General features: G+C 35.9%; 5 protein-coding genes, 1 non-coding gene and 3 pseudogenes across 15 annotated transcripts; 7 read left to right on the plus strand and 2 right to left on the minus strand.

Annotated features, from left to right (window-relative positions):
• Nucleotides 1-5,066: 5,066 nt before the first annotated feature.
• LOC150097695 (cytochrome P450 2U1-like) lies at nucleotides 5,067-24,271 on the plus strand. The gene is made up of 8 exons (XM_090407463.1): nucleotides 5,067-5,329; nucleotides 6,720-6,847; nucleotides 7,785-7,891; nucleotides 9,315-9,616; nucleotides 12,973-13,079; nucleotides 17,810-18,062; nucleotides 19,051-19,235; nucleotides 23,872-24,271. The coding sequence occupies exons 1-8, from the start codon at nucleotides 5,100-5,102 to the stop codon at nucleotides 24,048-24,050; spliced, it is 1,491 nt and encodes a 496-aa protein (XP_090263589.1). The 5' UTR covers nucleotides 5,067-5,099; the 3' UTR covers nucleotides 24,051-24,271.
• A 6,643-nt stretch (nucleotides 24,272-30,914) lies between these two features.
• LOC150097696 (cytochrome P450 2C25-like) lies at nucleotides 30,915-87,309 on the plus strand. Its single transcript, XM_090407048.1, has 8 exons — nucleotides 30,915-31,204; nucleotides 33,287-33,414; nucleotides 38,259-38,365; nucleotides 41,793-42,094; nucleotides 48,790-48,908; nucleotides 51,961-52,216; nucleotides 73,608-73,795; nucleotides 85,393-87,309. The coding sequence occupies exons 1-8, from the start codon at nucleotides 31,020-31,022 to the stop codon at nucleotides 85,569-85,571; spliced, it is 1,464 nt and encodes a 487-aa protein (XP_090263174.1). The 5' UTR covers nucleotides 30,915-31,019; the 3' UTR covers nucleotides 85,572-87,309.
• Nucleotides 87,310-110,112: 22,803 nt separating this feature from the next.
• On the plus strand, nucleotides 110,113-621,848 carry Nin (blastoderm-specific gene 25D). 7 transcript variants are annotated; one of them, XM_090406751.1, is made up of 18 exons: nucleotides 110,113-110,713; nucleotides 188,453-188,847; nucleotides 328,977-329,170; nucleotides 338,320-338,443; nucleotides 353,435-353,643; nucleotides 370,227-370,544; nucleotides 394,277-394,521; nucleotides 547,227-547,299; nucleotides 558,830-558,969; nucleotides 563,499-563,639; nucleotides 569,270-569,444; nucleotides 583,443-583,559; nucleotides 589,012-589,104; nucleotides 594,626-594,809; nucleotides 599,942-600,010; nucleotides 603,573-604,418; nucleotides 612,692-612,786; nucleotides 620,372-621,848. In XM_090406751.1, exons 3-18 carry the CDS (start codon nucleotides 328,988-328,990, stop codon nucleotides 620,558-620,560), a joined length of 3,201 nt encoding a protein of 1,066 aa, XP_090262877.1. In that variant the 5' UTR covers nucleotides 110,113-110,713; nucleotides 188,453-188,847; nucleotides 328,977-328,987; the 3' UTR covers nucleotides 620,561-621,848. The 7 variants fall into 7 exon arrangements, with proteins under 7 accessions (XP_090262877.1, XP_090262876.1, XP_090262878.1 ...); XM_090406750.1 differs by lacking the exon at nucleotides 188,453-188,847; XM_090406752.1 differs by lacking the exons at nucleotides 110,113-110,713; nucleotides 188,453-188,847 and adding an exon at nucleotides 190,629-190,765.
• Nucleotides 137,934-138,044, plus strand: LOC150097698 (U6 spliceosomal RNA). The gene has a single exon (XR_016549752.1). It is a non-coding gene; the product is annotated as a U6 spliceosomal RNA (small nuclear RNA).
• Nucleotides 206,000-206,691, minus strand: LOC150097699 (general transcription factor II-I repeat domain-containing protein 2-like). Its single transcript, XM_090406975.1, has 2 exons — nucleotides 206,301-206,691; nucleotides 206,000-206,202 (listed from the first exon to the last, which is right to left on the minus strand). The coding sequence occupies exons 1-2, from the start codon at nucleotides 206,689-206,691 to the stop codon at nucleotides 206,000-206,002; spliced, it is 594 nt and encodes a 197-aa protein (XP_090263101.1).
• On the minus strand, nucleotides 456,768-547,360 carry LOC150097700 (XK-related protein 4-like). 4 transcript variants are annotated; one of them, XM_090406758.1, is made up of 5 exons: nucleotides 547,196-547,360; nucleotides 487,884-488,003; nucleotides 479,491-480,043; nucleotides 464,179-464,435; nucleotides 456,768-457,700 (listed from the first exon to the last, which is right to left on the minus strand). In XM_090406758.1, exons 3-5 carry the CDS (start codon nucleotides 480,036-480,038, stop codon nucleotides 457,093-457,095), a joined length of 1,413 nt encoding a protein of 470 aa, XP_090262884.1. In that variant the 5' UTR covers nucleotides 480,039-480,043; nucleotides 487,884-488,003; nucleotides 547,196-547,360; the 3' UTR covers nucleotides 456,768-457,092. The 4 variants fall into 4 exon arrangements, with proteins under 4 accessions (XP_090262884.1, XP_090262883.1, XP_090262882.1 ...); XM_090406757.1 differs by having other exon boundaries at nucleotides 546,824-547,360; XM_090406756.1 differs by lacking the exon at nucleotides 487,884-488,003.
• Nucleotides 621,849-643,108: 21,260 nt separating the features above from the next.
• On the plus strand, nucleotides 643,109-643,266 carry LOC150097701 (U2 spliceosomal RNA; annotated as a pseudogene).
• Nucleotides 643,267-786,843: 143,577 nt separating this feature from the next.
• On the plus strand, nucleotides 786,844-787,024 carry LOC150097702 (U2 spliceosomal RNA; annotated as a pseudogene).
• Nucleotides 787,025-836,450: 49,426 nt separating this feature from the next.
• LOC150097703 (U2 spliceosomal RNA) lies at nucleotides 836,451-836,612 on the plus strand (annotated as a pseudogene).
• The last annotated feature ends 316,821 nt before the right edge of the window (nucleotides 836,613-1,153,433 follow it).

Here is a 1,153,433-nt window from a genome sequence, read left to right on the forward strand (position 1 = left end):
ATCTTTTGTACCGCATAAGAAATAATGTTTAATTCTTAACTTTCCCCCATCTTCCTGCTGGAGAGAATTCTAATTTGATCACGTTGGAATAATGTATTCCAACGTGATGAAATTTTTAGCCACGAACAATTAATCTTAGCAGTAAATTAAATTTAAAATACTGAAATTATCTTCATAATTGCTTCAGTAGTCAGCCAATGACGATTTAGACCGCTTCTTGAAAACTAAAGCTAAACTCTTATTTAGACAGAGAGAGAGAAGATTTTTAAGATCACTGTAGTTCAGAGAGAACAGCGAACCCTCCCCCCCCTCTATTCACTGATGATATGTAAATGAATATGATTCCCCGGTGCCAGATCATTACCTTTCTTACTGGGGGCCTGAATTAAATTAAAATATTCATTTTCGATCTACAGTACTAAAATACGTGAGCGATTCACCGGGTCCTATGTATTTTTTATGTGGTTCTTCATCTATAACTTATATATATTTTTTGTTATTTTTTTATTTTTTACTCAGTTTGGAAACCTAGCTCTACAGACCAAACATAACTTTTTTTCAAGCCACTTCAGTCCTCCAATAAGTAGAGAGGTTGTCTTACACCGGGCGATGGAATCCATCTCCCGGTAAAGACTGTCACGAACATCCATACCCAGGCGCCAGAGCCGAAATCGCAAACTTATCCGAGTGGATAAGTTAACCACTCGGCCAATCGGACCGACAAATTTACGTACTACCTTTTCCATTCATGGTTCCAATTTCGTAACACTGAATGAGATCGCGTGATGTTATGGCCAGTAACTTCTTCAGAAGCTACCGAAATGGCGTATAAAACAATGGAGCTTTTTAGTAATTTCTTAAGGCTTTTATTTTTCGTTCCTTGTTTTATGTAAGCTTTTATCAACTGAAGGTGATGGAGTTAGAAAAAATATTCATCGCCCACAAAGACCCTGCGTATTGTGGGCGATGAATTGTGTACAGTTGTCAGTATAGTTCGGTCCGTATCAGATGAAGAGCGTTGTGAATGGTTGTTACAGTGTTTCAGAAATGGAAAATCTCTCTCTCTGTCTCTCTCTCTCTCTCTGCAGGCTCCTTTGTCAATTTTTATTTTCTACGTATCATAATACATCAACGAACTTTCTCCTCCATGACCGTTCTTGTTCTTTGCAAAATCAAACTTTCGTGCTTATATTTATTTTCCTTATTCCAAGGGGTGGCCTCTTTTTCATTAACGTCAGCAAATGAGGTCATCTGTTGTCCAAGGTAATTTGCAGCCTCGATTTAATCATATCTTAAGTGAGGGGAGATCATTTCTATCAAAGATTGATGGTATGTGTATGTCAGGGTCAAAATGCACGTATTCACATACTTTGTAATAAGGATATACAAAATAAACTTTATTGTTATTATTATTATCTGAAACATTCAGTACAATTCGTTCATTTCGAAGGATTAATGAACGCATTCCCGTATCTCATTCATTTTAGTGCAACACACTTTAGAATTAAATGCTGTCTTAGAATGTATTTTACTTACAGACTACATAATTCAATATGGACTTGCTCTACTCATATACATAGATGATGTCGTTCCCTGGAAATGCATCAAACATTGACGGCAATAGTAGATTTACCTTGTTTGGCCATACGTGGTCATCAGGGGCTGCTCGTGCATAGGCACTTTGGAACTACAGTACCCCCAATTTTTCTCGATATATAAATATATTTATTTATTTATTTATATTTGCTTGTAATATTAATTTTATCATCAACAATCCTATACAATTCTCTTATTTTGTATAAAAAATAATAAAAATCCATCTTGTAGCACTTAGGAAGGCGAAGGATGCTAGCGGCACTGGGTTTACCACAGTGCCATATTGCTACGTGCCCAAGCATATGCACGTCATAGGGAGATGCGAGCTATTAGCGTAATGCGGCACTGTCCGTGGCGCAGTTCCACTGTTGTTTATATGCAGTTTGCGCCAGTAGTAGAGTGTTCGTAGTGCTTATCGTGTTTACTCCGTCTCTTAAATATTTGGACATTACAATTAAAGACATAGCATTTGTTATAGTTTTTATTTTAGAACATTATTGGGGTTATGATAATGGATTTTATTTTTAAGTAAAAATAAAATCCATTATCATAATCCATTATCAATATTTTATTTTGAAAGTTGCAGCACCCCACGATTTCATGCCACGAGCCGCCACTGAGCTGATCCGTATACCTATCTCAAAATAAATGCAGATCTTGCAATCCTACCTCAAGATAACGCCTAGCTAAACAAAAATATGAAAGTACAGTAATCCTTCCTTATATCCAAAATTTAAGGACAAAACACTCCGATTATAGCGATTTAACGTAAAAAAAAATAACTTTCCTCTACACGCAAGACTTCAAGGTGATTACATCCTAAACCATCTCGTTCACCCTTTAAAACTAGGTGTTTATTAATGTGTTGTTTCATGTTCCATATGATATATAGGGCAAATAGGACGATCCATAGAGATTCCCATAGGGCAAATAGGACGATTCATAGAGATTCCCATAACCAGAACATCTAAAAATGTGAAATGGAAACAAAAACACAAATCCAGACTTGCAGGTCATACAACTAGTGCATGTCAGTCTGTACTTTGCCAGAAAATGTTTAAATATAAGAACCATAACTACTTTGTCAAAAAATTGAAGGAAGCGCAAGCAATACTATGCTACTCTCACCTACACAACGCAATAAAAATGACAAGAGACCCATTCTCATTTAACTTGGTGGTAATTAAGTACTATAAAAATCTCCCGAGGAAGAGTACAAAAAGTTGAACGACACGAGTAGAGAGGTTCTGATGAAAACCATAAAGTTCTTGTTTTTCATCAATTTCATTTTATTTTTTAATTTTGTTTTTGACTGGCGTCCTCTCAATAAGTTCTTCATCATGTTTCTTTTTTTTGTATCTTTATCTTAATTTTCCTGATCACTATTTCCCTAATAAATGGGAATGCAGCGTTTTTGTATAAAAATTACTTTTAGAGTTTTATATATATATGTTGTTATTAAACAGTGGCAAATAAAATCCGTTAACGTCTTTAGGAGACTGTGGTCCATCTTGTGGTCCTTAATCTTAACAGTATATTTATTGTCTGATATAATGCGAGTTTTAGAACAGATTTTCTTCACTTTATCAAACGAAAAACCTTATTTTCTGGTGGGGGGGGGGGAACCGCTTGCCCGCACCAGAGATCGACTAAATCGGGAACCGAACCAGTCGAAAAATGGCTTAGAAAAAGTTCCTTTAGTTAATGCTCTTTGTATTTCTTATAGCAGTCTTAACGTTCAATGTTCTCCTATTCCAGTCTCTATCTCGGGAGAAAATACACAGCCATCTTAAAGGGTTCAAGGCTATCTAAGAGGCCTACAAAGAAGCCCGTCTAGTAAGCAATCACATCTCCTTAATCGTCTCATCTCTGGTTTCGAAAGTATGTTTCAAACCCCCTTCGTCCTCCTTAAGAGACGTGTTTGTTTACATTCCATCCATGCTTTAGTAGTAACTCACTATTGCTTTATTAACCTCACACACACACACACACACACACTATAATAAAAACATTGTCACGAACCAACGAATGTTTAAATTAAGTCCTCGATATCTGTATTTTGTTAACTTCAGCATTTACATATATATATACACCCTCTGTTCAAAAATGAAACCGAACTTTTCGAAAATAGAAGAAACTAGTGGCGCCACCTGTTGTATCTTTTTGTTGTCGAAAGCGGCAACCTTCATTAGTGTTGTGTCAACTGTTTATCACATTTGTTTCATTAGAAGCCGAGTTATCAATGGCAGGTTTCATGAAAAAACAAATCAATTTTTTTCTTCGGTAGGATTCCTCAATTGAATTTTTCTTTATTTTAAGAAAAAGTTGACAAAGCATGTCAGAAGAATTTATGTGAATTTTCATAGATTTCGAAATTTCTATATATGATTACTGTGGGAATTTAAAAATGGATCTTGGGTTTTAGATTATTAAAATATTATCCAACCTAGTCACGTTCTACGTACAACTTTATAAAGGCTGTGTGAAGACTGTCCCAGTTTTTGACATATCAGGAAGTAACCTAATTTATATGTAGCTCCTTGAGAGTCAGGGTGATGTGTTAAGTACCTTTAAGAAATGGAGACTGTTTTCTGTTTTTGAGGAGTTTGGGGAGAGATTATTTTTGTCGTTGTTTTGCTCCCATTTTCTTCGAAGGTTGCTTAGAAAACACAAAGATAACTTCAAACTTCTAATACGCAAAACCTTGGTATTATACTCATCAAACTCATCTTCCATCCAATGGTGCCAAATATCACAGGACCTTGACCTTTCCAAGAAAGTAGTGAATAACACATGTTTACTCTACCTATCTTTGTTCCTTCCTAAATGAATTCTTACACTCTGATATATCTAGTTACTAAAACCCACTTTGCATCTGATTTGGAGAAAGAAAGAAAGGGTTTCAGTTGTTTGCAGGTGGCGCAAATTGGGAACAGTTATGAAAAACTTTGATCAAGTATTACTTTAGGAGCATTTACATTGGTTGGCGATGAGAGATGATGAGCGCAGTTTATTACTGAGATGTGGGAGGAACAGTAGGATGATACTGTATAAAAGTGGATTCGATGAAAGTTCATGGAAACATTTTTCAGTTATGGTCTTCATTGAATTGAGCAAAAAAGTTTGCAACGGCTCAATGGGCGTAAATTTTTATTGCAATTTTAACTTGTCTCGTCTAATGTTATCTTAACTGTCCACGACCACGTGATATCTGCGCGCGCGCGTGTGTGTGTGTATGTGATCAAAATAATATGTAATCTACTAGTATGATTGAAAATATTTCTAACAGATAATCCCATAGAAACTAAACTATAAAATCTCTTCATAACAAAGTGGTGTCTTTTTTTTTTCCCTAGTTCAGGTTCAAAGATTAATTCTCAGATCAAAGTTTACAGAAGCGCGAATACATTCAACTTGATGATAACTGAAATATCTGTAAACGTTTAACTCGGAGACGACTACGAGTAAAAAACACCTCTTCTGACGTTAGCAACACTGCAATTATGGGAACGGATCTGTTGACTACCTTAACGATATGGACATCGTTAAATTCTATAGCATTGTTCCTCATCTCATCCGTCTTGTGTTGGTTGATATTTCGTTGTGTTATCCACTCACGTGATCTTCCACCAGGCCCAATTGGACTGCCGTTTTTCGGTTATCTGCCATTTCTCGGAAATGAACCTTATAAAACATTGGAACAACTACGTCGCAAGTACGGACCGATATTCAGGTCAGATTCACTCTTATTCCGATTTACATATCGCTTTGTAATCTGCTTCATTTAAATGCATTAAACTAGTAAAGTTCTGTGCCAGTAAGTTTTCCTTGATTTAAAGTCATTTCATATTACTTCAACAACAGCCAATGATCAAAGACTTAGCAGAATAAAAATGACCCTTGACCCCCCTCTATCTTTTATCAGTTCTTTCCGGAGAAATGCTGTGTGTGTGTTTCTTTTTTTTTTATGCGCTGTTGGTGACCTCAGCAAATGAGGTCAGTCACCTGTTGTTCAAGGTAATTTACAGGGATTCGTTTTAATCGTATTGCAATTTTCGCAGCTGATTTTTATCCTCACCATATGCATGTTAATGTTAAAGATGGAATTACGAAAAGCGTGCGAATCTGCAGAAAAATAATCTTACTGCCACATTCTGAGACCGACTATCTCAAGTCCGGAAAGGAGAAAAAACCCACAACTACCATATATATATAAACAGTTGTATCCTACTAAAGACTATTCAAACCTGTATTGCAGAGGATGTGTACCTCAGTTAGACCTCCTGATATACGCATTTAGTTAAGCGTGTCACAGCGAGAAAAGCACGAACATTTAAATACTCATAATATGAAAATAAATTTATGAGGATTATTATAATTTACTTTCATGGTACTGTAGATTATTTTTCACACGTATGATTGAATTTTTTTAATTTTTTAATATTTGGAAGAGAGGTTTGTTTTGGAAACAAGGAAGCTGGAACAATATTAATTTTTATAGATATTCATAACTGCTTCACAAATATTGACTGTTCCAATGTCGCTGAAAACGAGAGTTGCCTACCAATATTAGATTGTGGCTCCATCTTTCGTAATGCATGAGAAATAGTGTATGAATTTCTTTTGCTCACGATAGAGAATTCTGAAAGGTTGTACATATATAAAAATTATTTTCATAGTTTTATATATATATATATATATATATATATATATATATATATAAACTATAATTCCCAGAAGATTACTTAAATTAACACTACTCATAAATACATTGCAAAGAAGCTGAAAAATCCGAATTTATTCTTCATATGCATGATGAATAAATTAATGATGAATAAAATGATGAAGGCTGATGTTCTGCATGTCTGTTAAACCAGATTATGTCAGATGTCACTTCGCAGTGGTAAGTTGCGGGAGTGAACCACTATCCCCTCTGCTTAGCAAATTAAGCAGCAATGCACTACCAGATATATAGTGGGGTATTCACTTTAGTTAGGTTTATTTGTATACAAGTTATAGTTAGGATTAAAAATCAATAGGTATTAAACGTATAATAGCGATATAGATTCTCTGCTTGTATATCTCTTACCGGAATCTTAGCGATCAATGTCCTTTTATTGCAGTCTCTATCTTGGGAGAAGATACACAATCATCTTAGGAGAGTTCAAGGCTATCAAAGAGGCGTACAGCAAAGACGCATGCCTAGGGAGGCCATCAGACCCTCCTAATCGTCTCATTCCTGGTGCCACAAGTAAGTTTAACAGCCTTTTATACGTTCCTTTAAACATTTCATGCGAACATTTTAAAAGAGATATTCACAACTTCAATTTAAATGGAATGACAGCTTGATCCATTTTCATGTGTCGTGTGTCAATAGGACAGTGACAGCTTGATCCATTTTCATGTGTGTGTGTGTGTGTGTGTGTGTGTGTGTGTGTGTGTGTGTGTGTGTGTGTGTGTGTGTGTGTGTGTGTGTGTGTGTGTGTGTGTGTGTGATTTCGTGAGCAGCAGTGACACAACGTTGAAAGCTGAAAAAAAAACGAACAAAACTGAATGCACACTAATCGCGCGCTCATGTTCCCCGTGAGCGCACGGAGCATGCGCGTTGGAACAAAACAGTGTAAGAACGCTTCTTTGACACATCTAATATTTAAAAAAAACACGTGAGTATACATTGATGTAAAAACACAAATAAAATTACCAACATAGAGATTATCGATTAGTGATAGAATTAAAATATCTAATTCGCATTCGGTTTAAATTGTTATTTTATTTTTTCGCTCGTGAAAATCAAAACCCAGGCGGGCCGTATGCGACCCACGGTGTAATTAAAAGAAGTGCGGGAAAGAATTTAAAAGATGATTTGCCATTCAACTACATGCAAGTCAGTGTCATACGCTGCCTCTACTGTTATTGATGATCGCAATATTAAAAAAAAAATCCTTAAACCTGATATTAAAATAGGGAATATTAAACTAACATTAAAGTGGGTTTTTTTACAGCATGGAGGTACTTAATCTTACCTTCTCACTTAAACAAATCTGCTAGAAAACCTACAATGCCGATAACCCAAATTCTTCACAAACGTTCATAAATCTTTGCTATCTTTTGAGCGTTAGCTTCCTTGGTATATTTTAACAACCACGTACGATGAATTCTCTCACGTCATCTGTTTATTCAACATTCAGGTTTCAGTGCGTGCAGTGGATCTGTATGGAAAGAACATCGAAGATTCTCCATGCAATCTCTAAGAGACCTCGGCTACGCTAAGCACACCGTAGAAGAACACGTTAACGTAAGTATATACATCTTTCTTTAATGTTCCTTATATTTATCTAATTACATTTTCTTCTACAGTTCTCATTTCTTGTTTTTTAAGTTTTGATTATTAAGGAAATATAATTTATAATTTTTTTATATACGGAAGGTAAATTTAGAACTGTGCGATACACTTATTGAATGATAATAACGTATGTTGTAAAGAAGGAAGAAATTTTTTCGATTAAAAATACTAACATTTTAGGCATTTTAAATTATAATTATGAATAGCTAATGTTACTAGTTAATAAATAATTATGAACAGTTAAAAATTCCAGAACGTTGACATCCGAATGCAGTCGGAGCGGATTCAGATGATGTCTTAAGGTTTCACAAGTTGCGAAGAATAAACGATCCAATTTGATTCTTCTTGAATGAAGAATCTTGGTCTAGTTCCAAAGAACTGTATATTTGGTATCCATGTAATGGCCAGCAAGGGTAAACTTCTCATCTAAAAATATAATGGAGTCCTGATATTCTCGGATTCAAATCTTAGAAAAACAGCTAGTCTGCCCAGAATAACAAAGCCAATATGAACAGGGCCCTTGACAGAAACCTCACAAAAAGAAAGAGGAATGGTAATTTTTACTTGGTGGGTAGTTAGAAAAGAAGATATCTTACAACCCGGTTTGAAGATTGTTGATTGTGTGTATAGATTGCAAAGAATCAGTACTATTTCTTCCTATGTCCCTTTAGTATGAAACTTCTTTTGAGATCTAATTGTGATCTCGTTATGGGATGATAACTGCCGATAATTTGTGGATGGTAGCTTCGTTATGACCATTGCTCACCAAAGGGATTTCTATTTTATTGAATTCTTCAACAAAAGGGAATCAGGACAGATTGCACAACCTCTTCAATAAGAAGTTTGATAATATCAGTCTTCTGCAATGGATGGTGGTGTGAAGATGGCTGGATGATGTCGGTGAACCAAAACATTGATGCAGCCTGAAGATGTACAGATTGTTAAAGTATCCAAAAAGAAAAGATTGTGTTTTCGTAGCTCTGTTCTCTCATGTGGTCTATATTATTCCAGCTCGTGTAATCTAGACTATTATAAATGTCATCAAAATAGTTGCGACAATTAACATTACTTATATTCAATTAGTACCTGATGTGTTGGATTCTTTCTCTGAGTAGTGCTAATGAAGTCCTTTGGTAAATTCTTTTGGCTTGTATGGATTGAATATGTCCTTTGATGATAAGGAATTTAGGGATGATAGAGATATGGTCGTAAAATGTTACAAAATATAACACAAAATATAATCCAACATACATCACATTGGGATGTTGGATGCATTTCAAATAATAAAATTATGAAAACACATTTCAACAGTTATTATTTTTCATTGTAACAAAAGTTTATAAATTCAGTTCCCATCGATATTTTTTCCTTTTAGGAAGAAATCTCGTATTTCCTCGCTGAACTGCAAAAGTTTAATGACCGGCCGTGTGACGTCAGAACTCTTCTGACCTCTAGTGTATCAAATAATGTGACGTCACTGATTCTCGGCAGACGACTAGATTATAACGATCCAGAAAGAACGCAGTTGGATTATTATATTAGGGGTCTGACGAAGTTCTTTCGACCCACGCGAATCCACACATTCTATCCATGGTTAAAGAGATTCTTGATTGGATTAAGACTGCTGGATTATGGACTGCTTAATGACGTTCTACAAGGAGTAGTGAAATTTATCCGGTAAGTAAAGTTTTTAATACGAGTATAAGACTGAAACTAAGAAAATCTTTTTCAAATGTAACAAACTAAACGCGTTTCTTCATTTACATTTGATCTCAAGTAGAATTTTTCCAACAGTTCTTTTTATTTCAAAATATTATTTAAAATTTAATTAATGCCATTTTTGTTTATAAATTATTATAATAAATTTAGTTTAATCCTTTATCCAAGTGTGAGCAAACAAAGTTTGCGCCTGAAGTATCTTCAGGACTGGGGTAAGGTGGTACAACACCAGGAAACTCGTTGCAAAGGTGGAGCAAGCTAACATCACTCCTATCTCAGTATCTCCCATAATGCAAAACACATCTCCTTGCGGATATGTATAATGTTATGCATTAAGGGATTGGCCACTACCCAGACTAGTTTCGACCTTTATTGAGGGCTCTTCAGTGGGAGCCAGGTCCACTTGGTGTTGTACCACCTTACCCCAGTCCTGAAGATACTTTCAGGCGCAAACTTTGTTTGCTCTCACTGGGATAAAGGATTAAACTAAATTTATTATAGTCTAACCAAGTGAAAAATAAACTTTTAACATCTTTCTCTAAATCCAGAGTAATTTAATAAAAAGGTGGTACACCGTTTGGCAGCTGCTATAGGAGGAGATGACCTTGCTAATGCTTCTGCTTTGGTATCTCCACTTGGGCCTGGCTCCCACTGAAGAGACCTCAATAAAGGTAGATACTAGTCTGGGTAGTGGTCCTTCCCTTAATGCATAACATTATACATATCCGCAAGGAGATGTGTTTTGCATTATGAGAGATACTGAGATAGGAGTGATGTTAGCTTGCTCCACCTTTGCAACGAGTTGTCCGGTGTTGTACTATCCTACCCCAGTCCTGAAGATACTTTCAAGCGCAAACTTTGTTTACTCACACTTGGATAAAGTATTAAACTAAATGTATTATAGTCTAACCAAGTGAAAAATAAACTTTCAACATTATAAATTATTAATTAATCTTCTTGTCATATTGTTTATCTATCTATCCATCTATATTCGTGAAATGTTTAATCGTACATACTCGAATTAAATGTATTACTGGGTTGTTGTTGTTGTTTTTTGTATAAAATGCTTGTTTATTAATTTATTTACTTATTTTTTATGTTTTACATAAATAGAAACTTTATAATAATTTATAATGTTTATAAAATAATAATAATAATAACAAATTTTATAAATTCATAAAATATAAAATATTATTTTGTAAATAAAAATATTTATTTAATATTTATATTTATCGTTTAGGGGTGCTTAAGGGTCAAAGCGGTATAACTGAGAGGAGATCTCCATATCGCCTTTAAAGGAATGCGGAGAACCGACCAGGGCGTCTGACCTAATGTCCAATCCTCACCTTCTCGTGGTGCACCCTGTTGGGTATCTACCTGGATACTGAACGAACGAGGATGGACTGGCAATTTGGGATTTAGCCGAACAAATTGTACTGTGGTATCTCGCTAATCCGAATTATTAAAATTCGGATTAACGAAATACCATATATTAAATTACCACATTCTATACACATATTAAAACTGTCAGCTGCCTCTTCATGTTTACTTTTTTTTTTTTCGAGTTCTTCATTTTCATTATCTTCTAATTCATTCTGTAGCGTCATATTTATAATTTAAACATCTGGATTTATATTTTTAACCAAATTAGGCAAGTTTTGAATTTCCTCTTTTTGTGTATATTTGTGATTCATGCCGACAATACAGTACGTACTGTACAGTATAAAGAAGCAAACGTGAACACACAATAATAATAATAAAATAAATAATAATAGTTAAAATAATGATTATTAAATAAAAATAATAGTACACAAAATAATAATACGTAATAAATAAAACGTTTTTTCTTTCAAACCACAGTTCTGATTACTCTGGAGGATTCGGACTAAAGAGGTTCGGATTAGCGAGATACCGCTGTATTCTCATTGGCTTAAACCAAATATAAAAATGCTGATTTATCGTTTTCTCTCTCTCTCTCTCTCTCTCTCTCTCTCTATATATATATATATATATATATATATATATACACACATATATATATATTTGTTATTATTTTTTTTTTATTATTATTATGAATGAATGTCAGCTAACCGTTCTTATACGCAGGGTTTTTTCTACTAAAAATCTTTAGTAGAAAAAAGGTTTTTCATTCCCCAAAACAGCCCCGTGAACTATATTGTACAGATATAGAATATCTAGCCTTAAGGGTGGTAAACCAGCTGCATTCAACTGTCTAAAATCTCAAATCAGAGGACTCAACCTGTCTAAGACAGACTCCAATTGGATGGATGGATGAAAAAATTCGAAAAAAAAATGCATAGTCAACTTTTTAAAGACAGTTTTAACATTTTAATTCCTCATGAGCACTGAAGGATTGTCCAGTTTGGTGAGTGACTCCTTAAGTAGACCAAATAAATAAAGTTCACGTGGAGAAAGTCTCGATGTGATTGTCTAAAGTAACTTGAAATTTTCATAGACTGTCTGGTAAGCGTTATGAGTATCATTACGGTGATGTGAGGTTGTCTGATGATTTCAGGTTAGATCGTTTGTAGGCCTTTTTTAGTTTATTCAGAGTTTTCAATACTTATCCTTGTCGATAGTTTCTCTTGGATTTTATATAAAACCTGCCTCAATAATGTATTTTCTGTCTGTCTGCTTGGTTTTTTTTATGCTGCCTCGAGATCATTTTATGTTGTTTTTTTTTGGGGGGGGGGATTCGGGCTTTGGATGAAACCAGTAGTTAACAGATCCAAGACTCATCACTAATAACAAGACCTTTGAGAGAGAGAGAGAGAGAGAGAGAGAGAGAGAGAAGGGGGGTTACGTAGTTTTCCAAAATATCTAAGCTATTTCCAACATTTTACGATATTCTAGCCTTTCTTAAGATTATACTTAAGAATCCTAGTATTAAAGGACGTTCATTGATCTTAACAAATCCCTTCATCCAACTATCTCTCGTCGTGGGGGTCTATGAAAACTTTTTACAGTATATTCTCACGTTTTTCTTATTAAGAATCTATAATAAAAATGCTTCATACAAATGAGATTCAAATAGACAAAACATAGACAAATCAGTTAAAAATTTTATAAGACAACGGACATCACTTTTAAACCTACCATTATATTTCATGTTTTATCTTTTTATCTTTGTTTATCATTTATTTTCTTTTACTTGTTTTCAGCTGTGTCGTGCAAGTTGCTAACTTCTTCCACACCTTTTTATATTTTGCTTAATATTGATAAAAACGTTTCATAGAATCTTTATGTTACCTTACTTAATATCACCGTTGCTATAATGGCATTTTTATTTACAGGAAAGAAATTGAAAGCCATAAGAATACTTTGGATGGATTGAACAGCAGAGATTATGTAGATTCCTTTCTGTTAAAAATGGCTGAGACAAAAGATAAGACATTTACAAGTAAGAGAGATTCTCGTTCCTCTGCATCACCCAAAATTTCAGAGCTCCGAAATCCTTATTTTTGAAATAGCATAGTTTTTTTATCATTAATTCTTGTATGAATCTATCACCGTCATTAATCATTCTGGTCTATCTAAAACGAAGCACCAGAAGATGGTGAGTTCTGAAGGAGTGGAGCATCTTCCTTTGAGAGTTAGGAATTAAGCGTCATCCTAGGATGCTGAACATATCGGAATGTTAAATAATTCTCAGCAGTATTATTAAGGATACATGTCCAAAATAATTATTGCAATGATAAAATTCAATTTTTATATTTTTATAGTTCAGAGTTTTTGAACGAATTTTTTTCCAATTTTTCATCATTATTGGAGATCTGCTATAATCAAAGACTTTACAATCATCGTAAGAAAGCACTAAACTGATGTCTTCCATTCTCCGAAAATTTCTGAACTAAACCAGCACAATTAGATAGCAGATTTAGGCATCATCATCATCAGAAAATTAATTTTCTATTCATAATTTCTAGTTTTATAAGAATCCCTGAGCCAACACAAATAGATTACAGTTCTCCATAACACCTCGATGTTTATAACAAATTAAATTTATTACATCTTTAATAATAATAAAAACACATAATAATAAAACACATAATAATAATAATAATAATAATAATAATAATAATAATAATAATAATAATAATAATAATAATAATAATAATCAAAGCACGTAAATTATGCAAAACCTACTCACCACGCAAAACATTTTCTCATCCAATATCTTCCCTTCCCTTCCGTTTTTTTTTTTTTTTTTTATGTTTTGTTCCAATAAATGAATAGGAGTTCCACAGAATGATTAAGAGTGTTATAAAAAAATAAAATAAAATAAAATAAAAAATAATAATAAATGAAATTTATTACCTTGTATAGACAAATTATAAATAAGAGCCTCCGTGGTTCAGTCGGTATTGACGAATCCCTTCGGTCGCATAGACTTGGATTCGATTCCCGTTCATGATGTGAGGAATCTTTATCTGGTCTCTTTTGACTAAAGGTGAGTTAGCCGGTCTCATAAAGAGGTAGAGGGTTTTTCTCCCGATAACTCGGGTTTTTGGTCCCTCAAAACAGCAAACCGTCCCCGTAAACACACGCTGCTACATTCAAAAGTACAACCCCCATCAGTGGCAGGCTCGGCGACAGGCCGAGCCTGCCACTGATGGGGGTTGTACTTTTGAATAATGAATGGGGGTTGTACTTTCTGTAATAACAAAAGTCGCATCAAGTGTAAGCGGACCTTGTTGGAAGCGGGATAAACGCGCAGAGGAAGAAAATAGACGAATTATAAACAGCAGAATTTTGTGATTCCACATAAATTCCAGTCACATATTTTAGTGGCATTTCTATCGATTTTTCTATTCTTTAAATTTCATGATATGCATTCGTACTATCTACCTTGGTAAACACACAAAAAATGATTGTGTTACATTGTGATAAATTCTATAAATGTGATAAATTACTATAAATCCCATATGATAAAAGTTTTTTTTTTCGGAAAGAGAGTCTGTAGCTCCTGTTTGTAAAATACTGTATTTCAAAAGTAAATATACTGTAAGCCTCTTAAAAATATACACTGAAGCCTTAATTTAAAAAAAAAAAAGCTGAATAAGTAAGCACTGTTTTCTATCTCTATGACGTCAGGTCTTTGATATTATGACATAATATCAAAGACCAGACGTTGATATTATTAAGTATTTATAACAGTGGCTGAATGATTTATAGTTTCATCTTGAATAAGCCGATGGTAATTCAGTTTTATTTCCTTGTGTATCTAGGAAGAAAACAAAGTTCTTGCCCTCAAAGGAAAACTTATTTATATTGTTCGTCGTCCAACTAAAAGGCATTTTATTTCCAATTATAAGCCTCCTTATATTTGTCAAACCGTAGCGTGCATCTAAGCTTCCTAACATCCTCCAGTACATCCGAATCAATCTTTGTCTACATTAACTCTTACTTTAGACATACATATTGTGAAATTTGACATTATTTAGGAAACTAACTAACAAAAGTCCTAAAAATGTTATGGAATTGATGAATTAATTTAAAATCGTTTAAAAACCCAAGCTAGTTTAAACAATAGAATTTTGAGTGTGTTCTAAAGCAGCGCTTCCCAAACTGTGGGCCGCGGCCCCCTTGGGGGCCGTAGGTTTTGTTGAGGGGGGCCGTGAAATAATGAAAATAAATTTAAAATGTTTTAAGACTAAGTAGATTTTTTTATTTTAAAAGAAACGTATTTAACTTTTATTATTTATTATTTCTTTTTTGTTATTTTTTATATTTTATAATGGAAAAATTCACACATTGGTGTTGGTTCACAAACTTTGCTTCCTGCGTATTTCGGCGCTTAATGAATATTAGTAAATATTGTTTATTCATATGTTTCATTTCAAAGCAGTGGTTAATTGTGTTTACTTCGAATGCTCTCCAGGGAAGCTCCAAATCTTCCTGTCCCTTTCATCACGCGTTCGTAATCAGGGACTGTTGATATTGACTTTATATACATATCAAAACTCGTTCTATATTATCACTGTCATTCGAGCTAGTTTTCTGTTACCAATAAAAGTTTCGCATATACTTCACACATGAAAAAAGCTTAAACAAGTTCATGTGGGGAGATAGTAACTCGCTTGCAGTGGTACACAACACCGCCCACCTATACTGCAGAGGCAATAAAAACAAGTACTTTTATTATGCCAGTGAATAAGGTATGAGGAGTCTGTGTAATATATTTCTCAACAAATAGTGCAATTAGAGACAACTGGGATAAAAACACACTAATTAATGAATCACATGTCCCCTCATACAGAAACTATGCTGTATAGACTGAAACAAAACATATGTTGCATGGGCAAACACAGTATCTAACTAAAAACTATTGTTATCAATTAGATGTGTGTGAGTTCGATTTCCCAAGGCAGCAATAAAATTCAACCGAACGAACGTGTTAAAATTCGTAAAAGTGTTAAAACTAAGTAATATATATATATATATATATAATGAATGTTATGGCAGTTTCACATATGGAATTCGGTTGAAGAGAGTTAGCATTTCAACTCAATTGTCAGCTATGCTTTTATCTTTCGGTTGCACGATCTTTTGTTAATACCGCACCAATCATATGCACGTTTTAATAACCTGCCTTTGCTGTTTGTTTCGCGTTAGGCTTAATTACCTTAAAAGGAGAAAAGTCACAAAAGAGAAAAATGTTCCTGGTCCGGGGATTCCCTTATTCAGGTAATATTCACTAATTTCATGTTATCAGTCTGTGGTGTGCCAGTATCGGTAAGTGGTGATATTATTTGATCTATTCTATTAAAAACTTTAACCCTGAGATGGATAAGTGGCTGATAAAAAAAATTAAAAAAAAATTCCGCGAACAATCAGAAGAAGCAGAAACAGACTAAAAAAAAAGGACAGTATTTCATATTTTACAGAACAGCCCGCATCGTCTTCAGAACCAAACGGTAAGAGGCAAAAAATGTAATATATGCATTTGATTTTTGCAATATTCGCCGTGTATGTTTTGTATTGAATATAAATACAATAAATATTATAATAATATATCTATCTATTACGATTTTTTTCGAGGGGGGGCCGTGAAATATTTTAATTTTTGCAAAGGGGGCCCTGACATCCAGAAGTTTGGGAAGCACTGTTCTAAAGAACGATCATTCTGATATTTTGGAGATAAGACACTTTCAAATTTGAAAAAAATAAAAATAAAACTATAATATATAATAAAATAAATATATATAAGATATATAAAAAAATTAAATAAATATACAAATCATAAGATTTAAAGGTGTTCAAAGATTGGTTCGGATAAAATAGTCCTAGTAGTACTCTTATGTTTGTTGTTGGTGTCGTTATGTTCCATCGAGTCGTTTTCGATTCCTGGCCACTCAATGAACATGCACTCTCCATTCAGATCTGTCCCTGACCATGTCGTTCAGAACCTCCAAGCGCACTCCAGTTGCTTCTTTAACTCCATCCACCCATCTAATTCTTGGTCTTCCTCTTCTCCTGCTTCCATCAACTTCAGCAAGCATCATCATCTTCTCTAGACTGTCCTTTGCTCGGATAATATGTCCGAAGTATGACAATTTTTGCTTGATGATCATAGCTTGAAGGGAGCAATCCGGCTTTATTCTGTCTATCACTGATTTATTGGTTTGCTTTGCAGTCCATGGTATTCTTAGTAAGCGTCTCCAAACCCATAATTCAAATGCATCTATCTTCCTTCTTTCACTCTTTCTCAGGGTCCAACTTTCATATCCTTACAGTACCACAGGGAATACCATTACTTTCACGATTCTGATTTTTGTTGCGAAGCTAATATCTTTATCTTTAAAGATCTTGCTTAAATTTGTCATTGCTTTCCTTCCAAATAATAATCTTCTTCTAACTTCTTCAGTACAATAACTATCTTGATCAATTTGGGATCCTAGGAGCACAAAATTGTTAAGTGCTTCTATTTTCTCTCCATCTACTTTAAAATCATTACGTTCACATGTTGCCATGACTTTTGTCTTTTTAAGGTTAAGTTTAAGACCATATTTAGTACTTTCTTATACTCTTATACATACTTTTAAAATTAAACTGCTCTATAATAATCACATATTTTTATATGCTTGTCTAAAAGATCTGAACATTTTTTTCTTCTTTATTTTTCGGAAGTCGGGATGCTGAAAGGAAACATCATGTCTCTTCTGACCGCTGGAACCGAGCCACCTTTGGCTACCATAGAATGGGCTCTAGTAATCATGGCTGCTTACCCAGAGATCCAAGAGCGTGTTCAATCTGAACTGGATCAATTTTTTGGCGACGCACTTCCTTCGTGGGCATCTCATTCGGAATTGCCATACACGCAAGCAGTGATCATGGAAGTGGAAAGGTGGAAGACAGTTGTGCCCGTGAGCATGCTTCGATGGTAAGTATCTTTCCAATCAACGCGGAAATTATCAACGAATACTCAATTTACTCATTTTACTCAGGAATACTTAATAGGTTAATACCTGATGTTATCCTACTAATACATTGGAAATCGTAATTATATTCATATGCAGGACTATTATAAGAGAAAATTAAAAGGGTATTGTGCAGGACACCCTACTACAATAGAATGGATTCCGAAAAGGCCGATCTTGCATAGACTCAATTTTGACTCCAGTAAGAAGTCAAATACTGATAGATTATAAAATATTAGAACAGGTAAATAAATACCTAGGATGCGAATTATCATATGAAGATGAAAATATAAACAATTCAAATATAAAATTTTATTAAAATAAACAACATAATAAATAATATTTTAAAGCCATCCTTGGTACTATAACACACCAGACTACGTAGCGTTCTGTATAAACCACCAACTTTATTACACGGAAGTGAAACACGGGCCATAAAAAAGAATAAAAAACGGATTCAAAGAGCAGGAATGAAATTTCTTAGAAAAACAACTGCATATACCAAGTGGGACGATAAAACAAATGAAGAAATTTTACAATCCCTGAATATAAAACCAATTAATTATTACATAAGACAGTATAAACAAAATATGATTAGAACATCTCTAAATCGAATGGACAACAGCAGACTACCAAAACTATTATACAAATATAAAATAAGTGGAAAACGAAAATAGCATGAGACCGGAACAGAACAGACCACATGACTCGAAATCTATGATAAACTACTACAGAAATGTTTCTCTAAATGTAAAACTGTTTTGATTTTAATGGTTGTTACATTTATCTTTTTGTGTTTGCAATTTTACAGCAAACTAAGAATAAGAAATTATTATTTATTTATTTTTTGGAGTCTCGTATTCGCACGCTATTGGACATTTCCCCATAATTATCATTGATATTGATTATTTGTCCCCCGTTTATGGATAACATATCTTTTTTAATTTTTAGTACCACGGAGGAAACCACTGTTCAAGGATACAGGATTCCTAAAGATACTATAATTATGACCAACCTCTGGGCAGTCCACCATGACCCAGATTATTGGGATGATCCAGAGTCCTTCAATCCCGAGAGGTTCCTGGACAATAAAGGGAATGTAAAAAAGCTGGAATACTTCATACCTTTTTCTTATGGTAGGTGTCACTGCTGCCAATGCACCGCCAATCACAGAAAATAAATATAAAACACTAATGTTCATGTTTCAGTAACCAAAACCAGAATTAATTCCAAAATCACAGCAACCAAAATCTTTCTTCAACGTAAAAATAACTCTCAACAACTTTTTTTCTGATGTGTCAGTCTGTTATGTGACTCGGGGAGATGTTTTTCGTATTCCTGACATTTTCTTTTGGCTTCTGCGACTTGGGCTTAATCTTAAATACAATAATTACTTACTGTAATTATTTGTTAAAATATTCAATGAAAATGTAAGCGAACGAAATTTCTAAGATAGGGGGCGCGTTGTATAAAGTTTGAAAATCACTGTGTTTAAAAAACAAAGCATTTATATTATTTTATCACAAGTATTCTTGATATAATCACATAAACTAATGTGATTATATCAAGAATACTTGTCAGTTTAACTGCTATCTTTTGCAAAATCTCCTCGTACAGCGCCATCTGATAAAATAACTATTTTCTTCCTGTTCAAAAAAATTAAAAAAAAAAGAATAAAATAAAATAATTAATTAAATATTATCAGCACCATCTGATGAAATATTTATTTCATCAGATAAATGTTATATTTCAACTTTAGATAGATGTCGTATAATATTTATTATTATTATTTGTTTGGGACTATTAATTATTATTTAATTTGCTCATTTAAATCATTCAACTTGTGTTTAAATATTCAAATATTAAAAACCCAAAAGTTTATAAACTATTATAGAAAATTAATAATCAAAAGCATAAATATTGTTAAAATATATACATACACTACATTATTTGAATATTATTATATTATTCTTATATATTATTTATATAGTATAAATACTATATAAGAATAATATGATAAAAATAATAACTACTATATAAAATAATAATAATAATAATAATAATAATAATAATAATAATAATAATAATAATAATAATAATAATAATAATAATAATAATAAATCATTTGGTTTCTAGCTTACACCATCTGATGTAAAAAACGTAAAAAAATGGACTGTAGAAGAAAACAGAGAAATTATGAAATGTTTTTACAGATCAACACCAGAAAAACGAGGTTTGAGAAAGTGTATGCATTTAATTTGGAAACAAAAATTCCCAGTATCTGCAATAATAGAACAAAGACTTATGGACCAAAAGAATTTAATTTTCCGTAACAAAATATTTACTGAACTTGAGCTTCAAGATTTACGTAATAAATCAACAACGCGAGTAACAGTAAATCATCAGGAGGTAGCTACATCAAACTTTGGAATTAAACTCAGTAAACATCAAGCTGACGACATACATCAGAATGTTTTGACAGAAGGGCAGTGTAAAATGAAGTCAGGAATATTGGAACATATGAACTCCATTAATGACCGTATAAGACTACCACCATTAAAAGCTTTACAACAATCTAAGCTAAAACAGCTCCTCTTAGACGCAAATGCTGTAATTGAAACCATCACAACCAACAGCATAAAGGAAACAAATCAGCTCCTATACAACACAGCCTGTATTATTACAGTGAATCTTGGTTGCAAACTGCAAGAGCAAAAGCCGAGGATGAAACAATCTGCACCATGTAAAATCAGGTTGGAACGAAAGGTCAACAGGCTTCGAGCTGATCTAAGCAACTTAAAGAGTTTTAAAGAATAATAGTTGAAAAATAATAACATCAAAAACAAACTGATTAACACATATAATATGGCCAACAAAACAATTGCTGGAGTTACCGAAGAGCTAAAACAAAGAATGACAGCGACTGCACAGAAAATTAAATGATATGAAGCAAGAATAAACCAATGAGTACAAAATATGCAATTTCGACAGAACCAACGTCAGTTCTTTCAGTCTCTCTCCAGAGAAATACAAATGCAAACAATCATTCACCAGAAAAAGAAGAAACATTCAAATTTTGGAAGACAATCTGGGATAATCCTATTGAACACAATAAAGATGACTCATGGATTAAGGAAATAGAATCAGAAATGAAACAAAAACAAATGCAACATGTCATTATCACTAAAGAAATGGTCAGAGCTCAAGCTAGAAAATTTAAAAAAAATGGAGTGCACCGGGGATTTTGGTTAAAGTATCTAACCAGTCTACATGATCGAATGACAGAACAATTTAATTGTTGCAGTTCAGGCTCAGTGGAAGACTGGGTGATATCTGGGCGCACATTTCTTTTCATGAAAGATAAGGATAAGGGTGCAGATCCAAGTGACTATCGTCCAATAACATGCCTACCAACTATGCCTAAGCTGTTCACTGCAATCATAGCAAATTCCATATACCACTATTTATCCGATTGAACAAAAAGGCAATTTTCAAAAATCTAGAGGAACAAAAGACCAGATCGTTATTAATAAAATGATTCTCAGAAACTCAAAAAGACGAAAAACTAACTTAAACATAGCACGGGTAGACTACAAGAAAGTATTAGATTCCCTCCCACACTCCTGGATCCTAAAATCACTAAAAATATTCGGAATTAACAAAAACATATGTTTGTTTCTGGCTGCTGCTATGAAATCATTGAAAACAACATTAATAATGAATAATGAACGATTTGCAGATATCAGCATTAAACGTGGAATTGTCCAAGGTGATTCCTTGTCATCGTTGCTCTTCAACATTTCTTTGATACCTTTGTCTATAATTCCGAAGAAAACAAAACTTGGATATGAAATTCCCAAATGTAATATTAAAATTTCCCATCTCTTGTATACGGATGACTTGAAGCTATAAGGAAAATCAGCCCAGCAAATAGATTCTTTATTGAACACAGTTCATATTTTCAGTCAGGACATCAAAATGGAATTTGGTTTAGATAAATGCGCAATTTTATCTATTAACACTTTCATTGCCAAAAAAAATTGGAATTTCGTGTGGTGGCCAATTTTTTTTTATTTAGTTAGCGACGTCCACGCGATAACACGTGATCGGCCGCTTGGTGAGAACTCTCATCGCGCGATATCGCGTGATTGGCAATGAACGTGTTAAACGAGGAAATTATGACACTAACAATTTTAATTTTGATCAAGCGAAATATATAAAAGCAATTTCAGCTGATGAACACTATAAATACCTAGAAATATTAGAAGCCAGTGATATCCTCCACTCGAAAGTTAAACAACAGACAGCATTAGAATACATTGAAAGAGTTAGAAATATTCTGAAAACAAAACTAAATGAATTAAACACAATTAGAACAATCTTGGGCTATACCAGTGATCCGATACACAGCTGGCATAATAAATTGGAAAAAAGAAGAGCTAGACAATCTAGACCGCAAAACTAGAAAACTAATGACTATGCATCATGCATTACATCCACGAAGTGATGTTGACCGGTTGTACCTACCGAGGAGAATAGGTGGACGGGGTCTGCTGCAAGTGAGGCAGACTGTGGTAGAAGAAGATATTGGTTTAAGAAATTACATCGACAATAGCTCTGAACCAATGCTTCAAGCAATTACACAAGAGAGCCTTCTAAAAGCAACAGGAAACAAATTCGAATACAAAAAGGAACAACAAAATATCCGATATGTGGGCTGGAAAAACAAACCCTTGCATGGCCAATTTCTTCGAGATACTGAGGACAAAATTGACGTGAACAAGACAAATGCAATGGCTTCAACACAGATACATTAAAAAAGAAACAGAAGGATTTATTCTAGCAGCTCAAGAACAGGCATTACAAACTAATGCAATCGAAGCAAAAATTCTGAACATCAATAATAACAGCAAATGCAGATTATGCGATCAGAAAGATGAGACTGTAGAACATCTGATCAGTACTTGCAGCAAAATAGCTCAAACTGACTATAAATTCCGTCATGATCAAGTGGCCAAAATAATTCATTGACATGTATGCAAAAAATATGGCTTTCCTACTTCTGATAACTGGTGGCAGCATAAAATAAAGACAGTATTGGAAAACGAAACAGCAAATATTCTCTGGGACTTTAGAATACAAACTGATCGGCATTTGGAACACAATAGACCTGACATCACATCGAACATCGACAGGTTTGGGTTATCGATATCGCAGCACCCAATGATAACAACATTAACAACAAAGAACTGAAAAAAAAAGACTAAATATCGAGATCTGGCAATCGAAGTTGGACGGCTGTGACTTAAACACACCAAAATCATCCCAATAATTATCGGTGCACTTGGTGCAACTTCAAAGAAGCTATCCAACTATTTACAGCAATTAAACATCAACGAAGTGATCCCAAATGACCTACAAAAAACACCATTAATTAGAACAGTCCATATTTTAAGACGCCACCTGACGACTATTCTTAGATTCTTGGGTAGAATCTGAATTGTTCTGTATCACCAGTCAAATTTTTATTTATATGATATCTTGTTTTGACTGTGTATCTATTATGTGAATAAAATAATAATAATAATAATAATAATAATAATAATAATAATAATAATAATAATAATAATAATAATAATAATAATAATAATAATAATAATAATAATAATAATAATTTGGTTTCTAGCTTGACTCTATGATGTTAGCAGTTTTTTTAATGAAATAGTTAAGGCTATTTATGCAATATTTACTCAACATCTGTTCTCATTATAGGAAAACGTTCCTGTCCAGGCGAAACTCTAGGCAAAATGGAAGTATTTCTATACTTCGCCTCTGTTTTGAAATCCTTCACCATAAAATTCCCGCCCGGTGAAAATCCCCTTGATACGAAAGTGTTGGGTGTCACTCTCTTGGTACAGTCAGTCAACTTATGCCTTCAAAAGAGAAAATAATAGCTTAATTCAAATTTTTTATCGTTATATCGTGTTTGTTTAAGAACAAAGGGTGTTTGCATTACAGACAGTTCCTTTTTAAAGTGTAATAAATGATATTTTGTAGTTACTTTCATCCATCAACCACCCAAGAAAGAAACGAATGGCAAAGAACATGAAGTCGGATCTTGATAATTGTTTTAAAAATTTATGAGCGAAGTTGAACGCATGCAAAGGAAGACAATGAAGTCTGGATGAATTGTATGGCGAAAGAAATTATCGTTAATTAAATATTTATAAAAGCATCGGGCCATGCAGTACTACCAAATTTTTATTGCTAATACATGAAAGTGTAGTCGTTAAGTTAAACAGAATTACAAAGCCGATTTTATTCTTTAAAAAAAAAACCACTGTACATTTACTTTTATAGTCAAATTTACATTTATATTCCCTAAAACTGTCCATCGCATAAATGAGAAATTAACGAAGGTAAAATAAGATTTATTTTTAAGTAGTGCTTAGAAATAACCGACTTACTGCAAATAGTACAGTGTATTAAGTATAACCTCTGACAGAGAGGGGTCATCGAAGGGTATTCAACTGCCGGATTAGTTATTAATCCGAAATATCACTTAAATGTAAAATTGTTTTACACCCTGTTCAAAAAGAAACCGAACTCTTCGAAAATAGAAGAAACTAGTGGCGCCACCTATTGTATCATTTTATTGTCGAAAGCGGCAACCTTCGTTAGTGTTGTGTCAACTGTCTATGATATTTGTTTCATTAGAATCCGAGTTATAGTGCCAAGAGTGACAGTGTGTTTTGACGAAAGGTCGGTCGTCACGATATTCATGCCGTACGTGACGAATTATCGCTATCAGTCGCTTCAAAACTTCGAGATAAAACTCACCGTTGACAGTTTGGCCAAGCGGAATTATTTCTTTGTGGATAATGCCCTCGGAATCGTAGAAACAAATCAACATTGTCGTTCTCAACTTGTTGAGAACAAATCGCGAATTCAATTTACGAAGGCTCAAACTCTCGGTCGAAATGTTGTGCACAGTTGATTTTGGAATCTCCAATTCATCTTCAATCAATCTCACGTACGATTTCGGGTTTTCTTTGATGAAATCACGCACTTTTGAATGTTAACTTCGCTCAGTCCAGTTTTGGACGGCCCGGCTTTTCGTTGTCCTCAAGCGTCTCACGACTACTTTGAGTACGGGATAAATATTCATCACCGTATGCTTTTTGAAGCATCTGATGCGTTTCGGTAAAACGTTTACCAAGTTTAACCCAAAAGTCAATCGCATCTCTCTGTTTGAAACTCATTTTCCAACCGTTTGTCAAAACACACTGTCGCACTTGGCACTATAACTCGGCTTCTAATGAAACAAATGTCATAAACAGTTGAAACAACACTAATGCAGGTTGCCGCTTTCGACAACAAAAAGATACAACAGGTGGCGCCACTAGTTCCTTGTATTTTCGAAAACTTCGGTTTCTTTTTTGGACAGAGGGTGTACTTTACAAAATTATTTGAGGATAAGAGAAACATGGCTGAGTCAAACAGAAAACTAATAAATTCACTAGAAGATGATTTGGTGGAGTAAAAATGTTTCAGTACCGAAAACAAGAAGCCGAAGATGGATTACACCAGTGAAACATATTTGACTTTTAATGGTTGAATCCGATGTGAATAAAGATATTAATAGTCAATATCCCTTGTTTGTCTGCATGTTAGATACAAATTCCACTATCAAGATAAAAATCTATCGGCGACTTAATGGTAACCGAGAGGGGGATAGGAAATGTTTTATGTTAGTTTGTTCACAAAAATGCTATTTGAATATGTTTATCTGGAGCTAAAGTAAAACGTTATTTTTATTAATATATGTCCTGATCTGTCACCGAAAAATCTGTCAAATGATTAAGTTAGATCAGTGGTAACTAATTGGATTCCAAGATGGTATCCAAGTGCCAGTGTAATCGTCGAGTGGAGTAAGCCTTAACAATATTAAAAAGATTTCAAAACTACGCCAGAAGAAAGTTAAAGCAATTCACTGGATGCAGGAAGGCGAACAGTAATCCAAATAATAATAACAGAATGTCCGCGTTACCGTAGGGCAAAGCGACGTTGTATATTTAAATGTACCTCCGTGGATAACATATCTTTTTTAATTTTTAGTACCACGGTTCAAGGATACAGGATTCCTAAAGATACTATAATTATGACCAACCTCTGGGCAGTCCACCACGACCCAGATTATTGGGATGATCCAGAGTCCTTCAATCCCGAGAGGTTCCTGGACAATAAAGGGAATGCACAAAAGCTGGAATACTTCATACCTTTTTCTTACGGTAGGTGTCACTGCTTCTAATGCATCTAATCTTAAGGAGTTGGATGCCTTTTTACGTCTTCAGTTGGATCAGTGTTTAACAACAACGGATTACGCTGCACGGCGGAGTACTTTCCACACGTCCTGGCCAATGTCTATGAAGATCCGTCCTTCCTCCATAGTGTCTGGTTCTCGAACGAAGTGCTTTTCCTACGAACCTACAAGTTGCTTGGTTTCTCGAGACCTGAATTTGTCAAAGAGAAACCTCTTCACAGCACGAAGGTCACCGCATGGTGTGCGGTTTCCAGCCATGGCATTGGATCCTTCTTCATTGAAGAGGGTGGTGTAACCGTGACCTTGAATAGCGAAGGCTACATCAAGAATATGCTGGTTCCGTTCACCCAGGAATCGCAAACAATCTGCTTCGTGCTTAGATATTCCAACAGGACGGAACAACTATCCACACATCACTTGGTTCTAAAGCCTATTTGTCAGAACACTTCCCCAGGTGGCTCATTTCGGGGTTCACAGAATTCCCGTATCCTTCACGTTCTCCTGATCTCATATCACTTGATGCCATCGTTTGGGGTGTGTTGAAGGAACGGATATTCCACCATGATCCACCTTCAAACCTTGATGAACTAAGAGATAAAATTACACACGATATGTCCAGCAGATGTCCCAACCTATAGGTTTCTATCATCTTGTTCTCCAAGATGATAGAGACTTCGTATGCGCTACAAAACTTGTCTTTAAAGACAAGGTGCCCATTTCGAGCACGTAATCAACCACCGATAATGCTTTATGCGACCAAGATTCCACCGATAGTTGTGGATGTGCTTATCATCATGTGTGAGCATATATTTCTTTGATAATAAACTGGTTTACTCCACAACATATATCGTTTTAGTTATTCAGTACTGTTTATTTTATTTTATTTATTTTATTTTTTTCCGCCATACTTTAGATACCAAGGACGACATGCATCCTGTGATTTATCTGCAAAAATACATCAGAAGAACACATAACTTCGACAATGAAAAAGTTTGGTCCTGATAACATCCTTGCAGTTGTCCTTAAAAATTGTGCTCTATAGCTAACACATTTGCCTATTATCGTCTTAACACGCTGTTGTCAAACCTCCCCATCAATGAAAGAGTCTCAGGATTCTGTTCTGTCACCTTTCTCCTATTTTATAGAACTCTTTCTTCTATACTCGCCTGACTTACTGTCAGTCACTATCTTATCCTATCCACAGCTTTGTTGATAATAGTACAATTCATTCTTCTACTCCTTCGACAAATCATATTAATACTCAGACATCCCAAGCTTCAAGGTTATTTTTAATCAATGTCCTAAACATATTCATACCTTTCTTCAGCGGAGCTGGCACCCTTATTGCCACCAAATCTCGGTCGTGCATTTTTCAGCTGTCTGTTTTACAAGTATTTCCATGGTAACTGATTACCTTCAGCTGAAGAGCCTTTAACATCTTTGCGTTCTTGATGAGATTCGAACCCAGATCTTTCTAAACAAAGCAAATCGACTGCAATGAATCTGGTTTTGAGGTTATTCCTGGGGCTTATGCAATTGTCACCTTAGATAGATCTATCTCCTGGTGAAAAGCCGACAGACAACAGCAGCAATTATAATAAATGGATGGACCTGGCAGTATCTTATTTTCTAAACACGTTATTCTATAAAGTAAGATATCCAATTAAAACGAACAAATATGTAAATTATTTTTGCCATCTCTTATAAAAAAAAATTTATTTCGTAATCTTATTTTTGGCATATACTCTGTAGACACCAGATTTTGTTTGGTTTAACTTATCATTAAAATGGTACGACTGAAGAAACAAATTTTAGACTATAAGCTCTGGTCTTGGACCCCGCCAAGACCAGAGCTTATAGCTCAATAACACTCCATTCATAATTTTCTTCTACAGATAACGGGGAATATGAAAAGCATTCTTGCTTCACCATCTAGCCAAAAAAATAATAATAATTCAGTTATGATAATTAATGCGAAACTTCTGCTAAACAATAAGAATTTATTATTATCATTATCACTTTACAAATAAATATGGCCTAAGTAACTTACTGGAAAAATATATATAAAAAAAGATAAACGAATCGTTTTCTTTTGATTATTTAAAATAGTTTGGTCAATAAAAAGAATTTTAATCCAATAAGTGCTTAGTCATTTTAGAAATGTACCTGAAAAAATATTACACAGTTTATTATTTTCATAATTAATCATCTTAATTATCTCAATTATCGTCATAATTAAGAAACAAAATAATTAAGTATATGTTGTATTGGGTAGCGATATAATTTTTAAAACATTAACAAAGGATGAGTTTGCACTAACAGAAGAGTCTTCCATTATAACAAAAGAATTTACAGTAAATGATTAATTTCAATTCATTTTTTGCGTTAACAAAAAATAAATTGGCATTTTTCCTTTTACCATTAGAGGGCGTTTATAAACTGCTGTGATTACAGTTGAGTTAACGCAAGCGCGAGCTATTCTATTGTTACGTCATTCGAACATAAAAGCAATTGAAATGATAGTAGGGTTATTTTTATAACAGAAGCAATGATTAAGTAATACTTCGTTTTTATATATTTAAAAAAAAAGCTCTCTAGAGTCTACTTTTCTGTTGGCATAGAAAGTTTAAAAACGGAATATCTTATTTTCGATGTACACGTGAAAGTTTCATAGCACCAGCGAGACATTACATGAAGACAAACCCTTCAAACAAGTTTTTATTAGCAGGCATTAAAATTTCGAGTGGCGACGTATATTAATTCTTGCAAGTTAATATAGACACCTTAATGAAAACTGAGACGTTCCTTCGCCACCCCTTCAGCCCCGAATATTTCACCCAACGGTGTTGTTTTGCATAACAGCAGATCGGGACATGGGCAAACGTTACGTCTTCATTAGTGCGCTTGTCATTTTAGTTATTGGTTACCATGGTGACGGCAGCAAAAATGAGATGCACGCAGCGAAAACTCATTTTCTTCGATGATAACCGTAAAATATGTACATAAAGGTTGGCTATTAGAACGGAAGTCATTAGCATACATTAATTGTAATGACCCAACGGTCCCGTGGTTAGGACAAAACCAGAATAGAAAAGGCGTCGTATTTTTTCCTTTGCACGCTCTCGTCGAAAATTGCCAAGTCTCCAAAGTCTTGTCACTAATAGTCATTTATCTCAAGCTATCCACAGACTTGTAATATTTCACTAGTAGATCTAATAGACGACGAAAGATGGCGCCACCATGTCGTGTCTGTAGTCTGCGCGATGTTGACAATTTCAACACAGACAAAAATTTATTATCGTTTACCTTATGATAAAAGAGTATTTTTATTTTCATTTCTTCTTTTTTTTTAACAAAATGTATATTTATTTTTATCAGTTGCCACAAACTCATCCCCCCCCCGAACAGTCGCTTATTATCTCGAATACACCCCGTGTAGGATCTCGAATAATTTGTTCTTTGTGTTTCAATACTTCCTTTCAGTGTTCGAAGAAGACAAATCACGACATGCGCAACAAACATTTATTTTGGACAGTGGCGACCGGTGAAAATTTCAAGTTGGGGTGTTGCATATACAACATAAGAAAAATAATTCATATTTTCCAACACAATAATAAAAGTTTCATACAGAGAATAACGCGCGGGAGCATACAATTTATCTGTAGTGACACTGCTCAACGAGCAGTGTCGGATTCACTTGCTACGTGCAGTGATTTACATCATTAACATCCGATGATGTTAATGATGTAAAACATCATTAACATCATCGGATGAGTAAGGTAGGTGGTAAACCCACGGGGATGTTGTGCTTGACTAAAAATTCCTGGCCATTCGGAGTTGAATGATAGGGTTCATTATTGTAAATTAGAAATCAGTCCAACAGACATTATTTGGGTCCCGTTTCCAATGAATACAAGCTCGGTAATGCAGAGGTTCTCAGTAAAAAACGTGTAAACAAGATGCATACGCAAATCATCCGGGACATCGCTTGACAACTTCGAAATATTCAGCGACAATAATGCTTCATCAATCCAAAGATTCAAGTTGAATCTCCTTCCGGACATTGAAGACCATTCTATCGCGATATCATCTTCGGGGAATTCTCGTCTTCTTTAAAATTTAAGCTCTTTGAACCCAATATCTTGAAAAACATCCTGACATTTCCCTTTCAATATTTCCTATTTTCCAGATCGGAACACAAACTTTTACGTTTACACATAAAATCTTATATTCAGGGACATAAAGATGCGCCATTAGACACAAAGATTTCATCGTGCGTGATCTAATTCGTTATTTTTAATTTTATCAAGTGTTTTATATCAAACGAAGACTCTGCTTGCCGAGACAGCAGTTTTTCCCCCATATAGCTGTCTACTACTTCACTTGCTTTACACGTGACTATATTATTTCTTCATAAAGATCAAAGTTAAACTTATTTCTTCCTCCATTGGATAGCAAATAACCGGGTAGAGGCAACATCATTGAAGTGATTATCGCACGGAAGGCAAAGTCCACTTTCAACGCCATCCAAGACGCAACAACATCTTTGGTCAAGACATATAACCTACTGGCCTACAACAAATGGATTAGCAACACGATGATCATTCTTCTGTGCATTTTCTTTGTGTTTTCTACGTTAGGGGTACGTTGGCTTCTTCGATACCGTAAGAAACTACCTCCGGGTCCAGCGGGTCTTCCTTTTGTAGGATATCTACCATTCCTAGGAACGGAACCTCATCGTCATCTTGACCAGCTGAGATGGAAATACGGGCCGATTTTCAGGTAAGATTCAAATTCAAATAAAACTAGGAAAAGCATGCAAAACAGATTCTACATGGAAGTGTATTACAGGCAGTGGCGGCTCGTGGCTTGAAATCGTGGGAATGCTGCAACTTTCGAAATATACATACACACTGTAAGTACAGTGTATACGTGTTTGGATAAAATATCAAAATTATGGTAAAAATTAAACATGAAAAAATATTGTTTATTATTGATAAAATTATACAGTTTGGTATAATTCAAAATTACTTAAAAATAAAACCCATTATCATAACCCCAATAATGTTCTAAAATAAAAACTATAACAAATGTTATGTCTTTAATTGTAATGTCCAAATATTTAAAGAGACGGAGTAAACACGATAAGCACTACGAACACTCTACTACTGGCGCAAACTGCATATAAACAACAGTGGAACTGCGCGACGGACAGTGCCACATTGCGCTAATAGCTCGCATCCCACTATGACGTGCAATATGCTTGCGCGAGTAGCAATATGGCACTGTGGTAAACACAGTGCTGCTAGCCCTCCTGAGTGCTACAAGATGGATTTTTATTATTTTTTATACAAAACGAGAGAATTGTATAGGATTGTTGATGATAAAATTAAATATTACAAGCAAATATAAATACATTAATAAATATATTTATGTATTGGGAAAAATTGGGGATGCTACAGTTCCGTAGTGCCTATGCACGAGCCGCCCCTGGCTGAGATTGTAAATAAAAGCACATGTAGCCTTTAGACTGACCAACTTACTCTCTTTCTTATTAGTAGCCAGATCGTTAGCAGCAGTCTCATCGTAAAACATCGAAGTTGCGATAATGTAATCAGCATGAGTGTATTTGTTTATTTCCATCGTTTCAACACTGCTTGAAGAAATATTCTGTGGTGAATGCAGGGGGGGGGGGGGAATAAAAAAACGTCACTGACATTTAAAAAAAATACGCTACACTAAAAAAGCAGTCAGTGCATGATGACGTCATCCACTCTCGTTTCGTCTCATCCATATTGCTGTTTCAGAGATAGACGAAGCTTGGCAGCCGAAACATGAAGAGAATTAATACAAATCATTTTTGAAAAGAAAAATTAAAGTCAACATTTGTCAAGAGAAGTTTGCAGTTAACAGATTCTTCCCTGTGCAGGAACTGTTGATATTCTTGTGATCTTATTTGCAAGGTTTCGGTAAAGATAACTGAAGAGTACTTTGACCCCCCAAGCTATGAATACGATTTACTGTCAAAGGAGAAAATGTCACTAATGTACTGACGAAAGTTAGTAGAGATGTAAGAATAAAGTCTTGAATTACTCCTTCGGGTGTGCAGTATAGATTTATTAATTTCTTAATAAATCTTCTGTGATGCACTCCCCCCACCTCACACGCACAATGAACACTTGATGCACTTACTGCATTTTAAAGTCTTTTCTTCGGAGTTAACACAACAACGAGCTATTCAGCATGAACTTCAACATGCTATTGTGTTAATCGCACTCAGTACGCATGCGCACAGACCTCGTTGAAGATTAGCAAAACAGTACTTTTCGACAGCTGGATGTAAGACGACTTTTTTTGTTGTTACTGCTCCTATGGAAATAATTTGAAATTAAATTTTATTTTTTTAAGTAGGCAGCAATTTTTTCAACTTGGCTGTCATCATATAAGAGCAATTATATTTCAGTCTGCTCAATAAAAAGACGAATTTATCATTTTATTTTGCATCAAAAATTCGACATAAATCCTCAAGATTTCATAAGGCCTCGAAAATTGTTTTCTTTTAATTCTATTTGAGGAAGTAGGAGATCAAATATCGTACCCACGTTGCTTAAGAAAAATGACAAAAAAAAAAATCCCTGTTTTAAACTGCTGTGCCTTTCCAACCAAACGTTAGATGTCGCTCTTTGGACTTCCATGGAGTGCCATTGTAAACAGCCACTCAATCTTAAGCCTTTGTATAAAATGCGTTAATTGTTTACTATGTAAAACGCACACCAAGTATTCTGTTATAATTTTTCCTGTTACTCTAATCAAACGTTTGCTTGATAAAGTCTAATAATCATGCATGTTTAATTTTTTCCACAGCTTGTATCTCGGTCTAAGACTGGTAGTGGTCCTTGGCAATTACAGGGCAGTGAAAGAAGGTCTCAGTAAAGCCTCCCTGCTGAGTCGACCCCGTCATCCACCCAATCACCTGTTGCCAGATAGCATTAGTAAGTAATGACGATGGACTATTTGGAATACCTAAATAGTCCATTGTAATATATGCAATGCATATATTACATGTAGCTTCCAAGTACTGATTAACATTTACATTTCTAATTTTGTATCAATATTCATATTTACATTTATATTTTTACACCTATATGTACATATTGAGACTTTTACGTCCATATTTATATTTGTATTTATATATATAGATATATTTACATTATATAATTCATACAATATCAGTAATTTATGTTACTTTACAACGACTGGTATTTGATCTTATTGACAAATTTAATTAATTCTGTGTAATACTTTTGGATAAGTCTGTTTTGACACTGGCCACTTGTCTCCAAAAGTAATGACGTGTTGCATGAGGGGCATCCGTATGGAGTCCAGTAGCTGGCAGTCGTAAAGTATGTGGTCAACAGTCTGTTGGAGTTGTGAACAACAAATACATGATGGTGATTCCAAGATATGAAATCTGTGTAGGTAGTGTCTTAGTTTTCCATGTCTCGTTAGTAGTGTGATTAAACCTGGAGAAAAGGCGTGTTTTTTCATCCGGAGTCTGCTTCTGATGCTTGGCAAGAATTCTTTTGTTGTTGATCAGTTTTTTTGTTTTTTTTTATGTTTTCCATGTCTCGTTAGTAGCGTGATTAAACCTGGAGAAATGGCGTGTTTTTTCATCCGGAGTCTGCTTCTGATGCTTGGCAAGAATTCTTTTGTTGTTGATCCGTTTTTTTGTTTTTTTTTATGTTTTCCATTCTTCTTCCCACAAGTCTAGGCTTCTTTCTTCTGCAAGTGTTTTTATAGCAGATTTCGAGTACTTTTGGTAACTTGTTTGTAGCCTCTTCTTTAGCTAACTGATCCGCTCTCTCGTTTCCTGCAACCCCAGTATGCGCGTTCACCCAGCAGAATTTGATTTCTCATCCCGATAGAGTGAGATTCCAAACCAGTTTTCTTGCCTGTTCTATTAACGCTATATTATGGTTATTCTGATTTTTTTATGCCGTCTATAGTGTTTTTACTATCACTGTAAATGGTTGCTGTCTTTTGCTGAGAGGTGTTGACTTCTAATATTGTGTGTGTGTGTGTGTGTGTGTGTGTGTGTGTGTGTGTGTGTGTGTGTGTGTGTGTGTGTGTGTGTGTGTGTGTGTGTGTGTGTGTGTGTGTGTGTGTGTGTGTGTGTGTGTGTGTGTCACCGTGTAAAATATATAGGCCTAAGTAACCGTTACCAATGCATAGCCACTGCATTAGTTAGATATCTTTTTTTAGATTCCTTTCACTGGCTTAAAATAGTGAATAGGATAGAGTCAAAGAATATTAGATAAAAAGGACCAGAAGTGGTGTATAAAAAGTGATGTATCGATAACAGATTGAAACTTCAAGAAGGACAAAAAAAAAAAAAAATCAGCTAAGCCTTGTGTGTGTGTGAAGTACTCGTGCACCATAGTGGGGGTTACTTAGAGAGTCATCCAATCACGTCAGCTACATTTGTTCAGACGATAGCAGACGCCGCATTCACCCTCTTATCTCGTTCCTCCCCGTGTAACCACAATAAATCATTTCTTCCCTTCACCAGAAATACATCGTTAGCGGAAATCAATGCTTTTATTATTTCCAAGTTTCACCGTCTCGCAGTGGCCAAGAAAAATTACAGCTAAATGAGACGGAGAGGATTCTTTATAACCCCCAGCTTGGATTTGCTCCTTTTCGTCATCTGCCGAATTCTCATATTTATTTGGAAGATAGTGCTCGGCGGATGTTGTAACCAGAGGTACTGTTTCTTATAAATGATACTCTCAAGGAGAATAACAAAATTTTCGAGTTATTACGAGAATGATCTACAACAACTTCTCTTCTTTTTAGATAGCATCGGTAACATAGATAACACAAACTTTTCTATGTCAAAACCATCGCCCTTCTCGTAATTTTAATAAAAACTACATTGTAAAAATAAAATGGTGTCTTCTGAGATATTATTTAATGTAGACTTTTTTTAAAATACTAAAAGAATATCCATAAAATTAAGAATTTTATTTTCTTTACATTTCTTTTTTATAAAAATTTTAATCTTAGATCTGCTTAAAATAAGAGTAAGTTGACATGAGTTTGCTTGTAAAACTTTGTGTCTTTCAACAAATTCTGGTGCACTGTAAAAAGCCTATTGAATATAAAAAGCCTATTGAATATAAAAAGGCTATTGAATTGGACAAAAAAAAAAAAAAAAGAAAGAAAGAATTGCTTGCTTTATTTGTGGAAATTAGCATTAAACATAATGTTACATTTTCTACAATAAAACAAAACAGAAACTAAGGGTTCCTTTACTTTTTCACTAATTTATTATTATTATTATTATGTGACACCTCCAGAACTCACTGCGGGAGGGGCGCTCTACTCCACTCCGGTAAACACATCTGAGCGTCTCCCGTACTACTTAATTCTTCTAGTACTTACATTTACTAACCGCTTATGACTCAATATAATTGTCTAATTCATCATTTTAGATGGCATTATTATGATTTTCTCAGAAACAATTTCTCTCCGTTAATATACACCGAAAAAATTTTATTATAACTCTCACTTATTAAAAAAATTAAATAAATAAATAAATAATATAATATATTATATATATATATAATAAATATAATAATAATAATAAGTAATAAATAAATATATAAATAAATAAATATAAGTTTTAAGATTATATATATATATATATATAAATAATAAATAAATATAATAAATAAATAATAATAATAAGTAATAAATAAATATATAAATAAATAATAATAATAAGTAATAAATAAATATATAAATAAATAATAATAATAAGTAATAAATAAATATATAAATAAATAAATATAAGTTTTAAGATTATATAATAATAATAAGTAATATATAAATAAATAAATTTATTTATATTATAAATAAATTTTACTTTTTACGTTAATATACACCGAAAAAAATTTTATTATAACTCTTACTTATTAAAAAAATAAAATAAATAAACAAATAATATAATAAATAAATATAAGTTTTAAGATTATATATATACAGTATACTGTATTTCATTATATTAATCGTTAAAAGTTGAATTTAAAATACGATCTTTTGAAGGTATATTTTCAAGTATGTCAACGATTGTATTTTGATCTTTTAGAATATCAACACTAAAATATTAAAATACTGTAAAATTATACTTTTTAAATATAAATTTTTTTATATTTAAATATTTTAAAAATTATTCTTTAAATCTAAACGCACATATTTTTTAAAATTGTTTTAATGTTTTCAAAAAATAAAATTTCAAAACTTAATTTCAAAAAATTTTTTAATAGATATAGAAAAATTGTTTATCGTATAAAAATTTGTTTATAGCTTTTAAGTGTGTTATAAATTAACTTTAAAACAGAATTGAATACTTAAGGAAGCGAAATATTGAATTTTTACAAGTGTGTGAGAAACAATTTTATTATGAAATTTTAATTCATTTTTTTAAACATCTCTATCTCGTCTCTAACATCTACACTTCAATCTTTCTTTTGTTATCTGCTTTCTTTGTGTTAAGATTTCAAAAGAAGCAGGGGGGGGGGGAGCTTTCAAGAATCAATACTTCCTCTTCCAAAGACTTTTTCGTATATCCGATGAAATAAACTTCCTAAAACACTACACCAATAGACTACTGGGAATATCCAACGCAACAAAATGGTAGTCGCAGTAGTAGTGGGTGACCTTACACTTCATTCAAAAAGCGATTTTTGTATACTTCTTCAGTAGTGTCATCACTCTTGTGTTATTCAGACTAAATCAGTTACTGCAGCAAACGCCACCACCTCCCTAGAACTGTCAACTAACATAGCCAATCACTCATTTTACTCTATGGAAACATAAACATTGGTTTTTACTCCCATTTTCTCAAATCTAAACGATTGAGAAATAAACCTCGAACGCCCTAAAGTCATGAAGATTGATTCGCAGTGTTGTTTTTTTTTTCTTCTTTGCTCTACTACCAAGTCAAAGAAGCATTGATTCGCTCCTAAACGCCCAGAGGACATACGGGAACAAGCATCATTTATTCGTCAAAACAATATGAGTACGTGCTTCGAAAGGAAGAATAACGTATAGCCAGGCTTCGGGGTAAGCTGTTTATTTTTGCTGCACCATCATTGAAGAAAAACTCGGCCACCAAAGGAGCAATTTCCTACCTTCTCTAGCTCTAAGATTTCCAAGGGAGAGAGGGGCATTCCAGACATCAATATATCAATATCGATTTATGGCATCCCACTGACTGATGTCATTTCTAAAAAGAAAGAAAAACGACTAAAATCTCGTATCTGCCACTGGCATATTAAAATGAAATCTCACTTAATGAGCTTCCTTGGGATTCAAAGATCTTTCCAGTTTGCAGCAGAATTATTGCATTGGCAATTCTGTTAAAGCCGAATCCGACACTAGAGTGGGGAATGATTATGTTCATTTTAAATCATTAAACTAAACTCGATACACAAAAGGATTTTAGTTCTGGGAATTATTATTTTTTTTTTTTTTTTTTGTAACAAACAAACTTAGTAACGTTAGTAAATCGAAAGGTACACTGGGATATTTAATGGCAAAGGAACGTTGCTATGAACAAATAAAATTGCTATCATAGAAAACAACAAACGCAATAAAAGAATTGGAATTATTTTTTCTCAATTTTATTTATTTCCTGTATAAACTAGAGAAATGGGGAAGAATAATAAGGGGAATTGAGGCTTTTGGAGTTTAAACTAAGCTTAAATAATCTCTTTGATCATGTTTTAAAGTATAAATTGAATTAGTTGTGATGTAATCTCTGTTATTACAGGCTTCAGCGTAGCTAGTGGCTATCTATGGCAAGAACAGAGGAGATTTGCAGTTCGACTTCTCAAAGATCTGGGATTTGGAAAATCACGCATGGAACAGCTCATACAGGTTTGATGGCAGTTTTATAGTCTTCATAATTCATTCCCTGAAATTTAATACTTTACAAAAGCAATGTCTTTAACCAAATATATTGGGTTTAAGATATTGCTAGATAATATCAATTTCGATAAACTGATTTATTTATACTATCTTGTTGCCATATTTAATGGTGTGATTTTTTTTCTACATTTAAACTGAGATCCAAATTGATTTTAGGTAATTATTATTTTCACATAATTATATTATTCACATAACAGTAAAAATGTTCGATAGTTTATTTTCCCTTATAGCTGTAAAGTAAGAGAGATGTTATATGCTTGTAGACCACACTAGATGGCAGTAGTACCGATTCACAAATAAGATTCCTATAATCTAATTTTAATTTCATATACAGTATTTAAAAGTAGTTTATATAAATTATATAAAAAGTGCATATGCATGGAAACAGTAAGATTTCTCCTTTTTTTTAGTTTAAAATATTTTGAAATTTTAAATATCTTTAAAAAATTTGAAGAATTTTTTAAAATATTTATAATGAAAATGAGTTATTTTTAAATATACTCAAACACCATTTTTAAATATTTGTCGAATTTACTGAAATGAAAACTGAGAAGATTTTTATTAATTTGAGGATATATATGGTGGTCGGACAGGAATCAGTCGACCGTGAGATGCGGTGATTGATTCATTCAATCAATCCAATACCCTTGGAGGGTAATGGATGGCAATGCTATAGCCAATGAAGTTCTAACTGAGGCTCGGCTATTGCTGTTACCCTCCTGCCATGATCAGAGCTTTAATAGCTCAATAACACCTTATCTCTACACTGTCCTCTACAGATAACGGGGAATATGAAAAGCATTCTTGCTTCGCCCCTTTAAGCCAGTCCTTATAAGGACTATTAAAAAAAAATTTTATTAATTTAATTTAATTTTATTTTATTTTTAAAATTTTTTTTATTGATTGCTAAAATATTTATTTATACATACAATAAACATCTTGTGTGACATTGCACCTTATAATTTTACAGAGTTCAGCACTAAGTGCTGTAATTCCTACATTGGTATTCAATTAAAATTTTTAATAATATTTTTTTTTGCCTTTATATTATGTATTTACAACACATGTTCTTCTAATATTAACAATGAAGATTAAACAGAATTTTTTGTATAATTTTTTATTTTTTTATTTATTTTTTATTATTTTTTTAAAGTTTGAGAAAGAGTGATTATACATACAATTTCTGCATTTGCTTATAAGGATTACTTGCAGATGAGTGAGGCAAGTTAATCCCACCTACTTCGAAGCTTGGGTTAGCTTTTATGAAGAGAGTGGGATTTAGCCTTCACTATTTGTGTTGTTGCTACTGTTTATGTATGGGATGTAGGCATTGGATGCTGGTGATTTGTGATGTGTATATTAGTGTTAATGGTTTCTTAACTTTGTTGGTATATTTTCCAGAGTTCGTATTTTAATGTTCTGTAATTATCGACGTGTTTTAACTTTCTTGGTAGGTTGTTGAGTTGCGTGGGTATCTGATGTGATCTCACAAAAGAACCGTATGAGTTGTTGAAGGGTGTGGGGATGCAGAGAGTTGTTGTAGTTCGTGTTATACGATATGTGTCTCTGTTGTTTCGATAGGTGATGTTGAAGTAATTCCTTGTTAATGTCATGTAGTGTTTCAGTTTTTTAATGCCCAGAATTCTGTGTATCGCCATGTGCTTGTCGGATATTGGTTGTGCATGTAAGGTGTCCAGATCACTGTTGACACGATTTTCCTGTGTAATGTTTCTAATTTTGTTAGGTGACTACTTGATGCATTTGTATAGATTGTTATTCCGTATCTGAGTAGGGATTCGCAGATAGGTGATATAGGAGTTTTTTTTTTTATGTTGGGTAGAATAATGTCTTTAATTTGGAAGAGTTTTGCTGCGATGATCAGGAGTTTGGTTTGTAGGTATTCTATATGTTTTGTCCATTTAAGGTGAGAATCTATATAGAGACCGAGGTACTTTGCGTGTATTACAGGTTTGATTTCGGAACATTGGCAGGTATTTTTGTTTTGGTGCCGTTGATTAGAATTGCGTATTGGTGGAAGTATGTTGTGATTTCGTTTAGGTCTTGTTGTGCTTTGCAGAGAGCTATGTTAATGTCTGTGTGGATTGCTAGTAGTGCAGTGTCATCTGCGTATTGAAATATTTGACTTCTTATGGATATGTTATGAACATCGTTAATGTATATGTTGAATAAAGTGGGTGATAATATGGTGCCTTGAGAAACACAGTGTTTTACTTGTATACCCCGACTGTGACATGCACCTATTTTTGTTACTTGTGTTCTGTTTGAGAGGTAGTTCTTGACCCATGTATGCAGTGTTCCTCTTATACCTATTGAGTATAGTTTGGTGAGTAGTATGTCATATTCAAGTGTGTCAAATGCTTTGGTTAGGTCCAGCAGTATAACGACGGCATACTTGTTTTTGTCGAGAGCTTTGTTTATTGTGTCGGCGATGTCTTCTAATAAAGTAATGGTGCTTTTTGTTTTCTGAAAGTCGTATTGGTTTTGTGAGATGATGTTGTACTTCTGTAAATAGTTCTGTAGTCTGGTGTGTGTTATTTTTTCTAGAATTTTTGAGATGACTGGTAGTGTAGCTATTGGTCTGTAGTTCTGAGTATCGTTTCTTTTGCCGTGTTTGTATATTGGCGTAATTACTGCAGTTTTTAGTTGTTGTGGAATAATTCCTGAGCCGAATATTATGCTCACGAGTTACAAAAGTATTGAATTTATTTGTTCAAAGGGTGTTTTAAGGTCTGTGAGTCTTATTTTGTCTATTCCTGGAGTGGTCTTTGGTTTTAGTTGTAGGATTGCTTCTTTCAGTTCCTGTTTTGTTATGGGTGGAAAATACATCGTTTGTTGTTGACTTTGTGTCGGTAGTTTTTTGTTGATCGTTGGTAGTTTGTCTTTTTTGAGTTGTGTGATGTTGTTTGTGAAAGCATGGTTGAATGAGTCTGCTAGTTCCTCTTGGTTTGTGTCCTGACCGAAGCTTTTTGCAATAAAATCTTGTGCTGAAGTTTTCTTTTTTCGGGTTACTACTTCGTTGAGTGTAGTCCATGTTTGCTTAATGTTGTCGTTATATTAATATTAAAATTAATTTAATATTAATATTGATATTATTAATATTAATAATATATAATATAATATTATTAATATTATATTATAATATTAATAATATAATATATATAATATTATATAATATTATAACATTAATAATAATATTAATATTATATTAATAAATTATAATATAATATTATAATATTAATAATAATTTTATTATTTTATTAATAATATAATATTAATAATTAATATTAATAATAATACCATTTCTGAACGTAGGATTGGATGGTTAATTTGTCTTTTTTTACATTTGTTTTTATAGGAAGAGATTCAGTGCTTCATGGATGAAATGGAAAAGTTTAATGGCACACCTTGTGATGTCCGACGTTTCATTACTCCCAGTGTTTCGAACAACATTGCTGCCATGGTTTTAGGAAGGCGTATGGACTTCGAAGAACCATCAAGACTAATGCTTGATCGTATGCTACGTATTATGACCTTGTTTTTTCGTCCTACAAAGATCCATGCTTTCTTCCCTTGGATTAGAAAATATCTAGCGATGTTCAAAATTGGAGGATATGACGTGTTGGAGAAAGAGTTCTCCAAGCTGACCCAGTTTCTAGAGTAAGTTAAACGTATTTTTTTAAAGATTCTAAATAGTTTCCTTTAGAGGTATTGCAGACTCCAAATACGTATACATATGTGATAATTTTTACAACTGAAAAAAAATATCGTCTTTTTGGTTGTAAAAATAAGAATTACAACCAAAAAAATGACAATAATAAGATGTGCGCGACTTTTTAATTAAAACGACTGACTGGAAAATAATTCTTTTTCTAGCTTCAATAGCCACAAACCTGATGTCCAAAAACGTAGCATATAAAATATTCCATTTATTAATCCAAATGCACGATTTAAAAACAATCTATTTCTAAACATAATTTTATTTGATTTATATTTTAATCTAAATAATATAAATAAAATGAACATAAAAACTTATGTGCAATTATTAACAAAAAAATAACTTAAATTCCAAAACGGTTTATTATCTGCTGGAGTGTAACAATACACCATTTTTATTTTTATGTAGCAAAATATAATAGAAATTCTTGTCTAAGTTGTTATGGTGCTGAAATTTGAGAAGCATATGCAGCTGTTTTTTTTTAAAAAAAGATTACTTATGTTAATAAATGCATGACCAGAAATTCATTAACTTGATAGTATAGCTTAGTACTATTATTTGTCTTATCGATACTAACTATTATATACTTCATTCTCATTATGTAAGGAGTAATTTTTTATACCTTATATAGTTTGCATACGAAATATAAAATTAATTTATTTTCCTAGTTATATGTTATCTTCAAGTATGCATCTTAATCTTACATTTAAGGACTAAAAAGAAATAGTATATTCATCTTGTTTCGTTTCTGGTTTATGGATCGCAGGGCTAGTTATCTCTGATTGGCTATCAGTGGAGACTGAGCGACAGCTCAGTCTTCAAAAGTTGGGATTAAAAAAAATGAAAAAAAAAAAAAAGAAAAGAAAATGCGATTTTAATTTTAACCGAAAAGCAACAATTACTTATAGACAATTCTATAACTACGCTTATGTTATTTCTAAGGTTATGATCAAAATCATATTCAACCAATCAATGAACTCTCAACATACTACATCGAAAGTGCAACTCAAACTCTGTAGATTGAGAATGGTCAAAACTGCTAGCCATTTCCATTTTTTTTTTTCCGGGAATAGATTTCCTACACTCGATAAAATATTTTCTTTTTTTACAACATCATAAAATGAATCTCATTGACTTAAAATGCTATCGAATTCTTTCTTCGCGCAAGCCCACCATACCCTGTCATCGTTTACATGATTTTTGTATTCATATAAGAAGAAAAAGACTATCGATATTCGTTTCTTGACCAGTAGAGGGCGCAGAGATTTTCTTCTGAACATTTTTGTATTGTAAAAATTTCCTATTATTAATATTTATATTTTTCATCTCGCACACACTTCTTTAGATAGATTTAAAAATGTCAAAACAGCTCGATTTAATTTTGTTCGAAATCTTCCAGCTACAATCGCTGTGAAGGAATGATTCAAATTTCAATATACCATTATTTAGATATTGAAATTTATGTACAATTTTTAAAAAAATTATAACTTAAATTTCAAAATGATTTATAATCTTTTGGAGTATAATAATACACCATTTTTATTTTTATATAGCAAAATATGATAAGAATTCTTGTCGTTAGATGAATCTTTTATATTGCATCTCTTTCTCTGCGTAATAGAGTTCTTTTGAGCAAATCAAGGTTATATGTATACTGATGTATAAATCAACTAAATCTTTCCGACAAACGCAGAAATGTATCTACGTTAAAATCTCTCTCTCTCTCTCTCTCTCTCTGATGAGAAGAATCTTTACCTACCGGAGAAAAAAGTTTCTGCGACAGTGGATTTTTTTTTTCTTTTAGATGAATTTTCGAACCATTTCCAGGTTCGTTCAATGATAATGGCCCACTTAAAAGTGATCTATTGGGGGGCACTTTCCATTCCGGCAGGAAACTGATTTCATCTCCTCCTTACTACAGCTATTTTTGCAAACCAAAGTTTATCAACTCCGGGGTCTGCCGCATTCATTAGATGACTTCCGTATATCACGTCAGCGATCCACTGAAGGTGACTCCTTCCAGAGAAGTAGTTTGTCAAGAGCAGAATTGCTTTGCAAGCGACCAGACAGAAAATAACACCGAAGTCCTATTTTTGGGCCACTAGTCAGACTTGGAAAAAAGTCTACGGCACTGACTCAGTAAGATTTCACCTAATAAAGTCATTTCCAGAAGCTATTTGATTTTGATTTAATTATGTCAACTTTTAGTCTTCTGACATGTTGGTAAAGGTGAAATAAGTGGTGAAAAAAAGTGAAACAAGTGGAATGCGTTAAAAAAGTCCACAGAACCAAACACCTCCCCCAAATAAAAACAACTCAATTTGTCTAAAATTAGTTGTAGTTTAAATACGAAACCGTGAAATCATTTTAAAATATACTAGTGGTGGTGTTTGGCGGTAGATGGCGTTGGTGTAGATGGTGGTTCGTTGTAGTTAGTTGAGACAAAGTTGTAGAGTAAGTGCCCTCCCTCAATGAGTCTTTGGACTCCCTGGAGGTGTCACATAATAATAATAATAATAATAATAATAATAATAATAAAACTCATTTAAGAATGCTAGTACGACATTACAGTACGATATCACGACTGTTTCTTAAAATGTATGAAACAAACAATCTTTATTTAAAAGATTGGTTTTAAATTCATCACTTTAAATTTTTGATGGCTCAACCTTGTAATCTTTAACCAGTGGACGTATAAGATGATCCCCAAAATCTTTTTTCAACATGCTTATTTTATGCTATACTCATAGTAGGTGATTACCTCAAATCTTACCATTAGCAGCCGCTTGCACATTACTGCTCCTCGCGTCCATCCAATTCTCATTTGTCCAAGATGGGTTGAGTCCCTTATTTAGGGATTTTAGGTAATTAATGCAACTGGTTTGCCACTCCTCTGTTGCATTTCTAAGGGTAAATGTTTATGCCTATTGATCACACAAATCAACAGTTCAAGACGGTGATTTTCCTGTTTTAATGAATGATAAAATCGAGTTTCCGGGAGGGGGGGACCCTCCACATCCATATGAGACCGGATAATTACCGATTGATTGAAAAACACTTTGAAATTCTGTCTTTCCAACAAAAGAGCTCGTGTATCAACTGAACTAAGAAGGCTCCACATTACTTTTACTTTAATATAATGAAGGCATAGAAATCTTTTCTTTAGTGTAATTTATGAAAGATGTCTTCCATTATCGATAAAGACGATCGATAAAATTATTATGTTTGTATTAGTCTTAGGTTTCACACTTTATATGCGATCACGCCGGTAACGTTTCACTAGGATTTAAATGAAAAACTGCATGCTCGTAATGAATACAAATATTTTTATGCAAAGTATACCAACATGCTAATATGTCAGTATATTAATATTCCAATATAAAAGCAAACCATTATTTGAATACGGTGCATGCATCTACGTAACGATGTCACCCAGTACATTACTGTAAGAGCAAGACGATGTTGTCATCGACTAATTCCTAGCTTCAGATTTCGTATCTGGAGTATCTCACGTTTCAGCAAATATTTTCTTAACTTTAAACATCGTCTCTGCGTCGGTAATTCAACTCATTTTCCAAATAGGATTGGTTGGTTCACATCTTAAGATATTTATTAGCTAAATTTTAATTAAAATAATCTTTAAATGCAATCTATTTAATTTAAAAAATACAATTGTTTATTTTTAAATAAATTAAATTACTTTTTATTACAAAAGTGACCTCGGTAACAAACCTACTTTTATTGCATCTGAAACCTGTTTGATCACGTGACACGGTTTCTCCTAACTTACTTCTCTCCCATTTCTTATCTTAAAAGACATCGGGGTCTTCCTGCGGTGACTCTTCCAATAATCGCTTCATTACTGCGATAATCCACACTAACTAACTGACAATTATTAATCACGATTGATTTCTTTCAGACTTCATCATAAAGGGGAAAGGTGCGATGATGTCAGATAATATGAGAGCGGCATAACGACGACCTTCACGATACCCTGAGGACTCGCTGCTCAAAGCGACACTAATTGATTTGGGATGCTGAAGTTCTTGTGTGGAAAAAAAGATATCAGACTCTCCCTAGAAATAATACGAACATCACAATTTATCGTTTATCCATTAGGGAATGCATGTAATAGTAGATGCAAAGAACATTCTTGAAAATTCTTAAGAAAATATCAAGAAATAAAGCAGAAAACTGTTTTTCATCATATTTTACTTTGTTTTGTTTATATCTGTTATTTTCTCCTTCTTTTATTTCTATTTCCTTCCTTTATTTTCTTTAATATTTGTTTTACTTTTTCTTCTTTAAATAGTTTAAAAATTAAAAGAGTTGTCTGCATTATAAACACACGTTAATATGTGTGGAAAATGATCCGCGAGATATATAAACTTTCGTTGCTTGGCAACGCTGATGAAACGCTTGAGCTTATTGTTGACAATAACACGAGGATTCATCGCATGCGCAGATGAAATCAGTGAGACTTTTTATAACACAGTTTCGTATTTTTTAAAGGGATTTATGCGAAAAAAAAAAATAATTAATTAAATTTCAAAAATTTTAAATATAGTATTTAATAAATGAAATTGATCTCTCCTAGTTTCCCAGTATATAAAACCTTTTTTCATTTTCTTACTTCATTCATTTCGCCTTAAGACACTACAAGTTAATTTGAACTTTTAATGTTCGCTATTATTTAAAACCTTATTAATCCTAATTTCTACTCTTTAATAATGGCTTGCTAATTAAAGTTAATCCCGGATTAGTCTTAGCAACGTATCGTTACATAAAAATAAACGATGTACATAGAAAACACGATGAAAACTTCATCGCCTCATCGAACCGGAAGACAATGTATTTTATACTACCTTATCCCTCACCAAAACCACAATACAGAGAAAGCAATGCGATAATCAGGATCGTTAATCAAATCCTTGGTTGTCCCAAGGTTACACAAAACTCAAGAGACCTTCACAGCAACAAAACTGCTGCCATCGGAAAACTTACAGTTGACTGAGGAGTTTACAGTTCGCTGAGCTGTGAAAAATAAGTGGAGCGTAACCACCCAACACTACGTCGTTCATCTGAAGGCGGAAAAACCTTCCCTCGGAAGTCCCCTTTGTCGAAACTGCCTATAAGTAACGTCTTTTACTTCTTCTTCTTCCTTACGTCTAGTCTAGACATTGTTCTAAGAGAGTTCATTTACCTTGCAATGTGCGTGTGTGTGTAAAGAGTATTTACCTTTTTTGAATGGGTTAATTTAACCCCTATGTTGCACAATATAACGGGACGATGAGAGGAAGATGGGTCTGTGCATATTAGCATAAATTGTGAGAGGTACGTTACCGTGAATATTAGTATAGGCTGTGATTTGACTTCCCTTCAAAAAGAAATAAAAATGATAAAAAATGGAATACGAAATACACTTAGTCCATCCATGTTAATAATGTACTATAGGTTTACAATTTTTCTTCCCTGGGAGACCTTAAAAATTATTGTTTTTAAAGCAGTTAGGATATTGCATGTCTCAAGTACCCTTGAAATTGTTATCTATACATTTATCAAAGGTGACTGTATGTGTCATCATACATGCGATAAATTTGGAAAACGTGTGCCATCCGTTCGATCTGTGAGCATGCGCACATACAGCCAATTAAGAGATATATTTATTTATTTTATTTATTATTTTTTTACAGTGAATTTCCAATACATTTCTGTGATGGCCAACACGGCAATTACTTAAAAACAAAGTTGTGGGACGAATTTTAGCTCTGATTGTGGACAATTATGGCTTAGTTTCACGATGCATTTGGAGTCGAGATAACTACTATGCATCGTGAAACTGTAAGCCGTAATTGTCCACAATCAGAGATTTATAATGCTTATAAAAGGCATTGGATCCAAAGTACGAATTCCAGTGTTACTAATACAGCGTAGAGATTTTTATTTTAAACGGTGAATCGACTTTCGTTTAGTATTGAAGTAAACCTGATCCAGGCCGAAGATTTTTTTTTCTCTCAGAAACGCGGATTTTTAATTCGGCATCCAAAAAAAAATCTATCGCAGAACGACTTACATACAACAATATGGGTTTAGGATCACAAGATGGCGGCCGTTGTCTGCCGAACTCTATCCTAATGGTTCATAAATTATCAATAACCATGGACTCAGCTTTCTGAGGAATAAAAAGCATTAAAGGATGGATTTGTTTACCTTTAATACTTGTGACAACAATCAAATTGATTTCTCAGTCCCTGATTGACTAACTCAGTGACGGAAACAAAAAGAAGGAAAAAAATAGTAAATAGAAACGTATTTTATTTGAATTATCGACGATTTTCTGCAACTAAATTTTATCTCGGTCCTATTATTACCTACTAGATAGATAGATTACGTATGCTACCAAAGATGGAAGTTTTTCAATCCACTTTAGGCCTCCAATTCTTCTCTAGACCAACCTGTCCAGTGAGGCCTACAAGTATTCTAAAAATCATTTCTCTACATTACTATTAGGCGTGCAGTTTGCAAAATGATTGAACGTGCATAATTCAGCATTGTGCGCTATATTAGATGTCAACGCAAAGAATTTCGATTAATTAATTGTTAAATTTGGTTTAAAGTAAACAATTTTTAATTTCAGGCTGGAAATCGATAACCACCTCGTCACTCTAGACAAAGTCAACATCCGTGATTACATTGATGGATACTTGGTGAAAATGTTGGATAACAACAACGAAGATGGATTCACCTCTTTTTCTAGTAAAAACTTATTTTTTATTTTAAATATGTAACATATATATATTCTTTAGTGGTCCTTTGGTGTTTGCACTAATATAAGTATTATTTTTAATCATATCTTGAAAATCATGGCTGTTTTAATTCCCAAGATATTCAGTGTTCAGAAATATCTTTGATAGCCTGACTCTAATCAGCTTATTAATTTGTTTCATCAGAATGTCCCTAATAATAACCTTTAAAATACTTCTCTCATTCTCATTAAGCTTACAGGTATTTACAGAATCCAGCTCAATCAGGTTCATGATCCTGATTTCAAGGATTCAAATCCGGGAGGCAAGTAAGTAGAACTGTCCACAGTATACAGCATGGATAACCGTATCCAGTAGACTGAATCTCATCATTTTTAGTGCCTTCCTCTTGCAACTGACCTATGCAACATTCATCCTTCATTTTGAATGTTCTGGATTCGAAACCAGACTATTCCTATAAAATTGCGTATGTTAGTTCCCTGGTCAGATTTGTCTACCATGCTGGATGATAAGCTACATAGATTAGGGGATTTTCTTCCTGCAGACTGCAGCTTATCATCCAGCATGGTAAACAAATCTGACCAGGGAACTAACATACGCAATTAACAAGCATTACTGGCATCGTAGCCTTATTTGCTCAGAATGTAAATACAAAACTACAAAAAACTAAACTTGACTGATATTCACGTATGATTACAATTTGTATGTTTTCATGAATACTAAATGACTATTGAAAAGTTAATTTTTTAGAAGAGTTGGAAGCTACCAGTCAAATGATCAGTTACTTAGGTATACTCCGTCACTGGAGCTCACTATGTGTGTGTGTGTGTCTGTGTGTGTGTGTGTGTGTGTGTGTGTGTGTGTGTGTGTGACGTGACTTGAACGCAAGTCACGTCACACACACAAGATAAGGAATCGTGACGTGATTGGTTGATGACGTCATTGTGGGCGTGGCTTCATGGGTGTGTAATGTTTGGAATTTTTCTGTGGGCAAGTGTGTCACTGGCTTCTGTTGTTGTGTTTTGGTTCGCGTATGGGATTATGGGTGATGGTAGAGATAAGGATTCGTGTTGTGATTGGTGGTGCAGTTCTGACCAGATGAAGATCAAGATAAGATAAGGAATGGTGAGGTGGGAGTGTGTTGTTTTCAGATGTAGATAAGTGACGTCATTTTTTATTTGTAAATAAATGTCCCCCACCCCCCCCCCCCCCCACCCCCCCCCCCCCCCACCCCCCCCCCCCCCCACCCCCCCCCCCCCCCACCCCCCCCCCCCCCCACCCCCCCCCCCCCCCACCCCCCCCCCCCCCCACCCCCCCCCCCCCCCACCCCCCCCCCCCCCCACCCCCCCCCCCCCCCACCCCCCCCCCCCCCCACCCCCCCCCCCCCCCACCCCCCCCCCCCCCCACCCCCCCCCCCCCCCACCCCCCCCCCCCCCCACCCCCCCCCCCCCCCACCCCCCCCCCCCCCCACCCCCCCCCCCCCCCACCCCCCCCCCCCCCCACCCCCCCCCCCCCCCACCCCCCCCCCCCCCCACCCCCCCCCCCCCCCACCCCCCCCCCCCCCCACCCCCCCCCCCCCCCACCCCCCCCCCCCCCCACCCCCCCCCCCCCCCACCCCCCCCCCCCCCCACCCCCCCCCCCCCCCACCCCCCCCCCCCCCCACCCCCCCCCCCCCCCACCCCCCCCCCCCCAGACAGGACAGCCAGATGTGATAATCATTGGTATGATAGCAGCGAGATATTATAATCAATTGTAAAGAACCATTTTCGTAGAAAGAGTGCATCAGACCCAAGCCACAGATGATCTCATTGATTTCCACTTCTTCTCTTCTCTCCCGTAGTCCTAAATGGACTGTTGGGTCATTCATGGCTGATGGGTGATATTCTTTGCTAGCCTCCTTTAGTCGTCGCGGTCTCTTGTTCGTGATGTCAGTTGAGAAAGGGAGGAATTTGTCCATTTTTTGATGTTATCAGTCCATTTTAATCGAGGTCGGCCCTGACCCTTGATCCCGGAACGATTCCTTCTAGTGCTTGCTTTGGAATGCCATTAGCCCTCCACACATGTCCGAACTATTTCATCTGTCTTCTTCTGATGACTGTCAGAATATTTTCCCTTCTTCTCCCATCTATTGAATCAATCAGTTTTCGGACATTTTAATTGGTTTCCAGCGTGGTATATTGAATTCTCAAAAGTCTTCTGTAAGTTTTCATTTCAAAAACAGGCGTCTCCTGTCATCCTTCATCAATAAAGTCCAAGTCTCACAACCCTACAAGAGGATAGAATTCACCAAGGTGTCAATTATCAATCAGCATCTACATTAAACACTTAGGTTTGTGACGTGAAGATCCATCACTCAATGAATCCACGCTTCTGCCGTTATATCCTACAGACAGAAGGACCAGTACTGCTATATGATGATCTGTAGATTGTTTTGTAACATACTTCATATCTGCTGATATCAGTAGAACGATTTTTGAATGCCATGAAATGACTGAACTTTTGAAATGGGAAGCCACTGTTCGTGCTGATGGTTTTTCCACTGAAAAATAACAACTTCCACCAGGAAAATGAAACATGTAAACAATTCACATGGGAATAATTTGAAAATGGTCTCAAGAGCATAGAATGAATTCACTATACCTCATTGGGCTGCCAAGATAGTAGATCTCAGCAGCTTATTTGAGTGTCCTTGAGAAGGTAGAACGGTTGGACTGGGCAGATCCTACGACAAGGAATCTAAGCAATCCAACTTGAGGAAACTGCAGTATGTGATTGAGTTAGCAGAGGTCGGCATTCCCTGTGTAACCCTTTCAGCACATCACCGACTCCATTCTGATACCACCACTGGCTTATTTAAGGGTAAAAGGAGAACGAATTGCTATTAGGTTTATAACCATATTTAAGATGCTTCTAAATAAGACTGAACCTGAAAGCCACCTCGAAATTCAAATAGCGAGAGAGAGAGAGAGAGAGAGAGAGAGAGTATTAGTGAGCCTGTAGGTTGTATATGTTATCTAATTCTTTTTTTTTTTGTCCTATTCCAGGAATGATGTTAAAGGGAAATATTCAATCTTTACTTGGTGCGGGCAGCACTCCAACTCGTGCTACTTTAGAGTGGGCTCTTTTGTCATTAGCGGCCAATCCCGAAATACAAACAAAGGTCCAGAAGGAAATAGATGGCGTTGTGGGAAGAAACAGACTTCCCTGTTGGGCTGATCATCCTCACTTACCTTACACTCAAGCTACCATTGCCGAAGTGCAGAGGTGGAAGACAGTAATCCCCATTAGTATGCTGAGATGGTAAGATTCTATTTTTTTTAAAGAATACAACAAAAAAAATAAGAAAGAAATATTATCAGTGTACCGCATGAAGTAAAACATTGAAAGAATGATTGAAATTATAGAATAGGGGAAAGAATAAAATGCTTGCAATATTTACGCTGTAGTCATGTTAAATCAAAGGGATGTACAAGAGCAACAGCATCTCCATATATTACGTAAATATCTGCATAATATCGCACTAATCTTGGGCGAAGTAGCTATGGCTAAAAGGCTAGTGTATTATGTTTGTTAATTGCTTGTGTTCTTCTGGAAGTGTGACACTTTTAAGGGAATAAAAACCCATGTTTCAGGGATGAAAAACCCTGCCATCTCCATTATGAGAGGTGGTGGAATCTTCCTCCAGAAACGAGGGAGGAAAACCTTACCATCACTTTGGATGCAACAGTACTGCAGTGTCGACATCTGCTGGATAAAATATGAAAAACATATTAAGTACCCATCTTTTATTAGGTTGTTCTGAAATGTTCGCGACACTACAGGATATCAAATTTAAAACAATGCTACCCAAGACTTTTCTAGTTATGCTGGTCAATTTAAAATTAAAGAATTGAATATGAGATCCAGAACAAGATGTCAACAATGCAAACCACACCTCTCGATAAATTGTAGAGCACTTAAGTAACACACTTATGCTGCCATCTATCTCTTAATAGTACTCAACATGTAGGTGCGTGTCTATTATACATCTTATTATGGTGTTTTCATAATTTGGTTTATTCTGATATCGCAAGAAAATAAATAAAAATGGATAAAATAAATTAATTCTGAAACGTGTTTTTATTCCCGAAAGGGAGTAGACAGAGTTATTTTAGCTCTATCTTTTCGGAAATCGGGGGGGGGGGGGAATGAATAAGCCGATCGTCACCCTTTGCTATCAATCGAAAGCTGAGCTCATGGCTATCGATTATTTTAGACGCATCAGAGCGAAACTGCGACAAATAACTGCTGCCATCTAGTGGTCAACCCTATTATTCGTACTGCTGTTTGAAATGGTGTGAGTTCTATGGTCGATTTTATGAGATTTGGGATTAAAAACCTGATTTTTAACTTTTTATTTCCCTAGAGGAAAACTTAACTTGCCTTTAAGTATAATTTACTTTAAAATAATATTTAAAATTAATTTAAATTAAATTCACGGTATAATTTGCCCATTAATTTAAAATTTTACAATAAAATTTGCATAAATGTGACAATAGCAAACCGTACCCGGCTAGCTCTGTACGAACATTAATATTAGCGTTCAGAACTAAAATGTAATAGTGGAGGGAAGGTGTTATATGCCATATTAACAATAGACCCTTGATTAATAAGGGAGTATTTCAAGAAGTTAACTCAAAAATGCAGTGTTTTATTTTGTAGTTTTTTTTTTTCTTTCGTTTCTGGTTCCTGATAATATAAAAATTGGAAGCTACTGTTTTATACTGTGGGTGAAAGGCACGGAGTATTTTGCATTGGGCCATATGAGCACTAGAATGGGCTGATGCAGTCCACTGCGTTTCACAGCACAGTGCACTCCTCAGCTAGATCTAGTTTTTCCTCTCTGTATTATTTTTGTTATCGAATGAATTTTTGTAAACATGTCGTTGCCGTTGACCACTCTCTCAACAACCTCCTAAGTTCAGAAGAAAAATATAAAATTAAATTAAAAAGAAACTCAAGCAATGCATAAATATTTACAAAAACGGCTTGAATGGTAGGCTATACTGTAGGTGGGCTTTTTTTCCAGCGAGTGCTTGACATCGTATTAAAGCTTCTTTGATTTCGTTGGGGTCACCGATTCAGCTCGTTTGATATTTGGCTCGGCGTGAAATAGTGCTATCATTAAATATTTGAACAACGTAGTCGACAGTGCTAATGGACCATTCAGTGAAGCTTGCTACTTCACAGTATGTGACTGAAAAAAAATTCTCTGGCAGTGTTCATGTACTGAAGAATAAGTCCAGGCTGGAATAAGAATTTTCTTTCACACACACACACACAGTGAAGAATCCAGACAGTTGATTGTGTGTACATAATATAATAATACATAATATTATAAATTGTTATATTAACCATGTTTAATAAGCTAATAACCATATGAAGTTGTTCTCAATTTAAGTAGATGAGAATTTCTATGTCTATTTAAATACCCAAATGCTAATACTATTACAGCAGATTCTACTAATTAGTACCAGTTAATACAAGCTTAGCAGTTAATTAAGGGTATTTTATCAGGGAATTTAAATTAGTATTTTCTAATAAAAAGTTTATGTGATGAAACCAAAGTGTTGTTAATGAGAACGGATTACCTTGGGAACTTTCTCATTTAAGTCAACGTCTTGTTATCATCACACCTTACCTTAAATATCTAGTGTGGTATTGGACTCACGATCGTGTTAGTGGATAATATTTTGTCTTTTCCTTAATAAGAGGAGTTACTTTATAGGCATTCTTATTCGATATCATTGTGACCACTAAGCCTGATTTTACTCCATACCACCCTTTTTTAATTTTGTGATATATAAACGGATTTTCTCTTTAACAGTGTGTGTCTTATAATAGAGAGTGTAGATAGTGATGGATATCGCTAGTTAATTGATGGCTTTCCAGTATTACTTACCTTCCACAAAGTTTGAGAAACGCTCTGCGGATTAATGTTGTTGTTGTTGTAATACCCTTGACAACAACAACAACATTAAGCTTCCGTTTGCATGAATTAACAGAAATAGTGATTCGTCACTCTGTTCCCCGGATGTGCGATGTTGATGTTCGCCTTGCGTACCCATAGTCTGCAGTATAAGGAACATTCACGTACACTTCCGTGAAGTTCTTTATACTGCAGTCATTTGACCCAATGGAGCACGTCTATTAGACTTTGCCATCCTGTCTTTTACTCGCACTGATCAGCTGATTCCATCCATCCATATACAATACGTTGACTTGATGAGTTCTGTATTATCCCAACCATTCTCGCTATACCTGAGCCACCATTGTATGGAATAAGAGTATCCAGGTGGGGTATTCTATCCTCCCCTTTGGAGGCTTAAACTCACTCTCCCATTTGGTCACTCATATCACGAACCTTTGGGCAGTATCACACTTACTTGAGAAGAGATGATATCTCCGGTGACTAACTCTAATCGATGCCCACGTGTAATTTGCATGTTATTGGTGGATTCCATTGATCAGGGATATTTCTAATATTTTATGCAATGACTGTGTAAGTAAGCGTTTGGAAAATAATCACTTGAATACTGAAAACTGGCGGAGTGAAAGAAATATTGCTTCTAATTCTAAATCAATAACAATTTTTATATGTACTTTACTTCTATTTTACAACATGTAAAGCAGAGGGAAAAAAAACACACATTTAATTGTAAATATTTTAATACAAACAGTGCGAAGTAATGCATTTAAAAATAATACGAAAGATAAAGAATAGTTGGTGTGTAGCCTTGCAATCAGAAACTCTTTTGTTTGTCAAAAACTTTTCTTTACTGAAAAGCGGAAGGCAGATCCACAAATTCTAAATGTGCCGTGCAAACATCTACTGCGTGTTCCGAAAATATTGGTCTAATCAACTTTTTTTTTTTTCATAATCATTGTTGATTTAGTCGATGCACTGTCTGCATAAGTACGTACTTCAGATAACTTGACATTGGCGTCTACATATTTAGTTTAGTTAGTAAATTAAGTATCCGATTCTTAGTTTTACGTAGTTACTTAGCAAATAACTGATCCTATCTTGGTTGACTAAATATTTATCAAGTACAAAGTCTTTTATTTTTGTTCTACTTTTTTTTTAAATCAAATATAGACAAAACAATATTTAATACGATCTCCTTTTTTGCCATTAAATCACCAGATAAACTAGCCGGGCAAGATTAGGACTATAATTGTAGTAATCAACATTCAGTTTTGATTAAATAACTATTTATTAATATCTAATACGAGTATATCTTTTTAGTAAATATATTTTATTATTTATTCATAATTATTTATCAATTTTATAAGCAATATAAAATTGCTTATAAAATTGCCTCCATAAAATGCCTCCATTCCTGTCATACAGGAATGGAGGCATCCTTTAATGAGTATTTTCACCCTAACTTTATAATTAATGTACTACAAAGATATCTGGAAAATATTAGTATAACCTAGTTGATTAAATTATAAAATAATAAAGAAAAACATCGCAAAAGCACAAATACAGCGAAGTAATAATATGCTGAATTTGACCAATAGATGGCGGGACAAACTTATATAAAATGTAACTGAAAGCTTTCGATTATATACAGCCCGAGATTACATTACATATTATTTATTCATAATATGAAAGAATTTGAATTTTTCAATTTGAAAGAATTATTACATGGCATTATTCGGTCATTCTTTTCTTGCTTAATTTACTAAGAAATGTAGTGTGGTATTATTGTAGTATTAATAGAAACATCTTCGTTGTGTCCCTCAACATTTATCATTCCACTGAAATAAAACAAAAATTTCTTTTACTCGTGAAGTCCTTATAAGGACTGGCTTAAAGGGGCGAAGCAAGAATGCTTTTCATCTTCCCCGTTATCTGTAGAGGACAGTGTAGGGATAAGGTGTTATTGAGCTATTAAAGCTCTGATCGTGGCAGGAGGGTAACAGCAATAGCCGAGCCTCAGTTAGAAATTCATTGGCTACAGCATTGCCATCCATTACCCTCCAAGGGTATTGGATTGAATGAATCAATCACCGACTATGTAAGTAAAGGTGACATCTCAAAAAATCGGACGATCTCTAGGCCACTCCATAGTGGGCGAAAGACCGTCCTAATCTCAGCGTTGGTTCCACTCAGTGACGGGCTCCCCGACCACCGAGCAGAACCGCTCAAATTCCTAGGAAAATAATTCACCGGCAAGTACCCCTCAGCGGGCCGTGCCAGAGAACACTTTCCCAGGAGACTCAAAGTGCTCCCTTAGGGCAAAACCTAAGAGAGCGAACTCATTAACCCAGGATAACAGTAACAGCCGAACCTCAGTTAAACTTCATTGGTACAGCACTGCATTGTTGCCATCCGTTACTCCCAAGGGCATTAATGAACCAATCGACTATGTAAGTAAAGGTTCAATCTCAAAAATATCGGACGATCTCTAGGCCACTCATTCGTGGGCGAAAGACCGTCCAAATCTCAGCGTTGGTTCTACTCAGTGAAACTCGATTACCGAGCAGAACCGCTCAAATTCCGAGGAAAATAATTCACCGACAAAGCCCCTCAGCGGGCCGTGCCGGAGAACACCTTCCCCGGAGACTCAAAGTGCTCCCTTAAGGCAAAAACCTTAAGAGAGCGAACTCAAAAACTCATCGCCCAAGTGGGTAACAGCAACAGTCGAACCTCAGTTAAACTTCATTGGTACAGCTTTGCGTTGCTATCCATCACCCCCAAGGGCATTAATGAACCAATCGACCATGTAAGTAAAGGTTCAATCTCAAAAATACGGACGATCTCTAGGCCACTCCATAGTGGGCGAAAGACCGTCCTAATCTCAGCGTTGGTTCCACTCAGTGACGGGCTCCCCAACCACTGAGCAGAACCGCTCATAATCCGAGGAAAATAATTCACCGGCAGGTACCCATCAGCGGGCCGTACCGGAGAACACTTTCCCCGGAGACTCAAAGTGCTCCCTTAAGGTAAAAACCCCAAGAGAGCGAACTCAAAAACTCATCGCCCAAGGGGGTAACAGCAACAGCCGAACCTCAGTTAAACTTCATTGGTACAGCATTGCATTGTTGCCATTCGTTACCCCCAAGGGCATTAATGAACTATAATCGACTATGTAAGTAAAGGTTCAATCTCAAAAATATCGGACGATCTCTAGGCCACTCATTCGTGGGCGAAAGACCGTCCAAATCTCAGCGTTGGTTCTACTCAGTGAAACTCGATTACCGAGCAGAACCGCTCAAATTCCGAGGAAAATAATTCACCGACAAAGCCCCTCAGCGGGCCGTGCCGGAGAACACCTTCCCTGGAGACTCAAAGTGCTCCCTTAAGAGAGCGAACTCAAAAACTCATCGCCCAAGGGGGTAACAGCAACAGCCGAACCTCAGTTAAACTTCATTGGTACAGCTTTGCGTTGCTATCCATCACCCCCAAGGGCATTAATGAACCAATCGACTATGTAAGTAAAGGTTCAATCTCAAAAATATGAATATGAACGATCTCTAGGCCACTCATTCGTGGGCGAAAGACCGTCCAAATCTCAGCGTTGGTTCTACTCAGTGAAACTCGATTACCGAGCAGAACCGCTCAAATTCCGAAGAAAATAATTCACCGACAAAGCCCCTCAGCGGGCCGTGCCGGAGAACACTTTCCCCGGAGACTCAAAGTGCTCCCTTAAGGTAAAAAGCTTAAGAGAGCGGACTCAAAAACTCCTCGCCCAAAGGGGTAGCAGCAACAGCCGAACCTCAGTTAAACTTCATTGGTACAGCTTTGCGTTGCTATCCATCACCCCCAAGGGCATTAATGAACCAATCGACTGACTGCATCTCACGATCGATTGATTCTTTCTTTCTTTACTCGTGAAGTCCTTATAGTCCTTATAAGGACTGGCTTAAAGGGGCGAAGCAAGAATGCTTTTTATCTTCCCCGTTATCTGTAGAGGACAGTGTAGGGATAAGGTGTTATTGAGCAATTAAAGCTCTGATCATGGCAGGAGGGTAACAGCAATAGCCGAGCCTCAGTTAGAACTTCATTGGCTACAGCATTGCTATCCATTACCCTCCAAGGGTATTGGATTGAAAATCAATCACCGCATCTCACGGTCGATTGATTCCCTGAATGTTTTAATAATCTTTACTCGTGAACTAATAGCCGTCTGAATTAAGAGTATTATGATATGAAAGATTTAAAGGTGTATGGCACATATTTGAAGAAATTTAGAAAAATATTTAATTCTCTAAAATGTAAATAAAAATTTACATGTAGAATTATAATTGCTAAGTTTTTATTATATTCTATCATCTTTATGAAATATAGCAAGCCTTATTATACCACTTACACACGTGATTGAATAAATAAGAAATAATCATGATTTGTTATGAACGATTTATGAAATTTTTGACAGCAGTTGTATTGTTTTAAGTCAGCGTTAAAAGTTTAAATTAAAATTAATTAAATTTGTACTTAATTTAAAATAAAAATTCTAGTGTGGCTTATTTATCGATCATATGTACATATTTTAAAATATTTATTACTGTTTTGAACACACAAAGAAAAAGTTAAGATTAACTTGTATTATGGGATTTTCTTAATTCTTTAATAAAATCTGAATGCTTAGCAAAATAAATATCACAAACAGTTGATCATTTATATATTATGTGCTCTTCAAAAAAGAAAAAGCAATATATACAATGTTATTAATTATTTATTAATTACCTAAAATTAATTCAAAATAGTAATAATTTTAATGACTAATAATTATTTATTACTAATTATTTATTAATTTATTAAATAATTGTTGAAAGAAAAATCTGATACCGAATTAAGTAAAATAAATATTGTTTCATGAATAAAAGTCCATTCTTTTATTCACTAAATATTTTATTTTTATAATGTCAGCTAAATCGTTTCATTGCATCAGAAATGCACATTAAATTGTCTGCTTTCGTAATTCGGTAAAGCAAAAGTTATATATTTTTTTTTTACTTTAAAAAAAACAAAAAACAACAACAACAGAGAACTGGTTGTTAGATTTTAAGGAGTTAAAGATTTAAAGATTTTAAATCTCATCCTTATTAATATTTAAAAATTTGTAGTTAGACAAATAATTTTTCAGTCAGTGTCAGTAAACATAATAATAATAATAATAATAATAATAATAATAATATAAAAATTTGTACTGAAAGTAAAAATGTTTATAGCACAGTATGGACTTGAGATCCATAATAGTAAGAGTTGGATTTTTTTTTTCTTTCTTTCCAGCCATCTTTGTAATTTTTCCAGCCTACAAGGGATACCAAATTAGAGGGGGGGGGGGGTTGGAGAAAAGTATGGCAATATCTTTTTGTTGTTGTTGTTTACGAAGTCTTATTCTTTTAAAAAAAATTCCGAACTTTTATCAAATTTTTCAAAAAAAATTTAAATTTTATGGAAAAAATGGAAATAATTTTAATATAGAACAGTCAGGTCGGTTTACGTTGTTTGAAATTCGATTAAGCAAAATAATTATTTTTTCTTAAAAATAAAAAAAAAATTAAATATTAAACAAATAAAAAATAATTAAATATAAAAAAAATTAAATATTAAAAAGTAAAAATAATTAAATATTTAAAAAAATAATAATTAAATATTAAAAAGTAAAAATAAGTAAATATTAAAAAAAATAATTAAATATTAAAAAATTAAAAATAAGTAAATATTAAAAAAATTCTTAGTTATACATGACTGTTCTAGGATTTTTACTAAATGATTACTCTGTTTGTGAAAGTCTCGGGGTTGTGGGGAAGGTGAAATCAGTACCCCCCTCATAATACATAAATAACAAACAAAAACTACTCTTGTTATGAATAAAGAAGAAAGAAAATGAAAACAAAAAGTAATTAGCACTTTATCGCTTAAAATGTTATTTACTATGAAAAACCTAAATTATAGAAAAATTTTCGGAATCTACTAAAAGCAGGGTTAGATTCGCTGGAATGAACACGGTAAGTGTCGGTCTGTTCCGTGATGGGGTACTTAATATATTCTGTATTCAAACTAGTCGCCGCTCACCTTTATTCAAGTGGCGAAAATCCCACCAACCTCCGCTATGAACTAATTGTTTAACAAAGCATAAACTGCACATTAGGAAATGCCATGCCTGAATAAGCGACTGTTATTGTAATCTCATTCAGCGCAATCATCGAGTAAGTTTGAATAGTATTACGTTATGTTAATTGAGTGAGAAATCCACCAAGATAGGAAATAATTTTACTAAAAGCAGTTACACTTTCCATGTAAAGTTTTGACAGGTGAATAACAGTTCCACATGTTGGAGGTTTAATGGAATATTATCAGCACTGAGAAAGGATTAAAACTAATTTTAGTGTTTCTAATATTTCGTCTCAGTCACTGAGACATCTTCAGGGATTAGAAATAACTTTTGTAACAACACAATACTAAGTGAAACACGTGGCTGACTCTAAAGTCCTGTCTAGGTGGTGCGCCCTCTATAGGCGTTTGTAGGTAGCCTAGGATGTAACGTGGGATCTCTGATAATTAATGTTTCCCAAATTTTGGGAAGTTTTATGCAACCGTATTTATTTAAATTCGGTTGATTTATGAGTGCCGCCGCAGATTCTAAAAACAGTCTTTCTCTTTTGAATTTACTATGGTGGAGCATGGTGGTTATCATGGTCTGCAAGTCCAGATTGACCATAATCGTTATTGCAGATGTATGATTTGTGTTCTTATAGACAGATGGTTGATGATTTGCCTCTTGTCGGAAGTAAGCCACTAAGATTTCGTAAGCATCTCTCCTCTTCAGCTAACCATTTTTTAGATGCGTTTCATGATATTACGTAAGCATTTATTACTGTAGTTTATTCCTTCTGTTTGTCTGCATACAGGTCAGCAGCTAGATGGATTTTTGAGAGTTATTTGGGATCTTTACTAAAATTTCTTCAGCCATTGATGTACTTATTTTGATATAAATATTTTAATACCAAAATTTGACTTAGCTTCGCTGGATTGTAATCACTGCCGAAGCAATCAAGACTAGGAAATTACAGTGTTATGTCGGGCAATTGCGTGTGTTCTTTAGCCGATATGTCTGCTTCGCGGTATGAAAAAAAAAGCTTCCTGGTGGAAGGGTGAGGAATCCTCAACTAGTATGAGACCAGTACTCAATGTTAAAGCATTAGATAAATATAAACACTGCAACATGTAACCAACATAATCGGTCCTTGAAACATGTCTGTACTTGCTGCTCAAGGTTCTTTGGGTTCTAGACAGGATTAAAACCTTTTCAAAAGGGACATAGTTGATACCGATTAAGTTACGGAGGCCTAAAAATAAATATCGCAACAGCCCTTGAATTAAAATATATCCCGAACTGCTTTCTGTACTATATTTGCTTTTTCAGGTGCTTGTGGCCATTTTACTCGTTGGGAAAATATTTGAGATCTTCAAATATGTATTTATCTTCTCTGCTTTTTTTTTTCTCCTTTATTTATTTATTTATATACTTTCTTCCTTATTTCCTGTGCTATATAGGACAAACACATATTGATCTTTGGCCTTATTTGTTTCTCGAGATTTTTTTTTTTTTTTTTTTACGACGGGTCATTTACTGCATCGCACGCGTTTTATCGAGTATTTATCTGAGTTTGTGTACGTGTCGGCATGGGGTTGTCCTCAATAATATCAAGCAATCTGAATATCTGTTCGGGTCCACTGGTTTCATTATCTATCGCATGTCCTTCGAGTTTCAGCTTATCGTGGTTGTAGACGCACTCCATTTCTGTCAAGTTGGCTCAAGGAAAGCAGACTAATATAAAGAAAACTGTTAAGTAGAGCACGTCATAAGCCTTGAATTACTGCTGAACTGGCGAGTATCTATCGGTATCAGGCGATTAAAACCTTTTATTGATGCTTTATTCACAAAAATTGTATCTTGTGTATGTGCAGGAACGATATACGTTCTTGTTCATACATAGGGGGGATGCTAAACCCATTAAATAGGGATGGGAGGCATAAAGTAGTGCACATAATTTGAAATGGTTCGACTGATGGATAATTTAAAAGAAAAAAAACGCAATCATTTATAACAAAAATACTAAATGATTATAATTGAAGAAATAACGTGGAACAAAATTGATTATTTAAATTTATATTTACCCTTAACAACATGCTTTCGACGGTCTTGAGATCATATTAATCCATCTTAATCATCCAGTTTCCCCACTTACATTTACGGGGTGTTAATATACATTGAATTATTATATCAGAAGACTCCATTCTATAAGGGTTTAGTTACCGTATTCATCTATGTATAATATACACCCGTAATTTAAAAGATGAATCGGGGAGGGGGTGGATATGAACGAATCCTGAAACATCCAAAAAAAAGTGCAACGCAAGTTTCATGTTCTGAAGTGACGCCATTTCAAAACTCGGCATTGTGCCGACAGTCAAGTCAATACTAATCCGGTATGTTTTATTTGTTGTGCCGTTTGGGTCAACCCAAAACGGTAAAATTACAAATTTTACGCAAAAACTTTAACAATGTTGTCATAAGTATGTCGAATGAGCGCCATTTAGTAAACATTGCCGATCTGGGAGCGATCTGACAGTTTCTGGGCGATATGAATACGACAACAGACGAAGAGTTGTTTCGTTTCATAAAGGCTGTAGACCAAGTTCATTGACGTCTTGAACCCTTTAATGTCCATCTTCTGCGACCATATCTTAGCTTGAGTACTATTTCCAGCGTTGAGGGAAAGTTCTTGTCTTCTGCGGTCTACGATCCACTCGATGAGACTTTTTTTCTGTCTCGATTTTGAATTGCTTTTCCCTGATGCCCTGTTTTGTTCGGAGGGATCTCCTTCAACCCTTATTTGGTTCGCTTCTACGCACTGTATAAAGCAGAGTTTTTTTTTGTTTTTTTTTGACCCATACGAGAGGTTGGCTGATCAACCTATAGCCGTACATGGATAGAGGATTGGGAAAGAGAAACTTGTTTATATTTGATTTAAAAGCCTGTATATGACATTTCTTGGGAAATACGCCAGGGGGAAGACTGTTCCACAGTATCGCAGTAGCAGGGATGAAGGAGGAAGAAAAGAAACTTGTTCTGTGGGTTTCAAGGTGTACTGTGAAGGGATGGTGTGCAGCAACTGCACGTGTTCCAATGGGCTTAGTATGGAGTGGGGGAATTATTGATGCTGTTTCGGATGAACATTTCCCGTGGAAATATTTGTAGAATATACAAATTGCAGAGACCAAATGTTTATGTGAGTGAGAGGAGCGAGTTGGTGAGCGAAAGGTCATTTATCGGTCTAATTGCTCTCCTCTCTATTGAGTCAAGCATTTTGAGGGAGCTTTTAGGAGCCGCACTCTAAATGTGAGAACAGTATTCGACAGCTAGGCAGATTTGTGATTTGCATAATGTTAACAGCTGTTTAGAGGTGAAGTAACGTCTCGAACGAAAGAGAAATCCTAGTTTTTTGGAAGCTGAAGATGCAATGGTTGTGATGTGTTTATGACAGGAGAGGCCTGATGTCAAGGTAATTCCTAGAAAAGAGATATCAACTTGTCTGAGAATTTTAGTGTTATTAAAAATAATACTGGATAAGATGGTTCTTTTTTGTGGGAAATAAGAAAGAACTTGGTTTTAGTAGCGTTGAAGTTTACAAGGTTATCTGGGCCCCATTGGAGGATGTCTTGGAGGTCAGAATTAAGAGAAGTTCTGGTTGAAGTGAGCTGTATATGTAGGGTAAGTTTTATCAAACTAAAGGGAGGAGTGTAATGTGCTGTCATCTGTAAACTGTGTATTGGGTTGGAGGTCAAATGAGGTCATTGATATATAGAAGAAAGAGGGTCGGTGAGAGAAAACCTTGTGGGACTCCAGCATTAGTTGGATGGTGAGAGGATAGAGAGCTGTCTATCATCACACATAGCGTGCGTCCAACAGGAAGCTGGCAAGGCAATCCATCTGCAGAAGTCCTGATACAGTCCAAATGATGGGAGTTTGCTTAGTAAACCTTTGTGCCAGATCCGGTCAAAGGCTTTAGAGATATCAAGTGCACCCACTTGGGATTCGTGAAATTTCTCCATGGCATTTGTCCAGAGATGGATGATATATGAGAGCAGCTCGCCTATTGATCGGCATCTACGGAATCAGTACTGGTGGTCGCTTAATAGCTGGGTACTTCAAGGTAGAGTAGGAGTTGAGAATTGATGATTTTCTCCATCACTTGAGATAGGACTGAGGTGAGTGAAATGGGGCGGTAGTTAGATTTGTCACCCTTTTTAGGAATAGGTTGAACATAGGCCAATTTCTAGGCTTTTGGGATATATATATATATATATACCAGTGGAATAAGAGAGTATGTTCAGACGGCATAGGATAAGAGTCAGTTCTGCTGCACAGACCTTCAGGACAATTGGAGGAATGCCATCAGGGCCAAGAGATTTTTTTTTTGTTTCTAATTTAAACAACAGGTTTCTGATCTCTTTCTGGCAAAAGGATACGGGGGCATTATATGTTGGACAGTTGGAATGTTTGGGGAGCGTTTGCGCCCCCAGTCATTCCAAGTCTCAAACTGGGGAGAGTTAGTCGCTTGTTGTATATGAGAGCTCGCTGGCGCCCATGGTAACAGTGTAGATTGCGACAATTTTATAAATGGTATTCAGAGTTGCGATAGTTTGAAATGTGTGTCTCAAATGTCTCGCAAAGAAACTTTTAGTAACCGATGTCGTTTTGTTTGCGTGTTTAGTGTGCGTGTTTGACCAGCTAACGAGGTATCTCGAGAGAAATGTGGCTGTTCTGGTACTGCTAACGAATTATCTTGCGAAAATGATAATATGCGTTTTTAATGTAATTTGGCCCTTTTTTTTTTTTTTGCCTTATATAACCTATTATAGGTAGAGGTTTTGGAAGTCCTCTCCCGTGGTAATTAATTAACTGATATTATTATAGTTATTAACTGATATTGTTGCATGGGTGGTATGACTTCTAGGGTGGATTTTAGTGAGTTTTTTTTTTTTTTTTTTTTAAGAACAAGCCATACACCGTCTAAAATGGCTTCAGTAGCACATCCGGGGAGGGGACCCAAAAAGTAAAAAAAAAAAAAAAACACTAAAAAATTTTTTTCCTAATTAAAATTCATTTTTTTTTATTTATGTTGTGTCGCGTCGTCTATTTCTATACTACTTATGAATTAGTGGTCACATAAGGTGGAAATATCCTATAGCTCTCGGGAATCATGGCCGTTGTGAACACAAGGAGAACGAAGTAGTGCTCGGGCAGACCGGGAGCTACTTCGTTGGCCCGAGCTGTCCCGGAGGAGATCACGGGTATCATGTGTTGGCGATCACTGCCGATGTTCAGTCATAGGTCGTATGCAATGCGTAGTGTGTATTCTCAAATCGTCTACTCAACACAGGGATCCCCTCCCCCCCCACCCCAAAGATTAAATCCTGAGTGCACCCCTGAGTGGCTTCATAGTTGCTTCGTCGTAATCTCAAACAATTCAGTTTCAAAGATGGTCAGCAAAGACGTCATAAAAGGAAATGTTAGCCGTTTTTTAAGTCCAAAATAGACTTCCTAGAAGTTAATCTATCACTAAAAAATAACCACACACACACACTAAAAGAATAATACTCTTAAAATAGCACAATTAATCCGTTTATTTTTCCTACAGCGTTACTACCGAAGTCCGTAATATGCTGTTCAATCTATCCTTCAAATAACGCGATAGAATAATTCGTCGATATTACTTCACACGTGAGTGCAAATGACAGCATGATTTATTACCACTGAATGACCTCCCCCCCCCCCGAAATCTGAAATAAAAACTTTTCCTTCCGTAAAAACTGCACTTGATTTGTAATAAGCATCGAATTTCGAAGGGTTTAAAATAGAGATTCCCTTTAATATCGACTGCTTCTGCAAACAAGACTCACTTCTGCCATCACTTGACAAAAACGCTTCCATACAAGAGATAAAACTATTAGGGATCGTTCATAAATTACGTGACGCTCTTGGGAAAAGGGATTAGGTTACAATGTGTGACAATAAAAAGAAAAAAGTCCTAAAAATGTTATGGAATAAAAATTTTCGCGTTCTTGTTTAATAAAATTAATAAACGAAGACGAGAATCTGCAGGAACCAAGAACCGCTGTCGTCTGCAAAGGAAGCGCTATTTTGGGAAATGTGCATTACATTATAAGTCATTTTGACATCAAATAAATCTGGAATATAAGTTTATAAGTTTAATAAAGATGAGTCTTGATCCCAGGAGGTGTTTCTTAATAATAATAATAATAATAATAATAATAATAATAATACGGGGGAGGTCTGGAAAGTTCTCGGCCTAACAATGAAAAAACGAATTTATAATTAAAAAATTATTTTTATTTTTCATCATAATCTCCCTTAAGACTAATGCATTTATTCCAGCGATGCTCCAGCGCCATTATCCCGTCCCTGTAGTGATTCTCATTAAGATATACAAAATACCCATCTACAGCTGCAATCACCTCTTGATTCGAAGAAAAACGCTGACCAGCGAGGAAGAGTTTTTAAGTTTTGGGAAGAATCAGAAGTCAGAGGGAGCCAAATCTGGGGAATAGGGTGGATGTTCCAACAATTCATAGTGCAGATCCCTTAATTTTCCAATTGGCAAAAGTCCTTTGTGGGCAGGTCCATTGTCCTGATGAAAGATGCTTTTTCCGTCTGCAAACCAGGTATTTTCTGGTATGCATTGATTTCTCACGAATTTTTTCACCTAGTCTGGTCAAAAGATCGTAATCATATTTCTCGGTTATTGTTTTAGCCTTTTCAAGATAATGAATAAACAAAATGTATTTAGCATCCCAAAACACTGATGTCATGACCTTTCCTGCTGATGGAACCGACTTCGTCTTCTTTGGCGCTGAACAACCGGTTTCTGTCCACTGTTTTCACTGCTGTTTGGATTCTGGTGTGCAATGGTGAATTCAAGTCTCATCCACAGTAATAAATCGACGCACGAAATCAGTTTTATTCTTGTTAAAACGCTCCAAACACTATTCAGAGATTTTCATGCGAGTGCGTTTTTGATCTGCTGTGAGCAAGCGCGGCACCCATCTTGCGCAAAGCTTTTTCATTTACAATTCTCCATGCAAAATATATCCTACACGTTCTTTTGAAATGCCTATAGTCTCAGCAATTTCACATGCTTTGACTCGCCGGTCACCCAATACCATATCGTGCACTTATCAATAATTTCTGGTGTTGTTATACTTTTTTTGGACATCCTTCACTTGGATCATCTTCAAGGCTATTACGGCCACGTTTAAATTCGGCAGCCAATTTCTGAATTGTCGAAAACGAAGGAAAAGAGTGCCCATAAACCTTTATGAACTTCGAATGAATTTCCTTTGGCGTTAAACCTTCTTTTAGAAAGAATTTTATAACCGCACGATACTCAATTTTATCCATTTCAAGGGATACAGACAACCTTTGGCTTCTGACAGCTGCATAAAACAAATATGCTTGATAGATTCACTTGCAATTTCACGTGGATGCATATGATGCATGTACCAACTTAGAAAAAAAAATCTTGCCGATAGTGTTGCCATCTATGGTCGAGGCCGAGAACTTTTCAGACCACCCTCGTAATTTGATTAAAGATCTTAACGCTTTGAAATTCACAATATAAATGTATATAATTAAATTATAAATAAATAAATATAAATACCATTTACATTTATATTTATAAATATAAATGACAAATCTTAACGTTTATTATAAAAATAATAATCAATTAATATTATTGCTGTATTTATATGCTTATTTCATATTTATTAAAAATAATAAAGTGTTTTATAATAAAAAAAAACTTTAATAAAAATTATAAAATAAACTTCATTTAAATAGGAATTTGCTAACTAACTGAATACACCATATATTTTTAAACATAACCATTTTATTAGAATTGCATAGAAGAAATCCTTTAGTGTAACCTAGAATCTCAGTGCATTCCATCTTATACAAATCTAAATATCAACCTTATACAAGATTCATTGTCATGTTAGGACAACCTTACGACAGAACACTGTTAACTCTGAACATATCACTCCTACAAATCCGGCAGAAATGATAAATATCATCTCCCATCTAAACAGTAAAAAAGCTCCAGGACCGGATGGCATAACTAACAGAATAGTAAAACTACTTCCAAGAAAGGCCATAGTCCATCTCATCGACATTACAAATGCCATCTTTAGATTCCAGCTTTTCCCTACTACATGGAAAACAGCCACCTTTGCTGCCACCATGCCATTGAAGAAGCCAGGAAAAATTCCTCACCTTCCCGAAATCTACAGACCCATAAGCCAGCCTCGGAAAGGTGACAGAGAAAGTGATCCTCTCAAGATTCCAAGCAGAAACAGATAAGTTAGGAATTTTGCCTAATGAACAGATCGTCTTTCGCAAGGCCCATAGTACAGCTCAACAAGCGCACCGGCTGGTAGAAATCATTACTAAAGGTGGTTTTACCTGGAAACTCAATACAGCTACCATCTTCATCGACGCAGGAAGGCGTTTGACAAAGTATGGCATCAAGGCCTTCTCTACAAACTAATAAAATTTAACTTGCCAGTTAAGTTAATAAAAATAATACATTCTTACCTGAAAGACAGATATATGCAGGTCAGGGTCGGCGAAACGGTTTCATCCAGACGCAGGATCTCGGCAGGCGTACCTCAAGGAGCTCTTCTGGCACCTCTCCTGTTCTCAATCTATGTAGCGGACATCCCTCTGAACCCAAGAACAACATTCACTGCATTATATGCAGATAATACTGCACTGATGGCAAGATCACTGAGCCCAAAACTGGCAACTAAAAGCCTCCAAACCAGCATACACATTTTAGAAAAGTGGATGGCAGACTGGAGAATCCAAGTTAACCCCAGAAAATCTCAGCTATATTGTTTACTAGAAAGAAAATCCATACCGTGGAGGATATTTATTTATTGGGAGTAAAGATTCCATGGCAGACTGAAGTTAAATATCTTGGAGTGATTCTTGATAATAAACTCCTATTCAGCAAATATATTAATTACATTACCTCAAAAACATCCAAAGTCTTAACACAGCTCTACCCTATGATCAACAGACAAAGTAAACTGGACATGCAAACAAAATTAACAATTTACAAGATAGTAATTCGACCGGTCATCTCTTACGCATCCCCAGCGTGGAGCCACACCGCGAATTCAAACATTCTAAAACTTCAGAGATTACAGAATAAGTGTCTGAGGATGATTCTGGATGCCCCTTGGTTTATAAGAAACACCCAGATCCACAGAGAAGTTAATATCCCTTCTCCTAAATCCAGCTGAGAAGCTCTTTACCAAGACAAGTAACCATCCAAACCCGTTAATCAAGGAAGCCTCAGAATATAATGAAGCAGAAATCAACAAATATAAAAGACCAAAGTCTATCTTAAGTTCAGCTGAACACAACTAACTTCGTTGCCCTCAATGGGCGAGCATATAGCTCACAAACACTCCATTCAAAGTTCTTTCATTACAAGACAAAGGGGAATATGAAAAGCAATTTTACTTCACCCATCTAGCCAGAAATGTTAATGTTAATGTCCTTTAGTGTGAATCTGTGGCTGTGGAGATTTCTGGCAGTTTTACGTAGCGACAAAATATCTCTCTCTAAGTTTTTTGTTTATTTGTTTTTTTATTCCTGTGGGAATCGCCAATTAGAAGTCGTTTTATGGTTAACTGCAGCGCTAACATCTCTCGTGTGCTTCCATTTTATTTCATTCCCACGTGCTTTTCAACATAAAAATAAAAATAGGTTAAGAAACAACTTAGGCTAGTTATCCGTCTACCGCAAAGCGCGAAAATAACTTGAAATACACGGCGTGCTACCTTTTGGTGTCAACGATGGATCATTAAATACACCTTCTCAAAAAATCAATAAAAAGAAAAAGAAAAAAGGAAAATGTTAGTTGATCCATAAAAGATAATGCTGTATTTATTGATAGAGAAGACAAGGTCATCTTTGACAAAGTTAACTATACTCTTACTATCATAATATGATAGTAAGATATAAGAATGCATCGTGTATGAAATTTCACGTTCGTTTGTTATAGCAAGTCACGTGATCTCTGAGATCACGTGACTTTGTTTTATACGTTGAGATCAGTGTTTTATAGCTTGGGTTCAAGATGTCAGCACTGAGGTGAATGTTGACGCTTTATTTTACCGTAATGGTGACAGCTGTATGTAACTAACAAATGTGCAGATAGGTAAGTTGATGAGAGCTTATTATACCCAAAGATGCAGTATCATAAGGGCTGTGTGTGAAAAATGAAAAGTCCATGAACCTTCGCAAGGAAAAGTGTTTACCAGCTGATGGGTTCAATTTTACTGAGAAATATGAGGAAACATGTTGCATATGCCTATGACAAACTTCATAGCGAGATCATTGACATTGGATGAAGGTATGACTCACAAGCTAATTACAAAACAGCTTAATTTTAGTGCATACACCTGTTGTTGGATTTATCATCATTTCCTATCCTCAATGAAGTCTAAGGGTGCTATATCATACGGTCAGTCCAGTTCAACAAACTTTTTTAGAATAAATTTAAGAATACGTCTATACAACAGGATCCGATTGAAAGAAGTGGATTTCATTTTTCATTTAAAAAAATGTCGAGGCATCTAAAAATTGAAATACACCCTCTGTCCAAAAAGAAACCGAACTTTTAGAAAATAGAAGAAACTAATGGCGCCACCTGTGTTTATCATTTTGTTGTCGAAAGTGGCACCCTTCATCAGTGTTGTGTCAACTGTTTATGACATTTGTTTCATTAAAAGCCAAGTTATAATGCCAAGAGTGACAGTGTGTTTCACGAACGGTCGGTCGTCACGATATTCATGCCGTACGCGACGAATTCTCGCTATCAATCGCTTCAAAACTTTGAGATAAAACTCACCATAGACCATTTGGCCAGGCAGAACGAATTTTTTATGGATAATGCCCTTGGAATCGTAGAAACAATTTTTGATTGTAGAAATTGTAGAAACAATTCTTTACTTTTGACTTACGTGCGATTTTTTTTCGGATGCCCCTCTTCTGGTGGCCTCCACTCAGCACTCCGTTTCGGGCTCATACTCAAAACACCACGATTCGTCACCAGTAACGATCGTTTCAAGGTAGTTTGAGTCCTTACGAACGGTTTTAATGAGGTCCTTGCAGTGTTCATTTCGATACCATTTTTTTTTTTGGTCGTCAGTCAACTTGTGGGGAACAAATCGCGAATTCAATTGACGAAGACCCAAACTCTCGGTCAAAATGTTGTGCACAGTTATTGTTTGGAATTTACAATTCATTTTCAATCAATCTCACGGACGATTTAGGGTTTTGTTTCATGAAATCACGCACTTTGTTAACTTCTCTTAGTCCAGTTTTTGGGCGGTCCCGCTTTTCGTTGTCCTCAAGCGTCTCACGACCACTTTGAAATCACTTAAACCATTCCTAAACTTGAGTACGGGATAAGTATTCATCACCGTATGCTTTTTGAAGCATTTGATGCGTTTCGGTAAAACTTTTGCCAAGTTTAACACAAAAGTCAATCGCAGTTCTTTGTTTGAAACTCATTTTCTGACCGTTCGTCAAAATCACTCTTGGCACTATAACTCGGCTTCTAATGAAGCAAATGTCATAAACAGTTGAAACAACACTAATGAAGGTTGCCGCTTTCGACAACAAAAAGATACAACAGGTGGCGCCACTAGTTTCTTCTATTTTCGAAAAGTTCGGTTTCTTTTTGGACAGAGGGTGTACTTTGCCCTTTATATTTCCTTTTTTAATTTACAAAATTCTTTCAGAAGTTTCAGAAAAATGACGCTTGAGTTGCATTTTGGCAGAATAAAATCGGTTTAGGCAATCTCTTCCTTAATTGTTATTCTTCTATGCCCGCTGTCTTGTAGCGTTATTGTTATCAAAGCAGAATTCTCTCAAGCACCTGGCATTATGTAATCCAGTTGCTTTCAACTGTCTCGTATTCTTTCTATCTAATTAACTAAGCTCTTCCGACATCGCGTTATTTGAGTAACAAAGTAAGTTTAATTTATGTAAGAAAAAAATGAGCACAAGAAAAAAAAATGAAGTATTGTTTGAGGAGAGAAAATAAAAAATGATGGGATAGGTAGCGTCTTCCCACATCCAGTTGTTTAAAAAAAAAAAAAAATACAGCTGGTTTTTGTCCTTTTTTTTTTTTTTTTTTTTTTCCCGGTGCTGTTTTCTCTGATTTCACGGATAATGCGGTACCCTGTTGTAGCTTGTTAAAAAAAATGAGGGAAAAAAAAACAAAAAAAACGCCGAGCTAATTTGATCCTTTGTCGTTATTTTCAAGTAAGCATTTACTGCAATTGTTTTTCTTTGTTCTTGTTAGCATGACGTGTTACGCACTAGTTACGTCAATGCCGTTCAAGTGATCACGTATTTTCTCTTCAAATCATACTTCTCTTTTTTTACGTTCTACGTCAAAATAAAAATCACTAAAATTCCACTATCAGAATTGCATATTTTATTTTTAATTTTTTAAACCAAACTATATTGTTCAAGAAATTACTGATAGACATAGCATTCTAATGATATTAAAATATTTGTTTTAGTACTACAGAAGATACGAACATATTGAATTATACCATCCCAAAAGGTGCTACGGTAATGACCAATCTGTGGGCAGTACATCATGATAGCGAATACTGGGAAAAACCTGAAAAATTTCTTCCGGACCGCTTCCTCGATGAAACAGGATCCAAAGTAATCAAACCAGACTGGTTTATGCCATTTTCGTACGGTAAGTAGGAAAATAAACAACCCTTTTTGATGAGATTGAAGGGCTTCATACTTCAAACAAATCAAAAATACGTTTAAGAAAAACGTATTAACATGTCTACAAATTTTCTCATCATTGGAAGCCATTCTCTGTCTTATTTGGCCAATTTTAGTACACATTTGTTGGATATATTTCAAATTATTGGATGTTATGCTTTAAAGATTGCGTATCTATCATTCGAAACATTAATTCCACTATTAAACTCGTATCCATTGAGGCATCTGCCATCTATCAATGTATGCACATTATCCAAGTTTCTGTTCGTATGATTAAAGATCAAGAATTATATACGATATATCTGAATATCTAACACTTCAATCTTGAAACAGGAATATATTAAATATATACAAATCTCCGCATGAAAATTATTCAGGTTGTTTCGATTTTACAACTTCTAATCACGCAGTTTAATGAATCAGGCCCTATTACCATTCGGTATTTTAGCGAGTGATGAATAGATTATTTGTAGTTGATTTGCGAAAGTCAATAAATTAAAACTGAACAAATGTTTAATAAGGAAACGGAAACATGTTATACATAGATTTACACTATGCTGCCAAAAATACGGGAATCCTCAGCCAAAATGCAGATGATGCAAAGATAGGACAGAAATATTTTGGAAAAGATTTTCAGATGTAAGAGAGTGAGTTAAATGATAATTCTATTAACTTTAATTTTAAAATATTTGCATTAAAATGATAGTTTTATAAGAAAACATTTTAAAGTTAAATATTTAAAATTTTGCAAGAATTGTAGGGTACAGATAATCAAGTTTGAATCATAAAAAAGATTTTAAAAAATCGCAAAGGCTTGAAAATTATGCATAGTAAGATTTTTTTTCCTCTTGAGATAAAGTCAAATTAAAGAGGTATACATTATTATTTTTATATTTTAGTAAAAAAATGTGTTTTATTGTTCCTTAAAACATTATCACATATAATCGTACTGTATTTATTTATCAAACCATCAAGGCATAACTTCTGTTTAAATTTCGCCAAAAGTTAAAACGAAGATTCATGGAAGAATTATGAACCAATTACAGTACTCGTAACCTGTGACGTAATCATTTATAGAATAATAACAACATACATTGTTTTGGGTTTTGCTTTCGAAAGAAAGGTACTGAAGAATTAATGACATTTTGAAAATATTTATCATTTTTGTTTAATATTTGATAATTACGTTATCAAATCTAAAAAATAATCTAATTAAAAACCTCTATCGATTTTATTATTCATTGTTATTATTTTTTGTTATTACGAGTAATTTGCTTGACAACACGCCAAAGCGATGTCTTGCTGTGAGTTGCTATCATTAGGCCTCTGCAAACTACATATATCACTGTGTCGTTTATTGACTGAGAAAATGTGAGCGAATGTGCTGCCTCTAGCGGTAACTTCATGAAATCAGTACTTGACAAGATGGCGTAAACAAATAACCTTCGTCTGTTTGAAATGAAAATATTTCACCAAATTGGCAGTGCTGTTCAAGTTGAGCTAATGGTATAAGCTTCAAACAGATCTACAATAAAGTTTCATGCGGTGAACAACGATAAGAACATCAAAAACATTGTTGGAATTCAGTAAGCATTAACAAAAATACTGAAAATTCTATAATAAGATGTAAAATTAGAGTTTCAACAACAACAAAATACTAATAAAATCAAATAAAAATAAACCAAATAAAATATAAATAAATAAAAATAAACCAAATAAAATATAAATAAATAAAAATAAACCAAATAAAATATAAATAAATAAAATAAAAAACAGGGACAAACTGATTTTCAGCAACAACAAAATACGAATAAAATCTAATAAAAATAAACAAAATAAAATATAAATAAAATAAAAATAAGCAAATAAAATATAAATATAAATAAACCAAATAAAATATAAATAAATAAAATAAAAAAACAGGGACAAACAGATAAAGATCAATAAAGTTCCGACTGTATATACTGGATCGGAAAGAATTAAAAATGATTGTCCACAACTACAATTCAAATGCTGCTGACGAAAAGGAGTAGCTGTATTGAAACAAAGGATAGATGCAAGTTTTCCTTGAAATGTACGAACTCATTTCCTCGAAGCATGGTTGATGACCTCGTTTCATGTGTTATGCTCTGGCATGTTTTAAATGCTTGACTTACTAGGCAACATGTGATTTAAACAGGAGGTGGCCGGTGGTGTTTCGCATGCAATATGCAATCACACGGAGGAGTTGATTTGGAGTGTGGAATGAATCTTTGCAAACAAGAGAAAGTAACTTATAAGTGATTGTGTAACAAATTCTTTCCTAGTGCGTCACTTTTAAAATTAATGTGTATGATTATTTTTTAATAACCGACAAGTAGATCAGTTTAATGATGAAATATAGAAAGAATCTTGGATTATAGATTGAAATAAGCAAAATTCAGGCTGTGTAACAAATCATGCGATAGTTTATGTATCGCAACGGTGTGTAGCCTTTTATACTAGAGGGCCGTGCATGAGAATAACACACACACACACACACACACACACACACACACACACACACACACACACACACACACACACACACACACACACACACACACACACACACACACACACACACACACACACACACACACAGAGTGCATACTAGGTCTAACTAAACAATTTATCTGTTAAGTACCAGATCTACGTGGAACGCGACTTGAAAGTCTTCAGGTCAGGACCTCTCTATCCTCATTCTCGCCACGCTCCAGTGAAGTCTCTTACTATGGAGTAATGACCCAGTCAAGAGCCCACCTTGCCCTGCCCTAAGCCATTCGTTTTCCCTGACTTTACCCTATAACCCTTGAATGTTCTCAGGAATTGCTACCAAGGACATTCAAATTGCACGTATGCTACTAGAATTAAACTTGTTACATACAAAGTAATAAATAAAATAACCTTAATTTAAATAGCAGTTAAATTAAATTAAATTAATTCTAAATTTAAAAGCATATACAGAACTGGTAATGTGAACTGTAACTCCACGTAAAGGTTATACTTTAGTAAAAAAAAGCACCATAATAGCAACATAACAAAGTGAACTGTGTGCACAATAGCTGCAACTGATGTTGTCCTTTGAATTACATACGATCCCTGTCCCAAAGAGATCAGCAAACATTCCACTCTGAAACATCTCTCTTACATATCCTGAAAATCGGAAATATCGAATTCAGTGTCTCATTCATCCCCCCAAGGAATTTTTTTTTTTTTTTTTTTTTTTTTTTTGGTCATGGGTATTTTTGCTAACGTTCTGACTCCATCTAAAGTACCAGCGCACCAATGGATGCCTGCTTCATATTATCATAGAATATTCAGGATCCGTAAGATCCGAGAGGTGAATTTAGCTTTAATATATTAACCTTTAATTTACATTTTGTTATTAATTTTTTCTCTGATAACCCCATAGGAGCCAAAAATTTCATTTGATTGGATCTAGAGTTTTCCCTTGTGATTTAGATGAATTTTAGTTATCCCAGTGTTGCTCCCGATCAGCTATTGGTTTCTCCTCTGCTTCAGATATTTGCGTGATGCTGATAAAGAATGGGAATCCTTTTTTTCCATCATTTCATACACGCATTAGCTAACTTAAAACGTTGTGGGCTGTCCACATACTCTACCCCCGCCATTTCTGTACGAAACACATGTTATACAGATAATGAGTGGCGGCTCGTGGCTTGAAATCGTGGGGGCGCTGCAACTTTCGAAATATACATACACACTGTAAGTACAGTATATACGTGTTTGGATAAAATATCAAAATTATGGTAAAAAATAAAATAAATAAATAAACATGAAAAAATATTGTTTATTATCGATAAAATTATACAGTTTGGTATAATTCAAAATTACTTAAAAATAAAATCGATTATCATAACCCCAATAAGGTTCTAAAATAAAAACTATAACAAATGCCGTGTCTTTAATTGTAATGTCCAAATATTTAAAGAGACAGAGTAAACACGATAAGCACTACGAACACTCTACTACTAGCGCAAACTGCATATAAATAACAGTGGAACTGCGCGACGGACAGTGCCGCATTACGCTAATAGCTCGCATCTCGCTCTGACATGTATATGTTGCACGGGTAGCAAATACTAGCAATATGACACTGTGGTAAACGGAGTGCTGCTAGCATCCTTCGCCCTCCTAAGTGCTACAAGATGGATTTTTATTATTTTTTATACAAAATAAGAGAATTATATAGGATTTTGATGATAAAATTAAATATTACAAGCAAATATAAATAAATTAATTAATATATTTATATATCGAGAAAAACTGGGGGTGCTGCAGTTCCGCAGTGCCTATGCACTAGTCGTCCTACAGATAATCTTTCTTTAACATTTTCTTTGTCATTAGAGGTGATGAGTACGGTAAGTTTATTCATCGTTTTTCAATATTTGTCATACTTCTAGTAGCTCCTCAGTATTTACCACTGAAGCCCTAGGAAAAATTTCTCAGAGCATTCCTACTCTCACCAGGGAAAGATGTTCCTTCAAGGTTCTGTATGTCTTGAAGACCCTTCTGAAGTATCGAATGAGAATGTAAAAGAGGCCCTTGTGCTTTTTTTTTTTTGTGTATCGTTCAAGACAAAGCATAACAAGAAAAGTGGAATGAATTCTGAGTTTTTCACTGCAACTTTGTAGGCAATAAAACCATTGAGGGTAGTCTATCCATTTGCTTTAAGGAATTTCGAGATGTATTATTGTTCAGCGTAACCAGAATCCATTATTGACACAGCAGCATCGCCAGTGATGAATTTGATCTCTGTGGTGGTGCTTCTATCTCAGCAGCATAACGATCGTGCTCATCTCGCCAACTAAAATCCACTCTGCTTCACCGGCGTTGTAAAATAATATAGTTAATCCTCGTGAGCAATACAAGGGTGTGCTGAAAAGTTGTGATAATCACCATGAAGGAATTGAGGTAGAGCCATGTAACTTACACGTTATTCTACATGTTCCCCACGGAAAGTTATACACTTGTTACGATGCTGCTGCATCATTTGCAATCCTCTGAGGAAAAAAGTCTTTCCCTTGTTGCACAAACCAGTCCTCAGCTGCAGATATGACTTCGTCATCTGTGATAAATTTTGTTCCTTTCAAGTGCTTCTTTAAATTTGGGATAAGAAAATAGTCAGACCGGGTCACATCTGGCGAATAGGGTGGGTGAGGCAGACATTGAAAGCCCAAGTTGTGTATTGTCTGTTGGGATTCATGAGCAATGTGAGCAGGTGCGTTGTCCTCAAAATGCAGCAGGCCTCTGCTCAGTTTCCCGCGGCATTTTTCCTTCAGTACCCCCTTCAGTTCTTTCAGAGCTGTTGAATAAACTGTTGCTGTATCAATTTCACTTTTTTTGTGGTATACTTGGCAAGAACCCTTCCCTGTGGATTTTTGGGTTCGGAACTTCTTTGGCCATGGAGAACCTCTGTGTCTCCAACCATTGACTGTTGTTTGGTCTCTAGGTCATAGTGATGAAACCATGTTTCATCAACAGTCACGGTACGAGCCAAAAATGTGCACCTGATTTCTCAAAATGACCCAAAGTCCCTTGAGATGACAGCACACATTCTCTCTTTTGGTCGACATTCAAACATTTGGGGGACCCACTAGAGAGCCCCTGCATGTCCAGATGTTGGTAGATAATAACCCTAACTCGTTCCCTGGATATCCCCGGAGTTTTTGCAAAATTTTTGACTGGTGTGCGTCTATCATCAAGGACCATGGCATGCACTGCATCGATGTTTCCAGGTGTGATCGCTATGGAAGGGCTTCGTGACCTGTGGGAAACTGTACAATGGCTTGGCGGAAATCCAAATTGTTCGTCTAGTACGAGTATGAGGTTATTTTTGTTAGTTAGTTACTTGGTCTTGCTTTCTCTGATATCTTCCCAAGACAGAAGAGGGGATAATAAGTCTCAGTACTTTTGAAGGAATTTCAAGTCATCAAGGGATTAGCATTATGTAGTTTTTTTTCATCTTGATGGGAAGTAACGAAGTCTCAACATTGTATTGATAATGGCAACGATGTTCATAATAGCTTTGTGGGGAAAGACATTTAATTTAACAACTTTGTAATTCCATCCGGACCTGAAGCCTTTTAATATCTTTACTTTTTTTGATAATTTTTCGGACTTCATCTGGAGAAGTTGGGGAAATAGCAACTTGCTAATTGAGGAGATTCAATGCACGATGTATCTTTCCAGAACAAGGAAATGTTTGCATTTCTCTTCGCCGCTGTAGGGAACGATGTTCTTAAAGTTCTTAAAAGAACTGGGAGATGAACTGAGTCCTTAACTCTTTATCCCGTCATCTGAATGAAGAAAATCTGTGTGCATGGGATGTTATTGAGCTAAAGATCTAATCATGGCTGGGTAACGGCAATAGCGAAGCCTCAGTTAAAACTTCATTGGCTACAGCATTGCCATTTGTTACTCTGGGAATCCTGAAAAGGACTATCTCTATAGCCACTTTCTGAACAATGATGTTCTAAAAAGAACTGGGCGATGGACTGAGTCCTTGACTCTTTATCCCGTCATCTGGATGAAGAAAATCTGTGTGGGTGGGGTTTTATTGAGCTAAAAGCTCCAATCATGGCTGGGTAACGGCAATAGCCGAGCCTCAGTTAAAGCTTCACTGGCCACAGCATTACTATCTCGGTTACCCTGGAAGTCCTAAAAAGGACTGAGATGTTCAGTCTTAACAATGATGTCCTTATCCTTATAAGGACTGGCTTAAAGGGGCAAAGCAAGAATGCTTTTCATATTCCCCGTTATCTGTAGAGGACAGTGTAGGGATAAGGTGTTATTGAGCAATTAAAGCTCTGATCATGGCAGGAGGGTAACAGCAATAGCCGAGCCTCAGTTAGAACTTCATTGGCTACAGCATTGCCATCCATTACCCTCCAAAGGTATTGTGGTTCTCACCATTCAACCATCCAACAATGATGTTAAATTATCATGATTAAAATGTACTAAAATTATTGGAAAAATTTATAGGTGTCTCTATGTGTTTTAGAATTATTTAATTTTGAAATAATAAAAATATGAAATATAAATTATGTTGTTATTTATTTAAGAAAATAAAGATTTAATTTAAAACGTAATTCATTTTTATTTGGATCGCAGTCACTTACTGTCCGATAATTATATAAAATTGTATATATTTAAATCAAGTAATTCTCATAAGATTATGTTTTCCTTATTTTTATCGGCTGGTAAAGAAAGAATAACAATTAATTCAAAACCACTACACAATTTTTAAAAGTTTTTTTTTGCAGGCTCATCTAATACTTTAAGTATAAACAGTTCATTTATTCCTACACGATATTTAACTAAGACAGGGTTAATAATTTTGCGGACTTCAGGTGAAGCATTTTAAAAATACAAACAAACAAATATACAAAAACGATAATAAAAAAAAATAGAAAAACATCTTTAGCTCACCCACGATACGAATGTACTATAAGTTCACAAATAAACATTTCATAGGTGACAACCACATTAAAAAAAATAATAAATAAAAAAATAGCCAGCACGAACAGTAAAATAATTTTAAAATATTAAAAATTAATAATAATTTAATCCGTTTAAATTGAGATCAAATTTTATCCTAAATTATCTAGCCAAATCGGTCGGTTACGTCTGGACCATTGGCGACTCGTGCATAGGCACTGGGGAACGGCAGCACCCCCAAATTTTCTCGATATATAAATATATTTATTAATTTATTTACATTTGCTTGTAATATTTAATTTTATCATCAACAATCCTATACAATTCTCTTATTTTGTATAAAAAAATAATAAAAATCCATCTTGTAGCACTCAGGAGGGTGCTAGCAGCACTGTGTTTACCACAGTGTCATATTGCTACACGCGCAAGCATATCACGTCATAGTGAGATGCGAGCGATTAGCGTAATGCGGAACTGTTCGTCGCACAGTTCCACTGTTGTTTGTATGCAGTTTGCGCCAGTAGTAGAGTGTTCGTAGTGCTTATCGTGTTTACTCCGTCTCTTTAAATATTTGGACATTACAATTAAAGACAACATTGTTATAGTTTTTATTTTAGAACATTATTGGGGTTATTAGCGTATACACTGTACTTAAAGTGTGTGTGTGTGTGTGTGTATGTGTGTGTGTGTGTGTGTGTGTGTGTGTGTGTGTGTGTGTGTGTGTGTGTGTGTGTGTGTGTGTGTGTGTGTGTGTGTGTACGAGCCGCCACTGGTCTGGACCGATAAATAAAATTTCATTAGTGTGAAATTATGCATGTGTTTAGAAATAACTTTAAAGATTTATTATTATTATTATTATTATTATTATTATTCAAGTCACTCACCACCTCCAAAGATAAGACATTTCGATCATACTGCTCTATGACAGAAAAATCTAACTCTCTTTCTTGACTACATTCATTCTCAATTTCCATAGATACCGTTTATAAAATGAATAATCCTATCTACTCGTATCCCGTATGACCTTTTCAGAGGTTTTTAGGTCTATATCATATCGCCTCTCATTCTTCTGTCTGCCAGTGTTTGCAAGTCACACAACTATCGTTGCAATCTACATTCCCCAATCCCAATATCTTTAACATCCAGCTTTCCACCCTCTCCAGTTTATCTGCATCACTTCGAAAACCAGGAGACCCATTCGATTTCGATTTTTTTTTTTCGATATAAACTAGCGCTCATACAGAAGCGTTGCTTATATTGTATGACAATAACTTTTATCATTTTCATTTTTTTTCCCTGAAAACTCTTTAATATTTTACTGAAATATTTGAAAATTTTTGAAACTATACTTCGGAGTTAAGTTCGAAAATTAGATTAAAATAGATTATTGCATTCAGAATTTAATATAAACAAAAGTTTAATTTTGCTATGCGATCTGCAATTTGGCAAATGAAGGAAAAAAAAAATTCTTCTGGAACCGTCACACAGAAAAATTGTTTGATCACCTTTTAATGTTGGTTTTGATGCAGATAACTATATCGAAAATAAATTACCTTATGAAGTATCAAGAATAAAACAATTTATTAAACAGATTAAACAATTTAATAAATTTATTAAACAATAAACAATATATATATATATATATATATATATATATATATATATATATTGTCTGTATTAGGTCTCAACAATATATATATATATATATATATATATATATTGTTGAGACCTAATACAGACAATCAGGGAAACCAGACTATGTGGAAGATATGGTATATATATATATATCAATATCCTGCTATGTACCCTCAGTGTGGGGGGGGGGGGGGGGCTACTATTATAGCACTTCATGATTAAGCTGACCTTATTATTAATCTCCTCTCAACATTTTTCCTCCAAATTATTCTATTACTCAGTACTTCAATATAGTCGTTTCAAACATTTCGGTCTTCTAAGGCACATCCAACTGAATCAATCTACCTAGATTTTGGTCTTCCTCTAGGTCTTTTTCCTGCAATGTTCGTATCCTATTTTGCTAACCTTGCATCACCAATGTATTTCTTTCTAATATTTTCTAATATTCTAATTCCTTTCTAATATCTCCATTTTTAAAGGATTCTGCCATCGATGCCATCTGTTCCCTCGACTAATCTTTCTCAGAATCCCCATATCTGTGGTCTCTAATCTTTGGTCAAGTGCTTTATTTCTAATCCAACTCTCAGATTCATAACTTAAAACTGGCTTCTGCACTGTCTCATTTACTGCTAGTTTGGTGTTTTGACTAATTTCTGTTATTCCATATACATTTATTTAATTGGCTTCCCCATACCAGCTTTGTTTATTCTGTTGTCTATTTCCAGATTTAACTTGCCATCTTCACTAAAAACCGCATCTGAATAGCTGAAATATTTTACTTCTTCTATAGGTTCTCCATTGAAAATGCAGCTGACTATGTTCCTGCTTATTTTCATAGTTTTATTCTTTTAATTACTGATTTTCATGTCAAATTTGTTACAGCTGTTATTCGATTTGGAAATAGATGCACACTTGCACTAGATGTATCAGGAACAAAGGGATTGAATTTGTTGTCTTCGTGAATACATCGAGGATTCAGATCGTAGGCGTTAGTGAGATCTAGCAGTCGCAGTCGGATATACTTACTCGTGTTTCAGACTTACAGTATTTCTGCTAACGATATCAGAGAATTTGAATCAGGACAGAAAGCTATGAATACAATGGTAGTAACAAACAATGTAACATGTAGCAGTGAATTTGAGGCCATCTACCGTAAAGTGGACTCTAACATGATGAAATACATGGTAAGTGTTGTCACACAACTAGTGGCTCATTTTCTGATGACGATTAGATGCATTGCCAAATCGTGATGACTGGCAAACGAGTATTATCTTGGGAGAGTTTAATTAACCGACTGTTGATTGAGTAGTGATTATATTCAAAGAAGAAAAAATATCAAATTTATTGAGCTATGACGAGACAACTTCCTTAAGCAGCATGAGATAGAAGGAACTCGAGGTCAAAGAGCGTTACCCTTGATTATAGTGTCATAGAGGGGTTTCTAGAGACTCTAGAGATGTGACTGATCTACCGCCGGTTGGTGAGAGTGATCATGTTGTAATGACCTGAGAAGTCGCTAAGTATATGGGTGTCCAGCGCAGAAAAGATTACATGCTAATATACAAGGTAAGAAATTACGACGAGTTGAGGAGTATATTGGGTTCTGTCCCATGGTATCATTTGTTGGGTGGAAAGGATATCGGCAGTGCATGGGACGTATTAAGAATACTTAAATAATGCAGTCTCAGAATGTATCCATTAGTTCGAATAAATAGAGTGGGAGTGAAATAGATGTTTAATCATATTAGGCAAGAGATTCTCAAGAAAAGGATGATGTGGGATGAATACCATGCGTATTGGGTTTAAGTTTCTTTTCAATGTGAAAAGAAACTAGTTTTGCATGTAATGATAGCCCAAAAGAATCTATCGCTATGCTACAAATAAAAGAAAGAATGAATGTGTAAAAATAATCTCACTGAATCCAGTACTATGTGGGTGGTGGATACAGAAGAGATTGTTTTGCTAGTCAGTGTCCACTTTGTGAAGATCTATCAATTTGGAGTAAGCGATATAGAATTCGGTGCTACATGTACACTGAGTGGCACATGTAGGCCCTCCTCTTCATACATTTGAGTGTGAATGAATTCAAGAAAAGATGTGATAGTTGGTGCGAGTGCTATGTAGCCTCCAGAAAATACAAATTTTTCTGTAGGTTTGACCTCCAGTGGAGGAGTTGCATTACACGCGGATGACCCCCCCCACACACACACCCAAATATTTGCTTTTCCTTTTAATGTTTTTATTAACATGATTGATTATTTACTTAATAAATGCTAATACTCAATGTTCTGCATCTGTTCTCTCCAAAAGACATCTCCTATGACATTGTTTATAATATTTTCGAGAAAGCAGTTCATTTCGATCGTTTCATTATCATCTATTTCAAATTGATAATTTATTTCATCAATATGACTTTGTTTATTTACTCACTTTTTTTTTTTTCAGGAAAACGAGGATGTCCAGGTGAAACCATGGCTGCTGTAGAACTCTTTCTGTATCTGACAATCATATTACATCGATTTCATGTACGCTTGCCGCCTAACACCCCCCCTAACTTCGAAAAAGATCTCGGGATTGCACAGTTAGTTAAGCCTTATAAACTATGCTTAGTATGCAGGCCATAAGATCAATAATTAAGAACACGAAATATTAATTGTAAGCTTTATTAGAAGGTTATAGTCAGGATTTATCTTGCTTTATATGGCTCTTAAATAAACGCAGTTTATGTTTCATGGCTAAGCGACCTTTCTAGCTCAGTGAAAAGTATAAAAAAAATGAAGTCAAATTTTGTTTATAAATACTTATTTTTAAAATACAAATTTTAGTATGTTTTATTTATTTTTATTTTTCGTATAAAGATTTCGTTAGTGCCTGTGTTGTAGTTTTCATCCTGGAAACTCGGGGTTTTAACTCCGCATCTCAAAATATCAACCATAGAACTCGCACTATTACAGATATTAATATAAATATTAGAATTGAGAACCACGAGATGGCAGCAGTTGTCTCTCGTAGTCTCTCTAACGAAAGTTCACGGAAAGCTTGAACCCACTATCAGTGAAGACTGAAGAATTGAGACTGACTGCAGAACAATCTTCAACAAGTCACTTGGAGCCAAGGAAGCTCCGCATAGTTCCTTTGAGAAATAAAATTCATTAGAGGGTTTTATTTTATTTTATTTTTGTATCCATTACGTTTTATAAAGAGAATGAGAGAATTAGATACAAACCATAGAAAAGTAGGAATAAAAACAAAGTAAACGATTATTATCAATGATGCCAGAACAAAACAAAATATTGCATTTGGCCATAACTTTTATAACATTATTTAGTATCATAGCAATTCAATAATCTACAGAGGTTTTTGGCTTATTACAATTTATATTTCGTGAAAAAAAAAAGAAGAAAGATAATAATGGGCAATATTTAAGCATTTAGAATATTCTTTCTCGATTGAATTTCCCAATATTCTTCACTAAGCAGACCCATAATTCAAAATTGTTGCATGGATGTGGGTGTGGGTGTTGAGGACAAATCGATTCGAAGAGCTCACTATATTTAAGTTTTCGACGCTTCTTTGAAAAACGATATTTTTGTGGGTGTGGAGATAGAGAATACATAATCACTGAGAAATTTTTTACAAGCTGAGAAATTCTATAAAATGGTTTATTCTTTCAAATTCATTTTGTTTTCACTTAATTACCAAATCAACAGTAGAGTTTTTATGAAATTATGAATAAAATGAATTGAATGCAGAGGAACGAAAGAGTGTTTATTTCTATACCAATGGCATATTCAGGGTCAGGGCTCAGATATGCTTTACATTTATGCAGGGGCGGCTCGTACATAGGCACTACGGAACTGCAGTACCCCCAATTTTTCTCGATATATAAATATATTTGCTTGTAATATTTAATTTTATCATCATCAATCTTATAGATTAATTTTTATATAAAATTTTGTTTTGTAAAAATAATAAATATCCATTTTGTAGCACTTAGGAGGGCGAAGGACGCTAGCAGCACTGTGTTTACCACAGTGTCATATTGCTAGTATTTGCTACGAGTGCAAGCATATACATGTCAGAGCGAGATGCGAGTTATTAGCGTAATGCGGCACTGTCCTTCGCGCAGTTCCACTGTTGTTTATATGCAGTTTGCGCCAGTAGTAGAGTGTTCGTAGTGCTTATCATGTTTACTCCGTCTCTTTAAATATTTGGATATTACAATTAAAGACATAACATTTGTTATAGTTTTTATTTTAGAACATTATTGGGATTATGATAATCGATTTTATTTTTAAGTAATTTTGAATTATAACAAACTGTATAATTTTATCGATAATAAACAATATTTTTTCATGTTTATTTATTTTATTTTTTACCATAATTTTGATATTTTATCCAAACACGTATACACTGTACTTACAGTGTGTATGTATATTTCGAAAGTTGCAGCACCCCCCCACGATTTCAAGCCACGAGCCGCCACTCATTATCTGTATAACATGTGTTTCGTACAGAAATTCGGACGCAAGCAGCACTGTGTTTACCACAGTGTCATATTGCTACGCGCACAAGCATATCACGAGTGAGATGCGAGCTATTAGCGTAATGCGGCACTGTCCGTCGCGTAGTTCGACTGTTGTTTATATGCAGTTTGCGCCAGTAGTCGAGTGTTCGTAGTGCTTTTCGTGTTTACCCCGTCTCTTTACATATTTGGACATTACAATTAAAGGATTTAATTGCAATGTCCAAAAATTGTAAATCCATTCCTTTAATTACAATTAAAGGAATGGATTTTATTTTTAAGTAATTTTGAATTATACCAAACTGTATAATTTTATCGATAATAAACAATATTTTTTAATGTTTAATTTTCTTTCAATTTTTACCATAATTTTGATATTTTATCCAAACACGTATACACTGTACTTACAGTATGTATGTATATTCCGAAAGCTACAGCACCCCCACGATTTCAAGCTACTGATGCAATGTTTAAGGGTCAAAAAGTGACCTCTTCATGAAGTATTAATATACTGTGTTTAATTTTAGGAATCAATTTTTGGAGTCTTTAACAGGAATAAATGCAAGAAATATATCTTTTCAATTCCCAGTTGAAAAGATTAGAAAGGTATTCGTCCCATCCTAGACGGGGACGGGGATTAGAACACATATCTCCCTAACCAAAGGAAATGGTTGTTCTTACTAATGAAATGAGATGAAAACTTTAGACCACGTGATTTTCATTAAGATAGGATTTTTAAAGTAGCCTATAATTGCTCTTCCAATGAAGACGCTGGCGAAACCACGTATGCTACAAGTATATATTAAATGGCCACTTTATTAGGAACATCTCCCCATTTAGGAAAATGGGGAGATGTATCCGGCGATATTTTTTTTAAATTTAAAACTAGTTTAAATAAAAATCCGTTTACTTTGTTAACCGATTCCTTGTATTTTATCAAATAGGGAAAAAGCAAGGAATTCAAGGTTTGTTTTGATTTGAAGCAATATTTCTTTAGTTAGTCCACAAAAGAACAAGTTTCGTTTATTTGAAGAGAAAAGCCAAGAGAAATGGCTCGTATTTACGCGATCACTTATATCATTTCGTTACATCCCTTGTGTGTGTGTGTGTGTGTGTGTGTGAGAGAGAGAGAGAGAGAGAGAGAGAGAGAGAGAGAGTCGTTGTAGCAATCCCTAAACAGATTAGAATTTTGACAGCCATTCTTCGATTCAATTTCTCGAAAAGCCTCCCAGTTGGCAATCGAATGTTTTAGTAGTTAGTTCAAGGAACACCATGAAAAGTAGTCGATTTTATTTACAACATTTCTTTTACAATTACAGTCAAATATCGTGTCAATTTGTTCTGCGGGATGGCCTGCAACCACACTGAGATTCTGGAAGAGATTTTTCATTAAGAAGAAGAAGAAGTCAGCAAGAATTCACGCAAATATTATCAAGCAAAGAAATAAGTTGATAATTTGCCAGAGTGCTTATCGTTTTTTTTTTTTTTTTTTGAAGAAAGTTAGAATCGGGGCAGTTTTAAATTCAGAAGGTATATCGTTTGTGTTCCAAATCTGAATAAGGGGGGATGGAGTAAATTATTTTTCTCTCAATTCAATAAAACTCGGAAAACCTGCCATGAAAAAATTAAGATGCTCAATTCTACTTCGGAAAAAAATTTACTTTAAATGAATCTTATACAATTGATTTTATTACACACACACACACACACATACTACTTGAAAACACTTTCATTTACGTCCAGTTAAACATTAAGCAAATAACAGAAGCGATGTGTTTGGCATTTCAAATTTATAGTGTATAACAATGGCGAAGTGGAAATTTTTGGAAACCTACTCTGAAAGTTAATAAGCACACCTCACTTCAGCTGAAACATTAAATTGCGTGTGTTCGTCTGGTCGGCGTATGGACAATTTTCAGTGATGGTACTACGATCCATCCAATCATCGTTAAATGCAGAAGAGTTGAAGAACTTTTATAAGTTCTTCAACTCTTCTGCATTCAACGAACCCAGAAAAGATGATTCAGCCAAGGTATCATCATCATCATCATCATCAACAACAACCATTGGTCCAATGCCCGTAGGTGTCTGCTGCCATCTTGATATGATTCTTCCATTGCATCCTATTTTGTGCAAGATGACTCAGTTTGTGTATAGAGTTTCCGCACCATTTGACGATGTCATCGCCCCATTCTCTGTTTGGTCTTCCTCTTTTGTTCTTTCCTTCAATCATTCCAAACAGCAACGTTTTTAATTTTCTCTCGTCATTCATTCTACATATATGGTCAAATATACGTAGTTTCCTTTTGATCATTTTCTGGATCAAGTTTTCTTTTGGTTATATTCGTCTGTAGATTTCCTCATTGTTCACTTTCTGTATCCAGCTTATTCTCAAGATCTTTCTATAGCACTTTCTCTCAAATGCCAATATCCTCCTTTCAGATTCTCTCAGGAGTATACAGGCCTCGCATCCATAGAGCATGCTGCTGAAGATACAAGTTTCTACAATGCGCAATTTAGTTTGCATCTTTATAGCTCGGCTCTTCCATATTTTGTCCATGGCTTTTGAAATACAGGTAACCCTCGTATAATGCGGTACTTATACAACGCGGTTTCGATATAACGCGGTCTATAATTTCTAGTAACCCTTTATTTATTTAATTTTTTTCATAATTTTCGCCGCGGGACTTAAAAATTAAATTTTATCTTCGTTAAATTTGTGTCTGCCCGTATCGCGCAAGTAGTTATAAGTATCGAATTTAGTTTTATTGTATCACTGAATAAGGTACTGTACAGAGGCTTTTGCAGTCTGTGTCATTCTCAACAAATAGTGCAATTAGAGACAGATGGAATAAAAACGACGCTAACTAATAAACCACATGACCCCTCTCACAGAAACTATGCTGTATAGACTTAAGCAAAACCACATGTTGCACCGAAGCACAGTATCTAACTAAAAACTATTGTCCAATTTTTCAATTATGAAAGAAGTGTTTGTTTTATTGCATTTGAAATTCTCGATGTCATTATGACAGATTACAAAGGCTAACTTCAAATAAAAGCCTACCAAGAATTGAAACATGCCATATAATGAATGTGTGAGTTCGTCTGCCAAGAAGCCATAAAATTCAACCAGGAGTTGAAACATTTGTGTGAGTTGAGCCAGTCAGTAATGAGAAGTTCCATCGGAACGATAAATGACACCCTGTTGTGAATGTGTTAAACCTAATAGTGAATCTTGTTGTGACAGTTTCAGATGTTGTGGAATTCGATTGAAGAGAATTATCATTTCAACTCAACGCTTGTCGGTTGCTTTTGTCTTTGGGTCGCGCGATCTTTTGTTAATACCGCACCAATCATATGCAAGTCTTTATAGTGCTGTCTTGTGTAAAACAAAATTCAGCTTGTAGTATTGTAACAATTAAAAAAAATTGAATAATTTATAAGCGTATAAAAGGATATCACCTGTAAATCGTTGACATGCCAGCAAAATTCTCAGACCTCTGTCACGAGTGCCACCGGTTCGCCATCTAGGGTTTACTGTATAAAGTGTTTATTGTTTAAAATTATCTTCGTTTTCTGCCAGGAAAGCGCATTTAAAATCATAAGTGTGTTATCCTCAAGCTGAGCAGTTTATTTTCTGGTGAGTTGCATACATATGTAATGCTTATTTTTTATGTAAAAGTTTATTTTTATTGTAATGGCCACTAAAACTGCAACGAAAGGGAAAAAACCAACATTGAAGAGGAAATTCATTTCTCTCGAAGAAAAAATTAAAATCTTGGATCGGTTAAAAATTGGAGAAAAACCAGGAGTTGTTACATGGATTCTGAATTTAAATGAATCAACAATTCGAACAATCAAACAAAATGAACATAAAATCCGAGAAAGTGTTATTGCTGGGTCAACGATAAGTGCAAAGCGCGTTGCTCGTGTTCGTGATATTCTAATGGAAAAATGGAGAAATCTCTAATGATTTGGATAGAAGATTGCCCTCAAAAGAAAATTCCTTTGGATGGATACCTTATTAAGCAAAAAGCTCTCAAAGTTTATAAACATTTAAAAGAACTCCATCAAGATTCTTCAGAAGAAATCTCTCAGCGTGGATTTTGTGCCAGTAAGGGTTGGTTCAAAAACTTTAAAATGTGGTGTTCTTTGTATAATCTTAAAATCCAGGGAAAATCAGCTTCAGCAGACGTTGAAGCTGCCCGCAAATACCCAGCAGACCAAGTGTTCAATGCGGATGAATCCGGGTTATATTGGGGGGAAAAAATGCCAAAACGCACCTATATTTCGAAAAATGAAAGATCAGCTCCTGGATTCAAAGTTTCCAAAGGTAGAATTACTCTACTGTTTTGTAATAACGCATCAGGTGATTACATGACAAAAACCAATGTTTATTAACCGATCCGCAAATCCTCGTGCGATGAAAGGGTTCGACAAGTCCACCCTACCTGTTTATTATTTAAGTCATATTATATTCGGCGAACATTTCAATTCATTTGGGAAAAAATGGAATCTAATCCAAACATGACACTGCCTCAAGCGTGGAAAGAATTTTCAATATTGAATTGTTTCAAAATTATTTCTCTGTCCATTAAGGAATTACAGCCCTCTACGCTGAATGCTTGCTGGAAAAAAATATGGCCTGAAGCCGTTCTGGAACAAAATTTTGTACCTCCAGTGGATGCCGAGCTACGTCGTATAATAAACGTCGCACACATTTTTGGTGGAGAGGGCTTTTGCGATATGGTTGAAAACGAAATTAGTGAATTAATTGATGCAGAAACAGATTTAAATGAGGAGGAACTGGTACAATTAATAGATGGCGTTGAACCAAATGGCGGGGAAATTTCTTCCGAAGATTTTGATTGTGATGAATCCATTAAAGAATTCAGTTCAAAAAAAAATTAGCAGAAGGATTGGACTTGGCAAGAAAGTTAGGAAGTTATTTTACGGATAATGATCCCTCAATGGAGCGGTCGGGAAAATTCACGAGACAATTGGATATTTGTTTAGCGCCATATTATGAACTTAATGAAAAATTGCAGCATAGTGGAAAGCAAAGGCTTATTACTGACTTCTTGATGACTAAACCAGCCGAAGTATGCAATGAGAATTATACAAATGATGTCCAAGAGATTTCAAGTGGTGACGACCTCCGGCCACTTAAAGAACATCTACGAAATGTTATTTCTGAAGATAGTGATGACGATTAAAATATGCGCTTTATTTCATTGTGTCTAAAACATTTATGCATTATGTGCAATGAAATTTATGTACAATTTGTAATTTTTATACTACGTATTTGTCTCATAGTTTATGTTTTCTTAACTTACATGAATTACCTGAATTAAATAAAAATATTGTTTTTGTTGGATATGTCATTGTTGTTTATATAATTAAAAAAAAAACGATTTCGGAACCTAACCCTACTTTTTCTAGGTGATCTAAGTCTCGTATAACGCGGCATTTCTATGGAACCTAACATCTGCGTTATACGAGGGTTACCTGTAGTTGTTGCTCTGGCTATTCTAATTTTTATCTCTTTTTTGAAGTCCAAGTCATGCGTCATACTGTATACAGTGATGGGTCCCCCTCCCCTTCCCGGAATCTCTGGATTTTTATCCTGCATAATGTGCAAACAATTCACAGAACACATACTCTGAAGCTCTAGACCAGCGTTTCCAAAATGGTGGGTCACGACCCTACACCGGATCACGAAAGCTAAATGCCGGGTCGCATAGAAGCATTGCCCGTCAAAAAAATACAATTGCTTTTAAATTCAACTATGCAAGAGTGTGTACAATTTATAAACTTTATGAATTTTGGTCCATTGAATTCAAGAATATTCTCTGCGTTGTGCAAAGAAATGGGGTGAACATGAATATCTTTTAACTGCAAAGTGCGATGGCTGTCAAGAGGGAATGTTTTAAGAAGACTTATTGAAATGAAGGATGAAGTGTTAATGTTCTTAGACCAACATCCCCCAACGGCTAGGGATGTAATATTTGAATTCAAAGACAGTTTTCATGATGTCAATTGGTTAATCAAGGTTGCCTACTTTTGTGATATTTTTGATTTTTTGAATAATTTAAATCTGACATTACAAGGTAGCAATCTAACTCTATTTATGGTGCAAGAGAGGGTGGAAGCTGAAACAAAAAAACTCAATTTGTGGTCCCATCATGTGGAAGCGGGGAATTACAAACCTTTTAAAAGCTTACAGAATTACAAAAAGAGTATAATATGCCGGATGAAATTTCAGCTGTTATCAAGGAACATATGCTAGGACTGTAAGCAAGTCTGAAGGAATATTTCCCCCACCCCCTATCAACAGAAACAAAGCATGATATCGCTTTTACAGAATCTGAGACAGAATTGCCGGATTCAGATATTGAATCTATAATTGAATTGTCGTGTGATACGGTACTCGAAGACATCGTCAACACAATACCACTGATGGATTTTTGGCTGTCTTGCCGTCAGGAGTACCCAGTTTTAGCAGAAAAAGCGATAAATTTGTAATGCCTTTTGTCACCACCTATAAGTGTGAAACAGGCTTTTCAACACTGTTTTTCTAAAAAAGAAATCTAGAAACCGATTGGAAGTCGAACCGAATTTAAGAATAAAGTTATCATCTTTTTCTCCAAACCTAAAGTTTCTAGTTAACAAACAGCATCACACTTCTCATTAATAAATTACTTGGCTTTAGTTTAATTTCTTTATATTTTTGTAAGAGTAAATGTTTCTTTATAATAATAATAATAAATGAAAACTGTATGAACATTCAAATCTGTTTTATTTTACCTGTTGGCCATAAAAACTTTAGTGGGTCACGAAGATGAAGTATTAAAATAATCGGGGCCACGTAAAAAAAAGTTTGGGAAACGCTGCTCTAGACAGCAAGTAGGGAAATGTCCCTCACCGTGTGATACTGTCTCGATGAGGCGCGCCATAATCTTCAACCCGATCTCACTAAAGAGAACCAAGAAAAAAGCAACCCACATAACTCGATCTGGTGATAACGGGGGGGAAAAAGAAAAAGAAAAAGAAAAAGAAAAAAGAAAGAAGAACGAGTATGACATTTTCAATATCTTTTCTTTTCGCATTGACTCACTTGAGATATTAATTACATGATCTTTTTATTTTTCTCTCTATCACCCTAATGCCTTAATCATTTCTTTTGTTATTATAATGGTCAGACCATTTCTGTGTAATATTCAGCTAGCAGTGCCCCTCCTTCCCACACAGATATGTAAAACTGATGCAGATCAGTCGAAGAATCTCGTATTTATTCTGAATATTTAATCGGCAAACTTTTTCTTTTTTTTGCTATTCCTTTATGAGACTCCGAATCCTATCCACTGAGTTCACTTACTTCATAAAAGGCCTCTCGCCAAACACTTTTATCACAATGGCTCTCGACGTCAGCTTTCTCCCCTCCTGATGTCAGCATGAACTAATTTCTATTCTCATTTCCTGGAATTCCTGCTGATCTCCGCTGTCTGTTCGAGACCTGTGCTTGAGGGGGAATTCTACTTGAGACCGGTCTTGTGCTTTCTTCCAGGTAGGACGTGATTCAAAAACTCGTCGCCTCTCAGGGTCTATCACCGGGGGAGGAAAGTGTACTCCGCTAGCCTTTAGCTGTTGCTTTGGAATCCGTTTTCGTAGCCATGGAGTTGGCTGTATTTATAATGATACCGAACTAAAATTTATTTATTCCTGCATTGTCTTTATTAATGCGACATGTCTAGTAATCCAATCTTAATAATTAACTAGTCCATTGCATTAAAATTCTTCGATCATCGATTGCTGCATTTATTCTTCGTGAGTGTATTAGCTCAAGAAGAAAGCTAAAAAAGAAAAAAAATGATGTAGTTATGTAAATATGTCCGTATTTCAATTATAGCTTCAGGTGATCATCTTCGCGCATAAAAGTTTAAAATAAACTTGTTTCATTAAAGCTTAGTCTAGTCGCAGTAATAATAATAATAATCCGAAACGTTAACTGACATTTTTTGAATTGCTATACACAGCTCTAGATTGTTCCAAATTTTAAGCCCTTCGCAATATACTAATTTTAATAAATTTTAATAATTAAAACAACGCAACGTAACATGAGGAATTAACTATTAAAAAAACAAGAAACACTGAATAATAAATAAAAAATAAATCCAGAATGACTATTTTTTTTCGGTGATACTCATTATCCATATCTTATACAAATAATTTCCGATACTTGTTTATGCCACAGAAGTGACATAAATGATATTTTTAATTGGTAGAATAATATTTGTAAATGATCCGTGAAAAAAATCAGTAGTATTGTTATTTACAAGAGCAATTGATACAAGGTGCAAAACTTCCAACATCTTTCTCTAAATCCAGAGTAATTTAATAATGAGGTGGTACACCATTTGGCAACTTGTATGGGTAAATATGACTTCTCCATTGCTACTGCCTTAGTATCACCACTACTGGGTCTGGCTCCCACTGACGAAACCTCAATAAAGGTCGAAACCGGTCTGCACAGTGGCCCTTCCCTTAATAATTAACTTGTTAGTTAATTATTAAGGGAAGTTAGTTAATTGCTTCAGGACTGAGGCAACCACGAGTTGCCTCAGTCCTGAAGATACTTCAGGCGCAAACTTTGTTTGCTTACACTTGGATAAAGGATTAAACTAAATGTATTACAGGTAACCCTCGTATAACGCGGATGTTAGGTTCCGCAGAAATGCCGCGTTATATAAATCGCGTTATGCGAGCATCAGATCACATAGAAAAGGTAGGGTTATGTTCCGAAATCGTTTTTTTTTTAAAATCATATAAACAACAATGACATATCTAACAAAAATATATTTTTATTTAATTCAGGTAATTCATGTAAGTTAAGAAAACATATAAACTATGAAACAAATACATAGTATAAAAGTATAAACTTACAAATTGTACTTAAACTTCATTGCACATAATGCATAAAGGTTTTAGGGAAAATAAAATAGTGCATATTTTAATCTTTCATAGCACGAGGATTTGAGGATTGGTTAATAAACACTGGTTTTGTCATGTAATCACCTGATGTATTACTACAAAACAGTAGAGTAATTCTGTCTTGGGAAACTTTGAATCCAGGACCTGATCTTTCATTTTTCGAAATATAGTGCGTTTTTGCATTTTTTCCCAATATAACCCGGATTCATCCGCATTGAACACCTGGTCTGCACTATAAATGTTTATAAACTTTGAGAGATTTTTTGTTTAATAAGATTTCCATCCATAGGAATTTTCTTTCGAGGTGCAATCTTCTATCGAAATCATTAGAGATTTCTCCATTTTTCCATTAGAATATCGCGTACACGAGCAACGCGCTTTGCACTTATCGTTGACCCAGCAATAAACACTTTCTCGGATTTTATGTTCATTTTGTTTGATTGTTCGAATTGTTGATCCATTTAAATTCAAAGTCCCTGCAAAACCTTCTGATTTTTCTCCATTTTTCAACCGATCCAAGATTTCGAATATTTTTCTTCGAGAGAAGTTAATTTTGTTTTCAATGTTGGTTTTTTCCCTTTCGTTGCAGTTTGTGGCCATTACTATAAAAATATTTTTTTACACCAAAAAGCAAGCATTACATATTGTATGTAACTCACCAGAAAATAAAGTGCTCAGATTGAGCTGAACACACTTATGATTTTTAATGCACTTTCCTGGCAGAAACGAGGACAATTTTCAACAATAAACGTTTTATACGATAAACAATTGAGGTACATGCGTGCTAAAAGGTATTTCCCCTAATATAAATACGCTACCATGCTAGATACAGGCAGTATCTTGCATGTTAGCGAATAAAATTTTATCTTCGTTAAATTTGTGTCTGATGACACAAATTTAACGAAGATAAAATTTGATTTTTAAGTCGCGCGGTGAAAAACATATGAAAACATAAAGGGCTACTACAATTTGTAGACCGCGTTATATCGAAACCGCGTTGTATAAGTACCGCATTATACGAGGGTTACCTGTATTTAGTAAATAAGTTTACATTCAGTTTATCCTTTTATTTATATATGACGATGAACGACATAATAAAGGAATCTTAAAGTTGAGGATTATGAGAAATGCCATCCTTAAACATTAATTACCATAGAAAATCACCTGTTATTCTTATTGTTATTAATTTTAATAATAATAATAATAATGTACGTTCCGTGTGAATCTATGAACTAATAGATTAGGGTGCCATAGCATCTCCTCCACATTTAAAAGCTCCTAAACTTGTTATTTTCCTGTTGTTCTTTCCCCAAAACTTGTGAAATTTAGCAATATTGTTATACTATAACTATACAAGAAAAAAAAAATTCTTGGTAAAGCGGCCGTCCTTTCCTACCCATCACTCGAGAATCACGTGCTACTTTATAGGTCTTAAATACCTGCCTAAACAGAAACTAACATTTCGGAAACGCATCGGGCATTATAATTAATTTCTAGGAACAGTGTTTTTGTTGCTATCTTTCAAGCTGGACACCACAGCTCGTTGTAAGATTCATGGAAAGGCAGTCATTAGAAGTATATAAAAGGAGTTAGATGATAGGATATCCAATTCCAGATACTACATTGATGTTGAATTGCAGGTTCATTTTCAAGCAATTTACTATTAACTTCAACTTTAGATCAATATATACTGGTTCAAACCTTGAAATGATAGAAAAGAGACAAACTGCAGATGTCAACAGCGATGTGGACCGTTAAAAAACTGAAAATTCCATGATAAGATGAATCTACGCTTATGGGCAGGGTGTGAACAACCACATAAGTGATAGACACTTTATATCTCGCTTCTAGAAAGTAGGCCGAATCATAACGTAAAAATGTCCACTCGGGCCAAGTTTCAGGTCACGGACTGCTATTAATGATGTCACTGATATTTGCGAAGGGATGAAGAAGTATTGCCTATATTTTTTGAACCATTGTTCAGATCACATATGTCCTACATTCTCTGTCCAAAAAGAAACCGAACATTTCGAAAATAGAAGAAATTAGTGGCGTCACTGTTGTATCTTTTTGTTGTCGAAAGTACCAACCTTCCATAGTGTTGTGTCAGCTGTTTATGGCATTTGTTTCATTAGAAGCCGAGTTATAGTGCCAAGAGTGACAGTGTGTCTTGACGAACGGTCGGAAAATGAGTTTCAAACAGAGAGCTGCGATTGACGTTTGTGTTAAACTTGGTAAAAGTTTACCGAAACGCATCAAATGTTTCAAAAAGCATACGGTGATGAATGCTTATCCCGTACTCAAGTTTACGAGTGGTTTAAGCGATTTCAACGTGGTCGTGAGACGCTTGAGACGACGAAAAGCTGGCTAGTCCAAAAACTAGGCTGAGCGAAGTTAACATTCAAAAAGTGCGTGATTTCATCAAACAAAACCCGAAATCGTCCGTGAGACTGATTGAAGATGAATCGGGGATTCCAAAATCAACTGTGCACAACATTTTGACCGAGAGTTTGGGCCTTCGTAAATTGAATTCGCGATTTGTTCCCCACAATTTTACCGACGACCAAAAAATGTATCAAACTGAACACTGCAAGGACCTCATTAAAACCGCTCATAAGGACTCAAACTTCCTTGAAACGATCGTTACTGGTGACGAAACATGTTGTTTTTTGAGTATGAGCCCGAAACAAAGCACCAGTGCGCTGAGTAGGGACCACCGAAAAGGAGCATCCGAATAAAAGTCGCTTGGAGAAGTCAAAAGTAAAGACAATGCTGATTTGTTTTTACGATTCCCAGGGCATTATCTACAAAGAATTCGTTCCACATGGCCAAACGGTCAATGGTTAGTTTTACCTCGAAGTTTTGAAGCGATTCATAGCGAGAATTCGTCGCGTACGGCATGAATATCGTGACGACCGACCGTTCGTCAAAACAGACTGTCACTCTTGGCATTATAAGTCGGCTTTTAATGAAACAAATGTCATAAACAGTTGACAGAACACTGATGAAGGGTGCCACTTTCGAAAACAAAATGATAAACACACGTGGCGCCACTAGTTTCTTCTATTTTCTAAAAGTTATAATGATATTCTTATAATGATAATCTATCTGAGAATGGTCAGAGAAGCAGGGTGGTAAGAAAATCAGCAATTTATCTTTCGTCAAAAACGTCAAGAATATTCAAAATCAGAATTAGGAAGGCGTCTAGAGTCAGCGATTCCAATACCCCAATGAGAAAGAGAAATCCCACAGAGATGGAGAATTGTTACAAAAAAAAAAGTATTACATAATACTGTAATATGTTTGTCGCCATTAAAAATTCTATTAAAAGTCTATCGGATGTTCCACATTTTCATATTGTCTAAAGAAAATAAAATTAATTTGCAAATAAGAAAATGACTGGAAAAGGATCACTCTTTTATTTTGTATATCAAAGACGTATGTTCCTTTATATTAATTTTGTTGTTATTGTGTTAAATGATTAAAATAAGCTTAAACTAATTAAACATTATTTGCAAACAGCAATGACCCAAGAAAGATTGGTTGGTCTAGCAACTCTATCGACAGAGGCGGACAAAGCTTATAATTTAAATTTAGAACAGCTTAAAAACAGTTTTATTGTGCATATCGCACAATAAAATCCATAATAATATTAATTAAATGTTTCCGTAGAGGAAACATTTAATTAATATTATTATGTTATCGTTTTGCATTAATGTTTCTTTTATAATAAAAACAAAATGGCCATTGAAGATTTTCTTATATTTTTGTCTTATAATCGATCAGGGAAAATATTGAATTGTTTGCCTCAAGGCGCGACTAATCTGGCGATGGCCCTGCAAAGAACTCTATCGAGCATCGGTACTTTGGTAAAAATCCAAAAATCCGTGTGTGATAAGGTACAGTCCATTAACAAGTTGTTAGATACAAATTCGAATGGCTTGAGAAATTTCTGTAAGAATTCCAAATTCTTGAAGTCTAGTTAGCCACGTAAAAAGCTCAGCTGTTCTCTAGCCAGTAAGTTCGTATCCTAGAGAAGGTATTGATGTTTATGAACGTTTTTAGTTGGGAGATGAATTTTACCTTCCAATGTGAGGCCATCACCTTTACCGCCCACTCATGGTATTAATATTGGATAACTCTACATCCTCTGGTGGGTGGAATTCAGATTAATAATTATTTTTTCAAGGAAATCCGTACAAACCAGAAGTCTATAACAATATTTTTTATGGCCATATGAGCAGCCATGCAATTCAAGGGGGGGGGGGGGGAGAAGAAGCAGCTCGGATACTAGTAAAAAAAAAAAGTCAAGTCCAGATTATCCAAAACTCACGGTCACCACAGTCATCCCACTGAGTAGGATGTATTAGACGGACGTGGTGACAGCTTCAACCTCTACTTTGATTGTTGCAAGACTTAACGATTATTGGCCAGGAAGTCCATTTTCTTATTTTTTTTTAATTTTTTGTGGTAATCGTTATTTTCGCAATTTATACAACTTTTTTCTTGTTTTGTTTTTAGCCATTATTTGCACGTATGTTTCTCATTCTTCGCTTACCTTTTCCCAAGCCCATGATTTTTTTTTTTTTTTTTTGTCATTTATCCTATTTGAAATACTTAGCATTTCTGCGATAGTAACAAAGCATATTATAAGTACATAAGGAAATTCCGTATACTTCTGTCATTTCTCAATTATCCTTCGCAAAAGAACCTACTATATAATGTTAAATACATTTTGAAAGAAACAAACAAGAGAGAGAAGAAAAATGTAATAAACGACTTGAACACAATAAACAAGTTCTGTCTCCTTGAAAAATAAAGCCGTTATCCTCCAAAAAGTAAGTCACGCTTTTCTGTAATGATGGCAGTTCTATTATGAGCTATGACACCTCATGGAGCTCCATCACCGGAAGTGATGTCATTAACCTTTTCTCTGTGTGACCTGCAGATGGTATTTCATATTTTCCTGGAAATGGGATCGGAACAAAGATTCAAAAACCAGATGTGTGAATATATTAGGGAAATAGTCTGTTCTCTAATGAACCATAACTAAGATAGTGACAGATTTTACAGACCATATATTATTTTATGTTTGTAATGCACTGTTTAAAACGATGTGTTTTTCTAGAATATCTAATATGGAATTTCGAACTGATAGCCAAAACGAAGTAATGACTAACGTAGTTAACAAAACTTCCTAAAGTGTTAGTTGTTACTTTTATTATTATTCTTTAACAAATGTAATTTAATAAATTACGAAATACGTATTCCTTCCCTCCTCTTTTACCTTGCGGTGTCGAGGATTTTCTGTTCACTTAACCGCTACCGTATCGAGGATAAGGTGGTTAGCCATGTGCCTCCCGATGTGTCCCATGTCTGTAGATGCGTGTATTCATGGGCTGGTTTGCCTATTCTGGAGGACGAAAAACCCGAGTTTCCGGGTGACCCCCCCCACCTCCGTATGAGTCCAGCGAACTCACCTTTAGTTGAAAGGGACCAGATAAATGTTTCGCGCGTCGCTGACGGGAATCGAACCCAGGTCTTTCCGACTGAGCTACGGAGGCTCATGACAAAATACTACTAATAAAAAACTATAATGTTTTATTTGAGAATTTATTTCCGACAATGACTTAATAATTAACTTATAATAACTTTTTTTTTGTGAACGTGCAGATATTATTTAAATTAATTCAACTAAGTTATCATCATTTATAATGTATTTACGTGTGCTTGCTTATTCATTTTAAACAGGGAAATTTATTTCTACGGTCATTGTTTGCATAAGTTTCATTTAAATGAATACATATATTATGCATGATCTAAAACTAGTTGTGTCTGGCGTCTTCAGATAGGGTGTTTCGCCACTGTAGGTCACGACCTCATTATTAAGTGTCTGGGTCAGTGTCATCTCGGTACAGTGAGTCACCAGGTGATATAAAAAAGGTCAAATGTTGTAATATGCGAACATCAGCAGATAGATATACAAGTTATAGTTGCGTTTGACCTCTTTAGCCGGAAGTATCGCCTACACAATGTCAAAAAGGTTTTCGGGCTGTATATAATTAACCGATGCTATTGACCTACGCTGCCGGTTCACTTTAGTTTCTGGATTTATTAGCTAATATGTCAATGATAAAAACGAACTTATAATTGATCCTGAATATCTCAAAATATTAATTTGCTTTTTTTTCCTATTGCAATTGCCTGAATAAACATGCTGGATCAAGGTATCTGCATCGGCACAAAGACATTTTTTTTTTTTAAATTTAACCTGATAAAATATACATTAGAAGATAGATAACAAAATGACTATTTACATATTATAAATATATAAGTATATATATATTACAGAGAAAGAAAGATTTTCCTTTCGGATATACAATAGAAAATGCAATAAATGAATCAACATTACAGTTCAGTTTCACTCTTAGTTATCTTTCAGATGAAGCGTATTGTCGTCGGCAATCCAGAACAGGGTACCAGTTGGATTCCACTCCTCTAAGAATTTCGCGACAGTTCGTGTTTCTTTGAAGCACTCAAGTTCCAGTGAAAACCTGCTTTGTAGTTTCCGACGTAAGCTATACATGAGGGTTTGTGCCGATTCGGTGATAGATGGTTGCTAGTTAATTCTTGTGTGTTTTAGTAGGTAGAAACTGTAGGTGACGGCCTTAGAGCAGATGAAGAGGATATTGCATATATATATATATATATATATATATAGATAAAATCTAAATAAAAAAAAAATCTAAAAGCTAAATAAAATCTTGAAATAAATCATTGTTATAACTCAAAAATTGAAGTAAATCCTGTTAATGATTTTTTTTTTTTTGAATCATATATATATATATATATATATACAGGGTGTTCGGGATAAATTTGACATATTTATAATTAATTATATTTTTCCGTAAGTTACATGTATTAACACACACTTCTCTTCATTTAAAAGTTTGGACCCTTCTTCATTCATATACAAGATGTCAGAAAGGATGGATAGCTGGAACCCACCTGAATCATGGAAGAGAATAACTTGTATCATGATGATTCGTGCCCGCCATCAAAATAAGGATATTACGACTGCTGCCCAATGCTCCCTGAATACAGTAAAAACAATCAGGCATGAACTAGAGACTTGCAATGGTGACTACGAGGATGTAGCAAGAAGAAAGATCCCTAGCAGACGATCTGATTGCGTTCGTACAGCAGAATTCCTCGCAAATCTGCAGGAACAGGTGTTGAAGAACCCTGGCATTGGAATTCGGGCTTTGTTCGTGGAGTTGCTAACTGTAGTCAAGCCCTGGATAACAAGGGTAGCCAATGGTAGGCCGTATGTATGGCAGCAGGATTCGGCCCCTTGCCACACCTCTGGGAAAAGTCAAAAATGGTTGTCTGAAAATTTCTACGACTTCACCAGTCCAAATGTTTGGCCTCCAAACTCCCCAGACCTTAACCCCATGGATTATTTTGTATGGGGCGCAGTTGAAAAAGACACCAATCGCACTTCCAGTAATACAAAAGCCCAGTTAATGGATAAAATTAAAACAGTTTTTGCGGCCCTTCCCAGGGAGACTGTAGCATCAGCTTGTTCGAGGTTCCGAAGCAGAATTGAAGCTGTGATCGATGCTAATGGTGGTTATTTTGAGTAAATCTTGTTGATAGTATTGTAATTAACTCTGCCTGTAATGTTTTTTTGTCAATTCATTAAATTTAATAGATACAAAGAAGATTTTCTTTTTCCTTACGAAACTGTCAAATTTATCCCGAACACCCTGTATATATATAGAGAGAGAGAGAGAGAGAGAGAGAGAGAGAGTGTGTTGTCATCACACACACACACACACACACACACACACACACACACACACACACACACACACACACACACACACACACACACACACACACACACACACACACACACACACACACACACACCAGCTCAGGTTTCTCAGAAAATCAAAGCAGGACATTAATATACGTCAAAGAATAGTATAATTTAAACTATATTTTTTGAATTATAATGCTAAATAAAATCTTGAAATAAATCATTGTTATAACTCAAAAATTGAAGTAAATCCTGTTAATGATTTTTTTTTTTTTTTTGAATCAATGTATTGTGGATCAATTTGTCTCCCTTTTGGTAGCGTGAAAGGAAACATTGGTTCTAGGAGAGAATAACTTCGTTTGAAATCATTAATCATTACGCTATTCATTTGAAAATACTTAGTCCATGTTCCTCGAATCCTTGATCGGATTCATACTCAGGTCTTTCCAACAAAAGGACACATCATGCTCTCTTCCTGTGATGGCTACACCACACACACACACACACACACACACACACACACACACACACACACACACACACACACACACACACACACACACACACACACACACACACACACACACACACACACACACACAGTGTTGCAATTCACTTAAATATTATGAACGCAGCCTCGTCCGGTTTTGATAGTGACTTATAACTGTCCTTAGAAAACTATTCCTGAACGAACGCAACCCGGCTTTCTTTATTTGCTTGGATGGTGCAAAAAGGAATAGTTCCAGCTCTGATTATAACTAACGGAAATCTCATTAAGTGGGAAGAGGCATTCTTCTTTCTCTCTCCCTTCCCCTAAAATAAGAAACACCGGATCCTTTAACATTAACATACATTGGGAATCCATTTATTCCATTTGGCTCACTGGGCTAATTATTATTAGTCCAATTGGCTAAATGTAATAAATCACTAAAGAATAAACTCGTCATCATTCATTTTATTAATGAATGGCTAAAAGAAGAACTATATGAATTCTTAATTGTTAATGCAAGTGTCCTAAATAGGATTTATAAACATGTAGGAAACATAAAAATAATGCGAATGAAATGAAACATGATTAAAAAAAAAAAAAACAGAACAGAAAGAATATTCATTTTTGAATACCTATTCTCAACACTTCAAATAATGATATACATACTACAAAGAAAGCACACGCATAAATAAAACGATAAAAATACTAACAGTAAAATCAGGCGCACATCCTTCCTATACACTAAGTCAGCATGCGCAGCGTTTATCGGGTTATAGGCTTAAAGCACTTCTGACTTATTATGTAATACAATGTATATGATATGAAAAAACAGTAATTTTTAATATGAATTCGACCCGTGAAATACCGTAAACCTATACTGAACCTAAGTACCATGAGTTTACTAAGAGTTAAAATGTGATTTGGCAGTTCATGCCACTTCAGTCCTCCAATAAATAGGATGATGGTATCACTCCGAGAAACGAAAATCATGTACCATCTAATGATTTTTCAGAGACAGCCATGTTTACAGTAGAATTCGAACCCACTACCTGTTGGTTGAAAAGCCGAGATACTATCTACTCGGACAATTTGGCGAAAAGGATGAAATTTGACACAAAATTGTTTCAATATCCCTACTTGCAATGGCCGAAAATGTATACTACACTGTATTGTGAAGAAGACTAGAGATTGACAAGTCGAAAACTCAACAATCGCTGATTTTTCTCAGTTGCTAAAATTTCTATATATAAAAAAAAAGTTAAAACTCTTTTTGTCTGTTTTTTTGTTACCTCAACCACTAACAAAGCATCTTGATAGAAGGCTATCAACATTCGAAGAAGGTTTCGAATTACTTACCTCCTCTTTTTAGAGACCATGAATTTCAGAATAATAATAATAATAATAATAATAATAATAATAATAATAATAATAATAATAATAATAATAATAAAAACAACACCAACAGCATTACTGCTAACTATGGTTATAATTTCTCCAACACACAAAAAAGAAAATTTAAAGGCAGGAAATAAGCATTATAAAACTGGTTGATAAAAATTTTGAGTTCTGAGTCGCTGTCTCAAAGAGATGTTCCGAAAAGATACTTAGGCAGTCCAGCTTCCTCTTCAAATCTAAAAGAGAAAACTAAAACTATGCATTGCTTAAATATTCATAAGACAGATTAAAGCAATAAATGTCTCAATTAAAAAAGAATCTGTATTCAGCTCTCCCTTTTTCCTTAATTCTAAGGGGAAAAATAGTGTTGTTTCACAATCCCTTAACTTCGCGTTTTTCATTTAAAAAACACTTAGAGATTCCATTCAACACAAGCTTAATAAAAAGGAACTTACACATGAAACTGAATAATTGGATTTCATAAAAGGAGGAAAACAAATCTTAGTTTTTGCTGAACTATAAGAATTGGCAGAATTGCAGTAGAGAAGGCAGGAAAAATCTCACCCATAAAAATTCAGAATGAAATTCTTATGGGTGAGAATTAAAATTAAGTCTAATATAGAAAAAAGTCGTTACTTAATGAATAAAATAAAATGTTATTAGTGAAATTTTGAAGTAAATTATATTTATAAAATCGGAAGGTTAATATCTTAGTCAGCTACCCTAATAATCATTCATCTTTCATTCTCCCCTCCTCATCTAAAAAAGCCCGAATCACCTCGACTAACTCAAAGGCAGTAATAGCATTTAGATAGCTGTAGAATCGTATTGGTCACGCATGGACTAGACTACAAGTGTGGTATACGAAACGTAGTTGATTTTATGAATCTTCTTCTTTAACGGAACTCATAGTCACTGTTTCAAAAGTGATCAAAATTCTTGGTGTAAATGAATTCAAACTTTTCCATGAAAAATCACTTAGCAACGAGAATATCTTCTCCAGGTACCTTGGAACAACGAATTCTACCAACTGAAATTTCTTGCTATCTAGGAAAGAAAATTCCCAACATTTTAATAATGAAAACATTTCTTTTGAGAATATGTAAACCATTCTTGAGTTTAATACTGGCTGGTTCCATTGCATTAGTGGAAAGAGAGTGCTCTTTAGTGAATTTAATACAGAGCAATGGAGAAAATCGATTGCATATTGACATAGTTATTGACACAAATATCTGTTATAATTATAAAAACTATGCCAGAGGAATGAAGTGCGATGATATCACGAGTTTGTGCAAAAAAATAAAATAAAATAAAATTTAAACATCATTGAAAGGTAATTTTTGTTTGTATAGGCCTCTTATCCGCATAGTCTGTCATTTCTGTTAATTACATACCTAGGCACTTCATCTGGTTTGTCTCATAGGCAAAGGTTGAGGAAAAGAAACGACCACCTCTTTGTGATACTCCATCCATCCACGCATCCAATTCTCGCCCATCCAAGACGGGTTGAATCTCCTGATTATGGGTTTTAGGCAATTTAATGCAGCCACTTTACCATTCCTCTGCTGCGTCCCTCTAAGGGTAAGTATTTTATATTTCGAGATATTCATGTTCTGAAGCAATTTGACAGTTTGCAAGATGAAAGAAGAGTTTTCCGGGAGAGGAATCCTTCTAGCTCTCTATGAGACCAGGTAACTTACCTTCATTTTAAAAGCCCTGGTAAAGGTTCCCGTCCTAGAAGGGATTCGAAACCACGTCTTTCCAACCAAACTTTGCCTATTACAACAGAGCTATGGAGACTCTCCCTATGATAATAGTTAAGATTCTTCCATCGAAGGATGAAAAATTTAATTTTTTCAACTTTCATTCAAGCAACTAATAAATGCTCCTCTCTCTCTCTCTCTCTCTCTTCATAGATGCGATTCGCACCCAGGTTTTGCCAACCAAAAAAGGCGCTTTGTTCTGAAGCCACATCATAAAGATTCAGTGCGTTTCTGTAACCATAGTTATCAGATTAAGTCCTATGCCTGTCGTGTTTATTTACAACTGCATATGTTCTAAGACCAATCCCCCTTTTTATTGATGACCAGCTACTATCAAGAGACATTAATTCTGTTTTACTGGAAAAATCCAAACATTCTTCTAGTGTATGGTATGAATTGGCCAAGATTTCTTCAATACAGAAACAAATATCGCATAAATTATAACATACATGTATTATCGTCTATACCTTCGATCACGTTTCCTGAGATTCAGATTGAAATATACTAAGAGATAATGGCTTCTCTATTCGGATCATGATATGCAAAGAAATGGCTGAATTAGCGACGTTCGTTTATTCATTCTTTAACCCTCAGTGTTCATCCATTATTGTACATTACTGTATGTATAATTTTCTATTTTTATGGGATTCCACCTCATTAAAGGTTTGTAAACCTTTTATATTTATCTCCATCTCCCCCCCCACACACACACAGAACAGCCATGCTTTTTTAAATGGGCATTCTGGTTATTAAACATGAAAGACAATTTACTTTTGGAAGTGTTTGGTTCGAACAATTCAAAAATGAAAAATATTTATAAATAGCGTAATTTATCTCTTTTCTTGATATCCATAAGGAGAAGATAATTTTGACCTCTCTTCTCTCTAAAAATGAAATATGGCAAATTTAGATGATGGACCTCACATTTCTGGGTCCATCATCTAAATTTGCCATAGGTTGAATTTATGACTGTCTTTCGACGGAAGATATATTTGATTGATTAGTGTAACACTACCTCCCCGCTTATTGGAGAACTGAAGTGGCATGAAAAAGTTGCATGTTTGGTCTTTAGATCAGTGTTTCTGGGTTATGCAAAAAATACAAAAATATAAAATAAATTTTATAAAAACCATAACCCAGTAGTAATGAGCTATTGTTTTACATCTGTTGTGGGTGAGAATAGTATGGATTTTATTATTATTATTATTATTTTATATTCCATGCTATTGTGAATGTGAATTTATATTCCATACTAAAGTATTCCATACTTGAGAACGAAAAGGCGTTAGTGGATATTTTTGAATTGTAATCTCCAAATTATATTTCATGAGGAATAATAATTCATATTTTTTAATTATTTATTTTTAAGATTTCAAATGTAAAAACAGTGGCATTACATTTTTAATTTAATATGATCCCATGTAAGCTGTCATTTATATGACTTGTTTTCGTTCATTTTCTAAACAATAAATTCTAATTCTACAATATTATTTGAATAAAATAATATTAGTGATATTATTTTATTATTTGAATAAAATAATATTATACAAATAGAAGCATGCAGAACACAACGAAATTTGGTAAGTTATTTATGTAGTCATTTGAATACATTTCTATCAGTAAGCATTCTCATTAGGTTCACCGGATGTTTAAGCAACTGTGAAATTTTTTAGTTGTTATTTTTACCAACTTAGCTTTCATTTATTTGCTTTCCTGAAATTTCTTGTTGTGGCAGACTGGTTATTAAGTTCATTGTCTAGTTAACAGTAATTACAGGTTATCGCTTTTTTATAGAAATAATTACAATGTTTATTCGTACCATTTTGTTTATAGTGTTGTTAGGTTGAATTACTATATTTTATTCACATTACTTAATATAATTAACTTTACGAAAAATTTTCACTAAGTTGCATTGAAGTTCGTTTTTATGAACATTTTCTGTCGAAAGATCTCATTTTACCGGCTTTCTAGGTGGCGCCACAATTCTCTGACAGGTGTAGAATGTTTACGCTGTGAAATAATACAAATGCCTTGCCAGTAAGATAACTAACTATCGTGGGAGAGGTACAGTTGCGCCAATGGCGGGAAAGTGTTTATCTGCTGAATATGATTCAAACTGCGTATACATTTAATATATAGAAACACAAAGTTTTATACGTAAGAAGTCAGGAAATGTGCTTGACTGGTAAACCTTCACAAATTGCTGTTAAATCATGAGATTTTATGTGAGTGTTAAGTTATTGTGATTGTCATACTTTGTTACTATGAACTACTTCAAAATACATTTATTGGTGTGAGCTAAGTAAGATAATAAAGGACTTTTGAAAGCGACAAAACATGTACATCTGCACTCTGAGTGCCTCTACATTTAATTATATCACGACACTCAGAGCGTTTTGTCATAGATCGCCTCGTTGCTAACTGGCTAGGCCTAAACAGCTGCGTTTCGTGGTAAGTGCGCGTCGGCTGTTCACCATGGTAACTCTTGTATAGGTGTAACTGAAGTGTTCTTATTTGAATTGAGTTTACGTAGCATAGTCATATAACATATTGAACCGAAGCGAAGTATACATGAACACTTGAGGTAGTATGTGATAACTGTTACATGGAACGAAAAACAAGCATTGCTGCAGTAGTAGTAACCTTTGCTTTCAATAAATGAAAAGGATAATGTTTGTTTTCAGAAAACATTTTACAGAGTTCCTAAAAATTATTTGAACTAGTGATAATAATTTATTGATTTGAATAATTGTAGCTGAGTACTTCATGAAATGGTAAGTACGTTTTATTATGACATTTGCAACTTTTAAAATTATATTTTCAGTATCATTTCCATCCCGTTTTGGGCATTTACCTTCAATTTAAATTTTCTAATAGCAGGATATCTAAAAATTAATAAGTCAGAATAATGATTGTCATATCAGCAATTTTAATTTTGTTGATGTCAGCATATTAAATAATTTCATGTTTTTCTGAGCCAAGGAAAATACTCTTTTTTTGGAATAGTATTCAAGTATGCATTTTTGATATTGTTAAATATTATTTACTTTTTTGTGTGAAAGCTTTCATTTTGAAATATGTATACTTCTTTGATATCCGTCCATTGTATATTATATATTCATGTAAGAAACGACGCGATTAATCATACGTTCCCGGAAAAAAAAAAAAAAAAAGAGAGAAAAGAAATGCACATATGCCTTTGTCCCATACGACATAATAATTTTGATATTCCGAAACAAATATAGTAATTACCAGTAATTATTCATAATATTGTGTAATACGTTTATGAACCGAAAATGCTTTTATATCACTCGTAATTAATTACTAATAATAACAATTATAGTACTGTTGAGTTTGACATTGTTCTTTTAATTACTATTAATGTTTTAAATATGGGTTACATACACAAGTTCCCTCCACCCTCCAGTTTAGTAATATATTTTAGAAACATTGCAATCTTATGTTTTAAAGCATGTTTTTAAAAATCTTTTCCATATAAAATACAGAAGAAAACTTCACCTTCTCTTGCGTTTTCACTATCATTTTACTTTCATGTGCAATTGTTTGGTTTTCAATTTCTCTAATCTTATTTTTATTTTTTTTAAAAATAATACTTAGATGCCTTTGCACATCGGCTCTTATGTTCACAACCACTTTGAAAAGCGGTAACCTATGTTATGGACTAGAAATTACACAATGCATATAATTTCGGTTTTCGTTTTTAGATTAATTACATGTCTAAATAAGAATAATAGAAAAGTACTTTAGGTAAAAAAAAAGAGACAGCTAAATAAGAAATATTGCAAGAATTTTGGTAGAGACAATGCCATTTCTAAATCACATTCACGTTGGTTAGCTCCGCCTTTTAGAATTAATATCTCCTTTTATGGATTGAAGACATTACGACATTTCTTTTAGCACCATAATAAAGTTATTATTACCGAAATATAATTTAAAACAGATATTCATCTCTCTGGTTTTATTGAAAATGTAAATGGATTTTTTAATCTATAGGAAGTAATTTTTCCATAGCGATTTGTTGATCATCCATAATAAAAAAAAACCTACCGAATTTTGTTCATCCCCAATATTTTAATATTCTCTTTTCATGCACTGTTCAGTTGGTATAAAATTAACTATTAGTTATCAGTATTATATTATTATTATGTTACACCTCCAGGGAGTCCGAAGACTCATCGAGGGGGAGTGTGCCAACATGTTCTCTTAAATAAATTATAATACTTCGGGTATATATTTTCCAAAGGAACAGTTCTTATAGTTGCTAAATGGATATGGAACATTATTTTATTCTTTTTCTTCAGTGCCCTTTCTTATGAACTTGCATGAAAGACAAACACATGATAATTAATAATTTAATTAAAAAAAATTAATTTTAGTATATCGTGATTTCTTAAAATTTTATTTATGCTTAGAAAATCGAATAATTCTTTGATTACTAGGTTATTCTTATTTTATATGTATACATTACTTGAAAAAAAAAATAAAACCATGTTCATATTTTATTATAGATTTATTTTAACTTAATTTAGTTTTTGTTTTTTTTAATGTGAATCCTACCCATGAGATGTGAACTTATGGTACATTAGTACCATGGGTCAGTTGTAATTTATAGAAGGGAGATTTATGGTCTATTTTGCTCTTTCACACACATACTTGTGTGTGAGATTGAAGTTTTACGTATCCTCTACACCCACTTTGAGAGTACATACCAGGAATTTGATATGTGCTGTTTCCAGTCTTGTGGAATATTTGTGGTAATATTTCGCATAAGAACTGGAAACAGCACATCATTTAATCCTTAGCCTACTTATGGTTGGCTAAGGATTAAGGCTATGGTACTAATCTTGAAGTCTGAAATAAAAACCAAACACATTAAATAATATTTTATTAAAGTGACTAAATTAATATATTTTTACTTCTTAATAAGAAATGTTTCAATACACATGAAGTAGAGAGAGAAAGAACTAAGGATCATACCTGAAAGTTGTGTAGAAGTGTGGTTAGCATGATATGTCCATAGATATTTTTGCTTGAAGAGTGGTGAATGACTGGAATAAATTGCCAGAGGTAGTTGTAAGTGCCCTGATGGTAATGGAGAGGTATGATAGATATTGTGTGAATAATGGTTAGTTTGGTCTCCCACAATGAGTCTTTTGGCTTCATGGAGATACCTGTATAATAATAATTAATTGCTGCAAAAACTAAACAGTATTTATTTATGCAATCCTGGATCATCTCGAAGTATGGTGAACTCACACTAATGAGAAAAATCATCAATATAAATTTACCTAATGGGTTATATATTTAAGTAAAAGTTAATAGGAATAATATACACTTGCATTAGCTATGGGTTACATTAGTTTTGTTTTTGCATAATACTGCAACAGAACTGTTGCAGTTTCTCTTTAGTAGTGCAAACATTCTGTTCAGATCAGTTTAATACTAATTTCCTAAAAATAAGAGGATGTACCCCAAACAAAAAAAAAAAAAAAATTCTTTCTCTGTCAGCAAACATAAAACCAGATTTGGATATCTGGATTGCTTTAAGTTGCTTAAAGGGAAATCCATAAACTGATATCAGCAAATGCTTTTTAATTTGAAATATATGGGCATATTTATGTTAGTACTCCTCACAAAAGTTGTAAACCTATCAGATTTTCTAACCCTTAGTCTGATCTGAGAACCTGGTTTCATAGACCAACCACACTAACTTTTCAAGCCACTTCAGGCTTTTATCAGCATGCTGTCTATCTTGCATTAGTTTTCTGCAATCTAAACATGCCATTTTCATAATAGTGTATGTATCAATATATTTTCATATAAGTATATACCACTTAAAAATCCTTAGACCAAACAACAGTTGTAAGTTCAGTGCTAGTTGTAAAATGAGGCATTTCTTTCATATTAACTCTATCCAAGAAAAGTTGAAATGGTACTTCCTCTCCCTCCTGTACTCATTGCATGAGCATAGTAGTGTGATATTACACTGCTGATAAATCATCCAACACCTGGTGCTTTTTGCCTTAGGCACCACTTAAGAGGTGCTGATTTGCAACTTTTAATTTAATTGTTATCATTTTCCTTTATGTAAATCTCACATACAAATGATTGCAAATCATTTATATATGAGATAGCACTGTGGAGCTGAGATTAACTATTCTAGAAACCTTGCACTAGAGATCAAACATGGACTTTTTCAAGCCATTTTGGGCCTCCAGTGAGCAGTTGGTGGTGTCATACCCACTTGAAGACATTCACAACCTGCAGAAATACACTGCAGATATGTCTACAATGGGGTTTCAACCCATGACTTATTGGTTGGAAACTGCCCACTTGGTGAACCAGGCTCTCATATTGCTAAAAGGTAGTACCGAATTATTATTATTATTATTATTATTATTATTATTATTATTATTGTCTCCATTGCAAAAAAATTAATACTAGCCTTGATCAGTGGAATGAAGATCTAAAATTAACTAGTTATGAAGCCAATTGTCACATATATGACAAAGAACTAATTGAGTGTCTAGATATTAAGAACTAATCCAGAAAAGGAAGACTCTCTTGAAATGATATCATCAAGGTTAAAAAGCATATGTTAATCTGAATTATTTAATAAAAATAATCTTAGTTATCCATTTCCTGAAGTAATTTCATTGCTATTTCAATAGGATACAAGTAAGTTAAGAAGGAGAATAGTGAATGATCTGATGTTTATTTTATAGGAGTAATGCTGTTGGGATAATTAAGTTATGGCATCATTTCTTAATGACATAATTGGTATGACTGCAGCTGAGCCACTGCATTCAAACCTTACAACTGAAGTTACATGGAGAGAAGGAAACAGTGACCGAGAATCCAGAAACGGTAAATGTAGGCCACAAATTTGGGTGAATGGGTGCAGGATTCTTTGTTATAAAGAGTTCTTCAGATTGAGGGAACAGTGATGGGTTTGCCTATTTCACTTTCCATCTATAATTGTTATGCAAGACTTTGCATAACATCTTGTCTGGTCCTCACCCTTCCATTTAAACATAGAGACACCATTTTTGTAATTTGAGATCTTATCTCTCTGAGAGATTTACATACCTTCCTTCAAGAGATTAATTCCCTCCATCATAGATTATCCAATTTAAATTTATATTGGCAGCTGTCTTAACAATTCTTTTCTAGATTGTTTATAGAGAATAGCATATAATGCATCAAGATAGCTGTGGGCCTAGGGGGGTGGGTGGGCTATTTGTCCTTATGTGCATAATTGCCAGGTATTCAGAACAAGAGGGGGGGAGAAGGAGTTTGTGGCATTTTAGTTCCTCTTGCCCAAAAGTTATTGACAAATTACTCAGATATGGCTGACAGAAGGTGATATAGTTAGTGAGATAGGATGTGAAGGGTGGTAGTAATTTCAGGGAGGATAGAGAGAAAAGAATGAGGAGAGGAGTATGTTGATAACATTATTATTATTACGGACAACTCCAAGGAGTCGACAGACTTATCGAGGGAGGCCCTAACATCATGTCAAGAACAACTATTTGACATTCACATAATATCTGTCATACCTCGCCTTGAACTCATTCACAGTCATGGCACCCACAACAGACTCTGGCAGCTTATTTCACTCATTCACCACTCTCCAAGTAAAAACCTAGCTCTAACACCCTTGCTAACCACACTCTTGCCCAGCTTCCATGTATGGTCCCTAGTCCTCCCACCACCACCAGTCCTATTCTCAAAAATATCTTCTGAATTAATCTTACAGAAACTCTTCAGTAATTTAAATGTCTCAATCATATCACCCCTTTTCCACCTATCAACCAATTTCTGCAACCTACAAATCTTCAACCTGTTCTCATAAGGTTCATTCCATAGACCTGCTATCATCTTGGTCGCATGTCTATGCATCCTCTCTTCCTCCTCCCCATCAAGAAGAAACCCTGGCGCCATATCTGGGCACAGTAGTCTAGATGGGGTCTTATCAAGGCTTGATACAGAGGAACAATAACCTGTTTGTCTCTGCTTGTTAAAGTATTTTTCAGCAACCAAGTGATTTGATGATCTGATTTAGCCATTTTTGTGATGTGCCCCATAAACTTCAACTCCCTATCCACCAACACTCCCAAATCCGTGGCCTCGTCAATCTCTTGGCATACGGTTCCACCAATGTGATATACTGCTGCTAATCTTTTCACCCCAAAATGCATAACCTTACACTTTGCCACATTAAATTGACATCCATTCTCCTTAGCCCAGTTTTCCAAACTATCCAAATCATCTTGCAAAATTTTGACAACCTGTGCACTCACTATTGTATAAGTGCACTCACCATTGTATAAGGCTTTGATTAGGCCACACATGGACTGTTGTGCCCAGATTTGGTCACCTGGTTTTTAGAAGGATGAAAAGATGTTGGAGAGGGGTCCAAAGGCGACTGACTAAGGTAGTTTCTGACCTCTGGAATGTTGAGTATGAGGAAAGATTGAGAAGATGTAATTTGCAGAGTCTGGTGGACAGGAGGAAGAGGAGAGATATGATAGAGACCTACAAGTTGGTAAGGGGTTGTTATAGGATCAATGTTGGAGTAGTTCTACAGAAAATAGTGAGAGATCAGGGGAGAACCAGAGGTCATCCCTGGAAACTGTATAAAGAGGGTGTGAGTAGGGGAGTGAGAGGCAGGTTTTTTCGTGCAGAGTTGTAAATGATTGGAATGCCTTGCCTGAGAGTGTGGTGTCTGCAAGGAGTTTGAGTGTGTTTAAGACACGGTATGATGAGCTGTGTGTGTGATAAAGGAACCTTCCAGATGAGTCTTTGACTCCATGAGTCTTGGGGGTAATAATAATAAATGCTCTACCCAACTTTGCATCATCAACAAACAAATGAACACTTCCTCTCAGATCCTTTCCTATATCATTAATGAACAATTTGAAAAGTAGTGGTCCAAGAACAGAACCCTGCAGCACACCACTAGTCACAGGCCGTCTTTTGGACTCTACTCCTGAATAAACCACTCTCTGATATCTCTCCATCAACCACCCTCCCATCCATCTCACCAACCCTATATCCATCCCCCACATGCTGCAGTTTACTGATTAGTTTACTGATTTGACAGGATTCCATGTGGTATCCTGTCAAAGGCCTTAGCAAGGTCCAGTAGAATCACTGTAATTCATTACCCTTATCCGGTTCAGCCATCACTGTGTTATAAAACGTGAGCAAGTTACTGAGGCATGATCTACCCTTCACAAAACCATGTTGTCCCCCATACAATATCCCATTTTCATCTATCCAATCCTGTATTCTTTTCTTGACTAATTTCTCTAAGACCTTGACAATGATTCCTGATATGCTGATCGGTCGGTAATTTACAGCAGCAGTCTTGGAACCTCCTTCATGCAGTGGAACTATTTCCCCCTGTTTCCACCCCCCTTGGGACTAACCCAGACCCGAGACTCAAATTAAACAAAATGGTCAAGGGTACTGACAATTCTTTAGCCGCTTCACGTACGACACGAGCTTGTATACCATCCAATTCCACAGATGTATTGACATTGAGGTTTTGTAATAGACTATACACCTTCACTTCATTCACCAGAATTCCCATATAAGCTATTGGTTCATTCATTCTTGCAATGTCACCACCTGGATGATATACTCTTGCAAAGTGCTTGCTCAGTAATTTAACTATATCAACTGATTCGGTTACCTCCCTATCATCGGCATTCTTTAAAATCATTCTGCCATATACATTTTTTCTTTTACTTGCCACATGTTGAAAAAACTGTTTGGGATTCTCTTTAGCCTGCACGGCTTATGTTCTTTCATAATCCGCTTTTGCTTTTCTTACCACGCTCGTTACCCTTCTGGCCTGTGCTTTATACCATTCATGTGTCTGCCAGTCACCTTTCTCCTTAAATTCCCTCCATAGTTGTTTCTTTTTTTTCAGCTCAAGCTTAATGATGTTATTCATCCATTTAACCCCTACTTGATTTATTATCCATACTCTAGGTATACAGTCAGCCATTGCCTCATGCAAACACTTCTTAACCACCTCCCATGCACTATCAACATCCAGCCCTTGAAGTTTTATATGCCATGACGCTGAACCAATCAAACTCCTAAGTCTGTCATACTTACCAACCCGATAATTCCACATGTACCCTCTCTTAATTGTAAATTCCACACCTTTAGCCACCTCCCAAGTCAAGACCCTATGATCACTCTCACCAATTGGTGGCAACGTGGTTATATTCGTTACAGCCAAGTTCTCAGATGCAATTACTAGGTCAAGCACTCTCTGACCACTAGTATTTTCCATTACATGCTGTCGCAGATAGTTTTCCCTTAATAACTGCATAAAATCCAATTCCTTCCTCCCATGTGTCCTCTCCTCCTTCCAATCAATGTTACCATAGTTGAAATCTCCCATAATAATTACCCTCCTTCCACTCATTTCTTCTGTTTGCTTATGCATACTATCTCCACCATCTATTCCATCATCCTATAGCAGCACCCAACTGTATATTTTGTTCTGCTAGTCTCAATCTCACACCAAATGGCCTCAAATGTGCTCTTTTCTCTATCCTGCAGTTCCACTTCTATTCTCCTTGGCTGTAGCTCATCAGTTATCATCAATAACACTCCTCCCCCAATTTTATTCTCCCTGTCACTCCTGAACACACCATACCCCTCACATTCTATCCCACTAGCTATATCATCTTCTGTCAGCCGTGTTTCACTAATGCCAATAACCTGTGGCCTGGAAGTGCCAACCAAGGCCAAAAATTCTTCCTTCTTATTCCTGATACTTCTGGCATTAGTATATATGAATTTCAGAAGCCCATTTGTCCCATTCCTATTTTGATGCCTTATACTAACTATCCCGTTCTGATTTTTTGTCCTTCGTACTCACTTGGGCATTTTACACACATTCATACACTCAACTGTCTCCCTAAAGTCTGCATATCTACTTCCCCCCCCCCCTTAATAACTCTAGTGTCCCTGATTCTGCACATTCACTTCATTCAACAACACCTTTTCAAGTCTCCATACACCAAATCCATTCAAATGTAAACCATCCATCTTATATAAATCCTTTTGCCCATCGAACTCACTCCACACATCCACAAATTCCACGCCACACTCCTGCATAATCCGCACATGAAGTCATTAGCAATTTTGGCCCTCCTTCTATACTCTTCGCTGTCATACCGCAGCAACAGACTCACCATCCTAACTCTCTCACACTTCTCTTCTGCCACCTCAAGCAATTCCTTCAAATCCTCTCTCATAGCTATTTTGTCTCCTTTCAAATCATTTGTTCCTGCTACCACTATCAATTCTTTCACCCTCTGCTTTTGCATTCTAATTGACTCGCTTACATCCATAACGTTAGCAAAATCGGTTGGTACGATTTTGTTAAACTCTCATCTATCACACCTCCTACTAACGAATCTCCGTACAACAATCGCTCTTTCATTTTATTTACACTCACTGTCATACTCTTATTTTTCTTATTATACTTTTGCCGTTCATTATTTGGTATGCTTGGTAAACATTTTTGCCAATGCTCCAGCTGCCGATTAGCCCTGTGTATCGCTCCGCATAACCTTGCGATCTCACTCATTGCATCTCTCTCATCATTTTTATTATCCGTTAATTCATTCATTCGTTATGTATGTTTGCCCTCATTCTCACTCTCAATGCCACTCTCACAGCTATCTGGTGCTACCTCACAAATAATATCACTATTCATGCCTCGCATATCACTATTTTCTACAGTCTCACTTTCAACAACGATATCACTCTCACGACCTGAAACACTCTTTAAATCTTCACATTCCTTACACTTTCTGCACACATTCACTCCACTATCCTTGTCTAACCAGACTCCAACTGCTCTCCTCAAAGCATACATTTCACAAACGGTACACTGAATAAAATCCTTTAAATTAAAATTTTTAGACAAAGATGGCGACCTGGACCCCTAATAGCTGATGAACTGCAGTTGAAAAGAGTAGGAATTCGGTTGAAGGTCAGTGAAAATAGTGCATTTGAGGCCACCTGGTGTGAGACAGAGGTCAACAGGACAAAATATACAGTTTCTGCCATAGATCAGGGGATATGAAGGATGATGGGGATAGTATGCATCAGCAAATAAGCTCAATGAGTGGAGGCAAGTAATTATTATGGGCATGGGCGTCCACAGAAAATTTTCCAGGGGGGGTAGGAAGCTTGGAGAAATTACATCAGTAAATTTTAATTTAATTTTTTTTTTTTTTCCCACAAGTTGATCCTTGTGGGGGGGGCAAGTGAACCGTTTGACCCCCTCTGGAGACGCCCATGGGGAACTTCAACTATAGGAACATAGATCGGAAGGAGGAAAGGACACATGGGAGGAAAAAAATATAATTTATGCAGTTACTAAGGGATAGTTACCCGAGATAGCATGGTGATGGATGGTACCAGGAGCTTGAGAGTGCTAGATCTTAATTGCATCAGAGGATTTAGTCTGTAACCAAGATGGCCACATTGCTGCCAACTGGTAAGAGCGATCATGTGGTCTTGACTGAGGAAATGTCTGAGTGTGGAATTTTCATTTGGGGAGGTGTATGTGGAATTACAGGGCTGGTAAGTATGAAAAACTCAGGAGATTGCTTGAGGAAATGCCATGGCATTAGAAACTGCCAGGGTTGGATGTTAATAAGACATGAGAGCTGGTAAAGGAGTGTTTGATAGAAGTAGTAGCAGATTGGCATACTCAGAGTTGTAAAGGAGTGTTTGAAAGAAGTAGTAGCAGATTTGCATACTCAGGGTCAGGAGGATAAATAAATTGAGTTAAATGGACATAGCATCATTAAGTAGGAGCTACAAACAAAGTAAAAATTTGGGGAGAGAATTCAAAGATAAATGTGACTAGCAGACATATAAGCAGCAGTACAAAGCATAGGCCTGAGGGGACAGTATGGTAAAGAAGGCAAAATCAGAGTATGAGAGGAAATTAGCAGTGTAAGCCAAAGGTAATTCCAAAGAATTTTTTTGGTGTGTGGCAAGTGAAATGAACCAATAATTATGGAAGAATAATTTTGACAAATGCCAATGTGAGAGGTAATTAAAGCAGACAAAATAGTTGAATTACTAAGTGATTACTTAGCAATTCAACTATTCATAATTCAGCAAAAATCCAGGTGGAGTAACAAGAGAGGCAAAGACTTATATGGACACAGATGAGCTAGAGTTGCATAGGATATTACAGAACCTTGATGTTAATTCAGTTATGGGATTAGATGGTATACTAGCTTGAATATTACAAGAAGGTGCTAGGAAATGGCATTGCCTTTAACTGCATTGTTTAATTTAAGTGTCTACTCTGGGTGTCCTCTTGGGATAGAAAGAGGAGGAAAATAGTTTCATTGCCTAAAGAGGCTTCAAGATTGAGGTAGAAAATTATTAACCAGTCAGCATCTGAGAAGTGTTAGGCAAGGTATTAGAGAAGTTGGTTAAGAGGAAAATACAGGAATGGAATACTATATTGAGGGCAATGTTTTGTGAAATTTAGGCCATGCTGAATTCAGTAACCTACTCACCTTTATAATACAGTGAACACTGAGTTGATAAAAGTAATCAGCCTATGTGATACTGTTGGATTTTGCAAAGGCTTTTGTATGTATGTGTGTACTCCAGATGATGACCTTCATGTGAAGGTCAAAACGTCGAGTGTTTATTTTGGTTTATATTAAACTAAAGTTTTACTCTAACACAGTAGTTGTTTACATAAGTTTCATAATGTATTCTAATCACCGTGTAAGCATGAAGGAAAGCAGCCAATTAAGATAATGTTGAAATTCTGCAGGAAAGCTTAAATAGCCTTGCAGTATGTGCAAAACAGAACAAAGTGTAAGGTTTTGGTGTGAAAAGATTACTGTGTACGATATTGATGAAGCTGTACTTCAGGAAATAGTTGAATCCAGGAATTTGGAAGTGTTGGTAGATAGGGGGGGGGTTAAAGTTTAGGGGGCATATTGCAAAACTGGCTAAAACTGAAAGTCGTTAAAGCTCATTGGATTACTTGGTTACTGAAGAATACCTTAACGAGCAGAGATAAGCAGGCTATAAGACCTTATCTTCTTGACTACTGTGCACAGATCTGATGGGTATCCTGTGGATGAGGAGGAGAGGATCCAGAGGCAAGTCCAAGTTGGTGGTAGATCTATGGAATGTACCTTATGAGGATTAGGTTAAAAATTTGTGGATTACAGAAATTGGCTGATAGACAGAAAAGGAATGATATGTTTGAGACATACAAATTACTGAAAGGTTTTTACAGGATTGACACATATGAAATTTTCCAGACAAGGATGGATACTTGGAAATTGAGCAAGAATGTGGTTAGCAAGGGTGCAAAGACTTGATTTTTTTGCTTGGAGAATGGTGAATGAGTCAAATAGGTTGGCAAAGTCCGTTGTAAATGGCATGACTGTGAATGAGTTCAAAGTGAAGTATGATAAATACTGCTGGCATAATGTTTAGTGGGTCTGTGGACTCCATGGAGCTGCCAGTTTAATTGAGCAAGAATGTGGTTAGCAAGGGTGCAAAGACTTGATTTTTTTGCTTGGAGAATGGTGAATGAGTCAAATAGGTTGCCAAAGTCCGTTGTAAATGGCATGACTGTGAATGAGTTCAAAGTGAAGTATAATAAATACTGCTGGCATAATGTTTAGTGGGTCTGTGGACTCCATGGAGCTGCCAGTGTAATAAAAGCTATCAAGACAAACTGATGATAATATCTTTAATGTTCTATTTACAGAAAGAAAATGAATACAAGAAGGTATATAAATGTCGCATCCCATCATTAATATATCAGAAATCAGGTGCTTATTAGTATGTTCATTTTTTGGGATCACATTGTGTTTTCTTAACTCTACATGGCAATAAGAATTGTAGTTCATTAAATCCCTGGAAGTTATGAAAGGAAGCTGCGAGCAAGGGATGAGGAGTAGTTACTTTGCATGGAGAGTGGTTGAACAGAGGAATGCATTGTCTGATAGTGGTGAGAGCACGAACAGTCGATGAGTTCAAGGAGTGGTATAATAGACTTTGTGTTTTCTAGGAAGGACCTCCCATGATGAGTCTTTTGACTCCATGCAGGCCTGAATCATAATAGTAGTAGTAATAATAATAAAAATCTACCTGTTTTTTTTTAAATGAATATATGATTGCATAGAAAAAATAATAAATGGCTATGTTCATCCTTTGTCGACTTTTAAAAACAATATTTGCACCATTTCTGTTCTCTATGTCCTAAGTATTTCAGACAGAAATGAAACTTTTATAATTTGTCTCTTTGCTAGTAACATATATAGGGAGGTTGGGTGGCTGAGCTGCCTAAGGCACTAGTCTCTTCGAAGGTGTGGGTTCAAATCCCACCCTTGACAAGGTTAGTTCTTTGCCAGCCTGGTTGGCCTAGTGGTTAGCATATCTGCTCTACAACCAAAAGGCTGTGGGTTGAAATCCTACCATGGCATGGATCTTTGCGATTGTAAAAACACTAGTAGTGGTGGGCAGTAGATGGTGTAGGTGATGTGGTTTGCTGTAGTTGGTGGATTGAGTGGTGGAGACGGAGAGTTGTAGAGTAGGTCCCTCCCTCGATGAGGATTTGGACTCCTTGGAGGTGTCACGTAATAATAATATGGCTTATGGAGAGATACCAACATTCCTTTAAGGATGAGTTCATCTTCTGATCTATGGTCCAATAAATGTACATACAGAAAAACATCAGTTCATGTATGTGTGTGTATTTCTGTTAATTGCTTTTTGATTGGAAAACTTGGGTTTCAGTCCTGTCTATAATATAAAGAACCTTTATCATGGCTTTTCAATAGAAGGTGAGTTAGTTAGTTTCATACAGAGATAGCAGAGTTACCCTCATGGAAACTTCAAGTTTTTAGTCTCAAAAAGCAGCAAACGGGCATGAATCGGCACCCATAATATTTTATGCAGATTGGATTTAACTACCCTATCAGAGCATTAATTAGGTTTCTAAGAAGTCAAGTTACTTGTCTGTGACAGGCCATTTAACTTAACATTATTATTATTATTATATGGGCACAACCATATTAGTATTTTGGAGTGAAGTGTCTACATGAACTACATGGCGAGTCCTGGTGTGGCACATCATCAAGCATCGAAGTGACCATATATCATCTGTGGATGTCTAGTGAACATATGAATATGAATTATACGGGCATCTCCATGGAGTGTGAAGACTCATCTCGGGAGATCCAATCTATCCACACAATTTATCATACCTCTCCTTGAACTCATAAACTGACAAAGCACTCACAACTGGTGGCCACCCATTCCACTCAGTCATCACTCTCTAAGCAAAAAATCTAGTCTTCAGACTTCTACTGACCACACCTTTATTCAACTTCCAGGGATGACCCTTTGTTCTGGTCCCTCTAGCTAACTGTTGAAACATTTCCCCATGCATCTTTCCTATAAAATCCTTTAAGCAACTTAAATGTTTCTATCATATCTCCTCTTTTTCTCCTATCAACCAACTTGTGCTCTTTTTCTCCTATCAATCCACACACCTTTAATCTTTCCTCATATGGAACATTCCACAGGCTACTCACCATTTTGGTCACTCGCCTTTGAATCCTCTCCACTGCGTCCTCATCCCAAGAAACCCAGGGGACCAGACTTGAGCACAGTAATCCAGATATGGGCATATTAAGGCCTTATAAAGAGGAATTACAACTTCCTTATCTCTACTTGTTAATGTGTTCTTAACTAGCCAAGTAATCTTATGGACACATTAGCAACTTTAGCAATATGTCCTCTAAACTTTAACTCTGTCTACCACCCCTAAATCTCTAGCTTCATCTATTTCCTGGACTTCACTCCAATGTGATACACAGCTTGTAATCTATTTATCCCAAAATGCATAACTCTACATTTCTTGACATTAAACTGACACCCATTAACTTTTGCCCATACTGACAGCCTATTTAAATCATCCTGCAAGTTCTCCAATCACTTTGATTAACTATTACTCTACCTAATTTTGCATCATCAGCAAACAATTTAATATTTCCTATATCATTTATGTACAAATTAAACAGTAATAGTCCCAGCATTGTACCTTGTGGCACACCCATAGTCACCTGTTTCCGCCTCGATTCTGCCTACACTTTTTGATATCTGTCTAGCTGCCACCCTCTTATCCAGTATCACATCCATCCCCTTTTGTTCTTATTTGTGTAAGTGTTCCATTCCCCCACTCAATACTAAGCTCATTGGAACACTTGCAGCTGCTGCACAACATCCCTTCACAATACACCTTGTCCGCACGGTTAGCCTAGTGGCTTTGCGCTTCACAACCATATGACTGGGGAAGGAGTGTCCCAGGTTTGACTCCTGTCGAAGACGTGAGGAATTTGAGGATCTTCCTCAGCCATAGCCAAGTTAGCCAGTCTTGGGCGCGGGCAATAGGGTTTTTTTCGCCAGTTTATCTGGTGTTTTTCATCCAGCAAGCAGGCAAACCGGTCCTGTGAACACACATGGATCTACAGCCATATATATTTAACCCCCCATGAGGGGGCTCAACTTGCCCCAATAGGGATGGGGGAGAAAAAGGGAAGAAACTCCATACGAATAAATAAATAAAGTGCACCTAGAAACAAACAGAACAAGTTTCTTTTCCTCTTCCTTCATCCCTGCAACTGCTGCAATGTGGAACAGTCTCCCACCTGCTGTGTTTCCCAAGGAATACAACTGAAAGTCATTCAAATCAAATGTACTAATGTACATTTGATTTGAATTTAAATGTATCGTGTACATTTGTACACGGTACTAATGTACACGGTACTAACCTACTATCTCCTGTGTATTGACCCAACATAAAAAAAAAAATGTAGTATTCTGTCAAATGCCTTTTCAAAATCCAGCAAATTCATCATGTAACCATTTCCTTTATCCAACTCAGCTGTTACTCTACTATAAAAAAAGTTAGTAAATTACTAAGACATGACCTGACCCTTCATAAAGCCATGTTGACTTTCATACAGTATCATATTTTTATCTATCCATTCTTGAATTCTCTTTTTTATCAATTTTCTACTACTTTTACCACTACACCTGAGATACTGATTGGTCTGTAATTTGCTACTGTAGTCTTAGAACCCCTATTATGCAAAGGAATAATTTTGCCCTCCCTTGGAACTCTACCAGAGATGAGACTTAAATTAAACGGCCTAGTCAAAGGCATTGCCAGTTCCATTGTACATTCTCGTAAAATCCTAGCTGATATCCCATTTAATCCCACATCTATTTTTACATTGAGATTCTGCACTATCCTAAGAACCTCCAATTCATCCACCTCTGTTCCCACATTAATGTCTGTCACATAGGTTAAAGCAGTTACCTCACTATGAAGATATATGTTTGCAAAGTGGTCACTCAGTAACTCAGCTATTTTATCCATTTCTGTCTCCTCTTGATCATCACTCATTAAGGTTAATCTTCCATAGTCATTCTTCCTCTTACTTGCCACATAATGAAAGAGCTCCTTGGAATTTCCTGTGGCCTGCTTGGCTAAATTCTTCTCATAATCTGATTTTGCCTTTCTTGCCTGAGCCTTGTACTGTTCATGAGTTTGCCGGCCACCTTCTCTTTATATACCATCCACCAGTGGTGCACCCAGAGTGGGGGGCCAAGGGGCCCTGACACCCCAAAAGAAGGGAAAAAAAACACTAGAAAATTTTCCAAAAATCTTTTCCTAATTAAAATTCATTTTTTATTTCTGTTGTGTCGTGTCTTCTATTTCTGTACTACTTATGAATTAGCGGTCACATAAGGTGCGAATACCCTATAGCTCTTGGGAATCAGAGCTGCTGTGAACACAAGGAGAACAAAGCAGTGCTTGGGCATACCGAGCGCTACTTCATTTGCCAGAAGAGGTCACGGGTGTCATGTATTGGCAATCATTGCAGATGTCCTAATTAAAATTCATTTTTTATTTATGTTGTGTAGTGTGTTCTATTTCTATACCACTTTTGAATTAGTGGTCACATAAGGTGTGAATACCCTATAGCTCTCAGGAATCACGGCTGCTGTGAACACAAGGAGAACAAAGTAGTGCTTGGGCATATCGAGCACTACTTCATTTGCCTGAGCCGGGTAGTGGCAATCATTGCAGATGTTCAGTCATAGGCTGTACGCAATGTTTAGTGTGTATTCTCAAATCATCTACTCAACTCGGGGCACCTCCCCCCCCCCAAGATTAAATCCCGAGTGCGCCACTGCTCTCCACAGCATTTTCTTCTTCTGCAACTCATGCTTAATGATATTACCCATCCATCTAACTCCAACCCGATTAACCCTCCTTACCCCTAGGTATACAATTTAATACTACTTCCTCTTGATGACAGTTAACTATCCCATGCACTACTTACCCTACAGTATTTTATGGCATGGTACAGATTTAAGCTTCTTTCTAAGCATGTCATAAACACCTGCCTTGTAGTTCCACAAATACCCCTTCTTGATAGAATATTCCTCATGTTTTACAATCTCCCAAGTGAAGACCGCATGGTCACTTTTACCAATTGGAAGCAATGTTGTCACCTTGTTTATGAATAGCTCTTCTGATCCTATGACCAGGTCCAATACTCTCACATCCCTAGTCCCCTCCATCACATTCTACCTTAAGTAATTATCTCTCAGCAGGTGTATAAATTCAGTTTCCTTTCTGCCATGTGATTTTTCTTCCTTCCAGTCAATATCTCCATAGTTGAAGGCCCCCATAATAATCACTCAACCTGCATTGTTTGTACCAATTTGGCAGTGCATATCTTCCAGATCATCTGTGGAACTCCCTGGCCTATAGGAACAGCCGACTGTATAATTTGTCTTACTGGTCATAATCTCACACCAGATTGCTTCAAGTGAATAGCCACCCTCCCACCTGTCACTTACTCTTTTTGGTTGCAATTTATATGCTATCATCAGCAGTACTCTTCCCTCCATCTTATCTTCTCTATCTTCCCTGAAAATACTAAACCCTTCACATTCCCTGCAACTTTATCTGCTGTTAGCCAAATCTTGCTAATGCCTATAACTATTGGCAAGGTTGCAATAACCAGTGCTAAAAACTCCTTCCTCATGTTCCTGATACTTCTGGCATTAGTATATAGAAACGGCAACATCCCTTTATTTCCCCACCCATGTCTACTTTCTAAATTGACTACCCTATTCAATATTTTTGCTTGAGAGACTAGATTCCTCACTTGGTCATTCTCACACTCACTTGCTTCGTGGGTTTTTGCAAGTGAGTTCTCACAAACTCACTTAATTCCACCCTAATGGCTTAAGTTTTCCTGAATTTTGCATGTCAGTATGCTCAGTGAACAAAGCTCTCTCTCTCTCTCTCCCCAGACACCTAAACCATTCAGATGCAGTCCATCCACATTGTACAAAAATATGCAAAAAGGAAAATAGGATTTCAGTTACTACGTTCCACCAAATATTGTCAACCTGTCATACATTAGTATACCTTTATGGAGTAAAGACTAGATAATCTGGAGACCCTACTCTTGTGACCAAATATTGTAATAAACATCTTCTGTCTTTCCATAAACAGGATGATGGTCTCACACTTCATGATAATTACATCTACCACTTAGATATTCTATAGTGGAATTTGAAACCATGACCTAGTGGATGATGAGTAGGTCCATCTGTCTGACCAGTTTGGTGTAGATCTTGTAAGTCTAATCTTTCTCAGAATACATTTCCTTCCCGTCATAGTTTATTGGAACAAAATATCATTCAATGATCCATTTCCAATCAGAAAAACCATACATATAAAGAGAACTATGAAGCTGTACTTCATAGACCTAATCTTAACTGAAATGACTGTTTCAAACTATCTTAGCTTTGAGAGGTTATATCCCCCTCATCATTGTTAACATTGTTTACTTCTCTAGTTCTAGTTGAACTACTCAAACTATAACATGGTAAAAATTACATGATTTTTATTTAACTTTAGTTTATTTGTCCTTCTTTTTATTATTGTCCTGTAATTTTACATTATTTGTTGAGCACATTGTCCTTAACACCAAACCAAAACTTCTGCATTAAATAAATATATTTTTTGTAATAGTATTTATTGAATGAGCAGTGGAAGAAAAGAAACAAGTTGGTAAAATTTTTTCTAGGAGGGGCATAAGTGAAATATTTCAATAAATGAGAAGATAGGAGAATAAGGAGATCATCCTAGAAGTTGAGTAGGAAAATAGTTGCATGCAGTACTTGCTATGAGAAAAATTGTGCCATTGCATGAATGGAATGTGGGACTGTTAGATATATCCCTAGTGAATAATTAAAGGAAATATATGTGTGGGCTCTCTCAGAGTGAACTCTTGTACTTTGTGGAGATAAAGCATTAACAACGAGAAACATACATGTTGTTCATATTACAGGAACTTCTTGAAACATAAAAATCACTATATGAAATAATAAAATTACTTAATAAAATAATTTTATGCTAAGTTTGTGTGTGAGCATCGTACACACTTTATCAAATAGAAAAGCCCACAGACAAAGAAATACCAAAAAATAAGGCTTTTAGATGACATAATTGGATAACTGCCAGAGGTTTTTTTTTCTTCAAATATAACTCTGATTGTCATAAATTTTAACTTTCATTATCAGTATTGGTTAAATAAAATACTTTGTCAAAATTTGTATAAAGCAACACAAGCTTCATAACAGTTTCTCTGATTCAAGTTGACTGCTGAAGATGATCTTGGATTTTTCCATTTGGTCTTATGATTAGTATGAGTACTATGGTTATGTAAAATTATGGTTATGTACTTTGAGAAAGCAGGTATTTATTATTATTATTATTATTATTATTATTATTCAGGCCTCCATGGAATCAAAAGACTCGTCATGGGAGGTCCCTCCTAGGAAACACAGTCTATGATACCACTCCTTATACTCATTGACCGTTCTCACTCTCACCACTCTATCAGGCAATGCATTCCATGGTTCAACTACCTTCCATGCAAAGAAACCACTCCCCCCACCCTCTTTCTCACAGTTTCCTTTCATAACTTCCAGGGATGGCCCCTTGTCATCACTCCTTCCCACTGTTCAACCAAGTGAAAGAACTCCCCAGTGTCAACCCTGTAACCACCTCTCAACAGTTGAAAAGTCTCAATCATATCACCTCTCCTTCTTCTATCCACCAAACTCTGCAGTCCACACTCCCTCAGCCGACCCTCATAACCAACATTGTACAGTCCTGAAACCATCTTTGTTATCCACCTTTGTACCATTTCCACAGTTAATTTATCCCCTTCAAATTCTGGGGACCAGATTTAAGAACAATAGTCCAAGTGTAGTCTGATCAGAGTCTTATACAACGGAATGATAACCCTTTTATCTCTGCAGGTCAGTGTCCATCTCATTATTGCAGTAATCCTCTGTGTTACCTTCACCACCTTTACAATATGCCCCCTAAATTTCAAGTTTCTATCAATCATCAACCCCAGATCTCTTGTCTCCCCTACTTCCTCCAGTTTAATTCCTCCCATAGAGTATGCAGCGTCCGATTGATGTGTCCCAAACCTCAAGATCTTACATTTTGCTGCATTAAATTGATACCCCCATTCATTTGCCCATATATCTAGCCTATTGAAATCCTCTTGCAGGGCTACTACATCTGCACTATTACTAATAACCCTTCCCAGCTTCGCATTATCTGCAAACAACTGAACATCTCCTTGCAATCCACAGACAATGTCATTGATATAAAGGTTAAACAATATAGGTCCCAGTACTGAGCCCTGTGGAACTCCACTTGTAACCTTCTGCCTCCTTGAAACTGCCCAAAAAAGATACCTATCGGACAATAATTACAGGACAATAATAAAAGACACGTGTGGGCAGTTTCAAGGAGGCAGAAGGTTACAAGTGGGGTTCCACAGGGCTCAGTACTGGGACCTATATTGTTTAACCTTTTTTGGTTAAACAATATAGGTCCCAGTACTATGTTGTCTGATACCTATCAGACAGCAATCCTGAATCCAATTGACCAATCTGACATCCAGACCCATGTGCTGCAACGTGAATATCAGCTTATCATGTGGCACCCTGTCAAATGCCTTTGCTAAGTCTAGGAAAATGGCAGTATATGCCTTTCCCTCATCTAATGCTCTTGTAACATTATTATAAAAGGCTAGCATATTGCTAAAACAAGAGCACCCCTTCACAAATCCATGTTGACTCTCACAGATAATATTACTCCAAAGCAGGACCACCTGAAGTGTTGTAACTTAGATGAGCATGGAATATCATGTACTCTGAATGGACTAATGAAGTTCTTCTTCAACCTTTTGGTTCTGTCCACTGCTGGACGAAGGTCTCCCCCATGATTTTCCAGATTACTCGGTTTTCTGCCTCTCCCATCCATCTTACTCCTGCAATTTGTTCCAGTTCATCTCTCCACCTTGTTCTTGGTCTTCTTCTTTGTCTTGCTCCATCCATTGGTATCCACTCTGTTGTTTTTCTAGTCCATCTCCCATCACTGCATCTGACAATATGGCCAGCCCATCTCCACTTAGCCTGTTTAATCTATTTTACGATATCCATGACACCTGTTTGAGATCTTATCCAGATACCTGCAGAGATAAAAGGGTTATCATTCTGTTATCATTATCAGTTGGAACAAAGGAAATAGCTGCTATAAGAGGAAAAAATGGTGAACTTATAAAAAAAATAGAGATGCAATAATCAAAAGAATTCAGGAATTTTATACTGAACTCTATTGAGACAAAGACCAGGACATCCAAGAATCATCTATGGATAACTCGAGTGAGGAAGAACATGATGCCCCTGAGATCTTACAAGGTAAAGTGGAAATGGCACTACGGGAAATGAAGAATGGCATGGCCCCAGGAGAAAATGGAATTATGGTAGACTTCTTAAAACTGGGAGGAAGCCCTGTCATCAAACAGCTGACTAAACTCTTTAATAAATGCCTGAAACAGAGAAAAATTCTGAAAAATTGGAACAATTCACCTCTAATATTAATTTTTAAAAAGGGCAATAAGGAAGAAATTAAGCCTACTCCCCCACCTATAAGCCTACTCCCCACCATATATAAAGTTTTCACAAAAATTATAAATAATAGAATAAAATCTAAACTAGAGGGAATGCAATCCTGTGAACAAGCCGGATTTAGGAAGAATTACAATACTTTGGACCATATTCACACATTAAGACAGCTCATTGAAAAATCAATTGAATACAGTAAACCCGTATGTCTGGCCTATATAGACTTTGAAAAAGCATTTGATTCAGTTAAAACATCTGCAACACTAAAAGCACTTGAAACCCAGGGAACTGAGAAACCATATATTGAAACACTAAAACATATTTACAATAATGCAACTTCTGTAATTAAATTATATAAAAACAGTGAAAAGTTCCCAATACAAAAAGGCATCCGGCAAGGCGACACCATATCTCCCAAATTATTTACAGCTGCACTAGAGAAAGTCTTTAGAAGCCTTGATCGGGAAACAAAAAGAATAAACATAAATGGAGAAAGGCTGCATCATCTGAAATTTGCAGATGATATTGTCCTGATAGCAGATAACTTGAAGATTATCTACTATCAGGCTAAATCATCTAAATGAAGAATATCTGAAGAAAGGCTAAATCAGCTAAATGAAGCCTCCAGAGAAATTGGATTAAAAATAAATAGAGAAAAAACAATAATAATGATGAATAAATACATAAACCATAGAACTATCGAAGTTGAAAACCATGAAATAGAACAAGTTACTTTATATGTATATTTGGGCCAATTGTTATCCTTTGAGGAGTGCCAAAGAAAAGAGATTGAACGAAGAATTCACCTTGGATGGATGGCTTATGGGAAAATGAGAGACATATTCAGAAGTGGCATCCCTTTGAGTCTAAAAAGGAAAGCTTTCGACCAGTGCATACTTCCTGTCCTAATATATGGAGGAGAAACATGGACTTTAACAGAAGCCCTAAACAAAAAGCTGAGAACAACACAACATCGCATGGAAAGAAGTATGCTAAGAATAACATTAAGAGATAGGAAGACAAATATCTGGATAATGAAGGTAGATGATATTTATCTTTAGAGGACAGAAAGTAAGTATACATTTTTGTCCATGGTGTGAAGGAATACTTGGATGCTGTGCTTTTTTTTTTCCTTCAGCCAGTTTCTTTGATTTGTTTTTTCTAATATACCTTTAATATATGTTGTGGAGATTTCTGTAATTGGTTTAGTAGGTTTGGATTTAGATGTTCAACATTTTTGAAAACATCTATCAGTTTGTTGCAGATTACAGTAAGCTAGTTATTATTATTATTACGGGCGACTCCAAGGAGTTTTGTCCATGGAGTGACATTTTGTCAGCAAAACGCTCTGTGTTTTTCTGCCATAAAAGAACACCTCTAATTGGAGGAAATACCAAAAAGACCATCTGACATTATATGCCATGTATTGTCTGTGGAAATACCTTGCTTATTGGGGCTGTAAAATTGTTGCACGAGTGCAGATGATTCCCTTCCATGCCATACTATACAAATTATAGTAATCTATTTTTTTTTTTTTTTTTGCTTAAGACATAAGTATTAGAGATGTATTCATTACCACTTATAGATATTCAGGCTCAGTCTTCTGGTTCCAGGCACCATTTGCTTTAACTATGCAAATTGCTCTCTGCATTATTCATGTTACATTGAGATGCAATGTACCATGCCAGAGAATGCCAAATGTAGAATCTCATTTTTGATCTTCTCTGCTTCAAATTACACTTCCCATGCTGTTATATTCATTTGAGGTCATTATCACTCTCCAAATTCTGATAATCACTCTTATCTCTGAATATTTATCTTTGAAGCTAGCAATCCAGCTACCTAAACAGAAGTTGTCTTCCTTGAGAACTTCACTGTTCACAAATCAGACTAGTTTCCCTTTTCCAAATTTGCTGATCAATCCAGAATAAATGATAATTTATTTAGCAATGATTAGCTGTTACTAGCAGTCACCTAACAAATTGTCCACTTACCTCCCAACACCCTTGACCTGGTCTTCTAATGCCCTTAACTTTATCTCTGTTTCCATTTCTATGGAATGTCCTTCCATAATCACTTTGTCTTTTATCCTTTCACATTACTCTAGTTCTAAATGGGATATCCATTATTTTTACTCTTCCTTCCATAATCTCCAATGATAAATTCTAGTTCTTGCATCCTAGCTAACTACACTCATAATTTCAACTTCCAGGCATTACACTTTGTTCTTTCTCCTTCAACCATGTATTAAAAAATGTTACTTGCATCGATTCTATAAAATCCCTTTTGCTTATTTAATTAATTTTAAGCTTATTTGCTTACTTATTACAATAAAGTGACTGCTTCCTTGGACAGAGGAAAAGGATACACAGTAATATACTTGGATTTCGCAAAGGCTTTTGATAGAGTACCTCATGAGGGTGTTATATGTCCTTACTTCTTCTTTTATCTCTTTGGTTCTATATCTTACGCTGCTAGTCTTTATCTTTAATTTCGTCTAATATATTACTTTATTCTTACTTATTTATCTCCATTCGTCTAGGTCACTTGATATAACGTTCTTTCTCCTCTTTTCTCTACTATATACTCTTAAATAAAATATTTACTTATTAATATTTGCACAGCTATCTTAATTTTTTCACACATGCAAATAAAATGTTTATTTCCTACCAATTATTCTTTCCATTAGTTCTTTGCAGTCTCATTGGCCTCTTTATATCTTATGTTTTATCTACTCACACAACAATTTAATAGAGTTCACCCGATAAGTATTAACAAAATTTATTTTTTTCGCTGCGCCAGCTAATACCTTGGATAGGCGGGATTCTTACCCAGGGCAACCCTCTCAGAGTGATACACGAAAATTAGATCGAATTTAATCCTGTCCCTCCGTTTTCTTATTTCTTCCTCACAGTCATGGCTCGCTTTAGGAGTTTATATACAAGGGTTTAACCCGCTTAGTTCATTAGTATTTTATGAGCGGTTGTTTTGAATTCATAAGACAAAAGCAGATCAGGAAGGTACCTGAATGAAACATTTTAATAAGCTTGAGGAATTATGCAAATATACATTATAGACATATTCTTAGAAATGCTCTCAAGGTAAATCAAGGGCTCAAATTTCAATACACTAGACACACATACAAACTTGCATTGACCAATATTACAAGCATCTTCAGCATAAATCCATAGGCTAATATCATACCATCCTAATACACGTGGTCATAAATTAACACAATAACACACTCCATACATTAAGTTTAGCTCGTTCAGAGATATTCTCGGCCTCGTAGGGCAAACAAATCTTAACACAATCTTGGCCCGTACTAAGTCATAGGCTATTCTTACAGTTTCTTAATTTTAGTCCATTACAAAATACTTTCTTAGGGATCACACTCTTCTATAGCTGGAAATAGGAATTCAAAAGTCTACCTTACCGTCTCTGATCTAAATTTCTTTGACCTTCTTCCTGCCTTGTCTGGTCATCAAGGCCTTCTGTTTTAGTTTCCTATGAGGATATCTCCAGTCGGACTGTACAAGTGGAATCTCAGCGAGAAAGATTGGAGGTGGCACAGTAACGTCGCCTTGACCGGATGGCATCCATTTGGTTCCCTCCATCGCACGACAACGCACAGCTATCCTAGTCCAAGGATATAACTTGGCCCATTCCTAACGCTGTGACAGATGAACCAAATACCTTCCACGACTAACCAGGAACTTCTCCGATGGCGGACTCGACCATTGTCCGCAAGATCTGGAACCAGGAATCCAAGAGAAAAAAAAAGTCAGGAATGGTGCTTGCATGGCCTTTTTGTTTAATTTTCTCCTCTCGGTATTTCTTGATCTTTGCGATGTGCGCCAACGTGGCCACATGTGTTTACGTCAATCTCCTTAGCTGCCTCTATTTAGTCGCACATGTACCTGATTTCTCTTCCTGGAAGGTGCTTTGGTTTTTCTTTCCAGTACTTCTTTCCCTCCCTTCTTATGCATTATACAGGACGGCAAGGTGACCCCTGAACCCTGACTCACAGGCATAGCTATTTAAGTACAAGAGATGGGGTTCTTAAGTGGATTTGTACTATTCCTAAATTTTTAATTGATTTACATTTACAAACAGCTTACACTTATTCTGTTGCCAACGTTCCATATTCTCTGCCCAAGTTGTATTAAAGTTGTGACCTGAATATTTTATAATACACATTTCTTAGCCTTTTCAGGACACAACAATAGGTTGACGGTCAAACTAGAGCAGATGGGGTTGGGTATTAGATGGTGCATTGGATTAGAGACCAGCTATCTGATAGGTATCAACAAGTTGTGTATGGGGGAGCGATATCCAGGAAAAGGAAAGTCACTAGTGGAGTGCCTCAGGGATCTGTTTTAGGTCCATTACTGTTTAACTTGTATATTGATGATATAGGTGAAGATTTGGATGGAGATATTCAGTTGTTTGCAGATGATGCAAAGTTGGGACAAACCATAAAGAGTAGTGAAGATGTTGAGGCCTTGAAAGAAGACTTGAATAAATTGAGTGATTGGGCATGGAAATGGGGATGCGAGTTCAATGTTGCAAAATGTAAGGTTTTAAAATTTGGAAAACAGGGATGGGATGCGGAATTTATGCTTGGTGAGAATATATTGTTGGAGGTAGAGGAAATAAGAGATCTGGGGATGATAGTGGATAAGGAACTAAAATTTACGGGACACATCACCAAAATTGTGAAGACAACACAAAGGTTTCTGGGAATGATGCGGAGGACACTGACGTGTAGAAGTAGGGAGATTCTTGTTCTGTTGTATAAGGCTTTGATTAGGCCACACATGGACTATTGTGCCCAGATTTGGTCACCGAGTTTTCAGAAGGATGAAGAGATGTTGGAAAGGGTCCAAAGGAGACTGACTGAAGTAGTTTCTGACCTCTGGAATGTCAAGTATGAGGAAAGATTGAGAAGATGTAATTTGCAGAGTCTGGTGGACAGGAGGAAGAGAGGAGATACAATAGAAACCTACAAGTTGGTAAAGGGTTGTTATAGGATCAATGCTGGAGAAGTTTTACAGAGAATAGTGGGAGATCAGGGGAGAACCAGAGGTCATTCCCTGGAAACTGTATAAAGAGAGTGTGAGTAGGGGAGTGAGAGACAGGTTTTTTTCATGCAGAGTTGTGAATGATTGGAATGCCTTACCTGAGAATGTGGTGTCTGCAAAGAGTTTGAATGTGTTTAAAACACGGTATGATGAGCTGTGTGTGTGATAAAAGGACCTCCCAGATGAGTCTTTGACTCCATGAGGTCTTGGGGTGGTAATAATAATAATAATATGGAGTGATTTTGGACATGATGTACTTTGATGATTCTTCATTTTTGAACCTTCCTCTACTCTGCCATCTTTCTATCACTCTTAATTGCCATTTAATGATAAATGCCATAATATTATAATAATAATAATATTTCATTATTCCATGGTGCTCAACATCTATGATGAATAAATAGATTGCTATCGTGTAGGAGTAATAACTTTAATAAGTTTATTTCATTTTAATTTCAACTGTTCACTTTCACATTAGTTATAATCTGGAGTGAACACATAATATGCGCATATCATCACATCTCATTACCATCCTATTAGACCACTCAGCATCCAACAGATTTGTCATTCCATTTTGCTCAAGAACCTATTTTACACGATCAACTCTTAATTGTATATACAGGTAATGGACAAAAAAATGGCAACACTGAGCTATTGGGTTGCATTATCGGTAGTTGCAATATCTGCAATGCACCAAATACAGATGCAGTTGATATGCAAATATACTCCCAACATTCATAGGGACATATGACCCTGGCACTCCATATATGTACTTGCTTTGGAAGTACATACATATACTAAAATTGGAACGATACAGAGAAGATTAGCATGGCCTATGCGCAAGGATGACACACAAAATTGTGAAGCATTCCACATTTTTTTTTAAAAGGACTACCTAGATGAGTCTTTGACTCCATGGGGTCTTGAGATAATAATAATAAAGGTAAACAGAGGCCTGCTTCCGTTTATTGCATGTTAGGGTGGAATCCAGAGAGGACCTCAGTGACTTTGAAAAGGGGCATGATTGTTGGAGCCAGGTTGGCAGGTGCATCTGTGAACAGAACAGCTGAAATTGCACATGTTAGTTGAAGAACAGTCTCTAAGGTTATGTCAGCATGATAGTTGACAGGACAAACGTCATCAGCAAAATGCAATAGTGGACGAAAGTGCTTACTGCAAGAGAGGGACATTTGAGCATTAGTGAGCTGTACCATATAAAATAGGCATGCTACTGCTGAACAGTTGTGAGAAACCGATTTCAACAAAAACTCTGCACCAGGAAACACAGAGTTTGATATTATGATCAATGTGCCTTACATAAGCTTTTAATCACTCCTCAGTGCATGCTATCATATCTAATGATCACAGGCATTATACTACACAACAACAATGGAGGGATGTGATATGGTCTCATGAATCTGTATTGTTCACACTTTTTGCTGCAAACAGAATGGCGTCAGCTGAAGGAAGGTTAGCAGTCAGAGTGCTTGTTTCCAACTGTGAAAGGCTTTGGTGGTTCTATTATGGTATGGGGCACATTCTCATAGCATAATTTGGGTCCACTTGTATTGGAAGGTAAAGTGGATGCTACACCTTATCTTTCAATCATCTTCATCCCATGTTGACATAATTTTCTCCTACGTAGCTGACCACGTATCAGCAGGATAATGCTCCCATTCATCAAACAGATGTGGTCACCTAGTGGTTTGTATAATATGACAGTGAGGTGTCCTGTCTGCCATGGCCATCCCAATTGCCAAACTTAATCCTATAGAATATTTATGGGACATTTTGGTGTGAGCTCTCAGGCAACATTTCACCCCAAAGAACAAAGGAGAATTGATCCTGTTTCTATCGGATGAATGGTATAAAATCTCTTGTCGAGTTCCAAGCACTAACAGTCTCTCTCTCTCTCTCTCCAAGAATACAGGTTGTATACTAGATGTCCATGGCAGACTAATTCAATATTAATCGTAACATGTCACTGTTCCCATTTTTTTTTTGTCTATTACCTGTAAATCCCAAATATAACTATATTTAGAATTCTAGTAGCAAGAAAAGACTTATACGTTGGTTAGACATAACTGGTAATTAGTTTAACGGAATTAACAACGCATATAAAGTATATTAATTAAAGGTAACTTTAAAGAATAACTTCTATATTTCATTGAAATATAGAAGTTATTCATTAAAGTTACCTTTAATTAATATACTTTATATGCGTTGTTAATTCCGTTAAACTAATTACCAGTTATATTTAGAATGCTACTCACTTGTTTGGGGTGGTGTGCACTTAAGACCTCCCTCAAGATCTTGATGCTGTCCAAAAGTAAGCAGTTAGGCTCATAGATGATCCCTCTCTTACAGATTTACTTCAGTCTCTATCTCACAGGTGCATTGTTTCAACACTATCTCTCTTCTGCAGATAGTTCCATGTTCACTGCTCCAGTGAACTGGCAACCATCATTCCCCCACTTCCTGTTGCATCTGTTAATACAGGAGCAGCAGCTGTCTAGCATCCCTTTACTGTGAAACTGCAAACACACACTGAACCTGTTTCTATTCTTCCTCTTTTATTCACCTCTGTCCTCTGAAACAGCCTTTCTCATGAAGTATTCCCAATCAACAACAACCTGCAACTCTTCCAAAAAAAAATCAATAAACATCCATCTTAGTCCTCATTTGCATCCCCCACACATGGCAATGATGTGCTTATAGGTTCCCCGACCTCAGTGGGATCAATATACAGGGTGGTTCAAAATTCCACGTACAAATTTTGAGGGGAGGTAGAGAACATCAAAATCAACCATATTCACATAGGAAAGCATAACCGGAAATGCCACCCGAAAGTGATAAGAGCAATTGAGGCTTCCTCATTCAAGTTTTCAATGTCGTACGAAGAACATGTGTCGTTTTACAAACCCTGAGATGACAGACATGCACCTCATCTACCATATTATGTATCCAACTATTATTGAACTGTTCAGTTATGCTTAATAAAGTTTTTTACACTACTTACTGCCTTGTGTTATTTCTGTATCTTTGTGTCCCTGTTAGTACCTTCCATTGGCCTTTCATGCTTTCCTATATGAATATGGTTGATTTTGATCTTCTCTACCTCCCCTCAAAGTTTGTATATGGAATTTGAACCACCCTATATATATATATATATATATATATATATATATATATATATATATAAACCAGCTGTCATGCCTTCCTTTAAATTAATTCACTCTAGATGCACTCACTACTGTATTAATCACATTGCCTTCTTATAGAAGGCAGTCCACTTAATATGACTTGTCTCTCACAAACTCCTTCCATTAGTTTTCACATATCTGTTTCTATATTGTCTTTTTTATAGGTATGTTCGTGTGTGTGTGTGTGTGTGTGTGTGCGTGCTGCTCCACCAAACTAGCCAACACCATTCCTTTACTTTCCTCTAAACACGTATGAACACCAGCAGCAGCAGCTGGTTAGCAACCATATACAATCACTGAACCAACTTATTCTCTTCTTTCATTCCATTTGTATCTGTTCTGTGAAATACATACCATTTTCCCCAATGACTACATCCTCCAGCTGTGGAAGAAGCACATTAACAATTTCTGCCTAATCATTTGTCCACATGCAGCACTATTATGTTATGCTTTTTGACCCCCTCTCATGTGTAGAGCTGATATTAAAAAAAATAACCATGTGAAATAAGGCATTTCTGGTTATGCACTTTATGCCTTTCATAGAAGTAACTGCAGAGGTAAAAATTCAAGAAAGACTGGGAGACTAAACAACCACCCAAACCTGAATGGAAATAAATGCCTCAAAATATTTACAATGTGGATGGATCATATTCCATCCCATCTTATTGGTACAATGTATTTTACTGTTATTTGGATACCCTCTTCCAGACAGTATCAAGGAGGTTTTTGTTGCATATTAAGTACCTTCAAATATGCAGTGTTCCATGATTAGACAGATAAGGAATTTATACAGTATATTAGGAGTTGTGCATGTGGTGTTTTGAACAAAAGAGGACATCAAGTTTTTAGGAGGATGAGATGTCTGTGATAAGGGCAGGCTAGTACAAAGCACAGAGTCCCTGGGAATCTCAGGATGGATAAAGAAATCTGATGAGAGGAAACCATTCCTCACCACACCCATAGTGAACAATCCAAGAAGAATCTGGCAATCCAATCACAAAGGACAAGAGGGAGAACATAACATGTTGGCTTACTAAGAAAGCTTCTGTAGTCTGTGTCCAAAGGTGGGTAAGGTTAGCTAGTAAATTGCTGTGGAACAAGAGTTGTGGGCTCTATAATTGATGAATCTCCAGGTAGTGAAGAAGTTGGCTATTAATGAAACCTACTTCACTATTTTTGAGATGCATGAAGTGTGGCAGTGGGACAATAGTTTGCTGGTAACTTATCTCCCTTTGTAGGGATAGGCTGGATAAAGGTTTGCTTCCATGCTTTTAGGTAGATACCAAACAAGCATGATGGTTTATATAGGTGATACAGGGTGAACGTTAATTCTGGAGCACAGTTTCTGTCGTGAATGGAGATATACCATCTGGACTTGAAGATTGTATCTAGATTAGTTGGGGGTGGGGTGGGAGAAGGAGCGGTATGTAGTCAGGTGTTCATGGTATGGTAGAGGTGATTTTCTTTGGTCATTTAAACAACAGTTTAGAAGAGAAGATCAACGCAAAGAAGTCAGCTTTTTCTGAAAATGATGTTACCATCCAGATGTGGGATCTGTAGAAGTGTGATAGGGCCCAAGTAGCCTTTGTGAGGGACTAGAAAGCAGTTTGTTTGTTGCAGTTGGCCTTTTCAAAGTCTGATTTTTAACAAGCTCTAGTGGCAAGCCCAGTGTGAAGCCGGGATTTTTGACTCGAGCCATTTAAGATGATGCTAAATTTTTATTTCATACTGCTTTGTCACATTTTGGAGAACCGAGGCTTGTTAAATTATGCTGACAAAGATATCATATTCTTGTTATACTTTTACACAAAGACAGTTTTCTGCCTTAGTGTACAAGTAGCCTATTCATGAAATTAGAGCAGTCGTGGCTGAGTGGTTAAGGCGATAGACTTGAAATCCATTGGGGTCTCCTCACACAGATTCGAATTCTGTTGGCTGCAGAAATTCTTTTTTGCCAGCCTGGTTGGCTGAGTGGTTAGTGTATCCACTCTCCAGCCAAATGGCTGCAGGTTCAAATCCTGCCATGGGCATGGATGTTTGCGATTGTCTGTGTAGATACTAGTGGTGGTGGTCGGCAGTATATGGCATTGATGTAGACGATGAAGGTAGTTGCAGTTCATTGGTGGATTGAGTGGTGGCGACGGAGGGTTGTAGAATAGGTGCCCTCCCTGGAGATGTTACGTAATTAATAATTTATGTGCAGATTTTATTTGCTTACACTTGGTTAAAGGATAAAAACAAGCATATAATTTTCTTGGTAAGTATAATTTACTTTCTAATTAAATGACAAAAACTTCCTGTAGGTTTATTATTATTATAGTTCTTTCAGGAAGTCGAAGGACTCTTGTATACATGAAATGTATGAGACTTTATCATTCTTTCTTTTATTTTTTATTATAGATTATTATATATTATAATTATTATTATAGATTCTCCGGGGAGTCCAGGAATTCATTGAAAGTGGGACTCTCTTGTTTTTCATTGCTATGTACCTATCATATCTCTCTCTCTCTTTCTCTCTATTTGAACACATCAACTAAAGATGTACCCACAGCATCCAATGGTAGCCCATTCCACATACTCCCCACACAGTGTGAGAAGAACCTGGACCTTGCCTGCTTCCTTTTTTAGGTGTTTTCTTTTTTGAAAATTTTGACTTTTTTTTTATTATAATCATTTTATAAATGTTTTGGTGATTATTTGCACATCACAGCAAATTGTTATTGCTCTGTTTTTTAAAAGTACTAATAATAGTTTCTGTTGCTGGGTGTTGGTAAGAATTTTTGTATATATCTCCATTTGTAGGCTTTTTGCGGTTCAGTGAAGGACAGGCAACCAGAAGGAAGATATCTGATTATGTATCAAGAAATGCATTCTGGTTTTCATTTGTAAATTGTGTTTTTTGTTTAGGTGATGAAGCTGTTTAAGTTTTGGTGGTCATGGGGTCAAATATTGAATATATTATCAACATCTTTGAGTCAAATTGGGTTTTAGAGTAGTGGAATATGAGCACATTAATCAAACTTTCCATATAAAAATTAGCAGCACTAGAAAAGTAATGGTGAGTCCATGGCCATACCTGTTGTTTTGTTTGCCATATGAAATAATTGTTCTGGTTATTTCATATGATCACGGCAGAACATGAACAAATCATGATAAGTAAGTTATTTTCTGCCACAAAACTAATGTAATAAAAATAAGTAACACTGGGTTTATTGGTCATAAAGATTTGATACTACTAGTTTCGCCACATAAACTAGTGGCTTCATCTGGGTTTGGATGAGCATACAAATATAAATAAACAACAAGCTTTGATTATGAATCAGTACATTGCTAAAAAAATACTGAATGCATAGGAACCATTACACAAGTACAATAGAAACACATTGAGCATGAATGCTGCCACATGGTCAGTCATTGTTCAGCAGGTGCGTCCGATAGTTATCAGAGAAATTAAACTCATATGTTTAGAGATCTGATGAGTGACTTCCAAATGTCACACAGAATCATCCCATTGTTTCTGTTTAAGGTACATTTTGAGTGGATTACCACCATAGCCTCTTAGTCTTCTTCTATGTATGGCATGGAGCTCTTATCCCATTCAATGTTGTTGTTGTGCGTGTTGGAGAAATGGAATGCCAATTCTGAACTGTCCTCTCGGTTGTCGTTGACATATCCAATATGTTCCTTTTGTCTTATTTCTAAACTTCTCAAAGGAGGAGTTCTACATAGAATAAATTTCAAGAAGTTTAGAAATAAGACAAATGGAACATATTGGAGATGTCAACAACAACTGAGAGGACAGTTCAGGGTTGGCATTCCATTTCTCCAACTTTCACCACAACATCGAATGGGGCAAGAGCTCCATGCCATACATAGAAGAAGACTACAGCTACTGCAACATAAAAGAGGCTACAGGGTAATCTGCTCACAATGTACTTTAAACAGAAACCAAGGGATGATTCTGTGTGAAATTTGGAAGTCACTCATTAGATCTCTAAACACTTCAGAATTTAATTTCTCTGCTAACTATCGGACGCATCCGCTGAACAATGACTGACCATGTGCCAGCATCCACGCTCCACGTGTTTCTATTGCACTTGTGCAGTACAGTAACGAGGGTATGAAACGCCTGCCTCACTAACCCAAAAATGACAAAAATTTTGAAAAATTTAAATGTAACAAGTTAAATTTTACTAAATGCAATATGTTAAATACTTACTATTAACCCCATCAAAATGAGTTGTAGTGTGTTGCAGAATTTGTGTGTCTAAAGCGGCATATTGCTTTAATTTAAAAATACAGTATAAAATAACAGACTTTTATATCTATTCATTTATTTTTATTTTTTACATTTTATACGTTTTGCGCCCGTGGCAGGCATCTTTTTTGCCACGCCCTCGTTACGGCACTGCACTTGTGTAATGGTTCCTATGCATTTGGTATATTTTAATAATGTATTGATTCATAATCAAAACTTTTTGTTTATTTATATTTGTATGTTCATCCAAACCCAGATGAAGCCACTAGTTTACATGTCGAAACTAGTAGGTGACTAGTAGTATCAAATCTTTACAACCAATAAATCCAGTGTTAGTTATTTTTATGAACAAATAATGATATTAGGCAAGAATTGGTCTTGTAAAATATATATATGGTGTCAGTGATTGTGAAAGCAGATACATAAGAGCTGACTAATAAATCATCAGTGTTCAATGTTCTTATTTTATCAGTGAAGTGGTGTGTGAGTTATGAGTCAGCTGCATTGAAGACGCTAAACAACATATAATTAATGAATCTATAGGATTAATCTGTAAGACCTATAATCAATAAGGATGACTCAAGCTCAATAAACTCACAACATTGAGGACTTCACTCTTTCTCTCTCTCTCCAGGATTCCAAACACTTTATAGAGTAATTCTCAACCCCATGTTGTGGGTAGCAATTCCAAAAATAAGAATAGGATTACAGGCTATTACAATTAAAAAATCATAGTATCATTAAACAAGTACCCTTCAAAACAAAAAAAGTTGCTGATAATTAAATTCCCAATATGAATGTTTTCCAGCTACCTGAAAATAATAGGACTCCAGATTATTATTATTACTATCCGAGACCTCTATGGAGTCATAAGATTTATGTGAGGTTTCCATTACAATGGAAACAAATTCTATTTTACCACTCCTGCATTCTCACAGCTCTTAGGCACTGTTCCTCCATTTCCCTAATCCAAGTGAATCTTAGCCCTTTTAATGTTGCTCCCACCCATGAAAAGTTGCTTGCAAACCTCTAGTACATTTTGTACCATGGACAGACTAGGGATATATATTTTTTTCTTATTTTTAACAATTTTATATTTTGTATTTTTCATTTATTTTTTACATAGTCTGGAAACCCTGCTCTAGAGACCAAACCTGGAACTTTTTTTACAAGCCACTTCAGTCCTCCAATAAGCAGGACAGTGGTCTTACACTGGATAATGATGTTCATCTTCCACCTAAAGACAATCATAAACATCCATGCCTATGGCAAGATTTGAACCTGCAGCCTGTTGATTGGAGAGTGGGTATGCTAACCATATGGCCAACCAGGCTGGTAAATTAGCTGTTGATGTAATTTTTGTTTATTTCATTTTATTTATTTTTCACCAGAGGTTAGTGATGTTCTTTGACGTATCAAAAGTAGCAGGTGCATATTCATTGTGGAAAGACGTAGGAAGAACAGTTCAGTCTCCATTTAAATTACTATAAAATGTCAGAAAATTCAAAACCAAAAAAGAAGAATTTGATATTATCAAAAATTCCTCACTTAGAGCAGGGGGGGGGAAGAATTTCTGTAAAAAGAGATTGTTTATGAACATTATCATCATCCTTACTAAATCCCCATGAATCAAAGACTAATGTATTGTAATATACTGCACTAATATTTAAAAAACAAATGATGTTAAGGCCATTTTCTTATTGTATGTGTGTACCGCCTGTCCGTCAGAAAAGACTTGAGTGCTAAAATTTGTTTCTAAATATTGCTTATGTTCCAGCATTGCTTGATAATATTTGCATTTGAAAGTAGGACTAGGCTGCAGTATTTTTTATCTTCACTCATCCATCTCTTCTATTTGTATTCTAGAGTTTTTGTATATGAATTTATCAATGAAGGACCCTGCTTGTACTGAGTGCTCTGGTTAATTAAGTCATGGTAGTTGGAATCTTCCAAACTTGGGTGCTCTTGCAAAAACAGGAACTGATAAGTGGTACATTGTGCTTGTCTTTAATTTTTGTCCTAGTTATTCATCCAGCATATCATGTGTAGAAACTGCATAGTTGAGGCTTTAAAGCAGCCGCTTGTTCATTTCAAACAGCATTTATTCACAGCTTAGAATGTGTGATTGTAATATTTATTTAACTACCTAGTATAATCATAAGTTATAATTTTATTTTGAAAACTATTAATTCTCAAATGGATAATTATCTTTACTATGATGTTTAGAAGTTAACTGAAAAATATCCAGTTATTCTGAAAAGTTTTAACAAAGTTTTAAATTTGAAACTTAACAGAAGAAACTCAGTTTATTTTTTTTAATGAAGTAAATAACACAGATTGAAAACCTGTAGATTTCAAATGAACATGTATTCAAGATTTTTGAAAGGGATATGATAACTATATATATATATATATATATATATATATATATATGAAGATGGTCTGATAGAAAATTGGTTTAAGGAATGGTTGCATGCTATCCACACTGTTATTCACCATTTATTGGATCACATTATGAAGGAAACTGACATTAAACCTGATATCAAAATTAGTCATATTCAACTACGTAATCTCTTTGCTTTAATGCAGATAATGTTATATTCTTAAATAGATCTGGAAGTCTGCAGTACTAAACTGAAAAACTATTGTAACATACTTATGAAAATCAGCTATAAAAAGATTTACTGTGGAAAATATGCAGGAACATGGAAAATGTTAATAACTATTTTCAATGGAGTAACTTTTGATGTCATGTGTCTTTATTATTATTATACAATACACTAAATAAATAAATAACTGGAACATCTATAAAGCAAGTAAAATTTCAGATATTTAAACACAATTTTTAGTGAAGATGGCAAAAAATGTCTGCTTAAATATGGAAATAGATAATACAATAAGAAAAGCTGGTATGGTGGGGGTACACACCACTTGAATAATAAGATTATATAGAACAAGGGAGGAATTAGCCAAAACACTAAATTAGCAGTATCCAGGAAAGCAACCAAAATAGTTTTCACTTATGATCTGAAGCATTGGACTGAGAGTTGACAAAACTATAGGTATTAAAGTTCTAGGGGAAAAAAGAATGGAAAAGATGGCTTCAATGGAAGAATCATATTAAAACTGAAATGTTTAATCTTATAATCTCAGAAAGGAATTCGAAATCATAAGCATTCAAGAATGCATGAGCAGAGCTGATCTGAGGTGGTGTGGCCACTTAAACAAGAATGGGAAAACAAAGATGCAAAATATGTGTTTGATGGCAGGTAGAAGATCCAGAAGTAGCTCAAGACCTAAATGGATTGATGAAATGAAATGTAATGGAAAGATTGATGGAGTGAAATGTAAGATGCACTGTTTGATGACCTGACATATAACAATAAATCTTATTTTTAAATAAATTAAGGTTATCTAATAAGTCAAATTTTCAGGGTTTCTTTAATATATATATATTATATATTTATTATTTTTTTTTAATTTTTTGATAAAACAAGCCATTGAAAAAGCATGTAACCTTGACTATCATTTAATCCAAAAGCTTTTACCATAAGTGAAACATGGGTTGATTATAGTGATGTGATGTATTATACAGAATAGCACAGGATAGAATTTTTATATATTAACCACACACAGGAAGTCACAAGACCTGTAACACAACATGTGTATGTAAAACCTGGGGATTGTATTTGTTGGGAAAATCAGTATGAAAAGCTGTTCCAAAAAACACAGACGTAAATGAAACAAAGAAAAAAAAAGATGAGAGGTTGGTTTGATAAGTTTGTAGTTGAATGTAGGAATGTTGAGCCAGTGGCTGTTAAAGGAAACTGGAGGAATAGTTCTGAGAAGCAATGCTCCTGAAAGTACCTCATAAACAGGTATAATGAGAAAGTAACTGGATGAAATTAGTGAGAGAGAAAGAGAGAGAGAGAGAGAGAGAGAAAGATCATCTATTAGGTGGATTAATATCTTATTTATACAGTCCAGATTTCTTAGGGAGGTTTTGGGTGCATCACCATGAGGGACATTGCATATTCCAGGAATATAAAAAGGGGAAATAATATATCAGGGATGATACATGCAGACAGGCTTGGTTGTTAGCAGTCATTCATATGTTTGAAGGTATTAAACAACATCAAGAACAAAATAAATAAGATATTTATTAAATAGCTGGCTCGATTTCAAACCAGCATCTTAGAGTTCTTACAATGACACAATACATAGGCAATAATGGTTATAGGGAAACAGTTTAAATTGTAACAAAAAAAAAGACCTAAAAGTTCTAACTTGCACTCTCTAATTTTGGATAAAAAAGTTAGTTATTTTAAGCCAGCTGCAACCCAACAACTATCTCCCAAATTTTAGGTAAATGCAGTCATACTTGTTGAGTTTAGGGAGTATTTAACTGCTGCTGCTCCTGACTCCAAAAACACTGTAAGATAGTATTGATTTCTATATAGCACTTTAATTTTCTTCCATCTAATCCTGACTGAAGGGGTGTCCAAAGCATAGTCTGCTAATCCTGACTTGCCATAATGATAATTCTTGTGTTTTCTGAGGCAATGTTAAGAAATCTTCCTGTTTGTCAATAGTAGCCAAGTTACAAGCACAGGATTCTTCATGCATTCCTGGATGTGATAAAAGATGGAATTTTTCCTTTGGTGAGTAGGTGAGGGTTACTGGTTTGAATATGGTGCAGAGTTTATTATTACTTTCTCTATCCTTTCAGATACCCTGAATACCTCAAGACTGAGCATGTTATTTAGAAGAAAAAAATACATGTTATTAGACACATATTTTGTCTCGATCATCAAGGCATCTTATAACATTTGGTCTTGTGTGTTTGGGGTATCTGAAAGAATAGATAATAGACCACCAATGTTCAAACTGTACTTCAAACTAGTAATCCTCACTAAATGACAAATTCCACCCTTTATGTGTGGTGTGCATGAGAGTTAAGAAGTGCTTTTTTTCATGAAGGGGGATAAGTGTATGAACAAATGAATTCATAGTGCAGCAGTTTTTTTCCATGGTGTTGGAAAGCATGTTATTATGCCCAACAAACTATTTTTGTTTGAATTCATCTTTTCTACTAGCACAAGCAAAGAAATGTTTGTGTATAAGAGAGCAGTTGACTTCTTTTATATCTTAAAATGCATATCACATCTCCTTGTTGTGTAATACAAATCGGCTTGATGTAAAGTAACTGCTCCCTGTATACAAATAGCCTAGTTGGATATATTTCATACACAAGATTTTGTTTGTTTATGCTAGAATAAAATATGGATGACAATATCAATATAAAAATTTAAAAGAGTGTATTTGTGTAACTGGGGTATATAACTATATTCCCCCAAATTAATGCTATGGTGATATATTATAGGCATAATAATAATAAAAGTTAAAGTTTATATTTTTTTTTCACTGGGTTTTATAGTATACTTGACATACACTGCTTGGAAGTCAGTGTACACCATAGTGTGAGGAACCAACAGCCATGGCACCTACCTTAATAAGATGTAGGGCATCCTTTCACTGCGATGAGTGCAGCAATCCTACAGGACATACTTTCCACAATCTACCATAGCAATCAATGAGAATTTTTGACCATTCTTCCTGTAGGCATGTAATGAGGTCCTGGACTGTTGTGAGGCAGATGTTCCTTGACCTCATCCAGTGCATCCCACAGATATTCAGTAGGGTTAAGATCAGGGCTCTTTCGAGGCCAGTCAAGTGTGGTGACATTCATATCCATAACCTGCTCTTACAACAGCAGCCGTAAGATACGATACATTGTCTTGCTGAAAGAGGCAGTGGTCAGTTCGGATGGAATGGAAGCATTGCATTTTCCTCTCAGCAGTGGCGCACCCAGGGGGTGGGAGGAGCCGCCCCCACCAAAAAAAAAAAAAAAAGAAGGAAAAAACATTAGAAAATTTTCCAAAAATCTTTTCCTAATTAAAATTAATTTTTTATTTATGTCATGTCTTCTATTTCTATACTACTTATGAATTAGCGGTCACATAAGGTGGGAATACCCTATAGCTCTAGGGAATAATGGCCGCTGTGAACACAAGACGAACGAGGTAGTGCTCGCGCGAACCCAGACCTACTTCGTTTACCCGAGCCAGAGGAAATCACGGGTTTTATGTATTGGCGATCACTGCAGATGCTCAGTCATAGGTCATACGCAATTCGTAGTGCGTCTACTCAACGCGCTTACCCCCAAGATTAAATCCTGAGTGGGCCACTGCCTCTCGGAGTTTAATGTTCGTTAAACCACATCAGAGAAGTCCGAGGCCAAACCAAGAAAAACTGGACTATACCATCACATCGCCAACTCCGAATTTCATAATTGGGGTATCCACTACACCCGTCCATCTGCTGGGTAGAGGGTGTAGCCTGATTCGTAGCTACATAACACAAGCTTCCACATCCCACTGTACATGCTCTTTGCACCACTGAAAACGATGCTGCATATTGATTATGGTAATGGGGGGGGGTGCATATTATAGTCCTACCATAGTCGTCTGGTGCAGGTTCACTCCCTGTGCTTCCATCTCAGTATGGTATCACAGACTGTTGACCCGGGATGGCCAATTTTTCAACAATTTGACAAACAGATAGGCTTGCAACATTGCATCCTATCACAACGCCTCTTTCAAACTCCGTCAGTTTCCTTCTCGCAGCCATTTTATCCGGACGCAGTTGCACTGACTTGGGAACATCATGTTCCTCCAGTTTATAACCTCTACAGATAACCGGCTACAAACACTTGACTCGTTACATGGTACGATGCACCTTGCCCATTGTGGTGTCTTCTGACTGCTTTCGAAGCAGTGTACTTTGAATGCAAAGTATCTTCACAACTAGTTGCCCATATATATAGTGATTCGTCATACAAAGCACGAGCTTTGGACGAGTATATAGCCTTGCACTATGGAGAAGATCAGTTCATTATGAGAAGTGTTTTCTGAATAAGCACGTAGCTGCAGATAACCTGTTTAATCCTTGACATACTATTTTTGTAGAAATGGAAGCTGAAACCACCTTTCAAATCCTTGATAATAACTTCTTCCACTACATCCTTAATTGTCTCTGCAAATAAGGATGCAGTGGATTCAGTCATTCGTATTATTACCCACCACTTCCACAGAATGGTCCTAGGATACATTGTCTGTGACTTTTTGTCTGAAGAAAACTAAACCAGTGTTCCCCTCAATTCCTAGTTTTTGTGCTGTCTTTATTTAGAAAAAAAAATCACTCGTTGTGGTCTGGATTGCTTAAAAGCCAAAAAATTAAAACCTGGTATCAGTGTTATATTTGCACACACAAATTTTTCTGAGTGGAATACTCAGTGTAGAAGCAGAAGTCATTGCTAATCTTCACACCAGCTAAAAATAACGGACACAAGGCAGTACCGATACAGACACATATGGTGTGGAAAAACAGGTTGCCTGGTCAGCGAATTCTATTCTGTTTCACTGATGGCGGACTCGCGGTTATGGAAAATAAAATAAATCAGTAGGACCATCAGGTGACGCTACAGTGGTGTTTTCTGTATCCATTACGTCTCTTGATTCTGGTGGAACGAGGTCTTGAATGTTACATTCTGTTTGCATTTTTGCATAGTGTAATACGATGTCTGTAAATTGCGTGTGTTCTTCTGTCCAGTTTCTTGTTTTGCGGGATGAAAAACTCCGAATTTCTTAGACTGGAAGCTCTGTCATCATCCGTATCATACCACACGAAAGATAGAATTTTGAGCAAATGTAAATAGAACGTCGGAAATCATTCAAGTATTCCTCCTGAAACATTGGTTTGGATTTCATTTGATGGGGCCAATAAGGGTCTTTAGGAATATTTTTGAAAGAAAGAAGGGAAGCTCAATTGATAGTTCAAAACTTCCTGTACATTTTATTAACATTATATCTCCATGTCGCGATATTAATGATCCACTTTTGCTGGAAAGAACTAATCTGAAATCAGGTAGGACGAGAATCTGTTTATACTGGCTTTTCAACTGAAGGTGAGTTAGCTTACTAATGTGGAAGGATTTTTCATCCCGCAAAACATAAACCGGCTAGAGGAACATGCAATTAACAGATATAATACACTAGCTTGAAAGGCTAAGTTGCTTCGTCCGTAATCCTAATAATAAATACCAGCTATTAGTACCGCTGAAGTATAAAGATATTGCTATACTTTTGCGCTCCATCCCTTACCATCTCAGCATTGTTCTCTCTCTCGTATGTATAGCTGTACTACGAAAAACAGCACGTAGTGACTCGTTGTATACTCATTTGCAAGCGAGTATTACCTGTTCGCATAAACAGCTTGAGATCGGGTAAACCAATTTTCATGAAACATGTTATTCAACCTTTTATAAAAATTTGCCAAGCAGCTTTAATTTAAATCGGATAATGACTATCGTTTTCATGAAGACTAAAATACATTTTTCATATTCCAGTGGTGACGCAGTACTGGCCTGCTTGTTTAGGTGGACAGCGCCTTCCTTCTCCAAACAACAGGCTGTATTATGATTATGTGTGAAAATTTGGGTAGATGATTTTCGTTGCACGATGTAAGATCATTTCACCTTGTTTATTTAAATGCCCTTAAGTGGGTCGATAAAGTACCATGTCGTTAGAGCATCCTGATTGTCTCGCCCTTATCCCACCTGCGCTGCTAAATATGCCATATAGCAGGGGTGTTCAACCCTTCGATCGCAGAGCGATATTTGGTCGATCTGTTGTGTATTCCTCCTTACTTGCAAACTTAATTAAAACTGAAAACATAATATTTTATTTATCATTATTTTGTATTATTTTTAATTCGCTTTAAGTGTATTGTTATTGTTTATTTATTTTTAGTTAAAATTGTCAAATCAGTAATTTTCTTATAAGTACGGGTAAATTAATTAATTTGGATCAGTGGAAGTCAAACAGCGAGCCGAGTGAATACGATTATAAGCAAAGTGTAAAAATCGATTGTAGTTTAAATATTAAATATTCCAAAGCAATTACATCGATTTTTTACTTAGGTTAAGTCCCATGTGAATATTGTAAAAAAAAAAATAAACTTTGTTTGTCTTAGATGTTTGTATTAGATGTTTTTGTAAATAACTCTTTTGAAGCTAACTGTATATACTGCTTTAATAAGAATATGTTAGTGTTAAAAACAAAGGCAATGTTTTTGTCGCCGAAGCTGTACATGCGGCATTAGAAAGATTGTTATTGAAACTTGTATGTATGAGAAAGGCTTGCAGGCTCTAAGTGTAAACATCTCCGAAGTCAGTCAGAAAGAGTTCAAACAACTTTCCGATGGCCGGCAACTTGCAATCAAAAGAAAGCGGAGGAGAACAAAAGGCGCGTGCCGAACTTGAAACTTAAGATGAAAGACTCATACCGATTCTTTGGGGATTGCCAAACTTCATGCGCGGTCTCAGAGGAGGCCTAATAAAAAGGGACTGAAGCAAGCAGAAGGGGTCCCTGTTCCAGAATTGTTGTCAGAGAGGAGGCCGGCCGGTCCAGAGTCGCCGTCAGAGAGAATGCCCGGATCCACGTTGCTTGAGAGAAGTAATAAACACACGTTGCTTGTGTTTATTACTACTGATGGTGCTCCTGCAATGATAGATAATAAATCAGGGTTCATTTCATTATGTAAAAACGATGACTAATATCCAGATTTTTTAACGTACTGCTGTATTATTCACCAACAAGTACTGTGTAGTAAAAGATTAAACACAAAAGATGTTTTGGATATTACGTTTAAAATTATAAATTCTGTTCGAGGAAAAGCCCTGCAACGGCGGGTATTTAAATTATATAGGCAGATGATGATAGGGAGCTTCTGTTGTACAATAATGTTCGCTGGCTCAGCAGAAGTCAATTTTTAGAAAGATTTCTTGTATTAATTAACGATATAAAATTTTTTCTTGATGAAAAAGGAGATATTTATCCACAATCGAGTGATTAAAAGATGGTTGTTACACTTATCATTTTTAGTTGATTTCTGTACGAAATTAAGCAATTTAAATTTAGAGTTACAAGGTAGAGATAAAAATTTAATTGACATGTTAAGTTCAATAAAAACTTTCCAACAAGACTTATTTTTTATTAAAGAAAAATATAGATCACCGCGAATTTAGACATCTCTCATATTTATTAAAATTTTTGGAACAAAATCAAGAAATGCTTCGCTATGATTTAAAAGAATTTATTCGTGAAATAGAATTAGTTGAGGAAGAAATAAATTCAAGATTTAAAGATTTTAATAAAACTGAAATGATTGTATCTTTTATCAATAATCCATTTCAAGAAAACTTGAACATCACAGAAATTTCAAATAAAATTAGTGGGCTGTTTGATATAAACCAAGTTGAAGTAGAACTTGAGATAATAAACATTCAGAATAGTTTACATTTAAAATCAATAAACAATGAAGTCATTTGGAAGTATGCACATGAAAAATTCCCTATATTAATTGATATTGCGCGAAAAATTCTGTCGTGTTTCGGATCGACATACTTGTCAGAATCCGCTTTTTCAAATATGGCTGTCATAAAAAATCAATTAAGAAACCAAATTACAAATGATCATTTGGATGATTGTCTGCGATTGGCCACTTCTTCATATCAACTTGACTGAAAATATTGCGAGGTCCGAACAATGCAAATTTCACATTAACTTTTTTTTTTTTTTTTAATCAACCAGCATTTCCTGTAACTTGTGAGTTTGTAATCAATCTGTTGTTTTTTCTAACTTTGGTTTTCCAAAATAGAGAAATAAATATTTTATTCCAATATATTTTTTTTTTTTGTTGTATTAAAATAATTAAAAGTGATAAATAAATTTTTAAATACACAAATAAAGTTTTTAGTTGTGTATTTTTTTTTTAGTTGTTTATTTGTGCGTAATCAGATATCAGGTTGGGGAAACGTGATCTATATAAGAGAGTAGATCGCCAAATAACTTTTTATAGAAAAATAGCTCGCGTAGTAAAAAAGGTTGAACACCACTGCCATATAGCAACCTTTCATGGCTTGGATTCACATTAAAAGGCGTTCCAACCACGGTGCAGTTGATATTGGCTAGTGAACGTAAACTTGCACTTGTGTTACTTAAACAAAAGTCAAGCAGATATCTTAATATTGGAAACTTGCCTCCACTCCCATGTCATTATTATTATTTGCTAAAAATTTGCCTGTGTAGCTCAGTAGAAGGGGCGTTTGCATATACGACCCTTGACCGCACGAAGAAAGACTTGGGGTTCAAAATCTATTCACCGACTAGAGGGATATTTTCTGATTTCCTTTTGGTTGGCCGAGCGGGTAGCGTATCCGCTCTCCAGCCAAAAGGCCGCGAGTTCGAATCCCGCCGTGGGCATGGATGTTTGGTGTCCTCCCTCGATGAGTCTGGACCCCCTGGATGTGTCACGTAATAATAATAATTTCTTAATTTTTCGCCTACTTTTATTTTATTAATATTTCTTTGTTGTCTTATCTCAAGTGACATACTTGCCATTTTTTGTCTATTTTAAAAATGAAATACAAAATTATTTTGGATTTTTATGATATACTTTGTATCTACTCCTTTTTTTTTTTTGTATAGATTAACATCCGCAGAAATTTTCCTTCTCTGGATTTTTTATTTATATTTATTTAATAAGGTTTACATTATCTGTTAGTAAACATTCTTTGGGCATGATATTTTCTATAATAATGGCCTTTTTTTTAATTTAAATTAAAGGGAATTGGGTGGGTATAGGTATGTAGTTTGCCATTTGTCACCATAATTTTTACAGATATCAGTTACTGATTTCTGGATAATTGCCTCTTATACTACTTTAAGGCTGTATTGATTTTTTTTTTTTTTCTACTTTGCATGTTATAATGAGAAGTTTATTTCAAGAAATTTTTCTTCTTTCATAAAATGGCATTGTTTTGGAAAGATATTGTTTCGTGAAATGGATCTAAAACAAAAGTACGCGCTTCTCGGTTGTGTAGGTAGATACTTTCATTTACTAAGAGTACAATGTTTAGCAGTCGTAAGGTGCTTGTGATATTTTCAGTGACACCCTAAAGGGTGTTAAGCAACTCCACCACGACTCTCCACCTAACCAACTAAAACGGAATGTAATAAATTTCTTTAAAGAACTGCACGTTCTTGGAACCACGAATGTTATGTGGTATGTATTGGTGGGCGTAATAATTCTGGTAGACGTTTAAGATTTAACAACAATCTGTAAAGTTACGAATATTATAAGCCTGCTTTGCAAAAGGCAGAAACACCTTATGCAGAGGTTATTGCTTGTCGCTGATGTCTCTGAACCTCCCACTGCACTGAACGCTTGAAAATATTCCTTATAACATTAAATATTTGCAGTTTTGGGGAGGCCTTGAAATTCGGGATTCGGAACCTTCCTCTGTAAATCAATGCGAAAAGATGATCTTTGATCTGTTGGGTTGTAGAGTCACTTCCTAAAATGCATTGCGAAAACAAAATTAATCGGGCTAGTCTGTGATATAATGAAACAATATTTTTCAGTAAAATGTGTTTTTGAACATAAGCACAGCTTGTTGAAGATATGCTCGAGCTAGTTTGTTTAAAACGTCCTAATTTGAACGAATCGTGTGTGTTTTGCTAGTCAAGAGCTGACATCAGGAACTAATTAATGTATGACAGACTTGAACCGGGTTTTTCATGGAGCAGTCGTGATTTCAGAACAAAGTGATGTACTGTCCACATGAACTCAAACGTATCGTAAACAGTTGAATACTTCATCAGGTTACAATACTAGGATAATCATGCTTTTCTAAGTCATAACTGGCCCACGGATTTTTTTTTTTAAGTTGAATCCGACATATAGACAGTTTACCATGTATTTTACTTCTCGTATAAATAATAACGCGACTTGTATGTTTCTTTTAAAGTATTAAAAATAATTGTTAATTAGTGAGTTAAAAATCAGTATTTTAAGTTTAAAATATTTTTATACAGGGCCATTTTAAAAACGCAGGCGGTGCGCTGTCAAATGACGTTTTTTTTTTTCTTTTTCACCTTTAATTTTGTATAGTTCGCCCACCGATTAGAGATCCTTCGACACTTCTGCGCATCTGAGAAAAAGGAGAATCCATTCCGATAATAGGGCAATTAGTCCGTATTGTGGGATGAGTAGTTTATTATTACCGGTCGGAAAATTAACTTCTCTTTTATGATTATTGTAGTTAACTATTTTGCTTGTATAACAGTTGGAAAATTTTACTTATAAAGCACGTGATTTCGCGTGTTGGCAACCAATTCGGAAGTCCTTCATTTTTTTCTCCCCTTCAGCATGAATCGACTATTCTTGGAAAGACGCGAAGCAGAGACCTACAAACGGTGGGCTATCTCTGAAGTCATCAGATGTGTATTACATGAGCTCCTGACTCTACTTGAATGTATTCTGAGAGAGAATAGGGTAATCTGGTGATAGATCCTGTAAGGTTGCTATTAAGTTTTGGTTTGAATATGGGTTGCTACAGGATTTTATTTATTTTTTTAAAAAAGAATTGGCAAAGAGCGATGGAGGAGAGAAGTTGTCCGGGAGAAAAAACTTGGCTTTTTCGGTCCTCCGTTCAGGTTACAGATCAGGTTACAACATGTCTTGATCGCAAATTAATCGGTTCTTCCAGACCTAGATCTTCGAATGTCTCAGTAACCTTAGTTTATTAGTCTTAAATTAGAGTTGTCCTGTTGCTTCCTGGATGAAAAACTGAGTTTCTTGATGAGAAATCCTCCTTTTCTCAAGTCTTAGACTGACTAACGTAGCTCAACCTGAAAAAGGCCTAATAACGTTTCTCCAGATTTTGAATCCTGTGTATATTTTCAAGTTAGGCGAGTTTGTGTCTAAAACCGTATTGTTGTACTTTGCCACTGATACCTCCTGTTAGATTTTTCTCACAAAAGATTAAGCACCCGGATAGAAAACCAAAGCATGTCACAATGCTTCCCCATAATAATCAAGTGCAGGACTGAAGCTAAAATTTTACGTCTAAGACAGATATCGGACTTGCTGTGGAGATATGTCCAGTAAGAGGTCCGATCTAAAAGATTTGACCTCTTACTGGACATGACTTACTGGACAATTATTTCATGCCACTAGAGAATCATATCTCTTCCATTCTGTTTAATTGCATGTGAGCAGACATTAAGAATCTTAATTAAGAACAGTAATAACACTGAAGAAAGCCAATAGGTGTTTTATTAGGATTATTACCGCTTAGAATTTTAAGTACAGTTATGGCTCATCACTAAGGATGTTTTACCACAGTGATTTCAAAAAGCATTTGAAATCTTCACTCATAATTAAAAAAAAAAAAAAATTGCGATTCAAAAATATCTTGTGTAGCGAATGCTATTGTGTCACTACATTTTTTTGTGACACATATCTTTAAAAGGACAGATAGTGAAATGTTTTTCCGAAGTGAGGTGATAAAAAGGAAGTCTTTGTTAATTTTCCGAGAAAAAATTACACATCGTAACGATAGAAGCTCGAAAGCCAGATAGCAGTTATTCCTAATATCCATGATTCCCAAGTGATTATATATTAAGCCTCGCTTATCTCGAACTCTTTTTTTATTTTTATTTTGTTTCTTAACAGTCGTCTAGTTTTGTTTGAAATATGAAGTGCACTGATTATAAATTCACTTTAAAATTGAAATATTATCTAAAGTAGATGTGCTTTTCAATTAAACGAAACCCGACTAAAACTGGTATCCTTTAGGAAAGTTTGGTCTAGGATAATTCTGTTCCTGTGGAGTACGCAAATCTGTTTAATTTCTGTGCTCTTTTGACCTTGTTAGTATCAGATGTGTATTTACATGAACTCATGCCAACACTTGAGTGTATTCTGGGGGGAGAGAAATCTAGTGGTAGATCCTGTAAGGTTGCGATTAGACTGCATTTTGCATGTTTGTTCCAGGTCGGCGAGATGAACGGAATACCGAACAGTAGGATAATATTATCATCTAAACCAGTGGTTCCCAAACTTATTTGGCTTACTGCCCCTTTTCCAAAAAAAAATTATTCATCCCCCCCCCTCTCTGGAAACTACTTTCTAACATCTGACCAGCTCAATCCTGATACATATAAAATGAAATCGGATTCAGCAGTTCTCAAATTTTAAGCGAACAGACAGAAACAAATTTGCGTTTTATTATGCATCTAGTAGAGATTTTTGAAGTTTGGAAATAACACATTGGAACTTGAAAATTTAAAATTACTTATTGAAATCAACAAAAGAAACAAATTGCACGTAAACATAGGACAAGTTGGAGATGAAAATTTAATAACACTCTTAAAATTAAGAAAACAGACATAAATTGCACATGTGTAAAAATCGCACATAAAATAGTAAATAACGATCAGTAATATTAAAAACAATCCTAATGAGAAGAATGATCCTGGATTTGGCTCTATATTTGTCAGTAGCATTCTTAAATCACCGCGATCAGCTATTGCAGTCGGTTTCTTTTTTTTTAGTTAAAAGATTTGTGACCGGACTGAACCCACGTTCCACTAAATGTGATGATGGAAATGCGATTAAAAACTTTTTTAATCGCATCCCACAATCCAGGCTAAAGTATGGGCGTCTGCTTTTGCAACCAGAACTGTTGGTACCCGTTTTTGAATTTTAATTTCAATTCCTCATTTGTTGTTATTTTTATCAGTTCTTCTTGTAATTGTAAAGATTCTTCTATGTTTGTACTTAAAAACTGGTCCAAAACCGAATCAGCTATTTTCATTTCAAGAATATCTTTAAATCGTTGGTTGATATCAGAGTGGAGAGCCTACAAGTGCTGACAATAGCTGAGCACGGTTTCATTACTTTTTTTTTTCTTCCCACTATTGATAGATTTAGAAACCTGCTGAATTCTCCTTGTACTAAGTTTCGTTTGTACAGGACAAGTTTTGGCATAAACGCAGAAATACCAACTTTTGTTTCTATTAAATTCAGCTCATCTTCTTGGAGCTGAATTTAATAAAGATTTTTTTTCATTTAATTTGTTAAACAAGTTGATCAAATAAGCTGTGCCACTTTTGAAATTAATCAAGTTGGCTCGTAAAGAATTATCTCTGACTTCTAAAAACTGTAGCACTGAGTCAGAGTTTATAAAATCGACTCAAACAGGCACCCTTTGATAGCCAACGAACTTCTGTATGGAGAACCAAGCGATTGAATTCTTCATCGTTTTCAATACAAAAGTTGTCCAAACAATCTGTCATTCTTTTGATTTTGTTGACATAATGTAATGACTTGTGTAGGCAATCACTCAGTTATTTGGCAACTAAATGTTGATGATGAATTACACAGTGTATAGTGAATACATTTGGCACTACCTCTTTGAAATATGAAATAAAACCGCGATAGCGTCCTACCATCCCTGGAGCACGATTGGTAGCAGCTGACAAGATTCAGAGGGATTTCTTTTCCTTTAAAAAACTCTTCCAATGCATGAAATATCTATTCTCCCTTAGTGTGAGTTAGCAAATATTTAGCAAATTATAATTCTTGGCAAATTTTTTCTTCTTTTATGTATCGTACATATGCTAAAAGTAAGGCTTCATTTTCTGAAGTAGACTCATCAAGAGAGCTTTGGTTGTTTTTAAATACTCACATTAGTCTTCAACATTCTGGGCCATTTCATCAATTCTCCGTTGCACTGTTATTGCTGAGAGGAATTTTCTTGATAATATCCGAGGCTGGCTTGTGCAGTGCAGTGCGTATGACCTCACTGACAGTTGGTAGGATTAATTCTTCACCAATATTATGCAGTTTTCCCGATTTAGAAATCAGTAAGGAAACGTAAGAGGCGCGCAACCCATCATCATCATCTAGTTTGGATGCTTGAAAATACGATAAATCCTTATCTTTTTTATCAGCATGAACTTTTGTCTTGAAGGATTCATTTGAAAAAACTTTTTGGCATGCACGTTGGTAATGTTTGTTTATAGGCAACTGAATAAAGCTGTATTTCAAATATTCGATTTTATACATTTCTTCTTGGGTTCAGCTATGATATTATCTGTAAAAATAAAATAAAAAAAGTTACAAAAAATTGCTAGAATACAATTTCTCTAAACCAAGTTATTTTTACAAGAAAAGATATAAAAATACTCACGTGAAATCTGCTGTTTTATTGAAACAACAGTAATGTGCTTTGTGTGTAATCCATGTAAGGTACCGACTAGATACGAATATGCACTCAAATTTTTATGCATTACATCAAATTGCTGATTGCTTGTCACACAATTCAGAAACAATCTAAAACTGATTTCATACGCCTCACGTGTTTATAGTCATTAATACGTGAGACGTATAGTCATAACATCCACATGTTTCTGCCGATGCGTACTGGACTTATAAAATCCCGATCATTTGAAAGTGCACGCCTACTTTGATTGTTAAGACCTGTCGTCGGACTTCAACGCCGATCGGCTGTCACTTGCATTTTGTACGTTTCCTTGGAAAATAAAGCAACCATTACGACTTTTACTTACGTTATACAATAGTTTATCATCAACATTTTTGATACATTTTTTTCACCACCTAATTTTCGTCCTTTATGCTTTCACACCCCCTTACTTCAATTCAACGCCCCCTTTTGCTCATGAGGCCACTACCGCCCCGTGGATCATTCCAGTGCCCCCAAAGGGGAGGTACCGCCCACTTTGGGAACTACTGATCTAAACGAATATACCTAGGTGTTCTTCAACTTTACATCATTTCGTTGACTTTCAGGTTCTACTTGATCTCATCTGAATGGAAAACTAAACTAATTCAGGATTCCTCTATTAGGTTATCAAAAGACAAGTCGTTTGGGTAGGATTTTTGCTGTAAAAAAAAAAAAAAAAAAAAAAATTGCTGTTCGAGTAAACAACTAGACCACCCCCCTTCACTGTCTTGTTGCATATCACTTAATTAGTTAGTAGACAAACATCAACCTTCTTTCAACTTTTTTTTTTTTTTTTCACTGGTTACAATATCTCCTGCCTCGACTTAAACTTCATAATCCAGCTTTAACATTTTAAATCACTTCCAGACCCCTCCAGTTCACATAAACTCCAACGTGAATTATTTGTAGAACACGCAATCCTTTTCACTGTGTTACTAACAATGGACTGATCGATTTTAATATGTAAATATTTCTCGGTTCACATCTATCCGACTCATTGCATATAAGCTGCTCAGTCAGTCACTTAAATTTATATCTTTTGTATTTCATTCGTTGAATAGTGCTAGCAGAAAATTGAGAAATGTTACTATGTGTTATTTCTTTTGCGGGATGAAAAAAAAACAGATTTTGAGGGCTTTCGGAAAATTGCCAAACCTTCATATTCGAAACTAGCTAACTCAGTTTCACTTAAAAATCCTATATAAAGATTTTTCGCGTCCCAGTCGAGATTCGACCGAACGTCATCATTACCCTCCTCACGAGCTTATGGAGGTTCTTTATCAATCTACTACTTCATGTAATTTCTATAAAAGCAGTAAATAAAAAAAAATGTTCGATATAGATCAAAATTGTATTTGGCTAATGTGTTTAACTGTTTTATTTTATTTTACAAATCTTCGCACTGAAAGGCAGTGATTTTCAACCTTTTTCATAACACGGCACACTAGACTAATTATTAAAATTCTCGGCACACTAAAAATATATTCTTTTAATTTTTTTGATGATCTGGAAAAAATTAAGCATAATTTTCATTGATTTACACACACAAGAAGATGGAAGACCAGACACTAATAAATAAATGCGCAAATTACGACATTATTTCTTTCAATTAATTTGTTTTCATAAATTTCGCGGCACACCGGTTGAAAATCGCTGCTACTTACTGTGGTCTACCAGAGTAAAAGCCGATGCCTTTGCCCCAATAGGCCAGAAAGGCCGAAGCCAAAATACATCAAGATCTATCCCACGCCGTACGAGGTATTCTAGAAGTCATTTGTTGGTGACAACACCAAGCCACCAGTGTGGCCTGCAAAGCTCACAGCGACAAGATCTTAATGTCTGCCGATGTAATGCCTATAGAAGTCAGTCTTTGTAACTCTCATTGCACCATACACCACGAAGGGAGATGGTAGCACTAGCGAAGTGAGGAGCTGTCCCAAACTCCTCTTCAATATGTCGAGCAAGATCTATATTTTGCCCATAATATGAGACTTTGTTCCTATGATTGACAACAAGTGGGCGCCCAGTACCCATTATACTATCTGTGTATTAATAACCCAAACTCTTTCATCCTTCTTTGCAATTAAATCGGGCTTTCTAATACCAGCTATAGTCCTATAGTGCGGTTCAACCGCAATCTCCAAACCTTTTGTTTTTCAACCGGTTATTTAATATGGAGTCATCTTTAAGAGACGCCGCTTCACCCGAATACAGTACCATGAGTTCAAAAACAAAATTGGGCGATATGTGAAAGGTTTCGCTGTAGCTGCAACCTGCCCTGCAACTTATGTCACCGCTGCGGGTTGTGGGCCCTCGTGGGCAGGGCATTGATCCTAGCCCTGATTAAGTCAATGATTAAGTCAATAAATTCGTAACCAGGTAGCCTAGTACCTTCCCATGCCTATTGATGCTAGAGAGGCACTAGAGTAGATCCATAAAGTGATGCACCATCACCAGAGCTATATGGCTGTGTATCCCATTTCTTATGCTCTGCCGATGCAGTCTTCCTGGATAAACAGGACAATGAAATGCATCTCTGCGTGGGATAAGCCAGCGGGGGAAGGGATACCAAGTTCGCCGTCCTTCGCATTGTATGCAAATAGGCAACAGGAGTATCTAAAGAACGCCTAAGCCATGAACGAACGGCAGAGCGAATAGTCCTGTCCATACGGGACAGTACTGACATAGGCACTCCCGAGTATCAACTTATGATAGTACCTAGAGAACAAATAATTTGAGAGGAGGAAAAGCTTTTGCTGGGGTTTGAGAGGAGCTTTTCTTAAAGATGACAAAGCATTTTCTAAAGAGAAAGAAATAGAAGACGGTCCTTTTGGTGTAAAGAAGATACTAAGGTGTCTCCATTCCTCCAGTACAGTAAGGCAGTGTATTGTGGCCTATGGTCGTCCGCAAAGGGCATAGCATTAAAAGAAGAATCAAGAGAGTAACCAATATGGTTAGGTAGAGAACGAAGAAACTTATCAGTGATGCAGTTGAAGAAAAGAGGGGATAGAGTGTCGCCTTGGCGAACACACTGAACTGCGGGAATAGAAGTGGCAGGCCCCTATATTATTAGTTAGAGAATTATTAGAGTATAACTCTGAAACATTATGAAAGAAAATAATTTGGACAGCCTGCAATAGATAATGCTCTTATCCGCTGCTCTACTAGTAATATCCTTCTTTGGGATATAGTTCTTGAGTTCCGTAAATAAGGTGGAATAACTTTAGTTGATAGGAAATGCTCAGATCTGGAAGGATCTGAATGGGCACGTTCCTTAAATGTAACACTGGAAAGCCATCAGGGCCAGAAGCTGAATTACTAGGAGGTAAAGCTGATACAATTTCATGTGACGGAATAATAAATGGCTGATTCAGGTACAGACCAAAGCACACAAGGCTGGTCCTGATTAGGTAAATACGGTGGTGGAGTAGAGAAGACAGTACTCCAAAACTCCGCAAAATCTTTGTGCTGTTCTTCGGAGGGAGGTGGAGATGCTCCATCTAGTATAATCTTTGCACACATCCCGCGATTTATAAGGCTTGCATTTCTGCATAAGCCCTCTTCTTCAATCGCCCCTACGTGAAGGAGGACTTCGAGGCTGGGGATGTGTTGCCGTGGCCGATGCTGCTGCTGCTAGTAAAATATATTTTGGAGATAATCCTGAAGTTTGCTGGTGATATCATGCCTATTAAGATGAAAATTCTTTATCAATCTCCTACATCATGTAATTCTATAAAAGCGGTAAACAAAAAAAAAAAAGTGTTCGATATGAATCAAAACTGTATTTGGTTAACGTGTTTGACTAAATTTAATAAAACTTTCTCCGAGTTAATTTCCCCCTCGCGTAGGTAACTGTTTTTATATAAAAAAAAATTGCGTTGCAACGCGGGCAGACATTTTTAGTAAGGGATGCTTAGTACATAACGGTTTTTTTTTTTTCATCAAAGCATGTTGGGATAACTTGTTTTGTAAATGTTACAAATTCGAAGTCATACGCGTTTAGTTTGTTTACTGATGAGAAATGCTGATTTTTTTTTGCTATATTTAGTTTTCGTACTTTGTTTTCAATGTGGCTAGAATTTCTCCGACCCAGCTGCTGCATATACTGTCACTCGTTCAGATATATGTAATATTTCGAACGTGCTTAATATGTATTCTGTTGGACACGTTTGATCCATCCTTGAAAGTCCCTTGCATTAAAATGCCAGGACTTTCATCTCGAACTGACCTAATTTCAGGTCGACGAGATGAACGGAATGCCGAACAGCAGGATAATATTACCAAGTTCATCTAAACGATATATCTAGGTGTTCTGCTACCTTACATAAGTTCCTGCACTTTCAACTACTCGTTGATCTCATCTGTCGCAGCATCGACCACAGTTTTTGATTAAAAATGTTTTTTTAATGACAAATTAAATTGTGGTTAATTACTTCTAACTAGGTATTACATTTTTGCACAAAGTGGAAGATCAACAGAAATATTTAAGGTAATGGACTTAGTTTCCTACCTCTGTTGCAGAAATCCTTCTAAAGCATATCTATTTTCATCGAAATGACGTCCAATAGTCCTTAGACGTCACTAGAAAAACTGTTTTCATGTTTGTTTAGGTGTTTGTATCCATTGGATTAATTACGGTGTTTTGTCATTGGATCTATGACGAAGTTGCATTATAACTGCGCACTCCATACTATTCTTGTACAAATGGTTTATATTTCGAAAAGTAATGAATACTTCATTAAGCCCATTCTGTGACACACCCATTTGATGGCTGCATCAACCTTTCTTTTATGGTTATTAATGTATTATATCATTCTTAATTCACGAATGAATTTTTCCAACGTTGCAATCTAGATAATTAAATTGCTAAAATAGGCACATAAACAGTATGTATATGACACGCTTTGTTCTCTTTTTCGAATAAAATGTGATAGTTAGCGAATCCTTTTTTTATTTTTTTTTAGGTTAATGATTTTTATTCGAACCAACATTGTTTCTTCCGTACTACTAATGTTCAGTTTTCTTTGGGAAGAAAGCAATGCGAAAAGTGTCTTCGACATTCATCGATGTATTACTAATAATTAGTAATAAGGCACGTTTGTTTATTTTCAACAGATTACCAACATAATTTCAACAGATTACAAAGCATAAAAGTAATGAAAGAAGGAAACCAAGTTTACCAGCCTGGTTAGCCGAGTGGACACTGTACCTGCTCTTCGAGCAACAGGTCGTGAGCTGGAATCCCACCGCGAGCAGCGGAGGCTTGTGAATGTTTTTAGGTGGTATTGGTTACTATGCTTATTTGAAAGCCTATAGTGGTTTGGAAAAGTTCCATGTTTGATCTCCGGAACAAGTGTGGTGGTATATTTGATGATGATATGGTATGATGTTGCTGCATTACACTCATTGTTCGATTGAGAACTTGCTAATACGCACATAACTATTTACTCAGCGAAGCGTACCCTTGAAATAACTATTCATATAGTTCTGTATGGTACGGTTTAATAGATTTAGAACCACGGGTGTATTACATGAAGTAAAATACGCCTTACACTTCTAGAATATCCCATGCCATTTTCTCAATTGCAAAACTACATCTGAATATAATAAGTTATGACATCGATGGAGTTGTCATGCTAAAAAGTTATAATTATTTTTCAAGAATGCCTAAACTATTTCGAAAATGAAATAAAAAAATCATACTAGCGCGCTCAGAAATTTCTTGGGAAATGGATAATGTCTTGTTCACGCAGTATCTTGTTGAGATCTATGTTTATGTCATTACGTTCGGATAAACCATTATCTTCTGCACACAATCCCTTTATTGAGCGCCAACGCTGCTGTGTGTGTTGCCACATCGCCTATGTTTCTGTCGGAAATTGTCCTTGGCCTTAGCTGTAAGTGACTACATTGGCTTCCAAGGACAAAGTGTATATGTTGCCACATTTGCTTTCGTTGACATTTCGCTGTAGCGAAAGGAAGGAGAATGCACGTGATAGACTATGTAAGCTGTTCAGGTTTGAGCTTAATCGCCTATAATGCATGTCAAAATTAGACAACGGGCAGCTGTCTTACCATTGCGTGACGATATTTGTTAGGATTCGTAGATTGTCCATTGTGGTGACACCTACATACATCCGTTCATCAAGAATGTGGGTCACTGTATTAGTGAAGGTGAAAAAGTATTCAGTGTACACCACAGTAAACGAGTATGGGGGAACTTGCTCATACCTTGATGCATATTCTTCCTAATTTGGATTATTTTTGAAATCAGCAGCTTACTATAGTGAATTTATTTGTATGTTTTTGAGACGCTCTTTACCAGCCAAACTGATATTAGCATGGCACTCCGTCTGTGTGTTCAAAAAGTATCGCGTTTTTCACACCTTTCTAACTTTGATGAAATTTGGCATAGAAAATTCTCGCTAAAACGTAAACTTTAGAGTCATGTTTTGTACAAATTGGATAGGTTGATTTATCACTTGCGTTAGTTGAAATTTCATACGTGGTAGTAATCCACTGATAAGAAGCAGTTGTTCATTGTTGATTATATATGGATTCTTGCTTTACAAAATCGTTCACACGTAATTCAACATGAACAATTGTTTTGTATCAGTGGACGACTACCGAGCAAAAATTTTTACTTTTTTCGCAATTAAGATTTAATCCACAGCTGTGTTTTTCCATGATGTTATTCGTGTATGTTGGATTTTTTTTTTTTAATAAGCAGTCCCCGCTCAAATCATGACCCCCCAAAGCGAAATCCACATTTATGGAGGGTTTATAATATGTATTTCGATGAGACAGAGTACTAACTCGAACTCCAAAACATCCAAAAGCATACCAAAAGCAAACGTTACCAAATAATTTCTGAAATAAATAATATTTCAGAAATTATAAACAGACGCTTACATTAAAACACTTTTTAAAATAATAGAACTTTTCTCAAAAGTAAAATGAAAATTAAACATAAAAATAGTACTATGAAGTTCCTCGGAGCTCCTCATGTAAAATATCCTTAGGCTGTTTTCTCCAAGGTACTAACAGGGACACAAAGATACAGAAATAACACAAGGCAGTAAGCAGTGTAAAAAAACTTTATTAGGAGTAACTGAACAGTTCAATAGTAGTTGGATACATAATATGGTAAACGAGATGCATGTCTGCCATCTCAGCGTTCGTAAAACGACGCATGTTCTTCATACGACGTCGAAAGCTTGAATGTGGAAGCCTCAATTGCTCACCTGAGCGCTGGCGAACAGCGCCACCTATCACTTTCTGGTGGCATTTCCAGCCAGGCTTTCCTATGTGAATATGGTTGTTTTTGATGTTCTCTACCTCCCCTCAAAGTTTGTACGTGTAATTTTGAACCACCCTGTGTGTGTATGCATATATATATATATATATATATATATATATATATATATATATATATATATATATATATATGCCACCTTTTATATATATAAGGTGGCAAAAGTTACCAAATTAGCCACCGTTGGATCGAGGAGGAGTATTTTAAGTATGTTATTTATTTTTTCTGAAATTTATATATAGTTTGGTACGTACGTAACAATCATTGCTTTTAATATTTTAGAACGACGATGACAAAAGTGAGTTCAGAAAACATCTAAATTGATCAAAGTTTAATTCGAGCAAGTTCCTGTTTTAGTTCGGAGACACATACTATGTTAAGTGCAGTTATCAGCCACAGTGGGAACAGTAATACTACCGTGAAGACGTGCAATTTGCAATTCTTTGAATATTCGGGATTTGCTGATAAGCACGTCCAGAGTAACCGCACTTTGGCACAGCAGTCGAATAGCAATCTCGAAATGACCAAGAGAAAGTCGCTTGGCATTGTGTAGCAATGGATATTGTTTTATAGGTTATGAGCTGTATTCCTCATCACCTTTCTATTATATATGATTTCGCTGTATAATTGTGTTTTTTAGGCTGATAAGCGTACGTGATTTTTAAGATAGCACTATTAATACTTCAAATTTGTTGCTGTTTCCTTAGCTTCTCTGATGTTAACGGTTTCATTTTCTCTGTGTTGACTAGTTGCAGATCTGAACTCTTGGGGACCTGCACCTAAATTCAGTACCATGGATGAGCAAGAAAGTGCATTTTCTTTGAGTTTCAAATTTAAAAAAAAAATGCACTGATTTTCAGAAATTAAATTTAAAAAGGTGCGAATTTTACAAAAAAAAAAAAAAAAAAAAACTTCGATATTCTACAAAAAGTGATTTTAAAATGAAAAAAGAGCGCTTTACAAAAATTTAATTGGAAAAGTCGCCAAATGATTTTTTTTTTCTCACGCACAGAAAAAGCTTAGTCAACTTGGCCTGATTCGCACTTTACTTCTGGCATGGTCTGCAAACTGGATAATTTTATAAACAGAATATATTTTTGATTTCCTAACTACCTTACATCCTATAAATACCACCAGCAGTAGGTGTAAGTATAAAAATTCCTCATAATATGTATGCCAGGATATGTATGTCCTCTGAAATTTTCTCTTATTGTATATGCGAAATGAAGAACGTCATCGGAAGACAGAACTTGGCTTATATCCTATTTTTTATTAATGTCACAGCCCTGTGTTTCGATTATGAAGAATGAATTCTCGTTTAATCGAGCAATTTGAACTTAATGCAGCAAAATTTAATTCCGCAGCCAGGATTGTTTTGGCGGAATAACAAAAAGCGACAGTCGCTGTTCTAGACTGGAAGTCTGCTTGAAGTAGTTGACATCAAGGTGGGTCTCAAACTGGTTAACATATAGAAATATGATTCCACTAAAGAGCGTTAACTTTTCTTACAGGTAATTCAGTAGGTCGTATTTCATTATGGTATGTTCAGGGTAGCTTTCTTTTCAGCTCTCAGTTTAAAGGTATCTACACGTTTATTTTGACTTACTGAATCGTTAATTTTTTTATGGAAGCTAATAAAATGAAACTTTTGTCATCTATCTATAATTTACATTCGTATTATATATATCCTTGAAGTTTTTATTATTATTATTATTTTCATTCTAAATGTTTTTCATCTATGCTAATGAATGTAGAATGTAAATGTACAGACATCTTCGTTCTGGATCATTAACACACGACACATCCTTTTCTGAGATGGAACAATACATTTCGTATTAGGTTCAGAGTATGACAGATTGTAGTCGGCTTTTGCATTTAAATATATTATTATTTTGTTGTTGTTGTTGTTTAGTTAATTAACTTATCAGTGTGCCTTCTTTCCCCATACCAGTTGCATATTTTTAAAATAACAGTGGACTTTGAGAAGCACTTTTTGTTTTTTAAGTGCTGATTGAGGTCGTATCGAGACAATAGCTAAATGTCAGGGTATATTGCTAGTACATGAGATTAGTAAATCTGTGTCTGCCCACCGTGAGCATGCTTTGACCGAGTTTCTGTATTTACAGTCTTTTCATTATTTAAAAGCTTGCAGTAAGCGATGTGAATCGTGAACACGGCGGGTTCATCGAAAATGATTAAACTCTCACAGAGAAGAAATCTTCCGTCCTCATACTGTGAAAAATGACTTTTAATAAATTCCCTTTTCTGCTCGCGTGCAGGGAAGAAAGAAAAGTAAAAACTCGTTTCTCTCGGAGCGTGAGCAATTTCAAATGAAGATTACCTAATGATATTAATAAATGTGTTAATTTCAGATGGCAAAAATTCTTACAGCATTATCCCAGCATGTCTTACATGCATTGCTCTCAAGATTATATATCTCTGCAGTTTCTTAATTACACTTATAATGCGCTTATTTTCCTTGTAGACTTGAATTTGGCTTATTTTGTACTGAAATTTATTTTGAAGTTTATTTTAGTCCTGATCTATATCAAGAAAAGGGAAAAAAATAAATTGGGGATAATCATGAAACAATAGATCATAAAGTTTGTTTCCCTTTAGTTTTCTAGACAAACAGACAATAGTAGACACTTAAAATTTTCTTCTTCCATGCACATTTAGTTCATCAGAAAGTTTGACAGTTTCCATTTGTTTTGAATAAGCTTTTTTTAAAGTTTCCTCTTTTGTGGAAATTATAATTTGTATCCTTGTCTTGGGAGTTTGCAATCTTTTGATTTAGGAAAGTAGAATTCAATGTTTTGGAGCAGTGGTTCACAGCCTTTTGCATCACACATTATTTATACTTTGATACTCAGATAAATAAATCGCCATATCATATTGGATATAACCTTGCATTTCAGATTCTTAAAGAGCGTTTCATAACATTGCTTTTGGAATTACGGCTGAGACTTTGAGGGCCAATACTATGTCTGTTAATTATGTGTTCTCCTGACTGGTTTACCTGTTTTGTGGAATGAAATATCTAAATTTCTGATTGGGAAAATCCTGTAGCCCTCTTGATGACGCCACATGTCCTCTCTTCAGTTGAAAACCGTTAGACTGGATTCGGAATGGAATCAGGTCTTATAAGTACAGCAATTAATTATTTTCCGCAAATTTTTCAAGTACTTTGTCTGAAAGGGAGGTGAGGGAAGGTATTGTTTTCTGATCACTAGGATTATTGTACGAATACATGATCATCATGATATCATCATCATAACACTAATTACGAGTACAGACCATATTGGTCTGTTCCGGTCTCATTATCCATCCAATATCCTTTTTTGAGGTCTACCCTGCCTTCTCTTTCCAATTGTCTTATATTTTAGTATTTGTTTAGGATGTCGGGTGTTGGCCATTCGGTTTACATGGTCAATCCATTTTTGTTTATAATTGTTTAGTTTTTTTCTATTAATTTTTTTTAGTTCTTTTAAAATGTCTTCGTTCCTTTTTTTTTTTTGATCTAATAATGTGTATTTTGCAGTTCTCATAAATCTCATTTCACTTGTTTTTATTCTTAGTTTATCTTGTTTGTTTATTGCCCAAATTTCACTGCCATATAATAATGTGGGCACTGCTAAAGTATTATATATTTTCAAGCGTGTTTCTTTTTGTACTATATTCGGGTTGAGTGTTCTATTTATCAGGCCTATAATCTGTAAAAATTTTGAAGTTTTTAATTTTATGTCTTTTTCTCCTTCATATGATATTTCACATCCAAGATAATTGAAAGTATTTATCTGTTCTATTATTTTATTATTAATAACTATTTTGCTTCTAACTGGAGTTTGTCCACAAAATGCCATTGTTTTAGTTTTATCTATGGACATTTTCATTCCAAATTGTGCTACTATAATGTTTAAATTATATATTGCTCTTTGTAAATTGTCTTCCTTATCTGATATTATTACCTGATCATCTGCAAATAATAGCGTATTTATTTTGTTATTCCGGGAAATTTCTATACCTTGATTGTTTAAGGTGTTCCACTGTATTAATATTTGATTAATGTAAATATTGAAAAGTGTTGGAGACAGAGGGCATCCCTGTCTTACTCCTTGGTTTATAGATTGTTTTTCAGACAACTTTTCATTTATTTTTATTTTTATTTCATTATCTTTATATATATTCAATATTGCATGTAATAAAATATTAGGTATATTTATTCTTTTAATATATCAAATAGTATATATCTTTTTACTTCATCATGATATGAAAACTGAAATCATTAAGTATTTAAATGACTGATTTGTTAGCTGGATGAATTTTTGGAGTTCTTTTTAAAACCATCTGGAGTGAATTTTTGAAAGGCCCTCCACATGGTTGAAAAGAAACTCCAGTAAACAGGGGATAGTCTCTGCACCATAATGAAATTCATCTGTCATCTAAAAACATTCACAGACATCCTTGAGAATGATATTCGAATTCTCAATCTACGAATTGGAGAGTCGATACGCTATCCTCCCTGCAATTTATAATGAATTTTCAAACTGTAGGAAAATTAGTCAGCCAGTTAGGCTCATACGGAAATGGAAGGTCTTTTTTTCTCCAGGAATGTCCAGTGTTTAACGGCATATCATGCAAACCGGCAAAAAAAAACCACTTAATTTATAAACGTACTTTCCTAATCGTCTTTTGTTCAGGTGTAATCTAAACCATCCAACATCACTTGTGGCAAAAATATAATGATAAATAAATAAAATAATTCTCAACTTTACGCGATAATGAACTATACTTTGAATTATTGATTGAAGTCGTACGTACCTCACTATTCAGGCTGCAAAAATAACTTGTAAATTAGATGGTGCACTTTGTTGATTTGACTTCCTTTCACCGAGTTAGTTGTTCCTTTTTAATTTGAAAGTTATTTTAACTGTTTACCATTTGTGCATAGTCACACCTTTTGATCTCCTCTCCACTTCACAATTAAAGGATAGATTTATGTATAATATATGCGGTTGCCGGTACAATATTTACTTTAGATAAGCTTTTTTTGCAACTTTATTGATTATAGATAATAATATCAGCACCGTAACAGCTTCTATTCAGCAAACTTGTTTTTAATGATTTCTAAAGTGTATCAGGATACCTGGATTCACAAATGTTCTAAGAACGTTCCACTTCTTTGTTACTTGGCAACATTTTAAATATATTGTGATACTCCTTGAAAATTTCACCTTCTGTGATAGTTTGACTGAGATAATCTGAGGTAAACGGACCCGAATTCATTAAGACTGTGATTGTTTATTTTTTCAAGTATTACTTTTATCAATGTAATCACGACGAATCAAAGTTGGATTCCCATATGCCACCCAAAGAAAATAAATATTACATTCAGAGGTATCCCATACATTAATGCAGATATAGTTTTTAATATTCATGCAATAACAACACTGCCTTAATGTTCTATTTCTGAAACATGTAGCAGTTAATCTTGAGTATGTTAATGATGAAATTGGCGATGGTTTTGTTCAGTCCAAAGATAATGATTGTCTTTGCGCCTTTCATTTCATCATTAGATGTAACTAGAAGAAGAAAATAAGCTGTTCTTGCTGACCTTCTCTGTATATCCATTCAGTATTGAAAAACTTGTTCCACAAAACAAAAACGCCTCAAGCGACAATACCATTTTCAATTGAACACCTGTTGGTAGTTCAGTGAAACAATGGTGAAATGCCGCTGGTGCGTGTGTGTGTGTGTGTAGGGGGGGTCAAACTTGGCTTATGTTTCAGGCAGTTTTCAGCATTTGTTGTAACCCCTTCTTGTTACTGAAAAGTTGTTTAAGAGCGTTTAAGGGTCTAAATGGCACGCATATCTTGGTTTCGAAGATCTTGATTTGAATCTCGTCAAGTGCAAACGGTTTTCCAGGCCTTTTCAGTTGAGGCTCAATTAATCTGGTTTCGGACAGTGGCTGTCATTCTTCTTTTGACTTTTTCTCAACTTCATTTCACTGCCACATAATTGGAAGATTTCTCTCATTAGGTCGAATTCTCATGCTTAGAGCATTTAGGTGAGTGGTATAGGGCGTGAAACTTAAAGCAAACGCAACTATAGTTCACCTGTATCGAAAGAGGAACAAATGTATTAGTATTAAAGCATCTCAAAAAAAAAAAAAAAAAATCAGAAATATGTGGTTGAATGTTTATCCAGCCAGGGTATTACATACATTTATTATAAGATATATTCTACCAGCATTTCTTCATCTTAAGCATATTCATTGTACAATGAAATAGTACGTTTTGCATTTCATTGGACTTAACAAAATGCAGCAGAAATTAACCAAATTGAAATGCAGTCTTTATTAAAGACTGCATTTCATTAAATATTAAAGCAGTCTTTTCTTACTTTTGACTCTGCAATGTATGTTTGCACTTGCTCGATTTTGCTGCACTTAGCCGAACCAGAATAAGCATTCTTTCAACGGATTTGTTGCTTTATGAAAATCACACGCTATTTGATTTGTCCCGTGTAACATTTTTAAACAAAATCTGAATCATACACAGAACTCGATGAAACTGAATCCGGAGTGAGTCACCTTCAACTGAAAATTTCGTTTTAGAAACGGAAATAAAAATCACCTGAAAAGGAATACATCAACCTTAACAAATACCGATCAACTAATCGATTTTAATCTAAAAGGTACATTTAAGAACGCACGTTTTGATTTGATCACACGAATTACTAAATATCTGAGTTTCATTTATAAATAAAAATTAACTATCTGAGTAATGATTCCGCAGGCGCTCTTGGTAAGGTCGATGATGGCTTTGCCATCGTGTAAGAACTTGAACTTGCATCTTTAAGGTACAAGTAAAGCATGTTTTAGGTGGTCATGCTCTTCTAACTTCGGTCTCAACCAAAGTTGAAAGAGCATAACTGAGATTAAGTTATCTAGTCTCAGACGAAAGTGGGTGGTTTTTTTTTTTTTTTTTTTCCACCAAATGAGGGGCGCATGTGGAAGAACGATACATCGTTTGGTTGGAAAAAAAAAAAAAACACGGGTTCGAATCCTAAATTATATTTATTGATAAATTAGCTAGTCTTATTTTGACCAGAAGGATGTATGGTTTGGAGGAGAAATAATAGGCTACTGGCCGGAGAAACGTACGCTTGACATATAATTAGGATTCCCCCCCCCCCACCCCCGTGGCTATAACAACCACGACGTAATCCTGAAAACAGAAGCTCCTGCTAAACAGATAACTATCTCCGTCCAATAACTATCAAACGCAAACACCACATGCAGTCGATAGACATAACCAATGCTTCATGGCCCTCACTTCTCTTGATGCAAAATATACTCATCTCAACCGTCGATTTTGTGTCGGATTTGCTTCTGTTTCAATCAATGGAATTTAGCTCGGTTTAGTTAGAATTGCAGTTGAAGCACCTAATTGACCACTAGTCCAATATATTATGTCTGTTATTTGCGTGTATCTCTGGCCGGTTACCAGTTTTTGTCGTATGAAAGACCTTTTTCCGTTAGGAGATCAAGAGACAAAAATGCTCTTAGTTAATGTGAGGGGGAGTGGTACTTTGCCGTCATTACTATACAGTTGGAATCCAGTCCTTTGTATAACTTTTCTGAAATTATTCGGATTAGTCTAACTGTTATATTTCCAATACCAAGAGACAGCTATACAATATGGGACAACGAAGAAATTCTCCGCATTCAGTTTGTACAGTCGCACAACGCAAACTTCCTCCTCTTTTTTTTTTTTTTTGGTTGGTTCTAGGCTTGAATCTCGTCTAAGACGCGATGAATATTTATAAGCACTTTTCAGATAAAGGGCATCTAGCCAGTTCTAAAGATGCTTCCCACAAAACATGCATACCTGTCTAATAACACACGCAATTAAGATATAAAATACTGGTCTCATAGCCTTAGTTGCTTAGACTGTAATTCAAACCAAAATGAAAGGGATCTCTTTAAATGGGAGATGAAATTCATTCTCTGGTGTGCGACCACCTCTCCGCTTGTTGAATCGGCTTAAAAAAGTTCAGTGTTTCATCTTTAGAACAGGTTTCCGGACGGTGTAAAAAAATTAATAAAAATACAAAAATATTAATTTAGAAAAGTAGAAACATCTTAAGCCCACTCACGGTACAAATGCAATGTAGGTCTACAAAAACTTTTCGTGGGTGGGAGCCACATTAAAAAATAAATAAAAAAGCTGACTAAATCTCCAATTCAGCTCAGACATTATAAGTAATGAATAAAGAAAATAAAATAAGCGTTTTTACAGTGATTTTTAACAACACTAGGTTACTAATCAAATTTTGCCTTGATTATATCACATTTTAATTATCCTATAAGTATCTGCGATATGAACACCAACTGCATATCCTGTGTACAGAAATTGTATGTAAAACTAAAACTGACAGATCGTAATAAAGTAAATGCATAGTGGTAACGATGCCCAAGCCATTTCCCTCGGTTTGGGTTCTAGGACTATTTTTAATAGCTGGAATTTCAATAAAACTAGTTACTGTGCTGTAATATTATGTCTGTATTCTAATTTATATGAAGTATGCTTCCTGAATGACATAGCATCAGAGAAGTAGTCTAATAGCTAACCAGATGCCACGAACAAGTTAACGTAAGGATAGCTGTAAACGATCCCAGAAATGTGATGTTGTGTGCGCATTATTGCCCTATTTTATGTGATATGCCTCTTTGTAGATGTAAAGAGGCTTAGTTGGTTGTTATACGAGAAGGTAACTGATCCTAACGTGCAGCCCTCTCGTTGATCCAAGCACTTGGTTCACTTGTCAAGCATATTCGTGATTCGGATATTTGACAGCTCTGAATCCGGCTTTCTTTTCCCATTTTAATCTCAAGATTTCCAGAATAAAAATCTCTGCCGCCACCGATGAGATCGACTAACTCAACTGAAAAAAAAAAAAAGCTCTTTCTGTTTCAAAAATCAAACCATTCCTTTTTCAGTCAAAGAGCACATTGTTTCATCCATCCATGCAACTGCATTACGAAGGTGCTACAGAGTTTTCGGTACTAATTTGAGTGATCACGTTTTTATGATGGAATGCGATTACGTCATTCTTGCTTTGATGCATGAACGCGCCAGAGAGAGAAAGAAAGGAAGAAAAAAAAAGCCTCAGACATGTCATTGCGAATGTATGAGAACTTGGTTGCTGTCCCTAATTATTATTTATTATTGCGACCACAGTTTTAGAAACAATGTAAAATGCTATTACATAGCGTTTTACATTGTTTTACATTAGAATAATGGACAGAAGCTATCATCTCCAAGACAAAAAGAAAAAAAATATATATATATCTGCTTGAAATATATATATATATATATATATATATATATTTCAAGCAGATTCAATTATACACACACACACACATATTCACCTGCATTCAACAAATAAGGCCACTTTTGTGTAGTTAAGCACGCATTTAGTTTGTTCGTTTTAGCTTTTAAAGTAAAGCAAACTGCACGCGACTTTCAACAGCTGTTATTTACTAAACGATCGATACCCGAGGTAAATCGTTTTTACGGTATCTGAATCAGTCATTATTATTTATGGAATATGGCTCACTTTCTTCTTTTGTAATCTATAGCTTCGAATAGATCTTAGATATGTCAGATAAATCAGCTGATGAGGAAGTAATATGAGCCTTCTTTTTTGTTGGAACATTGTGCGGCTGATAAAGAAAATGTACGTCCATCTGTTTCTAATCGTGAAGGATTAATTGGTTACTCTTTTTTTTTTTTTTTTGTCATTGACCATCTTTCTTTTAAAAAAAACTGTGTAGAATTTGAAAAATTTCATACTCTAATAGAAATGCTTGTTTGTCCCACAGTTAATTAAAATTATGATCTTCATCCTTTCTAGCGGTTAATTTAAATAAATAACGCTAGAGATTTCCATATTGTGGAATGTCTTTATCCTCAGCGCTTTAATTAATATTTTCTTTTGTAAAAAGTTTTTTTTTTTTTTTCCCCCCGCTTGGTTATAAAGTAAATTAAAAAGAAATTATTATCATTTTAATCCTTCCCGAGCCTGAACAAACAATGCGCTTGGAGTGGAGGGGCGAATGCTGGTGTTGAAATTCACGCTTGCTCTTGTTATCATTCAGGGAGTGGGAGGTGATTGAAGTCTGATTAACGGAATAATGAATTACTGACCATTTAAAACTATATATTTAGAAATTTATGTACATTTAATCATACAAATACAACATTTATTTTACAAATGATATTCTATCTTTCAATTTAGCTACTTGAATACAAATTCTATCCTACGGTTCTTCTTTATGAACTGGTCAATAGCATCGTCATAAAAAGTTGGCTGTAACTTAATTTTCCCCAAGCACCACGTACACTTGTAAAGGCTGCTGAAGTTCACTGGCTAGAGCTACGTTGACTGCGTATGGCCTGTGTTTAAGCAACAGAGTGAGACGACGTGAAATTGCTAGCGCGCGCATGAAATCACAGTGCTGCTGCGAGGACCTGGAAGCTCCTACAACCGAGCAAGCCAAGATAGCTTTGACTGGACGAGCGAGCATCGGCCTTCGATACACAACGCAAAGCTCAATTATTGCCGCGCAAGCTTAAGACGTCTTCTGTCTACAAAAATAAAAGCCTAAATGGAATGCTTATAAATGCATGCATTTATTAACAAATAAATATTACTTCTTTCTCAATTAATGAGCTTGCGCAGCAAGCATGGAGAATTCGCCCCTGTTGGAGTGTCATCTTCATAAATTGGCTGCTTCTGTCATAGAGGTTGTTGACTCCACTATCAAATTGCCTCTATCCCATAATGAACATACGCTTACTTTCGGACGTATTTATTACTATGCATTGTGAGCGTGACTATGAAGACTGGTTTCGACCTTTTTCTGCACTGATTTAGCTTTCAATGTCTTCATGAGTCTAGCTCCTACTGATGAGGCCAGTCTGGGTATCGACCTCATAATGCATAGCAATGTACGCTTTCAAAAGGAAGTGCGTATTATGGATAGTGATCCAAATGATGTGAAGATAACAGCCTCAATATACAAGTAGCCTAGTCGTGCCGATACACTACGCCATCTTACTGGCACTTGGGTAAAGGATTAAGAACAAGAATATAATTACTGAGTAGTATCATTTATTAAGACTTTCTGTTGCGTAGAAAATTAAGTAAGTTTCCCTAAAAGATTACATGCGATGTAGAAAATTGCTTAAAAGTGCGAACCATTTAAGGGAAATAACCGCAGATGATGTATGTATATGTATATTGCTTTTATTTTCATTCTGTCTTGCTCCATGGATATGATTCATTTGCGGCTGAATTTCATTCCAAGGGATGCAGCATAAATGCTGTTATAATGTATTCTACTGTGTTTTCCAATCATTTATTCTTTGACAAATTTAACTTGGCCACATATTTTAGTTCAGTTCAACATTCCATTTTTAGGAAGTAAAGTTTGCTGTTGTACCTTGTAAGATTTACAAATTTAGTAATAAAGAACAGACTCATTTTGTGATAGGCCATGATATGCTATTCACAGTATGGGTTAACAAGACAAAAATCACCTTCATGCCACACACATTCAAAGTGAAGACAACAGTGTGATTTTTTTCGAAAGAAAAAAAAAAGAATATCGTGGTCAGCGAGATTTTTTGTAAACTAGTAGTTTCACCAAAATTTCCCCTACTATCATAGAAAGTAGTCTATTTTAATTCTAATTATGCAATTTAATTATCAATTATAAAAGTATTTTATGATTAAATAATTCATTTATAATACCATAGTCGAAAAGTTCCGGAAATCCCACAATTAGGCAATTTGCGTTTGCATTCAACTTATACCGACTTCTAGTGGGTAGTTTGCTTGCCTTTCATTATTGAAACATCGACGTCATTTGCTTCCTTTGATCAATGCAGGTTGGTAAGCCAAGTATTTGCTTTTATATATAATATGTAAATCATATGCGTGCACGCACTTTTTTTTTTTTTAAACCGGATTTGCCGGAAATAGCTTACTAGATCATCTATACGATACTTATGAGAAAGTGAAATGAACGCCATCTATAAAAAAAAAAAAAAAAAAAAAAAAAAACATAACCACAAGCCAAGTAATAATTTTTCTTCTTTTGCTATAGACAAACCTGGTTGAATGCGTGTCAGACATAGTGGCACTCTGGCAATGAGCTAAGCTGCATGTCGTGATTGTAGTCGGACAGCATCATTATGAGTAATGCTCCCCAATCATTACTTTTTCACGAACCAGGCGCCCATAACTGATATTCGGCGTGCAAACAATAGCCTCAGCTTCATAACAAAAACAAATAAGTTGACAATAATGCTGACATTTCTTCATTGTGATAGCGCTTTTAATGCTACTGAAATAGTAGTTGCCGAATGAACCCTTATTTGTTGTATAAGAAACATTCATTGTAAAAGCTATTATTAAAATGGATAAAGAAATCATACAAGAAGCCGATGCACTTTAATAGCTTTACTGATCGTACTGCCGAAGAAGTAAGCACATAATTGGTACTCCTATATCATATCCAAAGAACCTTTATGACTTTTCAACCGAAGGTGAGTTAGGCACTCTAATATGGCGGTGGAAAACGCTTTTCCTCCCTCAAAAGCAAGTGTATATATATATATATATATATATATTCAGACAGACAGAATTCGAATCTGAGTCTTTCCCACTGCCCGAAGAACACACGAATTCACCGACATGGCATATTGGCACCATAGCTTTAGTTTCTTCTTCCATAATTGGAATATCCACTTCTCAGCGAAAGCATATAAATATGCAAGTCTTCATGATAGTGAACAGCACCATAATTAAATTGAATACAAGCTATCTGATTATGGAAATTCGCGTCAGATGTTTCAGATCTTTCTAATCAATGGATTTTTATTATTATTATTATTTTTGACTTCTTCCTAAAGACATTTATTCAGTATTTATTCCAGTGTTGTATTATAGGCGTTTTATACTGTTTAGCGGGATGATGATGTGCTTGAGGGAAAAAAGCTAACTTAGATTATATTGCGGGATCGAGACGAAAATATTTCGAGAAGATTCGATATTTCCAGTCTAAGTTTCTAAGACAAAGTGAATTTAAATGCTACAAGTGTCCAACCATCCGAACTTGACGTACCACCAGAGGAAAGAAATTCAATTGATTGGAAACCGATTGTGATTAATTCGCAATACAGATTCAAGTGAGACAACGTGTAGCTGGTGACATGACCCAGTTCGCTTCGCATATTGATGAAAAATCGACTAGCCTCTTATTGTATTTGCTATTTTTATTTTAAATATAGATTGATGTTATGCATTTATTTATGTCGCTGACTTACAAGTTTTATTTTTCGTGTCTCTTCGTGAATTATTTATTCAGTATTCAAAAAAAAAAAACCTTTCTTTTTATTTCAAATATTTGTGATACATGTTTAAAAAATATTACTAATCAGTGTACCAGAGCGAATAAGACATATCATATTTTGAATGAAGCAATTAATTCAGTGTTGGTTTTTATTGAAGGTTGTCTCAAGAATTTTAATGAAGTTGGAATTTCGAATCCCCTTAAGGCTGTTTTACTTAATTTATCTACGTTTTCTGCAAACACTTCCCAGTGTAATACAAAGTTCATCCTACCAATGAACCATGACTGACATACGTGAATCGGTGTTTGTTTGTTTTTTTATTATTTCCCCATCGTTTCCTTTGAAGCGCTTTTTTGACGATGTTCCACTTTTTATAGCGTTCGTTCTCGGAATGAAATCGATGAGCTATCATCTGTTCCGTTTCGTTACCATCTGTGCTAGCTAGACTCCAGAATCACGAGTGTGATTTTGGAGTACCAAAAGAAAACAACGAATAAAGAAGAGCAAAGGCAACATTCCTCCGCTACTTTTGTACCTTCGTGTAGTAAACAGGTGTGCTTTCCATATCGTTGAACAATCGATCAACATTCCTTGGAGAAAACAAGTTTGATTTTTTTCCCCTCCTGCGAAATGTTTCTTGGCTTCACTTAAGACTGTTGGAGATCTTGTCATCTGCAATCATTTTGCCATGGCTATTTCGACTGCCTTCTTTTAATTAATAAGCATATATTCCGACATGAAACTTCACTGCTCAGATTCATGTAAATACTATTGTTTATTGCAGTGAAAATAGCCTTTGATTACTTGTTATAGTGAAGCAAAAGAATTTCAGTTTTACGCAGTACATATTAAGACTTCATCCAACCCTACCTCAGAGAAATGCACTCAAGAAGAATACGCCCTACGAAAGAAGGAAAAGCATACTCGTGATTAATAGCTTTCATTGTATTACTTAATAAAATATTAGCCTCAGTTAAGGCTATCTTTCAAGTTGTCCCCGAAAAACCCGCTCACGTACTCGATATACACCTTTAAATTGATGACAAACTTGCACATGGCTTATTTGACAAACAATAGCATATATGAAACTGATATAAATAAACTACTACAAGCATTTCTTCGAATGCATATATAGAGATAGTAGGAACTTCAAAATAGTGAACACAGTTGAATACATCGCATAGATTTATTGTTGCTTTGCGGAAAGCGAATCGTGTCATTTTCTTCGAGTGCGTGCATAGATCCTTTATGTCATGAACAATGTCTAAGATAATTGACAGCGTCATCTATAAATAATCTCAAGGCTCGTATTCTTTTCCACCACACCCCTCTTACCTTTGACCTTCTCCTACAATTTCGATGCCGTATTATGTGGCTAAATCGTTGCTGCACGTCCTTGGTGATTATTTAAAATATATGTAATGGCACATATCTCATCGAGCTTTTGTGTTTGTGTAAAATACGACCGAGATTTGACGTTATATTAGTTTTTATTGCATATATGCGCCAAGCATATATGTACAGATTGCTTGCACGAATACAAAATCTAGTCTCACCCATCATGTAATAGGATCTCCTATCTTTCAAAAATCACAGAATGCTAGTTAAGAGTGGCTGCACCATTGTATAGTTATATACTAAATTAGTAAAGCGACAAAATTTGGTGTCATTTTTGATGGTATTGTTTCTTCATTGCATATAAATATCATTGGAATGATTAAAAATGCATTTAATTACACGTTGTAACGATTGGATTGGATTTCCATATTTGCCTCATTTCATTATTCTATTATCCTTTATAAATATTTTAAACAGTCTTCTTTAATGAAGGATATACTGTTGTAGTGATAATGGTATTAATGCATACAGCTGTAAGCTTCAGTCTTGAAGTTTATACTTCAGGTAATGTTAATAGCTAAAAATAATTGTATGACGTAGGAAAAAGTACCTGATATATAACGTATGGTCGACTCAACGTTTTGCTTAACCAAGATTATAAACATATCCTACTGTCTTTCGATCAGTTTATACCTTCCTTCACTTACCGTGTTTCTTTTATTTCAGCGAACTTCTGTAACGGGAGTTACAGAAGTTCGCTGTAAGTTGGCTCTGTTGAGCCAAACATTTTACAGTTGGGAATGATTCCACCTCAGACATCACTGCAAGCTATATCGGTCTTCCAATTTCGACATACTTATTTCTTAGTTAAGATAAAAAGCCAAATGGCTAGTTTTCTGGCACCTTAATATAGAAAATGAGGGGATAAACATCCTTTGTTGTTTTATAGCCAGTAAGCGAAACTAAAGATCGATAACTACGATCTATAAGTTTCATGCCGAAAAACTATCGGCGAAGGCAATTCGAAGTAAAGGTGGAGCAAGATCCCTCGCTATTCTTGATATTTTCTCATAATGTAAAACACAGCTCCTAGGAGATGTGAAAATATCAAGAAGAGTGAGGGATCTTGCTCCACTTTTACTTCGAATTGCCTTCGCCGATAGTTTTTCGGCATGAAACTTATAGATCGTAGTTATCGATGTTTAGTTTCGCTTACTGGCTATAAAACAACAAAGGATGTTTATCCCGTTATTTTCTATATTAAGGTGCCAGAAAACTAGCCATTTGGCTTTTTATCTTAACTAAAATATAATTACACCTTTATGGCATTCGTATAGTGAAGGTATGTAAGTTCTTTTCACTAAGCCTTGATATCTTCCAGGTCTACTTACTCACTGATGAGACCTCAAAAAAGGTTGAAACCGGTCTGGGTAGTGACCTCTCCTCATAATGTAATGACAGTATTACATCTCCTAGGAGCTGTGTTTTACATTATGAGAAAATATCAAGAATAGTGAGGGAGCTTGCTCCACCTTTACTTCGAATTGCCTTCGCCGATAGTTTTTCGGCATGAAACTTATAGATCGTAGTTATCGATCTTTAGTTTCGCTTACTGACTATAAAACAACAAAGGATGTTTATCCCCTTATTTTCTATACTTATTTCTTACTTTTATGCGAATTTCAGTTCAGGCAGGTTTATAAGGGGGAGAGAGAGTGTTTATTCACAAATACCTCTGCAGATCGTCGTTCATCCGATTTTGAACAAATTTGGAATGTTGTTTCATACATTAAGGTCCCTTGACAGTTTACCATAATTGAACCAAAAGTAAATACGGGATGATAGAATAATTTGGGAAGTAAAATGCCAACTGACATCCCTGCAGATTGCGCTATTCATCGTCAAATATCGTATAAAACTGACCTCGTGTAAAAAAAAAAAAAAAAAACACCTCAAACTCGAGCCAAGTAACAAGCAACTCCTTAGCTGACATTTGTTTTGATAGTTGCGAATGTAATTTAAGTCTTAAATTTGAGCGATACCATAAAAGCACTAACAGTACCGCCAATTATTAAAATTGATGTTAGTAAATCAGCCTAAGTGCGGCGAGCCTGTATATCTTTCTCGGTATTTGCGAATATATTCTCCAAGGCAGGATTTCATTAACTATCGTAGATTGGATTCTGATATAGGATATCCACCATGATGATAGGGCTAACCTTCCTAGAAAAACACGTTTCTTTCTCTATTCCTTCCTGAGACTATACGTAATTAATAGACATAATATACTTGTCTTGTGTCCTTGGTACTAGGAGGTAATTCTAAAACAACAATAAAGTTATGGAGTTGCTTTAATTCGTGGTCAGGGTTTTCTATTATTGGTGTACGCTAGCAAACATGTGTATTAAGTCATGGACGGCAGCTATAAATAGAGTTTATGCGCTAATAAGGCTGCGTGGTTCGGACTTTTGATATCCTCATAATTTGTAATGTTAATACTCATATGTAATAATCTAATACATGCTTAATTATGTGTTGCATTATAAGTGTTGTATTATTAATAATGTACATTAAATATCTGGTGAATAAACAATATTTAAAGAATATTTCTGTGCATCACAGATATTCATATAAAAAATAGTCCTAAGTATGCATAAGTTGTGTGTGTCCACTGACCAGCTTTGTATTCGTAAGGATCACTTTCTCTCATTCACATGACTCACAGCCAGACATATGATTATTAGATTTCAAAATAGAATAGTGAGACTAATATTGTGATGGAAGGGAGAGTTTGAAGAGAACATTCGTTTTAAATATTTTTAATAGAAACATAATTTATTAATAGATTTTAAGTTGCTTTGGCAGTATTATTATCGTATGAAGGGGGGGGGTTGCAGGGCCGTCGGGTGCATATGAGCCGCCTTTGTGCAAGCTTTAAGAAACTGTCCCCCTTGAAAGTCAATGAAAGTAATTAAAAAAGGAAACATTTTTATAATTATAAATATTTATTACAGTTATAATTACAAGAGTAATCACACAAATCAAAGCAAGGAAATCGCATATGAAGAGTAAAATATATAATTATGTATAACAAAATAATTTTGGATCATTTATACATAAGAAATAAGTTTATAAATACAATCACATATGAATGATATTATGTACCTTATAAAATTACAAAATTGTCCTCTTCGTGCTTTTAATACCACAAAAGTCTTAATTAATTTGTCTATATATTATAGACAAATCTTAAATTCTTGGGTTGTGGTTGATCGTAAATAATTTTTAATTATTTTGAGTCTCGAGAAACTTCTTTCCCTTGAACCACTGATACTGGTAATGTTAGATAACCTTTTACAATATAATAAATATTACTTACTCTTAGGATTATATTCGCAGGCTTCTCTCGAAAAACCTTAATCAAATGTAATGCTTCAGATTTTGCAGTTTCTCTCCTGTGTATACCTTCATCGAAAAAAGAGAGAGAGACGGATCTCTAATATTCCACTTAGAGTCGGAGTTAAAAGTTGGCTGAAATTTGGTTCCAAGAGTAGTCAGTGACAGTGATTCGAACCAAACACTGGTGTGTGATGCCAAGCAATTTGATGCACAAAATGAATCTTGAGATCTGCATTTGAATCTAGTTTCTTGCTTTTCACCAAGTTCAATTTTAGGATTGTGTTTGAATCTATTTTTCGTCTTATCTTCTCTCTCTTTCAAGATTCTGTCCCCCCCCCCTACTTTTCACATCTGTCACTGATTTTTATTAGTTCAGCAAGTCGGTTGGATGTACTTTTACATTGTGACGACTTTCAAGATACTTTGAGTTAGCTTGATATCCCAAATGTGACCGCCTGTGTTACTTTACCCTATGACCGTTACTGCTGATTAGTATGCATAGTCAAACGATTAATTTCCTTTCTTTCTGTACCACCTGCGTACTAGCCACGAGAGAAAGGCTGTCCCTGATTACTTATTGGTTTTCGCTACATGGCTTCTTAAATATCATCGCAGTTTACGATTATACACACACACACACACACACACAATACTCTGCAAGTACGCAAAGCCAAATCTGGCAGAAAATTATAGCTATCCATTTAGTCTGAAATTCCCGGAAGAAAAACCCTGCCACCAACATGAGACAAACTGACAAATTGAGCCTTTCAACTTCACTCGAAAAACCCAATAAACCTTCTACGTTTAGAGTTTGCATCGATGGCATTCGAACTCGGATCTTCAAAATTGAATTATGGAGGTTTTACTTCTGTACACTCATTCCTGCTTGTTTTGTTTTACGACAGTGAGTTATATGAGGTTGTTTCCATGGCATCTGTAGGTTATTTTCCTGCTAAACAGAGTAATGCGTTCGAGTCAACTTATACCATAAATCTTTTAAATCATAGAAATGAAAAGACAAATGAATGAGTTGTAGGCTATAATATATATTTTTTTCACAAATACAATATTCATAGTGATTACCATTTAATGTGCATGTTTTTTCTCAGTTATTCTCGTCATTTTTATAGTGAGTATGTCATCTACCGATTGGAAGAAGATACATTTCCTTCAAAAGTAAATTCCATCCATAAAACATCTCTGGTTTTCGCCATTTTCTCCCCTCCCCGCATGCCATTGTTTCTGGAACCATATGTTAGCAGTTGACCTCGCATGTTGTACAGACTGCCGCCCATGCCTTATGACGCGGACTATTGTTGCGCGTCTAAAAGTGGCGTGATGACTGTCTCTTGCTTTATGGAACATTAAACCGTTCCGTTCATTGCGAAAATTTGATTCGTACACGGTTGTTTGGTGACTCAGGACCTCTGTTTATCTTTGGTGTGTGTCGTACAAGTGTCGATGTCACGAGGTTGGGTAATTAATGATGAAACGTGTGAGACGGCGGACGCTATGTAAAAGCAAGGTAATGTATGCTCTTTGTTTATTTACCTGTTTTTCGGTATATTTGATATTTCCTATCCGGTATTTTCCTTTACAGGCGTTTGAGGAAACATCACGTTTCCTATTATAGTTATTAATAACTTTTTTCATTGCAATCTTGGCGAAAGTTATTAAGCAAATCCAGTTGATCATGATTTTCTTATTCACTAGGAACTGGGACAGCGAGTCCCAATGTTTTTAATTGCTCTTCAACCTCTTTAGAACTGGTTCCAACTTAGCAACTTTGTATCTGACTGCTAGATTTTTATTTTTACTTGTCTTAATCGTAATTATTTGCTTCTTTTGCCGTTATTGCTTCTGTTTTTTTTTTTTTTTTTTTTTTAATCCTTGAATTTAATTCTTGAAATCATAGTTCATGTCAGTTATGAAATCGGTTATCTAAACAAAATGAGAAAAGTTTGGATTGCACCGTTATATTCAGAAAGTATATTCTATGCTTTCACCAGAACTCGTTGCTGAATGATAAACTTGCTCGTATTATGTTACCATTAAATAATGAATTAAAGGATGAGAGTTTATTCGATTCTTTTTACATATGATCTGCTAAAACTTCATTGTCAAAGCAGTGATATGATGCTAAACTAACATTAGTTCGTGAAATGCTAAGTATTATTATTATACGATGTCTATAACAAGTGATAGAAAGATCTAATGAACTACCATAATGTTAATAAACAGATATAACAAACTTTTTTGATAATATTTTCAGATTATTAATGAGGGGAAACAATAATGGTGATTGAGCCTGTTTTGTTCATGTGATTTGATTCACAAGGAACTGTCTGCTCATGACACCCTGTAACCAATCTTGAGTGGAGACGCTATTAGAATAGAGAATGATAATCGTTCAACCGCTTTAACTTGGATGTAGAGCGAATTCATAACACAATGCGTAGTACATACCATTATTCCAAACCTACTAAATTTTACTCTTCCCTTATTTTAAGTTCTATAATTTTTGATTATAAATATGCCTAGATGTTTCCGATATCCATCCTTGTACTAATGTAAACGCGAATTTGCAATGAAACGCTTGTAGTATTATCGTTTGAAAATAATTGCCTTAGTCTCGACAAGCTTTGGCGTGTTAACGTCGCTCTTGTATCCGTATGTGGTATAACGTTTGCTTTTAATCTTTAAAAAACATATCACATTACGTATTAGTAGCGTTCTTCGAAACTTTGTCCTTACATACCTGTGCTGGCTGGCGTTCGCCATCGGTCAACTGGATAATTGTTTCAACAGCTACCAGCAAACATGTACGATGTGTTTCTGTAATTTATATGACTATGTCCATTTTAGATATTGGAGGTGGGTTCTGTTAGTAGTACCTCTTTCTACATCCGAGCAGTTTCATTTCATTATCTGCGCAGTTTACTGTATTATGGCAAATATTTTTGTGTGTACATTGTGTTTTGCTATGCTGCTATTCAGTGAAGCTATTTAGACCATGGATAATGCAGTTTTCGAAAACATCGCATGGTAGAGAGCTGCTGGTAAATGAAACCTTTGTTTTTCAGGACTGTTTTTGGTATTGAACGAGGGCGAAGCACACGTTTATCCCATTCCTTCATCTCTATACATCTTCTGTATCACACAACAAAGAGAGTTCTTTATCATTTCCTTGTGTACATGTACAACAACAAGCTTGCCTATCTAGAGCAGAACTATCATACGCTGAGATATATGAACATTGCATTACAAGAGAACAGTAACCGTATTGGCCAAAGTAACACTGTTTTCCCATCTCATAATCTTTTTGAGAACAGTTTGAAGCCATTGTAGGAAGGAAGGATGAGTTACTTAACCGATTTATATACATGTAGTCAGGATTAGCAAAAACTTCACCTTTTAGGAACGAAAACAGACCGTCCTGTCCGGTAATCTTCCGATATATATTATTTAATATTCAACCATATTTTTTATGGTATTTTTGGTTTCTCTCTTTATAGAATATGCTTATAACTTGTGTTTAAATTGTCTAAAAGCGGTTTGACATTCTAGATTAATTTCTTACATGTAACATGCGCCCAGTTGCAGGTATCCTTTGAATTCTTATAGACAGAACATTTTAGTATTACTATTAATTGATGTTCATGGGCTACTGCTCTGTAATTCTGGGGGGAGGGGATAATTAATTTTCCAAGGATCGATTATTTTCCCGAAATTTACTCTTATATAAAAGATTTAAAACTGGAAAAGATTCCTCTGGAATAAAGAGCGAGAAAGAGATAAACAGTATAGTTGAGTTTTGATTATTTCAATTAAAATGAAATTATATTAATAGTAATTCTCACATTTTTGCAGCTTAGGAATATATCGATGGGCTGGAATGCTGGTTAACTAAGTAGGGAGATAGATTCCGTTTCTTGTGATTTGTGAAGTTTTTTAACTTAAATAGTACGGCAATTGTTTGTTCAATATGTCGCATTGTTGCTGTCAAATTTTTGTTTCCTTCTACAACATGAACTAATTAAAAAGAGCTGAAATCTAGAAAGTGTATCGGTTAAGAGGTTTGCGTGCATTCTTGAACCAAACAAATGTAGCTAGTAACACGTAACTTAGTGACCCACTTTCTGTCGACTGCTTGAAATTATATCCAACTTTATAACTCACGAAATTCTTAATAAGCGCCGATAATACTACTTTTAGCGCACTTAAATCCTTTAAAAAGCTGTTGGAATTTATCCAAGGAGATTTTTTTAAGGATAGAGCACATCTGCTGTTTAGCTGTACATTTGAAATTTGTATTTATCGACATTGAAGACTAGTGTTTAAATACCGTATGAAATGTAAAGTGTTTTATGATTATGCACTGATTGCTTAGTTTCGTTTAAACAATATGTTTGTAGTATGCAGCGTGCTAAAGAAATTAGAATCACAGGCATTTTATTTATTTCGTCGAAAAAAAATATATAAATAAGATGCCTTACATTTGAAAACAGAAGCATCCATCTGTATTATACAGTTAACTAAAACAACATACTGATATCCCTCTTGTGTAAATAAGTCACCTGTATTAAAACCAAGGTCAAATTTTTCTTATGGTGTCATAGATATCAGTGTTTTCTTTTTTTTTTAAAAAAAATAAACGGGTTATAAAGGAATATTAATGAGAAGAAGTATGAAAATTTAGCATTTGTCATTGTATAGTTTATAAAATATATAGATGCGAATTGAAATTTGTAAACGAATAGTTACATTGGGGGATAGACTCTGAAAACAACAAAATTACAAAAACATTTTGCATTTCTTCCCCCGGTTTTTGTGGTTATGATACTGACGACAGGTCTAAATCTATTACCGGCAGATAGAGATACTATTTGTAATCGATTTAGACATATCTTTTAATAATGATACTGAAGACAGGTCTAAATCTCGCCTGTAATAGATTTAAACCTGACTTATATATATATATATCTCACATGACATATCTGTCCTCTATTCGTTCGGAGAAAAGTAGATAGGAATAGTTGGAAAAAAAGCGTGATAGGAGTTCAGCGATTATATTTGGACATCAGAAATATGAAACTTAATCGATATGAGCTACAGATTATCGAATATATATAGCTTATGAAAAAAAATTAAGGTTCGTTTCTTTTTTCTCTTTTTCACAAATTTTTCATCACTACGTTATTTCTTCTTACCTAGTAAAAATTTAAAAAAAAGCAGAAATAAAGTTGAATCCCTTTTATGTAAACAAGTCTGTATAGAAGTCAAATATTTTTAATCTCGTGTCGCCAATTTTAATGTTTTATAGTATTAACATCTTAGAAATTTGGCGACGAACTTTATCTGTCACTAGAGATGTTTATTGCCTGATGTGAGACCCCTAGCTTAATTATTGTAGGCTTGACGCGGCTTGAAAAAGTTCTTCCATGTTTAGTCTCTAGAGAAGGGTAACTAGATTATCTAACCCGTCCAAGCTGATACTTATGAATTAGAGTAACAACTTTTTGTGGATGATATTAACATAAAAAAGCTTAAATACTTATCACTTTTTTTTTTCTTATTTTATAAGTCTCGAGACGCTGGCTCCGCGGTGGCACTAGTGGCTTATATCACTTTTTTTTTTTTTGTTATTATCCTTATCAGGTTTTGTCCCTTTTCATTATCCTTTTTTTTTTTTAACTTCGTAATGGTGTATCTTCTCAGCATTACGAATTTGAATCTGTGTGAATGCTTCTTGTCAAATGTATCTCTCACCTGTTTAAGATACAACTTATAAGTCCTCGGCTCCTGTCGCTCTCTAGCAAAATCCTTCATACCTGTATGAAGTATTTATTCCACCTGTCGTCGTTGCGATGGATATATAAAATCCGTAATATCATTGATACAGTTTTATTGATCAGTTCCTCAAGCTTCGAGTTTTTATAATAAACTTTTGTAATGTACTGTGTTGCTGAAATCAAAGTGCACAATATCTGATTAATTCCAGTAATCTAACTCTTTGGGAACGTCTCACTAACTTATTAATCTTCATTTAACATGATCTACATTTATTTTTTACAAATCCACAGTGACTCCAGTCTCCCTTATAATTTCGGCCGTTAGCCATTTACTGATTTATTAAATATTATTTTTCTTGCTATGGGTTAAGCGTATCGGCCTGCAGTTTGCTGCAGCGATTTTTGACTCATTTTTGTATAAGAAGTGGCATTGTCCTTCTTCGGTCTCTATTACATCTCGTTGTCCAGTGAAAGTCATATTTGTGACTTGAAAGATTTACATTTTGGCTTTCATCAGCTTCTTTAAGAAGCCTTAGCAAGCGACGCCATTCATCCCTAGAATTTTGTTATGTTACTGTTTTCATAGTTCATCAGTAAAATCTGTTTCTGTGAATGGAATCACTCTGGGATAACTAAGTAACTTAAGGTTTGCGCACGCAGAAATGCTTACAAAAGCAAAAACACTGAACATCTCTTATAAAACGAATGAATTTTCTTTCTTTTTTTGAGATATTTTCCACTTGAACCCATTTTTTAAAAGATAACTGTGCATGATTTTTTGCTTTTTACCTAAAACAGAATATGAGTTTGGAATTTTGACTTAATTAGAATTTTGGAATTGGAATAATCAGTCTCAACGTTGGATTGTTTAAAGAAAGAATTTAACCTACTTAAGCACTAGATTTGTTGCAACCTAATTTTTCCTTTTGTATAAGAAATATTGCTGCGTCTAATATGACTCATGGGTTGTGATTAGCATGTAAAGCGAAAACGAAACGCTCCCTAATTATCACACACTATCATTCTTGGCCAGCTACGAGGGAAAGCTTGTTGCATGTCGGCTGCATTGGGTTAATTTTGTATGGCTGTATATTTTATGCTTTGCGTAAAGGTTGGAATAAACCAGTTTTGCTTGTGTAACCTAATTTTTATTTTTATTTTATTCACTTAGTTTCTCCTTGCTACAATGCGGTTACCAACCACTTATTTTCGTTCCTTAAGTATTCTTTTAAAAATGTGAAACATTCTGAAATACATAATACTGACGTTTAAGAAATGATCTTTCAAGGATATCGTCATGATATCCATAATATATTACAGGAATTTTTGATATGAATAAAAACATTTCTTCCATTCAGTAAAACGGTTTGAAACTTGAATCTATCGAGAACCGTATTTGTGTTAGTTGGGCAGATCGTTACGCGTCCCATGCATAATTTTTCGGCCAAAGTTCTTCTGATATTCATGATATTTCGATTAACTTCTATGCTAGGTATGAGAAATGGGAATTATGGTAATAAGCAATGAAAGAAATAACCGGCCCACATTTGAGAATTCGGGATTTCAAAATTTGCTATAAACTGGTAGTAATTTTCGAGGCAGAAGTAGTTTTCTAGTAATTTTTAATAAATTTGTATCATCTGTAACTGATATTATTAGTAAATAGAAACCACTGAAATTGTGATATTAGAATAAAACCAGGGAGATGAATTCTATTTACATCCTGATGACTATCATTTTCTTTTTCTTTTTTTTTTTTTTCTGGATGAATTACAGTACGGTGCACTTTTAAGCATTTCCTTGATGCACTATTTTTCCATGAATTCAATGGCGATGTAGTACACAGATCCGTTTAAGTAATCTATCTGCCCTTCATTTTCTTAATGGTCAGACTTCCTCCTTGATTTAGTCTCTCTCTTCCTCTTACTCTCCCGCCTACAGTTCTTTGTTACTAATTTTATATGGTCACCTTATCTTCAAAATCTCTTATAAAGTATTTATTTATAATCGCTCTTTTCAGGTACAAATATGTATAATTTTATATATATATAATAATTTTATTTTTAAAAACTGTTATTAAGTATTATACTGAAATGAAGAACTATAGTAAGATTATTCTAAAATAAGATCTCGACTTCATTAATTGTGAATTTTGCTAATACATTAAAGAATTATACATAAGGAAGAATAAATGAAATAGAAGGTTGAACTAACATTTTAGACATTTCCTTGTTTGAGAATGCCGTGTTTCGTCTTCGTGCAGATTGCTATCAGAGGGACGACTTGCAAGCAAACTCTTCAAACTTCCGTGTGCGAGTATTTTTATGAACTTATTAATACTTTCAGTTGTTCACGATTAGGAAGAGTTTTTATGCACGGTTACCGTCCTAAAAGTTTTCTTGAAGTATGTCTTAGAGACCTACTGGAATGAAATTAAAATGTTGGATAATATTAACTATATTCAAAATATTTGGAGTCAGGAAGGCTTGATGCTCTGTGAAAGAGAAGTAAGATAAAGGAAAAATCGAAGTTTCGGATGTCTCTTTGGCTTTAAATATCCTTAAAAGTTGCAATTCAGACTTTTAACATGCAGGTGATTAATATTTGATATAGGTTACCGTAAAGCAGTGCTTTTCAAACAGACCACGTTCCGTAGAGATGGAGAGCTAATTTGCCATGATGATGTTCAAGAATCACCAGTCATCTAATTTTCAGCGCTTTGCTTATATGCATTGCCACAGCATGCAGTGCACATTACTTGCAACATTCTTTTCATGGATAAATTAAACACACATTAAATTAAAATGTTCTTTTTCCCGAGTATATGTAAGCTGGAATCCTAAACCTTAATCTCCAAACTATCTTATAATATTCTAGTTTGAGATGATTGTCAGTTAACACTGTGGATATGGATAATTTCATCAAGCGTTAAAAAATGCCGTGATTAGCGAAAACAGTTTTCAAAAATAGTGTGGAATCTTAAGCAAACAATTTTTAAATGGACGTTGATGTCGCAGCAACTTCGGATTAAGTATCATAACTTGCGAGCTGTCATATTACTTCTGATGCAGTAAATTTTAACATCTGGCACCAATGTAGTTAATGTTTTGCTATTGCAAATGTAATTTTACTGACACGTGCTACTTTAACTCCAAACAGCTCCTAACCTATACAAATCACAAATCCGCCTAACTATTTGAATATTGTCCTCATATCTGGGGTGGTGTCCCTAAGAGCTCCCTAAAAGTACTGGATTCTATACAGAAAAGGGCAGTCTGATTGGTTGATTGACCTCTATCTCTCACCAATACACTCCACTTACTTTCACATAGGCGTTCAGTTTCTGTAGCCTGAATCTTCTATAAATTCTTCGATGGCTGCTGTTCATCACATTTGACATCAATAATTCCCTTACCCTTTGTCAGATCCATCTAAATGCGTGCAGCAGCTAATCAACACCCTCTCACAGTTCAACTGCAAACTCACCGAACAAATTTTTCTTCCATCCCTTCCACTGCTGCCCTCTGTAGCAGTCTGACATCTCGTGTTTCCCAAGGAATACAATGCACAGCGTTTCTAGTCAAATGTGAACAAGTTCCTTATTGTCCATCTATGGTACTAATATACTATAGGTTGATCAACCTTTACTGGATGGATTCCCCATATATAAAGCAATTATCTTTCAGCTTACATACAGATAGATATTTGCTCCAGATGAAGCCCTCTAAAGTAGAACGAAACTAGACGGTTTTTAAAATAAATAAGGATAGGTAATTATTTTTTGTTTCTCTATGCTACGAGGGTGTGTTGAAAAGCTGTGATAATCACCATGAAGGAATTGATATAGAGGCATGTAACTTACACATTATTATACATATTTCCCACGAAGTGTTATACATTTGTTACAACGCTGCTGCATCATTTGCAGTCCTCTGAGAAAAGTCTTTCCCTTGTTGCACAAACCAGTCCTCAGCTGCAGATATGACTTCATCATCTGTGATAAATTTTGTTCATTTCAAGTTTTCCTTTAAATTTGGGAATAGGAAATAGTCAGATGGGACCATGTCTAGCAAATAGGGTGGGCGAGACAGACATTGAAAGCTCAAGTTGTGTATTGTCTGTTGGGTTTCGTGAGCAGGTGCATCGTCCTGAAAATGCAGCATGCCTCTTCTCAATTTCTCGCGGCATTTTCCCTTCAGAGCTGTTGAATAAACTGCTGCTGTAACAGTTTCACCATTTTTGAGGTACTTGGTAAGGATTACACCATCCATACCCCAAAAGACAATTGCAAGAACCTTCCCTGCTGACGTTTGGGTTCGAAACTTCTTTGGCCGTGAAGAATCTTTGTATTCATTCTATTGGCTGTTGTTTGGTTTCTAGGTCATAGTGATGAAGGCATGTTTCACCAACAGTCACAATACCAGCCAAAAGATTTGCACCTGATTTCTCAAAAATGACCCAAAGTCCCTTGAGATGACAGTACACGTTCACTGTCTTTAGGTCGTCATTGAAACATTTGGAGACCCACTTCGCTGAGAGCTTCTACATGTCCAGATGTCGGTGGTAATGTCCCAACGCGTTTACTGGATATCCCCTGAATCTTTGCGATGTTTTTGCTGGTATTCGTCTATCATCAAGTATCATGGCATGCACTGCATTGATGTTTTCAGGGTGATCGCTGTGGAAGGTCTTCCTGATCTGGGATCATCTGTTGTTTCAGGATGCTCAGTTTTAGACTCCCCCCCCCGGCAACTGTTGTATATGCTGGGCACAGTCCCCTAAAGTCTTACACAAAGTTTGGTGAATCTCAGTTGCGGACTTTTCTTGCAACACGAAAAACTTGATGACGGCTCGCACCTCGAAACGAATAAAATCACTTTTGATACAGAACACTGCAATTATCATAATTAACAAAGCATTTGGTAAGCCATTGATTGTACGCAATATTATCTAACGTAACGAAAGCAAACGTGATAAAATGACAAAACTTTTCTCATTTGTTCTCAATGCCAGAGAGTTAAAAAATTGTTATGGCCATATGAATTAATAAGTCAGGACTAGACTCGGGAATCTACTTACTTTTATGCATTCGTCCACAGGCAGTTGACGTTACTCAAAATTGTTTCAAAAATACGAAAGATGTTATACAAAAAAAAAAAAAAAAACATGAAATTTTATATAAAATGATTTTTAACATGCCACTTTTTTGCTGCCAGCAGGCTTCTAGCATGAATGTTATTAAAATAAAATATAGTTAGTTTAGTTATTATGGCACATTCGAAATATATGATGTATTAACTTTTTACTCATAATATTTTTACTTCTAAAATATGTTGATTTATTAATAGATTGAAATATTTCTTACGATGATTATTTATAATCATCGTAAGAAATGTTTCAAATTCTTGGGCGAACTCAGCTATAACTTTGGAACTCGCTGCTATAAGATAAGATTTTTTTTTTTTTTGGTCAGTTGATGTGGTTCTTTCTACTTGTATGAGTTCGTTTAAACCCGCGGGTAATTGAAAACTTGGTGCTAATATAATTAAAGATAAAATACACTCCCGCTATATTTAAAAGACATGATAGCGATGCATATCCAGGCAGAGGTGGGGTGGTTAAGGTTTGTATGCTCTCAACGGTGCTATGGTATTAATCAAAAACTTCGGTTTTCTAGCGTGCAAACATTAATTTGCTTTTGCATGGTTTAAATTAAGGATTTTATTTCGCTAAATGTAAATTATAGCATAAAGGATTATTAACATAAATATTATCATTCTGAATTCCTTTGCATAGATCCTATTCAAAAATTCATAAGCATTGGTACGATCAATTTAGATTAGGAAGAGCACATTCGAAGTCACTTCGTGTATACTTTTGCTCTCGCTGTTTAATGTGTTATTTACAATAGAAATTGCTTTGCAGCAGACGAGATGGTGGTTATCGAGAATGATTCCAAGTCGGGAGAGTAATTCAGTCTTTTTTGTTTTTTACACAGTGTGGCATTAACCTAGTTTTGAATCATTAACGAAAATAGCAACACTTAGCTTCAAGTGAATATTTTGATTTATTGCTTCTTAATAGCAAACTAAAAGCCAATGTAAAGTTTTTAATTCTCGGACAAAAGTCCGCGGTTTAAACATGAAGTCCACAGGAAAGTTTTTTTTTTATATTTTATTTTTATTTTTTTATAATCTCCAGCTGTAGTTAAGTCGCTTATCATTATTTAAAATTAGATCTCTTCGTGACACGTAGCCGAGGACATTGACTACTCTTATTTGCGGTCGCCCGTGGCCTCACGATACTATGCGAGGTATTCGTGAGGTCACGGTATCAATATGTCGCTTTATACGTGACCTATTGACTTGGGTCATTCGCTTTTAGAAACTACTTGAAAGCAGCTGGTGTTAATAGTAAATGACTGCCTGCTTTCGCTCTGGTCTCAGGCGCTAAATTAAGAACAATAGAACCTTGATACCTGATTTTTTTGGCCTTATCACCTTATCGTTTGTAGCTGCAGTGTAAAAACACGAACCAACTCTTGCTCAAAGCAAAAAACAAATAGGGACATAAACAAACGGATGTAATAGGATATTGAAAAAATTAGGGCATAGAAATGGATATTTCAAATCCTTAATTGATGCACGTTGTTGACATTTGAAGTTTCAAAAGTCCATCCGTTTATAAATTTGAACTTGTACAAGGTCACAGTTACGAGAAATTACACCAAATGGAAACGATTTTATTTTTTACCACATTTAAACTGAGGCGTTCCACCGCCAGCTCGGCCTGCTTTATTATTTTTATTTTATGTATATATTATTCACCCCCCATTGGTTGGCGATTTATTTTTAATGAACGGCCAAACCCATGAGATGTATATTGGAATTATTATTTATTATTATTTTTTTTAATTTCGCCATTTCAACTAACCTTTATATGGAAATAACTTACTTTATGACTAGTAGTAGACCATTTTGGTGTTTGGAATTACGGCCGAAGCAACTAAAGGCTATTGTATTGGTCATTGTATTTCTTGTATTCTTCTGGCCGCCTTGCCAGAAGAACACAAGCGAAGGTGAGTTAGCCATTATCTTCGCGTTCTAGACAGGATTTGAACCAGGTGTTTCCAGCCAGAGGATATCGTCTTTATTGATTGCGCTATTGACAGAAGAATTAATATGTATCATATGGGGGGGGGGGAGGTAGTCAGTGTATTTCCATTCCAGTATTTCTACGTGGAGTAAATCAAAATGCTAGTTCGTAGTTTTTTATGTGGCTCCCAAATTTTCACAAAGTTTGTGGGAGTGTGTCCATGAGGAAAGTTTTTTGTAAATCTATAGTACATTCGTACCGTGAGTAGATTAAGGATTTTTCTATTTTTTAAAATTAATTTTACGTGTTTTTTTACATATTCCGGAAACCCTGTTCTAGAGACCAAACTTGGAACTTTTTCAAGACAACACTTCAAGTTTCTAATAAGCGGGCCGATGAAGTTCATGTTCCACCGAAAGACAGTCACAAACGTTCATGCGCACGGCAGAATTCGACTGTCCCTTATGGCAATCATCTTGATTGCCATAAGGGACAGTCATCTTGATTGTAAGGGAAGCGGCACTCCCATGGATCCCTAGCTGGATCTATCCTCTCCTTCTTCTACTTTGAGGAAGATCCACTTACTTTAATCTTTCCTATAAGGCCTTATCAGCCAACTCTTCTTACTTTATAACCCTTATGCTATTAGAGTACTCGAGAGCCATGGGGTCTTTTCATTTCTGGCCTTACAACTATGCCCTCTCTATAAACCTTGCTATATTTCTTCCATAATCTACTCTTTCCCCATCAATATACCCTATTCCTCCTATGGGTTTAAATTCGGAAGAAGGCCTGTTCAGAAGCCTTAAGGTAGCAGCCCTACCACTGAACTATTCCATCGTCAGGCTAGTCCCCTGACACGGAGAACATAAACCTACTTGTAAGCTGACAGAAAAAGATAATCGGATTGAATCTATGGAAAAGGGAAAATGGAAACGACAAAATATAATACACATAACAAACTGGAATGTAAGAGGAATAGCATATAAAGAAATAGAATTAGACCAGTTATTAAATGAAAGAAATTTTAAAATAGCAGTAATCACTGAAACAAAAAAGAAACTAAAAGGAATTATGAGAACTGAAAATTTTAATGTGATATAGAGTGGAGTCGACAGAGACCAAAGAGCACAAGCAGGAGTCATGATTTGAATTCATAACTCCCTTTCAAAACAGTTAGAACATTATAAATTATGGAATGAAAGAATAATAGGAGCTAGAATAAAAATAGATAGAAGCTATTTAACAATAATTGGTTTATATGCCCCAGAAGAAGGAAGAGAACAGGATAATATTGGTTTTTATAATCAGCTACAAAACATATATAATAAAATAAATAAAAATGATTACATAATTTTAGCAGGAGACTTAAATGCAAGAATTGGAAACACGAAAATTAATAACAATATAGGAATACATGGAGAACACACTCTAAACAGAAATGGTAAAAAATTGATTGATTTTGTAGTTTATAATAACCGAAAAATAATGAATTCCTTCTATAAACATAAAGACATACATAAATATACTTGGGCAGCAAGAGGATGGAAATCAATATTAGGTTACTTCATATTAAATGAAAAGACATCAAAAATTTCACTAGATGTTAGAGTTCACAGAGGATATGAAATAAGCAGTGACCACTTCCTTGTTAAAATAAAATTAAAATTACCACCTAAATGGCTACAAGTAACAAGAACAGAAAGAAAAATTGAAACATTTTTTATAAAACTAGACTATTGAATGACACAAATGTACAATGGCTATATAAACGAAGAATTAACCAATATTTAGATAAAATAAAACAAAATGAAGAAATAGAAATAGAACGGCTTAATATAAAAACGATACTAAATGCAGCAGCAAATGAAAGACCAAAAAATTCAATAAAAGAAAAAAAACTGAAGATCTGGGATGATACAATCAAAGAAATAATCAAAAAGAAAAAAGAAGCTTATCACAAATGGTTAAGCAGTAAAAGATTAGAAGATGAAATAGAATATAAAAGAATAAGAGCCATAGTTAAAGAGAAGTCAGAAAAAGACATAGAGAATCATGGAATAAATTTGTTTCTAATTTAGAACATGATTTATATAAAATAAGACCCAGTGTATATAAGATTTTGGAACACCTAAATGTAGATACCAAAGAAAACATAAAATTAAACACTGAATTGAAATTAGAAGAATTTCTAAATTACTACACAGAACTCTGGACAGACAAATATTTTAAAAAAGGCAACTGGCAAACAATTAACGAAATAAGTGAAGAAGAATTAGAAATCAACCTGAAAGAAACAAGAAACGGAAAATCACCTGGAGAAGATAAGCTAGGTTCAGAACTATATAAATACGCAGGAACAAGATTCAAAGAAAGACTCTTATTATTTTTAAATAAAATTTACTCAACTGGTATCCCCCCAATAGAATGGAAAAAAGCAATTGTGATTCCTATCTTTAAGAAAGGTAATAGAGAAGACCCTAAAAACTATAGAGGTATCAGTATACTAAATTCCTGTTACAAAATATATAGCAGAATCTTAAATAACAAACTAATGAAATATTCCGAAAACTTTATTCTAGAGGTACAGAATGGATTTAGAAAATGACGATCATGTATAGACCCACCATTTGCCTAAAATTAATAATAGAGAAAAGAAGAGAATATAATTTAGAAACACATATTGCATTTATTGACTTTGAAGAAGCATTTGACAAAGTTAAAAGAAACATATTATTTAACATATTGAAAGAAAGACAAATACCAAATAATATCCTAAAAGCTATCACAAGTATATATAATCAAATACAAGAAAATAAACAAATGCAAATAAGATTAAATTATGAGCTATCATATACAAGAGAGATAAACCAAGGGGTCCGACAGGGATGTCACCTCTCAGCCACTCTTTTTAATATCTACTTAAATGAAATAATAATAAAATGGAATAAAAATTTACATCAAGGAATTAAATTTTCACCTACAGTTAACTTAAACACTCTCCTCTTTGCAGACGACCAAATAATAATTACAAATTCTGAAGATAACTTACAGAAATCTATTTTAAATCTAAATGAGATATCCAAAGATTAAGGTATGGTAATAGCAACGGAAAAATCAAAAACTATGGCCTTTAAAGGACAAGAGCCAGTAAGAACTAAAATAATAATGGATAACAAGATCTTAGAACAGGTGAATTCATTTAACTACCTAGAATGTATGATCACATATGAAAATGAAAAAAAAAAAGATATAAACGTAAAAATTGCAAAATATTTAAAAATAACATGTGTAATTAACTCTATATTTAAATCAAACCTAGTTCAAAAACAAACCAGGCCAAAAGTATACAATACATTAGCCTTACCGGTCTTAATGTATGGAAGCGAAATCTAGACAATAAAACAAAAAGACAAAGATTAACAACAGCAGAAATGAAGTTTATGAGAAAAACTGCAAAGTATACCCTATTTGATCACAAAAGAAACAAAGATATTATGAAAGAATTAAACCAAGAACCAGTAATAGAAAAAAATTAAAAAATATAAACATAAATGGATGGAACACGTTCAAAGAATGAAAACAGAAAGATTACCAAAACAAGCCTTAAAGTACAAGCCATCAGGAAACAGAAAACCCGGACGTCCTCTTAAACGATTCAACGATGACTTCTAAGGCCTGAACAGGCCATGCTAGGCCTAAATCCTTGATACGTATGATGATGATCTGTATAATAAGATTATAGCTAGTTTGATTGGTTATGGTGGAAGATTATGACTTTTGTAAAAGTTGAAGACTATTGAGTAAAAATAATCTTCAATTTCAGTTATAATATCGATTATCTGCGCATGTTTGAACATAAAATTATTGCCTGTTAGATGAAAAGAAAAGCAAAATACCGCTGAATGTCAGCGTAGTAAAAAAGCAAGCAGCATCTTCAATTAGAGGCGAATATTTTGTGTTCAAGTAATCCGCTGTCATTGTTTATTCGGTGAATATGCTTTCAGACAGGTAGTGCCCATATTCAAATATACTTCCCTCTGCCATTTCCTATAGAAATCATAATATGCATACTTTGTTAAAATAAATTTCGATATCTATACTCATGATTGAAATCTCTATTCACGAATATGCTACTTCGTTATTTCTAATCCCCCTATCCTGAGTATACCCACTTGCAATGTAATGTGGTTGAAAGATAAAGAACTGTTTCTTGTGAGTTTGTCTGATAGTATCAATATTGCCATTTTTATTTATTTATTTATTACTACGCCTGGCATTTTCGTTAGACAGAGGTGGTGGAGAAGCAGATCCTTTCAGTAATTGCACTTCAGCAAAATAGACTACAGTTGACTCGCGTTTAACCGACCTAAACAGAACCTAGGATGAGGGAATAATGGAAAATGTAGGCAGTAAAAATAAATAGTACAGATATGTATACAACAAGTGCTATATTACAAAGTGTTCTAAAATACATATAAAATATAAAAAAAAGTGTTATGAATGATTACTTTCAAATATGCAGGTTATCGGTGAAAAGAGTACTTTTCAATGATGTATTCAAGAATCCTTGAAAGATTGTTCATGAATTCATCATTCGGCTTCCGATAAAGAATCTACATGCGATTGCTTTCAGAAAGTCTCGCAATCATCAAAATTGAACTAGGATTGCTTCTTACTCAGGACCATTTTTTTGTTTATATGTGAACATCTGCGAAAGGTTGTAACTATCACACTTTGTGAATTAGATGAAAGATTAGATAATTCGTAAACCAGCTTTTCATCCATTTCAGATCTCCAATAAGTGAGGTAGTGGTCTCAAAGAGGGTGTTGAAAATCATCTGCCACTTAAAGAAAGTTGCAAACATCCGTGCCTATCCACGCTGAAATTCGAAAAACCAACTGGTTGTGAAGAGAGGATACACCATCCACTCGACCAACCAGTTCGACACAATATGAATACCTTTCATAAAGTTTTCCAAAATAAATAAACAGTAGTTTATTTATTAATTTGTGGAAATTTGTTAAATATGATATTTTTGCAACCAAAAGTGGTAATGTATAATAAACTTTAGTTCAAGTTTTTTATGCATTCACTTCTTTTGGACAGATTTCTCCCTCTAGAACAGGGGTGTCCAACCTTTTAGCTTCCCTGGGCCACATTGGAAGAAGATGAGTTGTTTTGGGCCGCACATAAAATACACTAACGATAGCTGATGAGCAAAAAAACGTAGAATATATAGTTAACATATTTAAGTAATTTAAACTTCATTAATTCATGAATTTTTTATTGTAAAAGTAAAAGACAAGACAGCAACATGAAATTAGTGAGATGTTTGACATTGTTTTTGAGACACTAATGCTTCGATATTTGGTGAGTTTCATCAGTGAGTTCTCAAGGTGCTCATCAGATATTTTGGTTCTAGTTTTATTCTTCGTGTGCTTCATCCTTGAAAATAGCTGCTCACAAATTAGGTGCTTCTTCCAAATAGCGATGACATGAATAAGGCATGATTGTGAAGCGAGGGATATTTTTCTCTGGGAAGATATATCTTACAGAAGTCCAGTAAAGAGACATGATCAAATTTTTCTTTAAGTTGAATGTCAGATTGTAGCTCTATGCATTCCATTTGAAAATTTGCAGGCAATATGTTTATGTCGACTGAAAATGGAGTCGCAAATATACCAAAAGATAGATGATTTTTCCGGAAATTTTGAAACCCGTTCTCAAATTCCTGTATCAAATCGAAAAGCAAGGCTGCATATTTTTCGTTATTCACAGGACCGTGTTTAGCCAACGTGTCGAAATGCATAAAATTGTTGCCTTAATTTGAGATTGCCATAGTTTGTTTCATTTCGAACGCTGTTATAGTTTGAAACATTGTATTGATCAGTTGGTTTTTCACCTTGAAGACGCATGTTTAACTCATTTAAATGAGCGGTCAAGTCTACTAAAAATGCCAAATCTGTGAGCCAGTTTTCATCGTCAAGTTCTGGCAAAAAATTTTGTTTTTGATTCCATAAACGACTTGATTTCCTTTCGCAAATCATAAAATCTTTTCAACATTTTACCTCGACTTAACCATCTTACTTCCGAAAAGTAAATGATGTCCCCCATAGTCAGTATCCATAAATTTAAGGAATTCCTGGAATTGGCGATGATTCAATCCCTTGGCCCTAATGAAATTTACAGCCTTAATGACAATCTGCATGACGTTATCCATCTTTAAAGCTTTTACGCATAAATTTTCTTGGTGTACTATGTAGTGATATTTCATCATACGTAAATTTCGGGAGGCAATTGCATCGTCTTGTATTAATTTTACAAGTCCATCTCTTTTACCTATCATCACCGGGGCACCATCAGTAGCTATATCAGATATGTTTACAATGGACAAAGAAAATCGCTTTAACGTATTTTTCACTGCTTCGTATAAATCTCGTGATTTAGTTGTGTCTTTTAATGGCACTAAAGAAGCCATTTCTTCAGTGATATTATATTCGTCATCAATACCTCTAATAAAAATTGTCAATTGAGCTGTATTAGTAGCATCAGTACTTTCGTCTATCGCCAAAGCATAAAATTTAAAATGAGCAGCTCTACTGTCCAAACCTTTTCAATAGATTTTCCTATTTCATCAATTCACCTGGCTATAGTCTGGTGAGACAAACTGATTTTAGAAAAATCCCCTTTTTTATTAGGGCAAATTATATCTGCCACGCTTTCCATACATTGCTTAATAAACTCACCATCGGCATACCGTTTTGATTTTTTTTTTTTTTTTTTTTTGCTATCAGGTTTGCAACCACATAACTAGCTTTTACAATAGAACCCTTTCAATTGTTATTTAAAAAAAAGAAAACTTTGTTGAGATGATAGACTTTTTCAGTTCCGCTATTTTGTCTTTGCGACACATTCCTTGATACGCACTAAATTTCGCAGTATGTTTTTGCGTGTTTTGCCTTTTCAAATTGTAGTCTTTGAAAATTGGCACAAATTCCCTACAAATTAAGCAGATTGCCTAATTAGTATTTGTCTCAACAAAAAAAGTAGTCATCTGTCCACTTTTCGTTGAGCAGTCTTCCTTCTATAATTTTTCTTTTTTTTTTTGGTTCGGTTTTCTTTGGAGACGCTGTGGAAGCTATGCTGGAATTTAAAAAAAAAAAAAAGAAATAGATTGAAAATTAGAAAGCAAGGTTTAATAATCGCCAAATTTTTACTACTAAAAAAAATTAGTCGCCAAATCGCCACAAACACACGTAACACACGTCTGGACCTTTCTTCGGTGTCAACTCGACTGTTTACAATTGCACATTGAAAGCCGTATCAGCATCCATGGCGCACATAGAGAGACATTGCGTGGTAAAAGTAGGAGGCAAGAGCGCTAGCTCACCATTTATTATGTCGAGAAGTAACTACTCGCATGGGCGGCAATTTTGAATAAATACAATTATTTGAGAATGATTTTATGAATCTCTCATAGCTAAAGAACGCATTAAATTCAAAAATTCATCGCTTAGAAATTAATAGCATGTTAAAATTTTATTTGTAGTATTTGGTATTTTTAGTCGCATTCTCATAAAGTTTGTAAGTTTACGATTTTTTGTTGGGCCGCGGGTTGGACAAGCTGGCTCTAGAGTATCACCGCGCAATTTTGTAAATGGTTAGCTTTCGAATTTTTTTTTTCCGAAAAAGCATTTCATAGACAGAGTTCAATGACATATTTAATTATGCTTTGCAGTGAGCTTTCCAAAGTACAAAGTCTGTGTTTGGATTTTTATCCATGGAATTCGTTATCTAATTAATCGAGTTGATTTTTAATATTTTGAGTTTTAACCCTAGTGAAGGCGGTTTCACCCAGGTGCACAATGAATTAAAAAAAAATTCACGACGAGATGGTTTTACTACTCGAACAAAAATTCTTAGGCGTTTTTATTGCTAATTGTAAGGCGAGATAGACAAATGACTTCAAGTCATCGTAATAATGATTATTTGAATTTTGAGTGATTGATGTCAAAAGATTTTTGGCGAAAAGTGGATGTCTTTTCATATATTATTAATCAGTTATTTGCAATGAATCATCATCATTGTCTGCTGGGAATAAGTTTTTTTCTTCCTTCATTTTTGGATATTTTCTGGATCTGTCTACTAATAGTTGCTTCCTAAATGGCCGGTGAGGTCAACGACCTGAGCTGACTCGTTTATCATCGCGTGCAGATGTGTGCTTCTGCTTTGATAGTAAAATATTGATGAAGGTAAGTTCTGTAATGCACCTGTATCTTTTAACTGAGATGTATTTCTCCCTGATCTTGAATATACTGCAGTTCATACCATGCTATGTATTTTTCTGTGCATTCACTTTTCATTCCTTTTTTTTTTTTTATCTTAATTTCATTCTCCCACAAAATATGTTGAAATTTAAATTCGCTTTCACTTTGTCAGATTTATTAGATCAAAACCATTATTTACTGCAACTTATATGGACCGTTTGGATTTTGAGGCTAGAAACATCTTACCATTTAACTGTTTTTACTGTTTTACACTTGTAACTTCTAGGTGCAATTCACATCGATGCTGTATAGGAAAAATAAAAGATTATTTGCATGGCTGTTAATTAAAATATATAGTCGGCTTCTGCTCAATATTAAACGCATGGTTTTCATTATTTTAAACCCTTAACGTACCAATTAAAAATCAGAAAGCGTCTTTTTTCTGCCAATTTTTTGGGCGAGAGTGATTTGCTGGATCAAATTCATCATTATTTGAAAAATAACGATGAATTTGAGCAAACAAAATAGCCGATACGCGCCGTTGGCAACTTTTCTCGGCTGAAAGGAAATAGGCACAAGATTGTCTAGCGTCTTATAAGTCCTTATAAGGACTGGCTTAAAGGGGCGAAGCAAAAATGCTTTTCATCTTCCCTGTTATCTGTAGAGGACAGTGTAGGGATAAGGTGTTATTGAGCTTAAAGCTCTGATCATGGCAGGAGGGTAACAGCAATAGCCGAGCCTCAGAACTTCATTGGCTACAGTATTGCCATCCATTACCCTCCAAGGGTATTAATCACCGCATCTCACTGTCGATCTTAGTTCCCCTTTCCCTGTCTAGCATCTATTCGGTTGTATTTATATGTGAAACCAAAATTCAAAATCAATTTTGTTGCTATAAACAAAAGACGTGTCACAGACGTCTTTGTATGTTAAGGGGTTAACTGACATGAATATTGGAAGAATGAGAGCAAAGTCAATTTCTTGATTCCGTCTCAAATTAACAAAAATTCTCTGGTTGGTGTTTTAATAAGCTAAGAAACAGTCTTTAGTACAATTGAAAGATTTACGCATATCTGTTGTTTTCCAGTTCTGTTAAAGATGCAAAAACTTGAATCATGTTTTAATAACTGATACTGAGGTATCCCAGTTTCAGATGGAAAATATGGTAGATTTTATTCATGCAGAACAGACAAACTCACCTAGGAACACAGACACCTTAACCTTAGTTATTTGTATAGGTGATTCTGATCACACTTATCTCAAGAGAACAGCATTTTAGATTATAAAATACAGTATATACACGTTTACACAAGAATATTATTTAATTTGCGAAATATTTCAGTCTGAATATTACAGACCATCTTCAGTGGCTACATTGGAATAGTTTTAAAAAACAAGGTGGAATACGAACAATTGATCATTCACAAATAGAACGAGCCGCGTGATGTCATATCGCTAAGTATTAAAAGAGTAAACATTTTTTATCAGAGTCATGATTAAATTAAAGATATTAATTCAGAAATTCATGTAATAATCTTAAATAACATTAGGATTATAAAATATATACACGTTTACACGAGAATATTATTTAATTTGCCTAATATTCAGACTGAAATATTTGGCAAATTAAATAATATTCTCGTGTAAACGTGTATATATTTTATAATCCTAATGTCACAAGTATCTTTAAAGAATCAGCATTTTAGATGGAATAGGTTCGCTAATTACTGAGAATAACGTGTCTAAAGAAATTTCGTTTTATACAATAAATGTTTTATTTATAACAGTTTTTAACATATATAACAACAATGGATTTATATTACAGTATACATTGATTTTTCTATGTATTATATTAAGATGTTATCCGTTCCTGCAGATTTGGCTTAATATTATACATAATAAAGATTAACACGGTAATTATAAAACTAACAATACACACACACACGCGAAAAAGTACATACAAAGTTTGAGTGAAGCAAGCTATATCATAATTTTCAAATAATATTCTATATATGATTAATTTGGTATTGTTAGCAATATTCATCGCAACATATAGGTATGTTTTTGCATATACTGTACTTATATTATTTTACAGAAGTCTCTTTTTATTTGTAAATATAAACTCTTAAGACCTTTATGATCTCTTTATGATACATGGACTATTAGGGTAAAATGAGCTATTTGCTCGTTCATGTGAACATCATTAGCCATTATATACGCTTTGAGAGCTGCATAGTAACTATCTGTGGGCGCAATATACGTGCAAACGCGCGATGTAAAGCTTTGGTGTACGTCGAGGAATATTATATAATTATCGTTTGCCATTATTTGGTCATTCCGTACATTATTGCTCTTTCTTCAGTGCAGTAACCAAACATTCAGATTTCTGATACGTTTTGAGAAACGTTTAATGCTTAAACTAGTTAGAAATGTTGATTAATCTCTTATATTGATTGATACATTGACGTTAGGCAAGGCTATCTTAACATTCTCTAATACAGTAACTTTTTATGTCTCGCGTCCCCTTTGTAATTTTGATTTTACTATGGGTTTTCCTTTTTTCCTTTATTACCTTGACACTAACTGCTATGTTAGTAAATTGAAACCGGTTCTTGAAAACGAAATTGTATTCTTTAAATATATTGGAAAAAAAAAAAAAAAGATATCATATCTGTTTAAATTTGCATGTCACATTGCCTAGTATTTAATCTTTTCATTGTAACGCAAACACAACATATTTTTATCTGAAGATAAGATTTGACATTATCGGGACAGTGAGTAATATCAAGAAACACTTCATGACTGACGAAAAAATAATTGGCGTGATTGATTTATAACTGAAAAATTATAACTACGGTTGAACTGTTTTTAACGAATCGTTTTTTTTTTCTGTAGTATTAGAGTACAAGAAGTTTTAAGACGAGTTGGGATGGAAAGAACACCGCTAAAGAATATTATGCAAAGAAAGACCAGATTTGCAGGACATCTTCTGAGAGGTTCTTCGGGACACCTGATAAGAACTATATTACAAGGGAAAGTTGAGGGGAAGAGAAGACGTGGAAGACCAACTAGAAAGTGGTTTAATGACATCGTGGAATGGACTGGTTTAAGAATGATGGAAGCGACATACAGAGAGAAATGGAGAAGAGCTGCTCATCTGCTGCAACCCTCTTGCTAGAGGATGCTACCGGACGACGACTATTAGAGCCCTGATCTAGCCAAGGGTTTAGATAAACCGGAACTCTTTCTCTGTTATCTCGAACATGGTATACCACTTCATGCCTCCTATAATCATTGTAGTATTACATTGGCGATCAAACCATTTACCGCGAACATTTTGGATGACCCTAATTTTGCCTGTCTCGGTAGCTCAGTTTGGTGGACACCTGTTTATCGCAAAGATGTCAACTCGACTAAAAAGAGCCAAAAGGCTTCACTCGATGTCCATGTAAAGTATACATATATTGGTAAAAACCTGCTCTGGACTTGTTTTAAAAGCGCTCTGCTAAATGACTAACATTTCGAAATGTTGACCAACTTCCATTGAAGTTTAGGAACTTGGTATTTTACAGAAGCATGACCTTTGTTGTGCAAGCAATGAGAAAAATTCGAAAACAAAGCTTTTGAATTTAAGGTCAAAATTGTTTACAAGTTTTCAAAATGTTCACCCTCACTCAAAAATGATTGAAGATATCTGGATATATCTTTTCCTTTATGTAGTGTGCTTAACGTCCCGCTTACACTGCTGTTTTGTTTTTCAAGAAAATTCTCGATTCAAGTTGAATCTAGAAAACATACCTTTTTTTTCCCCTCAAAAATTCTTCGAAATCTCCTGTCATGAGTATATGCATAAAAATAAAAAATACATTCATGGAACTGTGCATATCTTACTGAACAAAATACATAAAAATTATTTATAGTGACTACAGCGAACTGGTAAAATTAGGCTGATTTAGTTGTGAGCAAAGATTGCTCGCAACTTAATGTAACAGCTTCGCTAATCATGTTGAATGAGAGAGAGATGTAGTATCAGCGTGGGTTTTGCGTAATACGGTGTTATGTGAGGAAGCATTTCTGCTAAGTGCGCAGACTTTTTCGCGGATACAAAAGTATCCGCGAAAGTTTGAGAGTTCGAAGTTTGGTAAAAAAAATCAAAGATTTTTTTCGCTCAAAAGATCTGCACAGTTTGCATTTTAATTATATAATTTTTAAACTCGTTTTCAAAAAGTAAAATGTTACTTAATTTCTATCACTTACGGAATTCTAGACTTGCACCTCTATTCCTGAGCTGCATATTCCTATTTTCATAAGTTGTTTTAATTATAATCGTTGATAATCTAGTATTTCAGAAGTTATTTAAAAAGTTTTGTAACTGTTATAACTGTCACCATAAACCTTACTAAAGAATGCTTCAGTTTCTGTTGGAGTAAATGTTTTCTGAGGTGATTTTTGTTTCTGTTTATTTTTCATCATTATTATTATTAAGCGAGTATTATCACTCGCTTACTATTGATTAGTTTTAATGAATGTGGCTAGCATTCTCTTTTCTTTATTGATAACGTAACTATCTCATTAACGAAGACTCTATTCGTGAATTAAATGTAACACTGACAGTTCAGGTAGGAGTTAAATAATTCTTAGGTTTGTCAAGTATGAGCTAATAGCTGTCCTAGTTTCCAAAGTGGCTTTCAGTCTTTTTAATTTTTATTTGTTTTTTCCTCCGTGTTTTGTTTATGGAGTTGAAGTTGCAGTATGCAATTACTATGCTTGAATAGGTTTTCAAGACATCACAACCAGCCAATCATTGTAGGTCATTGTTCACGCCGATAAGGGTGGCAGTCACGAGCACTTCACTCGGTGGTCTCCAGGGTTGTTACCGGTCGTGTTGATTTCGGGAACGCTAGCGACATACGTAACCTTGTCATTTAACTGCACCTGCTGTAGGTTATTTGCTGTTATGCTCCGACATTGTGACCCACATCATAATGAATAATAATGGTTGACTTAGTGCGTTTGGATCTTAAAAGAATGCCTAGCGGACGTTTCCTCGGGAGGTCGACATGGCGAGGACATTCAGAAGGTATGCTTAACATTTTTGATGTCACTGCATATTTCACGTTTGCATTCCAAGTATGCACAACTTGTGTAATATTTACCTTAGTCCGAAACTCCCAAATCGCTTTCTGTTAATTAACGTTATCGTAGATTTTTACTTTGATTTATGCATACATAATGTTGTCAGTAATAACGCATAGCAGATTTAGAACAGAATGAACTAAATTATAGTTTTGTGCTATTTTATGTAATTAAAGGAAAAGTGATTCCCCCTGTCCGTGTTAATTCATAAATGTATTCAAATACTGCTGTGAATATATCCCAGGATCCTTTGGCTAAGCGCTCTAAGAACACGTCGGCAATATGTTTGACAGGCTGAGCAGAAACTGTATAAAGAATTGACTCAGCTTTGCTAATTTCGAAATTAAGTTTTAGTTTTATTTCTGAATCATAGAAACAAATTAAAGAGACGCGTAAGATAGCAATAAGGACGTCACGACGGCATGTTGCATTTCGAATTCATCACTAGAACATAAAAGAAACTAATACACATTCCACACTGCGGTAACTGTAGTACAGTGTTCGATACTCTGGGTTAATGCGAAATGTCCTGTTCGCCTCAGTTCTTGTTGAAACACATCGAAAGTCGGTAATTAGCCTACTTTCCTTATTCTATAAGGAAAACTGGCTTATCAGATCACAATGTCCGTGCGTTCTCCCTGGATAACTTCTGAACGCGTATAGCGACTTTCGCGAAACGTACGAAAATCGTGTCCCGAAGTTATCTCAACGCTGTATTTCATCAATCTTCCCCTCGAACCCAAACCAGCATAGTGGCAATGACGTTCGAATTAAGTTGGAAAGACAACAGAAAGTATACTTCATGAACATTGTCTTCTTTTACAGTAATATAGGATCATAACATCAATATACATCAAGAATATTAGTGAGAATATGTGCTTTATATATATATATATATATATATATATATATATATATAGAAAGAAAAGCAAGAAATTTAACGAAATTTAGATCATATTCTAAAAACAGAAAGTATGGATAGAGAATAAAAAAAAGACGTGTTTATCGCATATGGCAACTGGAGCTATAAACTCAGATGTCTTGAAATGGATGACTTCTTTATATCCTATTTTTCTCCTATTTGCATTTTTTTCTTCTTTTTTTAGTATGCCTGAGATTTTATCCACAAACTAAGAGTGTTAAAATTGCAAATTTGCTATAATAATACCGTTGTTATCTTTGGACAGTTTTCTAATTTATCATGGATGGTGAAGCACGGCTTTTCGTTGTTCATTACTAATATGTAGCATTTATGAGCTAATCATTTGTTAATGGAAGTCGCATGTAATAGACTAAGAAAATGAAGAAAATTAGCTTTATGGTCTTGCTTAACGAGAATGACTGACTTTAGTCACGAACTTTTAGTTCGTTAGTTTTAATGATTTCCTCAATTTACTATAAAAGAAAAAAAAATCTGTGAAAAGTTCATTATTGTGAAAGTCATTTTCCTCAGAAACCAAAGAATGTAAGCCCCCCCCCCGTTTTAAATAAATAAAAACATCAGTTTATTTTAAAAGAAGTCTATAAGTACATCTTTTAATATGATTATTGCTTCCAGCTAAAACTGTCATTTCGTTTACGTGTTATTCCTTATCTTATCTGAGTATGTTGTCTCCCTTTAATTTTAGAGAAGTTTTATCTGTTAATTGTACATATTTGATTTCTTTATTCTGCGTGTTATTGATAATGATAATGATTCGAAATATTTTATTGCTATGCGCAGTATATGCGAGGTCTTTTCAGAAAGTGTCAGGATTGATGCAATTGCACAATCTCTTTCAAAGTACGCTCTTTTTTACAGCAGCTTGCTTGGTCGTGACTATTGTAAAGATTTGTCGATATTCACTTTCGGAGTGTAGAAAAAGCATTTGATTTTCATGCAATGATCTCTACGTCTCATCAAATCTCTGGTCTTTCAATTAAAAAAAAATCTGGAAAAAAAAAAAGGACACGACCCCCAGAGATTCGATAATAATGAGACTACTTGGACCAAAAATGTTTGAGACAAAATGAATTTTGTTGAAACGCAGTTCAGATAGTCAGTTAAAATTGAATCACTAGTATATGGAAATTTCATCTGGTAGACGATTAACTATCTCGCGTATAGTCAATCATTGTCATTTCGAATTGAGCATTTCCCCCATGGCTTCATTATTTCTCGGCATTTGATGGTCTTCGAGCACTGATCACTTTCGATTTGAGGTTCTTAACACTAGTAATAGGAAGTTCACAAAGTCTCGTGGAATGGTTCGATCTATAAATCGACAGAACCACTCCAAGACTTTCTGTTAGCATCATCTCGTTCAATATGTTATATGCTGCTTTCAGAAATCCGTGCGAGTATGTTTATCTGACCGTTTTACCAAATTCAGAAACAAAATTTCGAACTAATTGCTCCGTATTTTCAGAGACTTGAAATCGCTACGAAACAAAACGTTTAGCTTTTATTGGCTGACCATAGCATAGTACTACAGTGACCCCCCCCCCCCCCCCATTATTGTTTTGTTTTAAAACCGGCACAGGTATGGTCGGCACTCTCATAATAATACGTGTATAGTTTGAATGCCCACTGAAATTTCGCTTTGATTTTCTACATTTGAGACCCATTCTCACTTATGCGTTTTTCTATGCCCCTTTTTAAGGTCAGTTTTTTTTTATTTTTATTTTTTATTTTAAGAGTCCATTTGTATCTTCCGAGGTTTTTCAGTTAATTATCAGTCTGGATGTTTGCCTTTAGTGGCCGAATAGATAAACTCGGCCTTCCGCTTTGCTTCTAAAGTTTGTAGGTTCGAATTCTACTCTGGTTATAGATATTTGTGAAGGTCTTTACGTGGGAAATGATTTTCCTCGTTTGATGTTAAGTATCAAATAGCATGGGAAACACAAAAACAGACCATGTTTATCCTGTAAAGATACTGGAATTTTTTAAACCTTTGATCCACTCACCATACTAAGACGTTACAGTTTACGACCTATAGTGGTTTGGATTCCCATAAAAATAGTACTATGAAAAAAGATAACACCATGAAGTCATTGTAATACTGCATGTTGTTGTCCCTTATGCATTAATCAGACTTTTTAATTTTTATTTTCCTTTATGTAAGTTAGTACGTTGCCCTCCCTTTTCATAGTAAGTTTTCTTACCTGACTGCACTTTCCTCATCAGTGGATAAATGCCATACCATTTGTCGAAGCATGTCAAATTATGGCAAAATTTAATACTACATTCGTCTTTTTTTATTTCCACGACACGATTCGATTATCTTAAGAATGTCCTCGGCGTATTTGAAGTTTAAAAGAAACAAGTCTTCAAAGTTATTGTGATTTTTATTTCTTTATTACCCTGCTGTTCTGCCCTTGTGCACACGAAACTTTTGCCGAGCCCAAATAAATTCGTTTATTTGACCTTACCAAATATATTTATTTGAAAAAAAAGGTGAAATGCTTCAATATGGCAGCTCACTGTCGTCGACATAAACACATTCTACTGTAACTGTACGTTTCAATTAAAACTATAGTATACATTCATACTATAGTATCCTTTCCAAAACGAATTATTTTCAAATACATAGGGTTACACTGCACTTTTTTTTCTTTTTCGCGCTTAGCTACTCGGTTAGACTGTTCGCCGAAAATCATTTAAGTATATGTGCCAGTTCTTTGTTTGATCTCGGTATGGGTGTATGCATTCGTTCATTTTTCATAACTTTTATAAATTACATTTAGATATCATATTACTGGACAGATTCGTAGAACATTTTTATTAATAAAAAGACATCACAATTGCCCAGTATATGAAAACAAGAACTGCTGTATTCTATATTTCAACATAAGATAAGAGTAAATCGTGAGCTGTGTGTTTTTTGTGAAAGCTGTCATGTCTTCTTCATAAAAAAAGAGGGGGTGTTGTTTCTGGAATAATAATAGGGAAAAAAAAATCTTCTGAAAGGAAGTACTGTCGAATAAACCGGTTTGTAGAAGTAGGAACCTAACTTGGATTGCGTGTTCTTCTCGCATATGCTCGAGCTGTGATTAAAAAAAAAAAAAGAAAAATAAAAGCTGCTTCACTGAAAGTATTGAAATAGTCTTCGGCCGTTCCGTTGCATGTATGATTCTTGCATGGTTAAACCAACCCACAGTGAATAATTGATTTGCAGTCAGCTTACTCAATAGAAGGGATGAAGAGTTAAACATGATTCTGTAGATATACTATAACGTATTGTTGATTGTTTCTTTCACGAACTCCCACCCACTCTTACATATACTTTCTTGGTTCGTTACTGATGAATGTTTCTGATAATTGTCTTCTATTCCCCTGCTCCATTCGAATTATCCTACTTATACTTTGAATTAATCATTCTCTTTTCATGCATGGCTACTTCTTAGACCTTGCAGACAAAGGTCAGTATGATGAAACTGGATATTATCGTGGTTGCATTCCAAGCAGCGTGCAGTATACTTGATACCTTTTTTTGATTAGTGGAAGATAGTAATCTAGACCCATATCCAAATGTGAGCACTTTACATACTGGTTTATAATCTTCTTGGGAGAGTGGTATTGCTCTTGATTTTCCTACTTGCGCACCTATGTTTTAAAATAATTAAATTTCTATTTGTCATTATTAAATTTAAAAAAAATTAATTACATTTGCTATTTGACATTAATTTTTTTTAAAAAAATTAAAATAATTAAATTTACTTTTGTTCTTGAGCTTTTTCCTTCGCTAACCTTTTGAAGAACAGTTTGTCGTAATAATTTACTATTACTTGGAGATATTGAAACAACTATGACTGAGTGGTGTCGACACGTCATTTGCCTGGAGATAAGACTTTTTGGCGAGTTATAAGTAACAATAGCATATTTTTTCCCCCGCCGTTTGAGAACTTGGGTTTCAATCCCTCATTCAAAATAGATGCATTTAATAACATAATACACTCTGTCGCTTCTAAACAACTGAAATCAATGACAGTAACGGATGTCATGTTGAACTGATTAAGTTTGCATTTCCAAGTTATAGAAATTTTGGGGTAAACGGCAAGAAATGATAGTTATCCTCCTGACTGCATCGTATCCTTTTTTTTCATCAGCCATTTTTTCACCTGCCCATTGCTACTTGGATCTTTTATTGACCATATCAACATCTCTTACCCTGGTCTAAATTCTAGCCCAAGTATTACGCTTTCTATCTTGGATGGTAACACCAAGCAGTGACTCTCCATTGTGCTCTGGATAATCTTCGCTCATTTATAATATCCTTCGACAATAACTGAATATCGCTTTGATTTATATATTATCTATTTACAGTGGTATTAAATGCATGTTTAGTTCTGCATTTAAGCAAGCTTCATGGGAACATAAATACTTAATGAATTTCTAACAATTTTATTGAAAGATATCTAAGTATTGCTTTTAGTGGAATTGATACTTGCATCGCACGTCGTCATCATCATCTTCAGTGACGACATCTGCCTCTGCAGCAATAATACAAAGCAGTTTTCATATGGAGTTTGAGAAAAATAAAATTTACAAAGCACATTCTTTTATTCTTTATAATAATATTATATTTAAATTTTATTTATCAGTATATTGTCGTATTACGTACATCAAATTTTAATGATTGAAATGTTATTTTAGAGATTACAAAATGTTTTCGGTAATTTTTATTTGGTTTCACTCAATAGAAAAATTTCGGCAGATCTTGCGCTGCTTGAAAATAGCAGATGGTGTCAGTTACTGTTTGAATTGAACTCGTTGCTTATTAGTTTATCAGATTTATATTGAATTAGTAGTACTTAAATTCGTTACATCCCCGTTGTCTAGCCGCTTTTGTTTTGGCGATCGACGAATCTTGCTTCACACTCATTATCACGAACGAACACCATTTTAATCAGCTTCGTCTAATAATCATCTGCCTCCTTTATCTGTTTTCAGTTTTGCTAATACAAACCCATATTCCCTTCTTCCCCATTGCATTGTCATGAAAGCTTTTGTCATTTTGTTCTGATATATGATCTCGTTTCCTGCTTCAATATTCTTTGCATTTATGATGATCATTAACTCAAGTTGATAGCCCAATGATCGTCTTCATTCTATTCCGATTTATATATATATATATATTATTCATCTTAAAATTCCATGCATTCTTGTCTCGTTTGATTGATTTCATGGGAAATTTCTCTGGCCTGTTTCCTCCTTCCCCTTTAATTATGCAGCTATTTTCAGAACATTGGCGATTATTTTAGGCGTGTGGATCGATCGTGTTCGTCTCTCGAAAATTTTTCTTGATCATTGTTACTTGGCCTACATTTCTCGTGTTGTAAGCAGCTGTCTCAAATGGAGATGCGTACTGCCCTTACCACAGTTTCTCTGCTATTAATACTTGCTATCTAACACGTATTTGCTTCGTGTACCAGCACACTACATCGTCCGTTTTTCAGCGACGTTCTTGCGATTCCATGTGTTCTTCCAGTGGACTTTTTCTTTTATTCATCAAGGAAACATTTTGCCATTTCCTTATTCTTTTATCTCCCTTTGTAATAGGTGCCACATATAATACCTGTTATAATTTTTTTTTTTTTTTTTAACCTTTGGGAATATCTTATTACTTTATTTCACAAATACTATTTTTTTTTACTTCAGAATTTAGGAATTTTCTTCCATATTATGCACGTTTACAAACTTTTGCCTAAAAGTTCCTTTATTTTAATATTTTTGAACTTCAAAGTCGAGATTTTTGAGTATCGTCGTGATATTCTGTACTCCCCCACCACTATTGTTGTTTCCGGAATAATAGAATTTCATTGCATTGTACTAATTTCGAAGCTTTACTGTAATTTTCTAAAATACAATAGTGTTACTCGTTCCGTCAAAATTGTGTAATCTAACTTTCTTACGGCGTTTAAAGTTCCCACTCAAAAAAAATAAAAAATAAAATAAAAGCTTTAGTATTTTTATTGAGAGTTTTAAGCATTTTCCATTGAGTTGAGTTTCTCATTTGAAGCACGGTGGAAAGTTTGTCGACTGTCGTGTGAGATAGAACAGCACTTTGTGTACCCTGAATTTGGTGTTTGCTTAGTTCGTATAGTTTCTCAGAAGCCATTTATCTCTCTCCACAGAAACATTTGTTGTTGGTCCGATGTTATCCTCTAGCCTACTGTATAACAACAGTCCCCACCCCCCACTCCTTTCTTTCTTGTGCGCGGACTCGCCCATTCGGTACGTGTAGTAACAGCGCGTGACCACCCTTTGTTCTTCACGTGTGTGTGTGTCTGTACGTCATACAGTACAGTTTCGTCTCCAGGTGATACCTGTCGCTAATGTTTTTCCTGTGACGCCTACTCGATCTGTTGTACGTCATGGGGACGCTATGTAGGCTGCCAACAAGCGGAAGTGAAGATGGGGCCGCGTCCTTAAGTGGGTGAACCATCAAATCTTCTAGGTGCGCGTGACGCGTGCTCTATTAGAACGTTTTCAGTGTCTTCTTCTTCCCCCCCCCCCTTCCTCCCCCAGGAAGCGCACTGTTCTGAGTATAATGAAAAGCATTTTAGACTTATTCCAGTTTCACCGGAAATTACTTCCATATTGTTTTATGTACGGTTTTTTTTCTTTTGTGAAGCCGCCAAAACAAAACGGTTCTCGTTTCATTTATGTTAAGATCTTGTTTTGTTTTTAAAATAAATACTGCCTTTAGTCTTATGCTTACTTGGCACATTCTCGAAGTGCTTAATTTGTTTAATATTACATCATACCGAATCACACGATATGAACGCATAAAATGAGTTTCTCTTTCTATCCAACTATAATTTGTGACTATGCTTTTATAGTCATTGTTTCTCGAAACAAATGATGAGCGAAGCAATAGAATTACGACTCATAAATATATGACTTATTTTATATAATAAATGTTATTTGTTTAATTTCAAATTGACTGATTATTTTTTTAAATGATTAAAAGTTATTTAAATTATCCGACGACCTTAGCATCTCATTCCATAATCACTCACTTATACAATATATCTGTTGTCGTTTTCAAGAGCGCTACAGAATATACTCACAAGATGTATTCAAAGGTCAGAGTCATTGAATTACACAAACAGCAGATAATAACAAGAGTTGGTTTAAGGGAAGATCATGTTTAATCAATTTGCTTATGTTGTGATGTTTTTTGAAATTTGTGTGAATGTTGTGAACTTTGTTGTGATGTTTGTGAAATTTATTAATAATTATCACATGCGACATTGTTATTTAAATTAGTTAAAATGGGATTGAAAATAGTTGTATGGTCTGTATAGAAGACCGATTTGAGAATCACTGTTGTCTGGAGGATGAGCAATGGTCCAGAAAAGAAAGGCGACAAACTGATTCCGTAGAGTTTTGTGTGCTTGGTCCACCTCTGTTTGACTTTTAACTTATATGCTAAAAATTACTGTGGATAGTGTGAAAGGCAGTATTTGGTTATTTTCATTGGTTGTGTTATGTATTGATCAGACACCATATCTGCATTACTGAACACAGTTTTGAACGTTTGACAATGGGGGAGGGATAATTTTGGAGACATAGAAAAATGAGCGACTAATATCAGGACTAAAATGTTAGTTACCAACATGGATTGTGGAAGTGTAGATTACGATTACAGAGTTTGGGTGATAGGAGGAGAAATGAGTTGATGAGGAGCGTTTAGCGAATTGGTATTGATGAAATTATTTGCAATGTGGTGAAAAAGAATTAGCAGGCATGTCTTTTTTACTTGGAGATTGGGTGATTTGGTGAAATTGTTACCCTAGGGTCTAGGGAATGCAGACTACGAATGAATTACCTAGTGCTCTCTCGAATTTTTAGGTTGTCCTGCTCCCCCAGTGAAAATGTCACGTAACAGTTGATAACCTTCCTTCATGAATCACAAGTTATATATATATATATATATATATAAGTGAATATTGTTATTGTAATATTTTGATTCTATAAAATTAAATATTTCATTTAATAATGTGTTAATATTATTAAATTATACTGTGAGTTTATGTAATTTTGTACTAATATATTATATGCTAAAAGGTATTAATAATTATTTATTCAAAAATTTTAATAATTGTATTGTTATACCTGTTGATCTGTGAAAGAACGTTTAAATAAGCATTCAATTAATACAATATACTGGGTATTAAGATATAATAGCATTCTTCATCATTATTTTTTTCACGAGCAATGAGTGTGAGAATTGCATAATTTCGTGCATAGTTATGTTTAAGGAATATTTTCTTACTATCCCCTTATATTGTAGTATGAGTTATTCGCTTGGGCAGGATACACTAGCATGAAATGTATAGATGGTACTCAAGAAATATGATTTATCTTTATTAAACAATCGTTTACGAGTCGAGGAAGCATTGTGTTTATTTTTTCAGGATTTCAAAGGTATATTTGTTCCTCTGGTTAGCCTCGTTGGATTTAATTTTCAGTTATTTAGGTAAATTAACTTAATTAAAATTAAGTTGAGTTTGATTTCTGTCCTACGTGAAGTGAGTAATCAACAAATACGCAAGTGTTAACTCTTTAAACCTACGTGCTAGTTTATTTAGTACTGTCAGAGAAAATTACCACTCATTCTAAAGTCAACTTGAAATCTTTCATTCACTTGAAAAGAAAAATAACTGCATTAGATTAAAATGATAAATAAGTTTGACTCTTTCCTGTTGCTGTGTGCCTTTTCCCATCAAACTACACAAAAACTCGCAGTATTCTAGAATGAATTCTAGAATACTGCTTTCTAGAATTCTCCTTATCTGGTCATTGGTATTATTCATTACGATGGACAGCTTGTAACTCATCTGGTAAGATGTGTTCGGAAAATGAAAGCAGACTGGAATATGGCTAACAGTTTTCACAGAGATAAACACAAGAGTCTGCCCAGTGCTTGCAGGAAAATGCACCGAATGAACTTGAATAGCATATACGAACATAGTAGTTTCCTCATAACGAAGTAAAGAACTTCATTGAAGAATTAAACTGCTTAAAATATTCAAAAAAATGGACTTAATGTAATGTGATACAAGAAAAGTGGGAAACAATATGATCCCTTCCGGATGAGCCTTGGTGTGTAGTTTCTCTCTCGTGCATTAAACAAGACTTCTATCGCCTTCTGTACATCAGTATTTAGCTATAAAAGCGCTTCCAGAAAAAAAAAAGGTTCAATTGATATCTAGCCTGTTGAGTTGAGAGAACAAGTTTAAAGGCGACAGTTAACGAAGTCTGCAAATCTGCTATTTTACCGTCCTAAACGCTTACTTGGTTCTTTTGAATTGCCCCTTTGTATGAGAGGTTTATTTATTAACTCAATGAATGATTTGGTCAAAAGTTAGGAAATATTGCATGTGAATCAGATATTCTTCTGTTAGAAAAGTTGAGTATAAAAACATAAAGCGATAGGTGGGATTACAAATCAAATATTACGATAGTGTCCACTCAGGAAAGGTAGGAGCATATTAGTTCCGTAGATTGTAATAAGGGAACGCTATAATAAATACTAAATGAACTTTTTCGAGCTACTTTAAGTCGCCATCCCGGTCTGCAGGTATAGATTAAAGATGCTCTGTGTGTGTGAGAGAGAGAGACTGATATGATAGCACCAGTATTGAAAGGCAAGAATAAAAGAGTTCATTATCGTTTATTTTATCACAAAGGACTATTTGCTAATACTACAGCGGAAATGTGATAGCTCAAGTTTTTAGAAAGCTCTTTATCATTAATGCAACTCCAGGTAGAAGGTCAGAGCAAAGTCCATAGCTGATAATCATTCAGGACCATCAAACACAGTACTATGTTTAGAAAAGTTGATCCAAATCCCATGCTCTCTCTTAAACACGCTCAGATTGGTCATTGTGAACTAGTAGATAGATGTGTTTCGTGTCCTTACTTCAACCTTCGTACTGGTAGCTTATTTTTTTTTTTAATCTTCAAATCGAAACCAGACAATTGAGTCACCAAGTACAGGTATATCCTTAGAGCTTGGCTGTTGTAATCTGACCTTGAAGATAAACAGCCAATTATCATTTCTTTCTCGGGTTTACTTCTCAGGTGGAAATCATACCTTACGCTCGCGATTATGTACCGACCAAATGATTCATACGACAAAACATGCTAGGGAATTGCATCAGAACATAGCAAATGTCATTTCTCAGACTTGTCGTGTATAGAGTAATACACATAAAATCTCGGTGTGCTAATAATCATCAATTATGCCATAATTTACTAGGCAAATATATATAAATTAATTTTTACTTATTCATAGGCTTGATAAGTGCGTGGATGTTTTTGAAGTCACTTAGGTATTTATACAGATTAAAAAAAAATCATTAAGCCATTGTATCTTTAATGGTATGTATCGAAGGTAATATAGAGAAAAACTAAGATAGTCCCGACCCGATGCCAAAGTAGTTCGCTAAATATTAACTCTATTGAGTGAGCATAGAATAGTTTGTGTGGAGTGGTAACCGTGCATTGGCCATGAAAGGAACTAGATAATGAAATGCATCATCCAGTTAAATGAATCTTCGTTTTGGAAAACATTATGGATAATCGGAGATAAACGAATAGAATGGTTCCCTCACTTACTTTATTTAGTTTCTTGCATTACCAGAAATAGATAATTGTTCTAGAAGTGGAAACTTCCAGATTGTGCTGCTCATTTTTAGATGTAAGGTCCTGATATTAAAAAATAATAATAATAATAATAAAACATTGATGTGAGGCGTAATAGAATATAACTTATTATTATTAAGCTGACGATCTTTTGATATAACTACTTAGTAAGAATATTATTACTTATGAATGCAGTAATAGTAGCAGCTGTGTATATTTTCGAGGTGGTTTATTTTGCGGTGAGAAAATCCTAAAATAGGCAGACCGTTCAGACAACACACGCAACAGATAACACATCTGCCTCATGGATCTAGTTGGTTCGCCCTTAGTTCCAAATAATTGAATCATTTTCTAGACAGCATATGAACCCAGATATTTACAATGGAAAGGCACATCGTACTTTCAACTGCGTTACAGAGACGTCGCTGTACGAATGTCTTAAATCACTTAAGTATCTATTCTTATATAGGTTATGTAAAAATAAAAAAAAAATTACAAATATATATATATATATATAAACTACAAAATGAACTATAGGCTTGTAATAACCTCTCGTGGGTGGGAACCACAAATAAAATAAAATAAAGGTAGTACCGGTTATGTGCGAATGCGAATTTTTATATTTTCGAAGCCCTGGTTGGTCGAGTAGATAGCGTGTCTGCTCTTCACCTTTACAGTCGTAGGCTCGAATCCCACTGCAGCCAAGAATGTTTAGGTGGTAGATGAATTTTATCGCCTTATATCAGATCCCCCCCCCCCCTATCTATTGGAGGTGTGAAGTGGGTTGAAAAAAAATTTATTGTTTGGTCCTTTTCAGCAGAATTTTTCAGGTCATCGAATCCTAACGTACGATAGATTTTACAACCATTCATTGACTGGATTCACATTATTATATATATTTACCTAGCATTAAGTTATACATAAGATACCAGTATCATTATCTAGTTAGCGAATAATTTACTATGCACAGAACGTTTATTAAAGTGTAGAATTGGAGTACTAATTTTAGTGAGTGTTATTAATATGATTTTATGTACCTCCTTACTTTAATCAGTAAGCGAAGTGAACTGTGATAATTAATTGCTGTTTCAAACTATTATACATTCAACAAAAGTCATTTTTTAATTAATCTCTAACAGTGAATTTTGTCCTCAAAAAGTAGCGCCTGCCCGCCTGCTAATTTCGCTCGACATCAAACTTTTCTCACAATTTTATTTATTTATTGTCACCAATTGTGGCAGTCATAGTTTGCTAGTACCGTTTACTCAGGCTGGATCTTATTTGCCTCGTGTGCCTTTCTTTTTTTAATAATTATATGCTAAATGGAAGCTACACGAAATCGAAATCGAACTGTAATAATAAACTATCATTTCTAAGGGAAAAAGTCTACCCCCGTACTCAACTTCATTCAACCATGAAGTTGAGTAGGGGAGTAGAATTCACATCGGTTGCCTTAGATCTGCTTACACGTATTAAATATGCATATTGTATATTTATTTATTAATAAATAACATTACATAACATAGATCAAGCTCTCAATATTCTTTTTGTTTTGATTTTTTGATGTTGCTCTCAACCACGAAAGGCTATTCGCAAACTTATAGTACATTTTTGTACTGCAGGTAGGCTAAGGAATCTTTGTTCATAGTTCTGCAATCGTGCTCAACTTTCTTTTATAAACCTGTCAATAATCGTATCCATAATGAAATACATTGCTGATCATTCCAAAAAGATGTGTCAAGCTAGTACTCATTGCGCAATTCTAAATAGTAAGCCTTTTCAGTCACATTAAATAATTGCTCATTTATCATTACACTGTTCTACATAGTATTGCTGTTCTCAGACTAAAAAATATCTATAGTTCAACATGACTTCCAGAGTCATGTGAGCATAGAGAAACTGAAACCGACTGAGAATCTTGCGTTCCTGCCCATTCTATATAGGACCGCGATATCCAACTGCTGGGTTGACTTCTGTGTTGAGGTTGAAGCGTGCCGTAAAGTGGTTCATTTAGAGCATGCACCAAATGCGTTCGAGGCTTACTATTAGGGTGGTATTCATGGACACACCAACTTTGTTCATTGACGAAACGCATCGTAGCGCTCGACACGGTCGAAATACTGTCGAATCAATTACTCGTGTAATTCGGCCTTGTGCTATAGGGTGAAGCCCACACTAAATCTCCGGGTGGTAAGTGAGTGAACGCTGTCGTTTATCATAACGGCATTTGCTCAGATCCTGTGCTCTGAATGTAAAAAAGCAGAGCGGTCGAAGTTTCTGCAGCAACTCCTCGCTTAATTTGGAGTAACGCGAGTAATATTAGGAATGCCAATGAAGAAAGGCAAAGTCCAACGATTTCTTTTATTGCAACGTTATTAGACAAAATAGCAAATGTAATGCAAATTTATATTCTTACATTGTCGCAGTTAACAGCATGAATATGTTTTTATAGCACCATTTAATTCTCCTACAGTTTGTCATCGAAGAGTAGTATTCACTGTGGTAGTTGAATGTTACATGGGGGATGATTTCTTATTCAACTTTCCCTGGAGGGATAAATCCAAAATCTTTTCAGTACTAACACTTTCAAGCAGATCTTGATGTACCTCCGAATAATTCTGAATGAATCTCATCTCAATGAAATATTCCGCATTGAAAACTGTTGCATTTTCAAAATCCTTTGACACCCCCCCCCCACGTTGTGATCGATTGCCATGCAGCTACACTTAAGATCCATAAATAATCCAGAATAACTTCTTTATTTGGGATCGGCCTTTTTACACGATGCGACTTTACGCGCGCGATCCCAACCGACTTGCCGCCGATCCTGACGTTGGAAGGGGGGGGGGGTATGTCTGTAGAAGTGTGTGTTCACGAGGCCGGTTTGCCTGTACTGAGAGACAAAAAAAAACCCGAGTTTCCAGAAGAGAGAGAAAACCCTCCACTTCCATATGGGACTGGCAAACTTACCTTTAGTCGAAAGAGACCAGATAAAGGTTTCTCACGTCATGGGCGGGAATCGAATCCACGTCTTCCCCACCAAAGAGCTTCGTCTATACCGACTGAGCTGCGGAGGCTTTTTTAATATCTATCCAGTTGAAAAGCCGTCAGATAATCATTCCTGTCTTTTCAAGATCCAAAAAAGCTTTGTTATTCTGGCGAAATTTAAATTGCGGTCTGTGGAGATTGCCGCGATCTTCAGGTCAATATGCATCCTTATAATTTCAATAATCTGATTCGTTCTGTTTCCTTATAAAATAATGTCAATCGGGTATTTCTCTTTTGACGTTCTCTCTCCTCGCCTCCGATAGCAAACATTTGCAACTCTCTTTATTGTATTTGAACATAGCACTAACAGTTAATGAATCTTCAAAGTTCTTTATCAGGTTTCTGGACTGATTTTAATCTTCGAGTCTATATTTGTATATTTTAATGATCCCATAAACACGCTAAAGAACTTTCAAGATTCATATTAACCTTTAGTGCTATGTTCAAATACACGTACAACAAAAGAGAGTTGCAAATACTTACTATCGGAGGCGAGGAGAGAACGTCAAAACAGAGAAATATCCGGTGTTATTTACTAAATTAAATAATTCTATTTGCATTTGCAAGACAGCCCGTTTAAAAGTATTAAAAAAGTTTTGCTGATTCCAGTTTCTCTCTGATCTTCTTTTTATAAGGATATTTCATAATGTTTTATCATACATTGGTATAAAACCTCACAGTCAAAGGAATCTGCAACGGTCTGTGTAGTATCTAAGACGGTAAAAATCTTTATTACAATTTTTAATTAAACGTGAGTCGACCTGATAAGGAAGTAGTATTTTAAAACTCGCACGAACGTGTTTTTTTATCATCTCGCAAAATAGGCAATCTGGCCAGATAATACACGTAATTAACAGACGAATATAGTAGCCTGTTATAAGAGTAGTGGGAGTTGAAATTCCAGAATACTTCAGATTTTCTCCACATGCAGGTGTATGGCAATTTTGTTAATCATGCACGATAGCAAGCGAATTTGCATATTCCCTATTTATCATTTCTTGGAGCGCACATCGCAGTTGATCCGGCTGCCGTTAAAATGGTTTAGAAAAGTCGATGCCATCATTCAGAGATAACCTTGTGGCACATTTACCTTTGTTATTAATCAAAAGTAGTCAGTGAATGAAGTATACTTTAACCAGAATACTATTTAAAACCATTCGTGGGACATTTAGATTGTTCAGTGGAAACTTTCCTTTCTATACACGGCGTATCAAGTAATAATAGCATTTAGTAAATAAAGTAAGAAGAATGGTGTCAAGAGTTTGACACCCCTATTTTGATCCCATATAAACCAGGAAGCGCAACTTTTTTTTCTTCTTTTAAAGTGATGGGTATCATCAGTTAAGTTATCCTTATACCAAATCTTCGGCTATTACTCAATTCTTACACCACCTGGTATACACTAGACATTGCCTACTCATTAGCTTGACAGTTTTTCCACATGTCGCTTGACTAGAAAACAGGTCTGATAAAGTTAATGAACATTTACAAATATCTAAATTCCATTCATGTTCGTATTTACCTTTTCTCGGGTCCTGAACCGACACTAAAGTGCATAGAACATGAATGATTTTTATATGAGCAAAGAAGGATAAATAACTAATATTTTATGAGCTTGCCTTAAAAAAAAACTTCTTTTTTTCATATTCTTCTTCCACAACAACTGATTTACAAATCAGTTGCAACGGTTTTCATCTCTTGAACAAGCTATCATTCTAACATTATGGAAATAGCTTTAAGTAAAGTAGCATATACTGACTTTTATTATCGTACTTCACTTGAGGATGAGTGAAATGAATGACTTTTGCGTCACTAAGTAAGAGCATGTGGATATTTTAGTGTTCATCCTTAAAAAAATGTGCAAACGGCGATGTAAACCAGCGCCGTTTGCACATTACAAACACAAGCTATCATTCCAACATTATGGAAATAGCTTTAAGTAAAATAGCATATACTGACCTTTATTACCCATGCTTCACTTGAGGACGAGAGACTTTTGCGTGATACGAATATTAATACCATAAATGTGTGCTCGACAAACTGCTGAGCACACATTTATTGTATTAATTTCTATTTATTGCAATTGTGTATACATACTTTTTAATAAAATTTTATATAGCAAATATAAAAAGAAGTCTTTTATCACAAATATCTTAACAATAGATGTAGTGAAAAAATTTTAATTTTTAATTTTACAAATTTCTAAATGTCCCACACGTGAATAAGGGTGTCAGTACGCCGCATAGTTGCGTACTGTATGGAAAAATGTTTAAATATATTCTGCTAAATAATCGAGTCTCCTCTTCGTCATTTGATATTCAGTGTTAAGTGTACCTCATTCCATGCTCATCTATATAAAACATCTGGAAAAACAAGGTCGTGTTTCATCTTGCAGTTACGCGAGAATAGATATAATAACGTCGTGCCTTAATTGCTTTCTCTTAAGTCGTATTGCTAGGCCACTGGATGTACAATAAACGTACAAAACTCAATTTAGTGAAAGCAGGGTTAAATATGGAAGAAAGCTGCGTGGAGATTTTATCGAGAAAATGTTCCGGGTTTGCACGACATGAAACAGTCGCGAAGAAATGTGTGTCCATTTATTATCTATGGGTGACTGCTTTTGTAAGTGACACAAATTGCGTAGTAGAATTCGTATGCTTAGCGGAAGTAGCATTTGAAGCGAGTCGCTTCTTGTATTCATTGCATGGCAAATACACACATCTACGTACTGTACATTATAATAGCCCTTTGCAAGGGAAGTAAAGGTAGTATCGTTGCTTGTTATTGATTGAAACGAATGTTCCTAGAAGTTCCCTGCGAAAGCGACTACTTCCGGTGTAATTCGTCCACACCCCCTTCTATTGTAAAGCAGTGACGTTTTCTGGAAGCTGGTCAATATTTAATACATTTACTTCGTTTTTATTCTACATTTCCTAAAGATGGCTCGTTTTTTTGTAATGTTATGTTCCAAAGATTTTTTTTTGTACATTTTTCTTAACAAAAAAACATTTCAATGTTAGAGAGGAGAAAAACGATGTTGTTGATACTTCTATGAATAGTTGAGTTATATAGACGCTGCCTTCAGGAAGATAGTTATATTTTTGTTACTGGCATGGCTGAATTATTGATATTAGTGTACACCCTCTGTCCAAAAAGAAACCGAACGTTTGATAGAAAATAAAACACAGGCCAATTATAATTATTCAAATCATTTCAATTTATTTCAATCAATATGTTCTCCCTCAGCTTCGATGCAGCGTTTGGCACGGTTAATTAATTCGTTAGTTTTTTATATCGGTTTTTGGGATACTGTTTGGGTCGTGTTACTGTCGCTTGAACGTTTTCAATGGTGTCGTATCGCTTTCCTTTCATCGACAAATGAAGTCGGGGGAAGAGATCACAGGGAGCTAAATCAAGTGAATACGGCGAGTAATCCAGCACACAAACTTGGTTTATGCTCAAAAACTGTCTCACAATGTTCGAACGATGAGATGGTGCATTATCGTGCAGAAGTGACCAGCTGATATTCATGCCGTATGCGACGATTTCTCGCTATCAATCAATTCAAAACTTCGAGATAAAACTCACCACTAACGGTTTGGCCAGGCAGGAGGAATTCTTTGTGGATAATGCCCTTGGAATCGTAGAAACAAATTAGCATTGACTTTACTTTTGACTTCTCCAAGCGATTTTTTTCGGATGCCCCTCTTCCGGTGGTCTCCACTCAGCACTCTGGCGCTTTGTTTCTGGCTCATACTCAAAACACAACGTATCGTAACCAGTAACGATCATTTCAAGGAAGTTTGAACGAGCGGTTTTAATCAGGCCCTTGCAGGTTCAATTCGATACATATTTTGGTCGTTGGTCAACTTGTGGGGAACAAATCGCGAATTCAATTTACGAAGGCTCAAACTCTCCGTCAAAATGTTGTGCACAGTTGATTTTGGAATCACCAATTCATATTTGAAAAAATAGCACGACAAACAAAGTAGACTCGGCATCATTATTCTTGTTTATTTTCGTCTGTTATTTTTGATGGATGGTGAGAGTTTACTAGGATAATTTGTATTTATCGTTGCGAAGTCTTCGATGAATAAAAATCACTCTCACGGACGATTTCGGGTTTTCTTTAATGAAATCACGCACTTTTTGGACGTTAACTTCGCCAGTCCAGTTTTTGGACGGTCGCTTTTCGTCGTCCTCAAGCGTCTCACGACCACTTTGAAATCGCTTAAACCACTCATAAACTTGAGTACGGGATAAGCATTCATCACTGTATGCTTTTTGAATCATTTGATGCGTTTCGGTAAATTTTTACCAAGTTTAACACAAACGTCAATCGCAGCTTTCTGTTTGAAACTCATTTTCCGACCGTTCGTCAAAACACAGTCACTCTTGGCACTATAACTCGGCTTGTAATGAAACAAATGTTATAAACAGTTGACATAACACTAATAAAGGTTGCCGCTTTCGACAACAAAAAGATACAACAGTTGGCGCCACTAGTTTCTTCTGTTTTCGAAAAGTTCGGTTTCTTTTTGGCCACAGGCTGTATGTACTTGGAGAGTTTAGAAAAAAAAAAAAAAGAGTTGAATTGTTATACTACACCTTTGTCAAAAATAGCTGTTAGGAGAATTAAAGATAAAATAGTTTTCTAGCTGACTTATTTCGTCAGTATCAGCTTTATTATAGTAATGTAATTCCTCAGTCGTTCATTTATTATGAATTTTTGAATGAAAACATAAATATAAAAGATAGGACAAGTATTCCAAATAATCGGCCATTTTAATTGTAATTTCTTGTTAATTAAGGACTTTTTGCTGGCTTGGTAAGTGTATCCACTCTCCAACCATCGGGCTGAGGGTTCGAATCTCGCTGTGGCCATGGCTGGTTGCGATTGTCTTTTGGGTGGGAGATGAATTTTATCCCCTAGAGTGAGACCACCTCTTCGCTTATTGGAGAACTGAAGTGGCTTGAAAAAGTTCCACGTTTGATCTCTAGAGTAGGGTTTCCGGAATATGCAAAATAGATAAAATAAAATAATGCAGAAAAACATCCTTACCCCACTAAAGGTACGAATGTACTATAGGCTTAAAAATAAAACTTTCGCAGGTGGGGCAGCATAAAAAAAAATTAAAAAATTGTTAGTGAAACAACACTACAAAAATTGTTTCAGTACTTTTCTGTAGTGAAATAATTTTCATTTCTTCTTTAAGGGATTTCAAAACTCATGAGTTGAGGATTTTTTATTTTTATTTTTATTTTTTTTTTTCACTTGGCATCCTGAAAAAAGGGGGGGTGACTTTGGTTTTCAAAATATTTTCACCAGTTTTTTTTTTTATATTGGTTTATCCTTTCTTTCAATGAAAATTTTACTTCAAATTCCCCAAACACCGGAATGTTAATAGTTGGCCTCGCAAATAACAGGCCTAGATCAATTTGGGTCCTCGGACGAGAGGTATCTTGTTGTATACTTCCCTTGTCACTCAAGATTCTTTTACCCCCCCCCCCCCCCTCCTCCTTTCCACTTAACTTTTTTTTCACTCATTGGCGACCTGAATTTTTTAGGGTATTTCGCTCCTGTGATACAAATCAGGATCCAGGAAGTGGGACGAAAGAAAAGAGACAGAGAAGGAAAGGAACGAAAAGGATGAGCCATTAAATGCCAATAGGCACTGTAACTACAATAGGCTATATTAGAATAAACAAGTAACTGCAAAAAAGGAAAAAGTACCTTACACAGTAAATAAAGATAATGGTCAACAATTCCGTGGAGGCACTTTTAAATTGTGAATTTAAAAGTATCTCCACGGTACTTTAGAAGTACGTCTTCAACGTACTTCAACAGTACATTGAAGACGTACTGTGAGCTATCGCCTCAGACAAACCGCATAGGTCGTATTGCCCTTAGAGCATCACGTAATCAGCCAGGAATGGCTCACCGCTGGCATTTAGCAGTAAAATAAAATGTGTTTACGAGCGTAACAAATTCATTTTGGTCAATCTGTTCAGTACATTATTTTATAATAAAACACTTATTATTATTTGATTTTTTAGTATTTCCTCATGAAAATAATTAATACAGGGAAACTAAAGGTTACATGATTCGGGATCCCTGTTCTACATACCAAACATCAGACCCTCCAGTATTCAGGATAGTGGTCAGAAATTCGTCTACTACCATCTGTTTACTTATTAAAATATGAATATGTTTTTTGGTAATTTCTCGACGTAAGTTAACTTACGTAATTGATTGTCATATGCATGATAATTAGTGTGGAGCTAGAAAGCTGAAAATTTACATAGTCGAATTTTTTTTTCTTGAATTTTCCAAACTGTACATCCGTTAGTACAGCAGCCATAGTTCAACGTTTAGTATATAAAGGGAAATATGGACTGTGTCACTCAGCAGCGAGAGAACTGTGGACTTTTGTCACGTGCACCGTAGAACGATAAATATTTAGAAATTAGGGCTATAAATTGGTTTGTACGGTACAAACCTTAACATTGGCAACCGTTTTAAAAGGTTCTGTATTAAATTACGAACTGTAATATAATAATGCCTTCTGTTATATTAAAAAAAAATGTTTCTTCAAAACTGGAAGCTATTGCAGAGAAATGTGTACAGGAGAGTGCTGCCTCGAAGTGAAAATACAATGAGTATTTGGAGCAAGAAATTATTAAATATATTTTTGGGCCTTGAAATACTACCAATAAATGCATAATATAGGAAAGCTCTAGTCTTGAGGACATCCAAAAAAAAAAAAAACCTTCTGTAAAAGCGCTATCAGTTATAATATTATAAAAATAAATCTTTCAAAAAATGTTTTTTCTATAATCAAAGCTACAATTCATGAAATAGAATTGGCGATTTTTCTCTCCCTAATTTTGTTATATTTATAGCAAAAAACTGAATACTTCTAACTTCATCATACTTTGTGCAGAGTAATTATTCTTAATAAAAGGCAGATGCTTTCCAACTTCACCAGAACGCCTTTTATTCGATATTTAACCTAAGCAGTAATAAGCAGTTGTGCATTAAATGTCATGGTGGCGAATTACTTTTTTGTAATGTATTTTGCTTCACCTACATCTGCCCGCTCAGCAAAATGTTTGGTTGGCAGACGTGAACTCTGGAGAACGTTATCCTGTCTTTCAGTTTTCTTCAGGGTTTTTAGTTTGGGCGTCTCTCTTGCGCTGTGTCATCTGCTGTCGTTTCGAGTGTGGGTTTACGCAGTGAAGAGTTGCTTCACGCCCTGATGAAACAATGGGATGAATCACTGGTTGACGAAATGCTTGACAGCTGAAACTAGGAAGATATTCTACACTGCCAGACTTGTCAGTGATCCGAGACTGCCGCTGTTTGTTTTGTTTTTATATATAGCTCTATTTATTTTTACATGCTCATGGTGGCTCATGAATTTCGTTATCTTTAGAAAAGGTTCAATTTTCTTGATCATTTTCAAAATATATTGCATTCCTTTTGTTTATACTTTTTTCCTCATAGCTTTTGCTTTCAAGAACCTTCAGATATAATGGATATAATTGACCATGAAGCCGTGTTTGATTTTTTCAAATAGCACGACAAAAAAAGTAGACTCGGCAATTCTTGTTTATTTTCGTCTGTTATTTTTGATGACTGATGGGAGTTTACTAGGATAATTTGTATTTATCGTTGCGAAGTCTTCGATGAATAAAATTTCAGTTCGGGAGACCATGTCTTTTATTATATACGCCTCAAGAGCAACCTATGATTTTTGATATATATATATATATATATATATATATATATATTAAATAAAAATCCATCCTCTCTGAGATAACGCTGTATACTGGCTATTGCAATGATCTCTTCAAAGTACTTTCTAGACTCGATACAGCATTTGTTCATAGCTTTGGCACAAGTCCTATGTTTCGACCTAGGCAAATATAACCTGCGACTTTGTTGTTTATTCGAATTTTTATAATGTCATCAAATATTTTCCCCCTTACTCTCAACTTGTGGTTTAGAAAAATACTGTCATGGTCTGGTGAGTACGAAGGGTGCAGAACAACAGTCATGCTGTTTTTATTCAGACACTTCTCCGGAGACAAAGCAGAAGAAAACGGAAAGCTTGTGAACACCCCAGACAATCTGAGGAGGAATGATGGTTCACAGTGTGATCATTGGAACGAATTCGTGCACAATTACATGAAACATGATTTCTTTAAAAAATAAAAATAAAAAAATAGACCGTAGCGAAATTTTCTAGCCTTATTTCAACGCAGTGATGATGGGCTCTTCTATCATCCACAGAGAAAATGCGAATTATTTTTTACATCCTGAAGGTTACTTTCGCCTTTTTTCTCAGTTTGAAGCAGGACATGATGCATATCTTCTGTTCATAAGTCTGCAATTTGCGTTCGTACGTAAATTACTTTACATGTATACTTTACAAGGCAATGCGTCTTGGGTAACTCAATATATAACTTCGAAATAATTGGTGTAATCTCCGATTGGCCTGGTAAATTCTTCTCTACATAGCAAAGTAGCACGTAGTCTTGTCGTATTTTGATATCTTATATTTTGAATAGATTTCGAAAACGAAAGGTAGTCATCTCATTCATCTAACGAGATTATTGGATGTCTACATTGAAATAACCAGCTGGAAACTATACCATGCCCATAAATGCTCTGTAGGAAGATCATCAGTCAAATATAGCATTTCTTTCTTCTCAGAGAGAATCTACTAAAGAAGGAAATAAAAAATACATGAACTCTTTTAGCACATTTTATCTTCCAGATTTGAAAATCAAGTTATATCTGTAGTGGCGACTATAGCTAAATCCATTAGGAACTATTGGAAGTACTTACTTAGTGGAGACGAACAATATCTTTTGGGCTTGTATTCTAGTGCGGTCTAAGACCTGAGAACTATTTATAAGAATTTCTGAGGTAGGCATGATTTAACCAGTCTCATAAGAGTGGCAGGAGTGTGTGTGTGGGGGGAGATGTCTTCGGAAATTCTCTGCAGCTGGTTTGTCTGTTTTACTTCTCAAAACAGATAAATCGTCCGGACAGCATACTCATGAGGCTTGTGTAACTGATCTGTCTCTTTACGTTATGTTGTAGTCGTCGTACCAAACGACCGCAGCTACAAATTCATTAGAATAGGTTTTAGTCTGAGTAAATACTTTTAGGCAATCTCGAAATAATTTAAAAGTATTCCTTATTTTTCGATCTATGTTATTAGTACATTTTGAATTTGAGGTTTTGTTTTTGGTTTGGGTTCCTCAAATGTATGCAGTCGTTTGTTATTTATTATTATTTAGTTATTCTTTGCTTACGTGATAATTCAACTGAAAATATTAAGTAACAAATGAAGTAAATGCGACACAAACTAGCTCTTGTTGATATTGAAATTTCTGGAATAAACTAGGTAGACAGGAATGAAATAAGCAATTAAATATTTACAAACTGATCTTTCGGCAGCTCAAGCTAGCATTATCAAAGGTATTTTTAAGATAACTCAGTGGAGACTAAATTAGTGACTTCCAGAACAAGGACAGTCACGTGCATGGAAGGCGAGATGATATTTTAATTCTACATAAACTTTGGCACACCGCTTTATCCGTTTATCAGTAATATCATGAAACATCAACATAGAGAGCCACTATCGCCTTCTATTCACTCGACTGTCCTTATTCTGGAAATGATTGCAATTCTAGTCTCCGTTGAACGTTCATCTTAAAAATACCTCTGCAAATGCTAGCTTGAGCTGGTGAAACGTCAGGGTGTAAATACTTTAGTTATTAAATTGGTTGTTTCATTGCTGTCTCTACATAGTTATTCCAAAAATTTCAACAATAATCACTACAATTGCAGAAATCCGAATATGGAAGTACTAGTCGTTGTACTCATAAAATCAGCATTTTATTAATTTTATTTTATTAAGACAAAATTTCATGCATGGAATTCGTAATGTTTGTATTCTAAGTGTAGCTCGGAGCGCTGATCAATTTAATCTAATATTATACTGTAATTGGGTTCGATTCCCGTCAGTGACGTGAGGAACCTTTATCTGGTCTCTTTCTAAAGGTGAGTTAACTGGTCTCATACGGAGATAGAGGGTTTTTCGTCTCTCAGAACAGGCAAACCGGCCCCGTGAACATACACGGATTTACAGCCATGAATACTCAATATGTGGAAGTGATAGAGTCCTCACCACATGTCGTTATGCCCGTCATTAACCATGAGTCACATCATAGTAGTCGACCTCCTAGGTAGGAGACGGCGCTTGAATGAATGTACTGTAACTATTTATAAGCAGTATTATATTCAGTTAATTTTGATATATTTTTATTTTATTTATTTATTTAACCTTCTTACTGTTTTCTACAACTGACCTTGAAATTATGCTTAAAACGTGCAAGTTAGAAATGCATTTAGACTTGGTCTATAGGAATCTTCATTTTTTCCAGCTTGGCTAACCTTGAATAATTAATTATTTGTGCCAAGGACTTCTCGCCAGATGAAAATCGTTTCCGTGTCGTGTTGTCACATAGTTACTTAAGTCGTGTAATTTTTTAAAATTTTTTTTATATACACTTATATAACACTAATAATGAAATTTGGGTTGCATAGCAGTTGTGTTCTTTAAACTGTTTACAATTGGAATCTAAGGGATGGCTAGGATTGCTCCACGATTCATTTGTAACGTATACATCTGACTTCATGAAAACATACTAGTTCATTTAAACTTAATACATGCTAAATAACAGAATAAGCACTTCAAGTGTTAATTAGAATTATTAGCACTATAATTTGCGCTATAAATACTATTATAGCGCAAATATATACAAAAATTCTGTTTTACTGTATATCAGTCTAATATAAATGTTATACATGAAAAATAAATATTATATATTGAATATTATATGAAACAAATAGCCCTTAAGACATTCCCTTAAGTTATGTTCAAGTCATTACTGTCTAATTAAAGTGAGCAATGTTTCTGCTTCATTTATTGCCCCAAGAAATAATTAAAATATTCTCTTTATAATTGCTTTTAATTAAGTTCTTGTTGAGAAACGTGATTATCTCAGGCACAAATGTTTTTTTTTTCTTTTATCCCCAAGGTAACTGAAAAAGTAGACGATTTGTCTGAGGCTATAGTGCATCCTCTCCGAGATTGTAACAAACTTTATAAATTTTCGATAAAACAGATGTTATAAAAAAAGTATAACTGCTAACATTAAGGACTGAAGTGTTCCCAACTGCTGTATGATTATACGTAGATTTGAAAATTTTCTTTAAGATTATCGTCAAGAGTGCTACCATCTTTCGTTGATGTCATAATGATTAATGGAATTTCTTTTTCTTAATAAATATAGACTGAAGGAACCATTATTACACATTATTAAGACGCCTCATAAAATCTAATTAATCAGCGACTTCCTTGACAAAACGAGTTTAGTAAATCATTGATTATTGCCAAGAAATGATTAAAAATTCTTTCTTTATATATTTTTTTATTAACGCTTGTTATTGTTCTAACTTTTCATTGCCTAATGGTTATATCGCTGTTTCCCAATGATTTGAGCCAGATCCTTCCGGGAGTACTTTGAAAGACAACAGCGTTATTAATAAGCTAATCTAATAAGCTAATCACCATTCTGATTAGCTTATTAGATTAGCTGCTAGTCTCACTGACCGGCTTCTCTCACTCCAGTAAGTGGTTCAAAATTGTGGAATACAATGACTCATCAGATATCTACGACTTAGCCGTTTAAGTGCAAATTTGTGAGAGTAAAGTATAACCTTTCATCTATTACTACTAAAAAGGAGTGATATAATGGAGAAAAATTATATATTTGAAGGCCAGCGTATCGTTGAAAAATACAATATGATATTTGGTCTGTAGAACAAGGTTCCCGGGCTGTTTGTTATAGGTTTCCAACCTTTTGTTTTTAAGAGTGGAATCATGATCAAAATACCTACCCATTGTTGAGATCTGCTGATCATCATCGTGTTTCTCAACTTTGAAGAATTCGTAAAGGCTGCGAATATATTTAAGATGCTTTGCTTCACGGAAGAAAGGTACTCGGTACTTATAAGTTACAATAGTTTGAATTTTTTTATTCCGCAACATGCTATTGCCTAGACCAGTGGTTATCAACCTTTTTCCACTTGCGTACCCCTTTTAAACCCATTTCTATAAATTGTACCCTTGTTTTTAAAATAGCTGTTTTTAAATACTGACACTTTTGTTCAGTGCCTATCTTAATGTAAAATAGTTTACTTGTTTTTCCGCCATTACTGATTATTTTTCGTGTAACCCTGAACGGCCCAGCACGTAACCCCGGGGATACGCGTTATTAGTTCAGTTATTGCTTGAGTATAAGTAAATGCGTTACATTAAGAATAGGCACTGAACAAAAGTGTCAGTATTTAAAAACAGCTATTTTAAAAACAAGGGTACAATTTATAGAAATGGGTTTAAAAGGGATATGCAAATGGAAAAAGGTTGGGAACCACTGGCCTAGACTAATACTGTATTAGTCTAGTCTCCTCTAATGGCCTTAGAGGAGAATTGATATCAAGAAGGATTGAAGAATCTAACTGCAGTATGATTATATTTGAAAATTTTCTTTATTCTCGTGAAGAACACTCTGTTTAATAAGCGGTATGTGGAATGGCTGCTTTTATTTTGGTCTGTGGTCCAATAATAAATATTAATTATTAAAATAATTAACTAGAATTTGTCTTTACTACTACCAAGAGCTCTTTGTGGATCAACTTTTATTCTCTTATCTTGACGTTACACAGTATGTAAGTAATGCGGAGACAGTCACCTTGGATGACCTTTCTAAATAAGAATACTTTCCTTAATTATATTGCTGTTTTTTTTTTTTTTTTTCATTCTAAATATGAGTATAGTAATTATGATATTTCATTACATTATTTATCATACTGACGTATGTATGTTTGTGTGTACCGTATACACATATTACGGTTGAAGATTTACAGTAAAATACTTTTGTTCTTGTAATCATCACTTGTGAACCTTCGTAGCTCAGTTGGTTTCAAGGAAGCCTTTTGGCTGGAAAGATCTGGGTTCGAATCTAGTCTAGGAGATGAAACTTGTCAGGACTTTACCGTTGAAGGGAGTGAATGAGATACCCGCACTCTTATGGAGATAGCATGATTTTTCTGAGGAAACTCAAGTCTTTCCTACCACAACTAGGCAAACTTGCCAGTACAGCACACACAAAGTCATAAAAACTCCTAGATTTATGTTACAAAAACTGACAAATCTTGGCAACATGAGCCTTATCAGTCTGTAAGTAATACAGATTATTATTATAGCATTTATTTTGTGTTGGGTAATCCTTTGCGCATTTTGTTTTAAAGAAGTATTGCAATTATTTGCACTGGTTCTTGTTTTTATGCTACGATTTCATGAATTTGAATGAGATATATGAAAGGAATTTTGAAGCAGTTCTTCTGCTCTTTTATAGAATTTGTTGAGGAAATAGGCATGTTGTTGGATTAAGAACTACGTGTAATTAATTTATTGTGTGTCGAGCACGTATTGTTTATTTTACTTCTTAGTATTTTTAAGCTTGTATGCAACAATAAGCTAAGATTAAGCATTTCGGAATGAGGTCACCCGTTTTATAAACAATAGTTCACTACTGCTCGTTTTTCAGCTTTTATGCGTTAATCTTCCCAATGTTATTTGCGATATAATTAGAAGACATTCCCTTAATCCAGATGTGATTAAAAATGACAAAACCCCACATCAGTTGTCATTTTTTTTTAAGAAGTAGATACCAGCTCAAACAGTGAATTTACTAATAGCAGTTTATTTTAATATCTTTGATGTTCACTGCTTGCTTTTTCACACGGATATCAATGGAATTCGGTCGACACTTTACCTAGCACGAAAAGAGATAAATTAGTTTTACTGTTAGCGTTATTGTTGTCACAGCCGAAACCAGCTTTACAGCAGCATACGTTGAGAAAGTGGGGCAAACATGACACCACCAAGTGTATCACGTACGTTGCCACACACACACAAAGAAATACCCCTAAAAAAAAAAAAAAGGATATTTTAAAAATATATTTACTGTTATTCCATCATTGTTGGATGAAAATATTTTCTTCGTATTTGGAAGATAATCATTTTATCTGAATTCCGTATTATAGTACAAAATTTGGAACATCAACAAGCTCATTCAGGTTACATTACATCTTATATATAAAATTTCAGTTATAAGTATTTGATTAGATTTTTCAGGACGGTAGGTTGCAAATTGTGAAAGTATTGCGAGAACGATTATTAAATATCAGATGCGGAGTGTGTGAACCGGAGACATTGCTTTCGCAATATGTAAGATATCCTGATTTTGCTCTGATACCATTAATCACATCTACAGAACTGCAAAAAAGTAATCAATCCTTTTTGTAGAAATTACAAAAGTTAATCAAAGTCACTTTGAGTCTGGTCTTTCGCACCACAGCAATAATCATACGAGCACCTAACTAGCGCTCAATGTTGTGTCTAGACCCTAGAGGATGACATAACATTGCCCATCGATTGGAAAGTTTCAGTTTTGAATTCCGTCGTTGACGTGGATAACCTTCCTAAGGATTTCTCAGCTGAAGGGTAGCTGGTCTCACATGGAGACGAAAGGATTTTTTTTACCTCTCGGAAACTCGAGTTTTTTTCACCCCCACAACTAATAAAACCAGAAAATACAAGTAACAAACGTAATATACTGGCTTCATAGCATTCCAACCAAACTCTTCCTAACCAAGTGCAAATATTTATATACTGATAAGAACAAACCTTATTATTATGTGACACCTCCAGGGAGTCCAAAGAGTCATCGAAGGAGAGTGTGCCAACAGCATCGAACGATTGAACCCCTTCCAGCTACTAACCGCGCTTAAACTTGCTTAACTTTTCTCTTGAGCCATTAGTAGCAGAGGCTCAATCAATCGGCCAAACTTATACAAGGAAGCTTCTGTGTATATTGCGTGAGAAAGGAGACGATGTAAATCTGGTTTGTTTCAGCGCATGCATACCGTAGAATAACATTTAGATGATACGTATCAAACAGTTATGTATGTGTGTGTGTGTGTGTATATATATATATATATATATGTGTGTGTGTGTGTGTGTGTATAAAATCTTATCTCATTTCCCTTTCGTGTTAGACTAGTTCTCCGTCATGTGCAAGTAATTTAGCTTCTTAGAAACCTGCTTACGATAGGGCAGTATGTTCTGTTTGCAGAATGAAAAAACCCGAGTGTACGGGAGGGAAAACACCATGTCATCTCCATATGAAAGCGGCTAACTCGCCTTGACTTGAAAAGCCCTGATAAACGTTCTTCGTCCTAGATGGGATTTAAAATTCGAATTGAGGTTTTCCTAATAGAAAGCGTCAATACCGACTGGATTATATACCGACTGGAGGGCCTATATATATATATATATATATATATATATATATATATATATATATATATATATATATATATATATATATATATATATATATACAGGGTGTTCGGGATAAATTTGACATATTTATAATTAATTATATTTTTCCGTAAGTTACATGTATTAACACACACTTCTCTTCATTTAAAAGTTTGGACCCTTCTTCATTCATATACAAGATGTCAGAAAGGATGGATAGCTGGAACCCACCTGAATCATGGAAGAGAATAACTTGTATCATAATGATTCGTGCCCGCCATCAAAATACGGATATTACGACTGCTGCCCAATGCTCCCTGAATACAGTAAAAACAATCAGGCATGAACTAGAGACTTGCAATGGTGACTACGAGGATGTAGCAAGAAGAAAGATCCCTAGCAGACGATCTGATTGCGTTCGTACAGCAGAATTCCTCGCAAATCTGCAGGAACAGGTGTTGAAGAACCCTGGCATTGGAATTCGGGCTTTGTTCGTGGAGTTGCTAACTGTAGTCAAGCCCTGGATAACAAGGGTAGCCAATGGTAGGCCGTATGTATGGCAGCAGGATTCGGCCCCTTGCCACACCTCTGGGAAAAGTCAAAAATGGTTGTCTGAAAATTTCTACGACTTCACCAGTCCAAATGTTTGGCCTCCAAACTCGCCAGACCTTAACCCCATGGATTATTTTGTATGGGGCGCAGTTGAAAAAGACACCAATCGCACTTCCAGTAATACAAACGCCCAGTTAATGGATAAAATTAAAACAGTTTTTGCGGCCCTTCCCAGGGAGACTGTAGCATCAGCTTGTTCGAGGTTCCGAAGCAGAATTGAAGCTGTGATCGATGCTAATGGTGGTTATTTTGAGTAAATCTTGTTGATAGTATTGTAATTAACTCTGCCTGTAATGTTTTTTTGTCAATTCATTAAATTTAATAGATACAAAGAAGATTTTCTTTTTCCTTACGAAACTGTCAAATTTATCCCGAACACCCTGTATATATATATATATATATATATATTCCAGTGTCTATTCCAAACCAGTTTCAATGGCATTCTGATGCCTTTTTTTAATTTCAATGCTAGCATTTTGTCACTCTTAGCTTATTTCTCGTAAAAAAAAAAAAAAAAAAAAAAAAAAAAGTTTCTTTCAGTTTCTCTTTTGACAACACCCCAATCTCGAGACAAGATTTCTCTTGCGATCTTGCAGTAACTTTAATCTCCAGTTCTTGACATAATCATATTACGACTACAAGTAACGCCTCAGCATCCAATAATTTTTTTTTTTTTTCTTTTATTCAAGCCATTACTTTACCTGAATAGCTATTAAGTCTATACAATTCTGATTCATTCAACCACTGAATACTGTTCTTGCGTTTGGAGGTAGTGCCCCTAAGAGTTCCCTAAAAATGATTAAGTATTAGAAGAGTAATTAGGTGGGGTGGATTAATGACCTATCTCTTACCAATTCACTTCACTCTCTTTCAGACAAACGTTCAGTTTCTGCTGTTTGTATTTTTACAAATATTCCAACGGATGCTGCTAATCAGAATTGGCATCAGCAATTTCCTCATTTTCAGGATCAGCGAGCTTCTCGAGAAGATTAACTTATCCAGTTAAACTGAATTAGTTTTACTTGCGACAAAGATTAATCATAATATTAAGAAAGTTCATTTAATATACGATGCGCATTAAATGTGTCCCAGAGCAAGGAAAAAAGTTACAGATCATTGTTGTTACATTCAGCGTGCACCCTTACAAATTTATACACAGTCCGACGTTTCGTCTCTGCAAGAAATACCGCTAGCAGTTTTCCTTTTGAAATTGTATTCAGCATTGACTACGATTTCCTCTGATCCCCGAAATATTCTCAAATCTCGGTCCTTCAAGCTGCAGTTTTTCATTTTGGAAAACAAAAGTCACAGATAACTTGTTCTGGTGTATGTGTGTGGTTGTGGGAGGGGGGGGGGGATTCTGGACACCCACAGGCATATTGTTCTTGAACAGAGAGCATTACATAGACCAGGGTTTCCCAAATTGTGTTCCGCGCAAAGTGAGTAAGTGTTCCGTGATGTCAGTGACCAAGCCGTGTATTTTTAAACATGGAAGTAATTCGGGAAAGGGAATACCGCTGTTTATGACCGGTCATAAAAATTGCCTGATAGCCGATTACAACATTGGGCGGCGTATCCTCTGTTCTCAAAACTGAAAGAAATAACATTTGTGTTGCAAATGTTAGTGACCAATCAGCAAGGAAGTATAAAGAAAATTTTTCCACTGAAATTGAAGATCAAGGTAGTCTGTATCCGGTTCTCAAATCTAGTAATACTGAATACTTTCTTCGCAAGATCGTATTGTAGGGTGAAAGTGCTTGTTTCAAAACCGTAATGCCGTGATTTTCTAAAAGTAATAGGCCTACAGATTTAAATTTTAATATGAATAAGAGACAAGGGACTTTGTTTTATTTAATTTTGATGTTAAGAAATCTCTTATTGAAGGTGTTTGTGACGCAACAGATAGTGATTTATCCACCTCCAGCCTACAAAGCTTACTTTGGTGATCAGAATGGGATATGTCAATGAAAATCAGCACAAATTAATTTAACGATGTTGGCCTGAGGAAACGACAATATACTACAAGATTTCATTAGTCCAGTTATTGATAACGGATTTAAATGTAATTTTATATTTGTCAACATGTCACATCGTATACATAAGTGTAATAATACTCTTTATTATTACACTTATGATTATGGCATATTTAATTATTAATACATTACAAAATAACCAAGGTGTTCGGTCTTAGGAAAAATCTGGGAAACGCTGGCATAGACACTGGTGCTCCAACATGTGCGATGGGGACATTGTCGTGGGGAAGCGACCAATTGTGCGTCTGTCTCTTTTATGATCTTTTCGGCAAATCCTTTTTTTAAAATATGCGAGGACTAATAATTCCTTCAAGGTGAAATTAAAAAAAAACGGACTTCATGCTTTTTATGTTTACCGCTGCGTCTCCGAAGTACAGTGACTACTTTGCCATGTGACAAATATCGTACATTTAGCCCATTCGATTGGAAAGGCTTGGGTTTCAATCCTGTCTATGACGCTCGGAGCTTTTTATGTTTTAATTTTTTTTTTTTAACTGAATGCAAGTTAATGGTCTCATTATAGAGAAGGATGAATTTTTAATCCGGCAAAACAGTGTTCGTAAAAGCACTCAGATAAAGACATATTGGCTTTATAGCGTTACTTGTTTTGTCGTAATTCCAACTAATAATAACACTTGATTTTGAAAGTTTATTTTTCACTTGGTTAGAGTATAATAAAATTAGTTTAATCCTTTATCCAAGTGTGAGCAAACAAAGTTTGCGCTTGAAAGTATCTTCAGGACTGGGGTAAGGTGGTACAACACCAGGGTAACTCGTTGCAAAGGTGGAGCAAGCTACCAACACTCCTATCTCAGTATCTCCTATAATGCAAAACACATCTCCTTGCGGATATGTCTAATGTTATGCATTAAGGGAAGGGCCACTACCCAGACTAGTTTCGACCTTTATTGAGGTCTCTTCAGTGGGAGCCAGGCCCAAGTGGAGATACCAGGCAGAAGCATTAGCAGGTCATCTCTACCTATAGGAGTTGCCAACTGGTGTGCCACCCTTTTTTAATACTTTCAAGCGCAAACAAAGTTTGCGCTTGAAAGTATCTTCAGGACTGGGGTAAGGTGGTACAACACCAGGGTAACTCGTTGCAAAGGTGGAGCAAGCTACCAACACTCCTATCTCAGTATCTCCTATAATGCAAAACACATCTCCTTGCGGATATGTCTAATGTTATGCATTAAGGGAAGGGCCACTACCCAGACTAGTTTCGACCTTTATTGAGGTCTCTTCAGTGGGAGCCAGGCCCAAGTGGAGATACCAGGCAGAAGCATTAGCAGGTCATCTCTACCTATAGGAGTTGCCAACTGGTGTGCCACCCTTTTTTAATATGGGGGACCTGGCTCCCACTGAAGAGACCTCAATAAAGGTCGAAACTAGTCTGGGTAGTGGCCCTTCCCTTAATTCATAACATTAGACGTATCCGCAAGGAGATGTGTTTTGCATTATAGGAGATACTGAGATAGGAGTGTTGGTAGCTTGCTCCACCTTTGCAACGAGTTGCCCTGGTGTTGTACCACCTTACCCCAGTCCTGAAGATACTTTCAGGCGCAAACTTTGTTTGCTCACACTCGGATAAAGGATTAAACTAATTTTATAATAACACTTGATGTTCGACCAGCCTGACAGTTAAACCACATTTACATGAAAAAATTGCAAGCTGTGATGGCAACAGAATAATAAATGAAGCAGTACAATAATGCCTACCGGATGTAAGTCACTGTGCCTCAGTACTGAACTTTGTGTAACACCTCGTATATTGGAAGAATAAACTAGCAAAATTACGAATAAAAAAAATTTGGTTTTAAGAAAAAAATCTTCTTTTATTCATTTAAGTTAGTTTTCATTTAGTTTCGTTCGATCGTAGGAAGAATAACATTACAAGGGAAAGTTAAGTCATCCTCTCCCCCAAAAAGTAAGATTCATAGTTTATTTAAATAGTGTTTGTACACGGACATTTTTACAAATATTCCAATGTGTGTATGTTGTGCAAATTTATATATAATGTCGAAAGTTTAGCGGATCGTGTTTTGCGTGTATGAAAAGTGAGATGACCCGATCCATGTATCTTTGCTGTTACTCCTCAAGAGCCATTTATCGATGTAGCTTTATTATTACAAATTGAAACAGCAAGTTTTCTGCTAAGAGATTGTGTTCGATTTTTTTAAAGCTACGCAGCTTTAACGATATCAGCTAAAATGTTTTCCTCGTTTTCAAATGAGTGCACGTTTTTTATTTTGTAGTACCTGTGCTATGCCAGATGGATAGCAACGAGATTTAGCTAGTTATATACATCTGTATATGATACCGTGTAAAAACTTAAACTGAAGGATTTATGGAAGATTTATTTCTCAGTCTTATTTGAGAAGGCATGATTGTGTGAAGGTAAGTGGGTTTGAATATCACAGAAGAGGCTTTTCATACAGGAAAAGGGAGGCCACATTAGCTGAATATTACCCTGGTCGGAATATTAAGATGAGTAATCAGTTGGAGTTGGATTGTTTGAAATTGCTGACGTGGGAACTGAGATCATTAGACCAGCATATTATGTCTGTTAATTGCTTGTATTTTCTTGCGATTTGTTTGGGGGGGGGGGGGGCGTCCTACCATCATTGAATGAGGCGGGCTAATTCATCTTCAGTTTGAAAAGCCCTTAGCAAGGTAGGTTTCTTGCATTCTAGACAAGATTCGAACTCAAATCTTTTCCCGATGAAGGAAAAACGTTACTGAGTTACGGAAGACCCGTAAATGGAATAAAATAAAGAAAACAAAATATGAAGAAACGTGGCATCTTTTTATTGAACTTGATATATTACATGGTATGGTCGAAATTATCGTATTTATTTGTTTCCGAGAAATCGAGTTTATCATATAACCTTTGGTTTGTTCGCAGATAATAAAATTACTTGTCAGGACAATATCTGGAACCGATTTGTTGAAATAAAAAACAAAACAAGTTGTTTCGGCTATCGCTAAGCAAATAGTGAATGGAAAAGTTTTCATAGTCACGTCACTTGTCAGTGATATGAATATGAACGACTGTGAGATTTCCGTTCACATTAAACTCGTATAGTTGCTCATCCAGCATAACTAATGTCCGAGTAATTAATTATAAATAAGGTCGAGCATAATCCATAAACGGAATCAAATGCACAAAGCTTTAAGATTTTATTAAATCATTTCATTTCAAGGTGAAAATATATTGCACGACAAATTTGTTCTTATCCTTTCGCAGTTAATAAAAGCTATCGTAGACAAATATTCATTTAATTAAATAATATTTGAATGAACAGAACAGTATCAATCCAAAATGCAGTATGGCTATTTTTTCACTGAAAACATTGTTAGCTATGTTGTATCTATACAGTTCGGAAGAAAAGTACCTTTTGTTAATAAAGACTCGGGTTCGAATCCCATCTAGAATGAGAGGAACATTTAATAGTTTTACATCTAAATGCACTGATCGTTTGCAGAAATGATGCGCAGTTTTTGTTTTCCCTGCCAGAAACTCATTTTCTTCCGCAGAAAACATGTCACGGAGCATACGCAGTTAACAAACTTAATATACTGACCTTACGCCCTTAGTTACCTTAACAATTCTAAGCCATCCCAGACTTCTAGTTTTGGGTGATCAAGAATGACATGCCATTGCAACACAATAGCAGATGGTTACTTCTTCATTTCCTTATGGATATACAAGAATGATTGAATCAACCATTTTGGAATTTGATTTCTTTTATGGATTATGCTCGACCTTATTTATAATTAATTACTCGGACATTAGTTATGCTGGATGAGCAACTATACGATTTTAATGTGAAGGGAAATCTCACAGTCGTCATCACTGACAAGTGATGTGACTATTAAAATTTTTCCATTCACTATTTGGACAACTCAGTCTAATTGGTTTCCGCTTCACTCCATAGATCCTCTTTCTATCGAATATCGCATAGAGATTCGTCAAGGATAATTGTTTGTTGATCATTACAAATGACCAACAAATGTAGGTGATGGAGATTTTTCATAGGTATTATTTCGTTTACATATAGTTCAGAAGATGCAATGCATAACTGAGTAATTTTAAGATCTTGGACACAGCTTTTAATTATACGGAGGTCGTTGTTGGAATCGGACGAACAAAATTTTGCTTCTACTTATATGTGATTGCCTACTGTTACGACCAGTAATATTATTAAACTTCTTTTTACTACAAAATATTATTCATCATGCAGATTGTGTAGCTTTTGAATAACCTGCAGATTAATCTGATGTGAATGACATTGCAGGACGATGATTAAAGCTTAGCTGTAAATATTCAGACAAAAAATCAATCTCTTAGGGGATTAGAAACTTCAGGTTCTTTTTTGACAAACGATCTGTGCAAAATAGAGCACAAAGCATGTGTCATTGCATTTAGAAGTTTATAAGGTTTAAACCGTCTATTATCTCCCCTACACTTGACAGTAATTAAATTTGTCATTTTGATAAATGATCTTTGGAGTTCTATTTAGAGAGAGATACTCGATGTTTATTTCATATAGACATATTCCGCATGGGAAAAAAAAGCACATGCAGTCTTGCATGGCTACTTGAATAGCCTAATTTCTCAGAACTTAGATTTGTTTCTTTTCTGGGGGAGCGTATTCCTCCAGCTACTCTAATTAAAATTGAACAATAAGGAAGAGAGGCATTTTGTCGCTTCAAGTGTAATTCCAGTGTCCCTGTCAAAAATAATAACAGAAAAAAACAATAACACTTACATGATCTTTCGACAGGTGTCCATTTACCAACAAAGTCTATGTGGTCTAGCTACTTTGCATACTGCATGTGCCGCGAACAAGTATGCAAACTTTAGGCCGGTCGGTCGTGCACCTGTCGGGTGTGGTAAACACACCAGGGAGGACAATGACCTCCGAGTCAGCCATGCACATAGTAAGTACAACTGAAGCGCGTGTTTAACTCTGCTGAAAATGTGTGCTTACTCGCAGCACCATCCAGTATCCCATTTGTACTGGGTTAAACATATTGAGATGGCAGCGACCTTTTGGATGACCAGCAATGCAAATTGAAGCAATTACATATATCATAAAAGTAATTGTATTATTTCCTTCCGGAAAACCGCTTTGTAATTTCAGTTTGTAAGCAAGAGAAGATACAGAACAGTATTATCTACACGAAAATGCTATATGTCTGTAGATCCAGGCTTTATTTTGTATCAAGAAGATTTAGTATTTCATGTCAGATCCATAGTTTCCCTGACGAGTGTGTTGCGCTTGTGTCAGATTCCGTTTATGGTCAACTTTGTATATTTTAATATACATGTTAAGTGTACGGAAACTAGTTTAAGCAAAAAAAGTCTTTTAAGTGGCTCGTTTCACTTTCACCATGAAAATCGGGATAAATTTTAACTTTCCTTTGCATGCATGCTGCCCTTCTAGAAAGCTGCACATGAAAAGATATGCAATATGTATTCACATATACTTATCGAAAGTCTTAATAATCTCATTTCACACAGACTATCGTTTATTATCGTGTAACGTGAACTTAAATTTTCAGACGAATTCGGTTGACTATCATATGAAATTTTCAATGTTCCTGAAAATTCGTGATACCAGTGTTGTCCACTAATTGGGGTTGTTTTCATAAAGTGTTCTTTTCAGTTTCTTTATATGTGAAACTTTATATAAATACATACTTTATGACGTCATTAAGAAGAGTACTGAAAAACAATCGAGCATCAGTATATGGCATGCTCACCAGAAATGGAAAAAAGATAAGCCTTAGCGAGATTCCAGAGAGGCATGATAATCAGCACACATGATTGGAACAAGGTCGCAGCACGTGCTACTGATTTTGCAATAGATGTTTTACTCGTATGTTCCGATCTCCTTTACAGTCTTTCAGAAATAAGAAAATTTAACGGGAGCAATTTTTTTAATTAATTAATTTTACGTTATGCCTAAAGTTTACATTTTTATATTAATAAACGACCATCAGAAGTTTTTTTTTGCATTAATCGCAAAGTCCATCTTCAGAGTGGTGTTGACTTCGTAGCCTTTGTTGCTTCGTGCTTAATTCAAAACAACAATCAGAGCGGCTTTTTTTATTTATTTTTTTATTTTTTTATTTTTTATTTTTAAATAACCTCAGGAGACTGCTCTATGGCTCATAAGATGTCTTGCGTGTGATAAAAATGTCTGTCTTGAAGAATTTTTAATTTCATTTTGTTCCAATGTTTACTGATTGTATATGTTAAGAAGTCGCTTGACAGATCCCACCTTATGGCTCTGTGCATTATCATTGCTTCCCAAACTGTGGGCCGCGGGCCCCTTGGGGACTGTGAAATAATGAAAACAAATTTAAAATGTTTTAAGACTTAGTGTGCCATGTCAAATATGTATGTAAGATGCTAAAAATGTAATATTTATATTTGATTTTTGCGATCTTCGCTGTGTATATTTTGTACTGAATATAAATACGATAAATATTATACTAATACATGTCTGTATTACGATTTTTTTTCCGATGGGGTCCGTGAAATATTTTAATTTTTCCAAGGGAGCCTTTACATCCATAAGTTTTGGGAAGCTGAATTTTAAGCGAATAAACATTGTGAAGACGACTTTCGAAGACTATATTCACAGAATCCACACGCAACAGACCATGCACGCTCCCAGTCTTGATTCACGAGTGTTTTGATTTTACCACCATGTTCTAGAGATCTCACTCGGATAGCCTTTAGCATAGCAAGTGCTCTTTCAAATTTTCACAGAAACATATTTAATTGAATGTAGGTTTATTTTTTTAATAATTTGGGGAGAAAGAACTGGTATTCTCATACAGCATTAAACTGACAGGATCCTTCCCCCATCATTATGCTTTTGCACCGCGCATTCATGATTGCTTTTAATTATGGTAAATGCTTTGCCATTAAATAAGTAATAACAACAAAGAGTCATGTCTCGTGCAAGGACACCATGCGCTGAATGTTGAAACGTAACTATGCCGAAGGAATATCGTACTGTTGCTTTGGGTAGTACCTGTTATTTCTCTGTTTATCAGATTTGCTTTATGTCAACATACGAAGTATAAACAAAAACTTTTCGGAACGACGGCAGACTATACAGTTAGTATCATCTGGATTGTTCATCGTTTATTTCAAAGTTGTAACTCGCGTTACCGATAAGTAATATCTTCTTTAAAAATGGGATTGCGATGTACGCTACAAAACCGGCTTGTTAATTAAAGGTTCCTTCGAGGGGTTGCGGGGCTGACAAGACTCGACAGAGTCAGGAGCTCTGCAATTCAGGAAACCCTCAATACTCAACCGCTGCTTCTCCGTGTTGAGAGATCACAGTTACGTTGGTACGGGCACCTGGTCAGAATGCCACAAGAGAGGCTCCCTCAGCAGGTCCGCTTTGCCAAGCCAGAGGATGGGAGGCCACGTGGAAGGCCAAGGATTCTCTGGAAGATTATATCCAAAACCTTGGGTGGACACGTTTGGGAATCCCACCAGAACACCTGAGCTTGGTGGCAGAGGATCGTGACCATTGGAAGTTTCTCTTGCAGCTGTTGCCCCCATAACCCAATTAGGAAAGGTGAGCCTTGAAGAGGTATGTATGTATTAAAATACTTGACAATTATATACTCTTTTTAAAAAAAAGTATAAAGTTGCCGAGTTCGAAACAATACTTCTCAAAATGTTTATTCTTATCGATACAACGAGAATGTCAGTCCAAAATTAAAAACCTATAGTACTTAATACCATGAGTCTCCGGAGTGGGTGGGCTAAGAGTTTATTTTATTTAAAATTTAATTTTATATTTTTATATTATTCAATTTTGCATAATCCCGAAATTCTGTTCTAGAGATTAAACATGAACTTTTTCAACTTACTTCTGGCTTTCAGTAAGCAGTGTGGTGGCAGTAGTCCCATATTGGCGATGGAATTTATTTCCCAACCTAATTTCGTCCATTGTTTTAAAAACACTGGTAAATATTTTTTAATAATAATTTATGCGCGCGAGGGAGAAGGGAGAACGTAAAAAAAAAAAAAAAAAGTTTTCTCTCCATGCTTTACTGTTAGTCAAAAACTAGTTATGGGTTTCTGGCGAACTGCCATCTAAGTCTTTCTCAGGCCTGTTTTAGAAGACTATCAAGTCATTTATTTGCACCTGAAAGCCATACTGTCTGTCAGTCATAGATCTCGCTGTGCAAATAGGGCTGTATATAACATCACTGATGTCATTTATAAGTGACACATTCTCTGAAATGATCGGCGAATTATTGCAGCTGCATTTTCCTCAGCCCATGCATAAAAAATTCGACTAAATGCGTCCGAAATCAGGTGACAAAACGAGGAGCTGACTATGTCGTTTTACTTAGGACAATCATGTATTAAAATTCGCATCTTGCACAATCCCTTGAAAAAACTAAGAATCAGAAGAGTGCGCAGCTACGGACTAATGTGTACCAGAGAAGAAAGCACAGATAGTTTGGTATTAGTTGAATGAATGATAGGCCGTGCATGTCAGTTAAAATGTGGGGAGAATTGCATTAAAAAAACAATGGATCTGAATTGCATTTAGGTCCATTTTTTTGCCGGTGTGAGCTACTGATAAAGGGAATAAAATATTTTCAGTTGTTTAATAAACAAGAATACTTCGCAGCTAAAAAATCCGTTAGCAGCGATAATGGATTGATAATGTAGAGAAATTTTGATATAACTCAAAAGTAGTTTCTTGGGAAAATTTATTTTCATACTTGTCCGCTTACAATAAAAAATTAACTCTTACAACTGTGTACGGAAATGGCGATTTCCGTCACAGCAAGGCATTTTCCTGAGTACTAAATATTAAAATACTGATACTTCAACCATTAAAACTGATATGTTGCAATACTGATGTTATGATTTTAATCTTGCAAACTTAATTATTAGTGCTATTCCTTTCCAGTTTGTGTTCTGAGTTGTATAATTCATGCTACAATGACTCAGAAGTTATCGGACTTTTGACACTGATTTTACGCACTTCAAAATAAAAAAAAACACTTAAAACATTATTCAAGACATAAACTGTTATGTTTTATTATTTTGATCCATCTTTCTGCAAACGGTTCGATCTTTTTACAATACTAGTCCCGCATTTTAGATGCGAAAATAACTCAATACTTAGTTTTGTTTCAACATTTACGAAGCTTAAAGTCATGGAGCGTAACAAGTGATAAACAGATGACGCCAGGTCCGGATGATATGCTGGCTGAGGAACATGATCCATCTCTCCAGTACTTTTTGCTTCAGTTTGAATTCATGTGGAACGGTCGGGCGTTGTCTTATTGAAAGAGCATTTGGTTTCGATTGATCATTTCCGGGTGCCATCCTTGTACCGGTATTGGTCGATTGCATTCTCTCCTATTATTGAGAAAAGAAGTTGGTGTAGATGACGGGCCCTTCTGGAACCGTCCAAAGTTGACTACGTATTCGAAGTTTCAATACGAACGCACAATATGACTTTATTCTCGAACCATCTCCTCATCGAGACTACAAATTCTGCTTCACCCGTGTTGCTCTTGTGTTATCGCAAGTAACCATTCGTGTAATTAACTGTTCTTCCTGAGAATGGGAGAGCAGTTCTGACGCGATGAGCTTGTTCTGATATCAATTCGTATGTAACATTTCTGCAGATCTGTTAGCTTTCCAAGATACTGACGATCATACTACAGTTTCCCTGTGAATACAGAGTTCAGCCGATTCTGCATATGTTTGTAGCCATTTTGATTTGATACTTGGGTCTTGTAAAGTTGCTGACCTTAAAATTTTGAAGCAGTGCAGTACTCTTCTTCAAAGGATTCTAACTTTTCAGTTTTTAGATTTTACGCGGACTGCTTCCTCTTGGGGATGCCCAAGTTGGAGTAAAAGCTTTTGCTTCACGTAAAATTCTTGAATTAGATGATTTTAATTACTTATTCTAAGCATTAAAATTCTTCGTTTATGTCTCAAACAAGTTATTTTTATATCATTTTGCTTGCAGAACAAAGTTATTCATTTTGCTGTAGAATAAATATAATTGTTGGAAGTTTTTCCACTTGGTTATACTATAAATCAAAGATACCAAGAAATTATATACTTGGCTTAATCCTTTATTCAAGTGTAAGCAAACAAAGTTTGCGGCTGAAGTATTTTCAGGACTAGGACAACTCGTATAAACTCTGGCTCCCACTGAAGAGACCTCAATAAAAGTCGAATCCGCTCTGGATGGTGACCCTTCCCATAATGCATAGCATTATACATGTCCGCAAGAAGATGCGCCTTATATTATGGGATACTAAGACAAGTGATGTGAAGTCGTAGCTTCTTTATACAAGTTTGCGCCTGAAGTATTTTCTTGGATAAAGGATTAAGCCAAGTATATAATTTTTTGGTATCTTTAATTTATAAATATAATTATTTATTATGACAAATACTGAATATACAATATAAAAACAAATTCTGAAAACTTTTTCGGCTATCCTTACAATAAATGCCAAGTATTTATTATAAAGATAATAGTGACTACTTTTTTTTTTTCTTACTATCGGGCCAGCTTGGCTGGCCGAATGGTTAGCGCATCCGCTCTCCAGCTAAAAGGCTGCGGGCTTGAATCCCGCCGTGGGCATGGATGTTTGTGATTGTCTTTGAAAATACTAGTGGTGGTGGTCGGCGGTAGATGGCGTTGGTGTAGTTGCGGTCAGTTGGTGGATTGAGTGACGGAAACAGTTGTAGAGCAGGTGCCCTCCCTTAATGAGTTGGACTCCCTGGAGGTGTCTAATAATAATTAATCTTAATTGCAACTGAACTTCCTGCTGTATTGTCATTCCATCTCAAGCCTGTTGTTTTTCCTGCTACTGTGGCGCAATAACTTCCTCCCATTTGCTGTTCAGACTTAGCATTTAGATTTTGGACGATTGTTAGGTCTAAAAGGAAAAAAAGAAAACTCCATTACACTTAATTTCACCACATTTTACTGGTCGTACTTTTTTTTTTTTTTTTTGAAGAATTATGTTCCTACGAGGATTAATTCCAGGTATTAAATCTGGTAAGGTGCTAAGGCACCTGCAATAAGCACCTTACTGACGTGCTAAATTATTTTATTAAATTATTTATTTGAGGGACATAGAACCTAGGGAGATACCAGCCTACCCAGTGTTGACTGATTTCCACGATAACATTGTTATTAAAATACACGCTGTAATATGCCGATAGCTACACATTCTAATAGCATACCTTGTTAAATTCTTATTAACATAAGCTATCATTTATCTTTACATGTATATAGGTTAGATCCCGTGCGTGATATTGAACCAACAATTATCATTGCGTCATCAAATACTGAGGGTAATTCGGAGTTTGAATCCTGAGTAACCTTTTCATGAATGCATAAACCTGAAAAGTGAAAAAGAAAGCTTTTATTAATATATTTCCGAGATTACTATTCATGGTTTCTGATGCAAATGGACTATTACCATATCATGGCTTGTTTAATTCCTGTTTCTTTTGTTAAATGATAGCTGATTATTAGATGTTATTGTGTTTCATCCCTCCTGTTCATCGACTAATTGTATTAAAATTTCCTTTTTTTCCGACTGTTTTTATACACTGTGCTGTACATCATCAAGCTCCATGAGATTTACAGTCTGAAGCTATTTTTAATGGAAGTAAACCGAAGTGTTGAACATCGCTCTACTTGCAAAACGGGAAAGATAACGTGCAGGTTGCGTCTTGTGTCGTTTGCTGATTAAATCTTTAGCAGTTGTCGCTGGCGTGAAAATGCAACATGAAACTTAAATTCTAGCATCCTTCACTGTTTTTTTACTGCTGAATTTATACTCCACGAGTAGTTGCTCTGACATTATTCTTATACTTCTCATGCATGTGGCTGACAGGAGTACATATAGTGCTGTTATATATCTTGTTAATCGATCACTTTCTACATAACGTAAGTTCATGAATCGATGTTCCGTTTCATCATGTTATTTGACTATTCAAAACACGTTTCATAATTGTGTTCTGCGAAGAATACTCTATCTTTAGTGTCTGTATGCTATTACATGTATTTATCAAATCGACATCGCCAAGAGATATCCCTGACCTTGTGACTTAGTTATAACAAATGATGGCAACTCATTAAGCTCTGTTGAAAACTGTTTGTATCATTAAAACAAGTATGTTCAAACAGCACGAGTTTTTACTTTGGTGCTATGCTCTCTGCCTTGAACCCAAAAGAATATAATGATAAAAAAAAAGGATCATTTCCTCTTACTTTTATGCACGTGTAAGTGCACTGTTTTTTAAACAGCTTCAACCGTGAAGGAATGTAATTAAATGGGATAATCAGGATTTTGCATCTGACCTAGTAAGACTTTAGTCTGATCACGTCACCGACTGTATTGCATCATTGCCCTTTCTACTAGTTTATGCATAATTTATAAATTAGTCTACTTAGAATCTCCGTGGCTGTCTTTCCGCTATTTATGCTAGGAGGCAACTGCTAACCTTGGTTCAGTTTCTTTTTCTCTTTATTCGTATCCTATCATATGGAGTACTTTGACACTCTCAGCATGTACGGCATAATGCTATAATCCGAACCAGATTGATGTTTTTTTCGCTCACGGGCTGTCTCTCTTTTTTCTGGCTCGTTTTTCCCCCTTGAACAAATATAATAATTATGTATATAAATTTCGATTAACTTAATGTATAACGGAACAGCTGTCCTCAGGCCAGAATTAAAGCATAAATTGATAATGGATAACTAATGGGGATGGAAAGAGGAGAAAAAAAAAAGATACCGTGGGTTGTTTCTCGTAGTTAAACTTGCTATTCTTCTAGGAAGAGAACTTACTAGGTGACATAGATGTGGAGTTTAAGAAATGTAGAATGTCGTGAAAATAAAAATTGCTGAACAAAGTTGAAATGTGTAGATAAATTCATGCTAGATTAATAAAATGGTCCAAAAAACGAATAAATACGGGTATAGTATAAAAGAACAGTCAATGAAATTTTAAGTGTGCTGAATATGAATTGGGACAACTGACATTGAAAATTGTTAACAACCTGCGTTACCCTTAATTGAGTTTTCAATTAATGGTAACTTTTATCCGAACACTTTTGTTGCTTCCTATTGCCGATCATTTAAGCAAAATAAACAAGAAGAAATAAAGAACTCCAGTCTTCCCACCCCGCCCATCATAAGAAAAATAATAATTAAATCAAATAAATTTCATCCATTCTGAAATGGCATTGCACGCATGCAACCAAGAATGAAAACATGACCATTATAGAACTTCAAAATAACGAGATAACATTACGACTGGCAGAAACTTTGGCTATCAGTACTAAATCCAATGCTATAAATTCCCACAGATCTTACATAATTTCACCAGCCTGACAATTAAATAAGATAAAATATCACTCCATTTCCAGTCAATCAAACTATGTCCGGAACTTGAATTAGCTTATCGTTCTTTTTATTCTGGGGACGGCTGATCGAAATTGCTTGCACATCGTCATGGAACTTGACTTATCTGCCAGTTCTATAACGTAACATAACGATATCAGGATTTATATTTACGATCGTTTACAATCTTAAATGGTCATTAATGGCCGCCTCAGTCTAAATTTATACTTCAACATCTTAACATTTCAATAGCAATTGGTCTTTTATAGTGTGTATGTATCTTTATTTAATCGTTTCCTCAGTTGGATTGAGAATTTAATATTTACAATTATCTACAACTTTTGAATTTATAACTTTTTATCCTTACAATAGTCCACAGTTCTCAAGACTCTCATTGTATGGAAAAACATAAGTTCGAAGGAATCATTCTTCTTACTAATCCACATTTTTATGCAATAAATAGGAGACATGACATGAACTTTTATTTAAAATTTTCTGAATATAATAATGAAGCATTATTTAATTTGTATATTTACTTAGTTATAAATTTTAAGATATTTAAAACAAAAGAAGTATTTTGCGCCGCAGTCTTGTCCCTGCTTGTTTATAAATACAACACTATTTATATTACTTTCTGCACATTTTCGAGTATATCCAAACATCTTCAGCATTATTCGTGTTTTCGTAATGCATTTTATGTTGGTTAATTCGATCTACGAAACAATCATGAACATTTGAGTCTGGTTTTTTGGTCCTAGAAGTGTTTCACGAATTGATTTCTGAAAAGTTGCTATTAAAGAATTTCATTGCTTATTGCCTTCACAGATAGTTACATTACATTTAGATGCTCTTCTAACCGATTAATTATTACATTAGTGATTAAACATAATTAATGGTTCTAGCATCCCTTTCATCTCATTTTATCTCATACTATAAATGGTAACTTATGGTAAAATGTTAACCAAAAAAAAAAAAAAATAGTCAAAATTCTATAAATCAGCATTTAATCAATAATGTAGGATATAAAACATTTTACCCATAATACTGTAAATTATGTAAGCATTATTGATATAATTTATATTTATTTTTTGTTACTTTGTATTTATTATTCTTAAGTATATAGTTCGAAGTAGGAAGATGGTTATTGTATTTATATAGTTCAGAGTTCTAATAGTATCATTTCGATGTAAAGTATGTACAGGTGTGGCCACAAAGGTGGAATTGATGGATAAGCCGGTTATAAAGTCGATGATTGCATATATGTACATTCGGAATACTACGTATGTGCATTATTGCAAATTTCATTACTTATATCCATTTAAGGATAGAATAATTCAAGAGTTTTGGTTTCCTTTTGTTAGCAAAGCTATCAGAATTGATTCCAGCATCATTGTCACCTGTGGAAAATACTAAATTGCTTTCCGTATAAATATTAATTAGGGATGTTTCATAAAGACCTGAAAGATTACAATTGCTGTTATCTCTTATGCCGTAGAATTGCTACTACTTATACCAACTAATAGCAATTCATATGGCCAAGAGAATTACCAAGTTTTCCCCTAAGCAGCAGTTCTTCCAGCAGAAGATGGCTGTTACCTCCGCTAATTAAGGAATATACTTCTCAAAAAATCATGATCGCCGAAGTCTCCTGATCTTATCCTTCTAGACTTCTTATAGTATACAGGGAAGAGGTTTGCATTCCATCAATTGTCAAGAACATCGTATAAACTGTGAAAGATCTCATTCGCATCAATGAATGTGAATATGCTATACGAACCAGGCAGGAGTTTGAATACACGCTGGATTGTTTTGGAATTATGGCCAAAGTAAGATTGTTTTCGGTTAATATATGTTGTTTTCCAGTCAGGTTGTCCTATTTTGCAGCATGAAAAACAACTTTCAGTAAAGGCTGGATAAAAGGAAGTGCATACATAAGCCTAATAACTTGCACGTGGATTAAAAACTTGGTACAGTACTTGTTCTGCTAAGTGTTGCTTGATTGTTTACTGTCGTTTAATGCTCTATGATAAAAGCATCTGTAATCGCTCAGGTCTTTACGAAGCGCTTTGTATAAATCAAGTATTCCGGAATAGATGTCTTCGACTTAAAAAAAAAAAAAAAGATTTATAGATAAAAAGAAAGGCAAATTTATACTTTTATATTTGACACGTTTATGGAGAAAAGATTGATTCTGTTCCACATCGAAATAGCTAACTCAAGAAAATAAGGGAAAACGAACGCAGCTGCGCTTTAAAATCAGTTAAATAAAGAACATTGTGTAATAGGTTACTACTATCGAAATCTCTGAAAAAAGAAAAAGTGAAATCCAATTTTAGAAATCATTTAATAATCATCACGGAGGGAAAATTTTACTGCCTTTGAAAAAGTGAGAAAAATTTTTTTTCAAGCCTATGAATTTAACAAATCCTAAATATCCTTTACACTCAACAGCTAATTATAATTCTCATGGTAAAAGTCCTCTCTTTAGGGAGCCATTGTTGCCCATCGTCCCCAAAACTCTATTCTCAGTAGCGTCACATAATTTATGGATGAGTCTGAATCACGTGAAAAGTCGTTGTTAAGCTGAAAGAAAGCAGCAGGTTGGTTTAGCACTAGTTGAATGGGTTATTTTTTCAACAACAAGCTATTTTCCTAGGATAAAAAAGACTATACGTTTCTTTCTAACTTAATTTTGAATGTGCTCCAAGAGCTTTAAGCCGTCACTAACCCAGCATCGAAACTAATAAACTCTAACCTCACTGTAATAAGATTATGTTCACAAGGATGACACTTTTTAATTGCAATATTTTAGCAACTGCTCTAAGTATGGAAATCTTACATCAGAAGGTGCTTCTTAATAAGAGGTCTAGGGAGTGTACAGTATGTGTGTGTGTGTGTGTGTGTATATATATATATATATATGTATATACCCAAGGTAAAATACCCAAGGTAAAAAAAAAACTCTCTACATCTATCTCTCATCCTGAGATTTTTATTTAATAAGGTCAAAGCACCTTATGGTAACTTGTTTTGGTAAAATATTTATAAGCTCTGGATTACTTAAAACTTAGTATTTCTTAGCCTGGTTCCCACTGACGAGACCTCAATAAAGGTCGAAACCGGTCTGGGTAGTGGCCCCTTGCCTTTAATACACAGCATCATACATCTTCTCCAGGAGATGTGCTTTGCATTAAGGGTAAATATTAAGAATAGTGATCAGAGCTTATTCTACCTTTACCACGAGTTGCCTTGACTTGCACTACCTGCAGGGTCAGCTAGACTTGCAGGCGCAAACTTGACTGACTTGTCTGTTTGCTTACTTGGGAAATGGAGTAAAAAACCAGGCTTATATTTAAAATAGCTTGGTATCTTTAACATATATTATACCCAAGGTAAAAAAACTCTCTACATATATATAATTTATGAAATCCGTCTGTCTGTGCAAACAGAAATGTTCAGTGCGATTCAAATTACAATTCCAAAAATGTTTTATTCGAAAATTCGCTAAAAATGATTGAAATTAGTTATGCCTTTATCCCGTGTTAAACGGGGTCGGCATTCCCATCTTTAATCTTCTTCCTTCAGGTTCTCCGGTCCAGGGCGTGTTCCCGACTCCATCCTTTCTCCCTAAGATCCTCTGCCACCTTATCCCTCCACCTGAGCTTGGGCCTGCCTCTTTTCCTCCTTCCCTCCACCTCCATGCACTCCACTCGTTTACCAACATACTCTTTACTCCTCCTCTCTACATGACCGAACCACCTCAGCCTGCTTTCCTGTACCTTCTTACCGATCGGTCCCACCTTGACCGTCCCTCTGATGTAGTAATTCCTTATCCTGTCCTTCTTTATCACACCACTCATCTATCTCAACATCCGCGTCATGAAGCATCGCCGGCCTCCCCATCATCTTATACAGCTTTCCTTTCATCTTACAACTCACTCTCTTGTCGCACAGGACCCCACTCATCTTCCTCCAGTACATCCAGCATGTTATTCGGTGCTGTATTTCCTTATCCTGTCCTAAATTAGTAGTATACTCATTTCAAAAATGATTGAAATTAGTATACTACTTATATTCTAAAATTATGCTTGCTGTGCAGTGAAGACGCAGAAGCGAGCCCTAGCCTGTTGCACAAAGTGCTACATATGGTCAGTCATAAACGTGGCAGTAGTAGTTAATGCTCATCTGCTAGTAAATCTCCACTGGGAGAACATTGCTTTTTCTTCTAAAGCATCATGCATAAAAGCATGTACTACCTGACAGACACACGCATACATACGTAAGCAAATTGAATTTAATGAGTAACCAAAAAAAGAAAAAAAATCTTGATATATCATCACTGTTTTGATTAAACGTGCGTGGGAGAGGGGGGGGGGACTCAAAGGCACACGTTCCTTTTATAGAATTCCCAAATCATTTCCGAACTTTTATTTATTTATTTTAATAGAAGTTTCAAGCAGTATTGACAAGTAATACTTCACTAGCAGTGTAGTCGGACAGGAGAAAGTTATTTGTTTTCAACAAATGCAGTTAGAATTACAGGAAGATCATCCTACAGGATAGAGGTGATGGGGATAAGTGAAGAGGAGGAGAGTTTGGCTGGTTAAGATTACGCCGGAAGTCTGCAATCTTGGACGATAATATCCATGATACTTCAAAGAAGAAACATGAAGTGAGCGCCAGTGCCAGAGAGTGAAATGGATCAGTTCAGCGTTCAGGATTTTAAAGAGGTTTTGGGTATGCCTCCTCAATATGGAGATAATGTTCCAAGAGTGGGGAAGGGAATGTGAAATTTGTACAAGCGTTTTGTGTTCGGATAAGAATTATCATTTTGAAGAGGAAGAGATAGTACTGCTTTTCCGATGCTGAGGAGCTGTAGATGTTTATTTATTACGAGTCAGAAAAAAAAATGCTGTAACTATTCAAAAATCAGTACAATAATCTGTAGGCCCAAATTCGACTTACTGTAACTCTATTCTAAATTGAATATTATCGTGTTCGCCGCTTTTAGAGATTTTGCAAGTTAGCCTTCTTAGTAAAAATAAACATACGCAAAAGTAAGTTATTGCTCTCAGCTTACAGAAGAGCACTTTATATTTTTATTTTATTTATTTTTTATTTTATTTTTTTAAATGCGATGTGCGCAAATTAGCTGCTATCCAACTACATAAATCCCACTACAGGTAGTTCCTTGATAAGTTTAAGATCTTATATCATTCTCCTCTCTTTCTTTATATAGTTTGTGTGTATGTCGAAAGAGATCTATTATTTTATGCACAAAAACCGTAATTATTCCGATTTTATTAATTTAAATAATTAATAAAATTCCAAACTTGTACATAGTACATTTACAAATGTACCTGTTGGTCGTTATTATACCTTCTAACACCTAATTAGCTAGTCGTTATGAAGCCAGTTACGAATATGGCTCAAAGTGGGGGGAAAAACCTACTCCTGGTAAACTATCGAATTTTAACATGTATCAGTTATTAATTTTGTCTTTGTGCATCTTAACATTTGCTTATCAGCAAATAGTGATATATCAAAAAAAAAAAAAAAAAAAAAAAGGTATATCCATCCAAGCTACATTTCTGAGAAGATAGCTGGATTTATTAACTAATTAACTTGAAACGACAAATAACAGAAAATTATCACAAAAATTGTCTCATGTTGTATTTTATCAATCTCTCAATGGAGGCTTGAATAAATATCATGGTAGGACATCTTCTAATTCGTAATCTTTCATTGGTTTTAAAACATTACCGATAATTATCATAGTACATTCGTACAAGAACACTGAAAACTTTATCCTGAATGAATCAAATTCAAATAAATACACCCAGGATTCCTATTAAGGGCTGAGAACTGCGTAACTTTCGAAATTTTCTTGTCAGATTGATAATTTTTTTTTTTAAATGCTTATTTCTCTTATTCGCAGCCTTAATTAAATAATTTTTAATAATAATAAAAATATTTATTCCCAGATTTTTTTCTATTAACTTTGCTAGTTTAACTGAATTTCATTCTGTTTTTGTAGTTTTATTTCCTTGTTTACATCTCGGGATCCAAATTCCGAGAGAGATTAAGCGTTTCGAATGGGAACGAGTTGCTCGTATAAACTTTTATTTCCCACTTCTTTTGAGTTCGGCTTAAACCCCGAGGGCGAACATTTCGCTGTTCACGGGATGCAAAGGAGGGAAGACGTCAATAGGTTTCTTTTATATTCTCTGACCAGTGATTTAGTCGTAACCTCATTTCATTAATGGATTCCTACTTTTGAGCTCTTCACACTGCATCTCGAAAGCATTTCCGCTTGACCTCTCCCACTTAAAGTTGACCTGTTTCTAACTGCTCATTTTACTCGCTATAATAGAAGTTAGTTTTTTATGTGACATTGACGATATAAAAGAATCAGGAAATAATTACACAGTTATGCTAGATGGCTTGCTAATTCGGTACACTTAGTCTTCATTGCAAACATATTCCTTATATAACAAAATTCGGTTATGGTAGTTAGCACGCATGCACTATATATTTAAACTCTTTTCCCCGGGTTTCTATTATTAAACAATACTTTGTTATACACTGAAAATTTATCACCGCTGGCTAAGAATATCTAAATGAAGAACAGCTTTTTACATTTTTTTTTTCCTTCAAAATATTTCAAGGACCGCAACTTATGCGAGAATATAAATATTTTTCCCTACTGCAACTTGTGCAGAATACACATATTTCATGTTTTGTATTCATAGAAGATGCATACAGTGAGATTTTTCATCCTGCATACTGGCAAATCGGCTAGAGAACACAAGCAGAAAAAAACTTGATGGACAGTAAATGGTGGATAGTGCCGTTATGAGTGGATGGAGGATTAAGTACTAGAAATGGAGGTTGTGTCGAGAATTCATCGTGGAGTCTGCTCCCACGATGAATCCTTGGAGGTGTCACGTAATAAAAAGAATTATTATTGATCTTTATGTTATCACTTTTATTCGACGGAAAATACAAAAGGAATATCCGTTGAATACTTTCGATGCAAGCAAAGCGTGGCTGTTTTTAAGCGTTAAGTTCATTCAGTGAAAGGAATATAGCACTTCATCTGTTCTTCAGACAGAAGAACAGATGAAGTGCTATATGTTCTTCAGACACCGCTACAGATCGATTTGTTCAGTCGATTATGAAACAGCCGTTTTATTTATTTTCTTTCTTTTTTCCCCTTTTTTAAGCTGCTTAAAGTTCCATGAGAATTTTAGTCTAATTAGAAGAAAATGGAGGAGAGTTGTACATATGCATACCATGTCGTATCTTTCAACTGATTTCGATCCATTTCGGAGTATCAGCTTTTCTTACGTTGTTTAATAATCTCACAGTATAACTAAATTGATGGTGTAGAAAGAGTTGTAAGATATGAAAGAAGAAAGTAACACCTGTCGTTAAACCAACAGAAACCACATTTATTTCTCCTCTTCACGGTCCGCTTTGGTTCAAAATGTCTTGTTTCATTCAGTTACATTAATTAGCTGTCTATCGCTATCCAGATTCTGATAATCATCCTGACCTCTCTCTCTCACTCACACCCACCCACTAACTCACAGAGATTGTCGTCCACTGTATTAAACATACGAGGTAATCCTTCTTGAAGACGTCACGTGTCGAAATATCTTCCGTTCTCCAGTTCCACCGATCAAGCTGACAGAAATGCTGAAATCTTCACGGTGAGCAAGTCTTTCACAAGTTGTTCACCTGCTGACCAGTGGCTTAAACAGTGATCTTGCTCTATTTGAATAGAGTGAGGACAAACCTTGTCAACTCCAATGCTGCTAAAATACAATCTTGTCTTATTTCACATACCTCGTCTTATTTCTTATTTCGTATGTCTTATTTCACCTACTTCCTTCTCCTCATTGTTAATAATACCCGGATATCCATGAAAGATCATATTTGGATTGACTTACACCTCTATCCTCTCCTGGCATAGTACATCACATCATAGCCTCCCTCCTCTGCATTCAAAAAACTGTTGTGTTTTTCCGTTCAAGGCATTATTTCTCACTTGCACAACTCTTAACATTGTCATCATCCGTTTCCTAATATGTACGCTCAAAGGACGCGAGATATACTTTAGATACTACATGATTAAGTTCCCCTTATGAATGTCCTGTCAGCAGTAATTCTCCTCTTACGTATATTAGGCCTAGTGGTCCGTTACGTTCATATTACGCATAGCCTATTACGATTTGAAACAGCAAACTCCTCGAGTATAAGGTAGTTAGCCTGTGCTTTCCGGTGTTTTCTGTCTGTAGATGCGTGTGTTCACGGGACCAGTTTGCTTGTTCTGGTGGACGAAAAACCCCCTACCTCCGTATAAGACCGGTTACTCACCTTTAGTCGAAAGAGACCAGATAAAGGTACCTCACGTCACTGACGGGAATCGAATCCAGGTCTTTCCGACCAAAGGGCTTCGTCTATACCGACTGAGCTACGGAGGCTCATGTCAACAGTAATAGCACTGTATAAATACCAAATGCACTCTACCAGAGAATGTTCTCACATACGTGGTGGTGCACTAAAAATGCTTGAAGCGGTGCAGAAGAAGACGGTTCGTCTAATTAGTGATCCTGCTCTTACAGATTCATTCTGGTCCTTATCTCAAGCATACAGTTTCCGCTCTGTGCCTCATCTGTAGGTATTATCATCGGCGCTGTTTAATTCAAAGCTAAAACGCACCAGCAGCTGCTGGTTAAAATCTATTTGCTCTTCAGCACCAAACATACATCACCAACTCCTTGACCTCCTCTTTTTCACTTTCTGCCTTCGTCCTCTGGAAGTCTTCCCCACATAGTTCCCCTCAATGACTATATCCTCCAGTTCAAAAAACCATATTATTTCCTTAACTTTTCGTTTATATGATTGATATTTAAAAAAGAGAAAGAAAAATAACTCTTTTCGTACCTCGTCTAAAAATGTGATCTCTATAAAAGAAACAGATAAATAAATAAATAAATTATTTATTTATCCGTTTGGTGCGATATTTAGAAGCTATAAGTATTTGGTTGATTGTTTTAATTACTGATAATGTAATTTCCTACTGAAACTCGTATATATATACATACACACATATATGAGTTTTTATGAGTTTATTTTATTTTATTTTTTTACATAAGAGTTTTTATATACCATTCAGAATTATGAGAATAATTGGAGAATAATAAGCACAACACTAGATTGTGTCTGGTGTTGTGCTTATTATTCACCAGACTTGAAATTCTTAGATGCACGTCTTCATCCACTGAGTCTGATATTGTTCATCTTCTCTTTTTTCCACTTATTTTTTGTTGACATTGTTTTTCTTGGAACATCTTTAAACGATGCTGATTGTTGAAGATGATACTAAAAGACATTACTGGGCAGTTTTGTGGCTGCGTAGGTAAAAAAAAAATGAATCGTTTGGTATTATTGCTTACTACTTATATTTTTTGTTACTAAAACTAAATGTACATCCTTTAAACTAAATTTCAAGAAACTTTTTTTTTTGTTAGAAAGTAATGATTAACTTATTCCTCTGCTTTTCAACATTATGGATGCTTCTGCGCTCTTTCTTTAGTTATTTAAAAAAATAATTAATTAATATTACAGTCAGTGACTTCAGATTGCGGTTCAAATTATCTTATATAGGAATGTAATAATTATAACATGAAACCATTCTTTTTTAGTTGTCATTATAGTTCTAACATAAACCTTGCTCAACGAATACATCTTATATGGAATGGCAAAGTTATTACAGTGAGTGGTTTTTGCTCCAGCAAAAACAGACAGATCGATAAGGAATGTAGCAACTATTCCATCATAATTTTACGCTAATGCTTTTAACGTAATCATAAAAGCAACTGCCGTCCTTTAAATACACTGTTTTTAAGGAACTTAGTTACTTCAGGCCTACAATAAGCGGGATGGTGGTGTCTCACCAAGCGGTGAAATTTATCTTCTACCTCATAACATTCAGAAATATTCATGTCCTTAGTGAGATTCGAACCCACAATCTATTGGTTGGAGAGCGGAGAAGATGCTATCCACTAGGCCAACTAAGCTAATACAGGGAAAATACATCATGATCAGTCAATGATCGGCATATACAATCATCTTTGATATATATATATATATATATATATATAGCTTTAAGAATTGGGAATCATAGTCTCTCATAGATCATATAAATCAGAAGGTTGTCGTTTTTTTCAAGTCGATTTCTAGCCGGCTGAAAATGAGCCCAAGCTATAACATCTTTTACTAGAATCTTTAAAAATGGGAATACGTAAAAATAAATAAGTAAATGACCTGGCAAGGATTGGGAACCACTTCTCTAAGGCCATATTTCCCAACCGTCAGTCCCCATCAAACTTTTATGGTTCAGAAAACGTTTTCTCCTAAAGGTCATTACGTTTTAACTGCCATAAAGGTAAAAGAAATAAACTCTTGCTGATGAAGGAAAATACAGCCTCATTGAGTATTTCTTAATATACTCTTATATTTCGCTTTTCATAAAGAATTTACATCCAATGGTTTTCAAAAAGAAATGTTTGTTTTTCTCAATTAAAATATCCTTAACATTATGAGATCGTGAAAAGAAATTAAAGCACTTTTCTATTAATGCTTTGTTTACCAAAGCCGATACTTGCATAAAAAAAAAAAACTCAACTGAATGTTCTTTCTTCTCGGTGTTATTAGTTGCGTACCAGTAGAGTCTCCTAATTAGGGGTTGCGGGAATTGATGCAGCTGGCACTCCTTTGCTGCATCCTCTAAGGACAAGTATTTATGCCTGTAGATCTGTATGTTCACAGGACAGGTTTGCCTATTTTGAGGGACGATAAACCCGAATTTCTGGGAGGAAAGAAAAACTTTCGTATGAGATCAGCTAACTCGCCATTTAATTGAAAAGAGACCTGATAAAGGTTCCTGACGTCATATACGAGATTCGAACCCGAGTTTTTCCAACCAAAGGACTCATCTATATATCAGCAAAGCTACGGACGCTCTGAAGTCATTAAAAATAGACAAATGTAAGAATGTTTATTTATAATGGTAGGCAGTTGTATTGTCACTTTTTATTATTGAGGTGGGGAGATTCAAATACGCTTGGATATTTTTTTCTTTCAGGGGTAAAAATAACTGAATGAATTGAAAATATATAAATATTTTTACTCTCTTTATTGAATTGAATATATACCACTATAATTTTTCCAGTGTGTGATAGAGATTATAGATTTGGCTAGTGCAAAGTGTAGTTTTATTTTGTAAACACAGCTCTAGGATATTGTCTTTGTGATAAGATTATCTCTAATTAAAAAAAAAATGAAAATTTATCACCCTTGATGGGATTGCATCGTGAGAAATAAAAGAATCCATTGACTGGGGTAATTTGTAATAGCAATTAAAACAGTACGGTAGATTGTTAAATCACAAAAACTTAAACGAAATTACATTAAATTTCTATTATTTAAATTAAGGGGATATTAGATCCCACATTGTTTTAAAACCGAATAAGAAACTCAAAGATCGGAATCAGAGAGTTTCATGCCGAATATAGTATACTATAAAAGTACTAGGACTACTTGCATTAGCTCACGCTAGTAATCGCCGATACTTTTATAGTTTACTATATTCGGCATGAAACTCTCTGATTCCGATCTTTGAGTTTCTTATTCGGTTTTAAAACAATGTGGGATCTAATATCCCCTTAATTTAAATAATGTTTATATCGCCGAAATGAAGCCTGTTGGCTCTTTATATTTAAGTAATTAAATTTCTATATTTGTTATATCAAGAACAAGGAGCTCGTGCACACACACGTATCATCTTCTGTACACTACAAGGTTACTCTTAAATTAAAAATTCTAATACCTGCTCTGAATGGAACTAAATAAATATACTCATATGCAGATTAAAGAAATTAAAATTGATTACAGATGCTTCCACGCGGAATCAAATATTACATATGTAAACGTCAAATGGAATTGCGCATAAGCGATTACTAAGATATGTACATATTTTTACTACGCATAAGCAATGAAAGGATGTTTACGTGATAAATATATTAAAATATTGGTAATTTTTATTGTTGATTTAAGAAATCACAAACTCATTTGCTTGGGAAGATTCTCTCTTTAAACCACAAGTTATACGATGAAGATATTTTTTCTACTATTTGGTTTAAACCTTAAACATAGTAAACTAGAAATAAGCTTACGAGTTCGTTTTTTTTTTACAACATTTGTCTCGCACTTTGAGTCTTTATACTTTATCACTCCCACAAAAGATGATAGACCGAAGAAAGATAAATGGATGAAACTGCTCTAAGAGACCAAACTTTTTTTTTTTTTTATCAAGCTGCTTTATTTTTTTTTCTTCTTCTTAGACCGCCATGGCAGACTTTTTTAGAAAACCATGACTTAGATATTCGGTCGGAAATTAGAGTGAGGAATGAAGGAACATGGATTATTTCTGCAATAACATCACAAGAAGTATCTGCATTGGAGAATGGAAACAGCAATCAGTAGTAGTAAGAGACAGTAATTTGTATACGCGATTAGTTAAAACAGAAAGACAAAGAAAAAGAGATTAAAATTTCTTTCAAGCCTTCCTGTTTTGCTATTTCTCGTGCAGTTTGACAACCATCAGGTGATAAGTACTTGCCAGATAGCTTTGGGAATTTTAGGTTGCTGATGACTTTAAAACTATTAGGCGATGAATTATCCCTCTAAATTGTATCTGGTTGGTTTACATATTGTATGAAAAGATTTTTTTTTGCGCGACAGACTAATGCGTATTTAATTAAATATTCGTACAAAGACTCCTCTCTCATACTTTGATGGAATCGGACATCTTTCTAACCAAAGGAACCACTAAATTGCGTTATGGAGACTATGGGAATCGCTTAATAGAAAAAATAATTGTACTATTTTTGTCTCCCAGAAAATGTAACCATTACATCAAGTATGTAAACATTAGACGACGAGAAAAATTATTGTGATAAAATATATAAATCTTAGTTATGATACCAAAATTTAAAGAGAGATGAATCTTTAATAGCATTATAATGTTCGGCGGTAGATGGCGTTGGTGTAGTTGCGGTCAGTTGGTGGATTGAGTGGTGGAGCCGGTGTCCTCCCTCGATGAGTCTTTGGACTCCCTGGAGTTGTCAAATAATAATAATAATTGATATGAATATTTGTATAAAATATAGGAAACATCTTTTTTTTTTTCTGGCGCACTCAAGTAAGAATAAATCTACTTATTTAAAGAAGGCAGTGAAGTTTTGTTGTGAAATGAACATGTTACTAAGTCTAAGGTACTTTTAGATTCGGCAGTGTTTTTAGTCCAGTCTTGTTATGCTTTTCATTATGTAGTACTTTCTTCTGTTCGGCCTCTTTGTGCCCAACTGATGAACTGATCCTCTGCTTCAATTTTCCTTTCATACTTATTATTAATGCTTTAAAATGGACATGCAAATCGGTATCCTAAGAATCAGTCACAGGTTGTTGCATTGCTCGCAGAGCACAAAATTAATCTACTGCGCCATGACCTTCCAACAGATAATTGGGAGAATTTTTGTTATGTTGCGTGATTTGAATGTCACAATATTCTAATCTTGCAAGATAAAAAAAAAAAAAAAAAAAAAAGAAGTTAAATTTGTACTGAAGTCACCGAGGTAGGGTTTTAGTTTGTGACCAGCCTAATATGAATAAAGGAACAGCGTTTTTGCTCTCCAATGAACAGGTTGTAGTTTCGCTTCCCACTCTGGCATAGACGTTTGTTTACAAACGTCTATGCCAGAGTGGGAATCGATCAAAATAATAAAAAAAAAAAAGTATTTTAATAGACGATTTTAGTCGTATAGTGTCAGACCATTACTCTGTTTCTTTCTTTTTTTTTTTTTTTTTTTGGGAAGTCTGCAGTGGCATGACATCTAGAGCAGGAAAACCAGATTATTTAACCTTTACATCCGCTGTACTGAATATAAGTTTCCCAACCTTTTCGTGGATGGGATTCACGTAAAATATTAAAACGTAAGTATGCAAGACATTTAATGAAAATTATTACAGATAAGGGAAGGGATTAAAAGAAGCATGGCCACAGCTCGTAGATATCTTTCAGAGTTGGTTAAATATACATGCTGGATATGTATAGATTGTCTTGAAATGGTTCTTTGTAACGATTTTAGATAAATCGAGAAGGGAAATTCCAGAACATGTTTGGAGGAGGTTTATTCAAGCGAAATATAAATCCGAAGATAATGATATATTCCGTTGGCTTCATTGCTGTTTAAATCAGAAAGATAAGATAATCAGCAAAAAATATAAAGACTAGGAAGGTAAGAAGGGATTCCACCATATAAAGATTCTGGAATTAAAAAAAAACAGTAATTGATTGGCTTTAAAAGATTCGACTTCACGCCTCTTTTCCATCGTACTTGCTGTGCGAAGTACTTTAATATTATTTTTTGCAAAATGAAAAACAGTTCGTGAAAAAAAAAGTGTCAACAGTCTGCACAAGGAAATGTTTTAGCGTGCTTATTCTTATTGGACTTAAAAAATTGATTAAAATATTTTCGCTTAAATTAATATTCTACATTAAAAGGAGTTCATTGTCATCCTTTTCCGATTTATTTTATCATTATAGATATTCAATATAAGTGCTTCTAAATAGAGCAAACGTATTACTTTTAAGTTCTTCCGGTCCATTGAAAATTCCCTAGGACTTAGCGAATTTTTCCGTTTTGACTTGTATCCATGTGCTTGATTTCCAATCATAAAAAGGTATTTCCATTTTTGAAAACGCCTTCTTACACTTGGTTTTGGTCAAGTGAAGTAACATTACAACTTAGATATTTGTGTATAAACTTGACTTTGATATTCGGTTGTATACTAATATCTAAGTTACGTTTCAGGTGATCAAAATAGGCGTGTCCCGAAAGGGGGAAAAATCACGGTTTATTGTATATATCTACTTGCCTTCTATTAGATACTGTTTTTAGTAATAAGTACGACTTTTTTTTTGTAGTGAATATGCTACTCTTCTCGAATGGTATGTTCTGTTATATTTCTGCTGTTTAATGATATTTGATTGTGAACAAGTAGGTCACGAATAAAATACAAGACTCGCAACACAATTCTTGAAACACTCAAGTAATTACGCATGTTATTCTACAAGTGGTAGGAGCCATTTTATAAACTTGGTAGCTATATAAGCTCATCCAGATCAAGTTTTTTGCAACTATGCCTGTCTGTTGCGAGATACGAACTTCAGTCTTGCAGCAAAACTAGCAGTGGCTTTTGCCAGTTGAACGACGAAGAAAGATTAAAATAATAATTTAAAAAATGTTCCAGGATTAAGAACATATCGCTAACATTCATTTAAAATGAATGTTAGCGATATAAATTAACTATAGTAATAAAAATTAAAACTAAACTTACTAAAATGTTTGCTGGCATTCATACTGTTGTATATTTGAAAATGATTTTACATTTCTGCTTTAAAAAACTTTCCAATACGGCAGCCTCTCGAGAAAATCAAGAGTTAATAAAGAGTTCTGCATTTAAAAACAAATTTTTAAAAACAATAAATTAAGTAAGAAAAATTTCCATCGCAAAAAAATAGAACAATAGAGGTATTTTTGCTAGGAAAAAAAAGTAAAGAAAGATCTGTCTTGAAAAGCGGAACAGTTCTCTTAAAAAACCTGGCCTATATAATTTTAACCTTTTGAGAGTGTTTTACTGCCCGACTGCACTTTAAAAAAAAAATCGGCCTATCTGCAATAGAATTTCCGTTAAGAAACAAGCCTAGCTATACTTTTATATGCTCTTTCCAATTTTTCCGGTGCTTTGGGGTGGGCTTATATTATTTGAATATAGATATTCTTAGTGTGTCATAGTGAAAAAGAATATTCCTAAATTCTTAATAATCTCTCTCTCACCTCCTCCCATTTTGCCTGCTTTCATTTTTGAAAAGCGGAATTAATTGCGGTAAGTGGTCTATGAGTAATAAAATAACAAAAAAATAATCCCAAAGTTGTTGGATGATCCAAGGAAACAGACCCTGAACGATGGTGAAGGCATCTTTGCGACGTGTTCATACTCGTAGTGTCTGTCTGCATTGTTCATGGCATTCACTTTTAATGTTTTTGCACACAGAATCATTTTGTGTACATCATGCATGTTGTGTGTGTGTGGGGGGGGGGGGGAGAGTATACGGAAAAGCATGTGTTTCTCTCATGTGCCCGATGTGTTCTTCAGCAGGAGACCGTAATCTACATCTTGCCTAAGCCTGTAAGAGCATGTTAATTTCACCGGTTTGGTAAAGTGGTATTGAAAACATCCGATCGCTTCGGTAAATGGAATTCTCCGGTAATATACCAGTTATTTACCTGATGTAAATAACTGGTATATTGCCTTTAGTTCACAGTATATGCGTTCACGTGTGTGTGTGTGTGTGTGTGTGGTCGAAGGTCGTGAGTGACTTCGAGTGGGGAATGAATGGGAGCTAGTCAGACCCTTAAGGGTATCTAGGGAAGTGCTACCCTATGACCACGTGTAGAAGTTTTTCTGGTATGCCGATAGAAACAGAAAATAAACCATTGTTGTGGTGTAGCCGGAAACGACTATCGATATAAGAAGTAGACGAAGTAAGAAGTAGATGGTCGACATGATCGTAAATTTCAGTGGACGTACTAGAATTGGTTCGATTACTGCGCAATGCAAATAGGAACCGCAAAGCAATGTATCTGACTGCACCATACACGTCGGATGCTATTTTGACCATGTTACAGGACTGATTGGCTGAGTATTTAGCGTGCGCGCTCTCCAGCCAACAGACTGGAGATTCGAATTCCCCCCCCCCCCCCCCAGGACAGTTATTTGTGAATATCGTTAGGTGGGACGATGAGCTTCGTTGTCCCGTGTAAGATCACCGTCCCTCTTAGCCTGTCCACTGTGAATCGCATAAAAAAAAACAAATTATTGAAGGCAGTATGACTTTATAATAGAAAAAAAAATGCTAAGATGGGCAGTGGAACATCAGAAGACAAAGATCCATGAATTATGAATCGCAGCTCCTCATACGAATATATCATGGGGAAGGAAGAACACGAATATGGTTATAGCACGAGCCATGGACCCATTACACAATAATACAAAAATACGTGATGGAACAATGGTCTGAGGCATGTTTTCGTAGCCTGCCTTGATACGTTAATGCCAATACAACAGAGACTGAATGGTGCAACTTACTTGAACATCGTGGTTGTCGAAAAACGCTCCAGAGATAATCCCAATTAGGCTATCTCCTCTTGTCTCAAAGATGCTCTGTAAGGTGACTGAGATCCAGTGACGAGAGAATAATCCATTAATATGAAATGACTCTCATATTCCTGTGACATAGCGTGATCTCCTATTGGAACTGTCCATCACAGGACCTACATCATAAACGAGTGGATATAGGAATAATCGTTACCTTCGTTTAACGAATACCTCATATCATTCTCCAGATACGAACCTCATTGAGCATCTTCAGGAATGTGGTCTCTTACGAGATTCCTGCTTGCTAGGAAAATGATGATAAAAGCGGTGCACGATCCTAATAAGCTAAATAGAGTTTCTTTCCGGTTTCTGTTGAAGAAAACAAAAATCTAATTTAATTGAATTTTTTACAAAACAATTTTTCTAACATCTTTTCATTCCCCAAAGGGAGAAAGCTCTTGCGAAATAAAAAAAAAACCGAGTTTCTCTGGGAGAAAAAAAAAAAAAAAAACACGATGTGCCTGCGCCAATGTTTCTCTGGAATCGACTGAACAAAAATATAAGGAATGGGGAGAAAAAGTTCTTCTAGCCATTCAGAGCGGTAATGGCCTTTCGTATGCAGACTTAGCGTCATCGTTGTTTTCTATGTCTATGTTATCTATGTCTGTTGAGATGAAACATTAGGCTACTAATCCACAAAAACTTTTTTTTTTCGAAATTTATGAACCATGCAGCAAAGAAGGCAACCATATTCATTCATACTTATAAAATGCAGTTTGTAATTTAAAACAAGCCAGAATTATACTGCAGTATTGGACCACTTTTTTTTTTTGTTTTGCTAACCTCTGAATATTATTCAAGGAATGCTTTGATTCTCTGTAACTCTTCTGGATAGTTTGATCCTCTGATTGACTTACTTGAGTCTGAATCTCACTGTAGAATGGATATTTTTGGGAATATCTTTAATGTGGTGAATGATTTTTCAACTCCCGGCGGAAGATCAATACTCTACTCACTAACCATATTGGATAACCTGAAGTAACTTAAAAATAATACGTTTAGTCTGTACGCAATGCTCCGCTAACAATTAGCTCACCCACATTGCTAATGCACTAGAAGTTCTCAAACCTTTTCGCTATTAGATTGGCATTAAAGTAGATTTTTCGTTCTCCAGAAAGCTTGGCTTCTCTTTAGGTCTATAAGTGTTTTACTTCACCCTAGAATAACAGTGTTTAATTGATACAAATTCATCCTATCCCAGAATGTTGTCCCCCCCCCTCCCCATTATGAAGATGAAGAGAAAAATGCTCGTTAATTGATATTTATAGTCTCACTCTTCTCAAAACGTATGCTAATAAAGAGCAGTATCTAGTTAGTTATCATTCATAATATATCGTACAACTTGAAATTAATCGAATCAACTTTCTTCCTTTTTTTAAGAAAGAAAGAAAGTGTTAAAAACATTTTTCAACATCTTTTCTCCTGCAGTATCCATGAAGGATTACGACAAGCCATATTTATTCAAGAAAAATGACAAAAAGTTTCTCTTCTGTTCTGCTTTCCTATTTACACCTATAGAACTTTATAATACCGTGTGTGTGTGAGAGAGAGAGATTGTTATAAAAAAAAGCTTAGGCATATAAGAAAAACAATCCAGTTATAAGCTGTTCATTTAACTTAAAATACGACTCGGATTGTACAGTGTACGTTTGGCATATACGATTATTTAACTTACAAATTACGTAGACTAGAAATTGTCATTTCTGTAATAGCTGTTATGCTGCAAAAGATAACGTACAACTAGTGCGTAGAGATCATATGACATGCCGTGAGATATAGTCCTATAACGAGGTCAGTAATACCGTGTTATTTTGGATGACTCCATCCTACAAAAGAGAAATATCCACATTTTATGAACGAAAAGATATTATTATACCCCAAGGGTATATTCAGGTAACCGTGTTTTCGCAACATACTGCAGCGTGAATTTCAGTTTCACACGCCTACTGTCAGTTTGGTTACCTGGAAGGCAGAAAGAAAAGCCCTATCTAAAATATATATTATGTTGTGGTAAAATTTGTTAAAGTCAGATATTGTATATAATGACTGTAGACTGCACATAATCTTCAGGAAAATGGTAAACGTCCCACTATATCATGGATGTTTGTTATTGCATCGAGATAGTCGTTTAAAATCATCACACACCTAAAAACTTACAAGGACGTTGACTAGTGAGACTATAGATATGTAATAAGTTTAGAACTGGCTTAAAAAAGTACTGTTTGGTCCCTCTTAGAGAGGGATTCTTGAATTATGCAAACCTTACTTCATCCACGTTACTGTGTGTTTGGAACAGTACCAAATAGTTCGAAATCTATTCATTTAAATGTGCGTTCTTTAAGAAAGTATAAGACTTATATTTTTATATTGAAATTTAAACTCAAAAATAATGCTATGCTTATATTTCACTTTAGTCTCGAACAAGATAGTTCTTCCCTTTTCTTCGGCACTTCAATATTCACAACTCAACTCAAACTAATTTTTTCAAGTCAAAAATCCCAGCTTTCCTGCATAATGCAGTCCGAAACATCTTTAAAAAAACCATCAACAAATTAAATTTTGTAAGCTGTTGATCAACATTCGTACGCATTTAAGATTCAAAGTTATCGAACGAACGTCTCATCCTCCACTTTCATTCTAATCACTTCTGTTCTTTGAAACAGCCATCCTCACACTGTTTTCTCCCAAGGACTGTGATCTTCAACTATGTTAGAAATACGAACGTGGTCTGAAAAGTTCTCAACCTCGACTATAGATGGCAACACTATCGGGAAGATTTTTTTTTCTAAGTTGGTACATCTGTCATAAGCATCGATGTGAAATTGCAAGCCATTCTATCAAGTAGTTTGTTTTTTACAGCCGTCTGAAGCAAAAGTGTTGTCTGTATCCCTTGAAATGGATGAAATTGAGTATCGTGCGGTTATAAAATTCTTTGTAAAAGAATATTTTACACCAAAAGAAATTCATTCGAAGTTCATAAAAGTTTACGGTACTCTTCTCCTGCGTTTTCGACAATTAAGCAATGGGCTAGCGAGTTTAAACGTGGTCCTACCAGCCTTGAAGATGATCCGTGTGAAGGACGTCCAAAAAGTGTAACAACACCAGAAATCATTGATCAAGTGCACGATATGGTATTGGATGACGAGTCAAAGTGGGCGAAATTGCTGGCACTATATAGCATTTCAAATGAAAAAGCTTTGTGCAAGATGGGTGCCGCGCTAGATCAAAAATGCACTCGCATGAAAATCTGAACAGTGCTTGCGGCGTTTTAACAAGAATAAAACTGATTTTGTGCGTCGATTTATTACTATGGATGAGACTTGGATTCACCATTACACACCAGAATCCAAACGGCAGTCAAAATATTGGACAAAAGCCCGTTGTTCAGCGCCGAAGAAGAGAAAGTCGATTCCATCAGCAGGAAAGGTCATGGCATCGGTGTTATGGGATGTTTATTAATTATCTTGAAAAGGGTAAAACAATAACCTGGGAATACTATTCCGATCTTTTAACCAGACTATACGAAAAAATTCGTGAGAAAAGACCAGGTTTACAGAAGAAAAAATCATCTTTGATCAGTACAATGCACCCCACAAAGGTGTTTTGGCAATGGGAAAATTAAGGGATCTGCACTATGAATTATTGGAACATCCACCCTCTTTCCCAGATTTGGCTCCCTCTGACTTCTGTCTCTTCCCCAAACTAAAACTCTTCCTCGCTGATCAGCATTTTTCTTCGAATGAAGAGGTGATTGTAGCTGTAGAGGAGTATTTTGCAGATCATACTGAGAACCACTACGGGGACGGTATAATGCCTCTGGAGCATCGCTGGAATAAATGTATTAGTCTTAAGGGAGATTATGTTGAAAAATAAAAATAATTTTGAAATTATAACTTCCTTTTTTATATTATTAGGCCGAGAACTTTTCAAACCACCCTTATACAGCAACATAGCACCGCTTCTCATATGTGGAGCTGGTTTTAAAAATTATGTTTAAATTACATCCCGTTTTCAGAACAGTTTTCTAGACATTTATTGCATGATACTCTTCTTATTCCAATGAGTAGATTATTGGCATTGGCAGGCCTCTTCCCAAAACAAATTATTATGAGTATTAAATCTGTGCAAGGAAACTAAGCTTATAGCGGCATCGATATCTGAACATAAAAAGAGATCTGTTAAGAGCAAAATGATCTTTGATGGTCTCGTACAACCATTATTAGTTATACAAGAAAACAACCGCTTACAAGAAATGTATTGCACCTAAGCACCCCAAATTAATACTAATCAATATTTGTCTATAATCCTTGAATTTTTTTAAAAGTGTCTCCTCTTACAGTACTTTCCAAGTTCGTTAATTCCAGTTTTATAACGACTGTTGGATTAAAAGAATGCATTCTTAACTCTATCCCACGGTTACCCCCTCATTAACTTTAAATTTATGTCCCTGTCAAGCGATTTGAGGAAAATTATGATAAAAATATTTTATCATAAATTTTATAATTTGAGTTATTCCATTCTCTTAGCTTTATAAATTTTAGTCGAGTTGCTTCTTATTCATCTTGTTTTAAGAGAGAGAGAGAGAGAGAGAAAAGATGAATAAGAAGCATGTTGCTGTACGAGGTTATTCTATCTTTGTTTATAAGCACTTAAATTCATGTCAGATATCTGTTTGGTAACTTCTCGACATTTTACCAGCATATCGAATCTTTTCTTAGATAAGGATTCCACAATTTAAAATCTTTACTGACTAAATCGGGCCTCACTATTGTTTTTATACAGGAGAATAATTATATCTTTGTCTATTAACAAAATTCCCGAAAATCAATGAAAGAATCCAGTTTTTTTTAGTTCTTTTTACCTTATTATATTGTTTTAGAAAATTTCATCTTGCATTTTATATTTTATGCTATTTTCAGCAGACAGAAATATAACTTTTGTCTGCTGAAGCAAATAACTTCTCTTCATCCTTAAACCACTCTTTCTTCTGGAGAGAGAGAGAGAGAGAGAGAGAGAGAGAGAGAGAGAGAGAGAGAGAGAGAGAGAGAGGGAGGAGGGGTGGGACACTTAAGACAGAAAACAAATACATCAAATTCATAGATGTAATTCTCTTTTTTTTTTTTTTTTTTTGCTCGAAGTATAATAAATAGATAATCATACAGAAATGACATATTGAAGTACATGCTGAATACACGTACATTCCTTTGCTACAGTTCGAAAACAGCTGTATCCTCCTGACTTCGAAGTTTCTCCTTAAAATCTTTCCTTAGGTATAGATATCCGTATAAACGTAGTCTCGAGGATATTGTATAGCTCCTTGAATTTATAAAGCTTTTTTTTTTTAATTTTTATTATTTAAATAAGCAAAGAAAACTTTAAATGGCAGTGAGTTTGTACCGCCATCCTCTTGTGTATTATTATTTACTGGAAAATAAAGTTTGTTTCACGCGATTTTTGCAGATCATTGTACTTGCTTGTTTTAATAACGCATCAGCTTCAAGAGAAAAAGCTTGAGTTTCCCGTTTTTGTTTGTTTGTTTGTTTGTTTATTAATCGCGCTATGGAATGCTTGTAAATCTAAAGTGCGTTAGCACTCTGTGTGTGTGTGTCTGGACCAATGGTTTGATAATCTGGGAACCAACCCTGCTCTAGATTAGCAAAGCAGACAAACTGGCTAGAGAACACCTGAAATTAAGACACATAATACGTTAACTTCTACTATAATTCTAATCAACCCAACTCAGTTCTAGAGACCAAACGTGAATATTTTTCAAGTTCTCAGGTAAGCAGTAAGGCCGTGATCTCACACCAAATGATTGCAATCATCTGCCACCTAAAAATAATTCTACAGACACTTTAAGAGCTCTCGATTGATGTACTCCAATAATTTTGACTTTCTAGTATTTTTTTTTTTTTTTTTTGCAAAGTTTGATTAAAATCAGTTGCCATCTAGCTCCGTATGACTTACCACAACAAATACTACATTTGTGAACACAACTACTAGTAGACAAAACATGGAATACAGCAGAAACCAGGATATCCAGGTAGTGTAGATGACCTTCATAATATTTTTCACTTCCTTCATCAAAGTAGCAGCCAGTGACCCTTTGTAAAAAAAAAAAAAAAAATCCCAAATGCCCTTTTATAAATCGAGGTGAGTCATCCATGAGACAGCAGAACCGAACGTTCAGTTTATCTGGGGTAATGTTTAAATAATAGCGGTACATGTCTTGTGGCATTTTCCTTGTCATAGCATGACGTGTGGCCTCCAGGTCATAATGAAGAACCTGCGTCTTGCCTTACGGCATAAATTATCTCCAAAACGGTAGTTAAGTTCATTTGTTGATGTTCGGTAGCTGTGAGCTAATGGATATATGCATTACATTTACATGGAATTGGGCCATATTTTCTAATGCGCTTTAAGGCATTATTAAAATACACTATTTCGTTTAGATGCTTTCTTCTTGTGTGAGAAATTTGCTTAGAATATTGTAATTTTACCATGCTTTCTTGTCACGGGTTATTTAAGAGTTCCAAAACAGATTGTCTTTATAGGGAAACTGTATCCAGTCTATACAAACCAGTATTTTCACTTAGATATACATCGTATATCTGAGTGTGTGTGTGTGTATATATATATATATATCTGAGAGCTTATCTGAATTGCTTCGCAAAGAGTTTCTGTGTTGGACAATCTGAACCGTTGAAAATAGTTGCATTTCATATTTATCCTATTTGTAACAAACTTTCACTTCCCCGTTGTCTTTAATAGTTATCATTGATAAGTGAATTTTATGTGTATTCATATATATATATATATAAATAAATAATGCACTGGTTAGTATGATTGCTGATACATCGACATAGATAAATTCTCCTTATATAAATTCATTACTTTCGGGCAACAGTTTTCACTAGATGTTCTTGAAATTATGTGGAACAGTTAATTATGAATAATTACTGTTTAGGTTTATTTATTCTCCCAGAACATGGATCTTCAGCCGGTTGATCAACATTATAGATAGGTCGTCGCAGGGCAGTATAAGGGTTTAAGCTTAGATTATCTAAGAGTGAGTCATGATATAAGGAATCGTGTCACTGCAGTAGGTCGCACGAATGAGAAGTACTGATCTGGACAGGAATCGGCATTTAAACAACAGAATGCCCTTGGGGATATTTATATATTCTTTGCTTCATTGAATATTTTATGGGTGTTTCTCAAACTTGAGTTGACGACCTCCTTAAGACATTAAAAACAAAACAAAACTGATATCTCCGAAACTCAGCCACCATTATTTCTCCTTATTTTTATTGTTTTAATGCAAATAGTATATGGGTTTTAAAAACGGATAACCCTTATAGGTTTCTCGTTTTGCTTTAATGAAACAGCGAAATCGCTTATCTTTGGAGATTTTTTTTATTTTTATTTTCTCGATAATCGAATTGTTTGTGTTGATAAATCGAAAATGTCCTGTAATCTCATAAGCGACAATTTCACACGATTGTATGGAATCTTCTAAACTATGGCAATGGTGATAAACGTGTTCTTTAAATTTTAGCCGACGTTGTTCAGTGCATTAATCCTGAAGATGCTAATACGCTAACAAATTGCGGAATGGTTAACAAATGCTTCTCTAACCTTGTTAATTTTTGTCTATATGCCAGATGACGCTAGTGTGACCGTCTAAATGTTGGTTTGTAATTTAAATAAAATTTGCATATTGCTTTAAACGTTGTGAACACTTAAAGTGAAGACAAAGAGCCTTAGCAATGCATTAACACTTTTATATCATTACACAGGCGCTATAGTCATCTTGGTTGAACAGATACTTGCATTGATGAAGGATGACGATATTTATGCTCATATCCACTCGTGAGTATCTACATTGATATGTTCACAAATGTCGACGTAGATGCTCATAGTTGAAATATTGAATACCGTTTTCTCAGTCATTGAAGCTACTTCGAGTTAGCCGCATGCATTAGAGCTTGTGATAACATTCATTGGTTGCACGGAAAACTGCCACTCTGTAAACGTGCTGTTCATCGATTTCTTACTGACTTACAAAGAAGGAAACTAATATGTTAATAAAAAAAGTATACATAGAAGAAATTCTAGAATACTGAAGAGTGATGCAAGCTATAGAAATGTAGCAGTTGCTGAAATAGAACTCATTCTAATAAGAATGAGATTCAGCTTTCCGTAGGAGTTATTTATAGCTCTTTCAAAATTCTGCGTAGTGAAAAATTTGCAGAGCCTAGATTTTTTTAAGTAGATTTAGATAAAAGGACAACGTTGTCCAAAAATCACTAAAGAATCTTTTTTTAAAATATTACGATGCATTGCGTTATATATACAAAAGTAAATAGTTTTTTTTTATTAATTAAGGGGATATTAAATTCCACATTATTTAAAAGCCGAATAAGAAACTCAAAGATAGGAAACAAAGAGTTTCATGCCGAATATAGCAAACTATAAGTTTCGGCGAATTTTAGCGTAAGCTAAAGCACATAGTTCAACACTAGGGCAACTCTTTGTAAAGGTGGAGGAAAAATGTTCTGATCACTATTCTTAGTATTTTCCATAATGTAAAACACATCTCCTAGGACAGTGGTGTTCAACCTTGTTTACTACGCGAGCTACTTTTTTATAAAAAGTTATTCGGCGATCTACTATCTTATATAGGTCACCTTCCCCCAACCTGATATCTGATTACGCATAAATAAACAACTAAAAACTTTATTTGTGTATTTAAAAATTTATTTATCACTTTTATTTATTTTAATACAAAAAATAAATATATATATATATATATATATATATATATATATTGGAATAAAATATTTATTTCTCTATTTTGGAAAACCAAAGTAAAAAAAAAACAACCAACATTGATTACAAACTCACAAGTTACAGGAAATGCTGGTTGATTAAAAAAAAAAAAAACATTAATGTGAAATTTGGCATTGTTTGGACCTTGCAATATTTTCATAGTCAAGTTGATATGAAGAAGTGGCCAATCGCAGACAGTCATCCAAAAAGGATCATTTGTAATTTGGTTTCTTAATTGATTTTTTATGACGGTCATATTTAAAAAAGCGGATTCTGACAAGTATGTCGATCCGAAACACGACAGAATTTTTCGCGCAATATCAATTAATATTGGGAATTTTTCATGTGCATACTTCCAAATGACTTGTGTATACTTCCAAATGACTTGGAAGTATACACATGAAATCCCACACACTATTCTGAATGTTTATTATCTCAAGTTCTACTTCAGCTTGGTTTATATCAAACAGCCCACTAATTTTATTTGAAATTTCTGTGATTCAAGTTTTCTTGAAATAAATTATTGATAAAAGATACAATCATTTCAGTTTTATTAAAATCTTTAAATCTTGAATTTATTTCTTCCTCAACTAATTTTATTTCACGAATAAATTCTTTTAAATCATAGCGAAGCATTTCTTGATTTTGTTCAAAAAATTTTAATAAATATGGGAGATGTCTAAATTCGCGGTCATTTATATTTTTCTTTAATAAAAGTAAGTATTGTTGGAAAGTTTTTATTGAACTTTTGAACATATCAATTAAATTTTTATCTCTACCTTGTAACTCTAAATTTAAATTGCTTAATTTCGTACAGAAATCTACTAAAAATGATAAGTGTAACAACCATCTTTTATCACTCAATTGTGGATAAATATCTCCTTTTTCATCAGGAAAAATTTTATATCATTAATTAATACAAGAAATCTTTCTAAAAATTGACTTCTGCTAAGCCAGCGAACATTATTGTACAACAGAAGTTCCCTATCATCATCTGCCTGTAATTTAAATACCAGCCGTTGCAGGGCTTTTCCTCGAACAGAATTTACAATTTTAAACGTAATATCCAAAACATCTTTTGTGTTTAATCTTTTACCACACAGTACTTGTTGGTGAACAATACAGTGGTACGTTAAAAAATCTGGATATTTGTCATTGTTTTTACATAACGAAATGAAGCCTGATTTATTACCTATCATTACAGGAGCACCATTGGTAGTAATAGACACAAGTTTAAAAAGTGGAAGTTTGTGTTGTTTCACAAATTCATCAAATGCCGAAAAAATGTCTTCTCTCCTAGCCCTTCCTAATAATGGTATAATTTTCAAAAGTTCTTCTTTACTCGAATAATCTTGAAATACCATGCGAATAAATACCATTAACTGAGCAATATCAGTGAAGTCGTTTGATTCATCAAATTGTAATGAAAACGCAACATACTGGTGAATGTCTGACTTTAACCTGGCCTGGAAACTTCTCTCCGGCAATTGGAACTCTTCCTTTCGGCAATTTGAAACCTTGTCTGCGGCCTAGAAGTAGTCGCTCTCTAGCGACGTCTCGAACCGAGAAATTCCTTTCTGGAAGCGGGAAACTCCTCTCTCGAGGAACGTGGATCCGGGAAGTCTCTCTGACAGTGATTCTGGAACCGGGACCCCCTTCTGCTTGCTTCAGTCCCTTTTTATTAGGCCTCCTCTGAGACCTCGCATGAAGTTTGGCAACATCCAAAGAATCGGTATGAGTCTTTCATCTTAAGTTTCAAGTTCGGCACGCCTTTTGTTCTCCTCTGCTTTCTTCACAAGTTAAGAAACTGTGAAGTTAAGAAACAGACTTCTCTTAAGACGGTCCCTCCAGACCTATGGCTGGAGGCACCGTCTTAAGCATTCCTGATTGTAATCCGTGTGTGTTCACGGGACCGGTTTGCCTGTTCTTGGGATCGAAAAGCCAGAGTTTCCGGGTGAAAAAAAAAAAAAACAAAAAAAACCTACACCCTTATGAGACCGGCTAACTCACCTTTCGTCGAAAGAGACCACATAAAGGTTCCTCACGTCACGGACGGAAATCGAGCCCAGGTCTTTGAGATATGTATTTGTATATTTTTTCCTTAGGAGTTATTACGATTCTTGCCTGGCAGCGTCCAAAACCCAAGAGATGAAAATAAAATTATTTTCTTGATGTTTTCTTATAAAGTTTGTAAATGTAAACGCACCTACACCGCATTTTTAGTTCAACAGTCATTTTGATTATTTATAAAGTGCTATGATAACGTATTAGTCATTTCAAAGAATGTTGCTGCTAGAAGGAAAAATACTCCGGAAGATATATTAAAGTTGAAACTTAATTCATGAAAATTATCTAAGGCATATTTATTTAATTATACCGAAAAACTCCCATTTGAAAGATAAGTTTGTAAAAGTTTAGACATCGCCAAATGAAATATATAAATTATAAATATATTTTTTTTTAATTTTAAAAGACATTTGAAATAATGAACATAATAGTGACTTGCAACGATGATATGTGTAAGCACTTACTATTATTATCAAAAAGTCACAGTTGCATGGAATATAAAGCAGACTGCGTGCATCGCCGAACTTTTGAGTGTGAATAACCTTAACATGTGAATTGCAGTTCTATTATGGTGGGCCAAGCGTGAAACTGACACTCACAACAATAGAAATGACTCTCTTTTAAATACTTTAATATAAAATAATAAAGTGCTTTGTTTTGCAACACGTACAATAAAAGTATCAATAGAAAATTACTGATTTAAAGGCAAAAGAAAAAAAAAACGACGGTACGTCCTTGATGTAAAAAGTAACAACTTGTGAATTGCCATGGAGAGAAACCTTACTAGGAATGTTATTTATATCAAGAAACAATAAAAAAATCACTGACAGAACATTTCAAATGAAGATAGTAGAATCAGGTAGAGATAGATACTAGAACAATCGTGCTCGGTATAAAGAAGAAAAGAAGCAATAAGAGGTTTAAATGACTACGAAAAAAAAAAAAACGCGAACGACTTTTACGCTAGTAGCGTGTACATGGGAGGAGATAGGATATTTATGTTGCATAATTACAGGGTATCGCAGACTGGGTCTTAAAGTGTAATTAGCACCTTACGAAAGCAACATGTTAACCAAATGGTTAAACAGGAATATAGTTTTTATTTTTTCCCATACGTATGACTCAATTTCTGTGAATCACGCAGTTTTGGTATATAATTCTAAGGTAGTTCAGCAGTGTAGAGCTAGTTGCATATTTAAATCTTTGTCTCTCTCGTTCAGTATGTTGATAAGCGCGTGTAGTGGAAAAGTACCATCTGAGAGATAGATATTTTGTCGCTTCGAGTAACAGTGTATAGTAAAATACACCCTTCTATTTAAGAAAGATCGAGTATACATGTGACACCATGAAATATTTTTTTTTTTTTTTGTTGTTGTTGTTGTTTGGTTTTTTCCCCGCTGACTCTCGCGCCATCTCTAAGACTCTTCCATCCCGCATTCCCTTTGATATCGAAATTACATTTTTTTTTTACAGAATTATTACGAAAGTATTTATTTTATTGGATTGTTGGATTATTTTATCAGTAAAAATAAGCAAAACAAAATTCTATAATGCATAATACGCCAACAAGTAACGAAATGATTGTAGACTGGCATAAGAAAAGATACCAAAATAGAACCATATAGACAATTGTAAGCTCCAAATTTTATTACAGTTCTTCTATATATAATTTCGAGACGTTAGCCCTTTGTCCTTTCATATAGTCCGGTTGAACAGTTAGAATAGTTAGGCGTGTTTTTTGTAAGAATCCAAAGTATTATTTTTCATTAAAAGCCAGCCAATGTCTGGAATTAACTGTCTATATAGGAATTCTAATAGGTGTTTACTTATTTTGCGAAACGCATCTAAAAGCTGCTCTTGGACAAACTGTTGTGACAGTGAATGATGCCACTATACCTGGAACTATTACGAAATGCACTTTTTTTGTGATTGTATTCGATCATTTTCTTATTTGATATTTTTATTAGTGTCATACATGTTCCATAACTGGTTGGAATAGACCACCAATATAGGACTGAAAATGACTGGTATGTTATTGTAATCCATTGATTTATATTTATAGATTTTATCCCAAATAAATGCAGGATTGAGAGGAAAAACAAATGTCTTTTTTACCACCTTGTTTGTTTTATTTTCTTACTACTTTTTCCTATACAGCTAGAGCTATAAATATTTCTATTCCTTGGGACTTGAGTGATACGCAAATATAGAAACATCGCACATGGTCCTCTCGTAGGTGAGGCCGTTAACCTTAAAGATATGCCAAATATTTCAGAGTGGTTTATGCCAGTGAGTTAGTCTTCAAGTAATGCACATACATAATACTAATGGAAAAGATGTCTTTCTCTAATTAAATGGTAACTTACGACAATAAATTAGTTCAGTAGTTGCTTGTTTTGCTAATGCATTGAACGGTTAATGCCAAATATCTGTTATTCTAAGACTAAGCGTAAGATCGAAAAGTGTAATTCATAAATGGAATACATAAAGCTTTCAAAGACGTTTCTTCCTTCGCGTTCTCTCTTAGTTGCTCTGGAGTACGAGTAAGAAAAAACACGAAATGCAAACGAACGAACGTCTTTAAAAGCTTTAAATTCTATCATCGTTGTTCGTCAGGTTAACTTGACTCACAGCTAACAGTTTTTCACTCGAATGATATTTAAATATAGCTCTATAAATCAAAGTTGGTCTTCGAAAAAAAACGAAAATGTTGTCATTCTGTGATTTGTAATTGGGTGTTCAGCTTTCTCTCTGACTATTCGGTGCATGTCATGGTACATGTCTTTCTCCTTTACACACATGACTTTTCTCTCACTGACATCAAACTATTTTCACAGATTTGGCCATCCATAACTCCAAACAAATCAACCCAACCTCCTACTCATTTGACAAATCACGCAGTTCTTCAATATCCTAAGCTTTAAAATTTTCTGTAACCAATGCCCTTCAACCCTGATCTGTACTATACTTCAGTGGGGTGAAAAAACAGTCCGGTCATCTTTTAGTTGTATCAAAACATTTCTCTTTTTCTTACAGAAAGGGTCTAATTTCACTCCCTTTTGATAATATCTGGATTGCCACACAAAATCAGATTTCTCTTTTATGGCTGAAATTTATTTTTATCCTTTCCTGGCAAAAACACGTTGCATTAATATCTTAGCTTTTGACAAAATGGTGTTCTTTTCACTTCTAGATGCTGATTACAAATCCCAAATCCATCCAACCTTAGAATAATGTTCTCACATTTCAGTGAGAAATGTTTCACCTTATGCTGTCCAAAGGAGAGGAAGTTTGCCAGTCGACGATCCCTCACAAACTTGTCTGATCCCCTCGCAAAAGATCGGTCTGTGTTCTGCTTATGTCTTTTCTGCAGATACTTCCATGGGTGTTTTTCAACATAACTGGCATTTATCACCCTGCCTTAATTTCCGCTCAACCTACAATAACACAAGAGCAGCTATCAAACGTAATTTACAGTCCAACTTCTTACCCACGGACCATGCTTCTCCTACAGTTCTTTAATTCCATTTGCCCTTCAGTCCCCATTTTACTAGGATTGCGACATCGAGAATTCAAATCCCCGAGATATTCCATGTAAGGGATTCAAAAATAATATTTTTTTTGAATAACAGTGGATCGTTTTCTCTTAAGCCTACCGACGCGGAGTACTAATGTGGTATAGGTTCTACATTCTGTCGCCTGTGTGATTTTATATATATATATATATATATATATATATATATATATATATACACACAGGGTGTTCGGGATAAATTTGACAGTTTCGTAAGGAAAAAGAAAATCTTCTTTGTATCTATTAAATTTAATGAATTGACAAAAAAACATTACAGGCAGAGTTAATTACAATACTATCAACAAGATTTACTCAAAATAACCACCATTAGCATCGATCACAGCTTCAATTCTGCTTCGGAACCTCGAACAAGCTGATGCTACAGTCTCCCTGGGAAGGGCCGCAAAAACTGTTTTAATTTTATCCATTAACTGGGCTTTTGTATTACTGGAAGTGCGATTGGTGTCTTTTTCAACTGCGCCCCATACAAAATAATCCATGGGGTTAAGGTCTGGGGAGTTTGGAGGCCAAACATTTGGACTGGTGAAGTCGTAGAAATTTTCAGACAACCATTTTTGACTTTTCCCAGAGGTGTGGCAAGGGGCCGAATCCTGCTGCCATACATACGGCCTACCATTGGCTACCCTTGTTATCCAGGGCTTGACTACAGTTAGCAACTCCACGAACAAAGCCCGAATTTCAATGCCAGGGTTCTTCAACACCTGTTCCTGCAGATTTGCGAGGAATTCTGCTGTACGAACGCAATCAGATCGTCTGCTAGGGATCTTTCTTCTTGCTACATCCTCGTAGTCACCATTGCAAGTCTCTAGTTCATGCCTGATTGTTTTTACTGTATTCAGGGAGCATTGGGCAGCAGTCGTAATATCCTTATTTTGATGGCGGGCACGAATCATCATGATACAAGTTATTCTCTTCCATGATTCAGGTGGGTTCCAGCTATCCATCCTTTCTGACATCTTGTATATGAATGAAGAAGGGTCCAAACTTTTAAATGAAGAGAAGTGTGTGTTAATACATGTAACTTACGGAAAAATATAATTAATTATAAATATGTCAAATTTATCCCGAACACCCTGTATATATATATATGATTTACATTAAAAATGTAACTTATTACGCAAGTGGTAGCAGCTGACAGAATGTGTAATTAGTTAAGACCGAAGAATTAACTTCTTTCACGCCATAATAAGGAAAAATTTAAAAACTAATGAATTTGCAATATATAATTTGTTGAAGATATAAATGATGACAATGGAAAAGCATTCTTTTCTTGTTGGCATTCATTTATAGTCGATCTTCAGATTGGTCTGTCATAAACAGTTATAATGGTTGCGATCTTATGTGTCAAAAAAAAAAAATCCTCAGTTTTAACGTATTGGAGTATTCGTAGTTTCCATTATAGTATCTCAACAACAGAATTCACATTTCATGAATGAAGAAGTGTTTAGTTCCATCTGCTTATTTGTACAAAGATATGCACGAGTTCAGTCAAATTATTATTAAAACCGCCGTAATATTTCGTATATATCAGTCTTTGCTTCCAGGACAGCTCGATGCGATATTATATGGACTCTATAAGACATTCGAACATTGCAAGAAGGTTGTGCCACGTCGCTTGGACTGTTTTCTGGAGATCTGCTGATCTTAAGGAGCGGAGGATTCAAACGCCAGGTCCCTCGATCCACTTAATTCAAGAGATGTTCTGGGATTCTTATCAGCGTTAGAACGATACCACAATGATACGACATAGTGTATGTTCCAGATAAATGGCACGAGTATGTTCTTTCTGGAACATATTCGTGCCATCTGGGGAAAACAGTTATCATGGAGGAGATGTCCCTCATCCGCCACAATTGTTTTGTAGCATTCACTATCTACGGATATCAGGACTCCAAGAAATTCCCAGGAAAACATTCCCCTATACCATAACGTTGTTGCCTCCTATTTTTGATGAAGTATGACATCCAGGTGATTCCTCTCTCTCCAGGTTTTCGCCTGTTCCTCCACCTAGCTGGAAACGGGATTCAAACAAAAAGGCAACTTAACTTTTTATTTCCAGTCTTCATTGGTCCAATGACATCTTTCAGATGCAAACTGCATACATTGTCGTCGATGATTAAGCATAACCATGGGTACCTTGACTAAGCGCCCATTTTGAAGACTCATACGGAGGTGGTAACGTAGATTGTATTTCAGAACAAAAACAGTACCAATCCTCCCCCCCCCCCCTCCGGATTAAATTTCATGGATGGTCAGCTATTTCTCAGTTTTTCGTCTATGGACTCGCACAAGGATGTAAAATTTGTTCGCCACAAGCATCACTGAGGTGTGCATGTTCGACGATTGCTTCTGCCCATGTCCTTCCACTCTTGAAACACCTTAACTACAGTACAGAGCTCCGAGAACAGCCTGTAATATGGCGGCTGGGCGAACATGTGAGGTGAAGGAAAGTAAGCTTCATAAGTGCTCACTTCGTTAAACGGCGTGTTGATACAAGTTTGGTCAAAATACGAAAACCCTAGTTAGTTCTTTCAATCGGCCATTGAACATGAATGAGGTGCTTCTTGTGAAGACAGTCAGATTCATGCCCTTAACTCATGTTGATCCTTATCTTCGAATAAATAGTACGTCATACACCTCCAATACCATGCACAGTAGCTTTCACCGTGATACGAGTGTCACCGGGCGTGGTGAAAAGCTGTGCTCATAATATTTTGACTGCACTGTATGAACACTCCGTTTATTAGTGGGCGCACTTATGAAATTTCTTTCAATACTGCTTTTTTTCGCACCTCACATGCTCTCCTGCCGCCATGTTGAGTATTCCTTGAGAGAGGTTTATACAGTGAGAATTGAAGTAGCTTCTGTGGAACAATAGTCATCAAGATCATTTCACGAATACAAAATGTTGTAGTCAATAATGCAACATGGCGATCTGATGAGCCTAATTCCCTCAGAAAATAGGCTAAAAATCATTGATTAATTTTATGCATGTGAAAAGACTTTTCCAGAGCAATGTTCTGGAAAAGTCTTTTCACCGGTTTCTCGTCAACTTTTTAATGGCATCTGAGTGACCTTCATTTCTGTCCCGGTAGTTGTATTTAATTCTGAAAGGACAGATTTCGTTATAATTACTGTCTAGACTATCTACTTATATCGCGAGAAAACCTGTTTTGTTATTTTCTTTCTTTTCTATAATGAATACTGTATAGTTCTCAAATGTTCTATCTTTTCGCGGTGTAATTGTCATAAGCTTCCTCAGATGCAATCACTTTTATCATACACAGTTATAGACTTAGCAGTTTACTACACACACGGATCACTAATGTACGTCGCCATTACCAAAGCAGCAATTTTCGAGAAATCTTGATATTGCAGGAATTGACACTAGTTTAATGAGACGCAGTAGAATACTTGCCATTACGCTGTTCTGCATAGAGATAATGAAAGATTTATGATTTTCGAGAAAGAGCGCTTTTCCTAAAAGGCATGGAGAAAAATGTTATAAATATGACTCATTAGAAAAATTATTTGTAAATAAGACATGGATACTTAAGTATAAAGAGCTAATAAGCTTCATTTCGGCAATGAAAACATTACTTAAATTTAGGGGATATTAAATCCCACATAGTTTTAAAACCGAATAAGAAACTCAAAGATTGGAATCAGAGAGTTTCTTGCCGAATATAGTAAACTATAAAGTATCGGCGATACTAGCGTTAGCCAATGCAAGTGATCCTAGTACATAGTACATTACCGGGCAACTCCTCCACCTTTGCAACGAGTTGCCCGGTAATGTGGGATTTAATATCCCCTAAATTTAAGTAAGACATGGATATTTTGAATGGATACACTTATTCTTTGGAAACACAAATGTTTTTGCCTTGTTCGCATATAATCATTTATTTACACGTTTTAAGAGACGCAAGTAGAGAAATTTCTTCTAAGTAACCAAGTAGTCAGACTGTTACTAAATTGCCATAGGATATATACATGCTTAAATAGCTTTGCTGTTTGACAGGAGAAAGAAAACCCAGACGAAATTCGAGGCATGGTGGTTTAACGGATAACAACGCTGTACTGCAACTGAAAGAATTATTAATTCAGTTTGCAGTTGTATATGAAGCTGAATTGTAGCTCTACTAGTGTTTTTTTCTAGAAATAATTCATAGATAAACTTCAGATTGTCAGTCAACTTCGGGACTATCATCCCCTTTCGCAGTTAGATAGAAACTTAATTGTACCAGTTATCTGACTACTCCGAATCTCACATTTTGTTCCCCTTACTGTCAAGGACGCGAGGAGCATTATCTAGGCCTTTTCAGCATAAGCTATGATAATCGGTCTCAACCGACAGAAGAATTTTCTCTTTTTTTCCCGAACAAGAACCAGTGAAACACACGCAGTCAGTTGACATGCACAGCGCATTCGTTTCATGGCCTTAGCTATCTCATTATTAATTCTAAAATATTCCGATTATCTCGTAACTCCCTATCTAGGGAAAAAAAAAAGAAAATGATCTGAGAATGATATTCATACGTATTTTTATAGATAATTTTCAATTCTAAAAGCATGGATGTTTGTGATTGTCCTAACTGTGTGGAAAAGGTATCTACGATGAGTTGAGGTGAAATGGGCAATAATAAATGATCCCTACTAGAAGGACATTGTGGGAAAGAAATAAGAGGATGTGTTACGTTTCCAAGAGCTTGAATTCTGTAATATTGCAATTGTATCCTATTAAAAATAAGTTTTTGTAGCCATCCCCAAATATCGAAAAATTTATGAACTTATACTTTAAGTTCTGATGGAAATGAGCTTCCGGAACTGATATACAGTATTTCTGGGATCTATGTAGACAACCGATATTGAATGGTGTAGCCCTCACACGTCAATAAATATTTTTAATTGTTAGGAAGGACTAAAAATATACACTAGTTAATCAGAAGGTTCTGTTCGCATTAGCAGAAACAGTTTAAAAATAATAATCAGGAACAGGATTCACGGCGTATGCTGTTTTAGTATTCCATGTCGGGAGCCTCAATAGTTCAGTCGATATGGATGATGCCTTTTAGTTGCAAAAGACCTGGGTTCGAATGTCGTCTACAATGCAAAAGAACCTTCATAGGGTTTTTTCACCTGAAGATGAGTTAGCTGGTATCGTATAGATATCAGAGTATTAGTTGCTTCATTTTTATCGTGAACAACGACGACAATCTTTAATTTATTCGCTATCATTAAACACAACATTGATATGACCAAAATACTACATTGTTCATTAAGTATCCATTAGGCTAACAAATTTGAAGAGAGTTTGCTACAGCTGTCTTAAAATGACTTCTGCCATAGAAATAATTCGCAGTATCTCCGCTGGCTTAGCGCACTATTAATAGGACTCTAAAGTTCTAAACCGATATTCAGGAAACGGTCTGGAACGTAAGGCAACACACAACCGTCATAAGAAGCGTTGTATTACCTTACGTCATAGGATACTAAAGGCACGCTGTGGTTAATTAATCTGCTCTCATTATTCAAAAAGTAAGTCATTCTGAAGATACTTCAAAAAAACTGCAAACTTTAGTTTCCTTACGTTGGTATAAAATATGAATTTAAGACCAGTGTGAAGAATAATTTCTTGTTAGACAAGAAAATTGTCTAACAATTTGACAGATGACACGTTGACAGATGAGAAGTGTTTGGATGTTGAATGTGTTCCTTTTGTGGAACACATTCCATGAAGTTTTTATATTAGGCTTTTTTGTGACACCCCCCCCCCCGAAGAGTTGTAAAATTATCGTACTGTGGATAGACTAAAAGTTTGATAATCTGAAAACTTGTTCTACAGACCAAACATGGAAATTTGTCAAACATCTTCAGGCCTCCGATAGGTCTCACACCAGACAACGAAAATTGTCTGCTATTTAAAATATTTTACAAACATCTAATAACAGCGAAATTCTAGCCCATACCTTGTTGGTTGGAGAGTGGAGACGCTCTTCACTTAGCCAATCAGGTTGACCATCGTTTAGTACAGTTCATTTCGTATACATGTTCATAATTCTTGACACAATAAATAGATCATTCTGACGTTATCTTTAAAATAGGTCACTCAAGTTCGTTCGTAAATGTAAAAACTTGAAACACTTGAGAGATATTTCGTTACGAATGCTTTCTTTAAGCAGTGGAGGAAGACGAAAAGATGATATTTTCGTCCCTTTGCTTCTCCCCTCACTAAACATCTCTTCCACGCACACTTCTGCCTTCACACACAGTGTGCGTTCAAGCTTTAACACGAGATAGCCCTTTCTTTCAAGGTATTTGTCATAACTATTCGTTTGATGTCATATGTGGCGTTTACTTGAATTATAGTCATAAATGTCTGTTCGCATCCCACTCCCCGACTTGTCTAATCAATTTTGTGGTTAATTCACTTCTCAGTTTCTGTAGGAGGTTTGGCAGAGATACCATGATAGATCTGAATTTTGTGATGCGATTGTTTTAGTCGTTTAGATTTTATCCTCCTTTTACACACTTGGTATAATGTTCTATATAATAATGAGTTTATAATAACACTATTCATAAACAGATTTAAGTAAGTCGCATTCAGGGCATGCGCAAAAAATCCTTCTGTCTTGTAATGGCATCAAACACATTATTTGCTAGCGTCACTAGCTGTCGTAGCAGCTGTGTACATAGCTGATGCATTTATCTTTTTTACCTCGTAATGCTGAATTTACTCTTAGCTTTTCAGTTACACGATACGGAAAGATTGCATCATACATTTGGAAACCTAGTTGTGTTAACAGTTGATTGGATGTTCTTAGTACTTGAATCGTGACACCGTCGAAGCTTCTTTGCGTGGTTTAACCTATATAACTATTTTATTACTAGACTGAAGCTAGACGGTCTCGAGTATTTAACATGATTTGGTCTATTTGCATTCCTAGTTTTGTTAGAAATTCTATTCTTGATATAGTGCTTGTGCGTTTTAAATATGACTCCCACCCATGAAAGATGGTTTACTATAAAAATTTTATTTTATATATCATTTATATTTTACACGTGTACTTTCTTTTGTGATGTGACTAAAGGAATAAATTACATTGATGAAATATTAAGAAAACGTGATACCGATAGCTTCAACCTTCCGATAGGTAGTGTCAGGTTGCAAGATCTATTACAATTTTCTTAAGAAATTCATTACAGTATCCTTAAACCACTATTCTCTTATTTCCTTTTTTCCCTACAGTATTCATTTATTTTGATTTCTCTTAATATCGAAAGATAAAAACTGTGATGCTCATTTTACTTATGCATAAACAAGAGATGTCGTTTCTTTATCATTTAGTCACAGTCGAATTGATAGATACAGTTCGAATGCGGTCCTTAAAACAATAAACGAAATAAGTTATTTCTCATATGTCTTTTATTATTCTTCATCTACCAGTTTGATAGATTGTTCGGGAAAGTTGCGACTTCACTGTCACTCTTCGTCTGCTCCGATTTATAATGTCTGTCTTACTGTGCACATTCGAATGACCTCACAAATTCTTTTCAATACCACCCCTTTGTATAAGGCCATTCTGTTGCCTGGAGAATCCCGGTACGAAATAGCTATCGCTCCACCCCTGAACCGCGCAACCTAAAACCTGCTTTTGTGTTCTGTGTGCGTCGCCGCCCGTTGACGCGTTGGTCGACTCAGAAAAGTTGTGGGTTGCATTAGTGTGCGTATGTTGTGTGTTCCAATACACTAGTAGGATCTACGAACTGTGTACAGTACAGATATAGACAGGAACGTCCTGTAAACTTCACGTCGTGAAGCTATGGCAACACCTCTCTCAGCAGTTTTAGGTAAGTGTTGAAACAGCTGTTAAAAAAGAGATAAGGATATTTAGAGTGCTCCTAGCAAATGAAATTTGTATTCGCGTGAAACGAATTATTAATCTTCACGGAGTACTACTGTTCATTTTTTCTTTAAATTATAAAGAAACTGTTTGTGTTAAAATGCAATATTAAATAGAATATGAAACCAAAATTGATCACACGTCTGTTCTCAACGTTTTGCTAGAAATGAACTCTGTACTAACTTGCTTCTTATGATACAGTAAACTTCAATAACTAAATCATTCTGGATCTCCGCATTCTTCAGTTTCCACCCCCCCCCCTTTCTTATATTACCCCGTGTTCAACTCAACGCTGCTTTTTTTTTTTTTTAAGGACATTCTTTTATTACTAAAAATGGTTTGTAAATAAGCGTGTCTTCAGTCAAATTCTTTGTAGAAATTCTATTCGTTGGTCCTTGGCGCCAATGTCAAACTGCGCGCGCATTTAAGCGCACTGTTTACTTGAGCAGGCAGAATTCTGTTTTTTGTTTTGTTTAAGGCAAGAAGTTGACGTTTGTTTTACATTATCAAGGAGCAATACTACTTAATAGGAAAGAAATGTGCACACACACGCACATGATTTGTGGATCGTTTGAGGGAATATTTCTTGCGTTTTTACTAAGTTTTCAAGTGTATGGACTCTGCATGTCTACCCCTACCTTCAATTAGGAAAACAAAGCGCAAAACTTTGTCTTATATTTCAAAGAGCAGAAAATTTAACACAGTTCATCCATTTTCTTCTCAAGTTTCTATATACATCGTGGACGTTTCAATCTATTCCTCTCCCCCCCCCCTTATTTTATTTATTTTTTTTAATCCGGAAGGCAACAACCAATTTCTACAGTTTTAACTTAATGCACTGCAACATATTTAACCTCCATGTGTGTGTGTGTCAGAAAGAGAGAGAAAGATTTTATGTATAATTTCATAATTCCTCTCTTTACCTGTTTGACAAAATTGTATAACAATCTGCCATTTTTGTGTGAGACTTAGTGGAGATGGTGAGGTGTATTTAGCGAAGTAGAGTGCCCTTCCGTGATGAGACCTTGGACTCCCTGAATGTGTCACGTAATAATAATTTCATTTGAAAAGAACTCGAAAGAAATTTTTTTTTTTTTTCACAAACATTTCGTTGAATATAATGCCATTCGATTACGAAATGAAAAGATATTATGAAATAAAAGGAATTTGGGCACTATTTAAAAGACATAATTGCTTTGTTACTGTCGTGAGAAACTGTAATTATCCCTGTTTTGCCCTGGCTTATTCATGTGTAGAAGATAAGTGTTATTCAGGACGCTATTTTAGTACAGCAGCGCATCCAAGATTTCCGAACTAAGAAACGTATATGCGTAATAGTGACATGGAGAGATCGAAGTGGATGAGAGACATAATTTAAATTTTCAAAAACTCTAAAACTATAATATTAGAATATTATAGGCAATACCCGTGATTCCAAAAACAAAGTTTATTGCTCCATTCTTCTCCCTCCCCTAGAAAAATCGAAAATCATTGTTAGGCGCAGCATACCGAAGAAAAATCCTAGATGTCCCACTCCTTTTTTGATATATAATATTAATATATTAAAATTCTAAATATATTTATTATCTGGTGAATATCAAATGATACGAGTGAATCATATAACTTCGCATCCCATGCCCAGTTGTAAGATTGTTTCTGGGCTTTATACGAATTCTTGAATATAAGATGGCTTTGATAGATCCGAAGGGAGGAACATATTTGACAGACAGATGCTTCACGATCTTGTAATGCACCTACCCCATTGTTGTCCATCAAACTGATTGAACTTGTCATGGTTCGATTGCATAACAATGCGATGGAGTTCTCACACAATGACGTCAGTCACTAACACAGCAGCTACACACTTCAACGTTTCAGTGGCGTAATCCGTAGTGTTTTATAACTTCCCATGATTCATTGTTTAGGCCGTAAAAGTTGTCCAATCGAAATAGATCGACAAATTTTAGTCGCACAGAATTTTATCAAAATTCGTCCGACTAGAACGCTGTTTTTCTTAGGCACATATTTCTGTAGTTGAGGTTTTCAGGCAGAGATAGCGTGCAGATTTTTGCACTTACTGAATCAAAAAACCATCACGTTAGAAATGACTATGTGCTATTGAAAATATTAAACGAAATTGTTTGCGCATTGTTGAAGTAAATAAACATTCAAGTTGATTTTGATTCAGAATTCATTTGCACATTCGTGTGATTTTCTTCAGGTATAATTTTGATATGTTACAAACTTCTGCAAACAATCGGAAGAACCATGAGACATTACGGCCTTCGACCGGAAAAGACCCGAGTTCAATTCTCGTCGTAATGAGAGGAATCTTTTATGAGCTTTCTCAATTGAAGGTGAATTAGTCAATTTACTATGGAGGTAGCAGGGTTTCATCTCCCAGAAACTCTTTTTCTTTTTGCATAGAGGAAAATGCTTCGTGTGTGTGTTTGTGTGTGTGCGCGCGCGCGCAGTGCTTTGGTAGTTCAGATGACAAGTTGCGTAGAGAGTAGCGAATCCTTGGAGATGTCATAATAATAAAAAGCAATATTATATGTACAGATAATACGTGTAGTCCTGCGAATTCATCTAAGATATATTTGCAGGCATGAAATGCATATTTTTTCGTATTTCACTGACTTAATGTTATGGTATAGAAATGCCACACACACACTCCATGGAATGTAGATATTAGATTAAAACAAATATTCAGCATAGTAATTGAAAACGTACACTCAATCTAGTTACAATGAAAACCAGTCGACCATTGCTTTCGAAATTTACACAAGTTTAAAATTCTCTGTATTTAGTTCGTTACACTAATACCACCTGAAATCTAACAACAGTTTCTCATTCTACTATGCGTGTATAAAATGGGCACTGCTGATGATGTGTTACGTTTTTGAAATGTAATTAAATGGAATACAGATACGATTGAATTATTTTAATGATAACGAAAAATGTGAAGAAAATATGAATACTTTGTACGCCATATGCTTCACTTTTTTTTTATTGAAATTCGCCCGGGGGTTAAAAACACACAGTAGGTCGGCTAGACAAACACTTAGAGGTTCGTGAAGAGAAGAAAGATTCGAAAATATTGCTATAAACAAGTTTGCGGTAAAGTGAAATTGGCATATTACCAGAAGAAATTTTCCACTCTGTAGGAGGGCAAACGAGGAGGGATTCATGAGCATTTTTTAGCTACAAGGGACGCTAAGTTAGGCGACTGTTCTTATTGACTCTTCAGTTTTATGAAGGGGAGAAAAAATCTTTCAGTTACTTGTATCAAAAAAATATCAGTATCATTTAATGAATATAAACTGCTAGTTTAATAGATGGCCATTAGCAATCGAAAAAATGTTGAATATCTAACCAGATCGCACAAAAAAAAAAAAAGTATATAGGAGAGTTTATGTAAATTTGTTAGTGAAGCTTCAAAAGGAATAAATGAAGCTTACTGGCTTCAGAGTTAAAACGCTAATGAAAGCTGGTAATGTTACGTAATGCATGTAATTGTAGAAAGAAGCACCAGACGTGTGGTTAAGAACGCAGGCATGCTCCCATGCCATTAAAATAACCTACTTTATCCTTGGCACACGATACATATTCCATTTCTCATCCAAGGTCAACGTCACCACGAATGGCACAAGTGGTCGGCCTTTAAACAATTCAGAGTTACATCTCTATGTGCACTTGTAAGAAGCACCTATAACTGGGACGAGCTTTCCAACATGTTAGATGAATTCCACTTTCATAAGAGGAAAAAAGAAATATTAGGAAGCAAGAGAATGAACTTGAATCTCCTTTTAATACAGAGATTCGTGTTTTAATAACAGCACGATAGTTTCTTAAAGTTTCAAAGAAAGACATTTTCTTTGACACTTTAAAAAAGCTCACAAATTTAAAAATCCTCGGAACGGAAGATTTATTTTTCAAAAGATATTTGTACTTCTAACGAGGTGGCTTCTAGAGCTAAATCCAATAAGCTAGTAGGAACAAAGGGAAGAAAAGAGTAATCCAAAGTTTGCTTAAAAATAAATAAATATAATAATAATAATTCAGAGTGGTGTTTCATTTGGTTTTACTGCTGTATGAAAAACTCGAGTTTCTTGGAGGGGAATAACTGACTCCTCCTGCATTGAATGCAGGAGGGGTCAGTTATTCTCTTCCAAATATGGCATGCTATACTCTGGACTTGATTAATTTTAGTGTAAAATCTGACAAAGAATGATAAAACAAATTATTTGATACTACGTGTAAAAATTTGAAAAAGTTTACAATAAAAAACGTTTCGGAAAGTTTGGTATAGTTCCAGTTTATATAGTTTGTATTATCTTACGAGCTAGAAGTAATTTTTATTTTATTTTTTCATTGTAATTTTAGTTTATTTCTACACCTCTGATAACTCCGTTTTTTATCTGTACAAATTTTCTTTGAGAAAACGGGGAAAATATATTTTTATATCAAGGCAATGCTCATGATTTCGTAAGTTTAGTTGACAAAATTTCTACCTGTGTATATCCCCCCCCCCCTAATATTTCTCCTTGAAGTACGATACATCACATTTGTAGAGACCATTTGTATTTGTCAAATACAATATAAACTCCACTGGAATTTTGTGACCTGGATTTTGAGTTATTGTGGTAGGAGAGATCTCCTTTGTTTTCACTTTTTCGACTAACCTGGTGTGTGTGTGTGTGTGTGTGTGTGAGTGCGCGCACGCACACGCTATTTTGTTGATAAAGTAGATGGCCTTCGTTGTTTGTCACGTTTTACTGCTTTTGAGGTAATGAACCTCTTGTGGAGATGGAAAGCTTAGGCAAATTGCACCACTATTACAGTATCAAACAATTATTATACTGTATTATTTTATTTTTTGGCAGCGCACAATCTTAACGTCTTTATTCGAGGTCTCTACTCTTTTTAAGTGAATTTTCCTACACTATTGTAAATCTTTTAAAGTATATTTTTCTCTGTCCGTGAACTATAAAAATTACTTGTCTACGTTTTCCACATTGATTCGTTCTAACTTCCGCGTTCTCGTTTCGTGTCTTCCTCCCTCCCTTCCTTTTTTTTTTTTTTTTTTTTTTTCCAGAACACCCACTCTTTGATAATGTTTAATGCAGAATTAGAATTTTATATATAATAATACTTTTGGAGAATTAACTGTCGAGGTAATTAAATAACTCAGTAAATCCCAAATGAAATATAAAAAAAAAAAATTTTAACGTCTTTATATTATTGCAAAGGGTCATTTTTTTTTTACTCACTTTTTTTTTTCCTTAGAAATCAGAATCGGTAAGCCTCTACTATCCGACTCACCATCACTGAGGTGATGGTGAGTCGGATAGTAGATGTCTGCTAGTAGATGCTTACCGATTGAGTGCATTTCCCTGGCGCGGTAAAAGAGAGGCGATGAAAATGTCACCGGCAATTCAAACTGTGTTTTGCTTTTTATGGCAACTAGTTAATAACAAGCTTATCTTTGTCCTTTCTTGATAAATTTAGAAAAGCGAAAGTATCAAGCATGCCAATGATTTGCAAGTATTCACTAAGTGTTGTTAACTGAATGGCGAGGTTATTAGAAACTCAGGTAATAACGTTTTAAAGTCTTCACAACCTATATATGCGGAATTGATTCCACTAAATTTTTGGAAATACTTCACAGACATCCTCCTACAGGTGGACTGATAAATCCTGCATTTCCACCAGATTTACTGGCAGTAGATCCCTGTCATATCTCGTTTCAGCCTATTTCAAAAACTCAGTAAGCAAATTTAATAGCATGTTCTTGTAACTATTTCTTGCCTTGTGATATAGTGCGTTATCCTGTTGGAAATACTTCAACATATACACTGGGTTAGCTTTGCATTAGGAACACCCACCTAATAACGCATTTGTTCACTTCTCTTTGCAATCACGGCTCGCAGACACCTTGAAACAGATTCCACGAAGGTGTCGAACATCCTCCATGCATAACTCGACCCATGTCTGCTGCAGTAACTCCATCAGTTCACGCTCATTCCATGGAGGGGGGATCAGTAGTTCCCACACCCCGTTCTATTATATCCCACACATGCCCCCCCCGTATACCACTTTTTGATATCTATCAGTTAGCCATCCTCTTATCCACGCTAATATTCTATAATCCAAACCCATATTCTGCAATTTATGCAGAAGTCTTCATGTATATAATATATATAACGAAAACCTCATAAGATTTAAGATATAAGAAATTTATATGAATAAAGATTGAATTATAATAATCAAAAATGAATACGCAAACATGGGTGAATAATGAAATAATATAAAAGAAATCATATAAAATAATAACATAAACGGCCCAAGGCCTATAATAGATATTAAATAATACGCATGATGAACCGAAAATATAAGCTATGAAGGAAAGTTTAAAAAAAAAAGTTCGTATTTTAGATGATTTCATAAATTGAACAGAGTTATACTGGGAAACAAAAACTCGTTAAAAACAGAAAAGGAATTATTAAACTCAGTTATTTAAATTAATTTTTAGGATATATATATAAGAAGGATATCAAAATTCAAAGAATGTGATAAAAAGAAAATAAAGATATGTTACAGAATACGTAATGAAATATTAAACAAAAATTTTTACAGCAATAGCGAAAAAGTTATATTGAAAGAAACTTAAAATAGGTTTAGAAAAGGGCGGTGTTCAATAGATTCTTCACGTTATACGAAACCAGAGTTAATACTATCTTCTGTTTGATAAAAACCATTTAATAAAAATACAACGTTTTGTATGCACCAGAAATATACCTAATAATTTTGCACATACCAGTAAGTATTAGGCATATATATAAAATGGAAAAGAAAATAAAAATTTAAAAAATAGTTGCTTTTTGCCAACATTATTCAGCGTATGTAATGTAAATGAAATACAGTATTGATGAACGGAATACTTCAACGCCTAGAAATCTCACATAATAAGAAAATGCATTGTTTATAGAAATATCAGATAACGGAAAATAAATTTAAATACCCTAGCTCTAGCAGAACAATATCTAGTGAAAATATCAGCTGAAAAAAAAAAAAAAAAAAAACCTGTCATTTTGTAAACAAATCCTATTCAGAAGTACAATAGCAGTTAATAATACAAGAATAGAAACATAAATACTTTTTTAATTCTTTGGATCCAAAATATCATATGGATGTTTGAAAAAAAAAATGCAAAAATTTAGAAGTATTTAAGTTAAGTTATAGGTCTAATAAATAGAATTCCGAATTCTAATTGAGTACAAAAATATACATAGGAAACATTCCACTGTGTGTGAAGTTAGTACCTATATTGTTTAGAAAGGTAATGGGTGTTGCCACCATTAAACAAAGATTAAAATAAAATTAATTTTATGTAAAATATACATTATTCCACAATTAAAGAGATCATATTATTAGAAAGTGCCTTCGTGGAATTCCAAAATTCATCGCAGGAGACAGTCGTATTCAAATTCAGTTGAAAAAGCCAATCTAAAAATCTCGCATCATGAGGAGAGTCGAACCCACTCGTATATTGCGCCATTCTTCCAGCTGCGTTGCGGAGACACTGAAATGAAAAAGAAATTAGGATATGCTGAAAGTATTATATCGATAGAAAAAAATTAATAAAAACAAAACAAAACGGAATTTGTTGACAAATTCCGTTTTGTTCTAATTTTTTTTAAAACAAAAACTGATCCAAAACAAATTTTAAATTATAAAAGAAAAAAGGCTTTTAAGAGGAGACCAATAGACCTAAAAATAAAATTATTAATAATTAAAAAATGAAAGAGAAACTGCCCTTGATAGTCTCATGTACTAATGGTAAATACCATGTATCTTAATGCCTCTCCAGTTACTTTCCGGGACTTCTGTGAATTTATTTAAGGTATCTAGCCGTAAAATACTTTTTGGAAGTTATTTCACCAAATAACCACTCCTTCTTTTAGTGATATATTCTTTCACAAATAAGGACAAAAATCCTATGATAAACCGCTAAATTCACACCATCAAAAAAAATTCAAGCTATGCTCCATAGAACATTATTTCTAGGTAAAAAAAATATATTTATTTTTTACATCTCTTTAGCAGTTTTATCACTTTCAAAGAAGTTCGTATCTTATCCGCCTTATTTCCTGTGGTTTGTAACCTACAAAGGAATATCCATTCATACCAGTTTTTAATTTGTACCTTAAATAAGGTGTAACTATCATTTTATATAAATGATTACATTTTCATGCTAAACTTTTTTTGCAAATTAAATTGTACTATTCATAGTTTTAAAATGTTATATCTCAAAAGTACCTATTCTAAGGATATATCTGGGCATTGCAGACTGAATACCAGGTACTCGATAATTTTTATCATACTTATTAAAGTCTGAAGTGGAAATTTTCTTTCTCAAATAGAATCATATCATTAGTTTTGTCAAAAGTATTATCTGATCTATGATTTCATTACTCGTCAACAGATAAGCACAAAAACCAAATGTAACGCCGGAGGTTCAGTGACTTTTGATACCAAGGTAAACTAGCTGTTCATGTTATTCGCCGGGGAAAAATCTTTCTTTTTTAGAACATTGAATATGATCCAAGGTTAGGGTGGAGGAAAATAATTCTTTTTCCTTTTAATTCAATACATATTCTAATTACAAATGGAACCGATCTTGCATCTTGGTTGGAACACATTTTCGCAGTTCGTTTATATTAAGAATCATGTATTCTGAACAAGGTGGTCTTGTAATAGACTGATGGATCCAGGCGCACCTAAATTAGATAAAAAGAATTGTTCTCTTACACGTGTTGATTTTATAGGCAGTATAAAGTAACTAAACTTTGTCTGTTCTTCTCCTTCCTCTAATTGCTCACTCTGTTTCTTCGATATAAAACTCCACAGAGGTTCTCTCAAAAATAAGACGTAAAACTCAAATCTTCAGATGTTACGGTCAACTTCACCATTGTATCCCTTTCACAAATATTCCTCTGACATTAAAATATTTATCGCAAGAAGTCCCATCTGACATTATAGAATTTTTCAAATTGGGATAATCATTTTTATATAGAAAATCTTGAACTCTTTCTCTCTCTGGCTGCATAGCGTATCCAGACAGAGACGGTTTAGGGTACTGAAAGCGGAGGAATTGCTGCTGCTTTTGTTTTTTCCCTGCATAAATATTAACAATTTACATCCTCAAATCAAATTTACTTTAGAAAAAGAATAGTGATGAGGTTTGTTTCGTTGTTCTTAATGTGGTATGTTCTTAATGGCCTGTTTTGCGAGGTGGAAAACGTTCCATCATCCTATGAAACCGGCTAATTCACTTTCAGTTGTAAAGTTATAAAGATTCTTCGCGCCCTAGACGGGATTCGAACTGAGGTCTTTCCAACCAAAGAATCGCCAAATTCATTTGACGTATACAACAAACAAATATATCTAATGGATCACTTTTAACTTCTGTATACTAAAGTTGCTATAATCGTTTCTCATCTGCACACCATCCATCCTAAAAATACGGAAGTATAAAATGCTTGATATATAGAGCACATAAAGTTTGCCCCTTTGAACTATCGCTTTGACAGGAATTAGAAACTATCAACCATATGGTTCTATTAAATGGCCATAAAAACGTTTTTATAATTCCTATAAAAGGTGTTTCTGGGCTTTCGACAAAGATTTTGAAGTAATTCCAATTCATTACTACCTTCAAATCGGCAATCCTTTGTCTTCTCCAAAAGACAAACTTGCACCGGTGCTGCTACCTGATGATCAAGTTCCATGTTCCTGTAACTTGTCTTATTTTGGTCAAACGGGAAGATCAGTTAAAAAACGTATTTTAGAACATTAGCGCCATATCCGTTTCATCAAATCTCGTTAAATTTGGTTTGGCTCGTCATGAAATTGGCAACACTAGCCAATGGAATAATACAAAATTTATGCTCTAGTAAACTGTACTTGTAAAGGTAACGTTTATTTAAAGAAAATGCTGAAGCCTTTCGTTTAAATCGTAATGCCTTTCTGTTTCAAAAGTTTGGTAAATTGTTATTCTCAATTGTATATTGAGAATAACTTGCCAAACTTTTATGAATATATTTCACTAGAATTTTATCCTAGCTACTGCGTGACTGCATCCAATAAGGATTCCATTATTGGAACGCGTGCGTTTCTCTTATTATTGTTCTTGAGCTCAAGCTGATGGTTTACAATACGTAGAACGAAATATTTGTAATTAATAAATAATTACTTCATTGTGGCATACGTTTATTACATACATTTTACACCGTAGCTCGAAATTTCTCATAATTATTTTTTATGATTAATTATTTTCACAATAATTTTGTGAAACATGACATTGTATATTATTAATACGTTATTATTATAGTATAATTTAAAAATTATATATAGTTATTATCTTATGACTTTAACTTTTAATATGAAGGATGGAATAATAGCACTGAGAAGCTTGGCGCTGCATGTTCTCATTACGCAACTCTCCATTCATCGATTCCGTTTTAAGGAAATTTACTCTTAAAACTTTCATCTCTGACAAAAACTGCTCGCAGAGATGTTTCTTGAAAAAGTGCGTTATCAATTGCGCGCATAATCACGAAAAACTTATCAAATTTAAATAGTTAATAAAAATCAAGAATTCAAACATTGTGAAATACAATTGGGATAGTTTCAACTTTATCGTCAATTTGGTGAAATAATGGAAAATGACGTCATACTTGAGAAAATGTTGAAGAGACGTATTCGTGTTGAACGTGCCATGTAGTATGAGAGCTGGAGTTTTCATAATTAGAGAACTCAAGCATCGTCTTTGAGGTAATTGGCTCTTTGCAGGCTGACATTTAGTTACTTTCACGTATTTTGTCGTATTAATGCGAAGTCACATCCAGAATGATCATTAAGCTGAGGAAAACCTTTTTTTTTTACACCCAGAAAACAATTCAATTTCTTACTTTAATAAGTTTAACTCTCACACGCGTTTAGGCGCCTACGTCTACCAGCGAACTATAGAAAGACATCGCCCTGCTCGAATTGCACGCCACTGAAAAAATATACACTTGTGATTTTACTTCTGCGTGCAGGGTGTCACGGATCTCGCTTCGAATATACTGTTATTAGGTGCACGAGATCCATTTACAAGATGGACATGCCAGACTAGTCTCCTTTTTTGTTTTATAATTTTTATTAATAATCATTTAATAATCTTAAACTTCTACAAGATTGTCCAAGTATTCTAACAAACAATCTCTCAACTCTTACCAAAACAACCGTTTTTTTTTCGAATTTTTACACATATATATATTTTTATAAATTTTGCAATTTTTTAAAAAAATTTAATTTTAGTCTTTTATTTGTGAAATTAGCTCACTGTTCACGTGATGAGCAACCGGGGGACGTCCTCATCGTTGATGGGAATTGTGTTTTAATCGATATTGGAACTAGATTTCTCCCTATGAAATTAATATTTCAATTTAGAGTTTATAATTGGGTTATTTAACGCTGCATTTAGTAAACTGCAGAGTATTCAACAACCTTTAATCATATTTTTATTCCTTTTGTAGTTATGTTGGCAGTATCTTGATTAAGGATGGACTTGAAATTTCTTTTCTTTGTTTACTTTGTAATTTCGCACGTGCTCTACCTAACGAGTAAGTCATTATTTATAGCATGCAGTAGATGATTTCATCATTATAACACCCTAGCGTTATGTACTAGCTCTCTGATTACGCCAATATGACTCACTCAGTATATAGGTATCTGATGTAAGAAGAATGTTTTACTGCACGGTAAGATTTCGTCTTAACTATGTTTAGCACAGTTAGTATTTCCTGTTGAGGATGTTTAAAGAAGTTGATATATATTCAGATATCATTCTTTTGCCTTGATCAGAAGACCTGCCTTTAAGTAGCGCTTCCGCATATTTAACTCACTCGTGAAGGTTGGATTTTTTTATGTATGGGTACAAGTAAATGTTCATTTTGTGAGAACGAGTAAGTTGAGCACTTGATAAAATCTACAAAAGTCTTTCGGCAGTTAATTCCTCGGTCTTTTTGTCTGCTCCAACAGAGATTGGACCCCCCCCACTCTTATTATTTTTTTTTAATAGCAGGATGATATAATCTATAAATTGTCTCTAATCCTGTTCGTTTTGTTTTATTTTTAAAAATCCGGAATACTAAATATTTCCTATTTCCTTTACCTGACTGCATTTATGACCCTTTTTTTTTATTTATTTATTTTACAAGAAAAAAAAAACTTCGGTGTTCTAAGTTTACTAGTACAGCTATGTAAAAGCATTTCAGTTGCTGTTCAAATCACAGCAACCGAAATGCTTTTACATAGCTGTACTAGTAAACTTAGAACACCGAAGTTTTTTTTTTTTACTTCCGTAGGTGAAGGCCAATCAACCCCTTATCTCTCCTGTAAATCTCAATTATTTCTCGTCAAATTATTTTATTAAGAAAAACACACGGTATTCGAGTATGTTTGTTACACTGAACATTTCAAGATTTATTGGGTATATATTCATTGTCAGCTTTATTTTCTCTTACTGGACATCCGTGTCTGTGGACTAAATCACATAAGATATACAGTGTGTGTGTGTCACTCCTATTGATATTCTTTTTTGTTTTTTAAATATACAAGTTATACTTCTTCCAACTCCAAAATGCTATTGTAGTGCATTTATCACTACTTGACTAAAGCAGTTATATGATAACGAAATGTGCTTAATTTGCTAATGCGTAACTCTGAAATTACAGTGATAATAATAAAAAAACAACAACTAGATTCTATTTATAAAATCAGAGTAGTCACTGGAAGTTTATTGGTGGATCACAAGGGCATTTTGCAAACTGAACTATTCAGCTGGTATTTTAAATTAAAATCGTTTTAAAGTAAATTGTTGATAATCTGCCTAACTTGAAATGTTTGTTCACCTGCTTTTATACGCATGCATTCTCTTCTATCAGTAGATGTTGAAATGGTGGTAATTAGCAAAAGACCTTGTGTTTCATGATATTCAGTTTGAGTCAACAAGACGTATGCATTTAGAATTTGGAGAATCCATTAGGTAAATCACCTTTTTGGATGTCGAAAAAAAAAGTATTTCAAAATCTCCGAAAACTTCTCAAGAAACCATGCACTTGAATTGTTACGAAATCTGAAGAAATCAACTCCAAACTCTAAACCCGTTGTATGTTTGGAGTTGAACGAATCTAAGTCCACAAATTAAATATTGTAGTGAAAGTCCCATTTGCTACGGTTTTGTGTGAAAAGATCGAACTGGACAGTTGCTTAAGCAGAAACGTATTTTCTGTAACATTCTGCATTTGAGGAAATGTAAACGGTCATAATTCGAATTTAGAGTTCTAGTTTACTCTCAATATCTAGATGCTAAGAGATCCCTTTCCCAAAGTGAATGTGTGGTCTGTATTTACAAACCCGGAAGTGTTAGACCTGTTTTTCCTTTCCAGTGAAAACGTTAAGCAGCACATTTTTTGAATGTGTTAGAAAATTGCGCTATTCCACGGCTTGAGGGACTGCCTGATATTTACTTGACGGTACTAATTTGACAAAAGGGCAGTGTAGTATACGGAAAGGATCACTTTTGCCCTTGTACCCTAAGATTCCTTCCTCCAATGGGCTACTTAAAGGATACAATATATACTTCAGAAGTGATTTCACTGCAAGAGTTAAAATTAGAGACGCTGTAGCTACAGTTATTCCGGAAAAGTTTAGGTGCACATGGCAGTAGCTGACTCCCAGGTTGGATCTATGCCGAATTACTTTTTTTTTTTTTTTTTGTAATCCCGTATACAAGAGGTTGTTCAACCCGTAGTACAGAGTTTCCCAGATTTTTCCTACGACGGAATACTTCACAAATCCTGAAATTTTCACGGAACACCTTGGTTATTTTGTAATGTATTAATAATTAATTATGGCATAATCATAAAGAGTATTAGTACACTTGTGTATGGCATGCTGACAAATTTAAAATTACATTTAAATCAGTTATCAATCACTGGACTAATGAAATCTTGTAGCATATTGTAGTTTCCTCAGGCCAACATCATTAAATTAATTTGTGCTGATTTTCATTAACACATCCCATTCTAATCACCAAAAATGTATAATATGAGTACTTACGAGTGAATGCAGACTTTTTCTCTTGTGTGCTGGAAGTTTTCTTCTCCTTTTGTACATCCTGGAAATCGCTTCGTAGGCTGGAGGTGGATGAATCACTATCTATTGCGTCACAAACACTTCAATAAGAGATTTCTTAACACCAAAATTAAACAAAGTCCCTTGTCTCTTATTCATATTAAAATTTAAATCTGTAAGGCTAATTACTTTTAAAAAATCACGGCACTACGGTTTCGAAACAAGCACTTTCACCTTACAATACGAACTTGCGAAGAAAGTATTCAGTATTATTAGATTTGAGAACCGGATGCAGGCTACCTTGATCTTTAATTTCAGTGGGAAAATTTTCTTCATATTTCCTTGCTGATTGGTCACTGACATTTGCAACACAGATGTTATTTCGTTCAGTTTTGAGAACAGGGGATACGCCGCCCATTGTTGTAATCGGCTTGCAGGCAATTTTTATGACCGGTCATAAACAGCGGTATTCCCTTTCCCGAATTACTTCAATGTTTAAAAATACACGGCTTGGTCATTGACATCACGGAGCACTTATTCACTTTCCGCTGAATACAATTTGGGAAACCTTGCCCTAGTGTATCAATGCTTTGGAAGAGCCGAAAAAGAGAAAAATAAAATGTTCACAGATTTCACGACCCGAATACATTGGCCTCATATTGGAGTTCCTCCCCGCACTGCTTTAGAGTATTTGTGATTGTCTATCTTAATGCGTTCAGCTAGTATAAGCATGATTCAAAGGATTCTTGTTTCAAAGTACTTATATTGTTTCTTGTAGAAAATAAAAACTCGTAAACTCAGTTTATTATATAGATAAGATTTTCGTATCTAATAAGCAGAAACGACTGAATCAGCAACACTAGTACTATTGGGAAAACTAGATTATTGTTGCCGATCATGTTCGTTTCCTTTTTTGTGAGAATGATGACTGCAATTAAAAAAAAAAAAAAACATTATTAAAATATACTTAAGTATAAGAACAGTCTCGCAATTATCATTACCTTTATAATCAGTGGCAGATCCAAAAGAGGGACGATCACTCTTCACTAATTCAGAGATCAGATAGAGAATATTATGCGTTTTTACTTAAAAATAAAATAAAAATATGCCTATCATAATAAGAATAATTTTAAATGCTATTAATGAAGAATATAAAAATTTCATTAATAAAACAAATGCTGAAAAAACTAGTATTTTTCAAACGCCCTTTATAAAACTGTCTAAAATCTGCCGCCGTTGCCTATTTAAGCATACAGATTTCTGTACAGCCGTCTGCCCTGTAGTCATTTTCGTTCTAAAATACTATTATTAGCAGGGGCGGCTCTTGCGTAGGCCCCAGGGAACTGCAGCACCCCCAGTTTTTCTCGATATATAAATATATTTATTAATTTATATATATTTATTAATTTATATATATTTGCATGTAATATTTAATTTTATCATCAACAATGCTATACAATTCTCTTATTTTGTATTAAAAAAAAAATACCATCTTGTAGCACTTAGCAGGGCGAAGGACGCTGGCAGCACTGTGTTTACCACAGTGCCATATTGCTACGCGCGCAAGCATATATACGTCATAGTGAGATGAGAGCTATTAGCTTAATGCGGCACTGGCCGTCGTGCAGTTCCACTGTTGTTTATATGCAGGTTGCGCCAGTAGTAGAGTGTTCGTGGTGCTTATTGTGTTTACTCCGTCTCTTTAAATATTTGGACATTACAATTAAAAGATTTAATTGTAATGTCCAAAATTGTAAATCCATTCCTTTAATTACAATTAAAGGAAGGAATTTTATTTTAAAGTAATTTCGAATTATACTAAACTGTATAATTTTATCGACAATAAATATTTTTTCATGAAACAAAAGAAGAATATATTTTATTTTTAAGTAATTTTGAATTATACCAAACTGTATCATTTTATCGATAATAAACAATAGATTTTTCATGTTTATTTTTTTTTTAATTTTTACTATAATTTTGATATTTTATCCAAACACGTATACACTGTACTTACAGTGTGTCTGTATATTCCGAAAGTTGCAGCACCCCCACGATTTCAAGCCACGAGTAGCCACTGATTATGAGGGAAGTAATATTCTATTTGAAATTTGGCAATTCATAGAAACATAATTGGTGAATTGAGTTTCTGATACCAACTTCTCAAAATATTTATTTTCGTAAATGTCATTACAGTACGTGAAATATTAATTTATATTGTGATTTATAACCTTATCAACGGTAACTGCCTGTGACAATCAATTTGTTTAAGCTAGCTTTTGTAGCAAGTAAAATTATCAGACTTGCAGAATGGGGAAAAATTCTTCATTATATTAAAAATAATACATTTATTTCCAAACAGGCAATGAAAGATCAGTTTGTGGGTGGGGGAATAATCGGGCAATCTTCAGACATCAGTAATGAATTTTATGGAATACTAGCATTAAATATACTTCCATCGGACTCAGTTTTCCTTTTTCTTGGTTACCATTGTAGAATGAAAGTTTTTAGTAATTTCATTTTAGCAACACGCGCGCTCACACAGTCCAACTGACGCTTGCTAGAAACGTAAGAGCAATTCATAGCGGTAAGAATTTTCCTTGATGCTCAGGTTAAAACACGCAGCAAAGAGGAGAGAGAAAAAGATTTTCATTTTACCTATACATACATATTCAATGTGCAACTCGACAGCTCGAGTTGCACATTGAAGTGGTATTTTAGAAGATGCATAATAATGCCAACAATTATCTTTTCATAGCCTTTGTTTTTGACTAATGGCAAATAAATTAAGAAATTGTTGTATATTAAGTATCAGTAAATATATAACTGATGGTCATTATGCATATTACTAATACTTGATAATATATCAAATATTAGTAATATTTGCGCGACAGTTTAATATACATAGCTGAAAATGCGCGGACCATTCTAAAATGCCGTAGCCATCTGTATTCCATGGTATTACAAAGACAGCCGTTGGAGAACTGGGCACCATGCATAACAAACTTTGGGGTCTTTGTGATACTGCATCACCAGCTGAGGATTAAAAATAATTAGGACAGGAAAAGTCATCCATGCGAAAATCATTTTATAAGTAAGACATTTCACACGATTGTATTACATAAGTAATCTTATATAATATAATCTGATGTAATATATCTTCAGATAGCAGAATATCTGTTGCAAGATAGATGGATATTCTTTACCTGGATTAGTCTAATAATACCAATCCAGATCTGTCATTTTATTGTTTTATATGATAATTTTTCACTAAGAAGAATGCTCGATAATCATGTATTATATGATGACCTAATAAGATTATGTTTCCCTCGGAATCCAAAAACAAAGAGGGTGAAAAAATTGTCCTTTTCTTTTGAAATTGAAGACGATCTCCTCATTCTAGTTATAAGATCGTTTGTGTCATTAATGCATATTAGCAATGCAAGTAACCAGTCCGCTTTTTTTTAGGTTAATACTGTAGTGAATTTGATGAGCTGTGATGTAATATTTCAGTTATGGCGAACCCAGGCACACTAGCTATAAATGGTCAACAGTATTGATATAAAGCGGTGATGTTCAGCCTCATCGTCAAAAAGTGACGAAAAGGCCAACTGTTTGTGGCGAATTGATACTTAGTGTCGCAAAGTTCTTTACCTACTCAGTATTTAAAATTTATTTTAAATTACACTTCAGTATATTTAAAATTTTATATTAGTCTTTTAAAATTTAAAGCCTCTGGTAATACGGGTTACTCTATTTGCATACTAAGCGTCGCTCTTTTTCTTTCTGTTAAAACTTTGCGTTAAAATTAAAAAAAAAAAATCCTTAAATTATTTTCAATTTTGTTATTAAAAGTAAATTATGAATTTACTTTTATGATTACATAACCGATATTCTTGGTTATGTAATCGGATATTTGATTGCTTGTAACGACTTCATTTAATGCTAGAAACTATTGTTGTGGCGAATGATAAAAAATGTTTGGTCACCACTGAAGGACGGGGGAAAGGGAGACATTATCAAGTACTGTGGCACGTGCATTTCACTTTCGCTTATTGACATAAACTTACGTAACTGATCCATGAAATCAACCAGCAAATGAAAAACACAACCTACTGCTGGTATTTCAATGTCAGCAGTAGGTTGTGCCCACGTAGTATGTTACATCGTTAACAAACAAGGGGTGTAATGCAAATATTCTGCATTCAGGTTCAACTTAACCGACTGAGTACGTTGTACGCTGAAATATTGCCAAAAATTTGTGTGTGGATCTTAGGGGCAGTGCCGTAACGAGGGCGTGGCGAAAGAGCCGCTCGCCACGGGTGCAAATAGGTTTGGGACGCGAAATGTATAATATTTTTGTCATTTTTGGGTTAGGGGGGCGCAAATTAGACGCTTGCTACAGGTGCTTCATACCCTCGTTACGTCACTGCTCAGGGGGCCAAAAATATGAAGCATTGAGGGTACATACAAAATTATGCATCAATTCCCACGTCTCTGAACTCTAATAGTGTTTCCTCCAACTGGAGAGCTGCGGCCGAGACACGTGATATTACACACGTGCTGTATTGACTCGTTCTTGTAATCAAAATTTAAATATTACCAGTTTTATGTCTTCTCCATGAAAGAAGCTCATGATATATTGAGTTTATACATATAGGAGCAATGGCGCACCCAGGGAGGGGGCCAAGGGGCATGCCCCCTCCCCCCCAAAAGAAAAAGGAAATAAATACTAGAAAATTTTCGAAAAATCTTTTCCTAATTAAAATTATTATTTTTATTTATGTTGTATCTCTATTTCTATACTACTTGTCATGTATTGGCGATCACTGCAGATGCCTCAGTCATATGCGATGCGTAGTGTGTATTCGTAAATCGTCTACTGAACTCGGCCTCCTTTCCCCCCTCCCCAAGATTAAATTCTGAGTGCGCCACTGTATAGGAGTAATAAATTATATTTAGCGTTTCTTACATGTTTGAATCCGTTATTCAAAATGTATAATATTTAATTAGTAGTTGTCGACCTTGCAGTCCTAGATGAATACTTCAGCAAATGGAGATTACGCCCAAATCCTAGCAAAACACAAGTTTCATGCTTCCACCTGAACAATAACCAGGCTAACAAAGAACTCATGGTCTATTTCAACCACAAACTGCTACCCTACAACAGATTCTCGAAATATCTGGGCGTCACTTTAGATAGAACACTATCTTTTATTGATTATTATCCTATCTAGAGATATTATGCTTATCTATGTTCAACTATTATCTATGCACGAGATATCACCCAAAAATACAAATATTTAAGTTATTTCTCCCCTTAATGTCCCTAATATTTATATTATGCTGCGCCTTTTGGGACATTTAGTTTGAGATATTAAATACAAAAACAAGGAGCAATTACTAAAATATGTCTGAATGTGAAACAATATTGCAGTCGTGACACTTTATCTCGTTTCTTAACACATTAATTTCCCTCGTGATTAGGTTCGTACGTTTTTCAAGTGGTGCATTGGGCAGCAATTTCAGACAACTGTTTTATCAGTGAACAAAGGTTTATTAAACTCATTAGTATGGTACAATTCAATTTCTAATATAATTCAATTCAATACTAAGAAAATATTTACAAAATAACATTAGCTTATCACAAGTAATTTGGCTATGATCCTATATGGGTATTGTGATCATGCCGCCATGACAAATTCAACACATCCAATCATATGTATAATTCTAGATCTAATTAACACCTTAGTTAACCCTATATTACTCGGAATATACGCTATATGCTGTAGCACATGGACATATATGATCAGTTCACTCTAACTATCGAGAACTATGTAGATTAAATTATCCCTTCACTGTACTAACACATAACTTTGACATTTAAAACTTTCCTATACGTTACAATACACATGTATAATTCTCAGGACACATGAATTATTTATATAATATTAATATTAGCAAGCATACTTTCAATATAATCAGTCATGTACTAAAGTCCTAGTATAATTTTCTTAGTCTCTTCAACAGTTCAGTAATAGAATAATGATAACAATTACAGACGATTTTGGGTGGCGTTTTTCTGCAAAACATCCTTTGGTCGACGAACCCGTGACGATGTCTGAAATCGGGAATTGACTCTGAGCGATAGTCTGTTTTTCTTTTGCTAGCCTCTAAATTAATCCCTTTCCAAATTTTCTAGGAATTTGCTTAATTTTTTTTTATCTCTAGCCTCTCACATATGATTCCTTATGACTAATCCTTTCTGCCTTACTTAGCTAATTTTTTTTTTATCACAACACTAATATATTCCATCTTTTATTAGTTAGTTCAACAAACACTCATTTTTTTTGTTATATATTTTTCTTTCTTTTAAATAATTCATCTATTAGCTTTTATACAGGGGTTTAATTTTATTTTCTCTTCATGTTGCACCATGATAGCTGGGAATTCTACATTCTTAAGGTATCAGGGTGTAACAGAATCCGTTATTCAAAAAGTATAATATTTAATTAGTTGTGTTCGACCTTTCAGTCCTAGATGAATACTTCAGCAAATGGAGATTACGCCCAAATCCTAGCAAAACACAAGTTTCATGCTTCCACCTGAACAATAACCAGGCTAACAAAGAACTCATGGTCTATTTCAACCACAAACTGCTACCCTACAACAGATTCCAGAAATATCTGAGGGTCACTCTAGATAGAACACTATCTTTTAAACTATATCTCATTAACACAGCATCCAAACTAAAAACAAGAAATAATATACTGCAAAAGCTATGTGGAACAACTTGGGGGTGCCTTAGCAAGAACACTTCGTTGCACTGCTCTTGGCCTCGTTTACTCTACAGCTGAATACTGCTCACCCGTATGGCTGAACAGCGCCCATGTGCATTTGGTTGATGCCCAGCTTAACACCGCTATGCGCCTTATTTCTGGAACTGTAAAATCAACCCCGACCTACTAGTTCCCAGTGCTAAGCAACATCCCGCCTCCACATCCACAGATCCAATTTTCTTCTAGATGAATAGAGCAAAATCATGGAAATCCAAAATCTTCCAATCCATGAAGACATCCTACCCCTAGAAATAAACAGGCTAAAGTCAAGGCACCCTCCGATCTTAACACCAAAAAAACTTGCAGAGACAAGTTTCAACATGAAGGAGAAGGGGAAAGTCCTGGTGTAGCACTTCAACAGGGATCTTCCATGAATTAGTGGACCCAACACAGATACCTTCTGGTTTTGACCTACCTCGGAAAACTTGGTCTGCCATTAACCGAATCCGCACCAACTATGACAGATGTGCAGTCCACCTTTACAAATGGGGCATGATTGCCTCACCCAGGTCCGACTGTGGATCACCCCGCCAGACAATTAATCATATTATAGCAGAATGTGTTCTACATGCATACAGTGGAAACCTGTCAGACTTCATCCATGCTGCACCAAGTGCAGTCGACTGGATAATCAACCTAGACATTCAGTTGTAGCCTATTCTTGAATCTCTTTTATGACTGTATTATGTCTTATTATTGTACATGTCTTATTATTATGTCCATATATATATTAAGGATTAATATAATGTAACTTTTCATGTGTGAGCCATACGCTAAATAAATAATAGTAGTGTTCGAATTCCAGAAGGAAATGGACATTTTCAAAGCATTTGAAATAAGAAGCTACTTCGAACTGTGGTTACTCTCAAAGCCTTTTCAATACATGAATCACCTTTTTTATCACTTTTTTTTTTCTGTTTGAGACCATGCATTTATTGGTTTATTACTTTTTTTATCAGATGAAGTAATTAAAACGTTTGGGGAATAAAGTGTTACTTGTGGACAGACTTATGTGTTCGTCGAACATGTTGTTTATTATTTTAACGATATAATAGAACACAGAAACTAAGTAAATAATTAATTTATTAACTTGATGCTGATATTTCGCTGGTGTTATAACCAGCATCTTCAGAGCACAAAAACACTTTGTCACAATACGCGAGACTAAAACAACATGGTGTACTTAAAACAAAATTTATAGATACGTCCGGAATTATCATTATGGGAAGTCGGGCCTAGCAGACCATGCTCTGGATACCCCTGTACACAGGATTAACTGGAAAAACACAAAAGTACTACACAGAAACCCGTATAAATCAGAGAGACTGTTCTTAGAGGCGAGAAAACACACTCCAAATCTCAACAAATATGGCTGTATTAACTTGCCGAAGATCTGGGAGACAGTCATATTAAGAAAAAACTAGCACTTTTCTAGGACTCTAGTAATATATGATAGCTGCTTTTTTTTTTCAGATAGAGGGCGCCAAAATCAGGACTCTAGTCTTTGTGTTGCTGCTACAATTTTGTTTTAAGTACACCATGTTGTTTTAGTTTCGCGTATTGTGACAAACAGTGTTTTTGTGCTCTGAAGATGCTGGTTTGTAGGATATATACCAAGAAGTGAATATTATTACTATTAATAATTATACTGCATTGTATAATCCAAAATAAATATTTGATATTTGTATGTTGCCGCCCAGGTGCGGTGCACCCTTGGTACCCTCGGGTTGGCGCGGCCCTGTCTACATTCATTTTCAAAATATTTTCAGCATCGAGTGCCATAGTCTATTTTCGTGATGGATAGTGACGGTGAAACGGAAAATAATGATGTAAAAAGGCAACCAAAAAAGAAATGTAAATATTTGTGTGTTTATCTGAGGAAATGGGAAGAACACGCGTGACTAAAACCCGTGCCAGCAGCATCTGTTGATAAATATAAATAAGTTTAATCTAAGAAGTATGGATATTTTAATTGTATGTAAGTATAAAATTATATTAAATATTTTGATGTGCTATAATTTAAATTGCTATTTATATATTTTAAATATAAACAATCCCATCAATTAATGTAGGATTCATGTCCCAAAAATTTCGCTAAAATTTGTTGACTCAGTTTCCCTTATTTTCATGTTCAAAAGTTGGTCACCCTAGACTAGCATGTAATCATTATATTCAAAATCTGGTCAAAATCGTTTGCACGATGTGATTTATAAAAGAAGCGATCTTCCCAACATAATGCTCGCCTTTCTTTTTAGTCTAGTAGTCCAACATTTTTCAGAGGGACTTCAAGCGGTGTCAGAAGCAGCTAGTGTTCAAAACTTAGTCAAAATCAGTTTATGCCACAGTTGCTGAGATTTTGCCGAAGAGGAGATACAAAAATAAGAATTTTTTTTCTCTCTACTTAAAAAAAAAAAAAAAAAAAAAAAAAAAAACCAGTGCCCTTTATATTAAATATAGAAATGGGGGGGGGGGGGGTGAGGTCATTCATTCTTCATTCATTAAGTACAACTCGCACATCCACATAAGAACTCCAAATGGGATGTTTAACCTGATTTCTGTGTGCTGCATTGGCTCGATTACTTTAAAAGCTCCAAGAAATGTGCTGAGGCTTTACCAGAGAAGAAGCAAGCAAGCATATTGCATTGGGTTTCATTGAAATATCAAACCTTCTTTTCCATTGAGACTAAAGCTTAAAATGGTTGCAAGTAACTTCTCGACACATGCAAAATTGATTTTGATGGACCAAAAGCAGGAAACTTGCATCTTGTCCAAATAGCAGCTAATGATTTCTAGCCTCTTGCCAAAGCTGTTGGCCGTTTTTTGCTTGGCCTTGCTTTGCCTCATTACACTGACTTTATCATCATATCCCTTGAAAAGCAACATCCCAGTTTTTGGCTTTTTCTCCAATTCTTGCGATGATGTTGGTAAATGTCTTCCCACTTTTTTTCAAACATTGCAACGTTCATTATTCACCTCCCCCCCCCTTGATTTTTCATTAGAAAAGGATCGGTAGTGTCCTGTCAAAGCCAGACAGCAGAATGTTTTCTGTTACTGATGACATTCCACAGACCTGTCACAATTTTAGTCACTTTTCTCTGAATCCTCAAGAAACCTAGTTGGCACTAAATTTTTGCAAATTAATGATGATGGCTATATCATAGCCTTATAAATAGGGATAGCAGCCTCCCTATCTCTACTTGTCAATGCATTCTTCAAAATCCAAGTAATAATTTGGGATATTTTACCAGCTTTAGCAGTATGCCATCTGAACTTTAACTCTCTGTCCACCATCAGCCCCATATCCCTAATATGCAGTTTTCAAATTCAATATTGACAAGTTTCTTTTTTTCTTTTCAAGAATGTCCATTTTCTTTTTTCAAGAATTTCTTTTCAAGATGGACATTCTTGTCCATCCATGAACATACAGACTATAGGTAACCTTCATTACCATTAAAAATGTGTCCATATTGTTAATAATAGCTGAGTCTGTTCCTGTTCTTCATTTGGCAAACCTTTGTAATCTTAAGTAATCCAAACTTCAAGTTCTTCCATAACCAATGTCTTAAACTTTGATTTTCTTACCATTCCATAAGAGTGAGGATTATTTATTAAGATTGAATACTACTGGAGTATTCAATTTAATAAATTGAATACTACTGTTTGAGAAATAAGACCGATAGTACTGTCGGTCTTATTTCTCAAACAAGATCACTTTACTCCTCCTTACATTTGATGATACGAAGAGAAATCTGATATTTTCATGCTTGCTTAAATTTTTAACCTTTGTTGCATAAACACATTACATGTCATCCATACAGTGGTGTAGCTAGAGCTTTTGCTGCCCAGGATGGTCACTGAGTTGGACGTCCCTCTGAATACACACCAAAAATACTATAAAAAGTCAAAACAATGTAGAGGGAAATAAATTAAAACACTGTCTATTTTTGAAGTAAAACTTTAATTTCGACATTCTAAAATGTTATTTTTCTTGCTTTTCTGTTAGCAAAATCGTCGATGACATTGGCAAAGTCTATTTCATAGTAATATAGGTAATTCTTAATCAATTTTATTTAGAAAAAATCCTCTTGCAACTAGCAAGAGGATTTTTTACAGCAATTTTTTACAACTTATAATTTTTACAACTTACAGCAATTGTGAGGTAAATTCGCAATAGTATTACAATATTTGGAAATGAGTTCTCAAGACTGTATTTTAGAATTAACTGCAAAAGTTCAAAAAGGTTCAAAGTGCTGCCCGGGATGGACGGACCCCTCCCCCAGCTATGCCTCTGCATCAAAAGATGCAGAGGCTTAGCTCAAAAAATCCTATGTCCTTTTTCTCTTCTGTTAGAGGAATTCTTTTCTCGTATGCTCCTAATACTATATAAATACTGAATCCACCCAACCTTAGAATATTACTCATACATATGGGGTAGTGCACTCAAAGAATACAGAAAGAGTATCACAGATACTCTTTCTTGTTTTGTCTTTTCTATAGGTGTTTTTTTCATGAGTGTTGCTACATGTAACTGATCACCATATTCCACTCCTCTAACAGTGGCCAGTCAACATTCATGTTCACTTCAGCTTCAGATATTCGACTAATTTCTCATCCTCAACTTTCATTCCATCTCACTGTTCTTTGGAACTATTTTCCTTATACTCTTTTCTCCAGGGACCATGATCTCCATTTGTTCAAGAAATCAACATAGGTTTCTTCTTTCATGGTCTTTGATCATGATCTATGCTTGTTTTATCACTTTTATGACTTCTTATGTATAGAATTCTTAAACTATACAAAAATGAAATGAATTAAAAACAAATGTGAGAATATTGAGATAGATGAACTGGAGGTGCTCGGCATATCGAGGAATATCAGTGTGAATACAGCAGTGGGATCAGATAGCATGTTGTGTATTATTAGAATGTGCAAACAAACTGATAGTGCTAGTTCTCTGACACATTCTTGTAAAGAGACTCTTAGACAAAAGTAGCAAATTACAGACTGATATCTTGAAAGTAGTGGTTAAGGTATTGGAAAAGTTGGCTAAAGGTAGAATTCAGGAATGGGCAGATAGGAATATGATACTCTACTGCAGGCAGTACAATTTTCTTAAACATACATTCTGCTTTAATAATTTACTCACATTTTGTAATAGTGACAAGTGATTTTGAAATAGATAAAGGAAATGGCTACATCATGATATTGCCGGACTTTGAAGGCATTAGGCAGAATATCACATGGAAATACTATTCCATAAGTTGGAGCAAATGGGAATAAATATGATGCTGTGACATGGTTAGGGGAAAGCTGACAAACACCAGGTAGTATATACAGGGCCGGTCCAAGATTATCTGATGTTCCTAGGCAAAGCAAATATAGGTGCCCCTATACATTCTCTCTCTATATATTTTGTCATACTCGCACACGTACACCTACACATGTGACACCCCTAGGCGATTGCCTAGGTTTGTCTAATGGTAAAACCGACCTTGAGTATATATGGTGGAATCCAAGAGAATTAGGGTGACTAATGGAATGCCTCATGTCTCTTGTGATATAGAAATCCTGTAGGATGATTTAAATAAATTGGCAGCATAGGCAAAATATTATAGTTGTTTATTTACAAAGTTGTTAACAAAGTGTAAGATTGTGAACTTCAGGATGAAAATATACTAGATATTATATTTATGATACTGGACTGTCAGAAATTGATGAGGCTAGAGATTTTGTGTGTAACGATGAGTTGAATTTCATAGGATATGTTGCAAAAGTTTGCAAAATAACTAAATTATTATTTTAGATTTTGAAGAACACATTGACAAATGGAGCTAGGGAGGTTGTTATCCTTGTTTATGAGGCTCAGATATGGTCATATCTTGATTAATGTGTACAAGTTTGATTGCCTGGGTTTCTTGAGGATGAGGAAATAGTGGAGAGGATTCAGAAGAGGAAATAGTGGAGAGCATTCCGAACCTGTCACAATCTAAGATTGTGACAGGTTTGGAATGCTCCCTGTGAAGACAGGTTGAAGGTGTATGCAGGTTGCAAAGTTTAGTTGTTGGTAGTTTTTCCCCACTTGGTTAGACTATAATAAATTTAGTTTAATCCTTTATCCAAGTGTAAACAAACAAAGTTTGCACCTGAAGTATCTTCAGGACTGAGGCAACTTGTGGTAAAGGTGGACCAAGCTCTCATCACTCCTTGTCTTAGTATCTCCCATAATGCAAAGCACATCTCCTTGCAGACATGTATAATGTCTCAAGGAGATGTGCTTTGCATAATGACTTTGCATAATGCTATGTATTAAGGGGAAGGGCTACTACCTAGACTGGTTTCAACCTTTATTGAGGTCTCATCAGTGGGAGCAAGACCCAGAGGTGGTGACACCAAGGTGAAAGCAATGGAGAAGTTATCTTTACCTATACCAGTTGCCAAAAGGTGTCTCACCTTATTATTAAATTACTCTGGATTTAGAGAAAGATGTTGGAAGTTTTTTCCCACTTGGTTAGACTGTAATAAATTCAGTTTAATCCTTTATCCAAGTGTAAGCAAACAAAGTTTGCACCTGAAGTACCTTTAGGACTGAGGCAACTCATGGTAACTTTGTTTGCTTACATTTTGGATAAAGGATTAAACTAAATTTATTAAAGTTTAGTTGATGGGTAATAAAGAAGGGACACAACAGAAACTTATAAGTTACTGAATGGGTTCTATAAGTTTAATGCAAAAAATAATTTTTTCTAATACATAACGAGTAGGGAGAGAACAAGGTGTCACCCCTGGAAGTTGTATAAGTAAGGTACGAGGGCTATATTTTTTACTTGGAAAATAGCGAATGATTGGAATGGATTTTCAAGAGGCCAATTATGGGTGCTCTGATAGTGAATGAGTTTAAGGAGAGGTATGAAGTTATCACGTGAATCACAATTAGTACGACCCTCCTGTGATGAGTTTTCCACTCATCCCGTGGAAATGCCTGTGTAATAATAACCAGGGGTAATCACATACTACCAAAAATGTCCATTAACATTTATTCATAGTCACTAAAAAAAAGAAAAAACCTACAATACTCTGAATATGTAATTATAAACTACATAAAAAATATTTTATTAATAGAGAATATTTAATTTGTGATCTAGAATGCACCTAGTGACTTTCATTATTTGACTAAATAGCCAGCCAACAGTGAGTCATATGATGACTATAATATAATATGAAGTTCTCAGCATATTTCATGTTGTTGCTCAACATTTATGTACAACATGAGTATTTGGCTAGTTTAAATCTGCAGCTTTTAACGTTGATATCAATGCTGACATAGCTTTTTCTTCATCTTGCATCCTCAGCATTTTTTTATTATTATTAAGTCTTGTCTTAGTATCCTTGTCTGAATTCATATATTTATTAGAATTCCTTTTCATATTCCACTGTCAGAAGTTTATCAGTGTCAAATTATAATTGTGAAATAATAGATACTGGGAACCAGCAAATCAGGAATGAGCTTTAAAATAAAAATTGTTTTAATAAAATGGAAAATTGATTAAATCACTTCCATGGTAAAGTGCTGTAACAATATTTTATGTTGGTCTAAAATAAGTTCTGCTCAAGTGATTAGTTGATTATGCCCAAGTGCAGGTCTAGTTTTTAAATCTATTATTTTTGTTTTATTATATGTAACTCCCACCCACAAAAAGGTTGTGTACCTATAGTATGTTAGTACTATGTGCAGGCTAAGAATGTTTCTATTTCTTATTAATTTTATATAAATTGCAATTTTATATAAATTTATATAAACAGTTGCAAATGCAACTGTTTCAAACCACTTCTGGCCTGCAGTTACTTTAGACTCCAGGAATCCACAATTTGTTGGTTGGAGAACAGCTATGCTAATTATACCATCAAAATTAAGATAACCGAGTAACATACACAGAAATGAAGTCTTGGTAAACATATCTTAGAAATGTCCTGCATGCAAATATACTGTCATTTAAGGTCAGTCACAAACTTACTGTTCATTTTTGGCTATTATTATTAATGTAATAAAAATTAAGTGCATGGTTTCAGAATAATGCGCTTGATGTATCACACATAAAGCACATTTGAAATACATTCATCTCTCATTTTCATTTTATATGCTTATCAGACTTTTTTTTTCCCTCCAGTTAATCTTTTCACATAATAAATAAATTATTTATCTTATTTATATCACTAATTCATACTACTGTAATTTTAAATGCGGCATTGATAATAATATAAAATGTTGAAATGCAAAAATTAATAAATTATTTGATACATTTCTCAGATGTGATGCAATTTCTTATAAAATTTAATCTTTTAGGTGGTTTAGCAATGGAGGAGTCAGAAGAGAGTGATTATGTCGCTCAACTGCGTGAGGTATTTGAGAGCTGTGATACTAGCGGTTCTGGTTATATCAATCGTGAAGGTTTAACAGTACTTTGTGCGAAGTTGCAGCTTTCTGACCAAGCAAATCTATTTATCCATCATTTATTGGGTGATGATCTCAATGCACAGGTAATAATTTGATAACAGATATTTAATACATTTTTTGAAGAACTTAAAACGCAATTGGATATAGGCACTGTTATTTGAGAAATCAGAAGATTTTTCACCCTTATATTGCTTATTTGAACAATTTGAAAGTACTTCAAATATAAAAACTGGAAAAAAGTTTTCATCATACTGGTTGTAATTTTTATTTTACTGAAATAGATTTTAAATGAACATATTTGATTCTATTTATTGCATTACACCAAGAGGAAAAAAAATGCATTTATTAAACTCGCTAATATTTCACTAGCTTTTAGCATTATCAAAGCACAATGATAAATGTGGCACTAAACTAAGTAATTGTAGAAACAATTTAAATTGTAATGACACCTAATGTCCTTACATGGTGCCCTCTATGGGTCACATAACTACAAAGTTAATTTAAAGAAGTCTGGCTATTAGGTCTTAAAATGATAGTCTACCAGATATTTAGTAAATTAATGCAACCCTGCTTGTTGAGTCTAGGTAAGGCAATTGATGTGAAGTCATTAGTGAACTCAACACACAAGTAGCCCAGTCATCAAGTTACTTCATGTGCAAATTTTTTATGCTTACAGTTGGTTAAAGGATTAAACCAAAAATATGATTTCTTAGCATCTTTAATTCATACTTGTTGAGGTTGGGAAAGTGTTTCATAGCTGATTCTAAAAATAGCCTCTTTCAGAACTGTAGCAACTTCTATGTAATATGGATGTTTTTCTCCATCTGATCTTATGTGAAGGAGTATCTAGAGCATGATCTCCCAATTCTGACTTGTCATACAGATGATCTCAGATGTAATTTTTATGTTCTTCAAGCAGATGATAAATGATCTACCAGTTGGTTACAACAAAATTGTAGAAACAAATTTAAATTCTTTCTACATTTACTTAGTTAACTGCCTCTCAGTTATCATTGTACCCTAATGATGCTGGATAGAAAACCAGCAAAATGTTATTGAGTTTAATAAATATATTTTTTGATTCTTGGTGTTGATTATACCATTCATTATGAATAATGAACAACACCTATGCCTTTCTTTAGATGTACCTACTTTCATTTATTTTTCATTTAAAATAAGACCACAGAATTTAATAAAGTCAGAACTATGTATATGAACTGTTAAAACTATAATACGTTGAACTTTACTAATACAGTAAATATTCAATTTTTTGCTTTAATAGAAATGTTAGATTTAACTGTATTTCTCTAAGCTTACCTTGGACTTTTTGGCTGTTTGTACAAACAGCCAAAGTTCTTTACAGCTTTGAGTATTTTTGAGGACATTTATTCTACTAAATTATGGAGACAAATACTATGTTGTCATTTTTCTTTCTTTCATATTTACACAGTGATCAGAATACATTATGAAAAGTTATGGAGACAACTACTATGTTAGAGCAAAACTTTAGTTTAATATAAACCGAAATGGACACTCGACATTTCAGCCTTCATATCAAGGTCATCATTTGGCCCATATACATATAAAGAAACAAGCCTCACTACAATCTCTGTTTTTAAGGGTGTTAATTACTCACCTGTCTCAAAAATTTGGAGTCATTAACATCTTTAAAAACAGAGCTATAATAATTTGTTGTAATCAACAAGCTCTTAAACAAGAATTAAAGATTATTAGCAAACATTTATAAATAATGGCTATAACAAAAATACTATTAATAAAGTTCTTAAAACTTCATCAAAAAAGAATATAGATTACAGTAAAACCATAGCCATCCCATACATTAAAGGGTTATCAGAAAAAATCAATAGAGTCCTACACCATTATAATCTTAATGCCACTTTTAAACCACCTATAAAATTAAAAAACATATTCAACTCCTCTAAGGATCCTCTCCTCCCATTGGCATATTCTGGAGTTTATTGCATCTACTGCACCTGTAACTTACCTTATATTGGTGAAACTGGACATACAATCCCTATGAGTAAAAGGGGAGGGGACACAAAAGACACATTAAATATAACAATTTTGGTGAAGCAGGCCTCTCAGATCACTCTCTCAACACCCTACACCAAATTGATTGGAAAAGTACCTGCTCTTTACATCATACAAAAACCTGGTATGAAAGAAAATTTAAAGAAACCTGTGAAATTCTGAATAACTGCCCTAATCTCAACAATAATGGTGGCATAAAAATTCCAAGAATTTGGATGGCACATATTCAGCCTACTTAGTTTCCAGCATTTAAACAATTTTCAGCTTGTATCATCATCATCATCATCATCATCATCAAATTCCTGCCATGTACCCTCAAGGGGTGTACAGGATATGATAGTACTACATGAAAAAAATTACATCATTATTAATTTCCTATCTACAATTTTCCTCCAAATCAGTCTGTTACTTGTCAACACTCCAATATTATCAGATCTTATATTTCTATCGTCTAAAGCACTTTGTACCGTATCAATCCACCTATATCTTGGTCTTCCTCTCGGTCGTTTTCCTGCCAACCTGGCAGAGAACACTTGTTTTGGTAATCTTTCCTCGCCCATTCTGTTTAAGTGACCATACCACCTGAGATTAGCTCTGCTAACGCATTCCTGGATGCTGACAATGTCAAGTTCTTTCCTAATATCCTCGTTTTTAATATGATACTGCCATTGATGCCATCTGTTCACGCCTATAATCTTTCTCAGGACTCTCATATCTGAAGTCTCTAGTCTTTGGTTAAGTGTTTTACTTCTGACCCAGCTCTCAGATCCATAAGTTAAAACTGGTTTGAACACTGTCTTGTATACAGCTAATTTAGTGTTCCGACTAATTTCTCTCTTATTCCATATGAATTTATTCAATTGACTTCCCACCATACCAGCTTTGCTGATTCTGTTGTCTATTTCTATATTTAATTTACAATCTTCAGTAAAAATCGTGCCTAAATAGCTGAAATGTTTTACTTGTTCCACAGGTTCTCCATTCACAACACAGTTGACATTTTCAATGATTCTGCCTATTTTCATTGTCTTTGTCTTTTTATTGCTGACCTTCATACCATATCTATTACAAGAGCTATTCAATTTAGTCAGAGAATCTTGCAGACTTGTAGCGGATTTATTTAGAAGTATAACATCATCCGCATAAAGCAAAGAGCTGACATTAACATCTCCAATTTTGAAATCATGTTTAATACCACTTTCCTTCATAATGTGATCCATATAGATAATGAATAACAGAGGGGATAATGTACATCCTTGTCTCACACCAGATTTAACATTAAACCTTAAACCATCTTCCTGTACTTCCTTCAATTCTAACTGCTGACTTACAACTCAAATAAAGACTAAGTATTGCTTGATATAATGCCCCATTGACACCATATAACTGCAGCGTATTGAATAGCGTCTCTTTGGCACCTTGTCATATGCTTTTTCCAAATCGACAAAACTCAAATACAGATCTTTGTTATATTCCGATGATTTGACTCCACTGTTTGTCGTAAAGTGAAGATCTGATCCTGACAGCCTCTATTTGGCCTGAATCCAGCTTGTTCTTCACCAAGCTTTTCTTCCACAATTCTTCTCAACCGTTTCTCAAGTATACTTGCATAGATCTTGCCAGGAACACTCAGTAGGGAAATACCTCTGTAATTCTCACATTCAGTTTTATTTCCCTTTTTATATATGGGTACTATGAGAGCTCTACTCCAATCATCGGGAATTCGTCCCTTTGTCCAGGCTTTCTGAACTATGCAGTGCAGCCACTGTAAGACTCTTATACCACCATACTTCAGCATTTCTGGTCGAATATCATCTACTCCTGCTGCCTTTCCACATTTCAAGCCTTTGATGGCTTTTTCTACTTCAAGTATGGATATGTATAGTTCCAAATAGTTCCACTGCATAAAGGTGGTTCCAAGACTGCTGTAGTAAATTACCGACCGATTAGCATATCAGGAATCATTGATAAGGTCTTAGAGAAAATAGTCAAGAGGAAAATACAAGATTGGATAGAAGAAAATGGGATACTGTATCGGGGACAGCATGGTTTTGTGAAGGGTAGGTCATGCCTTAGTAACTTGCTCACGTATTATAACACAGTGACGGCTGAACTGGATAAGGGTAATGGGTTTACGGTGATTCTGCCTAACCTTGCCAAGGCCTTTGACAGGATTCCACATGGAATTCTAATCAGTAAATTGCAGCATATGGGAATGGACATAGGGTTGGTGAGATGGATAGGAGGGTGGTTGACGGAGAGATATCAGAGAGTGGTTTACTCGGGAGTAGAGTCCACAAGACGGCCTGTGACTAGTGGTGTGCCACAAGGATCTGTTCTTGGACCACTGCTGTTTAATTTGTTCATAAATGATATAGGAAATGATCTGAGAGGAACAGTTCATTTGTTTGCGGATGATGCGAAGTTGGGTAGGGCAATAGTGAATGCAGATGACGTCAAAATTTTGCAGGATGATTTGGATAGATTGGAGGTCTGGGCTAAGGAGAATGGATGTCAGTTTAATGTGGCAAAATGTAAGGTTATGCATTATGGGGTGAAAAGATTGGCGGCAGTTTACTGTATTGGTGGAACCGTGCTCCAGGAAATTGATGAGGCACGAGATTTAGGAGTGTTGGTAGATAAGGAATTGAAATTTAGGGGACACATTGCAAAAGTGACCAAAACAGCTCATCAAATCACTTGGTTGCTGAAGAATACGATGACAAGCAGAGACAAGCAGGTTATTGTTCCTCTGTATCGAGCCTTGATAAGACCCCATCTAGACTACTGTGCTCAGATTTGGTCACCTAGGTTTCTTCTTGATGGGGAGGAGGTGGAGTGGATCCAGAGGCGAGTGACCAAGATGATAGCAGGTCTGTGGAATGAACCGTATGAGAACAGGTTGAGGATTTGTGGGTTGCAAAAATTGGTTGATAGGCGGAGGAGGGGAGATATGATTGAGACATTCAAATTACTGAAGGGTTTCTATAAAATTAATTCAGAAGATATTTTTGAGAACAGGGCTGGTTGTGGGAGGACTAGGGGACATCCATGGAAACTGGGCGAAAGTGTGGTTAGTAAAGGTGTTAGAGCTGGGTTCTTTACTTTTAGAGTAGTGAATGAGTGGAATGCGCTCCCTGAGTCTGTGGTGGATGCATTGACAGTGAATGAGTTTAAGGCGAGGTATGATAGATACTGTATGAATGTCAAATAGTTGTGATGAATATGATTTGGGGCCTCCCTCGATGAGTCCAATGACTCCCTGGAGTTGCCCGTAATAATAGTAATAATAGTAATGTATTCCTGACTGCATGCCTGGTCAGTGTTTTTTACCACTGTGCCGTCATCACTGCTTGTTTCATTTAGCAGTTTTTCAAAGTAATTACTCCATACTTCAAGGATATCTTTTTCTCCCGTTTTCATGTCACCTTTATCATCTCTAATTCCTTTTATAGCACTCTTTCCTCCATTCTTAAGCTTCTTCAACAACCTCCAGAATATTTTGCCACCTTCTTGATATTTATTTTCTATATTCTTGCCAAAGTCCTCCCATGACTTTTGTTTAGCTAGTTTTACACAGTGTTTAGCATTCTTGCATTTGTCTCTATATTCTCTAACAGCACAAGCTGACTTATTTGACAGGAACTTTTGGTATGCTTTCTTCTTTTCCTTCACTGCCTCTTTAACCTCCTGTGTCCACCAGGGAGTTCTGATTTTTTTATCCTTACAAACAACCTCACCACATGCCTCTCTGGCAGAATCAATCAATGTTTTCTTCAGAGTTTGCCACTGAATCTCCAAGGTTTGATTCCTGTTCTCAAACTCTTTCATTTTTCCTTCAATAATCTTTGTGTATTTTAGTCTACAGCTCACATCTGAGAGCTGCTCAACTTTTATTCGCTTTAAAACTTTCTTACATGTTATTCTTTTCAATATGAAATTCAATTTTATCCTGCTCAAGACTAAATAGTGATCACTTCCAATTTCAAATCCTCTGTACACTCTGGTGTCCTGCACCAGGGAGAAAACATCACTATCAACAATAACATAATCAACAATAACATAATCAGCTTGTATATATATATGTTAATTTTGTCACCTAATAGATAATAATAGGACTCCAGTTTTGTGGTAAAAGTGTTTTTTTTTTTTTTTTTTTTTTTCCTCATCAGAGGTCAGACAATAATTGTTGTAATGGCTGGTCAGTAACTTTAGTAAACTGTGCAGATTGTAGTGCAGCTTGTTTCTTTGTATATATGTGTATGCTCCAGATGATAACCTTGATATGAAGGTCAAAATGTTGAGTGTTCATTTTGGTTTATATTAAACTAAAGTTTTGCTCTAACATGGTCGCCATAATAGTTGTCTATATAATTTTTCATAATGTACTATGTTATCATAGAGTAATAACTTTAATTTATTATTATTATTTGACACCTCCAGGGAGTCCATAGAGTCATCGAGGGAGGGCACCTGCTCTACAACTCTGTCTCCACCAACTCAAACCACCAACTAACTGCAACTACACCAACGCCGTCTACCACCGATCACCACCACTAGTATTTCCTCTGCAAAATTCTAAGAAAAATTTATTCCACATTAACAAGGCAAAATCCCTTTACCAACTTAAAACATCTCAATTATGTTCTCTTTCCATCAGTAATTATTCCATCAGTAATACATGATGGAATATATTCATGAGATTTTGCAGATTTCATACCCTCAGTCTGTCTTCATAATCCACATTCCAAAGGCCAGTTACCACCTTAGTCAATCTTCTCTGGAATATTTTTAATACATCCTCACTGGCATGAAAACCAGGTGACCAAATTTGTGCACAATAATCCATATGAGGCCTATATATAGAAACTAATCAAGGCCCATGAGAACTCTGACTTCATGGAGGACAGATGATGCTGATAATACATGTATCCCTCGATTAATGCGGTTAATTAATCTCTCGTTGTTACCGTGTATATCAAAATCACGTTAATCAAATATAATAATCAATGGTAAAAATTACAATTTGTCCATGATCCATTACTGTATTAATAATTTGTTTTATATGGTACTCTTTTAGGAAAGATAAAAAATTAATGTAAAGTAAATGTTTAATAAATACTTGTACCTACATTATTTACTACAATTTTTTTATCAAAAGAAGTTATCAAGAGTCATTTGAACAATTTTAGTTTTTTTCTTATTGGCATAAATTCTATGATAACAAACAAAATGATTCTCCAGACCTCGGCAAATAAGCAATAAAACATAAAGAAAAAAACACTGCAAATATAATACATGATGGTACAAATTAAGTGGATCTAATATTATTTCATAGCCGAATATAGAAACTACAAGGATTTCGTGCCGAATATATAGAAACTAAAAGTTTTGGCGGTTGCTTATGCAAGCATAAGCAACCTTATGGGCAACTCGTAGTAAAGGTGGAGTAAGCTCCATATCACTTTTTTTAGTATTTCCCATAATGTAAAGCACATCTCCTAGAGGATGTATATGATAAATAAGCCTTTGGCTCTCTATTTCAGTAATACATGATGGTTTATTTATTTTCAGTTAAAGTCTAGAAATTATTGAACAAAGAAAAAAAGACAACTAAACCATACTATACTGACATCGGAATTTGCAGCATATCTCTCAGATACAATTTACTATCAAATATCACAAACCTTTACGTAACACGTGTTAAACCAAACTGACAGCGAAAAACAGTGCGGAATATCACTCGTAACATATGAATGCACAGCTACTCATGACCTTCAAGCTATACACTGAATTGTGTAAGAATATTTATATTAAACATTTTGCATGTATACGTCAGATCAGCTGTGAGCTACGCAGGGTTAAAGACACATTAATCAAGACTTGCTGCGTATATCAAGGGATTACTGCAATTAATTTCAGCACTTTAATCAAATGCCGTGTTAAGCAAAACCACGCTAAGCAAGGGATACCTGTATTTGTTTTCAAATGAACATAAATTTTTATATATACTAAGAGTAAGTTTTAGCATGTAGTGTGGTCGGTAAGTAGGATTCATTGCCTAAGATCATGGTGAATGTGGTTTTATCAAACTACAGGGTGTTCGGGATAAATTTGACATATTTATAATTAATTATATTTTTCCGTAAGTTACATGTATTAACACACACTTCTCTTCATTTAAAAGTTTGGACCCTTCTTCATTCATATACAAGATGTCAGAAAGGATGGATAGCTGGAACCCACCTGAATCATGGAAGAGAATAACTTGTATCATGATGATTCGTGCCCGCCATCAAAATAAGGATATTACGACTGCTGCCCAATGCTCCCTGAATACAGTAAAAACAATCAGGCATGAACTAGAGACTTGCAATGGTGACTACGAGGATGTAGCAAGAAGAAAGATCCCTAGCAGACGATCTGATTGCGTTCGTACAGCAGAATTCCTCGCAAATCTGCAGGAACAGGTGTTGAAGAACCCTGGCATTGGAATTCGGGCTTTGTTCGTGGAGTTGCTAACTGTAGTCAAGCCCTGGATAACAAGGGTAGCCAATGGTAGGCCGTATGTATGGCAGCAGGATTCGGCCCCTTGCCACACCTCTGGGAAAAGTCAAAAATGGTTGTCTGAAAATTTCTACGACTTCACCAGTCCAAATGTTTGGCCTCCAAACTCCCCAGACCTTAACCCCATGGATTATTTTGTATGGGGCGCAGTTGAAAAAGACACCAATCGCACTTCCAGTAATACAAAAGCCCAGTTAATGGATAAAATTAAAACAGTTTTTGCGGCCCTTCCCAGGGAGACTGTAGCATCAGCTTGTTCGAGGTTCCGAAGCAGAATTGAAGCTGTGATCGATGCTAATGGTGGTTATTTTGAGTAAATCTTGTTGATAGTATTGTAATTAACTCTGCCTGTAATGTTTTTTTGTCAATTCATTAAATTTAATAGATACAGAGAAGATTTTCTTTTTCTTTACGAAACTGTCAAATTTATCCCGAACACCCTGTATGTCTTCAGCCATGGTTTGATGAAGTGTGTTCTGCTGAAGACTTCCCATGAGAAGTCTTTGACTCCATGGAGGCCAGATGATGCTGATAATATTTGTTTTCAAATATTAACATAAATATAAGAAACAGAAATTTTATATACTGAGAATGTTAAAACTGTTTTATTCAGGTTAACTTCGAGGACTTTAAGGAAGGCTTTGTTTGCCTGTTAACCCAGTCTGTTGGAGTTGAGGATACTTATTCTGAAAGGAATGATGATAATGATGTTATGGCAGCCCCACCCCACCACTCAGGTTAGTATTTCAATGAAAGCAAGAGATAAAGCATTTTATTACTAAGATATAAAAATTGATTAAAAAAAAAAATTGTAATATTACATTACTTCAGTTTTCTGTATTCTGTTTTATCATTTTGGAGATTGCGTGTGTAGCTAGTAGTTTTGGAAGTCATATTAATTTATGCACACAACTTCATATCATGATATTCTTAATATGCAGCAGTATCCTTTTATCTCTCAGTTGATCATTCATCAAAGACTTCATCATATGCTTGTTTGTGGAATGTAATATGTTTGTTTTTAAAAAAAAAAATATAGCAGGTGAGAATAGCAATGTGTTTGGGTTTCAAATATATAGTGTGGTAGTTCATGAGACACTTTAGAGCTTGGTTACCTGTGAGAAAATGAATTAACTGATAATTCTGAATGACATAAACTATAATTCTATATTAAAAGAGAAAAATGCACAGCAGTTACTAGTAGCCATATTATTATTATTACCCCAAGACTTCATGGAGTCAAAGACTCATCTGGGATGTCCTTTTATCACACACACATCTCATCATACCATGTCTTAAACACACTCAAACTCCTTGCAGACACCACACTCTCAAGCAAGGCATTCCAATCATTCACAACTCTGCATGAAAAAAACTTGCCTCTCACTCCCCTACTTACACCCTCTTTATACAGTTTCCAGGGATGACCTCTGGTTCTCCCCTGATCTCCCACTATTTTCTGTAGAACTTCTCCAGCATTGATCCTATAACAACCCCTTACCAACTTGTAGGTCTCTATCATATCTCCCCTCTTCCTCCTGTCCACTAGACTCGGCAAATTGCATCTTCTCAGTCTTTCCTCATACTCGACATTCCAGAGGTCAGAAACTACCTAAGTCAGTCGCCTTTGGACCCTTTCCAACATCTCTTCATCCTTCTAATAATATAAATTCTTCTATAATTCTTATAAATTCTTCTAAGTAATATAAATTACTTTAGTGAAGAAAAGGCCATAAAATTTATGAATACTATAAAAGAAAGAGACCAAATTTATATTGTGTAAAAAATAATTGTGCAGATTATTATTATTAATGCCATCTTCAAGGAGTTCAGTAAACTCACCCTGAGAGTTTCACTGATTATGCACCTGCTGTGACACCTATAATCCACTCCACTCACTTGAGACTAATCTTTAACTCATATTCCCTTGTTCATCATACTCTTTATTAAGCACACACGAAATCTTAGCTGTTAAAAAAATTAATTCTATTAACTCTGTATGAACTTATCATGCAGAGTTAATGGAATTAATATACTACTCTGTGTTTTTTTCTTTCTTTCTGTTGCGTTGTAGCAAATTTTGTTTGTCTGTCAGTGAGTAAATTATACTTTGCAAAACATTTTATTCATGTTATATTCTTTTACCCCAGTGTGAGCAAAAAAGTTAATGTATGAATTATCTTGATTACTAGGCTACTTGTATGGCTACTAGTGTGAGTAAACAAGTTATCTTCATGACTAAGCTACTTCTATATAGAAGTTAACTTCACATCAAATTATTATTACACAGCATCTCTATGGATACTGAAGACTCATCTTGGGAGACCCACACTAACTTTTATACCCACAAAGTTCATCATACTTCTCCTTAAAGTCATTCACTGTCAGGGTACTCAACTAATTCTGGTAATCCATTCCACTCATTCACTATTTTCCATGCAAAAAATCTAGTCCACACAAACCCTTGCTAACCACAATCTTGCACAACTTCCACAGATATCCCCTAGTTCTCTGTTTGTGATATATTGAAAATTTTTCTTTGTGTCAGTTATATAAAATCCCTTTAATATCTTATAAGTTCCTATCATATAACCTCTTTTCTGTCTATCAACTAAACTTTTGTAACCCAAACACCCTCAACCTATCCTCATAGAGAGCATTCCACTGACCTGTCACCAATTTGGTCACTCATCTCTATATCTTTCTCTATATCAAAATTCGCAAAGAAAATGTGCCATTACGTCCCACAGTGGATGGCATTGATTCCCCCACATACAAAGTAGCTAAACATTTGGCCAAAGCTCTCTCACACTATACTGGCAACACACCTTCATACATAAAAAAAAACTCAGCCCACTTCAAAGCCAACATAGAAAACCTTACACTCAAACACACTGACATAATAGTCAGTTTGGATGTCTCCTCCTTATACACAAATGTGTATAAGGAGGAGACATCCAAAAACTAAAAGAATCCTTAGAGCTAATCCAAGCAAAATTTCCACCCGATATCACAGCCCTATTTCAGTTCACAATGAACTCAGGCTATTTTGTTTGGCAAGGAAAATTCTACAAACAAATAGAGGGGACAGCCATGAGTTCTCCACTCTCCCCACCCTTGGCCAACTTTTATATGGAGACTTTTGAAGAGAAAGCCTTAAACTCTGCCCCACAAAAACCAACCACTTGGCTTCGCTATGTAGATGATGTATTCGCTATTTGGCCACATGGCTCCTATGCACCTCTCCTTCTTAACACACTTAAACAACCAACACCCTAGAATCAAATTTACCCTGGAAGAGAAAAAAACAATTGCATTCCTTTCTTAGATACACTAGTCACCCGCCAGCCTGATGGAACCTTGGTTTTCTCAGTGTATAAAAAACCCACCCATACAGGCAGATACATTCACCAACAATCCCCCCCCCCCTCACAACAATATGGAGTCATTAAGACACTACACAACAGGGCTAAACTTATCTGCCCAAATGACAATGCCCTAACCACAGAACTAAACCACATTCTCAACACTTTCTCAGCCAATGGCTACTCCCTCCCCCCCCCCCCAAAAAAAATCCAAAAAAAATTGAAACCAGTAAACCACAATTTCCCCCCCCCACACACACACCCACAACAAGGATTACTCTAAATCCATCACCATACCTTATATCTGAGGCACCATCACTCGAAAAAAATCACATAATTCTTAAAAAAACATAACATAACTTCTTGTTACAAACCATATAAAAAAATTGGCATCCCTTATCTGCTCTACAAAAGACCAACCTCCCCCCCCCCCTAGACCTACCTGGTGTATACCAGGTCCTTTGCAGCTGTAAGCTGTCCTACTTTGGCCAAAAACAGGCAGGACAGCAAATATCAGAATTTCGGAACACAAGGACTACATCCGTTTTCACCAATACAGCCACTCTGGTCTTGCTGACCATGCGCTGGATACCTGCCATAGAATACGGTGGAAGAAAGCCAGGATAATACACCGTAGCAAATACAGATATGAAAGGCTTTTCATGGAATCAACTTCAGCCCTAAGAAACGAGCCTAACTGCAACAAATTTGGCTGCATGAGACCCTCAAATTTGGGAAACCTACATCAGAAGACCTTCAGCCCATTCGCCCAAAAATAGCGACATTGCCCGCTAGAGGGCACCATCAGGACTTTAGGAGAAATAATAGCTTTTTACTTCTTCCTCACTTACTGTTTTGTTGTGCCTGCGTGCACGTGTCTTATACTTAAGTTCTTGAAAATGACAACGTGACAGTGCCGAAATATTGAAATATAATTTAAAATTATATTATATTGAAATATAATATAATTTTAATATTGAAATATTAAAATAAAATTTATTTTAATGTATATCGTAGTATGTTGTAATTTCCTTAAATTATACAGTGAAAATCATCTCTATATCCTTTCTACCATCTCCTGATCTACAAGAAACCCAGGTGACCAAATCTGTGCAAATTGACTCAGTATTTCATAATGCACAGCATCCCCTGCACTTTAAACATGTATTGTGCTATGCATTATGGAAATAGTCACTACTCAGACCAGTTTTGATCTTTATTGAGATATATGGGGGTATTTGACCTCAATAAAAGTTGAATCTGGGTAGTGATGTACCCTTCCTATACACATGAAAAATGGGGTATATACTATACATTATGGGATACTGAGGCAATATGATATAAAGTCAACAGCCAATGTATACTTGTACACAGGTAGTCTAGTGATAAAGATACTTTGCATGCATGCTCGTGTGTGTATACAGATGCACATACTCGGCTAAAATAAAGGAGTAAAACAAGAATTTAATTTCTTGTGAAGTATGCTCTGTTGTCTGCATTAATTCCATTAAATGTTAAAAATGAGGCTGTATCATATTGCAAATCTGTATCAGCCACACAAAATTTAATGGATATCAAAAAAACTAAATGTATTCATAGATGATTCTCTTTTAACTTTGTCAAATGCTTTTTCAAAGTCAATAAATGCAATATGTGTTTCTATTATTAATTTTAGGCAAAAGGCCGGGTCTATACATGATCGTCCTTTTCTAAATCCATTCTATACTTCTAAAATAAAGTTTTCGGAATATTTCATTAGTTTGCTATTTAAGATTCTGCTATATATTTTGTAACAGGAATTTAGTATACTGATACCTCTATAGTTTTTAGGGTCATCTCTTATTACCTTTTTTAAAGACAGGAATCACAATTGCTTTTTTCTATTCAATTGGGGGATACCAGTTGAATAAATTTTATTTAAAAATAATAAGAGTCTTCCTTTGAATCTTTTTCCTGCGTATTTATACAGTTCTGAACCTAGCTTATCTTCTCCAGGTGATTTTTCGTTTCTTGTTTCTTTCAGGCTGGATTCTAATTCTTCTTTAGTTATTTCCTTTTCATTTTTGTTAATTGTTTTACAGTTGTCTTTTTTAAAATATTTGTCTGTTCACAATTCTGTGTAGTAATTTAGAAATTCTTTTAATTTCAATTCGGTGTTGAATTTCATGTTTTCTTTGGTATCTGCATTTAAGTGTTTCAAAATCTTATATACATTGGGTCTTATTTTATATAAATCATGTTCTAAATTAGAAACAAATTTGTTCCATGATTCTCTGTCTTTTTCTAACTTCTCTTTTAGCTATGGCTCTTATTCTTTTATATACTATTTCATCTTCTAATCTTTTACTGCTTAACCATTTGTGATAGGCTTCTTTTTGATTATTTCTTTGATTGTATCATCCCAGATCTTCAGTTTTTTTCCTTTTATTGAATTTTTTGGTCTTTCCTAAGCTTTTATTTGCTTCTGCATTTAGTATCATTTTTATATTAAGTCTTTCTATTTCTTCATTTTGTTTTATTTTATCTAGATATTGGTTAATTCTTTGTTCATATAGCCATTATACATTTGTGTCATTCAATAGTCTAGTTTTATAAACAAATGTTTCAAATTTTCTTTCTGTTCTTGTTACTTGTAGCCATTTAGGTGGTAATCATAATTTTATTTTAACAAGGAAGTGGTCACTGCTTATTTCATATCCTCTGTGAACTCTAACATCTAGTGAAAATTTTGATGTCTTTTCATTTAATATAAAGTAATCTAATATTGATTTTCATCCTCTTGCTGCCCAGGTATATTTATGTATGTCTTTATGTTTATAGAAGGAATTCATTATTTTTAGGTTATTATAAACTACAAATTCAATTAATTTTTTATCATTCCTGTTTAGAGTTTGTTCTCCATGTATTCCTATGTTATTATTAATTTTCGTGTTTCCAATTCTTGCATTTAAGTCTCCTAAATTTATATAATCATTTTTATTTATTTTATTATATATGTTTTGTAACTGATTATAAAAATCAATATTATCCTGTTCCCTTCCTTCTTCTGGGGCATATAAACCAATTATTGTTAAATAGCTTCTATTTATTTTTATTCTAGCTTCTATTATTCTTTCATTCCATAATTTATAATGTTTTAACTGTTTTGAAAGGGAGTTATGAATCCAAATCATGACTCCTGCTTGTGCTCTTTGATCTCCGTCGACTCCACTGTATATCACATTAAAATTTTTGGTTCTCATAGTTCCTTTTAATTTCTTTTTTGTTTCAGTGATTACTGTTATTTTAAAATTTCTTTCATTTAATAATTGGTTTAATTCTATTTCTTTATATGCTATTCCTCTTACATTCCAATTTGCTATGTGTATTATATTTTGTCGTTTCCATTTTTGTTTTACCTTTTCCATTCCAGGGTCGTTTCCCATAGATTCAATCCAATTATCTTTTTCTGTCAGCTTACAAGTAGAATTATGTTCTCTATGTCAGGGGACTAGCCTGACGATGGAATAGTTCAGTGGTTGGGCTGCTACCTTAAGGCTTCTGAACTAACCTTCTACCAAATTTAAACCCATAGGAGGAATAGGGTATATTGAAGGGGGAAAGAGTAGATTATAGAAGAATAAAGTAAGGTTTATAGAGAGGGCATAGTTGTAAGGCCAGAAATGAAAAGACTCCATGGCCTTCGAGTACTCTAATAGCATAAGGGTCATAAAATAAGAAGAGTTGGCTGATAAGGCCTTATAGGAAAGATTAAAGTAAGTGGATCTTCCTCAAAGTAGAATGAGGGGATTATAGATCCAGCTAGTGGTCCATGGGAGTGCTGCTTCCCTTACAATTAAGATGATTGGCCCTGTTGGTCCACGAGTCCTTATTCAGTATATTCAGACCACCCCACCACACACATGGTGGGCTCCTCTATCCGCCACCCAGGGGACGCGCTCTCTAGGGGTTACAGGGTCCCCCGAGAGATAATATTTCTTTTAACTTTGTTAAAAGAAACATATTATTTAACATATTAAAAGAAAGACAAATACCAAATAATATCATAAAAGCTATCACAAGTATATATGAAAATAATCGAATACAAATAAGATTAAATCACAAGCTATCATATACGATAGAGATAAACAAAGGGGTCTGACAGGGATGTCCCCTCTCAGCAACTCTTTTTAATATCTACTTAAATGAAATAATAATAAAATGGAATAAAACTTTACATTAAGGAATTAAACTTTCTCTTACAGTAAACTTAAACATTCCTCTTTGCCAACGACCAAATAATAATTACAAATTCTGAAGATAACTTACAGAAAGCTATTTTAGATCTAAATGAGATATCCAAAGATTATGGTATGATAATATCAACAGAAAAATCAAAAACGATGGCCTTTAAGGGACAAGATCCAGCAAGAACTAAAATAGTAATAGATAACAAGATCTTAGAACAGGTGAATTCATTTAACTACCTAGGATGTATGATCACATATGAAAAAGATGTAAATAAAAATTGCAAAATATTTAAAAATAACAGGTGTAATTAACTCTATATTTAAACCAAACCTAGTTCAAAAACAAACCAGACTAAAAGTATACAATACATTAGCTCCACCAGTCTTAATGTATGGAAGTAAAATCTGGACAATAAAACAAAACGACAAACAAAGATTAACAACAGCAGAAATGAAGTTTATGAGAAAAACTGCAAAGTATATCCTATTTGATCACAAAAGAAATGAAGAAATTATGAAAGAATTAAATCAAGAACCAGTAATAGAAAAAAATTAAAAAATATAAACATAAATCGATGGAACACGTTCAAAGAATGAAAACAGAAAGATTACCAAAACAAGCCTTAAAGTACAAGCCATTAGGAAAAAGAAAACCAGGATGTCCTCTTAAATGATTCAACGATGACTTCTAAGGCTGGAACAGGCCATGCTAGGTCTAAATCCTTGATAGATGATTCTCTAATACATACAGATATTGTGTTTATTATTATTTCTATAGAGATCTCTATAGGGTCTGAAAATATCATTAGAAGACCATGCTTACCATTACATAAATACTTGTCATACTTCTTAAAATCAGTCACTGACAAAGCCTTCGTGACCACCTCTGACAGCTCATTGCCACTGTTCAAGTAAAAAAAAAAATCTTATCCTCGTGTCCTTGCCAACCACATTCTTATGCAACTTTCAAGGATTATCCCTTGCTCTCCCCCCCCACCCCCAATCCTCTCATGTACTGAAAACTTTCTTTAGCATTCACTCTGTAAAGCTTCTCTGGTAGCATATCTATCATGCTCTGCCTATCTGCTGAATTTCATTGTCTGCAAATCTTCATTTATCTAGCTTCACAAACCACTCACAATTCTGGTGACTCCACCACATCCATCATTTCCAAGAAATACTGGCAACCAAATCTGTGTGCATTAGAAAAAAAGTCATATCAAATTCTTATAAAGAAGGTTGACTTCTGATCCCTGCTTGTTAATGTGTTTCTTGACATTCAAGGGATCTTTAGCTATGATGTCCACTTCTGCAATATTTTTATTCCTTTTTAATCATTTCTACTATTTTTATTCATTAATTCTTTGATTGTTTTTTGGCTGCTTGGCTAATTTCTTCTCAGTATAATCTGATTTCGAGATCATGAATTACCCATCTTATTTGTTTTTTGTTGCTCACAAGCTTGAGTTGATTTTTGAAGGTTCTTCATGCTGCTGCTATTTTTTTTCCTATGGTAAAACCCATCCACAAGAGGTTAGTCAACTTATAGTACTGTGGGTGGGCAAGAAGAAACTCGTTTGCATTTAACTTGAAGAAATGTCGATTGTATTCCTTGGGAAATATGTAAAATGGCAGACTGTTCTAGAGGGCAGCAGTGAAAGGGATGAACAAAGAAGAGGAGAAATTTGTTCTGTGAGTTTGAAGATGCATTATGAGGAAGTGTTGACTATTCGCTGCAAATGAGATGGGGGGGGGTATTATTGATTCTAATTCTGATGAATGGTGGCCATAGAAGTATTTGTAGAAATGCAAGCAGTGGAGACTTCTGTGGGAAAGTGAGTTAAGTGTATTAGTGTAAAAGGGATCATTAATCAGTCTGTCTGCCCTTTTCTGTGCAGTGTCCAGTATCTTTAGGGTGCTCTTCTGGGAACCACCCCAAATTTAAGAGCAATATTCAGTGGTCGGACAGATTTGGGATCTCTATAAGGTTAGAAGTTGTTAGGAGTTATAGTAATTTATTTACTAAAATAAAGAGCCAAAAGGCTTAAATATAAAAAAAAATAGTAATTAAAAAAAAAAAAAGAGTAATTTATTTCATATGGGATTCTCCCTCCCTTTCCTTCCCTTCCATGTCCCTTAGGATGGGTTGAATTTCTAATGAGAGATTAAGTATTTATTTTGTGACTAGATCTGTGTGTGTGTGCACACGGGTTGGTTTGCCTGTTCTGAGGGATGAAAAACCCGAGTTTCCAGGTGAAGAGACCCTCTAACTCCATATGATACTGGCTAACTCACCTTTAGTTAAGAGACAAAGGCCCCTCACATTATGGACGGGATTCAAACCCAAGTCTTTCCGACCAAATGGCTTCGTCTATATCTTATATTGACTTCGTCAATATAAGATAATGTTTTACGTTATCTTATATTGTTCCACTTTACATCTACCTTATTTAACCCCTTGGAGTATATTTAGACATTGCTTCTGTTAGATAGTTCTCAAATATGACCCAAGCTGCATTGATCTCCTTTCCAGCCAACTCCTCATTCCATGCTACACCTGAAAACTGTCTCCTGAGCTTCTCATGAATGATCACCAGCTATGTAGTTCCACATATACCCTTTCTTCACAAAGGTTCTCATTACTGCAACCATCCCAGATAATCACTTGTTGGTCACTCTCACCAACTGGAAGGTGATTTGACACTTAATTTATAATAACATCCTCTGATGAGATGATCAAATCCAAGACCCTTAATCTTCTTGTGTGCCCTCTGTTACTGTCTGAGGTAGTTGTTCCTCAAAAACTTATTCATTTTCTATACTTCCAGTTACTATTTCATTATCCTAGTCTGTATTGTCATAATTAAAATTGCCCATAATGATCACCCTTTCTTATTTGCTTGACTAATTTGATTATACATTCCATGGTCACTACCATTCACAATACCAGGTCTATAACAACATCCAACTAAGTATTTCATTCTATTCACTTCTATCTCCCACCATGCTGGCACTATTTCCCTTTTGCATCTCTACGTGGTATGGACATAACTCTTTCTCTATCATCAAAAGCACTATCCCTCCCTTTTTTACCCTTTCTATCTTCAAGAAACACATCATACCTCTCCATCTCTATTCCTGTCAGGATGTCATCCTCATCTAACCATGTCTTACTTATTCCAACAATTCTTGGGTGAGCAGACTCAATTAATGCAACTATTTCATTTGCCTTACACTTCTAGTATTTGTATACAAACATGCCAGCAAAGGTTGGTCGATTGGTAGAGCCTCTGCTACTAATGGCTCAGTTAAGTAAGTTTGAGCGCGGTTAGTAGTTGGAAGGGACCAATCGTTCGATGCTGTTGGCACACTCCCTCAATGAGTCTTTTGACTCCCTGGAGGTGTCAAATAATAATAATAATAATAATAATAATAATAACAGCTCATTCCTGGATCTATAGCAAGTTTCACTGATATCACATATATACATAACTTTAGCCATTTATTTTCTCCTTATTCATCTTAGAACCTTCTTAAAATCTGTTTTCCCTTGATCCAGGTTATCTCCTTCGCTTTTTGTCTACACATGCATTCACATCCTCTTGGAGCATCAACCTTTCTCACGTTATTGTGTTCCCCTGCCCACCCTGAGCCTTCTCATTTTCCTGTTTGTTTTGTACACTTGTTCTCTCATTCTCTATATTCATGCTACCCACTTCGATCTCTCTTTTCTTACTCTCCCACTCTTTCACATTGCTTCTTATATCCATTATTTTATTGTTGTAGAAATAACTTTTTCCATAAACCATGATAACTAATGCTAACGTGGTACAGAGTTGAAGGCAGAAAGAAAATGGAATGTATTGAGCTATTAAGAGATAATTACCTAAAACAGCATGTGGTGGAAAGTAGCTGGGATTTAACAGTGTTGAATTTCATGATGATAATAGCAGAGGATTTGCCAATAACCAAATTACATAAACTCTTTGCCTCTGAACTGGGAGAGTGATCTTGCTGTGGGAGGTGGCTAAGCATCTGAAAGTTTTAGTGCATGGTAAGTGTTAAAATAAAAATGGTAAATATCATACAGCTACAAGTTTGCAAAATTGAACATCAGGTTATTTATTTATGCATATGTCTTTGTGAAACTTGCAAGTGAAATGTACAATCACAATTACATAAAATCATAAATTATATAAAAGGCATTCCAAGTCTTCCTTTTTTAAACAAAGAGCAAAAGTAATTTGTTGTGATCAAGTCAGGAAAAATTGTCATCCTACTGCACTAAATGACATGCCTGCATGTTCTCTCAACACATCACAATGTGTTGAGAGAACATGTAGCTATATCCAAGGTTTTATTAAAGAGCAGTTGTGACGTGTGAAAAATCGGAAAAATCTTGATCCATTAGAGAAAACCCATTTTACTTTGCATCATCATCTTCTAGCATGAGGAGGAGTTCTGCTGATACTTCGAGGGCTATGAGAGTGGCTATGAGCATAACGTCTTAGTGGTGAACGGGACCTTGTTCTTCTATTTCCTCCATAACCACCACAATACTAACTACAGGTCAATGTCCAGACTGGAAAGCCAATCCAAGACCTCGTCCATCACCTTGTTGATGTCCTGTAGGCCACCACCGTGAAATTGGCGCCTTGGGCAGTCGTTCACAATATGAGTAAACGTCTGAGCCACGGGAGAACAATCACAATAAGGGTGGTCCAACAGCCCCCATTTATATAGTAGGTAGTCACAACTGCCCTGGTTAGTTCTGATCCTGTTGATTGATGACCAGATCTTCCTAGAAAGAGCAAAAAAAAACTAGGCTGCAGAGCACAGGGATCTTCTCCGAGGAAGCTGTTTGTTGGGAGATTGTTGGACCAGTATTCTTTCCACATGTCAGGCGTTGATGGCAGGGTAGCCGAAGAGAGTTCGTCCATGGCCCAGAGAGGCTTTCTAGATTTTAGGCGAAGACTAGGTGGATTTATAAGAGTCTGGTGCAGGGGCAGGAGTGTGTTGCTCATTGCTTTATTAAATTCTTTAAACAATACGTCTTCTCCGTATGTTTGGTGGAGCAATGTTAGATAGGACAGGCAGCCAGGAGAGAGGGATGCTTCTCACTGTCTCACTAATTGTGCACGTGGTAGAGTTTAGCTGAGTGTCTATAATGTTGGTGTGAGCACTTCTTTCCCAGATAGTGGCACAATATTCTGCTGCAGAGAATGCGAGGGCTAGTGCAGATGACTTCTGCGCCACAATCCCAGGTTGTTCCACTGAGCCTTGAAATGATATTATTTGTCGTTTTAATTTTATTGGACAGGGGTGATTTGCCTTTTATAGGTTAGGCTTCTGTCCAGGCTCGCTCCAAGATATTTCGGGTGAAGCTTGTATTCTACCATTTTTCCACAGAAAGAAAGGTCGAGGTGTCAATTCGCTTCTGCATTATTCAGGTGAAATACTGTGGACATGGTTTTTGTTGGATTTGGCTTCAAGTACTGCTGCTTGAAGTACTCTCCCAGGATGTTCAAGTCTGTGTTCAAGGTTGATTCCAGGTTGGCAAAGGAGGTAGTTGATGTAGGATTGCTAGGTCATCAACGTACATATACTTGCTTGAGCTGGTGTGTGGTAAGTCATACACATAGATGTTAAAAAGTAAAGGAGATAACACAGAGCCCTGAGGGAGACTCTTGTGAAGGAATCTGGGCCTGCTCTTTTTTCCGCCAATATACTGTGGACATGGTTTAGACCTGGATCTTTCTGTTGGAGAGAATGGATTCAAAAAGTGGAAAGTTTTTTTGCACTTTATATTTCTTAGCTTTAGAGGAGGTCCCTGATCCAGACTGTGTCATAAGCTGATGTTAGGTCAATGAAAGAGGCTCCAGATTGAAGTTTCTTCTGAAAGCCTGCTTCAATCTGTGTTGTCAGGGCCAGGACCTGGTCACAACAACTTCTTCCTGGCCTGAAGCCAGCTTGTTCAATCGGGAGTGCTCTTTCGATGAGTGGAGAAATTCTTTTAAGGAGAATTCTTTCAAAGAGCTTAATGGCGGAGCAAAGTAAGGAGATAGGTCGTAGATTTTTCACATAATTTGAATCTTTTCCTGGTTTGGGCACGGCAATTATTTTGGCTTCCCGCCACAGATTTGGTAGTTTGCTAGTCATTATAATTTCTGAGAAAAGGGTGGCCAGCCATGTTTGGCCTTGTTGACCAAGATATTTTAGAAACTCAGGGAGGATTCCATCCACTCCTGCAGCCTTGCCAGACTTAGTGAGTTTTAAGGCTACCTCTTCCCGAGATACTGGCTGTACAAGTTCAGGAAACTCGGGTCCCTTCTTCAGGATTTGTCTGATGGATGATTGTACAGCAATTTTCCTGATAGGGCTGGGATGCATCTTGGAAGTTTTCAATAAATAATAATATTGAGCATCAGGTGAGTCTTCATGGGGGAGACTTCGGCTATGGGAGTATGTAATAATTATGAAAATCAGTTGATTAGCTGTAATTTGGTAAATTTAATTAATGGGGGGTGTAATTTTACAATTTATAAATTAGTTTGACATACACTGGAAAGAAAGAAGAGAAAACAATAGAATGAAAACAAGTATAAATTCAGATTTTAGTGCTTAACATTGAAAATATGTGAAATAACCTTTGCCTATGAGTTGTAGACATGAATTTATGTTGCTTTATGAAATAATGAGATGGTTGTTAAGGCTAGAGGATAAATTAATTTTAAAAAATTATATATAATTGTTATATAATTTAGCACTATTGATCATATTGGTTTTATTATGTTTATATGTAATATGCTTCTAAAAATTAACAAAAAATAATAAAAAGAATGAGAGAAAATAATGTGGCGAGAACAATGTGCTGTTGAATGCAAATGCAGTAATACCCTATTACACTTTATAATGATCCACTCATGCACCTCTTTTCAGTTATGATCAGTGCCTGTTTATGCATTTGCTCGTACAATGGTTTTAGTGGCATGATGCTCCCTGAATCAGCCAATGAGCTGTATCATAAACTCTGTTTTGATGTTTCACTTTGAATAATAAACTCTTTACAACTATTTTTATTTATTGCTGTTAATAATGACAGATAAAATTCAAAGTAGGATGTTGTTGCATACAGTGAAAAAAAAATGCATAAACCTATTATATTAGATATTAAAATGATTAAATTTCGTAATCACAGTATATTGAACACTTGAGTTTGGCTGCAGGCTAAACTTACCTCGCACTGCTGTTGTGTGCCATTAAGCCAAACTATTCATGATAACTTTTTCATTTGCAACAATTATTCAAAATTTTTTATTTGCATACCTGATGTAACTAAATGCTTTATTTACATTAATTACACACACACACATACGACTGTTTAAAAATGTTATTAAACCATTACATGTGGGGAGTACCACTATCATATAGCAAATCTGAACCTAATATGCCATGGTCATGTCTGGAGTATGCCTGTATATGCAAACTTTGTATGTTTGCTTTGGAAATCGTTTATATTTATAAATTTGACCACAGTGGAAATTAATCACTGGCTGTTCTTTTTCATTTTATTAGTTATTTATGATTTATTTATTTATTAATTTTTTAGTTGGGCTATGAGGATTTGTTCATTTGGGTTTCAGTTTTGCTTTGTACCTAATAGTAGATTAGGTACAAAGCAAAATTTGGTTTAATTGCTGGAATTTATGCCATTGTAATTCTAAATTTTTTTTTGCTCTCCTCTGATATCAACCCAAGATGGACTCAGTCTTCCAGTACAGGACTGATGATATAAAATTTAAATTTTGTGTTGGTAGGGTGGGGAATAAAAAAAAATGAGGCTAAAATATCTCTTGCATATATTAATCTGAGTGAACTCTGTACAAGGAAGTTATTTTAATATAATCCCAAGGTGATAAAATATTCTTCTGTCTCATGGTGTATAAAAATTTTAATCATCTAGTTCTGATTTTTGAAACTACAAGAAAGATGAAACTGAAAGAAAATTGATGTTTTGAAAATAATTTGTAAATAAAACTTAAAGATGATTGCCAGTTTGTTTGTTCATTAAAATGATACACTCTGCTTTCATGTAACAGTCTTTAGTTTGATTTTTTTTTTCTTTTTTTTATAGATCGTGAAGTGTCACCAAAATTTACATTTGGGAAAAAAAAGTATGGCCGACGTTCTAGACCAGCATCAATTGTTGACAGTGATCCTGATCTTTCTTTGGAAAGTCCAACTTCAGAAGTTGGATGTGCTGTAGATTCTACTGAGGATGCTCCTCCCCTCCCACCTCCATCATGGAATATATCACCTGCAAGAAGTGATAGTTCTAATAAGGTATTAAGTAGATTTATTATAACAATTTACATTTAAAATTTTACTTTGTGTGATATTATTTTTGTATTCAATAAGAGATTAGTTACTATTCCTTTTAATCATCGTTTTCTGATGTATATCTTCAAACGGTGTACCAAATACTGCAATAGTGCAACTCAATTACTATGTACGTTACCAGTTTCAATTATTATGTATATGTACATTACCAGTTTCCTATTAATATTTTCTGCCAAATTGACCGAAACACTGGTCAACAAAGATTTTGTAACTATGATCAAAAGAGGTAGATTCAATTTATTTCAGGATATGTAGCTAACAGATAAGCTTTAGGGGTTGATAGTTATTCATGACTTTTTCATGGTATTAACAACACCACACACTTTTTTTTTCACAAAGATGTTTTATTAACGCTTATATTTCACTGATTTTCAACTCGGCATCATCAGAGCACAGTACACTTGTACACATGACAGTGAGTGAAACAATATAATTACAAAAGATCTAAAGTCCTATTTTTGACATTCTCTAACGGGGAAAAAAAAAACAGCTATGCAGGAGTTTTTCTTAGGATAACAATCTCCCAAATTTTTGGCAAATTAATGCAACCATATTTGTTAAGGTTGGGAGAATTCTTCAAAGCCATTGCTCGCTCAAAAAATAACCTTTCAGATCTATAAAGACTCCTAAATAGCACATTCGTTTTCCTCCATCTAATCCTGTGTGAAGGAGTGTCCAAAGCATGGTCTGCCAGTCCCAACTTGCCATAGTAATAGTAGCGAATGTATCTTTCATGTTATTCCAGGCAGATGTTCACTAATCTTCCTGTTTGCCTATAATAGGCCAAATCACAAGGAACTTCATACACTCCTGGGTGTGTTAAAGGGTGCAGTTTATCCTTAGGCGAACAGATCAGAGTTGCCAGCTTGACATGAGGTTTGAAAGTGATGCGAAGGCCATGTTTCAACAAAACTTTGACTATCTTTTCCAATGTACCTCTGATATAGGGAATAGAAATGGTCATTTTGTATTCTTGTGTATTGGGGGGGGGGGCAGAGTAATGGGCCTATGTAGTATTTTATCTATTTTGTCGGGATTGTAGCAGTTGGCTAAGAACGATATGGTGCAGATATTGGAGTTCTGTGGTCAGAGCTGTATTGTTAGAACAAATGGCTCTGGCTCTGTGTGTAAGTGTTTTTAAAATGCCGTACTGTTACACTGGATGATGATGTGATTGTTTATGTAGGTATCTTCCTGTGTGTGTGTAGATTTTCTGTAAATAGAAAAAGATAGTGATCCATCTGAAAGACTAATGTGTCAAGAGGTAGAAAAAGAATCAAATAACAGTTTACCATTTCTTGACATATTAGTCACCTGCCTTTCAGATGGATCACTATCTTTTTCTATTTACAGAAAGCCTACACACACACACAGGAAGATACCTACATAAACAATGATATCATCATTTAGTCCAACAGTACGCATTTTAAAAACACTTACACACAGAGCCAGAGCCATTTGTTCTAACGATACAGCTCTGACCACAGAACTCCAATATCTGTGCCATACGTTCTTAACCAACGGCTACAATCCCTACAAAATAGATAAAATACTACATAGGCCCATTACTCTGTCCTCCCCTAATACACAAGAATACAACATGACCATTTCTATTCCCTATATCAGAGGCACATCGGAAAAGATAGCCAAAGTTTTGTTGAAACACGGCCTTCGCACCATTTTCAAATCTCATGTCAAGCTGGCAACTCTGATCCGCTTGCCTAAGGATAAACTTCACCCTTTACCACACCCAGGAGTGTATGAAGTTCCTTGTGACTGTGACTTGGCCTATTATGGGTAAACAGGAAGAGCAGTGAACATCCGCCTGGAAGAAGATGAAAGATACATATGCTACTATTACTATGGCAAGTCGGGACTGGCAGACCACGCTTTGGACACTCCTTCACACAGGATTAGATGGAGGAAAACGAATGTACTATTTAAGAGTTGTTATAGATCTGAAAGGTTATTTTTTAATTCAGCAATGGCTTTGAAGAATTCTCCCAACCTTAACAAATATGGTTGCATTAATTTGCCAAAAATTTGGGAGACTGTTATCGTAAGCAAAACTCCTGCATAGCTGTTTTTTTTCTGTTAGAGGGCGCCAAAAATAGGACTTTAGATCTTTTGTCTTTTGCAATTATACTGTTTCACTCACTCACTGTCGCGTGTACAAGTGTGTTGTGCTCTGATGATGCAGAGTTGAAAATCAGCGAAATATAAGTGTTAATAAAACATCTTTGTGAAAAAAGTGTGTGGTGTTGTTAATACCATGAAAAATAAGTCATTAATTCAGGATATCTAATTTTAAAAAAAATTATCCATGTGATCCAACAGATTGAGGTTTTTTGTTGTAGGTATACCAAAACATTATTTATATGGGCAATCCCTGGAGTCAAAATACTTATCATGGGAGACATGCTCTATCCATCAGCACAATACCTATCATAGGTCTCCTTAAACTTATTCACTGTTGGGATGCTCACAACCACCTCTGGCAACCCATTCCACTCATTCACCACTCTCCAAGAAAAGAACCTGGTGTACACACCTCTCATGATCTCATCAGTTTCCTGCAGGGCCAATTCCTTTGATGTAACACAGGAATACCTTGTATAGTGTGGTTAATTGGTTCCAAGAAGCATCTGCATTGTTCGAGGTCTATTTATAAAGGTTTACAATTTAATTTGTTTATTACAGAAATTTAGGATAATAAAAATGTTTAAAAATGAAAAAAAAATTGTTATTTTTATTAACTAAATAACAAATAAAATCCTTTTAAACTGATATAAAAGTTGTAGAAAAGAAAACAAATATTGCTTCAATTTTAGCGTACAGTAATTTACTTTTTACTAAAGTAGTCTTTTGGTGTTTGTTGAACCATTCTTGTCTTCTTTGTCTCTTCAAGTACTAAATCTCTAGCATTTGATGGCATGATTGAGACTTTGTCTCACTTTGATGCTTCTTTCTAAATTCGGGTCGGCATTTTTGAGAAAGTCGGAAGCTTCATCGATTTTTCTCACAAAAGTTGATAGGTCAGCCAAGGAAAATTCTTCAACCATGACATCAGTGGGATCATCTTTGTCTTCTTCTTCTGCTTCATAGGCTTGTTGTTGTTCCAACTCCAAAAGGGTTTCATCATCCAGATCTTTTGAATGAGAATCAATACATTCGTTCACATTGTTATAATCTAAACTTGTAAAACCAAGATCTTTGCCCATCTGCACAATTTCTGTTGAGATTTCCTCTTTCTGTGTTGCAAAGGCAACAAAGTCCTTTGAACAATGCAGCAAGATATTATGCCATATGGCTCTCATGTTGCTTTGAGTCACCTCTTGCCAAGATTTATAAATATTTTGAATGGCATCTTTTATGTTAAATTTCCTCCAAAATTCACTCAAACTCCAAGAATCTTCTTCTTCTGCTGCAGCTTTAATAGCTTGAGCAAAAGTTCATCTTAAATAGTAAGCCTTGAAAGTGGAGATAACGCCTTGATCCATCGGCTGCAGAATTGATGTTGTGTTTGGAGGGAAAAAATTAATCTTGACATTTTCATCTAAGTCAGTCAATAGAGTTGGATGCCCTGGCGCATTATCTAATAAAAACTAAATTTTGAAAGGAATAGCATTCTTTTTACAATAGCTTTTAACTTCAGGACAAAAACAAGTTTTAAACCAGTCTTCAAAAATTGAACGAATCACCCACACTTTTTTATTTGAACGCCAATGAACAGGTAAATTGTTCTTTGTAAAGCCCTTAAGAGCTCTTGGGTTTTCCGCTCTGTACACCAACAGTGGCTTTAATTTTATATCACCTGATGCATTACCTCCTAGTAAAAGTGTCAATCGGTCTTTTGACACTTTATACCCAGCTTGTGTTTTTTCCTTTTCTGCTAGAAATGTGAAGGATGGCATTCTTTTCCAGAACAAGCTAGTCTCATCAGCATTCAAAATTTGATCATCTCAATAAGCTCCTTCAATTCATTGGGAAATAATTCTGCAGTTTTAGTGTTAGCACTTGCACTTTCACCTTGGATTCTTACGTTATCGAGTCCCATACGCTTTTTGAAATTGTAGAACCACCTGCGACTTGCTATAAAAGTTTCATGTACCTCCTTCATTTTCGCTTGCATTTTCTTTTATTTTGTCATATAGACTTGTTGCTTTTGCCTGGATTATCATTTGACTCAAAGGAATATTTTTCTGATTGCAATCTTCAATCCAGATCATTATTCCATATTTTCCATCGTAGAAAATCGATTTCTCTTGATCACTTTTGACATATAAGAAGCGGTGCTCATTCTCTGTTGTTTAATCTTTTCTTTGCTCTGAATAATTGTTCGTACAGATGACTCATTCATTGAATTCTCACGTGCTATTTTAGCAAACGAAGCACCATTCTCATGACATTTTATAATTTCAAGTTTCTTCTCTAATATCAACCACTTGCATTTTTTTGTTACTCCAACTGTGTCTTCTTTGTTTTGTCTCTTTTCACTCATACTTAAATAATAAAAAAAAATTAAATACTAATATTAATGTAAATAATAAAATGCCACGGGGAAAGAACGTGTCTATGTGAGAGCCAATCGAATAACTACTACATAAACGTGGCTCTCGACTGTCACTTGCAGCACCCGGGAGTTGCTGGTCAGTGTTGACAATGTTAGTGTGATAATGATAAGTGTAATGATAAAAACCGTATTAGACCAAAACTCACATTGTTCAAAACCGCGCTATACAAGGTATTCCTGTATATAATATGTAATCTTTTAATTTCACAATGCATTACTTTAACCTTTTCCACATATTAAACTGACCTATTTTCCTTTGCTGACACTGTCTATTTAAGCTATCCTACAGGATCTGTGCATCACCTTTATTATCTATTGTCCTCTCTAGTTTTTCATCATCAGAAAAACATTGGCTATTTCTCCTCATTATTTCCTATATCATTGATATACAAATTTAACAGCATAGCTCCAGTAGATTCCCTACAGCATTCCACTGGCCACCTACATTCTCTTGCATATAATATTCTTTGTCTGCTCTTGTCACCAGCTTCATCATACTCTGCCTTAAATACATTCAAATTCTCTGCAGACACCATTCTCTCAGGCATGGCATTCCAATCATTCACAACTAGACAACAGAATTAATAAAATTGGTATGGAATGAAGTCGATACATTTATACAGAATAAAAGAGAAATCAGTCAAAACACTAAACTAGTTGTATGCAAGATGGTGTGCAAATTAATTTTAACTTATTGAGAATTGGATTAGATAAGATTAGGAAGTGAACAGATGACATCAGTTCTCAGTATTATATTAAAAATGAAGATATTAGGAAAGAATGTGATATTGTTAGCATTCAGGAATGTGTTAGCAGAGCTGATCTCAGTTAGTATGATCATTTAAACAGAATCTGAGATGGAAGTTATGTTGGAGGTTTAATGAATTTTTTACAACACTCAAAAAGAATTAAACTAGAATTTAATACTTCCTATATTTCGTCCTAGTCACTAAGATATCTACGGGGATTACAAAAACAATTAATGTAACATGCACACAAAAACTTACAATACTAAGCCCAACCACGTGGGTGACAATAAAGTCCTATCTAGATGGAGCGCCCTCTAAGGGCGGTAGTAGGTAGCCTGGAATGTAAGGTGGGACCTCTGGCGATGAGTGTTTCCCAAATCTTCGGAAGCTTAATGCAACCATATTTGTTAAGATTTGGTTGGTTTCTGAGAGCTGCTGCTGCTTCTAAGAAAAGTCTCTCTTTCTTGAATTTGCTTTGGTGGAGCATGGTGGTTTTCTTCCATGATACTCTGTGGGTGGTGTCCAAAACATGGTCAACCAATCCTGATCTGCCTGTCTATCCGCATCCATCCGCCTGGAGGAACACAAGTCGTACATCGTGAAACACAACTATGGCCATTCAGGCTTGGCTGACCATGTTTTGGACACCACCCACAGAGTATCATGGAAGAAAACCACCATGCTCCACTACAGCAAATTCAAGAAAGAGAGACTTTTCTTAGAAGCAGCAGCAGCAGCTCTCAGAAACCAACCAAATCTTAACAGATACGGTTGCATTAAACTTCCGAAGATTTGGGAAACACTCATCGCCAGAGGTCCCACCTTACATTCCAGGCTACCTACTACCGCCCTTAGAGGGCGCTCCACCTAGATAGGACTTTAGTGTCACCCACGTGGTTGGGCTTAGTATTGTAAGTTTTTGTGTGCATGTTACATCAATTGTTTTTGTAATCCCCGTAGATGTCCTAGTGACTAGGACGAAATATAGGAAGTATTAAATTCTAGTTTAATTCTTTTTGAGTGTTGTAAAAAATCCATTAAACCTCCAACATAATGTCCTCACAGCACTTAAGCCTCTACACAAGAATTCTGAGATGGAAGGTTAGCAAAAGAAGTGTTCTTTGCCTTGATGACAGAAAAAAGACCCAGAAGAAGACCATGATCTAGGCGGATTGATACAGAAAAAAGTGCATTAGAAGATAAAATATAAGATCTGATAATATTGTAAGTCTTGACAGATGACAGATTAATTTAGAGCAGTGTTTCCCAATCTTTTAATCGTGACCTCTTTTATTATTATTGTCATCATCTGACTTCCATGGAGTCAGACTTATCGTGGGAGGTACACACTATTGCACACAAAGCTCATTCAATCGTGCTTAAACTGATTCAATGTGTAATACCAACCACTCTTCATGCAAAGAACCTGCTCCCCACTCCATCTCACACCTTCCTTTATACAGTTTCCAGTGATGCCTCTTGTTCTACTCTCCTCCCATTCTATGAAAAATCTCTTCCATGTCAACCTGATAACAACCCTTGACTAGCTTATATGTTTCAATCTCTCCCCCCCAATTCCTCCTATTCACAAGGCTTTGCAACTTACACTCTCTCAATCTGACCTGATACTTCACATTCCAGAGACCACTGAAGACCTTTGTGAATCTTCTTTGGACTCTTTCCAACATATCCTTGCTACCATGAAAACCTGACAACCAAATCTGTGCACAATAATCCATATGAAGCCCTGATCAAGGTCTTATACAATGGTATCATAACCTCTTTATGTCTGCATGTCAGGGTCCTCCACATCATTGCCATTATCCAATGTGACATCTTCACAACTTGCACAATGTAGTCACTGAATTTCTGATCCTAGTCTGCCATCACTCCTAGATCTCTAATCTACTCTACTTCCTTTAAAGTTTCCCCACCAAGTGTATACTTTGCATCCCATTGTTGCTTACCAAATCTCAAAACCTTACACTTTGTAACATTGAACTGATAGTTCCACTTATCTGCCCATTCAGGCAATGTATTGAAGTCTTCCTGTAAGGCCGTAACATTCGCTTGACTCTTCATTGCTCTTCCCAATTTTGCATCATCTACAAACAACTGCATATCATTAGTTAAACCATCCTAATATCATTAACATGCAAATTGAACAACAGTGGTTCCAAAACTGACCCCTGCTGTACATCACTAGTAACCTTCCTCTTTTTGGGATACTGCATCCCTACTTTTTGATACCCATCTGACAGCCAGTCACTGATCTAACTCAGAAATTTGTTATCCAATTCCATCTGTTTCAATTTATTTATCAGTTTGTTATGTGCCAGTCTGTCAAAAGCTTTTGATACCCTGTCCAAGGAATTTGTCACCTTGTTATAGTACATAAGTAAGTTAGTAAAACGTGATCTCTCTTTAACAAACCCATGCTGATAACCAAAGAGAATACTGCTGTTATCACCCCATTTCTGTATCCTACTTCTCACCAATCTCTCCACTACCTTCACCACAACTCCAGATATACAGATTGGCCTATAATTTGAAGCTAGAACCAGTGGTGGCCGGTGAAAATTTTAAGTGGGGGTGCTGCATATACAAAAAAACACTTTTTTTTTTAATCAGTAATGAATTTATTAATAAATACATATTAAAAATTGCTTTATTAAAAATATTTCATCCTCACCATGAACGAACAACAATAATAAAAGTTTCATATCAATAGCAATGACAAGCACAAACGAATATCGGAGTTAGATCGCAGTGCATTTGTTTCGTGTAATGATAATTGAAAAAGTAAAATTCTTTTCATATTTTCAACAGTGACATTCATCATAATTCAGCCTTGTATCTATAATAAATAAATAATTATGTTATTTTAAGAAAATAAAATAAGTTTTACAAAAAATAGTTCACCATGAACACGCACCAATAATGTTTCATATCTCACAGAAATAACGCACGCAAGCATAAGATACACTGCCCAAATGGCAGTGTATCTAATGATGTAATGACATAATGTGCAATGACAAGCGCAAATGAATATCGCCGTTAGATTGTAGTGCATTTGTTTTGTAAGTGTTAATTGAATTCCAGTTATTCAGTCAGTGTTGAAACATAAGTTATAACCTTTAACATGTTTTATTGCATTTATATAATGTTGTAAGCATTGTTATTATTTATAAACACAGACAAAATTTAATTTTTACATTTTTCCATGGGGATGCTGCAGTGTCACAGTGCTTATATACAAGCCGCCACTGGCTAGAACCTTATCGTCACATTTATTACCTACGGTTTTATTACATACGGCTAGAACCTTATCGTCATATTAAACAGGCATGCCATTGCTACTGCCAATTCCCTGGAACATTCCCTTAAGATGCATGATGATATGTCATCAAATCTAAGTAACCTTAATGTCACCTTATTGACATCAAGGTTACTTATTTCCTCAAATACCTCCTGCTCATTCACAATTAAGCTATCCTCTCCTATGTCCTCTACACTTAAGTTCTGCACGATTCCACCCAATCTCATGTCATCTTGAAACACCCTTATAAATTGATCACTGAATACTTCAACAATGTCTTCTGCAGCAGTTACCATTCTACCATTTTCATCCATCAACATCATCTTACTGTGATCCTTCTACCTTCTACTTGTCACATATCTAAAAAAAAAAAAAAACTCTGGGGATTTGCCAATTTCTGCTCATATTGGACTTTTGTTTACCTTACTAACTGAGTCACTCTCCTGGCTTGTTCTTTATAGTCTTCATGTAACTGATTATAATATAATGTCCATGTGGTTAGCCGAGTGACTATGCCTTTCGCAACCATATGTCTGGTAAAGGAGTGTCCTGCGTTCGATTCCCATCGCCGACGTGAGAAGCTTAGGATCTTTCTCAGACATAGCCAAGTTAGCCGGTCTTAGGCATGGACTGCAGGGTTTTTCTCCCCAGTTTATCTAGGGTTTTTCCACCCACAAGCAGGCAAACCGTCCCCGTGAACACATGCTTCTACAGACATAGGATACCTCCAGGAATAAGGAGTAACCAACCTATTCCGTAGGATTTCGGTTCCAAATGCCTACACAGTAAAAAGTGTAGGTCTGCTCTTGAGCATAAATTAGGAAAAAATAATATAATATATAACATATATAATATGATAATGATTATAATTGCAAGTAACCTGCAATCCACACCACATTTGCATAAAAAGTTAATATTATTATTATTCCGATCTCTGTGGAGTCGAGACTCATCATGGGAGGTCCTTCCTTGGAAACACAAAGTCTGTCATACCACTTCTTGAACTCAACTCTCTGATACCTATCGGACAGCCAATCCTGAATCCAGTTGACCAACCTGAGATCCAAACCCATATGCTGCAACTTAAATATCAGCTTATCATGTGGCACCCTGTCAAATGCCTTCACTAAATCCAAGAAAATGGCAGTATATGCCTTTCCCTCATCTACTGCTCTTGTAACTTTATTATAAAAGACAATCATATTACTAAAGCATGAGTTCCCTTTAACAAATCCATGTTGATTCTCATAGATAAATATTACCCTCATCTTCCCAATGCTGTATATGGTCCCTTACTAATTTCTCCAAGACCTTAACAACTACTGATGACACACAAACCAGCCTAAAATTAGACACTTCCAGTATGCTACCCTCCTTATGTAATGGCACTATCTCACCTTACTTTCACTCCTTGGGTTCCTTTCCCGTAGTCAGACTTTCATTGAAAAGCCATTTCAATGGAGCTGTCAGTTCCTTAGCACATTCTCTCAAAACCTGTGATGAAATACCATCCAGTCCCACAGATTTACTAACATCCAGAGTACTCAGTATTTGGAACACACTCTCCTCTTGTACCTCAAACCTGCCCTATCCCTCTAGTATTCAAATCTACTTCTCCAGGATGAAATACTCCAATAAAGTGTTCATTGAACAACTCCAGTATGTCCTCTGCATCAATCACTCTATTCCCCCACAATGTCATTCTTCCACAATCATTTCTCCTCTTACCCACTACATGCTAAAAAATTCCCTAGGATTTTCTTTGTATCTTAGTGCCAATCTCTTTTCATATTCCAGTTTTGCCTTCCTCACCATACTAGTCACTCTTCTGGCCTGAGTCTTATATTTTTCATGCATCTGCTCTCCACCCATCTCCTTATATCTCTTCTATAATCTCTTTTTCACCTGCAGTTCCTGTTTGATATTGTTTGTCATCCACTTTACACCAAATTGTGTCTTCTTCTTCTTCACTCGTGGAATACAGCTTACTATTGCTGCTAACAATCCCAATTTCCCAAGCACTAATTATATCCTGGCCTTCCAATTCTGTCCTCCATGGAACTACCCCAAGTTGATATCTAAGACACTGTTATAATCACTGCCTTATAATTCCACATACATTTCCTTTTCTTTGTTACTCCTGCATGTCTATTCATCTTCCAAGTCAAAACCACATGGTCACTCTCTCCAACTGGGGTCAGAGATGTCATCTCAGTTATCATCAGCTCTTCTGATGCTATGACCAAATCCAAAACTCTTGAACCTCTTGTTCCCTCTATTACATGTCGCCTAAGACATTTTCCCCTCAAGAATTCTAGAAATTCCATTCCCTTATTACTACATGCATTTTCCTTTTCCCAGGTTATACTGCTGTTGTTAAAATCTCCCATAACAATTCTTCTTGCACTTGCCAAGCTCAACTGCCTAAACATCTCCTGCTCCCCATCCTCCATGCTCTTTGGCTTGTAGCAACATCCCACTAAATATCATGTCTTGCCCACCTCACACCATATGCTTTCAAAACCATTAATTTCACTGCTTTCTAAAGCCTTCATTCTTAGAGGACATAAGTCATAAGTCATCACTTATCATAAGCAGTACTTACTCCATGACTGCATTTTCCCTTCCTATCCTGCCGAAAAATGCTGCACCTTGCTACTTCTATTCCTGTTATTATATCATCTTCTGTCAACCATGTCTCAGATATCCCAATAATCTAATAGGGTAAAGAAAACACATTAAAAATAGATTTTTCAGAATATAATTCTAACTTAACATTTAATGTGATGGTTGTACTTGCATCCGGACAACTAGCTTTAAACTTCTCAACTGAATATTTGTTAAAGCCAACCTCATACCATCTTCAACATTCACTCAGTCTGTTTCTTGTTTTTGTTTCAATATGCATTGAAAATCCACTCTCGCAGAGATATGTAGAGGCATATGAAAGTAAAACTCGAAAGGCAAGCATGGTGACATTTGGATATGACTGATATATAGCACACCAGAACTGAGTCAGCAATTTTTCATAAAACAAATTACATGCTGAGGAATCATTCTGCAGATACAATACTTCATCCTGTACTTCACTGAAAATGCTGGCTACATTCAGTGAGGCAGAGAATGAGTTTTGTACTATTTCAGCTTCTTCTTCTGTAAGCTCAGGGAAGTACTGCTGAAATTCCTTTTCAAGGGATTCAAGGTGCCCAGTGATCTCCTCCTTCAGATTCTTATCCAGTTCACCTTCAGATTCCTCTACCACACTGGAGTTTTTTAAACATGGCAATGTTTCCAAGATTTACTTTCCTATGCCAGTTTTGCAGCTTGGATACAAATGCCTGAAGATTGTTTTGAAATTGGATAATGTGCTTTTCCCTTCCCTGAAGTTCAGATCAGCTTATTTAGCTGCTTTAAAATGTCTGCTAAGTAAGCAACTATTTTCTCCCAAGTTTCATCATTAAAATAAGCCACAAGATCATGTTTCCCTTGTACTTCCAGGAACAACTTGATTTCACCTTTCAACTCAAAGACATGATTCACAACATTTTTTTTTCAACAACCAGCATATAGCAGTGTAGAAAAGAAGAACCTTGTTATCAGAATTCATGTCTTTACATGAATTCTGATAGCATGATTCCGCAATTCACACATGATATTAAAAAAATATATGCTATACGTCCCATGCCCTTCACTGTGCAACATTCAATTACCTTATCATCACCAGTAGATGGTATCTTTCTATCTTAACAAATAATATCCTCTAAAGTTCTTTATAACGCACTTTACTTGTTTATTTTGTTTTGTGTTTATCAACTTGTTTATTTAATCATTTTTTTTAGTAGAGTATTAATGTGCTATTCCAGTTGGTCATAATGCTAGTCCTAGGCTACTGTTTTTTATGTTGAGCCTATACACTAGTAATGTGCATGGCTAGTGGATTGGGAAAGGAGAAACTTGTTTACATTTGAATTAAAAGTCTGTTTACTGTATTGCTTGGGAAACATGTAAGTGTTCCACTATATAGCAGTAGCAGGGACAAAGGAGGAAAAAAAGAAACTTGTTCTATGGATTTCAAGGTGTACTGTGAAGGGACATTGGGTGGCAGGTGGATTTGTTTCAATGGACTTAGTACTGAGTGGGGTAATTATTAATGCTATGTGATATGAACATTTGCCATGGAAATGTTGGTCGATTAGTAGAGCCTCTGCTGCTAATGACTCACGCAAAAAGTTAAGCAAGTTTGAGCGTGGTTAGTGGTTGGAAGAGGTAAATTGTTCAATGCTGTTGGCATACTCTCCCTCGATGTGTCTTTGGACTCCTTGGAGGTGTAACATAATAATAATAATTATTTCTATAAATATCAAATATTTATAGAAATGCTAATTTCTATCCTTGCTAAATTATATGTGATATTGTGGAAGCTGGATGTCACATTTATCTCGAACCAACAAACAAAACTTTTTTTCTTGTGTATGTAAGACACACACAGACAGAGAGAGAGTTATATATGAAGCCTTCATAGCTCAATTACTATAAACCATTTTGTTGGATCCTGATTTTAATCCATCTGGGATGTAAGGTTGACCTGTGTAGCTCAATGGAGGTGGCGTCTACATCCACAGTAATACCCAGTTTGCTTGAAGAAAGATTTAAGTTCACTTCTAGTTACCAATTAAAGGAACTTTTTCTAAGCCTCTCTTCTACCACTTCCAGTTAGTCGATATCTGGCACAGGCAAGTGGGATTTTTCTGGTCGAAAACTGTTTTTTTTTTTCCTCACAAACTCGAGAAAATTGACTGTATTCATGCTATTTCTGACAATAACATAGTGTTTTACTAATAACTTAAGGAATTGACAATGTACATAAGAATATAAATTAAAATTAAACTTTAATAAATATTTCCGATATTTCGGAAACGTCACATTGCCATCTTCAAAGGAACTTGCAAAAAGGCACGTGCATGTAGGCACTACAACATAGTAACTGAGAAAGAAGTGAGGAAGCTATTGGTCTCCTAAAAGTCCTGATGGTGTTCCACCCCCCCCAGCAGGCTAAGTAGGTATTCTTGGCCGTTGGGCTGAAGGTCTGCTGATGTAAGCCTCCCAAATTTGGGATAGTTTCATGCAACCAAATTTGTTGAGGTTTGGAGAGTTCTTAGGGCTGAGGCTGATTCCATGAATAGTCTTTTGAATTTGAACTTGGTACTGTGTATTATTGTGGCTTTCCACTGTATTCTGTGGCATGTATCCAGAGCATGGTCTGCAAGATCAGAGTGGCTGTACTTGTGAAACTGGATGTAGTCCTTGTGTTCCGAAATTCTGATACTCGCTGTCCTGCCTGTTTGGCCAAAGTAAGACAGTTTTGACAATTTAAGACAGTAAACTTACTTAGCCCGCTAGGGGGGCACTATCAGGACTTTTAGGAGAACAATAGCTTCCTCACTTCTTTCTCAGTTACTCTGTTGTAGTACCTATGTGCACATGCCTTTTTTGTAAGTTCCTTTGAAGATGGCAACGTGACGTTGCCAAAATATCAGAAATATTTATTCAATTTTAATTTATATTCTTATGTATGTTTTAAATTCCTTAAGTTATTAGTAATGCATAAGCTTGTCTATGAGAATTAACATATTGTGTTAGGATTAGAAACCAAGATGGTGTCATGTATTTGCTGTCTCTTCACTGAATCCCACTTAAAATTAGTTAAAAGTCATGTGCCAGCCATTTCTGATTGGCTACCAATGAAGATTGAACTACTCACTCACTCTTCAAAAGTTAGATAGGACTAAAATAGCCTTGCTTACTCCTTATAAGGAGAATAAAAGACACTAATTTTATTTATTTTTTTTTTTATTTTTAGGATGCAAGGTAATTTATAAGAAACAGAAAAATCCCTATTGCCTGTGCAAGAGAGACAAGGTCTTTCCTCCCACTAAACAGGCAAACTAGCCAGAGAATCCACACAGTCTATGTCAATAGGATGTACCACCTGATCTTAGTATGAACTAGGTTCACGAGCCAGGTTACTTGGCCTTGTCTAACCATTTAGTCTAACATGTTAAGGGAGAGAAGAGGCACATTTATATTTGTGTACTGTTAACATTACTTGTATACTGTTAACATTTGTGCACTGTTAGATATTTAATATGCAGTCTAGATCATAACTTATAGATTTTCTTATTAACTTATGGATCATAAGTTAGATTCAAGGGTCAGCATTAAGTCCGTTTCTGTTTAATATTGTGATGGAGGTGGTAACAGAGGAGGTGAGAGAAGATGCGCCTTGGACAATGTTGTATGCAAATAACATCTTGCTGTGTGTAGATTCAAGAGAAGAAGCGGGAACTAAACTGGAAAGATGGAGAAAAGTACTGGAAGAGAGAGGTATGAGACTGAGCAGAAGTAAGACAAGAGTATATGTGTTGCGCAGTGGGCGGCGGTGGCCAGGAGACAGATCTGGAGCTGGAAAGAAATGTCATCAGGAAGGTGAGAGACTTTAGATACTTAGGTTCAACAGTGGAAGAAGATGGAGGAGCTGAGAAGGAAGTGGGATGCAGGATACAAGCGGGTTGGAGGAACTGGAGGGAGATGGCTGGAGTGGTATGCGATAAGAGGGTGCCGATCAATCTGAAAGGCAAAATTTATAGGACAGTAGTGAGGCCAGCTATGACATATGCTATAGAAACTGTGGCCCTGAGGAAAAATAACATCAGCAGGATGGAAGTAGCAGAGATGAGAATGCTTAGGTGGATGTGCGGTGTGACCAGAAAGGATCGTCTGAGAAATGACTATGTCAGGGGAACAGTGAAAGTTACAAACTTAGGAGCGAAAATACAGGAGGCAAGGTTAAGATGGTTTGGTCATGTGATGAGGAGGGAGGACGAATATGTGGGAAGAAGGGTCATGCAGATGGATGTGCAAGGAAGGCGGAAGCATGGGCGGCCAAAGAAGAGATGGAGGAAGCTGGTAGAAGAGGACTTGAAGATGAAGAACTTGAATGTGGTGACAGCCCAAGACAGGAAGGTGTGGAGGAGACTCATTACAAACAGCGATCCCACTTAAGTGGGAGAAGCTGCAGAAGAAGAAGATCATAAGTTAGATTCTCTTTTTGATGAACTGTCTCACATAGATATTCAGATTTGCCTCACAAATTTGAGATTCAGCAAACTCTACAATACTAAGACCTAAGAGGTCATTTTGAAAATGACCTTAAAGTTCTGAAATAAAATCTAAGTAGTTCTCCCTCCATACATGCTCTGCTACACAAGTACTCCATTTCTTCTCTGTTTCTCTTGTAGGTACTTCTTTGATGATTGATTAGCTAAACTGGTGTTTGTAATTTTAGCACTCTTGTCAAAACCTGTTATGATACGTACAGCAACTAATCACCATTCATTTGTAGTACAGTTTCAACTCACATTAACTCCTATTGAAAATTCCCTGATATCTGAGACCTGTGGAAACACTTCTTTCATCTATGTCACTTAGAAACTACTGTCTAGTTGAGGAAAATGTGAACAATATTTTTTCTGTATATTCGATCCATGGTGATGTAAAGTACCTAATTATGGGTGTGGGTATGTATTCAACATATTTCATTTTACCTTGATTACCTTGATGGACCCGTGGTTTCAGTCAGGATTTCTCCATGACTGCAGGTCGTAAAGAGTCCAGCTATTCCTGTCTTGGGCTTTTCTTCTCCATTTTCTTCCAACTTTCTTAATCATTGGGTCTTCCCACCTTAAGGCTGGTCTTCCAGGTTTCCTTTTGGTATTTGTTAATTAAATATTCAAATATAAGGATTATGTTGATGTATGTATGTTTTCTTTTTTTCATATTTAAAAAAACTTTGGATAATATGTATTTTTTTTTTACTTTTCTGTAGAATGAAACTTTACCTAATAAGAGAAGAGTAACCATGGCTACAAGTCCTCAGCCACCTTCCAAATCTGGCCGTCTCTCTAATTCTCAGTCAGCTAATCCTTGTGGAGTTTGTCCTGCTTCAGATACATTTGAGGGTGAAATGAATTTGCAGATAGGAACACCTGTAGAGGCTGATACAAGTCTTACTTTTCAGGAAAGCAATCCTGAAGAATATCTTCAAGGAATCTGGAAGAAATTAGGAGTAGGTGAAGATGGATACTTGAACATTGAAGAATTAGCTCATGTTTGTGAACATATAGGAATGGAGATGTCAGAAGAAGTAAGGCAATTTCCTTTCATACAGTCTCTACAGTATTTTGCTTTTTTATTGTTTTTGTTTTTCTCCCAGATATAATATTAATTACAGCTAACATACTTTTCCAAATTATTTTATTAATTTCATTTAAAATATGAACACAAATTATAAACATTAAAAATTATAATATTATGAACACAAAATTATAAAAAAACTTTTGAACTATAAAATTACTTGTTTATCACCTTGAAATAAAAATTTTTATAATATAAAAATGAAAATTTTTATATTATAAAAATAATAAAATGCTTAAAATAATGATAATTTCCTGAGAAGTATCCACAAGGTGTGCATAGCATGCTCTGATAGCTTGCTGTTAGCAATTTCCTTCCAAATTAAGGTGGTATTTGTCAGGTTTTCAGGATCTTAATTTTTTTTAAAATTTTTTTTTTTTTTTTTTTTTTTTTTTTTTTTTTTTTTTTTTTTTTTTTTAAGACATTATTGAGACAGTTGATATTCTAAAGCATTACATCAGTCCCACCTATATCTTGGTTTATCTTTTACTGAGGTCTGTTTTTCTCTATCATTCTGAAATACTAATGATTTCAAGTTTCTTTCTGATATCTTGATTTTTAATATGACTCTGCCATCTGTTTTTTGTTTTTCTCTGATTTTTCCTAGAACTTTTATGTTTGGGGGTTTCCACTCTTTGATTAACTGTTTAATTTTTAGCTCAACTCTTAGATCCTTAAGTTAAAATTGGTTTGAACTCTGTGTTGCATGCAGCTGGTTTAGTATGTTGGCTGATTTCTCTTTTATTGCATATAAATTCATTTATCTGGATCATTATATCAGCTTTACTTATTCTGTCATCTATTTCCATATTTAACTTGCTATCTTCCTTAAAAATATTGCATTAATAGCTGCAATGCTTTACTTGCTATATAAAGATTTTGCATTTTTATCTTTTTATTATGATTTTCAAACTAAATTTGATAGAGTAATTTTTCAATTTAGTTCTAGAGTTCTGAAGACTTACTGAATTTATGTAGGAGTAGAACATTTACCAGAGCTACCATAAAAACAAGAGCTTAACAATATAATTCATTCATTCAGGAACAACAATTCCTAGGAACAGAAAAGTTACTGAGAGTGGGAAGAAATAAACTAAAACTGGTAATTAATTTACGGAATTAACAACATATATAAAGTATATTAATTAAAGATAACTTTAATGAATCACTTCTATATTTCGGCAATGTCACATTGCTATCATCAGGAACATAAAGATATGGTATGTGCACTAAGGAACTAACAAAGCAAATGAGGAAGAAAGTAAGAAACTAATTTTGTTCCTAAAGTCCTAATGGTGCCCTCTTGCGGGCTAATTTGGTAGTCTTGGCAGTTGGGCTGAAGTTCTCATAATGAAAGTCTCCCAAATTTGGAGCAGTTTCATGCACCCAAATTTGTTGAGGTTAGGAACGTTTTTTAGAGCTGCTGAAGATTCTTTGAATAATCTTTCGTATTTAAACTTGCTGCGATGGATTATTTTTGTTTTCTTCCAACGAATTTTATGGTGGGTATCTAAGGCATGGTCTGCCAGCCCAGAGCGGCTGTACTGGTGAAACCGGATGTAGTCTTGGTGTTCTGAAATCCTGATATTTGTTGTTCTGCCTGTTTGGCCAAAAAAAAAAAACTGTACATGGCAAAATGATTTTAAGGAATGATGATGGTAAGGAGGTCACTGAATCAGTCGATATAGTGGAATTACTGAGCAAGCACTTTGCAAGAGTATATCATCCAGGTGGTGACATTGAAAAAATGAAGGAACCATTAATTTATACGGGAATTGTGATGAATGAAGTGGAGGGGAATAGTCTATTACAGAACCTTAATGTGAATACATCTGTGAGATTGGATGGTATACCGGCTCGGGTCTTATGTGAAGTGGCTAAAGAATTATCAGTGCCCTTGACCATGTTGTTTAATCTGAGTCTTGGGTCTGGTTTAGTCCCGAAGGTGTGGAAAGAGGGAAAAATAGTTCCACTGCATAAAGGAGGATCCAAGACTACTGTTGCAAATTACTGACTGATCAGCATATCAGGAGTCGTTGTCAAGGTCTTGGAGAAAGTAGTCAAGGGAAAAATACAGGAATGGATTGATGAAAATGAGATACTGTACAGGGGACAGCATGGTTTGTGAAGGGTAGATCATGCCTCAGTAACTTGCTCAAGTTTTATAACACAGTGACGGCTGAACTGGATAAGGGTAATGGGTTTATAGTGATTCTACTGGATCTTGCTAAGGCATTTGACAGGATACCACATGGAATTCTAATCCATAAACTACAACATATGAGAATGGATGTAGGGTTGGTGAGATGGATAGGTGGTTGGTTGATGGAGAGATATCAGAGAGTAGTTTATTCAGTAGTAGAGCCCAAAAGATGGCCTGTGACTAGTGGTGTGCCGCAGGGTTCTGTTCTTGGACCACTGCTGTTTAATTTGTTCATTAACGATATAGGGAAGGATCTAAGAGGAACAGTTCATTTGTTCACTGATGATGCAAAGTTGGGTAGGGCAATAGTGAATGCAGAAGATGCCAAAATCTTGCAGGACGACTTGGATAGATTGCAGTTCTGGGCTAAGTAGAATGGATGTTGGTTTAATGTGACAAAATGTAAGGTTATGCATTTTGGGGTGAAAAGATTAGCAGCAGTATACCACATTGGTGGAACTGTACTCCAGGAGATTGATGAGGCTAGGGACTTGGGAGTGTTGGTGGACAGGGAGATGAAGTTTAGGGGACACATTGCAAAAGTGGCTAAATCAGCTCATCGACTCACTTGGTGGTTGAAAAATACTTTGACGAGCAGAGACAAGCAATTTATTGTACCTCTGTACCGAGCCTTGATAAGACCTCATCTTGACTACTGTGCCCAGATTTGGTTTCTCCTCGATGGGGAGGAGCTGGAGAGGATCCAGAGGCGAGTGACCAAGATGATAGCAGGTCTATGGAATGAACCTTATGAGAACGGGTTGAAGATTTGTGGGTTGCAGAAATTAGTTGATAGGCGGAAAAGGGGAGATATGATTGAGACATACAAATTGCTAAAGGGTTTCTATAGGATTAATTCAGAGGATATTTTTGAGATCAGGACGTGGTGGGAGAACTAGGGAACACCTATGGAAGCTGGGAAAGAGTGTGGTTAGCAAGGGTGTTAGAACTGGGTTCTTTACTTTTAGAGTGGTAAATGAGTGGAATAAGCTGACAGAGTCTGTTGTGGGTGCTATAATGGTGAGTGCGTTCAAGGCAGGGTATGATTGATACTGTGAGAATGTCGTATAGTTGTGTGGACATGATGTTTAGGGCCTCCCTCGATGAGTCTAAGGACTCCCCGGAGTCGCCCGTAATAATATGTACTCATTTCAAAAGATATTCATTTGAAGAATAAAGTAAAAATATATAAACTGAAATTTGTACAATTATTACCTATGGATGTGAAACATAGATATTTCCAGCAAGGGTAGAGACTGGTTTCAGCTTTGGAAAGGAACATCCTTAGAAAACTATTTGGTCCTGTGAATGATAATAGTCTCAGGAGGATTACATTCAAACATGGATTATATTGACTTTATAAAGAACCCACAATATATATTATAATCAAGTTCAAAAAGTTGCAGTGGGCAGGATATATTTTTCATATGGAAAATGAAATCCTTAAGAAAACAATACATGATAAAATTCTTCATAAAAAAACCGAAAGGAAAATCTAGAATAAGATGAATAGACACCATTAGTCAAGACAGCAATATCATTACAATGATGTTGAACAGGCAGGACTGGGAAACAACAAATCCAGGGAAGCCAAGACTCAATTTGGACGTAGAACAAGCTATAAAAAAAATCATCATCTATGAAGGGCTGAATTTAACATCACTGATTTTGATAACAGGCTTAATGCTACTTTCTTCCGTGATGTAAAGCATATAAATCACGAATACCAATAAAGATACTTTTTCTTAAATTTTCTTCCTATTCATCCTTCATTTCTAATTGTTGACTTAACACTTTGTATAGGTTATATACATTGCTTGGAAATAAGTCAGCAGACAAACCGACAGGCAAGGTGCATCATGCCATGTAATGAATCATGTGGTTTACCATTATAAATTGGAGGAATATGATGCTCCCAAGTCAGTGCAACTATTCAGGTGAAATGAATGTGAGAAAGGAAATGATAGTTTGAAAGAGGCATTGTGATAGGATGCCATGTTGCAGGCCTATCTGTTTGGCAAGTTGCTGACAAATTGGGCCATCCCAAGTCAAACAATCTGATACCATACCAAGATGAAAGTGCAGGGAGTCAACTGCAAGTGCTACCTACAGTGGATGACCTGCCACCCTCACTGAATGTGACCATAGGGGTGCTATGAAGGATAATATGTAAACACTGCCATTTGTTGGTTGACATGTTGAATGCAGAGTTTTGGACATCAACTGGAATGCAAATCTGCCCAAAAACATTCAGAACTAGGCCTACAACATTGATTTCCATGGTAGGATAATATTCAAACTCTACATTACCAGATCCAACATGCATCATTGTCCTCAGTGGTGCAAAGAGTGTGTACAATGGAACTTGGAAAACTGTGTTAAGTAGCGACAAATTACACTACACTCTCTACTGAGCAGATGGACAAGTGTGGGTGTGGCAGATGCTAGTGAACATCTCTTACCAGAGTGCATAATCCAAAATCAGAGGTGGCAGTATGATAGTATTCTCTTGTTTTTCCTGGTGCCACAAAACTTGAACCTCCAAGAGGTATCCGAACATTCTGGACAATACATACTTCATACTGTATGTGTTTCTATGGGACTGACCATTGTCTCTTTCACCAAGACAATGCATCACGTCATAAGGTTGCTGTAACTGCATTGTTTGTGGACATAAACATCACCACATGACTGGCCTCAACGGAGCCCTGATTTCAATCCTATTGAACATCTCTGGGATGAACTGAAACATTAGATGAGATCAAGGGACATCCACTTCACTAAGTCTAGGACCTCATTATATGCCTACAGGTAGAATGGTTCAAAATTCCCATTGATCATTATCATATGCTTGCGGAAAGTATGCTCGGTAGGATTGCTGCAGTCATTGCAGTGAAAGGAGGTCCTACATCTTATTAAAGCCATGGCTGTTTGTCCCTCACACTTGGAAAGAAGTAGATGGACACCATAGTGTACAGGACGAACAGCCATGGCATTTCTCTATTTCTAGTGTATTTCCCTGTATGTCTGATTTGCATATACCACATTTTTCCATGTATAAGACTATACTTTTTTCTAAAATTTTTAGACCAAAAATTGGGGGTCGTCTTATACATTGTGTGTGTGTGTTGGGGGGGTTACCGGTTGAGATCCACGGTTACTGTGGCGAAACTGCTGGTACCTTGTCTCCACAAACAGGCTTTCTCCAATTACTAGCCTTTGTTGACTGTTGATTGACGTCACTGATGGCTGATTCTGAATAAACCAATTAGAAGTCTGAAAGCATTCATAAATTCTGCAAGTTGTTGGCAGGGTAATTTAATGCATTAACAATATTTTGAGCACTATCCCATAAAAATGTCCGAAACTAAAACACAATTGTCATATCTTCAAATTCAAGTTAAAAGTCATCAATTACACAAAAGAACATAGAAATAAAGCATCAGAGAGACACTCCTGCCACTGAGTATATGATTAGACAGTGGAGATATTCAAAATATTGAATTCTTAATTTTGGGTTCGAGAAAGTAGGGTTTGTCTTATACATGGGGGCATCATATACACAGAAAAATATGGTAATTATGCATTTTTAACAGCTTTCTTTTCCAGATTTATAAAACTTTCCTTATTATTATTATTTGACATCTCCAGGGAGTCCAAGAACTCATCGAGGGAGGGCACCTGCACCTTCTCTACAACTCCGTCTCCACCATTCAGTCACCAACTGACGCCAATATACCAACGCCATTTACCACCAACCACCACTAGTATTTCCGCAGACAATCACAAACATCCATGCCCGCGGTGGGATTTGAACCCCGCAGCCTTTTGGGCGGAAAGCAGATACACTATCCATGTTCCCATGATTTGCCAAATATTTGTTTTAAAATAAAAATCTGTTCCTGACAATCTCTTTTTGGCCAAACTAAATCAGCCTGTTCTTCTCCAGGTTTATCTTCCTTGGTCTTTCTTATCTTTTCTCAAGCATGCTCAGATGAAAATTACTCTGTAATTCTTGCAATGTTTTATTTCTCTGTTTTGTAGATGAGTACTATGAGTGCTCCATTCTACCTGATTAATTTTTAATTATCACTATAACCACTGTATAATAACTTTGTACCTCCACATTTAAGCATTTTGGATTGAATGGCATCTAGTACAGCTGCCTTTCCACATTTCAGGTTTCAGATGGCATTTCTACTTTAAGTATTGCTATTTAGTGTTATTCCTCTTGAATATTTTCTTACTCTTGGTCTGCCACTGTTTATCACATTGAACAATAAATTATTTCATTATCCATAATATCTGATTTTTTATTTTTTATATCTGATCCCTTTTACAACAGTTTCTTCCATTTCTAAGCTCCACAATAACCTTGAACAATTTGCCATCTTTGTGTTGTTTAGCTACTTTTACACATACCATAGTTTTCTTACATTTCTCTCCATATTATCTAAAGTCCTAAGTAGTATCTTATTTACTCACAGGGAAGTTTTGATATGATTTCTACTTTTTACAACTGTTTCTTTAATGTCTTGAGTCCACTATAGTTTCTCCATTCTTGTTTCTATCCTCACCATGTTTCATGTTTGAATTAACTTTCTTCAGATTTTGCCATTACAACTCTTAGGTTTAGTTCTTGTTGTTTTCACTCTTTCGCTTTTTCTCCAATAATTTTGTATTGAAATTTTCATTTCACCCTGGAAACTGTTTAATTTTCTTTTGTACTTTTTGTTCCAATATGTAGTCAATTTTATCATGTAAAATTAAATAATAACCACTTCCTATTTGAAATTCCCTATATATATATATATATATATATATATATATTCTTGCATGTGAAACACAGCAAAGTCCACCATCAACAACAACCCTCAATAAGACCTTATATCTTAGTGTTTTCTCTACGTGAATTTATGCACATCTTTATTGTTATTAAATGTTAGTAATGGCTAATTCACCTGAACAGAATCCAGCAGGTATGTATCATTATTAGTAGTTTGCTTTTCTTGCTCTTCCCACCTCTAAGTTTTTTTCCCAAATCATAAAGGGGTTATGATTCCATTGTATAAGGCCTTGATCAGGCCTCATATGGATTACTATGCACAAATTTGATAACCTGCTTTATATGGTGACAAGGATATGTTAAAAAGGATCCAGAGAAGATTCACAAAAGTGGTAACTAGTCTTTGGAATTTGAAGTATTAAGACTGATTAAATGAATGTAATTTGAAAAGCCTTGTGAATAGGAGGATATGGGAAATATGATTGGGACATATAAGTTGGTCAGCAGTTGTTACCAAGTTAAGATGGAAGAAATTTTTCATATAATGGGAGAGGCCATAGTTTCCAGGAAAACAGATGACATCTCAGTTGGCTTGCTATTTGATTATGTTGTGCTGTTACAAATCTTCATTACAAATATAGCAATTTTAATTGCTGCTAGAAAGGATTATGGTGATTCAGAACTGTTTTATGCACAGCATCATTCAGATTGAACATATTGTCCATCTTATACAGTACCTTAATTATAGCTGAGTAACTGTTGGTTAATTATTATTATTATTATTACGGGTATCTCCATGGAGTCAGTAGACTCATCGCGGGAGACCCAAACTAGCAAAACAATATCTGTCATATCTCTTCTTGAATTCATTTACAGATGAAGAGCTCACAACAAAGTCAGGCAATGAATTCCACTCATTCACCACCCTCCAGGCAAAAAACCTTGTTCTGACACCTTTGTTAACCACACTCTTCTTTAATTTCCAGAGATGACCTCTTGTTCTTCCATCACTATCACACAGCTGAAACATTTCCCCTGCATCAATCCTATAAAAACCTTTTAGTAATTTGAATGTTTCTATCATATCCCCTCTTCTTCGCCTATCAGCCAATCTCTGCAATCCACAAGCTCTCAATCTATCAATGTAGGGAGCATTTTTTATATCACTCACCAACTTGGTCACTCTTCTCTGAACCCTCTCCACAGCCTCCTCATCTCCAAGGAATCCAGGTGACCAGACCTGAGCACAGTAATCCAAATGTGGAAGTATCAATGCTTTATAAAGGGGAATAATAACCTCTTTATCTCTGGATGTCAGTGTGTTCCTCAACAACCAAGTAATCCTATGTGCAATCTTGGACACCTTAGCAATGTGTCCTCTGAACTTCATCTCCTTATCTACCAATACCCCTAAGTCCCTAGCCTCATCAATCTCTTGGAGTACCTTTCCATCTATGTAGTACACAGCTGGTAATCTTTTAATCCCAAAATGCAAGAGTTTACACTTTTCCACATTGAACTGACATCCATTTTCTTTTGCCCATTTTACCAGCTTATTTAAATCCTCCTGCAAACTTTCAACATCAGCTTGATTTTTTATTGCACTACACAACTTTGCATCATCAGCAAACAACTGAATATCTCCCTTTAAGCCGTTTCCTATATCATTTATATACAAATTAAACAACATTGGCCCAAGCACAGAGCCCTGAGGCACACCACTGGTCACCTGCCTCATTCTGGACTCGGCTCCTCCATACACCACCTTATGGTATCTCTCCCTGAGCCATTCTCCTATCCATATCACCAATTTAATATCCATTCCCATCTGCTCCAATTTGCGTAACAGTGTTCTATGGGGTATCCTGTCAAAAGCCTTAGCAAAATCCAGAAGTACCACTGTGTAGCCAGTTCCTTTGTCCAACTCTGATGTTATTCTATTATGGATAGTTAATAGATTGCTAAGGCAGGATCTACCTTTAACAAAACCATGTTGGCCTCTATAGAGTATCATATCCTGATCCACCCATTCTTGAATTTTGTCTTTAACCAACTTTTCCAATACTTTTACCACTACTCCTGAGATGGTGATTGGTCTGTAATTCAATACTGCAGTTTTAGAGCCACCCTTATGCAAAGGAACCACTTTGCCTAACTTCCACTCCCTAGGGACCATACCAGAGTTCAAACTTAAATTAAATATCCAGGTAAGAGGGGTTGACAATTCATTTGCACATTCACGCAACACCCGAGCTGATATTCCATCTAAGCCTACCGCAGTGTTTGCATTTAAGTTTCGCAATATATTTAATACCTCTGATTCTTTAGCTTCAATTCTCACATTAGGTATTGCTATAGGTATAGAGATATCCTCACTTGGGTGATAGACTTTTGAGAAGTGATCACTCAGTAACTCGACTATTACATCTGATTTTGTCACCTCAATACCATCAGCACCCACTAAGGTTATCCTTCCGAAGTCATTCTTCCTCTTACTTGCCACATAGCGGAAGAACTCTTTGGGATTACCCTTGATCTCTTTGGCTAAGGTCTTCTCATAATCTGATTTAGCTTTTCTTACTATGCTGGTAACCTTCCTAGCTTGAGCCTTGTACTGCTCATGGGTATCCTGATCGCCCTTCTCCTTGTAAATTCTCCATAACATTTTCTTTTTTTGTAGTTCAAGCTTGATACTACTGCTCATCCATCTAATGCCTGCCTTGTTTGACCTCCTGACAATGGGGACACAATCTGATATTGCTTTCCTCAGATACCCACTGATTTTATCCCAAGCACTGCTAACATCTTTCCCTTGCAATATGTTCTGCCATGGGATGGCTGCAAGCTCACTCCGAAGCTTGTTATAATTGCCTAACCTGTAGTTTCGTACATACCCCTTCTTAATAGAAAAATCCACAGATTTTGCAACCTTCCAAGTCAATACCACATGATCGCTTTCACCAACTGGAGGTAACGAGGTCACCTTACTTATGCACATAACCTCTGAACCAATAACCAGGTCCAGCACTCTCACACCACGTGTCCCTTCAGTTACGTGCTGTTTCAAGTAATTATCTCGTAGCAGATGTATGAACTCCATTTCCTTTTTGCTACGTGATATTTCCTCCTTCCAATTGATATCACCATAATTAAAATCCCCCATAATAATCACTAAGCCTTCACTCATTGCACTAAGTTGCTGATGCATGAATTCAATATCTCCCCCTGTACTCCCTGGCCTATAGCAGCATCCAACTGTATATTTGGTTGCGTTGGTCACTATTTCGCACCAGACTGCCTCAAATGAACTCTCATTCACATGTCTATCATCATGATATACTACTTTCTTTGGCTGCAACACATCAGCTATCATCAACAGTACTCCTCCTCCTGTTCTATCTTCTCTATCCTCCCTGAAAATACTGTACCCATCACATTCAATTCCAGTGACCACATCTTCTGCTGACAGCCAAGTTTCACTAATGCCTACAACTTTTGGTGAGATTTCACTGACTAATGCCAAAAATTCTTCTCTCTTATTTCTAATGCTTCTAGCATTGGTATACAAAAATTGCAGATTCCCTCTAGATCTTGTACCGGCTTTAGAACTGATATATAAGTCACTAACTACCGTAGTCCTATGCCGATTTTTTCCCCCTCTCTTCTGCAATTTATTCTGCCTGTAAGGATCAATAAATACACAATCAGTGCTAAAGTTTCTCTCTCTTACACTCAACCTTTTCAATATTAGTTTCCCTGCCCAATAACTTCAACCTGTTCAGAAAACAATAACTTCTTCAATCTCTTATGTCCTTCCATGTTAAGATGCAGTCCATCTCTAGCATACAACTGCCTTTTTCCTTCAAACACACTCCAAACATCAACAAACTCCAGACCTCTTTTTCTGCACATTCTTGCAATCATATCATTCATTATCATTGCTCGTCTACTTAACTCGTAATTGTCAAAACGAGGCAGCACACACACTATTCTCCCATTGACACTTTTCCTCTTCACAATATCTAATAATGTTCTTAAATCTTTTCCTACCCGATTTATACTACCTCTCAGGTCATTTGTACCCACCATAACTATCATCTTGTCTGTTTCATGCCCTCTCTTTATTGCTAAAGCCACTCTTTCTATTGTACCATCAGCCAAGCACTCCTCATGCATACCACTCTCCATACCCTTAATCATAGAATCACCATATATTTTACCACTATTAACTTCATTCAAGTTCACACTCATGGACTCATTCTCTACACTATTCAGCATGACTCTCCCAGCTTCATTACTCAACTCTCTATTACTTACCCCCCCACTCTCACTACATCTCATTTCTTCTTGGCCACTTGTGGTTTTATTATGTTGACTCCCAATCACTCCCATACTATTTATTACTGAATCATTCACCAAAGACTCACCCATATGTAATCCTGTTCTAGTTACTTCAGCTAAAGTAATCTCTATAGTCCTAATTTCTCTGTTTAACACATTAAACTCAGCTTTAACTTCCAGTATTTCCTTACCGATCACTTCCACTTCCTCATGAAGAAGATGAAGGTCATTTTTCATTTTCATAAACTCCCGCCGAAGTTCTTCCGCTACGGTCCCGATGTCAGCTTCCATTCCTAAACGCTCCAGCCTATCCCGACACTTCTCACATACGTCGACATTTTCTTTCTTTTCATTTTGCCAGACCGACCACAGATCCTTCACATTTTTCGGTGCATACATGTAGCAGTTTCCGCAACGCATCCATTGCGAAAAATCTAACGCTGAGCCAGCCTTTCGTGTAATAGTAGAAGTCCTGCGCGCCGCTGACGTACGTTTCTTGTTGGACGCCATCTTTACACGTTGATATAGTGAAACAAACGGCAGTGAAAACACAATATATACAACACAGTTCTAAACAATAATACCACTGAAGGACACTTGTTTCTAACCGATGCACAATTTTAGCACAATTTGTGACAAAAAGCCACGCTATATTTAACTTTAAAAACACGTTTTCTAGACTAGCTTAACTCGACCGCCACATTTACCAAGGACACTAGCGCCACTCCCAATTGTGGATCACATTGATAACTTTACTGTGTCCTTAAGGCATTTTGCATAACTTCATATCTTGGAAACTGCTCATCATTAGAGTCTTCAGAGAATAATATATCCACACAGAGCTGAAACACTGGATCTTTCATAAGTGATATCTCTGCATTCTTGTTCTATGGATTTTTCTGTTTTGTCGACAGCATGAAATTATCACAAATTAAGTTTTCTGGAAAAGTGTTTCTTCTACAATTTCACCAAGCTCTCTAAGATAATTTTCAAACACGTTTGCTGCTAATTCACTACTTATTCTTAAGTTTTACAAATTATATTGATTTCTGAAATTATGAAATCACCCTTTATTATTATTAACATTTTATTATTATTATTATTAAACAAGACCTCTGGAGTCAAAGACTCATCTGGGAGGTCCTTTTATCACACACATCTCATCATACCGTGTCTTAAACACACTCAAACTCCTTGCAGACACCACACTCTCAGGCAAGGCATTCCAATCATTCACAACTCTGCACGAAAAAAACCTGCCTCTCACTCCCCTACTCACACCCTCTTTATACAGTTTTCAGGGATGACCTCTGGTTCTCCCCTGATCTCCCACTATTCTCTGTAGAACTTCTCCACCATTGATCTTATAACAACTCCCTTACCAACTTGTAGGTCTCTATCATATCTCCCCTCTTCCTTCTCTCCACTAGACTCTGCAAATTACATCTTCTCAATCTTTCCTCATACTCAACATTCCAGAGGTCAGTAACTACCTTAGTCAGTCGCCTTTGGACCCTTTCCAACATCTCTTCATCCTTCTGAAAACCCGGTGACCAAATCTGGGCACAATAGTCTGTGTGGTCTAATCAAAGCCTTATACAACGGAACAAGAATCTCCCTACTTCTACACGTCAGTGTCCCCTAAATTTTAGATCCTTATCCACTATCACCCCCAGATCTCTTATTTCCTCCACTTCCAACAATATATTCTCACCAAGCCAATTTGACTTCTGTGGAGTCAGATTCATTGTGGATGGTACACACTATAATACACAACTCATCCACCCATGCTTGAAACTGATTCAAGGTGCATTCACAACACACTCAGGCAATGCATTCCACACTCACAACCATTTTCCATGCAAAGAACCCTCTTCTCATTTGTTTGCTCATGCCTTTCTTATACATCCTTCTGTCCCATTTGATGAAAAATTTCTTCCATGTTAACCTGGTAACGACCCACCAACTTATGTCTGAATCATATCCATCCCCTTTTATTCATGAGGCTTTGCAAATTATATTCATTCAATCTATCCTCATACTCCACAATCCAAAGACAGTGACCCTTTCTAACATATCTTCATCACCATGAAAAACCAGCTAACCAAATCTGTGCACAATAATCTGTATGATCACACACAGTTTAATTTGACATACAGCTGCCATCGAGCACATTTATGGCACTAAGTTACATGTAAATTAGATTATAGATAACATTTATATTGTGAAGAGATACAGTTCATCTCAGCTGATTTCTTAAACTGTTTTTTTTTTTATAGTTATTAAAATATAGGATATACTTATTACATACCAATCCACATCAAATTCATCACTGAGATCAAAAAAGCATGAAATATAAAAGTGGAGTTTAGAGAACCATGTTTTTGTAGACATAGTAAAAATTAATAATTAAATGGTTTACATGTGATAATAGAGAAATTATATATGTTTAGTAGTTATGTTTTGTCTTAGCGGCATCCTCAGAGATCACCGGAAGTAAACAGCAGTACCACAATTAAAAACAAGATTATGTAATATTTGTGGTATGCAAATTGAATAAGAATAATACAATATCATAGTATCATAAAAAAAAAAAAATAAAATAAACAGCACTGGGCATAACCTCCATATCTTGGAGATAGGTATGCAGTTATTATAATTCAGGTTTGAGCTGTTATGAGTGCTTTGCAGATTTCATAGAAGGCCTATAAAACTTAAATTAACTTTTACATAACACCATATATATGGATGGAACACGTTCAAAGAATGAAAACAGAAAGATTACCAAAAACAAGCCTTAAAGTACAAGCCATTAGGAAAAAGAAAACCAGGACGTCCTCTAAAATGATTCAACGATGACTTCTAAGGCTAGAACAGGCCATGCCAGGCCTAAATCCTTGATACGCATGATGATGACCATATATATGTTCAACAGACATGATCAGTGAAAAAAGTTCTGATTTTTTTTCAAGCTGTTTGATGTAATTATTGTGTTATTTTTTCCTCACTCCCTTGTTTCCTTCAGAGAAGCTCATCTGCCCATAGTAAAAAAAGTCACATGAAACAAGGAACCTGATAAACTCCCAGGGATGGCAGTTGAGGCAGCTTATTAGCAGTTAATTGGGAAAAATATGCATCACCATATGCTGCCTCTGTTCTAATTCCCAGATATTTACCAGATTTCTTATCCATGTCATGTTTCTTACTGCACCAATTTTGCAGAGGCCTGTAAAAGCAGGCCTCTGCAAAATTGGTGATCCAAGAACACAAAGATGATATTTTTTGTTTCTTGGATCACTGCTTTGATATTATTATTATTGTCATCAGACATCCACAAAATCAAGCCTCATAGTGAGAGGTCCCACTTCCATCCTTACCTTATCCCCCAGAAATTATATATTCTTCATACAGTCTTTGTTTTCCAAATTCTAAAACCTTACCCTTTGCACTATTGAATTGGCAGCTCCACTCACACAGTCTTTATATTCTCCTGTAAAGCCACGACATCTATTCTTTATAGTTCTTTTCATCTGCCAATAATTGCATATCATTTTAATGGGATGTGCACATGACTAATAAATGCTTGTTTTGGGACACTGCTTTCCCTATGCACAACTTGCTGTTACCTATCTGACAGCTCATCTCCTATTCAATGCAATGCTATTATTATATAACCTCATCTCTTACAATTTAATTATCAACTTGTGTAGTAATCTAGTAAACATGACACCTCTGTAGTAGTAAGCACCTTCATAGTGCAATTGGAAGAGTGATGCTGCATTGCATCCTTCAATGGGAAAAGGCCTATATTGAATTCTCATCATAATGAGAGGAATCGTTATGTAGGGTTTTTTTTTTTTTTCAGTTGAAGCTGAGCTAACTGATCTCATATGGAGATGGCAGGGTTTTTCTCCTGGAAATGCAGGATGAAAAATCTGCATACAGACAAATCGGCCTTCAGAACACACACAAACAAAAAAATACTGGTGGTGGTGGGTAGTAAATGGAGTTGGTGTAGGCGATAATGGTAGTGGCAGTTTGCGGTAGTTAGTAGATTAAGTAGTGGAGACAAAGTTGTAGAGTAGGTGCCCTTTCTCAATGAGTCTTTGGACTCCTTGGAGGTTTCTTGTGATAATAATGATAATAATAATCTATCACAGACCTTTGCCAAATCTATATATGTTATGATCTCCCTTTAGCAAATCAATGCCAGCTTATCCCAGTTCTTTTCCCTAATTGTCACTAACCTCACCAATACCTTAACCATAACTCCAGACATTCAGATCATCCTATAATTCAAAGCCTCAGTCTTATCACCTCCTTTATAAAGTGGAACAGCTTTGTCTCCTTTCCACTGTTTTTGGACTTAGCACAGTGACTCTTGTTTAAAAAAAAAAAAGTGTTGGGCTATCATTAACTTATTGAAACATTCTCTCAAAACATGCAGTAATATGCCATCATCTCCAACTATCTAACTTAATTCCTCATAGATACCTCTTGCTCATTCACCATCAGTTCTTCCTCTTCACTGTCCACTGTACTCAACTTGTACATTATGTTACTCTTGTGAGGATGAAGTACCTTTATGAATTGCTCATTTAATATCCCACTATATGGCTTGCAGTAGATATATGCATATATGAAAAACAATGAAGAACTCTCTGGGAATTTTCTTGGCTTTATTGGCTAATTTCTACTTGTGCATTTTTGCTCTCCTTATAGCGAGTCGCTTCCTTGCTTTCCTTTTGTGCTTCTCATGCTGGTCTGGTTGGCCGAGTGGTTAGCATATCCACTCTCCAGCCAAAAGGCTGCAGGTTCAAATCCTGCCGTGGGCATAGATATTTGTGATTGTCATCATGCCAGCCTGGTTGGCCGAGTGGTTAGCGTATCTGCTCTCCAGCCAAAAGGCTGCAGGTTCGAATCCTGCCGTGGGCATGAATGTTTGTGATTGTCTGTGAAAGTACTAGTGGTGGTAGTCGGCGATAGATGGCATTGGTGTTAGATGATAGTTGGTGGAGTAGTGAGATGAAGAGTTGTAGAGTAGCTGCCCTCCCTTGATGAGTCTGGACTCCCTGGAGGTGTGATGTAATAATAATAAAATAATAATAATTATTATTGTTCATTTTATGCTGTCTCAATAATGCCTGCTTCCAGATCCTTTGAGCATTGATCTCATTTCTGCCCAACTCCTCATTCAATGTTACAGCTTTTAAGTTCCCTCCTGAATTTTCCATATTCACTAGTTATGCATATATCTTTACTCACAAAAGTCCTGATAAGTAAAAACATCTTAGGCAGACAGTGACCAGTAGAGATAAGAGTGACTATTCTTTTTTTATAAAACCCTGATCAGAATACATCTAGATTATTGTGCTCAGATCTGGTCACTGGGATTTGAAGGAAATTAACCTTAGAGAGGGTATAGAGACAGATACCAAAAACAGGATTCTACAATGTTAATTATGACAGACTTGAGGCCATTTGGCCTGATGAGCTTGGATAGAAATGAAGAGGTAATATGATTGAAATATTTAAACTATTGAGAGGTAGGTAAAGCACTGACTGAGAGATCTTTTATATGGTAGCGCAAGATGAGCAGGCAAGGACAAAGGAGCTATCCGTAAAAGTCACATGGAAGTATTAAGCTAGAATCTTTTTGCATGGTGGTTGGTCCGTGAAATGCATCACCTGAGTAGTGAAAGCACAAATGCTGAATGAGTTTAAGGTGTGGTATGATACTTTGTGTTGCCTAAAATGGGCTTCCCATGACAAGTCATGTAATTCCATGAAGGTCTTGAATTATAATAATAAAAATTTGCTAACACCTTTTATTCCCCACTGGAGTAGGCAAGTACATTTTAGCTCTATCTGACTTTTGGAGACCGAGGGGAAGTCACTCTCTCCGATAGCCAATCAGAGATAGCTGGCCTGGACTGTGGGTAATCTTTAGCAAATTAAAAGGCATAGAATTTTAGACAGCAGTCTGAGTGGTTAAGGCAACAGACTAGAAATCTGTTGGTGGGGGGGGGGTCTCCCTGCACAGATTTGAATCCTATCAGCTAAAAGTTTTTATGGGCCTCCCATGATGAGTCTTTTGATTCTGTAGAGGCCTGAATCATCATCATAATAATTCTTGAACTTGACATAATCATCATCATCAAATTCCTGCCATGTACCCTCAAGGGGTGTACAGGATATGACAGTACTACATGAAAAAATTATATCATTACTAACTTCCTATCTACAATTTTCCTCCAAATCAGTCTGTTACTTGTCAAGACTCCAACATTATCAGATCTTATATTTCTATCGTCTAGGGCACTTTGTACCATATCAATCCACCTATATCTTGGTCTTCCTCTGGGTCGTTTTCCTGCCAACCTGGCAGAGAACACTTGTTTTGCTAATCTTTCCTCTCCCATCTATTTAAGTGACCATACCACCTGAGATTAGCTCTGCTAACACATTCCGATGCTGACAATGTCAAGTTCTTTCCTAATATCCTCATTTTTAATATGATATTGCCATTGATGCCATCTGTTCACGCCTCTAATCTTTGTCAGGACTCTCATATCTGCGGTCTCTAGTCTTTGGTCAAGTGTTTTACTTCTGACCCAGCTCTCAGATCCATAAGTTAAAACTGGTTTGAACACTGTCTTGTATACAGCTAATTTAGTGTTCCGACTAATTTCGTTTTTATTCCATATGAATTTATTCAATTGACTTCCAACCATACCAGCTTTGCTGATTCTGTTGTCTATTTCTATATTTAATTTACCATCTTCAGTAAAAATCGTGCCTAAGTAGCTGAAATGTTTTACTTGTTCCACAGGTTCTCCATTCACAACACAGTTGACATTTTCAATGATTCTGCCTATTTTCATTGTCTTTGTCTTTTTATTGCTGACCTTCATACCATATCTATTACAACAGCTATTCAATTTAATCATAGATTCTTGCAGACTTGTAGCGGATTTATTTAGAAGTATAACATCATCCGCATAAAGCAAAGAGCTGACATTAACATCTCCAATTTTGATATCAGGTTTAATACCACTTTCCTTCATAATGTGATCCATATAGATAATGAATAACAGAGGGGATAATGTACATCCTTGTCTCAGACCAGATTTAACATTAAACCATCTTCCTGTACTTCCTTCAATTCTAACTGCTGACATACAACTCAAATAAAGACTAAGTATTGCTTGATATAATTCCCCATTGACACCATATAACTGCAGCGTATTGAATAGATTCTCTCTTGGCACCTTGTCATATGCCTTTTCCAAATCGACAAAACTTAAATACAGATCTTTGTTATATTCCCATGCTTTCTCGACTATTTGTCGTAAAGTGAAGATCCGATCCTGACAGCCTCTATTTGGCCTGAATCCAGCATGTTCTTCACCAAGCTTTTCTTCCACAATTCTTCTCAACCTTTTCTCAAGTATACTTGCATAGATCTTGCCAGGAACACTCAGTAGGGAAATACCTCTGTAATTCTCACATTCAGTTTTATTTCCCTTTTTATATATGGGTACTATGAGAGCTCTATTCCAATCATCGGGAATTCGTCCCTCTGTCCAGGCTTTCTGAACTATGCAGTGCAGCCACTGTAAGACTCTTATACCACCATACTTCAGCATTTCTGGTCGAATATCATCTACTCCTGCTGCCTTTCCACATTTCAAGCCTTTGATGGCTTTTTCTACTTCAAGTATGGATATGTATTCCTGACTGCATGGCTGGTCAATGTTTTTTATCACTGTGCTGTCATCACTGCTTGCTTCATTTAGCAGTTTTTCAAAGTAATTACTCCATACTTCAAGGATATCTTTTTCTCCTGTTTTCATGTCACCTTTATCATCTCTAACTCCTTTTACAGCACTCTTTCCTCCATTCCTAAGCTTCTTCAACAACAACTTCCAGAATATTTTGCCACCTTCTTGATATTTATTTTCTATATTCTTGCCAAAGTCCTCCCATGACTTTTGTTTAGCTAGTTTTACACACTGTTTAGCTTTCTTACATTTGTCTCTGTATTCCGTGAGAGCAAAAGCTGACTTATTTGCCAGGAACTTTTGATATGCTTTCTTCTTTTCCTTCACTGCTTCTTTAACTTTGTCCACCATGGAGTTCTGATTTTTTTATCCTTGCACACAACCTCACCACATGCCTCTCTGGCAGAATCAATCAATGTTTTCTTCAGAGTTTGCCACTGAATCTCCAAGGTTTGATTCCTGTTCTCAAACTCTTTCATTTTCTTTTCAATAATCTTTGTGTATTTTAGTCTACAGTTCACATCTGAGAGCTGCTCAACTTTTATTCGCTTTAAAACTTTCTTATATGTTATTCTTTTCAATATGAAATTCAATTTTATCCTGCTCAAGACTAAATAGTAATCACTTCCAATTTCAAATCCTCTGTACACTCTGGTATCCTGCACCAGGGAGAAAATATCACTATCAACAATAACATAGTCAATGAGACTTTTCTTATTCCTAGCCTCTTCTCTCCATGTGAATTTGTGCGCATTTTACATGGTGTTAGTAATAACCAGTCCGTGTCCTGAGCAGAAATCCAATAGATGAACTTGACATAATAATTACTAAAATAAAGAGCCAAAAAGGCTTCATTTTGGCAATGCAAAATTATATAAATTAAGTGGATATTAAATCCAACATCATTTTGAAGCCAAAATACAGAAACTATACAAGTTTCGTGCAGAAACTATAAAGTTTCATGCGAAAATTGACTAGAGAGCTTGTGGGAATATACTACTGCCATACTACGAGTTGTCCTAGCCAAACCTTATAGGAAGTAACGAATGCTCAAAGCACCCATATATTTGCCTGCTATTGGTTCATTTTGATAAAGTTTCACTAGGCTAGCAGACTAGTGAAACCTTATAAAAATGAACCAATAGGAGGTGAATATATGGGTGCATTGAGCGTTCGTCACTTCCTATAAGATTTGGCTAGGGCAAATCGTAGTATGGTGGCGGTGTATACCCACAAGCTCTCTGGTCAGTTTTCGCATGAAACTTTTATAGTTTTTGTATTCGGCTTTGAAATGATGTTGGATTTAATATCCACTTAATTTATATCATTTTGCATCGCTGAAATAAACCTTTTTGGCTCTTTATTTTAGCAAATACTTTACGCACCGACTGAGAGTTCGCTTAAGGATAATTACACCTCTCCATCGCCTCATGCTCCTTAGTACTAAGAGTTTTTGCTCTCTTAGGTTTTTTTCAGGAATTTTGCTCCCGTTGAAGGGAGTTGGATTTCAGGAGGGTTTGTAAATTTGTTTCGCGTTTTTTATTTTATTTTTTTGTTGCTTCTGTATTCTCCTATTTCGTCATTTGTTGTTTCTTCCCTTATCTTTATATATAAATTTTTTTTCTTATTCCTACAATATTATCTTTATCCTTATGTCAATTCCTAAATCTTTAATATTGTCTTGCTCTCTTATATACCTCTATTAACTTTAAACTTATGCCCTTCTGTTCCTTATATTTTACCTCCAGTATTCCTATTTTTATGCCAAGGATCCCTAGATATTTATTTGAATTAGCGACTGTGCCTCAGGAGTTCCTTTGATGGCATTAAATATTACTACTTTTGGTAGATATCCTTCCTTGCACTTATATACAGTTGTGGCTACCCCTTTACTTTAATTTTGTATTAATTATCTATCTTCCCCACTCAGAAGCTCGGTTGTTTTTGAGAACGGTGCATCAAAGAATTAAGTATCAGGAGACACTCTAATAATATTTAAACAACAAATTTAATTCGCATAAAACAATTTACACTAAGCTTGCAGTAATAGAATAAAGCATCTCAATTCAGATCTATATAAATCAATTAGTTAAATTCCTGTATTTTAGTCACAAATTTTATCACACATTTAACTAGGTTTTCTGTTATAACACAAATCATTTACGCTGAGCATTGGTACATGTTACTTAACTGTTAACTCTTAAATATCAAGCACATAGACCATATCCTTTATACACAAATGCTCCTTCCCTTTTATGCTGGGAATATTTATAGCAAATTTCACCAATTTGGCAAACAGTTACACTCTGATGTATTTCACACACAAATTGCTGACTATTACTTAACTTCTAATCTTCAACTGTTAATTATGCCTATTTTGATCAGCCTCTACTTTACAGTCCACTAATAAAAAGTCCCTTAAAAACTCAAAGAAAAATTGGAAAAACAGATACACTCACTTTGGTGGTGACTACCCTCTATTGATCTGGCGTCACACTGGAGCTCTGTTCCTTTTTCTTCGGTGTCAGGTTTTCGCTCCCTGCTTGTGCCGGCGATAGACTTGTTGACGTCCTGCGGAGTCAGTATCTTCCAGGACACGGGCGGAGGTTCTTCGGTTTACAGAGTAGTTGAATGTGCATAGAAGGCAATGGAGCAGTTTCCTTCCACTTGAAGATTCCTTCTCCTTGGACTATAGCTCCCGGCGTAGAGTTGTCATCAGGGGTCTATTCGTTGCCTGGCAGATCGGCTCCTCTCATCCTTCCTTTAGGCCTCTGGCATATTTTCTCCAGAAGTCGCGTTCCCGATAGTGTACATCTGGCAGATAACTGCCGACTGACCAATGATCTCTGGGTTACCGATGAAACTTCTGGAACTGAATCATCCATTCCCCGCAATCTTTTTGCCACCTTTTATTCACTCACGAATCCTTGCACGGAGATATGGAACTCCCGAACATTTTGGTGAAAACCCTTGATCCATTTCTCTGACTGATCCTTCCATTGCTTTTCTCCAACACTCCCCAAAATCCTATTTGTTCTGGCAGCTGACATTTGTTTGAAGCTTTTGTCGGTCCACCTAGCACTGACCTTGAGCGTTTCCATGTAGAATACACACACAAAATTTGATGTCTTTTATAAAGAGCTAAAAATACACTGTTTACTAGTGGCAAGGTATTGCCTTAATTCTACACCTTCTAGAATATTCCCTTATTTGGTAGAGAGCATATACAATTCCCATAGGGATAATTTACATTTAACAAACATTTATGTACATGTTACAGTTCTAACTAGGTTTGACCTTGGTAAAATTTCATGTAAAAATGCTTAGTCTTTATGGAGCTACATAAATATTTTTACAGTTTGCCTGAGAGTGCATTTTGAGTCTCCAGGGATGGTGCCTTCCGGCATGATTTGTGTGGGGCCATATTGGCAGGTGCTTTTTCCTGGAATATGAGTGGTTCTGCTCAGTGGAGAATGAGCCTATCATTGAGTGGAACAATGCTGAGTTGGATGATCTTTTGATCACTCGTTCTGAGTGGTCCCAGGGATTGCCTAATTTTTAGAGAGGCCTTTCTCTGACGAAAAACAGTGAGTTTGAAACAGCTGTCAGACTAGTGAAATCTTATCAAAATGAACAGAGGCAAATATATGGGTGCTTTGAGCATTCGTCACTTCCTATAAGGTTCAGCTAGGGCAACTGGTAGCATGGCAGTGGTGTATTCCCACAAGCTCTCTGATCAATTTTCACATGAAACTTTTATAGTTTCTGCATTCAGCTTTGAAATGATGTTGGATTTAATATCCACTTAATTTATATAATTTCACATATGTTTATAAACTGCATGTATGTGCAGTATTTAAGTAGCTGAAGAAGTAAGCCTTTAGGTTGCTCTTATAGAAATATTTAGCATGTAGTGTACAAAATCTTGTAACAAAGTTGTTGTCACCAATTTTAGGCATATCAAATTAAGAGTTTGTGACTTTTGCTATTGTGAGCACAGTCTACTGCACACATTTTTTTAGTCTGAGACTGGAAACTTGTGCACAAAATGTTTTTGATATGCACATGAAATGGAGAAAAGCATAGAGGAAATATTATTTAAAATTACACTGTACTAACCATCTGTCTCAGTCTTGCATTAAAGAATCTCATTGCTATTGCATTTATTGCCTACCTTTTCATGGCCATAATTTCTCTGTTATCATTAACGGTATCTCTTTTCTCCTCCAAGAAGATTTTATATCCTTCCTTACTTTTTTATTCCTTTTATTATAGCAGCCTTAATTAACCAAATTTCAACATATGCTGATAATTCTTAGACTACCTAATTTACTGTATATTTTGTGAGAGAGAAATATTTTTAAAACGATTAACAAAAATGAAATATTTGAAAAAATATATATTTGCAGGAGATCTATATTTTAAATTTTGAATTATTGAAAAAAAAAAGTCATTAATGCTTTAATGATTAAGCATATTTCTTGTAAAGAATGCACAAAATAATACAATTTTATTTTGTCTGAATTTATATGTATATATAATTTTATATGAATATTCTCTTTGCAAAGGTTATCACACAGTTGTTTGAGAAGTTAGATTGTGATCAAGATGGAAAAGTAAGTTTTGAGGAGTTTCTTCAAGGCCTCTTTCAGCATGGGGGACCACAAGCATTGTCGGATGGATCTGATTCATCTCTTTCATCTAGCCCAGTGCACAAGTCTGTAATTTATAAAGATGATTCTCGAGAGGATCACCAGATGGCAGTAGCTTCTGAGTCTGGAATATTTTCTTCAATTGATCCTGAAAACACTGGGTAAGTATAAATCCTTGGTTTACAAAAATGGTAATTTTGTTCAGTATACTTTCATGTACTTTAATTAAAATAATTTCAGATCCATTTTAGAATTTAAAAAAAAATTGCTGTGTCTGCATCTCCTGTTATACATCTTTATAGTTATTCCCATATTCAACAGACAGAAGAAAACATTCACCAACAGATAATAATAAAATGTAATAAAGTTATTTGGAATAAATATAGTATATTTTTAGTATATTTGAATATTTTAATAAATTTAAACTGCACATTTTAAGTTATTCAGTTAAAATGTAAATAATCAGTAGTACAATTTAACTGTACTAGGATCTGTTTTTGTGCTTATTTTCATTTTTGAGTTAGAAACTTGGGTGCAATTTTATTACATTCATTTAGAAAACAAGAATTAAACCAAAAAAAAAAAAAGAACAGTTTATCAGTAATGCATTTTAATGATTACTATTTAAGCATCCAACAAAAAAAAAAAAAGAAAAAAAAAAAAAGAAAAGAAAAGAAAAAAAAATTACATTCATTTAGCTGATATAACATTGAACGATTTACCGACATGATGCATTATTACTCATGATGCTCCTTAATTGGATTAATGCTAAAAATTGACTAAGATTGAATGTTTTTGGAAATGCTTTCCTTTCAAAGGTTATTGGGCTCTTGCTCCATATTAAGGTACCTGCGTGTGAAGTGATGAAACAGGCATTTACTGCCAAAAAAAGGATACATGCAGAATAAAGATGAAGCAGGTAATTATGAGATGCTCTTTAGTCAACTGGTAAAAACAAAATCCCTTGAAAGAAATTACATTGCGGAATAAGAATGGTTGCTCTTTCTCTTCAAAATTTATAGAACCTTTCATCTGATTTTGATGAGAAGTTATTGAATTTTGAGTTCTTAGCACTAGTTTTGGATAAAAAGTATGAGATAATGTACTAGTCAAGAGGTCTATTGGCAAAAATGACAGAAGTTAACATCACTGCTAAGAAAGATATGGACATATGAGAGTAGGAAATCATTGTGCCTCTTTATAATACCTTGATACTCCTGCATCTTGAATTTTCAGAAATACAAAAACTTGGAGGAGGATGAATAACCAAGACAGTAATTGGGATAGGATGCTGATTATGAGGAGAGATAACATGATTGCAGGATACAGATCGTAGTAAATAAGCGGAGATGAGAATATTATATTGGCTTACCAACTTATCTGCTTAAATAAGGTGATGAGTTGGTTAGGATATTTTATAGGATAGAGGCAAGTAAAAATCTTTCGGTTATAGTAGAAGGATATAATTTCTGCAAATTTAGAAATGTAAGGCTGTGTACTGTATTGATGGCATTGTACTGCAATAAGCAGATGAGATTCGAGATTTGACTGTGATGGTTGTCAGATTAAAGTTTAGAGGGCATATTGCAAGTGTTACAAAGATTGCACATTGTATTGCCACTATGATAAGAAGTAAACTGGCATGTAGAGATAAGGAGGTAGTTGTGCCACTGTATAAAGCACTGATCAGACCATACTTGGACTATTGTGTTCAGATTTGATCACCCTGGATTTCATTGTGATGAGAAACGCGTTGGAGAGGGTTCAGAGACAAGTGACCAAGACAATATCAGGACTGTGTAATGTTGGCTATAGAGAGAGAGAGATTGAAGGAATGTGGATTGCATAGTTTGGTGGATAGGAGGAAAAGAGGTGATATGATAGAAATTTTAAGCTAGTGAAATTTTAGGCTTTGGCCTTTGAGGGGATTTTATTGGATTAATCCCAAGGGGATAATAAAAAGAGAAGAAGAAGGCGAGAGGGGGAAGAACTAGAGGCTATTCCTAGAAGTTATGTAAGAATCTGGTGAAGAAGGGTGTGAGAAATAGATTTTATACATGGAGAAATGTGAGTGAATGGAACACATTACTGGAATATGTCAGTTGAATGAACTTCCCAACAATCAATCTGCCAACTCCATGGAGGATATATAATAATAATGAAAATAATATAATAACAATAACTTTGTTTTCATTCACTGATTTGATTTCATTGCAGATTTTAAATGCATTTATTAACTGTTTAAATCTGCATCTGGAGTTTCAAGATTACTTTTTTTTCCTTACCATAAAGTCCAAAAAACTACAATAAAGTCTCATCATATCACTGCTGTCTAAATGAAATTCATTATAGCAACTTCTCTTCTCCTTAACTGACATAATAAAAAGTAGTTTCTTATTTATGTAAGAGTTGACTATAACTGCAATTAAACATGAATATATAGATAACAACAAAGAAATAACTATTTCTTTTAAGGTGATCAGCAGTTTTAACAGTGATCAGCATTCATATTTATGAATTTAGGGACACAAAACACTTGTTGAAAAGATTATTTTACTGATTAATAATAAAATAATAACTTGACGTTTCGACTCCTGTATTAAGGTGATCATCAGAAGGATACGTGTGTATAAGAACCAAGCTACATGCTGTTGCACTCTATACAGGTAAATTACAACTACGTGGTTAACTAATCTTTTTTCTTAGCCTGCCCTCTAGTGATTAAAAAAAAAATTGCCAATAAAAACTACAATAAACTCTGCTAAAGTCCTCACGTACTAGGATTCTTCTGGAATTATACGGTTCATATTGTTATATTACGATTATCTTCTGGATTTGTGCAGGTTGCTATTGAATGCTCAGGAAAAAAAAAATACATAGGGGAAACAGGGCGAACAATCCCAATCAGGAAGGGTGAACACAAAAGACACACATAAAATACCTCCATTTTGGAAAAACCGGCCTTTCTGACCACGCACTCCAAACATACTACAGAATTGATTGGAAAGGTACCAAGTCCCTGCACCGCACCAAAACCTGGTTCTAGCAGAAATTCAAGGAAACTTGTGAAATGCTCAAATATGATCCAAATCTGAATAAAAATGATGGTCTAACCATTACAAGAATGTTGGGGACCCATCTGCAACCTTCATAGCAACCACAGGGAAAAATCTCAATAGAAGAAGTGTTTTTTTTTTTTTTAATTTTTTATTTTATTTTATTTTTTTCCTGAACATTCAATAGCAACCTCTACAAATCCAGAAGATAATTGTAATATAACAATATGAACTGTATAATTCCAGAACAATCCTAGTACGTGAAGACTTTAGCAGAATTTATTGTAGTTTTTATTGGTAATTTTTTTTTTTTTTTTAATCACTAGAGGGTAGGCTAAGAAAAAAATTAGTTAACTACGTAGTTGTAATTTAGCTGTATAGAGTGTAACAGCATGTAGCTTGGTTCTTATACACATGTATCCTTCTGATGATGACCTCAATGCAGGGGTCGAAACGTCAAGTTATTATTTTATTATTAATCATTAAAGTAATTTTTCAACACGTGTGTTTTGTGTCCCTAAGTTCATAAATATTAAAGAAATAACTAGTCATGAATCATAAAATTATTCTGAAATTTTATTTCCATCAATAAAATGATGAAAATATACATGCGGCCATACTTCTGATATTTTATTTCTGTCTCTATTGATTCAGAATAATTTTCTGATTCATGACTGTAGTTATTTATTTGTTATCTATGTATTCATGTTTAATTGCAGTTAAAGTCAACTCTCACTGTTCTGCTAAACTCACCATTATAACAAACTACAATAAAGTCTCATCATATCACTGCTCTCTAAGTAAAATTCACTATAGCAACTCTCTTCTCCTTAACAGATAATTCATTTGGTCCATAACAGTTTGCTATAGTGAAAGTTGGTATTACTTCATAAAGACCTGACTGATTACAAATACTTATGTATAATACTGCTTTATTTGTATTATTACTGTCATAAACTACTTCTCACTATCTAACAAAATGCTCTTCACATAAACTTACCCACTGTTTCTGCATTTGCTATACTCTCTGGAAACACATTTTGCAGCAATCATCAAAACAGGGCAGGGAGGAGCATAAACCTGCTCTTTGGCCTTGCACAACTTCCAGAGAGTTTGATTCTTTCTTTCTCTCTCCTTCCATGTGTATCCTGAAGATCTTCTGGTTTGTCCAAAATAAGATAACCCACAAGAGCAAGGAATCTGGTAAATGCACAAATAAGAACACATATCGTATATTAAATACCATGAGCCTGAACATCTGGACTTGCAGAGCATGCTATTGACACTAAACATAGTGTTTATTGGAACAAGACTCATAAAACTCATTTCCTCAGGCAATGTCTTTATAAAGAAATGCATGAAACTTTATTTCATTATCCTAAGTTATTTTTAATGGTAATAAAAACATGAAACTATTTTATAAACAAGATGTTTATTAACTTGCTTATATTTCCCTGAATTTCAAGTTTTTCTTTCACTTACTCACTTGTTCATATTTAATGCATTCTAATGTTATTTAAAAAAAAAAGTATTATGCTACATGGGAGTTGCATGATCTCATACAGAAATAGTAGGGATTTGTTTCTCCTGCAAACTCAGGTTTTTCATCCTGCATACAGACAAATTATCCAAGAGAACACACGCAATTTACAGACAAAAAATACTAGTGGTGATGGTGGACAGTAGGTGGTGTTGGTGTAAATGATGGGATGGTAGCAGTTCGGTGTGGTTGGTGGATTGGACATGGAGAGTTGTCAAGTAGGTGCCCTCCTTTGAGTCTTTAGACTTATTTGAAGTGTCACAAAATAATAAGTAATAATTTAAGAATTATTCATATGCTTGCTTTTCAGCATTTATTTCGGAAAATGTTTTAAGCAGTTTATTATTTCACCACTGTTCATAAAATATTAATACAGTATACTGGATAGATATTTTGTGATAGTTTTTTCAAATACTCTCTATGTTCTTATTTTAATAATTGAACATAGAGAGTAGTAAATCCTCAGTTGTTTTTCAGTAAAGAACTCTCACTATTGAGTTAGTTTATCATAAAAGGAAGCAAAGGAGGAGAAATAAATATGGAATTTAAACAAATATTAATCATAATACCAAAAATTAAAAATAAATTAAAATGAATAAATTAATTTTTATTGTTCATTTATTAAATTCAAAATCCATACATTGAAAATCCATAAAATGGTACTTCATTTCCAGCTCCTTTGTCTCGTGAACTTATGATACTTGCAAAAACATTCATAGTGTGAATATGTAAGATGAGTTTTGTCATGTATACAACATAATACTATTGTATAATACTCTTTGGGAAGAAAGTAAGCTTTTTTCTTAATGTTCTATTGATATCAGTTAATTAGTCATTTTATTATATCCCAGTTAGTATTTTCTTAATATTCACATTTGGTATCTCAATATGGTTTACCACACAGGTCCAACGATACAGTGCATAGGCAGAGAAAATGTTTCTGCTTGTTTTAGTATAAACAGTGAACTTCAAATATACTATCTATACTTTTGGTTGGTGAATGCAATAGAACACTCAGTTCTGTTATTTAGGTTGAAAGATATACTCTGCTCATTAGGCTCAAGACGCCTGACTGCCTGCCTGACCTGGTTTCCAGAATTCAGGAAGTCAAAATTTGAATCTTAATATGAATGTTTCTCTGAGAGAATGTCAGAGAAACATTCAGGATTCATTAAGGGAGGACCCGATATATTCACCAAAGTGCACCTGCAACATTTAACAATAGTCTATTCCACACACACACACAATGCACATGTTTCTTAACAACTTTCTCTGCCTTTGACCTAACTGACAATTCTATTGTACAACATTTTTAAGATACTATTTTAGAACCAATCATTACTAGAACATGCTTTACTATTCACTAACTAGTTTTGTATCAGTTTTTTTTAAACTTTTTAGGTATTACATGTTTTATGCTACATCAGGATTGGCATTGAGGACAATCAGTTTGTTTAGATATGTCTGGTAACATCTTATTGTAATGAAAGATTTTCATCTTTGCTTTCATAAATTATCATTGTTTTTAATTCATAAATAAACATGATGTAGTCCTTCTTCTTTGATATAAAATCTCTTTTCTCCCTACATAATGCATAATAATTTTCACTATCTTAAAAACTGTAGATATTTTATTAAAAAATCTGGAATGGAAAAATAGTGGTATTACTATTATTATTGCACTATTCATGGAGTCGCCAGACTCATCGTGGGAAACTCATTCAGCTGACAACATATCATACCAAATCTTAAAATCCTTAACACTCCTTGCATGAACAACACATTCTGGTAATGCATTCCATTCACTAACTATTCACCATGTACAAAATCTCGCACCCCTCTTCACCACACTTACATAACTTCCAGGGATGACTTCAGGATTTTCCCATCTCACCCACTGTTTTTATTATCTCATCAGGATTAATCTGATCAAAGAGCACATGGAAATATCTAAGACTCTTCAAAGGACAACACAACAACATTAATCTGATAAAATCCTATTACTAACTTAAATGTCTCCATCATATCATATCTTTTCCTCCTATATGCTAAACTCTACAGTCCACATTCTTTCGACTTCTCTCCATAGCCAGCATCACAGAGTCCTGATATTGTCATAGTTACTCACCTCTGGACATTTTCCAATGTCTCCACATCACACTGAAAAACCAAGTGACCAGAATTGAACAAAATAGTCAGATGACCCAGTGCTTTATACCGTGACACAACCACTACCTTATACCTACATGTTAGAGTACTTCTTATCATAGCAGCACTACAACATGAAGCCTTTGCAATACTAGTAACATACCCTCTAAACGACAGTCTACTGTCAACCTGCATTCTCAAATCTCATCCACTTCCTGCAGTATGGCACCATCAATATAGCACACAGCCTTATATTTCTGCATTACAAAATGCAATGCTTTGCACTTTATTAAGATTAAAACTACAACTCCACTCCTTTGTCCAAGTCAAAAGTCTATTCACATCTTCCTGAAGGGAATTGACATCATCAGCAAACAACTGAAGATCCTCAGTCACTCCACATGATATATCATTTACAAACAATTAAACAGCAAGGGGCCCAAGAACAGAACCGCACAATCTGCTAGTATCATTCAGAGAGCCAATCTCTGATTCATCTAACCAATATACTATTACCATCCTCTGCAGCTTGTACACCAACTATATAGTAATCTATCAAGCGCTTTTGCAAAGTCCAAGAAATCGCTCTATATGATTCTCCCTTATCTAATACATTTGTTATCTTATCATAAAATGCAAGTAAATTGCTAAAACTGCCAATCCTGTTTTAGCAATTTACTTGCATTATAACCAATCTCTCCAACACCTTGACCACAATCGCAGTTATACAGACTGGTCTGTAATTGGAAACTTTTGTCCTAGAACCATGCTTGTGGAGTGGCACTATTTTTTCTTCTTTCCACTTCTTAGGAACCTCATTTCAGCCGCTTGGATTCGTGTCTGCATTCTTTCGGTCATTACCCAACTCTCGTGACCATTGGTGAGGATGGGGACATAGATTGTATTGAAGACAGCCAGCTTTGCCTTCTGGCTTAACTCCCGCTTCAATACTACTGAACAGCCAAGATCCCGCAATATTGAGCTTGCTAAGCCAATTCGAGTATCTAGCTCTATGTCCCATTTTCCATCATTCGTGAATATGGATCCGAGGTATTTAAACTTCTCCACCTGTATCATTTGGACTCCACTTACATTTAGAGTGCACTGGGATGGTTGTCTTGAGACCACAAATGTTTCAGTTTTGGCCACACTGATCTTCATTCCGGCGTCTGCACAAACAGCTACAAACCTATCCAGGGTCCGCTGGAGGTCATCTGTGGAAGAACTAAGCAGAACTAGGTCATCTGCAAAAAGCAGACGTCCAATGCTACATCTTCCAATTCTGACGCACTCACTGCCTCGGCTGTGCCTATCAATCCAGTCCATAAATATTATGAAAAGGAGAGGTGACAGAACACACCCTTGGCAGAGGCCAACGGAGACTGTGAAAGGTTCAGACTTTGTGCTGTTTACCCTGACACAAAACTCTGGGCATTCATACAGGGACTTGATGGCAGCTAATAGTTGACCATCCACTCCATACTCCTCTACTACTTGCCAAAGCTTATCCCGAGGAACACGGTCATATGCCTTCTCCAAGTCCACAAAACGTGTAGACATTCTTGGCATATTCCCAAGATTTCTCAAAGACTTGCCTTAAAGTGAAGATTTGGTCAGTTGTGCTTCTACCAGGACAAAAGCCACATTGTTCTTCCTGGAACTTTGACTCAACTATGCTCCTGCACCGTCTTTCCAAGCACTTAGCATACACTTTCCCAGGTAGGCTGAGCAGAGAGATGCCACGATAGTTACTGCAATCCTTCTGGTCTCCCTTCTTAAAGACTGGTATTATTATGCCTGTCTGCCATTGCTTTGGTGCTCGCCCAGATATCCAAGTAGCCTGACACACTCGAGTCAGCCAGAGAACACCGTCTCGATTTAAGGCTTTTAGCATTTCAGGCTGAATTTCATCATCGCCAGCAGCCTTGCCCGATTTTAGCGATTTTATTGCTAAATTGCCCCGATCTGCACCTCTTGGATGTCCACAACTGCTGGGCCACCCGGGTTAAGAAGGCTCTCAAAGTATTCCCTCCATCTGTGGAGGATATCCTTCTCGGTTGTTAAAAGTGCACCGTCAGAGGTCTTAATTACCCTTGCTCTGCACGTCCTCCCTCGAAGGCAGCAGATGGTCTGAGAGAATACTTTGTTTGCATTTGCATAGGATGAATCTAATCTTTCTCCAAAGGATTCCCAAGCCTTCTGCTTTGCTGTCTTTACTGCCTTAGCAGCAGCTTTTCGTGCCTAATAATAACATATTTCAGATGATTATATTTAAAGTAGTTAAAAGTTTGTATATCAGAAAAAATAAGAATTTTTGACAGTCTTTTCTCCTTATGCTACTTTATGACTACATATAATGCATGCTAGGGAAATTTTATTAGTCGTTAATTTTATACTAGAGAAAATAATACTACCATCTTCACAGCACCAATATTCTGATGGCTTCTTCAGGACTTTTTAGTGAGAGAAATGAAGAAAGCAACTGATGTAAAAGACAATTGATTACGACAGAAACAATCCAAAACAAATTAAATGAGACTACATTAATGCATGACACACATCAGCTGTGTCTTCTCCAACAATTACCTAGAGACTCATCCTTTAAAGCCATCCAAGAGACACATGACACATGCTGCATTACTGAAGTCTCATTTAATTTTGTTTTGAATTTTTTGGTTATTTTCTTTATTTTTGCCATTAAAAGGTCTTGAAGGTGATGATCTCAGTATATAGTTGTTGTGAAACTGTGAAGTCAGTATTATTTCTCTAGTGTAAAATTAAAATTTTTCTGCTGATCAATTTTTCTAATTCTAGTCTTTCTGCTTGTTATCAGAAATAAATTGTAAGTAATTTAAGGAATTTCTTCCCACCTGCACACACCTAATGTCTGACAGTGTAGTCATGGCAACATGATGTCTCTTTTCAGCTGGAAAGACCTAGGTTTGAATCCTATCTAGGATACACACTATCTTTTATAAGTGTGTATCTCCACCCACATACACACCTGCTGGAAATTCCAGTTTTCTAGGGAAATCATCTAGAGTAGTGTTTCCCAGGTTTCTCCTACAGTGGAACACTTCACAAATCCTGACATTTTCACGGAACACCTTGGTTATTTTTAATTTATTAATAATTAATTATGGCATAATCATAAAGAGTATTAGTACACTTATGTATATGGTGTGACATGTTGACAAATATAAAATTACATTTAAATCCATTATCAATCACTGGACTAATGAAATCTTGTAGCATATTGTAGTTTCCTCAGGCTAACATCATTAAATTAATTTGTGCAGACTTTCATTGACATATCCCATTCTGATCACCAAAAATTTATAATATTGTTATAAGTACTTACGAGTGAATGCAGACTTTTTCTCCTGTGCGCTGGTAGTTTTCCCCTCCTTTTGTACATTCTGTAGATTGCTTTGTAGGTGGATGAATCACTGTCTGTTGCATCAAACATCTTCAATAAACAAGCACTTTCACCCTACAATACGAATTTGCGAAGAAAGTATTCAGTATTACTAGATTTGAGAACCAGATACAGAGATTACCTTGATCTTCAATTTCAGTGGAAAAATTTTCTTTATACTTCCTTGCTGATTGGTCACTAACATTTGCAACACAGATGTTATTTCTTTTGGTTTTCAGAACAGAGGATATGCCACCCATTGTTGTAATCGGCTTGCAGACAATTTTTATGACTGGTCATAAACAGCGGTATTCCCTTTCCCGAATTACTTCCATGTTTAAAAATACACAGCTTGGTCACTGACATCACGGAACACTTACTCACTTTCTGCGGAACCAAAATTTGGGGAACCCTGATCTAGAGAACAAATAGATACTTTACCTTATAGTCTTAGTTGCTTTGATCATGCAACACACCACTACCACCATCACTACTCTTTTCCCTTCTTGTACATCCTTCTTAATCCAAGTCTGGTAGCACAGTTATCAATGTACACCATATCAGGGCAACCTTTTTGTACATTCAAGCTACATTTTCCATTTAGTCTCATAATGGAGCCAACCTACTAAATGTTAGGAGATTTAAAACGGAACAAATAAGTAATTGAAAATTTATTATCTGCATATGTATGTATTGATTAAGTATTATTTAAGTTTCTTAAAATTAGAAAATATGCTGGTTTATACTTTTTATTTTGTGCTTTTTTATATTCTGATACAAAAAAGAAATAATATTGCTGTTGTATATTAAAATTCTCAAGAAAATTAACTTCACTGAATTTCTGAGATCAGATGTCCCAGATTAATTTCTGTATATCATCTTTTAAAAATGGAATGTAGAAATTGTAGAAATATGATCTAGTATGCATTGTGTTCATCTGTAAGTGAGATGACAAATCATTTCAATAAATACAAAAAAAAAATTAAAACAGTTGCATTTTAGTGTATTAGGAAAACATTTTGCAGGCCTAAATTAAAATGAACTTGAGGGCCAGTGGGTCATCAGTACTACATTATATGACAATTCAATTCCCAGCATATTCTTGTATATCATGTATGTGGTTAGCAATGAGTAATCAGAATTCAAAACAGGTGATTAAATCAAGTTTTGTGCAAAGTGATGCAAAAGTGAAAAAAAACTAGACATGACAGTGGTTTATGGTGGCAATGCCAATGAAAAGGCTAGTGTATGTGAGTGGCATGAGAGATTCCAAGAGTGATGCATAGATGTGAAAGATAGAAAAAGAATGAGGTGACCACAAACTTATTGAATGTGTGAAAATGTGGAAAGAGTGCAGTAAGCAATTAGTTTGGTCCAACAGATGATTAAGTATATGGTTAATGGTAGAATAATAAAATTTAAACAGAGAAACAGTGAGGAAGATTTTGACAGACTTGGGATGAGAATTTCTGCAAAGATGGTTCTGCGAATCTTTAGTAAATATTAAAAGCAGTGGTGGTTTTGTTATTTGTCTTAATCTTTATTGATAATTGGCTGTGTGTGTGTGTGATAGTTATCACTGGCAGTGAAACTTGGTACTTTTAGTATGACCCTGAAACAAAATGCCAAAATATGCACTGGAAAAAAACAATATGAAGAATGAAAAAGGCACAAATGTCATAATACCAATCAAGACTATGCTTGTTTGTTTTTTTGGTCATAAGGACATTGTGCACTTCAAATTCATGATAAAGAACAAACAGTGAATGAGCATTGTTATTTTAAAGTGTTACCAGCAGGGTTATGTGAAGCTGTTTATAAGAAGAAACCTGAACTTTGGCCAAACAGTTGGATCATCCATCACAACAATGGCCATTGCAGGAGATATCCATGAGTTTCTGACTAAAATATCGATCACAAAATTGGCCTATCCTCCATATTCGCCAGCCTTATCTTGCTACTTTTGGATTGTTCCTTCCAAAAACTGAAGAATGCCTTGAAAATATGCAGATTTTCTGCCATCCAGTGTTGTGGTGACAGTAATAAAAAGCATTCCAAAAGGCAAGTTCCCGAAATGTTTTGAACAATGGTAGCGTTGGTAGCTAAGGGCCTTGCTACATAAAGGAATTACTTCAAAGGTGTTAGTATTTAAGTACCATATAATTCAGAAATGTCATGCCCTTCTTTTATTTAAATTTCATATGGAATCAGAATGTGAAATTTGCTATATCTGAGAATAACCAATTGTCAGTTTGTTCTCATAAAAATATTAAATTAAAAAAAAAAAAAGTGTCATAGAAGTACCATTTGTAGCTGAGAGAATTGGGTATTCATGTAAAACCCAAGTCAGTGTTGAGAAAATTTAAAAATCTCTGTAAAGCAATTTGAATTCAAAATCTAGAGGAAAATGTATTTCTTTCGGGTTGTTTTTTTGGAATATAAAAGACTTGGATCAATGCTGAGAAGAAATTAGAATAGGTTATGTTCCAATTTTTAAGGAAATGTTATTTTTTAATACTTTCTTCTTTGTTCAGACAGTGAGCATATTATAAATTTTAGAACATCTTCATGGAGACAAGATATCATGGGAGATATCACTGCTAATCATATCACTCGTCAAACCATTCCTTAACTCCTTTACTCTTCTGGTATCCTCCTACACTCTTGGCAATGTTTTTCACTCACATCAAGTGATAAACAGCTGCTTCGATAAGAGTAAATCGGCAAAGGTGTAAGATCAGTCTATTACAACTTATTGCAATCCAATAAGTATGTAGTTCCAATCCTGTTTGAATATCTCTGACTCGGTAGTTACTGGATGATTGCGATTACTACTAGTTTTGTCTGAAATTGCAAACAATCCAAAATTTCTGCCTATGATAATATTTACATAAATGCAAAGTAGAATTCACAGGCTGGTAAGAAAAAAGAATTCTTACTTAGTAACGTTTTGAAATATGAATATTAGCAGTTGAAGAGTGTATTGGTGATTTGTATGTGACTGCATAGTCATAGTGTGTATATATCTGAGTCCAACCAAGTTACTTCAAATTTTGGAAAGCTTTACTTTCTCCCTTTCAGAATAGTTGAAGGGAGTGGAGAAGCAAAGGTTGTCTATCACATATATAAAATATCTTAAAGTTAATACAGATTTTAGGATCAATGCTGAGAAGAAATTAGAATAGGTTATGTTCCAATTTTTAAGGAAATGTTATTTTTTAATACTTTCTTCTTTGTTCAGACAGTGAGCATATTATAAATTTTAGAACATCTTCATGGAGACAAGATATCATGGGAGATATCACTGCTAATCATATCACTCGTCAAACCATTCCTTAACTCCTTTACTCTTCTGGTATCCTCCTACACTCTTGGCAATGTTTTTCACTCACATCAAGTGATAAACAGCTGCTTCGATAAGAGTAAATCGGCAAAGGTGTAAGATCAGTCTATTACAACTTATTGCAATCCAATAAGTATGTAGTTCCAATCCTGTTTGAATATCTCTGACTCGGTAGTTACTGGATGATTGCGATTACTACTAGTTTTGTCTGAAATTGCAAACAATCCAAAATTTCTGCCTATGATAATATTTACATAAATGCAAAGTAGAATTCACAGGCTGGTAAGAAAAAAGAATTCTTACTTAGTAACGTTTTGAAATATGAATATTAGCAGTTGAAGAGTGTATTGGTGATTTGTATGTGACTGTATAGTCATAGTGTGTATATATCTGAGTCCAACCAAGTTACTTCAAATTTTGGAAAGCTTTACTTTCTCCCTTTCAGAATAGTTGAAGGGAGTGGAGAAGCAAAGGTTGTCTATCACATATATAAAATATCTTAAAGTTAATACAGATTTTAGTTATTATATTATACAATTATTGAAAAATGATTTAAATTGCTATCTGATTTTATATTAATATCTTATTTGAATAAGTTGAATCTTTCATAACAGTGTATGTTTTAAAATATTCATTGAATGTAATAAAAATACTGGTGGTGTCCATTCCACCATACAAGTGTAGTTTTTTTTTTTTCACTTGTATGATGCAAATTTGAAAATGTTGGACATTTCTTAAACAAATACATTTTCAATGGTGTTATTAAGGCATGAATTGGAACTAATGACATTTTTATAACATCAGTATTGAACTGTCCCTAAATTATGACTGGATTACAGCTGTCAAATAAAATGTTGAAATAGATGCATTTTATCAACATTCTGTCTTGAAACATAAACTAAGTGACCAGCTTATTTGGTATAGCTTCATTATCTATGAATTCTGTTGTCATCCAAGGCAGTTGTGTACTTTCCAAGTTACCTCCTAGTGATAGATACATAACTGTGTGTGTGCATGACATGAATGATTTTGAATGCAGTGTTATAATTGATGCCAGATGTACTGGTGCAAGTATCACAAAAAACAATGTCTAAAGTGTACACAAATAATCTAGCAACCAGAAAACATCCAGTCAGAGTTAGTCATGTGGGTGGGGAAGCTCTGATGTGAGGACCCAATGGACATTTACAAGAGGCATGCAAACTGCTGGTAATTAAATGGCAAAGCAGTAAAATAGCAGTTTGCAAAAGAGCATTTCAGAAGTATCTCATATCTTGTCATATATAGGGTATAGCAGCAAACCTCAAAGGATTCTATTCTTGTCAGCTAAAAACGTGTGTGTAGTGAGCACAGGGAAGCTAAGTAACCATGACAAATGGAAAAGGGTAGCCTGATCGAGTAATGTGTTCCATGCTTAATAGTAAAACCAAGATGACAGCAGCATAAATTAATAGATTTTTTGTTGAAACACTTTTGGTTTGTGATGTGTGTAGTACTTGTTTGGCATGCATTATGTCCCCTGATACTAATAATATCTGAATTCTACTTCTTACCTGAATATTACTAACCATCCCTTTTAGTGTAACTAATGTCAAACTCAAATTACATGAATCGCATTCTCTGTCCTCTGTGATGACTGTTGTCCCTGTCTCCGATGGCCACTACCCTTATCAATAATAATCGTAATCAAACATTTGCTATTTATTTGGCTTCACCATCCCAATTGGCATACCTATTAATAAGTTTCACTCGTCAGTAGATATATGGTATAAATATGGTAGGAATTTCCTTTTATCATGCACTCTCTCAGAATAGGATTATCAAGTTTTTAAATCTACAAATCGTTGCATTATTGAGAAATAAAACTGACAAAATATATTGATGTTTTCCATAGTTAAAGAAATAAAATTAGGTTCCATTTCTTAAGGTTCTGAAGATAAAATTAAAGTTCGAGACCACCTACCTTTTCTTTCATTCGCTATTTATGTATCTACCCAATTATACATATTAATACGCAGTGCTATTTCTGAAAAAAAAATTGTGCATATTAATGTATTCTGTACTTCCTGACTTTTTCAAGTAAATATTTCAGTGAATACAGTCATATTTTGAATTGCTTTTGGTAAGTTCTAGATTATGTAATATTGTTTCAGCGACTGTTAGATGATATGAAAACAAATACATCTCCCAAGCTCAGTGTCGAAGTTATTCATTTGATGAAAAAAAATTCCCTTATGCAATTTTCTAAAACATTTGAAAACATTCAGTATGAATCATTGAATTTATTAAACTCGTGTGAATGTCTTTCTTTTGGGAATAGACGGTGATGAATTGTCATTTAGAAAAGTACATTAATTAAAATTATCATAGTGTAATAAAAAGCTATTATTTTTATTACAACGAATAGTCTGCGGGTTCGAATTATACTTTGTAATTGAATTTCATCGGCAATGTGAGACCACCTGCTTATTGGAGGCTTGAAAAATTTCTGTGTTTGATCTACATATCTATCCCAATGGCTTTAACAGGGCTTTAAGGCCCACAACCTTCCAAGCATGCTTGGATTTCGTAACCGAAATACGAGGATAGAATGGTCACTCCTATGCCTCAAGGTATTCTTGGCTGTATTCCTGTGTGTTCAAGGGGCCAGTTTGCTTGCTTGCGGGATGAAAAACACCAGATAAACTGGCGGAAAAAACCCTACTGCCCGCGACCAAGACCGGCTAACTTGGCTATGACCGAGAAAGATCCTTCAGCTCCTCACGTCTCCGACGGGAATCGAGCCTAGGACACTCCTTCCCCAGGCATATGGCTGTGAAGCGCAAAGCCACTAGGCCTAACCGCGCGGACGTTTGATCTATATACCAAACATGAAATTTTGGAGCAAGGTTTCCTGATTATAAGAAGAAAAAAAAAAAGAACTTAGTGCGAATGTACTGTAAGTTGTAGTTGCTCTGCATTCGTTGTAAGTTGTGCTATAAGTACAACTCCCACATACAAAAATAAGAATACAATTAATCGCTCTGTTCTAAGATTTCAGTCTTACAAGAACCAATTATAATGAGCATTTCTGATAGCATTGTTATAATCGATGTTGGGAAAGATATTGTCAACTATATAGTCAACGGCTGCTCCGTTCCCCCCGCTCATTTTAATAATTTGAACTTAGTTTTATTTAAAGAAAATTCCAGCTTGGAGAAATGTTACTCCAATCAAAAAGAATCAAAAAATGATATAGGAACTATATCATTTTTTGATATAGTTCCCTATATCCTATTGTGGCTAAAATAATGTAATCTGTTAAGATCACCGTATAAGAATATTTAGATTCAATGCCGATAAACTTATAAGAATCTCAGGACGGTTTTGTTAAGGGTAAGTCCTGTTTATCAAACTTATTCCTGCATCTGATTTAGAATCAGATGCGGGATTATTTTGAAAGGATTAATTTTATTTAAAGGTATATTTTGTAGTTTACACTTAGGCACAACCAACGGTTTTTATTGGAAATGCTTGTTTTATTTCAGACTCGATATCTTTATTTTGAAAAGTTAATTATTTATATATACCAGTATATCATTTTTACTGTTAACTGTTGTATCAGGCTATTAAGAGTATCCATTGTAATTAAAGTGATGGTTAGCGGTATCCTTATGCACATCACGTTAAAACTTGATCTTATCTGAACCCCCCCCCCCCATCCATTTCACTAATATTTTTATTAATATACCATAGAAAATGAATCAGTCATAAAAAGTAGCATATGTAGAATAATAAAAATGAGCACACTCGGCCATCGACGTTATTATCAGACCTCCATGCAGTCATAAGACTCATGGCGTTAAGTCTGTCACACACACACAAATCCTTACTTCATCATTGCCTTAATCCACTGTGCTGCCCTCACAATTTTAGCAATGTGTCCTGAAATTTTAAGTGCTTTTCCAAAGTCACATCCAGATCCCTCATCTCCTCTAAGATATTCCCAACAATTGCATATTCCACATCCCATCTTACTTTTCCAAATTTTAAAACTTGCAGGACTGAACTGATAGCCCCTACTCACTTGCCCATGCAGCCAGTGCATTCAAGTCCTTTTCAAAATCGTTGTTATTTAACATAGACGTTAAATAGCAACGGCTGCTCCAAAGCAGACCTTTGCTGCACGCCACTTGTGACTTCTGGAATATCGCTCCTCTGTATACAACTTGCTCATACCTATCAGATAGACAATCTCCAATCCAACACACTAATCTGTTATTTAACATCATTGGTTGTAATCTAATTACCAGCTTATCATGTGGCAGTCTATCAAACGTCTTGGGAAAATCTAAATATACTACTGTGTATGCATCATCCTTTTTCAATGCATTTGCCACTTTGTTGTAAGTAAGAAGTTTACTATAATAAGATAAGTTTTCTTCTTTTCACTCCTTTGGAACTTGGTCCATTGCAAGCCTCATGCTACAAAGGGTATGTCAAAGCTGTTAACTCCATGGAACATTCCCTCAAAACACCTGGTGAAGTGTTATCAAATCCTACAGCCTTTTTAACATCGTTTACTTAATTCCTTATGTATCTCCTATTCACTCACCATCAGTGCTTCCACCTCCCTTCTCACATTCAAGTTCTGTATGATGTCACATTCACAAGAATGTAATACCTTTATGAATTGCTCATTTAAATATTGCAGCGATATATTCTGCAGTGGTTGTCATTTGATTCTAACAATATCCTCCTATAGTCAGTCATTCTTCTGCTAGTCACGTATCGAGAAAACTCCCTGTGATTTTTTTTTTAACCTCATTAGCTAACTGTTACTCGTATTGCACTTTTTTTTGCTACCTTTTCATGCGAGGCATCTCCCTTTCCTGCTCTTTGTAATCCTGATGCAACTGGTTTTACCACTCGTCTTGCGCATCTTAATATGAATGTGATCACCAGCAGCGGGACTGGATGGCATATCATCCAGTGTGTACATTAATGTGCAAGAGAATCGGCAGTCTTCCAGGTTGCATGCGCTCACCTTATTTTCATACCTGCTCTGTTTAACATCTTCACCTTTTGAATACATTTTGATATTGCCTCCATCAAATAGTTCTTGAATAGGACTCAAGTAGTATTAATTTCCTTTCCATCCAATTCGTCATTCTATGATATTGCTGCAAACTCTCTCCGGAGTTTTTCAGAATCACCAGACATGGTTCCACATATATATCTAACAGAAGTCTTTATATGATTCGCCACCATCCAGGTTATCACCTCGTGGTCACTCTCATGACTGTTGGAAGATTTGACATCCCATTTATAATAACATCGTTTAAGGTAGTCATTTTCTCAACAATTCATTCTCTTTTTGCCTCCGGATGTCGGTCTATATTACCATAATTAAAGTCACTCATAATGATCACTCTTTTCTTCTTTATATTCTTGGCTAATTTACCTATACCTTTCCTTCTCACTGTCCTCCACATTGTCAAGTCTATAACGACACCACTAAATATTTCATCCTATCCATCTCTACCTCACACCGTACTGTCTCAAAACCACAAACTCTTCACCCCTTGCATCCCTAAAAAATTGACATAACTGACTCTCTGGTACCGTCAACAGTACTCTACCCTATCTACCTGGTCTTCGCTAAAAATATATCCGTCCATCTGTGTTCCTGTCTGGATATCATCCTTATCCAGCCATGTTCCGCTTCCGAAAATTTTGGGACAAATAAACTCGATCAGCGCAACAATTTCTTTTCCAATATTTCGAATACTTCTGGCAGTTTAACATGATATACAGGATCACATATTTCGGTGATGGTGTGTTTTAATCTTTGAGAGTGAAGGTTTGTAGCGTTACAAAACTATTAACAATATTTGTGCTTGAAATGGTGGAGGGGGACATATTTTAAATTAGCCTCTATATTCCTAGAATAAAAGGTATTTGTTTAACATATATGAAAAATACATATATTAAAGTAATGCTGCAAAAGTTTTTATTATTATTATTCTGCGCCGATTTTATTTGGTTATAACTCCCTTCAAAACTTTTCGGTGAAAAGTTAAAAAAAAAAAAAAAAAAAAAGATGCAACTTCCTTCGGAGTCTTTTAGGATCTGTAACTCTCCTCGCCTCCGAACGCTACATTTGTATACCGATGAAGCTCAGTGGCTCTATCGGGTCTACGAATGTAGAGTTGGAATGCAACTCTATATCCGAGTTTTGTTTTTTGTGATTTAATAGATGAGTATTAAAAATGTCATGTCTTGATTTATTATATCATTTCCTTAAAAGATGCCAAGTATCTTTACTTTGGATATTAAAGAACGAAACAACATTTTAATGTTGTTCGATCAGTACTATGCAAAAAAAAAGAGAGAGAAAGGGGTGAAAACACTGTTGTGTGTGCACTCTGTCTTCAGCTAAGTCATCTTTAATGGACGAATTTCGCATTAACCCTTATATATCCTTTCGAAAGATGAAATATTAGGTTCAGTGTTATTTCTGGAATGTGTGACTGTCCAAACGGCGACTTGGTAAAAGTCACATATACAATTTTAAGTATATGCAAACTCGTGTTTCTTTTCCCTCTCCATTTTTTGATCGCGCCATGGTTACTCTTCACAGATAACATAAATTTTAATTATTACTTTTCGAAACTATTTTGTGAGCTATAGTGATTAATATTAACTACCTCAAACATTTATCAGAGGCAAGGAGGCGCGAGATATTGCCCTCACTTTTATATTTATCACTTGCGATGCTGATGAATTTGTTTAAACTGTTAATTTATGTGATATCATCACCATAACTCCAGGTGATGTATCTAAAGCTGTATGTATTTTTATTTCCGATGCACTTTTGAAACGTTAGTCTTTTTGTAGGAGGAGTTGTGATCAAATAGAATTCTTGTAATTAGTCACATGTTCATCGTGGGAGGGGGGAGATCTGTCTACTCTCGAATCAAATCATAACATAGAACTTTTAGGTTTCTAAATTTTTACTTTTTTATTTTTTATTTTAAATAACCACTAGAGATAATTACAGCACTATTGTAATGTGTTTTCCTAGAAGCTATTTTTATCTTACAACTTTCATTCATTATACACAGACCATGAAATGAGAAGCCTGCATTCTTCACGGTCAGTACCCAACAATTACGCCCGTTTTTAACCCTCTATTAATCATTGGAGAGCACACTCGGGAGTTTTCTTAAGATTCTTAGTTTGTCGTGCTTACTGCTGTAATAGAAGAGTGGCGATCTTTTAGTAGAAGATGTGGGGGAAAAAAAAGCTGCATTGGAATGTGAATGTATGGGAAATTATGCGCATTTTAATATCTGAAATCATAAAGTAATTAAGAGTTTTATCAATACCTGACAAGTTAGTTTGTCTAGGCATCAAACTGTAAGAAATAAATATGACTGTTATAAGGATTTTACCGTATAATTTAATACGCACTTTTTTTTTCAGAAATCTTTCTTGTCTTGTTTTCATGCAAATAAGAGCCGAAACGACCTCCCAATCAATTTGTGCATATTTTATGTGCGGTTGTTTGCTTTTTTGGCGTATGATCTCTTTTTAATTTGAAGAAATGTTGTATTTCAGATGCGATGGTTGATGTAAGTAAAATGTAGATGAAGTCATATGAAAGGACACGAACGTCCTGTAAACCTTGAAGCTGTCATTGTGAGTCTAAAATCTCTTCAATTTCTCATGCATTTCGTATGTAGCGAGGAAGTCTTTCAGGTTTTGATTTAATAGTCCAGATTCAATGCTGACAGCCGATTGTGGATGCCGGTTCTAAGAATTATTTTTATATATATCGGAATAGTTGAACACAATAAGGGGTTTTGCCTTTACTGCATTTTGGAATATGGTGCTAAATGTTTTTCATTTTAATTATATTTCGACGTTTTCATTTTCTTAAAGTTAGAAAATCTTGATGTTGATCTTTTTTTAATATCGACTTTACATGTGTCTATTTATTAACTTTTTTTTTTATATAATGGAATACTGCTGACAATAGATTTTGTGTTAAATGGCATTCCCTTAGGTCTGTACAGCTAGGATATTGGTTTGCAACGCTTTTACGTTATGATTCACTAAAAAGATTTTTTGTAAGTTTGGCTCATTTAGGTCAGCATCTCTTTACCTAACAACTAAATCACATAAACTCATGCCTCGTACTCGCCATTCAATACTCCTAAATACACGCACACGGCTGGAAATGTAAACAGTCTAAAGAAAATGAAATCAACGAATTACCACTAATGCATTATCTTTTGCCGAAAAATTGAAAAAAATAAATAAACCAAAAGTAGCAAAATATCGCAATTTAGTATGCTATTTTAGTTATCATTGAGAGGGTATAAGTTTCATCTTAGTCGGTAGTAGTTATATACTTTGGAAAGAAACTGTTTAATTTCCGTCGCACAAGCGAGAATCTTTACAAGAGAGTTTCTACTAAATGCGTTAGTCAGTTAGTTGGTCTCAGACGGGGTTGAGATTTTTCTACTTCTGGTAATTCTGTTTTTTTCAGTCAAACGGACTCGATGAGTACACACTTCTACAGATACTGTTGTATATTATATATGTCATTCGGGCCAGCGATGGATGCTACGACTTAACATCTCGATCCCAGCAAGAATTTGGAGAGGGACGTGAGGAATAGTTTTCGGTGTGGGTTTGAGTGATGGGGCGGTCCTGGATGCAAACGTTTTCTTGCTCTTGTGAGATTTGTAAAGTTGAAAAGTTTTATTCGCCATTTTATATAACGATTCATCAAAAAAATAATCACTTTAAGGTTCGTTTAGCACAAAAAGAGGAATACTTTTCTTTAAACAAATGTATAGATAATCAGAACGTTTCGCTCAGCTCAGCTAGGCAATTCGTTTTTCGTGAACTGTTTGATTGTCTTTATAAAGTATAATCCATTTTGCTTAATACATTAAAAGTGTTCATTGAGAAATTCTGAATGAAAGGAAATATATCATTCCACTTATATCCGAACATTCCGCGTCAATCAGGTTTAATTGCATTAATGTTTGTTTTATACTCGGTTTCGTTATTTTATTTCTATTAAAACTGAAATAAATGAAAATTCGACAAATTTATTAGACATTCTGAATACCAAATTTCATGAAATTTCCATTCATAAAATGCTGAATTAACATGATGCATTTTAATATGAACGAATTTAGTAAAACTTAGGATTTATCCCAAATTTGATTAAATTCCATCCCTCCAGCCAGAGTGGTGATCCATAAACGATGAATAAAAGTGGAAATAGCAGCTTGTTTGCCTTTCACCTGATTTTACGTCTGTCTATTTGTGGTGGCAAAATTAGATAGAAAATCTAAGTCTAGATTTTTTTATTATTATTATTTTTATACAAAAGTAGCACCACCGAAGTTCTGTGAATAACGTCAATTTATCACAGACGTTGATAATTCTCGCAAAAACAACAGAAATACAATAGTTGAAAATTCCCATATAAACTTCAAACTGTTGTTTGTGAACACTAATGATTTCCTAATGTTAATTTGTATGCGTACACTGCAATACAATGCTTCGGGTTATCTGACGAATTCAGATGGTTTTAGTTGTTATAGTTTAAGACTGGTTAATGAAAATTCCGTTATTTTTTTTTTTTTTTATTTTTATTTTTTTTTTTGGCGTGCGCCGTTGTCACTGCTTAGAATAGGTGAGCTTCGTTTACATATTGTGATCACACTATCATGAAGAGGCTGTCATTCAACAGTACTCCTAGTTTTGCATTCATGCAGTTTAACATTTGTTTCCTTTGCGTTTAGAGTGATGTTGTGGAGTGTGTTTGCAGCTTCTCATTTGTTATTGCATAATAGACAGCCTTTGTGAACCCCCCCCCCCCGAAGCTGCACGATGTCTCGTAACTGTATAAACAGTGCGGTTTTACTTCACTGATTTTGGATATAAAGTGGGAGATTACGTTCTGAGCCGGATACCGCGTTTCTTAAGCCTCTGAAATATTTAAATAATTTATTTCTCCACTTTAAGTGATGACGGTGTTTTGCGACGATGTTAAGTCATGGAAAATGTTTGGAGAAAATATATCTCGATGAATCATCAAGGTCGCTTCTATGCTCTGAAAGTAAATGTTTGTCTATTACAGGAAGTAATTCTACGAATATATGGGTTTGCTTTATATATAAGGTAGCCCATAAGTGATGGAACATTCCGTTGAAAGGTCCAGTCTTTGTGAAGCCGACAATAAAAGACATCTACGTGATGTGGGTTTTCCATTGCTAATAAAAAAAAATCTAGTGATGTTTAAAATTTTATGCAGTTGCTTCACAAATACGGGCCCTTTCTACGGCATGTTCCATATATGACTTATGGACCACCCTCTATAATACGTTAACTACGATGGATGCAATGGGGAACATTTTTGGTAACCTCAAAAGGTGATAGCACTTTTTTAATGGGCATGCAGCTTGACTTCAAGAAATAGTGAATTCAGCGCGCGCGTGCCAAATTCAAATGAATCAAACTCGTCTACTAGAGCTGCAAGACGAAACAAATTTTGAACTCAGTGTAATTTACAGATCACTTCCACACATCAGAGGCTGATAAAAACTATAGTAAATCAACACCATGTGCGAACAAAGGATCAAAAAAAGTAATCTGTTGATTGAAAAAGCTGGAGGTTTGTAATCTTTTGGGAATACTTCATGGGGGAAGGTTGTTTTCCAGAAAACAGAAATAGATGGAATGAAAAATGCATTTACTCCAATTCATTTTATGGATGGATGCTGTTCTGCCGAACAACGCAAACACGGAAAACATCTGTAAAAAAAGACAATGCAGAAACTGACCATCTGGGAAGGAGTGGTTGTCGGTTAGCCGAACGGCACTCTTCTGGATGGCATCAAGAATTCTTGATGCCGTCAGCGCAGTATTCCAAGGATGAATTGCTTTGAGAGAATTAGACCTTTTTTTTATTGGCAAAACTATCCGAAATTATAATAATTATCTCTTATTTGTTGGAATTTAATATTCATAATCGCTGTTGGAATTTGTGATTTGGATTCGCCATTTAAATGGCGAAATTAGACCAAATTGTCTAAGTACATATACAAAATCCTGCTCTAGGTTCTGTTGCTGTGATAATCGATGTATACATGTGTGTAATTATGAATTTGTTTTAATAATTGTGTGTAACCATTGCTCTAATATGTGAGTAGGTAAGATCGATGGAGAAAGGAATATTTTTAAAAGATATCTAGTAGGTCTGAATGGGGGAAAAAATAAGTAAATTTTAGACCAATTATCATAATTTTAAAGGAAGTAAATATCAAACTTGTGATGCACATTATTTGAAAGAGGATGGTTTAAATTCAAGTCCCGGTTTCTCTGCATAATTCATTATTAATATCGCCATCTCTCACGGATATGCGTGTGTTGTTAATTTCCTGCAAACTGGGCAGGTGATGGGCACTTACTGCGCTGAAATGGATCTAATTAATAAGTTATGTCTTAGTTTATGATTATCGGATGAATGTTTCATAGCTCCCTGCTTTGACAAGGAAAACTTCCAGATAGTTAATTAAACTCTTTGGGCCATAATCGGTTTGTCGAGGGAATGCCTGTGACACATGTTGAGTATTAAAGTAGACTTTGTTCCTGCTGGATTCCTCCCTTATTCTCAACCTCTGGATGTCACTGTTTCAATTATGAATTATCAACTTCGAAAATTTTGCAAATTTCCAATTAGATGCAACTAGTTATATTTCGATATCCACATTGACTGTAATATATACATCATTATTACATATTTTGTCACTGTAAGAAGATCCCATTAGTTGTGTACGAGATTGTTTTCTTCATTTATCGCTTCCTCTATAATGAAGTAGTTGGCGGCATAATTGTCACATTTATTTATTGACTATTCTAATTGAAATCAGTCTCCGTAATACAATATGCGGAAGGCAGTATATCTGACGTCGGTGCCACATGACAGGAAACTGCTGCCCTTTCACACCAACCTCAACGCTCCCTTCCATGCATTTTCGCGTACGTTATCTGATTCGTAAGATAGATCAGCCCGTGCGTTGTACGACTGAACTATACTTCAACTGTTCTAAAAGCGGAGCTTGACGTACCCGTAAAACGGCCACTGTAATTTAGTCTTTAACTTGTTTTCTTTTTTTTTTTTTCCATCATTTTTTATAAACTCGGACAAAAGCTGGAAACTTTATCACAGTACGCCTTTTTTTCCCCTCTTTTCGTTTTTGCAACGAACATGTGGGCCGTGCTTGTTTTCTCTGACTTTCCTTTTTTTTGTTGTTTATTACGTTACTGCTGCCCCTACCTTAAAATTATAGAACCACGCCATTGTTCTCACGTACACCTTTTTGTCAAACGACAACATCACTCGTTCGGTTTTTTGTTTTTCTTGTATGTAACTTTCATTTACAGCAGTGACAGTGTGCCTTTTAAACACCATTAAAAGTTTTCGCACGTCAAATGATATGTTTAGCCTCTGCGATAAGAAAAGACGAGTGTCAGTTTTTTTTTTCATTTTTTTTTATCGTATTGTGTCTAAACAATGCTGAATGTTTATTGGTGTTTCGAATGGCAGTACTAATCATGCAAATATTTTATGACTTCGTTTTTTAATATGAAACTTCATATAGTTGAAACAAGTTTAGCGGAGAACCTTATTAATCATTGATGATTGTTACATAATCATTGCATTATTCTTTCCTTACTAGATTACCTCTCTTTCGTGCCTACTTTTGGATGATAACAAAGCCGTTCCACATTTATACCAGCAAACACTAGATTAAAGCTGCATTTAGGAACTTTGTGGAATTGCAGCTGTGATGTATAAGTCGCAATTACTGTACGCGTAAGCACATTGTGTTCATCCTTTAGAATGACTTAATTTTTTTTTTTCCTTGTGAAATCCTCATTTATTTAAGAATATTCTAAGAAAAAGTTTTTTATTTTTATTTTTTAACTTATTTATTTTTGGTTCATGCAATAGAAAGCTGTTAGTTGGAAGAGATATTCAGTTGTTGCTCTGTTTCAACGTTCACTCCAAAATAAAATGAGATACATTATATTGCAGTCTCTCTCTCTGTACCTTAAAAAAAAAATCTCAATCTCTGCTAACTATTGGAAAGTTACAATTAGTACTAATACTTGGAGCATAACCATGAATATTTCTGCAGATTTCGTGAAATCAGCCTGTTATATTGATTGGCTAACTCTTTAGCCTTAAGACGTTCAATGTTCAAAAAAAAAAAAAGTTATGCTGAGTTTGTGGGATAAACCTCCCCCCCTTGTTCAGTGTTAGAAATAAGTTTAATCAGAGATCAGTCGAGGCAGTATTGATGTCACTGACAATAAGAGGTAATTAAACCACCGAGATCGACATCGCCATTATCATGGAAAGAATAAAAATATACTTAAAAACATTATTATTGCTATTGATTGATGATACAAGTAATGACGCCAATACAGCTATAAAGAGTTTTCGAAAATCTACACTTCTGGATAATGCGACTGAAGAACGAGCATCGAAAGGGGTCGCTTCAGCCTCCTAAAACGATATAGTTTACAAACAGAGGCGTAGCTAGAGGGTGGGGGGCGGTCCGCCCCGGGAGGTACTTTGAATCTTTTTGGACTTTTGTAGTTAATTCTAAAATACAGTCTCGAGAACTCATTTCCATATATTGTAATACTACTGCAAATTTTCCTCACAATTACTGTATGTGTTGCTAGTTGGGAGAGGAATTTTTCTAAATAAAATTGATTAAGAATTACCTACATTAATATGAAATAGACTTCGCCATTGTCATCGACGATTTTGCTAACAGAAAAGCAAGAAAAATAACATTTTAGAATGTTGGAATTAAAGTTTTACTTCAAAAATAAACATAGTGTTTTAATTTATTTCCACATACGTCCTTTAGACTTTTCGTAGTATTTTTGATGTGTATTGAGAGGGCGGCGAAAGCTCTAGCTACACCACTGTTTGCAAAACAGATATTTCGCATATTTTCAAGCGGTAAGCAATGCTATCAGTTTTCTTTCAAATGCTATTTTCTATTGACCCAGTTGACATGTTTCTTATTTCTTTCTTTATTCTCACGCTAAATAAACTATACGTACAACACCTACACACTTTGATAATACCACTAGTATAACATCTAAAGACCAGATTGAATTCAGTGCACACTACGACATCTTGCATGCCACTATTCATGATTAATGAACTTAATTGCACAGCTCATATCAGTTAGTTGGGCCACCAGCACCGTTGTTTAATACAGAATGCTGCCTGAATCCTCTACACTGATCACTACGTGTATTGCTATCTTAACCATAGTCCGTAACCAATCATATTCGAGAAGTGTGCCTTCCTAAACTGTGCGATATTACAGCTCTGATATCCACTTTATCTTTTCAGCCTCTAATTATTCAAGCACGCTCTATTTGATCGAATAGTTACTGTCATTGAAAATTTTGACGATTGACGAAATTAAATTTCCTCTTTACTGAAAAAAAAGCTTGTTTATATTAGCCGATTTGTATTTTGACTAACAAGATACAGCCGTATCCTATTTCTTTCTCTGAGACTGAATTCATTCATAAGCTTCCACTCTTGACAGAATTTTGCCCGTCTTCTGCCGCTGTATCATGATTCTCCTTCCTTATTAAGTTCCATTTAATCCGCTTTCGCAATAATTGACGATTTACTGTGGGCATGGCTCTAATGAAAAAGGGCTTCAGCTTGAAATCAGTGAGGTTCCCGCTTTTGTTGCAGATATTTTAAACGTTGTATGGAAAGCATAAGTTCGCCTTAAGCAGGAAGTAATCTTTCTATAGTTGGCATTAGCAGTTATATTTGAGTTGAAATTGTTTTATCAACGGAAAACCCTAGGATATGCATTCTAAAAATAAGTACCATTTGAGAGCCATGATCAATAGATCATGACAAATCCTCAAGCAATAACATTTGAATTTATTAAAGGAATTGATGGTTTAGGATAAATTAAGCAAGTAAGTAACATTTTACATCAGTAGCAATATTTTTTAAAGCAATGTTATAAACGATGCTAAAACTATTTACAGATCTCTTTTTGTCCTAAAGCAATCTGCAAGAATGGTTTAAAAAGCATTACCCATCTATGTAAATTTCATCGGTTAGACCAACGTTTCCCAAACTTTTTTTTTTCTCCCGGGCCCGGTTATTTTAATACTTCATCTTCATGACCCACTGAACTTTTTATGGTAAAATAATGCCAATAGGTAAAATAAAACAGATTTGAATGTTCATAGAATTTTCATTTATTATTATTATAATAAAGAAGCATTTACTCTTACAAAAATATAAAGAAATTAAACTAAAGCCAAGTAATTTATTAATGAGAAGTGTGATGCTGTTTGTTAACTTGAAACTTCAGGTTTGGAGGAAAAGATTATAACTTTATTATTCGACTGGTGGCGCGGTTGCCGCCACGCAGCCTCGCTATAAGTTGAGCTACTTTACCGCGAACAAAGAGACTGTGAAATGGCGACGCGGACGGAGTGCGTTTTTCGTCTCTATTAATTAAATTATTTATTCATTAGTCCCGATTAAATGCTATTTACTTGTATTTTAGAGTTTCGTGAAAAAAAGAAAACTCAAAAACGAAACACTTAGGTTTTCGAGAATATTTTTTATTATTTCCAACTGCGGTCATCTTCCCGAATGCAGCTCGAAGTTTGTGCCTCCCTTTTTTATATTCACCCTCTCCACTCAGAAAATTAAGCGTACTTATTGCATACTTGCTAAACTTAAAGTGATGAGTTTGTCATATTTACTTAAAATGAATTATTTGCTACAGAATTGTACTCATTATAGTCGTATCAGAGAGAGAGAGAGAGAGACCGATATACACCTTGGAAAGAAGTTACGGAACTCCATAATGTGAAGAATAAACAACCATTTCTCCCACTTTAATAAGATGTAGAACCTCCTTTTGCGATGACTAGCGATCAATGGGAATTTTAGACCATTCTTTCTGTAAGCCTATAATGAGGTCCTGGACTATTGTGGGGCTGACGTCCCTTGACTTCATCCGACACTCCAGTTCATCCCACAGATTGTAATGGGATCGAGTCAAGGCTCTGTCGACGGTTTTATATATATAAAACCCTAGTTTGGAAAAGATAGGGAGGGAACCCTTCTACCATCAAATGAGTTATCAGCTGAAAGCACTTAAAGGTTTTTCTAATTCGAGATAGGATTCTAACCTTCGTCAAAAAAGGAAATATTTCATTACTGAATCTAAATATGGAATTAAAGGAGTTTAAAAAATAAAAAAAAAACTACTCCTAAACTCAGAGTCGTTTTTCAACCCAGTCGGTGTAGGTAGGACAACTTTCATCTCTTGCTGAGTTCCTTCTATGTTTTCTGTAGGTATAACATTCATTCATTTGTTTTGTCTTCTTCCGTGTGTACGATGCTACACGGTTTTGATCTTTTTCTTTTTAATGAAGTTAAGTAGCAAAATTTTGGTAGAACGTTTCGAAGTATGGAAAAAATGTTATAAATGATAGTAAATACGCTGTTTACGAGTTAACGCAAAACAGCTCTAGATTGGTTCAGGTAATTTTTCATACTGGTTGTGAATTTTTTTTTTTTTTTTAGTTAATAAAAGAAGTTTGCAATAAATGTCTTTAGTTAAATAAAAAAAAAATAAGTGCTCGACTTTCTCTATGAAAAGAAACGAAAAACAGGAATACATCGGATTGTGTTCAATGAAGATGAATTACTAAAGGTCTCCTTCATCCTCACCTCCTCGTAAAACTAAACAGAGCGAAGTCCTGTTCGTTACTGGGTAACGAACTGTTCTCTTGACACTTTTGAATTTGATGTTCAATTGATGCAAATAGGTTGGTACCACTGAGGTAGGCTAAACAGGATGCCAAGTCTTATGTCTGTATGAGATATCTTCACTGCTAAATGAAGATTTGTCATTTTTATCGAAAAAAAAAAAAAACTGTTAGCCTTCGCTGAATAAGAATTCAGCGAAGTACTTATCGGCATCTCATGGCTCTCCTTGAATGTTCCACGCACATTTTGAAAAGTCAGCATTTTTGTTAGAAGTTAGTAGTGTGGTGTACTTCTCCCACTCCTCCCTAAACACACCTCCATTAAAAAAAAAAAAAAGAAAAAAAGTTCATGAAAGGACAGTGAGAGTTAAAGATATGCTGACCATAGAAAACAAAATACGTTTTAAGACTTGTCACCCAGAAAAAGATTCCAGGAGCCATTCATAATGTTTTCTCTAGCGAATCCAGCCAATAATCTGTTTTGTGCAGACAACATCAGACTACACTCCAAAGCTACATCAATAATGCTTAAATACTTATGTTACCGTTTTGTATGAAGCATAAACGAATCGTTTCATTTTTCGGAATAGTATTAAAGATGCACACTTTGTTAACATTATATAGACCCATAATCGTTAACCACATGACATATTCCTCGTTACTGTGTTTCTTTGTGTCTGTTATCGATGTTACCAATGATTACACGCAGTCTACATCGCTTTATCGATCCTCCTATGACCTTGGCTGCACCGCTAAAGTAGGTAATTTTGCATGAATTGGGCAGTAACTATTACAAAAAAAAGTCATCCTTGACCCCATTGATGTAAAATATTGTATTCATGTGCTTTCAGATAACGACGAGGAATGCCATTAGCCTTCAGCACTCTACCTATAAACAGTAATTCTTAGTATTGGTCTAGCAAGAAAATTTCATCCATCTTTTAGCGCATTCCCTTAAGAAAACATCATTAATTTGACCTGTGTATCCTCTGTCGATTTGAATAATAATAATAAATATATATATATAAATGAAATATGCACGCATACACACATACATAAGTAAAAAAAAGTAATAAATCAATATACTAGGGTGTGTGTGCTGAAAAGTTGTGATAATCACGATGAAGGAATTGAGGTGTACAACCATGTAAACTTGCACATTATTCTACATATTCTCCACGATATGTTCTTTCTTGTAGTTATATCAGTTGCTTTAATATCATTTTTGTTCTAGGTTTTTATCAGAACTTTTCAGCCTCCCCCACCCTCTTATAATAATATGACGCTATTTAAAATTTATATTGCTTTCCAAGCAATATAAATTTTAAATATTTTTTGAATGAAAATACAGTGGCATGAGACAATTGATAACTAAATGGATAATAATAAAATTATTTTAATTAAATTATGTTAATGCATTCTGAATATCAATTTTTTTATGAACTGATTTAATTTTGTATTTTGAACTTATAAGAATTATTCATAAATGTCTCCTCTAAGTTTACCATTTATATTTTTAAAATAGTTCTAAAAAAATCGACAAATGAAGGAATCAAACGTTTTAAAAAAAACATCCATTTATATCATCAAAATTGAGGGTCATTAGTTAACATATGATGATTGCAACGGCTGTGAGGCCCATGCGGGCAGGTAGGGCATCATCGTTATTAAAACAATACAAAGCTATTGGTTATAATGTATCTGCCAGTCGCCGTTGCCGAGATGAAGCCATTACTTTGTTTTATTCAAATACGATATGAATTGCGTATGCGGATAAAAAAAATATTATTCGATGTTCCATGTTTATCAGTTATATGATGAAAAAAACCAATCGGGGAATGCAGTTTTAAGCCTATTTAGACCCCGTTTTCTCCCATGCATGATAGTTGTGTGAATGGTTCTATATTCTCAAAACTGTTTTGATGTCATTTAAATGTGAAAATAATAAAATATTTTCAGCCACTTTGGCTGTCTAAATGCATAATGTCATATGCAGTTAACTGTAGGATGCTTCCTCGTGATGATGGATTTTAGCATGATAGTTTTTCTTAATCATAATATCATGCCACATATACACTAATGACCCAAAACATTATGACAACCCAACCCATTTTCATCTTATCACAATGCACGGTTGGTTGGAAACAGAGCTGTAGTAGCAGTATCCTAGTAGGGGGATTATTCTCATGGACATCGCTGGGTCTTCTCATCGCCATTCAATATATCTTGACCATCAATTCTTATTTGGGGAAATATTGTTTAGGACCAGCTGTTGCCCTACATGGTGACAGTATGGCCTAATATATCTAAACTCTTCCGGCATGACAGCGCCACCAAGGCTCGCATTGTGCAAGCATGGTTCGAAGAGCATATCCAAGCATTAATGTGCTCCCCTGGTTGCCTGGTAACGAGCTCTGAGACGTTATGCTGTCTAGTTGATCCAGAATATCTGTGAACACCTTCCATAGTCTAGCAGAGTCAATGCCAAGACGAGTATAAGCGGTTATCTCAGCCAAAGGATGCTCAATACGCTACTAGATAGTTGGTTATTATGTTTTGATTTATGAGTGCATTGCCAGCACAGTTGACCGAATGGATTGTGTTTCTGCTCTCAACTGAACAGGTTGCTGGTTCTAATGCTACTCTCGAATGGATGTTTGTGACAATCGGCCTTTAGGTGATAGATGAATTTCATCAACAAATTATAATACCACCATCCTTGATTATCGGACGCCTGAAAAGTATTACGTTTGGTCTCTAGACGGGGACTGCTTTATTTAATCCTTGGCCTACGCACGATATTATGGATTGACATATATCTCTGCATATAGAGACGCTGTTCTATTTTTAGAATTTTACGTGCTAATCGCCTCTTATTGGACACGCAATCAGTAGAGTAAATGAATATTCCAATTGGTGTTTCAAAAACCTAAAATCGATATGTGTGTGTGTATATACACACACACACTGCTTGGGAAGAAGTCAACGGACACCATATTTTGAAGAACAGTCAGCCATGGCGCTCACCTTAATAAGATGTAGGATTACTTTTGCTGCGGTGACTGCAGCAATCCTACAAGGCATACTTTCCACAATAATACGATAGCAATCAATGGGAATTTTGGGTTATTCTTCCTGATATGTAATGAAGTACTGGACTTGTGGGGAAGACGTCCCTAGACCTTACTCGACGCTCCAGTTCATCCCAGAAATATTCAATAAGTTTGAGATCAGAGGTCAGTCAAGTGTGGTGACGTTCATGTGTCCACAAATCACGCAGTTGCAGCAGCCTTATGACGCGTTGCATTGTCTTGCTGAAACAATGGTCATTTCCGTAGAAATGCTACAAAGTAGGAAGCATTGCATGGTTCAGATACCTCTCGGAGTTCAGTATTCATTCCACCACAGAGGTCCGAGACCAAACCATGAAAAACAGACCATCACACCGCCATCTCTGAATTTCATTGTTGGTGTTACGCAGTCTGGTAAGAGAAGTTCACCGGGCATCCGCCACCCCCATCCATCTGTTCGGTAGAGGGGTGTAGGATGATTCGTTACTTCATAACACAGCTTTCCAAGCTTCCACTGACTGTACCCCCCCTCCCCTATTTGCACCACTGAAGATGACGCTACATGTTGGTTCGGGTAATGTGGGGCTTGCATATTGCGGTCCTACCATGGAAACCCATTTTGTGAGCCTCGGTTCTGAATTTTTTTTTGTGCAGATTCGTGTTTCAGTCTATGTCTGGAACTCCGCATTCAATTTTGGCGGACGAATGGAGTTTTTTTACATATTATCTTTCGTAGAACCGTACGGTCACTTTTGGTGATAGTGGTGGGTGGAGTTGACTCCCTGCGCTTTCATCTCAGTATGATATCACTGACTGTTGACCTAGGATGGCTCAATTTGTCAACAATTTGCCGAACAGATATGCCTGTAATATGACATCCTATCACAGCGCCGCTTTCAAGCTCCGTAAATTCTCTTCTAGCAGTAATTTCACCGGGAGCATCCTATTCCTCCAATTTATGCCGGCTACAAACACGTGAGTCGTTACATGCCACGATGCACCTTGCCCATGGAGTCCGTTGACTTCTTTTCAAGCAGTATATATACACGCACGCACGCACCTGAGAGACTAATGTATAGAATAATTTAAGTAGTAACAATCTTACGAAAAATAGCATGCATTCTTCTCTCGTGTTTGTGTATATATCGTGTCACTGAAAATTTCAAAGATGGAATTGAAGGTTACTTGGGTTATTAATAAAAATCTAAACATTTGTATCTGATTAGAAATGTATATTTATTAATAACCTTTCGTAAAAATATTTGAACAAATATTTGGAGTATTTATTTGCCTAGATTTAAAGGCAAATATTTGTACAGATATTTGCAGCCATAATTAGACTAGCCAAAGAAGGTGAATTTCGTATTGGTTGTTGTACCCATACGTAGAATGTCAAATGGTAACATGAAAAATGTAAGGGAAAAGTTTGAGGATTGGAAGTAAATTGCACAGAGAAACTTTAAACTACTTCGCTTTTAAAACAGCTAAGAATTTAATTAGTACTAATCAATTTACAAAATAATTACACGGAAGTGCAGTTTAAATTAATTAGCTGACAAATATTCTTCAGGAATAGAAGAATCTTAAACCTTTTCAAACTTTCTGTCTTGCTTCAACGTATCCAGACTTATTTATTTATACAAGATAAACAAAAGGTCCTCAGTTTTAGCAGTCTTTATTTTCTGAAGATGCCTTCACCCACCAGTACACCCTTCCGCATTCTCTTGAAACCGAAGATTGTGTAGTTTGAATCGCACGTGTAACCTGCTGCATATTTGCTGTAGCACATGATGTGCATGAATAGTATATTGAATTTTTTGTTATTGTTGAATATGCTAAACCTTAAATATGCTATGTGTGTGTGTTTTCCACCTGGAAAGTGGTTTTATAATAAATTTTTGTAATCAGATGCAAATAGTACCCGAATACATCAAAAATACTGTCATGCCAATGCGTTCATTGTGCCTCCAACTACCGGATCAATATTCTGAAACATTCATATAACATACAATGCGAAACCATTACAACTTTTAATTCCAATAAATATTCATTGCAAACACATACAATATATTTACTGAAGTTTTCTGTATTGAATAAAGCATGTCCAAAATCTGATTTCTTACATACAGTTATCCAACTTCAACATGAGTTCCCCCCCCCCTCCCCTTGTGGTCCAAAGGATATCAAGTTAATACTTGGACAGATCATGGATTATTTCCCTTCTGATCTAGCGATCTGAAAATGTTGCATTGAGATAATTTCGAACCTCCTTTTCAGTGTGGTGGATCACCACCTTGCTGGAAAATCACCTCATCAAATTTAGGCATCTGGGCGATAGCATGCTTTTGCAACATCTTTGGATAATTAGTTAAGTTTTTTTGAAGAAAGATAGTTTCACGTGAGTACATAAATCGCAGTTTTATTTTTGGGCTGTCACGTCTCCCATTGCTCGCCCTGCATGAGGCTTTTCAGAGCATCACATACTAACGTTAGCATATCCAAAACTCATTTTTCAAACTCCTAAGACAATCCTGCATATATAAAACTTTCTGATCTTACTGTTTCATAACATTGTGATGACTGACTTTTCCTAAGACTTGGAAGGTGACCTTATCAGTAAATACCTCTCCTACACACACACACACACACACACACACACACACACACACACACACACACACACTTGCTAGAAATATATCGCCTTCATCTGATCATTCAGATATTTTCTGCAATCATAAAAAATTATGTTTGCGATTTGAATCTTTGTATGAATGCGATTCGAAGCACTCGTGTGCCGCATTGGATGTGGCACTTAAAAAAAAAAAAAAACCGATATGTTCATGCTTATTCAATTTCATATCATTATGTGGCGTAACTCACAAAATAACTGAATAGTTTTGGTTGAAACAGGAATTGACCGGAGGAAAAAAAATCGACCTAAAATATGGATTATAACGTTTTCATCAGGATTCCAGACTCACTCCATTATATGTCAATTAGAGAAATATCGGAAGTTAATGATCAGAAATTCTTCGCTCCCATTATTTATTATCAATCTCTGAATTATTTTAATTCGAAGAATCCTCCATCCAAATAGCAGCTATCAGCAGCATGAATATCACGGAATAGCGATTACGTCATGTGGGCTTATAAGCATTAGGAGTGTCAGTCTCTTTGTTGTGTGTATTCAATTGTTTTATTATTAGTTTGTAATAATGCTGGTATTTTTTAAAAAATAACCTTTTTTCCCCCACCGAACAAGTCGTTTAATTTGATGTCTCCAGTCTCATTTTACTCAGCTACTCATTTTTTTTATTACAGTTAGTAAAAAATAATTTAATTATAGATAATAACATAAGCTGGGCGCGTCTGAAAACTACTGTGTGTGTGCTCGCGCGAGGTTTCGTGACTGTCTAGTGGTGCCATTTATGCGAATGACATACTAAATGTTTGATAGTATGCAAATATAATGTGTCCTCTAAATATTAAATGTTCTCATTGAATAAATTCACCGCATTGAGATCAGTCAGCAGCGTTATTATTTTGTTTTCTTGCTGAGTATCAAACACAGTTCGCCGCCATCACGTATTGTCACGCACCGGACTTAAATAATGTAAATTGTCTAAGGACAGGCAGCTTAATTCCTTTGACTCATGATTCACCATGGTCTGATTTCGTGACGGAACACCCGTTCGCTCATCATAGGGTACGAGGTGAAATACACACTGCAGCGTTTGCTCTCACTAGTTTTAATGAAAGTGCCGAGAACCTGCTGCTCAATAATTAGGAGTAATGTTGAGTCATCTGTAACCTTAACAACAGCCATGCTGTTTGGCTTTCTCTGTGCTTATATATGGTGCATGTCGTCCATTAGCTGGAATGATTATTCAGAACTATATTGGACGCGCATTTGGTTATATTTGGTAAATAGCCATTCACGCTGCAAGATCTGTGGGTGGTTATGTCAGAATAATATTCTAAAGCAGGTCATCTTGTTTACAGTAGGTCAATGATAAACAGGAGAGGTCTACACAGGTCAGGTGTCCTTCACGCTTATATTATACTGTTAATGTAGGAGCCATATAGGTTATCGCTTCTGTGTAATTAACAGTGAGAATCGACGCCACAGCTTAGTAAGAAAAGTACACTAGACAAAGCTGAAAAGAGTTTCTAGCAAAATATTATTTTCGAGATCCGTTTGTGTATAGCAAATAGAAAAATCTCATATTAATTCATTTTAATCAATATTTTATGAAGTTTTGCTACATCCAGCAGTCACTCTCTTCGTTTTCTAGATACCCAATTAGATTTAGATTAACGTTTTTGGAAATGATTTATATTTGACGATAAACAATTTTCAAATATCATACGACTTTTGTTAAATAATTTGAGAAGAATAAATGAATGATTGAAGGAGTGATTTTAAAAACATCAAACGGACTTAATATTACACAATTTTGGGAACCTGTAGTCACTTAAGTGATGAACGGTACTTTCAGTGGTAGTGTTTCCGCGAACCACTTAGGAATATACGTCGATTTAGTTGTGCATCATGAATTTGAGAAATCATTATTTACACTATGCTAAAGTAATGCACTTAGATAATATGCACTTATTAGTGTTCCCTATATTTATAGCATGTTTTACGTGTTGGTCTGTTTCATTTTATTTTTCTCCGGCGAAAATTCTACAGCATCCGTCGGCGAAACAATTGGATGGTGTATAGTTAAACTAAATATAGTCAACGTCTACACGTTCATTCCTAGATTATATTAAAATATCCTTCTCCTATTAGTCTTAATGAAACTATTTTGACAGTTTGTTTAAAAGAAATTGCCGCTGTTATTTTCTGTAAAATATTGGAATATCAAAACTCCTCCCTAAAACAAACTAGTTGGAAAACTCGCGCAATTAACAGACAATATATTGACTTAATGGCGTTAGTTGCCTCGTCTATAATCCCAGCCTATAATTTAACTTGCCAGCTGGTTTGCCGAGTGGACAGCACTGTTACTCTCCAACCAATAATAGGTCGTGGGTCAATTTCCACTAGGAGCTTGTAGGTTTGTGTGATTACCATCCTTCTTATTGGAAACCTGAACTGTCTTGAAAAAGGTCCATGTTTAGTCTCCAGAGCGAACTTCTCCGATTTTGGCCAAGGATTTATCTATCTTATCTACAATACTAATGCATACTAATACTAATAATGCCTTTTATGAAACCCTTTAACAATATTCATTTAATAATGTGAAGTTATATTATTAAAATATAGGCGCTATATTTTAATAATGACTATATATATACACCTTGTACTATATAGTCATATGAGAGGTATCTAGTGCCTTTTGTGAGCTACGGGTTAATGTTTCCCTGGCAAGGTGTTAACATTTGGCATTAGAAATGGAAGTTTCTTCTTCAACCGATCCGTCTCTCAGACAGTGTCACCCGAGTTTTCGGGTGAAAAACCCCTCTACCCAGTATGAGACTGGCTAACCCACCATTTGACCGAATAAAATGTATACATTTTATTTAATTTTTATTTAATAAAATAAATTTATAAACCATTAATAAAATTTTAATGTACTCCACGAATTCTTATTAATATGGCACTTTCAGAGATGCATTTGTCTCCATCTAGATTCACACGATTTCGATGGATTGTATACAGTCATGCTGTTTAAATAAGTATTGGGGTAGGGCTGTGTCATTTTTGAACCTAAATCGAACAACACCTCTAGTAGTCAGAGATTAATTTGAAGGATTGGTTAGAAATTTAATACAGGAAGATGCCTAAAATAGCTAAGTAATAACTTTCTGAACGCTAACTCGACAGAAAAAAGATCTTGATAAATTAGATTCTAGGCGTCGATTAGAGTAACATTTTCTATCTATTTTTCGTTTGTTTTCAGTTAGTGGATCTTTCACTCAATCGAGCAGATTTCCTCCCCGAAACTCAGAAAATATTAATCAGTAGAACTCCATTATTTTATTCAGGCGGTGAAACCAGTTGGGATTAGGAACACGACGACGAGGGCTAAGAATGAAGACAGACTATCAATTCACATAAGTTGGAGCTAAAATAATTTCGCATGTTTCCTTTGAAAAAATGACGTATTAACGGATTTGTTCTATTTTTACTTAATTTTTACAGGCTGCTTATACAGTAACCTTCGAAGTTTTCAACATTTTGTAGTTTTACAAATTTTACAGACGACACTTCACTTTTATAGGCATTCGTGACAAACTTAGGAGAAAATTACTTATTGTCTTTGTTTCCTTTGAGGTCACTTGCTTGTATACGTTTCATATTTTACAGACATTTTTTTTTTAAATGTGAATCCTTGGGTTAAGGATTAAGTAATTCAGAAAACCTACTCTACTGCCGATGACTTTCGGTTGGAAAACCTAAATACCAGTCCTGTCTAGGACTCAAAGCTTTTCAGGGGTCTTCGAGTGAGGAGTGTTAGCTGGTTTCCTGGTTAATTGCATGAACACATGCAATTAATAGACATAACGTACTAGTCTCATAGTCATAACTTATTGTATTTGCCTTACAGACGATCCAATCCGTGATCTAGAGGTCACACCCGTTCTCCATTTACTTTAGGCCACCAAGGCAATGAAATTCATCTGCTACGTGAAGATATTTACAAACATCCACGCTCTCCGACCCATAACTGGTTCATTGTAGAAAGAATACACTACCCACTCGGTCATCCATATTGGCATCTGTTAATGAGTGTATTCTCTCATACCACAGGAAAAAGACTAGTGGAATGCTTAGTATTCTGTTTCTCATCAGTTCTGAAACATGCGCGCCTCGGTTATTTTATTTATCGCACAGGCAAGCGGGTTTTTACTCCCGTAAACTCAATCGACCGTAGTACCCTCATTATTTCAGGATAGGTTACTGTCTGTTAGGGTTAGGCACCAAGAGATGGCATCACTTGTTTGCTGATCTCTTCATCAGTAGCCGCCTATAATTAGTGATAGACATGGACCAGCTATCTCTGATTGGCTACCTGTGGAAATTGAACTGCCCACTCAGTCTCCAAAAGCTAGATAGGGTATAAAGGTCTCGCCTATAAGGGAATAAAATGCGTTAGCTGATTTATTTTATTTATATTGCGTATTAAGTTTCTTTTAACGTGTTCTGAATTTTAATTATTCTGTGTTGAGCTTCACTACTCGTGTTTGTCTTCGAGCAAGAAAAGCTTATTCAGTTTTGTTCATATTTCCATTAAAAAAAATCTTGAAGCAATCATTCGGTTACCTTCAATAATTTTTTCTAAAGGGAACCACTAATAGGTAACTTAAAAATTAATTGAAACTCTTAATTAATGGCCGTCGTATGATTCCATTATTATCGCTATAGTAAGATACCTGGTAATTGAAAACAGTGTGTTTGTTCTTCGTCATCTTTATATATGATAACGTAGATTTATTTTTAATCTCTTTAAATTGACGATTTTCGGTAAGCAGATGTATTTACCATTGTACGTATGTTTTTTTTTGTTTGTTTTTTCTGTGTGCTTATTTGCTACCTCTTGAAACACGATGCATATAAGATGGCATTCAGAAGTTTCAAGAAGTTCACAGAGTAAATAAATAAAAATACCACGGAAAAAAAACTCAAATTGTGACACCCTTTCCACTCTAAATTCCAGCACCGATCAGGACGCAGTTGTATCCTTGTTATCAAGATTCTTTATAAGGACTTTTCGCCTGAAGGTGAGTTAGCCGGTCTCATATGGAGGGGGATATGGATGTATTCCCAGAAACAAGTGTTTTCCGTCCCACAAAACAGATCAACTTACCAGAAGAGCACAATTAACAGGCAGTTCATCACCTTAGTTACTTCGGCCGTAATTCCAGATAACCCAACCCTCCTTGTTGATGCAAGTCTCAGAATTATTTATGAAAACAATTGTGAATGTTCACTCCACATTATACCTTTTTGTTGAGGCCCTGTTTGATCTTTGGTTACGTATGAATACGGATTTGCAGTTTCGATGCATCCTTAAGTCATTGCAGTGTTTTTGTAAGTGACATTTCGTGTTCGGTATCGTAACGAAGTCTGCTCCTCCATGAAAACGTAATCATACAGTTCACGTGGTCGTGGATTGCTGAACTCGCTTGCAGGCATTCGTTAAATTAGCCAACTTTGCTATACTTGTTACTGTTATTTTAGTAAAATCTGAGAATAAGCCTCTTCTGTTTCTTGAAAGCATTTCTTACAGTTGAGACTTAGATTCCAAGTTAATATTTCGGAATTCTGTTGTTGCACTCAACCATTTCACGTAGTGTCTTTCATCAGTTTTATATTCCAGATGACTGTTCAGTGAAGCGTGCAATGCATTGGTCCCGAGTAACTTTTTTAATAATAAGTATCAGATCTTGATGTTAATTCACTCTTCCCAATTCATTTTGCAGTTATCCGTAGTCTTAATTATCTCGATTAATACTCCTTTTGCGTATTGAAATTTGGTAAAAACAACAGCGCACCAGAATTCAGTGAGAGTATACTTTACTGATCGTTACCTGGCAGTATAAAGAATGAATTGTGTGCCTTTTGTGAAAATCTCTTCACCTGTATTGATCTTTAGACGCAATAATCGATCTGTGTAACTCCTCTGCGCTGCTCGTTTATGCTCATGGATGTAATAAAAAAAAAGACGAAAGAAATAAAAAGGAAAACGTATAGTGGTCTTTATATTTAGTTGCCATCTGATGGTTTGGTGTTATAGCTTTGACATTAATAGCTTTAATAATTGAAAAACAGTTGTGTGATTTGCGCATTCAAAATAAATATTCAAGCCATATTTTAATTTATTGCGTATAAGAGCGAAATTCAAATATTCTGACTTAAATAAAGAATTCGTTGAAGCGTAATTCTTTATTTAATTTTTTATTTAAGAAAGTATTTATTATTTTTTTAAGTTTTTATTTAAGAAAGTATTTATGTAATTCTTTATTTAAGAAAGTCAGTTCTTTGACCTATCAAAGAATTGACTTTCTCTGCAATTCATGCTTTAACTAAAAGTGAGCTGGACGGCCTTATAATGGGACAGTAGAGATTTTCTGGAGTCAGTAACACGTAGATTGGTCAGAGAATGCATGCAGTTTATAGACATCGCATACTTCTTGACTACGTTGATTTGACGGAGCTAATAACAAGCCAGTCCTAGTACTTCTTTCAGTCTTAATCACAATCATCCGCTCATATCAACAATGTTTGATTTATTTTAATATCAGAATTTTGTTGAAAGGATACTTTCAAAACGAGTTGTAGTTCCTTCGTTAAATTGAAAAAAATAAAAAAAAAGATTTAACAGTGAAATCCATTGCACCACATACATCGCGATATTCTTGTGGACTTCGTTTTTGTATTTTTATTTTATTATATTTTATCTTTTCTTGAGAAGAGAGGAAATAGATAAACATATATTCTCAGCATGCAACTTTCGAGTTTAAGAGGGGAAAAAATTTTTCCTGAAGGGAACCGGCGGCCCATTTCAATCGTGCCTATTGTGCAGTGTCGACGACGACGCTAAATTATCCTACGGATGAAAAAATCGGAGTTCCCTTCCTATCTATGACTCGCAGCCTTTGTAAGGACCTTTTCAGCAGGAGGTGAATTAGCCGGTTTTATACAGAGGTGGATGGGTGACAAAACAGCAAAGTAGCTGCGTTGACCCAGAATTATGTAAAGCTTTAAAAAGTTTCAATATAGTTTTAATCATTCAGTCAGTTTAACACTTGTACCGAAATACAAAGAATACGGACGCTGGTTTAGAACGTTACGTTCTTTACATATTTTTAATATGTGCTAGGGAAGACCGTTTCTATATTGTTGCGTTCCTGTGTGTTTCCAAGTTTATGTTTTTCAGTGTTTTGTATACGCATTGTTTGAATCTCTTTCTTTCAGTTATTTTGAAAGATTTGGAACGTTCAAATTCCATATTTTACAACGAATGCTTTTCTAACCAAACATTCTAATTAATTAACCGCAGAGATGAAAGCATTTGAAAATGCAACATTAAAGTTCTTCCACAATCATTTATCACATGCATCAGAGCACCCTTGCCCATTTCTTCACTCATTCATCTCCCCTCGCCACCCTATATTAGAGTGTCACTGAAAACTAAGATATGCAGCCCTTCTTGGTGGCAGGAATAGCGAATTTCTTCCTCATCCCGGAAATACAGTTGTTAATATTTTATTTCATTTCTAGTCCCCGAAGGCTTTGTTTGATACGTTCGATAGTCTGATCCGTTTTTTTATTTTTAATTACTTTTTTTTTGTTTTTCTTTCATTACTTGGGCGTCAAGGTTTAATTATAAGCCTTCTTTAAACCGGATAGTCTTGCAACGACTTTGCTATATAAAGATTTCCTTGTCGCCTCAGACTCGTTAAGACGATGGTGACCACACTTTTCTTGAGCAGTGCTGCTGTTTTGGATACCTGTCTTTAGGAGTATAATAAAGGTAACTAAAAGCATCCATAAGGTATACCTTTAACACTTAAATGTAACTACTAGTAAGACCTCAAGAAGATCTATAACCACTTACCCTAATCCAGTCCCTCTAAACTCAATCCTATCTTATATCTCAGATAAAAATATCGATTCTAGTTCGTCTTTCTTTTAATACAACTCGGATATTCCTATCAAAAAGAACAGACTTTCCATGTTGAAATAAAAGATTTCAGACTTCTTCTGATATAAGTATATCACATTTGTAGCTGTCTCGTCATCATGACTGAAACCTGAGATCTCTCTTCCACTCCACACGCTGTTTTTTTTCCACCACACCCTATGAATTTCTTATCCTATACAAATCCATTTGGGTAAAGCACTGCATGCATGTGTCTGAGGAAGTTCTCTCCCACTCCATCTGTCCTTAAAAATTCTGTATTCCATTTAAAGACGAGTAGTTAAATTGCTTTCGTTCCAAGTCACTTAACTCCATTCCCTGACACGCAGACGTCCGTTTTTGTTCTGCACATCTCCTACAAATACCTCAGCGAGCATTTTTCATCTGAATTTTCATCTATATAAGTCCACCTTGTAACCAACAGTTATCATCAATTTTCAGTTCAACTTCAAACATACTATTTTTATGTTGGAAGTTTTTTTTTCCACTTGGTTAGACTATAATAAATGTAGTTGAATCCTTTATCCAAGTGCAAGCACTAAGACAAGTGATGAGAGAGAGAGAGCTTAGTCCACCTTTACTACGAGTTTCCTCAGTCCTGAAGATACTTCAGGCGCAAACTTTGTTTGCCTACACTTAGATAAAGGATTAAACTACATTTATTATACTATTTTTATGTCAATCCCACCCACTAAACATTGTAAACCTATAGTACCTTTAATGCATTGGGATGGGCGGGTTAAACTAGACTATAAATATGGCAGTTTTTTAAGCTACTTCAAGCATTTAAGCTGTTAATAGTCTCACACTAGTGGATGAAAATTGTTCCCCCTCTCCACTTAAAGGAAATTTACAAACTTCCCTGCCGCATAGTGTTCAACTTTAGAAATTCACAAAACAGGACATTATTTTCTTACATTCCCTATCCGTATGGGGTTTGATGTAAGCCACGTGACTATTCAACTTGATCTCATCTGAATTCTGTCATTTAATAATGATAGAAGCCCCACGCATTTCGTTGCTTAATCGTTTCCTTTAGCATATACATGTATATGCTAAAATTTAGCATATATTACACACACACACACACACGCACACACATATATGCTTTCGTACTTTCTTATGTTTCATCTGTGCACTGTTGAAACAACGAAAATCAGAGTTACAGCGTCTCAATCTAGAAAGAAATTAAAATCCATTTTATTACACATCCTAGCTTACAAAATTCATTTCCTTGTTTAAATTAAGGGGATATTAAATCCCCACATTGTTTTAAAACCGAATAAGAAACTCAAAGATTGGAATTAGGGAGTTTCATGCCGAATATAGTATAATAAACTATAAAAGTATCGGCGACTACTAGCGTGAGCTAATGTAAGTAATCGCTGATACTTTTATAGTTTACTGTATTCGGCATGAAACTCTCTGATTCCAATCTTTGAGTTTCTTATTCGGTTTTAAAACAATGTGGGGATTTAATATCCCCTTAATTTAAATAATGTTTATATCGCCGAAATGAAGCCTATTGGCTCTTTATATTTAAGTTAATTTCCTTGTTTTTTTCCCACGAAATCCAGGACTTTCAGACATTCCGGGTCAAAGGATAAGAATTCCGAGATTGTCTCAGATAAACCTTGACATTTGTCCGCCTTACTTCTGCATTCGAATTCACAGTCGTCAGTTCTTCGACATAGGAGATTTTCGCCGCTCACAGTTACTTCTCCATTCATCCCTACTTTCTCTTTCATGTGGGACACGTTTACCCTGCAATATATTCTGCATGTTCATAAATATATATAATAATAATAGTCAGCCTTATTTCTACTAACCCTTGGCACACTCACGTCACGACAATCACCCAATTTTCTATTTGGATACTACACTTTTAGGCACTGTGTCATAATTTATGCTCTCTTATCTCGTTAAACGTATCGAAATTGAAACTTAAACGATATATTTCCACGCCTAGATGATCATTTTGGTTCCTGAAACGGATGCATCTCTGTTGTTAATTTTTTCCTGCATCACATTCTAACAGTTTTATTTAAGTCTCACCTCAGAATCCAGAGATAATTGACTTGATTATTTAATAAAAAAAAAATGGGTGTCTCAGACGAAGTATATTTTTTTTCCCGAATCTAGATGGGATATCTAAAATAACGCTTCGCATTTGTTTTTAGTGTATCATTCCTTAATCCCTGGCTGTAAGTTGAGAATCCCATTTGCAATAAAACCATATAAGCTTCTTACCAAGCTCGGCACTTTCTTTCTCTGAGCCGAAATCTGCTAGAGATTTGTTTTCGACTATCTGTTTTGTTGTGTAAACTGCTCCTCTTTACGCTTGAACGAAAGCGTTTTGCTTGATAACTGACTTTGTAAAGATATTTTTCAGCATCGAACAATTTTAATCACACGAATAGATTTTATATCATTTGAACTCCATAAAATTCTTGAATCCATATTCTCACAAAATCATATATCACCGTCGAACTTATCTAGCTTGATCTTAAGTAGTCACTATTCTAAATTTTAGAGCGCAGAAATTCTTGTTTGTTTTGCAAACAAACATAAACATTTGGCTGGGCTTTCAGAGTAAAAATGCGTTATTTTCTCTCATTGGTTCATATCATTTCAGAAGGAAAAAAAGCACTGCTGAATTTATACACCGTCGTTATATGTTGGAACAAAAGGTGTTATTCGTAACGTAGATGGCATCGTTTTTTTTTTTTTTTCTTATCCAGTTGATTCGAGACAAACACATACCCATTCCACCATAGACTCGATGCAGAGGTTGCTTACATTTCACAGTTTCAAATACCAGGACAAATGTCTTAGCTGGTGTCATTTTGAATCGGAAATTCATCAAGTAACTTGAATATTTCACTAGCATGCAAATTGCTTTTACCCACCTGTCAAAATGGATCCTGAAGAGACTTTCAGATATTCATTTTTTTTTTCCATCTTGGGCCTCGTCTTGAAGTATGATTACTAAAAATGCGATATTTCTTAGCTTTATCTTCGATTTTCTATTCGCCAGAGATGGAGACTTTAACCCTCCAGTATATCGTCACAGAGCCACATTACAGATGAAATGGATGCGCTTCTTCGATGGTTTCGATCGTTCTGATTCGAAATTTGGGAGTATTGCATATTGTCTTGAAAGTGAAACTCTTGCTTGCATATTCTCATCATGACTCATACCTTTTTCTGACTTATTAAAAAAAAACACGAGATAATTAAACTTGCACTTTGCGTAGAAAAACGCTCCCTGAAGAAAAGTCCTACAAACCATTTCAAGAAGAAAAAGGACCGCATGCGACCAATTAACAGCGAATTTGAAATAACTAATATTTATTACAAGATTAAAACAAGCTTGTTTCAACCTTCATGTGACAGTTCTGATAAGAAGGGAAAACAGCCAAAGTTTGCATTCTCCATCTGTTTCAGAGTTATTTTTCTCGTCTAATCATGTGTTGGAGAAGATTGATGCGATGAGGTGTATATTGTCTTTAGTCGTTACCATTCTATTAGGATCAAGTAGAGATGAAGTTATAGTTTTTTAACATGAGCCATTAAATCGATGCTGCATTTTTAGCATGGACTCCTTGTTACATTTATTGTTGAAACGCAAGGCTTGAATTGGGGTGGGGGTTTGAGTAGTGAATATTAATAAAGGGAAATAATAAAGTAGTGATTAATAATTCCTTGAAATACACCGCTAACATCAGCGGTGTTTCAAGGAACAGCTAGTTATGAAAAGGTTCAGGTATTTTGAGAATTATGCGGATCATGTGGTATTATGATAGGTAGGTGAACGATTTTTATTACATCATTACTGATAGAAACAGTTCAGTTTCTCTTCCAGCTTCTTCTGTAATGTTAGAGAAGAGAAACCAGTCGGAATTATTGACATTGAAATCTCCAAAGAAGACTATCTTATTGTTAGGTAATAAGAATACATGTCATCAACTTTCAGAGAAAGATAACTAAAAAGGTCAGTCAACAATCACAATTAGGAGAGCGCAACAAAGTGGGTCAAGGAAATCCTGAACTCAAAGAAAATCATATAGAAGAAATTCCAAGTTTGATAACCTTTGGCCTGGAATACGATACCTTCACAAAAGCGCTGCATGATCCATTCTTCTTACGGTGGGCATCATATGATGTGGAAAATTTAGGTTAGCTGTAGTCGTATATGTTGTCATATGTTGAGCGAACAGAAACCTGACATCTTGTTCTAGAGACTGAGCATGGCAATAAGCAGATCAGTGGTGTTTCACAGAATAATGAATGTTATATGCTACCTTCAGATCTAGATGGCATTTCTTCCATGGACTAGGGAAAGTATTTTAAGTCAGCAGTACTCAATGATCGATAACACTATAAAGTGTTCATCGTGTATCTATGTTTTCTACGAAATCTTACGTAGTGTTACCAGCTTTCAAAATGGTTTGGAATATGTGTAATAGTAATGTTACTTGTATTATCGTGAAAGAAAGACATTATCGTAGTTTTGAATACGGGGAGCAAGCTTTATAAACATTTGTATCAATTTTATGTTGAAACAGTGTGATACAATTAATTTTCTTAAAATTTCATTTCAGGAAATCGTAGTGTCATGGCTTGAAAACAGTAAAAGAATTTGTAAAATTTTAATTACAAACATCAGTAGTTTGCATTTTCACTCTCAAAAATCAGTCACTCCTTCCTAGAATGGTTAAGAATTTCGATACAGTGTTAAGGATGTATAATGAGAAAGCGTTTCTTATAATGTGCAAGTCGTGCTACCAGTCATATCTGTAACACGATGGGGAATCAGGGGAAATTAACTTTCTTATTAATTTCCCCTGAAATTAATAAGAAAATTAATTTCAGGTAAAAAAAAACCACTTTTTTTTTCCTTAGGACAATACATACACCAAATATCTTTTGGATCTCCTCTTTCTAGGTTCAACTTTCATCCAGGATATCGCAAATTACCTTTCCCCAGCCATGATCGATTGTTTCGTCACTGAAATACCATTTTTAAGCTTTTATTTTTATATTTGTTTTCTGTATCATATCAAAGGAATATTTATTGTGCGTTTGACTATGTCCTTTAATGTCTGTAATACAATTGCACATCATTTGTAAGATTTTTACAGTCCGGACAACAGTCCGCTGTCAGTTAATTTATTTTTTGCATTTAAATGTGTGTGAACTGCAAAATCATCTTGAGTTTTGACTACTTTCATACTCGCACATTGATATGTTAACTTAAAACTCTGGATTATATTTCATTTTATAATTAATCTTTCACTTTATTATGTATACATAGTAAATACGAGTATTTGAGGAAGGAAGATAGGATCTGGCTTCCATTTGTCATTCTACTCACTTCTTGGCGCTCTAGCTTTGTTTTTAAGAGCTTTATATGCGGCCTTATGGCGCTTATATCTGAAACCTTATCTCCATGGAGTTGTAATTAATAGTCGCAGAGAAAATCAGTTTGACGATGTCTACAAACAAAGACCATATATCGAAATAGAAAGCTTTCTCGGCTTCCACAGGTGCATGTCATTAGTGCCTGACAAATAAGTATCCTTCCACGACAAATTATCCATAAAAGGTATGGCGACACCAAGATGACATCCTTTTGCAATATAATAAAGTGATGAGCGAAACGATTAATTTTATTTTACGGTCGTTACAATGTGAGACTAAAAACGACAGTTGTAATCGATGATAAAACGTATCACGAAACCCCGAGTACACGTTTTATCGTCGATTACAACTCCATTTTAAGTCTCGCACAGCAAATGGCCTCGTTGTGGAAGAAAAGTCTTCTTTTCCGCTGCCCTCGTTTTATTATAATTGTTACGCAGCCTGGTGTCAACTTACCTTTTTATGGGCAGTTTCTGCGAAGAGGTTTAATTGTCAAGTCTTAAAGTAATTTCCGTTTACAATGTTTCTTCTATGGGCTTTATTAACTGTAATTTAGTGGAGAAGGTTTTTGAGTAAGGCGACTAACCTTCGCAGACATGTTTTTAATAGGTAATGACTAGGAATAAGTTGGTTTGATATCTGCGTGAATAAACTCCAGTGTACTCGAACATAAGAGCTCCTTTCAAGAAGGCTGCCCTCTTAATTTTCAGTTGGGATGTTATGTTTTGTGATCTTTAAGGTTTAAAATGCTCGAATATAACTGATGAGCTTAAATAATTTTCTTCGGCGGAAGAATAAATGTTCGAAGGTAAGGGGAAGAGAAAATGAATATCCTCTGATCATACTACAAACATCTTTCCAAATTCCCTTGTCATGACTCGTTTCAAATGTGGTTGAAGAAAGAAACGACAATCTAATCTTATCCAGTAGTTTATCGTTATAAATGACAAAAAGGTTTATTATAATCGAATACTGTGTTACCGATTACAAATTAATTACTGATTAACCTGCATCTTTCCATTAAGGGGGGAAAAAGAGACTATTGAAAGATTTCCTTTTTTCAATGTATGGAAAGTTGTTAAATATTTGTGCTACATCCATGCAGTCATTTTGGAGATCGATGCCATTTATTTACGTTGATTCAGCGTGATGCTAAATAGCAACAACGTATTCTTTTCTCGGCTAGTTTGTTTTGCGAATAGGAGGGAAATCCGAGTTTTTTTGTAAATGGGAGGAAAAGAAATCCTGCCTCCTCCTCCATATGAAACCAAACTAATTTATCTTCAGTTTAAACACTTAATGTCCCACTAGCTCTTAGATAGATCTTCAGATAGCACTACTTTCGTAGTGCTTTCTTGTCTCTCAGCCTGTATTATGATCTATCTATGATATTATATTTGTTAAAAAAGAAATACGTTTATTATATTACTTAATTTTCACTTTACCGTCTCGATTCAAGAATTATGTCCAATTTACATATTTAAGCTTATTTTAAGACGCCAGGCAGAATTGATATATTTGATAAGTAAACCGATAATTTTGACTCTCGTACTATTCACTGCACTGACATTAGGTTTACAACCTTTCATATGTTGTACTTCCATTAAAAATTATCTTATTTCATTGGTGATTTTATTTCACTTGCACTAACATATCAGTGATTGCTAGCATATAAGAGAAATATGGAGGTTTTATTTGTGTGATATTGATTAGTGAATTTGGTTAGTTGCTTACATAGACAAGTACTACAATAAAAGGGATATTATAACAGAATAAAAGCCAAAAGGCTATTATTATTGTACTACCAAGTGGTTACTTACACTTGGATTTGCCAATAGTTTTTCGGTATGAAACTCATAGATCTTAGTCCTAATTCTTAGAGTTTCGCTTACTGGCAGATAAACATCAAAGGATTTGTATCCCCTTTATTATTAAAAGGGATATTATTCTTACACTGAAATAAATTTGAATCCTAGTTCTTTAGTTCTAAGCCTTTTTTTTTTGCCATCCAGAATTCATTTTCCTAAGGGTCTCGGAAGTTTTCATCTGTTCTCTTCACTTGTCACCATGAGACTTCTATTACCAACTCTTTTCCCAACTTTGCCATATTGTAGTGATCGATTTACTTGTAACTAATTTTCGGGATCGCATTGTAGAGCGTGATGGGAATCCGTGAGTGAGTTAATACCAACAGACTTTTCGAAACGAGCTGTATTGTAAAGTTAAATGTACTATTTCTTGCTTAGTTGCTGTATAATCGAATTTGATCTCGAGTACCTTTTTTAATGATACATGCTTTTCTTTTTTCATTCCTGAAGTAGTAGCTTTTTTTTTTCTTTTTTTTTTTAAAGAGTATGATTTTTCTCTTCAATTCCTTCTTAATTGGTATAAAACACGTTCCGAGCATGGTCCGTGATCAATGATGCTTACACAATCCGAAGTCATTATTTCTCTTTTATTTTCAACGTTTCTGTTCCATTAATTGGAACTATCTTCTTAATAACACAGATTTCTTCTGAGTGCTTGCGATGATTATTTAAAATCGGAGGTCTAGAGTACTAGAACTACATTTAGCCTTTTTTCAAATTAATGTCTGCTTAAAGTAGTCTAGAAGTGTTCGGGTAATTTAGTGTTTATAACTATTCTACGTAGTCTGCACCTTTCGATGGCCATTGGTTTTCAAGTTATTAAATTTTCATTTCAAAAAATCATTCCGTATTTGGTTATAGCTTTAAAATCCACGTCATGTAGCTAACGTGTCCTTTAAAGAATTGAAATTCACTTTCTTATTATCTTACCGTCCAGTGCAAATTTAAGACTGTTTAGTTTATGCAAACACATTATCCAGAGTAAGATAAAAACTTGGTCAATCATCCTAGAGAAGAAAAGAGTAACAGTATTTCTAACGATGTAAAAGTATTACGGAAAATTTGGTTACATGAAAATTCATCGAAAGGCAATTCATCGAAAAAACAATTCACCGAAAATTTTAAATTTTCGATTATGTTATGATAAAGGTGATCCATTTAGAACAAAAACTGAACCATGCAGACTGCTTCTTGTCTTTTAATTCCTCTTAATTAGTAGACTGCTTCTTGTCTACTAATTCCGCTAAGTCAGAGAGTTTTTGTAATACATAATTTGGACAGTTATTTCTTTGTCGCCCCGAATATAGCTGAACTGAAAACTGGAACGGTTCGACATTTTCTTGTAAAAGTTTCAAATAGCGAATCTGAGTAAAATTCATCCATTAATAATTGCTGTATTGAAGTCGCATATTACTACTAGCAACAATAATAATAATGGAGCCTGCGTAGTTCAGTCGTTAGAAAGACCTGAGTAGTTTGGAATCCCATTTAGGACGCGCATAATTTTTATCAGTCCTGTTCAGCTAAAGGTAAGTTAGCAGGCATAATACGGAGATGGCTGGGCTTTTCCTCCCGGAAACAGGCAAATCAGTCCCATGAACAGACATGAAACAGTTATCGGACAAGAAAGACTATAAGAAACCATATAAACCATATTGTTCTGTCATTTTTCCCTATTAAAGTAGCATTGCTATCTCACTCTGCACGATTCAGTTTTTGTTCTAAATGGATCAATTTTCTCATAACATTTTCGGAAATTTAAAATTTTCTATGAATTATGTTTTCGATGAATTGCATTTTTAACGAATTGTCGTTCGATGAATTGTTCATTTGATGAATTACCTTTTCGATGAAATCTCCGGATACCGAAAACTTGTTTTGTATGTAGGATTTATAACTTAAACTGTTTGGCCTATTCTCTATCATATAATTCTCTTTGATTTTAAACAAGTCAGTTTTGTTTTTATTGTTCAAATTGACTATTCTGAAGTAAAGTGATTAATTTTAACTGGCTTAGCTTCGAGGAAAATAGTTGTAATAAACAGGTCATAGTTTGTCTCTCAGCCCGTTATTACTAGTGTCTGACCATCACCATTTTGCATATAATGCAACGCAGCCGTTATCTACGATGTACACTAGTTATCGATTGTACTTACATAGTTGAACAAATAAAGGACATTTCTGGATTGTTAATTAGTTACTACGATGCTGCTTAGGCCCCGAAGGTGTACCTCGAAAAACGACAGTGCTGTTTACACTGCTCTGGTGATATCATACCGGTGCTCCTATTGTTATAAAACTGCTCATTACACTGATGTCGCGTTGTTAAATGTTCACTAGAGCCACAAATTATCCTTTAGCTTTGATGCTTTACTGCATTAACCAAATCTGCTGAAAAGCCTCTGTGAAATATTCTACCTCATTTAGCAGTTTTATGAGTATTTTAGTGTAATAGATGCGCTTAGTGAATTGCATTTAGGACTTGTAAAACAGGAAGATATGCAGTAATCATTAATGCAACTACAATTGTAAGGTTTGTCACAAATTTATTCTAGAATTCACCCAAGTGTCGTACCATTCACGGGAAATCGAAAATTAAAATGTTTTCGCTAATATCAACATTTACAAATGCACGATAACGGAATCTCGCATCGTTAATGTTTTCAAAGTGGTAATTACTTTTTTTTTTACACAATGACTAATGAGAAACATACTGGAACAGAAAATGAATTGAGAGAAGAGCATTTTGTTGCAATTATAAGATATGATTTCATTTACTTGATACTAGTAATTTCGTTTAGAAGTGTCTTTTTCTAATACGAATAGCTTGTAGCAGTTGTTTTTTTTTCCCTGAAACAGACGTTGCAGTTGTGCAATAAAATCTTGTTTCCTAGGCTTTCCCTCTTTCTTGATTGGAGAAATCCGAGAAGCATCTCTTTAAGACAACATAGATAAAACAAAGTTCCGAACAAACTAAACAGTACTTGTATTTATCAAATTTGCTGTCAGAAATCTGTTTTCATTTTGTATTGCAAGCTTTCGCTTGTCGTTATTCATCTAAAAAAGAAAGAATTGTTTAAACTCTGTCTTCTAAAACAACATAGGTGACTGAATTTAAGTTTATAGCTTAATTCGGAAGCACGAGTTTCAGTATACAACAAATTGTGTTCCTGACAGACCGTTACATTGGATTTCCATTACTCTCCTGGTAAAACTGCTTGCATCCTACCACAATAACTTAAGCTTTCCTTGAACAGCTTCACTTCCTTCCTCGCTCTCTATTTAAGCTTCTTCATTCCAGAAAATTGTTCAGGTCATTCTTTGCAATAAATCCTACATAGTTTGAAAAAATAAAATCGAAAAATTCATAGTTTGAAGAAATAAAAATTCTTACAAAACTTTTATGTACTATTTTTGTTGTTGTTAATGTAATACCTTTCAAAGAACCATATGAACAGTAGTAATACGTTATTTTTTCTTAATACTGTATTTCACGCACATTCACAGCATCATCAGCGCTTTGTTAAAATAATTAGCATGGATAAAAGTTTTCTTTAATGCTAACCGATGTAAAACACTTGCGTGGTCGTATTTCTATTTGCAGAAAGCTAAACATACCGCGTATGTGTCGTTTTATAATTGATGTTTATGTAGATTTATTATAGCATGTTTCCAGAATGTGATTTAACACACTAAGCACATGTTAATTCTAATTATATAAGATTGATTTGGACAGTATAAATCGCTACTCACAATTTAAATGGTATCGTTTCAGAACAAAATTACAAAATAGTAACTTTCTTTATAAACTTCAGTCACTAGTGATGTATCCCACGTAAAATAGATATATTAAAATTTTGTTTCAGTCGAATTAAATAAATAAATAAAAAAAACTTATCAAAAGACAGAATATTTTCCCACTAACTCGAGAAATTTAATACGCAACCATTCTTATGACATAAAACTTCAGCTTCTTCAGTATAAAATGCACTACTCTTAAGGAAAAGCATTTTATCTATCATTATAGGTGATAAAGGGGTAGCTAAGTTTCTTTCCTTTCAATCATTTTCGGTTTTAAGTATTTTATGTTAGCTTTCTTTTAACAGATATGGAAATTGCTCGAGGATCAAAATTCTATGTCTAAATATGGTTTAAATTGTTCAAACAAACTTCTTCAGTGTTCTTCCAGTCAGAGCTGTTCTGTTTTGGTCGTTTCGACAAACAAAGCAACGTGATTGACACATCAAGAAGCTAGTAAAATTAATTTTCTTTAATATAAACATTAGCCTTTATTTTAAAACTGTTACTTCATTTTTGAAAATGGTGTTAATAAAGTCGTTTAAAATAATCCGATAAGCGGCACCAGATTTGCGTCAAGATGTCGAAGCATGAACGGGATAATAAGTTTCAAAACTTGTTTGTCTAGAATATCTGTATGCTGTTGACGTTCTGGTCTAAAATGTAACGTGATGTTTATCTGGCAGAATAATTTGAACATATGCTGTTTCTGATGAACGTGAAGTGAGCAACAACTCTTTCAATAAAACAAAAATATCAGTTAGAAATTCTGTGACACTTCCTCCCCCCCCCCCGCCACTTAATCGCCACATACCCTAGTCCATTGACTTATCGCAATACTGTTTCAATAATAACTAAGAGTTGGATATGTAAATCTGAAACAGAAAACCAATACACGTGAAAATGAGAGTTTACATGTGATTAATACAATCATCGGTTTTTATTAGATTAAAGTAACTTCGTTTCTTCACATGTGTAGGTTCTCTTTTTGGGTTTAGTGTCTAACTCTCGGTTGGCATTCTGATTTTTCTTCAGTATTCAGCGAAGTTATACGCTTAGCTAGCAGATGTTTTATTGCAGTATCAGAATTTTGTCGGATTCGGTGTTCCAGATTAAAAAGAAATTGCTCAATTCAGAAACAGGAGTCATCGTTCTGTATATATAGAACGACGATATATATATAACAGATTTCAGATTTTAATTCCTTTCTCCAGTCTTCACACCTTTCAAAGCGGCGACCGCTTTAGCTGCTGATAAAGTAAGTGCTTGTGCACAGCTAACCATTCGATGAATTCCTCTGGAATGTAATCCTCCAGTGAGCTGTACAACTATTGACTATGGTTCCACTGTCGTACACAACCTCTTTAGACCTGTGAAGATAAGAATATCTAGCTTAGTGTGCACTGCTCTCTATTTTGATCAGTCCTTTTAAGGAATGTAGCAAATTTATACTGGAAACGAGATTCTGGGACTATTATATCTGTGGTCAGGGTTCATTGTTAATGTTGCTCACTTGGTTTAGGAATTATTAGAAAGACGGTGTGACTGGTTATTCCACTCTGTGACCACCTTGAACATTCCATGATAGTTCGATCGTAGAATGTGGTAATCAGTTTACTCCTTTCTCTGCCGTCTCTATGAACAACGAGAGCGTTAATGACATAAATATGCTGATGGTTGGATAAAAGTGGATAATTCTTGGTATTTCAGGGAAGCATCGAATGAATTTCGGCAGTAGCATACGGAGTATGTTAAAAATGGTCGAAATCTTTTTTCCATAGGAAAAAGATTATATTATTGACTCTTGTACTTTTTTTTTTTTCGTCAAGGAGAATTTAAAATCAGTGTTAATGCTTCAAGACTGAAAGGAATGTTGCCGCTTGCAGCAAGAAATAAAAAAATGAACACTTAGCCTTTAGATATAAGGAAAGCTACAGAATCTGACGTGCGGCATTACTGTCAGCTACGGGATTTCAGAAGTAGCTAACAGATGGCGATTTCCTACAATGATGCTCCGCGCAAGAACTGTTAAGTTTTATAATAAAGCATTTCGTTGAGTCCAACACATTATAGCCTTCTTAATGGATTCTTTCAGTCGCAGCTTGAACTTCATGAAAGAGACAGATTACATGTGTCTCTCTTTGCAGGTTTCGGATAAATATCACTTCCTGTTTCGAGTGCGCGTTTTTTTTTTTTTTTTGTATCTATTTCTGTTTTATATCAAGTATCTATTTTTTACATTCATCCGTTACTTCTTCAGACCCATGGGAAATATTGCACGAATTCAAGATTCCATAACTACTTCTTCCATTATTGGCTATTGTTCGCCACCCAGAATTACTGTTGAAATCGTTCGCTTTATTGCCCGCAACGAATTATTATAGTTCGACTATCATCTATTATTACTCTGCTTATATCATCTGGAAACGGCACGAAACCTTTCTGTTCACTCTACAGGCGTCCAGGTAATGATCAAGCATGAGAATCGACTTTTATTGGAAAACCATGGTAAGAGTGGGGAGGGGAGGAAGAAATGCCTTTGTGCTGCCAGACCTCACTTCTTTTGAGACTGCCGCTAGTGTCCATACACAGAAGATTCCTACATCACAAAGCTAATAAGGTGTTGGGAAGCGTTTGTGGCCAATGAGGTAGAGATACCATCTCCTAATGATCCGACAAGTCATTTTTTGTCTCAGATCAGATGGGTGACCTTTCGTGTACTGTTCTCCAACTGGTGCAGTCTATTGTAAGTTATTTTCGCTTATTACAGTCCCTAATGGTTCAATAACTTCGGGCGCTTCCGGAATAATCTTAGAGTTCTAGAACCATTCTTAGCAATCTCATCCTTGTTTACTTCGCTACTAAAATACAGAATTCGCTGTGACGCTAATCGTAGTGAATTATGTTCTGGGTTTTTTCTTCTTCCCTTTCTTTCTTGATTTATCTAATTAAAATGGAAAACTGTTACTTTAAAATAAAATACCAACTAGACCCATAAACTCTCAGGAAAAAATTTTAATCCGGCTATAATAATAATGAAAGCTTCATTAGCGATAAAAAAAATGTAAGAGGGTGAATTCTTCAAGTTATCGTTATTTCTTATGCTCTTTTTTTTTAATGCAGTACTATGGCAGCTTTGTCACTTAAAAGGATAAAGCTGCTGTTGTTATTGCAGCGAGATAACAGATGAATCTCAAAGAATACTTTACTGGAAAACTGAAAATGCGATAGCTTCACAGCTTAGGCATTCCAGTGGGGGTGGGGAAATATTCAAGCATGTGGATGCGTTCCATATGCAAATGCAAACCAATTACAGTGCAAAGCATACGTCTCTTTCCAGTTGGTAACGAATCAAAGATGTTCGTCTCGCTTTCCGGAATTAAAATGTTTGCAGCTATGTTTTCACCTTGTTATTAAGGGGAACATGTCTGTGTGTTTTTAGTCTTTTCCACGACTACTCCGTTTATCTAGCTCATCTTTATCATATCCCGAAAATATATTTATCTTTCCTCTTATTCAAAATAAAAACCAAACCATTTTATCGAGAATAATCTGTAGACTTCCTTCCTCCTCCAATTTCAAGACTGTTGTTAAAGTCACTGCTCTTCTTCGTAAACCGAAGAGCTATAGCAACTTTCCGGCCAACAGTAACTCGATAACATGCATTTTTAAATTTCATCTGAATAAACTTAAAATTCACTTTCTTTTCCCATTTCCCTGTAGTAGGATTATATATTTATTACTGCATCTGTGTGTCTTTCTAAGTAGGCTTTGCCATATTTCTCTCTGAGTACATACAAGATAATATACAGTATATTCTCTATTGTTAGTATCTTTAAGGTAACAAATTTTATTAATACACTTTATACGTCGAAGTATAAAGTGTATTAATAAAATAATGAAAAAGAACTCACATCAGTGATTTTAAGAATAATGTAATTAAGTCTGTTGATTTCTGGAATAAACTATCACATTTTTAGTCCGTATAAATATATTTTGTCTGTGCGTGTATGTAAATTGTATAAATGTATTTAGAACTATATGAAATATTTATAATATTTTATATTAATTTAATGTTTTAATTGTGTACTTTGAATTCAGATAAAAAAACAAAAAAATTTTTGGTTGGATGGGTGGATGCGTATGAGAGTGAGAAGGATTGACATTCTGAAAGATATGCAAAACATATTGATCGAACAAGCGGCTAGCTTCTCTGCTCTCCAAACCTACACCAACAGGCTGTGGATTTGAATCCCACTATGTGGCATTCGAATCCACAACCTATAGGTGTACGTGAATGAACAGAATGCTAATCATTCTCTCTCTCTCTCTCTCCCTTCCCCGCACGCACGTTTTAGTTTTATCTGAAGATCCGAATTCAAAATACACAAGTAACAAACAATAAGTTCATTCAGAATATATCTATTATAGATATTCTGTATAGTTAAAATACATCTATTTAGGTTTCGACGGAGCCCTTTAGTTGGAGATAACTTGGCTCGAATCCCGTATAGGATGCAAAGATCCTTTATCGGGGGTTTTCAGTTGAAGATGAACTGTCTCATACGGAGCTAACATGAGGTATCCGTGTAAAACCACCACCACTCTACTTACTGAATTGCCTTAAATGGTTTGTAAAAGGTGCATTTAGTCCTTAGGGTATAGTTCCTGGATTATTTAATTCTTAGACCATTTACTATATAAGCTGAAGATCAGCTTATAGTAAATGGTCTAAGGATTAAATAATCCAGAAACTATAAAAAAAAAAAAGAGGCAGAAATGATTTGGTGAACAACATAATACACACAAAGTTTAGTATAGGTTTGATAGATGTAAGAACATATATCTTGCCCAGACTTCTTTTGTGAACAACAAATCCAAGTTTACCAAAAGACTAAGAAATCAACGGCCGCCATTCCTGTACAAGTAAATTATTTTTTACCCTCTTTTACAGAATGTTCGAAAGTACTACATTTTAGTAAAAAAATTCACAAGTTCGCTTACACATGTTCTTTGGTGGTTTATTCCAGGTGCTGCACAGGAGCTTCGGCACTTCACTCCAAATCTGATTGTATAGTCAGCATTGTTTTATCTACTAGCAGGGTAGACAAAATCTCTTGTCTTTTGTGCTTAGGAACAATGCACCAAATTCTGCAAAGAATTTGGTACATTGTTCTTCTGTTAAACTAATATGCACAATACTGTATACACATTTCAGTGATATGAAGATTGGATGAATGATTTAATGGGGAATTTAAATTCTATTCGAAATGCTCGATTTCGATATCCTCTTCTCACACACACACACACTGATGCATCTATCTAAAGTTTGGTGCATTGTATTTATTTGTATATGGTCGTGAATTTTGGTAACGATCATATTTGCTATTGTGTGTCAGATTATTTATTCCAGAAGTGGCCAATAAAGTAGGAGAAGAAAACGGATTGTAGGTGTATGGCATTTTCCATTCACTACTCAACTTACTATTGAACTTCCCTTTTATGGATTTGAATGAAATAATGCCGATATTTAAGAACAGTAAATGCTTTCATATACTACACACTAAATGAAACTTTTTTTCCGCCGAATTTATCTGTAGTGGTCACTATAAATGGTCATAATTCATGATGGGAATTTTTTTTTTTTTTTTGAACTTTTGCCCGATTGCATATTAATATTACCGTATTTACTTGAATATAACTCGCACCCCTGATTTTACTTTACGAAAAAAAGAAATTAAAAAGTTTCGCATATACCTCCCGCAATGAATCTTTTGACTTCATGGAGGCACCTTATATATAATAATACCTCGCACGCGAAAAAAAAAGTTTAAACACGTCTACGTCGGGGCGATAGTAACTCGCTTCCTGCAGTAAAAAACATGCCCTTCCCAATAGCCACTATACTGCAGAAACAAGTAGTTTTATTGTGTTACTGAATAAGGTACGGAGACATTTGCAGTCTATGTAATATATTTATGATCAAATAGTGCAATTAGAGACAACTGGGATTAAAACGGCACTAACTAATGAATCGCATGTCCGTTCCCACAGAAACTATGCTGTATAGACTCGAGCAAAACTATATGTTGCACTGGCAAACACAGTATCTAACTAACAACTATTGTCCGATTTTTCAATTATATGAAATAAGTGTTTGTTTGATTGCATTTGAAATTTTCGATGTCATTAAAATAGATCACAAAGGCTAACTTCAAATAAAATTCTATAGGATTCAAAGACGCGGAAGCGGCATACAAACAAGCAGCAATAAAATTCAACCGAAGAGTTGAAACTTTTGAGTTGAGCGCGACGCAGAAGCAGAACAAACGCTAATGAGAAGTTCCGTCGGAATGATAAACGGGTAAAACGTGTTAATACGAAGAAATGTATTGGTGAATGTTGTTATGGCAGTTTTAGATATGTAATTCAATTGAAGAGAATTAGCATTTCAACTCTAAAGTCGGCTTTCGCGATCTTTTGTTAACACCGCACCCATCATATGCACGTCTTCATAGCTACTCTGTCTCTACTGGCCTATCATTCCTGTACGTTTGACGCTCTGCTTTCATTTCTCATTAGTCATTCGTGAAGGATTGTTCATTACGTATCTCAAATCTTGTAAATTACTGACTATGTTTGCTTGAAATAATGGAAGAGAAGATGGCACTATTTAGGTAGATGACTTTGACGATGCACACAAGGAAACCGCTGTCGAGGCCGGAAGTAGCGATGGCGAATAGGAGATTCTCGTGAATACAGTATTATATGCATTATATTGGTACATTTGTAATTCCACACTGTTTTTGTTTATTTTGGGAATTTAGCAGAGATATTTGATCCATTATCTTGTTTAAGGCGACATCATTTTCTTTGATTTTTACTGATAACAGTTTATTTCCATGTATATCGCAACTTTGTGTTGATTCTGTTCACCTATATATAATGAGTATAGTACTTGGTTATGTTTTACTTAGAATTGTTCATCAACTGGACTAAAATAACAAAAACTATAATATAAAACAGTACATAGGTTTCTATTGTAATCAATCATCAAATATGCAAAAAAGCTAAATCGAAGATTGCACAATCATTACTTAACTGATATAAGTTTTCGTTGACCAGGTAGTTTTTTCCCCAAAACAGATTTATGAGGTATTCTGTTTGCTACATCGCTTGGTGGGAGTCCAATAATCAGTGAATAGCTGTTCTTCAGATTATTGCTTTACTCTTCCCTCTTATTAAATTAAAACAGTAAAAACAATAACAACATCCTGTAGGTATCTCTTAGAGAAATTGGTTTACGATTTTTAAAAGAAAATTGTATTTATTGATTATACGTGTAACTACTAATTATAAGTTCTGTACTTTGTTCTTATTAGCCTTGTAGGATCTTGGGCAATTTGGCTAGCAACAACGAAACTTACCAAGACACCTGGAATGGGAACACGTCTTTAATAAATATTATATACACCTCTCAGTTTCTAGTGCATATCAAAACATGGCGTGATGGCTGTGGAAATAATCTACCTATTCCTAGGTCGACATTCAGCAACACTTAGCTGTACGATTCACTAGTTGCAGCCTGCCGTTCGGGTGGAAGAAGCCGTAATAGATGAGCATGAACATCATTCCAGCTGTAAAACTGGCGAACACGCCCACTAAAGCGGGAAGATGGTACCAGAGAGTCGGATCGCTCTTGAGGAACCACAGTACAATGAGGGCCGAGTTCTCTGTGAATATGATGACGTAATAAGCAATATACTTATAACGTGTTGGTTCGTCCTTGACGTTCAAGAAGCAGAAGAGATAGATAGCTCCTATGACCATGTTAAACAAGTACTCCTCACACTGGCGAGGTTCGCCAGTTTCTGTGTCACAGAATCGAGTTTGCTGATGCATCACCCAGACGCTCATCACTCCCCAGTGGCCAATACACAGAGGAAAGAGCCAGTAGTTATATTCAGAAGCAAACAGTGCTAGGGTGCAAGCCCGGGCTCCTATGGTACAGAACCGCCACAGAAACTGAAGTGCTGTTCCCGTCCGTGTCATGTTTTTCTTATCTGGAACGGACCTCCTGAGTGCTCGATGATAAGAAGCAAGGGACCAGGCCAGTTCAAACAGAGAAGTGCCTACGGACGCCAGTTGCATCAAAACTGCAAAAGAAAAAAAACATTGTAAATCAAAAGGAAATATTCTCAAACATGCACATACAGACACACGTGAAAGGGTATTCCAGAGGATTCTGCCAAACTACAAGGATTGATTTATTGAGTGATTTTAAGCAACAATTCCAGCGCTAGTAGCTGCATGGTTAAGGGTTAATTCGGTCTAGTTCTCGCAAGCGTTCCCATCTATTGTATACATTGTTCCGTCGGGTGTTATTAGGTTAACTCATGTTTAACTCTGTTCGTTTTTTACTGAAAAGATGCCTGCCAGTTTTTGTAACAGTAAGTGAGATTACTGCTGAGAAATACCAAAAGGTATTGTTCCTAATCGACAAGTTTTTATTTATGTACACTGACGTTGCAAAAAATCGATCATATGATGTATCTATACTTGACATTAATCATTAAATTCGGATTAGTATGTTTCGAGCGTTCCTCTGCAACCAGTATTCGGAGAATATCTTCACGCCTCCTGAAATGACTGTTTGGCAGAAGCTAGTTAAAGAATGTTTATATTCATACCATGTGCAAGAAGTACAGCACCTTGAAGAAGCTGATCATCAGTCGCGAATGATCTTTGTTTGATGCCCACAAATCTTATGTCCACATTATTCACTGATGAAGTATTTATTCAAGATGATAAAAAATAATACACGTAATGATCTTTATGTGCTTGTGAATATCCTCATGCCGCAGTCGAAATGAATTTTCAAGGCTGATCTTCGGCAAATATATGGTATGAACTTGTTAGGAAGAACCAATTAATCGGAATATATGTATACCTTGTGTACATTTTACATTTCTTTTGCATTTCGTAAAATCTTTTGGAGCATGATAATTTTCATATCATGAAAGAGCTCCACCGTATGTTTGCGGATAGGTCTCGATTATCTTAACTGTTGAATTAACTGACATTCTCCTTATCCTTGGCCAGCTAAATCTTTGCAATTAGCAGTAGGAATGCAGTGTAGCGGAAAGTTTTGATCGCTGCAGACCACATTCGAAATGACCACCCAATGATAGATAGATTAACGCAAGCACTATTACAACGCCGGAAAATGTGTTTCTAAATAGGTGGAAAGACATTTTGATGTTCATTTATTAAAATAATTGATTTTCCAAATCACGAGTAAGTGCTAAGAAAATATTAAAACATTTTAAAATAAAAATTTAACAAAGTATTATAGTGATATAAATTATCTGATATAAACTGTTTGCTTAAAATCACAGAGAATCGGCCTCTGAAGTTTGGCGAATTCATTCCTCTTGCCTGGAACACCCTGTATATATAATATAGTAATTTAGAATGTATAGAGGATGAATAATATTATTCCTTAACTGAATAAAATTGTTATTTTTATCTAAAAAGGTAATCTTAAATGATATAACACATTCGCAGTTTTTCATTGAAGTCTGCGAATCATAAAAGGCATTCATAAATGTATATCAAAGCATTTATAAGAAGTGCATCACACGTAGTGACAGGTCTTGGGTCATTTCATCCATACGAGGCCCAGAATGCTGCTTGTTGTCTGATGAGGTGTGTGTGTGTCAAGGTGCTAAAAAAGATTCTTCTTATCTTCAGAAGCAATAAAATGTGCTTAAATGAATAAAGGTTACATTGATTTTTTACGATCCTAATCATAAAACTCCACAGGATGTATAAAATTGCATTTTCAAAATGCGTTCACAGATAAAGTCAAAAAGCTGGAGAATATGGTAACGAAAAATTCAGTTTTTATCAGTAATTCATATACTCCTTATGATTTTCATTTATAAGAACAAGAAGCAGCATCTGTTAAAAAAAAAAAGTGTGTGTGGAAAGTTTTTTTACCTTGGGTGTAATATACGTTAAAGATACCAAGAAATTTTATATACTTGGTTTTAATCCTTTTCCCAGTAAGCAAAACAAAGTTTTGCGCCTGAAATATATTCACGTCTGAACTAATTGTATATAGAGACTAATGACTTCATATCACTTGCCTTAGTATGTATCCCATAATGCATTTTATATATATATATATATATATGCGTGTGTGTTTGTGTATATATGGGAAAGTATGTATATTTGTCAAAAGTTTACTAAAAATACCGCCATATTTTATCACGTGAACCATTTTGTGTCGCATGGATAATTATTTAATGTCCCTCCCAGCAGTGGGGATAGAAATGAATAATATTTTTATTCGTGATGAAAATAATCTGAATCTAATAATCAAGAAGGCAGAAGTCAGTATATATGAAATTAAGATTTATTCTTCTTACTTTTCGACTGCGTAATTTTACCTTGTCACTTTAGGTTATCTACGAAGTGACACATTTCTCTCCAAAACATTCCCCCTATACACACGCACTATCATTAGTTTCTAGACGATAGTGTTTCAAGCACGAAGCTGAGCATAATCGATTAATATGAACATTAATGATTACTGCCATAGCTACTGAGGTGGTATTGATACACCCCCTCTGTCCCCCTTCCCTCTCCATTTCGAGTGCAGATAACAGTATGCAGACAGTAGCATCGTTGTAGGCGGTATGGAAAACACGAACATTTCCATTTCGTAAGTAATCATTATTACTTTGTACTCAGTTTCTCGAAAGTTTCCATGTCGTTACGCTTGTGTTATGCCCGAAGCTCGCGGCTAATTAGTAACATTGCATTTGTCAGTTTGTGGAGACTGTAAGGTAATGTGTAAATTATACTTATACCTGGAAAAATTCTCTCCCTCCTTCCAAAGTAAAGATGCACCAGTCAGGTACACCTTTAGCAATTCTTGGATGCAAACTGACAGATTGTATGTGTCTAGCATCCCTAAAAATAATCATTATATAAATTAATGAACACAATGCGAACATCATAAAAGGACGTTAATATCGATCACAAAAATGTGAATGGAGTTGGAAATAGTTTTGGACGTTAATCCCAACTCTAGTGCTCTTTTCGTATAAAAAAATAATAATAATGGTGCACTTGAAGGCGCATAAAAGGTACCAATTATTATTTTTGAGTGACGTTTTCTTTAGCGTATGGGTAAAGTGGATTCATTTAAGGCATCTTCGTGTGCCGTTCACTATGTCCCTTGTACAATGAAGCTTCGAAACCGTATTTATGCATGCAGGAGTAATATAATGGCGATAACTCACTTAGTGGCCGCAAATGGTATGATTAATCACTCTAAATGGAAAATAACGAGGTTTATATCGGAGCGATTTGATTGCATCGATTAATGTGACGTTAGATTCCTTTAGTCGGTTATTACAGTTGATCGAAGTTCAGGCGGCCATTATTTGATCACTTCGCTGCTGGTAAGCCTGGATGTTAAATTATTTCTCTATTTACAATACACTACTTTATCGATCGCAAACGTGACCACCTACAGAAATGCATCTGAAAAGACTCTAATGGGTCTTTCTTATGTGGTTTTAATCTAAAACAGATTTCTATTTTTGTCGATTGTTGAATAATAACTACGGTCATTTTCCAAGCAGCAGGCTGCAGCTTACTGAAATGAAAATAAACAATATTCTACTATACTCTTAAATTACTTTAATTTTAGAAACTTTTTTTTTTTACTTACTACTTATTACTACTCTGAGAAGCCTTGCGATGCTTACACGTCGTTAAGTGAAAGCATTACAAGGTGTCCCGATCGCATTGCATTCGCAACACTGAAAGATTCGTTGAAATGTAATCTCCGTTCTATGGAACTAAGTCCACATACGCACATCAGCAGTTAATGTTCAAAAGTAACGCGTTCAACGTATCAGATTGCAAAGGCGACATCATTAGCAAGACGATTATTTGAAAAGAGAAATGTGTAACTTACACTTTAATTAAAAGGAAGCAGTGAAAAAAATTCTTTCACTCCTTCCTGTATAAAATGAGAATGGACCCCTTGTAAGTAGTGAATTGGCACTGCGCAGTAAACCAATACAGCCTCGATGCTGAGTTGCCATCCATGTTTAGAACTACATTTTGATTATGTATTTTCTTTTTCTTTAAGAGATAGTAATATCCAATGCAGATAATTACACAATATCAAGACATCTAAGATTTTTATCTTTTTTTTAAAGATATAAAACATCTTCACAAAAATCTGTTTAATTCACCGATCGGTTTAACCTTTTAAATTTTACAATCATGTGCTGCATGCAGTGTGATTGTCAGCGTGCAAGGTTACTGGAGCCAGAATGGATGTTATAAAATCTGTCCTTAGTAATAGGCCACTCTTTTCTTGTTCTTTCTCGTTCTGTGGAATCAACCAGACTGTATTATCGTTTTTGGATGGAACTGAAAATTTTTCAAGATTTTTTAATTAAGATATTTTTAGCCTTCCTTCCATTGACTGCTTCTCGGTCATTATTTCTTTAAGGAAGTTCCTATATATAAGGTCCGAGAAATTCCTCGTGAATTCTTGGTCTCCGATTTCTAATCTGCCCCGCTTACCACCACAATTATATTTCTGATTCAACAGTTCTTCAGGCGAATGTCATAGGACTTTTTTACCTCGAAACCTCTCTAGAAACCGACCTTCTTAGAGACATAGTTTATATACTCTTCCATTATAGCTATCTCTAGACCAAATTAAATCAGCTAAATTTTACAAATAATCGTTAGTTTTGGATATATACAGTTTACTTTTCTATGTCCAAGATTATCCGCTTAAGAGATTGCTGTGTATTTTGGTTCAATGCCTCATTTGTAATATACACTGAAGTACACTGAAGCTCTTTATCGATGACATATCTTTAACACCTAACATTATATTATAGTTTTGCCCTAAACATTCGATTAACTGAGGCACGTGCGATTTGGGAAGGGAATAATTTTACTCTGATGTGTTTGAAAAAAATGCACATCGTTTCAGTGGTCATATCTTTAAATTCTGAAAGAAAAAAGCTTCAAATGTATCAACCAATGTTTTACAAAAAACACGACAAAACAGCTGAGTAAAAAAAAAAGGAAATATTTTCTTTCCATATCTTCAATAAGAGTAATTCAGTGAAATTGATCCGAAAAGCAGAATCCTACAGATCATTTGCTAAAATGTATCTTTATAATTCTACAAGTCGTACAGCAAACTCATACGAGTCATACGTTTTTTTTTAATGGATCTCAAACTTGAAATACTTTAATTCCAGAGCAGTTTATATGGTAACTAGCTCTGGAAAACTTGTCAACGACAATGATTGCTCTGAAGTGGAAGGGATATGAGAGGATTGTAGAGCAATCAAAAAGCTGCTCATCAACCTACAATCTACTCAACGCCAGCGGAAGCATTAGAAAAGACAATGCCTAACAGTTACATGCTTCAAGTAATCCACTCTTCACTGAGTCAGCAGAAGGAAACAGTTTTATCGCTGTGTAAACATTGTCCTTCACAAATTAACTTTATAATGAACAAAAAAAAAAAATCGTGCAACGATACCCTTCCTTGTTAGGTACTTACTATTTTTTTTTTTTTTACTGCAGATGTCATTTATATGTTCCTATGTATCATATAAATACGCATATTGTAAGACCTTGTCTGGATATCCTCCTTTCCTCTTGTCTTTGTTATTCTAATTACCGCACTCGAAACGCAGTAACAACAACTTTGTAAAGAGCTAAGTTCGAATGCTGTCAAGGACACTAGAAATGTTATGACTTTTTACATCTATCAGTGAGTTAGCTTGTCTCATAGGGAGATAAATCAGCTGCAGAATACATAGAATTAACTGACAAATTCTCCTGAGTTGCCTTGTACAATTCACACCAGGTAGCTTTGTTTATCTTTGTAAAAATAACGGTGATTCCCATCTGCGCATATTTATCAGTCCCTCCCCTATTTTTCTACATCATTTTGGTAGTCTTTGGAAAATTCGGTTTTGATAAGTTCATGATAAATATTATTGTGACTCCATCTCCAATTTCGAACGAGAGAGAAACCCTAGATCAAAACTAAAGAAAATAGACGGATTTTTCTAGATTTAAGTTTTCTTCACTTGAACAAGTTTTAGCTTGGCAAGCTTTAGTGTTAATCAGAATTATTCCTCTTGAGTTATATAAATCAGTCTTTGTTGGTTACACATTACTTAGATTTTTAATAATTATGTTAACTGCACATTATAACAAACAAGGCCAAAACAAAGAGCTGACTTTCATTTTAATAACTTTTTATTGAGGTATACGATTTTACAATTCAGTTGTCTAATTCGGAGAAAAGTTTATTTTTATTGACTAGAATAATTAATCGAAACCTTTAGGATATACCAGTAAGGATCTGAAAACTGATTATGTAATACACAAATATTGTTATAGCTTCTTCAACAAATATTTTCGTATTAAAAAAAAGAAACAAAACTTTTCTCCAAATTACACAGAACTTAATTTTATAATTTACCTCTCAATAAAAGCATTAAAATAAAGTAGACCTCTGCGATGGCTCTGCATATTGAGTAAAAGAAAAACAAAGTTATTACAAACCAATTAGCTCCGGAATGTGTTGCCGGTTGGTGAGGATATAAATTTGAAGGACTAGTTGAGGGGCTGACTCCATGAAACTCTTTAGCAGCGACAGTAAAGCGGTATCTCTGTCCTCGTGAATCATCAATAGATAGTAGTCCACATCATCAGGTTGTTCAATCCTAACAGGCGCCCTTTGCCAGTCTCCTCGATCTCCTCGCTCTTTCTGGCGCCTCCGTTTACGGCTTCGCAGTCCATACAACAGGAGGTCAATATACCTGTAATTAAAAGAAACCATGCGTGTTCATATGAGCTTTGCGCCATCCTTTTCTAATGGTTGTATCCTGAATAAAAGTTCTCTTTACGACTTAGCTGTAATGGGTTTTTGGAAGAAGAAAAGAAGCTATTGCATGGGGAATTGTTTATCTGATTTTCGTCTCGAAGTTCATGAGTATATGCACGCTCCGATGTGTGCCGTTTTCATTCTTAAACAAGCAGTGACAATTGTTAACAAAAGAGAAGTAGTCGTAAATGCATTTACCTTTCGCAGCTCACCCTAGTGTCTTTTCACAAGTAGTACGTAATAAACTTAGCTAGAAGGCTATAATAAACTCCATAAACGTCAAAGGAAAGCTCTGGGGACAGTTTACTAAGGCAAACAGCTGCTGGGTTTGTACATGAAAAGCGGAAATGTGTCTTAAAGATGAGTAGAAGCAGCCAGAGAGAACAACGCCCTGTAATCTGTTATGAGCCACCGAGCCTGACACTGTTTATGTATTCGGCATCAGTTGCCAGCGAATGCTTCCACTTAATGTACACGTTTGCAATGAACTAAAGCGAAACAAGGGGATTGTCGCTTTTCTCTCTGCTGTTCTATCCGGCTACTCGCTGTTGTGTGTGATTAATAAGTGTCCGGAGTTTAAATGCAACCGTCCCCCCATTTGGTGTCTTTCTCTCACTAGCGAATGTATGATGCGAAAAGTTCGAATTTATTTGTACAATACACGAGTTATACATTTGTCACTTTACGTCCTGTAGTAGAGTGAACATTAACAAAAAAAAAACACTCATCCATAACACTTAAAAAATCCTGTCTTGAATTTATGCTTAAGTTCTGTACATCGCTTCCATGAAACGTGCTTTGTTTCATCTGTGTTTTTGACAAAGTGAAACTATACTCTTCTATCGCAACACCCATTGGTTCTGTTCTGCATGAAATGTAGCAGAAACTCCTGCGAATGGTTCCTCTATAACGCCTTCCCTAACTGTTGAGTAGATAACTGCACATTAGGGCTTTCATGAACTTTCATAAATCTTATGAGCGACTATTGCCAGACGTGATCTGTTAACGCTTTATTCTGTCTGAATTGCACGCAAACCTATGTTTGCATTCTCCTGTTTTCATAGTAGCTACTACGAGCTATTCATTGTTGCGGGAATATAATGCAGCTGTCGTTACTCACCTGTTGGACTGAATGGGCGCCTCAGTTTATGGAAGGCGTGGTTCATGCTTCGTTAAGCTATTGTAATTACAGTAATGGGCCATCTTGTGGTGATTCATTTCTGTATGTTCCATCTGAGCCATACAATGCGAAATGTGTCTCAACGTTAACCTCTGCTGAATGGATAATATATAAAACCAATGTATATTATGATGCAGCGATTCTGACTTGTACTATAGCAAGCCTTACCTGATTCTTCAGTTTAAAACTTTTTTTTTTCTTCTAAAATTCATATTTCTCCACTTTTTTTATTGGAGACGTTTGCGATTTCATTGGAATTCCAACTCTTTTTTTTTTTGTAATTTAGTGATGTGTTTTAATATAAAAATGTCTATTAGCGTTTTTCTTTTTTCAGTCCGTGTTCGAATGCAGGGATGCGATCGATATTTTACACATTTTTTCCCTTTTTTTTTTCGAGTTAGCAAACGATACTTCCCCACCTTTAAGAATGTTCATGTAACACAGTATTTCAATGGAATGAGAAGTGGCAAAAATGAAAGCTATAAACATAAAAAAAAAAAAAAAAAAGCGAGAAAAAAATGAACCCCCCCCATACCTAGGATTAGCCGTATAGGAATCGAATTACGTAACGAAATTTAGTTAGTCGTTTCATTCAGACAAGTGTGATGGAAGAAAGAAATGCAAGAATGGTGTACTCATTTGGACATTACGTCCTCAACAGCAGTTGCTAAATTTTAATTACTCTAGAAAAAGTTCTACGCATTTAAAACATTGCTGCCCCTGATTGAATTTACCCTTTCAAATAAAACACATCACAACTTTTTTTTTCTTCGCTTACAAATTGCGTACCGATCCTCACCACTATCCATCCTTTCCATCAAGATTAACTGTTAAATCAGAATTCTTCAGATTTTATTCTGAAGGATGATTGCTGCTGGGCAAAGCGATAGAAATTCTATATCTGATCATCGTAGTAATTCTGAAGCATACAAAAGTACTTACAAATTTTAGCTTTGACATTACTGCAGCAATTTCTATTTCTCAAAAATTTAGAAAAAATATAATTGGTGATTGTTTTATTTTACTTTATTTTTTATTTTATTTTATTTTATTTTTTTGCAGTAGGTAGGATTTGATCATCGTATGAAAATGGGAACACAAGGTTTTGACTCAAGCACTACTCTCTTGATTGGTCGATTGAATATGTATTATCGAATCAAACACACTCATTTCTTTTAAATTTCAATCAGAATGTTGTCGTTGTTTTGTTTTTTTTTTCCATTTTAGAGAAGCATACTCGAAAAGAACTCTTCGCTGCACGTGCATCTGATGCACCTGTCTTGAGTTCGAAATATTTTTATCTTTCTTGTATTAGGAAAAATTTAAACAGGAAATAAACTTTTATCTAAAATACTTCTAAATTATTGCTAAATGGTAAAGAAATGAATCTTTTTTCGGCAATTTTTATTTTTCTCTCTCACCAATTCTTTTATCCATTTTTTATAAACAGTTCCTATTGAAAATAATAAACGACTTTGAACCAAAAAAAAAAAAAGGCGAGAAAGGTCAGCAACATAAATAACGAACCCAAAGAGTTCTCAGAAGAGTGTTGGAAACTTTGTTATCTTTTAGTGACGGGGTGCTACTCCTTTTGTGGATAGGAGATTAATGTTCTTGGAAGTTTGAAAAGTGGATGAATAATGAAGTATATTTTGAATGTAATGTTGCTTTTTTTATTATTATTATTTCCCCTCTTTACATGCAAAATGCCATTCCACCAGAATCCTATTTTTATGGAAGAATAAGACGAATATGCTTCGGTGTTTACTAAATCTAATACTTTTCTAAATGCTGGGATTTGATTCGAATTTTCACGCTGTGAACAGCTGCTATTTATCTCTAGCAAATAGATGTGTCTACGCAATGATTAGTAGCTTCTCTAAAGAATTTTCCTTTCAAGTACTGCATTGACTAGGAAAGTCTTCAGCCGCAGTAAACTATCAGAAATGCATTTCTTGATAAAACTATCTCCTCCCCCTCCCTTGCTTCCAAACAACCGAAAATGTTTTTTCATGTACACGACGAAGCACGCGTAGATAGTATGAAGGATTCTACAGTAATCTAGCATGGCCTCTTCCTTTCAGAACATAACCTCTTTGAGTAATTTAGCAATAGCAGCGACCTCGATATAGCCATGATTAATTAATGCCTTCACGCTCTCTAAAGCTCTTAAATTTATTGCTCGAAACCTCGTATACGAGACTTGCCTTTTGGACTTGTCAGATGTGTCTTTTAAGACAAACAATTAATATCTTTACGTTATTAGTAAAATATCACAAGCGTTTTTGTTCGTTAAGGAGGTGGCGATTGTACTTAAATCACTGCTACCTAGTTTATATGCCGCTTGATATGTGTAAAGTGACAGATAATACATTGTTTACTTTGAAAATAAATAGTACTCCATTAGGAGAGAGAGCGTATAGAAAGATCATCAGTAAGTTTTAAAATATCAATGTACAGTAGTATATAAATGCTAAATATGCGGGAGTAGGTAGATTAACATGATAGTTAATTTTTCTTTATAGAAATTCTTGTCTTAGCTTGAGGGATGGTGTGTATCCTTTTTCTTTTATCCCAATGCTTGTAGCACATTAGTATCGTGGTAACAGATACCAAACATAGTACTCGGCACTTGCAGGAGAGTTCACACCGACCTAAGAAAATCACCGGCCACCAAACATCCGTGCGATTTACACCCACAGCCTTAAGTTGGAAAATATATACGCTATTCAATTTTATCCGGACTAGCAGCTGTTATATAAACATAATTAAGAAACTAATTAAACTCATTAAAGGCTTTCTTTTATTAATAGTCAAGGATTTAGGCAAATTTCTTGGGACTTACTCAGATGCTAGTACGGTATTCTAAAGTAATTTCGGGTTTATGCAGCTTGCTAATTTTTGATAAGAAAACATCCGAAGAGGGAGAAAATTTAGAAGCGGAGAAAACTGTCGTTGCGATAGGTTCACTTAAAAATGGCTTTGAGGTTTAATGTTATTCGAAGTATAAAAATGATATTGTCTAAGGATTAGTAGGTTGATGTAAGCGTTAGTTATGGAAATAAATAATTTCTTCTAATTAATTTATTTTTTAAAAGAGCAGCATTCTTTTCTTTCACTCAAATCCACTCTTCATACTATTTTCGATTTACTAGAGCTTCCACACTTGAAAATAAATAAGTGTTCTGCACATTTTCTTGGTCTGTGATGGTGTATAAAATAAAATATCTCTAAAAAAGAGGAGGAAATCTTCAGGTCAACATGTTATGCATACGCACATTTTACAGAAAAATACTTTTTCACGTTTCCTTTTCATACTCTCGCTTAGTGAGTTCAAAATGATCGCTGTCATTACCAGCAACTAATGATAGCACTCAGCCTTTCAGTCATCTATACCGAGCGCATACTTTGGCTCTTTCAACATACCCCCCCCCCCCCTTAACAAAACCCATCTTTGTCATCAAACTGTTGCCAACGTCCAAAACCCTTAGAGATACGATGCTGTTGAAAAATGTTCCTTTCCCAGAAGGGGAGGGATCATAAAGCCCTCGAGCAGTCTTGACTAGCCGAGACAAAATTGATGTAGCCTATGAAAAATTACTTTCATAATCTGTTCAAGTGGCAAACACTTATCAATCACTGGGGTGAGTGGGGGACGGCAAGTGTCCAACTTTTCCCATCGCATCATAAGAGTAGAGATGGAAACGAAGATGTTGATATTTTCATAATATACTGATTTTATTAGCCATATTTACGGAAACTTATTTTAAAGGGACTCTTCTTTATATACCGAAGAAAGATATTTTTCTCTCCTTCTGGTGTTTTCATCATAAAGCAGTTCCGCTGGCATCACTTCTATTATTATCAAAATAAAACTAGGGCATGTACTGTGTTAGTGTTAGCTGTGATGGCAGCGGGGAAAAACATACAACAGAAAAAACTGTGCTTGACAAGGACGTTTCCAAGGTAATGCCTGACGTCAGCAGTTTCACGCACATGTGGCAACAGCGCTCAAAGCGAAGCAGGTGAGAGAACGCTCTAATGTTCATCCCTGTTTTAAGATATTTGTTTGCGTTTATTTTTTTTACCTTTCTAAAGTCTTTTGCAAGATTTCGCTAATATTAAATAGAACGAGTAATCACTACACTCTTAAATTATCCGTTTATTTTCGTTAAGCTAGTAACAGAAATTCGGAGCTTAATTATCTAATTTAAACAATCAATCATTGCGAAGTGGTTTGCATTAATAAACTGCTTTCAATCCGCTGTACGGTTAATCATACTTGTCAAATCGACACTTTTTCCCCCGTGTTACTGGAGAAATATAAAGCGAATTGGCTGCATTGAAGCTTATCACCAATCCAGAATAACGGGATAAAAACACAAAGTGCCAAATAAAAGTTTAACATGCTTCATTCTCTCTATCTGTTCTTATTTTTATTCGGTAATTTATTAATTGCTTTATTCGTATTTTCACCCTTCTCTATGTTATCGAAGTGTGCTTGTAATCCCGGTCTTCGAATAAAAGAATTGCTTGATTTAAATTACAAATCAAATGATTTTTCAGCTTATGTTTCCAAGGCTCAAGGAAGGGTCTTTTGTGTGAATTTCCTCGTTGCATTACCAATTGAGAAACCACTCACTCGATGAACACATTCCTCAAGGTTTGGTTGCATTCCAAATGAATACATTAGCACATTGATAGGTATAAATTACTAAAAAGAAGAAAAAAACAACTACAAGTTTATTAAACCTCTGTTCCCCATTAACAACCGGAGTTTTTATTTCTTTTACTGTATCCATTTCTCTAATTAGGGTGTTGCTACGTTCGGAGGGTAATTAATTGCGTCCGTTCACAAATCGTTAGTAACATTCCCCGTTTATACAGTAGCTGTATAGAGCGAAGTTAGAGGCTAACCTCTGTCTGCTACTGACATACCAATTCTCTGTAACTTTAGCCTGCCCCCGCGATTAATTTTCTCACTGCGTTGCTCATATATATGCGCGGGTGAGGACTTGAGTTTCGTAATGTGCGCACACCTTTGACGGAAGTTTGCAGTTTCTATGACACCTACGGCAATTTTAGAGAGTGCTGCTTGTTAGGAACTGTGGGTAGTCGTGCAGGAAAGTGAGAAACGCCGAAACCAGTACGATACCACTTAGATAAAAGCAGAATAGAAAAGATAACTGTTGTAGTAGACGAACGCCGTAGGCCAAAACAGCAGATTGAGTGGACAAAAGAAAGAAGTAATCAAAGTCCGCGAACAGCGATCGTTGTGTGGATCTCCAGAGGACAAGAGAATGATGTGAACAAAGGGCCTTGGGGTTAGGATGATGGCAGTAAGGCATGAATGACCTCCAAAAATCACCAATTGATGGACCTTCCAGGGCTCTCTGTCTCTCCCCTTCTCTCAACAAACACACACACAGTTTTCTTTCAACAGTATGAAGTTGTGATTATGGGAAAAAAGAAGGGTGGAGGGTACAAACCAATAGTTCGAGATTGACAGCTTATATTGCCAAAGGCCTCGGCAATTGCTTTCTGAGCCAACTTTATTATGGCGAAAGTCTTTGTCGAACTCTTCTTTTCTTCCTCATTTGAGACGAACAAACTTTTATAGCTAACAAATGTAGTCTTACTGTCCAAAAAGATATGCAAGTAATTATTAGGAACTAATAAGCAATCTATAATACGTATATATGCATCATTTGGATTGTTTTGTTTTTTAAACTAACAGCGGTCACAACAGGTATGATGGGAAAGGCACCTTAACATGAAATTACTGCGTTTTAACCAGTTTTATATTAAAATCATAATTTTACTAATAAAATTGTTAATTATAATCCGTTTCTCTTTGTAGAGTTCCTTCCTGCTTGCTTAAAGGGGTAGAAGTTTGGTTTACTTTTAAACATATCTGGATTCAACGAAATTGTGGAGGAAAATTCCTTTTTTGTGAATGGTTTAAGCAATAAAATCTGACTTTCTTTCAGAAATTAGACTCGCTGTCTGATACAGCCAAGTAACTTGGTTTTGTTTAAACAAGATTAACCCGCTTTTCGCGATTATCCACCTAAAACGATACCCAGAATGGTCAGATAACCAAAGCATAACTACCATGTGTTACAGCAGGATTCGGCATTAGTTTTATGTTTATGAAAGTGAAATCAAACTGCGCTAAGGAAAACCAGTCCATAATTACAACCAGAGACCGACCAACTCAGTGCCTGTAAAATATCAGCGGGTGAATCTAATTTAATGACTACGTACCAATGTTGGCAAACCGATATGATTAACAAAATTCCCCAACTCATGTATCGCGGTTGGCCTTTGCATATCCATAGCTTAATTTCTCCCACGTCCTTTTTTATTTATTTTTATGTGTTAACTATCCTCCTCAAGTTTTTATTATTATTATCACTTCTGTTAGAGCTTGGTTCAGTCGAGTGCAACAGAATGTTGATCTTTATCCTATATAAAATCTCTAAACTAATGGGAGTCTCTGGAGCTCATTTGGTAACCATGATTTCCTTTGTTTGGAAATACCTAGATTCGAATCTCATCTAGGACACGAAGAACCTTTATCAGGACCTGTCAATTGAAAGACAGTTCTAGTCTCATGCGGAGATGGTAGGACTTTTCATCAGGCAAACCGTCCTTTGCTTCAGCTGTACTTGAAAATAACCCAGCTGAACTAGCGTATAACTGTAGTTAAGATTCCTCTCCTCTTATTAAATTCAGGGATTACAATTAACTGATGTTCTGATCCGCAATCTATTATTGGCCTGACGAGGCGCATGTGAAGATGTCTTCATTCATCCTGACGTGAAGCTCTTTTAATTAAACCGCCATTCATATGCACTTTACCAGTAGATTTACGGATATCGTTCCTGAACTTAATTCACCAACATATCCAAATATCACTTTCTGAAGCCTGTACATTCAACTTGATTCAATCTGTTGCTAGCATCTTACGAAATCACACTGGAGACGAAAAGGTCATGGATGTAATGTATTCATGTCGGAAAAGGCAAGCTCTAAGTCGGCGAAGGAAAATAAATCGAATCTTGTCCAGAATCTAGATATTATCAAAGGTAAGGGGGGTCGAGAGGGAGGTGACCAGATCTTTCTTAGGAGAAATAAGACTGGACTGTGTTTCGATAGCATTGATCACACCATTAGATAATGACAAGGATATCAGTATTTTTAACATTGGTTATGTAAGATTCTTAAATTTTAAATGTTTAATCACTACAAAGCCTGTTCACATGGTAGTTTGGTGGATGACTTTTATCTTTCTTGTTTTGGGATAGGTTGAATATAGATTTGCTTCCATAGTGAGCATTGAGCATAGGGTGAATGCCGGATGAGTGTGAAAGATTGTGAAGGCGATAAGGAATTGGTGTTAATTCTAAAAACGCATTATAAATGCAGTTGAGAGATTCTATCAGGACTTCTTTTGTTTTTCTGGAGAAATACCAGAGGGCATACAGTTCTTGGTATAATGGGAGGTGATTTCCTTGATTATCTAGGCTGGAGTTGGACGAGAGGAATGCTGCCAGTAAGTCCGCTTTATTTATTTAGTTATTTTTCTGGGGTAAGGGCGATGTTGTGATTATACGATTTGAATGTGAGAAAGGTAGAAGCATGGCAGAGTAGAAGCTTTGCTCAGTGGTATTGGTGAAGGACCAAAAGGTACGACTGGTGTTTGCCAGCATTCTGCACAGGGTATTTTGAAAGAAAAAAAAATTTTTTTTCCCCATCTGTTGCAAGCTCTAATGGTAAAACTTGCATTTGATATTTTAGGCTGAATTGATAAGCTTGTTGAAGCAAGGACAAGAGAGTGGTTGAAGGTTTTGAATAGAATGAATAATTTCAGCAAGAATTACTTTAGTTATTGGATCAGTGCAGGTGTATGAATCACAATAACGGAAATCATAATCACGAAAAGTGCTACTTGCTACCATTCTAGTGCTAAAGGCACGAAACAGTTTGGCTGATTAGAAAGATGCTCGGTGGAACCGAAATATTATGGCAGAAGGACAGCTGGCACCTTCAATGTGTTCAGAAGGAGAATTGCTTAAAAGAGGTGAAGGATAATATTTTCTGATATTTTTCTTTGTAGGTGACAGTTAATTTTCGGTTGATGGCTAAACAGCAAGTACTTCACGAACTCTTAAACAGCAATTATATATATTTATTTTCTCTGTGTCGTGACTTATATCACTAGAGGTTTTCTTCTTTTTATTTAAATGTTGCCACTCCACTCTCATTGAATGCAAACTCGGGATAATAGAAAAGACTACTTCTTTGTCTTTGCATTTAGCTTTAAAATAAGAAGCTGATATGCTGCTTCATAACTTTATGCACTGTGCATTACAACCACGACATTTCTTCAAACTTGAGTACATGAAGCACCATTGGTTCAAGTTAATAGATTAATGCTGCTTAATCAGTTAATCCAGTCACTGTTGAACTAAACGATGACAATACAATAAGCAAGACGACAGACAGAATTTGATGAATTGGAAGAGTCTAAATATCAATGGGTCTAAACAACACAATAGGATTCCTCCTGGGTCTTATAATATTTCTACCCCTGAATTTTCTTGCTCAAGCAACGTCTTAAATGACATTTTTAATGTTCAAAAGTCTGTGATTGTGACATAATATGCTACCATTAGACTAATCAGTTTCCTTAGAAATAAACCGGTTTTATGCAACATTTTAGAAAATAGCTTTAAATTTAATATTTAAAAAAATGAAAAAAGAAACAGATAATCAACTTTTCAAGTGTGACTGTCAGTTGTTAGCGAACATTATAGCAATTTCTATTCATTGCCGATTACATATATATAGCTAAACTTTGTCTTAAAAGTATTTCTAGTAAAGGTGGGAGCGTTAATATTTGTCTATCATCAACAGTTATCATCAGTTCATAATTGCCCGCATCATCAACAGCTAACAGTGAAAGTCAAGTAGAGCGTGAAAGCAATTAAGTAAAATCCAGCGGGAATTGCTTGCCACTGTAGGGAAGGGGATTTGCGTAATGAACGAATCTTTTATAATTTGCGGAGCTGTGCGAGTTTTAGCAGCCTTTTTCGTATTTTAATGGCGTGATCATTACCATCTTTGTTCGCTACTCAGAAGACTGTAATCTATCCCTTAGTTACAATCCGACACAAGAATTTCTACAGAGTATTAGAAGGTAATTTTTATGAGAAATAATTGGTATAACGCGCCTTTCTTGTTGCTACCGAGTTCATATATTTTGGCACGCGAAGACACACGGCCTGTTGCTTTCAGAAATTGCTAATAGCATCGATCTCTGAATTTATTTTCATGTACTGCGGATGGAAGTTTGACCAGATTCCTCCTCCCGAAGTTTCATCTTATTAAGGAAAATATATGTGGAATTTTCTTCCATAAAATATTTAAAGTTAAATCTGATTGCAAAATCTTAAGTTTTTGTTAAGAATTGCATTGAAAGAGAAGAAAACCGGAAACTAAAACATGATTACTTCGTTCTCCTTTTTTCGTCAAGGAAATGAAGATTGCATTAGTTTAATGCATGCATTAAAATTAGCTTTGAATGATGATTTTTCAGAATAATGACTAGTTTTGTCAATGTAAGACGTTATTCGAAGATCATTTGGGACAGTAATAATAATAGTTTATTAGCAAAAGCAGTCAATAAAGTCCAGTAATGTGCTTACAGTTACTCTCTGTTTAATCTCATTTCCCTCATATTTAATATTTCTTGAATACGACTGAATCGAATGGGCTACGGAGTGTGGTGATTTTCGAAACATCATCAAATGAAATTTGGACTAAAAGCATTTTCTCATCAAAAGTCATGTCTAGCGAAATTGATAGTAATCAATTTTGCTATACTATTTTATTATGTTTATGACATTAAATGGCTACCTGGATCGTATGTTTAAATAAAAAACAAACTCAGAATACTTTCAAATAAGTGGAAAATATTCGTTAACGTTTCCTTATTTAATGAAGCCAGTTATTACTAGCTTTACTAAATTTTTCCAGAGGAAATGTTTCTCTGAATTTAGCTTTTCGGAGTGGAGAAAGAAAGTCACCTGATATTCAGCGTAATACACACAACACGAAGGCTTCCTCATATGCCTTAAATTACCAATGCACTGAAGTGCTTAAGGCTGGCTTGGATACTATCTCCTGTTATTTTGAAATAAGATTACTGTCCCTATAAACATTTGAGACTACATCTTTTCTTTGAATAATTTCTTTTAGCAAGTTCTATTAATTAAAAATGAAATTGTATTGAAAACCGGAATGCAGATAACTTAATAAATACTATAATGACAGTCGCTTTTTTCTTTGATACAACGTGAATACTTTCTCTTTAAATTTGCATGAAAGTATTACTGCCATTATAGTATTAAGTTATTAAGATAAGGATGTACTTAGTCAAAAGTACATCCTTATTTTAATTATCAGGAACTAAGTTTCTTTCTTTTTCTGATTTTATTAGATATGCCTAACTTTCCTGTGCGTATGTCTGTAAGAATTATAAGGATGAAATTGGTGAATAATGATTTTCTATAAGAAATTTGCTCCGTATATATTTACGCGGGGCACATTTCCTTTAGCGCATATAGAAGGGCCACAGAACAGCTCTTCGATTAGAAAATACCTAAGTTCGATTCTCGTTATAACGAGAGGAATGCTTATATGGGCTCTTTCTGTTGAAGGTGAGTTAGCTGGTGTCATGGAAGTAGGAAGGGCACCCCTTCCGGAAAATCTCGTTTTTCTTCCAACAGTATAGATAAACAAATAAAACTATTTAGCTAGTAGTATATGGTATTATACTCGAAACCTCGCGAAACCAATGAAAATGTCCGAAAACTGATTGATTCAATAGACGGGAGAAAAAGGGAAAATATTCTGACGGTCATCAAAAGAAGACAGATGAAATGGTTCGGACATGTGGAGAGGGCTAATGGCATTCCAAAGCAAGCACTAGAAGGAATCGTTCCGGGACCAAGGGTTAGGGCCGACCTCGATTAAAATGGACTGATAACATCAAAAAATGGACAAATTCCTCCCTTTCTCAACTGACACCACGAACAAGAGCCCGAGATGACTGGAGGAGACTAACCAAGACTATCACCTAACGGTCCATTTAGGGTTACGGGAGAAGAAGAAGATATGGTACTATGTTGATGGTGGATCGTGTAGTGTAAATTGGCCTTCCTCTATCAGTCTTGGGCTCTGTGGATGTCATGTAATAATACTTTCATTTAGTTATAGCGTATTATCTGGCTGGATAAGAGAACAGAAGCGGGTTGAAAAAGATCGGTTGGTCTCTAAAGCAGGGTTTCAGGATTATTCAAGCCTTAATCTGTCCACTTTACTATGAATAAAGTGGACATATGAATGAAGAATGAACAATAAACAAAACAAAAAAAGGTTGAATGTTCATTTCTTCCAAGATAATTGAATGTTCTGTTTCCCAAATGTGTTTAGCTACTAATATGAAACATTCTCACTAGTTTTATCAGTCTTATTCTTTTTTTGTTGTTAATATTGTTTTCTCCCCTTTTAATTCGGTTTCAATTGGCCTATATACCTAAGCTTACTTGAGATGCTCAGTTGTAGTTTCATTTTTTTGCTAGATTGCAGGTTTCATCTTATTTTTGCTGTGAAATATTCCATCAGAAGCATATTTTCTTTTGATTCTAGTTCACTGGGATCAAAAATACTCAGTAAATCCATACCAAAAAGAGTTGATAGGAGTAACTTCATATTACGGTAGCAGTTTGCTACCAAAAAACATTTGTTTTAATAATGGGTAAATGAATTTATCATCATTATTAAACCATTTACTCATTATCATTATTATTAGTTATGATCATTAAAGAACATGTCGGATAATTTGTAAAAACTTTAAAGTCCAAAACAAAAGTGAAATAAACATGGAAGTTATCATTCCTATTGTTGATAATATTAGACTGACATTTTACTTATATTATTTGCAAAGCTGGTCGTTAACATCGTCACGATTAGCTTTTGTTGTTAGTTTTATCGGAACAATAAAAGGTAATAAACAGAAGAGTATGAGACTCGTGTTAAATTAAAAATTAAATTTAAAGCTTCATCCTCTGCATTAATTTGATAAACAGTCTCGCTAGTCTTTTATATCCAGTCTCTGTTTTAAATATGTATAACATTTGGAATGTCCCTTAAAGCAAATTCTGATAAGCATATCCTGCTATTCGATACATTTTCTTACTCTTTATTGTTCATTTTCAAGCCGCTCTAGTATTCTGCTGGTAATCATTAGAATATGAATGAAGAATTCATATTTCATTCCTAAGCTCTCCTTAACAGCACTTTAGATTGGATTTCTCTCTCTCTCTATATATATGTGTGTATATATATATATATATATATATATATATATATATATATACACACACACACACACACACACACACACACACCACACATATATGCACATACAGGAGCTCTTATTTACGATGGAGATAAAAAAAATAGAGAGAATCTTGGATAAATCTGATACTCATTAAACAAAGTTCCCTTTTTATTTCATAAAAAAGAGCCAATTACAGTGTTTGGAAACAAAACACTCATGAAGCAAACTTCAGTATCTCATTACTGTAAGCAATATTTTTAGATTTATTACTGCAAAAAAGTACAAATGCTAAAAAATCCACAATTATCCTAATATTGCGAGAATATTCGATTTGTATTTTTTTTTTCAATTTTTTTTTTAAATATCAACAAGCAACATAAAATATAGGTACTCATTATCTTTGAGATAAGAGGAAACTTCAGAGTAATTTAGTGGTTTGTAACTTTTTTTTTTCTATTTTTCATGCAATAATGAATCCTTAAAAATCTATGATTAATAACTTTATAATAGGCATTTAAAAGATTTTCAGCTATTAGAAAGGTGATGACTTTTTTTTTCGATACCTTTCTTTGTAATCGTGACTGACCAGAGGAAATTGAAACCTTTAGCACATAAGTACTATTTATGGAATAAGGGATCCAAGATCCTTGCTTTTGAGACCAAACATGATATTTTTAAGCCACTTGAAGGATAGCAGCCATACACTCCTCGATAAAAAAATAATAATAATTGAGCACCAAAAAACTTTCACAAACATCCATGCCACAATGGACCTGCAGTTCCGAGAGCGTAGGCACTTATCCACTCGGCCAACGACTAGCTAATTGAAACGGTAAAAGCTTGGGGAACATATCGGCTTTATACACGCATTTAGTGACGTTACTGTGAATTCTAATTTCACATACCACTTAAAAAAATAAAAACAGGATTCTGCAAACTCCTTTCATAAATCTGTCTTAGGCTATATGCAGATAACGTTCAGCTATAATTTTAACAGTTTGAATAACACAGGATATTATCTGTTCTGTAAATATTGGTTCCCTTGGCAATGTTTTAAAGTCTTCAGCCGTACAGCCTCTTGTATAGAACAATTCCCGCTGTCTGAACTGCACAAAAGCGAACGCGCAATTAATTTAATATCACTTAATGTCATTTGGTTGCAGAATTCCATTAGCTTACCGCGTGGATCGTTTAAGAGAACAATGAAAAATAATTTGCTAGCTGCCTCGGGAAATTAATCAGTTCTGTAAAGTTGGAATTGTTAATGAAATTGAGTTGCAGTTCTTTAGGAATCGTAAAATTTTAAAGATGAAAAAAAAAAAGTTCGATTTCAAACTTTGAATTATATAGACAGAGAGAATAAGGTGCACATTCAGCTTACTCAGAATTCCTGCTTACCTGATGAGTGGTCCCAGGAAGAGAAGGTGGAAGAAAATCCTTACGAGCCACTTGAGTGAGGAGCCTCGAGGTCGGTGACAGGTTTCCGATATCTTCTTTTCGCTCTCGTCATGCATATACCACCGCAGGCTAAAAGCGTTCACTGTAACGGCAGGGAGGGCTGTGAAAGCCACAGTTAGTCCAAACCACCAGAGCTGACCTTCGAGAAAGAGTAAATAGCAAACCACAATGTCAGTTCCAAAGTCTGTAATATAACTTAATATCGACACCATAGTGCAGAGTCCACTAAGGAGGGTGAACTGGTCTCCCTTTTCTACCCGTCGGGGGAACATAAATTCCGGATTGTTGTACACAGGGATGCCAGGACGGTGCATCCGGGAGTCTGGCATAATCGTGATGATCTGATTACCATCATAGTCGGCATCGTCTTGTAGAGAATATCTGGGTCGGTACTGAGAGGCGCGGGTTGGTTTTGGAGGGGTTCGGAAGAAGGAGAGCTCGTCCCTCAAGCCCGGCTCCTGTAACTCTACCTCGTTTACTACCACCATTGGATCTAAAGAGAAAGATGAAAAAAAAAAAAGGAATTTTAACATCGATACGCATAGTAAGCATAATTTAATTTTATCTGAAACAAACTTTATATGAAAACGGGGCCCTCTACCTAATGGTCCACTAGGGTTAAGATACGCATTATTATATGAAAGGCTGGCTGTATTCTGTGGAATTAGTCAGCTTTTCTGGCATTTTCTCCTCTGTTTTGTTTTACCATACCAGCTAAGTCTATCACTAGAAATTGATTTTAAGAATTTTTAAGGTGGAATTTAAGTGCTTGTAACAATCACTAGGCTAACAGCGCTTAGTTTAATCTTTAATGATATACACATCGATTTATCTTGCAAAAAAAAAAAAAGCTGCTCTTAAATTCTCCCTGCTGGTATTAAAGATCTCTAACTACTGTATTAACCATACGAGGGAGAAAACTCTCTCTCGCATAGCTACTCCAGCATGTGATCCAAATCAAGCAAACACAGCAGTAACGAAATATGATCTAATTAATATACACTATAGTTACTGGAAATTGTAGTATGTATATTTAAAATTGTCAATGCTTACTTACAGTTTATAGCGGCGCAAATACTTCAGTTGATTTCTGCCTGTTCACAGTAGTGCCTTTCTGAAAATCTGTTATTACCTACTGCAAAATCTGTGGGTTGCTGTTTCAAGATCTTTCGTTTAATAAAAGCCTCAAACAAATATCACTGTCGTTTTTATACAGAAAGCTGATTCAGCTGTGAGCTCTTTCAAATGTTTTTAAGCGCACACATACAGCGTACACATGCTACTGCGAATATACGAAGGAAGCATTGAGAGAGCTGCAGTTTTCAGTTTTCTCTCCCAGAAAGATGCAGCTGTTCTCTATGGAAAATCAATTTTTCCTCTCGCGAAGATTTTAAAATACTTGGAGGAGGAGGAGGAGAGATCTTCTATATCAACGTTTCGCTAAACGAAATCACAGTTTCTGAAAAACATAAGTATTAAATATACAGCGGTTTGGTTTAAAAGTTGGTTAAACTTCATCCCTTTCTTCCTAGGGGAAATTATTTCAAAACAAGAGTATACACACACACACACACACTTTATCCAAGTAATCAGTCCGCAAACCAAATAAAGCAGGTTAGCTCTCGTACACATTCATGCACAATTTCTTCAAAGCTGGGTTCTGATATCTAACACGAAACGCGAGAAGAGTTTCCATTCTGTACTTCGTGTTTCCTGCATGTTAACAGCTGGCGTAGTCCTAAAACGCATTGTCATAACAGTTGGCTGAGGTTGAACGTAGACTATGTAAAACATTGGCTTTCACTAAAAGCGAAACACAAAATACCATACTTGAGCAGAGGAAATGCAATTTCCTCGAGGGGGAAGATGCTGGTAAACTCGAAGTGCTAGGAGGTGGGAGTTCCATCTCGTTCGTTCGCTATGACGGGAACGCAGCAGCGGTTACTGATGTCTGCTAGAATGTGTACGCCTTTTCTTACTCTTCTCTGGCCGTAGCACTCTGTCGCTGTCGACGCTGTTAGAGAGAGAGAGACGAAATGCTGGCTGAGTTACCGAGAACAGGCGGCCATCAGACGGAAAGAAGAGCCCGCACTTCAACGAGTCGCGTTTCTTTTGCACTGTAGAGGTGACATTCTTCAGCGCAGCTGTGACATCGTGATTGAGTTTTCAAGCAGAGTTAATTGTGTCGGAGAAGGAAATTGAACGAACGTGGCAGGAGGGGAAGGAAAAAAAAACTAGAAAACTGGAGACAAGAAAATCGAAGATGGCTTTCTTCAATTCTTCCGTTTAACGCATTAATAAGTTTACACTACGAAATATATATTTGTTAAGTTTTTTTGTTTGTTTTTTTTGCGTAATATAGTGAACAATTGGCGAAGTCAACGATGTTCTTGCCCTTGTCAGTACATATTTCTTCTCCGTTTCTGTACATTATCAACTGGATTGCTCCCTACATATCACCTCTATAAGAAACCATTTTATTTCCGCTACCAAAATGCCTGTGAAACAGAGCGTAGTAATTGGATTTTTATTGTCACGTACAGCAGTGGAAACTAGTGAACAAACGCCATTTATATGTAATATCTTCTGGATGCTAGTGGGTGAAACCTAAGGATGGGATGCGGGTTAATAACCTGTCAGGATATGAAGTCTTTGAACGAGAATTCTACATTCTTAGCAGTGAATCGTGTGCTTCCTTGAAAGAAAAAGTGGTTATGGTGACATGAATTCTAAAACTCAGTTACGTTGACAAAGTTTTAAACTAGCCAACTGAAATTTGGCTTGGTTATGGTTATATAGTGACATGGAGCTATAGCTATTGGCTTTTCTTGGCATTACTCTACAATATTTTCCCAGTTCTATTTTTAGAAGGTATAACATAAAAAATACATTTTGCAGTTTCAAACCGCTATAAAATATGAAGTAAGACACAGTGGCGTCTTTTGATATATGGAAAACTATATCTCTGTTTTATTGGCATATGTTTTTGATTTCTAGAACTCGTGTTGAAATGTGTGTACATGTGAGAAACAGTATGTAGCATATTTCCAGTTTTTAAGGATTAAATTTGACAGGCGTTCAAAAAAAATCCATAACGACTTATTACAATGTGTTGTTTTCTTCCTTCTTTTAGTGGATAAAGTCTGTAAAACCTTTAGGAGATTGTTATATCACATCATTGCTTCTCATAATTCGACATCGTAAAGAACTATAAATACTTTGTATATGCCCAATTATTTCATGTTCCGATGCAATTATTCGAAATGGGAATCGTAACACATATATTGTCATTTGATCTCCATTGCTTTCATATTCATTGTCATCCCATTATATTTAAATGCAAACATTTGTACAGGTAATTTTAGTTCTCTAGTAAAGTATCGTGTTATTGCTCGCCATCAATATCATATAATTCTGTTTGCCTTCGCAGGGAAATGTTCCTTGCAGCACAAATGCAGCAGTACTATCTTATCTGATAAATTTGTATCCATATTATTCTACCAAGCAGGTCTTACTTGTCGCTGTAGTTGCTAACATAATAAACAATTATTCAATTGATAATGAGAGATACAAGAGCGTGTAGTCACAACAGCAAGTATAAACTATTACCGGAAAAGGTCCTGGGTATTATTGTAATAAAATCAATATTGGTTGCAATTAACCAACACTTGGGATTATTTGTATAGATAATATTTATTTTTCGTTTACTGTAAAAATGATATTTTGAATAGCAATTCCAATTATTACTACACAACTTACTATGGCACTTAAAAATACGGTATGATTAGTTTGCCATTCACGGAGGCCGCACAGCGAGACGGAATTTAATTCCAACTATTTGGATAGAAATGCTGCAATCGGACAAAATCAAATCGACCCATAAAATCGATAAAGTGAGCAATGGGCACGAGATCATGAGTCAGCCATTGAAACCACCGAGCCAGTCATAGATCTTGACTGAACTGTCACGTGACGTCTGCCGATTCAGTTCGATGCATTTTCTTTGCTTTTCTCCCCCCCTTCGAAGTTTGCGCTATTGACCATGAATATGGACTATTTTAAGGCCACAGGCTCCTGTGAACCACTTCATTTTTGTGATTTTTTTACGTTTAGTTTTAGAGAAAAGTAATAGTCTTAGCTAGTTATTAAATCTAAGCATGCGGTATATTTTATACCTTGTTTGTTCCTATTCTTAACTGTTGTTATAGAAAATAATTATAGTAAACAAATGATTAACTTTTGACACGTATTCAGAGAACCCAGTATGGTCTCATGAAAAATAATTTGGAGCCACTGCTGGAATTGAAACGAAGTGTATTAAACAAAGGACTAGTTTAACACGCTCAAATTCGGTTTGTATTTAGTAGCATGTAGTTATTCTGATAAATGACAGAAAATAGAGCAGGGGCGATCGAATTCTCTCTCTTTTGGATGCTTGGTTTCCTTTTACTCTACTTGACTCGTTTTTCTCGAATGCGATAAATATTTTTATTTTAAGAGCCAAAGAAAATAATCTGTCGTTTGAACATACCGAAGTGCACAACATCCACTTATGCACCGAGATTAATGCTTGGAATATTATGCCGCGCAGAGTAAACAGAAAGAAAGCCTCTTCATATAATGTAGCCTATTATATAGCAGCCAGCAACATTGAATGGGTCCCCTGTCTCTCATTCATGCGAAGGAAATTGCTTTTCATCTCTGGCATGTCGTTTTGTTACTAGTTCAGTCTTAAAACGTTCTATTTGCTTCGCTGTAAGCAGCTAAATTATTTCTAATGGAATTTCTTTGAGTATGAATGTAATATTTTTGTTACCATTAAAAACAAAACTTATCTAGTAACACAAAATCGATATTCTCAGAGACTTCAGTATATTATTTTTATGAACTGTGTAACAAAATATACGAAGTATGACAGTTTTTTTTTTTATTAGATTTACCACAGTACATGCAGTAGTAGATATCTGACGAAACTATTTTCAGTGTGTTGTGGCAATTCATCATTACGTATGGAATTTTGATTATTTGGAAAAGAATTTCGTTCTAATGAAAGATTTTTTTAAAAAAAAGGATAACGTTGAAATCTTAATTTTTTTTTGCTTTCGAGCAAAAAAAAAAAAACATTCAGCCATGCGTTATCATTTTTCTGTTTATTTCGACGATTTGATACAGTTTAGATAGAATATGGTTTTCTAAATATTAAATGATTAAATATTTAATCATTGAGCTCATTAACAAGTTTCTCTCACAAATTTGAATATAAGGTTCTTTAATTCAAATGTAATACGAGTTCATGCCTTCGTTCCTGTTCCTTTGTCATATGTTTTCTTTATCTCCATGATAACCTTCTCAGTTCCCAAAATGTTTATACATTTAGACATTTTAATAGCTAAGCTGTACTAAACAGAATTCTTTATGGTCATACCGGTAGCGATTTTTTTTTTTTTTCTATTGAACGGTTTTATGGACCTCTTTATGTATAGCCATTATATAAAATAACGCAAAAATATATGACCTGCGATTGGAAAGATTTAGGTTCGAATTCTGCTAACGATACTAAGAACTTTTCTTAGTTGTTGCCAGTGTAGCTATCGGCCGGTCTTATATTAAAGTAGAGCTTTGTCCCACTTCTCTCCTGTGCGATAAAGAACGCTTTTCTGAAAATCACAGGGTGTCATTTGTACGATACCTTTCCTTCTTGTAGATTTGAGATGTTCGAGAAAAATGTGGTCATGAACATATTAATTAGATACAGTAGTTTGTTCATTGCCTTGTATATTCTCGAACTTCTCATTATCTGATCTGATACTACCACCATCATTTCCACCATGCAATGATAGGCCTGAAGAGGCATGTTCGGCCTTCATAACAGCTTCTTCTCGCTTACTTTCCTCACAGTACGAAGTTGACTTTAAAAAATATTGCAGTTTCTCTTTGAATGTTAGAAAATGTGAAAAGTGTATGCATTCAGTCAATAATTGCTGTGTATGGTGTGCAAGTATGCATACTCTGGTCTTCTACAGAAGATCAATTACATTATTGGAGCAGCAAATAACAAATGAATTCATTGTGCTCAGTAAATTTATATTCTCATAAAGTACCTGCTAGGTTCAAAAACATGAATGTCTTTATTTTACTCGTATCTCACAAAACCAAGCTTGGCAAAAAAGTACTGTAGTTCACCAAATTGATAGTGACTTATTCATCTTTCTGATTGGTTACTAAATAGACACGTAACTTCTTTAATGGCAATAAATTCTTCGTAGGAATGAGATCAAAAAAGAGAACTGCTGTCTCGTGCTTCTTGAACCACGAGACAGCAGTTTGATCAATTATTTCCATAAAGCAACCAATTCATATGCGCTGCTCACTTCATTCATACTGTTATGTTTTTACGATCGTGGATGATTTAACCAACTATTTAAGTGCCAAGAAAACGTACTTCACCATCGTGTAATTCTCGCTTTGTGCATGGCTTACCCAAAGAAAGATCGTGTCAGGATCACATGAACTAGATGAAATTTTTTTTTTTTGTTCGGTATTTCTGCACATGTCTGGAGTCGGATCATTTAGTGTGGAAAGCCACAACAGGATTCGGAATCCAAGAATTGTCCACAACTTTCCTAATGACCTCCGTTAATCAGCTCCGAGCATGATCCCGCCAAATGGGCTCTCCCCACTGCAAGATTTGAGATGCTGTCCTTCGGGCAGCCAACCTACCCACCATTTTGGCTTTAGCATGACACCACTCCTCTTCCAAAAGCTTTTATTTTTTTGTTCGTTTCTGTGACAGAGAACACGAATTGTCACCAACATCCGTGAAGGCCAAGTGTAATCGTTACTTTTTTTTTTAATATCCTATACATACCTGCAATGTGAAAACAGACGGCAGAGGTAATCAAGTGCGAATAACTAACTTAAACTTTCGGATCTCTTGTTCCTTAATACTGTTAGCTTAGCGAATTGTAAAGGGCGAAAGTGGGAGGAGATGGAACTTGTTTAGCTTCATTACCCGATGGCATTAAGAACCCAACCAACTGATATTTCTTTAGTAAGAACCGATAGTCTGATGTTTTTTTACTAAATGTCTTAAGGGGGGGGGGGGAAATAACTACATTTAACTGCGCACAACAGAACATTTAAAACCATTAGTAATAATTTGCAAGTTTTTTTTTTCCTTTTAATTTCTTGATTTCTATAAAGCTATTATGGTAGTGGCTGATGTCTCGCTCGGCTTCATCATGGATTGTGCCCGTCGTAAGTGGGAGATGGTAATAACATCGTTATGTTTAATTCTCTCTCATTTGCTTTTCAAAGAATGTTTCTGCCGCCACTTTAGTCTACTGTGGCAAATAGTTCTCCTTTCAATAAGAGATGTCTAGTAATGTGCTAAACTAAAATTTATAAAATGCTTGTTTTAATTGCCATAGCGTAGTATGCATTTGTAATTTAATGTATGTTGACATATAAATTATTGCAAATGAATTTTAGTCGGCATCATCGTTTCATTAACATCGGAAATATTTTAGATCAGCTAACCTAAATCTGAAAGTTTATTTGTACTGTGTTTTGTATTCAAGGCCATTAATGAAAGTCCAAACAAAAGTATATGACTCGTGTTAGATTTCAGAAATAATGAAATAATTCGAATTATTTCATTCGAATATTTATTCCTAGAGGACCCGTAATCGTAGTATTTGATAGTCGACATTATTATAATTTATATACTACTTTTGTTTTCTTTTTGAGATGGCCAAATAAGTTTGTTTTATATGCACCGGGTCTTCATTACATTAAAACAAGCGAACTAATAATATATGGTTAACTTTATGAAATATAGAAGTAATTCATTCTCTGTTTAATGACTCAACGTGTAAAATTTCACTCTAAACTTTCAACGATCACGTGTGTATGATGCGAGAGAATAATATGGAAATATTAATGCAGCGAAACACAGTAGTGCTGAGTAAGCAAATGGATCTGTTCCACGGAGTTGACTTTGTTTCTCACTGGAGGAAGCATCTTTAGGGAAATTCTTCTCCCCTTGCTATATTCGTAGGTTGCTGTGGCTACAGAATCCGTGTGTTATTGAGTAAGATGGATCGCAGCAAATGTGGATGTAGGGCACGTGTGGAAATTGCATACTTATCCCTCTTTGTGTTGTTCTGAAGACGCATTGTCATAGCTGAGCCGTGAAACTAGCATCAGCGTGATGCTATGTGCTGCGTTTACATTCCTTTAGCTGCTTCCCGCGGATAATGTGTTGGCTTGGTGTAGAGTCCCGATTGCTATTATAATGCAAGAGAAGGAAGCAATATTTTAAATCTACTTACCATTGTTGTTGGTGTGCTACGTGAGAATCTTGCTACTCTGTCTCTCTCTTTATAGAGATTACTGAATGGAGTAGTCCGGCGGCCCTGACGGACGGAAGTGACGGGAAGACCGTCTTCTCTCTGAAAAGCAGATAAATATCTTGTTACGTAGAAATCTGGCATGTGGAACACACTTGCATGCTAAGAAAACCTTCTCGATTCCCAAAGACAACGGGTTCTTTCTACATCTTAGTTCGTTGTCATAAATTTAGAGGGGGTGTTTTAACTTGGTACGCTTTTATCTCCAGTACAGTGGGCTGTCGACGAATAGACATCAGTGATCGATAAATTTTCCATTACGACACTGTCTCCAGGTTTTTCGCCGCTACAGTTTAAAGTGACATAACTATATAAATGGTTCTCTTTTGTCTGCTTTTTATCACAGAACTCAGAAGAATGAGTTCGTCTCCGTCCCCCTTCCTTCTCAAGAAGAGATAAACTATGACGGAAGAACTTCAGATTTAAGTGATATTTATCAGGTATTTCATCAGTTTCTTTTTCTTTTTTTTTTTCCTTCTATCGTATGATAAGTTTTGCCACCTTTGTTATCTGAGTTTTTATCGTTCTTTACTCTAATATTCTGAAAACACAACACTCACGCTCTGCTTTTAACTGAAAATTGGAGAAATTCGCATTTATCTTCTCTTCTTGTTTTTATTTCCTTCTATTACTTTCAGTTATATTTTTTGTTTCGGAAGAAACAAGTTGTTTTTCAAACACACACAAAAAGTGTTATTCGATTTGAAATCGAGATTAAATTTTCTTATCTCTCTCAATTCTTTGTGTTGATAAACAAGCCACGGAACACACTATAGTGGCAGACTTGATTTACAGATATTTCATGCATTAGATAAATGCGCGAGTAAGTAACGTGTGTAGCTGTATTAAGTCACATTAAGTAACATCCTACTGCTCTTTTGTATGACGTTCATTACAGTAGTAATACCAGTTATTATTTTCAGCTCAGCAACAATTTCCATCATTTATCCATACTACAACTACCATTTGATTATCGCATGATAGAGGTCTGTTTTTAGCAATATTTTTTCTATGATTTAATATTTTTCTTCCTTTTCCAATACCAGTTGCTCACGAGAACTGTGAGGCGCTTTAGCTATGAATTGCTTTGCTCGGTTCTGGTTTTGACAGACTCGAAGATTTCTTTTTTATTGTATGTTCGACATGCTGTCACAAAAGATCACTCAATGAACTAGACTTGCGGCCTACAGGGTTCACTGCTATTACATATGACAGTGTGATACAAGGTCTTGTTACCAACAGGATATTTATTTCCGTGCACACAATGGCAACAGTAAGCTTGTACGAAACGAAATCGTTAAGAAAAATAGCGGGCCGTAAAGAAATCTTTTGATCCAGGGATGTTGAAAGTTGTATACCATTGTATGACCTATTATAATAGGTCATACAATGGTATACAACCCTTGTGGGAGTTCCATTCTTAGCTAGTGTTCGATTTGTACCGAAATCATTTTGCTGAAGTCCGTTTTCAGACGTACTTCTTGCGAACAATAAGAATACTTGGGTATCATATATACCGTTATCGTATATATCAATTCATAACTTGGTAAGTATCGAACTTATATAAAAAAAAAAAAATTCTGTTCATTATGGGAATATATTTCTAACGTTTAATCGTTTTAAGAATATGTTTATGTTAGGATTTTAAACAAAAATGTTCAGAATCCTCTCTTAAACACTTAAAGGGGAAAAATAGTCAAATTCCCTCGAAAATGGAAATAAAATACGAGTATAGACCATGATCCTCTCCCGCGCGTGTGTGCATGTGTTGTGCGCGCACGTAAAACTGCGTGGTAAGCGATAGTTTCGGGTCATTGTCTTTAAACTGTGTAAATTGCTACGGCGCGTCGCGTTCAACGCAGTGTCATCTGTCATATCTGGACGTTTGTCATGAGGTGTGGCGTTCACTATTACACCCAAAATTCTCTTGACTCAAATTCTGAATGACTGCAAACTTTATTGATTCTCTTGTTGTCCAACTTGTTTGTGGACATTTATAGGTAGTAGTAGTATCTTTGTATGTTGTGTATTGTAATAGAGATAAATATGTTGGCATCTTTATCGAGAATTTCTCTTAAAGCGTCACGCAAAGGTTATTGAAGGCCGCACGCATCGCGTGCACAAAGGTGCTGTATTCCTATACAGCTGTATTTGTTGCTGACGAGGTTGTGTAGAATCCAAGTTCCTTTTTTATTTCTTCTTCTTACTTTTTGTTTTGGCAACTGAGGTTTATGATTTAATTGATCTGAAAGATTATTCTTTAATCGCAGTCTAGCAAATTTTAATTGCATCAGGAAATTTCTTTCTCCATATCCATTGTTGCAAAAGGCGTCCAAATTTTGGATACTGCAAAATATATTTGATAAAATGTCATTCCTTCACTTTGACAATTAGATTGTCTATAAAATGTATGCAGACTTGCTGTAGTGCACTGTTGCGGTTTCCAAGAATTGGTGTAGACTGCATTTTGCCGAACAGATTTAATTTACTGACTTGCACAAATGCTATTCAATCAAACGGAATCTATTGATAATTACATGAGAACAGCCTCTCATAAAAATATTCTAATTAAGATTCTAGAAAGCAGTAGAACTTAAATAAATGGTTTTAAATAAAAGCCTCATTGTCGAGAATTGGTTATTATCAAAAACATGTAATTTTTATTGGGTGAATGAAATAAGCGAAATCATTTTTTTTTCTTGTCATAACTGTGATTCTTAAATACGAGGAATAGTATTTCACATTTGGATACCACGTTTTCGATTTTTCTCACAGTTTTCTCTGTAAGCATTACGTCCTACTTGCTCATTTTTCATTCTACAGTTTAACTTACAACTTAAAGCCTTTTAATTATCCTTTGTTTTCAGTTTCAGCATTCTTTCATAACTATAAGAAGTATTAAAAAATGGTGATATATATATATATGACTCCTATCCGAATATAGTACATGCCTTAACCGCGAGTTGGTTAAGGAATGCATAATCTATATTTAAGTTGTAATTCTGCACTGCAGTTAGAATTGAAGGAAATTCAGGAAGATGATTTAATGTAAAATCAAGGATGAACATTATTCTCACTCTTAATTATCTACATGGATCATATTATTATCAAAGAAAATGGCATTAAATCTAGGGTTCTCTAACTAAATTGCATAACAGCTGTTACAAATTTGGCATTAAAATCAACAATAAAAATCTCAAACTATGAAAATATGCAGGAACATAGAAAAAACTTCTGAATGAAATCTATAGAACAAGTAAAATATTTCAGCTATTTAGCCACAGTTTTGAGTGAAGATGGCAAGATAAATTTGGAAATAGACAACAGAATAAACAAAGTTGGTGTGGTGGAGAGCCAGATGAATAATTTTTTATGGAATAAGAGAGAAATTACCCAAAACTAAACTGGCAGTATATACGATAATGTTCAAATCAGTTTTCAGTTCATGGATCTGAGAGTTGGGTTAGAAATAAAGCACTCGATCTTTCACTAGAGACCACTCATATGACAGTTTTGAGCAAAATTAGGGAAGTGAAAAGATGGCATCAATGGCAGAATCATATTAAAAATTAAGATATTAGGAAGAAACTTGACATTGTTTTGAATTCAAGAATGTATGAACAGGGCTAATCTCAGGTGGTATGGTCACTTAAACTGAATGGGATTGCAAAGAGCCAAACAAGTCTTCTTTGCCAGGTTGGCAGGGCAAAGACCCAGAGGAAGACCAAGGTCTAGGTGGACTGATTCAGTCAGAAATGCCTTAGTAGCATGAAATACTTGTTGCTAAGCAACTGACATGCAATAGACTAATTTTGAAGAAAACTGTTAACAGGAGATCAACAATTGCAAATAGTATTGTAAACTTAATTATGTGATGCTGTCGTAGTAGCTTGAACAGTTATTGAGGGTACAACTATCAGGAAATTAATGATGATCATGTATTGTTTTTTTTATTTATTTTTGACATAGTCCGGAAACCATGCTCTAAAGACCAAACATGAAGCGCTTTCATGATGCTTACGTCTCCCTCACAAAGACAATCACAAACATCCCTGCCCATGGCGAGATTCGAACCCACAAGCTGTTGAGTGGAAAGTGGATATGCTAGAGCTAGATAATGCATGTCCTGGTATCTTCAACTGCTGCAATCTGCAACCGTGGGAGTATTATTATTACAGTATTGTTGTGCATAGTAGTAACAGTTCGATGTCGGTACTATTTATTTTTGTTATTTCGCTTAGTTGAGTAATATTTAATATTTTGTGAAAAAAAATAAAGGCCAAAATTAATATTATAACATGCCATCTCTGTAATTACTGACCAGAGCCATATTTCTTTTTCAATAATCAATTAAGTGAGACGAAAATGATTTTTCTACACTGATCCTTGTAAACAAAAATATGGTATGTTTTCGCTGACATCAAATTGGACAGCGAACCTCGACGCATAAGCCAGCTTCCAATATTTAATGAATACCGAGGATGGAAGCGAACAACCGCTTCTCCTAAAGAACTATGAAAGTACAAACTAATCATTTTCTTCCAGCGAAAGGCTGCAGCATTTTCACACTCGGTAGGTTAAAGACAGGACAGTGAACTGTCGATGCTTGGTATAACATGGTATGCAAATTAAATCATTTCATAATTTAGCGAAAACATTGGTGTTATGATTGCTTTTTTTTTTCATCAATAAGCTGAAGTTAGAATAGCTGACTTATTATCGTTAATACATTTTTAATATAGATGGGATTCCTGACATGTTTCGCTAGCTTATGTCTAGTAGCTTTATCATATATCAATATATAAATAAATGGAAAAGAGGAAAATGAATATATAGAAAGGCGGTGTTAATAAATGGAACATTGAATACTTCCTGTGTTGCATTTATCTTTTCATTGTTGTCTGTGCTTTTCATTGTTGGAACAGGGATCTGATTAGAAATTTTCATAACTTGTGTGCAATTTGAAGCACTGCATCTTATTCCATCCGACCTTACTTTGGTTCTTTGAAATGATGTGCCAAGAATATGTTTTTCTAAATAAGACACTGTAGTCTTGGACTAATCCATAAAATGATTGATCGACGTTACATGAGTTAGTTATACCGAATTTCTCTTTTTCCTCTTAGGAGCAAGTTGTGTTATCCCTCACGGATTTTATAACTTAGGCTAGTTTGGCCTATGTCAGGCTTATCATAGATAGAGTAAATTTTATAAACACCTGAGAATTTTTGAAAAAGGTTTAAGATCTTTTGGGGATCTCAAGAATGCTTCGTAATTTTATGACTGATGTCACATTTAATATTTTAGCAGAGAAGCGAGTGGAAATGCCGCTGACGTTTGGCGATAAAAATCCTTGTAGCTAGTGATTGTATAAACACGGGGATTTTTCTGTGTGTTTTCTGCAGGTTTTTTCATTTCCCAAAACAGGAAAAACCGTCGGAGAACAAACGCAGTTAATGATATGAGACACTGGAATCACAGCTTTAGTTATTACGGAATATAAGTGTACGTATGTGGTGGACATAACTATAATCAATTAATATACGAAATTCACTTAAGTTGGAAATATTTAATATGAATAGAATTTTAGGTTGTTTCAAGAACGACTACAGTCACGGACGATGGGGGTGGTCTATTTTTGGAGCTCCAAAAATAAAATAGAAATTAAGAGTTGAAAAATCGATAACACGTGTCCATAATAAATTGTTAAATGCAGAAGTTGCAAGAATTTAAGGAAAAGACACCGAAATTCATAAGCGGTATTGAAAACAGGATAACTTCCCCAAATTAGGAAGTTTTAATATGAATATTGAAGATTGTATAAAGAAAGCCTTCCTTATATACAGTCTTCAAGGAGACTTTGAAGGTTTATCTGGTGTTGAAGTTGAGCTTCTCAGACACATCTTTGACATATGAAATGGAAACTAGAAACTTTCTCTGAAGGAATGGGACAATGCCAAAATTATCAATTACTTTGGTGATGATGATGGGATTCTACCCATTGGAGATGAAAATAGTTATAAGGAAAGACATTTCATTTTTTAGAAAGGCTATACGATGCGCTCAAGTTTTGATCATGTCCGATTTCTGAGATGCAGGATCAATGTACTTTTCCATACCTGATTTCTTGCTGTATGCTGAAGACTACAATTAGGTTGTCTTCACTTTTTCGGTCATCAGTTGTGTTGTGTTTCAAGAGTAAATTTAATCTTGGATTGATTTAATTTTATGAAGTGCCAGAGCTCAGACGAAGAGTTCCGGACTGATAAAAATGTCTTCGACATATCGAAACCGCACAGAAAACTTGGGGAGAAGGTAGTAAGTACGAGTATATGCGCTTCTGAATGTTCCATATAATATGCAGCTGAATGTGGGAGAGAGAGAGAGAGGTAACAGAGCACATTGCAATTCCTGCGAGATTTTTGTTTTCCACAAAAGCCAATTTTTATTAGAAACGTTGTTTCAAAGAAAGATGTAAAACCTATATTCATCATCCAAACTTAAATAGAAATTGGGAAAGTATTAGACAGTCACTTCTGTTTACTCTGCTCATTACCTCTCATAACTGTTTTCAATTTATTATTTGATAATCTCAGTGTCTTTTCCTTGAATTTTCTTGCTTTATTATCATGTTTGACAACACTGTTTTCCATTGTTATTCTATTCTGTCTCTTTAAGTATATGCACTGAAAATAATTTTGAAACGAGACGAACATTCTTGAATATTTTACTTATATTAAATAATTTATTTCCAATGTAAGTGAATTCTGATATTGATTATAGTTTAGTTGTTTTTGACCTAATGTCAACTAACCGCCTATATACTGTTCAACTAGGTCTGCCGAAATCATTTTTTTTCAGAGTAGTTGCGAGGCTTCCACTTAGTCATTGGTAAATAAAGATATGGCATTTAGATTAGCTTGGGCGCCAAGGGCAGATCTCTTTTTAAAACAAAGGGGAAGAACCACTAAGAATGTGGTTTTTATTTCGTAGTAATTAGTATTGCATATGAACAGAGGCATCCCTTTTTTTTTGTCCGCTTCCAAAATAATCTTTCTAAGTTGATAGAGTGCTTTATCTTCCTTTGGTATTATATTGTCTTTCTTAGAATGTTTCTGCAACAACGATGTACCACTAAAAGATCAAATTGATCATCATAGAGAGCAAAATACATGAGCATTTCTAGATTTATGATTGTCAGAAGAAAAGGTGAGATACTTCTAGAAACGTATAAAAGACCTGTTTATATTGGCAGCTGTCTTCATGCTAAATTTCTCCATAATTCCATCTAAGGATTCTAAAGAAAAGACTATTATGCACTATTCTTTTAAACATAAATATTGAATATAAGTATTTTAGCAGTTACGGAACGTTTTGAGATTCCCGAAATATATTTTTTCATTTTTTTTTTTTTTTTGAAAATACTGAAGTATTTATAATGCTTTTTTTTATTATTTTTTTAAAGTCCATGCGTGCAGAAATTATGAACTTTATGAGAACTACATGGCTTGCAAGAAAAATCCTGTTTAACTGCTCATGCAACATCACCCAATCATTTATCAACTGATCCACGGCTACGATGGCTATTTTAGATTTCTTTGCATGCCGTTATAAAGTATCAGGTAAGGTTATCCGTTCACACGGAATCCTGAATAACATGCAAAGCTTAATGTACTATGCGTGGAGATCGCTAATCAGCTCCTACATTCCCTGAAATCTCAACTATTCCTAGTCATCGACAAGTAATGCGAGAAGCAGAGAAAGCTGATAGACGATAAACGTTTGAAACACATGAATAGAAGTTACTTATTGTTCAATGGTTAAAGTTTAACTTGAATTACGTCTAGAATTTTTTAAAAAAATTCTAGAAGCTTAACCATGGAACACAGAATTTTCTATTACGTCTTATAAAGAACATCATATAACGTTAACATAGCAAAAAAAATTATTATTGAAACTCAACAAAATTTGGAAGTATAATAAGCTAGAAATATTCATATTTTAAGAAAGCACCCTAAAAGGCTTCAGCTTTGTAATCCACCTTATTAAAAGAAGAATAATATTTTATACAAAAAATACGATATTTGTATATTTAAGTTTTTAAAAAATTCGATAACAATTGAGATCTTAAAAATTACAAACTTCAACGCAAGTCGCTAGTATTACAGTACTTTGGATATTCTGTCTAGGAGTCCACTTATTCGTCTTTTATTAGTTATTTTTATTCTTCTTCTCTGACAGCTGTTTCTTACTGTTAGTTATCGTAATTGAATAACTCAGTCACTTTTGAAATTTAAGTGTGCAAATATCGGTTATTGGATATGAAATACGTTATTAACCTTCTCCTGAATACGTTAACTAAAGCTGCTTCAGTTAATAAATGATGAATAGTATAGACGCCGAGTTATTTAATTTTAAAATGGACTTTAATTGTATTTTAAACCCGTGTGACATTAATGATATGGCCTCCTTGTCGAAAAAGTACAGTAAGAATGCTCTTTGAAGCGGAAACTCATTACGAAGATATTTCATTTTTTAACAAAATTACTATCGACATGAAAAAAAAAATGTTATCTCGAAATCGCATTTAAATTTATCAGTTTCCGTCACTTAGCGAATGTAAGGATTGCTGTCTTTCAGTTTCCTTTGCAGTGCTGTTTGCTTTTGTGAAGATTATGACGAAATTCCAATCACCTTCCGCACTAGCTTGCAGAGAATAATTACTGAGAGCCGAGTTTCTCAATTTGCCAGACTTAGAGCGTTCGCAGAAAGAGGAGATTGTGAACTTCGCTATCGCTGATCGCAGCTTCACAATGGTTATCGAGCCTCCGTAGGGTTTTAATCTCCAGCATGAGTGCCCGGTCAATATCGGGAGCTGAAAGGGGAGATGCTGGTGAATAGGTGTGTGAAATTAACTTGATTACTGCGATCTTGGTTTTGTGCGCAGTGAATTCGGAATTAGCCGGTCACTGTACATCTGAGCCGAATGTAATATGTTGTGTGAAATTAGCTGATGAAATCACTAAAGATGAAAAAAAATATATTTGCTTCCCTCCAAGCGCTTTACTCGGTATTTCATGCGTACGTTAAGGATGTCTCTAAGGAAATCTTTTTTATTTATTTTTTTTATTCCATGTGACACGAAAGGAACAGTTAAGCTTGCTCGTAATTGTTGTAGGGCATTTTCAACCGGAAGGAAATTTGAAGTTTTTCCTCTTGAGCTTTTCAAATATCCCTTGCGATGAAGTTAACGTTTCTAAATTCTGGCTGTTTTGTCCTTACCAGCCTAGGTAGGGGGAAAAAGCAATTATAATATTTACATGTATAGGCTCAAGTAATTCCCCAGTAGTCTTCATTGAAAAAACTTTAATAATTAAATCATATAGATTGTCTTTAATTATCCTATAAATTACTCGACGAAGATAAAAGTACTGTAATAACGAGCTGATAAAGGTTAGAAATGTAAATATACAAAAAAGCAATTAGTAATAGTTTCTTTACATTGTATTACTGATTATTATTGCTAAATATCCCGCAAGCATTTTTGCATCCGTTATAGATTTTTAATAATTGTATTAACAATAATTACATATGAAGCAGTTTTTCTTTATAATAAATATCCCCTGTGATGAATTTAATTAATAAGAAATTATACTCGCTTGATCAAAGTATTTTTTCTAAAAGTCAAATGATAAGATATAGACCTCCTGAAAAAGAAAGCACAATCTACTCGATAGACAGAATTACTTAACTAGAGATAGTATCATAGTGTTTTTATATTTAAAAAAAAGGACTTTAAAATGACGACTACGAATTAAATTTTTCTTTACTTCATAATAACGCTTTATGATTAATTATGTTGTAATATTTGTCCTGCAGATATTTTTGAAATGTTTATGTCGTCACCTTGAGTTTAACAGCTTCATATAACTGTAAAGGGAAGCTTGTGTGTTCTTTTCATGATTATACTATGAACACATTTATATAAACAAAAAAATCAAAGTCTTGGAAGTTACTGACATCTTTTTTAAATTTAAAAAAAAAAAAAAAGATGAATAACGGCTGCTGAAATAACTATTTATAGGCGAACATCATATATATAGTTGGAAATTTCTGTAAATTGTTTGGCATCCCCCACAAACTCAGTCTAGTCACACCATTCTAGATACAGCTCTGGGCTGTACCTGGAATGGTTTGATGCATGCATGTATGTATTTTTTTGTGATTATTTTAATTCTCTTCTACACGTTGCAGTTGTTTTCATTATAATTTTGAACTAATTGTTTGGAATATATCCTATAGACTGTTTCTTACTGAGGTCTTTAAAAGTTTCCAATATAATCAGTTAATTTGAAAATATAATTTTTATTTCTTACAGAGGAAACTTTCAAAACTGTTTAAATCCTCTTCAGAGTACTTCGTTGCAGACAATTTAAGCATGAATCTCAGGAATGAGAACAAAGCTAAAAATTTAGCTGCAGCCAGTACGTAGTGAATAACGCCTTTAAAATGCATAGTTAAAAAAAATAAAAATGAAAAACATACTGCTGTCACTATTTAGAAATTTCGGAATATAAATGAAAGCATATAGCTGTAACAAAAGAAATAAACTTGGGAAGAGAAAACAGTAAACAGAAAACAAAGCGGAAATGAGTTTTCTAAGAACTTCACCAGAATCAAGAATAGATTACGTAGGCGAGAGAAGCAAAGAAAGGATGAATAAAAGAGAGAGAATCAAAGAACTTCGAACAAAACTACACTTTGGTTAATATCAGATTAGCTTCCATCTGTGTTTAAATTTATCTTTCGCTTTCTCCATTATTCATGAAGTTCTGTTTTTATTCGCAGTTACGTATAATAAAAATAATCATAATAAAGTCCCACCAAAGTTAAATGTAAATAATTGTAATTAATTATGCATCTGTCCTGTGTATTAAGGATAGCATAGAATCGACACATTCTACAATAATTCTCTTTCTTTACCCACATTTCCACCCGCGTGCATTTACGTACTCATGTCTATGAGCCTACGCTGACATTTCTTTCACAGATTAATGTTGGCCGTGGTGCCGGATGCGTTCCTTCTGGCAGTTGTACGTCTCCGTTCATCTGAAGAGCTGTAACCCCCTTCAACTCATGGCGCTGCTGTCGTTAAACCTAGAATTCAGTGACTTGCGCTTTGTTCGGGGAGAAATGCATTTGAAATGCACGGCTCCGTCAACTCTCTCGCCCCGACACAGTAGAAAAGCAGTTCACAGAGACTAGCATTAATCCTCGTCCCGAGTAGTGTAAACATAGAACAAGACCACCGAAAGAAGCATCCGGGGGAAAAATGTATTCCTTATACGCAGACTTTTTCCTCTATCCAGGGGGAAAAAAAATATGGAGAGCTAAGTGCCAAGATAAGTAAGATGCTAATGAAGAATGAGAAAGTTGGTTAATACAAAACTGATCAGCAAAACTCACTTGGGGAAGGAAATGATTAAAATCCTTTACGAGATGGCGTGCAATGATTGAACCATTTTTCGCAGTTTTTAATGTCTGTAATTGGTTAAAACGCAGCAGTGATGTGTAGGTGGTCACATACATTGAAGATCACTCGTTTGTGACTGAATTATAATCGATTTTTGTTTTTTACGAACCACGGATTTTGCTCTGACAGTTTTCTCTGCATTCAGCAGCACAATAATAGTTCGTTGATCTTAAACTTGTGAACTGGAAATAGTAGCAAAGATTTGATTAATCTGTTTTTCATTATTTCTAAATGTTCTGCTTAAAAAATAAACACCCTTCCATTAGGCCTTTAAAGTATACTGCCATTGGCACCTGGACGCATTGGGATGTAGCTTTCCTCTATAATCTGATTTCGAGATTTATGGGATGCTTACGTATCGTGGTTGATACGAGACAAGCCTCTTGTTTGGAAAGGCATGGGATTTGACGTGAAGAAGGCTTCGTGGAACTTTTTTTTCTCCTTTTAACCGAGCCTGAATTAGACATGAGAGAGAGATTAAAATAGTTTTTCTCTCTTATAAGAACTTGAGAAGACAGACGGCTTTCTTTCACACACACACACACACTCACATCGTTGCTTCCGTTCCTTACTTATAGCAGCCTTGCCCTTTTGTATATCTTAAACAGAAAAATGAATGCATAGTTATGAAGTTTCTTTATTTTCTTCTGTATTAAATAACTACATCTGAACGATGACTTTCTCCTTTCTCGACTCTTTTATTGTGATTTTCTTTTGAGTAAAGTTGCAACTTAACATGTTTATACACAGCCACCTTCTAATTTTCACTAACTATGAAAGTAAACATAAGACTTTGTTTTTTAAATTATCAAAATGCGTATGAATTCGCTTTGTTTAGTGCACTGTATGTATTATTTAATGTTTTTTTTTGTTGTTTGTTAACAAACAAAATTATAAAGTCTGCTGTAACATTAACTTGGTTAGGTAACAAGAAAACTAAGCAAGTATTCGCTATCGCTCGACCATTTGTAGTGTGTCATCTTTTAATTTTTAATGTTTTTTTTCCCCACACCATTTCCCCTTTTTAACTTATTCAGAAAAAATTGTTGATGATAACTATTTATATTCATAAAAAGTGCAGTACAAGTTTGCACTCGTGTTCCGGAGGGGTATTTGCAGAACGTGTTTACAGAAAAAAATTCGGTCACAAAATCTGCAAATGCAAATCTACTTTCTTGTAAAAAAAAAAAAAAAAAAAACCTCCGTTAATTATTAATAAAAAATTTTTATCAAAAATTAACGACGTTAAGGACGCATCCTCTAAATTTCATTTCTGCTTCTAAACTTTATGCGTATGGAAAAAAAAAATCTTCCCACCACTCTGAATCACAAATAAGAAATGTCGAAAATAACATTTACTTAACGTATGTTATCAACAGCGACTATTAAATCCGATTTCAAAGGAAGTCAGTGCGAACTAGTAACGAACAATAAGTTGAATCTTGTTTTCGGGACGAGCGAAGAACAACAACCCATGGAACGAAAGCATCCCCCCCCCCAAAAAAAAAAAAAAAAAAAAAAAAAAACGTTTTCCTCAGAACAGCTGATTTGCAGTAATTTATATCTTATTTAGATACTGGCAGCGATGTTATAAATACTATCACACCATATTAACAAAAATAATCAATTAATATTACAGAATAATCTATTCTGTTATCTCATAATACTGCATGCCCGTTTATAGTATTTTGCAACCAGTTTTTTTTTTCTACAAATACACCAACCTGCAGATGTCTAAAGGAAAAAAAAATTGCAGTTGATCTGTAATATTGCAATGAGACTATCAGTCAGGAAAAACCGAAAGTTTTTGATGGAAGGAGGACGACTTAAATAGGAATGCAATTAAGTAAATCTCTCACCTTTTGAAAATTTAAAGCATAGTTCGTACAGGTCTGCACTGACGACATTACTATATCATGTCCATCTATATATTTGTATTCTTTCGTGCTGACATATTTGTATAAAGAATGCTTTATGATGATAAACCTTGTAATATGCTAAATTAGGATTTTTCAGAAATAGTTTTGCGTGTTTACAACTGACGCACTTATTAAAAATCATTCATCCTAAAATGGAAGAGCCATCTTTACTTCTTCCCCGAACTTCGTCTTTTAACTTCAAATTAAATATTTTTGTTTAAGGTGAGCTCCCTACAAGCAGTTAAAAATGAGCTGAAACACGAACCTTCTTCATAGGAAAGAAAATTGTCCGTAATTGTTGTTCATCTAACTACTGTGTGTGTGTGTGTGTGTGTGTGTTAAACATACGCAGCTACTATTCTGTTAAAAAAAAAAAGGTCCTAAAACGAAACTTGCGTATTACCCACAAATATTCATTAATTTTCAGAGTAAAGCTTTAAGATCGCCGAATATAAAATAAATATAAATAAATATTTTATTTATAATATGGGATATAAACCTCCTCATTTTAATAACACGACTGAAAGTAAATAGTGGTTTGCTGGAAGTAAAAAACAGAAGTTTCATATATTGTTATCATACTGTCTAGACTGAAATTCAAGATCGCTCCGTATATATTGCATTATATTTAAAAGAGGTTCTTTCAAATACAGACATTCATTTCGTTTTTCATTATAGTGGTTAAGAGACTGCCATCTGTCTAACTGCCAGTTTCAGAGATTGTTTACTCCTAATCGAAGCACCGGTAAGTATCCCTTGGAATACCATATCGCCTCTCCTTTCGGCGTCAAGTGGTAATATTAAGGCAGTCACGCGGAGATAAAATTCCAAACTTTGGAAATGATAGTGTGAAAAAACTTCAAACATTGCAAATTTAACGGAAGAGACTCAAGTATATGGAGGGGGGAAAATGATCTCTACGTTTCTGTATATCCGTAGCATTCAAAAAAATATCAAATATCCTAACCATCATAATGAAAATTAGAATGATCGTTCCTAACAGGAAGATTATCTTAAATCTAGTGCAATACGTAAAATTCCTTGTGAAGTTGAGCCGAAGCTAATGAGGGCCTGTATATGAGATACTTTTTGTCTGAGAAAATTTGTCTTTGGCTATATTTTATTAATTATTTTATCTTCTTCATTTTAAGCATACTTAATTTTTCCATCTAGAAATTAGCAATTGATAGTTTCATCAGAATGAGACTTTAATTAACGTGCGATTTCTGTTATGTAATGGAAGAAAAGTGGAACGTCACTGGAAATTCAGCTTCATCCTCATCGGAAAGACGAGTTTTTTGCTTTCCAGTCATAAGTTCCTCGCTCATTGTGAAAATTTCTGAAGCTTAATTTTTATTTATTTTTCCATATTCGGACCAACTTTCTCAGTAAGCATTGGTAGAGAGTTGTAAATGGCTAAAAGTGTGCAACGACATAAAGTAGAGCGTGTCGAAAGACTTGAAAGGTGCTTATCTCCTCTGCCGCCTTTTCTGTGCGGACTCAACAACTGGGACAATAGCCATCATCAATCACTGGCCTCCCAGGATTACTCGTACTTCAACGATACCATATCTCCTCGCAGTCGCCTGACGAATTGCCCTTCCTGCTTCTCTACATGCTGTTTAACTACTGCTACAGACGAAACGTTGCAGACAAAAAGGAGAAAGTGATCTAGCAGTACCGCACACCGACCTCCGTATATGCACGTGTTTTCATGGCATCTTGCTACTCTGACAAATGTCCGTGCTGCTTAGTTAAGTGCTTCCAATTTGGTGACATGTACTAGCTACTGTACACTTCTCGGTTTATGGACGGGAATTACTCCAAGACTATACTCGAGTCTATTGAGACTTATTTACTTTAGGACGCCATTTACGTCCTTGGAATGAAACAGTTAATGATGATGTGGGTTACTTCAGTACATGCTCAAATAACATTAGCTGCATGTAGCGAGAAATGAGCCCGTTCATCTTGCTTGTGAGTGCAGGACGAATTTGACAGTTGCCTTTATGTATACCTTGTCATTGATTGTACGGAGTTGTTCGTATGAATCGTTCAGCCTCTCTCACAGTGTAGATCTTCATATTTCATACACGTGTTTTGTTAGCTGCAGCAAGAGCTGCTATTTTAAATCTGTGCACGTTCAGTCCATTTGTATTACGATTGGCGAGTACGCCAGCTTCGAGAAATTGAATTTAAAAAGCTGCAATCAAAAACAGTAACTGAAAACTTATAGGTCCGGTTGTTTAATTGAGTTGTCATTATACGAAATGGATTGACATCGCTGATAACGTTGTGTTCGACATGAAAAAAGTTCATGGTTATCGAATCTCCCAAAAAATACTTATTCTAAGGTTTTTTTTTTTTTTTTTTTCATTTGGCTCTGAATAATTCACCCTGAAGGAACATACTTGACGGACAGCATCTGATTCATCATGGGACCATGCGATCGCATCTGACTGAGATTTTCCAGTTGAATTGTCTGTATTTCAATCTGTGTCCTAAAAGGGCATGTACGAATGTCTTAGTTATGTCATTTTGAATAAAATTAATGTCTGTTTTCTATTTCTGGTAGCTGTTTTTCATATTTTGAATCATTGCACTTCCTTTCGCCAGAGGTTACTGGTAAAAGCTATGCAATAAACTGTCTTACATATTAAGTCATTGAAGTTTCAGTTGATTTTTATCACACTTAAATTCTTATATTTACTTCATATATCATTTCAGTCTTAGCATCGTTTTTAATGCTTCACTAAGTCATTTTCACACTCTGGGATGATATATTTAGTATCTGTGCTCTCTTTGAATTATAAATATAGACATTTAACGAATATGCTAAAATGCATATAATTACCTGTTACATAATGGATTTCATAATTTTTTTTATTCTACCAACCGCTTGTTCTGTAGCTTATTCATGAAAGGACAGTTTCATACAGCATAAGAATTTCTCTGGCTACGAAATGCATACCGTCTCCAGTTTTACGAGTCTCTTTGTAATTCCTTGGCATAAAAATCTCACCTCGGTGGTACTCGGAACAGTATGAGTATTGATAGATGGTGGTATTAGTGCCATGGTAGACGTCCCGAGATGGTAATGTTTCCGTCTGCCATTACTTCCGCTCTGCTGGTGCTGCTGCCAGTCCAATGAACTAATGCCTGTCAAAGGCTGGGAAATCCGTTTGCCTTCAGACTACTACAACACTCGTGCGCACATACATGTTGGGGGGGGGGGGGGGGAAGAGGCATTGATGGCTTTTCACGATGAGATGAAAGCCCATCACTTGCATCTTACTCTCGGAGGGAACAACTCTTAAAAAAAAAGTTTTCAGCGACTCCGAAAATATAACGTTGAAATCTGTGTTTACTCGTTTACAGTAGAAAATTGAGCAGTCTCGAAAATGCATACCTATCACCGATGTCTGTAGTACTCTAACTGGATTAGCTAATGCTGTTGTCTGTTTACTAGCTCCTTCGTGAAGCGGTATCTTGTATCTTACAACGTAACGGTAGAAACATGTTTAATTTTCTCCCCGGAATGAGAGGCGAACAGCTGTCTTAGCTGGTTGCATCAGTGTCGCTAATCTTGTTTTGTGTTTGAGAAAACAAACTGCTTTTGTCGCTGTCAGAATGCTACATGGTAGTGAATTTATTTAAAAAGACCTTATATTAGTCTTAATACTATTGGACGTGTTTTAACTAAGACTTTGAACATGGACTGATTGAAAAAATTCTCGTTGCAAAAATAGAATTTTGAATAAGCTGGTTGTTCTTATCCTCCACCCGTTTTTCTGTCTGCTCCAATACTTTTATTTGGCTTGATAAATGCTATAATTGTGATCACGAAATTTTCCCTAGTATGTGTGTGTGTGTGTGTGTATGTATGTATACACACTAGGGAATATATATACATACTAGGGAATATATATATATAAAACAAAATATGAATTTGATAAGTGGCGTATTAATTTGCAAGACACGAAATATTGTTCGAATCATTCGCAGATTCGAGTTAAGGGTGATAATTTCAAAATAAATAACTATTTGGTAATTAATCGCTTCGTGAACATAATTGAATATGTTTCGGCTATTCTGATTATCACAAAGGCGCTAGCCATATTATGTGCAGTGAAAACAAAATCATGATATCCTATGTAGTGTAGCGACAGAAACCGCAGCCGATTTAAAATACAGTAGTTTACAGACTAAAAAACTTCAAGGTTAGCGATAATAGATTGATAAAAATTCTAATCTTATGAAATTACGAAATTGTACAGTTTAGTCAAGTCGTTCTCGTATCCAAAAACGCTGAAATGAAGTTTTTTTTTTTTATATAGTTTTCAGTATCGCCTGTCTTGCCAACACTATAATGTATATTTTTATAGTTATGAAATAGAAGCTTATCCGAAACTCGTCAGTTCAAGACATCAAAGAATTTGAAGAGAGAAATTTATAAATGGTGTCAGTGATGCTACCGATGTAGTGATCTCTATTATGTTTGCCGTATTTTACAAGGTTGAGGATTTCTAAGTTTCGAATATCGTTTTCACTAGTTAAGTGTAATTTACCGAAGTGTGAAATCATTCTCAAAGATGTGGAGTATTTCATACTCCACATCTTTGAGAATGGTATTACTACTTCATCGCAATTATTGTGCTTGTGTAACTTTATTTTATTTTTACAATGGCAGCTTTCTTTGGCCACTTTGCACACTATTGATTTCTTTCACCATTTCCGCTGTTTTCTGTGTGGCTCTGTTTGTCATGCTGTTCTGCCAACAGAGAGACCTGATTCGATTGGTAAGAAAATATCATTAGTTTTTTTTTTTTTTTTTTTGGCATGAGCTCGAAGCTGTACTGCCGGGAAGATTCGCAATAAATGATATTTACATGAACATAAACTTTTTGATATCTTTTTATGCCTCTAGTTGAGACATAAAACGGCACGTTAATTGTGACTTTCTTATATTTCTTTCTTTCTCTTATTATATACCCGTAACATTTCGTTTTGTACTTTCTTTCTTCATTGTTTCTAACTTTGTTTACTCCCGCTAACAAGTAATGGATATTTCTGGAATTTAAAGTAGAACTACCTTTGCGAAATGCCTTTTCCAAATTTGCATCGCTTATGAGAGGCAGCTGCTTTGTTCATCCACCATCTCTTTGCTGTGTTGATTGTGTCTTGTTAAACCAGACAACTGTTAACAAATGGCTTGGTATTCCGGTTTTCTCTGTTGTAAAATAAAAGTGATTAGAATATTTTTGACTTTAGTTTAAGCTTAGCGTTCGCTGTCCTGCTAGCCTAAGCGCATCTTGTTAGGTGAAAAAGGTTGGAGGGGGGGGGGGTACATGATTTATGCGAGCATTAGATAAAAAGAAAGCAAGCTTACAGAAGCTATATTTTATGCAGTGAATGCTAGTGTTAACGGGTGGATTTATGTTGCGTTGAATAGCACAGAGAACAGCTGCTTAGATTCCAACGTTTATAGATTGTAATCGTTGTGTGTGTGTGGTGCCTTATTTTCCCTGTTGTAAGTACACGCATTATGATAGAAAAACATTGACCATCCTTAAAAACAAAAATTCTGATGGGCAGAGAGCATCTACTGTTTGATCTAAAACTCTGTCAGGCCCAATATTGGTAGCCGCTTAATTTCCCAAGGGCAAGGGATATCGCTTTAGCGATTACTAAGCTATTTAGTCTCTCATCTGGCAGAACTGAAATTGGGATAGTAGACAATTTCCATATTATAAGTTCTTAATTTAAAACTTCTGGTCGGCGGAATAGTCTATTTTAATATCTTGATGTTTTGTTAAATGCTTTCATCAAATTGCAGGTTGAATGCTTCTTAGAAAGTAATGTGAAAGGTCTGTTTAAGGGAGAAAAAAACTAATGATTTTGTTTTTACTTTATTTATTGAAAATAATTAAAAATTATTTTAGTGAATGTTTGCACTCATAGTGCTAGGCCGCACAAAGAAAGAGGGCTTTAAGTTCGATACTAATCGCCGACTACAGGAACTTTTTCAAACCTTTCTTCGACCTGCCCTAAGTTAGTCAATCTCTGGCACGGGCAGGTAGGGTTTTTTCTCTAGGAAACTCAAGATTTTTATCCTGCAAACCAAGAAAATCGATCGTGGCATTCACACATATTTCAGACAACAATATGATTGTTATGGACTGGGGATGGTAGCAGTTATCTGCCATACTCTCCTCCCCGGATGCCTATTAAAATCATTGCGAGCCTTAGACTAGCTCTTTGTGATGGCTAAGGGCTGAGATTGGCTGCCCCATCAACTTCAACAGTTAGTTTAGGCTAAACAGCACAGCTTCACCTACTGCGTTTGGGAAGTAAAGGATGTCAGCGGATTGGATTCGTTCATTTTATATTTTTTGGAATGCTTAATTTTTTGTGGGGCAGGAATAATTCTTCTAGTTAGTTGTTTTTCTTTTTCAGTAATTCAGTATGTAGCAAATGTTTATTAAATATGACGTAAAGAATATTGTGTAATACAATATTGCACTTGTCAGCATATTTGCTCATGAGACTTAAATATTGGTGTGTATGTTCAACTTAAAAGAAAAAGTCTTTGGTTTGGGATCGATACCCACATGTGTAAAGAAATCTATGCACGACTAAACACGATAATTTTTATTGTATACGGTTTTTTTTTTTTCCTAGTTTTTCACATATTAAATTAACAAGGCCAATTGCCACTTTCCCTGCCGGGCTTTCTCCATCGTTGTGTATGAACATATTTCCAAACTGTAAATTTAAAAGATGTGAGGATGTGATAATAGATAAACAATTGTATTTCGCAATGGCATTCTTGTATAGTGACACCATTAATTATCATTACAATTAAATGCGTTTGGCATGTGTAGTGTAGTCGTTTTTTGTTTGTTTTTTTTTGGTCTAATTTTGCATTAAACTGGTCTACATATAGCGAACGCAGAAAAAAATCATTTCAGTTTATTTTGTCAATAAAACGGAATTATAAAAACAAAATTTCACCAAGGAGTCTTGAACGTAGTTTTAACCACTTAGACATTAGGATTATTTTTATGTATATACAGTATTGCTTAAAATTGTTCGCTTTTGTTATCTATATTTTCTTCTTTCGCAAGAATCATCATGACGTTGGAAGATTTGCGTTATTTTAAGAACTCGATCGAGTGTTGATACTTGGTGTGTGTGTGTATGCTGTATCCATATATAGTTACATTTTTCCGCAACAATTAGACAGTTGAAACCAATCGACAGTTTCAATAGCGAGCCGAAATACCAAATTCATTAAATCCCATCTAGCCTGTGCGGAAATACGAAGTTGGAATTGTTTTGTCAATATAATCCAACTTAAAGCAAAAGTGAACACTGGGTAGGTTTGTACATTCTATTTTATTCATTTCATCCCAGAGCGGAATTATTACAGTATATAATTTCTACAGATTTTGTCCTTATCAATGGTTTGATGGAAACAAATATTGGATTTGCAAGACATTTTTTTTTTTGCAAGTATTTGAAATTTGAATAAGCTCACTCCAGCTCAACTTCTGGAGTAATAGATAATAAATGTAATAGATAATTATGCATTCATATTTCGAAATGCACTTAAAAAAGGAATGAATATGTAATAAATCACCTTCCTTAGAATCTTCTAAAGAACGGAAAGAACTCACGAAAATTAAAAAAAAAAAAGTATAATAAATAAATAACTACTTATCCTTGTCAATATATACTTTAAAAGGCGGACATCACAGTAAACTGGAAATCATTCACTTTGAAGTGTTTAAACTTTTTATTTCAATTTTCATTCAATGTGTAATGAAAGAAAAAGTTATGTCATTTCACATTCCATTTTTTGAATTCGTAATATTTAATAAATTCTTATTTTGGAGTTTCATGGTAAATTAATCTGATGAATTTTAATATCCTCTTAGATAAAGGTCTGATATTTGACTACAAAGGAATATTGGTGCCAATAATTGTATTGGGCAGTATCAATGACGTAGAACGCCGTTTCTCATTACAACATAAATCCGTATGCATTTAAAAATTTTTATTGGTGCCTAAAGGGGATTTCAACTGGAATTACTCCCTGGAAGTATTAAAAATAATCACCCAGACAACAGTTCGTAAAGAAAATAGCAAGAGGCGATCCCAACGTAATCGTTGTTGGGACTGGAAGAAGCTAAAGCATTTGTCTTTTATTCTTAGCGATGAGAGTGTAATACGATAATTATAACTTACGATATTGTGTAGAACGTGAGATGGGCAAAGCAAGCCCGTTGTTGTTCCGAACGCCACATTTCATAATAATGCAATCATTAATCATGGGCAGCGAAGCAGAAGGAAAAGCCAAAAGGAAATAAATAAGGCCATCCAGTGGCTTATTACACTGGATTCTTGGTAAATTTAATTGCTTACGAAAATTGACAAAGGATAGAGCAGGAATAAAGGACCAGTCACCCTCTTTTGAAAGGATACTTAAGTCTTAAAATGTGGAGAAGTACTAAGAGCGTGATGCTACTTCAGCATGTCGGAACTATAACGGAGTATTTCAAGCATTTGAAACAAGCCTTCAGAATAGAGCGATTAAAGGGTTGACTTCTGGGATTTTGCCAAGGACCGATAAGACATATTTGGCTACAGTTTCTATCCATAAATTGTAAGACGACATTTTAGGATATAAGGAAACAGATTATCATCATTTGACAGGATACATAAGACATGGGACCGAACAAATGAGGTTCAGGAATGAGCTACATATGTATTCTTTGATGTATTGTTGTGAATGCCATCGACTTAGAAGTGTGTGGAGATTAAATCAAAACCTAAGTGAAAGTATTGATTTCATTTGCAGTAACGTCGAGGTCGTAAAGAAATTCATGTTTTAAAGTAGTTTGTCTTCAGGAGAGATTGAAGTCTGACTAACCAAGTTTAAGCATCTGATTCTGTTGTTGTAGTTATTTTTCCCTATCCATTGGCTTTTATTATGTGTAACGTGTATTTTGTTTCACGTAAGTTGATAGTCGTGCTATAATCAACCTTGGAACAAAATGAAACAAAATAACTTTCGAAAGAGTGTTAAAGTGGTGACAGAATATTTATGTATAATTTGATTTAGATCTTAAGATTAAACTATTGGAATTATTCCGATGATTCAGAATCTCAATACTTGAAATTGTGCCATGATGGAACATTATATTTTCCCCAAAATTGCACATCAACCACTAAATCTAAACGTTCTCTTTTCACTGATCAGTGATAACATGTCCAATTTGCTGCAAGTCATGCCATTCAGTGCCCTCTGGAGTTCAATCAAGTAGACCGTAAAATCAGCCTTAAGATCGAGATAGCGCAAAGGAGACCAGCCATCACTTACAGGCAATTCATTATCTGTACTGAGTACTCTTACTCTGAGAGCCACTTCAATGCAATTGAATATCGTTACATATCGCGTATATATATCACACCATATCGAAAGACTGTTGCCGTCAGAGAGAGATTGAATTGCAATATCAGAAAGAGAACTAAAACCTTCAGTAAATTCTCACTTGAAATAATATTATGAATATATTACTGAATAATAAATATTTCAAAAGTGGCTCTTTTTCTATTGAAATTGCTTGGGGAAAATGTACAATGGGAAATTAATTTGAATTTTTCGAATGTAATGAATTCAGATTTATGATATTTGAAAAATGATTTTAGGAAGTGTATATCAGCACGTTTTTATGCAAATTTCCCATGGAAGCTGAAATTGCTGTAGTAGGTGGGTTTATTCCTATGCCCTGTAAACCAAAAAAAAAAAAAATTAGGCTACTTAAGGCGTCCACAAACAAGCTGTGGTATGAAATCTATGGTATTTCATCGCACCGGTGATGAAAATCGTCCGCCGTCGAGACAATTACATTCATTGCTGCAATAGGATTCAACCACATAACCAGAATATCTGACTTTCGTTCACTGAGCTCATGAATTTCTTATTATACTGTTTTTAGGGATCTTCATGTGTTTGTAACCGTTAATGGCCGAACCATACATTGATATTTCGATATTTCTCTACTACTCTCTCTCTGACAATTCTATACAGCCTGGTTTTATATATGTCAACAGAAAATGCTTCTTACTACAAAGTAATACTTAATAAGAGAATATCTACATTTGTAGGATTAGTTGAAACATCAGATCAGTATATAGAAACAAACTTTCCTAAGGGAGCAAAATATCAGCTGCCTACTACTATAAATTAATGGAAAATCCTCTCAAAAGAATATCGGCTGTTACCAAGGCCAAAGGTAGACTGAAACGTTATTAACTTTCTGAATAAACATACTTTATGTTGACAGACTCCTGGAGATTGTATGCTTTCGAGTGTATTGAATGCTTGGAGTTGTCAATAGAACTAAGCGCATTAATTTCTCAAATTAACGGCAAATAGATGTGTGTGTACTCAAATTCTGATAATTAATGTCTGAAATTGACTGTAAAATAACGATTAAGAATAAAACTTATTAAAATTCCAAGAGTTAAAAATTTATTAGGGGTTAAAACAATGTCCCAACTGTTAATTAACTTCGCGCTTTCCTTCTGTCTCTTCATAGTCTATCTGAAGTGTAAAATGAATACTAATAATCATATATTCATTTCCCTCCTTCTATTTGGTTATGCTCTGGACACCAAACTTGATTTTTTTTCCATGTTACCTCAGCTCTCCAATTATCAAGGTTATTACTTAAAAATAATCTTGTGAATTTCACAAATATTGGAAAACACAAGACAACTAAGCCACCAAGGTTTGTTTAGAGAGATCGTGAACCATGACGATTCTCGAAACTGCTAGCTTACAAATGTATGATGTTGCTAATTGGGGGACATGGATTGATTTACTTGCTGGCTCAGGAGGAAATGGCTCCGAAAAGGTTACGAATCACTAGCCTCGAGCTAAGCGGTCAGTTTACCTGACTTGTTTAGCTCTCCTATATTTCCAATTAGGATTTACTACAGAGAATAAGAGAGACTAAAGATATTAAATGTTGGCATTCCTTATATGCCCCAGCGATCTGTAAATTTAGAGCAGTCTGAAGATTGGTTAGAACAATGCATGTAGACTTTGCCGGTTCATGATTAACTAAGTAAGAGTTTATAAAGCATTAAATTTCCTAAAAACTCTTGCTACTAATCCTAAGATAATGTAGCACAGTCTTATAGTAAATTGTTATGCTGTTACTTAGCTCAGTAGCCGAGCTGCAAGAATTACCTGTGGGTGCGATTAAAATCTTAACTGCGCTCTCCACCTGCTGATTGACGTTCTTCGTCAATCAGCAGGTGGAGATTCACCATTCACGAACTCGGAAATGGGCTTAAAAACTGTACTCTGGGACTAGAAGTAAGTGAACCTAAAAAATTATATTCTCCGACCCCCCCCCCCCCATGAAAAAAAAAAGAAACAGGCAGAGCTCCTTTTGTCCTAACTAAACCGTATGGCCACCTTTCCTTTATGGAAGCAAAAATGATCTTCACGTTGGAAGAAAAATCTCAGAAAGTTTTCATACATTTGTAGAGCTCAGCGTAATGGTTTATTTACTTTTCCTGAACAATGAAACTATATTATAAAACATCTGTGGATAAATATGAGTAGATATAAAAGTTCTCTTACTATTTCATTTCTGTTATACTCACTCATAACTAAAACAATTCTTCGAAAGAATTTTAGCTACACTAATATAATCCAAATCTCTTAGCAAAATTCATAACATAGCACTTTTTATTTACTTACAAAGGACAACCAAACACTATCAACTATTTTTGCCAGAACGTTTTTTGCAGATGCAACCAGAATCTTAAACTCGTCCATACCGTTTTTTGAATTGAATTCTAATTCCTTTTAATGAGAAGATAGTAAGAATAGCAGACACGGAAAGAAATCGCCGAATGGGGAAAAAATTCTCGTTCATCTTTTCATACTAAAGGGCTTTAGTCATTGACAAAAAGATTGTGAACCTCCTGGAATCTCGTATTAATATCGTGGGTGAGCTATGAATTACATAATATTGTAATCCTGATGAAGGATCATGTTTGGACTCGAGATTACGAGGGTGGTCGGAAAAGTTCTCGACCATAGATGGCAACACTATCGACCACAACAGTACATCTGTCATAAGCATCAATGTGAAATTGCAAGTCATTCTATTAAGTAGTTTGTTTTTTACAGCTCTCTGAACCAAAAGTGTTCTCTGTATCCCTTGAAATGGATAAAATTGAGTATCATGCGGTTATAAAATTCTTTGTAAAAGAATATTTTACGCCAAAAGAAATTCATTCGAAGTTCATAAAAGTATATGGGCACTCCTCTCTTGCGTTTTCGACAATTAAGAAATGGGCTGCCGAGTTTAAACGTGGCCGTACCAGCCTTGAAGATGATCAGCATGAAGGAGGTTCAAAAAGTGTAAACCAGAAAAATCATTGATCAAGTGCATGATATGGTATTGGGTGACCGCCGAGTCAAAGTGCGTGAAATTGCTGAGACTACTAATATACGTATTTCAAAAGAACGTGTAGGATATTTTTTGCATGAAGAATTGCAAATGAAAAAGCTTTGCGCAAGATGGGTGCCGCGCTTGCTCACGGCAGATCAAAAACGCACTCGCATGAAAATCTCTGAACAGTGCTTGTAGCGTTTTAACAAGAATAAAACTGATTTTGTCCGTCGATTTATTACTATGGATGAGACTTGGATTCACCATTACACACCAGAATCCAAACAGCAGTCAAAACAGTGGACAGAAGCCGTTTGTTCAGCGCCAAAGAAGACAAAGTCGGTTCCATCAGCAGGAAAGGTCATGGCATCGGTGTTTTGAAGGATGCTAAAGGCATTTTGTTTATTAGTTATCTTGAAAAGGGTAAAACCAATAACCGGGGAATATTATTCCGATCTTTTAACCAGACTAGACTAAAAAAATTCGTGAGAATTTTTTTTCGTCTAGTCTGGTTTGCAGAAGAAAAAAAATCATCTTTCTTCATGACAATATACCTGCCCACAAAGGTGTTTTAGCAATGGTAAAATTAAGGGATCTGCACTATGAATTGTGGGAACATCCACCCTATTCCCCAGATTCGGCTCTCTCTGACTTCTATCTCTTCCCCAAATTAAAACTCTTCCTCGCTGGTAAGCGTTTTTCTTACAATCAAGACGTGATTGCAGCTGTAGAGGGGTATTTTGCGGATCTTACGGAGAACCACTATAGGGACGGGATAATGGCGCTGGAATAAATGTATTCTTCTTAAGGGCGATTATGTTGAGAACTAAAAATAATTTTGAAATTATAAATTCGTTTTTTTCATTGTTAGGCCAAGAACCTTTCAGACCTCTCTCGTACATGACTCTACTTTATATAAACTAGTTCTCACGCTCTTCGTCAATCTCTTGCGGAGCTGGCATGGTCTTTCATTCCACAAAACAAGCAAACTGGCCTGACTAATACACACGCAGTTAATAGACATATGCTAGCCTCATAGTCTTAGTTGCTCTTCGGGCCACAATTTCTAACAACCACAAATCTTGCTCGATGATTTTTTTTTTTTTTTACGATGTTTGGCCTGTATTATTTCTGGATTATCTGACCTTTAGTCTGTTCACGGTAATAAATATGGAGAGTAGCTTTACGACATTTTATGGAGGGGATTTACATAAAAGGATGAGAAATGATTTTGATCACCAGGATTGAGGAAACTAGTTCACTTTCTATAAGCAACTTGATCTCCTTAGTCCCAGCGATGAAAATTATCTATTGTTGTGATAAAAATCTTTATGTGAAATTCCATCTGTGAAATGTTGTTAAGCTATCCTGCGTTATGTACCAGGGATCGAAAGGCTAGAGAATGCAGGAACACTCTCCTAGAGACCAACCACGATCTGCTTCAGGTGTTTGGTAAGAAGGTTTGCTTTCTCATTGGATGGCAAAAGTTCATGTCACAGTGGTATTCTTATCCAAAGCCTATTGGTTGGAGAACCGAGCAAGTATCAACTCGTCCGCTAGATTCGTTTACCACCTAAAGACATTAACAAAAAATGTGATTCAAGCCCACCGTTTACAAAGAAGTGAACGTCATATACTTTATCAAAATAATAAATTCATTGAACTGTACTTGTGTACCAAAACTTTTTGAAGTTCTCCTTCCAGTGATATAAGTTTCATTACTGTATGCTGTGTTTGTTTATTTTTTATTTATGTATTGTAATTATTTTAAGTCACTCAGATCATTTGCGTTCATCTTTGTATGATTCTAAAGCACAAATACTCAAATCAGTGTTTGCTGCGAAAAGCGCATGTATTCTTGGGAATTGTGCAAACAAAGGCATTCCTTAGCGGAATTGGCTCTAGTTCCTGATGAAAATTTGAAAATATCCTTTACTCTTCGAAATATATTTATTCTGCAGCCTGATAAGGCACTTTTTTTTTTGCCATTAGAATGAAGGCAGTCAGACTTTGCACAAATACCTCATTCAAAAAGCGACACTATATTGCAAGTTAAGATCGTTTCCCCCTCATATTGTTATATCGCTACCTAAAGATTTTATAAAATCATATTCGGAAATAGAAAATATTTTGCTGTGTAGAAATAGTAAAACTAATTCTTATAGTTAAATTGGATATGTTACGAAACTTGCGCGCATCTCTGCTACAAAACTATGCATGTGAAATAGTAACGTTGAATTTAAATTTAAATATAATTATATAACATAGAGTGTAAAAATCACGGCATATAAGCAAGGAAGAACAAGTTTAGGTTGATGTAAAAAAACACCATAATGACGACGGTTAATAAGTATGTAGATCGGTGTCCATGTGTATGTGAGAGAGAACTTTCTCACTTCCGAAGTTTAACAGAAGGATGCGTGTTTGAACACGTAGTTTAGTACAACTATTACTCTGGGCATCGTCAAATTACAAATGGGGCAGTGAAAAAACAAGTGTTAACTGAAAAACGTATCTTTCTCTGTTTTATTGTGATACTGACGTAAAACTAGAACATTTTAGAGGGCTTGATACTCAGCCTGTGTATAATAATGATACATACACATATATTGTAATCACTGTTCAGCAGTAAACTGTAAGAATGGCTCACTCGACTGCACTTCATCTTTCTTACAAGACACAATTTTTAAAGATTGGAAGAAAAACATCATCTTATCTCTTTGAGGAATCAAGACTTTGTACTCTCCTTCTCGCCCTTGGTTAAAGGATGCAGTTAAACTAAAACCAGACATCATTTTGCCCTACAGGTAGATTACAGCATCTTGACGAGACGAACTGAACAAACAAGTGCAACTCTTTAATTTTACTTCCAGTTTCTGAAATTTAAAACAACTTGACATTTTCGTTTCAGACTCGGAAAAGATTAAATACCACAACGGCGGGTGTTTCTCGTAACTGATCAGAGCTTAAAAAAAAAAAAAAACGAATGTCAATAAACAAAATAAGTTAATATCGATCTGTCCAAAGGCCTTGTGCTTAAGACCACATACAGCGAAGAAAAACTAATGGATTTTAATTAAGTGGCTAACTACTCTTGGAAGCGAGAATGTCGCGTGAGAATAAGTAGGTTTGTGCGGATGTAAGAAGAAGGATTAAGTGTAGTCAGACTTCGACGAACTACAAAAAAAGATCATTTGGGTAAGATCCAGGAAGGTATAAGAATAGAGCGAATAGTCGGACAGCAGTCAGCCATCTCACTCAAGGGAATTCCAGAGAGAGTTTGCTTAAATCTCCCCTTCTTACCATGTAATAAGTACTTTGTGTGTGTCTTGCCGCACGAACACATTTCATTAGACTGGTATCTTTGCTCATCTTGGTGATATTGTTTCGCAGCCACCGTATTTTTTTTCTTTCCGTTCCGAAACATGGTCGAAGATACGGTCATTTGTCAATCGATGTTATAAGCACTGCAAGAAATAGTAAGTCCGTTGACCGCTCGGTTGCAGCCATTAAGTCCCCGACGTCTTCCACACGGTCCGATGTCGTATATCACGCTAATGAAATACTGCAGCTTTTCCCTCTCCCTTATGGCAACTTCGGTTTCGTGGTTTGTCGTTGGCTGATGTATTTAATCATTTTCTTGGTCATTGTCATTTTGGAATCTCATCCTTACAGTGAATCTGATCTTTCTCTATTCTCCTACCCTCCTACTATATGCACAAAAAAAAAAAAAAAGGAAACAGATAAGTAGCACACCGAGTTTGTTACTTTGAAGTTTGAAACGTATATGAAACGTGCTAGTATTGCATTGCCGATGGGCGTCTTTTCTTCGTTATCATTATGGTGTTTAATGCAAAGGAAAAGGCATTTGATGGCGAACATATTTTGTTACACCATAGATGCAACAGCAGGCTTAAATAGGTAGTAAACATTTCGTCAGACTACCAGTATTTCGTGAATACTGATAAAGAATTAGATGTTACACGATCATCTGCTATGATGATACGATAATCAAATAGGAGATAATTTGTGCCTCACTTTACCGATTTTGATAATGGAAAAACATTCAGATCAATGTAGATTAAATAATATGCATTGAACCTTTTGTCAAATCTCACACGGCTCCTTCACATCATCAGTAGCAGTCACTCCCTAATGAGTATAATTGTTTCCTTAACAGCTACTAGTGAGTTCAGAGACGGCTGATTAGGCCGATACGTGATCTGTACAACTTTCACGATGGTAACATGCAGTTCTAGGAGGTGCTGAAAGTTTAGAGCATTTGTCCATACGGTTTAACTCCGTTTTTTATTCGTCTGTCTGTGCTCATAGCGTACAGTTTCAGAATACGTAGAACACTGATTTTATCCATTTGAAAGACCAATCCAAGCTTACCATTGGTTTATTTCAATATTGCAGTTTCTATTCGCTTCTATGCTATCCTTGAAATGCTTTTATTCTTTGACCGTCTTGCAGTTCCAAGATCTGTTTTGGAAGGCTATACTGGAAGTATGACCAATCCAACGAGGTTGGTGGTGAATAATCGTTTCCTAAATATTTGGCCACTTAGCTTTGGTCAGAACACTGATGTTAGTACCTGTCAGAAACCTGAGGACGCATACTGCTCAGATATAATATAAGAAAGCATTTCCAAAATCGCACTGTTTCTTTGAGCGCTGACTACTCAGTATACCATTCTCTGTATGCTATATCATACATTAACTTGTTTGGCATAATAAACGAATAAGTTCGTGACCTCTCCATATTTTTAACCAACAGATAATAACCCAACATTATGGTTATTCCAAAGAATGAGATATCTTTAAAATACATACTGTCATTCAAGGTTATGTACGATGGATTCAAAGCAACTATCTCCCTTAATATTTAAACCATCAAAAAAGTATCCTTAATTACTATTCCCTTTACTTCATTTTGAGCAAAGTATATTATTTTTTGCACTCAAAAATGCAGACCATATATAGCATAACCCCATTCTTATTCCTTTGAAACGTGCTATGAGCATTTTGAGACTCGAGTACAAAACTTTCATTTTAACATTTGTTTTTAGTCTTGAAGCATGTTTGGCTCTTGCGTGAACTCGCTTAATTTTTTTCAACATATTTTTTTTCAGTATCTTTTTATTCATTAGTAGAAGAAGGAGGATATTACTTATCCTGTTATTAAAACGAGCTGATGATAGTGATTACATAGCTCTTTTTTATTGTGTGTGTGGAAAGGAGCAGTGGCCTTTCGGAGCAAGCAAACGTGTCTAATCACCACTGTGTTTAGACCTCTTGCTGACACCCTCTTCATTCTTGCCAGTCGTTTTCTTAAGTTCTTGTCTCTCCCCCCCCCGTCCCCCCAACTCAACATCTACTTTTTTTTTTCTAAAGATATGAGCGACCAGTTACGAGGCTGGCTTTACTCGCAACGTATTTCAGTTTTTAGATCTCTTATAATGGCTTTTCTTTTTAACCTTTGCTTCTTGTACTTAGACGGGAATGTGCATGGGTGGAAGCAAGAAAAGTGATTTTAACGCAGGGGAGGTCACTCCGAACTGTTGACACTGCGATGGCTATTTAATTTCAAGACTTCACGCACTTTTATTTCTTTTAAAACTCCGCAATCCATAAACACTTGGGGTTTTTAGTGAGTATTTTATTCGCACCTTTTGTGGCACTTTAAAAAGTTAGTTGCTTGAAGAAAAAAAAAATTAGTTCATCTTTAAACTTTTCTTTTTAGTACTTTGTTACACGGAAATATCAATTGTCGTGACATTTAAAGTTAATAGATCCTGCTGTTTATCATTAGCCAAAAAAAAAAAAAAAAAAGAGGTCTGATACCGAATAACATCCACTTTGGAACAATAAAAGAACACAAAGGTTAACAAATAAAAAGACATCATCGGAACAAACTGATAATGCCGCAGTAATCACATGACTTCAGAGTAATTCATTTGCATAAGGAGTGCTTGTTAACACCCTAAGGCATTGCAAGGTTACTGACCAGTTCCCGTATTTCTGTAGTTTTTCATCCTCCCCCCTTCTGCTAGCTTTATTTACTAGATAACATGAAATACTAGTATGGTGCAAACATCTGAATTGAGATCGTACACATAATCATTTAAATTTGTGAAGACGATCTACGCGTAGGATGTTGCATATCCTGTGTTCATATTATCTGTAATGTACAGTATATTCGTTAGTGAAATGCATTAACTATCGGGTATCCCAAATTTTGGCTAATTGTTTAACAAAATTTTAACAGTGGATCATTAAAAGAAAACCCAAAAATATAATTTGAAAATAGACATGCATTTTATTTATGTAGATAGATACGCCCGAAAATGAACGTCTTCGGTTTATTTTAGAGAATTCTGAATTCCGGGTATTTTTACTGTTAGTTTTTGTAGTGTTTCTCTAATTTTTCATCACAAGTCATCATAAGAGCAAGTTAAGAATCTTTAATATGCAAACAGGATTTTCCTCTAGCTGTATAGCAGAGTTATGCCAGGTATTCTTGATTACAGAGGTATTCTAATTACAATTTCACAGACGTAACATTTTGCACGTAATTAAAATGCTGGGTTTAATTAAAACGAGTTAAATTTAGAAGTAGGGCGTGTTGTTAATACGCTGCAATATCCATGGCTTAGCATTTCTGATATCTGTATATAACAACCGAAGGTGTTCATAGAGATAATATAATGCTTCAGCATCTTCACCACTGTAAATGTACTCATATAACTAATACTCAAAACATCGGCAGTTGTTATTCGTATTATTCTGTTATGAAATTATAAATCACTGAGCAACCAAATCGTTACTGCTCCTAGGTTTTACCACTATATCTTCTGATCTTTTGTTGAGGTTTTAGATTTGCGGTCTCATCCTAGATTTATTCTCTTCCGAACTCGCACGCGACTCCCTTATCTTAATGAGCAGAAAGTCAATACTCCGGATGGTGGAGAATGCTTTATACCAGCAGTGATGATATTACATTGCTGTCATCTGGCTTGTAAACACTGCACATTCTTCTCGCTCTCTCTATTATATAACCTCTCGCATATTCGGTTTCCAAAATAAGCCCACATGACGAGTCGCTAGTGTGACCTTTCTTACCTTCGACCACCCTACGTAACCGTTCCAGGCGACATCCTGCGGTGTGCGCGTGGTCTCGTCTTTCCTGCGGTAACAAGGACCTCATTACTGACTGCCATAAATCATGACGGCTGTCAGAGCACACCTTTGTCCGCTGCCAGCTAATGTATCCCTCCTGTTTTTGTTGCCTCTATTGTGGCGTAGAAGCGCTAGTTGTTAGCTCATCTGCCAAAGAAAGACTGTTTTCGTAGCTTTTTGCGTGTCTCCTTTACCACCATACAATTGTTGGAGCGCTCTCCCATTTCCTGTCTCTCAGAGAAGAAATTTCTGTGCAATTACCAAGAATGGTTATTACGGACGAAGTGTAGTTTCTTGTGCTACTCTTTACTGTGCGCACATGTTTTTACTTAATGACTTGAGAAATTCATTACGAGTTTGGAATTTTCCATTTGCTTGCATACTGCATTCTTATCAAAACATAATGGGCAGAGTGTATTGACCTTAGTGATAACCGAATGTGCGCCTTCTCTTAAAATATGCAAAACAAATAATAGTTCGGTTGACCGCTAATGAACATTTTCAAACATAATGTAACATTCGTCTCTTGTGTATAAAGTAATGAATTCTTGTGTATTCGAGAGAAAGTACTCTGGATATCTGCGTCAAATTTTAAACATTTGTAGTTTTTTTTTGTGTGTACCATTTGTGACTTTTTTTTTTATTTGGATAATAAAGTTGAATTTCGGTGTGTCTGCCTGCAGAGTATTAAGGATACCGTAAGTTACAAACTTTAGCTATCCCTAACATTGCCCTTCAATAATGAGATTTTTCTAGGCTTTGAGTAAGTTACTTAGAATTAACTAAAGTGAATTGATTATATTATGCCTCTAAGAGACAAACACCTGCGTATCCCATTCGTAAGAACTCATTTGTCATTTTGGTTGAAAAGATCTGGATTCGAATCTCGTCTAGCACAGCTAGACGAGATTCGAATCCAGATACACGTCTTGAACAACTCTTACAAACGGAGATGTCGGTATGGAGATGCAGAGTTTTTCCTTCTCCAGAAACGCTTCCTCGACAAAAACCATACAATCTGAGTTCGACTGACTCAAGAATAATAAAAAAAAATGTTCCTCACTTCCTTGACAGGATTGGAATCCACTTTTATCAACCCAAAGAGATGTGCAATTCTTCAGACGGAACACAGAAGCATGTGTATATCAATGTTTAAGAGATGTAATTTGTATCGCGATGGTTGTTCGAAGGATTTCATTAGGATAAAATTTATTATAAAAATGCGAAATATGTACGACCTTGACACAAAAGAGTTCGTATCTCAGTATGGATGGTTGAAACACCCTCTGCCATTATCTTCATAGCTTTGAGGATTTCCTTAGAAAATAAAAAAATAGGATATTATTTAAATTAAGGGGATATTAAATCCCACATTGTTTTAAAACCAAATAAGAAACTCAAAGATTGGAATCAGAGAGTTTCATGCCGAATATAGTCATCTGTAAAAGTATCGGCGACTACTAGCGTGAGCTAATGCAAGTGATCCTAGTATGTAGTACAATACCGGGCAACTCGCAGCAAAGGTGGTAAAGTTCTGATCGCTATTCTTAGGTATTTTCCATAATGTAAAAACACATTTCCTAGGAAATGTATGCTGTTATTACATTATGATGGGAGGTCACTACCCAGACCGGTTTCAGCCTATATTTAAGTAAAAAAGGGTATGTTTCGAGTGACATCTTTTCTGTGTTTTAAAAGGTTTTTCATTTCGAAAACTCCACACTTGGAGTATTTTTATGGAAAAAAAGTCTCCGGTGACTACTGCTGTCTGTTAAAAATGTCTTTTTCTGCAGTTAAATAGATTAAACCATTGAATCAAATGGCATTTTGCTCTTGCCAAACATTTCTTTTGTTCCGCGTTTAGTCCCAAAAACTTTTTATCAATATTGTTTCGAGGAATATTTCCCGATAGCACTATACAAAGAGTTTTATTATTGTTGTTTGCACAACTATTTACCACCGTCACCTAACATTTTCCATTGGAAACGAGAGGGGAAAAAATTAAAGCAATCTTAAATATCACCACAAACGATAATTAAACTAACGTTATGTATAAATCCTCTGGATTTAGCAACTCAATTTAAAGCTACATGAGCTAGTGAAAGGATATTAATCACAATTATAAATAAGAGAAAATCCCAGTTGTGGTCTTCGCAATGACGTCATATAATATGGTCTTGGGTTATAATGAATGTTGAAGTTTGAAATATGTAGTAGAGAGTAATCCGCTACGTGGATAAAATTTATATTCAGGAAGTTAATTTGTAGGATTTGCGAGGTTTCTTCATGCTTGAATGCATCTACTGAAACTAGAAACGGTCTTTGGGTTCCTGAGCACATTTCTTGCTTTTATCGTTTTGTCTTTTAGAATAGTTTTGATTTTAAATGCTTAGTTGCTCAGTTCATGGGTTTTTCGGATTGACTTTTGTTCTATCATTAAATTCTGCGACTTTCTTGCCTTCGCTGAATATTGCTTTCTTGGTAATTGGAAATTGTCGTTCATCAGTTTCTTTATCTTGTTTCAGCTCTGAGATACTTTCATCTTAGAGTAAATAAGCCAATCGCTCTCTTATTACTCACGTACTTCTCTTTTATCACGTACCGCATGCTTAATTGTATCTAGAACTGTCTTGATGAGGCGTCCTTTCTAAAATCAGTCGGCTCTTTTACTTTCTTAGATCTTTTTTTAACCCTTTTGAGATTACCTTCACTAACTGTTTGGCAAGGAATAGTCATCAGTGTATTTCATTTATTCAAATTGATAAATGTTTCTAGCTCTTGTTTCAAGTGAAAACTAAAGTATCTGCCAGATCGTGTTAGCATGAATAGGAAGTCATCTCCGGAAATAATTTCTCTGACGAGAATTGTGTTTTATATTGCACACTAGAAAATTGCTTTTGGGCAAACAAAGTGTGAGATCCAAGAAGGGCAAAGAAAATGGAATTCAGAGTACGTTTGGCTTGCAGATGTAACCGCGTTTTTGTTTCATAGGTTTGAACCATTAGCTCCACAAAATGTTATTTTCTCAAACGGAAACAAATGTAAATTCACTTGAGCCCACATTACTTCCTTTGCTTGGAGACCACAGCCGTCTTCTCACTTCGCTGTTTTGTTGTATGAAGCTTTAGTAACCATTGTAACATGCACAGAATTCTGGCAGCTGCACTCTCTCCAAAGTCTTGCCACTGAATTTATTAAGGAGGTCATATACAAGTCAGTTTATTTTAACGAGTTTTAAACGCTCGCACGAGAGTTTGAGATTTCGTGTGAAACTTAGAAAATTAAGCAACGACCATCTCGAATATACTTAAAGCATATTACTAAAAGCCTTGTTTGTCTTCTTGACTCATATGGTTTATATTGAAGTGATCCAATTTTAACATCGTCTCGGAAAAATACCTGATCCGATTTTATTGAAATTAGTCCATGAAAATTAACTGGAATCACTTGACTTATTCCACATCGCTTGAGGAGATGTTGCATAAAGCATTCTTGGTAATTGTCAGATTCAGTGATACTGACTTTTGTAAAGACCTTTATCTAAAAGGAGGATAAAATATTCGTATTTTTATACAAGTAAGCAAACTGCGTAATGAATCTTGGACATGAGTTGTCTTAATATTGCACTATTTAAACGCCACGATCTCTGGATGGGCTGAACTTTGTCCCTTTTCATTGTTTAAGTGTTCCACTTAACACAGCTTTTAAAATATTGGTTCATCGGTGGCTAAAATTAGAACTATTAAAGAAAGAACCTTAAAGCATCATCTTCACTTTTATAGCACATAGACCAATTTTTGTACTTGGGAATCTATTATCCTTCTTTTCAATAAATTTCAGTACCACTTTCAAGCATTTATGGTGCTTCTTCAATATTTATAAAAACATACTTTAGGAGAAAATCTTCAACATTTATCATGGTTTGCTAGTTTATTTCCATATGAAAGATCCATTCTTTATTTATCAATTATGCGAAAGCCCTAAGTTAGACTGGGAGCGTTTTTGTTACTAAAATACAGCAGTTTAATTATTTGGCCGATAGGTCGAAAAGAAACCGGTCTATTTAACTAAATGAACGTCATTACATTCTTTGACAGCAAATTAGCATCAAGTTAAAACAAAACTTGGAATAATATCAGATTGTAATTATGATTCACTTAATGACACCATGAATACCTCTTTATTCCAAGTTAGATGAATTGATTTAACTCGGATACAACGGGTATGTTCGTTATGCAATGTCCCTTCTATTAAAACATTCCTATATAACTGGTCCGGTTGTGAACCTTGCATTTTTGCCACCTCCCACAATCAGATGCTTCCCAGGAACTTCTTGGTCTGATTAACAGTTGTAATCAGGCTGATAAGGGATGAAGCCGATATCGATTACAGTGTACTGAAATCAATCTGTTATCTCGTCGAGATGTTCTTCCTGCTCATTCGTCTCTCGTTGCCCCTCCCCGTTTCGCCGACGACCATGGCGACCACCCCTGGGAAAATGACTGTTGTGCTTCACTGCCTCAATGGTCGTTAGAGTACAACCGTTAGGGCCGTAACTAACGATGGGCCTCTTAGGAGTGCCTCAGCAACTGGACGTTGCTACCTGCTATAGAACTGATAGAATTACCAGGAGACTGGGAGAAACTGTTCTCGGTAGATTTAACCGTTGTGGATTGTGTGGTTTGAAAAGATGGAATAGTTTCCTGCTTTATTCTTTTTTTTTCTTCTTCTGTTGTTGATGCTGGTTTATCCCATGTTTCGGGCAAGAATTGAGTCTACGAACCTTAAATTAGAAGCACCTAAACGATGAAAGCAGCAGTATCCCAACCTTTCCTTCTTCCAGCGATTGCCATATTATTAATGCTTGTTGCTGCCCTTGGCAGATTCCTTATCGTTCGATTTTTACATACTTGACGTTACAAACATCTATTAGCTTCACGCGAGGAAATTAAGGACGAGATAGCCAAAGTTACCGTGTGCGATATTACTGGACGTAAAGAACATTCCCTCCATTTATCTTCTTTATAGTCTTATCATTGCTTGTCGCCTTCCATACGGAGGACAAGAGAGTCAGTCGATTATTATTAATGATTCTTGTCATTGTCTGTTATTGGACTCCGTACAGGTTCACTGGAGCCCGAAGATTTATATTCTTGCATAAGGAAATAGTTACTTGGTTGTTGATATGTGTTTGTTGTTTGGAACTTGTATATGGAACTGCTTTTGGGTTTCGTGCATATGTGGTTTTATTATTATTGATGGGCGGAATTTTGTACTACCTTGCATGTTTTTTTTTTTGTTGTTGTTGTTGTTGACAGCGATATTATCGGTTTGCTTCAAATATCGATTGCTCAACGATAGTATTTATTCTGTACATCTGCTGTATATCGATTTCAATACTATTCTTTTTGGTCCAACGGTGTCATTTGCAGAGCCCTAAGAATGAGTGTTTTCTAACTTGGTACGCGTAGTTTTAATCGGAAAATGTGTTTCAAATTGCACAGGAAAATGAGAATGTAACTATTAGAATCCTTGATATAGAATCAAAACATATTTAGATATTGAATTTCAATTTTCTCACATTTCCCGAATTCTGTTTCATGATGTAGGGCATTCAGGCGTGATTACGATGGTATGTTTTACTTTCTTTTTCACCTTGAGTATTCAGTAAATTAACATCCGTTTCATTATTAACTCTCCTCTCTATTTAAGAACAACACGTAAGTGTTATCATTAATAATAGTTCAGCGGTTCTGTTCTTGGGAATTAAAAAAAGAGAAACGATATTGCATACGAGCAATTACTTCGCTCTGTCTTGTATTAATCCATCGTCAAAAGAAACTGAAACCAACTTTGGAATTACTCGTGCAGTGTTGCGTTGGACAGTAGCTCATGATCGACATTGTTTTTAAGGCGGCATCTCTGTCAAGACTTTGACAGATTAATGACAATTGATGATAGGCTTCTTGGGAAATTATCTCTTTGCTGTTGCACACCTACAAAAAACGTATGTGGGTGACATATACTTGATAACTTCACCCAGGATTAATGTCGAGTGGCATCGTTAAACTTCTCTGGTGGAGTCACTAGCGACAGTAGTAGTACAGTGAAAAGTACTATTGATACCATGAAACACACCAAAATGTTTAAGTAATGTGCATCTTCCCTTCCGAACGAATATCATGTTAATAATTAAGTATTCGCATAGCAGTTTTTAATCTTATAATCATTGAGAAACAGTAAAATGCAGACTTAACATTGGGGTCGTTCAGCCATATTGCGGTAGGCGCCGTCGTTACGCTAACGGTTGGTCTGGCAACTATATCGATAGAGGCGGACGTAGCTTCTAATTTAAATTTAGAAGAGCTTATAAAGTTTTATTATGCGATATCCCCGTAGAGCAAACATTTAATTCATATTATTTTGTAATCGTTTTGCATTAATGTTTCTCTTGTAATAAAAACAAAATAACAATAGGAGATTTTCGTATATTTTTGTCTTATAATCCATCAGGGGTGATATTTAATTGTTTGCATCAGGGCGCGATCTAATCTGGCGACGGCCCTGATTATACCTATGGACATATGAAATCGAGATAGAGATTTAATCAAAAAGAAATACAGAAAATTGGAGCATTCCAAATGAAATGCTTAAGAAAAATAAAGACTCACTGGTCTGAATACAAAACAAATGAGCAACTTAAAAACTACAGAGAAAATATTACAGATACAATCCGTAAGCAATAATTACGATGATCTTGTTGAATGTCCTCTCAGATTACCAGACATAGTCTTGAATGGAGTTATTAGAATGAGACCAAAAAGAACTTGAAAGGTCACAACTATCGAACTTCAAAGAAATGACAAAAATGACCGGAGCCAGACGACGATTTATTCATAGGAGACTCATCGGTTACTCGATGAGTCTCCTATGAATGGATGAAAAAGAAGAATCATTGAGAAAATTTGAGTGATTTCAAATATTAACTACTTTTTAGAAGAGTTTTTAGAATGAATTTTTTCTCTCGAAAAAACGAAAATTAAAATGCAGACGTGTGACAATCTAATTGGATGCAAAAAAATATTTCATTATATTATTGGCATAAACAATTCACAAATGCAAATTAATTAAATAAGAACAGTTAATTTAAATAATTCTGTACATTCAATTCTTTGGGGGGGGGGAATCTTACGCCATTTGTGTGTGAGAGAGAAAGAGAGAGAAAAAAACGAACGAATTTTAATTCGCAACAGTTTGAAGCCTGAGTAATATAGCTGTTACTGTGAGCCTGCTTTGCGTATAGTTCTATTTCATCTCGCGCACCATCTAAAATATGTTGCCTGGTTCTGAACCATCCTGGCAGAAACTGCTTCGTCAGCCAATATGTTCACTTAGATAGGTTACGGCTATGTGATGCATTGCGCGACAGTTTTGGATGCATCCAGATGGAAAATTTCATCTGGATTTTGTTAGAAGTGCCTTTGCTTCAGTAACACTGCTGACGGCTTGGTAAGACGCCTCTTTTGCTAAGAAATCGACCTTTTTCCACCCATTTCATATCCGTTATGCTTTTCCTTTTAATTTTGATCTCTTTCTCTCGTGTATTTCCGAAAGAAGAGGTGAATATAATTCTATGCATCTCATTGTTCGAAGTTTTCATTTTTTTAAAAAATGGACGCGAGAAGTTGCTTTTTTTTATGCTGACTTTCTTCCTTCGCTTGCGTTTTCTCAGATATGACATTATCAGGACGATCTTTGATGATGGCCAGCCGATTTTGCAAATAGCCTCGAGCCCTCTTAGGGAGAGTAGCTGTAACATACACGGCTCAAATACTGCGCCGTGATGAAATGCAGATGCAGCCGAATGGGAATACACATTGCTATTATTGCACGTTTGATAAATAGGTTGCAAAGCATGCCTATAAAAGTAGCCTAAGGTCTTTATTTTCTTCAAAATGACTTAAACTTCCAGAGAATTTTCCTGCCTCTTTCAAACTGTAGAGATAAGTTTTACATTTTTGTTACATTTGGAAACTAGCTGATTTGAGAGAGGCTTTTGAAATTCTTCGAGTAGTTAATTGCTACAGTAAACTGCGAGTTTCATTTTAGCACCGTTTCGAAGCTAATTTCATCCATTACCGACTAAATAGGAATTTGGTCTCCGGTTGTATTCTTTTTGTAAGCTGCGTCTAATCCATGTAATTACATGTTTGCTCCCTTAACACTAGAGTGGTTAGTTTGCTTAAAGAAAGCCGCTCAAAGAGTGTTAGAATTTAACACACTAGTACAGCCGATAGCTGATGTATTTCGGAAAAGAGTTTTTAGTTCTTAATGTCAGTAAGTAGCTTCCAACAAAAGACTATTAAGAATATTTTGATAGAAAAATTTTGCCAAGTAATATGTTGGTCTCTCTCTTTGCCAAGGACATCATACTTTAATTCTAAATAATGTCAGCTATTATATCTAAATTAATCCATAAATTACTATATTCCGTCCTTCAACATATTTTGATAACTCCAAAGCAAGTAGACAGATTCATTGGTCTTGTGTGACAGCACGACGTTAGAAAGATACATAAATGATCTGCCATGTCAGATCAGATGATTCATAAAATATCTACAACTATTCTTAATAGAGAGACAGTGGAAGGTCCACTACTTATTGATATAAAGCGAAGCATTGCTCTAGTATATTTTTGCATTCTTTCTATCCTCAATAAGAGAAAGTAAAATGGCTTTTCATATTTTATACATTTTGACGTACTTGCCCGTATATCGATTTCGTTTATTCGTAATCTCGGATATGTGTTGATTATTATTACTATTATTAAGAAAGACCTCCAGGGAGTTAGAACTCATTGAGGAAAGCCACATACTATCCCGCTCCAACTGTCATACTTGTTCTTGAATTCATTCACACTACTTGCACACACAATATCCAATGGTAATTCATTCCAATCACGCACCATCCATGGGATAAATATCTAGTTCTCTCATCCCTTCTCACCATTTATTATTCTGGATTCATTTTTAATATGAAACCCACCTAGGAAAGGCTGTAAACCTATAGCACCTTCATAAGTAAGGGTACCGTAGTTGGACTAAGGGTTAGACAATCCCGAAATCCCACTCAAAATATCAAACAGAACATTTACAACACCACTTCCAGTATCCAATTAGCAAGGTCTTATTGGATACTTGATGCCCAAGGTCTCACACTTGGCATGAAATTCATCTTCTACATAAAGACATGCACAAACACCCATGTCCGTGATAAGATTCGAAACCACAGCCTGTTTCGGCTAGATTATGGATGCGCCATCCAGGCTGGCTTTCTTTTTTAATCCATCATACATTAATAAGTAAAGTCCGGTAGATACCACAACTATTTATTTATACATTGTTATATATACTGTCTCGATTTTGCAGAATTTAAAGTACTGAGAAATGTACCCCGTACTCCTAAGTCACTGTATAGTTTCTTTCACATCATTAATAAATTGTAACTTTAATTGGATTATTACAATTCGTAACTCTCCCTTTTGGGTTTTCTACAATGCCTTTTTTTTTTTTTAATTCATTGTACTCGGGCTTGCTTCTACAAGAGCAATAACGTGTCCTTTGACCCATAACACTGGGACGCGAATTTCGTCTATTTGAAGCGACTTACTCGAATATTAAACAAATGTTAGAGTTCCTGGCTAGTTGCCAGTGGTAGATGCGATCCGGTTATTTCTCTGCCAGCGTATTGTTCGCAGCAGAAACATAAATAGTTTGCGCTTTTCTGACATCTCGATTTTGTTTGTGTGTCGCTAGGTCGTATGTACTGCTATTATAAGCCCCGTGATAATATTATTTTATCTTTGGATGCTCTGTAGAAAGAAAGTTCATTCATCGCTCTCTCTCTCTCCCCACTCTTCTTCATGATGTTTAATGACTATAATAAAGCAGCCACTGTTTTAAGGAGTCTTCGCAATTCAACATAATTAGCTACAAAATAGTAAAGGAGTTATAAAACATTTGTCTTCTTAAAACATGGTGGAATGCAAAAAAAGAAAGAACAGGTCATAACGGTTAAAAAGTCACTTATATACTTTGTTTATAATTTAATGAAACGATAAATGTGTATAAAGTGAATTTGCGATCTTCTTTTGCTTGGTTGCAGTTTAGCTAACTAACAGCATCTTAGAATATACTAATCTCAAGTGCGACAGTACGCTTGATGTTTTACCCCTGTAAATGTGTTCTCTGTGTAATGCTTACATGTACTACCATATGCATTAACTTTTACAACAGCTTGGAGTGACACAAATGTGGTTATCCGATGTGACATTTAATTAAAATGAGTACCCAGACTTCTGTATCTTGCAACAAAGATTCCTTTGTATCGCGTGGATAGTAATTTACTCCACATATAAATATTATTTAAAGAAATATTCTTACTAGAGAAAATTTTCATGTCGTTAAGCAGATAGAGAGAGGGGATGTGACTGAGCTGTCGCATTAAACCAAGTTCAGTGCTTTCACAAATCAAATACTAGATCTTAGTGATTGATACATTTTTCTCTTAACGATGCATTGCTATTCACTTTCCTTTTGACTTGAATAGGTTTTAAAGTAAACGTGTTACATTAAATGGATCGGTGATATACGTTCTCTGTCACATATTTGTCAGAGAAGTGACATACGGTTGTACAAAATTCAATAATCTTTTGAATCTCAGCAGTCCCCTGACTATAGCCCGTCTAATTTTAGACTTCTCAGTGAAGATTTGGCAGTTATTGTTGTCCTGCCCATCTGTCTGTCTGTAGCACAGCAGGAGTAGTAGCTACATTTGTATCCCACAATATGGCTCGCTGGTGGCATTCCTGAGTGTTTTCCTCAAGTTTTGCCTTTCCTGTAATACATTTCGTTTGGATATATATCCAGCCTCCCCCCCCCCTTGTTCAGTTTCCTTACTGCCAACTGTGACTTTCTCTTCCTGCTACTTAAATCCTCATCCACGACCTCCAGCTCGCTCTTGTACACACAGGCATTCTCATCTGTTCCTTATCCGTCCACTCCTTCCCGCCTGGCTGTAGCATCAGTAGCATGCTGTTCTCTTTCCTCCTCCCTCCCTTCTGACGGCTTCACACGTACCAACTGGTCACGCCGGCCGAAGTAATCGATCATGTCGTCTTGACGGCAGGAAGAAGCGTATCGACAGTTTTTCTTGCAGCTCCTGACAGAAGAACGCAATAGCCATGGCCGGCGCATATAGGTCAAGTCAGAGGCTAGATATACTGTCTCTCGCATCTGTGACCACACTCATTTTGTTAGGGTTATTGGATGGGTTAACGGCAACACAAGTGATAACGTTTCCTTATTCTTATTGGAAGAACTTCTTGTATGGCGTGACTTCAGATCAGTAACACCATGTGAGCAATACATTGCTTTTGTGGTTAGCATTGGAATCTCTTCTTTTTTATTTCAGTAAATGGGACAAACGAAGGAAGCATGACTTAACCTAACTTCACAGTTTCTTCTGTAGTGAAAAAGGGGGGGAAAATGACACGCTTTTGATGTTCCATTTGCTACCATTTACTGGTATCACCACTGGAAAAGCATCCTAATGGCATCGGCTGCTTGACATCTTTTCTCCGGACATTCTCTCGGTGTAATAGCCTCCAGAGTTGAAAATGCCTCTTAAGCCAATTTAGTCTGACTAGCTTCTTCTCTTGGGATGGGCCCGTATCCATCTCGTGTGGTAGGAAGTGAAGCAGTAAATTTTGATCTCTTTCTCCTCCTTCTCTCCCTATTCTGTCGTTGGTAGCACCTATCAGCGCTACCAAGAATCAGTATTGATCCCACGCGCAAGCTGCACATGGACCCTCGTCGCCTGTCTTATCTCTGACGGCAGCCAAATACTAGCCCGTATTGTGCAGGCGCAAAAGAGAAGCTCTCCCGCCCGTTTTTATGTGCCGTGCACCTTGGGCAGAGTCTTGACCCACGGTAATCAGGAGCCAGACGACCGATACATCTGACAAGAGGGGCACAGATACGGAGCCGTACGCAATCGTACGTCGTTCTTTTGACGGCCCAACCCTATGAAGGAGAGCGCTTATTTTAAGCCACGCGGGGATTCACCGAGCGCGCCATTCCAGATGTCGCCATGAGTGGCCGTGATATTGTCACAGCGGGTCTGTAGATAGCCGGAAATTGTTTAAGAACGGTTGTAATCTTCAAAACGATCACTTCTGGATGTAGAAGTTAGTGTCATCCTTATTGGCCCGATCAACAAACAATAACATTGGCATAGCATACGTGTTGAATTACAAGAAATAAATTGTACTTACAGATTTTGTGCGCATGACTGTACTCTTATTTGGCTTAAATTCATATTTTGTTAATTATTGGTGCAGAGTATTGTAAGAAAAAGTAATGGAATGTTAAACCTCTTAGATGAGTTAATTTGTTACACATGCAGCTTAAAAAAAACTCATTTTTTTAAAAAAAAACTTCTGTGTTTCTCCTTTGTAACTGAATGGTTATAATGTTTGGATTTCCCCAGGCGAATTAATAAAGAAATTCCCTCCCAATATCCTTTATATTCCCAACAGTGTTTGACTCCATTTTTTCGGTACACCATAATTGGTTTGGTACATGGTGCGTGCAACAATTTTGTTTGTCTTATTATGCATTTCAGAGACCTAACGAAGACTCGTACTATTCTTTCTAGCTTCCAGTAAAGATCACAAGTAACGACGACAAGAAGTATCTTTTTAGACAACTAATTTTTTTTTTTATCTTAATATCCTGAATTCATGGTAGCACGCAACGAGTTTGGGAATACTGTACTCACTGAAGTTGAAGAGAAGGAAAATAAAAATATTTTCATAATTGATTGCGACAATAAACACTTCTTATAGAGCACTTTAGTTGCTGTTTTTTTAATGAAATAATAGATACTAACTATCCAGTTAAACATGTACATGGTTGCTTGCAATCTCTTATTCCCTCCACTCATGAAGAGTGTGAACAGGTTAAGAATTATTTATCTTAGCTTGTTTTTTTTTTTTTTTTTTTTTTTTTTTAAATATACCATGTTATTGTGTGTGTGTGTGTTAATTTATTTCATGAATTTTTAATTCCGATTCTTCCTGAAGATTCCAGTTATAAACATGCCAATGCAATTCATAACTACAGTTAGAAGTTCAAGATGTCTGCGGGAATTTTAAATGCTATATTAAAGAGAGGCAGTAAGTTAAATTAGTTAAGTTAAGAATATAACACTATTTTTCAAGTCTTATAGCGAGAATTATTATTATTTTTTTTAAGATTCGCCTCAGACGAAAAGATAAGAGTTCAAAGTAACTTGAATCACTTCACAAGTGAGACGAAAACAGTATGTTAAAATGAGCAGTTCTGATGATCAATATTTTAAAAATAGAAATGCATGGAACGATTTGCTCTTAGTGGCATCGTCTGAAATATATTATGACGAATGAATCTGAAAATTCAAGCACTTCCTAAACTGGAAGTCCTAGTAACTTTTTATTTTAGAATTCGAGCAATGAAAGTTGTCTTTTCTGCAAGACTGTGTGTGTGTGTGTGTGTGTGTGTGTGTGTGTGTGTGTGTGTGTGTGTGTGTGTGTGTGTTTATTTACACGGATACGTTCTTAGCGAATTTCTGCAAAGCTTGAAATAGGTGTGAACTGCCAAGTAAAGATAAGCAATTGGTCTAATTAAATATGAAAATCATATTAGGTCCTAATAGTACCGTTTGTGGGGTTCGTTGCCAGCTGATATGCCATTATTAGATGAACGTTTAATGACATCCTCCCCTTCACTAATTGGATTTAGTCATCAACTTTCTAAAACACAAAAAATCTCTTACCAAAAGACTTTCGGAAGAGAAGGAAGCGAGTGTTTCTCCCTAAGTTAATTAAATTTAATGAGACGCTTCAAATTACAAATCCAGTATCGATGGTGTATTTAGTTAGTTCTGGAGACACTTGTGTGCTACACTCAGTTCTGGGACGTGACTTGCTAGTTAATGGGTTATGGTGGCAATGTTTACCTAGGAATTTTGCACCTCACTTTCTCAGCTCCCCCCACCCCCCCCCCCCCCCACCCCCCCCCCCCCCCACCCCCCCCCCCCCCCACCCCCCCCCCCCCCCACCCCCCCCCCCCCCCACCCCCCCCCCCCCCCACCCCCCCCCCCCCCCACCCCCCCCCCCCCCCACCCCCCCCCCCCCCCACCCCCCCCCCCCCCCACCCCCCCCCCCCCCCACCCCCCCCCCCCCCCACCCCCCCCCCCCCCCACCCCCCCCCCCCCCCACCCCCCCCCCCCCCCACCCCCCCCCCCCCCCACCCCCCCCCCCCCCCACCCCCCCCCCCCCCCACCCCCCCCCCCCCCCACCCCCCCCCCCCCCCACCCCCCCCCCCCCCCACCCCCCCCCCCCCCCACCCCCCCCCCCCCCCACCCCCCCCCCCCCCCACCCCCCCCCCCCCCCACCCCCCCCCCCCCCCACCCCCCCCCCCCCCCACCCCCCCCCCCCCCCACCCCCCCCCCCCCCCACCCCCCCCCCCCCCCACCCCCCCCCCCCATCGCACCTGATTCATATAATACACTCAGTAATAATTTTGATGTTTGAATACTTCATTCATTCGATAATTGAGCTCGGTTCATTTGCTACACTATTATTTTCTGTTTCTCTACACTTAATTCATCTTACTTTCTTTAGTTTGTTGATTCCAATTTTCTCTAACTCACTTCGAAAACTTAAAATTTTAATGAACTACTACAAGATTTTTATAACTTACGGAGTAAATAATCTATCTTTCGTACAAATCACACAAACTAAAACTATAGGACATCATGGGACCTTTCCACATGTATTTTAAAACTTGCTTTTTTCATTACGTTGTATTAGTTGCTGATTTTGGATAACACCTTATACTTCTTTCACAGAGAACATCCTAAAAATATGCTTCTGCCTTAAAAGAATGTTGTAAACATCACTTCAATAACAAAAGCAACGCGTCCTCTGTTAATTAGCATCTTCAGCTGCATGTTAATTATTTAGTAATGCGAGCATGAATACCTGTATAAAGAGAGTCGGCTCTAATGAAGTTTGTCCCTAAAGGACACCATTTTATTTCTTGAGTTACTCCTCATTTACGAAAGAATGTCACTTCTTGTTGCTTAAGTCGATATACTTGTATTTTGGAGTTCCTTGTGTATTTTGAATTTCGTCCCCATGGGAGGATCCAGGAAAAGGCCAAACGTCACCTATGTATCCAATTGTTCGTGTTATCGAATCCTTCTTAAAAGCCGTTGGAGTTGTTTAATATTATGACAAGGCATTTAAGACTATGGGTCCTGTCTGTTATGTCTGCGAATTGCTTTTGATATCCTTAGCTTCATGAATATCAAGAATTGTGGTCCAGGTTTACTTCTCCCATTTCTGTAAGTTTGATATTTCCAGCAATCTCTGATTTTTTTTATCTGAAATAGTTGCATTCACTAGAACACTAATGCTGAAAAACTATAATAAACGGAACTTAATTATGAGTATATTATTTATACATTTATGTTCGACGTAGTAATGTCTTTTATAAGATAATTCTCAATTAGACCCACTTAATTGTTGAGGTTTGTATACTTGAACGAGTGCCACTTTTAACTACCTCGGATTGCAGCTCTATAATGACGTAGACAAAAATCGAATAGATTTCAAAATATAACGTGGACCAATAAGAACTTTAAAAAGTGTAACAAAAGAAACAAAATTCTTATAAAGTAGTGACCATAACCTGCATGAACATGGATCCATTAAGAGTTCATGCTTAGGGATTAGGAGCTTGGATTAAATAAAAATGAACAAAAAATGACCATAATAAAATACAAACTGCAGAAACGAAATTCCTAAAACCAGTAAAATGATGTGCGGTATTCTTATCAGAAATGAGGATAGAAAAGAGTTGAATGTACACACTCCAAAAAAAAAAAAAAAACAGAATAGCAGAATATATAAAAAAAATGGAAAGATCAAGTTGAAAGGATGGCAGAAAGAAGAATATACTACCATCCCAGAGGAAAGTGGTAATAGAAGAATATCAATGTGGAAGCCTGAGCAGGCATATTACCTATCCATGGAAGAATATCAGCGCAGTCAGTAGTGATGATGCCTTTTGTTCGAATGTGATCATGGAATTCACGAGACAGCTCAGGCTTACTCATGAATTTCTCTTCCGGAATTTCAGGTGACTGGGGATAACTTACTCCCTTAAGTCATCCACTAACATAAGTGTTTGCCAGGTATATTGTCACGATTTCTCTTCTGAGAACGGAATAAATGATTAACACAAACCGTCTGCATAGCGAAGGAGAGGGATCCCCGTTCACATATCTTCATTCTAATTATAAATCTCAAGTCTGATCAAAACTGACTTAAGCAGTTCAGTCAGGTTGAGGAAATACAGTTTTTTATCGTCGCTGACAATATTTTCTCACTTATCCAACTCTGCATTCATCTTTTTACTGACAGTTCACTTATTGGTGACAAAGAAATTCTCAGTGTGCATGTCTCTCAGAGGAACACAACCTAGTCTGATATCAAAGCTACAAATGATGAAATGGCAGTAGTTTTATATAGCGACCTTTAATGATTTACTCTTGAATGACCTTTTATTTTATTGGAATCCTGACTGTAATTTTCCTTGGTCGTTACGTAGTTTGTTTATGGAACGAGTATCCATTGAAATGCTGTTTTCAGTTTTTACAAGCATAAAAATATAAGCATTTCACCATTCCTCTTTATTGGATTATGACTGTTCTGATAGACAGGTGCAATCAGTCAAAAGAAACACTGGAGTTTTATAGCCGCCGAGACTCTATAGTGGAATTAAAAGGATCGTCCAAGTTGGCACAGTTTCAATACACTGCTGCTAGTTTAGTCTATTCATATATTTACATTATTCGGACTGTCCTTCAGATAAACTATCCTTCTGAATTTGCATATTCAGTTATTCAATTAAATAATCATTATTGTGCGTTTTAGAAAAAGCATCACTGATACTTTGGACCCTTGACAGCATTCCTAACCTTCATTTATTAGGATAAGTCTTACGCCTATTGAATATATTTTGTTTGTAAATTATGTTTATTCTCATGGTCGGTTTGTCTGTTTGCTGGATGAAAAAACCCGACTTTCCTTGCATTAAAACCTTGTCATCTTCATATGAGACTGTCTAACTCACCTTGCGTTGAAAAAGTCCTTACAAATATTCTTCGCGTTCTGGACCGAATTCGAACTCTGTTTTTCCAATCAAAGAGTATCGTAGATACCGACTAAGCTATGGAGATTCCTTAGAAAAATCATAAATATTTCAGATAATTATTCGGATCAAGAGTTAACATTTCAAACTTTTTGGGGGTATTAGCGATTTCAGAGAATCTTGTCTTAACAAATATGAAATTGGATCATTTCATACGAACTTAAAGTACATTTACGATATTAGCTCTGAATTCGATATAAGATATGAGCATACCTGCAGGCTCCTTCTTACAGAGAACTGAAGCCATTCAGTGTTGTAGCGATGAGTGTAATGGGACAGCAAACAGATAAAGAAATGCGAGTTATTTTAATTAGTGGAACGGCAATTCAAATAATGTGTGTTCTAATATTGTCAGACAATCCTCTTAATAAGTAAGGATTTAGTCTACTTAGAAGGCCGAAAAGCCTTCACGTACTAGAAAGACGGAGGATATGTTACATCTGCTTGAGAAACCAATAGATTCTACATGAGTTAAATATTATAGAAAAAGCTGAGATTGTAACCTTCGGCTGTTCCGCTGATTAGGTACAAATTGTCGCCAACGCAGCAGAGATCACCAAAAGAAAAGTAAATGTAAGATAGACTGATTCTAGAATGTTATGTTGCAAACCTTCTGGTATTTATTCAGTTTTTAGAGATACTTCCTATATATATATATATATATATATATATATATATATATATATATATATATATATATGCTGTTTCTCTTTCTAAGATAATATATAAATATAAAAAAGCAGTTGAATTCAACTGCTTTTTTATATTTCAATATTTATTAATTAAGATAATATATCAGGATATTTATAAGAAATATCCTGGTATATTATCTTATAATATACCAGGATATTTCTTATAAATATAAATATTATCCAAATAGTTCGAAAAACTTTTACAAAGTATATACGGTGAAAAATTACCTTGCATTAAAGCGATATGTTCACAGGACCTTAAAAGGGACTGGGATAAAGATGGAATGTAGACGCCATGATGTCACTTTCGATTCCAAGTGATGAAGAAATGCGGTAGAATGTTATCTCACAGTTTCTGAACTTAAAGAAGGAATGCTTGGATCGTTTTAAAAATTATACTAAAGAGGTGCGGATGTGGATTTCAAATTTGGTTTTCAATGGACATTAGGTTTGATCAATACTAACTGGATAAAACATCTTTTTAATGCTATACTCATGACTTATTCTGCGAAGCAGATATTTACCTTGCACTTCGATATTTATAAGCCCTGTTCTTCAAAGGGATTTCTCTTCCTCCCCCAAGAAACAGAATTACAAAAATGAAACCGTCCTCTTTTATCATGTGTACATGAACCTAGGGAACATTACCAAGTCTGAGCACAACGTTTTTGTGAACTATCAGGAAAGAATAAAAAAAAATAGGATATTTCTGGTATTCACTTTGGTAAGTCTAACTATTATCTAATGGCTATCGAATCACCGCAAGCTTTATTCTCCGGCCGTCGATTCCGTTTAAATTTCAAAGTAAGTCCTAGTTTTCCCATTTCGTGAATTATTCTGCAGTTTTCCCCAAAAGCTGCCGGAGACGTCTACGTTCGGACATTTTTAAACATTGCAGCCAGTTTTTATTGTCATTTGGCATTCTTGGACGGCGACTTTTGTGGTCTAAGAGGGACAACGTTGAAAAGATGCTTGTGGTTTCCTCCTTTTTTTTTTAACTTAAAAAAAAAATCTTTATAGAAATACTTTGAAATTCGTGAATTTGTATTCCAGTTTTTCTCTTGGCTTTAGAATTCATATAACCATAGCAACAACAAACATTATAAGCAACTTTTTAACGGTTCTTCCCATAAGGTTACCGATATACATATCACTTTATGTTCCATTCGTATCTCTTCTCATGCAAAGAATCTTATATGCAACTTTCTCTCTCTCCTTGAAGTCTCAAAAGAAAATGCTCTATAGTAAATCTCATTTTTTTTTTACCCGCAAAATAAACATCCATCTTGTCCGAACAAAAGACTTTAAACTCCCGGGTTTAAACCGTACCTAGCTGTATTGACCCTGTGAAGGGAAAAGATCAAAAAGGGGGAAGTTCGCACGTCCGTTGCTTGTATTACACATACACGCGTCACCGCACTTACTAAAGGGTAAAGCTCCCACATCCCTGGGGCGTGTCGCTACTACACACGGTGCCTTCATCAAACTGTAGTAAAAACATGTTGTTGGTGATTAAGTTGCTCCTCTATTCATCTGAAGCACGTGCCTTTTGTGTGGCTTTCAGAATGCATGACGTCACTCGAGTTATTTCTCCCCATCTCTCTCCCTCCTTCCCGTATTCTCTTCTGCTTTCCAAAACTCGCTGAATACGGGAAGTCCGTGATGTGCGTAATTGTAGCCCTTTAGTAACTCTGCTATTTTGCTTCAGAAGTTTTCAATAGAAATGACTCCCGTGTTCTGGTAAAACATGCCTTTTAAGACGATGTATTTTTTTCCCCCTCTAGTTTTGAATGTTCGCTTATATTTTATTCTTGTTTATTTTCGCTTACAGGTGTACTTGATCTATACAATTCATCTTTAAGTGCTCTCCTAGGACTGTTTTTTCTATTCGTGATAATGTCTTCTGGCATAGCTTGGGAGACGCATCATTATTATGACTAGTTTAAGAGGAATAAAAATAAAGAAATGAAAGCAAGAATGGAAGTAGCGAGAAAGTAAAGTTTTTATCTAGTTACCTATTATACTGCAAAGTGAATGGAATTTATACTACTTGGCAACTTTTTTTCGGAATATTTATAGGAAATTATTTTTCTTTTTTTCCCCGTCTCTGGAATTATTTTCAAGAACAACAACAATAATAAATTAGTTTACAATAGAACTTTTTGGTGTGAAAAAAAATTCTCTAAATGTCTATGGGCATCGAGATGACTTCTCATTACAACACACAGAAAACGATAACAGCAGAAAAACGCAAACTACTAAACAAAACCTTTATTTTTTATGGCACATAACCAACCATCCTATTCAGTCAGAGTTTGGAATCGAACGCCTGCTTGGTACGGTATTTTTATAACTTTTTATATAATGACTATAAATAAAAAGATATCAAAGATTTCTTTATTTGAGCTGTAAATTTATTAATATATTACATAAACGAAGCTACATGCGTGCATATGGAAGATATTTATTCTTCCAACACGTGCATCTTTGTCTCCATGGCAACTGTCAGTCTGTGATCTTGTAAGCTCTGTCCCGATAATCGCATATTTTACTTTTCAAAAAAAAAAAATCGTTATTCAGTACGTCTTTGTGATTCTATATTTAGAATCAAGGTTGTAGATGTTTTCTCTCTTGTAAACACTGCTTACATAATTAATGTATGGTCATTTCAGACCATACGTTTTGTATGATTCACATAGAAGTTTTCCGTGCATTCTGAATAGGTCTCAAAACTATCGAAGTTCATGATAACATTTATTGGGAATAAAAAAATAAAAAGAAGCCCCAGTCCTCTAGGTATTTGAAATAGTATCTGAATCAGGACATAAATAGAATGAATTCGGTATTGGAAGAAGCATAGAAAAACGTTTACTTGAAAAACCTACATGTCCATCGCACGTAAAGCAATAAAAAAAATCCTAACTATTGTTAGCGAAGCAGTGACTATCTGACGTCTGTTTAATGTCCAGAGCTTTTTATATTCACAGCTTGTGACTGTTCTCTGGATAGCAAATGTTTGAATTGTATCGATTCATTTCAAGTTAATTAAACTGTTTCTGTTTAGAATTAGGATTGTATTTTTACGATCAGTAACATGTCGATGTATTGTAATGTTTCATGGAGTTATCCACGCTCTCTCACGTACACACCTCTTATCTTGAATTACTGGGAACGCAAAAAGGTTATCCAAGGAAAATCAACTTCCCGCTTATGTCGAACATGACATAATGCCTTTTATTGCACTTGTCTTGTAGATATTGACAATTCTTTGCTGAATCAAGTGCTGGAGAAAATCCATAAGGTTAAAGTAGATGTGTAGTCTACTTATATCTCCAGAGCAACGGCCTCTGGGTAGTTTCCAGAAAATGCTACAAGAGAAGATGCACGTAGGGATATATTGTCTTAAGAGAACACGATCGGGAAGTTCAACAACTTATGTGTACTAATGCAAGAGCATATTTATCAAGCGAATTGGTTTGCAGACGTCGTTACAAATGTCGATAATGTATTTAAATTTTGAATTCGTTATAATAAGAATTATGAGTGCAATGATAGTTTATTGCTTAATCTTGGACTTCTTGAACTTTGATTTATTAGTTCAAATTTGCTGGAAGCTAGTTAAAAAAGAAATCTTACCCCCCCTCTCTCTCCAACACACGCTACGTAATTACAGAGGAACATCAAATCTGGATATTAGAAAAGCTAAAATGCAATTTACCGTTAGCTATTTGCCGGTGTCGCAGAACGCAGAAACAGTGAATAATTAAACACGACTAATAATTCCTAGCAGTGGCTTGTCATTAGGGATAGCGATGCTGAGTCTCACCATAATTTCCTAATACGGAGTGAAATAAATTGCGTGTGTGAGCGCGCGCGCACACCTACATAACGGATTTATTTACGTAAGGCCCTAGGACTCATACAACAAATGTCTACATCTGGTAGCCATCTTGAGCTATTCTATCTTTCTCCCCCCCCCCCCCATTAAGAAATCACGAATGTGGTTTTATAATTCTCTTTGCATATAAGAAGCATGTCCGAAATTTCTAATTATTGTAAAAGTAAACTTCGCTGTAGATGCTGCATGATTAATTGGCGTCTCGTGAATCTCTGCTTATGAATCAGGCAGACGTCTTGTGGTTAACAAACTCTGGTCGTTATTAATCATTCTTACATGTAAATCAGGATAAAGGAACGGCAAAATTGTTCTTAAAATTTGTAATAGAAAGCGCTGCTAGAACGAAAATAGTAAAATATTTCATTTAAAACGGTTTTATTCTACCATCAAAAATATACTGATTATTTGAAATGAGTTTAGGCAGAAAAAAATATCACACAGGAATATCAACGGGATTTAAAATCTTCCAGTAATGCATGTGCTCTCATCGAAGTTTCAATAATACACACGTGATCGGATGCTTTTCTACATATATATAACCGCTATCTTTCTCTCTTTTGCACGCACTTCAATGCATAGCTATGCATTTGTATTTTTTTTAATTATGTGGGTTGTGACTTGGTTTTTTTATTAATATTCATTTCGTCTGAGCTGATGTTTGTCTAAAGGAAAATAGAAAGAAGCAAGTAGGGGATATTTTTCTTGCACAGAGGCAGTGGAGGGTGTTGTATGATCGATCAAGAATTGATTACATCTCTCTCTCTCTGCAGTATTAATCTTCATGTCCCCCACTGTTTTTTTAGATGGATGTGATAATTTTAAAATGCTCCTTGTTTGGTTTGAGAAGCGTTTGTAGTGTCGCAAATGAATTCTCTTTGCTGCTTACGTGGTGATAAATTTCTTTTAATTATACGATGGGTTTCCACCAGGCGGGTTACCGCAGTAATGTTTCATGTTTTTGTTCATTAGAAGAGCATCGATCATTGCTTTAAAAAAATTGTAAGATAAGAAAAACTATATTCATTTCCACATAAACAGAACTTTTATTACTAGCAAGAAAATTATTTGTGGTATTAACATAGTGTGAAAACTATTAATAGAATGTGAACTTAATGTGAAAATTTGTCAAATTTTCGAAATTATGAAGTGGGCTAAAAATTTTACTGGATCATATTAGACGGTGTTTTTTTTTAGAGCAAAAAGGGTTTCCTTTTATGATTTTATTACTGTTAATACGATGTGAAGATGCTGTTTTAGAATACTGTGCCAAACGCTCTTATATAAAAGAATAACAGTGGGGAATTTTTTGTTACAAAAAAAAAAACGATTTTTTTAAAGATGTAACAATGTTTCTATGGTAACCACAGATTCCTCTTAACTCGTCAAGACTGAAATATCTGATGATGGGTAGCACAGGGTAAAATGCATGTCGTTACTCCCAAATGCTCTACATTCGAGTTCAAATATTCTTTTGAATTGGAAGAAAAAAACGAGCGAAATATTTTATCGAACAATATTTTAGCGCCCCGAATGCCCTAAGAGCTTGTAGTCGATAAATGATTTGACTTACTTGAAGAAAAATATAGTTTAAATTCCATAGCAGCCTCATAAATCTCTGGTTTCCTTCTGTGCTACGAGTGAGCCAGTTTCAGTTATTTCCATGAATTTTCCTTAAGTCCAGTCCATTGGTATTCCATTTAAAAAAATCCATGGTTAGCTATAAGTGCTTTACAGCACCGACGTAACTAGGGCTATGAGGTAGTTTGTGTTTTTCTGGCCAATTTGCCTGTTTTGCTAGTTGAAAAACCCGACTTTTTCCAATATTGATGCTGTGGTAAGACGGAAATTGGCTACTTAATTATGTTTTAATATCGATAAGATGTATTAATATATTAGTACTATAGATAGGCTAGGAGTTGAATAATTCCTGCGCTACTCTAGGGAATAAAATGGTACTTTTCCCACCAATTCAGACCTTCAGTAAGCAGCTTAATAGTTTCTTATTCCATCTGGCTCTCACAGTATATACCAGTTGTTTCAGAAATTATGTTGCATTAAATATATATACGTAATCCATATCACCATTCTGATCTGATTTTCCCTTTCAGTCGTTTCCGACCGTAGGTGACTTTGTAGGCATTGCCCACAAAGTATTCCTTGTGAGATTTTTACAGGTTAGTTCACCATTGCTTTTTCCAACCTCGCAATTTTATCCGGGCTCAGGACATATGGCTGGGACGTATTCATGACTAATCCATGTGTGTTCACGGGTTCGGTTTGCGTGTTCTGGAGGACGAAAAACCCGAGTTTCCAGGTGAAAAAAAAAAAAAACCTACCTTCGTATGAGACCGACTAACTCACCTTTAGTCGAAAGTGACCAGATAAAGGTTCCTCACGTCACTGACGGGAATCGAACTCAGGTCTTGCCGACCAAAGGGCTTCGTCTATACGACTTAGCTACGAAGGCTCCATATCACCATTCGCAATTTATAATCCTACTGAAAAGCTGAAAATTTAAATTTGAATCGAGATTATTTTCTGATTTTTATTCTGGAATTTTACTTCCTCTAATTTTAGTACTTCCATTTGTAATTGTATTCTAGTTTAGGTATGACTTATAAGAATTTTTAAGACTCTGAATGTCTTCGCAAACTTTGAAATAATGTGAACTACTAGAACTCTAGAAATCAAATTGAACGGAAAATCAGTAGTCCTACGTTCCCCAAAGTAACCAGTGTGTGTGAAAAGCAAGATGCTTCATACACCAAACATTGCTGTGAAACGTGTTTTCCAGTTTAATTGCGTCTTATTAAAATTCTCATTTAATATGTACGTGAGCTTTCACCACCATTAGTAATTTACAAAAGAAAGAAAAAAAAAACACTACTGTTTTAGTAATAGTTCCCAGATGGCAGCACTGCTTAAAATACAGAAGTTAGAACCGATATTTAGTTTTTATGTATAAAAACACCATTGATTCTAAGCTACTACAACTACACTAATGGAAGAAGAATGGTTTCTTATGTTAAAAAGTAATCTGGTTTACGTTAACTTCAAGGGTAGAAATAATTTTCTCCCCGTTAAAGGCAATTTCTATACAACACACAGTTAAATGGTAAATTCTCGGCATATACCCGTTAGCCAGTAGATTTTAAACTCGAACCTTTTATCATGGCCTTGCCATTTTCTTTCGTGACCTGTGATTTTGTTCTGTTATTTTCCTTCTCGCACGAACTCATTTGAAATAGGGGCGGGCGGAAAAAAGAAAAGAGCCGAAATGATCTCTGTACTTGACGTCTCGAGGATCGTTTAAGATGACTAAAGTAGGGCTGGTCATTAATTATTTTATGTCATTTGACATGAAATCATGTGAAGTAAAATAAATAGAATTTATTTTCGATTTGATTTAATATATATTTCTACACGATTTAAGCAACAGTTAAGTGCATCAAGTATTTAAGTGTTTCGATTCTCGTGTGGTTACTTCCCTAAAACTCATTTAATGCCAACTCATCTTGTCTGTAGTATGGTTGACACGATAACATGGTACAAAAGTGTCACTCGGAACTGTTAGTTTGGGACATGTGTACTATAGCTGCTGTCACTGCAGTCTGTTGGCTAACTGTAGGTGGGCTGGTTCAAGTAAGCACACAGTGTCCATTTGGACGCTCACTGAACATGTGCCTGTGGTGGTATTCTAGTATCAGTTGATGGGCATGAGTCGCTAGCACACACGCACATTAAAGCTAATTAGCTTTAGTTAAAAACATATAACATGCTATGATATCTATATTTAATTCTAGAATACTAATGCAATGAAGATATGGAACTCCTACCTGTCAGAAGCATTCACTTCCACGACAAATCAAATATCAAATACAACAGAGAGAAATAGTTACAGACATGAATAAGATGAAACGTTTTCTTTCTATTTACGAGAGATATTCCCTCATTTCATTGAGAAGGATGGATGTTTTTCAGTAGCACAATAGCGGCACTCACTCCATAAACCGCAGAACAGCTGACCTGCGCATGTAGAGAAAATGTAGCTGCATCAAGCGAATCTGTAAACATCTCGTATGGTAAGGTTATTAAGTAGAGTACATGTGAGTTGGTTATCAGTTTTGTTTCACAATCACAGTCTTATCTGGTAGGTAACACACACACAGTTTGTTGGATTTAAGCATTAACGTAAGAATGCCACTTACCAGCCATTGATGGCCGTCTCTCTGTCTGCAGGTACGCCGACGTCTCTGCCGTGTTGGAGCTGTGGGAGTCTCTTGAACTGACGGGAGGGATGCGGTTGCTGAAGGTGAGTAGTCCGTCTCTGGTTACGTTCGTACGTCATAGCACACACACGTCTCACTGTAAGGCCAGACACAAAACTCCATCCCTATGTTGGTGTCCGCGGCCGCCACCGAGGCCCGCCATGCCCGGCCGATGGCGCTGCACTTTTCCCGCAGTTGCCTTTCTGCCTGTTTCGTGCGTGTTTCGCGGTGACGCCAGCTGCTGGCTGACTGCCTGCCCGCTGCTCCGTGCACCGTTGCCTGCCTATTGATTTTTCCGCAAATCATTCACGTGCAGAGCCTGATCTGCATCGAACCGTTTCAGCGAGTAACCCACCTCTCTCTGCCTCCTCAGCCCTGCCTTCGGGACACTTGCCATTCATAAAACCTCTTTTGTATTCAGCGGGGCCGTGGCCGACGGTGGATCTGTGAGGGGCGCTGTTGTGCCACCGCCTTTTCATTAGCATTTTCCTACCAGTGCATATAAGAGAAGGAAAAAAAAAACATTAAAATATCTGACTTTAAAATAATTCCGTTACCACAACATACCAGGATGCCGGAGAGTGTAAATTAAATTATTTAAATCCCAAGCCACGAGTAAATGCTATTTGGGGGACAAAAAAGTCTCATTTTTTACGGGCAATTTCTTGAACCGTTGCGACTGTTAAAGATGCTTTGCCATCTTACACGTTTCTTTTGTTTTCATGGAGAAACTATTTTGAAAATAGTTACTTATCTACAGAATCGGAGGAGAGCATAGTGTAATCAAATATATGACCTCTGTGAATAAACCAAGACACATGCATCCACTGGCCGAAAATGGACGAGAAAAAAAAATTAAAAAAAAAATATATATATATATATTTAAATGAAAAACAACATTGGTGGTAGTCACTGCAAAATCCAGGTGCTTCCTTTGGGAAATCAATGCTGTTTTACCTACGTCAAACCATTTGTCTTCATTGCTGCGAGCAGTCATTTCCCTATGGTGGAACAGCCAAGATAAATGAAAAACAAAACAAGAATATTAAACCGAATCAACTTACTACGTTATTACTAATCATTTCTTTTTAAGTCTTTCTCACATCTTGAGTGGTTCACGATATCCTAAAATATGGTATTCTAATGAATAAAAAAAATAAAAGCTAAGGAAAACAAAACTAACACGCATGCATGGACTGTAATCGCATACTTGGTGTATAAATAAATTGGTGTATCCAACCTATGAACCGTTGCCAAAATTTTCGTATTGGCATGAAACAGTGGTTGGAGTTATCCCTTAGCAGTCCCGAATCTATGAAATAGATGTCTTCTCCAAGAATTTCTTTTATTTTACTCCTCTATAGATCTCACCACTACTTCAACAGTCTTCTTTGCTGCATATTGCACGTATCGAATAGCGCACTCTCTTCTTTTAAACCACGTTATGTAAACATTGTGATCTGGACTTAATTCTGCAACGTTCAATGAGATCTATTGAACGTTCATCTCTTCTTCGATTGCATGCAATAAGAAAATTTATCGGAGCACGCCATTAAACTTGTTAGCAGATAAATTACACTAAAGATATATTGATTTCCCACATTAGGTGCTGCCTGTTATAGCAGTTTGACGACTGCCATATGTATGACGTTCGGCGCATTTCGGGCTGTGGTCGTACGTTTCTGCACATGTGTGTGTCTGTTTTGTTTCCAAATAATACATTCGTTCGCTTAAGCTGTGAATGCTCAGCGAAATTTTAAAAATATTTTTGAGAAAAAAATGCAAAATATCGTACCTGAAAAAAAAAAAAAAAGACCAGTTTTTATCCTATTATTACAAAATTTAACAATTGGAGTACTCGTGTGCTTTCAGTTTCTTTTCTTTTTCATTATTCACTATATCATCGCTGAAAGCACATAAAATTATTGCGTTTTCTAATTTGAAAATAAAACATTGTTTCATAATTTTGTTATTCAATGGAAGTATAAATTATTTTTTTTTCTACTACCAATAAATTAAGCCGTGACTCAGCCCCTTTTTTTTTTTATAGTTACATTAAGAATCCGTCTTCCTGCCCCCCACCCCACCCCTCCTTTAATGCTTACACTTCCAAACACTAATTTTAGAATGTCTGCATACTTTGCTAAATGACATCGGCCTTTACCATACTTTCAATTATTGATTTTACATTAAGTAAGATTATACATTAATCATAATCACTTGTGTTTATTGTATCCTGTAAAAATGATTTATGCCTTCATCAGAATTAGAAATGAGAAAAGTAGAAAAGGACTTTGAAAATGAAACAGATTGCTTTTAAAAGTTGAATGTACATTACTAGGAAATAGCTTTTTTATGTAATATTGCATATATATGTATCAAGCATTATAGTGTATTCAAATGTAGATGATCACATTTAAAAAAAATGATTAGCTACATTTTTAAACTGTAATGGATTTCAATGATTTGCTCATTTTCTTTTCGTTCAAAGCGATTTTATTTAATCTCAAATATTTATTTAATGTTATTCGTGATTTCTAACCTTTGTGGAGACGCTTAGTTCACGAGAAAATGTGAGGCAGTTGTTTATAATTAGCAAGCAACTATAGCTGAAAGTGAGCATATTATGGGCGGCCTTTTAAAGGGATCAAGTCGGAGTTTTCGAGAAGATAAAAAAAATTTTCTGCCACCGAGTGAGACTAAGTTATCCTGAATTGAATTTATCAATTTTATATTCCCGATACCCAATTCTAATTCTTTATTATATTAATGCCAAATATAAATGATTTATTAATCGCTATTTCTTTACCTTTTTCATTCTATTTTGGATGAAAAATGGGGAACAAAAGCAAAAAAGAAAGCATCGACAATAATTTTGAATTTCTGAAGATTATATATTTTTAGAAAATAAAGAGAATGAACGTAAAAGAAATAATTCATAAAGAAAAGTTACTGTGGTTAATTTGAAATTCAACAGAATGTCAAACAAAAAGAGGATGTCAGCTGGCTGCTGCACAAGTTCAAATGGATTTTAAAGAAATCGGAAAATTATAGATCTATCTATCATCATTAATAAGAATAAGAATATATAATTGGGGTCAGTCACACAACTGATGTTTTTTTTCTGCTTTTCTCACTCATTGTTTTTTATTTGGTTTACATTTTTATGTTGTTTATATTGTATTTTATTATTATTTTTTTGTGCATTTGTTCTTGATCATTCACATGATCATTGTTTTGTGATATATTCAGCAAACGATGATGATGTTAATTCTCAAGTGATATTCAAGATACATGATTAATACTATAATAATAATACTATGCAATTAAACTTATATTATTATTAGCTTCCTATCAACAGTTTTCTTCCACATTAATCTCTTATTTTTCAGGTACCCATTATGGTCATGTTTGTCTTTTAAAACTGTATCAGCCACATTATATGCAAAATTATGATGATCCATCCTCCTTTGTATTTAATGACTGTGCAATTCCCGTAGAATGAAAGCTTCATGAACCTCTATTATGTAATGCCTGAAATGCTAAAATTTCTCGAGGCCTGCAGGATCCGAGCCGCTAGACCCCCGGACCCTCCTCATTGTTTAGAGCTCTTCAATTTGTTCTGTTTCAGGGGGGGGGGAGCTCCAGCTAGAGCCTTGTGCATCTGTGCATAAGTATGGCCTTGGTAATCTACATATATCCTTTAATGAAGGAAAAAGTAACCTGGCCAAACTCAATATACTTAAAACTCATTCCCATCTAATTATTAAGATTCATCATAAGGAGAATAGTGGAGTCTATAAGGTAATTTGACCATAGACTCATTGTGGAAGATTTGCCTCAAATTATGAAAAAATTAATTTGTACAAAAAACTTCCTCCTAGAAAGTTTTTAGAGTTTGTCTCTCTTCAGGTCTGGAAGTTCCTAAGGCTACGTGCTTTTTTTTTTGTCAGTCAGAATGCATAGTTTGGAAAGTATAAGGCCTAAGGCCATGCTTGCCTTGCCCTAAGACTGCTTACTCCTCATCCCATCACTACGGCTTCATATAATTTTCAGAAATGGCCTCTTGTTGCTCTCTTCTCCTCTTGTTCTGCAGAAAATCTCCCTAATATCCTTTAGTCATATTACCTCTTCTCCTTTTCACCAACCTCTTTTATTGAATTCCTTTATTCAGTTATCATATTTGACATGCCATAGCCTAGTATTATTTTTGTTATCTACCTTAAAACGCTTTCCTTATTTCTATAGAAATCTATCGCAAAGTAATTCAGGTGTAATCTGATCTTGTTTTATACAAACGTTATAGCTACTTCCTTGTCCATACGTATTGTAGCATTGTTCTTTTCGTATGCATTGGCTCATCTGAATCTATATATTGTCACCTCTAGCCAGTATAGTTCTGCCAGTATTGTATATCATCTTCCATCTCTAATCCAGAGTGCATAACTGTATGTGTAGTTGCATTAAACTGGTATCTCTGCTTGATGATTCATCTACTGATACTACTAGTTGATTCAAATTCCCCTGAAGAAACACTATATCTGTATTATTCTTGATAACTCTTCCTAAGTATCATCTGCAAACAACTGAATATTTCCCTCCAAACCATTCACAACATCATTAACATATTAAGTTGAACAACAGTGGGGTAGATGTACTAAGTACATCTCCCCCCACACAAGAGTTTCCAACACCTATCACATGACAGTGTCTTCTTGAAGAGCTTAGGATTGTGATCATTGGGGAAAATTGTTCCAAAGAGCAGAGGTATAAGATGAGAAGTTAGTTTGATAAATTTGGACCTGAACTGTATATGAATGTTGACCAGCAGTTGCTCATCTTTCTTTATGATTAGAAGAAAGTGGAGGAATGGTAGTGGCTAATTCCAGTTAACCAGCATCCATGGAAATATATATAGAAAAGGCAATGCAGCAACAAAACATCTGTAGGAAGCTGGAGGAAGTTAGTGAGAGAGTGATCATCTGTTAAGCAAATGGTTCTCTTCGGAATACATTCAAGCAGCCTGAGGAAGGTTTTAGGTGTACCACCATCCAAATGTGAGAACAGTATTCTAAAGTTGAGCATAAAGTGTCAGGTCTTGAGCAGAAGAGAAGTAATGCTTAGAAGAAAAAGAATACCAAGATATTTTGTAGGCTGAATAGACTTTTGACATTATGTATTTGTGCCAGGTAAGCTAGATGTGAAAGTTATCCCAGGAAAAGAAACTGATCCTGGTTGGTGAACAGAATATTTTCAAAAGTGAGGGAGAGTAAAGCATGATCTTTCTTCTGGGAAATGAGACAGGATTGTGTTTTGGTGGTATTCAAACACACCAGGTTATCCTCATCCCACTTGATAAGGAAATTGGTGTTTAAAACAGTTATAGATCTTGAAGCCTGAATCACCTGAATATTACAGGGTTTTGTAAATGAATAAGAGGAGTAGAAAGTGTTGTTATCAGAAAAGGGATGTGACTGAATGTCATAGTGAAAAGAGTATAGGTGTGAACGTGCAGAGCCCTGGAGTATTCTAGAAATGATTGAAAAATCTAAAAGGAAACCATCCACCATGACCAGAAATGAATGATCAGAGACTAAGCTGGCAATATCACTCACCAAAGATAGGAGGAATACCATATGATTATGTCTGAGTAAGAAGGCCATTAGATTCAGTCAGATGTTTGAAATATTGAGAGACCACTTGAGTTTCTCTGACCTTTAGCATTCTTGTGTCCAAAAGTAGGCAAGGTCTAAGAGATCTGTGGAGGAAGAATAGCAGGATCCGTATTGGTGATCACCAAGTAACTGATGAGTCTCCAAATAGTGAAGCAGTTGGCAGTTGATAACCTTTTCCATTATTTTCAAGAGTACTGAAATCAGAAAAGGATTGAGTTTGATGGTTGACTTTTACATCTCTTGGGGGACAGGCTTGGATATAAGCTCCAAGCTGTTGTATAGATGCTGGATGAGTAATAACAGCTTGTTGAGGCAATACAAGATGGGTGTTAGTTCTGCAGTGCAAGCTTTTAGTATAATTGGAGGATTACTATCAAAGCCAGGAAATTTATTAGTAGCAAGAAGTCTGTTTTTCAAATGCCCTTTTAATGGAAGATTAGTGGTGACATACTGTGGAATAGTGAGAGGAGATTTGTCTTGGTCATCTAAACAACAATTGGAGGGAAAGACTGATACCAAGAGGGTCTGCCTTATCTTTAGAAATGTTACAATTATACTATCAGGATGTGAAGAGGCAGAAACATAAGCAAAAGTTGTGTCCCTTGAAAAAGGCTCAACTGCCATTTGAGCAGGTGGCAAGCTTAGTACATTTGTCCCTTACAAAGTCTACTTTTGATTTGTTGATTTTTTGCAGTTGTTACAGGTTGTGGAGGGTGAGACACTGGAATTTTTGACTTAAGCCATTGGATGCATGCTGAATTTCCATGGCCTCAGCTAAAAATCAGACCATATGGAAATGAAGCATAGAAATCCTGAAGGTCATCATAGTACATATGATATAAGGCTGAAATTGGCTGGAAGAAGAACAATCTGTAGAAAAAGAAACATGTAGAAGGTCATGGTCATTCTTGCCAAGAGGTGAGCTAACATCAGTCTGCTTGGAGGCCTTGAATGATAGATGTGTTAGGCAGTATGTTGTAGACGGGGACACAAGGAGCAAGAATTTTGAATAATCATAGCATTAGAGGATCTAATTGGAACTGAGATGTCATATTTATTCCTATTTAGTGAGCATGATCATGTAAATCTTGACTTGGAAAATAACTAGGCATGCAGAAGTATCAAAGAAAAGAATTTATGCAAAATTATAAGGCAGGTGATTTAGAAGCCATCTTGGGGACAACACTGTGTATAGAAGAATCTGAAGAAAGAGACCAATAGGTGCAAGTGAGCTAGTTAAGAAATATTTGTTAGCAGCAATGGCATTATCTAATAATATAAGCTGTCCTTTCAAACGAATTCTTTCCATTTATATTACTCAGAGTAGTATTCTTTTTTGATATTTATACTCTAATATATATATATTTTTTTATTTGAAATAAATTAGTCCATAAATATATATATATACCTTCAAATTATTGTGTAAGCAAAATATAATATTTTTCAATTTATTAAGTGGTAAAAATCTAAAGATTTTTATGATGTATACTTTATTCTGCCAACATCCAAATTCAAGGGATGCACCCAACTTGACATGTAAGTTTCCTGCAGACATCTTTGTCTTCTGGTATTTTTCTGATCCATGCTGAAGCTCATGTTTCTTTATCAATACTAATTTCTTGAACAAATGCAATTTTTGACACAGTGTAGAGATTTTTTTTTCTACAGAAGATAAGATTTATTATTATTATTATTATTATTGGATACTCCATGGAGTCCTTAGACTCATTGGGGAAGGCCCTAAACATCATGCCAAGCACTATCTAACATTTGTGCAATACCTATCATACTTTGCTTTGAACACATTCACAGTCATGGCACCTACCACAGACTTTGGCAACCTATTCCAATCATTCCCCACTCTCCAAGCAAAAAAATTTAGTCCTTACAGCCCCTGCTAACTAAACTCTTTTTCTAAGCTCATTTTCTAAGGATGGTCCCTATTTCTCCCACCACCAGACCTGTTCTGAAAAACATCCTCCGTATTAATCTTGTAACAACCCTTCAGTAATTTGTATGTCTCGAACATATCACTCCTTTTCCATTTGGCAACCAATTTCTGTAACTCATAAATCTTCAACCTATCATCATAAAGTCCATTCCATAGACCTGCTACCATCATGGTCACGTCTCTGGATCCTCTCCACCTCCTTCTCATCACTAAGAAACTCAGGTGACCAGATCTGCATGCAGTAGTCAAGATGAGGTCTTACCAAGGCTCAATAAAGAGGTATAATAATCTGCTTGTCTCTGCACATCAGTGTATTACTCAGTAACCAAATAATCCAATGAGCTGCTTTAGCCACTTTTGCAATATTCCCTCTAAACTTTAACTCCTTATCCACTAACATCCCCAAATCCCTGGCTTCATCAATTTCCTGGAGTATAGTTCCATCAGCTGGTAATCTTGTTGCTTCAAATAGCATAACCTTACACTTTGCTACATTAAACTGATATCCATTCCCCTTTGACCTGACTGCCAATCTATCCAAATCATCCTGCAAAATTTTAACATCATCTGATTAACTATTCAATAATCAACAACAACTATGGCTTCAACCCCCATAGGCATCTGATGCCATCTTGATATGATTCTTCCATTGCATTTTGTTTGCACAAGATGACTCAGTTTGTGTACAGTTTCTGCACCATTTGACATTGTCATTACTCTATTTTCTGTTTGGTCTTCCTCTTTTGTTCTTTTCTTCAATCATCCCAAACAGCATTAACTATTGCTCTACCCAATTTTGCATCATCAGCAAACAACTGATTAGTTCCTCTCAGATCCTTTTTAAATCATTAATGTACAAATTAAATAATAGTGGCTGAAGAACGGAGCCACTGTTTCATGCCATTTGTCACAGGCCTTCTACGGAACTCTACTCCTGAATAAACTACTCTCTGTTATCTCTCCATCCTCTTATCCATATAGGGATGGATATAAAGCACCAACTTTATATCCATCCCCATGTGCTGCAATTTATTGATTAGAATTCCATGCAGTCCTGTCAAAAGCTTTTGCAGAGTCCAGTAGTATTGTTGTAAACCCATCACCTTTATCTAACTCGGCTGTCACTGTATTATGAAATGTGAGTAAGTTACTGTGGCACAACCTACCCTTCACAAAAACCATGTTTCCCTCCCCCATACAGTATCCCATTTCTGTCTATTTTTATATTTTGCTGTTAACTTGTACATTACCTTGACAATTGACTAACGATATGCTGATCAGTCAGTAATTTGCTACATCATTCTTGGAGCTTCCTTTATCCAATGGAACTATTTTCTCTTCTCCCCCCCCCCCCCGGGACTAACCCAGAGCTGAGACTCAGATTAAATAATGTGGTCAAAGGAACTAGCTGAATTCACATCAAGGTTCTGTAATATTCTATGCACCTCCAGTTCCTCAGTTTCCATATAAATATAAATCCAGGCAGAGATATTGCTTCTACAATATCTCCACCTGGATGATATACAGTAAAAGCCTGAAGTTACGCGGTAGGTGGGACCAATAAAAAGCGCGTAAGTCAAATTCGCGTAACTCGGGTATAATTTTGCATGTAATTTATATACAAACATACAATTGGGACCAAAGGTTTACAAAAACACCTATATTTTTTAAGAAATATAATCATAATTGTAGTTTTTCGTACATAAAAAAAAAAAAAGTTATTTCGATGGTTTCATAAAATCTAATAGATTGGTCTGATGGCATAATGTCTTTTTCTTGTCACACAAAGTTTCTTCATAGCAAGCTAATGATTTTTTTATTCCTTGCCTTGTGGCTACAATTCGTTCCTCATTAGAATCTGTGTCCTCCAAAATCTGTAAACCTTTCTTTTATGATTGTGCTTACTGTGGATCCCTGTAGATCGAACTTCTTTGCTAGCTCACAAATTTTCATTCCGCCTTCGAAATCCTTAATAATGTTGAGTTTTGTTTCCAAAATCAATGTTTTTCTTTTCTTGCTAGCTGTAGAAGAATAGGACTTGCTTCTTTTGGATGACATTATTATTTTTTATGTGATAAAATTTTTATCAAGAACATAACATTAAACAATCGCAAGAATTATAGATTATAAAAATCATGTATGAATGGAGACCGCGCAAAACACGTCAGTGCTTGTTCACAGCATGTGCGACACTGGCAAATGCAGCCGGCACCTGAAAGATAAGACTAGTGGTGAGGCGTGAAGCAGGACGGGAATACGTACATATAAGAAACCGCGTAAGTTGGGGTATGACTGTATTATTATTCACTTAGTAATTCTACTATTTTGCTTGATTCGGTTACCTCCCTTTCCATCAACAGTCATTAAAATCATTCTGCCATAAACATTCTTTCTTTTACTTGCAACATGCCTAACAAATACTTTGGGATTATATTTGTCCTGCACTGCAAATTTTTCTTTTCATACTCTGCTTTCATATTCTGAAAGAAACGCCATAGAAAATAAGAAGGCATTAATGGTTTGCTATGACATCAATAGTAGTTACAGCTGCATAAAATGAGAATACTGTAGATCTGATTATGAAAAGAGTGATGGCCATGGTGAGAAATGCAAAATCAGATTATGCCAAACCATCCAAGGGAAATTAGAGAGAAGTCTACATGATATTGGAACATAGGTACGTTGGGTGAAATTTGCAGATGTAAACATATCAGAAATCCAATAACAAATCAAAAATCAAGTTTAGCATTCCTTATCGAAAAAGGAAAACAATATGCTGACTGGGATAAAGCAAAAATGCCTTACATTGGATACAATTCCATAAAATTAAAAAGTAGCAGAGATTGATATGTGGAGAATGTTAAACTTACTACTAGTGAGCAACATATGCAGTGCATAAGTTATGTGTCCTTAGACATTAAATGAAAGAATAATTCATTGCTTCCTAACAGTTTATAGTTTTTATTTAGTTTCATTCATGTATCAAAAGGCTTTCTTAATATCAGTCTTGGTTACATGGGCATTAAACAATTTCTAACTGGAATTGTTATTAACACCATACCTCTGTGGAGTCAAAAGATTCATGCAGGAGGCACACTAAAGCTTATCAAACTGTGCTTTAAACTCATTCAACATTTCCACATTAACTACACTGTCAGGCAATGCATTCCACTGACCAACCACTTTATGTGCAAAGAACCTGTTCCTTGCATCCTCTATGCATTTCCAGGGATGACCCCCCCCCTTGTTCTACCTCCCTCTCCCATTCTATGAAAACTTTCTTCCACATTAACCTAGTAATAATCCCTTACCAACTGTTTATCTAATAGGAACAGAATTTTATTTGGAATGATGTGGTTCAGATGATGTTATTTTATTACTTTAACTGTAAACTCCATTACAATGAGAGTTGAAAACAATTAGAAGAAAAAGCTGTTGTTACAACAAATGTTTATTGTAATTGATTAAACATTTCGAAAGGTAGAAATTGTCCCAAAATCAAACAGAAAACTTTAGTAATTAAGTTTATTTTGTCCTTCCATTTATACTGAAATAATTTTAATTAAATCAGACAGTGTTGTTATTATGATATCAATATTTATTAAGTGTTTACATTCATTTCCCAAGAAAAAGACATTTACACAGTATAATAAATGCTGGTATTCATTTCAAAAATATATTAAAGCAACATTAAAATAAATTTAGAATCTGCATAATGTGAACAATAAGGAAAAATGATTCACTGTGTGCATTTGATCCATAACTTATCACTTTTCCATTCAAGTACTTTTTATTATTTTGACCTGTTTATTAAGCAGTAAAAGTTAATTAACTTTATTAACTTATTATAATAAAGTAACATTCTTGTTATAACCAGAATATTCCTGTACTTAACTTTAAAAATTATCATTGCTGTTTTTTTGTCTTATCATTAATTATTTTGCACAGGACCTAGGATTCAATACATCATTAAAAATCAATCTGCGAGACTTAACAGCAATTCTAGAAGAAGAATTGCTATCTGCAGGAAATGGGACATTATATCAGTTTGCACTGGTTTCATACCAGAATGAAATGAAACAACTGAAGTGAGTCATTCTTTTTTTTTTATTTTATTTATTTTATTTTGTTATTAGCATCTGATCTCCATGGAGTCAGAGACTCATCGTTGGAGATATACACTATTGCACACAATGCTCATCCAACCATGCCTTAAACCGATTCAGTGTGTCTACATTCACAACACACTCAGGCAATGCATTTCACTCTGCAAAGAACCTTCTCCTCACTCCTCCGCTCACACCCTCTTTATAGTTTCCAGCGATGGCCTCATTTTACCCCCCCCCATTCTATGAAACATTTCTTCCACATTAACTTAGTAACAGCCCCTTACCAACTTAAACATCTCAATCATATCTCCTCTCCTTTTATTTGCAAGTTTTTGCAAATTGCATTCCTTCAGTCTGTTTTTATATCCCACATTTCAAAGACCAGTTACCACCTTGGTTCCTTTATTTAATATAAACACTGTATACACTTTCTTTAGACATCTTGAATGAAGTAAACTATATTCATTTCAGATCCTAATTGCAGCCAAAGATAAATCATAAATAAATTTTATTTATTTTCCAAGTGCTATCTTTGTATGTCTATGTGTGTGTGTTTCCAGTTATATTTTTTATCATATTAATAATTTTAATCATACAATATGCATGTGGTATTTCATAGATATAATTGTTTAATTTAGTCTGGGACTCCTCCAGAAATGGGAAGGTAAATAAAACATCTAAGTTTACAAATAGTATTCATTATTTGGCATGTACAACTAGATTAATGTGAATGCTCTATAAGTATCTTGTAATTTATTCAATAAAGAAGCACTTAATAATACCTAATACATAAGTTATTTTTATTTTTGTATTATTAGCCTAGTAAAAGATTTTAATCTATTAAAACATATAGATTAAAAACAACAATTTTCTCAAATACTTGGAGAATTCAAGAAAATATTCCTTCATCTAAGTATTCAACTATAATAGACCAACACAACTTTTTTTTTTTTTTACATTTTTGTAAGTTAAAGTTCAACTTTGTGTTTAATCAGTCAAAGAAAACTCGCCCCAAAATAGATACCCCTGCTTCTTATTTAAAACAGTGCTTGAAATAAATATTGATTTTGCATATCAGTTTTAACATAATGTATCAATTATAATTACTGTATTTCACATCAGCTGTCAAATGGAAAATCAGAACTCTTCTGTGTAGCATACAGCTATTGATACTTTTTTTTTTTGGTTAAAAAAAAGTTTTATATAATAGCGTTTACTTTTAATAGAAGGGAACAAGGCAGTGAAATATTGATTCCTACTTTATCACATGTTCAATGAGCTGTCTTATTTAATTATCAAGTCATCCTTATACTTACCGTGATTATTAGTTCTTTTAGTTTAACATATTATACATAAAGTTTGAAGAAGGTAGGCTTGAAACTTTAATGATAGTCTTCTGACATGGAAAGTCAATTAAATAAGGTGAAGTAGAACAGCAGGAGGTCTTTCAGAGAAAAGGAATCAAGCAAGAAAATTAATGGCACTGAATGGATTTGTAGGTTGCCTGAGCCTATAACAAGGGAACACAATGCAAAACTTGGATATAAGTTGTAACAGTCTTTTTGTGCATGGAAAAGTTGGGACTTATCTTTGAAAATTCAAATGTATTGACTAAGTGGTCTTTTGTCCAACAGAAACAGCTTGTATTGTCTCTTATTGATTCAAGAAGAAGAAGAAAATTAAATTTATTGCTGGCTTCAATGTACATTAGGGTACATCTCCTGGAAAATATCCAATCATTTCATGTTTCTCCAGCAGCCATGACATAAAAAAGAAGTTGGTAATTCATTAATGGTGTCAGGTTGCTGAGTTTTTCATTAAAATATTTCTGGTTGCTAAGAGGAAAATGTATTGAATGGATAAATTGATTTCCTCCTCTCCTATTTTCCTCATTCATTCTTTATAAATTATCTATGTTTCTTTCATCCAGCATCTGAAAACTATGATGCTATAATTGAACAGCTTTTCTGCTTACTTTCTAAATAATTATTCAATAAAGGTCATTTATTGAGTAATCTTTTTTATGGAAGGATTAAAACATAAAATACTTCCAATTTGTAAAATACAGCTTAATGAACTTATGAAAATTTGATTATGAATTATGAAAAAAGGTAATTGTGGGAAAAAAAATTAGCTGTTGTAATCCATAACTGCATGGTTGATTTTTATTAAAAGAACAGCATGCATTCAGATTAGGATTTAGCAACAACATGAATCAATTATTTGAAATAGTCTTAGATCACCCTCAGTTCTCTGTGAATGAAATGCAAGAAATAATATTCTTGTTTCACCTTTTACCCAAGTGCAAGTATCTTCATAATTGGACTACAGCCTGTTGACTTTGTATTATCAATTGCCTCAATATCCTATAATGCAAAACATACACTTCCTTTCAAATATGTATATTGCTATGCATTATGGAAAGAGTCACCATCCAGACTGGTTTAGACCTTTTTGAGGCTCATCAGAAAGAGATAAACCTAAAAAAGATACCAAGGTTGAATTAATGCTTCCATATACAAGCAGCAAAAAGATGTGTCACCTTATTATTAAAATATTCTTGATTAGAGAGAGAGTTGTAGAAAGTTTTTTTTCACTTCATTACAAAGTAAATTATGTCTGCTACAAAATTATATTCTTCTTTGCATCATGTGCAAACTGGGTTCACTTGCACTTGGATTAAAGATTAAACAAGAACATAATTTTTTGTCAAGTATAATTTATTTTCAAGAGAAAACACTTTCTATGCTTATCTATAATAAAGGCTATTTTAATGAGACATGATTGATATTTCTTGTATTTGACTTTTGCATATCAAAAATCAGTTGGGCTTAAATATGATACTGATACAAACATGATCATGAGGACCAAAGCCTCTTCAAATAGTTTAACTTGAGGGACTTAGTGTATGCTCAACATACTCTGTGATGTAGTGTGTGCTTAAATTACCTAGGGTGAATGGTAATGGTTATGAAAACAAGGGTGGAGTGAGGATGCATTGGAATTGTTTTGAAAGTGGGAAATTGAAGTGGCAGGTCTTAATTATGAAAGGCGTTATGAGAATGTTGCAGAGAAGGTATTTGAAAGAGTAAGCAATAGTGGACCATATATGAGTGTGAGTATGACAGAAGTGGTTGAAGGTAACAGGGCCACACCAACCTGAGGGTGCACCGTACCAACATTGACAGGGCAGCATTTTATGTAGCTAATATCTAATTTGGATTATACAATGCAGTATTAGGAGCGGCCAATAAAAGTTTGCACCCGGGCGGCAAATCCCCTTGGCATGCCCCTGGAAGGTAATATGAATGATGAAGTGGCAGTTAGGAGAGAAATAATGTGTTTGCATGGAATCTTTCACAGGAGAAAACACGAGCTTGAGAATTGACTGGCTTGCAGCATAGCACAGAGGAGAATGAAAGAAAAAATGAGTGGGAAGAATATGAAAAAGCAAGAAACTGGTAACAAGGAGAGAGAGAGAATACTGTATCGAGATTCTATGATGGGGGGAGGCTGGGTAAGAACATGACAGAAGCATGTTTCCCAGGTGCACATTCACAGATGTCAATGAAGCTTTTAATTATGCAGATAGGGGAAGTAAAAGAGTTAATTGTTTTGATGGACATGAATGATTTGAAAGGCAAAGAATGTGCACTGAGGAAGAAAAGAAGAATGAGTGAATAAAAGTTGTGAGTCTACTGCCGTGATATGATAGGAGTGAATCGAGAAAAAGGGCCACGATTGTAAATAAATCATTAGAATATTTTGCAGAAGGAATTCTGTGAAAGTTATAGATGTCTGGGATTTAATTTGATAGATAAAAGTACTTGTATATCTTTGGATATTTTACAATTGTTAACAATAAAATCATAACTGTGTGCAACACACACACTAATGTGCTATAGGTCAGGTGGCCTTGTGTGTGAATCAGATATATAAAGTTTTGATTTAAAACTTCCAGTAGAAAACACCAAATCACTGGTAAATTTCAAATAATTTTTGTTCCAGTTACCAGTAAACAGGTTTACTGGTACTGCATTCCCAAAATAGAACAATGGGATTTACTCCCTCTTTTAAGGAATGAATGGATATTTCAAGGCTCGTGTCAGGAAAAAAAGCCAAAATGATGGCATAAAGTAGGAGTTAGTGCCATGGTATATTTAAAGCATGTAATAAAAAGTTATCAAGGCTAGAAAATAAAATAATGGCAGGCATTATTTATTACATTTAAATATAATTCAAATGTAGTTCAGACTGTTTGAACCAAAAGAGGAATGAACTCAAATTGACCAGTGACTATTTGTACACTAGAAAGCATTTAATAGGAACTGAGATGAATTAGGAATATTGAATCATTCTTCTTGTTTTTTGATATCCTTGTACATTTCTTAGAAATTCATAATTTAGAAGGTGAACAAAATTTCAAAAATTTGATATTATTTAATTTCCATACATACTTCAGTTTTATCTGATTTTGCATAACTTTACAACTATTAATTGTTTTCCAGATTGAGTTCTGATCAGTTACGTGCTGAAAGAGATAAATTAAAAGTCGGTATTGCTGAAGCCAATGCTAGGGCTGCATTATTGGCTCAAGAAATAGATGATCATCATGCAAAATTGGAGAGATCACTTCAAACCAAACTGTTGTAAGGAATCTGTGATGAACTTATTTATGTTAGATAAATTTGAGATTGATTATTGAAATAATTCTCATTAATGTAAAGTCCATTTACTAATACTTTCAAACACTATTATATAACATTTCATCCTTTTCCTCTTGAAATATGTCAGTTTTGTGAACAAGCTTTACCACCACCATTGTCCTTCTACTGGAGGAAAAAATTATAAACCATTTTTTTAGGCAAGAAGAAATTTTTCTTTCTGTACAGCAAACAAACCAGCTGGAATGTGTGAATTGAGATTGGACTTCATGACTCAGTGATTTTAGTATGATTCGAAATAACAATTCTACCCTACTCATCGATTCCAAGTTTTGATTAGCTATTATGCATATGGATTATCATGCTGGCAACTGCTGATTAGAAGGAATTCTGCCAGTTTTAATGAAGCTGGGAAATATGGATTATTCCCATCTTCCCGTAATGGGGCTTCTTCAAAACATAATACTCTGTAGGGACTGTTAATCTTATCAGCATGATGTTTTAGGCTGTAAATTACATGTATTCACTGATTAGTTTGCTTGTTTGTGGGATGAAAAGTCCTTATAAAGGTTATTTGTATCATTGACACAAAGGGCTATAGGGCTAGATGGGATTAGAATCCAGCTTTTGCCCAGCTGAAGAGCATCGTGAAAACTGGCTGAAATACAAGCTTAAAATTATTTAATATACCATGCCAAATGAGAGCTTCCAAATGGTTGGTTAAACTGTATTATTCTCTTCTATATAACAAATATGCATCTTTAAACAATAAATTACACAACAACCACTGTAATTAACTTTAATGAAATGAAAGTACAGATATTTCATACTGAAAATAACAGTGCATCATCAGTGCGCAGAAACAAGCAAATCAAAGAAACGGGAATACAAAGTACAAAGAGCAGTGAATCAGAACGATTGTCTCTCTCTCTCCCAAAAGTTTGGGAGATGCTTATTTTATGCAACCATCAAAAAATAGTTTTTAATAATATTATTTATTAATATTAAGCACCTGTGTAGCTCAGTAGAAGTGGCATTTGCGCTCTACGGCACTTGACCGCATGAAGAAAGGATTTGGTGGTTCAAATCTAGTCACTGATTAGAGGAAATTTTTTCTAAGCCTTTTTTCGACCGGTTCCCAAGTTAGTCGATCTCTGGCATGGGCTAGCGGGTTTTTTCTCCCGGAAACTCGGGTTTTTCGTCCTGTAAACTCAAGAAAGTCGACCGTCGAACCCACACTATTTTCAGACATTAAAAATATTGTGTTAGGGTTAGGGACCACGAGATGGCGGCACTAGCTTGCCACCTTCTTCACTGCGTACCGATGAATCAGTGATAGCCTTGGGCCAGCTATCTCTCTGATTGGCTATCAGTGGAGATTGAACTGCCCACTCAGTCTCTAAATGTTAGATAGGATAAACGGCCTCGCCTACTCCCTATATGGGAACAAATAGGCGTTAGCTGATTGATTGATTGATATTAATTTCTAGCACACAGCAACAGTTTTTCATTGGTAAATCATTAACTACTGTATGTACTTTTGTATTCCCATTTCTTTGATTTGCTTGTTTCTACGCACTCATGATGTACTTTTATTTTCAGTATGAAATATCTGTACTTTCATTTCATTAAAGTTAATTACTGTGGTTATCATGTAATTTATTGTTTATAGTCATGCCATAGATACCTTTTAAAGATATTAAATATACATCTTCACTACCTAGATGCCAACTACCCAATCACTAGTAAAGATTCTGCTACTGTTCACTTACAAGAGAGAGAGATATTCTTGCTTATGTCATGTCTCCTCTATCTCTTTGAACATGCACTATGAAAATGTTTGGAAAAGCTCAACCTTTGCCATGCACTTGACATTTCCAAGGCTTTTCATCAAGTCTGGCAAATGATTTTTAGTAAGCCTGATCTTTCAGTCTTTTTGCAGTTTGGTGGATGACTTTTTCTCATCAAACATTTCTTATTAATGTAACAGTGCTACAGGTTTCTGTTCTTTCACCACATGGCTCCAAATCAGAACTGCTAGTTAATGCCAAGAATGCTAGCAACTTAAATGTAAATGAGAATTGATTAAGGTCCATAATAACCACAGACTTGAGGGGGGAAAAAACAAACAAACAAAAAACTCTATATAAAGTTTGTTCCACACTATTTGTGTGATGAGAAAATATTCATCATAACAGAGCTTCAGGGTATAAACAATACTAGAAGAAAAAATTGTGAATAATTAATTTATTGAACTTAGCAATAATTTGCTGGTTTTCTAATCAGCATCATTACAGCACAAACTACTACTGTGGTAAACACACACATCACTCTGTTAATTTATAGAAATAGTTTAAATATTCACTGAAAATAAACTAATGTCCTATCAGGGTACCTTTTAGAGACTGGATAATAACAGTGAAGTTAATTCAGAGAAGTTAGGCTAAGTGTGATTCGTGTTGCTTCAATATGATCCCCAAACCAAAAGACAAAGCAGAATGGTAATCGCCATTCTCACCAAGATGAAAAATTACTCATCAAGGGAGGACCTCTATATTGAACCTCTGCTACTATCAGTTAACTCACTTTCAATTGAAAAAAAAAAAAAAAAAACTATATAAAGATTCCTCTCTTTGTAAGTTCATTTCTTAACAAGAATTGAACTTAGTCCTTTTCTAATTGAAAGGCACAACGTACCATTCTCGTTGTTCCAATTGCACAAACATTTGTTAGCGAGAATCAAACATGTTGCACTAGATTCGAAACATTCTAGTTCAGCAACTATTGAATGATGGTACATCTGCATACACATGATTGGTGTGTAGATATTTGTGGCTTACAAGCAGATTGCAGACTTTGATCCAGCAGATACTTTACTGTTTCCCAAATTCAAAGCATGCTGATTTGATAATATTTATGACATTCAGAAGAATGTGACAGCAGAGTTAAATACATCATGGCAGAGTTTTCTGAGATGTTACGAGAGTTAGAGTTTTTACGAACATTGTAACCAGTGTATTTAGCCCATAGGGGATTATTCTGAGAGACCAGCGAAATATATTTCCTCATCCATATTTTGGTTTATTTAAATTGTTTCATTATTTTTTATTTATATTATTTTTTTCCATAGTATATCCTTCAGTAAATTTTACAGTGATACACTGATGTTGTCAGAGGAGACAGATGAACTGAAGGTACTTACAGTATTGCAAAACTTTAATGCAATGGCCATGGGACTATATGGGATATTAGCCCATGTATGATGAGAGTGTGCAAAGGAATTGGCAACTCCTCTGACCAGACTGTTTGTCTCAGTTCTTGGAAGGAACAAGAGAAGAAGCAAGAAGGCAAAATAGTCTTTTTGCATAAAGAAAGAGGCTCCAAGTCTGAGGTAGCAAATTATAAACTAACCAATATCTCAGGAATAATTGTTAAGGTATTGGAGAAGTTGGTACAAGACAGAGTTCAGGAATGGGTGGATAGAAATATACTCCATAGGGGAGTATATTAAGTTATCTGTAGGATAACTTAAGCATGGTTTATGAAGGACGTTTAAAGCCAACTCATACATTCATTTATTGCAAATTGTGAATATATCACTAAGATGAGAAAATAATGCATGAGTTGACTAAAGGAAACTGCTACACAAATAGTGTGGCAATTTCCCACATTAAACTCTGCTACATAAACTGAAGAAATGGGGTTGGAAGCAGAGCTAGTGATGTGGATGATGGACAGATTAAAGTGTAGTATATGGGGAATTGAATCCAGAAGAAGGTGGGGATGACTAGTAATCTACCGTGGGGCTCTACACTTGGGCCACTGCTTTTTTTTATCTTGTACTTCACTGATACATGAAATGATTTATAGGGAAATATTCAGTTATTTCATTGATGCAAAACTATAGTCAGTGAAGATGATATGAAGATCCTGTAGGATAACTTAAGTTGACTCTCACTTTAACATGGCCAAGTTTATGTAAAGTCATGCACTTTTGGATGAAGAAATTGTATATTGTGTAGTGGAGGAAGAATGATAGAACTGGATTACAGGAAATTAAAGTTTAGAGGGCATATTGAAAAGTTTGCCAAAATAGCTCATCAGATGATGTAGATGTTGAAGGTCCCACTGAAAAAATACGGATGTTATTATTCTTCTTTATAAGGCTTTAATAAGGCCACATCTGGACTATTTCATGCAGATCTGGCCATCTGGATTCCTTCAGAATGAGGAAGTGGTGGAGAAGATACAGAGTGTCAAGTGATCATTATTCTAAGAGGGCTTATGGAATATTCATTATGAGGATATATTTAAGGTGTATGGATTATAAAGGCTAGTTAAGAGACAGAAAAGAGAGAATATAATAGAAATATAGAAGTTAGTAAAAGAATTTTATGGGATTGACACATAACACTTTTTTAATATAGCAGGAAGGGAAAGAATAAGGGCCACTTCTGTAAACTATGTAAGAATGTGGTTGGCAGGTATGTTAGGTCTTAATATTTTGCTTGGAGGGTGGTGGAAATGGGTTGCCAGAGGCATTTGAGTAATCATGTCTTCTATTAGTTTATTATGAGCTTGCATTTTTAGAGTTGCATTTGTCCCTGGCTACAAGGTTATCAAGCAGATATCTCATCCAAAAAAAAAGTCTGCCTGGCTAGCTCAGTTGGTAGAGCACGAGGAGACTCTTAATCATGGGTTCAAGCCCCATGTTGGGCAATGAATTTTAAGTGCCTGCATAGCACAATTGGAATAACGCCAGTATGTTGCACTCTTCAATTGGAAAAGGCCTAAGTTTGATTCCTGTAGTGACGAGAGGAATCTTTATATGAATTTTTTTCAATTCAAAGTGAGTTAGCTGATCTCATATGGAGGTAGCAGAATTTTTTCTCCTGGAAACTTAGATTTTTCATACAGACAAACTGGCCTTGAGAACACAAACAAATTACAGACAAAAAAAATAGTGGTGGTGGGAAGTAGATGGATGTAGGTGATAATGGTAGTGGCAGTTTGGTGTTGATGGAGACGGAGAGTTGTATAGTAGGCACCCTTCTTTGGATTCCTTGGAGATGTCACATAATAATAATAATAAAAAGGTATGGGATTTAATCCCAATACCATGGGCTGAGGCTTAAATAATCCAGAAACCCTCTAAGAGACTAAATATGGAACTTTATCATGTCACTTCATACTTCCAGTAAGCAAGGTATGAGGTCACATCTTATTTATCTCACACCAAACAATGAATCCCCCCCCACACACACACACCTAAAAATTTACACATGTAAACTATCTACATCAGTATTTGAACCCACAGCCTTAGGTTGGTGATCATAATATAATCTGCTGGACTCAGTCAATTAGGCCAGTAGATTATATTATGGAATGTATTATGCTGTTTATTCAAGGTTGAAGCTTTTACTCTAACAGAAATACAATTATTTTTTTTTAATTGTTATTATCCAATCAAATGGCATATAATTGAAAATACACAGTAATTTGATAATTCTTTATTATTTACCTTATTTTCTTCTAAATAAAATAAATGTTCAGTGTTTTAGTATATATTACAATAATGTCATTAAAATCCATCTAATTTTAAAATGCAATGGTAGGACAACAGAAAAGAAATACCAAGATCAAGTGCGTGAACTACAGGAAGAGCTACAAACTGAAAGGGAAACTTTAGGAATACAGACCATCTCAATAAAGCAGCAACTGGAGAAAGAAGTTGGAGTTATTCGTGAAGAAGAAAATAAACTGAAGAATCAGCTTGAAGTATTGGAACAGGTATGGTAATTTATGATTCTTCTTTTTTTTTTTTTACCCAACTTATAGCATACTCTTGAAGTAGTGATTTTCAAGAGTTAGTTCCTGTTATTGTATTAATTCTTTTATTGAAGTGTCTCTAATAGTCCATCCAGCTTTTCTTGGCTGAGACTTTTAAAAGAAATTTAGAAATTTAAAGAAAATTGCTGAGAAATTTAAAAAATTTTACCATCCCTGAATATAAAACCAATTAACCACTATATAAGTATCTAAGTATTTACTTATATAAATATAACAAAATTGGTTAGAACATCTAAATCAAATGGATAATCAAACTGGAAGTAAAGAAAATGAGTTTTTGAGGGACAACTACCTCAGACGCTATGTAACAGAGGTCACACGAGGATTGAGGGTTTTGGATTTGATCATCTCATCAGAGGATGTAATTATAAATGATTGTCAAATCACCCTCCAGTTGGTGAGAGTGACCATGAAGTGATTACCTGGGTGGTTGCCAGCAGTGTGAGGACCCTTGTGAGAAAAGGATATATGTGGAACTACAAGGCTGGTGATTATAAAGAACTCAGGAGACAGTTTGCAGGTGTAGCATGGAATGAAGAGTTAGCTGGAAAAGAGATCAGTGCAGCTTGGGAGATATTCAAGAACTATCTAGTAGAAGCAATGCCTAAATGTATTCCAAGGGTCAGAAGGTTAAATAAGGTAGATGTGAAATCGATGAATGAAGAGATTAAGCATGCGATACAGAGAAAAAAGGCATTATGGAGGCAGCATAAGAGAAGTGATAATAGCCAATTCCATGAGGATTACAAAGACCAGCAAGGAGGGTGACTTGGTTAGTAAGGGTGGAAAAAGTGAAGTATGAGCAGCAGTTAGCAAATGAAGCCAAAAAGAATCCTAGGAAATTCTTTCGATATGTAGCCAGCAAAAAAAAAAAAAAAAAAAAAAGAATGATTGTGTAAAGATGATATTGATTGGAGAAAATGGTATAAGGACAACTACTGTGGAAGATGTAGTGGAGATACTTAATGAGCAGTTCATAAAGGTCTTTCATTCTTGTGAGTGTGACGTCATGGAGAGATTGAGAGCAGTTGATTGGGAGGAGAGACTGACTGTAGGTGAGCAAGAGGTATATGGGAATTGAGCAAACTTGATGTTAATAAGGCTGTGGGACTTGGTAATATATTGCCATGCATTCTAGAGGAATGTGCCAGGGAGTTGGCATCTGCCTTGACATAGGATCCAGAATTGAGTTGACAACAATGGTATTATCCTTGATGGACAGCATGGATTAGCTAAAGGGAGGTCATGTTTTAGTAATTACCTACTTATTACAATAAGGTGATGGTTTTCTTGGATAGAGGAGAAGGGATTCACTGTAGTAGCCTTAGATTTCACAAAGGCTTTTGATAGATTACCATATAATAAGGTGGTAGTCAAACTAGAGCGGATGGGGTTGAATATTAGATTAGTGCATTGGATCGGAGACTGGCTATCTGATAGTATCAGCAAGGTGTGTATGGGGTAGCAGTATCAAAGAAGAGTAAAGTCACTACTGGTGTGCCTCAAGGGTCTGTTTTAGGGCCATTGCTGTTTAACCTGTATATTAATGATATTGACAAAGATTTGGATGGGAATATTCAGTTGTTTGCAGGTGATGCAAAGTTCAGATGAACTATGAAGAGTAGAGATGTTGTGGCCATACAAGAAGATTTGAATAAATTGAGTGAATGGGCACAGAAATAGGAATGTGAGTTCAATGTTGCAAACTGTAAGATTTTAAAATTTGGGAAACAAACATGGGTTGTAGAATTTATGCTTGGTGGGGATATATTCAGGGCCGGCGGAAGCGGGCATGCAGTGCATGCGGGTGGCGCTACAAAGGGGGCGCCACCGCTGGGACACCATTCATAAGTTCATTTTTAAGAAACAAAATGTTTATCATGAAAACAAAATATTCTTAGAATGATCAATATTAAAATAAATAAGGCTGGATACACCGAATAAAAATTAAAAAAAATTGTATATTGCCACCTCTTTCATCAGCCGGCTGTTTAAAATTTTGCAGCGAGAGCAGGCTAAATGCTTGCCTGCAGAGTTGTGTCTACTGCAGTCTATCTAAAGTGAAACGGTGAATGGTTTTATGTGCAGAAACGAATTTTCGTACAAAACATTTGTTGCTAGTTAACCAGTCATATGGTATGCATCTCAGTAGGCTACTGACAGTAGCACAGTGCGGACTATTATTTCGTCTCTGTGTCTTGTTGTGTAATAATTCTTGTGGGTATAAAATAGAAATGGAATCAAAAATCATAAAAAAAGTTATCGGTGCACAAAATCGAAAGTATCATGCTGTGAAAGAAGCAGATGTTAAGAAACAAACTGGGTCTCTTAATAAATTTGTTAATATATTAAAATATTCTGATGCCGATTGTAACCAACTCGATACATCAGAAATCAGAGTTGAAGAACTGTGCACATCATCCAGTTTGCATGAAAACACTATTGCAACTATTGAACAAGATAACAAGATGCATGATTTAATTGAAAAACAGTTAGGAGAAGATTTAGTTGTAGTTAACCATGAAACTAGCACATTGTTAGTCTCTGTAAATTTAGAAGATCCAGGTGAATGGGGAAATATTGATGAAAAATTACAAGTTGTTTTAATAGTAATGGGGCCTGTTCAAAAGAAATATATAATTATCCCAGAGATACATATGATCATAGATTTGGTGACACGGATTATAATAGAAAAATGGAAAACGGTGAGCTCGTGCTAAGAACATGGCTAATTTATTCCAAAACTTTAAATTCTGTTTTTTGCTTTTGTTGCAAACATTTCGCCCCTACCAAATCAAGTAGTCTTGTAGAAGGTTATAATGATTGGAGAAATGTAAGTAGAACTTTGCATATACATGAGACTAGTTTAACTCACATGAAAAATTTCTTAAAATGGAAGGAAGTTGATAAAAATTTAAAAAACAAAACTACCATTGATTGCCAGACTCAATGGAAAAGAAACATTGGATGAGTGTTTTAGAACGCTTAATTGAAATTATAAAATTCCTTGGTAGCCAAAATTTAGCTTTTCACAGATCATCTGATAAATTATATGAAAGGAATAACGGCAATTTTTTAAACTTAGTCAAACTGTTTGCGAAGTTTGATCCTGGTATGGAAAATCATGTTGAAAGGACCCTACAATGAAACAATAGAGTACCCTATTTGAGTAAAGACAGTCAAAATGAAATGTTGGAAACTTTAAGTAACGCAATCAGGGATACAATTTTATTATCAATTCGAAAATCTAAATATTATTCCATAATTTTAGACTGCACACCTGATGTAAGTAAAACAGAATAAATGACCATTATTATTCGCTTTGTTTCCTGTGACAATGGAATTATCAAGATCAGGAAAAACGTTTTAGGTTTTGCAGATATATCTGATTCCACAGGATGTGGTTTATGTGCACCAATAATGGAACAACTGGAAAAATGGAACATTCCCATTGAAGACATGCGAAGTCAAGTGTATGACAATGGGACAAATATTAAAGGAAAAAAATATGGGCTCCAGAATTTGCTTTTGAACAAAAATCCTCGAGCCTTTTACATGCCATGTGCTGCTCATACTCTAAATTTAATAATTAACGATGCAGCCAAAGTGAATGCAGATACAATTAGATTCTTTGTAATTATTCAAGAAATATACAATTTCTTTTCATTCTCTTACAAAATGTTGGGCAATCATTTTAAAGGATTGCCCAACGTTTGTAAGAGAATGAAATGTCCTTCATGCTGAGTTCGTAAAAAAATTAACATTGAAACAGCCATCAGAAACGCAATGGGAAAGTAAAATTAATGCAATCCGCCCCTCTACGATATCAGTCAGGAGAAATTTACGATGCACTTCTTGAAATTTTGAATAATGAAAATTTTAATAAAGAAACTCAGCAGGAAGCACAAACATTATGTGCTAAAATAATCATCATCATCATCATCAAATTCCTGCCATGTACCCTCAAGGGGTGTACAGGATATGACAGTACTACATGAAAAAATTACATCATTACTAACTTCCTATCTACAATTTTCCTCCAAATCAGTCTGTTACTTGTCAAGACTCCAACATTATCAGATCTTATATTTCTATCGTCTAAGGCACTTTGTACCGTATCAATCCACCTATATCTTGGTCTTCCTCTGGGTCGTTTTCCTGCCAACCTGGCAGAGAACACTTGTTTTGCTAATCTTTCCTCTCCCATTCTATTTAGGTGACCATACCATCTGAGATTAGCTCTGCTAACACATTCCTGGATACTGACAATGTCAAGTTCTTTCCTAATATCTTCATTTTTAATATGATATTGCCATTGATGCCATCTGTTCACACCTCTAATCTTTCTCAGGACTCTCATATCTGCGGTCTCTAGTCTTTGGTCAAGTGTTTTACTTCTGACCCAGCTCTCAGATCCATAAGTTAAAATTGGTTTGAACACAGTCTTGTATACAGCTAATTTAGTGTTCCGACTAATTTCTTTCTTATTCCATATGAATTTATTCAATTGACTTCCCACGATACCAGCTTTGCTGATTCTGTTGTCTATTTCTATATTTAGTTTACCCTCTTCAGTAAAAATTGTGCCTAAGTAGCTGAAATGTTTTACTTGTTCCACAGGTTCTCCATTCACAACACAGTTGACATTTTCAATGATTCTGCCTATTTTCATTGTCTTTGTCTTTTTATTGCTGACCTTCATACCATATCTATTACAACAGCTATTCAATTTAGTCAGAGAATCTTGCAGACTTGTAGCGGATTTATTTAGAAGTATAACATCATCTGCATAAAGCAAAGAGCTGACATTAACATCTCCAATTTTGATATCAGGTTTAATACCACATTCCTTCATAATGTGATCCATATAGATAATGAATAACAGAGGGGATAATGTACATCCTTGTCTCGCACCAGATTTAACATTAAACCATCTTCCTGTACTTCCTTCAATTCTAACTGCTGACTCACAACTCAAATAAAGACTAAGTGTTGCTTGATATAATGCCCCATTGACACCATATAACTTCAGCGTATTGAATAGCTTCTCTCTTGGCACCTTGTCATATGCCTTTTCCAAATCGACAAAACTTAAATACAGATCTTTGTTATATTCCCATGCTTTCTCGACTATTTGTCGTAAAGTAAAGATCTGATCCTGACAGCCTCTATTTGGCCTGAATCCAGCTTGTTCTTCACCAAGCTTTTCTTCCACAATTCTTCTCAACCGTTTCTCAAGTATACTTGCATAGATCTTGCCAGGAACACTCAGTAGGGAAATACCTCTGTAATTCTCACATTCAGTTTTATTTCCCTTTTTATATATGGGTACTATGAGAGCTCTACTCCAATCATCGGGAATTCGTCCCTCTGTCCAGGCTTTCTGAAATATGCAGTGCAGCCACTGTAAGACTCTTATACCACCATACTTCAGCATTTCTGGTCGAATATCATCTACTCCTGCTGCCTTTCCACATTTCAAGCCTTTGATGGCTTTTTCGACTTCAAGTATGGATATGTATTCCTGACTGCATGCCTGGACAGTGTTTTTTATCACTGTGCTGTCATCACTGCTTGTTTCATTTAGCAGTTTTTCAAAGTAATTACTCCATACTTCAAGGATATCTTTTTCTCCTGTTTTCATTTCACCTTTATCATCTCTAATTCCTTTTACAGCACTCTTTCCTCCATTCCTAAGCTTCTTCAACAACCTTCAGAATATTTTGCCACCTTCTTGATATTTATTTTCTATATTCTTGCCAAAGTCCTCCCATGACTTTTGTTTAGCTAGTTTTACACACTGTTTAGCTTTCTTACATTTGTCTCTGTATTCTGTAAGAGTAAAAGCTGACTTATTTGCCAGGAACTTTTGATATGCTTTCTTCTTTTCCTTCACTGCCTCTTTAACTTCCTGTGTCCACCAGGGAGTTCTGATTTTTTTATCTTTGCACACAACCTCACCACATGCCTCTCTGGCAGAATCAATCAATGTTTCCTTCAGAGTTTGCCACTGAATCTCCAAGGTTTGATTCCTGTTCTCAAACTCTTTCATTTTCTTTTCAATAATATTTCTGTATTTTAGTCTACAGTTTACATCTGAGAGCTGCTCAACTTTTATTCGCTTTAAAACTTTCTTACATGTTATTCTTTTCAATATGAAATTCAATTTTATCCTGCTCAAAACTAAATAGTGATCACTTCCAATTTCAAATCCTCTGTACACTCTGGTGTCCTGCACCAGGGAGAAAACATCACTATCAACAATAACATAGTCAATGAGACTTTTCTTATTCCTAGCCTCTTCTCTCCATGTGAATTTGTGCACATTTTTATGTTGGAACATGGTGTTAGTAATAACCAGTCCATGTCCTGAGCAGAAATCCAACAGATATTTGCCATTATTATTAGCTTTGCTCTTTTCTCCAAATTTTCCCAAAATATTTTTGTATGTCTCACAATCATTTCCTACTCTACTATTTAGATCCCCAACAAGGACCAACTTTTCCTTTTTCATTGTGTCAGTTGCTTTTTCTAAAGCCTCAAAAAATTCCTCCACTTCTACCTTAGTAGAACCTTCTGTGGGACCATAGGCACAAATAAGTCTCATTGTCCAGTTCCCCATTCTCATATTTGCCCACATTACTCTACTTGAGACTGACTGCCATTCAAGAAGATTAGCCTCGTATTTTGTGTTGAATACTATGGCTACTCCTTCTTTTCCTTGATTGTTATTGCCTGAATATAACATTTTGTATTTATTGCTCAGAAAGATCTCACCAGTTTTGGTCTTTTTTGTTTCAGTCACCCCTATTATGTCGATCTGGTACTTATCTAATTCCTCAGCTAGCTCCATTTCTTTGCCATTCAGGCTTCTCACGTTGATAGTACCGATCTTTAACTCTGGTGATGTTGAGTTGGGGTTTGTTTTCAGATTTGTTCCAGTAGCTGACTTTTCGCTGTTCGCCCTGGTTCCCTGGCGAAAACAACGGGGGCCTTGTTTAACAGGGCGACACCCCAGCCGGCATGAAATTTTGTCATGTTGTACCATCATTTTTTATTTTGGTTTAACCAATAAGAATACAATTTGGTTGGCTAAATCCCAAATTGCCAGCCCATCCTCGTTCGTTCAGTATCAAAGTAGATACCCAACAGGGTGCACCACGAGAAGGTGAGGATTGGACATTAGGTCAGAAGCCCTGGTCGGTTCTCCGCATTCCTTTAAAGGCTATGTGGAGGTCTCCTCTCAGTTATACAGCTTTGACCCTTAAGCACCCCCTTGCTCTCTTATAACAGCTCATGATTTACTTAACAGAATAAACCCTGTGAGTAAAATGCCTCAAGACAAAAATATGAACATTACACTTGCTTTAGAATCTATCGAAAACTTAAAAATATTCTTACAAAGAGTATCGATCAGATACAAATTTTAAAGAAGTTCTGAAACGGCAAAAGAACTGAGTGAAAAGGTGGATGGAGAACAAGAATTTAAAACTGGTACGGAAGTCCGACAACAAAAGAAGACACGACAATTTGACTACGAGAATCATGACGAAACGCCACAATCGCCAGAAGATACATTTAGAGTGAATGTGTTTTATACACTTCTAGACATTGCAATGTGTTCGTTAATAGAACGTTTTGAACAACGAAAAACATATAATTTCAATTTCTTGTATAGATTACTACAAATTAATAACGAAGATTTACGAAAAAATTGTGACGATTTAGAGATTCTCTTGAAGCACGGCGACAATAAAGACGTAAATGCAATAGAACTATATGACGAGTTATGTGCTTTCTGGGATATTTTTCCGAAGGATAATTTAATTATTCAAAACCATCTCGATATTCTTAATTTTATTGTGTTCAATAATTTATCTTTCCCTAACTTTTCAATTGCTTTAAGAATACTATTAACCTTACCTGTTAGTGTAACGAGCGGTGAACGTTCCTTTTCCAAGTTGAAATTGATTAAAACCTACTTAAGAACAAATATGTCACAAAAAAGGCTTGTTAGTTTGGTGTTAATAGTTATTGAAAATGATATATGTGCGGAATTAGACGTTAAGACCATTATTTTTAATTTTGTGAATATGAAATCAAAAACCCTAAAATTTTAATTAAAAAAATTTCAAGTATATTTATGTAATTTAATTTTTTTTCTGTTATTCTGAAGATGTTATTTTTTGAATATTAAATATTAAATGTTAAATGTTCTAATTATTTCTGAATTATTTTCTTATTTTCTCATCTATCTTGAGTTTCTTTTATTTTTCTAAAAGATAGTTCCACTTATAAAAATTATTAAAAACTTTTTACAAGTTACTAAGAATTTAGTAACTTGTAAAATGCAAGAATGTTTTAAACCTTAGTTGAAATAAATTTTAACTTTAATTAAAATTCATTCTAATTTTGTTAGCGATTCAGGTTGGTGAGAAAGCTATAATCCCTGTATCATTATATTCAATTATTAAAGTGAAGTAGCTTTATCAAAATTTGCTTTAACTTTTGAGAATTTTTTATATATTCAGGTTTTTAACAGTTATCCTGCCTAGTCAACAACCCTGGTTCATTACATTTAGCGAACCAACGTGTGGCTGTTCTGTCAAAATTTATTTAAGAAATTTCAAGTAATTTAAATTTTTATTATCGTAAAAGAACCACACACTCCCAGATCGTTATAGGGGCACTTGGATAGACATTGCATGCGGGTGACAAAGACCCTAGCACCGGCTCTGGATATATTGTCAGAGGTGGAGGAAATAGGGGATCTTGGGGTGATAGTGAGTAATGATCTGAAATTTAGGGGACACATTGCCAAAATTGTGAGGACAACACAAAGAATTTTGGGAATGATGATGAGACACCAACTTGTAGAAGTAAGGAGAGATTCTTGCTGAAAAAAGTGCCCAAATTTGGTCACCTGGTTTTCAAAAGAACAAAGAGATGTTTGAAAGGGTCCAGAGGTGACTGACTAAGGTAGTTTCTGATCTCTGTAATGTTTAATATGAGGAAAGGTTGAGAAGATGCAGTTTACAGGGTCTAGTGGATAAGAGGAAGAGGGGTGATATGATAGAGACCTACAAGTTAGTAAGGGTTGTTATAGGATCACTGTTGAAGAGATTTTACAGAAAATGGTGGGAGATCAGGGGGAAGAACCAGAGGTCATCCCTGGAAGCTGTATAAGGAGGGTGAGAAGCAGGTTTTTTATATGCAGAGTTGTGAATGATTGGAATGCCTTGTCTGAGAGTGTGGCATCTGCAGAGAATTTGAGTGTGTTTAAGATGCAGTATGATGAGCGTGTGTATGACAAAAGGACCTCCTAGATGAGTGTTTGACTCCCATAGGTCTTGGGATAATAATAATGGTGGACTGCAAAAATTCTATATGGATATAAAATAAATGGAAAAAAAAGACTTGGAAGACTAAGAAAGTGAAGACATGAGATCCGAACAGGCCACTTGGCATGAAATCCAAGATAGGAAGAGGACTCAGGTGTCTCTTATTCTTTAAATAACTGCACTTTTGTTTTCTGTGCCTTTTTGTTTATAAGGAATAAAATAAAAACACTGGCTTCAGAAAAGGCACATTGGACAGTTTATAATATGCAACCTGGATTTATCTCAATAGTTATCTAAGACCTCTCTTTTTGTGATGTAGTCGACACATTTGTAAAACTCCAATATTTAGGTGGTGTTATTAAATAATAATACATGTTACTTTGGAATATTGTTAAGCATAGTAACATATTCAGGACATAATATTCCTTAGCAAATTATCTTTTGGTTATTAGTCATCCTATGCATTAAAAAAAAAGTGCCATATAATACTATATGTATAAATTTTATTGAATTTAAACAAAAACTGAAATGACAGCAAATTTCATTAAAATTTGAAAATCAAAATGAAAGGATATGCAATAGACTAAAAGATGGAAAAATATTAGATTTCTTTTTTTAGTTAAGCAGAAGTGTTTTGTGAGAAGAAACCCTTGGGATCTTTTCTTGAGGCCAGCAACTCAGCTTCAGTTATAAAAGTCTGGAATGTAGTCCTTAGTGTCTTTCAAGCCAAAAAATAGGTTATGTTTTGAAATGTACCAGAGATGCATTCAATAGACAAAAAAAACAATGCTGATGCATTGCTTTGTCCATTGGATGTGTTTATGTATTGTAACAATACATCTTAAAAAGAAAGATATAAGGGGGACCAGAAAGTAATCAATTATTTTTAATAGATCATTTTTAGCCAATTGTTTTTTCTTAAATAATATGTAAATTATTAAATTTTATTTTTATTTAAATATTAGCATTACTTTTCTATTTAAAAAAATCTTTTTTTTTTATTTTAGATTATTTTTTTAATATGGGACTTTAAAGTTGAAGAGCACCATTTACATCATTGTATGCTGTTTTTGTTTCACTAAGGAAAGAACTAACGAGGCTACCAAAATCATTTGCTCAACTTATGGAGACATATTGAAAGTTAACAAATGTCAGCAATGGTTTAGGAGATTTGCAGAAAAAAATTTTGATCTCTCTGATCGTCCTCGATCTGGAAGCCCTCTTACTCTAGATGACGATGTTCTTAAGACTCTTGTTGAATCAGATCCAAAACAAACCATACAAGAATTAGCAGAGAAACTTAATTCATCATGGTCAACTGTCCAAGAGCACTTACATAAGAGTGGCATGGTTCTTAAACAGGATGTATGGGTACGCATGAACTGTCAGAAAACAATAAAGCACAGAGACGGGCGATTTGCAATTCATTGTTGACCAGACAACAAATTGACCCCCTTTTTGGAACGAGTCTTAACTGGTGACGAAAAATAGGTGCTGTATAAGAATAATAAACGCAAAAAACAGTGGCTTTCTCCAAATCAAACTTCAATTCCAACACCTAAAGATGGACTTCATCCACAAAAGGTTCTGTTGTGCATTTGGTGGAATATGGAATTATTCATTACGAACTCATGGAACAAGGTAAGATTATCACAGCAGCCATCTACTGTGAACAATTAGAGCGACTACATCAAGCATTGTTAATCAAACGTCCTGCACTTGTCAATCGAAAAGGGGTAATTTTGCAGCAAGATAATGCAAAACCACATTCTGCAAGAATGACTCAAGGCAGTTAGGATGGGAACTTCTACCACATCCTCCATATTTGCCAGATATTGCCCCTAGTGATGACTATCACTTATTCAGGTCCTTAGACCACAGCATAAGAAATAAAACCCTCCATTTGCAAGGTGATGTCCAAAGGAGTTTGATATCATTTTTTGCCTCCAAAGAAAAAACTTTTTTCAAAACAGGAACTCTAAACGTAGTAGATCGTTGGAATAAAGTTATAATTAACGATGGCGATTATAGATTTGAATAATGTTAATTTGTTCTTTAATAAAATTTATATTAAAAATGTAGTTCAAAAAATTGATTACTTTTCGGTTCCCCCTTATATTTGTATTACTCAAAACTTTTGCTAATTGAAATTTCTTTAAAATAAATGTGCCAAAATTATTTTCTTAAATGTATTCAGTATGAACGTCCATTGTCCATTTCGTATAGATCAGTGCTTCCCAAACTGTGGGCCGCGGCCCCCTTGGGGGCCGTGAAATAATGAAAACAAATTTAAAATGTTTTAAGACTAAGTAGATTTTTTTTTATTTTAAAAGAAACGTATTTAACTTTTATTATTTCTTTTTTGTTATTTTTTATATTTTAATAGAAAAATGCACGCATTGGTGTTGGTTCACAAACTTTGCTTCCTTCATATTTCGGCACTTAATGAATATTAGTAAATATTGCTTATTGATATGTTTCATTTCAAAGCAGTGGTTAATTGCATTTACTTTGAATGCTCTCCAGGGAAGCTCCAAATCTTCCTGTCCCTTTTATCACACGTTCATAATCAGGGACTGTTGATATTGACTTTATATACATATCAAAACTCGTTTTATATTATCACTGTCATCCGAGCTAGTTTTCTGTCACCAATAAAAGTTTCGCATATACTTCACACATGAAAAAAAGCTTAAACAAATTCATGTGGGGAGATAGTAACTCCCTTGCAGTGGTAAACAACACCCCTCTCTAACAGCCACTATACTGCAGAGGCATTAAAAACAAGTACTTTTATTATGCTAGTGAATAAGGTATGAGCAGTCTGTTTAATATATTTCTCAACAAATAGTGCAATTAGAGACAACTGGGATAAAAACACACTAATTAATGAATCACATGCCCCCTCATACAGAAACTATGCTGTATATATAGACAGAAACAAAACCATATGTTGCATGGGCAAACACAGTATCTAACTAAAAACTATTGTTATTAATTAGATATCTGTGAGTTCGATTTCCCAAGGCAGCAATAAAATTCAATCGAATGTGTTAAAATTCATAAATGTGTTAAAACTAAGTAATATATATATAATGAATGTTATGGCAGTTTCACATATGGAATTTGGTTGAAGAGAGTTAGCATTTCAACTCAATTGTCAGCTATGCTTTTATCTTTCGGTTGCGCGATCTTTTGTTAATACCACACCAATCATATGCACGTTTTAATAACCTGCCTTTGCTGTCTGTTTCGCGTTAGGCTTAATTACCGTAAAGGGAAAAAAGTCACAAAAGAGAAAAATGTTCCTGGTCCGGGGATTCCCTTATTCAGGTAATATTCACTAATTTCATGTTATCAGTCTGTGGTGTGCCAGTATCGGTAAGTGGTGATATTATTTGATCTGTTCTACATTAAAAAATTTAACCCTGAGATGGATAAGTGGCTGATAAAAATTTTAAAAAAATCCCGCGAACAATCAGAAGCAGAAACAGACTCAAAAACAGGACAGTATTTCATATTTTACCAGAACAGCCTGCATCGTCTTCAGAACCAAACGGTAAGAGGCAAAAAATGTAACATATGCATTTGATTTTTGCAATATTCGCTGTGTATGTTTTGTATTGAATATAAATACAATAAATATTATAATAATATATCTCTCTATTACAATTTTTTGTCAGGGGGGGGTGTGTGAAATATTTTAATTTTGCAAAGGGGGCCCTGACATCCAGAAGTTTGGGAAGCACTGGTATAGATGATGACCTTTAGTTGGAAAGACTTGGGTTCAAATCTCATCTGGGATGCAAAAACCTTTATCATTGCTTTGCAACTGAAGGTGAGTTATCTGAATTCATATGGAAGTGTTGGGGGTTTACCTCCTGGAAAATCGGGTTTTTCATCCCAAAGAGTAGGCAAACTAGCCAAGAAACATGCACAATTTACAGCCATAGCAGACAACACCAATAGGATTAAGCATCCTATCATAAGAAGCATCAGGTTCATAAGAATCTAATTTACTTGTCTGTAACAGGCCATTGAACCTAATATGAAAAGTATGATGATGATGGATTTAATATGATAAAAGCATCTCTTGGTGAAAAGAGGTTGGTATAGAATTTTTTTTTTTTTTAGGTTGGTGAGAGATAAAGCAAAATCTGGCCGTGCAAGTTGAGCTCAGTGTAGCTGAAACTGGGACATAAGGAGTAGATTTTTTTTTCACATAGAGAAATGCGTTAGTTCAAGTGAAATGCGGTATTAGAGAAATGAGTGAGTCTATTGATACATTAGTATCATTTTAAGAGAGGAGAGAGATTATTGGCATAATGGAATTAGAGAGGACCTCCAGTGAATCTTGATGGAACTCCATAAAATTCCATTAGTAATAATAAGATGGAAATGTGTGGGTGTGGTAATTTGGAATATAGCATACGGTAATGTGATGCATTCTCTTTTTCTCCCCCCCCCCCCAAAAAAAAAAAACTCTCTCGGTTTCGTTTGTTTTATTCTTTATAAGTTGAATGAAATTTAGATATAGTCATTGAAATCTTAATAATTGTGATTTCCTTCTTTTGATGTATTCATTGTGAAATAATAGGAAAACAGTAGACTAGAACAAGAGGTTTTAGATGCAACAGAAAAATTTATGGAGGCAGAACGACTAAATGAAATGCACCAAAGAGAATTAGCTTCTGTTACAGGACTTAAAGAACGGGTAAGTATTTATTTTTCTTTATAATTGTAATTTCTATCAGTATTTTCATTTATAAGCACAAGTTCTTTGTGCAGTATGCTCTTTTGCCAAAAAATAATCAGTTGCATGTTAATATGCTACATTAATCTTGAATTATATACAGTGCTCTCTAGAAATGTATTATTTTATTGACTCATATGCTTCGAAAAATCAGTGTATTATTTGATTGAGCATGGGAAGATAGAAGAGAGGCTAATAGTAAATCAGCAAGATGTATATATGAGAAATCAAGTAAACTTGATGTTAATAAAGCAATAGGAATAGATTACATATTACTGTGTATTTTAAAGGAATGTTCTAGGAAGTTAACATCATTCTTGACATACTTGTCAACAAGATCTTTCCTTTCCTTTTTTATCAAAGGATAAAATTGTTCCACTTCACAAAAGGGGATGACTGGATACTTTACAAATTATTGGCTAGTCTGTGTATCAAAGTTGAAGTACTAGATAGGTTGGTAAGGTCTTGGCTGGATTGATAACAGCAGGTTTTTTTTTACAGGAATCAATAAGGGGAGATCATATTTAGCAATTTTCTTACATATTACAACAGGATTACAAATGTATTCAACGAGTGTGTGTGTGGGGGAATGCAATACAGTTATATATTTATATTTTGCAAAGACCTTTGACAAGTCATCATATGACAAGTTGATATTCAAATTTTGGACAAATAGGGTTGGATCAGTAAGTTGGTTAAAAGTTGACTGTCTGATACACATCAGCAAGTCATATGTAGGAGGGCAGTATCCCAGAAGTGGAAGATTACTAGTGGTTACTTCAACAGTGGTCAAAATACAAGTCACAATAAGGATCTATTTAGGGGCTGTTGTTGCTTAACATATATGCTTATGATATTGGGAGAGGTTTAAATGGGATATGCAGTTGTTTGGTTGATGTAAAGTTGGGAAGATAGCTTTGAGAAGTGAAACTGATATTGTCGTAGCTCTCCATGAAGATTGAATACTGTCAATATGGGGCCACCAGCTGAATATTGCAAGGTATAAGTGTTTGAAATTTGGAAAAATAAGAATGGAACATTGTGTACTTTGCGAGAATGTATTTAATGAGTTTGGGTAAATAGGAGACCAGGAAAGGAGGAATACTAGGTGAGCATCATAATCATCAAATTTCTGATATGTACCATCAGGGAACATACAAGGAATATGACAATTCATCATGTCATACTGCAAGTCTGTTATAACATGGTTTGAGGGAAAATGATGTGAAAAAAAAACTTGACTGACCTACACAGAGACCCATGCTTAGCCCAATTAAACACCTTTGAAACAAAGTAGTGCTTCAGATGAGAGCAAGACTAATACATCCAACACCAGTATGTAAACTGGTTCTCATGTTGAAGGAAGTGTGGTCTCAAATACCTGACTCATCACAACTAGTGGAGAGTATGCTTAGATGGGCAGAAAGTTTGATCAGCCAAAGGAGTTCCACATTCTGTTTAGACTTGTACAGTTTAAGTTCCCTGAAATGTAGTGCTGACCCAATACATATTTCAACACAGTGTATATATCACAATATAATTTCTCTCTCTCTCTTCTTACTGCTAAGCATATTTTCCTTCATTTATTCTCTTGCCTAACATTCCAACTGAGATTGGAATGTGCATGCATACACACACAAATCTAGATGTAGCTCAATTAGTGCATTATATGGTGTTACTGTCACCTGCCGGCCTGGTTGGCCGAGTGGTTAGCGTATCCACTCTCCAGCCAATAGGCTGCCGGTTCGAATCCCGCGTAGACATGGATGTTTGTGATTGTCTTCCACCTTCATACATTCCTTCACCCAATTATAGATATACTCTCCCAATATGGACTGGGTCACCATGGGAGCAGTAGACTCAAACCTCCTGCAATGGGAGAGGCTTTCACCCTACAGTGGGTAGAAAAATAGGCTGATGATGATCATCATCATCACTGTCACCTACTTATTTCTATTTGTCAGTATCTTTCACATTATTCTCTGAATAACTTGCACAACCTCATATCAGAATGTATTCCATGAACTTTTGCATATCCACCATCATCTCCAAATCTCTCACCTCCATCTCTTGAAGCAAAATTTCACTAATACACCTCATTTCATCTCCTCTGACCAACACATATAACAATGAACAGGTTATTCCATTCATCTGCTTATAGCACCAACCTCTTCAAATCCCATCTTCTAACCATCACACCAGAGAACTATGCCATTATTCTCCCCATCTTAGCATTGTCTACAGAATCTCAAATCTTGGATTATGTCATTAATACATAAATAACAGCAGTATAACCCTGTAATATACTATCTCACCCTTCTTCAAGACACTGCTGTCCCTCAACTGATTAGCTTCTATCGGCCAGCCATCCTTGTATTCAAGCTAAACTTTTTTTTTTTTTTTTTTTTGCAAAAGCTAGAAAATTTATTATATAAGCACCTTCTTTGTCCACTACAGTTGCCACTCTATTATAAAATGTAACTAGATTTCTAAAACAGAATAGCTCTTTAATAAAGCTGTGTTGTTTTCTGAAAAGATTCCTGTTCTCATTATTCTAATTTTGTATTATTTCCCTGATCCAGTCTATGTTGAAGTAATGCCGACTTCAGCATTATTTCAACCTTAGTATCACTTCTGGGTCTGGCTCCCACTAACGAGACCTCAATAAAGGTCGAAACCAGTCTGGGTAGTGACCCCTTCCCATAATGCATAGCATTATACATACCTGTAAAGATATGTGCTTTGCATTATGGGATACCAAGGTAAATGATGTGAAGTCATGAGCTTCTATATATGAGTTGCCCCAGTCTTGATTATATTTCAGGTGCAAACTTTGTTTGCTTACACTTCGGTAAGGATGAAGCCAAGTATATAATTTCTTGGCATCTTTAATTTATATTATTACATTATGATGATCTACTGTTGGAGAGCAGAATCATTATCCACTCAGTATATCCAGGATTCACCTGTAGTTTAAAGCAGAAGGAAGGAGGAGATAAAATACTTTGATCATAGCAAAGTATCACCATCACCCATTTATCATGTTCTCAGCATACTTGCTGTTTTTGAAAATACAATTAACATTCATTTTGAATCATTTATTCAAAGAAAATCTTTCTCCCAACCAATGCCTCCTTACCTCTACCTACTACCACTCTCATAGTATATAATACAGAATGTTTGTCTAAATCTAAATACATATCTACCAACCATATGTTTAAGTATGCTGTCATCATTTCATTAATACCAGCACTGTCTTTATATATGATTAAAGTTAATGATCACTGCCAGTTGGCTTCTTCAGCTCTTGTTCTATATGCAATGTGTGTGTGTGTGTGTGTGTGTGTGTGTGTGTGTGTGAATCCTATCCACAAATTGTTGGTTGTATACTCAAAGTGTAGTAGCTAATCTGAAACCAAATGGAACTCTTCAGGCCTCCAGTAAGGAGATTATGAACTTATACTAGACACTGAAATTCTTGTACCATCTGAAGACATTAGAAACATCCATGCCTGCAGTGAATGTGGTAAGCCAACCATGTAGGGGCAGATAGGCATGAATAGACACTTTGTCTCTCCTCCCCATCTCCACTGGCTTCATAACTTTATTATATGTTGCAGCTCAAGTCTGTTTTTTTTTTTTTTTTTTAATAGGAGTGATGTCAGCATTTTATTAAACTGAAATAGGCAGTTTTAACAAAAATATAAAAGCGAATTTCACGTAAATGCAAAAAAAAAAAAAAAAAAGTAAATTAATAAACTATTTTAATTACTATTGAATGTTTTTAATTTAATTATTTAATCTTTTTGAAATGATTTAGTATTCTATTATTATGTACATCAAAAATACAGCCTAGCTGAACTTGTGAGCTCTTCTCACTTGCATTAGATCTGACTTATTTAATGCACAATATGTGATGACATTAATGACTGCAGCTCTTTCACATCAATATTCATATGCTTAGTCTCTCCTCCCCATCTCCACTGGCTTCATGACTTCATTATATGTTGCAGCTCGTATCTATTCTCTTTTTATTTTTTTTTTGTCAATACGAGTGATGGTAGCATTTTATTAAGCTGAAATTTCCTTTTAGAAAAAGGCTAATTATTTATCTCCATTATGAGCATACTAGTTGTACATGTTTTCCTAATGGTGAGAGATTGATGGAACAAATTATGCTGCTTCATTTTTATTGCAGTGATTTAATTAATATATATTTACTTAATAAACTTAATTATCCATTAGAATAGCTATGATAGATGGCTGTGTTTACTTGGATTTTTTATACATTTGCTCTAAGCATTGTTAATTTATGAAAATGATGACTTTTTCGAAATTTCTTAAGGGAAAATTATATCTTAGATCATAAAACACATCATAATAGCTTTTTTAATATCTTTAGTTACACCTCTTAGTAAATTGCAAATAAATAATGGAATAATTAGCATTCCATTCCTTTCAGCAGTGTGTGTGTATATGCAGCATTGCTTATTGAAATATTTTCATGTGTGAATTATTCAGTCATATCAGCTTGTAGGTCTGAGTCTTTTTCTGCTCATCTTAAGTGCACTCAACATTCATGCAGATTCTTATTCAGATAATGTTAACTAGTCATAGTGATTTTATACAAACATTAAAACATATATTACTCAACCATCTGAAGGATTATCCAATAGAGAACAGGTGCAGCAGGATAATGAGTGAGATCATAGCACTCTTAAAGTAAGTAACTATAAAATAAAGTGATTATAATCTTTATTCATGATAAAGTCCTCAATTCGTGATAAACCAACATATTGTTAATATACATATTTAAGTTTTAGGAAATGTCAAGAATAATATTAGAGAAGCACTTCTACACTGGTCAAATGTAAATTGGAATCTCTCTCTCTTTCTCTATTGCTGAGATTTGGGAGAGTCAGGCATTAGTTCTCCCCCCCCCAAACACACCCATTTTAATTATTATTATATTTATATTTTATTTTATTTTATTTTAATTAAAAATTTTTAATTTAATTTAATGATGCTGTGTCATTTCATTATGTAATTAAGTTTTATTTTACTTCAAATCATTTAATTTTAAATTTGGGCCTTAATTGTAATCTTCTTTTATTCTAACCACTTAAGTGGTTAGAATGAAAGAAGCAAGTGGCTCAGCTCTGTAAACAGAATTAACATTCTTGATTGTAGCTTCATCTTGTGGTTATGCTGATGTACTGATGACCAGTTAGTTTCTAGTTGAAATGTTTGCAGTAATAAAATAATTATAATCTTGTGAATACATGTGTCTAATAAATGATATCAGTGATGCATTAACTTAAAGCATATACTGAATGTTAGAATGTGGGTACAGAATTTATCTAATTGAATAAAATTGGATCTACCTTTTTAATTTTTTTATAAATTTTTTAAGTTAGCTGAATTGGAATCAAGACAGGACCAACTTCAGGAACAGCATGTGCAGTCATTAGTATTAGAGCTGGAGAAATATAAGAAACTTAATAAGGTTTGTATTTCAAAAAACTTTTCACCTTAAGCTTCTTATGCATTTTTAACTTATATTTATCTTTGGTTTCTGGATGTGTGTGCTAACTTTAATGAGTAGATATTTTAATCATTATAAAGTTTGGATTAGTTTTTATTATAGCACTTTCACCCATCAATATTGATGTGTACAGGTGCAGTATACTACTCAAGAGTTAGGTAAGCCAGAAACCCACATTTGGAGTTATAATATATATTATATATATAAAATATATAAAAATAAATCCTCTGCCTTTTATTCCCCAAAGGAAGTATGCAAAGCTCCTTTAGCTTTAACTAATTTTTGAAAACAGATGGGCAGCCAGTTTCCATCCTTTGGCCTTCTCTGATAGTGAGCTCAAGTTATCAATGAACCAAAAGCTGTGTGTGTTGTGTGTTAGAGAGAGTATGTGTACAACAGCAACTGTTAACATCTCATGGCCCCAGACCCTGGCACTCATTTTCTGCAATAGTGAGTTGTATAGTCTTTTGCCGGCCTGGTCGGCCCAGTGGATAGCATATCCATTCTCCAGCTAATAGGCTGTGGGTTCGAATCCCACCCTGGGCATGGATGTTTGCGATTGTCTGCGGAAATACCAGTGGTTGTCGGCGGTAGATGGCATTGGTGTAGTTGCAGTCAGTTGGTGATTGAATGGTACAGACAGAGTTATATAGAGCAGGTGCCCTCCCTCCATGAGTCCCTGGACTCCCTGGAGGTGTCTAATAATAATAATAATAGTCGATTTTCTTTTTAAGATTCATTATTAAAAACCAGTTATTGGGAGAAAATTCCTACTTGACTCTGCCAAACATCAATTCACTGAGGAACCAGCTGAAGATTCCAACATTCCAAGATTGGTTAGCTGAAAGTTATAAATGTTAGATGTTGAGTAGAAGAGCAGTACTCTTTTGAATGGAAAAAAAAACACAAAGTTTTTTAAAAGCTGAGGAGACTATTGATGTAATATGTTTGTGCCAAAACAAAAGCTGAATATGACAGTCATTCTTCCCCCCACAAAGAAGGGGAAACGGGTCTTGAAAGGATATCAAAATATTATCAGAAGTAAGTGGCAGTGAAGTAATATCTTTCTTGTGGGTAATAAGAGAAGACTGAATTTTAATGGCATTGAATTTCATTAAGTTGTCTTCGTTCCACTTGAGAATGATGAGGGGGATCGGTATTTTAGTCATTAGTTATGGAAGATCTTGAGGCTTTAGCCATTTGGGTACTACAGGGATTCTCAAATAAAGAAGAGTGAAGAGTACTCATTAGTACTTTATAATAATCTTCATCATAACCTTGTGGTACTCCAGCATTGATAAAGAAATCTGATGAGAGGAAATTGTCCACCATAATATGCAAAGAACAATGAGAGATGAAGCTGGCAATCAAATCATGAAGGTAGAAAGGAGACCATAAAATAATAGTTTGTTCAGAAGGCCTCGATACCAGACATTCAATATGGCTGGAATTAAAGCCACATGGGTTTCTCCAAATTTTTCAATTGCTTGTGTCCAAAGGTACGTAGTTAAGTTTGTGAGGAAACTTCTATAGAACAAGAATGGTGTAATGACAGAAGAGTTGTTTGGATAAAGAATAATAGCTTCCATATTAATTGGAATGAAGTGATCACAAACTGCATGCTTTGATGAAACCAATCTACACAAAATTGGCGAGCCTAGGGATTTGGAAATTATTGAGTACTGGAACTGAAAGATTAGAGAGCCTATTGCAAAGGTGGCCATAATACCTCAACATCACTTCTTGTCAGTGTATTCTTCAACATTTAAATAATATGATGAGATATTATGATGGATTCCTTGGTGATGAGGAATTGAAAGAGAAGACCAGAGACAAACATTCAGGATTATGGCAGGTCTGTGGAATGCTTGCTCCCTCTGAGGATGGTGTGAAGGTCTGTGGGTTTCAGAGGTTAGTTACGAAAGGTAGAGAAGAGCGATTTTTTTTGTTTATGTAACTACTACCGATAAAAGGTAGAATCTATATTAGTACCATGGGTGGATTAACGGTTTTCATTTTCTATTTATGTATATATATTTTTTGTATTTATTTTTTAGAATCCAGATGAAACAGAAACTTTTTTCAAGCCACTTCAGGTCTTTAATAAGCAGTGTGGGTCTCCACATCAGCTGGTGAAATCTCACCTAAAGACATTCAAAGATTCATTTCCATGGTAGGATTCAAACGAAAAACCTATTGGGTTGGAGAGCAGATACTGTAACGAATTTGCCAACAACATGAATAATGATAACAACATATAAGTTAACAAAGAGATTTTATAGGATTGGCACAAACAACTTTTTTTGTTCTTCAGAACATTGCACAAAATGAGAGAACCAAGAACCCCGTGATTAGCATGAATATTAGGACTAGATTTTTGTTTTTTGCTTGGAGAATAATAATAATAGGTTTCTAGAGGCAGAAGAATTCTTCAGCAGTGAATGAGTTCAAGGAGAAATATGATAGGTATTGTGGAAACAATGATCAGTAGAGGGCTCCCACAATGAATCTTTGACTGCATGGACATGCCAAAGAAAATAATAATGACAGTAATAAAAAATGATAAGCAGCACTCGAGAATGTTTAACTTATCGCATTCAAAAGCATCCAATATTTGGTACATTTCAGATAATAATAGTAATGATATTTGTACTCTACTGTAACTGCAAGATGGATGTAGTTGAGATAGCTGAAGTGAACTATAGTCATGTTAGACGCCAATTGAAATTTGGTTAGGAATTGTAGATTGGGTGTTGATTTCTGTAAGTGGTTGTGTGCTGTTTGTAACAATGTCTCAAATGGTAGTGAAATAGTTGTTTAAGTGCTTTTTATTGGATGAAATTTAGGATGGTGCAGCTTTTTTAGTATATTTTGTATTTTGTGCAGTTGTTTGTAGGAGTTTTTTTTTTTTTTTAATCTCTCTAGTGACACTGTATTTTGTTATCTTTCATTCATGGTTGAATTAATGAAGGAAACTTATAGAGTATGGATATGAAGCAGAGGTGAGATATTTCTGCATATAATTCCCATGCTCAAGTGCCCAAACTTCATTCCAGGCATGGCCTAGTAGAGTAAGCAGAAACAGCAGAATTATTCACAAACTGATCAGGAAGACTCCAAATGCATTACCACCTGTTTGTAGTCCCATGTACTATCTAGTTGCTGGCCTATGGAAACCACTTTATGTTGTTTGCTCATATGGAGGAGGAGGTGCTGGCTTTCTAATTTATTAATAATGGTGTATTGAGCATGTCTAGCAAGGCAGTCATCTTCATTGCATATGGGAAGAAATGAGGGCACAGAAACATATTCTGGGTAGTGGTGTTTTGCTGGGTAGCCAAAGTCATCTACCACCTGGAGTTCTAGTTGGCATTTCCTCCAACTAGGGAAGATATGCCTATAAGGCAGGAATACACACATCACCAGAGCCTTGTTTGTGGAAGCAGGCCATACCATGGGAAACTGAGGTTGACTTGACTAGGAGACATTATATATTGCACATCACTAGCCCATTATTTGCTGATAATGATGCAAATTTGGAAGCATGATAATGAATGACTGATATATTGTTCCCTTAAGAAAACTTTAACATATTGGTATTGTAAGCAACTGAGAATGGATATCAAGTCATTGTTGCAAATATTGGATTTGAAAAGACTACTTGTTATACGCTACATTGATAGAATTGCATACTCATAAGTTGAAGCAAGAGATCTGGGGTGATTGTGGATGAGATTGGGATCAAGCAGACAATTTGCAGAAGATGTGTAGTGATGTAGATTATTATTATTATTATTATTATTATTACATGATACCACCACTACCACATTGAATTCCAGGACTTATTTGCCCCACTGTACACTATATAATTCTCTGTGCATTACTATATACTGCATACTACACATTATTTGTCTTCTAACTGCACGTGTTGTCTGATTTCTGATTTGCATGTTTTGTGGGAAGAAAAATCTGAGCAAACAATGTCTGTCTTGTGAGTTTAACTTGCTTACTTGCCTTCCTTTGAAATGACCACATAAAGATTCCTCATATCTAATGAGTTTTGAACCTGGGTTTTTCTAGTTAAAGAGTAATGTCCTGTTATTCTTCCAGTGGCACTACACTGCATTTCTACGATAACTACAGAGATAGTGACACATAGAAATAAGATATATTCCTTTGTATAAATCAAAACCTTATGGCTTTGATTAGGACACATCTGGATTGTTGTTTATACATATGGTCATTAGATTTTCTGAACTCAGAGAAAATAGTGATTAAATTTCAAAAACAAAGATAACATCAAGTTTGTGCATTACTCACCAAGGAAAAATGTAGTATATAGTTTGAATATGTAGAGTAGAAGAATTATTATTGAGAAATAATAAATGCTTTAGACACCATAAAGCATTTATTGTATCACTCCCTAAACTCATTTACTCTGCACACTCACGTCCCTCTCAGGCAATACATTCTATGTACTTATTACTCTCTATACAAAAAAATACTAACTTTCTCTCTCTCTCTCTCTCTCTTATGATGGAAACATAAATTAGTGGGAAGATCATGGTAGATCAGAAAAAGATGATTCTTATAAAATAAGCAAAAATATTATTTTTATATTATTATATATTATTATGTGATTTTTTCATGGAGTCCAAGAACTCATCACAGGACACTGTACTTTACACTACATAACCCATCATCTACACTACATAATCTTCCATCTATATACTATGCCAACTACTGCTCATTAATAGTATTTTTGTCTTCTAATTATGTGTGTTCTCTGGCTAATTAGCCTGTATGTTGGATAAAAAAAAAGTTTCTGGGAGAAGAAAAATCTGCTCTCCCTGAGATTGGCTAACTCTCCTTTAATTTAAGGTCCATAAAGATTCCTCACATTAGGACAAGAATTGACCTTGGGTCTTCTCAATTCAAAGGGCACAGTATCCTGTCATTCTTTCAGCTGCACTAATTACATTACATTACATTACAGACACCATAGTAATTGAGTTTGGAGAGTTTCATCATGTATTATACTCTCTATAATCTGAAAATTAGTCTTAATAAGATAAGATGGCTAACCTAAGACCATCTATTCCTGTTGAATGCAATATTCATGTATGTACTAGTTTGCTTATTTTGAAGGACAAAAATCATTGATTTTAGTTACCAAGACCAAAATCAATGCCATAACTTTACGTGAAAAGTACCTATTGAAGATGAGTTATGAATAAATATTCTAGGTGCTTTTCAGGTAAAGTTATGGCATTGATTTTGGTCTTGGTAAGTAAAATCAATGATTTTTGTCCTTCAAAATAAGCAAACTAGTACAAAGATGAATATTGCATCCAACAGGTACAGATAGTCTTAGGGTAGCCATCTTATCCTATTAAAACTAATTTTTAGAAATCAATTAACTTAGCTGTAATAGGTCACTAGACCTGACAGTGAAAAGGAAAATTATTTTTGAAATTTTCAGGATCTTCAGGATAGAATTGATGAGCTCACTCTTGAACTGGAAAATTGTCAGCAGCAACAAGTATGTGGAAGTACACATAGTCCTGGAGGTAAAAAACACCAACGGACAGGTTCCTGGTTATCTGACTATAGGAAAGGCAGTGGTCCTATATGTCTCAAAAGAAGGGGTAGTGGATCATCAACAGGTAAATTAATTCCATTCATATATATCTTGTATTATAATAAAATACTTTTATTTTTAATAATAAATTATAATAAATAAATAATAATAATAACAACAAAGTAATAAATTGCAACTACAAATTCATATAACAAACACAGAACCTCAACACTTATGAACATCTTATGCTACTCTTGAGGTTCACTAATATGATGCACAACAGAAAGTATTTAGTGTCCAGTAATTGCTTCCCTCTCTGTCATGTTGAATATTCTTTAGTTGTTGAATATATTCTTATTTATCAACAACTGTTCAAGCAGAAAATGTACAGGTCAAGCAGATCAAAGCTCTTCATGTCTGTCTTTCCTTCCAAATTCTTTCTCCGTGAACACTGTTCCATTTCAGGTTTCTAGATCTTATTTGGTCTCTCCACCTTTTCCATGGTCTTTCTCTTAGTCTCATCCTGCAAATTTAATTTTATATGTTAGCCTTTCTAAATTCATTCTCTTTATATGTCTAGACTGCTTCAAGCAAGAGTTCACAAGCATTTCTTGAACACTTTCTGGTCCCAAACCATTGCTGGTGTGTGCATTTCTTTTTTTGTCTTTCCTTGTTTTTGCCAACATTCTTCTTAAAACTTTCATTTTTATTGCTTGTATCCTAATTATGTCTCTTTTTTTTTTTTGTTAGTTTCCATGTCTCTACTGCATAAGACAACAGAATGGGCAAAAAAAGTAACTTCTGTGAAAATCAAGTTTGCAGTTCAGTGGAACCTCACTGTTCCAGAGTACACTGACACTTCTAAAAAAAAAAAAAATATATATATAAAAAAGCTTTATCCCAGTGAAACCCTTATCTCCTTATCTAAACTTCAATCACAAAAAAGTATACTCCCCAGATATTTGAATATTTTTTTTTCACTACTCTTAATAACGTTAATGTTTACATTTTCTCTGTGATTTAGAACCATGTTCTCATGCTTTCCACTATTAATGTGTAATCGAATATACTGCTGACCATATTGTACGTATTTTGAGGGGAGTAAAAAAAAAATAGAACAGTGTATGTAAATATGCTGTTCTTTTTTTTATTATTATTACCCTTGAAATGTGGAAAACAGAGCCATAGTAATGGTGAAGGTGCTAAAAGTAGCAAAGAAAGAAAAATAAATATTGATTTCATAGAAACGAAACTGGACATAAGTGATGTGAAAACGCTACATTTCTTGCTTCATCTAGTCACATTTATAATGTTGATTGTTTTATTTTGTTTGCAGCAAACTTCAAAGACGAACAAAAAATTTTTGATTATATGGGTTTACAGTGATACTACTGGACCTTGCCAAGGCCTTTGATAGGATACCACATGGAACCCTAATCAGTAAACTGGAGCAGATGGGTATAGATATAGGGTTGGTGAGATGAATAAGAGGGTGGTTGAAGGAGAGATATCAAAGAGTGGTTTATTCAGGAGTGGAGTCTAAAAGATGTCTTGTGACTAGTGGAGTGCCACAGGGCTCTGTTCTTGGACCACTGCTTTTCAATTTGTTCATCAATGATATTGGAAAGGATCTGAGAGGAAGTGTTCACTTGTTTGCTGATGATGCAAAGTTGGATAGAGCAATTGTGAGTGCACAAGATGTCAAAATTTTACAGGATGATTTGGATAGATTGGAGGACTGGGCTAGGAAAAATGGATGTCAATTTAATGTGGCAAAGTGTAAGGTTATGCACTTTGGGGTGAAAAGAATAGCAGCAGTATATCGCATTGGTGGAATCATACTCCAGGAGATTGATGAGGCCAGGGATTTGGGAGTGTTGGTGGATAGGGAGTTGAAGTTTAGGGGGCACATTGCAAAAGTAACTAAAACAGCTCACCAAATCACTTGGCTTCTGAAAAATACTTTAACATGCAGAGACGAACAAGTTGTTGTTCCTCTGTATCGAGCCTTGATAAGACCCCATCTGGACTTCTGTGCCCAGCTATGGGCACCAGGGTTTCTTCGTGATGGGGAGGAAGTGGAGAGGGTCCAGAGACGAGTGACCACGATGATAGCAGGTCTGTGGAATGAACCTTATGAGAATAGGTTGAAGATTTGTGGGTTGCAGAAATTGGACGATAGGCGAAGGAGGGGTGATATGATTGAGACATTCAAATTACTGAAGGGTTTTTATAAGATTGATCTAGAAGATATTTTTGAAAATATGACTGGTGGTGGGAGGACTAGGGGCCATGCATGGAAGCTGGGCAAGAGCGTGGTTGACAAGGGTGTTAGAGCTAGGTTCTTTACTTGGAGAGTGGTAAATGAGTGGAATAAGCTTCCAGAGTCTGTTGTGGGTGCTACGACCATGAATGAGTTCAAGGCAAGGTATGATAGATACTGTGTGAATGTTGAATAGTTGTTCTTGACGTGATGTTAGGGCCTCCCTCGATGAGTCTGTCGACTCCTTGGAGTTTCCCGGAACAATAATAATAATAATAATAATTATACTCATAGTGCAAGCTCTATTTGGTCCATAATTATTTGTAAAAAGGAAATATTGAAAAAATGGAACACTATTTAACAATTTGAATTCAGAATCAAATTGGAAAATGTATAGTTTTTCTGTACTGCAAACAATAGAGAGTTGATCTGCTACAAATAAATACATGAAGAAATGCAACAAAAAGTGAAAACATTTAATGCTTTTCAAATTAAATATTTTTACAATAAACTTGTATTGTAAAAACTTTCATATTAATTTATTAATATCAAAATTATAACTTTATATTGGTCATATACTAACAGTTGCATATACTGTACTTTATTTCTTTCAGTAAAGGAACTAAAAAAGATATGTTTAATTAATCTAATTAATTAGAATAAATCATTTCTGAATTATTTATTTTTACTATCTTTGTATTATGGTAAGTTATTTTAGAAAAGCATTTAACATTTTAATTTAACAATATTTTATAAAAAAAATAAATTAAACTTATGAAAATTCAGCTTGTGTGCAATTTTCCACTTCCTATTGATAGAAATACAGGCACAAATGATTGGAAACAACTTACATCTGTTTCAACTCACAGGTGTTGTTTCAAATTTCCTTGAAACAAACCTGTGAGTTGTTTCAAGAAAATCATTATTATTACTGTTATTAATATCTGACCTCCATCAAGTTAAAGGACTCATCACTGGAGATAAATGCTCTCTCATTCAGAATCATCAAATTGTACCTTAAACTCATTTACAGGTCTGCACTCACCACATTTGAAGGCAGTACATTCCATTCACCAATCACTTTCCATGCAAAGAACCTGCTGCTCACACCCTCCTTATACTATAATAAGTTTAGTTTAATCCATTATCCAAGTGTGAGCAAACAAAGTTTGTGCCTGAAAGTATCTTCAGGACTGGAGAAGGTAGTACAACACCGGGCAACTCGTTGCAAAGGTGGAGAAAGCTCTCATCACTCCTATCTCGGTATCTCCCATAAAAGCACATCTCCTTGCAGATATGTGTAATGCTATGCATTAAGGCAAGGGCCACTACCCATACCAGTTTCGACCTTTATTGAGGTCTTGTCAGTGGGAGCCAGGCCAGAAGTGGAGACACCAAGGCAGAAGCAATGAGAGGTGATCCCAACCTATAGGAGTTACCAAAGGGTGTACAACCTTATTATTAAATTACTCCAGATTCAGAGATAAGCTCTCAACCCTCCTTATACATCTGACAAGAATGGTCTCTTGTTCTACCTTCATATCCTTCTACTCTCTGAAAAATATCCTCCACATTAATATAACAACCCCTTACTGACTTATGTCTCAATCGCATCCTTTCTCCTTCTTCTATTAACAAGGTTCTGCAAATTGCATTCCCTTAATCTCTCCTCTTATAGCATCCCAACCACAAGGATCAACAGTCCACCATCACATCCACCTTGCTCTTGAGGTAGAAGAGGATCATCAAGTTGTCTTTCTAGCCCTTCTTCTTCATCAACCAGATGAAGTAGCCTTCATTGCTCTGTTTTTAGATAACCTATACTAGACTTTACATCATCCTTGTCAAAAATCTGGCATTGCTAAGACGTATAAGATGAGGTCCACTCTTCTTGCTAATGGATTCCACTAGTCTTATATCAACAATATTGTTAATAGTTACAGGGTTCCTTGTCATCTGCCTCCCAAGAAATGGTCTATCATGTTACCATTCCTTATGTTAAAGGTGTTTCAGAAAGAATAGCCAAACTGCTTAGATTAGTTGGCCAACAGATGTCCTTTTGTCTAACAGTGAGAATCCCTCCTACTTAATCTTTCAACTACACACAACACTACTTTCCTCAACACACACACACACACACACACACACACACACACACACACACACACACACACACACAGTGCCGTTTAATGTCCACCACCACTAACAATGTATTTTTTGCCTGTAAATCGTGCATGTGTTGTCTCAAGGCTTGGTTTACCTGTATATCAGACGAAAAAAACCTAAGTTTCTGAGAGAAAATGTTCCTCTACCTCCATATGAGATTGGCTAACTCACCTTTGGTCAAAGATGTCCATATAAAGATTTCTCTCATCACAATGGGAATCAAACTCAGTTTCTTTTCAATCAAAGGACACAATATCTCATTTTTTTCCCTAGTTGTGCTATGTTTGTGTTATTCAGAATTATTCAAAAGTACTTAGCCCAAATCCTTAGACTTCAGATTTATGATGAAATACAATACAATCATATCTGCTATTTTGCAATCAAGCAACCCTTTGACAATGATGATCATTTTCTCAGTTCTGACAAACTGTAAAATATGCATGAGTTAGTCTACTTTAGAACTTGTTTTACAAAACATAAACTTACTAATCTCCTGAAGTAGAAATTAATGAAGTGTAATCCATTCAAGATTATCTCATGTACTAATAAATTCATTTACAATTTATGAATTAGTGAGAATCACAGTGGTCTTCTTTGAATTAGGTTAATAGGCTGGAAAAATTTTAAGTCATACACATGAAAAATGATCATTCAGAATTACTTTTTTCCAATTAGTCCTTGTATCTACCATAAATTTCAGTATAGTGTGAGCTCATTATCATTTTTCTTTTATTTAATTTATTATTCTTTTATGCATTTTTATGATATTTTATATAATTTTATTTCAGAGGATAATTCTGATGATGATAGTCCCATGGTTGGGAAGATAAGACGAAGATTGCTATTGCATCCAGAAGGTATTTTTTTAAATATAAATATTAAAAAAAAAAAAGGCACTAAATTAGATACAAATATCCTATCAGTAGCATATTATAGGATCAAAGGATGATCATGGTATCTGGACCTCCCCTAAAATGGATATAACTTTGATGCTAAAATATCCGTGCACCAATTTGTTACTGTCTGAAAATTGCTAACTCTGCTAACCTAAGTTGTTTCCAAGTATATCATAATTATAGTAAATTAGCTTATGGAAAATTTAGTTAGTAATAAAAAGACAAAATAAAAGGTTTTGTAGTTGGTTTAGATCTGATTGATTGGCATGTAATGAGACAAGTTTACATAATACTGTGGAAATAAATCTGAACATTGTTGTTATATTAAATTTTGGTTACTATTTTATAATTCAAATTAAGTGGATATTGAATCCAACATTATTTCAAAGCCGAATATAGAAACTATAAAAGTTTCGGCAGATCCAAGCATAAGCAAACCTTTCATAACAGGGTAACTCATAGTAAAGGTGGAGTAAGATCTGATCACTATCCTTAGTATTTCTCATAATGTAAAACATATCTCCTAGTGGATATGTATGATGTTATACATTATGAGGGGGGGTCACTACCCAGACCGGTTTCGACCTTTGTTGAGGTCTTGTCAGTGCGAGCCAGACCCAGATGTAAATACTCAGGTTGAAGTGATGCAGAACTTATACTTTACCATACGAGTTGCTAAAAAAGGTGTCACATCACAAAAGGCACCAAGAATTACTGAAATAAAGAGACCATAGGCTTCTCTTTGGCGATGCAAAATTATTCAAATTAAGTGAATATTGAATCCAACATTATTTCAAAGCCGAATAGAGAAACTACAAGAGTTTCGTGCCAAACATAGAAACTATAAAAGTTTCAGCGGATCCAAGCATAAGCAACCTTTCATAACAGGGGCACTATTTGATAATATATTAAAAGTGTACAAAAATTCATCTCAGCAGAACCTTGTTTGTAAACGTTTACATTTTTGCTTATATTTTTAATTTAAAATAACCACTTTCAACTGATATAATGTAAAAAAATACTCTATAATAAGTCAAAATGTAATTATATAGATATAGTGGATATTAAAGATTCAACATTATTTCAAAATGTTAATTTTTTTGACAGATAATTCTATTATCTGTCAAAAAGTTATCAGTACTTTGAGGAAAACCTGCATACTCATGATGTTGTCTCTTTATATTTGCATTAATTTTGGTATTTTCCTATCACTGTTGTATATAGTATTCAACAATATAAATTTCCTTATAAAAACCTAAAGATTTTTTTTTCATTTTAATCTTTATTATTGATTAAGTTCCCCTTCTCTTATGTTTGATCTTTTGCCACTGGCGAGGAAAATTAACATACATTTAATTGGCTTATGCATCACTATTATATCTGATATCTTTCCTTTATCATCTGATAATCAAACTCTATAATTTAGTGTCTCTACAAAACTTACTTCTCCAAAGTTCTAATTTCATTTTAATTACTTGCTCTGGACTGGCATCCACTATTTTCTCATTACCAAGAAAGTATGTTTCCAGATTTTTGCATACTAATCAGTATATGATCATCAAGAATTTTTTAAAACATGAAAAATTTCCAATTAATTTACTCATTACAATTTAATCTACATTGAAAATACTACAGCATATTTTTTTTGTGTGTGTGTGTGGTATGTTCGGCACGTTGCCATTCAGCAGTGATCTGATGTTGTGTTCATTGTTTGATGAAATATCTACTGTGGTGTCAAAAAAAAAAAAAAATGTATTTTGGTCCTGTATATGAGAAAATACACCCAGTTAAAATGTTCCCACAAAAGAAATTCCTCAATGCAGGCATTTCACACAAAAAATGTAAAGCTTCTGCTAATGCCACTAGCATATTTATAACATGCTTATAATTATTACAAATGCCACTATGCTGTTATTAGTTGAGCTGATTAATTTTGTGATATAGTGCAGTGTATAATGCCATCCTTTATTATCACCACAATTAAAACTAGTTCTGTTTTTTTGGTGTGTGCGTGCGTGCATGCACATGTGTATTATAAATTTAGTTTATTCATGATTGTTTGCATCGTATAATTTCATAATGAATTGTTCTGTCTAACTCTGCTTAAAATCATTTGATTTTAATCAAAATTAAAGTGACTCGACAATCGTTAGTAAAAATTCCAAATTCTCAATTTCATGAATTTTCCAATCCAAAGTAGAGTTGTTATATGCATACATGCAAATGGATGATTGGTTGACAGCAAAAGTCATAATGTGCCTCAAAGGTTACAGCAGTACGCAAGTGTGAATGGATGGATAAACAAAACAGATCCTATTAGATGCTTTATATGCATGCTGTGAAATACGAAATATATTTTTAGAAAGTATATAGAAGAGTTGACTGTGCCTACAATGTTATTGTTTAATGAGATTTATAATTGGAAGGGTCACAAACGTGAGTGGAAGGAGGAAAAATTTTGTCATTGTGAAGAGTGGTCCTAAGATAAGTATAGATGAGTCTCTATATCTGCAGTTGTTAAGATATTAGAAAAATTCATTAAGATTTGAATACAGTGTTGTGCTGTGTATACAGCAGGTTAGCATGGATTTGTGGAGGGTAGTTCTTTCTTGGATAATCTGCTTACATTTTATTTTAAAAAATAACAAATTTGTAAAATAAGAAAGACTCATATTTGGTGTGTTATTTTTTAACTTTGCAAAGGCATTTCATAGATTGCTGTATGACAAGTTGGTGTATACAAATTGAGTGCAATAGGGACTGATAGTGGATTTAGTCATATGAATAGGAGAATAGTTGTTCTGAAAGATATTGGGATGTTGTATTTGTAGAAGAGCACAAAAAAGGGAAGGTAACCAGCACTGCGACAAGGTACTGTTCTTGGAATACTACAAATTATTTGTTAATGATATGATATTTCATGTGGATTGACTAAGGGTATTTGATTGTTTGCTGATATTAAAACATTATGCTATCAGCATTATGATAATGCAATAACCTGATCATTATAATTATTTCCTTGTAGATACCTTTATTATTACTTTTATAGTACTCTTTCTTCCAAAATCTAAGCTTTCTTCATGTCTTCCAAAACATTTAATGTGTTATAATATTTATCGTCTATATTCTTTCCAATTCGAGCTATCTTTACATAACTTAAGTTTTTCTATAGCTTTCTATAAGATCACATTCTGATTTATTACCCAAACTTTCTATATTTATTTTTTGTTTTTATAACTTTATTACTATGTGAAAGTATTAGTGATAAGTTTTTATTATATCTGAGATCCTTTATTATGTTAAGAAGAGTAACTTTCTTTTAAAAGGGAAAATAGAACTGTTCTAAGAGTGTCGGCTCGGGCATTTCATATTCAGAGTTTAATCCCTTCTTTAGCTTAAAATCATTTACTTTCTTGATAACTGAACATATCATTTGTACACCTTAGAAGAGTAATGGATGATTTATCCAAAATTGATGTGTGGATTATTTACAAAGGTTAATTATTACTGTGATTTCTTTCAGATCCAACAAAAGTGCCATTTGAGATAGAAAAGTTGCAAGAAAATCACAAAGAAGAAGTTGCCAAACTCAAAACAAAGTATGAAAAACTTGTAACAGATATGGAAAAGTGCTACAGCACCAAAGTTATAAACTTAGAAGCGCAGTTAGGAAAACAGACATGTAGTCAATGTAATACAGAGATCAGACATACTGATGGAGCTATTCTCAGGCTACAGGAAGAAATTCAAGAACAGAAGAAAATACAGAACATCTTAAATACAGAACTACTCGAACTTAAAGAACAGTTATCTAAAGAAATCTCACAAAAGAATGAAATTGGGTTAGAAAAAGAGCAAGCACTTGCAAAACTAAGAGAAGAATATGATGCTTTACTTCAGTGTCAAACAAGGCAATTACAGGACCAAATCAATGCTAATCGACTACTTCAGGATGATTTCAGCAAACAAAAGAATCAGATGGAACAGATATTTCAGGAAAGACAAAAGGAACTCACAAAGTCTTTGGAAGAGCAGTTTGAAAGAAAATTAATAGAGACAAAAGAAGTGAATGAGAAGGAAGCCAAAGATATGTTACATAATGGACAAGGAAACAAAAAGAACAGAAACAAAAGGTATGTAAAAATGATAGAGGAGGACTCCAACCACAGTGATCTCGCAATGCAGCTAAGACAGGAAGTTAATAAAGTGTTACAGTCTTGTTCTGTTAGTAATATCTCATTCCTCCAAGAAAAGTTGGAGGATTTAGTACTGCAGTTTTTGAGGACTGTTGAAACCAAGCTGGAGACTTTATATCTTCAGGATCAAGACAGACTAAAGCAACAGTGGGAAGAAGAGATTGGACAGTTACGTAAGTAACCTTAATTATTTCTTTAATTTTGCATTTCTAACTCTTCTCCCAATCCCTCAGAAATTTATTTCTTCTTGGATCCCTTTCTTTCTATCCAAGACTCCTTAAAAATAAAGCTGGTGTAACATCGTCATTTATTATAGTAATAATCTTTGCTGGATGTGGCTTTAAAAAAGGTTTGCATTGTTTATATAATGTATTTGGGATAATGATAAAATAAGGACCGAGAAAACGAAAATTATTATCAATTGCAATTGTAAGAAAACTTTTATGTGTAGACCAGGTAATAATTTCTTGAAACTTATATTTTATAAAATAATGTTATTTTAATGATTTATTATTTAGTCTTATAGTCAAGTATTCTTATTTACAATTATGCTTTCTTGTCCTCTCTTTCTTAACTGCTGTACCTCCTTGCATCATTTAATTGTTTATGGAATGCTTTTTTTTTGAAAGGGAGGGAAAAGAGACTAGAAAAAGTCTTCTGTGACAACTTGAACTATTATCAATGGGAAAGGGCATGGTTCTCTCATGGAGCTTATTATTATTATTATTATTATTATTATTATTTTGACACCTCCAGGGAGTCCAAAGACTCATCGAGGGAGAGTGTGCCGACAGCATCGAACGATTGGTCCCCTTCCAACTACTAACCGCGCTCAAACTTACTTAACTGAGCCATTAGTAGCAGAGGCTCTACCAATCGACCAACCTTCGCCGGCTCTTAGCATACAAGTATTATTACGTATACATAAAAATAAACTTCTGCTTGCTTTTTCCTTAGAAGTTTATAAATATGCTTCTCCAAGTCAAATTTCCACTAAGTACTCTGAAGCACATAATACAAATTTTAAAAAAAAAAATGATAAAACTTTCACTATATGTTACAAGTTTAGTCTTGAGTATAAGGCATATTTAAAAGACATTTTGATAAGAATTGATTCAAAACTGCATCCAGAAATATTTTAGGGGATTATTGGAAAGTAAATAGGATTTAGGATTTTTTTTACTATCATTTTATTAGTTGAATATTTTTACTTTGAAAAAATATTTTTGAGCTTTTAAGGATTTAAAACAGTAAATATATCTGGACTTGGATAGCTGTTTTGAATTAATGAAAATGTCTTGTCGAAAAAAAAAAAAGGTAATAAGAAATAGCAAAGGATTGAGAACTTGGATATCTTTATTCACTTCATAAAAAAATGCTTTTTAAACTCCTAAAATTTGGTCTTTCATAAATTGATAAACTTTTTCTCTTAATCCTGTTTGCAATTTAATATAATACAATAACAACACTCAATGGTTTTAGTTAGCCATCAACTTAATGTAGTAAGTTGATGCTTACTACATCAAATCTTGCCATGGGCATGAATGTTTGTGATTATCTTTGGGTGGGAGATGAATTTCATTGCCTAGTGGGAGATTACCTCCCCACTTAAGGGAGTCCTGAAGTGGCTTGTTTAGTCTTTAGAGCAAGTTTCCAAAGCTGGTAAAAATATAAATACAAAAAAAAAAATAGAAAAAAAAAAAAACTTATTTCACCCATGGTACGATTGTATTATAGATTCACAAATAAACCTTCTGTGGGTGGAAACCACATAAAAAAGGGGGGAGTATCAAATCGAAATATATACTTTCTTTATTAATGTCACAACCTTTTTTTTTCTGGTCTGATAGTACTTTTTTTTTTTTACCTTTCCTTCATATAATACAAGATTTTTCTATACCTCTAGTGTTAAATTAAGCTGTTTATAACGTTTTTGATTCATATTGCTTTGCTGTGCTATAATAGAACTTATATGCCATTAATTGTTGAACTTCAAAAAAATAAATGGGCACTGAACAGTTTACATTATTTATACGAGCCTTTAAGTGGCAAAAATTGAGAAAAAAAAATTAATAACTATTTAGTGGAGTATGTTATTGTTATTTAGAATACCTTCACACAGTCCAAGGACTAATTGTAAGATACAACTCACCATGTACACTTTTTATGTAATCCACCAATTACACAATCCACCATCCACACAATATGCCATCTCTGGTACCATTGATTTGTCTTAGGCAAATCAATGAAAACTGTAATCTTCATTGAATGCACTTTCTTGCATTCCTGAATTCAGTTAGTTAATATTATACCTGTTCTTAACGTGGTCTCTTCACTCTACATCTATGAACCCGATAAATCAAATAAAATTACAGTTTTCATTGATTTGCCTAAGACAAATCAATGGTACCAGAGATCAAAGGATCTGATCTCTGGTACCTTTTCTGAAACCTATCTGTTCTTCAGGCATTTTTAGCGTTTGGCTTCAACTTTCAGCAGAATATTGCTTGCAGGAGAGATTAAACTGTTCTATGGTTCTTGGAGTTCTTCATATCTCTCTTCTTGTGCAATAGTACGAATACTGATTCTTCCAGTCTCTAGATCATACTTCCGTCTCCAGACCCTTACAGTTGCTCTGTGAAACACTTATTGCTCCATAACTACCTCTGCCGAATTCCATCTGCATCCAGTGTCTTATTATTAATCTCCTTAACTGCTCTTTCATCTTCTTGCATGAGTTGAAGTACTTCGTTCCCCCCCCCCCCCCCCCACACCCACCACCACCACCCAGAAAGAGAGGACTCTTCCAATTCTATCTTTTTTTTTTTTTTTTTTTAATCTCCTGTTCTTCCATTAGTACTGTGCCATTCTTGACCTCAGTGCAGATTTAAACTTGTAATGACGGTAACGATATTAGCTGATTTATTCACGTTTAATGTTGGCTGTTGGACGAAGTCTTCATGCGGAGAAGACAGCTCATTGCAGAGCTGTCTGTATAATATGGGGGAATATAATCACTTTCATAAACTCTAGTATTTTTTTTTTAGTAGCACAAACAGTACTTTGCCCAATGTTTATTTAAGAATTTGGCACGTACAATTTCAGTTATTCAGCATTTTATCAACAGACTTATTTTGTACAGTTCGATTTTGAATACAAGGACTGTCGTTATAAGCCATCCATTTTTCGTTTCATGTTGTTCTCACACTAAGTAACTTGGTTTCTTAGAATCTTGATTATTACTTAAGACAGGATTGTTAATCCTATCTGCATTGCAGCAAATTGCGTGGTGGGTTTGCGGGATGAAAAATCCAAGTTTTCGAGTGAAAAAAATGCATCTACTGCCGTATTCACCTTCATTAGGATTTCAACAGGTGGCGACTATTAAATATTTGAAAAATGCAATTATCTTTTTTTTTTCACAGCTTCAGACAACGATGTTGTTGAAAAATTGACTGTGGTTTAGTCAACTCAGATTCTAGATCCAGATCTAATTTATCAAAATAACTTTATAAACGCTTCTTAATCTAATACTTATACTCCAATATTAGATTAATATTTGACTTCCATGTCAATATAATAATAATAATTTACCAAGCAAAGATTTATTCTTTCAGCTGCATGGTTTGTTATATGTTAGATTACAATCCAAATAGTATCAGATATTCAATTGGGTTGCTCCTTATTCAGTCTTCACTGAGGTCCCATAACGTATATGGGACCTCAGTGAATGTATTTCGTAACGTATTATGAAACACATCTTGGCGCTGATAGTTAGGAAGACCTGTGAGTTCTCTTCCGAATCCAGATTAGATAGAATCACAAAACGTTTTTAAGCTCTGTTTGTGATTTCTTGATTGCTGCTAAGCAATTATTGCTTTATGCATAGTCATACACTGTTAATTTGCTTTGCCTTTTGGATTTTCTAAGTAATCAGTTATGTATTATTTTTATTATTAAAAGAGACTTCCAGGAATTCAAGAACTCATCAATGGAGTATATATTATTTGCACCAGCTGTCATACCTGTTCTGAAATTCATTCACGCTGCTTGCACACACCACATCCAACGGCAATCCATTCCAAACACGCACCGCTACGAGAGAAAAATCTAGCCCTACCCCCTTCCTTTGATAGCATTCATTCTCAACTTCCAAGGATGCCCTCGCGTCCTTTACCCACTCTCCATAAAATGAAAAATTCCATGTACTGATAGTGGTGTAGCTAGAGCTTTTGCCGCCTTGGTCAGTCCCTGAGTTTGCCGGCCCTCTCAATACACACCAAAAATACTACAAAAAATCAAAACGACGTATAGGGAAATAAATTAAAACACTGTTTATTTTTGAAGTAAAACTTTAATTCCAACATCCTAAAATGTTATTTTTCTTGCTTTTCTGTTAGCAAAATCGTCGATGACATTGGCGAAATCTATTTCGTAGTAATGTAATTCTTAATCAATTTTATTTAGAAAAACTCCTCTCACAACTAGCAACACTTACAGCAATTGTGAGGAAAATTCGCAGTAGTATTGCAATATTTGGAACTAAGTTCTCGAGACTGTATTTTAGAATTAACTGCGAAAGTTAAAAAAAAGGTTCAAAGTGTCGCCTGGGAGGGACCGTCCCCCCCTCCCCTAGCTACGCCCCTGTCTACTGAAATTCTGCATAACTCTTTCAGAAGTTTGTAAGTCTCAACCATATCATCCCTCTTTCTCTTGTTTCTAGTGTTTGCAGTCTACAAATTCTCAATCTGTGGAATGCACAATCAGTATTCCAGAATTCTGACATCATTTTTGACACTCACCTTTGCACTGTATGAGAATCACCACGGAGACCAGACTAGCACGCAATAGTCCAAGTGAAGTCTTATCAAGGCCTTGTAAAGAGGCAAATTGATTTCCTTATCTTTACATGTCAAGGTTCATTTCTGAGCTGTATTTGCAATTTTCGCTATATGACCCTTGAACTTCCACCTCCTGTTTACTAAAACTCCAAGATCCCTAGCCTCATCAGTTTCTTTTAATCCCACCGATATAATACGACATTGAGTATCTAATCAGGTCCGGCCATTTTCACATGCCCACAATTCCAGCCTATTAAAATCATTCTGCAAGTACTGCATATCAGCAGCACTCCGGATTACACCAATTATGTTTGCATCATCAGCAAATAGTTGTATGACACATGTCAAATCTTTCCCAATGTCATTAATTTACAACTTGAATAACAATAGACTAAGCACTGATCCTTGAGGCACACTACTGGTTACTTTGATGCATCCCCCCCCCCGCACACATTCGCGACTTTTTGATATCTGTCTGTCAGTCAGCCATCCTCTTATCCATGCCAATAGTGTATAATCCAATCTCATATTCTGCAATTATATGCAACAGTCTTCCATGCTGTATTCTGTCAAAAGCCTTAGCAAAATCCAAAAGTATCATGGTGCATCCATTCCCCTTGACTAGTTCAATGGCAACATTGTTATAGAATGTAAGCATGACCTTTCCGTAGTAAATCCACGCTGTTCGTCGCAAAGTAGAGATTCGCTGTCAACCCATTTCTGAATGCGAGCCCTAACCAACTTTTCCAAAATCTTCACCACCACTCCTGAGACACTGATTGGTCGATAGTTGGATACACCAGGCTTTGCACCACCATTGTGCAATGTGATTACCATACATTCTTTTCAATTCGTGTGGAATCATTCCTGTTCTGAGACTCGAATTGTATAGCCTGGTCAAAGGAATAGCCAGTTCAGCTGAACACTCTTTTTAGCATTCGTGCTAATATCCCATCAGTTCATATTGCAGAATTTGTATTCGGTTTGTGCAACAGCTTTAGTACTTCCTCCTGCTACAGTGAAGACCCAGCGTTCAGTTCAATGTTGCATATACCAGGTTGATAGCTTTTAGCAAAATGGCTACTCATTAGTCGAACAATCACTTCTGCATCAGTTCACCCGCATACCATCTGCATTCAATAGAGTTATTCTTTCAAATTCATTCTTTCTTTTACTTGCAGCATATCAATGGAATTGTTTTAGGTTGTCTTTAACTTGCAAAGCTACTTTCTTTTCATAATCAACCAGTTTTCCGTACAGCACTTGACTCTTCTGGCCTGTTGCTTATAATTATCATAGCTGACGACAACCTTATGCACACGGTATTCCTTCCACATCATCTTTTTCTTGCGAATCTCTTGCTTAATTCGATTACACCATTTCACTCCTACTCTATTTACTCTTCGAACTCTAGGGACACATTCTGATATCGCATCATTTAAGTATTGTTTAAATGCTTCCCATGCACTTTCGATGTTCTTCCCATCCATCAACCGATATCATTACGCCGAACTCAGTTGGTCTGAATTTCCTGCTTTGTAAGTTCAGCAAACAACCTTTTATGAATGGAAAAGGTTGTTTGCTGAACTGCATTCCTAAACTTATCCACTTCCCAAGTGAGTACCGCATGATCGCTGTCACCAACCGGAGGCAGAATAGTTACATCTTTAACTGAAACGCCCTCTGATACTACTCCCTCTGTTCAAAAAGAAACCGAAAATTCTGAAAATAGAGGAAACTTGTGTTGCCACCTGTTGTATCTTTTTGTTATCAAAAGCGGCAACCTTCATTAATGTTGTGTCAACTATTTATGACATTTGTTTCATTAGAAGCCGAGTTATATTGCCTTGAGTGATTTTGACGAACGGTTGGAAAATGAGTTTCAAACAAAGAGCTGCGATTGACTTTTGTGTTAAACTTGGTAAACGTTTTACCGAAACGCATCAAATGCTTCAAAAAAGCATACGGTGATGAACGTTTATCCCGTACTCAAGTTTACGAGTGGTTTAAGCGATTTCAAAGTGGTCGTGAGACGCTTGAGTACGACGAAAAGCCGGGCCATCCAAAAACCGGACTGAGCGAAGGTAACATCCAAAAGGTGCGTGATTTCATCAAAGGAAACCCGAAATCGTACGTGAGATTGATTGAAGATGAATTGGGGATTCCGAAATCAACCGTGCACAACATTTTGACCGAGAGTTTGGGCCTTCGTAAATTGAATTCGCGATTTGTTCCCCACAAGTTGACCGACGACCAAAAAATCTATCGAATTGAACACTGCAGGGACCTCACTAAACCCGCTCGTAAGGACTCAAACTCCCATGAAATGATCGTTACTGGTGACGAAACGTGGTGTTTTGAGTATGAGCCCGAAACAAAGCGCCAGAGTGCTGAGTGAAGACCACCAGAAGAGGGGCATCCGAAAAAAAGTCGCTTGGAGAAGTAAAAGTAAAGACAATGCTGATTTGTTTCTACGATTCCAAGGGCATTATCCACAAAGAATTCGTTCCGCCTGGCCAAACGGTCAATGGTGAGTTTTATCTCGAAATTCTGAAGCGATTGGTAGCGTGAATTCGTCGCGTACGTCATGAATATCGTGACGACCGACCGTTTGGCAAAACACGCTGTCACTTTTGGCACTATAACTCGGCTTCTAATGGAACAAATGTCATAAACAGTTGACAACACTAATGAAAGGTGCCGCTTTTCGATAACAAAAATGTACAACAGGTGGCGCCACTAATTTCTTCTATTTTCGAAAAGTTCGGTTTCTTCTTGGACAGAGGGTGTATAATCAAATCTAATGCTCTTTGTTCTCGAGTTCCTTCTGTCACATACTGCTTGAGGAAGTTATCTCGCAACAGCTCAATAAATTCAGTTTCATTCCTCTCATGCGATTTCACAGCCACCCGATCAGTGTTGATAATTAAAGCCTCTCATTATGATTTCTCTTTTTGCACCCATCGTATTTATTTGGTGATACATTTCCTTCTCACTAACAACCCATCCACCAGATCTATAATAACACCCTACTATGTATTTAATCCTGTTAGACTCCATCTCACAGCAGATGGCTTCAAACTCATCACTTGAAAAACTGTTATTAGTATTGCAGTCAGAGGTCTCAACTCTAACTGGATTCAAGTCACCTGATATCATTAGCAGCACACACACACACACCCCTCTCCTATCCTTTCTAAAAATACTATACCCTTAGTATCGTATTTTTAGGATGATTAGTATGTCTGCTTTGTGTACGGATATAATAAGTTACCTGCATATTATTTTGTATCCTCTTGTGTGTGGTCTGTATGACACAGATCAACAACTTGCAGATCTCTGTTCTTATCTAGTTCCTTACTTATACAGACATGTTTACATCTTGAACTATCTGCTTATTATAGCCAACCTAATTATTTGGTTTTGCTTTAACTGTGGCGATAATAACCTAACAAAGGTCTTTTAATTTTTACTAACATCGAATGAATATTTCACAGCTCAGAAATTATTGTTGATGTTAACAGTTTAATGTTTTTCTGTGTATTAAATAATTGCTACGACTCACACACTAATTTTCTACCTCCTTCCACTGCTTTTCTGTTCAGGACAGCAACAGGTAGAAGAGCAACTAGAGATGGAACTACAGCATAAAGAGGAGCTTCAAAGACTATACAAGGAAAGTCCCTCTCTAGGACAGGAGGTGTGTGGATCAAGCCTTCAGCTTGGGTTGGGATTTAAGCATGTTTTATCCTTTCATGTCTAATCCTCTATCTTTTAGTAGTTTTTTTTTTTTTAATGAATTCTTTCTCTGCATCTAACCATTGCGAACAGTAGTATGAGTTGCATTTATTGCTTTCCTTTGCAATGCTTTTTTGTGCATGTCATTTCTTTTAACATGTTTTTATGTTAACTTTTGTGTTTGTTTAATTAATTAAAGGTAGCTTAATTAGTTGAATGTTTTCAAAAAGTTAATCCCCAGAGAACAAGGTGCTCTCGATGTACAGATTAACCGGATGAAAGGTAGTCGGTATAGTCCAATTTCACTAATGAAAAGTTTTTTTTTTAGAAGACTGTCATTATGTTTAATTGCGTTTCCTTTTTTTTATTATCATAAACTGGAATATCGAAAACTCCTGGTCGTACTTTTTATACTTTCTTGAACACACACATAGAGAAAATGAGAGGAGAAACAGTAATATTCTGTTAGTGATATCTCAGTGAATGAGTAGTTTGGCCACGTTGTCCGTTTGCCAGTTGTATATGGAGGAGCAAGAATTTTTTTTTTTTTTTTTTTTTTTAATCTATTACTTGTACGCCGATGATTTTCTTACCAACTGACAACACCAGTTTGAAACAATTAACTACATTAACTATTTCAGTTAAAGAATAAAAACAGAAACATATCTATATACTATTACAATTATTAATAAGAAATATTAAAAAAAAATTAATTTTCTGAGTCGCTTTGCCTAAAACTAAGATTTGTATTGATTACTGCTCATACACTAGTAGATTCTGCATATATGAATGTATAAAGCTTTCAAGGCTAATGTTTAAAAAATAATAAAATCAAACTTGGCTGAAAATGTTTCTATAAATTTACTAGTGACATTTGTATTAGTTGAATATAAAACTGAATGTGAATATACAAAAGTCCGAGATTCAGTTGTGTTACAGTGCACAATAAATAAACCGGTATAGCACATCCATTGCGTCGTTACAGTATGCTCCTTGTTGGCAATACAGTATCTTGGTTTGAATCCCATCAACAATGCGAAGAATCTTAGCCTGAAGGTGAGTTAGCAGGAGTTTCCATTCTGCATATGTACAAACCAAGAACGCACGCATCTTCGGACTGTCATCACCATGTAGTGATTCTTAGAGGATTAAAAAAAAAGTTTTAAACTACTTAAGATTTTGATTAATTCCAAAAGCAGATTTCTATCCGTTCTTTTCATTGATTTCATTATTATAACATTTGATGTTACTAGAATCTGCAAGCAGTTGGTTAGGATTCAGTGTTCATGGTATTCAATTATACTGTACAAACATTATTTACTATCAGTCTGCATTGTTTACAAAATAAAATAAAAGCGATTGAACTTATAATAGGAAATAAGAAAACCAAATAAGTCAACGGCTTCGGACTTGAAAAATAATTCAATACATAATAATAGAAATTGTTCGCAAAACTCTCAAATTCACTATTTCATATTTCCAAAGCGACTCAGAAAGATGGGATGTTCAGTTTATCAAAGAATGTTTTACTTTGATCCTCAGAACCCAATAGTGAAAGCATACAAGAAATACCTTAACAGTATGCACAGGGGAGAAAGAGGTGGCAAATGTTTTTTTCCTGGTGCTTATTCCGAAACTGAGATTATATTATATCTACAGTGACCACGTACGACATCATTCGTCCCCTGAGCACTAAAACTGCCGAAGATTTCAAAAGGTCAAGTGTCAGGGTTTATATAATCCACGAGTACAAAAGAATAATCCATTGACTTTCGGTTTTGATCTCTGTGTAGGTCATATAACGATTCTAAAATGTGTTTTGATGTTACGCGCTCTGTTTCTATTGAATGATTTTTTTTTTTTTTTTTTTTTTTTTTTTTTTTTTTTTTTTTTTTTTTTTTTAAGAGAGAGATGCATTTGCATCGGTAGGAAAGAATAAATAAATAAAAGTAATATACAGGTGCTGCTTCTGAACGAAATTTTCCCTACCAATATAGTATGCAATTTGTGTGTGTGTGAGAGAACGAATCACGAACAAGCCCGAGATTTTCTTGACGTATTTCACTTCTATGCAAGTTTTATAGCCGATATAGTACTTAAAAGTCAATTTAATTTAATTAAAATCAATAAATAAAGTGAAGCGTAATGTGTACGGAGCATTGTGACTGAGTGTGGCTATTTATTTCTGTTGAGATTATCAGATGCAGAATTTTCTGTTCCTTCTCGTGTAGTTTGAGAAGGAATTACGCACGATGACTGAAGTAATCAGTAAAGCAAAATATGCATCATTTCCCCACTATGCCATTTTTCTCTTATGTAAAAATAATACAAATAAGCATGCTGTTTTTAATATATTAAAACTTTTGAAGCCTAATTTCTTTTATCTGCAAAAATTGTTGTTACTTCGAATTGTAATAAATCACTTCTGCACTTCTCTGTAATGCTGTTGGCTTCGTGCTGTTTTGAAATGTGAGTCTGCCACTTCCCATTCTTTCACAAGAAAATTTTAACATTGGAGAGCTTTTTTTTTTTTAAATCGTGCATCCGAAATGAGAGGAATATTATAGGGATGGAAAAAGCTCGTCTCAAGAGCTTTTTCTCAGTAATTCATCTTTCATAGGCCTGCTGGATTTCTGGTTTGGTTCCATGAATGTAAAATCGCTTGCAAAACTGCCCTATTTATTTCCATCATATCATATGCATCGCTGCAGTACTATTTGCATTAATGCCATTTCTGCTATTGCACCACGGAGACTGCATTTGTAAAATTGAATATCTAACCACAGTTTTATCTTCTCCAACATGCATGTGTTGCCACTTTTTTTTATTCATCATTTAAAACGGAAAATACATTCATTCATACAAAGGTTTTCGGTTTGGAAATGCCTTCACACTTAATGTTTTACGTAGTGAATTTCTGTTAAGTTGAATATGTTTTTGTTTGGTTTCTTTAAGCTGTTTAATTTCAAATTTCTTTTGAATTTCTTAAAAAGTTTACGAAGCACTTATCCGTTGAAAGAATAAAAGAAAAATGTTTGTCATAATGCATACTCTTATCTCATCTATTATTTAAATCTGACAGAAATCTGCTGTCAAAGTTAGCAGAGTTTTCACAGGATGCAAACTACGAATTCAGAAAAAAAAATGAATTTAAATAATTAGTGTCGTATTTAATATTTCTTGTATCTGTTATTAAAATTGTCCAAAAAGGTAAGGAGCCCTCTGAAGTGATATCACACGATTTTCGGGACTTGACCTTTTAACCTCTCTTTCTTCATTGAAACGTGTCAGAGATTCTGACTTATCCTCTTCCTCCTTCCCAATGGTCACGAGGTCATAGTTCAAACCAACGAATAAATACGTGAATACGTTGACTGGATATTATTCGAGATATTTCCCCCCCCCCCCTCGTGTTACATTTCCCGAATTGCATAATCGAAGAAACAACACTTAACCACAGTTAAAAACGTCAATTGTTTAACTGAAATAAAATGTAAATTTAAAAATTGTCTAACTCCTTTTTATTACCCAAAGGGAATAAGGAGGACTGTTTTTAGTCCTAACATTTATGGAAATCGATGTGCAGCTCACTCTACCCCTTAATAGTCACCAATAGCAGAGCTCAAGGCTAATGAGGATTTTAGAGTCCTTGGGGAGAGAGAGAGAGAGTGCAGTACATACTGATGTCATGTTGATCCTCGTGTTTGGTCTGAAATATGGTGCGATGCGGTCGATTTTTCAGAGATTTGGAAAACTCCCACCTGGCCGTGTCGGAGATAAACTAATTCAGGATTAGTCTGAAGAAGTTCTCTCTTCAGAACCTCCAGGGAGTCAGGGACTCATCGAGGGAAGCCACATACTACACACACCAGCTATCATACTTATTCTTGAATTTATTCACACTCCTTGCACTCACAACATCCAAAGGCAATCCATTCCAATCACGCACCACCCTTTGAGAGAAAAATCTAGCCTTCACCAACTTAGCGGCAGCATTCATTCTCAGCTTCCAAGGGTGCCCTCTCGTCCTTTTCTTACCCTCCATAAATTGAAAAATTCTGTTAGTTGAAATCCTGTATGACTCTTTCAGACGTTTGTAAGTCTGAATCATATCACCCCACTTTCTCCTGTTTGTCTAGTGTCTGCAGTCTACAAATTCTCAATCTGTCTCAATCATAATCAGTATTCCACAATCCTGATATCATTTTTAACTCTCATTTGTACTCTCTCAAATTTATCAGAATCACAATGGAAACCAGGAGAACAGACCTGCGCACAATAGTCCAAGTGAGGTCTTATCAAGACCTTGTAAAGAGGCAAAATGACATCCTTATCTTTACATGTGAATGTTCGTTCCAGTATTGCAATTATCTTTTGAGTTGTATTCGCAATATTTGATACATGGCCTCTGAACTTCAACTTCCTATCTACTAACACTCCAAGATCCCTGCCCTCATCACTTCCTTCTAGCATAATCCCACCAATATAAAACATATTGGATATTTAATCACGCCGAAGTGAATGGCTTTACATTTACTGACATCCGCTTTCCCCATGCCCACAATTCCAGCCTATTCAAATCATTCTGCAAGTACTGTGTATCAGCAGCATTCCTGAATACCCTACACTATCTTTGCACCATCAGAATTTAGCTGTATGTCGCTTGTCAAATCCTTCCTGGTATCATTAATGTACAGATTGAATAACAGTGGATCGATCAACGAGCCTAGTGGCACACCACTGGTTACCTTAAATCTTGCAGACTCATACCACTTTTTGATATGCCATACAGCCATCCTTTTATCCATGCTAATGTTGTATAACCCAAACCCATATTCTCCAATTTATGCAATTATTTATCATGCTGTATTCTGTCAAAAGCATTAGCAAAATCCAAAAGTATCATGGTGTATCCATTCCCCTTGTCCAGTTCAATGGTAACTTTGTTATAGAATGTGAGCAACTTGCTAAAACATGAGCTTCCCTTAGTAAACCCATGTTGCTCATTGCAAAGTAGAGATTCACTGGCAATCCATTTCTGAATGCGAGCTCTAACCAGTTTTTCCATAATCTTCACCACGCCTGAGATCCTAATTGATCTATAGTTGGATACATTGGTCTTTGCACCACCCTTGTGCAATGGAATTACCATACATTCTTTCCATTCCTGCGGAATCTTCCCTGTTTTGAGACGCATATTAAACAACCTGGTCAAAGGAATAGCCAGTTCAGCTGAACAATCTTTTAATAGACGTGCTGAATTCTTATTCAGTTTGCACAACAGCTGTAATACTTCGTCCTCATACACCTGAGTTTCTTCATCCAGTGAAGAGGTAGCAGTGAGCTCAATGTCGCCTACACCAGATTGATAACTTTAACAAAATGGGCACTCATTAGTTGAACAACCTCTTCTGCATCTGTTACCCTCATGCCATCTGCATTTAGAAGAGTTATTCTTTCATATTCATTCTTTCTTTTACTTGCAGCATATGGATAGAATTCTAGTGGGTTGTCTTTAGCACGCAGATCCTGTTTCTTTTCATACTCAGACTTTGCTTTCCGTACAACAGTTGTGATTATTCTAGCCTGCTGCTTATAATTTTCATACCGTGGGCATCCTTATGCATGCGGTATTCCTTCCACATCATCCTTTTCTTACGAATTTCTTACTTAATAAGATTACACATGAATTTGAATTCTATCCTATTTATTCTTCGAACTCTCGGGACATATTTAAGTATTGTTTAAATGCTTTCCATGCACTGTCGATATTCTTTCCATCCAGCAACCGATCCCATTCCACTGAACTTAGTAGGAATGGGATCGGTTGCTGGATGGAAAAAATCATCCCAACTCCTCAGTTGGTCATAAGTTCCTGCTTTGTATTTCAGCATGTAATCTTTTCTGAATGGAACATTCCTAAACTTAGTCACTTCCCAAGTGAGTACCGCATGATCACTGTCACCAACCGGGAGCAGAATACTTCTTTAACTGAAACGCCCTCTGACACTATAACCAAATCTAACACTCTTTGACCTCGAGTTCCTTCTGTCACAGGTTGCTTGAGGAAGTTGTCCGGCAACAGCTCAATAAATGTATTTTCATTTTTCTCATGAGATTCTACTGCTACCCAATCAATATCTGGACAATTAAAGTCCCATTATGATCACTCTTTTGACGCTCATCTTTACTGTTTGGTGATGCATTTCTTCATCACTAACAACCGATTCACCAGGTCGGTAACAACATCTCACTATGTAATTGATATTCTTAGATTCCACCTCACACTAGATGGCTTCAAATTCACTGCCACATGAAATACTGTTAGTAGTAGTAGTACTACAATCATAGGTCTCAAGTCATCCGATATCATTAGCAGCATGCCCGCTCCTCTCCTATGCTATCTATCCTTCCTAAAACTACTGCACCCTTTACACTGACACTCCTAGCATTCTTGTATAGACATAATGATCCACCTGCATGTATTCGCTTGTCTGCATGACACAGTTGGACAACTTGCAGGTTCTTCTCTAGTGCCTTATACACGTAGACATCTTTGCACACGTTTGATGGGTCCGAAAACAATTAGTTTTGTTGTATTGTTTTATAGGGGGGGGGGAATAAAAATTTAAGTAATTTAAACACCAAATAGAAAAAAAAAAACTATGAGTTCTGTCCTTCTCTAGAATAAATAGTTTATTTCCTCTTCTGTTCTCAAATGCATTCTTATATTTTTACATGTGTGCTTGAAATAAAGCCCAATCGTACTCGTATTACAGTTAAATCTAAGTGAATAAAGCCTTGATATGAATGAAATTCGTGAATCGCCAATTCGTGGGCCACCTAGAGAACTAAGATGACCAAACGAAATCCTTACATCAAAAGAAGATGGAGATCTATGCCGAATTGGGTAGGCCTCGTCCTTACTGTTTTAAAAGCTCCTGCGCAATCGGAAAAACATATATAAACAGTTATACACAGAGATGATCAAGGCTGTTGAATCAGGATACTGCACCCAATCCAGCCGCAGTATCCTGATTCAACAGCCTTGATCATCTCTGTGTATAATTTCCGACTATCTGTAATTTCATCGTCTAATTTTACACTCATTTGCAGTAGACTTGCGAGTTCTTTTTCGTCTCTTCCTGGAATTCTCATCTCAATGATGAACTGTATTTCACAACTACCTACGCATTCCTTCTTAATCGCGCTTTCCTTTCTGCTTTACACAGTATACTACAGGTTTAACTACATTCTTGTACATTTTACCATCAGAATATGTTTCATTTGTCTTCTTGTCTGCATTCATACTAACCATTAGTGTTTCGTATATTATCTTACCTCGAAATTGTTGCATTCTTTCTTTGTGTTTACCTTCACAAAAAAGAAAATAAAAATCTTGACTTATAAATTTCTCCATCCTAATAATAAATAACCTTTATTTATTTTATTTTTATTTATTTATTTTGTAAATAGCCACCCCTCTTTGAGCATGCCAAATATGCAGTGCCTTTAACTAGATATTTTTTTTCTTTTTCTCTCCGCAGGTTACTCAACCCAGCCAAAGTGATATCCTTCTGAAAGATCTCTATCTGGAAAATGCCCGACTTCTCAGAAAACTGCAGTTATCCGAGGAGCAACAAGAGCGAACACAGCAAAATAACATCCGATTACAGTATAAGTGCAAGGTGCTGAGCAAACTGTTGACCGACATTTCCCGAGCAGCTGTGGCATAATATTAAAAACGAACATGGAAAGCAATCATTTCAGATACTGACAGCCATGCTGATTCTAAGGAACTTCTCTCTTTATTTTTTTTCCTTTGATGTTTTAGCTCTCCGCTGCCAAGAAATTTGCTGTTTGGGAATTTTCACTTCAGTGTGGAAAAGGAAATTCCATTTTCATTTTATTTATAAAGCCTAACATTACTCGTAAAAGCTAGAGGTGTGCTTGGAGTAGCGAAGCCATCGAAATTTTTTTCCTTTTTTTCCTCCCCCGTTAAAGCAGCGTTCGTATTATAAACGCTATTAGGCCACGGAATTCGCACTGGTCGGAGGTGTAATTAGCTGAAGCGAACGCTTTCCCAGTCGTAGCACCTTTTGTTTTTCATGTTTTGCATCAATGTTCAAGTTACGAGTTGTTTTTGTATCTTGTAGAGTATCTTGTTGTACTGAAGTGCTTATTGATTTTTTCCCTTTTTTTTTTTTTTTAAATTCCACATTTTCATACGTGTACTAATATCCTGCCAGGATCACTTGTTATGGACCATAATAACGCTTTTAACTGTGCCTGAAATTCATCTGCCTCGATGTGTATATATAAGATGTTATCGTTTTTGGCTGGCGCTGTATTAGAAGCAAACAATATATTATTGCAGCACTTTTACCAGCTACAGAGAATACTAGCCAAAATGTCAAATTATGTACAAAGAAGAGGGCGCTGCGGTCAAGTGCAAATATTAGAACCTTATGGAAAAACTTTTTTATTTTTTCTCGTAGGAATTACAGACACAAAAGTTAATCATCCGTTCTCAGTTGTACATAGTTTCATTCTAAATCGTATATTCTAAAAAAAATATAAAAACCATTTTAAATACCCTTCAGAAAGTAAATTTACAATCATGAAGATCTATGACAGTGCGAATATGTGGTGAATATTTGTATAAATACATTCGTTTTACTCTTCGGTAGGTTGATCACTAAAAGTTGAATCTACGAAGGGTGTTCGACGTTCTTAAATGTGTTTTTGTGATTGGCGCACAAACACTGTCAACATACGTTGTTGCATGTCCAGTTCCAAGTGCCATCGTTGTCATTGCGTACTGATGTTTGGTTGGGTTTTTCTTTGCATTTTTAATATGGACGTGTGTGAATGGTTGGGCGGTCTGTGTGTGTGTATTCATCTTTCATCGAAATCACTAAAAAATGACGTCGATTATTGCTTTTCTTTATGGATTCAGTTATTGTTTCATCTCATAAAAATGTTAATGTAATTAATGGAGTTTAGTAAAGGCTTGTTAAGCAATGGTCGTTCTTTAGTTTGCAGTACATCACTGACATGTACACAGATTCGGATAATTGTTATTATTAATCGAAACCTTAGCCCAATACTACGAGAGCTGATCATAGAGTATCTAGACTGATTTGGTTTCGCAAAATTCAAAAAAACAAAAAAATGTACAACTTTTGTGCTACACCCAAAGCAAACATGCCAGGTGAGCAACAAAACCAAAGTAATGCCTAATGGTTTGTAACCACTATTAATGGAAATAGCATTGCAGTAACACGTCTGCTGCATTTCGTTCATCTTCAAGTCACACTTTTTGGCCAAATGCAATATTACAAAATCGTAATTTTTCCCCACGTAAAGGACCCTTGAAAATGACGTTCTTATTACACCCCTGACGATGGCATAAGTGTTTACCCCAAACATACACACACTCATAATGTGTGGACTTGCATACGCACTTCCATAGCTTACATTTCTTTTCATCGCTTCAACCTGTATACTTTCGTAGTCAGGCCCTGTGCATGTCATCTGGTATCGTTGTAAAGTGTTCCGTCGTCTTTATATTATTCGTCTTGATTATAAATTATTCAGCCACATTTCCTCCTCCTGCAGTGATCGTAATCTTGAAGAGCTTTGTCATTTACTGGTTTGTGGACAAAATTCCTGACTTACAGTTGTTATCAGTGGAGAAAACTGGCGTTACTTAACTACTTCTAGCTGTATTTTATTTAGTAATTGTTAATCTTGTGTTTAATTCTTGCTGTTTGGCCCAAATTTAAAAAGTCGGCGATTGACAGTTAGTTTCAAAGACCTGTAAAAGTAATTTCTCTAAATTGTAGTAAACGAAATTCTATTTTTCAATCGTTAAGAGAATGTATTAAATATAACAGCTTAAGGAAATCCTTATTATTCAGCAGAAGCTAATTTAAATGTGGCGGAGACTCCATAGCTGAGTCGGTATATTCAAAACATCCCAACCCTTATAAAAATTTATTTTTCACGCGGATAATATACTTCAAATAGAAGTATATTATTGTTCAAATGACGAGTTGTTTTTGTATCTTGTAGAGCGTGTATGTTGTACTGAAGTGCTTATGGATTTCAGTAAAGGTGAGCTTTGAATGGATTCGCCTTTTATTAGTGCTTTTAGGTTTCTCTGACCAGACAACAGGCAGAAACCTTATGAGGGTAAGAACCCTCGAGTAATCCCGTGTAAGACAGTTATATGTGATAAGTGATATGTATGCTTTTAAGTAGTGCAGTGCACCGTAATCCTGATGCCGAAGGTTCAGAGACTCTTTAGTAAATTTTAAAACTCAAGTTTCTAACATCTGGTTGTAATAAGAATGATTATACAGGGCGGCTCAAAATTCCGCGTACAAATTTTGAGGGGAGGTAGAGAACATGAAAATCAACTATCACATAGGAAAGCATGACCGGAAACGCCACCCGAAAGTGATAGGTGGCGCTGTTCGCCAGCGCTCCAGGTGAGCAATTGGGGCTTCCTCATTCAAGCTTTCGACGTCGTACGAAGAACATGCATCGTTTTACGAACGCTGAGATGACAGACATGCACCTCGCTTACCATATTGTGTATCCAACTACTATTGAACTGTTCAGTTATCCTAATAAAGTTTTTTACACTACTTACTGCCTTGTGTTATTTCTGTATCTTCCTGTCCCTGTTAGTACCTTCCGGTGGCGTTTCCGGTTATGCTTTCCTTTGTGAATAGGGTTGATTTTCATGTTCTCTACCTCCCCTCAAAGTTTGTACGTGGAATTTTGAACCCCCCTGTATAATTCCGTTCATTTTAGGATTAAAACATTTTTTTTATTCATTTGAAACTTGCAACCGACTTCTTTCGCTTTATAAGTTTCAAATTAACGACTAAAAAAATTTGTTTTAATCCTACGTTTTCAGTCGTAAAAATCTCTCTCAAACATCCTTCGTTCTGTTAACTAAATGGGCCAAATCGAAACCTTTTTTTTGTTTGTAATTTGATACTAAAATATTTGAGATTATCTACGGAAAATGTCTTTTCATTTTGTAATGAGAAACGTTCCGTTTTCCACATCATCTAATTTTGGTTACCAATAATTATTTTCGAATGAAGTAGTTTTTCCGAAAACTATGTGACGCACACACCAAAAAATAAAAAAATAAAAAAATCTTCAATTGCAAACAAACGATTGCTAGCCAGCGTTTTTATCTGAAACAAATCACCAAAATTAATATTTTCCGTTTTTGCTTGTTGGCCGTATTTAGTTTAACCGGTGCGGAGATAAATACTCCAACTATGTGCACTACATTCACCGAAAATTGCTTTTCTTATCTGCGATGAAGAAAACGGAAGGAAATCATTTCTTAAATGTGTACTTCTGTTCCTGTTTTTTAAGCATTGATTCCGTAATTAATTGATTTTCGTACTATCAAGCGCTGCAATTTCTTATTTGGGGTTTTTCCCCACTGCACTCAATTACCAACTCGCCTTTGATGCGAGTTTATGGAGATAACTTTAATTTCATTTTTAGCTTTTTTTTATATTTTCGTTTAAGAGTTTGGGAGGGGTGGGACAACTCAGTGTACGAATTTTTATAAATCGTCTATTTTCTTTCCAACAAAGCCTACACCGCTAACCATGATCACAATTATTGTCTTTGGTGGCGTTAATTTTGAACCTGTTTCTATTGGTTCACCTATCGTGCTAATGTACTATAGATTTTCAGCATTTTCCACGGTGTTGATCGTTAAATAAATTAATAATAACAAAAAAAAATCGAATTTAACTGTAGAGATTGCACTTCTACAGAAATCGTTTGGCACTTGTTCCCCAGATTCTAACTTTGCTGCAAGTAAAACACTATTCTTAGCTCTACAGGAAAATCGTTTCGTCTTCAGAATCCTAGAAACGATAGGTGTTTGTACACAATAGCGAAGGATGAGATGCTTCGAGAAAGATGATGGCAATTGCGGTACTTCCCGATAACATTCCTTGTCAATCTTTGCACTCCTATCCTAGCTCCAGGAACAACTGTGGAAGCGATTGCCGAGTTCAGTTCAGTTGGCTAAGATGCTCTATACCATCTCTGCAAAGCTTGCTAAACACAGGCTAGAAGTTTTCCGCTTTTAAAAAATACTTTATTTTAATACTTTAAATGAATTATTTCAAGTTTGAACAGATTTCGTTCACTCAGGAGCATTAAAACCAAAATAAGTAAATAATTTTATTTACATAACATACCTAACGCTGAAGGATATGTGTTACACTTAGGAGGGGGCTTCCCCCAACCGCGTTCTAATCTTCGTCTACTTGTCTGTTTCCTGTCGTATTCCCTTCTGTTGAAATAATTTTACGGACGACCCCCTGCGAGAACTATCTTCCCTACACATCTCACTAAGCTAGATACTATGTAGTTGGGTCAATCCAAACCCATCGAGCTCATCGCTTATCCTTCACCTATTTACATACGTACATTGTAAGTGCCTCATAAAACTGACCTTGGGCGAAGAGACAAACCTTTCTGTTGATTGCCAACACGGTCGACTCTCAGCCTTGTTTTATTGATCGTCATGCCAAAAGTCAGACGCACCGTAAGTGTCCGCGCTGTAATACTAATAGTTTTAAATACGGATGTCAGTCTAGTTTCTCATAAATTATCTATTCCGTTTGTTATTTTCTCTACACACAAGTGAAATCCGCTGAATCGCCTTGTTGATTATAAATTAGAATCTTTTTTTAATTTTTTTCTGATCAGTTTTTGTAAAAAAAAAAAAAAGGATTTGGATTTGTTCATTGTTCCTATTGAACACATGGAATATGCTATTTTATTAATAACAAACTTTCAGAAACTCAGACAAATGGAATGCCCATATTTCGTATCCATGCAGGTGTTGTTGCAAGAGTCATTCTTATAATATACACACTAATGAGCCAAAACATGACCACCCGACTGATTGGTCGGAACCAAGGCCGTGGCGACGGCGGTATCATATTGTGAGGATTGCTCTGATGGACATCATTGGATCATCACATCGCATTGACCCGCAGTTCTCACCTGGGGATTGTTTTTCGGATTTATATGATGACAGTGTATCCTTATGGATCCGAACTCTTAAAGCAAGAAAACGCCCTCCATCCCTTGTGAAAAGGCTCGCGTTTTCAAGCATCCTTCGAAGGGCATACCCAAGAATTCTATGGGCTTCCCTGGCTGGGGTTTCTCCTTATTTGAATCCCAGAGAACATTTGTGGACCATACGGAACACAGTATATGCCAGTCGTCCCCAGTAGCGAATTCCGGACATTATTCTTTGTAGTTAGTCTGGAATACTTCAGGACACCTGTGGTCTAGGAGTCAGTACCAAGACGGGTGGGAGCTTTATATCTGGACCGAGGGAGGCAAAGTTGTGAGTAGTTGGGCCTCCTTTTTCCGAAACAGCTGTCTTGGTATATATATATATATATATATATATATATATATATATATATATATATATATATATATATATATATATAGAGAGAGAGAGAGAGAGAGAGAGAGAGAGAGAGAGAGAGATACCCCAAAATTGAGTTGTTTCAAAATGCATAAGTACACAGCAATTAACAGCATTATTTAACATTATATATGTTAAAGTTGCCCATCTGGACAAGTGATAGTGGAATAAGAATTTTTCTTGTCTTACTCGATAGTTCCTTTTATGTGTTTTGGTATTCATTATCATCATCGTTGCTGAAACAGTATTGGATAGATAGGATTCATCTTCACCAAGATGGTCCCCATGTCAGCAAAACTGGTAACTTGAAGTTAGCCGACTTGGAATATTGAGCATGCTTTAAGTTGCTTTATAATGGTTTGGTGGACGATCTTTTAGGGTATTGCTGTAATTTTGAATTTTCATTCATCGAATTGTCTTCATACTCAATAGTAGCACAAATCAAAATATATTTCTCTCCTTTACAACGACTTTTCAACTAAAGCTGAGCGAAGCGATTCGGAGATATAATTTTACAACCCACCCAACGAACCCAGGAGAACGCACAAATTACAAACACAATATTCTCGTATCGTAACCTTGGTTGCTTTGTGCGACAATAAAAAAGGGGAGGAAAGCCCGTATAAAGAAACCTTTATTATAATTGCTTTTCAACTGAGGCTGAGTTAGTCAGTCTTATACGCAGGCAGTGAATTTTTCATTTTTTTTTTTTCTTCTCTCCAACCAGATGGAAAACACACTCCATTAGTAGCCGTAGCAGCCTCCAAGTCTTTAATTGCTTCGGTAGTGATTACAAACGAAAGCCTCTGCAAGTCTACTTATCCATAATGCAACCGTACTTAAAAGCTCGGCACTCCCTCCATACACGTTGCAGCAATTTAATGCGTTAATTCATTGATAGAGCTTAAAGAAAACGGTTTACTAACAAGAATAAACGAAAGGAAAGCGAACGACGTGTAGATTCGTGATTTTAGTTTGTAGTCTTAATGAGGCAAACGTTTATTGAACCAGATTAGTTAAAATTAGACTTCGATCTTTTCGTAGACAACTTCCGCTATTTACGGAATAACATTAAACAAAAAACTCTTTTCCTGAGGATCTTCTCGTCGCCTCTTTCAGCACGGAAAGTGCGTTTCCCAAATTTAAATGGATTCCTTCAATTGCCGCCCGTTTTCCTTTCTCATTATTTATTTCGTTTTGTTTTTTCCTTCTATCCTTTCAAACAGTGCATGCTCTTCCGGGTAGGTCGCTTCATGTACTTCTGTTTTCAATCTATTTCGCTTTTCTGCAGCGTGTGTGTCGCTTCGATCTTTTCGCACATTTCAAGTGCGTCGCTCTAAAGGATAATCTTCCACAAGAATAATTGCCTAACCACCCGAGAATGAAAAGTAAATAGTCTTTCTCTCTGTTAGTGGATTTCCTGTGCGATGTAATGCGGGATATTTTCTCATGGAGGTCTTTTGCAGAATGGAATAAATAGACTAAAAGTTTTGAGTTCAAAGGTGATCGTGTAAACAGGTCTTGTGCCGCTCAAACAGTTCGTATTTTTTCTAGCGAAAGATTGGGCTGTCAGAGTACGTATTTTATTTTAGCTGGTTTAACCTTTACGCAATGTTTTTCTTGATTCCGTAATTCTACATTGCTAGCCGTTCTGTTTTAGTCATCTAAAAGCATAAGTCTTCTCATACGGCTCCTGTCGAGTAAGTCGATCCTTCATGCATGCTTCGAGTTTTTATTTTATCTGCAACTCAGAAAAATCGAGCACAGAACTCATTCCATTTAATCATCAACAATAGCATTAAGTGTTGAAGCTCACCAGATGGCAGCAGTTATCTAACTATCGGTGATGAGTAAAGATGGAAACAATTCCCACAGCGGGATTCGAACTCCGCAGCCTACTGGTTGGAGAGTGGATACGCTAACCACTCGGCCAACCTACGAATGCCTTTTGCATAAGTTCTGTGCAAGGAGTCGGTCATCTATCGAACAGTGTAAAGCAACCAGCAGATGTTAATTTTCAAAACGTCTTTTAAATAAAACTTGTAGACATTTTTACTGTTAGAAAATTAGTGTTGTTGATTATTATATAAATGATTGATATAGTAATAATAATATGCTTCTATCACTCTAATCAATTCATTGAATTAGTTATTAGCGAAAACTCGTAGACTTCAGGTAATGATATTAGCATTTTAAGCGAATTATTACTTGAATATCTTTCTTATTCCCTGGAAAGAAAGAAAGACAGAATGCTTCATACCTTTCTGTGCAAAGAAATGTTTCTATCTGAAGATTTGTTTTTAGCAGAACTATATTCTATAATGTTATTGGACGATAGAAAAACGCACGCAGTGTGCTACCATTAATTGCAGAGTAAGATTAATTTACATGAACAGTGATAGCTCGTGAATTACTGCATTTATTCTTGGTGCCTAATTATACCCAAAGACCGAATTTATAATTTTGTTTTTCTATCCTAAATGGGAGTTAAAATTTAAGAGGATTTTTATGCGAATCCTACTCAAGAAAAGATGTAAATCTATGGTAAAGTTTACTTCTACTTTCGTGGGTAAATAGGCTAAGGTTTAAACTCCGAACCACAGCCGAATTGGAAAATCATGTATCATTTAAATAGGCCTTATTTGATTCATGTCGAATAGTAAGGTCAGTTTTGCTAATTTTTTTGTAATGTCAGGCTTAATCTGTGACACACGGAGCAAATATAGCCGCTCCAGTGTGCTTAGTTGGAAAATCCCAGGATTTGAATTTCATTCTAATTGAAGTATCCTTTTGAAAATTGCAAATTAGCCGGTCTGATACAGAGATGACAGGATTTCCTATGCTGGCGTTTCTTTTTTTTTTTTTTCTCATAAAGCAGGTTTACCAGTTGAGAATACATGCATTAAATATTCAAAAACGCATTTAATGGGTAATTGCGAAGTAACCTCCATTGGTACTCGAGCTTCATGGAGGTGCCAAGTAATAACATTATCTCTGAGCTGTTTTCAGTAACTTCCTTATTTTTCCCTGGAGACCATTCCTTCCTACTCCAACTAGCATTTATATTAACCATTACCTGCCCGTTTCTTGGTAGTTTTTGTCCCCAAAGGTGCTATCGTTTCATACACATGGTAATCGTTCGTCGAAATGAAGATGGTTGAATCCCACGCATCTCCGAAAGCAGTGACTTTAGCCAAAGACTGTAAAGTGGATGTTGTGCTTAGGTAAAATAAAAACACTTTGACGTGACTTTCTACTACTTTATTTTGATTAAAATAAAGGATGTATTCCAGTTTTGACAATAGATATGTTAAAGAATGCATGAAGGCTTTAGTCAGAAGGTGGTATTAAAGGAACGCAAATTCAATTGACAGGCTTAAGAAAAAAAGTGAAGTTTACCAACATTTGAATACTTCGGTTGATGGAAAATTTAAATTCAGGAGTCCTTATAACCATTGGATTGCGTGCGTGTAATTAACGAACATTTATTTGCAGTAGAAGTTACGTCTCTATTCAGGTGAGTATTGAATTCCTGCTGTCAGCTTTGCTCGCCAAGTCTTTAATGGATGTAAACAAAACCGAGGATGTTCAGAGAAGATTGTCTACCTTTGTAGTTGGATCATGTGACCAATGGAGTCATTTGCATCGCATTGTTATCACTGTCGTCCGAATCCTCCCGTGAAGCATCCGTAGTTCAACCGTTATTGACGATGCCCTTTGGTGGAAAAGACCTGGGTTCGATTTCCGTCTAGGTTGAAAAGAAACGTTTTAAGGGCTTTAAAGTGACTTCCATTTTAGTTGAAGGGATTTTTAACTAAAAGTGGGTTAGCCGATTATATACGCCGGGAAAGGTTTTTTTCAGCCCCAAACAAACAAACCGACCCGAATAACACGTGAAATTTAGAAACTCTCAGTCTCATTATAGAGAACATTTTACAGGCCCCTGACTATCTTGGTCACTCGCCTCTGGATCCTCCACTTCCTCATCCCCAAGAAACCCAGGTGACCAGACCTGAGTACAGTAATCCAGATGTGGTCGTATAAAGGCTTTATAAAGGGAAATCATAACCGTTATCTCTGCTTATTAGTGTGTTCTACAACAGTCAACTAATTTTGTTAGTAACCCTGGCTATTTTAGCAATAGGCTTTTTAAACTTCCCTATCCACTACTACTTCCAAATACTTGGCTTCAATTTCCTGGAGTGCAGTTCCCCCAGTGTGCAAAGATTACATTCACAGCTTGTAATCTGTTTGTTCTAAAATGCATAACTTTATATTTCTCGACATTAAACTGAGCCCATTAACTTTTGCCCATACTGACAGCCTATTTAAATGGCCCTGCAAGCTCTCCACATCGTCTTAACTATTACTTTTCCAACTTTTCATCATCAACAAACAACCGAATATCTCCCTTCACGTCATTTCTTATATGATTTATGTACAAATTAAACGGCGCTGATATCAGAGCCCTGCGGCATCACCTGCCTTCTCCTGGATTCTACTCCTCATTACACTACTCTTCGGTATCTGTCCATCAGCCACTGTTTTATCCACATCACCCGCTTCGGATCCATTCCCATTTGCTGCAATTTGTTTACGAGCTTTCTTTCAATGTGGTATTCTTCAAACGCCTTTGCAAAATCCAGAAGTATCATCATGTAGCCATTCCTTTTATGGAACTCAGTTGTCACTCTTATAAAAATTTAGTAGATTACTAAGGCATGGCCAACCCATCGCAAAGCCGTGCTGCCCTTCATACAGTATCATATTCTTATCTACCCATTCTACAATTCTTTTTGACCAACTTTTCAAGTAAATTTACCACCACTCCAGAAATAGTGACTGGTCTATATTTGCTACCGCCATCTTGGCGCCTCCTTTATGCAAAGAATTGCATAAAGGAGGCTCCAAGATGGCGCCTTCTTCAAATTTTCCCTTCCTCTAATTCCGCTGGACTCTTACCACAGCTGAGACATAAACAACCTAATCAGAGGCAATGCCAGTTTCTTTACGCATTCTCGTGATACGTTAATTGATGTCCCATCTAATACTACGGACGTATTTACATCGATATTCTGCAGTATCCTAAGAACCTCCAATTCATCCACCTCTATTCTCACTTGGATGCAGAACCTTGCAAAGTGGTCGCTCAACTATTTCGTCTGTCATCTCGCTACAATTAGCACCGCTAAAGGTCATTTAACAGTTATTCTTCCTTTTATTTGGTACATAGCAAAAACTTTTCTGCTCGCACTCTGTACTGCTCATGAGTGTGCTGATCATCTTTTTCTTTTCATTCCCTCCACAAGTTTTTCTTTCTAGCTCCTACTTAACCTGATTAAATGACTTTGGGTTTGCAGTGTGATATTGCTTCCTCTGGATACCCCTAGACTATATCATGCGCTGCTAAAATGCAGATTTTTATACCATGGCGCTGCTTCTTCAAGTGATCTCCTAAGCTCGACATAATTCACACATCCTATAAGTTCCATGTACACTTCGTAACTGAAAATCCCACGTTTCACAACCTCCCAACGCAAGACCACGGGATGACCCTCCCCAGTTAGAGGCAATGTGACCATCTTGATTATGATAAGATCTGATCCTCTGACACACCCAAGGCCGCACTTACACTTTTCCTGAGTCACTAGAGTGCTCCGTGGCCCTTAAGCGGTTCATAGTTTTCGGAGGTCCTAGCTACAGCATCGTGCTCCTGTGCATAAGTACAGCCGTGACTACACCAACACTCTCATACCCCCTTCCCCCTTATCCATTCCGTCTTGCCAATGTGATATTTCCTCCTTTCTAGTTGAAATCCCTCTGTGCTAATTTGCCAATTCATACTATCTACATCATCAATTGCACCTCCTGTCTATAGCAACAGCCAACTGATATGAGCTACCATCCACACGCACACGTGTCTTCCTGGAGTAATCAGCAAAGCATACAATATCCTCAGAATGGACAAAATAAATAAATAAATCCGAAATGTTGCTTCTCTGATATATATAAACTCATGAATGTTGAGCATGTAAATATTGTTTCATATAAAAAAATTATGAATGTATAGTAAAACTACTGGAGTGTGAATGCACAAAGTCAACCCATAATTGAGCTATTCGGAATCAGGATGAAGAGTTGGTTTACATCCGGGTGTTTCATTTTCTGCCCACCCATTACAAAAACATTAAACACACACAAATGTCTCCGATAACAGTGGTGTTGTAGAAGTATGAAATAGGAGTTGGAATAAATCAGAGTTCGTGTCGCCTCCATTCTGTAGGGCTTTAAGTTTCTCAGTCAAATAATATAAAACAGTAGAATTAAGGATTTATTACAGAATCGTTCGCTGTATTTGTTTCATTTTTTTTTAAATACTCTTACAAAAGTTTCAAGCCAATGCACGTTTTCAAAATGCATTCAAATATCTTTGCAGAAGCGTCTAGAATGAACTCCAAAAAAAAAATAAATAACCAAAAATGAGTTAATTCTAACTAATCCCAAAGAAAGTCAACATGGTGTCCATTTTTATTGGTTTTCTTTTTAAAGATCAAAATTTTGATCATGATTGGTGTTCTGATACTTTTTTTGAATCTACACCAGTCTACTACGAAAATACAATCCGTGCAAAAATAAGCCTCAACAGCGTTTATTTATTTAACATTCTCCTCCCTGTTGGGACTCCTCTCTGAAAAGAACATTTCTGTTTGGAAGGTCGCCGAGAATCAGATCAGGTGAAGTGGGCGAACGATCAATAAAAGCTTTGTAAGAAAATGTAAGGCAGTGCACAGCAAGAAAAACACTTTGGAAACTTCATTAATTTTTTTTGACCATTGGATGTTGGTTTCACAATTCATCTCGGGTTCTGTCACATTTCATCTGAATCATACGACAAACTCGAGGCTTTATTACATACGATGTTGGTAAAGAGAACCACGAAGATCATTCATGTTTAAAAACCATTTTCAAAACAATTTAAATAATGTCATGAGCCACCTCCCAAATCTCTCATATCTCATACAATAAGTCCTTATAAGTACTGGTTTAAAGGGACGAAGCAAGAATGCTTTTCATCTTCCCCTTTATCTGTAGAGGACAGTGTAGGGATAAGGTGTTATTTAGCTATTAAAGCTTTGATCATGGCAGGAGGGTAACAGCAATAGCCGAGCCTCAGTTAGAGCCTCATTAGCTACAGCATTGCCATCCATTGCCCTCCAAGGGATTGAATGAATCAATCACCGCATCTCCATTTTATCGTACAATAGTCCTTATAAGGACTGGCTTAAAGGGGCGAAGCAAGAATGATTTTCATCTTCCCCGTTATCTGTAGAGGACAGTGTAGGGATAAGGTGTTATTGAGCTATTAAAGCTTTGATCATGGCAGGAGGGTAACAGCAATAGCCGAGCCTCAGTTAGAGATTAGCTTCACTGGCTTCAGCATTGCCATCCATTATCCTCCAAGGGTATTGGATTGAATGAATCAATCACCGACTATGTAAGTAAAGGTGAAATCTCAAAAATACGGACGATCTCTAGGCCACTCCATAGTGGGCGAAAGACCGTCCTAATCTCAGCGTTGGTTCCACTCAGTGACGGGCTTCCCGACTACTGAGCAGAACCGCTCATATTCCGAGGAAAATAATTCACCGGCAAGTACCCCTCAGCGAGCCGTGCCGGAGAACACTTTCCCTGGAGACTCAAAGTGCTCCCTTAGGGCAAAACCTAAGAGAGCGAACTCATTTACCCAGGATATAACATATAACATAACAGCAACAGCCGAACCTCAGTTAAACTTCATTGTTTCAGCATTGCCATCCGTTACCCTATATATGGGCATCTCATATAAAATCAATCACCGCATCTCACGGTCGATTCATCTTCCCCTCCTTTTATCGTACAATAAGTCCTTATAAGGACTGGCTTAAAGGGGCGAAGCAAGATCGTACAATAAGTGAATTATATCGATTTAAATTATAAAATTATTGTTTAAAGAAATGGGTGTATTAAAAGAACAACTTTTGTTATCTATTTAAAAAAAAAAAAACTCCTGTTTTCTGGTCTATTTTAATTACCATTTAAGAAAAATACTTTGTTTATAAACGGAAGTCAATTTGTCAAAATAAATTACAGATATAAAACAAAATGATATCTCTGGCATCATTTGGCATTGAATGCTGTTTTCGGAATATTTCGAACAATACAACCAGCACATCACCAATTCACTCAATTTACATTTTTTAAATGCAATAAATGAGTAAATCAATAATTTAAAAAATGATTAAAATACGACTGGGTAAAGTGAAATATCTTAAAAATAAAATAACCAGATTTAAGTAATAATTTTTCGTTGAAGCATCAGAATTAAAAATCAAACACCACCCAACTGAAGAAAGAATATGAAAAATTGTAAATGATGAGAAATGAATTGGAAGTACCATCAGGCGATTGCCAAAAATACATTAAAGTAGGGGGGAAAATGCTTTAAAAACGAAGATCTTCTTGAAATAAAAACAGTAAAAAAATGCCTTTTTTGTTTTAAGTATTGTTGTGGTTTGTCTTTATTTACTGGCATGTTTGGTCTGTAGATCAAAATTTCCAGATTATTTAAAAAACAAACATAAATAATAAATTGATTTCTATGAAATCATTAAAATATAAATAAAAGTTGCAAAAATAAAATATAAATAAAAATTCAAGAAAACGAAGCCGTTTTGTTGGATAACAGCAACAACGTTACTGGGTTGCTGGGTGAAGCATAAAATGCTTTTTGTTTTCCCCTTTGTTTGTGTCGAGAGAGAAGTTTGATGGGGGGGGGTGAGCCTTATGCTCGCACTAGGTGAACTATGGAGTTAGCTCTGTTCTGCTGAAAGCAGGATTGTTGTGGGTCTTTTATGTTTGGGATAGTCATGTTCACTATAACTGGAAGCTTGTCTGATTAGTGTGTTGGGATGAGAGCGTGAATTGCTGAAGAACTTTTCCGCATGGTCATGAAGGAGAGAATGAATGTCAGGGATTCCGGTTTCTCTGTGGATCTGCGTGTTTCTGACGAACCGTGGGGTGTCTAAGATCATTCGCAGGCATTTGTTTTGTATCCTCTGTAGTTTCAGGATGTTAGATTTGGATGTGATTACTGGTCGTATTACCATCTGATATAGTAACAGCTTGTTGCGTGATTTGCTGTTGCGGTTTGATCAGGGGATAGAGTTGAGCTACGGTTCTGGATGTCTTTGTATCTATGAGCTCGATGTGGCTGTTGAAATTTAGCTTTTTGTCTAGCTGTACTCCAAGGTATTTGGTTTCTGTCTGCCATGATATCTTTTTTCCGAGGAGTTGAATATCATCTTGGATGAAGGCTTTGCGTCTGGTGAACAGTATAGCTGAGCTTTTGACGGGGTTTACTTGTATCCTCCAGTCGGAGAACCATTTCTCTAGCTTTGTGATGGTGTCCTGGAGACGACTGATCGCCAGGTATGAGCGGAGAGATCTTGTCATTATGACTGTGTCATCAGCATATAGGGCTGTGATGGTAGTCCTCAGGTTCTTTGGAATGTCGGCCACGTAGATTGTGAAAAGTAAAGGGGCCAACAGGGATCTCTGTGGTACTCCTGCCAGGATTTGGCTCCTAGTTGAGATGGTGCCATTTATTTTTATCTGCATGGATCTGACAGTGAGGTATGATTTTATTAGACGGGTAAGGTTTGTTGGAATGTTGGCCTGAATAAGTTTGTAGAGTAATCCTTGATGCCATTCCTTTTCAAAGGCCTTGGCAATATCCAGAAAGACTGCAGCTGTGTGAAGGTTCCAGTTGTATCCTTGAGTGATATGCTCCACTAGTCGGTGTATTTGTTGCACTGTGCTGTGCATACGGCGGAAGCCAAATTGTTCGTTTGGAATTATTCCTAATTGGTTTTATTTTTCTTGTAGTCTTGGGAGGATGATTCTTTCAGCAATCTTTCCTAGGTTGGAAAGCAGGCTTATTGGACGGTAGCTTTGCGGGAGTTGTGGATTGTTTCCTGGCTTTTTTATTGGTATGATGTCGGCTGTTTTCCATGCATTGGGGAAGTGTTGTATCCTCAGTATTGCATTGGTTATGTTAACCAGGTGCACATAGCCTTTCGAGGAAGTAGTTTGATGATTCTGTTTGTAATTTCATCTAGACCTGGAGCTTTTTTTATTGTTTAGATGTTTTATAATGTTGGTTCTTTCCATTGGAGTAGTGGGGGTAATGCTGTCTGGTTTGTTGTCTGTGGTCTGTCGTAAGGTACGCTTGACCTGTTGGTGGGCTTTCTATATGTGGGTGATGTTTATGTTGTCATATGATGGCTGCATTGTTTTTCTAGGTTTTCTGCTTTTTCTGTATCAGTGTGCGCCGTTCCATGTGCAGTTTGCATGGGGGAGGGGGTAGAGGATTGTGTTTGGTGTGCAGGATCTTCAGAAATTTTCGTATTGTTGTGTGATCTTCTGGGTTGAGTGATGACAGTTTATTGTCCCAATCCTGATTCCTGTGGTTTTGAAGTGCTTTTCTGACTTGGTTGTTCAAGTTGTTCAGTGTTTTCTTGTCCTGTCGGGCTCTTGTGTTGTATCTTTTCCTGGCTTTGTTTTTTGTTCTGATGAGGTCCATGATGTTTTCTGGGAGCTGCCTGGTTGGTTGTGGTTTTGGTGACTGCTTCTAGTGCTTTTTTTATTTGGTTTGTTAGATTGCTTACTGCTTCATCTATTTCTTCTTTTTTGTGGATGATGGGTACAGGGCCAATGTATTCTGGTAGGATTTTGGCTAGCCTATCCCATGATATGAAGGTGTGCTGAGGGTCCAGTTGGTCTTGCGTGCCAAGTTTGATCAGGATTGGGTTGTGGTCAGATGATAGTTCATTGATCGTCTCTAGATGGTATTGATAACTGATGTTTCTGAGGATAGCTATGCCAAGTACATCTGATCTGCCATGAGGGCTGTAATGAGTGTGCTCAGTGGGTCCTGCTACCACCACTGAGTTAAGTGTTGAGTAGTTGCGTAGTATGCGTCCACTTCTCTTGTTGGTGGTGCTGAACCAGGCTGTGTGCTTTGCGTTTAAGTCTCCTGCTATGATGGTGGGGTCTGTAGTGCCAAGGACAGCATCCAGGTCTGCTGTCAGTAAAGGGTTGCTTGGTGAGTTGTAGGCAGCATATATCTTGAGGCTTCCTGCGTTGCTTCTGTGGACTTGTATTCCTATAATTTCCAGGTTGGTAGACTGTGAGTTGGATATGGCATTGTGCTGGAGGTACAGTTTGATATAGATGGCAGTGCCTCCCCCTCTGGTGCTGAGTCTATCGGTTCGGTACGTTGTTTATCCTCTTACTTTCAGGTTGTTAGAGAGTCTCAGATGGGTCTCGTTGATTAGTATTATGTCAGGGTTGTATCTGAGTGCAAATTCCTGTAGTTCTTGTGTTTTGCTGGAGAAGCCATTCCAGGCTGCAATTAGAAGCGAGTTGGGTTTACTTTTGTTTTATTCATTGTTGAGTGCTGTCAGTATGGAGTGGGTTCCTTGCAGGAATCTCTTTGTGGAGGATGGAGTTGGGTTTGTTCTGCTGAATTCCTGCAGCATAGTGGCTAGAGAGGCAGTCAGTATTGCTGTGATGTTGGAGCCTATTTGATTTCTCTGTATTGTGTCCTTTGGGCGGGGCTGCTGCTGCATAGGTTTTGATGGGAGGTTGAGCCCTTTCCTGACTTTTGTGGATAGGGTTTTGTTGGTTTGATGACTGTGCAGCTAAGATGCTTTGAGTGGTCCAGATTGGGGGAGGTTGGACGGGTCTTGTAGTTCCGTGATTTCTGGGGTGGTGGTTGCATCCTTCGTAGTTTGCTGGGTGGGGACCTCCATAGTTGGAACATTTGGCAGGTGTGGTTCTTGGTTTTGTGCATGTAATGGTTTGATGTTTCTCACCACACTTCAGGCATCTGAACGCGGCTTTGCATAGTCTTTGGGCATGGCCAAACTTTTGGCAACGATGGCATTGCCTTGCTGATGCCCTTTTCCTGAGTGGTTCTGTTATCTTAAGTCCACAGACCACAGTTATGTCGTAAATTCGTCTTTGCATGTTCTGGATCTCAACTAATACTAATGGCATCGGTCGTTTATGGGATCTGAGCATCCGGCTGACTTTGATTGGTGTTAGGCCCTGCTGGGTGAGGTCTGCCGCGATCTCCTCGGAGGTAATGCCTTCAGTGACACTTCGGAGTACAACCTTGATATTTCTTTCGCTGCTTAGCGAAGGTGTGGTACTGTAGTTTGTTGTTGTCCATCATTTTTGTTATCCCTCTGTAGTCTGTGACTATTGTTGGTTGAATTTTTACTCCTTCGTCGGTGTTTCTGGCCCACGAGTAGTCAATGTTATGTTCTCTCAGGTTTCGTGCAACTGTGGTCTATTTTTCTTTTTCATGGAGAATTACTGGGGGGACCTTTTCCTTTTTTCCGGCACTATTTGTGAGGGTGTTCCGTTTTCCATATGATCAACCTCGGTTCTGCGTCTTTTACTCGCGTGTTTTTCTGTGAGGTCTGTCTGACTGTGGTTCTCAGGTAGGGAGATGGTCGTGTTGTTGATCTCTTTAACTTCGTCCTCGATATCTTCGGATTCCTCTGGTTGTGTGTACAGGTTTAGGAAACCTGGTCATTCCGTACCGAATTTTTTAAGTAATAATTTAAATAGTTTTAGTGCTTGATATTTGTTTAGATGCTGTAGAAGATCATTAAATTTATCCATGTCTGATCTGTTCGTTGTTAAATCTAGTAGGTGGTGATTGGGGAATTGCGTATGAGTGCAAGTAGAAATCCCGCATGTCTAGAGACCTGCCAACAGAGATTCTGCAGAGGATATCGCAGATGCAAAGGACTGCCAGCAATGTCGAGCGATTAGCTAAATGCGCGAAGCAATAGCAAATTAAATTTCACAAAACGAAGAACGCTTACCTCTATATATCATTCGAAAATATCATACTAATCAAAACGCGAGACTAATACCCGAGCCGCCATCATCACCCCACTCTTTTGTTGGATCCTTATAAGAACTGGCTTAAAGGGACGAAGCAAGAATGCTTTTCATCTTCCCCGTTATCTGTAGAGGACAGTGTAGGGATAAGGTGTTATTGAGCAATTAAAGCTCTGATCATGGCAGGAGGGTAACAGCAATGGCCGAGCCTCAGAACTTCATTGGTCACAGCATTGCCATCCATTTTACCCCCAAGGCTATTATTAATCACCGCATCTCACGGTCGATTAACGTAATATCACCACCTCTATTATAGTCCTTATAAGGACTGGCTTAAAGGGGCGAAGCAAGAATGCTTTTCATATTCCCCGTTATCTGTAGCGGACAGTGTAGGGATAAGATTATTGAGCTATTATTAAAGCTCTGATCATGGCAGGAGGGTAACAGCAATAGCCGAGCCTCAGTTAGAGCTTCATTAGCTACAGCATTGCTATACATTACCCTCCAAGGGTATTGGATTGAATGAATCAATCACCGCATCTCACGGTCGGTTGATTCCCTCCACCACCTCTATTAAAACTAAAACTAACCTTAAATCATAAAATTATTGTTTAATAAAACGGGTGTATTAAACGAGAACTTTTGTTATCTATTAAAAAAACATGGTTTCTTGAATATTTCAATTAATATTTAAGGAAAATACGTTTTTTATAAACGCAAGTCGATTTGTCAAAATAAATTACAGATATAAAACAAAATGATGTCTCCAGTATCATGTGGCATTCATTGGCTGTCAGCAGATGAGGAATGATAACAACATGCTTATGTAAACCTCGGAAATTTTTTGATAGTTGAACCGACTGTGTACAAGTTTCATAATTTCCTGAGTATTAAAATATGATTTTGTTTTTGCTATTTTTGAGAGTTGTCTAAAAAAGAGAAAAGGGGCGGTAGAATGAATAAGCACTTATCAGTGCCCGTTGTCTTTTCACCTTTCAAAATTACTTATTCAAATTACGACATATTCTAAGGAGTTTTCGAATTAACAAAAAAAAAAAAAAAAAAAAAAAAAAAAAAAAAAAAAAAAAACTTGTCCAATATTAATTATTTTTTTTTTTTTTTAAACTGAAAAATACCTCTGTTGTACCAGGAATACCGAAAATATCCCATTCCTTTAATAATTATTGTTCTGGATATTTCAAAAATATAAAAATAAAATGTACCATAAATTATCCATATTGAGCAATCACACCGAAGTTTGTATTAAACCTTTAAAACATAGAAGGAACTTTATATTCCGGGCTTTGCACCTGGAAGTGAGTTATCGGCTTTCATACAGAGAGCAGGATTTACCCTCAGGGAGCCTCGAGATTTTCACTCGCAATACAGGCAATCTAGTCAAAGAATACACGCAGTTAACAGACGTACTACCCGTACAATGGCCTGTCTCGTGATTCGCAACAACGAAAGCTTCCGGAAACAGGCTACATTCCCCCCCCCGCCAACACATACACACGCCCGCACACAAAACAAACCATGCTGATAACACACCGAATTTATGACACACTCGCCTCAAGGTTCCTTTGATATGAATCAAAACAACCACAGTGTGAAGATTAACTGTATATTTGTTATAAAGCAGTTTCAAATCCGCATTTGCACATGATTCTTGAAAAAAAATCAATAATAAATAGCTATAATTATTATTATTATCTCCCTATGGCTGAGGACTTGTGACCCGATGTATCAGTTAGTTGTTCTGAGTGTGTCCTCCAATCTCCGTCCAGTAACAGCAAGAATTTGATCTAGCCATCTCCTACGGGATCTGCCTCTTCCTGTAGGTCCTGGCATATTACCCTGCAGGAAGAGTTTTCTATGTTCTCTCCCTCTTGAAATGTGTCTAAAAAATCCCAGGATTCTTCTCTCCATCAGGTCGTAGAGACTCATTTCAGGATGGTTCTCTGTCCATATAACTCCAAGTATCCTTCTCTAGGTCCACACTTCAAAAGCATTGATCTTGTTCTTAACTGTCTTGTTCAGTGTCCAAGAATCTGAGCCATAAAGAACCACAGAGAAGACCAAGGATCTGACCAGTATGATAATTGAATAAATAGATATTTTTCTATTCTTCCAGATCTTGGTGAGCTGAGTCAGTCATTGCGGATCTTCCCTTCGTATTTTGTTTTCTTACTTTCTCCATATGACTGCCACCGGCAGAAAGCAAATAAACAAACGGATCAGTTTTCCCTACGTTAGCACGCAGTCCTGACGTATTTGCTTTGTGATGCCAACTTTGATCACCAGCTTTGTTTTACTGGCATTAATATAAATAAATACAATAAATATAATATAAATAAAAAAATGATATAAATAAATTAAGAATGAAATAATAAATATTTATTTATATAATATTTATTATTCATAAATAATATTTATTATTCATTTATTATTCATACATAATATTATGAATGTATTATTATTAATAAATGTAACACCGTCTGACAGACGATGTTACATTCGTTAAATATTGCAATGGCTAAAATAAACAACTTAGCACGTGAACGGAATTGAAAATGCAATCAGTGGGTTCAGTTTAAAATTACACAGCATAATACGTTCAGATAGATCTAACGGGTATTTTGTGGCATGTGCGGATCATATCTGGGGGTACTTCTGCTAAACAAAGCAGCCGTAAAGTCAGAAGAAAACGGTGCTATTACAGACTCCGAAAATTTGTTTTCAAGCCCTTTGAATGGCTATGGCTACTGCCATCGACAAATTTTATTTCTTCTGGTAAAGGTCTCAGAAAATTACTATTTTAAGTTTCAGTTTGCTATTCTCTTCATTCGTTGTTTTTCAGGCTTCTTTTATTATTCTGCAATTTCGCCCATTAAATTTATCTTTATGTGATTCAGCAGTTTGGGCAAAATGTTGGTTTAAAAAAATAATTTTACCGAAGTAGGCAATAGGAGCATAAACTGACATTTACGAAACATGGCAAACGTTTTTACCCAACCCACGAACAGACATAACGCATGCGCCGTTTGCATTTAGCTATATGTAAAGTGCTGTTTCCATGTCTACTACTTTTTACAGTTTTCCAAAATATTTTTTATTTTGTTTAGAAATAATTATGCAAGTTATATTATACTTAGATTTTATTTAAAAATTTTAAAAAATTTGATATTTTATAAAAAGTTAAAGGATATTATATACATATACTAATAATTGTATACAATAATAATATTATAATTAAACTACAACCAAAGAATGAATCTTGTCTCCCGATTATATATAAAGGGATATATATATTAAATAACGGCATTATAAATAAAGGGATCCTCAAGTACAAATATCCTCAAATTACAGAGAGTGCAAAACAAATGTCTCTGAATGATCTCACCATGGTATGTCAGAAATGTCCAACTCCACCGGGACACAAATATCCACTACATCTACTCTTTCCTGCAGTCTTCAGCAGTAAAGTTCTTCTCAGCATCCTCTTTACATCCAAATGAATTAGTGCAACAAGCAGCAAATTATGATGAAACAGACTTCTCCAAATATAGGAGACCCAACGCTATCCTACTTCCAAATGAAGATCTTTAAATCGCTCCCACTCAGGCAGAGCACTTAACTCATAAACGTTTCCTCACACAGGAACCTTATCAGATAGCAAGGATTATACAAGCATTTTGCTTCACCCTTATAGTCAGCAACGTCTTGAGTATAAAGGGATACTTACCTGGAGCTGAATAATTGCTTATATATATATATATATATATATATATATATATATATATATATATATATGTATGTATGTATATTCGCTTCTCGGTCTTTTGGCTAAGATCAAAGTGTAGTATCGGTTCTTACAAAGTTTTCGAGCTAAGTGAGAGTGCAGCGTCTGTTCTTTCCAGTTGATATCAGACACGGGTCCCATAGGGACGCGAGATATCAAACTATCTTAAGTACAGACACTTTAAACCCTAGACTGGGGTAAAAGTAAAACACGAGATAGGAATAAGGACTTTATAGACCCCACTCCTGGCAATCTTCCAACGATGACATCTGTCGGCCCTCGCATCCGGACCCTCGGCTTTGAGGTGGATGCTTCAACACCGGCAAGGACAATAGCGAGAGCTATCATGGACCATGTAGGAGCTGAAAACATATTTGGGTTTACTCCCTACAGCGGCGGAAGGTACCAAGTGGTTGTCAAGAACATAGCAACAAGAAATAAGCAACTTGGCGGCTTTGAATGTGGAGAGAAAAATGTCTCCTTTAATGGTAGGGAGCATCCTGAAAATGCTAAAAATATCGAGATTTTCCCTAGAATACGCGGAGAATGAAGACATCATTCGAAGCGTGTTCTCAAAGTGGGGCGACGTAAAGGAAATCCAGATCCTTAATGATGCTGACAACCCAGAGTGGAAATCAGGGGAAGTAAACATCTCCCTTGAGATGAAAACTGAAGATCCCAACTTCATTCTCATTGGATCTGCCAGGGTAATGGTCAACTACCCTGGAGTGAAAGAGCTATGTTTTAGGTGTGGTGCCTTCAGTCATCTTGGGGCAGACTACCCTCGACTAAAATGCGAAAATTGTCTTAAAACAGGCCATACACTAGATAAATGAAAAGCAGCCTGCCTCAAATGTGGTGCCATAGACCACAAAGTGGACACCTGCCCATCCAGAACCCATGCAGAAAGGATGGGTGGTATCATAAGGTCGACAACACAAGAGTTGGAAAACCCAGACTTTCCAACTCTAAAAGAGGCAAAACTACGGCCGAAGAAGAGAAGGCAGCCCCCACAGAAACCTCAGCATCCAAACCTAAGGAAGAGAAGAAGCGAGGCACACACGAAAAAGAAACAGCCAAAAAACAAGCTGCCGCAAATGATGAAACCACTGAAGAAGAGAAAGAAGATGAAACAGAAAGCATGGAGACAAACAACACCCCTTTCCAAAAATCAATCAGTCCAGAGGAAATGGAAACAAAATCAGATGAACCTGAAAAAGCAGATATTGTCCACCAAGATCCCCCTCATGCGAAAGCAGGAAAGACGCTAAGGCATCTGTTAAAAGAAACCATGTGTTATCAGAAAAGTTCCAGAATGCAACAGCAAAAATAGGAGACCCTGTACTCATGCTCACGGACCAAAAAGGCCCTAAAGTAGTGAGTGTGAAATGGGTTGACCTATACATAGAAGACATAAGTGAGGTCACTCCACAACAGATAATTGGAGTTCTGGATAGAGAGGAAGAGGCAGAAATTGCGTTCTTCAGAGCTCTCCAAATGATAACTTTGGCCAAGGGTGGAAGGAAGGTTGGCAGATGAAATATCGACAACACACAACAAGAGACAAGAGGAAGTAGACTTCGTCAATTCCTTGTAGAGTCTTTGATTCCAGACAGGAGGGGCGGACCTGAGAACCCGAGCGGCGAAGGCTTACAGCGAGGTGGTGGAGCGCCTTGTTAGCTGCATCACTCGGGCCAGGTCCTTCTCCCACCTTTTAAGTTCATCTTTCCATTCTCCCTCCAGACTTTCTGTAGGCTACTATTTCTGTATCTCTTTCATGTTAAGTTTTCTAGATTTTGTTACATGTTTCCTTTTCAGGATTTTTCCTTTTTCTTAAAGTGAAAAATCAACGACCATTTTAGAAGCACCCCTGGGGGGAGGTTCAACAGGTCAGCTGAGGCGTCTTTTCTCTACTCTACTACTATACATCTCTATCTTTTTTTCGTCTCCTACTATCTGCTGAATCTCAGCACCTGTCTTGCTCTATATGCCGATGATGAGATATATTGAACTCACAATATATATATATATATATATATAATTTTTTTTGAAATATTTCGAGGCTGACAATTAATTTGACTTTTCGTTTCAATTTTAATTTTCCTATGGATGCATTTCCTTCATCGAAGAATATCCATTCCTAGTAAATGGCTACAATAGGAAATAACAGAGACGTTTGTTATTTCCAACAGTAGCCATTGGAAATCAAATATATGTAGACAACATGGCACTATTTTGTAGAATAACGTCCCATCCTTCCTTGGCATTATATTCTTATAAGATTATCATGTCTGTGGGAATAATGTAACACACACCCAACCTCTGAAATAAAGTTTTCAAAAGTGATTTTTTTCTCGAACGTTTATTTAGACGATTTTTTTTTGTATCGTTCAAAAAAGAAAAGCATTCTACAGATGCCTGTTTGTGAACGCAGTTTCAGGAAGATGGTGACCATTGATAAAAGAAAATATCCCGGAATTAACGGGAGTTGGTTTCAATCACGAGACTTATTCCAGTTCGATGAAGAATAGAATCGGTGTCGTTTAATGCAGTCTCAATCATTACTGAACCTTCAATCTTGATCAAGAAGAGTAATTCTAGTTTTGTGAACATGTTCTCAATCACTGACTGACCACTGCTTATGTACAGATGCAAAGTTACGCACACTTGACTGTGTGCTGGAAGACGAATGTACTCCGTTCACCCATACATAATCTCCAATTGTCCACATTGGCAAATTAGCGCTCTTTCTACACATATCCCATCCATAGCCTCCTCTACATTCAAAGATTGGCATGCTTTTTCGTTGAAGATCTCATTTCTCAGCTGTGATCATCGTCATCAATTTCCTCAATGGCTAGACAGGCTAATATGACAGTACTCCATTATTACTTACTACGTATGAAAATGCTTAATGCTATCCAGAAGAGAACTATTCGATTAACTGGATCCTCCCCCCAATCTCACAGACTCTTTCCAGTGACATACACGTACTATTTCCGCCTTACCACTTTTCTGTTTTTATGGGCGCAATTCTGTTGAGCAGGCTAACACCTTCTTTCTTTCAATGGTTTAAAAAGCTTATCATCTGATTCGTTCACACGGCCCCGATGAGATTGTCCAACCTGTGGTGTGCTGAATGACTGATTTAAAAAATAATATAATAAAAACTTTACTAAAATTAGCAAAATGGACCTAATTACTCGACTGGGACTATTATGACGCCTGTCATATTAGATTTTCCCTTTAGGCTATTGGGAAAAAATTGCAAAGTCTCAATTTTTGATAAATCAGAAATTTATAATTACTACATTACAAGATGGCAAAAATATCTTTCTTGCTGGAATAGTTACGTGCTCAATGTAATTCGAATTACCCTTGGATCCCGATGATTTTAGCATCTGTCTGTATAATTGCAGTGCTCCACTGGTTCTACTGTTCCAATGTTCCTTGACTAACTTGGATGCAGCGAACATCGGAATTAACGCTTGGTAGCATTCTGCAGGACTGGCTTAAAGGGGCGAAGCAAGAATGCTTTTCATCTTCCCCGATATCTGTAGAGGACAGTGTAGGGATAAGGTGTTATTGAGCTATTAAAGCTCTGATCATGGCAGGAGGGTAACAGCAATAGCCGAGCCTCAGAACTTCATTGGCTACAGCACTGCCATCCATTACCCTCCAAAGGTATTAATCACCGCATCTCACGGTCAATTTTCCCATTCTACAGTAATTGACAATTATGTCTTTAGGGGTGAAGCAAGATGCTTTTCATATTCTCCGCTATCTGTTGTGGTTACAGTGAGGGTAAAATTTACGAGCAGTTTTCTCGCCCTGAATGGGCATGGAGATTATGCTTCGTTATAGGAGGCTAATATAGCTTTTGATCTTCTATATTTGAATATGTCCGTTGCCTCGTATGCTGAACCAAATCGTTGGGGTGTGTGGACGTCTTTAGGAAAAACTTGGATGCTAAGGATTGTAGAAAAGAGAAAATATAAGGAATATTTGTATCTCTATGAAGTTGATTGTTTCTAACATACCACGGGGCGTTCAGAATCATTTTCAAGCACTTGTTCTGCACTCGTTGTAGCTTGATAATGTTAGTATTAGAGGTGTGGCTCGAGAGGCATAGGTAATTATAGGGCGAATCGTCACCTGGTATAGTTGCAATTTGATTCTATTGCTGAGCTTGTTATTTCTAATGAATTTTAGCGGATAGATCTGAGCTAAAGATGCCTTTGCACACGCAGACCGGACGCGTGTTGAAAGATAACTTTTTGTCGAATTTTACAGTAAAAAAAAAAAATGTTTTCTTGATATTTTTAGGATATGCTATTAACGTTTTGGTGTATTTATAAATATCGTAAATTTAGTATAGAAATGTTGTCTTAAAATTGATCATGTATTAATGTAATACATATAACTTTAAATATATATATATATATACTATTCTAATTTTATTGTTTTAATTAATAATATTTATTTCTTGTTAAAAACAAAACAAAAGCATTTTTACATTGTGCTAATATTAATGCCCACAAGTGCAGCAGACTTTTAAAATCGCAGCAAATGAAACTGAGATCATTTTAGTGAAACCCACATTTCAGATAATTAGGTATCGGATATATGCTGTTAAACAATATTTAAAAAATAATAATTCATTTAAAAATATGATTAAAAATTATAATAGTTATTAAGTTATTTAATATATTAAGCATTTTTGTAAAAGTATAATCAATAAATCATAATTTTACATAAATAAATAATAATTATTATTATGATTATAAAGAAACTTTCTTGATTAATCACATGGCGCGCGCCTGAGCCTATTTGATCCAACAGACTTAAGGCCGTCTTGATAGCAGACGTTTAAACATTCTGCTTTTCGCTTCATATTCTGATAAAACAGCATATTCTTATACTAAAAAAGAAAACTTTAGGCTTTCAAATGAAAACAAGTTCGTGCTTAACAAAAATAACAATAAAATAATTACTCGCTCGACAGATTTTGCCGATTGCTGTAACACATCGTCTGCTAATGAACTCGAGCCACAAAACAAGAAAAAAAAAGAAAGAAACAGAAAATAAATGGAATAAAACCGAGTCTTTCGTTCGTCAACAAATGTAAATAGCTGTGGTAATGTCAAATAAATATGCAGATATTTCAAAGCATAAATAATATACTTGAGCATACCGATATACTTATTCGAAACTAGTATCGATATTTAATTTCTCGTATTTCGCTTAGCGCTCGAATCGAAAAATAAATAATAAAAAAAATCTTGACCTTCAAATAAGAAAAATCACGTTTTCCTTTGTGTGTATGCGACAGCTGGATAGATGTAATGAATGACAGAGAGAGAGAAGAAAGGGAAAGATTTTAAGGCATAACTCCTTGCAATTGGATGGATTACATTAGCAAAAGGAAAGTCGATATTCAGTTTCACAAGAATAGTTTTGTAATAAAAGAACCACGAATCTGCATCATAGCTGTTGCATTTTAAAATAAGAGAGAGAGAGATGAATTCATATCGGGGCACGAGGTAGAAGTCTTTGAAAGTAACCAACAGACGTCAGAGAGCGGGAAATGACTATTGATTTGATTGATTGCCTTACATACTGTGGCTCCTCCTACTTTTTCGTCGTTTGGTATGGAGCAATGTCGTTATCAGTGTTAAGACCCGGATGTAAAGGGGAAAAAATATATTTAAAAAAATAAAAATAAACGGCCACAGGAGTGTATATTACACTGAGTTCAGAAATATGGATTGAGCAAACTAAATGCATGGCAGAGAAAGTATTTAGGAAAAAGCCAGAAAATAATACCAAGCTAAGAGCGCACTTATGCCTGCAATTTTTCCACATTTCTTTGCTGCTTCTTGCAAATTTACCATTTATCGATTTTTCAATTTTGATTTTCATAAATTCACTTTTTCCGATTTTTCCCTTGGAACTCTGCCCTAGGGAAAGGGGGTTGTTACCACAAATGTGATTTAAGTCTGCGGCACTTTCAAGTTTTCCTTCTATCATAACGATTGCCGATGCCAGCAGATTTGGAGGGGGGGGGGGAATGTACGAGACTGACGCTGAAATTTTATAACTGAAACATAGATTACTGATAGAAAATAATACAAGTAAATCAGCAAAACCCGAAGGAATAAAACTTGTAGAATACCCTGTTGCGTGTTTCTTACTGAAGCTAATTTGGGAAAGTACAATCGAAGATAAATCACGTTTCAATGAATTTTTTTTTAATAATAATAATACAATAATCTTTCTGTAGTGAAAGTTTTGGAAAAGTTTGTGGTTTAAAAGCAAAAATTAACGTAAAAAATGGCACATTTTAGAGGTGATTTTAGGGGAACGAGATTAAAAATTACTTCTGTCATTTACTGTTTTTTTTTTTTTTTTAAATAAAATTATTTCATCAATAACAGTCGTGTTTTTTTAAAATAATTTAAGATATCTTTCCGTTCTTATTTTTCACGAAATTCATAATATTATTTTTGCTCCTGTTTACGAAGAATGGAAGGGGGCGCTGCAATCGTCCTTGTCTTCTGGATCTCCTTTGATATTGACACAGACGTTGGAGATAACCAAAATATCAAAATATGTTTTTTTCAAAAATGATTCGACATTCCAGCGTATTTGATTAAATGATCATGACTTTTCGAAATAATAGACCATTTAATCACTCTGAATTTTTTTCCAAAAAAAAATTATATTTTTGTTCTTATTTTTCAAGAAATTCGTAATATTATTTTTGCTCCTGTTTACGAAGAGTGGAAGGGGGCGCTGTAATCGTCCTTGTCTTCTGGATCGCCTTTGATATTGACACAGACGTTGGAGATAACCAAAAGATCAAAATATATTTTTTTAAATGATATTTTTTCGACATTCCAGCGTATTAGATTAAATGATGAGAACTTTTTCGAAGTAACAGACCATTTAATCTGGAATTTTTTTCAAAAAAAAAATAAAAATCCGGTAGTTAAATTAGTGGCTATACAGTATATAAATCAACGGTCATTTATAAGAATCTTTTCTCTATTTGGATTCGTATCTTACACACAGCCAATACTGCTGTCTAGTTTATTATAAACGTAAAAAGTGGACTTCTGCTAAGGATTAAAAAAAAAAAAAAAAAAAAAAACGTAACTAATTCATACTTTCAGCATCGTCTACGTTGAAAAATGAGTTGCTTGCTTACATGAAAAACCTAAATTTAAATTCCTTTTCTTTCTTTCCAGCTTTATCCACGCGTAAAAAAATAAATAAGTAAATAAAATTAAAAAAAAAAGTTTGCTCTTCGTCTGTCACGTGATATCAGCTTTGTTGTTGTTGTTGTTACAGTTCCGCAACTTTTTTTATATATATATTTGAATTAATTTGGACAAAAAAAAAAGTACGTTAAGAAACTTGGATATTAATCAAGATGCTCCATGCATTTTCAGCCAATGACGAAAGCCATCAATTGCTGTATTGTTGAAAAGTTTGCATCACTGTTCGAATTCTGCCAAACATGTTTGGCACGCGAACAGGAAATTACCCTCGTTAATCAGCCGACACAGGAAGTAGGAGAATAGACTTCGGATTCTATTAGATATGTGAATGTACTGGTTATTTAGAACTTTTGTTGTGTGCCGGCGGGTGGAAATATGGGCAAAGCAAATCACGTTCAACAGTTCCGACGATTGATTTGCTGTTGGCGCAGGAACCAGTTATCAATAATTAATTTGGGCAAGCAAAAGTTTGGAACACTAAACTTTTCTAGACTGTAGTTTTGATTTGTTACACGTGCTGACGATATCTCTCGAAGGTCATAGTTCACTCGACAACTTCATAGGTATTTAGGAAGTAAAGGCAAGAACTATCTCAAGATCTGTTTTTCTTTTTGAAATGACATCAGAACTAATCGAAGTGAATGTTTCGATCAATATATGCTTGCACGTCGTTTACTAAATTATTCAAAAAAAAAAAAAAAAAAGCCCAATTAATTGCTTCCAGTCAAATATCGTGTTTGGGACCAGCTGCTTTCGAGTTCTAAACGTTTTGCCTGAGGCTTATGTATGATGGTATCATCATTACAATAGCAGTTATGATAATGACTGCCGGCTTTAAATAGAACGATTAAGGGTAGTGTTTCTATTATCATTTTGCACGTAATATGGCTTGTAGACGGCATTTTGTAATCATTACGTTAATTGCGTTGTAAACACAACGTTTCAGAAAGAACTTTTCACAGATATCATATGACAGTTCTTATCGGATTGTCAACATATTTAAATATTTAATATATCTAAGATTTCGTTATTTATGTTCCTGTAAAGAAGACGCGGTTGTACTTCGTTTGGGAGAAAATCTAAACAGAAATCAACGAATGATTCTGAAAGACATCTGGAAAAGCCTAATAAATTCACTCAGCTTACCAGAATTTCATTTCGCTAAAAACTACAAACGCGCTCAATAAACAATGACTGAGACACCACGCTCCATGCTTATGATGTTACGCGTCGGTTTAATTTTAATTTAATTGATTGTGTTACTCCAGTCTTCTTTCTTTTTTACTAGCAAACGTTATTGTGACGTCATACTTGTCCTGAAGAAGCCAAACAGAAAAGCTGGTGAAACTTGCTGACAATTTGTGCAAATTATTTATTAATATCTGGTCAACAAATAAACCAAGAAAAATCTCAAGTTTTAATGTTAAGTGACCTTAGTCCTTACAAGGACTGGCTTAAAGGGGCGAAGCAAAAATGCTTTGCATCTTCCCCATTATCTGTAGAGGATAGTGTAGGGATAAGGTGTTATTGAGCAATTAAAGCTCTGATCATGGCAGGAGGGTAACAGCAATAGCCAAGCCTCAGTTAGAACTTCATTGGCTACAGCATTGCCATCCATTACCTTCCAAGGGTATTAATTTATCACCACATCTCACGGTCGATTAACTCGCATCCTGTTAAGTGACCAAATACAAAACAAAAATAAATAATTTACTTTATTTAAAAAAAATGGTTTCCTTGTTTTGCACTTGATATTTTAAAAGATTATTTTAAAAATTCATGTATTTAATTTTTATAAGCATTTATTTTTTCTTTCTTTTCTTTTTGATTTTTTATATAAAATAATCTTTTACTTCATAATAAATTTAAAGTATTATTATAAGAGTAAAATAGATATTTTATTGTAATTGAAATTTGGATCTGTTCCAGCGATAATTATTGTACTGGTGGACTCGGAATTTTTGTTGAGGAGGAGAAGAGAGAGAAAGATTTAGGAACATTTTATTTTTTTAAGTAGATCTCGTGCAACTAATATAATTTACTAAAAAATTTTTATTTGTAACTTTATTTCAAAAATATTTATTAATATTTAAAAATTACCAATACAGCTTTTTTATTATTTGATAAGATAAAGTTTAATAGTTGATATTAATTTCTTTAGACATCAAGAATGGATGAACAATCGACCGTGAGATGCGGTGATTGATTTTATATGAGATGCCCATATATATATAGGGTAACGGATGGCAATGCTGAACCAATGAAGTTTAACTGAGGTTCGGCTGTTGCTGTTATCCTGGGTTAATGAGTTCGCTCTCTTAGGTTTTGCCCTAAGGGAGCACTTTTAGTCTCCGGGGAAAGTGTTCTCCGGCACGGCCCGCTGAGGGGCTTTGTCGGTGAATTATTTTCCTCGGAATTTGAGCGGTTCTGCTCAGTGGTCGGGGAGCACGTCACTGAGTGGAACCAACGCTGAGATTAGGACGGCCTTTCGCCCACTATGGAGTGGCCTAGAGATCGTCCGTATTTTTGAGATTTCACCTTTACTTACATAGGCGGTGATTGATTCATTCAATCCAATACTCTTGGAGGGTAATGGATGGCAATGCTGTAGCCAATGAAGTTCTAACTGAGGCTCGGCTATTGCTGTTACCTTCCTGCCATGATCAGAGCTTCAATAGCTCAATAACACCTTATCCCTATACTGTCCTCTACAGATAACGGGGAAGATGAAAAGCATTCTTGCTTCGCCCCTTTAAGCCAGTCCTTATAAGGACTATTTAGACATCAAGGAATGATTCTGAAAGCTTCAAGAAAACATTCTATTCTAAAGCTGGAGGGTTGGTTCTCTAAGTGGAGATTGGAAGTCAACCCCCAGAAAAGCTCAGCCGTTCTTTTCTCAAAAAGGCCAATGTCTCCTGCAGGAGATGTGTTACTATTCAATACTAAAATTCCCTGCCAGACAGAAACAAATTACCTGGGTGTAATTCTCGACAAAAAGCTATCTTTCAACCAACACATCAAATCTGCGTGCACAAAGGCATCTAAAGCCATAGCTCAGATCTATCCGCTAATTAATAGAAATAGCAAGCTCAGCAACAGAATCAAATTGCAACTATACCAGATGACAATTCGTCCTATAATCACCTATGCCTCTCCGGCCTGGAGCCACACCTCTAATGCTAACATCATCAAAATACAGCGAGTGCAGAACAAGTGCCTGAGAATGATTTTGAACGCCCCGTGGTATGTTAGAAACATTCAACTCCACAGAGACACAAATATTCCCTATATTTTCTTTTTTCTACGATCCTTAGCCACCAAGTTTTTCCTAAAGACGTCCACACATCCCAACGATTTGGTTCAACAAGCTACAGCATACGATCCAACGGACATATTCAAATATAGAAGACCAAAAGCTATATTGGCCTCCTTCAGTGATGCATAATCTCCATGCCCAATCAGGGCGAGCATTCTGCTCATAAATTTTACCTTCACTGTAACCACAACAGATAGCGGGAAATATGAAAAGCATCTTGCTTCACCCCTAAAGACATAAATGTCAATTTTCAATTGTCAATTTAGACATCATAGAGTGAGAATCAGGAGAGAGGAATCAATCGACCGTGAGATGCGGTGATTGATTCATTAATGCCCTTGGAGGTAATGGATGGCAATGCTAATGCTGTACCAATGAAGTTTAACTGAGGTTCGGCTGTTGCTGTTACCCCCTTGGGCGATGAGTTTTTGAGTTCGCTCTCTTAAGGTTTTTGCCTTAAGGTAGCACTTTGAGTCTCCGGGGAAAGTGTCCTCCGGCACGGCCCGCTGAGGAGCTTTGTCGGTGAATTATTTTCCTCGGAATTTGAGCGGTTCTGCTCAGTGGTCGGGGAGCCCGTCACTGAGTGGAACCAACGCTGAGATTAGGACGGTCTTTCGCCCACTATGGAGTGGCCTAGAGATCGTCCGTATTTTTGAGATTTCACCTTTACTTACATAGTCGGTGATTGATTCATTCAATCCAAAATACCCTTGGAGGGTAATGGATGGCAATGCTGTAGCTAATGAAGTTCTAACTGAGGCTCGGCTATTGCTGTTACCCTCCTGCCATGATCAGAGCTATAATAGCTCAATAACACCTTATCCCTACACTGTCCTCTACAGATAACGGGGAAGATGAAAAGCATCCTTGCTTCGCCCCTTTAAGCCAGTCCTTATAAGGATAAGGATTTAGACATCGTTGTGCAGGAATTCTTTAGAAATCGTGTACTATATTATCTGGTATTCTAGTTGATTAAGAATGCAAATATCATTGCTAGATAGATTGTTTTTGAATTCAGTCCTGCCGTGAATATCTTGGGGGCCTGTTCATGGAAGAGATGTTTTTATATATGCTGCAGATTTTCACCATCCCGAGCTCACAGTATCAGACTTTTTATTTAATCTTTTTTCCTCTCTTAATTTTCCCAAGGATTAAAGAGAATATTTATTTTCTAATGTTATGAAAATGTAAAAGAACATTTAGGCTTATATCACTAATTATTTCGTGCTTTAAGAAATCTTCTTTAAACTAAGGGAAAACTTTGCCACGAATAAAAGAAAAGAACGAATATTAATTTGCATGCGTAATCCTGCCGATTGCAAGACCAGTAGTTGTGTTCCATTCGAAATGGAAGAAAAAGTGTTCAGCTGAAATTGCTCATTTTGACCATCTTCTTAATATATTTCTTATTCTCATTTAAAGGGTGCTCTCTGAAAGGATAAAAACTAAGACTTTCTTTCCTCGGGGGAAAATGAATGACTGCCTAGTTTTTTATATGCAAAATGCAAAAGTTAATTAAAATACATTTTAATTGCAGAGCTATAATTGAGTTTTTTCCCTCTTGAAACTCGTTTTAACTTAATTCATTGGTCTAACCATAGGTTAGAGGTATTATGAACAGAATAGCACTGTAATAGTATAAATTAAGAAAGTTTGCAATTAATTTTACTAATATAAAAGTATAAATAATTTTATATTAAAATTGTTTGGGGTTTAAACTATTTTCTTAAAACATACTTATGTAAATTAATTTAAAACCAATACACCATATAATTATATATATCGGAAAATTTAAATAGATAAAATAGAAAAGCGTCATAATTGGGTTTTGCGATTAAGAATACTCTTGGTAGGTAATGAATCTCTTTTTTTTTGTTTTTTTTACGTTTTCCTTTTTAGGATTTTTCCTTTTTTTAAAGTGAAAAATCAACGCCCGTTTTAGAATCGCCTCTGGGGGGGTGGTATACAGCTGAAACAGGTCAACTGAGGCCTCTTTAACCTACTCTACTGCTATGCACTCTATCTTTATCTCTTCTCCTACTATCTGCTGATTCTCAGCCTATCTTACTCTACAGGCCGATGATGAAGATTTGTTGAACTCGCAAAGTATTTATTATGAATGACAATGCTGTAGCCAATGAAGTTCTAATTGAGGCTCGACTATTGCTGTTACCCTCCTGCCATGATCAAAGCTCTAATAGCTCAATAACACCTTATCCCTACACTGTCCTCTACAGATAACGGGGAAGATGAAAAGCATTCTTGCTTCGCCCCTGTAAGCCAGTCCTCTTAAGGATAAGGAGCGTTATAATTTATGAATGTAATTTGTAAATGATCTCGTATAAGGCTGCTGTTTTGAATTACAGTCGAGTAAAGAAGGCTGTGCCAGGGCGCTTATGTAGGTGAATTGTACGCGTGTTTTTCGGGCCGTTTTGTGGGATGAGATTTTAAATCAAGAGCACGAGTGTTACTGCATTTCCCTTTCACACAGATAAAAACTGGAAATACGGGTCTTCTTTTGCATACGAAAGATGATTTTTGAACCTATCATATGAAACAACCTGAAAAGGAAATTGGAAGAAAGCGGATTCAGCATACCAGATGTACAACATTAGTTAAATATCTACAAATACAAATAGTGACCATTTTATACTTCGCATGATAATCAACAGAAAATTCTCCAAATTCACAATCAGTTTTTCCTCTTCTTTTTATCAATGCGTTTTACAGATGATGAGAGAACGTTTATGACTCAGGATGTTTTTAAACCGAATCAAGCCATATGCAACACATCTTCTATTCAAAAATGAAGCAGGTTCTTGAAAAATAGCACAGTTGAACACATCCACTGCCTTAGAAGGAGAAAGAAATAAAACCGCTTAATCATTAACTTCATAGATTTCTCAAACCTTACGACTGAATCAATAGATAAAGGATGTCCAAAATTCTCGATTATTTTAACCTGACCTTGAAAATAATCGAAGCAATAGTAGAACCGTATCAGAATTATCACGCAAAAGTAATAGTTAACGAGGAGATGACTGAGATCTTTCCTATTTCCAGTGGAATTCTTCAGGGAGACTTTTTGGCACTTTCTTTTTATTATTTCCCTTGATTATGGATTCAGACTCACAGGAAATTGGTACGGTATAAGAGTGTAGAAGGTTCGGCAAGAAAGACCTACGTAAGCAGTCTCTATTTTGCAGATGATGTTGTATTGACTGACTCTAACATTCAGACTGCCCAAAATCACTTAGGTGATTTATAGAAAAATGCAACACTGGTAGTCAATAGTAGGAAAACTGAAATCCTAAAGAACGGAAGAGAAGGAAATGGAAAAGGAAAAAGAAGGAAAAATAGCCTAAATGACCACATTCTTGAAGAAGTAAATGATTTTCAGTATCTTGGTTCCAACATCGATACTTGAACTGATATAGTGAAAGGATGCACACAAAAATATTCAATTTTATAAAAGTCTAATATCTGGAAATTCAATCTAATCACTACAAATATCAAAATTCGTCTGTACTAAACCACCAGTCGAGCCATATTTATATGTGGTTCCCAGACACGGAACATCCTACACTCAACGAGCAGTTAATATCGCCGATAGCTTGGGAAAAACATGCCTTCGATCAATACTAGGATGTACAAGGCAAAATCACATTCGTGAAGAAAGTCGGCGAGGACCCCTGAAAGAAACAACTCAAAAAAAGTCAGCCGAGGTGGGTGGGACTTCAACTTAGACATCCACCTTCACCTACATTCAATGTTTTTACTCTCTATAGGCCAACTAATGGACATAGAGGAAGACTAAGAAAAGGGTTTTGGCAATACATAACCAAGTTTCCTTTTGAAGGTGAGGCTTATGAGCCATCTGAATTTACCATTTGGTACAAACACGAAGCAACTTGGCTCACTTTCATCTAATCGACTTTATCTCCATGAGATATGAATATTTCTGTGCATATTTTCCTATTCTTAAATGATGATGATGACAAAAGATTCAAACCAGAAGAACGGATTTTAATTTTTATAATCACCATCTATCGCTTCTGGTAGGTGTGGCAAATTGATTAAAAAAAAAGGGGGAGACATGACTGATCAGTTCAAAATTGTTAATAATGGAATCAACTGATCACGTTTTTAACTAACTGCTCTGATTTAGCCCAAATTGCGTGGAGGAAAATGGCAGAAACTTTTAACGTTCCACACTTTTCCAGAAATATAGTACAGTAATAAATTTAGTCCCCTAATTTAGTCCCCCCCCTAAAAAGTCAAATAAAAATGTTTTTGTTTACTGTTAAATAATAACATTTTGTTTTATTATCTCGAGCTCGTGACAATTCTAGTAAACGATGTATTTCGCAAGTGATGTTACTAACAATGGTTTTAATTTCTATAATATAACTAAATATATCTTAAGATACCGTGGACCAAGATATAAGATGAATATATAGCAAGCGAGATATTTCCTTGCCTTTTTCATAATTAATTCATTTTACTTTTTTTTTATTGAATTAAAGTCCAATTTAGTCAAATAAGCTACCATTCTGAAAGGAAACTATTCACATATTGCCGATAATCAAGATAGTTGGAATTTTCAGAGCCAGCTGGATATCTTCTTTGAAAATTGATTGCAAAACCAATGGAAATACCGAAATACGGCGTGCACTATAGTTAGGAGGCTTTTAAGTGAAGTGTGATTTCTGGAACAACCGTAATATAATAATAATAATGATAATTATAATCGGAACAGTTCATTTTTTCACTGGTACTTGATTGATGATTTTTAGGTATAATCTGAAATGAACTGTATCACCAGTCAAATTCTTGTAATTAATATCTGTTGTTTTGGGCTGTATTTCGATTGAATAAATAAATATAAAATACAATTACACTGTATGCATAAACAATTAGTTCAAGCTGATATTCATTTGAGACTGAATAAAAATAGTGTTATATCCAAATTTTTTTTTGTATATTTAAAATATAATATTGGAATTGTAATGATAATTAAAATTTTAATAAATTATAAACATTATCGAAATATTTATTTCATATTATTAAAGTTATTAAGTACACCTTTTAAATTTATATATAAGTTGAATAATATTCTAGAAATTCAATGCAACAATTTGAAGGATAGATTCAATCCAATATCTTTGGAGGGTAATGGATGGCAATGCTGTAGCCAATGAAGTTCTAACTGAGGCTGGGCTATTGCTGTTACCCTCCTGCCATGATCAGAGATTTAATTGCTCAAAAACACCTTATCCCTACACTGTCCTCTACAGATAACGGGAAATATGAAAAGCATTCTTGCTTCGCCCCTTTAAGCCAGTCCTTATAAGGATAAGGACAATTTGAAGGGTATTGGATGACACCATACTGTTGGAGGGTAATGGATGGCAATGCTGTAGCCAATGAAGTTCTAACTGAGGCTCGGCTATTACTGTTACCCTCCTGCCATGATCAGAGCTTTAATAGCTCAATAACACCTTATCCCTACACTGTCCTCTACAGATAACGGGAAGATGAAAAGCATTCTTGCTTCGCCCCTTTAAGCCAGTCCTTATAAGGATAACAATTTGAATTTATAGTAATAAATTATAAGCAATAAGGATATCTTAAAGTTAAGAAGAAACACTTAAAATATATGATTACTTCGTTAAATATAATAAGCACAGATGCTGACAGACTGGAATGCTTTATTATTTCACTCATAATTTTATAAATAACAGGGTAACATCTGAACAAATGATGATGAATGTAGTACGACAGTTATAACGTTTCAGTTGTAAAGCGAAATTTGTCTCTCGGTTATAAATTCCACTTTATTTTCTTTTAGTTAATTAAGAATGCATCGTGTGCATAAATGTAATCCATATCGAAGAAGAAAACATGGTTTTGAAATGTCTTTTGTAATAACTATGTAAAGTGTACAACATTCCGCTTGAGTAGTTGGCAAACTGTCTTCTGCCACTTATGAATATTTGCACACCCATTGGCAACAGGCCAAACAAATAGGAATAACCGCGTCTGCTTAAAATCGTTTCTTTTATTTTAATTTTTTTCTGTTGTTACGTACTAATTGCATTATTATTTTGAAAATCTTTAGGTTATTTTTGTTTTATTTATTTATTTTTAGTTTTGTTAAAAAAAGATAATTTCATTTTCACAATAAAATGCGGTTTATATATGATTTTCCTTTTATTAATGCAACGGCTTCCTCCCGTAATAATGGCACAGTTATGCAATATCCTATCCTATTTACCTTGAAAAAAAAATCTTCTTCTACGAAGCAACGAGAAAATATGACCTTATGAATATTTCGCAAACTCATAATATTCAGAATTTACCAGGTGGATTATTTATGGGCAAAGGCATCCATTTTTTTTTTTTTTTTTTTTTTTTTTTAAGGGATGAATCAACTCAGCTGTGTTTGTTGTTAATGAACTTTGGTGTAGCTGTTTTACCTTCCATCCCCATTCGTGTCAATCCTCGTTTTCTTTTCTTTTTTTCCCCATAACGACTATGAATTGTGGAGGTATAAAACAGAAATTGTGAAAACACTACCCAAAATCCATAAAAATCAATGTCACAAGGGACTGGCTTGTTTCCATGAGGGAAATACGTGGGTAGGCATCGTAGAAAATTGATTTTTTTTTTTTTTTTTTGTACGAAACATGGGGCGGAGCGAGTGCATTGTTATACGGTATGTATCATAGTCATGCCTTCAATGTGAAGGACTTGATCCTGATCGATGTTCACTCCCTTTTGTAAGGATCCCTTGCCTTTATATTCTTTGTTGTATTTGTAATAATGCAAGTGTAGGCAGAGGCGTTTGCAGTCCATAAAGAAATTTGTCATTCACTACATTGAAGTTCTGACAATCAACAAGAATATATTCCATTATGACTAACATCAACCAGAAATTTGCATTCTTTTGGACACGACCTCTAAAACTCTAAAACAGATATTAAAAATTTACTAATTTAAAAGTTATATTAAATACATTTTTTTATTGCAATCCCGCAAATGAAAAATTTAAAACCTTTATTAATACCATGGTTAGATTGTGTTCAATTTATTTGAAAACTATTTATTTTTTTAGTTATCGTAATTTATTTTTTTAGTCACGTAATTTATTTCTTTTTAGATAACTTATTAATATTTGACTTATATGTTTATAGCATTTCGAAATATGCACAAACAATAAGTTTTAAGCTAATAGTCATTTGGGTCTAAAGAAAAATAGTATTATATCTAATTGGTTTATATTTTTAAACTTTAATATTGGTATTGTAATTTATAATTAGAATTTTAACAAATAATTATTATTTTACTTATTTTTATTTTATATTTACAGAGTAATTATTTACACCTTTTAAATTTATATATATATATTAAATAATATTAGAAAACTTGAATACTGTAGTATCAATTCTAATGTGAATTTCTTAATTTCTTTCGTTTAAAAAAAAGTAGATCCGTTTTTTTTAATTGAAGTTTTTTTTTTAATGGAAATTTCAAACGTAAACCAATCCCAATCTTTTATCTCCAGATATCTTGTAAATTTACAATCACTTGCATGAGGCTATAAAAAGAAAAAAGTAATTTTTTTTGTCCTTTCAAGCGTGATTTCGCAAACCTCATCAACAACAATGAGATCAAGCTCGGGTATTTTGATTTTGCTGCGAATGGAAATGTACATTAAATGTAAATAGAAATACATTTATTTCGTTGGTCACATGACACGCGGTCAACAGTGAAAACGAGATAAGCCTTCTAGACGCGTAGCTCCTTAAGTCGGAATACATTACTGGAGAATACAGCGAGCAGAATAATAATCTACTCAAAAGTTACCACTTACACCGAAAGTCTATCTGCGAGCGTGTCGAAGACAAAAAAAAAAAAAAATGATTAATAGCGGAACTCGAGATGGGCTTTGGATAGCTAAAAATAATAAAAGAAAGAGAAATAGATATTTTAAGAAGGGGAAAAAATAAATAGCCTAAATCAGTTTAACTTTTCTGGGTTGCGAAGATTTATGGCAACAGAATTAAATAAATGTTATTCAAATACGTTCTCCATAGCTTATAGCGGATGGCTTTTTGGTAAGAAGCCTGTTTGTTAGACGGTGTTTTAAGCCTACTTTAGCTTCACAATACTGTGATTTATTTACCTTTAATAGAAACACAGCACTTCTTGCTCTGCCTCTTTTCACGGGATCTTTTGCATGTTTTCTTGCTATTCCCGGTAGAATGCACAAACTAGTCGATCTTTGTAAAGTCTCGGTCTACGAAGAGAGAGAGAAAAGAGAGAGAGAGAGAGAGAGAGAGAGAGAAGGAGCGGGGAGGGGGCGGAGGATTTCATAAGAGTTGAGTTTGCACGCGAATTGTAAATTAACCCATTCTTAATTAGTGGTAAAGTACACGCGGATTCCGTAACTTAAAAGAAGTTCGATAGGCCGTGAGGGGGGGGGGGATCGAGAAAAAGGGGGGTTCGTCATCTAGTGGAACTATCCGACGATTCGCAGGTGTGTTTAGAAATTGAAGAATTGAACCGTTTCTTCTTTCAACGCAAGTTATCGGACCACGGCAGGCATGTTCGCGGTTGCTAAACAGTTCTGTGTCGATATTTGGTTATTAGTGCTACGCATGGTGTGAGCGGCTACTTTTTAGCGGAAATTGTTTCGCGGATAATACGTAAGGCACATGAACACGGATTCCATGAATGGAGGGATTGTGTGGGGAATGTATGGAATTCCGTTACTAGCAGGGCTCCGCTGTCAAGGGGTTGCTGCAAGTGTGGGAATTAACGATGGTCTCGGGAAAATTAATCTTCAAGAAAGTTTTTCGCTTTATTTATTTATTTATTTTTACGCAGTTGTATTTATTTCTTTTCTTTTCATCTTTTTGATTCATCGTTCTCTCTCATATGTGTCTGTTGCTTCATTCTTGCGATCTCTCGATGTGAAACTATCACTTGCTTAATGGTCCGAATCGACTTGATAAAGTTTTATGTTTGGTTCAGTAAAGGATTCTCCCGAATTATCTCGCCCCACCCACACTACTTAGTGGTAAAGATTTCTGGCTTTGCAGTGTAGTATTAGCACCATAAAAAAGGACTTTTAAAAGATTTGTTAATTTATTGCAATAGCACTGAAACGTACACAGTCTAGGTATGAGTTGTTAAGTTGATCAAATTTTTCCTCTTTTTTTTTTTGTTAGATTTCATTGACCTGAGAGCACTGTTTCAAATTAGTTTTTCTAACAGCTTAGCTGGAAATGAAAGGCTAAACAATCAGTCCGAAATCGTGTTTGATTAGTAATTAAGTTTGCCAACCTTTCGCGAGTGGTGATATTATGATAATTGTATTTTCAAAACCTTTAGTTTCTCTGAAATGTTATTCAACTTACGGGAAGGGGATTATATTCTAAAATAATTCGAAATAATGACAAACTGGCTTTCGAGAGGGATGGAGGCAGCGATCCGAATTATATTTGTGGGAGGATTTCTTTTTTCTTTTTTTTTTTTCCGATCAACGAACAGTTTATTTCGAGAGATAAAAATACGATGTGATATATTTGAAAAGATACTACTAGTTTACTAGTTTCGTTGAATTGATCAACATCTTCAGGTATCGCAATCAAAGAAGTATATAAAGAATTACAGAGACTTAAAATTGTAATAACAGAACAAGCACAAAAAGACAGTCGCGTGTTTGAAAACAAAATGCGAGTATGAGTTCCAAAGAAACGTATACTACGCGCTGTCGCGAGTGCGCCAATACTGAACAGAGGTAACGTGTGCATCAGAGAGATTGAAACTTAGGCTTTTATTGATATGAGAAGAATCTAGAGAAATTTCTCTAGATTCGACAATCTTTCTCTCGAGTTCATCATAGCACACATGGATGTTAGAAGTTTGAGTCCAGTTCACAATGTGTTGGCGGCCTTCGTCTGAGGTAACTGAAAAGAGAACGTGGCTAGAGAGAGCGGTGGCTCTAGAAAGCTCATTAAAGCTTTTTCATAATATTCCAACCGAGTAAAAATGAATTCTGAAAAAAAAAAAAAAATATATGTGTGTGTGTGTGTGTGTGTGTGTGTGTGTGTGTGTGTGTGTGTGTGTGTGTGTGTGTGTGTGTGTGTGTGTGTGTGTTAAAGATACCAAGTAATTTTATAAGCTAGGTTTTTTAATCCTTTCTCCCAAGTAAGCAAACAGACAAGTAAGTCAAATTTGCTGCTGCACGTAGTGCAACTCGTGGTAAAGGTGGAGCAAGGTCTGATCACTTTCCTTAGACCGGTTTCGACCTTTATTGAGATCTCATCAGTGGGAGCCAGACCTAAAAAATGCCAAGGGTAAAGTACAGAGCTTATAAATATTTTACCTAAACAAGTTGCCATAAGGTGCTTTCTTCTTCTTCTTCGTCTATGATCTCTTGTGTTTTTAATCGCCGAGATTTTGCCGAAGAGATTTCCATGCCGTCCTGTCCAAGGCTTGTTCTTTTGCTTCTTTCCAGTTAATTCCCTTCTTTTTCAATTTTTCTTTAATTTCCTTATGCCAACCTTTCCTGGGTCTGCCTATGTTTCTTTTTCCTATTTTCTGGCTTTCGTATACAGGTGCTATTCTTCCTTCTTCCATTCGATTAAGATGCCCAAACCACCTCATTTGGGCTTCTGTTATGAATTGATTCAGAGGTGCACCTTGAAGGCTGTCTCTTATAGTTTGATTTCTTATTCGGTCTAGTCTTGTTTTTCGTGCCACTTTCCTGAGATATTTCAATTGTTTGTAGTTTATTTGTGTTTCCTGTTGTTAAACAGCAAGACTCACAACTGTATGTTAATGTTGGTAGAAACACTGAACGGTACACTGTCATTCTGGTATTCTGGGTGACTTCTTTCTTATCTAGGAGTGGGCCTTTCATTGCATAGAATAGCTTTGTTCCCCCTCTTATCCTGTTGTTAATTTCTGTGTCTAGTCTACCATCTTCTTGTATATATGATCCCAAGTATTTAAAGGAGTGAACTTGTTCCAGTTCATGGTTCTCTATTTTTATTATGTGTTTTTGTTGGTTTCTAGATATGATCATTGTTTTAGTTTTATTTATAGTCATATTCCTTTTCTTTGTTTCTTCATACCGAATGTTGATATTGTACTGCAGATCTTCAGCTGTATTTGCTAGAATTTTACATCATCTGCAAAAGCCATGTGTGAAATTCTGGTTTCTTTCAGTTTCCTGTTTCCTAGGCGGAACTTTTTCGTTTGCCATGCCTTTAAAATTTCATCCATTACTATGATGAAGAGAAGAGGGCTGAGGATACAGCCTTGCCCCACTCCTACATTTGTTTCAAATTCTTTTGATCTGTTATTATAGGTTCTTACATAATTTCTATTACTTTTGTAGAGGCTTTGTATGGCTGCTATTAAGTTATCTTATATCTTGTTTTTCTTTAATGTTTGCCACATTAAGTGCTTGGGAACTCAGTTAAAGGCCTTTTCGAAATCTATAAAACATGTTTCCATATTCCAATGTTTTCTCTGATATTTGTCTAAGACTGAAGATAAGATCCTGTGTGCTTCTATTTTTTCGAAAGCCATATTTGCATTTCGTCCGGTGTATCCTCATGGTTCCGAAGTCTCTGTTCTAAAATACGGGCAAACAATTTTCCTGGAACGCTTAAAAGCGAAATCCCTCTATGGTGTTCACATTTGCGGTTGTCTCCTTTCTTAAATATAGGGATTATTATTGCTACTTCCCAGTCTTTGGGGATAATTTTCTTTTCCATACAACATTGAATAGATGTAAAAGAAATTTTATGGCTTTCGTTCCTAAATTCTTTACCATTTCTGGTGTTATTTGGTCATGGCCTGCTGATTTGCCCAGTTTTATTTTACTTATTGCTGCTAACAGTTCATTTGCATGAATTTCTTCACTCTGATCTTCTATTTTGCTTGTGTGTCTTGCTCTTAGGGTTCTATTTTTTCCATGACCTGCATCTTCCAATAATTCTTGGAAGTACTGTTTCCACCTTTCCATGATGTCTTCGGGATCTGTGAGTAATTTTCCGTCCTTATTTTGATAAACTTCATGGAGCGTTCTTTCTCTGACCTCATTCTTCTTAAAACATTATAGAAGAGTTTTTGGTTTCCTTTAAAATTTTGTTCTAAAGTATGTCAGAAGTCTTCCCAGCATTTTCTTTTCTCTTCTTTCACTAAGGTTTTAACTTTATTTCTTTGGTTGTTGTATAGTTCTCTATCAACCTGCAGCTTTGATGTTATATATCTCCTCCACAATTGCTTTTTCTTTTTTATTTCTTCTTTTAGTTCTTCAGTCCACCAGGGTGTTTTATGTTTCTTCTGTTTATTATTTAATGATACACCACAAATTTCTTTGCTTGTTTCTAGAAGTGTTTTGAACCTGTACCATAGGTTTTCTACATCTTGATCTTCATATATCTCTTTTTCTATTTCTTTCATCTTTTCTTCTATTTTACTTTTAGACTCAATGGCTGTTTCTTCTTTCTTTAGTTTGTAGTCCTTTATCTTAACATATACTTCCTTGTTACGTTTTCTACATTTTTCAACTTTTATTTTATGGATTGTTTCCGATACTAATAAACAGTGGTCAATGCCTATTTCTGGACCTCTTAGACTCTTGCATTTTTTGTATACTTCCAGTACGATCTGCTTATGATGGCGTAGTCGATTATAGATTTTTCGTTTCTATTGGGCTCTTCCCTGGTAAGCTTATGGATTTCTTTATGCTTGAACATAGTATTCGCAATTACTAAATTATTTGTAAGGCAAAGATTTATTATTCTTTCTCCATTATTATTCCGGGTTATTTCTCTTTCTGATCCCAACACTTGTTTCATTTCCTCATCTACTTGATTCCCTACCCAGCCATTGAGGTCTCCTAGTAGTATGATATGCCCTTGAACTTCTTCAATTGTTTTTTGTGAAAGTTCGAAGAATTCATCTTTGATTTCTTTATTAGCATTATCGTTTGGGCCATATGCAACAATTACAGTGAATACTTGGTAGTCTGATTTAAAATCGATAGTGATTGTCAACAACCTTTCGTTTATTAGTTGCCATTTAGTAATATATTCTTTGAGATCTGGTTTAATTATGCAAGGTACCCCTTGTTTTCCCCATTCTCTTGGGTTTATCCCTGAATAGAAAAGTACATGTCCATCTTTCATTTTCTGGCAACCTTAACCTCTGTGACTGCTAGCAGATCCAATCTTGATTTTTAAATTCATCTATTAATTCATTTTCTTTTCCATGTAGACTTTTAACGTTCCATGTTCCATATCTCATGTACCTTTATCCTCGCTTTGTCGTTAACCATTTTAGGCAGTTCGGCTAATTCTTTGTTATTTCTTTTAATGGATGAAATTTTAAGGTGTGCAGGGGATTAGCCTTCAGCATCCGAGTCTGGTGGTGGGGCTGCCACCGTCGAGGCCCGCAGACCGGCCTATGAGGGAAGTGCTATCCTGTTGGTCCGCGGGAGGTATTTTATTTCCCTCCTACCCTTAATAGTAAACTATGACGAGCATTCCCCGATCCGCCACCAGAGGACGTACTCGACAAGGTGTCCCCACACGGGATAAGGTGCTTTGACCTCATTAAATAAAAATCTCAGGATGAGAGTAATATATATATATTTCTATATAAAAAAGTTTCTGAAGAAAATAACGCAACCACCATCCTCTGAGATCCGATAACTTAGCCTTATTGGAAAATGGCCTAGAAAACGTTTCTTGAGACCATCGCTACATTCGAAATAAAATATTTCTGACCAAAGCTCACATGAAAACTCACACAACGGAAGATATAAACCGGGACGGCATAGGTTTATTTTTGATCATACTTTTCCTTACCTAATGAGATTAACTTGCCTCTCTGTTTGTATTTCTTATTGCCTTTGAAAAAAAAAATCTCGTTCTTTTTTCTATTTGTCTCTCTTTCCATATTTATAGAGAAAGTTTAAAAAATAATTTAACTGAACTCAGGACGGCAAAAATGAGATTGTGAATAAAAGAAAAAAATATAAATCGTCGCCTGATTTGTTAGAACTGCGATGACACCACTCCTATTAACCTTCTGATTACTCCATCTGAGGTTGGCATTTTTATTGGCCTCTGTTACCACGCGTGCTTGCTCGGTAACACACTGTCAGCACTCCCGGTGACATCTGAAAGCGGACAGCGATCGGAGCACGAGACAATCTGGCAGTCTTTTCCGACAAAATGGCTGGCTTCTTGATTAAGAAAAAAAAAAGAGAAAGAAAATCTAAGATGCAGTAAAGGTTTCAAAGTAATTGAAGACACTCAGCCGACTTCCCTTTAAGCACACTTTGACGGACATCAAGATAATTAATTATAACCAGGAATGGATAGAAAGAAGATGAAAATAATGAAATTAAAGGAGGCCTTTCAATAGAATACCCAACTTTTTATTGTTTGATTTTTTTCCTCTGAATAATTTATTTTTTTTAAATATTTCACTTTTTTATATACTCGTCCCCTCCTCTTCCCCCCCCCCAAATGGAACATTCCTGACTTCTAATAATGCATCGTATCTTAGAAACCCATCCTTTTTATCTTTAGCAAATTCGTTCTTCTGTTACCATCCTTATTGTGGAATTTACTTTCGTGCCTTCGTGAATTGTTTCTCAGCTTCTCCGTAACTTCCGCTGCCCTTTTCGACCGCATCATTAACGCACCTCCATAGTGTAGTTACCACGCTGTATGTGTGCGCGTAAGCCAAAGTGTTGTAAACTCTTGGCCTCACGCTGATGTGACAGGGCCAACAATGGTAGCACGTGAAACAGCTGCCAGCGTTTGCGGGCTAATTATTGTTTAAAAGAATACTTTGTTGGGAGAATTTGTTGGCTGGTGTTGCAGTCTACAACATCGTTTATTGTTCGGGCCTACAACGAATTACATACAGCCAAATTAAACTTGTTTTCGAAAGAAAAGGGATTTAAAAAAAAAAAAGATGCGATATTCAAGTGGAGGATATTATGGATCCATCCATATTTTATAATTCACAATTATTATTATTACTTTTTTTTTTTTTTTTTTTGCTTGATTGGTGAAGCAAGAATGCTTTTCATATTCCCCGTTATCTGTAAAGAAAATGTATGGATAGGGTAATATAGGGCTATAAGCTCTGATCATGACAGGAGGGTAACAGCAATAGCCGAGCCTCAGTTAAAACTTCATTGACTGCAGCATTGCCATCCACTACTCTCCCTGGGTACCCATTTTAGTCGCCTCGTACGACAGGTATGGGCTACAGTGGCTATTCTTATCGCGGCCGCCACGCGGGGTAATGAGTATTTAAATATTTTTACATAATTTTGACAATGCACACCTCAGAAAACGAAGTAAACAATATCAATATAATGAAGCAACAATTTAAACTTATAAATTTAAAGTTTTTATTATAATTTGCTTTCCAGTATGATATACACTTGAAAAAAAAAAAAAATAAATAAAAAAATATATATATATATATATATAATGGAAAACAAACATTCTATACTTTTTTTTTTTTGAATATTTAATTCATTTACGAACTGATGGTTTAATTTTTTTGGGAAGGGGTGGGGAGAGCAACATGACATAAAAACATTCTACAAAATCTTAATCTATTAATAATAATCATGAGGAATGAGGAATATTAATCTTATTTCTGACTTCATTTATATCAAACTAAATATGCGATATGCAAATCATTTTATCTATCTAAAGTGTGTAAAAGAAAACATTGTGACACAAACACACACGTATTATTTTATTTTTCTGATCTAGTAAATGCCATATTTAACTGTAAAGCCGTCTCTAAAAATTCGGACGATCCCTAGGCCACTCATTCGTGGGCGAAAGACCGTCCATCTCAGCGTTGGCTCCACTCAGTGATGGCCTTCCACCCACACGCCCCACCGAGCAGAACCGCTCATATTCCGAAGAAAAGCATTCACCGACAAAGCCCCTCAGCGGGCCGTGCCGGAGAACACTTCCCCGGAGACTCAAATTGCTGCCTTAAGGCAAAAACCTTAAGAGAGCAAACTCGAAACTCTCAGCGCCCCAGGGGGGTAACAGCAACAGCCGAACCACAGTTAGACTTCGCATTGCCATCCATTACCCTCCAAGGGCATTAATCACCACATCTCACGGTCGATTCTCCTTCTGGCTGCTACGCGTGCAATGACCACAACTGCTTTGCATGTAGTTCACAATCTTAAGTTCTTAAAAGAATTGGGCGATGGACTGAGTCCTTGACTTTTTATCCCGTCATCTGAATGAAGAAAAGCTCTAGTCATGGCTGGGTAACGGCAATAGCCAATAGCCTCAGTTAAAACTTCATTGGCTACAGCATTGCCATTCGTTAGCCTGGAAGTCCTGGATTTTTAAGTAAAGGGTAATATCTCAAAAAATCAGACGATCTCTAGGCCACTCATTCGTGGGCGAAAGACCGTCTAAATCTCCGCGTTGGTTCCACTCAGTGAAACTCGACCACCGAGCAGAACCGCTCATTCCGAAGAAAATAATTCACCAGCAAGAACCCCTCAGCGGGCTGTACCGGAGAACAACTTCCTCGGAGACTCAAAGTGCTCCCTTAAGGCAAAAACCTTAAGAGAGCGAACTCAAAAACTCATCACCCAGGATAACAGCAACAGCCGAACCTCAGTTAACTTCCTCGGTTCAGCATTGCTAATTGTTACCCTGATTAGTAAGTAAAGGGTAAAATCTCAAAAAATCGGACGATCTCTAGGCCACTCCATAGTGGGCGAAAATCCGTCCATATCTCAGCGTTGGTTCCACTCAGTGACGGGCTCCCCGACCACTGAGCAGAACCGCTCAAATTCCGAGGAAAATAATTCACCAGCAAGAACCCCTCAGCGGGCCATGCCGGAGAACACCTTCCCGGGAGACTCAAGGTGCTCCCTTAAAGCAAAAACCTTAAGAGAGCGAACTCAAAAACTCATCACCCAGGATAACAGCAACAGCCGAACCTCAGTTAACTTCCTTGGTTCAGCATTGCTAATTGTTACCCTGGAAGTCCTGATTAGTAAGTAAAGGGTAAAATCTCAAAAAATCGGACGATCTCTAGGCCACTCCATAGTGGGCGAAAGACCGTCCATGTCTCAGCGTTGGTTCCACTTAGTGACGGCCGCCCCGTCCTAGCACCCCGACGGGCTCCCCGTTTAAGCAGAACCGCTCAGCGTTGGTTCCACTCAGTGTCGGCCGCCCCGTCCTAGCACTCCGACTACTGAGCAGAACCGCTCAAATTCCGAGGAAAATAATTCACCGACAAGAACCCCTCAGCGGGCCGTGCTGGAGAACACACTCCCCGGAGACTCAAGGTGCTCCCTTAAGGCAAAAACCCCAAGGGAGCAAACTCAAAAACTCACACCCAGGATAACAGCAACAGCCGAACCTCAGTTAACTTCCTTGGTTCAGCATTGCTAATTGTTACCCTGATTAGTAAGTAAAGGGTAAAATCTCAAAAAATCGGACGATCTCTAGGCCACTCCCTAGTGGGCGAAAGACCGTCCATGTCTCAGCGTTGGTTCCACTTAGTGACGGCCGCCCCGTCCTAGCACCCCGACGCGCTCCCCGTTTAAGCAGAACCGCTCAGCGTTGGTTCCACTCAGTGTCGGCCGCCCCGTCCTAGCACCCCGACGTGCTCCCCGTTTAAGCAGAACCGCTCAGCGTTGGTTCCACTCAGTGTCGGCCGCCCCGTCCTAGCACCCCAACTACAGGGCAGAACCGCTCAAATTCCGAGGAAAATAATTCACCGACAAGAACCCCTCAGCGGGCCGTGCCGGAGAACACCTTCCCCGGAGACTCAAGGTGCTCCCTTAAGGCAAAAACCCTAAGGGAGCGAACTCAAAAACTCACACCCAGGATAACAGCAACAGCCGAACCTCAGTTTACTTCCTCGGTTAAGCATTGCTAATTGTTACCCTGGAAGTCCTGATTAGTAAGTAAAGGGTAAAATCTCAAAAAATCGGACGATCTCTAGGCCACTCCAGAGTGGGCGAAAGACCGTCCATATCTCAGCGTTGGTTCCACTCAGTGACGGGCTCCCCGACCACTGAGCAGAACCGCTCAAATTCCGAGGAAAATAATTCACCGACAAGAACCCCTCAGCGGGCCGTGCCGGAGAACACCTTACCGGGAGACTCAAGGTGCTCCCTTAAGGCAAAAACCCCAAGGGAGCGAACTCAAAAACTCACACCCAGGATAACAGCAACAGCCGAACCTCAGTTTACTTCCTTGGTTCAGCATTGATAATTGTTACCCTGATTAGTAAGTAAAGGGTAAAATCTCAAAAAATCGGACGATCTCTAGGCCACTCCATAGTGGGCGAAAGACCGTCCATGTCTCAGCGTTGGTTCCACTCATTGACGGCCGCCCCGTCCTAGCACCCCGACGGGCTCCCCGTTTAAGCAGAACCGCTCAGCGTTGGTTCCACTCAGTGTCGGCCGCCCCATCCTAGCACCCCGACTCCTGAGCAGAACCGCTCAAATTCCGAGGGAAATAATTCACCGACAAGAACCCCTCAGCGGGCCCTGCCGGAGAACACCTTCCCCGGAGACTCAAGGTGCTCCCTTAAGGCAAAAACCCTAAGGGAGCGAACTCAAAAACTCACACCCAGGATAACAGCAATAGCCGAACCTCAGTTTACTTCCTCGGTTCAGCATTGCTAATTGTTACCCTCATTAGTAAGTAAAGGGTAAAATCTCAAAAAAACGGACGATCTCTAGGCCACTTCATAGTGGGCGAAAGACCGTTCATATCTCAGCGTTGGTTCCACTCAGTGACGGGCTCCCCGACCACTGAGCAGAACCGCTCAAATTCCGAGGAAAATAATTCACCGACAAGAACCCCTCAGCGGGCCGTGCCTGAGAACACCTTCCCCGGAGACTCAAAGTGCTCCCTTAAGGCAAAAACCCCAAGGGAGCGAACTCAAAAACTCATCACCCAGGATAACAGCAACAGCCGAACCTCAGTTAATTTCCTTGGTTCAGCATTGCTAATTGTTACCCTGATTAGTAAGTAAAGGGTAAAATCTCAAAAAATCGGACGATCTCTAGGCCACTCCATAGTGGGCGAAAGACCGTCCATGTCTCAGCGTTGGTTCCACTCATTGACGGCCGCCCCGTCCTAGCACCCCAACGGGCTCCCCGTTTAAGCAGAACCGCTCAGCGTTGGTTCCACTCAGTGTCGGCCACCCCATCCTAGCACCCCGATGGGCTCCCCGACTCCTGAGCAGAACCGCTCAAATTCCGAGGAAAATAATTCACCGACAAGAACCCCTCAGCAGTCCCTGCCGGAGAACACCTTCCCCGGAGGCTCAAGGTGCTCCCTTATGGTAAAAACCCTAAGGGAGCTAACTCAAAAACTCACACCCAGGATAACAGCAACAGCCGAACCTCAGTTTACTTCCTCGGTTCAGCATTGCAAATTGTTACCCTGGAAGTCCTGATTAGTAAGTAAAGGGTAAAATCTCAAAAAATCGGACGATCTCTAGGCCACTCCATAGTGGGCAAGAGACCGTCCGTGTCTCAGCGTTGGTTCCACTCATTGACGGCCGCCCCGTCCAAGCACCCCGACGGGCTCCCCGTTTAAGCAGAACCGCTCAGCGTTGGTTCCACTCAGTGTCGGCCGCCCCATCCTAGCACCCCGATGGGCTCCCCGACTCCTGAGCAGAACCGCTCAAATTCCGAGGAAAATAATTCACCGACAAGAACCCCTCAGCGGGCCCTGCCGGAGAACACCTTCCCCGGAGACTCAAGGTGCTCCCTTAAGGCAAAAACCCTAAGGGAGCGAACTCAAAAACTCACACCCAGGATAACAGCAACAGCCGAACCTCAGTTTACTTCCTCGGTTCAGCATTGCAAATTGTTACCCTGATTAGTAAGTAAAGGGTAAAATCTCAAAAAATCGGACGATCTCTAGGCCACTCCATAGTGGGCGAAAGACCGTCCATGTCTCAGCGTTGGTTCCACTCATTGACGGCCGCCCCGTCCAAGCACCCCGACGGGCTCCCCGTTTAAGCAGAACCGCTCAGCGTTGGTTCCACTCAGTGTCGGCCGCCCCATCCTAGCACCCCGATGGGCTCCCCGACTCCTGAGCAGAACCGCTCAAATTCCGAGGAAAATAATTCACCGACAAGAACCCCTCAGCGGGCCCTGCCGGAGAACACCTTCCCCGGAGACTCAAAGTGCTCCCTTAAGGTAAAAACCCTAAGGGAGCGAACTCAAAAACTCATCACCCAGGATAACAGCAACAGCCGAACCTCAGTTTACTTCCTCGGTTCAGCATTGCAAATTGTTACCCTGGAAGTCCTGATTAGTAAGTAAAGGGTAAAATCTCAAAAAATCGGACGATCTCTAGGCCACTCCATAGTGGGCGAAAGACCGTCCATGTCTCAGCGTTGGTTCCACTCATTGACGGCCGCCCCGTCCAAGCACCCCGACGGGCTCCCCGTTTAAGCAGAACCGCTCAGCGTTGGTTCCACTCAGTGTCGGCCGCCCCATCCTAGCACCCCGATGGGCTCCCCGACTCCTGAGCAGAACCGCTCAAATTCCGAGGAAAATAATTCACCGACAAGAACCCCTCAGCGGGCCCTGCCGGAGAACACCTTCCCCGGAGACTCAAGGTGCTCCCTTAAGGCAAAAACCCTAAGGGAGCAAACTCAAAAACTCATCACCCAGGATAACAGCAACAGCCGAACCTCAGTTTACTTCCTTGGTTCAGCATTGCTAATTGTTACCCTGGAAGTCCTGAAAAGGACTTTTCTGTCTCAAATAGACTCCAATCTAATTCATAATTCACAAATACTCTTATTTCTTATATTTAGATTCATCTTAAGTGAATTTTTAATAGGTGTAGCACTAAATACTAAATTATAATGCTGAAAAGATTATATTTGATTAATATTTATTTTCTTTTAGAGAATATTATAGATTCATCTCTATTTTATAGCTAAAAATAGAAAAAAGCTAAAATTTCGAATTGCATATGATAGTGATTTTCTATTTATTTATTAATTTTCTATTTATTTTCTATTATTTTTTAATTTATTATTAATTTATTATTTATTTATTAATTATTTTCTATTTATTATGATTTTTTTTAATGTGAAAATATCCATAATATGTTTGAAATGATATCTTATTTATTATGTTTTAGAGTATGTTAACCAGATTATTACGATCAACTGCAAACTAAGATGCTTAAATTCTGTTCAAAGTGACTTATCCAGACTGACCAAGAACAGTTATTGCCATTGTATAAGATGAATCTCGTATTTCAGGATTCCAGTCAGATGGCTGATTGAGTCGCTAAGCAACCCAAATGGTTCACTTGTGCCAACAGTCAAGTGCAATTTAATCACTGTTGCGGTTTGGACTTGGTCCAGCTGCTATAATTAAAGGTGAGCAATGGCAAGATTATTGAACTCCGTGACAAAGCAACGCACTATGCTATCAACAGCTAGGATTCCGAATAGGCACGTGTTAGGGCATAAATTTGATAACTTACTGTGAGACTAAAGAAGACAAAGATTTCTAGATGTTTGTTATTTTAATGGTTTTTGTTTCCTCCGTGGAGAAAAAAAAATTCTGTCTTCCACTTTTTTAAAATCCTATTTAATTTTTTTTTATAATTTTAATTTATTTATTATTATTATTTTTTTTAATATATAAAAGGTAAACTTACATACGCATGTCATGCTTCACCTTTACTAATGAAAATTCCATGACCCACCAGATCAGTAAAATAATGTATGTGTGTGTGTGTGTGTGTGTGTGTGTGTGTGTGTGTGTGTGTGTGTGTGTGTGTGTGTGTGTGTGTGTGCCACAATGTTTTCTTTTACACAGTTCAGATCAAATGATTCGCATATTTAGCTTGATGCAGACCAAAGAAAAAAAATCTTTATTTCAACAAAGAAGTTTAAAATCTCAACTCATTATTTAAAAAAAAAAAAAACCTGATGTAAAACGTATAAAAGACATTCATCCCGAAGGGTAAAGAAGTGAGTTTTGGAGTTTATTTTACGATAATTAACCATGAAATGACAGACAGCTGACACATAACAGAGAGTGATGTTGACCATGGCATATACCTCAAGGGATTGGGGCTACTCATGTATTATAGTTTATCCCCGTAATGGTTTGGGGAGAACAATAGACGTCAAGCACAAGGTGAAGGATATCTCATGCACTCACACTGGCCAACTTCCTAATATGCAACAAACAAAAGTTGGTAAGCTGTGGCGTGAACTCTTGCAACATGTACGGGTTGTTAGAACAAATTTGGCTGTTTTTATCTGTTGGTGTTACGATAAGAAAAAGATAGCCGAGGAGAGTGATTTGGCAGGTAGCCAAACTGTTTACAAGACATGAGGTTAAGATTAGATACGATCAAATACATAACAGCTCCTGTCAACGTGGTGATCAATGGCCTCTGAATACGATAACAACTCAAGAATCAAAACACTACTAACAAGAAGACAGAAGAAATAGAATATTGCTGATAATTAAGAAGAATACCCAAAATATTCTAATGTGGGGAACGACCATTACGTAACGAGGATAACAGCCTAAGAAATCAACTGAAAATTCATCTTAAATTTTCGTAATTCTATAGTTTGTAATCCCAATTTTGAAGGTAGTTTTTACTTGCAATTTCCCAATATTCTTGATTTATATATGTATATTTTTTCTGATTCTGCTAACTGCTTAAGAATCCAAATATTCTGCATTTTTTTTTTCTGGTTTAATGTTATACAAGATTGAAGACATCGTGAAGAATATTATACAGCTTAGTCTTCAAGATATTGCCTAATCTAAATATTTCTATATTCTTCAAGATAATGTGTAATATAGACAATTTCAAATTCTTCAAGACATTGCAAAATTTGCATATTTCTAGATTCTTCATGATACTGTGCGATCTGCATCTTTATGCATCTTGATTATAAAGGATAAAGCTACTTAATGACAACATCTTTACGAAAATTAAATAGCATTCCTATATAATACTGTGGCCAATATTATACGAGGGAATATGAGGGTGCGCATTCTGGACCATAGTTGGTGATCTGAACTGCGTTGACAGCTTGCATCGTGCTGTTGACCCGAGTGGAACGTGGCAGCAGCTAATGGCGTAGAATTAGTAGTTTCTTGGATTAATGATGGCCGCCATATGCTACCGGCAGGTCAATAATCTTTGGCAGTAGAATCAGTGTACGGCAGCCATTCTGTTGTAATTGATGTACGTTCTGTGTGAATCGATGGACAGAAGTGGAAAAAAAAAAGAAAGAAAGAAGAAGAAAAACAAAGTTAGAGAAGAGACTTTTGTAGTGGAAGGTTAGATTGGTTAGTTAGAGAAGTTTGATGTGTTCTCTGTCCGTCCTTCAGGTTCTCTTGTATCGGATGGTGGTGGTGGCGAGATCGATGTTGTCACAGAGGAACCGGTCTGTGATGGCATCGAGACGCATAAACGGACGTATAAAGGAAAAATTTCAACTCCCAGAATAAGCTTGATCGATACAAAGGTAACCATGGTAACTCTGTTGAAACCTCCTTGCGTCTTTCTACATTAAAAGTCTGTTGAAAACTATGTACATTCCACAGTACGTAGTTATTCACCAACTGGAGTGCCCACACAACCTTGTAGAGAAACAAAAATTATAATCTTTGACAATATTTAAATACAAATGAAACTGCTTCATTTGCATAATTGAATGCTCTACATATTACTGTTTATTAAACACTCAAATGCTTTGTATGGAGACCCTTATTACTACTGGTTCAAAATACCTTTATGATATTATATAGTAATTTTGAGATTGATAGTTTCAAGATTACTCGGTAGAAAATTGGATCATAGGTGGCGACACCGATATTGGAATTATTACTTAACTGTGACAATCTATTTGTAGCCACAAGTTTGCGCAGAAAGATGTTCGGGAAACCACGTTTCAATCAAGCGTGTAGCATAGATAAACAGACAGATAGCTAACGCTACTCCTGCTGGCAAGATAAGGGTTAGTGCTACAGTCTATGACCTGATTCGCGCATGTTAGCTCAACAAACATACAAATAGATTCGTCTTCTGGTTGAACTTCATTAGCTGCACCTGCGGGTAATTTTTTTCAGATCATGTTTTTATTGCTCTGTAAAAGATCGTTTGGAACTCTCAATAGAAAGAAAAAAAACTGTAAAAGTTTCATTATTTGACGGTAAATACTGTAAACTGAGTGATAAGCGTTTCGATACCAGTATATTTTAATAATAATATTAAATAATAATACAATAATATTAAAAAAAAAACTGTATGCTTGCGCACTCACTATTAAACAATTCGATATGAAAAGGAACAACTCAAAATCCTTATATAAGGACTGGCTTAAAGGGGCGAAGCAGGAATGCTTTTCATCTCCCCCGTTATCTGTAGAGGACAGTATATAATATAAGGATAAGGTGTTATTCAGCTATAAAGTTCTGATCATGGCAACCCTCCCTGGGTAACAATTTTAGTCGCCTTGTACGACATACATTAGCTACATTGTTGCTATTCTTATCCCGGCAACCACATGAGGAGAACTCAAAATCCTTATAAGGACTGGCTTAAAGGGGCGAAGCAAGAATGCTTTTCATATTCCCCGTTATCTGTAGCGGACAGTGTAGGGATAAGGTTATTGAACTATTATTAAAGCTCTGATCATGGCAGGAGGGTAACAGCAATAGCCGAGCCTCAGTTAGAGCTTCATTAACTACAGCATTACTATCCATTACCCTGATTAGTAAGTAAAGGGTAAAATCTCAAAAAATCGGACGATCCCTAGGCCACTTCTTAGTGGGCGAAAGACCGTCCATATCTCATCTCACCGTTGGTTCCACTCAGTGACGGGCTCCCCGACCACTGAGCAGAACCGCTCAAATTCCGAGGAAAATATAATTCACCGACAAAGCCCCTCAGCGGGCCGTGCCGGAGAACACTCTCCCCGGAGACTCAAATTGCTCCCTTAAGGCAAAAACCTTAAGAGAGCGAACTCAAAAACTCTCGAATCTCATCACCCAAGGGGGTAACAGCAACAGCCGAACCTCAGTTAAACTTCATTGGTTACAGCATTGCCATCCATTACCCTCCAAGGGTCATCTCTGCCTTATTCAAAATCAATTTCGACGGTAAAAATTATATCTCTTATATACAAGTAAAGAAAAGGGTGTGTTAACTTATATTTAATATTTTCAAGATTTCAAAAGTATATTTTAAATATTATCAAACTTTTAAAAAGCATATTTGATATAAAATAATATTTTATTTTAACTCTCACTTTTTTCTCTGTTAAATTTTGTAATTTCTGATATTATATACTTATGAGAACATATCCCAATACTTTTATATTGAAATAAACAGCTTGATGATGTTACATGATGACCAAGTTTTGCCTTTATTTATTTAACAATAAATGTCGACAATATCAAAAATATCTCTTCTCTTTTTAAAAAAGTATGCTTTTGATATGATTTAATGTATTTAAATTAATAAGATAGATAAAAAATAATTGTAATAAAAAATAAAAAAATTCTTTGCACACTCACGATATGAATGTACTAAAAATTTACAAAAAATCTCCTGGGTGCGAGTCAAAAAAGAGGCTCGGCTGTTGCTGTTACCTTCCTGCCATGATCAGAGCTTTAATAGCTCAATAACACCTTATCCCAACACTGTTCTCTACAAATAACGGGGAAGATGAAAAGCATTCTTGCATCGCCCCTTTAAGCCAGTCCTTATAAGTCACATAAGAATCCCCGTGTGGTCGGGATAAGAATAGCGCCGACGTAAATCCATGCGTGTCGTAAGAGGCGACTAAAACGGACGCTGAGTTTCGAGTGTTTGAGTTTCGCTCCCTTAAGTTTTTTGTCTTAGGGGAGCAATTTGAGTCTCCGGGGAAAGTGTTTTCCGGCATGGCCCGGTGAGGGGCTGTGTCGGTGGCTGCTTTTGACCGGAATATGAGCGGTTCTGCTCGGTGGGGGGGGACGTCACTGAGTGAAACCAACGCTGAGTTGGACGATCTTTCTGCCACTATGGAGTGGTCTGGAGATCGTCCTAATTTTCTGAGTCGGCTTTACTTAAAAAAAGCACCAATGTAGCTCATGCATGTCGTACGAGGCTACTAAAATGGGTATCCAGAGAGGGTAATGGATGGCAATGCTGTAGCCAATGAAGTTCTAACTGAGGCTCGGCTATTGCTGTTACCCTCCTGCTATGATCAGAGCTTTATATAGCTCAATAACACCTTATCCCTACTCTGTCCTTTACAGATAACGGAGAATATGAAAAGCATTCTTGCTTCGCCCTTTTAAGCCAGTTCTTTTAAGGACTTAATTCAATGTTATACATAGATAGTCACATAAGAATAAATAAATATAAATATAATAATGTAAAAATAAATAAATATAAAAATAATAATGTTGTTTATTGACATCTTAAAATATAAAATATACATTTTTATTACGCACAGAGATCAAATAAAAGCCTTGAATTTTTAGCACTACGGTAAAAAAAAAAAAAAAGTTATTTAGATTCTGTAGATCATATTTACTCTCGTTCGAAGATAAAACCTCCTCAGGATGGACAAAAGATTTTTCCCAAGGGAAACGAAATAAATGCAAATATTTTGCAAGCTCAAAAAGTGTGTTAATTACTATTTTTTTTTTCTGATATTTCATGGGCTGCTGTTATTTCGCCTTGTACTCGACTCTTTTCACCAGCACTAAATGCCATTCATTCCCTAATGATGTTTACGGAAAGAAACTAAATACAATTAGGATTAGTGGTAATACCTCTAATGTTACCACTTCAGTAAAATTAGCTCTGTCCATTGTAACAAAAGAACATGTCCATTGTCGATTTAACAATTAGTAAGCATACGCAACAACAACAACAACAAAAAAAAAAAAACATTCAACGTTACTAAACTTGGTTTCTTTATAACTAAACATCACGGGAAAAAATTAATTACTGACGAAAACAGAATAGCACAAAAATCTGAAGGCTCCATCTGTTCGATAAGTGAAGTTGTTGAGATTAAATAGCTAGTCAGAAAGACCCATCTTCGATGCGAATAACGTTTATGACGACTTTTCAGGTGATTGGAAGTTAACATGTCTTATATATGGAGGTTACGGGATTTCAGCAGAAATCATATTTTTACTCTTGCAAAAGACAAATCAGCCGTAGAACGCACATGGATTTTTTTAGTTACTCAAGGCATTCACATTCCTAGAACAGCATCGCATGTTCATTTGAAACCTAAGGTTTTTCAGTAGCTTGGATCCTAATATGGATCTTCATAATTTCCATCTCTTCCTTCATCAGCAATCCATCTGAAAAAAATAGTACAGGATGCTAGAATCTGCATTTGTGAGGAATTATAGGATTCTACCAGTTAAGGGTAACAGTAAGAACGTTTTTTAAGCTTCTCATCATTCTTTTCTGTGATATCACAGCTATTTGAAGTGTCATTGTCGCAAACAATTCCCACACAACAGGGATCGTTTACCTGATTTCAAGAGCTATTTGAATTGTGTTAAAACGTCTAAGATTTAGCGTTTATTACAGTCTTTGTTCAGCAGAGAAAAAAAATCAAGTTGTTATAAACAGTCCATTCAACGCATGCACCGGACGGACAGACCGACGGACGAAGCGCTCCTAATGGAGCCTTATGCATTACTACCTAGAAAAGTTGAGAAATGGCTGCAAAACACGAGTTTTAAATTTTATAAACTGATTTATGTACTTCTCAGCGATATTTTTCCCATCAAAGCATTTTCTAAAATGATCCCCGCCGTTCTTTTTTTTTTTTTTTTTAATTCAGTTTCCTTCTCACATCGCACTTTGCAACAGGATGCGTCGTATTCCCACCAGGTCTACCAAGTTACGGGAAGGTGTTATCTAGCCTACTGCACAATGTCACGAACGTGTTTCGAAAGCCAACACTGACATGTGGAACTTTGAAATTAGATCAAACGTTCAACTTACTCAGAACTTAATCAGACGTTTATAGCGGAAACAGTAACGAAAGGAACATCGTCTACGCCTTGAATATATCCTGATTTTCTACGTGCATGCACTTCGCTATCCGTAATGGCAAGCGATGACCATACCACACAAATTTTCGTGCTAACGTAAATCTCGGCTGTTCTCTCTCTCTGGAAAAGGACGTCTGCAGAAAAATCGAAATTGTACTAAGATAAAGTAAAGTTAATCGTCTTTTTTTGTGCAGCACTAAATGCTTCGGAATACAAATATCTCAAGAGTCACATGATCGTGACGTCAACAAAGGCCTTGAGTTTGCAGACGAACAAAAATTCTGTGAAAAGTTCGCAACTCGTAGGCAGGTTTTATCGATATTAACTAAATGGAAAATATCTAATGCTGATCTTTAAAAAATTAAAAAAAAAAAAAAAAGTTACAGTATGGAAATTTAATTAAATTTGGAGCCGTCGTATGTGTGGCAGCTGTATGCCCGTAGTAAAATGATAGTCACAGATTTGCTCCAAAGTGTACCCAGTAGGACGTGGAGATATTTGCTGGCGAGTCGATTTCTCGTTACCAATCGATGTGCTGTAAAATTCATAAGGCTGTGATACTACACGTATACACCGTCTCCATCAAGAAATACATCTCCAGATTACCGATAAACTTCACCTTTTTCGCCGATTAAAATTCGACATAAAACATTGGATAAGAGGCGGTAGCGAGGATAGTAGGAGGCAAAGACTAGGGTTTTAATTACATAGTCAGCGTGGATGTAGAACTGTTATTAACACAAGGTAAGAAGTTTGCATGCATTTATAAGTACACCATTTTGCAAAATTTAAAGAATATAAAATTTTTAAAAAACTGAAGTTGAGTAACGAGAAAATAAAGAAAATAATAAAAGAGAATGACAAGTAGATAAAGATTAGAAGGGTTTTGATCCTTCTGATCTTTGAAAGTGTACAAATGTTTTGAACTTGTCTTTTATAAAAATCTTCAAGCATTACTAAGGTATAGAGCCGAAACGCTTCACTTTCGCAAATATAAAATGTAGGATATTATAGATGCATTAATATTTTATAGCTAAATATATAAATAAGCTTAAAAATATTTCGAAATTTACCAGAATGGGAATATAACCTTCAGCCTGGGAATTTCCTTGATATGCACTCCTTAAAAGACACAAACACTTCCCAGGAGCCCGTATGTTCGCTTTTTAATGCTAAATTAGAGTAGTTTTCAATCCGATGCCGAAGGTTAAATTCTCATTCTCATAAATTTCGAAAAAAAGTTAATTTTTCTATTTGGCTATAAAATATGGATGGATCCATAATATCCTCTATTTTAATATCTTCAAGCACTTTGTCACAGTGATACTAAATAGTTAAATATAACCAAAATAGAAATATAAAAGTTTTCGTTGCTCAGCTTGGATAATTGAATTGCCCGGATGTGCCTCGTGATCAGTACCGAAGTAATCAATCTAAACTGCTTGAAAGCTGTCCTATATATATTCCTATCATGATCTACCCTTAGACAGTTTATATATAAATTACGTCAATGGCTGAACTACAACAGGCCAGTAAGATTAATTATATCGAATCCTGACTGGCATCATTTAAATTTGAAAGCTTCATCTGTATTAAAGAAGTAAATGGAATTCCCTGTAAAAAAAAAAAAAAGATAATTATAAACACAAAGAAATGTCCGTATTTGTTAATAACTATCCTATTTTGATTAAAAAGAAATATTTTCATTGCAATAGCGATTCTTGTAGTTGTCTTTTCCCTGCTCTCCTATTGAACGACGAACTATTTACACGAATTTCATCGGAGCTATTCGACTAGCTTCGGAAAACAACGACATATCACGATCAACACTTCTTGACAACAATCATTCACACGCCAAAAAGTAATTAAACAAAATACATCGAATTGAAAGAAAGAATGAATTTCCAATCCATTAGCCAAGAATAGGTTGATTTGTCGAGAACTAAGTCTTAGATAAACAAAACTAATCTTTATAAGTCATTAAAAACATGTTTCTTTATAAAAGAAAGGTTTTTTTTATACTTTTTAAATTTTCACTAAGAAGTGTTTGATGCATTCAACAGACAAGACTTCAGTTTCTATTTTACTGTTCTACAAATTTGCTCCAAAGATGCATCCAGAAATTGGTACAAAGGCTGAACTGTTACTGTAATTAGTTTATGGTTATTATCAATCACAAATATCTGTTATTAATAATGCCTCATATACATCATTCATCACCGACAAAAAAATTCTATAAATTTATTATGACTTAATTAAATTCGCCAGATTTAATTCGGGGTTGTGACTTTAATTAGCTAGAAGAAGAAGATTCATTATTTTCTCACTAATGCTTTTATTTGTATAAACCCACGGACCAATAGTCTCACTGTATATCATCAAAAGAATTCAGTTTACGTCTAGAACAATTCTAATCTGCAAATCACTTGTTTCAGAGATGAAATCACAAATATAGCAAAAAACCCATTGCGAACACTGTAATCATTCTCACAATTCCAGACCAGACTCGGTGAATAAATAAAAAAAAAAAATTGGACATTTAATAAATTCTTCACGATTTGCAACGTTGGGCATCGTATGATTCGCGTTAATCTCATTAAATGCTGCGTAGTTAACGCAAACCCAAATTACTTTCATTAGCAATTAATGGGATAGAGCCCTATCTAAACTGCCTTAGTAGTGAGGAGCGGGGGGGAGGGATTGTGCATTTTTTGCCACCCACTTTAATGGCTTGCACGTGTATCTACTCGACGAAGTAATTGTTCTTGTTAAAAACAAACTGTTTGGATTTCCTGGTGATTTACTTTGGCGCCATATTCAATACAGCAGATGCGGGTTATTAGCTATTCTTATTGTGGTTGCATGGGGGGGGGAGGAGGGTGTCTTGGGGATAATAGAGTTGGCGAGAACGGTTAAAAAGAAAAAAAAAACGTGTTTAGAGTTTACTCTGGGGAATTACGTTTACTTCAAACTTCTCGAGCGATTGTTCTGTCTTAATTAAGAGGTTAAATTATTTCAAAACTCATGATTGGATTATTTGAAACCACCAGACGAAGTCTTGTTTTCTTAGCTAGAATTTCAATTTGCGGTGGGTAGTTTTCTTTTAATTTTCCCCGAAGATTATAGTGGCTCATTACCATCCAACGTATTATGCCTTGCAGCTTTCACGGAACAATAGACTACTTGGTAAAAAATAATAAAAATAAAAAGCAAGGCATATTTCAACATGACAATAGCAGCGAATATGGACTGGTTATTTTTATAGGAAATTACAATAGCACGTATAAGGTTTCAATATGTCTATGGAGGACCAGAAACGGATAACATTTCAGCTTCGTCAGGCAGTTTTTATTCCGACTGCGTAATATAAACTTGAGCCCATTTTTATTTTATATTCCTAAAACCGAAATGAATATCCCTGAAATAATGTATTTTATACTATTATTGGTAAAATGAGAGATCTTAATGGCGGTCTTTCTGGCATATCAATTTTAATATATTATTATACATTTCGGATGTGTTTGAGTTACTATATATATATATATATATATATATATATGAGTTACTATATATATATATATATATGAGTTACTATATATATATATATATATATATGAATTACTATGTATATATATGAGTTACTTTATATATTAGTTACTATATGAGTTACTATATATGAGTTACTGTATATGAGTTACTATTTTGGATGTGTTTGAATGGGTATGAATTAATATATATAGTTAATATATATATATATATATATATATATATATAATATATATATATAAACCTTGGAATTTAGGGTCTAGCTACTCACTGAGGAGACCTCAATAAAGGTTGAAACCGGTCTGGGTACTGACCCCACCCATAATGCATTGCAGTATACATCTTCTAGTGAGATGTGCTTTACATTATGGGAAAATACTAATAGTAATCGGAGCTTTACCTACCTTTACAATGAGTTGCCCTGGTGTTGTACCATCTTTAGACTTGAACTTTGTTTCAGGCGCAAACTTAATTGTTTGCATACTTGGGATTAGGAGTTAAAATAACCAAGTTTATAAAATTACTTGGTTATCCTAATATACAATATCCCCAAGTTAAAATATTTATTACATATATATATATATATATAAATATATATATATATATATATATATATATATATATATATATGATTTATGATTTATCATATGATTTATGAATCATATGATATATGATTTACTACATATGTATGAGTTACTATTTTGGATGTGTTTGAGTGTGTATGAGGTACTATATATATATATATATGAGTTATATAAATATGTAAAAAGTTTTAACTTGGGTATATATTTTGTATTCAAAATGCCAAGTAATTTTATATGAACTTGGTTTTTAATCCTATTTTCCAAGAAAGCAAACAGACAAGAAGTGAACTTTGCACCTGCAAGTACTGCAAGTCTAAGGCAACTGATCCCTAAGGTAGTGGCTGTCGACGCAACTCCTGATAAAGGTGGATAAAGCTATGATCACTATTCTTAGTATTTGTCCTTTAATGTAAAGCACATCCCCTTGCGGAGATGTGCAATACATTAGATGTGCTTTACATACTGAGATTTTGTTTATAAGGTTAAAACACCTTGTGGAAACTTGTTTCGGTAAAATACGTAATGAGCTCTGCACTACTTCACTCTTAGTATTTTCTGGTCTGGCTCCCACTGACGAGACCTCAACAAAGGGTCGAAACCGGTATGGGTAGTGACCATTGCCTTCAGTGTTTAGCATCATACATGTCTGCAAGGGGATGTGCTTTACATTAGAGGGAAAATACTAAGAACAGTGATCAGAGCTTGCCTCGACTGGCACTACCTTAGGGATCAGGTGCCTTAGACTTGCAGGCGCAAACTGCACTATCTTGTCTATTTGCTTTCTTGGGAAATAGGATTAAAAACCAACTTCATATAAAATTACTTGGTATCTTGAACATACACACACACACACACACACACACACACACACACACACACACACACACATATATATATATATATATATATATATATATATATATATATATATATATATATATATATATATATATATATATATATATATATATATATATATATATATATATATATATATATATATATATGATGTGAAAAGTTTTTTACCTTGGGGATAATATAAGAAGTAAAAAAAAAACAAGTTTATAAAATTACTTGGTATCCTTAATATATATTATCCTCAAAGTAAAAACTTTTCACATCTTTATCTCATCCAGAGTTTCTTACTCAAAGTAAAAGCACCTTTTAGCAACTTGTATAGGTAAAGTTGATAAGGTTGTGTATTACTAATTACTAAACGCCTTGGTATTTCAGTGTCTACCTACTGATTGATGATACCCCAATGAGGGTGGAAACCGTGCTTGGAGGTAGGTTTTTGCCTGTCTCTGAGTGGGGCCACTGCCGAGATTATGACTCTTCTTGGTGGTGGGGTGAGCCTGCCAATGTTGAGAAGTTCTTGGTGATGATAGGGTGAGCCTGTCACTAAGTGGAACAACACTGAGTTGGGCGATCTTATGGGATCGTCTTATTTTTAGAGCCCGCTTCACCTACTATACATAAAGGTTGAAACCAGTCTGCGTAGTGACCCACCACCCATAATGTATAACAGTATATATCTCTTAGTGAGATGTGTTTTACATTATGGGAAATACTATGAATAGTGATCAGAGCTTTACAACGAGTTGCCCTGGTGTTGCATCTACCTTCAGACTTGGACTATGCTCAGGCGCAAACTTAACTGTTTTGCTTACTTGGGAGAAGTAAAAAAAAAAAAAAACCAAGTTTATAAAATTACTTGGTATCCTTAAGATATATATATATATATATATAATATATATATCTTGATTACATATATATATCATATATAATATAATATATATGATATATAATATGTATGATATATATATATATATATATATATATATATATATATATATATATATATATATATATATATATATATATATATATATATATATATATATATATATATATATATATATATATATATATATATATATATATATATATATAATATACAGTGGTATCTCGCTAATCCGAACTAATAAAAACCATGCTCGTTCGGATTAGCGAATTTCCCCCGAGAGACCGCAATAACTAGCGTTTGAGACAAAAATAATAAGATTCTAATGGTACATTAATTTAATTCTGTAAATAAATGAAGTAACTGATAGAAAAAAGCTACTGTAATGTAAAACTTAAAAAATAATACAAGTTTATTTTAGTAAAAAATTTAGTTTGTATATATCTGTATTGTTGATTCTGATTTAATAAAACTGCGTAGTTCAGTACATAACTTAATTTGCGTAAAAATATCACTTTCTTGTACACAACACACAAAAAAAGTTTCACCAAATAACACACAAAAAAGTATTTTTATTAGCAATAAAATATTGTGGAGGTGCGTATCATTCTGCTTAGCCCATTCTTGCACTCATTAAAACTGTCAACTTGCCTCTTCATGTTTTACTTTTTTTTTTTTTCTTCGAGTTCTTTATCGTCATGATCGTCTTCTAATTCTGTAGCGTCAAATTTAAGATTTCAGCATCTGATGTGATTTCTAATTCACTTTCGGTTCTGCCTGTGATCCATTCCGTAACATCTGTTTGTGAAATTTCAACATCTGGATTTATATTCAAAAGGAAATGAGTAATAATTTAATAGGCAGAATTTTAGTGGAGAATATTTCACCTGAAAAGTGACAATTTATTTGTTATACATGAGATACCTCCAATAGACTAGAAAAAACAATCATACTTAAAGTACGACTGTTAGAATTGGGTTAGTTACAAACGGATATTAGATATTTTAACCCATCAAGTTACTAAACTCTTAAAACGTTTGTTGTATAAATAAAAAGTTATCGTAGCATGCAGATAACAAGTGAATCAACATGCATATATCAAAAAATACTCGCCATTGGAAGAGAAAAATAAAAAAAACATTAACGAACTTAATAGCCAGACCCGTTCTTCCTTTGAATGATACCAAATGATGAAAACAATATGGGTAGGAATTTCAAAACTTTGAAAGGGTGGTGAATTTCTTGTTTGTTGTGATCATAAATATTTGTATTGGAAAGAATATCTAATATAATAATTGTGTCAAAATATATATAAAAATATCCCTACTGTTAAATAAATGTCAGGCTGAGAGGACAGCAGTCAATAGGAACCAATGGAAATGAGTTTTACATAGTTGAACTATGTAAAAACCATAGTTCAACTTGTTTTGAAATGTCACATGGAGAAAAATCACGTGAATTATACGTAAGCACCAGTGCGAAATCATACACTATGAACATCAGCGCAAATGTGAAATCAGAAGAATAAGAAAAAAAAATACTGTCTTTTTCACTTTATTTAATTTCTGTATGTTAGATTCAGTAAATATAATTTGTTAATAATATTGCGGTCAAATAAAAAGCAACATTGAAATTAACAAAGTATATATATTACAAAGCTGATATTCAGTTGAAATAAATTCCGGCTTCCTAGCTACACAAAATGTATTCAAATAAGCCATCTACTTGAAAACAATAAGTTTATAAAATCCTTAATCAGGAATGAATAATTTTAGGATGTGTGTCATAAGAAATTTAAACATAACAATTGAAAATTGTAATTTCAATAACCACTGATCACATGTTTTGGTAAGCATAATTCTAATACTGAATAGCTTTTTGTTTCATAAGAATAATCATAGGGTATATATTAGAGTATCAACTTGGATACATTAGCGACTTTTCATGTCTAATATGTGTGTGTGTTTGACGGACGCTAGAATATAATTAAATTATTCAGAAAAGCCTAATCACTGCCGCCATCACGACTCTGCTCTAAGAATTCCCACCCTTTAACAGGAAAGAAATACTCCAAAATGTATTGGAAAATTAGTACACCCATCTATAGACAACCAAAGACAAAATAGGACGACAATGACAGATGTGTGTTACCCTGGGAAAATTCCAAGATATCTTATCTGAACAACATCTCCCACAATTCCATAGCCAAACCAAAAGACCATGTGATATCACAGAGAGACATATGTTCCCAAGAAATTTCCAAACACATAACGTCACGATTCGTATCTCTAAATAAAACCCACAAGGCTTTAAGCAAACTAAACACACCACGTGATGTCCCTGACAGACGAGGGCCCCAGCAAAATTCCAAACATTCCAAACTCTATAATAACACACATCCACATCAAGATTTCTTATCTTATCTTGATCTTGATCTTGTCAAAAGTGTCCCACCAATCACGACACGATTCCTTATCCACTAATATATCCTCCTTTCCATTCAAAACAATAACAGCACTTATTTACAACTAACAAATGACATCACTTATATTCATTTGATAACAACGTCATTCAAGTCACGATTCCTTATCTTATCTTGATCTTGATCTGGTCAGAAGTGCACCACCAATCACGACACGAATCCTTATCTCTAATCATCACCCATAATTCCATACTCGAACAAAACCAACAACACACACATATGCTCCAGGGAAATTCCTAGCATTACAAACTCATGACGTCACACACAATGACTTCATCAAATAAACAACCAATCACGTCACGATTCCTTTTCTTATCTTGATCTTGTCACTAGTGACACCCCTACTACTTAGGTGGTGTAAGTTTCATGGTTATGTCTACCGTCAAACTGCCGACCAATTGCAATCACCTCTGTCCTTTTCAAAATAATGGAGAAAATCTTCAATAGCCACCTCCTCCACTACTTAGAGACCCACGAGGTCCACAGCCCTTGACATTTCCAAAACTTTCGACCGTGTGTGGCATCGAGGGTACCTAAAGAACTTGCCATCCTTCGGTCTCTATGCCACGCTCTGTGATTGGGTGGCCAGGTAGACTCTCCACTCGTCCTAATCATTTGACAAATCATGTGCTATGCTGACATCCCGAGCCACAAGATATCTACGACTAATGTCTTAAACAGTGATTTGCGTACTATCCTCGGATGGGGTGAGGACAACCTTGTTATATTCAACGTTAACAAAACGCAGTCTTGCCTTATCTCGCTCAAAAGCGATCCCAGCTCACCCATTAGTAATCCTCATCAACACAAATTCCCAGACAAGATTAGATCTCTTTGCTTAAACTAATGTTTATTTCCAGTCTTTCCTGGCATAAACACATCACATTAACAGCCTCCTTAGCATCCAAGAAACTTGTCATTCTCTTTTGTTCAAGAACCTATTTTACATCCAATCAACTCTTAATTATATATAAATCCCAAATCAGACTGTGTTCAGAATACGGCTCGCATGTTTGGGGTAGTGCACTTAAAACTTCCCTCAAAATCATTGACTTCATCCAGAGGCGAGCAATTATGCTCATAGATGATCCCTCTCTTGTAGATTCACTTCATCCTCAATGTCACAGGCGCAGTGTTTCGGCCACTGTGTCCATTCTACAGGAACTTCCATGATCACTGCTCCAGAACTGGCAACTATCATTCCTGCACTTTCTGTTGCACCTATTAATACAACAAGAACTGCAGCTGCCGAACACCACTTTGTTGTGCAACTGCAAACGCACTGAACCTAATTCCTTCTATTCATTCTCTTTTATTCCGTCCACTGGAGCAACTTTCGTCAAGAAATATTCCCAGACAACTACAACCTGCAACTCTTCAAAAAAAAAAAAAAAAAAAAGCTTCTATCTCAGTCATATTCTGCGCCTCCCCCCTCACACACACACTGCTTCTAGGTCCCTCGACCTCTCGTGTATGGGATCAATATATATATAAATAAATAAGTAAATAACTCCAAAATTCTCATATAAAGTTTATTCATTAATTTTCATTTCGTATGGTGATTAAAGGGTCGTGAGCCCCTTTTACGGGGAGGTACGGCACCACCTCAATCCTCCCTATTTTTATCCGGGCTCAGGACCGGCCTAGCTGACAATTCAGACCTATGGCTGGAGGGATTGTCTTAAGTATTCCTGACTGTATCTGTGTGTGTGTTCACGGGACGTTTTGCCTGTTTGCGGGATGAAAAACCACAGATAAACTGGGGGGAAAACTCTGCTGTCCAAGACCGGCTTACTTGGCTAGGCTGAGGAATATAGGAATATTGAGGAACCCAGGCATATAGTTGCGAAGCGCATACCCACTAGGCTAACCGCGCAGACATAACGTTTATGCTAACATAACAGTGAACGTTAAGTTTTTATATTGACCATCGTTGCCATTAATAATCTCTTCCAAGCCAGTAATCGATGGCACATAAATAAAGTTTATTGCAATACAACAGTGAACGTTACTCTTTTTTTTTTTTTCTTAAAGGAGATATTTTAGCACTACCTGGACTTCTTGGATCCAATACTACTCAGGCCATCTTACTCTATTGAGAGATGGGAATTGATATTAAATCAGCAGTGTGAAATGCTTGTCTGCTTCGGTTGGTGAGTGGGTAATAATTTGCTAGCAATACGCCGCCTGTTCTATGCCAGCTTGGACATAGCATGAGCGACCATGTTGCGTTTTCAAAGTATCATTCAGGCTTATAACAATGGTTAGTGTTCATACACTAAAAGGTGATCATCTATTCACGTGTATACTTGGAATACGTTAAAATACAAAGCGTGTCTGTGTATTCAAAGATTAGTTTATCCATGCTGTAGAAAGAACTGTTGTACCTTGCATCCAAAGGTGATAGAATGGATAAAATCCATCAACATCAAAGGCCAGCCTCCACAGTATTCGGCGTCAAATTTAAGGGTATTTCCCTCCGCAAAGTAAGTTATTTTAAGTGCACTCCCTCCCCCCTTCTTTACCATTTCTATAAAAACACATCATTTAGAGAATATGTGTTTATATATCCACATACGTCACATAAAAAATAAAAAGTCTCATATTTTTCTAATATATTTTCATTTCATTTTCTTAGACTTTAATTTGACTCTTGACAACTTAGATTGAAACTTAGTTAATCGTGAGATTTCAGATGTTTATCCAATTGACAAAACTGAACAGTGGCAAGAGGGTGTTTTTTTAGTCCAAAGCACTTAAAAATTAAAATAAAGTTTAATTAAGAAATGAGAGATGTTGCAGATAATTAAAATTCTTTGAAAGCTCAGTAAGCATTACAGGAAACATATTTTGCTTTATGTAAGTTTTTTTTTTTTTTTTAATGGATGCCACAACAATCGGAAAATTAAAGGCCACACGTATTCTGTAAAAAAAAAAAAAAAAAAAAAAAAAACTGTTGAAAGAGAAATAATAGTAATTATTGCTCATGCGCAAAATGACGTCATACGAACGATGTAATTCTTTATTTGCGTTTGTAGCATTCGTGGTATATACGAGAATGCGTTTAATCAGATGAATGTTTGAACGATCAGTATTCTATAATAAACTAAAGATATTAAACAGTTATTATAAACGACTATTATATTATTTATTAGTATGTATTATTATATATTATTTCCTATTATAATGCATTTCGAGTAACGATAAATAATTATTATAATCACCAATTTTATTTAGTAGCAGAGTGACCAATCAGTGAAAGCAATTTGAATCATGCGCAGTGAAAATATTCTCGAATCCATATTACAGCGAATAGTGTCAATAATATTTCAGTCGTTTTTGCCTGTATTTGTGTATGCGTAAATTTTTCGACAATTTGAGATTGCTTTTTTGGGGGGGAAGGGGGGGATTTGATGCTCGCTTTTGTTTTTAATGATTGCCAAAGCAACTTGATATCATATGTACTCACGAAGGAGAGTTATTTGAGGACATTCATTATATATATTTAAAATAATTATAATTGTATGAAGACCGTGAGCCTAGAAAATAGATAGCGAGTTCTTTCAAGTCTTTTTTCTAAATAAAATGTCGATGTTCACCTTTTATTATTTGGAATAATAACGCTACTGCCAAATATAACACGTGACCATCCCTGAAAATAGATGAGGAAGGGGGGGGGGGAATTTTTCAACACCCGAAAATATAATTTATTTTATTTTTTTATATCCACTCTCATTTGATCTCTCTCTCTCTCTCTCTCTCTCTCTCTCTTTAACTACGGAAGCATTTTGCTATCATTCTTTCTTTCACTATTTTCTCATTTTCTTCCTTGTTTCTTCTCACCATCCTTGAGCCGGTGTTTCCGACTGTACACTCGACACGATTAGTGGACCCAACGGTGTCTTTTGTGCTTGTATTTTCTTTGAAATCCACTCCCACAAGTGTCGTTGGTAATAACGATAACAATAAAAAAAAAAAAAAAAGAAAGAAAGAAAAGAAAAGCAACGTCTCTAAACGTGTTTGTATGTGTTTGAAGACTACCCAAGAAAAACAAATTATTTTTCTGAGATCGTCGCTATTTCCTCCTCCTCCTCCTCCTCTTGCCTTAACATTAATATTTAATTAAAATCATTTATGCACCAAATCGGTCAAAACTCGCTCAGCTACCAATTAATGCGAATTCCATTAACGCAACCAATGAATATAATTTCATTTTCTAGTCCCATTTTTTTCCCCGCACTGCTAATGACTTGGGACTACCCTCGTGATTTCTTAATAGCCCACGAAAGAGAATTAAAGCTACTGAAATGAAGAGGAACGTTTGTTACGTAGTTCAGAAAAGCACGAAAGAATAATTACTAAAGAATTCACCGTCTCCCCCCCCCCCCAAAAAAAAGGGTAGGTTATAAGACCGCATTTAAATAAACCTTTTAAACTCTTTGATTCCCTCTTCAAATAGATTAAATACGTTACATTTAGTGAATGTCCCAAATTAAAAGTTTAAATAGATTAGGCCTAACTAGTATCTCCGAAGTTAGGCTTAGGTATTCCATGTATTCTTATGGGCAAGTGAACAATTTGTTAATAACTCGCCAGAGGGAGACAGTAGTATGCTACAGTTCTGTGAAGGGCTAAAAGAGGTTCGATGATTTCTTCATGACGCAAGAGAGTCGAAGTTTCATAGGGTGTATTGTAATTATTCATGGATTTGTTCACTGCAAAAGCAAACACGAGACACTGAGGGTGGACTGCTGACATGCAGTCGACAGGAAGTAATACCTGCTGCTTCAGATCTGTCATAAGCATGCACATTCCCTCCGGAAGAGCGTTCCGCACCAATTAATCGTATGCTCGAGCTGCCTCAATATACCCTTCTCTCACTTTCCACATGACTGCATTAATACACAATGCTACAGTTGTGCAACTCGGGGTGGGTCGTCCTGGTGTATTTTCTCCGCTGACAGGCAGAGGGTAGCAAAAGACAGAACGAGAGACCGATTGCATGGCACTTTTAAATTAGCGCGCACGCACACACACACACGTCTTCCCGCCTGGAGTTTTCAGATAGGCTCCATTGGTCGCACCTTCTGTGGAAGTGCGAAAAGTTACAGAAATTGTTCGTTCTAATCTTCTTCAGTTTGTTTATCTGAAAGTTATTGCAAGATATCGAAACCACAGCAAGTTATCAACACTTCCTTACGATAGGAGAAGCAGTAAGAAGACTTGCGTCGTAGGTTTTCCACTCTACAGAGCAAATATGGCTTCAGGGCACGGAAACATTACACTACAATAATCTTTTTTTTTTTTTTTAAAGAAAAGTAGTTTACAAACTCTGCTCTTTCCTTCGAAATTTTGATTATTTAATATATATTCCATATGGAAGTCTCTCAAATCAGAAAAGGATTGAATTTAATATATACATACACTGCTTGGAAAGAAGTCAACGGATGCCATAGTGTAAGGAAGAAACAGTCCACCTTAATTAAACGTAGGACCCCTTTTTTTCTGCAATGAGGGCCGCAATCCTATGGGGCATACTTTCCACAAGCGTACGATAGCAATCAATGGGAATGGACCATTCTTCCTGTAGGCATATAATAAGGTCCTGGACTGTTGTAGAGCAGTCGTCTCTTGACCTCACCCGACGCTCCAGTTCAACCCACAGATGTTCAATAGAGTTCAGATTAGGGACTCCGTGGAGGCCAGTCAATTATGGTGATGTTTATATCCACAAACCACGCAGATACAGCATCAGCCTTATGACACGGTGCATTGTCTTACTGAAAGAGACCATGGCCAGTTTCCGTAGAAACGCCACAAAGTAGGCATTGCCCAGAATGTTCGGATACCTTCTGGAGTTCAATGTTCGTCACACCAGAGGTCCGAGGCCAAAACAGGATCATCCCATCACACAGCCACCTCCGAATTTCATAGTTTGGGTGACGCACTCTGGTAAGAGACGCTTATCAGGCATCCGCAACGCTCATCCATCTGTTCGGTGATTCGTTACTCCATAACATAGCTTTCCAAGCTTCCATTTTCCACTGACTGTACCCCCTCCCCCTTTTTTGCACCATTGAAGACGACGCTGCATGTTGATTCGGATAATGTGGGGCTTGCATATTGCGGTCCTATCATGGAAACCCATGTTGTGAGCCTCGATTCTGAATGTTTTTGTGCAGATTCGTGTTCCCGTCTATGTTCGGAACATGTTGGCCGACGAATGGTAGTGTTTACATATTAACTTTCGTAGCAACCTATGGCCACGTTCGGCGAGTATGGTGGGTGCTCCACTGTAGGTAGCACTTGCAGTTCACTCCTTGCACTTCCATCTCAGTATGGTATCACTGATTGTTGACATGGGATGGTCCAGTTTGTCAACAGTTTGCAAAACAGATTGGCCTGCAACATGACATCCTATCAGAACGCTTCTTTCAAACTATGTCAGTTCCCTTCTGGCAGTCATTTCACCCGGATGCAGTTGCACTGCTTGGGAGCATCATATTCCTTCAATTTATACCGATGACTCGTTACTTGGCACGATGCACTTTGCCCATGGGGTATCCGTTGATTCTTTCCAAGTACCTATATATTCATAAGTCAAAACAAGTAGTTTCTTCGGCCTCCTCTGGCAGAGAGAATCGCTTGCATCCGTCTTCGCATTGACTCGACTAAAATACTGGTATCCTGAAATGTTCTGGACCAACTGTCATCTCAAGTTACATGGGAGCATGAATTACGATAATGAGGTGGTCGTGGAATGGAACTCACGGAATGCTTGGATATTCTCTTTGGAACCATTCTTGTACAATGCGAGCGACATGCCATGGGACGTGGTCCTGTTGGATCTATTGGGCTACATTGTTACCACGCTGGGCCATAACTGGACCGAAACAATCCGCAGATAATGTGCGCAAGGTGTGTTCAATGGGGATGAGAGGATAGATAAACTATAAAGTAAGTTTATAATCAATCAATCAACCATGTTTTTCTTGGTTTTCTAGAGGGATAAATGAATCCTTCTTGGTGTAAAAATCCTGCTCATTGTTGTTGAGAGTAAACTTAGTATTCATTGAAAAAAAAAACTAGAAAAAAGCTTTCTTTTTTAACTGGACCGGAGATTTTTTTAATTAAGTGGCGTAAGAGATTCAACTGATTTCGTTTAATCCACGTGATACTACGAAGTACGTACGCATTATGCAAAATGCAGCTTAAGCAACAGACTTCGTCACCCTTTCAAAAGATTTCAGATACCAAGCTAAGACGCCCAGGAATTCAAATTACAAAATGAGTTGACGTCAGAGGATGTCTAGTTACTAAATTAGAAGGCAAGTTTAGCATGTCAAGCAAAGGGCTTGACATGCTAAACTTAAACAGCTTGTAAATTGAATAGAAGGATTGTATTAATTCTAATTATTGTCAAGTCAAGTTCTCAGATATCGTAGGATTAAGAAATGCCCATCTGAACAGTAGAATGCTAATGGCTCTGGTATTCTTTCCAGTATGATGTACACCGCTTAGAAATGGTCAGTGAAAGTACAATCAGCTTTTAACTCGGAGCACATTCTATTGAAACACAGAACAGTGAATTGCTGGAATTTTCACTTGTTTCAAGGCTCACAAGTATCTTATCAAAAATGCCTTGATGTCCACACTCCTAATGCCGATTAAGCAGTTTGAATACATTTATATATGAACTATACAAAAAAAATCCTTAAAATGCAAGATTAATTTTAAAATGACGTATTTTTTAAAAGGAGAAAGCTTAAAAATATTGAATCAACCATTAATTGCAATAAAAATCCATAAATAAACCAGAAAGAAATAAAAATGTCAAATCTCAGAATTATTATTCTGAATGGCACTAAAATTCCACCGATTTTATAACTCAATCAGCAACTGAAGCTTAGGTCGTTTGCTATAATTAAGCATAACAATAAATTCTCAAAGTCTCACCGACAGATGGCGCTGCGAGTTCTTCGTGGCATGAATATAATTTTGTAATAGAAAGAGATGAATTTGCAAAACATCTCTATGTGATGGATCAACAGGACACCAGATGGCGCTTTTCCTCAACGATTTCTGATTTATCTTGGATATAATTTAATATCTAACTAAACCAATAGCAACTTCGGGAATAATATTAATTGGGCGATTGCTTTCCATGGTACACATAAATGCGAGACTCGTAAACACATCATTCAATAGGAAAAGTCGTGTTAGCCATGTAATGTCAGTGATGGATTTCACATCAAAGGGAAGGGAATTTAGGAGGATATAATTAATGAGAAAATAATGATTGCACTCTCCTAGAATTGATACTGTGATGGGTGTTGCATAACAGTTGCTGATGAGTGCTAAGACGAGTGGAATGTGTATGACGGCAACATCGCTAGAACTCCGACTGACCTGACCTCTATCGATTAGGACATGAAGGTCATTCTATGTAGATATTAGTCTAGTCTATCAATCTTACCATCTTCATTACACGTTTAATGTATACTACTCACTGAACTCCTAATTGTCTTAAACAAATGTTCAGCATTAAGGCGAATGGAGTGTTTATTTGCCAAGTTTAAAAAAAAAAAAGGAATATTTTTCGGGGGAAAAAAATCGACCCTGATCACGAGATAAATTTTATTAATGCTTGTCACTCGGGTTTCATCGATCTTTTAATTAATCAAGACAAAAATCTCTTTTTTTTGTTAAAAAAAAGAGAGAGAGAGAAGGGGTAACTAACGATTTAATTAAACATAATTATTCTTTGTTCCACCTAATTAATTTTAATGTACTTTTCTACAATGACCGGAGAAATGTGTAGCCAAAAGACGAGCATTTGCACGCAACAATCACCCAAGTAATTGTTATAATTGTGTGCGTTTCACAAAAGGTGCAATTGTTACACAATTATCCAGAAACCTCTATTTCTGATTGTACTCATTACTTGGTTTAGATAGGAAAACAATTATTGTGTTAAAGTTCAGACGATTAAATTGTAATGAATTTCTTAAATGGGCTTAGCTCTAATTAGTGAGTGGCAATCGGAGGGAGAAAAAAAAAAAACTCGGACTCATTTGGAAGATTAAATACATAATAGTCTCTCTCTTTTTTCCCGTTTTTCTACCGGTTTTTACAATTCAAAAAATGGCTAATGACTGAAGTTAATAAATAATATTTATTTTAAGACTTTTTTTTTTTTTTCGTTTTCGTTTTTTAGTGGTTTGCGAATGTCGAGTATAATGTTCCAATATTGTTAATTAGGAGGCTAACTTTTAAAGTCAGCATTTATTAATCTTGTTATATTTATGTGATTGGTTGATCTTTTATAAGTGCCGTGGGAGCAATGTCGGCTATTTTTCGTAATGAACTCAAAAACGATATACGAATGAATTTATATTCAGAGTAAGAAAACTCACATTAACTTCTTTGATTTACTCCCTCTGTCCAAAAAGAAACCGAACTTTTCGAAAATAGAAGAAACAAGTGGCGCCACCTGTTGTATCTTTTTGTTGTCGAAAGTGGCAGATTTTTATTTATTATCTGTCGCTTTCCTTCATTAGTGTTGTGTCAACTGTTTATGATATTTGTTTCATTAGAAGCCGAGTTATAGCGCCAAGAGTGACACAGTGTTTTGACGAACGGTCGGCCGTCATGATATTCATTCCGTACGCAACGAATTCTCGCTATAAATCGCTTCAAAACTTCGAGATAAAACACACTATTGACCGTTTGGCCAGGTGGAACGAATTCTTTGTGGATAATGCCCTCGGAATCGTAGAAACAAATCAGCATTGTCTTTACTTTTGACTTCTCCAAGTGACTTTTTTTCGGATGGCCCTCTTCTGGTGGTCTCCACTCAGTACTCTGGCGCTTTGTTTCGGGCTCATACTCAAAACACCACGTTTCGTCACCAGTAACGATCGTTTCAAGGATGTTTGAGTCCTTACGAGCGATTTTAATGAAGTCCTTGCAGTGTTCAATTCGATACATTTTTTGGTCGTCGGTCAACTTGTGGGGAACAAATCGCGAATTCAATTTACGAAGGCCCAAACCCACGGTCAAAATGTTGTGCACAGCTGATTTTAGAATCCCCAATTCATCTTCAATCAATCTTACTGACAAATATGGGTTTTCTTTGATAAAATCACGCCCTTTTTGGATGTTAACTTCGCTCAGTCCAGTTTTTGGACGGCCTGGCTTTTCGACGTCCTCAAGTGTCTCACGACCACTTTGAAATCGCTTAAACCACTTAAACCTGAATACGGGATAAGCATTCATCACTGTGTGCTTTTTGAAGCATTTGATGAGTTTCGGTAAAACGTTTACCAAGTTGAACACAAACGTCAATCGCAACTGTTTGAAACTCATTTTCCGACCGTTCGTCAAAACACTGTGTCACTCTTGGCACTATATCTCGGCTTCTAATGAAACAAATGTCATAAACAGTTGATACAACACTAATGAAGGTTGCCGCTTTCGACATCAAAAAGATACAACAGGTGGCGTGGCGCCAGTAGTTTCTTTTATTTTCGAAAAGTTCGGTTTCTTTTTGGACAGAGGGGGTATATATAGGAGAAATTAATGCATATAATATATATAATGTCAGATAATATATATTGTATCAACCTTACCTATGGGAAATCATAAAATATATAACGCAAGAGTTTTCTGTATTACAGATCACAAACCAAACCCTACAACACGAGTCATTTAGACTGGTTGTTGTATTTATTAGGAAGAAAAAAAAATTATGGAAAAGGCTGCTTCAAAAAAACAAAGGTCGATGGAATGATTCAATGAAGTTGATAAGACTTTGGTGTTATAGTTCTGGAATTGAACTATGCATGATGGACTTATCTGTAATCTTGCATGATTAATCGACAGCTAGGAATGGTATTGACCATTCGGTGGAGTGGAACCCATGAAACTAGCTATAAAAAAGACATCAAATAGAAACAAAGCATCCGTGAGAAAGTACTTGGATGGAGTCATTAAGCATTCTTAGGGAGGTTTTGGATGCACCAGTTGAAATGTGAGAACAATATTCTAATGTCGAGAGTATTTTGGATTTATGAAGTGTTAAGAGGTGTGTAGGGAAAAAGTGCTGTTTCAAAGAAAGCAGACTCCAAGTTTTTGAAGGCAGAAAAGGCTATGGATGTGATTTGTTTGTGAAAGACAATCTAAGAAGATAAAGATTATCTTGACGTCTCTGAAGTAAACAGGGGAAGTAACATATTTCTTCCGAGATTATATAGCGTAGGCCTGTGTTTTGGTAGAACTGAACTTCTCTGGACTATCTTTACTGCAATGAGGAATGGTGAGGAGAGCAGTGATTGAGACATTGCTTATAAAAAATCTTGAGATTTGAGTCATTTAAGCATCATAAGGGTTGTTGAATGAAGAAGAGGAACGACGTAACTGCCACGGTAAAAACTATGGATAGGATTTGAGGTTGGTGAGAAAAAGTCATTAATATACAATGAAGAACTGCGGTCAAAGCACAGATCCCTGATGCGCCTGAAAGAGGGAAGCTATGCATTGCTCATCAAACATCTATTAATGGTCCAAATATATATGAAAAAACTTAACTCTGTTTATAGATGATAATATTTCGATAGTCAAGAAATAAACATTTAACTGTCTATCGTGTTTCTATGACAACGAACTATACATTGTTTCTGCCACAAAGACATGCATTATTTATTTTTGTACTTAAAAAAAAAGGCATTGTTTCTACAACAAAGAAATGAACATAATGTGATACACGCCATTCATATAACAATGAAATGCTGTTTCTGTTAATGAATGTACATTAACTGTTGCAAGGAACTGCCTTTCCAAAGAAATGCAGCTCATAACTGTTCCTATAGCAATAAAATGTACAATCTTCGCTAGCATGATGTACATTGACTGACTGTATAGCAACTATTATTATAATTGTGTGCGGCCAGCAAAGGTGCAGTTGCTTCACATTTATCCACTGTCTCTGTTCATAGCTGTTCCTATAGCAAAGGAATTTACGTTTTGCATCGCTGCTGTAGCAACTGTTTCTATGAGTTGAAATTGTTTCTATAGCGATGAATTACACACCATCTGTCTCTATAGAAACGAAATACACATCAAATGTCTTTACGTAAAAAAAACTGTCTTTATAACAATGAAATAAGCATGAAGTTGTCTATTAATTGTTTCTATAGCAACGCATGCGCTGTCTGTTAATTATTTCTATAGCAACGATGCACATTATATAATATGACACTGACTGGAAACGAAAATTAATGTTAAGGTATGGTTTGATGTGTTTACATTAATGCCTACGAGTCCTCTGAAGTGAAATGCATTAAAGCCCTTTATTTCGCTCATTTATTTCACATTACAGACCACTCAAGTAGACGAAGTGAAATGTGTTTTTTAGCTACACTAACACAAGCCGATCATCTTTAATGTATGTGTCCGGATAGTCAAAGTCAAGACCAACAAAGAAACGCACATATTTTTCCACCGAAATACAAAAGAAAGAAAGAGTGAGAGACAAGTTGAGCAGTTTCCATCAGAGGAAGACTGAACGTATCAAAAGTTTCCATTACTTGTCCCTAACATTGCGTAACTTCCAGCTTCGAATCAAAGTCCTTTCGTTGCCGCCAGACACGAAATTCCATTACGATCTGTAAAGACAAAGTTCGGAGCGAAGGCAACAACAACACGACCCGCTCTTAAAGGTTCTTTTGTGAAAGGGTTTGGATTGGTGTTTTTATCTTTGATTTCGGGCGTTATGGCTTAGGTTGCAGCAAGTTAATGAAACCACCTTTGTCGTCTAATGGCTTTCCGCTTCGCTGTGTACCGCGACTCGACACACACACACACACACACACACACACACACACACACACACTGACCTGCAGTATAATATCTTACTTTAACTTAAACTCGCAATAGAACTTCTATTATTTGCACTCACAAAAAAAATTCCCTTCCAATTGGTAACGTATATTGTACAATCGACCGTGTAGGTGGCGCGATAGTCAAACAACATAATATAGAAGGTGACTTAAATATCATGGAAGATTTTTCCATGAGACCAGCTATGTGTTAGAATGACCTGGGGATACCGCATAAAGATGGTGTTATTACGGAAGCTCAAGACGATGCGGCTCCTTATAGAAGGTATGTATTTAGAAAAGGGGCATTTCTTGTGTGTTTAATTTAGTTGCATACAACTAACAAATTGGATTATTTAATAAATTTCTCTGTTAACCACAGAGACTTGTAAAGAAAATCTCCGTCTTTTTTTTTTTTTTCTATTCTGACAGTGTTTGCGCAGCCTGCGTTTCCATTGAATTCTCGCAATTCTCTAACATGGATTTGACTTAACAGAAAACCAGAAATAAGTTGGGCGGCTGGTTTTTTTTTTTTCCCGACTGGTAATATTCCTTCACGGAAGGGGTCAAGGAAAAGGCACTGGCGTTCTCACACTCTCGATCTGGTGTCGTCTGTGCTTGTTTCCGGAAGAGAACCTTCCAAGTTCGTCGACATTTTATTTATGCACGTGGCCTTTGAGAGTGGCGGAGAACATTCGTCAGCGAACGCCGGTATGTTTTATTAGAAAATGGACCAGCTGACACCCACAGATGTTCAGAGGGGACTTACTGTGTGTAAAGTTAGGGAAGTTTTCCAAAAGTTTGGCTTTTTGTGTGTGTGTGTGTGTGTGTGTGCAAAGGAATGGTTTGTATTGAGTAAAAGGGACGTTTGGCACAATCTCCAGAGAACACTATTTTTGGTATTTTATGCCGAACCCATGTAAACTTTGTGCATTTGTGAAATGGTGATTGAACAAACGAATGCGGGAGAACAATTGCAATTAAGAAAGAAACAAATAGTACCATTTAGAAAGTACATGTAAATCTCAATAGGCCTATTGAGCCGTATCTCTTGAAGAAAAACATTATTTGAGAATATCTCTAGTAAAATTCCATCAAATATACTGCATATTTGACGTACCCTATTTGTGTTTAAATAAATATTTATATTATTTCTCTAAATTTAAATATTAAGTGTGTTAAAATCATTTAAAACTGTAAAATATTAATACAAAATATAAGTCTATAAATTTAAAAATAATAAAAATATTATAGATACATTAATATTTTATAGCAAGATATATAAAAATCCTTAAAATATTTAAAATCTACCAGAGTACATTAGAAACATATGAGTATATTCGTCTTTAAGTATTTAGAGGCGGATGATCATAAAAGGAACAGCCAGTGAAAGCAAGAAAGACAGGGGAGGAATCACCATTCGAGAATAGCCAGTGTGGCTGCCTACATCGTGATTATAACTGCATAAATATAAACAAAGGATTAAATTGGTGGCTATATCCCATTATTTCCATTCTCATTACTTTTTCATTTTTGATAATGTCGAAAGAGAGAAGAAGAATAAAAAACAATTCTTGCATTCATAAGCACAACACAGCTGTCTTGAAACGCTTCCTTTGATGAAAATGAGTGTATTTATGCATTTATATCTAATTAAAAACGGTATTAAGCAACCGTGTGTTTATTCGCTTCTTAATGAGTGTAGTGCGTGACTCGGTTCACCATATGGTTAGTTATTGTATGACTGCATATAAAGGTGCAGCTAATTACAAATAATGACATTCCTCCTGAACTAATTACAAGACTAAAACACAATAATATGACAATTTTGCTAATTAAAATATACCTTACGCCATTCATCATACGATGGCAAAGTTTTGCAAGATGACGTCTGCTCAGAGTGATATTAACAATTAAAAGTTTTGATGAAAGCGACGCATGCGTGAAGTGATTGTTTATTAAAACGAGATTGGAAATGCAACGGAAAAAATTTCTTAAATGTTTGATAGTATTTATTTAACCTTGATTTTGGGTTCGCCTTTAACAAAAAAAAAAAAAAAAAAGCAACAATCGCCTTTGATGTTACAAATCGATCATAGAACGCATAACATATTCTATTTAAGGCAGTGCAAGTGGTAGCCCTAAGAGGCTATCGCTGTAAGAGAAATTTTTAGTGTCTTTGCATCAGATTTTATAATTGAGATTAATTTTTGTAAGATCTTAAATATAATTCGGTGCTTGGTTATTCAAGATTCCATTTAATTAACAAGCTAAGAGCCTCTAATTGGTTCATTTAATGTAAAGATGAAGCGTGTCCACTTAAAAGATTTCTAAAAAACTTATTAATAATAATTAGAGATTGAATGAATGGGACTATATCTTAATAAAGGAAAAATCACGTTTTTTTTTATTTATTTATTATTTTTTATTTCATGATTTTTTTTTTTTCAATGCATAATGTGAACAATGTCTAAGTGGAGATCCAATAGCCAGATACAAATTTCGACGTTTTTATTGAAAGACAGACATTTCTACATATATAACACATTTATTGAGAAAATGTCTGTTTTGTTTGAATAAAAACATTATTTTTCGTTTTATTTCGAATCAATTACAGGATTTGCGTAATAAACACACAAATCTTGTAACGTTTTTGTTTTTTATTCCCAAAAGAACTCTTTTACACCTAAGTAACTTTTTGTAGATCGGGGGGGGGGGACAGCCAGACACCACCTTTCAGCTCGACACCATTGAGCTCGACGCTCTGAACTAACCAAGAAGTTCAGCGGAGCGGTTACTGCATATAGTGCCGCCATCTTGTGGTCCTAAATCCAAACATTCGTGCTATTGTCTGAAATAGTGTGAGTTATATCAGTTTTTTGAGTTGTGGATTAAAAACCAGATTTCTGGGAAAAAAAAACACCTTTCTTGTCTTCTATGCCAAAGTTCAGCTCGAGAAACAAATTGATAAGATGGCTAGAAGGGTTCATCTAGCCTGCATATGGAAATGAATCTCAAACAGTCTTTCCTAGGGCTGGCTAGTGAAATGGAAACAACTTTCAATTTCTACAGGGGCTACACAAGTATCATCAGGGATTTGTTTGTAAAACTAAATTCTAAACAGCTATGTCTGTGTTTATTTTTATTATTTAATTTTATTTTTGGAGTTTCAACGCATAATTTTATCCTCTGTTATGCTCACCTAGAATGATGGCGTCCTCATTTTAAGAGATGGAACATGACAGGTACGTAAAACGGTACGTGAAACAGAAAAGTGAATAACATAACATACATAAAATGTATCAAGCGCTAATATATACTAAGAAAATTAAAAAATATTGCTCGTCTAAGGTTTATAATTATACTCCAGTGGCGGCTCGTGGCTTGAAATCGTGGGGATGCTGCAATTTTCGAAATATGCATACATACACTGTAAGTACAGTGTATACGTGTTTGGATAAAATATCAAAATTATGGTAAAAATTAAACATGAAAAAATACTGTTTATTATCGATAAAATTATATTGTTTGGTATAATTCAAAGTTACAAATAAAATCCATTATCATAACCCTAATAATGTTCTAAAATAAAAACTATAACAAATGTTAAGTCTTTAATTGTAATGTCCAAATATTTAAAGAGACGGAGTAAACACGATAAGCACTACGAACATTCTACTACTGGCGCAACCTGCATATAAACAACAGTGGCACTGCGCGACGGATAGTGCCACATTACGCTAAGAGCTGGCATTTCACTGTGACGTGCGTATGCTTGCGCGCGTAGTAATATGACACTGTGGTAAACACAGTGCTGCTAGCGTCCTTCGCCCTCCTAAGTGCTACAAGATGGATTTTTATTATTTTTTATACAAAATAAGAGAATTGTATAGGATTGTTGATGATAAAATTAAATATTACAAGCAAATATAAATCAATTAATAAATATATTTATATATCGAGAAAAATTGGGGGTGCTGCAGTGCCTATGCACGAGTCGCCTCTGCTCCACATATTTTAGACATATTTGTGTCTTGTGACATAAAGATACCTTGGTGTGTCTTTGTCGCGCACAAATATATTAATTCCCTTAATATCACGTGACAAACAAGAACAATGTGGACTGAAATGCGCTACGATAGTTTTGCCATTTTTAATGCAGCCAGGCTGGAGCCAAAGGAAAGTTACTGACTTGCTGTTTTGTCGGATAATAATCGTGACTGGATGCAGTTATGTGCTAATCACTTACGGAAAAAGTTTTTAAAGGCCCTCGGGAGTTACGGATTCTATCTCAGATCACACACACACACACATCTTGCTGTAAGATATAACTCGAGGAAAAGATGTAGCACTGACTTAAAGCGATATTTCTATTGACAGAGCAAATCTTCCTTCTTACCGAAGACTTCTACCAAGAAAAAGTATACAATTTTATGTATTAACGTGGCACGAGCACATATAACAGATTATTTTCTTGGGTTCTAGAGGGAGAGAGAAAAAACTTTCCAGGGCAAAATGCATTTAACAGAGGGAAAGAGAGAAAAGAAAACAATCAGAGGCATCCCCGGATTATCCTTTTTAATCTGCAGTAGCGAAGGCAGATAGGCGAGGGGATGTGTCACAAATAATAAGTAGGGTACACAACCTTTCTCATTCCCCGCTACACACTCTCCTTGGGTAATTCATCAAATGGCTGAAGATTGCCAAAAAAAAAAAATTCACCGAATAAACTGGCTGGGGGGATTATTATTATTTTTTTCTTCCCTCCAGTGCATTCGCTAGTTGGAGGAGAGTCTGTTTTACTTATTCTTCCCAGCCACAGCCGTTTAAAATTAAACACGCTGCAATGATTCCCGTGGCTTAAGAGCACGTGATTAGTCGTCCTGCATTCAACGGAACTCGCAATATTTTATATCCGACGCACTCGGGGATTGTTTTCGGTCTTATTTTTAGCATTTTCGAGACGAGTTTTATATCAATACCTTTTGCAGATTACTCAGGTATGATAGAGAATGCGTACGGTAAAAGATAGGGGAAAGGAATGGGGGGTATAGTGAAGATTTAGGGTAAAGTTCTCGATTTGCTTGCGAGTGTACGTAATAACTTTGTGTAAGTGAAACGAAGTGGTTGAAGTGATGCAAACATCCGGGCTTTTATGTTTGAATGCGTTCTGTTATCTCGATTCTAGCAGGTACACTCATTACTATGTTCAAAGCTTTTATTTTGGGTGTGGGGGATCTTCATGCTTTTCTTTTACACTTGAACAAGTAGGGAATATTACTTTCCATTACAGTGGATGATAACTTCATAAACTCGATTTAAAAGAGAAATTGAATCCATTAAGAAATGCTTCTTTTTTTTTTTTTTTAAATCCAAATTTCTTGTGTCTACCAACAATCGTACTGAACGGTGAATTTTATTTTCTCAAAGCATTGAAAGAATGGGATGAAAAAATGGTTTAAAAAGAAAAAAAAATTAATTTGGACGAACAAATGCAAAGAGTAAAACTGAAAACAAACTGAAAACCCACAATCGATTAAACGTGATTGGTGCGATACAGAAAGCTGTCCATCGACGTGAGGATTTCACTGCTGTAGTTTTCATTTCTTCCAGTAAATGTCAAATAAACATTAACGCGTTTTAGGAGTTTTACAAAATGCACATATCACCTATTAGATCCTCCGCCCCCCCCCCCCAAAAAAAAAAGATAAAAATGGATCCTTGTGTATGCATAGATTCATTCCACACACTATTTTTTGTAAATGAGTAGAGTCATTGTAATCAACACATGTTTGTCTATCATCAAATTCCTGCCATGTACCCTCAAGGGGTGTACAGGATATGATAGTACGACATGAAAAACTCACATTCTACAATTTTCCTCCAAATCAATCTCTTATCTGTCAAGACTCCAACATTATCAGATCTTATATTTCTATCGTCTAATGCGCTTTTTATCGTATCCATCCACCTGTATCTTGGTCTTCCTCTGGGTCTTTTTCCTGCCGACCTGGTGGAGATCACTTGTTTTGCCAATCTTTCCTCTCCCATTCTGTTTAAGTGAACCATCCCACCTGAGATCAGCTCTGCTCACAATGCAGTTGTGACTGGAGTCCGTCTTTCTGTCAATCTTTGTATGATCGTTTAAGAACATATGCTTTCTTGTTTTCTTTTTTGATTAGCTAAACAGTTGGAAAAAATTAATTAGAAAATCGCATGACCCACAGGATGATTATCGAATCCCATAATTTGTTTTATTGTATGTGCTCCTGTGGAGTCTCATACAGTCATCGGAATGCCAGATGTTAAAGTTACGTCAGAAGTTAAAATTATTATTATTTGAATTATTAAAATGATACCAGGTTTGTAAATGAAGTGGTGGCAACGTGCACAAAATGTAAAATAGTTTATTTATCAAGTCTATACAATTCCATCCCTTCAATGTAATCTCCTGCCATGTTCTGCGCGTGTCCAAATTTGTGGGAGCCGCTGGACACCATCAGAAGACTGCGGGAGCCTGTGGATATCAGTAACAGTGCGGCCTACTGCTCGAAGAATCTCTTGCAGTTCCCGAAACAGCAGACCTCGGAGGGGGCCCTTTCATTTTGAGGGAACAAGTCGAATTCGCAAGGAATAATATACAGTGAATACGGAGGATGTTCCAATACTTCCCATTTGCCACTTGTCCAACAACTCTATCACCAGTTGCGACACATGTCATCGTACATTGTCGTGCAACCAATACGATGGAGAACTCGTGATTGCTTTCTTCATAAAGCAGGACGGAAATGGGGCTTCAGACATCGTCGATAGTAACGTACGTTAGTTTGCCTTTGGAGCACAGCATGATGAAGAATGACACCGTGAACGTCGTAAGCGACTATCAGAATGACCTTGAACTTTGCTGGGTTCCTGGCGAAGTTTTTTCGGACGGGGTTATCCTGAATGTCACCATCCGTTGGACTGTCTCTTCAGAGGCTCATAAGCCCTTGCTCAAGTTACATTAATGGTTACGATACGATACGATTCAGGAATGCATCCCCGTCCCAGATGGAGGCCAGCAACCATGTACCATTTTTGCATCTCAGTCAGATGATGTCGAACCCAACGAGCTGAAAGTTTGCGCATCCCGAGCCACTCTTTTAGGATATACCAAACACTCGTACGTTGGTGGTTTATCCAGGTTTCCTGGACCAACGGGCGTCCAGTACATCCGCTAAGAAGTCCCCGAACAAGCTAATGGAGGGTGGTCCAGCACGGTGATCTCTCCCTACAAGAAATGCACTGGCCCATCTTGCGACAGTCCGGTACGGTAGGGCACTGTCGCTATAGGCGTCCCTAAGGCCACAATAAAAGTCTCCGGGAGTTTTACCTGGAATCCAGGATCGTTCTTGTAATGGTGTGGCTTGTAAAAGCTCCATGCTTGGTCTCTAGGTTTTTAGAACCAATAAAAATGAATTAAAAATACAAAAAAAAATTAATCATAGTAAGTTTCCTTTTGCATTTTATATTTCTTTTTCTGTGATTTGCAGAAAATATTCCAAATAATTTCAGTTATCAAATACTTTTAGTCAAATACCAAGTTCTTCTGATGATGATCTCCTCCTAATTAAATTCGTTTGGTGCATTTTTTATTTTTGCGATAGCGAGATGCGCCAGAATACCTACGAAAAAAAGAAAGATAACCCTATAAAACATCCGAAATATTAAATAAGCAGGAGCTTTGTTATTAAAAAAAAGTAAGAAAACAACAAAAAAAGTGTTCACAGTTCTCTGTGTTATGTATTCTGTTATACACTCCCTCCGATGTTATTTCAAAAAACACCCGCGGCTGCAAGGAAACAAAAACCTGTCAGATCAAATTTTATTAAGTTTGAACTAAGCCAGAAGCCAATCAAACAAATGTGTTATTTGATTCAATTTATTTTCCTCTCTCTAACATAAACCTGTGGCTTTCTTTCAGCTTTTACCTTGTTGATTTTATTTCTTACTGTTTTGTTTCATTTTTTTTTTTTTTATGATTGTTATGATCATTTCAATTGTTTGTTTCAATCTCGAGATAAACGTTGCCTCGCGAATGTGAGTGATTGTTAGTAACGTGAGTACTTTTTCATTGTTATACATACAAGTGTCTACTTGGGATATTTATTGAACAATTCATAGTACTCGATTTGTGCAACTCCTAGTTGCAAAGAAAAACGTTAATAAATTATATGGGAATTAATTTTACTTTAATCGTGTTTTGTTACAAGCGATAATTATTGTTAAATAAAAGAGTACGTCTGTTATAATTTTTCTCCTTGTATTGTTACGATAAAAATAAATTTGATCTGTAATATAACATGGATAGAGTAGATTTTTTTTTTTTTATTTTCCTAATATACATGGTTTACACGTTGGTCCAACTCTGTTTTTATTCATTTGAACACACACACACACAGGGTATGTCAGAGCTACTTTAGCGTTACAACTCACAGCCGACATTGCTGGATCGATGCGAGACGGGAGTTCGCTTTTAATGTATCAGATGTCAACGACATAGAGAGGGAGAGAGAGTTACAAACATAATAGTTCTTCCCAAACAGCAATTTTCATATTTTAATCTATTACTTGAAGGTTTTACGTGATCAGTATGGAGTGTACCGGGAAGTAAAGTTTTCAATGATGACAACCCAAGGAAGGTCTGATTTCAAATACGATATGAAAACATATTTTTGATACGTTCAACTACATTTCATATCAATAAACAAGATTGGTTTTCTTTTTATACGTTCTTTATACGTATGTGGCTGATAATGGAGTGACATATACCCAGCTAAATGAATCCTGTTGGTTTTGCCCAATTGGAAAGGGCAAAAAATTGGGGAGCGGGATATGGAGAAGTAAAAATAAACATTTCATTTCTAATATTTTATTCAGAAATTTACCGAGTTTGGCTTACAAAGAATTCTTCGGTTAGCAACTAAGATGGCGACTTCCCTTAGGGTCCTATACTACTCACTAAGAGAAGGAAGATTGTATTTGATCAACCCTATTGGATACCTAACAGCTAGCTTATGGGGATTATTGTCCACGAGAAGGTAGTGCTAGCATATTCCGTTTAGGAGAGATCTCCGGGCGATCTAAGGCAACACGAATTGATTTCATTTAGATCCAAGTATACAAGGACTCTCTTCTTACGTCAAGCGAATGATGTTCTGAGGACAGCATCGTCGAATCGTTTATTAACTTGCCGTAAGGTGTCGGTGGCAGCTATTAGTATACCCCCGTCGCTAGGGGTAACGAGACCTGCATCGTCAGCGGAGGCTCATTAAACCCTCGCCTTCAGTAATGACCTTTTACGCCACGCGGGTATTTGGGAAATATAATGGATAGGAGCAGTCCCTATCATATAAACTTGGTACGGAATTGCCGGGTCCTAAAAAACAGGAAATTAGGACGTTGACATCACTAGGTTTTAATATTTGGTGGCGTCTAAGTAAAAACTTGCACTTTTATTTTGGGAATTTCTTCGTTCTCTCTATCTTTTTTTTTTTTTATCGTTTTTCTGCAAGAAAAGCTTTCTCTCCCACGTACAATGGGAGTTAATTATGTTTAAATTCTTCTGAATTGGTCCAAAATGACGTAATGGAAGATTCTATAAGTGGTTAAATTATTTATGAAAACTATGAAGAATAACTCTTAGTTTAAATTATTACTTTAAGGCAATGCTGAGTAACATTAATGGGGTATCTGAGACATTACTTCACCAGAAAAAATATAGCACTAAGTTGTTTTAAGTGCTTTTTTTTTTTTTTCGTTTCTATTAAATGTATATAATTCATATGTACATTCCTCTTTCAATACCCCCCCCCCCCTCCCATGTGTTGTGAGTATATTAGAGTTGCTGATCCTGGAGTCCGTTTTGTTTTATTTTATTTACTTTTTAACAGACAAATATTTTATTAGCATATATTTCATTCAAAACCGTAATTGCTGTATACGAAAAAAACCTAAATATTACTTATTATCAGGAGCGGCTCGTGCATAGGCACTGCGGAACTGCAGCACCCCCAGTTTTTCTCGATATATAAATATATTTATTAATTTATTTATATTTGCTTGTAATATTTAATTTTATCATCAACAATCCTATACAATTCTCTTATTTTGTATAAAAAATAACAAAAATCGGCGAAAGACGCTAGCAGCTGTGTTTATCACAGTGTCATATTTGCTATGCGCGCAAGCATATGCACGACATAGTGAGATACGAGCTATTAGCGTAATGCGGCACTGTCTGTTGCGCAGTTCCACTGTTGTTTCTACTACTGTTGCGCCAGTAGTAGAGTATTCGTAGTGCTTATCGTGTTTACTCCGTCTCTCTAAATATTTGGACATTACAATTAAAGACATAACATTTGTTGTAGTTTTTATTTTAGAACATTATTGGGGTTATGATAATGGATTTTATTTTTAAGTAATTTTGAATTATACCAAACTGTATAATTTTATCGATAATAAACAATATTGTTTCATGTTTAATTTTTACCATAATTTTGATATTTTATCCAAACACGTATACACTGTACTTACAATGTGTATGCATATTTCGAAAGTTGCAGCACTCCCACGATTTCAAGCCACAAGCCGCCACTGCTTATTATTATTATTATTATTATTATTATTATTATTATTATTATTATTATTATTGAAGTAATATTAAATGATAGTTTTTGTTATCTTTCTGTTTTAATGCGTATTTTACCTTCGCGAATCAAACCTTAAAAGTCAACACGTGAAATAACATCATAACTTGCTTTTTTGTACCGAGAGAAAGAGAGAGAGAATGAGAGAGAGTAATTGACTTTGCTACCAGTTATCCTAATTACCCGCTGTAATCTGTAGAGTGCTTTACGGACTGATGCAGTTACTCCACATGCGGGCTTTTACTGTCTGCATAGACTAACATGAGATTATGGATGAAAGCAGGAATTTCCTATTAAGTGATCAAACTGAAGGGAGGAAATCCACAAACAACAAGAAAAAAAAAAGAATACTTTGTCGAAATTTACGAGTAATTCAAAAAAAAAAATTAACAATATTTTATAGACGTTAATTTTTAACATGCTAACTTTTTGTTTTTTATTTTTATTTTTTATTTATTTATTTATTTTTTTAATGAGTGGTCGGAATTCTTGGAAATCAGGTACACCCCTGTTTGGAACACTGAAAAGAAAAATTACAACTAAAGAGTTGTGATCATCATCATCATCATTAGCCAATTTTTAAACTCCTTTAGACTCGGACTTTTCCTTATCCAAAACGGACAAACCCACCACAAGAACATACACGCAGTTAAAGTGAACACAATGACCTCATAACTTCAATTCTCCATCCCCAGTGAAACAATGTTTGGTCAGACAAGGGATCAATACCATGCTTGAACTGAATCCACATACAGAGGACACGTGTTTGTCCAAAATTTCTTTTTACTGACAGCAAAACAAACCCACGAACAACAAAATCTCCGAGAACTGTTATTTCCCACTTCTACCTATAAAAACTAATGAAACGTTCATAATTATCCAAGAAAACATAAACGAAATAAAACAAGCAAGAAACTCTTCAAACTTCGTTAGTGGAATAATTTCTGTTTACCACGAAATTCTCATTATTTTCACAATGCGCCAGCTACGCACTTCTGTCTGCCACCAGATGGCACTGCAAATAATTACTCGGTTAGAAGTAATCCCTACGATTGTAAATATTCTCCTGATTAATATTAATTCATCGGATAGTGTCGTAATATAGGTAAATGATGGATGGCGGACAACCACTGCGGATTGCAGGGATTTTTGCATTCGTTGCCTAAGATGAGATCATTAATCTCATCCGCTATGGGCCGAACGAGATAAAGCGTCTTAATTAATTCAAATCACACTGCAGAAACAGGAAGCACTCCGGTCATTTTTCCCAATAGAAAATTGGTCGTGTATTTTATATTTTAATATGTGACGACGAAATATGCAAATGTACAGAGTGATGGGAGAGTGTTGAATAGTTTCGGCTGTCAGTTAAAATCTCTTTAATATTCAATTAAAAGGTGTTAAATCATTTTAAAGTACTTCAAAGTACAAGTTTTCGAATACTTCAAAGAATTTTAAAATAATTTAGAATTAAAATTCTGAATTATTTTTAGAATTTTGATTCTAAATTCTATATTTTGGCCTAAAAAGGCTGGAGAACGTTTCGTTGTTAGGTCATAAAGGACAATGGTATCACACCTGGAGATGAAAATCATCTTCCACCCAAAGACATTTATTCCGGTTGTTCATAGCGAGCGTTGTTTCTGACTTATTGCTGTGCACTACGAGCAATCTAAAAAAAAAATGCATTAAGTAATTATTTTTTGCTAAGAACTATGATATTTAATAACAAATTAAAAATAATAAATTATATGCACTGTGCTTTTATATCCCATTCCACTTTGTGTCAGTTCAAACATATTCAACGAAAAAAGTCAATAAAGATTGCAACAGACTGTAGTTGCCCATTAGAATAACTTAAGTCCGAGTTTTGATATATACAATACGTAAAATATTAAATTTAGTTAATATTTAGTCCAAAGTTTGCGCCTGAAGTAGTTCAAGACTGAGGCAACTCGTGGTAAAGGTGGACCAAGCTCTCATCACTCCTTGTCTTAGTATCTCCTATAATGCAAATTAAGGGAAGATAAAGCAATGCATTATCTTCCCTTAATGCATAGCATATGATGCTATGCATTAAGTGAAGGGCCACTACCCAGACCGCTTTCGACCTTTATTGAGGTCTCGTCAGTGGGAGTAAGACCCAGAAATGGTGATACTAAGGCAGAAGCAATGGAGAAGTCATATTTACTTATACGAGTTGCCAAAAGATGTCCCACTGACGAGACCTCAATAAAGGTCGAAACCGACCTGGATAGTAGTGGTCCTTCCCTTAATTCATAGCATCATACATGTCCGCAAGGAGATGTGCATTGCATTATGGGAGATACTAAGACAAGGAGTGATGAGAGCTTGGTCCACCTTTACCACGAGTTGCCTCAGTCCTGAACTACTTCAGGCGCAAACTTTGTTTGCTTACACTTGGATAAAGGGTGAAACTAAATTTATTATAGTCTAAGCAAGAAATTTTACATATTGGAAAAAAAATTCCAATACGTAAAATATCATTTTATATTTCATAATTTAAACACTAAAATGCACGAAAGAAAGTAAAATTGAGTGTGCCCGAAAAGCTTAATAAAACTCGCTCATGTTAATTTTCATCAGCTACCCATGACGACAGAGTGATATCCACATTCACCGGATATCCAATACGGACAAACGGACAGACAGACAGAGCGATCCTAATAGAAAATAGATATAATGTGTGCTTACACATTATTGAAATGTATGTAAAATCGTCATAAAACATGAAAAAAAATGAAAATTCTGTTTATTATTCTTTTTTTCCCTATGTGACCATCTCTCTCTCTGACTGACTTTCTCTCTATTAACTCCCCCTGGAGGATGCACGGACTGCGTTCTAGTTGGCCAACAAGTCTAGATGATGATCTCGGTGATGATGGGTTCTCTTTGTTGATGTTGAGGTCATCTATGACTATTCTTAGAAGGTCGTTTATCTGTTTTCTAGTTCTTGTACGAATGTTGACACCTTGGTATCCGGTAGATAGCGATAATTATTGTTTCTTTGGTACTTATGTCATCTCTGACCTCCGTGATAAATGTTCGGTAGTTGTCAAGGGTAATGTTGTAGTGGTGTGTGCACCGGTGTAGATAAAAATACTTTTCCCACTCTTGCCGACTCTACCGTACTTGTGTGGGGAAAAATGGTCGATCTGTCAGGTGCTTCTCTGTTACGATAATCTCTGGTACAGAAATCACGGCGTAACTGTATTTCTGTGATGATATTTACGCCCTTTGAGTGAAGATGAAACGTCTGCTATTGGTCAGAATTGTGTATTGTTGCAAGCAATTGATTCATATTCAACAATTGAACTTTTTCATTGTATTGCGTTATTTAAGTTAAATTATTTTATTGTTGTAAACGTGATTATTGAACATTTTTCACCAAGCGATATTAAGAGCTCTGAAAGAGATTAATTCAATTCTTCCTTGTTTCGTATTAGTTGGATTTCTTTCTTTTCGGTATTTAATTACTGCGGTGGTTATTCAGGTATGAAAGCTGATATTTTTTTCCAAACCAGTTAACATTTTGAGTAGAAATGTTTGGAATAAAAAAACAAACAAACATAAAATTTAAAAATTAAAAAAAAGTAAATTAAAATATAAAAACAAAAATGTAAAATTAAAATAAAAATAAAAGTAAAAGTAAAAATAAAAGAAATAATTTTAATTGTAAAACCGTTTTGTGCTTGCGTCTCTTATTCGCATAATAGAAACAGATTGTTGTGGTGTTGGTTATAGACTTTCGGCTGTTTAGGGGCAGCTATAAATATACGCCACCATCTAGGGAAATGACTATGAGCAAGGTGGTTTCCTGTTGCCTTCTTTGCCGTACTATATTCTATGATTGTAGCCTGTGTGTTCACGAGGCCAGTTTGCCTGCTTGCGGGGTGAAAAACCCCAGATAAACTGGTGGAAAAACCCTGCTGTCCACGCCCAAGATCGGCTAACTTGGCTATGGCTGAGGAACAGAGGCGTAGCTAGGGAGGGTCGGAGGGAGCAGCACTTGGAACCTTTTTGAACTTTTGCAGTTAATTCTGAAATACAGTCTCGAGAACTCATTTCCAGCTATTGTAATACTACAGCGAATTTTCCTCACAATTGCTGTAAGCGTTGCTAGTTGTGAGAGGAGTTTTTCTAAATAAAATTGATTAAGAATTACCTACATTACTATGAAATAGACTTTGCCAATGTCATCGACGATTTTGCTAACAGAAAAGCAAGAAAAATAACATTTTAGGATGGTGGAATTAAAGTTTTGCTTCAAAAATAAACAGTGTTTTAATTTATTTCCTTATACGTCGTTTTGACTTTTTGTAGTATTTTTTGTGTGTATTGAAAGGGGCAGCAAAAGCTCTAGCTACACCACTGCTGAGGGAGATCCTTAAGTCGGTGATGGGAATCGAACCTAGGACACTCCTTCCCCAGGAATATGGTTCTGAAGCGCAAAGCCACTAGACTAACCGTACGGACAGAAACAGATTATCAACAGGAATTCTGGTGATATAGTATATAACCAGGGTGGTATTTACTATGTGAAAAATAAATAAAAATTATATAAATATAAATATAAAATAATAAATATAAATAAATAATTACAAAAAATTGTCAAAAAATAATAAAAACAAAAATATCCTTACTCCACCCACGGTACTAATCTACCATAGGGAGTCAAATATATCCACCCACCCACAATAGGTTGTAAACCGATCATGAATTAGCATTATGAGTAACCTAAGAGTTACATAATTTAGGAAACCCTATTCTAGAGACCAATGAAACGGTTCCAAGCCTTGCAATAAACAAGGTCTTACAGCCTAAAAGAAAATCATTTACCACCTAAAGATATTCACAGACTTTTACACAGACTGCAGGATTCGAAACTCATAGCTTGTTGGTTGAAGAGCAGATACGCTCTCCACTTGGACAACCAAGCCAACTGTGTTACGGATGTCCAGAAGGCGCAACAGACGAATTGGCGAACAAATACCGAAACCCTGATTGGAATGAGTGGCTACTTTCTCGGCTTTATAACCAACAGACTGTTCGAGTCTCACTGTGGTTGTCTTTAGGTAGCAGATGAGACTTTCACTGTCTTGAGATCCTTGATACTTTTTTTCCCCAAGACACTTCAAGCCTGCAGTAAATAGGATGGGTTACAGAGCAGTGAAATTTCATATTTGCATTTGCTGGAAAACTGTACTGTAAGGTATATCAAAAACAATTATTTAATAGTTTAAAAAGGCGTGGTGTCATGAATACTGTTTTTCATAATTTAATTTAATATATTTAAAATTTCTATATAAAATAATAATGTAACTTAAATTAAAATTCAATATATTGAATAATTTAATACATATTTTGATTTTCATTTGAATTTTTTAAATATATATTAAGTACACCATTAAGTATATAATATTACAATTAAGTTATTGAAGGATTTTTTACTCAGTGTGGCAAAAATCTAGTTCTAGTCATGGCTGGGTAACAGCCATGACTAGACCTTTTAGCTGAAGTGTTCAGTAAGGTGGCCATGTTAAGAATATCGCTGCTGTAGCCCATACAAAATGGGACGCAGAGTTTCGCTCTTTTAGGTTTCTTCCGGAATTAAATTTCGGAGGTTCGCCCTGACAGAGCATTTTGAATCTCTGGGGAAGTTGTTCTCTGGCGTGGCCCGTGAGGGCCTTGTAGGTGAATGCCCTTCACTGGAATATGAGCGGTTCTGCTCAGTTGGGGGGGGGGGACGTCACCGAGTGGAACCAACGCTGAGTTGGGCGATCTTTCGGCCACTCGTGAGGAGTGTCCGGGGATCGTCTTAATTTTTAGAAAGGGCTTTACTTACATACCAGTCCCAATAGCCCATGCATGTCGTACTAGGCAACTGAAATGGGTACCCAGGGATGGTAATGTGTAGCTAGTGAAGTTCCAACTGAGACTCGGCTATTGCTGTTACCCTCCTGCCATGATCAGAGCTTTAATAGCTTTATATTACCCTATCCATACGTTTTCTTTACAGATAACGGGGAATATGAAAAGTATTTTTGCTTCGCCCATCTAGCCAAAAAAAAAAAAAAAAATGTTATCAGGTAAGTTATATATAAGTTATAGGCCGATGAGTATAAAGTGAGTGCATTTGTTATTTTGTTTATCTTACACAATGAGTGAATTTCCCAACTTAAGTTTCGTTTTTAAATTCCATTTGGAAATTTTCTCCAAGTGTTTGGCATTCCATTATCGATTCAGAAGGCAGTTGGGCTAATTAGCAGTTGCTCAAGGAATTGCTTTTACGTATTAAGAGGAAATAGAAAAGTTGTCGACTGTTGCTCCACTGTATAGGAAATAGCCAGGCAGCACATCGTTTCCAACAGGTTCAGTAAGAGCGCGTGTTATCAGCTGTAAATCAAATCACAGTGTTGTCTGTTTCACCAACTTTCGTCTCGCCCCAAACGTCTTGAATGGTCGATCGATCTTTCTGTCCGTGTGATAAATGAACGTGGCGAAACCAATAAGGATTTTACTTACTTCACTCCCAGGTGGCGCTCATGAGAGCCACAGAAAGAGAGGGGGATGGTTTAATTAGCTTATGACCATTAAATAATGGTGAAGGATGAGATAAACAAAACAAAAAAAAGTAATGAAAGGAATTGATCTAATAGAAAGAAATTAGGGCGAGATCGGTCTGTCAGTCCCTTGCAATTAAAATTCGCTACCTTACACAACGAAGAGCTCAAACAATAGAAAAGAGAAGATGACGTTTTACGTCACTTCCGGTTGAACGTTATCCGCATTGATGTCCATTGTCTTCTGTTGAAGTAAAGGGTTGGTTTATTGGCACGATATCAGATGGGCTGAGATGTTCAAACAGGAAGTGACGTATAATCACTTCCTTACAGTTCATCATTAAAAGCTGATCGATGTATTGGGACTGAAGTTTAAAAAACCGGAATGCTTGCAGAATCTAGTGGGAAATTTCTTTTGTATTCACGAAAAAAAAAAAAAACTAAGAGAGAATTAATTTTAGAAATAACTTTGCAAAAGGACAAAAATAGACTCCTGCATTTTACAGAAAAAATTCTTTTTACTTCAAAATAACCCAAGTTAGAAATGAGGTCCATTGCCAACAAAGAAACCATCTTCCTGCTTGTGGCTGTTACGACGTCATTTCCTGTTCTTAAATAGCTTAACATTTTTCATTACGGTTGTGAGTCAATGAAATCATCACAGTCCACAAAATCAATCAGTAACGGACATTGATGACCAATGAAAAATGGTCGGTATAACTTGTGCTTCTTTAGGCAATGACTTTGTATTGGATGGATAGGATGATTCTTCCATTTTCGACTCATTTGCTTTGTTTTTGGAGTGAAATAGTGAAACTTCATCAATCTAGATTCGTATTCCTGTGAAAAGAAGGGACAATGCCGAGATATAGATGTTAATAACCCACAGACTTGATGCGGTTGCCATTCTAAACGGACTCAAGGCTCTTAAGGAAAGACCAATAATAATAATAATAATATATATTACACAATTACATTAATCATCTTTAGTGACATTCCAACTTGTAATGTTTACAAAATTCAGCACTAAGTGCTGCATATGTGATTCATTTTCTATCTTGCATTTCAATTAAAATTTTGATAATAATACTTTTTTGCATCTATATTTACAACACGTGTTCTTCTAATATTAACAATGAAGACTGCACGGGATTTTTGAATAATGGATAATAATAATAATGATACGATAATGTCTCAGATACATTACATACATATGATTACTACAAACATTTTTTTGCATGTTTACACATTATGTATAAAATAACAATTTTTCTATTTTCATCGTACAGAGTATTTACATATTTACAATTAATGCATATTACACTTGATGCTCTGTACATTATACTGTGCGCAGTTTAAGGCACATTATTTCTTTTAAATATTTTTTTCTTTGAATACGAATTCATATATATATATATATATATATATATATATATATATATATATATATATATATATATATATATATATATATATATATATATATATATATATATATATCTGTATCCTGATTATTATTATTCACCGTACTGGCTACGGTGTATAATAATAATGTGGCTTATGAGAATTACGTATGGATGAGTGAAGCAAAGCGAATTAATCCCACCTACTTCGAAGCTTGGGTTAGCTTTTATGAAGAGAGTGGGATTAGCCTTCACTATTTACGTTGTTGTTACTGTTTATGGATGGGATGTTGGCATTGGATGCTGGTGATTTGTGATGTGTTTATTAGTGTTAATGTTATATTAACTGTGTTGGTATATTTTCAAGAGTTCGTGTTTTAATGTTCTGTAGTTATCTATGTGCTTTAAATTACATGGTAGATAATAATAATAATAATAATAATAATAATAATAATAATAAGTCTTTTCTTTCTGTTGACATTGTAATAATTTTTACTCCAAACTTGATTTGTTTGGACACAGCTGACACATGTCAAATGACAATTTGACTTCTCGGGAAAAAAAAAAAAAACGTACACATTTTTTTTAATCCGAAAAGTATAATGTCCATGTGTTTGAAAATCTATTTGTGTGTGCGTGCGTGCATTGTTTAGTCATCCTAAGAAATACAATTTACTAACAGACATTAGCGAGTGCATGTGGCTAAAGGGTGTGTGTGTGTTGCCATTTTATCTGATGCAAAGGAAGCTTAATGATAATTAGTCCTGCGCATTCTGCCCTATTGAAACATTCATCAAACACTAACGGAGTGCTTCGAACAAAAGCAGATGCGAAGACTTTTTTGTTTGTTTAGTACTTTGCTAAGGAATCAGCGTAACATTTAAATTAGTGTCTTTTTAACCAACTGCTGATGTATTTTGCATTGAATGAAATTTTATCATCTCAAGAATACCTTTTGAGTGGCTCACGGAGCTGAAAAGTCAAAAGAAAATTGTACAACTTTAGCTTCATTTTATCGGCATTACTATAGCAACAGTTTCTACTAGTAACAAGTACATGCTACGCATGTGCATGCGATGTAAAATGACAATTCTAAGCATTAATTTAATTAATGCTCAGAATTGTCAATAGGCCAGTCTGTTGGATAAAACCTCTCATCCGAAAGTCCATCGCTTCGTCACACACGTGTCAGTTCCAAGCTATATAAAGCAGGTCAGCAGATACTGTTGTGCGTGCGGAAGGGATCTGAGTGCAGGAGAATATTCGTTGTTCGACTGGAAGTGAAAGTATTCGCGTACGACTTTCTCGAAAGAGTACTAAGTTGTCAAAAAATTACAAATCGTTCAATCAACAGCAATCCTATGGGCAACTTTTTAACGCGAGAGACAACATAGAGAGTCACAAAAATGACTTGCAGTTTAATCGAGGGATTAAACAGATGCTATAAGAGCAGATGACGTCACAAAGTTTCTTTCCTACCAGCTAAACATCACGGAGCTGCAAGTAAAATGAACTTCGATAATGAACATATTTTAGAAGAGTAAAATGTTTTCCTGTCTGACAAATCCGGGTTTTCATTGTTCCACAATGAGCTCAGGATCCATCACTCTAGGTGATAGCACTGCAGAATGAGGGGGGGGGGGTAACGGTTGATGCTTTTGACACAATGCCTGAATACCGTAGCCTACTGAACCCTGATGCTGACCACATACATTTCACGATCACAGTTTATTGATTTGGTATTTATTATGATTCACACAATGCTATAAATCTACTTTAGAATCGTGGACTGCTTAAGGGCTAGATAATAGTTGCTTCCATCAGGATAATGCGATACGCAGTGAAGAAAGATTTTCATGGGGCCAAAACATGAATATAAGTGGGATGGTGCAAATAACCTCTCTCTCTCTCTCTCTACTGAGATAAGTCCACCAATAAACAGAGAAGACATTCCATCATTCATACGATGCACAAATATACTATATAGGAATCCTTCTAGTCTCAAGCAGTTCCGCTGCCTTTCGTGACTGGCAGGTTGTCGCCGGTGCCATCTCATAAAGCTCAAGTTCTTGTGCAATGGTTCTGGTCCCAGGAATACAAGGAGGATTTTATCATACTTAATTTGATCTTCACAACTCAATTAGGCATCCATGGAGGTGATAAAGATTGACTTGTTGAAGATAGGAATCCGCCTTAGTTCAAACACAATCACGTGATTGAAGTGAAGTGGCATTCCAGCTAAAGCAACTCATTCTGAGGCCAGTCTATTATAGGTGTCACGTGTGTGTGTTTTCTCGTCAGTAACCGGAAAGGAAACCTTCTATTCCCAGAGGAGATGGGCTAACTCATTATCCTTGTTTGATCAATGTTTTTTCTACCACTAAATACTTAAATAAGATAACTGAAAATTGGGTTTTAATTGGTCGGAAATTTGTCTTCGTGAAACCCTTTAGGTACCTCGTGCAATCAACACCCATCACACTGAGGTGTAAACTCCAGTACGCTGTATAAGCTGAACCCAATATACTGGCCAGTCAGTGTATGCGGTATCAGAATCTGGAAAAGAGCTTTAACGCAATTTTATGGACGAACGTTAGTTAAATAAATGACTCGATAGACCTACTAAAAGAAGGAATCCTGTTTGAACAGCATGAACAACACGCTCACTCCACTTTCAGCACCTTTTGTTACGCGGAGACCAAAATCTCATCTTTTTTTAATGTTACAGAATTCTATACTGAGAAATACGAGAAAGAAATTAAAATCCCAGTCTTCTGTACTTCCTAATGAATTCTTGCGATCAATCGTCCTCATGAATTTCTGTTTAGCGTAAGAATTTTAACCTTTTCTCGAAAGCACTTTGGCAGGAGCCAGATAATGTAGACAATGCGGTGGTCAATCGATTCCCAAAGACTTTTGTTATCTTGTTCGGAGTTTCAACCCGTTTCTTTGTTAAGGAGTTTTCATTTGTCTTCATTTAAATACTCTCCTTTGACATAAACCGAAAGAAGGGCGAAACCACAACTGTCCTACACGATTATTCATCACAACAGATGAGCAACTAATGAAAAAGTAAAGAAAAAAAAGTTCTTAAAGTTGATTTTTGATTGTGCTTGAAGGCAGAAAGTTAAACGAAAACTTTTTTTTAAAATAAAGGTTTAATTAATATCTTTCTAAAATATTTTGGACATTTGAAGCAGAGTGAAATACAGGACACATTGTAGTGGGATATATTATTGAATCTACTTCGAAATAATTCTGGAGTAGTCCTATTTATTTAACCCTGCGGAGGTCGCGGTGGATCTGATAGATACAAACAAATTGTTTAATATAAATATTCTTACACATATCCAGCGTATAACTTGGAGTTCATGAGTAGCTGCGCATGCGTATATTACGAGTGATATTCCACACTGTTTATGCAGTCAGTTTTGGTTTAACACGTGTTATGTAAAGGTGAGTGATAGTTCATAGTAAATTGTACCTCCGCGACCTCCGATGTCAGTATAGTATTGGTTTAGTTGTTGTTTTTTTCTTTGTTCAATAACTTCTAGATTGTAACTGAAAATAAATAAACCATCATGTATTATATTTGCAGTGGTATTTTTTTTTAAGTTTTATCGCATTTTAGCCCATACTAGTAATGAATGTATCTCTCAGATACACGCGACCTACGCTGCAATTTTTTCGACCGCGACCTCCCCAGGTTTAAGAGTAGCCGTGATTCTTTTCGCAGTAGGATATCTCTTCATTTTCGTCCTCACCTACCACATCACTCGATTAAGAAATTATTTTAGCCAAGCTATAAATAATAAGAATCTAAACAGTATACCTACCACATCACTCGATTAAGAAATTATTTTAGCCAAGCTATAAATAATAAGAATCTAAACAGTATACGATATCATTCGAATGTGTTAACAGATATGAAAGAGACGTTTCAATAGATTGTGGGAGTTTTGATTAAAGTGTTGGGGATGGCTAGGATTCAGAACGACGTCGATAATAGGATTTGTAAAGAGGAGGCCGTGTCTTAGCAATTAACTTATGTACTATAATAAGGTGACGAGTTCAATGGAAAATATACTTAGATTTCTCAAAGGTCTTTATTTTGCCACATGGCACGCTGGTAACCAAACTAGAATGATATAGATTGATTGGGTAAGCCACTAGTGACTTGGATAGGCTGTCAGATGAGTACGGATAGTTATCAGCAATTTGCATGGAGGAGTGGCATCCCAAATAAGGAAGGTCATCGTTGTTGTTTATGTATATTAATAATGTTGCGATAGGTTTATCTGAAGATGCTGCAAAATTATGAAGAACTATGAGGAGTCAAGCAGGTGTTGTGGCCTTACAGGAAGATCTAAATAGACTGCGTGAAGGGAGCAGTGAGTTTAATGTGTTACGTAGTGTAAGGCCTTGAAATTCCGTAGCTAACAGTGAAAGAGATGAAAGGTCTTGGACACCGAACAAATTTGGAAGATTAGGGAGTCACATTTCTAACATTGTGATATATGTATGTCAAAGTTTTTCCTCATCGCTAATAATAAATATTATTAAACTAGGTACATTAATTTTATTATTATTATATTATATTATAATATATTATTATACAATATATATATATACATATATAATGTATTACATTATTATATTATAATATTATATTATAATACAAAATATATTATATATAATAATATTATACAAAATATAAGAAGATTCCAATCATTATTATTATATATAATAATATAATATAGTCCTTATCCTTATAAGGACTGGCTTAAAGGGGCGAAGCAAGAATGCTTTTCATCTTCCCCGTTATCTGTAGATGACAGTGTGGGATAAGGTGTTATTGAGCAATTAAAGCTCTGATCATGGCAGAAGGGTAACAGCAATAGCCAAGCCTCAGTTAGAACTTCATTGGCTACAGCATTGCCATCCATTATCCATTACCCTCGAAGGGTATTGGATTGAATGAATCAACCTTTCCTTTTTCCTTCATAGTTCTTATAAGAACTGGGCGATGGACTGAGTCCTTGACTCTTTATCCCGTCATCTGAATGAAGAAAATCTGTGGATGGGGTGTTATTGAGCTAAAAAGCTCTAGTCATGACTGGGTAACGGCAATAGCCGAACCTCAGTTAAAACTTCATTGGCTACAGCATTGCCATTTGTTACCCTGATTAGTAAGTAAAGGGTAAAATCTCAAAAAATCGGACGATCTCTAGGCCACTCCATAGTGGGCGAAAGACCGTCCATGTCTCAGCGTTGGTTCCACTCATTGACGGCCGCCCCGTCCTAGCACCCCGACGGGCTCCCCGTTTAAGCAGAACCGCTCAGCGTTGGTTCCACTCAGTGTCGGCCGCCCCATCCTAGCACCCCGATGGGCTCCCCGACTCCTGAGCAGAACCGCTCAAATTCCGAGGAAAATAATTCACCGACAAGAACCCCTCAGCGGGCCCTGCCGGAGAACACTTTCCCCGGAGACTCAAGGTGCTCCCTTAAGGCAAAAACCCTAAAGGAGCGAACTCAAAAACTCACACCCAGGATAACAGCAACAGCCGAACCTCAGTTTACTTCCTCGGTTCAGCATTGCTAATTGTTACCCGGGAAGTCCTAAAAAGGACTTATCGAATTTGCCTTTTTTCCTTCATAATAGTCCTTATAAGGACTGGCTTAAAGGGGCGAAGCAAGAATGCTTTTCATATTCCCCGTTATCTGTAGAGGACAGTGTAGGGATAAGGTGTTATTGAGCAATTAAAGATCTGATCATGGCAGGAGGGTAACAGCAATAGCCGAGCCTCAGTTAGAACTTCATTGGCTACAGCATTGCCATCCATTACCCTCCAAGAGTATTGGATTGAATTAATCAATCACCGCATCTCACGGTCGATTGATTCTATTCTTCTCCTTCATAATATAATATAATATATTATTATATATAATTTTATAAAGATATAAAAAGGTATATTTGTTAAAGTTTATAAGTTTTGAAAGTAATTTTCTTTTTTCATAAAAATAATTAAATATTTAATTATTTAATATATGTTGCACTATTATTTCTAAGAAGAATCAAAATTATTGAGGGAATGAAAGTTATATTAAAAGATTTTCTTCTGAAACAACTACTATACCAAAGTTCTGTATATTGAGATAATATTGACATAAACATTTCAGTCTTCGAGTCATAATAATAATAATAATAATAATAATAATAATTCTCATACGAAGGTTGCAGGGTTTTTCGTTTCTCAAAAACACAAATTGAGAAAGTGCAATTAATAGACAAAAATTACTACTGGTGAGCGGCAGAGGGCGTCATTTGTAAATAGAAGAGTAAGTGGTGTAGATGATGAGTTATAATAAATAGTAATATATAATATAATAAATAGTAATAAAAACGACTATATATAATTAATTTAACTTTATTTTACTATTTAGCTACTCACACATAATTAATTATTCATTTTTATTCTGTTATGTATATGTATATTGCTTCGCCACCAACAACAATTCTGTGAAGTCAGATGAGGACTAACGGGAAATAAATTTATTGAAATTATTCATGAATATCTTGCTAAATACATAAGATTCTTAAAGTTCTTAAAAGAACTGGGAGATGGACTGAGTCCTTGACTCTTTATACCGTCATCTGAATGAAGAAAATCTGTGTGGATGGGATGTTATTGAGCTAAAAGCTCTAGTCATGGCTGGGTAACGGAAATAGCCGAGCCTCAGTTAAAACTTCATTGGCTACAGCATTGCCATCCGTTACCCTGAAAGTCCTAAAAAGGACTGGGATGTTCATTTCCTGGGTTCATCCTAAATACATAAATCCTTATAAACACTGGCTTAAATAAGTCCTTATAAGGACTGGCTTAAAGGGGCGAAGCAAGAATGCTTTTCTCTTCCCCGTTATCTGTAGAGGACGGTGTAGGGATAAGTTGTTATTGAGCAATTAAAGCTCTGATCATGACAGGAGGGTAACAGCAATGCCGAGCCTCAGTTAGAACTTCATTGGCTACAGCATTGCCATCCATTACCCTCCAAGGATATTGGATTGAATCAATCAATCACCGACTATGTAAGTAAAGGTGAAATCTCAAAAATACGGACGATCTCTAGGCCACTCCATAGTGGGCGAAAGACCGTCCTAATCTCAGCGTTGGTTCCACTCAGTGACGGGCTACCCGACCACTGAGCAGAACCTCTCAAATTCCGAGGAAAATAATTCACCGACAAAGCCCCTCAGCGGGCCGTGCCGGAGAACACCTTCCCCGGAGACTCAAAGTGCTCCCTTAAGGCAAAAACCTTAAGAGAGCAAACTCAAAAACTCAACGCCCAAGGGGGTAACAGCAACAGGCGAACCTCAGTTAAACTTCATTGGTACAGCATTGCATTGTTGCCATCCGTTACCCCCAAGGGCATTAATGAACCAATCGACCGCATCTCACGGTCGATTGATTCAAGATCATTGCATTCAAATACATAAGAACTTGAACTTGAACTTAATTGGTTGATGGACTGAGTCCTTGACTCTATATCCCTTCATCTGGATTTTAGATTGTGGGTGATGAGATTATTGTGGGTAATTTACCCGCTCATTGTGAGCATTAAGGCTGTATCAGCTTTCTCTTGCGATGGAGGATTTCGGTTTTTTATGTTTGAAACGATCTGAGGGCTTGTAGTCCGCTGCCAGTCGAACTAACTGATTTGGGTGATTATCCGTGATTGTGAAGAATTTCTCTGCAATGCTTGTCATGTAGGTCTTAATATCTGGAAGATTGGCTTCTTGATGTAACTGGATGTTTCTGATGAACCATGGGGCATTAAATGCCATTCTTAGGCATTTATTCTGTATTATCTGAAGTCTGTTGATGTTGCTTTTAGTCGTGTGACCCCAGGTTGGAGAGGCATAAGTTAGTTGCGGTCTGATTACCGATTTGAAAAGTAAGATTTTGTTGCTTATGCTTAGGAAGCTGTTCCTGTTCAAAAGTGGATATAGCTGTGCTATAGTCTGACTTGCCTTAGTGGTAACACTATCCATATGTGACTTGAAGTTTAGACGTCTATCAAGATGAATTCCCAGATATTTGGTAGAATTGCGCCAAGGGATGATTTTACCAAACATTTGTATGCTTGTATTCGGTTCTGCCTTACGTCTGGTGAAAAGTACTGCAGAGCTTTTGTTTGGATTAATTGCGATACGCCCCTTGGTGTACCAATCCTCCAATTCATTGACTGCTCTCTGCAGCTTGATTGTGGCCAGGTGTAGACGGAGGGATCTGGCAATAATGATTGTATCGTCGGCATACAGAGCGGTGATAGCTGGAGACAGTTTGGGGAGATCTGCCATGTATATGGAGAAGAGCAGGGGAGATAGTAGAGAGCCTTGAGGTACTCCGGCCGTGATTCTCCTCTCCGTGGATCTGATACCGTTGAGTTTTATTTTAAATTTTCTGTTGTGTAGATATGATTTGATAAGTAGCACTAGTGGCAATGGAATACCAACTTCGTGTAGTTTAAAAATTAGTCCATGATGCCATACTCTATCAAATGCCTGGGTGATGTCTAGATAAACTGCGCCAGTGTGTTGGTGCCATTCATACCCTTGGGTTATATGTTCGATAACTCTGTAAATTTGTAGCGTTGTGGAGTGATATTTCCTAAAGCCGAATTGTTCATCTTGAATTATATGGTTGATACTGTTGCCTCTTGAAGCCGTGTGAGAATAGCACGTTCGGCTATCTTACCTATGCATGAAAGAAGGCTGATTGGTCTGTAATTTACAGGAAACTGTGTATTTTTCCCAGGTTTGGGAATTAGGAAAACGTCGGCAATTTTCCATCGTTGTGGGAAATAATTTAGCCGGAAGATGGCATTAATGATGGCTACTAGATGCATAACCCCTTTGCGAGGAAGTAACTTGAGTACCTTATTTGTTATTCCATCTGGACCTGGAGCCTTTTTGTTATTTAGTTTTCTTAAAATCTCATATACTTCTGTTGGTGATACGGATTTGTTATTGGATTGGAATGAGGCATTTTGAGTTATTTTACGCACTTGGGTGTGAAATTTACTTATGAAATTTATATCTGTATTGATATAATTGGGGCTGCATTGTTTTTCTAAACTGTCAGCAAATGCTTCAGCTTTTTCCTCATCGTTGTAGACAACATTAGATTCACCTTGGATTGGAGGTAATGTAAAACGCTTTGAACGGAGTGATTTCATCATTTTCCATATTGATTGATCCTCTGTGTTTAATTGGAGAATTTTGTTATTCCAGAGTTGGTTACGTTGGTCCTTTAGGGCATATCGAACTTGGTTTGTTGCTCTATTGACTGCTTGTTTATCCGCTGGGTCCATTGTTCTCTGATATTGTCTTCTTAATCTGTTTTTCTCTTGGATAAGACGTTTTATATCCTGTGGAAGTTTATTTGATGGTGTACATTTGGTTATATTTGTTACCTGCGTTATAGCTGTCAGCAGTTGTTTTTCAAGAGTCTTCACTGCTTTTTCTACATCTTCAGCAGATGTTATATGCGGTATTGGACCAAGGTTTTCCTGGAAGGCTGAGGGAAGTTGTTTCCAATTTATAAATGCGGTGGTGTTTTCTGTTATATCTTGTATGGTGCCTAGTTGTAATATGATGGGGTTATGATCAGAACTTAAGTCGTTGATTGCTTGTATCTGATAGCTGTGCGCTATGTTTTTTAATATAGCTATATCTAGTACATCAGGACGACCGGTAGCTCCATAATGTGTGGGTTCAGTGGGTCCTATTACTGTTATATTTCTTGAAGTGGTGTAAGAGTTGAGTATTCTTCCATTAATATTTGAGTTTCTGCTATTCCAGACTGAGTGTTTGGCATTAAGATCTCCGGCTATAATCACTGCTCTGCCTGTATTTAGTATCACCTCTAAGTCAGATTCAAGGAGTTTTTTATTTGGGGGGTTGTAGGCTGCATATATCGTAATGCTGCTTGTATTTTCCATATGTATTTCTATTCCTGTAGTTTCCATGTGTTCTGTTTGGGGTTCTGCTATTGAATTATGTTTTATGTTACTTTTCACAAAGATGGCAGTGCCTCCACCTCTAGCAAAGCATCTGTCTGTTCGGTAAGTGCTATAACTATTGATTCTGATTTTGTCACTTGGACGAAGATGTGTTTCATTTATGAGGATGATGTCTGCTTGAGTTTCTGCTGCAAACTCCTGCAGCTCCTGTAATTTGATAGATAAACCATTTGCATTCCATGAAACAATTTGTAATGATTTCGGTTTTCTTTTAGATTTATCCATTAAGAATTTCCATAAAGAGTGATTGTGTATGCCTTAAGATGATATCTTTGGCTTCTTGACTTGGGTTGGTTTGTTGGAGTTCAGCAAGCATTTCACCTAAGTGACTTGTTATGTTCAGTAGGATAGGCTTGTTGGTTTGCTGTGACTGCTTTGGTTTTGGGTCTTTTTGGAAGGTTGATCTTGTAACTTCAGCATACGATCTTCCATCCGTTGTGGAGACTATGGTTTGATGGGAAGACGCTTGTTCTTGAAGAGGTTTACTGGTTTTGAGTTGTAATTTTTGGTTTTGAGGAAATGCTATACAGCCCCTATAGTTTGCAGGGTGTGGTCCTCCGCAGTTTGCACATTTTGCTGGAAGTGTACGAGGTTTATGGCATTCATTTGATGCATGTTTGCCACCACATTTAACGCAACGAAATTCGGCCTTGCAGCATCGTTGGGCATGCCCAATCTTCTGGCATCTATGGCACTGGGTTGTAGTTGATTTATGTTTCAATGCCTCAACTTTTATGACTAGATCACAGATGGTTTGGAGATTGTATATATGATTTTGGTCTTTGCTTATTTCCACTAGAATTAGGGGATAGGGTGTTTTATCAGCTCTCCGCATTCGGCTGACTTTAACTGGGCTAAATCCCTTAAGTTGGAGGTCTGCAGTGAGGTCTTCTATTTGTAATGTTTCAGTTACTCCCCTTAACACTACTTTTAAATTTTTTTCACTGTTGAGTGCAAAAGTGTGATATGGCAAGTTGTTGTTATCTAGAAGTTTGGTCATTTTTCTGTAATCTGATGATGTTTTAGGTTGTATGCGAATCCCTTCTTCTGTGTTTGTGGCTTTAATGAAGGTGATATCTGAAGATTTCAGTGTGGATGCAACGGACGTCCAGTGCTCCTTGGCCCTTAGGATGACTGGGGGTACCCTTTCTTTAATTACATTATCTGGTTCTATCTCCACTGTTTTGGGTGTATCTGCAGTAGAGGAGATTTTCCTTTTCTTTTTGACTGTTTGAAATTCTGTGTTGGTTTCCACGAACTGCGGAGTATTATCCTGAGATGCAGCATTCTCTGTATTCGTGGAGTGACTTGATTCTGGTTCAGTCAACATACTTCCTTCATTAGAATCATCCATCCTATCTTCTGCGACTGCTGTAGGGGGGAATGTATCTAAGAGCTTTACTTTCCCTGGCCAGTTGTCGCTCAAAAGTTTTCCTAATCTTAGGAATTCTTTGTAAACTTCTTCAAATATGCCTTCATTGAGAGGTTTTGTCATGATTAACAGAAGGCAACAACTCTATTAAAATAAAGTTTGAGAAGTGGGACCTAGAGCCCAATGTAAATATCCCGTAGATCATGTCGATCTACCAGCAAAGGTAGTAAATGTTTCACAGAATGAAGAACACTTACCTCTATATATAAATATCCCGTAGATCAAATCGATCTACCAGCATCAGTAGCAAATATTTTACAAAATAAACTTTTCTTCAGAAAATCATAACGACTATTTAAATCACTGATCACATATATAAATATCCCGTAGATCATGTCGATCTACCAGCAAAGGTAGTAAATGTTTCACAGAATGAAGAACACTTACCTCTATATATAAATATCCCGTAGATCAAATCGATCTACCAGCATCAGTAGCAAATATTTTACAAAATAAACTTTTCTTCAGAAAATTATAACGACTATTTAAATCACTGATCACATATATAAATAAACACTTGGCAACCGCCATTACGCCACCCAGACAACCGAACTCTGGAGCAAAAAAAATTATTATTACAAATACATAAGAATAAATATATATAAATATAAATAAAAGCTCTGATCATGGCAGGAGAGTAACAGTATTAGCCCAGCCTCAGTTAGAACTTCATTGGCTACAGCATTGTCATCCATTACCCTCCCTGGATACCTATTTTAGTCGCCTCGTACGACATGCATGAGCTACATTGGTGCTATTCTTATCCCGGCAACCACACGGGGAGATACATAAGAACTTGAACTTGAACTTAATTGGTTGATGGACTGAGTCCTTGACTCTTTATCCCTTCATCTGGATTTTAGATTGTGGGTGATGAGATTATTGTGGGTAATTTACCCGCTCATTGTGAGCATTGAGGCTGTATCAGCTTTCTCTTGCGATGGAGGATTTCGGTTTTTTATGTTTGAAACGATCTGAGGGCTTGTAGTCCGCTGCCTGTCGAACTAACTGATTTGGGTGATTATCCGTGATTGTGAAGAATTTCTCTGCAATGCTTGTCATGTAGGTCTTAATATCTGGAAGATTGGCTTCTTGATGTAATTGGGTGTTTCTGATGAACCATGGGGCATTAAATGCCATTCTTAGGCATTTATTCTGTATTATCTGAAGTCTGTTGATGTTGCTTTTAGTCGTGTGACCCCAGGTTGGAGAGGCATAAGTTAGTTGCGGTCTGATTACCGATTTGAAAAGTAAGATTTTGTTGCTTATGCTTAGGAAGCTGTTCCTGTTCAAAAGTGGATATAGCTGTGCTATAGTCTGACTTGCCTTAGTGGTAACACTATCCATATGTGACTTGAAGTTTAGACGTCTATCAAGATGAATTCCCAGATATTTGGTAGAATTGCGCCAAGGGATGATTTTACCAAACATTTGTATGCTTGTATTCGGTTCTGCCTTACGTCTGGTGAAAAGTACTGCAGAGCTTTTGTTTGGATTAATTGCGATACGCCCCTTGGTGTACCAATCCTCCAATTCATTGACTGCTCTCTGCAGCTTGATTGTGGCCAGGTGTGGACGGAGGGATCTGGCTATAAAGATTGTATCGTCGGCATACAGAGCGGTGATAGCTGGAGACAGTTTGGGGAGATCTGCCATGTATATGGAGAAGAGCAGGGGAGATAGTAGAGAGCCTTGAGGTACTCCGGCCGTGATTCTCCTCTCCGTGGATCTGATACCGTTGAGTTTTATTTTAAATTTTCTGTTGTGTAGATATGATTTGATAAGTAGCACTAGTGGCAATGGAATACCAACTTCGTGTAGTTTAAAAATTAGTCCATGATGCCATACTCTATCAAATGCCTGGGTGATGTCTAGAAAAACTGCGCCAGTGTGTTGGTGCCATTCATACCCTTGGGTTATATGTTCGATAACTCTGTAAATTTGTAGCGTTGTGGAGTGATATTTCCTAAAGCCGAATTGTTCATCTTGAATTATATGGTTCATATCTGTTGCCTCTTGAAGCCGTGTGAGAATAGCACGTTCGGCTATCTTACCTATGCATGAAAGAAGGCTGATTGGTCTGTAATTTACAGGAAACTGTGTATTTTTCCCAGGTTTGGGAATTAGGAAAACGTCGGCAATTTTCCATCGTTGTGGGAAATAATTTAGCCGGAAGATGGCATTAATGATGGCTACTAGATGCATAACCCCTTTGCGAGGAAGTAACTTGAGTACCTTATTTGTTATTCCATCTGGACCTGGAGCCTTTTTGTTATTTAGTTTTCTTAAAATCTCATATACTTCTGTTGGTGATACGGATTTGTTATTGGATTGGAATGAGGCATTTTGAGTTATTTTACGCACTTGGGTGTGAATTTTACTTATGAAATTTATATCTGTATTGATATAATTGGGGCTGCATTGTTTTTCTAAACTGTCAGCAAATGCTTCAGCTTTTTCCTCGTCGTTGTAGACAACATTAGATTCACCTTGGATTGGAGGAAATGTAAAACGCTTTGAACGGAGTGATTTCATCATTTTCCATATTGATTGATCCTCTGTGTTTAATTGGAGAATTTTGTTATTCCAGAGTTGGTTACGGTGGTCCTTTAGGGCATATCGAACTTGGTTTGTTGCTCTATTGACTGCTTGTTTATCCGCTGGGTCCATTGTTCTCTGATATTGTCTTCTTAATCTGTTTTTCTCTTGGATAAGACGTTTTATATCCTGTGGAAGTTTATTTGATGGTGTACATTTGGTTATATTTGTTACCTGCGTTATAGCTGTCAGCAGTTGTTTTTCAAGAGTCTTCACTGCTTTTTCTACATCTTCAGCAGATGTTATATGCGGTATTGGACCAAGGTTTTCCTGGAAGGCTGAGGGAAGTTGTTTCCAATTTATAAATGCGGTGGTGTTTTCTGTTATATCTTGTATGGTGCCTAGTTGTAATATGATGGGGTTATGATCAGAACTTAAGTCGTTGATTGCTTGTATCTGATACATAAGAACTGCTACGAATTTATTTTCCTAGTAATGTGATCCATATAGATCAGTGGTGTCCACTAATTTTTACACAAGATTTGCTGCAATAAATATCCATCCGCGATCGACTCTGTTTATTTAGAAATAATTTATTAGTTTATTTATTTTTACTTAGAAATTGTAACTGTTTACCTAAGCATCATCCTAAAGAAGAACCAAAACGACGAGAGGGACTGCCAAGGAGAAATTAAGGAGTCGAAAAACCTAATTAAATAAACACATTTTTTCACATTATTTGGACATCTAGAGTAGGTCAAACTCCTACTAGGTGACAACAATGCTTTTATGATAGTATTCTAATAATAAAAAAGAAATCCAAGAACTGTATTATTTTGAACTTCCGGAAGTGTCGAAATTTGCATTGTTTTTTTCAATACTGCAAATGAGTCTGGAATATTTTTGTAATTCGGAACATTTCGTAAACACAAGTCCAAGTATCGTCTTCATTGTATTCATTTGCGAAAATGCTGCTTCTCACATTTCTTGATATTTGCTCTCTCTTACAAGGAAGATATGAATATATTCTTGGATATTGGCTAAAAATCTTTATACGATCGACTGCTCGAACACGATTGACCTATGAACACCATTGACATAGATAAAGAAGAAGAAAAAAGAGAGTGTGAACTCTTGCCTCACAGTGTACTGATGGTCCATGTTTCGCTTCGTATAGTAGAGTTGGTTTTGACAAGACATTATATAGTCTGATTCTAGTGTGTTTTTGTACCAGGGATGGCTTAAATATACTATTTATTATGCCATTTACTTTGACAAAGTTTGATATTTTGGTGTCTACGTCTTTTTCTTCTTCGTATGATAGATCACATCCCAAGTATCTGAAAGTGTTTACTTGTTCTAGTGTTTTATTATCTATCACTATTTTACTTCTTATTGGGTTTTCTTCTTTGAATGCCATTTGTTTTGTTTTTTCTTTAGATACTGTAATATTATATTGTCTTGAGATATCATTTAATGATTTTAACGATCTTTGTAGATCATTCCTAATCTGTAAAACTTAAATTCTCATGATTTTTCAATTATTTGACTTAAAGTAAAAATCCAACTCTGACAACCTTGTTTGTCTAGAATCCAGCTTGTTTTATTCCAAATTTACGTTCGATAATTTTTCAATTACGCTTACATGAATCTTAGCTGGAACACTCAGTAGAAAAATTCATCTATAATTCTCACATTCAGTTTTATTTTTCCATTTTATAAATGGTTACTATGATAAAGTTCTATTCCAATCATCCCGAATGCGATCTACTGACCATTTAACATGAATCTTCAATTTAACATTGAATCTAGTCTATATATCTTATAGACTCTTATAGATACGGCATATCTGAGGTCAAATACACCTACTCCAGCTGCCTTTGTACATCTCAGTTTGTTTGTTTGTTTTTCGTAGCATTTTCTACTTTAAATACTGATATATATTCTTGATTTTTAATTTTTTTAAAAGTTTTCAAAAAATGAATTTCTCAGTTTACGTAATTTTGCGAAATATGGAATTAACTGAGCCTCGGTTTATTTCTAGCTAAAACTACGTCCGTTTTCTATTTAGCAATAATTAATTAACGATGGAGGGTTAAGCTAATCAGTCCGTGAGATATTGCACATGACTGGAATGAGTTAAGTGCAGTTCATGTTACATATTTGGAATTCATAACTAATTTATGTCTTTTCGTGATTGCTGCCATAATTAAATTTTGTTATGCTGTGCGCAGAAATCATTTTTAAATGCACAGTAATACTAACGATGGGCTTTAGGAAGTTGAGAATCCTAAATCCATTGAAAGACCGACTGCAACGTGTGTTCCAGCTAATTATTCCAGCGCTCACTGCTCTCCTGATGATATTTTGCGTGCAAATGAACGAGATAGATTCTAATAATGGAGATCTGGGTCAACGTTATTACGTACTTAAGCTTATATTCTAATATTCTGGTATCCCAAATTTTTTGTGTAGGGGTCTATGGGAAACGATACATTGTATATGACATATGACACACGTCTATACCGCTTTAATATTTGTATTACACTCATTTTAAAATTTCATCGGTGTCGCTTTTATGCAAGGTAATGAAAGAAATGATTTCCTTATTTGGTTACACTAAGTGGCCATTTTTTAAGAACACCTTCCCATTTACCTAAACGAAGAGGCGTTCTTAATAAATTGGCCACTCAGTGTACCTATCCTTCAATACGTTTGATTACCCACAATACATATTAATAGTGGAAGTACTCGGAACTTAAGATTACTCCATATTTTAACTTTGATGCCGAGATTATGTTTTTTTTTTTTTTCCTTTTTAAATGATGTCAAAATTTCGGATTTTGGGAAAAAAAACGAAAATTTATATATATATATATATATATATATATATATTTAAAATAAGTCAGTACTTCAAAAATTTCGACTTATTTTTATGAACAAAGTTTTTATTAAATTTTTTTATCAAATTGAAGCCACAAATGGCTTCAATTAATTAATTAATACCTAAAGTATTGCCTGGTCGCCGATTAGAACCAATTGTTCTAAACAGCCCGACTAATAAAACGCGAATATACTCCAAGGCAACTCCTATGTCAAATGTTAAATTATCATACATTTTCCAAAAAAACTCAAAAATTAACTATAAAATATTAATGAATCTTTAATATTCTCAAGAATACTGAATTTATTTTAAACATTTTTAAATTATCTTAATATTACAATTTATTTTTTTTCAACACCAAAATATTTTAATTATTATTTGTTTCCTATTTCATCAATGTATAATTTTTTGTTTGTTTTCGAGTAATAATAAATAAATTTAAAATTTTGAATTTAAATTTATTTTATCAAAGTGAGCAAAAACACCACACCATTCATTCAATTGATAGTAGGTCATTAAACATTTGTCTTCCCTTACTTTAATAAGCCTGTGTTAAAACTAAAACAGTTTATCACAACCACTACTATCACGTGACCTCCCCGTTTGACTGCACACTCCCACTTCATCTGTCCGCACTCACTTCAACACACAGATCCTGTACTGCATGCTGCGTTTCCATTCTGCCAACAGCAGAGCAGTTAACGAACGAATAGAGAGACGGATAGATGCAACATTCACCCAACAACCAGCTGTGCGTTGAAATGTCTTCGCTCCGGCAAACTGTGTTGTGACCTTATTAGCACTTGATGTAACCTAGCAGCTGACCGGTGTTCGCCTGCTGTGAAACAGCTGCTCCTACTCGGAGATCGACAAAAATAAAAAGTAGAAGTCGCGTGTTGGGTTTTTATGAAAGCTAAAACTTGTTAGCCCTATAGGAAGGTCATAGTAGAAGTCATTTAAAGAGAGAAACATTTCTAACAAGTCCTAATGGTTGGATGAAAATGATTGGCTTCCCCTATCAGCATCAACAAGAATTCGACTCATACCGATCTGTTTAATCTAATGAAACGTAGTTTAATCAGTTTCTTCGGACATCACTGGATGCCACTAGATCGTTTGTGATGATCGCAGTAATTAGATATAGAACAAATCTAGATGTGATAACACATGTTTAATTTTCTGATATTACAAAATTATCAGTCAAAGTTATATAAAAAAATATTAGGTGTCTAATGTTCTGAAACTATTTTAATATTAAAATTGAAGTGTAACTTTATTATCATTATTATATTTAAATGTAATATTTAGAAAGCTGATAGTTGAAATATCGAATATTATGAGACGATAGAGAAATCTAAACGAAAGTCGAATATACATTGAAATAAGCTACAGCTACCCTGAGAAAGAGTAAGAGAAACAATATGTAACTGGATAGAGAATAATAACTTATTGAGTTGCATTCATCATAGTCAACTTTTTCCCTTGATGACGCATGCGTATTAGCACGCCAATGTGCGCATGCGCAGATAAATAATTTTTACAAAGAACACAGAATTATTATAAGGAAATGAACCAGTGTGTGAAATACGATAATTCCGGTTCTCGCTTGCTATTTTTTTTATCTATATATCACTACATAAAGCTGGTTAAGAAGCAGAATTTTCACTTATTACTACTATCTTCCATTTGAAAGAAAAATATTAGAAATAAAATATATTTATTTTCAAGGATGAAAACTGTTCAATTTAAAAAAAAAATAATTGGTTAAGGTAATTATTCCTTACTGCAGATAAGGAATCGATTTTTCGTGTTTTTAACAGCAATGAATGGTTTGCGGGGGGGGGACGCGCGCGAGAGAGAAGAAGGTCTTTTCTCTCCGAACCCTAACGTAGCAGTCTGCATGGGGTCATAAATAGCAATCATTCCCCAGTTCCTTTTATGGCTATATGGGAACGCTTCACTACCTAAAATAAATGTCCGAAGGTGATTCATACTACTGGCGAACGGTTTATATGTCGATTCTTTTGGCCTTCGTGTAGACGTATGAGAAAAGGGCATGCTGCCTTGCACGAGACCCCACGGAGCTATCATCGCCATTGTTAAAGATCGCTTTTATCGTCCTCAACCCATTGTTCTTGATGTTGAAAGTTCTTTTTTCATACAACAACATTTCCTGCGTTCTTTCTGCATCTTAGGGATGTTTACGGCCGTTTGCAATCTCCCCCAATCCATCTCATCCCACCCCTGCCTCTGTATGTCTGTTGCTATCTGCACAACAGATGGTTGTGTTGGGTCCACTTTGCTAGCCTTGATTTAATGCTTTGAATTTTTTTTTTTAAATTATTTTTTATTTGATGGGCTGAGTTTATATAGTAGCGTTTACATTGCTTACTGTCTTATAAAGGAAGAGATGCGGGGGTAATAATTAAAGAGTGTAATTACGTCACTGCATGGTTGAATATGTTTAACACTGGCTAAGTTTTTTTATTTATTTTTTATTATTTTTATTTATTTATTTAATAAATTAACTTGGTAGCCATAGGGCCAACACATATTTAGGAAGTCTGACATCTAGATGGTTTTTATTTTACGATTCGATCATCATTGAAGATCAGTTACGAGTTCAAATATAATCTAAGAGGAAATATTAAGAGAAACATTTATTCTCGTCTCCGATGTGCTTTTTGGTCTAAAACATCCAGGTTCGACTCCCAAATCGCTTCAATAATAACAACAAGCTCGGTGAAAGAAGACGTGACTTCACAATGAACTTCAACAAATCCATTTTATTGTGTCTCTCCTATGAATCTGTCCTATACAACTCATACCATAGTAGTGTTTCCTAATACTGTTTCACTAGTAAAATGTGCACATAAGTTCTTGCCAACATGAGCGACTTTTTTTTTCTTTCTTTTACTCTTCTTCACCTCCCCCAGATTCTACTGGTCTGTGTTAGTGACAAGAACACCCACTGCTTTAGTAACGGGCGTTTAAGTAAAAATATAACTGAAGAGCGTTTTTGAAGGATGCGAACCAATGAGATTAGTTTATGCAGTGCCACACTTCGGTATTTTTGGGCCAGGGGGAAAATTATGCATTTCTTTCCTTTTTTTTCTTAAGAAACAATAATTATGCGCTCATTCCAACAGATGAGTGACTCTTAAGTTTGAATTTTTTTATTTAAAAATAATTTCTTTAAATAAGCTGTAATTAATATATTATTATTATTATTATTATTATTATTATTATTATTATTATTATTATTATTATTATTATTATTATTAAGAGAGACCTCCAGGGAATCACCAATGGCAATCCAATTCCACTCACGCACCTCCCTATGACTCAATCCTCTCACCCCTCTTTCTCCTGTTTGCTAGTGTCCGCAGTCTACAAATTCTCAATCCGTCTTCATAATCAGTATTCCACAATCCTGATAGCATTCTTGACACTCTCCTTTGCACTCTCTCCACCGTATCAGAATCACAACGGAAACCAGGACACATGTGCACAATAGTCCAAGTGAGGGCTTATCAAGACCTTGTAAGGAGGCAAAATGACATCCTTATCTTTACATGTGAACGTTCGTTTCAGCATTGCGATTTTCGTTTGAGTTGTATTTGCAATCTTTGCCACATGGCCCCTGAACTTCAACTTTCTATTTATTAACACTCCAAGATCCCTAGCCTCATCAGTTTCTTTTAGTCAAATCCCACCAATGTAATACGACATTGGATATCTAATTACACCAAAGTGCATGATTTTACGGAAGTTTTTTTTCATTTTTTTTTTTTTTTTTTTTTTCGCTTGGTTATGCTGCGAATTATATATTTGGTTTAATCCTTTATACAGGGTGTCCCAAAATTCACGCAAGAAATAATTTTGATAGAAAACACAGGTTTTTAATTAAAAATTGTAATTTCGTGTTGATTCATAAAGTATACAGTATAGGGTTACGCATAGAGTAGCATATCGGGTAAATGGCCTCCACGGCTTTGCTGGCACATACGCACTCTTTTGTCGAAATTTTCCATGACCGTTTTGCATAAATGTGGCTGAATTTCGTTGACACAGCGCTCAATTTCCTCCTTGAAGGCGTGGGTGGTCGTGGGCTTGTTGGCATAAACCTTAGACTTCAAAAAACCCCAAAGAAAAAAGTCCAATAGCGTTAAGTCACATGATCTGGGCGGCCAATTCTGAGCACCAGAACGAGAAATTACACGACCAGGAAATGACTCATGCAGTAATTGAATTGTTTCTCGGGCTGTATGCCATGTGGCACCGTCTTGTCGAAACCACATGTCGTCCACATCCATATCTTGCAATTTAGGCACAAAAAACTGGATTATCATGTCGCGATAGCGAGCACCATTAACTGTTATTGCCTTACCAGCCGCATTTTCGAAGAAGAATGGACTGATGATGCCTCCAGCCCAAAATCCGCACCAAACAGTGACACGTTGTGGATGCATTTGTTTCTCAACAATCACTCGTGGATTTTCTGAACCCCAAATGCGACAATTTTGTCGATTAACGAAGCCATCAAGATGAAAATGAGCCTCATCGCTGAAGATGATTTTGTTCGAAAAATAAGCATCCACTTGTTGTTGTTCCATAATCCATTCAACGAACCCTCTTCGCTGTGTGTGGTCATTTTTAATAACCCTGAACTGTCAGCTGTCACGCTGTCTTTTTTTTTTTCTCGTTGGCAACACTTTACCGCACAAATGGCGCTAAATTTAAATCCTGCGTGAATTTTGGGACACCTTGTACAAGTGTAAGCAAACAAAGTTTGCACCCGAAGTAATTTCAGGACTGGGGCAACTCCTGTCATACCACCTTTGCCACGAGTTGCTCAGTCCTGAAATTACTTCAGGCGCAAACTTTGTTTGCTTACACTTGGATAAAGGATTAAAGTAAATATATAATTCGTTGCATGACTTTACATTTATTAACATTGAACTGACACCCATTTTCCCATGCCCCACATTTCCAGTCTATTCAAATTCAAATCATTCTGCAAGTATTGCATATAAGCCGCATTCCCGCTTACCCTACCTATTTTTGCATCATCAGCAAATAGTTGTGTGTTGCCTGTAAAATCCTTCCCAATGCCATTAATGTACAGACTGAATAACAGAGGACGAAGTCCTTGTGCTACACCAGTGGTTACCTTAAATCTTGCAGACTCATATTCCCCCCCCCCCCCAATATACCACTATCCTCTTATCCACGCTAATATTTTATAATCCAAACCCATATTCTCCAATTTATGCAGCAGTCTGCCATGCTGTATTCTGTCAAAAGCCTTAGCAAAATCCAAAAGTATCATGGTGTATCGATTCCCCTTGTCTAGTTCAATGGTAACATCGTTGCAGAATGTGAGCAAGTTGCTAAAACATGATCTTCCCTTAGTAAACCCATGTTGCTCATTGCAAAGTAGAGAGTCACTGTCAACCCATTTCTGAATGCGAGTCTTAACCATTTTTTAAAACATTTTCTCCACCACTCCTGAGATACTGATTGGTCGATAGTTGGATACATCGGTCTTTGCATCACCCTTGTGCATTGGAATTACCTTTCGTTCTTTCCACTCCTGCAGAATCTTCCCTGTTCTGAGACTCCAATTATATAGCCTGGTCAAAGAAATAACCAGTTCAGCTGAACCCTCATTTACCACACGTGCTCATATCTCATCAGTCCCTATTGCTGATTCAGTTTGTGCAACAGCTCTTATACCTCATCCTCATACACTTGAGTTTCTTCATCCAGTGAAGAGGTAGCAGTGATCTCAATGTTGCATTCACCAGGTTGACAGCTTTTAGCAAAATAGGCACTCACTTCACCCTCGCACCATTTGCATTCAATCGAGTTATTCTTTCGTATTCATTCTTGCTTTTACTTGCGGTATATCAATAGAATTCCTTGGGGTTGTCTTTAGCTTGCAGAGCCAGTTTCTTTTCATGCGCAGACTTTCTGTAGAACAATTGTGACTCTTCTGGCCTGCTGTGTATAATCTTCATAACAGACATCATCCTTATGCGCATGAGGTATTCCTTCCCAACCATGTTTCCTTACGAATCTCTTGCTTACTAAGATTACACATCCATTTCATTCCTAATCTATTTAACTGATACCACGACACAGAACCCAGCATACCCCTCAGTTGGTCATAATTTCCTCCTTTGTTGTTCAGCATGCATTCTTTTCTGAATGGAACATTCATAAACTTATAAATTGAACGTTTTCGTTATAAATAAACATTATAATTTATAAATGTTCCATTTATAAACGATAGGTTTCCACCTATCGTTTTCATCGTAGTTAGATGAGTCTCGAATGAGTTGGTTGGGATGATTAGCTGCTTTGGTGAAATATGTAATGGCAGTATTATCACGGAGGAACATGTGAATATCAGGAATGTCAGCGTCTCGGTGGAGGAGAGCATTCCTGACAAACCACCGGGCATTGAATATCATAAGGAGACATTTGTTCTGGATGACCTGTAGCTTTTTGATGTTGCCAGGGGAGGTGTGACCCCAAGTCGGTGATCCATAAGTCAGTGTGGGTCTAATGATTGCTTTGTAGATTCGTAGTTTGTTTTCGGTGCTGACACGACTTCTTCGGTTGAGAAGAGAGTAAAGTTGCATAATTGCGGAGTTTGACTTGTTGCAGGCATAGTCGATGTGAGAGTTAAAGTTGAGGCGGTTATCTAGTTGAATACCTAGATATTTGGTGCTGGATTTCCATGGGATAGCTGTGTTCAAACGTTTGACTTAGTGGGATGCCTTCCGTCTTGTGAAGAGAATGGCAGTACATTTGTCGGCATTCACAGCTATTCTCCATTTCCTGAGCCATTTTTCTAGGTTTGTTGCTGCGGTTTGTAAGCGCTGCATAGTTAAGTTCGGTTTGAGAGATCTCCACAGAATTGCCATGTCGTCCGCATAGCAAGCTGTGGTGGTTGATGTCGTGCTAGAGACTTCAGCAGTGATTCTTTTCGAAGAGGATTTGAGTCCCCCTCAACTTGACCTGGAATTTCCGGTTTTTTAGAAAGGAGTCGATAAGTTTGGTAAGGTATAGTGGAACGTTGGCTATAAACAATTTATAGATGAGGCCTTTGTGCCAAACCTTATCAAAGGCTTTTGCAACATCTGGAAAAATAGCTCCTGTGTGTTGTCGCCAATTGAATCCAGTTGTGATGAATTCTATTAACCTGTGAACTTGTTGTGTAGTACTGCGCCCGGTTCGAAACCCAAACTGCTCTTTCGGAATTATGTTGTTTTTGTTCACCACATCTTGAAGTCGATTGAGGATGATTTTTTCCGCAATTTTCCCCAAGCATGAAAGGAGACTGATGGGTCTGTAACTTTGCGGTAATTGAGGCTCTTTTCCTAGCTTATGAATAAGGATTATGTCTGCTTGTTTCCATCGGACGGAAAAATAATTTAATCTGAGTATTGCATTTATAATGGCTACCAAATGCATGACAGATTTGGTCGGAAGGGCCTTGATTGTTTTGTTGATTATTTCATCTGGGCCAGGGGCTTTATTGTTGTTAAACTTCCTAATGATTAAGTAGACTTCTTTAGGCGAGGTGGGACAGATATTTTCACAGCTGCCGGAGCGCAGTGATTTCAATTATAAGTCATAAAAAGGACTGGCTAGATGGGCGAAGCAAGAATGCTTTTCTTATTCCCAGTTATCTGTAGAGGACAATGTAAGGATACGGTGATATTGAGCTACGCGCTCTGATCATGACAGGAGGGTAACAGCAATAGCCGAGCCTCAGTTAAAACTTCATTGGCTACAGCATTGCCATTTGTTACTCTGGAAGTCCTAAAAAGGACCTGGCGGAAGTTGCTCATCTTCACAGCACGATTTCAATTATCCTTATAAGGACTGGCTTCGGTCCTTATAAGGATAAGGACAGTGTAGGGATAAGGTGTTATTGAGCTATTAAAGCTCTGATCATGGCAGGAGGGTAACAACAATAGCCGAGCCTCAGTTAGAACTTCATTGGCTACAGCATTGCCATCCATTACCCTCCAAGGGTCTTTTTGATTTCAATTATTCTTAAAAGAACTGGGCGATGGACTGAGTCCTTGACTCTTTATCCCGTCATCTGAATGCATAAAATCTGTGTGGATTGGGTGTTATAGAGCTAAAAGCTCTAGTCATTCCTGGGTAACGGCAATAGCCGAGCTTCTGTTAAAACTTCATTGGCTATAGCATTGCCATTTGTTACCCTGGAAGCCCTAAAAAGGACTTTTTCAGATTTCAATTATAAATTTGGATTCAATTATTATAGTCCTTATAAGGACTGGCTTAAAGGGGCGAAGCAAGAATGCTTTTCATCTCCCCCGTTATCTGTAGAGGACAGTGTAGGGATAAGGTGTTATTGTGCTATTAAATTAAAGCTCTGATCATGGCAGGAGGGTAACAGCAATAGCCGAGCCTCAGTTAGAACTTCATTGGCTACAACATTGCCATCCATTACCCTCCAAGGGTATTGGATTGAATGAATCAATCACCGCATCTCACGGTCGATTGTTCCAATCAACTCCGATTGATTCACTCCCGGATTCAACTATCCTTATAGTCCTTATAAGGACTGGCTTAAAGGTGCGAAGCAAGAATGCTTTTCATATTCCCCGTTATCTGTCGAGGACAGTGTATGGATAAGGTGTTAATGAGCTATTAAAGCTCTGATCATGGCAGGAGGGTAACAGCAATAGCCGAGCCTCAGTTAGAACTTCATTAGCTACAGCATTGCCATCCATTACCCTCTAAAGGTATTGGATTGATTGAATGAATCAATCACCGCATCTCACGGTCGATTGATCCGATTGGATTCAACTATCCTTATAAGGACTGGCTTAAAGGGGCGAAGCAAGAATGCTTTTCATATTCCCCGTTATCTGTAGAGGACAGTGTAGGGATAAGGTGTTATTGAGCAATTAAAGCTCTGATCATGGCAGGAGGGTAACAGCAATAGCCGAGCCTCAGTTGGAACTTCACTGGCTACAGCATTGCCATCCATTACCCTCCAAGAGTATTGGATTGAATGAATCAATCACCGCATCTCACGGTCGATTGATTATATTCAGTCGGATTCAACTATCCTTATCCTTATAAGGACTGGCTTAAAGGGTCGAAGCAATATTGCTTTTCATATTCCCCGTTGTCTGTAGAGGGTTATTGAGCTATGAATAAAGTTCTGATCATGGCAAGAGGGTAACAGCAGTAGCAGAGCCTCAGTTAGAACTTCATTGGATACAGCACTGCCATTCATTACCCTCCAAGGGTACCAATTTTAGTCGCCTCGTACGACATGCATTAGCTACATTGGTGCTATTCTTATCCCGCAACCACACGGGGACGGATTCAACTATAAATTTGGATTCAATTATTTTAATTTTAATCATTCCAATATTTAACAGGTATCTTAATATAATTTAAAATTATTTAATAATTTTAAGAAATATTTAAGTATTTCTTATTATTTCAAAAATATTATAATATTTACACAGTTATTTTATAATTATTAAGGAATTTTTTGCATATATGCATTTCAATTAAAAATATTTGTTGTTCTTTCTATTTAGCGAATTATATTAAGAGGAAACTGTTCGGCATATTTCGAAAAACGCGTTCTGTTTTCCCCTCCATGTTCAAACCATTCTTGGATGAATTTTGTTGATGTTCAGCGTTTGGAATCATGAATAATCTTTTCAAAAACTTGTCAGGCATCTCAATTTTTGTTTCAATCAGCTAATAATTTGGTGACAAACCGTGTAGAAGTTATATCTTGTCTTGTCTGAATGGATTTAGTGAAACTTTTAATGAAAATGAAAATGTATTGAAATAATTATTTCAAAACTGCGGAATAAAGTTTAAGGAAAAAATATTTTTTTCCTGAATAAGATATTCCAATTACCGCGAAAACAACAACAACAACAACAGAAGTGCTGTTTTTCAGCCCGCTTACACGTGGATTTAATTATCGCATACTCATACCAACATTTGATTAAATTTAAAAATATTTCAGTTGCGACTTTGATTGATTCGCATTTTCGAAGATTTCGAGATTCGTCAACCGTTTATTTATTGTATTTTATTTATCTGCTGGTAGGTCACGTGAGCAGTTTCTTCTTTAATACAAATCACGTACACCCAGTTTTATTTTGAGCTTATTCTATTTCGTCCTATTGCTTCTATTTATTTTATATCTAATTTATTTTATATACATATAAAATAAATAAAATATATAAAACGTCCCCCCCCCCCCACACACACACATGCTCGCGCGCACGCTGCTTGGAAAGAAGTCAGACATACTTTCCACAAACGTACGATGACAATCGGCATGTAATGAGATCCTGGACTGTTGTGGGGTTGGGGAGAACGTCTCTTGATTCCCACCCTAGGCTTTACTTCTTCCCATGTTGAAAAGGGTTCGGATCAGTGCTCTGTAGAGCCTGTCAACTGTGATAACCACGAGCTACATAGTTACAGCCCGCAGCATTAGCCTTATGACAGCGCATTGTCTTGCTCAAGAGGCGATGGTTCGTTCAGTAGAAACGCCCAAAGTAGGAAGCGTTGCGCTGTCCAAGAATGATCAGGTACCTCTCGGAGTTCAATGTTCGTGGCATCACAAACAGAGATCCGAGTCCAAATCAGGAAAAACAGGACCATAACATCCCACCGCCACCTCAGAATTTCATAGTTGGGGTTACGCACTCTGGTAAGAGACGATGACCGGGCACCCGTCACACCCACACCTGTCCATCTGATCTGTAGAGGGTGTAGCGTTATTTCTGGCTCCATAACACAGCTTTTCAAGCTTCCACGTCCCACTGCACCACTGAAGACAACCTTGCTTGTTGGTCCGAGTACTGTGGGGCTTGCATATTGCGGTCCCACTAAGGAAACACATATTGTGAGCCCCTCGGTTCTGAAGGTTTTTGTGCAGCTTCGTGTTCTAGTCCACTGCTTCCCAAACCTATCGATGTAAAGGCCCCCTTAAAATATTAAAAATTAAAATATTTCACGATCCCCATGGGGAAAAAATCGTAATATAGACATATATTATTATAATATTCATTGTATGTATATTCAATAATAATAATAATTTCGTGTGATGATACTGGGTTCCCCCTTTTTACGGGAGTTCACGGTACCATCTAGTCCCCCCAAATTTTATCCGGGCTCCTGAACCGGAATAGGCTGACGAATCCGACCTATGGCTGGTTAAGTATTCCTGACTGCAATCCGTCAGGAATACTGAGAAGTTCTTCTCGGTGACGGAGTGAGTCTGTCACTGAGTGGAACAATGCTGAGTTGGACTTTTTTTCGGCCACTATGGAGTGGTCTAGGGATCGTCCAAATTTTTAGAGAGGTCTTTATTTAAATACATCTCAATAAATGTCGAAAGCAGTCTGGGTAGTGGCCCCTTGCCTTTAATACAAAGCATCATACATCTACTCCAGGAGATGTGCTTTGCATTAAGGGTAAATATTAAGATTAGTGGTCAGAGCTTATACTATTTTAACCATGAGTTGCCTTGGTCTTGCACTGCGTGTAGGGTCAGCTAGACTTGCGACTTGCAACACTTGCAGACACAAACTTGACTTGTTTGTCTGTTTGCTTACTTGGGAAATGGAGTAAAACCTGGTTTAAAATAGCTTGGTATCTTTAAGATTTATTATACCCAAGGTAAAATACTTTCTACACACACACACACACACACACACACACACACACACACACACACACGCATATATATATATATATATATATATATATATATATATATATATATATATATATATATATATATATATATATATATATATATATATATATATATATATATATATAAAGTTTTGTGCGACTGTGGTCGACCTTATTTTGGCCAGACAGACAAATCTGTTTCACTTCGTCTTGAGGAACATAGACGTGACATCTCCTACAGTAGAACACGAGCGAGCGCCCTTTCCAGTCATGTGCTCTTCTCCGCAAACTCTAACCACGAAGAACGGCAACACCAAGTTGATTGGGACTACAAAACCAATTTATATATATATGCAAGGATGAATTTGAAAGAAGAATTATCGAATCAAAAGAAATAGTTCTGGACCCTTCACACTTGAACAACAATCTAAGCTACAATTTGCCTGATTCCTATAGCGCAGTAAACCAATACTGGCCCTCTAAAATTAGTTGTCACACACACACACATTCAACTCATGCCAACAGTAGCACGCGGTCACCTATTCAAACATGACTGTTACTATTCTGTTTCTTTTTATTAAGCTGGAAAGTCCATGTTTTTTACCTTATTATTTTTATAAGTCTTATATTATTTCTTACTCACCTGAAGAAGTCGGAATGCCAATGAAACTAGTCATGATTTATTAAAGGTTTTTGTTATACTTTTTCGGATCCTAGTCAGTTAAATTTTAATCTTATAAATGTATAAATTTTAATGTATAAATGTATAAATGCTACGAAGGGGGCGCCGCCGTCGGGGCACAGTTCATAAGTTAATTTTTAAGAAACAAAATTTTTATCATAAAAACAAAAAATTGTTAGAATGATCAATATTAAAATAAATAAGGCCGAATACACCGAATAAAAATTAAAAAAAAATTGTATATTGCCGCCTCTTTGATCAGCCTGCTGTTTACAATTTTGCAGCGAGAGCAGGCTAAACTTGCCTGCAGAATGTTGTGTCTACTGAAGTCTATCTAAAGTGAAACGGTGAACGGTTTTTATGCGCAGAAACGAATTTTCGTACAAAACATTTGTTGCTAGTTAACCAGTCATATGGTATCCATCTCAGTAGGCTACTGACAGCAGCGCAGTGCGGACTATCCTTTCGTCTCTGTGTCGTGTTATGTAATAATTTCTTGTGGGTATAAAATAGAAATGGAATCAAAAATTTAAAAATAGTTATCCGGCGCACAAAATCGTAAGCGACATGCTGCGAAAGAAGCAGATGTTAAGAAACAAACTGAGGCTCTTAATAAATTTGTTAAAATATTAAAATATTGTGATGCAGATTGTAACCAACTCGATACATCAGAAATCAGAGTTGAAGAACCGTGCACATCATCCAGTTTGCATGAAAATACTATTGCAACTATGAACAAGATAACAAGAGGCATGATTTAAGTGAATCATGCGGGAGAAGATTAGTTGTAGTTAGAAGAAGATTTAGTTGTAGTTGACCACGAAACTAACACATTGTTAGTCTCTGTAAATTTAGAAGATCCAGGTGAATGGGGAATTATTGATGAAAAATTACGAGTTGTTTTAATTGAAATGGGGCCTGTTCAAATGAAAAATATAATATATCCCAGAGATACATATGGTCGTAAATTTGGCGACACGTATTATAATAGAAAAATTGATAACCGGGAGCTCGTGCCAACAACATGGCTCATTTATTCCGAAACTTTAAATTCTGTTTTTTGCTTTTGTTGCAAACTTTTCGCACCTACTGAATCAAGTAGTCTCGTAGAAGGTTATAACGATTGGAGAAATGTGAGTACAACTTTGCATAGACATGAGACTAGTTTAACTCACATGAAAAATTTCTTAAAATGGAAGGAACTTGAAAAAAAATTAAAAAAGAAAACTACTATTGATCCAGACTCAAAGAATGTATGAAATGGAAAAGAAACATTGGACGAGTGTTTTAGAACGCTTGATTGAAATTATAAAATTGCTTGGTAGCCAAAATTTAGCTTTTCGCGGATCATCTGATAAATTATATGAAAAGAATAATGGCATTTTTTTTAAATTAGTCGAACTGTTTGCGAAGTTTGATCCCGTTATGGAAAATCATGTTGAAAGGACCCTACAACGAAACAATAGAGTACACTTTTGAGTAAAGACAGTCAAAATGAAATATCGGAAACTTTAAGTAACGCAATCAGGGATATAATTTTATTATCGATTCGAAAATCTAAATATTATTCCATAATTTTAGACTGCACACCTGATGCAAGTAAAACAGAACAAATGACCATTATTATTCGCTTTGTTTCCTGTGACAATGAATTGTCAAGATCAAGGAAAACTTTTTAGGGTTTTGTTTTTAGGGTTATGTGCAACAATAATGAAGACAATGGGAATGTTCCATTTTGTCATGTGCTGCTCATACTCGAAATTTAATCATTAACGATGCAGCTAAAGTGAATGCAGATACAATTAGTTTCTTTGCAATTATTCAAGAAATATACAATTTCTTTTCATTCTCTTACAAACGTTGGGCAATCCTTTTAAAGATCGTAAAAATTTAACATTTAAACAGCCATCAGAAACGCGATGGGAAAGTAAAATTAATGCAATCCGCCCTGCACGATATCAGTTAGGAGAAATTTACGATGCACTTTTTGAAATTTGAAATAATGAAAATTTTAATAAAGAAACTCAGCATGGAGCACAAACATTATGTGCTAAAATAAACGACTACAAATTTATTTGCTCTCTTATAACTGGGCATGATTTACTTAACAGAATAAACCCTGTGAGTAAAATGCTTCAAGACAAAAATGCTTTAGAATCTATCGAAAACTTAAAAATATTCTTACAAGAGTATCGATCAGATACAAATTTTAAAGAAGTTCTAAAAACGGCAAAAGAATTGAGTGAAGAGATTGATGGAGAATAAGAATTTAAAACTGGTACGGAAGTTCGACGACGATAGAAGACACGACAATTTGACTACGAGCATCATGACGAAACGCCACAATCGCAAGAACATAAATTTAGAGTGAATGTGTTTTATACACTTCTAGATGTTGCAATGTGTTCGTAAAAGAACGTTTTGAACAACTAAAAATATATTATGATAATTTCAATTTCTTGCATAGATTACTACAAATTAATAATGAAGATTTACGAAAAAATTGTGACGATTTAGAGATTCTCTTGAAGGACGGCGACAATAAAGACGTAAATGCAATAGAACTATATGACGAGTTATGTGCTTTCCGGGATATTTTTCGGAAGGATAATTTAAATATTCAAAACGCTTTCGATATTCTTAATTTTATTGTGTCCAATAATTTATCTTTCCCTAACTTTTCAATTGCTTTAAGAATACTATTCACCTTACGTGTTAGTGTAGCGAGCGGTGAACGTTCCTTTTCCAAGTTGAAATTGATTAAAACCTAAAAAATCTTGTTAGTTTGGCGTTAATATTGAAAATGATGTATGTGCGGAATTAGACGTTAAGACCATTATTTCTAATTTTGTTAATATGAAATCAAAAACCCTAAAATTTTAATAAAAAATTTTCAAGTATATTTATGTAATTTAATTTATTTTCTGTTATTCTGTAAAGATGTTATTTTTTGAATACTTATATTAAATGTTCTAATTATTTCTGAATTCTTTTCTTATTTTCTCATCTATCCTGAGTTTCTTTTATTTTCCTAAAAGGTAGTTCCACTTAAAAAATTATAAAATTTTTTTTTACAAGTTACTAAGAATTTAGGAACTTGAAATGCAAGAATTTTTTAAACTTTAGTTCAAATAAATTTTAACTTTAATTAAAATTCATTTTAATTTTGTTAGCGATTCGGGTCGGTGAGAAGGCTATAATCACTGCTGTTCATACGATCAACAACTTCCCTCACACAGACACTATACATTATCAATAAGACAATAATTTTGCAATTAAAATTCATTCTAAAACATTCAATCTAGTATGGCATATTATAGTTTTTAAACTTTATAAAAATGAAGCCGTTAATTTTAATTTGTACGATATCTCTTGAGGACACCCAGGGTAAAAAGTTATTTTCTATAAAATTCTATAGGAAAAAAAATATATTTATTTAAAATATTATGCTTTTATAAAATTCTTCAGATACTTAATTATTTTTAATTTTATATTCTTAATGCATTTAAATTTTTATATAATTATTTTATATTAAGAGATCGCAGTTTGCATCCATATATGTCGTATTTCATGTATTTAAACTTTCTTAGTGGAAAAGACATAATATATCATCAATTGAGTTCCCGCTTGAAGAGAAAAGAGTATAATATCTTCTCAAGTATAATTTACTTTCCATTCAAGCCTTAGAAAAAAACTGTTTTTCATTAGCCGATGCCTTCACACTTTTCAAATGACTAATGTCAGCTAATACTTTCGATTTGCTGAGCTAAGGAATCCACTTGTTTAAAACGGCATCTCTGTAAAATGTACCAAAAAAGTTGTCTGTAAAATGCAAGCAGTTGACATTTGACACAACGTGATGGCACACACAAAAGGGGAAAAAAAGCGTTCATTCAAGTAAAAGTCACTTGTCGTTATAAACACCGGAGGCGTTCTGCTCACGTGGAGTTTTGTTACAGCAAAAACACTAAACTTCTTAAAAACGATGCCTCAGGAAAATCTTTGTGATAAATTTCTTGCCTTTTATTACTTTGCCCCCGTTTTCATAAAGGGAAGCTGTCGTGGCAGGTAGTCTCCTATTCACTGCTGCGACAACAGAATCCGGTTGTTTGATGCACTTTCCGTCGGATGTCAGAACAGCTGAAAGGAGAAAAATGTGCCAAGGAAAATGTTTATTATTATAAAATTTTAATTTTGTACGATATCTCTTAAGGACACCTATGAAAAAGCATTATATGCTATAAAATTCTATAGGAAAAAAAATATATTTCTTCAAAAAATATATATCTTTATAATATTCTTAAAGTATTTTATTATTTTTTATTTTATATTCTTAATGTATTTAACTTTTTATATAATTATTTAATATTAACTGATCGCAGATTGCAACCAGATGGCCGGATGTGAGAGGGAAAAAGAAAATATTCCAGTCCTTTTTAGGACTTCCAGGGTAGCGGATGACAATGCTGTAGTCAATGAAGTTTTAACTGAGGCTCGGCTATTGCCGTTACCCAGCCATGACTAGAGCTTTTTAGCTCAATAACACCCAATCCACACAGATTTTCTTCATTCAGATGACGGGATGAAGAGTCAAGGACTCAGTCCATCGCCCAGTTCTTTTAAGAACCAAATGGCCATTATAGTCCTTTTTAGGACTTCCAGGGTAGCGGATGGCAATGCTGTACCAATGAAGTTTAACTGAGGTTGCTGTCCTGCCGAGTTTCGAGAGTTCGCTCTCTTACGGTTTTTGCCTTAAGGGAGTAATTTGAGTCTCCGGGGAAGTTTACCGATACGGCCTGCTGATCCCCTCATTGGGCGAGCTTATAGCTTTCAGCATCTTGCTCTAAATCCATATATATTTTTTAGGTGGCCATATGACCAGAATCGATCCTACCCATCCAATGACTATTTTAATTAGTGAAATGCTCCCAACAAAGCATACATTTGCTGCCGTTTACTATATATATATCCATATATATTTTTTAGGTGGCACACCTTTTGGCAACTCCTATAGGTAGAGATGACCTAGCTATTGCTTCTGCCTGGTATCTCCACTTCTGGGCCTGGCTCCCACTGAAGAGACCTCAATAAAGTTCGAAACCGGTCTGGGTAGTGGCCTTTCCCTTAATGCATAGCAGTAGTATACATGTCCGCAAGGAGATGTGCTTTGCATTATGGAAGATACTGAGATAGGAGTGATGTTAGCTTGGTCCACCTTTGCTACGAGTCGCCTGGTGTTGTACTACCTTATCCCAGTCCTGAAGATATTTTCAGGCGCAAACTTTGTTTGTTCACACTTGGATAAACATTTAGCTTTAGGCTACAAAACATGGAATATTTTCTTAAAGCTAATCGAGATGTTATCAGTAGACACGTGCTTGAAGTTTTTGTCCATTATGTTGTCTATTGCAACAATGAATGTAGTATGCTAGTTTATTCCAAGCGACGTTTATGAAGTTTGCCGGGATTGCGTGAAAAAGTATTGTTATGGCAAAAAAAGTTTAATTAAGTGGAATCGTCATTACTTTCTCACTTCCGTTGTTACATTAATTAAGTAAAACGGTCCTTTCTCTACACGTGCAATTACCAACATTTCTGCTCGCCCACTTCGGGCTACGCAACTTGGGAACATTAACACTTCAAGACCGGAGTCGAGAAAAGTAATTAAGATAAGTAGCTGAGAAGAAGGAATATTCGAGCGTCTTCTTGGGCGAGTAAAAATTACAACTTTAAGAAAGCATTGGTAGAAGTCTTCGCATTGTTTTAAGCAAACGCAAAATGAATATTGTTAATGGACCGTGAAGGTTAAGAGGATTTTATAGCACTGTGGAGGTCTACGCAGCGTTTCTGATTCTCTATTAGTTCATCGTGTGACCCTATCGTAGTGTTTATGTTATTGAAAACCCACTGTGTAACAGAGAATTAAACAGAAAGTATCTTTTAGCGAGTGCAGTACAATCTTTTTACGTTTTTCAGTAAAACTCAAACGAGGTTTTTTGTGTGGGTGTTTGGGTTCATACTATGGGACTGCCTTTGGTGGTGGAATGACTCTCTTGAGATTAAAAAAAAAAAGAATTTTTTATATTTATGTTTACGATAGGTTTCTGACAGATGGTTCGCTACTTCTCATCCATTATTCATAGAGTTGATATACCCTTTACCTTTCTTTTTCTCTTAAAGACTCTCTCTCTCTCTCTCTCTCTCTCTCTCTCTCTCTCTCTCACACACACACACACACACACACACACACACACACACACACACACACACACACACACACACACACACACACACACACACACACACACACACACACACACACACACACACACACACACACACACACACAAATTTCTCTATGTCTCCATGCCATTTTGAAATTGCTGTGCTTATTCCATGTTTCCCTATTTGTATCTTATTACAACTATCTACTGGCTGTATACGTCTCTTAAACTAGAGGTAGAGGAAAAAAAGCTCTTACGAGATCTTTTTTATATAATCACATCTTGACTGATGTTAGGTAATCCCAGCCTGGCTGGCCGAGTGGTTAGCGTGTCCGCTCTTCAGTCAAGAGGCTGCGGGTTCGAATCCGCCGTGGGCATGGATGTTTGTGATTGTCTGTGGAAATATTAGTGGTGGCGGTTGGGATAGATGGCGTGGGTGTAGTTGCGGTCAATTGGTGGATTGTGAGTGGTGGAGGCAGAGCTGTAGAGTAGATGCCCTCCATCGATTAGTCTTTGGACTCCCTGGAGGTGACAAATAATATAGTTACTCATTTTAATCGACCTTCTCTCAGTCCAATTTCCTTCACAATCCCCCCAAAAAAAGCCTTTAATTCCATCCACGAATTCTACACTTTATTGCCTTATTTCTTTTCTATTTTTGTCATTCATTACACTACCGAAATTAATAAATATAAAGAGAGAAGTTTATACATTCCAATTATAGTCTAACTTGAAAAATACGTCTTCCACGATATCTTTTCTTGTTCTTACTGCTGTCCCTTATCCATTAATTTATTTGGACTAATATTATTAGTCAAAATAAATTAATGGATAAGGGACATCATAACCTGTTATCCTTCATTAAAAAGCTATCGTATTTAAAAAAAGAAAGAAACAGTTTAAAACCGAAGTTTCTGAAAGCATATGACCAGAATCGATCCTACCCATCCAATGACTATTTTAATTAGTGAAATGCTCCCAACAAAGCATACATTTGCTGCCGTTTACTTAATTACAAAATGACTATTTATCGTTCTTCAATGAAACACTGAGAAACCTTTGAAGGTTACTTATTCAAAATAACTTCAGGAAATTCTTTACCGAATAATTTTCGTGAGTTGAGCGTCCTGCGATGTACACCAAAATGACATTCTTAATTCCGTAGATGAAGAGAAACCTGTTATCGTCAAATACTCCTTAGGCATTCTATTAGTTCCGTCATTCACTACGAATACGAATTCCTAAAATGAAGGAATTCCACAGGAAATGTTGATACAAATCCAGTGGAGCAAATCAAATCTTAGCACGATCCTCTATTAGAGTGTTCTCAGCCTGTTTCATTTGACTGGTATCACCGGGCAACATTCATCACTGACAGTCTATTACCATAATTGCTTCCCAGCACTATTTAATAGTAACTAGAGACACCTAGTGTAACACGCTTTCATCGGTCCACTGGACCGCTGGTAGAATTTCTCCAATAGCCTCTAACCAGGTGTTCAGATCATCACTTTATTTTTCAATTAGCTTCGAACGCCATTTCTCCACCCTCCTCCTCCCCTAAAGTGAAGGGTCATTTTTCACTAGTTACCATTGCAAAGCGGATAGCAGTTGGTAGTGGCGTTTGTATTTTCTCTCCCCCCTTTTTTTTTTGAATCGGCATCGAGTTTTCTATAGCTCTGCGTTTGACAGCACGTACCAGAAGAAAGCCAGTTCTTCGTTGCACGGTCCTTAGGAGTCGCAATGTACCCGTGATGTATGTGCACATTTACCCGAGCGTCGTCACCATCTGCATTGCCTTTAAAGTGAAGTGGAAGAAAAGGGGCGGATAGAAGCAAAGATGTTCAGTCGGCAAGTGACCAGATGGTGTTTGTAGAATACAGTATTATGCGGCTAATGTTTTTTCCTTCTGTTTCAAATGCTTTTTAAAAGGGGTTTCATTCGCACGCATTGTGGTTGCCGTTAGTGTGTTGAAATACAAGAGATGCTTTTTTTTTTTTTTGCCTTCTCTTTTCATCTTATTGGTACTTCAAAGAAAATCGCTATCAGTGTCGTTTCTCTTTCTTAAATGTAGATATGTAAGAAGTCGAAAGAACAGATTCCTTAAACAAGCAACACTTTTTTTTTTTTTTTCGGTCCGCATGCGTTTACTTCAATAAGGAATCCTGCTGTCTGTTGACGATGATGGATGGAAGAGTGGAACTTTCAGAAGCTGTAGAAATTTTTAGATTTGTGAAAATAGTGTATAAAATGAAGAATGGTCGCTAAGGGAACTGTTTCCTCTTTAGAAAAAAAAATCTCATTTCGACAGTCCAATGTGTTTACGTTAACTGGGTCTGTCGAAATCAACGTCTTTCTATGCAAGCGATAGTTGGTATAACTAAGCATGGAATGTTCGAGTTAGGAAGGCAACATAATGCTATAATAATCCTGGGGGGGGATAGTAGCAGCATAAATAGATTAAACTCGATCTAATCAGAGATAAATCTAAATTTTGACTTTTAAAATAAATAATTTGTGAGATAAATAATTTGAAATAAAATATTGAAATGATAATAATAATGATGATGATAATACTATAACAGTAATCTATTCAGTTATCGTAGGCTGTTATACATATAATATAATTTATATAAAAATATTTATATAAAAACGTATAATATTTAAAATTATAAAACATATTTAAAAATTTCTGTTTTTAGAATAAAATTCTTTTAATTAATTATATTTATTTAATTATACCTTTTTGTTTAACTTATGACATGTCTATTTCAGAAATATTCCGGCTAAACGAATCGGGATTGATTCATTCAATCCAATACCCTTGGAGGATAATGGATATCAATGCTGTAGCCAATGAAGTTCTAACTGAGGCTCGGATAGGATATTGCTGTTACCCTCCTGCCATGATCAGAGCTTTAGTTGCTCAATAACACCTTATCCCTACACTGTCCTCTACAGATAACGGGGAAGATGAAAAACATTCTTGCTTCGCCCCTTTAAGCCAGTCCTTATATAAGGACGTTTGGCTTCAAGATTGGGAATACGGATTGGATCAATCGACCGTGAGATGCGGTGATTGATTCATTCAATCCAATACCCTTGGAGGGTAATGGATGGCAATGCTGTAGCCAATGAAGTTCTAACTGTGGCTCCGCTATTGTTGTTACCCTCCTGCCATGATCAGAGCTTTACTAGCTGAATAACACCTTATTCCTACACTGTCCTCTAAAGATAACGGGGAAGATGAAAATTATTCTTGCTTCGCCCCTTTAAGCCAGTCCTTATAAGGACGCGTTTGGTCATCAAAATACCCTTGTCAAAACAACTCTCAGGGAGAGCACTCTAACAAAAGAAGAACTATAGAAGACCAGATGGGTGAAGACATACCAATATCAGATGTCCCGAGGAACACCGAAAAGGTTCCACCTGTTATACTAAGGGACAAGGACAAATGGACCACTGTCACATCAGACCTTAGGGAACATAAAATCTCATATTCCTGGGCTAAAAACCAAGATGAAGGAGTCAAAATCCAGTCAGCCTCAGTCACTGACTACAGACAGCTGACAAGATTAATGGATAACAAAAGTCTTCCATATCACGCTTTTGCTTTACTCGGTGAAAGAATCTCAAAGTAGTACTTCGCGGAATAACCGAAGGCGTCACCCGTGAAGAAATCACTGCTGACCTTATGAGTCGGAGCCTAACACCAGTGAAAGTGAGCAGGACACTCAGGGCAGATAAACGGCCAATGCTACTGGTACTCGTAATAATTGATAAGACACAGAAAGAGATATATGAACTGACAACGATCTGTGGCCTCAGAACTTCTACTGAACCACTAAGGAAAAAATCGTCAGCTGGGCAGTGCCAAAGGTTTGGCCATGCCCAAAAACTTTGCAAGACCAATTACAGGTGTTTAAAATGCGGCGAGGGCCACCAGACCGTCATGTGTACAAAGCCAAGATCCACACCAGCTAAATTCGCCAACTGTGGAGGACCTCACGCCGCCAACTACAAGGGATGAATTACACACCCAAATAACCGAGAGTCAGCAAAAAGTACCCTTCCAACACATTTCAGCGATGCTCAAGACAGCCGTGCAAGTCACAACCCGGTCCAAATTATCTCCAGCTTGACAACTCAAGAAAGGAAACAAATACCTAAAACTTATGCAGAGTCAGCACGAACAAAGGCTGCTCAATCTCATGATCAAATAAGCTCAAATCTAACATCAGTACTAACTGCCTCACTAGCTATCATGTTACAAGAATTCAGTATGACTAATTCTTCGCCGTCCTCCACGAAAAGATTCCTACAAGGTACCCACTCAATTCTGACAGCTCTCAATAATGAATAAAAGAAAATCCCATCCCAACTATCTCATGATCACTGCATGGAATGCCAACGGACTGAATAACAAAATCCTAGAACTACAAGAGTTCACTTACAGACACAATCCTGACATAATACTGGTAAATGAAACACATCTCAGGCCAGCTAATAACCCCAAATTACTTACAAAACAGATAGACTCACCAGCAGCTGAGGAGGAACAGCTATATACATTAAAAACTACCTAAGCCACAATGTTCTGACCAATCCAAGAACCTAGAGATGACAGGTGAAGTTCATACCAACAATGCTGGCAGCATAAAAATCTATGCTGTATATAATTCACCCAGCATTCCATTACTGGTATCTGACTTGGACACCATTCTCGGCTTCACAGACTCCATCATCATGGCTTGTGACTTTAACGCCAAACATACAGCCTGGCATAGCTCCACAATCAACGACAAAGGTCGAACTCTAAACCATTACTCAACGCAACATTCTATTGTTGTAACCGGACCCACGGAGCCCACCCATCACAGTTCAACTGGAAGTTCAGATGTACTTGACATAGTCATCCTCAAAATCATGAGATACCAATATCAGCTGGAAACAATAAATGAACTTTCGTCCGATCACAACCCTATTCTGCTTCAACTCGGTGCACAATTCTTCACTCCCCACTCTTTCATATCTTGGAACAAACTCTCCAGAATCCTACCTGATCACATTGGCCCAGTCCCTGCTATTCACACTAAAGAAGAGATGGAATTGGCTACAAACAACCTTACCAGTCAAATCAAAAATGCAATAAAAATCAATTACCCAAACTACAGTCTTTCACCCAAGTGGTCGGATCCCCGAGGAAATCATGGATTTAATCAGACTGAAAAACAAAACCAGAAAGTGGTATCATAACACAAGAGCCCCTCAAGATAAAACACAAAATTTAATAAATTAAACAGACAATTCCGAGAAGCCCTCTAAAATCATCGAAACCAAGAATGGGAATCTATGCTAACGAAATAAAACCCAGAAGATAACTCCATTTGGAAGTTTCTGAGAACCTTCCGCACTAAAAGGCAACTTTTACCCCCAATTCAGACCACGAAGGGAATAGCCTATACTGACAAGGAAAAGTCAGAGGCTCTGGCGGACAGCTTGGAGAATCAATGCAACCCCTCATATGAAAATTTGAACATCAGTCTCATTTACAAGATTGACCGCCGCCGAGTCAGGCAGGCCATAACACAACAAAAAGATGACCTTGAACCTCTCACACCCAACTTCTTCAACAGAAGTTATAAATATTATAACCCACCTGAACAACAAAAGCTCCAGGTTCAGATGGAATTACAAACAAAATAATTAAACTACTCCAGAAAACCCCCAGAAAAGCCATTGTAGATCTAGTCAACATAATTAATGCCATCCTCGGACTCAAGTAGTATTTCCCCTTAACATGGAAGATAGCAGATGTCACGCGAATCAAAAAGATTGGAAAAAACACCCAACTCCCTGAAAGTTACAGACCTATCAGTCGTCTGTCTAACCTTGGAAAGATAGCAGAAAACGTAATACTCACAAGACGTCAATCACAAACGGATAAACTAAGTATAATCCCAAATAAGTAATTTGGATTTAGAAAAAACCACTCCACCTTTCAGCAGTTCCGCAGGCTGATCGAATGCATCTCCGAAGGCTTCAACCTGAACTTCATACAGCTGCAGTCTTTTCAGATGCTGCAAAGGCTTTTGATAAGGTGTGGCATCAGGGTCCTCTCTACAAGCTTATCACATTCAATATGTCTACTAATCTAGTTAAAATAATTCACTCTTACCTCAGAGACAGATAAATGCAAGTCAATATAAATGAAACTGTGTCACCCAGACGCAAGGATCTGGCAGGAGTGCCGCAGGGCTCACTCTTGGCCCCCTTGCTGTTTTCTATCTATATAGCTGATATCCCTCAAAACCCAAACTCAACAATCACTGCATTATATGCAGATGATACTGCATTATTAGCAAGATCTCTCAGCCCCAAACTAGCTATCAAAAGACTTCAAAACAGTATTCAGACACTAGAGAACTAGAGAAATGGTTGATGGACTGGAGAATCGAAGCCAACCCACAGAAGAGTTCAGCCATGCTGTTCACTAGAAAAAAGCCTCAAATCAAGGAAGATATACATTTGCTAGCTGTTAAAATCCCATGGCAGAATACAGTCAAATATCTTGGCGTAATTCTCGATAAAAAAACTACATTTCACCAATCATATAGAACGCATAAGTTCAAAGACATCCAAAGTAATAGCTCAGCTCTACCCATGATCAACAGAAAATGTAAATTCGATACTCAGAACAAACTGCTCATATACAAGATGGTAATACGCCCATTAATCACGTACGCATCTCCTGCATGGAGTCATACTTCGACCACAAATATTCAAAAGCTGCAGAGAATACAGAACAAATGTCTGAGAATGAGTTTGGATGCCCCAGGGTTTATCAGAAACTCCCAGATTCACAGAGAAGTCAACATTCCCTACATCACATCCCTCCTTCACGACCTAGCTGAAAAGTTCTTCAATAAGACAATTAATCATCCAAACCCAGTGATCAAGCAAGCTTCAGACTATAATGAAGCAGATTTCTTCAAATACAAGAGCCCCAAATCAATTCTATGCTCAGCTGAACACAATCAATCTCGCTGCCCTTTCAGGGCGATCTTAAAGCTCAATAATTCTCCACCCAAAGAACTTTTCTTTTCAGATGGAGGGGAATATGAAAGGCATTCATGCTTCACCCATCAAGTCAATATCGTTCTGCGTTCTGCGTCGTTTGGTTTCGGTTCTTTTGAAATAGGCTGTCATAGTTCAGTAAATTATCTTCTTATCTTCCTCGGGGAAGAGTAAGGAAAACTGTTACTCTTCCTATTTTCCTTCGATGGCATCTCTGATGATTCCATTCCCTCTCAGAATATGTCCGATCCAGTTTCCTTTACTTCTTTTTATCCTCCTTAACAGACTTCTTTCTTCTTCTACTCTTTTTGCGACCTGTTCATTAGTTATTTTATCTGTCCATTTGATTTTTTCCATCCTTCTCAAAATCCACATGTGAACGCTTTCCTAAATCTTAATTTCTTCTTTCTTCACTGTCCAAGTTTCAGTTGCATAGAGGGCAACACTCTACACATAACATTTTATTAGTCTTTTCTTTAGGTTTCTATCCATTTTGCTTCTGAATAAATTCCATTTTCTAATAAAGGCATCTCTTCCCATCGCTATTCTTGCTTTTATGTCACGTTTACATCTTCCATAACTGCTAATCGCACTTCCTAGATATTTAAATGTCTTAACTTGATTCAATTTTTCTCCATTTATTCTGATATTTGCCTCTTTCCTTTGTTTTTCTCATGTTAAATTTCAATCCATAATTGATACAGGATTCCAATCATCTGTTGAACAGATGTTGTAATCCTGTTTCAGTATTTGATAATAATGCCTTATCATCTGCGTATCTTATTACAAATTATAATAGTAATTATGATAATATTATGACAGGAATGGTCTCGAGACCATTTCTATCGCCTACCTTGTATTATAATTATTCATTCTATATTATTAGTAATATATGCTATATATTATTAGTAGTAGTGTCATCCATCTATATATCCTAATACTCTTCGTATTTAACCTCTGATGTAAATATTATTAAGGGCTTCCGTAGCTCAGTCGATTAACGACGATGCCTTTCGGTTAGTAAGACCTGGGTTTGAATCTCGTTTAGGACGCAAAAATCATCTATCTGGGTTCTTTAAGTAAAGGTTCGTAGAGGTAGAAGGGTTCTCCCCTAAACTTGGATTTTTCATTCTACAAACCGGCTAGGAGAACCCCTCAATTTATATACAAAATATACTTATAGGGCTAACTACCTGACCCTGGAATCATGGTTAAGAAATCCAAGGGCACCTTGGACGGTTAAGCGTTTAAAGGGGCTCGTTCAGAACCTTAGAAGAAGATATGCATTATTGTTATCCGTCCCATAGATATTATTATATTTCATGGATTTTTTTTTTCATTTTATTAGGTATACCTACCGTTCACCACTTATTTATTTTATTTATCATGCTTACTTTTAAAAGTCCACTTGGAACCAAAATCCTTCAACTTTCTTCTGTCAAGGAAACGGATAAGGTGGTAAAATCTTACCAATCTCCTCTGGGATCATCTGTTTGTCTATCTTTCGATGGATGAAAGTTTCAACGGCAGTCATCATTCCCTATCAGATATCTTCAGCCTTTGCATCCATAAATGGCTAGTGATATTAAAAATAGAAAGAAAAAATAGCTGCATGGAGAATCCTCGATTCCGTTTCTGGTGTGATGAACAGGGGCGGCTCGTGCATAGGCACTACGGAACTGCAAGACCCCAATTTTTATCGATATATAAATATATTTATTAATTCGTTTATGTTTGCTTGTATTATTTAATTTTATCAACAACAATCAAATATATACTAAAATTCTCTTATGTTGTATAAAAAATAATAAAAATCGATCTTGTAGCAACTTGGAGGGCGAAGGACGCTAGCAGCACTGTGTTTACCACAGTGTCATATTGCTAGTATTTGCTATGCACGCAAGCATATGCACGTCGTATTGAGATGCGAGCTATTAGCGCAATGCGGCACTGTCCGTCGCGCAGTTCCACTGTTGTTTGTAAGCAGTTTGCGCCAGTAGTAGAATGTTCGTAGTGCTTATTGTGTTTACTCCGTCTCTTTAAATATTTGGACATTACAATTAAAGACATAATATTTGTTATAGTTTTTATTTTAGAACATTACTGTGGTTATTGACAATTATGACCTCAGAATTTTTAAATAATTTTGAATTATACCAAACTGTATAATTTTATGGATAATAAACAATATTTTTTCACGTTTAATTTTTTTTAAATTTTTATCATAATTTTGGTGTTTTATCCAAACACGTATACACTGTACTTACAGTGTGTATGTATATTTCGAAAGTTGAAGCACCCCACGATTTCAAGCCACGAGCCGCCACTGGCGATGAACAAGTTTTAAAGTCTATCTTGCCAGACTTGAACTAGTTCTCCGACTACAATCCTTTGCTTGGCCTTTCAAACAGCAGTTCTTCATACCAATGATGGATCTTAGATACTCAAATTTGCTGATCTTTCCAATTATTTCCACACTGACGTACATTTGTTTCGCACGTTTTTCTTCTCTGACTGGAATTTCTTCATAAAGCAATAATCTCAGTGTCGTACCAGAGTTGTGTTTAAGTTGTACGTTCTGGGTGATCTCAACCATCCCTAAAGAATTCTTTCCACCGTCTTCTCTGTTATTATAGAGGTGCACTGTGTCATCAGCATAACTCACGTGGCAGACGCACCTGAGTCTGTCTTAATTCTTGTCGTCACCTCATCCTTGGCTATGTGCATGATGCGTAACTTCCGAATAGATGAGGGATGATTTATTATTCTTACAGAACAGCTGTTTCTTTCATGGTAATCAACCTTTTCTTCAGGACATCTCAGTTCACATTTGACCCCCCCCCCCCCCCACCCCCCCCCCCCCCCACCCCCCCCCCCCCCCACCCCCCCCCCCCCCCACCCCCCCCCCCCCCCACCCCCCCCCCCCCCCACCCCCCCCCCCCCCCACCCCCCCCCCCCCCCACCCCCCCCCCCCCCCACCCCCCCCCCCCCCCACCCCCCCCCCCCCCCACCCCCCCCCCCCCCCACCCCCCCCCCCCCCCACCCCCCCCCCCCCCCACCCCCCCCCCCCCCCACCCCCCCCCCCCCCCACCCCCCCCCCCCCCCACCCCCCCCCCCCCCCACCCCCCCCCCCCCCCACCCCCCCCCCCCCCCACCCCCCCCCCCCCCCACCCCCCCCCCCCCCCACCCCCCCCCCCCCCCACCCCCCCCCCCCCCCACCCCCCCCCCCCCCCACCCCCCCCCCCCCCCACCCCCCCCCCCCCCCACCCCCCCCCCCCCCCACCCCCCCCCCCCCCCACCCCCCCCCCCCCCCACCCCCCCCCCCCCCCACCCCACTATTTTTATTGTGAGAAAATTTACTACAAAGTCGCTTTTTTTAAATGATTCATTTCGTTTTCAACACACACCTGGCACCTTATGGACAATTTATATGCCAGTCGGCAAAATGGCGGTCCATTTGTTTTTTGGCTTTTGTTTAAGATGTGAATAAATTGACACGACTGTACAATACTTCTCTTAAATGAAAATCTCTCATCCATAAAATAAAAAAGAAGGAGCTTGCACGAATTTCGCAACAAAGTCACAAAATGCGAAAGTCTTCAGTTGCCGAGAACATCCAACCCCCATATTGCAGTCCACGTGCTGACGTATGACCAATGACTAGGCGTTTTGAAACGCTTGTAAACATGAATCTAATTTCTGCCAACAGTAGATGACGTAGCATTTGTTGTGTGTCATTATGCAATCACCAGACTATTTGAAAAACTACTGTGCCTTCGTTCAAAACGAGTACCAAACACTGTTTTAGTTGTTATCTTCTTTCACCGTCTTTGCAAGCTTGACAGAGATCGCTGTTATGGGGATTTCTGGGTTTTCCTGGACGCCTAGCTTTATGATAAGGTGGTTGAAGAAAGCCATAATACAATTGCCCAACACGATTATAAATTTCGCCAATACCTATAGAAATACGAAATAGGTTAAGAATTAGAAAATTACAGAAATGTAATATATGCGAAGTTTATATATATATATATATATATATGTGTGTGTGTGTGTGTGTGTGTGTGTGTGTGTGTGTGTTTAAATACTACTTGTGATATCTGAAATTATATGAAAGCCATGAATAACTCTTTGAGTAACTTTCAAACATCCGAAGCTCTTTTGAAAAACTAAAGGAAGGCAACTTGTAATCCGTCCAAAAATTGTAGCATGCTTTCTGATCTCTTGTCAAAGTCAACTACCGTACTTCTGTCCATCATTGCTAGCAATTTTGTCACGTTCTGATAGGTCCTAACACGTCGTCAGCCACAGAAAAATTCAACTCCTGTCTGTTTAGTTTTACTAACATTTTTGCACAGTCAGCGTTTTTTTTTTCCTATTTTTTTATTTTGAAAAATAGGTCCCCCCTAACCATTCCAAATACTCAAAACTCAATGCCTATTTCATCTTTTGAAATGGCCATTGAGGAAATGATAAGAAGAATCTTATCATTTTTTAAGCCGTATCCATTACCAAATTGGATACGGCTTAACAAATAAACGATCGTCAGTATGTATCCCCCTCCTGATCAACAAACAGCATACTACCCCCCCCCGTACTTGTCATTAACCGAACCTAGCGTAATACATGTCATTAAAATTGTTAGAATATCAACTTCTGCATCCCTAAATTCTGATCTGCAAACTATTCTTTAACGGGGTTGGATACTTAATGTTTGAAAAACAGAAATCAGTCTTATTTCTCACTGAAAGGCCCCTTCTTTTCCACTCTTACTTCTGACAATATTTCAATCGCTATCCAGGATAAGATTTCTGTCGTGAGATTACCCTAACAGCAAATCTCTCTGTTCATTCAAATAATTGTTAACGCTATAAAAATTCCGAATCCAGTAAACCATTTAATACTGTTCTCACGTTTAGTGTGTTGCTCTAAATACACTTGCTCCTGTACAAAAGAGTGCAATTAAGTTAGTTAAATGATGAACGGCTACCACGTGCTAGATGCAAGTAGCACGTGGTAGCCGTTCATCTGAATTAGCAATGATAATTCCCACACTCTTCACCTAAACAAAATACAATTGACAGTTTTTCTAATCAAATGTCAATAATCAAATGTCTAATTAAATGTCAACAACATATCATATATAGGTCGATAAAACCGTAGCACATATGGGATCATCATCATAAAACATTAAAACTACTCCGCAGTCGTACCTTCCCCCCATGATCCACATTCGCTATTGTTTTCGTGTTGTTCTAAACTTAATTTTGCCTCCTTTTTCTTCTTTTAGTTTTTTAGACACATACTGGCCACTGAATTAAAAACGTTTATTTTATGTTTAGGCACGAGACTTGCCAATATCGATTGCACGCAGGAAGTTCTGTTGTTGCATAGAAAACCCTTCTCAGACGAAGGCAATCCCGTTCCTGACATTAGGACCACAGTTATGTCTTTTAGACAAGCAAATGGGTTATTTTCCCACTGATTAAACACCAAAAATGTCTCACCTTTTGAGAATGTAGTGAGATTTGCTGTTTTCAAAATCGTGGCTCCGGCCAGACGGGCACCCTAATAAGCCTTTTATCGAACTCCGAAAGATCCTTTGTGTTTTTCCATTGTGATCAACACTACTGACTATTATTAACCGCCACCAGCAGAAGCATTCTTAAATAGTCACCTAGAACACGTGGTGACGCACGTGATCAAGTATTGTGCATGTATGTTGCATAAGTGACGTCACGTACATCCGTAAAAAAGATTTGTAATTCAGCAGATGAAACGAAGAGGAGAAACAGGTTCGGTGTGTTTGCATTGGCACTTGGAAGGGATGCTGGGTATTAATAGATGCAACAGACATTGGGAGAATGGTGGTTTTCAGATCAGTGTAGCAATGACCATTGAAAGAGACACAGCGCTGGAACATTCATCGAAATTCTTCCTTTTCGCATTTCACTATCCAAGTAATTTTTTTGTTGAGTTTGCCAGACTGGAGTAAATATCTTTGCACTACGTTCACAGGAAGTGAAAAAAGTGCTAAAAACCATAAAAGAATTTATGCACTTATTCATCAAAGTACGATATTTATGAATTATTCATCAAGAATTTGAATTGTGCATTGCACCGAATATCTCTGGGAAAAGAGTTAATACATTCGGAGATATTCTTATCTCAAAATGTGTCCCTAAAAATACAATTGCAAAAGAAAGAAAATTAATTGCGTTGGAATGGCCACAATGTGAAAAGCAATAACGTCCTAAAATAATACTCAAAATGTCTACCATAAGCATTCATTGAGTTGACGGTATTAGGGCAATCATTGAGCGCATATTAATTTGTATTCTAAAATGCTTTCCAGTTGATTTCCGAACAGAGATGTTTCTAAACTTAAATATGAAGAATATATTCTAAAATATTAGCCTGAGTGTAATTTATTCGAAATCCGAAAATTCTTATCTATGCATACTTTTACATTTTGAGGTTTTGGCTTCCCCCCCTCCTCCCACCAATCAAATTCTTACCTCATTTTCTCTTTGATTTATTAGAAGAGCTCCACAGGTTGTTTTCACTTATCAATATTAATAAAAGAAAAATACACTTTCTTGATTAGTAATTCTTACTTGGTTCAAATAAACTATCTAATTTTAATATGTTATATTAAAAACTATATATTCATTCTTTTCTAATTTAAATTTATTCAAAAACCAAAAAAAAATCACAAAATTATTATTTATAAAAATAAAATTATTTCATACACCTTTTATTATTCCAAATAAGTTAAATTAAAAATTAAGACTATCCTACTCATTAGGTAGTGGTATGAGTCATTTTTACGACTTCCAGGGTAGCGGATAGCAATGCTGTAGCCAGTGAAGCTTTAACTGAGGCTCGGTTAGGTTATTGTGTTACCTAGCCATGACTAGAGCTTTTAGCTCAATAACACCCCAACCATACAGATTTTCCTCATTCAGATGACGGGAGATAAAGAGTCAAGGACTCAGTCCATCGCCCAGTTCTTATTAGAACTCATTAGGTAGTAATGTAATTTTGTGATTTCATTAATAATGAGCTAGAGTCGCATAAGTTTAACTTTTTTTGCTAATTAATCAAATTGTTGATATGAAAAGTAATAAAGAACATTAGAGGTTTTGTGCAAAAATCAAACCAAATCAGAGGTTTATGACAGTCTTTCTTCAGCAGCCTAGTGTAGTGTAGTTAAGGATATATATATATATATATATATTTTTTTTTTTTGGGTTTATTATACGTTAAAGGTACGAAGAAATTTTATACTTGGTTTTAATCCTTTATGCCAAGTAAGCAAAACAAAGTTTGGCTCACGAAATATATTCACGTCTGAGCTATTCGTATATAGATAGAAGCTAATGACTTCATATATATAGATACGAGCTAAAGCCCCTCCCCACGGCGCCCAAGCCCCTGAGTTCGGGACTGGTAGGCCGGTTCTCCTTGAATTCTGATGACTCGATTTTTGTATACTCGAAAAGGGGGTTCCCTACCTTGGCGCATACGGCGCCCAACTCCCCGAGTTCCGGACTGGTAGGCCGGTTTTCCTTGAAAGGGGGTTTCCTCCCCCCCCTGGCGCCTACGGCGCTCAATCCCCTGAGTTCCGGACCGGTAGGCCGGTTCTCCTTGAATTCAGATGATTTGAATTTTGAAGACTGGAAAGGGGTCCGCCCCTTTCGGGCTCATAGTCAAAACCCCACGTTTCGTCACCAGTAACGGTCGTTTCAAGGAAGTTTGAGTCCTTACGAGCGGTTTTAATGAGCTCCTTGCAGTGTTCAATTCTATACATTTTTTGGTCGTCGGTCAACTTGTGGGGAACAAATCGCGAAATCAATTTACGAGAGTGCAAGCCCTCGGTCACAATGTTGTGCACAGTTGATTTTGGAATCCCTAAGTCGTCTTCAATCAATCTCACGACGATTTCGGAATTTCGACGACATCACGCACTTTTTGGATGTTAACTTCGCTCAGTCCAGTTTCTGGACGGCCCAGCTTTTTTGTCGTCCTCAAGCGTCTCACGACCACTTCGAAATCGCTTAAACCACTCGTAAACTTGAGTACGGGATATGCATTCGTCACCGTATGCTTTTTGAAGCGTTTAATGCGTTTCGGTAAAATTTTTACCAAGTTTAACACAAACGTCAATCGCAGCTCTCTGTTTGAAACTCATTTTCCGACCGTTCGTCAAAACACACTGTCACTCTTGGCACTATAACTCGGCTTCTAATGAAACAAATGTCATAAACAGTTGTCACAACTCTAATGAAGGTTGCCCCTTTCGATAACAAAAAGATACAACAAGTTGCGCCACTACTTTCTTCTATTTTCGAAAAACATTTTTTTTTTAAATTTAAGCCATTAACAGTTTTTTTTGACACGATCTGTATAAGAACATTAAATCTGACATGTATGTTGAAGAACATAACAGTTGCTATAGGACAAAATTATCTATTTACATAAGAGTGACAGCTGATTACTATTCGCACTGTTAAGCACAAAAATCTTTCACCCCCCTTTCTTTGGGGTGTGTGTGGGGGGAATGATGTCACTTCAATGCTCTAAAGTGGACTATGACGCAGTCCCTGCTCAGCCAGGAGTTGATTCCGAGGATTCCAGTCTTGGTGGAAAAGATCTAAGGTGTTGTTTTGCCTGTGGTGGTGGTGGTGATGCTCGTGTAGGATCTGACTTCTCACCTTTTGTTCCTTTTGTTTGAAGGCTGCAAGGAGTTGGTCAGCTGCCTCTCTCTGTGAAGTTGTTGAGCTGTCTGGGCTTGTATGTCTGAGGTAGAAGCTGTATAGTACCGCTTTAGCAGTGATGAAGAGGTGATTGCAGAATGAATAACTATTTGACTCTGCATGGACGAGATTGAAATACTCTTCTCTATGAAGACCACCATAGGTGAGAGCTGCCGTTTCCCGAGACAAACCGATTAATTGGATGTTGACTGGGAATTCCAAATAGATATGACGGACTGTTCCTGATCGGTAGCAGAAAGGCAGTTATCTGAAATATCTGAGTTAAATTTTTGTAATATACAGTAGTTGGAGTGGGTAGTACGTTGTGCCACATTCTCCACTGAATATCTGCGTCAGGTTTGATGGCTCTTGTGCGATACAGTAGGTCCCATTGAAATAGTGTTTGGTGGGTTGATGCAGAATTTTCCAATAAAGTACTTTGGTTTGACTGTTGTGTTAGAGTGCTGTAGATTTCGTTGGTGTTGCTGGGTGTAAGTTTCTCCCATGAATTATTAGTTTTTATCAGAAAGATACGGATAATATAGATAAAATATACAAATAAAATCACAGACTCATATATATGAATAATTCCATAAATAGGGTTTACAAGGATCCAGCGATTGCCTCCTTTTCACTTCAATGCCAATCGTGCCTTTGCTTTACGAGAAAAGAGGGTGCCAAGACTTGTTTCTTTTTTCAATAAATAAGAAAAAAATTATTACAATATGAAATTTTTAATAATTATATTTTCTAAATGAAATAGTTTTTATATTTAAAAAACATTAGTTTAAACTTAAATTTAAAAAAACGAAGAAGATTATTTAATATACCTGTTGTGGACTCAAAACATATTCATATATAAGACTGAAAAGACTGATGCCAAAGTACAGGTAGTCATTGTGTTGTTAATTAGTGAGACTGGGTGCGTAATGGCGGTTGCCAAGTGTTTATATATATATGTGATCAGTGATTTAAATAGTTGTTATGAATAATTCGGAGTGTTGATTCAGATTTTTGATATAAGCGGAAAGCGAAGGTAATCAAGTAGCTGATGATTGTGTTGTAATTAGTGATTGCGGTCTCGCGATAGTCCTTTAGTGTGTTATATTTTGTGTTTATACGGAAATCCTTGAGATCCAGCTCAGGTAAGCATATATTTGAATATTTCAAACATGACCAGTTTAAATCCCGATGACTTTATGCAATCGTTGGATAAGAAGCTAGCGCTCGACCTCCTCAAAAAATTGTTGAAGAAATTTGAGGTAGAGTGGCCAGGGTTTCTAAACCTATATTCAGCGACAGACGACTCCACAGAAGGGGACAACTCAACATCAGGGGAAGAAGGGAAGATGAACCTGATAATCTCTGCTACCACTCCAAAACAAGATACAGAAACCCATGCACGGAAAAAACGTAAAACAGCGGAGACTCAGATAAACGAGGGGATGGAAGAAGATGCCCCCAACACTGACCTCCCCACGCCCAACAACGAAAAAGTTCCCCCAATTGTTCAACGGGAAAAAGAACGTTGGACGGCCCTTAGGCCTATTATGCAAAACCACCAAATTGCCTATTCATGGGCAAAAAACGTAGACGACGGAGATAAAATCCAGCCTACCACAGTAAGCAACTACAGACTCCTCACAAAAACCATGGACGAGTCAAATATTAAATATCATACTTACTCACTGAAGTCGGAGAAAAACCTAAAAGATGTACTCAGGGGAGTAACAGAAAACATCTGCACAGATGAAATTACTGAAGACCTCTGCCTCCACGATCTCCCACCTGTCAAAGTTAGCAGAATGGTACGGGCTGACAAGAGTCCAATGCCACTAGTACTCGTTGAGATACCTAACACACACAAGAACATATACAACTTAACAACGATCTGTGGCCTGAAAATCACAACAGAACCACTAAGAAAATGAGCCTCGTCAGGCCAGTGCTACAGATGTCAGAAGTACGGACATGCACAGAAACTCTGCAGAGCAGACTACAAATGCTTCAAATGTGGGCAAAACCACCCCACAGCAACCTGCTCAAAACCCAGGACCTCACCAGCCAAATGCGCGAACTGCGGGGGCCCCCACCCGGCAAACTACAGAGGCTGCAGTCACTACCCTAAGAATAAAACAGACAACAAAAGGAAACAGATCTCTGAACCCTGCCCACAGGCACCTGAGTTGACTGCTCCCCAGTTGCCTGACACGCACAAAAGACAACAAAATACCAGCTCTCACAAGTGGAAAATACCAACAGTCTGGAAAGCCACCGTCGAAGCAGGACATATGCCGAAGTAGCCCGCTCATCCAAATATACCCAGCAGGACCAAATTCTTGCAAATATAACAACAGTCATCACAGCCTCATTGGCAAACATGCTTCAAGACTTCAGTAAGTCAAACCCTTCACCAAACTCCACAAAAAGATTTCTAAGAGAGACTCAAACCATATTATCAATGCTTGTTAATGAATAAAACTAGATTACTCCCAGACTCACTACAGATCGCCGCTTGGAACGCCAATGGCCTAAAAAACAAGACTCTGGAACTTCAAGAATTCTCTCACAGATACAACCCTGACGTCATCCTAATTAATGAAACTCATCTAAGACCTGCAGACAATCCAAACCTGAGAGGCTACACACTATACAGAAACGACCGACTGGACTACAGAGGTGGTGGTACAGCCATATTTATCAGGAACTGCATCAGGCACAATGGAATACTCACCCCCCCAACCTCCAACCTAGAACTCACCGGTGTCGAAGTCCACACAAATTCAACTGGAAGACTTTAAATATACGCAGCCTACAACTCCCCTGCTAAGACTCTGCTATTTTCTGACTTGGATGCTGTACTAGGCACAAATGAATCCATCATCGTCGCTGGGGACTTAAACTCCAAACATCCCTCCTGGAACAGCAGAACCACAAATAAAAATGGCCGTATCCTCTTCAGCTACACAGGATTAAACAACGCTGTCGTAACAGGACCCAGTGAACCAACCCACCACAGCCCAACTGGCACAGCCGACATCTAGACATCGCCATTCTACACAACATCAAATACCAGCACAGCATTCAAGCACTGAACGAATTATCATCAGATCACAACCCAATCCTACTTCACTTAGGGAACAAAGATCAGTCACCTCCCCCCCAAACCTCCATCATCTGGGAGAAACTCAAGAAAGTGCTACCAGAACACATTGGTCCGGTTCCCCATATAAAAGCCAAGGAAGAAATAGACACGGCAATAAAGAACCTCACCAATCAAATCAATAAAGCCATAACAGCAGCCACAGTATCCACGATTACCCACAAACAAAATCGTCTCCCGGAAGAAATCATGGACTTAATAAGGGAAAAAAACAGACAAAGAAAAAGATATCCCAACACTCGTGCTCCCCAGGACAAAACAGCCCTCAACAGATTAAACAAATCTGTCCGAGAAGCTCTCCAGAACCACAGGAACCAACAATGGGACAACAAGCTCACCTCCATCTCCACAGCAGATCATTCTATATGGAAATTCCTAAACAACCTCAGGATCAAGCGCAAATCCCTCCCCCTTCTGCAAGCAGAACAGCACCTTGCATACACAGATGCTGACAAAGCCGAAGCCATAGCAAGAAACCTAGAGAAACAATGCAGTCCTGCATATGATAACCTAAACATCAGCCACGTATACAAGATCCATCGTAAAGTCAGGTTAACAGTAAATCGTCCCGATGTCAATCCAAGTCCTATAATGCCTAACTCACCTACCGAAATAATCGGCATCATCAACCATCTCAATATCAAAAAGCCCCAGGTCCGGATGGCATCACTAACCAAGTCATCAAGGCACTACCACGCAAAGCCATAGCACATCTGGCAAACATCATAAACTCCATCCTCAAATGGCAGCACTTCCCCCAGTCATGGAAAATAGCTGACATCATCCCAATTCACAAACCAGGCAAAGATACACACCTACCTGAAAATTACCGTCCCATCAGCCTGCTATCCAATTTAGGGAAAGTAGCTGAGAAAATCATCCTCATCAGACTCCAAGATCATGTCAACCAATTAAATATCATTCCAGAAGAACAATTCGGCTTCCGTCAAAATCACAGCACCACCCATCAAATCCATAGACTGGTAGAATACATCACCACAGGATTCAATTGGAATCAACACACTGGAGCTGTCTTCCTAGACATCTCAAAGGCCTTGGATAAGATCTGGCACCAAGGCCTCCTCTACAAACTTATCATCGCTAACCTTCCACTAAACATGATACACCTGATCAAATCATACCTCTCCAACAGGAAGATGCAAGTCAAAATCAATGAAACAGTCTCAACCCAACGGAAAATCCTCGCTGGAGTTCCTCAAGGATCACTGCTAGTCCCGATCCTGTTCAACATCTATATGGCAGACATCCCTCAAAATCCTCTCACATCCACCATCGCCCTTTATGCTGATGACACGGCTATTCTAGCCAGATCTCGTCAACCACTTCTCGTCACCAAAAAACTACAAGATACCATCCTGAATCTAGAAAAATGGTTTAAAGACTGGCGACTACAATTAAACCCCCAGAAAAGTACAACGATACTCTTCACAAGAAGACGAGCATCCCCCAAAGGAGACATCACCCTGTTCAACTCTAAAATTCCCTGGAAAACTGAAGCAAAATACCTAGGAATACTTCTCGATAAGCGATTATGCTTCAATAGCCACATCAAGAGCATATTCACCAAAGCTTCAAAGGTTATCGCCCAGCTATACCCCTTGATCAACAGACGCAGCAAACTAAGCTCAACAAACAAAATACTACTGTACAAGACAGTGATCCGTCCCACAGTCACATACGCCTCCCAAGCCTGGAGCCATACCTCCAAGACAAACATCCTCAAGCTACAAAGACTACAGAACAAATGCCTGCGAATGATTCTGGACGCCCCGTGGTTCATCAGGAACGCCCAGATCCACCGGGACATAAATATCCCCTACATCTCTCCACTACTATGCTCCCTAGCAGAAAAATTCTTTATGAAGACATCTATCCATCCAAACCAACTGATACAACAAGCCGGAAACTATGACGGTAATGACTACTGGAAACATAAAACACCGAAAGCCATCCTAACACCCAACGACGAATAACCACTTCTGCCCACTCAGGGCGAGCTAAAATAGCTCACAAATCTCTCCCATCACTGCTCCCGAAACAGACAACAGGGAATATGAAAAGCGTCAAGCTTCACCCTCTGCGCCATATATGTCCTGCGTCCTGCGTCCTGCCAAAGTACAAGATGGTGATGGAATAATCGACTGTGAGATGCGGTGATTAATAATATATACCCGTCGAGGGTAATGGATGGCAATGCTGTAGCCAATGAAGTTTTAACTGAGGCTCGGCTATTGCTGTTACCCTCCTGCTATGATCAGAGTTTTAATAGCTCAATAACACCTCATTCCTACACTGTCCTCTACAGATAACGGGGAAGATGAAAAGCATTCTTGCTTCGCCCCTTTAAGCCAGTCCTTATAAGGACTATAAGGATAAGGCCAAAGTACAAGAAAAAAGACTCATGCCACTCGGACGTTGCCCTGTCAAACAAGGTCCACGTCCCCAATCGAGTAATCAAGGTTGGATCGAAAAATGAGTTACTGAAAACCAAGACAAAACTGAAAAATAGCAGTTGCTTCAAGAAGAAATGAAGAAATACAGATGTGATATATTGGGTATTTGAGAAATGAGATGGACATTGTCAGGAGAATCAAAAGGTGGAAGAGTTCTCTAGTCAGGAAATGAAAGTAAGCATGAAGCAGGCGTAGGTTTCCTGCTAAGTAACAAGGCGTGTCAGGCATTGATAGGATACAAACCAGTTAGTGAAAGAATATTGGTTGCAAGATTCAGTGGCCAACCATTTAATATCACAACCATTCAAATATATGCGCCCACTGCAGAGAATGCAGATGAAAACATTGAGAGATTTTACAGTGATCTACAACTAGTAATTGTAGTAACTGATGAGGTACCGAAGCAGGATATACTCATCACTGGAGGAGACTGGAATGCAAAGATTGGCAAAAAATAACACAGGATTGGAAAAGGGTGTGGGAAAATTTGGATATGGAGAAAGAAATGAACGTGGAGTGAGAAAGAAATGAACCTGGAACGTAGTGACTGAGTTCCAGGAAACTGGAACTCAGTCACTACGATATGTGTACGTGATATTCTTTAAAATTCTATTTCAAATAAAATAAATTAATTTACAGATTGTGTAAATTAATTTATTTTATTAAATAAATTTATGGAAGATTATTGTTATTTTAATAGTTAAAATGTTTTTTAAAAAGATTAGAAAATTTAAAATTATTTTGGAATTACTTAATACCCCCTTTTAAAATTAGCATATCCTTTATAAAAGTTTAAGATAGTTTAGTAATCCTGTACTCAGGAAGGGATCGATCGACCGTGAGATGCGGTGATTGATTCATTCAATCCAACACCCTTGGAGGATAATGGATGGCAATGCTGTAGCCAATGAAGATCTAACTGAGGCTCGGCTATTGTTGTTACCCTCCTGCCATGATCAGAGCTTTAATTGCTCAATAACACCTTATCCCTACACTGTCCTCTACAGATAACGGGGAAGATAAAAAGCATTCTTGCTTCGCCCCTTTAAGCCAGTCCTTATAAGGACTATTTAAATCATGTACTCGTTGAAGTTCTAACTGAGGCTGGGCTATTGCGGTTAAGTCTGATTAGCGGAATAATGAATTACTGACCATTTAAAACTATATGTTTAGAAATTTATGTACATTTAATCATACAACATTTATTTTACAATCGATATTCTATCTTTTTCAATTTAGCTACTTGAATACAAATTCTACCCTACGGTTCTTCTTTATGAACTGGTCAATAACATCGTCATAAAAAGTTGGTTGTAACTTAATTTTCCAAGCACCACGTACACTTGTAAAGGCTGGCTGGAGCTCACTGGCTAGAGCTACGTTAACTGCGAATGGCCTGTGTTTAAGACGACGGGAAGGGAGCGGAAATGGTTATGAGCGCGCATGAAATCACAGTGCTGCAGCGAGGACCTGGAAGCTCCTACAACCGAGCAAGCCAAGGTAGCTTTGACTAGACGAGCGAGCATCGGCCTTCAATTCACAACGCAAAGCTCAATTATTGCCGCGCAAGCTTAAGACGTCTTCTGTCTACAAAAATAAAAACCTAAATGGAATGCTATTAAATGCATGCATTTATTAACAAATAAATATTACTTCTTTCTCAATTAATGAGCTTGCGCAGCAAGCGTGGAGAATTCTCCCCTGATATCATGTAATTCGGAATAACTTAGACTCAAGTGAAAACGAAAGTTATGTATCCAAGTCAAGCCAATAATTCAGAAGTCTAAATATTTATTGCATAAATTGTTTTACTTTCTTTTAAGAATTACTTTATCTATTTTGTAGTTTCGTTAGAAGTAACATTAAAGTTAATGTAATCGGTAAAGGTTTCCGTAATACTTAAATTTTTCTGCATGATCTTGATCATATTTCTCATTGTCATCAGATGAAGTTAGCGATGCCTCAACGGCCTAAATACGAGGCTTACATTACGCAGAGAATAAGCAGCTGTTTGCATTTACTATTTTTTTTTTGTTATAATTTGAAGAATTTCAATTTACAAAGGAGTTTGCACTTTTCGTTTTTTCTTTAATATTTTTTGCATACTGCAAAGTGTTTAATGTATTAAATAAATTGAGAAAAAATATATAAGGTAAACAGAGTCCACTAAGAACCTTGAAAGATATGACTCAGTTCCTTTTTTTTTTTTTTTTATCGCTGCCAAACTTACTGAGCACACACCTCTAGAGTGGCAGCTTCTATTGCTTTTGAGAATACGAAAGAATCTACAATGCTTTGCCAGTTACGGATCGCTTGTTCGCGTTAAAAGGTAACTAAAACGAAATGGATTAAGAAGAGATATGACTGCATACAGTATTTTGATAAGTTAAACCACACGTTGCAATAACTTACAACATTACTTACCTCTTTTTTCGTGAAGATTTTGACGACGTCTGAAATAAAGAAGACGGATTTGTGTTTTAAATGTTGTCACAAACTTACAAGAGAAATACATCATTCACTAAAAAATAGAAATCGTCTCTTACTGACAGTCCAAAGTGATGTGTTCTGGGCGGCCATCAACGTCTAAAAATAACAAGATTATCAGCGCAGGTGACTGCACACCTTGCAAAAGAGGTTGAAATTTCGATGGCCATGCGCGCCTCAATTTTAATCCTGGAACTTATTTCAGCGAAGCATCTGGTGATCATTCCGGAGGTCTTTTTATAGTTAATGAGATTGATTAAAGTATCATTCCATATACACTCTCTGTCCAAAAAGAAACCGAACGTTCCGAATATAGAAGAAACTAGTGGAGCCACCTGTTGTGTCTTTTTGTTGTCGAAAGCGGCAATCGTCGTTAGTGTTGTTTCAATTTTTAATGACGTTTGTTTCATTAGAAACCAAGTTATAGTATCAAGAGTAGCAGTGTGTTTTGACGAACGGTCGGAAAATGAGTTTCAAACAGAGAGCTGCGATTGACTTTTGTGTTCAACTTGATAAAAGTTTGACTGAAACGCATCAAATGCTTCAAAAACCATACGATGATGAGTGCTTATCCCGTACTCAAGTTTACGTATGGTTTAAGCGATTTCAAAGTGGTCCTGAGACGAATCTGGGCCGTCCAAAAACTGGACTAAGCGAAGTTCACGTCCAAAAAAGTGCGTGATTTCATAAAGAAAACCCGAAATCGTCCGTGAGATTGATTGAAGATGAATTTGGGATTCCAAAATCAGCTGTGCACATCATTTTGACCGAGAGTTTGGGCCTTCGTAAATTAAATTCGCGATTTGTTCCCCACAAGTTGACCAACAATCAAAATATGTATCGAATTGAACACTGCAAGGACCTCATTAAAACCGCTCGTGAGGACTCAAACTTCCTTGAAACGATCGTTACTGGTGACGAAACGTGGTGTTTTGTGTATGAGCCCGAGACAAAGCGCCAGAGTGCTGAGTGGAGACCACCAGAAGAGGGCATTCGAAAAAGAAAAAAAAAGTCGCTTGGAGAAGTTAAAAGTAAAGAAAATGTAAATTTGTTTCTACGATTCCAAGGGCATTATCCACAAAGAATTCGTTCCGCCTGCCCAAATTGTCAATGGTGAGTATTTTCTCGAAGTTTTGAAGCGATTGATACAGAGAATCCTCGCGTACGGCATGAATATCGTGACGACCTACCATTCGTCAAAACACACTGTCACTCTTGGCACTATAACTCGGCTTCTAATGAAACAAATATCATAAACAGTTGACACAACACTGATGAAGGTTGCCGCTTTTAACAACAAAAAGATACAACAGGTGGCGCCAATTTGTCCAAAAAGAAATCGAAAAGTTCGATTTCTATTTGGACAGAGGATGTATATAAAAAAAAAACAGACCCAACTTCTTGTTTTTATTCCACAGATTTGTCAGGGTATTCTCTACTACTGTTATTCTTATCCCTTCCACCACTTTTTTTTATTTCGGATGTGTATCCCATAAAATAAATTAGATATCCCGAGACATAAGAGACATAATTTACTTTGCTGATTCAAAAAAGTTCAACAGTTCCACAGCATACTTTACCTCCTTCCCTATCAAAGTTCAGATGATATAGACGACGAATTAACCCGTCTCATGAATTTTATATTTAAAATAGTTTAATGGAGTTTCATACAAATCCTTTTTATGTTCTACCTTGTAAGTCTTAATGCAGTGAATCGCTGCCAGACAAGATATGAAATTTAATTGTTCTAAAAAAAAAAGTTAGGCAACCATTCCCTAGTTTTACGAGCGATATCTCTAAAGAATTTTTCCAAACAGAATTTGTGTACCGATTTATGTGAACTACTTAATGAAAAGCTACTTTTGTTGTCTTGAAAGTAGGCAATGGATATTCATATAATTGGTTACAAGATTTGAAGGTTTTTTTTTTTTTTTAATTATACAATTAATAAATTCTATCGAAAGGTTTTTAGGTTTTCTTAGATGCATCAGTAATTCGATATTTTAATGAAGCACTTTTCGATATCTTCTTTTACCATCAGCAATACTTCTGTTTCGTACAGCCTCCTTACGCAATCGGAAAAAAAAATCTTAACTTTTTCCTTCGAGTCTGATTCCTTCCAAGATGCGAGGTACCCTTCTAAGGGCATTTTAAATGAAGTGAAAATTCTATCAGTAAATAACTTGAGCCAGACTATCACTCGATTTAAAATACCCTAACAAGTGTACCTCGCATCCTAGAAACTCGTTCATCCCCCCCCCCCCGAAACAAAGACAAATTACGCAAACATGAGCACATGGAATAATTTTGGCCGTATTGAGGTCAAAAGGGAATGTGTAGAAAAGACATCAAAACTGACCGAATTGTTGCAAAAAAAAAAATCAAAAAGAACTTATGTTTGCTTGAAATTATTCAAATAAACAGTCTCACTGTTTATTATTATTATTATTATTATTACAGTGCTCAAATGAACAAAAATAAAATAATAAAGTTAATTGGACCACAACTCTCCGAGAAGTATATTACTGGTTCAAATACAATATCCCCTCATTGAATAACAATTCGGTTTCAAACAGTCGACCGTGAGATGCGGTGATTGATTCATTCAATCCAATATCCTTGGAGGGTAATGGATGGCAATGCTGTAGCAGCTGTAACCAATGAAGTTCTAACTGAGGCTCGGCTATTGCTGTTACCCTCCTGCCACGATCAGAGCCTTAATAGCTCAATAATACCTTATCCCTGCACGGTCCTCTACAGATAACGGGAGGGATGAAAAGCATTCTTGCTTCGCCCCTTTAAGCCAGTCCTTATAAGGAATAACAATTCGATCTCCAGGTGGCAGTATCTTACAGGTCGAAGTACGCATAATATAACAAAACTGATAAACCTAGAAATTATGGCTAAGTAATATTAATAAAGAATTTATTAAAGAGTAAGGCTAAAGAATATATGTAAATACAAAATATAAAGAGTAATAAATAATAAACTTTGTATCACATAGAGGATCAATTTGTAAATATGTAGAGAAATATTATTTTAAACCTAATTATTTCTCATTTAAGTTAAATATAATTTAATTTCGATGAAAAATTTATAGCTATCGGTTTATCGCCTTTGGGGTAAAGCTAAAGAGTAGTATCGAAGTTGAAGCCGACCTGCGACCTCGATGTTTGGCTCACGCCCTCATCGAAAGCGTCGGCGCTGACCAGATTTTGGGTTTTACTCCCTCTGGTGGTGGCCGCTTCCAAGTAGTAGTAAGCAGTGAACAAACAAGAGACAAACTACTTGGAGGATTCGAATGTAATGGAAAAACAATAGTTCCATTTTTGGTAGGGAGAATTACCAAACTACTTAGAATCCCCAGATTCCCTTTATAATATATTGAAACAGATGCAAAGATTATCCACGAAATATTCTTGATATGGGGCGTTGTACACAACGTGGAAGTCCTAAATGACGCAGAAAACCCCAAATGGAAGTCGCGTGAAGTCCACATCTCCCTCGAGATGAAAACGTCCGTTCCCAACTTTATTATTATTGGATCCGCCAGAGTAATGATAAATTACCCTGGTGTAAAAAAAACAATGTTTTAGATGTGGTGCCTTCACTCACATTGGGGCGGACTGTCCTAGAGTGAAATGTAAAAACTCCCTCAAAGCAGGCCACAACCAAGAAAAATGTGAGTCAGCTTGCCTGAAATGTGAGGTCATTGACCACAAAGTGGACACATGCCCATCCAGAACCTTGCTGAGAGGATGGGTGGTGCAATCACGCCAGCAACTCCACCAAGCAATGGAAATGACCCAGCACAGGAAGCTTCTCCTCTTTTCGAGGCTGCTCCTGATATAACAGAAATCCATACCTCCACGTCTAAGAAAAACTGTAAGGGGAAAAAACTTCCACAAGCAGTAAAATCCAACAAGAAGTAACAGTCGTTATTGAAACCATCAATACTAATACAGATAAGGAAGAAGGAAAAATGGAGGTGAACACCAACACCTCCAAACGGCCATTAAGCCCACAGGAAGAAGAGTTGGTAACGCCCAAAATAGCAAAAGTATCTGAGACCGCCCACCCAGAAGTCCCTCACGCAAAAGCAGGGGAGACTCTAAGCCATCTCATTAGAAATATTCCGGGGGTCGCGGAAAAATTCAAAGAAGCGATGGGAAAAATAGGAGAACCTGAACTCCTCCTCACAGGGAAACATGGATCTGACATCGTCAGTGCAAAATGGGGTGACATCTTCGTTGATGACATCAGCAAAATCACCTCTGAGCAAGTAGAGGTAGCCCAGGATTTAGACGAGGAGGCAGCTTCGGCGTTCTTCATAGCTCTCTGCAAACCAGACATGGCCAAGGGAAGTGAGGTGGTCAAAAGAATAATAACTGCCCACAACAAAAGAAAGACACAGTAACCACCTTGTGTGGTTTCTGTACACAGCTTCACTGGTTTCAGCTATCACGGGTGGGGGAGGACCTGAGATCCCGAGCGGCGAAGGCTTACCGCGAGGCGGTGCAGTTCCTTGTGAGCTGCATCACTCGGGCCAGATCCTTCCTCCACCTCTAAGTTTACCTTTCAATTTTTGCTTTTCTCTGTACTTTTTTTTGTGTTTGTTTGGTTTGTTTTTTTTACATCTTTTCCTTTTCAGGATTTTTCCTTTTTGTAAAGTGAAAAATTAACGACCGTTTTAGAAACACCGCTGGGGGGCAAACAGTTAAAACAGATCAACTGAGGCCTCTTTCACCTTCTCTACCACTATGCACTCTATCTTTTATTTCCTCTCCTACTATCTGCTGACTCTACAGCCAATGATGAAGTTTGTTGAACTCACAAATTATTTTTTTTTATTAGTATGGACTTCTGGAAACACAAGGTATGCAGGGTTTTTCTCTATCTTCCCCCTACCCAATGAGGATTTGCCCTGTCTATCCTCAAACATTCCTATTTCACTAACACTGTTCAAATGATATGAAAGCATTGACATCAAATCACACATCTCTGGCAATCTCATTAAATACTTAATTGGATATTTCCTACCCTGTTTCGAGGCCACGCTGGACCATGTGTGGAGATAGTGCCACAGTGAGACTACACGATAAGCAAAATTCCAAAAAGATTTGTAACACATGAGGATCGGGTGCTTCAGCTTAGGCCAAAACAGCGTACCGGAAATTTTTGGATGTTTTTGATTGTGAAATGCCTGATCTGGGAACGAATGAAGAGGTGCTCTTTACGAACATCAAAAACAGCTGGGGACTACCTTTTCACAGGGATTTGGCATGGAGAATCGCTTACGGCAGTCTCCCAGTGAAACCGGTAAAATCACGATATCGTCCCCGACCTTGTGACCCCTTTTTGTGATGTATGCCATGCAATCGAAACTGTAGGGCACTTCCTCTACCAGTGTCTACCAGCGCAGCGCATTTGGCGAAGAACCCGGTCGTCAACAGTTAAAAACTGCTCAAATGAGGCCTCTTTATCTCCTCTAACACTATTTAACTCTATCTTTTATCTTTCTCTGTTGAATCTCAACGCTACTTTATACTCTAAAGGCCAATGATGAGAGGCTTGAACTCACAAATGATTATTAGTAGTAGCATCTGTTCTTGTTAGCTTCATATCTGAGACGGGTCCTATCTGGGCCCAAGATGTTAAACTGATTTCTGGAAATCGGCGAAGAGCTCGGAGCTTGCTCCACCTTTGCGACGAGTTGCTTTGGTATTGCACTACTTCCAGGGTCAGCTCACTCCCTCCCTCTGGGGGGAGAATAATTAATCCAAACATAGGCTCATAATCGGATATTTCGTTTAAGAAATTAATTGGTACAACTCCTCCCCTTTTTGTACGTAAATGACAGACCATTTTTTTCAATATCCTGGGTAACTCCAAAGTACTCGAAACGGACAGACAGTGCGAATCCGGAAACAATTTTCTGTCTGCTTTGATATCTAATTTCATGAAGCTGATATGTGCACTACAATTAGCAACCAAATCGTTTTTTCTTTTTTTTTAACTCTTGTATTTTCTTGAATTGATTTCATTTCGTATTTTGTGTATTTATAAAGATATAAATAAATATATTCCAGCATTGTTTATGTGAATTGAAACTACGTTTTCTTGTCTTCTATAGAAAACGATTTTAATATGGCCGGCCTGGTTGGCCGAGTGGCTAGCGTATCCGCTCGCCAGCCAAAAGGCTGCGGGTTTGAATCCGCCGTGGGCATGGATGTTCGTGATTGTCTGTGGAAATACTAGTGGTGGTGGTAGTCGGCGGTAGATGGCGTTGGTATAGATGATGAAAGTAGTAGAAAAAGAAATGATAAGTGACTGAAAATGAAAATTACAAGACGACTATGCCAAGGATTATCGTCTACGTAATATTCGTAGAGTTCCTGACTAACCATATCAGGCAAAAACAAACAAACGAACGGTGTTAAGATGCCACAGTTAGTAATTCCCCTTCCTCCTATGGTTAAATTTGTAATGTAACTGCATGATATGCCATATTTGCCATAATATAAAAAAAAAATCAGTACAAAACTTGTTTCATTTTAATTACCACCTAAGAGAGAATATCAGTATTGAAAATGAACGGAAGCAGAACCAACCTAACTACCCCATAAGTTACTGGAGGGGGTTGGGGAATGGTACAGATTGACCAAGAAAAAATATTTAAAAAATTTACAATTTCACATTTGACGTCCGTAAACGCCGAATGGTCAGTACCGTATCTCACATGGTTTTAGCAATGATGTCTTCTGCTAGAATAAGTAGTTGGGATGCAGATTCCCCTTCCACACAAAGTTTGTAGGATAATCACAACCAGTGGCGACTCGTGGCTTGAAATCGTGGGGGTGCTGCAACTTTCGAAATATACATACATACACTGTAAGTACAGTGTATACGTGTTTGGATAAAATATCAAAATTACGGTAAAAATTAAACATGAAAAATATTGTTTATTATCGATAAACTTATACAGTTTGATATAATTCAAAATTACTTGAAAATAAAATTCATTATCATAACCCCAATAATGTTCTAAAATAAAAACTATGACAAATGTTATGTCTTTAATTGTAAATATTTAAAGAGACGGAGTAATAAGCACTATGAACACTCTACTACTGACGCAAGCGTCATATAAACAACAGTGGAACTGCGAGAAGGACAGTGCCGCATCATACTAATAGCTCGCATATCACTTTGACGTGCATAGGCTTGCGCGCGTAGCAATATGACACTGCGCTAAACACGGTGGCTAGCGTCCTCCTAAGTGCTACAAGATGGATTTTTTTTTTTTATACAAAATAAGAGAATTGTATAGGATTGTTGATGATAAAATTAAATATTACAAGCAAATATAAATAAATGAATAAATATATTTAGATATATCGAGAAAGATTTGGGGTGCTGCAGTTCCGCAGTGCCTATACAAGACACATCAAATAATATCCTACATAAACTAAAAGATGGAAAGTCACAGACCGTTTATAGGGGAAGACACAAAACTAGCCGATGCACACACACGCTACAATGCGAAACAATTCTTATGGAAGGTTGAGAGGGAATCGAAAATTACTTAAATGGATGATACGAATTTAAATTACTTCGGAAGCCACTGCAGCCAATTCGAATCGACTTCTTGTTCAAAACACCAAACAATCCTTCACACCAACCCGGCCCATTGACCTCACAAAATTCTTGTTGGGCACAGATATTGCTATCAACCGAACGTGCGCAAACCATCATAGACACAATAAAACACAACAACTTAATATCGACTTAAACAAAAGATCTACGAATTATAACATCCACAAAAACCATAAACCATATCACAGACAGAGGAATAAAACCTTCTGATCCATCAGGAAAACAAGGCGCACGTATTTTATGACTGCTTCACAGCCCATTCGCAGTTTGCTCTTTAATTATTGAGAAATTCTTCCTAACAATCTTAAATTTACCAGTTTTGTCAAGTGCACGTTGGTCACAGCCATGTCACCAATAATCGCAGCTTCCTACTAGAAGTGTAGAAAGGGACCGATCAATGCGATTGTGCCTTTGCTTTACGAGAAAAGAGGGAACCACCACTTGTTTCTTTTAATAAATAGGAAAAAAATATTAAATCATGAAATTTTTTATAATCGTATTTTTTAAGTGAAATAATTTTTAGATTTAGTATATTTAAAAACATTAATTTAAAATAAATTAAGATAACGAAAAAGATTATTTAATATACCTTTTGTTGACTTAAAACATATTAATATATAAGACTAAAAGCTTAAAACAAACATACCCTGGGACAAGCTCTAGGATCATTTTCTGGTATGGTTAGTTCATCTTTGTGAACTTTTCTCATAGGTGATTAGCAAATTGTTTAGCTAAGCGCAAATTGTAGTATAGTATATGTTAGCTCAGTTATTATCGACAAAGCGTCTCATAGAGGCATTTGATAATAAATTACAGCAGCAGAAGAGAGAATAAACCCCGGACTGGGGTAAGAATAAAACACTCGGTGGTGGGAATAGCTTAGGCACCCCACCAGCTATGGCTTTGCCACGTACGTAGACCCTTGGAATCGAAGTTGAAGCTGACCTACGACCTCGATGTTTGGCCAAAGCCCTCATCGAAAGCGTCGGCGCTGACCAGATTTTTGGTTTTACTCCCTTTGGTGGTGGCCGCTTCCAAGTAGTAGTAAGGAGTGAACAAACAAGAGACAAACTACTTGCAGGATTCGAGTGTAATGGAAAAACAATAGTTCCATTTTTGGTAGGGAGTATTACCAAACTACTTAGAATCCCCAGATTCCCTTTAGAATATATTGAAACCGATGTAAAGATCATCCACGAAATATTCGGGAAATGGGGCGTTGTACACAAGGTGGAAGTCCTAAATGACGCAGAAAACCCCAAATGGAAGTCGGGTGAAGTCCACATCTCCCTCGAGATGAAGACGCCCGTTCCCAACTTCATTATTATTGGATCCGCCAGAGTAATGATAAACTACCCTGGTGTAAAAAAACAATGTTTTAGATGTCGTGCCTTCACTCACCTTGGGGTAGACTGTCCTAGAGTGAAATGTAAAAACTGCCTCAAAGCAGGCCACAACCAAGAAAACTGTGAGTCAGCTTGCCTGAAATGTGGGGTCACTGACCACAAAGTGGACACATGCCCATCCAGAACCCTTGCTGAGAGGATGGGTGGTGCAATCACGCCAGCAACTCCACCAAGCAATGGAAATGACACAGCACAGGAAGCTTCTCCTCCTTTCGAGGCTGCTCCTGATATAAGAGAAATCCATACCTCCACGTCTAAGAAAAACCGTTAGGGAAAAAAAACTTCCACAAGCAGTAAAATCCAACAACAAGTAACAGTCGTTATTGAAACCATCAGTACTAATATAGATACTAATACAGATATAGATAGGGAAGAAGGAAAGATGGAGGTGAACACCAACACCTCCAAAAGCCATTAAGCCCACAGGAAGAAGAGTTGGTAACGGCCAAAACAGCAAAAGTATCTGAGACTGCCCACCCAGAAGTCCCTCACGCGAAAGCAGGGGAGACTCTCAGCCTTCTCATCAGAGGAATCCCAGGGATGGCGGAAAAATTCAAAGAAGCGATGAAAAAAAATAGGAGAACCTGAACTCCTCCTCACAGGGAAACATTGATCTGACATCGTCAGCGCAAAATGGGGTGACATCTTCGTCGATGACATCAGCAAAATCACCCCTCAGCAAGTAGAGGTAGCCCAGGATTTAGACGAGGAGGCAGCTTCGGCGTTCTTCATAGCTCTCTTCAAACCAGACATGGCCAAGGGAAGTGAGGTGGCCAAAAGAATAATAACTGCCCACAACAAAAGAAAGACACAGTAACCACCTTGTGGGGTTTCTGTACACAGCTTCACCGGTTTCAGCTATCACAGGTAGGGGAGGACCTGAGAACCCGAGCGGCGAAGGCTTACAGCGAGGCGGTGTTCCTTGTGAGCTGCATCACTCGGGCCAGATCCTTCCTCCACCTCTAAGTTTACCTTTCAATTTTTGCTTTTCTCTGTACTGTTTTTGTTTGTTTTGTTACATGTTTCCTTTTTAGGATTTTTCCTTTTTGTAAAGTGAAAAATCAACGACCGTTTTAGAAACGCCCCTGGGAGGCAAACAGCTAAAACAGGTCAACTGAGGCCTCTTTCACCTACCCTACCACTATGCACTCTATCTTTTATTTCCTCTCCTACTATCTGCTGACTCTCAGCCTATCTTACTCTACAGGCCGATGATGAAGATTTGTTGAACTCACAAATTATTAGGTTCTCCCAGTCCACATCGGTCCACCCCCTGTCATTCGTAAAAAAGAAGAAATAGACCAAGCTGTAAGCAATTTAACTAGGCAAATCAACCAGCAATAGCATCAGTCACTCACACCACTGTCCTCCGCGCCCCAAACGGATCCCAGAAGAGATAATGGACCTGATTAGGGCCAAAAATAAAGCCAGAAAGCGATGTCACAACACCAGGACCCCGCGGGACAAAACAACCTGAACAGACATGTTAGAAAAGCCCTCCAGATGCACAGAATCCAAACTCAGGGAAGAAGATAACTCCATGTGGAAGTTTGTAAAATCTCTTCGTGCCAAAAGGCAACCACTTCCCTCTTTGAGGACCAATCTTGGAATTGTACACTCAGATGAAGAAAAAGTAGCAGCCCTAATTTACAATGTGGAAAATCAATGCAGACCATCTTACGTAAACTTAAATATCAATCTTATTTACAAAGTTCATCGTAAAGTTAGAAATGCATTAAGACAGCCTAAGGATGATTCAGAAACCATCACCCCCACATCTACAACAGAAATAATAAATATTATTTCCCATCTGAAGAATAAAAAGGCTCCCGGCCCTGACGGCATTACCAATAGAATAATAAAGCTACTCCCACGGAAAGCCACAATTCATCTAGTTAATATTACCAATTCCATTTTAAGATTCCAGTACTTTCCCACAGATTGGAAAATCGCGGACATCATACCTCTGAAAAAGCCTCGTAATAACCCACAACTTCCCCAAAGCTACAGGCCCATCAGTCTTCTTTCTTGTCTTGGCAAAGTAATAGAAAAGGTCATGCTATCAAGGCAGACTACAATCAGCAGTGGACCAACAGAAAATAATCCCAAATGAGCAATTTGGGTTTCTCAAAGCTCACAACACGGTGCAACAAATTCACCGACTAACAGAACACATCACTCATGGTTTTAACTGGCACGTTCACACTGCTGTTGTATTTTTGGATGTTGCCAAGGACTTTGATAAGGTCTGGCATGAAGGCCTTATCCTCAAATTAATTGAAATCAATATCCCAATTAAATTAGTGAAACTCATATATTCATATATCAATGAAAGATACATGCAAGTAAAACTCAACGGAATTGTGTCATCAAGGCGCAAAATTCTGGCGGGAGTACCTCAGGGTTGTCTTTTGGCCCCAATACTTTTCACAACTTACATGGCAGATATTCCTCTCAATTCAAGAACAACTACTACGGCCCTTTATGCCGACGACACCGCTGTTCTAGCTAGATCGCTCAGCCCTCTCCTAGCAATTATAAGACTCAAAAGAAGTATCAGTGAGATAGCAAACTGGTTCACCAACTGGAGGATTCAAGTGAACCCCATCAAAATCTCAGCCATAATGTTTTCAAGAAGAAAGGTCAATAAAGAAGACATCCTGCTCTCTGGTCAAAAGATCCCATGGCAATCAGAGACCAAATATCTTGGGGTATTGATGGATAAGGAACTCCTTGTTAACAAACACATCAATCTCATTTGCTCCAAATCTTCCAAAGTCATTGCTCAGCTCTACCCATTGATCAACCGTAAGAGCAAATTGAACCTACATAATAAATTGCTTCTTTACCGGATGGTAATACGGCCAGGCGTAGGTAATACCTACGCCTCACCAGCATGGAGTCGCACTTCAAGATCAAACATTTCAAAATTACAGAGAATACAAAATAAATGCCTTAGGATGATCCTGGATGCACCGTGGTTCATCAGAAATTCGCAGATTCACCAAGAAACCAGCATTCCATACATTTCCTCCTTTCTTCGTGATCTTGCAGAAAAATTCTTCGTGAAGTCAAGTTCACGTTCAAACCCACTAATCGTACAAGCTGTCAATTACAACGAGACTGATTACTACAAACACAAAAGACCGAAGGCTATTCTTCTCTCAACTGATCATAACTAACACAACTGCCCTCAGAGGGCGAGCTTAACTGCTCACAAACCTCCCATTCCCAAACAACTCTCTTCACAGATCAAGGGGAATATGAAAAGCACTAGTGCTTCACCCATCCTGTCAGTAATGTTCATGGTAAACAAACATGCCAATTTTCGACTTTCGTAATTGCTGTTGACTTTTCTGTTCGCGACTGCGTTTATAGCTGGGGTTGTTTTTAGCAACGTGTAGTTATTCGCCATGTTATTAATCCAGTAATAAGTTGCAACTTTGAAGAGTAAACAAAGAACTGACTGCGCACGTATTTTGAGGAAGTGGGCTGTTAGTTTGTAAGGTTGCGATAAAGCGGCTGTCTGCTGTTATTCCCAATAAACCCACCCTTTTGTTTCGTGGGCTATTTTTTAAAATACCTGAAAATACAGAACAACTTGCTTGTATTCAAATTTATATTGAAATAGTGCAAAATGGCTGCCTGAACACACAAGTTACTGAAAACAGCAAATAGGAATGCTACTTTGAACAGTTCTGTGTGTTTAAAATGGAAACATGTCCATTCTAAAGCGATACTCTTTCTAAAATTTGATTTTATAATTCTCTAGATTTCTCCAGCCTGAGTTTCCTCGAACTTCATCACGACTATATGCACACATCATATTCTTTAAAATTCTTTTTCAACTAAAATAAATTAATTTACACATTTTCTTTCTAATATTATTTCTAATATTATTTTAATTTAAATTGAAAATTTTAAATTATTTGGAATTACTTAATACCCCCTTTTAAAATTAGCATATCCTTTATAAAAATTTAAGATAGTTTAGGAATATGGTAACAGATGTACTTCGATGACAAGAGCAGGAGGATTTCAAGCGTATCTGCATGAGTGTACAATTTGTTTCGGGATACTTGCTAATTGAATCCCGGTTCTGATGTAATGGTGTCGATGAACTGAAATAAACTCGATTCTGTAAGTATTAGTTTCCTATCATTCATCTTCTTTTATTTTGTCTAAATTTAAATATCGGAAACAAAGAAAGACCCATAATTAGCAAATCTTGATTACATGAGAAACAAAGGAAGACCTATCATTAGCAAATCTTGATTACAATCAACTGCTCACGTTGTTCACAAAGATTGGATTGGAGCTGCTCGAAACAAGATATCCAGGCAGAATTAACCATCGGGAGCTTGCAGCGTAGGTCGCAGTATATCTGAGAGATTCATTCATTACTAGTATATGCTAAAATGCAATAAAACAAAAGAAAAAACACTGCAAATATAATTCATGATGGTACAAATTAAGTGGATATTGAATCCAACATTATTTCATAGCCGAATACAGAAACTACAAGAGTTTCGTGCCGAATATATAAAAACTAAACGTTTCGGCGGATGCAAGCATAAGCAACCTTACGGGCAACTCGTACTAAAGGTGGTGTAAGCTCCAGATCACTTTCCTTAGTATTTTCCATAATGTAAAGCACATCTCCTAGAGGATATGTATTATAAATAAGTCTTTGGCTCTCTATTTCAGTAATACATGATGGTTTCAGTTACAATATAGAAATTATTGAACAAAGAATAAAATAAAAAACATACTATACTGACATCGGAGATCGTGGAATATCTCTCAGATATAATTTACTGTCAACTATCACAAACCTTTACATAACATGCGTTAAACCAAACTGATAGCGAAAAACAGTGCGGAATATCACTCGTAACATAAGAATGCACAGCTACTCATGACCTCCAAGCTATACACTGAATTGTGAAAGAATGTTTATATTAAACATTTTGCATGTATCTCTCAGATCAGCTGCGAGCTCCGGAGGGTCAAACTTGTTTCTATCGTTTAAAATCTCTCGTTGAAAAAAAAAAAAAAATAGCCCCGTGCACTCGGGCAGTTTGTTTCCCGAGCGAAACTTTGGTGTGGAGGCTGTATTTGTCTGTGATTGTGTTGGGATGAGGTCAGCTTGGTAGGCGGAGTTTCTCAAATTCCAGAGAGTGATCCGTTGGGGCTGTCAACTATTCGGACATCCCCCTTTCGGTGCTTGTCCGAATAGTTTGCAGATACTGGACTTTAGCCTTTTAAAAGTCACCCATTACAAGTTTTTGGAACTTGGCGGGTTTGAACATAGTCGATGTTTTGAAAGCTTAAATGAGATAATCAAAAAGAAGAAAAAAAACAAAACTGAACAGATTTGTGATGTATATCTTACGTCGTAGAAATTAACTGAAAAAATTGCAAATAGGAGCATATCTGAATTGTGCCACCTCCGCATTGAAATCGATCAACAACTGTCGAGTGTTAATTCTAGTCTTCCTTATTTCCACCTTTCTCAGATCCTAATGGCGCATCACCCAAACATAACACAGATCTCTTGGCATCAGTCTTTTCCGGCAACGTTTGTACAGACAACCAAGGCAACACTTGGCTATAATACCAAACGAATTTCGGTGAGGTTCTCGAAATCATACTCCATACGGTTTTATTTATTTATTTATGAACAAGAGGCTCACCTTAATATTAAAAATACAGAAAACGAAAATAATTGTTGAATACGTGAAATAATTCGTATATTGCATAAGAGCCACTTAGTTGAGTAATAAATTACAAACCATTTATTCGTTTAAAAGTTTAAAAATATTAAGCGAACAATAAAGGTTTAGAAAATTGTAGCAAATAATATTAGTAATGAAAATGTTAAGAATAATGATAAAATAATTTAATATTACAAAAGTATAGATATTTTATTAAAGACACCTTTATTATATATTAATCATTTATGTTTTTTTAAAGTCATCTGAATGATGCGGTGATTGATTCATTCAATCCAATACCCTTGGAGGGTAATGGATGGCATTGCTGTAGCCAATGAAGCTCTAACTGAGGCTCGGATATTGCTGTTACCCTCCTGCCATGATCAGAGCTTTAATAGCTCAAGAACACCTTATCCCTACACTGTCCTCTACAGATAACGTGGAATATAAAAGGCATTCTTGCTTCGCCCCTTTAAGCCAGTCCTTATCCTAGATGTGTGTTTTGCAATATTGTAATGTAATATAAATTTTGACTTGTATCAGCTCGGTCGAGTTTCGCTCCGAATATCATATCCTCCCTACCTTCTAAAAATATGCACCTAAGTGTGTATTTTTAATCGTTCTTTTAATTTTAACATAAATTAAATATATTTTACATTAGTCAGTTGCCACTTAATCTTAAGTATTTAAAAATAACAAAACTCCATTTAAGGCACTGGTTATAGACCTTGAAGAATGAATCTTTTGAACACTGTAAGGTTTCTTCAGAAGAAGAGGAATGGAATGATCATTGATGTATAGGAAAAAGAAGATGATGAAAGACGTGTGCAAAAGCAGTCATGGGACTCCAACATTGAAAGAAGAATCAAACGAAAGTAAAACCACCTAGCATGACACTAAATAAATGACCATAGAAGAAGCTGGAGATTCCATCACAAATAGCAACAAGAAGAACATGGCATGGTAGTTAGGTAAGAAGGCTGCGATTCATAATCCATTCTTTGGCATATTAAAAGCGATCACGCGAGTTTCTTTGAAACTTTCGTGGCTTGTTTCCAGAGTTGAAACATTAGCCAGGAGATTTGCTGTTGGGCTAGAGTAAGTGAAATTTATTAGTGATTACTGATTAATTGGATCTCCAGGCAGTGAAGTAGTTGATCCATCGAGAGTATTGAAATAAGAGAATTGGGGCGATAGTTTGATGGTTAACCTTTTTTTCTTCCTCCCTTTTTTTAAAGGAGAAGTCTGCACTCATTCTGTTCTTTAGATGAGAAACGACTCTGGCAGTTACTAAACCTGTTTTAAAGCTATTAATACAACTGGAAGTATACTCTCTGGACTAACGGATTATTAGCATCAAACCTATTCAGTATTTTTCTGATGTCCTTTTAGATAAGTTGCAGAAACAACAGGTGGAGACACTGACACTGAGACGTCCAACTTATCCTTAGGTGATGCTGCCATTGTATCATCAAGACATGAGAAATGTGACAACATGGAAGGGCAGAAGTTACTCCCGACAGCCTTGTAGAGCTATCAGAAACCTCGACTGCTATTTAATCAAGAAGATATTTTTCATTTAGTCCACTAAGCCTTTAGATTGGTTTAGAATCTTCTTAAGATTGTTCTAAGCTGTAGTATAAGTTGAGTGAGAAAATGGAGTTTCTGATGTGTCCATCGAATGTATGCTGCATTTTATCTTGGATTTGTTTTGGCACATTTTTGGAAAATTAAGCCTTGGACAGGGATCGAAGGAAGTGCGTGGATAAACAGAGTGGAAACATAATGTAAAAGAGATAGAAATATCCCAAAGAGCGTTGCAATCGTTATCGTTGTAGTGTCCGTGGGATATGCTTCCAAACAATCCCACAGATTGTTTGGAAGTGCACAGGTTATGATCAGAGTTCTTAAGAGGGGAGAATCCTTCGTACCTCAGTCGGTATAGACGAAGCACTTTGGTCGCAAGAACCTGGGTCGATTCCGTTCCATGACGTGCGATCTCTTTTGACTAAAGGTGAGTTAGCCGGTCTCATAAGGAGGTAGGGTTTTTTGTAACCTGGAAACACGGGTTTTTCATCCCTCAGAATAGGTATACCGGCCCCGTGAACACACACAGGGATCTACAGCCATGAATACTTGCAACAATGTGGAAGAGACAGGGTGTTCACCACATTATCCTTACGAGCATAGTCAACCATGAGTCACATCATTATAGTCAACTTCCTGGACAGGAGACGACATTTGACGATGTCAAGAGGACAGCTAATATCTGTAGGAGTATTCGGAGGGATAATAAAAAAGTTCTACGGATAAAAGCTAATAAAAATTCTACGGATGATTGGAAAACGGTGAAGGTTATCTAGTATTCTGGAAGGAAAGCAAAATGGGTGGTGTTAGATCATTACTGACATCTTCCCTTTCAGCTTGCTTTATACTCTTAGAGGACTGAGGCCAATTTGAAATATGAACGCCGAAGTCTCCAAGGAAGATTATCTTACTCTTTAGATATGTATTAGCTTTCATAAATAAAGGATCAACAATATCGTCACAATCATCTTAAGTAGGAGAGATAGAAAGGGAGAAGATTAAGGCTATAAAGTGAGGCGAGGGAATCCTCAACCAGAGTAGATTGTACAGATGAGATTCCAGCTTTTGACCTTTCGCGTAGGGATACAGCAGACCCGACGAAAGCACATATCCCTCCCTCCCTTCTCTTTGAAGGCGTCATACTTGATATAGGATGTGATAAGTAATGTAACCAGAAATCAACCATAGTGGCAAAATATACCCTTCTCTTACTTTCTTTCTCTTATTTAAGCTCTCTTATTGTGCCCATATGTTTATACATTCGTGCCTTCTATTGCTTTTGATAACACGCAGTTATCCACTGGGTTACTAATCCGTAACTAAGTTAAAAGAGAATTGAAGAGATCTGAAATTAAAATAAAACGGAGTACAGTTTATCACAAATTGGTACGTATTTTGATGTACAATATAATATGCAGTAACCTGTTATTGAATATTATGTTGATCCTGAGGCTTAGGCGGATGTGATTGTCTTCATTTTAATGAAGCCAGTCACAAAGGTGTGAAGGAAAACATGGCGGTGATTAATAATTTATCACAGTAACAGTTGACTAGTTACTCTAATTAATCTAATGAATATAGAAACGAACTTCATTATCGTATTAACATTTTGAGCACGAGAGATTTGTGTATTGTTGCCGCCTTAGTGGAGAGAGTGGATTGCATTCACGCTACAAGAAAAAAAAAAAAAAATCGAATGAAAAAAGAAGAGAAAACGAAGATTTCTATGATAGGTCTGCTCTTATGGAACTGATCGTGTTTGTGTATTTTATTAAGATATTAACCATTCTATTCAAAAGAAATTTCTTTTACGCTGCAGCGAGACGATGATCTGATTTAATTTTGGGTGTTGTTGATCAACAAGATTTTCTCATTCGAATTTATGAAACGTGGTTGCAATTAGCAACTGAAAGGATGCTAAATATACTTTAACAAAATAATAAACTTCCGTTAACAAAGGGAAACACAGAACAACGAAGTATTAGCTTTTAGTATAAATACATTCAACTTACTTGATTGAGAGTTTTTAAATTTAAATATGAGAAGTACCGCGTTTTCTTCCTACTAAAATTTTAAGTATAATGCATTGAAAACCCAAAAAGGCTCACATGTTCATAATTCTGCGAATTTAAGTTCCAGCGATTTCCCTCTCCTCCTATTGAATTTTTCATGTTGTCCTGGCTTTGTGAGAAAAGAGGGAAGCACAATTTGTGGCTTTTAATAAATAAGGAAAGAATTATTATCTTAATGACTACAAAATTTTTGATTAAATAAAACTATTTAATTTAATTTGAGACACCTCAAAATAATTATTTTTATGAATATTTTTGCAATATAAATTAAATAAACTAAAACAATTTAATACACCTTTTATAAACTTCAAAAAGAATATTATATGATTTTGTACGAAAAATAATTTGAAAAGTCAGTATGGTGTTGCAACTTTTTCCAGTAGTTATTACTTATTTGTTCTTTTCAGTTATTATCAAATAGGGGTCTCATCGAGGCTCTGGATAATCAACTAATCAGCCAGGTAGAGTAGACAGATTATAAACCCCGAATTGGGACAAGAATAAACACTTGGTGGTGGTAGGGATTAGTGTAGGAGAACCCATCACCGAACATGACCTCTGTTTTGCCGCGTGTGCGGACCCTCGGCATTGAAACTAATGCTACATACCGACACGGACGTTAGCAAAACCTCTCATCGACAGCGTCGGTGCGTACCAGATATTTGGTTTCACCCCCTATGGGGGTGGCAGGTTTCAAGTGGTTAAAAGGAACATTGAGACCAGGAACAAACTTCTTGAAGGTTTCAAATGTGGGGGAAAGAAAATAGTTCCCTTCATGGTGGGGGGAACGCATTCTAAGAATGCTTAAAATCCCCAGATTCCCATTGGAATACGCAGAAAATGACGACGAAATCATTCATGACGTGTTCGCAAAATGGGGCTCGTACGTAACGTACAAATCCTGAGTGAGATTTTAAGAGACGCAAAGAAACCGACAGATGACACGGCAACCCCCCCCCCCTAAGAAACCTGTAACTTTTAAAGTCAGCAATGGAAGCGCAATATTAAGAAGATTCAGAGGACCAGTGAAAACGGCAGAAAAACTATTTAGAAAATAATGAGCAAATCAAGACAACCACAATTTATAAAGATGGCTGAAAGTAAACCTAGATTGAAATGAACTGGGCTACTTTATTCATCCGCGACATAAACACTGTTGTGCCGGACGATATAAAGGGACAAATAGACCTAAATGAGGAGGAACTAGCACAGCCATGCAACACCTTAAATGTGCTAGCAGACTCAGATCTCAAAGAGGACAGCTAAGCCGCGGGAATAATAATCCTTCTGTCTCTCTTTTCTGACTTTAATGTTTTGTTCACACAGGAGGGGGATCGGCCTGAACAAACCCGAGCAGCAAAGACTTAGAGCGAGGCGGTGCAGCTCCTTGTGGGCTGCATCACTCGGGCCAAGTCCTTCCCCCACTTCTAAATTCACTTGTCTCATTCAACAGCTATCGAAATTCTCCTTCAAGATCTTCTGCAGTTCCTCTAGTTTCCTACATGTTTCCTTTTCAGGCTTTCCTTTTTTTTCTTAAAAGACTGTGGGTCAACAGCTAAAACAGGTCAGCTGAGGCCTCTTTTCTCTACTCTACCACTACACACCCTATCTTTATCTTCCTCTCCTACTATCTGCTGATCAGCACCTGTCTTACTCCACAGGCTGATTATCAGATATGTTGAACTCACAAAATATATGTATGATCGTGTTTCTCATATTTTCATCAGGTGACGATGACGGATATCTTAATGGCCTGAAAGATTACGCGTCGATGACGAAGGCAATTTATTTATTTATTTATGCTATGGCAACATGAAACTGGTAAGTGAAAAGTACAATCACAATTTCCAGAAACAAATGATGAAAATCTTAACATATAAAAGTTCATTACATAAAAGGCACAACCTGCTTTCTAAGTCTTTCCTTTAAAAAAATAAAGCAAACGTAACTTGTCAAAATCAAGGCAGGGGCAATTATCGTCCTGCTGTAACAAGTATGACAGGGCTGTATATTCTCGCAGCACTTCACAACATAAATGTAGCTGTATCCGAGTTTAAGTAGAGAGCAGTTGTGTCTTTTGTGAGAAATCTTGATCCATTAGAGGGGACCCATTTCACATTACATCATCATCTTCTAATATGAGGAGGAGTTCTGTTGATACCATGACGAGGACAATGAGAATAACGTCTTCGTGGTGAGACGGGACTGAGAGCTTCTGTTTCCTCCATAACCACCACCATACCAACTAGGTCTAGGCTGGAAAGCCAATTGAAGGCCTAATCCGTCACTTTGGGGATGTCCTGTAGGCCACCACCGTGAAATTGGCACCTTGGGCAGTCGTACAGAATATGAGTAATCGTCTGAGTCACGGGAGAACAATCACAATAAGGGTGATCTGATAGCCCCCATTTATGTAGAAGGTGGCCACATCTGCCCTGATTAGTTCTGATCCTGTTGATTGATGACCAAATCTTCCTAGGAAGATCAAAACCAGGCTGCGGAGTACAGGGATCTTCTACCAGGAAGCTGTTTGTTGGTAGATTGTTGGACCAGTGTTCTCTCCATGCGTCAGATATTGATGGCAGCGGAGCTGAAAAGAGTTCGTCCATGGACCAGAGAGGCTTTCTAGATTTGAGGCGAAGACTAGGTGAGTTTATGCGAGGCTGGTGTAGGGGTAGGAGTGGGTTCCTCACACTAATTTATTAAATTCCTTAATCGAGGCTTGTCTTCTCCGTACGTGTGGTGGAGCAATGTTAGATAGAACAAGCAGCCAGGAGAGAGGGGTGCTTCTCACTGTCCCACTAATTGTGCGCATGGTAGAGTTTAGCTGGGTGTCTATAATGTTAGTGTGCATACTTCTTTCCCAGACAGGGGCACAACATTCTGCTGTGGAGAATGCGAGGGCTAGTGCAGACGACCTTAGGACTTCTGCACCACAACCCCAGGTTATTCCAGCAAACCTTGAAATGATATTATTTCTGGTTTTAATTTTATTGGAGAGGTTAATGATGTGTTTTTTGTGGGTTAGGCTTCGGTCCAGGCTCATTCCAAGGTATTTTGGGTGAGGCTCGTGTTCTACCATTTTTCCACAGAAAGAAAGGTTGAGTTGTCGATTCGCCTCTGCATTGTACAAGTGGAATACTGAGGACATTGTTTTCGTTGGATTTGACTTCAAGTACCACTGCTTGAAGTACTCTTCCAGGGTGTTCAGGTCTGTTTTCAAGGTTCATTCTAGGTTGGTAAAGAAGGTAGATTGATGTAAGATCAATAAACAATACGAAGAGAATAAACAGCGGTGTTGTATAAAATATACAACGCCGCTGATGTATGGGATCTTGAGACGGAAGTCTTCTTTGGTGGCCAATAAAGCGATCCGTGTTTGTTTCGTGCAAGTGATTTAAAGTAGAAACTTCTGCATTCGAAAGTGATACGCATTCTGAGCGATCATCGACGTCCGAAATCGTAAACCCTCTCACACCACCACCCATAAAACAGAAAGGAATTTAAAGCCCCAAATTTCATGATCATTACACGAAATTCGAAGAAACGATTTTTGGCCATCCTGAAACCAGATTCAGTAGAATAGTCCCAAGAGTGTCAGAAACGATAAACTGTGTTGCAGTAGAATTACGAAGGAAATTCGTGTTTGAATCCTAATTTCAATTCGACATACAATCATTATCATTTTGGATTTTTTTAAAACACACAACATGCATATCAGTTGTCCTCAAACAATTTCTTTCTCTATTTTAAACAAACCGAGCTGTTCATAAGATTCTTTATTTCCTCTGTTAACAATTAAGCTCAGGTCATGCGCAGGAAGAACAATTACAGCTCGTGAATTTTGCATTTAAAAACATTCGATGCAGTTCCATTTGTTTCCATTCCAGTCTGATTTTTGTGAATTTTTAATTCTTTGATTCAGGACCTTCTGACAGAATTTATTAGTTCAACAGGACAGTCGATAAATATTAAGAATTTTCTTTTACATTCATTTCTTAGTAAAATGACATTTTTAGCTTGTACATATGTCTTTAAGTATTGAACTAACAAATTCTATCAAAAGGTCCTGTTTTTTCCTCCAACCTGCAACTAATTTTCAGGCAATAGTCTGATTCGTCTAACCGCCTGATCACAGTGAAAATGGTGACTAGCCTTACTCCTTAGAATGGAAATGTCTGCGGTTCAATTGTACTTGGGACTCCAGGAAACTTTACAAGCAATATAAAAGGAAAGTTTTATATTTAAAAATAATCTATTAACTACATTATTTTATTGTGATTTATTTTGTGTATCTATTATGGCAGATGAGCTATTCTCCTACAGCCGATAGTGCATGCTATTTCAATTGATTTTTTGTGTGTGTGTGTGTGTGTGTGTGTGTGTGTGTGTGTGTGTGTGTGTGTGTGTGTGTGTGCGTGCGTGTGTGTGTGTGTGTGTGTGTGTGCGTGCGTGCGTGTGTGTGTGTGTGTGTGTGCGTGCGTGCGTGCGCGCGCGTTCCTATAATTGTATTGACAATAGCTATGAAACTTAGCTGAAATCTTTGCAAATAAAGAAATTAAAATTAACGTATATAACGTTATTAATGTTATGATGAATTCTTCTTCTGACGTATCGATTTTTAGAGCAGTTAAAATAGAAACTGAACAAGATTGTAGAAGACGAACTCCTCGAACAGTTGGTCTTAACCACCAACTTTATTATATGGAAGTGAAACATGGACCATAAAAGAGAGAGAGAGAGAGAGGGAGAGAAACGGATTCAAAGAGCAGAAATGAAATTTCTCAGAAAAAAAGCTGGATACACCAAGTGGGACGATAAAAGAAATGAAGAAATTTTACAATCCTTGAATATAAAACCAATTAACCACTTTTCAAGTAAATATAAACAAAAATGGTTAGAACATCTCTAAATCGAATGCTATAAAATAGTTTTATCGCTGAACAGTATTAAACGAATTATCGGCGATTAATATTTCCCTACTGACAAAATTTCAATCGACTGCATTCATCTCCTCGGAGAAGGTGTTGCACCCCCCCCTCTATGTTAAATGGATATAAACCTGCGCGCGCATCGGAGCTGTACGTGCCAGTTTCAAACAACTGTATCTCCGCATTCTTCCATTGACAATTAGACATATGAACTTTTTTTTGACTCAGAATAATCGAGACTTCCACCTATCGAAATATTTGCTATTACTCCTGAAACGCCCCTTTACTAAACCATCCTTTCACATCTGGTAGAATGGCCAATGGGGCAACAACCTTAACAAAAGATAGTCCCCTGCTGCACACCGAATTGGTTCCATTCAAATATCATCTGAAGTAAAGTAGACCATGTGGCATATTCGTTTCTGGTCTTATTGCATTCACTAGTCAAACAACTCAGAAAGAAAATAAATTCCACCTCTTATTTAAACTTGATGACCAGTTGGAATACTTCAAAATCAGACTTCAAAATTAACCAATAATCCTATAGGAATTTGTTTCAATCACATCTTATTCACACTGAACGACATATTCCACCTAAAATTGATTGAAAGCTCATTCCAAGCAGAATGGTTAACCTTCCGGAATTTTTTATTTGTCAACCGCAAGCAAGTAACACACACAATAAACTGTCAAGTGTCAATATAATTAGAATTTGCTCCATAATTCAGTTTGTTTGCGTATGGTAACAGATTAATTTCTGCACTTGGTTCTGCTTAAGCGCTACCTTAAATAAATTATAATTTTCATACAGAAATTGGAGAAAGAGAATTACAAAATAATTAGAATACAGGATTCGTAATAACTGGATCGATTTTCGAATACCGCAAATAAAAACCAAAACGTTATTAAATAACTGCCAGCAATCCCAAATCCAAATGCTTATATAGTCCTTATAAGGACTGGCTTAAAGGGCGAAGCAAGATTACTTTTCAACCTCCCCGTTATTTATAGACGACAGTGTAGGGAAAAGCTGTTGTTGATATATATATATATATATATATATAAGGACTGGCTTAAAGGGCGAAGCAAGATTGCTTTTCAACCTCCCCGTTATTTATAGACGACAGTGTAGGGAAAAGCTGTTGTTGATATATATATATATATATATATATATATATATATATATATATATATAAATATAAATAATAATAATAAAGCTCTGATCATGGCAGGAGGGTAACAACAATAGCCGAGCCTCAGTTAGAACTTCATTGGCTACAGCATTGCCATCCATTACCCTCCAAGGGTATTAATCATTATTAATCACCGACTATGTAAGTAAAGGTGAAATCTCAAAAATACGGACGATCTCTAGGCCACTGCATAGTGGGCGAAAGACCGTCCTAATCTCAGCGTTGGTTCCACTCAGTGACGGGCTCCCCGACCACTGAGCAGAACCGCTCATATTCCGAGGAAAATAATTCACCGGCAAGTACCCCTCAGCGGGCCGTGCCGGAGAACACTTTCCCCGGAGACTCAAAGTGCTCCCTTAGGGCAAAACCTAAGAGAGCGAACTCATTAACCCAGGATAACAGCAACAGCCGAACCTCAGTTAAACTTCATTGGTTCAGCATTGCCATCCGTTACCCTATATGGGCATCTCATATAAAATCAATCACCGACTATGTAAGTAAAGGTGAAATCTCAAAAATACGGACGATCTCTAGGCCACTCCATAGTGGGCGAAAGACCGTCCTAATCTCAGCGTTGGTTCCACTCAGTGACGGGCTCCCCGGCCACTGAGCAGAACCGCTCAAATTCCGAGGAAAATAATTCACCGACAAAGCCCCTCAGCGGGCCGTGCCGGAGAACACCTTCCCCGGAGACTCAAAGTGCTCCCTTAAAGCAAAAACCTTAAGAGAGCGAACTCAAAAACTCGTCGCCCAAGGGGGTAACAGCAACAGCCGAACCTCAGTTAAACTTCATTGGTTCAGCATTGCCATCCGTTACCCTATATGGGCATCTCATATAAAATCAATCACCGCATCTCACGGTCGACTAATAATCTCCTCCCAAGGATGTTCACCATCCCCAAATGCTTATAGTCCTTATAAGGACTGGCTTAAAGGGGCGAAGCAAGAATGCTTTTCATCTTCCCCGTTATCTGTAGAGGACAGTGTAGGGATAAGGTGTTATTGAACTATTAAAGCTCTGATCATGGCAGGAGGGTAACAGCAATAGCGGAGCCTCAGTTAGAACTTCATTTGCTACAGCATTACCATCCGTTACCCTCCAAGGGTATTGGATTGAATGAATCAATCACCGCATCTCACGGTCGATTGATTCCTCCTCCCCAAATGCTTTGTTTGCCAGTGATTTATTTGAATAAAAGTTATATGAAATTCCAAATGGTGTCGCTTAATATTATTTATTTTATAGCAGACATCCCACAAAACCCGAGACATTTTATAGCAGACATCCCACAAAAATCACAGTCCTATATGCGAATAACACAGCAATACTATATATATATATATATATATATATATATATATATATATATATATATATATATATATATATATATATATACATCACCTTCTCCAAATGCTTTGTTTGCCAGTGATTTATTTGGATAAAAGTTATATATATGTCGGATATATATTCGACACAGCCCGTTTCTGTATTCGATACAGAAACGAACTAAGTTGATCATTCTTATAAATATAACCCTAAATTTTAATTACGCTGAGATTGGTAACTGCTGCCCTCTGGTTGTTGAACTGGACAGCATATCTGCTATCCAACCGACAGTCAATAGGTTCGAAGAGTGGAGAGTTTCCAGATTACCGAACTGTAAATCATTTGTTTATAATAATGTCTCGAAATATCTCACATTTTGTGTCGTGGAGTTAAGTTCTGAACGAATTTTGAGCGTTGATAAAATGCAATCAAGGGGCATTTGCTTATTTCGAATTAAATGTGACTTCATTTTTTAAAGCGTTTTAAGATTAATTTTCACTGCTGATATTTCTAAATTTAAACGTGCGGCGTATAAGATAATCTTTTGTTTTAAATTGTTACTGTAATATTTTATTGAACCACGTTATGAATAACTTTGCAGATGATTCATGTGTAAGCAGATTTTAATTTGCATATTAATCTGGATGTCCTGTGACTCCCTATTTTACTATGTTCTCTCTGCTTCCCGAGAGCGAGAGCGAACTGCAATGATTTTTATTAAATAACAGAACTTACACGAAGAATCAGAAATCTTATTCTATCAAAATAAAGTAATTCTAAGTTTACTATCAATTGTAATCTAAAACATGTGTGGATTCTTTATATACTTTTAAATTATTTTAAAATATTTGGATAATATTTAAAAATTGAAACAATTTTAAAAATTATTTAATACACCTTATAAAAAAGTAAAAAATATTACTATATAAAATGAAGGAAAATAACAAAATGTGATGGAGGTTAATCGACCGTGAGATGCGGTGATTAATACCCTTGGAGGGTAATGGATGGCGTGCTGTACCAATGAAGTTTAACTGAGGTTCGGCTGTTGCTGTTACCCCCTTGGGTGATGAGATTCGAGAGTTTTTGAGTTCGCTCCTTTAGGGTTTTTGCCTTAAGGGAGCACCTTGAGTCTCCCGGGAAGGTGTTCTCCGGCAGGGCCCGCTGAGGGGTTCTTGTCGGTGAATTATTTTCCTCGGAATTTGAGCGGTTCTGCTCAGGAGTCGGGGTGCTAGGATGGGGCGGCCGACACTGAGTGGAACCAACGCTGAGCGGTTCTGCTTAAACGGGGAGCCCGTCGGGGTGCTTGGACGGGGCGGCCGTCAATGAGTGGAACCAACGCTGAGACATGGACGGTCTTTCGCCCACTATGGAGTGGCCTAGAGATCGTCCGATTTTTTTGAGATTTTACCCTTTACTTACTAATCAGGGTAATGGATGGCGTGCTGTACCAATGAAGTTTAACTGAGGTTCGGCTGTTGCTGTTACCCCCTTGGGTGATGAGATTCGAGAGTTTTTGAGTTCGCTCCCTTAGGGTTTTTGCCTTAAGGGAGCACCTTGAGTCTCCGGGGAAGGTGTTCTCCGGCAGGGCCCGCTGAGGGGTTCTTGTCGGTGAATTATTTTCCTCGGAATTTGAGCGGTTCTGCTCAGGAGTCGGGGAGCCCGTTGGGGTGCTTGAACGGGGCGGCCGACACTGAGTGGAACCAACGCTGAGCGGTTCTGCTTAAACGGGGAGCCCGTCGGGGTGCTTGGACGGGGCGGCCGTCAATGAGTGGAACCAACGCTGAGACATGGACGGTCTTTCGCCCACTATGGAGTGGCCTAGAGATCGTCCGATTTTTTTGAGATTTTAGCCTTTACTTACTAATCAGGGTAATGGATGGCGTGCTGTACCAATGAAGTTTAACTGAGGTTCGGCTGTTGCTGTTACCCCCTTGGGTGATGAGATTCGAGAGTTTTTGAGTTCGCTCCCTTAGGGTTTTTGCCTTAAGGGAGCACCTTGAGTCTCCGGGGAAGGTGTTCTCCGGCAGGGCCCGCTGAGGGGTTCTTGTCGGTGAATTATTTTCCTCGGAATTTGAGCGGTTCTGCTCAGGAGTCGGGGAGCCCGTTGGGGTGCTTGAACGGGGCGGCCGACACTGAGTGGAACCAACGCTGAGCGGTTCTGCTTAAACGGGGAGCCCGTCGGGGTGCTTGGACGGGGCGGCCGTCAATGAGTGGAACCAACGCTGAGACATGGACGGTCTTTCGCCCACTATGGAGTGGCCTAGAGATCGTCCGATTTTTTTGAGATTTTAGCCTTTACTTACTAATCAGGGTAATGGATGGCGTGCTGTACCAATGAAGTTTAACTGAGGTTCGGCTGTTGCTGTTACCCCCTTGGGTGATGAGATTCGAGAGTTTTTGAGTTCGCTCCCTTAGGGTTTTTGCCTTAAGGGAGCACCTTGAGTCTCCGGGGAAGGTGTTCTCCGGCAGGGCCCGCTGAGGGGTTCTTGTCGGTGAATTATTTTCCTCGGAATTTGAGCGGTTCTGCTCAGGAGTCGGGGAGCCCGTTGGGGTGCTTGAACGGGGCGGCCGACACTGAGTGGAACCAACGCTGAGCGGTTCTGCTTAAACGGGGAGCCCGTCGGGGTGCTTGGACGGGGCGGCCGTCAATGAGTGGAACCAACGCTGAGACATGGACGGTCTTTCGCCCATTATGGAGTGGCCTAGAGATCGTCCGATTTTTTGAGATTTTACCCTTTACTTACTAATCAGGGTAATGGATGGCGTGCTGTAGCCAATGAAGTTTTAACTGTGGCTCGGCTATTGCTGTTACCCTCCTGCAATGATCAGAGCTTTAATAGCTCAATAACAGCTTATTCATACACTGTCCTCTTCAGATAACGGGGAATATGAAAAGCATTCTTGCTTCGCCCTTTTAAGCCAGTCCTTATTATTATATATTATATAAGGATAAGGAAAACGTGATGGAAAGAGGAAGAAAAGTCCTTTTTAGGACTTCCAGAGTAACGAATGGCAATGCTGTAGTCAATGAAGTTTTAATTGAGGTCCGGCTATTGCTTACCCAGCCATAATTAGAGCTTTTAGCTCAATAACACCCCATCTACACATACAGAGGTGTTCTTCATTCAGATGACGGGATAAGGAGTCAAAGACTCAGTCCATCTCCCAGTTCTTTTAAGAACTCCAAGAAAAACGTGATAAAGCGAGCTGTAGCCAATGCAATTTTAACTATTGAAGTTACCCAGCCATGACTAGAACTTTTAGCTGAATAACACCCCGCCACACAGATTTTCTTCATTCAGATGAAGGGATAAAGAGTCAAGGACTCAGTCCACCTCCACAAAAAAAAAAAAAAAAAAACCAACGTGATAACCCCGTTTGTGGTGGCCGGGCTATGAATAGCGCTACTGTAGCCCATGCATGTCGTAAGAGGCGACTAAAATGGGATGTTGAGTTTCGGGAGTTTCGTTCTCTTAGGTTTCTTCCGGAATTTTGCTTTCGGTGAGGGGGGGGGCTTAGATTTCAGGGGGTTTACCCAGAGAGAGCATTTTGAGTCTCTGGGGAGGGTGTTCTCTGTGGGATCTTGTCGGTGGAGGCCTTTCCCTGCAATATGAGCAGTTATTCTCGGTGGTAGGGTGAGCCTATCACTGAGTGGACCAACGTTGAGTTGGACGATCTATGAAGTGGTCTAGGTATCGTTCGAATTTCAATACTTAAAAATCGCCACTGCAGTCCATGCAGGTCGTAAAAGGCGACTAAAATGGGTACTCAGGGAGAGTAATTGATGGCAGTGCTGTAGCCAATGAAGTTTTAACTGAGGCTCTACAATTGCTGTTACCCTCCTCTCATGATCTCATAGCTCAATAACACCCTATCTTTACATTTCATTGTCTTCTACAGATAACGGGGAATATGAAAAGCATACTTGCTTCGCCCATCTAGCAAAAAAAAAAAAAGTGATACTTTCTTCCCCTACATTTTATATAGTAATATCCCCTGTGGTGACCGAGATAAGAATAACCCCACTGCAGCTCATATGCATGTCGTACGAGGCGATTAAAGTGGATATCCAGGGAGGGTAATGGATGGCAGTGCTGTAGCTAATGAAGTTTTAACTGAGGCTCGGCTATTGCTCTTACCCTCCTGCCATGATCAGAGCTTTCAGCCCTACATTATCAATACATTTTCTTTACAGATAACGGGGAAATATGAAAAGCATTTTTCCTTCAACCATCTAACCAAAAAAAAAAAAAAAAAACGTGATACAAATCTGTATTATTATTTTTTGAAAACGTATCGCTGTGTTTGAGTAGAAGGATCACATGAGTTTACTGAGAGCAGATGCAATTAACCGACAGTAATCATACATTGAAAACGGTAATAGCCTTTGATTAATATTAAACAACCATTCAGAAGATGACTATTCTCCAAGGTACCATAGAATGACGATGGAACTTTTTGCTGGTGAATATAAGGAATATAAGGTAGAGCCTGATCAATGCTGATCAGGCTCTGCACGTGAATGATTTGCGGAAAAATCAATAGGCAGGCAACCGTGCACGGAGCAGCGGGCAGGCAGTCAGCCAGCAGCTGGCGTCACCGCGATACACGCACGAAATAGGCAGAAAGGCAACTGCGGGAAAAGTGCAGCGCCATCAGCCGGGCATTGCGGGCCTCGGTGGCAACCGCGGACACCAAGATAGGGATGGAGTTTTGTGTCTGGCCTTACAGTGAGACGTGTGTGTGCTATGACGTACGAACGTAACCACAGACGGACTATTCACCTTCAGCAACCGCATCCCTCCCGTCAGTTCAAGAGACTCCCACAGCTCCAACACGGCAGAGACATCGGCGTACCTGCAGACAGAGAGACGGCCATCAATGGCTGGTAAGTGGCATTCTTATCCAACAAACTGTGTGTGTGTGTGTGTGTTACCTACCAGATAAGACTGTGATTGTGAAACAAAACTGATAGCCAACTCACATGTACTCGACTTAATAACTTTACCTTACGAGATGTTTACAGATTCGCCTGATGCAGCTACATTTTCTCTACATGCGCAGGTCAGCTGTTCTGCGGTTTATGGAGTGAGTGCCGCTATTGTGCTATTGAAAAACATCCCTCCTTCTCAATGAAATGAGGGAATATCTTTCGTCAATAGAAAGAAAACGTTTCATCTTATTCATGTCTGTAACTATTTCTCTCTGTTGTATTTGATATTTGATTTGTCGTGGAAGTGAATGCTTCTGACAGGTAGGAGTTCCATATCTTCATTGCAATAGTATTCTAGAATTAAATAGAGATATCACAGCATGTTATATGTTTTTAACTAAAGCTAATTAGCTTTAATGTGCGTGTGTGCTAGCGACTCATCAACTGATACTAGAATACCACCACAAGCACATGTTCAGTGAGCGTCCAAATGGACGCTGTGTGCTTACTTGAACCAGCCCACCTACAGTTAGCCAACAGACTGCAGTGACAGCAGCTATAGTACACATGTCCGAAACTAACAGTTCCGAGTGACACTTTTGTACCATGTCGTCGTGTCAACCACACTACAGACAAGATGAGTTGGCATTAAATGAGTTTTAGGGAAGTAACCACACGAGAATCGAAACACTTAAACACTTGATGTATTAACTGTTGCTTAAATCGTGTAGAAATATAAAAATTCTATTTATTTTACTTCACATGATTTTATGATTTCATGTCAAATGACATAAAATAATTAATGACCAGCCCTACTTTAGTCATCTTAAACGATCCTCCAGACGTCAAGTACAGAGATCATTTCTTCCGCCCACCCCTATTTCAAATGAGTTCGTGCGAGAAGGAAAATAACAGAACAAAATCACAGGTCACGAAAGAAAATGGCAAGGCCGTGATAAAAGGTTTGAGTTTAAAATCTACTGGCTAACGGGTGTATGCCGAGAATTTACCATTTAACTGCGTGTTGTATAGAAATTGCCTTTAACGGGGAGAAAATTATTTCTACCCTTGAAGTTAACGTAAACCAGATTACTTTTTAACATAAGAAACCATTCTTCTTCCATTAGTGTAGTTGTAGCAGCTTAGAATCAATGGTGTTTTTATACATAAAAACTAAATATTGGTTGTAACTTCTGTATTTTAAGCAGTGCTGCCATCTGGTAACTATTACTAAAACAGCAGTGTTTTTTTTTTCTTTCTTTTGTAAATTACTAATGGTGGTGGAAGCTCACGTACATATTAAATGAGAATTTTAATAAGACGCAATTAAACTGGAAAACACGTTTCACAGCAATGTTTGGTGTATGAAACATCTTGCTTTTCACACACACTGGTTACTTTGGGGAACGTAGATTGAACTGATTTTCTGTTCAATTTGATTTCTAGAGTTCTAGTAGTTCACATTATTTCAAAGTTTACGAAGACATTCAGAGTCTTAAAAATTCTTATAAGTCCTACCTAAACCAGAATACAATTACAAATGGAAGTACTAAATTTAGAGGAAGTAAAATTCCAGAATAAAAACTCAGAAAATAATCTCGATTCAAATTTAAATTGTCAGTAGGATTATAAATTGCGAATGGTGATATGGAGCCTTCGTAGCTCAGTCTTATATAGACGAAGCCCTTGGGTCGGCAAGACCTGAGTTCGATTCCCGTCAGTGACGTGAGGAACCTTTATCTGGTCACTTTCGACTAAAGGTGAGTTAGGCGGTCTCATACGGTGGTAGGTTTTTTTTTTCACCTGCAAACTCGGGTTTTTTTGTCCTCCAGAACAAGCAAACCGAACCCGTGAACACACATGGATTACAGTCATGAATACTTCCTAGCCATATGCCGGTCCTGAGCCCGGAAAATATTGGGGGATTGGGGAAAGCAATGGTGAACTATCCTGTAAAAATCTCACAAGGAATACTTTGTGGGCAATGCCTACAAAGTCACCTACGGTCGGAAACGACTGAAAGGGAAAATCAGATCAGAATGGTGATATGGATTGCGTATATATATTTAATGCAACATAATTTCTGAAACAACTGGTATATACTGTAAGAGACAGATAGAATAAGAAACTATTAAGCTGCTTAATGAAGGTCTGAATTGGTGGAAAAAGTACCATTTTATTCTCTAGAGTAGCGCAGGAATTATTCAACTCCTATCCCATCTATAGTACTAATATATTAATACATCTTTTCGATATTAAAACATAATTAAGTAGCCAATTTCCGTCTTACTATCTACAGCATCAATATTGGAAAAAGTCGGGTTTTTCAACTAGCAAAACAGGCAAATTGGCCAGAAAAACACAAACTACCTCATAGCCCTAGTTACGTCGGTGCTGTAAAGCACTTATAGCTAACCATGGATTTTTTTAAATGGAATACCAATGGACTGGACTTAAGGAAAATTCATGGAAATAACTGAAACTGGCTCACTCGTAGCACAGAAGGAAACCAGAGATTTCTGAGGCTGCTATGGAATTTAAACTATATTTTTCTTCTCAAGTAAGTCAAATCATTTATCGACTACAAGCTCTTAGGGCATTCGGGGCGCTAAAATATTGTTCGATAAAATATTTCGCTCGTTTTTTTCTTCCAATTCAAAAGAATATTTGAACTCGAATGTAGAGCATTTGGGAGTAACGACGAGCATTTTACCCTGTGCTACCCATCATCACATATTTCACTCTTGACGAGTTAAGAGGAATCTGTGGTTACCATAGAAACATTGTTACATCTTTAAAAAAATCGTTTTTTTTTGTAACAAAAAATTCCCCACTGTTATTCTTTTATATAAGAGCGTTTGAAAGATTTTGAGGGAAGAAAGATAGAATAGCTCAAGATGGCTACCAGATGTAGACATTTGTTGTATGAGTCCTAGTGCCTTACGTAAATAAATCCGTTATGTAGGTGTGCGCGCGCGCTCACACACGCAATTTATTTCACTCCGTATTAGGAAAGTATGGTGAGACTCAGCATCGCTATCCCTAATGACAAGCCACTGCTAGGAATTATTAGTCGTGTTTAATTATTCACTGTTTCTGCGTTCTGCGACACCCGCAAATAGCTAACGGTAAATTGCATTTTAGCTTTTCTAATATCCAGATTTGATGTTCCTCTGTAATTACGTAGCGTGTGTTGGAGAGAGAGAGAGAGAGAGGGGGGGGTAAGATTTCTTTTTTAACTAGCTTCCAACAACTTTGAACTAATAAATCGAAGTTCAAGAAGTCCGAGATTAAGCAATAAACTATCACTACACTCATAATTCTTATTAGAACGAATTCAAAATTTAAATACATTATCGACATTTGTAACGACGTCTGCAAACCAATTCGCTTGATAAATATGCTTCTTGCAATAGTACACATAAGTTGTTGAACTTCCCGATCGTGTTCTCTTAGGAGAATATATCCCTACGTGCATCTTCTCTTGTAGCATTTTCTGGAAACTACCCAGAGGCCGTTGCTTTGGAGATATAAGTAGACTACACATCTACTTTAACCTTATGGATTTTCTCCAGCACTCAATTCAGCAAAGAATTGTCAATATCTACAAGACAAGTGCAATAAAAGGCATTATGTCATGATCGACATAAGCGGGAAGTTGATTTTCCTTGGATAACCTTTTTGCGTTCCCAGTAATTCAAGATAAGAGGTGTGTACGTGAGAGAGCGTAGATAACTCCATGAAACATTACAATACATCGACATGTTACTGATCGTAAAAATACAATCCTAATTCTAAACAGCAACAGTTTAATTAACTTGAAATGAATCGATACAATTCAAACATTTGCTATCCAGAGAACAGTCACAAGCTGTGAATATAAAGCTCTGGACATTAAACAGACATCACAGTCTACTTCACTAACAATAGTTAGGAATTATGTTTTTATTGCTTTACGTGCGATGGACATATATGTTTTCCAAGTAAACTTTTTTCTCTGCTTCTTGCAATACCGAATTCATTCTATTTATGTCCTGATTTAGATACTATTTCAGATACCTAGAGAACTGTGGCTTTTATTATTATTTTTTATTCCCAATAAATGTTATCATGAACTCTGATAGTTTTGAGACCTATTCAGAATGCACGGAAAACTTGGTTACATTTCATCCAAACATTTTTTTTTTGAGTAATCCCCTTCCCCCAATATACAAACAAAATAATTCCATAAAGTCTGCGTGGTTTGTTGTCTCCCATCCCCAAGTTACCCAAGAGGCTCCTCAACAATTGTTAGCGGAAGTTTTACTTCAACTTTTTTGTTTCTTTTTTTTTTGACAGAATTTAGGTAAGCTTCTTCGGCAGTACACACATTAAGAATAGTTAATAATAACTTAAAGGGTGGTCGAGCTTGTTCAAAACTTCTAAACATATGGTCTGAAATGACCATACATTAAATATGTAAGCAGTGTTTACAAGAGGGAAAACATCTACAACCTTGATTCTAAATATAGAATCACAAAGACGTACTGAATAACGATTTTTTTTTTTGAAAAGTAAAATATGCGATTATCGGGACAGAGCTTACAAGATCACAGACTGACAGTTGCCATGGAGACAAAGATGCACGTGTTGGAAGAATAAATATCTTCCATATGCACGCACGTAGCTTCGTTTGTGTAATATATTAATAAATTTACAGCTCAAATAAAGAAATCTTTGATATCTTTTTATTTATAGTCATTATATAAAAAGTTATAAAAATACCGTACCAAGCAGGCGTTCGATTCCAAACTCTGACTGAATAGGATGGTTAACCCTCATTCTCGTTGTTGCCGTCTGTATATTGCTTATATTCTTCTGGCCGCTTTGACTACTTTTTCGGATTGAAAAACCGGAGTTTCCGGGAGAGAATGCTGTGCTACAGCTCTATATGTGACCGGCTAACTCATCTTCATATGAAAATATTTGCTAAAGGTTCTTCACGTCCTAGATGGGATTTAAACCTAGGTCTTTGCGATCAAGGGTCATCGTCGAATTCGACTGAGCTACGTCGGCTTTAATCAACTTTAATCAACTCAGACTCATATCACTTTTTGATATGCCATTCAGCCATCATCTTATCCACGCTAATATTCTATAATCGAAACCCATATTCTACAATTTATGCAACAGTCTGCCATGCTGTATTCTGTGAAAAGCTTTAGCAAAATCCAAAAGTATCATGGTGTGTCCATTCCCCCTCGTGTAGTTCAATGGTCACATTATTATAGAATGTGAGCGAGTTGCTAAAACATGCCTTTCCTTAGTAAACCCATTCTGTTCATTGCAAAGTAGAGATTCTCTGACAACCCATTTCTGAATGCGAGCCATAACCAATTTTTCCAAAGCGTTCATCACCACCACTCCTGAGATACTGATTGGTCGATAGTTGGACACATCGGTCTTTGCACCACCCTTGTGCAATGGAATTACCATACATTCTTTTCATTCCTGCGGAATCTTCCCTGTTTTGAGACTCATATTAAGGAATGTCCAGTTCAGCTGAACAATCTTTTAATACACATGGTGATATTCCATCTCCCTATTTCTGAATTCGTATTCAGTTGTGCAACAGCTGTAATACCTCGTTCTCATACACCTGAGTTTCTTCATCCAGTGAAGAGGTAGAAGTGAGCTGAATGTCGCGTACTCCAGATTGATAACTTTAACAAAATGGACACTCATCAGTTGAACAACCTCTTCTGCATCTGTTACCCTCACGCCATCTGCATTTAGAAGAGTTATTCTTTCATATTCATTTTTTCTCTTACTTGCAGCATATGGATAGAATTCTGGTGGGTTGTCTTTAGCACGCAGATCCAGTTTCTTTTCATACTCAGACTTTGCTTTCCGTACAACTGTTGTGACAATTCTAGCCTGCTGCTTATAATTCTCATACAGTGGGCATCCTTATGCATACGGTATTCCTTCCACATAATCCTTTTCTTACAAATCTCTTGCTTAAATAGTTACACATCTATTTGACTCCTTTACCCTATTTATTCTTCGATCTCTCGGGACACATTTAAGTATTGTTTAAATGCTTTCCATGCTCTGTCGATATCCTTTCCATCCAGCAACCGATCCCATTCCACTGAACTCAGTATACTCCTCCGGTGGTCATAAGTTCCTGCTTTGTATTTCAGCATGTAATATTTTCTGAATGGAACATTCCTAAACTTAGTTACTTCCCAAGAGAGTACCGCATGATCACTGTCACCAACCGGGAGCAGAATAGTTCTTTAACTGAAACGCTCTCTGACACTATAATGAAATCTAACACTCTTTGACCTCGAGTTCCTTCTGTCTTTGCTGCGTTGGGAAGTTGTACTGCAACAGCCCAATAAATGCATTTTCATTCTTCTTATGAGATTCTATTGCTACCCAATCAATAATTTGATTGGGTAGCAGTAGAATCTCATAGTAGAAGTTTTTCGTAGTATTCTTGTAGAATCTCGTGGTAGCAGTTTGATTTGGACAATTAAAGTCTCCCATTATGATTACTCTTTTCGCGCTCATCTTTACTATTTGGTGATGCATTTCTTCATCACTAACAACCGATCCATCAGATCTGTAACAACACCCACTATGCAATTGATCTTGATAGATTCCACCTCACACCACATGGCTTCAAACTCACTGCCACATGAAATACTGTTAGTAGTAGTACTACAATCATAGGTCTCAACTCTAACTGGATTCAAGTCATCCGATATCATTAACAGCATGCCCGCTCCGCTTCGCTTCGCTCCTCTCCTATACTATCTATCCTTCCTAAAAATACTGCACCCTTTTACACTCAATATCAGCATGTCTGATTCTGTTAGCCAGGTCACTAATGCCTACAATCTGAAGTCTCAGCATATTGACCAAGGAAACAAACTCTGTCGCTTTGTTTCTGACACTCCTAGCATTCTTGTGTAGACATAATGATCCACCTGCATGTATTCGCTTGTCTGCATGACACAGTTGGACAACTTGCAGGTTCTTCTCTAGTGCCTTATACATGTAGACATCTTTGCACACGTTTGATGGGTCCGAAAACAATTAGTTTTGTTGTATTGTTTTATAGGGGGGGGAATAAAAATTTAAGTAATTTAAACACCAAATAGAATAAACTGTACGAGTTCTGTCCTTCGCTAGAATAAATAGTTTATTTCCTCTTCTGTTCTCAAATGCATTCTTATATTTTTACATGTGTGCTTGAAATAAAGCACAATCGTATTCGTATTACAGTTAAACCCAAGTGAATAAAGCCTTGATATGAATGGAATCCGTGAATCGCCAATTCGTGGGCCACCCTAGAGAACTAAGATGACCAAACGAAATCCTTACATCGGTTTTAATTTGGATCAAAGGAAGATGGAGATCTATGCCGAATTGGGTAGGCCTCATCCTTACTGTTTTAAAAGCTCCTGCGCAATCGGAAAAACATTGATTGGGTGAACAATCCAGCCCCTGTATCCTGATTCAACAGCCTTGATCATCTCTGTGTATAATTTCCGACCATCTGTAATTTCATCGCCCAATTTTACACTCATTTGCAGTAGACTTGCGAGTTTCTTTCTGTCTCTTCCTGGAATTCTCATCTCAATGATGAACTGTATTTCACAACTACGTAAGCATTCCTTCTTAATCGCTCTTTCCTTTCTGCTGTACACAGTATACTACAGGTTAACTACATTCTTGTACATTTTACCATCAGAATATGTTTCATTTGTCTTCTTGTCTGCATTCATACTATCCATTAGCGTTTCGTATATTATCTTATCTCGAAATTGTTGCATTCTTTCTTTGTGTTTACCTTCACAAAAAAGAAAATAAAAATCTTGACTTATAAATTTCCCCATCCTAATAATAAATAATCTTTATTTATTTTATTTTTATTTATTTATTTTGTAAATAACCACGCCTCTTTGAGCATGCCAAATATGCAGTGCCTTTAACTAGATATTTTTTTCTTTTTCTCTCCGCAGGTTACTCAACCCAGCTAAAGTGATATCCTTCTGAAAGATCTCTATCTGGAAAATGCCCGACTTCTCAGAAAACTGCAGTTATCCGAGGAGCAACAAGAGCGAACACAGCAAAATAACATCCGATTACAGTATAAGTGCAAGGTGCTGAGCAAACTGTTGACCGATATTTTCCGAGCAGCTGTGGCATAATATTAAAAACGAACATGGAAAGCAATCATTTCAGATAATGACAGCCATGCTGATTCTAAGGAACTTCTCTCTTTATTTTTTTTCCTTTGATGTTTTAGCTCTCCGCGGCCAAGAGATTTGCTGTTTTGTGAATTTTCACTTCGGTGTGGAAAAGGAAATTCCATTTTCATTTTATTTATAAGATGTTATCGCTATATTAGAAGCAACAATATATTATTGCAGCACTTTTACCAGCTACAGCGAATACTAGCCAAAATGTCCAATTATGTACAAAGAAGAGGGCGCTGCGGTAAAGTGCAAATATTAGAACCTTATGGAAAGACTACTTTTTTATTTTTTCTCGTAGGAATTACAGACACAAAAGTTAATCATCCGTTCTCATAGTTTCATTCTAAATCATATATTCTAAAAAATATATAAAAAAACATTTTAAATACCCTTCAGAAAGTAAATAAATTTACAATCATGGAGATCTATGACAGTGCGAATATGTGGTGAATATTTGTAGAAATACATTCGTTTCACTCTTCGGTAGGTTGATCACTAAAAGTTGAATCTACGAAGGGTGTTCGACGTTCTTAAATGTGTTTTTGTGATTGGCGCACAAACACTGTCAACAGACATTGTTGCATGTCCAGTTCCAAGTGCCATCATTGTCATTGAGTACTGATGTTTGGTTGGGTTTTTCTTTGCATTTTTAATATGGACGTGTGTGAATGGTTGGGCGGTCTGTGTGTGTGTATTCGTCTTTCATCAGAAATCACTAAAAATGACGTCGATTATTGCTTTTCTTTATGGATTCAGTTATTGTTTCATCCCATAAAAATGTTAATGTAATTAATGGAGTTTAGTAAAGGCCTGTTAAGCAATGGTCGTTCTTTAGTTTGCAGTACATCACTGACATATACACAGATTCGGATAACTGTTATTATTAATCGAAACCTTAGCCCAATACTACGAGAGCTGATCATAAAGTATCTAGACTGATTTGGTTTCCCAAAATTCAAGAAAAAAAAAAAATTACAACTTTTGTGCTGCACCCAAAGCAAACATGCCAGGTGAGCAACAAAACCAAAGTAATGCCTAATGGCTCGTAACCCCTACGAATGGAAACAGCATGGTAGTAACACGTCTGCTGCATTTGGTTCATCTTCAAGTCACACCTTTTGGCCAAATGCAATATTACAAAATCGTAATTTTTCCCCACGTAAAGGACCCTTGAAAATGACGTTCTTATTACATCCCTGACGATGGCATAAGTGTTTACCCCAAACATACACCCACTCATTTATAATGTGTGGACTGCATACGCACTTCCATGGCTTACATTTCTTTTTATCGCTTCAATCTGGATACTTTCTTAGTCAGACCTTGTGCATGTCATCTGGTATAGTTGTAAAGTGTTCCGTCATCTTTATATTATTCGTCTTAATTATAAATTATTCAGCCACATTTCCTCCTCCTCCAGTGATCGTAATCTCGAAGAGCATTGTCATTTACTGGTTTGTGGACAAAATTCCCGACTTACAGTTGTTATCAGTGGAGAAAACTGGCGTTGCTTAACTACTTGTAGCTGTATTTTATTTAGTAATTGTTAACCTTGTGTTTAATTCTTGCTGTTTGTCCCAAACTTAAAAAATCAGCGATTAACATTTAATTTCAAAGGCCTGTAAAAGTAATTTCTCTAAATTGTAGCAAACGAAATTCTATTTTTCTATCGTTGAGAGAATGAATTAAATTATAAAATTTTAATAAAATAAGTTTTTATAAAAACCCTTTTATATAATAGGGTTTTTATAAAACCCTTATAAGAAATAAAAATTTATTTTTCACGCGGATAATTTACTTCAAATAGAAGTATATTATTGTTCAAATGACGAGTTGTTTTTGTATCTTGTAGAGCGTGTATGTTGTACTGAAGTGCTTATGGATTTTAGTAAAGGTGAGCTTTGAATGGATTCGCCTTTTATTAGTGCTTTTAGGTATCTCTGACCAGACAACAGGCCTTACGAGGGTTCTTACCTTATGAGGGTAAGAACCCTCGAGTAATCCCGTGTAAGACAGTTATATGTGATAAGTGATATTAGCATTTTAAGCGAATTATTACTTGAATATCTTTCTTATTCCCTGGAAAGAAAGAAAGAAAGACAGAATGCTTCATAACTTTCTGTGCAAAGAAATGTCTCTATCTGAAGATTTGTTTTTAGCTAGAACTATATTTCCTTCTCATCTATCCCTTAGGGGAAGAGTTCAGTTTGCTTATATGAGACCGACTAACTCACCTTTAGTCGAAAGAGACCAGATAAAGATTCCTCACGTCACTGACGGCAATCGAATCCAGATCTTTCCGACAAAAAGACTTCGTCTATTCCGACTGATCTACGGAAGCAGAACTATATTCTGTAATGTTATTGGACGATAGAAAAACGCACGCAGTGTGCTACCATTAATTGCAGAGTAAGATTAATTTACAAGAACAGTGATAGCTCGTGAATTACTGCATTTATTCTTGGTGCGTACCAAAAGACCGAATTTATAATTTTTTTTTCTATCCTAAATGGGAGTTAAAATTTAAAGGTTTTTTATGCGAATCTTACTCAAGAAAAGATGTAAATCTATGGTAAAGTTTACTTCTACTTTCGTGGGTAAATAGGCTAAGGTTTAAACTCCGAACCACAGCCGAATTGGAAAATCATGTATCATTTAAATAGGCCTTATTTGATTCATGTCGAACAGTAAGTCAGTTTTGCTAATTTCTAGTAATGTCAGGCTTTAGTCTGTGACACACGGAGCAAATATAGCCGCTCCAGTATGCTTAGTTGGAAAATACCCGGATTTGAATTTCATTCTAATTGAAGTAACCTTTTGAAAATTGCAAATTAGCCGGTCTGATACAGAGATGACAGGATTTCCTATGCTGGCGTTTCTTTCTTTTTTCTCATAAAGCAGGTTTACCAGTTGAGAATACATGTATTAAGTATTCAAAAACGCATTTAATGGGTAATTGCGAAGTAACCTCCATTGGTACTCGAGCTTCATGGAGGTGCCAAGTAATAACATTATCTCTGAGCTGTTTTCAGTAACTTCCTTATTTCCCCTGGTGACCATTCCTTCCTACTCTAACTAGCATTTATATTAACCATTACCTGCCCGTTTCTTGGTAGTTTTTGTCCCCAAAGGTGCTATCGTTTCATACACATGGTAATCGTTCGTTGAAATGAAGATGGTCGAATCCCACGCATCTCCGAAAGCAGTGATTTTAGAGACTGTAAGGTGGATGTTGTGCTTAGGTAAAATAAAAACACTTTGACGTGACTTTCTACTACTTTATTTTGATTAAAATAAAGGATATATTCCAGTTTTGACAATAGATATGTTAAAGAATGCATGAAGGCTTTAGTCAGAAGGTGGTATTAGACGAACGCAAATTCAATCGACAGGCTTAAGAGCTTAAGAAAAAAGTTAAAGTTTACCAACATTTGAATATTTCGGTTGATGGAAAATTTAAATTCAGGAGTCGTTACAACCATTAAATTGCGTGCGTGTAATTAACGAACATTTATTTGTAGTAGAAGTTATGTGTACGTCTCTATTCAGGTGAGTATTGAATTCCTGCTGCCAGCTTTGCTCGCCAAGGTCTTTAATGGATGTAAACAAAATCGAGGAGTTCAGAGAAGATTGTCTACTTTTGTAGTTGGATCATGTGACCAATGGGGTCATTTGCATCGCAGTGTCATCACTGTCGTCCGCACCCTCCCGTGAAGCATCCGTAGTTCAACCGTTATTGACGATGCCCTTTGGTGGAAAAGACCTGGGTTCGATTTCCGTCTAGGTTGAAAAGAAACGTTTTAAAGGCTTTAAAGTGACTTTATTTTTAGTTGAAGGGATTTTTAACTAAAAGTGGGTTAGCTGATCATATACGCCGGGAAAGGTTTTTTCCAGCCCAAAACAGACAAACCGAAACGAACAACATATGAAATTTACAAACTCTCAGTCTCTCATTATAGAGAACATTCCACAGGCCCCTGACTATCTTGGTCACTCGCCTCTGGATCCTCTCCATATCCTCATCCCAAGAAACCCAGGTGACCAGACCTGAGCACAGTAATCCAGACGTGCTCGTATCAAAGCTTTATAAAGGGGAATAATAACTCTTATCTCTGCTTATTAGTGTGTTCTACAACAGCGAACTAATTTTGTTAGTAACCCTGGCTATTTTAGCAATATTTTAGCTATTTTAGCAACCCTGGCCATTTTAGCTTTCTAAACTTCCCTATCCACTACTACTTCCAAATACTTGGCTTCAATTTCCTGGAATGCAGTTCCACAAGGGTGCAAAGATTATATTCACAGCTTGTAATCTGTTTATTCTAAAATGCATAACTTTATATTTCTCTACATTAAACTGAGCCCATTAACTTTTGCCCATACTGACAGCCCATTTAAATCGTCCTGCAAGCTCTCCACATCGTCTTAACTATTACTTTTCCAACTTTGCATCATCAACAAACAACCGAATATCTCCCTTCACGTCATTTCCTATATGATTTATGTACAAATGAAACGGCGCTGATATCAGAGCCCTGTGGCATCACCTGCCTTCTCCTGGATTCTACTCCTCATTACACTACTCTTCGGTATCTGTCCATCAGCCACTGTTTTATCCACATCACCCGCTTCGGATCCATTCCCATTTGCTGCAGTTTGTGTACGAGCTTTCTTTCAATGTCGTATTCTGTCAAACACCTTTGCAAAATCCAGCAGTATCATCATGTAGCCATTCCTTTTATGGAACTCAGTTGTCACTCTTATAAAAAATGAGTAGATTACTAAGACATGGCCAGCCCATCACAAAGCCATGCTGCCCTTCAGACAGTATCATATTCTTATCCACCCATTCTTGAATTCTTTTTGACCAACCTTTCAAGTAATTTTACCACCACTCCAGTGATAGTGACTGGTCTATATTTGCTATAAAGATGGCGCCAAATTTCTATATTTGCTATAAAGAGGCGCCATCTTGGCGCCTCCTTTATGCAAAGAATTGCATAAAGGAGGCTCCAAGATGGCGCCTTCTTCAAATTTTCCCTTCCTCTAATTCCGCTGGACTCTTACCACAGCTGAGACATAAACAACCTAATCAGAGGCAATGCCAGTTTCTTTACGCATTCTATTGATACGTTAGCTGATGTCCCATCTAATACTATGGACGTATTTACATCGATATTCTGCAATATCCTAAGAACCTCCAATTCATCCACCTCTGTTTTCACATGGGTTCCTGTTACGTTCTCACTTGGATGGTAGAACCTTGCAAAGTGGTCGCTCAACTATTTCGTGTGTCATCTCGCTACAATTAGCACCGCTAAAGATCATTCAATAGTTATTCTTCCTTTTATCTAGTACATAACAAAAACTTTTCTGCTCGCACTCTGTACTGCTCATGAGTGTGCTGATCATCTTTTTCTTTTCATTTCCTCAAGTTTTTCTTTCAAACTCCTGATTAAACTTTGGGTTTGCAGTGTGATATTGCTTCCTCCGGATACCCCTTGACTATCTCATGCGCTGCTAAAATGCAGATTTTTATGCTATGGCGCTGCTTCTTCAAGTGATCTCCTAAGCTCGACATAATTCACACATCCTATAAGCTCCATGTACTTCGTAACTGAAAATCCCACGTTTCACAACCTCCCAACGCAAGACCACGGGATGACCCTCCCCAGTTACAGACAATGTGACCATCTTGGTTATGGTGAGATCTGATCCTCTGACACACCCAAGGCCGCACTTACACTTTTCCTGAGGCAATAGAGTGCTCCGAGGCCCATGCTCATTGAGGCCCTTAAGCGGATCATAATTTTCGGAGGTCCTAGCTACAGCATCGTGCTCCTGTGCATAAGTACAGCCATGACTACACAAACAGTCTCATACCCCCTCATCCATTCCGTCTTGCCAATGTGATATTTCCTCCTTCCACTGTATATCTCCCTAGTTGAAATCCTTCTGTGCTAATTTGCCAATCCATACTATCTACATATCAATTGCACCTCCTGTCTATCTATAGCAACAACCAACTGATATGAGCTGCCATCCACACGCACACGCACACGTCTTCCTGGAGTAATCAGCAAAGCATACAATATCCTCTGAATGGACAAAATAAAAATAAATAAATCCGAAATGTTGCTTCTCTGATATATATAAACTCATGAATGTTGAACATGTAAATATTGTTTCATATAAAAAAATTATGAATGTATTGTAAAACTACTGGAGTGTGAATGTACAAAGTCAACCCATAATTGAGATATTCGGACTCAGGATGAAGAGTTGGTTTACATCCGGGTGTTTGATTTTCTGCCCACCCATTACAAAAACATTAAACACACACAAATGTCTCCGATAACAGTGGTGCTGTAGAAGTATGAAATAGGAGTTGAAATAAATCAGAGTTCGTGTCGCCTCCATTCTGTAGTGCTTTAAGTTTCTCAGTCAAATAATATAAAACTGTAGAATGAAGGATTTATTACAGAATCGTTCGCTGTATTTGTTTTTTTTTAAAAAAAAAACTTTTAAATACTCTTAAAATTTCAAGCCGATGCAAATTTTCAAAATGCATTCGAATATCTTTGCAGAAGCGTCTAGAAACTCGTGAGCTCCAAAAAAAATAAAAATAAAAATAACCAAAAAATGAGTTATTTCTAACTAATCCCAAAGAAAGTCAACATGGCGTCCATTTTTATTGATTTTCTTTTAAAGATCAAAATTGTTGATCATGACTGGTGTTCTGATTCTTTTTTTGAGTATCAGAACACCGGTCTACATCGGTGTTCTGATACTCAAAATTTTCTTACTAGATTGTATTATTTACAAACTTACGGATTGTATTTTCTTACTAGACTGGTCTACACCAGTCTACTAAGAACGATCAATAAAAGCTTTGTAAGAAAATGTAAGGCAGTGCACACAAAAAAAAAAAAAAACACTTTGGAAAGTTCATTAATTTTTTTTGACCATTGGATGTTGGTTTCACAATTCATCAAGGGTTCTGTCACATTTCATCTGAATCATACGACAAACTCGAGGCTTTATTATATACGATGTTGGTAAAGAGAACCACGGAGATCCTTCATGTTTAAAAACCATTTTCAAAACAATTTAAATAATGTCATGAGCCACCTCCCAAATCTCTCATATCTCATACAATAAGTCCTTATGAGGACTGGCTTAAAGGGGCGAAGCAAGAATGCTTTTCATCTTCCACGTTATCTGTAGAGGACAGTGTAGGGATAAGGAGTTATTGAGCTCATGGCAGGAGGGTAATAACGGCAACAATAGCCGAGCCTCAGAACTTCATTGGCTACAGCATTGCCATCCATTACCTTCCAAGGATAATAATCACCGCATCTTACGGTTGTTTTCCTGTCGCTCCACCGTCTCTCATATCTCATCCAATAATTCTTATTTGTAAGAATTAGTGTAGGGATAAATGTTATTGAGCTATTAAAGCTCTGATCATGGCAGGAGGGTAGAACTTCATCGGTAAAAAGTCAACAGTATTAATCACCGCATCTCACGGTCGATTGAATTCCTCATATATATACATATACAATAATTGACAATTGACATTTATGACTTTAGGGGTGAAGCAAGATGCTTTTCATATTCCCGCTATCTGTTGTGGTTACAGTGAAGGTAAAATTTATGAGCAGGTTGCTCGCCCTGAATGGGCATGGAGATTATGCATCACTAAAGGAGGCTAATATAGCTTTTGTTCTTCTATATTTGAATATGTCCGTTGGATCGTATGCTGCAGCTTGCTGAAACAAATCGTTGGGATTTGTGGACGTCTTTAGGAAAAACTTGGATGCTAAGGATTGTAGAAAAGAGAAAATATAAGGAACATTTGTATCTCTATGAAGTTGATTGTTTCTAACATACCACGGGGCGTTCAGAATCATTCTCAAGCACTTGTTACATATTACATATACAATACAACAACAACAACAACAACGTTACTGGCTTGCTGGGTGAAGCATAAAATGCTTTTTATTTTCCCCTTTATCTGTGTAGAGAAACTTGACGGGGGGAGGTTGTGAGTCTTATGCTCGCACTTTGTGAACTATGGAGTTAGCTCTGTTCTGCTGAGAGCAGGATTGCCTTGGGTCTTTTATGTTTGTGATAGTCATGTTCACTATAACTGGAAGCTTGTCTGATTAGTGGGTTGGGATGAGAGTGTGAATTGCTGAAGAACTTTTCCGCATGGTCATGAAGGAGAGTACATATACGTATATATACAATAAGGACGCAGGACGCAGGACATATGGTGCAGAGGGTGAAGCGTGATGCTTTTCATATTCCTTGTTGTCTGTTTCGGGAGCAGTGATGGAAATAGTTCACTTATTGTATATATTTTAAAAAAATATATATACAATAAGTTCTTAAGAGAACTGGGCGATGGACTGAGTCCTTGACTCTTTTATACAATAAGGACGCATGAGGCAGGACATATATGGTGCAGAGGGTGAAGCGTGATGCTTTTCATATTCCCTGTTGTCTGTTTCGGGAGCAGTGATGGAAATAGTTCACTTATTGTATATATTTTAAAAATATATATATACAACAAGTGAAATATTTTATATATACAATATAAAATAGTTCACTTATTGTATATATTTTAAAAAAAAATATATATACAATAAGTTATTAAAAGAACTGGGCGATGGACTGAGTCCTTGACTCTTTATCCCGTCATCTGAATGAAGAAAATCTGTGTGGATGGAGTGTTATTGAGCTAAAAAGCTCTAGTCATGGCTGGGTAACGGCAATCTCAGTTAAAACTTCATTGGGTACCGCATTGCCATTGTTACCCTGGAAGTCCTAAAAAGGACTTTTTCCATATTATTATTTTTCCATATATTTCCATATATATATATATATATATATATACACACAACAAGTGAACTATATCGATTTAAATTATAAAATTATTGTTTAAAGAAACGGGTGTATTAAAAGAACAACTTTTGTTATATATTTAAAAAAAAAAAACTCCTGTTTTCTGGACTATTTTAATTAACATTTAAGGAAAATACTTTGTTTATAAAAGCAAGTCAATTTGTCAAAATAAATTACAGATATAAAACAAAATGATATCTCTGCTATCATTTGGCATTGAATGTTGTTATCGGAATATTTCCAACAATACAACCAGCACATCACCCATTCACTCAATTTACATTTTTTAAATGCAATAAATGAGTAAATTATAATTTAAAAAATGATTAAAATACAACTGGGTAAAGTGAAATATCTTAAAGATAAAATAACAGATTTAAGTAATAATTTTGCGTTGAAGCATCAGAATTAAAAATCAAACACCACCTAACTGAAGAAAGAATATGAAAAATTGTAAATGACGAGAAATGGAATGGAATGACCATCAGGTGATTGCCAAAAATACATTAAAGTAGGGGGAAATGCTTTAAAAACGAAGATCTTCTTGAAAAATAAAAATAGTAAAAAATGGCTTTTTTGTTTTAAGCATTGTCGTCCTTATAGCCCTTATAAGGACTGGCTTAAAGGGGCGAAGCAAGAATGCTTTTCATCTTCCCCGTTATCTGTACAGGACAGTGTAGGGATAAGGTGTTATTGAGATATTAAAGCTCTGATCATGGCAGGAGGGTAACAGCAATAGCCGAGTCTCAGTTAGAACTTCGTTGGCTACAGCATTGCCATCTATTACCCTCCAATGGCATTGGATTAAATGAATCAATCACCGCATCTCGCGGTCGATTGATCCTCTCTCTTCCTGGATTTAAGCATTGTCGTGGTTTGTCATTTTGTCTTCATTTACTGGCATGTTTGGTCTGTAGAGCAAAATTTCCAGATTATTTAAAAAAATAAACACAAATAATAAATTTAAAAAAAAAACTAAATTAAAAATTGATTTCTATGAAATTGTTAAAATATAAATAAAAGTTGCAAAAATAAAATATAAATAAAAATTCAAGAAAACGAAGCCGTTTTGTTGGATAACAACAACACCGTTACTGGCTTGCTGGGTGAAGCATAAAATGCTTTTTGTTTTCCCCTTTGTCTGGGGGAGGTTGTGAGGGGGAGGTTGTGAGCCTTAGGCTCGCACTTTGTGAACTATGGAGTTAGCTCTGTTCTGCTGAAAGCAGGATTGTCTTGGGTCTTTTATGTTTGTGATAGTCATGTTCACTATAACTGGAACTTGTCTGATTAGTGGGTTGGGATGAGAGTGTGAATTGCTGAAGAACTTTTCCGCATGGTCATGAAGGAGAGAATGGATGTCTGGGGTTCCGGTTTCTCTGTTGATCTGCGTGTTTCTGACGAACCATGGGGCGTCCAAGATCATCCGCAGGCATTTGTTTTGTATCCTCTGTAGTTTCCGGATGTTAGATTTGGATGTGATTACTGGTCGTATTACCATCTGATATAGTAACAACTTGTTGCGTGATTTGCTGTTGCTGTTTGATCAGGGGATAGAGTTCAGCTATGGTTCTGGATACCTTTGTATCTATGAGCTTGATGTGGCTGTTGAAATTTAGCTTTTTGTCTAGCTGTACTCCAAGGTATTTGGTTTCTGTCTGCCATGGTATCTTTTTTCCGAAGAGTTGAATATCATCTTGGATGAAGGCTTTGCGTCTGGTGAATAGTATAGCTGAGCTTTTGACGGGGTTTATTTGTATCCTCCAGTCCAAGAACCATTTCTCTAGCTTTGTGATGGTGTCCTGGAGACGACTGGATGCCAGGTGTAAGTGGAGAGATCTTGTCATTATGGTTGTGTCAACTGCATAAAGGGCTGCGATGGCAGTCCTCAGGTTCTGTGGAATGTCGGCCACGTAGATTGTGAAAAGTAAAGGGGCCAACAGGGATCCCTGTGGTACTCCTGCCAGGATTTGGCGCCTAGTTGAGATGGTGCCATTTATTTTTATCTTCATGGATCTGTCAGTGAGGTATGATTTTATTAGACGGGTAAGGTTTGTTGGAATGTTGGCCTGAATGAGTTTGTAGATTAATCCTTGATGCCATTCCTTTTCAAAGGCCTTGGCAATATTCAGAAAGACTGCAGCTGTGTGAAGGTTCCAGTTGTATCCTTGAGTGATATGCTCCACTAGTCGGTGTATTTGTTGCACTGTGCTGTGTATACGGCGGAAGCCAAATTGTTCGTTTGGAATTATTCCTAATTGGTCTGATTTTTCTTGTAGTCTTGAGAGGATGATTTTTTCAGCAATCTTTTCTAGGTTGGAAAGCAGGCTTGTCGGACGGTAGCTTTGAGGGAGTTGTGGATTGTTTCCTGGCTTTTTTATTGGTATGATGTCGGCTGTTTTCCATGCAGTGGGGAAGTGTTGTATCCTTTGTATTGCATTGGTTATGTTAACCAGGTGCACAATAGCCTTTTGAGGAAGTAGTTTGATGATTCTGTTTGTAATTTCATCTAGACCTGGAGCTTTTTTTGTTTCTTAGATGTTTTATGATGTTGGATATTTCCATTGGAGTAGTGGGAGTGATGCTGTCTGGTTTGTTGTCTGTCTGTCTTAAGGTACGCTGGACCTGCTGGTGGACTTTATATATGTGGGTGATGTTTATGTTGTCATATGATGGGCTGCATTGTTTTTCTAGGTTTTGTGTATTGCTTCTGCTTTTTCTGTATCAGTGTGCGCAGTTCCATGTGCAGTTTGCATGGGGGGGGAGGTAGAGGGTTGTGTTTGGTGCGCAGGATCTTCAGAAATTTCCATATTGTTGTGTGATCTTCTGGGTTGAGTGATGACAGTTTATTGTACCAATCCTGATTCCAGTGGTTTTGAAGTGCTTTTCTGACTTGGTTGTTCAAGTTGTTCAGTGTTTTCTTGTCCTGTGGGGCTCGTGTGTTGTGGTATCTTTTCCTGGCTTTGTTTTTTGTTCTGATGAGGTCCATGATGTTTTCTGGGAGCCGACTGGTTGGGTGGTTAGTTGTGGTTTTGGTGACTGCTTCTAGTGCTTTTTTGATTTGGTTTGTTAGATTGCTTACTTCTTCATCTATTTCTTCTTTTTTGTGGATGATGAGTACAGGGCCAATGTATTCTGGTAGGATTTTGGCTAGCCTATCCCAGGATATGAAGGTGTGCTGGGGGACCAGTTTGTCTTGCTTGCCAAGTTTGATCAGGATTGGGTTGTGGTCAGATGATAGTTCATTGATCGTCTCTAGTTGGTATTGATAACTGATGTTTCTGAAGATAGCTATGTCAAGTACATCTGATCTTCCATGAGGGCTGTAATGAGTGTGGTCAGTGGGTCCTGCTACCACAACTGAGTTAAATGTTGAGTAGTTGTGTAGTATGCGTCCACTTCTGTTGTTGGTGGTGCTGAAACAGGCTGCGTGCTTGGCGTTTATGTCACCTGCTATGATGGTGGAGTCTGTGCTGCCAATGACGGCATCCAGGTCTGCTGTCAGTAGAGGGTTGCTTGGTGAGTTGTAGGCGGCATATATCATGAGGCTTCCAGCATTGTTTGTGTGGATTTGTATTCCTGTAATTTCCAGGTTGGTAGTCTGTGGTTTGGATATGGCATTATGGTGGAGGTACGGTTTGATATAGATGGCAATGCCTCACCCTCTGGTGCTGAGTCTATCGGTTCAGTACATTGTGCATCCTTTCACTTTTGGGTTGTTAGAGGGTCTCAGGTGGGTGTCATTGATTAGTATTATGTCAGGGTTGTATCTGAGTGCAAATTCTTGTAGTTCTAGTGTTTTGCTGGAGAAGCTGTTGGCATTCCAGGCTGCAATTAGAAGCGAGTTGGGTTTTACTTTTGTTTTATTCATTGTTGAGTGCTGTCAGTATGGAGTGGGTTCCTTGCAGGAATCTCTTTATGGAGGATGGAGTTGGGTTTGTTCTGCTGAATTCCTGCAGCATAGTGGCTAGCGAGGCAGTCAGTATTGCTGTGATGTTGGAGCCTATTTGATTTCTCTGTATTGTGTCCTTTGGGCGGACTGCTTCTGCATAGGTCTTGGTGGGAGGTTGAGCCCTTTCCTGACTTTTGTGGATAGGGTTTTGTTAGTTTGATGACTGTGCAGCTGAGATTCTTTGAATGGTCCAGATTGGGGGAAGTTGGACGGGTCTTGTAGTTCCGTAATTTCTGAGGTGGTGGTTGCACCTTTGTAGTTTGCTGGGTGGGGACCTCCACAGCTGGCACATTTGGCATGTGTGGTTCTTGGTTTTGAGCATGTAATGATTTGATGTTTCTCACCACACCTCAGGCATCCGAACGCGGCTTTGCATAGTCTTTGGGCATGGCCAAACGTTTGGCAACGATGGCATTGCCCTGCTGATGCCCTTTTCCTAAGTGGTTCTGTTGTTATATTAAGTCCACAGACCGCGGTTATGTCGTAAATTCGTCTTTGCATGTTCTGGATCTCAACTAATACTAATGGCATCTGTCGTTTATGGGATCTGAGCATCCGGCTGACTTTGATTGGTGTTAGGCCCTGCTGGGTGAGGTCTGCCGCGATCTCCTCGGAGGTAATGCCTTTAGTGACACTTCGGAGTACAACCTTGATATTTCTTTCGCTGCTTAGCGAAGGTGTGGTACTGTAGTTTGTTGTTGTCCATCATTTTGTTTTATCCCTCTGTAGTCTGTGACTGTTGTTAGGTGAATTTTTACTCCTTCGTCGGTGTTTCTGGCCCAGGAGTAGTCAATGTTATGTTCTCCCAGGTTTCGTGCAACTGTGGTCCATTTTTATTTTTCACGGAAAATTACTGGGGGGACCTTTTCCTTTTTTTCCGGCATTGTTTGTGAGGGTGTTCCGTTTTCCATATGATCAACCTCGGTTCTGCGTCTTTTACTCGCGTGTTCTTCTGTGAAGACCGTCTGACTGTGGTTCTCAGGTAGGGAGATGGTCGTGTTGTTGATCTCTTCAACTTCGTCCTCGATATCTTCGGGGTCATCTGGTTGTGTGTACAGGTTTAGGAAACCTGGTCATTCCCTATCGATTTTTTTAAGTAATAATTTAAATAGTTTTAGTGCTTGATCTTTGTTTAGATGCTGCAGAAGATCATTAAAGTTATCCATGTCTGTCCTGTTCGTTGTTAAATCTAGTAGGTGGTGATTGGGGAATTGCGTATGAGTGCAAGTAGAAATCCCGCAGGTCTTGAGACCTGCCAGCAGAAATTCTGTAGAGGATATCGCAGATGCAAAGGACTGCCAGCAATGTCGAGCGATTAGCTGAATGCGCGAAGCAATAGCCAATTAAAATTCACAAAACGAATAACGCTTCCTTCTATATATTATTCGAAAATATCACACTAATCAAAACGCGAGACTAATACGCGAGCCGCCATCATCACGCCACTCTTTTGTTGGACAATAGACACTTATGTCTTTAGGGGTGAAGCAAGATGCTTTTGATATTCCCCGCTATCTGTTGTGGTTACAGTGAGGGTAAAATTTCTGAGCAGTTTGCTCGCCCTGAAGCATGGAGATTATGCATCTTATAGAAAATTTGTTCTAAAGCCCTTTGAATGGCTTCGGCTACGGCCATCGACAAATTTTATTTCTTCTGGTAAAGGTCTCAGAAAATTACTATTTTAAGTTTCAGTTTGCTATTCTCTTCATTCGTTTTTTTCAGCTTCTTTTATTATTCTACAATTTCGCCCATTAAATACATCTTTGTGATTCAGCAGTTTGGGCAAAATTTTGGTTTAAAAAAATAATTTTACCGAAGTACGCAATAGGAGCATAAACTGACATTTATGAAACATAGCAGACGTTTTTACCCAATCCATGAACAGACATGACGCATGCGCCGTTTGAATTTAGCTATACGTAAAGTGCTGTTTCCATGTCTGCTACTTTTTACACAGTTTTCTAAAATATTTTTATTTTGTTTAGAAATAATTATGCAAGTTATATTTTACTTAGATTTCATATATAAATTTTAAACAATTTTGATATTTTACAAAAAATTAGTGGATATTATTCATGTACTAATAATTGTACGCAATAATAATATTATAATTAAACTATAACTAAAGAATGAATTTGTCTGAAGAATAGACTCGGTAATTAATATCCTTGGTGGGTAATGGAAGGCAATGCTGTAGCCAATGAAGTCTAGCTGAAGCTCGGCTATTGCTGTTACCCTCCTGCCATGATCAGAGCTTTCATAGCTTAATAACACCTTATCCCTACACTGTCCTCTACAGATAACGGGGAAGATGAAAAGCATTCTTGCTTCGCCCCTTTAAGCCAGTCCTTATAAGGATATAATGAATTTGTCTGAAGAATGGAGAATAATACCCTTGGAGGGTAATGGATGGCAATGCTGTAGCCAATGAAGTTCTAACTTAGGCTCGGCTATTGCTGTTACCCTCCTGCCATGATCAGAGCTTTAATAATAGCCCAATAACACCTTATCCCTACACTGTCCTCTACAGATAACGGGGAAGACGAAAAGCATTCTTGCTTCGCCCCTTTAAGCCAGTCCTTATAAGGATAAGGATGAATTTGCCTTCCGATTATAAATAATAACGGGATATATGAAATGGTATCCTCAAAGTACAAATATCCTCAAATTACAGAGAGTGCAAAACAAATGTCTCCGCTTGATCGTAAACGCAGCATAGTATGTCAGAAATGTCTAACTCCACCGGGATACAAATATCCCCTACATCCACTCTTTCCTGCAGTCTTCGGCAGTAAAGTTCTTCTCAGCATCCTCTTCACATCCAAATGAATTAGTGCAATAAGCAGAAATTATGATGAAACAGACTTCTCCAAATATAGGAAACCCAATTCTCTCCTACTTCCAAATGAAGATCTTTAAATCGCTCCCACTCAAGCAGAGCACTTAACTCATAAACTTTTCCCCACACAGCAACCTTATCAGATAGCAGGGATTATAAAAGCAATTTGCTTCACCCTTATAGTCAGCAACGTCTTGCATATAAAGGGATACTTACCTGGGGCGCTGAATACACACACACACACACACACACACACACACACACACACACACACACACACACACACACACACACACACATATATATATATATATATATATATATATGTATGTGTGTGTGTGTGTGTGTGTGTGTGTGTATATATATATATATATATATATATATATATATGTGTGTGTGTATATTCGCTTCTCGGCCTTTTGGCTAAGATCAAAGTGTAGTATCGGTTCTTACAAAGTTTTCGAGCTAAGTGAGAGTGTAGCGTCTGTTCTTTCCAGTTGATATCAGACACGGGTCCCATAGGGACGCGAGATATCAAACTATCTAAGTACAGGCACTACCCTAGACTGGGATAAAAGTAAAACACGAGATAGGGATAAGGACTTTATAGATCCCCCTCCTGGCAATCTTCCAACGATGACATCTGTCGGCCCTCGCATCCGGACCCTCGGCTTTGAGGTGGATGTTTCAACACCGGCAAGGACAATAGCGAGAGCTATTATGGACCATGTAGGAGCTGAAAACATATTTGGGTTTACCCCCTATAGCGGCGAAAGATACCAAGTAGTTGTCAAGAACATAGCAACAAGAAATAAGCTACTTGGCGGCTTTGAATGTGGAGAGAAAAAAAATTTCTCCCTTCATGGTAGGGAGCATCCTGAAAATGCTAAAAATATCGAGATTCCTCCTAGAATACGCATAGAATGAAGACATCATTCGAAGCGTGTTCTCAAAGTGGGGCGACGTAAAGGAAATCCAGATCCTTAACGAAGCTGACAACACAGAGTGGAAATCAGGGGAAGTAAACATCTCCCTTAAGAGGAAAACCGAAGTTCCCAACTTCATTCTCATTGGATATGCCAGGGTAATGGTCAACTACCCTGGCTTGAAAAAGCTATGTTTTAGGTTTGGTGCCTTCAGTCATCTTGGGGCAGACTGCCCTCGACTAATATGCAAAAATTGTCTTAAAACAGGCCATACACTAGATAAATGAAAAGCAGCCTGCCTCAAATGTGGTGCCATAGACCACAAAGTGGACACCTGCCCATCCAGAACCCATGCAGAAAGGATTGGTGGTATCACAAGGTCGACAACAGTTACGACAGAACAAGAGTCGGAAAACCCAGACTTTCCAACTCTAAAAGAGGCAAAACAACGGCCGAAGAAGAGAAGGCAGCCCCCACAGAAACCTCAGCATCCAAACCTAAGCAAGAGAAGAAGCGAGGCACACACGAAAAAGGAACAGCCAAAAAAAGATGATGCTACAAATGATGAAACCACTGAAGAAGAGAAAGAAGATGAAACAGAAAGCATGGAGACAAACAACACCCCTTTCAAAAGACCAATCAGTCCAGAGGAAATGGAAATAAAAAAAAAATCAGATGAACCTGAAAAAGCAGATATGCCCACCACGATCCCCCTAATGCGAGAGCAGGAAAGACGCCTAGGCGTCTGTTAAAAGAAACCCCTGTGCTATCAGAAAAGTTCCAGAATGCAACAGCAAATATAGGAAACCCTGTACTCATGCCCACGGGGGTCAAAAAGGCCCTAAAGTAGTGAGTGTGAAATGGGGTGACCTATACATAGAAGACATAAGTGAGGTCACTCCAGAACAGATAATTGGAGTTCTGGATAGAGAAGAAGAGGCAGAAATAGCGTTCTTCGGAGCTCTTCAAATGATAACTTTGGCCAAGGGTGGCTGGTTGGCAGATGAAATATTGACAACACAAAACAAGAGGAAGTAGACCTTGTCAACTCCTTGTACAGTCTTTAAGTCTACACAGGAGGGGGTGGACCTGAGAACCCGAGCGGTGAAAGTTTACAGCGAGGCGGTGGAGCACCTTGTGAGCTGCATCACTCGGGCCAGGTCCTTCCCCAACCTTCTAAGTTCATCTTTCCATTCTCCCTCCAGACTTTCTGTAGGCTACTATTTCTGTATCTCTTTCATGTTAAGTTTTCTAGTTTTTTTGTTTTTTTTTTGTTACATGTTTCCTTTTCAGGATTTTTCCTTCTTCTTAAAGTGAAAAATCAACGACCGTCTTAGAAACACCCCTGGGGGATAAACAGGTCAGCTGAGGCCTCTTTTACCTACTCTACCACTATGCACTCTATCTTTATTTCCTTTCCTACTATCTTCTGAATCTCAGCATCTATTTCACTCCACAGGCCAATGATGAGATTTTGTTGAACTCTCAAAATATATTGTATATTTTAGATTTATTGTATATTTTATTTTAGATTCGGCCTTTTCGCTCATTAAAAATTACTTCTGTCTTTTACCGTTTTTTTTTTTTTAAATAAAATTATTTCATCAATAACAGTCATGTTTTTTTAAAATAATTTAAGATATCTTTCTGTTCTTATTTTTCACGAAATTCATAATATTATTTTTGCTCCTGTTTACGAAGAGTGGAAGGGGGCGCTGTAATCGTCCTTGTCTTCTGGATCGCCTTTGATATTGACACAGACGTTGGAGATAACCAAAAGATCAAAATATATTTTTTTTGTGATATTTTTTTGACATTCCAGCGTATTAGATTAAATGATGAGAACTTTTTCGAAGTAATAGACCATTTAATCTGGAATTTTTTTCAAAAAAAAAAAAAAATCCAGTAGTTAAATTAGTGGCTATACAGTATATAAATCAACGATCATTTATAAGAAGCTTTTCTTATACGAATCCAAATAGAGAAAAGATTCTTATAAGAATCTTTTCTCTATTTGGATTCGTATCTTACACACAGCCAATACTGCTGTCTAGTTTATTATAAACGTAAAAAGTGGACTTCTGCTTAGGATTTAAAAAAAAAAAAAAAAAAAAAAAAACGTAACTAATTCATACTTTCAGCATCGTCTACGTTTAAAAATGAGTTGCATGCTTACATGAAAAACCTAAATTTAAATTCCATTTCTTTCTTTCCAGCTTTATCCACCCGTAAAAAAATAAATAAGTAAATAAAATTTAAAAAAAAGTTTGCTCTTCGTCTGTCACGTGATATCAGCTTTGTTGTTGTTGTTACAGTTCCGCAACTTTATATATATATATATATATATATATATATATATATATATATATATATATATATATATATATATATATATATATATATATATATATATATATATATATATATATATATATATATATATATATATATTATATATATATATATGTGGCGATTAGTTTTTACTCGGTTGTTATACATTTCAAAAAATAGATTTAATGACTCCAAGACCGAGATAACATATAAAGATTTTAATGATAAATACTACTAGTTTCGGCATATAGCAGCCTTCTTCAGGTATTTATAAAGGAAAGGAATACTAATAAACATTGAATTATTTAAATAAACAAACTGGAAATTACAGGTACAAATTGCCTCACATAATCGATACATAAAAACGTTGTATTTTTCAAGTTGTTCCAACTGGCGTGCCATTGTTTGTTGCAATTGTGCGTGCAAGTTCACGTGAACGCCAATATTGAATAACTGCAGCATGGCTATCTGGGATGTTATAACTTAAATTATTATTTAAGTGGACCGGGTTCAGTAGGATTTCCCGTGATTCTACGATTTTTCTTTCAAACTCATCTTCACAGCGAAAAATATTTTCTGATCTATTCCAGCATACAGAGTGGCTTTGTTGGTCATCATTAGGATTATTTGAAAAAAGAACATGACTGGATAAAGCAGTTGCATGAGATCTTTTGTATGAGATGTCTCTCTTATGCTCTTCTATGCGTTGTTCAATAGATTTGTTAGTTTGACCAAAGTATGGGATATTGCAATCACACCACAATTTATATACTCCAGGGTACTTAAGGTTGTGATGAGTAGGTTTTGGATGGCTGATTAGAGAGCGGATTTTTGGAAGTGTGGTGAAGAAGGTCCTGATATTATATTTTTAAGGACTTTAGCTATTTTCTTAGAGACTGTGCTAATGTATGGAATAGAGATGCTACCTTTAAAATTAATAGTCTCTGTTGTGCACTGCTTAGGAGGGTTCAGAAGAAGTTTCTTAATTGTTTTTTCAGAGTATCCATTTTGTTTAAAAATAATCGAAATATATATATATATATATATATATATATATATATATATATATATATATATATATATATATATATATATATATATATATATATATATATATATATACACATATATATATATATATATATATATATGAATTAATTTGGACAAAAAAAAATTACGTTAAGAAACTTGGATATTAATCAAGATGCTGCATGCATTTTCAGCCAATGACGAAAGCCATCAATTGCTGTATTGTTGAAAAGTTTGCATCACTGTTTGAATTCTGCCAAACATGTTTGGCAAGCGAACAGGAAATTACCCTCGTTAATCAGCCGACACAGGAAGTAGGAGAATAGACTTCGGATTCTATTGGATATGTGAATGTACTGGTTATTTAGAACTTTTGTTGGGTGCCGGCGGGTGGAAATATGGGCAAAGCAAATCACGATCAACAGTTCCGACGATTGATTTGCTGTTGGCGCAGGAACCAGTTATCAATAATTAATTTGGGCAAGCGAAAGTTTGGAACACTGAACTGTTCTAGACTAGTTTTGATTTGTTACACGTGCTGACGATATCTCTCGAAGGTCATAATTCACTCGACAACTTCGTAGGTATTTAGGAAGAAAAGGCAAGAACTATCTCAAGATCTGTTTTTCTTTTTGAAATCACATCAGAACTAATCGAAGTGAATGTTTCGATCAATATATGCTTGCACGTCGTTTACTAAATTATTCAAAAAAAAAAAAGCCCAATTTATTGCTTCCAGTCAAATGACGTGTTTGGGACCAGCTGCTTTACAGTTCTAACCGTTTTGCCTGAGGCTTATGTATGATGGTATCATCATTACAATAGCAGTTATGATAATGACTGCCGGCTTTAAATAGAACGATTAGGGGTAGTGTTTCTATTATCATTTTGCACGTAATATGGCTAGTGGACGACATTTTGTAATCATTACGTTAATTGCGTTGTAAACACAACTTTTCAGAAAGAACTTTCCATAGATATCATATGAGAGTTCTTATCGGATTGTCAACATATTTAAATATTTAATATATCTAAGATTTCGTTATTTATGTTCCTGTAAAGAAGCCGCGGTTGTACTTCGTTTGGGAGAAAATCTAAACAGAAATCAAGGAATGATTCTGAAAGACATCTGGAAAAGCCTAATAAATTCACTCAGCTTACCAGAATTTCATTTTGCTAAAAACTATAAACGCGCTCAATAAACAATGACTGAGATACCACACTCCGTGCTTCTGATGTTACGCGTCAGTTTTAATTTTAATTTAATTGATTGTGAGTGTTCTTTTTTTTTTTTTACTAGCAAACGTTATTGTGACGTCATACCTGTCCTGAAGAAGCCAGACAGAAAAGCTGGTGAAACTTGTTGACAATTTGTGCAAATCATTTATTAATATCTGGTCAACAAATAAACCTAGAAAAATCTAAAGTTTTAATGTTAAATGACCATAGTCCTTATGAGGACTGGCTTAAAGGGGCGAAGCAAGAACAAGAATGCTTTGCATCTTCCCCGTTATCTGTAGAGGACAGTGTAGGGATAAGGTGTTATTGAGCTATAAAGCTCTGATCATGGGAGGAGGGTAACAGCAATAGTCGAGCCTCAGTTAGAACTCCATTGGCTACAGCATTGCCATCCATTACCCTCCAAGGGTATTAATCACCGCATCTCACGGTCGATTAACTCGCATCCTGTTAAGTGACCAAATACAAAACAAAAATAAATAATTTACTTTATTTTAAAAAAATGGTTTCCTTGTTTTGCACTTGATATTTTAAAAGATTATTTTAAAAATTCATGTATTTAATTTTTATAACCATTTATTTTTTCTTTCTTCTTTTTTAATTTTTTATATAAAATAATCTTTTACTTCATAATAAATTTAAAGTATTATTATAAAAGTAAAATAGATATTTTGTTGTAATTGAAATCTGGATCTGTTCCAGCGATAATTATTGTATTGGTGGACTCGGAATTTTTGTTGAGGAGGAGAAGAGAGAGAAAGATTTAGGAACATTTTATTTTTTGAAGTATATCTCTTGCAACTAATATAATTTTTTTATTTGTAACTTTTAGTTCGAAAAAATTTATTAATATTTAAAAATTACCAATATAGCTTTTTTATTATTTGATAAGATAAAGTTTAATAGTTGATATTATTTTTTTGAGACATCGTGGTACAGGAATTCTTAACATCATGAATTCTTTGGAAATCGGGTAATATATATTATCTGGTATATTATCTGGTATTCTAGTTGATTAAGCATTGCAAACATCATTGCTAGATAGATTGTTTTTGAATTCAGTCCTGCCATGAATATCTAGGGGTTCTGTTCATGGAAGAGATTTTCACCATCCCGAGCTCACAGTATCAGACTTTTTATTTAATCTTTTTTCCTCTCTTAATTTTCCCAAGGATTAAAGAGAATATTTATTTTCTAATGTTATGAAAATGTAAAAGAACATTTAGGCTTATATCACTAATTATTTCGTGTTTTAAGAAATCTTCTTTAAACTAAGGGAAAACTTTGTCACGAATAAAAGAAAAGAACGAATATTAATTTGCATGCGTAATCCTGCCGATTGCAAGACCAGTAGTTGTGTTCCATTCAAAATGGAAGGAAAAGTGTTCAGCTGAAATTGTTCATTTTGACCATCTTCTTAATATATTTCTTATTCTCATTTAAAGGGTGCTCTCTGAAAGGATAAAAATTAAGCCATTCTTTCCTCGGGGGCAAATGAATGACTGCCTAGTTTTTTATATGCAAAACGCAAAAGTTAATTAAAGTACATTTTAATTGCAGAGCTATAATTGAGTTTTTTCCCTCTTGAAACTCGTTTTAACATAATTCATTGGTCTACCCATAGGTTAGAGGTAGTATGAACAGAATAGCACTGTAATGGTATGAATTAAGAAATTTTGCAATTATTTTACTAATATAAAAGTATAAATAATTTTATATTAAAATTATTTGAGATTTAAACTATTTTCTTAAAACATACTTATGTAAATTAATTTAAAACTAATACACCATATAATTATATGTATCAAAAACTTTAAATAGATAAAATAGAAGCAGTGTTTTAATTTGGATTGAGAATGGGATGATATAGAAAAGTCCTTTTTAGGATTTCCAGGGTAACAAATAGCAATGCTGAACCGAGGAAGTAAACTGAGGTTCGGCTGTTGCTGTTATCCTGGGTGATGAGTTTTTGAGTTAGCTCCCTTAGGGTTTTTGCCTTAAGGGAGCACCTTGAGTCTCCGGGGAAGGTGTTCTCCGGCAGGGCCCGCTGAGGGGTTCTTGTCGGTGAATTATTTTCCTCGGAATTTGAGCGGTTCTGCTCAGGAGTCGGGGAGCCCGTTGGGGTGCTTGAACGGGGCGGCCGACACTGAGTGGAACCAACGCTGAGCGGTTCTGCTTAAACGGGGAGCCCGTCGGGGTGCTTGGACGGGGCGGCCGTCAATGAGTGGAACCAACGCTGAGACATGGACGGTCTTTCGCCCACTATGGAATGGCCTAGAGATCGTCCGATTTTTTGAGATTTTACCCTTTACTTACTAATCAGGATTTCCAGGGTAACAAATAGCAATGCTGAACCGAGGAAGTAAACTGAGGTTCGGCTGTTGCTGTTATCCTGGGTGATGAGTTTTTGAGTTCGCTCCCTTAGGGTTTTTGCCTTAAGGGAGCACCTTGAGTCTCCGGGGAAGGTGTTCTCCGGCAGGGCCCGCTGAGGGGTTCTTGTCGGTGAATTATTTTCCTCGGAATTTGAGCGGTTCTGCTCAGGAGTCGGGGAGCCCATCGGGGTGCTAGGATGGGGCGGCCGACACTGAGTGGAACCAACGCTGAGCGGTTCTGCTTAAACGGGGAGCCCGTCGGGGTGCTTGGACGGGGCGGCCGTCAATGAGTGGAACCAACGCTGAGACATGGACGGTCTTTCGCCCACTATGGAGTGGCCTAGAGATCGTCCGATTTTTTGAGATTTTACCCTTTACTTACTAATCAGGATTTCCAGGGTAACAAATAGCAATGCTGAACCGAGGAAGTAAACTGAGGTTCGGCTGTTGCTGTTATCCTGGGTGTGAGTTTTTGAGTTCGCTCCCTTAGGGTTTTTGCCTTAAGGGAGCACCTTGAGTCTCCGGGGAAGGTGTTCTCCGGCAGGGCCCGCTGAGGGGTTCTTGTCGGTGAATTATTTTCCTCGGAATTTGAGCGGTTCTGCTCAGGAGTCGGGGAGCCCATCGGGGTGCTAGGATGGGGCGGCCGACACTGAGTGGAACCAACGCTGAGCGGTTCTGCTTAAACGGGGAGCCCGTCGGGGTGCTAGGACGGGGCGGCCGTCAATGAGTGGAACCAACGCTGAGACATGGACGGTCTTTCGCCCACTATGGAGTGGCCTAGAGATCGTCCAATTTTTTGAGATTTTACCCTTTACTTACTAATCAGGATTTCCAGGGTAACAAATAGCAATGCTGAACCGAGGAAGTAAACTGAGGTTCGGCTGTTGCTGTTATCCTGGGTGTGAGTTTTTGAGTTCGCTCCCTTAGGGTTTTTGCCTTAAGGGAGCACCTTGAGTCTCCGGGGAAGGTGTTCTCCGGCAGGGCCCGCTGAGGGGTTCTTGTCGGTGAATTATTTTCCTCGGAATTTGAGCGGTTCTGCTCAGGAGTCGGGGAGCCCGTTGGGGTGCTTGAACGGGGCGGCCGACACTGAGTGGAACCAACGCTGAGCGGTTCTGCTTAAACGGGGAGCCCGTCGGGGTGCTTGGACGGGGCGGCCGTCAATGAGTGGAACCAACGCTGAGACATGGACGGTCTTTCGCCCACTATGGAGTGGCCTAGAGATCGTCCGATTTTTTGAGATTTTACCCTTTACTTACTAATCAGGATTTCCAGGGTAACAAATAGCAATGCTGAACAGAGGAAGTAAACTGAGGTTCGGCTGTTGCTGTTATCCTGGGTGTGAGTTTTTGAGTTCGCTCCCTTAGGGTTTTTGCCTTAAGGGAGCACCTTGAGTCTCCGGGGAAGGTGTTCTCCGGCAGGGACCGCTGAGGGGTTCTTGTCGGTGAATTATTTTCCTCGGAATTTGAGCGGTTCTGCTCAGGAGTCGGGGAGCCCGTTGGGGTGCTTGAACGGGGCGGCCGACACTAAGTGGAACCAACGCTGAGCGGTTCTGCTTAAACGGGGAGCCCGTCGGGGTGCTTGGACGGGGCGGCCGTCAATGAGTGGAACCAACGCTGAGACATGGACGGTCTTTCGCCCACTATGGAGTGGCCTAGAGATCGTCCGATTTTTTGAGATTTTACCCTTTACTTACTAATCAGGATTTCCAGGGTAACAAATAGCAATGCTGAACCAAGGAAGTAAACTGAGGTTCGGCTGTTGCTGTTATCCTGGGTGTGAGTTTTTGAGTTCGCTCCCTTAGGGTTTTTGCCTTAAGGGAGCACCTTGAGTCTCCGGGGAAGGTGTTCTCCGGCAGGGCCCGCTGAGGGGTTCTTGTCGGTGAATTATTTTCCTCGGAATTTGAGCGGTTCTGCTCAGGAGTCGGGGAGCCCGTTGGGGTGCTTGAACGGGGCGGCCGACACTGAGTAGAACCAACGCTGAGCGGTTCTGCTTAAACGGGGAGCCCGTCGGGGTGCTTGGACGGGGCGGCCGTCAATGAGTGGAACCAACGCTGAGACATGGACGGTCTTTCGCCCACTATGGAGTGGCCTAGAGATCGTCCGATTTTTTGAGATTTTTCCCTTTACTTACTAATCAGGGTAACAAATAGCAATGCTGAACCAAGGAAGTAAACTGAGGTTCGGCTGTTGCTGTTATCCTGGGTGTGAGTTTTTGAGTTCGCTCCCTTAGGGTTTTTGCCTTAAGGGAGCACCTTGAGTCTCCAGGGAAAGTGTTCTCCGGCAGGGCCCGCTGAGGGGTTCTTGTCGGTGAATTATTTTCCTCGGAATTTGAGCGGTTCTGCTCAGGAGTCTGGGAGCCCATCGGGGTGCTAGGATGGGGCGGCCGACACTAAGTGGAACCAACGCTGAGCGGTTCTGCTTAAACGGGGAGCCCGTCGGGGTGCTTGGACGGGGCGGCCGTCAATGAGTGGAACCAACGCTGAGACATGGACGGTCTTTCGCCCACTATGGAGTGGCCTAGAGATCGTCCGATTTTTTGAGATTTTACCCTTTACTTACTAATCAGGGTAACAAATGGCAATGCTGTAGCTAATGAAGTTTTAACTGAGGCTCGGCTATTGCCGTTACCCAGCCATGACTATATAGCTTTTTAGCTCAATAACATCCCACCCACACAGATTTTCTTCATTCAGATGACGGGATAAAGAGTCAAGGACTCAGTCCATCGCCCAGTTCTTATAAGAACTCTAAGAGTGTTTTAATTTGGTATTGAGAAAAAAAGTCCTTTTTAGGACTTCCAGGGTAACAAATGGCAATGCTGAACCGAGGAAGTAAACTGAGGTTCGGCTGTTGCTATTATCCTGGGTGTGAGTTTTTGAGTTCGCTCCCTTAGGGTTTTTGCCTTAAGGGAGCACTTTGAGTCTCCGGGGAAGGTGTTCTCCGGCAGGGCCCGCTGAGGGGTACTTGTCGGTGAATTATTTTCCTCGGAATTTGAGCGGTTCTGCTCAGTGGTCGAGTGTCACTGAGTAGAACCAACGCTGAGATTTGGACGGTCTTTCGCCCACTATGGAGTGGCCTAGAGATCGTCCGATTTTTTGAGATTTTACCCTTTACTTACTAATCAGGGTAACAAATGGCAATGCTGTAGCCAATGACGTTTCAACTGAGGCTCGGCTATTGTCGTTACCCAGCCATGACCAGAGCTTTTTAGCTCAATAACACCCCATCCACACAGATTTTCTTCATTCAGATGACGGGATAAAGAGTCAAGGACTTAGTCCATCTCCCAGTTCTTTTAAGAACTTAAGTGTTTTAATTTGAATCAGGTTGGTATAGGAGTGAATCAATCGACCGTGAGATGCGGTGATTGATTCATTCAATCCAATACCCTTGGAGGGTAACGGATGGCAATGCTGTAGCCAATGAAGTTCTAACTGAGGCTCCGCTATTGCTGTTACCCTCCTGCCATGATCAGAGCTTTAATAGCTCAATAACACCTTATCCATACACTGTCCTCTACAGATAACGGGGAAGATGAAAAGCATTCGTGCTTCGCCCCTTTAAGCCAGTCCTTATAAGGACTATAAGGAAGTGTTTTAATTTGTAAATGTTCTCATTTCGTTTTATGTGTTTGAAAGATGCTGTTTTGAATTACAGTTGAATAAGGAAGGCGGTGCCAGGACGCTTATGTAGGTGAATTGTACGCATGTTTTTCTGGCCGTTTGTGGGATGAGATTTTAAATCAAGAGCACGAGTATTACTGCATTTCCCTTTCACACAGATAAAAACTGGAAATACGGGTCTTCTTTTGCATACGAAAGATGATTTTTGAACGTATCATATCATATGAAACAATCTGAAAAGGAAAATGGAAGAAAGCGGATTCAGCATACCAGATGAACAACATTAGTTAAATGTCCACAAATACAAATAGTGACCATTGTGATAGTTTTCACAGATAACATTCTTCCATTTCACTAGTAATTATACATCGCATGATAATCAGCAGAAAGTTCTCCAAAATCACAATCAGTTTTTCCTCTTCTTTTTATCAATGCGTTTTAAAGATGATGAGAGAACGTTTATGACTCAGGATGTTTTTAAACCGAATCGAGCCATATGCAACACATCTTCTATTCAAAAATCTAGCAAGTTCTTGAAAAATAGCACAGTTGAACACATCCACTGCCTTAGAAGGAGCAAGAAATAAAACCGCTTAATCATTAACTTCATAGATTTCTCAAACCTTACGACTGAATCAATAGATAAAGGATGTCCAAAATTCTCGGTTATTTTAACCTGACCTTGAAAATAATCGAAGCAATAGTAGAACCGTATCAGAATTATCACGCAAAAGTAATAGTTAATGAGGAGATGACTGAGATCTTTCCTATTTCCAGTGGAAATCTTCAGGGAGACTTTTTGGCGCTTTCTTTTTATTATTTCCCTTGATTGTGGATTCAGACTCACAGGAAATTGGTACGGTATAAAAGTCTAGACGGTTAGGGCAAGAAAGACCTACGTAAGCAGTCTTTATTTTGCAGATGATGTTGTATTGACTGACTCTAACGTTCAGACTGCCCCAAATCACTTAGGTGATTTATATAAAAATGCAACACAGGTAGTCAATAGTAGAAAAACTAATGACCACATTCTTGAAAAAGTAAATGATTTTCAGTATCTTGGTTCCAACATCGATACTTGAACTGACATAGTGAAAGGATGCACACAAAACTCTTCGATTTTATAAAAGTCTAATATCTGGAAATTCAATCTAATCACTACAAATATCAAAATTCTTCTGTACTAAACCACCAGTCGAGCCATATTTATATGTGGTTCCCAGACATGGAACATCCTACACTCAACGAGCAGTTAATATCGCCGATGGCTTGGGAAAAACATGCCTTCGATCAATACTAGGATGTACATGGCAAAATCACATTATTGAAGAAAGTCAGCGAAGACCCCCTGAAAGAAACAACTCAAAAAAAGTCAGCCGAGGTGGGTGGGACTCCAACTTAGACATCCACCTTCACCTACATTCAGTGTTTTTACTCTCTATAGGCCAACTAATGGACATAGAGGAAGACCAAGAAAACAGTTTTAGCAATACATAACCAAGTTTCCTTTTGAAGGTGAGGCTTATGGGCCATCTGAATTTACCATTTGGTACAAACACGGAGCAACTTGGCTCACTTTCATCTAATTGACTTTATCTCCGTGAGTTTTTGTTGTATGAATATTTCTGTGTATATTTTCCTATTCTTAAATGATGATGATGACAAAAGATTCCAACCAGAAGAACGGATTTTAATTTTTATAATCACCATCTATCGCTTCTGGTAGGTGTGGCAAATTGATTAAAAAAAAAGGACATGACTGATCAGTGCAAAATTGTTAATAATGGAATCAACTGATCACGTTTTTAACTAACTGCTCTGATTTAGCCCAAATTTAGCCCAAACTGCGTGGAGGAAAATGGCAGAAACTTTTAACGTGCCGCAGTTTTCCAGAAATATAGTACAGTAATAAATTTAGTCCCCTAATTTAGTCCCCCCCCTAACAAGTCAAATAAAAATGTTTTTATTTACTGTTAAATAATAACATTTTGTTTTATTATCTCGAGCTCGTGAGAATTGTAGTAAATGATGTATTTCGCAAGTGATGTTACTAAAAATGGTTTTAATTTCTATAATATAATTAAATATATCTTAAGATACCGTGGACCAAGATGTAAGATGAATATATAGCAAGCGAGATATTTCCTTGCCTTTTTCATACTTAATTCATTTTACTTTTTTTTTATTGAATTAAAGTCCAATTTAGTCAAATAAGCTACCATTCTGAAAGGAAACTATTCACATATTGCCGATAATCAAGATAGTTGGAATTTTCAGAGCCATCTTCTTAGAAAATTGATTGCAAAACCAATGGAAATACCGAAATACGGCGTGTACTCTAGTTAAGAGGTTTTAAGTGAAGTGTAATTTCTGGAACCACCGTAATATAATAATAATAATAATCGGAGCAGTTCATTTTTTCAATGGTACTTAACTGATGATATTTAAGTATAATCTGATATGAACTGTATCACCAGTCAAATTCTTGTAATTAATATCTGTTGTTTTGGGCTGTATTTCGATTGGATAAAATAAATATAAAATACAATTATACTGTATGCATAAACAATTAGTTCAAGCTAATATTCATTTGAAACTGAATAAAAATAGTGTTATATCCAAATTTTTTTTGTATATTTAAAATATAATATTGGAATTGTAACAGTAATTAATATTTTAATAAATTACAAACATTATCGAAATGTTTATTTTTTATTATTAAAATTATTAAGTACACCTTTTAAATTTATATATACGTTTGGATAATATTATAGAAATTCAATTTATAGTAATAATATAGTAATAATAAATTATGCATAATAAGAATTCTGCATAATAATTCTTATCTATTCGCTTGGTGTCGCACTGCTTAGATCGTCGGCTTGTCGAGAGCTCCTGAAAAGATTAGTAGTATTTTGTGTTAACATTAGATATTTTACTAGAATTTTAAGTAGATTGTTTGCTTTTTGTTTCTTGGTGTGTCTGTGCAATTGTTGCGTGTTTTCTGTTATTTTAATTATTATATTATTTTTAAGAAAAGATAGCGTACACATGGCACCGATAAAGAAAAAAATGGCGGCCAGGTCGCCATGTTTGTTTAAGAGTTTTGATGTAAACGAATTTATGCAATGTGCTGTCTGTGAGATGTATGCCTTGCGAAGAGCGGTGGGAGTCTGGTTAGAAAGTGATAGTGGAGTTAACATGTGTAGAAAGTGTAAAGAGAATGAGGACTTCAAGCGTGTTTCGAGTGTCCAGAGTGATATCGTTAACGATAGTCAGAATGTAGAAAATGGCGGTGTGCTAGAGAATTGCGTGGTAGTGCCAGATAGGTGTGAGAGCGTTGCTGAAAGTGTAAATGAAGGTAGAAACACAGAAAGAATGGATGATTTGATCGATAATGAAAATGGTGAGATAAATGCGAGTAGCGAAATTATCCTTTTGAATGGTGCGATACACAGAACTAAAAGACAACTGGAGCGTATGGGAAAATGTGTGTTGAACGTACCGACAAATAACCGGCGGAAGTCTGTGACGGCAAATAATAGAATGTTCGTAAACGTCAATAAAATGAAGGAGCGAGTGCTGTATAGGGATTCGCTATTAAGAGGCGTAATAATTGAGAGTTTAACGAAGTCGTACCAGCCGGGTTCGAACATAAAGGACGTCAGCGAATCTATTCGACTGCAAAAACAGAGGGTGAAAGAGATGATAATCGTGGCAGGAATGAATGATTTGAAAGAGGACAAAATGGAAATGATAGAGGATGTGAGGGAGTTGTTTGAAGTAGCAAAAGAGAAGGGTGAGAGAGTTAGGATGGTGAGTATCTTACCGCGGTATGACAGCGAAGTGTTTAGAAGGAGGGCCATAATTGCCAATGACTTTATGCGTGGGTTATGCATGGAGGGTGGTGTGGAATTTGTGGATGTGTGGAGTGAGTTTGATGGGCGAAAGGACTTATATAAGATGGATGGGTTACATTTGAATGGAGTTGGTGTACGGAGACTTGAAAGAGTGTTGATGAAGGATGTGGAAGTGGATGTACAGACTCAGGGAAACTAGATTTATTAAGGGGGGGAGTAGATATGCATACTTTAGGGGAGCAGTTAAGTGTATGAATGAGTATATTATGCCCGAGCGAGTACGACGGACAACAAATCAGAATGGGATAGTTAGTATAAGGCATCAATGTAGGGATGGAACAAATGGGCTTCTGCGATTCATGTACACTAATGCCAGGAGTATTAGGAACAAGAAGGAAGAGTTTTTGGCCATGGTTGGCACTTCCAGGCCACAGGTTGTCGGTATTAGTGAAAAATGGCTGACAGAAGATGATAAAGCTAGTGTGACTGAATGCGACGGGTATAGCGTGTTCAGGAGTGACAGGGTGAATAAAAAGGGGGAGGAGTGTTATTGATGATAGCTGATGAGCTTCAGCCAAGGAGTATAGAAGTTGAACTGCAGGATGGGGAAAAAAGCACATTTGAGGCTGTTTGGTGTGAGATAGAATCTAGCAGAACAAAATGTACAATTGGGTGCTGCTATAGACTGGGTGATGGAGTGGATGGTGGGGAATGTATGCATAAGCAAATAGAAGAAATGAGTGGAAGGAGGGTAATTATTATGGGTGATTTCAATTATGGTAACATTGACTGGAAAGAGGAGAGGGCACATGGGAGGAAGGAATTGGATTTTATGCGGTTATTAAGGGACAACTATCTACGGTAACATGTATTGGAAAATACCAGGGGGCAGAGAGTGCTGCACCTAGTAATTGCAACTGAGAATGTGGCTGTAACGAACATGACCATGTTGCCACCAATTGGTGAGAGTGACCATAAGGTCGTGACTTGGGAAGTGGCTAAAGGAGTCGAATTTACAATTAAGACAGGGTACATGTGGAATTACCGGGCTGGTAAGTATGACAAGCTTAGGTGTGTGCTTGGCTCAATGCCATGGCATGTGAAGCTGCAGGGGCTGGATGTTGATAGTGCATGGGAGGTGGTTAAGAACTGTTTGCAGGAGGCAATGGTTGACTGTATACCAAGAGTCCGAATAATAAATCAAGTAGGGGTTAAATAGATGAATAACACTATTAATCTTGAGCTGCAAAAAAAGAAACAATTGTGGAGGGAATTTAAAGAGAAGGGTGACCATCAGGCGCAGGAACAGTATAAAGCTCAGGCCAGGATGGTAACAAGGGTGGTAAGAAAAGCAAAAGCAGATTACGAAAGGAAATTGGCCACGCAGGCTAAAGAGAATCCCAAACAGTTTTTTCAATATGTTGCAAGGAAAAGGAAAAATGCTCATGGTAGAATGATCTTAAAAATGCTGAGGGTAGGGTGGTAACCGAATCAGTCGATATTGTGGAATTACTGAGCGAGCACTTTTCAAGAGTATATCATCCAGGTGGTGACTTTGCAGGAATGGAAGAACCAACAGCTTATACTGGAATTGTGATGAATGAAGTAGAGGTAACTAGTCTATTACAGAACCTCAATGTCAATACATCTGTGGGATTGGATGGTATACCAGCTCGTGTCGTACGTGAAGCGGCCAAGGAATTGTCAGTGCCCTTAACCATTTTGTTTAATTTGAGCCTCAGGACTGGGTCAGTCCCAAGGGGGTGGAAAGAGGGGAAAATAGTTCCACTGCACAAAGGTGGTTCCAAGGCTGCTGTTGAAAATTACAGGCCAATCAGCATAACAGGAATCATTATCAAGGTCTTAGAGAAAATAGTCAAGAGGAAAATACAAGATTGGATAGAAGAAAATGGGATACTGTATCGGGGATAGCATGGTTTTGTGAAGGGTAGGTCATGCCTCAGTAACTTGCTCACGTATTATAACACAGTGACGGCTGAACTGGATAAGGGTAATGGGTTTACAGTGATTCTACTGGACCTCGCTAAGGCCTTTGACAGGATACCACATGGAATTCTAATCAGTAAATTGCAGCATATGGGAATGGACATAGGGTTGGTGAGATGGATAGGAGGGTGGTTGACGGAGAGATATCAGAGAGTGGTTTACTCAGGAGTAGAGTCCACAAGACGGCCTGTGACTAGTGGTGTGCCACAAGGATCTGTTCTTGGACCACTGCTGTTTAATTTGTTCATAAATGATATAGGAAAGGATCTGAGTGGAACAGTTCATTTGTTTGCGGATGATGCGAAGTTGGGTAGGACAATAGTGAATGCAGATGACGTCAAAATTTTGAAGGATGATTTGGATAGATTGGAGGTCTGGACTAAGGAGAATGGATGTCAGTTTAATGTGGCAAAATGTAAGGTTATGCATTTTGGGGTGAAAAGATTGGCGGCAGTTTACTGCATTGGTGGAACAGTGCTCCAGGAAATTGATGAGGCACGAGATTTAGGAGTATTGGTGGATAAGGAATTGAAATTTAGGAGACACATTGCAAAAGTGGCCAAATCAGCTCATCAAATCACTTAGTTGCTGAAGAATACGTTGACAAGCAGAGACAAGCAGGTTATTGTTCCTCTGTATCGAGCCTTGATAAGACCCCATCTCGATTACTGTGCTCAGATTTGGTCACCTAGGTTTCTTCTTGATGGGGAGGAGGTGGAGAGGATCCAGTGGCGAGTGACCAAGATGATAGCAGGTCTGTGGAATGAACCGTATGAGAACAGGTTGAGGATTTGTGGGTTGCAAAAATTGGTTGATAGGCGGAGGAGGGGAGATATGATTGAGACATTCAAATTACGGAAGGGTTTCTATAAAATTAATTCAGAAGATATTTTTGAGAACAGGGCTGGTTGTGGGAGGACTAGGGGACATCCATTGAAAGTGGGCAAAAGTGTGGTTAGTAAAGGTGTTAGAGCTGGGTTCTTTACTTTTAGAGTAGTGAATGAGTGGAATGCGCTCACTGAGTCTGTGGTGGATGCTGTGACAGTGAATGAGTTTAAGGCGAGGTATGATAGATACTGTATGAATGTCAAATAGTTGTGATGAATATGATTTGGGGCCTCCCTCGATGAGTCTAATGACTCCCTGGAGTTGCCCGTAATAATAGTAATAGTAATAATTGTGGAGGTATAAAACAGAAATTGTGAAAACACTACCCAAAATCCATAAAAATCAATGTCACAAGGGACTGGCTTGTTTCCATGAGGGAAATACGTGGGTAGGCTTCGTAGAAGATTGTTTTTCTTTTTTTTTTCTTGTACGAGACACGGGGCGGAGCGAGTGCATTGTTATACGGTATGTATCAAGTCATGCCTTCAATGTGAAGGACTTGATCCTGATCGATGTTCACTCCCTTTTGTAAGGATCCCCTGCCTTTATATTCTTTGTTGTATTTGTAATAATGCAAGTGTAGGCAGAGGCGTTTGCAGTCCATAAAGAAATTTGTCATTCACTACATTGAAGTTCTGACAATCAACAAGAATATATTCCATTATGACTAACATCAACCAGAAATTTGCATTTTTTTGGACACGACCTCTAAAACAGATATTAAAAATTTACTAATTTAAAAGTTATATTAAATACATTTTTTACTTCAATCCCGCATACGAAAAATTTAAAACCTTTATTAATACCATGGTTAGATTGTGTTCAATTTGTTTGAAAACTATTTTTTTTTTAGTTATCGTAATTTATTTTTTAGTTACGTAATTTATTTCTTTTTAGATAACTTATTAATATTTTACCTATATGTTTATAGCATTTCGAAATATGCACAAACAATAAGTTTTAAGCTAATAGTCATTTGGGTCTAAAGAAAAATAGTAATATATCTAATTGTTTTGTATTTTTAAACTTTAATATTGGTATTGTAATTTATAATTAGAATTTTAACAAATAATTATTATTTTACTTACTTTTATTTTATATTTGCAGAGTAATTAATTACACCTTTTAAATATATATATATATATATATATATTAAATAATAATAGAATACTTCAATTCCGTAGTGTCAATTCTAATGTGAATATCTTAATTGTATTTATTTTTTTCGTTTAAAAAAAAGTAGATCCGTTTTTTTTTTATTGAAGTTTTTTAATGGAAATTTCAAACTTAAACTAATACCAATCTTTTATCTCTAGATATCTTGTAAATTTACAATCACTTGCATGCTGCTATAAAAAGGAAAAAGTACTTTTTTTTTGTCCTTTCAAGCGTGATTTCACAAATCTCATCAACAACAATAATGAGATCAAGCTGGGGTATTTTGATTTGGCTGCGAATGGAAATGTACATAAAATAGAAATACATTTATTTCGTTGGTCACATGACACGCGGTCAACAGTGAAAACGAGATAAATCTTCTAGACGCGTAGCTCCTTAAGTCGGAATACATTACTGGAGAATACAGCGAGCAGAATACTAATCTACTCAAAAGTTACCACTTACACCGAAAATCTATCTGAGAGCATGTCGAAGGCAAAAAAAAAAAAAAATGATTAATAGCGGAACTCGAGATGGGCTTTGGATAGCTAAAAGTAATAAAAGAAAGAGAAATAGATATTTTAAGATGGGGAAAAAATAAATAGCCTAAATCAGTTTAACTTTTCTTGGTTGCGAAGATTTATGGCAACAAAATCAAATAAATGTTATTCAAATACGTTCTCCATAGCTTATAGCGGATGGCTTTTTGGTAAGAAGCCTGTTTGTTAGACGGTGTTTTAAGCCTACTTTAGCTTCACAATACTGTGATTTATTTACCTTTAATAGAAACACAGCACTTCTTGCTCTGCCTCTTTTCACGGGATCTTTTGCATGTTTTCTTGCTATTCCCGGTAGAATGCACAAACTAGTCGAGCTTTGTAAAACCTCGGTCTACGAAGAGAGAGAGAGGGAGGGGGGTGGTACGGAGGATTTCATAAGAGTTGAGTTTGCACGCGAATTGTAAATTAACCCATTCTTAATTAGTGGTAAAGTAGACGCCGATTCCGTAACTTAAAAGAAGTTCGATAGGCCGTGAGGAGGGTTTCGTCATCTAGTGGAACTATCCGACGATTCGCAGGTGTGTTTAGAAATTGAAGAATTGAACTGTTTCTTCTTTCAACGCAAGTTATCGGACCACGGCAGGCATGTTCGCGGTTGCTAAACACTTCTGTGTCGATATTTGGTTATTAGTGCTACGCATGGTGTAGACGGCCACTTATTAGCGGAAATTGTTTCGCGGATAATACGGTAGGCACATGAACACGGATTCCATGAATAGAGGGATTGTGTGGGGAATGTATGGAATTCCGTTACTAGCAGGGCTCCGCTGTCAAGGGGTTGCTGAAAGTGTGGAATTAACGATGGTCTCGGGAAAATTAATCTTCAAGAAAGTTTTTCGCTTTATTTATTTATTTTTTTTACGCAGTTGTATTTATTTCTTTTCTTTTCATCTTTTTGATTCATCGTTCTCTCTCATATGTGTCTGTTGCTTCATTCTTGCGATCTCTCGATGTGAAACTATCGCTTGCTTAATGGTCCGAATCGACTTGATAAAGTTTTATGTTTGGTTCAGTAAAGGATTCTCCTGAATTATCTCGCCCCACCCACACTTCTTAGTGGTAAAGATTTCTGGCTTTGCTGTGTAGTATTAGCACCATAAAAAAGGACTTTTAAAAGATTTGTTTATTGCAATAGCACTGAAACGTACACAGTCTAGGTATGAGTTGTTAAGTTGATCACATTTTGCTTCTTTTTTTTTTTCTTTTGTTAGATTTCATTGACCTGAGAGCACTGTTTCAAATTTAGTTCTTCTAACAGCTTAGCTGGAAATAAAAGGCTAAACAATCAGTCCGAAATCGTGTTTGATTAATAATTAAGTTGTGGTGATATTATGATAATTGTATTTTCAAAACCTTCAGTTTCTCTGAAATGTGATTCAACTTACGGGAAGGGGATTATATTCTAAAATAATTCGAAATGATGACAAACTGGCTTTCGAGAAGGATGGAGGCAGCGATCCGAATTATATTTGTGGGAGGATTTCTTTTTTCTTTTTTTTTTTTTTCGATCAACGAACAGTTTATTTGTACTCTGAAGTAGAAGAATGCCCGCCTCATTTAATATGAATAGTTGTTAGTGTATAAAAGGCTGTTCTTGAGTCATGCTGTGGCTGCAGTCCATACGAAAATCATATATATAATTGTTTTATATAATTTTAGTTTTAGACATGTTGGTTTTTTTTTTATTTTTCCATATTTTGTTTAGTTTATTCATGCTGGTCCAACCGAGGTTTAGCCCGTGCTTTACTTTCCATGTCGTGAGGTTACTGGAAATGAGACTGCCAAGATAAACATTTATTAACTTGTTCCAACGGATGATTTTCGAGATTTATAGAAATATTTTCTTCTTCTCTACCTATCTTCGTTATTTTTGTTTTATGAAGATTTATTTTCATATCATACGGATTACGTTTTACAGGAGTAATATAAGATATTCATAGTTTTTTCTAACTGTGGTTTAGAATCTGCTAAAATAATGATATCATCAGCGTATTGTATGTGATCAATGTTGGTACCATTTCTTTTTACACCTGGTCCATCAACTATGGGTTTACAGACTTCTAGGAAGACGATAAAGAGTTGAGGTGAAAGATGGCAACCCTGCATTCATCTTTCTCAACTTTGAAATCCTTGGTTTTAATATTGTTCGTTTTAACAAAAGCTTTGGTGTCTCCGTAATAATTTGTAATAAATGTTAAAATATCTGAATCCGTTCTTACATTTTTCAAAATGGTAATCAATTTGTTTCTATTAACTGAATCAAAGGCTTGCTTGAAATCTATAAAACAACAGTATATGGGCAGGTTGTATTCCCAATATTTTTCTGCTATATTATTAATGGTGAAGATGTGGATCTATGTGGCCTGAATCCTGCTTGATTTTCTTCCATGATTTTTCTTTTGAATAATTCGGATGATTAGTTTATAGTTATGGGTCTGTAATTTTCACGTATTCTTTTGTCTCCTTTTTTATGAATTGGTATAATAACTCCTGTTTTCCAGTCAGTTGGATTACTCCAGTATAAAGAATTTGGTTAAATAATTTCATTAAGAAGTTAATGGCTTCCTTGCCACCATATTTCCATAGTTCCATAGATATTTCATCTTTGCCCATAGCTTTCGAGAGTTTCATTTGGTTCATTTCATTTATAATTTCCGCTGCAGTTATGGGTGGGGCCCTTTTCATAGATCATCTCTTCTGTTATACTTTCCTCCTCCTGTTCTTTCTGACATAATGTTTGATAGTAGTCTTTCCGGATTATTTTAATAGTTTGTATTGATCCAGTTTCTAGATTGTTTTTATCTTTCATCGTTAGTGGTTTATCATTATAGATCTTAGTTAATTCTTTTGTAATTTTATATACAGTTTTATGTCGTTTCTTTTATTAGCTTCTTCACACAGTTTTGCGTTTACCTCCAACCAATCATTTTTGGCAGATGTGCACATTTTATCAATTTTGTTTTTAAAGTTCTTATAATGTTGTTTATTTTCTTCTGTATTTTTTACATTTTATATATGCTTTGCTGCTCTTTTTTCTTCTAAAGTATTTAAATTTTCGGGGGTTATCCATTCATTGTTTGGTCTTGCTGTTGTTCCAAGTATGTTTCGTGCAGTATTTATAATAATTTATTTTCTATATTATCAAAGGTTAATGGTCTGATCTCATTTCCTATTAGTGTTTAATCGTTATCTTGCATAAATTTTTCTTTCAGTTTTGACATGTTCATTTTGTTGATAAAAGCTCGTGACTTGGCGTACTTAAATTTTAGTTTTATTTTTGCCACAAGCAGTTCATGGTCAGTGTCGAAATCTGAAGTTTTTAAACTTCTAACATTTTGAACTGATGCAATTTCCAATTGCGTTTGATTAGAATGTAATCAATACAGTTCTTTGTTGTACCATCATTTGTTGTATATGTGGGAAGGTCTATGGGAAAAAAGGGTATTGCACATAAATAGATTATTTGCTTTACAAAATTCTAGTATTCTTTCTCCTCTTTCATTTCTATTGTCAACTCGAAACCTGCCCATTACATCCTCCATGCCTGGGGTGAACTGCTCAATCTTGGCATTAAAATCTCACATAACGATTAATATATCCTTCTTATTAGTCTTGTCTATTAAATCTTGTAACGTATCATAAAAAATGTCGATTTCTTCATCTTCATATGACTGATCGGGGTCGTAGATTTGAATAATTGTAAAGTGAACATTTTCCTCTCTACCTTTTAGCGTGATAGAGATCATTCTTGGGCCATGGGGGGTTCTATGGCCATGACTGCATTTTATAAACGGTTATTCACTAGGATGGCGACTCCTTCTCTATGTATATTGTCCTTTTTTCCCGAGTAAAATAGTTTTCCCGACTTCAGATTTATAATTCCTCCTGTCCAGTGGGTTTCAGCTAAGCCCACAATGTCCCATTTAATCCTAGCAAGTTCTTTTTCCATCAAGTTTGTTTTAGCAGTGTTCTTATATTTAATGTTAGGAGATGAGAAACTCTATTGGCTGACCACATAACATGCTTCTCGACTGATCCCTGTGATCTAGGAACAGTCGCGTCGGCTTCCTATATATATATATACAGTATATATATGGAACCTTCGTAGCTCAATCGGTATAGACGAAGCCCTTTGACCAAAAAGACCTGGGATCGATTCCCGTCCATGACTTTAGGATCCTTTATCTGGTCTCTTTCGACTAAAGGTGAGTTAACTGGTCTCATACGGAGGTGGAGGGCTTCGGGTAACTCGGGTATCGAAACAGGCAAACCGGTCCCGTGAACACACACGGCTACAACCATAGGATATAGTACGGCAAGGAAAGCAACGGGAAACCATTTACATCATATCCCCCTATTAATCAATTGCAACCCTCTCAAAGAGAGGAGGCCACAGGATTAGGATTAGGATATATATATATAAATAACGAATTTTGTAAGGACTGGGTTATTTTCTCCACATAAACGTTTCTGGAGAAAATAACGCAACCACCATCCTCTGAGATCGGATAACTCAGTCTTATTGGAAAATTGCCTAGAAAATGTTTCTTGAGGCCATCGCTAGATTCGAAATGAAATATTTCTGAAAAAAGATCACCTGAGCATCCACACAACTGAAGATATAAACCTATGGACGGCACTTGACCATACTTTTCTTTACCTCATGAGATTAACTTGCCTTTCTGTTTGTATTTCTTATTGCCTCCAAAATAAAAATAAATAAATAAATAAAAAATCCCGTTCTTTTTTCTATTTGTCTCTCTTTCCTTATTTATAGAGAAAGTTTAAAAAATAATTTAACTGAACTCAGGATGGCAAAAATGAGATTGCGAATAAAAGATAAAAAAGTAAATCGTCGCCTGATTTGTTAGAACTGCGATGACACCACTCCTATTAACCTTCTGATTACTCCATCTGAGGTTGGCATTTTTATTGGCCTCTGTTACCACGCGTGCTTGCTCGGTAACACACTGTCAGCACTCCCGGTGACATCTGAAAGCGGACAGCGTTCGGAGCACGAGACAATCTGGCAGTCTTTTCCGACAAAATGGCTGGTTTCTTGATTAAGAAAAAAAAGGAGAAAGAAAATCTAAGATGCAGTAAAGGTTTCAAAGTAATTGAAGACACTCAGTCGACTTCCCTTTAAGCACACTTTGACGGACATCAAGAAAATTAATTATAACCAGGAATGGATAGAAAGAAGATGAAAATAATGAAATTAAAGGAGGCCTTTCAATAGAATACCCAACTTTTTATTTTTGATTTTGTTCCTCTGAATAATTTATTATTTTTTTAAAATATTTCACCTTTTTATGTACTCGTCCCCTCCTCTTCCCACCCCCCCCACCCCAAAAAAATAATGGAACATTCCTGACTTCTAATAATGCATCGTATCTTAGAAACCCATCCTTTTTATCTTCAGCAAATTCGTTCTTCTGTTACCATCTTTATTGCTGAATTTACTTTCGTGCCTTCGTGAATTGTTTCTCAGCTTCTCCGTAACTTCCGCTACCCTTTTCGACCGCATCGTTAACGCACCTCCATAGTGTAGTTACCACGCTTTATGTGTGCGCGTAAGCCAAAGTGTTGTAAACTCTTGGCCTCACGCTGATGTGACAGGGCCAACAATGGTAGCACGTGAAACAGCTGCCAGCGTTTGCGGGCTAATTATTGTTTAAAAGAATACTTTGTTGGGAGAATTTGTTGGCTGGTGTTGCAGTCTACAACATCGTTTATTGTTCGGGCCTACAACGAATTACATACAGCCAAATTAAACTCGTTTTCGAAAGAAAAGGGATTTAAAAAAAAAAAGATGCGATATTCAAGTGGAGGATATTATGGATCCATCCATATTTTATATATTTAAAATATGGATGGATTTTTTGCTTGATTGGTGAAGCAAGAATGCTTTTCATATTCCTATTATCTGTAAAGAAAATGTATGCATAGGGTAATATAGGCTAAAAGCTCTGATCATGGCAGGAGGGTAACAGTAATAGCCGAGTCTCAGTTAAAACGTCATTGACTACAGAATTGCCATCCATTACCCTCCTGGTAACTGGGTACCCATTTTAGTCGCTTTGTACGACATGCATAGGCTACAGCAGGGTTTCTCAAACTTTTTCTAAGACGGAACACTTCACAAATCCTGAAATGTTCATGGAACACCTTGGTTATTTTGTAATGTGTTAATTAATAATTAATTGGTAATTTAGCTTATTTTATTGTTAATAAATAATTGATAATTGATAATTAATGATTAATAATTGATAATTATTAATTAATAACTGATAATTAATTATTAATAATTGGTAATTAATTATTAATAATTGGTAATTAATTATTAATTAATAATTAATTAAACATCGATTAAACCACCATTAAATTAATTTGTGCTGATTTTCATTGACATATCCCATTCTGATCACCAAAAATTTATAATATTATTATAAGTACTTACGAGTGAATGCAGACTTTTTCTCCTGTGTGCTGGTTTTGTAGGTTAGGTAAATATAAAGAAAATAAATGAGTAAATCTAAGCGTTAAGAAAAAAAAAAGCAATCATTTATTGTCAAATGTTAATTAGTAAAAACAAAACACATAAAAATAGTAAAACGTATATTGCAAATTAAGTTCTTAATGACTCCGATGTTTTTGGGTCTTTGAATTACAAATTCTTTTGAGATCAGGCACAATATTAGAAAGTTGAATTCTCATATTTGGTGTGGCGTCGAATCTGTTCCTGGACTTTGATTTCGTTGCAGCATAATATGAAAATCCTGCCTTGCATAAATATCTCATTGTAAACGGAAGTAATCCAAGAATAGCTACTTTTGACACGCTTGTCTTGTCCAGAAATCATTTATTGGCAGTTGATTGTATTTTTGTTTTAAATCAGAGTCACTATAGTTCGCCCACCACTTCTAGGTCCCTTCTTGGCTTTGTGCTAAGAATAGTCGATTCATGCTGAAGGGGAGAAAGAAATGAAGGATGTACGAATTGGTCGCCAACATGCGAAATCACGTGCTTTCTTGTCTGTCGCTGTACTAGTACTAGCTTGATTTTTGTTGTTCTCTTTTTGCATTATTTTTTTTATTATTAATTTGTATGATGGATCCAGTACAGTCAACAAGTTCTGTTGTTAAACGTTTCAGTAGCTCTTGCAAAAGAATATTGAATAATGTGCAACATTCTGCGAAAAAGAATCGTCAGAAGGCCGTCTTCTTGTTCCCCTTTCTCAAGGCATAAAACGTGCAAGTGCAATTGCGGGTATCGGGGTCGACTGTTAAAAGAATTCGTAGGGAATCAAAAGGTGAAGGTAAGCCAAAATTTAAATCTCCTAAAAAAAAAAAAAAAGCGCCAGAGTAAAGAAAACCATCGAAACCGTAGCTTTGAATGATTTTGATGTAGACGTTATAAGAAGAACTATTCACGAATTTTACGTATTCGAGAAAAGAGTGCCAACTGTTCTGAAATTGATTCCTGTGCTTAAAGAAAAAATTAATTTTTCTTGGAAAAGAGAAACTTTAAGGAAAATACTTCACGAAATCGGATTTTGTTTTAAAAAGTCCCGGAATAAAAGGAAACTTATCATGGAGCGAAGTGACATTGTTTATGTAGAACGCAGTATTTGCACGTATTAACACTCTACGTACATTTTTCCAACTGTTATACAAGCAAAATAGTTACACTTTAAAAACGGCAATGTTCGTAAAAGAAAAGCTAAATTTTCCGACCTGTAATAATAAACAAACTCAGTTTGTTTATTATTACATCCCAGAAGACAGACTGATTACCCTATTATCGGAATGGATTCTCCTTTTTCTGACATGCGCAGTAGTTTCGAGGGACCTCAAATCGGTGGGCGAACTATAATTAAGTCAATTAGATTTTCATAGTCACTTGCGCTGAAGCCTGCTGGCTTAGCTGTCACTGTAAATGGATTCAGAACCCAGAAATATCCTCACTGGATTTTGGAAAATATTGCAAAAGGGTTGATTGCAAGTCATGCAAGTGTTCTAAAATTACGTTACATACTTATTCATTTACTTTAGAATTTATTTCAGTCAAAAATTCATGTAAGGCGGGAAAACAATCAAAAGTATTCTGTTCAACTGTAGAAATCCAGAATCGCAACTTCCTATCAAAAGATGCAATTTTATCTCTTGTATTAAAAATTATAATATTCTTTCCTTGTAATGACAAGTTAATTTCATTGCCCTTTGTAAAAATATCTGCCAGATACGCAAGACTCATCAACCATGAAGAATTTCTTAATAATTCAATAAAATTTTGTCCTAAATTATGTGACATCAAGAAGAACATTAACCGACTACGAAGCTGTGCCTCTGGATAGCCATCTCACTTCAGTACGTAATAAAAGTGCGTTATGTGCACTACCCATTTCAACGCACAGAATTTTAAATAATCTGGATTGAAGTGATCGAGATTTTACATAGTTGATCAATTTTACGGCTTCATCCAAAATAGTTTTTAAATATGTAGGAATTCTTTTTGTTACTGGTGCTTGTCTATGCAAAACACAATGACTTTTGGTGGCTCTTGTAGCTACTTGCAGGATATGTGTTGCAACTTCCTTCATCTTTCCTACCTTTGCTTGAGCACCATCTGTACAAATATCAATACACTTCTCCCAACCGATTTCCTGTTTTGTAATATATTTATTAATACAGTTGAATATATCTTCTCTGGTAGTTTTTTCTTGTAGATGTTCGCACATTTCTTCAGTACTTTTATCGAATATGTAACGAATAAACACTAGTAATACAGCGAGTCCTGCAACAACTGTAGATTCATCCATTTGCAATGAATATTCACTGCAGTTTAAGTCGATGAATTAGCTCTTTTTCTATGTCAGCAGAAAGATCTTTGATGCGGCGTGAAACAGTATCATTTGATAATTGTACTGCATCTATTTTTTTTAGCAACCTGCTCGTTTAACATGCATGATGCAATGTCTTTCGCACAAGGCTTAATGAGCATCTCACCAATTGTATGAGCTTCACAATGAAGTGCAATGCGGTAACTCACGCGAAAAGACGCCTCTGTTGCATTTTCAGTTGTAGCAATTGTAGCCATTTGAAGTTTAGATTTTTCTAGCGAGTCACGTCGTCTCTTAAAAAAATGTATATCTTTTCCTTTGTAATCAGTGTGTTTCATTTCTAAGTGCCTTCGAAATTTAGCTGGAGCCAAAGAACTGTTTACTAGTATTTTATTACATAAAACATCAGGAGCATGTGTATTGCCAATGCACGTAAATCCATAATTTAAATAACTTTCATGGTACTTCCGTTTTGGTCTGTTCTTAGATGACTCTTGTTCTTTAATATTAGCTTTTGAAGAAACGATAGTTTGCAATTCGATATCTTCTCCAATCATACGAGTAGATGTGTCAGCAGAAGTACTTGCTCCTCCTTGTGTTAAAGTTCCTGTCTTTAAACAAGAATCCATGGGTATTTTTTCAATAATATTCAAATTCCAATATTTGTCAGAGCTATAATAAAAACAAATAGAATTGTGTTATAAAGGTAACTTTAGTATGAAGAACAATAAGATTATAAATAAGAAATGTCGAATAATATAAAAGTAAATGAAAAATGCAAAATAGTAAAAAAAGACTGCAACATACAAAAGTAAATATGAATTGTAACAATACTTGTAAGAAAAGTACTAAACCGTATCAAATAATGTAAAAGCAATTGTAATAAGAATGATTTGATAAAATGTTCAGTAACAAAAATTAAACACTTCGAAATAACTCAGATATTAATTATAAAATTAGTTAAAAGAGTAAGAAGAATTCTTTTTTTAAACGTCGCCTCGCCTACTTCCTATATACGGGAATAAAAAGACGTTAGCTGATTTTTTTTTTTCCGAGGGCCCGGTCCCAACAAATTTACTCGTAAATACCTTTCCAAATTTTTTTAATGTTCATACATTAACATAAGTATTAATAATTAATTATGGCGTAATCATAAAGAGTATTAGTACACTTATGTATACGGTGTGGCATGTTGACAAATATAAATTACATTTAAATCCATTATCAATCACTGGACTAATGAAATCTTGTGGCATGTCGTAGTTTCTTCAGGCAAACATCATTAAATTAATTTGTGCTGATTTTCACTGACATATCCCATTCTGATCACCAAATATATTTATAATATTATAAGTACTTACGAGTAAATGCAGACTTTTTCTCCTGTGTGCTGGTAGTTTTCCCCTCCTTTTGTACATCCTGGAGATCTTTGTAGGCTTGAAGTGGATGACTCACTATCTGTTCCATCACAAACACCTTCAATAAGAGATTTCTTAATACCAAAATTAAACAAAGTGCCTTGTCTCTTATTCATATTAGAATTTAAATCTGTATTCCTATTACTTTAACAAAAATCACGGCACTCCGGTTTCACAACAAGCACTTACACACTGCAATATGAACTTGTGAAGAAAGTATTCAGTAGTAATTGAGAACCGGATGCAGACTACTCTTCAATTTCAGTGGAAAAATTTTCTTTATACTTCTTTGCTGCTTGGTCACTGACATTTGCAACACAGATGTCATTTCCTTCAGTTTTGAGAACAGAAGATATGACACCAATTGTTGTAATGGACTTTCAACCAATTTTTATGACCCGTCATCAACAGCGTTATTCCCTTTCCCAAATGTTGAAAGGTTTCGATGTGTGAAAATTGACGATACACAGATCTGGGTCTGAGCTTTTCGACATATTCACGAATATTATTCTCCTCAGAATATTATAAAATATTAATTCATGAAAAATGCTTAGAAAACTAAAATGACAAATTTCAGAAAATCTCGCGGAACACCTATTCACCTTCCGCGGAACACTAGTGTTCCGCGGAACACAGTTTGAGAAACCCTGGGCCACAGTGTGGCTATTCTTATCCCCGTCACCACGCCGGTTAATGAGTATTTAAGTATTTTAACATAATTTTGACAATGCACAACTCAGAAAACGAAGTAAACAATATCAATATAATGAAGCAACAATTTAAGCTTATAAATTTAAAGTTTTTATTATAATTTGCTTTCCAATATAATATACACTTGAAACTCTCTCTCTCTCTCTCTCTCTCTCTCTCTATATATATATATATAATGAAAAAGAAACATTATTCTAAACTTTCTAGTTTTTTTTTGTTTTTTTTTTAATATGTAATTCGTTTACCAAATTGAGGGTTTATTTTTTGGGAAGGGGTGGGGAGAGCAACATGACATAAAAATATTCTATAAAATCTTAATCTATTAGTAATAATCATGAGGAATATCATGAATTCACGTGTATCAAGTTAAATATTTTATGCGAATCATTTTATATCAAAAGCTAAATATGCGATGGCTTCTATTGCACTTGTGTAGTCCTTGTTTTGTTTTGCTGTAGTGTAATATCTGTTGGCTTCTAAGAAGAAACGCTTCACTTGCATCACCACCTCTACAGATCAGAGCAACTTTAGAAGCCGCAGGCTTCCACGTGCGTGCAACTTTGATCTAAACTAGGGGTCGCTAAAGTTATTCGCCCGTCGACCCCTTGAAGAGTTTCTTGACTTTTTATCGACCCACCCTCTATTTTACTATTACGTAATTATAATAGATCAAGCCAAAAAAAAAAACGATTATGTGAGTTTTTAGATTGTTTATTTTATAGTTACAGTGTTTATTGTATGTATAATATAGTATATATATTACTATTACTATCACTAGTATTACTAGTCATATTAATAAACTACTGGTATTAATATCACTGGTATTACTACCAGCGCTGCTCATCTCTTCAACATAGAGAAGTTTAGTTCGTGAATGAATAACGATTGAATTATAATATGTATGTTGATGAATTTTAGAACATTAACGCTCACGTGTATGTAGATGCGCAAAAATCGTGGGATCCCCAGGACATTGAAAAAAATATGTATATATTGATATAAAAATATTAATAAATAAATAAAAATTGAAAAGAAAAATTAAACAGGATTTTAAAAAAGTGGGAGACAGAACTTTAATCCCCACGGAAGAAAAAAAACATTCAAATAACAAACACCTATACAGATTTGGCAAAGAAACACCAACAAACACGTTTGCTTGTTACACAATACTCTTACTTCAGAAATTTAGAATCATCTTAAGTGAACACTTAATAGGTTTATTACTAAATACTAAATTAGAATGCTGAAAAGATTATATTTGATTAAAATTGCATTTTAATTTAGAGAATATTATAGATTCATTTATATTTTATAGCGAAAAATTTTCGAATCGCATATCATAGTGTAATTTATTGTGATATTTTTTAATGTGAAAATATCCCTTATATGTTTGAAATTATATCTTATTTATGTTTTAGAGGATGCTAACCGGATTATTACGATCAACTGCAAATTAAGATGCTTAAATTCGGTTCAAAGTGACTTATCCAGACTGACCAAGAACAGTTATTGCTATTGTATAACATGAATCTCGTATTTCAAGGATTCCAGTCAGATGGCTGATTGAGTCGCTAAGCAACCCAAATGGTTCACTTGTGCCAACAGTCAAGTGCAATTTAATCACTGTTGCGGTTTGGACTTGGTCCAGCTGCTATAATGAAAGGTGAGCAATGTCAAGATTATTGAACTCCGTGACAAAGCAACGCACTATGCTATCAACAGCTAGGATTCCGAATAGGCACGTGTTAGGGCATAAATTTGATAACTTACTGTGAGACTAAAGAAGACAAACATTTCTAGGTGTTTGTTATTTTAATGGTTTTTTTCCCTCCGTGGAGAAAAAAAATTCTGTCTTCCACTTTTTTAAAATCCTATTTAATTTTTTTTTCAATTTTAATTTATTTATTATTATTTTTTTTTATATAAAAGGTAAACTTACATACGCATGTCATGCTCCACCTTTACTAATGAAAATTCGATGACCCACCAGATCAGTAAAATAATACGCGCGCGCGCGCGCGCGCGCGTGTGTGTGTGTGTGTGTGTGTGTGTGTGCCACATTGTTTTCTTTTACACAGTTTAGATCAAATGATTCGCATATTTAGCTTGATGCAGACCAAAGAAAAAAAATCTTTATTTCAACAAAGAAGTTTAAAATCTCAACTCATTATTTAAAAAAAAAAAAACCCTGATGTAAAACGTATAAAAGACATTCATCCCGAAGGGTAAAGAAGTGAGTTTTGGAGTTTATTTTACGATAATTAACCATAAAATGACAGACAGCTGACGCATACCAGATAGTGATGTTGACCATGGCATATACCTCAAGGGATTGGGGCTGCTCATGTATTATAGTTTATCCCCGTAATGGTTTGGGGAGAACAATAGACGTCAAGCACAAGGTGAAGGATATCTCATGCACTCACACTGGCCAACTTCCTAATATGCAACAAACAAAAGTTGGTAAGCTGTGGCGTGAACTCTCGCAACATGTACGGGTTGTTAGAACAAATTTGGCTGTTTTTATCTGTTGGTGTTACGATAAGAAAAAGATAGCTGAGGAGAGTGATCTGGCAGGTAGCCAAACTGTTTACAAGACATGAGGTTAAGATTAGGTACGATCAAATACATAACGGCACCTGTCAACGTGGTGATCAATGGCCTCTGAATACGATAACAACTCAAGAATCAAAACACTACTAACAAGAAGACAGAAGAAATAGATTATTGCTGGTAATTAAGAAGAATACCCAAAATATTCTAATGTGGGGAACGACCATTACGTAACAAGGATAACAGCCTACGAAATAAACTGAAAATTCATCTTAAATTTTCGTAATTCTATAGTTTATGATCCCACTTTTGAAGGCAGTTTTCACTTTTAATTTTCCAATATTCTTGAAGACACTTTATAATTTTCATTCTTTTTCTGATTCTGCTAACTGCTTAAGAATCCAAATATTCTGCATTTTTTTCTGGTTTAATGTTATACAAGGTTGAAGACATCGTGAAGAATATTATACAGCTTAGTCTTCAAGATATTGCATAATCTAAATATTTCTATATTCTTCAAGATAATGTGTAATATAGATAATTTCAAATTCTTCAAGAGATTGCAAAATTTGTATATTTCTAGTTTTTTCATGATACTGTGTGATCTGCATCTTTATGCATCTTGATTATAAAGGATAAAGCTACTTAATGACAACATCTTTACGAAAATTAAATAGCATTCCTATATAATACTGTGGCCAATATTATACGAGGGAATATGAGGGTGCGCATTCTGGACCATAGTTGGTGATCTGAACTGCGTTGACAGCTTACTTCGTGCTGTTGACCCCGAGTGGAACATGGCAGCAGCTAATGGCGTAGAATTAGTAGTTTCTTGGATTAATGATGGCCGCCATATGCTACCGGCAGGTCAATAATCTTTGGCAGTAGAATCAGTGTACTGCAGCCATTCTGTTATAACTGATGTACGTTCTGTGTGAATCGATGGACAGAAATGGGAAAAAAAAGAAAGAAAGAAAGAAGAAAAACAAAGTTAGAGAAGAGACTTTTGTAGTGGAAGGTTAGATTGGTTAGTTAGAGAAGTTTGATGTGTTCTCTGTCCGTCCTTCAGGTTCTCTTGTATCGGATGGTGGTGACGAGATCGATGTTGTCACAGAGGAACCAATCTGTGATGGCATCGAGACGCATAAACGGACATATAAAGGAAAAATTTCAACTCCCAGAATAAGCTTGATCGATACAAGGTAACCATGGTAACTCTGTCAAAACCTCCTTGCGTCTTTCTACATTAAAAGTCTGTTGAAAACTATGTACATTCCACAGTACGTAGTTATTCACTAACTGGAGTGTCCACACAATTTTTGTTTCTCTTTTAGAGAAACAAAAATTATAATCTTTGACAATATTTAAATACAAATGAAACTGCTTCATTTGAAAAATTGAATGCTCTACATATTACTGTTTATTAAACACCCAAATGCTTTGTATTGAGACTCTCATTGCTACTGGTTCACAATACCTTTATGATATTATATAGTAATTTTGAGATTGATAGTTTCAAGATTACTCGGTAGAAAATTGAATCATAGGTGGCGACACCGATATTGGAATTATTACTTGACTGTGACAATCTATTTGTAGCCACAAGTTTGCGCAGAAAGATATTCGGGAAACCACGTTTCAATCAAGCGTGTAGCATAGATAAACAGACAGACAGCTAACGCTACTCCTGCTGACTAGATAAGGGTTAGTGCTACAGTCTATGACCTGATTCGCGCATGTTAGCTCAACAAACATACAAATAGATTCGTCTTCTGGTTGAACTTCATTAGCTGCACCTGCGGGTAATTTTTTTTAGATCATGTTTTTATTGCTCTGTAGAAGATCGTTTGGAACTCTCAATAGAAAGAAAAAAACTAAAAGTTTCTTTATTTGTCGATAAATTCTGTCAACCGAGTGATAAGCGTTGCAGTACCAGAATTTTAATAATAATATTAAACTTAAATTTATTAAAATTTTTTTTAAAAAAACCTGTCTGCCTGTGCATTCATTATTGAATATTATTGAACAATTCAATATGAAAACGAACAGCCCAATATAATAATAATAACGAAAAGTTCGACGTTAAAATTATATCTCTTATATACAAATAGAAAAAGGGTGTGTTAACTTATATTTAATATTTTCTAGATTTTAAGAGTATATTTTAAATATCATTCACTTTTAAAAAGTATATTTGATATAAAATAATATTCTTATTTTATCTCTCACTTTAATTAAATTTCGTAATTTTCGATATTATATACTTATGAGAACAAAACAAACAGTTACATGATAATCAAGTTTTGCCTTTATTTATTTAACAATAAATGTCGACAATATCAGAAATCTTTCTTCTCTTTATTGCTATTAAAATATTAAAAAACTTTGCATTTTATATGATTTAATGTACTTATATTAGGAAAATAGATAAAAATTAATTGTAATAAAAACTTTTAAAAAAATTCTTTGTACACCCACGATATGAATGTACTAAAAATTTACAAAAACCTCTTAGGTGCGAGTAAAATGTGGTGGGCTGAATTCGTATACGCTCGTGCCATTTCAAACCATTAGCCATGATGGTTCTGAGTGTTGTCCATCTCTGCTTTTTCCTTAGGATAATCAGTAGCACCTTTTCATTGGGGTAAGCAGAGGGATCTGAAATGGGAACATCCTCGTCCATACCAACAAATTTTTCTCTTCTTACGAGCGTGGATTTCTTCTTGATCAGAAGGATTAGAGATAGAGACAACTAGGTTGAGTTTTTGCTCCATTTGAGGAGAGTCTTCATTTTCGTCAACTTCAGGTGAGGAATATAAATTTAAGTAGCCGGGCCAATCCCGTTCAAACTTTTTGAGAAGCTTTTTAATAAAAGTGAGTGCTAGCCTTTTATCGAGTGACTCGATAATGATGTCAGGGTCAATCATGCTAGTAGGCCATGTTGTCAGCTTGAACTTCTTTTGGAGTTTATCAATAAGTACTTATCGAGCAAATCAGTGAATACGTCTAGGTCAGGTACGCTCATATCATTTTAACTGCGTATGAGCGTTAATAAAAAAAAATCCCGCAGATCTAAAGACCTGCCAGCAGAAATTTTTGTAGAATATCCCGCAGCCGCAAAGCACTGCCAGCAATATTAAGCGTAGGCTAAAGAGAGCGATAGCAATTAAAATGCATCTAAACAAAGTCTTACCTTGATATTTCACGAAATGCAGAACGCCATCAATAAGAAAATTATCAAAACTGACCTTATATATATGGCAACGAATTGGACGCAAGAGGAACTCAATATCACACATTTTCACTTGCCTCCGAAAAAAATCTGAAAGTAATCCTACGAGGAGTCTCCGAGGATATTGACACGGATGAAATAGTTACTGACCGTAACTTACAGGAACTACCTCCCATAAAGGTCACTAGAATGTTTAGATCAAATAAGATACCTATGCCTTTGGTCTTGGTTGAGATTTACAACATTTATAAAGACATCTATAATTTAAAATCAATCTGTGGACTCAAAATCACCCCAGAACTATTGAGAAGGAAAGCATCTTCTGGGCAGTGCCACCGATGTCAAAAATGTGGCCATGCCCAGAAGCTATGCAAAGCTCAGTTCAGATGCCTAAAATGTGGCGAGAATCACTCCACAAACACCTGCGTCAAGCCAAAATCCACCCCGGATAAGTGCGCTAATTGTGGGGGTCCTCACCCTGCTAATTATAGAGGGTGTATACATCACCCCAAAAACAAATGGAACGATCCAAATCATCATTCTACCTCGTCATCTAGTGCATGAGTTCCTGAAGCTCAGGCTCCTCAGTCCTCCAAGAGTGAGATCATGACAACAGGTGCTCCCCCATTATTAACTGAGCCCCTTAAGAAAACGAATCTTCAGCATCAAACGAGAATATATGCTGATGTGGCCTGCTGCAAACAGATAGTACAAACCCAGAACCTGAATAATCCACATTCAAATCTATCAGCTGTTATCACCTCTTCTCTTGCAATCATGCTGCAGGATTTCAGCAACTCAAATCCATCCTTAAGTGTCACAAAAAGATTCTTACAGCAAACTCAATCCATATTATCAGCACTCTCCGATGTATAGGAAAAAAATCACCCCAAACTCTATTAGAATTATCGGTTGGAATGCCAACTGTATAAAAATTAAACTGTTAGAAATCCAGGAATTTAATAATAGATATATTGCTAATCAATGAAACGTACCTGAGGCCTGCTGACACCCTGAAAATCAGAGGGTATGAGATTTAGAGAAACGACAGACTTGGTTATAGAGGTGGAGTTACAGCCACCCTTATCAAAAACTATATCAGTCATCATTCAATAACCAACCCTACTACCACCAACCTCAAAATCACTGGAATTAATGTCCTCACAAACTCAATTGGAAACCTTAAAATGTTTTCTGCGTACAACCCTCCATTAAAGACATTATTTCCCTCAGAACTGGATGCCATCCTTGGAATAAAATGACCGGTCGTCATTGCTGGAGACCTGAATGCAAAACATCCTGCTTGGAACAGTAAATCTACCAATAAAAATGGTCGCATCCTTTCTAGCTACACAAGATCAAACTATGCTCTTGTGGCTGGACCTACCGAACCAACTCATCTCAGTACGTCTGGCACTGCTGACATCCTGGATATAGCCATCCTGCAAGACATTAAACTACAGTACAGCCTTATATCACTAAACGAGCTGTCGTCGGATCAAAACCCAATTCTACTGCAATTGGGAGAACAAGAATGCCTGTCCCCTCCCTCTCATTCACGCATATCGTGGGAGAAATTGTCTAAAGCACTTAGGGATCAAATTGGACCCGTCCCTCACATATGCACACCAGAAGATGTGGAATCTGCAGTGACTAGCCTCACCCAACAGATTAATTCCACTATAATGGTTGCAACCTTCCAGAAGCCTGTTCCCAAGCCTGATCGTTTGCCTGAGGACATTATGGACCTGATCAGAGAGAATAGCAGAGCTAGGAAGAGATTTCATAACACTCGCGCGCCTCAGGACAAGACAGTGCTTAACAGATTGAATGGAGCAGTAAGAGATGCACTTAAAACACACAGAAACCAAGTTTGGGATAGAAAGTTAGCCTCTATCTCACCTATTGATCACTCTATCTGGGGACTACTTAGAAACATCAAAAATAAAATCAGATCCCTCTCCCCTATAATCTCAAACCAGGGCCTAGTCCACACAGATGCAGATAAGGCAGAAGCCATACTAAAAAATCTTGAGGATCAGTGCAAACCTTCTTATAACAACTTAGATTTCAATCATCTGTACAAAATCCACAGACAGGGTAGGCATGCACTAAACCTCCCAGATACCAGTGCTGACCATATTGCACCCGCATCACCTGTTGAATTATATGATATTATTAAAAAAACTTAAGAGCAATAAAGCTCCTGGACCAGACAGCATCTGAAACACGGTGACCAAGCTGCTGCCTCGAAAAGCTATAGTGCACCTGACCAGTATAATAAATGCAATTTTAAGATTTCACTATTTTCCTTCCACCTGGAAACTGGCTGATGTGATTCCTATACATAAGCCAGGCAAATACCCACACCTACCGCAGAATTATCGTCCAATCAGTCTCATCTCCAATCTGGGTAAGGTTGCAGAGAAGGTCATCCTCTCACGACTCCAAACTTCAGTAAATGACCTAAACATCCTCCCTAAAGAACAGTTTGATTTTCGACAACATCATAGTACTACCCAGCAAATCCACAGAATTGTCGAATACATCACCACCAGCTACAACTGTCGCCAGTGCACAGGAGCGGTATTCCTAGACCTATCCAAAGCATTTGACAAAATCTGGCATTTTGGACTCCTGCACAAACTTATCTCAGCCGGTACCTTACTAAAAATAGTTCATCTAATCCATTCATATCTTCAGAATATATCAATGCAAGTTAAAATCAACGGTTCTACATCGTCCCAGCGCCATATCTTTGCTGGAGTGCCGCAGGGATCCCTACTGGCTCCATCGCTGTTTTCTGTATACATGTCAGACATCCAACACAATCCGATGACTTCCATTTTGGCCCTATATACGGACGATACGGCAATATTAACCAGATCTCTCAGACCCCACTTCGTTACCAGAAAGCTTCAAAGAAACCTTCTAAAGCTGAAGGGTTGTTCTCCAAGTGGAGATTGGAAGTCAACCCCCTGAAAAGCTCAGGAGTTCTTTTCTCAAAAAAGCCAATGTCTCCTGCAGGAAATGTGTATACTAAAATTTTGCAAGCTCAAAAAGTGTGTTAATTATTATTATTTTTTCCCAGATATTTCATGGGCTACTGTTATTGCGCCTTGTACTCGACTCTCTTCACCAGCACTAAATGCCATTCCCTAATAATGTTTACGGAAAGAAACTAAATACAATTAGGATTAGTGGTAATACCTCTAATGTTACCACTTCAGTGAAATTAGCTCCGTCCATTGTAGCAAAAGAAATGTCCATCGTCGATTTAACAATTAGTAAGCGTACGCAACAACAACAAAAAAAAAACATTTAACGTTACTCAAGTTGGTTTCTTTATAACTAAACATCACTGGAAAAAATTAATTAGTGACGAGAACAGAATAGCACAAAAATCTGAAGGCTCCGTCTCTTCGATAAGAGAAGTTGTTGAGATGAAATAGCTACAGTTAGAAAGACCCGGGTCCAAACCCATCTTTTGATGCGAATAACGTTTATGACGACTTTTCAAGTGATTGTAAGTTAACATGCTTTATATATGGAGGTTACGGGACTTCAGTAGAAATCATATTTTTACTTTTGCAAAAGACAAATCAGCCGTAGAACACACACACAGACGAGCGCACGTAGATTTTTTTAGTTACTCAAGGCATTTACATTCCTAGAACAGCATCGCATGTTCATTTGAAACCTAAGGATTTTCAATAGCTTGGATCCTAATATGGATCTTCATAATTTCCATCTCTTCCTTCATCAGCAATCAATCTGAAAAAAATAGTACAGGATGCTGGAATCTGCATTTGTGAGGAATTATAGGATTCTACCAGTTAAGGGTAACAGTAAGAACGTTTTTTAAGCTTCCCATCATTCCTTTCTGTGATATCACAGCAATTTGAAGTGTCATTGTCGCAAACGATTCCCACACAACAGGATTCGTTTACCTGATTTCAAGAGCTATTTGAATTGTGCTAAAACGTCTAAGATTTAGCGTTTAATACAGTCTTTGTTCAGCAGAGAAAAAGATCAAGTTGTTATAAACAATTCATTCAACGCATGCACCGGACGGACGGACAGACCGACGAACGAAGCGCTCCTAATGGAGCCTTATGCATTACTACCTAGAAAAGTTGAAAAATGGCTACAAAACACGAGTTTTAAATTTTATAAACTGATTTATGTACTTCTCAGCGATATTTTTCCCATCAAAGCATTTTCTAAAATGATCCTTGCCGTTCATTTTTTTTTTTTTTTTTTAATTCAGTTTCTTTCTCACATCGCACTTTGCAACAGGATGCGTCGCATCCCCACTATATCTACCAAGTTACGGGAAGGTGTTTTCTAGCCTACTGCACAATGTCACGAACGTGTTTCGAAAGCCAACACTGACATGTGGAACTTTGAAATTCGATCAAACGTTCAACTTACTCAGAACTTAATCTGACGTTTATAGCGGAAACAGTAACAAAAGGAACATCGTCTACGCCTTGAATATATCCTGATTTTCTACGTGCATGCACTTCGCTATCCGTAATGGCAAGCGATGACCATACCACAAATTTTGGTGCTAACGTAAATTTCGGCTGTTCTCTTTCTCTCTGGGAAAGGACGTCTGCAGAAAAATCGAAATTGCACAAAGATAAAGTAAAGTTAATCGTCATTTTTTGTGCAGCACTAAATGCTTCGGAATACAAATATCTCAAGAGTCACATGATCGTGACGTCAACAAAGGCCTTGAGTTTGCAGACGAACAAAAATTCTGTGAAAAGTTCGCAACTCGTAGGCAGGTTTTATCGATATTAACTAAATGGAAAATATCTAATGCTGATCTTTAAAAAATTAAAAAAAAAAAAAAACAAGTTACAGTATGGAAATTTAATTAAATTTGGAGCCGTCGTATGTGTGGCAGCTGTATGCCCGTAGTAAAATGATAGTCACAGATTTGCTCCAAAGTGTACCCAGTAGGACGTGGAGATATTTGCTGGCGAGTCGATTTCTCGTTACCAATCGATGTGCTGTAAAATTCATAAGGCTGTGATACTACACGTATACACCGTCTCCATCAAGAAATACATCTCAAGATTACCGATGAACTTCACCTTTTTTCTTATCCAATGTTTTATGTCGATTAAAATTCGACATAAAACATTGGATAAGAGGCGGTAGCGAGGATAGTAGGAGGCAAAGACTAGAGTTTTAATTACATGGTCGGCGTGGATTAAGAACTGTTATTAACACAAGGTAAGAAGCTTGAATACATTTATAAGTACACCATTTTGCAAAAGATAAGGAATATAGAATTTTTAAAAAAATGAAGTTGAGTAACGAGAAAATAAAGAAAATAATAAAAGAGAATGACAAATAGATAAAGATTAGAAGGGTTTTGATCCTTCTGATCTTTGAAAAGTGTACAAATGGGAGACGTTCACTTGAAGATGTTTTGAACTTGTATTTTATAAAAATCTTCAAGCATTACTAAAGTATAGAGCCGAAACGCTTCACTTTCGCAAATATAAAATGTAGGATATTATAGATCCATTAATATTTTATAGCTAAATAAAGAAATAAGCTTAAAAATATTTCGAAATTTACCAGAATGGGAATAGGAATATAACCTTCAGCCTAGGAGTTCCCTTGGTTTGCACTACTTAAAATACACAAACACTTCCCAGGAGCCCGTATGTTCGCTTTTTAATGCTAAATTAGAGTAGATTTCAATCCGATGCCAAAGGTTAAATTCTCATTCATATAAATTTCGAAGAGGAAGTTGCTTTTTCTATTTGGCTATAAAATATGGATGGATCCATAATATCCTCTATTTGATATCTTCAAGCACTTTGTCACAGTGATACTAAATAGTTAAATATAATCCAAATAGAAATATAAAAGCTTTCGTTGCTCAGCTTGGATAATTGAATTGCCGGATGTAATCAATCTAAACTGCTTGAAAGCTGTCCTATATATATTCCAATATTCCTATCACGATCTACCCTTAGACGGTTTATATATAAATTATGTCAATGGCCGAACTACAACAGGCCAGTAAGATTAATTATATCGAATCCTGACTGGCATCATTTAAATTTGAAAGCTTTATCTGTATTAAAGAAGTAAATGGGATTCCCTGTAAAAAGAAAAAAAAAAGAAAGATAATTATAAACACAAAGAAATGTCCATATTTGTTAATAACTATCCTATTTTGATTTTAAAAAAACATTTTCATTGCAACAGCGATGCTTGTAGTTGTCTTTTCCCTGCTCTCCTATCGAACAACGAACTATTTACACGAATTTCATCGGAGCTATTCGACTAGCTTCGGAAAACAACGACATATCACGATCAACACTTCTTGACAACCATCATTCACAGACCAAAAAGTAATTAAACAAAATACATCGAATTGAAAGAAAGAATGAATTTCCAATCCATTAGCCAAGAATTTGTTGATTTGTCGAGAACTAAGTCTTAGATAAACAAAACTAATCTTTATAAGTCATTAAAAACATGTTTCTTTATAAAAGAAAGGTTTTTTTATACTTTTTAAATTTTCACTAAGAAGTGTTTGATGCATTCAACAGACAAGACTTCAGTTTCTGTTACTGTTCTACAAATTTGCTCCAAAGACGCATCCAGAAATTGGTACAAAGGCTGAACTGTTACTGTAATTAGTTTATGGTTATTATCAATGACAAATATCTGTTATTAATAATGTCTCATATACATCATTCATCACCGACAAAAAAAATTCTATAAATTTATTATGACTTAATTAAATTCGCCAGATTTAATTCGGGGTTGTGACTTTAATTAGCTAGAAGAAGAAGATTCATTATTTTCTCACTAATGCTTTTATTTGTATAAAACCACGGACCAATATTCTCACTGTATATCATCAAAAGAATTCAGTTTACGTCTAGAACGATTCTAATCTGAAAATCACTTGTTTCAGAGATGAAATCGCAAATATAGCAAAAACCCATTGCGAACACTGTAATCATTCTCACAATTCCAGACCAGACTCGGTGAATAAATAAAAAAAAAGTAGACGTTTAATAAATTCTTCACGATTTGCAACGTTGGGCATCGTATGATTCGCGTTAATCTCATTAAATGCTGCGTAGTTAACGCATACCCAAATTACTTTCATTAGCAATTAATGGGATAGAGCCCTATCTAAACTGCCTTAGTAGTGAGGAGCGGGGGGGGGGAGGGATTGTGCACTTTTTGCCACCCACTTTAATGGCTTGCACGTGCATCTACTCGACGAAGTAATTGTTCTTGTTAATAACAAGAACAATTCGTGGATTTCCTGGTGATTTACTTTGGCGCCATATTCAATACAGCAGATGCGGGTTATTAGCTATTCTTATTGTGGTTGCATGGGGGTGGGGGGGGAGGGTGTCTTGGGGATAATAGAGTTGGCGAAAATGGTTTAAAAAGAAAAGTGTTTAGAGTTTACTCTGGGGAATTCCGTTTACTTCAAACTTCTCGAGCGATTGTTCTGTCTTAATTAAGAGGTTAAATTATTTCCAAACTCATGATTGGATTATTTGAAACCACCAGACGAAGTCTTGTTTTCTTAGCTAGAATTTCAATTTGCGGTGGGTAGTTTTCTTTTAATTTTCCCCGAAGATTATAGTGGCTCATTACCATCCAACGCATTATGCCTTGCAGCTTTCACGGAACAATAGACTGCTTGGTAAAAAATAATAAAAAAAAAAATCAAGGTATATTTCAACATGACAATAGCAGCGAATATGGACTGGTTATTTTTTTATCGGAAATTAAAATAGCACGTATAAGGTTTCCATATGTCTATGGAGGACCAGAAACGGATAACATTTCAGCTTCTTCAGGCAGTTTTTATTCAGACTGCGTAATATAAACTTGAGCCCATTTTTATTTTATATTCCTAAAACCGAAATGAATATCCCTTAAAATGACATATTTTATAGGTATTGGTTGTACATTGAATTAAAATGAGAGATCTTAATGTCGGTCTTTCTGGCATATCAATTTTAATATATTAATATACATTTCGGATGTGTGTTTGAGTTACCTGTATATATATATATATATATATATATATATATATATATATATATACAGTAACTCATATATATATATATATATATATATACACACACACACACACACACTAGGGGCTACGACGCTCCACCCCCCGTGTTCCGGATTGGTAGGCCGGTTCTCCTTGAATTCTGATGACTCGAATTTTGAAGAATCGACACTCAGGGTAGCCCCTGAGTTTCAAAACGTTTCAAATAAAGTGACATGAAAAACGTGACAGTTTAGCTTATCTTTTTAAGGATATAGGGTAGATAAATATTAATATATATTTTGGATGTGTTTGAGTGTGTATGAGTTACTCTTTTGGATGTTTGAGTGCGTGTGAGTTACTATATATATGAGTTACTATTACTATAATTACTATATGAGTTAATATTTTGGATACTATATATGAGTTACTATTACTATATGAGTTACTATACTATATATGAGTTACTATTACTATATGAGTTACTATACTATACTATATATGAGTTACTATTACTATATGAGTTACTATATATGAGTTAATATATCAGTTACTATATATGAGTTATTATATATGAGTTACCATATATGAGTTACTATATGAGTTACTATTACTATATGAGTTAATATTTTGGATGTATTTGAGTGTGTATGAGTTACTATATATGAGTTACCATATAGTAACTTATAGTCCTTATAAGGACTGGCTTAAAGGGGCAAAGCAAGAATGCTTTTCATCTTCCCCGTTATCTGTAGAGGACAGTGTAGGGATAAGGTGTTATTGAGCTATTAAAGCTGTGATCATGACAGGAGGGTAACAGCAATAGCCGAGCCTCAGTTAGAACTTCATTGGCTACAGCATTTCCATCCATTACCCTCCAAGGGTATTAATCACCGATGTTTAAGTAAAGGCGAACTCTAAAAATTCGGACGATCCCTAGGCCACTCAACAGTGGCCGAAAGACCGACCGTCTCAGCGTTCGTTCAACTCAGTGACGGGTATCCCCCCCCCCCCCACCGCCGAGCAGAACCGCTCATATTTTCCGAAGAAAAGCATTCACCGACAAAGCCGTCACCGGTCCGTGCCAGAAAACACTTTCCCCAGAGACTCAAATTGTTGCTCCCTTAAGGCAAAAATCTTAAGAGAGAGAACTCAAACTCTCGAATCTCATCACCCAAGGGGGAAACAGCAACAGCCGAGCCTCAGTTAAACTTCATTGGTACAGCATTGCTATCCATTACCCTACTAGGGTATTAATCACCGCATCTCACGGTCGATTAAAAACAATTCAAAGTCTATATATCTATCTATAATTTAAATTTTTTTAAAATCAAGAAATATTTAATAAAGTCATTCCCTCTTTGAATCTAAAAGTACATCAAGTGATAGAATATATTAATTTAATCAAGCGATCAGTACTATATATAAAGTTTATTCTAATATGATTATCCTTTTGGCTGCATTAAAGTATCAATTATTTAGGGGTTGTTTTTTTTTTTCGTTTAAAATAATGAGTGTCAAATCTAGAATGTTTAAGTAATAGCATGCATTATGTTCCAGTGTTACCAGCCTCTTGTTCATTGATGATGAAACATGCACTAACGACTTTAAAAAAATAAAAAAAGAAAGAAAAACCAGCTGTTGCCACGAGAAACACTATTGGTCTCAATGTATGCAAAATAAAGGAACCGTGAATGGTGACTACACCTAGTGGACACCTGGTGACTACACCTTTGTACGAAATAGTCGTATTATCTAGCGATCATTGGTTCAGAGGAAAAAAAAAAACTGATCGTATTCTAAATGGGAAAATCATGTCTTGAGAGTCAAAGTCACTCATTTTTTCCAGTCTATATGATGCAGGTAGCCAGATGTAGAAACATTACATGATTTGTTTAAGTAGTTGGTGTAAATTGCATGGTCATAAGTCTACCGTCAAACTGCCGACCAATTGCAATCACCTCTGTCCTCTTCAAAATAATGGAGAAAATCTTCAATAGCCACCTCCTCCACTATTTAGAGGCCCACGAGGTCCACAGCTGACCTCGTAGCTTATATCACCACCAATGGATACTTGCTATGGAAAGATTCGGAGAAACGTGTGCTGTAGCCCTTGACATTTCCAAAACTTTCGACCGTGTGTGGCATCGAGGGTTACTGAACAACTTGCCATCCTTCGGTCTCCCTGCCACCCTCTGTAATTGGGTGGCCAGGGAGACTCTCCACTTATCCTACTCATTTGACAAACCATGCGCTACGCTGAAATCCCAAGCCACAAGATATCTACGACTAATGTCTTAAACAGAGACTTACGTACTATCCTCGAATGGGGCGAGGACCACCTTGTTATGTTCAAAGTTAACAAGACGCAGTCTTCCCTTATTTCGCTCAAAAGCGATCCCAGCTCACCCATCGGTAATCCTCAGCAACACAAATCACCAGACACGATTAGATCTCTTTGCTTAAACTAATGTTTATCTCCAGTCTTTCCTGGCATAAACACATCACATTAACAACCTCCTCAGCATCCAAGAAACTAGTCATTCTCTTTTGTTCAAGAACCTATTTTACATCCAATTAATTATATATAAATCCCACATCGGACTTTTTTTAAAATACAGCTGGCATGTTTGGGGTAGTGCACTTAAAACTTCCCTTAAAATCATTGACGTCATCCAGAGGCGAGCAATTATTCTCATAGATGATCCCTCTCTTGCAGATTCACTTCATCTTCAATGTCACAGCCGCAGTATTTCGGCCACTGTGGCTATTCTACAGGAACTTCCATGATCACTGCTCCAGAACTGGCAACTATCATTCCTACACTTTCTGTTGCGCCTATTATACAAGAGCTGCAGCTGCCGAACACCCCTTTACTGTGAAATCACGAATGCACTGAACCTGCTTCCTTCTATTCATTTTCTTTTATTCTGTCCACTGGAACTACTTTCGTCAAGAAGTATTCCCAAATAACTACAACCTGCAATTCTTCAGAAAAAAAAAAAAGCTTCTATCGCAGTCATCTTCTTCACCCCCCCCCCCACACACACACAGGTGTGCTTCTAGGTCCTTCGACCTCGTATATGGGATCAATATATAAGTTATATAAAATAAATAACTCCAAACTTCGCATATAAAGTTTATTCATTCATTCATTTCGTATGGTGATTCAACGGCCGTGAGCCCCTTTTAGGGGGAAGGTACGGCACCACCTCACTCCTCCCCTATTTTTATCCGGGATCGGGACCGTCATAGCTGACGATTCAGACCTATGGCTGGAGGGATTGTCTTCAGTATTCCTGACTGTATTCATGTGTGTTCACTGGGCCGGTTTGCCTGTTTGCGGGATGAAAAACCCCAGATAAACTTGGGGGGCGAGAACCCTGCTTTCCACGCCCAAGACCGGCTAACTTGGGTAGGGTTGAGGAAGATCCTTAAGCTCCTGACGTCGTCGACGGGAATCGAACCTAGGACACTCCTTTCCCACGCATATGGTTGCGAAGCGCATAGCCACTAGGCTAACCGCGCAGACGTCAAGCTTATGCTAACATAACAGTGAACGTTAAGTTTTTATATTGACCATCGTTGCCATTAATAATCTTTTCCAAGCCAGTAATCGATGGCACATAAATAAAGTTTATTGCAATAACAGTGAACGTTACTCTTTTTTTTTCCCTTATAAAGGAGATATTTTAGCACTACGTGGACTTCTTGGAGCCAATACTATTGAGGCCGTCTTACTCTATTGAGAGATGGGAATTGATATCAAATCAGCAGTGTCAAATGTTTGTCTGCTTCGGTTGGTGAGTGGGTAATAATTTGCTAGCAATACGCCGCCTGCTCTATGCCAGCTTGGACATAGCATGAGCGACCATGTTACGTTTTCAAAGTATCATTCAGGCTTATAACAATGGTTAGTGTTCATACACTAAAAGGTGATCATCTATTCACGTGTATACTTGGAATACATTAAAATACAAAACGTGTCTGTGTATTCAAAGATTAGAAAGATCAAAAACATCAAAGGCCAGCCTCCACAGTATTCGGCGTCAAATTTAAGGGTATTTCCCCTCCACAAACTAAGTTATTTTAAGTGCACTCCCCCCCCCCCCCCTTCTTTACCACATCTCTAAAAACACATTATTTAGAGAATATGTGTTTATATATCCACATACGTCACATAAAAAATAAAAAGTCTCATATTTTTTCTAATATATTTTCATTTCATTTTCTTAGACTTTAATTTGATTCTTGACAACTTAGATTAGAACTTAGTTAATCGTGAGTTTTCAGATGCTTATCCAATTGACAAAACTTAACAGTGGCAAGAGGGTGTTTTTTTAGTCCAAAGCACTTAAAAATTAAAATAAAGTTTAATTAAGAAATGAGAAATGTTGCAGATAATTAAAATTCTTTGAAAGCTCAGTAAGCATTACAGGAAACATATTTTGCTTTATGTAAGTTTTTTTTTTAATGGATTCCACAACAATCGGAAAATTAAAGTCCACACGTATTCCTGTAAAAAAAATAAAACGGTGGAAAGAGAAATGATAGTAATTATTGCTCATGCGCAAAATGACGTCATAAGAATGATGTAATTCTTCATTTGGTTTATAGCATTCGTGGTATATACGAGAATGTGTTTAATCAGATGAATATTTGAATGATCAGTATTCTATAATATACTAAAGATATTAAACAGTTATTATAAATGACTATTGTATTATTTATTAGTATGTATTATTATATATTATTTCCTATTATAATGCATTTCGAGTAATGATAAATAATTATTATAATCATTAATTTTATTTAGTAGGAGAGTGACCAATCCATGAAAGCAATTTTAATCATGCGCAGTGAAAATATTCTCGAACTCATATTACAGCGAACAGTGTCAATAATATTCCAGTTGTTTTTGCCTGTATTTGTGTATGCGTAAATTTTTCGACAATTTGAGATTGCTTTTTTGGGGGGGGGAGGGGGGGATTTGATGCTCGCTTTTGTTTTTGATGATTGGCAAAGCAACTTGATATCATATGTACTCACGAAGGAGAGTTATTTGAGGACATTCATTATATATATTTAAAATAATTATAATTGTATGAAGACCGTGAGCCTAGAAAATAGATAGAGAGTTGTTTCAAGTTTTTCTTCTAAATAAAATGTCGATGTTCGCCTTTTATTATTTGGAATAATAACTGCTGCCAAATATAACACGTGACGATCCCTGAAAATAGACGAGGAAGGGGGGGATTTTTCAACACCCAAAAATATAATTTATTTTATTTTTTTATCTCCACTCTCATTTGATCTCTCTCTCTCTCTCCCCCCCACCCCCCCCCCCCCCCACCCCCCCCCCCCCCCACCCCCCCCCCCCCCCACCCCCCCCCCCCCCCACCCCCCCCCCCCCCCACCCCCCCCCCCCCCCACCCCCCCCCCCCCCCACCCCCCCCCCCCCCCACCCCCCCCCCCCCCCACCCCCCCCCCCCCCCACCCCCCCCCCCCCCCACCCCCCCCCCCCCCCACCCCCCCCCCCCCCCACCCCCCCCCCCCCCCACCCCCCCCCCCCCCCACCCCCCCCCCCCCCCACCCCCCCCCCCCCCCACCCCCCCCCCCCCCCACCCCCCCCCCCCCCCACCCCCCCCCCCCCCCACCCCCCCCCCCCCCCACCCCCCCCCCCCCCCACCCCCCCCCCCCCCCACCCCCCCCCCCCCCCACCCCCCCCCCCCCCCACCCCCCCCCCCCCCCACCCCCCCCCCCCCCCACCCCCCCCCCCCCCCACCCCCCCCCCCCCCCACCCCCCCCCCCCCCCACCCCCCCCCCCAACTAATGAAGGTTGCCGCTTTCGACATCAAAAAGATACAACAGGTGGCGTGGCGCCAGTAGTTTCTTTTATTTTCGAAAAGTTCGGTTTCTTTTTGGACAGATTGGGTATATATAGGAGAAATTAATGCATATAATATATATAATGTAAGATAATATATATTATATGAACCTTACCCATGGGAAATCATAAAAGATGTAACGCAAGAGTGTCCTGTATTACAGATCACAAACCAAACCCTACAACACGAATCATTTAGACTGGTTGTTGTATTTATTAGGAAGAAAAAAAAATATGGAAAAGGCTGCTTCAAAAAAACAAAGTCGATGGAATGATTCAATGAAGTTGATAAGACTTTGGTGTTATAGTTCTGGAATTGAACTATGTATGGTGGACTTATCTGTAATCTTGCATGATTAATGGACAGCTAGGAATGGTATTGACCACTCGGTGGAGTTGAACCCATGAAACTATCTATAAAAAAGACATCAAATAGAAACAAAGTATCTGTGAGAAAGTACTTGGATGGGGTCATTAAGCATTCTTAGGGAGGTTTTGGATGCACCAGTTGAAATGTGAGAACAATATTCTCATGTCGCGAGTATTTTGGATTTATGAAGTGTTAAGAGGTGTGTAGGGAAAAAGTACTGTTTCAAAGAAAGCAGACTCCAAGTTTTTTGAAGGAAGAAAAGGCTATGGATGTGATTTGTTTGCGAAAGACAATCTAAGAAGATAAAGATTATCTTGATATCTCTGAAGTAAATAAACAGGGGAAGTAACATATTTCTTCCGAGATTATATAGCATAGGCCTGTGTTTTGGTAGAACTGAACTTCTCTAGACTATCTTTAATCCGATGAGGAATGGTGAGGAGAGCAGTGATTGAGACATTGCTTATAAAAAATCTTGAGATTTGAGTCATTTAAGCATCATAAGGGTTGTTGAATGAAGAAGAGGAATGAGGTAAACTGCCAACGGTAAAAACTATGGATAGGATTTGAAGTTGGTGAGAAAACGTCATTAATATACAATGAACAACTGCGGTCAAAGCACAGATTCCTGATTCGTCTGAAAGAAGGAAGCTATGCATTGCTCATCAAACATCTTTTAATGGTCCAAATATATAGACAAAAGCTTAATTAACTCTCTTTATAGATGATAATATCTCGACAGTCACGAAATAAACATTTAACTGTCTATCGTGTTTCTATGACAACGAACTATACATTGTTTCTGCCACTAAGACATACATTATTTATTTTTGTATTTAAAAAAAAAAGGCATTGTTTCTACAACAAAGAAATGAACATAATGGTGTACACGCCATTCATATAACAATGAAATACTGTTTCTGTTAATGAATGTACATTAACTGTTGCAAGGAATTGCCTTTCCAGAGAAATGCAACTCATAACTGTTCCTATACCAATAAAATGTATAGTCTTCGCTAGCATGACGTACATTGACTTCTGTATTGCAACTGTTATTATAATTGTGTGCGGCCAGCAAAGGTGTAGTTGCTTCACATTTATCCACTGTCTTTGTTCATATCTGTTCCTATAGCAAAGAAATTTACGTCTTGCATCGTTGCTGTAGCAACTGTTTCTATAAGTCGAAAATGTTTCTATAGCGATGAAATACACACCATCTGTCTCTATAGAAACGAAATACACATCAAATGTCTTTACGTAAAAAAAACTGTCTTTATAACAATGAAATAAGCATGAACTTGTCTATTAATTGTTTCTATAGCAACGCATGCGCTGTCTGTTAATTATTTCTATAGCAACGGATGCACATTATATAACATGACGAAATACGCACTGACTGGCTGAGTGGAAACGAAAAGTAATGTTAAGGTTGGTTTGATGTGTTTACATTAATCCCTACGAGTCCTCTGAAGTGAAATGCATTAAAGCCCTTTATTTCGCTCATTTATTTCACATTACAGACCACTCAAGTAGACGAAGTGAAATGTGTTTTTAGCTACACTAACACAAGCGGATCATCTTTAATGTATGTGTCCAGATAGTTAAAGTCAAGACCAACAAAGAAACGCACATATTTTCCCACCGAAATACAAAAGAAAGAAAGAGTGAGAGACAAGTTGAGCAGTTTCCATCAGAAGAAGACTGAACTCATCAAAAGTTTCCATTACTTGTCCCTAACATTGTGTAACTTCCAGCTTCGAATCAAAGTCCTTTCGTTGCCGCCAGACACGAAATTCCATTACGATCTGTAAAGACAAAGTTCGGAGCGAAGGCAACAACAACACGACCCGCTCTTAAAGGTTCTTTTGTGAAAGGGTTTGGATTGGTGTTTTTATCTTTGATTTCGGGCGTTATGGCTTAGGTTGCAGCAAGTTAATGAAACCACCTTTGTCGTCTAATGGCTTTCCGCTTCGCTGTGTACCGCGACTCGACACACACACACACAAACACTCACCTCCAGTATAATATCTTTAACTTAAACTCGCAATACAACTTCTATTATTTGCACTCAAAAAAAAAAAAAAATCCCTTCCAATTTGTAACGTATATTGCACAATCGACCGTGTAGGCGGCGCGATAGTCAAACTACATAATATAGAAGGTGACTTAAATATCATGGAAGATTTTTCCATGTGACCAGCTATGTGTCAGAATGACCTGGGGATACCGCATAAAGATGGTGTTATTACGGAAGCTCCTCAAGACGATGCGGCTCCTTATAGAAGATATGTATTTAGAAAAGCGGCATTTCTTGTGTGTTTAATTTAGTTGCTTACAACTAACAAATTTGATTATTTAATAAATTTCTCTGTTAACCACAGAGACTTGTAAAGAAAATCTCCGTCTTTTTCTTTTTTTTTTTTTTTCTATTCTGACAGTGTTTGTGCAGCCTGCGTTTCCATGGAATTCTCGCAATTCTCTAACATGGATTTGACTTAACAGAAAACCAGAAATAAGTTGAGCGGCTGGTTTTTTTTTTTTTTTTCCGACTGGTAATATTCATTCACGGAAGGGGTCAAGGAAAAGGCACTGACGTTCTCACACTCTCGATCTGCTGTCGTCTGTGCTTGTTTCCGGAAGAGAACCTTCCAAGTTCGCCGACATTTTATTTATGCACGTGGCCTTTGAGAGTGGCGGAGAACATTCGTCAGCGAACGCCGGTATGTTTTATTAGAAAATGGACCAGCTGACACCCACAGATGTTCAGAGGGGACTTACTGTGTGTAAAGTTAGGGAAGTTTTCCAACAGTTTGGCTTTTTTTTTTTTCTTTTTTTTTTTTGTGCAATGGAATGGTTTGTATTGAGTCAAAAGGGACGTTTGGCACAATCTCCAGAGAACACTATTTTTGGTATTTTATGCCGAACCCATGTAAACTTTGTACATTTGTGAAATGGTGATTGAACAGACGAATGCGGGAGAACAATTGCAATTAAGAAAGAAACAAATAGTATAGTACCGTTTAGAAAGTAAATTAAGAAAGAAACAAATAGTATAGTACCGTTTAGAAAGTACATGTAAATCTCAATAATAGGCCTATTTTTAGTCATCTCTGGAAGGTACATTTGACGGATTCCATAGTTCTTATAGTTCTTATAAGAACTGGGCGATGGACTGAGTCCTTGACTCTTTATCCCGTCATCTGAATGAAGAAAATCTGTGTGGGTGGGGTGTTACTGAGCTAAAAAGCTCTAGTCATGACTGGGTAACGGCAATAGCCGAGCCTCAGTTAAAACTTCATTGGCTATAGCATTGCCATTTGATACCCGGTAAGTCCTAAAAAGGACTCTAATCAATCCATCATCTATTTTTCGATTCCATAGTTTTGTGTTTAAATAAATAGTTTTGTGTTTAAATAAATATTTATATTATTTCTCTAAATTTAAATATTAAGTGTATTAAAATCATTTAAAATTGTAAAATAATAATACAAAATATAAGTTTATAAATTTACAAATAATAAAAATATTATAGATACATTACTATTTTATAGCAAATAATAAAAATATTATAGATACATTAATATTTTATAGCAATCCTTAAAATATTTAAAATCTACCAGAGTACATTAGAAACATATGAGTGTATTCGTCTTTAAGTATTTAGAGGCGGATGATCATAAAAGGAACAGCCAGTGAAAGCAAGAAAGACAGGGGAGGAATCCCAATTCGAGAATAGCCAGTGTGGCTGCCTACATCGTGATTATAACTGCATAAATATAAACAAAGGAATAAATTGGTGGCTATATCCCATTATTTCCATTCTCATTACTTTTTCATTTTTGATAATGTCGAAAGAGAGAAGAAGAAGAAAAAACAATTCTTGCATTCATAAGCACAACACAGCTGTCTTGAAACGCTTCCTTTGATGAAAATGAGTGTATTTATGCATTTATATCTAATTAAAAACGGTATTAAGCAACCGTGTGTTTATTCGCTTCTTAATGAGTGTAGTGCGTGACTCGGTTCACCATATGGTTAGTTATTGTATGACCGCATATAAAGGTGCAGCTAATTACAAATAATGGCATTCCTCCTGAGCTAATTACCAGACTAAAACACAATGATAATGTAACAATTTTGCTAATAATGTGACAATTTTGCTAAAATTAAAATATACCTTACGCCATTCATCATGCGATGGCCGAGTTTTGCAAGATGACGTCTGCTCATAGTGATATTAACAATTAAAAGTTTTGATGAAAGTGACGCATGCGTGAAGTGATTGTTTATAAAAACGAGATTGGAAATGCAACGGAAAAAATTTCTTAAATGTTATATAGTATTTATTTAACCTTGATTTTGGGTTTGCCTTTAACAAAAAAAAAAAAAAAAAAAACACCATTCTAGGATTGTCGGAGAAAACGTTTTCGCCTCTTCTAAAATTTAATGACAAAAAAAAAAGCAATTTAATCGCCTTTGATGTTACAAATCGATCATAGAACGCATAACATATTCTATTTAAGGCAGTGCAAGTGGTAGCCCTAAGAGGCTATCGCTGTAAGAGAAATTTTTAGTGTCTTTGCATCAGATTTTATAATTGAGATTAATTTTTGTAAGATCTTAAATATAATTCGGTGCTTGGTTATTCAAGATTCCATTTAATTAACAAGCTAAGAGCCTCTAATTGGTTCATTTAATGTAAAGATAAAGCGTGTCCACTTAAAAGATTTCTAAGAAACTTATTAACAATAATTAGAGATTGAATGAATGGCACTATATCTTAATAAAGGAAAAATCGCATGTTTTTTATTTATTTATTATTTTTTATTTGATGATTTTTTTCCAATGCATAATGTAAATAGTGAACAATGTCTAAGTGGAGATCCAACAGCCAGATACAAATTTCGACGTTTTTATTGAAAGACAGACATTTCTACATATATAACAAATTTATTGAGAAAATGTCTGTTTGTTTGTATAAAAACATTATTTTTCGTTTTATTTCGAATCAATTACAGGATTTGCGTAATAAACACACAAATCTTGTAACGTTTTTGTTTTTTTATTTCTGAAAGAGCTCTTTTACTCCTAAGTAACTTTTTGTAGTTCGGTGGGCAGCCAGACACCACCTTTCAGCTTGACACCAATGAGCTCGACGCTCTGAACTAACCAAGAAGTTCAGCGGAGCGGTTACTGCATATAGTGCCGCCATCTTGTGGTCCTAAATCCAAACATTCGTGCTATTGTCTGAAATAGTGTGAGTTATACGGTTAGTGTTTTGAGTTGTGGATTAAAAACCAGATTTCTGCGGGAAAAAACCACCTTTCTTGTCTTCTATGCCAAAGATCAGCTCGAGAAACAAATTGATAAGATGGCCTAGAAGGGTTCGTCTAGCCGGGATATGGAAATGAATCTCAAACAGTCTTTGCTAGGGCTGGCTAGTGAAATGGAAACAACTTTCAATTTCTACAGGGACTACACAAGTATCATCAGGGGTTTGTTTGTTAAACTAAACTCTAAACGGCTATGTCTGTGTTTATTTGTATTATTTAATTTTATTTTTGGAGTTTCAACGCATAATTTTATCCTCTGTTATGCGCACCTAGAATGATGACGTCCCCATTTTAAGAGATGGAACATGACAGGTACGTAAAACGGCACGTGAAACAGCAAAGTGAGTAACATAACATACATAAAATGAATCAAGCGCTAATATATACTAAGAAAATTAAAAAAATATTGCTCGTCCAAAGTTTATAATTATACTCCAGTGGCGGCTCGTGGCTTGAAATCGTGGGGAATGCTGCAATTTTCGAAATATGCATACACACTGTAAGTACAGCGTATACGTGTTTGGATAAAATATCAAAATTATGGTAAAAATTAAACATGAAAAAATACTGTTTATTTTCGATAAAATTATATTGTTTGGTATAATTCAAAGTTACAAATAAAATCCATTATCATAACTTTAATAATGTTCTAAAATGAAAACTATAACAAATGTTAAGTCTTTAATTGTAATGTCCAAATATTTAAAGAAACGGAGTAAACACGATAAGCACAACGAACACTCTACTACTGGCGCAAACTGCATGTAAACAACAGTGGAACTGCGCGACAGACAGTGCCGCATTACGCTAATAGCTCGCATCTCACTATGACGTGCATAATCTTGCGCGAGTAGCAATATGACACTGTAGTAAACACAGTGCCGCTAGCGTCCTTCGCCCTCCTAAGTGCTACTTTTTATACAAAATAAGAGAATTGTATAGGATTGTTGATGATAAAATTAAATATTACATACAAATATAAATAAATTAATAAATATATTTATATATCGATAGCGAGAAAAATTGGGGGTGCTGCAGTGCCTATGCACGAGTCGCCTGTGCTCCACATATTTTAGAGATATTTGTGTGTTGTGACATAAAGATACCTTCGTGTGTCTTTGTCGCGCACAAATATATTAATTCCCTTAACATCACGTGACAAACAAGAACAATGTGGACTGAAATGCGCTACGATAGTTTTGTCATTTCTAATGCAGCCAGGCTCGAGCCAAAGGAAAGTTACGGACTTGCTGTTTTGTAGGATAATAATCGTGACTGGATGCAGTTATGTGCTAATCACTTACGGAAAAAGTTTTTAAAGGCCCTAGGGAGTTACGGAGTCTATCTCAGATCACACACACACACACACACATCTTGCTGTAAGATATAACTCGAGGAAAAGACGTAGCACTGACTTAAAGCGATATTTCTATTGACAGAGCAAATCTTCCTTCTTACCGAAGACTCTTCTACCAAGAAAAAGTACACAATTTTATGTATTAACGTGGCACGAGCACATATAACAGATTATTTTCTTGGGTTCTAGAGGGAGAGAGAAAAAACTTTCCAGGGCAAAATGCATTTAACAGAGGGAAGGAGAGAAAAGAAAACAATCAGAGGCATCCCCGGATTATCCTTTTTAATCTGCAGTAGCGAAGGCAGATAGGCGAGGGGATGTGTCACAAATAATAAGTAGGGTACACAACCTTACCCATTCCCCGCTACACACTCTCCTTGGGTAATTCATCAAATGGCTGAAGATTGCCAAAAAAAAAAAAAAAAAATCACCGAATAAACTGGCTGGGGGGATTATTATTTTTTTTCTTCCCTCCAGTGCATTCGTTAGTTGGAGGAGAGTCTGTTTTACTTATTCTTCTCAGCCACAGCCGTTTAAAATTAAACACGCTGCAATGATTCCAGTGGCTTAAGAGCACGTGATTAGTCGTCCTGCATTCAACGGAACTCGCAATATTTTATATCCGACGCACTCGGGGATTGTTTTCGGTCTTATTTTTAGCATTTTCGAGACGAGGTTTATATCAATTCCTTTTGCAGGTTACTCAGGTATGATAGAGAATGCGTACGGTAAAAGATAGGGGAAAGGAATGGGGGTGTAGCGAAGATTTAGGGTAAAGTTCTCGATTTGCTTGCGAGTGTACGTAATAACTTTGTGTAAGTGAAACGAAGTGGTTGAAGTGACGCAAACATCCGGGCTTTTATGTTTGAATGCGTTCTGTTATCACGATTCTAGCAGGTACACTCATTACTATGTTCAAAGCTTTTATTTTGAGTGTGGGGGATCTTCATGCTTTTCTTTTACACTTGAACAAGTAGGGAATATTACTTTCCATTACAGTGGATGATAACTTCATAAACTCGATTTAAAAGAGAAATTGAATCCATCAAGAAATGCTTTTTTTTTTTTAATCAAAATTTCTTGTGTCTACGAACAATCGTACTGAACGGTGAATTTTATTTTCTCAAAGCATTGAAAGAATAGGATGAAAAAATAATTCGAATGAACAAATGCAAAGAGTAAAACTGAAAACAAACTCAAAACCCACAATCGATTAAACGTGATTGGTGCGATACAGAAAGCTGTACATCGACGTGAGGATTTCAATGCTGTGGTTTTCATTTCTTCCAGTAAATGACAAATAAGCATTAACGCGTTTTAGGAGTTTTACAAAATGCAGATATCACCTATTAAATTCTCCCCCCACAAGATAAAATGGATCCTTGTACATGCATAGATTCATTCCACACACTATTTTTTGTAAATATCTTGGTCTTCCTCTGGGTCCTTCTCCTGCCAACCTGGTGGAGATCACTTGTTTTGCTAATCTTTCCTCTCCCATTCTGTTTAAGGGACCATCCCACCACGAGATCAGCTCTGCTCACAATGCAGTTGTGAATGGAGTCCGTCTTTCTGTCAATCTTTGTATGATCGTTTAAGAACATATGCTTTCTTGTTTTCTTTTTTGATTAGATAAACAGTTGTAAAAAATTAATTAGAAAATCACATGACCCACAGGATGATTATCGAATCCCATAATTTGTTTCATTGTGCGTGCTCCTGTGGAGTCTCATACAGTCATCGGAATGCCAGATGTTAAAGTTGCGTCAGAAGTTAAAATTATTATTATTTGGATTGTTAAAATGATACCCGGTTTGTAAATGAAGCAGTGGCAACGTGCACAAAATGTAAAATAGGTTATTTATCAACTCTATACAATTACATCCCTTCAATGTAATCTTCTGCCATGTTCTGCGCGTGTCCAAATTTGTGGGAGCCGCTGGACACCATCAGAAGACTGCGGGAGCCTGTGGATATCAGTAACAGTGCAGCCTACTGCTCGAAGAATCTCTTGCAGTTCCCGAAACAGCAGACCTCTGAGGGGGGCCCTTTCATTTTGAGGGAACAAGTCGAATTCGCAAGGAATATACAGTGAATACGGAAGATGTTCCAATACTTCCCATTTGCCACTTGTCCAACAACTCTATCACCACTTCCGACACATGTCATCGTACATTGGCGTGCAACCAATACGATGGAGAACTCGTGAAATGAGATCGCTTTCTTCGTAAAGCAGGACGCAAATGGTGCTTCAGACATCGTCGATAGCAACGTACGTTAGTTTGACTTTGGAGCACACCGTGAACGTCGTAAGCGACTATCAGAATGACCTTGAGCTTTGCTGGGTTCCTAGCGAAGTTTTTTTCGGACGGGGTTATCCTGAATGTCGCCATCCGTTGGACTGTCTCTTCAGAGGCTCATAAGCCCTTGCTCAAGTTACATTAATGGTTACGATACGATACAGGAATGCATCCTCGTCCCAGATGGAGGCCAGCAACCATGTACCATTTTTGCATCTCAGTCAGATGATGTCGAACCCAATGAGCTGAAATTTTGCGCATCCCGAGCCACTCTTTTCGGATATACCAAACACTCGTACGTTGGTGGTTTATCAAGGTTTCCTGGACCAACGGGCGTCCAGTACATCCGCGTAAGAAGCCCCGAACAAGCTAATGGAGGGTGATCCAGCACGACGATCTCTCCCTACAAGAAATGCACTGGCCCATCTTGCGACACTCCAGTACGGTAGGGCACTGTCGCTGTAGGCGTCCCTATGGCCACAATAAAAGTCACCGAGAGGGGAGTTTTACCTCGAATCCAGGATCGTTCTTCTAATGGTTCGAACATGCTTTAGAGCGTTGAAAACTGAAAGGTTGATATTAACCACTTCTCCACCAAAGGGCACTTGTTAGATTGGGCTGTGTCGCCTTGTGCGCATGTACAGTGCATACAACTAGCGCCTCTATCTCTCAAGAGTAACATTTGAGTTACCCACTACGTCTTATGACGGTGTTTGCCGCTGCTTTATTTACAACCCCCGTAATTGATGAAACAGTGCTGGGAATGTATAATTTTTATATTAATTCATCGGCCTGGTTGACCGAGTGGTTAGTGTATCCGCTCTCCAACCAACAGGTTCGACTCCCGTTGTGGTTATGGATGTTTAGGATTGTCTTTAGGTGGGAGATGAATTTCATCGGCCAGTGCGCGAACATTCTCCCCTCCGCTGTTTATTGGAGACCTGAAGTGGCTTTCAAAAGCTCCATGTTTGGTTTTTAGAACCAATAAAAATGAATTCAAAATACAAAAAAAAATTAATCAAAGTAAAATTCCTTTTGCATTTTATATTTCTTTTTCTGTGATTTGCAGAAAATATTCCAAATAATTTCAGTTATCAAATACTTTTAGTCAAATACCAAGTTCTTCTGATGATGATCTCCTCCTAATTAAATTCGTTTGGTGCATTTTTTATTTTTGCGATAGCGAGATGCGCCAGAATACCTACGAAAAAAAGAAAGATAACCCTATAAAACATCCGAAATATTAAATGAGCAGGAGCTTTGTTATTAAAAAAAAGTAAGAAAACAACAAAAAAAAGTGTTCACAGTTCTCTGTGTTCTGTTATATTCTGTGTATTCTGTTATACACTCCCTCCGATGTTATTTCAAAAAACACCCGCGGCTGCAAGGAAACAAAAACCTGTCAGATCAAATTTTATTAAGTTTGAACTAAGCCAGAAGCCAATCAAACAAATGTGTTATTTGATTCAATTTATTTTCCTCTCTCTAACATAAACCTGTGGCTTTCTTTCAGCTTTTACCTTGTTGATTTTATTTCTTACTGTTTTGTTTCATTTTTTTTTTTTATGATTGTTATGATCATTTCAATTGTTTGTTTCAATCTCGAGATAAACGTTGCCTCGCGAATATGAGTGTTAGTGACGTGAGTACTTTTTCATTGTTATACATACAAGTGTTTACTTGGGATATTTATTGAACATTTCATACGGTACTCGATTTGTGCAACTCTCCTATTGCAAAGAAAAACGTTAATAAATTATATGGGAATTAATTTTACTTTAATCGTGTTTTGTTACAAGCGACAATTATTGTTAAATAAAAGAGTACGTCTGTTATAATTTTTCTCCTTGTATTACTACGATAAAAATAAATTTGACCTGTAATATAACATGGATAGAGTAGATTTTTTTTTTTTTTTTCCCTAATATACATGGTTTACACGTTGGTCCAACTCTGTTTTTATTCATTTGAACACACACACACACACACACACACACACACACACACACACACACACACACACACACAGGGTATGTCAGAGCTACTTTAGCGTTACAATTCACAGCCGACATTGCTGGATCGATGCGAGACGGGAGTTCGCTTTTAATGTATCAGATGTCAACGACATAGAGAGAGTTACAAACATAATAGTTCTTCCCAAACAGAAATTTTCATATTTTAATCTATTACTTAAAGGTTTTATGTGATCAGTATGGAGTCTACCGGGAAGTAAAGTTTTCAATGATGACAACCCAAGGAAGGTCTGATTTCAAATACGATATGAAAGCATATTTTTGATACGTTCAACTACATTTCATATCAATAAACAAGATTGGTTTTCTTTTTATACGTTCTTTATACGTATGTGGCTGATAATGGAGTGACATATACCCAGCTAAGTGAATCCTGTTGGTTTTCCCAATTGGAAAGGGGAAAAAACTGGGGAGCGGGATAGGGAGAAGTAAAAATAAACATTTCATTTCTAATATTGTATTCAGAAATTTACCGGGTCTGGCTTACAAAGAATTCTTCGGTTAGCAACTAAGATGGCGACTTCCCTTAGGGTCCTATACTACTCACTAAGAGAAGGAAGATTGTATTTGATCAACCCTATTGTATACCTAACAGCTAGCTTATGGGGATTATTGTCCACGAGAAGGTCGTGCTAGCATATTTCGTCACACGCATTTAGGAGAGATCTCCGGGAGATCTAAGGCAACACGAATTGATTTCATTTAGATCCAAGTATACAAGGACTCTCTTCTTACGTCAAGCGAATGATGTTCTGAGGACAGCATCGTCGAATCGTTTATTAACTTGCCGTAAGGTGTCGGTGGCAGCTATTAGTATACTCCCGTCGCTAGGGGTAACGAGACCTGCATCGTCAGCGGAGGCTCATTAAACCCTCGCCTTCAGTAATGACCTTTTACGCCACGCGGATATTTGGGAAATATAACGGATAGGAGCAGTCCCTATCGTATAAACTTGGTACGGAATTGCCGGGTCCTAAAAAACAGGAAATTAGGACGTTAACATCACTAGTTTTTAATATTTGGTAGCGTCTAAGTAAAAACTTGCACTTTTATTTTGGCAATTTCTTCGTTCTCTCTATCTTTTTTTTTTTAATCGTTTTTCTGCAAGAAAAGCTTTCTCTCCCACGTACAATGGGAGTTAATTATGTTTAAATTCTTCTGAATTGGTCCAAAATGACGTAATGGAAGATTCTATAAGTGGTTAAATTATTTATGAAAGCTATGAAGAATAACTCTTAGTTTCAATTATTACTTTAAGGCAATGTTGAGTAACATTAATGGGGTATCTGAGACATTACTTCACCAGAAAAAATATAGCACTTCGTTGTTTTAAGTGCTTTTAAGTGTTTCTATTAAATGTATATAATTCATATGGACGTTCCTCTGACGTTCCTCAACCCCCCCCGCCCCCCCGCGTCCATATATTGTGAATATATTACAGTTGCTGATCCTGGAGTCCATTTTGTTTAATTTTATTTACTTTTTAACAGATAAATATTTTACTAGCATATATTTCATTCAAAACCGTAATTGCTGTATACGAAAAAAACCTAAATATTACTTATTATCAGGTATGGCTCGTTCATAGGCACTGTGGAACTGCAGCACACCCAATTTTTCTCGATATATAAATAGATTTATTAATTTATTTATATTTGCTTGTAATATTTAATTTTCTATCATCAACAATCCTATACAATTCTCTTATTTTGTATAAAAAATAATAAAAGTCCATCTTGTCGCAGTTCCACTGTTGTTTTTGCGCCCAGTAGTAGAGTGTTCGTAGTGCTTATCGTGTTTCTCTTTAAATATTTGGACATTGCAATTAAAGATGTAACATTTGTTATAGTTTTTATTTAAGAACATTATTGGAGTTATGATAATGGATTTTATTTTTAAATAATTTTAAATTATACTAAACTGTATTTATCGATAATAAACAATATTTTTTCATGTTAATTTTTTTAAAAAATTTTTACCATAATTTTGATATTTTATCCAAACACGTATACACTGTACTTACAGTGTGTATGTATATTTCGAAAGTTGCAGCACCCCTACGATTTAAAGCCACTAGCCACCACAAGCATACAAGAAAAACAGAAAGCACATCACACGTATAGGATCAGCACACAGCAAAGAGGTACATGTAACCTGTGGAGTACCGCAAGGAGCTGTCCTATCTCCCATTCTATTTAACATATACACACACACGACATAAGCCAACTCCCCCTAAAAAGTAAAATCTTCCAGTATGCAGACGACACTGCCATAGTATCCATTCACAACACTGCAAAAATCGCTTACAAAAATATGCAACACGACATCAATCAAATCAAACTGGTTAACCGAAAACGGCATATATATAAACCCTGGAAAAACAAAGCTAATGATATTCAAAAACCCCCAAACCGTGCCCATAGAAACTAAATATCTCACTATCAAACATTCATCCTCCTATACACAAAGTGCAGAACCTAAAATCACAACCATCACACAGGTGAAAACAACACGCTACCTTGGACTTCACTTCGATACAGATCAAAGTTGGAATAGCCATACAAACTATCTACATACCAAGCTTAGGATAATAGCAAGCAAACTATACAGATTAAAAGACATTGCCCCAACCCACATAAAAATACTAATCTATAAAGCATTATGTGAAAACATTTTAAGACATGCAATCACATCATACGCATTCTGCGCAGACTACAGACTTAACAGGCTCCAATGGTTGCAAGATAAAATGATAAAACTGATATTCTGGGAACAGCCCACTCTTATGCACGAAGCACGGACAAAACACAAAATATTTAAGGTGAAACAATTACGCCACTACATAGTCATGTTAAAACACTACTACAGCCCAACATATAGAGTAACCAGAACAACATATCAAATAACAAGACCACAGTCAACAAACTACATAACATATAAGTACAACAATCACTACGGTAAAGCCACCCGAAACTTCTACATACCTGACATGATAAACAAACTGCCGTTCGACAACAGAAACCTAGGAACATACAGAGAGCTGAAACAGGCACTATATAAATATTATAGCGAGAATGAAAATTAGAGCAATTCCTGTTTCTCTCTCCCCCACCACACACACACACACACACACACACACACACACAAACCTATGACAACCCCCCCTCTCCAAAAACTATCACTACAAGAACACAAAGCAACAAACACACCATGTCTAAATCCAACCCTATTTTCACAAAAAAAAAAAAAAAGTTAAACTGTAATAGCAGTCGAAGTCTTTCAAGCACCTACCAACAAACAGTAAAATCAACACCTGGCTTGTGACCACTATAGGAACACAACCATAAAACCACCACCCTCTGTCATCTATTATCTTCCTCAGATAAGCTCTGCTAAGCTTCGAGGAAGAAAATTACTAACTTGCAAGTATCTGTTATACACACTTGTAATGCATTATAAATATTATATACATATAATTACTACAGCAACCATGTATGCAATTCATCTGTAAATATTATTATTGTAAGTAACTTATACTGAGACATAATGAAATGTAAAAAAAAAACTTATTATTATTATTATTGAATTGTGTGTGTATGCTGCATTACTGCATTGTATCGTGAATTGTGTGCACATTGATGCCAATCCATATTTAGCTAGTTAAAAAAAAATGTATATTCATATTTATAAAATGTACTCTGCATTTTGTATATCAAATTTTCGTACTGTAAAAAAAAAAAAAAAAAATTATTATTATTATTAAACTCGCCCTTTTCTGTCTAAAACAACATTGCGCCATCTCGTGAGCAGCTTTGAATAGTCTCGATATCAGTTGAATGCACAATATTATTTAGACAGAAAAGAAACTTTGTTTAATAATTTTGATTAAAAAATCACTTCAAAGAAGTTCTTTATTTTATTGTGTTCTCCAGAGTGGCGTTTAGTTTTCTGTTCTTTGCACGTTATTTTAAAACATGCAATCCGTAAGTTCGATATTTGTTCTGAAAATTTTCAGAGTACAGTATTCCGATACTTAAAATAAACTAGCATTTTTTATAAAAAAAAAAAAAAAAAAATTATTACTACTATTATTATTAAAGTAATATTAAAATGATAGTTTTTGTTATCTTTCTATTTTAATGCGTATTTTACCTTCGCGAATCAAACTGTAAAAGTCAACACATGAAATAACGTCATAACTTGTTTTTTGTGTACCGAGAGAGAGAAAGAGAGAAAGTAATTAACTTTGCTACCAGTCATCCTAATTACCCGCTGTAATCTAGAGAGTGCTTTACGGACTGATGCAGTTACTCCACATACGGGCTTTTACTGTCTGCATAGACTAACATGAGATTATGGATGAAAGCAGGAATTTCCTATTAAGTGATCAAACTGAAGGGAGGAAATCCACAAACAAGAAAAAAAAAAGAAGAATACCTTGTTGAAATTTACGAGTAATTAAGAAAAAATAATAATATTTTATAGGCGTTAATTTTTAACATGCTAACTTTCTGTTTTTTATTTTTATTTTTTATTTATTTATTTATCTTTAATGAGTGGTCGGAATTCTTGGAAATCAGATACACCCCTGTTTGGAACACTGAAAAGAAAAATTACGACTAAAGAGTTGTGATCATCATCATCATCAGTAGCCACTTTTTTTTTTCGTTTGTCAAATATTCTGTATAGAACAAATACAAAGTGAACACATATAATCTGAAATCGGTTTCAAATACGCATTTTAAAAATAAAATTTTTGCAAAAGAATTGCAAAAAAAAAAGTTGTGGTATACATACTAATGAAGTTCAATGCATTCACTTTTTAATCTATTTTATTCACTTTTTTTATTAAACAAGATGATTGAAGTTGCCCTTTAGTTCTGATGAGTAAAAAGCAGATTGTGTGTGTGTGTGTGTGTGTGTGTGTGTGTGTGTGTGTGTGTGTGTGTGTGTGTGTGTGTGTGTGTGTGTGTGCCGTCTACATAGCTCAGTTGTTACTGAATTCCTTTTCGGTTTGGAAAGTCCCGAGTTCGAATCCCGTGTAGTATGAGAAGAATCTTTATAAGAGCTTTTCAAATGAAAGTGTTAAAAGAGAGAGAGAGAGAGAAATGGATGGATTCTCTCCTTTAAACTCGGACTTTTCCTTCTCCAAAACGGACAAATCCACCACAAGAACATATACGCAGTTAAAATGAACACAATGACCTCATAACTTCAATTCTCCATCCTCAGTGAAACAATGTTTGGTCAGATAAGGGATCAATACCATGCTTGAACTGAATCCACATACAGAGGACACGTGTTTGTCCAAAATTTCTTTTTACTGACAGCAAAACAAATCCACGAACAACAAAATCTCCGAGAACTGTTATTTCCCACTTCTACCTATAAAAACTAATGAAACGTTCATAATTATCCCAGAAAACATAAACGAAATAAATTAAGCAATAAACTCTACAAAACTTCATTAGTGGAATAATTTCTGTTTAGCGTGGATTACCACGAAATTCTCATTATATTGACAATGCGCCAGCAACGCACTTCTGTCTGCCACCAGATGGCACTGCAAATAATTACTCGGTTAGAAGTAATCTTTACGATTGTAAATATTCTCCTGATTAATATTAATTCATCGGATAGTGTCGTAATATAGATCATTTAGGTAAATGATGGATGGCGGACAACCACTGCGGATTGCAGGGATTTTTGCATTCGTTGCCTAAGATGAGATCATTAATCTCATCCGCTATGGGCCGAACGAGATAAAGCGTCTTAATTAATTCAAATCACACTGCAGAAACAGGAAGCACTCCGGTCATTTTTCCCAATAGAAAATTGGTCGTGTATTTTATATTTTAATATGTGACGACGAAATATGCAAATGTACAGAGTGATGGGAGAGTGTTGAATATTTTCGCCTGTCAGTTAAAATCTCTTTAATATTCAATTAAAAGGTGTTAAATCAGTTTAAAGTACTTCAAAGTACAAGTTTTCAAATACTTCAAAGAATTTTAAAATAATCTAAAATTAAAATTCTGCAGTAATTTTAGAATTTTAATTCTAAATTCTATATTTAGGCCTAAAAAGGCTGGAGAACGTTTCGTTGTTAGGTCATAAAGGATCGCACCGGGAGATGAAAATCATCTTCCACCCAAAGACGGTTGTTCATAGCGAGACGGTAGAACGCGTTGTTTCTGACTTATTGCTGTGCAGTATGCGCAAACTAAAAAAAAAAAATTCATTAAGTAATTATTTTTTTCTAAGAACTATGATATTTAATAACAAATTAAAAATAATAAATTATATGCACTGTGCTTTTATATCCCACTCCACTTTGTGTCAGTTCAAACATATTCAACGGAAAAAGTCATTAAAGATTGCAAGAGACTGTAGTTGCCCATTAGAGTAACTTAAGTCCGAGTTTTGATATTACACAATACGTAAAATATTAAATTTAGTTAATATTTTAGTCCAAAGTTTGCGCCTGAAGTATATTCAGGACTGAGGCAACTCGCAGGAAAGGTGGACCAAGCTCTCATCACTCCTTGTCTTAGTATCTCCCATAATGCAAAGCACATCTCCTTGCGCACATGTATAATGCTATGCATAAAGGGAAGGGCCACTACCCAGACCGGTTTCGACCTTTATTGAGGTCTCGTCAGTGGGAGTCAGACCCAGAAATGGTGATACTAAGGCAGAAGCAGTGGAGAAGTCATATTTACCTATACGAGTTGCCAAAAGATGTCCCACTGACGAGACCTCAATAAAGGTGGAAACCGGCCTGGATAGTGGTCCTTCCCTTAATTCATAGCATCATACATGTCCGCAAGGAGATGTGCATTGCATTATGGGAGATACGAAGACAAGGAGTGATGAGAGCTTGGGCCACCTTTACCACGAGTTGCCTCAGTCCTGAACTACTTCAGGCGCAAACTTTGTTTGCTTACACTTGGATAAAGGATGAAACTAAATTTATTATTGTCTAAGCAAGGGAAAAAAAATTCCAATACGTAAAATATCATTTTATCTTTCATAATTTAAAATGCACGAAAAAAAGTAAAATTGAGTGTGCCCGAAAAGCTTAATAAAAATCTCTCATGTTAAATTTCATCAGCTACCCATGACGATAGAGTGATATCCACATTCACCGGATATCCAATACGGACAAACGGACAGACAGACAGAGCGATCCTAATAGAAAATAGATATAATGTGTGCTTACACATTATTGAAATGTATGTAAAATCGTCATAAAACATGAAAAAAAATGAAAATTCTGTTTATTATTCTTTTTTCCCCTATGTGACCATCTCTCTCTCTCTCTAACTGACTTTCTCTCTATTAACTCTCCCATGGAGGATGCACGGACTGCGTTCCAGTTGGCCAACGAGTCTAGATGATGATCTCGGTGATGATGGGTTCTCTTTGATGATGGGTTCTCTTTGATGATGTTGAGGTCATCTATGACTATTCTTAGAAGGTCGTTAATCTGTTTTCTAGTTCTTGAACGAATGTTGACACCTTGGTATCCGGTAGATAGCGATAATTGTTTCTTTGCTACTTCTGTCATCTCTGACCTTCGTGATAAATGTTCGGCAGTTGTCAAGGGTAATGTTGTAGTGGCGTGTGCACCGGTGTAGATAAAAATACTTTTCCCACTCTTGCCGACTCTACCGTACTTGTATGGGGAAAAATGGTCGATCCGTCAGATGCTTCTCTGTTACGATAATCTCTGGTAGAGAAATCACGACGTAACTGTATTTCTGTGATGATATTTACACCCTTTGAGTGAAGATGAAACGTTGCCTGTTATTGGTCAGAATTGTGTATTGTTGCAAGCAATTGATTCATATTCAACAATTGAACTTTTTCATTGTATTGCGTTATTTAAGTTAAATTATTTTATTGTTGCAAACGTGATTAGTGAACATTTTTCACCAAGCGATATTAAGAGCTCTGAAAGAGGTTAATTCAATTCTTCCTTGTTTCGGATTAGTTGGATTTCTTTCTTTTCGGTATTTAATTACTGCGGTGGTTATTCAGGTATGAAAGCTGATATTTTTTTCCAAACCAGTTAACATTTTGAGTAGAAATATTTGGAACAAAAAAACAAACAAGCATAAAATTTAAAAAATAAAAAAAAAGTAAATTAAAATATAAAAATAAAAATGTAAAATTAAAATAAAAGTAAAAGTAAAAATAAAAATAAAAGAAATACTTTTAATTGTAAAACCGTTTTGTGCTTGCGTCTTTTATTCAATAGAAACAGTTTGTTGTGGTGGAAGTGGTTATAGACTTTCGGCTGTTTAGGGACAGCTATAAATATACGCCACCATTTAGGGAAATGACTATGCGCAAGGTGGTTTCCTGTTGCCTTCTTTGCCGTACTATATTCTATGATTGTAGCCTGTGTGTTCACGAGGCCAGTTTGCCTGCTTGCGGGGTGAAGAACCCCAGATAAACTGGTGGAAAAACCCTGCTGTCCACGCCTAAGATCGGCTAACTTGCTATGGCTGAGGAACAGAGGCGTAGCTAGGGAGGGGCGGAGGGAGCAGCACTTTGAACCTTTTTGAACTTTTGCAGTTAATTCTAAAATACAGTCTCGAGAACTCATTTCCAAATATTGTAATAGTACTGCGAATTTTCCTCGCAATTGCTGCAAGTGTTGCTAGTTGTGAGAGGAGTTTTTCTAAATAAAATAGATTAAGAATTACCTATATTACTATGAAATAGACTTCGATAATATCATCGACAATTTTGCTAACAGAAAAGCAAGAAAAATAACATTTTAGAATGTTGGAATTAAAGTTTTACTTCAGAAATAAACAGTGTTTTAATTTATTTCCCTATACGTCGTTTTGACTTTGTAGTATTTTTGGTGTATATTGAGAGGGGCGGCAAAAGCCCTAGCTACGCCACTGCTGAGGGAGATCCTTAAGCCGGTGATGGGAATCGAACCTAGGACACTCCGTCCCCAGGCATATGGTTGAGAAGCGCAAAGCCACTAGACTAACCGTACGGACAGAAACAGATTATCAACAAGAATTCTGGTGATACAGCTTATAACCAGGTTGGTATTTACTATGTGAAAAATAAATAAAAATTATATAAATATAAATATAAATATAAATATAAAATAATAAATATAAATAAAAAATTACAAAAAATAATAAAAACAAAAATATCCTTACTCCACCCACGGTACTAATCTACCATAGGGAGTCAAATATATCCACCCACCCACAATATGTTGTACACCTATCCTGTATTAGCATTATGAGTAACCTAAGAGTTACATAATTTAGGAAACCCTATTCTAGAGACCCATGAAACGGTTCCAAGCCTTTCAGACTTGCAATAAACAAGGTCTTACAGCCTAAAAGAAAATCATTTACCACCTAAAGATATTCACAGACTTTTATACAGACTGTAGGATTCGAAAATCATAGCTTGTTGGTTGAAGAGCAGATACGCTCTCCACTTGGACAACTAAGCCAACTGTGTTACGGATGTCCAGAAGGCGCAACAGACGAATTGGCGAACAAATACCGAAACCCTGATTGGAATGAGTGGCTACTTTCTCGGCTTTATAACCAACAGACTGTTCGAGTCTCACCGTGGTTGTCTTTATGTAGCAGATGAGACTTTCACTATCCTGAGATCCTTGATACTTTTTTTTTTCCAAGACACTTCAAGCCTGCAGTAAATAGGATGGGTTACAGAGCAGCGAAATTTCATATTTGCATTTGCTGGAAAACTGTACCGTAAGGTATATCAAAAACAATTATTTGATAGTTTAAAAAGGCGTGACGTCATGAATACTGTTTTTCATAGTTTTATTTAATAAATTTTAAATTTTTATATAAAATAATAATGTAACTTAAATTAAAATTCAAAATATTGAATATTTTAATACATATTATAATTTTATTTTGAATCTTTTAAATATAAATTAAGTACACCATTTAGTATATAATATAATAATATATTACAATTAAGTTATTGAAGGTTTTCTAGTTATTATGGCTGGGTAACAGCCATGACTAAAACTAGGTCACTTTTAGAAAACTTTTAGCTGATGTGGTGGGCGGGTTAAGAATATCGATGCTGTAGCTCATGCATGCCGTAAATGGCAATTAAAATGGGACGCAGAGTTTCGCTCGTTTATGTTTCTTCCGGAATTAAATTTCGGAGGTTCGCCATGACAGAGCATTTTGAATCTCTGGGGAAGTTGTTCTCCAGCGTGGCCCGTGAAGGCCTTGTTGGAATGCCTTTCCCTGGAATATGAGCGGTTCTACTCAGTCGGGGGGGGGGGGGACGTCATTGAGTGGAGCCAACGCTGAGTTGGACGATCTTTCGGCCACTCGTGAGGAGTGTCCGGGGATCGTCTTAATTTTTAGAATGGGCTTTACTTACATACCAGTCCCAATGTAGCCCATGCATGTCGTACGAGGCGACTGAAATGGGTACCCAGGAATGGTAATGGATGGCAATGCTGTAGCCAGTGAAGTTCCAACTGAGACTCGGCTATTGCTCTTACCCTCCTGCCATGATCAGAGCTTATAGCTTTATATTACCCTATCCATACGTTTTCTTTACAGATAACGGGGAATAGGAAAAGTATTTTTGCTTCACCCATCTTGCCAAAAAAATTTTAAAAAATCTTATCAGGTAAGTTATATATAAGTTATAGGCCGATGAGTATAAAGTCAGTGCATTTGTTATTTTGTTTATCTTGCACAGTGAGTGAATTTCCCAACTTAAGTTTCGTTTTTAAATTCCATTTGGAAATTTCCTCCAAGTATTTGGCATTCCATTATCGATTCAGAAGGCAGTTGGGCTAATTAGCAGTTGCTCAAGGAATTGCTTTTACGTATTAAGAGGAAATAGAAAAGTTGTCGACTGTTGCTCCACTGTTTCCAACAGGTTCAGTAAGAGCGCGTGATATCAGCTGTAAATCAAATCACGGTGTTGTCTGTTTCACCAACTTTCGTCTCGGCCCAAACGTCTTGAATGGTCTATCGATCTTTCTGTCCGTGTGATAAATGAACGTGGCGAAACCAATTAGGATTTTACTTACTTCACTCCCAAGTGGCGCTCATGAGAGCCACAGAAAGAGAGGGGGAAGGGTTTAATTAGCTTATGACCATTAAATAATGGTGAAGGATGAGATAAACAAAAAAAAAGTAATGAAAGGAATTGATCTAATAGAAAGAAATTAGGGCGAGATCGGTCTGTTAGTCCCTTGCAATTAAAATCCGCTACCTTACACAACGAAGAGCTCAAACAATAGAAAAGAGAAGATGACGTTTTACGTCACTTCCGGTTGAACGTTATCCGCATTAATGTCCATTATCTTCTGTTGAAGTAAAGGGTTGGTTTATTGGCACGATATCAGATGGGCTGAGATGTTCAAACAGGAAGTGACGTATAATCACTTCCTTACAGTTCATCATTAAAAGCTGATCGATGTATTGGGACTGAAGTTTAAAAAACCGGAATGCTTGCAGAATCTAGTGATAAATTTCTTTTGTATTAATGAAAAAAAAACCCCAAAAACTAAGAGAATTAATTTTAGAAATAATTTCGCAAAAGGACAAAAACAGATTCCTGCATTGTACAGAAAAAATTCATTTTACTTCAAAATAACCCAAGTTAGAAATGAGATCCATTGTCAACAAAGAAACCATCTTTCTGCTCGTAGCTGTTTCGAACTTATCTCCTGTTCTTAAATAGCTTAAAATTTTTCATTACGGTTGTGAGTCAATGAAGTCATCACAGTGCACAAAATCAATCAGTAACGGACATTGATGACCAATGAAAAATGGTCGGTATAACTTGTGCTTCTTTAGGCAATGACTTTGTATTGGATGGATAGGATGATTCTTCCATTTCCGACTCATTTGCTTTGTTTTTGGAGTGAAACTTCGTCAATCTAGATTCGTATTCCTGTGAAAAGAAGGGGCAATGCCGAGATATAGACGTTAATAATCCACAGACTTGACGCGGTTGCCATTCTAAACGGACTCAAGGCTCTTAAGGAAAGACCAATAATAATAATAATAATAATAATGTATATTACACAAATACATTAATCATCTTTAGTGACATTCCAACTTGTAATGTTTACAAAATTCAGCACTAAGTGCTGCATATGTGATTCAATTTCTACATTGCATTTCAATTAAAATTTTGATAACAATACTTTTTTGCATCTATATTTACAACACGTGATCTTCTAATATTAACAATGAACACTGCACGGGATTTTTGAATAATGGATAATAATAGCAATACGATAATGTCTCAGATAAATTACATGCATATGATTATTACAGACATTTTTTGCATGTTTACACATTATGTATAAAATAACAATTTTTCTATTTTATCGTACAGAGTATTTACGGTTTTAAAATTTATGCATATTACACTTGATGCTCTGTACATTGTATTGTGCGCAGTTTAAGGCACAATATTCATATATATATATATATATATATATATATATCTGTATCTTGATAATTATTATTCACCGTACTACGGTGTATAATAATAATCTAACTTATGAGAGTTACGTATGGATGAGTGAAGCAAAGCGAATTAATCCCACCTACTTCGAAGCTTGGGTTAGCTTTTATGAAGAGAGTGGGATTAGCCTTCACTATTTACGTTGTTGTTACTGTTTATGGATGGGATGTTAGCATTGTTTGCGGGTGATTTGTGATGTGTATATTAGTGTTAATGGTTTCTTAACTTTGTTGGTATATTTTCAAGAGTTCGTGTTTTAATGTCCTGCAGTTATCTATTTGTTTTAAATTACATGATAGATAATAATAATAATAATAATAATAATAATAATAATAATAATAGCATCACTTTGTTTTTGGTGTGTGTTTTAAAATACCAGAACCACTCGAAACTCTGATTGGTATTTGCATTAATAAGTATTTTCTTTCTGTTGACATTGTAATAATTTTTACTCCAAACTTGATTTGTTTGGACACAGCTGACGCATGTCAAATGAGAATTTGACTTCTCGGATAAAAAATAAAAATAAACGTATACATTATTTTTAATCCGAAAAGTATAATGTCCACGTGTCTGAAAATCTATTTGTGTGTGCGTGCGTGCGTCGTTTAGTCATCCTAAGAAATGCAATTTGCTAACAGACATTAGCGAGTGCATGTGGCTAAAGGGTGTGTGTGTGTGTGTGTGTTGCCATTTTATCTGATGCAAAGGAAGCTTAATGATAATTAGTCCTGCGTATTCTGCCCTATTGAAACATTCATCAAACACTAACGGAGTGCTTCGAACAAAAGCAGATGCGAAGACTTTTTTGTTTGTTTAGTACTTTGCTAAGGAATCAGCGTAACATTTAAATTAGTGTCTTTTTAACCAACTGCCGATGTATTTTGCATTGAATGAAATTTTATCATCTCATGAATACCTTTTGAGTGGCTCACGGAGCTGAAAAGGCAAAAGAAAATTGTTCAACTTTAGCTTCATTTTATCGGCATTACTATAGTAACAATTTCTACTAGTAACATTTTACATGTGATGTAAAATGACAATTCTAAGCATTAATTTAATTAATGCTCAGAATTGTCAATAGGCCAGTCTATTGGATAAAACCTCTCATCCGAACGTCCATCGCTTCGTCACACACGTGTCAGTTCCAAGCTATATAAAGCAGGTCAGCAGATACTGTTGTGCGTGTGGAAGCGATCAAATCTGATTGCAGGAGAATATTCGTTGTTCGACTTGAAGTGATTTTCTCGTATTCGCGTACGACCTTCTCGAAAAAGTACTAAGTTGTCAAAAAATTACAAATTGTTCAATCAACAGCAATCCTATGGGCAACTTTTTAACGTGAGAGACAACATAGAGAGTCACAAAAATGACTTGCAGTTTAATCGAGGGATTAAACAGATGCTATAAGAGCAGATGACGTCACAAAGTTTCTTTTCTACCAGCTAAACATCACGAAGCTGCAAGTAAAAGGAACTTCGATAATGAACATATTTTAGAAGAGTAAAGACAAATCCGGGTTCTCAGGATCCAGTTCAATAAAAGTACGATTAATCGAAGAATCCATCACTCTAGGCGATAGCACTGCAGGATGGGGGGGGGGGGGGATAACGGTTGATGCTTTTGACACAATGCCTGAATACCATAGCCTACTGAACCCTGATGCTGACCACATACATTTCACGATCACAGTTTATTGATTTGGTATTTATTATGATTTACACAATGCTATAAATCTACTTTAGAATCGTGGACTGCTTAAGGGCTAGATAATAGTTGCTTCCATCAGGATAATGCGATACGCAGTGAAGAAAGATTTTCATGGGGCCAAAACATGAATATACGTGGGATGGTGCAAATGACCTCTCTCTCTCTCTCTCTCTCTTTCTCTCTCTCTCTCTCTCTCTCTCTCTCTCTCTCTCTCTATCTCTCTCTCTCTACTGAGATAAGTCCACCAATAAACAGAGAAGACATTCCATCATTCATACGATATACAAATATACTATATAGGAACCCTTCACTGATCCCAGCATCCTTCTAGTCTCAAGCAGTTCCGCTGCCTTTCGTGACTGGCAGGTTGTCGCCGGTGCCATCTTATAAAGCTCAAGTTCTTGTGCAATGGTTCTGGTTCCAGGAATACAAGGATGATTTTATCATACTTAATTTGATCTTCACAACTCAATTAGGCATCCATGGAGGTGATAAAGATTGACTTGTTCAAGATAGGAATCCGCCTTAGTTCAAAGACAATTGCGTGATTGAAGTGAAATGGCATTCCAGCTAAAGCAACTCACTCTGAGGCCAGTCTATTATATGTGTCGTGTGTGTGTGTGTTTTCTAGTCAGTAACCGGAAAGGAAACCTTCTATTCCCAGAGGAGATGGGCTAACTCATTATCCTTGTTTGATCAATGTTTTTTCTACCACTAAATACTTAAATAAGATAACTGAAAATTGGATTTTAATTGGTCGGAAATTTGTCTTCGTGAAACCCTTTAGGTACCTCGTGCAATCAACACTCATCACACTGAGGTGTAAACTCCAGTACGCTGTATAAGCTGAACCAAATATACTGGCCAGTCAGTGTATGCGGTATCAAAATCTGGAAAAGAGGTTTAAAGCAATTTTATGGACGAACTTTAGTTAAATAAATGACTCGATAGACCTCCTAAGAGAAGGAATCCTGTTTGAACAACACGCTCACTCCACTTTCAGCACCTTTTGTTACGCGGAGACCAAAATCTCATCTTTTTTTAATGTTACAGAATTCTGTACTGAGAAATACGAGAAAGAAATTAAAATCCCAGTCTTCTGTACTTCCTAATGAATTCTTGCGATCAATCGTCCTCATGAATGTCTGTTTAGCGTAAGAATTTTAACCTTTTCTCGAAAGCACTTTGGCAGGAGCCAGATAATCTAGACAATACGGTGGTCAATCGATTTCCAAAGACTTTTGTTATCTTGTTCGGAGTTTCAACCCGTTTCTTTGTTAAGGAGTTTTCATTTGTCTTCATTTAAATACTCTCCTTTGACATAAACCGAAAGAAGGGCGAAACCACAACTGTCCTACACGATTATTCATCACAACAGATGAGCAACTAATGAAAAAGTAAAGGAAAAAAAAGTTCTTAAGTTGATTATTGATTTTGCTTGAAGACACAAAGTTAAAACGAAAACTTTTTTTTTTAAATAAAGGTTTGTTAGTTAATATCTTTCTAAAATATTTTGGACATTTGAAGCAGAGTGAAATACAAGACACATTGTAGTGGGATATATTACTGAATCTACTTCGAAATAATTCTGGAGTAGTCCTATTTATTTAACCCTGCGGAGGTCGCAGGGTTAAATAAACAAACAAATGGTTTAATATAAATATTCTTACACATATCCAGTGTATAGCTTGGAGGTCATGGGTAGCTGCGCATGCGTATATTACGAGTGATATTCCACACTGTTTATGCAGTCAGTTTTGGTTTAACACGTGTTATATAAAGGTTTGTGATATTTGACAGTAAATTGTATCTGAGAGATACCGCGACCTCCAATGTCAGTATAGTAATTGGTTTAGTTGTTTTTTTCTTTGTTCAATAACTTCTAGATTGTAACTGAAAATAAATAAACCATCAAGTATTACATTTGCAGTGTTTTTTTTTTTTTAAGTTTTATCGCATTTTAGCACATACTAGTAATGAATGTATCTCTCAGATACACGCGACCTGCGCTGAAATTTTTTCGACCGCGACCTCCGCAGGTTTAAGCGTAGCCGTGATTCTTTTCGCAGTAAGATATCTCTTCATTTTCGTCCTCACATATCACATCACTCGATTAGGAAATTATTTTAGCCCAGCTATAAATAATAAGAATCTAAACAGTATACGATATCATTGGAATGTGTTAACAGATATGAAAGAGACATTTTAATATATTGTGGGAGTTATGATTAAAGTGTTGGGGAGGGCTAAGATTCAGAACGGGGTCGATAATAGGATTTGCAAAGAGGAGGTCATGTCTTAGAAATTCACTTATGTACTATAATAAGGTGACGAGTTCAATGGAAAATATACTTAGATTTCTCAAAGGTCTTTATTTTGCCACATGGCACGCTGGTAGCCAAACTAGAATGATCTAGATTGATTGGGTAAGACACTAGTGACTTGGATAGGCTGTCAGATGGGTACGGATAGTTATCAGCAATTTGCATGGAGGAATGGCATCCCAAATAAGGAAGGTCATCGTTGTTGTTTATGTATATTAATAATGTTGCGATTGGTTTATCTGAAGCTGCTGCAAAATTATGAAGAACTATGAGGAGTCAAGCAGGTGTTGTGGCCTTACAGGAAGATCTAAATAGACTGCGTGAAGGGAGCAGTGAGTTGAATGTGTTACGTAGTGTGAGGTCTTGAAATTCGGTAGCCAACAGTGAAAGAGATGAAAGGTCTTGGACACCGAACAAATTTGGAAGAGTAGGGAGTCAAATTTCTAAAATTGTGATATCATATTGTTTCTGTATGTCAAGGTCTTTCCTCATCTCTAATAATAAATATTATTAAACTACCTACATTAATTTTATTATTATTATATTATTATTATTATTATATTATATTATTATTATTATTATATTATATTATTATTATTATTATATTATATTATTATTATTATATATTATTATACAAAATATATATTACATTATTATATTATAATATATATTACATTATATTATATTATAATACAAAATATATTATATTATTATATTATAATACAAATATATTATATTATTATATATAATATATTATATTATTAAACAAAATATAATACAGTAAAACCCCGAAGTTAAGCGGTAGGTGAGACCAACAAAAAGCGCGTAAGTCAAATTCGCGTAACTCGGGGTATAATTTTGTATGTAATTTATATATACAAACATACAATTGGGACCAAAGGTTTACAAAAACACCTATATTTTTAAAGAAATGTCATCATAATTGTAGTTTTTCGTACATAAAAAAAGAAAGTTCTTTCGATGGTTTCATAAAATCTAATAGATTCGTCTGACGGCATAATGTCTTTTTCTTGTCACGCAAAATTTCTTCATAGCAAGCTAATGATTTTTTTATTCCTTGCCTTTTGCCTTGTGGCTAGTTTGTTCCTCGTTAGAATCAATGTCTCCAAAATCTGTAAACCTTTCTTTTATGATTGTTCTTACTGTGGATTCCTGTAGATCGAACTTCTTTGCTAGCTCACACATTTTCATTCAGCCTTCAAAATCCTTAATGATGTTGAGTTTTGTTTCCAAAGTCAATGTTTTTCTTTTCTTGCTAGCTGTAGAAGAATCGGACTTGCTTCTTTTGGATGACATTATTATTTTTTGTGATAAAATTTTTATCAAGAACATAACATTAAACAATCGCAAGGTTTGTAGACTATAAAAATCGTGTATGAATGGAGACCGCGCAAAACACATCAGTGCTTGTTCACAGCATGTGCGACACTGGCGAATGCGGCCGGCGCCTGAAAGATACTAGTGGTGAGGCGTGAAGCGGGACGGGAATACGTACATATAAGAAACCGCGTAAGTCGGGGTCTGACTGTATATTATATTATATTATTATACAAAATATAAGAAGATTCCAATCATTATTAGGATATCAATCGAATATGTCACGAATGCAACCTTATCCTTATAAGGATTGACTTAATAAAGGGGCGAAGCAAGAATGCTTTTCATCTTCCCCGTTATCTGTAGAGGACAGTGTAGGGATCAGGTGTTATTGAGCTATTAAAGCTCTGATCAAGGCAGGAGGGTAACAGCAATAGGCCGAGCCTCAGTTAGAACTTCATTGGCTACAGCATTGCCATATGTAAAGGTAAAGCCGTCTCTCAAAATTCGGATTTTCCCTAGTCCTCTCAATCGTGGGCGAGAGACCGTCCATCTCAGCGTTGGTTCCACTCAGTGACAGGCTCCCCCACCGCCGAGCAGAACCGCTCAAATTCCGAAGAAAATCATTCACCGACAAAGCCCCTCAGCGGGCCGTGCCGGAGAACACTTTCCCCGGAGACTCAAATTGCTCCCATAAGGCAAAAACCTCAAGAGAGCGAACTCAAAAACTCTCGAATCTCAGCGCCCCAGAAGGGTAACAGCAACAGCCGAGCCTCAGTTAGAACTTCATTTGCTACAGCATTGCCATCCATTACCTTCCAAGGGTAATGGATGGCAATCACAGCATCTCACCGTCACTTTTCATCCACTAAATAAAAATAAAAAGAAAACCATTGACCATTGACGTTACTGACAGGATGGGTGAAGCACAAGTGCTTTTCATATTCCCCTTTATCTGTAATGAGAGTTATTTGGGAATGGGAGATTTGTGAGCAATTAAGCTCGCCCTCTGAGGGCAGTAGTGTTAGCTATGATCAGTTGAAAGAAGAATAGCCTTCGGTCTTTTGTGTTTGTAGTAATCAGTCTCATTGTAATTGACAGCTTGCACGATTAGTGGGTTTGAGTGTGAACTTGACTTCACGAAGAATTTTTCTGCAAGATCACGAAGAAGAGAGGAGATGTATGGAGTGCCGGTTTCTCGGTGAATCTGTGAATTTCTGATGAACCACGGTGCATCCAGGATCATCCTAAGGCATTTGTTTTGGATTCTCTGTAATTTTGAAATGTTTGATCTTGAAGTGTGACTCCATGCTGGTGAGGCGTAGGTAATGACTGGACGTATTACCATCTGGTAAAGAAGCAATTTATTATGTAGGTTCAATTTGCTCTTGCGGTTGATCAATGGGTAGAGCTGAGCTATGACTTTGGAAAATTTGGAACAAACGAGATAGATGTGTTTGTTGAAAAGGAGTTTTTTATCCATCAATACCCCAAGATATTTGGTCTCTGACTGCCATGGGATCTTTTGACCAGAGAGCAGGATGTCTTCTTTGTTGCAGATCTTTCTTCTTGAAAACATCATGGCTGAGCTTTTGAGGGGGTTTACTTGAATTCTCCAGTTGGTGAACCAGTTTGCTAGCTCATTGATACTTCTTTGGAGTCTAGTGATTGCTAAGTGAGGGCTGAGCGATCTGGCTAGAATAGCGGTGTCGTCGTCATAAAGAGCCGTAGTAGTTTTTGGGTTGAGAGGAATATCTGCCATGTAAGTTGTGAAAAGTATTGGGGCCAGAAGAGAACCTTGAGGCACTCCCGCCAGGATTTTGCGCCTTGAAGAAACAATTCCGTTGAGTTTTATTTGCATGTATCTTTCATTGATATATGAATATATGAGTTTCACTAGTTTAATTGGGATATTGTTTTCAATTAGTTTGAAGATAAGGCCTTGATGCCAGACCTTATCAAAGGCCTTGGCAACATCCAAAAATACAGCAGCAGTATGAAGGTGCCAGTTAAAGCCATGAGTGATATGTTCTGTTAGTCGGTGAATTTGTTGCACCGTGTTGTGAGCTTTGCGAAACCCAAATTGTTCATTTGGGATTATTTTCTGTTGGTCCACTGCTGATTGTAGTCTTGATAGGATGACCTTTTCTGTTACTTTGCCAAGACAGGAAAGAAGACTGATGGGCCTGTAGTTTTGGGGAAGTTGTGGGTTATTACCAGGTTTTTTCAGAGGTATAATGTCCGCGACTTTCCAATCAGAGGGAAAGTATTGGAATATTAAAATGGAATTGGTAAATAAAAAGAAAACTGCTACGAATTTATTTTCCTAGTAATGTGATCCACAAAGATTAGTGGTGTCCACTAATTTTTACACAAGATTTGCTGTAATAAGTAATCCATCCGCGATCAACTCTGTTTACTTAGAAATTATTTATTACTTTATTTATTTCTGCTTAGAAATTTTAACTGTTTACCTAGGTATCATCCTAAAGAAGAACCAAAACGACACAGGAACTGCCAAGGAGAAATTAAGGAATCGAAAACCTAATTAAATAAACACATTTTTTCACATTATTCGGACATCTAGAGTAGGTCAAACTCCTACTAGGCGACAATGATGCTTTTATGATAGTATTGTAATAATAAAAAAGAAATCCAAGAACTGTATTATTTTGAACTTCCGGGAGTGTCATCGAAATTTGCGTTGTTTTTTTTTTTTCAACACTGCAAATGAGTCTGGAATATTTTTGTAATTCGGAACATTTCGTAAACATAAGTTTCGTAAGTCCAAGTATCGTCTTCATTGTATTCATTTGCGAAAATGCTGCTTCTCACATTTCTTGATAATTGCTCTCTTACAAGGAAGATAGGAATATATTCTTGGATGTTGGCTAAAAATCTTTACACGATCGACTGCTCGAACACGATTGACCTACGAACACCATTGACATAGATAAAGAAGAAGAAGAAAAAAAAGAGAGTGTGAACTCTTGTCTCGCACTGTGCTGCTCGATTTCTATCTTACTGTATGCCTTTTCCTAATCTTCTTCTTCTTCTTCTTAACATGGAATATAGGCCATGTGGCCTGTTCCGATCTCATGCCATCTCTTTCTTGGTCTTCCGATTCTTCTTTTCCCACTTATTTTGTGTCTGTATAATATTTTTGGTAGTCTGCTATTGTCCATTCGATTTAAATGTTCTAGCCATTTTTGTTTATACTGTCTTATGTAGTAATTAATTGGTTTGATTTTTAGGGATTGTAAGATTTCTTCATTTGTTTTATGTGGTCCCCACTTGTTCTATCCAGCTGTTTTTCTGAGGAACTTCATTTCTGCTGTTTGAATTTTCGTTTTTCACCTTTCCTTTTTTATCGTCCATGTTTCGCTTCCGTATAGTAGAGTTCGTTTTGACAAGAAATTATATTTATCTGATTCTAGTGTGTTTTTGATTCTAGGGATGGCTTAAATATATTATTTATTATGCCATTTACTTTGACAAAGTTTGATATTTTGGTGTCCACGTCTTTTTCTTCTTCGTATGATAGATCACATCCCAAGTATCTGAAAGTGTTTACTTGTTCTAGTATTTTATTATCTATCACTATTTTACTTCTTATTGGGTTTTCTTCTTTGAATGCCATTAGTTTTGTTTTTTCTTTAGATACTCTAATATTATATTGTCTTGAGATATCATTTAATGATTTTAACGATCTTTGTAGATCATTCCTAATCTGTAAAACTTAAATTCTCATGATTTTTCAATTATTTGACTTAAAGTAAAAATCCAACTCTGACAACCTTGTTTGTCTAGAATCCAGCTTGTTTTATTCCAAATTTACGTTCGATAATTTTTCTTAGGATTTTCAATTACGCTTACATGAATCTTAGCTGGAACACTCAGTAGAAAAATTCATCTGTAATTCTCGTATTCAGTTTTATTTTTCCATTGTATAAATGGTTGCTATGATAAAGCTCTATTCCAATCATCCTGAATTCGATCTACTGACCATTTAACATGAATCTTCAATTCAACATTGAATCTAGTCTATATATCTTATAGTCTCTTACAGATACGGCATATTTGAGGTCAAATACATCTACTCCAGCTGCCTTTGTACATCTCAGTTTTTTTTTTTTTTCGTAGCATTTTCTATTTTAAATACTGATATATACTCCTGATTTTTAATTTTTTTAAAAGTTTTCAAAAAATGAATTGCTCAGTTTACGTAATTTTGCGAAATACGGAATTAACTGAGCCTCGGTTTATTTCTAGCTAAAACTACGTCCGTTTTCTATTTAGCAATAATTAATTAACGATGGAGGGTTAAGCTAATCAGTCCGTGAGATATTGCACATGACTGGAATGAGTTAAGTGCAGTTCATGTTACATATTTGGAATTCATAACTAATTTATGTCTTTTCATGATTGCTTCCATAATTAAATTTTGTTATGCTGTGCGCAGAAATCACTTTTAAATGCATAGTAATACTAACGATGGGCTTTAGGAAGTTGAGAATCCTAAATCCATTGAAAGACCGACTGCAACGTGTGTTCCAGCTAATTATTCCAGTGCTCACTGCTCTCCTGGTGATATTTTGCGTGCAAATGAACGAGATAGATTCTAATAATGTAGATCTGGGTCAACGTTATTACGTACTTAAGCTTATATTCTAATATTCTGGTATCCCAAATTTTTTGTGTAGGGGTCTATGGGAAAGGATACATTGTATATGACACACGTCTATACCGCTTTAATATTTGTATTACACTCATTTTAAAATTTCATTGGTGTCGCTTTTATGCAAGGTAATGAAAGAAATGATTTCCTTATTTGGTTACACTAAGTGGCCATTTTTTAAGAACACCTTCCCATTTACCTAAACGAAGAGGCGTTCCTAATAAATTGGCCACTCAGTGTACCTATCCTTCAATACGTTTGATCACCCACAATACACATTAATAGTGGAAGTACTGGGAACTTAAGATTACTCCATATTTTAACTTTGATGCCGAGATTATGTTTTTTTTTTTCTTTTTAAATGATGTCAAAATTTCGGATTTTGGGAAAAAAAACGAAAATTTATATATATATATATATATATAATAAGTCAGTACTTCAACAATTTCGACTTATTTTTATGAACAAAGTTTATATTAAATTTTTTATCAAATTTAATAAAAACTTTGTTCATTCACTTTGACAGAAACTTCACTTTGACAGAAACTTTAATGCCTAAAGTTTAGGTATTAAAGAAACTTTAATACCCAAAGTTTCTGCCTGGTCGCTGATGAGAACCAAAAGTTCTAAAGAGCCCGACTAATAAAACGCGAATATACTCCAAAGCAACTCCTACGTCAAATGTTAAATTGTCATAAATTTTCCAATAAAACTCAAAAATTAACTATAAAATATTAATGAATCTTTAATATTCTCAAGAATACTGAATTTGTTTTAAATAGTTTTAAATTATATTAATATTACAATTTATTTTTTCGAACATCAAAATATTTTTATTATTATTTTGTTTCTTATTTCATCAATGTATGAACTTTTTCCTTTGTTTTTGAGTAATTACAATAAATTATTGTAAAATTTTGAGTTTAAATTTATTTTATCAAAGTAAGCCAAAACACCACACCATTCATCCAGTTGATAGTAGGTCATTAAACCTTTGTCTTCCCTTACTTTACTAAGCCTGTGTTAAAACTAAAACAGTTTATCACAACCACTACTATCACGTGACCTCCCCGTTTGACTGCACACTCCCGCTTCATCTGTCCGCACTCACTTCAGATCCTGTACTGCATGCTGCGCTTTCATTCTGCCAACAGCAGAGCAGTTAACGAACGAATAGAGAAACAGATGGATAGATGCAACATTCACCCAACAACCAGCTGTGCGTCGAAATGTCTTCGCTCCGGCAAACTGTGTTGTGACCTTATTAGCACTTGATGTAACCTAGCAGCTGACCGGTGTTCGCCTGCTGTGAAACAGCTGCTCCTACTGGGAGATCGACAAAAATAAAAAGTAGAAGTTGCGTGTTGGGTTTTTATGAAAGCTAAAACTTGTTAGCCCTATAGGAAGGTCATAGTAGAAGTCATTTAAAGAGAGAAACATTTCTAACAAGTCCTAATGGTTGGCTTCAGCATCAACAAGAATTCGACTCATACCGATCTGCTTAATCTAATGAAACTTAGTTTAATCAGTTTCTTCGGACATCACTAGATCGCTTGCGATGATCGCAGTAATTGGATGATCGAGCAAGTCTAGATGTGATAACACATGTTTAAGATAACACGTCTTTAATTTTCTGATATTACAAAATTATCAGTCAAAGTTATATAAAAAAGTATTAGGTGTCTAATGTTCTAAAACTATTTTAATATTAAAATTGAAGTGTAACTTTATTATTATTATTATTATTATATTTAAATGTAATATGTAGAAAGCTAATAGTTGAAATGTTGAATATTATCAGACTATAGAGAAATCTAAACGAAAGTCGAATATACATTGAAATAAGTTGCAGCTACCTGAGAAAGAGAAACAATGTATAACTGAATAGAGAATAATAACTTATTGAGTTGTATTCGTCATAGTCAACTTTTCCCCTTGATGACGCATGCGTATTAGCACGCCAATATGCGCATGCGCAGATAAATAATTTTTACAAAGAACACAGAATTATTATAAGGAAATGAACCAGTGTGTGAAATACGATAATTCCGGTTCTCGCTTGCTATTTTTTTTATCTATATATCACTACATAAAGCTGGTTAAGAAGCAGAATTTTCACTTATTACTACTATCTTCCATTTGAAAGAAAAATATTAGAAATAAAATATATTTATTTTCAATGATGAAAACTGTTCAATTTAAAAAAAAAGTAATTAGTTACGGTAATTATTCCTTACTGCAGATAAGGAATCGATTTTTGGTGTTTTTAACAGCAATGAATGGTTTGCGGGGGGGGGGGGGAACTCGCGCGCGCGAGAGAGAAGAAGGTCTCTTCTCTCTCCGAACCCTAACGTAGCAGTCTGCACGAGGTCATAAATAGCAATCATTCCCCAGTTCCTTTTATGGCTATATGGGAACGCTTCACTACCTAAAATAAATGTCCGAAGGTGATTCATACTACTGGCGAACGGTTTATATGTCGATTCTTTTGGCCTTCGTGTAGACGTACGAGAAAAGGGCATGCTGCCTTGCACGAGACCCCACGGAGCTATCATCGCCATTGTTAAAGATCGCTTTTATCGTCCTCAACCCATTGTTCTTGATGTTGAAAGTTCTTTTTTCATACAACAACACTTCCTGCGTTCCTTTTGCATCTTAGGGATGTTTACGGCCGTTTGCAATCTCCCCCAATCCATCTCATCTCACCCCTGCCTCTGTATGTCTGTTGCTTTTTGCACAACAGATGGTTGTGTTTTGTCCACTTTGCTAGTCTTGATTTAATGCTTTGATTTTTGTTTTATTTGATGGGGTGAGTTCATATAGTAGCGTTTACACTGCTTACTGTCTTATAAAGGAAGGGATGCGGGGGTAATAATTAAAGAGTGTAATTACGTCATTGCATGGTTGAATATGTTTAACACTAGTTATGACATCGGTTTCTGGCTGAGTTTTTTTTTTTTTTTTTGTATAAATTATCACGTATTCGGTTTGACCAGGAAAAAATATTCACGCTAGAGATCATATAAAATTTTTCTGGATTGCACTTGTTATTTATGTCACACACACACACACACACACACATACGTGCTCGCGCTACATATTGCTCTCACATGGACTGAGCGTCTTTCACCCCGAAGATATCTACTATATTTCTATTTTGGAATGTATTATGAAGATATCTATTTTGGAATGTGCTACTATTTTTTTGTTTTGATTGGACGTGCGAAAAGAATGAAGTTATTTTACGTTGAAGCACAAATGAAGAAATTACGAACATGATTTATTTTTCATTTTTTATTAAGAACGAAATTATTTTTATGCTTTTAAGTTCAAAAATGCATTATTTTTAAACTTAAAAATGCAATTTAAAAAAGCAATTTCGTTATTACATAATTCGATTTAAAAAAATTCCATAATCTGATTTGAAAAAATGCTATCGGAAATTGTATTCTGTCATGAGCTTGTTATAAGAGGAATCAGTCAAAATTTCCGGGATCCTTTTAGAAAAAAAAATCATGCTTGCCTTTTTCTCTACTTGTGAATTCGTCTGCCGTTTTTGTCGAGTGAAAAGTCTGTAGGGTACCGCACGTTGTAAGTGAGAGAGAGAGAGAGAGAGAGAGAGGGGTCAAGTTTCGGATAGTATCTGACAAAATTTTGGTATTATACAAATATCACAGTAATAGTTGCAATGAAATTGTAGTTGCATTTGTGTAGATTGCATCTACACATTTCGGGCAAGAAAAATCTTAGTAACGCATTTTTCAAGTTTTTCTATCTCTCATAATCAAGGAAAAGTAGTATACTTTCCCGAGCTCAAAGTTAATAAACATCCCCATTTGGAAAGATTGTTTATGGGAATAACGCCCACAAAAGGTTACATGCCTATCGCACTTTTTGACCCTTGGATGAGCTAAAGATTAAATAATCCGAGCACCCCGCTCTAAGACCAAAAATCAAACCTTTCAATCCACTTCACGCCTCCAGTAAGTATACTGGTTGTAGTCTCACATCTGCAACAAAAATCATCTGCTACCTAAAGATGGAAACATCCATATCCTCAGTGGGATTGAAACTCACGGCAGATCGGTTGGAGCGAATGCATTACCTAATCCACTAACGAGGTCGTCATTAAGGTTGGAAGAAACACTAGGATTAAAGATAAAATTAAGATTAAGATAAGATTAAGAATTTGGGATTAAGGATAAGAATAGGGATTTGGTATTAAGGATTAGGAATAAGAATAGGAATTTGGGATTAAGGATATGAATAAAGAGTTAAGGATTGAGCTTTACAATTGAATATTTTTGTTAGATGTATTTAAATGTAATTATTGAGACTGAATGTGGAAATATGTATAAATATAATTTATTAATTTTTTTCAAATCTAATTTTAAAAACGTTCTGTTTTGAATTAGTTAATAACTTAAAAAATTCTCTCTCTCTCTCACTCTCTCTCTCTCTTTTCTTCTTCGTTTTCTTTAACCATATGTTTATATCAGAAGAGATGCTTCAAGTTTACACTTGAGGAAAATCTCCTATTTTCTGACTACTACTACAGTGTGGTTATGTTTTTTTTTGTTTTTTTTAACAAATTAACGTGGTAGCCATAGGACCAACACATATTTAGGAAGTCTGACGTCTAGATGGTTTTTATTTTACGATTCGATCGTCATTGAAGATCAATTACGAGTTCAAAAATAATCTAAGAGGAAATATTAAGAGAAACATTTATTCTCGTCTCCGATGTGCTTTTTGGTCTAAAGCATCTAGGTTCGACTCCCAAATCGCTTCAATAATAACAACAAGCTCGGTGAAACAAGACGTGACTTCACAATGAACTTCAACAAAGCCATTTTATTGTGTCTCTCCTATGAATCTGTCCTATACAACTCATACCATAGTAGTGTTTCCTAATACTGTTTCACTGGTAAAATGTGCACATAAGTTCTTGCCAACATCAGCGACTTTTTTTTTTCTTTTACGCTTCTTCACCTCCCCCAAATTCTACTGGTCTGTGTTAGTGACAAGAACACCCACTGCTTTAGTAACGGGCGTTTAAGTAAAAATATAACTGAAGAGCGTTTTTGAAGGATGCGAACCAATGAGATTAGTTTATGCAGTGCCACCCTTCGGTATTTTTGGGCCAGGGGGAAAAATTATGCATTTCTTTCCTTTTTTTTTTTTTTCTTAAGAAACAATAATTATGCGCTCATTCCAACAGATAGTGACTATTAAGTTTGAATTTTTTTATTTAAAAATAATTTCTTCAAATAAGTTATAATTAATATATTATTATTATTATTATTATTATTATTATTAAGAGAGACCTCCAGGGAGTCACCAATGGCAATCCAATTCCACTCACGCACCTCCCTATGACTCAATCCTATCACCCCTCTTTCTCCTGTTTGCTAGTGTCCGCAGTCTACAAATTCTCAATCTGTCTTCATAATCAGTATTCCACAATCCTGATATCATTCTTGACATTCTCCTTTGCACTCTCTCCACTGTATCAGAATCACAACGGAAACCAGGACACATGTGCACAATAGTCCAAGTGAGGTCTTATCAAGACCTTGTAAGGAGGCAAAATGACATCCTTATCTTTACATGTGAACGTTCGTTTCAGCATTGCGATTTTCGTTTGAGTTGTATTTGCAATCTTTGCCACAATGCCCCTGAACTTCAACTTCCTATTTATTAACACTCCAAGATCCCTAGCCTCATCAGTTTCTTTTAGCCAAATCCCACCAATCTAATACGACATTGGATATCTAATTACACCAAAGTGCATGACTTTAAGGAAGTTTTTTTCCCTTTTTTTTTCACTTGGTTATGCAACGAATTATATATTTGGTTTAATCCTTTATCCAAGTGTAAGCAAACAAAGTTTGCACCCGAAGTAATTTCAGGACTGGGGCAACTCCTGTCATACCACCTTTGCCACGAGTTGCTCAGTCCTGAAATTACTTCAGGCGCAAACTATGTTTGCTTACACTTGGATAAAGGATTAAACCAAATATATAATTCGTTGCATGACTTTACATTTACTGACATTGAACTGACACCCATTTTCCCATGCCAACATTTCGAGTCTATTCAAATCATTCTGCAAGTTCTGCATATAAGCCGCCTTCCCGATTACCCTACCTATTTTTGCATCATCGGCAAATAGTTGTGTGTTGCCTGTAAAATCCTTCCCAATGCCATTAATGTACAGACTGAATAACAGAGGACCTTGTGCTACACCAGTGGTTACCTTAAATCTTGCAGACTCATATCCCCCCCCCAATATACCACTATCCTCTTATCGACGCTAATATTTTATAATCCAAACCCATATTCTCCAATTTATGCAGCAGTCTGCCATGCTGTATTCTGTCAAAAGCCTTAGCAAAATCCAAAAGTATCATGGTGTATCGATTCCCCTTGTCTAGTTCAATGGTAACATTGTTACAGATTGTGAGGAAGTTGCTAAAACATGACCTTCCCTTAGTAAACCCATGTTGCTCATTGCAAAATAGAGATTCACTGTCAACCCATTTCTGAATGCGAGTCCTAACCATTTTTTAAAAAATTTTCTCCACCGCTTCTGAGATATTGATTGGTCGATAGTTCTTTGCATCACCCTTGTGCATTGGAATTACCATACATTCTTTCCATTCCTGCGGAATCTTCCCTGTTCTGAGACTCCAATTATATAGCCTGGTCAAAGAAATAACCAGTTCAGCTGAACCCTCATTTAGCACACGTGCTCATATCTCATCAGTCCCTATTGCTGAATTCTTATTCAGTTTGTGCAACAGCTCTTATACCTCATCCTCATACACTTGAGTTTCTTCATCCAGTGAAGAGGTAGCAGTGAGTTCAATGTTGCATTCACCAGGTCGATAGCTTTTAGCAAAATAGGAACTCACTTCACCCTCGCACCATTTGCATTCAATCGAGTTATTCTTTGGTATTCATTCTTGCTTTTACTTGCGGTATATCAATACAATTCCTTGGGGTTGTCTTTAGCTTGCAGAGCCAGTTTCTTTTCATGCGCAGACTTTCTGTACAACAATTGTGACTCTTCTGGCCTGCTTATAATTTTCATAACGGACATCATCCTGATGCGCATGAGGTATTCCTTCCCAACCATGTTTTCTTACGAATCTCTTGCTTACTAAGATTACACATCCATATCATTCCTAATCTATTTAACTGATACCACGACACAGAACCCAGCATACCCCTCAGTTGGTCATAATTTCCTCCTTTGTTGTTCAGCATGGAACCTTTTCTGAATGGAACATTCATAAACTTTGTCACTTTCCAAGTGATTTCCGCATGATCACTGTCACCAGCTGGAGACAGAATAGTTACGTCTTCACGTTATATAAATATAGTAAAGGAAAATATATAATTGAAACAAAAAATTATAAAAGGTTCTATCCAAAAATTCTCCAAACACGTAAATAAAATGTGGAAATGATTTTACTGTCCTAATCTGTTATAATTACACTGGAAGTGTTGAAACAAAAAACAAACTCTTATACAAATACAAAGCCGTTAAAACAAAACTCATATGGGAAGCATGTTTTGATTTCAATTATAAACTTATAACTTCTGTGGCTTGATGGACCCCAATCCTTGGATTATAATCCCTTGGATTATAATCCCTTCATCTCTATGAAAAATGGTTTAAATTAATGAGAATTTATCGAGCACCTGGCTCACCCATTTTAGGGAAGTGTGGGAGCGACTGTACCGATGAGCAGAGCCGCTTTCGGACGCTTGTGTTTCCCCCTATCGTTTTCACCGTAGTTAGATGAGTCTCGAATGAGTTGATTGGGATGACTCGCTGCTTTGGTGAAATATGTAATGGCAGTATTATCACGGAGAAACATGTGACTATCAGGAATGTCAGCGTTTCGGTGGAGGAGAGTATTCCTGACAAACCACGGAGCATTGAATATCATAAGGAGACATTTGTTCTGGATGACCTGTAGCTTTTTGATGTTGCCAGGGGTGGTGTGACCCCAAGTCGGTGATCCATAAGTCAATGTGGGTCTAATGATTGCTTTGTAGATTCGTAGTTTGTTTTCGGTGCTGACACGGCTTCTTCGGTTGAGAAGAGAGTAAAGTTGCATAATTGCGGAGTTTGACTTGTTGCAGGCATAGTCGATGTGAAAGTTAAAGTTGACGGTTATCTAGAGGAATACCTAGCTATTTGGTGCTGGATTTCCATGAGATAGCTGTGTTGAAGCGTTTGACTTCTTCGTAGCGGGATGCCTTCCGTCTTGTGAAGAGAATGTCCTGAGCCATTTTTCTAGGTTTGTTGCTGCGGTTTGTAAGCGCTGCGTAGCTAAGTTCGGTCTGAGAGATTTCCTCAGAATTGCCATGTCGTCCGCATAGCAAGCTGTGATGGTTGATGTCGTGTTAGGGGCGTCAGCAACGAAGATGTTAAAATGCAGCGGAGAGAGAAGCGAGTCTTGAGGAACACCTGCAGTGATTCTTTTCGAAGAGGAATTGAGTCCTCTCAACTTGACCTGAAATTTCCGGTTTTTTAGAAAGGAGTCGATAAGTCTGGTAAGGTATAGTGGAACGTTGGCTATAAACAATTTATAGATGAGGCCTTTGTGCCAAACCTTATCAAAGGCTTTTGCAACATCTGGAAAAATAGCTCCTGTGTGTTGTCGCCAATCGAATCCAGTTGTGATGAATTCTATTAACCTGTGAACTTGTTGTGTAGTACTGCGCCCGGCTCGAAACCCAAACTGCTCTTTCGGAATTATGTTGTTTTTGTTCACCACATCTTGAAGTCGACTGAGGATGATTTTTTCCGCAATTTTTCCCAAGTATGAAAGGGGACTGATGGGTCTGTAACTTTGCGTAACTGAGGCTCTTTTCCTGGCTTGTGAATGAGGATTATGTCTGCTTGTTTCCATCGGACGGGAAAATAATTCAATCTGAGTATTGCATTTATAATGGCTACCCAATGCATGACAGCTTTGTGCGGAAGGACCTTGGTTGTTTTGTTGGTTATTTCATCTGGACCAGGAGTATTTTTGTTGTTAAACTTCCTAATGATTCAGTAGACTTCTTTACGCGAGGTGGGTATTTTCACTGCTACCGGAGCACAGTGATTTCAATTATAAGTCCTAAAAAGGACTGGCTAGATGGGCGAAGCAAGAATGCTTTTCTTATTCCCCGTTATCTGCAGAGGACAATGTAAGGATTAGGTGTTATTGAGCTACGAGCTCTGATCATGACAGGAGGGTAACAGCAATAGCCGAGCCTTATATCTAAGTAAAGCCGTCTCTATCAATTCGGACGATCCCTAGACCACTCCATAGTAGCTGAAAGACCGTCCAATCAGCGTTGGCTCCACTCAGTGAAGGGCCCCCCCCACCACCGAGAAGAACCGCTCACATTCCAGAGAAAAGCATCCACCGACACAGCCCCTCACCGGAGAACATCCTCCCCGGAGATTCAAAATGCTCTCTCAGGGCAAATCCCCCGAAATCAAGCCCCCCCCCCCTCAATGGGAGCAAAACTTCGGAAGAAACCTTAAGAGAGCGAAACTCATAATAACAATAGCCGAGCCTCAGATAGAACTTCATTGGCTACAGCATTGCCCGATTTCAATTATCGTCCTTATAAGGACTGGCTTAAAGGAGCAAAGCAAGAATGCTTTTCATCTTCCCCGTTAGCTGTAGAGGACAGTGTAGGGATAAGGTGTTATTGAGCTATTAAAGCTCTGATCATGGCAGGAGGGTAACAGCAATAGCCTACGTCAGTTAGACCTTCATTAGCTACAGCATTACCCTCCAAGGGTATTGGATTGATTGAATCAATCACGCATCTCCAATTGATTTCAATTATCTTAAAAGAACTGGGCGATGGACTGAGTCCTTGACTCTTTATCCCGTCATCTGAATGAAGAAGATCTGTGTGGATGGAGTGTTATTAAGCTAAAAGCTCCAGTCATGGCTGGGTAACGACAATAGCCGAGCCTCAGTTAAAACTTCATTGGCTACAGCATTGCCATTTGTTACCCTGATAATCCTAAAAAGGACTTATCATAACCTTGATTTCAATTATCCTTATATCCTTATAAGGACTGGCTTAAAGGGGCGAAGCAAGAATACTTTTCATCTTCCCCGTTATCTGGAGAAGACAGTGTAGGGATAAGGTGTTATTGAGCTATTAAAGCTCTGATCATGGCAGGAGGGTAACAGCAATAGCCGAGCATCAGTTAGGACTTCATTGGCTACAGCATTGCCATTCATTACCCTCAAAGGGTATTAATCACCGCATCTCACGTTTGATTAACTCTCGATTTCAATTAAAGTTCTTAAAAGAACTGGGCGATGGACTGAGTCCTTGACTCTTTATCCCGTCATCTGAATGAAGATAATCTGTGTGGATGGAGTGTTATCGAGCTAAAAAGCTCTAGTCATGGCTGGGTAACGGCAATAGCCGAGCCTCAGTTAAAACTTCATTGGCTGCAGCATTGCCATTTGTTACCCTGGAAGTCCTAAAAAGAACTTTTTCACGATCCCCCTGATTTCAATTATTGTCCTTATAAGGAGTGGCTTAAAGGGGCGAAGCAAGAATGCTTTTCATCCTCCCCGTTATCTGTAGACAGTGTATGGATAAGGTGTTATTGAACAATTAAAGCTCTGATCATGGCAGGAGGGTAACAGCAATAGCCGAGCCTCAGTTAGAACTTCATTGGCTACAGCATTGCCATCCATTACCCTCCAAGGGTATTGGATTGAATGAATCAATCACCGTATGTGTAAGTAAAGGTGATATCTCAAAAATATCGGACGATCTCTAGGCCACTAATTCGTGGGCGAAAGACCGTCCAAATCTCAGCGTTGGTTCTACTCAGTGAAACTCGAATACCGAGCAGAACCGCTCATATTCCGAGGAAAATAATTCACCGGCAAGTACCCCTCAGCGGGCCGTGCCGGAGAACACTTTCCCCGGAGACTCAAAGTGCTCCCTTAGGGCAAAACCTAAGAGAGCGAACTCATTAACCCAGGATAACAGCAACAGCCGAACCTCAGTTAAACTTCATTGGTTCAGCATTGCCATCCGTTACCCTATATGGGCATCTCATATAAAATCAATCACCGTATGTGTAAGTAAAGGTGATATCTCAAAAATATCGGACGATCTCTAGGCCACTCATTCGTGGGCGAAAGACCGTCCAAATCTCAGCGTTGGTTCTACTCAGTGAAACTCGAGTACCGAGCAGAACCGCTCATTCCGAAGAAAATAATTCACCGGCAAGTACCCCTCAGCGGGCCGTGCCGGAGAACACTTTCCCCGGTAACTCAATTGCTCCCTTAGGGCAAAACCTAAGAGAGCGAACTCATTAACCCAGGATAACAGCAACAGCCGAATCTCAGTTAAACTTCATTGGTTCAGCATTGCCATCCGTTACCCTATATGGGCATCTCATATAAAATCAATCACCGCATCTCACGGTCGATTGTTCAAGTTTCCTCGATTTCAATTATAAAATTGGATTCAATTATTTTAATTTTAATCATTCCAATATCTAACAGATATTTTAATATAATTTAAAATTATTTAATAATTTTAAGAAATGTTTAAATATTTCTTATTATTTCAAAAATATTATAATATTTACACAGTAATTTTATAATTATTAAGGAATTTTTTGCATATATGAATTTCAATTAAAAATATTTCTTGTTCTTTCTATTTAGCGAATTATATTAAGAGGAAATTGTTCGGCGTATTTCGAAAAATGCGTTCTGTTTTCCCCTTCATATTCAAATCAGCCTTGGATGAATTTTGTTGGTGTTCAGTGTTTGGAATCATGAATAATCTTTTCAAAAACTTGTCAGGCATCTCAATTTTTGTTTCAATCAGCTAATATCTTGGTGACAAACCGTGTGGAAGTTATATCTTGTCTTGTCTGAATGGATTTAATGAAACTCTTAATGAAAATGAAAATTTAATGAAATAATTATGGAAAACAGCAGAATAAAGTTTAAGGAAAATATATTTTTTTCCTGAATAAGATATTCCAATTACCACGAAAACAACAACAACAGAAGTGCTGTTTTTCAGCCCGCTTACACGTGGATTTAATTATCGCATACTCATACCAACATTTGATTTAAATTTAAAAATATTTCAGTTGCGACTTTGATTCATTCGCATTTTTGAAGATTTCGAGATTCGTCAACCGTTTATTTATTGTATTTTATTTATCTGCTGGTAGGTCACGTGAGCAGTTTCTTCTTTAATACAAATCACGTACACCCGGTTTTATTTTAAGCTTATTCTATTTCGTCCTATTGCTTCTATTTATTTTATATTTAATTTATTTTATATACATATAAAATAAATAAAATACATAAAACGTCCCCCCCCACACACACACACTCGCGCGCACGCTGCTTGGAAAGAAGTCAGACATACTTTCCACAAACGTACCATGACAATCGACATGTAATGAGATCCTGGACTGTTGTGGGGTTGGGGAGAACGTCTCTTGATTCCCACCAAATTTTAATTGCAAAATTTAGAATGAATTTTGCAATTAAAATTCATTCTAAAACATTCAATCTAGCATGGCATATTATAGTTTTTAAACTTTATAAAAATGATGCCGTTAATTTTAATTTGTACGATATCTCTTGAGGACACCTAGGGTAAAAAGTTATTTTCTATAAAATTCTATAGGGAAAAAAAATGTTTATTTAAAAAATATATGCTTTTATAATATTCTTCAGATACTTTATTATTTTTAATTTTATATTCTTAATGCATTTAAATTTTTATATAATTATTATATATTAATAGATCGCAGTGTGCATCCATCGATCAATCGACCGTGAAATGCGGTGATTGATTCATTCAATCCAATACCCTTGGAAGGTAATGGATAGCAATGATGTAGCTCTAACTGAGGCTCGGCTATTGCCGTTACCCTCCTGCCATGATCAGAGCTTAAATAGCTCATTAAACTTATCCCTACACTGTCCTCTACAGATAACGGGGAATATGAAAAGCATTCTTGCTTCGCCCCTTTAAGCCAGTCCTTATAAGGACTATAAAGATCCAATTGAAGGCTGAAAATCGGATTGAATCATTCAACCAAATACTCTTGGAGGGTAATGGATGGCAATGCTGTAGCTAATGAAGTTTTAACTGAGGCTCGGCTATTGCTGTTACCCTCCTGCCACATGATCAGAGCTTTAATAGCTCAACATCTGATCCCTACACTGTCCTCTACAGATAACGGGGAAGATGAAAAGCATTCTTGCTTCACCCCTTTAAGCCAGCCCTTATAAGGATATAAGGATCCAATTGAAATGTTATATGATGTGAAACGAAATATATATATAGTATTTCATGTATTTAAACTTTCTTAGTGGAAAAGACATAATATATCATCAAATGAGTTCCCGCTTGAAGAGAAAAGAGTATAATATCTTCTCAAGTATAATTTAATTTCCATTCAAGCCTTAGAAACTGTTTTCATTGGCTGATGCCTTCCCACTTTTCAAATGACTAATGTCAGCTAATACTTTCGATTTGCTGAGCTAAGGAATCCACTTGTTTAAAACGGCATCTCTGTAAAATGTACCAAAAAAGTTGTCTGTAAAATGCAAGCAGTTGACATTTGACACAACGTGATGGCACGCACAAAAGGGAAAAAAAAAAAAAAAAAAGCGTTCATTCAAGTAAAAGTCACTTGTCGTTATAAACACCGGAGGCGTTCTGCTCACGTGGAGTTTTGTTACAGCAAAAACACTAAACTTCTTAAAAACGATGCCTCAGGAAAAGCTTTGTGATAAATTTCTTGCCTTTTATTACTTTGCCCCTGTTTTCATAAAGGGAAGCTGTCGTGGCAGGTAGTCTCGTATTCACTGCTGCGACAACAGAATCCGGTTGTTTGATGCACTTTCCGTCGGATGTCAGAACAGCTGAAAGGAGAAAAAGGTGCCAAGGAAAATGTTTATTATTATGAAATTTTAATTTTGTACGATATCTCTTAAGGACAACTATGAAAAAGCATTATATCTATAAAATTCTATAGGAAAGAAAATATATTTCTTCAAAAAATATATATCTTTATAATATTCTTAAAGTATTTTATTATTTTTGATTTTATATTCTTAATGTATTTAACTTTTTATATAATTATTTAATATTAATTGATCGCAGTTTGCATCCAATTGGTGAGAATCAATCGACCGTGAGATGCGGTGATTGATTCATTCAATCCAATACCCTCGGAGGGTAACGGATGGTAATGCTGTAGCCAATGAAGTTCTAACTGAGGCTCCGCTATTGCTGTTACCCTCCTGCCATGATCAGAGCTTTAATAGCTCAATAACACCTTATCCCTACACTGTCCTCTACAGATAACGGGGAAGGCGAAAAGCATTCTTGCTTCGCCCCTTTAAGCCAGTCCTTATAAGGATTATAAGGATAAGGATCCAATTGATGAATTGATCTTAGATTATGATCTTGATTGATTATGAATGGAGTTTGTCGTAAAGTTTGATTGAGTACAGACGTGTTTCTCAGCGCTCTAGTTATTACATAAAGTTTTGAGATTTAATACTGATGATTAGAGATCGAGACTCTCGATAAGGCGTTCGTGTCGATCAGCAGAGCAGGTAAGACTTTTTAGTTTCTGTTTCGTTTTCGTAAGCCTAGCCATTCACAAATCTTTCGACGATCTCCATTTTCAGGAACTTTTGACGCTATTCAGGGATTTAGGCAACTTGCTACATAAAAAATGGCCAGATAAAATCGGAGCACACCAGATCCTTGAAGTGGAGACAGAGGATACCCATCCCTCTGAACTTCCTCACCCTTCACATGACAACGCCAGCGAGCCAGCAATAACAACTGAAGACATCTCTCTTTCAAACTCCAGTGGCTTTCAGGAGGTCAGACGGAAGAAGAGAAAGAAAAAATCCCATGCAGCAGATCCTGAAATAATACCTCAGACGTTGGAATCTACAGCTGCAATGGGCACATCAGCACTAGCTGATGAAAGAACAGAGACAGATACATTGACACAGCCCAAGGAGAAGATTCCACCAGTAATCTTGAGAGCTAAAGAAAACTGGTCGTCACTTGCAGAGATGATGAAGAACAATGACATCAAGTTCTCATCAGCCAAAAACACCGACGATGGAATCCGCATACAGTCTCAAGGAACAACGGACTACCGGCAGCTCACCAGACTTATGGATGAACAGAATGTCCCATATCACACATATCAACTGAAAAGTGAAAAAAACCTTAAGGTAGTCATCAGAGGTCTGGCAGAAACCATAACAGCTGATGAAATAGATACTGACCTCAGATTACAAGGTCTTGAACCAATTAAGATCTCGCGCAGACAAGCGCCCCATGCCTCTGGTCTTAGTGGAGATCAGTAAAGATCAGAGAGAAATTTACGACCTTACTATAGTCTGCAACTTAGTCATCAAGACCGAACCACTCAGAAGAAAGGCATCCGCCGGTCAGTGCCACCGCTGCCAAAAAATTGGGCATGCGCAAAAGTTATGTAAAGCAGATTACAAGTGCGTAAAGTGTGGTGACAGCCATCCCTCGCACACTTGCACAAAATCACGGTCTACACCTGCTAAATGTGCGAATTGTGGCAGCCCCCATCCATCCAATTATAAAGGCTGCTCAATTCACCCTTCTAACCTACGGAAGACAAGAGCGGCGTTGGCTCCTCCCACTCAGATTCAAGCCACGAAACCTTCGCCGGAAGTCACAGTGCGGAGTGTTCCCGCCGATAAAACATACGCTTCTGCGGTCTCTCCGCGGATTTTACCCGTAGCCTCGACAGCTTACAGCAAAAACTCTACACTAATTCTTGCGGCCTCACTAGGGGAGATGCTAATGGCCTTTAGCAACATGAACCCCAGCCAAGCCGACACTAAGAAATTCCTCAGGAATACTCAAGTCATCTTCTCCATGATCAAGAAATGACATGCTCTCCTGCATCTCGACGCTGATATCCCAGATATTTCCACATTGCTTCGTAACACTACCGCTACTTTTTCACCTAAGCAGCTTTTCATTCCAAGCAACTCATTCAGGAGTTTTCTAAGCGCCGAAAGCTGCACTGCCTTTCGGCTGAGGCGCTTCCACATTGCCCTAAACAGGGTGAGCCAAGTGCTCGCTAACATTTAATACACGACTATTTCATACCGATTAAGGGATTGAAGTCCATGGGACTGTTATCCATCAAGCCATATCAGGTGATCATGTTATCATCCAATTGGTGAGGATGAATACCCTTGGAGGGTAATGGATGACAATGTTGTAGCCAATGAAGTTCTAACTGAGGCTCGGCTATTGCTGTTACCCTCCTGCCATGATCAGAGCTTTAATAGCTCAATAACACCTTATCCCTACACTGTCCTCTACAGATAACGGGGAAGATAAAAAGCATTCTTGCTTCTCCCCTTTAAGCCAGTCCTTATAAGGATCCAATTGGTTCTCTATCTATATAGACCTATCACTTCTCTCTTTTCCTTCTCTGGTAAGGTGACAGAGAGAGCAATCCTCACGAGGCTTCAAGCAGAAACAGATAAGTTAGGAATTTTGCCCAACGAGCAGTTTGACTTCCACAAGGCCCATAGCACAGTTCAACAAGTACAACCACCGGCTGGTGGAGATCATCACAAAAGTCTATAATTGGAAACTCCATACAGCTGCCATCTTCATCGATGCTGAGAAGGCGTTTGGCATCAAGGCCTTGTTTACAAACTCATAAAATTTAATTTGCCAATCAAGTTAACAAAAATAATCCACTCATACATGAAAAAAAGATATATGCAGGTCAGGGTCAGCGAAACGGTTTCGTCCAGACGCAGGGTTATTGCATTAATGGCAAGATCTCTGAGCCCAGAACTGACAACTAGAAGACTTCAAAGCAGTATACATATATTAGAGGGGTGGCTGACGGACTGGACGATCCAAGTGAACTCCCAAAAGAGCTCAGCCATACTGTTTTCTAGAAAGAACATCCATAGTATGGAGGACATTCATCTTTTGGGAGTTAAGATTCCATTTCAGACTGAATGGCATCCCCCGCATGGAGCCACATCGTGAATGCAAATATTCAAAAACTACAAAGATTACAGAACTAGTGTCTGAGGATGATTCTAGATGCCCCTTGGTTTATTAGAAACTCCCAGATCCATAGAGAAGTCAACATTCCTAGATCTTTACCAAGACAAGCAACCATCCAAACCTGTTGATCAAAAAAGCTTCTGAATACAATGAAGCGGAAAGCTACAAATATAAAAGGCCCAAATCAATCTTACGTCCAGCTGACCACATTTAATTTCATTGCCCTCACTGGGCGAGCTTATAGCTCATAAACACTCCATTCAAAGTTCTTCCTTTACAGACAAAGAGGAATATGAAAAGCCTTTTTGCTTCACCCATCTAGCGAGAAATGTTATTTGTCGTTATTCATCCAATTGGAATGTTTGTCATGTGAGATATATAGCATTTCATGTACTTGACGCCATGTTGTTTCCAGATTTATATCTTTTCCAGACTTTTCAAATATTTCTTATGTTATATATTATTATTATTATTATTATTATTATTATTATTATTATTATTATTATTATTATTATATATGCATATACATATTATATATGTATATATATATATATATATATATATTTTTTTTTTTAATATTTTTTTATGAAGAATCGAATGACTAGAACCGAGATTTAAGTAAAAAGGTTTTAATATATAAACACGACTAGTTTCGGCCTGTAACAGCCTTCATCAGGTGACATTATAAAAGAAAGAAAAAAGAAAAAACACTAAACACTGAAGGTTAAAAGACTATGAACAACATAGAGAGTCTCTATACATAATTAGCATGAAAACGTTGTAGTTGTATTTAAAGCTGTTCTTTCGTTAGTTGTATTGTTGGGAACGTGCGTGCTAGTAGCATCTCGTGAACGCCAGTACATGATTACAGCGAAATGACTATCTGGGAGGTTGTAGCTCAAGTTGTTGTTTAGATGAACAGGATTGAAGATGATTTCTCTAGATTCCACAATTTTTCTCTCTAGTTCATCATTGCAACGGAAGATGTTAGTAGATTTTTCCAGGCAGACTTTGTGACTTTGGTTATCATCATTAGGATTAGTCGAGAAAAGGATATGACTTGATAATGCACTCGCTCGCTGTCTCTTGTAAGTAATGTCCCTCATGTAAGGAATATCACAATCACACAATATTTTATATACACCAGGGTATTTTAGTTGATGATGACAAGGTTTTAGGTGGCTAATTAAGAAACGGATCTTTGGAAGTGGAGTGAACAAGGTTCTGATATTTCATTTTCTTAGAACTTTTGCTAATTTATGTGAAACTGTACTTATGTAAGGAATAGATATATTGCCGGTATATTTGCAATAGATATATTTGCAAGTCGAAGATGAACTTTCGTTCAACTTCGACTTGCAAATCACGATACTTTGTAATTTTTTCATTATATATTATTATTATTATTCCTGATACCTCCAAGGAGTCCGAAGACTCATCGCGGGAGGACACCTACAACTGTCTCAACCACTACACCAAAACATCTCCATCAACGCCATCTACCGCCCACCTCCACAACTAGTATTTTTTGTCTGTAAATTGCGTGTGTTCTGAAGGGCCGATTTGTCTGTATGCGGGATGAAAAACCCGAGTTTCCGGGAGAAAAAAAACCCTGCTACCTCCGTATGAGATCGGCTAACTCACCTTCGATTGGAATCGTCCAGATAAAGATTCCTCCCGTCGCGACGAGAATCGAACTTAGGCCTATTCCAATCGAAGGGCGCAAATGTACCGGCGTTCTTCCAATTGCGCTACGGAGGCGCTATATATATATATTTATGATTTATTTAGGCCATTTATACGCATGGATATACTGTATTATTCTTTAGGCTAAACATTTAGCTTTAGGCTACAAACGTGGAACATTTTCTTAAACTAATCGAGATGTTATCAGTAGACACGTGCTTGAAGTTTTTGTCCGTTATGTTGTCTATTGCAACAATGAATGTAGTATGCTCGTTGCCAAGCGAAGTTTATGAAGTTTTCCGGGATTGCGTGAAAAAGTATTGTTATGGCAAAAAGTTTAATTAAGTGGAATCGTCATTACTTTCTCACTTCCGTTGTTACATTAATTAAGTAAAACGGTCCTTTCTGTATACATTCAATTACCAACATTTCTGCTCGCCTACTTCGGGCTACGCAACTTGGGAATATTAACACTTCAAGACCGGAGTCGAGAAAAGTAATTAAGATAAGTAGATGAGAAGAAGGAATATTCGAGCGTCTTCTTGGGCGAGTAAAAATTACAACTTTAAGAAAGCATTGGTAGAAGTCTTCGCATTGTTTTAAGCAAACGCAAAATGAATATTGTTAATGGACCACGAAGGTTAAGAGGATTTTATAGCACTGTGGAAGGTCCAGCAGCGTTTCTGGTTCTCTATTAGTTCATCGTGTGACCCCATCGTAGCGTTTATGTTATTGAAAACCCACTGTGTAACAGAGAATTTAAAAAGTATCTTTTAGCGAGTGCAGTACAATCTTTTTACGTTTTTCAGTAAAACTCAAACGAGGTTTTTTGTGTGGGTGTTTGGGTTCATACTATGGGACTGCCTTTGGTGGTGGAATGACTCTCTTGAGATAAAAAAAAAAAAAGATTTTTTTTAAATTTATGTTTACGATAGGTTTCTGACAGATGGTTCGCTACTTCTCATCCATTATTCATAGAGTTGATATACCCTTTACCTTTCTTTTTCTCTTACAGGCTTCTCTCTCTCTCTCTCTCTCTCACGCGCACTCACACACACACACATTTCTCTACGTCTCCATGATTTTGGAATTGTTGTGCTTATTCCATATTTTCCTAATTGTATCTTATTCCAGCTATCTACTGGATGTACACTTCTGTTAAACTAGAGGTAGATTGAAAAAGCTCTCACGAGATCTTTTTTATATAATCACATCTTGAGTGATGTTAGGTAAACCCTGCCTGGCTGGCCGAGTGGTTAACGTGTCCGCTATCCAGTCAAGAGGCTGCGGGTTCGAATCCCGCCGTGGGCATGGATGTTTGTGATTCCACTGTGAAAATACTAGTGGTGGCGGTCGGCGGTAGATGGCGTTGGGGTAGTTGCGGTGGATTGTGAGTGGTGGAAGCAGACCTGTAGAGTAGATGCCCTCCCTCAATGAGTCTTTAGACTCCCTGATGGTGACTAATAATAATATAGTTACTCGCTTTAATCGACCTTCTGTCAGTCTAATTTCCTTCACAACCTCCCCCTGCAAAAAAGCCTTTAATTTCAAATACTAACATTCCATCCACGAATCTACAGTTTATTGCCTTCTTTCTTTTCTATTTTTCGTCATTCATTACACTACCGAAGTTAGTAAATATAAAGAGAGAAGTTTACAATTATAGTCTAACTTGAAAAATCCGTCTTCCACGATATCTTTTCTTGTTCTTACTGCTGTCGCTTATCCATTAATTTATTTGGACTAATATTATTAGTCCAAATAAATTAATCGATAAGGGACATCATAACCTGTTACCCTTCATTAAAAAGCTATCGTATTTAAAAAAAGAAAGAAACAGTTTAAAACCTAAGTTTCTGAAAGCATATGACCAGAATCGATCCTACCCATCCAATGACTATTTTAATTAGTGAAATGCTCCCAACAAAGCATACATTTTCTGCCGTTTACTTAATTACAAAATGACTATTTATCGTTCTTCAATGAAATACTGAGAAACCTTTGAAGGCTACTTATTCAAAATAATTTCAGGAAATTCTTTACCGAATAATTTTCGTGAGTTGAGCGTCCTGCGAATTATACCTAAATGACATTCTTAATTCCGTAGATGAAGAGAAACCTGTTATCGTCAAGTACTCCTTAAGCATTCTATTAGTTCTGTGATTCACTATACGAATACGAATTCCTAAAATGAAGGAATTCCACAGGAAATGTTGATACAAATCCAGTGGAGCAAATCAAATCTTAGCACGATCCTCTATTAGAGTGTTCTCAGCCTGTTTCATTTGACTGGTATCACCGGGCAACATTCATCACTGACAGTCTATTACCATAATTGCTTCCCAGCACTATTTAATAGTAACTAGAGACACCTGGTGTAACACGCTTTCATCGGTCCACTGGACGGCTGGTAGAATTTCTCCAATAGCCTCTAACCAGGTGTTCAGATCATCACTTTATTTTTCAATTAGCTTCGAACGACATTTCTCCGCCCTCCTCCTCCCCTAAAGTGAAGGGTCATTTTTCACAAGTTACCATTGCAAAGCGGGTAGCAGTTGGTAGTGGCGTTTGTATTTTCTCTCCCCCCCCCCTTTTTTTTTGAATCTGCATCGAGTTTTCTATAGTTCTGCGTTTGACAGCACGTACCAGAAGAAAGCCAGTTTTCGTTGCACGGTCCTTAGGAGTCGCAATGTACCCGTGATGTATGTGCACATTTACCCGAGCGTCGTCACCATCTGCATTGCCTTTAAAGTGAAGTGGAAGAAAAGGGGCGGATAGAAGCAAAGATGTTCAGTCGGCAAGTGACCAGATGGTGTTTGTAGAATACAGTATTATGCGGCTAATGTTTTTTCCTTCTGTTTCAAATGCTTTTTAAAGGGGGTTTCATTCGCACGCATTGTGGTTGCCGTTAGTGTGTTGAAATACAAGAGATGCTTTTTTTTTTTTTTGCCTCCTCTTTTCATCTTATTGGTACTTCAAAGAAAATCGCTATCAGTGTCGTTTCTCTTTCTTAAATGTAGATATGTAAGAAGTCGAAAGAACAGATTCCTTAAACAAGCAACACTTTTTTTCTCGGTCCGCATGCGTTTACTTCAATAAGGAATCCAGCTGTCTGTTGACAATGATGGATGGAAGAGTGGAACTTTCAGAAGCTGTAGAAATTTTTAGATTTGTGAAAATAGTGTATAAAATGAAGAATGGTCGCTAAGGGAACTGTTTCCTCTTTAGAAAAAAAAATCTCATTTCGACAGTCCAACGTGTTTACGTTAACTGGGTCTGTCGAAATCAACGTCTTTCTATGCAAGCGATAGTTGGTATAACTAAGCATGGAATGTTCGAGTTAGGAAGGCAACATAATGTTATAATAATCCTAGGGGGGGGGGTAGTAGCAGCATAAATAGATTAAACTCGATCTAATCAGAGATAAATCTAAATTTTGACTTTTAAATAAATAATTAGTGAGATAAATAATTTGAAATAAAATATTAAATAATAATAATAATGATAATGATAATACTATAACAGTAATCTATTCAGTTATCGTAGGCTTTTATACACATAATATAATTTATATAAAAAATATTTATATAAAAACGTATAATATTTAAAATTATTAAATATATTTAAAAATTCTTGTTTTTAGAACAAAAATCTTTTAATTATTTATATTTATTTATATATACCTTTTCGTTTAACTTATGACATGTCTATTTCAGAAATATTCCGGTAATTATAAGGTTTCAGGGGATTCATTCAATCCAATACCCTTGGAGGGTAATGGATGGCAATGCTGTAGCCAATGAAGTTCTAACTGAGGCTCGGCTATTGCTGTTACCTTCCTGCCATGATCAGAGCTTTAATAGTAGCTCAATAACACCTTATTATCCCTACACTGTCCTCTACAGATAACGGGGAAGATGAAAAGCATTCTTGCTTCGCCCCTTTAAGCCAGTCCTTATAAGGACTATAAGGTTTCAGGATTGGGAATACGGATTGGATCAATCGACCGTGAGATGTGGTGATGATTGATTCATTCAATCCAATATCCTTGGAGGGTAATGGATGGCAATGCTGTAGCAAATGAAGTTCTAACTGAGGCTCGGCTGTTGTTGTTACCCTTCTGCCATGATCACAGCTTTACTAGCTGAATAACACCTTATAAATCCCTACACTGTCCTCTACAGATAACGGGGAAGATGAAAAGCATTCTTGCTTCGCCCCTTTAAGCCAGTCCTTATAAGGACGTGTTTGGTCATCAAAATCCCCATGTCAAACCAACTCTCAGGGAGAGCACTGTAACAAAAGAAGAACTATAGAAGACCAGATGGATGAAGACATACCAATATCAGATGTCCCGAGGAACACCGAAAAGGTTCCACCTGTTAAACTAAGGGACAAGGACAAATGGACCACTGTCACATCAGCCCTTTAAAATCTCATATTCCTGGGCTAAAAACCAAGATGAAGGGAGTTAAAATCCAGCCAGCCTTAGTCGCTGACTACAGACAACTGACAAGATTAATGGATAACAAAAGTCTCCCACATCACACTTTTGCTTTACCAAGTGAAATAATCTCAAAGTAGGACTTCGTGAGGTAACCGAAGGTGTCACCTGTGAAGAAATCATTTCTGACCTTATGAGGCGGAGCCTAACACCAGTGAAAGTGAGCAGGTTGCTCAGGGCAGATAAACGGCCAATGCCACTGGTACTCGTAAAAATTGATAAGACACAGAAAGAGATATATGAACTGACAACGATCTGTGGCCTCAGAACTTCTACTGAACCACTAAGGAAAAATTCGTCAGCTGGGCAGTGCCAAAGGTTTGGCCATGCCCAAAAACTTTGCAAGGCAAATTACAGGTGTTTAAAACGCGGCGAGGGCCACTAGACCGTCATGTGTACAAAACCAAGATCCACTCCAGCTAAATGCACCGAAGAATCAATCGACCGTGAGATGCGGTGATTGATTCATTCAATCCAATACCCTTGGAGGGTAATGGATGGCAATGCTGTAGCTAATGAAGTTCTCACTGAGGCTCGGCTATTGCTGTTACCCTCCTGCCATGATCAGAGCTTTAATAGCTCAATAACACCTTATCCCTACACTGTCCTCTACAGATAACGGGGGATATGAAAAGCATTCTTGCTTCGCCCCTTTAAGCCAGTCCTTATAAGGACTAAATGCACCAATTGTGGAGGACCTCACCCCGCCAACTACAAGGGATGCATTACACACCCAAATAACCGAGGGTCGGCAAAAACTACCCTTCCAACACATTTCAGCGATGCTCAAGACAGCCGTGCAAGTCGCACCCCGGTCCAAATCATCTACAGTTTGACAACTCAGGAAAAGAAACAAATGCCCAAAACTTATGCAGAGGCAGCACGAACAAAGGCTGATCACATCATGATCATATAAGCTGAAATTTAACATCAGTATTAACTGCCTCACTAGCTACCATGTTACAAGAATTCCGTATGACAAATCTTTTCCTCCACGAAAAGATTCCTACAAGGTACCCACTCAATTCTGACAGCCCTCAATAATGAATAAAAGAAAATTCCATCCCAACTCTCTCATGATCACTGCACGGAACGCCAATGGACTTAATAACAAAATCCTAGAACTACAAGAGTTCTCTCACAGACACAAACCTGACATAATATTAGTAAATGAAACACATCTCCGGCCAGGTAATAACCCCAAATTACGGAACTATATTATGTAGACTCACCAGCAGCGGAGGATGAACAGCTATATACATTAAAAACTACTTAAGCCACAATGTTCTGACCAATCCACAAACCAAGAACCTAGAAATAACAGGCATTGAAGTTCATACCAACAATGCTGGCAGCATAAAAATCTATGCTATATATAATTCACCCAGAATTCCATTACTGGTATCTGACTTGGACACCATTCTCGGCTTCACAGACTCCATCATCATGGCTGGTGAGTTTAACGCCAAACATACAGCCTGGCATAGCTCCATAATCAGCGACAAAGGTCGAACACTAAACCATTACTCAACGCAACATTCTATTGTTCTAACAGGACCCACGGAGCCCACCCATCACAGCTCAGCTGGAAGTTCAGATGTACTTGACATAACCATCCTCAAAATCATGAGATACCAATATCAGCTGGAAACAACAAATGAACTTTCGTCCGATCACAACCCTATTCTGCTTCAACTCGGTACACAAGAACAATTCTTCCCTCCCCACTCTTTCATATCTTGGGAAAACTCTCCAGAATACTACCTGATCACATTGGCCCAGTCCCTACTATTCACACTAAAGAGGAGTTAGAAATGGCTGCAAACAACTTTACCAGTCAAATCAAAAATGAAATAAAAATCAATTACCCAAACTACAGTCTTTCACCCAAGTGGTCGGATCCCCGAGGAAATCATGGATTTAATCAGACTGAAAAACAAAACCAGAAAGAGGTATCATAACACAAGAGCCCCTCAAGATAAAACACATTTTAATAAATTAAACAGACAAGTCCGAGAAGCCCTCCAAAAACATCGAAATCAAGAATGGGAATCTAAGCTAACGAAATAAAACCCAGAAGATAACTCCATTTGGAAGTTTCTGAGAACCTTCCGCACTAAAAGGCAACTTTTACCCCCAATTCAGACCACGAACGGAATAGCCTATACTGACAATGAAAATGCAGAGGCTCTGGCGGACAGCTTGGAGACTCAATGCAACCCCTCTTATGAAAATTTGAACATCAGTCTCATCTACAAGATTCACCGCCGAGTCAGGCAGGCCATAACACAACAAAAAGATGACCTTGAACCTCTCACACTCACTTCTCCAACAGAAGTTATAAATATTATAACCCACCTGAACAACAATAAAGCTCCAGGTTCAGATGGAATTACAAACAAAATAATTAAACTACTCCCCAGAAAAGCCATTGTACATCTAGTCAACATAATTAATGCCATCCTCAGATTCAAGTATTTCCCCTTAACATGGAAGATAGCAGATATCACGCCAATCAAAAAGATTGGAAAAAACACCCAACTCCCTGAAAGCTACAGACCTATCAGTCTTCTGTCTAAGCTTGGAAAGATAGCAGAAAACGTAATCCTCACAAAGCTTCAATCACAAACGGATAAACTAGATATAATCGCAAATGAGCAATTTGGATTTAGAAAAAACCACTCCACCGTTCAGCAGATTCACAGGCTGATCGAATACATCTCCGAAGGCTTCAGCCTGAACTTCATACAGATGCAGTCTTTTTAGATGCTGCAAAGGCTTTTGATAAGGCGTGTCATCAGGGTCTTCTCTACAAGCTCATCACATTCAATATGCCTACTAATCTAGTTAAAATAATTCACTCTTACCTCAGAGACAGATACATGTCAAAATAAATGAAACTGTATTAATCAGACGCAATGTTCTGGCGGGAGTGCCGCAGGCCTCACTCTTGGCCCCCTTGCTGTTTTCTATCTATATAGCTGATATCCCTCAAAACCCAAGCTCAACAATCACTGCATTATATGCAGATGATACTGGATTATTAGCAAGATCTCTCAGCCCCAAACTAGCTATCAAAAGACTCCAAAACAGTATTCACACACTAGAGAACTAGAGAAATGGTTGATGGACTGGAGAATCCAATCCAACCCACAGAAGAGTTCAGCCATACTGTTCACTAGAAAAAAGCCTCAAATCAAGGAAGATATACATTTACTAGGAGTTAAAATCCCATGGCAGAATACAGTCAAATATCTAGGCGTAATTCTCAATAAAAAACTACATTTCACCAACCATATAGAATACATAAGTTCAAAGACATCCAAAGTAATAGCTCAGCTCTACCCATGATCAACAGAAGAAGTAAATTCGATACTCAGAACAAACTACTCATATACAAGATGGTAATACACCCAGTCATAACTCATGCATCTCCTGCATGGAGTCATACTTCGAACACAAATATTCAAAAGCTGCAGAGAATACAGAACAAATGTCTGAGAATGAGTTTGGATGCCCCAGGGTTTATCAGAAACTCCCAAATTCACAGAGAAGTCAACATTCCCTACATCACATACCTCCTTCACTACCTAGCTGAAAAGTTCTTCATCAAGACAATTAATCATCCGAACCCACTGATCAAGCAAGCTGCAGACTATAATGAAGCAGATTTCTGCAAATACAAGAGACCCAAATCGTTTCTATGCTCAGCTGAACACAGCTTATCTCACTGCCCTTTCAGGGCTAGCCTAAAGCTTAATATTTCTCTCCGCCCAAAGAACTTTCCTTTTCAGATGGAGGGGAATATGAAAGGCATTTATGCTTCACCCATCAAGTCAGTATCGTTCTGCGTCGTTTGGTTTCAGTTGTTTTCAAATAGGCTGTCATAGTTCAGGAAATTATCTTCTTATTGAGTTTTCTGCAATTGAGCAGGTTCTTCTCTTAGTAGCAAAAACTGTTCTTCCACTCTCTTCTGTTCTGAGCCTTTTCTTTCAAGGTTGTGTACCTGTCTCCATTCAGCATGTCATCTAGCAGTTTTCCTCACTCTTCCTCTGGGTCTTTTCCCGTCTATTTTTCCTTCGATGGCATCTCTGATGATTCCATTCCCTCCCAGAATATGTCCGATCCAGTTTCCCTCTCTTCTTTTTATCCTCCTGAACAGACTTCTTTCTTCTTCTACTCTTTTTGCGACCTGTTCATTAGTTATTTTATCTGTCCATTTGATTTTTTCCATCCTTCTCAAAATCCACACCTGAAAGCTTTCCAAAATCTTACTTTCTTCTTTCTTCACTGTTCAAGTTTCAGCTGCATAGAGGGCAACACTCCGCACATAACATTTTATTAGTCTTTCTTTAGGTTTCTGTCCATTTTACTCTGACTAAATTCCATTTTCTATTAAAGGCATCTCTTCCCATGGCTATTCTTGCTTTTATGTCACTTTCACATCTTCCATCACTGCTAATCGCACTTCCTAGATATTTAAATGTCTTTACTTGATTCAATTTTTCTCCATTTATTCTGATATCCATATTTGCCTCTTTCCTTTGTTTTTCTCATGTTAATTTTCAATCCATAATTGATACAGGATTCCAATAATCTGTTCAACAGATGTTGTAATCCTGTTTCAGTATTTAATAATAATGCCTTATCATCTGCGTATCTTATTACAAATTATAATAGTAATTATGACCATATTATGACAGAAATGGTCTTGAGACCATTTCTGTCGCCTACCTTGTATTATAATTATTCATTCTATATTATTAGTAATATATGCTATATATCATTAGTAGTAGTGTCATCTATCTATATATCCTAATACCCTTGGTATTTAACCTCTGATGTGAATATTATTCGGTATATCCGTAGCTCAGTCGATTAACGACGATGCCTTTCGGTTAGTAAGACCTGGGTTTGAATCTCGTCTAGGACGTAAAAAACTTCTTTCTGGGCTTTTTAAGTAAAGGTTCGTAGAGGTAGAAGGGTTCTCCCCTAAACTTGGATTTTTCATTCCACAAACCGGCTAAGAGAACCCCCTCAATTTATATACAAAATATACTTATAGGGCTAACTACCTGACCCTGTAATCATGGTTAAGAAATCCATTTTTATTATCCGTCCCATAGATATTATCAGTTAGAATATTTCAACGAATTTTTTTCCCATTTACTTAGGTATACCTACCGTTAACCACTTATTTATTTTATTTATTATTCTTACTTTAAAAGTCCACTTGGAACCAAAATCGTTCAACTTTCTTCTGTCAAGGAAACGGATAAGGTGGCTGAAATCTTACAAATCTCCTCTGGGATAATCTGTTTGGCTATCTTTCCATGGATGAAAGTTTCAACGGTAGTTATCTTTCCCTATCAGATATCTTCAACCCTTTGCATCCATAAATGGCTACTGATATTAAAAGTAGAAAGAAAAAATAACTGCATGGAGAATCCTCAATTCCGTTTCTGGTGTGATGAACAGGGGAGGCTCGTGCATAGGCACTGCGGAACTGCAAAACCCCAATTTTTCTCGATATATAAATATATTTATTAATTTATTTATGTTTTCTTGTAATATTTAATTTTATCATCAACAATCAAATATATACTAAAATTCTCTTATTTTGTATAAAATATAATAAAAATCCATCTTGTAGCATCTTGGAGGGCGAAGGACGCTAGCAGCATTGTGTTTACCACAGTGTCATATTGCTAGTATTGTCTATGCACGCAAACATATGCATATCATATTGAGATGAGAGCTATTAGCGTAATGCGGCACTGTCCGTCGCGCAGTTCCACTGTTGTTTATATGCACTTTGCGCCAGTAGTAGAGTATTCGTAGTGCTTATCGTGTTTACTCCGTCTCTTTAAATATTTGGACATTACAATTCAAGACATAACATTTGTTATAATTTTTATTTTAGAACATTATTGGAGTTATTGACAATTATGACCTCAGAATTTTTAAGTAATTTTGAATTATACCAAGCTGTATAATTTTATCTATAATAAACAATATTTTTTCACGTGTAATTTTTTTTTAATTTTTACCATAATTTTGATATTTTATCCAAACACGTATACACTTACAGTGTGTAGTATATTTCGAAAGTTGCAGCACTCCACGATTTCAAGCCACGAGCCGCCATTGGCGATGAACAAGTTAAAGTGTATCTTGCCAGACTTAAACTAGTTCTCTGACTACAATCCTTTGCTTGGCCTTCCAAAAAGCAGTTCTTCATACCAATGATGGATCTTAAATACTCAAATTTGCTGATCTTTCCAATTATTTCCACACTGACGTACATTTGTTTCGCACGTTTTTCTTCTCTGACTGGAATTTCTTCATAAAGCAATAATCTCAGTGTCGTACCAGGGTTGTGTTTAAGTTGTACGTTCTGGGTGATCTCAACCATCCCTAACGAATTCTTTCCACCGTCTTCTCTGTTATTATAGAGGTGCACTGTGTCATCAGCATAACTCACGTGGCAGACGCACCTGAGTCTGTCTTAATTCCTGTCATCACCTCATCCTTGGCTATGTGCATGATGCGTAACTTCCGAATAGATGAGGGATGATTTATTATCCTTACAGAACAGCTGTTTCTTTCATGGTAATCAACCTTTTCTTCAGGACATCTCAGATCACATTTGAACTTCACTGCTGTTTAGAATAATCTTACGTAGAACAGATAATTATGTATAACTGAGATATAATTCTATAATTTCTTCACCTCACTTTTCTTGTGGAAGGTCCCAATAATGAACACGTTCAGTCCCTGAGACCAATCACTATTTCCCTTATCCTTATATTCAACGAATGAAACACTTATCCCTCTATCATTTCTTACTTTACGAAACCTCACAGCTAATTTAAACACCTTTTTACAAAAGCAATTTTCGAAAACAAAAAGAGTCAGAAAAAAACTGTTTTTATTTGTCATATATTAGATTATAATAATTACGTTATTTATTATTTTAAATATTTTCGACTTTTGCCATCCTTTACCAGGAAGGGTAATGGATGGCAATGCTGTAGCCAATGAAGAACTGAGGCTAGGCTATTGCTATTACCCTCCTGCCATAAATAAATAAATAAAAATAAAAAATAACTGTTTTTTCTAATAATTTTTACTGATCAAGCGTTTAAGGACCAACTAGTTCTTGTCTGTTGTACATGGAATAATATTTGACTTGCATCATGAAGATGACGTCCTAATTTCTGGCTCTTCACAGTTACAAAGTGAATAAATTTTAATACGATAACAGTATGGATTTCGATAGCTCTTTAAACTTAACGAAATTAATAAAATTGTCTTCTTTCTGTTGTTCCCAATGCACCATACTTTTTATGTGAATCCCACCCACGAAAACGTCTTTCATACAAAGCACTTTGGTGTGTGGGTGGGATAAAGATTCTTTTTTATTATTATTATTTTTATATTTTTATTTATTTTTACAGTCCGGAAACCCTCGTTGAGACCAGTCATAGAACTGTTTTCGGCCAACCCAGCTGGTAAATACATAAGGCGTGCATTAATACATTTCAGTAGGTTGTTTAAAAAACTTTTTTTTTTTTTGTAAATTTATTAGATATGAACTGGAATATACGTATTCCAAGAAGCAGAAATATACAAAAAATTACAAAATTATATCATAGCCGATTAACGTACTTTATGTGGTGGGAATATATTATATACTGTATGTAAATTTTTCAGAAAATATTAATTTTTACTTCAACTTTATTACATAAAGTATTTCTATTTTAAATCATTTAATTTTTAAAAATATAAATAAATTAAAGATGTTTTTTAAACCAAATTAGTTTAAATACCATTTGTATTTTTAGATAATTATTCTTGAAAAGTTCAATTTCTGCTATTTTGTTTAACTAAACTCTCTAAGGCAGCATGCGTTGTTTTGTTTGTTTTGTTTTTCTAGTCAATGTTTGTGAATTGGTAGCTGTAATTTCAGTAATTTTATTAGAATGTTGTTAATGTGCCCTCTACTTTTCGTATGATAAACGATGCTATTAATTAAATTAAACTGTTTTAATTCGATATTTTTCACGGATGTTTCCACAGTTAATAACTTACTTTAAGTTTCCATACGGTAAGTTTTAAGGAAAAAAAAAGTTTCATAATTATGGTTTCCAGCATTCTGTGAAAATCGCTGTAAATAATTTTTAAGAGTATTTACAGCATCTGTTTTCCCACTAAATTCTATAAAGTCTAATTAGCTTTTTGCTCAAATAATACAATAGTGGAGTGCAGTAGCAAGATAACGTCTTTAATCTCCCATACGTTTAGTCCAAATTACACACATCACATCGCTTAAACTGCAGGTACACAGGCTGATATGATAAAGAAGAAAATGGAAATGTATATAAAAAAATAACTTCAGGCAAATGTAGGAATGATTACATTAAGCAGCACTTTTCATTTAACAGACCCTTCGCACTATTTCTTTAAAAGCTCACACGAGACTTAATGTCTACGGCAAAATAGTTAAAAGAATAAACTCCGAAGAAAGTTAAAAGCTCTGTAATCCAATCAGTGATATCAGAAGCAAATAGTTATTAGGGAATTAGATGTTGGGGGGTTGGTGTTTCCAAGAATCACGGACGAGCAAGTCTGTAATTGTTTCGTGGCAGACATCAAGCAGCTACTGTACTGGTTAACCCACTTAGTCAAATTAAAGCCCAAGTTTCATTGCGTTAATCTAATAGTTTTGGAATAAATTACTGATGGAAATCAGCCGGATTTCATTTGTGTGCGGGCAACAGAATGAAACCACAAGCTGAGTTTCTGGAAACGTTCATTTGGGGGAAATTTTAGCGTTACACCTTCTAGTTCTATTGCTGGAGATAACGTTTTAGTCGACTCGTTTAACGAAGCCCACCAAAATGAACGAGGCAGCTTGTTTGATAACTGCGTTTCGGTGTCCTATGAACATTTCGTATAATCAGTGATAATGTTATGGTGATGGACTGTCGTCCGAAAAGGCTTGCGGTGATTCTAAGAGGGGTTAATGTACAGGTGGGATGTTTTGAGAACGTAAATGAATGGATCAAGGATTGTCTGTACGAATGCAAATACCAAATACTGGAAGAGATTGTAGAAATACGTGGTCAGTAGTATACTTTAAATCGTCTTCTCAGCTAACTTGAAATCTTGCCTCTTTCATCGATTTTATAGAGAGATTATCAATTCCTCCCTATGATCCGTTTCCTTCGTGACGATATGCTGGCATGTTATAAAAATTCCTTGCAAATGATTAATGTATTGTACAAGAGGTCAACTTTATTATTTGAAATATTAGTATAACTATCAGTGGCGGCTCGTGGCTTGAAATCGTAGGGATGCTGCAACTTTCGAAATATACATACACACTGTAAGTACAGTGTATACGTCATCATCATCATCATCATCATCATCATGCGTATCAAGGATTTAGGCCTAGCATGGCCTGTTCCGGACTTTGAAGTCGTCGTCGAATCTCTTAAGAGGACGTCCTGGTTTTCTTTTTCCTAATGGCTTGTACTTTAAGGCTTGTTTTGGTAATCTTTCTGTTTTCATTCTTTGAACGTGTTCCATCCATTTATATTTATATTTTTAAAATTTTTCTATTACTGGTTCTTGGTTTAATTATTTCATAATTTCTTCGTTTCTTTTGTGATCAAATAGAGTATACTTTGCAGTTTTTCTCATAAACTTCATTTCTGCTGTTGTTATTCTTTGTCTTTTTGTTTTATTGTACAGATTTCGCTTCCATACATTAAGTCTGGTAGGGCTAATGTATTGTATACTTTTATTTTGTTTTTGAACTAGGTTTAGTTTAAATATAGAGTTAATTACACCTGTTTTTTTAAATATTTTGCAATTTTTACGTTTATATCTTTTTTATTTTCATATGTAATCGTTCATCCTAGGTAGTTAAATGAATTCACCTGTTATAAGATCTTGTTATCTATTACTGTTTTAGTTCTTGCTGGATCTTGCCCTTTAAAGGCCATAGTTTTTGATTTTTCTCTTGATATTATCATACCATATTTGGCTATAGTATTTAAATCTAAAATAGCTTTCTGTAAATTATCTTCAGAATTTGAAATTATTATTTGGTCGTCGGCAAAGAGGAGAGTGTTTAAGTTAACTGTAGAAGAAAGTTTAATTCCTTGATGTAAATTTTTATTCCATTTTATTATTACTACATTTAAGTAGATATTAAAAAGAGTTGCTGAAAGGGGACATCCCTGTCGGACCCCTTGGTTTATCTCTCGTATATGATAGCTCGTGATTTAATCTTATTTGTATTTGATTATTTTCATATATACTTGTGATAGCTTTTAGGATATTATTTGGTATTCGTCTTTCTTTTAATGTGTTAAATAATATGTTTCTTTTAACTTTGTCAAATGCTTTTTCAAAGTCAATAAATGCAATATGTGTTTCTAAATTATATTCTCTTCTTTTCTATATTATTAATTTTAGGCAAAAGGCCTAGTCGATACATGATCGTTCTTTTCTAAATCCATTTTGTACTTCTAAAATAAAGTTTTCGGAATATTTCATTAGTTTGTTATTTAAGATTCTGCTATATATTTTGTAACAGGGATTTAGTATACTGATACCTCTATAGTTTTAAGGGTCTTCTCTATTACCTTTTTTAAAGATAGGAATCACAATTGCTTTTTTCCATTCTATTGGGGGGGGGATACCAGTTGAGTAAATTTTATTTAAAAATAATAAGAGTCTTTCTTTGAATGTTGTTCCTGCGTATTTATATAGTTCTGAACCTAGTTTATCTTCTCCAGATGATTTTCCGTTTCTTGTTTCTTTCAGGCTGGATTCTAATTCTTCTTTAGTTATTTCCTTTTCATTTTCGTTAATTGTTTGCCAGTTGTCTTCTTTAAAATATTTGTCTGTCCACAGTTCTGTGTAGTAATTTAGAAATTCTTCTAATTTTAATTCGGTGTTTAATTTTATGTTTTCTTTGGTATCTGCATTTAAGTGTTTCAAAATCTTATATACATTGGGTCTTATTTTATAAAAATCATGTTCTAAATTAGAAACAAATTTGTTCCATGATTCTCAATGTCTTTTTCTGACTTCTCTTTTAGCTATGGCTCTTATTCTTTTATATTCTATTTCATCTTCTAATCTTTTACTGCTTACTTCTAACCATTTGTGATAGGCTTCTTTTTTCTTTTTGATTATTTCTTTCATTGTATCATCCAGATCTTCAGTTTTTTCCTTTTATTGCATTTTTTAGTCTTTCCTGAGCTTTCATTTGGTGCTGCATTTAGTATCATTTTTATAAGCCATTCTATTTCTATTTCTTTATTTTGTTTTATTTTATCTAGATATTGGTTAATTCTTTGTTCATATAGCCATTGTACATTTAGTCATTCGATAGTCTAGTTTTATAAACAAATGCTTCAATTTTTCTTTCTGTTCTTGTTACTTGTAGCCATTTAGGTGGTAATCTTAATTTTATTTTAACAAGGAAGTGGTCACTGCATATTTCATATCCTCTGTGAACTCTAACATCTAGTGAAAATTTTGACGTCTTTTCATTTAATATAAAGTAATCTAATATTGATTTCCATTCTCTTGCTGCCCAAGTATATTTATGTATATCTTTATGTTTATAGAAGGAATTCATTATTTTTAGGTTATTATAAACTACAAAGTCAATTAAATTTTTACCATTCCTGTTTAGAGTATGTTCTCCATGTATTCCTTCCTATATTATTATTAATTTTCGTGTTTCCAATTTTTGCATTTAAGTCTCCTGCTAAAATTACGTAATCATTTTTATTTATTTTATTAAATATGTTTTGTAGCTGATTATAAAAATTAATATTATCCTGTTCTCTTCCTTCTTCTGGGGAATATAAACCAATTATTGTTAAATAGCCTCTATCTATTTTTATTCTAGCTTCTATTATTCTTTCATTCCATAATTTATAATGTTTTAACTGTTTTGAAAGGGAGTTATGAATCCAAATCATGATTCCTGCTTGTGCTCTTTGGTCTCTGTCAACTACGCTGTATATCACATTACAATTTTCAGTTTTCCTTTTAATTTCTTTTTTGTTTCAGTGATTACTGCTATTTTAAAATTTCTTTCATTTAATAGTTGGTCTAATTCTATTTCTTTATATGCTATTCCTCTTACATTCCACTTTGCTATGTGCATTATATTTTGTCGTTTCCATTTTTGTTTTACCTTTTCCATTCCAGGGTCGTTTCCTATAGATTCAATCCGATTATCTTTTTCTGCCAGCTTACTAGTAGAATTATGTTCTCCATGTCAGGGTACTAGCCTGACGATGGAATAGTTCAGTAGTAGGGCTGCTACCTTAAGGCTTCTGAACTAGCTTTCTTCCGAATTTAAACCCATAGGAGGAATAGGGTATATTGAAGGGGAAAAGAGTGGACTATAGAAGAATTATAGTAAGGTTTATAGAGAGGGCATAGTTGTAAGGCCAGAAATGAAAAGACCCCATGGCCCTCGAGTACTCTAATGGCATAAGGATCATAAAATAAGAATAGTTGGCTGATAAGGCCTTATAGGAAAGAGTAAAGTAAGTGGATCTTCCTCAAAGTAGCAGAATGAGAGGATAGATCCAGCAAGGGGTCCATGGGAGTGCCGCTTCCCTTACAATCAGTGTATAGTGTTTGGATAAAATACCAAAATTATGGTAAAAAATTAAAAAAAAAAATTAAACATGAAAAAATATTGTTTCTATTTTCCGATATTTATATATCGGGAAATCGGGCTGCTGCAGTTCCGCAGTGCCTATGCACGAGCCGCCCCCAACTATCATACCAAGAAACTCTTAGAACCTAGAAAAAGACTCAACGAGAGCAGATGAAAATAGCCATGGAAGACAGGATCTCTAAAATCTCAGTTATATTACTAGGCGTGTCTTGAATAGCGTTGTCTTTTAGCTGTCATAAAGCAAACATGTATTTTAAAAATGCTTTATTGTTTACGGAAAGTGCTGCCCTTGGATTCCTCTGAAATTATTGACGAAGCAATGAAGGCGATGTGTTGTGTCTGCTAACTGTGTGTGTTCTTTTGGCTGTTTTTCAGGAAAATAGCCAAATGAGAAACCTTATCACCTCCTTATGAAGCTGGCAACTCACCTTCAGTTGAAAAGTCCTTATAGACGTTCTTAATGGGGGTTCGGATCCAGGTCGTTGCAGTACTCAGGCTATCATCGTTACGGAAACTTAAAAGCTACCTTTATGATTTAAGTCAGCTACAGAAGAGTTTCAATCACTGTTGGAGCTTATCATAAACAGTAAATAGTTTTCTGTACAATTATTATTACTATTCTAATCAACTAATTAAAATCATCTTTCACGACTATCTCAAATCCCGAGTTTCTGGGATCGTGTTTTATTTTTATATAGAAAAGACAGACTCGTTAATCTTTAAGTTTTGTATCCAAAAAAAAAAAAAAAAAATGGTATTAATTACGTTCCATCTAGACTCCGGATTAGATGAAGCTACGGCACCGAGATAATATATTTTATTTGTTGTGTCGCCAACGATGGACAAAGACTATAGGATATTGGCCTCTGTTTAAACTTTTTTAGAAAGTTGGAGAAAATCTATTAATAGCAAAGACAGTGCTCATTTCTTCTTGTAATTAGTGGGATTTTGGCAGTTTTTTTTTTTGGGGGGGGAATCTTGTTAATTCTTGTTATTGCGTTTGAGGTAACTACTGTTATTTGAACTGTTTTTGTCACATTCTCTGCCCCCGCATTTAGACACGATTCAAATACTCGAGTTAGTCTCGAAGTATAGTGGGAGGTTCGTTTACTTCAGGGTGCTTTCGTTCCCCCCCCCCCTCATAAGTTAAAATCCAATTTTGGATGTATTTGGTAACCCCTTTTGTTTTCGATGAGAATGTCTACATGCTACATTGAAGCTCCCATAGAAGCTCCCTTATGTAGAATAGCCTATCGAGAATTATGGCATTTTAGATGCCCGATGATTTTCATCATTCGATGTGAGTATAGATTTCTTATCGAAAGTCTAAAGTGTCATCAGAAAGAGAAGTTCGCAGTTTGACAGTCTTGCTCTAACCGTTACAGATCATGATAATAATTATTATTTAAAAAAAAATGCAAATAAATGAATATAAAGACAAAATAAACTAGGCTGGGTTGAGATACCCGTTTTGGAATATGCGATATATGAAAAGATGATTGATGGCGAAAAGTTAAAAACATAGCAGCCAGAAACTGTTGGAAAGGAAGTATATTTTAAGTCATGTGATAACAATTTTATTCCATTTAAAGTTGGAAATATTATTAAAAAGATTTCTACATCTTAGGAGTTTGGGGCAACGTAACTGGCCCATTTATTCAAGAAAGAGAAAATAATATTTACGTAACCAGAGAATGAGAAGGTATTCCCAGGGTCTTAAATTCTCAAAATATAGAAAGGGAAAAAAGGTATGCTTGTGCGTGTTAAAGTGATTTATTCTAAAAACGCATATAACAGTTTTTCTAAAACATAAACGAAAAAAATGAATTTCATAACGTATGAAGAATATTCTGCCACTGTTTCAAATCTTGCTCAAAAAGTCAGCTGGTTTCAATCGCACTCGAATATCTGCCAAAAAGTCGCTTGGATTTCAATTACGGACTTCACACACAAAATGAAGAAACCCTCGCAGTCAATAAACACTGATTCTCTTATTATTAAAAACTTCCACAGACACGCGGTCGCTCAACGTCTTGCTGGGTCTGTGAATAGCATTCTTGGTTCTGGCGCGTTCTTTGTGCGGCTACTTTATTGAAAGGAGTGTACAAAAGACATCCCGTAGCGGGGTGCATAGTGCGTCTTTTTTGTTCGCACAAAAGTTAAACCGAAGGTGACATTAATCTCTCCGATCCACGATTATAATCGTCTGTTCAAAGAGTTGCTTTTGTTGGTGGCATTTACTAGGTGTGCAGGGGAGGGATGGGACGAAGCCCCTTCATTAATGAACATTAAAGGTCAAAGGTAACAAAACTTGTCAAAATTCTTTGACCACCACCACCTACAGGAAGGCGTTCCATACAAGACTTACTAAACTGACTCAACAATAATTCTGTAGTTCTCCTCCTAGCGGAGACAATAAGAAGCTTTCTGTAATCATAAGACTGGGATAATTTCCTTAGAGATACCTACTTTATTTTTCTTTGTCAACCTTGGCCCTAAAAATAGAAGTAATATCCCTTTGCTATTATGAGGAACTTCTACGGAGAGAAATCAGTGCTGTCCGTACTACTTTTAGTGCTCTCTGTGCAAACACGACTTCTAGTGGGATTATTTGATCGGGTGATCCAACTATGTGACTAAACTTTTAAGTATTGTTATTGAACTGCCTGTGCTGCCATCTACTGGAAATTCGCATTAGTCTAATTGGAACAGAAATGGACGTAGATTTATTTAACAGAAATCTTGTCTACCAATAAAATAATGTAGTATAAAAGCCAGTAAGCAGCTACTGAACATTGTTATCGCAGATTTTTTTTTAAGCGATTGGTTTCATTCGATCCTTTGTCTCAAACTAATCACTTTTGATGAACGCTAGAGTAGCAAAAAGACGTTACATTAACCAGTGAGTGAACGTGCAGTTTAAGGACCTGGGAATGTGGAATTGGATCTGTCGGAAAGCTGTAACATCTTAATTTGTCAGGAACAAGGCTGAAATGCCATAGGTATCGAGAATGTTAAAACACATTCTCGTCGTGTCTCACTACGATAAAAATAAAGACAGAAAACACAGCACAAAATAAATAAATTGCTTTCTTTCCCAGTATTAGTGCTGGAATAAAACATTGGTGATCGATATCTGTCCACCAACCATTAATCTTAGCAGAAGGGATCTGCAACAGCAGTCAAATTGTAATGGAAAGCTTTGATTCGATGACCCTGGGATATAACGAAAGAGTCGAGATGTTTCGGTCACATGATATGAACTGTCCTCCCTTAAATCCGTGGTACAAGTTCATGTACTGAATGACAAAACAAACAACAACAACAAATAAATAAATAAATAAATATATCCATCTACCTATCATTCATATAATTACGCACTGCATATACATATGGCGGGGTTATATTTCAGTTCAAGTGTTGCTACAGCTTTTTTTTTTTTTTTTTTTTAATATACTTCTGTCTGTATCGAAGTTAGATTGGAAATGCTTCTCTGAATCCGTGTAACTCATTAGTTTTCAGCAGACGCTTCAGCGCCATCTCTAGTCAACATTACTTACTACAAATATCGACCGTTTTACATGCTGTCATCAAAAGCAGGAGTGGAGTGAGTTAAAGAAAGAGTGAAGCTAACGTACTGTTCGACAAACAGTACGTTAACAAATTATTCAAAATCAAACTAACACGCGTCTTCTAAGTTCTTTAAAAAAAATAAATATTCATTAATCAAAATGTTCATAACTAATGTATTTGTTGTTTATTTTAAATAGAAAATTATGTGAAATCATCCACTTTTCCCCCTGTAAAGAGATTATGTTCAAAAAAAAAAAAAAAAAAAACAACTTTTCAATAGTAACACGTGGAAATCTATAACTTCAGCTCGCGCGTCACCAAGACAACCAGAGCGTGCGTGTATCATAAAAGTTGGTAGAAAAATATGGCTGCACATTATTACGTATACTTTACAAGGCAGCGCGAGAAGGCTCACGAGATATCTCGTGTTTGCAAGTTTGTAAAGTTTCAAAGGCTTCAGTGTGTGTAATTTCCTATTGCATTTAATGAGTATCTCGTAGTGAGAGAATAGAATTCTGCAGTTTATAGAATGGAAGATGGTCCGTTATGCATACCCACAAGACGAATTCGTGCAGATGGTAGAAAAGGAACCTAAAAGGCACATGAATGCACTGATGGCGAAATACGAAGTCGTTAGGAGCATCCTATGCTAGCACTAACATGTTTTCGTTTTTTTTCAGGTCCTTTTCTTGCTTTTTTTTTTTTTTTTTTTTCGGGATCATCAAAGGTGTGTGGTATGAATAGCCCCAGTAGGTGGACGACCTCTAGCCATCACAGTAGGGTCAATCAACTCACGCCTTTCAGGTTAAAAGTGACACTTGACACTCGTGGTCAATTTCTACGTCCGGCAAACAGACGTGCACGGCGTTTCTGTTGCTTGATTTGTAGTCGACCTTTGGGGGACCTTTGCGGGAAGAATTTTCGTAGCTACGAGTAATATTTTCTTTCTTTTTTTTTGCTTTCTTTGTTGATCGGATGGGTGAACTGAAATGGGAAGCGGTGAAAAAATAAATAAATAAATAAACGAAAAAGATGTAATTCAAATAAAATGCAAAAAAAATGTAATTATTGAATAAAACGCCACCGTACGGAGAATTTATTAATCGGAGAATTTATTAATATTTATATCGAAATTGGTTTGGATATCAAAGTGTTTTGGTGCGTGTTCTTTGATAAGGCATTCCCACCAACCGAGTTGAATGGGTGGAGCAGCGGCATTTGGGAACAACACCAATTTCTTCCTGTCATCATTAACTTGTACCGCACGAGCTAGAAAAACGGCGTCACTACCAGGGAGGAAAGGAAAGCACGAACCATCTTTGAATTTATTTCGCTCTTTTTTATGGTAGCAAATGTCTCTCCACCCACTAGTGTATTTTTTTAAATATTTTTTTAAGACGAATTGTGATAAGACAAACTTAGCGAAATCATTTAACTGCATTCCCACTAAATCACGTGACTTCTGCAGGAAAGTTGACACCAAGTGTTCCAGTTAATTCTATGTATATGATGTAATATTAGAAAGCCTACATTTTTTATTTATCATCCTTAGCTATAAAGTGATGTACATTTTTTCGCGTCTACTCACAGCTGTATTTTAAAGATTTTATTATTGTTTTATTATTTTTTTATTATAAAGAATATTCTATTGTGTAATTTAAAGTTTGGCGTTAAGATATTTTATCGCAATTCTAGTCTCTTCTTTCGTTCATTCCTTTAGGGCTTTGTTTTCTCAATTCAACCACGTTAGCGATGTCTGTCTGGTGTTTCTTTTATGATAAAGTTTACAGAGGAACATGAAACTGAAGTCTTTAGACACCCAAATAAAGAAACGGCAGACAGACTAACAGAAAAACAATTACAGGAACTAATGGCTAGTTTAGATAGAAAAGAAAACGAATTGGAAAAATAAAAAAGCGAGGAGAGAAAAATATGAACGGGAATGGGAAAAGAAGAGGAAGAGTCAGAGAGAGAGAAGGTAGGAGGTAGGAAAATAGAGGAATATGAACCGGAATGAAAGAAAGAAGAAAATGGATAGCTAGAGATTGGCAGAATAAGTGAAAAGGGATAGAAAGAGAAATAGGATAAGAAAGAGAAAATAGGATGAGACTAAATAGATAGATAGATAGAATGTGATTTGAAATAAAGAAGTAAGAATGGAAACACAGAAAAAACGGGAAGGCAGAAAAAAAAATAGGAGGGTGGAAAAGTTGGTTTGGTTTGATTAGAAATACGGGCGAAACAGTGGCTATAAGGGGGGGGGGGTGTTGGGTCTGGTAACTGTGTGCGTTTATCTGGATGAAAAACACAAGTTTCCGTAGAGGTAACCTTCCCAGTCTCAGCATATGAGACCAACTAACTCACTTTCAGGTGAAAAAACCTTGTAAGCAAGACAGGATTCGACCACGAACAGAAGGACAAATGATGTTCTTTCCACTGCAAAGGGGGGGGGGATAAGGAGTAGGAAGTTTAAAATATAATAATAATGAGAGAAATACCAAGAAAGAAAGAGTTTTTTCCCCAGATACTATATTTGCAGAAGCCTGCTGTTAGAACGAGAAAATGTCATCAACTGTTGAATATGTTCGACATCATAACATGCCAAAAAAAAAAAAAAAAGTTTACAAAGAAGTTATCTTTGCATTAATTTTGTGTGCTTTCTGATCAAGTCTTTTATCTACGTGCTCTGTGGATCCATTCGACTCAGAAGTTAGTTTTCTTTAAATGTGTTCTTGTGGATGTCGCGTCTCCAAATAAAGGCCACCAATCATAGCGGCGATCGTCTGATCAGTGGACGGATACGTGGCGAGACTTGGTTATGCGAGCAACCTATGAGGCGAGTGATGGTTTTTTCCTGACAAGGACAAAAGGATAAAATCGCTCACCTTTTTAGCCTCGGTGGGTTTGTTGCTCGAGTTGTTCTCGAAATATGACACAGTTTTTACCTTTTTTTTTTCTTCAGTTTCGCCTCCTAATTCCAGCCCATATTTTTCAAGACATCCTCCTTGAGCACACATCAAGAGGACTCGAGATGTGCATCCGGCGTTCAAGACGTGTTGGACATGTCCTGTCACCGAGCTGCGAGTGATAAATGACCTTCCTTCTCGCTGGTCGATACGGTAACATATTCACAACCATTTGCCACTTTCTTACGTCGGCATTTCTTTTTCTGCGAGTGAGCAGTTTGCCTTCAAGCAACGCCTAACACAACACACCTGGAAGGAGAGAACATCTGAAAGAACCGTCCGGCTTTGTTCACTTCTGACACTGCGATCGACCTCCGTACTGATCAATACCGAAGTTGTACTTTAGAAGAAATCAGCTGAAAGTCCCACCTCTGACAAAGGACTCATTTTCATTTTTTTGTGTGTATGAAAATGGCAATGGAAATATTCCTTGTTTACTAATACAAACAAATGTCGCTCTTCTATATAAAAAGATGAATGCGTGCTCCTATATTTTTCATTGTTTAGATTTTAACAAAGAAAATTCAAACAATGAAAACTATAGGATTGTCAGAGTTGGTAATATTAATGAATCTATCAATAGTGTTTGTGACAAATGTTTGTATCAAAGAACTATGATTCAAAACGAACCAATGAAGTCATAAGGTAGTACTTTTTATATTTGCATCATCTTTCCCTCACGTGCTAAGTTCAATGGTCTGTCATACCCAAATAATTTGCATTTCTGATTTTAGGCCTTTAAATTATTATTTTTCCATATAATAAAAACTGTTTTATTGTTTATTAATTATGCAATGACCAGATTTTGCTTACAGGAGTCAGTCCTATGGATTCAAGTATATGAGTACCTCCCTTTTGGTCAGTGGCTCTAAATTCAGGACGGCAAATTTCGAACTTTCGCGGTCTTTTAGTTCATTGAGTAGCAAAATACTAATTATTATCGATGCAACGATAGATGTAATTTTCACCCAATTTCTTTCAAAATGTGTTTAAATAAAACACAAGAAACATTAGTAGCACAATAAAAGAAACAAATTGGAATATAACAAAGCAAAACGATCAAAATAAGAGAGAACATGGAAACAAACTTCTTAATACTTCTGAATATTCTGTTTGATGTCTGGTTTGGTTGAATGAAGCAATTATCCATATTTTATTGTAGATGTTTGTGTTTAATCTCGTACAAGTGCCAGTTTGAAGTAACTATACATACAAATATTCTGTCTATTTTTTGTGAATGGTGTATTTTATATTTAATAGAGGGGGATGTGGAGCACTCTCAGCAAAAATTCTCAGACCCCTTTTTCCTATGCGATGTTTAAACAGGTCACGTGATGTTTAAAAGGCTCCAAAGTTTTCAAAGTCACTCGAAAGTCAGACCAAGTCGGTTCTCAGGAAACATAAAATTAATACGAGACGTAGGCAAGCACCTCTTATACCTGGCAGCGGCCAGAATAGCTTCAGCGCCCACCATCAACGTGAACACTAATGAAGTATCATAAAGAGAACAGTGGAAAACCAGTTTAATAATTTGGGTAAATTAGCAGCGATCATTTAATGGGTAGGAGAATATTTAGCTGGTGGGCATTGCTAGACTTAAATGTGTTGGAACGAATGACAAAGGGATAAGGGGGTGAGAGGAGAAAGAGGTTATAACTCTGCGAAACAGTGGTACTACGTGGAATTCTCGGGTACAACACTAAGCCCTCTTAAGGAGCACCACTTGGTAGCTACTATAAGTTCACAATTCTCGGCTTTGTTCAAAGTCTGCTTCCTTCGTTTGTTTCGTGTACAAGTATGGATGGCCTTAAGGGCAGCCAAAAATGACTTTGAATAATTACGGTACGGGAAACAAGCTTTAATTAATTCTTCATCTTTTAAGTACAAACTCTTTCTAAAATCCTCCCTAGTAGTTACTAACACAGAGCTAAGAACTTTTCTTGGCTAGCGTTAACAAAGTTTCCTCTCTCAGCTTTCAGCAACTTTGATTGCTAGTCCTAACAACTTTTGTACCGTCAAGAAAACTATCAGCACAAGACGGTGACAGGAGCAATGAATATGGATGTCTAGAAAACAACATCCCTTTCACTGTGTCATCGGAGAATCGGCACTCGCAAATGCGGTGACGAAAAGACATTGAATGATAGCTCGGTGGCCATCAATATTTCTAACCTGCTGTCTTATAAGATTACAAGCCCTCTAGTCTTAGGTCTGTGACATAAAGAACGAGGATTTAAAAAAAAAAAGAAGAAGGAAAGAAAGAAAGATTTTTTTCCAGTTCAGAAAGAACTGGAAGCACCTGCGTAAGCAACAAAAACAAACGAATAAAAATGGTGGAAATATATTCGTGTTGGATTTCGCTGAAACCAAACATGGCGCTAATATTTCCATCAGAACACTCTTAGAAAACCATTCAAATAATCCAAGAAATTCTCTTTTGAAATATGAACCCAACAAGAAATTAGTAAGGGGTTTGCATCATTGGGGATCTGCACTACAATGTTGCCGATTGAGTTTGATAATTGAAAAATTAGTTAAATAAGACCTCCTGACCAGTCCAGGTATCTACAGAGACCTCAATCGCTAATCGTGGTGGAGATTATCTTTTCTTTTCTTAGATCAATGTTCTTCCCACTGTTCTAGCTCCTAATTCAAGTCCTACTTAGGCAGTCCCATCACAAATCTAAATTTTCCAATCCATCGAGCCAAGATCATTCATTTAATCATAATTCATTATATGCGTTGTCCTTATCCGAGTTCAACGTGTGTTCCTACGCTGATTTCTTTGTTTGGATGAAATACTCAAGTTATCCTGGAGGAAAATCACGGAACGTGCGGGTTGCTTAGAATTAATTCCCAATAATTTAAAGTTGTACCGCTATGAATGACACCCGTTAATTGCTTGTGTGCTGTTTTACTACGGAAATCCAGACTTTCTAAATAATCCGATCTAACTTGAAACTTAAGGACAGATTTTCGGGTCTTGTTAGCGAATGTGCTGTGGATTCGTTTCGAACTTTTTTGAAGAAAAAAAACTTGATATTACACTAGGGAAGCATTCATAATTGAAACTTTTGACAGATGAGTCCTTTTGGTGTTGACTTTGCTCATCTAAATATCCCACTGTTAATCAAGATTTGAGTTGATTATTATTAATTTAATTAAAATCTTCCCATCATTCTATATTACGAGACTGAATCCACTGTTAAACAGGATGAGCCGATAAGAGAGAAGTCACGTGTAAAGACAGAATAAGAGCATTACTTTTGAAATACAACTCCTGGTTAAATTGAGATTAGATATGCAGATGGAAGCGGTATTTAGAAGAAAATAAATCGATGAAACAACCAGAAGTCTCTTTTCAAAGAGGGGGGGGGTCACATAAATTAAGTGAAGCGACGGTGAAATCTGAACTTGGGTTAGGCAGGTGAATATGAAATGTGGGTTGCAATCTTGATTCGATTCTTATTTCGGCTGGTAATGTTCAGTCTGTGGTTCAGTCTTTAACGAAGGGATCGCATACGTTGAGCAATGCATATATTTTAAATTATGTGACGATCCCACTGCTGATGATTGCAATTAGGTCTTATTGCAACGAGTATAACCAGAGAAAATAGGCCACAAGACGGAAAAAATTAAAGTGTGGAAGTGCTTATGCAAATTAGACGTCGCATAGAGTGAATACAGTAATAATATTTATCGACCAACGTTTCGCTAGCTTAAGTCAGCATTGTCTAGGGATATAAGAGATATAATGATGACACAAACTGCAGTTTCCGAAGAAACAAAGAAAATCAAGCGTATAATTTATGATCAGAAACTTGAATAATCATTAAATGAAGGGGTCGCATTCAGGGCATGTTGGGTAATGCATTTTTGACTTTCTAATTTATGTGTTTTTTTATTTCCCTCTAACCGTAACAGTCTGTCCTGTATGAACAAACACTGGACATCGATGGCGATGCTACGCTAAAAATGTGAATAGGACACATTCTGTAAATGTTTTCTTTAAGGACGACATACATGTTTTCTAGAATTTTATCAAGTAGATGCTCTGCGATGTTCTACGAATGATTTCTTTATGTTCGATTTATAAACACTTATTCTAATTTATGGATGTTTTTTTTTTCTGTTTATGATTATTCCATGAATCCAGTTGCTGTTTGGATTAACTGTTTTCTAGGTTTTGTGATGCCTTTGTTGGTTCTATGAGCATTTTTAAATGTTTGTTTTCATAAATGTTTTGAAATATTCAATAAGTGTTCTTTCTATGAGTAATGTTACAAAAATTTCGATTTTTCCTATTAGCATTCTAAAAACGCACATTATGTGGACATCGTTTCAATTTATCGACGTTCTATCTCTGTACTATGGATAATTCTGGAGTTCCTTCGCGAACTTTCTTTACTATGAAGGCTGATATTGGCTTCACCCATCGTTAAGTTTTATACATATTCATTCTGTATATTTTCTATAAATATCTATTCTTTGAATTTACGAATGGATTTGTGATTCCAAGAACCAATAATAGAAAAAATTAAAAAATATAAACATAAATGGATGGAACACGTTCAAAGAATGAATACAGAAAGATTACCAAAACAAGCCTCAAAGTACAAGCCATTAGGGAAAAGAAAACCAGGACGTCCTCTTAAACGATTCAACGATGGCTTCTAAGGCCGGAACAGGCCATGCTAGGCCTAAATCCTTGATACGTATGATGATGATTTGTGATTCTATGAATTTTTCTATGAATTCCATGAATTCATGAATGAATTTGTAATTCTATGAATTTTTCTATGAATTCCATGAATTCATGAATGAATTTGTAATTCTATGAATTTTTCTATGAATTTGTAATTCTATGAATTTTTCTGTGGATTTATAAATTTTCCATTCTATAAATTTATTATTGTATTTATAATTCTATGAATTTTTCATGAACTCTATAAATTTATGAATGTATCTCTAATTCTCTGAATTTTCTATGAATTCTATAAATTTATGAATGAATTTGTGACTAAATGAACTTTCTATAAATATTGATTCAATGAATTTTTCACTATCGGCTCTCCAATCGTTAGTTTTCATGAATTTCCTATAAAATTTGTGGCTTTTTATGATGAAGACATTCATCAGCTCTACGAGTGTTAGTTTGTATAAATGTTTAGTCAGTAAATCTTCTATAAATGTTAGTTCTATGAATTTCTGCTGTCTTCTAGGAATATTCGTGTTTCAAATCTCCCTTTCATCTAAATCGTTCTTTCTCTGGACACCGAAGATTAATTGTAACTGAACTCCACTGAACATGCGCAGAAACGTCTCAGCCAACTCGAGATCCTCATTCGCGTTATATTCTGGAGGGTAACTTGTTGACATTTCCCCTTTTTATGATTAATATAATGCAATGCTTTCTATTATTATTATTATTATTATTATTATTATTATTATTATTATTATTATTATTATTATTATTGAAGCACAGCTCCATGGAATCCCGTGTATAGAGAGACGAAACTTCTCAAGTCGCTAATTCTTGTCTGTTACTGCACAGAAGTTTTTCTTTCTTCGTCTTCTTCACAGTGAGGAAGATGTTTGTATTTTTGCGCGTGTCGTCCGAAGAGACTCCGCACTGTTTGCCGACTGTCCTAATGCACTTTAAGTGTGTCGGAAAGAGGAAACACCAGCGAATGAAGTTCGCCCTCTTGAAACTCCTTCAAACTTCGAATTGATTAAAACACCGGTTAACGTAAATGTAGCGGGAATGCTGCGATGCTGCCTTTCGCGACTGAAGACGGAACGCGAGCGTAAAAGGAACGAACGCGCACATTTCCAATTTTGAATTTGTAAGCACATATTACCGGTGACAGTTTTATGGCTTCAGATGTTCCTGACATGAAGACTGCCTGTAAAGCAGAGAGTTGCACAGAGAGAGAGAGAGAGAGACAGATAGATAGATAGAGAGAGAGAGAGATGTGATGGATTGTTATGGAAGCGAGAAACGCCTGACGGACTACGATTCTACGACCTTTAGCGTCATCTTGAAACATCTATCCAAAATTAGAGAGAGTTCAACAGAGCAAGTTCCCAAAGTTTTCCTATTGATTACTTAATATGTATGAGGTTCGTTGGTGTGTAAAGTTCCACTTCAACTTGCAGTCAATATCTTTTTATGGATTGGAGCGAAGCAACTTCAACAGAAATCACGAATTACAGCACCAAGTCTTCTTTTTAGATACACCGAGTTCACTTGATTGACTCTCTCTCAGCACACACACACACACACACACACACACACACACACACACACACACACACACACACACACACACACACACACACACACACACACACACACACACACACACACACATGAGAAAAAGAGAGAGAGAGAGAGAGAGAGAGAGAGAGAAAGTGATAAATCATCTGTTCATACCCCGATCTTTTACGACATTTATTTCCCTGTTTATTAATAGCGTAATTCCTAAAAGTATACAGACCACCAACTGGCTTCTGCTTCATTCGTAATGTGCCTTTAAAGCATCTTTGAGAAGGTTTGCTCCTCAAGGAAATGTCTATTGGATAATGTACATACAGACACACGTACAGTGCAGTGGATTGCTTTCATTTTGAATTTTGCTCGAGCTATTCATTTTCTTTGACATCTTATTACATCAATATCTCGTTGCTTTGTGTTCACCAGCTGCTTGGATATAAAATTGTAAATAAAAAGAAGTCCTCTATCTCTTCGGGGAATTTTCATTCCCCGAAGAGAGTACTGTACAGTTTTAAGTCCTAACTTTCTGTAAATCGGTGGGTAGCTGTGCCTCACCTGTCATTCTCATCCGAGTAGGTTGACTTTTCTCACTGCTTTCCAGACAAATAGCGATGTTCTCGATCAAAACCAGCATTTATTCGTGTGTTCTCGTGCAATATATAAAAGTCGCAATAATTCTCCACATTTATAAACTTAAGACTGATTTTTAATTTTCATTCACCTGGTTCTGAGAACAAATCTTGAAACATTCGACTTGTCTTATAAAAATGAAAAAAAAAAAAAACAGAAATAATTTTTAAAATTCAGAATTCTAAATATTAATTTTAATGCTTATGCTTATCCAAATAAACATTAAAATAATTTATTTAAGTTAAGGGATATTGTATCCCATATTATTTCTTAGCCGAATAAGAAACTCAAAGAGTTTCATGCCGAATATAGTAGAAACTATATAAAGTTCGGCGATTCCAAGCGTAAGCAAATACCTGGATACTGCAGCAACTGACCCTAAAGGTAGTGCAAGCTGAGGCAACTCATGTCTAAGGTGGAGCAAGCTCCGATCACTATTCTTGATATTTACCCATAATGTGAACTTAGCTCCTAGGAGCTGTATTACTGTTCTACATTATGAGAGAAGGTCACTACCCAGACCAGTTTCAACCTTTATTGAGGTCATCAGTGAGTAGGTAGGCCTAGTTAATATGTTGCCGAATTGAAGCCTTTGGCTCTTCATATAAATAAACATTAAAATAATATTTATTATGCTATCAGATGACAGATAGTTATCAATGGTATTTTATCAACGGCGGCAGAAAAGACTATTCTCACAATGAAGCATGGCTTACATTACAATGCTGGCGTATATTGTGTACTTCTATTCCCTACCATACTACAGCAATAGCAAGGCTTGCATTTTTTATTGTACATCCCACCATGCGAAAGGTAATGTTGTAAACGTATCTCACGTTTAGTACAGTGACGGTGTTAAAAGGGATCATATAATCCCAAAACCTTGGTATGGTATTTATTTATTTTATTTTTTCAAACCATTTCAGGATTCCAATAAGCAGGGCAGTAATGTTATGGATGGTTGAATTTTTTTGGTTTTAAACATTAAATCCTCTGTCTTTAGGTGGAAGACATTCATAAACAGCATTCGTATATAATGGAATTAAAATTCAGTTTGATAGGTTTAGGAATTTCTATTCAAAGAATTAAAATAGTCCTTATAAGGACTGGCTTAAAGGGGCGAAGCAAGAATGCTTTTCATCTTCCCCGTTATCTGTAGAGGACTTTGTAGGGATAAGGTATTATTTTGAGCTATTAAGGCTCTGATCGTGGCAGGAGGGTAACAGCAATAGCCGGGCCTCAGTTAGAACTTCATTGGCTGCAGCACTGCCATCCATTACCCTCCCAGGGTTTGAATATTGACTCAACGATCCATGTTCAAAAATGACTTATAGTCCTTATAAGGACTGGCTTAAAGGGGCGAAGCAAGAATGCTTTCATATTCCCCGTTATCTTAGAGGACACTGTAGGGATAAGGTGTTATTGAGCAATTAAGCTCTAATCATGGCAGAAGGGTAATACCAATAGCCGAGCCTCAGTTAGAACTTCATTGGCTGCAGATTTGCTATTCATTACCCTCCAAGGGTATTGGATTGAATGAATCAATCACCGACTGTGTAAGTAAAGGTGATATCTCAAAAATACGGACGATCTCTAGGCCACTCCATAGTGGGCGAAAGACCGTCCAAATCTCAGCGTTGGTTCCACTCAGTGACGGGCTCCCCGAACACCGAGCGGAACCGCTCAAATTCCGAAGAAAATAATTCACCGACAAAGCCCCTGAGTGGGCCGTGTCGGAGAACACTTTCCTCGGAGACTCAAATTGCTCCCTTAAGGCAAAAAACCTAAGAGAGCGAACTCAAAAACTCTCGAATCTCATCGCACACAAGGGGGTAACAGCAACAGCCGAACCTCAGTTAAACTTCATTGGTACAGCATTGCATTGTTGCCATCCATTACCTCCAAGGGCATTAATGAATCAATCACCGCATCTCACAGTCGATTGATTCCCTCCTCAAAATGACTTATAGTCCTTATAAGGACTGGCTTAAAGGGGCGAAGCAAGAATGCTTTTCATCTTCCCCGTTATCTGTAGAGGACGGTGTAGGGATAAGGTGTTATGAGCTATTAAAGCTCTGATCATGGCAGGAGGGTAACAGCAATAGCTGAGCCTCAGTTAGAACTTCATTGGCTATAGCATTGCCATGCATTATCCTCCAAGGGTAATGGATTGAATGAATCAATCCTGATTTCCTCAAAATGACTTATACTGCTCTTCGTTAATCTTAAATAAAAGTATGATATAAATTTTAAAATGGTGTTCCATTCTCAAAGTAAATAAAACAAAAGAAAATTCTCGGAAATAAAATACATCGTAGGATATCTTTCTAATATTTTTCACTCTTAGTATACATTTTCTTTCTTCTTAACATTCTGGTAACTTTAGATTTGTAGAATAGTATATCGTCCCAGACATAATTTTATTCACATCAGACAGACTGAAGCCAGACAGTACACAGACGTCTTTGAACATGTCAGTTTAAAATATGGAAACTCTGTTAACGTCTAGAAAATGTTCTGTAATAACACAAACATTAGAATTGTGAATGTAGTTAAGAGTTGAATTCTTATTAAATGAAGTTGGCGGACTTCGCAGACTAGTGAAACTGCAATTAATAAAAGCAATCTACTCTCCTTATAAAGAGTAAAATAAAGAACTGCGCATGAGCTATTTTGTAGTAATTTACGAAACATGTTCTTAATGCAAAAAATGTCCTACATTAAAAAAACACAGGGAAAACTTTTCATATTTTTTTATAAATGCAGTAATATTTATTATAAAAATAAATAAAAATTTTTAAATGTAAACAAAATTTAAATTTTGTTTACATTTAAAATTACTTTGGATTATTGTATTAATAAAATACAATAATCCAAAAACACCAGTTTTAAACACACTATAGAAAGATATAAAGGCATTGGATTGAAGTTGTTAATTTTTCTCAGTTTCAAATTATTCAAGAAATGTGTGCTTTAACTGCTTAATAACCGGTTCGCAACTCCATTTTCTAGTCGCTTAGGCTATTAATAAATTGCTTTTCCCAGAATAATGAAATAAAAATAAGACAAATTCTCGTCATTCTACTTCCTATCGAAGTATGCTTCATATTCATATTCTATCCCCATATGATTTATGGTCATAACCACTAAATTTATTGTTGTATTCTTACACGAAGTCTGCAAGTTGGAATTTGATTACTTTGAAGTCTTATCAGTCACAAAGACTGCTTGAGTGATGAATTACCTACAGGCTTTGTGAAGGAAATAATCTCAAAAAAAAAAAAAAAAAAATGAAAACCGAGAGTTTAATCTTTCGTCTACATTCAGTCCTTTATAGAAAAAAGGAAATGCTAGGATTCATGGCTTGGTAATCGTAGTGGAAAATATTATTTTTTTCCCTTGCTTGAATTTGTCTTTCGCATTTATAACACGTTTTATATTGATTTATTCGAAAAAAAGATGTGGGAAAGAAGCTCTGCAGGTTTTTTAACATTCTTTCTTATCGCAAACCGTGTTTAGACTGCGAATAGACATTGAAAGATTGTGTTATTTATAAAAGTTGCCTGTACAGAGCATTAAAAATAAGATATTAATGTAATAAAGCGCAGAGTTTGGAAAATAGATGGACGCACGTTTTTAAACGAGTACAATGGCATTACCAAACGCTCATAGAAGTGAGGATTTTTCCTACTTTTTTATTATAAATATGATGGGAAGATTAACTGTTCTAGCAATAGTAGTAATTAAGTCTGCTACTGTTTAGTAGGAATAGTAGTGGTGATGATTCTTGCGTGGCCTTGGTTTCCATGGTAAGGTTGCTGCACATACAAGCCAAACATTCCCCTCCCTAAACAAACAAAGAAATAATGTCCTGGTTCCACTAACATAGTGAAGATATGGCTGTGATTGGACAGTAGACTGTTCGAATGCTATGGTATTCAGAAATTAATTGCAATATGTCCTCTTCAAACCAAACGGACCTGTAGAGGTATTGCGAGTATTCGGATTCGGTTAACTTTTTTTTTTAGTTGTGGCGTGGTGTTGTGATGCAGAATCCTTTTCCCGGTTTAGACCGGAACCCTTAGTCGGATTTGCAGAAAATAAATTGAAAACCGAACGTTACATTGACATTCTGGCCAATTCGCCCTTGTTGAATATTATCATGATAATGTACATCCTCTGTCCAAAAAGAAACCGAACTTTTCGAAAATAGAAGAAACTAGTGGCGCCACCTATTGTATCCTTTTATTGTCGGAAGCGGCAACTTTCATTAGTGTTGTGTCAACTATTTATGGCATTTGTTTTATTAGAAGCCGAGTTATAGTACCAAGAGTGACAGTGTGTTTTGACTAACGGTCGGCTGTCACGATATTCATGCCGCACCATACGAATTCTCGCTATCAATCGCTTAAAAACGTCGACATAAAGCTCACCATTAACCGATTGGCCAGGCGAAACGAATTCCTTGTGGATAATGCCCTTGAAATCGTAGAAACAAATCAGCATTGTCTTTACTTTTGACTTCTCCAAGCGACTTTTTTTCGGATTCCCCTCTTCTGGTGGTCTCTACTCAGCACTCTGCCGCTTTGTTTCTGGCTCATACTCAAAACACCACGTTTCGTAACCAGTAACGATCGTTTTAAGGAAGTTTGAGTCCTTACGAGCGGTTTTAATGAAGTCCTTGCAGTGTTCAATTCGATACTTTTTTGGTCGTCGGTCAGCTTGTGGAGAACAAATCGCAAATTCAATTTACGAAGGCCCAAACTCTCGGTCAAAATGTTGTGCACAGTTGATTTGGGAATCCCCAATTCATCTTCAATCAATCTCACGGACGATATCGGGCTTTCTTTGATGAAATCACGCACTTTTTGGACGTTAACTTCGCTCAGTCCAGTTTTTGGACTGCCCGACTTTTCGTCGTCCTCAAGCGTCTCACAACCACTTTGAAATCGTTTAAACCACTAGCAAACGTGAGTACGAGATAAGCATTCATCAACGTATGCTTTCTAAAGCATTTGATGCGTTTCAGTAAAAATTTTACCAAGTTTAACAGAAAAGTTAATCGCAGCTCTTTGTTTGAAACTTATTTTCCGACCGTTCGTCAAAACACACTGTCACTCTTGGCACTATAACTCGGCTTCTAATGAAACAAATGTCAAAAGCAGTTGATACAACACTAACCAAGGTTGCCGCTTTCGACAACAAAAAGATACAACAGGTGGCTCCAGTATTTTGTTTCTATTTTCGAAAATTTCGGATTCGTTTTGGATAGAGGATGAATGCATGCACCATACCATTATCGTAAGGACTGTTGTTGTTTTGGGCAAAAACAGCTAATCAACAATACAGAAAAACCATAAGACTTTCAACAATGCAAGTACACAGGTATAACAATCCTAATTTTGCCCTAAAAATTTATTACCTGATGATGAAATCTTTATAATGTGCAAATAACAGCATATTGGGAAGCGTAGTGTAACAAAATAAATAATTGCATACCACAGGAGGGCAAAGGATAAAATAATCCGGTAATCGCGCAAACCACTTCTGGTTTCCAATTTCCTTGTCCGGTGCAAGAACACCACCATCTAAGTATGGTGGAGTTCTCACACTCACAAGGAAATTCAACTATAATCTAAAGAAATTTACCAAATTTAGCAGCCCTCAAACCAGCGACTTATTAACAGGAAAGTCTTACGCTATCCACCAGAATAACCATCCGGAAAATTGTTACTATCTTCATTTATTACAATTAGCAGTTGTTACAGTGAGAGTGGATTCGTGACCTGTGACGAAAATTAAATGAAAATGTCATTTCGACAGAAATTCACAAAAAGTCGTGTTCGTAATCTTAAACGAATCGAAAGCGCGAAGCTCTTCAATCCGCCATGAAAATTCTCCTCGCGCAGCCCATTTCAATTAAATCCAGGATGACCTCGATTCAACATCCGAACTGAACCTGCATCAACCACGTAAAAATTATGGAGAAATAAAATATTCCTTGCCGCCGATGGCATTCTTAATCCTCGGCTATTCCGTCCCACGTCGTTTCCGCAACCTTTTTGACATTTGTTAGGGATGTCAGCATCACACAGGGAGGATTTAGTTCTTATGTAACCGTTCTCGGAGATGTCAGCGAAGATAATTTAAACGCCATAAAAATTCGAATAACTTTTCGGAAAATGGCCATTATCTTGATAGCAACATCCAAGTAAGGAAATAATCGTCTGTTTGGACGCTGATTTCTGGTAATGTTATGGCCCCTTAAGGCTCCTGATGCATCGCCATGAAGTAGTTGGCTGTTTCTCAAGAACAAATTGACGTCAGTGTAAAAGGCAGCTTCCCTTAAATGCTCACTGTTCTGCAAAACAGTTATTGTTTTCCACGTATTTTTATATTTGAAATGTTTTTTTCAAATCTAAAAATCTAAGCTCTTTTGGCTTCTTCTTCTGCTATATGGAACTGAGCATGCGAATTGATTAGTCACTATTTAAGGTTTTTAGTTACTGCGCATGCGTAGTAATATTAAATATGAACTATCGTACGATAGGTTAAAAAGTGTATATTTCTGAGTGGAATTACTTTATCATCATCATCATCATCATCATCAAATTCCTGCCATATACCCTCAAGGGGTGTACAGGATATGACAGTACTACATGAAAAAATTACGTCATTACTAACTTCCTATCTACAATTTTCCTCCAAATCAGTCTGTTACTTGTCAAGACTCCAACATTATCAGATCTTATATTTCTATCGTCTAAGGCACTTTGAACCGTATCAATCCACCTATATCTTGGTCTTCCTCTGGGTCGTTTTCCTGCCAACCTGGCAGAGAACACTTGTTTTGCTAATCTTTCCTTTCCCATTCTATTTAAGTGACCATACCATCTGAGATTAGCTCTGCTAACGCATTCCTGGATGCTGACAATGTCAAGTTCTTTCCTAATATCCTCATTTATAATATGATATTGCCATTGATGCCATCTGTTCACGCCTCTAATCTTTCTCAGGACTCTCATATCTGCGGTCTCTCGTCTTTGGTCAAGTGTTTTACTTCTGACCCAGCTCTCAGATCCATAAGTTAAAATTAGTTTGAACACAGTCTTGTATACAGCTAATTTAGTGTTCCGACTAATTTCTTTCTTATTCCATATGAATTTATTCAATTGACTTCCCACGATACCAGCTTTGCTGATTCTGTTGTCTATTTCTATATTTAATTTACCATCTTCAGTAAAAATTGTGCCTAAGTAGCTGAAATGTTTTACTTGTTCCACAGGTTCTCCATTCACAACACAGTTGACATTTTCAATGATTCTGCCTATTTTCATTGTCTTTGTCTTTTTATTGCTGACCTTCATACCATATCTATTACAACAGCTATTCAATTTAGTCAGAGAATCTTGCAGACTTGTAGCGGATTTATTTAGAAGTATAACATCATCCGCATAAAGCAAAGAGCTGACATTAACATCACCAATTTTGATAACAGGTTTAATACCACATTCCTTCATAATGTGATCCATATAGATAATGAATAACAGAGGGGATAATGTACATCCTTGTCTCACACCAGATTTAACATTAAACCATCTTCCTGTACTTCCTTCAATTCTAACTGCTGACTCACAACTCAAATAAAGACTAAGTATTGCTTGATATAATGCCCCATTGACACCATATAACTGCAGTGTATTGAATAGCTTCTCTCTTGGCACCTTGTCATATGCCTTTTCTAAATGGACAAAACTTAAATACAGATCTTTGTTATATTCCCATGCTTTCTCGACTGTTTGTCGTAAAGTGAAGATCTGATCCTGACAGCCTCTATTTGGCCTGAATCCAGCTTGTTCTTCACCAAGCTTTTCTTCCACAATTCTTCTCAACCGTTTCTCAAGTATACTTGAATAGATCTTGCCAGGAACACTCAGTAGGGAAATACCTCTGTAATTCTCACATTCAGTTTTATTTCCCTTTTTATATATGGGTACTATGAGAGCTCTACTCCAATCATCGGGAATTCGTCCCTCTCTCCAGGCTTTCTGAACTATGCAGTGCAGCCACTGTAAGACTCTTATACCACCATACTTCAGCATTTCTGGTCGAATATCATCTACTCCTGCTGCCTTTCCACATTTCAAGCCTTTGATGGCTTTTTCTACTTCAAGTATGGATATGTATTCCTGACTGCATGCCTGGTCAGTGTTTTTTATCACTGTGCTGTCATCACTGCTTGTTTCATTTAGCAGCTTTTCAAAGTAATTACTCCATACTTCAAGGATATCTTTTTCTCCTGTTTTCATTTCACCTTTATCATCTCTAATTCCTTTTACAGCACTCTTTCCTCCATTCCTAAGCTTCTTCAACAACCTCCAGAATATTTTGCCACTTTCTTGATATTTATTTTCTATATTCTTGCCAAAGTCCTCCCATGACTTTTGTTTAGCTAGTTTTACACACTGTTTAGCTTTCTTACATTTGTCTCTGTATTCTGTAAGAGTAAAAGCTGACTTATTTGCCAGGAACTTTTGATATGCTTTCTTCTTTTCCTTCACTGCCTCTTTAACTTCCTGTGTCCACCAGGGAGTTCTGATTTTTTTTATCCTTGCACACAACCTCACCACATGCCTCTCTGGCAGAATCAATCAATGTTTCCTTCAGAGTTTGCCACTGAATCTCCAAGGTTTGATTCCTGTTCTCAAACTTTAAAATGATTTTAAAAGGAATTACTTTAAAATGATCGAAATATACATTGAAATATACAGTAAAATATTACACATGTGCAAGACTATCATGTTCAACGCGTTTTATTTTACAGACGGGGATTGTAAAATATTCCGTTGAGCAATTATTTGAGTTGGAATCATTGGAATTATGGACGAAGCAGCCGAGACAATAAGGTCAGTGTGTTATGCCTGTTAAATGCATGAGATTTTCTGGCCATTTGTCAGTTCTGAAGGTGAAAAAACTCTTCAACCTCCGTATGAGACTTGCTAACTCATCCCCAGATGATAAGTCCTTTTTGTGAAAAACCAAGAATATCGTCGTTAGCGTCGAAGTAAGTGGCAGGAAATTGACCCTTTTCTATCCAATCACCAATCCACAAATGAGCATAAAAAATTTCGTGGGCCTCTCGAAATTTCTAATTTCTTTAAGGTGATTATACCTTTTGCTTGACAGATTTATCATCTGGTGGATTAGATGGACAGATTCGCTTAAAATTTCATTTTAAACGAATCAAATTGCGTGCACTACAAACACATACTGAAATTTTTATTACCCTGTCGTTATGTTGACACTCGCTAATTAAACCGAAATGGTCACGCGAATCTCCTTGTTACATCAATAGTTTGCACAAATTCAACATTCAGTTTAATTCCGCACGATATTATTATTTTTTATATTTTTACTGAAATCCTGGTGGTCTCTCTTGATAATAATAATAATATATATATTTTAACTGTAATAACATTTTATTTATCATCATACAGGGTATTTACATAAATACAATAAAGCATACTGTTACATTTTCTGTTCAGTACAAAATGTACAGTAGAGTGATTTTTTTTTTGATATTATAAATGTACATATATATATTTCTTTTCAATATCAATATCATAGCTTATTATTATACAGCCTATTTACATACACAATTTTTTAAAATTAAAATTATGATTAATATTGTTGCATATTTACAATATGAGATTATCCATTTACAACAGGTTTTAATCTGTTTTTTTTTTTTTTTGTAACAATGAAATTCGTACAGATTTTTTTTCTTTTCTTTTTTCCCCTGTATAATGTATTAATAATAATACAGCATTTATTCATTTAACAATGAGTTATATATATATTTACAATTTTTATTTTTTATTTTTTTAGTATATATATATATTTTTTAAAATCTTGGAAGAGATGTAATTTCTCAGCTTTCATCCTCGAAGCTTATTTGTAAGCTTGTCTGAGGATGACACCAGATGAAAAACCAATAAATAATAACCCTAGTTATTATTTATTGGAAATCAAACCTATGTTTAATAGGTTTGATTTCCATTGCAACCGTTGATTGAGAAATTGACGCACGCCACACACACACACACACACACACACACACACACACACACACACACACACACACACACACACACACACACACACACACACACACACACACACACACACACACACACACACACACACACACACACACACACACACACACACACACACAATAACTCGGAATGTATTGATGCGTCGCTGAACTGGAAGCCTGAACGAATATATTGTGTTTCATTAAGTTTGTATGGTGTTTTGGATGCGTGTTTCTTGTTCATAGTATGTCCTTAGAGCTCTTTTCAGGCTAATAATAATAATAATAATAATAATAATTTCTGGTATTGCAGTGTATAAACCAAACGAAAGAGTGATTATATGTTTTATACACCTAGTTTTTCTCGTTCCAAAATTATATATTTTCTAACATTTCATAAAAATAAATATTTTTTATTCATTAAATCTTCAAGTTTCCTTTCATCTTCTCCCTCCATACCAACAGTAATGAGCCACGTTTCTATTTCGAAATCTTGTGACGTCACAATGCGTCACAACATTGTGACTATTTGAATGAAATAAAAATGGTCCTTCAGTATACATAAGGTTGAACATCGCCCATTTAAGCTATTATTAATACTCATTTCAGTTAAGTATTTAGCTGAATATATTTTCAGACCAGTTTACAATTTACATATTTAACAAGTGCAACAAAAACCACTTTAAGAAATAGTTCAAAAAAATTAAATTCAAAATGATTCTTTTGTACCATAGTAAAGATAATTCGAATATTTTGAAAAAGGGAAAAAATGTAAGAGAGTTTTCTAATTTCAAAACTTAGCACTTTCAAAGTTATAACACACCCAACTAAAACCGTCTTTCATCATTTATCTGACGTTTGGAAGATTGAAAGTATTATTAAAAAAAAAAAAAAGTAAGAAGGTATTAAGTTCCAGGTAATCTATCAGTTTTTGTATTCCATTGTTAAATGCAAAAAAATTAAAACCTTTTAAAGTTAAAAAAAATTACAGTTTTTTAAAGTTTGTAGACATTATTCGGAGATGGAACACCCTAAAAATCGGCTTCATTTGTATGGCTTCTAACTCCACCTAAAAGCAGAGGGAGAAACTAACCAACAAGTCACAGTACTCTATTGTGTTCGTTTCAAGTTTTTGTTGCTTGGTTGCTAGGATACGACCCTGTTTTTTTGCTTTCGTTTTTTATTGTTACGCATTCTCGTTTGTTGGGAGTGGTATTTTTTATATTCAACTTCCATTTTCACTTCTCATCTTTTCCACTATTTATTTTTCATCTCTCTCTCTCTCTCTCTCTCTCTCTCTCTCCCTTCTCTTATTTTTTCATAGAAAGACGTATCTTTGCAAACCTTTTTCTTCGTATCCTAATAGAATTTTTCATATCTGTTTCTCGGCGTGCATGACTCTGTCACACTCCATATCACTCGTCGCAAAATCGTCACCGATTCTGCATACCCGTCAGATTCCCTCTGAAGTGAGACATTTTTGCGGTAGGCCATGACTGATGTTCGGTTTTGTGTTTTAACCAGACGAGAATAAATAATGACAGCTTTTATCAGCTGCAAATTCCAACGCGCCAAAGAAAAAAAAACAAATAAAAAAGAGAAATAAATAAAACACAAATAAACCAAACAAAACAATCTCTTCTTCCCAAACGTAAGAAGTTTATTCCTCTTTGTAACTTTTTTAACGTTTTGTAACCATGACAACAGAGTAGTTCTACTACAAACGTTGAAAGAAAGATCAAATAAAAGTACAGTTTCCAAAAACACCGCTAGAGGGCATTCACGAAAAAAAAGGTTTGGTAAAATAAGCAGTTTAAAGATAAATTCGGTACAACAGCGGCTATAGTTCGCAGTGGTGCCACCAGAGAGCGCTAACAGAAAAACTTTCGTTGAATATAATAGGTTATTTAATTAAATTTATTATTACGACAGTGGCTATTGTTCCAAATGATGCCACCAGAGGGCGCTCGCGAAAGTGTTCTCAGAACATGCGCTTTGACGTTAACTTTATTATTACGCCAGTTGTTATCTTCCTTTACCTAGCACGTTCGATGTTCTTGCCTTGAGCAAACACTCGAGATCGTCTCAAAGATCCCCCCCCCCCATGTCCTCCCCATCCTCCCAGTAACTCTAACCATCTGTTTCACACGTTTAGTGACCTTACGATGTAGCTAAGGGAGTTGCAATAGCCCCTTAGAATGTCCGACATTGGCCTTTGGGATATAACGCTTAATGAGTGTTCAAATGAGTGGAAAATGCAATCACCACCGTCTGTACAGCTACCTTCTATCTGTTCTCCCGGACTTCGTAATTATATTGGCCGAGACTGCCAGTGTTCTTACTTGGCATAGGCAAGCGTGGATGAGCAAGTCAGTGTCTTTTGGGCCTAACAGTGGCAGACTGCCAACAATCCATTTTTAACAATGTTAAACTGGGTTCTTTACAATGGCACGAAGCATTTCAGTGTAATAAAGCTGCTTCTATTTCGTTTAAATATTGGCGTTTGGAGATTTTAAAAAATAATAAAAAAGGAAATGTCAGACAATTTTTGCTTTCTGCATTTACAAATGTTATCAGAGAAGGGAGTAGAATACAAAAAAGTTTGTAATATTCGAATATGTAATCTGCTATCTAAAATATAAAGTTTTTGTATAAGCCTTTTATTAATTTTCGGAGAATAGGCTGTTTTCATGGAATGTTCATGGAATAAATGGAGTTTTGAAAAAAAAATTGTATCATTGTTGAAGAAGAAAGTGTGAAATATAAAAAAATAGGACTTTACGACGCGGCACTTTATAATATTTCTACTGAACTTTTTTTTTTTTTTTTTTGAATTCTCAAAGGCACAACCAGTTTTAATTAAAAATTAATATAAACTGGTATAAAACAGTGTAAAGGCAGCGAAAATCAATTGATACATACTGGGAGGGAGAATATAAACAAACCACATACATTGTCGAGCAATTGTTGGTCCCACGCAATCCTCAGGTATGAATTAGTGGAGAAGATGGATTCATTGGCGATGAGAGGACCCAGAGGTGTCGAAGAGAATAATCTCCATAAAAAGTTATTGCACTACTGACCTCTTTCTGGACAATCTTGCGGTATGGTTGGGCACAATGTTTTGGTTCATGAGTGTAAGTAATCCCACGACTAGTAAGGTGCTTTAAAGGGGATTATGGATGATGTAAAAGGGCACTTTTATAAGGATTTTGAAAAATATTTCAAAATTGAATTTTTATAATTTTTTTTTCAGTTGCAAACACAGAGCCCAACACTTCGAAGACAGCATAAGCAAATCTAATCTCTCATATGAGATCCTGAAGGGGGGGGGGGTAGACGGGTAGACGGAGTCATCGAAGTGAGCAAATCAGGAGAATATCCCCCCCCCCAAACAAAATAAATAATAATAGAAATACAATAAATTGTCAAAGGAAAATTTCGAGCATACAAATAAAAATACTGTTGTGAAAAGAATATTTTTTATTTATGGGAAAACTTCATTGATCACTGATAAAAAGGATTCCCTTATCGATAGAAGTTGAATACGGTTGTAAATAAACTATAATATTGCTAAAGCTTCAGCGCGCGTAGCACGTTATTATTATTATTATTATGAAATTAATGAAATTTTTTGAAAAATTATTATTATTATTATTATTATTATTATCATTCGGAGAGCAGAACTTTTATTCTATGGAAGTTCTGTATGTTTTCACTTTCTATTTGTTCCAATCGCGTCTGCATCTTTTGACGTAAGTCACTCGAAGACACAGGATTTAGGAAACATTGGTGAGCATCTTATAACTGCGTTACGGATAGATCGACTCTTTTCAGTGGCGGCTCGTGGGGACGCTGAAACTTTCTAAATATACATACACACTGTGAGTACAGTGTATACGTGTTTGTTTAAAATATCAAAATTATGGTAAAAATTAACAAAAAAAAATTCAACATGAAAAAATATTGTTTATTATCGATAAAATTATGCAGTTTGGTATAATTCAAAATTACTTAAAAATAAAATCCATTCCTTTAATTGTAATTAAAGGAATGGATTTATAATTTTTAGACAATATTTAAATATTTAAAGAGACGGAATAAATACGAACACTCTACTACTGGCGCAAACTGCATATAAACAACAGTGGAACTGCGCGGCAGACAGTGCCTTATTACGCTAATAGCTCGCATCTCGCTATGACGTACATATGCTTGCGCGAGTAGCAATATGACACTGTGGTAAACACAGCTGCTAGTGTCCTTCGCCCTCCTAAGTGCTACAAGATGGATTTTTATTATTTTTTGTACCAAATAAGAGAATTGTATAAGGATTGTTGATAAAATTAAATATTACAAGCAAATATAAATAAATTAAGAAATATATTTATATAGCGAGAAAATTGGAGGTGCTGCACTTCTGCAGTGCCTATGCACGAGTCACTCCTACCTGTTTTATTAAAGATAACGCAACATGAGCTATTCAGAGCGGAGGAGGCAACACGAACTTGTGCTTTGAAAACCTGAACGCCTTGAGTCACATCCGGTTTATTTATCAAACGAAATTATATTATTAATAAATTAAGAGGTTCGTGATAAGTTGTGGAATTGAATGGATGAGAAAAATGAAATATAACATAATGGTAAAAATGCCACGTTGTATTATTAACAGATTTCACATTTTTTTTGTATCGTGGTGACGTCATAAATTAAATTAATACAAATTATTAAAAAATTGGTTTGAAGGTGTTTTGAAGATTTTTTTTGAATTTTTTATTTATATATAAAATATAGATGTAACTTATATTTTACTTATATTTTAGAAAAATTATTTTAAATTATTTAAAAATTATTCTGAAATTATGTAAAAAAAATAAACACCTTTAACAATTTTATATCATCATGTTAAAATTAAATTACGTTTTTTTTCCATTCGAAATACGAAATGATGGTGCCGGAAGGCTCCCTTTAAGAAGTTGTTTTATCTTCATAGGAGAGAATAATTATAATAAATATGCCATATTTAATATGCTTTAAATTTAATGAGATCATCTCTTTATTATCAAGAGACATTCTAACGTGAGTAAAGGCGATGTCCTTAAAGTAATGTTGAAGTTCTGGTGAACAAATAAATTAAGACGTCTTTGAATCTATCTGTTCTATGTACAGAAATTGAAATCCATTAGACACACTTTAAGTGTAATCCGAGCGATTCTTGGAAAGAATGAAAGTGAGAAAGAGAGAGTTCATCAAAGTGATTGGTAAACAGCTAAATAGCGTGGGTGGTTGAGAAAAGACGGAACGCTTCTAAATGGATTCCTTAAGTCAGTTTGTGTTGACCGAAACCTCTTTTCATTTACTCAAACGAGAAAATGAATAAAAGAACAAATTGTATGCTCTTACCACCCTCACGAAAGAAGGGGCCCCGCAAGGAGTCTCTTAGAAAAACGTTAAATTCAACACACTTTCTTCAACTGCTTCTCATTTTGTCTAAACAACCCTCTCCTCAAAAAATTAAAATTTTTGTTAAATCCCAGCTCAATTTCCCATAATGCAATTCGCTAGTGGTTCATCACCCATCCGATCTTTCAGTTTTTTTTTTTTTACGTTTTTTTGTTTTATTCAACACATCAATTTTATTCCGACTTCCCCTGCCTCGAGTGCACCCAGATGGGAGGCAGACGATAGTTACATGGTAGAGGAGGAGTTAAATCTGATCTTTGATTGGTTTTCTAAGAGATTTTTGCCGAGCGGATTGAAATCGTGTGATGTTGACGGAGGCAGATGGAAAGACAGAAGTGTTTTTTTATGCATCGGGGTGGTAAAGCAATTGTCCGTAATGAATGTCAATTACTTCTACATCACTGTTTTCAGTAGAAATGTTCGCCCGAAAGATAGGACAGTATTAAATCAATTCTGCCCCCACAGCTGAACAAAATCACTCGCTACTGAGTACCGAATTGTTAAGCACAAGTAAAAATGAGCATCTGTTCTTTTAGTCTGATCGACAACAATAAAGAAATGGATAGAATTTGAACAATGGCTCGAAGCAAGAAGCAAGTTGAAATTATAGCAATAATTGTGGCGAATGTTATGTCATGCATGCATGCTCTACATCAGTATTTCTTACACTGTATTCCGTAGAACCCTAGAATTTTGTAGCGGTTCTCCAGAACATAACTCAAATGCTATGTTCTGGAAAAACCGCTACAAACTCATCTGTCACAAAACATTGCATTTAATTATTGCTATAATTTCAACTTTCCTTTTGTGTTATGTATAACTTTATGTATCAATATGTTTCGTAATTACAAATGTAATTTAATTTTTATTTATATATAAAATATAACTGTAACTTATATTTTACTTTTATTTTAGAAATATTATTTTAAATTATTTAAAAATTTTTCTGAAATTATATAAATATAAATAAGCACCTTTAACAATTTTATATCATCACGTTAAAAATAAATTACGATTTTTTTCCGCTACTAAATGTTTATTTATTATATTTTTCCTAACTTCTTAATCACTTTCTCTTGTATTTTTAAAGTCATATTTTTAACTTTTTTTTGTCGTATTCTAAAGATAACACTTAAACGTATTTTCTCCTGGTGCCATTGACTTTTTTAAAATCTTTCTTTGCATCTTACACAGTAAACTTCGGACTACATTAGGAGCACATTGTTAGACAAAAAAAAAGTTTGAAAAAATGAACCTGTTAGGAGCTGACAAATTTTGCAAATAATGCAATGCATTAAATGTATATTTTTTTTTAAAAAAATCTGATCTGTAAGCAGCATTAAAAGACTCACTTAGATAATTGCACAACTTGACTTTGATAGATACCAAACAGTACACAAAAAAGCTATCACTACATTAAAGTGGTGTCAGGGGACAACTGAAGCCATTTTGCTAATCGAAAACATCACATCAGGATTTTCTTTCTTCATGATGTTGGGAATATATATATATATATAAAGGGAAAAAGAGACGGGGGGAGGAATGCAAGAGTGCTCTGTTTATTGTGAGTATGGCATTTGTGGTCTATTCAGACGTAGAGGAGAAAGATGGTGAATATGATGGATTGCATTTAATATGTTTGCAATTTCAGGTACTGAAAGTGTTTTTACCACCATTTATTTTATTTAGCAAACACCGCTCGTGGGGGTAAATATTCCATTTCTCTATGAAGGCCATTGTTTATTTTAAGGGTAATTGATAACGTCTTCGATTTTTTTTTTTTTTTTTTCGTTGCATTTCCATACATCAAAAGTATGTAGAGCCACAACAGTTCAGCCACTAACAGTCATTCCTTTGGTTAGGAAGACCCAAATTCCAATCACTTTTAAGACACAATGAACGATTTTCCTCAAGTAAACTTAATTTTATTTAATTTTATTTATTTTATTTTTTATTCCTAAAAGATAAACATACTACATATATAGTAAGAGAGAGCCAGGAAGAGCATGTTAGAAAGATCCAAAAAAAAAAAAAAAAAAACGAAAGAAAGAAAGGGGAAAAAAAAAGAAAGATGCATGAAAAAAGAAAAAAGAAAAAAAAAGATGCACGAAAAAAAAAGAGTTAACGGACTTGTGGCCATGAAAAAAGATGTCTGTAAGATGATTGGCTATTTTGTAGATGACGTCATTTCCAACAAGGTGAGGTTTTGTCTTGGTAAGAAAAGATGTTGTTGGCCGCTCGAAGACTCGGACCCGCCATTAATCACGTTGTGCGGTGCCATTTGTCTTTGTTGGTGGTGATAGTTTTCTGCGTGGGAATGGACTCTTTAATTAGCCCCCTTAATGATGGCCCAGTTGAAAACTTTCCTCAAGGCGGAAGCCGCGTGCTTTCTGCTAATGATATCAGCATCCATTAGGCTTCCCTTTTACCAATATGCTGCTGTGATCTATGGCGGTGACACCGAAAGGGAACACACATCGACGCTCTGGTGGCGAGGAGAAAACAATAAAGGACCACCCTTTTTATTTGGGCGAAGCCTATTTTGTAATAATGGTTTGTAAAGAGCTCCGAGACTTTTTTTTTTTGTGTGTGTGTGTCGCTGTGCGAGCCTCAATACTTTCCCTGGTAATGATGATAACGCAGAACTGTCCATCTGTAGCACAGTCCATCAGACACACTTTAAAAGTCCCGGATTAGAGTCGGCAATAGGTCGGTCCTCTCTCATTAGGAGCTTCGCAACGATCGTTGTTTGAACTTCTGGAGAACACCGAAAACAGTTTAATCATTCTTTCTTTTTTTTTCTTTCTATCTTTATTTGGGTACACTATCCTTATAGTCTTATTGCTCCGTCCGTTATCCAACCCCCCCCCCAAAAAAAAATCATTTGGGTTCACACACACACAACACCTGACGTCTTCATACTTCATATGTCGCGAATCTTAGTAAGAATTTTAATTCCGTTCTCCTTATGGTACTGATCCCCTAATTAAGCCTCTATATTTTACAGTCAGTGTATCTAAAATGTATCTGGTCAAACTGAATGGATGATTTTATCAGTGACAGATGGTTTTAATCCCATCAGCATTTTCTTGAAAATAATAAAAGATCACTTAAGAATTGGATTGATAATGATTTGTAAAAAGCCTCTAAAGGGACATTGAGAGATTGAAGTTAGGGACTGTTGTACTCAGGGCCGGCAGTGCTGCAGTTCTGTTGTCTCTACAGAACTGCAGCACCCACAATTTTTCTTGATATATAAATATATTTATTAATTTAGTTATATTTGCTTGTAATATTTAATTTTATCAACAATCCTATAGAATTCTCTTATTTTGTATAAAAAGTAATAAAAATCCATCTTGTAGCACTTAGGAGGGCGAAGGACGCTAGCAGCACTGTGTTTACCACAGTGTCATATTGCTAGTATTTGCTACGCACGCAAGCATATGCACGTCATAGTGAGATGCGCGTTATTAGCGTAGTGCGGCACTGCCCGTCGCGCAGTTCCACTGTTTTTTTTTTTTTTTTCATATGTTGACGAATTAAAAGAATATTTTATGACAGGATCAAAAGAAATCGTTCTACCACAAACTTCTTAATGTCGACTCTCTCAGATGATGTTGAAAACTTTGGGAATCGAGTTTAGAGATGCTTTGTACTTCTAATCGTGGACGGCAACTTTGCCATATATCCGATCACCTAAATAGATACGTTCAGGTGATCATTGTGTGATCCGATGTGGATGCTTGTATGCCTCATCCAGTGTATCATTCTGTTAATTGCTTATTCTGCTGAATGACAACAGATGACTTGAGAGACACTCATATCTCTGCGTCACAATCAAAGTGATTGGCATCCCCCCTCCAAAATGACACCGACATATCGAACTGATTATTTCCTACACACACGAACACTCGCCAGTTGAATGAGTTCCTCTAAGAGAATAATCACCTTCAGCAAATCGACGGTTTTGTCAAATAAAAAAAGTCTGCGTTTCATCATTTGCGTAAATACAATCACTGATGTTCCTGACATACTCGTGTGTTCATAGTTCCATCAGGCAACTTGTTATAGAGGCAAAGCCGCTGCTGACATTCAATAAGGAACTATTAGCAATTTTTAGTTCGAACAAAACCGTAACCAAAAAAAAAAAAAAAAATCGAAATTTAAGTTCCTTTAGATTTTCATCTAAACAAACTTGAATAGGATGACGTTTCTCTTCAATAATATCTGCTTTAATTCATATTCGATTTATTTTTCTCCGAAATCATAACACTGAACAGGAAATCGTATGAATTCTTCTTCCCTTTACGTATTACGCCTAGTGGCCTGTTACGGGACTATCCTTAGCCCTTCTAAGCCGTACCCGTCCCGACGATAAGATGGCCAGCCCTATGCTTCCTCTGTCTAGCTGCGTGTGTTTGCGGACCGGTTTTCCTACTTGCGGGTGGAAAAACCCGATAAACTGGGGAGAAAAACCCTGAAGTCCATGGCCAAGACCGTCTAACTTGGCTATGTTTGAAAAAGATCCTTAAGCTCCTCACGTCGGCTACGGGAATCGAACCCAGGACACTCCTTTCCCTAGCATAGGGTTGCGAAGCGCAAAGCCACTCGGCTAACCGCGCGGACTTCGTCTGAATTAAACTAGTAAATCTAAGAGTGTACACTTTACTCCTTCAATGAATGTAAATACGAATATATGGTATTGAAAATGTCCATATATATATATATACCTCATTTATTAACAATAATAATAATATTTAAGGAATGTGGGTAATTTGGAGTTTGTATACGATAAATCCCCCCACCCCACCCCAACCCCAACAGAGCTTTGGTCATAAAGGGCAGTATTGATATTAATGCTCTGTCACGTCTTGGATATGCTCCGTTTTCTAATATAAATCTGATGCAGAACCCCATAAGTTCTTCAGATCAGGTGATGGTCCAACACCCGGTGCAACCTCCTCTCCTTTCTCAACTTGACTTTACTAATTAAGTCACGTGGGTTGAAATGACACAGCCCGCAACCTACATTGAGCCCTTCGCTTTTGCTCTTTTTAATTTGTAATCCTTGTATATTTTATGCAAGTCTTATCAATGACATCCTCTTAATGAAACGAAGGATATGAACCTGATCAAAACACACCCACAATGAAACTTTGCACGCGAATATTCCGAGCTTTAATATAAACAAAAAAAGAGATAGAGATTTCGATCAAATTCGATTCTGATAGGCTTATTCTTATCTTGTACATGCTTTTCACACTTCTAAAACCAAGGTTCAGATACGGAACGCGGATTAAAGATGAAATGGGAATGAATGTTTTCTTACAAATAATTGCACCCAATGGAATATTTGAATTGGATGATTGAAAGAAAAAAAAACAACCTAACTAGGAAAATGAGGCATAGAAGCCATAGAGATAATCTAAATTGGCATTCTTATAATGGAAGACAACTCATGGATGAGGGACTGTCAGAATTGCTGCATGGAAGAAGAAATCATAACTAGATCGAAATATGAATTGCCTAAAGGACAAACACCATTCACCCTACACGTAGGAAGGTCACCATTGAGAAACAGATCGAGCACGGAGAGCGGTTAGACTTATCTGGTATTATGGGAATAATTTGTGTCAGATCACTGGTGATAGTAACTGCCTCAACATCTCTACACTTGGATCAGTGAACACGTGTATATTTAGTAACGCGCGCGCACACGCACACACGCACACACACACGCACGCACACACACACACCACACCACACCATTGATATGTTACTGACATGGTTCGTCCTCAATCTCAGTAACACACATCACCAGTAGTAGGGTAGCCACTTCTGACCAGATCAAGATAAGATAAGGAATCGTGACGTCATTGGTTGACGTCATTGTGGTCGTGATAAAAATTTTATTTATTGAACTCTTTGGTAAATGTTAAGCGTCTAAACTAAATATTGTGAAATATTTTTAGGTAATCACATGTTTCGAATTTATCTCAGTGAATATACTTGTAAATAGTATTTCAGCAAAATAAAGTATGCATTTGTAAACTTAAATGAATAAAGATGTGTGCTTCTGTTGTTGTGTTTTTCCACAGTGAATTTTTTACTCAGTTATTCTGATTAGAACTTGATATTTAAATCCACAACTTTATATCTTAATGCAATTCTGTTTAATTACTTTTAAAAAAAATCACAACTGTAAAATTAATGCCAGGATGGGGAAAAAGTGTTGAAAACTAATATCCATGTATGGATTATTTTAGAAATTGTCTAATGCTACCTATTGACATTATTTGAGATATCTGAAAACAATTCGTTCACATAATCGAAAATCCGAACTGTTAGAATTTGGTTGTTTTACAGAAAGACAGAGAGAGCAGCTAATTAATCTAAAACATGACTTTAACTCTTAATGTTTGGTATAGATAAAATGTTTGTACTCTCCAGGTAACACATATACAAATTTTACCTTTCCCCACACAAAATAAGATAAAAACAGACCAACAGTTACTTCCAGCAGCATGTGAAAACATGTCATTGAGTCATCTGCGCAAAAGGTTCCTTTTTGAAGGAACAGTCAGGATATGGCCTGGTAAGTGTAAACAGTACTAAGAAAATACCATAGAGTCGAGTGACTTTGGACTTAAGGTAATTGTTCATCCACTGCAGCTGCTCGTTTGTGTTGTGGTGTTTTGTGTTTGGTAATGTAAAAATAAGTGAGCCACAAATTCTTGGAAAGTTTCTTTGTGAAAAGTTCTAATTGTTTAGAATTTTGTAAACGAAAGTTAGAATAAAGTATACGATTAGAGCTAATAATCAGTGAAATAATAATAATAATAATAAATAACTATCTATTTGTGGTGCCATATGAAGTAATCTAAGAAGAAGAAGAAGAAGAATGAATGAAAACGATTATGATAAATCGACAATCAATGGGTGAAAAATACGAATTTTCAGTTATCATTGGGATAATTGATTGCCAATTTCTTCTGAATAAGAGTTCAAATTTATTTCCTAAAGAAATTTGTATTTCTGATAGAATTACTGTAAGATATGCATTGACAAAATTACCTTGTAGTTGGAAAGAATTACCTAAAAGAGTTAAAAAACAGAATTCTTGGTTAATAAAATATAACCATCAGCTGAAGTGGGAAATTGGCTCACTACCTCTGGACAAACTAAGAAATTGGATGATAGAATAAACATGCAAATATCAAATAATACTCACCAAAGGAAGAGAAAAATCAAAAACATTAACGAGGTTAATAGGGAGGCCTGTTCTTGATTTAAATGAAATTGGATGCCCAAAACATGAAAACATAACGTGTACTTTTAAATGCTTTTGGAAACATAATGAAAGATTCTGTGCTTTTAATAATTCTCAGAAGTATATGTATTGGTTTCAAAAAAATAAATATGTAACCCTTAATAATTTTACTACAGTAATAAATTCCCAACGAACAGCAAATGAAAAATTAACTTTCATATTTTTTTCTTCCATGCTTGTGGAATTTGACAATTCCACAAGCATGGAAGAACCTTTGATGTATTTTTCAATTTATTTATTTTCTGCATTGCTAGATTCAGTAAATACAATTTGTAAATAATATTTTATTCAAATAAAATGTGTAAATTGAAATGAATAAAAAGGGTGTCGTTGATGTGTTATACAAATTAAGAAGGTGGATAACATTTTTTTCCCTTGTGAAATTTCACGCCACAAAGTAACCAGAGACTTTTTTTTTGATTAATTGAATTAAATGTCTTATTTGTTCATGCAAGCCCTCAAATATTTCAAGAAACTGTCAAATCTTGGAAGCAAAAGGAATAATTGGGTATTAAATTAATAGCCAGAATTTTAGTCACTTATCTTCATCTGGAGAAGATTTCACCTGAAAAGTTACAATACTCTAAGAATTTGGCTATTTTACAGAGCCATTTGTTAATAATATTACAGTCAAATAAAAGGTAACATAGAAATTAACAAACTATATATTACAGAGCTAATATTCATTTGAAATAATAAGAAATAACTGTTTATTTGTTGTGTTGGCAAAAGAAATTTCTAAAAGAGTACGCAAGGGCGAGTTCAAAACCTTGATTGTCGCAAATATCTGTTACTTAAAATTACTAATGCTAAAAAATAAATAAATAAAATAAATAAATTTCAGTTACAGAAAGAGGATAAGAGCATAAGGAATCGCAGGTAAAATTAATAGTCAATATTGGTTTTAAAAAATTAAATGTCAGCATTAATTTACTACACCAATAATTTCCCACGGAAACGAAGAATGAATAATTTTAGGATATGTGTCATCACGTTCGTGTGAATGCTAATCCCTTAGTCATGTGTAAGTACTTGACAAACATCCAAACTTGAGAAAATGCTACCTTTTGAACAATAATGCAATTTATGGATGTGACTCATGTCATCTTCATGAAAGACCCCTTTGAAGAAAACCACTAGCTGGGGGATATTGCTCATGAACATAACATAGCATCTACAGGCTGAAATCTAAAGGACGAAGTACTGAACTATTTCAGGTTACAGTATTTACAGAAATTTCGTTCTTTGTGGTTTTTGTGTTTGTGTTGTGGTGTGGATTTAAAATTCAACTATTTTGGAATATTATTATTATTATTATTATTATTATTATTATTATTATTATTATTATTATTATTATTATACACAGCAGCCGTCATAACATGCAAACTAGCAGACCATTATTTCACAGCATTGCAGTTACACACTGAACCAGAACCCATAAAAATCACTGAGACTACAAAACAGTATCATAGCATTGTAAACGAAGCAATAGTGAACGATGAAATCAGAAAAACAGACTGGATGCAGATAGCATCTTTAGACTCTGCTGAAGCTGTATATAATAATCTTAAACTTGCATTTAACAAAATATACAACAAAGCATTAACAAAAATAAAAATACGCCCCCAAACGAAACAAAATCCATGGATAACAGACAACATACTAACAGACATACAAAGAAAAGATGCCCTATGGAAACAACTTAAGAAGTCACCGAACAATATCGCTTTAAAAGCTGAATACAAAAGAAAACGAAATCTCCTAACAACCCAGATTCGAACGGCATAAAGAAACTATTACAGCAACAAATTAACAACAGCACAGAATGATATAAAGGAAACCTGGCACCTGATTAATGAAATGCTGGACAATATACACAGAACCACTGCCACAGAAACAATAAAACACAGCTTTGCCTGCGACCCCAAATCCCTCAAACAGTTGGCAAACAACTTTAATCAGCACTTCGTGAACTCTGTCCAAAAGCTACAAGAAACAACCTTTCCTCACACATACGAACATTCTCCACTAGGTCCACGAGCAAAACAGTCGATGTGGTTCCCCACAGTAACAAAAGAAGAACTATCACTGGCAATTCAACAAATTAATCCTAACAAAGGACCGGGGATAGACGGAATCAGACCAAAAGACATCAAGAAACACTCAACCGACCTACTTCCAGTTATACAAAAACTGTTAAATAAAATCTTCGAAACGGGACACATACCTGAAACACTGAAGACTGCATTAATCACACCCATACACAAACAGGGAAAAAGAAACATAATAAGTAATTACAGACCTATCTCCACGCTGCCTGTAATAATCAACCAAATCATGGAGCGCATTGTACATCAGAAACTCTCCACATACGTTGAAAAATTTCAAATCATACCCAAAACACAATATGGCTTTCAAAAAAATAAAGGAACAGCAACACTACTGGAAGATTTCACAGATCTAATAAACGCTGCATTGGATAAAAACAGAATAACATTAGTGGTATTCATTGACCTAACAAAAGCATTTGACACACTAACACATAAAACCTTGTTAACGAAACTTACCCATATCGGAATTGGAGGTCGCCTACTCCAGTGGTTTAAAGCATACACGAAAAACAGAAAGCACATCACACGTATAGGATCAGCACACAGCAAAGAGGTACATGTAACCTGTGGAGTACCGCAAGGAGCTGTCCTATCTCCCATTCTATTTAACATATACACACACGACATAAGCCAACTCCCCCTAAAAAGTAAAATCTTCCAGTATGCAGACGACACTGCCATAGTATCCATTCACAACACTGCAAAAATCGCTTACGAAAATATGCAACACGACATCAATCAAATCACTAACTGGTTAACCGAAAACGGCATATATATAAACCCTGGAAAAACAAAGCTAATGATATTCAAAAACCCCCAAACCGTGCCCATAGAAACTAAATATCTCACTATCAAACATTCATCCTCCTATACACAAAGTGCAGAACCTAAAATCACAACCATCACACAGGTGAAAACAACACGCTACCTTGGACTTCACTTCGATGCAGATCAAAGTTGGAATAGCCATACAAACTACCTACATACCAAGCTTAGGATAATAGCAAGCAAACTATACAGATTAAAAGACATTGCCTCAACCCACATAAAAATACTAATCTATAAAGCATTATATGAAAACATTTTAAGATATGCAATCACATCATACGCATTCTGCGCAGACGACAGACTTAACAGGCTACAATGGTTGCAAGATAAAATGATAAAACTGATATTCTGGGAACAACCCACTCTTATGCAGGAAGCATGGACAAAACACAAAATATTTAAGGTGAAACACTTACGCCACTACACAGTCATATTAAAACACTACTACAGCCCAACATATAGAGTAACCAGAACAACATATCAAATAACAAGACCACAGTCAACAAACTACATAACATATAAGTACAACAATCATCACGGCAAAGCCACCCGAAACTTCTACGTACCTGACATGATAAACAAACTGACGTTCGACAACAGAAACCTAGGAACATACAGAGAGCTGAAACAGACACTATATAAATATTATAGCGAGAATGAAAATTAGAGCAATTCCTGTTTCTCTCTCCCCCACCACACATATACACACACACAAACCACGACAACCCCCCTCTCAAAAAACTACCACTACAAGAACACAAAGAAACAAACACACCATGTCTAAATCCATCCCTATTTGCACAAAAAAAAAAAAAGTTAAACTGTAATAGCAATCAAAGTCTTTCAAACACGTACCAACAAACAGTAAAATCAACACCTGGCTTGTGACCACTATAGGAACACAACCATGAAACCACCACCCTCTGTCATCTATTATCTTCCTCAGATAAGCTCTGCTAAGCTTCGAGGAAGAAAATTACTAACTTGCAAGTATCTGTTATACACACTTGTAATGCGTTATAAATATTATATACATATAATTACTACAGCAACTAAGTATGCAATTCATCTGAGACATACAAAAAAAAAAAAAATTCTGTATAATCCTTATTGTAAATACTGTAAATATTATTATTGTATGTAACTTATACTGAGACATAATAAAATGTAAAAAAAAAAAAAAATTATTATTATTATTATTGAATTGTGTATGCTGCATTATTGCATTGTATCGTGAATTGTGTGCACATTGGTGCCAATCCATATTTAGCTAGTTTAAAAAAAATGTATATTCATATTTATAAAATGTACTCTGCATTTTGTATATCGAATTTTCGTACTGTACAGAAAAGATAATATGTTTTTCATTGTGTGTGTGCAGATACTCTGTGTGATAGTAAACCTTATCATTTTCATTGTAAAAACAAATAAGTCGTTTATAAAAAAAAAAAAAAAATTATTATTATTATTATTATTATTTGAATTATGGTGGAAACATAATTCAAAAGTAATCCTGAGCTGTGCAATCGAGGTGCTTGGTGAGACATCTGGAAAGATTAGAGAGCAGAAGGAGGGTTGGTGGTGGAATAATGATGTACAAGTGGCAGTGACAGCTAAGAGGAAGGCAAAGCAGAAGTGGGATGAGTCAAGAGTGGAAGAGGACAGAGAGGTGTACAAAGAGAGAAAGCAAGAAGCCAAGAGAGTTGTGGCACAGGCGAAGGCCATGGCATATCAAGATCTGTATGATCAATTAGAAACAAAGGAAGGACAGAGAAAAATTTACCAACTAGCGAAATGTAGAAATAAAGCAGCTAAGGACATCTTACATGTGAGGCAGATCAAAGATGCTGAAGGAAGAGTATTATGGAGGGATGTGGACATAAGAAACAGATGGAAAATATACTTTGAGGGACTTCTGAATGAGGAAAATGCAAGGACTCACAGAGGAGATGGGCAGCCTTCTGAGGGGATGGTGCAGAACATCAGTAGAATGGAAGTGACGGAGGCCATGAAGAGGATGAGGAATGGAAAAGCGGTGGGCCCCGACAGAATTCCAGTGGAGGCATGGAAGGCACTGGGGGAAGAGGGAATTGACCTGCTGTGGGACCTGTTCATGAAACTTTGCCAACAGGAAAATATACCCGAGGAATGGAGGGAAACTACTCTTGTTCCCATCTACAAGGGCAAAGGGGATGCACAAGACTGTAAAAATTACAGAGGAATAAAGTTGATGTCCCACACAATGAAGATCCTAGAAAGGGTTCTTGATGGTAGATTGAGGGAGGAGGTGGAGATTGCAAAGGAACAATTTGGCTTCATGCCTGGTAGATCAACAACAGATGCTATCTTTGGGTTACGACAGATGATGGAAAAATATCGAGAGAAACAAAGGGAGCTACATCTGGTATTTATTGATCTGGAGAAAGCATACGATAGAGTGCCAAGGCAAGAAGTCTGGAGGTGTCTGAGGGAGAAGAAGGTGCCGGAGAAATATGTCAGGTTGGTGCAGGAAATGTACAGAAATGTGAAGACAAGTGTTCGGACCTGTTTGGGACAGACAGAAAGTTTTCAAGTAACAGTTGGCTTGCATCAAGGGTCAGCATTAAGTCCGTTTCTGTTTAATATTGTGATGGAGGTGGTAACAGAGGAGGTGAGAGAAGATGCACCTTGGACAATGTTGTATGCAGATGACATCTTGCTGTGTGTAGATTCAAGAGAAGAAGCGGAGACTAAACTGGAAAGATGGAGAAAAGTACTGGAAGAGAGAGGTATGAGACTGAGCAGAAGTAAGACAGAGTATATGTGTTGCGCAGTGGGCAGTGGCCAAGAGACAGACCTGGAGCTGGAAGGAAATGTCATCAGGAAGGTGAGAGACTTTAGATACTTAGGTTCGACAGTGGAAGAAGATGGAGGAGGTGAGAAGGAAGTGGGATGCAGGATACAAGCAGGTTGGAGGAACTGGAGGGAGATGGCTGGAGTGTTATGTGATAAGAGGGTGCCGATCAATCTGAAAGGCAAATGTGCGGTGTGACCAGAAAGGATCATCTGAGAAATGAATATGTCAGGGGAACAGTGAAAGTTACGAACTTAGGAGCGAAAATACAGGAGGCAAGGTTGAGATGGTTTGGTCATGTGATGAGGAGGGAGGACGAATATGTGGGAAGAAGGGTCATGCAGATGGATGTGCAAGGAAGGCGGAAGCGTGGGCGGCCAAAGAAGAGATGGAGGGAGCTGGTAGAAGAGGACTTGAAGATGAAGAACTTGGATGTGGTGACAGCCCAAGACAGGAAGGTGTGGAGGAGACTCATAATAAACAGTGACCCCACTTAAGTGGGAGAAGCTGCAGAAGAAGAAGAAGAAGAAGAAGATTATTATTGTTATATTCTAAATTCAAAAATTCTGTATAAACCTTATTGTAAATATTATTATTGCATGTAATTTATACTGAGACATAATAAAATGTTTAAAAAAAAATTATTATTATTATTATTATTATTATTATTATTGGAATATTCGTATTTAGAAGAGCCATTCTGGAAAGCTGTAAGTAATTTTAAATTATCATTAGAATTTCTAGAATACATACAAAAGGTTTTGCAATCCATTTAATTGTCCGCTTATTTTAATTTATTTATTTTAAAATACCGTAGAGACACCAGCATATAATTAATTATTCAGAAAAGCATAGTACCAAGATGTTCCCATTCTGGAAAGAAATGTAAGTTAATTATTTTTAACTTAAACATAACAATTGATAAAACATAATTTCAATAATCAATGCTCGTATGTTTTGGTAAGCGTAATTCTAATACTGAATATATATATATATATATTTTTTTACATAAGAATAATCATAGGGTACATATTAGAGTATCAACATGGATGCACTAGCGAGTTTTCATGTCTAATGTGTATGTGTGTTTGAGAGACACCAGCATATAATAAAATTATTCAGAAAAGCTCAAAACACAGCCGATTATAGACTCTACTCTACTCTAAGAATTCCCACCTTTAACAGGAAAGAAATACCCCATAATGTATTGGAAATTAGTACACCCATCATTAGACAACCAAACAAAACATGACGACAATGACGGATGTGCATCACCCTGGGAAAATTCCAAGATATCTTATCTCAAAAACATCACCAACAATTCCATAGCCAAACCAAAACACCATGTGATATCACAGAGAGATATATGTTCCCCAGAAATTTCCAAACACATAACATCACGATTCTTATCTCTAAATATCACCCACAATGCATTAAACGAACCAAACAAACCACGTGATGTCCCTGACAGACGAGGGTCCCAGCAAAATTCCAAACACTATAACAACAAACATTCACGTCACGATTCTTTATCTTATCTTGATCTTGATCTGGTCAGAAGTGTCCCACCAATCACGACACGATTCCTTAGACACTAATCTATCTCCCTTTCCATTCAAAACAATAACGTCACTTATTTACAACTAACAAATGACGTCACTTATCTTCATCTGATAACAACAAACATTCACGTCACGTTTCCTTATCTTATCTTGATCTTGATCTGGTCAGAAGTGTCCACCAATCACGACACGATTCCTTATCTCTAATATATCTCCCTTTTCCATTCAAAACAACACGTCACTTATTTACAACTAACAAATGACGTCACTTATTTACAAATAACAAATGACGTCACTTATCTTCATTTGATAACAACAAACATTCACCTCACAATCCCTTATCTTATCTTGATCTTCATCTGGTACAAAGTGTCCCACCAATCACAACACGAATCCTTATCTCTACCATCACTTTTTGATTGGTGTCGAGGCTAGCTGGTGAACGGACGTGCTATCTTGATGTTTTGGATTCAATTTAATGGACTTAAGTGTGTAATTTTGGTATATTATTGGAGCTTTATTAGCGTGGTTAGTGTACTAAAGTGTTTTATAACATAATCTATGTCGTGGTTAGTGTACTAAAGTGTCGGGAAGTCGCCGCTAGATGAATTCGTAATGTGTAGTGTTCGTGCAAGCTCCAGATAAGATAAGTATCATTTTCAGTTATCGATACAAATTACTTAATATTGTGTAGTTTTGTTTTGTTTGCCTTGTGTATTTTAGTGCGTCTATTTTTGGTGTATTATAACGTATAATTTGACAAAACACGTTGCAAATAAGTATGGCACCTGTGCGAAGGAAAATGGCGGCCAGTAATGAAGGTTCGCCATCGTTATCAAAGAACGGTAGCATAAAAGAAATGAGTCAGTGTACTAGCTGTGAAATGTACGCTTTGCGGAGTGCGGTCGGAGTGTGGTTAGATGATAATAAAGGATTGAATGTGTGTAGAAAATGTAGGGAGAATGAGGAATTGAAGTGTATTTCGGATCGTGAGTGTGATATTTTTGTCAACCTTCAGAATGAAGGAAATAGGGATATAACAAGAAACGGCAAGGTTGTACATGAAAATTGTGAGAGTGTGAATGTAGAAAATGTGAATGATAGTATAAATGGCTTCTCAGAGAACAAAAAAGATGAGATAGATGCATTGAGTGAGATCACGTTGTTGAATAGTGCGATAGAAAGAGCAAAACAGCAGCTAGAGTGCATGAACAAAAGTAGACTGAATGAACCAACCAATAATAAAAGGTATGACAGGAAAAATAGACGTATGAATGTGAACATGAACAAAATGAAGGATAGAGTGCTGTATGGAGATTCGTTAGTACGAGGTGTGTTAGTAGAGGATTGACAAAATCGTACCAACCTGGTGCGACCATAAAGGAGACGTAACTGAGTCTATTAGAGAGCAAAAGGAAAGGGTGAAAGAAATGATTGTTGTGGCAGGTACAAATGATTTGAAAGGAGATAAAATGGAAATGATAGAAGACCTGAATGAATTGTTTGAGGTAGCAAAAGAAAAGAGTGAGAGAGTTCGAATGATTAGTCTTTTGCCACGGTATGACAGTGAAATGTTTAAAAGGAGGGCTATAATTGCGAATGACTTTATGCGTGGGTTATGTATGACGAGTGGTGTGGAATTTGTGGATGTGTGGAGTGAGTTTGATGGGCGTTAGGATCTATATAAGACGGATGGCTTGCATTTGAATGGTTACGGTGTAAGAAGACTTGAGAAAGTGTTGCTGAATGTAGTGGATGTGCAAATTCAGGGAAACTAGATTTGTTAAGGGGGGGGGAGTATAGATACAGTCCTTATGGAGGCAGTTGAATGTAAGAATGAATATAATATGCCAGAGCAAATAAGGACAACAAATCTGAGTGGGATAGTTAATATAAGGCATCAAGCTAGGGTTGGGGCTAATGGGGGTCTTAAATTCATGTACACTAATGCTAGGAGTATTAGGAACAAGAAGGAAGAGTTTTTGGCCATGGTTGGCACTTCCAGACCACAGGTTATAGGTATTAGTGAAACATGGCTGACTGTAGATGATATAACTAGTGGGATTGAATGTGATGGGTATAGTGTGTTCAGGAATGACAGAGAATAAAATGGGGGGTTGATGATAGCTGATGAGCTCCAGCCAAGGAGAATAGAAGTTGAATTGCAGGATAGAGAAAAGAGTACATTTGAGGCCATTTGGTGTGAGATGGTGGCTAGCAGAACTAAATATACAATTGGGTGCTGCTATAGACCAGGTGATGGAAAAGATGGTGGTGACAGTATGCACAAGCAAATAGAAGAAATGGGTGGAAGGGGAAGGAGGGTGATTATAATGGGAGATTTCAACTATGGTCGCATTGATTGGAGTGAGGAGAGGACACACGGGAGGAAGGAACTGGATTTTATGCGGTTATTAAGGGATTACTATCTGCGACAGCATGTAATGGAAAATACTAGGGGTCAGAGAGTGCTTGACCTAGTAATTACATCTGAGGATTTGGCTGTAACAAATATGACCACATTGCCACCAATCGGTGAGAGTGATCATAGGGTCTTAACTTGGGAGGTGGCTAAAGGTGTAGAATTTTCAATTAAGACAGGGTATATGTGGAATTATCGGGCTGGAAAGTATGACAAGCTTAGTAGTTTGATTGGTTCAGTGCCATGGCATGTACAACTGCAAGGACTAGAAGTTGATAGTGCATGGGAGGTAGTTAAGAAGTGCTTGCATGAAGCAATGGCTGACTGTATACCTAGAGTCCGAATAATAAATCAAGTAGGGGTTAAATGGATGAATAACACCATTAAGCTTGAGTTGCAAAAAAAAGAAACAACTATGGAGGGAATTTAAGGAGAAGGGTGACCGGCAGGCACATGAACGGTATAAAGCGCAGGCCAGAAGGGTGACGAGTGTGGTAAGAAAAGCAAAAAAGGATTACGAAAGAACATTGGCCATGCAGGCTAAAGAGAATCCTAAACAGTTTTTTTAGATATGTAGCAAGTAAAAGGAAAAAGTACATGGCAGATTGATTTTAAAGAATGCCGATGGTAGGGAGGTAATAACTGAATCAGTTGAGTTACTGAGTGAGCACTTTGCAAAAGTATATCATCCAGGTGGTGACATTGCAGAAACGAATAAACCAGTAGATTATACGGGAATTGTGGTTAATGAAGTGGAGGTGAGTAGTCTATTGCATAACCTCAATGTCAATACATCTGTGGGATTGGATGGTATACCAGCTCGTGTTGTACGAGAAGCAGCTAAAGAATTGTCAGTACCCTTGACCATTTTGTTTAATTTGAGTCTCGGGTCTGGGTTAGTCCCGAGCGGGTGGAAAGAGGGGAAAATAGTTCCACTGCATAAAGGTGGTTCCAAGACTGCTGTTGTAAATTACCGACCGATTAGCATATAAGGAATCATTGTCAAGGTCTTAGAGAAATTAGTCAAGAAAAGAATACAGGATTGGATAGATGAAAATGGGATATTGTATGGGGAACAACATGGTTTTGTGAAGGGTAGATCATGCCTCAGTAACTTGCTCACGTTTTATAACACAGTGACGGCTGAACTGGATAGGGGTAATGGGTTTACAGTGTTACTACTGCACCTTGCCAAGGCCTTTGATAGGATACCACATGGAACCCTAATCAGTAAACTGGAGCAGATGGGTATAGATATAGGGTTGGTGAGATGGATAAGAGGGTGGTTGAAGGAGAGATATCAAAGAGTGGTTTATTCAGGAGTGGAGTCTAAAAGACGTCTTGTGACTAGTGGAGTGCCATAGGGCTCTGTTTTTGGACCACTGCTTTTCAATTTGTTCATCAATGATATTGGAAAGGATCTGAGAGGAAGTGTTCACTTGTTTGCTGATGATGCAAAGTTGGGTAGAGCAATTGTGAGTGCACAGGATGTCAAAATTTTACAGGATGATTTGGACAGTTTGGAGGACTGGGCTAGGAAAAATGGATGTCAATTTAATGTGGCAAAGTGTAAGGTTATGCACTTTGAGGTGAAAAGAATAGCAGCAGTATATCGCATTGGTGGAACCATACTCCAGGAGATTGATGAGGCCAGGGATTTGGGAGTGTTGGTGGATAGGGAGTTGAAGTTTAGGGGGCACATTGCAAAAGTAACTAAAACAGCTCACCAAATCACTTGGCTTCTGAAAAATACTTTAACATGCAGAGACGAACAAGTTGTTGTTCCTCTGTATCGAGCCTTGATAAGACCCCATCTGGACTTCTGTGCCCAGCTATGGGCACCAGGGTTTCTTCGTGATGGGGAGGAAGTGGAGAGAGTCCAGAGACGAGTGACCAAGATGATAGCAGGTCTGTGGAATGAACCTTATGAGAATAGGTTGAAGATTTGTGGGTTGCAGAAATTGGACGATAGGCGAAGGAGGGGTGATATGATTGAGACATTCAAATTACTGAATGGTTTTTATAAGATTGATCCAGAAGATATTTTTGAAAATATGACTGGTGGTGGGAGGACTAGGGGCCATGCATGGAAGCTGGGCAAGAGCGTGGTTGACAAGGGTGTTAGAGCTAGGTTCTTTACTTGGAGAGTGGTAAATGAGTGGAATAAGCTTCCAGAGTCTGTTGTGGGTGCTACGACCGTGAATGAGTTCAAGGCAAGGTATGATAGATACTGTGTGAATGTTGAATAGTTGTTCTTGACATGATGTTAGGGCCTCTCTCGATGAGTCTGTCGACTCCTTGGAGTTTCCCGGAACAATAATAATAATAATAATAATAATCACCCATAATTCCATACGCGAACCAAAACACAAGAACTGGAGCCATTGACACATATGTCCCCAGGTAAATTCCTAACATTCCAATCTCATGACATCACGCCCACAATGACGTCAAGATTCTTTATCTTATCTTGATCTGGTCAGAAGTGGCTACCCTACTACTATCACCAGACAAGATGAACTCTCTCTCTCTCTCAGTCTCTCCTTGGACTGATATTTACCTCCAACCTCTCTTGCCACAAGCCCATCACATCAGTAGCTTCCTATCTTCTTAAAACGAGGCATTCTCTTCCTTTGAAGAAGTTAGTTTACATCCAATCAGCTACTAACTCCATGTAAATCCCAAATCCGCCCATCATTAGAATACCGCACCCAAAACCTCCTTAAAAATTCTTGGAGCTGTCCAGAGGAGAGCATTTCAGCTTCCCTCACAGGCTTCACTTCAATCTCTGTCTCACAGATACAATATTTCACCTCTGTGTCTCTCAGTCCCTTCCACGGTCATTGTTTTAGTGAATTAGCAAACGTCATTCCTCCACTTGCTGTTTAGTCTCTTGCTGTTTAGCAGCCAACATCCATTCACACTGTCCAACATCCATTCACACTGCAACTGCAAACTCATCGAACCTGCTTCTCCTTCTCCTCATTTATTCCATCCACCTCTCTTCTCTGGATCAGTCTTCTTCATGATGTGTTTTGCAACAATTTCAACCTACGGCCTTTAAGAAGAATGTCAATAGGTTTCTTCTTTCTCAACCTTCAACTACCTTCCACATAGCACTGATATGCTATAGGTTCTTGTACCTCTCGTGTGGGATAAATAAATAAATAAATATATATAATTGAAAAGTACTACAGTGATACCAATAATAGTCAAATAAAAGATTGTGTGTGTGTGTGTGTGTGTGTGTGTGTGTGTGTGTGTGTGTGTGTGTGTGTGTGTGTGTGTGTGTGTGTGTGTGTGTGTGTGTGTGTGTGTGTGTGTGTGTGTGTGTGTGTGTGTGTGTGTGTGTGTGTGTGTGTGTGTCCCTATATCAGCTCAACTACAATAAAAGTAGCGAAAGTTCTCAAAAATTACAAAATTATAACCAAAATAAAGCCTTAAACGAAATTATCTCTAAATATAACGTTGTAAATTATCTCTAAATATTGGGTTGTTCTAGTGAAACTAGAACAACCCAATATTTAGATTGGGTTGTTCTAGGCAAAGATTATGAATGATATGTTAGCGCAGTTATGTGAGGAGAATGGAGTGCATTTTGTGAATGTTTGGGAGGAATTTGAGGGACGGATGGAAATGTATAAAGAAGATGGGCTGCATTTAAATGGTTTTGGTGTGAGTCTGCTGGAGAGATTGTTACTGGCAGGAGAAGTAATGACTGTATTGAATATATCTGGGGTGGTGCGAAGTGATATGAAAGAGCAAAAATGTAAGGTAGGAGAGGTATTTCTTCAGTTGCAAATGGTATGGTGAATATTATGAATGAAGTAAATGAGAGTGTGGAGATACAACACGAACAGGGAAACGGAGAGAGTCAGGGTGGACGGGAGAAACTTTATGAAAGATGCGAGTACTGAATTCAGAGGTGAATGTGTAAGCGGACAAACACAGATTGAGATGGCCTGGGATGGGTGGAAAGAGTTTAGATGTGAAGAAAGTTGTAGAATTGGTGGTAATATAGAGGAAGTGACAGGGGAAGGTATTGAAGAGTCACATCGCAGGAGGTGATGTTTTTAGGACTTGTAGAAGCAGTAATGATTTCTTATGTTTATTCACTGATGCTAGAAGCATTCGAAATAAGGGGAACGAAATTGTTGCTTTGCTCGAGTCCGTTCGTCCCAAAACGTTGTATGGAGGGTAATGAGAAGGAAATGTATAGGCAAATTGGCCTAGCTAGCAAGAAACGAATTATCATTATGGGCGACTTTAATTATGGTAATATAGACTGGAAGCAAGAGACTGCATCTGGGGGTAAAGAAAATGAATTTTTGGAGTTTTTGAAAGATAATTACTTTAGGCAGCACGTAACGGACGGTACACGAGGATCAATATGGAAGAAGAAGAAGGTATTATGGAAGAAACACAAAATGAGTATATATAACAACCAGTTGCATGAGAAGTACAAAGAGCAGGCGAGGAAGGTGAGTAGCTTGATAAGGGTAGCAAAAATGCAGTATGAGCAGCAGTTAGCTAAAGCGGCCAAAAAAATCCTAAGGAGTTTTTTCGATATGTCGCCAGTAGAAGAAAGAATGATTATGGTAGAATGGGATTGATTGGTGAAAACAGGGGAATAATAACCGCTGGGGAGGATATAGTTGATATATTTGGTGAGCAATTTCTAAAGGTATTTCATTCTTGTGAATGTGACATCATGCAGAACTTGAAAGCAGTGGGAAAGGAGGAGGAGGAACTGTTAGTAAGTGAACAGGAGGTATATGAGGAATTGACTAGACTTGATGTAAATAAGGCTGTGAGACTTGATGCTATTTCACTACGTGTCTTGAGGAAATGTGCCAGAGAGTTAACAACAGCTTTTGTATATCTTTTCAACATGAGTCTCTCACTGGGTCAAGTTCCCAAAGAGTGGAAAGAGGGTAAAATTGTTCCAATTCATAAGGGAGGTGATAAGAGTAAGGCTTTGAATTATAGACCAGTCTGTGTGTCTGGAGTTGTGGTCAAGGTATTAGAGAAGTTAGTTAGGAATAAAGTTCAGAATTGGGTTGACAACCGAAAAATACTCTTTGGTGGCCAGCATGGATTTACTAAAGGAAAATCGTGCTTTAGCAACCTGCTTACTTTTTATAATAAAGTGACAAATGCGTTGGATAAGGGTATTGCATATACAGTGGTATTGATGTGGCGTTTGATAAATTGCCACATGACAAGCTGGTAATTAAATTGGAACGGATGGGGGCTGAACAGTAGATCGGTTCACTGGATTGGAGATTGGATGTCTGATAGGTATCAGCGAGTTGTCTATGGAGAAGCGATATCCCAGAAAAGGAAGGTTACTAGTGGTGTACCTCAAGGGTCTGTTTTGGGTCCATTGCTGTTTAATTTGTATGTAAATGATATCTGGAGAGGTAATGGTGATGTGCAGTTGTTTGCAGATGATGCAAAGTTGGGCAGAGCTATCAGGAGTAGTGTGGATGCTATAGCTTTGCAAGAGGACTTGAATACACTGTCTGAATGGGTAAATAAGTGGGGATGTCAATTCAATGTTTCAAAGGTTTTGAAATTTGGGAAGCAGAGATGGGATGTAAAGTACACAATCGGTGCGAATATCTTGGAAGAGATAGAGGAAATGAGAGATCTGGGAGTGATTGTAGACAAGGACCTAAAATTTCGGGGACATGTTACTAAAATAGTGAAGCCAACACAGCGGATAATGGGGATGATGCGGAGGACATTGACTTGTAGAAGTAAGGATGTTATGGTTGCTTTGTATAAGGCTTTGATCAGGCCACATATGGATTACTGTGCACAGACCTGGTCACCTGGTTTTCAAAAAGATGAAATTGCGTTGGAAAACGTTCAGAGGCGATTGACTAAGGTGGTTTCTGGTCTCTCGAATGTAGAGTATGAAGACAGAATGACAAAATGCAATTTGCAGAAATTGGTGGATAGAAGGAGGAGGGGGGATATGATTGAGACATATAAGCTGCTAAGTGGTTATTACCAGATTAACGTCGGGGAGGTTTTGCACAGAATGGGTGAGGATAGCAGGAGAACAAGAGGTCATTCCTGGAAGCTGAATAAGGAGGGTGTGAGCAAGGGAGTGAGGAGCAGGTTTTTTGCATGGAGAGTGGTGAGTGATTGGAATGCTTTGCCCGAGAGTGTGGTGTGTGCAGAGAGAGTGAATATATTTAAGGCACAGTATGATAAACTGTGTGTATAACAGTGGACTTCCCACGATGAGTCTTTGACTCCATGGAGGTTTTTATAATAATAATAATATTATATATATATATATTATTTATATATATTCGTTTTCATAAATCTTTAATGAGCACGAAGTCATAAAAAAAAAAGAATAGTTATTTAAACCATTGCATGGTTACAAATTCTCTTACAAGAGGTTATATATTCTATATATCTATATATATATATATATATATATATATATATATATTCTATTTATATTTATATATATTCTATTTATATTCATAACATATATATAAAGATTTACGAAACGAATATATATATATATATATTCGTTTCGTAAATCTTTAATGAGCACGAAGTCATAAAAAAACAGTTATTTAAACCATTGCTAGGTTACAAATTCTTGTACAATAGGTTATACAAACAAGCGGTAATATAAATAAATATATAAATATAAATATATATTCGTTTCGTAAATCTTTAATGAGCACGAAGTCATAAAAAAACAGTTATTTAAACCATTGCTAGGTTACAAATTCTTGTACAATAGGTTATACAAACAAGCGGTAATATAAATAAATATATATATATAAATATAAATATAGTTTCACATTTTTATATATTAAACATTTTATTCAAAAAATTAAAAGGTGTCCTAAGATTACTACTTTTAAATAGAAGTAAAAATGTTAAATTAATTTCTAAGCTTTAAATTAAATAAGTATTATTTTTCCATAAATATTTATAACATATATATATATATATATAATTAGAGTAATTTTAAGGAGTGATATATTTACTTCCAGTTAATATCAAATGAGAGCTATTACTAGAGGGAAATAGAACTGCGATACATGTATTTTCTTCTTGAGTCTGGACTCTATTTTTATCCTTTTCTACCCGAACTATAAAATTAACTAATAATTTACTATTAATGCCTTGCAGCGTTACTTTATTTCCAGTATGACTAAAAGGAATATTAAACTTGGTAAGTTACGGTGTGGAATGCCTGAATCCTCGAATTAAATGATCACAACAATATTTCCTATCGAGCCTCTTATTACATCGTGTATGCATTTTGATATGCTGCAAAAGCAGTTTTCTCTCACGTTTTCTTCAGGAATAATTCCACGTTACATATTTAAACTAACATTTAGCTTTAGGCTGATGATATGAATTAAACATTTAGATGCAAACAGAATTAAGAAAACGTATAGAACGTTTGCAAGTGGAATTTGCCATGTCTGACTCTTAACCAAGATGACAAATTGCTATTTTCGATCTTTAAAGAGATGACATCTTCAAATCTTACACGACATCGTCCTTATAATATTCGCTGAAATCTTCACACATTATGGTTCGCTGTTCTGTACACATCTACACACGTGGCTTCACGTGTGTAGATGTGTAGTTGTGAGACCACAGCCACTTCAGGCGATATCAACAAATAAAAAATTTCGCATTTTTATATATTAAAAAATTTATTCAAAAAATTAAAAGGTGTCCTAAGATTACTATTTTTAATTAGAAATAAAAAATTTTAAATTAATTTGTAAGCTTTTAATTAAATAAATGTTATTTTTGCATAAATATTTATAATATACATATAAAATCAGACTCAACACAAAAGAACATATTAACCAAAGGTTCAAAACTTGCATTCTTATCAATAATATTAATATTCCAATACGAGTGATTTCTTTTTCTTTTTCTGAATATTAACAACCATCGAATGTCATTTACATTTCGAGTGATGTAAACCAAACTCGCGGAAGTTATAAAAGACGAGACGTTGAACAATATAATTTTAAAACATTTCTATTAAAAAAATGAGAATTTAAATTCCTTTGACACTTTCTCTATTACAAAAACAAGTATCTGGAAACAATTCTATTTATTTTCAATTCTTTAATATTCCTTCATTCTTATCCACTTGCGTGCATATTGCAATAAAAATTCCTTTCTGTTTAAGATGGATAGCACTTCCGTTCTCAAACAGGCTCTACGTTTCAAATTCCAATGTTGCATCTGTAAATATGTGTGTGGAAGACGTGAGACCAAAACCACTTCAAGATGGATAGCGCTTTGTAGTACGCCTGGTTGTAGGACTGTAGGTTCGAGTCCCGCTGGTATACAAATGTCCTTGCGTGGCTCCCCATGTGTAGATGTGAGGCCACAGCCACTTTAGGTGATATCAACTGTCTTAAAAAGAAAAAAAAAAAAATTCGGTCTCTAGAGCAGTGATGCCACAAAACCCCAGAACCCCCCCCGTTTTGGGGTTTTGGGGGTCTTGACATATATATATATATATATATATATATCTGCTCCTAAACAGCCGAAAGGCTACTTTAGGGCAGCAGATAAATCACATTAATCATTAAAAAATAAAAATAAAAAGAGAAAACGATTAGCATGATTTACGCTCATGCGCAGACCTACTCTGACTAGTTTTCCCTTTTTGAAGAACCAAAAACTAGTGTCCTGGAGAAGAAAAAAAACCTATACCCCCATTTGATTGCAAACACCTAATAAAGGTTTCTTACGTCACAGAGGGGGGGTTCGATCCTGGTCCTTTCCAGTCAAAAGGATCGTCTAAACCAGTTGAGCTACGGTGGCTCCACCTGGTGCGTTAAATCATTATTTGTCATTCGCTTTCACAGAAAATATATTAACTGTAAATAAGAGCTAGCAATTAATTTGAGAGAATTAGCAAACTTAGAGGTAGTTAGTAGAAACTGGATAAGACTCCGAGATGAAGGGGATTTGCTGTATCTCTTCGTGTTGTACAAGTGATGCCTTTTACTCTATAACATTAAGGGTATCCAAGGATAAAAATAGTAAAATGAGGGATTATAAGATTATTGGCAGGAACACTAATAGACTCTATCGTGAAGGGAAGCTCAGAAAGACAGTTAGCTATTAATAAAAGGATTTGCGGAACCCAAAACGCAAAGATAATTTCTGTTTTAGAAACTTGAACATTTACTGATTAAGTGTGGGGAGGGAAGTGGAGTTCATCCCGTGCTTGCTCACACCAAATGTGTTTATTCATTTTATTTATTCGCCAGGATAGAAGAAAATGAATATTTCATCATCTTTATAAAACACGGTGGTTATGTTTTTTTTTAAGTTGGTGTCATTATTCTCAGTGTCTCATTAATACTTTCCACATTGATGAAGAAATTGTATCCTGTATGTCATATAGATTTTTAGAAAGAGGATACGGTTCATGAAAACAAAAGTAATAAAATTTTATATTCGTAAAAAAACAAATTATTATTTTAAATATAAAAAGCGTTACTTTTTAAAAGTTCAATTTCAAAAAAAAATTTTTTTTTTCGAATAAAAATAAAAATATATCATTGTGAAATTTAAGACACCATCTTTTCTCATACAAAATATTCATATAAAAGAGCACTTGAGGCAAGGGAGAGGGTCAAGAATCCAATATCCTTGGAGGGTAGTGATTTCATGCTGTAGCCAATGAAGTTCTAACTGAGGCTCGGCTGTTGCTGTTACCCCCTGGGGCGCAGAGATTCGAGAGTTTTGAGTTCGCTCTCTTAAGGTTTTTGCCTTAAGGGAGCAATTTGAGTCTCCGGAGAAAGTGTTCTCCGGCACGGCCCGCTGAGGGGCTTTGTCGGTGAATGATTTCCTTCGGAATATGAGCGGTTCTGCTCGGTGGTGGCGTGTGGGTGGAAGGCCATCACTGAGTGGAGCCACCGCTGAGATGGACGGTCTTTCGCCCACGAATGAGTGGCCTAGGGATCGTCCGAATTTTTAGAGTTGGCTTTACTTACACATCGCCAATGAAGTTCTAACTGAGGCTCGGCTATTGCTGTTACCCTCCTAGCGGATATGATTGACACAGCCCGCAACCTACATTGAGCCCTTCGCTTTTGCTCTTTTTAATTTGTAATCCTTGTATATATATATTTTATGCGAGTCTTATCAATGACATCCTCTTAATGAAACGAAGGATATGAACTCGATTAAAACATGCCCACACTGAAACTTTGCACGCGAATATTCCGAGCTTTACTATAAACAGAAAACAAAGGTGGATGATTTGATTAAAGCCAGTTTTGTTATGCTTATTCTTCTCATTCACGTACTTTTCATACTTCTCCTAGAACCAAGGTTTACATACGGAACGTCAATTTAAGATGAAATGGGAATAAATGTTTTCATACAAATAATTGCTCCACTGATACACCCATTGAAATATTTGGATTAGATGACTGAAAAAAAAAAAACTTAAATTATCTAAATCGGCATTCTCATAATGACCGATAACTTGTTGGTGAGTGAATGTCAAGATTTCTGCACGAAAGAAGAAATGATATCTAGATCGCGATCTAAAGAGTAATAGACGAAGTATGTTTGGAGAGCGTTTAGACTAGTCTGGTATTATGGTAAGCATGGGAACGATTTTTGTGAGATCACAGGTGATAGTAAATGCCTCAACATCTCTACCTCTTCGATTAGGGCACACCTGTACATTTCATAATGCACACACACACACACACACACACACACACACACACACACACACACACACACACACACACACACACACACACACACACACACACACACACACACACACACACCTGCTGTGTGATGTACGCAGTCAGTATAAATACAAAGCTAATATATAAACACACAAACATTGAGATTGTCGTAAGTAGCTCTTTCTCTCTCTCTCTCTCTCTCTCTCTCTCTCTGTGTGTGTGTGTGTGTGTGTGTATGTATGTATGTGTGTGCGTGCGCACAAGTTACTTGTTTACTACTTATGATAGGTCGTTAATCAGATCTGCATTGTCTGTAAATTAGGGACTTTCTTCTGTCCTTGCTTAATAACAACTCGTATCGTGAGAGGGCAAAAAACCTTCCTTGCCTCTTCCGTATGAGACCGACTAACTCACCTTCAGGTGAAAAATCCTGATAAAGTTTTCTTTTTTTTTTTTTCATTTTACACGGCATCGTGACCCAAGTTTTTTCCGACCAAAGGGAAAAGTCGATGCCAATCGAGCTACAGAGGCTAAACAAATTGTATCGGCTATTCTAATTAATTCAATGACACGACCGACTACTTTCGTACTTCAGTGCACGATATCATTGACAACTATTCTAGCATTCAAGAAAGCTGAATAATAATAATAATAATAATAATAATTAAAAGCAGGTTCGGTCTCTAGAGCAGTGATCCCACCTGAATTGAAGTTTATATCATTCGGTGTGGAGGATTCCCAAAAGGGAAATAAAATACTGAATCGAAAGTGGAATTGCCAGAAACTTGTGCAAATCGCACGAATCGTTTTCTGTTTGTGAGGGGAAAACCGGAGCAATTCCGGAGGAAAACCTCACGACCACGGCTGAGACCATCGAACTCACAGCTGAGAGCTCATTCTCCGAAAGGTATTCCGTCAAGATGGCGGAATCACACGATGCGAGTCTTCCTGAAAATTTAAGAAAATGATCTCAATAGCCATATACGTAATGACCATGCATCACTTAAATAGATTAACATCACCTTTTCATTGAAAAAAACTCAAATTATATTCGATATTTTTCGTTCACGTGCACATAATTATTATAAGAACGAATAGTTATGCTTAACCGTTTTCTTCTGTTCTTCCAAGTTTAAGTTGCAGCCTGTCTCCCACACCTCACTCGATGTGGGACCCAACTGTGCTGAATGTAAGCATTTCTTCGAGGATACGTGAGGCTTCAGTAGGTAGAGGGCGTTGTTGTCAGATTGTGAACCACACACTTGGAATCTTTCGATTCCATCTGCAACAAGCGCACCACCACGTTGAAAGCAGTCGTATCCACTCTATGGGGGGGGGGAAAGCTTCATTAGTTGAATGCATACTGAGACAGAATTGCCCTTATGGAAGAACACCAACACGAACAGACGGTGCACCGTTTCCTCCCCTCCTCACGGACAATCGTCTGCAACACTCGTGTCCCCACCCCATGCCAATATCCAGTAGAAACACACAAAAATTAAATTCACATAAAACCTACCCCACCCATCCTTTCCCTCCACCCTCCCTTGCACTCCTTGCTATCTCGTGCACTCTTGTGGATGGCCAAGTCAGTCTTTCAACTACGTAGCACGCCGTGTAGGAATACTGTTACGTAACCTCCAGCCGCCAGAATTCCCTACAAAGGCGTGCTGCCTCAGTTAAGAGTCCAATGCAACCATCGCCCATTTAGAAAAAACACTACCCCTAATATATTTAGCTAGTTATTTATTTAAAGCTGTCTTTATCTTCCAATCCGATAGAAGAACAACTTTCATCTGGACTGAAAATTGTGATTTCAACAATCAGGAGTTGAGCTGAATTAAATGTACAGAAAACCACAAAATGAGTTTCTATTTACCAATCAATGTCTATTGGAACGATTGTAACAAACAGTTGAATTCGGAACAGTAATTCAAGATTAATGGAAGATAATTATAAGTGAAAAAATAATCATGATGGTAAACAGATATTAATATAAGGCAGTTCAATTTGATTGAGAAGAACAGACAGCGTAATTAATTTCGCAAATATTTCCAGTGAATGTTTTGATAACGATGACAGAATGTACTTGGTAGACTAGTTAAAAAAAAAGAAGGTATACTAGTTAACGAATTGAACAATCCAAAATGGAGTATGAAATATGACCTGGGTCACGATGACCAGCTCAGAAACTTCAGTGTTATTATATCACTGAAATTCCTCAGATGTTTACATGGGGTTACATAAGACAGACAGTTTTAACGGAAATGTCTTGTTACTGTATGAATCGAAGGGCAAAAATAGTAAAATGGGGGGATTATCAATTTATTGGTAAGAACAGTAACGGAGAGTATCGTGAAGGAAAGTTTACAACGATATTTAGCTTTTAACAGACGTATATGAGAATCCCAAAGGTCAAAGGTAATTCCTGTTGGAGAAACTTAAACAATTACGTATTCGCAATGTAGAGGGGTGGGGGTTGGTTCTGATAATCACCAATCCATTTTTTTTCTTAATAATTTTTGCGCCACTATACAACGTATTAACTTTCTCCAGGCGACTGAAATATGGTGAATATTTTTTAATTTATTTTACGTTGGTGGTCACTCTCAAAGTATCCAATTCATATTTTGCTGATTCATCAAGACATGATACCATGTTTATCGTATGTATATTTTTGAAAATACTGATAATGAAATGAATAAACATAATGAAATTCGGTATTTATAAAATTTTAAATTATTCTAAATAAAAGCTGTTATCCTTTAAAAAATCTTAAAATATTAACTTATATGTTTGTTTTTGACAATTGAATAAAATATTTAATAGTATTATTCAAAACACCATCTTTTTTTATTCAAAAGTATCATATATTAAAGAAATTTGCAAAAGTGTAGAGTAACGGACGGCAATGCTGTACCAATGAAGTTTAACTGTCGCTCGGCTGTTACCCTCTGGGACGCAGAGATTCGAGATTTTGAGTTCGTTCTCTTAAGGTTTATGCCTTAAGGGAGCAATTTGAGTCTTTGGGGAAGGTGTTCTCCGGCACAGACCGCTGAGGGGCTTTGTCGGTGAATGAAAATGAATACTTTTCTTCGGAATTTGAGCGGTGGTGGAGGGTGGAAGGCCAACGCTGACATGGACAGTCTTTCGCCCACAATTGAGTGGCCTAGGGATCGTTCGAATTTATTTATTTATTTATATAGAGACGGCTTTACTTATTCATAAGGCTCAGCTATTGCTGATACACTCCTTCCATGATCAGAGCTTTAATAGCTCAATAACAACTTATCCATACACTGTCCTCTACAGATAACGGGGAAGACGAAAAGCATTCTTGCTTCGCCCCTTTAAGCCAGTCTTTATAAGGACTATAAGATAAGGTGTTTTGAGACTAGGATTGCAATGAAAGAGACTACTAATAACCCTACAGCCCACAAAAGGCTAGCATAAAGCTCACAGCCCACCCATAATCAAGTAACTCTTCAACTGACAAAGTGGAATATGAAAACCATTTTTTGGGTCTGAAGAGCTTCACAAGATTTCATCTCCCTAAGAGAATGTGCCATATTTTATTTGTCTACCCAGTTTATTCTAGTTCTGCCTCGAGTTCCTGGAATAAGTCCTTCAAGAACTTGTGATGGTCGGCCATAAGATCTGCTGATATGACCAAGACTTATCAACTGTTTCCTTCGAATCTTAGTTGTGATGTCTCTTGGACCGACGAAGGAAGTGAATCTTTGTCAGATTTTTTATGATCAGCGTATTGGTGTCTTTAGGAGTCATAGTACTAAATGCTAGCAACCTCTTTTCGTCTTTTTTTAGGAAGATCCAAGTTTTTTATTTTTTCTGCAGGGTATCCTCAAGGAGAATTTTTTTTTAGTTTTTTCTGCTACGGCATCCTTCTTTGTCAGAAGCACAGATTCTCGTCACTGTTTTTGATTTTTGGGTACTTATGGTTAAACCATATTTTCCGGGTATGAACTAATTTTGTGGCGATTTCCTGAAGATCTGATTTGTTTTCCACTAGAAGATCAATCTCATTAGCAACGTTTAGATGGTTTATTCTTCTTCCTCCTACCGTCAGTCCAATATCACAGTTTTCCAGAGCTTCATTTAACATCTTCGAAGGAGCAGATGAGGCTCTGTTTTAAATGTAATACACGAAACTTGCTAGAGAAATTATTCCGATGCTAACTGTTGTTACTAACAAGTGTTGTGGCTGCTTTACAATAATGAATTGTGTCCTGAGATCTTGCTAATATGACCTCACAGAAGTGTGAAGTATAGACAAAGATGCAAGATGAATATTGAGCATGTGAAATAGATACTTTTCTTCCTTTTTTATACCTTCATTCTGCCTCCCTTTTTAAATTAAAGACCAATTTAATTAAATACGCTGATCGAAATGGCGTGAATTTCCATATTCACCTAGACATGCTTCGCAAATTAATTGCCTGGCCAACACACATGTAGAATAACTACTCTAGTTCACTACCCTACACCAAGGTTTCCCAAACTTTTTTTTTTCCGTGGCCCGGTTATTTTAATACTTATCTTCGTGACCCACTAAAATTGTTTTGGCCAACAGGTAAAATAAAACAGATTTAGAGAGTTTTCATTTATTATTATTATTATAATAAAGAAGCATTTACTCTTACAAAAACATAAAGAAATTAAACTAAAGCCAAATAATTTATTAATGAGAAGTGTGATGCTGTTTGTTAACTTGAAACTTCAGGTTTGGAGGAAAAGATGATAACTTTATTCTTAAACTCGGTTCGACTTCCAATCGGTTTCTAAATTTAGTTTTTTAGAAAAACCAGTGTTGAAAAGCCTGTTTCACACTTACTTATAGGTTGTGACAAAGGGCATTAGAAATTTTATCGCTTTTTCTGCTAAAACTGGGTACTCCTGACGGCAAGACAGCCAAAAATCCATCAGTGGCACTCAAAGACATCTTCGACACAACTGATGTTGTGTTGAAGATGACTTTTAGTGCCGTATCACCCCGACAGTTCAATTATAGATTCAATATCTCAATCCGGCAATTCTGTCTCAGATTCACGCAGAATCTGAGACAGAAGAGACTGTGAAATGGCGACGCGGACGGAGCGCGTTTCGTCTCTATTAATGCAATTATTTATTCATTAATCCTAATTAAACGCTGTTTACTTGTATTTTAGAGTTTCGTGAAAAAACGAAAACCCAAAAACGAAACACTTAGGTTTTTGAGAATTTTTTTAGGCGACCCGGCATTTAGCTTTCGTGACCGGGTGCCGGGTCGTGACCCACCATTTGAGAAACGCTGTTCTACACCGATACTCTAGTCCGTATATCTTCAAGCTAATTTACTTTCTTGTCATTTCACACGAAAACTTATAAAGCCAGTTGAAATCCCACCTTGTGTGCAGATGTTTAGGATTGAATTCCCAAATTAAGGACATTTTCAAGTGGGTTCTCAGAGTGATGAAATTCACCTTCCCCCGAAAGTCAGTTATATTGGGATATTCTACAATAAAATATGTACAGTTGCTGGAAAGGAGAAATCAGAGAGAATCACAGTAGTAAAATACCAACTTCTACTTGCCCTGTGGAACTGTAATGGCGCGTTTGATACAGAAGGCAGCTTTGCGCAAATTAAATTCTGCATGTTGGCGTACTGTTCAGGGTGTACTTCCTCTTTGATCTCATTCCATTGTAGATTTGGAATCGGCTTAGACTAGAGCTTGCCTTTTGATTGACGACTCTTATGAATAACAATTGAACAAATATTATCATCTTCTGAGTGTGTTACTAGACAGCTTTTGCGAAATGTCTGCAAACATTAATTTATGCATTTTATTGATAGCAGTGAACTGTGTTTGCATCAGCTACTTGTCAGATTAGCTAAGCAAAACAATTGTTTATTTTCATTATTATTTGTTAACTGTTTTGTCTATTAGTGGCATAGTGCATTAGCACTATAGGTAGGCAAAGGGTTAGTTAATCCGAAAATCACACGGTAGAGACCAACTATGGTGGAGGAGCGATCTCGCGCTAACCATTAAAATACATCTCACACCTAAAGACATTCAAAAACCTCCATGCGTACAATGGGACTCGAACCCATCATAGCTATTGGTTGAATAGCGGATGAACTAACCACTTGGACAACCAGGCTAGGGATCCCAGTCTTACCCAGGGCAGGAATGTTCGTGAATCTCTTGAGTTTGGAGCAGTGTCGGCTCGTGGCTTGAAATCGTGGGGGTGCTGCAACTTTCGAAATATCCATACACACTGTAAGTACAGTGTATACGTGTTTGGATAAAATATCAAAATTATGGTAAAAATTAAAAAAAAAATTAAACATGAAAAAATATTGTTTAATATCGATAAAATTATACAGTTTGGTATGATTCAAAATTACTTGCAAATAAAATATATTCTTCATGTTCACTTACAGTCACTACTGTCACAGAACGTTTTTTTTTGGTTGCATTTCTGAGGTCATATTGGGGTTATTGACGTAATTGTCAATAACCCCAATAATGTTCTAAATAAAAACTGTAACAAATGTTGTCTTTAATCGTAATGTCCAAATATTTAACGAGACGGAGTAAACACGATGATCACTCTAGTACTACTGGCGCAAACTGCATATAAACAACAGTGGAACTGCGCAGCGGACAGTGCCACATTAGGCTAAAGCTCGCATCTGACTATGACGTGCATATGCTTGCGCGCGTAGCAATATGTGACACTGTGGTAAACGCAGTGCTGCTAGCATCCTTCGCCCTCTTAACCCTCTGGAGCTCACAGCGGTAATTCCTTATAAGGACCGGCTTAAAGGGGCGAAGCAAGAATGCTTTTCATCTTCCCCGTTATCTGTAGAGGACAGTGTAGGAATAAGGTGTTATTGAGCTATTAAAGCTCTGATCATGGCAGGAGGGTAACAGCAATAGCCGAGCCATCCATTACCAAGGATATCGGATTGAATGAATCAATCACCGCATCTCACGGTCGATTGATCCTGATTAGTAAGTAAAGGGTAAAATCTCAAAAAATCGGACGATCTCTAGGCCACTCCATAGTGGGCGAAAGACCGTCCATGTCTCAGCGTTGGTTCCACTCATTGACGGCCGCCCCGTCCAAGCACCCCGACGGGCTCCCCGTTTAAGCAGAACCGCTCAGCGTTGGTTCCACTCAGTGTCGGCCGCCCCGTTCAAGCACCCCAACGGGCTCCCCGACTCCTGAGCAGAACCGCTCAAATTCCGAGGAAAATAATTCACCGACAAGAACCCCTCAGCGGGCCCTGCCGGAGAACACCTTCCCCGGAGACTCAAGGTGCTCCCTTAAGGCAAAAACCCCAAGGGAGCAAACTCAAAAACTCACACCCAGGATAACAGCAACAGCCGAACCTCAGTTAAACTTCATTGGTACAGCATTGCCATCCATTACCCTCCAAGGATATCGGATTGAATGAATCAATCACCGCATCTCACGGTCGATTGATCCTAATCGTCACTCAATATATATCTGTCTCACAGCGGTAATTCTGCAGCGTAAGTCATAATATATCTGAGAGATACATTCATTAATAGTATGTGCTGAAATGCAAAAAAAAAAAAATAAAGAACAAACACTGCAAATATAATACATGATGACAGAAATTAAGTGGATATTGAATCCAACATTATTTCATAGCCGAATGTAGAAACGACAAGAGTTTCGTGCCGAATATATAGAAACTATAAAAGTTTCGGCGGATGCAAGCATAAGCAACCTTACGGGCAACTCGTACTAAAGGTGGTGTAAGCTCCAGATCACTTTCCTTAGTATTTTCCATAAATGTGAAGCACATCTCCTAGAGGAGATGTATGATAAATAAGTCTTTGGCTCTCTTTTCAGTAATACATGATGGTTTATTTATTTGCAGTTACAGTCTAGAAATTATTGAGCAAATAAAAAAAAAAACAACAACTCGACCATACTATACTGACATCGGAGGTCGCGGTATCTCTCAGATACAATTTACTGTAAAATATCACAAACCTATAACATGCGTTAAACCAAACTGATAGCGAAAAACAGTGTGGAATATCACTCGTAACATAAGAATGCACAGCTACTCATGACCTCCAAGCTATACACTGAATTGTGGAAGAATGTTTATATTAAACATTTTGCATGTATCTCTCAGATCAGCTGCGAGTTCCCGAGGGTTAAGTGCTACAAGATGGATTTTTATTATTTTTTATACAAAATAAGAGAATTGAATAGGAATGTTGATCATAAAATTAAATATTATAAGCAAATATATATTTATGTATCGAGAAATATTGGGGGTGCTGCAGTTCCGCAGTGCCTATGCACGAGCTGCCCTGGTTGGGAAATGAATTCCATTGGCTGGTGTGAGACCAGCCTTTGCTTATTGGAGAGCTATTTAGTCTGTTCTATTTATATTTAAAGCCAGTCCAATCCGATTATGAAAGGCAAGCACTATTGGGTCCTAATGAATCTCTAATCGATATCACCCGATGCCCAATTCAGTGAGGGACCTTTAAGTCCCGTTCTCCTCTTTCCAGAATAAAATTAAAATAAACTCCTGTAAATGATGGAGCAACATCAAGAGTTCATCTCCACCCAATAACCCTCTCATTAATCCCACACAGATTATAAGAGTTTTCTAATGTCGTCCCATTGAATACTTTTCCAGAATTTTAAATAATAAAAAATTCATTAAATCGATTGATTTCACAATATTTATAGATTGCCATTTTCATTAAAAGCAGGATAAATGCTTATTTAAAAGAAAATTTCTATCTTCTTTGTCTTTTTTTTTTTTTTTTTTTTCTTACTTAAAAACTCATTTCCGGAGTTAAACTAAACCGTGCACTTAAATGCGTTTCTAAATCGACTCAAAAAATAATAGAAAAAAAAGAAGACATTTTTTTCTATCAACGTAACTAAAAAAGAGAAAAACAATTGCTATTACAATGTTGTGTTCCAATATTTTCTGCGCATATTTTTATTCTGACTGTTAAACGTGATCAACTATGACTTAAGTAAGTTGAGCTTGCTTCTTCTGCACGTACTGGTATGATAAGTCACGTCTAAGTCGCTTGTGGTGATAGCTTTTCTTCATTACCCATATATCTACTACGTAAGAAGACGTCCTATTTAGCTCTTATAATAATGCACGGTCGCTATGGGAACAATCAATCTTCCTATGTAAGTACTTTAAGTTAATAGCGTTATTAGTTAACTCATAGGATAGAGTGAAGCTAAAAGATTACACCTCATGAATCTCTCTATAACGCATATGTTACATAAAAGCATAATGAACATTTATAAAACACATAAGAATACATAGAAACAAAAAAATTGAACTGAAAAAAAAAAGAGAAAAGAAAAAAAGAGCAGACACCATATATTTCTTAAAGTGACGCCTGTTTAAATTACCGTACTGGAGCTCATTACCGAAAACAAATAGCTGTGAAGGAATCTGTTTAAAACAACGCGCCAACGAAGGCGAGCGCTCGAGACGTTTCCCGCCGAGATCCTAGTGAATGTAGATTTCACGCAAAAAGTCAATTGGAATTTGAATAGAAACTTGGTTTATGAATTTTTTTTTATGTTGTTATGTTTATATTAAGTTACTTTCCAAAAATACGCAAAAACATTTTTACAAAAATATTTAATCTCCGGTGGTAAACTTGTTTTGTGATAAATTGTTGTTTGTGAAGAGTTTTCTAAACAACGTTACAAAAAATAGATATAAAATAAGAGCAGGTATACAAAAAAGCGTATCTACACTGTTCATAAAAAATTTAGAGTGCTTTCTTCGTTTAAAAAAGTTATAAATGACTGGAGACTGCATCAATTTAAGGACGTGTGGAGCCACGTCCGTTTGGGGAGATATTAACTTTTCTCTTTAAAAGAGATGGCCATTAATTACGTCGTATTATTATATTCAATGCTCTCTTTCCTATCCAAACTCTACACTTTATTCTGTTATGAAACGATGAATAAACAGAGAAAATTGATGTCTTCCATTTCCGTCTCCCCTATCAGGAAATGACTGCAGAATTTTCACGTGCAACGGTGATAAATGTTTGGTCAGTAATTATAATATCATTAGCGTCATTGCTTTGTGAACTGGGGTGGCCCCAACTGTGCTCTTTCGCAAGGGAAACGGAATTTGAAAGTGCTGCCTCACAGCTACCCCTACCTGCTTGCTTGGTAACTCTTCATTAGAAATCAGAGCCTCCAAAGGGAAGAACGGATGCGCGCGCCCACACACACGCACAACTGCATCCATCGCACTTCACAAAGTTAGTTGCGAGAGTTATTCATAGAGTTTCAAAAGGGTCTGAGGAACCCTTTTTCGAAACTAATGTGGGAAATGGTTTGCTTACCAGAATGAGTTGCCATGGTTACCAAGTTGAGTAAATTGGGAACAAACAAATACAGTGAATGTCCCCTTTGACGTAATACTGCTGATCCATATTGTTTATCCGTGACTTTTCCTTCGAAATGTAATAAACACATCACGAATTTTTCCGAGGCTTTACTTTTTATATTTTTATTTTATTCATTTTAAGGAGAGTAAGAGATTTTTTTTTTTTCAAAACGAAACTCTTCAACAGCAGATTTTATAAAACACTGTCTGTACAATGGCCATCACATTAATCTATCACTTCACAATTTTCTAAAAAAAAAAAAAAAAAAAAAAAAAAAAATACACAAACATGTTTTATTTTATTTTGAAAAAAAAATAAAAATAATACATTTTTTTTTTTTTGAAAATCATAATATACTAAACGAAAAGGTAAAATAATTTACTAAATTCTCAATAAATATGAAATTTATTTATTTATGATACATGAATACAGATTGAATTTACTTTAATAGATATAGTATACATTGTTGTAATGAAAATGATTTACACTGTTCCCCGTGTGGTGGTCGGGATAAGAATAGCGCCACCGTAACCCATGTATGTCGTAAGAGGCTGCTAAAATGGGACGCAGAGTTTCGCTCCCTCAGGTTTCTTCCGGAATTTTGTCCCCGTTGAGGGGTGGCTTAGATTTTGGGGGGGTTTTGCTTTGAGAGAGCATTTTGAGTCTCTGGGGAGGGTGTTCTCCGGCATGACCCGTGAGAGACCTTGTTGGTGTATGCTTTTACCTGGAATATGAGGGGTTCTGCTCAGTGGTGGGGGCCCCGTCACTGAGTTGAACGATCTTTCGGCCACTCTTGAGGAGTGGGCCGAGGATCGTCTTAATTTATAGAAAGGGCTTTACTTACATACCAGCTTCACTGTAGCCCATGCATGTCATACGAAGTGACTAAAATGGGTACCCAGGGAGGGTAATGGATGGCAATGCTGTAGCCAATGCGATTTTAACTGAGTTTTTTTGTGATTTAACTGTGATTTTTGACTGTTCCTGTTACCTTCCTGCCATGATCAGAGCTTATAGCTCTACATTACTACCCCATCCATACATGTTCTTCTACAGATAACGGGGAATATGAAAAGCATTCTTGCTTCACCCATTTTGCCAAAAATAAATAAAAAATGAAAAGATTTACACTTAGAACTCTGTTTATACAGATTTTCACATCAAAGTTAATTCTGGGTTGGAAATCAATTCTTTTAATATCCAAATGGTTAATGAATCAAATTATTACTCATTGCTTTCCATGACGTATCAAGGAGCATCATGATTTGCCTGCTTAAGAGTAGTATCGAACTCTCCACATAAAGGAATAACTTCAGGGAATTTCCAGTTAACTAAAAAAGAAAAAAGAAATAAAAAAGAGGCTATCTGTTATTATACTCAGTTATAAATGTGCTCCAAATGCTCGTTACAATAAATAGCTGCTGTCTACGTATTTGGATAAGATCTGGGCATTAAATTAGTTTGTTCACAATATTTGATTTTTCCTTTGTGATTTTTCGTTCGCAAAATTAAATTTTGCTCTTCACCGGATCCCATGTGTGTGTGTGTGTGTGTGTTGCTATAACAAAAGTACTCAATAAACTCCATGACGTCGTTAAGAGGCGTTGGAATGTGAAATTACTTCTGTCCAAGGATAAAAACATCATCATTAGAAATGTTCTCTCGAAATGAGAAAAATCAAGGCGTAGAGAGAAAAATGACACCCACCAGCGTCCTGAGACGGCAATCTAAAGGTGGTCGATGGTACCTGCAGGGTTTTATCGTACGAACGCAGGACGCAAACTCTTTTTAACTTCCACCCCTTCCACTAATAATCATAATAAAGTTCAAAGGAGAAGGTAGTGATCGCCTCCAAGGATGTTTGTCATTTTTTACCCCGTAAAGGTGCCGAAAGAGGCATCAGACAATCGCTGCGAGAACAAAATGATTAAAAGCAAACACCGCTGAATGCATTCAGCGCCTTAAAAACCACAATTAACGTTCACTTTGCGTTAACGGCTTGTTTTTAAATAGGAGGAGTTCATAACTGTGAAAACAAACAACTTCGTTCTATAAACAGCAATTATATACAGTGTAATTCAATAAAGGCTGGATTAATTAAAAAAAAAAAATATATATACATATATATATAAACAGCAATTATATACAACGTAATTCAATAAAGGCTCAATTAATTCAAAAAATATATATATATTTATATATATATATATAAAAAAAATATATATATATAAAATTACAATTACACTCCTTATAAGGACTGGCTTAAAGGGGCGAAGCAAGAATGCTTTTCATCTTCCCCGTTATCTGTAGAGGACAGTGTAGGGATAAAGTGTTATTGAGAAATTAAAGCTCTGATCATGGCAGGAGGGTAACAGCAATAGCCGAGCCTCAGTTAGAACTTCATTGGCGATGTGTAAGTAAAGCCAACTCTAAACATTCGGACGATCCCTAGGCCACTCAATCGTGGGTGAAAGACCGTCCATCTCAGCGGTGGCACCACTCAGTGATGGCCTTCCACCCACACATCACCACCGAGCAGAACCGCTCAAATTCCGAAGAAAATCATTCACCGACAAAGCTCCTCAGCGGGCCGTGCCGGAGAACACTTTCTCCGGAGACTCAAATTGCTCCCTTAAGGCAAAAACCTTAAGAGAGCGAACTCAAAACTCTTGAATCTCTGCGTCTCAGAGGGTAATAGCAACAGCCGAGCCTCAGTTAGAACTTCATTGGCGAAAGCATTGCCATCCATTACCCTCCAAGAGTATTATCCATTCCTTATAGTCCTTATAAGGACTGGCTTAAAGGGGCGAAGCAAGAATGCTTTTCATATTCCCCGTTATCTGTAGAGGACAGTGTAGAGATAAGGTGTTATTGAGCTATTAAATTAAAGCTCTGATCATGGCAGGAGGGTAACAGCAATAGCCGAGCCTCAGTTAGAACTTCTTTGGCTACAGCATTGCCATCCATTACCCTCCAAGGGTATTGGAGTGAATGAATCAATCACTGCATCTCACGGTCGATTCAAGAGTATCCATTCCTTATCTTTCCTTATAAGGACTGGCTTAAAGGGGCGAAGCAAGAATGCTTTTAATATTCCCCGTTATCTGTAGATGACAGTGTAGGGATAAGATGTTATTGAGCTATTAAAGCTCTGATCGTGGCAGGAGGGTAACAGCAGTAGCCGAGCCTCAGTTAGAACTTCATTGGCTACAGCATTGCCATCCATTACCCTCCCAGGGATTCATCCTTCCGGATCTCCATATATCTCCGATCTTGTGCTACTCTAAACTCATTACAAAATTATTGTAACATTATGATATAAAACAATTAAAGGTAGATGTTTTATTTTTAAAATATTAAGATAAGAAATTTAATCAAAATAAGCTTACATTATTATTTCAAAATTAAATTGCATTCTTTTGATAATCTCAAACAAACAAAACTTTTTAATACAGAAATTTTTCATATTTAAAAATTTGTTCTTTATAGAATAAATTTTAAAACAAAATTTTTAAAATTCTTAAAACAAGAAATAGAAAAAGGATTCAAAAATATAAAAGAGGGGGGGAGGGACGAGAAGAAAGAATCGAAAATTTTGAAGTATATATTAAGACGATGGCGATTTCCTTAATTTTCCTTTATTTGATCCTTCAGGTACACTAAAGGGCCACTCATCTGCGAGGAAGACTGTTAGGTGGCAGTTAAAGAAAGGAGATTTAATGGCTTCCCGTTTCACTGCTTAATGACCCACATCGTACGAAGGGATTCCCAGACCTATGAGTAATGAAGGCGTTTTACATAACGGTGCGGTGATGGCTCCTCCCTCGTCAGGAAAACATTTAATCTCTCCTCTCTCTTCACGGGCAGCTACACGAGATATCAGAGAGCCAATCAGTGTTATTAGACAGATGGCAGCGCCCCCCCCTCAAAAAAAAAAAAACCTAATACACTGATAATCGACGTCTCATGTGATCTCTACGATGACACCGGGCATACACACACACGCACACACACACTGGGGGGATACAAACGGACAAGTTCGTTCCGTATTTACATAACGATTCTCTTTATTGAACGCGTAATTCATTCATTTTTCTTTGAAATTGCTCGCCCGGTCTCGAATGATGCCATTCCTCGTTCTGTGCTGCATCGCGAACAGTCCATTAGCCGAAGGGCTGCCAAAGACGCAGTCTGTTTGGCTTCGATGGATTCTCCCCACTAATCGCTTGATCGAAAGGGAGAGTGAGAGAGGGTCCTGATGATCGTAAACAAAACAGTTTACGGGACAATCAGTTCACCGGATGAGCAATAGAGATAGATTAGAGAGAAAGACGGCAAATAAACCACATCTTCTCGCTGTTTTTTCCCCCAATTTTATTAATATGTATATTAACCAAATTGTCGGAATATAATTTAAATTGCAACAAAACTCTACATTTTAACAATTTGTATTAAAAATATTTTAATAATACAACCCCCTCTCATATATATATTATAGAATCGGATTTAGCTCACTGATGAGCCCTCAATAAAGGTCGAAATCGGTCTCGGTAACGACCTTTTTCATGCATAGCAAGTAGACTCAAGTTCAAAAGGGCATATTGCAAGTGTTGCAAAGGCAGCAGATTGCATTATCGCAATGACCTGCTCGTTACCATTTGGGGCTGAACTATTACCATTTTCGTCTGGGTAATCCTCAACGTGTTGGTTAATTTTTAGTTGAAGTCTACGTTTCACTTCGATATTACCCGAAGTATGCAACTGTCGAATATTTTTTGTTTTTAATGTATGAGTGTGTGTCTTTATGGTATTTTAAGATGTTTTAAAGTATAGCATTTGTATGACCACAGATGCGAGACCCTTCGACACTTCTGCGCATGTCAGAAAAAGCGAATCCATTCCGATATTGGGGTAATCAATACGTTTCGTGGGATGAGTTTTATACGTCGGAAAATTGGCTTTTATGAAAATTCTAGTTATTAAAGTGGTGACTATTTTGCTTGTACAATAGTTGGAAACCGTTAGGTATCAAGCACGTTATTTCGTTTGCTGGTAACGAATTCGTACATCGCTTTATTCATTTCTCCCCTTCAACATGAATTGACTCTTCTTGGCGCATTGCCAACTGCGGGTCTCGGATATGCATGGGCTGATATTTAAAGCCCTCTCTAAAAATTAAAACAATCCCCGGACCACTCCCTACGAGTGGCCGAAAGGTCGTCCAACTCAGCATTGGTTCCGTTCAGTGACGCCACCCCCCACCACCACTGAGCAGAACAGCTCATATTCCAGGGAAAAGCATCCACCGACAAGGTCCCTCACTGGCCATCCCGGAGAACACCCTCCTCAGAGACTCAAAGTGCTCTCTCTCTCAAGGCAAACCCTCCGAAATCTAAGCCTCCCCCTCACCGGGAGCAAGATTCCGGAAGATACCTAAGAGAGCGAAACTCTCCGTCCCATTTTAGTAGCCTCGTACGACATGCATGGGCTACAGTGGCGCTTTTCTTAGTCCGGCCACCACACGGTGTAATTTATTTCATATTATGTATGATTATAATACTTTGATATTATATATTTAATGGTATATGCCATTTTAAAAATTTTAGAAATTTAAAATTTAAAAAGTATGTAAGTTTTATTAAAAATGAATAATAAAACTTATTATTTTATTATTCATTTAAATAATATTTTACTTAAATGGATTTTACCATTTTACCATTTTCAGACTTTTATAAACGATGTTATAATAAATTATCAGAGTATAATAAAATACTGATAATTTATTATAACATCATTTATAAAAGTATGAAATAATATCCACCTCAAACTATGAAACAGTATCAGAGGAACGAAAGAGAACAAATTATATAAAAATAGATATCTGTATCGGAGGCAGAATTAAGGTTGGGTGCCAATCATGGATGTTTCAAAGCTATCAGACACCGATCTTTGGAAGCTGTTCTTTTTTACGAATATATATAATTATTTCTTTTTTATCTAGATCGACTGAGAGATATTTTTGAGCCTCATTAATCCTAAATTTTATGAGACTAGTGCGGACGTCTATGCTAATATGGGAGGTGTTTTATGAGGTCATGTTTACGAGAGAAACAGTCACCTCCGGAGCTAATATTTGTCTTTCGCCTGACATTTATGAAGAACCGTAGAGGCCCCCGCAATTCTAGAGCAATGGATCGTGAGCAGAGAATGTCTGGTGCAGCTGCGAGAACCACGTGATAGCACGACAATGTACGGCGTCTTTGAACAACGGCTGCACCCCCGAAACGCACCGTGAGAAGCGACATACGGATGTGAAAGGTCGGATGAAGTTCAGACGACAGCTACACGGCGCTCTGCTGGGTGGAAGTAGGCCGCGTGTTTAGGGCGGATGAAGATGTATGCAGGGGGAGGAATGGAAACCTGGATTGCTCTACTTTCTCTCTCCCCCCATGGGAAAAAAGAAAACAGAGCGAAGGTGTTACGGGTGGATACTTGAGAGAAAACAGAGACGACAAAAGCGATCTGTAAAAATAAAACAGCTGCATTCTGGATGGCATTGCGATCAGGTTGCCGATTCTGAGTTACGCTACTCATCCCTCGGTGGCAAATTGCGATCCATTAAACGCTCTGTTCCTAAATATTCCCGCCGAAATAGTGTCACCGCAGCGTTTCCGGTTGTACGGGTTGAAATACGGATGTGAATGAAAGGCCAAAATAGCGTAAGATGATTACTACAAAAGAAACAGGGATGTTGCAAGTAGAGAGAACGAAAGAATACAAATGGAAGGGATAGAGGGATAGTGTATGGTTGCCTGATAACACAAGAAACGTTAGGCAGTTAAAAAAAGAGAAAGAATTAGAAGGGGAGAGCGTCCTGTAATAAATTTGCATAAAGCAATGCGGATTTACACACACACACATCACTCATCTTCCTTTTATTCTGTAGTCTGACATGGGCACGTCACCTACCCTCTTAGAAACCTAATAGATACTCCGATAAGGTGTTTCATCATATCTACATAGTGCGTGTATTCTCAGGCTAATTTGTATGTATTATGGGATAAAAACACTTTAGCTGAAACGTTATTATAAAGGTTTTTAATGTTCTAGACGGGATTCCAACTCATGTCTTGCCAATCAAGAGGATCATCATCTTATCAACTGAGCTACTGACAGAAGTGAAAAGACATTTAACGATTCTTTTATTGGACGAACTTGGTTACAGTCTTCGAAGAAAAGATTACAATCATCGAGAGATGATAGAAATGGCTAGAGATGGAGCCATTTCTATCATCGATTTATGTGGGGAACAGATGAGAAAGAAGAAGAAGATTTGGACATTAGATGCCCCCACAGAGGTGTGATTTCACCAAATCCAATCACGTAGTTTGGTGGTTCTCAACGTCCCGGTCATAAGCGATTGCATGCCGGTCCTTACACTTGTCTAAAGTTATAAAAGTGATGTTTGCTTTTCCAACTCGTATTGGCTGAAAACTTGAAATGGATAAGAACAAAATACTCCTTTCGTATGAAACAGTTTCGTTCTTGTATGTTTTTATTTAGGAATTTTGGACTTTGTATTGCACCTGTAGTAGCACAGATTCATTTCGGAGTTTAATCAGAACTTTATATGAGACAAAAGAAGAAACCACTTCATAAAACATAGCTTTGCTTTTATGCAGTTAATCTTCTCTACACAATATTTCGATAAACTATTTTGTTTCGTACTATAACAGGTCCGCGCGGTTAGCCGAGGGGCTGTGCGCTTCGCAACCATATGCCTGCGGAAGAAGTGTCCTAGGTTCGATTCTTGTCGGAGACGTGAGGAGCTTAAGGATCTTCCTCAGCCATAGCCAAGTTAGCCGGTCTTGCGCGTGGACAGCACGGTTCCCCCCCCCCCCTCCCCCAAGTTCATCTGGGGTTTTTCATCCCGCAAATCGGCCCCGTGAACACACGCTTCAACAAACATGGGATACCACGGGGACTAAGGAGCAGCCAACCAATTCCGCGGGATTATCGGTTACGGAAGTTTACTCGGTAAAATGGGTAGGCGTGCGCGAAAGCGTAACATACGATGACTAGAACATCGTACTGACCTCCTCGCATCAATGTGATGGGTCTATAGGTAATTAAATTATTAAACATTTATAAATAAATAAAGCTATTGAATATTAATAAATGATTTTTAAGACATGATAATTTTATTAATTTTAGCTGGCGAAATAGCGATAAAAAATAAATTTTTGACGCTTTTTTTCATTAGTATTTTTTTATGTGAATCTTACCCCAGAAAGGTTGCGAAATCTGTGGTGGAAGGCTAACGATTCAATAAGGAAACCCTAGGGACCAAAAAAAAAAAAAAATTCAAGCCACTTTTAGACCTCCAGTAATTAGGACGGTGGTTACACCGGGAAACAAAAGTCATCTCTGCGTCTTAAACACTTTCCAACACATCGAGGTAGTCACCAGTAGGGATTCATACCCGCAACCGGTTGGTTGAAGAGCAGATGCGCACTGTCCCATGCAGGTAGGCAAAATTGAATTGCTCAAATGAGACAAATCCTGCGTAAAGTGCGTTACTTTACACGACGTCATTGAATAATAAATTCCTATAGAAAACAAACAGTCACAAGATATTAAATCTATCATAAAAGTCTGTCTCTTACAAACCATACAAAATCGTCACGAAATGTAGTATGACACGTACATCGAGTTCTAGTCACAAGAAATCGGGTCTGACATACATCTACTCATAGCAGGGGTGGCTCGTGCATACGCACTGCGGAACTGCAGCACCCCCCAATTTTCTCGATACATAAATATATTTCTTAATTTATTTATATTTGCTTGTAATATTTAATTTTATCATCAACAATCCTATACAATTCTCTTATTTTGTATAAAAAATAATAAAAATCCATCTTGTAGCACTCAGGAGGGCGCAAGACGCTGGCAGCACTGTGTTTACCACATTGTCACATTGCTAAGCGCGCAAGCGTATGCACGGCATAGTGAGATGCGAGCTATTAGCATAATGCGGCACTGTCTGTCGCGCAGTTCCACTGTTGTTTATGCAGTTTGCGCCAGTAGTAGAGTGTTCATACTGCTTATCGTGTTTACTCCGTCTCTTTAAATATTTGGACATTACAATTAAAGACATAACATTTGTTATAGTTTTTATTTTAGAACATTATTGGGGTTATGATAATAGATTTTATTTTTAAGTAATTTTGAATTATACCTAACTGTATAATTTTATCGATAATAAACAATATTTTTTCATGAAACAAAACAAGAAGAATATATTTTATTTTTAAGTAATTTTGAATTATACTAAACTGCATGATTTTATCGATAATAAACAATATTTTTTCATGTTTAATTTTTTTTTAATTTTTACCATAATTTTGATATTTTATCCAAACACGTATTCGCTGTACTTACAATGTGTATGCATATTTCGAAAGTTGCAGCACCCCCACGATTTCAAGCCACGAGCCGCCAGTGCTCATAAGAAATCGGGTAGTTTCAGACTTGTACAACTTTGGAAACCACCCGATACAATATCACATTTAACGAAAGTGCAAGTTTAACCGCCAGTTATTCAGGCTTAGTAATTTGTCCTTTGTTTTGAGAATGCCAGTAGATTAGTTTTCCTCCCCCGTAAATATATATATAAAAAAAAAACTAATGAGTTACTAAAAAAAATTAGGTCCCAGAAAAAAAAAAAAAAAAAATTCCGACAGAGTCTGGAGGAGAGATGTGGACCATACATCATTGCTGAAGCGTAATGAAATCTCTGAGCACGATCTCTACGCCTTGATAACGTTTGCATAATCTACATCATCGCGCGGAGATTGACGATAACATCAGATAGGCAGGGGGGGTAAAGGGGAAAACAAAGTATTGCTATCCCTGATCACGTACGCTACAGGAGATTAAAGATATTTCTCATGCATCCCCTCTTTTCCCCCTTCTTTGCTTCACTCCCTTTACGCACTCAACCCCCAGAATCGGTTCAATTACATCTTTCATCTTTTATTCTCGCCCCCCCCCCCCATCCTTCCTACAGAAATCTAATTTCAGTCTTAGACCAATGAAATATAGGCCGCTAACCTTCTGGATGTAATCATTACTGATATTCCTTTCCATACATTTTTAGATAATCAAGGCGGTAGAGACTGGGCAAAACTAATTTCGCAGCGAAGAAGTGGAGGAAGGGTTAATAATCTCGAGCTTCTAAATAATACATGCATTTGCTGGCAATGTCGAGAGGAATTTTTTTTGCTTCAGGAATCCGAAGAATGACCTTAAATCTTAGTATGTTTAGTTCACGTGTCAGAGTCCACTACGTGACAGCGTTTTTGGTGGTGGGAGAGCAGGGGACAAGAATGAATCGGTATTAAGTAGTATTTGACTACTTATAAATTTCGATATATATTAATTTCAACACATGTATGAAAATAAAAAAGTTTAATTTAATATAAAATACGAATAAATTATTTCTGATTTCAATTATTCATTCCTTATTCTTCGTTTAAAAGTTCAATACTCTGAGTTCGTGTCATTTATAGTATAAATTGTCCTTAAAATTTGTGAAGAACTCACTCAAGTAGCTTCCTCATGTAGAAAAAAAATGGCATAAATGGATATTTCATAATATATATGATTTATAATAAAATCTTTCGATTTTACTGTTTTAATTTTTATGTTTATAATAGGTAGGTAAATATTTTATATGAAGTTTTAGTTTTTTTTCATAAAGAGTGAAGATATATGTTTACACTCACGGAATACGATCCATTTAGTTTCTAAAAATTTTTAAAAAGTATAGCTTTTGTTTTTCCTTTTAAGATATATAGGATTATCCAATATACATTATTATCGAAGATCGGTTTTCATCTAAGAAAAAAATATTCTCGATTTTCATGATATCATTAAGATGCTAAGAGATTTTTAATTATTTTTTTAATTTAATTTTTTTAAATTATAATTAGATCAATTCATGGCCGTATTAGGCAAAATAAAAGTATACCTGGGCATATTTGATACACGAACACTCTAGTTCAATTGTAATGATTAATGGCGCCACCTATACAGGAATTCTATTACGAATCACCATTTGGATGCTTATCTGCAATTATTTCCTTATTTGTTGATTTATGTACTATAGATAATTTATCTGTTGTTGATTGCAGGTAATTTGTACCATTTCAAATTATTTTATTGTGATTTAACTAAAATGTGATATTAGTAGCTGCATCGTTGATATGATGAGAATTGAAATCACTGACTTCACGAATTTTTAATACAGATTTATCAATGTCAAATATTAATTTCAACTCGGAATATAGTAGACGTCTGAACTAGTTTTGCATTCAAAATGAAAATGTTAAGTTAAGAAAAGATAAATAGCAAACTAGGGAAAAACGAATTAAAAATCACAAATTTATAAACTCTCAATTTCTTCAACACCAATTATACAAAATTATTTAGGGTGTTGTTAAATATCTCCTGTATGTAAAGTTTTTTTAAAATAAAACTAAGGAAATATTAAATGTGCAACGTCATATTAATATTAGTATACAACATTTTATATATGCATATATATATAAAATTAGGAAAGGTTTTTATATGTTTAGTTCCTTGATATGACAACTTAATTGTAAGTAGAAAAAGAATACTATTAAATGTACACATTAAAATATCGTCTTCAAGATCCTTAAACCCATTCATCGCGACATCTTTTCCATTTCTTAATTACCACTTCCATTTCATGTAATCTATGAGCATTTATGTATGACTTCCCTTTTACCGCAACCGTTCCTGTAATTCTCCATTCCTCCCTTTCCGAAAGTCACGCCCTCTGTTGGCAATAATCCAAATATTCCATCGAAGAGTGAATGCGTTTTGTCCTAGACAAAAGTGTTCAGACATTACTTGCATAACACGTCGAGAATTAGATGGGACGCAATTTATCCCGTCGACCTCCATATCAATATTCCCATATCAAGTTCCGAAGACACGACAGCGCTAACAAATTGCAATTGTCTCCAGAAACGCTACGAAACACTTGATGCGTAACTTGGCATTAAAGATACGATTCTCCTGTTTGATACATGTGGTTAAATGCCAGTGGTATCGGAAAGTAAAGCGACTTTAACTACATACTTTTAATCACTAGGAATTCGGTTAGTTCTTCTATAGAAATATATATATACAGTATATACATATTGGATGGCTCAGAAGTAACAGCGGATTTGCGGGAATAACAGTCATTACAATTTGTATTAGTTCACAATTTATTATTAGGAATTATGTTCTAATAATAAACTTTTTTTGATTAAATATTAACTTTTTTAATTTTTTTTTGCACTTTTCATAAACATCCATAAAAAAATAATCACAATTCGCAATTCCTAAAACCAATTTCTTCAACATCAGTTATATAAAATTATTTAGGGTGTTGTTAAATATCTTCTATAGGCAAAGCTTTTTTAAAATCAAACTATGGAAATATTAAATGTGAAACATAATATTAATATTATTTTACAACATTTTATATATATACATATAAAATTTGTAAAGGTGTATTTTATAAGTTTAGTTCCTTGAAAATTTATGAGCCCTAACGTTGCCTTAACTTTTATTCTAGGAGTCCACATTCGTGTTCTAAGTTCAGTTTCATGATCCCTACTACTGTGGGCATTCATGTTAGAAACAGCAGAAATAAGGTAAACCCCAGTAACTGCTGTATTATAAATATAGCGAAATAAATGTATATATAAAACTCTACTATAAAGAAACGATACAAAAGATCCATAGAAAGTAAGGCAGTGTTACTAATACAAGTTGTACGATGATGCAGTGGTATTTGTGTATAGCGAATTGCCTCATTTGGACCATTAAGATGCAAGAATATATTCACGGGTTTATCCTGTGCATTATTCTAGAACGCCCCCTATTAATAAATATTAGTTGTTGTTTTTTTTGTCGTTTCCTTCCAAATTATGTTATTTCTTCTCAAATTAAAACCAATTTTGTTTAAAAAATTGCATATTACAGTATGAATACATAGACGTTGAAGTCGTACACGTAACAGAGAACAGTACATATGAGTACACAGCAAAACGTAATAGAGAATTTTTATAAGATTTACAACACACGTATTTGCTCGATCCTTCAGTTCAAACTAGTTGGTCTTAAAGTATTTATTTGTACGTTCGTTCTTTGTACAATCGTGTCTACGTTACAAAACCAGCAATGGAACATTATTAAGTTTTGCGTAAAACTATGGAAACGTTTCACTGAAACATGAAATATTACGAACAGTTTATGCAAAAAAGTTGTCTTGAGAGTTCAAATATTTTTATTGTTTATATTAAAGAGGGTAGAAATAAAATGGATAACTGAAAACGACCTGCAGCCTTACCGAGAGAATAAAATGCGCGATAAACTATAAAAGAGGCCTTCGATGATTAACACTGAGAATGCTGGTCACTGAGTTAAACGTGAATAAAGAATGGTCAGGTCCACAATTAATAAATTTACACACACACACACACACACACGTTCAGTACAAAGTAACAGCTTCAATGATAGATGACGTTGACACAAAAGAGGTAATAAACACATGATATAAAATAAAAAGCACATGATGTATGTCTCTATAACAATTTTTTCCATTACTACGGCATTGCTAATTTATGAATTTATATTTTTATTCTCTACCAACTATGATTGCTAAGAATTTTGAGGAGAAACAATTATAGTTTTTTTATGCATTCTTGACCTACTACAAACACCGAGTTTCAGTTTAGCTGTAATGACAGGCGAGGAAACTAAGGCTACGAAGTTAGTGAATTATCACTGTTGTCTGTGTTCTGTAGAGAGTTTATCTATTTTTCGGGATGAATAATCAATCAGAGTTTTACGGTAGAAAAAAATCCTGGCCCTCCTTGTCATCCTAACAATTTCCCAAGACTGAGTCTATACTAAGCCTTTTCAGATTTGCACTGCACGATTATTCTGCAATCAAAAATGCAAGGAGTGAATCATCTTGATTACAACTGGTTTAGGGAACCTCCTTATTCTCAATGCGTTTCGACAATATCCTTTAGTTAGAATGATCTGGGTTCGAATTTCATGTAGGGAGCACAGAACCTATATATGGGGGTTTTCAACTGGAGATGAATTAGCCAGTCTCATACAGGAGGTGAAAGGGTTCTGGAGATGAAAGGTCTTTTTTATTTTCAGGACATATTATACTTGCAACCTCCAGCAGACATTCGTTGATAAATTCTCCTTCACCAAATGACTTACAATGCTTAGCGATTTTTTCACTTACCACAAAGCTGGCTTTGACAATGATGTGGTGCTGCGTTCTTTGCTTGTTGAACATTTGCTGCTGGGTATCCAAGTTCTTCTTCAACTTCTGTATTTCGCCTTTTCGTAGTTGTCCATCAATTTTTGGGTGATCCGCATGTCTCGAAGTAAAGTGTCTCTTCAACTTGTATTCTTTGTTGACGGATACGGATTCATTGCACAGCAAACATACAGGCAAACTTTTATTCAGAATAAAATAATAATCCTCCGTCCAGTTGTCTTGAAATTGACGAGTCTCTGCATCTACTATTTTTTTTGCAATAACCCCTGACATTGTCCCAAATTTATAAGCGATTCAGAACTGTCAAACAAAACTGTCTTCTACACCGCAGGCACTGAACAGAACACAACATCAACGCAGGCACCGAACAGAACATAACATCAATGCAGCCACTGAACAAAGCACAACACCAACTCAAGTACCGAACTGACATGTTGTAACACGTTCACACACACCGCTAGTCAAAGTGAGAAAGAGACCTTGGTTGGATAAAACAGTGTGTTTTGCGCAAGTCATATGACGCCAGCTTAATGCGAGTTAGTAGAACAGCCATGTTTTCTCCTGCCATGAATCAGACAAACTTCGCTGAAATAGATTAGGGCCGAATCAAAAGAAATAGAGGACCAGATCCAGGCTTGGGGTTGCCCATATGTGGTTTAGGATATTTGTTTCATTAGAAGCCGAGTTACAGTACCAAGAGTGACAGTGTGTTTGACTAACGGTCAGTCGTCACGATATTCATGCCGTACGCTACGAATTCTCGCTATCAATCGCTTAAAAACGTCGAGATAAAGCTTACCATTGACCGATTGGCCAGGCGGAACGAATTCTTTGTGGATAACGCCCTTGGAATCGTAGAAACAAATCATCATTGTCTTTACTTTTGACTTCTCCAAGCGACTTTTTTTCGGGTGCCCCTCTTCTAGTGGTCTCCACTCAGCAATCTGGCGCTTTGTTTCGGGCTCATACTCAAAACACCACGTTTCGTCACTAGTAACGATCGTTTCAAGGAAGATTAAGTCCTTACGAGCGGATTTAATGAGGTCCTTGCAGTGTTCAATTCGATACATTTTTTGGTCGTCGGTCAACTTGTGGGGAACAAATCGCGAATTCAATTTAAGAAGGCCCAAACTCTCGTTCAAAATGTTGTGCACAGTTGATTTTGGAATCCCCAATTCATCTTTAATCAATCTCACGGACGATTTCGGGTTTTCTTTGATGAAATCACGCACTTTTTGGATGTTCACTTCGCTCACTCCAGTTTTTGCTCAGTCCGGCTTTTCGTCGTCCTCAAGCGTCTCACGACCACTTTGAAATCACTTAAACCACTCGTAAACTTGAGTACGGGATAAGCATTCATCGCCGTATGCTTTTTGATGAATTTGGGTAAAACGTTTACCAAGTTTAACACAACATCAATCGCAGCTCTTTGTTTGGATCTCATTTTCCGACCGTTCATCAAAACACACTGTAACGCTTGGAATTATAACTCGGCTTCTAATGAAACAATTGTCATAAACAGTTGACACAACACTAATGAAGGCTGCCGCTTTCGACTACAAAAAGATACAACAGGTAGCGCCACTAGTTTCTTCTATTTTCGAAAAGTTCTGTTTCTTTTTGGACAGAGGGTGTAACACACACTGGCTTTCCCGTAGTACCATAGTTACTTCATCCATAATTTTAAAGCGCCAACTGATTTAGGAATCCATCCTTCAAAACACACAATACCCAGAGGTTGTAAATTACGAATAAATTCATCAAAAATACATTATTATAGTCTAAGGAAATATATGGTAGAAGTCTCTCCTATAACAGAGCTTTAGTATAAACCAAATAATTGTGTAATATTAGGTGAGTAAAGAAGGTGAAAATGAGAAAATAAAACGCATTATAACGGATACTCATTGCAAAAAAGGTCATTTGTACGGGAAAGCGAAGATTACTAATCCGTGTCTTTCATTAGCTTCTTAGAAAAATTGAAGAACATTTCTATTAGGCGGTTCATAACCAACTAGCATTCATCAGCGGTGCTTTACGTACTTATCGTGTTTCTAGTGTTGTAGCCAGCAACAGCAGGATGTCTCTTTCTCCATTGTGTCGTATCCTTTTCTTTTTCACGCACTTGCCGTCTTCATAAGAGTCGCCAATGACAGCTCCCAGGGAAGAAGTAATCTTCCGTATAAATCACTTGGCGAGATACGATAAATCAGCACTGTAAATACCAGGTTTCAACCTCCTTAGATTGTAGGCTTGTGAAAAAGAAACTGAACGGTGACGGGGCACGGCAATCAGGGCACCGTCTTCTCCGTGGGGAATTCATAGTTCGTTGGTTATTTGTGCTTTCTTGCAAACATTGCGTGGATAACAGAAAGCGAGCTTGCTGCCAGTACTCAGGTAGAAGATGGGCAGGTGAACATCAGCAGCAAATTGAGACTTCAGAGCAAACTAAAGCAGCAAATATGTAATTAGTTTTGATTATATCTGAAAAGACTACCAGGAAAAATGTGCCAGAAGGTAAATAGATATACGAGGCTATGGAAAATGGGATAAAGAAAAAGAAAAGAGATAAATAGAAGGAATAAAGGCATAAAACAAAGGCGCAAGTAAAAGCTTGTTACATAAGATTGTTCTATCCAAGCGTATTCATTCCAAAATACATTAACTACGTTACGTTAAATATTTTTAAATTATCAAATATATGCACGAAATATACAAATACAAACCTTTGAAAGTGAGAAATTTACTGGGAAAGTTTCAAACATGTGCTAGCCTCTATTATTATGTCTTATGGTATTGACGACAGATTCCTCTGTGATCTGTTTCCATCTAGCTTGTGCATCGTCTTTGTACACTTTATACTTCAGTGTAAAAAAATCTAGCGATTTCTAGATAATTAATTTTTTACTAAACAATACAAAGGTCAAAATCCTCGTCAATAAAGTCATACTGGTAGTCGATCGATCTTTGTAGTATCAGGGATAGAGTTATTCTTCTTCGTTGAAAGTAAATAGAAACGGGAATGATATTCTGTGATAAGTTTCAGCTTTTAGTGTCTAAATGAAGAAGCTTGACTCGTTTTTGATCCGAAGAAATCACTGACTTATGAGAGAACAAAACAAATTGCAAGGGAAAAAAAGAAGGGCACGAAAACGTGCGTATGTTTGTGAGGAGAGAGAGAGAGAGAGAGAGAGAGAGAAGTACTGCTATCCGCTTTCTCTACTTGGAAACTGCCAAAGACTGGAAAGGCATAAAAAAAAAGTTTATGACGTCATTGGTGGAATTCGCCTCTGGATGTGTTTAACGAAAGAAAGTTAAAAACTGCTGTTTTCTTCGATGTCACTGTAACCTAATGACTTAGAAATATATACAGTTAAGTGTTCAACACGTGATGAAATCCTTAATTCTAGCATCGCTACAATGAACTTAGGAAGATTCAACATGCTTCGTGGGCACTCTGCTGAAACTAACATTTCTCACTAAGTTCCGTTTCCAGGTGGCATTTTTACGAACTTCCACTTCGTAGCGACTCGCCAAGGAGAAATTTTAGAAAACATATTGCCTACCTCGTGCTTGATATCCATCCCTGGTTCCCAGTTACACTTCGATCAGTGCTGTGGAAAGTCCGAAGAAGAAGTTTTTCTCCGAAAAAATAAAACGAAGTTAGAGGTTTTTCCTGAGAAAGGCGATGAAGAAGAAAAAAAATGAGTTAGCATTCCTGGGGGAACAGAAGAGGGGTGGAGTTTGGTGAGAGAGAAAGAAAATGAGAAAATTCCAACATTTACCAGACTCATTGCGGCACTTCTTTGGGAATATCTCTGACAGACTCGACTGAAAGAGTAAAGCAACTTAGACACCGACTTCATACGCCAAGTTTTATTATAAGAGTGGATGACAGAAACCGCCCAAGGAATACATTGGATGCCTACTTTCCCAAGAATAATATCTTTGAAACATTCTTAATCAATGGATATTGTAAATTCACTGCTTGCTCTGAAAAGACAGCATTCACGCAATACACACGAGTAACACAGGAAAGCCGGCTTTCCGAAATGCAATACTTATTTTTAAAATATGGCTTATACAAATAAATATAAAAAAATTACATATAAAGAGAGAATTTTTTTTCTTACCCGTATATAATTACTCACCACCTTGCCTTTTTATATAGTTTTTGTTTGAATGACGAAAGTTTGTGAACGATGTGTGAATCCAAAACTTCAAACCTATGTTTAACTGTAATAGCTCACCAAATTAACAATCTAATTTTTATGTATTAAAACGTAAACAGTGTTACTGATTTAGTTTCAGATACTATTGCCAATTTACCGTGATAAAAACAAAGAAATTATGACGGTAACTTTATTTAATAAACTTTATTATTGTATATTTTTTATATCTTCTGTCCAAGAAAGGTTAAGAATCAATAGTACTTGAGTACCATCACTTGGTAGCTGTACTGGAATGATGAAATTTATTTCTATCTATATAGTTTCATCTTCCACCTATATGGTCTACAAATGTAATTTTGTTAATTTTCTTGTAAATAATAATATAATTAAAATATATTAACCAATTACAATTTTATTTTCTTAATTTTTTCTTTAAACTCAAAAAATATATTATACACCTTTAATAATTTCATAAAAGATGTGTATTTATAAACGTGCCTTTTATAAGCAGAACTACGTAGCGATCGAATCTAAAGCTGAAGTGTGAAAGTCGCTGATCTGATACTGATTTCACATTTCAATGTTCTTTCCTCCCACCAGCATCACCTTCTTGTTTCTAAGTTTGGTTTAAGACAAAGGAATTCCTTAATCTTCAGCTATTTAAGGGAGGTGTGAACGAGAGTTCCGACGGCTGAAGGAACAGCGCGAACAATAACCCTAACCATCCACTCCCAACACGACAAGGGAGGGGTTTGCCACCGAGAAAATACTCCTTCTTCCCACAATTCTTCAAAGTACGCGAAAACTTTGAACTTTCCTCTAAGTCGAAATAACAATCATGAACATTGAAAAGATTCCGCCTCTACGAAAGGAGGATGTAAGGATTATCAGAGGCTGCAAACCACACAGAAGTAATGTCTGCTACAGAAGATAAACTTGATCTTAAAAGGAATATATTAGAATTTGTCGAGTGCGTAATCTTGACTTAGGAAATGACGTCTTAGTATCTTTTAAAGCTCACAGGACGACCAAACAAATTTCATGCACTTTAATACGGCCGTCAAACACATCTAATCCAACTAATTCAAACAATCCCAACTCGCCCAGTTAAATAATTTTCCTGACTTCAAAAGTACATAATCATTTGCCTTTATGATATTCATTGTAGCATATACAAAAGCCCATTTTGTCTTTAAACGTGTAGTAATTCACGTGACTTTGCTAATTGCTCTTCATTTCCATTCGTTACTGCATCAGCAGCTACCAAATATTGTTTCTATTACTTATAATAAAGGTGATTAATCAACAATCCTTGTCACTGATCGTTTGTTTGCAAAGCCACAAGAATAAATGTTGCAGATTATTGTGTGCATGTATAATCCTTTCATTTCCATTTGTTAACAAACTATTCCAGCATTATAAATTTGTGCGTTTTATATTGTCTGCTTTCTGCTTGTTCGGTTCATTTATGTCCGGTATCTGGATGCAAGTTTCATTGTTGGAATGTTTGAGATCATTATCATAGTCAAATGCAACCAGTTTGGTCGCTCGCTGTACATATGAATAATGGATGTAATAATAGAATGTCATCGATTTTGTGGGGAAAAGGGAGAAACCGAGCAAGATAAAGAATAAAGATATCCTCCCAAAACGTTATCTCAACAGTAAACTCAGTTTAACGTAATTAATTTGTCACAGCACAACGATGACATAGTGTTTGCAAACAAAGACAGTGGCTTATTACTAAAATTGGTAATGAATTAGTGGTATTATGATCAACTTCGGAAGTAGATTGATGCATGATTTATTTATTCGCAAAATTTGTTAACAGATATTTATTTTTCATTTCAAGTTCTACAATCGATTCAGCAATAACCACCGGAAGTTTAAACTTTTTAGAGAAATAGATAAAAGATTCATATCCTGTTGAGGTAATCAACATCACAAGTATAAATTATTTATATTATCCCATTGAGGTCGATTGATATAGATTTGCAAATACAGGTACATGTGAGAGCTAGAAATACACGATCAATTCTTTACTAAATGATTGTAATTTTTTTTTCTTAATTATATTCTATACTTATAAAAAATGAAACGGTGTATTAATAAATATCAATTAACAATGCACGGTTTTAAACATTTTATGCAAAATTTTTATCTTTTTTATAAGAAATTTTATTGTAATTTTACAAGGTTATGAATAAATGTGTCCAAATGTATTATCAAATCGTAAACTTAATAGATTTTCATATAACGGATGGATTAAGACTTGTAAACCATGCAAGTAGCGCTTAAAATCGATGCATTGTTGTTACCACTTGCATCGCCTTTTAACTGTCAAATTCTTTTATTTTTAATTTTTTTATTTTGGGAATTTCTGATAAATATTATTTACTGCTTATTGAAGTATGATTAAAACATTACGTATATTTTATCTTAGTGCACTAAACATAAATTTTTTTAAACGTTCGCAGATTAAATAAAGGCCTCGATACGATGTGCCCGTGGGTTGCCTGCGCTACTTCGATTACAAACTTCTCATTAAATGCCAGATGTTTTTGCCGTCATTATAATCGAGTGTTGATGACCTCTGAGACCTTATGACGACTTCACACTGTGACCATCTCATTTTCGGAAAATCGTTAACCCCAGCTCTCATCCGTCAACCTGATGGTTTACTACATTTTCTTTCGTTTTGTCAAACCCGAAGTTTCGGAGATCATTCGCGCTGTCAAAAAGACGAAGAAGATATTAAACTTTTCCCTTCCGATAATTTATATTTGACACTCCATCTGGTGCGTTGACATCTCCCGTAGCGATCACACAATTACATTATAATGGCAACTTATGAAACAAGATGCGATGGATACGTCCAGTTTTCTCTTGATCTCCAAGCAACGTCAACATTAATCACACTTCTCTTCTTAATGAATTGGTGCTTCGAATCTTGAGCATGTTGTCGTTTCTTACGGTTGTAATTAAGTCGAGTTTTTGATTTTGAATTTTCTCTCAATATTTGTTTTCATCAAAATGTTTCATTTGAAGAGTTTTATGACAGGCTTATATAACAGCAATCATAGTTTGTGTCTAATTTCCGCTGGGCAGGAAAACTATTTGGACTTATTCAGAAGATGAGGTAATTTTCGCCTTACGAAACAGTTTTCGGAGAGAAGCGAAACGAGTTGTTGTTGTTGGTTATGATTATCGCAACGTAATTAAAGATCTGAGGCCAGTATTCTGTGTCAGATATTCGTTTGAATTCTCTGAGTAATTTACCAGTTTTGTTTTCTTTTTTTGGGGGGGGGGGGTGAAGGGGAGGGCGATAGTTTTACTACCATGCAAGACAGAAACTAATCTGCAATTGATAAACTGAATAAGATACAAAAATCCCCTCTCCCATCAAGGTACAATATCACACTGTGTTTTATTATTATTATTTTATTCACATAACTGATACGCAGTCAAAACAAGATATCATTTAAACAACAATTTGACTGGTGATACAGAACAATTCAGATTCCACCCAAGAATCTAAGAATAGTCTGTCAGGTAGCGTCGTAAACTATGGATTGTCTCAAATTGCACCAATAAAACTATTGGGATAACTATGGTGTGTTTAAGCCACAGTCAGCCAACTTCGATTGCCAGATCTCGATATTTAGTATTTTTTTTCCAGTTCTTTGTTATTAATGTTGTTTTCACTGGGTACTGCGATATCAATAATCCAAACCTGTCGATGTGCAATAATTGTGATGTCAGGTTTATTGTGTTCCAAATGCCGATCAGTTTGTACACTAAAGTCCCAGAGACTTTTTGCTGTTTCGTTTTCCAATACTGTCTCTATTTTATGCTGCCACCAGTTATCAGACGTACGAAAGGCATATTTTTTGCATGCATGCCAATGAATTAGTTTGGTCACTTGATCATAGCGGTATTTATAGTCAGTTTGAGATATTTTGCTGCAGTTACTGATTAGATGTTCTAGAGTGTTATCTTTCTGATCGCATAATCTGCATATGCTGTTATTATTGATGTTCAGAATTTTAGCTTTCATTGCATTAGTTTATAATGCCTGTTCTTGAACTGTTAGAATAAATCCTTCCGTTTCTTTTTTAATGTATCCATATTGCAGCTATTGCCACGTCTTGTTCACGTCAATTTTGTCCTCAGTATCTCGAAGAAATTGCCCATGCAAGGGTTTATATTTCCACCGCACATATCGGTTATTTTGTTGTTCCTTTTTGTAACTATATATATTACGCTGGTGTTATATGTTGGTTACTTAGCTGTAATTCGAATCACTACTAATGCCCTCTAGTGGCCGCTTCTGCTGTTTGTCTCCAGTGCCACATAAAATCAGGTCTCCGTTTTGTTTCCTTTTGAAATATCATTTGGATTACTGTGTTTATAGATACACAAGTTTATCGAATTTAAAACATTAAACAACGACCAGTTTTAGTACCAGCAGAAGTCTGGTGAGTGAGAAATCGGCACATATCCTGTAATATTTATGCAGGGTATACCAGTAGTACACACGCGCGCACACACATGTTATTTAATCTATATTGCACTAGTGTTCTATTAAAAATTCATTGTGCGGTCCTTTCCACGTCCAAAGCCTGCTGAACGTGTGCAGTATGACACCAAGGATTGTTATCATTCCATTCATGTGGCCTCCATGCCGCACTTCTCTCAATATACTTTCGGGTCACGCTAAGTGAAGAAAGGAGGCGAATGGACACAGGTGTTGGTAGCGTTTTTTTTTTCTTTAATACACTCCTGTTACAAGTTGTTTTGTTTATTATCTTCATTTCCGACTCCACAGAAAGAAAGAGCGTGAGAATACTGATGCGTATTGAAGAATAGCCCTTTAAGGCAAAGTCGAATGATCTCGGTGATGCTTAGTTCAATCTTAGTTTCTTTTCTTTGTTTTCATTCTAATCGCTAATGGGTTGGTATGCCTTGAACACAACTGCGAAAATTTTGTTAAAAATACACACCAACCTTGATTAGTATTTTAAAAATCCTTTAGATTCTCTTTTTAATCCCGTTAGTAAAGTAAGACGTATTACTCCGAAGTTTATCCAAATAATATGCCGAGCAATTTTATAAATTGAATTTTTAATTCTATACAAATCTCAAAAGAAAAGATTCTTTATTTTAATTCTAATCACAAGTACAGAAAGTAATAAACAAAATTTACTTTTTAATATATAATTAATGTACTATAAAAATATAAGGTGTATTAAGTTACTATAAAAAATTTCTTTATATTTAAAATAATAACATATTTTTACATTTATAACAAAAACAAAATTTTTTAGTAAGTTATATTTTATATCAATATTTTTTTAGATATCTTTAGTTCTTGAAATATTGGCTATTTAATAATATCTATTAAAACAGTGCGAACTATCCCGGATGTACGTTAACAACTTGTAACAATTAAGAGTTTTGTATGCTAATGCCATGTTCTTGCATCATAATATATCATTCAAAGTTTCAATCACCTCTGTAACACGCATGTATTATTGAAATACTGTATATAATGATACCTTAGAAATAAGAATTAAAACTCTTTCATTCTGCGTGGCGCAGATCAAAGAATTGAGTAAATCAAACTGAACCAAATCGAACACCATTACTGGATACCTAGAGTAACTATAGGTATCCATTAATAATCCATATATAGATTTTAGAAATAGGCGGTTGACCATCCTAAACTGGATTTCCTATCGCTGAAATCTATCACGTGCTCATGTGAGGGCGAAAAAGAAATACTAGAAGCCTGATTTAGATTATTTTTGGGCATCATCATCAGTTCAATGACAGTTAGCTATTGAGGGAAACTCTAGTTAGGCTTAAGAATAAAGAAGCGAACCAGTGCTGATACTATCTTCAGATTTTTTTTCTTGTGAAGAAGAATAAAACTTCATCTATTTTCATAATACAGATTTGATCTAGTCATATCTTTCGTATGGTTGAGCAATTCAAAGGAAAACAACGGGACCGTATGACATCGACTCACAGCATAACAAATAAAACCACAAAGGAATGTCCACAGTTTTTTTATTCCTTCTTTTAATTTCACCTGTGATGTGTTGGCGGATAAATAATGATCCTCAGTCATTGTAGAAGTAAAATTTATTGCGAAGAACTTTGTCATTAAAATTTTCAATACTTGAGCGGATATTTAACAGGTGTAATTAAAGTCAAGACAGACCAAACTCATTACTTACAGAAATTTCTAGCTTAGAACGGTTTTCCTTTAATGAGGGGACACCGAAAAAGATGCAGTGGACACAGGGAAACTTTTCTATTTTTCAATAATCACGCGGAGCCTAAAAATCAGTATTTGCTTGGAGATCTCATTAAACTTAAGGAATTTTTAATCATCTTCCCCACACATTAATGAGAAATTCATTTGTTCCAATATTTTATGCCTTACGGTGAGACTACCAAAAGAAATATTTGTCCATATTCAATTAATTTTAAGTAAAACTTCATTAACTAGTTCTTGCTACTACTGGAAATATGCGAACGAAGTTTGAGAGTTCAGATTTAGGGGATGTTGCAAGGATGTCACTGAGAGGGGGAAGATGAATGTATGGACAACACTGTTGAATAACCGATCATGCTCCTGTTTTGGGTCAGTTGTATGCTTATAAAATTACTTTTATATCTGATCGGTGGCCTGGATTCACAGACCAATTTGCGGGGAGGGTGGGCGATATCCGAGTTTTCAGGAGACAAAATCTTTCATCTTTTCATAAGACTGGTTTACCCAACCTTGTTCAAAAATGATTACGAAACTGCACTCATAATATTAGTGATATGATTTCAGAAAAATATGTGCATTTCAATGTATTAAAATTACAGATAAACATAATGAAATATCAATAGGAGTGTTTTTTTCTATGCGCCAAATGTCTGCATTTCTGCGTAATGTTTGCACGATTTTCCATTGCATATTCTTTATATTTACCAACTGTTTATGTGTGTGTTTTATGTCCTACTTAGAAAGTTCTTTCATTGTTTCATCGGTATTTTTGTCTACTTTCAAGGTATAAGAACTAAATACGTTATTCAGAGAGCCAACACGAGGCATTCCCTCAAAGTTCAACCCTTTCTGTATTTCCAATGATTCAAATTGAGCGTTTTTTTGCGTTAAGATCTGAGGAAAAACTTAAAAGAACGCATGTAATGAGATAATTGAGTATCGTCTGGAAAAACTACTGACTGAATTCTAATTTAAGTCTTTTTCACTAAAATAGATAATAGATGTACGCACTCAGATATCAAATAACTTATATTGTTCACGCACGTGTATTTACAAATTCCTTTTGCTCCGATCAGTGATGTGCCCTATTACATAAAGAATGAAGTCAATTGCATTTAAACGCTAATCAACTAAATATATTTATTAAAATGTAATTGCATCGATTTCACGAATATTTATTGATTACATACTAATCACTAAATCACAACTTTAAATAAATTATTTTCATTACGTCTAATAAAATAATAATTTGAAATTTGTAATTTTTTTCAGGAAGACAGACGATGTCTGCATTAATACCCTTCCATCTTCTTGGTAATCTCATCCAAGCCTTCAAACTACAAGTGGAACAAAGCACCGTCTGGCAATTGTGACATTTATTTGTGTGATCAGACGATTAGATAGTTTCAGACACGAGAGCCTCGTTCGTTTAATAGGAAATCCAGTAGATTAACACAATATGACACCCGTGTGTTTATTCCATCCTCCACTTTGCTTACCCCAATGTACGTGGAGATCGTCATAGTAACAACCAGTGGCGGCTCGTGGCTTGAAATCGTGGGGGTGCTACAATACAAATACACTTGCTCATGAAATCATCGCACGTGCATTTGTTATGTCTTTAATTGTAATGTCCAAATATTTAAAGAGACGGAGTAAACACGATAAGCACTACGAACACTCTACTACTGGCGACTGTAATCGCCAATAGTAGAGTGTTCCTCTACTATTTAGTTGTCAGTAGTAGTGGAGTAGTAGAGTAAACTGCATATAAACAACAGCGGAACTGCGCGAAGGACAGTGCCGCATTACGCTAATAGCTCGAATCTCACTATGAAGTGCATATGCTTGCACGCGTAGCAAATACTAGTAATCCGACACTGTACTAGCATCCTTCGCCCTCCTAAGTGCTACAAGATAGATTTTTATTATTTTTTATACAAAATAAGAGAATTGCATAGGATTGTTGATGATAAAATTAAATATTACAAACAAATATAAATAAATTAATAAATATATTTTTATATTGAGAAAAATTGGGGGTGCTGCAGTTCCGCAGTGCCCATGCACGAGTCGCCCCTGGTAACAACTGATGACGTCAGATAACTCTCTCAAGAATTAAATTTTCGTAGCTGAAGAAAGGAACGAACAAGTTATACCTAGTCGTTGAAACTGTTGATAAATATAATCATTTATAATCATATCAGGATTATGTAATGATGCCGATTATAATCAGAATGACGACGATCTCATAAAGTGACAGGTTCATAAAAAAAAACTCGTCAACCCCCCCCCCCCCCGCCTCATCTACAGATCACACTACGCTACTTTTCCTTTTGTGTTCATCCCTTTTGCGTACTAATCTATCTCACTTCTTTGACCTCCGACACTTTTCCGAGCATCTGTACAAGTGTGACGGCAAACCGAAGATCCCATTGTTAAGATGCGCTTTCGGAGCTCGGTAATTAAGCCTCTCGCGCCGTTGCTTCTGGCTGTGTGTGTTAATTTCTGAAACGATTATTAGGTTTGGTCTGCTCTATATGACCACTTCATTAGACGCTTTCCACGTTGTTCTATGACAACGCTATTAGCCGCTGCGTTGAAGTCTTCGCGGTGCGAGCGAAACAAGCAGTTATTTCCCCAACTCCCCACTCCGTCCCTTACTGGTGGCTTCCATTGAGGTGTAATGATCCTTGATGCGCTATAAGACTCGTGTTCGGATGGGACAGCGGCCATAAACTACTCGACAGGCTTCGTTCTCCATTTACAATATCTGAGTGGAATGTCCCGCTTGATAAGAATATCCCTGCTGCGTCACGTGATGCTAGCATCTTGATGGTCAACGACATCGCATAGGTCACCCACCGTATTCATTCTACCCTTGCGTCTTTCTCTTTGTCTCTATTCGTTTGTAGCGTCTCTCCGAACGGGGAATACAAAATTGCTTTCGTTAATTTATTCTTCAAGTGACAAATTGATCGGGGTTAAATTATGCGGTCCCCTTTAATTTACTTAATTTGGTTAACCATCACTAGCGTAGTTCTGTGCGAGCCAAGCTGCAACAATTACAAAGCCTGATGTGAGATGCGCGCACACTCTAGCTTGCGTAACAATTGGAAGACAAAATGGAAATGAAGCCAAGTTAACGCGTGAGTAATTATTGAGAGCGGCAACAGTGGTCACTGGGAATAAATGGTGGCAAGTATTAGTCACTCGAGAAAACGAACGCTGCACTCCCAATCCGATTGAAACTGCTTCATTTCAAAGAATGCCCATGAATGAAATCACTCTAATAGGATTTTTTTTTTCTGAAAAGTAATCGCATTCATAATTAAACAAAGAATAATTAAAGTATTTTATGAACAACCGACTTTAACAATGACAAGATTTTAGGTGCATGGCAACAATCATGTTGATTTCAACAATGATTATAAAAGTATCTTTAACAATAATCCTTTTCTTTCTTGAAATAACGTGTCTAAATAGTTTTTATAGCCTTTCAGGCACGTTTTCTTCAGTTTTTTCATTTCTAGATGTTGATGTTCATCCAGATTTGAGGGGGGGGGGAGAAATGACCTTCGATCGAGAGTCTTCTCTTTAAATCGATGGAACCACTCCAAGACTTGTGCACGTCTTACGGTACCATCTCCATAGGCTATTTCAGTCAGTCAATACGAATATGTTTCACCAGACCAACTTACCATGCTTTAAACACACTTTAATGCCGACACTCTGTTATGTGTATTTTCAGAGATCGTAAAATTGCTACGAAGTATAAAATATGCATCTAATCCGTATATATCTTGAATATAGACAGTATATACGGATAGTACGGTACGGTACAGTCAATAAAGTTAAAAAACTCTCGACGATTAATGGCAATAGGAATATACAGCATGACAAAGTAAATAAACGAATTGTTCCATTTGCAAGTGGCCAATGGAATAGTGCAGACCATTTTTCAATATGGTCTGCACTATGGACATATCTATATGTCCATATTTCCGGTATGAACATATTAGGTTATGTTCATACCGGAAATATGAACAAATATTGTTACGAACAGAAAATGTAAGTCTAAAGAGAGTCCTCTCCAAAACCATATCCCTAATCTTTAAATCCTTCAGAGAAGACATCTTCCGATATGTCCCAGTCATAAATAGAGCAAGCCATATTTGGAAAATATGCAATACCCCATTGACAACTTGCGAATGGGATTACCATGCAATCAAACAGTAACCCGTCCGCAAAGAATCATTTACACATGTTGTTATAAGACATTATACAGAAAAGTTGTCACCAGTATGTTGTTCGTGATACGAATATTGCAATACTCTCCCAATGATATAACGACTATTTTTTATTCATTTTTTATTCACAAAACAGGGCGTGCCTTTTAGACCTATATCAGTGTCAAAAAGCGGGAAGCAATATTACATGGCAGCACGTCAAATGCTCTGAAGGGTCTAGTTATTTAATAAAAATTAAAACAAGATAATCAAGTGCAATATGCCATGGCCACAGAGGAAATTCGTGGAAAAGGTGAGCCGAGCTGTATAACATTATAATTAGTATACACACGTTAGCTTATCCACTTAGGGCATTAAAGTTATATTTTTCTGTTTTGTCCATTTCTTTTACTCGGATATGTTGCGCTAACTCTATTAAACCCGAGATCTATTGACTCCGATTAATAGATAGCGAGGGCGACTAGTTTAAGAGTTTCTTCTCCCGTGTATTTCTCTATCCAAAACTTGCCACATTGTCTCTTAGTGCAGCGAGCTTCATTCAGCATCTTCATTTTCAATGAGATACGTAACCACTTGCCCACTTTCTCTTATAACGATTTATTCCAGTCAATTTCCTCGCTCTTTGTCTCTTTCTGTGCAGCCGGACATCTCGTGCGTTCTCCATCTACCAGTCTTTCTATAGGCTATATAAGTTTCAATTTAAAGTTGAAATAAATGACAAGGGACATTCGTGTGACAGGAAGCAGGCTACATGTCCTATTCCATCGTCGTTCTCCGTATGAATAAGGAAGTCCATTACGACATCAATACTTCCTTGCAGCTATTGGCTCCATTGTATTTATTGTCCAACTCTGTGGCTAGCATGTAGTAATGTGAGCTTTTCTCTTTGTCTATTCTCTTTTGCGCTATTAAATTCTCACAAGACGGTGATATATTGACTTCCCTATCTCTCTGTCTCAGTTAAATCTGTGGTGCAATGCGGATTTCTCGTGTCTCCCATAGGGAACTTTTAAAGATTACATCTAAGCATAAAGAAAATATATCTTTATAGTACTGTTAATGTGTTTATGCGCTCAAAATTAATTTCCACCACTAGGTAGCAGCACCAGTAGCGGAGTAAATATTCCCGTAATTTTTAAACTTGAAATTTCATCCAAAAAGTTTATTTTTTTATTTTCTATTTATTTTATCCTTTTCCGAGTTTTGGTTATCAACTTTCGAACAAAAATATTCATTCTCTGAGTTTCGTAGTTCGTATTTTTGATTAATATATATTTTTATTCCTTTCTACCAGTCATTCATTCCATGTAGATGGCGCTGATACGCGAAATCCATCCGGAATTTTGACTTGTGTGCAGATTAGATGAGTTGTGCATCTACTTGAAAGAATTCAAGTGCTGTAACTTCAAGCTGTGATTGTAGCACGAGACCATTGTGTTCCCATAATTCAGTAGTGAGAAAGCGATGTGAATATTTTATCAGACAAACATCAGGTAACCTTTCACCTCACGCAAAAGTAGTATAAATATTTGAACGAGCGAGCTGAAATCAAGTTAGAAAACATCTGTTGGGGGGGGGGCATAATTCAATCGAGCGAAAGCAGGTGAGATGTTTTCTCGCCTCTCACTTGTCTTCGAAATAATTTCGAAGCATTAAAAACAAAAAAAAAACTGGAAAAGTCGAAGAAAAGATGAGTTAAATGTACAGATAAAAAGCAAGGGAATCTGAAAATCCACACTTAGCTTACGTCGGAAGAAATTTTTTTTTTTTAAATTACAAAGAATAATTAATGAACGAGAATAATAAATACTATGCGAATCGGACATACTGGACAATTTTCAGTTCTATTGAAGGAAGAGGTCCTTTCATTGAGTTCTAAAACCAAATCATTTGCTAATGATGTGTAAATTGAATCAGCTTCAGCCTTACAAATAAGTGGTCCATTTTTTATATATTATATTATAAAACTTTGACTAGCAATATTAAAATACCTTTGCCACTCATGTGAAATTAATTACTTTTATTTAATATTGTATTGTACGAATTCATTTCAAGTTCACAGCCAATACGAAACCACAAAACACTATTAGCAGCTGTAGGATGCTTTGCTACCAACAATTCAAAGTTCAAAAGTTTTTTTGTTTTTTTGGCTAGATGGGTCAGTGAAAAATGCTTTTCATATTCCCCGTTATCTGTAAAGAAAATGTATGGATAGGGCTATGAGCTCTGATCATGGCAGGAGGGTAACAGCAATAGCCGAGCCTCAATTAAAACTTCATTGGCTACAGATTGCCATCCATTACCCTCCCTAGGCACCCATTTTAGTCGCCTCGTACGACATGCATGGGTAACAGTAGGACGATTTTTAAGTCAAGCCCTTTCTAAAAATGAAGGCGATCCGCTGGACCCCTCCCTACGAGTGGCCGAAAGACCGTCCAACTCAGCGTTGGTTCCACTCAGTGACAGGCTTCCCCACCACTGAACAGAACCGCTTATATTCCAGGAAGAGTATCCACCGACAAGGCCCCTCACGGGCCACGCAGGAGAACACTCTCCCCCAGAGACTCAAAATGCTCTCTCAGGGCAAACCCCAGAAATCTAAGCCCCCCCCCCTCATCGGGAGCAAAATTCCGGAAGAAACCCGAGAGAGCAAAACTCTCGAAACTCTGCGTCCATTTTAGTCCCCTCTTACGACATGCTCGGATTTGCATTGGGTCTATTCTTATCCCGGCCACCACACGGGGAAAAGTTCAAAAGTATTAATCAACTGCAAATAATAAAACACATTAAGTATATTATTAAATGGAATATTTTAAATAATTTATCTAATTAGAAAAGTAAGCTATATTTTAAAATAAATAAATTTTATTAATTTCATTATTTCAAATAACATCATCATCATTATCATCAAATTCCTGCCATTTACCCTCAAGAGGTACAGGATATGATAGTACTACATGAAAAAATTACATCATTACTAACTTCCTATCTACAGTTTTCCTCCAAATCAGTCTCTGTTACTTGTCAAGACTCCAACATTATCAGATCTTATATTTCTATCTTCTAAGGCACTTTTTACTATATCAATCCACCTACATTTTGGTCTCCCTTTGGGTCTTTTTCCTGGCAGAGCAAAACAAGTGTTCTCTGGCAGAGAACACTTGTTTTGCTAATCTCCTCTCCCATTCTGTTTAAGTGACCATACTACCTGAGATTAGCTCTGCTAACGCATTCCTGGATGCTGACAATGTCAAGTTCTTTCTTAATATCCTCGTTTTTAATATGATATTGCCATTGATGCCATCTGTTCATGACTCTAATCTTTCTCAGGACTCTCATATCTGCGGTCTCTAGTCTTTGGTCAAGTGTTTTACTCCTGACCCAGCTCTCAGATCCATAAATTAAAACTGGTTTGAACACTGTCTTGTTGTATACAGCTAATTTAGTGTTCCGACTAATTTCTCTCTTATTCCATATGAATTTATTCAGTTGACTTCCCACCACCATACCAGCTTTGCTCTGATTCTGATGTCTATTTCCATATTTAATTTACCATCTTCAGTAAAAATCGTGCCTAAGAAGCTGAAATGTTTTATTTGATCCAGAAGTTTTCCGTTCACAACATAGTTGACATTTTCAACAATTCTACCTATTTTCATTGTCTTTTTAATGCTGACCTTCATACCATATCTATTACAACAGTTATTCAATTTAGTCAGAGAATCTTGCAGACGACTTGTAGCGAATTTATTTAGAAGTATAACATCGTCTACATAAAGCAAAGAGCTGACATTAACATCTCCAATTCTGATATCAGGTTTAATACTACTTTCCTTCATAATGTGATCCATATAGATAATGAATAACAGAAGGGATAATGTACATCCTTGTCTCACACCAGATTAAACATTAAACCATCTTCCTGTACTTCCTTCAATTCTGACTGCTGACTTACAACTCAAATAAAGGCTAACTATTGCTTGATACAATGCCTTATTGACAACATGTAACTGTAGCGTTTTGAATCGCTTCTCTCTTGGCACAAGGTGCCCAAGAGAGAAGCATTCTTTATTTAATACAATATTTTTTCTTTATACATCCTTAAAATATACATTCTTTATTTAATACAATATGTAATTTACAACTGCAAATCGCTTTTTAATATTAAAAATAAAAAAAAATGCTACTTCTAATTATTTTTAAATATTATATATATATATATTAAAATTTTACTACTCTAATTATAATTTCTCTTCAATGGTGTAGAAACGTATTAAATTATGTTCTGCCTGAGAAATAATGGCGTATTTATTTCCTTAGTGTCACATTAGAAGCTAGAATATTATGACTGTTTACAGAAACAGTGGCTCAACTTCTTCTTTCTTCTTTCGCTACGCGTTATTCCCGCTTCCTATGCAGGGTCCGCGTGTTACTTAGATACACTCCCAACCGACCTGTCGCCTAGTCAGCTGCTGGGTGGGGGGGGGGGATATATTTCTGGCTGTAGAGGCGTATGTTCACGGGGACGGTTTGCCTGCTTGCGGGATGAAAAACGCCAGATGAACTAGCGAAAAAAACCCTACAGCCCGCTCAACTTGACTATGCCTGAAGAAGATCCTCAAGTTCCTCACGACTTCGACGGGAATCGAACCTGGGACACTCCCTCCACTGGCATTTAGTGGCGAAGCGCAAAGCCACTAGGCTAACCGCGCAGAAAAACAGTGGTTCAACCAATATATAAAATATTTAATTCATTTTCAATTATTTTTTAAACATCTTTAAAAATATGTATTTAATTTATTTTGAAGTATTAATATATACAAAAAGGAAGTAATTTTTTTAAATATTCCTAAAAATTTACGAGAAATACAAAGAGCAACTTAAAACACTAAATATATTTATCAATAAAGGAATTATAAATAATTAATATCCAAATGCATTTAATTTAATGATACAGATTATAGTTGTCCTTTTTAGGACTTCCAGAGTAACAAATGGCAATGCTGTAGCCAATGAAGTTTTAACTGAGGCTCGGCTATTGCCGTTACCCAGCCATGACTACAGCTTTTTAATTCAATAACAACCCCATCCACACAGACACAGATTTTCTTCATTCAGATGACGAGATAAAGAGTCAAGGACTCAGTCCATCGCCCAGTTCTTTTAAGAACATTTAATAAATGAAAGGCGATGCGGTGATTAATACCCTTGGAGGGTAATGGATGGCAATGCTACATCCAATGAAGTTTTAACTGAGGCTCGGCTATTGCTGTTACCCTCCTGCCATGATCAGAGCTTTAGTAGCTCAGTAACACCTTATTCCTACACTGCCCTCTACAGATAACGGGGAAGATGAAAAGCATTGTTGCTTCGCCCCTTTAAGCAAGTCCTAATAATGGCATTTAATAAATAATAAATCGAAACATTATTATCATTTTTACAGAATTCCAATGGGTAACAGATGGCAATGCTGTAGCTAATGAAGTTTTAACTGAGGCTCGGCTATTGCCGTTACCCAGCCATTCCCATATTTCAATAACACCGTATCCATATATTTTCTTCTACAGATAACAGGGAATATGAAAATCATTCTTGCTTCTCCCATTTAGCCATAAACATAAATTTAAATCAAAGTTATGCTTTCATGAGAATTGTTACTGTTCAGTGACGTGTTTAATTATACATTCATTAAATGTTTTAACTATAGTAAAGCCAACAATTTAAGTCGGTTTTTTCCAGATTGCATTTAGCAACCTTTCCATTTATTCTCTTGTATTTATATGCCATTGAAGGCAAGATATGTATTTTTAATTTACGGTTCAAAGAGTTAAGTGTGTACGATGAATTAAAATATGGAATTAACAATGAAAGAAATATGGATTATTTACGTTTTACGAATGATACTGTTCTGGTTGCACCAAAATAAATAATCTCAACAAATGGTAATTAGCTTCGAAATCAGGGAAACTTTAACAACTAAAATTAGCATATAAGTGTATGGAAATCGCGAATGATTATATTTACCTCAGAAAATTAGTTAGCCTTTAAGGAAAATCAAGATATGGAGGCTATATAACCACATTTCCTTTCAAGTGTGGTTATCAAGTGTGGTCATTGTGCTAGCCGAGCATTACAAGCACAATGACCAACATCGCATAACGCATAACGGTACTGACTTGATGGGCGAAGCATAAATGCTTTTCATATTCCCCTCCATCTGAAAAGGAAAGTTCTTTGGGTGGAGAATTATTGAGCTTTAAGCTCGCCCTGAAAGGGCAGTGAGGTTAACTCTGTTCAGCTGAGCATAGAATTGACTTGGGTCTCTTGTATTTGCAGAAATCTGCTTCATTATAGTCTGAAGCTTGCTTGATCAGTGGGTTCGGATGATTAATTGTCTTGATGAAGAACTTTTCAGCTAGGTCGTGAAGAAGAGTTGTGATGTAGGGAATGCTGACGTCTCTGTGGATTTAGGAGTTTCTGATAAACTATGGAGCATCTAAACTCATTCTCAGACATTTGTTTTGTATTCTCTGCAGCTTCTGAATATTTGTCTTCGAAGTGTGACTCCACGCAGGAGATGCATAAGTTATGACTGGGCGTATTATCATTTTGTATATGAGCAGTTTGTTCTGAGTATCTAATTTACTTTTTCTGTTGATCATGGGGTAGAGCTGCGCTATTGCTTTAGACGTCTTTGAACTTATGTGTTCTATATGGTTGGTGAATTGTAGTTTTTTATCCAGAATTACTCCAAGATATTTGACTGTATTCTGCCATGGGACTTTAACACCTAGTAAATGTATATCTTCCTTGATTTGAGGCTTTTTTCTAGTGAACAGTATGGCTGAGCTCTTCTGTGGATTGGTTTGAATTCTCCAGTCCATAAACCATCTTTCCAGCGTGTCAATGCTGCTTTGGAGTCTCTTAATAGCCAGTTTTGGGCTGAGAGATCTGGTTAATAATGCAGTGTCATCAGCATATAATGAAGCAGATTTCTGCTTCATTATATGCTGATGACACTGCCCCCTTGCTGTTTTCTATCTATATTGTTGAGCTTGGGTTTTGAGGGATATCAGCAATATAGATAGAAAACAGCAAGGGGGCCAAGAGTGAGCACTGCGGTACTCCCGCCAGAACCTTGCGTCTGGTTGATACAGTTTCATTTATTTTGACTTGCATGTATCTGTCTCTGAGGTAAGAGTGAATTATTTTAACTAGATTAATAGGTATATTGAATGCGATGAGTTTGTAGAGAAGACCTTGATGCCACACCTTATCAAAAGCCTTTGCAGCATCTAAAAAGACTGCAGCTGTATGAAGATTCCGGTTGAAGCCTTCGGAAATGTATTCGATCAGCCTGTGGATCTGCTGAACGGTAGAATGGTTTTTTCTGAATCCAAACTGCTCATTTGGGATTATATGTAGTTGGTCCGTTTGAGATTAAAGTCTAGTAAGGACTACTTTTTCTGCAATCTTTCCAAGGTTAGACAGAAGACTGATAGGTCTGTAGTTTTCAGGAGTTGAACATTTTTTCCCATCTTTTTGATTGGTGTGACATCTGCTATTTTCCATGTTAAAGGGAAATACTGGAATCTGAGGATGGCATTAATTATGCTGACTAGATGTACAATGGCGTTTCTGGGGAGAAGTTTAATTATTCTGTTAGTAATTCCATCTGGGCCTGGAGCTTTATTGTTGTTCAGGTGGGTTATAATGTTTATAACTTCTGTTGGAGAAGTGGGTGTGAGAGATTCTAGATTATCTTTTTGTTCTGTTATAGCCTGCACAACTCGGCGGTGAATCTTGTGGATAAGATTGATGTTCAAATTTTCATATGAGGGGTTGCATTGACTTTCCAAGCTGTCGGCTAGAGCCTCTGCTTTTTCCCCATCATTGTGAGCTATTCCTTTCGAGGTTTGAATTGGGGGTAAAAGTTGTCTTTTGGTGCGGAAGGTTCGCATAAACTTCCATATGGAGTTGTCCTCAGGGTTTAATTTTGTTAGCTTAGATTCCCACTCCCGGTTTCAATGTGTCTGGAGGGCTTCACGTACTTGTCTGTTTAATTTGTTCAAATTTGCTTTATATTGAGGGCTCTTGTGTTATGATACCGCTTTCTAGCTTTGTTTTTCAGTCTAATTAAATCCATAATTTCCTCGAGGATCCGTCCACTAGGGTGAGAAACTGTGGTTTGGGTAACTGCCTTTATTGCATTTTTGATTTGATTGGTAAAGTTGATTGCAGAAATTTCTATCTCCTTTTTACTATGAATAGTAGGGACTGGGCCAATGTGATCAGGTAAGATTCTGGTGAGCTTGTCCCAATATATGAAAGAGTGGGGAGGGGAGAGTTGTTCTTGTGTACCAAGTTTAAGCAGAATAGGGTTATGATCTGATGAAAGTTCATTTATTGCTTCCAGCTGGTATTGGTATCTGATGTTTTTGAGGACAACTATATCAAGTACATCTGAACTTCCAGTTGAGCTATGATGGGTGGGCTCTGTGGGTCCAGTTACAACAATAGAATTTTGCGTTGCGTAATGGTTTAGAATTCGACCTTTATCATTGATTGTGGAGCTATGCCAGCCTGTATGTTTGGCATTAAAGTCACCAGCCATGATGATGGAGTCGGAGAAGTCGAGAATGGGGTCCAAATCGGATACCAGCAATGGAATGCTGGGTGGATTATATACAGCGTAGATTTTGATATTGCCAGCGTTGTTGGTATTAACTTCAATGCCTGTTATCTCTAGGTTCTTGGTTTGGGGATTGGTCAGAACATTGTGGCTTAGATAGTTTTTAATGTATATAGCTGTTCCTCCTCCACTTCCGGTTAGTCTATCTGTTTTGTACATAGTATAGTTCCGTAATTTGGGATTATTAGCTGGTCCGAGATGTGTTTCGTTTACCAGTATATGTCAGGATTATGCCTGTGAGAGAACTCTTGTAGTTCTAGGGTTTTATTGCTGAGTCCATTGGCATTCCATGCCGTAATCATGAGAGAGTTGGGATGGAATTTTCTTCTATTCATTGTTGAGGGCTGTCAGAATTGAGTGGGTACCTTGTAGGAATCTTTTCGTGGAGGACGGTGAAGGATTCGTCAAACTGAATTCTTGTAACATGGTAGCTAGTGAGGCAGTGAGTACTGAAGTTAGATTTGAGCCTATATGGTCATGAGATGGAGTAGCCTTTGTTCGTGCTGCCTCTGGATAAGTTTTGGGCATTTGTTTCCTTTCTTGAGTTGTTGGGCTACTGATAGTTTGGGCTGGGGTGTGATTAGCACGGCAGGCTTGAACATCGCTGAATTGTGTTGGAGGGGTAGTTTTTTGTAACCCTCGGTTATTTGGGTGTGTAATGCATCCCTTGTAGTTTGCAGGGTGAGGTCCTCCACAATTGGTGCATTTAGCTGGAGTGGATCTTGGTTTTGTGCACATGACTGTCTGGTGGCCCTCGCCACATTTTAAACATCTGTAATTTGACTTGCAGAGTTTTTGGGCATGGCCAAACCTTTGGCACCTATGGCACTGCCCAGCCATCGACTTCTTCCTTAGTGGTTCAGTAGAAATTCTGAGGCCACATATCGTTGTTAATTCATAAATCTCTTTCTGTGTCTTATCAATTTCTACGAGTATTAGTGGCATTGGTCTTTTATCTGCCCTGAGCATCCTGCTCACTTTCACTGGTGTTAGGTTCCGACTCATAAGATCAGTGGTGACTTCTTCACAGGTGACACCCTCGGTCACTCCGCGAAGCACAACCTTGAGATTTTTCTCGCTGGGTAAAGCAAAAGTATGATATGGGAGACTTTTGTTATCCATTAGTCTTGTTAGCCGTCTGTAGTCAGTGACTGAGGCTGGTTGGAATTTGACTCCTTCATCTTGATTTTTTGCCCAGGAATATGCAATTTTGTGTTCTCTAAGGGCTGTGGTGACAGTGGTCCATTTGTCCTTGTCCCTAAGTATTACTGGTGGAACCGTTTCGGTGTTCTTTGGGACTTCTAATGTACATGTGTCTTCATCCATCCGGTCTTCTATGATTCTTCTTCTTTTGTAAGTGTGCTCCCCTTGAGAGATGTTTTGAGGAGGATTTTGGTGACAGAGCAGCAATGAGATCCTCTTGTGAGATCTCATTTTCCTCCTCCTCTCCATCATTAGAGTGAATGTTCTCTTTTATGAATCCTGGCCAGTTAGTCTCTAATTTGCTTAGTATAAGTTTGAGCACTTCTAGAGACTGCTCCTTGTTAAGGAACTGGATGTGATCTTTGATGTTGTCCATCTCAAAGTGGCGATTTACTGCCAGCAGAGATGGGTTAAAAGCAGTATAATAATCCCGCAGGGCCGAGGGCCTACCAGCAAAGTATCCTGTAGACATAGACGGACTACTAGCAATATATGATCCCACAGGGCTTGAAGCCTGCCAGCAAATGTCCTGTAGACTGAGTTAGTCTACTAGCAATGTCTGCCCAACGAATCGCGCTTGTAATTACAAATGACTTACCTGGATAAAGCACTATGGAAAATAAAGTGACTGTTTATGGTAGCAAGCAATTAACTACTATTACTAATGAATAAGCATAAATATAAATCGCTAAAAGCATATCAAACCAATTCATAATCAATAATACACGACACTAAACACTAACACACGAGCCGCCATTATCCAGAAAACCTCTTAATGACCAACAAGTCCTTAAAAGGACTGGCTTAAAGGGGCGAAGCAAGAATGCTTTTCATCTTCCCCGTTATCTGTAGAGAACAGTGTAGGGATAAGGTGTTATTGAACTATTAAAGCTCTGATCATGGCAGGAGAGTAAAAGCAATAGCCAAGCCTCTGTTAAAACTTCATCGCTACAGCATTGCCATCCATTACCCTCCAAGGGGGACTTCGGATTTTCCCGAATGCAGCTTCCTAATGACCAACAACTCTGCTCCTTTGGCGATTATATTCATTCTATATAGAATCATTTTTGGTGTTTCTGTTAAATTGCTCATATCAAACTTTACATAAAATATTAAATAAACAATTGTTTATTCATTTCTTAATTTTTTTAGAATTTAAAATAATTTATATAAATTTAATCACTGTGAGAAATAAAATAAGCGTAATATCAAAGTTCGGTTTCTTTTATTTGAGCTCAACAGGTTTTCCATACTCTCAGCTCTGCTAATGGAACTCCCGAGAGCGTGGTGGTAGGTGAAGTTGTGGAAACGAGATGCACAGTAGGGTAAGGCGCCTGGGTAAATATTTACTTTCATGCGAAGTAATAGACGTCTCCTGGGGGGATCCTGGTCCCTGATGGACCTCTACTACTTACACCCATAGCTTTAGAGTGGCATTAACAGTTGTTGTTTTCAGTCCTACTGTGATGTTCGCAATGCATTTTGAGTCATATGATGCCGCGTGCTTATTTCATTTTTTTAATATGATTTCTACCCACAAAAGGTTATAAACAATAAAATATTATTATCCTGGACGGGCTAAAGTTTTTATTATTTTTTATTTTATTTATTGTACACTCTGCTCCAAATAATAATAAGCAAGACGATGTTAGACTCGCGTATCATATTTTGTATGAACACATTTATGTCATCTAAGGTAAGAAATTCATGAAGAGACAATTAAGTTTAAATTAAAAAAAATTTAAACTTGAAAGGAACATTTCAACCTTTCTTAATAGAGCACTTAAAAAAAGACGAATCTGTTAGCAATTAGCCTCATCGCTTTATGGTAACAAACGATTATTGAAGAAGTAGTAGCCCAAATACGATCATTCATCTTGCAGAGATCAGATGCGTCACACGTGTGCATTGATTTCAATACCAAAATATTTCTAACGTCTGTTTTGTACTTAACTAATAGATCAAATACAATTGAAGTCCAATAAAATTGATGCATCGTATCCAGAGGTGGAGGGGTACGGAATTTCATCTCCCTGACCCTAAAGAATGCCTCGTTAATTGTCAGATTAACAAATGCTGCTACAACTGAACATTTCTAATCCATTATTATCATCTATCTGTTTATTCATTAATCACTGAACACGAATTACAGATGGCCAATCATCTTCTTAACACTTCTAAACGTAGTTCTTCTTTATCAAGAGACTCCAACGATAATGGAGAGAAAAAAAGAAAAAAAGAAATTTACGTAAAAGAGTAATTAGTCTGTGCCACTCTGGAGCAAGATTAACTGGGGTGTGGAATAATTTGACGTAGTCTGGAAGTCCTTTAATCTGCACTTTCCCACTGGGATTTGCACCATTAATACATTTCTATTGGAATTTAATAAGCGGCAGGAAAAACACAAATTTCAATAAAGGTCTTCGGCTTGAAAAAGGTTCAAAATGAGCGAAAAGCTCCTTTGAGACCTTTGAAGATGAAGTAAAAGTAATCATTTTCATTTCCACGTGCAAGTAATGAAAGTTTTTCAAACCTAAAATGATCTCGTTAATTTTAGTTAATATAAATTTATTAAATTCCAATTCAGTTTTGTGGAGTAGAAGAACCCCCCCCCGTGTAGATTACTTTACCGATAGAGGAAAAGATGTGACCCGCCATTAACAATCTTATTATCAATCCTAAAGTCTCCCTTCTGTTGACAATTCTCCCGAGAATAATATGGTCTATGAGGACACGTCATATGGGAAGCCTCAACGCGTTAAGACTAATGTAAAATTCAAATTATTATCGTTATAATCAATTTCTATAGTTTTATCTACATTCAGATCGAGATGTTTGTTTAGATTAGGCTTTACTGTCATCAAAGACGCGATCTATAATCTTTGATTGACAGCCTTGGTAGCAATAACATACGAAATGGAGAAGAGGAATCACTTTAATATATCAGGTGAACTAAAAAGTTCTTCCCATCATGAAAAGGATGAAATGTCGCTCGTCACAGGAAGTTCCTTTTTCATGGAAAAAGTTTAATTTAAAAACCAAAAAATGTAAAACATTTATTTATTCATGGCTTCTAATATCGTAAGTTTTCAGCCATCAAACCATGAGAAAGGTGGAGATTTTTCTAAACGGTCGAAAGGCAACAAAAATATTCTGTGGTTTTAAAACTTTTGCTATACGTTCACTGATGCCTTGTACATAAGGGATAGGAATGCGCGTTATTTCTTCTGGGTTTGAAGAGGAAGACATATTAAAACTACTTAAAGTTCTTTTAATGAAGCAATTCTTATAACCATTAGATAGAAAGGAAGAATTTATATATTGTAGTTCTTCCTGTAAAAGATCGTCTGAAAAATCTCCACCTTTCTCACTTCTAATAAGGACAAGCTTCCACATCTTAATCTTCCAGGTGTCTACCAGATTCCGTGCTCTTGTGGATTATCTTATTTCAGACAAACGGGAAGATCTGCGCTATTTGGCTAGAAGAACACCAATCTTATATTGAATACTTTAAACCTGAAAAGTCTGGATTTGCAGAACATGCCATCTTCACTAGACACAGAGGTCATTGGAGAAAGACAAGAGTTCTTCACAAAAGTCAGTTCCTCATGGAACGCCTTTATAAAGAAACATGTGAAACTCTACTTCATTCTCCTAACTTAAACAGATCCGACGGCTTACGTCTATCCCCTTTATGGGAGAGAGTACTTCACAAATCAGCTAATCTTTCCTAACTTTTTATTGTATTGATTTTTATTTATTTTTAATATTTTTATTCATTTTATTTATTTATTTTTAAAAAATTTTTATTTTTAGGAAAGTTATTGACCTTTTTAGTTATCTTACACCAACTACTTAGGTGGCGCTTTTTGGAATTGTCAGTTATTGTTTAATTTGAGCTTAATGTACTGAAGATGCCTGTGACACACAGGCGAAAATTATACTATTAAATAATCTTTGTACGTGAGTTTTTTCCGTTATTAATTTTGTATTGATATGTCTACTCACGTTATACCTCTTTTAAAACTTATTTATTTATATTATAATATGTATTATATTATATATTATATTATATATCATGTATTATATTTATCTATATTATATATTAGATTATCTTATGTATTATATTTATCTATATTATCTTATGTATTATATTTATCTATATTATATAATGTATTATATTTATTTTATCTTATTTTATGTATTATATTATGTTTGTTTCACTTCTCGTTAAGTTATGGTCGCTTTAACTATGTGGCGCTGCAAGTCCTTATAAGGACTGGCTTAAAGGAGCGAAGCAAGAATGCTTTTCATCTTTCCCGTTATCTGTAGAGGACAATGTGGGGATAAGGTGTTATCGAGCTGTTAAAGCTCTGATCATGGCAGGAGGGTAACAGCAATAGCAGAGCTCTAGTTAGAACTTCATTGGCTACAGCATTGCCATCCATTACCCTCCAAGGGTATTATTAATCACCGCGTCTCATGGTCGATTCCATCTCTTATACTGGCGCTGCAAACATAGCATTTGGAAAATTTATTTATTTGATAAGTATTATTTTATTTCCTTGGCTTCATGCTTATGTATTTATTTTAATTTTGTTAATAAATAATAAAATTGTGTATATATAAAAATTAATGTTTTAGAAATACAAAAATATTATATAAGACTTTGCTATTAAATTATTTGTTTTCCTCAATTTTTCCTCCTCGAATTAGGGAAGTTGTTCTATTTCAACGCCATTTTAATTCGAGTGTATAACTTTGAAGTTATCCTGCACTAACTTAATAATGTTCCTGACTGTTTTGTTTGTATTTATTGCTTGATAAAACAGCCTCTTCAGTTTTATAGTAACTCAATGTGTGCACAAAACGTGATTGTTTCTACACCTGTAAACGAACACAGAACATGAAATAAATGCATGTAATATTTGTCAGTGGATTGAAATTTAATTTCTTTCAAGAAGACTGTTTTGTTTTTCTTTAAACAACTATCCTGTATAATATTATATTTATTTATTATATATTATATTTATTTATTATATATTATATTTATTTATTATATATTATATTTATTTATTATATATTATATTTATTTGTTATATATTATATGGAATATATTTTATATTCTATATAAAATGTGTACGTGAAAACTGATAATGAAGTATGTTGAGCAGTTATATAGAATTAAGTTGATATGTAAAAAAAAAACAAAAAAAACTACATTCCAGTTTGATTATTTATACTTTATATTATGTGCAGGATATTTTCGGTATTTTTTTATATTTCAGAGATACTTACCGCAGTTTTAGTTGTTTTTTTTTATTTGAACAATCTGATTTATATTTACCTTTATTGTACTTTTAGACAATGTCCCAATCATTCATATTCCTTAATTTACACCTCTTTGTTCTTTTGAAATCTTAATTTAAGTATCCCAATTCTGTATGGCTAACACTGAACTAAATCTGGCTTCTACACAAGGGAAATGTATGGAAGTTGGAGCCAAGTATGGCAAAAGAATCACAAAAACTACCGGAAATAATAATAATAATGAATATATCTAGAACATACGGAGAGTGTTCAACCAATTTGGATTAGAATGTCCGACAAGTCAGTTAGTTATTCAGTTAGCGGATTACGAGACGGATTGATTAGCAGAAAGACTCATGGGTGCTATTGAAAACATGTCGTAACTTGAGCAGATGAACTCACCGAGTTTCAGTTTTATTAGCCCAATGGGTTACAGGATCACCGACACTGGACTCAGGATTAGAACCTTCTTCTTGTAATGACTGCCACTGGAAGCACTACAAGCCTGGCAGCAATGCTGTGTGGGGGGTTCTCACTACACATTACATTTCCTGGTACAGTGGATTGAGAATGAACATTTGAACTTATTACTAACCAGGTTCAATCCGTTCCCCTCATTTATCTATCTATTAGGCAGTATGCTCTGAGACACGAGAAACCAAATATTTGGGCATCATCTATAATACGAAATGGTAAATTTTTATTATAATTTGGAAACCAAATAGAGGTTTATTTTGAGGGCATTGTAGACATGGTATTTATCGTAAAAATCTTCATCATTGCTGTGACCACCAACATATGCTCTCACCATATTTAATACAATGGAAAAGTGATGCTAGCAAAAGCATCGGTAAAAAAAAAATATTTTTTATTTAAAACAAAAATAATAATAAAATAAAATCCGACCAAACTGCTACCTGGATCGTATTCACGTCGTTTAACCACCCCAACCAGCTGTGCCATTCATTTGCCTCTTATCACTTAGAGACAGCGAAGTGAAGTTCCTTCGGGATGGACGATATTGTCGAAATTACGGAGGCGAAGCTCAAGTCATTAGTAGGGTGTGAAAGCACTCGAGGGAAAGGTGCAGCGGATTAACTTGCGATCAAAGGAATGACCGATACAACTACTTGACGCTCAGGACAATACAGTCGATAATGAAGCCGTCCGCGACGTATAACCGCACTTGTTTCCACAGGTTTACCAACCACCAAAGAAGACGAAACTTCTCACGAGCAGATAATTCTAGAGGTATATGGAAGATTGGAGGTCAAAGGATAGTCTCGAACATATGATTAAAATCATTAAGAAAATTACGGCCAAACGCGGAAAATAATGAGTTATACGAAAATCAACGAGTCACAGAAAGGTCAAACTATAAAACGTGAAGTATGGCTAATGGTTGACCGAACACACTCCAACGCCCTCTAGAGTAAAGTTTGTAATTACTAAATATACTCGCGAAATATTAATGACAAAGAGAACAAAACTAATTTAAGTAGTATTGTGATGTGTTATTAAAATAAATCCATACACGTAAATGATAGGGGGGGGATTAGATGCACATTTCATAATTAAGAATAAATAAGACGTTCTAAAGAATAGAAATTTTATTATTGTCGAAACTTTATCGTCTGATCCCATTCATCATGGTCGCTTCTTTTACATCTTCAAGAAGAAGAAGGAAAGAAGAAAACAGGGAGATGCTCGAAGCATTACCAGAGACTCAACTGTCTTCGACTAAAAGTGTTTTCAACGCAAGTTCCGCAAAATAAAAAGTGTTGAGGAGATTAAGGAATAAGGAAGTGGCCCAACATATCCACCTACCCAACAGAGAATACTTCAGTGCCCCAAACCACTCTATTAGTCTTTATACCTCCCCCCCCACACGATCCCCCCTTCTCTCCTTTTCCCCAACTCCACTATGTCTGGAATCTGAAAAGATGCAATGTCTGGAATCTCACAAGACGTCCGTTATCCAACCTTCTCACGTTCGCTAAGAACGCCTCGTGTAATGAAGAACATCGGATCGTTAACCATGGGGGGGGGGAGATACGAACGAAGCTCGTGCGGGGACAGTTCGCCGAGAAAGAAAATAAAATACTTTTACCTTGCGGATGCAGGCAGAGAAAATTTCTGGAATCAATATCTTGCAACTAAGGGGGATGGGAGAGAGTGAACGCACACGCGCGTGCACTGTTTATGGGAAGCCCTTTGTTTTCACTACTTTTTTTTTCCCCACAAAACAGATTATACTTGGAGACTAATGATGTTTTGGCAGATGTGTACTCATCAATGAGATCGTCTCTCAATTCATGCGTGGGGTATCAATAGTCGAATTCCTTTTTTTATTCTTTTCTGTCTGTATATTCGTTATTCTTCCGGCGGCTGTACATATTGAAAACAACATCATATATATATATATATATATAAAAAGTCCTTTCCTTTATATATATATATATATATATATATATATATATATATATATATATATATATATATATATATAAGATCATTTTATTAGGATTTAGAGAAATTAATTAAAATATTTTGATAAATTCATATATATAATAATGAAAATTATAATTTTTGAAGCATAAAAAAAATAATAATTAGAAATGACGTATTTACAAACGCGGTAAAAATTTCATTGCGATTATAGTTATTCAGTGTACGGATTAAGGTAGAACAATGTTCAAGGTCACGGATTCTCATCCTATGGTAGGAGTACCACTGGTGGTACTATATTATATTCCGAATATATATAATATATATAATATATACTATATTATATTATATATTATGGTACATAATTATATTCCGAAAACAAAAGATATTTTCGGAATATAATTATGTTCAGTGCGTGATATATAAATTACAGATCTCTACAAAAGATGAGACAGTAAGAGAGAGAGAGAGAGAGAGAGAATAGACCCATTTTATTGATAAATTTAAAATATGCAGTTAAACTATAGATAATAACAATAAAAGAATTATGAGATATAACTTAGAATATTAAAAAATATTTAAAATTTTTTAAATTAATTATTATAATCTAATTTTGAACAATATTATAAGAAATATTTTGATACACCATTTACGATTTTATATGTTTGGTATATATAAAAGGAATGATGGAATTATATATCAGCACGAGTGAATCATTCGTCCGTGAGATGCGGTCGATTGGTTCATTAATGCCCTTGGGGGTGATGGATAGCAACGCAAAGCTGTACAAATGAAGTTTAACTGAGGTTCGGCTGTTGCTCTTACCCCCTTGGGCGATGAGTTTTTGAGTTCGCTTTCTTAAGGTTTTTGCCTTAAGGGAGCACTTTGAGTCTCCGGGGAAAGTGTTCTCCGGCACGGCCCGCTGAGGGGCTTTGTCGGTGAATTATTTTCCTCGGAATTTGAGCGGTTCTGCTCGGTAATCGAGTTTCACTGAGTAGAACCAACGCTGAGATTTGGACGGTCTTTCGCCCACGAATGAGTGGCCTAGAGATCGTCCGATATTTTTGAGATTGAACCTCTACTTACATAGTCGATTGGTTCATTAATGCCCTTGGGGGTGATGGATAGCAACGCAAAGCTGTACCAATGAAGTTTAACTGAGGTTCGGCTGTTGCTCTTACCCACTTGGGCGATGAGTTTTTGAGTTCGCTCTCTTAAGGTTTTTACCTTAAGGGAGCACTTTGAGTCTCTGGGGAAGGTGTTCTCCGGCACGGCCCGCTGAGGGGCGTTGTCGGTGAATTATTTTCCTCGGAATTTGAGCGGTTCTGCTCGGTAATCGAGTTTCACTGAGCAGAACCAACGCTGAGATTTGGACGGTCTTTCGCCCACGAATGAGTGGCCTAGAGATCGTCCGATATTTTTGAGATTGAACCTTTACTTACATAGTCGATTGGTTCATTAATGCCCTTGGGGGTAACGGATGGCAACAATGCAATGCTGAAACAATGAAGTTTAACTGAGGTTCGGCTGTTGCTGTTACCCACCTGGACGACGAGTTTTTGAGTTCGCCCTCTTAAGGTTTTTGCCTTAAGGGAGCACTTTGAGTCTCCGGGGAGAGTGTTCTCCGGCACGGCCCGCTTATGGGCTTTGTCGGTGAATTATTTTCCTCGGAATTTGAGCGGTTCTGCTCAGTGGTCGGGGAGCCCGTCATTGAGTGGAACCAACGCTGAGATTAGGACGGTCTTTCGCCCACTATGGAGTGGCCTAGAGATCGTCCGTATTTTTGAGATTTCACTTTTACTTACATAGTCGGTGATTGATTCATTCAATCCAATACCCTTGGAGGGTAATGGATAGCAATGCTGTAGCTAATGAAGCACTAACTGAGGCTCGGCTATTGCTGTTACCCTCCTGCCATGATCAGAGCTTTAATAATAGCTCAATAACCTTATCCCTACACTGTCCGCTACAGATAACGGGGAATATGAAAAGCATTCTTGCTTCGCCCCTTTAAACCAGTCCTTATAAGGATAATAAGGACTATCAATAATATTCTAAAACTTCAGAGGTTATAGAATAAGTGCCTAAGGATGATTCTGGATACCCGTTGGTTCATAAGAAACACCTAGATCCATAGAGAAGTTAATAATAATAATATCCCTTATATCTCTTCTTTTCTCATAAACCTAGCTGAGAAGTTCTTTACTAAGACAAGTAACCATCCAAACCCGTTAATCAAGGAAGCCTCGGAATATAATGAAGAAAAAATCAACAAATATAAAAGACCAAAATCTATTTTAAGTTCAGCTGAACACAACTAACTTCACTGCCCTCAATGGGCGAGCATATAGCTCACAAACACTCCATTCAAAGTTCTTTTATTACAAGACAAAGGGGAATATGAAAAGCAATTTCGCTTCACCCATCTAGCCAGAAATGTTAATGTTAATGTTATCAATAATAGAATGAGGTTTCGGTCTATGAGTTAATTGACCATGAGATGTGGTGATTAATACCCTTGGAGGGTAGTGGATGGCAATGCTGTAGCCAATGAAGTTGTAACTGAGGCTTGGCTATTGCTGTTACTTTCCTGCCATGATCAGAGCCTTAATAGCTCAATAACACCTTATCCCTACACTGTCCTCTACAGACACAGATAACGGGTAAGATGAAAAGCATTCTTGCTTCGCCCCTTTAAGCCAGTCCTTATTATAAGGACTAAATCAATAATACAGATTTATGTATAGTTGTTGCCACGTTTTAAAAGTATTATTGCTTCTGTTATTAAATGATGAATTAAATAAACTTGGCTGTGTTGGGAATGGTGTTTCTTTTTTGTTGGAAAAAAAAAGAAAATTAAAAAAAAATCACTTGAACGTGTAAAGAAGAAAGTGATTAATGAGAAAAGTAAAAATTACTATTTCATTAGGCAAATGTTCTCAAGTCCTTTTTTTTTCAGAAATAAAAAGGGGATTTTTTATGCATCTTTTTATTCACATTGAGAATGGAATACGGTTGAACACAGCTAAGAAGAAGAATGCGCTGACATCTCCTTCGCAGGTAGATAATGAGGCCACAAAGAGCTTCTGGTTGTAGCCATGTGAACACACACACACACAAATACCGAAAAAAATAATTAACAGCGTTTTAGGCTTAATTAGATACCGCACTCGTGTCGTGCTAAGAATAAACTACAGGGCGACAAAAAAAGAAACAAAAAACGAACACTTACAAACACGCTAAAACCTTGTAATTAAACCTGACTAACAATTGCAAATAGAAATCGTTTTTTGTATTGTTTTTTTCATTAAACATCGACCAACACGAAATTCCACAATAAAATTCACACTTTCTCTCATTACATCAGTTAGGGCTTTAGAAAACTGAATACGTTTCAAAAGCAAATAAAGAACAAAATTGAGGGAAGAAATTTTATAGTTACTGAATTCGCATTAACGAAATTCGGATTATAGAGATTAACCCGTTTTACGTATTTTAATCTGTAATAGCTGCTTTGGTTTTCAATTCCAAAAATGCTTTGTCTTTTTAGTCCGAAAAAAAAACTTTCTTTCGTTTTTTGTGTTTTTAATCTGAAAAAGCTGTTTTGGATTTTTTTTTTAATTTGGGGGTTGGGGTTTGGGTATTTAGAATTTTGGGTTTTTTTAGGTTTAATGAACTTAAACACTCTCCTCTTTGCCGACGACCAAATAATAATTACAAATTCTGAAGATAACTTACAGAAAGCTATTTTAGATCTAAATGAGATTATGGTATGATAATATCAAAAGAAAAATCAAAAGCGATGGCCTTTAAAGGACAAGATCCAGCAAGAACTAAAATAGTAATAGATAACAATGTTTTAGAACAGGTGAATACATTTAACTACCTAGGATGTATGATTACATATTAAAATGAAAAAGATATAAACCTAAAAATTGCAAAATATTTAAAAATTTAATTCTATATTTAAACCAAGCATAGTTTAAAAACAAAACAGACTAAAAGTAATCAATACATTAACCCTACCAGTCCCATTGTATGGAAGCGAAATCTGGACAATAAAACAAAAAGACAAACAAAGATTAACAACAGCAGAAATGAAGTTTATGAGAAAAACTGCAAAGTATACTCTATTTGATCACAAAAGAAACGAAGAAATTATGAAAGAATTAAACCAAGAACCAGTAATAGAAAATGAAAATTAAAAATATTTTATTAAAATTTTTTTATTAAATTTAATTAAAAATATAAAAAAATATTATAAATTTTAAAAAATTAAAAATATGAATAGAAATGGTTGGAACACCTTGAAAGAATGAAAACAGAAAGATCACCAAAACAAGCCTTAAGGTACAAGCCATTAGGAAAAAGAAAACCAGCACGTCCTCCTAAGAGATTCAACGATGCTTCTAAGGCTGGAACAGGCCACTCTAGGCCTAAATCTTTGACAAGCATGATGATGATGATGAGTTTTTAATGGAAAAAGATATTTTGAGTTTTTTTGTTTTTAATATAAAAAATATTGTTTTCGATTTTTTGTGTTTTCAATCTTAAAAAGTTGTTTTGGAGTTTTAATCGGAAAAAAAACAGCTTTAGGTTTTTTTGTCTTTAATCCGAAAAAGATGCTTCGATTTTTTTGTGTTATTTATTCCAAAAAGAAAAGACGCTCTGGGTTTTTTGAATCCGAATAAAAGCTTCACTGAGTTTTTTATTTTTTCATCCGAAAAATGTGCACTGAGTTTGTTTTTTTATTTCTATTTTTAATTCGAAAAATATGTTTTTCAGTTAAAAATCAGATCTCAAAAAAATTCTGAAGTATCGATAGCGTTTATTTAAATTTTTGAAATAATGATCTAAACTCCCATCTATCACGAAGCATCTTTTCTTCGGCAGCAATTTCTTGAATGATTATTGAAGTCCACTAAACACTGTCGGCTTTGATTTTTCTTCTATTCCTTCTTATATAAAAAAAAACAAGAAAGAAGAAAAAAAAAGAATTCTTCGTAACTTGTTATACAATTCTCATTCCACGCGCGAAGTAGTTATTTTTATGTTGTGATTTAGAACTTTTAGTGAGCGAGTCAGTCCGCTGTGTGAATAACCTTAAAACGATGACAAACTACTGCGTCCAGATTTTGTGTCACGTACTGAACTTTGATAGCTTTTATTTTTAGCATTTTCGGCTCGTATGAAATTCTAGTGGTATTTGAACCTCCTTTTTTCTTCTTTTTTTAGTTCATTTTCATCCTTTTGAGAAGCTAAAACTGAGCGAATTTGAGAAAAAGAATTTGACACTTGAGAGTCAAGCAAAGCAACAAACCAAATGGAGTTTACCGACGGATGAACAAGAAAGCAGAAGCACTAAGAATAGGGAAGAGAAAACGTCGTAAGACGATGAAGAAGCTTACACGAAAGAAAACAAGGTCGAAATACGGGTATTAAGAACAACTCGCGGTGTTTTCTGTAAGAGTCGTATTTTCGTATATCTGATTACTCTCCTTTGAGGCTACAAAATCTGATCGAACCCCCACCCAGAAGATCCCTGAATGTTTTTATAGCAGCACGTGAATGCTTATCTTTTTGTTCACTCGATTCTACCTTGAACTGTTCGATCGGAGCGTGAGGATCCCCTGTGGTGACTTCAAATCAATCAATGAACAGGTTTTAGGAAGTGGAAGATGTCCCACTTATTGGCTAGTCACGGATATCTTCGGGTACAAGCACAGTTCCCCTCTTTCTAGAGGTGTTCAAATAATTAAAGTTTAAAAATTTCAAGTTTTAAAACCTTTTTTTTTTAGATTTCTTACTATTTATGACAGATGTCCTTCACTTCTAATATCTAAATCGTGAAATATCAGGATTGAAATAATATTTCATTTCAAATTAAAAGCATTTCTTTTAATCTCCTAATGAAGATCCTCAATTTTTGGTCGGCATCTCTCTCAGGGAAATTTGAAAGACGTTTTTTGAATGAAGAATCCGATAACCTTCTGATGAAGATCTGCTAGTAGTTGGGATTGTCATCAGAAAATGACTGCGGGCCTGGTTAGCGTCTCCGCTCTCTGGACAAAAGGTTGCGGGTTCGAATCCCGCCATGGTCATGGAGGTTTGTGATTGTCTGTGAAAATACTAATGGTGGCGAGCGGTAGATGGCGTTCGTGTAGATGATGATGTTAATTGAGATTCGTTGTAGTTGGTGGAGACAGAGTTGTGGAGTAGGTGCCCTCCCTCGACGAGTCTTTGGACTTCCTCGAGGTGTCACGTAATAATAATAATAATAATAATAATAATAATAATAATAATAATAATAATAAAGCTTCCTGTGTTATTGTTGCTGCGTAATCTCTCGACTAATTTGACATTACTCTCAGATCATTGTTTGAATTAGAGACGAATCATTATTTCTGCTAATTGCGTGTGTTCTTTTAGCCGGTTTGCCTGTTTTCAGGGATGGAAGAAAGCCGAGTTTCTGGTAGAACTTGCGACGTTCATATAAGACCAGCTAATACATATTCCAATGGAAAGTACTTATAATTATCCTTCACGTCTTAGACAGAATGCGAATTCATCTGTTAGTTCTGGTTTGTAAAAGAAAGATTAAAAAAAAAAGAAAAAGAAATGCCCCCCTTTAGGTCAACAGCTCGTGCGTCTCCCATAATATGTTATAATATCCAGACACTCATTCATGCAAAATTCTACGGCCATTTCAGCGCTTTTCGCAACAATACAGAAGGACCTCAGAGTGCAAAATAGAACTCCATTCAGTGCTGACAAATTTTGATGAAATTAGGTATTTAGAATTATTACTAAATTCCTGTCAAGCAGATTTAATTTAGATTAAGAATTGTTTTTATAAATTAAAAACACAATATGAAATTACTATTGTACAAAAATTTGCAGTGAAGTCTTATGAGGCATTATTATTATTATTATTATTATTATTATTATTATTATTATTAAGAGAGACCTCCAGGGAGTCAGGGAATCATCGAGGGAGGCCACATACTACAAACACCAGATACCATACTTATTCTTGAATTCATTCACGCTGCTTGCGCTCGCGACATTCAATGGCAATCCATTCCAATCACGCACAACCCTCTGAGAGAAAAATCTAGCCCTCACACCCTTCTTGGCGGCCTTCATTCTCGGCTTCCAATGATGCCCTCTTGTCCTTTCCCCACCCTCCATAAATTTCAAAATCTCATCCATTGAAATCCTGTGTGACCCTTTCAGAAGATTGTGAGTCTGAATCCTATCACCCCTCTTTCTCCTGTTTGCAAGTGTCAGCAGTCTACAAATTCTCAATCTGTCTTCATAATCAATATTCCACAATCCTGATATCATTCTTGACACTCTCCTTTGCACTCTCTCCACTGTATCAGAATCACAACGCAAAGCAGGACACATGTGCACAATAGTCCAAGTGAAGTCTTATCAAGGCCTTGTAAAGTGGCAAAATAGCATCCTCATCTTTACATGTGAACGTTCGTTTCAGCATTGCAATTATTTTATACAACTCAAATTCTCTTTTCAGTTGTATTTGCAAATCTTTGCCACATGGCTCATGAACTTCAACTTCCTATCTATTAACACTCCAAGATCCCTAGCCTCATCAGTTTCTTCAAGCATAATCCCCCAATATAATACGGCATTGAATATCTAATCATGCCGAAGTGATAGCTATTTTCACATGCCCACAAATCCAGCCTATTCAAATCATTGTGCAAGTTCTGCATGTCAGCAGCATTCCTGATTACCCTACCTATCTTTGCATCATCTGAAAATAGCTGTATGTAAAATCCTTCCCAATATCGTTAATGTGCAGATTGAGTGGACCAAGCATTAATCCTTGTGGTACACCACTGGTTACCTTAAACCTTGCAGACTCAGATCCTCCATATACCAATTTTTGATATCTATCAGCCATCCTCTTATCCATGTTATCCTTTTATCCTCTTATCCATATCGAAGACCTATTAATTGAATTTTTCAGGTCTGCGACTATAGCATTCGAGGGAAAGCTTTAGTGCCAATCACGGGGAACTTGAACAAAAATGAAATTTCTTTACGTATCCCATTTAATGTATTCTTTGGTCAGTTCGTCTGGTTTTAGATATGCAAATCTTAGTTTATGGGAAGGAAATCAACGATACTGCAACAGCTTACTTACGTTCAAAAGATTTCTCGCCTCCTAAGATAACCATATTTCAGTCAGAGGAGAAGTTAGTCGGCTCTACGGAGGAACTTTAATAATGACAGCGCGGTTAATTGAATTTAATTTTTTATATCATTCCTAAACTCAAAAAGTCACGAGTCATAAAAAATAAATTCCCTGTATGAGCTTGAGATCAGGAGCAAGGTAATCTCTTGATATTCTTCTTGAAGAGCTGGATGAGCCGCTCGTGTTCTGCTGAAGCCATGGAAATATCAATAGAAAAGACACAATTCGGAAACTAACTGCCTATGAGACAGTGGATGAAGAGACTATATGAAAGGGATCAAACTGCTCTTTTATGGACTGCATTAAGATTTTTTAGAAGCCTCAGAAGACTCAGAAACACCATCCCCAAAAACGTGAGAACAGTATTCTAATATTTGCCCGATTTGGGATTTGCGTAGAGTAAGCAACTAGGCAAGAAAGGTGTAACGTTTTGAGCGATTTGTATGCCAAGTTTTATGGAAGCTGAAGATTCTATTAGACGTAATGCGATGAAGTAATGCGATTTAAAGAGTAAAGTAAGTGGAGAAGAAATAATAACATTTTTGTAAAAAAAAACAGGCAAAACTGTTGTAGTTTAAAGAGCATTTATATCATAAATTGGGCGAGTTTTTTTTTTCTTTTTCGTTTTTTTATTTTTTTTATATTTGGCCTGTTGAAATGAAGCTCATGTTGAATTAAATATAAATTTATATTAATTCAACAGAAAGTACCAAAGCTTTTATAGTAACGGAACTTCTCCATTACCATAAAAGTCTTGCTATTTTCTGTTTATCTAAAATTCGTTTATTTTAAATAAAATATGAAATAATTTACTTGATGATTGTTGCATAGGAAGGGAAGATTTCAACAAACGCTGATATGGGAGTTTACATTGCAACATCTTAAATTTTTTTTTTTCAGTCTTTTCTATTCATTGATTATGTTATATGATAATAGACTCGGAGGCCTTTTCTTTTTTTTTTTACATAATTGGGCCATTTTATTCTCAAAATGTTAAGCATTTTATTCCCTTGACTTATTCCAATCACTTCCACAGTTGTTTAAATTTGCATTGCGCAGCCGCAGAAAAATCTATAAAACCAGAAAACGTCAAAGCAGTAGAAAACAACCTACTAATGGATTGACGAGTCATAAGAGAAACTCAACAAATATTGATTCAAAAATAATCACTAAAGGGTACTTAATTAGCATCATTTATAAAGCCCGAAAAGAAACTTGTAGAGAACATTCTCCATTAAAATTAAACCCCGTAGATCTGAAGGCGTATTAGCAGCCGCGTATTTATGGGTTCACCTAAATAGACAGCGTAAGCTCCCCACATTTATCTTGGAAAAAAAAAGCAACGATGTTAGTGTTTTGTTGTCAGGCAATCTAGCGAGGTCTTGAACGAACCGGCAATTCCCTGTGTATGCTAAATTCCCTACCTCCCTACCTTTCTTTAATGCTTTGTGTCGAATCCAATTTTATTGGTTCTTGTGGTGCCCCTGCAATTGGGTTTTAATGGCTGTAAATCATTCTCGCTTCCATAACACAAACTGCCCAGAGGTTTTTTTTTTTTTTTTTTTGTAGTTGGCGATTACTTTCGCCAAGTGCCGGAAGAAAATATTGCTGACAAGAAAAAAAAAAGAACAAAAAGAGAAATTAGTTTTCTTTGAGCCAAACACCTTCGTTTTGGTATTTCTTATCACGTATCAGTGTTGAAGTCTTCAGTCGAATGGAATTTGGTGTTGGCCTTTTATTTGTTTCGTTACGAGCAACGCTTAACTGATCAGCACAAGTAGAAATATTTTCTCATCCAATACGACCCTCATAAAACATTTTTCCCATATTTATAGAGAAATATTGTTGGAGAACCAACACCTAAATGAAATTCGACTAAACCAAGACTTCGAATAATTCACTAACTGAAGATTCATAGAAATGAATCTTCAGCAATCAGAAAACGAAACTTATTTGAATGTGCTCTTCAATTGGTAACTAAATAAGAAATTCAGTAAAGAAATGATTGTAGACAGTCACAAAAACATGGACTGAATAATCGTTTTCTTGTATAGTGATAGGACTCATTCTTACAAGTAAATGACATTGAATGTAGAGCTCTTTTACTATTTATCGGCCCCACACATATAAGAATATTACAGTTGACTTCTCTTATAATTTTATATAAAATACAGTATCATAGCTGAAATTTCAATTGTCATTTTTTTTGTATAAGTATCGTGATGTCAGTGACAAAGTTTGACATTCAAAGTACGCCATCGACTGATGATTTTTTTGTAAAACTCCGAAAAGTGCATCAAAATTTCTAGTGTTTACGATACATCAAACAGTTTTGGGCTTATGTACTGCAGGAATATTATTATTATTTTTTTTGTCTAATTCAGCCAATCATGACATTGAAACCGAAATTGCAATGACTCGAAAAAATTTAATACAAATCTTAAATCGAAAACTTCATTAACTTTCATGCATTCAGGGAGGAATTATTAATGTGATTTCGAACCACTTGAATATTGTATTATGTTCAATCCTATTTTAAATTTATTAACTTTCATTCAACTAAACAGGAATTATTACAACATTTATTTATTTACATTATCAGAGAATTACTGGACATTCATAGAAATGAATCTTCAGCTATTCGAAATACGAAGCTTCAGTAATCATAAAATGAAACTCATTTGAATGCATCCATTTTAGAGCCATTAGACGATTCCATTGAAAAACTGGGATGGCTCAAAAATATTTTTAAGGATTCTAAAATGCCAGATTTGAGGCATTTTAGAATAATCCGGAATAATCTATTGTAAGTGGTTATTGATTTTACGAAGTGCACCTAATAAAAATGACAATCCTAAACTTGAAAGGAATTGAATTTCTTTTGGAGAAGAGAAATTATCCGTGGATTATTTTTACTTCAATTTATAATTTTTTTATGTACCTCGTTCGCATATTAAGCATGATTGGCGAGAAAAAGTTCCGAATTCGTCCTATAAGTGAAAGAACAAAAAAGTATTACTATCAATCATCGGATATGACGTATATTATAGACGCATTTAAAACAGGGAAATCTACGAAACGGATAAGTTTTTTTTTTTTTTTAAGATATTTGAATTGTTCTGATTCCTTATTATACGCGCTTGGAGAGTCGTTAGTTTATTTCGGATTTCGCTAAGAGTGAAAGAAAGAGAGAAAGAGAGAGAGAGCATAGCTTGGTAAATCGTTAATATGAGTTTGATGGTGTTCAATGCCTCATACTGGCCGTGTTCTTAAGAACCTGTGGATCCGTCTACATTAACCCTCTCTTAATGGAAGATACATTAAAAAGAGTATGACAAAAAAAAAAAAAATTCATCCCATGAGATTCGTTTTAGCAACATTAATGACTTTCTTACGACTTTAATTAAGTCATTAATGACAGATAAGAAACAGTCTAGCAATTAATCAGACGGACTTTTTTTTATGTTTTTATTCAACGGTACTTTAGCCACTTTGCAAGAGGTTTTTCGTGTGTCTTTGTGAGTTTCTTATTCTTAAAACTCCACCCTGATTGGATGCATCCGTTGATGGGGGTTGTTTGTACTAAGACAAACTTAAGAAGTCGGAAACATACAAGAAATGCTAGAATGATTAAAGACAATTTGTTACGGGTTTTCTTTTAGACGGCCCTTAAGTTGAACATTTGTTCGGTAAAACTTTGCCTGGAGCCAAGTGGACGAACACTTAGGCTTAATAATAAAAGAAACATCCACAGGATTTCGATCGTTTAAACTCCGTCGTTGTTTTTTGGAGGAAATCGAAATTGTGGCATTTCATACTGAAGTTTGCTTGATAAATATTTTATTTTATTTCCAGCTTCTATTTAATACCCCCCTTATCACAGAAAATCGTCAGTCATTTCAGCAGTGTTGATTATTTCTTAAAGTTATTGTCATTACAGTAACCATTTGGAATTTTTGTAACACACACACACACACACACACACACACACACACACACACACACACACACACACACACACACACACACACACACACACACACACACACACACACACACACACACAGTTCTTCACTTCCTTACGTTTCGATTTATTATCTCTCCAAAATGTCTGCATTACGAGATTTGAATGAAAAGCGTAGTTCACTGAGGTTTGATTGTATTCCATCCAGTAATACCCATCTTTCCCGCACTGCACATTTATTAAATGAGTTTTGTTGAGTACATTTTTTGTCGCATAAAAACAGCTTTTTGCAAATTGTATATTTGAAAACAAACAAAATTGTTATCTATTTTGTTTTGACAAAGAACATTCGTTTAATAAAAGCCATTCGTAATATTCTCCTAACAGAAGTTGAAAGGATTCTTCAGCGTTTATGTTTTCTTTAAAAATAGTTCATTTTCCATTCAAAGGAAGCGCATTTATTTAAAAACTTGCAATCAAAATGGCCATCACGCTATCAACGCATGCATTGTTTTTATTGCTTTACCTTCTACTAGATAAGAACGAAGACGGTTTATAGAAAATTGCCGGTCAATAGTAACCGACATGAAGGTAGGAGATGAATGATTTCTTGTTTCACCATAAATCTGCAGCCGTCCTTGGGAAATCTATCATTTCAAGGAAAAGACGGAGAAGTTTAATTTTACCCTTGTTGCTTCCACATCATTTTCAGGCGGAAGAAGGCCTAAATAATCCATCACCCAAATGACAAGTGGAAGCAGAAAGGAAGAAAAGTGATGACGTCCAACATCTGAAATTGTTCTTCGGAATCATGTATCTATCACACTACACCAAGCAATCGAACTGCATTGGAAAAGTAACAGTTTCCCATGATAAGTGGTACACGTCTGTAGTCGAGAATTGAAACTGTAAAAAAATCACTTCTTTATCATTAAAAATATCCCAACATTGTTCTCCGCAAATTTCTTCCTATTCGATGGCTAGCAACAAACTTCATATCCACTCACCAAGTAAAAATCACAGATGGGGGGGGATTGAAATTCAATAAAGTTTTACAAGATCCTGAAATTGATTTCACGCTCCTATAAAATACGGAAGCTTGCAGAAGTCACGTGTTAGCAATAGTGGATTGAACAAAGTTACTGATTGTAACGCGTAAATTTTAAAAAATATTGTTGTTTATTTCATAGTTAGGAAAGTACGGAAGCTGACAAAAGACATCCTCACGAATGGTATTTAATTTGAATTCTATAAATAAATTCAAAATATTTATATTACATAATTTTTTTTAAAAAAATTTATAAATGTATTTTATGAAAAATAAATTTCTAAGTTTTGAAACCCACAGGTGTGGGCGAGTGCTTTTAATTGAGAATACAATATTAAGAAAACAATTTGTTCATCTATATTTTTCTACATAACTTGAATTGTAAAAAGAAACTTAAATAGGTATTATTTCTGGGAAAATTCCCATATTACCCCACTAAAAATAAACTTAAATTGTAACTATGGAGATGGAAAACATGAAAATTTATTTAGGAATAAAAGTGGACAGCAAACTAAGCTGAAAACTACGCATTAGAGAAGTATGTAACTAGGTAAAAGTTTTGGCTATTTAGAGGTTTGTTTTTTAATTTCTTAATTGTGGCAATGGTAAGAAAATTACATTTTACGTGATAGATTGTTATATGGCATGGTATTCTAAGCTAGGGCGGAACCGATCACATCATATTGAATGTAACATAATCCCATTAAATAATATATGTTAAAGATACCAAGAACTTTCATACTTGGTTTTAATCCTTTTCCCAAGTAAGCAAAAAAAGTTTTGCGCCTGAAATATTGACGTCTGAGATACTTGTATATAGAGGCTAATGACTTCGTATCGCTTGCCTTAGTATGTATCCCATAATGCAAAGCATACCCCCTTTCGGGCGTGTATAATGCAATGCATAGTGGGAAGGATCACTACCCAGACCGGTTTCAACCTTTATTGAGGTCTCATCAGTGGCAGAAAATTTCCAGATTTCTTACAAACTCTCAAATAGGACATTTAAATATTCTCTCAGAGAGAGAGAGAGAGAGGGAAATCTTTTAAGCTCACTTAAACCCATTCAACCCCCAGATGAACCCTTCACTGTATGGGTTTGTGCAATGTGTACAGAAATGTGCAGTTGTCCGGCTTTGCACTTACTTCCTAGATAAATAAGGTATCGCCAGTTAATACCGACTTCGGTGAGACTGTTAAGTAGCCGTATTACACCTGTTCAACTAAGCATCTCTCGCTGATAGAGCGCTAAGCAGGGTCATTACATGCGCGTGGTTATCTGGCATTTATGGAACCATTCACAAAGTGCACCGATGAGATTTTGCGTCAAGTGTTATTGTTAGTTGACGTGTTTGCAACCATTAGAGCATCCTTAGTCATTGATCTTCCCTGCAGCTCTTAAGAGAATACTTATTTTCGATTGTTTAATCAGTTTATCGATCCAACTTTATCGTACTAGAGAAAAGAATCACGGGACAGATTCATAAGAAGAAGAAATTTTCCGAATTTTACGCTGATAATCCAGATTGTTCATTAAACTCTGTTGAGCTCTCTGCAAACACCATCAATCAGCTTTGCTTAAATTATCTTCATAGCAATTAATAATTTTCCAAACAACACGCAACTGTTCAAATAGTTTTATCAATTATTACAGACTTCCTCTACTTAATGCATGATTATCGAGTTTGGTTTGTCTGAAATTATCCCACTTTGTTGTATATTTATATTTACGATTCACAAAAATATTTCTTCTCATCCCACAGCATTTTAACAAAACAAGTTATGTGAATGCAACCATATGTATGGATTCTACAGAATAGTCCTTACAAGGACTGGCTTAAAGGGGTGAAACAAGAACGCTTTTCATCTTCCCCGTTATCTGTAGAGGACAGTGTAGGGATAAGGTGTTATTGAGCAATTAAAGCTCTGATCATGGCAGGAGGGTAATAACAGCAATTGCCGAGCTTCAGTTAGAACTTCATTGGTTACAGCATTGCCATCCATTACCCTCCCAGGGTTTTATGATAATAAATATTTAAAGGTGTTTGTCATATCTTAAAAATTTTATAAAAATATAATAAAAAAGTCATCTAAAATTGTTCTTATTAAACTATATTTTATCATTTTATTTATATTGTTAACAATTATTTAAAAACTGGAATATATTATAGTGTTAAACTTAAAAAAGTAATATGCATGACGTCACGCGTCTCAACTTTTTGTGCACTGTGTGTGAAAAATGGAGCATCTGCAGCTATGGACTGGTGAGATGGTGAGTGGTATTGTCTCTGGAAGATGCGTTGGAAGCAAAATTAAGGCTGTGCCTCCATTTGCTGTGTAAAAAGAGGTAATGCCTGTTTAGTTATTATTAATATTTTAGGTAAACAGCTGTTGCACGGGCTGCTTAACTTGCTGATGGGCAAGGCGACAGATGCCTCCAGACCGCTCCCCCCCCAACGTATTTTTCAGCTATCCATCCTTGCTTGTGAATCAGTTTTTTTTAATGCTTTTCTCCATCCAGATTGACGAAAGCATGTAATTGCGCAAACTGCACATTTAAGAGTCTTTTTTTTTCATTCAATTTCTTTCTTTTTTTATTCTTCTTTTGTTACGTGAGTAAGCAATTAATTAGTATTTTATGTTTTGCTAAATATTCTTGAAACAGGTAAAACCAGGATTTAGGAATACATTTTTTTTTCTTTTCAAACGGACCCATAGAGGACGCTGATGTACTATTTTCTGAACACTTCATTTATGAGGTTGATATAAAAATATCAAAATAAAAAATCTCTTTTTACAATCTTTATACGGCTAATGACCAGGAAGGATTTCGAAAAGGCAGAGGAGATCAAATCGCCAATGTGAGATGGGTAATAGAAAGAGCACGGGAATATCACAAGAATGTCTACCTTTGTTTCCTTGGCTATAGCAAGGCTTTTGAGTCTGTAGATCATGTGACGCTGTGGAATGTGTTAAGAACAATGGGAGTCCCAGAGCATTTCATTATCCTTCTGAGGAATCTTTACTATGAACAAGAAGCTATTGTTCGAACATATCTTGGAGAAATTGAGTATTTCACAATAGGTAAAGGGGTGCGACAAGGGTGTATTTTATCTCCGTACCTGTTTAACTTGTACAGCGAATGCATTTTAAGAATGGCAGGGCTGGAGGAGTCTTCAGTTGGAATTAAAATTGGTGGAAGAAATATTAATAATTTGAGATATGCAGATACCTTGCTAGCAGAATGCAAAGAAGATTTGGAGGAACTTATTATGAAAGTTAAAGGAGAAAGTGCTAAATATGGTCTTAACCTCAAAAAGACAAAAGTCATGGCAACATGTGATCTTAATGATTTTGAAGTAGATGGAGAGAAAATGGAAGCAGTTAACAATTTTGTGCTCCTACGATCCCCAATTGATCAAGATAGTTATTATACTGAAGAAGTTAGAAGAAGATTATTACTCGGAAAGAAAGCAATGAAAAACTTAAGCAAGATCTTTATCTTTAAAGATATTAGCCTCGCAACAAAAATCAGCATCGTGAAACCAATGGTATTGCCTATGGTACTGTATGGATGTGAAAGTTGGACCCTGAGAAAGAGTGAAAGAAGGAAGATAGATGCATTTGAATTATGGATTTGGAGACGCTTACTAAGAATACCATGGACTGCAAAGCAAACCAATAAATCAGTGATAGACAGAATAAAGCCAGATTACTCCCTTTAAGCTATGATCATCAAGCAAAAATTGTCTTACTTCGGACATATTATGCGAGCCCATGACAGCCTGGAGAAGATGATGATGCTTGCTAAAGTTGATGGAAGCAGGAGAAGAGGAAGATCAAGAACTAGATGGGTGGATAGAGTTAAAGAAGCAACTGAAATGGAAGTTCCAGTAGCTTCTTTAACTCCATTTACGCTTTAACTCCATTTAACTCGCTTTAACGCTTGGAAATTCTGAACGATATGGCAGGGACAGATCTGAATGGAGAATGTATGTTCATAGAATCACCAGGAGTCGAAAAAGACTCGATGGAACATAACAACAAATACGGCTGATGTGAAGTGCAGTATTGCAAAAAATATCAGTTGTTCTTACCTAATCAGTTCCTTCTGTATAAAATAACAGAAAAATGGATTATGTTATCTTTGTGTTTGGTGATGCATATGCTTTGGTTGTTCGGTTGTATTTCTTGTCATTGGCAAAATAGTTTAATTGCTGACAAATACACTGTGATTGGAGAATTGATGGGAAAATACACTAAGATTGGGGAATTGATTAATCAATGCAAATTTTCATTGTATGGCTTTCCATTATTTTATCTCACCTTTCAGATTATTGCATTTCGTTATGTTTTTTTTAAATTCTCCCCTTATTTTTATAAATTTTCTTTTTTTTCGCTTAATTCTCTCTCTCTCTCTCTCTCTCTCTTGTTCTGTAAAACCTCCATACGCTATCAGAACGTCTTCCAATGATCTATTAAACTACTTTAATATTAGATTATTTATTTATCTTGGCATTTAATATTACATATTTTTCTAGTTATATCCTCTATTAGGAATCTCTTTCGATGCAAATTAATTACATACAAGAGAGGAATTTCGTTTTGAAAACTTTGCATACTTTAAGAAGACAAGTTCTTTTAATATTGAGTGTCTGCCTTGTCCTTCATCTCTTCTTGACTTTATCCAATTATAACCCTGTGAAAAATACTGAAAGGAAATGTGTGTGTGTGTGCTTGCAACCCTTCGCCTTTTATTACGACATTTGATAAGATTTATGACTTGCAGCCGAATATATTCAGCTATCTGAAGGACAGTTCTTGTTACACTAATCATCCTTCGAGTGTCGCCGATATGGAAGTATCAAGACAGGTGATTTTATTAATGGTAGCCGTGAGTGGTCTGCCCTATCTTAACACCCCCCATTTGCTGACAGGTTTTTTTTTTTGCAGCAAATTCCTCTCAAGAGAATATCTAACTGACTCCTTCTCACAATGGGAGCAACTTCCAGTGTATATCAGTCCAGAGAAATACCGAAGATATTGCACGGATCTCGAAGACTTTTTTTATTATTATTTTATGTTCAATTTCCGTAACAAATATTGCTTGATCATTCAAGATTAACACAGACGAAGAACGATTCTTGGAATTATAGGATCTGAGAAAAATATTGGAAACCAATTTGGCGTGTTTCACTTTTTTGCAAAAGAGATAAATATATAGAAGAGGTTAGGCGGGGGGGGATAATATAATTCCTTTGAAAACGTTTTATACAACATAATGAACTCGTAAAGATCGTGTATGGTTCCATTGTTGGCTTCACAATTCGTTTTATACATTAAAAAAAAAACTACAAACGTATTAACGATATTCGGAGTAACTGCTCACACATGTAATATCCACCCTCTGTCCAAAAAGAAACAGAACCTTCCGAAAATAGAAGAAACTAGTGGCGCCACCTGTTGTATCTTTGTGTTGTCGAAAGCACCAACCTTCCATAGTGTTGTATCAGCTGTTTATGATATTTGTTTCATTAGAAGCCGAGTTATAGTGCAAGAGTGACAGTGTGTTTTGACGAACGGTCGTGAAATGAGTTTCAAACAAAGAGCTGCGATTGACTTTTGTGTTAAACTTGGTAAATGTTTTACCCAAACACATCAAATGCTTCAGAAAGCATACGGTGATGAATGCTTATCCCGTACTCAAGTTTACGAGTGGTTTAAGCGATTTCAAAGTGGTCGTGAGACGCTTGAGGACGACGAAAAGCCAGGCTGTCCAAAAACTGGACTGGGCGAAGTTAACATCCAAAACGTGCGTGATTTCATCAAAGAAAACCCGAAATCGTGCGTGAGACTGATTGAAGATGAATTGGGGATTCTAAAATCAACTGTGCACAGCATTTTGATTGAGAGTTTGGGCCTTCGTCAATTGAATTCGCGATTTGTTTCCCACAAGTTGACCGACCACCAAAAATGTATCGAATTGAACTCTGAAAGGACCTCATTAAATCACTCGTAAGGACTCACACTCGCCGTATGCACCTGATTTAGCACCCTGTGGCTTCTGTCTCTTGTACCGACTTCATTTGCCGATGAAAGGAAAGCGATACGACACCATTGAAACCGTTCAAGCGACAGTAACACGACCCAAACAGTATCCCAAAAACCGATATAAAAAAACTCATTTAACGAATTAATTGACCTGCCAAACGCCGTATCGAAGCTGAGGGAGAGTACTCTGATCGAAAGAAATGATGTGAATAATTATAATTGGCCTGGGGTTTATATTCTATCAAAAGTTCGATTTCTTTTTGGACGGAGGGTGTAAACAGAAAAATAAATGAATAATAAAACGTTTATTGATTGGAAATTACTTTTTCTTTCTTCGTTGCAGTTGAAGTGTTGAATTTATTTTGGCATTTCTACAACAGTGACTTGTCACTAAGAATTCTCTCATTTCCCCTGATGGACTGGCGGATGGGGATGTGCTATTTATGTATTACAGCGCTACTTATTGGTCTCTTTAAGAATTTTTGCCCGATGTTATCCGACAGTAGCCGAACGGATACCATGACTTGAGAAACTTCATTAGTATTGTTTTCTTGTGTATGCTTTACAATTCCACAAAGATCATGAAAAGAAAATAAAGAACAATCACGCATAACAGAATGATTAACAAACCTAAGGACTTAATAATAATAATAATATGAATCGTATACGAGTAAGATTGTAACCTCATCGTACTTATTAATGGCGTTAGTAACAGGACACACGCAATGGAATAACTTTTGAGCTTTGGTGGTTCCAATCTTTCATTGGAGAAAATAATCAAATCCCTCAGTGTAATATCGTGTATTCTCAATAATTTCTTTTTTTTAGGGGGGGGGGTTAATTAGCTCTTAACAAATTTGTCCGAATTTATTCGGGTATGCCCATAAGATCAAAAAAATAATTTGCCAGAGGATACCACGGAGCCTCCAGAGCTCAGTCAGTATAAACGAAGATCTTTGGTCGGAAAGGGGTTCCATTTCCCGTCAGTGACGTGAGGAATCTTCATCTGGTCTCTTTCGACGAAAGGTGAGTTAGCCGGTCTCATACGGAGTTAGGTTTTTTTTTCGCCCAGAAACTCGGGTTTTTTGTCTCCCAGAACAGGCAGACCGGACCTGTGAACACACATGGATTAGTCATGAATACGTCCCAGCCATATGGCGGTCCTGAGCCCGGGGTTGGGGAAAGCAATGGTGAACTACCTTGTAAAACGTTCACCAGGGATACTTTATGGTTAATGCCTACAAAGTTACCTACGGTCGAAAACGACTGAAAGGGAAAATCAGACAAGAGTATACCCCGTCTTGTAATTTTGTTTCTTAAATTTAGGAACTTAAACAAAATTCTCGTATGCCGTTTCTACTCGTTTTTTTTTTTTTTTTTTTTTTGGAAGCAGTTTAAGATGAAATTTAGATTCCTATTGGTGGCAAGATGCGTGGTAGAAAAAATATATATAAATAATTTTTTTGTCAACTTTCTTTCCGAGAATTGGTTAAATAAAGATTAAGGAGCAGTTGATTAAATGGACATCTTAATATCGCAAATGTGCCTCAAATATTGAGTACATTTTTTCTAACTTGCGTTGTCATGTAGTACTCCATTATTTCTCACATTTAACACAAAAGTTGTACATTCGATCCTCAAGAAGACACTGCTTGTGTAAAGATATAAAAAAAATTACAAAATGAGGGAATGAATTCTTTCTAAACTTGAAGAATTAAAAAAAAAACATAAAACATAACAATGCCGTAAAATAAAAGTTAAAAAAAAACTAATAAAACTTCTTATGCGAATAATATAATTCTCTCTCATGTCTGAAATTTAATCCGCAGAAACAGTACAAGGTTTTTCTGTTCGTCATTCCAAATGCGCCGAACTGCTAAAGAAATGTTTAAAAATGCTAATATGCTTGGTCATTATTATAGCTGACAGCGAACGAAATTATCTCCACGTGTTTACCTTCCTCATCTCTTCTCCAAAGCACTTTGAGTGGTGAGAAGTGGCATTAATAAGTCACTTTAGTTGGAGCAGACTCGTGGTGACAGTTGTTTACTGCAACTGGCGAAGGTCAGTCGAGCAAATCCCCGCCAATTAGGCACAAGACACAAGAGTGGAGTCACGAGCAGGAACTACAAATTAATGGATGTCTCCGGTTAAAGAAAAATGACTTCAAGCTCTGCTGACAAAACTCAATTTTCATGGAGGATCCCAACTTTCAAACTTGTGTGAGAAGATCCACTGTGAACTTTTCGTAATTTATCACCGAGATTCTGCCACGGCAGGTAGCTAACCCTGGTCTTGTTTTCTGAAGAGAATGTTTGCACAGCTACGAGTATTGTGTAGCGTAACTATCCTCTATATTAATTACTGTAGGATAAATTAATGCTCGTCGTTACAGGGGGCAGCACTGTCGACGCTGTTGCTATGGAAAATGAGCTCAAATTCGCGAGTTTCATGAATAAAAGATTTCTATTTAAATTACCTATTAATCTAGTTAAGATAAACGGCTTGCACGATCGCCTATTGAACTTTTGTTTATTAGCAAAATATATAAAATAATCTTATAAGAGAGAAGGATAGATTCTGTCGTGATAAGTAACAAAGAAAAAAATAAGAAACGAGCACACAGTTAAGTAATAAGGCTTGACAGCGTCCTCTATCGGAGAAATGTTTTCATTGACTTCTATGTGAATCGTTTATTAAAAGTTTTCGCATGCGCAATGTTGGTCAGGAGTCTTTTTCACTAAGCAGTGACAGCTCCCTCTATAGTAGAAATGTTTTCCACCATCTGTTTGAAGTCATCAAAAGTTCACGCATGCGTAGTTTGTGAGGCGTGCTTTCACTAACATATGGCAGCGCCCTCTGTAGGAGAATATTTTTCACGATGTGTCTAAATCGGTCAGCAAAAAATTTGTGCATGTGTAGGTATTTTAATAAGCGTCTTTTCACTATACAGTGTTTGACTGACATCGTAAAACTTCGTATTTTCGGTGGCTTTTGTAATTCTTCGAAACAAAACCCCACACGACAAGTTGATCTCGTAATTGGCTATTGTGCTGATGATTAATAGCAACTGTTCAATGGTCGTATCAAAAGTGAACCTAATGAACCCTGTTGCTTTGTTTTTAACATCGAAGGAAAGAATTTGCAGCTAACAAAAGAAAGGGAAAAGTCAATTGACTTTTCCTAACTCCTTTCAAAAAAAAAACGTTCTTCAATTCAAGGTGCTAAAGCCACTATTGTTACCGAGTTTGAACCCGGTGTAATTAAGTAATCGCTCACAGTTTCAGACATGAAGACTTTTAGATCCTTAAAATCTTCATTGAGTATTACGATCAAAGTTCATTTTTCTTGGCATTATTCTGCCCAGGCTAATGGTGTACAGCAATTTTAGGCGGAGAGAATCTGTCAAGGGGTTAAGTACGAGTAGAAAAAAATTGGTCTCTCGAGTTTGGAATATTTCACTTTAATACTGTATAATGTATCGCAAATTAATTAAGTTTGGTTGATTAGAAGATCACAAACTCTAAAATCTGGTCTCATAGTCTTGTCAAGTGGCGGATCGTGGCTAGAAATCATGAGGGTGCTGCAACTTTCGAAATATCCATACACACTGTAAGTGTACAGTGTATACGTGTTTGGATAAAATATCAAAATTATGGTAAAAATTGAAAAAAAAAATAAACATGAAAAAATAGTGTTTATTATCGATAAAATTATACAGTTTGGTATAATTCAAAATTACTTTAAAATAAAATTCATTCCTTTAATTGTTATTAAAGGAATGGATTTACAATTTTTGGACATTGCAATTAAATCCTTTAATTGTAATGTCCAAATATTTAAAGAGACGGAGTAAACACGATAAGCACTACGAACACTCTACTATTGGAGCAAACTGCATACAAACAACAGTGGAACTCTGAGACGGACAGTGTCGCATTACGCTAATAGCTCGAATCTCACTATGACGTGCATATGCTTGAGCGCGTAGCAATATGACGCTGTGGTAAACACAGTGCTGCTAGTGTCCTTCGCCCTCCTAAGTGCCACAAGATGGATTTTTATTATTTTTTATACAAAATAAGAGAATTGTATAGGATTGTTGATGATAAAATTAAATATTACAAGCAAATATAAATAAATTAATAAATATATTTATATATCGAGAAAAATGGGGGGTGCTGCAGTTCCGCAGTGCTTATGCACGAGCCGACCTTGGTCTTGTCGGAATCGTAATCAATTAGTGAATGAATAGTGACTCTAATGGCTCCATCTCGAACTACTTTTCTCCTTTCTTAATATTACACTTCGTTATGTTTTGAAAGTAAAACAGAAAGGCATTTTTGCAAAGAAAAAAATTGAAGAAAAGAGCCTAAAAGCTCTTTTCTTTTCTTTTTAATTTCTTTACCTCTACGAATAGTGCATTATTCACACAATAATTTATTGTAGTATTTCAAGAAAAAAATCCCCCAACCCCAAAGGTAGGTGTTCTCTGATAAGACCAGGTTCGAGACAGATGTTAGGTCAATTAAATCTTAAATTAAAAGCACCCAATAGAAGGCAAATAGCCTGTGCTCCTGTGGTTTCGCATAGTGCCATACCGACGCAACTCTTATGCCAAAGGCTGTATTTTCGTTAACTCTCGGTCACTTTTATTTGAAAAATCTCAAAGACAAATGTCGTTTTGTCTAATTGGCTATAAATAATACAAAGACTAGTATTTGTTATTCACTACTTTAATAGCTCAAACTTGCTGTCCGCATCGATAGCATACCCGCTTTCCAACCAACAGACCCCGTGTTCGAGTCCTTTTCTTTTGGACATGGCTGTTTGTGAAACCTCCTCTGGATGAACGTTTATGGCTCCTTGAGTTTATAAGGCATTTTCTTTTAATTAAAAAAAGCATATGAAAGTGGTATTCTTCTGTATGTTTTTTAACTAAAATATTACGGTGGTAGTTCTGGAGGTTTAAAAATTGTCATACATTTAATCACGATGATTTTCATCACTGGTGTGGAACGACAGTTCTGTTTATGAAAGATTTGAAGACCATAAACCTTTTTCGAAGTCCCATATTTGGTATGCATAGCAAGGTTTCTAGATTATGTCATCCTTAATTATCTTAAAACATTAATTTTATTGAGGTACAGATTTGCAATAGATTCTTATGACTCACACTACGAGAAATAAATAAACATAAATCACAAGACACAGGCCTCTGAGCCTAGGTTGTTTCGTAAAATCGCTAAAATTAATCTCCAAGGTTTCATTGAGTAATTTTGTCAGATTCAAATTCCTTCAGTTCATGATTACAAACGTCAGTAATAAGCTAGGATTATAGTGCGATAAGAAAAGATACAGAAGACTCTAGAAGTAATGTAGACCTAGTTAAAAGAGAAATGAAGTGGACCAATGGACTAAATATTATGGATAACGATATTTCACTCATTGAACATTTATTGTACAAGTTGAATAAAGTATAAGAACGATCCAAAAAGAGGTCATCTTCGTTATTTTCTTTTATTTTTCCATCGTTCTTTTTTTTTAAAAATTCTGATTTAAATGATTCTGTTGAAACAATTCTCCAGTTATTGGGACGTATAATGCATATTATATATCTAAACGTCTAGATAAAAGTTCCGTTCGACCATTATGTGGATTAGATATATATATATATATATATTTTTTTTTGATGACGTAGTATAATTTTAAATAAAAACTGAGCATAGCTGGTAATCGAAAGTATGAATGTTCCGCTTCTCATCATATCATTAATGTACTGCAGTGAAACTACATTCACAGCATGTTAATTATCGGTCGATTTATCCTACTCACTAACTAGTAATAATAATAAATACCCAGTTATCTATTTTTAATTTGCAGGGAGCACTTCTTTTGCTTTTCCTTCTAACCTAATCCCCTGAAAATGCTTCATCGTTTTTCTTTCTCCCTTAATCTGATTACGCGCAGTCCCATCAGTCACTCTGTCAGGTGGGTGATGAATGGTCTCGTGGATTCACCTGCATAACAGCATGCATGAGCGGGAGTGCGAGTTCTAATCTGTTCTTAACTCGGCTACAATAACTGGATGCGTGTTTTCCTCACAGATGCAAACTTTTAGTAGAGATTAAGTAAGATTTTAACTACTCTGGAGCTAAATTAACCTTCGGAGCATCTTTTCGTCATCGTTCTTTCAGCTCCTGATCAGATAGAATTAAGAAGTTTCATCCAAGAATCTCTACTGAGAAAGTCACTCAAACTGAGTGCGCTTGGTATGTGCATTGGGACGGGATGAACTGCCTGGAGGGAACACTAGAGTCCCTTAAGTATTACCATGGGAGGATTCTGATGTGTGCCGGTGAAAAACTCAATGGCTCTGTACAACGTTAATTGCTTCTTTCTTCAGTTTCTTAGGTGCCTTCTTTTTGTCTTTTCCCACTTTCTTTTCAAACTCCAGCACTTAACCTAAACTGTTCTCATATGGGAGTCCTAAATATGAACTCAAAGTCCCCTGAACAGTAAAGATTTTATAGCGCCTTCTTCTTAGTCTGTGGTTTCTTGTATTCAATCTTATAAGATTGAAAAAACATTTTATCTTAAAAAAAAAGTCTTAAGAAATGTCCGATAACGAAATAAATTAGAAGGTTTGCCGTGAAATGTAAAATGCTGAAGAGTAGCATTCATGATAGGTAAGATACGGCTGGCCTGGTTGGCGGAGTTGTTAGCGTATCCGCTCTCCAGCCAAAAGCCTGAGCGTTCGAGTCCCACCTTGGGCGTGGATTTTTGTGATTGCCGGTGGAAATACCAGAGGTGGGTGGTAAATGGCGCTGGTATAGTTGGTGGATTGTGTGTGGTGGAAATAGAGAGATGTAGAGTAGATACCATCTCTTGATGAGTCTTTGGACCCGTTGGAGGCGTCACATAATAATATTTAATAATCCATTCCGCACTTGTTCGGTATTCACAGTTCTCTCTTTCTTTTGCAGTTACTGTCATTGGTCACCAGGTGGCGGCAAGGTATTTATTAACAACTACGGTGTACACTGCTTATACCTGAGAAGCGCTATTCGAAAGATTTCAGAAATGTTTTACCTTTTAACTCGTTCAACGGGAATTATTCAATTTGATGCTCTTCAAATTAGTACCGCCACCCTCTACTCTCAATACAGGAAGTTCACTCCTTCCATGATGACAGATTTGGAACTATAAATAAGATATATATCACTCAGCGTTACTTCGATTCGCATTCATGTTGTAAACACGACATTGTTTTAACCTGATTTACATTTTCAGAAATTAAAAAAAAATGGAAAGTGCTAGATCATGCAGACAGGATAGATGGGTAAGCGTTTCTGAAAGAAACGGGAACGTGGATAAAGAAAAATGAGCGGGCGCATTGTCATTTTGGATAATTATGTCCAAAATATGATCGCCTACATGTGATAAAATATTTACCATAATGTTACGAGGATGCAAATCTTCGAAATCAAATATTTGCACACTTTTCATCATTTATCATTTTATATTTGTCATTCATCTTTCATCTGCATATTTATTTATATTTTACATAGTAGTGAAACTCTTCTCTAGACATGGAACTTTTTCCCAGGTCAATTCAGCCTTCAGTTAGCAGGGCACTTGCCCTCCCACCTAATGCAATTCATGCCCACAGCGGAATTCGAACCCGCACTTCGCTGGTCAGCGAGAGAGTACACTAACCATTAGGCCAATCAGGCAGTAAAAATTTTATTTTAAATAACTTTAATTTTTTAAATACTTTAAATGCTTTGTTTGCATTTTTTAAATTCGTTTTGCATTCTTGCCTTTGTTTTTTTATGTTATGCTTTCAATTTTTTAAATATCGTTTTCATTTCAAATTTAAATCTTACCTATTTAACAAATTTAATATGTAAGTAATTATTTTTGTTTATTTTTTTAAGTTTTAACCGTTTATAATATTTAAACATTTAAACGCCATTAATATTTAATATTTTAAATTATTTGTTTTTGAATTATTAAAAATTTAAAGTTTTATTAATTTTAAGGTTTCGAATGTTTAATTTCATTAACAGCTGTCTGGATGTTAAATGGTAACTAAAACGACCAAGTAAGAATTATATTATGATTTATAATTATTTTATTAATACATTGACTTATTTCTCTAACATAAACTAATTATATAGTATTTATAGTGTTTGAATCACTATTGGTAGAAAGATAAAATGTACAATAAAAAAGGGTTTAAATATCTATACGCTATACAGAAATTAAGCAGTTAAAATAATTATTTTAAATATTTTATACTTTTAAATTATTTAATTAATTTTATTGAATAATAGTTTTTTTTAAAAACACCAATAATTGATAATGATTTTGGTTTTACTAAAGAACAAATCGAGCTAACTAGAGAAGGAGGAATGAGTTAATCGACCGTGAGATGCGGTGATTAATGCCCTTGGAGGGTAATGGATGGCAATGCTGTAGCCAATGAAGTTCTAACTGAGGCGTGGCCATTGCTGTTACCCTCCTGCCATGATCAGAGCTTTAATTGCTCAATAACACCTTATCCCTACACTGTCCTCTACAGATAACGGGGAAGATGAAAAGCATTCTTGCATCGCCCCTTTAAGCCAGTCCTTATAAGGACTATAAGGACTAGAGAAAAAGGAATAAGAGTCAATCGACCTATACATTTACATTGACTTTTTTCTCTAACATATGTTTGAATTACTATTGATATAAATATAAATATATATTGATAGAAAGATATAGTGTTTGAATCACTATTGATATATTGATAGAAAGATAGTGTTAGAATTTATTGATAGAAAAATATAGTGTTTGAATTTATTGATAGAAAAATATAGTGTTTGAATCACTATTGATATACTGCAAATCTATCAATATATATCAATAGTGTTTGAATCACTATTGATATATATTGATAGAAAGATATAGTGTTTGAATCACTATTGATACATATATATTGATAGAAAGATAAATATATATTGATAGAAAGATATAGTGTTTGAATCACTATTGATAGAAAGATATAGTGTTTGAATCACTATTGATAGAAAGATAAATATATATTGATAGAAAGATATAGTGTTTGAATCACTATTGATAGAAAGATAAATATATATTTCAAGAAAGATATAGTGTTTGAATCACTATAGAAAGATATAGTGTTTGAATCACTAATGATAGAAAGATAAATATATATTGATAGAAAGATATAGTGTTTGAATCACTATTGATAGAAAGATAAATATATATTTCAAGAAAGATATAGTGTTTGAATCACTATTGATAGAAAGATAAATATATATATTTATAGTGTTTGAATCACTATTGATATTGATAGAAAGATATATATATATATATATATATATATATATATATATATATATATATATATATATATTACAAACACCATAAATATATATATATTTATAGTGTTTGAATCACTATTGATAGAAAGATAAAATGTACAATGAAAAAGGGTTTAAATATCTATATCTATACCCTATATAAAAATTAAGCAATTAAAATAATTATTTTAAATATTTTCTATTTTATAAATTATTTAATTAATTCTATTGAATAATAGTTATTTTTAAAAAAAACACCAATAATTAATAATGATTTTGTTTTTACTAAAGAACAAATCGAACTAACTAGAGAAGGAGGAGATGTGGTGATCGATTCATTCAATCCAATACCCTTGGAGGGTAAGGGATGGCAATTCTGTAGCCAATGAAGTTCTAACTGAGGCTCGGCTATTGCTGTTACCCTCCTGCCATGATCAGAGCCTTAATTGCTCAATAACACCTTATCCGTACACTGTCCGCTACGCTACAGATAACGGGGAAGATGAAAAGCATTCTTGCTTCGCCCCTTTAAGCCAGTCCTTATAAGGACTAGAGAAGGAATGAGTTAATCGACCGTGAGATGCGGTGATTAATGCCCTTGGAGGGTAATGGATGGCAATGCTGTAGCCAATGAAGTTCTAACTGAGGCTTGGCCATTGCTGTTACCCTCCTGCCATGATCAGAGCTTTAATTAATTGCTCAATAACACCTTATCCCTACACTGTCATTCACGGATAACGGGTAATATGAAAAACATTCTTGCTTCGCCCCTTTAAGCCAATCCTTATAAGGACTTGAGAAGAATAGTTTTTTGCGCATGCGCTGACCTAACAATTTTACTGCATTCGTATATTTACAAACTTATCCTTTTTTTGATTTTCTCTCGATATTGCAAATTGATACGCGGAATTATCCTCGAAATATCTATGAAGATGTCATTATTTTACGACTTCGCTCAGAAAGCTGTTTGCGAAGCAAGAACAAAAAAACAGCATCCCATTGCTGTTATGAGAATTCCGAGAAAAAGAATACGAAAGAGTCGAAATTTAATTTCACATGAAAGGTGATCCATCATACTTGTCGATGCGTAATCAATGACTCAGCTGTTTCATTTAAGAAAGGCACTTTTTTGCATGCCATTGGCACGGCCCTCTATCGGAGGACAGATGGGGCTCAAATGATTCATCATCGACTTGACAAGAGTCGGGAAAAAATACAATGTTGAAATAAGAAATGATTTAGAGGGAACTATTTATGCCACTATTATTATGTTATATTTGTAGACTGAATAAAGTTGATGTGCCAAGAACATCTTTATATATTCCCGAAACGGAAAAATTAAGAACGATATGATTTAGGTGTTCTAAACGTGACCATCTCACGCATAGACTTTGGCTAAAATCGAAGATATATTCATATGAAATGGCAGTTATTATAATAAGCCTGTCATGCTCATAATAACTTGAATAAATGTTCAAGTGATGCTAATGTTGGATTCGTTTCATTTCATTTACAATCGCGTTAAATTTATTCGTTATTCTGTTTTAAATTTATGTCCAGTTGCTCTGAATACATTATTCAATCATGGATTAATTACATAATGAAAAAAAAATCCTATTTATCAAACATTAATTTCATATTCTCGCATAGAAAGAATATGCAGATTTCACAGCTACTAGTTCTTTTACGCATGCGTGCTACGTCAACAATACCTTATTCAGCCTGTAAAATTGGTTATTTTCTTAACAATGCGTTTTGTCAACAATACAATCATCCATACCACAGAATTGGTTTGTCTGCATTAGTGCAACTAACAAGTATTCATATTTCAGACGTCTTCCATTGTATTAATGAAACAATGGAAAGTTTTGAAACTGTTCTTATTATTTTAAAAATTGCTGTTCTTTTAGAAACGATGCAAATATACACGTAAAGCATGATTGAAAATTCTTTGCATATCTTTCGAATAGTGATGCCTTTAATCCAGCAGTTTAAATTTATTCCGGCCATTTGTTTTACGGTTAGCTTCAAACAAGGATACATTACACGAGCAAAAAGTAATCGCTGATATTTATCATACCAATATCGCAGTCACGTTTGCGATCAAATATGACGTTTCTAAATTCTACGAAAGTAGCGTTCCGTTTATTAAGGTGAACTACTCTACTTGGGTGTTTAATGGTCCGTTTGCATTTCGTACGTCTTATTCGATTTTAAAAAGATTACCTTCATGCATGTGTGATTACAAATGTACATGGAAGACAGCACGTAATCCTTTTGGTCATGGTGGGTGAAAATTAATATAAATCACCAAGGAGGCTGACAGAGGACGTTTTTACTGCTAAACAGGAGGTGAATGCAATGGAACATAATTTTTATTCAAGGTGATTGCTGTTAGCCCTGAAGTTACTTGCCAAATTTTCTTTCTGAATCTATCGTGCCACTGTTGAAATAATGTTTTATGAAGATAATGAAAATAAACGACTGACAATTGAAATTTTTTTCTATCAAAAACCACAACATTTTGAGAATAGATTTATCTTTTGTCTCTCATAGTGGCAATTTGTAGGATATTCTCTCTCTCTCTTTCTTTCTCTCTCCCTCTGCAAAAAATGATGCTAATTTCCATGATATATTTCAGGATAGATTTACCAGCAGTAGTCTATCTTAACTGTCATTAAGAAATGTTTGAGAATAATTTCATTTAGTCAATTCTTTCATTTTTGGCATCTTATAGTCTGAAAGGATTTAAGATTAAAAAACATTCTTAGCCTTTTTACACATGTAAAAATGAAATGAAGTCTGTCCATTGTGAAAACAGTTTCAGTGATTTTGGCTGGACATATTTATTGGTTATAAAATATATTTTGAAAGATGGGAGCCATTTATTAAAAACGTATATTTAAATTTTAGGAATAAAAATAATTTAACATTTTTAAGGATATTATTCAAGAACTATTGCAAATTTTCATACATAGTAAAGTTTATAAAAGTTTATAGATATTTTAGTACTTAAATCTATATATTTTCAAAAACAAATTGATGAATTTTAACTTAAAAATGAAATATATTCAGACACCTTTTATTTTTCTAAATAACTATTCTATATAAGAAAGTAAAACAACACTCCATATTTTATATGGAAGGATAACGATGGTCAAAATCAGTCATCATATTATCCCTGTAGGGTAATGGATGGTAATACTGTAGCCAATGAAGTTATAACTGAGACTCGGCTATTGCTGTTACCCATCTGTCATGATCAGGGCTTTAATAGCTGAATAACACTTTATCCCTACACTGTCCTCTACAAATAACCGGGAAGATGAAAAGCATTCTTGCTTCGCCCCTTTAAGCCAGTCCTTATAAGGACTCTGTGTGTACAAATTAGATAAATAAAGGTTTGTTCTTAAACCACATGGTTATGTTCTTGGTATGGTTATACTTCTTATTATCATGAATGGCGCCTTGAGTCATTGGTTCTATCCTGTTGCAACATAGACATGGAGTGCCTATTTATTTTTAAGCGAACAGGATGAAAGCGATGTGGAAAACTTAACACGTAACATTTATATATTTTTATTTATTATTTATACTTTTTATTGCCTGAAGACGTTGACATGGTCAACATCTTCAGGCAATTCTATGGTGACTTTAATATTCGTATTATATATTATTTTTATATTAATCTGGAAACGAACGATGCTGAGCTTTTTAAAGGTATTAGAGTGCAAAGGCTGCCTGTCCCTCACGTAGAGACTCTACGCGAATTGACTGAGGACGCAACTAATAATTTTGCTTGAAGTATGACTATATTCTCTTTTCTCTTCCTTTAAGCAAGGTTTCTTAAGTCTTTTATAAACTACATTTTCATCTATTATTTTAATCATAATCTTTTTCTTCCTCCTCCTTCTGTAACTTCTTTCTGATTCTTAGCGCTCCTTCTATACTCTAAACACCAATGAAGAGAGATGCGAGATCATTAAATATCACCTGTTCATCTTTTTCCATATTTACCTGCTAGAATGGTTCAAGCTCGAGTCTTTCTAACCACCTCGTAGTCTTCCGAATCGGAAACGAAATGTCAGAGAAGCAAAGTTCTTATTTATGATTGGCTAACTTAACCTTACCCAGCAAGGCCTAATAAATTTTTCCCATCATAGACATCTTCGGAAGTGAGGGTTTTATCCATCACCTATAAATGATTGGTAGTTTTGGAAATATTGCAAAATGTGTAAGTAATATCAATTACTAAGAGCTGTCATAGACTTATTCTCCAAATTAGGCATGGGGACAAATGTTTTTTTTTAGCTTGAAATTGTGTTGCTTCATTCTAAAGATTGAAGATATGAATTTTACTTTCCGTTCTTTTCATACTAATTTGTCTTCTTTGTTTATTTCAGAAAAATCTGAAGATCGATACATTTTGAATCCTATCTATATACTAAAGATATCGAAATGATGCTTAAAATGATGCTTAAAAAAACCTGTAAAAATAACTGAAATTCCATACAAAAAAGTATGAATTTTATTTTATTTTAATTCGATTAGACTTTGATTTTCATTGTTCTCTTGAATAAAAATTCACATTTTTATAGCAAAAATTCATCGTAAAATAATGAAATGTTTTCACTTCCTCTTTCGAAATTGGAGGGCGTTTTGCCCAGTGGCATTTCCAAGCCACTAGGACTGAAAAGGTTTGATATCAACCTACAACAAAATGGTATAAAAACAACTGATATAACCACAAGAAAGAACATATTTTAAAACCCTTTAACCCCCATGTTTCAGCAAATTTTAATAAGTTGTTCGTTTTCTTTTAGGATATATAAGAAGACATGTCAGAGGTTTTGAAGACAGAGGTGCGGGCCGTCATCATGTTTTTCGTGATGCAAGAAAAGTTTGCAACTGAGAGTCACCAAACTTTGTGTGAGACTTTAGGGGACTGTGCCCCCAGCATATCTAACAGTTGCCAGATGGGTGGCCAAGTTTAAAACTGGCCATCCTGAGACAACAGATGCCCCCAGGTCAGGAAGCCCTTCCACAGCGATCACACCTAACGACATCGATGCAGTGCATGCCATGGTCCATGATGCCATCTAAAACATTACAAAGAGTCTGGGGATATCCAGGGAACGAGTTGGGGTTATTATCTACCAACATCTGGACATGCAGAAGCTCTCAGCGAAGTAGGTCCCCAAATCTTTGAATGTCGACCAAAAGAGAAAACGTGTGCTGTTATCTCAAGGAATTTAAGGTCATTTTAAGAAGTCAGGTGCGAATATTTAGGCCCGTACTCTGACTGTTGATGAAACATGGCTTCATAACTATGACCTAGAGACCAAACAACAGTCAACACAGAGGTTCTCCACGGCCAAAGAAGTTTCGAACCCAAAAGTCAGTAAGAAAGGTTCTTGCTAATGTCTTTTGGGATATGGATGGGGTAATCCTTACAAACTATCTCAAAAAAGGTGAAACTGTTACAGCAGCAGCAGTCAATTCAACAGCTTTGAGGAATTGAAGGAGGTACTGAAGTAAAAACGCCGCTGGAAACTGAGGAGTTTCTGCATTTTTAGGACAACGCACCTGCTCACACTGCTCATGAAACCCAACAGACAACTGGCTGGCCCCATCTGACTATTTCCTATTCAAATTTAAAGAAGAACTTGAAATTAACAAAATTTATCACAGGTGATGAAGTCATGTCTGCAGCTGAGGACTGGTTTGTGCAACAAGGGAAAGACTTTTTTCCCTCAGAGGATTGCAAATGATGCAGCAGCATCGTAACAAGTGTATAACTCTCCGTGGGGAACATGTAGAATAATGTGTAAGTTAGATGGCTCTACCTCAATTCCTTCATGGTGATTCTCACAGCTTTTCAGCACACCCTCGTATTTTATCAAATTCACTCGCTTCCATGACAGAGCAGGATTTCATACATTTAAATAATTTAAGAAAGATTCATTCCGCTGCTGTTGGGACTATTAGGAAGGCTCATTATCTTAGTGTCCTCATCGTTATATCGCCACTAACTGCCTTTTGCTGTTCCGTTCTTTCTAGACCTGGAAAGTTATAAAATTCTCCACAGGTTAGCGGACATATTTTCCTCTCTCCCCCGCTATTCCGGATGTTATTAGGACGACGGTGGTCTTTGGTTGGAAACACTTGGGTTCGATTCCCGTGTAGGAATCGGAGATTCTTAATAAGGAGTTCATAGCTGATCTCATACAGGGGCAGCAATGATTTCCTCCTTCCAAACTGGTCATCCAACCAGCAGAAAGCACACGCAGTTGACAATCATAATACATTGGCCTCGATTAGTCCAATTATCTGACTACGGTTTAGCATGAGATGTAAATTACATATGGATTATTCACATTTTTTTCGACCATAGTCGATTATAAATGGATTTAATAATCTGCACGTGAAACGTTTACCTGAGATGATCCTTTAATAACTTTAGAATTTGTGAACATTCATAATGATTGTTACGAATATCGTGCTACTTGAGACCTTGAAATAGTAACTTGAAGTATGCTTTACTTGCTTTCAAAATATGGACTTAGTGGCTGATAATATCCAATAAAAGAAAAATATTAATATAAAAGAATTGCATTTTAAATTTAATATAGTTTAAATAATTTAAAATTAGTTTTCTTCTTAGAATATTTTTAAAATTATAAAAAATTTAAATACACTAATAATAAAATATTATCAGTTTATTTTATAATTATTCTTAAAACTAAATATGTAATTTTTGGAGATTCATTCAATCCAATACCCTTGGAGGGTAATGGATGGCAATTCTGTAGCTAATGAAGTTCTAACTGAGGCTCGGCTATTGTTGTTACCCTCCTGCCATGATCAGAGCCTTAATAGCTCAATAACACCTTATCCCTACACTGCCCTCTACAGATAACGGGGAATATGAAAAGCATTCTTGCTTCGCCCCTTTAAGCCAGTCCTTATAAGGACTAAAAATATGTAATTTTAAGCGTTATTAGAATTTCTATCGTTGTTAGAATTCACTTGAATTTTTCTATTATTAGAATTTCTATCGTTCTTAGAATTCACTTGAATTTTTCTATAATTAGCATTCATAAAACTAAACGTATAATTTTAAGTGTTTTCTAGAATTCTCTCGAAAATGTATTTATGTGTAGATAGAAATTGAAGTGTTTGATTTTCAATCTTGCAAACCATTCCATTCCAATTAGCAACAGTTATACACGTAATCAGCAGACGTTGCATTGGCTACAGAGCCTTAGTTTGCTTCTGCCATAATTTCAACCAACTTAACGACATTGAGAAAGAGAACTTGATTAGAAATAAAACATTATCAAATCGAAGACTGCGGACCTCAGATATGACAGTTCTAAGAAAAATTAAGGGAGAGAAGAGATGACATCAATGGCAGAAAGAATCATATGAAAAATTGGATGTTAGGAAGGACGCTTAGATTGTTAGAATTCAGGAATATGTGAATAGACCTCTAATGTAAGACGTTTAAGTCACTTATCCAGAATGGGAGCGTGTGATAAACATGTATTCACTGCCACACACACATACACATGTGATTATTGAAGCTGTTTTTAACGGAATATTATCGTTGGATGCTGGCTTCTTCTAGATAAAGCAAAGAACTCTTCATAGTTTGAAGAAAGCTGAAATTCACTTCGAAAATAGAACGGCAGGACAGATTCAAAAAAAAAGAACATTAAGGCATTTCATGAAGATCGATAACAGAGAAAAGCTAGTTGGCAGATGCTTATGAAGAAAAACAAACAGCTGTCAAAGTCCAGAATCTTTCTCTCTCCCCCGCATGACACTTATAGTGAACGAGACTGGCTTGCTTTAACAGCTGCAGCCAAACAAAATCCTGGCCACGGAAGGATAAAAATGTCACAACGGGACCAGATGAAAATCCGTATTGCCATCCCAGAGGAGACGATCGTGGACGTCTTCCCCTAAGAGAAAACTGTACGCAGTCGACAAATCATCCAAACGAAAGTACTTAAGAAAGTGTAGGGTATTTTGAAGTAATGCGCTACTTACTTCCAATGTTTTAAAACATTTGATAAGAATACATTGCGAAGCCTACTTCTCCATAATAGAAGGTATTTTTGTAGCGAAATATCTAAGTGGAAAACAAAGTTAAAACGACTTTCCTACTGTCATGTGTTTCATCAATGAATTGTCTAGTTCAGAGTTTCCCAAAGGATGGTCCAGTACTGGTCCTTAGAAAAAAAAATTATTGAAGTCTCAGAAAACGTAGTAATTGAAATTGCTTATTTATATTTCATACACGCAAAAGACACACTCAGTATGGACTTGTTTTCCAATCGATATCAGATGCCAGTAAAAGATGCCATATTTTTTTAAATTTGTATTTCAAATTAATTTATTTATTTTGAAAAAATACTTATATTCATGTATGTATACATGGTGAGCCGGGGAAGTGGAGAATTATACTTAACAAAACTACTCCGCTGCTCGCTGCCTAAAGTTTGGGAGGTGCTACTCTAATTATTAATCTATGTTATTGGAGTAGAATTTTTAAAAAATGCCCAATGATAGAGAGATATCTTGAACGAGATTAACAAATGAGAAGTGTTTTGAGGTAAATTTGAACTGCAATGTAACTTGTAAAATTCATAATCATTACCCACTTTCAGTTACGTCATGCTAGCCTGCATCTGAGTTGCCTACGTCAAAAAAAAAAAAAAAACTGCAACAAGTAGGATTTGCGATTTGGATCGAGGACTTTGCATAAGGCAGAACTCAGATTTAGTTGATGAGAAGTATCGCGAATTTGAATGAGAAGATTGGTGTATTGGGATTTATGGGATAGTATGTGACCAAGTGGATAAAATCTTGCTTTCCAGTCTAGAAGTTGTGGATTTGAATCACTCCATTGGCATGGATGTTTGTGAATATCCTCAGGCAGCAGATGTAGTTCGTCGTTACCACCAACACCTTGTCTACTGGATCCCTCAAGTGACATGACAATATAAAAGTAACACATTAGTATTAATACTGCAAGTGGATTAATTATTGTCCGCTCCAGTATTGATCGTAATGCACTATAGGTTGCTTTACAACCTTTCTTGTGGGTGAGATTCGCATTAATTTTTTTTTTTTAAATACAAGAAAAATTCAAGTGATCAGGCAGTGAAACTAGTATTTGAGGCTGACCTTAGATATTTGTTACTGGCAAGCTGTCTTTACGGTAATCGACCAATTATGAACGACTTATAGGTAGATTAATAATTAAACGAACATTTATTTTTAAGCCTAAATCCGGAATGCTTATGAGGATGCGTGAGTTGTGAGAATTAGCTAAACTCAACTTCCAACTTAAAAAAAAAAGGTTAAAAAGAAAATAGCGGAAGGGGGCTACTGTACAGGAAAGGTAGGGGGGGGAAGGTGATGAACTTCCTGAAGAAAATGCGCAATAACAATTACTCTAGAGGTTTGCAAGTTCTTGTTAAACAATAGAGTTTAGGCTGTCGTACTTTAACGCCGTACCAGCATGGCCTGTGATAAAGAGACGAAGCTGTTATCGGAATCCTATGTAGAGTAAACACAATTATTGTACATCACTAGCAAATTAAAGAGATAAGAAAATAGTGAGGGCTGTTAGCTTAATCGAATATCGTTATCCTTTAGCCAAAACACGCGCCGTTTTAATGGGTCCAGTGAAGTGCAGAGCGTGGCTGTTAATATTGTAGAACAAAAGATCGCTATCGCGAGATGAGAGAGATAACCGGATGATTGATGACAGGGATACCGCGACAATTTACCTATAGGACACACGGACGGACTCTCAGTCCACGAACACAATTACCCAACACATACCAAAAGGCTAACAGAGTAAATTGTTAAAACGCCTTATCTGCAACGAATTTTTAGTAATTAGCCACAGTCCGGTAGATTTGTGATCGCGATATAATCAACTCCTAACATACACTTTCTTACTTACTGGCTTCAAAAAGCGAGATTTTTGTTAAATATTTTGTAGCAAAGATAATTAAAAATGCAGCATATGCAACAATAAAATGAAATTCTTTTTTTTTCTTTCTTAAATGCTTACTTTTAAATCCACCTTTTTAAAATTCACTTCTTAGTTCTACACCCTCTGTCCAAAAATAAACCTAAATTTCCGACATTAGAAGCAACTAGTGATGCTACCTATTGTATCTTTCTGTAGTCTGTTGTATCTTTCTCTAGTCGAAAGTGGCAACCCTCATTACAGTTGTGTCAACTGTTTATAACATTTGTTTCATTAGAAGCCGAGTTATAGTGGCTGTATTTTGACGAACGGTCGGTCTTCACGATAGATAGATATATGTTCATGCTGTATGCGACGAATTCTCGCAATCAATCGCTTCAAGATAAAAATCACCGTTGGCCAGCGGAACGAATTCTTTGTGGATAATGCCCTTGGAATCGTAGAAACAAATCAGCATTGTCTTTACTTTTGACTTCTCCAAGCGACTTCTTTTCGGATGCCCCTCTTCTGGTGGTCTCCACTCAGCAATCTGGCGCTTTGTTTCGGGCTCATACTCAAAAGACCACGTTTCGTCACTAGTAACGATCGTTTCAAGGAAGATTAAGTCCTTACGAGCGATTTTAATGAGGTCCTTGCAGGTTTAATTCGATACATATTTTGGTCGTCGGTCAACTTCTGGGGAACAAATCGCGAATTCAATTAACGAAGGCCCAAACTCTCGGTCAAAATGTGAGCAGTTGATTTTGGAATCCCCAATTCATTTTCGATCACTGTCACGGACGATTTCGGGTTTTCTTTGAGGAAATCACGCACTTTTTGGATGTTAACTTCGCTCAGTCGAATTTTTGGACCGCCCGACTTTTCGTCGTTCTCAAGCGTCTCGAACACTTTGAAATCGCTTAAACTTGAGTACGGGATAAGCATTCATCATCGTATGCTTTTTAAAGCATTTGATGCGTTTCGGTTAAACGTTTATGAAGTTGAACACAAAAGTCAATCGCAGCTCTTTGTTTGAAACTCGTTTTCCGACCGTTCGTCAAAATCACTCTCGGCACTATAACTCGGCTTCTAATGAAACAAATGTCATAAACAGCACAGCACTAACAAAGGTTGCCGCTTTCGACAACAAAAAGATACTATAGGTGGCGCCACTAGTTTCTTCTATTTTCAAAAAGTTGGGTTTCTTTTTGGACAGAGGGTGAGTTTGTTGTAAGCGAGGTGTTTTTTTTCTTGTTTTCTTATTTCTAATTTTTTTAAATTTATCTTTTTTTCACTTTATCACTAAGTTTCTGTAAATCTTTATTTTCTTCTGGCTTTATAATTTCTTCCTTTTTTATATCGAAAGATGTTATTATTTTCTATTTATTTATTTGATTATGCATTTTTTTATTTCCTCTAAAATTATATTTCTTCCTTTTCGGCTAATATCACATTTATTTCTGATTCGTACTGTCTCCTTTCCTGACATATTTTTTGTCCACTTCCTGTTATTTGATCCTTCTTCAGATCATTTTAAGATAAAAACGGTAGCTGGATCGAAGCTGCTTCACAGTGATGCCACATTTCCGTTGTCGGTCCTATAAAGATTCGAGTTTCCACGTCTTCTCCAAGCAGACATTATTTCGGCGTATTACATTCACTTGCTGCTTGTGTGCATCTTCCTTTGCTAAGACGTTCACTCTTTGCACGCTAATCAGAAGAGGATTACGAGGCGAAAATCAATTAGTCTTAACACTGTGGTTAATAAAGTAAGACTGTTCTTTTACAACCCTAAATGTAACCACGCGCAACTTGATGACCCACATTGCTCCTAGTCCGAATTTGTTTAATTACTGGTCTGATTCAGATGCAAATATCACCAACACAGAAACGATTATGGCAAATGGAATTATTAATGAAATTACATTTCCGAGTTATTTGAACTTCCTCTAATTTGGGAACTCATAGAGGCGGAGGAAATAAATTTCGTGTAAAATGCGGTTGTGATACACTGACCGCCAATTTTATTGGGAACTAACAACACGTTAGGCAGGTATGACATGGCGGATTAACAAGCTGTCGTTAAACAAGTCATAAAAATCCAAAATGATGTCCAAAGGTCTTCCATTGGATGGAGTCGAATACTCTTCAGTAACGTTTGAGCGCTAATGATTAGCCTGTAAAATCCGGTAATGTTAGTGGCTTGGAGCTCGGTACACTTAAAACAGTTCTGATGGGATCGTGGAAAGCTATCGGGTGGTATGGATAGGGTACTAGTTGATGGGTGGATGGGATGTTTCCAAATTCTTTAATCAGGAATGCGGTGATCAAGGCATGACTGATGTGCAAGCGCTGCTTCTAATCCTAAAACGTGACTCAGATTGGAAATGATGGCGAAGCCAATTATATTATATTATATTGCTATAGTTTATTCTACCTGTCGTGTATGGGATCTACGAGTATATCTAGTACATGTATAGTCATACACGTCATTGTATCAATGCCAATAATTGCTTTTGTCCGGAAACCAACACATGCTAAATACCTGGGCCCTCGCATCAACAGTCACCTTAAACGGATCAAACCCACCGAATACCTACAAAGAAATTTTGCATTAATGCAACCGAATTGTTTCAAGTAGAAGATATGATACCAATCAACAATAAGAAAATTATTGACCATAGCATCTGTGGAACAATACTAAGATACGGCAGAAGTCTATGCGATCCAAACTAAAGTCCTCAAATCCAAATTAGAAGAGTTGCACAAAAGGATCATTTCCGTGGTGCTTTGGAGAGCCAACACACGTGAAGCGTTGACAAACTCTTTAATGATCTCACATAAAAGGTTAAGCTTATCAGACACGAGATCCTCTGAAATCATATTAACAAACTATTTCTATAGAGATACACTGAGCACATAACAAAGCCTAACATAATTCTCTACACCACCACCGGGCACTTCAGCAATAGATACGGAAGAACTATGAAAGAGCATCTGATACTAACTCTGATCAATAATCTTCCAAACAACTTTAAACATCCAACCAGTTATCGAACACTGAAACCGGAACCATAGAATTTGCACCAGCATAATTAGCATCCGTAGAAGTCCAAGGCTACACAGGATCAGTTATCGAGGAGACTAAAGGCACGCACATATACACCAAAACACCAGCAGTAAATAAACAATATTCCCACTTAAATACCTGGGTCCTCACGTCCTTCACAAAAGCTTCATATAGCGTCGAAGACGTTTGGGTTATAAAGCCACACTAAAATCCTCTTAAGTTCCAGGTCACGTTACCTTCGCCGACATTATCTAAAGAACCTTATCCCTGTACTGACTTTAAAAATATTACTTACTCCTTCGACAACGACTTTCATTCCTATTTACTTCACTCTCTTTGTGCATAACATATTTCTGTCTGAGTGCACATCTTATCAGGATTCTTTGTAACACGTTAAAGATACCAATAAATTATATACTTGGTTTTAATTCTTTTCCCAAGGAAGCAAAACAATGTTTTGCGCGTGAAATATCTTTAACGTATAATAAATCCAAGGTAAAAAACTTTCATCTTTCTCTCATCCAGAGATTTTTGTAATGATACCAAGGTTGAACTCATGACTTCGACCTCGGTATCTCTCCCAGGTCTGGCTCCCACTGAAAGGACCTCAATAAATGTCGAAACCGGTCTGGGTAATGGCCCCTTCTATTATGCATTGTATTATACACGCCCGCCCAAAAGGGGATGTGCTTTGCATTGTGGGATACATACTAAGGCAATTGATATGAAGTCATTAGCGTCTGTATACAAGTAGCTCAGACGTGAATATATTTCAAGCGCAAAACTTTGTTTTGCTTACTTGGGAAAAACGATTAAAACCAAGTATATAATTTCTTGGTGTATATATATATATATATATATATATATATATATATATATATATATAGTACTATTTCCTATAGTTTATTTCTCTTAAATTAAATGTTCAGACTTAGATTCACTCCACACACACACGCAGCACTGATGTGACGGAGGTTTATTCTCCCTCTCGTGTACGAGATCGTTATCAGTTCATTTGGGTTTCTTAGCAGAGTCGATTCGGACCAAAGTTCTGTTCCCACAAACGCAAAATATGAATAAAAATTGTGGAATTACTTAACTTCCTTTAACTTCTCTTTAATTAGTTTACTTTAATTCAGTTCCTCTCACCTTTCCAAAGTAATGGAAAGAACCACAACAGCTAATTCAAGCCTACCTCGAGGACTCTCATCTACTGATCTACGTCCCTCATCTCAAACACCATGGAAAAATTTCGCGAATCTCAAGTGGTTGCTCTTGATATCTCCAAGACGTTTGACTGAGTTTGGCACAAAGGGCTGTTAATTAAACCTCCATCATCCAGTCTGTCCCCCGACCTGCAATTGGCTAGCCAGTTTTCTGGCCGGACACTCCCTTCGAGTGATTGTGGATGACTCCTTATCCTCTAACTATACAACTAATGGGATCTCACAAGGCTCTGTTGATCTCTCGCCACTCTCTTCCTTCCTTCTATCTATAAACGATCTTCTCCATCCGACTGCCAATCCAGTACACAGTTGTGATGAATGACATCACATTGCACTCCTCCTTTTCGTTTGACAAACCTTGCAAAGAACAAATCATTGGAACCTCCAAACCTCTCACCTCTACTACCTTAAATTCTGATCTTCAAAACATCCGTCGATGGGGTTTGGATACCCTCGTCAACTTTAATGCTAGCAAAACAGTTCTGTATTATTTGTCATAAAAAAGAACCCTGTTCTTCTAATCTTACCCTTTACAATGCTCAACTTTCTATTCAAGACGAGGTTCATCTTACCGATGTCACCCAAAACCTCTGTTGGTCCCAAACACGTCGCAAATATTGCCGCATCTGCTTCCAAAAAATTAGGCTTTCGCTCGAAGTTTTACTTTAACTCTGAACAGCTCTTCTAACCCTGTACAAATCCCAAACCCGCCCGACCATTGAATACTGACTTCTCATCTGGGGTGGAGTTCTTAAGAACTCCCTAAAAATAAAATATACGAGAAAGGGCAGTCGGGTTGATTGATGACCCCTGTCTCACTAATACATTTCACTTACTTTCGCACAGAAGTTCAGTCTGCGCATCTTCTATAAATACGTCTACGGCCGCTGTTGATCAGAACAAGCATCAACAATTCCCCCACATTCTTGCAAATCCGTCCAAACGCGTACACCTTCTCAAAGTAGTTCAACTCTAAACCCAGAGGGAAAATCCCTGCACTTCTTCGTTTTATCCCTTCCAGGGAATACAATCCACAGCTTTTAAAATCAAATGCGAATAACTTCTTTATTGCTCACCCACGGTACTAGCGTACTGTAGGTTGACCAACCTCTCGAGAATGGGTCTCCATAAAAAAAAAATAAAATAAAAAATAAAAAATAAAAATTCAACTCTAAATAGATATCATTATAAGGAGCATTAAAAGAAAAGGGACAACATAAAAAATAAAATTTAATAAGTGAGTCATTTCTTTAATAAAATTGCAGAGAAAATGTAAGTAAATTAGGAAGGTAGACAAAGTCTGTAGGTAGCCATCGGAAATAAGATTGAATATTCATTTCCAATGAGGTTTAATTTCATTTTAAGCATTGATTTTTTTATTATTAAAATATACCAAGAAAGTTAATATACCATTAACAGTAATAAATACATTTATTAGAAACAATCATATTTTATATAATAAATTAATTATTATTTTTGTTAATTAGTATTTTCTATATTATTATGAAAATATATTTACACATGATTTTATTACTTTAATTATTATATTATATAAACAGATATGTATCGTAAGAACGTAAGTGTTTGTACTTGCTAATTTGTAGTATTGAACGAAGGTATCAAGGAATGCGGGAATAATAAAAATTTCGTAACAGGAGTTGAACAGCGCAAAATTACTTCCTTTGGTACTTTTTTTTATATTTCTATTCACTTGAGAAATCAGTGGTGTCAGGGTTAGAAAAGGGCGTCCCTTATCTGAGTTTTTACACACGTCCTGTGCGACCTCTTTATCAGGTCGGGTTAATGATCCCGTCGTTTTGTTCCGATAACTCCATGAATTCTTTCCGAACACATATTTCATCATACCTTGATGTCTTGAAGACATCGTACGCTGTGGTTGACAGCCAATAACAATAAGAAAGAACACGGAGATTCCAAAATTGGAAATGATTATGCTAAACGCAAGGAAAAAAAACGATCAAACTTCTGTAGGATTACGAATTTTTATCGCAGGTCATTCGGCGAATACCTGGTCGGTGACACAGAGAGAAGGAAAAAGAGAATGCGATTAATAATATATCTCCTAGAGACAGTGAATTCATCGAAAAAATTCTGCTAACGCAAATGCATTGAGAAAATTAAAAGAAAATTGCAAATCAGCCGCCAGGTGGTGTTTTGAAGTCGCTGAATTTTCGTTTGGAAGGTAATGGAAATAACCTGACGGTAATCGTATATTTCAAGAATCAGTAATTTGTCTGTTATAAATAAGAAATATAAGGAGCCTCTAAACATATAAAAATTTCGTTTTTAATAGAGGGTATATCAGTTTCCAACTTTTATATTTTTCACTTTTTTATTGTTTATATATATATATATATATATATATATATATATATATATATATATATTTTTTTTTTTTTTTTTATGAGAAAAAAATTTTATCAGACATTTATGAGAAAACTCATTTATGGTCTGATTTTTATGGGATATTTAGCCAACCTCCGCCAGATGAGCTAGAGTTGTGGATACATCAATGATGGAATTTTTGTATCGACCATATTTATTAAATATTTAAAATATTTACCATATTTTAGAAATATTATTAGAAATATTTCATTTTAGAAATAAATAAAACTATTTGTAAATTTTAGAATTAATATATTATTTTGTTTTAATAAATATACCTTCTTATATATAATTTCCAGATATTAAATTAGTTAACATATATATATATATATATATTTTTTTTTTTTTTTTCAAAGGGCTCAAAGGTGTATATATATATATATATATATATATATACCTTTGAGCCCTTTGAAAAGTTGTACAGCGGGTCAAATTCTTAGCGTTCTAGTAGTTTTAAACCGCTCAGAAGGCGAGGCAGGGTGAGCTCTCAGACGACATCAACACATAGAAGCTGTGATTGGTTATTGTGTCAACCAATCCAATTCAACGTTATGATTTGTCATGAGTTGAAGTTTTTATATTCTGAGTTTCATCTGTTTTGCGTGTGTGAAGTGTGAACTGGCGTGGTAGTCAAGTTTTGAATATATATATATATAATTTTCGATAAATTCATAACTTTTTTGTCCATATTTAGACTGGGAAACGGTATTTAGTCGAAGGAGATAAGCCTCCTCCTCCTCTTTCAAATTTTACACCTTTGAGTAATTCAAATATATCGACCAAATATAGAATTCTCCTTCGTTATTGTTTTCTAATATATTTAAAACAAATACATTGTCCCCCACTCTATACAGATTTGGCCACAATTAATTGATAAATTAGAGTATTCAAAGTTATCCTACAATTAATTGTATTAATCCAGTTAACTTGTGCATTGATGTGCTGTACTTAAACTTTAATACATCGATAAAAATGCAGTCAAACGGACGTGAATTTTGTAGTGCGGTTTGCATAAGCCATGCACTATGTTTGCATAAGCCATATACTGGGGGGAGGACTCCGCTTCCCCTCCCCCAGGCGCCTACGGCGCTCCCCCCCTCTCCCCGAGTTCCGGGCTGGTAAGCCGGAGACAAAAAACATGACATAAAAACTTTTCAAATGTCGGCTTATCTTTATATATATATATATATATATATATATATATATATATATATATATTAATTCTAAATTTTACAAATAATTTTATTTATTTCTAAAATACGGTAAATATTTAATAAATATGGTAGATACAAAAATGCCATCATTCACAGTTGTAGCGCATTTGGTGAAGGTTGGCTAAATATCCTATAGAAAATCAAATTGTATTCAACAAACAAAAAAAATTATATATATATCAAATTAAATATAAATTAAAATTTAATTTAATTTAAAAGCAACTTTGTAATTTAATATCGCTTATTTGATATACATAATGAAAGAAATAAAACCACCTTTTATATTTTTTAATAGAGTTAGTATAATTTTTTAAGATTCTAAAATTGTTTGGAATGGTAGGTTTTGGAGATTTTTCAATCCAATACTCTTGGAGGGTAATGAATGGCAATGCTGTAGCTAATGAAGTTCTAACTGAGGCTCGGCTATTGCTGTTACTCTCCTGCCATGATCAGAGCTTTAATAGCTCAATAACACCTTATTCCTACACTGTCCTCTACAGATAACGTGGAATATGAAAAGCATTCTTGCTTCGCCCCTTTAAGCCAGTCCTTATAAGGACTTGTTTGGAATACTGATGAAGGAAAGAGAAAAAAGTCCTTTTTAGGACTTCCAGGGTAACGAATAGCAATGCTGTAGCCAATGAAGTTTTAACTGAGGTTCGGCTATTGCCGTTACCCAGCCATGACTAGAGCTTTTTAGCTCAATAACACTCCATCCACACAGATTTTTTCTTCATTCAGATGACGGGATAAAGAGTCAAGGACTCAGTCCATCGCCCAGTTCTTATAAGAACTTGTTTGGAATACTGAAAATGAATTCTGTACGTATCGAGGAATGTTTCTTTTGTCCTAATTTTCTACTTAAGTACGTTTTGAATTATCATTAACCATATTTCACATTCATATCTTGTGTGTGAAAAATTCCTTCACAGGTTTGTGTAGTGAATAAATTTTGCAATTTAAAGCAAATTGCCGGATGCAAAGAATTTGGTTTGACAGCACTACGGAATATTGATGAACCGTGAATATGTCTTTCATTTCAGTTTTAGTCTTAAATGATATACCATAGTTGAAAACTATTTTTCTAATAATATGGTATTATAAAAATTAAGAGAAACTTCAGACTATAGGAAATACGATTCATTTATGGAGGTTAAGCGAGTATTAAAGTTATCAGTAAACCCTCAATCAAGAGAGAGAGAGAGAGTAGAAACCGGGGTAGTATATAGAGCCCTGCAACTGTTTACAATTTCTTACAAAGACTTGAAATCCCCTGGAGGATTTTAGACCAGAAACTATATTCGAAGCGGTAAACAAGTCGATAAATAAAAGTGCTGTCCTGGGGGAAAGCAATTATATCAGATAGGAAAATAAGAATTCATTTTCAAACTTGTCTTTAAACTTGCTGATATAAAACACATGTTTGTTCTAAGAGCTTTAATCGATCCACTTTCCTAAAACTTTCACTGCTCAGATAAAAGTAACTTGTGCGTTATCACATGAAGGGAGTGTTTGGCGGGGGGAGGGGAGAATACAATTTGGAGTGATCCTAATTCAAGAGGGAGTTTGGGGCAAAACCTAATATTTACATCATTCAGATTAATTTCAGGATTAGCATAGCAGCCATTTAAATAGCTGACGATCTCGTGTCGTAATGGGTTAGGCTCAAAGACATATAATTTGATATTAGCAGATGTTGTCAGGTATTTCCTAGATGTAAACAGAATGGTGACATCGGAATACGGAGTGGATAGTTAACTAAACAGGTCATACAATCATTTCAAGAAGCGTTCGCATAATAACTAATTTACGGTCTCTTCGAGATCGCAGACTAAGAATTAGAAAGAAACAGTTTGTAATTTTAAGACATGACGTATCGCAAGACCAAATCGTGAGGGTTTTTTTTTGTTGAAATCGGTAAGTAAAAGCAAAATTCTTTTAGCAAATGGGAGTTTTGCCATGAAGACGTTCACGTCCATCCTTAGCTTTAAGGATGCCTTTTCAGCGTAAGACACTTTTCTCAGGACTTTGTCACAGAGCTTCATATCCCTTTCCATACCATAAATAAAATGAAAAAAAAATACGTGTTGATACATAAAGTTTTTTTCTTTAAAATTGCACAATAAATTTATTCCTAACTTTACAATTTGGACAGTTACTTACCCCTTCTACTACATTCCCCACCGTATTTTGAAGTTGTATGATCAATAAATTCCTAGATTCCATTGAAATCCAGTAAGTTTTTTAAGTTTCATTTTAACGATTTTTACAATATGTTAACTTGTCTGTTTTAATCTGAAAAAAAAAAAATCAAGAACTTCTATTAAATAATAAAATAAAATAATAGCAAAATATTTCAACTTTGTGATGTAATATTCTGGATCATCTGTTTCCCCCTCCCCTCAAGATTTTTAAAATTTTTAAAATCTAACAAAATGTATCACAGTTGAAGGATGACTCTTAACAATGCTGGAGACAAACCGTTTGTCAAGGGGATTCGAAACGTAGTAGGAATATTGGAACAAACTCTTAGTTGCAGACTGATACGGATTTGCAGGTATTAAATCCTCACTTTCTCTCTCTCTCTCTCTCTGGGGAAAATAGTTTGGTTTGCTGCATCGATACATTTTTAAATCAAAAATCGTATTACCGGCAAAATGCTTCACTTTTAATCGTCAGCTATGCCGGTAACTCTTGGTTGCCATGGCGATAAAGATGCACGGGCTAGAATTATAAGTGCCTTCTATAATCATATACAAGCCGGCTCGTGCATGGGCAATACGGAACTGCAGCACCCCCCAATTTTTCTCGGTATATAAATATATTTATTCATTTATTTATATTTGCTTGTAATATTTAATTTTATCATCAACAATCCTATACAATTCTCTTATTTTGCATAAAAAATCCATCTTGTAGCACTTAGGAGGGCGAAGGACGCTAGCAGCACTGTGTTTACCACAGCGTCATATTGCTACGCGCTCAAGCATATTCACGTCATAGTGAGATTCGAGCTATTAGCGTAATGCGGCACTGTCCGTCGCGCAGTTCCACTGTTGTTTGTATGCAGTTTGCGCCAGTAGTAGAATATTCGTAGTGTTTATCGTGTTTACTCCGTCTCTTTAAATATTTGGACATTACAATTCAAGACATAACATTTGTTATAGTTTTTTATTTTAGAACATTATTGAGGTTATGATAATCGATTTTATTTTGAAGTAATTTTGAATTATACCAAACTGTATAATTTTATCGATAACAAACGATATTTTTTCATTTTTAATTTTTTTAATAATTTTTCCATAATTTTGATATTTTATCCAAACACGTATACGCTGTACTTACAGTGTGTATGTATATTTCGAAAGTTGCAGCACCCCCACGATTTCAAGCCACGAGCTTCCACTGTACATATACATAATGATTTATTTATGTAATTATATATCAATAAATTTAATGCCTTAAATTTAAAAAAATATTTTTTTTTTTTTTTTTTTTTTGTTTATTGACAAACATATATAGAGAAACGCAAATACTTTATGGTAACTGTAGTATGATCATTCGCGACACTTCAATTGTGATATTCCATACTTTTTTATTTCCTGTCTCCATAGCTTATGGGCCCCGCCTTGGCAACAGTGACTTATTCTGTAATATTTAAAGATTGTGTAACCTCAGTGAGTCAAAATGAAATGTTATATGCACCTACGTAATAATGTAGGAACATACATACGAACTATTGAAATAAATAGAGGAACTTATGTTAATACGGAATACTTCTTTCTCTTTTTTTTTTTTTTTTTTGCAAAATAAAATGAAAACTGTTAAAGGATAACTAAATTCATCTGTGCTAAGATACGGAATATTTTTACCATTCAAAACCATGAGCTGTGTGTGTTTCCATGAAGTAAAACTAACAAAAAAAAGTAGTCCTAGAAGAAATAACTAAAGCCTGCTTGCAAAAGTCACACACTTAAACAAGGTTTACAACACCCGCTGAAATACTAACTATTCCATAACACCCGATATCCACATTTTGAAATTAGGCGCGTGACGTGGAACACGAATTGAGCGCCAAAAGAAACGTGAAAACTAGGCTGAAATAAAATTCAGTTTTTGACCCATAGAAAGCCAGGAGGAACTAAAAATATTTGGAATGCAGTCATGGATATTAAAGGTAAAAATGTTACCGAAAAAAAAAAAAAAATGTGTACTCAAAACTTCCGGAAGCTCCAACAAGATTAATTTCTTGGAGGCATGGAATGGGGGAGTGATAAAGGAGTTAATAGTTCCGCTATAGCACGGCGGACTGCGACACTTTATAGTGAAGAAACCGTGGTATTCCCTATTACCCCAAGGTCCTCTAAGTATTAATAAATGTTGCAATAAATAAATAAATAATCAGTATTTATACCTATCAGCGTTCATTTATATAAACATTAGAAATTCCGATACAGATAAGTATTAAAATAAATAAGAAGTATTGAGACATGTGCCGTATTTTTCGACATCATTCAGTGCCTAGCCGAGCCACAATTGAGTCTGACAAAAAAAGACAAATAAAAAAACACTCGAAATGAAATTTGAAGAGACAAATAATTTCCATAAAAACGTCGTGTGATTTGTGTAGATTTTTCTACACGACTAGTTATTGAGAACATGGAAAAGGCAGCGAACATTAATAACACCGGTCGTTATTGACAGTTAATGAAGTTGGGTTTATTATTGCATTTATTGATAAATTAGCTTCTACTCATCGCCCCAATTTGTCTTTTTTTTATAAAAGACAACACAATGATCAGTGGATTGAATCGTTTTTGGTGCTTAAATGGAATAATTAATATAATCTATTTTTGTTATTGCAGATCAAATAGACGATGTTTGGTTGGTTGAATAGGATGTGCTGAAAATGAAATGGAGGGTGAGGGGGGTGCTAATCGGATTGCATACGAAGTCACGTGTTTTGTTAAATTGCTCGCAATAGCAAACAAAACAAAACAAACAAAAAAAAAAAAACTAGAAGGTCTTCAGGTCTTCTAGAAATTGAATTCCAATTGCATGCTCCATCATTTGGCACCACACATTACGTGATGTTTAAGCACGTAGGCAGCAAAGTGTTCGACTCCCTGGACACCGGTAGCATTCCATAATAGCAGTTTAGCGAGAAAATAATGGTTCCATTTGAATTATAGTACATTTCGCGATTAACTTAGTGAAACACGAGAAGTGTCAAGTTCTAAGTGTCGTTGACATCCTTTCCGGTCACACCGGAAGTCGCAGAAAATAAATGAAATAAAACACCACAAATTCTATCAGATCAATTCTATATTTTTTTTTCCAGAACTACCTTTGTATAGATATCCAGAGTTATGTTTATAACTTCATTTTTTTTATGTATGGTTTCGCATCTCGAATGGTACTAGACACTTGATCCACAATAACTCAATGCACTCTTTTAGGCTTAACTTTCAGATAACCCCATAATACCCGAAGAGTGAGAATGTCCAAATAAAAACACTTTTTTTTTTATTCTTTGACTGTTGCTATTTTTAAAGAAAAAAAACTTTAATAAAAGGTTATTGCTCACGCTTCATTTCTTTTTGGAAGTCATTGTTCCTGTCAGGTCCGTGATGGATTATGGTAACTTCATCTGTCTTCTGTGAAAACACTCAGTGACAAAGTTCAGTCCGTGCAAAACTAAATTGCAACGCTTCGGTCGACAAACGCTGATTAAAATGAGAACGAGGGAGTAAAGAAACAGAAAACACAGAAAGGATAAAAGAAAAACAAATAAAAGAGAAAACAAAACAAAAAAAAGAAAGAGAAGAGGGGGGGAAGGGGATAGAGAGAGAGAATAATAAATATCGCTTTCAATCCTAGATGGCGCACTTCTTTGTTTTTCAAATATCTAATGCGATATTCATTCAAGTTACTAGGTGGCGCACTTCTTTTTTTTTCAAATGTCTAAATGTTTAATGCGATATTTCAAATGTCTAAACGTTTAATGCGATATTTATTCAAGTTATGACACATCAACATTGTGCCTTATACTAATATACTAATTTCAATGCACAATTAACACTACAGCAACCCTTCAGCTTATTTATATTAATATCAAGTAAATAAAATAAAGGTTTTTGAATAAAACTTTATTTTAATTGAAAATACTTAAAGATCTAATAATAAATCCAAGAATTCTTAAAATATATAAAATAATTAAATAATAAGGTTTCGTTTACACTTTTGTGATCAAATAATAAACAGATTAGTGTCTGAGGTGAAGAACCATTCTTAGGTGTTTGTCACAATATTTGATGTAAATATTGTATCACGTGCATAATTTAAATGAAATCTCTCCCATATGAACCAAAATCGAAACCGCTTTTTAATGCTGAATAAAGAGCAGTCATCTCGATATATGTTGGTATCCTTTTTCTTTCTATCATTCTCCTAACCAGGGAATATTTCGTTTTTAACTGATCAAAGATTTAAATAATTTAGATGCGCTTCAGGTGGTGAGATTTCCTAGATTAGATGAGCTTAGAGAGTGACATGTATCACGAGACCAAAATATGTTCAAACTATTGGCTTTGATCATTTAATTCTGCACATAAAACAAATGGACTGTGAGCACGAAGTGTAGCACCACCTTTTTCACTGCGTGTGTCCTTTTGAGATGTGTTTTGTTAGTGTTTGCATAAAACATGATATGCTAATAGATGAATTCGAAACTATGGTTGCATTAGCATATTTATTTGTTTGTTTGTTTGTGTGTTACAGTTGAGAACTTTACTAATTTCTGGCATCAGTGTCTTCTCCTATCTCTTAGGAGTTCTTCCTAACCAGCAAAGTGCCGCTGCGAGCGGAGTCTCATCCCACTTCCCAACTTTCACTGTTTTACTTTTCCTTTGAGATTCGCCAACAACAGTAAGTACAGAACTGGGGATGGGCTCTACATAAAGGTCACGCCTGTTTTACCGACCTTCTAAACCCGGCAGGAAGCTGAAATATTCGGCATCAAACGTTGCAAATATCTTTCGAAAAGACACAAACGAACCGATTCTTGTGAGATTTATTTGTTTCTTCATAATGGCTCCTACTTTGAGAATGAATAATGGAAGATGAGAGGAAATGCTGAGATCATAAAGTCTTCCAATGACTCTGTAAGTGCATTAGCGAAGGAAGGTCTTTGGAAAAGTTTCTTGGCGAGCGACCACTCTCCTATTTTCTCCACATCTTTTAGTAGTGGATTTCCCAGCATCCGAACAGAACTCATATTCCGATAACTTTCGTCTGTGTCTGTAGTTTAAAGAAAGAAAATGGTTACTATTAAGCTGTTGTAAACACATTCTACGCCTGCAGCTGTTTTCTACAACTCCTCTGCTCACTTAATAGGTAACTTACACGAGATTATGTCTATATTTTAAGAAAAGAAATGAAGAAAGCTAAATACATTCAACGCTTTTGTAAATAAACATTCATTTATTATCGAAGAATTGTCTGAATTCTCAATTAAACGCAATTATTTTTTAAATGTGTTAAACAATGCCATTTACAATTTATTATTTTATATTATAATTAGGGGCTCCGCCCCCCCTGGCTCCCCCCGAGTTCAGGACTGGTAGGCCGGTTCTCCTTAAATTCTGATGACTCGAATTTTGAAGACTCGAAAGGGGGGTACCGCACCCCCCCCCGGCCCACAATCCTCCGGGTTCCGGACTGGTAGGCCAGTTCTCCTTGAATTCTGATGACTCGAATTTTGAAGACTCGAAACTCAGGGTAGCCCCTGAGTTTCAAAACGTTTCAAATAACTTGAAAAAAAAAAAAACGTGACACTAAAACGTTACAAAAAAAGCTTATCATTTTATGTTATAGAGTAGATGAAATGATAATGATACACCATTTTAAACGTCTACTATGAAAAAACCATAATAATTGAAATAAAATGAACATTTTTTTAAGTTATTTATTACCACATAAAACTCTTAAGTTCTTAAAAGAACTGGGCGATGGACTGAGTCCTTGACTCTTTATCCCGTCATCCGAATGAAGAAAATCTGTGTGGATGGGGTGTTGTTGAGCTAAAAGCTCTAGTCATGGTTCGGTAACGGCAATAGCCAATAGCCTCAGTTAAAACTTCATTGGCTACAGCATTGCCATTTGTTACCCTGGAAGTCATAAAAAGGACTTCAGGTTGTGAAGTCTTCAATTGGAATCCCTTCTTTGAGATTCACCGCATAAAACTCCTTATCCTTGTAAGGACTGGCTTAAAGGGGCTAAGCAAGAATGCTTTTCATCTTTCCCGTTATCTGTAGAGGACAGTGTAGGGATAAGGTGTTATTGAGCTATTAAAGCTCTGATCATGGCAGGAGGGTAACAGCAATAGCCTAACCTCAGTTAGAACCTCATTGGCTCACATAAAACGCAGGACGCAGGACGCAGGACATATATGGCGCAGAGGTTGAAGCTTGACGCTTTTCATATTCCCTGTTGTCTGTTTCGGGAGCAGTGATGGGAGAGATTTGTGAGCTATTTTAGCTCGCCCTGAGTGGGCAGAGGTGGTTATTCGTCGTTGAGTGTTAGGATGGCTTTCGGTCTTTTATGATTCCAGTGGTCATTACCGTCATAGTTTCCGGCTTGCTGTATTAGTTGGTTTGGATGCGTAGATGTCTTCATAAAGAATTTTTCTGCTAGGGAGCGTAGTAGTGAGAGATATAGGGGATATTTATGTCCCAATGGATCTGGGCGTTCCTGATGAACCACGAAGCGTCCAGAATCCTTCGCAGGCATTTGTTCTGTAGTCTTTGTAGCTTGAGGATGTTTATCTTGGAGGTATGGCTGAAGGCTGGGGAGGCGTTCATAACTGTGGGCCGGATCACTGTCTTGTACAGTAGAATTTTGTTTCTTGAGCTTAGTTTGCTGTGTTTATTGATCAAGGGGTATAGCTGGGCGATAATTTTTGAAGCTTTGGTGCATGTGCTCTTGATGTGGCTGTTGAAGCATAATCGCTTATCGAGAAGTATTCCTAGGTATTTTGCTTCAGTTTTCCAGGGAATTTTGTAGTTGAACAGGGTGATGTCTCCTTTGGAGGATGCTCGTCTACTTGTGAAGAGTATCGTTTTGCTTTTCTAGGGGTTTAATTGTAGTCGCCCAGTCTTTAAACCATTTTTCTAGATTCAGGATGGTATCTTGTATTTTTTTGGTAACGAGATATGGTTGGCGAGATCTGGCTAGAATAAGTGTGTCATTATATATATATATATATATATATATATATATATATATATATATATATATATAATGGATGAAATAAAAATTATGGTGTTTGAATTATTTAATTGAAATTTAAGAAAATATTTAAAACCATGCTAAATTTTTATCAATAGACTTTATTAAATTTAAATTCATTATTAATTATTTAATATATAATGATTTATTTAATTACAATTGTAAAAGTGGAATAAAGTTCGTCATAATTTTTTATTATACATTCATTATGGGATATATAGAAGTAATTTTAATACCAGATGTCAGATTTGTCGAAATTTTAATATTATATAAAAATATACAAAATTTTGTTTATAATTCCGATCATTTATAATTTCTAATCAAATATAAATCTGAAGAATAATAAAAGTGAAATATATCTTATCATTATTCATAGTTTTCTTCAAGGAACAGCTCGACAATATTATAAGATAGCGTGATTGTGGTAATTTGAGGTTAATGTAAAATACAAGAATTGAATCTTTAATCGATATTGTCGGAAGTAATTTAGGAAACACAATCAAAAGGAATATATGTTAAGCGTCTACATGGGAAGAGTGTCCACAGGGTTAGCCTAGTGGCTGTGCGCTTCGCAACCATATGTCTGGGGAAGGAGTGTCCTGGGTTCGATTCCCGTCGGTGACGTGAGGAGCTTAAGGATCTTCCTCATCCATAGCCAAGTTGGGCGTTGACAGTAGAGTTTTTCCCCCAGTTTATCTGGGGTTTTTCATTCCACAAGAAGGCAAACCGGCCCCATGAACACACACACACGGATCTGCAGTCATAAATACTTAACCTCCCCATGAGGGGGATCAACTCGCCCCTTGTGCGATTTTAATAAAAAATAATAATAAAATGACAAATAAATAAATAAATAAAATATCCGAACCAAATTAATATGTTGATGATAAAATTTTTAAATATATTTATTTATTTATTTGCAAATAACTCTGTAGCAAAACACCGTGATAGATCTGCTTGACTAGACACTGTGAAATATCGCCTTAGTCATTGTCGACACCAATGAAGTCTTTTGTTTTTGTTTCCATTTAACCACCTTACCGGCCAGTAAAGATCAAACACGACCCTCAAAAGCTTCGTATCCATCATCAATTTCAATGTTATATCAATGGTATTACAACTTTAATATGCACTTCGCATCCATAGTAATGCGGACGCATATATACGTCCTGGCCGGTTGCGTGGTTTTAAACGAATGTGAACCGTGCAACAATTAAACAAGCTCAAGTCGAAATGCGTTGATTGATTTGGATCTAACTTCAGGGTATTAATTCCCTAATTTCCATAATTTTTGCTTTCGTTTTTCTCCATCTGTTTCAGTATCAATTTATTTTTATTTTCTGAAGTTTATGTCATATTTTCCAACCTTGAAGTATAGGTTTGGTTTTGCTTATGCAGACTATATTTAGACCCCCCCCTGCTCCAGAGTTTTAATAGTAATCATATCGGGTAGCTTCTAGTTTGTATGATTTCATTTATAAAATTAAAACGTGATCGATGAAGTTGTTTGTTACCGATAGACTGTGGCTTCTTGCATACATTCTTGCGAACGTGTTTAGAGAGTACAGCTGATTTTCATTATCACAGCGCCACCAATTTATTTTTGAATATCTGAAGTGACATAAAAAAATACATGCTATATTTCTAAAGCAGAGCTTCCGATTTTTTTTAATGTCTGATCTTTTTTTTTACATCTAAATGTTTCGTAATGCGAAAATAGTGTGGAAGACATTTAAAAACAAAAGTGGAAAGAGAGAATGAACGAGGACATTTTAAAAAATAAGGAAGAATTCAGAGAATATATATAAGCTAGTTTACCGTTTATTTCAAATATGCATAAATAACTTAGAGATGATAATTCTGTTTTGGTTACTCTCAGCTTTGCGTTTTCTATACTTATAAACAAAAATATAAAATGCATTTCCTGGATTATTTACAGTCTGCTTCAAGATGTGACTTGCTAATGGTGTGCACGTGTGTGGTTCACTCCTCTCTAGAAACCGAAGAAGCGCTTTTTTGGGGGGGGGGGAGATGTCATCAGTCACAACCAGACAAACAGCAAAATACTTCTAATGTATAACGAATGGCATCCTTTTTCGACGTATAACCACCAGCAGTGTCACTTCTTTTCACCGCTGGCTCCACCAACAGATTACAACAGAACTGGCAGTTGCCCATGGCAACGGTGGGAAAAGATTAAAAAAAAAAAAGCCAGAGAGAGAGAGAGAGAGAGAGAGAGAGAGCTAATAGCGAACATATAATCGTAAAATCTAGATGCGAGCCAGCTGATGGGATTCAAAGTTAGGAATTAACATTTCAAAACAGACACGGGATGAACAGTGATGACGCTCCACATATTATAGATGCGCAACTCTTGAAAAACAAAAGGGAAAGATAAAGTTAGGGGAAAAAAGAAGAAGTATAGAAAAGACAGAACCACTTTGTTGTAGCTCGTATAATCCGACGTTACTTGGAGGTGAATTGCTATGAAAGCGATTTCTTCAAAAAAAAAAAAAAAAAACGCAAAAGATCAGACTATCAAAAAATTCTTTCTGGTTACGGTGGCTAAAATCATCTCCGGAGGACAGTATTTACAAGTTGGTAAATGATCCATTTAGAAAAGAGCGCAAATGGTCTTTGAAATGTCATGCATCATAATGCTAATCGTCTCTTTTTAGGGAATAGCATCAAATTCTCCAAAATATGCGTTGTGGTGTGTGACTACTTTAGTAAAAAAAGCTTTCCAAAGCAGAAAATAGCATCGCTGAGAATATTTCGCAACTATAAGAAAATTTTTTTTTAATATTTCCTTGCCTTTTTCTTTTCTTTTTAAAGGATACAGTTCTTGCAACTATAGCAAAATCTGAGAAACTGATAGGTATAATAATAATAATAATGATAATAATAATAATAATAATAATAATAATAATAATAATAATAATAATAATAGAGAAACCCAGTTTAAACACTTGTAAAAATGAGATCTCTACTGCGCATGAGCAAACTCTTTTGTCGCGGACGAATCTACGTTAACTAATTACTATGTAATCCGTCAAGCAGATAGATAATAACACTCATTATTTTCAAATATCTAGTCCTTTTTTAAAGATGCTAACTTATTCTGAATGATCACAAGATTCTACTTTGTCGTATTTCGTGTCGTTCTTTGATATAAACTGTAAAAGTCTGAGACGAAAAGAAACGATAGGCATTCACAGATTAAGAACTACTGCAGTATAATATATCATTCTGACACTGATTCAGACACGGCCTATTATCAGCCACTTTCAGCAAATTTTGTGTTAGGCAACTGAAATAAAATATTACGTCATCCATTATATCCATGACAACGGAACGTGGCTCGTGCAACAGTATATAATTTCAATGTAATTGTTGATTTCAAACGCCAAATAGAAAAATATCGTTATTCATATTGCTTTATGTAAGTTCACTTGCAGTTTTTGTCCATTAGGAGACTATATAGAAAATGCAGTTTTTCTATGGTTAGAAATGGATTTTTTAATGCATTAACTAAATGACTTTGTACAAGATTAAGGTACAGTATACTGAAATAGAAGACACACTTTACCAACAAATTCAAGAAATTATGTAATGACACACGCAGAGAACAATATATTATTATTATTATTATTATTATTATTCCTGATACCTCCAAGGAGTCCGAAGACTCATCGTGGGAGGACATCTACAACTGTCTCTGCACCTAACCTCTACTACGAATCATCTCTATCAACGCCATCTGCCGCCCACCTCCAACACCACCACAACTAGTAATTTTTGTCTGTAAATTGCGTGTGTTCTGAAGGGCCGATTTGTATGTATGCGGGATGAAAAACCTGAGTTTCCAGGAGAAAAAACCCTGCTACCTCCGTATGAGATCGGCTAACTCACCTTCGATTGAAATCGACCAGATAAAGATTCCTCCCGTCGCGACGAGAATCGAACTTGGGCCTATTCCAATCGAAGGGCGCAATGTACCGTCGTTCTTCCAATTGCGCTACGGAGGCGCTAAACTATAATACCGCATTAACTGATACATTAACTGATATCATAGGCAAAAGCAAGCCAGCTCCAGAGCAGATGTCTCTGCAATAGTTAATGCACCTCAAACAACTTATTAAACATTACAGGTTTCTGAAAAGCACTAATAATTACCTTCTGCTTGAAGTCTAAAGATAATTAACTTTCTTAAGTACTGCGTTTGTCAGTGAAAGAAATAATTACTTCTGCTACATATTAAAAAAACAAAAACTCCGGTAAAAAGACAACTAAGATTATGAATTGACCAAAAGCCATTTCCCGACGTGTAGAAAAGTAGTCTGATCGTTGGTGGGTGTCTGCCTGTAATTACTTCACCTTGTCCTGTCGATCGCCTTCTATTAATCTTCCAACACTCAACTTAGCGAGCGTGATCAGCGAACAAATGGGTGTCGTTTCGTAAGATGCCGTACATTCTACGCAGGAGAATTCAACTTTTTGCTGAAGGCGTTTGTGTGTGTGTGTGTGTCATGCGTGCGAAGAAACGTAAGTGTGTAATAAAGGACAAAAAAAGGACACCCAATTGTCTAGCAGATAAACTGAAAGAATAAATGTATCATTAGGTATCGTTCAACATTATTTTATTATTTTATTGTTAGAATGTTCAGAATGTTTTTAACTACACAGTTCATTAATTGAACCAATGTATTTGATTAATGTGTTCGAAGCTCTCTCTCATTTCTTCCTTCTGAGGATGAGTTGAATCAGCTGGTTAGGGATTCAAGTATTTATTGCAGTTTTCTGGTCATTCCTCTGCTTCATTTCCTAAGGCTAGTTATGCTATATTTGTTGATATGTGGGAAGAGTTTGCCTGCTTTCAGGATTAAAAAAAAAAAAAAACGTTTTCAGGAAAAAACATCCATATCAGTATGAAACCGGTTATATCTTATAAATCTCTTATAATAAAACATTTTCGTTTCCTAAATGATATTTCAACCTAAGTAAGTGATTCATTCGTCATTTTCGACTAAGCTATGGAGGCTCTCAAAAACATCCACAAACAATATTTGTGGATGTTCTTTTATCCACAAATTTAGGTGAATCCACAATTCACTTAAATTTTCAATAGCACAGGCTGTATTATATTGTATATATATATATATGTTAAAGATACCAAGCTATTTTAAACATGTTTTTATTCTTTTTCCCAAGTAAACAAAGAGACATTATATATATAATGTCTGTTTGCTTACTTGGTATTTTATATATAGAAGGTATTTTACCTTGGGTATAATAAATGTTAAAGATACCAAGCTATTTTAAACCTGGTTTTACTCTATTTCCCAAGTAAGCAAACAGACGAACAAGTCAAGTTTGTGCCTGCAAGTGATGCAAGTCTAGCTGATCCTACAGGTAGTGCAAGACCAAGGCAACTCGTGGTAACGGTGGCATAAGTTCTAATCACTAATCTTAATATTTACCCTTAATGCCAAAACAACTCTCCAAGAAGGGGATGCATGATGTTTTGTATTAAAGGCAAGGGGTCGCTACCCAGACCGGTTTCGACTTTTATTGAGACCTCGTCAGTAGGAGCTAGGCTAGAAATATCAAAAATTAGTAATACAGAGCTTATAAGTATTTTACCAGAACAAGTTGCCATAAGGTGTTTTAACCTTATGGCAACTTATATATATATATATATTATAAATATTATATTATAATATTTATATTATATATACATAAATAAAGATGACTTGCATATTAATAAATTAGACTACGAGATAACTTTATATAGCACAAAAACTTTAACACAAAAATTTTAAATAAATATCTTTTAAATAAAATAAAAAAAAAAGTATATTAGAAATTTCAAATAATTTCTTATACATTTAGGCATATTTTAAAAATAAATAAATATTTAACATAAAATTAAATGTAACAAATTAAACGATAAAAATTATAAAATCTAAAAATAACATGGATATAACTAAACAAAAGAAGAGAAGTTATACAGCACGTTACAATAAGCTACTCGTTTGACATCTCGTTACGATATTCACCATCTAGTTGCGTTTTCATCGGAATAATAATTATTAATTCAGAAATCTCTTTGTGAATACCTTCCCCTGGAGTCTTCTGATTGCCAAATGGGCCTGAGAAATCATACTCAGGCCCATCTGGCAGTATTGCAGTGTCATCGGCGTATAATCCTTATTAGTAAAGGGGCTGAGAGCCCAGTTACATACCTTATCCTTATAGTCCTTATAAGGACTGGCTTAAAGAGGTGAAGCAAGAATGCTTTTCATCTTCCCCGTTATCTGTAGAGGACAGTGTGGGGATATGGTATTATTGAGCTATTAAAGCTCTGATCATGGCAGGAGGATAACAGCAATAGCCGAGCCTCCCTCAGTTAGAACTTCATTGGCTACAGCATTGCCATCCATTACCCTCCAAGGGTATTGGATTGAATGAATCAATCACCGCATCTCACGGTCAATGGATCCCGATTCAAATTGCTGGACACAAAAATATTAAATAGATATCCTTTAAATAAAACAAAAAAGTGTATTCGAAATTTCAAAAAACTCTCATAATTTTAGGTATATTTTAAAAATAAATAAGCATTTAATGTAAAATTAAATGGAACAATGCAAATTATAAAATTTAAAAATAACATGTATATAACTAAACAAATAAAGGCGAAATTACATTGCATTTATGAAATGCTATCAGAGTAAATTGATCCCATAATAAACAATGAATACACAACGTGGTTTCCTCCGAATAGGATTCCATCAGAGAGGAGATTGACAAGGATCAAGAAGAAAGTTCGAAGTGCGGTGGAACACTTCGAAAGGCGAACCCCTTGAAATGTGGGAGGACTCAGACAACATTTCCTAATCACATCAGCAGACATTTTTACTTGAAACTTTTCCTATGAAGGACTAGTTTACTAATGAGGGATGTCTAAAGTCCTCGTGTCCTCTCATTAAAACAGGACTGCCTACTCTTAGGTAGTGACTGTTAATTGACTGCCTGCACTTTATCGACCTCGCACGAGGGTTTGACAGATCTGCCTTCGTTTGAAACCCAGGAGTCGATGACCGGTCTGGTTAAATCACTGGGCAACCAGTTGTTCGCGGCCTCCACAAGTTCCCATGGAAACACAGCAAAATTTACTAATTAACACTGAAGCTAGTTTATGACACGACTTGTGCGTCGGCAGACGGGGGTCAACATCTTCATGTATCGAGGTAACGCTGTAATCACACAAACAAGCAAATAAATGAATTCGAGGAGTACAGCATCTTAATGCACAATTAGTTAAGTCTTGGAGAAGGAAATGATTCGCTGTCTCTCTCTCTCTCCTGTGCTTTAGCTATCTCCTTACATCTCTCTCTCTCTCTCTCATCTTCTTGCATTTTTCAAACGAAACTCTACACTTGCGCATAAAATATCCTTATTATCTAGATAATACTTTTAACGTGTATGATTTAATCTATTCAACTATTCAATATCGATAAATTTTGTGAATGTCTTAGAAATTACGATTTCTTAGACATTTAGGACCATCTCTTAAAGTAAGTGAACGTTTGCTGCATAATTTATCTTTTATACTTGCTAATTATGCAGATTGTCACATCTATTAAAGTAGCTGGGTAAGTCTTTTACCGTAGACACCTCTTAGAAACACAGATAAAAATACTATAATTGTAGACTACAAAGAAAACAGCTGTCACACACTTCTCAACTTTGTAATGCTCAACTCTGTTGTTGTGGCCGGTCCTACCGAGCCCATCCACTTCAGCCCTTCAGGTAGCTCAAATGTACTAGACATCGTAATCTTTAAAAATATAAGATACCAATTCAAATTGGAATCGGTTAACGAATTATCTTCTGACCACAGTCTCATAGTGCTTAATCTAGGTTCATCAGACCAATTCTCTCCTCTGCACATTCATACCATGGGACAAGTTAGCGAAGGTTCTTCCCGATCATATTGGTCCGGTGTTCAACTTTAGTAAAAAGGAAGAGATAGATTCAGCAGTAAATAACTTAACTCTACAAATTCAGAAGCAATAGAATAAGTCAGAATTCACTGTCTTCCACGCAACATACTGTATCCCTGAAGAAATCACAGCAAAAAATAGAGCCAGAAAAAGATACCACAATACCAGAGCCGCACAAGACAAAAAAAGTATTGAACAATCTAAACAGGCAGGTCTGAGAAACTCTTCAAAAACACAGAAACCATCAATGGGAAACCAAATTTACTACAATCAATACTGAATAATATTCTGTATGGAAATTCTTAAGAACGATCCATACCAAAAAGCAACTCATACCCCCTATATAAATCAAGAAAGGGACAGCTCACAAAGATGAAGAGAAAGCTTAAGCACTAGTAGATAACCTTGAATCTCAGTGCACTCCATCTTATACAAATCTAAATATCAACCTTATGTACAATATTCAACGTCATGTTAGGACAACCTTAAGACAGAACACTGTTAACTGCGAACAAATCACTCCTACAAATCCGGCAGAAATGATAAATATCATCTCCCATCTAAACAGTAAAAAAGCTCCAGGACCAGATGGCATAACTAACAGAATAGTAAAACTATTCCCAAGAAAGACCATAGTCCATCTCATCAACATTACAACTGCCATCTTTAGATTCCAGCATTGTCCTGCTACAGGGAAAACAGCCACCATCATGCCATTGAAGAAGCCAGGAAAAAATCCTCACCTTCCCGAAAGCTACAGACCCATAAGCCTATTGTCCAGCCTCGGCAAGATGACAAAGAAAGTGATCCTCTCAAGACTCCAAGCAGAAACAGATAAGTTAGGAATTTTGCCTAATGAACAGTTCGGCTTCCGTAAGGCCCTTACGGATGGCAGACTGGAGGATCCAAGTTAACCCCCAGAAAAGCTCAGCTATATTGTTAACTAGAAAGAAAATCCATACCATGGAGGACATTTATTTATTGAGAGTAAATATTCCATGGCAGACTGAAGTTAAATATCTTGGAGTGATTCTTGATAGCAAACTCCTATTCAGCAAACATATAAGTTACATTACCTCAAAGACATTCAAAGTCTTAGCACAGCTCTACCCTATGATCAACAGACAAAGTAAACTGGACATGCACACAAAATTAACAATTTCAAAGATGGTAATTCGACCGGTCATCACTTACTCATCCCCAGCGTGGAGCCACACCGCGAATTCAAACATTCTAAAACTTCAGAGATTACAGAATAAGTGCCTGAGGATGATTCTGGATGCCACATGGTTTATAAGAAAAATCCAGATCCATAGAGAAGTTAATATCCCGTATATCTCTTCCCTTCTCCTAAATCTAGCTGAGAAGTTCTTTACCAAGACAAGCATTCATCCTAACCCGTTAATCAAGGAAGCCTCGGAATATAATGAAGCGGAAAGTTACAAATATAAAAGACCAAAGTCTATCTCAAGTTCAGCTGAACATAACTACCCTAACTGCCCTCAATGGGTGACCATATAGCTCACAAACACTCCATTCAAAGTCTTTCATTACAGACAATTGGGAATATGAAAAGCAATTTTGCTTCACCCTTCTAGCCAGAAATGGTAATGTTAAAAAACAGCTGTCTGCGAGTACGTGAGTAAGATTGAATCGACCGTGAGATGCGGTGAATAATATCCTTGGAGGGTAATGGATGACAATGCTGTAGCCAATGAAGTTCTAACTGAGGCTCGGCTATTGCTGTTACCTCCTGCCATGATCAGAGCTTTAATAGCTCAATAACACCTTATCCCTACACGTTCTCTACAGATAACGGGGAAGATGAAAAGCATTCTAGCTTCGGCCCTTTAAGCCAGTCCTTATAAGGACCTATAAGAACAGCTGTCTGCGTTTTATGCAGATAGAGTTTATTCATCAATGCTTGATGTACAATAAGTGCATCGCATAAATCGTGGCAAATAAAAAATAATGCTGCTTTAAAAAAAATTTAAAAACTGCACTTGTTATGATAACACAAATGAAAACTTTTTTTGGCCTACAGCCCTTTTACTGTGGATGGATAGAAAGAATGTTATTGCTAATCGGCGCCCATTCGTAGCGTAATTGGAAGGGCAACGCGATACTTACCGTGCCTTTCGAAAAAACTGGATTTTGAACTTCGTCAAGGAAGCGATGAATTTAGGGCTTTTGAACTAAAAGTGAGTTAGTCGATCTCAGACGAGGAGCAGGGAAACGCAGGCGTTTTATTTTGAAACCAATTAAAGAACACATGTAATTAACAGATATAAAACTGGTGTCATAACCTACGGTCCTTTGATCTTAATTCCAAACAACGCCAAGTGCAACTTGCTGGGAGTCTGGGATAGCTCGAAAAAGTTCGTATTTGGTCTATAGAAGTGTTTTCAGATTGTCTAATTTCTACCCACCCACAGCATTAATGCACGATACGTCTACATCATTAAGCAGGTGGGATTAATATAAACGCATAAATTAACACACGCACACGAACCGAAACATTGCGACCCTCTAGCGTGTAATCTTGGTATATGAATCGTTCTCATGACATCACTGGGTCTTTTCTTCCCCTGAGATTGTTGCGTGTTAATCATTGCCCTACATGTTGACAATGTGGTCCAATAGATGTAGATTCTTTTGTAAAGACACCACCCTGCGCCACAAGACAGGAATGGTTCAGAGCATATCCAAACATTCTGTGTGTTCCATTAACCACCTAATTCTAATTTAAAATCCCATCAACATTCGTGAGATCATGTGGAACGTGGTATCCACCGGTTGATGTCATTAACTCACTAGGTCGTTGACCTCCTGGACATTATTCTACCTGGTTAGTCCAGAATACCTTTCATGATCTGATGGTCAATGCCAAGATGGATGCAAGTGGCTTCCTCGTTCAAAAGAAACCCACACGCTACTAAAAAAAAAAAAAAAAAAGTATAACACTAGCTGTGAAATCTACTAAGTGGCCAATGACAGTTAGTGTTAAATTGTGTGACAAATTTAAGCATTTAAACAAATATTCTGAACGAATCAGTGAAGTGCTAATCTTTATACTGATGGTGATAGAAATAAACCACCATTTTCGTAATCAGATTCAGTCTTGCATAAAAATACCTAAACAAAATCTTATTGAATAGCGCTTTTCAATGAATATATTCATCATAAAATTTTAGATTCATTTGATTAGTGTAAAACCGTAAATTTAGAGCATTTGTAAATGTTTGACCAGATAGAAATATTTGAAAGTATTCATTCCATTTTATCGGCTAATACTGATATTAATACAAGCTATGGCTATCGAGGACAGCAAATTGTATATGTTAATTACTTTTTCCTCTGGTTGATTTATCTGTTTTGCAAGACAAAACAAAATATTCTTCTTTTATTAATTCGTTCTTCTAACCCCAGCTGATCGTTACTTTTATATAAATAAAGCTTTTAGCACGCTGTGGTGAAATATCGAAAAAGACATAAATGAAACATACAGCACTAGTGCTTGAATAGCATTATAGCATTATATTTATATTTAAATATATATATATATGCCAATTAATTATAATTATTTTATTAAATAAATTTTCTTCATTTAGATTTATTAATGTAATTTATTATATGGGGTCTTATATTAAAGGAACTTTTTTTTATTAAATCAACATAATGTTTTTTGATTAAGAATAAAACAATTTATAAAATAATAAAATCATTATTATTTTATAGAAAAATAAAGAAATAATTAAAAAACTAGAAATAAGTTGTCTTCTAATTGCACTGAAAGAAACGTCCACTTATATGAGTTACAAAGTTATTCGAAAATACTGGATGGGAACAGGAAGTGCCATATTTATTTATTTTTATTAGTGGTTGAAACTTTGTTATACTCGTACATCATGCATGGATCAATGATTAAATAGCGGTTATGTTCTTTCATATATTGTAATGTACATTTTTCTTTTTCATTACATTTTTTTTATATATCAAAGACAAGGTATTCTTTGTAATATAGAGAAGCTCAATAGAATATTTCTCTCCAGTAAATCTATTTATTTACATGGTAAAGACGGATAAGTATTTTAACTCTGAAAGATATTTAAACAATTCATGTATATTGTCAACAAAACCTACTTTCTCACCACGACATTCACTTGTTATTAATGTGAAAAGATCAAATACGGTCCACATAAGCGTCTCCCATGAAAGAGAACGCAAAAGACATCACAACAGAATAAACAAAATAAATAAAAATATAATAATAATAATAAACTGAAGACTCTTATTCAACTAACATTCTCAAAGCATCGGGTTTTACAGATCATCAGCATACATTGCCCAAAATGCAAATAGAGTTTTAAATTTCACAAGAACAGTCTGTTGAAAACCAGAAGAAAGCGCAGAACTTTCTTGAAAATACAGACGTAATAATACAGACTTAGGAAAATGCAAGCTGTAGAAATGAAACATGATTTTTATGCCTCCAATTTATCTTGAGCTAAGGAAACTTCACACTTTGGATCTAAAAATGATCATTTTGTTCGTCAAAAGTAATCCGCATGTAGGAAAAGTAACAATACCTACAAAACCTAGGAAGTAATCAATCTTTGAGTCGTACCTCTTGACAGCAGTGCCTCTTCCCCCCCCCCCCTTTAAATTGCTGCACGTGCTTGCGACAGACACTAGCACCGACCAGGGAATGACGCATGTTAACGGAGATATAATGTGATTTCTTCTGTGTGACTTCTGGAAGATGTCCTAGGTTCCTTAACTACAGGATTACTTCTCCCCCCGTACTCTTTCCCCCTTCTTCTTCTCTTGCTCGTCTCATTCGCTCCAGACAGCAAACTTAAAGACATTTCTAGTGATTACAGCCGCGAGGAATGGTTCCTTCTGAATAAAGATACATTTCCTTTGGAATGAGGTGAAAGCGTCGTAAAACTCACCTCTGCGACTTCTTTGCAATGAAGTTATATTTCTCTCGTAAAGCCATCGACAGACAGCGTTTGAAATAACGGATTTTTAATTTTCCTTTTTCTAATTCTTTAACAAAAATTTTAAACTTTAATTAAAGGCGGATAGTTAAACCTTTTTCACCCGAACATTTCGACACTTTGGACTCGTTCTGATGGAACATTAAATAAGATTGTAATGAAAAGTGTTTTAAGAAAAATATTCTTTGATCAGGAAAATGTTTTCTCATAAATATCTTTTATTGGCACAAGCCAGCGAACGAAGAAATCTAACAGGTGTGTTTTGGAGAGCGTGTAGCTAAAATGTTTCGTCCCTGTTTTGAAAAGTTCTCATTCCAAAGAATATTTGAGAGTTAATTGGACTCCAACGCAGAATGTTTGAAAGTAGCTCGTAATAACGTTACGACAATCTCTGAAATGTAAAAGCCAATCTTGCAGCTCTCTCTGAAGTAAGATAGAACCTGTTGGTTGCCATGGAAACAGGGAAGACTGCTTACGTCACGAGACAAACTAATTACAGTATTGTATTATATTCGTGATAAAAACTGCCAAATATAAAGATATGATGATTGTAGGAAGAAGGTAATTTATATGATCATAGTTTATGACAGTATGACGAAGAAGATAGTATGATGATTGTAATTTATGTGATGATTGTATGATGAAGTGGTTATAAGATAATTGTATGATGAGGTACAGTGATGATGATGATGATGATGAATGTATAACAGTTGCATGAAGTTGATTATAAAATGTATGACAGTAATAACATATGCTGTATGATGATGATGATTATATCGTGATGCATAAGGATGATGCTTACATGATTGTGTATGATGATTTTAATTATTACATGTGGTATATGAAGATTTTGATTATTACATGACGATGTCTAATTATCTTGATTTTTACATATTGAAGTATGATGAACAATGATGATGATTGTTCGTAATAGCCAATGGTTTTGTATTATGATTATGTATGATGATTATACTCGAATTTGTATTATATACTTATATGATTACGGTGATTCATTTATATGATGATTAATGATGAAATGACTGATTTATGTGATAATTGAGTGATTGTGATTTGTATAATGATTATTTATAGTGATTTGCATGATGATAACTTAGTGATTGTTATATCTGTCATGCATCTATCTGACGCTATGAATCGATATATCCCTACAAACAAAGTGCGCATGTGCAATTCCAACGAAATGGATACAAATGGTAACTTATTGATTGTTACATGCATCATATTAACTTAGTGATTGTTATGTGCATCATGATAATACGATGAAGATATGATGATGATGGTGAGAACAACAACTTTGATGATGTATGATGATTGCTGATTTGTATAGTGACTGCTCCGTGATGGTTGTCAACATTCTACAACAATCATTTTTATATCGGTGATCCAATATCAAAATGATTCACTGCTAAAATAAAATGTCCCCCAAAATGACCAAAGAATTTAAAATTATAAAAAAATAACTCCTTTTAAATTGAGTGAATGTTTAAACTGTGCATTTTTCAGCACTTTATCTGACGCCATGAATCCATGTGTCCCTACAAACAAAGTGCGCATGTGCAATTCCCAACGAAATGGATACAAATAAGACATTTCTGTGCTGCAACTTCTCGATCATTTCGTTCACGTACACTTTCGTTATATGGAAAATTTGATTGCTTCTTGCAGTTGGGGTAGGGGAATATGCAGCCGAATTCTCCTCAATTTAATAACACTCGGGGGGGGGGGGTGCTGAAGTGGGCTACATTTGCGACTACGATAAGTTGATTACCAGCGTAGTACTCGAATCTCCCTCCCACCTCAGCCTCGGTAATTGTGGGAAGTGGAGGACACTTCACTTATTGCTACATTACAAGAGCGTTGGTGGCGCCTTGTCAAGACACAAGCCGAGAGTTCCATAAGACGTAAGTAATGAAGCAGTCAGCAGAAAGCAGAGATGTGAAGAGTGTCCAGAAGAGGATCCCCGTGTATATCTTACTGCTTTGGCGTCAAGTTCTTGACTGTGTAATACTTAATGAAGTCCGTCTTGAAAACTACGGCCGTAATGCAGAACATCGCGATTAAATTTAACTGTTCCTGTAAGCAGAGGACACCCACCTACCTGCCCACACACACACACACACACACACACACACACACACACACACACACACACACACACACACACACACACACACACACACACACACACACACACACACACACACACTTTGATGATGACCATTCGCGTGTTGTTGAAACGTCATGATTTATGGTTTCCAAACTTGGATTAAATTATGTCTGCTGCCAAAGGTAACCAGTAAAGCTTGAAGTAATCTCGACAACAATAGGAAAAGCGGAGAAAAGTTGTAGGGGGCGGAGATTAAGAAACTCGTGGTATGCAACCATAAATAAAAATATTTGTTGTAGATCTCATCAGGTGTGGTCGGCAGTAGAGACAGGGGACGATAATTTGCAAAGAGTAATTACATCCGGGGGGGGGTATATAATTGGGATCACAGCAACTGCTCCTGACGGGATGTGCGACTCAACTTTCTGACCGTCGTGTCAGATGCCTAATGGGAAAAGATAGGATGAGAAACACTTTATTGATGACTCCCTTTCGAGAGGGTTAACATAACTACCTTATTAATATTAAAGTGACAAGAACATCGATAAATGATGCCTTTGCAGTACTACCGGGTGGTAATGGAGGCCACTATTGATTCCACTCTTTTTTCCCCATTAATGATGGCTTGATGCTGATTCGTCGTCTCCACCACCCCTACTCAAAGACTTGAATAACGTGTTTTAGTAGTTCTATAAGTGAGAAGAATCTCATCTGGAAGGTCGTTAATCCATTTCGTTTTGTATGACTTTCTTGGCTGTATTGTGTCCCATCGTTAATGTAACCAAAGGGGTAATTGATAACCGCATCCTTCGCTGACTTGATTTATTAGACGGTGATCATTACGCTTTAACGTACCATCACGTATCGTATCGTATCAATTAATATCTCGCAGACACCACCCTGCTGCTGCTGCTGGGAAATCTCAGAGGTTGAAACGCTATCATCCAATGTTTTAAGTTAGCGATAAAGAAAGAATGAACAGAATGATTTATTGCCGAGTGGAAACAAGCTGCCAGGATGGGCGATGAGAGGTGTTGGGAGAACACATCGAAAGATGCTCTCTAAGGTGAAACATGCTAAGAGGATAATAAAGTTTAAATCAGAAAGTTCAGGCAGAGATCAATAAATCAATCGATAAAGTTATTAATATCTCTCTCTCTTGAATTCATTTGTGTTCTTTTTTTATTAATCTGCATCTGTTTGTCTCTTACTTTAATACTTTACGTACAATTTTAACTAAATCTTTTAAAATATCATACACTAATATTCAAAACGACTTTGAAATATTTTACTACCAACTTTATAATATCTGAAGGTTGTATAAAGAATGTAAAATTAGTCAACAGTGTTTCCTAATGGTTTCCATTTCATTGTCAACAGCATTGTTATTTCATTAGCTGTGTAACTATCACGTGCAGCCATTTTGAGAGAAGCAAATACTGATACAATACAATACATCACTTTGTTTTCTTTTTGGAGTTCATTGGATATTTCTTATTGACCTGGTGATTTTGCAAAATCTTTCAAATGTTACTTTTTTCCCTTCTCCACTATACTTAATTGATAGTTGGTCGAAGTGGGGTTAGCGTATTGGCTTTCCAACGAATATTTTGCTGGCTACGAAACTATCTTATTGGAAGCCTGAAGTGATTTCTTAAAAAAAAGTTCCATGTTTGGTCTCCAAAGATGAGTTTACGGACTATGTAAAAAATATAAAAATTCATTTTAAAAAATAGAAAAAATCCTTAGTCCACTCACGGTATTAATGTACTATACGCTTACAACTTTTCGCGAGTGGAAATTACATACAAAAAAAATTAAATATTGTGGGCGATGTTTTTGAGATACGATATCTTGGAACTTTCCTAGGGTGACAAACATCCCACATCGTCGTCAAGTTTTGTGTTTGGTTGTCTATAGATGAGAGTAATAATTTTCCAATACAGTTTGGGGTCTTTCTTTCCTGTTGAAGGGTGGGAATTCTTAGAGTGGAGTTGTGATGGCAGCAGTGATTAGGCTGTTCTGAGTAATTTAATTATATGCTGGTGACTCTCAACCACATACTTTTTTTATTTCCATACCTCATACATATTTTATTCTATATTCATATTCTAAAGACTATGAGAATTCTTAGAGTAGAGTATGGGCTAGTGGCAGAAGAGTTTAGGTTTTTCTGAATATTTAATTATATGCTGGTGTCCCTCAAACACACTTTTTTTATAGCTCAGACATACTTTATTCTATATTCATATTGTAATTCTAATTCATATTTTGATTTTCGAAAAAAGAACGCGTTTTTTTCCCCCTCCAAAGTTATCAGTATCAGTTGGAAGTGGCATCACTAAAAGATATCCACAAATGAGGAGCTCACTCTTCTCCAGTAGGCTGAGCGGACATCTTCTGGAGGAGAGAGGGATGAGGGGTATTAGAGCGTGGGGTGGGGGAGTATTGCAGGAAGACCACTGTCACCTTCTCACTACCCTTTCACCTCCACTACCTAATGCTATTTAATTTTTTTCCATCCCAACAATTTCGGACATATGAGTGAGAGAACTAGTCACATGATCTTACATCAAAAACGCTGTTTGAGGATAAAATACGTAACATAATAAGACAAATAATATAGAATACCTTTCGAGCCACAGAGATAAGGTTTGCACAATTATGTCACAAAGTAAGATAATCTCACATCAACATCATATTCAACAGCATGCGGAAACATGTCTGTGAGTCATCTGTGCGAAAGTTTCATTTTGGAAGGAATGGTCAGTGTAAGGATCAGGTAAACAGTATTATAAGGAAAACAGTCGAGTTGAGTGGCTTTTCGGTTACTGCAATTTGTTCATCCAGTGCAGCTATCGTATTATGCTGCGATGTTCTGTGTCCAGTAAAGTAAAATAATGAGTGAACCACAAAATTCTTTGAATATTTTTAGGTAATTACATGTTTCTAATATTTTTGCTGTAAATAATAATATTTCAGCAAATTAAAATATGCATTTATAAACTTAAATGAACAAAGATGTGTGATGTTGTTGTGTTTTCCACAATGAAATTTTTACACGTTTATTCTGTTTATAATTTGATAAAAAAAAATCCATAACTTTATATACGTTAATGCAATTCTGTTTAAAAAAGGTATCGTACTGTGCCAGATAACACAAATACAAATTTTGGGAATTAAGAAGACAGGATAAATTAATGTTCATAACAAGAAGAAATAGACAAAAAAATCTTTTATGCTGCTTTCAAAATAAAGAGAAGGAACATTTTCTTTTCTTTTCACACATCTGTACATGATAAAACTTTAAAATCAAGTCACCGCGAGTCGAAACTTTTTTCACAACTTTACCACTCATACTATTTTAGTGTAGGGAAATTAAAAACAGAGGTCAGAGCAAATAACAGAATTGAAGTTTTGTGAATAAAGTACAAATGAAGTGAAAAGTGACAATTTTGTTATTATATCTGTAGATAACTCCACCAGACTAGAAGAAAACACTTGTACCAAATACTAACGCACGACTGTTAGAATTTGGTTATTTTACAGAGAGACAGTATAAATTTTAACCCATCAGATTACTAAAAAAAAAAAAAAAAAAAAAAAATCAGCTAACGCCTTTTTATTCCCGTATATACGGGAGTAGGCGAGGCCATTTAGCCCTATCTAACTTTTTGGAGACTAAGTGGGCAGTTCAATCTCCACTGGTACCCAATCAGAGACAGATGGCCCAAGGCTATCACTAATTAAGCGGTACGCAGTGAAGAGAGACGGCTCAAATGTGCCGCCATCTCGTGGTCTCTAACCCTAACACAATATATTTAATGTCTGAAATAATGTGGGTTCTACGGTCGATTTCCTTGAGTTTACAGGACGAAAAACCCGAGTTTCCGGGAGGATAAACTTGCTTGCCCGTGCCAGAGATCGACTAACTCGGGAACCGGTCGAAAAAAGGCTTAGAAAAATTTCCTCTAGTCGCTGACTAGACTCGAAACCAAGACTTCCTTCGTGCGGCCTAGCGCGATGGTGTGCAAACGCCACATCCACTGAGCTACACAGGCTCATTACTAAAACTCTTAAAAAGTTTGGCATAGAAAAAAAAGGTACCGTACTGTGCACAAAGCAAAAATACAAATTTTGGGGAATGAGAAATCAGGATAAAGAAGAAATAGACAGAAAACATTTACACTGTTTCCAAAAATAAAGAGAAGGTACATTTATTTTATTATTTTCACGCAACTGTAGATGATAAAAGTTAAAATCAAGTGACTTGAGTGATTTCACAACTTTACCACCCATACATTCTAGTGATGGGGAATTAAAAACAGACACTGTAGTAAATAACGGAATTGTAATTTTGAATAAAGTACAAATGAACTAAAAAATTACAATTTTGTTCCTATATCTGTAGATAACTTCACCAGACTAGAAAAACAGTCCTACCAAATTCGAACAATACAACTTTTTTGATGGTCGACATTGTTGCATATTGTTTTCAAGAAATATGGTAACTCTGCTTTCAGACACATGTTAAGTTTGATGTCTTTATTTTTGTTTAGTTAGGAATGCGAAAAATCTTTGTAATGTAAAAAATCCTTCTAATTCTAAAGAAAAATAAATAAATTTCAGTTACATAAGTTAGTAAGTTATGAGCTTTGGAATTAAAATGCGACTGTAAGCATTTCATGATTTAATATTTGAGCAATATAAAATATACATTTGTAACTTAATGAACAAACACGTGTGCTGTTGTTGTTGCGTTTTCCAATAAAAGTTTAAAAACATGTGACAGGCAGTCGAAACTTTTTTTTTCAAAGCTTAACACATAATATTCCATTAGGGGAATAAAATAAAAAAAGTGGGGAAACTGATATCCTGTAATTAATATTTTAGAAAATTGTCTAATGCTAACTATTGACATTGTTTGAGATGTCTGTAAACATTTCGTTCACATGTTCGAAAACCCCGAGCTACTAATCTCTAAGAGAATGTTGGTGTCAGTAGATCACAGAAAGACCATGCAAAACATCAAAAGGGAAGAAATTGAGTCATGAAAAGACACGTTCTACGCTTAGCTAAACATATCATATAGTGTAGTTTTAAATGAACTAATGTTCCCACACAGAACGAGGACTGAAAACAAATGACCGGATACGAATCATTCATTTATCTACAAACAAGACTAATGAAATTAACAGTGTGGGAAAATAATACACACACAGTTTATTTATTTATTTAACTCAGTTATTCTGGTTATAATATGTTGTTAACTGAATTTTAAAAGTAAAATAGAAAAACAACCAATCATTTGAAAAAAAAAAGAGCCATATCAAAAAAAAAAAATCCGCATTGAGAGATTGGAAATTACCGATCGCTGGCGGATATATTAGTCAGGATAAGACAGTTTGAGCTTACACTCACCCTTGTGGGAATAAAAACATAGTACGACCCCAATGTGAAGGAATTAACGGACTGCCAAATGGACAGAAAATCTAAGGAAACAAAAGTCAAATAGCTTTTCAGGTTATTTACAGAAATTTCAAGCTTGTGTGTGTGTGTGTGTGTGTGTGTGTGTGTGTGTGTGTGTGTGTGTGTGTGTGTGTGTGTGTGTGTGTGTGTGTGTGTGCGTGCTGTGGTGTGGATATATGCTTTAAGTCAACTAATTTTGGAATATCTATCCGCATTAAGAAGAGTCATTCTGAAAAGACTGTAAATAAATTTAAATTATTATTAGAATTACTAGACTACATACAAAAGTTCTCGGTAAGCAAAGAAACTCCAGAAGTGTGTGAAAAAAAAAATACACTGCCATCAGTGAAGGAAAAACGAAATGCCCCAGCAACTTATAATGAAAAAGAGTCAACTGCACTTGAGATCTTCTGTTTGTGTGTTTTGTGCTGTGAACATATGTTCAAAATCAGCCATTTGGAATATTCAAAAAACCTCGATATTTCCGAGATGTCCCATTCTGGAAAGAAATGTAAGTAATATCTGTGAAATAAATGTGTAAACTTAAAAGAACAAGCAGTGTTCTTTTAAGTAAGATCGCTTTTGAAATCACAGTGAATTCACACACGATTTGCTTATTAATTTATTTATTGAACTTTAAGATCTTAATTTTAGACAAATCAAAATATTTGGATGAATTATGAATAAAATATGAATTAGAATATGAACAAAGAATATCTGAGCTATGGGAAAAACTGTGTGTTTGAGTGACACCAGCATATAATTAAATTATTCAGAAAAGCCTAATCACTGCCGCCACTAGACTCTATTCTACTCTAGGAATTCCCATAGTCTTTAGAATATGAATATAGAATAAAATATGTATCAGGTATGGGGAAAAAAGAGTGTGTGTTTGAAGGTTACCAGCATATAATTAAATTATTCAAAAAAGCCTAACCACTGCCGCCATCACAACTCTAAGAATTCCTACCCTTTAACAGGAAAGAAATACCCCAAAATGTATTGGAAAATTAGAACTCTCATCTATAGACAACCAAAGACTGCGCGGTTATCCTAGTGGCTTTGCGCTTCGCAACCATATGCCTGGGGAAGGAGTGTCCCAGGTTGCGAAATCCGTTGTAGACGTGAGGAATTTGAGGATCTTCCTCCGCCATAGCCAAGTTAGCCGGTCTTTGGCGCGGTCAGTAGGGTTTTTTCCGCCAGTTTATCTGGCGTTTTTCATCCAGCAAGCAGGAAAATCAGCCCGTGAACATACGCTTCTACAGTCAAAAATATATTCACCCCCCCCCCAGCGGCACACCAGGCGAAGGGTCGGTTGGGAGTAGTACTAACAACAAGATGTCGCAACTAAGTAACACGCGGACTCTGCATAGGAAGCGGGAATAACGCGAAGAAGAAGAAGAAGATCTATAGACAACCAAACACAAATCTTGACGACAATGTGGGATATTTGTCATCCTGGGAAAGTTCCAAGATATCTTATCTCAAAAACATCGCCCACAATTCAATAGGCAAACCAAAACACCATGTGATATCACAAAGTGACATTCCCCAGAAATTTCCAAACACATAACGTCACGACTCCTTATCTCAAAAAATGCTATATCACAATGCATTACGTGAACCTAACACACCGCGTAATGTCCCTGAAAGAAGAGGAGCCCCAGCGATATTCCAAACATTTCAAACTTTATCTTATCACTATCCATCACCCATAATGTACGTAAACTATTTACTTATCTACAACTCATAACAATACACATCCAAGACATTGACGTCACTTCCCCCATTCACCCTACCCCTATTTTGTTCATATTATCCCACCAATCACGACACGAATCCTTATCCACTAATATCTTCCTTTTCCATTCAAAACAATAACGTCACATTTACAACTAACAATTACGTTCACACAACGACTTCACGAATCGTTATCTTATCTTGATCTTGTCAGAAGTGCCTCTCATACCCACAATTCCATACGCGAACCAAAACACAAGACCTGACGGCACTGACACATCTTCCCCCAGGGAAATTCCAAACTCATGACGTCACGCCGCGCCTCCATCACAATGACGTCAATGATCTCATCACACAACGACGTCACGAATCCTTATCTTATCTTGATCTTTTTCAAACCGCCTCCGATACTACTCAGTGTGTTCACCACAAGAAACAGATGACCTTCTGCTTGTAACTTTTAGACAGAAGATGAGAAACCGTCTATGCCAGAATATCATCATAGGCCGAACAGTACATTGGATCATTTCCATTGATTGCGGAATGAAAGAAACCAACTCCAGACAGCAGAAAAACAGTATTTGTTTTCCCTATTTGATTAATATTCAATAAAATTCCAATATTCTCAGCAGTAAACCTCTGATTACTGAAAAGAATGCTCAGATGAGTAAACGATGGTGTCATTAGAAAACTGGAGAGGTGTGATATCGGCAGTTCAGTCGACCTTCATGCTGTGTCCTACATCAGAATGAGTTATCGTTTGGAAGACTCAAGGAAGCCTATAATCTGGAATGTAGGGCTCCAACAGTAAAGTAGAGCACGGGGACAGTTCTGCGTTGCTCTGGACAGCAATATCGTGGTATTCTGTTGTTCCCAGCATTAATTTTTCATGGTAGAATTACTGCAAGTGATGATCTTCACACAACTTGGACTGTACGGTCGTAGTTTGAAGAGCGTGATGGTGAACTTCAACATCTTCCTGACCAGCACAAGCACTAGATTCGAACTTTTTGAATCACTCTGATCTGTTTTGAAGACTAGAATAAGAAACAGATTTCCACCTCCAACGTCTTTAAAACATTATGTTGGAGGTTTAATGGACTTTTTTACAGCACTCACAAAGAATTAAAATAGAATTTAATAATTCCTATATTTCGTCCTAGTCACTAGGACATCTACGGGGATTACAAAGACAATTAATGTAACATGCACACAAAAACTTACAATACTAAGCCCAACCACGTGGGTGACAATAAAGTCCTATCTAGGTGGAGCGCCCTCTAAGGGCAGTTGTAGGTGGCCTGGAATGTAAGGTGGGACCTCTGGCGATGACTGTTTCCCAAATCTTCGGAAGCTTAATGCAACCGTATTTGTTAAGATTTGGTTGGTTTTTGAGAGCTGCTGCTGCTTCTAAGAAAAGTCTCTCTTTCTTGAATTTGCTGTGGTGGAGCATGGTGGTTTTTTTCCATGATACTCTGTGGGTGGTGTCCAAAACATGGTCAGCCAAGCCTGAATGGCCATAGTTGTGTTTAACGATGTACGACTTGTGTTCCTCTAGGCGGATGGATGCTGATCTGCCTGTCTGTCCAAAGTACGCAAGCTTACAGGAACAGGGTACTTTGTAAACTCCAGGCAGAGAGAGAGGAGGGAGCTGATCTTTCGTAGAACGGATAAGGGTAGCCAGTTTGCGGTAGGGCTTATATGCTGTGTGTAGGTTATACTTTTTTAGTATCTTAGCTATTTTTTCCGAAGTGCCACGGATGTAGGGTATGGTGATGGCATTTTTAAATTCTTGTTGATGAGAGGGGCGGGGAATGGGGGAGGAATTGATTATTTTTTTGATACTGTGTTCGCTGTAGCCATTGGAGAGGAAAGTTCTGTGTATGTGGTTAAGCTCAGTAGTGAGGGCGGTTCCACTGGAACAAAGATTGTGGGCTCTCTTGGTAAGGGTTTTAATGATGCCATATTGTTGTGAGGGGTGGTGGTGGGAGAGTTTGTGAATGTATCTGCCTGTGTGTGTGGGTTTTCTGTATACAGTGAAGGCAAGTGTATCATTAGGCAGGCGCGTGACTAAGGTGTCTAGGAAGGGTAAACAATTGTTCTTTTCCTTTTCCATAGTAAACTGGATTCTTGGATGTAGGCTATTGGACGTAGGCTACACTTGCCTTCACTGTATACAGAAAACCCACACACACAGGCAGATACATTCACAAACTCTCCCACCACCACCCCTCACAACAATATGGCATCATTAAAACCCTTACCAAGAGAGCCCACAATCTTTGTTCCAGTGGAACCGCCCTCACTACTGAGCTTAACCACATACACAGAACTTTCCTCTCCAATGGCTACAGCGAACACAGTATCAAAAAAATAATCAATTCCTCCCCCATTCCCCGCCCCTCTCATCAACAAGAATTTAAAAATGCCATCACCATACCCTACATCCGTGGCACTTCGGAAAAAATAGCTAAGATACTAAAAAAGTATAACCTACACACAGCATATAAGCCCTACCGCAAACTGGCTACCCTTATCCGTTCTACGAAAGATCAGCTCCCTCCTCTCTCTCTGCCTGGAGTTTACAAAGTACCCTGTTCCTGTAAGCTTGCGTACTTTGGACAGACAGGCAGATCAGCATCCATCCGCCTAGAGGAACACAAGTCGTACATCGTTAAACACAACTATGGCCATTCAGGCTTGGCTGACCATGTTTTGGACACCACCCACAGAGTATCATGGAAAAAAACCACCATGCTCCACCACAGCAAATTCAAGAAAGAGAGACTTTTCTTAGAAGCAGCAGCAGCTCTCAAAAACCAACCAAATCTTAACAAATACGGTTGCATTAAGCTTCCGAAGATTTGGGAAACAGTCATCGCCAGAGGTCCCACCTTACATTCCAGGCCACCTACAACTGCCCTTAGAGGGCGCTCCACCTAGATAGGACTTTATTGTCACCCACGTGGTTGGGCTTAGTATTGTAAGTTTTTGTGTGCATGTTACATTAATTGTCTTTGTAATCCCCGTAGATGTCCTAGTGACTAGGACGAAATATAGGAATTATTAAATTCTATTTTAATTCTTTGTGAGTGCTGTAAAAAAGTCCATTAAACCTCCAACATAATGTCCTCACAGCACTTAAGCCTCTACACAAGAAGTCTTTAAAACAATTTGAAAATATTCTTCCCAGATGACCGGTACAAAATTCCACCAAAATTTCCTTCTCTTCTTAGAATGGACTCGAAACGTATTTCAGTCCATTCCAATACAAATTCAAGCTGTACTGAAGGCAAAAGGTGGTCCACCCTATATCAATAAAGAAATATGCATTCATAACAAGTGATTCCATTATTTTGTCCAAACTCGTATATATAACTAGAAATATTATCTGAAGATATCTAAAGCATATAATTTCAATGTTATGAACAATATTTATTTATTTATTTAAAGATATAACCAAATGTTATATTTTCAAAAATCTAAAAAAAGTGTATTCAAGAATAAGAATACGATTAAATAAATCATAAATTAACAAGAGGATATAGTTTCAAATATTCGAAACAATTTTAAGAATAAATTCATTACTTCTGTGTCTAATGGAAATAGAAAAATGAAAACAACAATGTGAACAGTGCTATAATTTAATATGCATCATATCATATTATCATAATTCTTTTGTTCTGTAGATGGCGTTGTAGTCAGTATGAGACTAATGATCCTAGTGATCGAATGTGTGGAGTACACATCGAACAATGCACCAATGAACGCTTAAAAAATCAAAATTTCCTTCGTTTAATATTCGCTTCTTTTCAATAAAATTAATTCGCATAGACATCAGAGCTTCTTTGAAGCGTGCCTTCATTAAAGTAAAATTTCTCAGCAAGACAACTTAAAGGTTGCTGGAGGTAGTCGAGAGTATATTTAATTACAGATAACGTCATGACTTAAGGGAAAACCAGTTAATAGTTTAGTTTGCTGGAAATCCTCCTGCTGGGTGAATAGTTTTCTGTTTACACATCGATGAATTTGGTGACGCGCATTAATATCAACAGCCATTTGAACCTTCGATTACTTTGAGCCATTCTAAGAAATGTCTTAAAGCGTCATTTGAAATGTGGCATAAATAATAGCAATGACAGTTCCTCGAAGGAGAATGAAACAATACACTATATAGGCTGCGACAGACAAATGAGAAAACACTTTCCTGAATCAACATACCAATACATTGTAAGAACACAAGAGTAATATTATTTATTATTTTCATTGTGTTGTTTACCTTAGTCATTTAAATCATTTAGTACATGGGGAAACTATATATATATATATATATATATATATATATATATATATATATATATTATGTATAAAGACTGTCTAAGTTGTTCATAGTCTTTTAACCCTTAATGTTTAGTGCTTTTTCTTTTAT

The sequence above is a fragment of the Typopeltis vanoorti genome, chromosome 17 (assembly GCF_054136105.1).
Source record: "Typopeltis vanoorti isolate ZY-2024b chromosome 17, IOZ_Tvanoo_1.0, whole genome shotgun sequence".
Lineage (NCBI taxonomy): Eukaryota > Metazoa > Arthropoda > Arachnida > Uropygi > Thelyphonidae > Typopeltis > Typopeltis vanoorti.

Bases quoted from the DNA above. Each gene is read 5' to 3' on its own strand.
- LOC150097695 (XM_090407463.1), top strand. From the start codon at position 5,100: ATGGGAACGGATCTGTTGACTACCTTAACGATATGGACATCGTTAAAT. The intron at 6,848-7,784 runs GTAAGTTTAACA...TTCAACATTCAG, and splicing joins TCTCATTCCTGGTGCCACAA to GTTTCAGTGCGTGCAGTGGA. The intron at 19,236-23,871 runs GTAGGTGTCACT...TTCTCATTATAG, and splicing joins CTTCATACCTTTTTCTTATG to GAAAACGTTCCTGTCCAGGC.
- LOC150097696 (XM_090407048.1), top strand. From the start codon at position 31,020: ATGATCATTCTTCTGTGCATTTTCTTTGTGTTTTCTACGTTAGGGGTA. The intron at 42,095-48,789 runs GTAAGTTAAACG...TTTTAATTTCAG, and splicing joins AAGCTGACCCAGTTTCTAGA to GCTGGAAATCGATAACCACC. The intron at 73,796-85,392 runs GTAAGTAGGAAA...TTTTTTTTTCAG, and splicing joins GTTTATGCCATTTTCGTACG to GAAAACGAGGATGTCCAGGT.
- LOC150097699 (XM_090406975.1), bottom strand. From the start codon at position 206,691: ATGGCTTCTTTAGTGCCATTAAAAGACACAACTAAATCACGAGATTTA. The intron at 206,203-206,300 runs GTAAGATGGTTA...ATTTTTTGCCAG, and splicing joins ACATCATTTACTTTTCGGAA to AACTTGACGATGAAAACTGG.
- Nin (XM_090406747.1), top strand. From the start codon at position 213,476: ATGGTTGACTTAGTGCGTTTGGATCTTAAAAGAATGCCTAGCGGACGT. The intron at 547,300-558,829 runs GTGAGTAGTCCG...TATTTTGCACAG, and splicing joins GAGGGATGCGGTTGCTGAAG to GACCTAGGATTCAATACATC. The intron at 569,445-583,442 runs GTATGGTAATTT...GTGAAATAATAG, and splicing joins AGCTTGAAGTATTGGAACAG to GAAAACAGTAGACTAGAACA.
- LOC150097700 (XM_090406755.1), bottom strand. The intron at 464,436-479,490 runs GTAAGCAGGAAT...TTTTAATTACAG, and splicing joins TTCCTGGGACCACTCATCAG to GTATATTGACCTCCTGTTGT. The intron at 457,701-464,178 runs GTTTGTAATAAC...TTTCTTTTGCAG, and splicing joins ACACATTCCGGAGCTAATTG to TTTTGATGCAACTGGCGTCC.